This window comes from Equus caballus, chromosome 1 (genome assembly GCF_041296265.1).
Source record: "Equus caballus isolate H_3958 breed thoroughbred chromosome 1, TB-T2T, whole genome shotgun sequence".
Lineage (NCBI taxonomy): Eukaryota > Metazoa > Chordata > Mammalia > Perissodactyla > Equidae > Equus > Equus caballus.
In genome coordinates, this window is record NC_091684.1 from 173,021,805 (window position 1) to 174,100,429 (window position 1,078,625).

The following is a 1,078,625-nucleotide window of genomic DNA, read 5'->3' on the forward strand; positions in this document are numbered from 1 at the left end:
CATGGAAACAACCTAAGTGGACAGATAAAGAAAATGTGATAATTATATACAATGGAATATTATCCAGTCATAAAAAGGAAGGAATCCCTATCATTTTTGACACCATGAATGGACGTTGAGGGCATTATGCTAAGTGAAATGTCAGACAGAAAAATACAAATACTGTATAATCTCACTAGATGAATTTATAGAATAAAACGGAAAAGAATCCTTCAATGTCCAAAGAGGCAAATATTTTTATTTTGGAAAACATTTATACTGTTTACAGTTATTAATATTTTCACTGATGGAGAGATTACAGAAGCCTATTTTGCTATCATTTGTCTAAGTGATGTTCACTGTCGTGAAGTTACAGTAGCCATGGTTGGTGGGTAAGTATGAAAGAAGGGAGATGACGACATCCTGTTTATCTCTTGTAGGGAAGACAAGGATTGGTGAGCATATTTCACCTTAGAATTGGGTTGGAGGCAAAACAATCAAAACATGAATGAATATTTGAAACCATGTCACGATTCATAAGTTTGTCTCAAACAAGGCCCTCAGATTTTATCACAGATTATCTTACTAAACTTGGAAATTTTAAGTAATAAGTCTCCTTCCAATACTTCTTCTTTATTAGGCTTTAGGTTTGTTTTTTATCAGATATAATCATTTATCATCAAATCACAAGAAAAGGCAAAACAATGTTTAGAACAGGCCAAATCTCCCAAGCTGGATATTGTAACACATTCAACTTGACCCAGCTAGAAACTGCATCTCAGAGGCAGCTACTATATGCAGCTGAGTGGCCTTGCACCACTCCTGTCAGGAGCACAGAGCAGGGCCATTTCAACAGGAGGGAAACCCTGTCATCTTGCTACACCTCAGGCTACTGTGGGCAGTTGTGGTCTCCTCTGTTTAGTTACAAACAATTGCAAACCAGGGCATCAGCTGCCTGTCAGCACTCAGAGGGGAAATGGGACAGAGGAGCAGATTCTCAAGTAATCATAAACTCTCTTCCCTGCAGCACTCATTGACAAATCATTTTGACCTTAGAATCAAAGAACTGCCACTGTTTTAGAGACTCTGTCTGTACTTTCTTTTCTAGTTGTCTTTTTGCCTTTTGGTCCTTTTATATTAATTCATCCATTAAAACAACAAAAGTAAGTGGAAGATTAACAATTGCATTCCACATCATCGCGTAACAGTACAGAAAACTTCAGTCACCAACTTCTGTGGAGTTGACATATACTAAATGTTTGCAGCCCACAGTTATCACATTCTGCAGGAGTGCATTACAGAGAGATCTGGCACGCCTGTCTTGACTTTATTTTACAAAGAGAAAAAATACCCAGCCAAAGAATTTAACAAGTGAGGCAATACTTTGGATCAATGGGATAAAAAACGTGACATCCAGACAATTCTAAGACACATGATCTAATAAGTACAATTCTACTTGTGGAGGCAACAGGACTGAATATCCTGATCATCTTCAGAGTCTAATAAATAAAACTCAATGTCAGGTTTCAAAAGAATAATATTTTATTCCTGTTATAATTTCATAAAAACATAAACAACTGAACAGATTCTGAAAGTCAGAAGGACAATTTTTTATCATTTGATGTTGAAGTAGCTTTATTTATTGTAAAAGTTAAGTTGAACCCTAGAGCTCGGTAAAAAAGAAGAAACACATGCATTAATAATTTTGGATAGTATTGCCTTTCACCAAGAAAGCCAAAGATCTGTGAGTTTTTAAAAAGATTCATTAGATTCCAGATGGTGAAAAGCAAGTTTAGGTTAAATGCATGACCAGTAAGTAGATTATGAGGTAGGTCCATATCTATAGTAAATTCTATTTTAAATGGACCCCCCAAATTTTCTGCTGAATAATTATCAATGTATGTCAACTGGTTCGATCTTCAGTTCCCCTCAGCTAGAACATTTGATACTAATTGCTTTTTCTATGCCTTTTTTCAGATCCTGCCTAACTTAATTACCAGGGAAAGATAAGTAGACAAAATAAAGATTGGGGTAAACCGGACTTTTTTCTCATCTATGCATAGACCATTTGATCTGTGAACCTAAGAACCCCTATTCCTGTTTGTGGGGAGCGGCATCGAAATCCAGGAACTACTTATATGCCCATCCAGGCACTCAGAGACAGCAACTTCTCAGCTTGAGGCGGAACTAAATAGATTTACGCAGAGGACACACACCACATGCTGCTCTCCAGCCTGCTAGCAGTACTCATGGCCTTCGTCTTCTCTATTAGGGATGCTTCCAAACACAGGTAAGAATGTTAAGGATGAAAGGATTGCACACAGGCATGTGGTACTTCACATGGACTTGAGGAGGAAAGAAGGATTGGAGGAAAGCAAGCATATTACAAATTCAATTTGGTTTGTCCTTGGGTCCTAAATTAGTCTAATTACAATATTTTATTTACTAAGTCAGTTCTGTTTTCTGATTTTTCCTGCAGGATCCACTGTGGCCCAGAAAGTTACTCAAGTCCAGCCAGCCACATCCAGGCAAGAGGGGGCAACAGTCACCCTGGACTATCTGCATGAAACAAATCAGAGCACATACTCTATTTTTTGGTATAAACAACTTTCCAGTGGAAAGATCATTTTCCTTATTTGCCAGGGTTCTTCTAGCCAGAATACAAAGAATGGCCACTATTCCATAAACTCCTGGAAAGCGGGTAAATTCATCAGCTTTGCCATTTCAACCTCACAGCTGGAAGATTCAGGAAAGTATTTTTGTGCTCTCTGAGAACTCACGGTGTTCGCAGTGAACAAAAACCCTAGAGCTCAATAAGAAAGAGCCCCCATGTTGCAGGGCCGAGCTGAAATGCACTCCTGCAGATTCCAGACAAGAAATGGTAGCACTGTGGGTGCTTAATCTGTGGTTTGGATCAGATGATTTAGTTCTAAGTAAAACCTCCTTCTATGTCATTAGGAAATAGGTATCCAGAGTAATTTTCTTCTAATATATTCTCAGTTTTAAATTTTTGACTTAAAATTGATCATACAGAACATGTGTAAAGTTGTCTAAAGTTGAAAAAACGTCCCCCATCGTGATTTAAAGTGGCAGTTTCACTTAAAGATGTGCACATCACAAACCTGGGTCTAGTTATCTGGAATCATCATGAAAATCACTTCCTTAGCCCTTTCCTCTTACACTTTGTGTCAGTTAGTGTTCAATCAGAGAAGCAGAACCACCATGAGGGATGTAGAACAAGAGATTAATTGTAAGGATTAAAATTCGTGCAACTGCTGGAGCTGGTGTAGGAGTCTATACAAATGTATCATCTTTCCATCTTGTATTGAGCCTGAGTTTACTATAAGTCAGCTAAAGTAACATTTGTGAAGGAAAGTTGGATATGATCAAAAGCGTGGACAAATTGTGATTTGTAAGGACATACTAGAAGAACCCATGAGGACAATTGAAACCCACAAAGACAAACCGAAACTTGTCTCTCACCTCCTTCAATCTTGTGACAGGTAACCTTCAGGAGAGTGAGTGTCACTTGCCACCTTGCTACATGCATAGTTGGCCAAGACAAAGTGAAGCTGAAGGAGGAGTTGCGAGTCAATGATCAGATGAGTCAGCAGATCAGCAGCAAAACATGCGAGTTGCCACAGTAGCTGGAGTCCTGCACCAAGCTGCAGAACAAAAAATATGGCTGCTTCATCACAACTACCTTCTGAATCTTGCGCAAATCTCTTTCATGGCCAACCCTAACCCAGAACAATACAGGGAAGTGAATTCCAGAAATATATTTCAAGATAGTTAAGTTGAGAGTGTACAGTACTACCACAGTACCCTCCTTGTCAGCTTGGCATCCATATGTACCTCTTTTAACAACACTTAACTTTCAGACAAAGATGATAGCAAAATTATGTTCCTGCTAATGTGATGCAATTATTGCTCATTCAACCAAAAACAACCTAACTCTCTCCCACAAAGAGAATCCAAAGTTCACTTATCCATTTTTGAATAAATTTCCACTTCCAGCTGAGTCATACTCTCTCATTGACATCCTGTAGCTTAACTACTGAGATAATGAAACACAAGATTAGCTTATATTAGCACATTTTATGCTGCTACTTGTAGATGAATGGGACAGGGGAGTAAAAAATGGCTAATATATGCATAAATATATTTATATCAAAATGACAAAAGCACTTTCGTAATTACTGCAGTTCTCATTTCGGCAAATGGTCATGTGATTGTAGCTGGTATTTATAACCGTCTCTTCCATTGCCTATTCCATAATCTCTTTGCTCATAGCAACCACTTCCACTCACTGTTATACTCGACTTTCTATAAAACAAGCTCCTTATTCAGAAGCAATGCTGTGTGGAATGCTTTAAAGTTGAAGAAGGAATTCTGCATATCTACTACTGTGGTTTTGGCAGGAGCATTGCAGATATCAAAGGCAAATCCATATTCAGAGTGCCTATTTAAGTGGGAAAAAAATATTGCCAATACCCAGAGAAAATTGATACATTGTATTTTGGGAAACAGCATTAAGAAAGATACCTGACTTCTCATCAGAAACAACAGAAATCACCAAGGGAAAGCATTTTCAAAGTGCTTAAAGAAAACAAACAAAACTTTCAAGATAGCTTCCTATGAACATAAAAGTATGTGTTTTTTAAATTGTCTTTGTTAACGATCACTGCTAAGAAGTTGGAAAGTCAATGCACAGACTGGCAAATTATATTTGCAACATGTATTTCTGAAAAGGAACTCAAGAACAGAATATATAAAAAACCCATATAAATCAATAAGAAAAGAAAATATTCTATGAAAATGGCAAAAACTTGAATAGTCACTTCAAAAACATGACATCCAATAGCTAATAAGCATGCAAAAATGTGCTTAATATCATTATTCCTCTGTTATTGTCCTGTGCTGTCAAGTCGACTCTGACTCCTGGCGACCGTGTGAATAACTGATGTCCACAATGTCCTGTCCACAACAGCACTACTCAGCTCCCTTAGACTCATGCTTATGGCTTCCCTTTATGGAGTCAATCAATCTCATACTTGGTGTTGGTCTTTTCCTGCTGCCGCCTTCTTTTCCCAGAATTATTGTCTCTTCCAAAGAATCTTGCCTTCTCAAGATGTGCCCAAATTAAGACAGTCTCATTTTATCATTTTTGCCTCCAGTGATAATTCAGGTTAATTTGCTCCAGGGCCCACTTGTTCATCTTTCCGGCAGTCCAGGGTATCTGTAGAGCTCTCCTCCAATATCATATTTCAAAGGAATCCATTTTTTCCTGTCAGCCTTCTTCACTGTCCAGCTTTCACACCAGTACACAGTAATTGGGAATACGAGGGTGTGTATAATCTATGCTGTAGTCTCTAATGACATTTCATTACACTTGATGATCTTTCCTAATTTTTTCATTTCTGCCCTTCCGGGCCAGTCTTCTCTTGATTTCTTGGTTGCAGGCTCCATTTAAATTGATGACTGAGCCAAGGTAAAAAAATTTCAATGTATTCCTTATTATTTATTAGGAAAATGAAAATGAAACTCCATTTGAACGTTCAAATTGTGCCCTTTCAGCACCCTGAGTGTATTAATGTAGCTAGGAGGAAATGACCCAAGAGGATAGGGAAAAATAATAACTATCTCCAGGAAAATAGATGATTGAGTAAATTTCCTAGAAGCTTCCATCCTTGAACCCATGTGGAGAGAAGTAACAGGTCACAGACCTGGACACTGAAGGAAAGGTAGCTTTTATGAAGAAAAAAGAAAGTTGATATGTATTGAGCTTATTATATGTCAGGCACTGTAGTATCCATTTCAGATTCATTATCTAATTTAAACATCACAAACCCTATGAGATAAGTTTTATTGTTCCTATTTTTCATATTTGGGAAATGAGACAAAACTTTCCCATCTTTGAGAAGCATCTCTAACTTTTATTGTTAGCCAAAAAGTAGCATCTTAGAGGGCTCCTAAAGAACATGTTTTGGACTATGGAGAAGCAATTGGCCCCAAAACAGGGTGGCTGGAAGTCTCAGTGATGGTGACATTACTGGCTTAAATTGGAACCCAAAGGGAACTAGAAAAAAAGATGCTAAACCTAGGTACAAATTGCCCCAGGATCAATAGATGGGGAAATCATTCACTAAGCAGTTAATGGTGCTGAATGCGTTATCAAGTTCCTTATACAGCAGTGTGCTGGGAAGAATAAGGGGCTACAGGGAAAGATGAGATATTATTCCTTAAACACTCCAAGCAAGTTTCCATGTCAAGACCTGTGCCCCTTGACTTTGCCCTCTCTCCCTGTAACGCTATCCCCCCAAATATCTGCATGGGGTACCTCTGAACTTCCTTTATGTCTTTATTCAAATGTTACCACCCTTTATCTAAATCTTTCTATTTTCCTTCCACACTCCATGTATCAAGAATGAAAGCAGTTCTTTGCTGAAGCGCTGCCACCTGGTGCTCTGCTAAAATATTTTATGACACTAACAGTGGCCTCACTGCTGCCCTCTTGAGTGTTCATGGGTTTAATTGTGGCAAAGCTTCATCACAATAGGAGCTACCATTGCTAAACCAAAGTCAATAAACTTCCCATTGCAGTAATGATGCGAGAGAGGATTCAGGAAAATTGGCTGATTTTTAATCTTTTGCCCTGCCAGATGTGAAAGTGATTGACTTCAAAATGACAAATGTAATACATGGGATGATTTGGGCTGGAGAGTAATAGAATATCTTGGAAATAAAGCTTGGCATTGTTGTAAAGGTGGAAGTTTTTCTCTGTTAAGTGAAATTGTGTCTATTGCTCTGTCCTCCTGAGAAGCGGGATCAAGAGTCAACGACGGGGAAAAAATAAACAATTGTAGCAAACACTGCTTGGTATACTCTTTCCATGTTATGATACGCCACCCAATCTCCCAATATAAAGTAATGAACTGATTTCCCAATTACAGTAAGAAACATGATAGACCATGGATATTTATGATAATACATGAAATCTGCCATGTAACTTGTAAAATTTAGCTCAGAAAAATATTGAACTTAATCTCGTGGATAAGATTGTGCAATTTCAGACTGTGTCCCCCAACTCCTAATATTTTGTACATTGTCTGCATCTGGTTGAGTGTCTAAGACAGAGAAGTTATTGTCACAGGCAATTTCCATGTCTGTTCTCACTTAATTCTTCTAGGAACCCTTCAAGGTTGGTCTACCCTCCTTTAGGGAGGCACTGTACCAAAGTGCTTGAGACCACAGACTTGGGTTGTATTTCACGATCTACCACTCATTAGTTGAGTGATCTTGGGAAAATTAATTAATAATTTTTATGCTTCAGTTTCCTCATGTCTACAATGAAGATATTGATAGTACCTGCCACGCAAGGTTATGAGGAGAAGTAAGTGAGATGATGAATGCCAATGCTTAGCCCAGTGCCCAACAGAAAGAGGCTGGCTCCTTACAGAAATGGAAATTGAATATGAGAGAGTTTAGATATCTTTCCTGGCATTGCAGCATAAATGTCAGAGTGGGGCCTTCCCTCCACACCCTGTTTACAGCAGATTCCTTTCCTCACCCCAAGAGTAACTCCCTATCTCATTACAATATTGTATGGCGTTTATAGTGTTTATCACTATTTAAAATTATCTCATTTTTTAAAATCCGCTTATTCAATTTTTTTCTCCTCTCATTGCACTATAGGCCTTTTGTAGCCTCTTCACTACTGCGTCCTCCATGCCTGAACCCCAACTAACACACAGGAGGGACAATTGACATATATACATATATAAATATATGTATGATATATATATATAAATGTATAAAAGGTAAAATTATTTCTACAGTCCATGCAACTCAATACCAGTATAACAGATTAAGCTGGACTAATCTTTGTGTTATTTATCTAGAGTTTTCAAGATTTCTACCCTGCCGATCACTTCAGATTAGACTTAGTTTATGCAATAAACCTAGTGGTCAGTTGTCTTTTGGCCCATATTTCAGGTAAGCGGTGGCTATGGATTGCAGGATTCTTCCTTACTAGTTGTAGGAATTCTCCCTGCTGTTGGAGGTATGCCCTTCTTCTCCTGGACACTGCCCCTCTAACATGTGGGTGAATTTATCAATGGTCAGTATTTTCATCAGAAAGAAGCTTCAGAGCAAGTGGGCTTTCTGAATGGTGTGGTCACGCCCTCTCTCCTGTCACTAAGTCATCTGAATGCTGTGATCTGGAGAAAAAAAGGAGCTTGACTTATAGTTTCTTCTGTTTGTCTTGCAGCCCACATCCAACCCTAGCCTTTACAGTTCTAAATCAGGAGACATTAATGAGGCTTTTCAGGATTTCCTTTATTAATTGCATCACTTTTCTTGGGAAGGAAAGCTGAAAGTTAGCCACTGAGATGCCTTCCAATCCTGTTCCACTTTTCAGAACATGATTCAGTTGTTCACTGAAAAAGAAGTTTGAAGTCAATTTCTACTGCCAACTTCCCAGAAGTAGATTTATATTCTGAGCAATCTAAATTAGTGTTATTTTATACTATTACAGTCCCTGAATATATCTTATTTTTCCAACTATATTTTGAGCTCAGGGAAAAGAGAATTTCGCTTTTATAATTTTCAGAGCTCCTAGGGAAATTCTGGACACAAAATCACTGTTCAAACAAATATGTTGACTCAAACTAACATTAGACCTGGACTGTGACATGGTTAAGATAGACAGTAATTCTTGTTTCCTTTTAACAACTTTATCAGGTATAATTTGCATCCCATAAAATTCATTCATTTTGAACTTACAGTTCAATGATTTCTAGTAAATTATCTGAGTTATAAAACCATTACCATAATCCAGTTTTAAATGTGTTCATCATTCCCAACAGATCCTTCATGCCCAATTACAGTTAATCCCTTTTTCCATGCCTGGCCCCAGGCAACCACTGATCTACTTTATAAGTTCCTTTTCTGAAAATTTCATATAAATAAAATCATTTAATGTGCTGTCTCTTGTGTCTGGCTTCTTTTCCTTAACATAGCGTTTTTGAGATTCATCTATGTTGTAGCATATGTTTGTATTTGACTCCTTTTTTTTCTTTTTCTTGGGGAAGATTAGCCCTGAGCTAACATCCACCACCAATCCTCCTCTTTTTGCTGAGGAAGATTGGCCCTGAGCTAACATCTGTGCCCATCTTCCTCTACTTTATATGTGGGACACCTGCCACAGCATGACTGGATAAGTGATGCGTAGGTCCGCTCCCAGGATCCCAACTGGAGAATCTCAGGACACTGAAGTGAAGCACGTGAACCTAATTGCTAAGCCACTGGGTCAGCCCCAGTATTTAATTCCTTTTTATTGCTGAATAGTGGTCTATTGATAGGTATACCATATTTTGTTTATCCATTCACCAGCTGATGGACATTGGGGTTTTCCCCTTTCTCTTTTGGCAATTGGGAAGAATAACCACAAAGTGTAGACTCCCATTATTTTTAGAACACATCTTCTCTAACATTTAAAACATTTACTGAGGATCATAAATGTAGGTGACATGGCAGATTCCAAACATCACAGACTCTAGAGTCAGGTAGATATATGTACTAATTCTCACTATGCCACTTACTGGATGTTTGATCTTGGGTTAATTACTTATTCCCTTTGAGCTTTAGTTTTCTTGTTTGTAAATTAGGAATAATAATATCTCTATTGCATGACTTTTGTATTGGAATAATGTACCTAAAGCAAAATATAATTTAGCACAGAATATGTGTGCACATTTATCATTTGGGGAATTCTGACTGAAGTGCTTTTTCTCCCACAGATTGCCATCCCACCTGCAGCGCTCTCTAAAGTTGAATAACAGCAGATCAAGATTAAGCAGCCTACTTCTGAAAGCTGTTAGTTCTTTTTGTGCTATGAACTCATGGGGGATTTCCTCAATGTTTGAGAAGTGGGTCTCAAGAAAGCAGTGTTTGATCCCTCCTTTTGAACCACAGGAAACTGATGCTAGGGCAGACTTGGTTGGTTTGTTTCTAGGACTTTTATGTATCTTGTCTCGGATTGGTTGGGCAATCAGAAGTAGAATTTTGTTTTCTGAAGCAGAATATTCCACAGATCTAGGCTGCAGAATGTTCCTTTGCTGAGGATACCTGGGCAGGATAAATGGAGAAGAATCCTTTACGAGCCTCATTGTTAATCCTGTGGCTTCATCTTGGCCGTGAGTCCAGGGGTTGCTGAAGACATTCTAACAGTCTGGGGTAGTGATGGGCAAGGAGGAGGATACATTCAGGGACATCTAGGCTTTCTTTCGGAATGTGTGAAGAAACGAAAACTCTCTAGAGAGACTAATTTCTATGTCCGACACTGTCTTTCTGAACAGGAGTGAGCAGCATGTTGAACGTGGAACAGAGTCCTCAGTTGCTGCATGTTCAGGAAGGAGAGAGCACCAATTTCACCTGCAAGTTCCCTTCCAGCTCTTTTTATGCCTTACACTGGTACAGATGGGAACCTGCAAAAAGCCCAAAGATCCTGCTTATAATTACTGTAAATGGAGATGAAAGGGAAGAAGGACGAGCAAGCGCCACTCTTAATACTAACGAGGGTTACAGCTACTTTTACATCAAAGGAGCCCAGCCCGAGGACTCAGCCACATATCTCTGTGCCTCAACACAGTGCTTCTCAGGCACCTGCAGGCCGTACCCAAACCTGTGCCTGCTGCTGCTCTGGGACCAGGGTAGACAAAGAGCCATGTGTAGGGTAAAAAAAGCAAATTCAGTGAATTAGAGTGATTTCAATAATCAGAAGGAAAGTGCAAACATAGATAAACAAGCATTCCAGTCATTGTGGATCCCTCAAGTAAAGATTGCTTCTAAACACCACCAGCCTCAACTCCCACCAATATATTAGCCATATCATTGAGTCAGATTCCTTGCCTCCTCTTTTGGCATGATTTCAAATGAGCTAGAGGCTTACTCAAGCCTATCTAAAATAATCTGGGTAAACAAGGGTAATTTACCCTTGTTGCTACATCCTAAGAGCTAGTCATTCTATCACATTTCTTCACATGCATGAAAGGAACATGTGGATACGCCCATTGCTCACACACCTAGCATGGAACTCTGCATGTTTCATACCAGAACTGGCAATTTCGCCTCATCCACCTCATTGGGAGTTTTGGTTTTGGTTTAGTTCAACCGTCTCCCTACATGAACACCTGTATTTCATTTCTTCTGATATGTGGCTATTTGCATTTAAAAACATCACTTGTGATATTCACAACTAAACTTGGTCTATCCTCCAGTTTGTACTGTGACGGTGATGTTAAATAAGTAACCGAACCCTACTATCTTTCTTCATTTATAATTTCCAGGTATAGGGGGCGGGTTGAGTGTTGTGCTCATTTTGCAGATTTCCAAACAGTCCACCAGTTTACTGCCCCATTGGTACTCTAGAGACCTCTAATTCCGGAGCCTTTCTGGGCTTTGTCAACATGAATTAACTTGCTTCTGAGTCTCTTCATTTCATAGCTTGAGTTTCTGCTTTCTCCTGACATCTATGTTAATAACTACTTATTCAGATTGTGTCCAGCATCCCAAATTATGTTGTTAATGCTCTTTCTCATTTTGTAGATTTATGTTTTTTGAAATCTCATTATTGTTGTTACCACATGTTTAGGAAAAAATAACATATATTTTAAATACATATTGGATTACATACAAATCCTTCAGACTGGAACCATTTAAGAGACAAGAACATGGAAAGATTATTTTTTTCAAAATTATTCACAAGGTAACAATGAATTTATCTGACCATTAGACAGGGAATGGTTGGATCTGTCATGTTATTTGAATGTGTGTAGAACTGGAAGTAAATGGAACAGAACAGAGTGAGGAGAATCTATGGTTCACTGTACGCTAGTGTCGGTGGAATAAAACAACACAAAATTGTCATAGAAAACAAACAATATTGTCATAGAAAAGGAATATAGTGATGATGAATTGTGTCTGTGAACAATACTTTCAAACAGTATATGAGAAATGCATGCATATTTAACACAAGGAGCAAAAATAATTAACAGACATGATGAAGAGATATCTCTAACCACATGAATATATGGAAATATTTTTAAACTGTGATAAAGTGCCATTTGTAAATAAATGCTTTATATTCAGTAAACAACAAACAAGAAAACAACAACAACAACAAAATAGCTCCTTTCATAGTGCTATTAAGGGGTTTTCTCTGTAGACACAGTCTCCTCACAGTCCTGAAATGTTTTGACAGCTCAGACAAATCTTCAGGAAAACCTGAGGCCAGAGCAAGAAAGGAGATGCTTAGCCCTGGCTCCCCGCCACCCTCATAGGTCGTCCCTGGAATTTCTCCTGCTGGCTCCATGGCAGGTCCAGTTGTCACCCTGCCCATAGGGACCAGCTGCACATGGCCCAGTTATGAGTCAAGTTTGTCCTCCCATTCTGATGCAGGAAAATGGGATGATGAATCCATTTCCATCACCACAATACCCATAAGTCACTGGTTGAAGGGGCTTTCTTTTTTCTTTTGGAGTTTCCAGTGACAAAGATTTCATTATACAAAGCAATAATTTTTAACCAGAGTAATGAAAGCTTTCACTCCACCCGAATTAGTTCCATTTGGGAGAGGAAGCCCCAACAACCTCAGTGTCTGAAAGGGCAGAGGAGGGGGAGGGAACGTCAGTCCCCCTCTGTGTTCTTGCCCCCTCCCCATTGTTTCTCTTTTTCTCTCTGGGTGCTCACTTTCTTTGTTCTCAGTCTCCCTCCTCTTGAACCAATCCATCTCCTTGTTCTCTACACCTGAAATGATCCTCTCTCCCAGGGAGTGACCCCTTTCCCAGTGACAGCTGTCATGCCTGGAGTGACGTTCCCTGTCCCTTCTGCCTGCCAGTTCTCCCCTTCCCTGCTCCAAAGCCTTTCCCTGCTCTAAACCCTTTCCATGCAACATCAGAGTCAGAGAGGCCGAGTAGCCTGTCCTAACTGTTATCCCAAAGAGATGAGTTCTTAGCATTATTTTCAAAGGGAGCCAAAGTGCTTCCCTTCTAAATGGAAAAGCTATTTCAAAACCACTATAAGAGAGAAGATATCAAGGGGGTTAGCTCACTCTAAGGCTCTAGATGTGACACCTTCTGCCAGGCCCCATCTGCCTCCCTGTTTGTTTTCACATTGATGCTTTATTTCTCCAAACCCAAAGCCTAAAGGCATAGGAAGCATAAATAAGAATCTAGAGAGGGCAACATGGAGACCTTCTACAGCAGCTCAGGAGAACTCAGGACAGGACCCACTGCTCTCAGCTCTCCTGGAAAACAGCTTTGTTCTTTTGGGGTTTCTTTTGGAGGCTGGCCAGGTCTAGGAAGACTGGGAGCCCTGCCAAGAAGGACTTACCCTGGGGTAGCATTGAGGTGCCTCTGGCATCCCCCACTATTCACATTCCAACCTCACAGAGCCTCCCTGCTCCACTTTCCTTGTCATCACAGCCTTGCAGGCAAATTTTCTCCTGCTAAAGATGCTGCCTCCATCAGTCCAGGGACAGGCTCAGGTCAAATCACCCGCAACAAGCCCAAGGTGAAACCTTGGTGTCAGGTTCAAAGGAACTGCCTGAATCAGGTCTGCATTTAAACAGCAACTATTATCTATTGAGTACTGATCAAGGGCAGATGATAGATGCATAAGATGCAATTCGCTTTCTCAAAGAGCAAATGCAAAGTATGACTGATATTGGATTTTTTTGAACTAACAAAATGGCAGTTTCATATGACGGACCCGCACTCATGCCCAGGTAGAAGAAATACCAAGGAAGAGGCTCATTTCAGGAGTTCGGGAGAGGGAAGGGTCATTGGACAAGGGGTCTTTGTGAAGATGTTGTTGTGCTCAGAAAAACAAAGAACAGAGGAAATGGCCTACTAGGGGTGCCTAGGGGCATGGGTGTGGAGGCAGTAACAATCTTGTGAGGTTTAAGTGAATGACAAGCAGAGGAGCAGCTGTCTTCCAGAAGTAATGGGAGTGATGTTAGGGAGTTAATGGGGCCCAAGAAGTGAGCTTGGAACTCAAGCTGAAGATGTGGGCCCCAGCCAGCCACAAAGGATATGCCTCAAGGCCTTGCCTGTTCCCATAATTTTCAGCCACCGCTACTATATACGTTAATTCCTCCCACGAAATGTAGTCACACTCCCTGGGAACAAAGAGAGAGGAGAAGAGGAAAAAAAGAAAACACACAAAAGAAGAACAATCATTGTTCTGGCTGCTGGTCAATTTCTCAAACCAGGTCTCCCTCGTTATTTGTTTATTTATTTTTTTTTTTACTAAAGATTGGCACCTGGGCTAACAACTGTTGCCAATCTTTTTTTTTTTTTCTGCTTTATCTCCCCAAACCCCAACCTGTACACAGTTGTGTTTCTTAGTTGCAGGTCCTTCTAGTTGAGGGATGTGGGACGCCACCTCAACGTGGCCTGACGAGCAGTGCTATGTCCGCACCCAGGATCCGAACCCTGGGCCGCCACAGCAGAGTGCCCGAACTTAACCATCTGGCTATGCTTGGCCCTGTCCCTCGTTATTGACATAAAGATCAATGGAATTGTTTCTAATATCTTCAGTAATGACTCTGTGGCTTTAGCAAACTGAATTGGTGGAAACAAAAGACACAGAAGAAAATCAAGGAGAAAGTTTGGTTCATTTGTGCATTGCTGCAACACTGCTTCATAGCCTTTTTCGTGTCATAGAACATACAGAAATTGATCTCGTTTATGCATCTCTTCCACAAAGAATGTCACTTGAAACTGGTCCATGACTCCTATTGGCCCCAACATGACTAATCAGCCACCTGCCTGTGCCATGGAGGCCCAGGGCTCTCATTACATCTGAACGTTGCCATCATGTCTTCTGTGGCAGAGCAGGAGTGCTAGGAGCATATCTGAAAAGAAGTTTGGTGAAATAGGCATATGATCCCGGTTGAGCTATTAGAGATAAGCACATATCAGATAGAGGAAAAACATTTTTAATCTTCCCAATTTCTCACAGTTTTTCAACAAGACTTTTCTTCAAAGGACTTCTGCACCATTGTTGTTTGCTGCATAACAAACTGCCCCAAACCTCACTGCCTTTAAAAAGCTATTACTCTCCCATTTCATGATCCTTCTGCTCCACATGATATCCAAGGGCCCAATTGGACTGAAACACCCCCAACTTTTCATTTAAATGTCTGGAGCCTCAGTGGGAATGCCTGGAAGCCTGGGCTCAGCTGGAACACCGAGACTGCTGGGCTTATCTCCCACTCGATGTATTCTCAGAGCCTGTTCCTTTCCACATGGCCTCTGCACGTGGTCTCTCTGGAAGGACAGCCGTACATCTTACCTGGTGGCTCACAGCTTCCAAAATCACAAAAGTGGAAGCTGCCAGGCCATCTTAATGGTTAGTGCCAGAACTGCCGCGATGTTACTTCTACTGCATTCTTTTTATGAATCTGAGTCTCTTTTTATGAATATGAGTCACTTTTTATTAAAATGAGTCACAGAGCCAGCCCAGATTCAGTGTGGAAGGGGACTACACAAGAGCATGGAATTTAGGAAGCGTGGATCACTGGGGCCAGCCTTGGCCACTAGCTACCACAAGAGCTAATAGAATAGACACATTCCTTATGAGGGGCTGGTACTAGAGCACTAAGAGAGCACAACATACATCCAGTAATTGTCCAGGTCATCTCAGTTCTACCTCTCAAATAGTACTCATATCTACTTCCTTATTTCTATACTCTTTGCTGCTCTCCTAAATCCGGCACTCAGCATCTCTCATTTGGATGATTACAATGGCCTCCTAATTGCCTTCCTGCCTCTAGTCTCAACTCCTTGGATAGAACTTACACGGACAGTAGAGTTATTATAAAACATGATAAGATCATTTCCTGCTTATCTTTGGGTAATGAGGAGCCAATAGAAGTTGTAAAGATCGATACTAAAAAAATCTACATTAAAAGATATAAGGCCTTTGACAATTTTTCCCTGTTTTGTTCTATTATCATTGACCACCCTATTCGACCACATACTCCAGATATATATCAGACATTTTAAAATTCTAACCTCTTATGCATATATTAAGCTCTTTCCTGTCTGTACCTTTGCAGACGGCTACCCTCTTTCCCAGAATATACTTTTCTGCTGTAAAACACACACGTCTACTCATCCTTCATGATTCAGTTCAGGCAGCATTACTTATTTCTTATCTGAAATATCATAGGATAACACTTGTAGCATTTTATTGTAAATAATCTTGGATCTGATCCTCTCTTATGATTATTTTGACAAAAATATTTGCTACTTAGAGCTATCTCACATTTATATTCAGTGGCAGCATTTCCTACTAGGAGTGCAGAGATTCCCTTTACTCTTTAAACCAATGCATGGCCAGGTCCTCTTCTCTTCATTTAGCAAGTTTCTACTTCAAACCATAAGACCCAGAGAGAAGTTACAACAGAGACCATGACGTGAGTTGGGAAAGAGCAAATTTCTCCTGGATGAGACTTTTCTGTCTTGGTTTCCACCCCCTCATGCAAACTGCAGCAGTGCTCCTGTTCTGCGTGAAAATGACAGAATATTCAAACCATCCAAGTGTGCTCCTTGCAGTCTTCTTGTTCTTTTGAGGTGGGGAAGGAGTATTCACTCCCATAGGACTGACGGTTTTGTCTTCATTTGGGGATCCCCATACAACATCCCTGAGAAAGAAAAAATATCCCAATGTACTGTATTTCAAAAAAGTTTATCTTAACTCATGGGATTTTCATTTTCTAGCACATCCTAAAATTGTTTCTAATTCTGTTTTCATATTATGCATTAATTCAGATTCAAATTCACTTTTGACTCTAAATGAAGTTAAGATTTCTACCATTAATACATTTGCATGACAGCGCTTCAAAGACGTTGGAGTTCCTATAGTGGGTTGAACAATGGACCCCAAAATACACGTCCACATCCTAATCCATGGAAATTGTGAATGTGACCCTATTTGGACAAAGAGCCTTTACAAATGTAATTTAGTTAAGGACATCGAGATAAGATCATCCTAGATTTTCCAAGTGGCTCCTAAATCCAATGACAAGTGTCCTTTTAAGAGACACACAGATGAGAAGATCCTGTGAGGTCTTCTTAAAGGACATAGAAGTTGGATTTATGCAGCCACAAGCCAGCAGATGCCTGGAGGCACCAGAAGCCAGAAGAGGCAGAGAAGGATTCTCCCCTGGAGCATTCATGACCCTGCCAACATGTTGACTTCAGACTCCTGGCCTCCAGCACTGTAAGAGAATATATTTTTGTTGTTTTGGGCCATCAAATTTGTGGTAATTTATTATGGTAAGAACTAGGAAAGTGATACAGTCTCCCAAAAGTAACATTCATAAATAGCTACAACCATCTTTGATTGTTTACATTCATGGAAGAGTATACTTAGATTGATCTTTGAAATATCTTGAGTTTGAATGTTCACGTATTATATATGCAAGCACATGCATTTATTCATCATTCACCAAATATTTGAGTATCCACTATTTAGCAGGTATTTGAGTAGTATCTGGTAACATGGTGATGAACAACAGACAAATATTTATTGAATGCTGCCACATATCAGGGAGTTTACTTGAGATACATCAGTGAACAAAACAGACAAAAGTCCTTGCTTTCATAGACCCTATATCCCATAACAGCAGTGTCCAATAGGACTTTCTGAGATGATGGAATGTTCTATGTCTGCACTGTCCACTAGCCACTAGTCACATGTAGCTATCCAGCACTTGAAATGTGGCCAGCATGTGTGGCCAGTATGACTGAGAAACTGTATTTTAAATTTTATTTATTTTTAATTAATTTTTATTTTTATTTATTATTATTTTAAAGATTGGCACCTGAACTAACAGCTGTTGCCAATCTTTTTTTTTTTTTCTGCTCTATCTCCCCAAATCCCCCCGGTACATAGTTGCATATCTTAGTTACCAGTCCTCCTAGTTGTGGCATGTGGGACGCCGCCTCAACATGGCCTGATGAGCAGCGCCATGTCCGCATCCAGCATCCAAACCAGCAAAACCCTGGGCCACCATAGCGGAGCACGCGAGCTTAACCACTCGGCCACGGGGCTGGCCCTTAGTTAATTTAAATATAAGCAGACTTGTGTGGCTAGTGACTACCATATAAGACAGCACGGTTCTTGAAGATGATATGTACATACCCTCAGGGTACAAGAGGCCAGCTCAGACAATTAACAGGTTGTTATCACACAGGGTGACAAATGTTCTGAAACTGAGACTGAAATTCATGGATCTGTTTGAAGCTATTCTATCCAAGTGTTCTGTTTAATAAAAATATCTTAGAGAAATTCATATCTGATAGATAAGACTTCTTTTCAAATTACATTGATTTTTAAAAATCCCTTATATGTGAAAAAGTAACATAGGACAGTAGATATGAGCTCTAAATTGGATCATTTATAAACAGAGTAATCTATTTGACAACAGAGAAATAGATTCTTTTTATCTTCCACTTTGAGATCATGGATGTCTAACAATAAATTATGAGCCTTTTTCACATTTATTAAAATGTCTGTGACTTAATATGTTCCATCAGCACATGCACAGACACACACTAAATGATTCTGGATGAATCTGGAAACGACTATTGAAGCTTTATATTTCCATCTGAGGCCCTAGCGTTAAATCACAGAATCCTTTGTTAAAAGGCAAATTATTTCTCCCTAAACAGTGTCAGCCTCAGTAAACTCTTTCTTTCTAAACCTTGACAAACATATCTACCGCTTGAATTAGAAAGCAGCGTATAAAGGAATTGATTATAAAATCAGCAATTTTTGAGTCCAGCCAGAGGAGGGCAGCATCTCCAAACACAGACTTCGCTGTGAAGGTGGGTGAGTAGGATAGTGATGTCTGATTTTCTGTGTCAAACTGCAGTCACTCCTTCCCCTTTCTTTCCAAAAGGTAGTGGTAGACCGCAACATTACTCTGGGCCTGGAAGAAGCTTGTACAAGGAAACCCATTTAGGAGCAGCCAGATTCAGCAACTCCTTCTGAGGAGGATGAAGAGGGAGAAGCTACTCATGGTACCAGCGCTGATCATATGGATGCAAGTATCTTGTGAGTTTGAGATTTCCCTGATTGCTCCCAGAGAATTCAACATAGTGAAATATTATCTGCAGACATCTGTAGGAATGAGATTTTCTGATTCAGAGCAAAGAATTTGGAAAAAAAAAAAACTAAAAGAAGTAAGGTAGAGGGAGACATGGAAAGAAGGAGAAAAATAGACAAGAATGAGAGAGACCATTGTAGCTCAGAGAACAAAGATCTAATCAGACTTTCTCTGATGCCTCCCATTGTGTTTCTGAACAGAAGTGAATGGAGAACAGATGAAGCAAATTCCTCCATCCCTGCTCCTACAGGAAGGAGAGAACTTCACCACGTACTGCAAGTCCTCAAGCACTTTATCCAGCGTACAGTGGTATAAGCAGAGGCCCCGGGGGGAGTCCTGTTTTCTTGATGATATTAGCGAAGAGAGGAGAAGCGAAGAAGCAGGAAAGACTGACAGCTCAGTTTGGAGAGACTAGAAAGCACAGCTCCCTGCACATCACGGCCGCCCAGACTGCAGATGTGGGAATCTATTTCTGCGCAGGGGCACAGAGCTCTCGAAGCACCTGCCACTTGTCCCCAAACCTCGCTGTGGGCTCCAGGAGCAGCTCCTCCTATCTCTCCTCAGAGCAGGAGTCAGGGAAAGCTAAAGTCACAACGTCTATGAAGAAATTAAATTTTTAATTAAAAAAATTGCCAGGCTTAGATGGTTTCATTGGAGAATTCTACCAAATATTTGAAGAAGAATTGGCATGAATTCTACACAATTTCTTCCAGAAAAATACTAAGAAGGAAATAATTCCTAACTCAATTTATGATGCTAGTATTACCCCAATACCAAAATCAGACAAAGACCATACGAAAAAGAAAACTACAGAGAAATTTCCTTCACGAACATAAATGCAACATTTCTTAACAAAATAGTTAGCCAAGTAGAATTCCTCAGTATATAAAAAGCATAATAGATGAAATACAAATGAATTGTTTTTCAGGGATGTGAGGCTGCTTCGATATTTGAGAATCAATTGATGGAATCCACCATATTAGCAGGCTAAAAAATAAAACCCATATGATCATAGTAATCTATGCAGAAAACAAAATTTGCCAAAATTCAATACTCATCCATGGTAGAAACTCTGAGGAACATAGGAATAGTGGGGATCTTCCTCAACAGCTAATAATATGCATACTGGTAAAAGACTATATACTTTTTCCCTAAGATGAGGTCAAAGGCAAGAATATCCACTTTCATTCAACATACTGCTGGATGTTCTAGCCAGTGCAGTAAACAAAGTAAAGGTAAAGACAATCATCTAGATCAGAAAAGAACAAGGAAGACTTCCACTATTTGTAGATAATATGATTATCTATGTATAAAATCCCAAAGAATATACCAAAAAACTTCTAAAACTGTTAAATGGGTTCAGCAAGGTCACAAGATACAAGATAAACATCCAAAAATCGAATGTATTTCTATATACTAGCAACAAACATTTAGGCACCTAATTAAAAATACGATACCATTTACAATGGCTCAAAAAAGACCCCAAACCCTTAGGTGCAAATTTAACAAAACATATATTGAAATTTTATGCTGAAAACTACGAAATGCTGATGAAAGAAATAAGACAGTGAAGAGACATTCGTTTGAAAATTGTAAGATTCAAAGCAGTAAATAAATCAATTCTCCCGAAATTGATACACACATTTTACATAGTTCCTGTTAAAATCCATGCAGGATTTTTTATAGATATTGGCAAGATTATTCTAAAATTTATACGAAGAGGCAAAGATGCTAGAATAGCTAAAACAATCTTGAAAAAGAAGAAAGTGGGAGAAATCAGTCTACCTGATTTCAAACTATAGCTACAGTAACCAAGATTATGTGTTATTGGTGAAGGGCTAGATACAGAAATCAGTGGAAAAGAATAGAGAGCCCATAAGCAAACACAAACATATCCAATTGATTTTTTTAATAAAAGTGCCAAAGAAGTTCAATAGAGGAAAGAAATTTTCAACTTATGATGTTGAAGCAACTGGACAGCCATATGCAAGAAAAGTGAACATTTAAGTCTCACACTTTATACAAAAATTAATTTAAAATGGATCACAAACATAAACGTAAAATGTTAAACTATAAAAGTTTTAGAAAAAAAGCATAGGACAAATTTTTTGATATGTAAGACCAAGACTTCTTAGACTTAACACCAAAAGCACAGTCCATAATTTTTTTAAATGATGAATGAAATTTCAAGATTAAGATCTTTATCCTGCAAATGACTCTCTTAAGAAGATGAAAAGACAAGCTACAGACTGAGAAAAATGATTTGCAAATCATAAATCCTACAAAGGACCAGCATCTGGAATATATAAAGAAGTCTCAAAGCTCAACAGTAAATAAAGCAAACAATCCAATTAGAACATGAGCAAGGGGATACCTCACTAAAAAAGATAGACAGGTAGCACATGAAAGTATATTCAACATCATTAGCCATTAGAGAAATGCAAATTAAAACCACAATGAGATATCATTACAAACCTGTCAGAATGGCTAAAATAAAATTTGTGACAATCCCATCTTTCCAGAAACAGAAGTTCTTATTCTTTTAAACATTTTAGCATGCACGTACTGGTATCACATTGCGGATTTAGTCTACATTTCATTGATGAGCAATGATATGGAACACATTTTTGTAAGCTAATTGGCCATTTGGATAATTTCTTTTGAGAAGTGTCACTTCACATCATTTGCCCATGTTTCTTTGGATTTTAGCTTGTCTTATTTTTACCATTTTAAAATTTATAAACAAGTTTACATATTCTGTATTCAAGTTCTTTGTCAGATATATGTAGTATAAATACCATAGCCTCATCTGTAACTTGTTTTTTCATACCCTCAATGGTGTATTTGGGGAACATAAGTATTTAATTTTTAAGGAGTGCAATTCACTATTTTTTTGTTTTATGGTTAGTTTTTTTGTGTTTACTTTTAAAGGAACATCTCCCTACTCTCAAGGTGAGAAAGAAATTCTCTTATTTTCTTTCAGAAGCTTTGCAGTTTCACCTATCACATTTAGAGCTCTTATCCATCTAGAATTCATTTTTTATGTGGTGTGAGGGCGGGGTCAAGGAACTTTTTAAAAACATGAATAGCCAATTGCTCCAGCACTTATCCTAAAAAGATCATCTTTTCCCCCATTGAATTATATAGGCACATTTGAAGAAAATCAGTTGACAGTGTATGTGTATGGATCTATTTTTGGATTTGATGCTGTTTATTGACCTGTTTATCTTCATACCAATAGACCATTATCTCTTAATTGGGACCTCATATACGATTTAAAATCTGGAAATGCAGGCCAAACTTCCTCCTTCTTTTTCAAGGCTTATTCTAGATCTTTGTACTTCCACATAAATTATAGAGTTAGCTTCCCAACTTCTACCACAAAAGCTTTCTAGTAACTTTATTGATTTTGTGTTGAATTTATGGGTCAACGTGGGCCAACTGACATCTTAACACATGGAGTCTTCAGATCCATATGATATCCTCCTCACTTGTGTAGGTCCTCTCTAATTCCTTTTATTAAGGTGTTGTAGCTTTTATTCTAAAGGATTTTCATACCTTCATTAAATTCATTCCCAGGTATTTGCTAAATGGTATTTTAATTTTCAGTGCTTTTAGTTAGAATCTAGAAATAAAATTGATTTCTGTGTTTAGTAACTTTGTTTAATTCCTCTATTCTAGTTTTGTAGTTTGTTCATAGATAATTTTGTATTTTCTGTATATACCAATGTACCGTCTATGAATAGAAACGGCTTTACTTCTCCCTTTCCAAACTTTATATCTATTTCCTTTTCCTGACTTGATGCCAGCCTCTTGGTATGAGAGTGAATAGAAGTAGTGATAGTGTCTCTTTGTCTTGTTCCTGACTTCAGGGGAAATAATGTTGACTTTGGACATTTTCATAGATACCCTTTATCAGATTCAGGAATTTCTCTTGTATTTATGGATTGTTAAGAGTGTTCATCATGCAAAGGAGTTAACCTTTTATCAGATTCTCTTGCTGATTTGAAAGTAAACTAAGTATATTATTTTGGTTTTCATCAAGCAAATGAAGATAACTTCACTTCATATGATTCTAGAGATAACACAATCTTCTAAACCTCAAGACTCTGAAAAGAAGCAATAGACTGGACAAACATAAATTTAGATTCTTCAGAGTCACACAGAGTATTTTTTATTTTTCAGTAGTAGTTAAAATGCCACCTGTTAGTGGCCTCTACTCTCTTCTAGAAAATGAATGCAAATAAACCAACAAACAAAAAAGTTATTGTTAATTACTTTTCTTCTGCCTTTAAGTAATTTCAGTTTTTATTTGTTCTTATATTTTCAGCAGTAGTGCATTGTTGACTTATCTGTGTGTGTGTGTGAGACACAGATCTGGCACAGACTCGGCTCCCAGTGAACATTTCTTACATGAATGAAGTATGATTACTATGACAATTACTCCCATATTTTCACAGTCTGATTTTCCCCACCCTGAGTTTAGGGGATTTGTTGTCTATTGTTGAATTTTTTCCATAAATTGAACGCTGTATTTGTCCTGTTGGAGTCTTTTGTTCAAAATGTTTTCCATAAAATTGGAAGATGGTACTCACAATAATTTAAATAGTTGTTCAGCATAAGTCCTCCCACAAAATTTATGAATAATGACTCATCTACTCATTTGGAAAACAAGTAATTCTTGAGTGTCTAGTCTATAACAAGCTCCCCTACACACATTGAGTAATATGGACTTTTAAGTCAACATTTAAGTATGAGAAGTTTAACAGAAAAGGAAAATTAAAGAGAAGCCTACACTGAGAATTATAATTGAGATATTACTGAAATAAAGTAAACAAAAACAATCAAAGCCTTCCTTGGAGTTTTTGGAGTGTTTGGAGAAAACAAAGATGAGTACAGAGGTGTTACAACTAAGATGTCCACCTTCAGACCTGAGGAGAGCATCTTTCAGGAGACGGCTGGCTGCCTATTGGCCCGGTTTTGGTTTTGCAGTTCATCGATTCAGCCACGAGAGGGAGCAGTTTCACATGCAAACAGTTCCTTTCTGGGGGAAGGGAAGGTAAGCTTATGCTTTCCATTGACGTTCCACAGAAAACGGGAAAAATGACATATTTCATCGTCTTTAGATAACTTGTACTTTATAATCTCTCGCTGAGTGTGTGTGGTCAAGGATTCAGAGCTTTTAGCCCAATAGCCTGAGTCCTTTCCTGTACCTCCCTAAGGACATTCTCTCAGTTTCCCTTCCCTGCTGATCCCTTACTTTCCCCCTTCTTTATACTCTTTTTTTCTTCCCTCCTCTAACCTTTCCTACCACCTCCACCTCCCCCGCTTATTTGCTTTCCCTTCTCTCTTTTCTTTCTGCCTCAGCATCCTTGGTGCCCAGCACCCATAAGCATGGGCATAGAGGAGATGAGCAGGAGATTTGTTCAAGGAAGATGAGAGTAAGTACCATGCACATCATCAGTTACTCCCTCAAGAACAGATGCATTGAGAAATGTCTCCCTGGACATCAGTAGTTACGTGATTCCAGGGACTTTTATAGGAAATCTGAGCTCCAAGAGGTTGAGCTTTTAGTCTCAATGTTATTAATCTTTCCTGTCCCCATGAGCACATCACTGCCCACTTCTGAATCTCACGTGCATTTTTTGGAATGTGGATGGGAATTTTCATCTCCTTACAGCACAGAACTCCGTATTGTTTTCTGGATTAAATGATCCTTTCCACAACTGCAGCCAATTTCTTTGGTACACTGAGGAAGAAATGATGGAAGAAAGGTTCTGGATAGACACCTTCTTGTGATTGATTTTCCTTATCCAGAGCCAAACTTTAAACCTCAGAAATGATTTCAGTGGACACCCTGTGAGTTGAGGATGTCTGGTGGATAGTCTCACCTTCTTCCTAGGGCACGTCTAAAGCAGAGGAGGAAGACCCGGACAAGGAACTGCTCTCTCATTGGCTGACAAGGTCCTGGTGGCAACACAGTGGTAGCTGCACTCCTTGTAAGTCTTTGCTAATAGCTGTTGCCTCTGTTCTCTTGAAACTCTTTGAGCCTAGGATCAGACACAAAGACTGAGCTCTGGGCCTATGATCCTAGTTTGTCCTTGAAGTATGAGGCTGGTGACTGGAATAACTGCGTTTCTGACCTTGGGTAAGTGTTCTGTGTCTACCAAGGGATGGCTTTGAGGCCAAAGGAACTTGGAGCATTAATTGCTCTCTACTCCTCTCCCTGTGCTTTATCCAGCATGCTAGGGATGGAATTGAGAACTGATCTATGCATTTGTCTAGGGGCACAAACTTCTACAGGTTAAATCATAGCTACAATCCCAGAAGAGCCCTTGGCAGTATCCCAGTTTTAGGAAATCTCTGAGTTTATTGAGCCAAGGACCCATGGAACAGAGCCTGTGGAGTTTCTGATTCTTGAGATATGTCTTTGGTTTCCATAATGAACACCAAGGATATTTTTGGAGGACATAAATAAAAACTCTGGAGTATGGGGTAGAGCCAGAGAATTATGGGAGTGCTGTCCTTGTTCCATAGAATTACATTAATTTGTGGTCAGGAGTTAATGTGATTTTCATGACCCCTTAGGGACTGTGATTGATGCTCAGATCACCCAGCCCAATTCCGTGGATTGTGCTGAAGGAGAAGATGTAAACTTGCCTTGTAACCACTCTACCATCGTTAGAGAAGAGTATGTATATTGGTATCGGCAAAATCCCAACCAGAGTCCACAGTTTATAATTCATGGATTACGAAACAATGTGACCAACAATATGGCCTCTCTGACCATCGCAACAGACAGAAAGTCCAGTATCTTGATCCTGCCCCAGGTCACCCTGAGAGACACCGCTGTGTACTACTGCGCTGTGAGAGAGGCACATTGGGACAGATGGGGCTGCACCTGTGCAATATCTCTCTGGGGTGTGGGAGTTGGGGGGGAGGAGGGGTGACTGCAGCCAGAGAGCAAATCGAGAACCATTTAGGAGGCGAGTCAGGGAGGAAAAAGAAAGGAGGAAACGAAGGGAAGGAGACAGGGCGAATATGGATAAGGAAAAGAAGAAAGACAGGATGAAGAGAGAGAAGACAAAAATAAGCACTTCAATTGTTGACGTGGCCGAGAAGAATTATGAGGAAGACTAAGAATTATAATTCAAACATAACAATAAAGTGAAGAGGTATTAGTAATGTGTCGTAGCTCCTTCTCATGTCAGTAAAGTGTGGGTTTCAGTGTTAGTCTCAATATAAAAGTTGAGGAAAATAATAACAATTCTACTTGTCCCAAGGCTTCTTCCATTTCCAGGGGCAAGTCCAAACTCTGAAATGCATTCCATTATAGTTGTTCCACTTACCAGAAACAAACTACTCTTTCTCTGAGAAAAATCTGAACTGGATTTTATTGCTAGTCGACAGCATGCATATTTGTCATGAAGAAAATTTCTTTTTGGAAAACAGCAAAAATTAACTGAATATTAATTTATTTTAATTTGTTTAGAAGTCTTACATCTCTAAAGAGTTTTCATCATGTTTTGATATTCCCTCAGCAACACACAGATCCACCTTACCATAAAAGGCTCAGGCAGAGCCAAAGTGAAAGCCCGCAGCTGAGTCTCTTTCATTCCACCCCAGCTCCTACTGTCCTCTCAGAGAAAGCCAGTGCTGATAGTTTAAGGTGTATCACGCCAGGCTGTTTTCTTTCAAATGTATCTATCTATCCATCCGTGTATATATTTGCATATAACTTTATGCAACTACAAACATTTACACACACATACACACATATATACATATGCAAACAATTTGTCATGTAAACTGGATTTATTTGAATTTTTTGCAATTTGCATTTGGTTTTCATTAAATAAAGTGTCCTGGAGATCTTTCCACAGTAGAAAAAAAGTAGAGAAGTCCATTTAATTGTTTTTGATGCCTTTTTAGTACTTTGAGACATTCTATCATTTAGTTACTTCTCTATTGATGCAAATTTCTTTCTATTTCTTTGCTGTCATAAAGAATGTTGTCTTATACATTTTTGGAGATTTACTTTTGTATATATGTGGAAGCGTCTATTTTAATGGGATTTCTGAAATTGGAATTGCTATGTCCCAGGAAAGGCTCATCTAAAATTTTTGAAGAAAGTGACAATTTGCCCTCCATATGATGTTGAACAATTATTCTCCAACCAACAGTAGATGAGAATGCTCATTTTACATCCTTGCACAAATTGGGAATTTCCAGTAATTTTTATTTTAACAATCCAAATATACTTTACCTGTATGCATTTTCTGATTCCTAGTGCTTTCGAGCATCTTTTTCTCCATATGTTGACACTCTGTCATTCAGCTTTGATCATATGATTATTCCTACCTCTTGACCATTTTGCCATTAGGTTAGTTTTCTTTTTCTTTGTAGCAATTATTTCTATATCTTCGATAGTCTTTTACTTTTATATTTGCTTGAATATTTTATTCTAACATACTACCTTTTGTTTAGTTATGTTTTTTATTATTTATTTATTTTTTGAGCAATATTAACCCCGAGCTAATATCCGCTGCCAATCATCCTCTTTTTTGCTGAGGAAGACTGGCCCTGAGCTAACATCTGTGCCCATGCTCCTCTACGTTATATGTGGGACGGCTGCCACAGCATGGCTTTCCAAGTGGTGACCTGTCCACACCCAGTATCTGAACCTGCAAACCCCAGGCTACTGAAGCAGAACATGCGAACTTAACCAGTGCACCACGGGGCCGGCCCCTATTTTGTCTATTTTTTAATGTGATTGTTTTTATTTTTCACATTGTCAAATCTGTCAAGCACTTATTTCTTTTTGGCTTCAGAGGTCGGTATCTTTTTAGGAAAGCCCTAATTATATTATATCTTCTAATCTTCATTACCGTTTGGTGAAGAATTATTCTGAGACTTATGTTACATATTAGAAAACTAAGCCTCAAAGAGATTTAAAAGCTTGCCAATATTCACAGTCTTAATAAGTGCTAGCACCAACTTAATAATTTATTTTTAAACCTGAGATTGTCAAGCTCCAAAATCTAAGCATATGTTTTTCAATCTTGTCTTACTGGAAGCATAGTAAGAAAGAAACCACAAAATAATGAATCAAATACGAAGTCAGTGGGATGGATCATAGTACCATCCCAGAAGGTGATGCACATTTTAGAGCAAAATGGCAAAATGTTAGAGTAGGAATCATGAGTTAAGAGTTGAGAAAAGCAATGGTCCCTAATCCTATAAAGAGATAGTGCTAGCCCCTAAATATTCACATGGAAGCAGAAATACATGTTGTTTGTAGAGAGATTCTGAAGCATCCTCAGCTCTGTTTCAGTCATGCATTTTCCCAAGCAGAAAGGATATAGAAGAAACTAGTAGATAAGGCAGAGAAAGCAGGAGAGAGGATTCTGATCCTTGATGTGAGTGGCATTCAGTATATTCTTGGATCTTCACAAAGACTGAGAAATTTGTCCTGGTACTAAGGGTGTGTACATAAATGTAATTTCTATGATTATCATACTTTGGAAATTGCTTGGATTCCATGAGTGAGAGATGAGGGAACAGATATTTGTACTCAAGTTCTAGAAAGTACAGTGGGAGGTGTTAGTAGCAGTTTCCAAAGATTATCATATCTCTTTCAAGATCCCTCCAGTTGCTTTTTTCACTCATTTCCTCTTCTTCACAGTCTTTGGTCTCATGTTCCTTTCCTTCCAAGGCCAACCTTTGCATCCCTATATTTGGAAACAAAGGTCTGAAACATATTTTTGTCTGTTTTGTTTACAGATGTATCCTAAGTAACGAGCACAGTACCTGACAAATAGTAGGTGCTCAATAAATATTTACTGAACAAATAAATATTCATGACTGAAAATTTTACTGTCAAATGCTAGGGATACAATAAATTACTAGGGGCATGAGTTAGATCTTCTACAAAAATAAAGAGCTCAAGAATATCACATGCATAAAGTAATGAAGATAGGATATGTTCCAAAATCACTATTTATTTGTGTACTCATTAATTCTTTTCTTCTGATTGGCCTTTCTTTCCTTCTTCCCTCTCTCTTGCCCTTCCTTTCTTTAATCCTTTTTCCAACCATTATTAGTAAAATAGGTCCCCCAAGTATTTCGTTAACCTCTTTCTGTGAAACTTCGACTCATGCCAACTCAAAATTCTCTTTATCTGTGATGGTCTTCATAGATCATGGCAAGTGGCATAAATTTCTCCTTTCTCTTTTAAAACTATTAGTACATATTGTTTGCCAGAAGGTACTCGACACTAGGTAATTTGAAAGGTTAGAATGGCATTTAGCTAGAATCTCTTGGAAAGGGGCAGGGAATTCTCCCAACTTTACAAAAAAAGGAAGAAGGAAAAAAGACATTTAGACATTGGTTGGTTCCACAATCAACGCATTGCCATAACTGCAAGCCAAAGAAGGTGTAAAACGTCATATAATGATTCAGCAATGCTATGCTTCCAGGATACACAGCGCTTGCCAAGCTAAAGTAGTTAAAAGATTTAAAAAAGACTTTTATATTCTTATCTTTTTCACCCCTACTCAGAAATAAGCCTCTACCAATCAAAAAAATTGTCTAGCTGTCCTTACACTGAAAGTTTTCTGCTTTAAACTATGTCGCTAAATTCATCTTCATAAATTACAAAAAATGAGATTTTTTAACAGAACCATCATTAGTTCTACTACTAGTCTGACCATTAGAGATTTAACGTTGGTAGATGATCTCACAAAAAAATCACAAGAGTTAAGAACTCTGAGCTCTTTTTGCATATTATATCTTTTGAGTCTTACTTCCTACAAATAATATAGATTGAATCAAAAGGAGATCATTAGCAACGCATACTGAGCATCCTAATGTTCCACAAACTCCACCTGGTAAGCACGTCTGATTTATTCCAAAGTTAGGAGAATATTTGATTGGATCCACCAGAATTGCATGAAAGAGCCAACACACTAAGTGATTTTCAAATTAACTTGCCAACAGAAGTGCATAAGACAGAAGAGCTTTATAAGAAACAAAATAACAAGTGTATACACATTGGCACTTGGAGAAGAAAAAATCCTGAACGCAAAGAGAAGGAGAAAATTTCCAAAAATTTATTTTAGTAGTTAGAGCAAAAGTTTTGAAAATTGCATCATCAGTGTAATAAATAAGTGGTGACTGTAAAACATAAAGCAAAAATCTAAAAATAGAGAGAAAACAAGTGAAAAAGAATAAGATGAACAGACAGAAGTAGGTGACAAAATTTTGTGCTAAAATTTGTACTGAAGCAGTATTACAATAAAAATTTTAAAAAACATTTGCACTATTTGCCAAGAGTAAAAGATGGTCTTTTAAATAAGCGGCATTTAATAATTTGTCATATGGCAAAGTATACCTCGACCTTTGCATCATGTGCAAATAGCTGTTCAGATAGAGTGCAGATCGGAATGTAAGAATAAAATATAAAGATTGTAGAAGAAAATACAAAACTTTTCATTACTATGTGTTAGATAAATATTTCTTAAACAGGTTACAAAAATATTTAAGCATCAAAATTGGACTATATTAAAATTAAGTTATTTCAAGAGTTAAAATGATGGCCAGTGAATAGAAGATATTTGAAAGAATTATTGGTGTCAAGAGGCTCTCTTTTTTTGTAAGATTTTCTTTTTTCCTTTTTTCTCCCCAAAGCCCCCTGGTACATAGTTGTATATTCTTCGTTGTGGGTCCTTCTAGTTGTGGCATGTGGGATGCTGCCTCAGCGTGGTTTGATGAGCAGTGCCATGTCTGCACCCAGGATCCGAACCAACAAAACACTGGGCCGCCTGCAGCGGAGTGCGTGAACTTAACCACTCCGCCACAGGGCCAGCCCCAAGAAGCTCGTTTTGATTAAAGAAAAAGATGTTCAAATGAACAAGAAAATGAGTAAACTGATAGAGAACTCAAGAGTTTTAAGCAGACATTTCTCAAAACAATGGCCAATAAACATGCCATTTCTATAACATACAGAAGCAGGCAGACTAATCTATACTGTTAAAAGTCGGGGTGGTGTCACCCATGGGAGAGTATCACCAAGGTCATAAAGGGAGGTCTGGAGTGTTGGTAACGTTCTGTTTCTTGATCTGGGTGCTAGGTATAAGGGTGGGTCAATTTTGTGAAAACTTATCAAGCTGAATATTTGCAATATACTTACACTTTCCTATATGTGTGTTATAGTCCAATAATAACTTTAAAATGACACAATGACCTCATATTAATTATAAGGTGATATGTGAACTAAAACTAAAGTGTCAGGTGTTTTTAAACTAGTTTTCCCTTTTTGTGACTGAGATATTTGACTAAGAACACATTTGTTAAACAAGCATGGCCTCAGACCATGAGTAAGCTCTGGCTCTCTATTAAAAGACCATAGATGAGCAGTGTGATAACAGTCTTTTTCCTGTCTGGGATACAAATGTAGGACTTTCGACCTTTGATATGTAGTCCAAGAAGCCTAACTATTGACATTTTGGGTCATTAGGAAATGCAGAAAAGTCTATTGAATAGGAAGAGATGATAAATCTCTCAAGATACTTGCATCTTATTGATCAGAACAGAGTACATGGTGACACCAAGCTGCAAAAGTCTGGGAGAGGTGTGTATTTTTATCTAGAAACAACGCTAACTAAAGGAACATCAGGATTCTGTTAGTAAGGATGAAGAAATAAATCTGCAATTTGTAGATAACAAGAAGTACCTGCTGTAGCCCTAAACATTACAGGTCTCCCATAGCACCGTGGCACGTTATGTGGTCAATAAGACATTTTAGCCAACATCTTTGCCATAATTAACATTCCCCCAGAATTTAGTGCATGGTTCCAGTTTGCTGTAATAGTGGGGAAGGGAGTTCATCCTGTCTGGATTTGGCAGGCTGCTGAAATGGAAGAGAGAGGAATGTGTTGATTGGTGGCATTTATAAAAGAGTTTTGGAATGACTGTCTTCAGACTCCATATGAGATAAGGAAGCAAGAGAAGATACGAGAGAGAGGATGTTCAGAAGGAAAGTAGAGGGGTCAGATACTTAAATTACCAATAGATAGGGAAGCAAGAAAGAAGGTTCACAATCAACCTAAATGAACATCCCAAAGTCTTCTGGGACATTACAGCCTCCATTGCAGAGACCCAGGCAATTATTTATTTATTTATTTTTTAAAGATTGGCAACTAAGCTAACAACTGTTGCCAATCTTCCCTTTTCTTTCCTGCTTTTTCTCCCCAAGTCCCCCCAGTACACAGTTGTATATTATAGTTGTGGGTCCTTCCAGTTGTGGCATGTGGGACGCCACCTCAGCATGGCCTGATGAGCAGTGCCACGTCCGCACCCAGGATCCGAACCAGCAAAACCCTGGGCCACTGAAACGGAGCGCACGAACTTAACCACTCGGCCACGGGAGGGGAGGAGGGGGGTCCAAGGCAATTATTTTTAAGCAATGAGTGCAGTGATGACGGGCCCCAGGGACCATGCTCCAGGTGTGCCCTCTGCCACATGGACTTTGAATGTGAGGTAGAGATAGTTTTCTCCACTGTTCCTGTCTATAAATAGGAGCACGTGCAGATTTTGTAATGTAGTAATGTAATGTCATGTACTGTAGTGCAGTGTAATGTAACATAATGCAGTGTAGTGTAATGTAACATAACGTAATGTAATGTAGTGGATGAGAGCTGAATCCAAATGGACAGCCAGAATCTACTGATTTATGACACCTGCTGAGAGACTTGAGCACTTACTGTGGCCGTGTTCCTCTGTACTAGGACCCCTTGGAAGCACATTCAGTCCTACCTGTTGTTGACCCCTTCCAGAAAGGAATGACTCACTGAGAAACTTTACTCTGTTTTATTTTCTATGTTGACCTAACTGCCTCTTCACTTCCCATGGAAATTTTTCCACTTTGGCTTCTAAATCCCCATTCTGTTGTAAATAAACATTCAATAGCCCCTGTGAAAATTCCTTCCACATGCCTTCCCTGAAACCTGAGTCTGTTTGGAATACAGTTTCTTTCTCTTGTCCTTACTCCTTATTTTCCTGCATCTACAACACCTCAGATTTAGATACAGGAACAGCATTCTCCTCACCACCCCCCAAAAACCCAGACTATTGTCCGTGTACCTTCCAGACCCAGGCCTTTCACTCCTAGTTTTCCCTACCCATTTTTCACTACCATCTTTATAAACACCAGACACTCTTCCTTATATATTGAAGACAACGCAGCTCAGAAGATTCCACCGTAACCTAAAATACCACATGACTTAAATGTCCACGTGGACAATTCAAAGAGAAGCCTGAAGTCATCAACGCTAAAGACTGTTAACTAGAATCCTGTTTAGCCATTAACTCCCATGGCCACAATCTAGAAAGATCTGATGGTAATTCTCTAGTTAGATTTTGCCCCTCCTCTGAAATCTTACATCTTGTCTAAAACCTTGCATCCTTAGATTCTTACACTCAGTTCCTTCTACAGCACTTGTTCTTGGATGATATGTGATCATTTAGTCCCGTGAAATCTTTATTGTCCTTTTATTTCTCAGAGGCTTCCTGTCTTTTATTTTCTTATCTAAACATCTAAACTCCGTGGTCCTACTTCAATCAATCTTTAGCCATTAGTCTCGTTGTTCTTGTCCCAGTTCTGCGTTCTATCAATGATTTTATTAATTCGCAATCATGGATCAATATCTGCCATCTTATAATGTATATCTTGTTACACAGAGTTCAAGATAATCACACAGGGGTGCAAACTAGTGTCACTGAAACCTGCTGTCGTCTTCAACACTAACTAGGCCCACAGTGTTGCCAGGAAAGTATTCTTTTTCTCTGTAATTGTCTCCCATTGTCATTTCCTACAGTGACTATTTCAAAAGTTCTCACACTCCTCAGACTCCCTAACCCGGAACCTCCTCCATTCCCTCTCTTGGGAGGCACTTAGTTTCTATTCACAAGAACAAAAAAGAAACCAATAGATTTCAACTTTCTGCCTTCATGTCCTGAAAAATTACTGAAATCTACACCAATCTTTTCCTCCTTCATTCCAGTAAAATTGGAAATAACTGTTCCTCCTTGTACCAAAACTTGGTCCCCTGGTCCCTATTCCAATCCTTTCTGTCTCCTCAGAACTTTGATCTGCTGCTTACAGATCCTTTCCAAAAGCATGTAAATATATCCTAATCTTTAAAACCCTGCTAATACCACTTCAACATCCTTGTCTAGTCAATACCATGTCTCTTTCTTCCCCTTCAGAGTTCAACATCTGGAAAGAGATTTCTATATTCAGATTTTATTCTTCCTTGTCTCATCTCCATGCTTCATCTCACTGAGTTTAGCTTCTGTTGAAAAGACTCAATCATGATCTCTGTGCTGTTAAAAATCAATGGACACCTTCTAGTCATCATCTCACTAGACAGACATTTCTTCAGCATTTGCTCTGTTGGACATTCCTTCCTCCTTAAAACTCCTTTTCCCTTCTCTTTCAGAACACCCATCATTTCTGATTTGCCACTTACCTCTCTGGACTACCCTTTGAGGTTACATTGATATTTTTCCAACTGCCCATCTATTCAGTGTTTGGGTTCCTTGGGGATTGTCTTTAGTTGCTATTCTTTTCCGAGTTTTGCTCTGAGTGTTTTTCTTAGTCAAACTACATCTACTCTTAGAGGGTGGTACTGTATCATAGATAACATAGTGGGTGAGGAGCTGGGCTTGGAGTCTAATGGAAGTAGTTCTAGTCCTTGTGTGTCCTTGGACAAATTATTTAACTTCATGAAGACTTGATTTCCCTTATATTAAGTAAGGATAATATCCACTCTAAAGGGCTATAGTTCTAAATTATCAGTGGTTGATAATGTAGATTCTTGAGTCATACTAATGGGACAAATTCCAGTTGTCACTTACTGTGACCTTGGACAATTTTCATCCTTCCTTCCATGCTTCAGGTTCCCCATTTATAAAATGAGGATGACAATGTGATTTACTTCTTGGATTAAATAATGCTACTTAGTTCATAAGATTAAAAGAGCCTCTTAATAGACTCCTGAAAACACTCTCATCAGATTACAATGCTAAGAAATTGAAGCCTAGATAGGAGAAGGAAGGAGATAGGACAAAAAACCTTAAGATTCAATTTGTTTCTATATTTGACCTCAAGAGGGCGATGTTGCAGAAACTGCAAACGTCTCACCTATTAAAGTCCTACCTCACTCCTACAAGCTCCTTCACCTCACGGCTCACTGAGGGGCACATTCTGAGTAGAATCAACACCAGGAGCAATCACTGTCAAGGAAGCATCTCTCACTAATAGTCTGTAGAACTCTCCTAAACAGAGATCTCTTGAATCTCACATTTTCACATTTTCCCAATTAGAAGACTGGGCATACTCTGGCACATTCCTTCCTGCTCCTCGGGGAAGATCTTCCAGAATATAACTCTCAGCTTCCTCACTGCCTGGCCATGTTCTCAGCGACCATTCTGCTGCTTGGAATGCTCTTCACAGTGAGTAAGTAACACTGTATTCCATGCTCCTGCCTCCATAGAAGGAACATTGTTCCAAATGGAATCTGAATAGAGATGGTATCTCATTACAGGTAGGTCTGTCTGTCCTGGTCTCACTCACTCAGCATTGATGTTTCAGGAGGAACCAGAGCCCAGTCAGTGACCCAGCCTGACGACCACATCATTGTCTCTGAAGGAGCCCCTCTGGAGCTGAAGTGCAGCTATTCCTATACTGGAACTCCTACTCTCTTCTGGTACATCCAGTACCCCAGCCAAGGCCTCCAGCTTCTCCTCGGGTACTTTTCAGGGCCCACCTTGGTTAAAGGCATCAAAGGTTTTGAGGCTGAACTTAAGAAGAATGAAACTTCCTTCCACCTGAGGAAACAATCAGCCCATTTGGGGGACTCAGCTGTGTACTTCTGTGCTCTGAGAGACACAGTGGCTGAGACTGCAGGGGGAGCTGAACACAAACCTCATGAGACACTGGAGTTTTCAGAGACTCAAGGATACAGCCTGACCTGTTTTTATCAAGGTCTCTCGTTGGATGAAAGTGAGCAGGATGGGGAGCAGAGCCCTGGAGAGTTCTTGTCTCTTGAGGATAAAAAGGAACTTCAAAGTATTCCTTCCTTTACCACTGGGACATGTTAAACAAGACCTAGAACAGAGAAACATGTATGGATATTCGTCTTCTGCTTGGAGATACTGCATTCTAGAGGTTCAGGATTCTAATTTAATGTGACCCATACTGACTTCTGATGTTTCACCTTCTGAACTCACCTCCAACATGCCCTTCCCCCTACCTTTTTCTTTTCCATTGATAGCACTTCCATTCTTTCAGTATCTCTGGTCATAACCTCAGTTGTCTTTGACTCTTCTTTTTCTCTCACTGCTTACATCTGTCAAATAAATGAATAGAAACTTCATTAAATTGGACTTGAGAGGCCAAAAGGAGGAGCTCTCAAATGCTATGTCAATAGCAGAGCCCAACAGGAAGAAGAAAGACTTCCTCTTCTTGACCAGCAAGAAGCTCAGCCAATGAGATGCTGTCACGACTCAGCCAATGAAAGCCACTTCAGTGGACTCTTTGTTTACAATAGCCCTCCCACCTTCCTCTTCCTCTCTATAAAGAGTTTGTCCTCCCTTGCTGCTGAGGGACTTGCACGTGGCTCACCATGGTTGCAGACCATGAATTGCAATTTTTTCCTGATCCTGAATAAACCCATTTTTGATGGAGAAATAAATAACTGTCTGTCTATTTGTTAAAGGTCAACACATCTAATCTGTCGTGAATGCCACTTGACCCTATGTTAGAAATTAACCCATAATCTAACCACTGCCACTATCTCCACTGTTACTTCTTTGATCAAGCCACTCTCATCTCTCAAATGAATTACTCTGACACCCACTTTAAATATAATGACATAGATTAAAAGTAAAAGTATGGAATGAGATATCCATGCAAATACTAATCTGCAAACGCTGTATTAACGTCAGACAAATTAGACCAGAAAAACAAATATTACAAAAATAAAGAGTGATATTACATAATTATAAAAGGGTCGATTTGCTAAGAAGACATAACAATGTTAATGTGTATGTACTTAACAACAGAGCTTCAAAATACTTGAAGATAAAACTGTTAAAACTGAAAGGAAAAATAGACAGATCTGTGATTACATTTGGAGACTTAACCCTTGTGCTCGGTAAGAAATAGAATAAGTAGTTAGAAATCAGCAAGAACACAGCAGACATCCACAGCACTATCAACCAATATGAACTTATTGCTATTTATAGAACACTCCACTAAACAACAGAAAGCACAGAAAGCAATGCTTTGAAGGAAATTTGTAAGAGTAAATGTTTACATCACAGAAAGAAAAAGGTCTCAAATCAATAACCTCATGTCCTCCTTGGGTGTGTCTCAGGTCACGATGTCCTACATAAAAAAGAGAAATCTCAGCAATACAGGAAACCCTAGTCTGTATTGAGTTCAGGCAAACTAGAGTATTTTCTTCTTCTACTGCTCCGGGTACCCAGCTAAAAATGTATGCCTTTTACAACTTATCTTGCTGTCTTGTGCTCAAACATTAAACTAAGATCACTTCTATTCACAACAGATTCCACAATTCTGGAAGAGATTATGAAGCTTCCTGTAAGAGTAATGATCACAGAGAAGGTACAGGAAAATTTTCTTCCTTTATTTTTTTAAAAATTACCAGTTGTGAAGATTATCTGCCACAAAATAAATGCTGTTACACATGTGATGAATTACAACAGATCGCTATAGGGTACCTTACAATAAATCTATATATTTTCGCACAAGCTGGGACATCACTATTTGTTACAAGGAGCTGTGCCACTGTGCTTTCCTTTAGCCTTTGAAGGGATGTGCACAAGAATATTCAAGTCATGGAGTGGGTCAAGCCCAGAAACAAATAAGGCTGAGAGGAGAGACCACTACTCAGGCTAGGCCACAGATTAGCTGGGACCAGCATCCCAGGAGCCCATAAGGACAGACTGGAGTGCATGGGAGGAATACATAGCCCTTCTTCATTGCGATGTGCCCACTCTTCTCTTTACTTCTTGCTGAATGCGCCCCATATAAAAATATAACACCATGCTGACATCTCATTCAACTGGCAGAAACGGTAAGGAACATGATAGAATAGCAGCTTTTCTGTATTCTATTTGATCTGTAAGAGTGTGAAAATCAATTGTTTTTCTGTGAGTAGGTATAGAGGAGTATATGGGAACTCTCTGTACTTTCTGCTCAATTTTTCTGTAAGACTAACCCTATCCTAAAAAATAAAGTATATTAGCTTTTAAAATATAGATTTCATGTATAAGCTTAAAAGGAAAAAAAGTCAATTCTATGAGCGCTATCTCATGGAGAATATTTACCATGACCAGCTCAAATCATTGCCTACTTTCTTGTCCTCCCTACCCTCTTCAACATTTTTTTTTTACTTTTTTTAAATTTCAGTGAAGAAGATTGGCCCTGAACTAACATCTGTTGCCATTGCCAATCTTCCTATTTTTGCTTGAGGAAGATTGTAACTGAGCTAACATCTGTGCCAATCTTCCCCTATTTTGTATGTGGGACAAGACCACAGCATGGCTTGATGAACGGTGTGTAGGTCCATGCCCAGGAGCTAAACCCATGAACCCTGGCTCACCGAAGCAGAGAGCATGAACTTAACCACTGTGCCACCAGGCCAACCCGTTCAACTTTTTTTCTTGGTCCTTCTCTAGTTGTATATTTACTGTGCAGCATGTATTATGCAAGATTATTGGCATATATGTAATTCAATTATAACCAAAACAAGGAGAGTAGAAATCATCCCCATTAATTAAAGCAATATAATAAGTCATCTAAGAGAGTAGGGTTATGGACTGGATGGACGTTTGTCCAGCTCTCAAATCTGTCATCAACTGAATTATAGTAAAAAAGTTAATAAACATTTTAAACCTCAGTTTTATCATCTGTATAGTGGGATAATAATAATAATAATAATCTTTTCATAAGCTGTTCTAATGATCAAACAAGAAAATGTCTTTCAAGGACTTAACTCATATTCTAGCACAGTATAACACAATAAATTTATATAGGTAAAAAATGGAGGCCCATAAAACAGACATGATTTTCTCCATGATCACACATCTAGTACATTATGGAGAGTAAACTGCATTCTTAATATTCCTGGCTTTAGATTTAAGCCAAGTATTTTCAATTTATAATATCACTGGCACGTTATCTTGTACATATGTATCAGGAATAAAGGATGGGCAGGGTGGAAGAAGGTAGAGAGAAAGGGAGAAAGAAGGGAGAAAAACTTTGAAACAGTAGAACATGTGTCATCTGTTCAGATATATATGTCAGTCACACAGACAGATATTCTCCCAGATTGAATACTGGCAACAGACCGATGGAGAGAACCCAGCACAACCTTCTCTAACCTTGATTGATTTGTTGCCCTAGATCTGGTCCACATCTCTCTAAGGTTATGAACATCATGTTCTTTACAGCTACTTCTTGTGCTGATGAAATTGAAGATCATTTCTGTCTATCCTGACACAGCCATGATTATTAACTGAGGTTATAACATCTTATCTTTTACTACAACACCAACTATGTGCAAAGTTTTCTCTGTCTCCTCAAGACTGTGTGGAAGCCTGGAAAGAGAGGAAATGAAAATAGATTATTTCCATTATTCATTGGGTGAGACTCTATATAAGTGAAGTGGGACACTGGCAGTTTACTTGTCAATATCTCCTGCATCGTGTGAGTGTCAGTTCATTAAAACCTCTGTCTGTAACAACAGCTCCTTGAGACTTTTATCTCTCCCACCCTTTTATTGGCAGATCTTAATAAAAGGGATTGATGTGTGGCCCCATATTATCACAGACTGATTCATGGGGTCAGGTCAGAAAGAATTCTGTAGAAAAACTCAATGATGGAGACAAAAGTCAGGATGGGATGTGCAGCTGAACCAGAAGATACTAACAGGAAAGGATAACAGAACCTGAAAGCCCCCACATGGCGTTACTTCTGTGCTGAGCCTCTGTGACTGCAGGCACAACAGAAAACACAGGAGGTCCTAAGACTGCCTGAATTGGGCATTGGAGACCTATAGATGCCCTCAGAACCTTCTAAGTTTCTCCCAAATGTCTCTTCCTCAGTATGTGACTCTCTGAAACTCCTCTGCATTGAATGAAGAATTCCCTGAAGGTGTGAGTCTTTCTCTCCTTATCTCTTCCATAATCAGTGCCAGCTTTTAGGGTATGTAGCATCTGGAATCACAGGCTCCATCAGGACAAGTCCCAGTACCCAGTGCAGCTTCCATTCTGGTTGAGTGTGAAGCCAGGCCCCAACTTTGCTTCTTTGCTGGGGATGAGCGTTCACTGAGGCTCTGCAGTGACTCTGTGCTGTGGATCCTCTCTAGTCCTGGAGGAACATGCACATCCGAACCTCTCACTGCCATCACCCAGCATCTACCTACAGCCACAGCTCAGCCACTAATACAAGTAAGTCCAGGACTGATGGCTTCCCTTCCAAAGACTGGATTTTCTGACTGAAGGATACAAGAATCTGTGACAAATGGTGTGGCCTCTATGTCAATTGTTGCAGACAGAAAGTCTAGCAACCTGAGCCTTCTCAGGGTGAAGCAGAGAGATGGCTGTGCTCTGAGAGACACACAGAGTGACAGGTGAGGCTGCTCCCATGCAATAGCTCCATGACAAAGAGAGGACATGGCCTGGGAAGACAATTGAAGAAAATACACACAAAACTCTTTCCCAAGGTCAGAATGCTTTCTCTCTCTCTTTGACAAGAAAGCCATGTGGGACATTCTCCCTTGGTCAAGTGACCAGGTAACTATGATAACAATGATGATATTAAAATCTATCACTTAGCATCACTTTCATTACCAATAAAGAAAGAACAAAATAAGTTAAGGAAGCATGCGATTCACGAAATTAGAAGAAAAAGAAAAGAAATCTAAGGAAAGCATGGAAATGGTATTAATAAATGTGGAAACATAACTTAATGAGAAGACGATAGAATTGATGATTAATTTTTTAAAATTGGATCCTGAAAAAAGTAGATAAACCTCTCTCTCATTGGAGTGATTAATCAAACAAAATAGAAGACACAAATAAACACAATTTAAAATGAAAAAATGGTAGTTAATTATATGGGAGAAAAAATCATTTTTCATTAAATGTCACTTTTAACATTACTGTATGTTAATAAATTTTAAAACTTTGCTATGATGGAAAAGTATATATAGAGATAGATACATATAGAAATGTGTGTGTATATTTTTATACATATATAAAAATAATTTATTATTCTGCTACGTTTATTTGTGTTTTGTTTCTCCTTGTTTCTCCTTCCTTCTCTTCAAGCAGGTGGTGTCTCTGTGTCTCAACATGTAAATGATGATGTCTGGGAAGAAAGCTATGTTTACCTAGAGGGCCTTCTGACTCATTTTGAAAAATCTAAATTCATTCAGGAAAGTACAGGGTTTATGGAAGTGGTAGAAGTAGAAGAGGGATTGTTGTTGGAAGTAGGTGGAGAAAGTGGCTTTATCAGGAGAAAAGAGTTGGGTGTGCAGGTCCAGGAGAAGCAGGGGTCAGGTCATTGTTTCCTTTAGACAATTTTCTAAGAATTAGTAAAATCCAGCATAAGAAGGCTATTTGGTGAATTTAGAAACAGTTCCCAGACTGGCAAAAGATTCTCGGAGTGCCATAAACCTGAAAAACAGAAACCTTCTACTGGGGATCCACCTAACAGACATAGTTCACAGGACATTGGATAATATTTTTAACATTTATGAATCCCCTCCAAGAGGGTCATGTTTGTGTTTGCACCCACAGACCTCAGTGACACCAATTTTAGTTAAACTGGTTTGTGCGAATGATTATTGGGCTAAGAGTACAGCTTGTCTCCGATTGTCTTCACACATAATTGTGTTTCTTCAAATATAAGATCTCAGCAGTTCAGAACTTTAGAGCATCTTAGGTTTGGATACTTGGCCAAGACAAATGGAGACGACCCTGGGATCCTCAGCTCGGATCTTGTGGCTTCACCTGGATGTGAGCACAGAAGCTGTCAAAGATTTTCCCAACAGGCTCCTGGATGTAGCACAGTCACATTCATTTGAGGTTATCCATGGTTCCACATAAAATGAAATAAGATAGGAAAGATATGAAAAAGATGTAAATTCTGTAGTGAGAACAAATGTATGTGTCTTACGCTGTCTTGCCCATCAACAGGGAGCAGACTTCTTAATCCCTGCATGCCAAGTGCGGAGGGAGATGAAAGTTCCTATTCCTGTTTCTTTTTATACTTTAACAGATACAAGCAGAATCCCAGGAAGGACTGTCAATATCTTGGTTGTAATAAATATAAATTGGAGTGAAAAGTAAGAGAGAAATTAAGAGCTACCCTTATTACTAAGGAGGATCAGAGCTTCCTCCACGTTTCAGTCTCCCAGTCTGAAGCTCAGTCACCCACCTCTGTGTTCTGTGTCCTTTCAGTACCTGCAGCCTGTCCCCAGTCCTGCTGCTGGGGTTGTGGCACCCAGCACCAAGGCAGCAAACTTGTCCTCAACAGGTGTTCTGGAGGAGCAACCTCAGTGAATCAAATATTTTAATATTCTGAAAAAAATGATCTCAAAATGAAAATATATAGCGTTTGATAACATAGCTGTGCCTCAAAATGACCTGTTATCAACTTCTCTTCCTGTGCATCAGCCATGTCAGTAACTGAGTCTATCCTGTCATTTTTTGACGTTATATAATGTGACACTCTTGGTCACTCAAGCCCATGCTCTGTGTTGTAATAGCGGCTTTTCATAGTTTCCTATCCCCTAAATGTTGGTAATATTACCTTGTTTCCTGCCCCAGTATGAATGGGGTCTGCAATGTGAGCATTCTTCACTTACACATGCAGACAGACACACACACACACACACACACACACACACACACACACACATTTAGGCTTAAATCTCAATAACTGCTACCCGTAAATGCAGTGCTAGTCTCTAATTTATAGTTACTTCTGTTCTAATTTCCTCCATTTCAACGTGGGCATTTCTTTCTTTGTCCTATCTCACCATTCCTCTTTTCTGCATCTCTGTGATGCCCCAAAATGAGAGGGCAAGAGGGCACTGATTTCCAACTCTGGTCTGTCCATACCTCCTCTGTGATCTTAGGCAGGCTTCCACCTCTATGATGTGGGGATGGTGTCATCTACTTTACCTCTCAGAGGGTTGTTCTAAAATATCCTCTAAAATTAAGATGTCCATTTGTCAAATAATATGAAACAAGTAAAAGATTATATAAATGATGGAATGAACCACATTTTATGGGTGAAGTAAAATGTAGACTATTTCTGAAAAGCATAGTATACTAAATTGCAATATAGTCAGGGGTTGATAAAGAAGTATAGTTATTCATATAAAACAGATTTAGAGAGAGTTGCCTTGATGAGTTAAGCAGGAACACAGGCCAGTTAATTAATTTATACCACCTGTGAACATCCAAGGACATTAAACCCTGGATTTCAAAATTAAGCTCTAGCCCTTTGCACCGTAGTCATCTCAGAAATTTTATAATTATGTAAACCTACCAGATGCCTTGAATAAGTTGAGTAAAATAAAAGATGTCTTCTTTGGAATGAAAGTATTCAATCTCAGTCTTGGATAAAAGGGTATAGAACAGATTTCCGTATGCGGAGGTTGAGGAGATAAAAACACAAGACGTCCCCAGCATCCACATTAAGATGTGAGGGAATGAAAATACCTCAATGATTGAGTTGAGGAAGTGGGTAAAGGAAAGCATATCCACAGCTGCTTGGAGGGGAAGTATACATTAGCATATCTATAAAACTCCAGGTAGTTATAATAGGTGAGTAGATATATTTCTCTCTTGGATCCGCCGAGTTTGAATGCATGTTTATTCCCCGCAATTAACACTGTGATCTGGAGGCATTACTACACCACTTTTAGTTCACAGCTTCTCACAGTTTGATGTGGTCACATGGGAACCTTGTAAAACTACACATTATAATTCAGTAGGGCCTGGAAGTCTGCATTTTTAACAAGTTGATATAGATGCTGCTGGTCTTCCAACCTCTCACAGCAAGGTCTACACTATCTGAGAGGGAATCTTCTAAGGTGGTTAAGTTTGTGCATTTTTAGTTGCACTCTGGAATTGAAGCCTGGCTCTGCCACTTACCAGTTATATGATCTTGGGAAGGACAATTAACCTCTCGGTGCCTCAATTTCTTTTTTTTTTAAAGATTTTATTTTTTTTCCTTTTTCTCCCCAAAGCCCCCTGGTACAAAGTTGCATATTCTTCGTTGTGGGTCCTTCTAGTTGTAGCATGTGGGACACCGCCTCAGCGTGCTTTGATGAGCAGTGCCATGTCCGGGCCCAGGAGTTGAACTGATGAAACACTGGGCTGCCTGCAGCGGAGTGTGCGAACTTAACCACTTGGCCACGGGGCCAGCCCCCCGGGGCTTCAATTTCTTCATCTGAAAAAAATGAGAATAATATTAGCTACCTCCCAGTGTTGTTGGGAGGATTTATATAAAGTGTTTTAAAGAGTCAATATCACTGCTAGTTTTATACAGTTTACCAAGTTTACCAAATCAAAAAAATCTATGTTTTGATCTAATTAGATACTTTGTAAACCAGCTGGTTAAAAGGGGAAAAGATGACTAATTGGATTTTGTGTAGTTATCCCACCTCTTCAGGTAAACCTTGTCACAGGTCAGGACACTCACACAATCTGTCTGTTTTTCCCTGAGGATCAATATGGCTGACAATGATGACATGTTCTTGGAATTTTCCTGGTTAAGGACCCAGCTGGGGCTTTTTTTAAGTGCCTGTTGAAGAGGAATGGGAGGAGTAGAGATGAATCACCTAAATAGGGAATCATCTAAATAGGTGAGACATAATCCGGCTTATATGCATAATCTCAATGTATACTCAAGACATACCCATGGAACAGGTAAGGTCATCCCTGTTCTACTGAATAGGAAACATGAGTGGATTAAAAAAATTGTTTGATGTCACCTAGCAAGTAAATAGCAAAGATGCAGCTTTAATCTAAGTATGTCTGACTCTAACATCAAATCATTTAGTCACAATTTATCACTCCTCCACCAAAAGATCTTGTACTAAATTTTTTTTATATTCAATATTCTATCTGTTTTGGTGAGTCCTGAATGCCACTGAGGAGTTTTGTGACACTGAGAAAAGCCTTAGACAGAACTAGCACCTTGAACTCAGTTTCTCTCCACCACCCCTCGTCAGCACTGGTGGCTCCAGGGGAGGACTCAGAGTGAAAAAATTGTCCATATGGCCAAGGCTCTCACTGCATGTTTCTGAGGGACTCAGTGTTGTGGTTGATGGTTCCATTTAAGTTCTGAGAAATGGAGGAAATATCCCAGAGGTTAATAGTTAACCCCAGCCCTTTCCTGGCTAGCCCAGTCTCCAAAGGGCTATTCTAATTCTCTTGCTTCTCGCTTAGCTCTAAGTCAGTGTATAAAGGCAAGAGGGCAAGTTCCCCACAAGTGAATCTTTGTTGGGCTGCCTCTCTATTCCTTGAATAAAGTCTCTCTCAATGGCCCAATTTTTAGTATAATTATTACATCTCCTATGTTCGCCTATAACGCTAGTGCAGATCTTTTCTAAGATATTACCTTTAAAAATTGTTTTTGACAATGGCACCTTTGGATTGTGAGGACCTAGAAGACAGGGACCATGTCTTATCACATTTATATCCCCCAAATCTAGTATTGTGCCTGAAACCTTGTTTATTGAATGAATGATGAGTTGGAAAGTCAGAGCCTGGAGAAACGGCTTGCTCATTAAACAAAGAATGAAAGTAGTGCTCTTTCACTTGTATTCCTGTGGAACCACCTTATATATTAAGGGAGATAATTGTGCTGTTTGAGCATAACTGGAGTTTATTTTCTTTTTAATACAGTCATACCTCACTTAACAACAAAGGTATGTTTTGAGAGATGCAGCATTAGGCAATTTCATTCTTATGTGAACATCGCAGAGTGTACTTTCACAAACTTAGATGGTATAGCCTACTCTACATCTAGCTTATATGATACTAACCTGTTTATGATTACAGACAGATCCCTTTATAGTGGGAACATTTGTGAAAGAAACATTTCTTCAATAATTGACCAAAGTTAATAGTGATTCTATTTCACTTCAGAATATGAGTGGCTAAATAGTGTCACCTAAATGTGTCAGATATTGTGAATAATATAACTCGTGAGAAAAGGGTAATACAGTACTTAAAACTCAGTAGTACTTGATGGAGCACAACATGGCAGGGAAGGAGCAAAAACATTCATTAGGACAGCCTTCATCCAAAAGAAAATCACACCAAATTTGGGAGCAAGGGCTATTAAGAAAGCTCCTGGGAGTTTTCTTTGAGACTGTGTAGTTTGGCTTCAGCTGAACCATGAGTTTAGGGAATTCTAGAAATGCAAAGAATGGAGCCATAGGACAGTTCCCAAAAGTCAGAAGATGAAAAGATGAAGTCCAATCTGGGTCATTTGCAGACTTCTCTGATGCCAATAGGATGAAAATAAAAGTCTGGGCTACAGTGATATTACTGCAAGATTCTAGACCATTCTGAATAAATCAGCCCACCCAAAAAATGTTTCTGGTTGCTGTGTGGTGTGGAGGGAAAGACCTAACTTCTGAATTTCAGTTATTAAGTCACATGTTTTGATATGGTGGATTGCAGCCCTTTGGTTTTGTTTATCATGGAGTCACATGAAGTTGAAGAAAATTGAACAATAGTAAAAACTAAATTTAAAAAATCTCATTTCCCTTATTATTATGGTTTTGTGGGCCAAGTATTTGAATACAGACCTGAGCACTTAGGAGCCACAGAGCTTTCATCTCAAGGGCAGAGCCATCTGCTCTTATAAAGGGGGCAAGATCTTATGAAAGAGGTTGTTAATGTGAGCAACTAGTTCATTGAAGTCATGTCCTTCAACACAAAAAGAGAGAACAAAAGAGATAGGAAAATCAAATTGTTATTATTCTTGATTTCTCCTAGATTTTGACAAAAATTTTTCTTAAAGATTTTAGAGTCAAGTTAATATACTCTCTTTCCCCATAAGTTGATTAAACTCAGAGTACTCTTTAAGTTCACTCGCATGTAGCTCATTTCCAACAGTAGTAGATTGTAGTATTTATTGACAATACTTTGTCCTCCCTCATGGTGCTAACCTTTAGCCAGAGTATATTTCCTATACTTCCCCACATTGTTGATTTTGGGCCTGGAGATATGACTAGCTTTGACCAAGGGAAAGTGAGTGGATAAGAAATATGCAGTATCAAAGCAAAAACTAAATATATTCAGATGGTTCGGTTCCTTAGTTTTTTCCCCACATGTACCAGATAGTGGTTGTTCTTTCAGCTTTTATCCCATAATTCAGAGTAGATCCAAGGTCCACAATGAAAGGACTAATCATGGAAAAAGACCTGAATCCACTTGTAGCTAAGAGCAGAGCCTCAGAATGTTAGAACTGCAATTGACCCACAACTAACATACCATGGACAACTAATTAAGCTTTGTTCTTGTGAGCCATTGAGATTTTGAGATTGTTTGTACTGAGCATTACCATAGTCAAAGTTGACTGATATAGCAAGTTATAACAATTCTATTTTTAAACTATTTCTCATATTCAACCACTACGTTTCAATCCCCTTGTTACTATCCTGGCCCTGGTTCTCATAATCTCTTACCTAGTTGATTGGAATAACTTCTTAAGTGTATTCCCTACCTCTTAGCTCATGCCTCTCCAATCTATCATCATTCCTGGAGCTACCATTCTAAAATACACATAAGATTAGATTGCTATCCTATTTCAGGACCTTCTATAGCTCCTCATTACCCAAAAGTAAAAATCAAGGTTTATGTGGCCGTCTATAGTCTTACTCCCATGAACTTTTCATCCTCATTCCCATCATTACCCCATGATTTCTGAACATCAGCCATATCAAATGAACTCACACTAACCTTTTCTTCTTTTATTTATTATTCATTTCTAGAGTTGGCAAAATCCTACTCAATCTTCAAGACCCAGTAAATGTCACATTTACTTTTAAAAAGCTTTCCCTAAGTTACCTAAATTACATTTACTTGCCCTCTCTCTCTTTTAATGTTCTGTACACAGTTTTACAATAGCATATATCTACCACATTGTGAATATTTTTTAGTTCTTATCTCTTCACTAGTCCACATTCCTCAAGGATAGGGACACTTTGATATTATTCTCTTTAATCCCAGCTATTATCACCATCCCTGATATACAAGAAGCATTCAGTACATGCGCCTACAGATTGACCACAGTGCACTTGTGACAAGTGGATTGATTGATGAACTAGTTTACGCTTAGATAGACTGGAAACATTATACCATAAGGACACATGAAGGTACCTCCTTTTCACTGTATCCCTCAGGCCAATCCATGACTTTGTTTCCCTTCCTTACACCTGGAAATTCCTACGTAAACCATAATCCCAGGAAGAAGAAGTGCCCACCTATGCTCTTCTGGATTCCATCCTCCTTTGTAAACTGCAGCAAGGTTCTTACTCTGGATGAAGGTGTGGGTAGTTTGGGCACTAAAAGAAGATCCTTCCAGATTCCCAGTCAATGTAAGGGCTATGAAAGTTATTCTCAGTGTCAGGGAAAATTTATTCTCATCCTCATCTTGAAGCTATATCAATAACTCCACTTTGGAGAGAAATCTATATTTATGTCTGAAGGGCTTGGGTTGTGGGATGCCTCAAAAAATCAGCCCATAGCTTGTGATCTATAAGCAGCCCTTTTATTGTTCTCATCAGCCTGAAAGGATTAAGAGTGACCCCTCTTTTAAGCCCTACCTGAGAAATCTGGATTCCTGCACGCTCAGAGCTAAAAAATTTTAAAAGAAAAATCATAGGCATTAGCATTATCCTATTTGGGATATTAACAAATAGTCAATATACTTTTATGAATAATTTTTGAAATAATCTAATTCTGGGTTGTTACAGTAAAGATATCAAAGGAATAAAATCACATGACACAAAAATTCCTTGGTGTATAACTGAGTAGACTTTGTTAAGGAAGAGAGACTTCTTTAATCATATCTAGTGGTTCAGTTCAGTCTATGCAAATATGAATGTGGATATGCTCTGACAAGTCCCACTCCCTCCTTCAGCTAAAACACTTCCTGCATAGAGACACATGTGTCACTCATCTCCGGTGATTCTGCATGGATCTTATCACAAAAACTTAACAAGACTCAGGTCCAAGCTCTTGACACCGTTACTGCCTTAGGAACAAAAGTACCACCACACTTTTTCACAGCATGCTTTGGGCAGTGATAACCACTCTTTGCATTAATGTGGAAGGTCCCTAATGGAGAGCTGAGCATTCAATAAATTCTACAGGCTCATCTTGTCCTCTTCTGGAGGCTCAAAGTCCTCAGAGTCTTTCCACCTCCTGAAAGGAGCTTCCTGCTTGTGTGCAACTGAGCCATCATTTGTTCTTGTAATGACCACTACTCTCAGGAAAAAAAAAGTTCTGTTTCATTCTAACTGTTCTATGATACGATTTAGAATCACTTTAGTGACATGTCTCCTTTAGCATGAGAATATTCCCCTGTTCCAGCATTGACATCACAGGAGGAGCAGAACCTCCTGAGCAGTTACTTTTGTCAAATAACCTCTGCCTGGGACAGGCTCCAAGGTAGGTGAGGTGAAAGTTCTCAATGACCCGTACTAAGCAGTTCCCATTCTCCTTTATTATGTCTATTGTTCCATGCAAGGGGTCCACCTCCCCCTGAGGCATACCTCACAAGAGTTTATCAAGGGTTTCATGCCTGATGTGGACCAGAACGAGATATCCTTCCATCTGAAGAAAAAGCCGGCTGAGGAAGAAGACAGCCACATTATGCTGTACCACTATACTGCACTATGAGTGATACAATGAGAACTGCAGGGGGAGCTGACATTGCAGGAATGTTGCCATTTAACCTCTCTATCTGTCCACAGACAACACTCACTATGTTTCTTTCTCTCAAAGTATTACAAAGGTAATTCACCACAGATATAAAAGTCAGTTGTCCATAAGCCGCAATCACCCACATAGCTTGCTGAAAAAAACCCACAAAATTTGTCCCATCAACTCTCTCCATATGCCTCATCCTCCAGTAGCCCAGGTCAGGCACACTCTCATGGCAATCAGGGAGGAGCAGGAGCAAGAGTTGAAACACAAAAGTATCTGTTAATCCTCTGCTTCCATCATAACTTCAATACCAAACTGGCCAAAGTAAGTCTCAAATTCCCTCCATATTATATCACAATATACTATACATATGTTGTGTGTACATATATATGTGTGTATCCATATATATTTATGTAGATATATGTATATTCTACAATAGCAGGGATTGGCTGGGAAAAATAATAATATGACATCGCATGGTATAACATTTTTATTATATTGCATATATTATTTATCCATATGTGTATGTTATATATTAATTACATAGTCATATATTATACTATTATTAATTCAATTTTTTACTTTATTTTAATGCATTTTTCCCAAGCTATCCCTATGTCTCCTACCTCCTAGCCCCTAGCAACCACTTTTCTACTTTGTTTCTATTTCAACAACTTTTTGAGATTCCACATACAAGTAATATCATCAGTTAATTTCAATTTCAAAAAATATGGAAATATGGATGAAGAATCAGTCTAGTTATTGTACAAAACTATTTCTAACACCCTAAGCCAATGAATCCAATAAATTTTCTTATCTTCAGATATGTTTAACATAATTTATAAATTATTCCAATGCAGTTGTAAAGTTCTGTTACAAAGGACATTTCTCACTCTGATTGCCATTATACTTATCCTATTTGATGTCTGTGTGTGAAAGGAAGCTATAATATGGGAATATACTGATGCCTTCTCTACGTCCCTAAGGCTACACAGAAAGTCACACCAGAAAAGGGAATGCTACGTACAGTCTCCTCCCTGGTTTTTTTTTTTTGTTCAAGTTCTTCATATTACAACCTTCACATTTCATCCATTCCCACAGTTATCAATCTATCTCCTTTTCTTATTTGGTATATTTGAGATGCAGCATCGGGAAAAAGTGACTTTCTACAGTTAACCTAGTTATGAGTGTGCTATGTCATCCTGAACAAGTGATCAACTTCTCAGCATCTTATATTAGGACTTCACGCATCACGCAAGGGCAATAATTTCCAGCTAAAATTGCTCTCAGGTTTCATTTATTCAATCAATCAACAATTCACTGAGTACCTGCTAAGTTCTACATACATGTTGCATACTAGAAAAAAGGAGCTACGAGAAAATACATAGTATCTTCTCTCACTGAATTTATAATCTAGGTAGTTATATAGGCAGCTAGTCATGTGTAGTAAAGTGAGACGAGGCCTCAGCTTGGGAAAGCAAAGGATGATATGCAGGTACATAAGGAGCCCCACCCCTACCCCAGGATTAGTAGTGAGTCACAGACAGCCTGAGTATGCAATGCCTAAACTGAGACCTGGAAGTTTAGTAAAAGTTAATCATGTTGAAACAGAGAAGAGCGGGGGAAGTGATTTTAAAAGCAGAAACAGCAGATACAGGTAATAGAGATCATAGTGAATTTCAGGACTCAAAGCCAAGGTTATGCTATGAATATTCTCAAACCAACACTGCAAAGTAGCCATAATCTCAATTTTACAAATGAACAATCATAATCTTTGTGAAGTTACCAAATGTGTTCTCTATTTACTTAAGATTCTTCCAATAACTTATTCATTTGAAGCCAAATATATGTCTTAGACCCAAATACAAGAGGCACAACCAGAAAGAAAAAGACATTGTATCTATCTTCAGGAAGGATGTAATATTGTGGAGTGTAATAGAAAATAGTGTAATCAAAGCTATCACAGGAGAAAAGTAAACTAAGACCGACTAAAAGAGGCATCTACATTGGAAACAGAAAACAAGAAAGGGCTACCTAAGAAATGTGATGTCTAAGTTAAGACTTATAAACGAGTTAGTCAAAAATGGACTCAGAGAAAGAGTATTCTAGAAAGAGAAATAGAATTTGCAAAGATATAAAGTCAAGATTTAGTGTAGGAAGATGACATTAAACTAACTCAGAATGGCTGGAGCATACAACTCAAAATGGGCAACAGTAAATATAAAACTAAAGGAATAAGCAGAAACTACTTCATGAAAATAATTATAAGCCTTTATAAGATGCTTGTGCATTATCTTGAAGGCATTGATGAGCATTAGAAAGCATTTGAATAAGCACATGGCATAAAGAAGTGTTACTACTAGAAATATTATTCTGTTTTCATACATGAATATACATATTCATATAGATAATGCATATATTTTTCCTTTGATTTTTCTTTTTCTCTTAATCCGGGAGTAATACTTTTTCTAAGGCCCTTCCTTATAGCAAGAAAATGACATATCTTGGATGTATACTTATTCAAAAAACATTTTAATCAACATTTCTCATCCTGGCCACAGGGGAGCACTCTTTTTAAAGTATTCTGGATAGATGTGTATAATTCTGTGTTATCCTCCAAAGTTGCAGTATTCTGGAAACAACTCCACAGACCTCACTCTGAGCTCAGAGTAACTCCTGAGGAAGCCAATTCAGGAGCTGACCTGGTCCACTGGATTTCTGGGGAGACAAGGGATGGAGACTCTCCTGGAAGTGCTTTCAGGACCTCTGTTGTGACACTTGGCCTGTGAGTACGCAGATCGGTCTAGGAGAGGCTTAGAATGATGACAGCACCCTGAGGACCAGGAACTGGGTCCTCTTTCTATCCTGGGAAGGGCCCTCAGAGTTGAGAAGTGTGGGAGCTGTTCTGTAATTATATGGTGATGTTTGTGTTCTGAGTAAGGAAGGAGTGGAGAAAATCACACTTACTTTTATAAAATTGCGGATCTTATGAGGATGTCCTATGTCCTCCACTTGTCTTCCTGATCAGGTGTGAGAAGCCAAGATGTGGAGCAGAGCCCTCAGTCCTTGAAGGGGAATATGTTACCATCAACTGCAATTTCTCAGAAACTTTATATATTCCGTACACTGGTATTGGCAGAAGCGTGGTGAAGGTCCTGTCTTCTTGATGATGTTAATGAAAGATGGAGAAGAAGAGTTAAGACAAAATCTTTGCCACATTTAATGAAGAAAAGCAGCAAAGCTCCCTGTTCATCACGACTTCCCAGCACAGTCACTCAGGGACCTCCTTCTGTGTAGTAGAGGCATAGTGATACCCAAGCCCCCAAAGGTTGTACTCAAATCTGAAGCTGGGCCACAGCTCCTATGGGGCATTTACCAGAAGGCTCATCTGTGAAAAAACAGAAACCTGAGGGAGATTCAGTGGCATCAACATATAATGCAACAAGTGGGCCATGCTCTTAAAATCATATTTAATTTAACATTTTCTTGATAATTATATGGCTGCTGGATAGAATTATGTAATGGAATAGTAGGTAACTTAGGTTAAGAAGAGAATCACATATTCTCAGTTTCAAAAGCCAGAGCAAAGGACTATATGACTTAAGCTACGTATGTGAACTACTTTTGGGTCTGTATTTATTTCTGAGAATGAAAAGTAACCTCTCTTTCTTCTGTTAGGTGTCCTCAGCTTGTCATTAGAAATATAATGAAAAAAATAAGTCTTTTGTCTCGTTCCTTGTGAGGCATCAAGATTGTACAAGGTTATATTGCTAATGTTGTCATTTATCTGGAGAAGTCACTAGAAATATTTTTTTCCAAGGTTTTAAATAAGTATTTTGGGAAAATGTCATGGAGAGAACTTCCACTTTTACACTGACCTCCACTTCTCCTTTCATTGTGCTCTATTCCGGTGGATTTTCAGATTTGCCTGGGCGTACTCTGAGTTATCAACATGATACCTTGTCTTACCTGTTTGCACAAATATGTAATGGTCAAGATCCTTCCTCAATTGGTTCCTGACCTCAAACACAGCACAACACTAGCATGTACTAAGAGCTCAACAAATTTGGGTTGATCAATTTGTTCATAACAATTCATGATTACAGAGAGAAAAATAACTCTTCTTCTTTATTAGAGAAGTTAAAATACACAAATGGAACCACAGTCATTGATCTTCACTACACAACCAAAAATTACTAAGAAAATATGACTCACAGTCAAGAAAAAAGTAAGTGGAAACTGACTCTGAGATGGCTCAAGGTCTTAAATTGAGCAGACAAATATTTTAAAGCAGCTCTAATAAATGTTTTATTTGAGTTGTGAAATAAATGTAAATATATTCAATATATATAACAAAATATATTCAAGAATTGAATAAAAATGTGTTGTTAATAAGCGCGCAGAAATAAAAATTCACCAGAGAAATGAAAACTATGAAAAAGAGATAAATGGAAATCTTAGAACTGAAGAGTGTGATAACTGAAAATTTCATTGGATGGGCTCAAGAGCAGATTGAAGATGGAAGAAGAAAAGGTACCTAAATGACTAAAGGAACTGATATATTCAGAGAGCTGAATAACATTCAGCAACAAAAGTAAACTACTGAGTCATCCACCAAAAAGGATGAATCTTTAAAACACGATTTGGAAAGGAAGAAGCTAGACACAAAAGAGTACCTACCATATCAATTCATATATAAGAAATTCTAGGAAAAATGCAAATCTAATCCATGTTGGCAAAAATCACATTGGTGGTTGCCAGGGATGGAAAGTGGGTATTGACTACAGTGGGTCACAAGGAAACTTGATCTCTATATAAAAATAAATAAAGGATCTATTTGATACATTTGCCAAAACACTTTATGTTACACTTGAAATGTGACGTATTATTTCATGTCACTTATATCCAATAAAATTTATTTAAAAAATAAGATGGATAAAAAGTGTTTTTTCATGATAATCTGGAACACTTCTTTTAACTCAATAGTTCAGTAATTCTTCCGTTTTAATTTGGAATAAAAAGTAAAAGAAGGAGAAGCAGAAGTTGGGGGAAGATTATAAGAGGTGGTATGTAGTGATTGAAGTTCAGCATCTTAAATTACAGGGCATTACATCTCAAGTCCTCCATTTACTGTGATCTTCAACAAGTTTCTGATCCTCTTTCTCCCCTCTGTAAAATGAGAGAGAGGGGAAGATTGAAATAATCTCTCACAAGGTTCACCTTTCCCACACAGGGATGATTAAGTAAGATTATATATATGAATTTCATAGAACATGCTAGCAGTTCAGTGAATTTTAGATAGTATTTTTATTATTAACCACAGTGGCATTTCAAGTGGACTAGGTTCTCTAAATAAAATTGTGGGAGGTGATCAGTGCTGTATGGTGGGTCCAGGATTTTTTCTTTTAGTTGGGTAGTGTGAGAGGCTGGAGGTGAGAGTAGAGAAAAATATAATAATTTTTTCCTAATCTCACAGAGTGGCTAGTGACCTGGAATCATGGGAAATGACATCTCGTCATATAAGTGATCAACTAGAGCTCAGCAGAAGACAAGGAACGCTGAATAGAATGGAAATATTCTTTTATCCTAATGGAATGTGGGTACCTGGATCACAGCCAGAAACCTAAGATAACCAGGAATAAAGAGGAGACTTTAAAGGAAAGTGTTTGAAAACATGAACTGAGAGGGAAAGGAGACAGAAAAGAATGCGTAGGTTCCAGTATTACCATGAAACATGTGTGTAAGAATATACATGCATCCCCTTAAGGAATACAGAGCTATATTTGCATTTTAACTTAAAATAGCTTTTCTTCATTTGGAAAAGAAAACGTAGGTATTGTTTTTTTTTTTTTAATGTCAATCTAAATCTGGGAATAAGTTTACGTAGTCCAAAAATTTCTCCAGAATAACTAAACAACTTTTTATCACGGAAAAAAGGCTGTCTTGAACACATCTAGTGGCTCAGCTTAGTCTGCGCCAGTATGAGCAGGATGTGATCTGACAATTTGTCCCACTGCTTCCCCACCAAATGTATTTCTTGTTCTGAGACAACTGCATTGCCCGTTACCAACAATTCTAGGTGGAGCTTTACACAAAACTGAACAAGACTGAGCCTCAGGCTTGGAGCAGGAGATATTTTCCTGGAGACAGAGGTGCCGAGATGACTCTTCTCAGCATATTAAGGGAACTGATGGGCTTTGTCTTCCTTGGTAGGGACAGTGGGTGATAGTGAGGCTGAAAATAGTCTAGGACTGGGAGAGATGGCAGAGAGGAGCATATGGATGAAGAACGGCCAACTGTAACAAAAATTCCAGGAAAATATCAAGGAAGGGAAAAGAAGCAGATTTTGACATCACCCTGACTGAAGAATTAACTTCTGCCCTAAAACTTTTTGACAACTCCCTTACGGGTCAGCTCAGAGGATCAATCTTATTATTTCTTCTGTCTACAGGATCCACCACATCCAGAGGTCACTGAATGTCAACCACCTATATCTAGGCAGGAGGGTGAGATTGAAGAACTAGATGATTCATATGATACCTGGGTTACATATTATGTATTATATTGGTACAAAAGATCTCCCGGTGGGGAGACAATTATCCTAATTTCTCAGCACATCGATGCAGAATCCAATTCAACACAGGGTCAATATTCTGTAAATTTCCAGAAAGCATCTAAAACTTTTAGGCTCATCCCATCGCCATCACAGCCAGATGATTCTCAACATATTTCTGTTGTCTCAGAGAGCCCACTGCTAAAAGAGAAATATGTTAGAAGGGCGTTACAAGAAGTCCAAACCTCAACCTGATACAAATGCCTATTCCCATATTCTCAGGGAATTTTCACAAAACTTACCTAGACATTTGTTAGCAGTTAATGGTTAAGGTGCATAACATAAGATCTAGAAAGGAATTTGTCGAATTCATTCTAGGAAGCACGTCCTCACAGCTGGCTCGGAGACCACATTTAAAAGCCATATTCCTCAGATATCATCGTATTTCTCTTTCTTCCCATGAAGTAGGCCATAAAAAAATGCAACAGATGAAGGACAGCATTTCAAAATTATACTTGGTTGTTCCAGAATTTTTACCTGCTCAACTCGGTCTTTTGGGGAGGATAGTATGGAAGTCACTAGGAAAAATAAGCACATAAAATAGAGGTTTATATACTGGGATGCCTAAAGCCTGGCTGAAGAAATGCAGCCTCAGCTGAGATTGTAGACTGGAGTCTATTGGACCATGTAGAATAGTAACCCATTCTGAAACAGACACATTTTCCTATCAGCTTGGCTACATTTCACTCTAGCCCTTGACAACTCAAGTTTGACTCAGCTGCCCTTTGAGTCTCATGCTCTCTGCAGCTGGGTCTGTTGATTGGGGTCCCCCTACAGTCACATGTCCATCGTAAGCTTTGGTTAACCACAACTGAGAAAGGTTGTATGTAATGAGGCCCTGCTACAGATGCTAAGGTCTGAAGTTGATCTTACAGCTACCTGACTAGTCCATGGAAGTCCCAGCAATGAGACTGCAGATTCTAAACCACAGTATTCCTTTATTCAGTCACCTACTTCCCAACTATTTTGATCAAGTCCATAGGACTAGTATCTTGACTCTGATGAGTCATTTTCCTTGCCTTGGGAATTCTCTAGAAGTCTCTCCTAGGAATCATCTGCTGAGGGTGCTGAGTGGGTCTTATCTCATGTGGCTGCAGGCCTGATCCAGTGCCTGTTGCTTAACCTCCTTTCCTCTTAACCCTATGCCCTTGGCTAAGGATTTGACAACTTGTCAGACTCAAAAATGGAATGCATGTAGCATCAACTCTTTCCTGGTTGTTTTCTATTTATGGACAGTTTGGACACTCCTCCCCTGAAATTTTATCTGCCTGAACTCTAAATAGGATTGCCATGCTTGTTGAACACTTACTCTCATTGCTTTAGTCACTCACTTCTTTGTTCATGAAAAAAAGTGATGCCCTATATAAAAGCCTTCAGTTGCTTCTCATTGCTTTAAGGAAAATGTCTATGTCCAAGTTCCCTCATATGTATTACAAAATGCTTCTTCTCATAATCTTTGGATAAAGATCAAGGTGAATAATAATATGGAAGATGTTCCCTGGCTATCCATAATATCCATAATCCATCTTCAAAACCCATTTTTAAAGGTGCCAAAGAGAACTCATCTGGACCAGAATAAACTACAATTATCTAATTCCTCAACCTTGTAATGTTTCTTTGGATTCTTCCTTATTGAGTCCAAGTTTACTCCCATGATTCACAACCTACCTGAAGCCACCGAATCAGTAATGATACACTTAGGAGCTTGCCTCTTCCTCCATCAGCAAAGACTGAACAAAGACTGCTGTTTCTATAATACCCTTAAAAATAAAATATAAAATCAGTCCAACTTTTTTTAAAAAATGGCTTAGAAACCAATAGAAGTCAAAACACAACCAGCAGAAGGTTGAACAGTGCCCTCCTTCTCTGACTGAATAGGAAGGAGATATTTCAATTATGAACCGAGATTTATGATGATAATATGTTTTGCAAGGCTCCCTATGGTTCAGAGAGAATACTGCATTACTGATATCAACATTTTAACTTTAGATGCAATAGAAGATGTACAGAGTTGCAATTCTTCCTGGGATATGTAAAGCCTGAAAGATTGTTGCTTCCATCCTAACATGTAAAACTAGGCAAACAGCAAAATCATAAATTTAACCTATTAGGGACATGAGGTCACAGGGCAAACAAATAGGCTGGACCCCAATGAGGAAGAGGCTTCTCCAAGGAGAGACAGGCATACGGACCAGCATATTTAGCAGAGCATGGGTAAAAGAGGAGCTGGCCGCCATACAAATAAGAAAGAGAAATCAGCTAAAAGATAGAGTAAGGGCTCTCATGACAATATAGAACACCTGGGAGTCACAGACACAAAAGGATTTTGCATTTACTAGTAGGGCTGTTTTCACAAACCTCCACCCTGTGCTCACAAAAATGACTGTGGACAGAGTGGGTGACAGAGTGAGCCCCACCAGCAGTACAGGCCTGAAAGACCTAATCACCTATGATTGCAGGAAGCACAAATCCAGACACCTTGCCTAAATCAGTCTCTAACATGCAGGAAAAGCCTGTAATTTTGGGGTACGGAGATAAAGAGAGACAACAAATTTTGTCACACACACACAAACACCCTACCCAGGGCACAGTTAAGATTTGTTACAGCAGAGAGGAGTCAAGAAAATGGCCTCTATCTTTGTGTAAGGGACAGGAAACCATTCTGAGCTGAAGATCCTATAACAATATTGTTATAATTCTGCTACCAATGAGAGAGAGGCAGAAAATTCTCTCACACAAGACCCACAGAGAAACGTGGCAGTGTTTGATCTCCAAGGGGAGGAGAGACATGAATACTGAGAAAATCCTAAATCTGAGCTCCAGACACATGGTTCAGTCTAAGACTGAAGCTGGACCAAGACAACAGAGAAGTTCACCTACCCATGCACTGAGCCTAGACAGCACTAAACAAATAACAGCCAACTATTGTTGAGTGTGAAACATGAACAAATAGAAAGAGAGAGATCCTCTCTATGCTGCAGGAATGCAAGCACGGCTTAAAGGATAGCATGGAGCTAGAAGTCCGGGGTGGAGTACTCCAAAAGATAGAGATTCCTTTTCAACATAACTATAATAGCATTAATAATTTGTACAAATTAAGAGTAATTGGAGAAATTAGATTTTCAGCATCTCCTGAAGCAACAAGATTGTTCAGGGAAACTTTGATACCTAATTTAAGGGAGCTTTATTGGAGAATCCTCTATTTCCAGGTCTTCCACTTACCTCTTTCTATTCCTAGAGATGACCTGACTGGACACCACTGTCAGAGCCGTATTCGGTGAGCGAACCAACATTCTCATTTGTGTTACATTATCTTCACTCAATCCTTTATCTCCATAGAGTTTTTCCTTAAAAGATGTTTATTCATATACTTTTATTCACTAGGTATAATTCCACAAGCTTGGTCAAAAGGGATGTTCTTATTAATATTTTTATGAGTCCAAGATTTGTCATAGATGTTAAGTCCAGGGGCCTCTGAAAAAGTCCATCACAAGTTGGCGGAAGGAGGAGGATCACTCTGGTTCTCCTCAAATTTCCTGTAGACTCTCTAGAAATAAAATGTAAATTCTGAAAATGATCCAATAATGCCTCTTCCTTGTCTCAACAGTGGTGAGTGGCCAAAAAGATGATGTGGTGCGAAGTGCTCCAATCCTGAAATGTCTAGGAGAGAGAAACAGCTGTCATCAATTACAGTCATACAGATGGGGCTTTGAACTATCCCTTTTGGTACAAGAAGGAAGCAGAGAAAGACTCTACTCTTCTAATAGAGATCTGTTCAAATATGGATAGAAAACGGGAGAGAAGACTCACAGTACTGTTGACTAAGAGGTTCACCATGTCTCCTTGCATATCTCAGCCACCCAACCAGGAGAAGCAGCCTCGTACTTCTGTGCAGCAAACACACAGAGCTCTCAGGCCCCTGAAGCCTCGAGCAGGGGCTCCAGTCGTGTGTTGCGTTGCCCTCTACCAGCTTTTGGGTTAGAACAGCTTGTCATAATGTGCTTGTTTCCAACTTGAAATGAATGCAGAAATCTAATCATTGTAATTATAAAAATTTCAGTTTTCAAAAAGCTCAAGATGAACTACTACAATTTGTACCAACTCCAATGTATTCCACAGGAGAAGCAGCGGTGTTTTAAGCAGATATGTAAACTGTGAAGATAACTTCACTGGGATATTTGAGGTTCTCTCACTGAAATCCTACACCTTCCACAACGTACCAAGGAGGCATAAAACTGTTCTGGGTGACAATTTGGTGGCCTCAGGGGGAAAAAAAGATAACTGTTATAAAATCAACATATGTTCATTATGAACACTTTGAAAATATAACAAAAACTAAAATCATTCAAACTCTCACCACTCAAAGATAACTATTTACTATGAGTATTTTCATTCTGTGTGTCTTAAGTTCATGCCCTCATGCCTTAACTCATGTCAATTTAACATATAAAATATACCTTTCTTGTAACATGTGTGTCAATTTTCCCCTGTAAAGTCAATCTTCAGAGTATAGATGCTCAGTTACAAAAGGTACAATTCAAGTAGCAACCAGAGGAACTCCTGAAAAGCTTTTTTGCATTGCAACCGTTCTACATTCAACAAACATTTACTGGCTGTCTACTCTGTGCCAGACAATATTTCTGGTGCTAAAGGTTGATTAGGATGAACGGAAAGGGATGGAAACATTTAATCCTGTTCTGCCTCTCTCCTCTGATGGATGTCTGCTCACCAGAAATAACTGGGAAAGTTTCTGATGACAGTGTCCACCTGGATCCAATGACACTATTCAAGACTTTTGAGATTTTGACGAAACATACCACCAATTCTTTGATACCTCTTAGGTCTGTTTATACATCAGCAACAGCATGAACTGTCTCAGTTTTTCCCAATGTCTCTTCAGGAAAGGAAAATAATAACTATTCTAAACAAACCCTTCAAATTAGAGAAAAAAAAGCTCACTAACTCCTTTTTAAACAAATAAAAAGTAATTACTATTTTTAAAGGAGGGCTACGAGTAGTGAAAATACTTTTAACAAAAATTATTATTGGATTTTTGAATAGATAATAAATACAAGTTATAAAATAAAAATTATACAAACGGATATATAGTGAACAGTAATATTCCCTCTAGCTTTTATCCCTCCTATCCCCAGAAGCCCAGCAAAACCACTGTTAAAATTAAATTTTCTCTTGAGTTATTGGTCTTTCTATTGTTGAGTTTAAGAGTTCTGAATATATTCTGGATACTTTACCCTTAACAGATATTTGATTTGCAAGTGGTTTCTCCCATTCTTTGGGTTGTCCTTTTCATTTTCTTGATAGTATCTTTTGAAGCAGAAGAGTTTTTAGTTTTGATAATGTCTAATTTATCTATTTTTTCTTTAGTTCCTTAGGCTTTGATGTCATATTTGTGACCTAATCCAAGGTCACAAAGAAGTAAATTTGTGTTTTCTTCTAAGAATTTTAGTTAGTACATTGAGGTCATTGATCCATTTCAAGTTAATTTTTTAATATAGTGGGAGGCAGAGACACAACCTTATTCTTCTACATATGGATAACAAGACATTTTGTGTCCCCACTCAAAAGAAAGCTAAGTAGCTATGCTAATCTCAGATAAAGTAACTTTTAAACCAGGAATTCTTACTAGAGATGCAGAGCAACACTTCAAAATGATTAAGTGCATAATCTACCAGGAAGATAGAACAATTCTATTTTCATATACACCTAATAGCATAGCTTCAAAACATATCAAATGTAAACCAGTTGAGTTAATCAGTAGAATTAAACTAGTAGAATTTGTTGATTTAAAAAATCAATAAGCAAATAGATAACCATAGTTGCAGGCGTTAATACACATCTCTCAGTAGGAACACAGAGAAAATATAACCAACACAATCAATATTCTTTACCTAATTTGCATATATAGAAGACTTTACCACTAGACAACAAGATACATGTTCTTTTCAAATTCACATGAAATATTCATTAAAGTTGACTCTTTTTTAGATCTTAAAGCAAACTTTAATCAATTTCAAAGGATTTCAATCATTCACAGTATAGTCTGATCACAGGATATAAAGTGAGAATTCAATAAGAAAAAGAGAAACTTCATTCCAGTACCTTGCTAGATATAATAGCCATTTTTTAATGTTTTGCCACAGAAAAGACATCAGAGGTTTAGGGTAGGGAAGATGTTCCAGTCTCTAATTAGGGCGGTGTAACATCCTCCTTATGAACTGTACTTCCTGTTTGTGGGTGGAAACTTCTAATAGCCCCAGAAACTCTTCACTCAGCCATTCAGAGAAGGGCTGGTCTCTGGGCTTGAGTGAGAAGAAGCAAAATTTCAACCAGGAGAAGACTTTCTATCATGCTCTGCCCTGGCCTGCTGTGGGCATTCATGGCCTCCTTCAGCTTCGGTACATGTGGCACATGGGGTCTCAGCTTCTTAGAGCTCAAGGACAGGACTATGCAAGTTGTAACCGGTGGGCGTATTAAGAGGGAAGAGAGGTGGAGAAAGGAAGCACTATATGATTATTTTCTTTATCTTTGTGTCATAAATGAATCTATTCCTCAAGGCCCAACTGAGACATTTCAGAGAATGAACCCTGTCTTCTTTTTCTACAGGATCCAGCATGGCTCAGAAAGTAACCCAAACTCAGACCATAATGACAAGGAAGGAAGGAGAATCAGTGACCATGGACTGCAAGTATGAACTTGGTTGGAGCAATTATTATTATGCTTTGTACTGGTACAAGCAGCTTCCCAGTGGAGAGATGGTTTTCCTTATTTATCAGGATTCTTCCAAGCCAAGTGCAAAACAGGGTCACTTCTCCGTGAACTTTCAAAGCTCAAAAAACTTCATCAGTCTCACCATCTCTCCTTTGAAACTGGCAGACTCAGCAACATACTTCTGTGCTCTTTGGGATCCCACAGTAATAGAAATGACAGTGGAAGATAATCAAAAACCTTAGAGCTCCATAAAGGCAGCCACCTGCTCAGAGGCTTACGAAAACCCATGAACCACAGACAGGAAGGAGGCAAGCACTGTGCAAGCACAACTGAGACCTTCTAATGTAAACTCTCCTATAAAAATTGTTCCCATGTCTGATCTCAGTGTGTGAAACCACATTCTTCCCTGAGATTCCCAGGTATTATGTTTGTATCTTGGGTTAAAATAAACCACAAAGTGCTTTTCAACTTCTTCATCAACAGCTAGATTAAAAGAACCCATTTATTTCAGGAAAATCAGGAGTGGTTTTCTAATTATCATCTTGAATGGCTGGATTCTCACATCTGAAATAGCACTAAAACCATTCATTTTCTCTTCTAATATCAGGCTGATTTTAATAGTTCTTTCAAATATAATAATTCACTTTATTAAATTATATATTTCATATACACAAATTTTATAAATACATAAATTTATTTTTATGTATTTTAATACATAAACATATGACTCTTACTGTAGTCAAATAGATAAGAAGGCAACTGATCTTTTGGAAGAGCTACATGACCAAAAGCAGCTTTGACTAAAACAATGATCATTAGAGATTCAGAGAAATTCCTCAGCTCTTAAGAAACCCGAGCAGAGAATGGGTTGAGAAAGCTATCCCCCAAGGAAGGCATAGCCCTTAATATGTGGCTAGAGAAGATAATGGAAGAAGAATATTCCAGAGGACTGAGCCAGAGAATGTGAAAAACAATGAACAAGAGGGCTCCTTGCATGAAGCACAGTCAGAGTCTCATGACAATGGGGTAAGGAAGGCCAAAACAAATGCCTCCTGGGATTGTAGACCAGATTCAAAGGAACACTGTGTGTCTGTCTTCATTCTCTTTTGCAAGAGAACCTTGTACGGCTGACTTAATTCTGCAACTGCTCCATAATTGCATATTGAGTGTGTGAAGAAGGCAGTTTACTTGTTTTTGTTTCTTTTTTTGGTTGTTTTCTCCTTGTTTTTTCTTCATAGATCTTTAGACCAAGAGGAGCCACGTCAAGACCAGAGGAAGCCTATGGGAGATCAATCAGAAATCCTGCCTTTGATCAGAAGAAGTCACTGTAAGAGTATCATAAGTTGTTTCCCTCGGAGAAGGAGTACCTGTCTCAGGCACGGGGTGAAGAGACAAAATGAAATTACAAGTCCACAGATTGACTATGGATTGTTCATCATTATCCAGTTCCCCTCCCCTTTCAGCAACCCAGAAGATTTGTATGCCTTCTGAAGATTGTATGGCCATATGACTTGCCTTGACCAAAGAAATGTGAGTAGAAATGGCATGTGTCTTTTCATGATGGAAGCATTTAATTGCCCAGCTTAACTTTCAATCTCTGCTTTCTAGGACTATGGTGATCATTGAGTTATGTGCTGATATGGAGGTTCAAATGTTACTCCTCACTTGAGGTATAGCTGACCTTGAGAATCACCTTGATTCAAAATGAACTATGTATATGCAAGAAATAAACAACCGTTTCTTTAAGCCACTGAGATTTTGGAGTTGATTATCGCTTGTTATGGTAGCATAGCTTATCAAAATATGAATAGTGCACCAAACTTATGTAAATACAGAACAAAAAAGAGGAAATGTTGTACAAGGACAGTATAATCTTAATATTAAACCTGAAAAGAAATTTTTTTAAATTATAGAATGACCTCAGTGAACATAAGTTCAAAACTTGTAAACAAAATAGAGCAAAAAGAATTAGCAGTTTATATAAAACAATAATATATCACAACCAAGTTGGGTTTATGTAACGTTTATTTAACATTTTAAATCAATCAAAATAACAGTACACATTAATAAAAAATTCATTTCATCATCTCAATAGTTACACAGAAGTATTTGATGTACAAAAAACATTCACTCATGATAAAGAAATAAATTCCTAGAAAATTAGGAATAAAACAAATACTTCCTCATTCTGGTAAAGTGTATGCTACAAAAACATAAAGCAAGCACCAAACTTCGTGGTGAAATGTTAAATTCCTTCTTTCAAGGAAGCCAAATAGCACTATTTCTGTTAAACGGTGTACTGGAGGTCCTAGCCAGTATAAAAAGGAAAGAAAAAGAAATAAAAGTTTTAATAAGCAGAAATCAAGGAATATAAATAACATTAATCACAGACATGATTGTGATGCAGACAATCCACAATAATCTACAAATATATTACATTATGTAAGCAGTTTAGCAATATGATATTCAAAATTACATTTTATATGCAAGCAACTACAAATTAGAAATGAAACTTTTAAAAATACTCAAAATAGGATGACTACAAAATACTTATGAGCAGATATTTAAAAAAAATTTATAAGACCTCATCACAAAAATATATTAAACATAAATTTTTAAAAAATGAAGATGTAAATAAGTGTGAGAATACATCATGTTTGTTAATTTAAAGGGTGCATAACGCAAAAATGTCAGTTCTCACATTTGGTAAATAAATTTAATGAAATCTCCATCAGTCTCAACAATGTGTGTGTGTGTATGTGTGTGTGTGTGTGTGTGCGCACGCGTGTATAGAAAACCAATTCTAAAATATATGAAAAAATAGTCAAGAATATTCTAGACACTCTGAAAGAAGAAGAGCAAAGAAGAGGACTTCCTCTACCTAATATTAAGCCTATGAAATTAAAACTGTGGTATGAGTGGAAGAGTAGACAACTAGACACAGATCTACAGCTAAAAGTGTCCCATTTGCTTCTCATATCCATCTTTCCATCTTTCTCCTGCCTCAGGAGGCTCATCTGAATGGACCACATGAATATAGCTCCTCTCCCTTTTGGATTCTAGTGAATTTCTGCCAATAGGAGACCCCTGAAGAAATCTGAAAGAAGTAACAGAGTGTGCTCAGGGTACTTATCCCTTGTTCTCTTCCTGAGGGATCTTTTTGAGTAGGTTGCATCATTTGTTCAAAGACTACATGTAGATCCTTTCAAGCTGACTCTCTACATGACCATCTCCTTTCAGGTTTTGATATGCCCTACTTCCTGTATACACTTTGGACCTACAGATAATAAGAGCTCCATTGGCCTACAGCTAATGAGACTGGAATGCAGAAGCTTCCTGGGTATCTTATAGAAGAGGAAGTCTGAAAATTCAGGGAAATGGGAATGTTGAAATGGAATTTATAAGTGTAATTTGATCATATGCTTGCTAACCATTCTCTCTAGGAATCCTACAGGACACTCCCTTCACCAAGGTATCAAGAAATTTATTGTTGAGTAAGTCACCAGAATCCAATGTTACTTGGAGGCAATTTCCGTAAGGTGAGATGATGGGGACAGGAATGGGCACAAAAGGAGCATATTGCCATATACAGTTGCTTTCCTGATTTCAGTTGGCATAATGGGATCTTGGAGTGATAGACGGGGGTGTTTAATAGACAGAGATAAGGTATTTGATATTATCAAATTGAATCATAGAGAAAGAGTATTAATCAGAGTGTTTTAACCTTAAGAGATCTTTGGAGAAAGCTAACTAATTATAGAGCACCTAGAAATGAAAGAAAGGGGTAACTTATTAAGGTCCCTCTTTACATCTTCTAGATTTGCTGGAGGGTTGGAAACTTAACTTGAGTTACTACAGTGTGGATCCATACCCTCCTTATTCAGTTCCTAGAACTAAGCTAATTGAGATACCTAGAACCTCTCAACTGAGAAGAAGAGCAAGTCCATCTGGAAAAGACACAAGACAATGTCAAGTGTTGCAAAGACATGGAGCAATTGCAACTCTTATAGGCTTATTATGTTGTGGCTAGGAATATCAAATTGTGCCCCCTGTTTTAACATTTTTTATAATGTTAAACATACGGCTACCATACGATGTAACAATTGATCTCTTAGGTCTTTACTTAAAAGAAATAAAAAATATGTTCACAGAAATATTTTTGCTCAAATATTCACAGCAGCTTTTTTCATAATAGCCCAGAACTGGAAATAACCCAAATGTCGATCAACAGGTGAATTGAATGCTACTCAGTAATAAACAGAAATGAAATACTTATACACACAGTAACATGGATGCATTCTCAAAACATACTGATAAAAAAATTCAGGTGAACAGAGTTTTCATTGTTTGTTTGCATTTATTTGAAACTCTAGAAAAGACAGATGTAATTTACATTAAGAGAAAGCAGATCAGTGGTTGCCAGGGTTCCAGAGTTAGGGAAGATTGACTGGTAAGGGGCACCAAGGAATGATTTGGGGTGAAATAATTGTTTTATATCTTCATTTAGACAATAGTTCCATGAGTCTAGATTTCAAAACTCACTATATTTCAAAACACTTAAAATGGGCTCATGGTACTTCATTTATTTTATTCCTCAATAATATTGATTTAAAAGCAAATGAAACAATAAAAACAGTGAGATATTGCTACACACCCACCAGAAAGTCTAAACTTAAAAAGAAAGATAATACTAGGTAGTGGGGAGAATAATTCACTGACACTCTCACAAACTACAAACAAGTTTGCAAACTGATAATGATACTTAGGAAAACTGCTTACTGCTAACTTCTCAATTTGAAGGTATCCATACTTAATGACTTAGTAAGAATAGACATATAGATCAATGGAATAGAATTGAGCATCCAAAAATAAACCCATACACTTATGATTAATTGATTTTCGACAAGGGGAAAGAACAGTGTTTTCAACAACTGTGGATCCACATATGAAAGAATGAAGTTGTACTTTCTTTATGCTATACAAAAAAATTAACTCACAATGAATCAAAGACCTAACTACAAGATCTAAAGCTATAAAACTCTTAAAAGAAACATCGGAGTACATCTTTGTGACTTTGAGTTAGACAAGGCCTTCTTACATATGACACCAAAAGCACAAATAAGAAGGATAAAATAGATAAATTAGACTTCACCAAAATGGAAACTTCTGTGCTTCAAAGAATACAATCAAGAAAGTGAAAAGTCAGCCCACAAAATGGAAAAACTATTTTCAAATCATGTGTCTAATAAATGACTTATATCTGAACATATAAAGAATACTTGAAACTCAACATTAAAAAGTCAAAATTCAATTTTAGGTGAGTCAAATATTTGAATAGATATTTTTTCAAAGAATATATGTAAATGGCCAATAAGTACATGAAAAGATGCTCAACACCAGTAGCTATCAAGGAAATACTAATCAAAACCAAAGGAAAATACTACTTCACAGCTACTAAAGTGGCTTATCAAAAAGACGGAAGATAAATATTGGGGAAAATATAAAGAAATGGAAGCTTGTGATGCTTTTTGAATACGTAAAATGGTGCAGCCACTTTGGAAAGTGGTCTGGAAGTTCCTCAAACCATTAAATATAGAGTTATCATATGATCCAGCAATTCTACACCTAGTTATATATCTAAAAGAAATGAAAACATATGTCCATGCAAAGACTTATCCATGAATGTTCATAGCCCAAAAGTGGAAATAACCCAAATGCCAATCAACTGATGCACTGACTAATGAAATATGGTGTATCCATATAATGGAATACTATTGGGCAACAAAAAGTAATGAAGTACTGACACATGCAACAATATGGATGAAACTGGAAAACCTTATGGTAAATGAAAAAAGTATTCCTAAGAGGTCACATATTGTATATTCCATTTATGTGAAACGTCCAAAATAAGAAAAACTATAGAGATTACTATGGTCTGAATGTTTGTGTTCCCCCCAAATTCATTAAGTTGAATCTTAATCCCCACCAGTGATGATATTAAAAGGTAGGGCCTTTGGGATTAATGACCCTATAAAAGAGAGTCTAAATAGATCCCTTGCACCTTCCACCATTTGAAGACACAGCAAGAAGTTATCATCTGTAAACCCAAAGGTGGGCCCTTACTAGAGATCAAATCTGCCAGTGCTGATCTTGGACTTTCCAGACTCCAGAACTGTGAGAGGTAAATTTCTATTGTTTATAAGCTACCCAGTCTGTGGTAATTTGTTATAGCAAACCGAGTGCACTAAGAGACAAACTAGATTAGTGGTTACCTAGAAGGAGTTTCATGTGGGGAAATTGTGAGTGACTACTAATGGTACAGGTTCCTTTTGGGCATCATGAAATGTTTTAAAGTTGACTGTGGTGATGGTTGCACAGCTCTATGAATATACTCAAAACGATTTAATTGTGTGCTTTACATGGGTGAATTGTACTATGTATGAATTATATCTCAATGAAGCAGTTATATAAAAACAAACAAATAAAACCAAAAAGTACCACAATATTTATTATTCTCTGGACTCAGTCTGGATTCTCCATGCCATCTAAATGTCGCAGTAATGAACACTAGATAAACAGTTGTAATGTTGGTCTGACTTTTGCATTACGTAACTAGAGGACATAATAACTCTTACTTTTTGTATTTCTTACAGGAATCTCAGTATTTCTTTCATTTATATATTTACACCAGTCTTGGATTATTATTGCTACTTTATAATCTGTCAATAATAGATGCACACTAAATACTTGTTAAATCAATCATGACTGAGTGATGGCCATGCCACAGACTGCCATATTCTCATAACCAGGCTTTCTCTGTTCTAGATTTGTCAATTTTTTTGAGGATGAGGAGTGAGAGTTGGTGTGCTATCTATTTTTATCTATTATCTATTTATTATTATTTATCTATTTTTTAATTTTGTATATAGGTCTACTCTTTCATTTACCTTCACTGCTGGATACTTTTGTTAAATTTGTTTTCTAGAAAATCAGAAGCTTTTATGCAGAATAATTGGTGAGAGTCATTCCATATAACTTCTCCCAGTAAATATTAATTAATACATTCACCCAACAGATTATCATTAAGTGCCTAGTCTGTGCCAAATTCTATGCTAAACAATGAATAATATGAGCTTTAGGAACTGCCTTCAAACATGGGAGGTACAAGATACTAAGGAAAATAAAAGGAATTTTATTGAGGGAGATTTTAGAAGTGTTTCTGTGAGAAAAACATCACAGAAATTGTTCTAAAATTCCCAAGTGACTGAACATAATTCAATCTTTAATCTTAGAGTACTGTGTAGTGAGCCTTGCCACTAGAGGGAGGTAGCAAATTTGAGACATTTACCTTGAAACCTGAAACACAACCCTTGAAAGATTGCTGATGACTTGGTTCCTGGTTCTAAGTAAAGGAGTTCATAAGTACAGTCACAAGAGGGGCTGTTAAAGCGGCAAACTGAAGTTCCTTACAGGGTGAGGGGGAGATTATCATTGTGCAAAGGACTTACTTTCATCCCTTTCTTCAGTGTGTACCTCATAATCTCACACTGAGGGTATGCACAGCTTCAAGGACATAAGTAAGCCCTTTCCCAAATGCAGAACAAAGAGCTGACCCCTCATGGGAAGAAAAGAGAGAGGTGATTAATAGTTTAATTTTAAATGGCCAAATATTTGCTCCTACAGAGGAGTAATCAGTTTAGTTATTGTAGAAGAAAAGGATGAGTAATTTTGATTTTATTCTATACCATCTTGTTAATAATAATCACTTTTGAGAATAACCAAAGAAATTACTTTATGTTTATTTCCACCTGTCTTGCAAAATGGCTTCATTTCATTTCCCTCTCCAAATTTTCTCTTCCCAACTCTTCCTTCTCCCTTTATCTCATTTGTGTCCTCAGTGGATGCCACCCTTAGGCATGGGCATGAGGTGAGACAATATGTGTTAAATAGGATCTCAGGTGGAATAGGAATAAATACCATCCAAGTCCTTGGTTCCTGAAACAAGACCAGAGGCAGTCAATAATATCCATCTAGAAGATGCTTAAGACATCATTCCAGGAGCCAATGTGGAATACCTGAATAGCGGGAAACTTGGCCTTTAGATTGGATTTTAATTTTATCTTTTCCCATCATACTAAGCACAGCAATACTATATAACAATTAAGTTATTTTTGTCCTATGTGTTGCAAATATTTTCTTCCACAGTGTCATTGGATTTTTAACTTAGTTTATGATCATTTTTCTAATCAGAAGATAGTTTCTAATTTTTGAAGTTAAGTTACATATTACTGCTCCTGAGACTTACTTGCTCTGGCTGGGAATATGGACAGGAATTCTCTTCTTCCCCTTAAAACCCATAGCTCAAGAAAGTTTTCCTCAATTAAAGAACATTTAATATGAACTCAGTGTAGCATCAGAACATCAATTAGTGGTGGGTTTTGCCTTGAACCACAAATGAGGAACGGGTAATCTCCTTGTGGATGATTTGACTCATTCAGACATAGACTATTTGAACCTTGAAAATGATCTCAGTGCAAACCTCCTGAATTAGGGCTAGACGTTGGGAAAATATTCTTACCCTCTTTTTAAATTTACGTTTAATCTTGGGGTTGTGACAAGACCCAACCAAGAGACTGCTTGGTCTTTAGCAGATGTGTGACTGGGGATCACGTAAACCAAGAGCTTCCTGGTGTGGGGGTGTGATAGTGGCTGCCGTGTTGTTGCTGGGGACCTCCCCCAACAGAGGATCAGACACAGATACCGAACTCTGAGGCTTGGAACCCTAGACTGCACTTGAACTATGAGATCAGTGACAGGAATAGCAATTCTCCTGGCTTTTGGTAAGTGATCTGGGTCTAAGAAATGATGATTTTCGTGGCTAAAGACAAAAGGCAGGTATCTGTTGCTTCTACTTCTCCCACTGTACTTCACCAAACTACTGGAAAGAATTTGCATCTCTGTGTTTCTATGTGTCCATGTGTTTCTCTAGAGAGTCTGAGCATCACTGTGAGAGGCTAATGGTATCCACTACTCACAGAAGTCACCGTGAGACTCACAACTTTCAGGCTGTAAAGAGTTTTGTGTTCACTGAGCCCAAGAATCATGGAAGACAGCAATTTATCTTTGGCCTTGTGGTTCTGGATAGCTCAAGAATAAATACCGGTAATATTTTTCTTGTCCAGTGCAACACACATGAAAATACTCAAGTGTGGGCTATGACTAGAAAGACGAGTTCTGGAAGTGCTTGTGAACCTGACCTTAGATGCACCCAGATTTGACAATCCAGAGCTAATCTATTGCTTCTCAATCCCTCAGGTATTATTGGTGATGCTAAGACCACACAGCCAAATGCAATGGATTGTACTGAAGAAGAAACTGTGCACCTGCCCTGTAACCACTCCACAATCAGTGGAAATGAGTATATATATTGGTATCGACAGATTCCCCACCAGGGTCCAGAGTATGTGATTTATGGTCTAAAAAGCAATGTGACCAATGGAATGGCCTCTTTGACCATCACAACAGACAGAAAGTCCAGTATCCTGATCCTGCCCCAGGTCACCCTGAGAGACACTGCTGTGTACTACTGCATCGTGAGAGAGGCACATTGGGACAGATGGGGCTGCACCTGTGCAAGATTTCCCTGGTGGGGGAAGGGAAGCAGCAGCAGGCATCCAAAAATGACACTGCCTCAGAATGAGCAGAAGCCCAAGAGAAGAAGAAGAAAAGTAAAGGAGGAAAAAAGGAAAAGGAGTAAAGATAAGATCATGAGGAAATCAAGGAGGAATGAAAGTAACAAAGAGGATGAGGAGGAAAGGCTTACATTATTGAAGAGACTGAGAAGCTTGGGAGAAAACTAAGAATCACAATTGAAATCCTGCAATAAAGGGGAAAAGAAATGAGAATTTGCCATGGCTCTTTGTTTTAATCAAATGTTACTTTCTTTGTAGGTCTCACTAAAAAAGGTGAGAACAACCATTTGGTTGTCCCAAAGACTTTCTCCCTTTGGACCCAGAGAAGTGCCCAGGCTCTGGATATGGCATCACATTACTCCTTTCAACTTCTCAAAAATGGAAATGAATTTTAGAAACTGATTCATTTGTCCTTGAGAAAAATTTGGTATTTTCTTTTTTGCTTATCTGTAGCATGTACATTTGAGATATAGAAGATTTGGCGAAAGAAGTAAAAACGGTACAGATATGTGGATGTTAATTTCACTTTTTATTTTATTTTGTAATATTTTTATTATTACACAAAAATACACAAATCCTTTCTCACTGTAAAAGACTCAATATATTATATAAGTATGTGGAGTAAAATCTGAAAGCCCAAAACTGACTCTCCACATCTCTGTTCCATTTCCTCTTCGAGTCCTGTAGTCACCCATTTTGTCAGATTGGAGTGTGTCCTGCCAATCACTTCCTTTCCACTTACCTGGATACTCATGGAAAGATTTACCCAATGTTCCTACGTAAATTGGAACATATCAGGTGTATTTTTCTGAAAAATTATTTTTTTATTTAAAAATATATTTTTGAGATGTGCTTATACACACACAAACATGAACTTTATGGTATGCTTGTATAATAATTTAATTAACTTGCTCACCTATTACTATTTAAATTTTTCGCTTCTCTTAGTAATCATAACCAGAATCATATATCAACATATATACGAATATGTATGTATATATATTTATATTTACATGTATCAACATATACATTTATATATTTTTTAAATATGTTTATTTACTTATGGGTTCTTACAAGTGCAATTGCTGGGTCAAAGGACACACCTATTTTGTATTTTTATAGATATTGAAATGTTGCCTTACAAAATGGCTCTAACAGTCTGCACTGCCACCAGCAGAGTATGGGAAGCCTATTTCCCTGCATCTTTCTTAACACTATTCTCAATCCTTTTTAGATTGTAGAAAACTTGAAAGTGTTTTGTTGTATTTTTATGTGCATTTTCCTGATTACTAGGGCAGTTGAACAACTTGCGCTGTGTGTTGACATTTTAATAGATTGTCTTTTTCTTCTTTATCTGTAAAAATTCTTTTAATAAAATGAATATTGTTTTGCCTGTTATATATATTGCACATAATTCCTCCAAACATATTGTATCTTTTAATTTTCTTTGTTAAGCTGTTATCAGGGATATTTCTATTTTTATATTGTCAAATCTAAGCCTTAAAAGGAAGACTTTCCCCAATCCAAGTTGATAAATCTAAATTCCCACATTTTCTTCTAATTAAAGGCTTTCATTTAGTCAGCCTAAGGGAGGGACATAGGAGCCTTGCTAGGTTTAGATATTTGACAAGGGGAGATAGGACTCTTGATCAAAATGATGGACTCCACAATTCTGCCTTTCACCTGTAAAAGGGATGCTGTACAAGTTGAGTTTAAAAAGTCGGAGTAACAGACTCATTGATTAAAAAAGAAACAGAAAAACTTGGGCCCAACTCCATGGCCTAGCGGTTAAGTTGAGCACACACAGTAGCCGGGGTTCAGTTCCCAGGTATATACCACTCGTTGGTGACCATGCTATGGAGGTGACTCACATACAAAATAGAGGAAGATTGGCAACAGATGTTAGCTCAGGGCAAATCTTCCTCAGCAAAACACAAACAAACCAACAAACCTTACTGTCTGTTATCAGTTAAATCATATCACCCATCCAAACACACACACACAACACACAAATATGTTGCATATGTTGCAGTCCTAACTCCCAGTACTTCAGAATGCGATCTTATTTGAAGATAAGGTCTTTACGGAGGTATTCAAGTTAATAGGTCTTTAGTGTGAGCCCTAATCCAATATGACTTGTCTCTTTATAAAAGGGAAAAAATTGGAGCCAGACACACACACAGGGAGACTACTGTGTGAACATGAAGACAGAGGTCAGAGTAGTGCATCTACAAGCCCAGGAGAAAGGCCTGGAACAGATTGTCCCCTCACAGCCCTCAGAGAGAAGTAATCCCACTGACACCTTCCTTTGGACTTCTAGCCTGCAAAACTGTGAGGCAATTAATTTCTATGTTTTTAGCCACCCAGTTTGTGGTACTTTGTTCCAGCAGCCCTAGCAAACTGATACATAGTTCAAATTCTTTCCAAATGGGTGAGATCTAAGACAAGACTCTCCTGCTCCCCGTCACTCAGCTGTGGTGTCTGTCCACACCTCAGCATCCATGATGTTCTTCACTCTCAGAGACACACCCATTCTGTTCCCATTAATCCTTTGCCAAAACTAGAAACTGCTTAGGAAAATGTTCCCCTTAAAGTCATTCCCATATAAACTCAGACTGAGAAAATCCATTGCTAGAAGATCTGCCTCACAAGAAAGACTAAAAGAAGCTCTTCAAGATGGAAGAGAATGATATCATATGATAATGTGAATGCATGTAAAGAAATAAAGAACCCAGGTAAAGGAAATTATACAGCTAAATAGAAAAGGAAGTGTAGGTATATTTTTATTTTATTTTCTTATTGATTTAAAAGAAAATTGTATAAAACAATAAATTTCAAATTGTGTTGTCAGGTTTATAGTCTATAAAGTTTAATATATATAACAATAAAAGAACAAAGAAGTGGACAGGGGATGGAGCTATTTTGGAGAAAAGAAATGACACCAGACGGTAACTCAAATTCACTGAGGGAGCAGTGGAAACGGTAAATATTTAGATTAAGATAAAAGAATCTATAAATCTGTTTTTCTCCTTTCTCCTCTTCATTTTTAAAAAAGACATATGATTGTTTAAAGGAAAAATTATAACACGCGATTGTTAGGTTTATACCTTATATAGACATAATATATATCACACTAATAACCCAAAGAAGGAGGGAAGAAACAGAGCTATATTAGAGCAAAGTTTCTGTATTTTATTGAAATTAAGTTAGCATTAATCTGAAAGAGATTGTGATAAATTAAGATGTAGGAGCTTCCAGTTTCAGGTTCCCCATGTAAGAAGCTTGGAAGTCATTACTCCATCCTGGCAACAGATAAAAAGCTGACAGAGTGAAAAATCAACAGCTCTTCTTAGATCCATAAGAAAGAGAAGGGAGGACACAGGGCCAACTGCTGTACCCAAGACTAGAAAGACAGACAGGCAAATGCAGGGAGTCACTTTCCTTGCAGCAGAGATTCACAGGCAGAAACCACCAGAGAACTAGCACCAGGTAGGAAAACCTGAACTGCAGTTGATGAATTGCTGGAGGCTCAGTGAGGTGAAGTCTGAGAGTTAAAAACTCCAGGGGGGCCCAGTAATGGGGGACCCAGTAATAAGGGGACCCAAAAAATTTGAGAGATACACCTCCAGGAGCTCGACCAGTTTCCCAAAGTAAATTTCAAAATAAAGTCCTCTTCTGCTTCCAGTGAAAGAAGGGGAAAAGGAACAATTTTAAAATAAGCAAGAGCACTTTGCTGTTCTTAACGAGGCCTGGCCTTAGCAGAAAATAGTTAACCAGAGCCTAAACTGCTGGGGTATTATCAGAGCCTACCTGACCTGTGGAAGGGAGGTAACAAACTCCAGCCCATTCTATCCATCCTCTTCTGCCTAAAGGAACAGAAAAAAAATAAATAAAAACACTTTGAAGTTCACAGTCCAGAGGGACATGCTCACTAAACAGACTGAGATGTGATCATCAGACTATAGAATGCTTCCTCTACCCTACACTTTACCTAGTTTTTACTAAAGGTCCATTTACAGCAGTTCCTTTTACCCAGTACATGATGTCCAGCTGTCAAGAAAAAAATTACACAGCATACTAAAAGGCAAAAAACACAATTTGAAGAGACAGAGCAAGCATCAACCAGATATGGCAGGGATGTTGGAATTATCAGACTGGGAAAATAACCCACCTATGATTAATATGCTAAGGGCTCTAATGGATAAAGTAGACAGCATTCAAGAACAGATGGGTAACGTAAGCAGAGAGATGGAAATCCTAACAAAAAGAGAATGTTAGAGAAAACAACACAGTATCAGAAATGAAGAACGCCTTTGGGGGGCTTATTAGTAAATTGGACATAGCTGAGGAAAGAATTTCTGAACTACAGGATATATCAATAAAATCCTTGAAAATTGAAAAGCAAAGAGAAAAAATAGACTGAAAAAAAGAAACTGAATATCCAATAACTGTGTAACAACTACAAAGTTGTTAACATACACACAATGAGAACATCAGAAGTAGAAGAAAGAGAGAAACAGAAGAAATAGCTCTTCAATTGGTGAGGCAAAAAGAAAAGAAAAGGCATCCATATTTGAAAAGAAAAAGAAATTATCATATTGCAAAGAACATAATTGTCTATGTAGCAAATCCTACAGAACATGCAACTTTAGAAAGCTAATATAGCTAATTGATGAGTGTGGTAAAGTGTCAAAATACAGGCTCAAAATACAAAATTGTACTGGGTTTCCATATATTAATAATAAAAAATCAGACTTGAAATTTCTAAAAATATATATGTATATATAAATACACACAGAATTTACAACATCAACAAATATGATATTTAGGGATAAATTTGACAAAAGATGTGCAACATGTACACTGAAAGATACAAAAAAATTCTGAGAGAAATCTCAGACCTAAATAAATAGAGTTATTGTGTTCATGGACTGGAAGTTTCATATTAAGATGGAAACTCTCCAAATTAACCTATAGGTTCAATGTAATCCCAACACAAATCCCAGTTGAAATTTTTGTAGAGATTGACAAAAGGATTCTAAGATATAGATGAAAAACCAAAGTGATTGTATTAGCAAAAAAAATTTCAAAAAGAATAATAAATTTGAGAAACTAACACTACTGATACTATTTTTATGAAGATATACTAATCAAGAAACTACATTGTTAATGTAAAAATAGACAAAAATAACATTGGAACAGAATAAAATGTCCAGAAATAGACCCAAACATACACAACCAGTTGATTTTCAACAAAACACCATAACGATTCAATGAGGAAAGGACAATCTTTTCAACGAATCATGCTTGAACAATTGGATAGCCATATTAAAAAATATGAACCTCAACGCTTATCTTACACCAGGGGAAAAAAAGTAACTCCAAAGGGATCATGGACCTAAATGAGAGGGCAAAAACTATAAACTTCTAGAATAAAACATTGGGGAAAATCTTAGATACCTTGGGTTTGGTAAATATTTGTTAATTATGACACAAAATATACAAGCCAGAATATTTTAAAAATCAGTACAAAGACATCATTTCAAATAGAACTACTATATTATCCAACAATCCCACTTTTGGATATATATTCAAAGGATATATTCAAAGATATCTGCATTCCCATGTTCATTGAAGCACTATTCATGATAACCAAGACATGTAAGCAACCTGAATGTCCATTGACAGATGAATGGATAAAGAAAATGTCATGTTTAAATACAGTGGAATATTATTTAGTCTTAAAGATGAAGTAAATCTTGCCATTTGTGATGACATGGATGACCCTAGAGGACATGATGCTAAGTTAAAAAACCAGACACAGAAGAACAAATACTATATGGTTCCCTCATATGAGAAATCTAAAATAGTCAAACTCTTAGAGGCAGAGGATAGAAGGGTGGTTACTAGGGGCTTGATGAGGGGGAAAAAGGGAGGTCCTGGTCAAAGGCACACAGTCTCATTTATGCAAGATGCATAAGTCCTGGTGATCTACTGTACAGCATAGTGCCTATAGTTAATATTGTATTTTGATATTGTATTTAACTTAAAAATGCAAAGAGAATCTCACAAGGTTGTAATCTATCATAACATTAATAAAAAAAATGCAAAGAGAATATAGCTCTTATGTTGTGTTCCTATCACACAAAATAAATAAATAAAAATTAAATAATAAAGAGAGTAGAAGGACATTACGGAAGTGATGGATATGTTTATGGCATTGATTGCAGTGATGGTTTCACAAGTGTTTATCTCTGAACGCATCAAGTTGCATACATTACATACATACAGCTTTTTGTATGTCAATCATACTTCAATAAAATTGTGTTTTTAAAAATCAATTCACTGGACTTCATATTATTAAAAACATTTACTCTTTAAAAGACACTGTCAGGAAAATAGAAACAAAAGCCACAGACTAGGAAAATCTTTGAAAAACATTTATCTAACAAACGACCTGTATCTAGAACACATAAAAACTCTTAGAAGACAAATAATTTTTTTAAGTGGGCCAAAGATTTGAAAAGACACTTCAGCAAAGAAAATGTATGTATGGTAAATAAGCACATGAAAAAATGGTCAGCATTGATAGTCATATAGGAAAAGCAAATAAAAACAAGATACCACTACATACCTACAAGAAGGGCTAAAATAAAAATGACTAACCATACCAAGTATTGGCGAGTGTTTGGAGTAATTGGAACACTCATACACTGCTATTGGGAATGTAAATGGTGCAATCATTCAGAAAACAGTTCCACTGTTTTTGAAAAATTTAAACATTCACCTACAATATAATTTAGCAACTCTTCTCCTAAGTATTAACCAAAAGAAATAAAAGCTTATGTCCATACAAACACTTACACATGAATGTTCATAATAGCTTGGAAAATAGTAATTAGAAACAACCCAAAAGTCCATCAACCGGTGAATGGATAAATAAGTTGTGGTATAGCTACATGATGGAATACTACTCAGCCATCAAGAGGAATGAAAAACTGATAAATGAAACAATATGGATGAATCTCAAAATAAATATGCCAAAAGAAATCAGACAAGAGAGAGTTTATAATACATGATTATACTTACATAAAAATCTAGAAAATGCAAACTAACCTACAGTAAGAGAAGGTAGACTAGTAATTGACTGGGACAGAATAGGGGTTGAAGGAATGTTGTAAGAAGGTATATAGGGGGGATTAAAAAGAAGCACAAGGAATATTATAATACCCTAAAGGTCCTTCCATGTTGTCACCAATGGCAAGATTTCATCTTTATCAGGGCTGAGTAATATTCCAGTGTGTGTGTGTGTGTGTGTGTGTGTGTGTGTACGTGTAAATGCTCATGTGCACATATGCATATGTGTGTCTTCTTTTATTGCTGAGTTGTATGAGTTCTTTATATATTTGGGATGTTAACCCCTTATTGGATATACAATTTGCAAATGTTTCCTCCAAATTGGTAGACTGTCTTTTCATTTTGTTGATGATTTCCTTTGCTGTGCAGAAGCTTTTTAGTTTGATGTAGTGCCATTTGTTTATTTTTTGTTTTGATGCCCTTGCCTGAGGAGACATATTCAAAAAGATACTGCTAAAGACTGATGTCAAAGAGTGTACTGCCTATATTTTCTTCTAGGAGTTTTATGTTTTCAGGTCTTCATTCAAGTCCTTAATCCATTTTGAGTTAATTTTTGTGTATGGTGTAAAATAATGGACTACTTTCATTCTTTTGCATGTGGCTATCCAGTTTTCCCAATACCATATATAGAAGAGATTATCCTTTCTCCACTGTTTGTTTTTGTCTCCCTTGTGGAAAATTAGGTGTCCATAGATGTGTGGGTTTATTTCTGGGCTCTTGATTCTGTTCCGTTGATCTGTGTGTTTGTTTTTGTGTCAGTATCATGCTATTTTGACTACTTTAGCTGTGTAGTTTATTTTGAAATCAGGGAGCATGATACTTCCATCTTTGTTCTTTTTTCTCAGGGTTGCTTTGGCTATTTGGGGTCTTTTGTTATTCCATACAAATTTTAGGATTCTTTGTGCTATTTCCATGAAGAATGTCGAAAACCACAAGATTGTTCAGGAGGAGAAAGCACCCCTTCTCCACACCCAGAGCTGCAGGCCAGCACCTTGGAGCTGTCCCTGTGGATCACAGAGGGCTCAGAATATGCAGCTCTTGACTCCCACCCAGTGGCAAAAGGTGGAAGTGGTAATCAAATACTACCACAATGAGAAAGTACAAATCCACACCATCTGGCAGGATGAAAAAATATATTAACTCTCCAGACCAGAAGAAAAATGATAAGTGTCCAGAAATCAATCCAGTCGATACAGAATTCAGTAACCTAATTGGCAGAGAATTCAGAATAGCTGTCATTAAAAAACTCAATGAATTAAAAGAGAAAGCAGATATACAATACAATAAGCTCAGGAGCTACTTCACAAAAGAGATTGAAACTATAATGAAGAACCAATCATAAATATGGAGATGAAAAACACAATGGATGAGATAAAGCAGAATATAGACCCCCTGAACAGTAGAGCTGATAACATCGAGGAATGAATCAGCATCACTGAGGATAGAAAAATAGAAATGCTTCAGAAGGAGGAGGAGAGAGAACTAAGACTAAAAGGAAATGCAGAAAGTCTCCAAGAAATATGTGACTCAATTAGGAAATGCAACATAAGAATTGTAGGTATTCAAGAGAGAGAAGAGAAGGAGAAAGGAGCAAAAAGCATGTTCAAAGAAATAATAGTGGAGAACTTTCCAAACCTGCATAAGGAGTTGGAAATGTTCATGAAAGAAGCCACAAGATTTCCTAACTATGTCAATGTAAAAAGACTAACTGCAAGGCATATAGTAATGAAGCTGGCAAAAGTCAATGATAAATAAAAAGTACTAAGGGCAGCAAAGCAAAAGAAAGTAATTTACAAAGGAGCCTGTATCAGGCTTTCAGCAAATTTCTCAGCAGAAACCTTACAGGTTAGGAGAGAGTGGAATTATATATTCAAATCTTTGAAAGACAAAAACTTTCAGCTAATAATACTCTATCCAGTGAAAATATCCTTCAGATATGATGGAGAAATAAAAACTTTCCTAGATAAAACCAAAGGGAGTTCATTGTTAGAAGACCCCCCCCCACACACACACACACACATGCAAGAAATCCTCGAGAACATCCTCATACCTGAATAATAAAGAAGAAAGGGATTACAGAGCCTTGCGTAAGGAGATGAATAGATAGACAAAGTCAGAAAATTGGAGCTATCCAGCAGAACAGGTTAGCAAATGCTCAGATAAAACATTAAAGAGGAAGGGAAGGAAAACACCAAAAATAAAAGGCAATCTTGTCATTTTAACCACAAACTGAGAACACAAGATGGAATAAGATGTGACAAAAGCAACTTAGGAAAGGAAGAGAAAAGTGACTGAATTAGCTTAGTCTAAGGAAATAAGAGGTCATCAGAAAATAGACTGTCTCATTTATGAGATTTTGCATACAATCATCATGGTAATCACTAAACAAAAAAGTAAATCAGCCACAAATAATAAATAAGGAGAAAACTAAGAAATCCAACATAAAAAACTACCTAACCAAAGAGGTAGTATGAAATATATGGGATGAGAAACAAAAGAAATGCAGGAAAATCGGAAAATGAGTAATAAAATTGCAGCATTAAGCCCTCATATATCAATAATCACTCTAAATATAAATAGATTGAATTCTCCAATGAAAAGACACAGAGTGGTGAGATGGATTAAAGAACAAGACCCAAAAATTTGTTGCCCCCAGGAAACACATCTCAGCTCCAAAGGCAAACACTGGTTCAGAGTGAAGAGATGGAAGATGATACTCCAAGCTAATGGAAACAAAAGAAAACAGGTGTTGCAATACTTATATCAGACAAAGTAGACTTCAAGATAAGATAGATAAAGGAGACAAAGCGGGGAAGTATATAATGATCAAAGGAACACTCCACTAAGAAGATGTAACACTTATAAATATCTATGCACCCAACACAGGAGCACCAATGTACATAAAGCAACTATTAATACACCTACAAGGAGATATTAGCCACGACATAATAATAGTAGGGGACTTCAACACTCCACTCACATCAATGGATAGGTCATCCAAACAGAAAGTCACCCAGGAAACCGTGGAACTAAAAGAAAAGCTAGACCAGATGCACTTAATAGATATATAGAGAACACTCCATCCAAAAACAGCAGAATACACATTCTTCTCAAGTTCACATGGAACATTCTCAAGGATAGACCATATGTTTGGAAATAAGGCAGGCCTCAATAAATTTAAGATGATTAAAATAATAACAAACATCTTTTCCAACCACAATGCTATGAAACTAGAAATCAAGTACAAGAAAAAAGCTGAGAAAGAGACAAAGATGTGGAGACTAAAGAACATGCTACTGAACAACCAATGGATTATTGAAGAAATCAAAGGAGAAATAAAAAAATATCTGCAGACAAACAAAAAAGAAAACATACCAGAACAACTGATATAAGATGCAGTAAAAGCTGTACTAAGAAGAAGGTTCATCACAATCCAGGCTGAACTTAAAAAAAAAAAAAAAAAAAAAAATTCCAAATAAGCAATCTCAAATTATACCTAACTGAATTAGGCAAAGAAGAACAAACAAAGTGCAAAGTCAGCAGAAGTAGGGAAATAATAAAAATCAGAGCAGAGATAAATGCAATTGCAATAAAAATGACAGTAGGAAGGATCAATGAAACAAAGAGCTGATTCTTTGAGAAGATAAACAAAATTGACAAATCCCTAGCAAGATTTACAAAGGAAAAAAGAGAGAAAGCTCAGATAAATACAATTATAAATTAAAAAGGAGAAATTACAATGTATACCACAGAAATACAAATGATTATAGGAGAATACTATGAAAAACTATATGCCAAAGAATTGGGCAATCTAGAAGAAATGGATAAATTCTTAGGCTCTTACAACCTCCCAAAGATGAATCAAGAAGAAATAGAGAATCTAAATAGGCCAATCACAAATAAAGAGATTAAAACAGTAGTCAAAAACATCCTAAAAAATAAAAATCCATGACCAGACGACTTCTCTGGTGAATTCTACCAAATGTTCAAAGAAGATTTAATACCTATCCTCAAACTCTCCCAAAAAATTGGGGAAGATGGAGCATTTCCTAACCCATTCTATGAGGCAAACATAACCCTCATCTCAAAATCTGACAAGGACAACACAAAAAAGGAAAACTATAGACCAGTACTGTTGATGAACAAAGGAGTAAAATCCTCAACAAAATATTGGCAACCCCAAAACAGCAATGCATCAAAAAGATCATAGACCATGATCAAGTGGAATTTATACCAGGGACACAGGGATGGTCCAACATCTGCAAATCAACCAATGTGATACACCACATTAGCAAAATGAATAAAAACCACATGATTATCTCAATAGATGCAGAGAACGCATTTGACAAGATCCAACAGCCATTCATGCTAAAATCTCTAAACAAAATTGAGATAGAAGGAAACTACCTCAAAATAATAAAGGCCATATATGAGAAGCCCACAGCCAACATCATACACAATGGGGAAAAACTGAAAGCCATCCCTCTAAGAACAGGAACAAGACAGGTGTGCCCACTCTCACCACTCTTATTCAACATTGTACTAGAGGTTTTGGCCAGAGCAATTAGTCAAGAAAAAGTAATCAAAGGAATCCAAATAGGAAATGAAGAAGTGAAACTCTCACAGTTTGCAAACAACATGATCTTATATGTACCCCCCAAAGAATCTATTGGAAAACTATTATAATTAATCAACAACTACAGTAAAGTTGCAGGGTACAAAATAAACTTACAAAAATCAGTTGCATTTCTATACACTAATAACAAATGAACAGAAAGAGAACTCAATAATACAATCCCATTTACAGTTGCAACTTCTATACACATTTTTGAGAGTTTTTATCATAAATGGATGCTGAATCTTGTCAAATGCTTTCTCTGAATCTATTGAGATGATCATGGGGTTTTTATACTTAATTTTGTTAATGTAGTGTATCACATTGATTGATTCTTGCATACTGAACAATCCTTGCATCCGTGGAATAAATCTCACTTGATTCTGGTGTATGACCCTTTTAACATATCATTGTATTCAATTTACTAATATTTGTTGAGAATTTTTGCATCTGTGTTCATCAGTGATATTGGCCTGTAATTCTCTTTTTCAGTTTTGTCCTTGTCTCATTTTGGTATCAGGGTAATGTTGGACTCATAAAATGAGTTATGAAGAATCCTCCTCTTTAATTTTTTGGAAAAGTTTGAGAAGAAAAGTATTGAAACTTCTTTGAGTGTTTGGTAGAATTCACCAGAAAAGAAATCTGGTCCTGGACTTTTGTTTTGTGGGGGGTTTTGATCACTATTTCAAACTCCTTATAAGTGATTGGTCTATTCAGACTCTCTATTTCTTCTTGATTCAGTTTTGGAAAGTTTTATAATGCTAGGAATTTATCCATTTCTTCTAGGTTATCCAATTCTGTAGCGTATAGTTTTTCATAGTATTCTCTTACAATCTTTTGTATTTCTGTGGTATACATTGGAATTTCCCCTCTCTTGTTTGTCATTTTATTTATTTAAGCCTTCTCTTTTTTTCTGTTAGTCTAGCTAAGGGCTTGTCAATTTTGTTTATCTTCTCAAAGAATCAGCTCTTAGTGTCATTGATTCTTTCTACTATCTTTTTAGTCTCCCTTTCATATATTTCCACCCTGATTTTTGTTATTTCCTTCCTTCTACTCATGTGGGTCTTTGTTCTTCTTTTTCAAGTTCCCTTAAGATATAATGTTAGAGTGTTTGAGTTTTTTTCTTTTTTCTGAAGGTGGGCCTATATTATTATAAATTTTCCTTTTAGTATCACTTTTGATGTGTCTCATAGATTTTGGGGGTTTTTTCATTTTCATTTGTCTCCAGGTATTTTGTTATTTCTCCTTCAATTTCTTCATCCAACCAATAGTTGTTCAGTAGCATGTCATTTAGTCTCCACATATTTCTGACCTTTCCAGCTTTCTTGTTGTAGTCAATTTCTAATTTCATTGTTGTCAGAAAAAATGCTTGATATGATTTCAAGCTTAAATTTATTGAGACTTGTTTTGTTTCCCAACATACAGTCTATCTTTGAGAATGTTCCACGTGCAATTAAGAAGAATGTGCATTCTGCTGCTTTTGGATGGAATGTTTTATATATATGTATCTATTAAGTTCATCTGGTCTAATATTTCATTTAAGGCTGATGTTTCCTTTTTGACTTTCTGTCTGGATAATCTATCCATTGTTGTAAGTGGGATATTAAAGTCCCCTATTATTATTGTGTTGCTGTCAATTTCTCCCATTAGTTTGGTTAATAATTGCTTTATATACTGTGATACTCTTATGTTAGGTGTATATATACTAATAAATGTTATGTTTTCTCAATGAAATGTCTCCCTTACCATTATATAATGTTAATCTTTGTCTCAATATATTTTTTTGGCTTGCAGTCTATTTTGTCTGACATGAGTATGCCTATACCCACTTTCTTTTGTAGCTGCCCCTGACGCAGGAAGTATTAATAATCACTGGAAAAGGCTTGCCAACAAACTGTGACCTGGAGGTGAGAAGGCCAGTTAGCCAATGACGGGTAAGACCTCCAGGGGGAGGCAACCTAAGCCAGGCATCGGTCGCCCAGGGGCACAGATGGAGACACAATATCGGGAGCAGGAGGAGCTGTTGCCTATGAGGGCTTGCATGCTCTGAGATAAAATGTACGAGCACAGCAATAACATGACAATATCAAAACAGAGGCCAAGGGAGGGCTCCTTGAGAAATTACTAAGAATTCTTGGCATTCGCTAATTACATTGTCCAGAACACCTGTGTATGTTTAACAGCTGTAAGCTATGTATATATTGAAATGCTGGTTATAATAAACTCAGAGTGGCCATCAGCCTTCTCCGCATCTATCCTGATGTGTACATTGGATTGTGACACCGACATCTTTTGGTTGCCATTTGCTTGGAGTATCATCTTCCATCCCTTCATTTTGAACCTATGTTTTTCTTTAGATCTGAGATGGGTCTCCTGGAAGCAGCATGTTCTTGGGTCTTGGTTTTTAATCCATCCAGCCACTCCATGTCTTTTTATTGGTGAATTAAAACCATTTACCTTTAGGGTGATTATTGACACAGTAGAATTTAATTCTGTCATTTTATCTTTTATTTTCTGGTTACTCTGTATTTCCATTGTTTCTTTCTCCTTGTGTTTCTGCCTGTGATTTCAGTTTGCTGGTTTTCTGTGAGGTGTTTCTTAGTTTCCTTGTTTGTTATATTTTGTGACTCTGTTCTTAATTTTTGTTTTGTGGTTACTATGTGGTTTGTATAAAAGGTGTCATAGATAAGATAGTCCTTTTTCTGCTGATAGCTTCTTATCTTCATTTGCCTATGTACGTTCCATCTTGTTCCTCTTCCCTTTCTATGTTTTTGTTGTCACAAATTATCCCTTTTTGTACAGTGAGTTCATTACCAAATTGAAGTGGTTATAGCTATTTTTAATGCTTCCTTCCCCTTTAACCTTTATGTTATAATTAAGTGTACACTATCCTACCCTCATACAGATGTGTAATTTTCTGATTCTGTATATCTATTTATAACCTTACTCAAAGCTTTGTATCTCTTTCTCTTTCGGTTTCAGATAGGACTCCTTTCAACATTTCTTGTAAGGCAGGGCTAGTGGCAGTGAACTCCCTCAGCTTTTAGTTTGTTTTGTTTTGTTTTGTTTTTTTGAGGGGGGAAGACTTTATTTCTCCTTCATATCTGAAAGATAACTTTGCTGGCTAGAGTATTCTTAGCTGGAAGTTTTCATCTTTCAATATTTTGAATATATGTTCCACTTTATACTGTCCTGTAGGTTTTCTGCTGAGAAATCCACTAATAGCTTAATAGGAGTTCCTTTGTAGGTTGCTTTCTTTTTCTCCCCGGCTATTTTAATATTTCTTTTGTCATTGAGTTTTGACAGTTTTATTAGCATGCATCTTGGGGAAGGCCTTTTTGCATTGATATAATTGGGTGTTCTATCAGCTTCATGGGTTTGTATTCAGTTCCTTCTCCAGGTTTTGGATGTTCTTTGCTATTATTTCTTTAAATAAGCTCTCTGCTCCTTTCTCTTCCTTCTCCTTCTGGGATACCCATTATCCTGATTTTGCCCTTTCTAATGGCTTCAGCTAATTCTTGTAGAATTTCTTCATTTTTTAAGTCTTAGTTCTCTCTCCTCTTCTACCTGCATCATCTTTGAACTCACTAATTCTCTCTTCCATATGATCTGCTCTATTTCCAATTCTTTGTGATGCACTTCATCTCATTTATTGAGCTCTTCAGCTCCAGAATTTGTGTTTGACTCTTTTTAGAGTTTCAGTCTCTTTGGTAAAGTATCCTTCTGTTCATTGATTTTATTCCTGAGCTCATTGAACTGCCTTTCTGAGTTTTCTTGTGATTCATTGAGGTTCTGTATGATGGCTATTTTCAACTATTTATCAGTTAGATAACAATCTTCCATGACTTTATGTTTGGTTTCTGGAGGATTGTTTTCTTTTTGCAGTGCCATGGTACCACGGCTTTTTGTGATGCTTGATGACTTATTTCTCTGCCAGTGCATCTGTTGTAGCAAACACATTTTTTTTTTGAGGAAGATTAGCCCTGAGCTAACTACTGCCAGTCCTCTTTTTGCTGAGGAAGCCTGGCCCTGAGCTAACATCATGCCCATCTTCCTCTACTTTATATGTGGGACACCTACCACAGCATGGCATGCCAAGCGGTGCCATGTCCACACCCAGGATCCAAACCAGCGAACCCCAGGCCGCCGAGAAGCAGAACGTATGAACTTAACCTCTGTACCACCGGGCCAGCCCCAAACACATTTTTTTTATTGAGATATAGGTTTGTTTTGATTCAAACTTTTCAACTACTTGGAGATTAGAAATCTTTCTTTTGTTTTTCAGTAATTTGTTCTATAGTGCTCGTTTTTGGTTTCTCTTACCTGAGCTCTCTTTGAGGATCTTCACAGTCTGCCCTCCAGTACCTCTAATTGAGTTGTCGTGAGTACTCTCATTGTTGCTGCCTGCACTTCTAGGGATCACTGATGCCTTGCTGTTGCTGATGTCATTGTGGTCACTGGCTTTGCCCGTGGGGGCACAGGGATGGCTGACATCTGGATGCCCTGAGTGGAGCCACACTTCTGTGGTGGGTTAAAGGGGAAGGTGGGAAGGAAGCCTGGGACATGGAGCCCCATCCCAACTGTTACCAGTTACTTTGTGGCCACAGGAACCACTGCAGTTGGGATTTAGGAGTCCTGTGCCCAACTCTGCCACGGCTAACAGGCTCCCTGCCCAGGCCAGGGGTCCCAGGATCATGGAGCTCCACCTCCACATTGTTCTGCTTCCTGTGTCTGTAGGTACCACCACAGCTGTCTGGCTGGAGTTGCACATGCACCTTTGCTGCTACCCACCAGGTTCTCTGGGGCAAGGGGCCACCAGCTTAGCCACCACAGTTGGGGATCCAGGCTCCTGGGCTCTACCTCTGCTATTCCTCTGTTTAGCCTCCTCTATGTGCTCCTATTTACCCACCTTGAATGTACTGATGTGTGGATCTTTCCAGCATCCCTGTGTGTTGTACAATGTAGGCTTTTTTGGGTTATGGATGTTTTATCACTGTAGATTGAAGGAGAAAGACAAAAGAATCCTCTCACATGGCCATGATGATGACATCTCCTCTGTACATATTAAATATATGCAGTTTATTATTTGTGAAGCATGCCAAAACAAAGCAGTTTTGTAAAAATACTGAAATCAAGAACAGACAGAGCTAAATATTGAAAAATAATTATTCAGTACTAGAGAGAGTAGAGTTTTTCACTTTCTCTTAATTTTGAAGGGGAAACTGTTTCAAGCACACACGGGTAGCAGGATATTTTCTCTATCTCATAATAAATAGCATACTTTGTTGCAATAAATAGATGTATCTCATAAATAAATTATTTCTAGAAAGCTCATCCATTATTCAACATTTCTTAGCCTGGCCAAAGGGTGGCAGTGTTTTAAAAGTATTTGAGTTAAGTTTGTGCAGCACTGGGCAAACAGGAAACCAGGTCTGGTCCCTGACTGATGCAGTCTCCTATGCCAACGAGAGACCACTGAGCTACAGAAATCTCTGCTGGGGAAGCCCATTCAAGAAAGCCTGATTTGGCTGTGTTTTCTGAAGAATCAAGCCATGGAGACTCTTCTACAAGTACTCATAGGAGTATTGGAGTTGCAGGCAGCCTGTAAGTACGTGCTTAGTCTAGGGGAGTCAGGAGATGATGACAGCTTCCTGAGGGCAGAAACTGAATCACCTTCTGTCCTGGGAAGGCCCTTTTAACAGCTGGATACATGTTGGTAAAACAACCAATATTCTTTGTTAATGTAATGTCATCCCTACTATAAGCATGAAGATCTTACATGTCTCCTGTGTTTTCTTTATATTGTCTTTTTGAACAGGGGTCAGTAGTCAAGAAGTGCAGCAGAGTCCACAGTCTCTGAACATCCGAGAGGGAGAAGATTTTATCATAAACTGCAATGCATCAAAGACTTTATACGCCTTTCACTGGTACAGGCAAAAGCATGGTGAAGGTCTGATCTCCTTGATGGTGCTACAGAAAAGTGGGGAAGAAATACATTATGAAAAAATGACTGCCAAGTTGGATGAGAAAAAGCAGCAAAGTTCCTTGCATATCACAGCCTCACAGCCCAGCCACTCAGGTATCTACCTCTGTGGAGCAGAGGCACAGTGATCTGCAGACCTCTACAGGCTGTCCTCAAACCTACAGCTGAGCCACAGATGTTCTCCCAACACAGGGCTCCTGAAAGGTGGCTGGAACATTTGCCAAGATCAGAAGCATGAAGAAGATGCAATTGTCTCATTGCAAAAATAAAAGGGGAGAGGGTTGGGGTGAGAGTAGAGGAAACTATGCCTTTATTCCCAAATTTAATTTGATCTTGATCTTTTGTCTGGGTGATTGTTACTTTTTAGTATGTAGGACTTCAAAGCGGGGTGATAAGGGCAGAATGTCAGTGATTTTTGCAATAACTGTGCACAAATCTTGTGCCCTTCTTGCCCCACGGAAACTCTTTCCCTTCTGCTTCTCATTCATCTTGTTAATAGAGAGAAATTCTGAGTCATTTGTTAGATTCTTTGTGGCATATTAAGACTATACCATGAGTATTGGAAGAGCAATATTGTCACACTGGGAGGAGTCAAAGGCAATACTTTTTTCTAAGTTTGAATTATAAATATAGAGATAGACAAATGGATGGACAGATAGATGAGAAGAAGAGGGAGAGAGACATAGATCGATACCTAATCCAGTCTTCAACTGGCCTTCACTTCTCCAACAACGTGGCCTCACCTCAGCCACTCTCAGTTGGCCCCTCACCTCTGATGGAGCTTTAAAAAGAAGCCAGTCATATTCGGTCTTGAGGCAGAGCTCGTCCTGCAGACTTTTTTCTCACTTGTCATGTCTTATTGTCCTTGACATAAGATCTGAACTTAGGGCAGAGATAGCAGAGTTGGGACATGCAAATATGTTGTCTTCAGTCCTTCACCATCCCTCACCTTTATGTGCCTCCCTCCCATCAGCTGCTCCTGCTTTTCACCTACCCCTCATGCTGCTCTGTGATGTTTCAGCTCTCCTTTTGCCCACTCAAAGCCTAGTGTTTCTAGTCACTGAACTGCTTTCCAAAATCTTCTCTCATTTTATTGATTCCAAAATGGAGTGGTTTATCATCTAAATTGCATTCTAAATTAGCTCTTCCTGGACTGTTTGTATTTGAAAGAGGGGATCTTAGAGGAGAGTCAAAGGAAATCATCTCAAATGGTGCATTTTCGGTTACTGTGACAATTGGATAGGAAGGATGTTTCATGGTAAAATGACGTTTCCCATACTTCTAGACCATAATGCAGGCCATCTGCCCAACTGCAGGGAAGTTCCCGTGGGCAAGGTTGCAAGGACCACAGTGTAGTTACTTTTTAAAAAGTATGTTTTTATTCAAATTTGTTCAAAAGGATAATATTATTCAGAAAGGAAAAATGATAAAGATCCTGTTGCTTGACACTACACATAGTTTACAGCATCTGTTATTTAAGATAGACGGCATTCACATAACAACCACTGTAATAAAGACGTACAATATACAGCAGTTAAGGAACCGTATACATTTAATACAGTAAAAGGCATAGAAGGGCAGCTATTATTATCTTCATTTTACCAATGAAAAAACTGAGAGAAAAAATTCCCAGTGAGGAATGCTTTTGAGAACCTGAGTTTTCGGCGAGCTCATTGGGGGCCATGGCCACAACCACTCCAAAGACACAGGGGCCTCTCGCCTCTCATGTGGTGAGCCCTCACCTCTGCCCACTTCCTTTCAGTAGGTGCCACTGAACAAGTTTTCTCATGGTCACTGCCCACTGACCTGGAGCCTGGAGGCTGCTCATGCTTCGTACTCACTTCTGCAAAATGCGTTATCAGGAAACAATGGAAACTGGGTCAGTCTGTTCCTGACTCTACCAGGTAACTGAGCTAGACAATTTTGATTCCCACATCTCTCCCTTGGGACAACGTATCCAGCCCGGGAGCTGTGTCAGTAAGGCTCATGTAAGTGTTCTGAGCACGTTTAAGGTAGACTAGGCTGAGATGTGATGGTCAGTAGGTTACGTATGTTAAGTGCATTTTCAGCTTAAGATATTTTCAACTTCCGATGGCTCAGTCGGGATGTGACCCCATCATAAGTCGAGGAAGATTTGTACATGAGTCTTGTTATTAACCTGAGTGTTTTTAAAATTTTCCCTATGAATTACTGCTAACATCCTAGGAGAGTGAGGCTGTATCTTTGGAGGTCTGAGAGACAGGGTTCCCTATATATATGAAATTTATTTGTAATCTTATGTTCTATCTTTATAATTCATGAGTTACATTATATTCTGTACTATATGCTCCTTTGTTTCAATGTAGCCAAACAAATGCTTTAAATTGATGATCCAGAAATGTCCGCCATGTTTATCCCAGTGCTTGATGTCACCCTTCGTACACTGATACTTGGCCTTTCCTCCATTAGAGGACAGAAATACGTTGCTAGAATTCTCAAGGAAATGGGGATGATTTCAGGGCTGAGACAGTGGGTCTCATGGAGAAATGGAGCAATGGCTCATCATTGCTCAGACTGCAACAGCAACCATGATGGTCACAGGGGCAAGAGACCCAACGATAAACTTCTCACCCTGTCATCCTTGTGCCTCCCATGTTCCATTAAGAGTGTCTCAGATTAACGCAAATTTATTTTTCTCCTAATGAAGATGTTTTGGTTCTTCTGTTTGTTTTTTCGTTTAAAAAAAAATGCATTTCTACAATAAAATACTGCAGAGTCATTAAAAAAAGAAAAAAAGAAATGCAAAGTTATCAGTATTTTTACTTGGTAAGAAGCAGCGATTCATATTAAGAAACATGCTCACTACATAGTAGGAACAGTGAAGAAGCAAGGTAAACACACACACAGAAGGAAATCTCGGGCAAACCTGGACCTAAAGTTAGCACTGATACCAGAGGGAGAAAAGGACACTCAGGAAAACAGAAATAGATTTCCCCACTCTCCTTAGTCTGAGGAGCACAGTGGGATATAAAGCAGATACTCTGGTCAGGACATGGTGGAAGCTCATTTACCTAAATCAGGACGTAAGTTACAAGGCGTTCTTCAGGCACTCAGCCCAGATCCTGGGCATTTGAAACTCCAAGTCACCACATCAATTTTTTTCTTAAAAATAAAACTTCTCCTCTAAAATTTCACTCTGTAAAAATAAAGTTTTTCTATTATTCAGCTTTATTTGCTTCTTTGAAAAGAGTCAGAACGTTCAAACCACTGTGTCAATAAGCAACAATAACCTCCTTCTTCCTGTATCAGCTCTGTCAGGGTCCTTTTCTCTTTTTGTTTTTGGCTCTGCCTTTCACATTAAGGTAATTTTTTAACCTGTCTAGTGATCCAAGATGCTCATTTGTGCTTAGTGGGATATAAATCTGGGATTTGAGCAAAGGAAAATGACCCTGGTTCCTCTCTTTTTAAGTATTTGCCTCACTTTACTCTCAGTTGAGCCTGGTATCTCAGATTCTTATGCTTCTTTATTTAATATCTTCAGAAAAATAGACTTCTTTCCCATGAAAGCAGATAGTAAGGAGTGGACACCTGACTTTTCCGGGTCAGGATGGGAGATCTGAGAATATAACAGTACTTTATACCATTATACTTTATACTCGAGACACTCTGTTTAAAGTCCCCTTACCCCCATCCCTCACTCTGATCTTCCAAAGTATCAAGTGCCGTAATTCTAGAGATGTTCCTAGCATCTGGATTTTTGTTGGCGTTTCCCTCTGTGGGCCCGTGGGATCCAACTTTCTTCATTCGGCTGAGCCAGTTACCACTTGACATTTATTCTCAATTTCCAAAACATCTCACCTGCTGCCAGCCCTCTCCTGTTCTATATGTCTTAAGGGGTTCATAACTTTTTAAAATTATTACTCTCATTTCAGTGGGTTCTCAGAAAGGAACAGAGGAAAAAATATGTCTTCAATTCCCCATGCTTAACCATAAGTCTAGCTTTCACTGACTTTCCACAGAGATGTTATAAGGTGCCCAGGGGCAGAATTCCTGTCTGTTTTGTTCATGTCTCTATATTTCCCTAGCAGAGAGTGGGTACTCAATAAGTCATCATTAAATGAATGGGAGAGATGGGAGGATTATTTAATTAAAAAAAACCTCTCAAATAGTGGCATGAAAGGACAGCAATCTAGTGACTAGCCACAAGGGGTCAGTGTCTCCATTCACAGTTAACCTTCAAGATTAGCTCAAAACAGAGAAATCCCCAGTTAAGAGATGAGATTGGCTGATACACAGAATAGATATTTTAACGTCACGATGGTATTTATAGTGTTACTCTAAGCCCAGAGAAATTTCTTGAAGCAAAAACTCTTTTAGGAAATAATTCTTTGCTGAAAGACTTGTGATGGGGGTGCTCCTTGAAGCTTTATTAATAATCCTATGGATGCAGCTGACATGTGAGTCTTGGGGGTTTCTGAGTTGTCCACAGAGAATTCCAAAGGGGTGGAAATTGCATCAGGGCAGGGAGTGACGTTTTATCCAAGTTTGTAAAAAGAAGGAAACAGAAGGAGAGAAGCTAGAGAAAGAGAGAGGAGAGGAAAAAGCACAGAGGAAGGGCTGGGGAATTAACAGAGTGTCCATCAGAGCTCTGAGAAAGGTGATCTAAAAAAGATTTTGAATACCTTCTTTTGTCTTTCTAAACAGGGGTGAGTGGCCAACAGCTGAATCAGAGTCCTCAGTCTGTGTCTGTCCAGGAAGGAGAGGACGTTTCCATGAACTGCAATTCCTCAAGTACACTCAGCACCTTTCTATGGTACAAGCAGGATGTTGGGGAAGGCCTTGTCCTCTTGATAGCCTTATATAAGATTGGTGAATGGACCAGAAATGGGAAACTGGCTGCTCAGATTGCTAGAACAAGAAAGGACAGCTTCCTGAACATTTCAGTCTCTGAGCCTAAAGATGCAGGCACCTACTTTTGCGCTGGGCAGCACAGTGCTCCCCAAACACCTGCAGCCTGCACTCAAACTCACAACTGGAGCCCCATTCTCTATGCTGCCTCCAGCTCCTGCTCCTCTTGGCGTGAATGTGATCATGCATGCAACCCATGTTCCTTGCACTTCCATTAATGCAAACTTTCACACATTCAAGACTTTATCTCCAAAGATCCCACTCTTTGTTTAATGAACACTACTCTTTTTTTAATGTATATAATAGATTTACTTACCTATTTTGTCAGGATATAATGAGAAATAATCAGTACATATTCACAGTAGAAGATTTAACACATCTCTCTTAAAAAATGGATAGATATCAATGGAATAGAATTGAGAGTTAAAGAATAAACTCATACACTTACAGCAAATTGATTTTCAAGAAGGGTGCCAAGACCATTACAATGGGAAAATGGTGCTGGAACAACTTGACAGCCACATGCAACAGAATTACACACATATACAAAAATTAACTCAAATGGATCAAAGACCTAAATGTAAGACCTAAAACTATAAACTCTTAGAGGAAATATAGGTGAAATTTTGGTGACCTTAGACTATGCAACAGTTTCTTAGATATGACACCAAAAGCATAGCAACCAAAGAAAAGAATAGACAAATGAGACTTCATCAAAATTAAAAACTTTTGTGCATCAGATTGCAAAGTTTTCCACAAATTAACGTCAAAAAACAACCCACAGAATGGAAGACTATGTTTGCAAATCATATATCTGATAAGGATATAATATCTAGAATATATAAAAAATAACTTACCACTCAGCAATAAGAAACAAATACCAATTTAAAAATGGGCAAAAGATTTGAACAGTTATTGCTTCAAAAAGATCTACAAATGGCCCACAAGCACATGAAAAGATGCTCAACATCATTATTCATTAGGGAAATACAAATCAAAACCACAATGAGATACCTTCGCGAGAATGTGGGGAAATCAGAACCCTCATACATCACTGGTAGGAATGTTACATGTGTAGCCACTTTGGGAAACAGTCTGGCAGTTCTTCCAGTGGTTAAACATATGTGGGGACCTGGAATTGGCCACCCCAAGATATGTCTCTTTGGCATCAGGATTATTTGAGGCTGATTGCTTTTGATAAACTGGGACAGGGAAGGAGGCTCTGAGGAATGGAACTTGCCCTTTGTTAGGACACGTTTACATTTGTAAGGTAAATCTCTATCTGTAAAATGTGCCTCCCTCTCTGTACCAGGAAGAAGAAAGCCGATGACCTTCTCTCTAGAAACTCTTAATCAATACCAAAGGCAAGGACTTAAATCTGCATTTTATTGTGCTTGTCTGGTAACCTCCTGTAGCTGACTTCCCTCCCCCTCCCAACTTTGGCATTTCTTTAAGGATTAAGCATCTTTCCTTAGGCTAGGAACTGATTGCTGCTGCGCTCACCTGTGACCGCCCAGCTCCAGACAATAGACTTGCCTCCTGCTATGCCCATCGAGATAGCAGACCACTACCTGCTGTGTCCATCAAGCACTGTGCCGACAGGGCAATCTTGTGACTATTGTGGGAGGGAGATTTCAATCACATGTGAAACACCCTGTTTGGGGGTATATAACCACTGTGTGCACCCCACTTCCTCGGTGCCCTTTCTTCCTTCGGGAAGAAAGGCCCCGGGCCATGGTTCCTCATAAAGCTTTGTTTAATTTTCTCTTGCTATTCTGTCTCATGTGAATTTAATTCGTTCTCCAGCCAGACGAACCCCCCATTTGGGAAGAGGAAATGTCTTCCTCCCCTACACATACATATTACCATTTGACCCAGCAATTACGCTCTTAGTTATCTACCTAAGAGAAGTGAAAACACGTTTGCAAAACTTGTATACAATGTTCATAGCAGCATGATTGCTAACAGCCAAAGGTGGAAACATCTCATGTCCATCCACTGATGAATGGATATACAAAATGCGGCATATCCACATTATCAAATTATATTTCCCTACATCCATATTAGGATTATGTTGAATCTTACACCCAACAATTAGAAAAAACAAATAATTTTCAATTACTCATGAGACATTTAGAAAACAATCCTACACTGGTCCAAAAAGGAAATAAAACCAAAGAAACAATATCATAAAAAGGCGATCTCTGGACAAGATCTAGTAGAAGTAGAAAGAAGCCACAAAAACAACCAAACTTCCCATATCTTTGGAAACTTTAAAACATGCTATTAAATAATTCATAGATTCAGGAAAATATTATGATAGAACAAATATTTTAGTTCAATGGCAATGAAAGCACCACCTATCGAACTTGTGGGATGCAACAAAACAATAACTAAAAGGGAATTTTTAGCCTTATTGTATGTATTAGAAAAGATGAAAGTTCAAAAGTCAATCAACTTAAGGTAGAAAAAAATAACAAACCCCAAAGAAAATAATAAATACAAAATTTAATGAAAAATAGAACAAAACCAAAAAATTGTTTGAAATGACTAATAATGTTGATAAATCTTTGACCAAACTGATAAAAGAGAAAGCAGATGGCAAAATAAACAAATTAGAAATGAAAAAAAAGAATATGATTAAAGATACAGCAGTCTTATAAGAGCACAACAATAGAAATAATGCATGCCAATAAATTGAAAACTTAGATAAAATAGTTGATTTCCTTGGGAAAAAAAAACTTACCCACATTGACTCAAGGAAAAAGAATCTGAATATACCTATCAAAAATAAAGAAATTGTGGCTGGCCCGGTGGCACAGCGGTTGTGTGCATGTTCCACTTTGGCAGCCTGGGGTTCGCAGGTTTGGATCCCAGGTGCTGACGTGGCACCGATCATCAAGCCATGCTGTGGTGGGCATCCCACATATAAAGTGGAGGGAGATGGACACAGATGTTGGCTCAGGGCCAGTCTTCCTCAGCAAAAAGGCAAGGATTGGCAGCAGATGTTAGCTCAGGGCTAATCTTCCTCAAAAAAAAAAAAAAGAAAAGAAATAAAGAAATTGAATCAGTAGCCAAATGTTTACACACATAAATATCCCAACCCAAGACCTAGTTTTATGAAAATATACTTTAAAATACAATTAGCATCATATAAAAACTGTTTTAAAAAGAAAAAAAAGAAAAATCTAGGAAGTTAGAAAACTCATTCTATGATGCTATTACAACTTTGATTTTTTTAAAAAGACCATTTCAGACAGCTTAAGAAAGGGAAATCTCACTCATGAAAGTAACTGAAAAAATACAAATTAAAAATATTGATGAATATAAGCTAGTAATGAATATTTAACATAAAATAATATAAGAAATTAGAATTTATCTTAGAAATGTGTAGAAGGATTAACAGAAGAATCTATTCATGTAATCCCAACATTATCAGGTTGAAGGAGAAAAATGGCAACAAGAAGAAGATAATATTTTAAAATTAATATTTATTATGGACATTTTTAAATATGCACAAAAGAAGGAAGAATAATATCACATATCTGTACTCATCAACCAAATTCACCAATTATTGATTGTTATTACATGACCAAACTTTTTTATCAGTACACCTCTCTCACCCTCACCCGGCTGAAATATTATTAAAGCAAGTTCTAAACATTATTCCTTTCACTCATGAATAATTCAAAATACGTCACTGGGATAAAATCACATTTTACCATAACCGGAATTACACGACCACACCTTAAATATGCAGCAGCATTATTTGTTTGTTTTTCAAAGAATAATACCTTGATAATATTAATTCTTTGAGATTTGTGAATATTTGTTTTATGGCCCAGTAGTTGGGTTTTGTTTTCTTTTTTTGTGGGGTTTTTTGATGAAGAAGATTGGCCTGGAGCTAACATCCACTGCCAATCTTCCTCTTTTTGCTTGAGGAAAATTGTCCCTGAGCTAATATTTGTGTGAATCTCCCTCTATTTTGTATGTGGGATGCCACCACAGCATGGCTGATGAGCAGCGTCCAGGTCCACATCCAGGATCAGAAGCTGTGAACCCCAGGCCCCTGAAGTGGAGCATGCAAACTTAACCAGTATGCAACTGGGCAGGCCTCATGGCTAATATTTTTATTGTCTATGGGTGCTTGAGAAGAAATATTCTCTCATTTTGGGGGGTAGAGTTCTATATATGTCAGTTAAATAAAATTCCTTTGGATCTTCTACATAGTAAGTAACATTTTCTCTCTCTGGTCTGTCAATAATTTATAGAGATGTGTTGAAATCTCACTCCAAGAGTAAATTTTTCAATTTCTCTCTGTAATTTATCCATTTTTGCTTTATATACTACTACTTTAATACTACTTTATACTTTATACTTTAATACTACTACTTTAATACTACTAAATGTATGGAAGTTCAGAATCGTTACAACATACTGGAATTAATTAAACATTTTATTCTGGCTTAAAGATCTTCTTTATCCCTAAAATTGCTTCTTGTCTCAAAGTCTCCCTCTCTTTTTTTGTTTTTTTGTTTTTTTGGTTACTAACATAGTTTTCTTATGTTTATTTTGGTTAGTATTGTCCTAACACACTTTTCTATCCTTTTACTTTCCAACTTTCTCGGCTCTCATGTTTAGGTTGGTCTATTTCAAAAAGCATATGACTGGATTTTAGTTTTCTATCAGTTTCACAATCTTTGCTTTTTAATTGGTGAGTTAGTTCCATGTACATTTTTCACAATTTTTCGTAAATTAGGGCTTGTTTCCACCATCTTAACGTGTCCGTTTTATTTGTTTTCCCCTTTCTTTTCCTTTTGTGTGTGGGTGATTCAATGAGCGTTTTGTTGTTGTTATTCCGTTTCCCCCTCCATGGGTTTGGAAGTTACATGATCCTTTTTAAAATAATTGTTTAATGTTTATCTTTTTAGTTTTACCATGCACACTTAAAATCTAAGTTAATCTATAGTTTAACCCCCTTTCTCAAAAATTCAAAAACTTCAAGTTGCTATAACTTAGATCAAACTTTATTGGCTCACATGCTATCATTGGCCAATATTTTAGCTACTGATTTTTAAGGAAAAAGACACTATTAGTACTGCTTTATGCTGCCAATATGCATTTAGATTATCCTTACATTACCAATTCCTTTAATCACCCTCCCTTCTTGCATCTCAAGCCTTCCTTCTGAGATTGTTTTCGCTCTTTCCTGAGGAACATCCTTTAGAATTGAAAATCTGTTGCAGACAAACTTCTGCAGCGTTAATTTCAATCTCATCCTTGAAAGATAGTGTACTTACAATTCTAGATTAATAGGTATTTTCTCTCAGCATTTTGAAGATATTTTCCACTGTATCGTGGCTTCCATTGTTGATTTTGAGAAGTCTGTTCTCAATGTTATTTCCACTCCTTTCTCAATAACTTCTTTTTTTTCTTTCTGACTGCTTTTTAAATCTTCTCTCTGACTTGGCAGTATTTTTAAAACTTGCCAGTTTATACAAATAATCTGGGTTGCTAGTTTAAAAATATAGATTCTCAGATCTCGCCCCTGGAGATTCTATGCTATACTGAATTCACAATACTTCACACCTACCTTTCAATTCACTACTTATCTCTTCAACTCTATTCAATCTGCTGTTTGGCCCATCCACTTATTACATCCAACAATTATATTATTTCATTTGTGAAAGTCATACTTGGTTCATTATTGAATCTACGTGACCAACTTTTATAGTCTTGGTTCCTTGCTCATTGGTGATTTCCAATTGTTGTATTATTTTTTTTAATTATAAACATACATATTTTATATTTTATAATGTTCATATTTAAAGACCTTGGAAGTCCAAAACTATTGTTTGTTTTCTTGAGTCTCATATGTGGTGACTGATTTCTTGTGTGATTGATAATTTGTTATTGTGAACTCATTGAATCTGAACTATAATTACCTTAAGTGCTTAAATTGGTAGTGGTTTTCTCAAGAGAAGATTTCCATTTGCTTCCACCAGAACCCATTTAGTTCTTTAGTCCCATTTAAGAATCATGATACTAATTTAGGGGATTCAAGTTAAGCTCTCTATCAAGGTTTAGCTTCTTGATCTCAGGACTGATTTTCCCTGAAGACACTCCCAACTTTCATGTATGATTTCTACCTACCCCTCCCTGCTCTGGTTTCAGCTCACTGTTCTTTTTGCTTTAGTTTTTATTTGGCTTTGTCTGTTGATATGTTTGTTCCATGGTTTTTTTTTCTCACTGTCTTGAGAGTCCAACAATTCATTAATATTTGTTTGTTCTAATTGATCTGGAATCAAGTTGTACTTCAGTAAGAAAACACTTCAGAATAACCAGTCTGCTATTCTGAAAAAAGTGAAAGTTTTTGTTCTTTGTCTCATCTGCCCATATATGCTCTGTAGCACCCAGTACAAGAACTTGCACTAGGTAGGTGCTCAATATATTTGAAATAAATTGAATTGAAATATAGATTTCAATAGGAAACAAGACATCAGTAAAGTATACCTTACGATACTTACTATAGAAAAGCTATCTAATGAGGAAATTGCAGAAATGAAAGTTTCAAATTCTAGGTCAAGTTGATATGACACTGAAGTAAATATTCAAAAGTCATGAGATTATGCTTATTAGGGTAGAAATATTTATGTCATTTACTATTGAGTCATTTGGAATACCTTTATATTCAAATTGTCACTGATAATTCTAAGTCTGAGAATGTTATAAAAACGTGATTAGAATTTACATCTGAAAACAATGCTTGTGCTGAATTCTGGTCTTATTTCCTAAATGATAATGGAATGAGAAACAGCATGAGCAGGTGTTTTTAAGGCATCCTGATGTTAACATTGATGAGCGTAAGCACTATGGAAAGTTCAACTGAGTTCAGTTATTATCACCCTCCAGGGTCTGGTAGTATCACCAATTCACTAAACCCAGAGGACAGTCAAGGGACCACCAAAAGGCAAGAAAGTACTAAAAATACATGAGGATTTATGGGGAGGAAAAATCATCTTCAAGGGATACAACTTCAGACTGAAGTTTTAATTACTACTGTCTAATGTGCCAAAACATATTCAGTTTTCTCTTCTACTTTTTGAGTCACTGGGGAAAAGCAATCTGACAAAATCTCAAAAGAAGCATCAGTCCCTAACTCTCACATCCAAGCCTCTCCCCATTTTTCTTCTCTAAATGTCAACCACAGAAGTCTTTCCAAACACAAATATTCTCCTTCAGTGATCAACCAAATATCTTCTTTCAAACATGATCTTGCTAATATGAAGCTATTTCACTGTAGTATAAATCATTCCAATAAAAAAACCTGACTCTTGAAGCTTCACTCCTCCCCTGCAGTTATTAGAGTGTATACGTATCAGTTAGAATTGCCCGTGTTTTGAAGAAAAAGAAAACCTTTATAACACTACTTTAAACAATAAAGACATTTAATAATCTCATACAACAAAATGTCAGGAGGCAAGGCAAATTCAGGTTCAGTGATAACATCAAATCCCCACCAAGAGCCTGAGCTTTCTTTTCTCTTTGTGTTCCATCATCCTCGTCAGTGGGATCATTTGTTGCTTCATGGTCACAAGATGGTTGATGTAGCTCTGAATACCATAGCTGGATTGGAGGAAATAAGCCACAACTTCACATTTCTCTTTTATGAGGAGAGTAAAGCCATCCCCAAAGCCCCTAGCTTCTTCTTACATTTCATTGGCCAGAACCGTGCCACATGGCCAGCACTAATAGTACAGAAGGTTGAAAAGTGACCATTTAACTTGTCTAGCCTCTATAAGGAAGATGAGCATGGAGGATGGTGACTGGGGATAAGGGTTGGGTTAGCCATCCAAAAATATCTGCCACATCATATCAGGTCCTCATTCTCCAAAAGAAACTGATAATATTTCTGAATATCCTTATTATTATTCTATGTTCTGTAAAGATAAGACCAAGCACCTTCTAACCCTAACAGCATGCACTAAGGAAAGCTGAAGTCTGTAAGGAGTTATATAGAGTTCACCACATGCAGTAGAAGTTTACACTAAATGGGGCAAGGCATTTCAGCGGTTTTGCTTCTAAAAATGTATTGTAGTTTTCTTCTTTGCAAGTGTCCTAGGGGAAATCAAGGTCTCTCAAGAGCAATCACCTGAGGTTTCTGAAAAGAGACTGATCTACTGCCACTGACTTCGTTACATGCAGTTCCAAGCAGGTCAAGATCCATCTTTGAGGGACCTAAATTATTTCCATATTCAGACCCTGCTATCCCCCAAGGCCTTGCCATCATGTGCATGGGCATAGTGTGGTCACCACCATGCTAGGTTCCAGTTAGCAAGAAGAGGAATGAGGGAGCATGGAGCAGGCATACCTACTCTCTTAAGAACCCTGAACCAAAAGTGGCACATGTCACAACTGCAAGGGAGAACTGGGAAATGTAATCCCTGCTAGGTGGTCATGTGCCATGTGAAACTCTTATCACTGTGAAAAAGGGGGAAAATGAATTTTAGTGAGTAATTAACAGTCTCCACTACACAAAGGAAAAGTTATAATATGTATTAACATAATGAAAACTAATATACTAAACATGCTAGCTTGCAGGTTAAAAAGTAAAGTACAAATAAAGACTGTTTGGAATTAATAAAGACATCAGTAGAAATAAAGGAATCAAAAAATGGAAAAAATCTAAATGATTCAATTAATAAATTGAAGAGTTCTTTGAACTACGTCTGAAAGTTGTGAGGAAGGCAGAGAGTAAAAACAAAATCTACATTACAAATGAAAATGGAGATATAACTGCAATATAGAGAAGACTTTTGAGAACATAAAAGCACAATAATCAATACTATGCCAACAAATGTTAAAGTATACATTAAGTGGCTAATTTTCTATGAAAATGTTAATTGCTAAACTCTACTTAAGAAGAAATAGAAAAATTAAATAGGCTAATACCATAAAATAAAAGTAACCCAAAAAATGACACCAAGTGCAGAGGGATTTATGGCTGGAATTGATAAGACTTTCTAGTAATGTGTGATTCCTATATTATTTTACATGTTCTAGAACATAGAAAGCTATAAAATCTCAAGCTCATTCCAAAAAGTTAGTACTACCTTTACATCAAAACCTACAAAGAGTGGCACACATACACATCCAACACACACTCACACACATACAAATTATATGCTGATTTCAATTATGAAATCCAAAATGCAAAAATCCAAAATAAAATGCTAGTATATCAAATTCAGTGTTAAAATAATACATAAATTGAGTAATTTAAAAATTAAAGAAAAAATAAATTAAAGGATTTTAATTAATTAAATAATTAATTAAATTAAGGGAAAAGCACATGAGATAATTTCAATACATGGCAAAATAAATATTTGATAAATTTTAAACATTTTTAAAGTTAAGAATAGAATGAAGATGTAGCAATTAATAATACATATTGGTCCAAGAGTAGGCAAGTAGAACAAGAACATTATAGAGAGATGAGAATAGACTCATATATATGACAAAGAAAAAAGTAGAACTGAAAACAAATGAGAAAAATAAGACCTTTTCAATAAATGATGCTGGTTCAATTGAATATCCTATAACTACTTCATGCCCTAATAACATCCAATTCTAGATGTATTGCATTCATAAATGCAAAATCAAAATTCTAAAGATTAGAGAAAATAATGAGTGGTATATATAATATAGAACAGGGAGAAATTCTTAAACAAGACATGAAAAGAATTAAGCAAGAAGCTTAAGAAAAATACATATTTAAAGAGAATGAAAAGGAAAGCCATGAATGGGAAAATACATTTTGACACATTTAACTAGCAAAATAGCTACGTATCCATTCAGAAGTAAAGGATTAATAGCAGGTGAGTGTAGTTCATTATGTGACTTCTTTTTAATGAGACCTGAGCTAGTGTTGATTACAAACATCCTCCTGGTAAGTATCCAATGCAATTTACTAGATGGAATATAAATGAGAGTTTTTAGGGGCTCCTATGAACTTACTCTGCTGTGCTACATTAGAATTGTTTATTGTTAATGAAACCTGAAATTTAAGAATTTATAGGATGGAGCTGGCTGAAGAGTGGAAATTAGTCACATATCCCATAAAGCTAAGTATTCAGAGAGATATAAGAATTAGGACAGTGACATCAGCATCATGGCAGAGTGAGTTGTTCCCTTTGTCTCACCCTTCTAAGTTACAATGAGTAGGACATCCATGACCAGCAAAGGACTCCCTGAACAACACTGAGAATGCCTGAGAGACCCATACATTGATACATCTGCAGATCAGTGGACTGGACCTGTGGGAGGCAGTGGAACTAAGGGAGTAGGCCCTCCCCCTCCCCTAGCAGCAGAAACCAAAATGCAGATACCCCTTGCTGTGGCAGTGGTGCCCTGACCTGAGATTTCAAAGAAGTGCACCAGACCCAGAGTTCAGAGTCGGCAGGAGCAGCAGCAGTTCTCACAGCTCAGCCCCTAGCCCACCCCTAGCAGTGACAGGTGGCATCGGTGACCTGAGTCTTCAGGAGCCACAGCAGAACTCATGACCCAGCCCTCAGTGGGTGGACCCCCAACACAAGCTCTACCAGCAGCAGAGCTGCATATAAGACACCAGGTCCCTGGCAGCAACAGCAACACTCATGAACCCAGCACCCGTGGCAGTATATAACCCAGGAATAAGATCATAGGTGGCACATGGGGCAGCAGCATTTGAGCAGGCAGAGAGCCCATAGAGAACCACTGGGGGAAAACAATACCCAGGCCACCCCAGAAGCAGCAGAGATGCTAATAGCCTGGTGACCCCAGTGGTGACACCTGTGATGGCAGCAACACCATAAGCAGCAAGGCACCAGGAACCTTGGAGGCACAAGTAGCACAAGGAGTGCACTGATGATGCATCTGGCAGAGGCAGTGGAGGGTGGAAACTGAGAGGCTCTCAAATACAACCAGAAGAGCTCAGAATCAAAATAACCAAAGCCTTACCCAAGTAAGAAAGTTGTTTACTACCAAAAATTCACCAGCAGAGGATCAACTCATCAAGCACCATGAAGAACTACAGAAACATAGTAGAATAGAAAAGAAATGACAACTCTCCTGAAACCAAACTTGGAGTCACAGAAGACTGTGATGTAACTGACAGAGAATTCAAAATAGTTGTCATAAGAAACCCAGTGAGTCACAAGAAACCTCAGAAAGACAGTTCAATGAGCTCAGAATAAAAGTTATAAACAGAGGAATTCTTCACCAAGTATGTGAAACTCTAAAAAATAAGCAAAGAGAAACTGTGGAGATGAAGAACACAATTAATGAGATGAAAAATAGAGTAGAAAACATTGGAAATAAGGTAGACAATGTGGAAGAGAGAAGTAGTGAGCTTGAAGACAGAAATCTAGAAATGATTCTGGTGGAAGGGGAGAGAAAACTAAGATTTTGAAAAAAAATGAAGAAATTCTATGAGAAATATATCTGACTGAATTAGGAAAATCAACATAAGAATACTGACTATCCCAGAAGGAAAAGAGAGGAAGAAAGGGGCAGAGAGCTTATGTAAAAAAATAATATCTGCATTGAAAAGAGCCCTCTGACCTGAAACAAAAAGGCAAAGGTTTACAAAGCTTTGAGCAATGTGATAAACAGATAGTCAGAATCAGAAAATTGCAACTTCATATCAGAATAGTTAGTAGACACTTGTCTATAACATAAAGGTTAAAGGTAAAGAAAGCATCAAAAATAACCATAACCACACCAATTTGGGAACAAGCTAAAAACACACAAAAAAGATAGTTTGTAACAACAAAAACATAGAAGGGGAAAAGGAAAGGGAAAGAACATGCATGAGCTAATGGAGATAAGATGTTATCAGCCACGCCCCTCACCGCTGCTAAAAGTTTACAATGCTTTAGAAAAAATATTTTTAGAAAATGAGAAAAGAAACTAACTTTATTTTTGAACAAATATTTGATATGCTTTATTAACAAAAAACAATAAAAGTTCTGGATGGAGACACAGGGATGGGGGTTAGGATTGTTGATGATTTATATTTTCTTCTTGGTGCTTCCTTATATTTTCCGAATGTTCTACAGTGTCTATATATTTTTTTATAATCAGAAACATTTATTTGCAAAGAATAAGTAGAAATTGAGCTTATTTAGCTTAAAAAGAGGAAAGACTCACATACAATTTAATGTAGGAATACTTAACCAAAAACATGTGAATGAATACACCTTAGCAATGTACTAATGTATTCCAAAGTGTTGAGTTGTCATAGTCTGGAAAGAAAATTAATTTAGTTCAGGAATTTAAATAAAATAGAAGTCTATAGAAAGGGTGAAAGAAATGAGCAATGGACCCCTCAGTGGAAAACAATAATCAGTTTTATTTAGTAGGAGGAGAGGGTCTCAGTGCATTTAGAAATGAGGTTATTGACATGATGACTTGATATTTGTTTTGACCAAGTCATGATAAAACCAGAAAGAAAACTCTCAAACGTCTGCAGTTTATCCAAGTGTACCCTGTGAATTATCAGAGATCCCACTGTCCAACAGAAACACTGCTTTCTAAATATATGTTCCAAGATAATAAGATCAATAGTGAACCTCCAAAAGATCTCTTGGGAAGACCCTCTGCCTCCGTCCCCACCTTTTCCTCAGTTACAACTCTGCAGAGTGCTTCAATCCTTCACCTCACAGCGTAGGTTCCTACACGAACTAACAGCATTTTCCACCTCCCGGTGTACTGTTCCTCTCTGCCTTCCCTGAGACATAGAACCCCTGACTGTTAGAGCTCTGGGTAGCATTGAGTAGTCTGTCCTTCAACGGTGAGACAATTTTGGAAGAATCTATCATCATTGGTAAAACATGTGGATACAAGTTGTCTGCTATTCTGCACCACCTCACAAGATGGCAGTGCTCTATTTTGAATGACTCCCATGGGTGATTGAGTGCACTAGGTGTGTTCCTCAAAAGTTGTATATAAACTGGATTTCTATCTTATCACCCTCCCCCACCCTTAATCCTCAAGATTTGTACAGAGGTAAAAGTGAAAAACAAAAATCACAGTTCCAACTCTTGTTGCCCACTGTAAAAATCATCCTATCCTCAGCAATTTACAGTCTACACACCCTAAAATTTTCCTGTGCACAATACCTGTTAAAGTCTTCATCTCCATTGTATTAAATACACATCCAGACATGAGTACCTCCCTTATGGCTTGCTCTAAATAGTAAAAAAAAAAAATTAGCATTTATGTAGTGGGTAAAGGAAGTCTATTATTTTATCTGTATTCCAATCTGTTTCAAATATTTCATAATGTTAGATGTTTCGTTCATGCATGGTAGGGAGGTGGCCTTGCAGAGGGTCCCCCCAGGAGGAAACAACGCGGTGCTCACAGCAGCTGAGGCCTGTGCCTTGTGAGAATTGCCACATACAGGCTGAATGCAATGCCCTGTCCATGACAAACTGGGACATGGCTTTTAGTGGCCAAGCTATCACTCTTGGCTACAACTCATAAGGATAAAACGGGCCCTTTTCTCCCTTAGCAGATGGCGGTGTAAACAGTCATGAGTTTTGACCCGTGAATCCCACTGAATTTTTCCTAAGGAGAAAATCCTCTGAGATAAACAACAATAAGAAACATGAAACTTGAGGCGCTGTATCCCAAACTGTAGAGCAACTTAAATATTCAGACATAGAATTGAGCCATCAACTTGTTAGAGGATGTTTAAGCTCTAAAATATAAAGATTATAAAGTGATATAACAAGTGTTCATAGTGTAATATTAGGTTAGAGAAACATAATGCCATCTCCCTCTTCCTCTAGTGTCCTTAGTCTGACTCCTGCTAATCAACTGTGTTGTTTTCTTTAAGCTTCCCTCTAGACAATTACGTTTCTTATTCAACAAGGTTTTTACGACTTTCCTCACCACCTCCCTCTTTTTGTCCTTGTCTGACACACCTGGGTCCAGAATATCCCTATCTCTTCACAGTATCACCTGGAAGTCCTCAGGAGATATGCTCAAAATATAAAGTACTTATTTTTACAAACTCCCACTGGCCTGAGCTTGTATCTCAAAACACATGTGTCTGGCACTGTGATGGAAACGCGTCTCTCAGGCCCCAAACCCCATTGGAGAGTTTGAGCACTTTTCTTTGCACTAGTGAGAGCTGCACAAGGGGAGTATTTACAAATCCCGATACTGCCTACTTCAGGTGGATAAGGAGCCAAATCCTGAGATGCCATAAAGGGATCTTGACCAAGACTCCTAAGTGACTACACCAAAAGGAAAGCCTGCTGAGACCCATTCCCAGCCATCCTGCACGTAGTAGATATTCAACAAAGGGTACTTAGAACCAGTTAGCTCTTTAACAGTAACTATATTGTACCTAATGGGCTTTTTCCACAAACTCCGTTCCAGGCATTGATGCCACTTACAACACAGGTATCCATGACCACAGATCCTCCTACCCACAGCTGGTCAGACCAAAAGTGCTCCTCTCACCTTTCTGGACTCAAGGAAACTACTCTGTCTTAGACTGTAACCTCTAACTTTCTGTTTTTCTTTTTATTTTCTTTTTTTTTTTCCCTTTACTTTGATGGGTCTATACTTTCAAAGGAAAATATTTTCTTAATTTCTTATTTAAATTTTATTTTATTGCGGTCATAATAGTTTATCAGATTGTGAAATTTCAGTTGTACATTATTATTTGTCAGTCACCATATACATGTGCCACTTTGCCCCTTATGCCGACCCCCAACCCCCTTCCCCTCTGATAACCACTAATGTGTTCTCTTTGTCCATGAATGTGTTATCTTCCACATATGACTGAAATCATACGGTGTTTGTCCTTCACTTTCTGGTTTATTTTACTTAACATAATGCCCTCAAGTTCCATACATGTTGCTGCAAATGGTAAGATTTTGTCTTTTTTATGGCTGAGTAGTATTTCATTGTGTTTATACACCACATCTTCTTTATCCATTCATCAGTCAATGGGCACTTGGGTTGCTTCCACGTCTTGGCTATTGTGAATAACGCTGCAATGAACGTAGGGGTGCATATATCTCTTTGAATTGTTGATTTCAAATTCTTTGGACAAATACTCAGTAGTGGGATAGCTGTGTCATATGGTATTTCTATTTTTGATTTTTTGAGGAGTCTCCATACTGTTTTCCATAGTGGCTGCACCAGTTTGCATTCCCGCCAGCAGTGTATAAGGGTTCCTTCTTTTCCACATCCTTGCAAACATTTGTTGTTTTTGTCTTAGTAATTATAGCCATTCTAACAGGTGTCAGGTGATATTTCATTGTAGTTTTGATTTGCATTTCCCTGATGATTAACAATGTTGAACATCTTTTCACGTGCCTGTTGGCGATCTGTTTATCTCAGTGGAAGACTTTTTTATTTGCTTGTTTAACCATTTGTTTTTTCAAGAAGAGCTGTGAGACACAAAGAGAGGCTATTAAGTCCTCCCATAGCTGGCCCAAGCTTGCTCAGGGATATGAAGAGCTTACAATTTAGACACCAGAGGCTTAGCTGTCCTAGAGGAGGTGATGCAGCTGGAAGGGGGACAGTTTCTTTTTCACTTTCCTGTTCCTACTGTGACAAGAACCAAACACAGCTTACATCTCAAAAGAGTAACCTCTCACCAAAATAAATACTATAATTCTAACTGCAAGACTAATGTCTGTTTGCTGTAAAAGAAAAAAAGTGAGTTAAAGGAACATCTATAACCTTAACCTACAGAAATTACCACTGTTAACTGCCTGGCATTTACACTTTCCATTTCACCTGTGTTCATGAACATGAAAAAATAAGTCTAGAGAGACGTGGGGAATTCACATTATTTCAAAGAATAAGTGTTTCTTAAAGTCACTGCAAAAGGAGGTATTTCTGTCCTTTCAAAAATGTCTCTTTACGTAGTTAAATTGAGCTCCTCCCATTTCTGACCTGTGAGTCATGGTAAGAATCCTCCAGATATCCTCTCCCAGTGACTTGGTTACGAGACAGTATCAGTAAGCATCCACGGAATAATATAAGTTCATTAAGGAGGAATCCAGAAGAAACGATGAATATTAAAATTGTCTTAACCTCACTTCTGGCACTGATCCTTCCAGGTAACTGAGTCCAGTCCTGCAGGCTGAGCTGCCTCCTGGATGAGGCAGCTAGAATGACACTTGGCTGACATGTGTTTTATGTTGCAGGCCCTGGGAGGGCAGATTGGATCAGACCCCGGGAGACAGAACTGTCTGGAACAGAGGGGAAGACTGTGAACCTCCTTTGTAATTATGGTACTTCATCTAGAGGCTTCGTTGATCTCTACTGGTATCGACAGTATCCAAACCAGGCGCTGGAATACATTCTCTACAGAGGGTGGGGGTACTCTGGAAAAGGAGATGCCAGTTTTGCCACAGAAAGGTTTTATTCAAAGACTACAGCAAATTCAACAGATTTGTACATCGGAAATCTGGAGCCTGCAGATACTGCCGTGTATTATTGTGCGCTGAGAGGCACAAAGAGACCATCACATAGGGCAGCTGTACAAGAACACCAGTGCACTGGAGGAAGGAGAATGTGGCACACATAACCACAATGATTTTTTTTTTTGCAGGATATGTTATGGTAATTAGGAGATAACGGATCAGGAAAATTCTGCTTTAACTATACAATAGCTATTTAATTTTGGGCAAACAGCTTAAGCTTTTGGAATTTTCACTTCCTGAAATAAAAGATAATAACTCTGTTTTATAAGCAGTTATGAGATACGGCTTTAACACTTGGGTTAAATGTCTGGCATGTCCTATGTGCTCAGCAAATGGTAGCGATCTTTTTCTCTTTCTCAATAGCTACTTTAGCCTCAAAGGTCCTTTCTATCAACAACCGAGCAACTCTTTTACACCACACTTGTAAATAATAATAATAATTAAAGCCCCCAAATCACACATCCAGGACGCAGAGAAGGCTTCTTCACCCAGGGACCCCTGGTCACCATGCCAGGCATTGAACAGACACTGAAGTGTTTGCTCAGCAAGTCCAACCATTAGAGGACAAAGACACCCTGAGGCACTCATTCCTGAGCTCATGGCCGCAGGCAGTTGGGCATTTCTCATGATGTGAGCAGGAAGAGGGGCTAGTTCTTCCTAAGACTAAAGGGAAGAGGAAGCGGTTCGGCATTAGGTGGTGAGTGAGGAGAGAGAAATGGTTTGGATGACTATTACCACGGTCTTGTGTCAGCTTTTACCTTTCCAGGTGGAGATGAGTGGCCATGAGAGGTGGGTGGAATCCTCAGACCGACTTCTTGAGCCAGAGGGTACCTGCCACCTACTGCAATGATTCAAGCCACGCTAAATGACTACTACTGTCCAATCTGGATCTGTGCAAAGCCTAGTGTCTCTGTTTGTTCTGATGTTGGATGGAGTCTAAAGAGGAAGGTTTAGAGCCTTATTCAATACAAAGTCTGCAGCAGAACCAGCACCTTATGGTTTCCAGGCTTCTGCATTGTTGGTGAAGCCTGCACCAACCCCACTGCCTGCTGAATATCAGGACCAGCCATTAAGAGGGCCTTGGAAATAAGATGGAAAATCAGATGTTTAACAATGTTTTCTTTTAGAAAAATTAATTCTGATGAAAAAAAAAAAGCTTGAAAAATCCTGTGCTTAGAAAATAATTTTCAAAGACGTGTTTAAAGCTAACTTTTTAAAAAATTGAACGAGGGAAGATGGTTGTTTGCAACGGTATAAAATAAGTGAAGGAGAGTAATATGTAACCTGTTTTACCTTCAGTTTGTGCAAAATGTTCTTTTCATACCCTTTTGGTAGCAATACAGTGCATTGGTACAAGCCTTCACATAGTGAATGACTTGGAAAGCAATTTTAAGATTCATTAAACAGTGCCCTGGGTCTTTCCTCCTTTCTTTAACTGGGGAGCACTAGCTTTTGGTTCACTGCCCCCCTAACTCCTCTTCCTTAGTTCTTCTCCCAGACTCACTGATAGAGCCTCTACTGAAATATTCTTTGTGTCTCAAACTCATCCTTGATATGAGCAAATAAGAAAGTGCCACATTCAGCTCTTTTCTCTTTTCTCTGTAGCAGACCCAATCAGTGAAAGGTTGAACTGATTGTACTAAAAACTCAGAAATCTCCATTGACATCTCATGGGAAACATCTCCAGTTTCAAAGAAGGAAGATTAGGTAAATCTACATCCTCATATTGAGTTTTGTCTTACAATTGTTTAAAGACACTTATGCATATATTTAAGCTAATTTAATCTATACATGCAAGAGATGAATACCTTGCCATTTTTAAAAAGTTGAAACCTCACAGATAAAGCTTAAGTCCACTTTGCCCAAGCCTTCATCTGGTCTCTTTTCCCAAAGGTAAATGCTGCTTTGCGTTTGTAATATATGTTTAGGCCTTTTATCATAATTAATATGGACACATGTATGCGTGTGCTCATGGAAAATATATATATTATTTTGTGGCATATTTACATAAATGTTAACACACTATATTTTACTCAGCAATTTCCTTTTATTTCATTCAACAAATGAACTTGAAGACTAGCCATGTTGACAGATAGAGATCATCTTATTCAGGCAAAGTAAATCATTGTATCGATATTCTATATTTTATTTAATAAAATTAATAGTAACAATACTCTCTGTCTATACAGTAGAGAAGAAAGGTTCAGAAAAATTTACTTACCAATGTCACACAACTAATAAGTGGGAGAATGGAGCACAAAGTAAGTCTCCTGGCTTTAATTAGAATGTTCTTCTAACTTCAATCTAGGTTTTCCTTGTGTCTCATTTCCAACAAACTTAGTGACCAAGAGGAAGGCTTTCTTCACAGAAACCTAATTTCCCAAGTAATTCTGAGTATATGGATTCTTATATAAATTACCTCTCATTTGGCCTTGTTCTTATGGTTATTGGGCAAAAGAGATAGCAAAAAGCCCTCTCCCTCATATTTGAAAACTTTCCAAAAATGCAACACTAAGGTCAATATTGTCAATTTTTTCCTTCACTCCTTTCTCTCCAACCAAAGAAACATATCTCTGTTCCTGCTGAGAGCAGGAATATTATGAGACCCTGAACTGGCAGAGCACGTCAGGTTCTTGTGGCAAAAAGAAAAAAGGCAGGAGAAAGACAGCAGAGCTAAGAGAAGGCACACTGGCCTACATTCCCACCTTTTATTGAAGCAATTTTCCACGAATTTCCTGTGAGTTTAATGCCTCTGTCTAGATTCTAAACCAACTTGCCTGAACCTAGCCCTGACTCCAGAGACCTGCCACTTGGTAGGGGGTCCTGGCAGCTAGAGGCTGTGGATTGGTCCACGTGTGGGCTTGGTGAGGAGGAAGAGTTTGCACCTGAGGCTGATCGCTCCTTCCAGGAAACTTCTGGTGGAGGGCTCTGTAGCCCATGAAAAAACCACTAACACACTATCAAGAGAAAGCAAGCATTTGGATCTCTGCCAACACCAAGATGGCCAGGTGGAGATAAGAAGCAACAGAGAGGGGAAGGAACCTCTCCACAACACGGGATTATTCATAGAGGAAGAGCAGTCTGAACAACCAAGGAGACAAGGCCACTCAGCTCAGGAGAAAGTGAAAGGAGAGTTCTTTATTCTCTCCCACCTCTCTGCTCAACCTCTGAAAGGTAAAGAGGAATGAAGTGTGAAATAGTATCATCCACATGTCACTGGAGCCCTGGAGCCTTCCTGCTGGGAGGAGGTGGGGGGCAGAGCTTTGACTCTAAAATGGCAATTAAGGTTCAAAATGAATATGAATGAACAAATAGTTAGAACAAAACTGCTTTAATAACTAAAAGAAAGAAAAGAATACTTGTTTCCCACTGGAAAAGAGAGGTTTGACAAAGCGGAGTATTAGCAAATACTGAGGAAAATTAAAACCATTTCATGTTTATACCCCACGACTTGCAACATTCCCATTAAACCAGTAGTATTTGGTTCCCCTCTGGATTTTACTATACTCCACTTACTTGCTTAACCCTGTGCCTATATCGTATTGTTTTGTTTAGCGTAAGTTTTCATGTTATAAAAAATAAAATCCAATTTTAACATTCTTTTGTCAAAATATAGCTGACAATTCCAAGATATCGGTTCTTGCTTATTCATTTTGTCTGTTTCAGACAAATGGGACTCTGACTGGAGTCACATTGGAAAGTTTGACATTTTAGGACAGTATGTTTTTCTACATAGGAATGTTATATTCTTGTCCATTTATTCAGGTTTTATTTTAGTCCTTTAAAAGTAAGTTTTGTTTGTCTGTTTCTATGAAATTTGGGAAAATGAAAAGAGTCATTGAATAAGTGGAGAGCTGACATCTGGTCTTCTGTGTCTGTTTCTCTCTCTGAACAGGGAAAAGACCCAACAGGAGCAGAGCAGAAGCCCCACCCACAAAGGCCCAAGAGGGAGAGGAGAGAGGTTCTTGTTTTTAACTGCAGTTACACACCCATTGGTTTTTATATCCCAGAGAGAATGCTAGGAAAGACCTTGTCCTTGTAGTTTTCAGCATTTCAGAGATCAAGCAGAAAGCAGGAGTAAGAGGCCCAATCATTAAGAAGAATTTGGGTCTCTGCAGGTCAGAGACTCAGCCACTAACTTCTGCCCTAAAATCATGGGGACCCCCGGCACCTTCAGTCTGTACACAACCCCACAAGAGGGTCCATTTCACTTCCACTTCTAATCAGCACAAAATGATGTTTCTCATAATTCATTTCTAAGGCTTTTTTGTTTCCACTTCTCTACACACTTTGTTAGGCAATATAAAAATAATTTAGGCATAACGCTTGCACACAAAGAGCTTACTATCTAACAGACATGAGAATCTCTCACTAGATTTAAACTTTATGAAGACATCAATTTTTTCGTACCGATAAGCACTCACTGAACCGTGGTAGTATAAATGAATGATTGGCTATATTTACACCACGTGTAAAGGCCAAGTTATAGCCAATGGTTAGAATTTATATGGAGACAAATTTCAGCTCACTATAAGGAAGGACTAACAATTAGAGGTTTTCCCAAACAAAACAGACTCCTTTCAGGTGTAAAGTATTCCTCATTACAGGAAATATTCAAAGAGAAATGGAATGTCCAATTTCCAGTGGTATTTCAGAAAGGATTACAAAATGATCTGATTTTTCACCAAACTAAGAATTTTAAGTTTTGAATGGAGAAAGTGCCATAAAAGAACTAAATAATCAAAGAGCTTGTAAAATTCACCACGGATTAAAAAAAATCACTTCCAGATTCATGGAAATTGGATTTTGAATTTGTACTTGAAGCCTGTGTAGGATTTTAAATGACAGCAATGGTCAGAGAAGACGTTCCAGGCAGGATAAACTTAGTAAGGGCAAAGATCAAGAAACAATAAGCCAGAAGGGTTTAGGAAATTAAAAGTTTTTAAATGGGACTGAAAGGGACAATTTTTATTGGGTAGTACTGTGAGATGATACAGAATGTTACCGTGAGGCAACTTTTAGTGCAATAGGGCTGTATATAGCCCAGAATTGGATTTCCTTCCCGACAATGAGAAACCGTCATGACATTATCCATCTTCACTTATAAGAAACATTCAGAAATTTCTTGAAATTGTTTTTCAGAACGAGCTATTAATCTAAATTTAAACTGCTAAATAATGTCAAAAACTTACTTTTATAAGCACATTTCTAAATGTATGGAAATACTGGATTTCCATAATAATTGATTTCATGAACAGATAAATTTCCTTTTCCCTAAGCAATTCAATGACAAACTAATAGCCCATATTACAGGAAAGGAAAAATCTAAACACTTTCCAAAATACGTTGCAATTTTACAATCACTTTCCAGCATGAGTTTTGCTTGGGGGTAGGGGGTACCAATAGCTTCTCTGCATTCAGTAACCTCATCAAGGACAAACTTCTAAATCAAATGCAGACCAAACAAATAAGACAGAGCTACATTCTGCTTTGCTTTGCACTTTTTTCTCTTCCTTGTCTGGCTGCAAAAAATCTTGCATGCGGGCCGGGCCAGTGGCGCAGCAGTTAAGTTCACACACTCCGCTTCAGCAGCCTGGAGTTCACCTGTTTGGATCCCAATGTGGACCTACACACTGCTTGTCAAGCCATACTGTGGCAGGTGTCCCACGTATAAAGTGGAGGAAGATGGGCATGGATGTTAGCTCAGGGCCAGTCTTCCTTAGCAAAAAAGAGGAGAATTGGTGGCAGATGTTAGCTCAGGGCTAATCTTCCTCAAAAAGAAAAAAAATAGCTATTGAAAAACTTTGTATGATTTTTACTGAAAATAACTGAATTTATGTGAGATTTTACCCTCCTCAGAACCTGTGCTGGTGTGGCTTAAATAAGTTCCCATCTACTTCCCTGCTCCGCAGGGCACTGAGTTGTCATAAGGACAAGGCAGGCAGACAGTCCTTAGACATTAAGGCTAATTTCTAATTTACCCCCCTGTGTCTTTCTTTTATCATCTCAAACATGTTTAGTGTCTAATTTCGTTTACTCTTAGAAAAGCACAGTTTGGTAGACATAAAACAGAATGCTTCTTCAGGCAGCAATATGCTAAGCTTTTAGGGATCTTCTAGCTCCATTTCTCTATTAATTGGTGCAGGTTTTGAGAATCAAGTAAGCGCATAAAAAGTAGACCGACACTATAATAAAACTGGAACAGTTATTCTGCCTTTTGGTGATTTAGTCTTATTTCCACATCATTCAGAAAGAAAAAGACATTCTTTAAAACTAGGAACTGAGAAGAATGAGGAAGAGAAATCTATTTTATCAAATAAAAAACTTTCTGTAACATTATTCAGTGATAGATAAAGAGAGAGATGTGGAAATTTCCAAAGTTCATACTTTTTATTTTCACCAAATATCTGTGATCCATCCAGGAAATGCAACCAATAGAGTTAGAACAATCCCACTCACCATTGTCCCTGTCAAGGAAAGATTTTCTTGGTGCAGAATGTTGGGTAATGCTGTAGACTCATTTAGGATCTTGAATAGTGGAAGAGACCAAAAACAATTTGGGAGAAAGAGAGGAGAAACAGGAATAGGCGTGGACAGAGAAGGGCGCCTTCAAGGTTTGCTTTAATCTATCATTAAAATTGAAATTTGAAAGAGTTATTAGAAAAGGCTCACAGCATCTCAAAACCAGAAACCATTTCGGAAAAGAGGGTGAGCACAAAGATGCAAAAAACAAATGAGTATAACGGCTTTGCAGACAGCTTCCTTCAAGTGGACATCTGTGGTTTTCATGCTTTTTCTGCGGCGTAGAGCTGCCGTCTTATTGTGAGTTGTACAAGTTATTCACTGGACAGCTTTGGGAGCATCAGTCACATCTTAGTCTAAGAGACAGAGAAAGACAATACTGAGAAATGAAGAAAGAAAGATTTCTGAGAGCATCAGTGGAGTCTGTAGATCCAGCTCTGCCTAGAGCTGCAAAGATCAAAAGACTGTCTTTGGGGAACAAGCCAACATGAGTTGAGATTCTGTCATTGTCAACCAGTAGATCCATAATTAATACAGCCAAAGGTGAGGGGAGATTTTTGGTTTTGTACTATTTTATGAGCTGAATTCATGGTGCATAGAAGTATTTTTTAGTCAAAATAATTAGAGTTATGTAAAGGCAGATAATCAAATGTACGTTATATGAATTTCCAATTCGAAAAATACTAAAAACATCCACAACTCTGCCACATAGACAAGCACTCATTATTTTTACGTGTTTCTCTCTTCTTTACATTTTTGTACATTGTTACATCATATTTTAGGAAAAATTTTATGTTCTTTTATTAACAGCCTCATTTTTATCATTAAAAACATTGCATTCATAATTTGAATTGATTATCTGCCATTCTACACCATAGAGCTTCCACACTTTATAATTTTCCTGGTTTGGGATATTTTGATTATTTCCAATTTGTAATCATCTTAAATAGCATTATGGCAAACATCTTAAACACAAATTTGAATTTCAGTTTCTCATCACGTCACTAGGACAGCATCCTAGAATTGGAATTAGTGGTTCAGTGGGTAAAAAGAGTTTACAGTCTTTTTGTTCCTTGTCTCTCTTAATAATAAAACTCTTTTAAAAATTTTTCTAAATTCACTTTCTCCACTCCCTAACCTCTTTCTTACTTGAACCCATTCCAGTCGGATTTCATCCCCACCATTTCATTGAAATCACTCTTGCTGAGGTCACCAATGAGTTTCATATCAACAAATCCAGTGACCCATAACCATTCCTTATCTCATTGAATCTCCCAGAAGAATGCGGCATTATGGCTACTCTCTCCTGGAAACCCATCTCTGCCTGAATTCTGACTCCAAATTCTCCTGCTTTGCCTTCTACCTCACAAACCACTCCTGCTCAGTCTCCTTTTCTAGATCCACCTCCTCTTGCTGACCTCTACATGTCATGCTGTCTCAGGATTCAGTTCTCAAACATATTCTTTGTCTACATTCATTCTCTTCAAATGATCGTGAAGAGCGTCAGGACATGCCACCCCAAGATATGTCACTTTGGCATACTGATTATTTTGAACTGAAGTCACTTGAAAAACAGGCCCTTCTTGCACTCTGACACTCCCCCACCACCACTGCCTCTTTTTCTTTCTGAAAGCAGGAGATGAAACCCCTCACTGAAAGATGCCCTCCCTATTCTAGAAAAGAAACATTCTGACCACCAGAGATGGGAGTTGAGATTGAAAGAAGTCTGTGCAAACAGACCTTGTTAAAGTAATTCTTACCTTCCTTTAACCTACCCATATGTTTTAGTTACTTTTTCACAATTGCTACTCTCTGTTAATCTAACATACAAGCATTTAGGCCTTACCACTTCTTTGGGTCTTCATTTTAATAGGAGGGCTCCCATGTACATACAAAAATTATTAAATAAAATCTGTATGCTTTTCTGCTGTTAATCAGTTTTACATCATCTTAATTTTCTGGCCACCTGGAGACCCTGAGAGAAAAGAAGTAAAACTTTATCTCCCCTACAATCTCATCTAGAAATATGGCTTTAATTACAATTTATACATTGATGACTCACAAATTTACATCTCTATCCTAGCCCTCTCCATTTTAAGCCAGGCTCACATATACTATAATCTACCTAACATCTAACCTGGATGTTTAGTTGGCATCTAATATTTAACATGTCCAAAACCGAATGTTTGACTCCCTCCTGTAGGTTCTTCCCTCACTCTTCTCCATCTCAAAAAAAAAAAGACAATATAATTCACCCAGTTACTGGAACCAAAAGTCTTGGAGTTTTCTTTAACTCTTCTCTTTTTCCCATATCCCACGTTGTCAAACAAATAGGCCACAAAGATTTATCTTCTGTCAGAAAAAGTCTGACTTCATTTTTCAATTCAAATAATGATGTTACATAATGGGTTCCAGTGATAAGCATTCATTTCTGAATTCAAATTCTAAGACAATAGATAGATAAAGAGACAGAGAGAGAAAATAATAGATAGATAGAGGCAAGGAATCTTGACTTGAGCTTGTTGCCTAGTTGAAATACTTCCCTGTCTTGCAACAGTTCTTGCTCAGCTGGTAAGGACTCTCCTTCAGAAGCCAGGAGCCAATGAATTGTGTCCATGTTGGGTACCCTCGAGATTTTAGCATTCTGGGGCAATGCACTATAGTAAGATTCAGGATGGTTGACATGTATGCTCTTTTTTTTTAAAGGAATTGTAAGGGTGGAAAGGGAAATGGGAAAGAAGAAGCAGCATGGCATCTGGACCTCTAGCATGTTCTAGAGCAGATCAGTTCTAGGGGAAAAAATTCTAATTTGCATATAAATATAAAAATATATTGGATTCTATTAGAATAATCTATCCCTGCAGAACACTTGGAAACTCTTCAGTTAATTCCAAGAGTACAGGAGCCCCAGTTTGAAGACTGCTGGTCTAAAATGGGACACTGTCAAAATCACATTTGTCACCTCATGTCCAGAAGAGATCCAAGTTACTACAACATACTTACTGATTTGAGATGCTGCTCTTATCATATACTAAATTGCTATATATGATTGGGCTTAATTATTGATTTGCTACTGAATTTAATTGACCTGCATGCCTAGGCTTAATTTGCACTTAAGAATTTTCCTTCTTTTCTCTTTCTTTTTACTTTTATGAAATAGAAAATGGGCTCTTTTTGTCCACATTTTCTTTTAACTGTTTTTTTGTTTTTGCATATAAATGGTACGAATGCTGTTTTTAAATTACTGTTTGTATTATAACTTGTCTTTTGGTAGTGGTTTTTCTTCTCTTTCAGATTTTCTGATATATAATTATTTCATCTCCAAACATGCAGATGATATTTTACCTCTTTCTTTCCAATTCTTACGCGTCTAATTGTTTTTCTCCGGGCCGACTGCACTATCTCGGAGTTCCCACACAATGCTGACTAGTAGTAAAGGTAGCGGACGTCTTTGTCTTCCCCCTAACTTTCACAGGAAAGCTTCCAGTATTTCTGCCTAAGTAGGTGCTGGGTTAGGGTTATGGCATATGCATTTTTTATGTTAAGGAATTTACTTATTCCTATTTTTTTAGTGTTTTTAATATGAACATGTGTTGTATTTTGTCACATGCCTTTCCTGCATCGATGTGGATGATAACATGATGTTTCTTCTTAACCCTTATGCCAGTTATTAAGCTACTCACTCTTAACCGCAGAGACTTCGCTCCCATACTTTGCTCCTGTTGCAGTAAATGCTGATGCCAGTCACGCACTGCCACCTACAGTTAGTTAACTTTATATTTGTTTTTCTAGTCTCCTCAACTGTATAATTAGCCTATTCTATTTTGTACATTTTATTAAACATCCTCACAGGGTTAAGTTGAATGAACTTTAGGTACAGACACTCAGCATGTATTGTTGACCTGCCACAACCCCTGTCTATCATTGCTCAGGAAAATCATTAATCACCTTTAACAAGATACATGCCTGCTGGTACTTACCTGGAATGTTGACATCACCGTACCTGAGACAGGAGAGAAGAAAATTCCAAGGGAGACTCACGTAAATATTACTTCTTCCAAACAACGGGAACGACTCCATCTATTCTTCCCAGATTAAAATTCTGTTCTTTGGAAACATTCCTGGTAAGCGTCTGCACTGGTAGAAAGAAAATCTTAGGAAGACACTTAGAAGTTTTGCAAGCATTTCTGTGGTTCCAGAGGATGTGATCTGACAGTGCTCTGGTTGGGAAAAAATCTGATCCTGTTCTGAGAAAGTGTACCAATTTACAAATAGCCAGATTCTCCAGTGACCACCCCACATGTATGTTGTTTTCTTCTCAAGCAGAAATGAGAGGACAGGGGAAGGCAGAGCACAGTTCACCTCCGTCCCTGCTCCCTAGGAGGGAGCTAACTCCGATCTGAGGTACAGCCGCACTGTGCTTCAGGAAAATGCTAGAAAAAGCAGTCTCCCTATTTACATAATTTCATACATAAAGAAGAATGGAAGACTACTATCCACAATTAACATCAAAGAAGATCATAGCTCTTTACTCATCACAGACTCAGCCACTTGCCTCAGGCCCGCAATAAGAAAGGAAGGAAGGGAAGGATGGGGAGAGGTTGGCCAAGGACGGGGCTTTATCCAGGGAATGTAGCTGAGAAAATGTGGGTCAGTGGTAGGTTCCTAGAATCTGCAAGTGAGGAGTGGTTGCAAAGCATAGAAGAGAACTTTCTTCCTTAACTTCTCCTCTTCTTGAGTCCTAATCCTTACTGTAAATATGAGACCATAAAACACAGTTTCAGATAACTAAGATGTAAAATACAAGAAATTACCCAAGTCTGCACAGGCGCCTGGATCTAAATATAAGAAACAGATTTTTGCAAAAGCGCTAGCATTTTCAGAGTTAGCCAGATACCAGGCTGCTCTCTCACATCTGAGAACATATTGAAAGAAAGGATATTATATTTCTCTCCTTTATATTTTTAGAGAGAATTTGGAAAAGGTCTAACTCTTGTAACTATTTTAAAACTGTTCAGATTGCGAGATCTAACAAAGCCATGGTAGACGCTAACCAATTGAGGGGAAGAATCAGGTCTTCCTCAACCTTTTATTTATACACCTCAGACCATAGTACAGAGTCAAACAGGCAAAGAAACTGCATAGATTTCCACTAAAGGTGAGGAGAGTGAGGAGAGGAGTTCCAGGGACTAAGGCTATTCAAACAGTCATCGCTGGAGAACATGTTGACACCATGTTCCATGCTTTGTTTTCTTTCCTTTTTGTTTGCTTTTTCCCTCTCTGCATGCTCTATCCTCCTTTAATTTAACTTAACAAATTACTTTGCATTAAGAGGAAAATGGGGAAAAAAAATCAATAACAAAGTCCAGCCACATGAGGGCAGTGCTTCCCCTGACAGAAGTGACAGGCTGGAAACTAGAATTAAGTGAACCGAGCAGCAGGAAAGAGCACGTTCAATGATGTGTTCTCTGTGACAAGTGAGATTTTCATTGGTTGTGAAAACAGAATGAAGATAACCAGAGTTTCCAAACCAAAAGAAACAGAAGAATCTAGAACAGTGAACTAGGCCCATTGAACATGGTCAGTTCCAGGCCTCCAAACTGAGTCCTCAGAGACGCCAGCGAGAAGCAAGAATGGAGACTCCCCTCCGAGCTTCCGTGATGCTCCTGTGTGTGCAGCTCGCCTGTGAGTGAGGAAGAGGGGAAGGGCCGGCAAGGAAATGGGGCATCTGTGGCAATTAATTCTATTGGGTCCCCAGGGACAATTTGGGGTTTATGCTAAGGAATGTAAAAGAAATACGGAAAATTTTCAAAACAAAGAAAAGACCAGTTTCTTATGAATGAAAATATTTTAACTCCTGAACAGGGTCAAACGCAAAACTGCCGGTGGAGCAGAGCCCTCCTTCCCTGGAAGTCAAGGAAGGCGAGAGCTTTGCACTGAACTGCACGTACCAAGACAGCAACTCCGATTTCTTTCAATGGTTTAGGCAGGATCGTGGGGAAGGCCCCCGCTCTGTGATACAAATGTTTTCAAATAAGAAAGAGGAGACCAGCGGAAGATTCACAGCCAGGCTTAGCAAAGAGCGCCGGCACTTCTCCCTGCACGTGGAGGATTCCGGGCTCTGGGACTCAACCACGTTTTTGTGCGCGGCGAGCACAGTGAGGCTCAGGCACCTGCACCCTGCACCTGAACCCTTCTAAGCCCTGCCCTTTCTTCTAGGAGGGCTACAGGGCTGACTTTAACTTCGCTCTGAGCAGAGGGAAACGTGAGGGGCGTTTTATAACACAGTGTCAAATATTTCATTTGAAGACCAAGTGCAGAGGGATAATGTTTTAAAATACCATCTAGTTTGTTTTGTTTCTCAGTGTGAAGTCGGTACTCTGTTAAAACTCATCAGAAAACCTGAGGCTTAATATAAGAAAAGAGAGAGCACTAAAGAACAAAGAGAGAACAGAGTAAAATTCTTTCCTTTGAGCTCCTTTGCAGACTTTTACAAATACATCGAAAATACAAAATCTTAAAAGCCATGACCACCAAATTCAGTAGTGAAAGAATATTAATTTTTATATCCCTAAAAGACTGGCTTAGAAGATCAAGTACCAAAACCTGAGGGAAAATGGTATAAAGTTTTTGAAGGATGGAGTGAAAAGAGATCACAATATGATGGAAAATCTGTTTCTTCCTTAAAAGAGGATAAAAATTCAACCAGCCGGTGGGAGAAGAATCAAAAGAGGGGTGACAAGAGGTTATAAGTAGTGGGTCTTTGAAAAGTGCCCAGCATCCTGATCTTTTCTAGGGTCAGAACTCTGAGCAGGTGGGTGGGAGCAGGATGAGTCACATTTAGGGGAGACCATGAACGGAGGGGCAGTGAGTGCAGGCACAAAATGTTCAGATCAGTGTGTCTCACATCAATACCCACCTGAAAGCATCCACTATGAGGAAGCGCTGAGTGACCATGTGGACAAGATGATCCATCCAGAGGATGTCACCAGCCTCTGTCCTCGTCCATGTCGGTGCTGGAACAATAAACCTGTGAACAGATTCTCCAAGGTCACAGAATAGAGGTTCTCCGCGAGCCCAGAAACATGAGTTTTCTCTCACCAAGTTGGATTTAGCTACTTCTGCTGCCAAATATCCAACCTGTCAGCAGTAGCTACAACACTGAGCCTCCAGGAGATCAACGAGCCGCTTGTTGGCAGGTTGATTACACTGGACCACTTCCACCCTGGAGGTGGCAGAAATCTTTTCTTATTGGGGTTAATACATACTCTGGGTCTAATTTTGCTGTCCCTTCCACAGTGCCACACAAAGCAGCATGAACTGGACCTCAGAGTGTCTGATTGCTCATCATGATCATCAAGGGATTTCACACCCCTTTGCATCAACACACTCACTTTATAGCAAGGAGGTGTGACAATGGACATGTGACCATTGGGTATAATGATCCTACTACATATGGCATTATCCACAAACCGCTAGGCTAATTTAACATTGGAATGACCCCTTAAAGGCTTAGCTAAAGCACCAGCTCAGAGATAGTGCTCTGAGACATTGGAGAACTATTCTTCAAGATGGTGCTGTGTTCCTAGAAGTTGAATAGGATACATGGACCTGGGAACCAAGGGGTGGAGGTAGGACTATCTCTCCATAAACTTCCACTTTCAGTGACTCACTTGGATATTGTGTGCTTCCTGTTCTCATAGCTCTAGGTTCATCTGGACTAGAGGTCCTGTTTCCCTTTGCAGGGAAGGGAGAGGAGGCTACTTCTAATGGAGAAACAGAAAGGTTTTCACCAAACCTAAAGTTACTTATACCACCTGGTCATTTGGAGATTCTCATGCCTGAAGACCAGAAGACCAAGGAAGGAGTTACAAGACTGGCAAAGGCAGTTGTTCTTGATTATCTTGAGGAGACAGAGTTGTTGCTACCTATTGGGATCTGGAAAAATGGCTAAAACTCAGGATTTTCCAGGATGACTTAGCACTTTCATGACAGTGATTACAGTAAACAGGCAATTGTAGCAACTATAGCCTCACAAGGGCAGAATAACCAAGTGCTTAGACCCCCAGGGATGAAGGTCTAGATTACCTCAGTGAGAATAAATTCTAGACCAGTAGAAGTGTTAGTCAAAGGTGAGGAGAATCAAGAATGAACCATATAGGAGGTAGATGGAGGGAGATAATAAATATGAATTACAGTTATGGAATCAACCACCACCATAATCAACAATTACAATAGTGATTGTAACTTGTCCCACTAGGCTTCCTGCTGATCTTTTTTTTTTAAAGAACTAGTGATCTGAGTGGCTCTAACATAGAGCACAAGTGGATTTCAGCAGTTCGAGAGATGAGCTGTAGAGAAGTTCATGCTCCACTCACATCCCCTTGACAGTCACCTCTGCACACTGAAGAGCCCAGCATCTCTGAGGACTATTTCCTGGCCATGGAAACACATGTGGCCAGCGTGTGGGGCAAGTCAAATGTGTCAGAGAGTTAATTCCCCCAAAGCAACCCTAAATCAGTGATAGACAATGAGTTTAGGGATTAGTACAGCTCCTTTATGCCTCGTTTGGGATAACTCCAAAGTGTAGGCTATACTGTCTCATGGAGTTACCCAGCTGGACTAAGTTCCAATTGCCCATGGTAGTAACTGGCTTGATGACAACACACTATACTGTCTTCCTTCCCTTCTCTGATTCACTTCCTACCAGCTTCCTAGAATCTTCTGCAAATAAACTACTTACACATAAATCTTCATATTGGAGCTGACTGTCAGGGATCCAAAACCAAGATAGAGGATTCAAATCATGCACAAGGTTGGAGATGATCTGGAATAAGGTCCAGCGCCCTTTCTTCCATTGCTGAGAAGACTGAAGACTTGGGAAAACCCAAGACTGGGTTTTGGAGCACAAGGAATTCTAGCAGACACATTCAGGGCTGGTCCCAATTCTAATCACTCCATGAACATCTCTCTGAGTGGGGAGACTCAGCTGCCTACCTCTGTGTTACAGAGAATCTGTGCTCCTCAGACACCACCCAGGATGTAATCAGGCCCCATTCATACACCCAGCTTGGGGACTGCAACTCTGAAACTACATAAATATACCTGTCACTCCCTCTGGAAATCCCAAATTCTAATAAATCATAGTATGGATTTTTAAAAGTTCCTTGTTCACGATACTTTCTCAAAATGGAATGAGAATGATGAGAACAACTCTTTATTTTTTTATTGTGGTAACATTGGTTTATAACATTATATAAATTTCAGGTGCACATCATTATATTTCGATTTCTGTGTAGATAACATCATGTTCACCACCCAAAGACTAGTAACAATCCATCACCACACACGTGTGCCTAACCACCCCTTTCATCTTCCTCCCTCCTCCATTCTCCTCTGGTAACCACCAGTCCAATCTCTATCTCTGTGTGATTGTTTGTTGTTGATTTTGTCTTCTATTTATGGGTGAGATCATACAGTATTTAATTTTCTCCGTCTGATTTATTTCGCTTAGCATAATACCCTCAAGTTCTGTCCATATTGTCACAAAGGGCCAGATTTCATTGTTTTTTATGGGTGAGTTGAATTCTATTGAGTATGCATACCACATCTTCTTTATCCAAACATCCCTTTATGGGCACCTAGGTGAGAGCACCTTTTTTTTCTTTTTTAAAGATTGGCACCTGAGCTAACATCTGTTGCCAATCTTCTTTTTCTCTTCTTCTCCCCAAAGCCCCCCAGTACCTAGTTGTATATTCTAGTTTTAGGTCCTTCTGGTTGTGCTGTGTGGGACACCAGCTCAGCATGGCCTGATGAGCGGTGCCATTTCCACTCCCAGGATCCAAACCGGCAAAACCCTGGGCTGCTGAAGCAGAGGATGCGAACTTAATCACTTGGCTGCGGGGCCGGCCCAGAGCAATTCTTAATACGAGATGTTTGAGGCAATTTAGTGCTGATGAGAACTCCCGCAATAGTTATTTCAGAACTTCTTGATACTGGACAAACTAGGTCTTATTTTAAAAAAAGTATCTGTGGAAAATATAAGCACAGATGCCACATGTTGTGCTCCCACTTATGTCTGAGTTTAGTTTAGTTTACTTACTGCTGTCAGGGATCTGTCTGAGTTTAGTTACTGCTCTTTTCAGTCACAAACATATATCTTTTTTTCAAATTCATTATTTTGAGAAATTATAAAAATATAAAAAATTGAATATGTTAATATAAAAGGTATATTCTACCACCCATAATTACTTTGTTCATATTTATCACATCTGCTTTGTCATTTTTATTTTAAAAAAAAGAAAAAAATTATGCCATTGTTATGAATGAAACCCTGCCACTGCTGCACACCATTCCAGGTCCCATTCTTCTCTCCAAGAGTAAGTCTTCTCAGAATAAATTTCCCAGCTCCACTTCCTCTTTATTTTCATCCTAGAATAAAAGAACTCAGAAAACATTTCTCCCTTTCATTTGAAATTATAACCAAAGGCCTATTTTCTAAAAGAGAGACCAAAAGTACTGGGAAAACTTTCGTCAATGAGACATAGCCACCCACCCACCTGTCAAGCCATTTCCTGTTCTGAAGCAGAAGCATCACCGAGCACAGAGGAGAGCCCAGGCCAGAGCAAGAGACTTCTCACCCTGCAGGGGAGAGCTATCAGCATGGCACTTGTTAGCTTGCTGTGGGCGGTCGTGGTCTCCACCTGTCTTGGTAAGGGAGGTGAAGGTCTTTATTTGTAATGCTTTCTAACTGGGCTGTGAAACAAGACAGAAGATTAATAGAACAGAAATTGCACTGTCTCATAGAGCCCAGCTACACGGAGGCAGAAGCTGGTATGTTCTGCCTGAAGCTTGAATCAAGAAGGAGAAAGGTGGGTGGGCATGAACCAGCTTGTGAGTCCACCTGCTTTCTCTCTCTAGTGTGATACCCCAGTGCAGTCTTTCTCTCCTCTTTCACACAGGATCCAGCATGGCCCAGACGGTCACTCAGCCTCAACCAGAAATGTCTGTGCCCGAGGCAGAGACTGCGACCCTGAACTGCGTGTATGACACTAGTGAGAGTAATTATTATTTGTTCTGGTACAAACAGCCTCCCAGCGGGGAGATGATTCTCATTATTCGCCAAGAAGCTTATAAGCAACAGAATGCAACAAATAACCGCTTCTCCGTGAACTTCCAGAAAGCAGACAAATCCTTCAGTCTCAGGATCTCAGACTCCCAGCTGGAGGATGCTGCAGTGTATTTCTGTGCTTTCATGAGGGCACAGTGAAGCAAGCAACAGGGAGAGGCTTACAGAAACCTCAGACCTTGACATCTGTGCAAAGGTTGGGGGAAGTGGTTGAGGTAAGAGGAACATAGAAAAATCATCGATTTCTCTGCAGAATAAAAGCTTCTCCTATTGAACATCAGAAATACAGAGAGATGGATGTCTATAAGTTGTAACCCTTAAAATAGTAGTAATAATCATGATGTGTGTAGTGCTTTCCAGTTTTACAAAGTATCTTCACACATACTGTCATGTGTAACTCTCATAACTTTGTATGGCACATGTGACAGGTCAGATTTCCTAGCATTTCCTCTGTCCAGCTTTATAGTTTTCCTGGGAGCTCATACCGCTAAGAATCGTCACCTTTCCAATTTTGTTAATTGGTGCTTGTTCTTTTAATTGTCCATCCACATCTGAAACTGAATCTCCTCAGAACAAGTTATCTATATTAGAACACAACAGGTGTGATAAGGGGGCATAACTAGGGAGGGGCTCCCCTGGTCCTACCATGGACCTAAAAGATGACCTAGTTCTTGATACTTCAGTCAGCTGACTTCCAAGAATGATGGAATGGCCTGTTAAAGGCTCAGCTAAGAAGCCAGCTCAGGAGCAACACCCTTAGTAATTGGGATGATAAACTCCGGGAAGTAATACTGTTTGTGAAACCAATAGCTGATATATGGTGCTGTGGCACCCTAGCTAAAATACACAAGGTTAGAAACCAAGAAATGGAAATAGAATAGACCTCTCCTATCACTCCCTGTAACTTATTTTCACAATTTGTGTTTCCCTTTCCCACAACCCTAGGCTCTGTTGGATTAGAGGCCCTAGTTCCCAGAGAAGAATGCTTCCACTGGAGGATTCAGTAAGGGTTCCTTACTGCAGCTATGACTGACACCTAGGTCATTTTGAACTCCTTGTGCCAATTGTCCAGTAGGCAAAGAGAGGAGTAAGTAGACTTGGAGAGGTAATTGACCCTGATTATCATGAAGCACCAGGTTGTTATTATACAGTGAGGGCAAGGAGGAATATATCTGGAATTTAAGTGTTTCACATTGGGTATCTCCATGCCCAGTAAAAATAGCGGATGGCAGTTGCAGAAACAAGACCTAAAAAGGACAATGTCACTGAGACCCCTCAGTAATGAAGGTCTAGGTCATCCCATCAGGCAAGCAACGTAGGTCTGCTAAAGTGCTATACATTGGTAAGGAATCTGGAGAGTATGGCGGAGGAAGGAGAAGATGAGTATCAATTATAGTCTTGGTACCGGTTAAAGAAGTGGAGCCTGAAGCTCATGTCATGCAACGCACCCCCCTCGCCCCCGTATTAAGTGTTTAAGATAGATTTCAGCCAGCCACAAACTTGAAGACTTAGTGACACAGTGAAAATAATATAGGGCAAGCATGCATCTGAGTTGTCCAAAGAGAGCCCTGTAACAAATATCTCAGGTGCCTCGTGATCACGTCCAATGCCTAGCTCTGATTTTATCAATAGCTATGGTGGACAATTCTGTGGACTCTTGGACTTATCTCAAGCTGATAACATCCACATTAAACACCCACTGTGTATTTTTCACTTCTTACCCCAGGGCCTCCTCTGACTCCTCAGGAGGTCACTCAGCCCATGGGCAAGCACAGCCTGAAAGTATAAGGGGATTACCACCCCTGCTGGCAAGCACCAACCAGTGAGAAAAGAGGACTGATGAATGCACTAGTTCATGCCTTCCAGCAGACAATCCTGAACGGCATCCCGTAATGCTTCTCAGAAGATCCTGGCAGAATGAAGCCCCAATCTCATACTACCTACTGTCTCACTCCTACTTCCTAAGGTCCCTTCCTAAATAAACCACCTTCCCCTGAGTCCTTGCTTCAGGCTCTATTATAACAAAATTAAAGCAGAGTTTCTTTAAAAATTTAATAAAGAACAGAAGAGAGTTCAAGGTAAACTGTACTGGGCTGATTGCTAATAAGAGCAGGTGGTTGCTTTAGTGACTAATTGGAAAAATAGAAGATGTCACTTTATTTTTTCAAAAGACGGTGAAACAGATCACGTTTATGAAATTCCAGTCTCTGCAGATGTGGGATCACGTCTTTTCACTGCACAAAAACTTTGCTTTCCAAATCTGAACTCTTTTATCATTATCCCTATCCGTGAATCTGCTCACCCTGTACTATTTAAACCTCATTCCTACTTCTTCCCAAAATATACCTCTATTCCAGTCAGTCTGTTCTCCTTCCTGGTGCACAGGCACTTCAAGCTCTTGAATTTCTTTTTGGGTTGTTCCATTCCCCCAATTTAGCTTTTGTGTATATTTCAGGCTGGTCAAATCTTATTAGTCTTTTGAGTACAACTCACGGTTCATCTCTAACAGAGAATCCTTGAATTCCGTCTCTTCTAATGTCATACAGACCTGAACCTGAACAAAGCAATTTGACTCTTAGTGACTTACCTTTTTAAATTATTTGCTGTTGTGTCAAGGTACTGAACTTTACAGTCTCTATGAGGACAGAACTCTGCTCTGCATACTTCAGCATTCCTCGGTGCTCTTGGCACAGGCTCAGGCACGTAATAAGTACTTGATAAAGCCTGAAGATTATGCTTAAAATTTATCTTATAATCATCGAGTGTTCATGAAAGAATATTAAGGGGAAAATTTGGTATGTTTTAACATAGTCACAGAAAGTTTCTTTGAGAAGGTAAGACATGATAAAAGGTAGGATTTTTTAAAGCAATAATAAAGGGAAGAATGGGTATATTTTAAATATCAAGTTCTCTTCATTGAGTGTAAATAGAAACCTGAAACTCATATAAACAGATTACTTCCAGAAAAGATCTCTTTACTAAACCAAGTTATTTCTGTGTAGAGGAGCAAATCCTAGGAATTACCTCAGTAATTATTTGTTTGACCTGAAGAGGGCACTGCATGCATCCATTGACAACAGTCATTTGAAAAGCCCGTCTCATGGTCAAAAACCTGCTATGTTCCTAATACATACGAAAAACCTGAAACAAACGATCCTTTATATAAAGAGTCTAGGTCAGATTTCCACATTACAGAATCGAATCCTCCATGGGCCTGGGAAGGCCAAACCATGGAGTAGCTTCTAGGAGTCAGATTTATGATCTGATGGCTTCAGTCAGGATGTGAGCTGGGAGAATTTATGTCATCAGGAACCCAAAGGACCCAGAAGGTTCTGAGATCTAGTCTCTATCTTTTATAGAAGGTACTCGAAGAACAAATGAATTCTTTTGTGTGTGTGTGAGTGTGTGTGAGTGTGTGTGTGTATATGAGGAAGACTGGGCCCGAGCTAACATCTGTTGCCAATCTTCCTCCTTTTGCTTGAGGAAGATTGTTGCTGGGCTAACATCTGTGCCAGTCTTCCTCTATTTTATGTGGGCTTCTGCCACAGTGTGACTTGATGAGTGGTGCCAGGTTCACACCTGGGATCCGAACCTGCAACCCCTGGGCTGCTGAAGTGGAGTGTAAGAAGTTAACCACTACACCACCGGGCCAGCCCCAGAAATGAATTTTTAAAATCCATCCTTTAATATTATCTTTTAAGAAAAGTAACCATCAGATGAAGAAAGTTCTTCTTAACTGACCATCCAAGAAGGAAACAATTTTATTAGCTGCTGTAATTATTTGAACAGTGTTTCAGATCCATGGATACAGGATGGAAAGGATCTATAATGAATCTGGTGTCTTTGTTTCTGTTCTGGTTTTTTAGGGCTTTGGAGCACAAGAGTGGATTAGCAGCCTCCTTCGGTGTTAGTCCCAGCTCCTCCACTCCCTGCACATCAATACCACACAGTCAGGAGACTAAGGCACCTTCCTCTGTGCCAAAGGAAATCCTTGCTCCCCAGAGAGCGCCAAATACACTGGGCCCCACTCCCTGCATTGGGACCGCCACTCAGGGGTTAGTAATCATCTCCTCTGACAAAAGAAAATTGTAAATGAATAAAAATAAAACTTTGTTGAAAAGACTTTCAACAAATTTTTTGTTCACTCTATTTTCAGATAAGAAATTGAGAGTCATGAGAACACTAAACCCGAGATGTCTGAGGTGTTTAGGAGTGGGGACCCTCAGTGTTCTCTAGGCAAGATCCACCCAACTAAGAGGGAATGTCTTGACCTCTGGAGCAGCTTCTCCAACTTGTGCCATTAATTGTTGATGTGCCTTTGTTTCTGCCTCTATAAAATTTCCCGTATGAGAACATGGGAGTAGGCATGAGATGTTCACATATTTTTCTCCTAGTTTTTACCTTTTATAGTCTAACTAGATAACCCTTATGATAAATCCTGTGACAGCAGTTGCCAGATGCTGTTGATTCCCAGGGGTACACAGTGGAATTTCTCAGACTGCCCAGAAAGGGTACTACTTTTCTTTTTTAACCTTTTCCTCTCTTTCCTTTTCCTTCTTCACCCTTCTTTTCTGCTTAATATTTTGTAATCTGGCTTTGCTCACCACCTTCTATGGACTTCCTAAATAACCCAACCCAATAAACTATCCTTACTTAAAACAAACAAAAACACAAAAGACAATGATCATCTGGGCAAAATATATATTTTAAAAAAAACGAAATGAAAAGACAGCTTTTGTCCACCCCCATATTTGCCCACTTGAAAGTTCTTTCATACACATTTCATATACATCATCTCATTTGATCCTCAGAGTTCAACACTGTGATTACCTACCTGTGGAAGCTAGGGACTGAATGGATGATGGATATAAGATACTAAAGTTCTGATAGGCTGGGCCCAGAGGATCAAGAAAAGATCTAAAACAACAGGATAGACCTTCTGGTTTGAGATCCCCAACCAGCACTACAGGCGCAGTGAATGCAAACAACAGGCAGAAAACATTTATCCTGAGAGCCTCGTTAGTGAACTCATAGCTTCAGCTAGACTGAGGGCCAGAGAAAAGACAGCCTGATCATCTAAAGTTTCCTATAAAGACTGAAGAGGAGAAGGGAAAAATCATAAAGTAACGACATTTTTACCAATGTCAGTGACTCTGACCAGAAAACGGTAGGCATGGCAGAAAGAACTGTGCCATCTACAGAGACTCACCAAGTTGTACTTTAAGAAGTCCTCTGGAGTTAAGAACATCCATGGCAAAATGCCCACTGTTTACCACATTTCCCAAATGGAATTAATAAGCAGGTTGGGAGAGTTAAGGCCACTGGTCCCTATACAGCAAGTCAGCTTTTAATTTAGTCTTTTCTTCTCCTTCTTTTATGCAGGGGGAAAAAAGTTCACATAAAGCTGGACCATCGAGGTGGCCTTATCTAAGACTGGATGACACAAACTCCGTAGGAAGAGAAAAGAAATGCAAATGAGACTAGCGGTTCCTTCCATTGTGAGTTTTCATTTTTGCTCAGTTGCCTCTTCTATAAATTGAGGACTATAATTCCTGACCTTTCTCCTCTGAAAGAATGCATGTATGAGAAAACATGAGATGGCGATATAAAGCTTCCAGATGTGCAACACAGGATGTTTCCAAGTAAATTATGTATTAATTGTTCTGATTCTTCATTCACAAAGCCATGAATAGATGTGCACAAAAGTCCTTACAGGCACATTTACCACTGGTATTGCAGAGTTCTAGAACTTCTTGACACAGCCAAAGCCAGATATTCTTAATAAAAAAGGCATCAAGCAAATGGCAGTGCCATTAGACATCAGAATCCTGGTTCCAATTTTCTCTAGACTGTCTGAGTGTTGCAGTTTTCTTTATCATTGTTTTGAGTTTTAAGAAATGATTAAGATACAGTATTAATCAAAGAATAATATAACCAAAACCTGTGTTATGGCTACCCAGAGACCGTTATGATAAAGAAAGAAACAAAGGAAAGAAGGAAGAAAGGAAGGAAGGAAGAGAAAGCTGACAGAAAATTGAAGTCATTACGTTAGCCTTGCCTGTCTTTTCCCCACTCATCCCATTTTCCTCTCCAAGATACGACTTCACAAAAACAATTTACAAGCAACTTCTCCTCTTGACTTTTATTCCAAAATAAATTACACTTCAGACATCTTTTTTCATTTGGCACTATAGCCTAAGATTTATTCTCTGAAGCAAAAAACAAAAGGCATTGATAAACTTTCTAAGCAAAACATAATGAACGGCCCACATGACATGTGATTTCCTGTTCTGAAGCAGTGATGTCACCAAGTACAGCTGATACCCAAGCTTCAGATCAGAACGAGAGACTTTTTTTCACCTGCGGGAGAGCTGCCAGCATGGTTTGCCCTGGTTTGCTGTGGGTGTTCGTGGTCTCCACCTGTCTCGGTAAGGAAGGCACATGTATTTGCTTTTACCAGTATACAATAGGACTGAGAAGGGGGAAGAAAAATCAATAACGCAGGGATCATACCTCCTCATTGGTCCCTGTTATTGGGGGCAAGAAAGTTGATGGACTTTGCCTGAAGCTTGGATCAAGAAGGAGAAAGGTGGGTGGGCATGAACCAGCTTGTGAGTCCACCTGCTTTCTCTCTCTAGTGTGATACCCCAGTGTAGTCTTTCTCTCCTCTTTCACACAGGATCCAGCATGGCCCAGACGGTCACTCAGCCTCAACCAGAAATGTCTGTGCACGAGGCAGAGACTGCGACCCTGAACTGCGTGTATGACACTAGTGACAGTGATTATTATTTGTTCTGGTACAAACAGCCTCCCAGCGGGGAGATGATTCTCATTATTCGCCAAGAAGCTTATAAGCAACAGAACGCAACAAATAATCGCTTCTCCGTGAACTTCCAGAAAGCAGACAAATCCTTCAGTCTCAGGATCTCAGACTCCCAGCTGGAGGATGCTGCGATGTACTTCTGTGCTTTCATGAGGGCACAGTGAAACATGCAACAGGGAGAGGCTTACAGAAACCTCAGGCCTCGGTGTCTATGCAAAGGGCGGGGGAAGTGGTTGAGGAAAGAGGAACATAGAAAATCATCAAGTTCGTGAAGTACCTTCAATGTATCCATTTCATTTAACTCACAACACTGTGTGTTGTAGAGGACAAGTCAGATATTCTAAGTGTCACTGCTATCCAGTGACTCTCATAGCTCTAAGTGAAACTATATTCTGGAATCATGCCTTAAGCTTTTTACGGTGTGAATTACTCTAATGACTAGTCATCTGCATGTCCCATGGTAATATCAAAGCCAACATATCCCAAATTGAATTTCTTATCCTCCCCATAAATCTTATTTTTTCTTTATTTTCCCCTCCTCAGCCTCACTCAGGATTCAAGCACACAATAAAAATCTGCTGTTGCTGGGTTTGGAGAATTTCTTCACCCTCTACCTTCTACCATAGACCATCTGATTTTTTATGTGTGCACATCTTATTTCTTTCTAACTACAAAACAGTGCAAAAACCTACGTCATGTCTGTCTCATTGTTTCCCAGTTGATCAGTCATTCTTCCTGACTTTACCCTAATTTCACCCTGCACTTCTTAAGTTTCTTTAATGTACCATTTGCCTGACCTAAGAAGATGAGGAAAGAGAAAAAACAATTGTCAAACAGGATTTCGTGTGCTGCTAGTACTCATCAGCAAATGCTAAAAAAAGATTGATTTCTGGTAATGCTATCAATGCTTCTGATGAGGCAACCAAGGAGGAGGTGAACCATTTAGAAGAACCCAATCTAAAGTGGCTCCAAGCAGCTGCTGTGGCCAGAATCCCATCCCTGAGAGTTGGGGGATGTCTGGACCTGGAGAGGCTTCCATCCTGCTTATGCTAAGGGAAAAAAATAATAATAAATTGGGAAAAACAAGTGTCAACCTTTCTTTTTATGTTCATAATTCCCCCAACACATAGTTTTTACCATTGAGACCGCTTGTGGAACATTTAATTTCATCTGCCCACTTTGAGTGAGTGATAGAGTTGGATAAGACACTCTACGGCTGCAATAGTTAAGTTCAACGAGTGGGTTCCAGAGCTGAGCTTAGAGGTATGTTTAGAAGGAGTACTGGAAGTTACTGGAGCTAGGAGAGGCCAAGGGAGCCAAAGCCAGACTGCTAAATAATAACTAAAAATAAGCACTCGCAGGAATACCTGTCATCTTTAGTATCAGTACTGGCAAGAGGGATTCAGTACCCAGACTAGAACTAGAACCAGAGCTGGTGACATACAGAGGACATTTTGGATTTCCTGTGGCTTCTCCACAGTTTTCCTGAGAGCTCCTCTCCTGCCTGCCTTAGGGCCTCACAGCTAAGGGCCCCTTAGTCCCCTTGAACAGCTCGGGGCCATCGAGCACTCCTCTTTAGCTTCATGTGTTACACCAGCCCTGTTCCCCAAATCCCACTCACTCCCACCATTCACTTGAAGCGCACCCCTTCAGCTCCTAGAACACCATGCCCCAGCCCAGGCTCAGTAGTCCAGGCTCTTGCTGGTCTGGAAAAGTGGGTCCGACATCAAACTCAGTGAAAGTATCACCTCTCACGCAAATCAGATAACCCCGGGCCATTCACATTTTACCCTCTTCTTTCCCCTCAAGTCCAAGTCACCAAGGCTTACAACTTCAGCCCTAGTGATGAAGTTTCATATCAAAGCTTGCTGCTTCTTTCCATCCTTGCTTCTAGTGCCTTCATATAACTTATCTTCTTTGAATTAGTAAATAGTCATCTATCTAGTCCCTCTGTCCTTAATTGTGCCTCCCTTCAAACACTACCTCACACAGCCCCTCGTGTGACCTTCCTACAAGAAAAATCAGATCATGTCTATTCCTCTTTCAGTAAAGCCCCGTTTCCCACAGAAAGAACCTGTGATGATTCAGAATTTAAGTCCCAGCTGAGCAGAGACCGCTACTGTATCCCCAGCATCTACCATGCCTCAGAGGGTAAGGGATCAAGACCTATCTACTGAATGGATTAGTTAGCCCCACCATATGCTCTCGTCATCTCAGCACATGAAATTGTTTCCTGTCTCTATGCCTTTATGGTCACAGCTCCCGCACCATGGAACACCCATCCCTGTTCAACCACTTCACTATTGTTCAAGATGTTGTCAACTTCCCCTCTTCTCTGAATCCTTGTCCTAACACCCTTGCCCAGGAACAACCAACTGCTTCCTCTTTATGGCCCTAACTGAAACTCTAAGCATATTTCTTATGTAGCAAACCTAACATTTTCTGGAACTTATAAGTATTTTTTACTGTATCTCCATTAAAATGCAAGCTTTAGTTGCCAGGGGCTGAATTTTATTCATTTCAATAGGAAAAGTGCCTTCAACATTCCATAATTCACAGATATAATTTTTTAAAGCTTTTTTGAATGAAGTTAATTAATTAATGGCATTTTCCTCATTAAATGTGATAAAATAAAAATTGATAACTTTTTTATTTTGCCATCTCTCTACAGCTGTGTCAACCATAGATTCTGGGCTAACTCAGAGGAAACAGAGACTATAAGGTGCTTAGAAAATTAATATTAATGACAATATTATATTAATAATAATAATATTTGTGGTAGCTAACTCTTACTGAATATGAATATGTGCCCCACATTCTGATATGTGCATAGTATGTATTATTTCATTTAGTAGCTTCAACAAAACTATGCTGTAGATACTAATATATCCCAATTTTATATGAGGAAATTAAAGCTCAAACAGGTGAACTTGCCTAGAATCGCACATTGTATGCATGGCTCATTAATCAATGACCCTTTGCCTCCCCAAAGTGTCACAAAATGTTAGTCTCTCAGTCTCATTAATTTGATAGACACATAGATTACAAGAATGAAGGAAATGCATGAAAATAGTGCTGAACCATGCATACACTTGTAGTCTGTTTTCACTTTTTCTAGGATAGTAACTGCATACTGCCGGATTTCATCTTTGTTAGAGAAGTTAAAGTAAAATTAATCATATTGCCATTATTGTGTTTTTACACAGGAAATTTGTGCCTTTTTAGTGTTAGTTTATAATTATTTGGCTTGTAAATTTTCAAGAATTTCAACTCCTGAAATGTATTTTTCAATAGAATTTTAAATTTAAAATACAGTCTTTGGGGACCAGCCCAGTGGCGCAGCAGTTAAGTTTGCACACTCCGCATTGCCGGCCCAGGGTTCACTGGTTCAGATCCCAGGTGCAGACCTATGCACTACTTATCAAGCCATGCTGTGGCAGGCGTCCCACATATAAAGTAGAGGAAGATGGGCACAGATGTTAGCTCAGGGCTAACCTTCCTCAAAAAAAAGTTTTGGTAGAAGTGTTAATAAATGTTCCAAGTGTCACATTGTGCAGCTCAATGAAGAATGCAAAGGTTTAAAAGGAATTTCTAACTTTTCCAAATTATTATAAAAAAATCATTTTTTGTAACTTTTTTTTCATACGGCTGGGTGTTGCTGTGAATGCTCCTTTGCACTTTTTTCCCTTCAGTGAAAAACTAATATACTCTGAATATTTTCCCACATAAATAAACAGATTTTCCATAGCATGAGTTCCTTGGCTATAAAATTTTACATCTTTGGAATATACCTTAGTTTACTCAATCAGTAACTTTTGCAGGTGTGCATGATAAGGTGAGCTTGGCTACCAAACTGAGGCTATTATAAGTAAAATTGAGGCATTACAAACAAATACATGTACATAAATCTATATGCAAGTAAGAAAGAGCCCAGATGAAAGTAACTGAAGGAAAAAACAAAAAAACTGTTGGCGGAAAAAAGTGAAAAATCCAGGTTAACTATCCTTTCAGGAAGGGCTGGATCCAGGTGTTCGAATAATGTCACCAGTAATACATCTCTCACTTGGCTGTGCTTTACTCCATTTTGGCTTTATTCTGAATCAGGCTGTGGCCAAAGTGATGGCAAACACAGCCACCAGGAGGATCAGACTTATCTCCTGCTGTATTACTTTCCTCTTGCTGCTATAACACAACCACAAATTTAGCAGTTTAAACAATACAGATTTACTATCTTCTGGAGGTCAGAAGTCTCACTGAACTAATCAAGGTGTTGGCAGGGCTGCATTCCTTCTGGAGTCTCCAGGGGAGTCCAGCTGAAACCCTGAGCCTTTTCTAACTTCTGAAGGCTGCTGCACTCCTTGGCTCATGGCCCTCTTCCATCTTCAAAACCAGCTCTGACCTCTGATACCATTGTCACATCTCCTTCTCTGACTCTCTTGACCATCCCACTTTCCTCTTACAAAGGCCTTTGTGATTACATTGGCCTCAACCAGACATTTCAGAATAATCTCAATATCCTCAGCTTAAGCACATCTGCAAGATCCCTTTGGCCCCGTAAGATGACATGTCCACAGGTTCTAGGAGTTAGGATGTGGACATCATTGGGGAACCCTTATTCTGACTATCATACCTGCCAACTTAACAACTCAAGCAAAAGGAGCAGGTTTCTTTCCTGATGATTCCAAAAACCATCCTGGGGCTGACTTTGCCTAGACTGACTTGTTCTGATCTGGGAAATGGAAAGAGGTGGTTCCCCAAGGCAAAGGCAAGATACTATTAGAAGAAGAATGAATAATACATAGGCAAAATAACAGATGACCCCTATACTATTAATTAGCTTACAAACTCCTCTTGTCATCAGAAAAGGAGTGATAAATCCACATATTAATTCCTATAAAGTAATTTTTTTAATTACCAAAATTTACATCTGAACAGAGCAAGCAAAAAGCAATGAGTACAATTGCTTCACAAAGAGGTACAAGTTCTGTTGACCAGAAATTCAGCGTAAACAATTATTCAAGATTATTTCAACGTGTTTCTCAGTAGATAAAAGGATGAGTAAGCAATGTTTAATGGTAAGTTTAGCTGAGAGATGTGTTAAATTGTATGTTTGATAAACTGAAACTGAAGAATAAAAGAAGAGTCAGCTTGATATATATCACAAGCTATGCCAATGCTAGTGTTATATTCTAAACCTAACACTCCAGAAAAAGTTCAAAGGCAGCAAATACGGAGAAGTCAGGACAGAATCATTCTAAATCACATAAACTGTTTAGGCATAATTTTGAGCATTTCAGTTGCAGATGAAAGTTTTGCTTATCCAGCTCACACAGATCCTCACACTCTATGAGACTGGTTCATTTGGATGTCTCTTAAAACAAAGAAAGCTAAGGGTAGGGAAAAAGGAGCCTGGCAGACAATAAGAGCCAAGCGAAGATTTTATTTTGATTAAAACTACTCATTGTGGAGGTATCCAAAAAGATTTGAAAACACATTGAAGAATTAAGACAGGTTAGAAAATACAAGAATGTGATCAGCACTTAGTGAAAAAACAATCAAAGGGAAAGAAAAACCAAAAGAAAAGTTGGTTAGAGCAGCAGAGAAATTCAAAGATGAAGAATTGAGGCAGAAATAAATGTAGCAGGAATGCTGAAGGAGGAGGACAAACGTTTACACAAGTTATGAAATGCTGGCAAAAACAAGCTGCAGGGTGTAAAGTAGAATGTCCTGGAAAAGATTTACCAAAGTGTTATAAACTCTTAACGTTCAAGCACAAGGTAAGAAAGATTATGACAGCCACACATAAATGTATGAGAATTTTTAAGATTCTATGATGATCATGGAGCTTTGCTGTCCAATATATATTAAACGAACTGCAAATTATCTATAAAACAATTCTGGACATAATTCAGGAAAAGTAGAGTTAAGTACCTCAGTATAGAAAAAGAGAGAAATAACCAAAATGTAGACTAAATGTCAGTCAGTTGTAAAGAGCCCACTGGCATTGCAATATTCAGCATATTCTTGAAATTTAAAAGAAAAAACTAAACTCATGTAAAGGTCCCCCAAGAAATACTGCTTATATTTATACTATACGTAGTTTATTTACATTTATATTTGTATTTCTGATCCTCTCAGAGAGGTGATCTCTTGGCAATTCCCCACTCCCTCCCATCCTATTAGATCTAGCCCTGAATTTCCCAGGAATTCTCTTCCAGAGACATGCTCAATGGCTATAAATTAATCTTCATCCTGATTATCTCAGTGTAAGATTCTGACAAATAGTAATGGCAAGCAATAGGATATATTGGAGTATATGAGGAAGCCATTTGGTGTAAACCTAATTCGGCCTGACTTTGTTTTTTCCAAAAGGGCCTGACATGGCCATTGAGCATGCATTGTATATCTGCTTTAAACATTTACTATGGCAAGAACAAATGGCCTTAAGATAAAGGTGCAACTTCCCCCGACATTGGCATTTCCTTAGGGATAAGTATCTTTCCTTAGGCTAGGAACTGATTGCTGTGCTCACCTGTGACCACTGAGCTCGAGACAACAGACCTGCCACCCTGCTGTGTCCACTGAGACAGCAGACCTCCCTGCTGTGTCCATCAATCGCTGTGCCGACAGAGCAGTCTCGCGACTACTGTAAAAGGGACAATTCAATCATAGGTGAAACATCCTGTTTGGGGGTATATAACCACTCTGTGCACCCCACTTCTTCAGTGCCCTTTCTTCCTTTGGGAAGAAAGGCCCTGAGCCACGGTCCTCACATTTTGGCTCAGTATAAACTCTCCCAAATTTTCATTTATAGATTGGTTATGGATTATTTTCATCAACAAACTAAAGATTAAATGCTTGGCATAGTAGGGGATCCCCACCAGGATTCTGTTCTAACACTATGATTCTCTCCTCCCAACCTGCATCTGTTCTGACATCTGTACCAGGCACCAAATAGGTTATTAAATATTGGGCTAAAAGCTTTTCATATCATTCTAACCTAGGTAAGACAGCTGACGCAGGCTAAGGGAGAAACAAGAAAAAAGGATTTTTAAAATTTTGACATCCAGAGGTATTCATAAAATACAAGTATGGTAGATAAGCAGGTATGAGCTATTCTTATCCTTATCCCTACTTCAAATTATTTTTCTAACCACTCTGTGGTCTGGAATATTCAATCCTTCTTATGTGAATGGATAATGGATGGATGTTCCTAATCCCGATTTCCAATGTATGGAGGGTTCCCACATCATAATTCTCTGGACATCAACTGGGCGTCCTGCAAACCCACTCAGTTCTGACACTATCTGCCTGGCATCAAATCCTACAGGTTAAGGGCTCAGTCCTACAAGACTGTATCCCCCACATTTCAGATGCCAGTGGCAAATCTGGGTTGTTATCTGTACTTCTGAATGACCAGCTACAAATCAGAGGTTCCCATGATCTCTTCCTTGGGCTTAATTAATTTGCTAGAGCAGTCACAGAACTCAGGAAACTTATTTACTCACTAGATCACTGGTTTATTATAAAAGGATATAACTCAAGAACAGCCAGATGGAAGAGATAACATAGGGCAAGTTATGGGGAAAGGGCGTAGAGCTTCCAGGCTCTCTCCCAGCGCACCACTGTCCCAAATCTACATATGTTCACCAACCTGGAAGCTCTCTGAGCCTTGTCCTTTGGAGTTTTTTATGGAGGCTTTATTACATAAGCATGATTGATTAAATCATTGGTCATTGGCAATTGACTCAACCTCCAGCCCTTCTCCCCTCTCCAGAGGTCAGGGGGTGGGGCTGAAGACTCCAACCCTCCTCTAGCAACAACCTCCATCTTGGGTGTGTTGCAAAAGTCATCTTATTAACAAAAGGCACCTTTCCCATGCTCATCACAGGAAATTCCAAGAGTTTTAGGTGTTCTGTGCCAGAAACAGGAATGAAGACTAAATACATATTTCTCATTACAAATTGCAATACAACATGTGCCTATATTACTCTTAGTCTTTGCTTAAGAACTTGGCCAGAGTAGAACCTTTGGGTATTCAGACCTTATTAGTTAATCCTCATGGACATTTTGCTTCCTACTAAGATGATTTTCTAACACTTGCAGCCTGCCTTGGTTGTTAACAAAACCGGCAGCATGTAGCTTTAATGCACTCTCTCTCTTTGAACTTGAGCTCTTCGTCTCACTCTTCTGGCAGGTTCATTCTCTCTGCAACACCAGGAATCAGCACTTTCCATTGACTACAGCAATAGAAATTTAAACATCTTTTAACAGGAGGAAACACTTTCTGCTTAATGGGTAGGCTGAGGCACATAACCTTCTCTATAGTATCTTGGAATTATACTGTTCGATATTTTCTTGCACAGAACATATGCAAATTCAGAAAGGTGAGTGATGTCAGATTTAAAAGCCCCTTGTTCTGTCTTGCTTCCTTTGGATTCAAATTTAAGGGGAAACAGTCAGTCATGAAGCTGCATGAATTTCAATGACTATTTTCAATCAGTCTGTAGAAGACACAAATATAAAGAATAGCTAGAGGATTAAACATAAACAAACATTGATGGTAATTCTGCATTGTCATCAAAGTATATTCATGATGATAGGCTAACTAGTACATTAGATTAGTGTCAGTCAGACTTTGGAAAACTGTAAAACTTTTACACATTTTTAAGATGACTTCTAAAATATTTTATCACTACTTTAAATGTTTGAATACTGTAAAGGTAATAATTACACTGTATTATAAATATTGACATTTTCAAATAAAACTCATATAATAACTTTTAAATATATTCAATGAAATCTTAATACCAAAGTGATTTGCTACCCGTCAACATCTAATTAAAATTCATGAACAAACACTTCATTAACAATTGAACATTTTATATTGTTCCTTTCTTTCCTTAAAATCATATTTCCATTCAACTTCTGAAGAATTTTTTTCTGGATTGAATTGTAAATATAATTATTAATAATGCACATTTGATGAAAATAAATATATATTACAATTTTTTAAAGGTTTTTAACATGGAAAGTCAAAAGTTTTTTGGAAAAGCATTTCTTAATAAAATGACTGATACCGGCTCAACACAAGGTTGACATAAGGGAAGCCATATTGTAGGAAAAAAACATACTGTAACTTTGAATGACCTCTGATTAACTCAGTTGGATATGCATCCTCCAGGAGATACACATGCTCTGCAGATTTTGTGGCCCCTCTCACCTGCAATAAGTTGATAACTTTGTTCTTTTGAGTTCCTTAGGAATGGGATGACCACCCCCCCAGACAGAAAGTCTATGCTGCTAGCCATCATCAATGACAACTGAAAGATCTGGATATAGGGCATTTCTCCAGTCTCTGATGCATGTCTAGCAAAACAAAAGATTATCTGGAACTAAGACCAGATGTCTGCACACCCAGAGACCAGCTTCCTCCCCCACCCGGAGACCAGGCCCCTGTATAACTGACTTGTAGTATTTGTTCTATGAGATGGTTCTTTCAGAGGTTAGTTGGCCGTCTTCCCACTTACTAGCAAGCTGTAATAAAACCCTTTCTCTCCTACCACCTTGCCCCTTGACTATTGGCGTATCTTGTAGTGGGCAGATGATCCTCTCCTTGGGCAGTAACGTGGCTGGGGTCAGATCTACAATGCTTTGATTAAAGGAGGCTTCCCTGACACCAATAAAAAGAAGTACTCTTTTCCTTAATGCACTAGAGGTTTTTAAACCGCAGAGCGATGCTATAAAGAAAGATTCCTTCTGGTGTAAAGTTGGAAAAGGACAGATTTGAAAGGATAGGAAATGAAAACCACAGTCAACTTCTCAGGCAGATCATTTTTAGGAAAAGGGTACATAGAGAACTTGAAGATCGGGAAATTGATTCCCTTAAAATAAGTATCTGTTCCCTAGTTTGAAGAAGATTGTATTAGACTGCTCTGAATATTACTGATTCAGTCTCAGCCAGTCTTCATTTAGTAATGAGGTTTGAGGAAAATCAGCAGGAAATTTGAAGAAAAGAGTGGTAAGTTTCAAAAAACCTGATAAATTTCCTAAAGCCTGTTTGACGTTTCTAGCTTGGAAGAATAGCTACTGATGAGATAGAAAACAATACAGATTGAGCTCTTGCATGACACAAAGTCATTTGCACATGTATCATTATTTTCAGAAAGGCAGTTTTAAATGCCATGGTCATTCATTAATAACACTGTAAAAGAGAAAGTTGTCCCAATCTTGGGGAAAAAAATGATGATTGCTGGATCTTTTTTCTCTATCACTTGAGCATTTTCTAGTAAGCACTTATCTGACACTCTTGGGGAATGTAACTTTGTTGTCACAGCATATCTAGCTAGCCATCCATAACTGAGAAAAGGCTCATATGATTTACACTCCTTTGTGTTGGAGATTAAACTACAGAAATGGAAGAGGTATTATGAGTTCATAGCCTGAGAAGAAAAATTAACCCCAAATTGTTGTATCAATTCTACCAATATTTTATTTTGCTATCAGTACATTTATATCTTTTACCTGTAAGCACGCATGGAGTCAGTTCTTTTTATTAATGATTCTTTCACTAAGAACTTTAATAAACCATGGACACAGGCTCACTCCTTATTTGTATTAAAATTTTGTTTTTTAGCACATTTTGGCCATTCCGGGTCTGAGTCAGATAATTACTCCCTGATAACTAAACTATAAAATCCTGGTACCATATACATTTAGTTTGTACAGAAAGATAGATGGCTGTTATTTATTTAATTTGATATCCTGACATTTAAAGATTTGCTAGTAAGAGGAAATCTAATGAACCAAACGTCTTGAAACATTCCTAATTATTATTAATAGCCTGAATTTACCCATGAGGCAAACAAAAATAGGTCATTCATTTATAACGAATGTAAGAGTGTCAAATTCTACACATTGTGTACCGTTCTCCACAACCACATGGCACATTCTGGCTGTGAACATCAACTTCACAAAAACAGAATCTGTAGATGCTGAGATCTTGCAAGAAGGAAAGTCACTCTAGTCCACATCTTCCTAGAAGGATTTCAGATTTCTAGGTCAGAGTCACTTCTGGGGATGAAGAACGTCTATCAAATGTCAGCATGAGGTTCTTTCTTACTTGAAATGACCTCACTAATCTCATCCTAAAATCTTGGATACACAAGCCCATCTTGACTCATCTAGGGCATGCCAGGAATGTACTTGTCATTAAATAATTCAAAGACATGACTTGTTCCTCTCAAAATTCTCCAGGTTTTTCTCTTACTTTCCTAGCCATCCCTACTTTCTTCTTCCTTTGAACGTTATACTCTTCTACCAATTTCTTGAATTCTGGGGTTCCTAATTCTGCTTTCATGCTACACACAAATTCTAGGTGATCTCATCAACTCTTAAACCTCAAACACCATTTAACTATTCTATACTGACAAATATTTATCTCTACCCCAGACCCTTCTCAGCCCAACCCCACCTAGGTGCTTCAACCTCAGTATGCGCAAAATTTAGCTCAATATGTCACCACTCTACAGGTCCTCCTCCTCGAGTGTCCTCATCCTAATGAGGGAAATCCTCATCCCATCCAAGGTATGTTCTTCACTATTGCCAGAGTCATCATTTAAAAATGCAAATGTGATCATTTCACTCTGTTGCTTAAAATTAATCAATGACTTCCCATTTCCCATAGGACAAAACCTAAAATCATCACCAAGGTTCACAAAGCCTTCCTTGCTCTGACTTACTTCTCTGGCCTTATCTCCCATCTCTCATTTTAACCGTATTAGACTGCATGCTTAATATCTCCTGTTTGCCCTTACAGGTCCTCTGTCTGTCCTTCTTCACCCTGCTCTGTGCCCCATGTGGCTGACCTGTAGGGATTGCATCATTGGGCTCTCTTGCTTTCCGGTCTTCAGTTGGTTTTGGCTCAAGGGAAGCACCCATAGACATCAGAGGGAAGGAGTACGTATTCCCCCAGCTTCCTCTTTGTTGGATTGACATAGGCTGTCACTGACCCTCTATCACAAGGCCAGCTCTCTAAGACAGCCTCTCCAAACAGCCTCTCTATCTCTAGGTTCCAGTAATCCCCCTCACCCTTCTGTTTAAGGCTGGAGTGATGTTAGTCCCAGAGTACAGCGTCATCCCTTATACGTGCCCTACACCCTGCTTATAGTTTTATAACTAGTGTCATAGTAAACACTCCTCAAATTTTGCAATTTTTGTGTGCACCAGTTTCCTTCTAGAACCCTGACTAATATTGTCTGCTTTCAGATCCTAAAATGTGCCTATTTCAACTTAAATGTTACTTCTTCAGGGAAGCCTTTCCTAGCCCCCTTGATTCAGGTATAACCACCTGTTAAACCCACTACAGCACCCTGTGCTTCTCCTGTCACAACATCCTCCACTCAGTGGCAATCATTGAATGAGTGTTAATGTTGCCTTCTCTAATAGGCTGCACATTCGACGACATCAGTGACTGAGTCTGCCTTGCTCATTGTCATAGCCTAAGAGTTCAGCCTGGGATCTGGAGCACAGGGTATTCTCAATAGTAATTTGTTGAATTCATAAATGGGTGGATTGATGAGTGAATGAGCCTAATTTTATTCAAAAACAATATTGCATCAGAAATGTATAAACCAAAATTTGTTGGAAATACAAGAATGATTTGACAAGATATTAATTTTACAATACTTTAAGATCCTTTAATATACTTTCTCAGAGAGAGAAAAAGAAAGATGAAAAATAACCTTGTTATATATATGGAGAGAGAGCGCTGTTCTATAAATATATACACAGCTATGAAACATTTACCAAAACACAAGCATGTATTATGACTCAAAGAAGGAATAGGGAAGATTCATAAAATCCACATTCTGTGAAAATAAAACAATAGCTAGAAATTAATAATTAAAAGACAGCCAATAAATGAGTTGAAAGGAAATTAACCACTTATGATATTCTAAATAACTTCTGAGTGAAAGAACTAAAAGTTAAAACTATAGGTCATTAAAAATTAACACTAATGGTAGCACTTAACATAAAAATCTATGGATTTGGGCCAGCCCGGTGGCACAGCGGTTAAATTCATATGTTCCGTTTCAGCGGCCCGGGGTTCACCAGTTCGGATCCCACGTGTGGTCATGTCACCGCTTGGCAAGCCACGCTGTGGTAGGCATCCCACATATAAAGTAGAGGAAGATGGGCATGAATCTTAGCTCAGGGCCAGTCTTCCTCAGCTAAAAGAGAAGGATTGGCAGCAGATGTTAGCTTAGGGCTAATCTTCCTTAAAAAAAAAAAAATCTATGGATTTATTTAAAGCAATACTCAAAAGAAAATACATAGCCATGAGTACATTTATTAATAAAGTAAGGAGTCAAATAAAAGAGCCAAATATTCAATTCAAGGAAATAAAAAAATAATAATAATAGGCAAAATAAGCCAAAATAAAGAAGGGAAAAGTCTAATAATAGAAGTAGGAATTAATTTAAAAGCCAAATAAAAATTAAAATTTATAAATGAAGCAAAGAGTCCTAGAAAATTTGTTGAGAAAACACAAATACCCAACATCAAGATTGAGAAAAGTGAGAAGGAAAAAAAGAAAGCACAAATAAACATCAGGAATGAGAAAGGTTATATAATCTCACCTAGGAAAGGAATTTCTAAAATCATCAGTTAATACTTTCTGTAAATAGATCTTGATGAAATGAATGATTTTTAGAAATATATAACCTTTTCATTTAAATTTCTGAAGTTTCTAAAAACTTATTTTATAATTCCCACATCTGCATCAAATCATAAGGAAAAAATTCCTGAATTCTGCCTCTTCCACTTTCCCCACATACCCAGCACACGAATACTACACATATACCAAGCGCCATGTCTCAACTCTCCTATGTTCCCACCTTAAAAAAAAAAAAAATTATGTCCCTACTGTCATGGCCTGAATTGTGTCCCCAAAATTCATGTGTTGAAGCCCTACCGCCCAGTACCTCAGAGGTGACTACATTTGAAGATAGGGCCTTGAAAAGAGTGATCAAGTTAAAGTGACGCCTTTATTCAATCCGACTGGTGTCGTTATAAAAAAGATTAGGACACAGAAACACACCCAGGGTGCCCAGCACAGAGGAAGGACCGTGTGAGGGCACAGTGAGAAGATGGCCATCGGCAAGCCAAGCGGAGAGGCTGGAGTAGAAAACAAACCTTCCGACACCTTCATCTTGGATTTCTGGCCTCCAGAACTGTGAGAAAATAGATTTCTGTTGTTTAAGTCCCCCAGTCTGTGATATGCAAGCCCTCCTTTTAAATATACCTACCATGTGCCAGTCACTATGCTAGACTCTGGGAAATCAAGACTCAGAGAAAGTAGCTGTTTTCCAGGAGTTCACAGTCTAGAGGAATAAACACATATGCACCCTGATAATAATGCTACGTGATGCATGTGACAATGCAGAATAGCATCTGTCACTTACTGAATTTCTGCCCTGTTTCAAGCTCTTTATACTTATTTAAAATTCTGTCCATCTCCAGCTCTCACTTGGCCATTTTCACTTAATACTTCTCTATTATCTCAATTTCAAAACACCTTCCCAATTCCCATCCCTCTCCGAACTTAGTTTCTGTAAATAGCACCACATCATTTCCTTATTCAGGCTTGGAACGTTAGTGTTTATGGTCAGGGACCAACCCCTGTCAGTTTTTTTGTTTCCCATGACTACCACCTTATTTAAGTCGTTCAATTCCTCTCAATTCCTCTAAGTTGAAAGAAACATTCTCCTTGCTCTCCGTTTCTGAGATCTCTTTTCTGCCCTTCTCTCCTATCCCACCAACTCCCAACCACCCTCTGTACTGCTGCCAGGCCCTTCTTCTTAAAATATCTTTGCATTATATCACTCCACCATTCAAAAATCCCATAATAGTTCTTATTTTTTCACAAATGTAAGCCCCTTTGACTAGCTTTCAGTGACCTCCATAATCCGCTCTTCATTTTACCAATCCACCGTCATTTTACCAATCCACCCCCATTCCCAGAGGCTGTGTCCCAACCTGTGTTTTCTGTTACTCAGATGATTCTTAACACTTTCTCACAAGCATGTCATCCTCACCCCTACCTCCCTACGTTTCCTGAAATGGTCTTTAACTCTCTCTCTCTATATATATATCTAACTATTATGTATTCTTCAAGTCTCAGCTCCTCCAAAGAGGCTGAGCTAAGTTCCTTCAACCTTCTATAATCTGTCTCTTCTGAATTTATATAAAGCCTGTACTCTCCCCCCGAAAATGCACCCCTTTCACTGTTAACTTGCTCTGTGCATGTTATTTTTATCCTAAATTACAACTCCATTAAGACCAAGACTAGAGCCGGTGAAATTATTTTATACTCCCATCCCATCATTTATCACATTACTTGATACTTGGTGAGTGCTTGGTATGTACTTTTCACTATAATGTCTTTTATTTCCTCTAATGTCTTTTATTTCCTCCTCAAGTGTTCTCCTCAAGGAGAAAAATCAGTGTTGGATGGTTCTATCAGCTATGGAGTGTCCATGCAGGAAAGGGAATTTCAGCGGGAACTTGCTTGAGACAGTAGAGGACTGAGTTTAGCACTTTAAAGATAGAGAAATTAAATGTATGGGACTGTTGCACGTTAACTGCAGAGAGTATAATGGGTAAAAAACGACTGCCTCCAAATCCTAAATAGAAGCCTGTTACACACACACAGAAATGCACAGGACTAGGCACTAGCCCAGTAATTAGACAGTCAGGTTGAATCCATTTCATCTCATACCAGCTGCATGATCATAAGCTTATTATTTAACCCCTATAAGCCCCAGTTTCCTCTTCTGCAAAATATAGATGTTCTGGGATTAAATGAGATTATTCATTCACTTAGCATAGTGCCTCGGGTATAGGGCTGCTCAATACACATTAGTTGTTATTATCATATTTTGTTCTTTTTTCCACAACTTTGCTTAAGAGGTATTTGAGGACCTGAAGAAGATGTGATGGTGCTCTCCAAGAGTTAACATGGTACATGCATGGTTCCCTGCAGGCAAGGAAGGTAAGATGATTCATAAACTAACCTAGTTCATCAGAAGTAGTTACTCATGTTTAGGGGAGTCCTAAAAAAATGAAAGCCTTCCCACTCTCCTAATGTCCCCCTACCAATAGTCCACATAGTTCAGATAATACTGTTGTGGGGGGCATCTACTGTTTTGTCCACTCAGAACAGCAACTCCCTCCTGGCAAAAGATAAACTCTAGCCTGAATGGAGGCCGCCATCTTACTTACACAGGCACCTCAGACATTCCTGAATGACCAAAGGTGGACGCCTGATCCAGCTGAGCCAATCATATCACTTACACCCTGCTGTAGTCACAAATTGATCCCCTGGAGGAAAACCTGACTCAGACTAGAGTAAATAAAGCCCTACCCCAGAATTTTTAAATTTTGGATAGGAAAGAGAGATCCTCGGGCCTTCTTTGGTGGCTACACTGTGAGATGAACTCCAGCTAGAAAATGTTTGCAGTCATGTCTCCTGCTTTGTGTTCTGTGTACATAAAGCTGATATATAGGCAGAAGTGGGATGAAAGGAGAATCTTTGCAGGATTCAGTTCCCTGGCACCCTGGATACCCAAAGTCCACATACACTTCTGCATTTGCCAAGGTTATAGGAATCAATGCATTCTTCTTCTTGCCTAAGCTTATTTGAATTACGTTTCTGCCACTTGACTAATGTCCTGACTAAATCAATCAGATTTTTAAAGATTAAGCTGCTAAGAAATTTTTAGAAACATCTGGCTGACTTACAAAAAGCAAATTCTCCTCGTGTACACAATTCTATAGGTTACTTTCTCAAAATATCCTGAGGGGGGCAATGTTTCCACGCACAAAAAAAAAAATCAACTTCTGTCCAAAGCATTTTTTTTTTAAACAAAAGGGAGGAACTGAGTGAACTGTATGAGGAGATTCTAATTGGCTGGAACATCTGTTGAAATTGTGTTTCTGTAAAGAAAGAAAAAACTACCATCTTCGGAGATCTCTGGCTAGCTTTTAAGGCACCTAAATCTCAGTCTTAAGTGAAGCGGACAGAGAAAAAAAGAATGAAGCATCTACTAGCAGCCATTCCGTGGCTTCAGCTAGACCGTGAGTTGAGGGTTATTGGAAAGGGAATTGTCACACAATGTTCAGGGGTGGAGACAAGGCTCAGTGTGACTCCTGTGAGGTTCCCAGTGGGCAACTGGATTCCAGGGACAACCAGTGAACTCCTCCTTGTGAAATGTTCGCTTTGGACAGGGTTAAATGGAGAGGTGAGAGTGGAGCAAAGCCCTCCGGCCCTGAGCCCCCAGGAGGGAGAAAACTGTACCATCTACTGCAATTATTCAGGAACGACTACAGCTCGACTGTACTGGTACAGACAGGAGCTGGGGAAAAGCCTGGGACACCTGTTTTCGTTGGTGTCAAACGGAATAGTGAAGCAGGAGGGACTATTCACAGCCTGTCTTGACACCAAAGCCTGTCGCAGCGCCCTGCACATCACGGCCACCCAGGGTGGCCTCTCTGCCTGCTACATCTGCCCGGTGGACGGACAGCGCTCCCCCGAGGCTTTCAGTCCGTACCCAAAGCTGCAGCCTCGGCCCCCGCCCCCGCTGCTGCGGGACTACAGTCGGAGGCTTAGTGCATCGTCTCTGCCTCTCTTCCTGCAAGGAAATTCTGAAATGAATGAGAAAAGATGGTGTTTTTAACCTTTATTTTCTTCACTATGGAAATTTTCTTTAAAGGTAAATGGATTCGGGGGGAAAATGTCCTAAACATGTCTTTCCTGAGAATATGAGCTCTCATCTTTTACTGCCTCATAGTCAAAATCCATTAGTCTTCCATTACAGAATGATTTTACATTTAGCACAACTGTCACAAATAATTCCTATGAAATACAGAGCCATTATTTGTTTATATGTGAGTGTAGCCTATAGCATTTACCAATGGAGGGGAAAAAAGAATAAATGCTTTATAAAAGAATATTCTGTGAGAGGCTCCTTACCTAGTTTTTCCTGCTAAATTATTGACTGCACTGGTCAAGTGATGTCCGTGAGATCTAGGTATCAAGTTATCACAATGTGTAGAGAGATTCTTGTTGTAGGACTTTAAAAAATAAATAAATAAAAGGCTAATTGAAAAAACCTGAACCCACACTGTTGCATGAAAGTATTATGCATATACCTGGTCTACAAACCCAGGATACAAATGCTTTCACGTCTCTCATTTTTCCAAGTAGTTTTTAGAGCGAAAACCGGCCAAATAAGCAGGGAGTTCCTTATCTCCTTCTTGGGCCCTTGCCCGCACCCACCCCTGACCTGTCTAAGAAGCGGGGAGAGGTGGGCAGCTTGGAAAGGATTCGTCAAGCTTCCACGCCAAGCAGTGGACCCCAGTTGACTCCTGCCTTGTTTCTTGCTGATACACATTCTCCCTCAGGGTCTGAGAGAGAGTGCTGGACCATGCTGATCCTGCCCCTGGAGGGTGACCCCACTCTTTCAGTGTCAGCTTGGCCAATGGTGCCTCATGCCTGGGCTCAAGATTGCAGAACTCTGTACTCATCTCCCTCATGGACACATGGCCACCGCTTGAGACCCCAACAACCAAAGAATTCTGGGTTCAGAGTGGTTCTGGCCTTCATATTGTGGGGACAAAACAGCATCCCCTTTTGTGGCTCTTCCTAAGCGATAAATATCTTTTGTTTTGCATGTCTCAGACCCAAAGGGTCTGATTACACTCACTTTCTCTAGAGTGACAGTAGGGTTATATGCCAACCCTCTTAAGGACGAATACTCTTAGCAACCCCTTAGGATCCTGCAGCTCCTTTCTAACCCTGGCCACCTTCAATGACTCGAGGGTATTTATCCCTCAAATGAGACTCCCTAAGGTGACTTTTTCCTGTTTTCCAAGTGAGGTCACCCATAATGATTCCACAGTGTCAACACTTCCTTTTCTAAGGGATGCTGGCCACAGTGAATATACAATGGTTTTCTGGGATTTTCTTACTGAATAATAAAACTAACCCAAACTTTATCACTGAGAGGCACCTTGCCACATGATTTTCTGAAACAAGTAAATTAAGCACAATTTAATACAATGAAATGAAATTACATATTAAGTTCTAATCTCCCCGCTAAGGCATTGGGGAATACCCTTAGTTTAATGGCAAATAAAGTAGTATCTACTTTGATGTAATGTAGGTTTATCTTCTTCTAGGTCCTGCTGTGCCTCTACTTGCCCTGTAATACTCTTGTCCCTAAACAGTTTACAATGAGTGGTCACCTCCTAGTTCAAGGACCCTTATGAAACTCCAAAATGTTTCTGATGTTTGCTTACACACTTTCTCAAAAGTCATAACATCAATTCTTTATTGTTTTGAGGCTTTGCTTTCCTCTAATTGCTCTGCAAAATATCCATGCCTGCATTTCTTACTGCCCAGGAGCAGTGGCACTGTTCCACATCTCTGCTTCTTCCTCTGTCAGCACAGACTGTGTCCTCAGTCTGGCGGTTTATTTGCTCCTCTCTTCTCTGTTGTGGTAATGCTTGTTAGTGGGCTGGGTTACTTACTAATCGAAATCCACACTCAAATCAGATCCCTCCACTGCGCAGAATCATAAATCCCATGAGACTTTTGTGAACATCAGGAAAATCCTGACAGGCCACAAAAGGTCAAGGGGTTTATTTCTTGGCCATTGCATATGCAATAGTGTTTATATCTGTAACCTGCAATCCTTTTTCTTCATCATTCCAAAATATATAACGAGCAATGTATAGTGACAAATAGTAAAAGTATAGATTTATTTACATTGTACATTTAATTTGAAATCAGCACTTTGGATAGAAATGTTAAGATGGAGTGTCCAACACAGCAGGACTACTTGGTCAAAAGGCATCAGTTCTTCCATCTTTCTGTTCTTTCCTTATATTTTCTCATTTAAACTTCATAGCAAAAGGGCATGATTCCCTCTTGTGAATGAAAGTCTCCACCTGGTTAGTCAATAGAGAGTAGTGGACCCAGCTTACTGACTGGGTAAATAGGACAAAATATGCTACAAGAGAAGGAACTTTTGACTAAAAACTTCCCTTGTCTCCCCAAATTCATAGCTGTGGAAGTCTCATAAATGATATTTCAACTGTGCTGTGAGTTGCAAAGATACAGGGGTCAGTCCCATTCAGCTCAAGAATCTTACAGATACCGTGAAGAAAGAAATAAGGTGAGAGATTGATGCACAAATTACTTATTTTGCACATTTTAGTGTGGCTATTGGAGCAAGAGTGAAGATACAACAGGAAACAGAAAGAACACTATTATCTGCCACAATGACTCAACCAGCATTTTAAATAGACTTCCATGAAATAGAGTCAAGAGAGAGCCCTAAAGGCTAATTTGGTAACCTTTTAAATGAAGGAATTGAAAGAGAGGGCCATAATGAAGCTTCTCTTATTATAGCAAAACAGATTTTTAATGGCTTTTCCCCTTTCTAATTTTTTGGGGAATAAGAAAAACAAAAGGTGTATAAGAGTTTTGAGCATGGTGGCATCTCACCTCAGACCAGTTGAAGCTGAGGAAGAGGAAGAAGTTCTGTGCAAACATCAGCAGTGACTGTGTTTGAACATGGAATTTATTGTTTTTCTCCTCCACTGTTTCCGCATTTTTAGGATGGGGTCAACAACTGAGCAGCTTTCTCAGTCCCAGGAATGAATTTGGAAAATAAGATGCTACCAGTCAACAAAACTGTGCTAAAAAGAAAGTCAAATACCATATGATCTCACTCATAAGTAGAAGATAAAAATGACCAAAAAAAAAAAAAAAAACACATAGCATTGGAGATTGGACTGGTGGTTACCATTGGGGAAGGGGGGAGGGGGGAGGGAAAAAGGGATGATTAGGGTCACATGTGAGGGGATGCACTATAATTAGTGTTCGGGTGGTGAACGTGATGTAATGTATCCAGAATTTGAAATATGATGAATATCCAGAAAAAATAAAAATTAAAAAATAAATAAATAAAAATAAACAATGCTGTGATGAATATTTAAAAAAAAAAAAAGAACACTGTCTAAATTTGGCTGTTTCTTTGCCACTCGATCACTAGGAATTGTCACTTCACATCCTCCTGAGGCCTTGTTCACACAGTCACAAGCTCCCTACTACACAGGAATGCCTCCTAAAGAAGTTTTGGGCTGGAATCTCAGGAAAATTTAATCTTTGGGTCTTAACTGAATTTACCTCAAGATTGAGTGTCCTTGCCAGTCAGAAGAATACAATATTTTTTCTATATTGTCTGCCAGTTCCCTCTTCCTATCCCTCCATTTTTGTTTGTTTTTATTTTGCTAAATTGTGAGATTTACTGAATCTTTGCCCTTTTCAAGCTAGATAAGAACAAATTTCACTGTCAGGAAAATCATCTTTTAAGAAATACTCAAATTGAGCTTTATACAAAATAATTGAAAAACGTTTTTCCTGTTTTATCAGTGAAATGGACAAGCCCTAATCAGGACCCTCAGATACCAGTTTTATCCGATTTTCCTCCCAAACTTCTAGAAAAATAATCATCTTGATTTGCTAAGGCTTTTAAGTGAAAATATTCCAGAAATTACTGTACAATATAAAAATTGATCTTAACATTTCAACATTTGTGCTCTCCTAAGCAAAAACACATTAAAAAAAACACACCAAAAAAACATTTCTCCAAGTTGCCCCAGAATCTTCACAGGCTAATCAGGACCCACAGCCATTTGATGGCAGGTTAAGAAGGGTCAGCAGCAGTGTGTACAGACCAAAAGCTCCTGATACCACTCAGAACCTACAACACTGACTGTAATAATTTCCAGAGTCAGACAAAATGAAACTTGACAAAATGAAAACCTGACTTAGTTCCATCTTCCTCTGAGTCAAGCAGAGGCTCCACTTGAATAGATTAGGCTGAAAGAACTTTGACCTTGTATTTGTAAATATGCTTAATGTATCTTGAATTTCAAGTTTCCTGAATTTACCAAAGCAAGCTTCCTGGTTAATGACTGCTTGTCAGGAAATTTTTATTTTGCATTTACGAATTCAATCCCTGTATTGTTACATAATCAGACAACAGTGTTTTATATCAGATTTCCTATAACCTTTCTGTAGCATTTAACATCATATCACCGCACCCTGATTTCAATGTTGAAAACAGTTTCACAAGGAAACAATTCATGATGGGAAAAAAATCATTGCTCAATCCAGTTGAATTTACTGAAAGAACAAGTATCCACTTGAATCTCCAAGTCTTTTCCCTAGTATAGAGGACTTGGATTCTGAAGATTAACTTTTGGGTCTTCCTAAGGTCAAGAATATAAGCAAACTCCAAAACGGATGAATATGACTCAGAGATTTTAAAGAAATCCATTAAAATAAAATTTAAAATATAAAAACCTAAGTTCCTCCTACCTCCCTTACCAACCCCTTCACAATTTATGAGCACATAGATTTTTATTTTCTCTTTCTAGAATCGCTTACTTTCACTGAAAATGTATCATTGCATGTTACCCTAAAAGATAGAATCCACGCGTTCAAAACTGAACCAGTTAATTTTAAGGGTATGATGGTGTAATAAGAAAATATCATTAGAGGTGACAATTTCCAACACACTAGATCATGTTAAAACAAGTATGTTCACCCTGGTGGGACCTGCACGAAGGCTGCCGGTTAATCCTAGCTTCCAGCAGTTGCTGCGGATGACCAGAGCTGCTTCTAACAAGAAGTTCCAAAAACCACTCAGAGTTTCATCCTGATCAGATGCACTAGCTACCAAGTCCACTTAAATAATCAAGACCAAGTGTATAATCATAATTAACTTTATTTGAAAGATATGAATTTATGTATGTGCATGTATCTATGTACTCAACTTTTTTGATTGTATCATTAAATTCTATGTCTTTGCTTTGTTTTCTATTAAATCTGAAAGAAGACTCTTAAAATCTTCCACTTATTTTATCAAGTTCTTCTTGAAAATTGCTTTTTTTTGTTTATTTACCTTCAATGTCTTTGATGAATATGGATTATGAGATATAGCTCTCCCTAAAGTCTGTCTTTTTAGCATAATGTCCAGAAAATCATCCATTTCTTCTTCATCCTGTGTGGGTGAAACCTTCTACTTTTCCCTCAAAATTTATTATGCTCTCTTTTCCTCCTTTATTCTGCCTCAGAATAAAACCTGTATTGCCTAGACTTCCTTGCAGCTAGGTATGGCCATGAACTAAGTTCTGGTCAATGAAATGTAAGTGTAAATGCCATGTGGCAGCTTCTAGAAATTTCTCTGAGACTCAGTATGCAAGCTTTTCAGTCTCTCCCAGCTATCTTGACTGCCAACTCCTTTCTTGCTGGAGTTATTGGTCTTCTGAGATTCAACGGTATCCTTCATTTGGTCCATGAACTATGTACCTTCCTTGATGAAGTCTCTTTGGTTGGCACAGCAGTTCTCAATTCCCTGCCTTCCATGACCTCCTTCAGGCAAGCAAAATATTTTCAGAAATTTTTGGAAAACAGTATTTAAATAGACCATAGTGCTGTTTCTACTCTACTGTGGCTGAAATATGTTGGAGTATATCATTTTGCAAAGCTGGATACTCTCAAAGTTCCAGACAGAAAACAGACCAAAGTTTCCTGTGCATTGGGATAGCCAACCTATCTTGTGTTTCTTATCATCATTACTAGCCAAGGGTTTTAGACTCAGGATTTGGAGTAAAAACTGCCCTGAAACTTCAGGGTCTTCTCTTGACCTGTAAATTATCAAAAGGAAAAATAGTCAGATACCTGGTTCCTGCAACTCAAAAATGCTTTCATTTTTAGAATATCTTTTCCTCTTAAGACTTTTGAAGTCTATTTCAAAACACAAAGTCAAGAATTTGAATCTTGCGTCTCACTGAATTATTTGGCAATCTCTCTTTCCTGGATCAATAAGATTCCTCTCCAGAATTCATGGTAAAAAGGGTTACAGGGAAAAAACGAATTTTAAAGGAGGAAAATATGTGAGATGAAATTTGAAACTATTATCCTGCTGCATATAGAATTGGAGACTCTAATGATACAATAGCGTGAATGCCAGACTTGATGTCAGAAGGAATTTCTTGGTGTTCAAACTCTTCTGCTATGAGTTCAATGCCCTTAGGCATGTTACATAATATACCTAAGCCTCATTTTTCCCATCAAAAAATGTGGAAAAATAAAAACCACTTGGCAAAGTTTTCATGACATTTAAAATAAGATAGAATATATGTCAAGTAAACAACACAAATACCAGACCTTCTAGAACAGCATTTATTGGAGGAAATTCACAAAGACACAAGAAGGAGCAGGTGTGTGGTTTCCCCAGGGGCAGCACACACCCCCGCATTCTGGGGAACCACACAGCAATCTAGCAGAGCCAATGTCAGACCCTAAGAAAGAGATCCCAGGCTTCAGCCATAAAGATTTTAAGCTGCATTATTGGGAATCACCAGGCTTTACCTCAACATAGGGGCTGGGCTCCAAACTATGCGATCATAGCAATAGAAAATAATGGAAACTATGGCCTCCAGTCCTGATCCGTCACCTCGGCACTCTTCCAAAATTGATTGACTTAAGCACCAGGCTGAAGCTTTACAGGAAGCCAACTCCCTTTCTGAAGTCTGGTCTGCAAGGAATTAGTTCCCCTTACCTCTCAGTCTGTGAAAAATCCACAAGCACAGTGCCTGGCACGTAGTTGGTGTAAATGTAGAATGAATCTGTGTGGCCATGGGGAGACGATGTGTCCAGTCACTCTGTAATGCAGAAAGTATGTTTGTTCTCAGATTAAATAATGTATTCAACAAGTGTTTATTGAATGTCCACTCTGTGCCAAGCTCTCTTCTAGGCACTTGAGATATACCTGTTAACAAAATGCACAGCGATCAAATTTTATGGAGATTCCATTCTAATAAGCATTAAACATAGTAAGTACATTATATCATATATTAGAAGATAAATGTGTGGAGATAAGACTCAAGAAGGGTAAAGGGGATGGGGAGTGCTGGGTAGGTCACAGGAGGGCAGCTCCCCTTGTAGTTTTAGGTAAGGTGGTCAGAGTCAGCTCGCTGAGAGGATAACATGTGAGCAAACATTTGAAGAAGATAAGGGAGCGAGTCTTGAGGACATCTGGAGCAAGAGCTTTTCAGGCAGACAGAAGAGTCCAGTCCTCAGTGAGGAAGAGTCCAACATGTTCAAGGACTGGGTGAAATGAAGAGCCCCGGGAGCATTTTGAGAAAGGAATGATACGATATGACTTCCATTTCAAAGTCTCACTTTGGCTGCTGTGTTGAGAATAGACTAAGTCAGGCAAGACGAAAGCAGGGAAGATTGCTATATTAACATCAGAACCAAAAAGCTGTCAAAAAGTTACAGATCTCCAGTTAGAAGAAGAGGAAGTTCTGGGGATGTAATGTGCAACCGGTGATTATAAATAAAAATAAAAATTAAATTAAAAAAATATCAGAACCAATGTTGTCTGATGCTCCTCTGAGCTCGGAGGCTTCTTCCACAATCAAAGCCTATTCAAGAGCAGCTGTCATTTCTACTCCTCCTGATGGAGAGGTGGAGACGCATTTGATAACTTTTCTGGGGAATCCTCTGACTGCAAATTATCTGTGAGTTTGGGGAAAAATGATAGAAAGGAGTCCTCATTTCAGATACATGAAAGTTTGTTGTGAAGGCATCTCCCTAAGGAAAATATCAGAGCTTTCTTCTATTTCAGAAGACTCCCTACTCAAAATTAGGCATGTCGAGGATCTTTGAAGATGGTCCCGTGGAGATAAGGGTAATGTGAAACTTAGAGCAGAGGAAAATGAAAATTCCAGATGCCTCAGTGAATGGCTATGTAATAAGAATCTCTGCTGTCTCATTATTCTGAACAGGGTTGAGCGATCCACAGATGAAGAAGAATGCTCAGTCCCTGAGCTTCCAGGAGATATACGCCTTGAGCAGTTCTGTCTACATAATTTGCAGGGCCCAGTGCAAACTGCAAATACAGGGGCTCTTGCTCAAAACTTAAGAATTTTAAGACAGTGACAGCAGAGCATTAAACTAAGCATGGAGCTTTCTGAGCATGGGCCCCTAAGAGACTGCACAGGTTTAACACCCATGAAGCTGGCCCTGGCCTTTAGCTTGAACTGCCATCACTCAAACAAATATTCCAGATATAGATGTTATAGACAGAAGCAGGGGAAAAACTTTGCATTAATTTGGTAATAGTTCAACCTCATGGAGTACAGAGTGAGGGCAGAAACAACTGTGCCATTTGGGGTGGTATGTCACCTCCTCCAGCTACATCTCAGCTAGTGAGATGCCCTGTTCTCTTGGCATCTGAAGACTGAATGTAAACCTTTTAACTTGGACCCCAGCAGTGGCAGAGATCCAAGTACTAAGAGAGATCTATCTGCAGAGGAAAATAAATATATAAAGGGGTTATTAGTCAAACCAAACAAAAAGCTGAATTTTACCATGAGCTTTTTTGCAACTTCAAAGGGAGAAGCATTCATTACCTTTTCCCATAGGTGCTGTCTGGGCACATGTCGGAGGAGGTCATCAAGAGGACATGACCGCCTGTTGACTGTGAGCTGGACCCAGGTAACTGGAGGCTCCTCACCACCTCCTCTGTCCTTGGAATGTACACTCTGCCCGCCGTCTCACAGACGGAGTCATTTTCAAGGATGAAGCTTTGAGAGAGTAAGGTGTTGCTGAGACCATCTGGATGGTATATGTGACTGAATCCAGTCAAGGCCTCTATATAAACTCTTAAAATTCTGGCTGGGGTCATATAGAGATCTACTTGTCTTGTGGCCAACCAAAACAAGTCTCACAGGTAGGCCCCCTTACTCATTAAACTTGCCATCTACCAATCTGGAGTGGTCTGTCTCTTTCTTCAGCCTCTCCTTGTCCTCCATGTATGAGGGCCAGTTTACAAACCAATAGCAGGATCCCCAACTTTAACTCTCCTGATAACATTTCAGAGTTCTCCCTTCATAAGAGAAACTGCGTCATCATTACAAATCATTTAGCATAGCGAATCTGAGGTTTTTTTGCTGAGAACCTTGGTTGCCTTCTCTTCTAAGGCAAGGAGCAAAGCCGAAGACAAGTAACCGTTAGAAGGGCATATGTCCTAGTTAAACTCCCAGGCTCTGAAATCAAACGCTTCATTCACTCATTGATTCACTCACTCATTTATTCAATAAATATTGAACTCCTGTTATTTGACAAACTTGTATACTGTCTGAAGTCTAGTGAATATCTAATGAATAAGCTCTGAACAGATACACAAGAGCTGTGGACTCACGGAATGGAGAGACAGTTCTGGTGTTGAATGCTGGCTTCACCACTTTGGAGCAGTGTGTGACCTTGCACAATTTAGTTAGCCTCTCTGACCATCAGTTCCCTCATCTGTAAAATGGGGATGATAATAGTACTAACACCTACCTTTCATTGTCATGTACATTAATGCATGCAAAGCCTCTGGTTCAATCCTAGCACTTAGTACACCTCAGTAAATACTACCTATCATCATTATCACCATTATTATTAATTTCTATTGATTTAACTAGACACATAAAGGGCAGCAGGTGTCTCACAAACCAGAGTTTCCCTCTTCCAGTCACTAATTCAAAACAAATTATGAGAAATGCTCAAAGTTCACTCTTTAGCCCAAGGTGGGGTTCTACTGTGTTTTATTTTATTTCTTCCTCCAGTGCAGAAGCACCTGTGTGTGTTGGCATATCTAAGATGAGAAAGATTCCTGTATGGAATCATAGTACTTTGATGCACCTCTGAGGACCCAGTAGGTATGTTGATCTGGCAGTTTCACATCTAAAGGAGAAACCACTAAAAAGAACAACCTCCCAAAGCCAAAGGGAGGATGCAACCACTGGTACACATTAGCAGCCTCAACCCTCATGTGTGCTGTGTGGAAGCCAACCGGTCCAAGCCAGGAGAAAGTGCAGGCTCACCGTAGTCCCAGGCCTGCAGCACAGATGCCTGGGATCCTGTTACTCTCTGATGAGCAAAATGACAGTTTAAAATCTGGCTGGTTTTGTTATTTCTCTTACCTCTCACTTTATTAATTGAATTCAATGCTATTTTTATTCCTTCGAACAAAAGCCTTGGTTTTTCAGGAAGAACTATTGAGACTCAGTGACCCAGACAGAAGGCCTTGTGACTTTCTCTTAGGGGTGCACCTGACATGGAACTACACATGCAAGACCAGTGGGTCCTTCTTTTGATCTGTCCAATACCCCAAAGAGGCTTTAGAGTGTCTTCTCTTTGAGACATGAGGAAAAGTGAAAAGAAAGATCATGAAGGTTTTCAGGCCCATCAGGTTAGGAGTAAAACCTCCTTCCAGCTACAGAACTCCTCTACCCAAGCACCAGGCACACCTGTGTAGTTGCTGTTCCTAGTGACACGTGAGAGAGACTGAAGGAGGAGCTGAGTACAAACCCCACGGGACACAGGAGGGGTTGGGTGTGAGCAGTTGTGGGTAAGCTGTTTCCTTCTCCCCCTGGGACGGAGCCCTGTAGTGTGGGGGCATTTCTGGGAAGGTGGGCAAACTTCATGATCTGCTGTCCCAGGGTTAAGAAGAACTGAGAGACTGAGTCTTGGAAATGGGAAGAGGAAAGATTCTTCAAAACCCTGCCCATACCAGGCAGGGAACAAATTGTCCTCTAATTATAGGTCATTGATTGAACCTATAAGCCAAGTAATGCAGTAAAAGAATGTTCTTTGCTATCAGTTATTTTAACATATGTACCATGTGATTTTCTGATAATACCCTTATAATTAAAATGTCTTATAAATCAACAATGAAATCACTGATATCCTTCAGGGAAAAATGCGCAATTCACAAAAAGAAGTGTAAATGGTCAGTAAATTTATAAAGAGGTGTGCAAATTCTTCTGCAATCAAAGAAACATAAAAAATATCAATGATTCATTTTCCACCTATTAAAATAGCGAAGATTACACACACACACACGATCATGGAATTCCTTCTCATTCCTTTTCTGTTATTCGGAGGACCTCCCCAACCTCTTTCCAAATGGGCACCACTAATCGCGAGCCCCTCACTATGTAAACAGAAATAAAGACTGGAAATATGCAACTCTGAAGCCCAATCACAACTAGTCAAAGGGCAAGCTTATATACCTAAAGAACAATTTTTCCAGTTCTGAGAAACTGGATAAAATGACGCCAGGGCTGGGGAAGAAGGGAAGGGGTGAAAACAAGCAGTCAAGAAAGCCAGCACAATGCTCAGAGAACAAAACTCCAGTTTGCAGGAAGGACGACTTCCAAGAAATTGCATCATCACCATTGACCGAATCTTCAAGTCCAAGTGAAAAGGGGATAAATATACCATCGGCACAACCCTCTCCTAGAAGAGAGAGCCAGAATATATCTTGCTTCACCATCATTTTCAGTAGAAAGTTTTGCAAATGTGAAACATAGTGATACCAGAAGCAATCAAAAAATGGACAGTCCTGAGAAGTTATTATTCCTGTACTGTAATGGTACACTTTCAAAAATTGAGCTCTAAAACATTTAATAATACATTATAATAATAATTAACTTTTGGATAAAATTTCAGATTTATTCTTGTATTCCTGAAGTTAATTCTATTTTGTTAATACTCAGATTCAGCTCTAGCTTTGAACAAATATTGATTTTAACACCTTAACATTGAATATTTGGTCAAAGTGTGTTTCTAGTGTTTCTAGATGTATGAACAAGCTTTATGTAAGTGTATATCCATCATGGCATTATTCATAAAGTCTGGGAAAAATGGAAATGACTTACCTATATAAAATACTGACGTGGTTGTGACGTCTACGTTGTAGTGGGAGGTCCTTTCTCTTAGAAAATGTGTCCTAGAGACAACAGACTTATGAGGGATGTAGTAACTCCTTTGCACCAAAGGACAAACTTACACACAACGTGTCCCTTAAGAATGAGGACTGTGGTGAGGACTTGGAGTACATTTTTGAAAAGCAGAGGACTAGTTTATAACCTGTTCACTCATCTGTCACGTGGGGGTGCTGTTTACCACCATAGCTGTAATTTCTGCCTGACTTCTGAGCACAGCTGAGATCCCTTTGTATCTTCATTTCAAGAGCGAACCCTCCCTCATGTAGACCAGAGACACTAACATTGAACTCTTCCCTGGGCTCTCTAATTCTGATCTTAATGTTTGGTAAGTACATTTTACTTAAATGATTTTTATTATTTCAAAATAATAAAAACTTTCTCCAAAACATATGACTTTGGTCAAATCCATGAAACAAGCATTTTTTTCCTCTACAGGAGGAAGCAGTGGCAATTCGGTCAAACGGTCAGACCAAATTACCGTCTTGGCAGGAGCATCTGTGACTCTGAATTGTGTGTACACATCCACAGGGTACCCTACCCTTTTCTGGTGTGTCCAGCACCCCAACAAAGCTCTGCAGTTTCTTCAAAGAGACACAGTGGAAAACAGCAAGGAGTTTGCAGCCAGAGATATTAAAGATAGAATCTCCCCCATTGTGAAATACTCAGTCCAGGTATCAGACTCAGCTGTGTACTACTGTCTCCTGAGAGACACAATGCCAAGGGCACTGGAGGAAGCTGTGCAAAAACCTCGAGGGCCCAGATGGGGTATGTAGTGAGGCCAGTAACCTCAAGCTGAAGAACGTTGTTCTCTCTCATAGACAGTCCTGCTGGGACATTGTGAGAAGACAGGGAGAAGCAAAATGGGCTGCAACTGCCTCTACACCAGGGACCCAGGGGTTCTTTCACTGAAAATGGGGTGAGGGGAAAGGGTCTCAGATAATGTACCTGCTCTCAATTAGGTGGTCTCTCTCCTGCCCTCAAGGCTTCCTTGCATGAGGTTTAGGAATTAGATTCTAATGACTTGGGTGCCTGTCCTGGCACTACTACTTATTAGCTCTGCAAATTTGGCCAAGCTAATTAATGTCTCAGAGCTTTAGTTTTTTTCATCTGTGAAGTAGAAATAAAACAATCACACAGGGGCTGGCCCAGTGGCATAGCGGTTAAGTGCGTGTGCTCTGCTTCGCAAGCCCGGGGTTCACAGCTTCAGATCCCAGGAGTGGACCCACACACCTACACACTGCTCATCAAGCCATGCTGTGGCTGCATCCTACATACAAAATAGAGGAAGATTGGTATGGATGTTAGCTCAGGGACAATCTTTCTCAAGCAAAAAGAGGAAGATTGACAACAGATGTTAGCTTGGGGCCAATCTCCCTCTCCAAACAAAAATAAACCGAAAAAAAAAAAATCACACTAATACAACATGGGGATAAAGTGAGAAAAGGTAAGTTAGAAGGGACAGATTAGGTCTCAAAGCATCATTGGAACTAGCCACTCCTGCAATAGCCGTTCTGCCTTTCTACAGCAATCTCTCTGCCTAGTCCTGACTTGCTAACCACTAGTTTATCACCTGACCTCACCCACCCCACCCTGCCCAAGCCCTTTAGGGTCAGTGTGTCATTTTCTCTCTCATTGACTCCTTTCCTAAGGACCCAGTTAAAAAACTGAGTGGAATGATATCAGAGAGAGAGGGAGAGAGCATGAACAACACTCTCTTCCTTAGAGTGGAAGAATTTGGTAGTTCACAGAAATTACAATATTTATGACCTGATGTCACTAATCCTTGTGAAGTTATCTCTGATTTATATACTCAAAATAGAACATTTGTAATTAAAATGTTCAGCATGGTGTTTACCTTTTGTTTTTCAAGGCAATATAAACATCAATATTCCATGTTCTCTCAGGTACAGGCTGACATTTGTTTTCTTTTCTTCCACCTCCATATGGGGATAAAACAACAAAAGTAGGGGTCGGCCTGGTGGCATAGTGGTTAGGTTTCTGCGCTCCACTTCCACCACCTGGATTCACAGTTTGGATCCCAGGTGCAAAACTAGTACCCCTCATCAAGCCATGCTGTGGCAGCATGCCACATAAAGTAGAGGAGGATTGGCATAGATGTTAGCTCAGGGCCAGTCTTTCTCACACAAAAAAAAAGAGAGAAAGAGGAAAAAAAAAATAATAAGAAGAAGAAATTTATACAATATTAGAAAAATTTAGCATAAGCTATTTAGTAGTCATTCTCCAAACTTATTTCATCAGCCAAAAACAAAGGGATTTAGCCAGGACCAACACTTTGATAGGAGAATTAGAAAACAAAGATGTATTATGTCCTCTTGAGAAAAGACTTAGCAGGCTGTGTTGCACTTATGTAAGATGAATGTCTAGAGATCTAATGCACAGGCGTGAGGACTATAATTAATAATATTCTACTAAACTCTTGAAACAGGCCAAGAGTGTAGATTTCGGATACACTCATCATACGCAAAAACTCGTAACTTTGTGAGGAGATGATATGTTAATTTGCTTGACTGTAGTAATCATTTCACTATGAATATGTGTATCACATCATCATGTTGCACACTTTAAATATATACAATTTTTATTTAAAAATATATGAAGAAAAAACGAATAATAATCGAACCTACCCAGAGGGTTGCTGTGACAGTTAAAAGCAAAGGTGCAGTTCCCAGTACTAAATAAATGACAGCTTTTAATTTAAAAAAAGAGACAGAGAGAGAGAGAGAAGAAAAGACTTGCCAATCTCTTGATTTAAGCAGGAAATTTAACACGTCCCTTTATTTCTTCCTACTGAGGCTGGAGGAGCATAGGAAAGTGAAAATAATAGCTAAGCAGGCATGTCACACAACTGAGCACTGATAGGAATTGCACAAATCCCGCAGTTAAGCCTGTACTGTGGTGATGACCATCTCCAGAGATGACACGAGGGACAACTTGGAGTGCCAGCAATGACAATAGTCCAGTTTCTTCATTATAGTATGATATACCATGCTGACTTGTGTCTTATAAGGTTAAGTATTTTCCAAATCAAGTACCCCAGAGTATTTTTCACCATCATATCATAATCGTCATCCTCATTGACAACATTCATTAAGCATTCACTATAAGCCCTGAAACTTTATATACATTAACTCATTTAATCTTTGCTACATTTCTAAGAACTGAGTACTTTTGGTCCCCATTTCAAACATGAGAACACTGAGGCGTAGAGAAATAAAGTAGCTTCCACAAGCCCGCTTACAATTAAGAGCACAATAAGGAGCTGAGGTTCTAGACTGTCATGACTTTTTTTGGCAACTGTTTATTTTGGGGTTTTTTTCAACTCAATAAATATTGATCGAGCCCCGACACGTTCTCGGTAGTGTTTTTGACACTGGAGCACAGAAGAGAACAAGGCAGACGTTACCCCTGCCCTACTGGACGTTGTCGTCTATTGGGAGAGGTCAACATTAATCAATTATATCAGAAATTAAAATGAGACACTTTATGTCTCAGGCTTGGTTGAGGCCTCACAAAAGCAAAACTAAACAAATGATGGCAAGTACTCCCATATTCCAACTTGAAGGAGACATTAGCAACAGTCTGGTGAGCTCCCTCCAGCCTAACACCCCCTGAAAAATATTGGAGAGTTAGATCTGAAGACACCCCAGTACCATAGGATGCCATTTAGGTAAAACCTTTCTTGCCCTCTTACCTCCCCTTCCTCCATCCCAAGCCTGGAGGAGAAAGACCCCCGAGACTAGGAGAGAAGGGGAGGAAGCATCAGGAGGGCAACTGAACAAGGAAGAGACCATGTCACTCACTGCGGGCCCTGCCTGGAGCAGACCGGACTGGGGATGGGGGTGGGGGTGCCTAATGCTTGTACTTAAAATGGATTTCGGAGTTTTCACAATTACACAATCTGAACATTTTAATTGCTATGGGATAACTCCTACGACAGACTTCCGAGAGAAATTAGGGTGTGCACAGACACCTGTATCGAGGGCAGGAAGAAAGGAGCTTTCATGTCAGATTTGCATGGACAAATGTGAGAAAAATGAAAGTGCTTTTTGATTACACCCTATCGAGTTATGCTTATCAATGAAACTGTTATAAAATTATAAATAGTTATATTTATAAAAATGATTTTTAAACTTATAAAAAGTATAATGACATGTATACTGTATATAATATATAATATATTATAAATCGGATACTAAATGAATTACAAGCGTAATGAGTGCTATGAAGGAGACTTGCAGATAATTGTGAAAATGCTCTGCAGAGTGATCACCCCAGGCTAGAGTTTGGAGACAGCATCCTGGGCAAGTACTCATGAGAACCTTGGAAGGAAAAGTGCGGTAGGGATTATTTTCTTTTTTTGATGAGGAAGATTGGCCCTGAGCTAACATAGGTACCAATCTTCCTCTATTCTGTATGTGGGATGCCACCCCAGCATGGCTTGATAAGTGGTGTGTATGTCCACACCCGGGATGTGAACCTGCAAACCCTGGGCCACGAAGTGAAGTGCATGAACTTACCCACTATGCTACCAGACCAGCCCCAGGGTGGAGATTTTAAGCACTGAAAGGAGGCAGGCTGGCTGGAGCTCAGGGAGCCAGAGAGATAGAGTGATTAGGGTCAGATAATGCAGGGATTTATCGGTCATTTTAGGAATTTTAGCATTTACCCTAAAAATAAAGAATATTTTAAAAATGACTTTAAGCTAAAATTTAGAATTGGACTTTTAAAGGTTGTGCCCTCAGAGCCACGACACAAATGGTGCTGGGACAGCTGGATATCCATGTACAAAAGATTGCATTTAGACTTCTATCTCACACCTCACACAAAGGCTAACTCAAAGTGGGTCATAGACCTAAATGTAAGAACTGAAACTACAAAACCCTAGAAGAAAATACAGGAGTAAATTTTCATGATATTGGGTTAGGCAATCACTTCTTAGATGTGATGTGAAAAGCACAAGCAATAAAATAGAACATTGATAAGTTGCACTTCAGCTAAAGTAAAATCATTTGTGCCTCAAAGGGCACACTCAAGAAGAGGAAAAGCCAGCTCACAGAATGGGAGAAAACATTTGCAAATCATATACATCATATAGCTAATAAGAGATTGTATCCAAAATATATAAAGAACTCTTACAATTCAATAAAAGAAAATGAATAATCTGATTAAACAACAAGCAAAGACTTGAATAGTTGTTTCTCCAAAGAAGATATATGAATGGCTAATAAGCATATGAAAGGTATTCATCATTAGTCAATAAAGAAATGCAAATCAAAATCACAGTGAGATATTAACTTCACACCCACTAGAATGCTGTAATTTAAAAAATAAAAGACAATAACAAGCGTTATCAAGGGAGAAATTAGAACCCTCATTCATTGCTGGTAGGAATGTAAAACGATGCTGCCACTTTGGAAAGCAGTTGGGCAGCACCTCAAAGTGTTGAACGTAGAATTACCATATGACCCAGCAATCCCAGTCCTATGTATCTACCCCAGACACATATGCCCACACAAAATCTTGTACATGAATGTTTATAATAGCCAGAAAGTGGTAACAAGCCAAATGGATAAACAAAACATAGTATGTCCATTCTGTGAAATATTATTCAGCCATGAAAAGGAATAGAGTACTGCTACACATTACAACATGGATGAACCTTAAAACATTATGCTAAGTGAAAGAAGCTAGACACAAAATGCCCATATTGCATATTCTGTTTATTAAAAATTCCCACAATAGGAAAATTCACAGTCAGAAAGCAGATAGGTAGTTGCCAGGAGCTGGGAAGAGGGAGGAATGAGGAGGGATTGCTTAATAGTATGGAGTTTCTTTTGGGGGATGATGAAAATGTTCTGGAACTAGATAGTGGTGATGGTTGCAGAACATTGTGAATGTACTGAAAGCTATCAAATTGTATACTCTGAATAGTTGAAATAATGAATTTTATATTTTGTGAATTTTAACTCAAAAAAAAAAGACAACCAAAAAATCTAAGTCTGATTATAGTTAATGGAATGAGAAGCTCTAAAACAAATTAAATTCTTACTGTTCCAGTGTAAACAATTCCAGTAAGAATAGGAAAGACAGATTCATCTAAGGAAACCTGTATCAGCACAGGGAAGTACACTAACTCAGATTCTACCCAAAAATTATAAAAACATTCACTGTCTGACTCGTAGACCAAGGGAAATAACAAAGATAGCATGGGCCTTTATGGAAAGCATTAAAAAGTGAAAACCCGGAATGAAGCTAAAGCTTGAAGAAAATACGAAGTACAACGTAAAGGGCATTTTAGAACAGTTTGGAGAAAATAGGAGGGTGGGGTGGGGGAGAAGGTTGACTCACATATTAAGGAAAATTGAATAATGTTGGCAGATAGAGAAAAGATAATGTCTCAACTCCTGGTTTCATTCCCTATTCTCCACCAAGCAGCATAATTTTCTACGTGGAAAAGAAAAAAATGAGGAAATGGAAAATTGTAGGTGAAGAAATACTGAGAGAAGACAGATGCTTTCACTATAATCGCCTTCTGGATCATTGCAGTTAATTTCCAAAATACAAAAAGAATTTGCGGCATGATTTGAGAGGTATTGGGCAAAATCTTTGAAAACCTAAGAGGGATGAAGGAAATCCCAAACTCATAAACACAGAAGAAATGGATTGATACCCAGTAAAGGTTTAGAGCATATTATTAATGGATAATGTGTGCACTCTCAGAGAATAATACAGTGATCAGTATGAGCGAGACTGAATTCTCTAAAGATATTTTTTAAACAAGGCTGCTAAATTCAAGGCACTTCTGTAAACTTAAAGTGTCTCAAATGTTTGCAAGACATTTGACTATTTTGTGTCTCATTATATCATTAGGAAAATAATAACATAATATCACATATCATTTGTTGAGTGATGTATTTGTCACAGACCCTATTGTACTGTAGATAATTACGGTGAACATTTATCAAATGCTTACTGTGTATGCAGTATTGTTCTAACTGCATCACATAACATTAATTCATTTAATCTTCTCTAGAACCCCATGAAGTAGGTACAATTATTAGCCCCAAGGAAGCTGAGGTCCAGAGAAATGAACTAATTTGCCCAAGAGCACAGAGTCAGCAAGAGGAGAGCTGGCATTCAAGCACAGGTATAATAACCCAGAGCCTGCATTCTTAACCACTGTGCTTTGTTAACTCCCAATGTTATCTGGAATCCTCACCACGAATCCACAAGTTTGATATTGTTATCCCCATTTTGATATTGTTATACCCCCAAACTGGGGACCGGAGTGTTGTGCTAACTTCTCAAAACCCAGCGTCTAGGAAGTGGCAGGGCCAAGACTCAAACTTAAGTCTATTTAGCCCCAAATTGTATTAACTTTTCACTTTGCCCTTCTGCATACTGCTACAGTCCATGGCTCCTCAGCTGAAAGAACGACCACATGTAGAGATTCAATTTAGAGAACTGTCTCCATTGTCGTATCACATGATTTATCCTTCATCCGGACGTGTTCATATCCATCTATGTGAATTCATATAAAGGATGTCCATCAAATGTGCAAATAACACAATGTTGAGGTAGGTGGCTAATATGTTAGATCATATTAGATGAACTGAAACAGCCAAAAGAAAATTTAAAGGGGATAATCATATACTTCCGCATGCATTTTTATAAAAATCAATTGTGGTATATAGAACAAGGGAACCTAGATAAATAGTATTTTTTGTGAAAATGATCTGGCTGTGTAATCCACTGAAACTAGATCAAAGAAAAGGAGATTTGCTGACAGAATAGAGGTGAATCTCATAAAATCTATTTGCAAAAAATACAGCTGGGCCTCACAGGAAGAAGAAAATCATCAATTGGCTATTCTTTCTGAACTCACTTCTCTCTGAATGTATAATCTGTTCCCCTCTTGGGAGACCAGATGCCACTGCAAGCCTCTTAGTTTCCACACCATGATACCCTCAATTTGAACACACCCGACTTTCACTTGCCAAAGGATAACTCTAGTTCAAACCCCACGGGGATTTATAGCTCTAGGGACAAATATTGTCTAACTACTGCTTTTATACCTCTAGTCCAAGTGAATAAGCCTGGTATTTACCCAGATCCAATAAGCTACAGGCAGGGAAAGGAAGTCACCTGGTACAAACACGACCTCTCGATCCATCCTTTAAGAAGCACTTCCCATGGAGGTGATATGGGCTGGAAAGGAGTCCCCAAAATGGAAAATGGCTACAAAATAATTCAACAGTGTGATAAAAACTACTGAAACAATCATAGATAACAATCATAGATGAGCGGAAACCAGATGAATAAGGTAATACTCTGGCAGGACAGCAACATTTGAAATATATTTTAAGAGACATGAACAACCTGTAACAAGTCCAAAAAAGAAAGACAAGACTAGGAAAAGGGTCTGAAATAACATCATGTGGAGAAACAGGGATGTATATGAAGAAACCAGAGATATTTAAAGGAACACCTTAGAAAACAGAACAGTCCTTACATTTTCAGGAAGATACAATGTGAAATGCACAGATTGTCACCTGTTCCACTTGATCCAGCATAGCTGGCTGAAGCCCAAGAATCGTTGGACTTCTATTCCTCACCTAACCCCCACTCCCGGACTCCTAATTGGGTGATGCTAACTTTGGTTCTGGCTTTGTCTTTTATTCACTGTGCGTCTTGCCACTAGGTGGCAGTGTGGGCATTTTATTGAAAAGATCATAGCTGGTTCCGTGTGCAAGTAGCCCTATAAAAGTGCAAACGTACGTTTGTGCTGCCTCTGATGGGCTGGGAATCCCATTTCATTTCTAAAGTAAATGTAGAGAAGTTATAATAAGAAAACGTTCCTTTGACCAACTAACACACATTTCAAATCCTATAACAAAGACCTGTGTGAGCCTCAGCTGCAGTAAAAATGATGAAGACCAGCAAGTTTGGTTGGCTCTTTTGTGCCTTCAGTTAAGCTGTGAGTTGGAGAGTTTCTGTATATAGGAACAGAAAGACTAAATGGATATTTTTTTCAAAATTCTGAGGAGGCAGATAAGGGACTCCAAGTGGCTAATCTGGAGTGCCCTCTAGGAAGTGTGTAAAGGAAAGAAATTTGTGGAAATGTTGCACCGATGGTGATATTCGATGTTTGACAATGTCCTTGAGAACGGTGTAAGTGGCAAAAATGGAGTACAGCAGAGTCCCCAGTACCTGAGTGTCCAGGAAGGAGATTTTGTCAAATCAACTGCAGTTACTCGATAGGAATGGCCACTTTACACTGGTTGCAACAGAACCCGGGAGGAGGTATTGTCTCCGTGTCTATACTGAGCTTAGAGATGAAGAAGAAAGGAAGAGTAACTGCCACAATCAACACAAAAGAACGTCACAGCCCCCTGCACATCACAGCCTCCCAGCCCAGAGACTCTGCCGCCTACCTCTATGCTGTGGAGTCACAGTGCTCCACATGCATCTGGAGCCCGTACCCAAACCCCAAAGCTGAAAGGCATCATTTCTTCTCATTCTTGTCTTTCCAGACTTGTCTGTCTCTCTCCCTGGACAGATCATGCAAGTTTTTTAGATTTTTAAAATTTAAGATTTTTCCCCTCTAGACCACCTCTAATCTCTAAAGCATCACCACCAAGTATGTCAATCAGAACAATACCTGATGTGTTAGACTGGAAGAAGAATAAGCAGACTCTGGAGCTAAATTACCAGGATACAAAAATACTGGTGCTGCCACTTACTTATGGATGATCTTGGCTAACTTTTTCTTTCTCTGTGCCTGGGTTTTTCCACAACTATAAAAAAAAGGAAACAGTGTAAATCATAGAACCTAGCTCCTATTTGTGAAGATTACATGAGGTCATATGTGCAAAATTCTTAAAACAGTCCCCAGCAAATAGCTAGTGTTAGATAAGTTGTAGCTATTATTAGTACTAGATTTAGATGCCCCGTTAGTTGCCTGTACTCACTGGTGTGTTAATACCTCAAATCTTTGGGGAAATAAATGGGATATAAATAACAAGCACCTAAAAATAATTTTAGTTTCCAAATATTTTCCTAATGATGCCCAGCAGCCATTGGCCTTTCAAAACATGTAGGAAAAACATGGAGTGGCTTTAGAAAATCTGGTGGAAGGATGACTCTATGGTTTGCTGTGTGGGTGGATATGAAAGACCGGTAAGAGTGGTCCTGGGGAAGTGCAGTGACTTCTTTGGAAAAAATGCAGATTCTAAGTTTCTCACGTAGAGATCCCTAATGGAAATGCATTTATGAAAATTCATGAAATACAATATCAAACTCAATACATCTCAATCATTGGTTCTCTACCTTTATATTACCAAGGATTCCTCACATTGTTACTCCCTACTCCACTGGAAGGCTTAAGTCGAAAGATAAGTATTATTGTTACCATTATTGTTACTCAACAAAATTGATTGCACATATTAACATAACTAAGTCCTTTTTTTTACTGAAGTACTACCTGCACACATGTAAAACATCAATAGAGTTTCAAAGGCCAGTTCTCCCATTTTCCCCCCCAAAACACAGCAATACCATGCTCTACTCCTACCTTCCAATCCAATTCCATTTTAGCCATTTCTAAATTATATGCTTCACCTTGGACTTATGAATATTAGACATTACCTATTTACTTTTTTTTATGGTAACACACCACCACTCTCACCTTCCTAACATCATTATATCGCACTATGGGGTTAAATCAATAGTATATATATGATTACAACCATATAAATATTGTCACTGTCCAGCCACAATGAGTACTATGGTTACATTTCATTTCTGGTACAACTCGTTTTTAGTTAATAATAGCCTCATTTTTTTCATTTGTTCTTTATCAATTTCCTATTTTTTCCAAGTACTTCAATAGATTTTTTTAAATACTTGTTAGTAATTTTCACCAAATGCTTCAAGTATATCAAGTAGATTATCATTATTTTCTTTTTTCCTTAGAGATTTCTTGTCCTTTGACCTCTATCCTTTGCCCTGTGTGAACTGATTGCTCTTCAGCCCTGGTGCACAAATGTCACTCTAGGACTTTTTAGCATCACTCACCACGTTGGTTATCTTGGATCTTAAACCTCAAATATCTTCATTTCTGGGATTAGTCCCTCTTTTTGCTGAAACGCATTCTCCAAAACCAAAAGGATGCATGGGATTCTTTTTTCAGTCACTCTTTGCATGTCTGAAAACATCTTCATTCTATCCTCACACTTGATTGACTGGATATAAAATTACAGGTTGAAATTTCTTCAGTATTTCCAGTATTTGAGAAGAAAAACTGTTTTTCATTGATTTTTTTTATGAGAAGAAGGTGCAGAGCACTCAGTGGCATCTCATGGAGGCTCCCTCTGTATTTTGAAGATATCGTTCCGTTATTTCGTAATATCCAGTTAAGAAGGGTGATGCCATTTTGAATCATTCTCTTTTATGACCTCTTTATTCTCTCTGGACAGGTTTAGGATTCTGTCATTTTCCCTGATATTCTAAAATTTCAACTCAGCAAGTATGTGTGAGTAAACTGAGTAGAAACCACTTCTAGTCTCCATTCCTGTAACAGGCCTGAGCCACTCTGGTGTCAAGGAGCTTATCGCCTGGTTATGATCATGCTGTAGTTACATTCACTTCCTATGTGTCCACATTCCTTGCCCTGGATAAGAGTATCGCCCAGGGAAGTAGGCAGGCACAACTTGCTGTTCTGAATCTATCACATTTGTGAGCAATTCATAAGAATAAAATATTTCCTCAGCATTAAAAGAGAGTCTTCTTCATTAAGGACCCACGAAAAGTGACGTTGAACCATCTTTCCTGAATGGGAGTGGGAACATACTTTTTTCAAAGATATGGGCACATTAATCATACTGTTTTATTCATTTGTTTATTTAACAAATATTTATTGAGGGACTATTATGGTCCAGACACTATTCTAGACACTGAGTACACAGCAATGAGCAGGACGAAGTCCCTCCTACCATGAAGCTTCTATCAAGGGTGCAGAGAGAGACATAAAAATACAGAGCAAACAAATAAATCAATCATTCCACAAATATTTATTGAGCACCTGCTATTTGCCAGGTATGTTTTAAGTCCTGAGAATATAGCAGTGAACAAAATAAAAAAAAATATGCTCATGCGGAATTATTATTCTAGTGAATAAATGAACAAGATAAACCAGATATTATAATGTTCAGAGGAAAATTAAAGAGGGTGATATAATAGAGTGAGAGTGGAAATACTTTCATTGAGTAGTCAGGGAAAAAACTTCTCTGAGATGATATTTGGGTTGAAACTCAATTGAAAAGAAAGAGCAGGTCTTGCTGTTTTATGGAGAGAAAGCATTCTAGGCATAGAGAGAGCAAATACCAAAGCTGTAAAATAGAGGAAAGCTTGGCATATTCCAGGAACAGGAATAAGATGAGCAGAGCCAAGGCATAGTGAATGGGACAGAGGCTGGTGCGCAATGACTCCTAGAGGTGTCATGTAGGCCTTACAAAAGCCGTGGTGCGTTGGATTTGGGATTTATACTAAGTATAATGAGAAGCAACTGGAGAATCACAAATAGGCCAGTGACAAGGTTTGACTTACCTTTTTTAACAACATTACTTGGCTCCAGTGTGGAAAGTAGATAAGGAAAGATGAGGGGAGGAAAAAAAGAAAGAAAAAAAGAAAACTAGAACATTAGTAGACTATTGAAATAAGCCATTCTAAAATCACGGTGGTTTGGATGAGGATGGAAACAGTGGAGAAGAAGAGAAATATTCAAATATGAGATATAGTTGACAATGAAATTAACAGAATTTTGCTCATGGATAAAATGAGGCGGAAAGCAGAGAAAAAGGAGTGGAACCAACAATGACTCCTTGATACGTGGCCTAAGCAACTGGGTACCTCTTGAGTGAGTTCCTGACATAGGAAAGACTAAAGAGGAACAGGTGTGAGGGGAAATCAAGATTGGTGTCTTAACCATGATGGGTTTATGATGCCCATTAGAAATCCAAGTAAATATGTCCTGGAGGAAGTTAGATAAATGGGTTTGGAACTTAATAGGGAGGTCAGGAATAGAGATAAAATTTTAGGTTTCCTTGACACATAGATGGTATTTAAGGTCAAGGGGCATGGTGAGACAGATTTTCTAGGGAAAAAAATAGAGTTAGTGAAGAGATGAGAGCTTGAGTCAGTCTTGGACACTCCAACATGAAGAAGGTAAGCAGAGAAGGGAAAGAATGCAGCAAAGAGGACTGAGGAGGAGAGGCCATAAGGCAGGAGAAAACCAGAAGCACCAAGAGAGGGGAATCCATAACTGAGAGAGGGTACTGGTCTACTGAGGGGTTGAGTAAGATGACAACAGAAAGGTGACCACTGGATTTGCAACAAGGAGGTTAGACAAGAACAGTTTCAGTGAATGGTGGAAATGGAAGACAAATGGAAACTGACTAATGAGCTAATGGGAAGTAAGGAAACAGAAGGAGGAAAAATCATTTGAGAAATTTTGTTGGGAAAGGGAACAGAGAAATGGAGCAATTGCTGAGAAAGAAACAGAAGTAAGGGAATAATTTGTTACCCTGTTGGTTGGTTGATTTTGAAAAAAAGGAGACAATACACTGTGCTTTCAGAATAGAGAGCTACTTTAAGGTGCTATTTATTGTTACTGTTGATAGAAACTCATATCTAATTTATAAAACCATAAATTTACAGGATTAAATCACTAAATAAATGCAAATAATTCGCTTGAAGAAAAATGACCTCTGGGGGATTGCCTCACATTCTTACTCATTATTTAAATATGTTTTTCTGCATCAGCCCTGAGGTTTGAGTAACTCAGGTTTAAAATTTTTGAATTGAATTAGCATATGTCCTGGTTCCATTCCTCATTAAGGCAGCACCTACATCTCTTGCAGGGTGACAAATGTGTGAAAACCTAAACGATGATGTGGAAAGACTAATATCGTGTCAGCCAAAGTAAGATCTGAGGGGAAAGGAAAAATTTTTAATCATTTCCCAATAAATCTCATGGCATTCCTCTTAGTTCTAAATAAATTCAAGGTAGCACTTCAGAATTATATTTACCACAAGCCCAAAAAAGATCCTTAACTTCCATGGCATGGGTGTGTACTCACCGATTTTAGCTTGTGGTTTTTCTTCCCTCTGACTCCTGTCCAGGTTTGGATTCACTACTATTAAATCAGATGCTTATTTTAAAAAGGATTCTTTCAAAACAGAGCTTTGTGATGACCTGAAAAGTGTCTGTGTGCATATGTATGTGAAATTTAATAATATTTCATGATGACCAAATTCCCACTCTATTCTGATAAAAAAAAAAAGGTTCAGATCAGGAAATAGATTTTACTAATGAAGTATATTAATTGTGTCCCTCTCTTAGAAGTCGCAATGTACCCTTGTACAGAAAGATCAGGATACCAGAGGATATAAAAATTCACTTATAAGATTGCCTTATCATTGTAAAGTTTAGCAACATTGCTGCTCGGAAACTACAGAATGGACGGCGTGACACTTAAATTCATCTGTTAGTAGTGAGTCAGAGACTTCATACATTACACACACATCCCAGTAGTAGAGTCTGTATATGAAGGGAAATTCTAGATGATCCCTAACAACCTCTCCCAGCCTGAGAGATCTACATTTGGCCTTAAGTGCTGAACACTTAAAAATAAATCATTTAAGGATCAGACCAAGGATTCCGTAGCCCCTGGGACTTGGAATAAACTTCAAAACACAAATGAACAAGCAATGTATTTCATTTAGTCAAGGAAGATTATGGAATTTATGAAAGCATATAGATAGTATGGTTCTCTTCCCTCCCTCAACTCAAAAATGTTGTTTGCTCAAGATCTAAAGTCAGAAGAAAAGAAAAAAGAATGAATAAGTGTTATAACTCCATTTATTCAGACTATACCTCAGATAAATGGGTTCTGTCAGGCAGTAAATAAAAACATCTTCCAAAGAGGTTTAAGGTTTTGGAAAAAAGTCCCAGAACACTATTGCATCCAGCATCCTGGAGATCATGGACATTTTCTGCTATTAGGGAGGACAATATATATTTTCTTAATTATATGGTCCTCCTTTCTTTGTGAAGACCTTATTAACCAAGCAAATCTATCCCAGAGGGAGCACATGGAGCAGGGAGGAAATAGACAGGAAGCCAAGGTCAGAAGGACCAGCTGGAAGACCCTCCCATCCAGCAGTCTGAAGAACTATATGCTACTAGGTGCCCCTGATTTTCTCCTGATTGCTCTGAATTCAATCACGAACATGAAACTTTTATATTTCGTGGATTGGAAGCTGGAAGAATCAGAGGTTAAAGTCAGTTAACTATAGCACAATTCCATCCACAGATGCAGGCTAGTCAATGGTAAGAAGATATCCATCAACTGCTCAACTCTAAAGGCTCATATTCTGCCCCACATACCGCTTAGAGAGGCCATGTAGTTTCTAGGTGCTTCATTATTTTCTTGCTTCCAGGAGCTGTTTTGGCTATCTGTCTTATTCTGCCCTCTCATGTGAATTGATTCTCCATTTCCTCTTTAAACTCTCCAGGTCTTCTTGAGTCCTAAAACATTGCTCCCTTCTTCAATTAAAGAAAGATGTGAGACTCGTCTTTGAAATCTCATTTCCATGTCGTAACAAACATCCATCAGTCACTCATCAGACATGTTTTTATTTCATTTGTTTAAATCTTCCACCATTGCAACTGTCAGTAAAATATTTAAATCTCTTCAGTGAAGTCTTAAGGTAATGAATCTTACGTGGATTTCTGCTGATGAAGAGGCCATTTTGTAGCAAGTTTTCCAGACACAAGTGGTAAGGCACAAAGCTGGCCCTGAGGCTGTGCTGCATGGATTCCAACTGGGGAAAAGACACAAAAGAAGATCAGCTCTAAACAAGCAGGCAATTTTCAAAATAGGATCCCAATGGGAGTGAGAGGATCAATGGTGGCCTGGAGGAATCCAGTCAAGGCTTATTAGCACCAACCACCACACTCCAATAACTTTTTCTCTTTCCTTTCTCTTATTTCTTCATCTCTCTTTCCTTCTCTTCTGTTTGTCCTTGAGACCCAACAGAGTTCTCCAAAAGCCTAACAGTCTCTACTATCCTCAGACATGACTCCATTTCCAAAGCCTTATGATATTGCCATATCAAGGCAATATTAATTTCAAGTCCCCATTTCCTGTTGAGGAACCAATGCTGAAATTCCATGAGGTATAAATGAAGTTTTAGAACATCTTTCCTTTTACTTATAGTTGAAACGGTGGTAAGCAGAAGCAATGAGATGTAGCCAATGATGTCTTGGTGAGTAAATAATTCTTTCTCAGGCTGGAGTTGAAGTTGAAGAAGAAGCTGTCACTTTGTTTTTTGTTGTATCAAAAATGGTTCTGAGTCCTAAACTGCAGGAAAAGAAGTAACAACTAAGTCCCATGAATTGGGGCCAAATAGGAGCAATTACATTGGAAAGAAGATACAAAGACCACAAGTGCCACGTGCCTTATATCAGATGCCTCTTGCACCTCATGTCTGTCTCTGAGGACACAGCCCTGTGTTTCTTGCTCACTGAGCTTTCTCCTGTAACTAGCCCAGCGTCTGATATCTAGAAGGAGCCCACTAAGTGATTTTAAGAATAAGTGAATACGATAGTTATTTCTAGGCTTCTGTTAAAAGATCTCTTTGCAGAGTTTAGCAGGCAAAGCACTGGAGTGTTACTCCCAGTTTTACCACTAACCTGGTAGCATAACTTTAAATAAGCACCATCACCACTTTCAGCTTCAGTTCGTCACCTAGAAACCCAGGACAATAATACACACTCTGCCTTTACCAGAAATTGGTAGTACCAAGTTAGATCATGAAGATAAGTATCTTTTTAAAAGTGGAAAGTTTGAAAAAAAACAGAAATTAGTGTCATTATCAAGGAATTAAATGAACAAGAAATATTTTCCAAATATGCTTCACGACACAACTTTTTCTCTCCCGAATTTATATGCACTGCCATGCAATTCAGCCAGCACCAAATTACTACCCTCTCATACCCAGTTGTCCTTATTCTGACCTTGCAACCTTCCTACCCCTCAGCTTATCAAGGTATCCTCCTGCATGCAAAACCAGTATTTAGAGCCAGCGAAGAGCTCATTTTTCATCATTTCCTCAGAGACATACATTCCTCAACTCGCTGAGCCGAGCTATCCCACCATGATAGCCCTCTGCCCCACAGGAAGGTTTTGATTTATTCAGTCGGCAGCTGACATTTTTCTCAGCTGCCTGTTTCTCAAAATGTACTTTATGTTCTGCTACTCACTTCAGTTAATGCTATTTTCACCACTGGCCAAACTTTGTGTTTGGATTTGAATTTTATTTGAATTTTTCATTCTAATTTGGCAATATCTTTGCATCAGAAATGTCAGTGATATCATTAACCATTCAGTATACACAGTCTAAAAAATAGATGCTCTCCAGCAACTCTGAAGTGATGAAAGTTCTCGAAAGCAATCAAGATTTCTAGGTGATTTTACTATAAAATTAAAGATCTGTAGAAGAAAGTTTTCCTCCAACAGTTGAAAAAGAAAGTCTCAGGGAACGACCAACCCAGTGATGTCGTGTTACTGTGAAGGTAAATCTTAATACTTGATTACAGCTATACTTTTACATTTCTTTGAAGTGCTCAGAAGTAAAAAGTGCTCCCTCAACCTCAGATTAAATATCCACCATCACTTCCCCTCACTACCCATAAAACATGATGACATTACATTTCCCAGTTTTTGAATTCTCAGATTTAGTTTCTTCTTATTCATTTTCCTTTGGGGTGGGTTGGGTATTTGCAATGGTTAAGAACAGAGCTGCTGTTTTAGGTACTACCAGTAGGTGTCTTAATAGATGACATAATTAGTTCAAAAACTTAATTTAAGGCATATGCTGATAAAATGTCAATTTGTGTTTCTACAAAGATGTATTTTAAAGTTCTGTTCTTAACTCATAGTTGAGGCATTAAAGCTCAGTAATACAAGACAGGGATGGGGCTGAGGCCAGGCACTAAACCTATTCAGTAATGTGGCATGGAATTTGGGGTCAAGGAAGGGATAGTCCCCCCATAGGGCATCAGAACCAAAATGGACTTGAGCAGGTAAAGCTGCTTGTCCAAAGGAGCTTGACAGAAAAAAAACTTGAATGTCTGCCAGAAACTTTCTGCTAGATGCAGTGCAGATACCGCGCGATTCAAGGCAAGCATAGAAAGGCAAGCAGCATCCCTGCTGGTCGCCCCGCATCATTGCCTGTGAAAGAACCGTGAGTCCAGGAGACAAGTAGAGAAAGACCTTTAGAGACAAGGACCTACTAATATACGCTAACTTGGCAGATCAAGACCTAGAAGCAAGTATAAACCACAGGGCCATTGGAGGATTTATCTCCTTGGATCCCAGTAGTGGCAAAGGCTGGCGCCAGAGTTCACTCCTGTGATAGAGTGCCGCATCAAGCAGAAAACTACTTCACAGAGCCTGAAAATTAATACGGCACTATATATCAGAGAATCCACGGCCCCTGATCCTGCAATTCCTCTTCGAGAGATTCCCTTTGTTTTATTAAAAAAAAATCAAATGTGCACAAAGATTTATGTTTTTAAAATGTTCATGAGAACTTTGTTCAAAAGAACATAGGAGGGGAAGGAGAAATCTAAATGTTTAACAATAGAGAAATTGATTTAAATGGTTTTGGCACATCTGCATAATGGATACAACCATTAAAAATCACATTATCTGGATTTCTGCTTCCAGCCAAGATGGAATAACAGAGGCCAGATTCACTCTTCCATTTGAAACAACCAAAAATAAAAATGCCCAAGATAAATTATATGAAACAATAGTTTCAAGACACTGTACACCAGGCAATGAATGACAGCAATCCCTGAGAGCTGGGAAACAAATGAGGTGAGCCCTAATCTTGCCCCAGATTATTGCCTTGGGAGAGTGTCCAGACCATGGCACAGGGAGGGGAAATTGAGGCAGAGCCCAGTGGCTTCTCCAAGTTGAAGAGGCAGAGCTGAGATTATAGGACAGAATAGAAGGGAAAAGAAAGGTGCACAGAGATAGAATCCTAGAAATTGCAGAGAATCCCCTCAAGTATTAAGCAGAGCACTCATCAGGCACATGAAAAGTACCCAGGCCAGGCAAAGCACCATCCAAAAAGATGAGAGGTGACAGGCCTCTTCACGTGTATCTAGAATTTAAAAGGGAGTTTATTGCTTGATCATATATTCCTCAATTCTTTAAATAATAATTTTGCACCTTTCATTTTTGCTGACTCTAATCACTAACGATTGCTGGTCATTTTCAAATAAGAAATCATTTCATATAAATATTTAGGATACCACCCTGTCTGATTGAGATTAAGAATAAAGAGAGGGGCCGACCCAGTGACGCAGCAGTTAAGGTCACATGCTCCGCTTCAGTGGCCCACGGTTCACTGGTTCGGATCTTGGGTGTGGACCTACACACCACTTGTCAAACCATGCTGTGGCAAGCATCCCACATATAAAGTAGAGGAAAATGGGCACAGATGTTAACTCAGGGCCAGTCTTCCTTGGCAAAAGAAACAAGGAGGATTGGCAACAGATGTTAGCTTAGGGCTAATCTCTCTCAAAAAAAATAAATAAATAAAATAAAGACAAAAATAAATGTCACCCATTTATGGCAGTGGCAAAACAGTTACCAGTAAATCCAGTATTTTTTTTCTTTTTTTTTCTTTAAGTAAGATTAGCCCTGAGCTAACATCTGCTGCCAATCCTCCCCTTTTTGCTGAGGAAGACTGGCCCTGAGCTAACATCCGTGCCCATCTTCAAACTACTTTATATGTGGGATGCCTGGCACAGCATGACTTGTCAAACAGTGCCCTGTCTGCACCCGCGATCCGAACCAGTGAACCCCAGGCTGCCAAAGTGGAACATGTGAATTTAACCACTGCACCATCAGGCCAGCCCCTTAATTTTTTTTTCCAATATCAATGACCTTTAAAAACTGCTTTTCATTTCTCACCCCTGAATTCATTGGCACATAACGTCAGGTTAGGATAAAGTCAAACCATGTTCACTCGTTGTAAGAATGTGGCTTGGTATAATGTAAAGCCTTTTTACTTGAAAGTACTTCAAACCTCAGTTTTACTCAGTTTTTAATGATCAAGTTCACTACACTATCTATTGTGACATTATTAAATTATTAAATGCTTTCTATATTTCCTCTCATTCTTCATCTGCTTCAACCGAGGATTCCTAATTCTTTGAGATCTGCCTATTATCCCTATAATTACCTTTGTGGTTGTATCTTTCTGGGCATTCTTTTTTACTTTAAAGAGCCACTATCATTAATGGCTTCTGGAATGTTTCAAACATGATCTTTACATTGATAGTTCCACACACTGTGAATCCTACTTTCCCAAGGTAGAAAGTTTTTTAACAACTGTGTTTCCCAGGATCCCTTGCAGCTATGGTGCAGACCTGAGCCTTTAATTGGGAGATGAGCCACATGAAGAACAGTCTAGGCAGGGACCTCCCTTTTCTTCGTGGGGGGCAGTAGAGGCTGCATGGCTCTAGTGTTGGCAGCTACAACAGCTCCTTGATTGGACCAGGAGCAGTAACTTCTTGGTAGGGCCAGTTTGGCTGCGTGTTCTGTGCCTGGTGACTCTGGGGCAGCTTCCTGCCCACACTGTTCAGCAGCACCATCAAATGGTCCTGTGATTGGGATAGAGGCAGTGACCTCCATACCAGGACAGTTGCATGAGTGGCTCTGGTCATTGCTCCTAGAAGTCAGGCCCAGAGTCTGTTTCTCCAGCCTGTCTAATGATTCTGTGAGTCATCTAATATCTCTCCCCAGATCCCTGTCTTTTTAAATATAAAGCCAATTACTCTTTCTTTCCTGTCATTTATCACACAGACATCTGACAACGTTTAGTCTAAGGCCCACCATGGCTTTCATTCCAATACACTTTAAGCTGGGTGTTAGAGCTGCTGAAACTTTTCATTGCGGCACGCTTGGCTCATTTTAACAAGGAATAGTTTGCAATGTTTCACCATGATTTATGTTTCCTTTGCCTAGCAAAACCGTGAGTGTGCAAAAGAACAGAGTCGATTTTGATGACTGGACCAAGACGTATCATGGAATGAAAGCATAGTGGCTCTCAGAAGCCAGACTCCACAGGCAACAACCTCCCGAAGAATAAAAAAGGGCCTTCAATTGCTACAGATGTGGAAATGAGACAAACTGAATTTTGTCTCATTTTTAATCCCCAGAGCCAGTTAGGCCCTTAGATACAAAGGACCTTTGAATTTTAAGTTCGATTAAGGAAGATTTTCCTCATTTGGTGGGAGTTGGCAGGCAGTTCAAAGACTAAATTTAGAGCTTATGTGAAGCCATTCTTACCAGCTCTTATCAAATCAGAGTTTACAGTCCCTTGGCCAGTCCTTATCCATTTTTTAAATCTTGGATTAAATGTCACTTCCTCAATGAGCACTTTCTTGCCTCTCAATCTAAATTTGTTCCCTCTGCTTTGTTGTTTCAAAGAATGCTGTAATTTCTTTGAAACAGTAAAACAGTTTTTACTTTGTAGGCCTTATCACAATTTCTATGTATTTCTGTGTGATTATCTGTATAATAAATATCTTCCCTTCCCATTACCCTCTAAGCCATATTGAATGCCCTGTGTAGAGAATAGTGCCTGGCACAAAGGAATGAGATAAATAGTTGACGAATGAATGAATCTGAGCAACCAGGCGTCTATCTCACTCTGTGCTGAACTGTTCCTTAAGTGTGGTTACACCCAGTGACACATTAACTCAAATACTGCCTGAAGAGGATTGGAAGTACATGAACCAGGGCTTCCGGGAGTGGGGCTGTAGCTCAATATGATTGAAGACAAAAAAAATAAAGACTTTACAGAGAATTCACAACAAGATAGTCATCAGTGTGGAAAACTGCAGAAAGCATGCTTGTATGCAGAGTGGACACAGAAATAACGTTAGACTAATCATCTCCAAACTTGAACCAGGCTGATGTGAGAGATCATAGTGAGCCAGGCCCTGAGAGACAATGGGAAAATTTGGATTACTGACAGTGTGATTTGCTTACTCTTCTACTCATGCATAGTAAGGAACTTAGCCTTGCCCAAAGACAGGCCTTTTTCCCACTCAGTTCCTGGGAGGTAACCTCTAAATCTTTGGAATCTCCTGAATCATAGGAGTGTCTTTGTTATGGATGACGGGCCCCTTGGACCACACCTGACGATTTCTGCTAACAAGATGACTCAGCATGGGGCTGGCCACAACTAATAGCCTTAGGGTGGGAAGTTGGCCATGCCAGAAAGACCAACCATATCATTTATGGTGGGGGCTTTGGGTTACATGACATCAATGAACCCTGAGACTGAGTGTAACCAAGTGGACAATCAATCAATGATGCCTCCATAATGAAGCCCCAATAAAACCTCTGGACACCAAAGCTTAGGTGAGCTTCCTGGGTTGGCAATGCCTTGTGAGTATTGTCACACATCAATCACATCAATGCTGAGAGGGTACCCCATCCCTGAGGACAATGGAAGCTTCGAGACTGAAACCCTCCCAGACTGTCCTATGCATCTCTTACGTTGACTAATTTAAATGTATTTTTCTTGTAATCATAGAAGCCATGATTATAATAGGTTTCAAAGAGTTCTGTGAGTCTTTCTAGCAAATACTGAAACTAAGGGTGGTTTGGGGAAACCCCTAAACTTGCAGTTGTCAGAAGTGAAGATAGTGTTGTGCAGACTCTTCCCTTTAACTTTGTAGTTCATTCCTAACTCCCTGCGATTGGAGTCAGAAGTTTGGGGTAGACTGGGCAGTCGGGAGGACTATGCCCTTAACCTCACAGTTTGGCCAACTTCTAGGTAGCTACATTTTGTGTTGAGCAATTCCATATGGATAAAATAAGTTTTATCTGTGTGATGCCTAAGCAGCTAATCAATTATATCGAGAGAATGAAAAAAACAATTAAAAATAGATAACATGAGCAAAACAACTAGAAAGGGAACTAAATGTCTCAATTTTGATGACTACATGTGTTGTTTGGAGCACATGTATATATGAGATTATCACTGTTAAATGTTTTCAACACATGGGTTGGCAACATCCAATAATAACAGTATTTATTAAGTGCTTGCTGTTGAACAGTTTCTGTTCTAAGTGTTCTATGTATATTAACTCATTTAATTCTCATAACAAGCCAGTTATTAGCCCAGTTTATAGAAACTGAGCCACAAGGAGGTTAAATAATTTGCCCTAGGTCACACACTCCCAGGATCTGAATCCAGACCCTCTGACTCCACAGTTCATGCTCTTAACAGTGCCCCATATGACTTCTCGGAAGGTAATCACCTAATTTTCTCTGGTCTTATAGAAAAGTGTTAGCAAACCAGTTATCTTCATCCCCAATTCTATTTGTCTTTTTGAGGAAGTAACTTTTTTTTTTTTTTTTGAGGAAGATTAGCCCTGAGCTAACATCTGCTGCCAATCCTCCTCTTTTTGCTGAGGAAGACTGGCCCTGAGCTAACATCCGTGCCCATCTAAAGCTCTCTGCTTTACGTGGGACGCCTGCCACAGCAAGGCTTGCCAAGCAGTGCGATGTCCGCACCAGGGATCAGAACCAGGGAACCCGGGATGCTGAAACAGAACATGCAAACTTAACCGCTGCACCACCAGGCCAGCCCGAGAAAGTAACATTTTTATATGAGCTGATATGTATTTATTTCTGATACTTCCCCTTCACCCTTCAACCCTTGTCATGTCAGGCAAGAAGTCCTGACTTCTTTTACTGGAGGAGGAAGGACACAATGAACACAAAAGAAAAAAGAATAAATAAAACCTTTGCTTTCAAGCTTCAAAATAAAATTAGGAAACTTCCTCTAGAAACAGTAGAATGAAAGAAAAAGGTTTTGAGTTTGGGTTATAACTTTTGAGTTTTAGAAAAATCTATGCCTTAAAAAAGATCTCTGAGGACCACAACTAAAAAATATATATATACAACCATATACTGGGGGGATTTGGGGAGAAAAAGCAGAAAAAAACAAGATCTCTGAGAATATAGATTGATACAAAGACCAATTATGCAGCCCTAGATTTAATGTAAATTTCTTGGTCTGTGGGAATTCCCAGGGGCAATGGAGACAAAAGTAAGATGTTGAAGAAGACCTCTGCGCCCCACCTCCATACCCTCTCACACCAATGGGGTGAGAGGGACAATATTGGAGCCCAGGGAGGTTTGGAGGAATCTAAGATTAGGGGACTTACTAACAATTCTGTCAGAAAGCCAGGCGACAATGCTCTTGCAAATTTCCACCAGGGCAGAGATAGCTGTGCAGCATTGCCAATGGGCCTGGAGAGCTCAAGACAGCCCTGTTCTGTCAGACTGATGTTAGAGCAGACGAATTTTCACATGCACAAGAAAATTGAGGAATCAACTGGGAGAGCCTTGGTGAACCTGGAGGGCTCTCAGTTTTATGATAAAAAGAACATAGAATATGCAAGTCAACAACCAGAAATTTACAGGGACTCAGACATGTGGACACAGAAACAGTAATCCTGCAGACCAGACCCAAAGCACAGGATCCCAACAGGGGCTAGCACAGGCCAGGTGCCGCCAAACAATGCCAGGACACCATTGAAGCCCTCTAGAACTTAGATGTCATCCCAAGGAGGGGGAGGGGGAAACCTGAACTGGTGGAGAAAATCTTGAATTGACTTAAAAAGTCATGCTTTAACTGAGAAAATCCTATATTAAAGTAAGTTTTTGGATTCCAGGCAAAATGGTTATTGGAGCTCGAAATTAAGTTGTTATAGAAAATAAAGCTGTCTTGGTTTGTACATCTGAGTAAATTGCAAAATGTTTACCTTCTACATCTCTATTCACCGGATCAGCCATATTCAGAGTCTTCTCTGCTCCTACACAAATGACAAATGGCTTTCCTGTGTATTACATAACCCTCTCGGGCCTACCAAGGGTGATGTGCTCTTTCTAAGACCAGGAAATCGAAACATCACAACTGAAAATCACTAATCTGGTTACTCACTAAAAGAAATAGCTTGGGTTAGTATGGAATTTGGTGTAATACAGGAACTTGATACTAGAGGCACCAGAGGAAGTCATATTCCTGTTGGGGGACCCTGCTGACAGTTTATTCTAATGAAGGCAGTGACTGGGAAACAGCTATTTCAAAAGGCACATAAACAAACATTGAGAAACAGTAGACACATAAGATAATTCACTTGGACACTTTTATATGCAGCATGTACGGGATTTAAAATAACATCCCAAGTTAAACTGAAAACATTACTATGCAAATGCCACAACTAAGTGAAATGTAAGAGTAAATACCAGCCTTGCAAATTGGTCTCCCTTAAGGGCACTCAAAGGCAGAGGATGGCATGCTGCTCTCTAAAGAAATGTCCTCTTCTCTATCAATCTTTTCTGTTTTGACAGCAAACCCATTGACCAGCATATGTTTCAGAAATTCTGAACAATTGACTTTCAAGGCCTAACATTCATTCGTTCCCCACCTTCTTAGAAATCTCATAGCAGCCATTGTTGGCAATAAAAAACATCATAAATCTAACCCAAAGACTTCATCACTTCAAAAAGAGAACAGACGCCCCCGGTCCCCACATCATTTGTAGACTTCTGTGTTGGTCCTCTCATTGAATTGGCCACGCCGACAGGAGGTCATCCATCAGCAGGTGTCACCAAGCACAAGCACAGAATGGCTTAACAGAAAAATGGAGTCTTTTTAAAAATTCTCTATTGTTCTACTAAAATGTAAGCTGCTTGTTGATCTTATCACACTGACTTGCGCTTTAGTGAAGTGTTGAAAAGACCCAGGCTGCACACATTCGTGAAGTTTTGAAACAAAGGCTCAGTGAACAGATGAATATTTTCTCCCAGCAGCTCATTGTGGAACTGAGTTTTTATGAACCCAAAACATGTTTGATTTGGCCACAATTAAAAGTCAAGTTAAAACTAAATACCATTTCTGTGAAAGAAATTGGAGAGAAATTTTAGGGAGTTATTGACACAAGGACATCTGAAACTGAAAAGCACTAAGCTAACAATAAGCCTTTGTTTAATGAAACGAAGTAACAGTACAGGGCAGAGGCAAAAAGCATAGGCTCCAGATACAGGCTGTGCGCATTCAGATCCTTCGTATTTTAGCTCTGTGACCTTGAACAAATTACTCCACTTTTCCACACTTCAGTCTTTTTGAAAAATTGGCATAGTAAATAATAGGTACCTCATAGAAATGCCAGTGCCTGGCATAAAAGCAAAGAGCTTTCCTATAACATTGAAAATTGTATCCTAATGATTCCAAGAGCTATTACCTAAGAATGTTTGTTACAGAAACCTCGCGTGTTAGATGTTTGCTAGAAAACACTGATTATTGTGATTGTAAACTGTGTTTACCATGGGAAGCTGTTCTGACTCACCAACCTTGTGACTAGTAAATAGCTAAATGCAGCATTGCTGATCTAGGTCTAATTTATTCAACCAGTATAAAAGGACTGTGCAGATTCTCCTAAATTTGGGAACATAGCTAAAGGCATTCCTCAGTGTAAAAATGAATTTTAAAACAATGAAATGATTCCGAGAGATTTACCTTAAATCGCAATGCAATATCTCTATTTGAAATGACAACAATATCTTCAGCTGACAGCAGTCATCTCACTTTCAGATTTATTCAGTATTTCCTCAACTTCAAAAGCACTTCAAACCCATAAAGGAGGGGGAAAAATGTCTTTTTTCATTTTCAATAGTTACAACAGGATACTTTTCTAAAGTTTTTCATATTTATCATGCCTTCAACAAGTAACTCATAATACTCTAAGAGTATGATAGTGATGATGAATAAAAATCAACACCGTTCCCTTCTTGTCTTTAACTGTGTGGAACAATGTAATGTGTCCTTTTCCTAAACTCTGAGTCCACCAGGATGAGGAAATGTGGAGGATGTGGCTCAGGACCAAGGGATTAGGAGTTCCCAGGCCTGGGTCTCCTTGATCAGTTTCCTGTGGCCTGGAGTCCTAAGTTTGTGGCAAGTAAATAGGGGAGGAGAAAAAGATGGAGGACCAATGCCGAGGACTAGGCCTTTGGGACTAAGCGGTTAGCAGATGCCCAGGTGTGTTCCTTCTTCCTCATGCTCACATTTGGCTTGGCTCCTGACTCCTACCCATCTCTCGCTAAACCCTGAAAATAAATGTCCAGAAGAACCCACACAAACTGAGTGAGCAGCCAGCTACCCCACAAGCCGTCTCCAGAGAAGATCCATGGTCTCCCAACAGGAGCCCCACTCCTCTCACCAGGCCTGGGAACTCAAAATGGGCACAAAAAGTGAGGACCATGAGATAGATTCAGATTACAGCTCAGAAACTGAGATTAAGATTGATATTCAAACAGCTGAATTTCTGAACCTTATCGTGCGGTTGATGACACATCCCGCTTTTAATCTTGTGTCAATCTTCAGTCAGAGATGTTCTGTCACATCTCTTGGTGGGTGGGTGTCAACCTTTTTAAACATGGAGACCTCCTTTTTAAAGGCGAAAATTTTGGAGATGGTAATAGATTTTTAATATCCTCTGATTGAAAAGTAGTATTATGAATACAGTAACACTTTTAAATAAAGTTGTTCATTGGTTTTTTACTAATCACAATACATCCATGTATATTTTTAACCTAGAAGGACGAGTATATATAAAACAAACTTGTCAGAGTACCTGACACAGTGAAAGCACTCAGTTAAGATTAGCTATAATCACTGCTGTGGTTGATGTCTATTCAATCCGTAGACCATGCCTGGTGCACATATGGATTCTCAGAATCCTTATAGTTCCTCAACAACACAAGAGCTGTTCTAGACTCTAAATTTTTGATAGCAGTAACTTTGTCTGATTCATATTTCAAAACCAGCAGCATCTAACGCTGTCTCTTGCTTATAGATGATTCTTGATAAACTAATTGAATTGAATCTATTTCCCTCAAATTTCATAAACAGATGAAGTGTCCTGGTTTTGCTCCTTAGCATTTTTAAACTTTTCCATTGTTTTTTAAGGTTTTACAAGTTTATACTTCTTAAAAACAAAAAAAAAATAAGAACATTGATATAATGTTATACATGAAAATGAAGAAAAGTCTTCTTGGCAAGGAAAATGTAGGGCGGAGTTCTGCCAGAATTTTTTCTTGATATGCCCTGAGCATAATTTTACTGAAGGAACTAGGGTACTGTCTAAGAAAGACTCAGCTTCTGTCCACTCTAGATAATAAACAAAATTGGGCTGTTTGCCTCTAGAATAATCTAAGTTCTTGTTCTTTTATAATAGATTGGTTTATGTCCTAAAAAAATACAGAAAATTTAACACGTCAATAGAAAAGTGGACAAATGTTATGAAAAGGCAGTTCACAAAAGAAAAAATTAAAATGGCTAATAAGCATTTGAAAATAAATTCAATCTCACAAATAATTATCAAAATAGCAAATAAAATAACAAGATATAGCATATTTGTATAATAAATTGATAGGGTTTGGGGGAGAAAGGTCCTTCGTGGAATAACGGAGATTGGTGAAACACTGTCATACACTGCTGATCAACATGTAAGCTAGTGCAAACTTTTTAAATGCGAATGTGGCAATATTTACTAAAGCCCTTAAGAAGATTAATATTAATAACTTGAATGCTCATCAAGACTGGTGGGCCAAATCATGGAACATCCATATGTGATAGAATGCAAAAATGGGCACAATCGCATGTGCCTCCCTGAATCCATGCACTTTGTAACTTTGCAGCTCTTCCATGAAGCGGTAGACTCTATGTCCCCATCCTCTGAATCTGAGCTGACTTTGTGATTTGCTTTGGCCAACAGAATGTGGCAGAAATGACAGTGTGCAAGTTCTGAGCTTACACCTCATGAGACCTTGCACTCTCCTACCTGCTCTCTTGAGACCTCTGCTTTTACTACGTGGATAAGCCCAGGCTAGCCTCCTAGAGGATGAGAGACCACGCAGACCAGAGCCAAGTCAGCCCAGACCCAGCTGAGGCCCTGGACATGTGAGAGAGCCCAGCTAAGATCAACAAAGTTGACCTGCAGCTGATCACACTGGACCTCAGATGTGTGAGGGAGTCTAACCAAGACCAGAAGAAATACCCAGTTGAGTCCCACTAAAATTGCTGACCCAGAAATAGCAAGTAATCTAGAATATCATGATTATTATACTAACACTAGAAAGAACATATTATAACTTTGTGCACTGGCCTAGAAGGATGTTTATCATATATTGGAGAAAAAAAGATGAAAAATATTGCTTATAGTAAGATTTAATTTTCTACAAGAGCAAAACAAAATAAAACCTATACATATAAAAGCTTATAGTAAGGCATGTATGGACATGTCCCTGGTTCCTCAGGAGGGTGAGCCTGGCAAAAGAGAGGGGAGTGTGGGAGAGGAAGCAGAGGAACAGAAGAGATCAGCCTTTTCCTTTACCCATCTCTGGTTTATACGATCGCAACAGCCAGCTTGAATCATTTTTGTAATTTAGAGATTTTGCTTTTAAAGAAAATTTATAATGGCCATTGCCAATGTGAAGATCTGAGGAGTGCTCTGGAACACCTGAAGGCTTGCAGTTGAAGACACAAAGGTCCAGCAGTGGAAAGAACATGCACTTTGGATTCTGAGCTTTGCTACTACAGGAAGAAAGAGAGAAAGAGAGAGAGAGTTAAGTGCTTGCCCCATTAATTCTGTTCCTACAAATTTAATTCATAGGAAATAATCATACATGTGCATAAATAACTACACAGACGTATTTCATTGTACACTTCTATTATATCAAAAATTGGGGAAAATATAAATGTCCACCAGTAGTAGAATGGTTAAATAAATAATGGCCATTTCTGTACGAATGCAGCCATTAAAACCACACTAATGATCTGAAAATACTCTTGCTGTTAAGGGAAAAAATACAATAAATAAAACCAAATAAACCACATCGTTACAATTTTGTAAATGTACATATATAAAGCTAATTCACCAAGTTGTTAACAAAGCTTATCTCTGCATGTTTGATTTAAAAGGTGATTTTTATTTTCTTCATATATTCTCTATTTTCCCATTATATGTAATGAATATCCATTCCTCTGAAGTCAGAAAAAAAAACATACTGTGAATATTTTAAAGAATCCTGGAAGAGGGAAGAGAGGGGCATAGCAGAGAAATCAGTGAGAAAACACAAGAAAATCCACATTTTCTTACCTCCCAGTGATACTGAGTTAAAAACTGTCAAGCAAGAGACATTTTCTCAGGGGTATGAGACAGCATAGATGATAGTATGGAATACTTATATATATTCACTGGAGTGAACTGGCAGAGAGACAGAAATTGATAATGCAGAGCAGAGAATCTAACATTATGAAGCCCTTTAGTTGGCAAAGGTGGTGGGGTCCGGTACCTGAATACAGGAGCTGACCTTCAGATGAGCAGGGAGGGTTCATCCATTAGACAGATGAAAGGGCAGAGAACATGGATACAGATGCAGTAGTGTTGTCAGATTTGGAGTGAGAAGATGAAGCTGCACTCTGATTGCTTCTATTTTCTTAGTGAAATGAGAAGTGAGATTATTAGTTGAGTATGAAGGAGATGTGAAATAGTCTAATACTGCCTGGTTTTTCCTCTTTCTCACCTCCACCTTTCTCACCTTGCAGAGTGGTGAAAAATCCCATATTCGAGAAACATCTTTGAAACACTTTTAACGGTTTTCTATCCCTGTAAAAAAAAAAAAAAATGGTGAAATGGGGTTGTGGAATAAGGTTCCTGGTTGTACTGAGCTTTCATTTTTGTTGATGAAATAAAACACATATGAGATAATAAGGAAATAATTCAGCCAACAAGGAAATGATTTTCAATCATGAGACTTGCTAAATAAAATAGGTGCACCATTTATGATACCAATAATAGTACCCTAAAGGAGTGGGCATATTTCTATTGTCTATAGTTCTTCTGAAAGCCTCCATGGAAGAACCTTTAAATGGGAGAAAAGAAGAAGAGTTTATACAGGTAAAATATTAGTCAGAGTGGGTGCAAGCTTGGGGCCAGCATGCAGGACAATAAATTAATGATGGTGGAGTGACACCCATATCTAGAAACAGAAAGAGGCACTAAGTCAGCCTGTGAGGAAAGAGCCAGGTCACTCCTCAAGGGCCTCCTCCAGGAAGATCTTTGTCAGAAAGGATCAGGCATTCAGGGTGTGGGCAGAGCCCACAAATCACCTCTGACCCTTCTCACATTTATTTCCTTTGCCTGGTACTTTCTCTCTCAACCAGCATCCTGCCACTCCCTGACCCCCACTAAGATACGCACACCATTTACTCATAATCATCCATCAGATCTTTACCTAGATTTTACTTTTTCTGGGAAGCCTTTTCTGGTGAAGATCCTCTTATGTTGCTCTCTACCTACCATACCAGATGTAAGCTGTGTGAGACCAGTGACCATATTTCTCTTACTTTGATTTTCTCTAGCACTTAGCACAATATCTGCACATAGTGGGCGGTCCAAAAGTACTTATTGAATGAATGAATCTTAGTTCTCAGCTGTCCTGCAACACAATTAAGCCTTGATCTGGAGAACATGCGACTGTCATTTTAGAAACAGACCTGAAGGGATAAAGGAGGAAGCAAGGAAACAAGGTCAACAGGAAGAGGTTTCGAAAGATGTGCTGTTAGCTGGTCCTCCCAGAAACCCCACTTCCTGTTCTGGGGCAGTAGTGCCAAATAGTTTCAGGGACTCTGCATGTGACCCACTGGGATCCAAGGCAGAGGGGAGGCCTTTTAAGAGTGGAGGCCCAGCCTGCTTGCCGTAGTCTGGACTGTGATAGTGTTCATCTTCCTAGTCAGGGAGGGTCCCAACATGGGACTTTGTCGCCTCCCAGGCTCCACAGCCTTGGGAATGGAGGAGGTTATATCTGCCAGTGGTTTGGGGTCTTTATAGTGAAAAACTAACTTTCCCAGAGACAGGTCTTGCCTTTACCCTCAGCTACTCAGTGATGATCTCTAGGCCCCTGGAATGTCCTGTCTGACAGGTGAGTCTTTGTTTGCCTGAGGGTTTGGGCCACTGTCAGCCTACTAATGTGATTTATGATGGGGTCTTTGGAACATGTCATGTGAGTTTCAACCTCCAGAGGAACCAGAGACTAAAAGTACTACCCAGAACCTCATGGAGGGGCTGGCAGCTAAAGGTCAGCCACATTAGCAGTATGTGTGATCAAGCCCCAATAAAAACTCTGAACCTCTGATCCCTAGAGGTTCAAGTGAGCTTCCTTGGTTAGCAATACTCTGTGCATATGGTCACATATCATGGCCAGGAGAAGAAAACACCTCCCACATCTCCACAGGGAGAGGATGACCAGAAGTTTCACATTAAGCACTGTCCCACATGTCACCGTGTGGCATCAGAATTGGCCATCCCAAAATGTGTCTCTTTGGTTAAAGACAAAAAGCTCTGAAAAAACTTTGACCTTCCCCCTAACTGCCTAAAAGAATTTAAGATAGAAGGCCTGTTCCCAGGACAGGCCATTACCATAGATAACTCTGGATCTCAATAGACTGTGAGGGTTCTTGCCAAGCACATTCTTATCAAAATTCTCTTTACCAAACATTCACTTTTCCATTTCCATGTGAATTGCCTTCCTCCCCTCTGAAGCTCCAAACATCCTCCTTTGTGTTTAGCTGAAGACAGTATTTAAGGTGGCAACTTTGGCCATTCTGGCTGAGTTACTCAGATTTCCTGGGTTTCTCCCACTTGTTCATGTTATAAAGCTTTGTTTGATTTTCTCCTGTTATTCTGTCTCATGTCAATTTAAGAATATTAGACCAGCCAGAAGGACCTAGAGGGTAGAGAAATTGTCTTCCTGCCCTACATCACCCTATGCATCTCTCCCTTTGGCTGATTCTGATTCATATCCTTTTAATATAATAAAACTAATCATAAGTGTAACACTTTCTGAATTCTATGAGTCATTCTATTGAACTATTAAACTTGAAGGGGTGTGAGACCCCCCAAATTTATAGCCAACCAGTCAAAAGTGAGGGTGGCCTGGGGACCTCTGAACTTTCAATTGGCGTCTGAAGCGAAGCAGTCTTGCAGATAACTGCACCCTTGCTCTGTGAAGTTTGGCATAATTCCAAGTAGTTGGGATCAGAACTTATTGCAGGGTGATTCAGAGGGCAGCATGGGAAATAGAACTAAGGTCCCTGACACCTGGAGTTCCTGATCATCCCCTAGGAAGCCCATTAGGAAACGACCTCCTTTCTCTTCCCTTTTCTGTAGGTTCCAGCAAGATTCTGAGGTCCATCAATTCCAGGAGTGAGGAGCTATGATTCTAGTCTGAAAGATCAGTATCTGTGTTATTGATTAGTATTCAAGGGTTATAAATAGCCTCTAGTGGAGGAAGATGTATCTCATTTTTTGTTAAGATTGGCCCTGAGCTAATGAGCTAACATCTATTACCAATCTTCCACTTTTTTTTTTCTTTCTTTCTTTCCCCAAAGCCACAGTGCATAGTTGTATGTCCTAGATGTAGGTCATTCTAGTTCCTCAATGTGGGATGCCACCACAGTATGGCTTGATGAGCAGTGTGCAGGTCCATACCCGGGATCCAAACTGACGAACCCCAGGCCACCGAAGTAGAGCATGAAACTTAACCACTCGGCCATGGGGCCCACCCGAGACGATGTATTTCATTGTTCTGCATAATTAGAACGATTACTCTACAAATGGATGCTATTCAGTGAGCTTCTATGGAGAGGCTAAATTCATTAGCCTCATCAACTCACAATTATAGCCAGGGATCTGTATCACTATGCTCTCTCTTCAGAGAGGGCCCAGAGAGCAGAATGATGGCAAAAACCAACCCTAAACACAGGAGCCAGCAAAAAACACCCCAGGCCGCAGAAGCCTAGAGACACCCACACCCACACTCAGGAAGATGCTGGGAAATAGGAACTGCTGGTGGTTGGTCCTCTGGGGTTTGGGAAGGAAACTGCTGATTATTTTTGGAAAAACATTGCCACCCCTGGGAATGTTTTTCTGTTTGTCTCTAAAATGTCTCTATTTTCTCTCAGAAAATAGAAAGAGTAATGGTGTCCAGACTTCCTGCTCAGAAGCATTCGCTTTCCTGAATCCAGTACCTGAGGTAATTGGGCATCAGATAAAAATAATATTATTTGCTCAAAACAAAGGAAATCACTTTAAAAATAGCCTGCCATCTGAGCTTTGTCTCCCAGTAGAACTCAGAAACCAAGCCAACTCCTCTAGCTGTACACACTGGCTACATGGGGCAGATGGAACATTTCAGACTTCATGGCCAGGACAAGCAGTTAAGACAGCTGTTCCCACAGCTGGTTTTATTGCAGACCCCCGGGCCCCTCACACACACCCTAAGACTCTGCCTCCTTAGTCTAACCCATCCTGCCCAGTGCGGCTAGACCAGTCTTCCCAACTGCCCTTCTCCTGCTCAGAACCATCCCAGGATCCTCTTGAAACTGTGCTTTCCCTGAAAACACAGTGTGCTTTCCCACTTCCACTCTCTTACTCAGGCCATTCCATTTGCCTCAAAGACTCTCTACTCTCCGTTTTTTTGGATGGAAACCCTACCCTGGATTCACACCTACCTGAAGGCAATCTCTCTCACCCTTGCCAACTCTAAAACCTTATAGCAATCATGTTGCTCTAGATACATTTATTTGTGGATAGGTTTCAGGCACCATGTTAAATCCCAAAAATATAATGCAAAGGAAAAAGTATACCCAACTACAGGTTCCTAAAAGTCTAATGAGAGAGAGAGGAGAAACAGATACATAAACAACATGTATGCAACTTAGGACAAGTGTCATGAAAGCAATAAACAGCAGGCTGAGAGAAATTGCATAGCTCAATTTCAATAGGCTGATCAGGAGATGGTTTTTCCTCCTCTGGGAGAAGTGAGTGACGGGGTGGAGAGAAGTCAGAATTGTTAGACTAACGAACATTCTACTGCTTGGAAACACAAAACATGGGGAAATGAGGTTCCACCCAACAGAGGCTATAAACACATCAATCACATGGTCCACAAAAGGTGACCCCTGCACAACTTGTAGATGCTACTCCACAGGGAATGGCTCCAATCCACCACACCTCCAGTTTCACTCTCCCTGAGATAAAATGACGTTCATTTTCACAGTGTCTGTCTGGGACAGTTGTGCTCTCTGCAGAATAAAGCACGGTTAGTTTATTTTCATGAACATCAAGGTTATTTTTAGGTACTCTAGAGAGCTGTGCTAACTGGCCAGAGATCAGGATACATACGAGCAGATCACTAGTTAGCAGTTGAATCTCTCATGACCAACCAGGTTTTAAATTTCTGTTCACCTCCATAGCTCATCATTGTGTTCCTAGGGTTAGAACTCCAACACAAGGGACAGCATCTCCATCTAAAATCAACACTTTTTAAGCAAAGCTCTTATGGACCTTCAGAGTGTAAATCCAAAAATTCCAGGTCATTTTCTCTAACCTTTCCTGGGAATTTTTAATAAAATTCCTGGATGGTCAATGGATGTACAATCTGGGGACAGTAACTGATATAGTGTGAGATGATATGAAGTTAAGTAATCTTGTTTTTCTTATGCAACTTGTCAAGCTTCTAGGAAATTCTTTGGAAATCTGTGTGATACCACATCCATGCTAAAATATCTCTATCATCAGTTGCTGAATAAAGGGTGTTCTAAGAGTGCAACTGAGCTACAATGCAGATCCAGAGCATGAGGACTATTCCAGAAAAAAAGAGCACTGCAGGATGAATGAATTGCACTAATGCAATAGTGGCTCCTAGGAAGCACCATTTTCTAGCAGCTGTTACTTTCATCAACACTTTCTCAGCAAAATTACCACAGCCTCCTCTGAGAACATTTAATTGGAAGCGTTACTAGGAATCTCTAATAGGGGCCTCTGTAACGGGAATTTTTATGCATTGGCACTACCTTTGAGGATAGGAGACAATATTGAGCTAAGAGAACCTTTCAACCATTCACTCAAAACACCTTTATTGAACCTCTACCATGTGACAAATACTATGGTCAGCGGCAGTGATATAAACTTGAAAAAGGCATAGTCCTTTCCCTCAAGGAACTCACAAACTTCTTGACACGTCAGGCACAAAAATAAAATTATAATAAAATGTATCAAGAAGAAGATATGGATGGGGCATTACAGGAGCAGAGAAAAGGGGCTGCCTTGTTCCTTTCAAAGGTGTTGCCCTCCCCAGAGACAGCTGGTCTTCCAGCACATCTTCACTGTGGGATGAAAAAAAAAATCCTTCAATCATAAAATACCATGAAGTTAGAGGTGCAAAATGCTGCTATCATTTAAGCCTCTTAAAATATCTTAAATTGTAACAAGCATGATACCTATTCCTCTTATATCCTTATATTGAACAAAGTGGGTTAAAAGGCACAGTCACCAGAAAACAGGTGAGCAGGATCAAGGAAACATGGACAGAGATTTTTTCAGTTTCATATAGATGATAGATATTTCCTAAAATAGATGTGCTGTACAGAATCTTCCAGACTCTGAGTACCGCAGTCTCCCCCAATGCCAAAAAAGAGGACCCACCGTCTGTGATCTCTGATGCGGGCTGGGTGAGTTAAAGAGTCGAAAGAACGATTTCTTGGACTCTCAAGGTCTGGCAGTAGTGCTCCTTTATTCAGAGAACATCATGGAGCAGCATGGGGACAGGACCCATGGGCAGTACGAGCTGCAGGCATGGGGACAGGACCCATGGGCAGTAAGAGCTGCAAAGTGTTGAGGGTTAGAGCTGAATTTATAAGGCATAAGCATGTGAGTTATTTCTTTACAAGACAGAGGACAGATCATGAAAAAAAGTTGTTAAAGTGGTATCAGTGCAGGTGGGGTCTGGCTATTGGGTGGTCCTATAACTTTGGATAGGAATCAGATGGGATTAAGTCAGGACGTCCTATGCTTCCCAGAGGATGACATAGATCAGTATGTAGGGCAGGACGCCTTGGGCTTCTCCCTGGGGCAGCCTTGATCCTCATCAATCTCTGTCTCAGATAAATTCTTATACTCAGAGGACTTCAGGAACACATGGAAACTGAACATAAAACCTGGGAAACTGAAGAGGGCCCTAAGTTTGGGCTTCCCTAAATGGGTGGTGTCTTAGTCAGCTAGGGCTGCCACAACAAAATATCACAGACTGGGTGGCTGAAACACAACAGAAATTTATTTTTCCCAGTTCTGGAGGCTGGAAGTCCAAGATCAAGGTGTCAGCAGATTTGGTTTCTCCTGAGGCCTCTCTCCTTGGCTTGCAGACTGCAGCTTTCTTGCTGTGTTGTTTCATGGCCTTTGCTCTGTGTATACACAATGTTGGTATCTTTTGCTCTTCTTATAAGGACACAAGGTCTATTGGATTAGGACCCCACCCTTAAGACCTCGTTTAACATTAATTATCTCTTTAAAGACTCTATCTCCAAATGCAGTCATATTGGAAGTTAGGGTTTCTACATAGGAATGGTGGGGGGGGGGGGGGGAGGGGGAATTTATGTCCATAATAGGTAAGGAGAGGGCCATTCTCTTCTCAGAGACAGTCCTCCCTTAGGGCCATTCACAGAGAGATAAACGAACTCCCAGTTTTATTGACTGAAAGCTCAGAGGCCCTGGAGTTACTGCAGCCACTAAATGAGAAAGAATCTTTAAATCATCCCTGAGTCTAGTATCTAGAAATGCTAAGAGATTTACTTATGGTTTCTCCACATCTTTCTGTTATTCTGTGTTTATACAGTGTTTCAATTAATGACACCATTATTCTTCCAGAAAACAAAAATGAAATCTTCATGTCATAGCTGATTCTCCTCCCTCCCTTGCCTCCAGATTCAACCATAAATTTCCCAGTTGTACATAAACACTCTCCTGACTATTCACATCCTTCAGTAACCTAATTCAGCTCTTATTACTTTTCATGAAGATGACTATAGAAGCCACCTAACTCTCTGCATGCCTTTAGTTTGGGAGCTCCTAATATAGAACCCATGTAATTTCAAGAGCTCTAGAATCCTTCACCCCACATTTTGCGCAACTTGTTTCATGTATATGAGAGGGAATGGGCTCATAATTGTGATCAGTTGTTCAAAAGGATCCCTCACCTACAAACAGGTCAAAAACCAGAGCTCTCGTCTCTCCTGCTACACTTGCCTGTCATAAAAAATTATTACTTAATCTTTGTGTTCACATGGGTGGTCATATTCTTCCCCTACTCAGACACTTCCCATTAGAAAATTGCAGTTTAAAATTGTGCCTGATCAGCAATCCCTGTTGTAACCTCTTCAAAAAACTACAAGGGAATACTTCTTCTAACCAATGGTCAACCAATAGGTCCCATTTTGGCTGGTATGGGACATATACACAGTTACATATCCTTTAAATTCTTAAAATAAATGACACACGCTGTACTAGCTCTCTATCGCTGAGCAGCAAATTACCACAAACTTAGTGGCTGAAAACAATACACATTTATTATTTCACACTTTCCATGGATCAGGTGTCTGGGCACAGCTTAGCTGGGTCCCCTGCTCAGGGTGTCACAAGGCTGTAATCAAGGTGTTGGCTGGGCTGCATTTTTCATCTGAAAGCTTGACTATGGAAGAATCCACTTCCATGCTCATTCAGGTTGTTGGCAGATTCATTTTCTTGAAGCTATATGACTGAGGATCCCAGCTGTTTGCCAGCTGTCACCTAGAGGCCACCCTTATTTCCTAGAGGGTGCCCACTGTTCCTAGAGGTCTCCTGCAGGTCCTTTGCCACATGGTCTTGCTCAACATGACTGCTTACATCATCAAGCCAGCAAGGAGAATCTCTCATTCTGGTCTGCTAAGATGGAGTCTTCTCTAATGTAACATAATAACAGAGTGACAGCCCATCACTTTTGCATATTGTATTGATTAGAAGCAAGTCATAGTTCCCTCCCACACTCAGGAGAGGACAATGGGATAAGGACAATAGGAGGCAGGCATTTGTCTATCACAGTCTACCATCTGGCCCCAATGATTCATTCTCACTTGTGAAATACCTTCACACACACACATACCACAAAGCTCTCAAGAGTGTCATCCCATAGAGCATCAGCACATAGTGAAAATCTCATTGTCTAAATCATGAACAGTTTCAAATGAAGCTCCTGGGTGTAATCTGTTAAGTACAACTCCTGGGGCACAATTTCTCTCCATCTGTCAACCTGTGAAACTAAAGAGACGAGTGATCTGCCCCCAAAACCCCATACAATATTGGAGTAGACATAACTGGGAAAGACATCGAATAACAGCTATAGACAATCTGGTTCAAAAAGGGAGGAAACAAAAGATAAAAGGAGTCAGTGAATTCTAGCTGAGCAAACACTGGGGAATTCCTTGATTTAGATTTTAAGGCCTGGAAATAAGTCTCGACTGTGCCTTCTTGGCTTTTAGTTCCACTCTCTGAGTCATCCTTCCTCTTTCATGAAAGGTAGCACATGTTTGCAGTTGAGTAGTTTTATCAGTCTGCTTCCTGCTGATATAATTTTAGGGGTCTGACAGCCTCCTTTTATTTTTTACTCTCTGTCCCTTTCAGTCCAAGCTGGCAATGTTTCTGCTGAAATCATTTTCTCAAGAACTTCGTGGGTCTCCTGTGGATTTCAATGAAGTTCACCCGCTTAGAGAAAAGCCACACCCACAGATCTTTCCTTAATTTATTGCTCTTTTGCATTTCATTATAAGCAGCAAGAAGAAACCCAGTGGCACCTTCACACTTTGCTTAGAAACCTCTTCAACTCTACAACCAAGTTCAGCATAACTTCCACAGAACTGCCACATAACTGCAGGAGACAATTTCACAATGTTTTCTACCTCTACCTAAAAAGCATTCCCCTTTCTCCAGTTCCCAATAAGGTGTTCCTTATTTCTTTTTGAGTCTTCATCAGCAGTGTCCTTAAAGTCCATATTTCTACTAACAGTTTGTTTAAGGTAATTTAGGCTTTTTTCTATCATGTTCCTCAAAATTCTTTCAGCCTCTTTTATTTTATTTTATTTTAAAGATTGGCACCTTAGCTAATATCTGTTGCTAATCTTTTATTTCCTTCTTCTTCTTCTCCCCAAAGCACCCCCAGTACATAGTTGTTTATTCTAGTTGTAGGTCCTTCTAGTTGTGCTATGTGGGATGCTGCCTCAGCCTGGCCTGATGAGTGGTGCCATGTCCACTCCCAGGATCCAAAGTGGTGAGACCCTGGGCCACCAAAGTGGAGTGCATGAACATAACCACTTGGCCACGAGGTCAGCCCCTCAGGCCCCCTTAGATATTTTTTTTACAGAAGCACCCACTTCCAAGTGCCAAGATCTGTGTTGATTTTCGATTGCTACTTAACAAATTACCAGAAACTAGTGGCTTAACACAACGCACACTTTCATCTCACTGTTTCTGTCAGGAAACCATGCTCCAGAGACTCTCCTTGCGGGCTTGATGAAGTTAGCAGCCTTGCTGGAAAAATCCATATGACAAAGAGCAGCAGCTGGCAATTTTTTTAAAAAATTTTCTCCTTACTGACACAAGAAAATGCAGAAAGTCATGAAGACTGACAAAAACACTGAAAAGCAACACTGTCAGAAACCTAATACCAGAATCTAAGAGGCATCTCCCCTTAGCATAATACAGATAGTGCTGTATTTAGAAAAAACTTCCCATCCCTTCCTTGATGCCCCAGGGTTTATCTCTGGAAGCCTGAACCATCTAGAATGTCACTTCATAAACTTAAAGACTGGCTGATGAACCCTGAACTGAGAGGTGATCTGAGGTCTGTTTTTCTCCTCTCTCCACCTGTTCCCAACTGTTCTACGTGCACCATATTTCTAAATCCAGAAACAGAAACTGCCAGAAACAACTTAGAGAAAGTGGATAGGAACCATTATCAGTGCTTTACCTCTTTTAGATAGAGGCAGTGAAAGGAAAATATTGCATTTACATACCACTAGAAACAGGAAGAGTTCTTACGTAGTGCAGGCTGAAACTTTTAGAGTTTCTGTACTCCATCAGTACAGAGTATGAGTGGACCAGGTAATAGTTATAGAGAAGATACAGTATATGGTAGCTATCCTTTATGCTTGATTGTCTGCCAAACTAAAATGTTCTGATGGCTTTCTTCATGTTTTTAAGGAAGTTAGGCTGGGTAGCCTCAAAAAGCCTTTCAATTCTAATATTTTGTGATTCTATGATTCCAAAAGATAAAATGTCAATTATTGTTGACTTGGGAGTACAACTCTGAAAATGCTAGTCTTGGCACAGATGCCAAGCCCTTGATGAGGTTTAGTTGGTAGCCCAGATTTGTTGACCCCAGTAACACTACAGTCATTCAGAGCCCAGGGAAAGCTGAGTGAAAAGTAAAGGTTTGAGAATTAGGAGTCCAAACTTGGGTAATTAACAGTCAACTTATATGTACAAAAATGAGCACCTTCATGAAAACATCATAAATATACACCAAAAATTTGCCATACTCAAATTTCAAGTCTCGTTAGATTTTGTAAAAGCGGTTCCCTCCCAGACTGGGAAACCTACAGATAAAGTGTCTCCTTTTTCCCTCTCCCAGCATCTTCTTTAATTCATCTTCCTGCTATTAGTCATTCTCTTTCTGTTCACGTTTAGATTTATTGCAGAGCAGCAGGTTTCATTTCTATCTTATTTTTTGCTTAAGTGTAAACTTTCATATAGTGATGCGGGAACATGTCCCCACATGGGTCTAGGGCTCAGGAATCAGCACTTTTTTTTAAAGCTCCCAATTTATTCGAATGTGCAGGCAGTCTGAGAATCGCTGTCCTAGAACATTGTAAGGAGGCTGCTCCTCTGTCTGGCCTCCAGGGGGCAATTCTGTCCTTTAACATGACTGAGAACAATGAGACCATGCTGACACTCCCTGGGGACTGGTGAGAGGCCCAAATTTGGGACAGAAAATGATAGGCCTGAGAATTAGAAACCTGAAGAATATTGAGGTCACTGAAGGCAGATATCTTTAAAATCCTCCTGAACTTTAGGAAATTCTGTGACCAACTGTTTTCTTCTCCTACGACTGCAAATTTCCCAACCCCTGTTTTATACCCAACTCCAGGCTTATGAACCCCTTCATTCTGAGTACCTCCCCATTTCATTATCGTTTCTTTGGATAGAATTCTCTTTATAACAAATTCAACCTTTATAACAAACTCCTCTCAGAAGAATGACTTGGGTAGAAGAAGTTTTCTCATTTTTCTGAACAGGTCAGCCTAAACTTTACAAGCACCCATTGGTACTCATGTCATCCTTGTCTCTTCTGGAATGACAATTACAGCAGCCAGGATCTCAAGCTCTTCTGAAATGTTTCTCAGAACAAAAAGCTAGATCAAGGCCGCAGAAGTTCTGTGGTTTACATGTAAAGGTATATCAGGGTAATGGTGAGTTCTGGGGTTGGGAGGGCCCAGGTACATGGTTAGTTCAAGGAGCTCAGAACAGTCATAATAAAAATTCACCTGCCTACCTATCTTGTTAAGAGTCAATAGTGAACTCAGACAATGAGCTTTTATAAACAAATCGTTTAATATCCTTAAAAAATATAGTATTACTACAAAGAAATTAGAAATAGCATGAGTATGAACAAATAATTTCCAAATTAAGAAATAAAAATAACAATAAAGGGGCCAGCCCTGTAGTGTAGTGGTTAAGTTCATGCACTCTGCTTCAGCAGCTCGGGGTTTGCAGGTTTGGATCCTGTGCAAGGACCTAGCAGGGCTCCTCAAGCCATGTTGTGACAGCATCCTACATAAAGTAGAGAAAGATCGGCAACAGATGTTGGCTCAGGGCCAATCTTCCTCACCAAAAAATAAAAAATAACAATAAATATGTGAAAAGAATGTAACCTCAGTGATAAACAAATGCACATTAAAATTACAAGGAAATATGTTTTTCTCTACAAATTGTTAAACAATTTTTAAGCATTAGACTCTCTGGTGGATCTAAAGATGTTATGAAACAAAAACTCTTAGAGTAATGCTATGGAAATATCCATTTGTACAATCATTTTAGAGGGTAATTTGTTAATATATATAAAATTATTTCACTTGACAATTCTACATCTAGAAATTTACCTTAAAGAAATAATCAAAAATTGACCACAAATTGACCAAAGCAAATCTCAACAATTACTAAAGAATCAATATCATACAGTTCATGTTCTTTTACCTCAATGAACAAAGTTAGACACTATTAATAAAAAGCCAACTTCAAATACAAAGAAATGCACTCAAATAATTCATTAACTACAGAGGAGATCATAATAGAATTGCTAAAATATTTACAAATGAGCAATAATAAAAGGTCAACATTTTAATACTTATGAGATGAACCTAAAATAGTACTCAGATAAAATTTTATAGCCTTAAAAATATATTAAACATAATGATTTGATATTTTTAAATATTGTGAAATGATCACCACAATAAGTCTAGTTAATAAGTCACCATACACAGTTACAAAATGTTTCTTCTTGTAAGGAGAACTTTTAAGATTTACTCTGTTAACAATTTTTTCTGAAACTGTCATAATGTTTATGTCAATTATACCTCAATAAAAAAGTATTATTATTAGTTTTTAAATCACATACACTAAATCTTTATATTCAAAATAAAAAACTAAACATAATGGGCTAAACATTCAATCAAAAAGTTTTAAAAGAGAGTAAGAGTAAACAACAAAAGTAGAAGTAAGAGAATAGTAAGAATAAGAGTTAAATTAATAGGACAAAGAAGCAATGGAAAGGATCAATTTTAAATGGTCCTTTGAAAAAAATTAGAAAATGGACAAATCTTTCATGAGATTTGTCAAAAAAAGAAGACAAAAACTATTGTGTCAAAGAAGATAATAACTATAGGCACAGCAAAAATTTAAATAATTACAAGAAAATGCAAGGAACAAATTCACACAAATAAATTTGAAACTTGGACAAAATGTAAAACTTTCTAAAAATTATAATCTAGTAAAACTGACAAGAAAAATTAAAAATTTTGAATTCACATATAAATTCAAGAAATTTAAAACTCTGTACATACATACACTTTTACAGGCAAGTTACATCAAACCCAAGACCAACAATTTCCATGTTATACAAACCATACCTAAGTCCTGAGAATAAAAAAAACAGGAAAGCTATTTAACACATTTTATGAGACCAAGAGGATAATGACAAAAACAAACAAAAATAGATGAAAAATGAAAATTACAGACCAATATTACTTATAAAAAGCAGGACAGCTCCTAAAAGTATTATCATACTAGCATTGAATATTAGAAATTAATACTGATATGCCGTGATCGACTAGGATTTATCCCAGGGTATGAGGAAGGGTTAATATGAGTGCAACACACCACATGAGTACACAGCTCAATTCTCTCACTAAATGCCGAAAAGTGATTTGGTCAAGTTTAACATGTATTTATGATTAAAATCTCTTTGCAAATGAAGAAGAAAAGGCAACTTCCTTAACCTGACAAAGGGAATCTTGGAATTTGTTTTTAAAGTAAAATTTTAAAAGCATTTCTTTAAAAACTTGAAAAAACAAAGACTTCCAATATTATCCTTTCTATTCTACATTGCACTAAAGGTCTTAACAAGTACAGTAGAATAAGAATAACATTAGGACTAGAAAGGAAAAACCATGACTATCATCAATCATAAATGTCTGATTCCATTTCTAGGGGAGGAAATGTACGAATGAGCCTAGAATATCTGGTCATACCAGACAACTAGGAAGCTATCAAAGATGACAAGGCCATGTTGAAAGGACTCAAGAGCCAACCTGAAAAGATTTCCACTGAGTACGGATGGGACAATTCCCACATCAACAAGATAGTGAATCTAATAGATTGAAACACACCAAGTATCTTTAAATCCCTGGGTTCATAAAAGAATTCTCCTCAGTTACTTTTGGAGATTTGTCCTGATTTGCCTGGGGATTTGCCTGGGACCATCCAGGTTTCAGCACTGAAAGCCTCAGGTCCTGGGAAACCCTCCATCTCAGGCAAAAGGGATGGTGGTCACCCTACAGGGGAACCAGTTCATTATCCTGAAAACTGATAAATGGAAGGAATCCTACACTTAACCTCAGAGAGTAACCAAATGATTGAAAAGGAATAAATTATCTTTATGGAAATATTTCAGCTAATAAATGAAGTAGAAACGATATAATTAAAATATCATTTTGCAAGCCAACTCTCCACCAAACAATAGATCTAGTCATTGCTTATCATCAGTCACTAACAACACACATACACACACACACACAGACTAAAAGGCAACCTGACGTTATGAGTCTCCTGAATAAAGTACACAACACCATGATGTCTGGGATTTGCTTCAAACTAATCAGGATTTGGGGGGGGGGGTGCAGAGATTTAGGGTGGTGGGGGTGTCAATTAACAAGATTGGCTAAGAGCTGATAATTGTGGAAGCTGGATGATGGGTAAATGTTATTTCAGTACACTATTCTCTCTTCTTTTGTAGATATTTGAATTTTCCATAGTAAAAAAGTTTAAAAGAACCTAGTTAATGTACAAATAAATCATCAGAAATGCAAAGACTTATATTTACAATGTCCACTGAATCTTATTTAAAATAGTCAAAACAGGAAACGATGTCAAATGATGATGTTTAAATAAATTAAGGTACAGTTACACAACAGAGTAGTATGAAGCTATAAATCACATTTTCACATATGATTGAATGACATGATGGCATACTCATACACATAATGTTAAACAGAAAAAGATTTTCAATATGACCCTAATTCCTTTAAAATATGCATATTTATGTTAAAAATACTGAAAGAAACACAACAAAATGCTAATAGCATTTATCTCTGGGTAACAACATTATAGTTGGATTTTTATTATCTCCTTTATATTTTTTGGTTATGTCTACGTTGAGTAAGTTTTCTTTCATAATCAAAAAATATCTTAAATGTTATATATTTATTTGAGAAAAGTAATAGACTTAGAAGAAGAGAGGCAGGAGTGCTAACACAGACAGCAGTTTGACATGACTAAGCTTGCGTATGCAGAAACCCCATTTCCGGCTCTGCAGCAGCAAGGCCACAGGACCACCCAGCTCCAGTGACATTTCAAAAGCCTGTTAGGTGGCAGACAGAATAAAAGCCATTGCACCATGGGAGGAGCCCCAAGGATGCAGCGTGGACGGCTTGTTCTCTTGTACACAGTCTTGGCCTTCATCTGCTTTGGTAGGGAGCCCGCCAACCCTGCAGCCGGGGCGTGAGGAAGGAGGGTGGGGAGAGAAGTTGGAATAGAACAGGACTGTGCTTTTCTCCACTTTATTTTCTGAGTCAAAATCTGGTTATTTGTAAGCACTGTCATCAGATAAGTCATTTTTTTTCTTCTTTTCCACAGGTTCCAGCAATACCCAGAGCGTCAATCAACCTATAAATGTCGTATATACCCAAGAGGGAGAATCTGTGACCTTCGACTGCAAAATCACTGTCAGTTTTAGCGTCTATGTGGTGTACTGGTATCGACAGCTTTCCAGTGGAGAAATGACTCACCTCATTCATCTACGTTCTGATAACAAGAACACTGCAGAAGGACGATATTCTATGGTGTTTCAGAAATCAGACATAAAGTTCACCATCTCAAACTTGATGCATAGAGACTCAGGCGTCTATTTCTGTGCTGTCGCAGAATGCTGCCACAGTGAGGGTAGTGATGGGAAGAGCTTCCCAAAAACCCTCAGGGCTGAGCACAAGCCAGGCAGCTGCTCCAGGAGTGTCAAACAACCCACAGGACAGGAAGAAGGAAGACAGAAGGCATGGTGGATATAGAGAGGAAGCTAATGAATGTTCTAGCAACAATCTTCCCACATTTGGCATCAAATAAAGAATTGTGGTTATAAGACGTCAACTTCAAGAGCATTTCATCTCTGAATCTGGTGCCTCAGGACGATAGTAAAGCCGATCGAGATGTGCATCTCTTTTCTACCTGCCCAAGCACCATCCCCGCCTTTTGGTGACCACACCTTGATTGTCCCTGGATGACCAAGCCTCCTCTCCTCCTACCCTCATGTTTGGGTTAGGATGAGGCTGACTCCGCTGTTGGACCCCTAGCAAATTAGCAGAGTTCATCTCTCTGACCGCAATGATTGGTTCGAGAAAAGGTACATGGCCCAAGTTCATGTCCCAAAACTTAATATGGAACTACTGGGAATGCTGTTGTGGATGTAAGAGGCTAGGATATAAACCTAGAGCTGCCAGAGCCTTTTACCCACTGCAAGGGAACAGCACGACCCTGAAAAGAGAGAGTAAAACTGAGTTCCCTTAAAATTGTTTGAAACCCTGGCCCCCGCTGTGATTAGAGGAGATCTACCTGGAATTTTCAGTTGTACACCCCAGCTGCCTTAGCTTGGTTTCCTCCAGAAGCAGACAGGGATTCAGGTACAAGTGGTTTAGTTGGGAGGTGATCCCACGGATGCATGGCAGGGGCACAGGAGAGTGACAGGAAGGGAAGTCAGCCAAAAAGAGTGTGTTATCAAGCCAGCTGCCACTGTGGGCACCCGGAGCTTAATTCTGCCAGGGAATCTCTGGGAACCAGCGTGAACACTTGCCTCATTATCCCACCTGAGGGCCAGAGGAGCTAAGGCATTGATCTCCCAAGTCCTGTGTGTCATTGGTCAAGGACAGCCTCTGGCTGTGTTAATTCCCCAGCACTTAGTGGACTGTAGCAGTAAGAGAAGGCCCTTAGGCAAAGAAGCTTAAGTGCTGGCAGGAGGAAGTCTGCAGGGTGCACTGAAGAGAAGTGATGCCCAAGGGGATCTAGGTGGGACACCAACGAGGCAACACAATCAATTTCTTTTTTTCTTAAGCTATTTTGAGTTGAGTTTTTTATCACTTGCAATCAAAAGAGACCTAAGTAAAAACACTAATAAAAGTAACATTGGGTAAAATGAACTAACCAAACAAAATAATTTAAAATTACTTGTTTATTTCTGGCTTGCTGCTGTTCAGAAAGGACACAACTCCTCAAACTGTTCAGATTAGAGAAGTTGTTCAACTCTTTCCTCCCACATCAGCCAGTGTGATAAGGAGGAAGGACAAGTTTAACACTTGTACCTTCGTTACTAGACTGAGCAGTTAGCTGTTCTCTCCCCTTTCAGAATCTTCCTGCTCAAGTTCACCCTGCTTAGTGCTACCAGATTACTGGCCCTAATGTGTCCCTCCAAAGAATCTCACCTTCTCAAAACTCTGGGTTCCCTGTGAGACTATGCTTTTCCCAATTCCAAAATTCTGCTCCTGCTGTTTGCTTCTCTTGCAATATGTTTCCTCCCCATTTCTACCTTTGGAAGCTCATTGTCTTTCAAAACCTATTTCACATCTTTCTCTCCCTTGATGCTTTTGAGGGTACCTCAGGAGCATGCCTAAATCCCATATACTTAGTTTCTAATTCCATTTTCCAATAAAAGGAACCAGAGTTCCTTGGAGAAATGGCTGATTCTCGAGCTGGGGCAGTGAATATGCAAGATAAGCCTGGAGCACCCTATAGGGCTCAAAAAAAAAAAAAAAATAGGGCTATGTCAAAGGGACATAGGAGCCAAATCAAAATCTCCCTGTGACCAAAGCTGGAACAATTTGAGCAGTAAAATAAAGTAGTAGTATTGAGTAATAATCCAAAGTATAAAATAAATATCCATGAGTCACTGATATAAATAAATAATTGAATAAGTACATGGAGGAGAATAGACAAACCTCCCATGCTGAAGAATTCTAAACAATTTATGTAGACACTCCACATTCAAGGGAGTGGAGCACAACTCCCCACTCCTTAAGTGTGGGCTGTGCATAGTGACTTCCTTCCAAAGAGGACAGCGTGAAAAGGGTGAAAAAAGAGTAACGTGACAATGGAGAAATCTGACAAACACTACCCCAGCCAGACGACCACAGTCAGCACCGAAAGAGATAAGTCATGTTGACAGCACGTCCCCTTGATATGATGTGATGAGAAGTGGCACTTTGCCTCCGTGGTCTTCCTCCCAAAACCCATAACCCCAGTCTAATCATGAGGAAATCATCAGAGAAATCCCAATTGAGGGACATTCTGCGAAATATCTGACTAGTACTCTTTAAAACTGTCAAGATCATCAAAAATGAGAAATGTCTGAGATATAGTCACAGCCATGAGATGCCTAAGGAGACATGATGACTAAGTGTAACGTGGTGGGACTCTGCAACAGAGAAAGGATGTTAGGTAAAATCTAAGTAAATCTAGTAAAATATGAATTTTCGTTAATTACAATGTATCAGTATTGGTTTATTAATTGTGGCAAATGTACTCTTGTAAAATGTTAATAAGAAGGGAAACTGGATGTGGGGCATACGGAAACTGTGTACTATCTTCACAACTTTTCTATAAACCACAAATTATTCTAAAATAAAAAGGTTATTTTAAAAGCTTATAAAACTGAAATTGTCATATGACCTAATTTTTGTGGAGGGAGAACTATAATTTTTATGTATAGCTATATCATTATATATACAGGCACGTGTCGCTTAATGATGGGGACACATTCTAAGAAATGCATTGTTAGGAGATTTCTTCGTTGTGTGAACATCATAGAGTGTGCGTACATAAACCTAGATGGTATAGCCTACTACACACCTAGGTTATATGGTGCTAATCTTAGGGGACCACCGTCATCTACATGGTCTGTCATTAAGGGAAACATTGTTATCAGTTAGTGACTATACATCAAAAAGAGTCTTCAGTTGGGGCTGGTCCCATGGCCGAGTGGTTAAGTTCGCGCGCTCCGCTGCAGGTGGCCCAGTGTTTCGTTGGTTCGAATTCTGGGCGCGGACATGGCACTGCTCATCAAACCACGCTGAGGCAGCGTCCCACATGCCACAACTAGGAGGACCCACAACGAAGAATATACAACTATGTACTGGGGGGCTTTGGGGAGAAAAAGGAAAAAAAAAGAGTCTTCAGTTGTGTTGGTCAGTACATAGCCACTACGTACATGTGGCTACTGAACACTTAGATTGTAGCTAGTCCAAATTGAGACGTGCTGTAAGTGTAAAATACACACCAGGTTTCAAAGACATAGTATGAAGAAAAGAATGTAAACAATCTCACTAATATTTTTATATTGACTGTATCTTGAAATGAATTTTGAAGTTTATTGAGTTAAATAAAATATATCATTAAAATTCATTTTATGTATGTCCTTATACTTTCTTTTGCTGTGGCTACTAAAAAATTTAAAATTATTTAAGTAGTTCACATTGTATTTTGATTGATAGTGGTCTAAAAAGATAGACATGAAATGTTAACAATAGTTATTCCTGGTAGTGGAATTCAGGGTAACTGTTTTAGCTTTCCTTTTTTCTAATCTTTCCTCAATAAATTTGTATTCCTTGTATAATAAAAAAGTAATAAAAATAAAAAGATACAAGAACTACTACTGCGAAATGTCATGCTAAATGGTGAAAGGGCCAAGCAGAAATGTCAAGCCATGGAGTCTTTTCATTGACTAATTATTCATTCATTTGAATATATATAATAAGTATCCCATGTGCAAAGCACTGGGACAGTTTCTAGGAATACAAGCACAAAAAAGATGAACTGAAATGATTTCCTTCAAAGAGCTCACAGTCTATTTGGAAAGTTAGACTCATAAATAAAAATGACAACACAATGCGGCCAGTGATACTATGGCGATTCCTATACATTCAACTCTCTTCTCCTTTCTGCTTTAAATGCTGCTGATTTTCTGGCTCTAACCTTAGTCTACTTCTCTTCTCACAGCATGATTGCAACTGATGCCTATATGCTAATGACTGTTCTGCCTCTAACCTTGATTTTGCTTCAGATCTATAAGTATCCAACTGCCTTTTGGTCAGATGACCCGTGGGCAACCTAAACTGTACAAGCCTAAAACCCATCATCACTTCACCTCCCCTACTCCAAGCCCGTCTACCTCTGTATTTCTTGTCTTAGTTAACAGCAACACCTTGCCTCATGGCTCTGTGTAAAAGGGAAATTTAAGTATTTTACTTCACTTCTCAATATTCTTCAGACTTGGCGTGACACAAGCCCACATATGAAAGTCCTTAAGCTACCAATCCAACCTCCTCTCCTGACACATTTCTCATCAGCATTTACTTTCTACAAATACCAAACTACTAAACTCAGGAAATGTCATGAGTTATCACCCCTCTTGCCTTTATCCTTCCCTTTGCCCTTCCCTTTTCTTGGACTTTCCAACCTCATCACCACCTCCTCCTCATGGTTCCCTGACATCTCCTCTCTGCAGTTTTCCTTGATCTTTCAGGCAAATTTAAGGTCTCTCTCCTCTGGCTCCCCCTTGAACTTTGCACACACCTCCAGAATAGCAACCGTCTCTTTGTCTGACAATGCCTGCCTCCTCTAGGATACTCTTCCTCGAGGGCAAGGATTAGGTTTTATTCACCTTCATATCCCAGCGTTACAGAGAACATGACAAACAGAAGACTCCTGTTTACTGACTATTTCCTATCTTTCTCCACTTTCTCACTCTGTTGTGGTTATGCTTGCCTCCTAGGAACAGTCCAGGTGTTCCTTGAATGCCCCAAGCAGGCTTCCACGCCTGGGTCTTTGTACTTGAATATTCAGATGGCTCCCTTCATCACATCCTTCAGGTCACTGCTCAAATGCCACCTCATCGAGAGGCCTTTCCTTCAATCCTATATAAGTTAGTACTTACCCAACCCACCTCTCTTTCTCCTTACCGTGTTTCATTTTTTTCATGTCAATCATCATTAGCAGACATTACCTTATATATTTGTCAGTGTGTTTCTTATCCGTCTAGCCACCAGAATATAAGCATCAAGTACCCTAGGACTTTGTCTGAATTATTCAAAAAATGAAATAAAGATCTGACACATGTACAAATTAGTGATATTATTTATCACCTAGACATGACACTGTCTCTCTGACTTTTTCCCCTTCATCTGCTTTTATTCTCATCAAGCTATAAATCTGGGATAAAAAAATAATTGACGCAAAATTCCAAGAATTGCCAGGTATAATAAGGGTGAGTAAGCAACAATATTATAGCTTAAAAAGGAGCAACAATTCAGCTAACTCTATATTAAATTTGTTTCAGTTATCCATTTTTATCTTCTAATTCATTTATTCAACAAATATTTATATCACATTTATCATGAGTTCTTTTCGAAAAGTGAAAAGCTTTCTCTTATTGCATCACTGTCTATAATTTACAGGTTTATACTTTCTGATACTTATTTCAATGTGTCCTCATAAACAATTCTTAGAGGTAAGCAAGTCTTGTGAGGAATGAGTTGGTTGCCAGATTAAAGATCATTGAGTTGTGAACATTTTGAGCTAGGAAACTATCCCATCATTTTATTGTTGATACAACTATGTACAGAAGCCCATTATCGATGTATCTATTTTACCTCAGAGAGTTATAATACACACATTGTGCATCAGTACTAGTACATTAATTCTTGTTTGGGGATCCCCAGCCTGCTCTTAGCTTCAGTGTAAAACATGAATATATCACAGTAGAATGTACAAACTTTGAGGATAGGTGTACCGTCCTCTCTTTTTCTTCTACTTATATTAAAGCTCTGCACATACCATGAGTTCTCCATAAATATTTATTAGTAAGGAGAATAGTTATTAATGTAAGAATCTCTCTATTCAGAAAGTATTCAAGGCAACTGAGACAACTAGTCTCCAAAGATGGCCCCCCAAGACCCATGCCTCTCAGTATTCGAACTCCTGTGGTCCCCTCTCCTTGAATCTACACTGGCTCTGTGGTTGATTGTAACCAGTAGAATGTGGCAGAAGTGAGGGTATGTGACTTCTGATGCTCTGTCAGCAGCAGCTTTGCAGTTTCTCTGTTGGTCTCTTGGAATACTCGCTCCGGGGGAAGGCAGGTGCCCTGTAAACTGTTGTATTCCTCTACCACCAGGCTGTGAGGGAGCCCAGGCAAGCCAAATGAAGAGGGAGATGCCTAGTCAGCCTTCAGCTGTTCCAGCCACCCCATCCCAAGTTCCATCGTGTGAGTGATGAAGCCTTAGAGGATGTCATGTCCAACTGAGTGTTCAGATGGCTTCAGTCCTGCTAACATCTGATGTAAACACATTAGAGACTCTAAACAAGAACCACTTGGCTGAGCTCACTCAACCCAAGAACTTTAAGAAATGATAATATAGTGTTATTTTAAGGAACACAAGTTTGCGCTGGCTTGTTGGACAGCAACTGTAACTTATAGTTTTATGGGAAACTTGTTGTGTTTCCTGGGAAGAAAGGATCTGTTTTGGGGTCCAGGACCTCCAATCCTGGAAAGTCCAAAGCTGTGGGACCAGGAAGCACAGAATCCCTTATTGGTCATTGGGCATGAAAGTAATTGAGGCCACTCCTCCTTCCATTTCTTGTTTCCCAGACCCATGTAGTCTTCCTATTGGGGGCACAGGGCTATAGAGGACTCTGATTTAATACATATACTGCATCTAGAAAGATAGCACCCCATCTTTGTAAAGTATTGCCCTTGGTTATCATTTCAGCTTTATTAGGCTATTCCAACACTCTATGAAGTTGGCTGCTTCCAGAAAGTGTGGTATCTGATCCAAAAATAGTCATAGACCCACTCCTGCACCTCCTTTGCTAAAAAGTGAGTCCCCTGGTTGGGTGCTATGCTGTGTGGGATTCTATGTTTGTGGACCAGGCTTTCCATGGGCAGTAATGTTGGCTGAGACTTTGCAGGCAGAAAAGGCAAACCTATACCTGGAATGGATATCTTACACTATAGCAAGGAACTACTGATCCTTCCAGGATGAAAGGAAACCTATATAGTTGATTTGCCTCCAAGTGGATAGTAAGGTACTGGGGAGATAGTGCCATATCAAGCTTCAGCATTGATCTCTGTTGCTGTGAGGTTGGAAATTCAGAGGCGGCAGTGGTTATATCAGCCTTGGTAAGTGAGAGACCATTCTCTTGGTCTCATAGACTCCATAGCCATTCATGGCATAGACATGTTATTCATATGCTCATCATTCCAGTTCCAGTGGGCTGATGAGGAAATCCAGCTAGTAGCAGTTGGTGGAGTCTTTTTGCCTACTTGGTTATTCAGTGCGGAAGTTATTTTACTACTTACTTATTTTGTACCACTTCCACAGTGGATGCTTTCTGGTGGGTGTTAGGATGTAATACAAAAATCTTCACATTCCCTGTCCACTCCCGTCCATCCATCCACGTGTGTGTATTCCACACATGCTTGACTTTAATCTTCCAACTCTTTTCCTTCCAGGTTCATGAGCAGCCAGTCACTGGTCATTGTCCAGGAAAATATATATATATATATATATATATGTTCTTACCTCAGGCCACTTTTCTTTCCACACAAAATTTGGATTACCAGTGCACTGCTCACAGCTCCCAATTGGGAAGATTTTCTCTTCCCTGTCCTTTAAGGTCATCCCCGAATATTGTTAGAATGCACTTGCTGTACATTTTTGACTTGGACACACGTACCAAGCAAATCTATCTATAAATCAAGCTCAGGCTTTTTCTTCCTCCTTCAGCTAGTCATGTGCCCTGCCCAATGTGACCAAAGATAAAAGATGTGGGAGGGGCACTGGTGCAATTGTGGTGCATACCCTGGAGGTTCTGGGCTACCTGCTCACATAATTTACTGATGAACTTTGGTTCAAGCTGGGTTCAATTCCAGATGTATTATTTCCATTTTACAATGGACTGGTGATAAGCCCACTCAATTTTATGACTTAGTAGGTCCAAAATCTTAGCTCATAATGGTTCAGAGCAAAAATCTACAAGGGCATCCATCCAGATATCTCCATCCCACGTTTCAGGGTTCCAGATTTTCCCAGTCAGGGCCCTGTTACTATAGCATAACAGATCATCCTTGACTGGGCATTTAAACTCATCTGAAGCTCTGAGACTCTTATCAAATCCTGTCTTCTCAGCTGTGTCTGCCCTTCTTATACAGGAGATAAGGACCTCATAGTAAGCTATCAAAGAGGCCATCAGGCTCTCAGTTTATCATTGTCCCTTTTCAGAGTTTTAACATAATTTAGCAATAACAGGTGAACTTATTCTCTTTGTAGACATTGTTCACCCCATATCTTTCAAATGCCTGAATAATGGCACCTGTAAGGGGATTCTCTTCCACCAGGTTTTCCTCATCACCATAACCACTAGTGAAATCTTCAGCAGTTGGGTTTCTGCCCTGTGCTAGGGACTCTCGATGCCCCAAATATCACTAGGGATGAGTTTTTGCCTGTGGGGATCCCCTTTGTCTGTGGGGTGGTATGTCATTTCCAAGTTCTACCTGTGTTCTCTAACAAATCTTGATGCCAACTGTATTAGCTTGATTCCTCCAAAAATAAACATATGCTAAGACAGGATTAGACATGCAAGAGGCTTAGTGGAGGAAACATCTATGAAGAATAAAGGGATAAGATCTGGAGTGGACTGCGAGGACCTTCAGACTCTGATGAAGATGTGACTCCCGTAAAAAGAGAGGAGCAAGAAAGGAGCGTTGGAAACAAAGAGTCTCAGTCTGCAGCATGGTTCTAGGAAAGTTTCCACCAGGCTGATGTGGAGTACTTATGCCAAAGTGGCCCATTCCTGCAGGAATGGACTAGCTTGAGCAACTCTAGCACTCAATCATTGGCAGAGAGCTGCTTGCACTTTGAGGTCCCAGTGCAAATGCAATGGTAGATCCAGAGGGATGATACATGAAGCTATCAACCAACTATGTCCCCATGTAGTTTCTCTCGAAGGAGACCTGAGTGGCACATTTCCATGGATGCCACAAGTGGCACATCAGGAGTGCAATCATAGTCTCTGCTCTTGGCAGGTTGAACACACAATAGTGGCTGTAGCCAGATAGGCCTTGATTAGTGGAAGTCCATGTTTTTGAGGCCACACATAACCCTTTGCCATGCCACTTAGTCTGTCAACCCATTGGGCAATGACAAGTGTGTCCGGTAAAAGAGGTTGGCATCTACAGAACAGATCATTCTGTCCACCTAACTATTAATGTCTTCCTCTGCTGATTTGCTTTTTGGTGAGAATTTACGTGTGACACAAATATTTTTATACTCTATAACCATTCTGAGACATCTATTCATGTACTTCTTCCACAGATTTCTATGTCACCAGTCATCCAATTGTGTTCAATAAGAGTAGGATTTCTTTTCATCACTGTCCTTCAAGCCCACCCATGAGTGGGACTGTAGTGTTACAGATATCTACCTTGGGTGGTGCTATCATATTATACAGAACAGTCTATAAACCAGGCCTAACATTTTTCCCTTGGTCAACTGGTCATAAGAAACTCTTGATGAGGCTGCAGGTGCAAACTGAAAAAGATGAGGAAGTCTAGCAGAATTAGGAGCCGTGGTAATCTGAGCCACTTAGTAATGCCATTGACATGTGCCTTCAAGAAATACTCAAGCCTGATCTTATATACACCTCTCCCACTCCTCTGCATACCCAAATTTATGGTTTTGTGAATCAACACCCACTTCATGATGGGCACTTCAGGTCACATAGTAACTTGTTGGCCCACAGTCAAATTCTCAGTCTCTACTAAGTCTGAGTAAAAAGCCAAGAGCTGCTTCTCAAAAGGAGCATATCTGCAGAGTATGGTATGGCTTTGTTCCCAGATCCTAAATGTCTTCTCTGTAATTCATCAAAGAGGTCTACCTGCCAAAGGCTCAACAGACATGTTAAACACCATTGGATTGGCTGTGTCATATGACCAAAGTGGAGGGAAGCTTGCATAGCAGCCTGGACCTGTTGCAGAACTCTCACTTTTTCAGGTCCTGTTCAAAATTGGAAGCCTTTTGTCTTACTCAGTAAACAGGCCTAACCTATCACAACACACCCACATAAGATATGTGTTGCCTCCAAAATCCAGTGAGGCATACCAGGCATTGTGATTCTTTCTTAACGGTAAGAGGGACCGGATATAGCAAGTTGACCTTCACTGTGGAAAAGATATTTCACCTTATCCCAGGCCACAAAAGCCCAAGAAAGTTCATTGAAGGAACAAATCTATAAATTTTGAGAGGATTTGTTTCCCACCCTCTGGCATATATGGTTCTTACTAAGAAGTCTAAAGTAGTTACTATTTCATGCTCCTCTCATCCATCAAAGTAATGGATCCATGTGACGTCTTACGGAATGGAGAGGCAATCAATTCCCTGAGGAATAGAATAAGACAGGGGTGGAGAGTAGATATATCTCTGAGGTGAAACAATGAAGGCATATTGCTGGCTCTTCCAGATGGGGAAAAAAAATACTTCAGGTAGTCTCTGCTAACAGGTATATAGAGGGAAAAATGATTTTCCATCTCAATACCCAAATCAAATGTCAAGGAATTTTTTGATTTACTCCAGCAAAGAAACCACATCTTGAACTGGAACTTCACTTGTACTTACCATCTGATTAAGTTTACAATGATCCTTCGTCATTCTTCAAGAGCCATCTATCTTCTGCTCAGGCCAAACAGACGAGTTCAATGGAGATATGTTGGAAATCACCAGCCAAACATCTTTTAAGTCCTTTATGGAGGCACTAATCTCTACAATTTCTGCAGGTATGCAGTATTATTTTGGATTTGTTATTTTGGAGTATACAGGCAGTTCTAATGTCTCCTACTTGTCCTCAGTCCACAGATAAGATAAGCAATATAGTGATTCTGCCATTTACTGAGTGTGTCTCTTTCAATCAAGCATTCTAGAATTTGGGAAATAACCATGGAGTGAGTTCGGAGCCCAGCTGTGATGCACTGTGAGATGGACCTAAGCCAAAATACCATTAATCATTCAGCTTCAATAAACCCCTTACTCTGATGAGTAGACAAAAGTAGCATATTGGGTGTCCAAGACTTAGTATCACGTCACAGCCAGTGTTCAGAAATCACCAAAAGTCTGGTTATTTCCCCTTCCTCAATGCACTATTACCTTGGTAAATGGCTGCAGGTCTTTTGGGGGAAGGGAAGAAGGAAAAGATACAGTGTAAAATTTTGGCCATGTAAATATAGATTATAAAAATCTTGTAATTCTTTTCGCATCTATGATACCTCATTATTTTGTACCTGTCTCCAGGGTCCCTGCCGAGACTTGAGTCCAGTTACAGATATCGAGGCAATGAAAGGTTTTGGGGCAGATCTTGAGGAGTCTCAGCGTTTCCCCACGGGATAGGTCATCACAGATTCTTCAAGCAAGGGAAGACTAAACTCCTCAGATAGAGAAAGGAAGTCATCTTCTTCAGGCAAAAGAGATTGAGGGGCTTCAAGGCCTCAGTTTCATCAGAATCTGCCCACGTGTTGCCATCTCAGTTTTCAGGATCCTAACTCTATCCCAATCAATGTCCTAATTTTGACCATAAGAGACCTTGAATTAACGATATTGTAATCCAGCTACCCACAGAGTTAATCCTTGGGTTTGTTTTTCACAAATATCAGGCCCTGCAGCTACAAGAAATAAGGATTTCTTTCAGGGTAGTCACACAAATTTGCCAGTTCCTTCCAAGACCTTAGGCTAAGAATATAGTGCCCTGAGTTCATTATTTTCTTTCTCTGGTTCCCCTGAGGCACTTAGAAGCAACCCACAGTCCTGATACCCCTTATTTCTACTAAATTGTTCAAGGGCAACAGCTACCTGGTAACCTAACACCTTTCCTTCTATAGGCACCTGATGCCAAGGACTACTAGTGTCCTTGGGACCCATACATTCTAAAATATAGAGAACTTTATTGTGAACTGATTTACGCAGATAGTACTCACCTTTCAGTGATTCAGGCAGGACCTGTCAAATGAGAGAAAGAGAAATGGAGTAAAGATTCCTAATGCAGCTCAGTTAAGATGCTTCCCTCCCGTCCTCGCACATCATGATTTCCCAGCTCGAGGTCCCAGTCTCCCACCTCTGTGCAATGGTTACACAGTGCTCCCCAACACCTGCCTCCTGCACCCAAATTCTATGATGGGGGCTCCAGCCATGTACCCTGCTAGTGACTGCCACAGTGGTAGAGCCAGAGAAAGAGGAGGAAAATTCTTTGCAAAAGGAAACTCAGAGTTCTCAGCGCCTCAGCAATGTGTCTCAACTTGAGTCAGACGTGTCTCCTTTAAAGGACAAATAATGTTCACAGACCCCAGTGTTAACTACATTACTTTTAACATAACGTTATAGAAACATGTAGAAACATAAAATGGTGTTTAAACTCTATGTACTTACTGCTCCTATGCCTACTATAAAAAAAAAAATACAAGTTAAACAGGTACAAAACTTCAAAAGCAATAGTTTTGGTTAAATTCCATGTGAGAATAATGATGACATATATTGTATTTATTTTAAGCACCACTTTTGTAATTAGTTTCGTAGGTTTTCCTTGAATACCTTCACCTATTTACAGGGATTTGGTGTTGACTATGCGTGGTGGGATTGGTTGTAGTATTGTGATAAATTTTGGTAGAGCTTTTCTAGGGTTAAAGGTATTCTTAATTTACTTGAGGGATATGTTGGTAGTTTTTGGTTATACAACAGCTGTAGCTACTGAGCAGTATCCTGGGGTGTGAGTGTCTAATACGACTATTCTGGGGATATTTCTTTCAGGCCTATTGATGGATTCACTATAGGAATTAGACCTTACAAATGCAGGAGGAGCTGAAGAAGTGAAGGTCTGGAAGAGGGAGTCAGAGCATCAAAAAAAACAGTCATTAACCTGCTTGTCTGAAGCAGCAGCACAGAGGGATGAGTGGGGATTCTGGGTTTTTCAGTGAAGAGCCTATAGGAGTTGCTGCGTTGTGTAGCTGTGGAACCTGGGTTGTGATTGTGACTGGTTGGTCATTGTGATTGTGATTGTGACTGGTTGGTCATTGCTTATTTGTGTTCTGGTTATTGTAGAGATTACTTTTGTAGAGATTAAGCAACAATAGGCTTAGGGTTATGGTAATATGGAATGAGAAGAAGTATAGTTTGGTTAAAGCTTTTTTGGTTGGAGACTAATGTTGAGGTTTTTATTTGGGAGTAGGAGATGGATTTTGATAGGATGCTTTCTAGCCAGATTGAGTCTAGTAACAGTTACGCTGATTTTTGACTTGTTGATAAGTTTATGAATGGTGTGAGTTGGTGCATAATAGTTGGAAAATATCTGAGAAGGTTTGAGAATTTGAACAGGTTAGAAGGATGTTGGGGTTTTAGGTTATATGTTGTGAGGCTGAATTCTAGTGCCAGAGAGAAGCCTAAGATAGTTACGGTAAGGGCTGTTAGTTTTAGAGAATGAGATGGTCTCTGAAATGGTTGTTGGGTAGATGTTGTTAGAAATAAAGAACCTCGTAAAAATGCTCCCGATCAGAAGGCGTTTAACAGAGTTGACTAGGAAGGGGTTGTTTTCATTAATTATAATTAGGGTAGGAAAAGGAGGTTGTCCTAGATGTGCAAAGAAAATAATTTGAGTACTATGGACAGCTGTTAGGGATGTGGCAACGAGAGTGATTAGTAGGGCTCAGGCACTGGTATGCGACGTACTGGCAGTTTCAATGATTAGGTCTTTAGAGCAAAAATCTATAAGGAAAGGCAAGCTGGTTAGTGCAAGACTTCTGATGATAAGTGAAGTTTGGTAAAGGGTATTGCTTTGAACAGGCTGCCTATTTTTCGGATGCGTTGTTTGCTGTTTAGATTATGAATAATGGATCCAGAGCATATGAATTAACATGGCCTTGAAAAATGCATGGGTACAGATGGGAAGAAACGCCAGGTGTGGTTGCTTAAAGCTTATGCTTACGATTATCAGGCCTAGTCAGCTTGAAGTGGAGAAGGTAACAATTTTTTTAATATCATTTTGAGTAAGTGCACAGATTGCTGTAAATAGTATGGTGATAACTCCTAAGCACCGTGTGAGTGTTTGGATAGTCTTATTATTTTCTATTAATGAGTGGAAGTGGATTAGTAGGAATGTGCCTGCTATGACTATTGTGCTTGAGTGAAGTAGGGCTGAGACTGGTGTGGGACCTTCTATGGCTGAGGGGAGTGATGGGTGTAAGACAAACTGGGCAGATTTACCAGTTACAGTTAAGAGGAGTCTGATTAGCAGAAGGTTGATGTGGTTGAGATTAAGCATGAAGATCTGTTGAAAATCTCATGAGTTTATATTGAATAAGAATCACGCTAGAGATATGATGAAGCCAACATCCCAAATACCATTATATAGAATTGCTTGAAGGACGACAGTATTTGCATCTCTTCAGCCATATCATCATCCCATTAATAGGAATGATACAATACCTACTCCTTCTTATCCAATAAATAGTTGAAAGAGGTTGTTATCTGTGACTAGAATTATTATAGTGATAAGGAATATGAGTAGGTATTTGAAGAATCAGGTAATATAGGGGTCTGAAGGTATATATCACGTTGAGAATTCTATAACAGATCATGTGATGAAGTGTGCTACTGGCATGAAGATTATTGAGGAGTAGTCTGATTTAAAGCTGATAGATAATTTTAGGGTTTGGATGGTCATTCACTGTCAGTTGGAAATCATTGTTTCTTGGACCAAATAAAGGAATATTATTGTAGGGATCAGGCTAGTAATGAAAGTGTATGAAATGATGTTTTTCATGTAGTATGGATATATGTAATTTTTGTGGCTGTTGAAGACAGTTGCTACGATTGGCAGTGTTAATATAAACAGACTGATATGAGGGAGGAGAATAGGTTTATTATTTTTATTTGGAGTTGCACCAATTTTTGCTGCCTAAGACCAACTAATAGCTCTCATCCTCTAAAAGTTTGAAAAAGTCATACTGTTAGGCTTGGGGGCATGGATTAGCAGTCTTGTGTACTTTTTCAGTAAATAAGAAATTTTGAGTTTCTATTATCAGATCTACAATCTAAAGTTTTTGTTAAACTATATCTACAGTATACAGGCCCGAAATGACTTCAGGGTTGAGTGATAGAAGTAGAAGGGTAGTAGATGAAGGGTTATGAGCATGTTTTCTCGTGTAAATGATGGTTTGACATCATTGATGTGGTAGGTGTACCGGCCTTGTTGTGCTGTGATTAATATGTAGAGGGAGTATAAAGCAGTAATAATAATATTAATTCCTATTAATATAATGGTGATGTTACATCATGGAAATGATCATATGACTACAAATAGTTCTCCACTGTGGTTGATTGTAGGGGGCAGGGCTAGGTTGATCAGGTTAGCTAGTAATCATCATGCTGCTATGAGTGGGAGCAGTATTTGTAGGCTGCAAGCTAGAATTATAGTTCGACTGTGGATTCTTTCATAGTTTGAGTTTGCCAGAGAGAATAGTATTGATGATGTGTGCAGCTATCAAAGCTGTGGCTCCTATGTAACTCAGTGGTGTTTGAATAAGGATAGCTATGATTACTAGGGCTATGCGGCTGACAGAGGAGTATGTGATGACTGATTCTAGGTCTGTTTGTTGTAAGTAAATAAAGCTTGTTATAATTATTCCTCATAGGGATAGCTTGAGGAAGGAGTAAGCTATATAACTTGTCAGAGGGTTGTATCCTGTTGTGATACATAATAGTTTGTAGCCATCTAGTTTTACTAGGATGGCTGCAAGTACTATGGAGCTGGCAATGGGAGCTTCTACATGCACTTTTGGTAGTCTAAGGTGAAGACCACATAGGGGTATTTTTGCTATAAATGCTATCATGCATGCCAATCATAAGAAAACATTGGATCGAGAGTTGGGTAGTATTTGGGTTCAGTATTGGATTAATAGTAAATTTCATGAACCTATGAGGTTTTGGATAAAGATCAGTGCGACCAGAAGTGGGAGTGATCCTACTAGTGTAGAATAAGAAATAGTTGCCCGCATTTAAACATTCTGTTTGGTTACTCCAACAGGTGATAATAATTAGTGTTGGAACCAATGTTGCTTTGAATAGAATATAGAAGGATATTAGTTCTGTGGCAGTGAAAGTTACGATTAGGAACATTTGGAGTATAATTAGTATTGTGATAGATAATTTTTTCTGGGCTGGGGTTCTTTAGATAGATGATGTTGGCTGGCCACGGGTATCAGTCAGGGTAGTCATGTTGTTAGTGCTAGTAGGGGTGCTGATAGGAAGTCAGAGAAAAATATCAGTGAGAAGTTAAGGCTATTTTTGTTGAGTTGATTTAGAAAGGATAGGCTGATAAGGCTAATTAGTAGGCCGTAGGCTGTGGTATTAATTAAGATTATGTTCTTTTTTGATAGTCATGTAAGTGGTATCCGTATCACGGTTGGAATAATAATTTTTAGCATTGAAGGAAGTTGAGGTTTGGTACATAATCTACTCTGTAGGTGTTGTAGACCAAACTAGTAGGGATAATCCTAACACTGCTTTATAGGCTGTGAATGCTAATAAGATAATGGGCTTTATGCTAGCTAGTGTGAAGTGGGTATTTAGGATTAGTACAGTTGCTATAATAAATAATGATAACATTATTCCTTCTACACATAATAGTGAGGATATCAGGTGGGACTGATATATCAGTAAGCCTATAAAAGACACAGTGAATGCCAGGAAAATATTAATATAGACCAGTGACATTTGATAATTATGAAGTAAATCATAGTTTAATGATTTGAAGTCATTTGTTTTGGTCTAAACTAATTATTATGTTCAGTTCATTCTAATCCTTTGTGGGTCCATTTGTAGGCTAAGATAATGGCTAATAGTGAGATTAGGACTAGTGCTATTGCAAGTATGGTCTTTAGGTTAGTTGTTTGGGATGCTCATGGTAGGGGTAAGAGGAGTGCAATTTCTACATAGAAGAGCAGGACAATGATGGCTACTAGAAAGAACTTCATAGAGAAAGGCAGGCATGCTGATCTTATAAGGTCAAATTCGCAATCATAGGGGCTGGATTTTTCTGTGTAAATATTCAATTGGGGCAGTCAGAATGTGATAAATATGAGTAGTAAGGCTAGAAGTGTATTAGTAGATAGTGTTAATATTAGGTTAATTATTCTTTTTCAGGTTGCGCTGAAACTGAGTGATTGGAAGTCAATTGTACTATTTATTGCAAAAAGAATAGGATCCTCATCAATAGATGGATACGTATAGGAATAGCCATACCACATCGACAAAATGTCAGTATCAAGCAGCCGCTTTAAATCTGAAGCAGTGATTGGATGTAAAGTGAAATTTTAGTTGGTGTAGGAAACAGACAACAAGGAAGGTAGAGCCAATAATCATAGGTAGTCCATGGAAACCTGTGGCTATGAAGAATATTGATCCATAAACACTGTCTGAAATCGTAAATGATGTTTCATAATATTATGAAGCTTGAAGTAGGGTAAAGTAGACACCTAGTGAAATTGTTATGAATAGGGCTTAGAGTATACGTTTGCTGCTCCCTTCTGTTAGGCTGTGATGTTCCCAAATAATGGAGACTCCAGATGCTAAAAGTACTGAGGTGTTGATAAGAGGCACTTCTAAAGGGTTTAGGGGGTGAATGCCTGTGGGTGGTCAGTGACCACCTAGCTCGGGCTAGGCTTGAGTGGTAGAAGGTTCAGAAGAAACCAGAAAAGAAGAAAACTTCTGAAATGATGAAGAGGATTATGTCATATCGGAGTCCTTTTTGGACAATTGGTGTATGGTGGCATGTGCTTTCTCAGACAATGTCTCATCATCATTGGTATATAGTTAAGATGCTAGTTTGTAGTCCTAGGGATAATAGTAATGTTGAATTAAAGTAGAATCATATTACTAACCCTGACATTATAAGGAGGGCTGACAGGGCTCCTGTAAGTGGTGGTAAGGGACTGGGATTAACTATGTGATAGGCGTGGGTTCGGTGGGTCATCATCATGTAAGTAAAGGCTTACTAAGAGAGCAAATATATAGGCCTGGATTAAGGCCATTCCAAATTCAAGAATAGTGAGTAGAATAAGAATAATAAACGTGATGAGAGCTGTTGTAGGGCTAATATTTATTAGGGCTATTGTTGCTCTTCTGATTAGGTGAATTAGGAGGTGTCCAGCGGTAATGTTGGCTGTCAGCCATACGGCTAGGGCTATTGTTTCAATACGTAGACTAATGGTTTTGATAATGATCAGTATAGGGATGAGGAAAATGGGTGTTCCTTGGGCTAGGAAGTGGGCTAAAGATGCTTTTGTTTTGTGGCAAAAGCCTATGAATACTGTCCCTGCTCACAGGAGGGTGGCTATACCCAGATTTATTGATAGTTGCATGGTGGGTGTAAATGAGTGAGCTAACAGGCCTAGGGAGTTAGTTGAGCCAATGAACAGGATGAGGGATACAAGTATTAGGGTTCAAGTTTGTCCTTTATGATTGCAGGTAGATATTATTTATTTTGATGTGAGTTGGATCAGTCATTGCTGGATAGAGATTAGAAGGTTGTTAATTAGTTGTTTAGATGAAGGAAACATGATACTTGGAAACATGAGAATTAGGATAACAATAGGTAAAATGATTATTGTTGGGGTAGCAAAGAGGTGAACAGATTTTCATTCATTTTGATTCTCAAGGGATGGTAATCTTTGATGATTTAGTCGTTTTTATTTCTGGGTTTGAGGGGTAAGCGTGTTTTGAAATTTTTAGTTGAAATACAATAACTAGTGTTACAATTATTAATATAATGATAGTAAATCATGTTGATGTATCCAGTTGTGGCATATCGTTAAGGAGAGATTCAAACTCTCGATCTTCACCTTTAAAGGTTAATGCTGTATAGCTTCTTAATGATTTTATAGTATTGATGCAGATCATTTATCAAAATACTTCAGTGGGACTAATTCAAGAACAATGGGTATAAAGCTACGGTTTGATCAGCAAATTTCTGAGCACTGTCCATAATATAGTCCTGGTCGTGAAGACGCAAGGTTGTTTGGTTTAGGCATGCTGGGATAGCGTCTGTTTTTAGGCCTAAGAAGGGGATGCTCATGAGTGCAGGATGTCTTCAGATGAAATTAATATTTGGATTATTTCTATAGGCTGGACTACCAGATTATCAGCTTCTAGAAGTCGTAGTTTTCCTGGTTTTAGGTCTGATGTGAGGATCATGTAGGAATCAAAACTTAGGTCTTTGTAATCTGTATACTCATAACTTCAGTAGCATTGATGGCCTATTGTGTTCATGGTTAGAGAAGGGTTATTAATTTCGTCTGTCATGTAAAGGATTTGTAGTGATGGTAGGGCGATCAGAATCAGAATAACAGCTGGTAGGCTAGTTCAAATAGTTCTCTACTTCCTGGGCATCTATAGTACTTGTTTGGGTTAGTTTACTTGTTAATATCGATGAAATAATATATGGTACTAAAGAACTGATTAAGAATACAATTATTAGTATGTGGTCATGGAAGCAAAGGAATTCTATAATAGGGGATGTTGCATCTTGAAATCCTAGTTGGAATGGGTAAGCCATGGAAATATATAGGAGTTTAACCTATAACTTAACTTTAACAAAGTTATGTAATGTTTACTAATATCTCACTTATGGAGAAAGACGTATTGGCTTGAAACTAGTAAGAGGGGATTCGATTCCTTCCTTTCTTCTTCTTTTTTTTTTTTTTGAGGAAGATTAGCCCTGAGAAACATCTGCCAATCCTCCTCTTTTTGCTGAGGAAGACTGGCCGTGAGCTAACATCCATGCCCATCTTCCTCTATTTTATATGTGGGATGCCTACCACAGCATGGCTTGACAAGCGGTACCATGTCCACATCCGGGATTCGAACTGGCAAACCCTGGGCCACCGAAGCGGGAACATGCACACTTAACTGCTGTGCCACCTGGCCGGCCCCCCTTCCTTTCTTATTTTGAGTTCACGTAGGTAGGTTCTTTGAATGTGTGATATGGTGGAGGGCATCCGTGAATCATTCGAGATTGGTAGTAGTTAGTTCTACTATTGATACTTCTCGTTTGGATGCAAATGCTTCTAAGATTATAAAAATTATTAGCATTACTGCTGTAAGTGAGATGAAAGATGTTATAGATGAGACGGTATTTAATGTTGTACATGCATCTGGGTAGTCGGAATAACATCGTGGTATTTCTGAAAGGCCAAAGGAATTGCTGAGGGAAGAAGGTTATATTAACACAGACAGATATAATTGTAAAGTGGATTTTTGCTCAGCGTATATCCTGAGAACAGAGGGAATCAGTGGATGACTCCTTCTGTAATAGCAAAAACCGGTCCTATAGAGAAGACATAGTGAAAGTGGGCTACTACATAGTAAGTATAAAGTACACTATCTAGGGACGAATTTGCTAAGACAATCCTCCTCCTACCATGAACAAGAAGATAAAACCTAGAGCTAGTAGTATGGCTGGTGATCATTTGTTCTTCCCTCCATAGAGGGTTGCTTGTCAGCTGAAAACTTTTACACCAGTAGGAATGGCAACGATTATAGTGGCTGATGTAAAGTACGCTAGTGTGTCAATGTCTATACCTACTGTAAATATGTCATAGGCTGATATGATAAAGCCTAGGAAGTTTTAATGATTTAAATCTAATAGAATAAATGACATTTTGCTGAAGATAAATCATCAATTTTGAATTGAATAGATGAAAAATTATGTGTGGTATTGAATTTTACTTATGAACTTGATTCTTCTGGTTTTGTGCATTAACTTTCATCATTTTAACTTTTTCTTTGTTCAAAAATAAATTCATATTGAATTGTTAACCCATTCACTTGATGGGCCAATCAGTTAACTATTAACTATGTAAAATATTTAAAGAAATATTTTTAATATTTTAAATTATTACATCATTACTACTATACATGGCTACTATACATATTTATTACATTATTACACTGTACACAATCATTTAGCTAATCAACTGTAATTAAATGATCTATACAAAAGATGAACTCCACACAGAATAGCCATGTGAATGGTGAAGATAGGTCTGATCATACACCGAGTTTTACATGCTTATAGCATCTAATTTGTGATGATTTCATTTTCCCATAATTGCTTTCTATTCAAACTACCTGACATCATTTGACATTTATTCAGTTATTTTCATTTACTAATATCTCTAAAAGGTAAAGGAGGACATTGAAGGCTTATGGCAGTATTTGCTTATAAGATCATCATTAAGCTAAGCCCCAACATGAGTCAGTTGCATTTTATAAGAAATATGTATTCCTTACAATCTTGCATAATTTAAGGCTGATTTTCCCATGGGAAAAAATGTGGAATTGGTTTACATAGCTCATATATCTACAACTTTGTAGCATATTTCTGTTTTGATGCTAATCTTTATTTTCTTAGCATTATCTACAATATTTAGCAATTGCTGTTTGTTAAATTAATGATAAAGCATATCAAGGCCGTTGTCTGGCTGTTTTCATGGCAATGAACTATAGCAACATCTGTTTAAAAGTTATGCATTTGGGTGCCCATTTTTCAGCATGAGCTTTGGTACCAGCTCTTAATAAATGCTAATATAAAAAGACATAAAACAAGTTGAAAGTTATTAAGTAACTGTTAAAAATCACAGAATTAAAAAAACCCAATATCTCATAAATATTCTCATAAAGCAGAAGGTGGAACACAACATAATAACAATGTCCTATTTCTGTTACAAGCTAAAGTGGCGCCCTCATGTGGCAGGAGGAAAAACAATTTACAATTCTTTTAGTTCACCAACTCAAATTATGCAAATCCTGATTGAAGTTTGGTGAGAACCACAATACTACAAATTTTGCTTTTAATATATGCATTAATTTTTACATCACATCACTTAAATTTCACGTAATTTATGGGACCCAACTGCATGTTTTATGCTATCATTCTATGGAAAATATATATATTTTTTTTTTTTAAGATTTTTTATTTTTTCCTTTTTCTCCCCAAAGTCCCCCGGTACATAGTTGTGTATTCTTCGTTGTGGGTTCTTCTACTTGTGGCATGTGGGACGCTGCCTCAGCGTGGTCTGATGAGCAGTGCCATGTCCGCGCCCAGGATTCGAACTAACGAAACACTGGGCCGCCTGCAGCGGAGCGCGCGAACTTAACCACTCGGCCACGGGGCCAGCCCCCATATGGAAAATATATTTTTAATTCTCATAAAAACATGAAGATCCATAAAAATTCCAGAGATACACACATTCCAAATATGATAAATACAAAGCATAAATACCTTTTTAAGCCCAATTTTAAAATAGTCCTTTTTACTACTATAATTTCCATGCAGGTCCTGGAAACGCCTTAAAAGTAATAATGATGAGACCAGCCTGGTGGTTCAGTGGTTAATTTCACACGTTCCGCTTCAGCGAACCATGATTCACCGTTTCGGATCCCAAGTGTGGACCCATGCACCACTTGTCAAGCCATGCTGTGGTAGGCATCCCACATATAAAGTAGAGGAAAATGGGCACAGATATGAGCTCAGGGCAAGTCTTCCTCAGCAAAAAAGAGGAGGATTGGCAGCAGATGTTAGCTCAGGGCTAATCTTCCTCAAAAAAAAAAAAAGTAATGATGACTTTGTCTTTGTAAAAAGAACACTATTCAAAGAAGAAACAAAAACTTAACGAAATGTGGAATGCTGCCTTTATCATTAACATATAAAATTTATAACTTCTTTGCTTTCTAAATCCTTCAATCAGAAGTTTAAATAATGTTGACTAATTATATTTAATTAAATATAATTTAGCAAGATTAAATTATAATTAAAATATAATTAAATTTAATTAAAATATGTTTAATTAAAATTAAATTTAATTTAAATTTAATTTAAATTTAACTAAATTATTATTTAACTATAATTAATTAAAATATAATTGAATAAGAAATTTAAATAATCTTAAATATATTTAAGCCATAATTTATTACCTTGTTAATTTCAAAACCACATAATGTAACCTGATCATTAAAATTAGTTGTTACCAAATATAATGTTTTTAATTCCCTAGGGAGGTATGTCATTATTGAGTATTAAATATCTCAGCTCATGGGAATAGAATGATTACTGTTTTCCTTCTACTCTTTTGTATTTTCCAAATTTTCAATTTGATAAGTATATACTAATATTATGGTGAAAAATAAAATTTGCAAAAGAATAAATGCTCATTTTAGAAGATAAACAACAAAATTACCTATTTAGAGTACAATATACAATAAAAGGAAAATAATGTATCGTTTTACCCTAGTAGTGAGGAAACTAGGAGAGACTGAAGTATCTTTCCTATAGCAACATGAAAGTATGTTGGAAAATGTTAATATTGAAAATGAGCACACTGTATGACCCAGCCATTACCAGGCCCCCATCTTAGTATCACCCCTATTGTAAAAGAAAGTGTACAAGGAGTTCAGTGCAGCAATATGGGGTCAGGAGAGGCTGAAAATGACATAATCACATAGTAATAAATCATGATGTCTTTATTCCATGCAGTTGAAAATAGTGAACTGAATCTATATATAATAACAGGAAAAGATTTGAGTGGGAAAAGCAAGTTGCAGAACAATATATAAAGTATGACACCACTTACGTTAATAAAAAATACTTGCACAATGTAAATCCTGCATATTGCACAGTGAAAATTCTAAGTACAATGATGGGTTCTCTATTAACAGCAACCTCTGGAAAGGAGAATTGCACAGGAAGAAGAGGAAAACAGGCAATGGTGGTTTTGGTTTTAATTGCAACTCTTTAATTTTTATAATAAGGATATATTAGCATATTAATTGAATAATTAAGCCTTAATTTCAAATTTTTTGTTTTCTTCTCTATCTCCATACATTTGAGTTCATATACATATAGAAATAACAAAACCCACCTTTACTAAGGATTTTTAATGTGAGTGACTCTTCTCTAAGCACTTTCCATTCAATGTGTCATTTAAACTTACCATTAACCTTATGGTGATAATTTTATCATGCCCATTTCACAGATGATGAAACCAAGCCTCAAACGGATTAGATAAATTGCCAGTTTCACCAAGCCCAAAGGGGCTACAACCAGAATTTGAATTCAGGCAGCTGGCTCAGAGCCACAATCTTAACCAAAATACTATTCTGCACGTTCCCTTGTAGAAGTGCATATAGCCACATGCAAGCGTGCATGTGTGCACACACATCTCTGTTGTCCAGCTTCTCCTATATCTGGCTCTCTGGAGTGCACAGGCCACTAGTATCTTCTCTCCATGACTTTCCACCGTCCACAGAAATGTGCTTGCTCATAGGAGGAGTGGAGGTGAAAAACTTGCAAAGTGAATTGTTGTGTATTTTGTTTTCCTGGTCACACTTCTCCCTTTAAGGTTTTGCAAGACGGCACACAGATCCATTTTTTCCCTGTCTGCTCAGTTTGGTATCTTCATTAGGATTGGTAAATTGTATTCAATCTTTTCCCAATTTATTAATATATTATCCCTTCACTTAAAATACAAAAAAGCACTTGTATTTCAAATGGATTTGAGGTGGTGGTAGGGTTTGTTGATGACTAGAAGAATCTTACGGTTGAGTAATTGGTCCTCAGTCTACATGACCAAGAAAGTGAATGTTCTTAGTAGACACAGAGGTGATCAGCCCAACAGTGGCAAACAAACTATGTATTTGGGATGAGAGTGAGACTTAAACCCAAATGCCTCAGTGTTTGCTCTTTTTTTTTTTTTTTTTAAAGATTTTTTTTTTTTAAAGATTTTTTTTTTTTTCCTTTTTCTCCCCAAAGCCCCCCGGTACATAGTTGTGTATTCTTCGTTGTGGGTTCTTCTAGTTGTGGCATGTGGGACGCTGCCTCCGCGTGGTCCGACGAGCAGTGCCATGTCCGCGCCCAGGATTCGAACTAACGAAACACCGGGCCGCCTGCAGTGGAGCGCGCGAACCTAACCACTGGGCCACGGGGCCAGCCCCAGTGTTTGCTCTTTTTTTGTCTGTGTGCGGAAGGGTGTCATTGAGCTAACGTCTATGGCAATCTTCCTCCATTTCATGTGGGATGTTGCTACAGTGTGGCTTGACAAGCTGTGCTAGGTCTGTGCCTGGGATCAAAACCAGTGAACCCCGGGCTGCTGAAGCAGAGTGCATTAACCCAAGCACTATGTCATTGGGCTAGCCCAATAAGGTCACTTTTGATGAGCCTAGTATGACTTTATTTTGACAGTGATAGATGGAGAGATCAAAGGCAAACAAAGACCAGTGTCTTGAGATCCCCAGGGAGAGGTTTCAAAAGGAAATGCCTATGTCAAAAATTAGAGGTCAACCAAAAATATGTAAAAAAGCATCAACTGAATTGGCCAGAGCCACTGTGTCAAGTTGCACAGGTTGTGCCTTTACAGGAGTGCTTGGCCAAGGGGACAGTGGGGCTAAAATTCAGCCCAGGCTTTGCCTGCGGAGCCAAGGCCCTGGTGCAAAGCTGCATTAACAGGAGAAAGGGGAGCCCATTATAAAGCACACAAAGGTGCCATCTGATTGCCAAGCTTGAACCCTAGGGGCCGCCTCTGCATTTGCCCAGCAGGGTTGCCTTTTCTAAACCACGCAAAGCACCATATGGGCTATGGGCCCTGAATTCAGCAACCTGGTAATCCACGGAGAGGATAGCACTTTAAATTTATGTGAAAACCCTTGGTAAAGCATAACACTGCTCAGGTGTAAAGTGGGGCAGGCAAAGGTGATTCAGAATCTGAGCAGGTGACAGGAGAAATTACACTGACCACAAACATTTGCTGCCTAACCCACAGCATGTAGAATCCACTTGAGACAGACATTCAGAAATCTGGTGAACTCCTCTGTGGGAAAGTATTTGAGAGTAGACTGGCCAGAAAACACAGATGGGAGCGGATCTAATCATTTCTTAAAGTCCACTAGGTAGCAAACTCCAGAGCAGATCTAGCCAGTGGAGAAAAGCCACAGACAGAAGCACCTGGGTGAACCTGCCCTGACCTAACCGACAAAACTCTTTGATCTTGCTGCAGCTTGACTTCGAGAAAACGTCCTGCCCCAGGAGTTCTCAAAAGCCACATAGGGTGAAACAAAGGGAGGTTTTTTTAATACTACGAAGCATGGTGATAGGAAGGAGACGAAGGAGAAACGCGAGTATAGGCACAGTGCTACAAAACCCACAGAGACCTGTACAAAAACTATAGGGACAAAGTGCCATTTCCCTGGGAAATCCTCAGCCTGGCTACCATGACCCAGGAGATGAACACAGCAGGCAGCCATCCCTCCTTGCTCAGTGACCCAGAAAGGATGCCAGGAAGTTGACCAGACCAGAAGAGGTGACCCCTAGCTGCTGGCCTCTCACTCACTGCTTGTGGTTCAACATGTTCTTATAGTCACACTTGGGAACTACAAAAAGGCATTTCTTAGAAACCATTCTTGGTTTAGTTCATGTTTTTTGACTTCAAAAGGGATTTCAAAAGAGCCGTCTCATATGGAATTTCTGAATCCACATTTCTAGTGACATTTCCTTGAATGCCTTTCTTTGCAGTTTGGGAAGATGAACTTAAAGACAGAATGATTTGTTTTTAGGCCATCACCAGCCATGCTTGTTCGTTCCAACGCTGATACACTGTAAATCGCCCATACCTGCTCACTGCTTCATATCACACTGTCGCCTCTTGTTATCCACATGTTGTCTGCCCTTAAAGCAGCACTGGTGACCATGAGGGCCTTGACTCTGGAATAGTCATGGATCCAAGACACATCCCCTTTGTGATACCAGTTTTCCAAGATGAGAATTAGCTGTGTGGCTAGAAAGTGAGAACAATCTAAAACAATAGAAAGCAACAGTTCAGAGTCCTTCCTGAAGTGTGCTGACTAGAAATGTTCACCATAAGAATATGTGCTTCTACTTACTCATCAGACAACAACCCCCCAAAAGCAAATCCACTCTTATCGGAAATTGATTAAAGCATCAGGAACCAGTTGGATAAACAAGTGCCACCTTTCTAAGATCAGACTAATTGTCCCCTGTATCTCCCTAATTGAGCTCACACAAAAAAACAGCTGCCGTTTTTACTCAACACAAGGCATCCAGATCCAAGTTCACTGAAATGTTGTTACTGATATTCTAATGGAGACTTATATGTTCCAAATTATGTAAATCTGACCATTCACCATTCTGAGCATGAAATTTCCTCTTTTTTTCTAAATGCTCTTGCTTTCTTGTATTTTCTAGTATTTCCCTTCTGAAGCTAGCTCCCAAAGGGCTTCCCTCTGCATTCTCATTTCCATTATAAGGTTAGCATACAAGTTAAATTTTGAATTTCTTCAGAAACTTCTACGGAGAGATTTCCTCTTCAGTTTCTCTGCTTTCCCAGAAGCTATTGGGAGCAAAGAGCTCAAGCATGAACTATCTTGACGCAGTGTAAGATCAGCACAAAATGCTCTCAATGTGATTGTTCCATATCCCATCATTCATTTAGTGTCTTCTGCAGAATTTAATTCTAAATATCCTTCTCCAATATTGATCCTTGGGCCTCCACCTTGTAAAATCATACTTTCCTCTTTGAAATCGTTTCAAAATGTTGATACTCTACAAACTTTCCCCCTCTCAGTTCTCCCTCCCAGCCTCCCCCATCCTCAGCCTTACACCCTCCAAAAATGATGTTCCGAGACCATTTGCATCTCAACAAGGAAATGATGCAAAAGTGTGCCCTTTCTTTTGCTGTTTTTTGCTTCTCAGTCCTAACCCAAACCCTGAACGTCTGGAGAGTTAGCACCCCCTGGTGCCATTCATGGGCATTTTCCTCAGAGATCTGTTCCCTCAGAAGCATTTGGGGACTGAGCCTGAACTCCATTGATATTAGGACCCTTGAAGGTGCCTGTCTCAGAAAGGCTCAAATGTTTCTACCTAAATCCAGGTCCAGCTACTTCATCACTGTAATTTGCCATTAGAAAGGTTGGGCTATCTACATTATCACTCCTCTAATGGCTCACAACTGAATCTTTAATTCTACAGGGTATATGGATCCTAGGAAGCTCCAGGGGAAAGGCTTGAATGTCTTTGCATTCAAGGGAATGGTCTGTAATGGGAGCTATCCAGATTACATGCCTTCCATGGAAGAGAGAATCATCATCACTTAGACAACGTCAACTCTCTAATACTGCACCTCTTTCTACCACGTATTTATGGCTGACTTAGTCAACTCACAACCAGGCACAAGTCAACATAGTCTTCTGTTAGTCTGGAGGTTCAAGGTAAAGTGACAGAATCTGACTCCAGAGTAAAATAGTCTCCTCTCTCCAATGCAAAGACTCTGAAAGCAATGTATCAACAGGTCTCTAATCACCCTATATTTCCATTTGGATGTATTTCTCCCAGTTCCTGTACATTGTTTCTCCATAGAGATTTCAGTGACGAAAATTGAAACTCTATCCTACATATACTAATTAACTCAACTATCAGTGCAGATTGATTGTATGCAAAGGAGACAATTTTGCACCAGGATTTGTTCACCTTTATTTTAATGACAAAAATGAGATAAAGCTCTCTTCCTGCAATGACTTTCTCTCTGAATAGATTGTTTTCCAGGAGGGGTTAGGATGGTTCTGCCATGGCTCCTTGGCTTCCACACCCCAAGCCATTTGTTTTCGATCACATCTGGAGGAAGAATCTCCTTATACAGCATTGTTTATGCATCACGCTGATCAATGACTATAGACTGGCCACAACAGAATGGCAAATAAAGCTGGAAGCTCCCGTCTTCTAAGAGAGAGGTGGAAGGTAGTGGGATGGATGGGATTTGGATTAGGGGAAACCTCTCATGTCTGCTGCTGATTCAATCTTCTCACCAGCAACCTAATCCAACAGATCCATCTTTCTTAGGAGGCACCAGACACCAAGAATGTCCATACCTTGTGGTTCCTGTACCCCTGACATCCCAAATTTGATTTCCAATTCAGAGAACAAAGGCTGCTGGCTTTAGACCAGTTCACATCAGATGTGAGTCACAACCACCAGCTACACAGGAAGGATCCACCAAGACAGGGCATGAGAATCAGCTTCTCAGAAATTTCAATACTTGTGATCCATCATTCATCTAACACTTGCCTAAAGAGACAGACTGGGAGAATTTCCCCGGGACGTCTTCAGGGATTTAATGCTTCCTGCTGGGAATTAAGAAGGCTAAATTTTTGACTAAGGTGTAAGAATGTTGAAAGTTAAGGGAATTAATTGAAATTAGGTATTAGAACTTTACATGTACTTTAGGAAAACCTGTAAATCTATCCAAGGCTTTGACATTATGACTTCCTGTATCACTGACCTTGCCCTTTTCTGAATCCCACGTGAGGATCATACACTGGATAAGAATTCAAGGCCATGAGCAGCTGGAGCTTTCTTTTCTCTGCACGTAGGGCAATGGCGATGGGGATTCTGCTATCAAACATCATTGCTAGTTTGTGCCAGGCGTCACAAGGATGTTCCTGTACTGCAACTGTCTGTGAGAGATTATACCCTGGCTTTCCCTAAGTCTGTAGATTTCTTTTACTATTTTTTGATCAAGAAAATTGTCCTTAACGTGCACTGCCTACTCAGTAAATCAAAGAAAAATAAGAAAGGCAGGGACAAAGTGCAAAGAGAGAAACAAAGACATTCGTACCAGGAAAAACCCTATTGTGGGCTCAGAATATTAATCACTTGAACTGATATTAACCTGATCTCCCCAGGAAATATAAAGATCAGTATTTGGATGTGTGCTTTCTTAGGGTCTGTGAAAGAAAATATGAGAATTCAAAGATCACGGAATTCTTGAATCCTGTAGAATCCTCCAAAAGAAAAAAGTGGTTCACTGTGGCTAGAATAATCCAAAGCCTTGGCAATAGGTAAGGGAGGCTGCCAGCTGCCAGCCCTCTGCAAACTGTAAACTAGGTCATCCAGGGCTCCCCATTCTCATCTTTCTGTGCCCTTTCCTTGGATGCTCCTGCCCATCACATCCCTCGTTTGCTTTTGTTCTATTCCCATCAAAACCCAACGTCAAGAAATGACGTGAAACCAATCATACTAATTTGTGAGTGATGAAAATAGATGGAGGCTTTAGGTTTTGTGAGGTTGGGTGGGAGGGAGGGGCAATGTATTTTAATAAGGATGATGCCATAAGCTAAAGACTGAAGCAACCAGGGCAGAATTTTCAAAGCTTGAGGAAGATTGCCCAAAATGAAAGATGGAAGTTTGTTCTCTCTTTGTTTGGAGGCTCTGTGTGGATCATACAAGGAGAGTCTGGAACCTTCCAGAACAGGCACTTCTCTTGCCATATCCGGGAAGAGGCCCAGCTGGAACACAGAGCCGAAAGAACATTAACCTGCCTGTGGAGAGAAGCCTGCAGCAGAGGGCGGAACTGGGGCGAATAGGGGAAAAAAAGAAAGATGCCTGGAACAAGATTTCATTTCAATAGCAGGAATAGCTTTGTGATAGTCGAAAGCCACTCCGCAGTGAAACAAACATCCTTGTCAGAGAGTGAGTTCAGTTGGATGACTCCACTGGGAAGGTTGTCTACATTGGCTGGGAGCTAGAACTCAAGAACCTGAGCTCTTTTTTCTCCTGGAATTCATTACAGAATATTCTGTATTGAAAGGAAATCAGGACTTCCACTCAAAAGCAACTACAGTTATTATTATGACTTATTCCTTCCCAGTTTTCTTTTTCAATGTATAGTCTATTACATACTCTGTATATGTAATCATATTCTATGCACACCTTTGTATCATTTTTAATATTGTAAAGTCAATTCTCCATGTTATTAGATGCTTTTCATAATCAGTATTTTTGATGAGCTACATTATTTTTTTATCTAGGAAAATGTTATACTTTACTTAATCAGTTATCTTATGACTGACATTATTTTTTTAAAGACTTTATTATTTTCTTTTAAGATTTTATTTTTTCCTTTTTCTCCCCAAAGCCCCCCAAAGGGCTGAAAAGCTAAGCTACACTATATATCTTCAAGAATGAAAAACAGAAATAAGTATAGACATAACCTTGCTAGAAAGCATGCATATAATTCAGAAAATATCAGGGGTATCGGCCAGCCATTCTTCACCGACCATTCTTCATTCTTCACTCATCCTTGCACCCCTCGGCCCTTCTACTCATCAATTATTTATTATTTATTGCTTTTAGGAGAAAACCTCTATAACATTTTAACAGAAAGCAGAAGGTCAAGAATAATATATAGATACTTCTTGATCATCCAATTAACCAGCAAACTTAGAAGGACGATGCATATATATATTTAGACAAAGAACTGGAGGGAGAAGGAAACATTAACCAGACAGAGGCCATAAACCTAATTCGACATCTTATCTGGGCAGGATTCCTTTCTGCTTGTCTCAAATGGGACTGTGTGCTCCTCCAATAATTAACTGAAAAATATCTTGATAGTTACCTGCAGGTGGTCACATTCTCTTACTATATCTAATTTTCCCAGGAGGTAGTGCCTCCCAATCAGCCACCCAAAGGAGTGAAAACTGGAGGTTAAGAAAGGAAAAGGAATGAAGGGCAATTAGAAGCAGCATAGGTTTCAGAACTATGTGAGGGGCTGGCCAGTTATTCTTCACCAAGGGGCGACCCTGCACCCCTAGGCATTAATCGGCTGGACCCTGTCAAACAGCCGATCAAATGATGTAGCCACGGCTCCCGGCAATGGAGGGCCAGCCTGGTGGCACAGCGGTTAAGTGCACATATTCCACTTCGATGGCCTGGGGTTTGCCTGTTCGGATCCCTGGTATGGACATGGCACCACTTGGCAAGCCATGCTGTGGTAGGCGTCCCACATATAAAGTAGTTGAAGATGAGCACAGATGTTAGCTCAGAGCCAGACTTCCTCAGCAAAAAATAAATAAATAAAAATTTACTGTGATGAACATATCTGTACTTGTAAATGTTTCCTTATTTAAAATTGTCATATATTGATTGGGGAAACTATATATATAAAAGATTTATATATATTTTATATATATATATGTATGTATGTAAAAAATCTGAAGTAAGCCCCCGTTTCCTCAAATAAAAGATTCGAAATAAGGTTTTAGGCCAACTTGAATACAAAAAGCCTTTGGGTTGTTGAAAAAATTGTCAAATTCTACTTAAAAATTTTTTTATATATTAAGTTAGCTGCACATACATATTTAACATCACATACTATTAGGAATAGTACATTAATTTTGAAATACTGATTATTTTCCATTGTGATAGTTCATAAATTTTATTCAACTTCTTCACAAGGATCTCAATTCAACGTATCTGTCATCACTAGAGCTGCTTTTTTTAATCTTCACACATTTTTCCTGAGCATGTCTAACTCACTTGTGTCTACCTTCTCTGAATTATAGCACATTGTGAATCAATATATGAAGCTATCACTAAAACATTTTTGAACCACCAATACCCATTCACAAAATACTAGGACTGTTGTTTTGACATTTATCCTGTAAGTGAAAATTCATGATGTCCACACCAAGACATTTCCTTTAAAAGATTTGTTTAAACAACGTTGAACACTTATAATTTTAAAGGCATACTGCCAAGAATTGTTACTTAGTTTTTGTTAAATTACTTAGTCATCTTTTTCCCTAATCCCATCAGCTGACTTCCATAAATATCCACAAACTAGCATTGATCGAGATCATCGTTCATTAAAGTGTCTTCACTAAACTGTACTTAGTTGTGCAAAATAAAATAATCGCATGAAAGAGCTGTAAATTGCTTTTTTTAATTTTTGTAAGGAGTCAATTTTATGGGGACTCTCTCTTCTCCGAGATAATAAACCTCGCTTTATATTCAAACATGTGTGGTATTTTCTCAGAGTCAAATCACCAAAGTGGAAATATTTCCTCAAACTAGTATAAAAATTTTCCCTGTCTTGGTATTAACAAATTAACTTCCAGTAAAAATATAACAATCTATATTGTTATCAACATCTTGCCAACACTGGGAAAATCACCTTTTCTAAGAAAGCATTTTGTAAATATCTGTCAAAAAAATGACTTATTAATGCTCTATTTACAATTTTTTTATTACCAGAGGGTAGAAACTTTTTTGAAGTTTATTAATTAATAAGTGATTTTGACCTTTGCCCGTTAATTTTTCAGAATTTAGTGTTTAACTTATAGATTTTTGTGACTGTAATAATTTTGTGCCTCTGAGTTTCATAGAATTTAACCACAGCTTCAGCATTGGTGAAAGCAGATTTCCAAGGTATTCCGGATGGCAGAGGGTGGTGATGGAAAAATGCCAAGAATAGGAAAAAAGAACATGGTTTCTGTACTGCTGTGTTTCACTGTGACAACTGTACCATGGAGACTGAAGTGTATTATCCTTTATTCAAAAACACCCAGCTGTGATAAACTCTGTGTGTCTCAGCCTCAGGAGGAGTCTTCTGAGTGTCATGGGGAAGTAATGTTACATGAGCTTTCTTGCCTCGTGACTCCTTTTAGTGATTTATTCCATTTGTCTATGGCAATGGTTTCAGTATGTGACCTAGGATCACCAAAGTCATTGGTAACAAATAATCCCAAATGCATATTTTAATAACACTCATTAAATATGCCCAGGGTGATGTAAAAGAGAAAATCATGGAAGAAGTAAAGGGGATGGAACTAACAAGGACTGTGAGTGAGCCTGTGCACTGGGTCACAAACTAGGATACAGTGAACCAAGAAGTGGAATCCACATCTGTCTAATTTACATAATTCCTCCCTTCAAAGAGTACAGTGCCTAGTACTAGACAAAACAAGTGTTTGGAAAGTGGTTGCTGTGAATTGAATTCCATCTCACTGGAATGTGACATGCTCACACAGTCCAATTTTTTTTTTTAAATAACGTACTTCTAAGGTCAAAACTTCAAACAAATCCACAAGTTGAAACTCTTTCATGAATCCCCAAATTTTAATAGTTCATGTGTCTTGTTCTGATGAGAAAACTGTTGAATGACAGAGTAGAGATGGCAAGAAGGCCATTATTAGGTAGCACTGGACTAATGGCCCAGAGATGTGATGAAGAGAACATACTCTTCCCAAGTAAAAACCGAGTTATCAGAAAGTCACAAGTAAACAGATGGTGACAGGGAAAGTTTTGTTGGGTAGAGTTAGCTTGGCAGAGCCCTTGGAGATGAATCTTGAGTTGGTTCTTCAAGATAGTGGAAGATGTATCGTGAATGGAAAAGTTATTTCAGAGTCAGGAATCTCCCTCTCTGACCTAACACCACCAAGCAGTCTCCTCATTCCACAGCAAAGGCACAGTTTATCCCTACCCACTTAAACTATGTGTTTTTGAAAGATATCCTGGGAATGAAGTAATATTTCTGTTCACTTCAGAAGATTAATCAATTTTAATACCATATACCTGAGAGCTTACACATCCTGGGCTCTCTTTTGTTCTTCTCTTCATCCTGCATATTTTGATCCAAGAACACAGGACTTAATCCATTCATCCTGGGCTTACAATCACCAGTTGGCACACCAAGCCTAATTTGTATTTTAAATGTGGAATAGAAAAGTAAGGCACAAGGGAAGAAAACTACACTTAGGGTCCCTCCCAGGGTGTCCAAAATAATTGGGCTTATGGTTTAAAGGATAGAATACATCCATTGATGCAAAATAAAATAATAAGAGCCCATTTTCAGAGAATATAAACAATTCCTAGAGATAACACTTTTAATGATATTCTCATTTTTAGTGCAGAAATGGAGCATAACATCCTTGGATTGCTTACTTTCTAAAAGAGCAGCTTCTTTCAGATTTTAATTTCTATTTTTCAGCATTTAGAGATGAGTCCATAACATTTCTTCCTGGTATAGCAAACTGCATGCATTCACAGTTACAGAAAGGAGAAATATGACTAGGTTCAAGCTTCACACAAGAAATCATGAAGAAAGAAATATTACAAGCCAAACAGAAAGTTTTAAAATATTTCAAAGTCTCAGATTACTTGCTTGTTGCAAGGGAACCAAGTAACTTTACAAAACAGATTTCTCTGTCACTGTCATATGCTAGTGATTGATTTTAGTCTCATCAAGTCATTATGTCTATCTTGATATGATGCAGGTTGCAAGACACAACATCATCTACACAGTGTTCCTGCCAAACGTAAATAAATAAACTAACTTAATCAAACCTCTGGTTCTAGCAGGAGACACAGGAGCTAGAAGAACAAGTTAAAGGATTACACAAAGAAAATACTAGAAAAATGCAGAATTTGAGACATTCTACTGGACAAAAGACCCAGTCCCTTAGATAATCAATGTTGTGAGAAGAAAAACAAAGGTATAATGGAGGGAGGGAAAGCAGTGGAAGGGGAACTGTTACAGATTAAAGAAATTTAAGAATGAAGTCAGCCTCATGGCAGAGTAAATTGTTCCTTTTGTCTCTCCACTCTATGTTACAACTAAACATATTCAGTCACCAACAAAGGATTCCCTACACTGCACAAAAAGATGCCTGAGAGATCCATGCAACTATACATCCAAGGCTGTTTGGACTGGATCCTAGGGAAGCAGTAGAACTAGGGAGGTGGCCCCCTCTCTCTCCCCGAGTCAGCAGTCTAGGTCCTACATCCTCAAACAGTGGCCAGCATGAATGTGAGTGGAAGCAGGGGCAGCCTGGCCCACACACAAACGTTTTTGGTGTGGTAGTCCAGCCTATGGCATCCCCAGCCACATGAACACTCCCTACCAGGTGGCAGCAGCCTAGCCTCCATGAAGGTGCCACACCCACCAAGCACAGCACAGGCCTCCAGGAAGGCCCCCCACTCAGCAAACACAGCAGCCTGAAGGACCAGAACGCTAAGCAAAGCATGGGCCCTCAAGAATGTATCTTGCCTATGCAAGCTTATCCCATCAAGTGGACACAGCTCAGCCCACCTGAAGGCACCCTGTACACTGAGCACAGCAGCCAATGGGGCCTGCCCATGTGCACAGCATTGGCCTGCACAAAAGCACCCCTCCCACATAGCACACCAACTCAGCCAAAACCATCTGCCTAGTACAGTGGTCCTGCCCATGCAAACTCAGAGTGGCTCGACTGACACAACTACTAGCAGATGGGGCAGTCTCAGAAAAAACACCCGGTGCACCCCCACCGTGGTGGCAGGTGGAATCTGTGACCTGATACCACCACAAATGGGCCAGCAGAGGATGAACTCTTCAAACATGAAAAAACATAGTAATGCTGCAGAGCAAAAGGAAATGACAAGTCTCCAGAAACCAAACCTGAAGTCGCAGATTGTTACAAACTAAATGACAGAGAATTCAAATGAGTTATCATAAAGACACTCAATGAGTTACAAGAAACCTCATAAAGACAGTTCAATGAGCTCAGGAATAAAATTAATGAACATAAAAAATATGTCACCAAAGAGATTGAAGCCCTTAAAAAACTATACAGAAATTTGGGATATGAAGAACATAATTATGACATAAAAAATAGTGTAGAAACCATAAAAAATAGAACAGATCTTATGGAGGACAGAATTACTGAATTAGAAGATGGAAATATAAAAATGCTTTGGATGGGGGAAGAAAGAGAGCTAAGATTTTTAAAAAATGATGAAACCCTTCTAGAAATATCCAACTCAATGAGGAAAAGTAACATAAGGATTATACGTATTCCAGAGAGAGGAGGGAGGGAGAAGGGAGAAGAAAACTTGCTCAAAGAAATAATAGCTGAGAACTTCCTAAAGCTGGGGAAAAACTGAACTTACAAATACATGAAGCCAATAGAACTCTTTATTACATTAATGCAAAAAGACCTTCTCCAAGGCATATAATGCTATGACTGGCAGAAGGACATGACAAAGAAAAAATGTTAAGGACAGTAAGGTGGAAGAAAATAACCTACAAAGAAACCCCTCTAAGGCTTTCAGCAGATTTCTTAGCAGAAACATAACAGGCTAGGAGAGAATAGAATTATATATTAAAAATACTGAAATACACTTTCAGCCAAGAATACTCTATCCAACGAAATTGACCTTCAGATTTCTTGGAGAAATAAAAGCTTTCCCAGAAAACAAAAGCTGAGAGAGTTCATCACCACTAGATCTGCTTTACAAGAAATGATGAAAGGAACCCTTCTACCTGAAATAAAAAGGCAAAAGTTTACAAAGCTTTGAGCAAGAAGATAAATAGACAAAATCAGAACATTGTAGCTCTCTATCAGAATAGGCTAGCAAACACAATTCAAACATAAAAGATAAAGGGAAAGAAAGCATCAAAAATAACTGTGAACATGTCAATTTAGTCACAAACTCACAACACAAAAAAGAACAATTTGTGACAACTATGACTCAGAAAGAGAAAAGGATAGGGATGGAACCTGCTTAGGCTGATGCAGATAAGAGGTCATCAGAAAATGGACTATCTCATCTCTGAGAACTTTTATACAAAGCTTATGGTAACCACTAAACAATAAATCAGAGCAGAGCCACAAATCATAAAGAAAGAGAAAACTGAGAAAACCACCAAACTGACATGGCAGTCAGAAAGACAAGGGAAAAGAAACAATAGAAATATAGAACTGAAAAATGAGAGATTAAATGGCAGTATTACACCCTCATATATCAATAACCACTCTAAATGTAAATTGATGGAGTTCTTCAATCAAAAGTCACAGAGTGGGGGTGGGGTCAGGGATGTAGTGGCTAAGTTCGACACAGTCTGCTTCAGCAGCCTGGATCTGCAGGTTAGGATGCCTGGCACAGACCTACACAACTCATCAAGCCACACTACGGTGGTGACCCACATACAAAAGAGAAGAAGATGTGAACAGATGTTAGCTCAGGGCCACTCTTCCTCAAGTAAAAAGATGAAGATTGGCAACAGGTGTTAGCTCAGCGCCAATATGCCTTGTGAAATAAAATAAAAACAAAAATAGATGCAGAGTGGGTGGAAGGATTAAAAAACAAGACTCAACAATATGCTGCCTCCAGGAAACACATTTCAGCTCTCAAGACAAACATAGGCTCAGAGTGATGGGATGGAAGATGATAGTCCAAGCAAATGGCAAGCAAAAGAAAGCAAGTGCTGCCATACGTACATCAGACTGGGTAGACTTCAAGATAAAAAGGCAAAGACACACAAAGAGAGGCAGTATATAATGACAAAAGGGACATTCCACCAAGAGGATATAACATTTATGAATATGTATGCAGCTAGCACAGGAACACTGAAGTATATAAAGCAACTATTAACAGACCTAAAGGCAGATGTTGGAAGGAACAAAGAAATAGTAGGGGACCTCAACATTCCATTTACATCAATGGATAGGTCATCCAGACAGAAAGTCAACAAAGAAACAGTGGCCTTAAATGAAACACGAGACCAGATGGACTTAATAGATATATAGAGAACATTCCATCCAAAACAGCAGAATATACATTCTTCTCAGGTACGTATGGAACATTTTCAAAGATAGACCATATGTAGGGAAATAAGGCAACCTTCAATAAATTTAAGAAGAATGTAATCATATCAAGCATCTTTTCCAACCACAATGCTATGGTACTAGGAAAAAAACTACAAAAAAAAAAGCTGGTAATGTCACAAATATGTGGACACTAAACAATATGCTACTGTACAACCATTGGATCAAGGAGGAATCAAAGGAGAAATCAAAAAATACCTGGAGACAAATGGAAATGAAAATACAACAATACCAACTTTTATAGGATGAGGCAAAAGTTGTACTAAGAGGGAAATTTTAGCCAAACAGGCCTACCCCAAAAACCAAGAAACACATCAAATAAGTAACACTAAACTACACCTAACAGAGCTAGAAAAAGAAGAAAAAACACAGCCTAAAGAATCAGATGGAGGGAAAGAATAAAAATTAGACCAGAAGTAACTGAAACAGAGACTGAAAAACAATAGGAAAAATCAATGAAACTAAACGCTGGTTCTTTGAGAAGATAAGCAAAATTGACAAACCCTTAGCCAGACTCACTAAGAAAAAAAGAGAGAAGCCTCAAATAAATAAAATTAAAGATGAAAGATTTGAAATTACACTGGATATCAAAGAAATACAAAGGATTATGAGAGAATGCTATGAAAAACTATATGCCAAGAAATTGGATAACATAGAAGCAATGGATAAATTCTTAGACTCATACACCCTCCAAAAACTGAAGCAAGAAGAAATCGAGAATCTGAATAGATCAATCACAAGTAAAGTGAATGAAACAGGAATCAAAACCCCCAGAAAACAGAAGCCCAGGACCATGTGGCTTCTCTCTGGAGGCTTCTACCAAACATTCAAAGAAAACTTAATATCTGTCCTTCTAAAACTATTCTAAAAAATTGAAGAAGATAGGATACTTTCATCTCATTCCACTAGGCCAATATTACCCTGATACCAGAACCAGACAAGAACAACACCAAAAAGGGAAATTACAGCCCAATATCACTGAGGAACATAGATGCAAAACTCCTGAACAAAATATTAGCATATCAAATACAACAGTATATTAAAAAGATCATGCACCATGATTAAGTGAGATTTTTACCAAGGATGTAGACATGGTTTAACATCTGCTAATCAATCAATGTGATACATCACATTAACAAAATAAGGAATAAATATCACATGATCATCTCCACAGATGCAGAAAAAGCATTTGAAAAGATTCAACATCCATTTATGATAAAAACTCTCAATAAAATGGGTATAGAAGGAAGGTATCTCAACATAATAAAGGCTATACATGACAAAAACATGGCCAACATCACACTTAGTGAAAAACTGAAGGCTCTTCCTCTGAGAATAGGAACAAGACAAGGGTGCCCACTCTCACCACTCTTATTCAACATAGTAATGGAAGTTTGGGCCAGAGCAATTAGGCAAGACAAAGAAAAACAAAGTATCCAAATTGGAAAGGAAGAAGTAAAACTCCCACTTTTCGTGGATGACATGATTATATAGAGAGAAAATGCTTAAGAATCACCAAAACACTTTAAGAAATAATCAATAACTATGGCAAAGTTGCAGGATATAAAATCAAATTACAAAAATCAGTTGCATTGTGGGGCTGGCCCGGTGGAACAGCAGTTAAGTGCACACGTTCCGCTTTGGCTGCCTGCGCTTCACTGGGTTCAGATCCCAGGTGTGCGCATGGCACCACTTGGCAAGCCATGCTGTGATAGGCATCCCACATATAAAAGTAGAGGAAGATGGGCACGGATGTGAGCTCAGGGCCAGTCTTTCTCAGCAAAAAGAGAGGAGCATTGGCAGCAGATGTTAGCTCAGGGCTAATCTTCCTCAAAAAAAAAAAAAAAATCAGGGCCGGCCCAGTGGCACAGTGTTTAAGTTCGCACGTTCCACTTCTCAGCAGCTCTGGGTTCGCCGGTTCGGATCCCGGGTGCGGACATGGCACTGTTTGGCACGCAATGCTGTGGTAGGCATCCGACATATAAAGCAGAGGAATATGGGCACTGATGTTAGCTCAGGGCCAGTCTTCCTCAGCAAAAAGAGGAGGATTAGCAGCAATTAGCTCAGGGCTAATCTTCCTCAAAAGAAAAAAATGTTGCATTTCTATACACTAATGATGAACTAGCAGAAAGGAAGTCAAGAATGCAATCGTGTTTACAACTGCAACAAAAAGAAGAAAATACCTAGGAATAAATTTAACCTAGGATGTGAGAGACTTATACACTGAAAACCATAAGACATTGTTGAAAGACACTGAAGAAGACATAAAGAAATGAAAAGATATTTCATGCTCATGGATTGGAAGAATAGTGTCCATATTACCTAAAGCAATCTAAAGATTCAATGCAATCCCAATCAGAACCTTGATGACATTCTTCAAGGAAAAAGAACAAAGAATTCTAAAATTTATAGGGAACAACAAAAGTCCGTGAATAGCCAAAGCCATCCTGAGAGAAAAGAACAAAGCTAGAGACATCACAATTCCCGACTTCAAAATATACTACAAAGCTATAGTAATCAAAATGGCATGGTAGTGGCACAAAAACAGACACACACACAGATCAATGGAATAAAAATGAAAGCCCAGAAATAAAACCACACATCTGTGGATGCTAATCCTAACATGGGAGCCAAGAACATACAAAGGAGAAAGGAAATTCGCTTCAATAAATGATGTTGGGAAAACTGACAGCCACATGCAAAAGAATGAAAGTAGACTATTATCATACACCATATGCAAAAATTAACTCCAAGTGGATTAAATTCTTGAATGTAAGACCTGAAACCATAAAACTCCTAGAAGAAAACATAGGCAGTAGACTCTTTAACATTGCTCTTAGCAGTATCTTTTATAATACCATGTGTACTCAGGTAAGGGAAACAAAATAAAAAATAAACAAATGGGATTACATCAGATTAAAAAGGTTCTGCAAAGGAAAGGAAACAATCAACAAAACAAAAAGACAACCCATCAACTGGGAGAAAATATTTGCAAATAGTGTAACCATCAAGAGGTCAATTTCCAAAATATGTAGCGAACTCATACAACTCAACAACAAAACACACACAACCTGATCACAAACTGGGCAGAGTGTATGAACAGATATTTATCAAAAGAAGGTACACAGATAGTCAACAGGCCTGAGAAATATGTTCAACATCACTAATTACTAGGGAAATGCAAATCAAAACCACAATGCGATATCACTTTACAACTGTCAGAATAGCTGCAATTAACAAGAAAAAAAATAAAAAATGTTGGAGAGAGTGTGGTGAAAAGGGTGTCCTTATACAATGCTGTTGGGAATGCACACTGGTGCAGCCACTATGGAAAACAGTATGGAGAGTTCTCAGAGAACTAAGAATAGAAATATCATATGATCCAGCTGTCTCACTACTGGGTATTTATCTAAAGAACATGAAATCAACAATACAAAGAGATTTCTATACCCCTATGTTCATTGTAGCATCATTCATGTGGAAGCAACCCAAGTGCCCACCAACTGATGAATGGATAAAGAAGATGTGATATATATGTACAATGGAATACTACTCAGCCATAAAGAAGGACAAAATTGTCCCATTTGCAGCAACATGGATGGACCTTGAGGGTGGTATGCTAAGTGAAATAAGCCAGACAGAGAAAGACAAACACAGTATGATTTCACTCATATGTGGAGCATAAACACATGGATGAGGAGAACAGATTAGTGGTTCCAAGGGGTGAACAGGGTCAGGGGAGGGTGAAAGGGGTAAAGGAACACATGCGTATGGTGATGGATAAAATATAGATTATTGGGTGTGAACCCCAGCAGCCTAGTGGTTACCTTTGGTGCACTCTACTTTGGAGGCTGAGGCCTAGTTTCCAGGCATGGACCTATACCACTCGTCCGTCACTGGTCATGCTGTCACAGCAGCTCACATACAAAAAAAATGAAGATTGGCTGAGGCAAGCCCAGTGGCATTGTGGTTAAGTTTGCACACTCTTCTTCAGCAGCCCAGGGTTCATGGGTTCGGATCCCAGGCATGGACCTACACAACTCATCCGCTCATCAAGACATGCTATGCTGATGTCCCACATACAAAACTAGAGGAAGATTGGCACAGATACTAGCTCAGTGACAATCTTCCTCAAGCAAAAAAGAGGAAGTTTTCACAAAAGTCAAAGTGTATCAGGGGAACATGACTAAATTTATCCATTCCTGGAGCCTTATATGAGTCTAAGTTCAAAATCCTGGCCTCTTTTCGTTTCTGTTCAGTTGCTAAGTATATTATTTGACCCATTAATTCTGCAAGCCATGTTGTTCTATTCCTCCCCTTTATGGTTTTGCCAAAAAGTCAAGCTACCGTCCCAACCACCGGTCACTTAAACAAGTAAACAATATGTTTAATGGCAAGGCTGAAGTGTTGCCACAGAAATGTATTATAGGTACTGAACGTGATGTAGTTAGACTCTTGGCCTTCACTGAGCTCTTCCTCTGTCACCAAAGCTCAATCATCATGGATCCAGCATCTGATCCCTAGAGTACCACCAAGAAGAAGAAAACGGAGGCACATGACCATGGTTCTTCACTCTAGAGGCTCCAACCAAAGCATTCAGGTCAATTTTATCATTTTTGCAGAACTAGATGCTACTTACAACGGCTTCTGACCACTTATTCATTCGTCAGTCAAAGTATACGATACAATTGATCTGCTAATCACTGGTGAACAAGTAGAGTGGTGAAGCAGTGGAGAAAACCTGGGCTTCACTGCTGCCATTGCAGTTTCAGCATGACAAATAAAGTAGATTTAAAACACTGGTTCTCAAAGTTTGGTCCATGGACCACTAGGGGCTCTAAGGTGTTTTCAGGGATTTATTAAGTCAGAACTATTTTCTCAGTAATACGTAAATATTATTTGCTTGTTGCATTGTATTGATGTTTGCACTGATGGTGCAAAAGCAATGCTGAGTAAAACTGCTGATAACTTAGCCTGAATCAAGGCAGTAGCATCAATTCTGTCTTAGTGGTCATTGCGTCCTTCACTGCCACATATTCACAGCAAAAAAAAAAAAAATCCAGTTTCACTTAAAAATTCTATTGACTGCATTAGTTTGCAAGGGCTGCCATGAAGGAATACCACAGTTGAGGCAACTTAAACAACTGAAATTGATTTTCTGATAGTTCTGAGGTTGGAGGTCCAAGATCAAGGTGTCTGAAGATGGTTTCTCCTGAGGCCTCTCTCTTTGCCTTGCAGATGGCCAGCTTCTCGCTGTGTGGACACATGGTGCTTCCTCTATGCATGCATGTCCCTGATGTGTCTTCTGTTTTTGTGTCCAAATTTCTTCTTCTTATAAGGACACCAGTCAGACTGGATTAGGAACCACCCTAAGGGCCCACCCAAATCCAATCCAAAGGACCTCATTTTAACTTAATGATCTCTTTAAAAGCCCTGTCTTCAAATACAGTCACATTCTGAGGGACTGAGGGTGAGGACTTCAGCATACAAATTTGGGAATGACACATTTCCATCCAAAACATTGATGAAGCAGTAACAATATTAATTTTACTAAACTTCAACTCTTAAGTATATGTCTTTTTAGTATTCTATGTGACAAAAAGAGATGGAAACATAAAACATTTCTGTTGCATTCCATTGGTGATAGTCATCTCGAGGGAAAACAATTGCGTGTTTGAGTTGTGAGCTGAAGTAGTCACTATTTCCAGCAAACACAGTTTTTGCTGAAAATAATGACTGAATGACAAACTATGGTTATTCAGACTTAGGTGTTTGGCAGGCATCTTCTTAATAGTGAAGGAACTGAGCCTCTAACATCAAGAAAAACAACTCAGAGTTCTTGCTAATGACAAAAATCTAAGCTTTGTGACAAAAATCAGAGTTTAAGGAAAATGGTACCCGCCACCGTGAGCTGGATGGCTCCCCATTATTTAAATACTTCTCTGATTTGAAGACATTGGTGGTGATGTTAACTACTGTGATTTTTGATACTGTATAATGAAATGTGTCAACATGTGGAAGTTGCCTGACTCGGTGAATTGTTTCCCAAATGATCAACATATAATGTTACAAAACCATGCATGGGTGAAATTTCCATTCAACATGAAGATAGATCACTGGATGAAAAATAACAGAATGTGAAAAGTTCATTAACATTCCATACTGAAACTAACCTCCCCTTTTTACTACATATCTGTTTAAGGTCAGGTTTTTCTCATATATTTTAACCAAATCAACATATTGCCATAGATAGAATGCATAAGCAGATATGAGAATCCAGCTGTCTTCCCATAAGCCAGCTCTTTCTTGACAGATATCTGAAGAATATGGCCAAGTACCCCCCATATCTGTCTTCCAGTTCTACACTCGTCCACATTTCTTAGCTGTTCCTCCCTGTACATGATTTGAAGTCTCCTCAACAGCCTGGTATTCTCCTTTGAATATCCTGAAGTTTGTCTATGACCCCAAATAGTACATGTCAATACCAAGAGCAGGGATTGGAGATAAATAAAGCTAGTTCAATGTTCACATCTCAAATATTCTAAGCCTGGAGGATACCCCTGTCCAATCCCTATTCCATTTCTTGGCTTGTATGCTATAACTTCTCAAAGTGCTCTGAGTCTCCAAGCACAAGGCCTGGTCCCAGCCAGGACTGGCCAAAACTATGGTAAACCCAGTCCCTACACACTGACCCTGTCCTCTGTTTCCCCCTGAGAATGTGGTTGCCTGGCACTGAGAACATGGCCCAGCCACCTTCCAGGAAGAACTAAATTTCAGAACACATCAGCCCTGTGCCTGCCTCTCCTCCTTCCCACAGAAGACCACCTCATAAAACAGTGAAAATCTATATAGAGAAAGAAAATGCCAGGTTGCCCAGACCACTCCATGTCCACTTTGGGAAAGGAAATCAGCTATGGGACTGAAAGGCTACCCAGAGACACTTTCAAATAAGAAACGCAAGAATAGAAATCCAAAGAAAACTAAGGATTTCTCTAGAGTACCAAAAATACACTTTTTGGTTGTTGAATACTTGATTTCTTGTATGTTCCCTTGAAGTTAGGTGCCTTGGCCAAGTTGTGAGACCTCTCTGGATCTTACTAGACTCTTTCGTCTGAACACCCAAGGGAGTGAATATATGGTCATTGAAGTCTCTCCCAGCTGGGACATTCTAAGACTCCTCTCCAGAGGCACAACTGATCCTTGATTACTCAAATTAGTGGAAAGATTGTGATTGGATTATTCCAAATATGTAGACAACATGAAACTCATTTCTGTTTGGCCTTAGAATACATTTCATGGTGTGAATGATAAAAAGTAAAGCAGATCTTATGGAGGACAGAATTCCTGAGTTAGAAGATAGAAATACGAAAATGCTTCAGATGGAGGAAGAGAGAGAAATAAGATTTTAAAAAATGAAGAAATTTTTCCAGAAATATCTGACTCAATTAGGAAAAGTAACATAACGGTTACACATATACCAGAGAGAGAGGAGAGGAGAAAGGAACTGAAAGCTTGCTCAAAGAAATAATAGCTGAAAACTTCCTAAAGCTGGGGAAGAAACTGGACTTACAAGTCAATAGAACTCCTAATGATATCAATGCAAAAAGACCTTCTCTAAGGCATATAATATTAAAATTGGCAAAAATAAGTGACAAAGAAAACATAGGTAAGATGTTAAAACATAGGTAAGAGAGTAAGGTAGAAGAAAGTAACCTACAAAGGAATACATATCAGGCTTTCAGCAGATTTTGCAGCAGAAACGTTACAGGCTAGGAAAGAATCGAAAGATATACTCAAAATACTGAAATACAAATCTTTCAGCCAACAATACTCTATCCAAGCTAAATTATAATTCAGATTTGATGGAGAAATAAAAGCTTTCCAAGATAAACAAAACCTGAGGGAGTTCATTGCCACTGGACCTGCCATAGAAGAAATGATGAAAGGAGCCCTCCTACCTGAGACAAAAAGGCAAAGCTTTGCAAAGATATGAGCAAGGAGATAGGCAGACAGAATCAGAAAATTACAGCTCCTACAAGAATAGGCTAAAAAAATCCTTAATTATAACGTAAAAGATAAAGGGAAGGAAAGCATCAAAAATAATCATAAATACTTCAATTGAGTCACAAACTCACAAGACTAAAAAGAATAATTTGTGACAACAATGACTCTAGAAGGGGAAATAGAACCCTTGTAGGCTAACAGAGATAAGAGGCTATGAGAAAATGGACTATCTCATCTATGAGAAAATTTTTTTAAAGATTTTCACCTGAGCTAACATCTGCTGCCATTTTTTTTCTTCCTTCTTCTTCTCTCCAAAGCCCCCCAGTACATAGTTATATATTCTAGTTGTGAGTGCCTCTGGTTGTGCTATGTGGGTTGCTGCCTCAGCATGGCCTGATGAGCAGTACCATGTCCGCACCCAGGATCTGAACCAGTGAAATCCCAGGCTACTGAAGCACAGCACATCAACTTAACCACTCGGCCATGGGAATAAGAGGCTATCAGAAAATGGACTATCCCATCTATGAGAAATTTTATACAAGATTCATGGTAACCACTAAATAAAAAAATCAGAGTAGAAAGACAACTCATAAATAATGAGAAAACCATTACAGGAGAAAACAAAAGCAAAATGGGAGTCAGAAAGACAAGGGAAAAGAAACAATGGAAATATAGAAACACTGGAAAACATGAGACAAAATGGCTGTATTAGGCCCTCATATGTCAATAATCACTCTAAATGTACACGGGTTGAATTTTACAATTAAAAGACACAGACTGGCTGGATAGATTAAAAAACAAGACCCAACAATATGCTGCCTCCACGAAACACATCTCAGCTCTAAAGACAAACATGACCTCAGAGTGAAGGGATGGAAGACAATGCTACAAGCAAACGGCAGGCAAAAGAAAGCAAGTGTTGCCATACTTACATCAGACTGGGCAGGCTTAAAGATTAAAAAGACAATGAGAGACAAAGAGGAGCAGAATATAATGATCAAAGGGACATTCCATGAAGAGGACATAAAACTAATGAATATATATGAACCCAACACAGGAGTACCAAAGCACATAAAGCAACTACTAACAGATCTAAAGGGAGAAATTGACAATAACATAAGAATAGCAGGGGACCTCACCACCATACTTACATAAATGTGTGTATCATCCAGACAGAAAATCAAAAAGAAAACAGTGCTATGTTAAAACACTAGACTAGATGGACTTAGTAGATATATAGATAATATTCCACTGAAAAACAATAGAATATACATTCTTCTCAGGTGCACATGGAACATTCTCAAAAATAGACTTTATGTAGGGAAACAAGGGAAACTTTAATAAATTTAAGAAAATTTAAATCATATTAAGCATCTTTTCTGAGCACAATGCTATGAAACTTGAAATCAACTACAAGGAAAAAGCTGGAAAAATCACAAATATGTGGACACTAACAACAGGCTACTGAACAACCATTGGATCAATGAAGAAAACAAAGGAGAAATCAGAAAATATCTAGAGACGAATGAAAATACAACATACCAACTCTTACGGGATGCAGCAAAAGTGGTACTAAGAGGGAAATTCACAGCAATACAGGAGAACCTCAATAAAACAAGAAAAATCTCAAATAAGTAATCTTAACCTACACCTAACAGAACTAGAAAAAGAACAAACAGAGACAAAGTGAGAAGGAGGAGGGAAATAATAAAAATTAGAGCAGAAATAAATGAAATAGAGACTGAAAAAACAATAGAAAGGATCAATGAAACTAAAACCTGGTTCTTTGAGAAGATAAACAAAACTGACAAACCCTTAGTGAGACCCACTAAGAAAAAAAGAGAGAAGGCTTGAATAAGTAAAGTTAAAAATGAAATAGGAGAAATTACAACAGATACCAAAGAATTAAAATGGATTGTAAGAAGATACTACGACAAGCTATATGCCAACAAATGGGTTAATCTAGAAGAAATGGATAAATTCTCAGACTCATACAACCTCCCAAAACTGAATCAAGAAGAAATCAAGGATCTGAATAGAACAATCACAAGTAAAGAGAATGAAACCATAATCAAAAATCTCCAAAAACATCGGGGGCTGGCCCCGTGGCCGAGTGGTTAAGTTCGCGCGCTCTGCTGCAGGTGGCCCAGTGTTTCGTTGGTTCGAATCCTGGGCGCGGACATGGCACTGCTCATCAAACCACGCTGAGGCAGCGTCCCACATACCACAACTAGAGGAACCCACAACGAGAAATATACAACTATGTACTGGGGGGCTTTGGGGAGAAAAAGGAAAAAATAAAATCTTTAAAAAAAAAAAAAAAATCTCCAAAAAACAAAACTCCAGGACTAGGTGGCTTCTCTCTGGAGAATTTTACCAAACATTCAAAGAGCAATTAATACCTATTCCTCTCAATCTATTCTGAAAAATTGAAGAATATAGAACACTTCCTAACTCATTCTATGAGGCCAAAATAACCCTTATACCAAAACAAGACAAGGACAACAAAAAACAGGAAAATTACAGCCCAACATCACTGATGAACCTAGATGCAAAAATCCTCAACAAAATATTAGCATGTCAAATACAACAATATATAAAAAAGATCATACACCATGATCAAGTGGGATTTATATCAGATGCAGGAATGGCTCAACATATGCAAATCAATCAATGTGATACACCATATTAACAAAGTAAGGGATAAAAATCACATGATCATCTCCATAGATGCAGAGAAAAAAATTGACAAGATTCAACATCCATTTATGATGAAAATCTCAATAAAATAGGTATAGAAGGAATGTATCTCAACATAATAAAGGCCGTGTATGAAAAACTCACAGTCAATATCATACTTAAAGGTGAAAAACTGAAAGCCATCCCTCCGAGAACAGGAACATGACAAGAGTGCCCACTCTCACCACTCTTTTTCAACATAATACTGGAGGTATTGGCCAGAACAATTAGGCAAGAAAAAGAAATTAAGGGGGTCCAAATTGGAAAGGAAGAAGTAACACTCTTGCTGTTTGGAGATGACACGATTATATGTTGAAAAAAAAAAAAAAACTCTAAAGAATCCACCAGAAAACTACTAGAAGTAATCAACAACTGCAGCAAAGTTGCAGGGTACAAAATCAACTTACAAAAATCAGTTGCATTTCTACAGACTCATAATAAACTAGCAGCAAGAGAAGTCGAGAAAACAATCCCTTTCACAATCACAAGAAAAAGAATAAAATATCTGGTAATAAATTTTGCCAAGGAGATGAAAGATCTGTATATCGAAAACCACAAGATACTATTGAAAGAAATTGAAGAAGACATAAGACGTGGAAAGATAGTCCATACTCATGGTTGGAAGAATAAACATAGTTAAAATGTGCATATTACCTAAGGCAATCTACAGATTCAATGCAATCCCAATCAGAATCTCAATGACATTCTTCACAGAAATAGAGCAAAGAATTCTAAAATTTATAGGAAACAACAAAAGACCATGAATAGCCAAAGCCATCCTGAGAAAAAAGAATAAAACTGGAGGCATCACAATCCCTGACTTCAAAACATACTACAAAGCTACAGTAATCAAAACAGCATGGTACTGGCACAAAAACAGACACACGCAGAGATCAATGGAATAGAAATGAAAGCCCAGAAATAAAACTACACATCTATGGCCAGCTAATTTCAACAGAGGAGCCAAGAACATATAATGAAGAAAGGAAAGTCTCTTCATAAATGGTGTTGGGAAACTGGACAGCCACATGCAAAGAATGAAAGTAGATCATTATGTTCACCACACACAAAAATTAACTCAAAATGGATTAAATACTTGAAGGTAAGACCTGAAACCATCAAATTCCTAGAAGAAAATATAGGCAGTACACTCTTTGACATTGTTCTTAGCAGTATCTTTTTGAATACGATGTCTACTCGCACAAGGGAAACAAAAGAAAAAATCAACAAATGGGACTACATAAGATTAAAAAGCTTCTGCAAGGCAAAGGAAATGATCAACAAAACAAAAAGACAACTCACCAAATGGGAGAAAATATTTGCAAATCTTTTATCCGGCAAGAGGTTAATTTCCAAAATATGTAGACAACTCGTACAACTCAGCAACAAAAACACACACAACCCCATGAAAAACTGGACAGAGGATGTGAACAGATATTTTTCAAAAGAAGATATACAGATGGCCAACAGGCATGTGGAAAGGTGTTCAACATCACTAATTATTAGGGAAATACAAATCAAAACTAAAATGAGATATCACCTTACACCCATCAGAATGGCTATAATCAATAAGACAAAAAATAACAAATGTTGCAGAGGATATAGAGAAAGGGGAACCCTCAAACACTGCTGTTGGGAATGCAAACTGGTGCTGCCACTATGGAAAACAGTATGGATATTTCTCAGAGAACTAAAAATAGAAATAACATAATGTTATTGGAAAGTGTAGAAACATAAAACAGTGTTTAAACTCTATGTGCTTACTGCTCTTATGCCAACTTTTAAAAAATACAAGTTAAACAGGTTCAAAACTTCAAGACCAATAAAACTTAAATGATTTTAATTTAATATAAATAATGATGTTTTTCTGAAACTAAATCATCAATTTTTAATTGAATAGATGAAAAATATATGTGTGGTATTGAGTTTTACATATGAACTTGATTCTTCTGGTTTTGTGCATGACTTTCATTTTAATTTTTTCTTTGTTCAAAAATAAATTCATATTGGGGCTGGCCCCGTGGCCGAGTAGTTAAGTTCGCGCGCTCCGCTGCAGGCGGCCCAGTGTTTCGTTGGTTCGAATCCTGGGCGCGGACATGGCACTGCTCATCAGACCACGCTGAGGCAGCGTCCCACATGCCACAACTAGGAGAACCCACAACAAAGAATACACAACTATGTACCGGGGGGGCTTGGGGAGAAAAAGGAAAAAATAAAAAAATCTTTAAAAAAAAAAAAAGAATCCATTCACTTTAAAAGTAAATAAATAAATAAATAAATAAATTCATATTGAATTGTTAATCCATTCATTTGATGAGCCAGTCAACTAACTATGCACCAAGAGTACAATATTGAAAGAAATGTTTTTAACTTTTAATGAAACATCATTACATTATTACTACTATACATATTAATAATCAACTCTAGCTAAATGATTTATACAAAGGATGAGCTTCACACAGTATAGCCACATGTGTGGTGAATATAGGTCTGATCATACATTTTTACATGCTTATCTAATTTGTGATGATCCCATTTTCCTATAACTGTTTTCTATTCAAATTACCTGACATCATTTGACGTTCATTCAGTTATATTCATTTACTAATAGCTCTAATAAACTAAAGGAGGGCATCGGAGGCTTATGGCAGTATTTGCTTATAAAATCATCATTAAGCTAAGCCCCAACATGAATCAACTGCGTTTTATAAGAAATATGTATTCTTTACACTCTTGCATATTTCAAGGCTGATTTTCCCATGGGAAAAAATGGAGAATTGGTTTACAGAGCCCATATATCTACAACTTTGTAGCATACTTCTGTTTTATGCTGATCTTTATTTTCTTAGCATTATCTATATATTTAGCAATTATTGTTCTTTAAATTAATCATAAAGCATATCAAGGCAGTTGTCTGGCTTTCTTCATGGCTATGAACTGTAGCTAACACCTGTTTAAAAGTTATGCTTTTGTGCATCCATTTTTCAGCATGAGCTTTGGTACCAACTCTTAATAAATGCTAATACAAAAAGACAAAACAATTTGAAAATTTTAAGTGACTGTTAAAAATAATAGCATAAAAGAAACCAATATCTCTTACAGATATTCTGATAAAGCAGAATGTGGAACACAGCATACTAACGTCCCATTATTTCCGTTACAAGCTAAAGTGGCGCCATCATGTGGCAGGAGGAAAAACAATTTACAATTTTCTTAGTCCACCAACTGAAATTATGCAAATCATAACTTAAGTTTGGTGAGAACCACAATACTACAAATTTTACTTATAACATATGCATTAATTTTTATATCACACCACTTAAATTTCACATAATTTATGGGACCCAACTGCATGTTTTAGACTATCATTCTATGGAAAACACGTTTTTAATTCTCATAAAAACAGGAAGATCCATACAAATTCCAGATATACACATATTCCAAATATGATAAGTGCAAAGCATAAACAACCTTTTAAGCCCAATTTTAGAATAATCCTTTTTACTATTATTATTTCCATACAGGTCTTGGAAATGTCTTAAAAGTAATGATGACTTTGTCTCTGTAAAAAGAACACTATTCAAAGAAGAGACAAAATAAAATGTGGAATACTGCCTTTATCATTAACATATAAAATTTATAAGTTCTTTGTTTTCTAAATCCTTCAATCAGAAATTTAAATAATCTAAATTCTTGATATATTTAAGCCATAATTTATTACCCTGTTAATTTAAAACCACACAATGTAGCCTGATCGTTAAAATTAATTGTTACCAAATTTTAATTTTTTTAAATTCCCTAGGACGGTATCGCATTATTGAGTATTAAATATCTCAGCTCATGGGAATAGGATGATTACTGTTTTCCTTCTACTTTCATATTTTCCAAATTTTCAATTTAATAAGTAAATGCTAATTTTATGATGAAAAATAAAATTTGTAAAAGAATAAATGCTCATTTTTGAAGAGTAACAGCAAAATTACCTATTTAGAGCACAATATACAATAAAAGGAAATTAATGTACCATTTTTCCCTGGTAGTGAGGAAAATAGGAGAGACTGAAGTATCTTTCCTACCACAACATAAAAGTGTGTTAGTAAATGTTAATATTGAAAATGAGCAGACTCTATACTCAGCAATTACCAGGCACCAGTGTTAGTATGACCCTTATTGTGAAAGAAAGCCTATACAAGGAGTTCAGTGTAGCAATATGGGAACAGAAAAAGCTGAAAATGACATAATCATATAGCAAAAAATAGTGTAATAAATTATGTCTATATTCCATGCAGTCAAAAATAATGAAGCGAATCTATGTATAGCAACAGCAAAAGATAAGAGTGGGAAAAGCAAGTTGCAGAACAATATGTAAAGTATGATGCCATTTATGTTAGTGAAAAATACTTGTACAATGTAAATCCTAAACATTGCACAGTGAAAGAATTATAAGTACAGTGATGGAATCTCTATTAATAGCAACCTCTGGAAAGGGGAATTGCACAGGAGGAAGAGGAGACCAGGCAATGGAGGTTTTGGTTTTAATTGCAACTCTTTAATTTTTATAATAAGGATATATTAGTATATCACTTGAGTAATTAAACTTTAATTTCAAATTTCTTGTTTGCATTCCTACCCCCATACATCTGCATTCATATATATATATGCAAATAATAAAATCCACCTTTATCAGGGATTTGTAACATGACTGACACTTCTCTCAGCACTTTACATGCATTATGTCACTTAAACTTACCATTAACCTTATGGTGCTAATGTTATCATGCCCATTTCACAGATGATGGAACCTAGTCTCAAAGGGATTAAATAAATTGCCAGTTTCACCAAGCCCAAAGGGGCTACAACCAGAATTTGAATTCAGGCAGCTGGCTCAGAGCCACAATCTTAACCAAAATACTATTCTGCACGTTCCCTTGTAGAAGTGTGTATATCCACACGCAAGAGTGCACGTGTGTGCACACACATCTCTGCTGTCCAGCCTCTTCCATATCTGGCTCTCTGGAGTGCACAGGCCACTAGTTCTTCTCTCCATAACTTTCCACCGTCCACAGAAACGTGCTTGCTCATGGGAGGAATGGAGGTGAAGAACTTGCAACGTGAATTGTTTTGTATTTTGTTTTCCTGGTCACACTTCTCCCTTTAAGGTTTTGCAAGTTGGCACCCAGATCCACTTCTTCCCTGTCTGCTCAGCGTATCTTCATTGAGATTGGTAAATTCTACTAGATCTTTTCCAAATTTATTAACATATTTTCCCTTCACTTACGAAGAAAAAGCACTTGTTTTCCTAATGGCTTTGGGTGGTGGTAGGGTCTGATGATGACTAGAAGAATCTTATGGTTGAGTAATTGGTCCTCAGTCTACGTGATCAAGAAAGTGATTGTTCTTAGTAGACACAGAGGTGATCAGCCCAACAGTGGAAAACTTAAACTACCTAATTGGGAGGAGATTCAGACTTAAACCCAATGTCTCTGTATTTACTCTTTTTTTGTCTGTGTGTGAGGAAGATTGTCGCTGAGCTAACATCTGTGTCAAACTTCCAAACATAAAATATTATGTGTGACGCTGCCACAGCATGTCTTGACAAGTGGTGCTAGGCCTGTGCCTGGGACCCTAAACTGCAAACCCCAGGCCACTGAAGCGGACCATGCAATCTTAACCACTACACCACTGGGCCGGCCCCTGTATTTGCTCTTTTAGTCCCTTTCCCAGGCACTCCTTCCCCTGCTTATTGTGGTACTTTGGAAGCTGAATTATTGATAATAAATTTGCTTGCTGAGAACATGGGAAGTTAAATGGCTTGGGAGAAGGGGTGTTCTATCTAAGCTTTAACAAACTGTCATGAACAACCCACCTCCCACAAAACACCTCTCTGGCAGTTGGATTTTACATGAATTCATAATTTCAACATCTCTTTCCTCTGGACAGTGCTGACTACTGCCCTCCTGTGGATTATTATTTCCTTAGAGATATAATGCTAGAGTCAAGTTGGAACCTATACCATTTTTCTTGTGGAAGTGGGAGGCACTGTCTCCTCCTTTCTTACATTAATTTAATTAGGCAAACTTTCACAGTCTTTCACCATCAGCCTACATTCTCTCTACCTTCTCAACCCTGTGACAAGCCTTATCACACTGAGAAAAATGGAACCATATGCTGTACTCTGAGGGGATTCCGCAGCCTGTTAGCAGTGAGGAGATATCTGGCTATTAAAGCAGTTAATATGATCACCTCTAATCCAGTCCCAGAGGCAGTCCTCCCCAACCCAAGCTAGTCCTCCCATTCCCAAATTTTGTCCCCTCCTTTGAAACAGGGTTGAAAAGGAACTTCTGGTATAAAAGTGGTAAATGAAATTACCAGGAATATATACAAAGAAATGGAAAGATATTCTGTGCTCCTGGATTGGAAGAATTAACATAGTTAAAATGTCCACACTTGGTAAGCAATCTACAGATTCAGTGCAATCCGTATCAAAGTTCCAACAACATTCTTCACAGAAATAGAACAAAGAATCCTCAAATTAATATCGAACAATAAAAGACCCCGAATAGTAAAAGAAATCATGAGAAAAAAGAATAAAGCTCCAGGTATCACACTCCCTGATTTCAAAATATGCTAAAAAGCTATAGTAATCAAAACAGCACAAAAACAGACACACAGATCAATGGAAGAGAATCAAGAGCCCAGAAATAAACCCATACATCTATGGACAGCTAATTTTTGACAAGGGAGCCAGGAACATACAATGGGGAAAGGAAAATTTCTTAAATAAATGGTGCTGGGAGAATGGGACAGCCACATGCAAATGAATGAAAGTAGACCATTATCTTACACCATACACAAAAATTAACCCAAAATGGATTAAAGCCTTGAATATAAGACCTGAAACTGTTAAACTCCTAGAAGAAAACATAGGCAGTATGCTCTTCAACATTGGTCTTAGCAGCATATTTTCAAGTCCCATGTATGACCAGGCAAGGGAAACAAAAGAAAAAATAAACAAATGGGACTGCATCAAGCTAAAAACTTCTGCATAGCAAAGGAAACCATCAGCAAAATGAAAAGACAACCTAACAATTGGGAGAAGATATTTGCAAACAATATATCTGATAAGAGGTTAATATCCAGGGGCTGGCCCCGTGGCCGAGTGGTTAAGTTCGCCCGCTCCGCTGCAGGCGGCCCAGTGTTTCGTCGGTTCGAATCCTGGGTGCGGACATGGCACTGCTCGTCAGACCACGCTGGGGCAGCGCCCCACATGCCACAACTAGAGGAACCCACAACGAAGAATACACAACTATCTACCAGGGGGCTTTGGGGAGAAAAAGGAAAAAATAAAATCTTTAAAAAAAAAAAAAAGAGGTTAATATCCAAAATATATAAAGAACTCATACATCTCTACTCCGAAAAAACTAACAACCCAGTTAAAAGATGGGCAAAGATCTGATCAGACATTTCTCCAAAGAAGACATACAGATGGCCAACATCACTAATTGTTAGGGAAACGCAAATCAAAACTACAATGATATATCACCTCACATCCATCAGAATGGCCATCATTAACAAGACAAGAAATAACCAGTGTTGGAGAGGATGTGGAGAGAAGGGAACTCTCATACACTGCTGGTGGGAGGGCAAATTGGTGCAGCCACTATGGAAAACAGTATGGAGATTCTTCAAAAAATTAAGAATAGAATTACCATATGATCCAGCTATTCTACTGATGGGTATTTATCCAAAGGACATGAAAACACAAATGCGTAAAGATACATGAACCCCTATGTTCATTGCAGCATTATTCACAATAGCAAAGACTTGGAAGCAACCACGTGCTGATCAAAGGACGAATGGATAAAGAAGATGTGGTATACATACACAATGGAATACTACTCGGTCATAAAAAAGATGAAATCTTGGCTTTTGTGACAACATGGATGGACTTTGAGGGTATTGTGCTCAGTGAAATAAGTCAGAGGGAAAAAGTCAAATACCGTATGATCTCACTCATAAATAGAAGATAAAAACAACAACAAATGAATACATAGAGACAGAGATTGGATTGGTGGATACCAGAGGGGAAGGGCGGGGGGGGGGGACGGCACATGTGTATGGTGATGGATTGTATTAGTCTTTGGGTGGTGAACGTGATGTAATCTACACAGAAATCGACATACGAAATATACCTTAAATTTATATACTGATATAAACCAACATTATCTCAATAATAAATAAATAAATAAATAAATAAATAAATATTTTTTTAAAAAAAAAGATGAGCAAGATATATAGCCATAAACATTCATCTTAGATTCCTGCCTCTCTAAAAAGTGACCAATAAAAGAGAAGAATTGCTTTACCAATAATTTCCAAAAAATGGGATGATTGCAGACATTTCTATAAGCAAAAAATCCACTGGAACAAATCTACTGATAGGCAAACACTGTATACTCCCTAAAAGCAGGAAGGACAAGAAGAGGTACAAAGATGAACATCTTCAGGAATAAAATCATCCTAAAAACTGTACAAATACCTCCTGCTCTGACAATCAAGAAATCACTATCCTTTCCCCAGAAAGACGAAGAGTGACAAGAGGACCCGACTGGCCAGAGCAGACCTGTGTTCTAATTGTGACCCTCCAGAGCTAGTTATGAGATAGTGGCACCCCCTGGTCTCAGTTTCCCACCAATAAAATGAGAGGTGGACTAAAACACTCCTGAGTTTTCCAGCTGTAACATTCTCTGGGTCTACGAGGAGCTCCCTCTTTGTTGGCCTCTGGAGGCACCCAGAGACTTTGGTTTTAAGGAACCCAGGAGTCTCAGCACTGATTCAAGACTTAGTTCCTCAGCATAGAGTTTTGGACTCTCTGCAACCATTCTGAGCCTTTAAAATAATTAGTTGGTCCCTGGGCTCTGTCTTGTAACTTTAATATTTACACTATGACAAAGTGAAAGTGCTCATTAGTGTTTGAGCCAAAGCAATACCATTCTCTTTATTCATTCCAGTGAGCTTATTTTCCATTAGCAAAAAGGAGCTGGACAGGTAGAGGCCCATGGGATATTTGCCTAGCCAAAGTGGATCTCAGATGGAAATAAATTTGAAAAGCACTAGCATGGGACATTGTGAGAAATTTGTTCTTATATCCAGTCTCCAGAGAGCGAGATCCAAATAAGTGACTTCTGACATGCCCCTGACTTGGTTCAGCCGAGAGCTGCCCAGAGCTCCTACAGGTGCCCAAGCAACTCATTCTCCAAACACAAGACCATCAGAGAGATAGGAAGTGATGGCAGGGAGGGGGCGGGGCAAATAATAGCAGCAAAGATCTCTTCCAAATTCCTAATTCTTCAAGAGCCCAGGTCCCCCTTAAGATGTATTCTCTCCAACTTTGATGAATATCCCGAAAGGGAGCACCCTCCCATGGGAGTTTATGATCTCTTCCACTTCATTTCCCGTGGAGTATGGCACAGATCCACTTAGAATCCACCCAAAGGCACATTTCAGTAGACGTGTGTGAGCTCTCACCTCCCTGGATCAGCTGTGAACTTATGGACGGTTAGGGGCACAAATAGTGACTGGGCTTGAAGTAAGTGCTGTTGCTAAAAGGGGCACCTTCACGTGTTTGGTGTGTCTATCATTCTTTCTGGCACATCATGTTCCTTCATCCCTTCTGGCACATTGCGTTCCACCTGAGGTCTGTGGCTCCTTCTGAAATATACACCAGGGAACAACCTGGCAAAGCCCAGCAAAGATTTTTGAGGATTAATCCTATAAGAACTTCTTACACCAAATGGCATTCTCCTCCAAGGGACAATTCTGCTCTGTACTTCTGAGCTCTGAGGGCAGGTCCATCGACAGGGCCCACAACCGAGGGCGAGCACCACCTGCCCAAGATGAAAAGGAAGTTGCTCCTCTGTGGTTCCAGGAAATGGCCAGAGGGACAACATTGCTGTTCTAGTTTGACATTTTCTCTAACATCAAAACTGAGTATGGGGGCTGGCCGGGTGGTGCAGCAGTTAAGTTCACACCTTACGCTTTCGCGGCCCAGAGATCCCTGTTTCAGATCCTGCGAGCAGACCTATGCACCATTTGCCAAGCCATGCTGTGGTAGGCATCCCACACATAAAGTAGAGGAAGGTGAGCACACATGTTAGCTCAGGGCTGGTCTTCCTCAAAAAAAAACTGAGCATGGTTTCCTTTTGAAATTTTCTAGAAATCCTCATTTTAGGTCAGGATTGGCCTGAACTATAAGTTAGTCATTTATGTGGTAGGACTTGACACACACACAAAAATCCCTCCACTGAAAGAATTCTATCCCCACCACTGTGCTGTGATATCGGAAATCATTATCCATTCATCACCCTTTGGAGTTCAGCCATTGAAGGTGCCGGTTAAAATGCAAACTTGTTACTTAGAGAAGTAGCACATAGAACCTTTATCAACTATCAATGCCCCAGTATTGCTGGAATGTTAGACTAAGAAGTTTGGGTTAAAATCAACATACCAATAAATGAAGACTGACTTTATATCATGTATATTTAATTTATGAAAATGGTAACACTAAAAAGTGGTACCAAAATATAGATAGATGGAAGATAACTTTGGAGCAAAGAATGCAAGACAGGTTCTTGATACTCTATTAAGGGAAGTTACTTTGAGGATATAGTTTAACCTTTAGATTAACGACAAGGAGGAGCGCTACCTCCCCTGCAGCCCACATCAGAAGCAGAACTTTAGCATGAATTCCCCATGGATCAGATTCCATTTCTAATTCAGTAAGCAGTATGGTGTATATGTTAGAGAGAACAGAATGATCTGGTTTTGACTCTGCCTCCACTACTTACAAGGTTCATGACCTTTGTCAAGCCACCTAAGCAATGTGAGCCTCAGTTTCTTCATCTGTAAAACTTGGACATGGAAAACAGAACTCCTTGTAAAATTCTTCATCAGTAATACTGTACTACACAATCTCTCCCTCCTTCCTCCATTCAGACCCATCAGGGATGGTGCCAGCCAAGGACCCTCAGCTGACCCATCCCTGAGCTGTCGTTGCTCTGAATTTGGGACAGGCAGGCCACTCCCATGCTTAATTCCTTACTCACCTGCCTGCTGGTGCTTGTTCACAACATCAATGATACAATTACTCCCTGGGTAGAAAGGATAAAGTTTGATGCTTTTGCACTAGTCCGTGTGTCTGTCTGCCTTGCTTATAAGAACCAAGTTGTTGATTCAGACTGGAAGTTTCAGGAGGGCAGGGTTTCTTTCCATTTAATGGCCTAAGGATGGTGCCCAATAGACAACCACACTCAAGTCAGGGATAAATCATCAATATCACAATTGTGATGCTATGACAGTAAAGGAGATTTCTTACAAAAGAGACACCTCCCTTTCCCACTGGATCAATAACTCCCTTATCCCATAAAAACAAAATCAAACTGCAGGCACCACCACCACAAGGGAACCGAGGCACACTGCCCTGGAGACTAAATCCTGCCTGTCAGCCAGGTGATTCCAAGGCCCCAGAGCCCGGGAGGAAACCCCTCTGTGATGCCCCCACAATTTACACAGGGAAAATCAAATCAGGCTGAGGGACTATAGGCAGAAGAAAGGTGAATAAATACCTATGATTAGCTCCTGGGTGGTCTTAGTCCTCTGGACAGGGTTTAACCTGTCTTCTAACCGGAAGCCCCTGCACTTCCTGCCCTTGGAGGTTTCACCCTTGACCAGCTCTACCTGATGATACCTGGCTGTGTGGTTTCAGTTCTGTGGCCTCATTCTGCCTCAAAAACATTAATGTCAATTCTTCCAACTTGTTCCAAAACAAACAGAGCCTGTAATCAGTGAGCAAGCCCCCCACTGAGCCCTGGGGTATAGCTGAGGCTGAAGAATCTGGGGTCTCAGCCATGCTTGTTACCTCCCTCCTCTGATGGTGCCCTGTGATTTTGGCGATTCCTACAACAGTGAGGACCCACTTCAGAGGAGCCCGTGAGAGACACACAGAGCAAGCTGGGACCGCTCTGCCCCCTGTGGAAAGCAAAGGAAGACGGAGCCTGGGTGGAGGTCACTCTACCATTGATTTTCTTCACTCAGGTCCAGCCTGTCAGAGGATAAGAGCAGCAGTGGGTCTGGGTATCTGGTTCTTCCCCCATTCTCCTCCTCAGGGGTTTAGGGGTCCCTGGAAGAGACATTCCATCAAGGAACTGCCCTGATACTGGCTAGTGCTGGTTCTCAGGACACTCAGAGTGACAGCTGGCTTCTTAGGACTGTCACAGTAACTGTGCTGTTCCCTGCATCCTGCTCTATAGGGTGCAGCTGCAGGCCCAGGGTCCCAGCTCCTGCTGGAACTTGAAGCTGGCCCTTGGTGGAGGCCTGGGGTCTTAGGAGTGGGACTCATGGCCATGGGACACAGCTGAAGAATCTTCCGCCTCCAAACAATCCTCAGCCCTTTAACAAAGACAATGGTGGGAAAAGGAGGAAGGAGAAGTGCCCTGCCCTTTTCAACTTCCTGTATATGGTCGTGGAAACTTCCAGGACTTTGGGCCTAGATTCAAATTCTGTCTCTGGCCCTTATTAGCTCTAAAACTTTGGGAAAGTTACTTAACCTCTCAGGGCCTCCTTGCTCATAAAATGGGAATATAATGAATACCTCAGCTGATTGTGAAAATTAAGTGACTCAGAGTTGTAGTAAAGTTGAAGGCAGACAGTTGATGCTCAATGACACTGAAATTCCCTTCCCCACTTGCTGGCTTGTCAATTTTGGGTTACAGTCATTTAACCCCAGAGAAGATGCAATGGGGGACAAAGGGAGGAGGTGAAACTCAGGAGTTGTGGTTCCCATGAATCCACATTAGGCTGTAGGTGACACAAGACCCCTACAATCCCATGAAATTCGGCAGAACTCTCCTTGTTCGAGACATTTTCAGAAATGAAAAGAGAGGGAACAGAGGTATGGAGGCTGATCTTTAGTCCCATTTTGGTTCCAAGAACCAGGAGCTGATGGAGTCTGGAAGGCTGTCCGTTTGTGCAGGTCGTGTGAATAATACCAGGGTGACCCGGCCCATCTCCAGGACACAGCTGAAGCCAGAAAGCAGCTGTGCCCCGTGTCTCAGCACCTATGGAAATGCATGCATTACCTGGTACCCACTCTCTCCTTGCCGTCTCTGTCTCCAGAAAATAAACCCCAAACCGACAGGACCAGCAAAGAAACTAGGCTCTAAGGGTATGTCTGTTACAGCCCTTTATTTCATATGGTTCACTGGGAGAAAAACTAAAAGATGGGGAGCGGGGGGAGAAAGCGATAAGTTAAAGTAATAAAAGGGTTGTAAGTCTATTTACAACTCACTAAACAAATTATAGTTCTGACACAAACATTTTGAGGATTAAATGAACAATACGATACTTTCTTTAAGCTCTTTATGATCAAATGCTTTGCTGTTAAGAGTTACATTCCTGGGGAGTTGATATGAAGCTTCTTGTTCCTTGTCTGGAAATAAGAAAAGGCCAAGCCTGCGTAAATTTAAATTACACAAAACTTTTCCCCCAACTGTCTGTCTTCTAACAGCCCCTTTTCACGGAGCTCTGTGGTCGTGGAATGTAAATATCTTTATCTTAGCAGCACAGACTTTCGAAAATTTGACATCATAGGATTTCTTCCTCACAAAGCATATCAAACTCCATTGCAAGCTGAAGTCTATTTTACTTTTAACCAAGACTAAACCAAAGGGTCTTTTCTTTGCTTTTACACCTTCTGTTTCCACGTGACCAATAAAGTGTTCTCTCTGTTCATCCCAACCGAGAGCCCTGGGGCTAGCCCATCACCTCCAGAGACAAGGGTATGAAGGACTGTGCGAAGACACAGCAGGACAACGGGGCTGCGTCTCTGTCTGAAGTGTTCTCAGGGGAGTGGGAAAACGGGAGGACCCCGTGGATGGATATCTAAAAGCTATAAAGAATCAACAGGTACTCAACAAATGAAGTGACCGAGGATGGAAACAAAAGTGACAATGACCATAGCCTGTGCCTGGTCTCTGAAGCTCTAGTCCAGTGCCAAGCTGGTGTGAAAAGAGAAATTTTTGTGGATTTATCTCTAAAACCCCAGTGCTGGAACAGTATATGTTTCTGGAATGAATAAATGAATCACATGTCAATGAATGAATGAACAGTAATATTGAAAAGAGGAAGAAATCTATTACAGATCAATAAATGGGCCCTGGAAGACTCTCCTCTGTCTCCCTTTTGTCTTTTGATGTCATGAGAGGGACCGAGAGCCAGAGCAGAGTCCCAAGGCTGTGGGGACGCGGGACGCCCCACATCTCAGAGAGCATGTCACCATCAACTGCCATTCTGTGCGCAGTTTGAATCATTTACTTCCGTGATACGCTCCCCAGCTGTTGTAACCTCTGGTGATCTCGCTCTTCTCAGAACCCCTACTTCCTACATTAGAAGTTTTCCTTATTTGGAGAATTAATCGATACTGCCCAGACTGTCGTGCCTCCGCCTTCCTTCCTTCTCTAGATAATAAGGTCCTTAAAGATCGAGCCTGTGTCATCTGCTGCTCCTTGTGTCTACTTCACTGCATATGCTAGAGCTGACTACGCTCAGAAGAATGAACCAATTAATGAAGTGAATGAACACATGCTGAGACTTAAAGAGAAGGGCATTAACTGCTTGGTTTGATGACAAAAAGCGACATTGCTCTTTGTATTCCAGTCCCCCAGCCTAGAGGTACCATTGGTTCTCCTGTGTCGGGAGCCCACAACGATGCACAGGCACCTGCAGCCCGGGCCTAAACCCTGCAGCTGGCTCCTGCCCTGTATGCTCTTCACTCGCTGCTCTCGTCAGTTGTAATAACAAGTTGGTTTGTGTTGCATTGTGTCTTCCATCCTGGGGAGCATTCACACCTATCCACACACCCCAGCACACCTCCCCAAGCCCCGGGCTGATGGATAAGGGCTGAAAATACACTCCGATGCCATCACAGGCGGTGGAGCAGATGTCAAACTCAGTCAGCCTTGGGCAGTGTGGGTCCTAAGCTGAAATAGTGGGACTAGTCTGGAGCGAGCTTCCACTCATGAGGACTTTGTATGGAAGTAGTGAGTGGGCAGCTGAAAAGACTCATGGAATTGCCCTTCTGCTCTGTGCCTTTCTCCATCCCAACCTCTGGGGATTCCTCAAGATATTAAGGGAAATTTCAGCATGAGGTGTCTGCTCCCAGATCACATGATTCACCTTGGCTTTTGGCCAGACATGTCCAGTGTGTCAGGTTTTCACGATTTACATTTAGAGTCTGGAAAGTGGACAGATTTGTGAGAAAGTCAATGGACAATCTCTTTCCAGAGGGGAAAGGGCCTTCTCAGGCTCCAGGAGGCAGTCCCAGGGTGGTCCAGGCAGATGTCAGGAGGTGGGTACCGACTGTCGGATACAACAAGGAATCTAAGGAGATCTATGATTGTGTGGTTTATGTAAGGGTCTTAGTCCTGTTTCACAGGGACTAAGACTTCAGCTCTACTATGAAAATGACAATGCAGGAAGAGGCGAGTGACCAGTAGATGGCAGCAGAGGGTAAGAAAAGTGTGTTGCAAGAGGCTCAGGGAGAGAGGTTTGCAGCCCTTCCATTTTGCTTTACATCTTTAATGAGATATGCGAAGAAAATTAGTCCCTTACATGCCAGACACAGATGCCACAGCATATGGAGAGATGCCGCACAGCAATATTTCTCTGGTTATTAAACAGGAGGCATCTAACCAGTCATTCACTGCATCATCGTGCAGAGTTGTCCTTTGTATCTCAGACACTGCGTTGACAAGGTAATAACAGGAGAAAGCAGTGGAGAAGATAGATGTAGGGATGTGGGCCTCCAGACTTTCACAGCATCGCCAGGCCAGGGTGCTAGGCAGATTGCCAGTAGACACAAGAAGCCCAGACCAGCGGGGGCCACGTGACCAAGGGATATTATAGGGCTTCTGCTGCCAGACTCAGTCGAGGCACAGCGTCGGCTGCTCTCTGGTTTCCCTGGCAGTCCCTGAGGTCTCATTTATTCAGAGCCTGTTACCACTAGACAGCTCCGGAGTCTGACCTTTCGCCACAAATCCCAAATGGAAAAGGGAGCTCCGGACATTTTAAAGAACAAGCTATGCTTGCTTTTCTGGCAGAACTGAAGACATATAGTGTAATGAAAATGCATTGAAATGCACATAGATAGGGGAACACTTTTTCCATGCTGTCCCAGACAAAGGAGGGGGTCAGGTCCTGCTGACTGGGGAACATTTTTGCTTGGAGGCCGGTTCTCCTAGAGACTGTTACCAGGACCGAGAGCAGGCAGGTGTTGCTGTATTTTGTTGCTATATTCCACCCACCTGCCCACACTTTTCCCTACCTCCAACCACTCAGTCTGATCATTATTTAATTCTTATTTAATTATCCCACACTTCCAAACCCAGGGGCTTCTAAAGGCCTCAGTGGTGACTGAAGAACCAAGAACGGGTTAGTCAGCCCAGGCAAGCAGCCCCCCTCCCAGAGCCCAGTAAGAGACTGTTCCCCTAGCCACCCCAAAACCCAAAGCTCTCAGGACTTCTCAGTCACTCACAAAGCCCCTCAACAATCCTGAAACAAAGGCCAATAATAAAGCCATTTTTCATAAGGAGAAACTGAGGTGCAAAACGGAGCTACAGCTTCAGGTCTCCTGGTTCCCTCCCTTTCCCATAGGCTTGAACCTCTGAAGCAGCCTCCAATGGAAAAGTCATAGCAAGATTCACTCTGCCACTGTTTTCCTCCCTCTTTTAGAAAATGATTCTATGTGCTAGAAATCCTCACTTGGCTGTGTGACCTAGGACAAGTCACTTAACCTCTCTGTGCTTCATTTTCTCATCTGTAATTTGAAGGATTAGAATTGGCTGATGACTAAGGCCCCTTCCAGCTCTACAATTCTGCGGCTTTAATTTCACAAGCGTCTGCCAGCCCTCAAAGACTGTCACACACAATGCGTTTTCCAGCAACAGCCACACTCAACAGAAGCCAGCAGAATTTCTGCCTTCACTTGAGAAGAAATGTGGTTGTGGTTGGAGTCTTGCTGAAGTCCTTCGTCCTCAGAGTGAGGGAAACAGTGAAGTTTTAGATGTTATTGACACTAACAGCAGGGCCTGGAGGTGGCCACACTCTTGTGAAAGGACCACTCAGAGCTGTGCCTGTGGGTGGTGGAGATGCACAGCCAAGACTGGAGGATATTTTAATAACTATTTCTCAATAAAAAGACCCATTTTATTCTGCACAGGGGCCTAGGGACAAATCCAGATCTCCCAGGAGGAATCTAGTCTCGCCCATAATGGGGGATTGGTTCAGCTCAGCTGCTCTTACAAAGGGCTGAATACAGCAAGCAGTGGTACAGCCGGCTCCCCGCAGCTCCCTGTGAAAATGACTCACAGCAGTTATGAATATCAAACCTCCTTTGATGTGTTCCCAGACATGAGGAACAGCCACGGGGGGGAGAAGGTGGGCTCTGGATGCTGGCTCTGTGGGGTGGTACACAGAGCGCCTGGATACATCTGGCATCCCGAAGCTCCAGGAGAAATCCAGGCAGGGTAATTACCCCAGGACTTCCTAGGATAACAGAGCTCTCTTTCATTCGCCTCTCTCCCTCTCTTTCTCTTTCTGTCTCCAGCTAGAGAAGAATTAGATTCTCCAAAAATTACAAGCAGTTTTTATACCTTCACCTTTCCCAAGGGGATAACAATTCACTCGCCTGAATAAAACTGGTTTTATTGAGCACAAAATGAATGCACCCCCTCACTCAGCATCTGCGCCAATTGCTTTAAAGCCATAGACCTGGCCCCAGTCAGCCAAGCGGAAGGATTTTCCTTTCTGTAATGGCCAATTCTAGACACTCAGGCTTTCGAGTGGCCGCATGGTACCTTGTTCTCCTAATAGGCTCTCAATGATGATTGAATACAAAACCTCCAAGTCTCTCTTGTGTTGACAGCTCCTAAGACTGGGTCAATCACAACCGTCCAGAGTAGAGGACTGACCCGTGCTGACTGTATGGTGAGCGCCCAGGCTCAAAGCAGAAGGGAGGGTCAGCCATTGCCACCTCTTGCTTGAATCAACTTAAAGCTTATTTATATGTGGAGAGTTCTCCTATTCTAGACAGGATTCAAGAGCACTTTGGTCCCTGGAAACTTGCGCAAAGTCTTTATACTTATAGAAGGAAGTGACAAAGGGTGTGTAGGGAGAGAATCTGTTCAACTCCATGCCTGCACATTGTTGTTTTCTGAAATGAGGCTGATTTTATTTTGTTGTTAAGTTGGGCTGCGACTGAAAAACTCTCACGTACCCACAGAGATCTGCACACATGCACATGGAAATAATAAAACAGCTACCCTTTATTGAGCACTGACCATGTGCCAGGTACAATGCCCGGGGCTTTACATGCACCAGCTCTTCTGATCCTCACAGACGCTCTGTGTGGGGGATGGGGGAGGAGTGACATCAGGTGTTATTACCCCTGTTTTACAGATGACGAACCTAAGGCTCAGAAAGTCGAGGAAACTTTCCCAAGATTGAAAAACTAAAGTAAAAGAGCTTCGATTCTGGATTGTTGGATTCCAAAGCATCATCTCTTAACCACTGTGCTATGAGGCAATATGCTTGTTATCAAGAGCTTACTGTATGTGAGACACTAGAATTGTGAGGGAGAGCGGGAAAGGCAGAGTTCTTGGCTTCAGAAAGCTTCATTTTAACCATACACACCAGTGCACACAGAGCAACACTCACATACACGGAGTTACTATGACTTACAGTGTCTTCCAAGATTCCTACACCCACGGCATCCGTGTTCCCTCCCTCCTCGTTATCCTACTCTCAGACCTCCTGCCCTTGATTCACAGTTTGAAAATCATTCAGACCGTAAAGATTTGGGTCTTCTATGAGAAGGCTTTGGATGCTTGAATTTTATAGGCAAGAATGTGAGTAATTTGACCATTGATGCATTGATGCGTTATGTTACAGTTACCCAGCTCCTGAGTCACCGTTTTGTATTTTTTTAATTCAATCAGGAAGTTTCTCTAACCCATTTCTCTATCTTTTCAGGGAAGCAGGGTAGGAAAGCAACAGGGGCAGGGATGAAAGGATTTAAAGCTTGTTGAAGGTTCAGGAAGCCAAGTCATAGATCAACTAGAAGAAATCAAGTAAGGAAGATTGAGGGTGGGGGTGAGACTTCACTGCCTCCATGACCTCGGAAGGGAAGTGATGATATATCTGGAGGACACTGCGTGCTAAGGTGAAACAGAAAGAAGGAAGCAGATATTGCAATGACTGCAGATTTTGCCAAGAGCAGACTGGCTGCCAAGGCTACTTCAGCCTTGACTCACAGACCCACGATCTGGGAGACAGAACAGTGTCCTACTATGCTGGGCATCTTCCAGTGACATTGACTCAATGAGAGGTTGAGGGGAAGACTTCTTGATGCTAAGAAAGAAAAACTGCCCTCCAAAGCTTAGTTACTGAACCATCTGCATGTAAGATGGGGTGAGTCCCGGGAGGAATGCTGAGAGCAGACTGACTTTCCTATGGACTAGACCCCTTTGCAAATCTAATTTTCAAAAAATTCTTTAAACACAAATTTACAACTGATTTAATTTCAGGAGATTTGTGCTCATTCCTGGACTGCTCATCAATCTGGAGATAATGATTATAGATCAAAGTCTTCCTAGAACCTTGACAAGAGTAGACTGAGAGGACCAGGGCTACAGCTCTGGTCACCCCACCATCACTACCACCCCTCTTTCTGGTTCCCTACGCAGCCTGGTCATCTTGCCAACCAGTTATTATTTCTCCTGACAAAATCCAAATTGGGAAACTGACATGGTCTTTGTTTCTGGTTCTCTCTACACATAGTGCTTCAGGTGCCTTGGTCATTGATGAATCCTAATCCTCATTTTAATTCTCTGCTATGGTTCCCCATTCCTGCTTTCCCAACCTCATCTGGGGGAACCACTCCTGAGCCCCTTCATTAATCCACACACACCCAGCTCAGAACCTCACTCTAGGAATTCGTTTTTTCTCACATGCCTGCATTTGACCACTGGAGGGCAATGCTGGACTGGCCAAATCTCTGTAAGTGCTCTGCTCCATCTTTGTCCCCACTTTGCCCTGTCATTGCAGGATGCAGCCTCTGGTTGGAAGCCAAAACCAAGGACCATTGAAACACCCCAAGACCAGCAGTACAGCCAGGCCTATTACAATGACTTCCCTGCACCTGGGATCATAGGAAGGGACAGTTCACAGGAAAGTGGATTTGGCTCCACTGGTGACACAATCCCCTTGGAAAGAGACTGAGAGGAGAATTTACCTGATTATGTCATTAACGAAAAACAATCTGTCTCTCTAACTAGGAGATACAGTCCTACCTGTCTCTACCCACTCAGCTATAAGCTCCTTGAAGGTCACGTCTTAGTAAGTTCTGTATTCCTGGCAGTAAGCACAGCGCTTGGCAATAAATGTTTGTTGAATGAATGGATGCATGCATATCTACAAATTGGAAATGGCCATTTTCAGATTTGCTGCTGTTTTCCAGCTCTTACAGCATCTAAAGTTTAAGCCATCAATTTGCTGAGCATTCTGAGTCTTGAAGACAGCTAAGGTTAGTCAGGTTATTAATTACAGCAGTGGTTGTCATTATACAAATGTTATTTCAAACGCCACTTCAGGAGTTTCAGATCTCTTCTTTTGAAGAATCCCTTCATTATGTCACTCATGTGTTCTTAGACCTCACCAGTCTGTGGATTAAAAAATACAGACATTGTTTCATTAATATACAACTTACGATAACCTGCAGCCTTTGTTGTAGGAATATGAAGCATCCTTTCTGCCCCCTAGGGGATTTGTGGTAATTTCACCCCATGGGACTCCACAACTCCACTGAACCAGAGCTCCTCTTCAGACCACCTTGTGTCATCTCCTGAGACTCTTCTCTAGGCTGCTCTCCTCTCTACCCACCCCCAATGGATCTCATGTCAGTGTAGGTACAGCCTGCCCCCTTAATCACTCGGAGCACAGCTAAATACTCAAGGAGAGAAAGAAGTGCACATTTTGAGACCCCAAATCCAACATGAGGCTCTCTCCGTCTCCCCAAAGGATTCCACATAGCAGGGATCAGTCAGTATCCCCAGTAAAAATCTGCAGGTGTCCCCATATCTCCAAGTGTAGAGTCCACAGCCCTTTCTTGCCCTGGGATGACTCACAGTGGGAAAAATCATTCCTCCTGGGAAGCTCTCTATCTGCCCTCCACTATCTCAGGTGGAGTCTAGCTTTCAGGGCCCAAGAAGGCAAATATAGTGTTATTAGATCTTAGAATACCATGTGTAGAACACCAATAGCCCTGATTAGATTCACATTGGGAGGAAAATGTGCCCCTAATTCTAACTAGACAGACACCAATTAATTTTTCTTAACAGAACATCTACCATCTTAGTGTATAATATCTGTGTTTAGTTTTATGATGACCACCTAATCTCCACAATGAGTGGATATTTGTTTTATATGTGAATAAACTCATTCTCAACCATACTCTAGTTTTCTTAACAGAAGGAGAGTGCTCTAAAGTTCACTTAGAGTTTCTGCTCTACTGATGGAAACCCAACACTCTCAGCAGTCTTCACGGAGCAGTTCTCCCGCTAAAGGAAAAGGAAAGAAAAAGTACTCTTTTCATAGATACCTTTTTATAAAAATTTCTAAATTAAATTTACCTCTACAGTTCAAATCTAGGTCCTCAAAATACATGGTCCTCATCCTTCTCATAAAAATGCTGTCAATCAAAGGATGTTTTTCCTGAGAGCAAAGAGAAATTGAATAAAATTCATTCTAAAATAGCATTTTTCTATCCCTGTCCATGGGAGTTGAGTTGATCACATGTTAAGCGTGTCCTATATTATGTTCTTCCTCAAGATGCCTTCAGTGTGATTAAGGGACAGGCCTCCAGGGTAGTATCTCTATTCTATACCTGGAAAAAAAAACATGAGGAAATGTTCATAAAAGAGGAGACTGACAGTCAATACAAAAGACTCGAGAAGCAGGGAAAGTCCCAGGCTTAGCTCACTGTATTAAATGCAGACCTGCCTCGGGGCTCTGATTTACAGGCCCAGGTCTCCAGTGGGTGGATAATGCCTGAGGCCTTGATAGTAGGTCTGATGTCCACTGATGGCAGGCCACTGACCCTCCTGCCTTGTGATTTTGAAAAACCCAGAATTTTTCCTGAGTTTTAAACCTACTGACACTAACTTTGTCCCAGGTGAAGAGCATCTGAGATTGTTTCCCTTGAAAACATAGTCCTTTATTACAACTCCAATTCTAAGCATCCCTAGTTGTTTAACCGGTAGGTTTGAATTTTCATGCGACAGTAGCATGCAGGAAATCTTGGTCAGTCCCTCCAAACCACACACATTGGATTTCTCCCTGGGGAGATGATAACACCACACTACCTTGTTGAACACCAAAGACCCCATTAAGGACTACGGACCCCAAATATTGCCAGTGTGGGACCCAAGTCATATAGTACATTCACCAGAAGTGATCCAACCAGACAAGTTTTCTTTCAAGTTCTGCTCAGGAGTTTAAGGGAGACTGCTTCATATCAACAGTACCTTGGACAGAGCACATTGGCAGCCCCTTGAAAATCAATTTCCTGGATATCTACCTTTTCCTCAGGCATATGGACCTTCCTGAAGGCAGTGAGAGAATGTGAGGGACATGTATTTTCCAAAGGGAGATATATGTATACAACTCATATCACTAATTTCTAAAGTCAGACCTTGATTGTTGGTCATAGCACACTGCACAGGTGCTCAAAGTAGGGAAAGATTAGTTTGGTTCAGAAAGACTGGGAAAGGCTCCCTGGTGCAAGTTATAGTTGAACTGACTTAAAGAATGAAGGATTTAGACCAATTAAGGGACCAGAGCAAGGCCTGGCAAGCCGAGGGAGCACAGCTGGAGCAAGTCAGGAAGGTAGATAGAACCATGCTTGGAAATGAATCTACATTGACTGTGGCAGAAGAGTGTGGAGTAGCAGGGTGTGGCCTGATTGAGAAGGGTCTTGTGAACCAGGCTAAGGGGTTTGGATTTTGTCCTGTGAGAAATGGGAAGAAATCAGAGGTATCTAAGGGTAAATGCGCTTGGAAAGTGTTTTAGAATGATCACTATGGATAGGAATAATGGTTCTGAGACTGAAAACAGTGAGACCAGATATAAAGTTAATGCAAAAACTGAGTAGACAATGAGCAAGATCAGAAATAAGGACCTGGGCCAGCCCCATGGCCGAGTGGTTAAGTTCATGCAGTCCACTTCGGTGGCCCAGGGTTCACCAATTCGGATCCTGGGCATAGACATGGCACCACTCCTCAGGCCATGCTGAGGTGGCATCCCACATAGCACAACCAGAGGCACTCACAACGAGAATATACAGCTGGGTACTGGGGGGCTTTGGGGAGAAGAATAAGAAAAAAAGAAAAAAGAAGAAGATTAGCAACAGTTGTTAGCTCAGGTGCCAATCTTTAAAAAGAAGAAATAGGGACCTGTAAAAAGGAAACAGATTCAGGAGACACTGCAAATACAGTGAATGATATATTGGCATGAAGGACAAGGGAGAGATGGCCTCTTCCTGGCATCCTGACTGTGCTAGAAGATTCTGTAGTTCCCATTTTCCAAGGCCTTGCCATCAGAAATTAATCCTTACTCATTTTTTAGTATATTAAGGCCTAAGGTGTCAATCCTCCTAGGAATATTTTTATGTTTCTATGGCCCAAAGAATTAATCTCCAAAGGCAGAATTTCAGGTACTAATGAAGGATATCTGGGGACAGGGGTTTTCATGGGTCTCTTGAAACTCACTACATAATTGCCCATTATTCATAATTTATAAATTAATTTATAAATAAATTTATAAATAAATATAAATAAATAAATTTATAAATTAAATCCTTTTATTTATAAATTCAGTCGTGTGAATCAGCACCCAACAACTGTGCCTAAAACCATTTGATTACTGTTTGAATTTGAAATCTAAGCTGAATATCTTCTATACTTTTTTTTTTCTCTGAATTATCTTTTCTCCTCTCTCTTCAGGTTGGTGTAAGGAGACTCAGATCCAGAGAAATTGTGCCATAAGTTCTTGACCTCCCCATCCAGTTAGACTCCTTTCCAGTAAAATGGCTTTGGGTAAGATATTCCCACCATGACCAAGCACAGCCTTCCCTGGTGAGCCTGCCTAGGGCCACCATGCAGAACACATACGTCTTCCCAGTTCCACTATCCCAAACATCATTCTCACTGCTGTGGCCAAGCCTCTGGAGGACTCCTGGATGCCCCTGTCACACTGCCCACTCTGGTGCAGGTACACCTTCAGCCATGCCACCAGCCCTCCACCTCCGCACGTCTGCATGTGTGTCTATGTGGCCACAGCTGTCCTCAGTTCTCTTCTGTGTAATTCTAAGTTCAGGCATTTTGGAATGAGTTTTTCCTTATTTATTTGCCCATTGTCCTCTTATCCCCTAAAGTTGTTTTGAGAGTGTCTTGCAGAAAGACAAGTAGTATTGGAAAAGAGAGAAGGAAAGAGATGAGGTAAGGTAGAAGCAGAGGTGGGAGTGAAGACTTTGAGAAAGGCAATAAAAGAGGAAAAATTCTTGACCTCCATCAGCCCGACTCTCAAAATAAGATTGATCCTAAAGATATCTTATTATTTATCCCAAATTAAAATTTCCTGACTTTGCAGTCATTGTGTACACAATGAAAAGGGAATCATCACACAAAAGATGCAGCTGTCCTCACAGTTGGAACAATCACAGCCAAGCTGATTCTGCTCCAAGAATAGAATGATAACAGTGCTAAGTCAGGAGCTCCAAAACTTTGGATTGTCAACAAATAGAATAATTTCTTGATGGGAGAGTGGTTATAAAGAAAGGTAGGCAGAAAAGGAAGCCTCTGAGTCTTGGATCAGGCGTGGGTTGCCAGGGAAAATTCCAGTCTGAGCTCCTCCATGGTCAGCTCACAACCAGCTGTACTAACTGAGAAAGCCCTGCCTGGATATGTACAGACCCCAGAAGCCCCTCCCCACCACCCCTGCCCAGCTTTGTATATATTATCTTGTGGGCTGTACCTCCTTCTCTTGACTGAAGTTAAACATCGTCACCAGACTTCAAACTCCACAATGGCAGTAATTTTGCCTAGTTTTTGCTTCTATTGTATCCTCAGCACTCAGCAGAAAGCTCGTATATAGTTGGCACTCAATAAATATTTGGTGGATGGATGGTTGATTGATTAATTAATTAAATAAATATGAACGATTTATTTGCTGCTTGTTTGGCTTCTGAAGAGTGAATCTCAGAAACAGAAACTGCCCAGTGAGCAACAGAAGCCATAGCCCATTCAGGAAAATGACTGTTCCTACATTTCTCATTCTTTTGTGCACGTTAGATTGCTGAAACAGAAACAAAGGCCCAAGAGATCATGACCGAGCAAATGTCTTTCAACAAAAGACTATCTCCCTAGTTGTTTCCTTTCAGAGAATAAGCCTCCTGGGGCTGATAAGGGAATGGCACCAAATGATGAAGACAGAGGCCCCTAGGGGCGGAGTGGCAGCACAGCCTCCTCTGAAGGGGCCTGTTGGATTACTGCCTTTGAACAAATCTGAGTGTGCCTTCGATAGCGCAAGCACCAACCACCTCCAAGGACCTTTTTCCTTTATTGCTGCAGCAATGAAAGAGCCACATGGCTGTTTTAGATAAGGTGGCCCGAGTGCATTGTGCATGCAAAGTAGGCTTCATGGTAAACAGCACTGAGAAGAACTGCGGACGTGCCACGTACCGACTTCTCTGCATTGTGCTGCCCTTCCTTTGTAAGTGGTTCTCAGGTAAATGGGAAAAGTTTCCCACCACTTCTCCTTTCTCATTTCCTGTCCTTTTTTCTTTACCAGATAGCTCCTGTGCATCTAAAATTACACAGTCTTCTGACATGGTTACCATGATTGGGATAGATGTGAAGTTCCAATGCTAATATAACACTCCTGATGGGAATTATGACTCTGTGTACTGGTATTTGCAGAGAGCTAACCAAAGGCTCACCCACATCTACCATGCCTTTCGAGGCACCATGGAATCAGAGCATTACCTGTTGTCTATGGATAGAGAGTTGTCCTCCAGTACCTTAACCATTAAACATGTGCAGCCAAGAGACAAAGCCATTTACTACTGTGCACTACGGGCACCATGATGCATGCTGTATACCACACAGAACAAAAACTGTAAGCCTCAAGCAAGCTCAACACAGGTAATTCAGAGGGTCATCCAATAAGACAGAGGGTGTTCAGCATCATCTTGAACTTCCCCCACACACTCCTCAATTCATTCATTCAAAACTAAGGGGAACTTGTGGTTTACAAACTGATATACTAAGTGCTGTCGGCATATGAAAATATGAAACAAGCACTTCTCAAATAATAAAATGTATTCAGCAAGCAGCCCTGCCTCACCTTCGTCTTGCTAAACCATGAGAAGTGAAAATTAAATCCTGCTGATTACTTGAATCTTTGACCTGACAAATAAAAGCACAGCCCCTGATACCCAGAGTGACAAATGAATTGGACACAGATGCAAAATCAAAGCCAACAATTAACATCTTAATCACAGACCCTTGAAAACCTACCAGCATTTCTAAAAGCCTAAAAAAATACTAAATATCTCTATATACATATATAAAAGCCTAGTAAATTGGATAGATAGATAGACAGACAGACAGACAGGAGATAGATGTAGAGTAGGTGGTATAGTACCAATGATTGAGCCAAACATTTGACTTGGAAGCCAGACTTCTTGAATTTTGAATCCCAGATCTTCCACGTACTGAGTCACTAGCATATGATCTTGGGCAAGTGACTTTATTCCCTGCTTTTCTTATATATCAAACAGTAATAACAATCATATGTACCTTAGAGGATTGTTGCAAGAATTAAGTGAACTATTTTGTGTAATGCACTTAGAGTGATGCTTGGCACATAGGAGGTACTCAGTAAGTATTAGCTACTCATGTTGTTGTTGATGGTGATGATATCATGATGATTACTACCATATATCCACATCCTTACCATTGGACTGGGTTGGGCTTTTAGGAACTTGTTGATAAGAAATAAGTCAATCTCTTGGACAATTAAACATTCCTTTATACTTTAGTATCCCATGCAGTGAGAACTAAATATCAATGGAAATTCAGAGAAATACAATTCAAAAGACCTTTAAGACCTTTTTCCCTGAATGCTGATAAATTATTAAGGGTTTCCTACATAGAAAAAAATAAAACCAAGGGAAAGTAATTTTTCCTTGACCCTCATAAAACAAGCAAGTATAACTTTATGAGATATTAAAATACAACGGCAACCCCACTCATTAAATAGATAGTGGAATAACTTATCAATTAGAGGCAGAAATAAAATTAAAGTTGTTTATGAACATAATTATCAATAAGGAATTTGTTCTATCAACATAATAGGCATACCACTTTCTTGAAAAAGTTCTCACCTCCAAGAAGATTACAAATTAAGTCAAAGTACACCTGACCTTATGGCATCCTAAAAACTGTCAAATGAAGATCATTCCAAGATTCCGGAAGCGCATAGGTTCTACAAAGACACATCCACATGGCCTCTGTTTATTCAAGGAACCACCCATGGAAACTCCTTGGTGTGAACTGCTGAGCTGAGAACGGGGAGTAAGTAGGACTGGCTTCTCTATTCTCTCTTCTGAAGATGCAAGGTCTCCTGCAGCTTCAGATTCTGTGTTTATTCATCAGTGGAAATGCTAATCCCCTGCTGTCTGGCTGGCTTTCTCATTTGCAGCCAACATATGGGCTCATCAGCACCAGTGCCCCCTAAGAGCAGCCCTTCAAGGGCACAGAATCACACAAAACAAGAGGCTTTTCTTGGGATAAAGAACTGCTGAAAGACCTTTTGCAAAATTTGGCTTTGGGGATCAGATTTCAAACTCTTAACCCTGATGGGACACGCACAGACCCAGAGAGTGTTTGGTGAGCCAGTGAGCCAACTTCTTCAGGGGTTTTCTCTTCCCCAGGGCACCTGGGGGTTGTTTGTGACGTAACCCCAGAATTACTGAATGTTAAAGTGGAAGATTCAGGTTTCCTAAAAGACTCTTACAACTCTGGCAGCTCTGCTGTATCCTCCGCCAACAAGAAACTATGCAGTAATTCCTCCCCAGAGCCAAAGTTCAAAGACCAGTGCTATGTCACACACAATAGGGAAATAGGAGATTTTATGTGACTCTACCTGCTACCTAGGATTCTGATTCTGTCATGCTAACAGTCTCAGTAAGAGAAATAATCTTTCTTCCTTTTCAAAACCCACTACCATCAAAGGTAAAGGAAAGTTTGGATAAAAAAGAACAGTCGTTAGAGAACTGTGCATTGACTGGAGAGCACTGCCTAAGGACAGGCTTCCTGGTAGTGATCTGTGGGAACCGAAAGGAAAACTGTGGTGGAGCTGACGGTGTATTTGAGAGTATCTGTCCCAACCACCTCACCATCTGACTGGAAGCCCTTCAATCCCCCCATGTGATCCTTGAAGGACAGTCACAGAAGAAAAGGTGAGGAGGAAAGTTAAACTATTTAACAAGTGCTCATCAGGTGTCCATAAATCTAAGAGTATAGAATTGGCGTGGTTCATGTTTTATTCAACAGTATATATTGAATGTCTACTATGTACCAGACACCATGCCAAGAGCCAAGGATAGTAAGGCAAGTAATACAAGTTTTCCACTCTTCTGGAGTTCACACCATAATGGGGCTTATAGCCTAGCAGACAAACCAAATCAGACACGTGTGGGATCAAGAAAAGTACTTGGTTGCAATAATATGGGAGTGTTCCAGGAGGAAAAGACAGACTGGAATCAGAACCTTTATATTTCAGGATGAATTGGGTGATGGGAGCCAGGCAAATATCCTAAAAGAACTGAGCTGAGACTAAATATGGGACAGTTTATTTATTTGCATCCCAAAGTCCCAAGTCAGTAACAGAAGCAGAATTACAACTCAAAAAGTCCCAACTTGCCTCTCTGATGTTTTGCCTGGCAGCTGCTTCATTCAGTGCCACACAGCTGGGTAAGTGAGTCACAGATGGAATATTGGCAGCCAAAATCTTTTTAGAGACAAATGACACTGTGATTTTCCTTGACACCCATTGAAATTCCTCACTAATTTCCAAAAATATCTTGTTTGCTTTAAAACAATCAGTGGGGCCCAGACGTTTCAGTAAAAACAAATCAGAGAAACAAAGTAATCCCAGACGTCTGAGTGTTCTGAGCCCAAATCAGTCAGACCAAGAAGTACCACTTACTTACTAAAGGCCATCCTGGGACACTAGGCAGCTGAGATCCTGACCAAGGGAAATCGAAACATGGTGTCTTTTCTTTCTATTCACCTCCATTTCTGCTCTTCAGTTGCTTGTCCAACCAGCTGGTGCCAGAGCAGAGAACCCAGAGAGCAAGGCAGCAACTAGAAAGAGAGCAAACAGCTGATAAGGGCCATGCCTAAACAGAGGTAAACCATGGGCACACGTCAGAGTCTGACCTCACTGTCACTATAGCTTGATGTGAGATGTTTGTGAGTCAGAGATAAAGTAAATAAAGGGCTTTCCTTCACCAAATTTATTTCTTTTTTCACCCAAAGAACTCAAAGAGGATGGCGAGAGAGTAGATGTATTCTCAAATCAAAGGCAAAATAGGTCCTGAAACTTCCAATTAGAAGAAATTCCTAAGTTCTGGCACTCTCTCTCACTGATGCTTGAGTGATCCTGTGGATAGATGTTTCATACCAAGGACCCACAGCAACAGAGACCATCAGAGAAAATGGTATTAGGCTTGGGCAGCTGGTAGCCGGTGTGGGTTAATTTGATTTGACCTTGAGGTCTTTTCGCTTCTTCAAGTCCTCCTATTCTTTCTTCATCCCAGATGGACAAAGAAGACTGGGCCTCTAACTCGTATGTGACCTGCATCCTTAGCTACCAGAGACAGTCCTTCGCCTAAGGGCTTAGAAGTGATAGACACTGCTCATTCTTCTCAGACACGGCTCCACTCAGCTCATCCATTCACCTGCCGAAAGTCCTACAGACAGCCTAACGTTCTCAGCTGACACTTCATTCCCTCAGAGAAATGTTCGACACCAGGCTTGAAATTACAAGCTCTGTGTCTCCCCTGATGACTATGGCTCAGGTAGGGAGCTATGACTAGGTCCCTAACCTAAGCAGGACAAAGCAGAAGGGATGAGGAAAAGACACCAACATCTGTGGTGGGCTTGCAAATGTGTGCCAGGCACAAGGGCAAGTGCTTCACGTGTGTTCTCTCATTTCAACTCACAACATCCCTGCAAGGCAACTAGAATTACCCTATTTGCAGATGAGGAAATCAAGACTCAGAGATGGAACTTGCCCAGCTGCTGGTAAGTTACAAAGTAATATTCAAAACCCAAAGCTATTAGACCTGCTAAGCAATGCTCCTTTTGCATATAGATGATGTGGGTGGTGATACCACCTAAGCACCAATGGATGATGTCAGAATGTTAGCCACAAGCAATTCCAAGCAGGTTCTAGCCAGGTAGGCACTATCCTCCTGCTTCAGAGTACCTGCCTCTCCCTATACCTACAACAATGGGTAACAGACCTGGATTCCCAGGTTTGGTTTTAGGTTGCTGGCAAATCCTTTCCTAATCCCAACCTTCACTAGATGAGCAACTCAAGGCAATTTGACAGTCAGAAGCCTCCAGGCAAATCCTGCTTGGATTAGCAAATATCTGCTGAGTGCCTAATATTGACAAGCTCTGTGCTGGGCACTGAGAATGCAAATATAAATAAGATAGCAGTCTCTATTCTAAAGAATCGTAAAGTCCAATACAGAAAAAAAGCAAATTATGAGATAATTATAATAGAGGTGATAAGTGCCATGATCTAACAAGTTCAGGGAGTCCCAGGGGAACACCTCCTTCAGGTGGGTGAGGGGAGGAGAGGGGAAGGAAGGGGTGGTTTTCCCAAGAAGAAGGAATAGCCAGTGCAAAAACTGCATATATGGGGACTATAAAACATCTTTGAAATTGCAACTATTTTTGTGCAGCTGAAATACTGAGTGCAAGTGGGGAAGTGGCCAAAAGTGAGACTGGAGAAGGACGCAGATCAGGAGATCATATGACCCTTGACAAAAGATCTTCAGGTTCCCCTAAAGGACAAGGAGAGCTATGAAAAGAGTTTCAGCAGAGGCAGTGACCTGATCCCCTTTGTTCTGAAGAAGAATCAGTATGATGGCTGCTTGGAGAATGGATGAAAAGGAGGAGAGTCTGGAAGCAGGAAGACCTCTTGGAATAGTAGACCAATAGCTGGCAGCAGGGGTAAAGTGCTCAGACTGAAGCAGGGTGGCAGAGGCCAGTGGGGAAGGGACCAGCACAGGAGTGACATGGAGGCAAAATGAGCATAATTTGGAGGCTGGGTTGCTCCTGACTGTCCTCGTGCCTTTACTCTTGCAGTTCTCTCTCCTGGGCATGCTCCATCAGATGTGTAGTCTGACAAAGTCCTACCCAACTCTCACTGCTCAGTTCAGGGTTACCTCTTCTGAGCATCCCAAGCAGAAGCAGCTCTTTCCTCCATGCTCCTAGAACACTTTGCATCTACCTCATTTATAGCACTTAACACTCCTTTGTAATTGCTCTATATTTGTGTCCCCCAAAAACTGAGTTCTTTGAAGGCAGAGCCTGTCCCCCAGAGTCTTGTTCCCCTTTATGTCTTCCAAATAGTATCTGGCCTGCAATAGACAGTTAGTCCATGTTTCTTGAATAAACAGCTTAACCTGTGACCTTGCAGGCCTGTCACACCTCTTTCTGAGGAAGTGACTAACATCAAACCACCTTTACAATGGGCAAAACTTCTCATGGGCAGACAGCAGCTGATCCAGGCAGGGGCAGCCAGGGAGCACCAGCGTACCACAGAGCTGCCCCCTGTGAAGCCATGCTATGGATCTGTCCCCTTTTCCACTTGGCCGTCTTCTGTGCAGGTAAGGACAAGCCACTGGGCCTTTTACAGAAATGTGCAGCAGGAACAATCTGCTGGGAGGCCAAATGGGGACCTATTACTGAGTAAGGCTCGGACCTCCATACCCTTGGGGTGGATAGATTTCCTCACAGTCTCTTTAACTTTGGGCTTTCCCTTTCAGGAGTTTCAGTGGATATAATTTTGGAACCAGTCACCAAAACTCTGATTGTCCTAGCTGGGGAAACTGCCACCTTCCGTTGCAACATAACAGGAGGGGACTTGAAGAACTATCGAATGAGCTGGTATAAGAAGAATGAAGATAACTCTCTGACTTTAGTATACGGACCAAGGAACAATTCTAACGATGATTTAAGGAAAAGTTTCAAAGGGGAAATCAATATTTTAAAAAATCAATATATACTTGACATTCAAAAAGCAACAACCAAAGATGTTGGAACTTACTACTGTGGGTCCGATACCCACAGTGCTACAGTTCTGCTTCTGATCGCCTCAGAATCCCCAGGGTCAAACCGAGGCAGCAAGTCCAACTGGAGACCATATTTAGCTAAAATGTGCACCCCACCTGAGATGAGACGCCCTGATAACCTCACCAGTAACATCTGATAAGAGAAACAGGAACTGAGTTGGGGCAAGGGCCTTATCTTTGCAGTTGGTTGAGAGGGGCCTTCTTTATCAGTCGGAGGGGGCAGAAAAGGCTGTTAGGGCTTATGTGGAAAGACCAAGGGGGCCCTGCACCTGTCTCTCCAGACTCCTGAGAAAAGGTTGAAAAAACAACCTTCAGTGCTGAGGAGGCCTCTCGTTGTGGAGGCAGGCTGAGATGAACAGAATTTCTACTATAGTGAGTGCCATAGCTCATTCCCAGAGTCATTAGTGTGAACGCGCTCGTGTGTATAAACTAGATAAAGCAAGGATGGTTTTCCATTACCATCCCAATCAAAATTTCCAAAGCTATTAGAGATAGCTTGAACTCTTACTGTGTGAAGAAGGATGAACAGAGCCATTTTCTGAAATGCTCCTATAACTATTTCAGGAATTGAATGCTTAATATCCTCCTTTAGCTACAGAGGAGTCCCATGCATCCATGGGGATGGGCAGGGAGGGGTAATACACAGGCTTCCTTCGTGCCAGTTGCTGAGAGAGATCTCGGAGAAAAATACTTGTGGCAATGTGGGATTTCTGAGATGGCCATGAATGAACAGAATCAAAAAAAAATAGATCCCCAAGTTCAAAGCTGAAATAGATGAGCCAGAAGTGTCTGAGACTATAGAGAGCCAAGGCCTAGAGGAACCTACTGAGGAGGATGAGAAACAGGAAGGCTTGAAGATACAAACATTTAATCATCATCAAAGGAGCACCTTTATCCTGTTGGCTCTAGTAGCCAACTCTTTGTTTTTCTGCTCAAGTATCTATCATCTGAAATCTTCTCTCCACAAGTGGTTAAAACTCAGGCATTAGGCTGCAGAGCAGACATGAGTATGAGAGCAGAAGCTCTCCTGATGCCTTCTAGTCAGTATCCCTTCCAATGCACTAGCCTCTTCATGACACATTTATTTATAGGGCACTTATTGTATTTATAATATTGGAATAGGTCACGGAATAGAAAAAGTTCTAAGTCAAATTCTATTCTACGTTCTATTCTCATCAACGTGTTTACAATTTATTTCAAAGACAGCATTAGAAATTATAATTAAAGATGACAAAGGAATACGAAAATACAAGAAAGCCTATACCACCTAACAGTGAGTGCTACTAACGCCGTATGCAGTACTCTAGGAGTTCATGAAAGGACAATAACCATGAGAAAAATTTCTTAGAACAGCTAAGGCTTGAAAGAAGTGGGGCTTGGATGAGTGGGAAGGAGGAGGAAGGCTATTTCAAGGTGAGTGTAACAGTTATCTGTTGTTATATAACAAGTTACCACAAAATTTGGAGGCTCTAAAGATTTGCTATCTCATAGTTTCTATAGGTCTAGAATCCAGGTGTGGTTTAGCTGCATCCCCTGGTTTAGGATGTCTCATCAGGCTGCAATCAAGATGTCGGCTGGGGTTGCAGTCATCTCAGACATTGAGGAGAAGTGGATCCACTTCCAAGCTCACTCGTGTGGATGTTGACAGATCTTGAGTTCTCATGTAGGCATCTCATGGGGCTCCCTGTAACACGGCAGTATGCTTCCCAACAGCAAGAACTTTGAGGGAGAGAGGGCTTCCAAGATAGAAGGCACGGTCTTTTTGTAACCTAATCTTGGAAGTGACATCCCATCATTTCTACCATATTCTTTTCAGTAAAAGTGAGTCAGTAACCGCAGCCCACACCCAAGGGGAGAGGGTTACATGAGACCATAAATGCCAGGAGGTAGGGATCATTGTGGGCCATCTTAGAGGCTGCCTACCACAGGGGATTAATGCAGAAGAGCAAGGGAAGAGAGAACTTAAAAACTCTGGTTAGGATGAACTTGTTTAGAGACCTCTGGCTGCAAGGCTAAAGAGATTTTATTTTATCTTTTAAGTCAATATTTCTCAAATTCATTGTGCATGCAAAGCACCTGGAGAGATGGTTTCCTATCAGATTCTTGAGCCCGGGCTACAAAGATTTTATTTCAGTCTATCTGGGGTCAGGCCTGGGAATATGTATTTATAGCAAGTACCTGAGTGATTCTGGTGCAGATGGTCCAAGGACATGCTTTGAGAAATTCTGCTGCAAGCAGCGGAAGAACTACTATTTTTTTAATACAAGAAAGATGTGCCCAGACTACAGAGAAATAGGCATTAGATGTGATCAAGGCATCTCTTGAACAATAGTTCTCAATTCCAACTGCACATTTGAATCACTTGGGGAAATTCTTTGAAAATACCCATATCTGGAGTATTCCCCCAAAGTAAATCCCCAGACATTTTGATTGAATTGGTGTGGCATGGAGCTCTGGCTTCCTAGGTAATTCAACCTCCATCCCCTGCTCTCTCCTCTTCCCCTCTTGAGTCTAAAACCTTGCTATTCCATGTGTGATCTCCAGATAGACAGCATCAGCATCACCTGGAAGTTTGTCAGAATGCAGAATCTCATGCACCATCCTACATCTGTGAATCAGAATCTGTATTTTAACAAGATTCCCCAAGTGAGTTATATGCATATTAAAGTCTAGGGAACCAATCATTATTGAAAAATTTCATGGAGGTAGAGAAATATAAATCAGTTTTCCCCAAATGCCCCCCTAGAATCCATATTTGTAAAAAGTTCCTGAAGGGATTCTGATGTGCAGCCAGGTGTGAGACTCACAATAAGCAATCTGTCTTCCCCAAATCGGGTTACAGGTTATTTGTGTTACAATATAATAAATATTCTCCTTGTGGGGCTATTGTGTCCTTGTATGCTCCTTGTAAGAAGGCATTACATAAATTCTAGGTATGACCATTTCTCATTCATCCACAAGCCGATTAGGAAATGAATTAATATTTATTGAATCAATGTACTTTTTATCATACTATGTGACCTTTATAGATTATCCACCGCAACCCAGGACCTTGTGCCACACACCTTCAACTCAAGATCAAGCCAGAAAAATGAACATGAATCATTAGTATCTGATTAAGTCTGCCTGGGAAAAAAATGGAAATGAGATAAAAGCATGTGTCTCTAGTTGTCTCTTCCTCTTGCAGGATGAATGAGAACATGAAGTTCTGGCCCATGTTGGGGTGGGGCAACTCAGAACCTGAGATGGGCATGGAGTGAGCATGAAAAATAGTGCCTGGAGCCACGGAAGATAGACACCTTGGGGGAAAACAACCAGACTTCCCAATTACGATCTGAGAGAGGCTGGGCACAAAACAATGAAAAAAGAAACCAGACAAGAATTAAAATTAAAGACCTGGAGAAATTCTCTGAGCTTACCAGGGGGTAATAAAGAAAATCTTTTATATAATATCTGAAGCCTCAGACTTATGTAAAGATAGATCCATGGCACAGTATGGACATGGACCAAGTGTTTCTGTGGAAATCTCACAGCAAAATGAATCACATGAATGTCAGCTAATATTTTTGTATTGTCCATCTTCTTCCCCACTATACTTGGTAAAGGCAATTGAGAGTTGACTAAACTCATCTTATTGTTGTCCTCATGATCCTGCTTTCTATGATTTTTATCCATCATGAAAAGGGCTCACTTGGAAGAGTTCAGAGCAGTGAAGAGAAATCCCAGAGTGCCCATCCTCCAAAAAAAGTCCTTGAGTTCAGCTGTCATGGTGTGGTAACAGGCATGACACTTCCACCAGGTTCCCAAGCAGAGGAGTCCTTAGATATCCTGTGTGGCTGGAAACAGAAGACATGATTGCTCCTAGGCAGCAAGAAGGTGGTACCTTGTTTCCAGGAATAGTGCCATCGACTGGCTGCACAGCCAGGTCATCCAACATCATGGAACCATAGTATGGAGTGAGAGGCAAGAGAAAAAAGAGAATTGGAGTAGACCTCTTCCTCTACATCAGAGCAGGCCACGGATAGCCATGGAAGAGAATGTAATTTTTATCATACATTTTTCATTCTGAAGGTGTCACAACCTTGAAGAAGATATTCATGACAGCATCCTGAAAGTGTCCAGAAAGTATATAGTCAGAGTTCAAGTAAGGAAATGAACTCAAGGAAATCTAAGTCGTGACCTTCCTTCTGAACAATTAAGCTATTAAACAGAAAATTAGAATCATTGAATTTGAAAGCCAGAAGGGATCTTAAAGGTCAAGCAGGAATCCCTCCGTTCAATTAACAAGTTCATTTAATATTGATTGAATAAATGATCATTCAGTCTCATTTCAAATATTTCCAATGACAGTTCTTATTTTAAAAATTACTTTTTTATACTAAATAGAAGTCTGCTTCTCCATAATTTCACATGTTCGTATGTTTCATATGTTGATATTCATTATGTGGAGCAACACAGACTAAATTCTACCTTCATATTTTCAAATATTTGAAGACAGTTATCATGTCCACCTCCCAAGCCCTCATCTCTCTACCCAGTACCCTCAGCCATTCCTCATGACTGTCTTATACATTTTAAACTCCTCAAGAGAAGAATCTAAGTTCAATATCTTTTTCTGTTCCATACAATTCTCAATGCTGCAACTAGTATGTAGTGGGAAGTCAATAAAGATGAATTGAATGCATGAGTTAATATTTATATGTCCACTTGACTGTTCAACATGTCCACTTAGATGTCACAAAACTACTTCAGCTCAGCTCCAAGACTCAAATCAAGACCTTCCTTCCAAATATGGTCCTTTCCTAAGGTTCCCTATCTCAGTTCGTAACATCATCATCTCAAATCCACACACTTCTCTCCATCTTCAACTATGAACACCTTGGTCCAAACTACCCTTTTCTCCTTTGAATCATTTCATTAGCCTTTTGAATGAGCCAGATGATCTCTGGGACCATGCAATATTTCTTCCCCACAGGAGCCAGAGTGATCTCTTCAAAATACAAATATGATCATGCCAAACCCCTAATTAAAAATCCTTCAATGACTTCACCTTGCTTATAGGCAAAAGACCAAAATCCTGAAAGTGGCCTCTAAGACCCTGTACAGTGTGACCCCTTCTCACTTCCACTGCCTATACTTCACCCCTCTCTCTTGCATTTTCCATGCTCCTGTCAAACAGGCCTTCTTCCAGTCACCTGAATGTCTCACGTGCCCTCCCACCCCAGAGGCTTTGCACATATTATTCCCTCCCTATGGAACACTTTTCCTATCTCCTTGTCACCAGTTTAACTCCTCCTCATCTTTTGGATCAAAGTTGACACATTAATTCCTCAGAGATGTCTTGAGATCTCCCAGTAAGTCCAGATTTGGGGGTTTTGTTTTTTAATATGCTTTACTATATCAGCTTTTAATAATATCTAATTAATTTGATTAATGTCCATTTTCTCACTAGTTTATAAACTCTGGGAGATCAAAGACTATATCTGCTTTTGTTTATCATTGAATCTGACAAATTGCATAAATATATTTGTATGAATAAATGAATGACTCTCCTAGATTCTAGGATTTCCCAGAATTTGGTGATCATGACTGACTCTCGGCTGCAGCAGGGTCCCAAGCCTTACCATATGCTCACTTTTGAGTGATGTTGGACACCCCAGAATCACCCTGAGCTAGAGGCCAAGGGTTTTCTCAGAGACTAATGATTTCCACCCATTCTTTAGCTGTCTGACATACTCGAGAGCCCATCTGGGGGCACATAGGATAGCTGAGGTCAGAGTGTTCTCCATATTTCTGAGCCAATTCCCACATAAGGGACTGGGACGGGTAAGCAAAACCCACCCAGAGAGGCTGGCCATCTATGAGGAAATCAGAGGGGCTGACATGATTATTATTTTCTCAGTGACTCCTGGCTAGGCTTATGACGAGCCTTTTGGTGTGGATATTTCCAGTAGACATGTTATTAAAATACACAAGTCTATAATTATGAGATGCATATCCTCATCCCTCAAATATGTCCTGAGCATGTACAATATTCCTGGTGCTGTGCCGCATGCTGAGTTACACAAGGGACCAACTCTCAACCCCGTCCTCAAGGTTCTCTTTCTAGTGGGAGAAATAGAGACATTAACAGAAGGAGGAGGAAACAGCTGTGAGAACATCATGAAGGAAGTGATGGCCTAGAGCTGGGAGAGGTCTCTCAGAGGAGGTGACATGAACTCATAACAGAGAAAACACTTGCTTCCCTGAGGTAACGTCTGCTTGGAGGTACCTTAGGATGACCCAAGAAGGAAGAGGAGCCTCCTCAACAGTTATACACATGCATGTGCACACACACGTGCACGCACACACACACACACAAATACTCCTTTGGCTATGATGCTTTGAGTTTAATTAAATAAATAAATAAACTGAAAACTAACAGAAAAATCCTGAACCTAGACTAGACACAACCAGTCTCTTTTTATGGGGAAGCTAATGTCTATCAGAGCTTTCATGGGGGCTCCTTAACCCCAGATGTAGCAAAGTCCCTGCCAAGTAAAGCTTAGAGATTACCAAAATGCTGCTATTGTACACGCCACAAAACAGACCAGCTAAAGTGTAATGGTATGGGTTGAGAAAATAAGGAATTAAGAAAAGCAAAAAGGAAGGGGAGAGGGAAAGAAGGACATTAGTTCCCTGGGTACTGATCACTCCCTTTAACTTTTCGTCTTTGGTAAGGAGCCCTCCCAAAACTGGGAGTTCCCAGAATTTGGTGCTTCTGGGCACTAACCTTCTCCCCAGTCTGCCAATGAGAACTGTGAGTAAATCTGGAGAGGCTATTAAGAAAGTAATGTGCTCTACGAAAGGCAAATAATGCCTATGGGACTGGCCATGAACTTCCGTTTCTGTATGTTCTTTGATTCCATTCAGTTTGAAATATTGAGATTTATTCTCAGCTATACCAGCACGTTATAGCCTACACTAAATCTATAAATCTTTATCTAGGCTAATCAAGTTGTTTCAGTTCATAGAGTTGTTTTTAGTCAGAGCAAGAATGCAACTTTTCTCCTGTGAAGTATTAAAAATTCAGCTATAAACTGAACCATTCAGGTTCCTGCTTCTCCTCTGGAGCTGTCTCTCTTCTAGGAGCTCTGGAAAGAAACAGCTGTCATATTAATATCAGCCTTCCACATTTTTCTCTTTGAATTAGTCAGCTCTACTGTGGTAACAAACAGCATCAATCTCTCAGTGGCTTAAAACAATTAACATTTACTTTTTGCTCTTGCTTTTACTAAAAGTTGGTGGCTACAAGGTGGCTGCTAAGCTCTGCTCCCTGTGTCTTCCCATTCCAGAACCCAGACTGAAAGATAACTCACTATTTGGGATACACTGTTCTCATGGCAGAGAAGAAAGAGCAAGAGAACTGCTGGCAGAAACTCCAGATGCTCCTTAAAGCATCTGCTCAGGCATGACATACAGCATGTCCACTCACATCTATTGACTAAAGCCCTTCCATGGCCAAACCCCAAACCAACTGGTCAGGGACTTACACCCTTCCCACAGAAGGCACTGCAAGACACATAGCAAGAGGCAGGAATTGTTAATCCTCTCAATGAAAGGGGTGTCAATAACTTCAGAATAATAATACAACCTACCATAAACTTCAACTCCACTCATGCAATTTGTATCCAACACGGGGAGTTTCTCCCCATGTCAACTGAAAAGGAGTTTGATATTACTTTTTTTTCTTCTTAAATTGTTTCAAAACTCGGGTCAACATTTGCCAAATTGTTCTTCAGATGTCCTTTAAGATGTCAACAGTTGTTAAACAAAAAGTATTCCATGGTTAAATAAGTTTGACAAATACTCTGTATTAATAGCCATCTCTTAATATTCACAATTCCTTATTATCATATTAAACGCTCTGAGAATTCCTGCTGTAAAGATACTTGCTTAACTCAGGATTGAGATCACAGAATTCTTTTTATAATGGCATAACCATTAATACTTCATGAGATTCTAGTGGCTAACCCTACCCTAAAGATTAGGAGAGAATCACTCAGACGGATTCTTGCTATTTCCTCATTTCTATGCATCCAGACTGAAGGACACCTAGTGATGTTGAGAGGAGGTGTGCATGAGGCCAACGGATCTGCCTGAAAAAAGAGGATTGCATTTTTCACTAAGATCAAACTCTATGCTAGGAATCTGAAAATGCTAATTCAGATACTACTTCTTGCCTACTGAATTAAATATAAACATCTCAGACTGGCTTTTATTTCTTTGTTCCTTTATGCAATAAATATATTTTGAGTCCTACTCTATGCCAAGTACTATGCCAGATATTGAGTACGTTGTGTGAGCAAAACCAACATGGGCCCTGCCTTTATGGACTTGCCAGTTGAAGACAAGAGGAGACAGACACAGGAATAAATAACCAATGATCATATAGCCTCTCAGCGGCGCACTACACAGTTGGTCACCCATTCCTTCTTGAAACGCTTTCCACTCTTAGCTTCTGAGATGCTGCCTGTTCTTGATTTTCTTCTACATCCTTGGCATCTGCTTCTCAGTCGCCTTTGCTGGCTCCTCTTCCTCTATCTGTCTTCTAAATATAGAGCACCCAGCACCCTTGCCTGGGTCTCCCTTCCCTTCTGTATCTCTTCCTAGGTGATATCATTCATGCTCATGGCGATAAATTCCATGTATGTGCTCATGACACCCTAATTTCTCCCTCCAGTGAAAACTCCCCTCTGAGGATATAATCTCCTCGCATTGAGCCACCTTGCACTTACCTGTCTTGAATCATTTCATGTGTTCTCTCTTTTTCCATGCTTGTTTGGATCCTTCTTTCATGCTCCTCCTAACTTATAAACCCCTTGAGGGCAGGGATCCTTAGTCTGTTTCATCTTCAGTTTCCATACTGCGTTGCATCGTAATTGTTCCCTATATGGTTATCGAATTTAATGTTTGAACTGAATTTCTGCCCTAGGGATCACTGAGACACAGATGTAATGAAAGGAAATATTTTATTTAAAGAAATAATGTTTCATTGTTCTGTACTTCCAAATGAACGATCTACAATGAGAGAACACAGCTATAAACATTGGCATGAGGTGAATACTTAAATTTAAAAATGCTAAATCAAGCCAATATCATCCCTTGTGGTCACAGAACCCACAACAAAGGTTTTATAAATTGCCTACATTCCTGCATCCCATCTGGTGATGCTGGGTTGCTACAGCCATGGATGACTTAATCTTCACAATAGTTCCCACTTGGATCTACTCCCTACTTTAAAATGAAAAGTGGAAGGAAAACAGCAAAGGCTTGCCTAAAACTCTCCCATTCAACCAGAGCAGCAATTCAACCACATAATGCTGACTCCTTGATTTGGATTCAGTGCCAAAGAGGAGGTGAAAAGAGGAAGACTCGCTGGATTGCAGAAAGATTTCACCAGCAGCTCTAATAATAGCCAGTGGCAATTGCAGCTCTGGTCCTTCATCTGCATTTTGATCCTGTTCTTTTCCCAACCTCTTGCAAGCCCTCTTCCATGAGTCAAAATTACCTAGGTTTATGGGCCAGTCCCATGGTGTAGTGGTTAAGTTCAGGGTGTTCTGCTTTGGTGGCCTGGGTTTACAGGTTCAGATCCTGACTGTAGACCTACACCACTCATCAGCATGCTGTGGCAGTGACCTACATACAAAATAGAAGAAGATTGGCACAGATGTTAGCTCAGCAACAATCTTCCTAAAGCAAAAAGAGGAAGATTGGCAACAGATGTTAGCTCAGGGCAAATCTTCCTCAACAATGAAAAAAATTACCTAAGTTTCATACACCTTTAGAAGAAAAGAGGACTGTTGTAAACAACCTAAGTATTGTCTAGAGAAAAGCTAAGAGCCTTTTTGTACTTGATGATCTGCCTAAATGAGTCAGGGTCCCTGGTGACCACACAAGGGGGCCCTGATTATAATCGGTCCCTGTGGCACAGCTCCTTCGTGTGTGTACAGAGACTGCTTTTTCTCATCTTGGTTGCCCTAAAAAAATTTTGTCCTTGGCCTCCATATGCTTAAAGCTTAGGGCTTAGTCTATCAAAATAAGAGGAAAATGGTCTGGATTACATCTCTTTTGCAAAAATAAACATTTTTCAACTGCCATAGCATTTTCAACTATATCTTATTTTTCCGCCAGTATCCCTTCTTAATCACACTTCCCTAGATAAACATGGATTTTGTGCTATAATATTTATTAACAGGAGCCCTCTCGGTCAACAGGGGCTTTAGAAATTCTACCAGGCATTTGGCATGCTGTCCAGCTGAGTCCCCAGCCACGTTGTGAGTCAACACAAATACAGCTGATCGTGAGCAGGGGCAATGGTTCTCCTCCTAGCACTCTGCAGCCATGACCCTTGGCTCAACCTCTGGGCCACCAATCTGGGATGTGAGCTGGCCTTTTTAAAAATAAAGTGCTCTGACAGAGAGAGATCATCATCAGTTGAGTCTTGCAAAACAATCCTCTTTTCTTGCACTCTCCTATTCCATCTTCTTGGCATGTGCCATTCCCTATGCATCACTGTAATCCCACATCCCTGATTTCTCACCAAGGCCTGAACACCAGTGTCGGTTTAGATTGACACCATCTGCTTTGTCATGTACTGTGATTTCACAATCAATGTTACTCCTGCTTGATAGATGCTGAGGTTGTTCATCAGAGGGCAGTCTTGCTGCACATAGTGTCTCCTTTGCCCTCCTTTGGTAATTCCCCAAGTTCCCAGTCACTACTCAGTCATGCACATGAGCAAACTCTCAGACTACTTGGCAATTAAAGCCCTGCCAGCTGGATAGCTTATATTTCTATTCAATAATCTTCTCATTCACTCATACTAAGTGTTCATTACACAGCTCAGTGTTAACAGTCCTTTAACTTGTCACATCTATGATGTATATAACAGCTCTTGCATTCTAAACTAGGCTTTAACAAAGCAGTACTATGGTGATCATAAAACAACCACTCTTATCTATGGCGTCTCTGGCCATGGTGAGTATGACAAATAATATAGTACTTACCTTGTACAGTCCTTGCCCTTATACCCACCCTCACTTTTCACCAAAGTTTCACCACAAACCCTGTGCCCTTGTCATGCATGAGAACATCAAAGATGCCCAGGGTGTGGCAATGGGCCAGCAGCAGAAGCAGAGGGTGAGGTCCCTGGGATATGACGAGGGCACTGGGTTATGGTGACCCAAGCTGCTGTGGGACCAACATCCGCTCAAATATAACTTTCCCACTTCGGTGGGTCAGAAAGTCTCTTTTTCTATCCCCCAAAGCTATCTCATGGCCATTCTGTTTGTCTACACAACTGCCCAGAGTGAGTTCACATTTCTCTTTCACTATTCCCTCAGTTAGCTCTGTATCTTTAGAGCTGATCCCATGTTTTGGCATTCTTTCAGACTCATTTCTTTCTTCCTCCCAACCTGTGGTAAAACTAAGCCAAAGTAGTAGGTGTGTTAGCTCAGAGCCCAAGAACGTGGAGGTACCTATGGAGCTGTGTCTGGGCTAGAAGGCCACCCAGAAAAAGCACAGATGATACAAGTTTTTGCTGGTGGCTGTGTGAGCTGATGGCACAGAGGGCCAGACTTCCTGGAGGTCTGACCCACCACATCCTTGCCCCAAGGGAAAGAGAGCAAGTCCTCTCCATCTTGGCATTTCCCCTCCTCTGGCAGCATAGACCCAACCCAGAGGATAGAGTCATCTCACTGTCTCCCACCTGGGGTAGAGTGGGAGGGTCTCACTCTCAGGGAGGCCTCCTACAGTTCTCTCCTTTCCCTTTGACTGAAGGATAAAGGTCTTTATTTGCTTCCTGTGGGAGATGAGGCAGGGAGTTTCCCTAGGGTTCTGGGGGACCCCACTTATGTCACCTCCCTCTACCCTGGGGAACAACTGGCAGGTTGAAGAATACAAGATCTACATGATAAGATCTTATCCACAGTTGTCTAGTTCCGGAGCTACAGACTTTGAGCTCCCCGTAATCACTGAAGCATCTACAGTCTACTTTTTCATAAGCTCCCACTACCAAAGGAGAAAAAAGAAAATTATCTTCCGCCTATCCTTGACCTGTCCCCAGCCCCACTCCCAATCAAGAACCTTGAGCAAAATATTTTTCTCCATTTTAGAGAAAGAAAGTAGGGAATGCTTTTTCTTATATGAAGAGAAATACTACAAAGAGTCAAGGGTTTCTATTCAGGTCCTTTTACACTAATAACCCATTGCCTCCACTCCAGGGTTTTCCAGCTTTTTCCTCTCTGTTGCGATATGTTTAGATGGAAGTACAAAATTACTGTTCTTTTGTTTTCACTTTTTTATAAATGGACTTCTACCAACAAAGACATAAGATTAGTCTCTTATGAGCATGAAAACCTCTCTTCTGGCTTCTCCATGTTCTACCTGAGGACCTCCAGGCCCCCTGGTTCTTCCAACAAGCACAGGAAATCAAAGAGGATTTCCAGAGACACCAATAACTTTGCATTCCACCCACAGCTCTCTCCGTGGCAGCAAATCTTCACTGTGAAATCATCAATTCCAGGAGAGCAGAAGGTAATTCGCTCCCTCCAAACACAGGTGGCCACTTCAGGGCACTGGACACATTTTCACTCTGAATAGCAGGTCTCTTTGGATGACTGTGGTGTGCTGTGAGCCTGGGAATTACAGAACAAAAACACGAAAGGGAGAGAGGGAAGGAAAGAGAACGCAAGATTGAAATACAATGAGAACCCATTACTCTATGGGTCTGGTGTGCTACAAGCTGTGTTCCATTTCACACACACACAGCAGAGTGTTGTACAATGTAAGGAATCACAACTAGCAGGCTCCCCTGGCTTAAGTCTACCTCTCAGAAGGAAGCTGGGCAGGGCAGAATTTGGATCTTGTAAGTCAGGACAGGATTAAGATGGGGAACCCAAAACCACAGACTTAGCCCGTTTCAATTAGCACCAAAGGACTCGGAAGGACAAGGACCACAGCACCTAGCAAATATTTACTAAGCACCCTCTAAGTGCCCACACACTGTTGTAGGAGGTCAGGGGAGCAAGGAGATGGCAGATGCTGACCTAAGCAGGCCCTCATGCCCTCTGATTCATAAGAGGCCAACGGTGAGCAATCACCAGAGAGGAGAGCTATTCAGGATCCATGATGGTCCTGGACAAAGGACAAGGATCAGAGGACTGGCAGACCCTCCTGGTCTCAGGTGACACCTGGCCACAGGCTTTGCTTGTCCCCTAAGGACAACACTGTAATAAGCCTTTACTGCACTACAAGGTTTAGCCTTTGTTGGACTAAAAGATTCTCTTACACCATGGTTTTCAACTCTGGCTGCACGTTGCAATTACCTAGGGAGCCATTTAAAATCCTGATGCCCACATCCTACCCAGACTAATTAAATCAGAATCTCTGGGGGTAGCACCCAGGGTTCAGCATTTTTTAAAACTTCCCAGGTGATCCTGACGTGTGGCCAAGATTGAGAACCACTGCATGGAGGTAATGGTCCTAATTACTTCTCCAGCTTTTCTCTGCCTCCACGTTCCTCTTACCTAAGCTGTTATATTTCCTTTTTATTTTTAGTTTGTTCTGCTTTGTCCTTTCAGTAGATAATTCTATAATACCCCATTAAACCTTTTATCATGCATTAACTTTGCTTTTTCCCATTTAATTTTCATTGCTTGCTCCACTTTCTCCATCTTCCCATTATGTTTGTTTTGTGTTTTCTTTAGTCCAGCATCAACATTTACAGGGCACTAGATATGGCAGAGTACTATAGTAGGCACTTAAATGCTACTAAAAATTAAATCCAGTGCAATAATATTTTCTGTTAAATTCCGCGAGACAGTTATAGGCTCTTGTCCTAAGGAAGATTGGCATTTTGGCAAAGTCTCTCTCTCTTCCTAGGAAGCAGCTCCCTTGGTATACAAATAAAAGATCCAAAATAAATATATTTTGACCAAAGAAAAAGGGAATGTCACAAATAGGGAGGAAAGAAGCATTAAAAGTTGTCCCAAGCTAAATATCAACAGCTCCTCTGCCAAAATCTTGGCCTCAGTCCAGGAGGGAGATACCTTGGGAAGAAAAAGTCCCCAGACTGTCTGTACAACTGGTGAGGCTGTTCTCTGGGGGCAGAATACCTACCGATTCAGGCTCATTTCTTCGTTATCTGAAGACAAGTCAAAGAGCACCTGGAGAGTCCCTAAGATGTTGAGAGCTGAGATGACGAAGACAGGGCCAGGAGACAGCCCCAGAAGCAAAGTCCTCAGTCTTCAGGGGAAGCTATGCAGTGGAACTGCCCTCCTCTTCTCCCCCTGCTGCACAGCTGCACAGGTGAGAGTGGACTTGGAGCCTCAGAACCACAGGCCCTGCAGCTTCCGGGGCCAGGTGAGCCCTGGAGAGCCCAAAACATTGTCACTCCCACAGAGCCCAGCCCAGCACTGACACCACCATAGAAGCCAGTGGATTTTTGCCCAATAATTGATTGAATGAATAATTGATTCTCCTGATGAAATTACTCCTGGAGAGTTCATGGGAAGACTGAAATAGAAGATAGCTCTGTAATCCCACACTGGAACCTCAGTCCCTTGATACTCAGATACGGCTCCTCAATTTCTCTATCTTCCCTTTATCTTGATTTTGTTTTTCAGGAATTAAGCCACATGCCTTGTTGGAGCAATAAGAGATGTTTGTTCCTTTTAGAAGAAGCAAAATTTTGCAGAGTCAAATGATGAGGGGATGAGGAGCAGGGATAAATAATTGTAATATATACTAGCATAAAAGGAATCTGGATAGCTCCCTGAACTTTATATACCAACAAGGGAGGCCAGTTCTCCCTGGAGACTCTTGAAACCGCAGTGAGAAAGGAGGGGACTTACCACTGTGCTGTCCTACCATGGTGTTGCTCCTCTGCTTCCAGGCAAGTCACAAACCAAAGCCTGTCCCTCCCACCTTCCACACTGGTCAGCTGACCCCAGTGCTGGTCTAACTGTAGATCAGTCACAAGTTGTACTCATGCCATTATTTCATGACCACATGAGACAATGTTATCCCCATTTTATTGTCCAGAAAACTGAGAGCTGGAGAAGTTAAGTGATTTCCAATAAGTGGTGGTATCAGATGCAAATCCAGACCTTCCAAGCTGAAATCAAGTGGTCTCTCCACTACAGCACAGCTGCCTCTTGAGAACTAGAACAGGCAGTGAAAAAAAGGACCCCTAAGTTCCAGGACCCCATCCAGCCCAGACTTATATATAGTATTCTATCAGGTTTGTCTGAGCAGACCTAGGGTAACCCAGCTGCCTGCTTTCAACAGTTTGTGCAAATTCAGAGAAATGAGTATGAGTTCAAGGAACCCACTTGACAAACAGGAAAAGCAGCTCTCTGCTTGAGATTATGGAGAAGTGAAGGCTGAGACAGGGATTTGAAGGCTTGCCAAGGTCCCCACCACCCTCAAATCTTTTATTTTTCCCTCTGTTTTCAATGAGACCAATAAACAGATCTCCCTCCATCACTGCGTAATCTGTTGATTGATTTTCCTGGGACCCCCAAGCAGCACCCTGGCCCTGAAAATGAAATATTATCTACCTCAGCCTTACAGCCATCTCTCGCCACCTTACACTAACAGAAAAGCAGGGAGCACTTGTGGCAATTTGGTATTAGGGTCAGCAATGCCTTTCTTAACCTCCTCTGTCTGGTAAGGCTGAAGGGAGCAGAAGTTCCTGTAATGATATGGCCTATCTTTAGAGCCACAACCCAAAGACCTGGAGTCCCTCTGTTACAGAACCAAAGTGGGTTCACTTCTTGGTGAGTTGAAATCAAAGCCTTCACTAGAAGTAGCTGTCACACAAAGTAAAATTTATTTGCAGCAAATAAAGAGACCATGAGCAATCACTTCCAAAGCTGTGGCACCCAAGCAAGGCAAAACAGATACCATTTATTTCGGATGGGGAGTGAATATTCAAAAGGGAAGTTTCTTCATCACATGTAGAGGTGGGAATCAGCTCGTGCGGGTGTAGTCTGAAAATGTGCTTTCACATACATTACATGTTATGCTAATAAGGCTTAAGCTCCTCCTGGGGTGGAGATCTTAACATTAAAATGACACAAAGGTAACTCTTGGACACTTCTCAGCCCTTCTACTCAGGCATCACTCGCAGCAGTATTTGGACTATGTCAGGGCAGTTGGTAATTGCATCTCTTAACATAACTGAATAAACAATTAAGTGCTTCCAAAACCTCCTTTGAGTTCCTCGAGGCAGTTGGTTGGTGACACCTCCTGTGGCCATGATCTTGGGAATGAGCTCCTCACTGCTCTTCCTTGGCTCTTCTTGTATATTGTAGACAGCAACTCACTTTCAAGTCAGACATCCTGTGGGCAGAAGAAGTCATTTCACTCCAGTCAGCATTTTTGAAGACCAGCAGCAAGTCAGTGAGTGCTTTGGGGGGATTGCACAGGAGGTAAAGACAGACCAAATAAGAAGTGTGAGGCAGCACTTATACTTTGTGAAGCACTATATTCAGAGGCAACTTCAAAATTTCCACAAATGAAGGGCTAAGAGGTGGCAATCTGGTAGGCAGATGCCTCAGGAACTTACGTTACAGCTATATTTTCATAGCACACAAGATTGGGAAAGATGTCAAAGATAGGAGCCTGATGGAGATAATAGGGTAGGACAGATAAAGCCCCCTAAACCACTCTTGCTTCTCCTACTAACTGTTCAAGTCTCAGATATCCTTATTTTTATGCAATAATGATGCATGCTCAGTGAGTCAAGGAGTCAAAAGAAAATTTTCTTGGACTCTCAAGGTCTGGCAGTAGTGCTCTTTTATTCACAGAATAGTATGGAATAGCATAGGGATAGGAAGGAGCTGCAAACGTGGATTGAAGGTAGGGCTAAATTTAAGGCATAGGTATGTGAGTTATCTCTTTACAAGACTAAGGAAAGATTAAGTTAAAAAAAAAAAAAGTGGTTAAAATGGTATCAGTGCAGGTGGGGTCTGGTTGTTGGGTGGTCCTATAACTAGGTAAGAATCAGATCAGATTAAGTCAGGATGTCCTATGCTTCCAGAGGATGATATAGATTGGTATGTAGGGCAGGTCACCTTGGGCTTCTCTCCCTGGGACAACCTTGATCCTCATCACAGCCAGTGAAATTTTATCCCATGTAACTCCCAAGACATTTCCCCTACCCACTCTGGGTTCTTCTGGCTGGAGAACGAATTAAATTCACATGAGACAGAATAACAGGAGAAAATTAAACAAAGCTTTATACCATGTATATGTGGGAGAGGCTCAGGCAACCTGAGCAACTCGCCAAAATGGTTGAATCCACCATCTTAAATATCATCTTCAGCTAAAGACAAAGGAGGATGTTGGTGGTGGGGGGAGTCAGTTATAGGAGGTTACCAGACAAGTAGAGTAAACAAGAGTAAGATTAGTATGCATATTTAAGTCCTTGCCTTCCCCATTAAGAGTGTCTAGAGATAAGGTCATTCCCCCTTCTTCCTGGTACAGAGAGGGAGACACCTTTACAGATGGAGATTTCCTTTACAAATGTAAATATCTCTTAACAAAGGGTAAGTAAACTCTACTTTTCAGAGTTTCTTTCCTGTCTGCAGTTTTTAAAAGTAACCAGCCCAAAATAATCCTCATCAATAACATCAAGGAAAGAAGAAACTGACAAATAGTCAAGCAATGAGCCCAGTGTTTGCAAATATACTTTCATTTATTCCTCACAGACTGTAAAGAAACATTAATACTCCTTGGAAGTCACACAAAGGGACAGATATCCCCCAGGGCCTGGGGCGTTGCTGGCCTTGACACAGAAAGAAAGACTAAGCACAAGGAACACTGCCTGCACAGAACCTGAGAAAGGTGGAGTCCAAGGGCAAGCCTCTGGCATACTTTTCTGCCTTCTACCAGGAGATAGGCTATGTTTGTGTTCAAGCTCCATCTTGCTCCTGCACAGGCCCAGGCAAAGCTGTCTGTGGCAGGTCCTGGCTCTCCCTGACTGGATATAGCATGTCTCCTAGGCACGCTCTGCCCCAAGCTTCCACCAGATCATCACTTGTGTCTACCCCCACCATCTTCCACCTCCGGCTTTGATTTATTGTTCATACTAACTCTCCCCCAGTCAGGCCTAGAGGAAGGTTGCCATTGTCCATTGGCAATAACCTCTTAAAATTACCTCTAACCTGTGGCAGATATAAATCACAGTCATAAACATAAGTACATTCTTGTGAATTTTCAGAACAACTTGCTGAATCATTTGGGATAATTCAACAGTAATTATCTAGGAAGATGGGCCTACTTGAGCCCTGCTAACTGCTCTTTTGATATTAATGTGGCTTTAAGCCTACTGCACTTCCTCCTGCCTCAGGACTTTTTTTTTTTAAAGGCCTCATTTCTTACATAGAATGCTCTTTCCCTGTACATGCCCCCTAAACCTGGTGCATCAGGCAGAGTTCCAGCAGGAGACAGAGGTTATTCTCAAGAGAATGATTGGACAGAATCTAAAGAAAGGGACGTTTACAAAGGGATGGGCAAGCGTCATGGATTGAACTGAGTCCCTCAAAAAAAGATACATTCAGGGGCCAGCCCAGTGGCATAGTGGTTAAGTTTGCACGCTCCACATCAGTGGCCCAGGGTATGCAGGTTCGGATCCCCGGAGCAGACCTACACACCACTCATCAAACCATGCTATGGAGTCCCATGTACAAAATAGAGGAAGATTGGCACAGATGTTAGCTCAGTGACAATCTTCCTCAAGCAAAAAGAGGAAAATTGGCAACAGATGTTAACTTAGGGCCAATCTTCCTCACCAAAAAAAAAAAAGAAAAAAACATTGAAAGCCTACGTCCCAGTACCTCAGAAAGTGACCTTATTTGGAAATAAGATCATTGCAATTGATGTAATTAGTTAAATGATTTCATACTTGAGTAGGGTGGGCCCCAATCCAATATGACTGAGTCTTTATAAGAGGATGAGTACGTGAAGACAGAGACACAAGAACACCATGCAACAATGAAGGCAGAGATTGAAGTGATGCAGCTACAAGCCAAACCAAAGAACACCAAAGATGGCCAGCAAGCCACCAGCAGCTAGGAAGAGGCAAGGAAGGATTTCCCTACAGGTTTCAGAGGGAAGATGGGCCTGCTGACGCCTTGGTCTCTGGAGACTCAAGCATCCAGAACCAATGAGACAATAAATTTCTACTGTTTTAAGCCACACAGTTTGTGGTAGTTTGTTAAGGCAGCCATAGGAAACTAATACAGCCGGGTTATAGGAAACTGAAAAAGATGGGAAAACACCTGGGGCTGGCAACAGAGAAGCCACTACTACCCTAGGCCTGAAGCGTGGAGTGCAGGAGCCTTTACGGGAACCTGCAGCTGCAGGAGAGGAGTGGTGGTCTCCAGCAGAGGAAAGCAGCCACTGCCAATCCATAGCCTGGAAGGAAGGAATCTGGGTACTAACACCCCACCTCACTCTTCTCCTTCTCTCTAATCTCCTGATGGTGTATCCCATTGGCCAAACTAAATGGGATGCCAAAGGGCGAGGGACCCACGTGGATGCTGTACATTAAGCTTAGCCTCCTAGAGGAGGAAGTAGAGTGGGTCTGGAGGGACAAACAGACACGATCTAGCACACCTGGGTAACTTCTGCTTTTGAATCTCAACTGCAAAGTCACTTCTTTAGGGAAGCCTTCCCTGACCGTCTGATCAGATCCCGACCCCTCTAACATGCTCTCGTAATCCTTCTTCTGCAGAGTACTTACCACAGCTGCAGTGGAGGATTCATTATGCAAATCATTAAGTGATGACTGACTCTCATGCTACAGAAGAGAGAAGAGACCACATCTGTCAATCATCAATGAATTCTCAGGGTCTGGTGCACAGTAAAAATGACTAGATTTATGGGATGTGCCAGGAGCTAGTCAACTTGATATAAAAAGACCAAGTGTGCAAATCCAGAGAAACTGTCCTTGCAACTTTCAAAGAACTGTGAAGAATTGGCACCATTGTGTCCTACAGGTGGGTACTGATGGTGTAATTTGTAATTTCAAAGAATGTGACCACCTTGAGTATTTGCTAATGGTCCTCTAGAAACAGAGGTGAGATGTGCAGTTTACAAAAAGAGAAGACACAAGGGTAGGAAAAGCAAATTACCATGAGGTCAAGCAAACTGGAGCTTCTATCTGAATTTCCTCAGGCAGTCTGGTTCCAGTCATACCAGGGAAAACAAGAGAGCTTAGGCGAGTCTGTCCTCCACTAGCATGGGTATTTAGGTCCTGCACTCGTTCTCAGATATTCGATGCCACCTTAGCTTCCGCCACTTTGCATACCAAGTGACCCCTTCCAAGCTTCTGCTGCACCCTCCAGTTTCCATTATTAATTTACCTGCTGGATTTTAAAATTTCATAGATTATTGGTCTTGATGTTCAAAAGTGTAAGTCCCAAGAATTCAAAAGTGCCTCTCTTCTGAAGTACATATAAATTTAGGCTTCTGGGATATTGTGATAGTTTCTAAGTTTTTTACAATATTTTGTTTTGTGTAATTCAACATTGGTGACTTAAGAACCCTTCAGAAAAGAAGATAGTGGCTCAATAAAGATCAGGAAACTCTGGCTCAAATTTGGAGACAGTACCTCACTGGATTGCTCTTTTACACTTGAGTGAATCACTCTTACCCAATTTGGCCTGGAGGGAGTTTACAGTAAACACAACAATGATTACAACACCCGGTCTTTGTGCACATACTATTGATCTCCTCATTTGATGGTTCCTTCAATTACAGCTGTAAACGTCAATAACAGAGCATACAACGTGTACATCTAACATGAAAATGGAGCAACAACCTCAAACAACTTCTAGGGTGAGAAGCAGAAACTTTGTCATCAATCAAATAAGCTGCCTTCACCTCCTCTCAATTGATCTTACTTATCTAGACCACATCACCAATCTTAAAGGTTGCCTTTCATCCCATTAACAGTCAACAGTCTCCATGAGCCTCCTGTGATTGGCAAACGCCCTCTTGGGGAACAAAACAGCAGCCAACAGGGGTGGTTTTCCTCAGGCACAAGTGCAACACAGAGAAGTTGTTGACTCAGAGGAGGGACCAGGCAGAGGGTGAGTTGAGAGGCAGAGCTGTCCCTGAGTGGAACCATGCAAAGGATCTGCTCCCTCATCCATCTCACCCTCTTGTGGGAAGGTAAGGCAGATTCTGGAACCTCAACCAAGCAAGACTGAACAAAAATGAGACATCAAGGCTCTCAGGGCCTGGCGCTCATGAACAATGCCCCTTCCTCAGTGATCTCAGCCCCAGTCCTCACTGAGCCCTTCCTGTGTCTTTTATCTTAGGAGTCTTATCGGCTGTTGTGTTGTGCCTCAAGAACAAGTAGTGACTGTGTCTCTCGGGGGGTCTGCCACCCTCAGGTGCTCCATGGAAGGAGAAATAATCAGTAACCACTATGTCAACCGGTACAGAAAGACCCAGGGTAACACGATGACTTTCATATACCGAGAAGTGAACTTGTATGGCCCTGGTTTCCAGAACAGATTCCAAGGTGAAACTGATGTTTCAAACAACCAGGTTCTACTTAAGATCCTTAAGGCATCAGAGAGAGATGAAGGATCTTACTACTGGGCCATCGACTACCACCCTGCGGCAGGTCCACTTCTGAGCAGCTCCGAAACCATGAAGACATATGTAGAACAGCATTTCCAACAAGGACATGATTTTCCCTTGAATAAGTAGTTTAAGAAATGGTGCCAGAGAAAGTTGACATTCCTGCCCTTTCCTTCAGCCTCGGTCACTCTTCTGCCCGTGCACTCCCCTGGTACTCAGATAGCCAACTTCCAGCGGGGTGTGGTCCAGTGTGGAGCAGGAGAGAAGAGAGACAAAGCCAAAGTCAGGAATTGTAGCATTTATTGTACACTCTTAGCAGTTTTCTTGGAGCTTCATAAAAGATTTGGCCACACACCCCAAGTGCTTTGGCTACGACATAGATTAAAGGGGCGCTTTCCAAAGTAACTATGGGTGATGTCCAGTTTCTGCTCCATTGTATACACCAGGAATCTAGCTGCTCTAGGGGAGGAGGTGGGAAAGTGGAAAGACTCCTCCCTCCTTCAACATCAATAGCATGCACTGCCTATCATCTTGCCCAACGTGTAGGGCAAGATTCTATCTCTAGCGTTCTGTATTGTTTGGATGATTGCTGACTGAATATAACCTTTTGCCCTCCCTTCCATCTCTACCTCTATACTTCTTCTTCCATATGTGCTAGAAACAAAACATTGAAAATTTCTTCCACTGGCACTTCCTTATACTTCTTTGGATAGCTTAATTTAAACTCCACTTTTATCTTGAACAATATACTTTTCCAGACTTAGATGATTGACAGCCTATTCTGAGGCTGAACCTGTGGCCTTCCTTCTGGCACTGTCTAGAAAATCTACCATTCACCTTATTAAATATCTCACTGGAACTTTTGGTGGTGATGGATGTGTTCAGTAACTTGATTATGGTGATGGTTTCATGGATGTATAGGTATATCAAAATTCTCCAGATTGTGCACTATAAATGTGTACAGTTTATTGTACATTGAGAATATCTTGATAAAGTTGTAAAAATATTTTTTTATTTAAAATAAAAATTTTTTAAAGCCTCATTGGACTAACTCAGGCAATGTGTAGGGAAAACTTTCTTTAACTAACCCTTCTAATCAAACATCCTACCCTCCATAGAGGTACAAAGAGGCTGACGAGTGTTTGCCAGACACATAGTGGGCTCCAGTCAGGACTCTTCATGTTCCACCAAGGATCTTCCCAATCCTTCATCTCTCATGATTCTGCCTGACCTTTCATAAGTATATATATACACAGAGAGAGAGAGATGGTTAGATAGATAGATAGATATAAAACTATATATATCCATATATATAACTATATATGCACATATATATATATACACATAATATATATAATACATATAGTTATAAAGTATAACTGTTCTGTGCATTTCATCCATGACTCCCCATGAGCTCTCATCATTTATCTCCCCAAACAACTACCTTCCAAGCCTTCAGAAAATCTCTATTTTCTACTCTCCATTCCAAACCGACTGACTCTGTCCTAGTGTCCTGGGTTCAACATAGGCCTGTACCTGGCTTCTACCTCTCTGCTTCACTCTGTTGGATTACTTATTTGGTTGGACTGTCTGCAAGGCTCTGGATATTGACTCTGCCCTTGGATGAAATCGGGTTCCCAGATCCCCATCCAGATGGGGCACCCTGAGCTCCACATTCTGAGAAAGGAGTTTGGACCCAAACTTCCTAGGATGTATCCAAGTTACCACACAGGCCCTCTCACAACTCACTAAGCCCACTGCCTGCTACTCATATCCAGTTATTCTTTTTTTAATGAATAAAAACAAAGGTGGAGTGCATCTCCAAGACTAAAAAGGTACAATTCTTCTCCAAGTTTGAAATCATGACGTTGGAAAAAGAATGACATTTGGATATTAGTTACGCAGTTGTTTTGAAAGTTTTGGAACCATGGTTTTATAAAGCCTGCAAGATAGATCCCTGGGAAGAGACCCATTGGTTCCCTCTGACAGAGACTAGGAAGAATGTCTTTGACGAGAAGGAGGATGAAAAATATCTGGACAAATCCATAAAACTGTATGTTAGCTGTATAATAACTAACATCTGTTGGGTTCTTACTATGTGCCAGGCACTCTTCTGAGCACTTTACCTGTGTTATACCATTTAAACCTCTCCACGACCCTATGATGCACTTTCTATTATCCCCAGTTTACAAATGAGAACGCTAAGGCACAGAAAAGCTAAAACACTTGCCCAAGTTACCACAGCTGGCAAAGGGGAGCGACAGGTTTCAGACGTGGGAATCTATCCTAGAGGACACAGTATGTGATTGGAGCGGGGGAGGAGAGACCATAGAGAATGCCATCTCCAGATGTGTCAGAAATAAGGAACATCAGGGGCTGTGCCTTTTCCACCAGACCTGTTCAAACTGATGCTCTGTGACCATCTGTCAAGAGGCTGAGATAATGCAGCAGTGGTCCCAGATGACATCTCAAATGTTTTCTAACTGAGATTTTGTGATCCTGACATAAGCTTCACACCATCTTCTAAAATCATCTGTATCTCTTTATCTTTGAAATGGGGTAAATAAGATTTCTAACTTCACAGTGTTGTTATAAAAAGTTAATCATAGAAAGTAAGTACATTGCATTGCACACAGTAGCTATTCAACAAATGTTATTTATCGTAAGAAAAAGTAAACTATAAAGTGGAATAATTGAGGAGAAAGTGAACTAAATTACTGAGTGCCAACAAGACGCAGCCACTTTGCTGGTGTGGACTCACTTCACCCTTATGGCAACCCCATGTGGTCATTATGGTCAGTCTTGTTTGATAGATGGGGATATTGAGCCTCAGAGAAACTGGATAGCTTGGCTAAGGTCACAGAAGCAGAGCCAGGATCTTGGTCTGAGTCGAAGATTGATGGTCCTGGCACTGGGCTCGGGGCTGTGGGATAGACTAAAGAAAGACATCACCTCTACTATACCCGAATTAAAGAACAGCTGGGAAGAGTTGTGTGAAGTCCAGTCATCTGTGTGATGCAGAGGTTGCCTTTGACTCCTAGGCCGGTCCCCAGAGGAGGGGCTGAGGGTGGAAGCATCTAACTCTTCCCATATCCCTCCTCTCCCTCACTTGCTTTAAAACACCAGTTGCAATTTCAGCGTCCATGTTGTTCTCCCATGATGCTGCACTCCCCTGGCTGAGAGAGGACAGCTGCTACCCAACCCTCTGCCACTCACACACCTGAACACCACTTTGAAGTCAGCAGCTTTTCTCCCAGGTCACAACGTGGGAAATGGACCCACGTATTCCTCCCTTCTGGAGCTTGTCAATGTTAATACCTTGTTGGACTCCCTTAGATTCTCTGGGGTGCTATGCATTCACTGCCTTCTCCTTTCTTTCTCAGAGGCATACCTGGAATGGCAGCTACAGACCTACAGGGGTCTGGGGCTAGTGTGACGGGAGCTGGAGAAATTCCACAGGCTCTGGCAGGTCCGTAGAATTGCTAACACTACCATCCATATAAATCTGTACTGTGAGGCAAGGCATCCAGGTGCGCCTCTTCCATTTTCACTGACTTGTTATCACTTATAGCGAGGCAGCAAAAGGGCTCAAGATCCATCATTCACAGTTCTCTGCATTCAAAATGAGCAAGCTGACACCTGAAAGCACTGCAGTGAATTAAGGTGCGGAGCCACTGTGCAAAGAAGAGAATTGAGTCCAAATCAAACTTTCTCCACTTTAGGTAGAATCTTAGCCTGCTGCAGTGTCTCAGACAGGAAGTGCTGGCTAATAAATTTTCCACACTGACAAGGTGAAGAAACTTCAGAATAGAGGCTTCTTTCCTACTCTTCAGTTCAACGTATTGCTCCCCAAATATTAATTTAAATGATAGGCTTATGCATCTCTAATACTTTTTTGCCAGAGTAATTCATTCATTCCTCAAGCAAATACCATCTCTCCTCTCTGCTTAATTTTTCTCCATAGCATCTATCACCATTTGATGTGCTGTATATTTTACTTGCTTATTTATTTGTCATCTAGCTTCCCACTGGCGTGCAAGCTTTATGATGGAAGGGATTTTGCCTGTTTCATTCATTGCCTTCACTCCAGCACTTAGAATAAGTCTGGCACAAAGCGGCACTGAAGGAACAAGTAAGTGAGGACCACGCACCCCACACTGTGCTGGATGCTGGAGATGCAATGGTGCACAAGACTGGGGCTGACTTTGCCCTCTGAGATGCTTTCTCCAAGCCTTGTCTATCCACTAACAAAATGCTGGGGACTGTGGAAGGTTCTCTGAAGGGTTGCTGATAGAGTACTGTAGAACACCAAAGATCTTACTCCTGCAGAACAGACATCAATGCTCCTATGCTCCTTGGACATCCCCCCAGGGCAGGGGTAAAATGGGGAGGATGGCAGCCTTCTTCCTTTTGCCACCTTTTCTCTCCTTTTCATCCCAAGGCTCCAGGCCCTGAGTCTTGGACTGTCACTGAAAAAGCTGAACATTTCTACTTTATTTCACAAAGGAATTTTGCAAACTTTCTCTCCAGACTTGCTGGGATATACAAATTTGTAACTAAAAGCCACAGTCACACATTTCCTAAATAAAAGAGCAATTCCTAACTAGCCCTCATTTTACCATCACCACCACAACCACCACCACCAAGTGATTTTGATGTTCTCCAAGAACCAGAAGCCCTTGTGGTCTTATGTTTTTAGCAATTCACACAAACTCATACATTATGAATGGTAACGGTGTACAGTAGCGCGTATCAAATACTGGAGGAATTCTCTGAAGGCACATCCTGGATGCTCAAGGGCTCCCAAGGCAGCAGTCGGCCTGTGGAGCAGTGTGCCGCTCAGCACAACATACTCAATAGGAAAAAGACCTGGGGACAGGATAAGGGAAACCAAGCCAAAATGCAGCTGCTTGTATTAATTCAAATAAGGCAGGTTCTCAAACTCTGTGTTTGAATAAGAAATCTAAAAGCCATAAATTTTCTATTTACCCGCATACATGTGGGAGAATACAAAAGTTTAAATTATACTTTTCTGGCCTAAGGACAAAACCTCAAGAATATTTATAACTTTCAGAAAAAGAAATGTCAGTATAAATACATTACTAGGGCAATAAATTATTAAGAAAGAAAACCAATCCAAAGTGTAGACTTTTGGAGATTAAAATTGCTTTCATAGAATATAACAATATAACATATAAAGATTCATTTAATCATTCAATAACAATTGATTAAGTACCTACTATGTGCCAGGTACTTTTCTAGACACACTGGGAATACAGTACTCAGAAGCTCCTGAGTTTATTTTAGTGAAAATAAATACGAAATAAAATAAGTAAAATATACATTATATGGTGATAATTGCCATGGAGAAGACTTGCAGGGAGAGAGATAAGGTATGTGATCAGGTGGCTGAGGGAGATACTATTTTAAAACAGGTGGTCAAGAAAGACCACAGGGAGGTCACAACTTAGCAAAGGCCCGGGGGTGGACAGGGAGAGCAATATTTGGGGTCTGAGTGTTTCCCAGACTTTTCTATTGGACATAACATTTTCATGTTCAGTTTTATGACACATAATAATACCAGCTTTTCTGTAGCCTAGAGGAATAGGCAACAATTTTCCTTTCTTCTCTTGCTAAGAGCTCGTTCACCTATAGTTCAGACTTTCATTATTCCAGACCAGTGTTACAATTCCATTATTTAGCACAAAGTGGGAAGGAAGCAGTCCTGAAAAGGTCAAAATGTAGAAACATGAAAAGAAAGATGGTAGAATCGGATTATTGCCAAATGGAATATGGGACATGTAACATTAAGCCCTTGTCCTTCTCTCTCTTCTTAAGTGACCACATTCTACGGATCGATGAGTATTTCTTCCCAACCATAAAGGAGAGTATACAAATGGGATGATGCAGTTCTCTTCATGGTCCACAAGATGACTCTACTCCAGCAGCCCCAGGAGAGAATCTGCAGCCTCATCCACACTTGCAAATCGACATACCTCACAAAAACTGTCCCAATAGACTGAAAATCTGAAATAAAACGTGGTTTCAACTCAGTGTTGTTCTGGGCTTTTCCTCATCTCCAGGAAGCCAGCCACAGATAAACCTGAGGAATTTGGAGTACCTGGGGAGAAACCTGGGGTGTCTTCACAATTCTTAGCAAAGCTTTGGGGATTCACCCTCTAGGACTTCTGGATCTGCCCAGGGTAGGCCCTACAGGTAGATTCCATCTTCACTTGCCACCTGACAGAAGTGAGCAGTAACACTCAGATGCAGTGAGAAGTAAAGTCAGCATCCACAGAGACAATACCGAGGGGACACAGCCGAGCGTACGTTGTCAGAAGCTCTGTCATGTCATGGGCTTCCTCATACATATAGACCTCGACTGTGTTTACATAGCACAGGTTATAGTCATGAGTGATTGATAGAGGACTAACTGCCTCTGGCATTTAAAGAGGTGAAGACAGGTTTCATGCACCAAGTTTAGAAATAAAGACACAAAGAACCACGAAGGGATCAGTAAAACAGTCACTGTAAATTGAAGTCAGAGAGGTGGCACAGTAGCAATAACCCTCCTCTGTAGTAAGAATCAACTTAAAAATCTCTGAGTTCACAGCTCATCCATTTCTCAGCATCCAAACCATCATTATGTTTTCCATACAAAAGATATCCTCCTCACCCCTACAGCCCTACTGCTACCACCTCCCCACCCCTCACACACACACACACACACACACACACACACACACACACAAAGTATTAGAACAGGGAGAAACTTTAATCACCTCCTGGTTCAACCTCTTCAATTGAATATGTAGCAACCGAGGAATAGAGAAATTAAGTGACTTTTCCACCATCACACAACTAGCTAGTGGCAAAGCAAAAAGAGCGCAGGTCTCCCAACTCCTGGTCAAGAACTCCTTCTACCACACCCTGTCACCTGGTTGCCACAGGGAAGCCCCCTATTACCCAGGTACTTCCAGTCCACATCCCTGCTATGCTAGTTTCCTCTCCAGTCAGCTGGAAAATCTTTCTCCTCCCAGCCAAGCTGAGCCCCTTATAGTACCTTTGCGGCTTGAAGAATAAGAAATCTCATTGGTGTTGTGAGAGTACAGAGCCCTCAAGGAACCCCAGAGGACTTGACCACAGTTCAGTCTTTGCTTTATACTTCTTTCTAAAGAAAGCCCTTGAAACCTCAAAACCTGACCTGGGTCCTTTTGCATTCCTATGGGTACCTAGCATCATGCTGAGCACATAGCAGGTGTTCAGTACATGTTCCAGGGTGAAAGAAGAAAGCCCATCTCCCTGTCTTTCATCTCAACCTAAATAAACCCCACTCATTAGGGACCCTGTTTTTCACTCCTTGCCCTTTGTCCCCATATCAATGCCTCTGATCTCCTCTGCTGAGGAATGGATGGATCAATGGCCAGAGCCTGCCTTCCATTCGGAGATAAAATCTCCCTTCCTTTCTTTCTCAAAATAAGTGCAAGTCAACAATACGACAACGCTGTTAAGGAAAAGAAAGCCAATGAGATGCTATAAGGTTATAAGAATAACAATATTGTTATATTCAACATAATATAATATAGATAATATCTAATGCCAGCTCCTCCCCCAGAGTCACAAGTCTGGCACATTCCTGAGTCACCCTGAGTAAGTTTTGGAGAAATTAGACTGTTGAATTGTGGCATATTAAGAGTTTTTATACAATAGAAAAGAAACCCACTAGACTGGAACATGTGTTCAAAAATCTGGTTCTGCCCTGTGAGATCTTGAGCCCATCACTTCATCTGCCCAGATTCATTTATAAGGTGAAGAAGCTGGAACTGATACAGCCTGAGGTCCCTTCCAGTTCTCACCTTCTCTGACTCTATGATGAGTCATCCTCACTTCCTGTGAGTTGAAAACAGAAAACATTCTGAAATTTCAGCAAGAAGAAATTAAAAATGAAAATATCCTTGAAAAGAAAATTACCAAGAACTGTAAAGAAGTGCTAGTAATAATAATAATTGATGGCCTAAGTCATGGGGTGCTTTTCTATATTCAAGTGACTCTTCAGAGTAGTTTACAATTTAATTTGTTTCATCCTCACAGCAACCCATTGCTATTATCCTTATTTTACAGATGATCCTGATTACCCTTATAGTACAGAGGAAATATTATCCTTATTTTACAGATGAAAACACTGAAGCAAGGAGAGTTTAAGGCATTTCCCAGGGCATACTGCTGGTGAGTAGCTGAGCCTGGACACAAGCCCAGGCAGCCTGCCTGCAGAGGTACTGTACCACACAACTCAAGAGTCTCCTTTTTCTGGAACTTATTAAAAGCTAGATTTTTAATCATGTCTATGGGCAAAAGAGTGGGTTCAATACCTTCCCAGAGTCTTTTCTAACTGTAGTAGACTCTATTCTATAAAAGGAAACCATGCAAGGAGGGCAGAGCTATTTCCTATTGGATTCCAATGATCCTGCCCTTACATTTTGCATCCAAGCAGACTGAAAGCTTCATGGTATGTCTATGGGCACTCTTCAACCTGCAGTCTCCAACATACGGTATCTTCCTAGGAAGACCGTCCTTGTGATGTTCCTCTATGGTAATGCAACAGTCATCATTTTTGAGGTAGTACGATGTCTGTCTCTTACAATTCTTATCAGTGCATTCTTTTTTCCAGAGGTCCAATCACTGAATCAGCTGGTGGCTTTGGGGAGGATCATGAGAAATGCTGGGGACCCTTAGTGGTCATCTGCAATACCTCTGGGTCTAACTTTAGACTCTGCTGGATGAACAACTACCACCAAGTTCCAGAGAGACCACGTGAATATGTTTCCAGAATTAGTCCTTCAGGGGAGATTAAGCATGACACATCTTCCATGGAGGCAAAATTTATCTCTCGGAATAACATCAACAATCAGTTATATCTACAAACCAACACACTGAAACCATAGTATCCAGCTGAGTATTATTGTGCTTTCACTTCAGTGAACCATAGAGAAACTGAGGGGGATGGACATCTCCCTGGTAGGCAGAACTAAAGGAGAATCTGCATGTACGATCAGGGATCTTTCTCTGACTGGATCTCCCTCTCCCTGATCTACATCTCCATCTTGATCATACTTGGTACTACTCTCTTATTCTCATGTGAAACACCACTGCTTCACTTTGCTGCTTTGAATTTTCCCACTCTTTTCACCTTCCAACGTACTGCATCCAGAAATGTGAGGAGAGATGTGATGGGGGCCCTATGGAATCTGTCCTGAGAGACTCTTCCAGAAGCCCTGTTGGCCAAAGGGATTGTTCTGAATAATGACTGAGTGGTCAGAAAGTCTAACTTACACTTGCCTCTCAGGTGGGGCTGGCCACCCATCGTAGTCGCTTTTCTTAGCCCTTGACTTTCAGGACATTGGAGGAAAGAGACAGAAAGAGCAAAACATGTAATGACGCTGAAGCGAAGGAAAGATGAGAATGAGATTTTCCCTGAGTTCCAGGTAACTACCTTTAATAATCCAACCCACATTTGCATATCTATGAAAACATCCTTATTGTGTTAACAAAAAGTTTCATGGCACAGTTTAAGTAGAAGTATTTTCCTCTCTTAAATAGGCGGCAATACAAGGCAGATGGGTAAAGTGATATACAAAAATAAATATGCTCATTCACAAAAAATGTTACTGTGTGTTGAACTTAAAAACAATAATCTGAAAATTATCCCAAACTTTAGCAAGCTTTCTTTACTTGTCTTAAAACGAACAAGTTTAAAAATTTGGTCTCTAACCTGCATATACGTTTTCAAATGTGAGCTCTTTTAATAGTAAAAAAGAGTATGGGCTCTCAAATTGGACAAAAATGGACGAGAATGACAACCCTTCATTTACTCATGTGTGACCTTGAACAAGATTGCTTAACTTTTCTAAACCTCTATTTCCTGATGCATAAAACACCAATAAAAGTATCTATTTCATAGAGTTCTTGCAAGGATTAAAGGAAATAATTGCTAGAATGCACCTGGCACGGTTGGGTGACTGGCACACCACAGGTGCTGAATAATGCTAATGCTCCCTCCCTCTCAACTCTTAATCACCTGAAGGAGAGTAGTTTTTACACAGAAGAGAAAGTTATCAAGGATCTAGTATGGGAGGGAACATTGACAATGACCACTAGAATTTTTGCAAACCAAGAAATCCAATCATGCTGCCAGCACATTTTTCATAAAAATAACTCATCAGGAAAGTTCTTCCTGCACAAGCTCTCTAAACTCTTTCTCTACTAATAATGGTGAAAGTCACAAAGAGAAGTCCATTATTGTGAGTATCTGGGTCCCCAATAACACACTGCATCTTCATCGCCCTTTGTCTGTACCACATGAAAGTGGCCTAATTCAGTCTCAGCTTTACCAGAAGTAACAAGAAGAATGAATTTTTCAAGCCAAACTTTTTTCCAACAGATTTAGTTCAGATATCTAAAACAACAGCTGGACAAAGTGGTGTCTCAATTTTTAGAAAGCTCTGCCTTATCCAGCTTTGAGACTGTTCTCCTGTGGGGCCTCCCCAGGCTTAGGACACATTTAATTAATGTACCCTTTTAGGAATAGAGGGATCTTTTCCCAACCTTAAAAAGGAAGCTATAAAGTTTAGAGTCTAACCTGTGAGGGTGACATTTGTCCATCCTTATGCTGCCTAAGCTTTCTACATGAGATTAGTTTTCACTCTAGAACCTGGCCAAGAAAACCAAGTTCCCCTAAATGAATCCTGAAGATGAACATCCCCATTTTAGTCCTCTGGCTTCTTCTATTAAAGAACTGTTGGGATCTTATCTATCGGAACTGGGAAGAAAAGCCAGGTAATCAGAGCTGTCCTATGCTAGAAATGCATACTCCATGGGAGAAGATAGTGAAGTTTATCTGAGCCAAATCACATGCTGGAAAGAAGCTTTCTGAGATCTGAGGAGACTTCCACCTGCTAAGAAGAGGTAGCAGCCAGGTGAAAAAGAATTATTTGGGGAGTCAGAATTCTTACCTCTTTTTTGTTTGACTTTAGATAAGCCAAGTAACCACTATGAGCCTCAGATTCTCATCTGTACAATAGAGTTTATATTAGACAATCTCTAAGATTCCTTCAGCACTAACAAGCTATAGGTCTCTGTCCAGCAAGAAAGAGAAGGAAGTAGCTGTGGGACAAAGGAGATCAATTTGACAGATTCCCAAGATTGGGAAGCACACATTCCTGCCTAGCTGATTCCTTTATTTGACCCAATAAAGATAAAGTCAAAATAAGAACTAAATGACATACACTCATGATGAATCAAAGGGAATTGAAAATCATTGCTAACCTCACACCTACCTTGCTTTGCCTCCAGTTTACCTCCCTTGGGACACTCCTCCTCTTTAATGCCTCATCCTGATTCTCAAAAACTGTGATCACTCAAGGTTGAAGCTTTTAATCTCCCATGTATAAAAGGATATGCAAATAGAGTTCAGTTTCCTGTTGAGTCTCTGCCAAGGTCTTAGCCTGGCAGTTCTGGGAATGGAGCCAAAGACCTCGTATTTCTTGGCTGTTATTCTTCCATCTGTGCTCAAGTCAGCAGCTTGGGCTTCAGGCTGTGGCTTGCCTTTAGTCTTATACTTTCCTAGGTTTTCTAAAGTAACTCTTTAGAATGTTTCTGCAAGAAAGTAATTTGGCTCCCAAATAACTAGACTCAAGATTATCTGGTTATATTTTGGGACAGTAAGAAAAAGACTAGGAAGTCTATATTCCAATATTATAGCCTCAGGATCCAATCTTTAAGCTACTTGAGGTACTGATATAAACTAGATCTTAGGAAAGGCTTGCAAATAAGTCATCTGTGTCGCTGATACGGGGCGTCCCGCATCATATATACACAGGATGAAAAAGGAGAGGACCTGAGCTATAACAACAACCCTGAACAGAATCTAAAAAACAAAAGACCTGAAAAAAAACGAGACCCTCAATGTGTTTCTGAGCCAGAGGATCTGTCAAACAGAAGCGAGGTTCAGACTAACCGTCCCCTATGAATCGCTAACTGAACTCACACAAAATAGCAGCTGCCATTTTCACTCAACACAAGTTGAGTAAAAACATCACATCCAGACTCAAGTTGACTGAAACGTTGTTACTAATATTCTGATGGAAAATTATATGTCCCAAACTATGTTAAATCTGACCATACACTAAGCTTGGAATTTCCTCTTTTTCTCTAAATCTTCTGGGTTTTTTGTATTTTCTAGTATTTCCCTTCTGAAGCTAGCTTCCAAAAGACTTTCCTGTGCATTCTCATTTCCATTACAAGGTCAATTTACAAGTTAAATTTTGATATCTTCAGAAAACTCTATGGAGAGATTTCCTCTTCCACTTCTCTGCTATCCCAGCAGCTATTGGGAGCAAAGAGCTCAAGCTTGAACTAGCTTGAGGCAGTAAAACATGCTCCCAATGTGATTGCTCCATACCCAGTCACTCACTTAGTGTCTTATGCCAAATTTATTTCTAAATATCTTCTCCAATCTTGATCCTTGGGCCTCGACCTTCTAAAATCATACTTTCCTCTTTGAAATCTACACACACGCTGTTGATACTCTACAAACTTTCCACCTCTCAGTTCTTCCTCCAAGCCTCACTCACCCTGAGACTTACACCTTCCAAAATGACGTCCTGAGACCATTTGCATCTCAACAAGTAAAATGATACAAAACAGTTCCTTTCCGGTTCCTGTTCTTTGCTTCTCAGTCCTAATCCAACCCATGCAGATCTGAAAAGTTAGCACCCCCTTGTGCCATTTGTGGGTGTTTTTCTCACAGACCTGTCTCCTGAGCAGCATTTTGGGACCGAGCCTGTACTTCATTGATATTATGACCCTTAAAGGTGTCTGACTCAGAAAGACTCAAAAGATTCTACCTAACTCCAGGTCCAGCTATTTCATCACTGTAATTTGCCATTGGAAAAGGTTGGGCTCACTACATATCACCCCTGTAAAGGCTCACAACTGAATCTTCAATTCTATAGGATATATGAAACCTGTGAAGCTCCAAAGGCTTCAATGCCTTAGCATGCGAGGGAATAGAGAGTAATGGGAGCTATCCAGATCACACGCCTTTGATGGACGAGAGAAGCATTGTCACCTTAGAAAACCCCAACTCTCTGGTTTACTTTTGTGCTCCTAATACCACACCTCATTGCATCATGTATTTATGGCAGACCTAATCTACTCACAACCTGGCACAAATCAACATAGGCTTGTGTTAGTCTGGAGGCTCGAGGTAAAGTAAGTGAATCTGACTCCAGAGTAAAAGTTTCCCGTCTCTCCAATACAAAGCCTCAAAGGGCTATGTATAAACAGGTCTCTAATCACCCCATATTTCCATCTGGATGTATTTCTGCCAGTACCTGTACACTATTTCTGCATATAGAGAATTCACTGATTAAAATTGAAACTCTATCCTACATACGTTAAACAACAACTATCAGTGCAGATTGATTGTATGGAAAGAAGACAATTTTGCACCAGGATTTGTTCACCTCTATTATAATGAAAGAAGCAAGAGATATTCTCTTTCTACAATGATTTCTCTCTGGATAGATAGTTTGCCAGGAGGGGTTAGGATGGTTCTGCCATGGCTCTTTGGCTTCCACACCCCAAGCCATCTGGTCTCCATCACATCTGGAGGAAGGATCTCCTTGTTCAGCATTGTTTGTGCCATCAGACTGATCCCAGTAGTCAGACCTGACTATACAGATTGGTGAATAGACCTGGAAGAGACTGTGTTCTAAGACAGGCGTGGAAAGTGGTGCGATGGATGGGGCTTGCGTGGTGGAAAACTGCTCATATCTTCTGCTGACTCACTCTTCTCACTAGCTGCCTAAGCCAAGGGATGCATCTTTCTTAGGAGGTACCCTGGATCCCGATGTCCACATCCTACGGTTTCTGTACCCCTGCACATCTCACATTTGATTTCCAATTCAGAGAACAAAAGCTGTTGACTTTTAGCCAGGTCACAAAGGATGGGAGTCACAACCACGAACTACCCAGGAAGCATCTACCTAGGCAGGGCATAAGAATTGGCTTCTTAGAAATTCCCATACTTGTAATCCATTAGTCATTTAACACCTGCTCAAAGAGAGAGACTCAGAGACTTTCTCCTGAGCGTCTTCAGGGATTTAATGTTTCCTGCTGGGAGGTAGAAGGCTGAGTCTGCCACCAAGATTTAAGAAGACTGAGAGTTAAGGGAATTAATGGAAAGTAGATATTACAACTTTACTTGTAATTTAGGAAATCCTGCAGATTTATCCAAAGCTTTGACGTTATGCTTTCCTTTATCACTGACCTTGCCCATCTCTGAATCTCACATGATAATCATACACTGGAAAGGCATTGAAAGCCATGAGCAGCAGGACCTTTCCTCTCTCCACATGTAGGGCAATGGTGATGGGGATTGTGCTGATCGGAATATCATTGCTAGTTTGTGCCAGGTCTCGCAACGATGTTCTGGTACCGCAACGGTCTGTGAGAGAGTGTACCCTGGCTTTCCCTAAGTCTGTAGATTTCTTTTACTATTTTTTGCCCCAAGAAGGGTCCTTACTGTGCACTGACTACTTAGTAAAGCTAAGAAAGATAGGAAGGGCAGGGACAAAGCGCAAAGAGAGAAACAAAGACGTACATACCAGGGAAAATCCTGTTGTGGACTCAGAGTATTTATCACTTGAATTGATAGTAACCTAATCTCCCAGAGAGTATAAAGTCCGCTTTTAGGATGTGTGTTTTCTTTGAGTCTGTGAAAGAAAGTGAGAATTTAAGGAGTGCAGAATTCTTGAATCCTGCAGAACCCTCAAAAAACCAAAAAGTCCTTAGCTGTGGCTAGAATAATGGAGAATTTTGGCAATTGCTAAGGGAGGCTGCCAGCTGCCAGCCCTCTGCCAACTGTAAACTAGGCCCTCCAGGGAACCCCATTCTCATCTTTCTGTGCCATTTCCTTGTACCCTCCTCCCCATAATGTTTCTCATATGCTTTCATTCTATTTCCCTCAAAACCTGACGTCAAGAAATGACGTGAAACCAATTCATACTATTTAGTAAGTGATGAAAATAGATGGAGGCTTTAGCTTTTCTGAGGTTGGGTGGGAGGGAGGGGCAGTGTATTTTAATAGAGAGGATGCCATAAGCTAAAGACTAAAGTGACCAAGACAGAATTTCCAAAGCTGGAGGAACACTGCCCAAAATGAATGACAAACATTTGTTCTCCCTTCATTTGTTGGCTCAGTGTGGATCATACAAGGAGAGTCTGGAGTCTTCCAGAGCAGTCACTCCTCTTTCCGTGTCCAGGAAGAAGCCCAGCTGGAGCACAGAGCCAAAGAGAACATTAACCTGCTGGTGGAGAGAGGCCTGAAGCAGAGGACAACTTTGGGGACAGAAGGGGGGAAAAAAGGATATCTGAAAAAAGAGATTTCATTTCAATAGCAGGAATAGCTTTGTAATAGTTGAAAGCCACTCAGCAGTGAAACAAACACCCTTGTCAGAGAGAGAGTTCAGGTGGATGACTCCACTGGGAAGGTTGTCAACTGGGGGAGCGAGAACTAAATGACTTAAGCTCTTTTCCTCCCTGAAACTCATTACAGAATATTCTATGTTGAAAGAAAATCAGGACTGCCACCAAAAAGCAACACAGTTATTATTTTGGCATATTCCATCCCAATTTTCTTTTTCATTGTATAGATTATTACATACTCTGTATACGTAATCATACTCCATATACAGTTTGTATCCTTTTTAACATTATGTAATCAATTCTCTATCCTATTAGATACTTTTCCTAATCAGTATTTTTAATAAGGTACATTAATATTGTACCTAGGAACAAACTATAGTTTACTTATTCAGTTCTCATATGACTGAGAATTTAGGCAGCTTCCACATTTTTGCTATTATAAAAATTGGTATGATCAATATATCTGTACTTATAAACTTTTTGTTATTTCAAATTATCATATGTGTATATGAAGAAACATATAGAAAAGCTATATATATATATAAGTATACAAACTCTGAAGTATGCCCCCACTTCCTCAAATAAAGAATTCAAAATAAGGTTTGTGGCCAAAATGAATATATAAACACTTACAGGTATAAATGAAATTGTCAAATTCTGCTTTAAAACTTTTTAATATATTAATTTAGTTACAGAAACATATTTAAAGTTACGTTATTCAAAACAGTATATTAATTTTCAAATACTGCTTTTTCCATTCTCATAGTTCATAAATTTTATCCAAATTCTTCATAAGCATCTCAAATCAATGTATTTGTCTTCAATAAAGCTGCTTTTTTTAATCTTCACATGTTTTTCCAGAGCATATCAAACTCACTTGTGTCTCAGTTGTCTGAATTATAGCACATTATGAATCCATATATGAAGCTGTCACTAAAGCATTTTGAACCACAATTCCTATTCACAAAATATTAGAACTGTGGTTTTGACATTTATTCTGCAAGTGAGTATTCGTGATGTCCACAACAAAAAATTTCCTTTAAAAGACTTTTTTTAAACAATATTGCACACTTGTAATTTGAAGGAGTACTCTCAAGAATAGTTCCTAAGTTTTTGTTAAATTATTTAGTCATCTTTTTTACTAATCTCTTCAGCTGACTTCCATAAGTATCCATGAACGAGCATTGACTGACATCATCCCAGGTTAATGTGTCTTTGCTAAACTGTAGTTACTTGTGCAAAATAAAATAATTGCATGAAAGCATTGTAATATTTATTTTGGTAATTTTTGTAAGGAATCAAATTTATGGGGACTCTCTCTTCTCTGAGAATAATAAACCTAACTTTATTCAAACATATGTAGCAGTTTCTCATAGTCAATTCACCAAAGTGGAAATATTTGCTCAAAATAGTATAAATATTTTCATCCTCTTTATATTAACTAATTGGCTTCCAATAAAAATATAACAATTCATATTGTTACCAACATCGTGACAGCACTGGGAACATCACTTTTTCTGATAAAAGTATTGCTTAAATATCTGTCAAAAAAAGGTTTGTTAATGCTTTATTTGCATTTTTTATTACCAGAAGGTTGAAATCTTTTTTGAAGTTTGTTAATCAATAAGTGAATTTCTTCACTTGCCCTTTCCCCATTAATTTTTTAGGTTTTTAGTGTTTTACTTATTGATTTGTGTGATTGTAGTAATTTTGTGCCTCTGAGTTTTGTAGCATTTAACCACAATAACAGCATTGGTGAAAGGAGATTTATGAAGTGTTCCAGATGGCAGAGGGTGGTGATGGCAAAATGCCAAGGATAGGAAAAAAAGAAGCTTGTTTTTGTACTGCTGTGTTTCACTGTGGCTACAGTACCACAGAGGTTGAAATGTAATAAGCCTTTGTGCAAAAACACCCAGCTGTGATCCACTCTGTGTGCCTCAGCATTGGGAGGAGTCCTCTGAGTGTCATGGGGAAGTAATGAGCTTCTCACCTGCTTGCCCCCTAACTCCTCCCTTTAGGGATTTACTCTGTTTTGTCTGCTGCAATGGTTTCAGAAAGTAAATGAGGATCACCAAAGTATCAGTAATAAATAATCCCAACCACACATTTTAATAACACTTATTAAATATGCCCAGGGCAATGTCAGAGAGAACATCAAGAAAGAAGTAAAGGGGATGGAACTAACAATGACTGTGAACCTGCATACTGGGTCACACGCTAGTATATGGTGAACCAAGATGTGGAACCCACATCTCTCTGATTTACACAATTCCTCCCTTCAGAGAACCCAATGCCTAGTACAAAACAGGACACCTGCTTGGAAAGTGGTTGCTGTGAATTGAATTCCATATCATTGGAATATGACATGCTTACAGAGTCCAAATGTTTTTTAACTAATGTCTTTCTGAAGGCCATAACTAGAAATAGATTTGCAAGGTGAAACTGTGTCACTGCATCCCCCAAATTCTAACAGTTCACATGTCTTTCTGATGAGAGAAAACTGTCGAATGAGGGAGTGGAGATGGCAAGAAGGCTGTTTTTAGGTAGCACTGGACAAATGGCCCAGAGATGTGATGAAGAGTACGGAGTCTTCACAAAGAAAACTTGTGTTATCAGAAAGTCACAAGTAAGTAAACAGATGGTGGCAGGGAAAATATTATTAGGTAGAGTTAGCTGGAAAGAGCTCTTGGATGTGAATCTTGAGTTGGTCCTTGAAGATGGTGGAAGACCTAGCATGACTGGGAATGTTATTTCAGTCAGGAATCTCCCTCGCTGACCTAACGCCACCAAGCAGTCTCCTCATCCCACAGCAAAGGCATAATTCATCCCTACCCACTTAAACTATGTGTTTTTGAAAGCTATGTCCTGGGAACTAAGCAATATTTTTGTTCACTTCAGAGGATCAATTACTGTTAATACCATATGCCTGAGAGCTTACGCACCCTGGGCTCTCTTTCGCTCTTCTCTTGACCCTGTGTATTTTGATCCAAGAGCACAGGGATTAGTCCCTCCATGCTGGGATTACAATCACCCGTTAGCACACCAAGTCCAGGGGAGAAAATGATACCTAGGCTTCCAAGGTGTATATACCTTCCAAGGTGGATACCCACGGTGTCCAAAATAACTGGGCTTATGGCTTAAAGGGTAGAATACGTCAACTCATTCAAGACAAAATCAGAAGAGCCCATTTTCAGGGAATATAAACAATTCACAGAGATTACACTTTTAATAAAATTCTCATTTTTTAGCTCAGAAATGGAGCCTATCATCCTTGGGCTGCTTATTTTCTAAAAGCACAGACTCTTTCAAATATTAAATTTCAGCATATAATGATGAGTTTATAACATTTCTCTCTGGCATAGCAGACTGGAGGCATTCACAGCTACAGAAAGAAGAAATATACCTAGTTTCCTGCTCCTCACCACAAATCATGAAGAAAAAAATATTCCAAGCCAAAAAAAAATTGTTTTAGTGTTATAACGTCTCAGATTACTTCCTGTTGCAATATGAACATGTAACTTTGCGAAAGATAGATTTTTCTCTCACTGTCTTATCCTAGTGCTCGATCTCAGCTTCAGCAAGTCGTTATGTCTACCTTGAAATGATACAGAATGCAGGACACAACATCACCTACACACTATTCCTGCCAAAAACAAACAAATAAACTAACCAAACTTCTAATTCTAACAAGAGACTAGGGATCTAGAAGGACCAGTTAAAGGATTCCACAAAGAATCAACTGGACAAATCCAGAAGCTGAAACATTCTACAGGACTACAGGCCCAGTCCCTTCAACCATCCATATGACGAGAAGAAAAAAATGACACAGTGGAGGGAGAGCAACAGAAGGGGACTATTACAGATTAAACAAACTTAAAAGATTTGGCAACCAAATTAAATGCATAGTCTTTAATTGGATCCTTTTTTTAAAAAAATGTCTTTAAAAGACTTTTTGGAAAGAATTAGGAAAATTTGACTGTGGACTGGCTATTAAATGATTTCAGAGAATTGCTAATTTTGTTAGGTGAGAAGTAGTATTATAGTTATGTAGAAAAAAGATTTTTATTTTGTAAAAATGCACGCTAAAGTGTTTAGGAATGAATAGTCATGATGGTCATAATTTCTTGTTAAATAATTGACCAAAATAAATCGCAAATATGGCAAACATTAATGATGATTAAATCTAGGTGATGAATCTACAGATATTGATCCTATTAATTTCTTTTTTGGGAATGTTTCAAAGACTTTATAATAAAATGTTTTCTAAAGTTTTCATTTTTAAGTGGCCAAGAAGTATATAGCAAATTTAAACAGTGAAAAAGTGAAATGCAACATGTTTCTTGAAAATTAATGTACTTTCATAAAGACCACTGCTCTGCTCAAAGAACTCCTTGCATCTGTAGGCTTGCAAACAAATTAAAACTGTGTTCATGGGACATATTTCTAATGACAACAATGAACACTGTTGCTGACTATATAGGTAAAATGAATGAGAAAACCACTAACGGTGATGCTGCACAATTGGATTATTCTTATTCGAGATGCAGACACAAATTAAGTATCTTAAAAATCACTGATTTTCAAGATCGACATAATGATAATATCTCAAAATCAAGTCTTCACTTGTGGGGAGGGGAGGCGGTTCCAGACTTCCACAGATGCTCCAATGAACTTCCATCAGTTGGTCATCAAGCTCACTTCTCCATCAGATGTGTGAGCATCATAGAGAAGGTAAGAGGCTGTTTTGACAAAAGTCAAAGTATGTCAGGAGTCCCCTAAATGAGGGGAATGTAACTAGGTTTATCCATTCTTGGGACATTGTATGGGTCTCAGTTCAAAAGTAAGGCCTCTTTTAATTTCTTTCCTGCTGCTAAGTGTGTTACTTGACCCATTAACCCTGCAAGCCCCATTGTTCTTTTCCTCCTCTCTATGGTTTTGCTAAAAACTCAGGTTGCTGTTCCAACCACCTGTCACTTAAACAAGTAAACATTATTTTTAATGGAAAGGCTGAAGGATTGCCATAGAAATATAGCATGGGTACTGAAGGTGTTATAGTCAGATTCTTTACCTTCACTGAACACTTCCTCTGTCACCACTTGGCGGACACCATGGAAACATAACTCAGTGACCCAGAAAGGATGCCGAGAAGTTGACCAGACCAGAAGAGGTGACCCCTAACTGCTAACTTCTCACTCACTGCTATTCACCTTTGGGGGGAACTGGCATTTCAACATGTTATTATAGCCACATTTGGGGACTATGAAAAGGCATTTCTTTAAAACAAATCTTTGGCTTGGTTCATATCGATTCTGTTGCAAAAGAGAGTTATATGTGCCATCTCATATGGAATTCCTGAATTCAAATCTCTAGAGACATTTGCCTGAATGTTTTGCTTTGCAGTATTGGAAGATGAACTTAAAGAAAGATTGATTTGCTTTTAGGCCATCACCAGTCATAATTATTCATTCTAATGCTGATACACTGTAAATTACTGATACTTAATCAGTGCTTTCTATTGCCCTGTCAGCTCTTGTTATCCACACGTTATCTGCCCTTAAAGCAGCACTGGTGACTGTGAGGGCCTTGACTCTGGAATAGTCATGGATCTGAGACCCATCCCCTTGATGATGCCAGATTTCCAAGACAGAGAGTTAGCTATAGGTCTAGGAAGAGAGAGCCATCTAAAAAAATAGAAAACAACAATTTAGAGAACTTCATGAAGTGTGCTAGACTGGAAATGTTCACCATAGGAATATGCGCTCCTACCTACTCCCCAGAAAACATCCTCCCAAAGGCAAACCCACAACTATCTGCAGTTGATTAAATCATAATGAACCAGATGGATCAGCAACAAGTACCATCTTTCTAAGATCAGAATAATTGTCCCCTGTGTGTCCATAACTGGACTCACACAAAATAGTAAGCTGCCATTTTTACTCAACACTAAGCCTCCAGACCCAAGTTCACTGAAATGTTGTTACTGATATTCTGATGGAGAATTAAATGCTCCAAACTGTGTTAAATCTGACCATTCACTAAGCATGGAATTTCCTCTTTTCCTCTTAATGCTCGAGCTTTTTTGCATTTTCCGGCATTTCGCTTCTGAAGCTAGCATCCAAAGGGCTTTCCTCTGCATTCTCATTTCCATTACAGGGTCTATTTGCAAGTTAAGTTTTGAATTTCTTCAGAAACCTCTGTGGATAAGTTTCCTCTTTTATTTCTCTTCTATCCTAGAGAGCTACTCAGAGCAAAAAGCTCAAGCTTAAACTATCTTGATTCAGTTTATCATGAGTCAAACATGCTCTGCATGTGATTGCTCCGTACCCAATCGTTCACTCAGTGTTTTCTGCCAAACTTATTTCTAAGTGTCTTTCTCTACCCTTGATCCTTGGGCCTCCACCTTATAAAATCATACTTTCCTCTTTAAAATCTACTCACAAAGTATTGATACTCGACAAACTCTCCACATCTAAGTTCTTCCTCCCTTGTCACAAACCCGGAGACTTAAACCCTGTGAAAATAATGTTCCGCAAACATTTGCATCTCAACAAGGGAATGATACAAAACATTTCCCATTCCTATTCCTGTTTTTTGCTTCTCAGTCTTAACCCAATCCATGCTGATCTGGAAAGTTAGCACCCCTCTGCGCCATTTGTGAGCATTTTTCTCAAAGATCTGTGCCCAGAGCAGCATTTTGGACCAAGTCTGAGCTCCATTGATATCACATGACCCTTGAGGGTGCCTCACTCAGAAAGACTCAAAAGTTTCCACCTCAATCCAAGTCCAGCTACTTCATCGCTGTAATTTGCCTTTGGAAAAGGTTGAGCTAGCTACGCATCACTCCTGTAAAGACTCACAACTGAATCTTCAATTCTACAGGCTAGATGGGTCCTATGAACCTCCAGGACAAAGGCTTGAATCCCTTTGCATTCAAGGGAAGGGGCTGTAATGGAAGCTATCCAGATCACACGACTTCCGTGGAAGAAAAAAGCATTGTCACCTTAGAAAACTACAACTCTCTGGTCTACTTTTGTTCTCCTAATACCACACCTCATTGTACCATGTATTCATGGCAGACCTAGTCTACTCACAACCTGGCACAAGTCAACAGTCTTGTGTTAGTCTGGAGGCTCGAGGTAAAGGAAGTGAATCTGACTCCAGGGTAAAATTTTCCCTCTCTCCAATGCAAAGCCTCAAACAACCATGTATAAATAGGTCTCGAATCACCCTATATTTCCATTTGGATGTATTTCTCCCAGTTCCTGTACATTGTTTCTGCATATAGGGAATTCGATGATGAAAACTCAAACTCTATCTTACAGACACTAATTACCTCAACTATCAGTGCAGATTGATTGCATGGAAAGGAGACAATTTTGCACCAGGATTTGTTCACCTCTATTGTAAGGAGAAAAACAAGAGAAAACTCTCTTCCTACAACAGCTTTGTCCTTTCCTTGGGCCCTCCTCCCCATCGCATCCCTCATATCATTTTGCTTTATTCCCATCAAAACCTGACCTCAAGAAATGACATGAAACCAATCATACTAATTTTTGAGTGATGAAAATAGATGGAGGCTTTATCTTTTCTGAGGTTGGGTGGGAGGGAGGGGCATTGTATTTTAATAGAGATGATGCCGTAAGCTAAAGACTGAAGCAACCAGGGCAGAATTTCCAAAGCTTGATGAACAGTGCCCAAAATGAAAGATGGAAGTTTGTTCTCCCTTCTTTTGTAGGCTTACTGTAGATCATACAAGGAGAGTCTGGAGTCTTCCAGAGCAGTCACTTCTCTTCCTGTGTCCAGGGAGAAGCCCATCTGGAGTGCAGAGCCAAAGAGAACATTAACCTGCTAGTGGAGAGAGGCCTGCAGCAGAGTGTGGAACTGGGGACAATAGGAAAAGAAAAACGGTACTTGGAAAAGGATATTTCATTTCAATATCAGGAATAGCTTTGTAATAGTTGAAAGCCATTCAGCAGTGAAACAAACATCCTTGTCAGAGAGTAAGTTCAAGGTTGTCTACCCGGGGGAGCTAGAACTCAATGACTTAAGCTTTTTTCATCCCTGGAACTCATTACAGAATATTCTATGTTGAAAGGAAATCAGGACTGCCACCAAATAACAACTACGGTTATTATTATGGCATATTCCTTCCCAGTTTTCTTTTCCAATGTATAGATTATTGCATACTCTGTGTATGTAATCATATTCCGTATACAAATTTGTATCTTTGTTAACATTATATAGCCAATTCGCCGTGTTATTACATACTCCTCCTAATCAGTATTTTTTTCTTTTGAGGAAGATTAACCCTGCACTAACGTCTGCTTCCAATCCTCCTCTTTTTGCTAAGGAAGACTGGCCCTGAGCTAACATCCGTGCCCATCTTCCTCTACTTTATATGTGGGATGCCTGCTATAGCATGGCTTGACAAGCAGTGCGTAGGTCTGCACCCAGGATCTGAACTGGAGAACCCAGGACCACCGAACTGGAACATACCAACTTAAACTGTTGCAACACCGGGCAGATCCCCTAATCAGTACTTTTAATGAGCTACATTAATATTGTATCTAGGACCATACTATAGCTTACTTATTCAGTTCTCTGATGACTGAATATTTAGGCAGCTTCTACATTTTACCTATTACAAAAATTGCTATGATCAACATATCTATCTGTATAAATTTTTCATTATTGAAAATTATTGTATATGTATAAGAGGAAACTATATATATAAAAGCTTTATATATTTAATATATATCTATATATATATATAAAATCTGAAATAAGCCCACATTTCCTCAAATAGTGATTCAAAATAAGGTTTTTCCTTATTTTGCCAACCTGACCACATAAACACTTTGGGTTGAAGATGAAACTTTCAAATTCTAGTTTAAAATTTTTTTATATATTAATTTAGTTGCACATACATATTTAACATCACATATTATAAAAATAATATATTAATTTTGATACTGCTTTTTTCCATTCTCATAGTTCATAAATTTTATTCCAATTTCTCACAAGCATCTTAAACCAAAATATTTGTCATCAGTAAACCTGCTTTTTAAAATCTTCACGCAGTCTTCCAGAGCATATCCAGTTCACATGTGTCTAAGTTGTCTGAATTATAGCACACTATGGATCCATATATGAAGCTATCATTAAAACATTTTTAAACCACAATATCCATTCACAAAACATTAGAACTGTTGTTTTGACATTTATCCTATAAGTGAATATTAATGATCTCCACAAAAATCATTTACTTAAAAGATTTGTTTAAACAAATTTGAACACATAATTTGGAAGTCATACTCCCAAGAATAGTTCCCAAGTTTTCGTTAAATTACTTAGTCATCTTTTTCACTAATCTCATCAGCTGACTTCCATAAGTATTTGTGAACTAGCATTGATTGAGATCATACCGGGTTATGTGTCTCCACTAAACTGCACTTAACTGTGCAAAATAAAATAATTGTGTGAAAGCATTATAATATGGCTTTTTGTAATTTTTGTAAGGAATCAAATATAAGGGGACTTTGTCTTCTCTGATGATAGTAACCCTCACATTATATCCAAACATGAGTAGTATTTTCTCACAGTCAATTCACCAAAGTGGAAATATTGGTTCAAACTAGTATAAGTATTTTCACCCTCTTAATATTAACTAATTGGCTTCCAATAAAAATATAACAATTTATATTGTTACCAACATCTTGACAGCATTGGGAACATCACTTTTTCTGATAAAAGCATTGCTTAAATATCTATCCTAAAAACGATTGGTTAATGCTTCAGATATTTTATTACCAGATGATAGAAACCTGTTTTGAAGTTTGTTAATCGATGAGTGACTTTCATTTGCCCTTTGCCCATTAACTTTTCAGTTTTTAGTGTTTTACTTGTCAAGTAATATACGAGCTTTCATACCTCCTAACTCCTTCCTTTAGGGACTTACTCCAATGGTTTGAGAATGTGAACAAGGATCACTAAAGTCATCAGTGATAAATAACCCCAACCACACATTTTAATAATGTTTACTAAATATGCCCATAGCAATGCAAAAGAGAATATCATGAAAAAAGTAAAGGGGATTGAACAACAATGACTGTGAGCCTGTGTACTGGGTCACACACTAGCATATGGCGAACCAAGAAGTGGAACCCACATCTGTCTAATTTACACAATTGCTCCTTTCAAAGAGCTCAATGCCTAGTACAAAACAAGACAAGTGCTTGGAAAGTGGTTGTTGTGAATTGATTTCCATCTCATTGGAATATGGCATGCTTTCAGAGTCCAATTTTTTTTTAATAATGTATTTCTAAGAACATAACTTCAAGAAGATCCACAAGGTGAAACTCTGTCACTGAATCCCCAAGTTCTAAAAGTTCGCATGTCTTGTCCTGAGGAGAAAACTGTTGAATGAGGGAGTAGACCTGGCAAGAAGGTTGTTATTAGGTAGAACTGGACAAATGGCCGTAGATGTGATGAAGAGTACAGATTCTCACAAAGGAAACCTGAGTTACCAGAAAGACACCAGTAAGTAAACAGATGGTGGCAGGGAAAATATTGTTGGGTAGAGTTAGCTGGAAAGAGCTCTTGGAGATGAATCTTGACTTGGTCCTTGAAAATGGTAGAAGACCTAGCAAGACAAGGAATATTATTTCAGAGTCAGGATTCTCCCTCTCTAAACTAATGGCACCAAGCAGTCTCCTCATCCCACAGCAAAGGCATAATTTATCCCTACACACTTATATTAAGTGTTTTTGAAAAATATTTCCAAGAAACTAACCAATATTTCTATTCACTTCAGAGAATTAATCAACATTAATACCATAGATATGAGAGCTTGCAAGTCCTGGGCTTTCCCTTGCTCTTCTCCTGACTCTGGACAAGTTTATCCAAAGCACAGGGATTACTCCCCTCATCCTGGGATGACATTCACCAGTTGGCACACCAACCCAATTGCTCTTTTTAAATCTAGAAGATCAAAAGAAATGCACAGAGGAAGAAAACTATATCTAGACTCCTTCCCAGGGTGTCTACAATAACTGAGTTTATGGCTTAAATGATAGAATACATCAATACATTCAAAGTAAACTCAGAAGAACCTATTTTCAGGGTATATAAACAATTCCCAGAGATAACGCTTTTAATGAAATTCTCATTTTTAACGCCAAAAAGGAGCATATCATCCTTGGCTTGCTTATTTTCTAAAAGAGCAGAATCTTTAAGACATTAATTTTTCAGCATATAATGATGAGTTTATGGCATTCTTTCTGGTATAGCAGACAGAAGCATTCATGGTAAGAAAAAGAAGAAAAGTGGCCAGCTTCCTGCTTCACACAAGAAATCGTGAAGCAAAAATATTCCAAGCCAAACAAAAAGTTTCAAAACATTTTACGGTTTCATATTATTTGCTATTGCAGTAGGAACATGTAACTTTGCAAAGATAGATATTTCTGTTACCATCATATCCTAGTGATTGATCTTATCCTCATCAAGTCATTACGTCTATCTTGACATGATGCAGGATACAGGGCACAACATCATGTACACAGTGTTCCTTCCAAAAATAGATAAATAAGCTAACCTAATCAAACCTCCATTTCTAACACGAGAAAAGGGAGGTAAAAGGACAAGTTAAAGGATTCCACAAAGAAACAACTAGAAAAATCCAGAAGGTAAGATATTCTACAGGACAACAGACCCAGTCCCTTCAATAATCAATGTGATGAAAAGAAAAAGAAGTTACAGTGGAAAGGGAACTATTACAGATTAAAGAAACTTAAAGGTGATGTCAATATCATGGTAGAATGAGTTGTTCCTTTGTCTCTCCACTCTAAGTTACAACTAAATCAACATTCATTCACCAGTAGAGGATTCCCTGCATAGCACAAGATGCCTGAGAGATCCATGCAACTATATGTCTGAAGGTGGGTAGACTGGATCCTTGGGAAGCAGTGGAACTAAGGAAGCAACCCCCTCCCTCTCCCTGAGTCAATGATCCAGGTCCCGGATCCTCACACACTGGTCAGCGTGGCTGTGAGTGGAAGCAAGGGCAACTAGGCCTGCAAGCAAATGTTTTTAGAGTGGTGGCCTGGCCTGCAGCGGCCCTGCCCATGCAAATGCTCCCCACCAAGTAGCAGTAGTTCAGCACCTGTGAAGGTGCCCCAACAGCCAAGTGCAGTGCAGGCCTGCAGGAAGGCTCTGTGCCTGCCAAGCACAGCAGCCTGTGGGGCCTACCCGCTAAACAAAGTGCCAGCTAATAAGAAGGAGCCCTCCTGTGTAAGCATGTCCTGACGAGTGGAGGTGACTCAGCCCATGTGAAGGTGTCCCCCACCAAGTTCAGCAGGGACCTACCCATGAGTTCAGTGCTGACCTGCACAAAAGCCCCCACCACCCCGCCTAGCACATCAACTCAGTCAAAACTGCTTGCCTAGTGCAGTGGATCTATCCACACAAACATACATTGGCTCCACTGACACAACTGCCACCAAATGGGGCGGGATCAGAAAACACAGCTCCCAAACCCGCACAGCAGTAGCAGGTGTAATCTGTGACCTGATATTACACAAATAGGCCAGCAGAAGATCAATTCTTCAAACACCATGAAGAACTACAGTAACACTGCAGAGCAGAAGGAAAATGACAAGTCTCAAGAAACCATACTGAAGTCACAGATTATTACAAACTAAATGACAGAGAATCAAAATAGTTTTCAAAAGGAATGTCAAAGATTTACAAGAAAACACAGAAAGAAGTTTAATAAGCCCAGGAATAAAATTAATGAACAGAAGGAATACTTCACCAAAGAGATTAAAGCCCTTAAAAACACTATACAGAAATTCTGGATATGAAGAACACAATTCATGAGGTAAAGAACAGTTTAGAAACTATAAAAAATTGAGCAAATCTTATGAAGGAAAGAATTAGTGAAATAGAAGATAGAAATACAAAAATGTTTCAGGTGAGGGAGGAGAGAGAACTAAGATTTTTAAGAAATGAAGAAACTCTTCTAGAAATATCCAACTCAATTAAGAAATGTAACATAAGGATTATACATATTCCAAAGGGAGTAGAGAGGGAGAAAGGAGCAGGGAGCTTGTTCAAAGAAATAATAGCTGAGGGGCCGGCTCCGTGGCCGAGTGGTTAAGTTTGCACACTCCGCTGCAGCGGCCCAGGGTTCGGATCCTGGGCGCAGACATGGCACTGCTCATCAGGCCACGTTGAGGCAGAGTCCCACATCCTACAACTAGCAGGACCTGCAACTAAGATATACAACTGTGTATGGGGGTGGGGGGGGTTGGGGGAAAAAAGCAGAAAAAAAAAAAGATTGGAAACAATTGTTAGCCCAGGTGCCAATCCTTAAAAAAAAAAGAAAAAAGAAAAAAAGGAAGATTGGCAACAGTTGTTAGCCCAGGTGCCAATCTTTAAAAAAAAGAATAATAATAATAATACCTGAAAATTTCCCAAAGCTGGGGGTAAAACTGGGCTTACAAGTATATTAAGCCAATAGAACTCCTAATTACATCAAGGCAAAAAGATCTTCTCCAACGCATATACTACTAAACTGACAAAAGTAAACAAAGAAAAAATGTTAAGGGAAGCAAGACAGAAGAAAATAACCTACAAAGAAACCCCTATCAAGCTTTTTCCAGATTTCTCAGCAGCAACATAACAGGCTGGAAGAGAATGGAATGATATATTCAAAATACTGACACACAAAAACTTTCAGCCAGGAATAATCTATCCAAGAGAAATTATCCTTCAGATTTGATGGAGGAATAAAAGCTTTCCAAGATAAAGAAAACCTGAAGGAGTTCATCACCACTGGACCTGCCAAAGAAGAAATGAGGAAAGGAGCCCTCCTACCTTAAACAAAAAGGCAAAACCTTACAAAGGTTTGACCAAGGAGATAAATAGACAGACAAAAATCAGAAAATTGTAGCTCTCTATCAGAATAGGCTAGCAAACACTTAATGATAACATGAAAGATAAAGGAAAAGAAAGCATCAAAAATAACTAGAGACATTTCAATTTAGTCACAAGCTCACAGCACAAAAAAGAATAATTTATGACAACAAAAGCTCAGAAGGGAAAGATGAAAGTGATGGAATCTGCTTAGGCTAATGGAGAATAAGAAGCTGTCGGAAAAAGGGCTATCTCATCTATGAGAACTTTTATAAAACCTCATGGTACCAGTAAACAAAAAATCAGAGCAGAGCCACAAATCATAAATAAGAAAAAAACTGAGAAAACCACCACAGAAAACCACCAAACTGAAAGGCAGTCAGAAAGACATGGGAAAAGGAACAATGAAAATATAGAACAACTGGAAAATGAGCTAAAATGGCAGTGTTAGGCCCTCATATATCAATACTCACTCTAAATGTAAAAGGATTGATTTCTCCAATCAAAAGACACAGAGTGGATGGATGGATTTAAAAAGAAGACCCAACAATATGCCACCTGCAGGAAACACATCTCAGCTCTAAAGACAAACTTAGACTCAGAGTGAAGGGATGGAAGATGATACTCAAAGCAAATGGCAAGCAAAAGAAAGCAGGTGTTGCCATACTTATATCAGACAAAGCAGACTTCAAGATAAAAAAGACAATGACAAACAAAGAAAGCAGTATATAATGATAAAAGGGGCATTCCACCAAAAGGACATAACATTTATGAATATATATGCACCTAACACGAGAGTACCAAAGTATATAAAGCAACTGTTAATAGATCTAAAGGGAGACATTGACAGCAACACAACAATAGTACTGGACCTCAACATTCCACTTACATCAATGGATAGACAATCCAGACAGAAAGACAGCGAGGAAACCATGGCCTTGAATGAAACACTAGACCAGATGGATGACTTAGAAATATAGAGAACATTCCATCCAAAACCAGCAGAATGCACATTCTTCTCAGATGCACATGGAATATTCTCAAATATAGACCATATGTTGGAAAACAAGGCAAGCCTCAATAAGGTTAAGAAGATTTAAATCATATCAAGCATCTTTCCCTACCACAATGCAATGAAACTAGAAATCCAGTACAAGGAAAAATCTTGGAAAGTCACAAATATGTGGAGACTAAACAATATGCTACTGAACAGCCATTGAATCAAAGGAGAAATAATAAAGTAACTGGAGACAAATAAAAAGGAAAACACAACATACCAACTCTTACTGGATACAGCAAAAGCAATACTAAGAGGGAAATTTATAGCAATACAGGCCTACCTCAAAAAACATGCAAAATCTCAAATAAATAATATTAAATTATACCTAACAGAACTAGAAAAATAGAAATAAACAAGGCCAAAGTCAAAAGACGGAGGGAAATGATAAAAATTGGAGCAGAAATAAATAAAATAGAGACTGTAAAAATAATAGAAAGAATACATAAAACAAAGATCTGGTTCTCTGAGAAGATAAACAAAATTGACAAACTCTTTGCCAGTCTCACTAAGAAAAAAATAGAGAAGTCTCAAATAAATAAAACTAAAATTGAAAGAAGAGAAATTACAACAGATACCACAGAAATACAAAGGATTATAAGAGAATACTACGAAAAACTATTTGCCAACAAATTGGATAGCCCAGAAGAAATGGATACATTCTTAGACTCATACAACCTCCCAAAACTGAATCAGAAGAAATAGAGAATCAGAATGGACGAACCACAAGTAAAGAGATTGAAACAGTAATCAAAAACCTCCCAAAAAACAAAAGTCCAGGACCCAGTAGCTTCTCTCTAGAGACTTCTATCAAACATTCCAAGAAAAATTAATACCTTTCCTTTTCAAACTATTCCAAAAAATTGAAGAAAAGACACTTTCTAACATTCTGTAAGGCCAACATTGCCCTGATACCAAAACCAGACAAGGACAAGACAAAAAAGTAAAATTACAGGCCAATGTCGCTGATGAACATAGACATAAACATCCTCAGCAAAATATTAGCATATAAAATACAACAATATATTAAAGAGATCATACACCATGATCAAGTGGAATTTATACCAAGGATGCAGGAATAGTTCGACATTGGCAAATCAACCAATGTTTTAGACCACATTAACAAAATGAGGACTAAAAGTCACATGATCATTTCCATAGATGCAGAGAAAGCATTTGACAAGATTCCACACCCATATATGATAAAAACTCTCAATAAAATGGGTATAGAAGGAAACTATCTCAACATAATAGAGGCCACATATGACAAACTCACAGTCAACATCACACTTAATGGTGAAAAACTGAAAGATTTTAACATTAGCTGCCCTGTCTCCTTGCTAAGCACTGTGCAGTAATAAAATTCCTACTTTCTTCCACTACACCCAGTGTCAGAAATTAGCTTGCTGTGCAATGGATGAGTGAACTCACTTCAGGTTCAGTATCAAAATCAGCTGCATTTCTGTACACTAGTAACAAACTAGCAGAAAGAGAACTCAAGAATGCAATCTTACTTACAATCAGAACAAAAAGAATGAAATATCTGAGCATAAATTTAACCAAGGAGGTGAGAGACCTACACACTGAAAACCATAAGATGATACTGAAAGAAATTGAAGAAGTATAAGAAATGGAAAGATAGTCCACGCTCATGAATGGATTAATAAACATAGTTAAAATATCCATATTACCTAAAGCATCTACAGATTCAATGCAATTCCAATGAGAACCTCAATGACATTTTTCACACACATAAAACAAAGAATCCTAAAATTTATATGGAATAACAAAAGATCCCAAAAAGCCAAAGCAATCCTGAGAAAGAAAGAACAAAGCTGGAGACCTCACAATCCCTGACTTCAAAATATACTACAAAGCTGTAGTAATCAAAACAGCATGGCACTGGCGCAAAAACAGACACACACAGATCAATGGAATATAAATGAAAACCCAGATATAAAACCACACATCTTTGGACAGCTAATCTTTGACAGAGGAGCCAAGAACATACAATGGAGAGAGGAAAGTCTCTTGAATAAATGGTTGGAAAACTGGACAGCCACATGCAAAAGAATAAGACTAGACCATTGTCTTGCATCATACACAAAAATTAACTCAAGATGGATTAAAGACCTGAATGTAAGAAAGACCCTAAACCATAAAACTCCTAGATGAAAATATAGGCATTGGTCTTAATAGTATCTTTTCAACTGCCGTGTCTACTCAGGCAGGGAAATAAAAGAAAAAATAAACAAATGGGACTACATCAGACTAAAACGGTTCTGCAAGGCAAAGGAAATGATCAACAAAACAAAAAGACAGCCTGCTAATTGGGAGATAATATTTGAAAATCATACATCCGACTAGGGGTTAATTTCCAAAATATGTAAAGAACTTATACAACTCAACAACAAAAAAACAACCCAATCAAAAACTGGGCAGAGGATCTGAACAGATATTTTTCCAAAGAAGATATACAGATGACCAATAGCCACTTGAAAATATGTTAAATGTCACTAATTATTAGGGAAATGCAAATTAAAGCCACAATGAGATATCACCTTACACCCGTCAGAACAGCTAGAATTACCAAGACAAAAAATAACAAATGTTGGAAAGGAGGGGCTGGCCTGGTGGCATAGTGGTTAAGTTCATGTACCCTGCTTCAGCAGCCCAAGATCTACTGGTTTGGATCCCCAGCACAGACCTGTGCACCACTCATCAAGCCATGCTGTGGCAGGCATCCCACATATAAAGTAGAGGAAGATGGACATGGATGTTAGCTCAGGTCTAATCTTCCTCAGTAAAACAGGAGGATTGGTGGCAGATGTTATCTCAGGGCTAGTCCTCCTCAAAATAAATAAATAAATAAAAATAAAATGTTGGAAAGGATGTGGAGAAAAGGGAACCCTCATATACTGCTGGTGGGAATGCAAACTGGTGTAGCCTCTGCAGAAAACATTATGGAGATTTCTCAGAAAATTAAAAATAGAAATACCATATGATCCAGCTATCTCACTACTGGATATTTATCCAAAGAACATGAAATCAACAATACAAAGATATTTATATACCCCTAGGTTCATTGCAGCATTATTCACAAATGTCAAGACATGGAAGCAACCCAAGTGCCCACAAACTGATCAATGGATAAAGAAGATGTGGTATACGTATACAACGGAATACTACACAGCCATAAAAAAAGACAAAAATGTCCCATTTGCAACAACGCGGATGGACCTTGAAGGTATTATGTTAAGTGAAATAAACCAGACAGAGAAAGACAAACACTATATGAATTCCCTCATATGTAGAAGATAAACACACGGATAAGGAGAACAGATCAGTGGTTACCAGAGGGGAAGGGGTTGGAAGGGAGAGTGAAAGGGGGAAAGGGGCGCAAATGTATGACGATGGATAAAAACTAGACTACTGAGGGGTGACCACAATGCAGTCTATAAAGAAACTGAAATAGAATAATTTACAGCTGAAATTTATACAATGTTATAAACCAATATGACCTCCAAATAATTTTTTAAAAAGCTTAAAAGATTTTGAAACCAAATTAACTACACAGTCTTTAACTGGATTCTTGTTTTAAAATACCATCTGTAAAAGACATGTTAGAAAGAATTAGGGAAATGTGACCACAGACTGACTATTAGATGATTTAGGCAATTGTTACTTTTGTTAGGTGAGAAATACTATTATGGTTATGTAGAAAAATATATTTATTTTATAAAATGCATGCTAAAGTGTTTAGGAATGGATAGCCATGATGTTTGAAATTTATTTTTAAATACTTGACCAAATTAAAGAGCAAATACAGCAAACAATGATGGTTAAATGTAGGTGATGAAACTATAGATGTTGATTTATTAATTTTTTTGGAATGTTTCAAGAATTTACACTAAAATATTTTCTAAAGTTGTCATTTTTATATGGCCAAGAAGTCTGCAACAAATTTAAACAGTGAAAAAGTAAAATGCAATATGCCTCTTGAAAATTACCATACTTTCTTAAAGAATACTTCTCTGCTCAAAGAACTCCCTTCATCTGTAGGCATGCAAACAAATTAAAACTGTGTGTTCATATGACACATTTCTAAGACAACAGTGATGGATGTCACTGACTATATAGGTAAAATAAATAAGAAAACTGCTAACGGCGATGTTGCACATTTTGCATTATTCTTATTCAAGACATAGGCATAAGTGAGGCATCTTAAAACCACTGCCTTTCAAGATCTGACATAATGATAGTAGCTCCAAATCAAGCCTTCATTTGTGGGGCAGGGGAGGTGGTTCCAGACTTCCTCAGATGTTCCAATGAAATCCCATCAGTTGATTGTCAAGCTCTCTTCTCCCTGAGACGGATGAGCATCATAGAGAAGGTAAGAGATGGTTTTGACAAAAGTCAAGTATGTCAGGGGGCCCCTAAATGAGGGAATGTGACTAGGTTTAGCTATTCCTAAGAACTTATGTGAGTCTCACTTCAAAAGCTTGGCCTCTTTTCATTTCTGTCCAGTTGCTAAGGATATTATTTGACCCATTAACCCTGAAAGCCATGTTGCTCTTACTGCTCTTTATGGTTTGGCTAAAAACTCAAGTTATTGTCCCAATCACCTCTCACTAAACAAGTGAACATTATTTTTCATGGAAAGGCTGAAGTACTGCCACAGAAATATAATGTGGGTACTGAAGGTGATGTAGTCAGATTCTTTGCTTTCACTGAGCCCTTCCTTTGTCACCAAAGCACAAGCATCATGGATCCAGCATCAGACCCCCGGAGTCCCATCAAGAAGAAGAAACCAGAGGCACATGACCATGGTCCTTGACTCTAGAGACTCCAACCAAAGTATGTGGGTCAATTTCACCATTTTTACAGAGCTTGAGGTTGCTGCTCACAATGGCTTCTGACCACTTATACATTCGTCAGTCAAGGCATATGATACAATTGATCTGCTAATCACTAGCAAACAGGTAGAGAGTGGTGAAGCAGTCGGGAGAGTCTGGGCTTTACCGCTGCCACTGCAGCTTCAGCATCACTAATAACAGATTTAAACAATAGTTCTCAAAGGATGGTCCATGGACCTCTAGAGGCCCCAAGAACTTTACAGGGAGTTCAGGAAGTCAGAACTATTTTCATAATAAGTCCAAAACACTATTTGCCTTTTTCATTGTGTTGATATTTGCACAGATGGTACAAAAACAATGGTGGGTAAAACTGCTGGTACCTTAGCCTGAATCAAGGCAGGGGCATCAATTCTGTATTAGTAGTTATTGTATTCTTCAGTGACGTATATTTGCAGGAAAAAAACCTGCCATTTCACTTAAACATTCTATTGACTGTATTAGTTTGCGAGGGCTGCCATAACAAAACACCACAGACTAGGTGACTTAAACAACAGAAATGGATTTTCGCATAGTTCTCAGGCCGGAAGTCCAAGATTGAGGTGCCCACAGAGTTGGTTTCTCCTGAGGCCTTCCTTGGCTTGCAGATGCCACCTTCTCACCGTGTCCACATATGCTCTTTCCTCTGTGCATGCACATTCTTTGTGTCTCTTCTCTTTGTGTGTCCAAATTTCCTCTTTTTGTAAGGGTACCAGTCAAACTAGATTAGGATCCACCCTAAGGGAACATCCTAATCCAATCCAAATCACCTTATTTTAACTTAATTATCTCTTTAAAGGCCCTATCTTCAATCACATTCTGAGCTACTGGGGGTAAGGACTCCAACATACAAATTTTTGGAGGACATAATTCAGTCCATGACATTGATGAAACAGTAAAAATTCTAATTTTATTAAATCTCAACTTTTAAGTATATGTCTTCTTAGTATTCTGTGTGAAAAAGGGGATGTAATACATAGCACTTGTGCTGCATTCCAAATCAGGATAGTCAACTTGAGGGAAAACATTTGAGGAACTGTTCAGTTGCAAGCTGAACTAGCCACTTTTTCCAGAAAATACCATTTTTTCTTGAAAGAATGACAGACAAACTATAGTTATTCAGACCTCGGTGTTTGGTAGGCATCTTCTTGAAAGTGAATGAACTGAGCCTGTCATGTCAAGAAAAACAGCTCATTGTTGTGGCTCATGATAAAAATTTAAGCTTTTGGGCAAAAATTAGAGTATAGGAAAGCTCGTATCTGTCACCATGAGTTTGATGGCTCTACAATGTTTAAATACCTTTCTGTTTTCAAGATATTGCTGGTGATATTAACTACTGTGATTTTTGATATTGTAGAATGAAATATGTCAACATGCGGAAGTTGCCTAACTCCATGAACCAATTATTTCCCAAATGACGAATGAATAATGTTACAAAACCATTCGTAGGTGAAAGTTCCATCCAGAATGCAACATATCAATGAATTTTAATGTAACAGAATATGAAAAGTTCATTAACATCCCACATTGCAACCAATCTCTCTTTTCAAGCTACATATCCATGTAAGGCCAGGTTTTTCTCATGTTTCAACCAAACCAACATATTGCCATATATACAATGCATAAGCAGACATGGGAATCCAGATGTCTTCTAATAAGCCAGCTCCTTCCTGACTTATATCTGAAGATTGTGATCAAACACCCCTAGTATCTCCCTTCCTTTTCAACACTCCCCATGTTTTTAGCTGCTCCCCTGTACATGATTTGAAGTCTCCTCAACAGCATGGTATTCTCCTTTGAATATACTGAAGTTTCTCTGTAACTCTCAAAAACTACGTATAAATACCAGGAGTAGGGTGTGGAAATAAATAAAGCTAGTTCACCATTCACATCCCAAAAATTCCAAGCCTGGGGGATACTCCTGTCTAATCCCTATTTTATTTCAAGGCTTGTTATCTCATAAATTTTCTCAAGTTGTTCTGTTTCCAAGCATGAGGCCTGGTCTCAGCCAGGACTGGACAAAACATGGAAAACTCAGTCCTTGCACACTGTCCCTGTCCTCTGTTCTCTCCTGAGAATGAGCTTGCCTGGCACTGAGAACATGGCACAGCCTCCTTCCAGGAAAAACTGAACTTCTGGACACACCTCCCCTGTGCCTGACGCTCCCCCTTCCCACAGAAGACCATCTCATACAACAGTGAAAAATTTATAAAGTGAAAGAAAATGCTAGGTTGCATAGGCCACTTTATGGCCACTTCAGGGAAGGAAATCAGCTGTAGGACTGAGAGGATACCCACAGACACTTTCAAATCATAAATGTCAGATTAAAAAAACAAAGAATTTGCTGTGTATAGCAAAAACTATCACTGGGCTAGGATTGGGTTACTTAGTTTCTTGTATGTTCCTTCAAAGTTGGATGCCTTGGCCAACTTGTGAAACCTCTCTGTATCTTACTAGATACTCCTGCATCTGAACACCCAAAGGAGTGAATATATATGATCCTTGAAGTCTCTCCCAGAGATGACATTCCCAAATTCCTCTCCAGAGACACAAATGATCCTTGATTACTCATGTTAGTGGAAAGAATGTGATCTGAATACTCCAAATATTCAGACAACATGAAACTCATTTCTATTTGGCTTTAGAATATATATTAATGGTGTGAGGCAAATCACAACACATTTATCTTCCAAATGATGCCGAACTCAGGCTAATGTTAAAAATCAATTTGTTTGCAAATACTGGTGCTATGCTCCACTAAGCAAATGTGAGGTAGTATTCCATAAAGCAGCCTGGTGCCAGAGAGAAAGCAGGGGACTAGGAGTTGGGAAGATGTGAGTTGGCCTCATGGCTCTGTCCCTTCCTAGCTTATCCTCTCTGAACATGAGACAGCACATCCTTAAAATGGAGTCCAAAGATACTTTCTGAGCACTCACCGACTCAGACACTGTGCTCATACATGGTATACAGAGATGAACAAGACAAATCCCTTGTCTCAAGGGTCTCTACCCACTGAAGAAGACAGCAAAAGGGTTTTGAGCACAATGACAGAGATGAGCACTGGGAGCCATGCAAATTCAGGGAAGGGATGGGCATCTAACCCAGTCCAGTCTTGAGCCATCATTTAGGACATCCTAGGAAGTCAACTCCTAAGCTAAGACAAGAAAATGAACAGGATCTAAGCAGATGAGTTAAAGACCAAATAGGGGAATAGGAGAAGGAAATGGCATTTCAGGCAAAAGCAATCAATGGCAAAGGCAAAGAGGTATGAAATAAAATGGAGCCTTCAGGAAGCAATTAGTTCAATGCAGTTGAGAGTAAAGAAGCAAGTGGAAAAGTATAAGATGTAGGACTGGGATGTGAGCAAAAGCCCATGTACTGTACTATTTAATCTTGAACATAATGGTCATTTCAAAACTTTTACGTATGTAATTTCATAGTTGGGGTCCCCCCCAAGGTTAGCATCAGTATTAGTCAGCTATTTCTGCTATGATTATGATTTATAACACATAATCCCAAAATTTCAGTTGCTTACAACATCAAACATATGTTGCTTTTGCTCATTGGTCTGCCGGCCAGCTGGAGTTGGCTTCAAGGGCGCTGGTGGAAATCCATGATGGGATGCTTTTTGGAGCCTCGGCTTGGAACTGGCACACTGTGACTTCCACCACATTCTGTAGATCAAAGGCCCAAAGTCAATGAAGTGGGATGTATACTCTGCCTGTGGTAGGAGGCCCTGCAAAGCATGTGGCAAAGCTCATGGAGGTCTGCTTCCATCACAGAGAGAGTGGGAAACGTTGGGAACCACAACAGCTCTATTCTCATCAGGAGAATAGCCGTGAGTGAGAGGCCAGCAGCTAGGGGTTACCTAGCTGGTACCCCAACATTCTGCCATGGCCATAGGATTGTAAGCTTCATTGACCCAAACCCAGAGGTTTGCATAGTTTAAGTTTGGGTATTTCTCAAGATTTTAATTGCCTTTTCATTCCTAACTTCTTGTTTCCTATAAATCAATTTATAGGAATTAAAAAGAAGCTTAATTTATTATTCAACCCAGTAACCACCACCTGTTGCCATTCCAAAGACTAGTGCCTAAAACCAGCTATGCTCAAGAGCCCAAGTTACAAGTCTTCACTCTCTGCTGGCCCTGCCCATGAGGCCCACACTGTCCTCCTTTCTGCTATAGACCATCCCCTGTTACATTGTCTGTAATGGAGACCATAGCATTTCTTCTTTTCCTATTTGTTTTTTGGGTTTTTTATTCAGCAAATGAGTGTTAGACTCTCTTTATGGATACGAAATTGCTTGGAGTTTATGGGACTGGAAGATAGTTGTATGTAGGGTGGGAAGGAGTTGTTATAAAGATTACAAGTAGAAGTGTGATAAAATTGCGATTTGTTAAGCCATGGATTTTCATAAAATCCTCCAGAGAAAATGTGAAGCTCAACCTTTTTTCAATCCTGCTCCCTTTTGACAACAACAACATCAAAATACACACTCTCCTTTAATAATTAGCATTTAATACAGTCATTTTCCATGAGCCTATTATATGATTTTATTTTCACAGTGATAGAGAGATCAAAGGCACTCTGAGACCAGCGTCTTAAGAGCTCCAGAGAGGAGTTTTCAAAAAGGGATGTCTATGTCAAAAATCAGGGGTCAAACAAGAATATAAACAAAAATCATCAACTGAATTTGGCCAGAGCCCCTGTATCTAGTTGCACAAGTTGTGCCTTCCACATGGGTGCTCAGCTGAGGAGAACAGTGGGGCTAAAATACAACCCATGCTCTGCCTGCCAAGCCAAGGCCCTGGTGCAGAGGTGCATGAAGAGGGGAAAGAGGAGCCATTTGTGAAGAATGCAAAGATACCATCTGATTTCCAAGCTTGAACCCTAGGGGTTGCCTCTGCACTCGCCCAGAGGAGTAGCCTTTTCTAAACCACGTGAAACACCATACGGGCTACTGGCCCTGAATTTAGTGACTAGGGAGTCCATGGAGAGGATAACGTTTTACATCTTTGTTTAAGCCCTTGGTAAACTGTATACCACTGCTCAGGTGTAAACTGGGGCAGGCAGAGGTGCTTCAGAAGCTGAGCCGTTTACAAGAGAAATTAGACTGACCATAAACATTTTTCTGCCTAACCCACAGCATGTAGAATCCATTTGAGACATTCAGATATCTGACGAACTCTTCTGTGGGAAATCATTTAAGTGTAGATGGGCCAGAAAGCACAGATGGATGTGAGGATTTCTGAGTCCACTCTAGTGGCAAAATGCAGGGAAGATCTACCCAGTGGGGAAGAGCCTCAGACAGAAGCACCTGGCGGAGCCTGCCCTGACCTAACTGCCAACACTCTTTGATCTTCCTGGAGCTTGACTTGGAGAAAACATCCGGCCCCAGGGGTTCTCAAAGGCCACATAAGGTGAAGCAAGGGGAGGTTTTTGCAAAGCTCTGTAGCACTGTGAAAGAAAGTAGATGCTGGTAAAGTAGCAGGTGCTGTTGCAGTCAGTATACTAACCTTGGGATTAGCCGCTACACAATGATGCTAAACCCACAGAGACCTGTATGAAAACTGCAGAGGCAAAGTGACATTTCCCTGGGAAATCCTCAGCCTGGCTACCATGCCTCAGGGGATGAACACAGCAGGTAGTCAACCCTCCTTACTCAGTGACCCAGAAAGGATGCCAGGAAGTTGACCAGACCAGAAGAGTTGATCCCTAGCTGCTGGCTTCTCACTGCTATTCATCCTCGGGTGAAACTGGCATTTCCACGTGTTCTTTTAGCCGCATTTGGGGACTACGAAAAGGCATTTCTTTAAAACCATTCTTTGGCTTGGTTCATGTTGATTCTGTTGCAAAGAGAGTTATAGAATTCCTGAATCAAAATCACTAGAGATATTTGCCTGAATGCTTTTCTTTGCAGTTTTGGAAGATAAACATAAGGGGAGATTGATTGATTTTTAGACAATCACTGGCCATAATTGTTCATTCTAATGCTGATGTACTGTAAATCACCCATACCTGATTAGTGCTTGACATCGTCCTATCACCTCTTGTTATCCACACGTTATGTGCCCTTAAAACAGCACTGGTCATTGTGAGGGGCTTGACCCTGGAAAAGTCATGGATCCAAGACCCAAATCCCTTGGGATGCCAGTTTTCCAAGACAGAGTTAGGTATGGGTCTAGGAAGAGAGAACAATCTAAAACAATGGAGCACAGCAGTTCAGAGAGATTCATGAAGCATACTGGACTGGAAATCTTCACAATAGAAATAGGTGCTCCTACAGACTCCTCCTCCGACAACCTCCCAAAAGCAAATCCATCCCTTCTGCGATTGGTTAAATCATCATGAACCAATTGGATAAGCATCAAATGTCATCTTTCTAAGATAAGATTCTTTGTCCCCTTTGTATCCTTCATTCAACTTACACAAAATAGCAGCTGCCACTTTTAATCAACACAAGGCATCTGGACCCAAGTTCACTGAAATTTTGTTACTGATATTCTGAAGGAAAATTATATGTTCCAAACTATGTTAAATCTGACCATTCACTAAGCATGGGATTTCTTCTTTTCCTCTAAATTCTCCTGGTTTTTGGATTTTCTAGTATTTCCTTTCTGAAGCTAGCACCTAAAGGGCTTTCCTGTGCATTCTCATTTCCATTACAAGGTCAATGCACAAGTAAAATTTTGAATTTCTTCAGAAACCACTACGGAGAGATGTCCTCTTCTATTTCTCTCCCATCCCAGGCAGCTCTTGGGAGCAAAGAACTTAAGTTTGAACTCTCTTGAGGAAATATAACATCAGGAAAAATTGCTCTCCATGTCACTGCTCCACAACCAATCATTCACTTAGTGTCTTCTGCCAAATTTATTTCTAAATGTCTTTCTCTAACCTTGATGCTTAGGTCTCCACCTTATAAAATCATACTTTCTCCTTTGAAATCTACTTACAGAGTGTTGATACTCTACATACTTTCCACCTCCCAGTTCTTCCTCCGAGCCTCCCTCACGCTGAGCCTTACACCCTCCCAAAATGATTCTCTGAGACCATTTGCATCTCAACAAAGAAATAATACAAAGCAGTTCTCTTCCTATTCCTGTTTTTTGTTTCTCAGTCCTAACCCAACCCATGCTGAGCTGGAAAGCCAGCACCACCTTGTGTTGTTAGTGGGCATTTTTCTCAGAGATCACTCCCTTGAGCAGCATTATAGAATTGAGCCTGAACTCCAGTGATATTATGACCCTTGAAGGTGCCTGAAACAGAAAGACTCCAAAGTTTCTACCTAAATCCAGGTCCAGCTACTCCATCACTGTAATTTATATTGGAAAAGGTTGGGCTATCTACATATCACTCCTGTAAAGGCTCACAACTGAATCTTTGATTCTACAGGATATATGGATCCTGTGAAGCTCCAGGGCAAAGGCTTGAATGCCTTAGTATGCAAGGGAATAGAGTGTAATGGGAACTATCCAGATCACATGACTTCCGTGGAAGAAAGAAGTATTGTCACCTTAGACAACTCCAACTCTCTGGTCTACTTTTGTTCTCCTAATACCGCACCTCATTCTACCATGTCTACTACTAGTCTCCTCACAACCTAGCACAAGTCAGCATATTCTTGTATTAGTCTGGAGGCTCAAGGTAAAATAAGTGAATCTGACTCCAGAGTAAAACTTTCCCCTCTCTCCAATGGAAAGGCTCAAAGGGCTATGTATAAACAGGTTTCTAATCATCCCGTCTTTCCATTTGGATATGTTTCTCCCAGTTCCTGTACACTGTTTCTGCAGCAAGAATTCAGTAATGAAAATTGAAACTCTATCCTACATACACTAGTTAGCTCAACTATTAGTGCAGATTGTATGGAAAGAAGACAGCTTTATTTTTTGTTTGTTTGTTTTTTGGTGAGGAAGATGGGCCCTGAGCTAACGTTTGTTGTCATTCTTCCTCTTTTTGCTTGGGGAAGATTGTCCCTGAGCTAACATCTCACCCAATCTTCCTCTATTTTGTATGAGGGATGCCACCATAGCATAGCTTGATGAGTAGTGTGTATGTCCATGCCTGGGATCCATACCCTTGAAACCTGGGCTGCCAAAGCAGAGATGCAACTTAACCAGTATGTCACCAGGCTGGGCCCAGAGGACAGTTTAGCACCAGGATTTATTCACCTCTATTTTCATGAGAGAAACTCTTTTCCTACAATGATTTCTTTCTGGATAGATAGTGGGCCAGGAGGGGTTAGGATGATTCTGCCATGGCTCTTTGGCTTCCACACCCTGAGCCATCTGGTCTCCATCACATCTGGAGGAAGGTTCTCCTGTTCACTATGGTTTATGTCATCACACTGATCCCAGTCGTCAGACATGACTATACAAATTGGCCAACAAACCTGGAAGAGACCGTGTTCTAAGACAGACACGGAAAGTGGTGGGATGGATGGGACCTAGGTGCTGGAAAACTGCTCATATCTGCTGCTGACTCAGTCTTCTCACCAGCTGCCTTATCTAACAGATGGATATTTCTTAGGAGGCATCCTAGACCCAGATGTCCACATCCTGTGGTTCTTATACCCCAAACACCCTACATTTGATTGCCAATATTAGAACGAAAGCTGCTGGCTTTGGGCCAGTTCACAACTGTTGTGGGTCACCACCGCCAACTACCCAGGAAACATCCATCAAGGCAGGGCATGAGCATGAGCTTCTTAGAAATTCTCATACTTGTGATCCATCAATCATCTAACACATTCTCAAGGAGAAAGATGGGAGACTTTCTCCTGAGCATCTTCAGGGATTTAATGCTTCCTGCTGGGAAGTAAGAAGGCTGAGTTTGATACTAAGATTTAAGAAGGCTGAGAGTTAAGGGAATTAAAGGAAAGTAGATATTACAACTTTACACGTACTTTAGGAAAACCTGCAAATCTATCCAAAGCTTTGACATATTGCCTTCGTCTATTACTGACCTTGCCCACCTCTAAATCCCACATGGTAATCATACATTGAATAGGCATTCAAAGCCATGAGCAGCAAGATCTTTCCTCTCTCCACATGTAGGGCAATGGCGATGGGGATTCTGCTGATTAGAATATCATTTCCAGTCTGTGCCAGGCCTTGGAAGGATGTCCTTATACTGACACTATCTATAAGAGATTGTACCCTAGCTTTCCCTAAGCCTGTAAATTTCTTTTACTATTATTTTCCCCAAGAAATGGTCCTTACTGTGCACTGCCTACTTAGCAAAGCTAAGAAAAATAGGAAGAGTAAGGACGAAGTGCAAAGAGAGAAGCAAAGACATTCGTACCAGGGAAAATCCTGTTGTGGACTCAAGGTATTTGTCACTTGAATTGATATTAACCTGATCTCCCTAGAAAATACAAAGGCCAGCATTAAGATGTCTGCTTTCTTAGAGTCTCTGAAAGAAAATATGAGAATTCAAGGAGTGCAGAATTCTTGAATCCTGCAGAGTCCTCAAAAAAATTGCTTAGCTGTGGATAGAATAATCCAAAATCGGTAATAGCTCAGGGAGGCTGCCAGCTGCCAGCCCTCTGCAAACTGTAAACTGGGTCATCCGGGGCTCCCCATTCTCATCTCTCTGTTCCCTTTCCTTGGACCCTCCTTCCCATCACATCCTTCGTTTGATTTGCTTCTATTCCCATTAAGACCTGACATCAAGAAATAACATGAAACCAATTCATACCAATTTGTGAGTGATAAAAATAGATGGAGGTTTTAGCTTTTCTGAGCTTGGGTTGGAGGAAGGGGCATTGTATTTTAATAGAGATGATGCTGTAAACTAAAGACTACAGCAACCAGGGCAGAATTACCAAAGTTTGAGGAACACTGCCCCAAAATGAAAGGTGGAGCTTTGTTCTTTCTTCATTTGGAAGCTCAGTGTGAATCACACAAGGAGAGCCTGGAGTCTCCCAAGGAAGTCACTTCTGTCCTGTGTCCAGGATGAGGGCCAGCTGGAGCACACAGCTGAAGAGAACATTAACCTGCATCTGGAGAGAGGCCTGCAGCAGAGGGCAGGGGACAATAGGGAAAAAAAATAACATTGTTGAATATGCCCATGGCAACATGAAAGAAAATATCATGGCAGAAGTAAAGGGGATGGAGTTAACAGTGCCTGTGAGCCTGTGAACTGGATCACACTCTAGTGTATGGTGAATCAAAAAGGGGAGCTCGCGTCTGTCTAATTTACACAATTGTTCCCTTTAAAGAGCTCAGTGCCTGGTACAAAACAAGACAAGTACTTGGAAAGTGGTTCTTGTGAATTGAATTCCTTCTCATTAGAATACGACATGCTTACAGAGTCCAAATGTTTTTTAAATAATCTCTTTCTGAAGACCATAACTAGAAACAGATTTGCGAGGGGAAACTATATCACAGAATCCCCAACTTATAACAGTTCGTGTGTCTTGTTCTGAGACAACTGTCAAATGAGGGAGCAGAGATGGCAAGAAGGCCATTAGTAGGTAGCACTGGGCAAATGGCCCTGAGATATGATGAAAAGGACAGACTCTACACAAAGAAAGCCTGAGTTATCAGAAATTCACAAGTCAGTAAACAGATGGTGGCAGGGAAAATGCTGTTGGGTAGAGTTAGCTGGGAAGAGCTCTTGGAGATGAATCTTGACCTGGTCCTTGAAGATGGTGGAAGACTAGCAAGACAAGGAATATTATTTCAGAGTCAGGATTCTCCCTCTCTAAACTAATGCCACCAAGGAGTCTTCTCATCCCACAGCAAAGGCATAATTCATCCATCCCCACTTAAACTATGTGTTTTGGAAAGATATTTACTGGGAACTAAGAAATATTTCTATTCACTTCAGAGGATCAATCAATGTTAATACCATAGACCTGAGAGTTTACGCATCCTGGACTTTCTTTTGCTCTTCTCTTGACCATGAACATTTTGATCCAAGAGGACAGGGATTAATCCCTTCATGCTGAGGTTACAAACACCAGATAGCCCACCTATTGCTCTCTTTAAGTTGTGGAGACCAAAAACAATGCATAGGGGAAGAAAACAATACCTAGGCTTCCTCCAAGGGTATCAAAATAACTGGGCTTATGGCTTAAAAGATAGACTACATTAACTCATTCAAAGTAAAATCAAAAGAGCCCACTTTCAGGGAATATATATAATGCTCAGAGATAACACTTTTAATAAATTCTCATTTTTATTGCAGAAATAGAGTATATCATCCTTGGATTGCTTATTTTCTAAAAGAGCAGACCTTTTTAGATAATTTTTAAGCATATAGTGATGAGTTTATAACATTTCCTTCTGATAAAGCAGACTGGAGGCACTCACAGTTACAGAAAGTAGAAATATAACCGGCTTCTCACAATAAATCATGAAGAAAAAAATATTCCAAGCCAAAAAACAAAGGTTTAAAACATTTTAAGGTCTCTGGTTACCTACTATTTGCCATAGGAACATGTAACTTTAAAAAAGATAGATTTTTCTGTCACTATCTTATCCTGATGATTGATCTGAGTCTCATCAAGTCATTATGCCCATCTGGACATAATGCAGGATGCGGGACATGACATCACCTACACAGTCCTCCTGCCAAAAATAAATTAATTAATTAACTTAATCAAACCTCTGGTTCTAAAAGGAGAAAAGGGAGTAGAACAAGCTAAAGGATTTCACAGAGAAACGACCAGACAAATCTGGAAGGTGAGCCATTCCACAGGACAACAGACCAGTAACTTCAGTAATAAATGTGATGAAAAGAAGAAAAAAAAAACAGTGCAGTGGAAGAGAACTATTACACATTAAAGAAACTTGAAAGATATAGCAACCAAATTAAATATGTAGTCTTTAACTAGATTCTTGTTTTAAAAAACCATCTGTAAAAGACATTTTGGAAAGAACTAGGAAAATTTGACCATGGCCTGGCTACTAAATGATTTCAGGGAGTTCATCTTGTTACATGGGAAGCAGTGTTATGGTTACGTAGAAAAAAAATTTTTTATTGCTTTTTATCCCCAAATCCCCCCAGTACATAGTTGTATATTTTAGTTGTGGGTCCTTCTAGCTGTGGCATGTGGGACCGCCTCAACATGACCTGATGAGCGGCGCCATGTCCACACCCAGGATCTGAACCAGCAAAACCCTGGGCCGCCAAAGCGGAGCATGCAAACTTAACCACTCGGCCACGCGGCAGGCCCCCATTATTTTTATTTTTTAAAAATTCATGCTGAAGTGTTTAGGAATGAATAATCCTGATGTTCATAATTTACTGTTAAATACTTGACCAAATTAAGTGGCAAATATGGCAAACATTAATGATGTTTAAATCTAGGTGATGTACATAGATATTGATTCTATTAATATCTTTTTTGGAATGATTCAAAAACTTTATACTAAAATGTTTTCTAAAGTTTTCATTTTTAAGTGGCCAAGAAATCTGCATCAAGTTTAAACAATGAAAAAATGAAAGGCAATATGCTTCTTGAAAATTAGCATAGCTTTTTAAAGACTACTGCTCTGCTCAAAGAACTCCCTGCATCTGAAGGCATGCAAACAAATTAAAACTGTGTGTTCGTAGGACATATTTCTAAGACAACAATGAAGACTGTTGCTGACTGTGTGGTAAAATAAATAATAAAATTGGTAATGGTGATGTTGCACATTTTGTATTATTCTTATTCAAGACATAGGCATATGTGAGGTGTCTTAAAACCACTGCTTTTCAAGTTCTGACACAATGATAATAGCTCAAAATCAAGCCTTCCACTTGGAGGGAGGGGAGGTGGTCTCAGGCTTCCACAGATGCTCCAATGATCTCCAATTGATTGATTGTCAAGCTCACTTTGCCCCCAGATGAGTAAGCATCATAGAGAAGATAAAAGTAGATTTTTGACAAAAGTCAAAGTACATCGGGGGTCCCCTGAATGCAGGGAGCTTGACTAGGTTTATCCATTCTTGGGGCCTTATATGAGTCTCAGTTCAGAAGCCCAGACTCTTTTAATTCCTGCCTAGTTGCTTAGTATATTACTTGACCCATTGGGCCTGTAAGTCACGTTGTTCTATGCCTCCTCTTTATGGTTTTGCCAGAATCTCAAGTTACTGTCCCAACCACTTGTCACTTAAACAAGTAAACATTATTTTTAATGGAAAGGCTGAAGTATTGCCACAGAAATATAATGTGGGTACTGAAGGTGATGTAGTCAGATTCTTTGCCTTCACTGAGCCCTTCCATTGTCACCAAAGCACAGTCATCATGGCTGCAGTAACAGACCCCTGAAGTACCACCAAGAAAAAGAAACCAGAGGTGTGTGACCATGGTCCTTGACTCTAGAGCTTCCAACCAAATTATTTGGGTCAATTTCATCATTTTTGCAGAACTGGAGGTTGCTGCTCACAATGGCTTCTGACCACTTATTCATTCCTCAGTCAAGGCATATGATAGAATTGATCTGCTAATCACTAGCAAACAGGTAGAGAGTGGTGAAGCAGTCAGGAGAGTCTGGGCTTTACCGCTGCCACTGCAGCTTCAGCATCACAAATAACATAGTTTTAAAACAATGGTTCTCAAAGGATGGTCCATGGACCTCTAGGGTCCCAAGACCATTTCACAGAGTTCATGAAGTCAGAATTATTTTCATAATAATACCAAAACATTATTTGCCTTTTCCATTGTGTTGACATTTGCACTGATGATGCAAAAGCAATGGTGGGTAAAACTGCTGATACCTTAGCCTGAATCAAGGCAGTGGCATCAGTTCTGTATTAGTAGTCATTGTATTCTTCACTGCCACATATTTACAGGGGGAAAAAAGCCAGCTTTGGCGCCGGCTCCGTGGCCCAGTGGTTAAGTTTGCACCCTCTGCTTCGGCTGCCATGGGTTTCGCCAGTTCGGATCCTGGGCATGGACATGGCACCGCTCATTAGGCCATGCTGAGGTGGTGTCCCACATGCCACAACTAGAAGGACCCACAACTAAAATATACAACTGTGTACTGGGGGGATTTGGGGAGAAACAAAGCAGGAAAAACAAGTTAAAAAAAAAAGCCAGCTTCTCTTAAAAATGCTATTGACTGTAACAGTTTGCAAGGGCTACCATAAGAAAATACCACAGACTAGGTGACTTCAACAAAAGAAATGGATTTTCTCATAGTTCTGAGGCTGGAAGTCCAAGATCAAGGTGCCCACAGAGTTGATTTCTCCTGAGGCCTCTCTCCTTGGCTTGCAGATGGCCACCTTCTCACTGTGTCCACACATGGACCTTCCTCTGTGCTTGCACTTCCCTGGCATCTCTTCTCTTTATGTGTCCAAATTTTCTCTTTTTGTAAGTATGCCACTAAGTCTGGAATAGGATACACCCTAATTGCCCACACTAATCCAGTCCAAATGATCTCATTTTAACTTAATTATCTCTTTAGGGCCCTGTCTTCAAATGCGGTCACATTCTGAGGTACTGGGGTTGAAGACTTCAGCATACAAATTTTGGGAGGACACAGTTCTGTCCATGGATGAAGCAGTAACAACTATTAATTTTATTAAATCTCAACTCTTAAGTATATGTCCTTTTAGTATTTCTGTGTGACAAAAGGGGAAGCAGACGTAAAGCACTTCTGCTGCATTCCAAATTATGATAGTTATCTCTAGGGAAAAAGTTTGTGAAATTGTTTGAGTTGCAAGCTGAACTAGCCACTTTTTCCAGAAAATATCATTTTTGCTTAAAAGAATGAATAATAGACAAACTATAGTTATTCACATTTGGGTGTTTGCCAGGCATCTTCTTGAAAATACATAAACTGAGGCTGTCATGTCAAGAAAAACAACTCATAGCTGTTGCTAACGACAAAAATCTAAGCTTTTGGGCAAAAATTAGAGTTTAAGAAACTTACATCTACCCCTGTGAGCTGGATGGCTCTCCAGTATTTAAATGCTTCTCTGATTTCAAGATATTTGTGGTGATATCAACTACTGTGATATTTTGATGTTGAAATGTGTCAACATGTGGAAGTTGCCTAACTCAGTGAACCAATTATTTCCCAAATGACCAATGAATAATGTTACAAAACTATGCATGGGTGAAAGTTCCATCCAAAATGCAATATAGACCAATAGAATTTTGTGTAACAGAATATTAAAAGTTCGTTCACATTCCACATTGCAGTTAACCTCTCTTTTGAACCTATACACCTGCGTAAGGCCAGGTTTTTCTCATATATTTCAACCAAATCAATATATTGCTATAGGTAGAATGAATAAACAGACATGAGAATACAGCTGTCTTCCAGTTAGCCAGCTCTTTCCAGACAGATATCTGAAGACTATGATCAAAAACCCCCGGTATCTCCCTTCCTTTGCTATACTACTCCATGATTTTTAGCTGTTCCTCCCGGTACATGATTTGAATTCTCTCCAATAGCCTGGCATTCTCCTTTGAATACATTGAAATTTGTTGGTAACTCTCAAAAACTACATATCAATACCAGGAGCATGGAATGGAAATAAATAAAGCTGGCTCAGTGTTCACATCCCAAATATTCCGAGCCTGGAAGATACACCTGTCTAATCTCAATTTCACTTCTCAGCTTGGTATCCCATAAATTTTCTCAAGGTGGTCCGAGTCTCCAAGCATGAGGCCTGGACCCAGACAGGACTGGACAAAACCATGATAAATGCAGTCCCCACATGTTGTCTCTTTCCTCTGTTTCTGCCTAAGAATGAGCTTGCCTGGCACTGAGAATATGGACCAACCTCCTTCCATGAAGAAATGAGCTTCAGGATACATCTGCTCTGTGTCTGCCCCTTCCTCTTCCCACAGAAGACCATCTCATACAACTAAGAAAATCCACAAAGTAAAAGAAAATGCCAGATTTCCCAGGCCAATCAATGGCCACTTCAGGGAATGAGATCAGCTATAGGACTGAGAGGATATCCACAGACACTTTCAAATAATAAATGCTAGAATAAAAAACAAAGAAGACTAAGCGTTCTCCTAGTATACCAAATAATACTACTTGGCTAGGATTGAGATACTTGATTTCTTGTATGTTCCTTGGAAGTTGGTTGCCTTGGTCAAGTTATGAAACCTCTCTGGATCTTTCTAGACTCTTTCATCTGAACACCCAAGGGAGTGAGTATACGATCCTTGAAGTCTCTCTCAGCTGTGACACTCAAGGACTGCTCTGCACAGGCACAATTGATTCTTGATTACTCTTGTTAATGGAAAGAATATGACTTGAATACTCCAAATATGTAGACAACATGAAACTCATTTCTATTTGGCTTTAGAATGTATTTCATCATGTGAAGCAATCACAACAAATTCATCTTCCAAATGATGCTGAATTCAGGCAAATGTTAAAAATCAATTTGTTTGCAACTACTGGTGCTGTGCTCCGCTAAGCAAATGTGAGATAGTGTTCCATAAAGCAGCGTGGTGCCAGAGAGAAAGCAAGGGACTAAGAATTGGGTAGATGTGAGTTCTGGCCATGGCTCTGTCAATTTCTAGCTTATCCTCTCTGAACATGAAATACTGCACCCTTAAAATGGATTCAGAAGACAATTTATGAGCATTCACTGAGTTAGGCACCTTGCGGGCACTGGGTATACAGAGATGAACATGACAAATCCTTTCTCTCAAGGGTCTCTACCTAATGAAGAAGAGAGCAAAAGAGTTTTGAGCGCAATGACAAACATGAGCACTAGAAGCCATGAAAATTCAGGGAAGGGGTGGACACCTAACCCAGTCCAGTCTTGAGCCATTGTAGGGGAGGAAGAGCATTCCTCTACCCTCTAGGCACTTCTGGCTGGTCCAAGAATTAAATTGACATGAGACAGAGTAACAGGAGGAAATCAAACAGTTTAATAACATATATACATGGGAGAAACTCATGAAAATGAGTAACTCACCATAATGGCCATAGCAGCAACCTTAAATACCATCTTCAGCTAAGCATAGTGGAGGGTGTTGGGGGTAGTGGTTTGGGTCTTCAAAGAGAAGGAAGACAATTTACATGGAGATGGAAATGGAGACGTTTGTTAAAGAAGTGTTTACGGGGGCCACCTATAGGTAAAACGTTGATTAAAAAGGGCTTGCTGGTGCCTTTCTATCACACCTAATTTACGTTACAGTATAGTTATCTTATGATATTAGTTCCTTCCTGGAACAGGCCTTCTATCTTAAATTTTTTTAGTCAATTAAGGGGAAGGTCAAAGTTTCTTTCAGAGTCTTTTGTTCTTAAAAATAATCAAGCCAAGGAGACGCATTTTGGGGTGGCCAATTCGGATCCCTCGCACCATCATTTAGGACTTCCCAGGGAACTCAACAGCTAAGCTAAGACCAGAAAATGAACAGGATCTAAGGCTGTTGGTTAAGAACCAAATTGGGGAATAGAAGAAAGAAAGGGCATCTCAGGCAAAAGAATCACATGGCAAAAGCAAAGAGGTGTGAAAGAACATGGAGACTTCAGGAACCAAGTAGTTAATGCAGCTGAGTTTAAGGAAGCAAGTGGAAAAGTACAAGATGTAGGCCTCAGAGGTAAGCAAAAGACTGTGTTCTGTACCATTTTATCTTGACGACATCAGGAGCCACCAAAAATTTTAAGCATCTAATTTCATAGTTGAGGTCCCCTCCAGGATTAGCATCAGCACTAATCAGGTATTACTGCTATGATTATGACCTATAACAAACAATCCCAAAATTTCAGTTGCTTACAATATCAAACATATGTTGTTTTAGCTCATTGGTCTGCAGGCAGGCTGGACTTGCCTTCAAGTGGGCTGGTGGAAATCCATGATGGGCTGTCTCTTGGATCCTTAGCTTGGAATTGGCACGTTGTGACTTCCACCCATATTCTCTTGGATCAAAGTATGGCCAAGCCACAAAGTCTATGGAATGGGATGTATACTCTGCCTGTAGTAGGAGGCCCTGAAAACTCCTGTGGCAAAGCCCATGGAGGCACAATTCTCTAACAGAGAGAGAATAAAAAGTTGGGAACCATGACAGCCGTATTCTCATTGAGATCCATCACCCCAATACTCACTGTCACGGCCACAGGATTGTTAAGATTCACTGGCCCAGACTCACGAGGCTGCATACTTTAAGTTTTGGTATTACTCAAGATTTTCACTGCCTTTTCCCTCCCAACTTCTTGTTTCCTATAACTGGTTCTATTCAAGCCAATTTCTGATGGCTGCATGAGAACATCTGTGCATGAGCACTAGGAGGGTGTCAATGAGTCTCGTAGTAGTTAATCAGAAGTGAATTTGTTATTCAACACAGTAACTACCAACCACTTGCCATTTCAAAGACTAGCACCTCAAACCAGCAATATTTAAGTGTATAAGTTACAATTCTTCATTCTCATCTGGCCCTCTCCACAAGGCCCACATTGTCCTGCTTTCCACCATAAGCCATCCCCTAGTACATAATTTGATACTGAGACCACAGCATTTCTTCTTTTCCTATTTGTTTTTCAGTTTTTTAATCAGCAAAAGAGTGTTAGACTCTGTATGTGGAGATGAAGTTGTTTGGAGTTTACGGGGCAGGCATGTAGTTGTATGCACAGTGGGAAGGAATTGTCACAAAGATTATAAGTAAAATTCTTATAAAATTGTGATTCATTAAGCCACTAATTTGGATAAGATCCTCCAGGGAAAGTGTGAAGTTCAATCTTTTTTCAATCCTGCTCTCTTTTGATAACAACAACAACAAAATTCACACTCTCCTTTAACAATTAACATTTAATAAGCTCACTTTCGATGAGCCTAGTGTATGACTTTACTTTCACAATAAACACAGAGATCAAAGGCAAACCAAGACAAGTGTCTTGGTTCTCTGAGAGGAAAATTTTCAAAAAGGGAATGTTTATGTCAAAACTCAGAGGTCAAACGAAAATATAAATAAAAAGTATCAGCCCATGCTCTGCCTACCGAGCCAAGGCCCTGTATGGACCAGCAACAACAGGAGAAAAGAGAGGGTTTATAAGGCAAACAAAGGTGCCATCTCATTGCCAAGCTTGAACCCTTGGAGCTGCCTCTGCACTCACCCAGGGGAGTTGGCTTTTCGAAACCACTCAAAGCACCATATGGGCCACTGGCCCTGAATTTAGTGACCAGGCAGTCCATGAAGAGGATAACATTTTAAATTTATGTGAAAGCCCTTTGTAAACTGTATGACACTGCTCAGGGGTAAAGTGGGGAAGGCAGAGGTGATTCAGAAGATGAGCCGGTATCAGGAGAAAGTACGCTGACCACATTCTCTGCCTAACCCACAGCATGTGGAATCCACTTGAGACATTCAAACAGCTGACGAACTCCTCTGCGGAAACCAGGTGAGAGTAGACTAGCCAGAAAGCACAGATTGGAGTGCATGTGAGTATTTCTGAAAGTCCATTCTAGTGGCAAACTCCAGGGCTGATCTAGCCAGCGGGAAAGAGGCACATATAGAAGCACCGGGACAAGCATGCCCTGACACAACTGACAAAACCCTTTGATCTTGCTGCAGCTCAACTTGGAGAAAACATCAGCCCCAGGGATTCTCAAAGGCCACATGGGGGAAACAAGGGGAGGTTTTTGTACAGCTCTGTAGCACTGTGACTTATTGGAGCAGCATGGTGCTACAAACCCCACAGAGAACTGCACAAAAACCACAGGGGCGAAGTGGCATTTCCCTGGGAAACCCTCAGCCTGGCTACCATGCCCCAGGGGTGAACATAGCAGGTAGCCACACCTCCTGGCTCAGTGCCCCAGCAAGGATGCTGGGAAGTTGACCAGCTCAGAAGAGGTGACCCCTAGCTGCTGGCCTCTCACTCACTGCTATTCACCCTTGGGTGAAACTGACCTGTCCTCAAATTCTTATAGCCACATTTGGGGTTTAAAAAAGACAATTTTTTTAAATAGCAATCTTTGGCTTGGTTCATGTTGATTCTGTTACAAAGAAAGTTATATGTGCCATCTCACATGGAATTCCTGAATCCAAATCTCTAGAGACATTTGCCTGAATGCTTCACTTTTCAGTTGGAAAGACGAATTTAAAGATACATTGATTTGCTTTTAGGCAATCACCAGCCATAATTATTCATTCTAATGCTGATACACTGTGAATCACTGATACCCGATCACTGCTTCACATCGCCCCGTCACCTCTTGTTGTCCACACATTATCTGCCCTTAAAGCGGCACTGGTGACTATGAAGGCCTTGACTCTGGAATAGTCATGGATCCAAGACCCGTCCTGTTGGCGATGCCAATTTCCAAACTGAGAGTGAGCTGTGGTTCTAGGTTGTGAGAACAGTATCAAACAATAGAAAACAACAATTCAGAAAACTTCATGAAGTATACTGGACCAGAAATGTTCGCTGTAGGAATAGGTGCTCCTACCCACTTTCCGACAACAACCTCCCAAAAACAAATGCACCCCTATCTGCAATTGAATAATCTCATCATGAACCAGTTGGATAAGCATCAAGTGTCATCTTTCTAAGATCAGACTGATTATGCCCTGTGTATCCCCAATTCAATTCACACAAATTAGCAGAGGCCATTTTTACTCATCACAAGGCATCCAGACGCAAGTTCGCAGGAATGTTGTTACTGATATTCTGATGGGAAATTATATGTTCCAAACTATGTTAAAGCTGACCTTTCACCAATCATGGGAATTTCGTCCTTTTCTCTTAATGCTCTGGCTTTTTTGTGTCTTCTGGTATTTCCCTTCTGAAGCTTGTTCCCAAACGTCTTTCCTGTGCGTTCTCATTTCCATTACAAGGTCAATGCACAAGTTAAATTTTGAATTTTTTCAGAAACCTCTACAGCCACACTTCCTGTTCTATTTCTCTGCTATCCTACTAAGCTATGGGGAGCAAAAAGCTTAAGTTTGAACTATCTTGAAGCAGTATAACATCAGTAAAAAATGCTCTCAAGGTGATTGCTCCATATCCAGTCATTCACTTAGTGGCTCCTGCAGAATTTATTTCCAATATCTTTCTAAAATCTTAATCCTTGGGTCTCCACTTTATGAAGTCATACTTTCCTCTTTGAAATCTACTCACAGTGTTGATACTTTAGAAACTTTCCACCTCTCAGTTCTTCCTCTGAGCCTCCCTCATCCTGAGACTTACACCCTCCAAAAAGATGTTCAAAGACCATTTGCATCTCAGTAAGGAAATGATATGAAATGGTTCCCTTCTTATTCATGTTATTTGCTACTCAGTCCTAACCCAACCCATGCAGATCTGCAAAGTTATCACCCTTTGTACCATTTGTGGGCATTTTTCTCACAGAATGGCCCCCCTGAGCAGCATTATGGGACTGAGCCTGAGCTCCACTGATATTATGACTCTTGAAAGGGCCTAACTCATAAAGACTCAAAAGTTTCTATCTAAAACCAGGTCCAGCTATTTCATCACTGTAACTCATCATTGGAACAGGTTGGGCTATCTACATGTCACTCCCGAATGTCACAATTGAATCTTTGATTCTACAGGATATATGGATCTTATGAAGCTCCAGGGAAAAGGCTGGACTGCCTTTGCATTCAAGGGAATGGACTGTAATGGGAGCTATCCAGATCACATGCCTTCCATGGAAGAAGAAGCATTGTCACCTTAGACAACTCCAACTCTCTGGTCTACTTTTGCTCTCCTGATACCACACCTCATTCTACCATGTATTTATGGCAGACCTAGTCTACTTACAACCTGGCACAAGTCAACATACTCTTGTGCTAGTCTGGAGGCTCGAGGTAGAGGAAGTGAATCTGAATCCAGAGTAAAATTTTCCCATCTCTCCAATGCGAAGCCTCAAAGTACTATGTATAAACAGGTCTCTATTCACCCCATATTTCCATTTGGATATATTTCTCCCAGTTCTTGTACATTGTTTCTGCATATAGAAACTTCAGTGAAGACAATTAAAAGTATATCCTACATATACTAATTAACTCAGCTATGAGTGCTGATTAATTGTATAGAAAGGAAACAATTTTTCACCAAGATTACGTCACCTCTATTTTAATAAGGAAAACAAGAGAGAGACTCTCTTCCCACAATGACTTTCTCTCTAGATATACTGTTTGACAGGAGGGGTTAGGATGGTTCTGCCATGGCTCTTTGGCTGCCACACCCCAACCCATCTGGTCTCCATCACATCTAGAGGAAGGATTTTCTTGTTCAGCATTGTTTATGTATCACACTGATCCCAGTAGTCAGAACTGACTGCACAGATTGGCTAATAAACCTGGAAGAGCCCATGTTCTAAGAGAGAGGTGGAAAGTGGTGGGACAGATGAGAACTGGGTGCTGGGAAACTGCTCATGTCCACTGCTGACTCAGTCTTCTCACCAGCTGCTTAATCCAACGGATTCATCTTTCGTAGGAGGCCCAGAAACACAGAATATCCACATCCTGTGGTTCCCGTACCCCTAACTCCTCACGTTTTATTTCCAACTCAGAGAACAAAAACTGTTGATTTGGGCCAGGTCACAACAGACGTGGGTCAAAACCACCAACTACCCAGGAAGCATCCACCAAAGCAGGCCTGAGAATCAGCTTCTTAGAAATTCCCATACTTGTGATCCATCAATCATCTAAGACCTGCTCAATGAGAGAGACCAGGAGACTTTCCCCTGAGCATCTTGAGGGATTTAATGCTTCCTGCTGGGAATTAAAAAGGCTGAGTTTGCTACTAAGTTTTAAGAAGGCTGAGAGTTAAGGGAATTAATGCAAAGTAGGTATTACAACTTTACATGTACTTTAGGAAAACCTGCAAAGCTATCCACAGCTTTGACCTGATGCCTTCCTGTATCACTGACCTTGCTCATTTCACTCTCTGAATCCCACATGGTGATCATACACTGCATAGACATTCAAAGCCATGAGCAGTGGGACCTTTCCTCACTCCACATGTAGGGCAATGGTGATGAGGATTCTGCTGCTCAGAATATCATTGCTACTTTGGCCCGGGCCTCGCAAGGATGTTCTTGTACTGCAACAGTCTGTGAGAGATTGTACCCTGGCATTCCCTAAGTCTGTAGATTTCTTTTAATATTTATTGCCCCCAAGAAAGTCATCATTACTGTGTACTGCCTACTTAGTACTGCTAAGAAAGATAGGAAGGGCAGGGTCAATGTGGAAAGAGAGAAACAATGAGGTTTGTACCAAGGAAAACCCTGTTGTGGACTCAGAGTATTTATCACTTGAATTGATATTAACCTGATCTCGCCAGGAAATATAAAGGCTAGTATTAGGATGTGTGTTTTCTTTGCGTCTGTGAAAGAAAATAAGAGAATTTAAGGAGTGCAGAATTCTTGAATCCTGCAGAATCCTCCAAAGAAAGAAAAGTGCTTAGCTTTGGCTAGAATCATCCAAAATCTTGGCAATTGCTACAGGAGGTTGCCAGCTGCCAGCATTCTGCAAACCGTAAACTAGGTCATGCAGGGCTCCCCATCATCATCTTTCTTTGCCGTCTCCTAGGACCTTCCCCTGATCACATCCCTCATACGCTTGGGTTCTATTTCCCTCAAAACTTGACATCCAGAAATGACATGAAACCAACTCATACTAATTTGTGAGTGACGAAAATAGATGGAGGCTTTAGCTTTTCTGGGGTTGGGTGGGAGGGAGGGGCATTGTATTTTAATAGAGATGATGCCATAAGCTAAAGACTAAAGCAACCAGGGCAGAACTTTTAAAACTTGAGGGACACTACCCAAAATGAAAGATGGAACTTCGTTCTCTCTTTGTTTGGAGGCTCAGTGTGGAACATACAAGGAGAGTCTGGAGTCTTCCAGAGCAGTGACTTCTCTTTCCGTGTCCAGGAAGGGGCCCGGCTGGAGTTCAGAGCCAAAGAGAACATTAACCTGCTGGTAGATAGAGGCCTGCAGCAGAGGGCAGAATTGGGGTCAACAGGAGGAAAAAAAAAGATACCTGGAAAAAGAGATTTCATTTCAATAGCAGGAATAGCTTTCTAGAATTTGAAAGCCACTCAGGCATGAAACAAACATCCTCATCAGAGACTGAGTTCAGGCAGATGGCTACACTGGGAAGGTTGGCTACCTGGGGGAGCTAGAGCTCAATGAGATGACCTCTTTTCCTCCCTGGAATTCATTACAGAATATTCTATGTTGAAAGGAAATCAGTATTTCCACCTAAAAGCAACACGGTTATTATTATAGCATATTCTGTCCCAGTTTGCTTTTTCAATGTATAGATTATTACATACTCTGTATATGTAATCATGCTCCATATACGCGTTTGTATCTTAACGTCATATATAATCAATTCTCTATGTTATTAGATACTTTTCCAGATCAGTATTTTTAATGAGCTACATTAATATTGTACCTAGGGACAAGCTATAGTTTACTTAATCAATTCTCTTACTACTAAGAATTTAGGCAGCTTCTACATTTTCCTTATAATAAAAATTAGTATCATCAATATATCAGTACTTATAAATTTTTCATTATTTAAACTTATCATATGTGTATATGAGGAAACAAATATAAAAGCTTTATATATATTATATATATATATATAAATTCTGAAGTAGGCTCCCATTTTCTCAAATAAAAATTTCAAAATAAGGTTTTTGGCCAATATAAATATATGAACACTGAGGGTTCTAAATGAAATTGTCAAAATCTACTTTAAATTTTTTTATATATTAATTTATTTACACAAACACATTTAAAGTCACACATTATATAAAATAGTATGTTAATTTTCAAATACTGCTTTTTTCTGTTCTTGTAGTTCATAAATTTTATTCAAATTCTTCACAAGCATCTCAAATGAGTGGATTTGTCATCAATAGAGCTGCTTTTTTTAATCCTCACACGTTTTTCCTGAGCATATCAAACTCACTTGTGTCTCCGTTGTCTGAATTATAGCACGTTATGAATCCATATATGAAGCTGTCACTAAAGCATTTTGAACTACAATTCCTATTCACAAAACGTTAGAACTGTTGTTTTGACATTTATCTTGTGAGTATTCGTGACGTCCACAACCAAAAATTTCCTTTAAAAGATTTGTTTAAACAAATTTGAATACTTATAATTTCAAAAGCATACTCCCAAGAATAGTTATCACGTTTTTGTTAAATTAGTCATCTTTTTCACTAATCTCATCAGCTGACTTCCATAAGTATCTGTGAACTAGCATTGATTGAGATCATCCCAGGTTATGTGTCCTCACTAAACTGTACTTAATTATGCAAAATAAAATAATTGCATGAAAGCATTGTAATATTGCTTTTTGTAATTTTTGTAAGGAATCAAATTTACAGAGACTCTCTCTTCTCTGAGGATAATAAATCTCACTTTAGATTCAAACACGTGTAGCATTTTCTCACCATCAATTTTTCAAAGCAGAAATATTTGCTCAAACTGTTATAAATATTTTCACCCTCTTGATATTATCTAATTGGTTCCAATAAAAATGTAACAGTTTATATTGTTACCAACCTCTTACGGGCATTAGGAACTTCACTTTTCCTGATAAAAGCATTGCTGAAATATCTGTCAAAAAAGATAGTTTGTTAGCGCTTTATTTACAATTTTTATTAGTAGAGAGTTAAAACATCTTTTGAAGTTTGTTAATCAATAAATTAATTTCTTCACTTGCCCTTTTCCCATTACTTTTTTAGGTTTTTAGTGTTTTAGTCACTGATTTGCGTGATTGTAATGATTTTGTGCCTCTGAGTTTTGTAGCATTTAACCACAATAACAGCATTGGTGAAAGGATATTTATGAGGTATTCCGGATGGCAGAGGATGGTGATGGCAAAATGCCAAGGATAGGAAAAAAAGGAGGAGGATTTTTGTGCTGCTATGTTTCACTGTGGCTGCGGTACCACGGAGGTTGAATTGTATTAAGCCTTTGTTCAAAAACACCCAGCTGTGATCCACTCTGTGTGTCATCATTGGGAGGAGTCCTCTGAGTGTCATGGGGAAGTAATGGGCTGCTTGCCTATTTTGCCCCTGACTGCTCCCTTTAGGGATTTACTCCATATTGTACACTGCAATCCTTTCAGAAAGTTAATGAGGATCACCAAAGTATCAGTAATAAATAATCCCAACCACACATTTTAATAACTTTTATTGAATACGCCCATGGCAATGTAAAAGAAAATATTATGGAAGAAGTAATGGGTATGGAACTGACAATGATTGTGAAGCTGTGCACTGGGTCACACACTAGTATATGGTGAACTAAGAAGAGGAACCCACATCTGTCTAATTTATATAATTCCTCCCTTCAAAGAGCTCAATGCCTAGTACAAAACAAAACAAGTGCTTGGAAAGTAGTTATTGTAAACTGAATTCCATCTCATTTTAATATCACATCCTTACAAGAGACCAAATTTTTCTTAACATCATTTTAAGGGCCATAGCTAGAAACAGATTTACAAGGTGAAACTCTGTCACTGAATTCCCAAATTCTAACAGTTCATGTGCCTTGTTCTGATGAGAAAACTATTGAATGAATGAGTAGAGATGGCAAGAAGGTCATTAGTAGGCAGCCCTGGACAAATGGCCCAGAGATGTGATGAAGAGTACAGACTCTTCACGAAAAAAATCTGAGTTATTGGAAAGTCACAAGTAAGTAAACAGATGGTGGCAGGGAGAATATTGTTGGGTAGAGTTAGCTGTGAAGAGCTCTTGGAGATGAATCTTGAGTTGGTCCTTGAAGATGGTGAAGACCTAGCACGACCGGGAAGATTATTTCAGAGTCAGGAATCTCCCTCTCTGACCTAACGCCACCAAGTCTCCTCATCCCACAGCAAAGGCATAATTTATCCCTACCCACTCAAACTATGTGTTTTGGAAAGGTATTTACTGGGAACTAAGTAATATTTCTATTAACTGCAGAGGATCAATCAACATTAATACCATAGATCTGGGAGCTTAAGCGTCCTGCTCTCTTTCACTCTTCTCTTGACCGTGCATATTTTGATCCAAGAGTGCAGGGATTAATCACTTCATCCTGGGATTACAATAACCAGTGATCCCACCAAGTCCAAGTGCTCCTTTTAAGCACAGAAGAGCAAAATCAATGCCCAGGGAAGGAAAACGATACCTAGGCTTCCTCCCAGGGTGTCCAAAATAACTAGGCTTATGGCTTAAAGGATGGAGTACATCAACTCGTTCAAAATAAAATCAGAAGAGGCCATGTTCAGGGAATATAAGCAATTCACAGAGATAACGCTTTTAATGAAATTCTCATTTTTAATTCAGAAATGGAGCACATAGTCCTTGGATTGCTTATTTTCTAAAAGATCAGACTCCTTCGGATATTAATTTTTCAGCATATAGTGATGAGTTTATAACATTTCTCTCTGGCATAGCAGACTCGAGGCTTTCACAGCTACAGAAAGAAGAAATATGACTAGTTTCCTGTTTCTCACAAGGAATCATGCAGAAAAAACTATTCCAAGCCAGAAAAGTCTTAAAACATTTTAAAGTCTCAGATTACTTGCTGTTGCAACAGAAACATGTATACTTTACAAAAGATAGATTTTTCTGTCACAATCTTATCCTAATGATCGATCTTAGCCTCATCAAGTCATTATGCCCATCTTGACATGATGGAGGATGCAGGACACATCACCTACACAGTGTTCCTGCCAAAAACAAATCAATAAACTAACCTAATCAAGCTTCTAATTCTAACAAGAGACAAGGGAGCCGGAAGAACAAGTTAAAGGATTCCGCAAAGAGCTAACTAGACAAATCCAGAAGCTGAAACATTCTGTGGGACTACAGGCCCAGCCCCTTCAACCACCCATATGATGAAAAGAGAAAAATGATACAGTGGAGGGAGAGCAACTGAAGGGGACTATTACAGATTAAAGAAACTTAGAAGATTTGCCAGCCAAATAAAATGCATAGTCGTTAACTGGCTCTTTTTTGTAAAAGATCTGTAAAGACTTTTTGGAAAGAATTAGGAAAATTTGACTGTGGACTGCCTATCAAATTATTTCAGGGAGCTGTTAATTTTGTTAGGTGGGAAGTAGTATTATGGTTATGTAGAAAAAAGATTTTTATTTTTTAAAAATGCATGCTAAAGTGTTTATGGATGAGGAGTCATCATGTTTGTAATTTATTGTTAAATAGCGGACCAAATAAATAGCAAATATGCCAAACATTAATGATGATAAAATCTAGGGGATGAGTCAACAGGTATTGATTCTATTAATTTCTTTTTTTGAAATGTTTCAAAAGCTTTCTACTAAAATATTTTCTGGGGCCATCCCGGTGGCGCAGCGGTTAAGTTCACACATTCCATTTTGGCTGCTCAGGGTTCGCCGGTTCAGATCCCGGGTGCGGACATGGTACTGTTCATCAAGCCATGCTGTGACAGGCATCCCACATATAAAGTGGAGGAGGATGGGCACAGATGTTAGCTCAGGGCTGATATTCCTCAAAATAAACAAATAAAATATTTTCTAAGGTTTTCATTTTTAAGTGGCCAAGAAGTCTGCAGAAAAAGAAAAATGTAGTGTGTTTCTTGAAAATTAAAGAAAGACTACTACATAAAGACTACTGCTCTGCTCAAAGAACTCCGTTCATAAGAGGGCAGGCAAACAAGTTAAAACTCTGTGTTCATATGACATATTTCTAAGACAACAATGAATGATGTCACTGACTGTGTAGGTAAAATGAATAAGAAAACTGCAAAGGATGATGTTGCACATTTTGTATTATTCTTCTTCAAGACATAGGCATAAGCGCGGTATCTTAAAACCACTGCCTTTCAAGATCTGACATAATGATAATAGCTCAAAATCAGGCCTTCCCTTTGTGGAGGAGGGGAGGCGGTTCCAGACTTCTACTGGTGCTCCAATGAACTCCCACCAGTTCACTGTCAAGCTCACTTCTCCTTCAGGTGGGTGAGCATCACAGAGAAGGTAAGAGACAGTTTTGACAAAAGCCAAAGTATGTCAGGGGTCCCACAAACAAGAGGAACGTGAGTAGGTTTATCCATTCTTGGGGCATTATATGGGTCTCAGTTAAAAAGCTTGGCTTATTTTAATTTCTGTCCAGTTGCTAAGTGTATTATTTACCCATTAACCCTGCAAGACATGTTGTTCTATCCCTCTTCTTCATGGTTTTGCAAAAAACTCAGGTTACCATCCCAACAACATGTCACTTAAACAAGTAAACATTATTTTTGTTGGAAAGGCTGAAGTATTGCCACAGAACTGTAGCATGGGTACTGAAGTATGGATCCAGCGTCAGACCCCTGGAGTACCACCAAGAGGAAGAAACCAGAGGCACATGACCATGGTCCTTGACTCTAGAGACTCCAACCAAAGTATTTGGATCAATTTCATCATTTTTACAGAACTGGAGGCTGCTGCTCAAAATGGATTCAATCGTCAGTCAAAGCATATGATGCAATTGATCTGCTAATCACTAGCAAACAAGTAGAGAGTGGTGAAGCAGTCGGAAGAGCCTGGGCTTCACTGCTGCCATTGCAGCTTCAGCATTTCACATAACAGATTTAAAACAATAGTTCTCAAAGCATGGTCCATGGACCTGTAGCAGAACCAAGATCTTTTCAGGGAGTTCATGAAGTCAGAACCCTTTTCATCATAATACCAAAACATTATTTGCCTTTTTCATTCTGTTGACATTTGCACTGATGGTGCAAAAGCAATGGTGGGTTAAACTGCCTGTACCTTAACCTGAATCAAGGCAGTGACATCAATTATGTATTAGTAGTCATTGTATTATTCACTGCCACATATTTGCAGTAAAAAAAAAAAGGCAGTTCCAGTTAAAGATGCTACTGACTGTATTAGTTCGTGGGGGCTGCCATAACAAAACGCCAGAGACTAGGTGACTTAAACCAAAGAAACTGATTTTCTCACAGTTCTGAGGCTATAAGTCAAAGATCAAGGTGCCCACAGAGTTGGTTTCTCCTGAGGCCTCTCTCCTTGGCTTGCAGATGGCCACCTTCTTACCATGTCAACACATGTTCCTTCCTCTGTGCATGCACATCTCTGATGTCTCTTGTTTTTGTGTCCAAATTTCCTGTTCTTATAAGGACACCCATCTAACTGGGTTAGGGTTCACCCTAAGGTCCCACCCTAATCCAATTGCAAAGATCTCATTTTAACTTAATTATCTCTTTAAAGTCCCTGTCTTCCCAAATACAGTCATATTCTGAGGTCCTGGTGGTTAGGGGCTCAAGATACAAATGTTGGGAGAACACAGTTCAGTCCGTAACATTGACAAAGCAGTAAAAACTATTAATGTTATAAAATCTCTACTCTTAATTACATTTCTTTTTAGTATTCTGTGTGACAAAAGGGGAAGTAGACATAAAGCACTTGTGCTTCATCCCAAATCGTGATAGTTATCTCCAGGGAAAACATTGGTGTAACTTGTGTGAGTGGCAACCTGAACTAGCCACTTTTTACAGAAAACACCAGTTTTGCTTGAAAGAATGACTGACAAACTATGGTTATTCAGATTTGGGTGTTTGGCAGGCACCTTCTTCAAAGTGAAGTAACTGAGGCTGTCACATCAACAAAAACAAATGATAGCTGTTGCTAATGATTAAAATCTAAGCTTTTAGATGAAAATTAGAGTTTAGGAAAGCTTGTATCTGCTGCCATGACCTGGATGGTTCTCCAATGTTTAAATACCTTCCTATTTTCAAGATATTGCTGGTGATATTAACTAGCATGATGTTTTGATATTGTTTAATGAAATCTGTCAACATGTGGAAGTTGCCTAACTCCGTGAACCAATTATTTCCCAAATGACCAACGAATAATGTTATCAAACCATACATGGGTGAAAGTTCCATCCAAAATGCAACATACACCAATAGATTTTAATGTCATGGAATATGAAAAGTTCGTTAACATCTCACATTGCAACTAATCTCTCTTTTCACAATACATATCTGTGTAAGGCCAGGTTTTCCTCATATATTTTAACCAAACCAACATATTGCCATAGACAGTATGCATAAGCAGACATAAGAAGTCAGCTGCCTTTAAATAAGCCACCTCTTTCCTGACAGATATCTAAAGACTATGATCAAACACCCCTAGTATCTCCCTTTCTTTTCGACATTCCCTCACATTTTTTAGCTGTTCCTCCCTGTCCATGATTTGAGGTCTCCTCAACAGGCTGGTATCCTCCTTTAAATACACTGTAATTTGTTTGTAACTCTCAAAAACTGCATGTCAATACCAGTAGCAGGGTGCGGAATACATAAATCTAGTTCAATGTTCACATCCCTAATATTCCAAGCCTGGAGGATATCCCTGTTTAATCCTTATTTCAATTCTTGTCTTGGTATCCCATAAGTTTTCTCAAAGTGCTCTGAGTTTCCAAGCATGAAGCCTGGTCCCAGGCGGGACTGGACAATACAATGGTAGACCCAGTCCCCACAGACTGACCCTTTCCTCTCTTCCTCCCTGAGAATGAGCTTGCCTGGCACTGAGAACATAGTAGGGGACTTTAACACTCCACTTACACCAAAGGATAGATCACTCAATCAGAAGATCAATATGGAAATATTGCCCTTAAATGACACATTAGACAAGAAGGCTTAGAAGGTATATATAGCACATTCCATCCAAAAGCCACAGGATACACATTCTTTTCAAATGCAGATGGAACATTCATCAGAATTGGTCACATATTAGGCCACAAAACAAGTTTCAATAAATTTAAGAAGATTGAAGTAATGCCAAGCATCTTTTCTGACCCCAGAGGTAAGAAATTAGAAATCAACTACAGGAAGAAAATCAGAAAAGCCACAAATATATGGAGATTAAATAAAATGCTACTGAACAACAATTGAGTCAATGAAGATATCAAAGGAGAAATCAAAAATTACCTGGAGACAAATGAAAATGAAAACTTGACATGCCAAAATCTGTGGGAGAAGGCAAAAGCATTTCTAGGACGGAAGTTTCTAGCAATTCAGGCCTACCTCAACAATCAAGAAAAATCCCAAATACACAATCTAACAGTGCACCTAAAGGAACTGGAAAAAGAAGTACAAACAAAGCCCAAAATCAATAGAAGGAAGGAAATAATAAAGAACAGAGCAGAAGTAAATGAAATAGAGACTTAAAAAATAGAAAAGAATCAATGAAACCAAGAGCCGGTTCTTTGAAAAGATAAACAAAATTGGCAAACCTTTAGAAAGACTCACTGAAAAAAAAGAGAGAAGGCTCAAATAAGTAAAATCAGAACTTAAAGAGGAGAAATTACAATAGACACCTCAGAAATACAAAAGATTTTAAGACAATACTATGAAAAGATATACATCAACAAATTGGATAATCTAGAAGAAATGGAGAAGTGCTTATAAACATACAAACTTCTAAAACTGAATCAAGAAGAAATAGAGAATTTGAATAGACTAATCACCAGTAAGGAGATCAAAACAGTAATCAAAAACCTCCCCAAAAATAAAGTCCAGGACCAGATGGCTTCCCTGGTGAATTATACCAAACATTCGAAGACTTAATACCTATCCACCTCAAAATCTTCCAAAAATTGAAGAGGAGGGGAAACTTTCTAACTGATTCTATGAAGCCAACATTACCCTGATACCAAAATCGGACATGGATATCCCCCAAAAAAGAAAATCACAGGTCAATATCACTGATGAACATCGATGCAAAAATCCTCAACAAAATACTAGCAAATTGAATACAACAATAGATTAAAAAGATCATACACCATGATCAAGTGGCATTCATTGCAGAGACACAGGGGTGGTTCAACATCTGCAAATTAATCAATGTGATACACCACATTAACAAAATGAAGAAAAAAATCACATAATCATCTCAATAGATGCAGAGAAAGCATTTGACAAGATACAGCATCCACTTATGATAAAAACTCAGAATAATTTGGGTATAGAAGGAAACTACCTCAACATAAGAAAGGTCATATATAACAAACCCAGAGCTAATATCATTCTCAATGGAGAGGAACTGAAAACTATCCCTCTATGAACAGGAACTAGACAAAGATGCCCACTGTCACCACTCTTACTTAATATAGTTTTGGAAGTCTTAGCCAGAGCAGTCAGGCAAGAAAAAGAAATAAAAGGGATCCAAATTGGAAAGGAAAAAATGAAACTGTCACTATTTGCAGATGACATGATTTTGTATATAGAAAATCCTAAAGAATCCACACAAAAAAACTTTTAGAAATAATAAATGAATATGTTCTATTTTCGCTATACAAAATCAACATACAAAAATCCGTTGTGTTTTTATGCACTAACAACAAAGTAACAGAAAGAGAAATTAAGAATACAATCTCATTTACAACTGCAACAAAAACAGTAAAGTATCTAGAGATAAACTTAACCAAAGAGGTGAAAGATCTGTACACTGAAAACTATAGAACATTGTTGAAAGAAATTAAGACACAAAGAAATGGAAAGATATTCTGTGCTCCTGGATTGGAAGAATTAACACAGTTACCATATCCATACTTTGTAAACAATCTACAGATTCAATGCAATCCCTATCAAAATTCCAACAACATTTTTTCACAGAAATATAGCAAAGAACTCTAAAATTTATATGGAGTAACAAAAGACCCTGAATAGCCAAAGGAATCCTGAGAAAAAAGAACAAAGCTGGAGGTATCACACTCCCTGATTTCAAAATATACTGCAAAGCTATAGTAACCAAAACAGCATGAGACTGGCACAAAAACAGACACAAAGATCAATGGAGCAGAATTAAGAGCCCAGAGACCACCCCTCATATCTATGGACTGCTAATTTTTGATGAGGAATCCAAGAACATACAATGGAGAAAGGAAAGTCTCTTCAATAAATGGTGTTGGTAACACTGGACAGCCATGTGTAAAAGAATGAAAGTAGACCAGTATCTCACACCATTCACAAAAATTAACTCAAAATGGAATAAAGACTTGAATGTAAGACCTGAAACCATGAAACTTCTAGAAGAAAACATAAGCAGTACGCTCTTTGACATCTGTCTTAGCAGCATATTTTCAAATACCATGTCTGACTGGGCAAGGGAAACAATAGAAAAAATAAACAAATGGGACTATATCAGACTAAAAAGCTTCTGCACAGCAAAGGAAACCATCAACAAGGCTAAAAGACAACCTAACAATTGGGAGAAGATATTTGCAATCCATATATCTGATAAGTGGTTAATATCCAAAATATACAAAGGACACATACATCTCAACAACAAAAAAACTAACAGCCCAATTAAAAGATGGGCAAAAGATCTGAACAGACATTTCTCCAAAGAAGATATACACATGGCCAACAGGCACATGAAAAGATGCTCAACATCATTAAGTATCAGGGAAATACAAATCAAAACTACAATGAAGTATCACCTCACTCCCATCAGAATGCCTCTAATTAGCAAGACAGGAAACAATAAGTATTGAAGAGGATGTGGAGAGAAGGGAACCCTCATACACTGCTGGTGAGAGTGCAAACTGGTACAACCACTATGGAAATTCCTTTAAAAATTAAGAATAGAACTGCCATATGACCAAGCTATTCCACTACTGGATATGTTTCCAAATAACATGAAAACATGAATGAATAAAGATATATGCACCCCTATGTTCATTGCAGCATTATTCACAGTAGCCAAGACTTGAAAACAACCTAGGTGCCCATCAAGGGATGAAGGGAAAAAGAAGATGCGATATAAATACACAATGGAATACTACTCAGCCATAAAAAACGATGAAATCTGACCATTTGTGACAACCTGGATGGACCTTGATGGTGTTATGCTAAGTCAAATATGTCAGAGGGAGAAAGTCAAATACTATATGATCTCGCTCGTAAGTAGAAGATGAAAACAATGACAAACAAACACGTAGAAACAGAGTTTGGATTGGTGGTTACCAGAGGTTAATGGGGCAGGTGGGCAGGGGGAGGGCAAATAGGGCGATTAGGCACACGTGTGTGGTGATAGATTGTAATTAGTCTTTGGGTGATGACTATGTCGTAACCTACACAGAAATCAAAATATATAACAATGTACACCTGAAATTTATATAATGTTATAAACCAATGTTACCACAATAAAAAAAAAGAAAGTTATACCTATGTGTAGTGATGGATGTTAACTAAACTTATTGTAATCATTTCACAATATATACGTATATCAAATCATTATGTTGCACATCTAAAACTAATACAATGTTATATGTCAATTATATCTCAATTTTTAAAATAGTAAAATAATTTTTAAAAAGAGATCAATCATGAAGGAACAGTTTTAAGAATTTAGGAATTTATTGTGAAATGGAATTTTTATAAATGTCTATCAAACTTTAAGAGTTTTTCTATTTGTGTATCTTTTGCTTCAAGTGAAAAAAGAACTTTTGAAATAAAAATATATAGTTGAATGCTATTGAGCAGTGAAACCAACATCCTTGTCAGAGAGTGAGTTCAGGTGGATGACTACACTGACAAGGTTGTCTACACCAGCTGGGAGCTAGAACTCAATGACCTTAGCTCTTTTTCTCCCTGGAATTCATTACAGAATATTCTATGTTGAAAAGAAATCAGGACTGCTACCAAAAAGCAATTACAGTTATTATTATGGCAAACTCCTTCCCAGTTTTCATTCTCAATGTATAGATTAGTATACACTCTGGATATTTAATCATACTCCATATACATATTTGTATCCTTTTTAACATTCTATAAAAATCCACTATATCATCAGATACTTTCCTTAATCAATGTTTTTAATGAGCTACATTAATATTGTATCTAGGAGCATCCTATACTTAATCAGTATTCTTATAACTGGGAACTTAGGCAGCTTCTACATTTTTCCAATTACAAAAATTGCTATAATCAACAAATCTGTACTTATAAATTTGTCATTATTAGAAATTATTGTTTACGTATATGAAGAAACTATATATATAAGCTTTATACATATTTCATATATATATATCTGTTTACATATTAACCTAGTTGCACATATTTAACATCACATATTTTAAAAATATATTAATTTGGAATACTGCTTTTTTCCATTCTCATAGTTCATAAATTCCTCACCAGCATCTGAAATCCATGTATTTGTCATCAGTAGAGCTGCTTTTTTAAATCATCACACATTTTCCCAGAGCATATCAAATTCATTTGTGTCTAAGTTGTCTGAATTATAACACATTATGAATCCATATATGAAGTTGTCACTAAAACATTTTTGAACCACAATTCTGTTCAAAAAATATTAGAATTGTTGTTTTGACTTTTATCCTGGAAGTGAATATTCACGATGCCCACAACAAAAAATTTCCTTTAAAAGATTTATTTAAACACTTATAATTTTGAAGGCGTACTCCCAAGAATCGTTACCAAGTTTTTGTTGAATTACTTAGTCATCTTTTTCACTAATCTCATCAGCTGACTCCCATAAGTATCCATGAACTAGCATTGTTTGAGATCATCCCAGGTTAATGTGTCTTCAATAAATTATACTAAATTGTGCAACATAAAATAATTGCATAAAAGAATTGTAATATTGCTTTTTGTAATTTTTCTAAGTAATCAAATATAAGGGGACTCTATTTTCTCTGAGGATAATAAAACTCACTTCATATTCAAACATCAGTAGTATTGTCTCACCGTCAATTCACCAAAGTGGAAATATTTGCTCAAACTAGTATAAATATTTTCACCCTCTTGATATTAACTAATTGGCTTCCAATAAAAATATAGCAATTTATATCATTACCTACATCTTTCCAGCATTGGGTACATCACCTTTTTAACAAAAGCATTGTTTAAATATCTGTCAAAAAAAAGTAGTTTGTTAACGTTTTATTTACATTTTTTATTACCAAAGTGTTGAAACCTTTTTTGAGGTTTGTTAATCACCAGTGACTTTCTTAATTTGCCCTTTGCCCATTATTTTTTTAGGTTTTTAGTATTTTACTTAACGATTTGTGTGATTGTAATACTTTTGTGCGTCTGAGTTTTAAAGAATTTAACCACAATAACAGCATTGGCCAATGGAGATTTCTGAGGTATTCTAGATGGCAGAGGATGGTGATGGCAAAATTTCAAGGAAGAAAAAAAAGAGAAGACTTGTTGTACTGCTCTGTTTCACTGTGACTATGGTACCATGGAGGTTGAAGTTTACTAAGGCTTTGTTCAAAAACACCCATCTGTGGGGCCAGCCTGGTGGCACAGTGATTAAGTTCATGTGCTCCACTTTGGCAGCCCGGGATTCACAGTTTGGATCCCGGATGCAGACCTAGCACTACATGTCAAGCCACACTGTGGCCTCATTCTACATAAAATAAAGGAAGATTGGCACAGATGTTAGCTCAGCGACAATATTCCTCAAGCAAGAGGAGGAAGATTGGAAAGAGATGTTAGCTCAGGGCCACCCTTCCTAACAACAAGAAAAAAAAAACGCCCAGCTGTGATCCACTCTGTATGTCTCAGCATCAGGGAGAGTCCTCTCATTGTCACAAGGATGTAATACATGAGATTTGTTGCCCCTTGACTCCTTCCTTTAGGGATTTACTCCATATTATCCACTGGAATGCTTCCACAATGTGAATAAGGATCACCAAAGTCATCAGTAATAAATAATCCAAACCACACATTTTAATAATGTTTATTAAAAATGTCCATAGCAATGTAAAAGAGAATCTCATCAAAGACATAAAGGGGATGGAACTAATAATGACTGTGAGCCAGCATACTTGGTCACACACTAGTATATGGTGAACCAAGAAGTGGAACCCGCGACTGTCTAATTTACATAGTTCCTCGCTTCAAAGAGCTCAACGCCCAGTACAAAAAAAAGACAAGTGCTTGGAAAGTGGTTGTTGTGAACTGAATTCCATCTCATTGGAATATGACATGCTTTCAGAGTCCAAATTTTACTTTTATTTATTTATTTTTTTAATATTTTATTTTTTCCTTTTTCTCCCCAAAGCCCCCCAGTACATAGTTGTGTATTCTTCGTTGTGGGTTCTTCTAGTTGTGGCATGTGGGACGCTGCCTCAGCGTGGTCTGATGAGCAGTGCCATGTCCGTGCCCAGGATTCGAACTGACGAAACACTGGGCCGCCTGCAGCGGAGCGCGCGAACTTAACCACTCGGCCACGGGGCCAGCCCCCCAAATTTTACTTTTAATAATGTATTTCTAAGGTCATAATTTCAAGCAGATCCACAAGGTGAAATCCTCAAATTCTGACAGTTCACGTGTCTTGTCCTGATGAGACAACTGTTAAACAAAGAAACAGAGATGACAAGAAGGCCATTATTAGGTAGCACTGGACCAACAGTCCAGAGATGTGATGAAGAGTACAGACTCTTCACAAAGAAAATATGAGTTATCAGAAAGTCATGAATAAGTAAACAGATGGTGGAAGGGAAAATATTGTTGGGTAGAGTGAGCTGGGAAGAGCTCTTGGAGATAAATCTTGAGGTGGTCCTTGAAGATAGTGGAAGACTTAGCATGAATGGGAATATTATTTCAGAGGCAAGAATCACCCTCTCTGACCTAACACCACCAAGCAATCTCCTCATACCACAGCAAAGGCATAATTTATCCCTACATATCTAAATTATGTGTTTTTGAAAGATATTACCTGTGAACTAAGCAATATTTCCATTCACTTCAGAGAATCAATCAAGGTTAATACCATAGATCAGAGAATTACATATCCTGGGCTTTCCCTTACTCTTCTCTTGACTCTGCATATTTTGATCCATAAGCACAGGGATTAATCACTTCATCCTGGGATTACAATCACCAGTTGGCACACCAAGTTCAATTGCTCTTTTATTTAACTTTTTTTTTGGTGAGGAAGGTTAGCCCTGAGCTAACATCCACCACCAATCCTCCTCTTTTTGCTGAGCTAGATTGGCCCTGAGCTAACATTCATGCCCATCCTGCTCTATTTTATATGGGGGACCCCTGCCACAGCATGGCTTGATAGGCAGTGCATAGGTCCATGCCCAGGATACGAACCTGCAAACCCCAGGCCACCAAAGCAGAGTACACAAGCTTAGCTGCTACACCATGAGGCTGACCCCCCAATTTCTCTTTTTAAATCTAGAAGATAAAAATCAATGCCCAGGGGAAGAAAACGATACATAGGCTTCATCCCATGGTGTACAAAATAACTGGGTTTATGGCTTAAAGGATAGAATACATCAACTCATTCAAAATAAAATCAGACGAGCCCACGTTCAGGGAATATAAACAATTCTCATAGATTAAATGTTTATGAAATTCTCATTTTTAGTGCAGAAATGGAGTATATCATCCTTGGTTTCCATATTTTCTAAAAGAGCAGAGTCTTTCAGATATTAATTTTTCAGCATATACTGATGAGTTTATAACATTTCTCTCTGGTATAGCAGACTCTGGGCATTCACATTTACAGAAGGAAGAAATATGACTAGCTTTCTACTTCACACAAGAAATTGTGTGAAAAAGATATTCCAAGCCAAACAAAAAGTTTTAAAAACATTTTATAGTCTCAGGTTACTTGCTAGTCCAATAGGAACATGTAACTTTACAAAAGATAGATTTCTCTGTCACTATCTTATCCTAGTGATTGACCACAGCCTCATCAAGTCGTTATGTCCATCTTGACATGATGCAGGATGCAGGACACAGCATCATGTACACACCTAATAGAAAATAAATAAACTAACCTAATCAAACTTCTAGTACTAATGTGAGAAAAGGGAGCTAGAAGAACAAGTTAAAGGATTCCACAAAGAAATGACTAGACAAATCCAGAAGGTGAGACATTCTAAAGAACAGCAGATCTAGTCCCTTCAATAATCAATGTGATGAACAAAAGTGTACAGTGGAGGCAAAACAGCATAAGGGGGAAAATTACAGAAAAAAAGTGATGTCAGCATCATGGTGGAGTGAGTTGTTCCTTTTGTCTCTCCATTCTAAGTTACCACTAAACAAACATTCATTTACCAACAGAGGATTCTCTACACCACACAACAGACATCCATGCAGCTATACATCTGAAGATGGGAGGACTGGATCCCCAGGGAGTGGTGGAACTAGGGAAGCAGCCTCCTTCTACTCCCTGAGTAAAGGACCCAGGTCCCAGATCCTCAGACAGTGGTCAGCATGACTATCAGTGGAAGCAGGGGCAGCCAGCCCAACGCACAAACACTTTTGGAGTGGTAATCCGATCTGCTTCAGCCAACCCATACAAGTGGCCCCCACCAAGTGGCAGTGGTTCAGCCCCTGCAAAGGTACCCCAACTTCCAAGTGCAGCCAGACCCACGGGAAGGGTCCCTGCCTTGCCAAGCACAGCAGCCTGCAGGATCTGCCCACTGAACAAAGTGCCAGCCCATAAGAAGGCACCTGCCTGTGCAAGCACGTCCTGATAAGTGGAGGTGACTCAGCTCATGTGAAAGTGCCCCCCACACCAACGCAGCAGCTGGTGAGACACACCCATGAGTGCAGTGCTGGTCTGCAGAAAAGCCCCCACCACCCCACCTAGCACATCAACTCAGCAAAAACCTTGTGGACCTATCCACACAAACTCAGAGTGGTTCAACTTACACAACTGCCAGCAGATGGGGCAGGATCAGAAAACACAGCTCCCACACCCCCACAGCAGTGGCAGGTGGAATCTGTGATCTGATATTACACAAATGGGCCAGTAGAAGATCTATTCATCAAACACCATGAAGAACTAAAATAATACTGCAAAGCTGAAGAAAAATGACAAGTCTCAAGAAACCAAGCCTGAAGTCATAGATTATTACAAACTAAATGACAGAGAATTCAAAACAGTTGTTCAATAAGAAACTCAACAAGTTACAAGAAAACACCAAAAGAAGTTTAATAAGCTTAGGAATAAAATTAATGAACAGAAGGAATACTTCACCAAAGAGATTGAAATGCTTAAAAACACTATACAGAAATTCTGGATATGAAGAACACAATTCATGAGGTAAAAAACAATGTAGAAACCACAAAAAATACAGCAGATCTTATAGAGAACAGAATTAGTGAATTAGGAGATAGAAATACGAAAATGTTTCAGGTGAAAGAGGAGTGAGAACTAAGGTTTTTGAGAAATAAAGAAACTCTTCTAGAAATATCCAACTCAATTAGGAAAAGTAACATAAGGATTATACATATTCCAGAGGGAGTAGAGAGGGAGAAAGGAACAGAGAGCTTGTTCAAAGAAGTAATAGCTGAAAATTTCCCAAAGCTGGAGAAAAACTGGACTTACAAGTATATGAAACCCATAGAACTTTTAATTACATCAAAGCAAAAAGACCTTCTCCAACACATATACAACTAAAACTGACAACAGGAAACAACAAAGAAAAAGTGTTAAGGTCAGCAAGGCAGAAGAAAATAACCTACAAAGAAACCCCTATCAGGCTTTTGGCATATTTCTCAGCAGAAACATAACAGGCTAGGAGAGAATTGAATGATGTATTCAAAATACTGAAACACAAATCTTTCAGCCAAGAATAATCTATCCAAGAAAAATTATCCTTCAGATTTGATGGAGAAACTTAAAAGCTTTCCCAGATAAGAAAAACCTGAGGGAGTTCATCACCACTGGACCTGCCAAAGGAGAAATGATGAAAGGAGCCCTCCTACCTTAAACAAAAAGGCAAAGACTTACACAGATTTGACCAAGGAGATAAACAGACAGACAAAATCAGAAAATTGTAGCTCTCTATCAGAATAGGCTAGCAAACACTTAATTATAACATAAAAGATAAAGGAAAAGAAAGCATCAAAAATAACTATAAACACTTCAATTTAGTCACAAACTCATAGTACAAAAAAAATAATTTGTGACAACAATAGCTCAGAAGGAGAAGAGGAAAGGGATGGAACCTGCTTAGGCTAATGGAGACAAGAGGCTGTCAGAAAATGGACTATCTCATCTATGAGAACTCTTATAAAACCTCAGGTACCAGTAAACAAAAAATCAGAGCAGAGCCATAAATCATGAAAACTGAGAAAACCACCAAACCGAAATGGCAGTCAGAAAGACATGGGAAAAGAAACAATGGAAATACAGAATAACTGGAAAATGAGATAAAATGGCAGTGTTAGGCCCTCATATATCAATAATCACTCTAAATGTAAATAGATTGAATTCTCTAATCAAAAGACAGAGAGTGGCTGGATGGATTAAAAAAGAAGACCCAACAATATGCCACCTGCAGGAAACACATCTCAGCTCTAAAGACAAACTTGGACTCAGAGTGAAGGGATGGAAGATGATACTCAAAGCAAATGGCAAGCAAAAGAAAGCAGGTATTCCCATATTTATATCAGACAAAGCAGACTTCAAGATAAAAAAGACAATGACAAACAAAGAAGGGCAGTATATAATGACAAAAGGGACATTCCACCAAAAGGTCATAACACTTATGAATGTATATTTACCTAAGACAAGAGCACCCAAGTATATAAAGCAACTATTAATAGATCTAAAGGGAGACATTGACAGCACCACAATAATAGTAGGGGACCTCAACATTCCACTTACATCAATGGATAGATACATCATCCAGACAGAAAGTCAACAAGGAAACAGTGGCCTTAAATGAATACTAGACCATACAGACTTAATAGACATATATAGAAAGTGCCATCCCTAACAGAATGCACATTCTTCTCAGGTGCACATCGTACATACTCAAAGATAGACCATATGTAGGGAAATAAGGCAAGCCTCAATAACTTTAAAAAGATTGAAATCCTGTCAAGCATCTTTTCCAACCACAATGTTATGAAACCAGAAAAGAACTACAAGAAAAAAAAACTGAGAAAGTCACAAATAGGTGGAGACTAAACAACGTGCTATGGAACAAAAACTGGATCAATGAAGAAATCAAAGGAGAAATCAAAAAATAGCTAGAGACAAATGAAAATGAAAATGCAACATACCAACTCTTACAGGATGCAGCAAAGGCAGTGTAGCCTGGGTTCACTTCCCCAGCATAAACCTAAACCACTTGTCTATTAGTGGCCATGCTATAGCAGCAACTCAAGTGCAAAAAGAAGTTTGATTGGGGCCAGCCCAGGGGCATAGTATTTAAATTCATACACTCTGCTTCAGTGGCCCAGAGTTCATGGGTTTGGATCTCAGGCATTGACCTACAAACCACTCATCATGCCATGCTGTGGTGGTGTCCCACACGCAAAAATAGAGGAAGATTGGCAGAGATGATAGCTCAATGACAGTTTTCCTCAAGCAAAAATAGGAAGATTGGCAACAGATGTTAGGTCAGGGCCAATCAACCCCACCTAAAAAAAGCCCACTCTCACTAGTGGTTAAGTTCACATGCTCTGCTTGGGCAGAACCAGGTTCATAGGTTCAGATCCCGGGCGCAGACCTACACACCACTCATCAAGCCATGCTGGGGCAGTGTCCCACATATAAGGTGGAGGAAGATTGGCACAAATGTTAGCTCAGCAACAATCTTCCTTAAGCAAAAAGAGGAGGATTGGCAACAGATGTTAGCTCAGGGCCAATCTTCCCCACCAAAAAACAAATCTAGACTATTGGGGATAAACACAATGCAGTCTATACAGAAACTGATATATAATAATGTTCACCTAAAATTTATACAATGTTATAAACCCACAAGACCTCAATAAAATAATTTTTTTAAAAAAGAAACTTAAAAGATTTGGCAAGCAAATTAACTACACAGTCTTTAACCGAATTCTTGTTCGCTTTTTTGCATGCTTTTTTTGCTGAGGAAGATTCACCCTGAGCTAACATCTGTTACAACCTTCCTCTATTAAGTATGTGAGTTGCTACCACAGCATGGCACTGATGAGTGGTGTAGGTCCATGCCAGGGGAGCAAAGATGGGGCACTGAAGCAGAGCGTGTCAAACTTAACTACCAGGCCACAGGGCTGGATTCTGGATTCTTGTTTTTAAAAAATGTCAGTAAAAGACTTTTTGGAAAGAATTAGGAAAATTTGACTGTTGACTGGCTATTAAATGATTTTAGGGAATTGAAGATTTTCTTAGGTGGGAGGTAGTATTATGGTTATGTAGAAAAATACTTTTATTTTTTAAAAATACATGTTGAAGTGTATAGGAATGAATAGTAATGATGTTTGTGATTTATTTTTAAATAATTGACCATAATAAAGAGCAAATATGACAAACATTAATGATGATTGACTCTAAGTGATCAGTCAGATATTGATTCTATTAATTACTTTTCTTCCAATGTTTCAAAAGCTTTATAATAAAATGTTTCCTAAAGTTTTCATTTTTAAGTGGCCAAAAAGTCTGCAGCAAATTTTAAAAGTAAACTGCAATATGCTTCTTGAAAATTAACATTTTCTTAAAGAATACTGCTCTGGTCAAGGAACTCCCTGAATCTTTAGGCATGTGAACAAATTTAAATTGAATATTCATGTGACATATTTCTAAGACAACAATGAACACTGTTGCTGACTATATGGTGAAATAAATAATTGTTCAATTGCAAGCTGAACTAGCCAATTTTTCCAGAAAACACCAGTTTTCTTGAAAGAATGACTGACAGACAAACTATGGTTATTCAGATTGGGGTGTTTGGTTGGCATCTTCTTGAAAGTGAATGAACTGAGCCAGTCACACCAAGAGAAACAGCTCATAGTTGTTGCTAATGATAAAAATTTAAGCTTTTGGACAAAAATTTAAATTTAAGAAAACTTGTACCTGCCACCAGGAGCTGGATGGCTCTCCAATATTTAAATACTTCTCTGATTCCAAGATATTGGTGGTGATATTAACTACTATGATGTTTTGATATTGCATAATGAAATTTGTTAAGATGTAGAAGTTGCCTAACTCAGTGAACAAATAATTTCCCCAATGACCAATGAATACTGTTACAAAACCATGCGTGGGTGAAAGTTCCATCAAAAAAGCACATAGACCACTGGATTTTCATATAACAGAATATGAAAAGTTCATTAACATCCCACGTTGAAACTAATCTTCTTTTCAACCTACATACCTATATAAGGCCAGGGCATTCTCATATATTTCAACTAAATCAACATATTGCCATAGATATAATGCATAAGCAGATGTGAGAATCCAGCTGACTTCTAATAAGCCAGCTCTTTCCTGACAGATATCTGAAGACTGTGATCAAACACCCCTAGTATCTCCATTCCTCTTCTATACTCCTCCATGTTTCTTAGCTGTTCCTCCCTGTACAGGATTTGAAATCTCTTCTATAGCCTGGTATTCTCCTTTGAATATCCTGAAGTTTGTCTATGACCCTCAAAGAGTACATGTCAATACCAGGAGTAGGGAGTGGAGATAAATAAGTTTAATGTTCACATCCCAAATATTCCAAGCCTGGAGGATACTCCTGCCTGATTCCTATTTCATTTCTTGGCTTTGTATCACATAAATTTTTTCAAAGTTTCTGAGTCTCTAAGCATGAGGTCTGCTCTCAATCAGGACTGGACAATACCATGGTAAACCCAGTCCTGACACTGTCCCTTTCCTCTGTTCCCCACTGAGAATAAGTTTGCCTGGCAGTGAGAACATGGCCCAGCCTCCTTCAGGAAAGAACTGAACTTCCAGACACACCTGCCCTGTGCCTACCCCATCCCCTTCTCACAGAAGAGGATCTCACACAACAGTGAAAATCCATACAGAGAAAGAAATGCCAGGTTGTTCAGGCTGCTCTGTGACTACTTCAGGAAAAGAGATCAACTGTGGCACTGAGAAGATACCCAGAAACACTTTCAAATAATAAATACCAGATTAAAAAAACAAAGAAGACTGAGTATTTGCCTAGTGCGGCAAAAAATACACTTTTCAGTAACAGGATACTTGATTTATTGTGTGTTCCTTCGAAGAGCCTTGGCCAAGTTGTGAAATCCCCCTGGATCTTTCTAGACTCATCTGAACACGGAAGGGAATGAATATATGATCCTTGAAGTCTCTCCCTGCTGGGACATTCTAGGACTCCTCTGCAGAAGCACAATTCATCTTTGATCACTCATGTTAGTCTAAAGAATGTGATTTGAATCCTCCAAATATGTAGAAATGTGAAACATTTCTATTTGACTTTAGAATACATTTCATGATGTGAAGCAAATCACAACAAATTTATGTTCCCATTGATGCTTAACTCAGGCTGACATTAAAAATCAATTTCTTTGCAACTACTGGTGCTATGCTCCACTAAAAAAAGGCGAGGTAGTGTTCCATAAATCTCCCTGGTGCCAGAGAGATAGCAGGAGACTCAGACTTGGGAAGATGTGAGCTTGTCCCATGGCTCTGTCATTTTGTAGCTTATCCTCTCTGAATATGAGATACTGCATCCTTAAAATGGAGTCCTAAGATACTTTCTGAGCATTCATCGAGTCAGGCACTGTGCTGGCACAGGACATACAGAGATGAACAAGACAAATCCCTTCTCTCAAGGGTCTCTACCTAACAAACAAGAGAGAAAAAGGGTTTAAGTGCAATGATAGAGATGAGCACTGGAAGCCATGAGAATTCAGGGAATGGATGGGCATCTAACCCAGTCCAGTCTTGAGCCATCGTTTAGAACTTTCCAGGGAAGTCAACAGCTAAGCTAAGACCAGAAAATGAGTAGGATCTAAGAAGCTCAGTTAAGGAGCAAATTGGGGAACTGAAGAAGGAAAGGGCATTTCAGGCAAAAGCAATCACATGGCAAAGGCAAAGAAGTATGAAAGAACTTGGGGCCTTCAGAAAGCAAGTATTTCAATGCAGCTGAGCTTGAGGGAGCAAGTGGAAAAGTCTAAGAAGTAGGCCTGGGAAGTAAGCAAAAGTCCATGTTTCATACAATTTTATCCTAAGATAACAGGAGTCATCAAAAATTTTAAGCATTTAATTTTATAGTTGGGGTCCCCCCAAGGCTTAGCATCACTATTAATCAGCTATTTATGCTATGATGATGATCTATAACAAACAATCCCAAAATTTCAGTTGCTTACAACATCAAATATATGTTGTTTTAGCTCATTGGTCTATAAGCCAACAAGATTTGGCTTCAAGAGCGCTGGTGGAAATCCATGATGGGATGTCTCCTGGAGCTTTGGCTTGGAACTGGCACACTGTGACTTCCACCCATATTCTCTGGATCAAAGCATGACCAAGCCCGAAAGTCAGTGGAGTGGGATGTACACTCTGCCTGTAGTAGGAGGCCCTGTAAAGTCATGTGGCAAAGCACATGGAGATGTGCTTCTGTTCCAGAGAGAGAGTGAAAAGTTGGAAACCAGAACAGCTGTATTCTCATTGGGATTCAACACCCCCACTCTCTGCCATGGCCAAAGAAGTAGAACTTTCAGTGGCCCAAATCCACAGTCTTGCATAGTTTAAGTTTTGATATTACTCAAGATTTTAATTGCCTTATTATTCCTCACTATTAGTTTCCTAAAACTTAATTTACAGGAATTAAAAAGAAGTTTAATTTATTATTCAACACAGTAATCATCCACTTCTTGCCATTTCAGAGACAAGCACTTAAAACCAGGTATACTCAAGAGTCCAAGTTACAATTCTTCATTCTCATCTGACCCACATTGTCCTGCTTTCTTCTGTAAACCATCCCCTATTACATTGCCTGTAACTGAGACCACAGCATTTCTTCTTTTCCTCTTTTCCTATTTGTTTTTTGGGTTTTTTAATCAGCAGAAGAGTGTTAGACTCTCCTTATAGAGATGAAGGTGCGTGGAGTTTATGAGACAGGCAGGCACTTGTATCTAGGGTTGGAAGGAATTGTCACAAAGATTACAAGTAAAATTCTCTTAAAATTTTGATCCATCAAGCCACGGATTTGGATAAGATCCTTGAGGGAAAGTGTGAAGTTCAATCTTTTCTCAGTCCTGCTCCTTTTTGATAACAACAACAAAATTCACACTCTCCTTTGATGAATAACATTTAATAAGGTCACTTTCGATGAGCCTAGTGTATAACTTTATTTTCACAGAGATAGACAAGAGATCAAAGGCAAACCAAGATCAGTGTCTCAAGAGCTCCAGAGGAGAGTTTTCAAAAAGGGAATGCCTATGTCAAAAATCAGAGGTCAAACAAGAATATAAATAGAAAGCATCAATTCAATTTGGCCAGAGCCACTGTGTCTAGTTGCACAGGTTGTACCTTGCTCAAGGGTGCTTGGCTGAGGTAACATTGGAGCTAAAATTCAGCCTGTGTTCTGCCTGCTGAGCCGAGGCCCTGGTGTGGAGCAGCATCAACAGGAGAAAGGAGAGCTGTTTATAAAGCACACAAAGGTGTCATCTGATTGCCAAGCTTGAACCCAAGGGGTTGTCCCTGCCTTCGCCCAGTGGGGTTGCCTTTTCTAAACTGCACAAAGCGCCAACGGGCTACAGGCCCTGAATTTAGCAACCAGGGAGCCCATGGAGAGGACAGCATTTTGAATTGTGTCAAAGCCCTTTGTCAACTGTATAACACTGCTCAGGTGTAAAGTCAGGCAGATGATTCAGAAGCTGAGAGGGGACAGGAGAAATTACACCGACCACAAACATTTTCTGCCTAATCCACAGCATGTAGAATCCACTTGAGACATTCAGATTCTGCTGAACTCCTCTGTGGGAGGTCATTTTAGTGTGGACTGGCCAAATAGCACAGATGGAAGTGGATGTGATGATTTCTGAGTCCATTCTAGTGGCAAACTCCAGGGGAGATCTAGCCAACGGGGAAGAGCCTCAGACAAAAGCACCTGGGTCAGCCTAACCTGACCTAACCACTGAAACTCTTTGATCTTGCTGCAGCTTGACTTAGATAAAACATCTGGCCCCAGGGGTTCTCCAAACCACATAGGGTAAAACAAGGGGATGGTTTTGTAAAGCTCTGTAGTGGTAGGTGAACTGGCCACTATTTTAAGCTTCAGGATGTACAGAACACAATGCTACTAAACCCACAGAGATGTGTATAGAAATTGCAGGAGTGAAGTGACATTTCCCTGGGAAATTTTCAGCCTGGCTACCATGCCCCAGGGTTGAACACACAGGCAGCCATCCCTCCTATATCAGTGACCCAGAAAGCATGCCAGGAAGTTGACCAGACCAGAAGAGACAATCTGTAGCTGCTGGCCTCTCGCTCACTGCTGTTCACCTTTGGGTGAAACTGGCATTTCAACATGTTCTTATAGCCACATTTGAGGACTTTGAAAAGGCGTTTCTTTAGAACCTTTCTTTGGCTTTGGTCATGTTGATTCTGTTGCAAAAGAGAGTTATATGTGCCATCTCATATGGAATTTCTGAATCCAAATCAGTAGAGGTATTTGTCTGAATGCATTGCTTTGCAGTTTGAGAAGATGAACTTAAAGACAGAGTAATTTATTTTTAGGCCATCACAAGCCATAATTGTTCATTCTGATGCTGAATATACTATAAATCACTGATACCTGATGCGGGCTTCACATCGCCCTTTCACATCTTGTCATGCCACACATTATCTGCCCTTAAAGCAGCACTGGTGACTGTGAGGGCATGGATCTGGGATGGTCATGGATCCGAGACCCATTCCCTTGGCATTGCCCGTTTTCCAAGACTGAGAGTTAGGTGTGGGTCTAGGACGTGAGAACAGTCTAAAACAATAGAAAGCAACAATTCAGGAACTTCATGAAATGTACAGGACTGGAATTGTTCACCAGGGGAATATATGCTCCTACCCACTCCTCAGACAAGCACCTCCCAGAAGCAAATCCACCCCATCTGCTATTGAATAATATCATCGTGAGCCAGTTGGATAAGCAACAAGTGCCATCTTTCTAAGACCAGACTAATAGCCCTTTGTGTCTGTGTGGCATCCAGACCCAAGTTCATTGAGATGTTGTTACTGATATTTTGATGGAAAATTGTATGTTCCAAACTATGTTAAAACTGACCATTCACTGAGCAGGGAATTTCCTATTCTTCTTTAAATGCTCTGACTTTTTTCTATTTTCTAGTATTCCCCTTCTGAAGCTAGCTCCCAAAGGGCTTTTCTGTGCATCCTCATTTCCATTACAGGGTCAATGCACAAGTTAAATTTTGAATTTCTTCAGAAGCTTCTAGAGAGTGATTTCCTCTTCCATTCCTCTGCTATCTCGGGCAACTATTGGGAGCAAAGAGCTCAAGCTTGGACTATGTTGAGGCACTGTAACATCAGTAAAACATGCTCTGAATGTGATTGCTCCACACACAGTCATTCACTTAATGTCTTCTGCAGAATTTTTTTCTGTCACTCTATAATCTTAAGCCTTGGGCATCCACCTTCTAAAATCATACTTTCCTCTTTGAAATCTACTCACACAGTGATGATACTCTACAAACTTTCCACCTCTCAGTTCTTCCTCCCAGCTTCCCTCATGCTGAGACTTACACCCTCCCAAAATGATGTTCCGAGATCTTTTGCACCTTAACAAGGCAATGATACAGAACAGTTCTTTTCCTATTCCTGTTTTTGGCTTCTCAGTCTTAATCCCACCCATGCAGATCTGGAAAGTTAGCACCACCTAGTGTCATTTGTGGGCATTTTTCTCAGAGATCTGTCCCCTGAGCAGCATTTGGAGACTGAGCCTGAGCTCCATTGATATTATGACCCTTGAAGGTACCTGACTCAGAAAGACTTGAAAGTTTGTACCTAAATCCAGATCCAGCTACTTCATCACTGTAATTTGCCACTGGAAAATGTTGGGCTATCTACATATCACTGCCGTAAAGGCTCACAACCAAATCTTCAATTCTGTAGGATAGATGAAACCTGTGAAGCTCCAGGGAAAGGGCTTCAATGCCTTCGCATCAAGGGAATGGACTGTAATGGGAGCTATCCAGATCACATGCCTTAGATGGAAGAAAGAAGCATTGTCACCTTAGACAACTCCAACTCTCTGGTCTACTTTTGTGCTCCTAATACCACACCTCATTCTACTACGTATTTATGGCAGACCTAGTCTACTCACAACCTGGCACAAGTCAATAGAGTCTCGTGTCAGTCTGGAGGCTCTAGGTAAAGTAAGTGAATATGACTCCAGAGTAAAATTTTCCCCTGTTTCCAATGAAAGACTTAAAGGGCTATGTGTAAATAGGTCTCTAATCACCCCATATTTCTGTTTGGATATGTTTCTTAAAGTTCCTGTACATAGTTTCTGCATAGAGAATTCAGTGATGCAAATTGAGACTCTATCCTACATACACAAATAAACTCAACTATCAGTGCAGATTGATTGTGTAGAAAGGAGACAGTTTTTGTTTATTTGTTTTTGGTGAGGAAGAATGTCCCTGAGCTAACATCTGTTGCCAATCGTCCTCTTTTTGCATGAGGAAGCTTGTCCCTGAGCTAACACTTCTACCAATCTTCCTCTATTTCTTATACAGGACACCACCACAGCATGGCTTAATGAGTGGTGTGTAGGTCTGCCACCAAGATCAGAACCTGTGAAACCTGGCCAACAAAGAGGAGTGCAAACTTAATCACTACACCACTGGGCCAGCCCCAGAAGGCAGTTTTGCACCAGGATTTACCCACCTCTATTTTAATGAGAAAAGCAAGAGAGAAAGTCTCTGCCTACAATGACTTTCCGTCTGGATATTTGCTCGCCAGCAGGGGTTAAGATGGTTCTGCCACTGCTCTTTGGCTTCCATTACCCCAAGCCATCTGGTTTCCATCACATTTGGAGGGAGCATCTCCTTGTTCAGCATTGTTTATGCCATCACACTGATCCCAGTAGTCAGACCTGACTATAGAGATTGGCTAACAAACCTGGAAGAGCTCATGTTGTAAGACAGAGGTGGAAAGTGGTGGGACAGATGGGACTTTGGTGCTGGGAAACTGTTCATGTCCACTGCTGACTCATGTCTGCTACTCAGTCTTCTCACCACCTTCCTAATCCAACAGTTGCATCTTTGTTAGGACACACCAGAGATCCGGAATGCCCACATCCTGTGGTTCCTGTACCCCTAACACCTCACATTTGATTTCCAATTCAGAGAACAAAAGCTCCTGGCTTTGGGCCAGTTCAAAAACAGATGTGGGTCACAACCGCCAACTACCCAGGAAGCGTCTACCAAGACAGGGCATGAGAACCAGCTTCTTAGAAATTCCCATACTTATGATCCATCAAACATCTAACACATGCTCAAAGAGAGAGATGGGAGACTTTCTCCTGAGTATCTTCCAGGATTTAATGCTTCCTGCTGGGAATTAAAATGCTGGGTTTGCTACTAAGATTTAAGAAGGTGGAGAGTTAAGGGAATTAATGGAAAGTAGGTATTACAACTTTATATGTACTTTAGGAAAATCTGCAAATCTATTCACAGCTTTGACGTAATGCCTTCCTATATCAATGGCCTTGCCCATCTCTAAATCCCACATGATGATCATACACTGGATAAGCTTTCAAAGCCATGAGGAGCAGCGCTTTTCCTTTCTCTGCATGTACGGCAATGGCAATGGTGATTCTGCTGATCAGAGTACCATTACTAGTGTGTGCAAGGCCTTGTAAGGATGTACTTGTACTGCAACTGTCTGTGAGAGATTGTACCTTGGCTTTCCCTGTCTATAGGTTTCTTTTAATGTTTTTGCCCCAATAAAATTGTCCTTACTGTGCACTACCTACTTAGTAAAGCTAAGAAAGATAGGAAGGGCAGGGACAAAGTGCAAATAGAGAAAGAAAGATGTTCGTACCAGAGAACATCCTGTTGTGGACTCAGAGTATTTATCACCTGAATTGATATGAAAATGGTCTCCCCAGAAAATATAAAAGCCAGTATTACAATGTGTGTTGTCTTTTGGTCTCTGAAAGAAAATATGAGATTTCACGGAGTGCAAAATCCTTGAATCCTCCAAAACAAAAAATGCTTAGCTGTGCCTAGAATAATCCAAAGTCCTGACAATTGCTACCGGAGGCTTCCAGCTGCCAGCCCTCTGCAAACTGTAAACTAGGTCATCCGGGGCTCCAATCTCCTCTTTCTGTGCCCTCTCCTTGGACCTCCCCTCCATCACATCCTTCAAATGGTTTCTTCCATCAAAACATGATGAAGAAATTATGTGAAAACAATTCATACTAATTTGTGAGTGATAAAAACAGATGGAGGCTTTGCTTTTCTGAGGTTGAGTGGGAGGGAGGGGCATTGTATTTTAATAGAGATGATGCCATGAGCTAAAGACTAAAGCAACCAGGGCAAAATTTTCAACAGGCCCAAATGAAAGACAGAAATTTGTTCTCCCTTCATTTAAAGGCTCGGTGTGGATCATACAAGGAGAGTCTGGAGTCTTCCAGAGTGGGCACTACTCTTCTCATGTCCAGGAAGAGGCCCAGCTGGAGCACAGAGCCAAAGAGAATATTAACCTGCATGTGGAGACAGGTCTGCAGCAGAGGGCAGAATTGGGGCCAACAGGGAAAAAAAAATAAAAAGGATACCTAGAAAAGATTTCATTTCAATAGTGGGAATAGCTTTATAATAGTTGAAAGCTTGATCAACAGTGAAACAAAAGTCCTTGTCACTGAGTGAGTTCCGGTGGATGACTACACTGGGAAGGTTGGCTACATTGGCTGGAGGTCAGAACTCAATGACCTGAGCTCTGTTTCTTCTTGGAATCATTACAGGATATTCTATGTTGTAGCAATATCGAGATTTCCACCAAAAAGCAACACAGTTATTATTTTGGTATATTCTTTCCCAGTTTTGTTTTCCAATGTTTAGATTATTACATACTATGTATATGTAGTCATACTCCATATACACATTTGGTTTTTTAACATTATATAATAAATTCTCTATGTTATTAGATACTTTCCCTAATCAGTGTTTTTAACGAGCAACATTAATTTGTGTCTTAGAACAAACTATAGTTTACTCAATCAGTTCTCTTATGACTGAGAATTTAGGCAGCTTCTACATTTTTCCTGTTACAAAAATTGCTGTGATGAACATATCTGTACTTAAATACTTTTTGTTATTTAAAATTATTGTATATGTATGTGAGGAAACTATATATATAAACTATACATATATTTAATACATACATATAAAATCTGAAACCCCTATTTCCTCAAAAAGAAGCTTCAAAATAGGGCTGTTGGCCAACTTGGATACATAAACCCTTAGGATTGGAGACAAAATTGTCAAATTCTACTTCAAAACTTTTTAACAAATTAATTTAGCCATACATACATATTTAAAATAATGTATTATATAAAATAGTATATTAATTTTGAAATGCTTTTTTCCATACGAATAGTTCATAAATTTTATTCAAATTCTTCACAAGCATCTCAAATCATTGTATTTGTCACCAATAAAGCTGCTTTTTTTAATACTCACACATTTTTCCAGAGCATATCAAACTTACTTGAGTCTAAGTTGTCTGAATTATAGCACATTATGAATCCATATATGAAGCTATCACTAAACATCTTTGAACCGCAATACCTGTTCACAAAACATTAGAACAGTTGTTTTGACATTTATCCTGTAAGGAAATAATCATGATGTCCACAAGAAAACATTTCCTTTAAAAGATTTATTTAAACAAGATTGAATATTTGTAATTTCAAAGACATATTTGCAAGAATAGTTACTAAGTTTTTGTTAAATTACTTAGTCACCTTTTTACTAACCTCATCAGCTGACTTGCGTGAGTATCTATGAACCAGCATTGAATGAGATCATCCCAGGTTAATGTGTCTTCGCTAAACTCTACTTAATTGTGCAAAATAAAATAATTGCGTGAAAGCATTGTAATATTGCTTTTTGTAATTTTTATAAGGAATCCATTTTATGGGGATTCTCTTTTCTCTGACAATGATAAACCTCACTTTATATTCAAACAGGTATAGTATGTTCTTAAAGTCAATTTGCCAAAGTGGAACTATTTGCTCAAACTAGTATAAATATTTTCACCCTGTTGGTATAAACTAATTGGTTTCCAATAAAAATACAACAATTTATATTGTTACCAACATCTTGCCGGCATTGAGAACATCACTTTTTTCTAAAAGAATTGCTTAGATATCTGTACAAAAAAAAATGGTTTCTTAATTCTTTATTTGCATTTTCCTTACCAGAGAGTTAAAACATTTTTCAAAGTTTGTTGATCAATAAGTGAATTTCTGCATTTGCCCTTTGCCCATTAATTTTTTAGGTTTTTAGTGTTTTACTCATTGATTTGTATGATTGTAATCATTCTGTGCCTCTGAGTTTTATAGCATTTAACCACAATATCAGCATTGGTGAAAGATTTTTGAGGTATTCCGATGGCAGAGGTTGGTGATGGCAAAATGCCAAGAAACAGTGAAAAAGAAGAAGAGGGTTTTTGTACTGCTGTATTTCACTGTGACTTCAGTACTCGGTACCACGGAGGTTGAAGTTTATTAAGCCTTTGTTCAAAAACACTCAGCTGTAATCCACTCTGTATGTCTCAGCATTGGGAAGAGTCCTGTGAGTGTCAAGGGAGAGTAATAATACATGAGTTTCTTCATCTTTTCCCCCTATCTCCTCCCTTTAGTGATTTACTCCATATTGTCTAGGGCAGTGGTTTCAGAATATGAACAGGGATCACCAAAGTCATCAATAATAAATAATCCCAACGACACATTTTAATTATATTTATTAAATATGCCCATGGCAACATAAAAGAAAATATCATGGGAGAAATAAAGGGAATGGAACTAACAATGACTGTGAACCTGTGCACTGGGTCACACACTAGTATATGGTGAGTCAAGAAGTGGAACCCACATCTGTCTAATTTACACAATTGCTCCTTTCAAAGAGCTCAATGCCTAGTGCAAAACAAAACAAGTGCGTGGAAAGTGGTTGTTGTGAATTGCATTCCATCTCATTGGAATAGGACATGCTTTCAGAGTCCAAATTTTTTTTAAATATTGTCTTTCTGAAGGCCATAACTAGAAACAGATTTACAAGGTGAAACTGTGTCACTGAATCCCCAAATTCTAACAGTTCATGTGTCTTGTTCTGATGAGAAAAGTGCTGACTGAGGGAGTAGAGATGGCAAGAACACCATTTTTAGGTAGCCCTGGACAAATGGCCCCCCGATGTGATGAAGAGTACAGAGTCTTCACAAAGAAAACCTGGGTTATTAGAAAGTCACAAATAAGTAAACAGATGGTGGCAGGGAAAATATTGTTGGGTAGAGTTAGCTGGGAAGAGCTCTTGGAGATGAATCTTCAGTTGGTCCTTAGGATGGTGGAAGACCTAGCAAGACCAGGAATATGATTGCAGAGTCAGAAATTTCCCTCTCTGACATAATGCCACCAAGGAGTCTCCTCATCCCACAACAAAGGCATAATTTATCCCTACCCATTTAAACTATGTGTTTTTGAAAGATATTTACTGGGAACTAAGACATATTTCTATTCACTTCAGAGGACCAATCAACATTAATACCATAGATCTGAAAACTTACACATCCTGGGCTCTCTTTCGTTTTTCTCTTGACCCTGCATATTTTGATCCAAGAGCACAGGGATTAATCCCCTCATCCTGGGATTTCCATCACCAGTTGACACACCAAGTCGAATTGCTCTTTTTAAATCTATGAGACCAAAAGCAATGCACATGGTAAGAAAACTATACCTACGCTTCCCCACAGAGTGTCCAAAACAAGTAGGCTTATGGCTTAAAGGATAGAATACGTCAACTCACTCAAAACAAAATCAAAAGGGCACATTTTGATTCCCATTTTCAGGGAATATATACAATTCCCAGAAATAACACTTTTAATGAAATTCTTATTTTTAGTGCAGAAATTGAGCATATTATTCTTGGATTGCTTATTTCCTAAAAGAATAGACTCTTTTAGATAATGTTTCAGCATATAATGATGGGTTTGTAACATTTCTTTCTGTTATAGCAGACTGGAGGCATTCACAATTACAGAAAGTAGAAATATAACCAACTTCCTGCTTCTCACAATAAATCATGAAGAAAAGAATATTCAAAGCCAAAAAACAAAGTTTAAAACATTTTAAGATCTCATATTAATGCTAGTTGCAATAGCAACATGTAACTTTACAGAAGATAGATATTTATGTCATCATCTTATCCTAATGATCCATCTTAGCCTCATTAAGTCATGATGTGCATCTTGACATGATGCAGGATTCAGGACACAACATCACCTACCCAGTGTTCTTACCAAAAATAAATAAATAAACTGAGCTAATCAAACCTCTAGTTCTAATAGGAGACAAGGGAGCAAGAAGAACAAATTAAAGGATTTCACAAAGAAATAGTTAGACAAATCCAGGAGGTGAGACATTCTACAGAACAACAGACCAGGCCCTTCAGTAATAAATGAGATGAAAGGGAGGAAAAGAGAAAAGGTGCAGTGGAAGAAGACTATTACACATTAAAGAAAGTTAAAAGATATAGCAACCAAATTAAATACATAGTCATTAACTGGATTCTTGCTTTAAAAAACCCATCTGTAAAAGACATTGTGGAAAGAATTAGGAAAATTTACTGTGGGCTGGCTACTAAATGATTTCAGGGAATTGCTAATTTTGTCAAGTGGGAATTGGTATTATGGTTATGTAGAAAAATATTTTTTTAAAAAATGTATGCTGAAATGTTTAGGAATGAATAGTCATGATGTTCATAATTTATTGTTAAGTACTTGACCAAAGTAAATGGCAAATGTGGCAAACATGCATGACGGTTAAATCTAAATCTAGGTGATGAGTCCACAGATATTGATTCTATTAATTCCTTTTTTGGAATGTTTCAGAACCTTTCACTAAAATTTTTTCTAAAGTTTTCATTTTTAAATATCCAAGAAGTCTTCAGAATATTTAAACAGTGAAAAAGTAAAATGCAATATGCTGCATGAGAATTAGCATATTTTCTTAAAGACTGCGGCTCTGTTCAGAGAACATATTTCAAAGGACATATTTCTAAGGCGACAATGAAGACTGTTGCTGACTATATTGTGAAGTAAATAAGAAAACCACTAATGGTAATGTTGCACATTTTGTATTATTCTTATTCAAGACACAGGCGTAAGTGAGGTATGTTAAAATCACTGATTTTCAAGATCTGACATGATAATAGTTCAAAACCAAGCCTTCCAGTTGTGGGGAAGGGGAGGTGGTTCCAGACTTCCACAGATGCTCCAATGAACTCCCATTAGTTGATTGTCAAGATCACTTTGCCCTCAGGTGGGTGAGCATCATACAGAAAGTAAGAGATGGTTTTGACAAAAGTCAAAGTATGTCAGAGGGCCCATGAATGAGGGGGCATAACTAGGACTCTATTTTTGGAACTTATGTGGGTGTCACTACTAAACCCTGATCTCTTCTAATTTCTGTCCAGTTGCTAAGTATATTATTTGACCCTTTAGCTCTGCAAGTCATGTTGTTCTTTTTCTCCTCTTTATGATTTTGCCAAAAATTCAAGTTACCATTCCAATTCTCTGTCCCTTAAACAAGTAAACATTATTTTTAATGGAAAGGCTGAAGTATTGCCACAGAAATGTAGTATGGGTACTGAAGGTGATGTAGTCAGTCTCTTGGCCTTCACTGAGCCCTTCCTCTGTCATCAAAGCACAATCATCATGAATCCGGCATCTGACCCCCAGAGCACCACCAAGAAGAAACCAGAGGCGCATGATCATGGTCCTTCATTATAGAGACTCCAAGTAAGTATTTGGGTCAATTTTATCATTGTTACAGAACTGGAGGCTAATGCTCAAAATGGCTTCTGACCACTTATTCATTCATCAGTCAAAGCATATGATATAATTGATGTGCTAATCACTAGCAAACGGGTAGAGAGTGGTGAAGCAATAAGGACAGCCTGGGTTTTACTGCTGCCATTGCAGCTTCAGCATCACAAATAACGTAGATTTCAATAGTTCTCAAAGGATGGTCATTGACCTCTAGGGGCCCCAAGAGGTTTTCAGGGAGTTCATGAAGTCAGAACTCTTTTCATAATGATACCAAAACATTATTTTCCTTTTCCATTGTGTTGACATTTGCAATGATGGTGCAAAAGCAATGGTGGGTAAAGTGCCGGTACCTTACCATGAATCAAGGCAGCTGCATCAATTCTGTGTTAGTAGTCATTGTCTTCTTCACTGCCACATATTCACAGGGGAAAAAAGGTAATTTCACTTAAAAATGCTATTGACTGTATTAGATTGTGAGGGCTGCCATATCAAAATACCACAGACTGAGTGACTTAAAAAACAGAAATTGATTTTCTCATAGTTCTGAGGCTGGAAATCCAAGATCAAGGTGCCCAGATTTGGTTTCTCTTGACGTCTCTCTCCTTGGCTTGTGGATGGCCACCTTCTCACTGGGTCCACACATGATCTTTCCTCTGTGCATGTACATCCCTGGTGTCTCTTATCTGTGTGTGTCCAAATTTCTTCTTAAGCAGACCAGTCAGTTTTGATTAGGATCCCCCCTAGGGTGCCACCATAATCCAATCCAAAAGATCTCTTTTAGCTTAATTATCTCTTTAAAGTCCCTGTCTTCAATACAGTCACATTCTGAGGTGGTGAGGACTTCAGCATAAAAATTTTGAGAGAACACAATTCAGTCCATAATATTGGTGAAACAGTAAAAATATTAATTTTATTAAATCTTAACTCTTAACTATATGTCTTTTCAGTATTCTGTGTGACAAAAGGGGAAGTAAACATAAAGCACTTCTGCTGCATTCCAAATTATGGTAGTTATCTCAAGAAAGGCATTTGTGTGATTGTTTGAGTTGCAGGCTGAACTAGCCACTTTTTCCAGAAGAACACCATTTTTGCTTGAAAGAATGACTCACAGACCAACCTATGGTTGCTCGGACTTGTGTGTTTGGTAGGCATCTTCTTGAAAGTGAATGAACGGAGCCTGTCACATCAAGAAAAACAGCTCATAGCTGTTGCTGATGACAAAAATCTAAGCTTTCAGGCAAAAATTAGACTTTAAGAAAACTTGTATCTGTCACAGTGAGCTGGATGACTCTCCAATGTTTAAATACTTCTCTGATACCAAGATATTGATGGTAATATTAATTACAATGATATAGTATAATGAAATGTGTCAACATGTGGAAGTTGCCTAAATCAGTGAACCAATTATTTCCCCAATGATAAATGAATAATGTTATAAAACCAAGCATGAGTGAAATATCCATGTAAAGTGCAATATAGACCAATAGATTTTTTGGTAATAGAATATGAAAAGTTCATTAACATCCCACATTGCAACTAACCTTTTTGACCTACATACCTGTATACTGCCAGGTTTTTCTCATATATTTCAATAAAATCAACATATTGTCATAGATACAATACATAAACAGACATGAGAATCCAGCTGTCTTCTGATAAGCCAGCTCCTTTCGGACAGATATATGAAGACTATAATTAAACACCCCCAGAATCTCCCTTCCTTGTCTCTATTCTCCCATGTTTTTTAGCTGTTCCTCCCTGTATGTGATTTGAAGTCTCTCTGACAGCCTGATATTCTCCTTTTAATTCACTGCAATTTTTCTGTAACTCTCAAAAACTACATATCAATACCGAGAGCAAGGAGTGGAAATAAATAAAGCAATGTTCACATCCCAAATATTCCAAGCCTGGAAGATACCCCTGTCTAATCTCAATTTCATTTCTGGGCTTGGTATCCCATGAATTTTCTCAAGGTTCACTGAGTCTCCAAGCATGAAGCTTGGTCTCAGCTAAGACTGGACATTACCGTGGTAAACCTAGTCCCCACACATTGTCCCTTTCCTCTATTCCCCCTGAAAATGAGTTTTCCTGACACTGAGAACATGGCCCAGCCTCCTTCCAGGAAGAACTGAAATTCAGGACACACCTGCCCTGTGTCTGCCTTTCCCCCTTCACGCAGAAGACCATCTCATACAGCAGTGAAAATCCATACAGAGAAAGAAAATGCCAGATTTGCCAGGCCACTCTATGGCCACTTCTGGGAAAATCACCCCTCACAGTGGTGCTGAGGGAGTACCTTGAGAAACTTTCAAATAATAAATGCCAGAATAAACCAAAGAAGACTGAGTATTTGCCTAGTGAGCCAAATAATATCACTGAGCTAGGATTGACTTATTTGATTTCTTGTATGTTCCTTCAAAGTTGGGTCCCTTGGCCAAGTTTTGAAACTTCCCTCGACCATTCTAGACTCTTTCATCTGAACACCCAAGGGAGTGAATATATGATCCTCGAGGTGTCTCTCAGCTGTGACATTCTATGATTCCTCTGCAGAGTCACAATTGATCCTTGGTCACCCATGTTGGTGGAAAGAATGTGATTTGAATACTCCAAGTACACAGCATGAAACTCATTTCTGTTTGGTGTTAGAATATATTTCTTGGTGTGAAGGAAATCAAAACAAATTTATCTCCCCAATGACACCTAACTCAGGCTAATGTTAAAAATCAATTTGTTTGCAACTAATGGTGTTGCGCTCCACTAAACCAATGTTAGGTAGTATTGCTTAAAGTGGTGTGGTGCCAGAGAGAGAGCAGGGGACTCAGAATTGGGAAGATGTGAGTTCTGGTCGTGGCTCTGTCACTTCCGAGCTTATCCTCTCTGAACATGAGATACTGCATCCTTAAAATGGATTCAGAAGAGGGGCTGGCCCCGTGGCCGAGTGGTTAAGTTCGCGCGCTCCGCTGCAGGTGGTCCAGTGTTTCGTTGGTTCGAATCCTGGGTGCGGACATAGCGCTGCTCATCAGACCATGCTGAGGCGGCGTCCCACATGCCACAACTAGAAGAACCCACAACGAAGAATACGCAACTATGTACCGGGGGGGGTTTGGGGAGAAAAAGGAAAAAATAAAATCTTTAAAAAAGAAAAATGAATTCAGGAGACACTTTATGAGCATTCACTGAGTCAGGCACTGTGCTGGCACAGGGTATACAGAGATGAACAAGACAAATCCCTTCTCTCAAGGGTCTCTACCTAATGAACAAGAGAGCAAAAGAGTTTTGAGTGCAATGACAGACATGAGCAGTAGAAGCCATGAAAATTCAGGGAAGGGGTGGGCGCCTAACCCAGTCCAGTCTTGAGCCATTGTAGAGGAGGAAGACCATTTGTTTGCCCTCTAGGCTCTTCTGGCTCGTCCAAGAATTAAATTGACATGAGACAGAATAGCAGGAGAAAATCAAAGAAAGTTTATAACATGAATACACGGGAGAAACCCAGGAAAATTGAGTAACTTGCCAGAATGTCCAAAGCCACAACCTTAAATACCATCCTCAGCTAAAGACAAATGAGAGTGTTGCAGGTAATGGTTGGATCTTCAAAGGGAGGAAGACAACTTACATGGAGATGGAAATGCAAATGTTTCTTAAATAAATGTGTGCTGGGCAACCAATAGGCAGAAATTTGATTAAAAAAATGGGCTTGTTAGTGTGTTTATATCACACTTAGTTTAAATTACACTATAGTTATCTTATGGTATTAGTTCCTTCCTGAAACAGTACTTCTATCTTAAATTCTTTTAGGCAATTAAAGGGAAGGTCTGTTTCTTTCAGAGTCTTCTGTTCCTAAAAATAATCAAGCCAAATACATACATTTTGGGGTGGCCAGTCCTCTTCCCCTACAGTCCCAACTTTGACATTTTTAAGAAGGTTCACAGTCCAGAATCTAAGTTAGTAGATTTTCCATGTCACTGAACAGGTCTCTTAGTGCTGATAATAGATGACTTCAGCTAAATTCACTTCAAAAAGCAGTGATGCAGGTGGGCTCGAAAAGCTAAGCCTATGTTGTATAAGCAAGCAATCAGGTATTTAATAAAAAGCATTTCTATGGAAACAAAAAGAAAAACAAAGTTAATGGTTGGAGCAAATTATAAACCAGTTTCTGAGTCCAGGGGACAGTCAGTCAAGAAGATTTCTAGATGTCAGTGTTGAAGCATCTTTTGCAGTTTGAAATGTCTCTGATAGTGTCATTGGGTGTTCAGGCATCCTTTTGAGTGGCTTACACAGTAACAGGCATGAGTCTCTCTGAAGTTTACATCAAGTCATCCAACTTGAGTCTGTAGAGCTTCAGGAACAAGGGTATTTTCAGTTCTCAATAATTCCAATTGAAAATGATGGGAAAAAATTGAAAACATTAGTTTGGAGATTTTTAGTCAGATATTTCAGGAGACTAGAAGAATTCAGGATCTACTGCAGCATGCACATATGAAACAAAACCTCAAGGACAATTTATAGAACTAGAATCTAATATTCACAAAGTGTATTATAGTTTCTACTGAAACATAACTTTTCACTTTAAAATCACCTTCATTTTTAACTAAGATAACCAAATTAAGAGTAATTGGTTTGTAAAATGTCTAGTTTCAATCAACTTGGCCGAATTAGTTACATAAGGACAGCAAGAATAGCAATTGATTATCTAGGCTCTTTTAAATCTGCTTTGCTGGAACTTTTCATAAGGAATCTCAGGTTGAACTTTATAGGCCTCTCAAGGCCAGGACAGCAAAGCCAAGGACATATCATAAGACTTGATGCAATACCTTAGATTTGGGTGAATTCCTCTCTTCTCTCAAGATTCCCCCAAAGTATCCTGAGGGGTTTTTTTATATCTACCAGGACAGTGACCTTCTTTACTCACCTGGTAAGGTTGTTGGAAACCCTGTGGCTTTATTTCACCAAGTGGCTTTCCAAGTGGCTTGATTTCACAAAGTCAACCTTTATTCCTCAAAAGCTGTCTGGTTATACCTGAGTCTGTGTATGTTTCTCTCAAATATGACATTCCAGTCAAAGCTTTTGGGAATATAACCAATGTTTACAATTGTGTCCTGTTATAAGGAGAACAGGTCCTTATTGAACTTATGCAAATAACTGTATCATCATAAAAATAGAAATATTTATTCACTAGGAGTTTCCAAATTCTGGAGAGATCAGGTAGAGAGAAAAAGATAAATGTTTCAATTCTGCTTACAAAATAATAATTTACCAAATTGCTATAAGTCATAGTTAGCTTAAGAGAAAAGAGAAAAAGTTTTCCTTAAATCTGAAAAAACAGAACATTTAAAAAATTAGCAATATTTTAAATGAAAAGTCATAAAAAATATAATCATCCTCATCAGTTCATTTAGTCTCAGGTAATCATCTCTTGATCTTGATCTTCTGTTAGCAGTGTCATGAAGTCATTAGTTTCTATGTTAGAGTTCTGTAATTTCAGACTCAGTTTAGTTTTGTTATCTGAAAGTTGATCAGAAACCTGTATTCTAGAGTAAGCATCAGAGTCCATTCCACATATCTTTTTGAAGATGAAACATTCACAAAAACCTCAGAGTAAAACAATAAATATCAGTAAACAACAAAAGTCTTAAAAATGGCAATCAACAAAGATATTTGGTTATGTCTGTGACATACAACACTTTAATATAATAAGTAGAAATATGACTGATAACCAGGACAGATCAGCATTTTAAGAATCTTATATAATTTTTTAAAGATGCACATCAATAACGTTTACCCACACAATATCATAGGTCCCTATGAAACATTGCCTAGTTATCCACTTAACCAAAGTGATAACAGAAGATGTTAATGGCAAACGTAGGGAAAAGGCCTTGAGAGACCTCAGCCTTTTTGAAGAGAGGAAATTATTTTGACTAAACATAGATTTTTTTCTCTTTTATGTAGATTTACTCAAAGGTGAAGAAAAACCATTTATAATCTCTTTACCAAGAGCAGACTAAAAGTTTAAGTAAATTATCCTTTTAAGAGAGGGAAAAAAACAAACTCTAATTTTGCATCAGCTTACTTTTGATATTTATTTTTCTTTACAGACTTTTTAAAGCTTCTTAACAAACAAAAATATCTCTATATTTTTATCCCCTTTTTTATTGAAAACATACATCTTACTTTTGTTGAATGCTAAGATGTTTTCATTATTAAATTTTAGTGAAAACTGAGAAGTAAGCAATTATGAACTTTTTTTACATTAGAGTTCTGTGGCTTGGCAAATTTATAAACACTTTTTATAATATCTAGAGACATGCTACTGCATAGTACAATCTTCAATAAATACAAGACGTTTTAGTTTTTCTGTAATAAGAAGCCAAAAGTAGGTAAACCTGTCTTTAATAATTAATGTCTAATATTTTATCTCATTTAGAGATGATCTAGATATTCATTGAATTTTTATCACTTAATTTAACTGAGCAAAACTTCAGACTTTCAAGTTACCAAGGAGAATTTGGAAGTTATTTTAAGTACACATCCATAAACTATAATTATTGCTAAAAGTTTACCTATAAACTTTTATCTCACTTACATCTATATCATTGCTACCAACAATATGTTTAAATTACCCATTAAAACTTTATGAGACATTAGACAAAATCAGTTATTTAAAGCTATCATTTTGCTGAGAAATTTGTGGCAGGGATAATATCAGCTTATGAGTAGTAAACCCATGCTGCATGTCTGCATCATAGCCAAATATTGACAACTCTGAGGACATGCCTATCTCAATCAAACCAACAAATATAAGCAAGCTTTCATTTACCAAAGATTATTTAATATCATCTTAACATGAAAGATATTTGAGTTATTTTCTAATACATTTAGAAATAACTTATATAAATGCTTACTTTAAGCCAATTAAACAGAGCTCTTAATTTTGGCCATACCATCTGGAGGTAAAATATCACACATATATAACATACATATAGACATATTTACACAAAGACTCCACAACTATTTTTTAAAACTTCAGGACAATGTACTGCACCTTTAAAAGTCTGCACAAAGCATTTAATAGAGGCCCTCTTTCTACATGTACAATTTAATTATACACCAATTTACTTTGGGGTGTGGGGGAGGTTTATTATCTTTTTTCTTATCACCTGATAGTAACCTCTAGTTTTTATCTCATACAGAGTGGGCTCAGACAACCCTATCAATGTCCTTTAGCATATTTAATTAACATTGTCTGAAGGGCAGATTTATATGCTGTCTTACAATCAAGCAGGGGAAACATTCCCCATGAGACACAATGTCTATCCCCACAATACCATTTCTAATACAATCATGCAAAAGAGATGCAATCACTTCACATAAAGCCCATCAGTGTATCAATTTTCCTGCAAAATTCCATCTGAATTCATAAGAATAACTCTTATACCTCTAATCATAGCTTTCATTAGGAATTTATCAATAGGTCTTGGTCTTATAATTTTGGATAGAGGAAGCATTCCACAGCCAGGCATAACGTGCATTTCCAAAGCACACTCGAAAAGTTGATATAATCTCTTCATATAATATTAGCTCAAACATTACAACACTTACAATCTTATCAAGACTTTTACTTTTTTTCAATTTTATTGTAGCCTGAGTCAGGTTCTTAAGGCTAGTCATTTTTTTTTTTGTATTTCCTTTTTAATTTTGTCTTTTCATAATTACCAATAAAACAAATGTGATGAGAGCTCTCTAAAAATTTTTTTTCAATTTAGAAGTTTTTCCAATTAATGATCCATCATCTCATCAAATTGATGAGTAGGATCTTAATAATTACTCAAACCAATAAGTCTTTATGGATTAGCCATGGGCACGAAAGCCATCCCCAAAAGAAGTGCAAAAGTTCACTCCCAAAGATGGTCTAAGAAAGTAAAGAACTTCATTGCACAGGCAGTTTGTACCAGCATTAACAAGCAACAAAGAGTGAGACAACAAAGGCCCCTAATGAAAGCAATGGAGACTCCTTAAAACAAACTCCCCTGAGAGCTGACACAGCTAGATGAAGAGAGTAGTCCATCTCAGAACCGCAGTCTACTCAACTGGCCACCAAGATACACACTGGTATTTGCATCCTCCATAAGGTGGAGACCAGAAGGTCACAAAGCAAGCTCTCAAGACATAGAACAAAACAAAAGAAAAACCCTCACCTTATATGAACATTAACAGCTTTAGCTAAACTTTGGATCTCTTGGAACCAGACTAATACTTAGAAGTGAGGTGCCATGGGGTTGGGGATTGTGTGTTGTTTTATAGAGCACCTAGTTGCACAGAAATTTCCTTGATGTTGATGGGGGACCTGTGTCATCTACCCCATTCTGTGACCAACTTATCTGATCATGGGAGTCTCCTTGAGGTGGCGAGTGCCCTAATAGCTCTTAAGTGCTTGACTGGGGGCCACCAAGTTTGTGCCCTCTTTGTCTTCCAAGATGCTCTTAGCAACAGTTTCCTCTTCATGCACATATTCCCAGACAACAGGCTTATAGAGGTGCCTGCATCTTGCCCTGTGGTTTTTTGTTTTTATGACAAAAGGAACAAATGACAGAGTGGCCATCTCTTGGAGGAGAAGGATCCATAAACCAATGAGTATTCAAGCCAAATTTCCCAGAGTCACTGAGTCCAAGAAGCTAGCATCACCAATATTTTCTCCCGCTAACCTGAATTTAGAAAAGGGAAAAACCTCAACACTCTTGCTTCCATTGGATGCTGCAGGCAGAGATCTGGGAGACAGATGGAATGAGAACTCTTACCTCTTGCCAGCTCTTGTCAGGGATCCAGGATCTCTTAGTTGCAGTAGTCCAGGAGCAAGCAGTGTCCAGCCAGTGAAGTTTTATTCCACCTTCATCACCAAACTGGAGAGGAGGAAGACAATTCCTCTCTCCTCTAGATACTTCGGGCTGGTCCAAAAATTAAATCGACATGAGACAGAAGAACAGGAAAAAATAAAACAAAATATAATAACATGTATACATGGGAGAAACCCAGGAAAGCCAAAGCTGCCACCTTAAATACCATGTTCGGCTAAAGAAAAGGAGGGTGTTGTGGTAGTGGTTTGGGTCTTCAAAAGGGAGGAAGACAATTTACATGGAGATGCAAATGCAAGTGTTTGTTAAACAAGTGTTTGCAGAGCCACCTGTAGGCAAAACTTTGATAAAAATGGGCTTGTTGGTACCTTCCTATCACACTGACTTTACATTATACTATAGTTATCTTATGGTATCAGTTCCTTCCTGGGACAGGCCTTCTATCTTAAATTCTTTCAGGCAGTTAGGGGAAAGGTCAAAGTTTTTTCAGAGTCTTTTGTTCTTAAAAATAATCAAGCCAAAGAGACAAATTTTGGGGTGGCCAATTCTGATCCCTCACACCACCATTAAGGACTTCCCAGGGAAGTCAACAGATAAGCTAAGACCAGAAAATGAACAGGATCTAAGGAGGTTGGTTAAGAACCAAATTGGAGAATAGAAGAAGGAAAGGGCATCTCAGGCAAAACAATCACACAGCATAGGCAAAGAGGTTTGAAAGAACATGGAGCCTTCTGAAAGCAAGTCGTTGAATGCAGCTGAGTAAGGGAGCAAGTGGAAAAGTACAAGATGTAGGCCCAGGAGGTAAGCAAAAAACCATGTTTTGTACCATTTTATCTTGAAGACAAGGGGAGCCACCAGAAATTTTAAGCATATAATTTCATACTTGGGGTCCCCCCCATGGTTAGCATCAGTATGAATCATCTATTTCTGCTATGATTACAATCTATAAAAAACAACCCCAAAATTTCAGTTGCTTACAACATCAAATGTATGTTGTTTTTGCTCATTGGTCTGCAAGCCAGCAGAACTTGGCTTCAAGAGTGCTCATGGAAATCCATGATGGGATGCTTCTTAGAGCCTTAGCTTAGAACTGGCACACTGTGACTTCCAACCACATTCTCTGGATCAAAGAATGGCCAAGGCCCAAAGTCAATGGAGTGGGATTTGTACTCTCCCTGTAGTAGGATGCCCTGTAAAGTCAGGTGACAAAGTACATGAAGGTGTACTTCTGTTGCAGAGAGAGAGTGAAAATTGGGACCCATAACTTCTGTATTTTCATCTGGATGCATCATCCTCAAATTCTCTGCCACAGCCACAGGATTATAAAATTCACTGGCCCAGACCCACAGGTTTCATAGTTTAAGTATTGGTATTACTCAAGATTTTAATTGCCTTTCATTCCCAACTTTGTGTTGCCTATAACTTGTTCTATTCAAACCACTTTCTGAGGGTTGCTTGGGAACATCTGTACACCAGCGCCAGGAGGGAGTCAATGAGTCTCACAGGGATTAATCAGAAGCTTAATTTATTATTCAACACAGTAACCACCCACCTTTTGCCATTTCAGAGACCAGCACATAAAACCAGCTATACTCAAGAGTGCAAATTACAATTCTTCTTTCTCACCTGGCCCTCCCCACGAGGCCCACATTGTCCTTCTTTCTGCCCTAAGCCATCCTCTATTACATTGTTTGTTACCAAGAACATAGCATTTCTTCTTTTCCTCTTCTCCTTTGTTTTTTGGGTTTTTAACTAGCAAATGAGTGTTAGACTCTGTATATGCAGATGAAGTTGCTTTGAGTTTACGGGACAGGCATGCAGGGTCTAATGTAAGGTGGGAAGGAATTGTCACAATGATTGTAAGTGGAATTGTGATAAAAATGTTATCCATTAATCCATGGATTTAGGTAAGATCCACCACGGGAAGTGTGGAGTCAATCTTTTTTCAATCGTGCTCCCTTTTGATAACAACAACAGCAAAATTCACACTCTCCTTATTAAATTAACATTTAGTAAGATCACTCTCAGTAAGCCTAGCATACGACTTTATTTTCACAGTGATAGACACAGAGATCAAAGGCGAACCAAGACAGGTTTCTTAAGAGCACCAGAGGACAGTTTTCAAAATGAGAATGCCTATGTCAAAGCTCAGAGGTCAAACAAGAATATAAGTAAAAAGCATCAATAGAATTTGTCAGGAGCCACTGTCTCTAGTTGCACAGATTGTGCCTTGCACATGGGTGCTCAGCCAAGAGGACAGTGGGGCTAAAATTCCTCCCATTTTCTGCCTGCCGAGCCAAGGCCCTGGTGCAGAGCAGCATCAACTGGATAAAGGAGAATGTTTATAAGGCACACAAAGGTGCCATCTCATTGCCAAGCTTGAACTCTCAGGGCTGCCTCTGCACTCACACAGCAGGGCTTATCTTTTGTAAACCACACAAAGCACCATATGGGCTGCAGGCCATGAATTTAGCAACCAGAGAGTCCATGGAGAGGAGAACATTTTCAATTTATGTGAAAGCCCTTTGTAAACTGTATAACCCTGCTCAGGTGTAAAGTGGGGTAGGCAGAGGTGATTCTGAAGATGAGTAGGTAACAGGAGATATTACACTAACTACAAACATTTTCCACCTAATATAGAGGACATAGAATTCACTTGAGACATTCAGATATATGACGAATTCCTCTGTGGGAAGCCATGTGAGAGTAGACTGGCAAGAAAGCACAGATGGGAGTGGGCACGATGATTTCTGAAAGTCCATTCTAGTGGCAAAATGCAGGGCAGATCTAGCCAGCTGGTAGAGCTTCAGACAGAAGCACCTGGGTGAGGCTGCCAGCACCTAACCGCCAAAACCCTTTGATCTTGCTTGACTTGGAGAAAGCATCAAGCCCCAGGAGTTCTCAAAGGCCACATAGGGAGAAACCAAGGGGTGGTTTTTGTAAAACTCAGTAACACTGTGAGGAGTGGGATACCACAGTGATACAAAACCCACAGAGACCTGTACAAAAACCGTCTAGGTAAAGTGTCATTTCCCAGGGAAATCCTCAGCCTGCCTACTGTACCCCCAGTGATGAACACAACAGGTAGCCACCCCTCCTTTTTCAGTGACCCTGAAAGGATGCCAGGAAGTTGACCAGACCAGAAGAGGTGATCCCTAGCTGCTGGCCTCTCACTCACTGCTATTCATCCTTGGGTTAAACTGGCCTTTCCTCATGCTCTTGTAGCCACATTTGGGGACTACAAAAGATATTTCTTTAAACAGCATTCTTTGGGTTGATTCTGTTGCAAAGAGAGTTATCGGAGCCATTCCATATCGAATTTCTGAATTCAAATCTCTACAGACATTTGTCTAAATGCTTCACTTTGCAGTTTGGGAAGATGAACTTAAAGACAGATTGATTGGTTTTTAGGCCTTCATCAGCCATAATTGTTCGTTCTAATGCTGACTCTACTGTATGTCAGTGATACCTGATCAGTACTTCACATCACCCTGTCACTTCTTGTTATCCACACGTTATCTGCCCTTAAAGCAGCACTGGTGACTGTCAGGGCCTTGACTCTGGAATAGCCATGGATCCAAGACCCATCCTCTTGGCGATGCCAGTTTCCAAGACTGAGAGTTAGCTGTGGGTATAGGAAAAGAGAACAATCTAAAACAATAGAAAACAACAATCCAGAGAACTTTGTGAAGTGTACTGGACTGGAAATATTCACCATAGGAATATGTGCTCCAACCTAGTCTTCAGACAACAATCTCCCAAAAGCAAATCCATCCCTATCTGCTATTGATTAAATCATCCTGAACCAGTTGGATAAGCAACAAGTGCCATCTTTCTAAGATCAAGCTAATTGTCCCCTGTGTCTCCCTAATTGAACTCACAGAAATTAGCAGCTGCCGTTTTTACTCAATACAGGACATCCAGACCTAAGTTCACTTAAATGTTGTTACTGACGTTCTGATGGAAAATCATATGTTCCAAACTTCGTTAAATACGACTATCCACTAAGCATGGAATTTCCTATTTTTTCTGTAAATTCTGTGGCTTTTTTCTATTTTCTAGTATTTCCCTTCTGAAACTAGCACCCAAAGGGCTTTTCTGTGCATTTTCATTTCCCTTATAAGGTCAATGCACAAGTTAAATTTTGAATTTCTTAAGAAAATTCTACAGAGAGATTTTCTCTTCCATTCCTCTGCTATTCCAGGCAACTATTGAGAGCAAAGTCCTCAAGCTTGGACTATCTTGAGGCAGTACAACATCAGTAAAAAAAATGCTCTCAATGTGATTGCTCCATACCCAATCATTCACTTAGCCTCTTCTGCAGAATTTATTTCTAAATATCTTTCTCTAATCTTGATCCTTAGGCCTCCGTCTTATAATTTCATATTACCCTCTTTGAAATCTACTCACACGGTGTTGATACTCTACAAATTTTCCATCTCTCTGTTCTTCCTCCCAGACTCTGATGCTGAGAGATACACCATCCCAAAATGATGTTCCAAGACCATTTGCATCTCAACAAGGAAATGATACAAAACAATGCCCTTCCTATTCCTGTTTTTGGCTATTCAGTCCTAACCCAACTCATGCAGATCTAGAAAGTTAGCACCCCTTTGTGCCATTCGTGGGCATTTTTCTCACAGAGCTGTCCCCTAAGTAGGACTGTGGGACTGTGCCTGAACTCCATTGAGATTATGACACTGGAAGGTGCCTGACTTAGAAAGACTCAAAATTTTCTACCTAAATCCAGCTCCACCTACTTCATCACTGTAACTTTCCATTGGAAAAGGTTGGCCTATCTACATATCACTCCTGTAAAGGCTCACAACTAAATCTTCAATTCCACAGGATATATGGATCCTGTGAAGCTCCAGGGATGCCTCTGTATTCAAGGGAATGGACTGTAATTAGAGATATCCAGATCACACACCTTCCATGAAAGAATGAACCATTGTCACCTTAGACAACTCCACCTCTCTGGTCTACTTTTGTTCTTCTAATACCACACCTCATTCTACCATGTATTTATGGCAAACCTAGTCTACTCACAACCTGGGAGAAGTCAATAGAGTCTTGTGTTAGTCTGGAGGCTCGAGGTAAAGTAAGTGAATCTGACTCCAGAGTAAAATATTCACCTCTCTCCAATGCGAAGACTTGAAGGGCTATGTATAAACAGGTCTCTAATCACTCCATATTTCCATTTGGATGTATTTCTCCAAGTTCCTGTACATACATCTGCTGCTAGAGAATTCAATGATGAAATATGAAACTCTAGGGGCCAGCCCCGTGGCATGGTGGATGGGTTCAGTGCACTCTACTTTGAAGGCCCAGGCTTGTGGGTTCAGATCCCAAGTGTGGACCTACAACATTCATCAGCCATGCTGTGGCAGTGACCCACATACAAAATAAAGGAAGATCAGCACAGTGTAGATTGATTACATGCAAAGTAGACAATTTTGCACCAGGATTTATTCATCTCTATTTTAAAGAGAAAAACAAGAGAAAGACTTTATTCCTATAGTGACTTTCTCTCTGGATATATTGTTTTCCTGGTGGGATTGGGATGGGTCTGACACGACTCCTTGGCTTCTATATGCCAAGCCATCTGGTCTCCATCACACTTGGAGGAAGGATTTCCTTGTTCAGCATTGTTTATGCCATCACACTGATCCCAATAGCCAGACCTGACTATACAGATTGGCTAATAAACCTTGAAGAGCCTGTGTTCTAAGGCAAAGGTGGAAAGTGATGAGATGCATGGGACTTGGGTGCTGGGAAACTGCTCATGTCCGCTACTCAGTCTTCTCACCAGCTGCCTAACCCAACAGATACATCTTTCTTAGGAGGCATCAGAGACTCATATGTCCACATCCTGTGGTTTCTGAACCCCGAACACCCCACATTTGATTTCCAATTTTGAAAACAAAAGATTCTGGCTTTGGGCCAGTTCACAGCAGATGTGGGTCACAACCACCAACAACCCAGGAAGCATCCACCAAGACAGGGCATGAGAATCAACTTCTTAGAAATTCTCGTATTTGTGATCCATCAATCATCTAACAAATGCTCAAAGAGAGAGACTGGGTGACCTTCTCCTGAGAATCTTCCAGGATTTAATGCTTCCTGCTGGGAATTAAGAAGGCTGAGTTTGGGGCCAGCCCCATGGCCGAATGGTTAAGTTCACATGCTCCACTTTGGCCACCCGTGTTTTTGCCTGTGCAGATCCTGGGCGCAGACCTAGCACCGCTCATCAAGCCATGCTGCGGCAGCATCACACATAGCAGAGCCAGAAGGACCTACAAATAGAATATACAACTACGTACTGGGGGCTTTTGGAAGAAGAAGAAAATATGTATATATTGGCAACAGATGTTAGCTCAGGTGCCAATCTTAAAAAAAAAAAAAAGGCTGAGTTCATCAATAAGATTTAAGAAGGCTGAGAATGAAGGGAATTAATTGAAAGTAGGTATTACAACTTTACGTGTACTTAGGAAAACTTGCAAATCTATTCAAAGCTTTGACATAATGCCTCCCTATGTCACTGACCTTGCCCATCTCTGAATCCCACGTGGTGATCATACACTGGAAAAGCTTTCAAAGCCATGAGCAGCAGGACCCTTTCTCCCTGCACATGGAGGGCAATGGCAATGGGGATTTCTGCTGATGAGAATATCATTGCTGGGGCCAGCCCCATGGCTGAGTGGTTAAGTTTGTGTGCTCCGCTTCGGCAGCCCAGGGTTTCACCTGTTCGGATCCTGGGTGTGGACATGGCACTGCTCATCAAGCCATGCTGAGGAGGTGTCCCACATAGCACAACCAGAGGCACTCACAGCTAGAATGTACAGCTATGTACTAGAGGGCTTGGGGGAAAAGAAGGAAAAAAATGAAGATTAGCAACCCATGTTAGCTCAGGTGCCCATCATTAATTAAAAAAAAATGTATATATATCATTGCTAGTTTATGCCAGGCCTTGCAAGGATGTTCTCATACAGACATTGTCTATAAGAGATTGTACCCTGGCTTTCCCTAAGTCTATAGATTTATTTTACTATTTTCTGCCCCAAGAAAATCCTCCTTACTGTGTACTGCCTACTTAGTAAAGTTAAGAAAGATAGGAAGGGCAGGGACAAAGTGTGAAGAGAGAAACGAAGGCAGTCACACCAGAGAAAATCCTGTTGTGGCCTCAGAGTATTTATCACTTGAATTGATATTAACCTGATCTCTCAGAAAATATAAAGACCAGTATTTGGATGTGTGTTTTCTTTGGGTCTTTGAAAGAAAGTGTGAAAATTTAAGGAGTTAAGAATCCTTGAATCCTGCAGAATCCTCCAAAAAAAAAAAAAAAAAGTGGTTCACTGTGCCTAGAATAATCCAAACTCTTGGTAATAGCTCAGGGAGGCTGCCAGCTGCCAGCCCTCTGCAAACCATAAACTAGGTCGTCCGGGGCTCCCATTCTCATCTTTCTGTGCCCTCTCCTTGGACCCCCTCCCCATCACAGCCTTCATATTCTTTTGTTCTCTTCCCAACAAAACCTGACATCAAGAAATTATGTGAAACCAATTCATAGTATTTACTGAGTGAAAATAGATGGATACTTTAGCTTTTCTGAGGTTGGGGTGGGAGGGAGGGACATTGTAATTTAATAGAGATGATGCCATAAGCTAAAGACTAAAGCCAGGGCAGAATTACCAAAGCTTAAGGAATTTTACCCAAAATGAAAGATGGAGCTTTGTTCTCTCTTAATTTGGAGGTTCAATGTGGATCATTCAAGGAGAGTCTGGAGTCTTCCAGAGAAGTCACTTCTCTTCCTGTGTCCAGGAAGAGGCCCAGCTGGAGCTCAGAGCCAAAGAGATCGTTAACCTGCATGTGAAGAGAGGCCTGCAGCAAAGGGAAGAAACAGGGACAATGGGGAAAAAAAAAAAAAAAAAAAAACCCTGATACCTGAGAAAAAAGATTTCGTTTCAATACCAGGAATAGATTTGTAACAGTGAAAGTCATTGAGCAGTGACATAAACATCCCTGTCAGAGAAGTTCAGGTAGATGACCACACTGGAAAGGTTGTGTACATTGTACGGAAGCTAGAACTCAATGACTTCAGCTCTTTTCCTCCCTGAAATTAATTATAAAATTCTGTGTTGAAAGGAAATCAGGATTTCCACAATAAAGCAACCCAGTTATTTTCCATATTCCTTCCTAGTTTTCTTTTCTAATGTATAGATTATCACATACTCTGTATATGTAATCATTATTAAACTCTATATACGTGTGTATCTTTTTTAACATTATGCAATAAATTCTCTACGTTATTTGATACTTTTCCTAACTAGTATTTTTTTAATCCTTTTTTTTTTTTTTTTTTTTTGCTGAGGAAGATTCAAACTGAGCTAACATCTGTTGCCAATCTTCCTCTTTTTTTCATGTAAGCTGCCACCATAGCATGGCCACTAACAGCCTAGCAGTGTGAGTCTGCTCACAGGAATCAAACTGGGGCACTGAACTTAACCACTAGGCCACCAGGGCTGGCCCTCTTAATTAGTATTTTTAATGAGCTACAGTAATACTGTATCCAGGAACATACCATACTATACCTAATCAGTTCTCTTATGACTTAGAATTGAGGCATCTTCTACATTTTTCCTATTATAAAAATTGCTGTGGGGGCTGCCCAGTGGCACAGAGGTTAAGTTCACACTTTCCACTTCGGCAGCCCAGGGTTCACCAGTTCGGATCCCAAGTGCGGACCTAAACACTGCTTGTCATAAACCATGCTGTGGCAGGCGTCCTACATACAAAGCAGAGAAAGATGGGCACGGATGTTAGCTCAGGGTCAGTCTTTCTCAACAAAAAAAGAGGAGGATTGGCGGCAGATGTTAGCTCATGGCTAGGCTTCCTCAAAAAAGAAAAATTGCAGGCCGGCCTGGTGGTGCAGCAGTTAAGTGCACACATTCCGATTTGGCAGCCCGGGGTTCGCTGGTTCGGATCCCTGGTGCAGACATGGCACCACTTGGCAAGCCATTCTGCGGCAGGCATCCCACATATAAAGTAGAGGAAGACGGGGATGGATGCTAGCTCAGGGCCAGTCTTCCTCAGCAAAAAGAGGAGGATTAGCAGCAGTTAGCTCAGGGCTAATCTTCCTCAAAAAGAAAAAAAAGAAAGGAAAATTGCTATTATCAACATAGCTGTGCTTATAAATTTTTCATTATTTAAAGTTATCACATATGTATATGAGGAAATTATATATATAAAAGCTTTATATATACTTAATATATGTATATAACCTGACGTAAGCCCTCGTTTCCTCAAATAGAAGCTTAAATTAAAGTTTTTGGCCAACTTGAACACGTAAACCCTTAAGATTGTACATGAAATAGTCAAATTCTACTTCAAAATTGTTTTATATTTTAATTTAGTTACACATACATATTTAAAATCACATATTATATAAAATAGTACATTAATTCTGAAATGCTGCCTTTTTCCATTCTAATAGTTCATAAATTTTATTCAAATTCTGCACAAGCATTTCAAATCAATGTATTTGTCATCAATAGAGCTGCTTTTTTTAATCTTCACAAATGTTCCTGGAGCATATCAAACTCACTTGTGTCTCCGTTGTCTGAATTATAGCACATTATGAATCCATATATGAAGCTGTCACTAAAGCATTTTTGAACCACAATACCCATTCACAAAATATTAAACTGTTGTTTTGACTTTTATCTTGTAAGTGAATATTCATGATGTCCACAACAAGACATTTCCTTTAAAAGATTTATTTAAACAAATTTGAACAGTTATAATTTCGAAGGCGTGCTCCCAAGAGTAGTTACCACATTTTTGTTAAATTCCTTAGTCCTCTTCTTCACTAATCTCATCAGCTGACTTCCATAAGTATCTGTGAACTAGCATTGATTGAGATCATCCCAGGTTACTGGGTCTTCAATAAACTGTGCTTAATTGTGCAAAATAAGACTGCATGAAAGCATTGTAATATTGCTTCTTGTAATTTTTGTAAGGAATCAAATGTAAGGGGACACTGTCTTCTCTGAGGATAATAAACTTTGCTTTATATTCAAACATCAGTAGTATTTTCTCACAGTCAATTCACCAAAGGAGAGATATTTGCCATAACTAATGTAAATAGTTTCAACCTCTTGCTATTAACTAATTGACTCCCAATAAAAGTATAGCAATTTATATTGTTACCAATATCTTGCCAGCACTAGGAACATCACTTTTTCTGACAAAAGCAGTGCCTAAATATATCTCAAAAAAATAGTTTGTTAATGCTTTATTTACATTTTTTATTACCAGAGGGTTAAAACATTTTTTCAAGTTTGTTGATCAATAAGTGAATTCATTTGTTTTCCCATTGTCTATTAATTTTTTAGGTTTTTAGCATTTTACGTAGTGATTTGTGTGATTGTAATAATTTCATACCTCTGAGTTTTATAGCATTTAACCACAATAACAGCATTGGTGAGAGGAGATTTCTGAGGTATTCTGATGGCAGAGGGTGGTGATGGCTAAATGCCAAGGAAGGGGAAAAAAGAAGAGGGATTTTCCTACTGCTGTGTTTCACCGTGACTACAGTATCACGTAGGTGGAAGTGCATTAAACCTTTTTTGAAAGACACGCAGCTGTGATCCACTCTGTGTGTCTCAGCATCAGGAGGAGTCTTCTGAGTGTCATGGACAAGTAATACATGAGCTTTCTTGCCCCCTGACTCCTCCCTTTCGGGATTTATTCCATGTTGTCTATGGCAATGGTTTCAGAAAGTGAACAAGGATCACTAAAGTCATCAGAAATAAATAATCCCAACCACACATTTTAATAATGCAAATATGCCAAGGGCAATGTAAAAGGAAATATCGCGGCAGAAGTAAAGGGGATGAAACTAAAAATGACTGTGAACCTGTGTAATGGGTCACACACTAGTATATGGTGAACCAAGTAGGGAAACCAACGTCTGTCTAGTTTAATTAATTGCTCCTTTCAAAGAGCTCAGTGCCTAGTACAAAACAAAACAAGTGTTTGGAAAGCGGTTGCTGTGAATTGAATTCCATCTCATTGGAGTATGACATGCTTACAGAGTTCTTTTTTTTAAAATAATATCTTTCTAAAGGCCGTAACTAGAAACAGATTTACAAGGTGAAACTGTGTCACTGAATCCCCAAATTCTAACAGTTCATGTGTCTTGTTCTGATGATAAAACTATCCAATTAGGGAGTAGAGATGGCAAGAAGGCCATTGTTAAGTAGCACTGGACAAATGGCCCTGAGACGTGATGAAGAGTACAGACTCTTCACAGAGAAAACCTGAGTTATCAGAAAGTCACAAGTAAGTAAACAGATGGTGGCAGGGAAAATATTGTCGGGTAGAGATAGCTGGGAAGAGCTCCTAGATGTGAATCTTGAGTTGGTCCTTGAAGATGGTGAAGACCTAGCAGGACCGGGAAGATTATTTCAGAGTCAGGAATCTCCCTCTCTGACCTAATGTCACCAAGCAGTCTCCTCATCCAGAGCAAAGGCATAGTTTATCCCTTCCCGCTTACTCTACGTGTTTTTTGAAAGATATTTCCTGGGAACTAAGCAATATTTCTGTTCACTTCAGAGGATCAATCAATATTAATACCATCGACCTGAGAACTTATGTGTCCTGGGTTCTCTTTCGTTTTTCTCTTGACCCTGCGTATGTTGATCCAAGAGCACAGGGATTAATCCCTTCATCCTGGGATTACAATCCCCAGTTACCACACCAAGTCCAGTTGCGCTTTTTAAGTACAGAAAGGCAAAAGCAATGTACAGGGGAAGAAATGCACAGGCTTCCTCGCAGGGTGTTCAAAATAACTAGGCTTCTGGATTAAAGGATAGAATACATTAACTCATTCACAATAAAATCAGAAAATTCCATTTTCAGGGAATATAAACAATTCTCATAGATAACACTTCTAATGAAATTCTCATTTTTAGTGCAGAAATGGAGCATATCATCCTTGAATTGCGTATTTTCTAAAAGAGCAGACTCTTTTAGGAATAAACGTTTCAGCATGTGGTGATGAGTTCATAACATTTCTTTCTCGTATAGCAGACTGGAGGCACTCACAGTTACAGAAAGAGGAAATATAACCAACTTCCTGCTTCTCACAAGAGATCATGAAGAAAAAAATTCAAAGCCATTTTAAAAAGTTTTAATTAAGCATTTTAAGGTCTCGGATTACTTGCAAGTTGCAATAGAAAGATGTAACTTTTCAAAAGAAAGATGTTTCTGTCACTGTCTTATCCTAATGATTGGTCTTAGCCTCATCTAGTCATTATGTCCATCTTAACACAATGCAGGATGCAGGACACAGCACCACATACAGTGTTCCTGCCAAAAATAAATAAATAAATAACCTAATCAGATCTCCAGTTCTAACAGGAGACAAGGGAGCCGGAAGAACAACTTAAGGATACTACAAAGAAACATCTAGACAAATCCAGAAGGTGAGACATTCTACAGGACAACAGAGCAGTCCCTTCAGTAATAAACGTGATGAAAAGAAGAAAAAAAAATGCAGTGGAAGAGAACTATTACACATTAAAGAAACTTAAATGATATAGCAGCCAAATTAAATATATAGTCTTTAATTGGATTCTTGTTGTAAGAACCATCTGTAAAAGACACTTTTGAAAGAATCAGGAAAATTTGACTGTAGACTGGTTATTAAATGATTTTAGGGAATTGTTAATTTCGTTAGGTGGGAAGCAGTATTATAGTTACGTAGAAAAATATTTTTATCTTTTAAAAATGCATGCCAAGGTGTTTAGGAATGAATAATCATAATGTTTGCAATTTATTGTTAAGTGCCCGACCAAAATAAGCAGCAAATATGGTAAACATTAATGATGGTTAAATCTACATGATGAGTCTACAGATACTGATTCTATTAATTTCTTTTTTTGGAATGTCCCAAAACTTTATACTAAAATGTTTTGTAAAGTTTTCATTTTTAAGTGGCCAAGAAGACTTAATCAAGTCTAAACAGTGAAAAAGTTAAATGTAATATCTTCCTGGAAAATTAGCATACTTTCCTAAAGACTACTGCTCCACTCAAAGAACTCCCTGCATCTGAAGGCATGTAAACAAATGAAAACTGTGCGTTCATAGGACATACTTCCAAGACCACAGTGAACACTGATGCTAACTATATGGTGAAATAAATAAGAAAACCACTAATGGTGATGTTGCACATTTTGTATTATTCTTATTCAAGACATAGGCATAAGAGAGGTATCTTAAAATCACTACCTTTCAAGATCTGACATAATGATAGTAGTTCAAAATCAAGCCTTCCACTTGTGGGGCAGGGGAGGTGGTTCCAGACTTCCATGGATGCTCCAATGAACTCCCATCAGTTGATTGTCAAGCTCTCTTCTCCCTCAGGTGGGTGAGCATCATAGAGAAGGTACGAGAAGGTTTTGACAAAAGTCAAAGTGTGTCAGGGTCCCATAAATGTGGAGAACTTATCAAGTTTATCCATTCTTGGGGCCTTATATGGGTCTCAGTTCAAAAGCCTGGTCTCTTTTAATTCCTGTCCAGTTGCTTAGTATGTTATTTGACCCATTAACATATCAAGCCATATTGTTCTTTTATTTCTCTTTATGGTTTTGTCAAAACCTCAAGTTACCATACCAACTACCTGTCACTTAAACAAGTAAACATTATGTTTAATGGACAGGTGGAAGTATTGCCACAGAAATGTAGTATGGGTACTGAAGGTGATGTAGTCAGACTCATGGCCTTCACTGAGCCCTTGCTCTGTCACCAAAGCACAGTCATCATGGATCCAGCATCTGACCCCCAGAGTACAACCAAGAACAAGACACCAGAGGAACACGACCATGGTCCTTGACTCTAGAGACTCCAACCAAAGCCTGCGGGCCAATATCATAATGTTTACAGAAATGGAGGCTGCTGCTCATAAAGGCTCCTGACCACTTATTCTTTCATCAGTCAAGAATATGATACAAATGATCTGTTAATCACTAGGAAACAAGTAGAAAGTGGTGAAGCAGTGGGGAGAGCCTGGGCTTCACTGCAGCCATTGCAGCTTCAGCCTCACAAATAACATAGATTTAAAACAATAGTTCTCAAATGATGGTCCATGGACCTCTAGGGGCTCCAAGATATTTTCAGGGAGTTGATGAAGTCAAAACCATTTTCTCAGTAATGCCAAAATGTTATTTGCCTTTTGCATTGTGTTGACATTTGCACTGATGGTACAAAAGCAATGATGGGTTAAACTGCTGGCACCTTAGCATGAATCAAGGCAGTGGCATCAATTCTGTATTAATAATCATTGCATTATTCACTGCCACATATTTCCAGGGGAAAAAAAAGCACGTTCACTAAAACATGCTATTGACTATATTAGTTTGTGTGCACTGTCATAACAAAATACCACATACTAGGTGACAAACAACAGAAATTGATTTTCTCCTAGTTCTGAGGCTGGAAGTCCAAGATCAAGGTGCCCACAAAATTGGTTTCTCCTGAGGCCTCTCTCCATGGCTTGCAGATTACCACCTTCTCACTGTGTCCACACATGATCTTTCCTTTGCGCTTGCACAACCCTGGTGTCTCTTATCTTTGTGTGTAAAAAGTTCCTCTTCTTATGAGGATTTCAGTCCAACTGGATAGTATTCACCCTAAGGGTGGATCCTAATCTAATCCAAAAGACCTCATTTTAACTGAATTATCTCTCTAAAGGTGCTATCTTCAAATATAGTCACATTCTGAGGTCCTTGGGGTGAGGAATTCGAAGTACAAATTTGGGGAGGACACAATTCAGTCCATAACATTGACAAAGCAGTAAAAACTATTAATGTTATTAAATCTCAACTCTTACGTATATGTCTTTTTAATATTCTGTATGACAAAAGGGGAAATAAAGAACTTGTGCTGCCTTCCAAATTATGGTAGTTATCTCAAGGAAAACATTTGTGCAATTGTTTGAGTTGCAAGCTGAACTAGCCACTTTTTACATGAAACACCAGTTTTGCTTGGAAGAATGACTGACAGACAAACCATGGTTATTCATGCTTGTGTGTTTCGAAGGCATCTTCTTGAAAGTGAATGAACTGAGCCTGCCACATGAAGAAAAACAACTCATAGTTGTTGCTAAAGACAAAAATCTAAGCTTTAGGCAAAAATTAGAGTTTAAGAAAACTTATATCTTCCCCCATGAGCTGGATAGCTCCCCAGTATTTAAATACTTTTCTGACTTCAAAATATTGGTGGTGATATTAACTACTGTGATATTTTGATATAGTATAATGAAATGTGTCAACACGTGGAAGTTGCCTAACTCAGTGAACCAATTATTTCCCAAGTGACCAAAGAATAATGTTGCAAAACCATGCTTGGGTAAAACTTCCATCCAAAATTCAACAAAGACCAATGGATTTTAATGTCACAGAATATGAAAAGTTTATTAACATCTTACATTGCAACTAACATCTCTTTATGAACTCCATATCTATGTAAGACCAGGTTTTTGTCATATATTTCAATCAAACCAACATATTGCCATAGATACAATGCATAAACAGACATGAGAATTCAGTTGTATTCTAATAATCAAGCTCTTTCCTAAAAGATGTCTGAAGGCTATGATCAAACACCCCCAGTATCTCCCTTCCTTGTCTCCACTACCTGATGATTTTTAGATGCTCCTACCTGTGCATGATTTGAGTTTCTCCAAGAGTGGCATTCTCCTTTGAATACTCTACAATTTAGGTGTAACTCACAAAAAATACATATCAATACAAGGTTCATGGAGTGGAAATAAATAAAGCTAGCTCAAAGTTGAAATCCAAAATATTCCAATCCTGGAAGATACTCTTGTCTAATTTCAATTTCATTTCTTGGCTTTGTATCCCATAAATTTTCTCAAGGTACTCTGAGCCTCCAAACATGAGACCTGGACCCAGACAGGACTGTACAAAACCATGGTAAACCCAGTCCCCACACACTGTTCCTACCTCTGTTCCTCCCTGAGAATGAGCTTACCTGGCACTGAGAACATGGCCTGGCCTCCTTCCAGGAAGAACTGAACTTCAGGACACGCCTGCCCTGTGCTTGTCCCTCCCCCTTCCCACAGAGGAGGATCTCACACAACAGTGGAAATCCATACAGAGAAAAAATTCCAGGCTGCTCAGGCCACTCTATGGCCACCTCAGGAAAGGAGGTCACTCTTCATGGTGGGACTGAGAGGATACCCAGAGACACTTTCAAATAATAAATGTCAGAATAAAAAGCAAAAGAAGACTGAGTATTTGCCCAGTGTATTAAATAATATCACTGGCCTAGGATTAGGATGCTTGATTTCTTGTATGTCCCTTTGAAGTATGTTGCCTTGGCCAAGTTGTGAAATCTCTCTGGATCTTTCTAGACTCTTTCATCTGAACACCCAAGGGAGTGAATATATGATCCTTGGAGTCTCTCCCAGCCTGGGAATTCTAGAACTCCTCTGCAGAGGCACAATTGATCCTTGATTACTCATGTTCGTGAAAAGAATGTGATTTGAATACTCCAAATAAGTAAACATGAGACTCATTTCTACTCAGCTTTAGAATACATTTCGTGGTATGAAGCAAATCACAACAAATTTATCTTCCCAACCATGCCTAACTCAGGCTAATGTTAAAAATCAATTTGTTTGCAACTGCTGGTGCTGTGCTCCACTAAACCAATGAGAGGTAGTATTCCATAAAGCAGCCTGGTGCCAGAGAAAGAGCATGGGACTAGGAGTTGAGAAGATGTGAGTTCTGGCCAATGCTCTCTCAGTTTCTAGCTTATCCTCTCTGAACATAAGATACCACATCTTTAAAATGGAATCAGAAGACAATTTCTGAGTATTCACCAAGTCAGGCACTGTGCTGTATGATTTACAGAGATGAACAAGAGAAATCCCTTCTCTCAAGGGTCTCTGCCTACTGAAGAAGAGAGAAAAAGGGATTTGAGTGCAATGAAAGAGGTGAGCCCTGGAAGCCAAGACATTCAGGGACGGGGTGGGCACCTAACCCAGTCTAGACTTGAGCCATTGTAAGGGAGGAAGACAATTCCTCTGCCCTCTAGGCCCTTCTGGCTGGTCCAAGAATTAAATTAACATGAGACAGAATAATGATAGATATGAAACAAAATTTAGTAACCTGTACACATGGGAGAAACCCCATGTATAATAACATGCATACATAGGAAAACTGAGTAACTCACCAGAAAAGCCAAAGCCACCACCTTAAATACCATCTTCAGCTAAAGACAATGGAGTGTGGTGGGTAGTGGTTTGGGTCTTCAAAGAGGAAGAAGACAATTTACATGGAGACAAAATGCAAATGTTTGATAAACAAGTGTTTGCACAGCCATGTATAGGCAAAGCTTTGATTAAAAAAAGCGCTTGTTGGTGCCTTTGTATCACACCTACTTTAAATTATACTATGGTTATCTCATGGTATCAGCTTCTTCCTGGACTGATTCTTTCAGGCAGCTAGGAGGAAAGCCAAAATTTCTTTCAGAGTTTTTTGTTCTTAAAAATAATCAAGCCAAGGAGACACATTTTGGGGTGACCAATTCTGATCCCCCACACTCCCACCTTTGAAACTTTAAGAGGTTTCACAGTCCAGAAGCTGAGTTGATAGATTGTTCCATGTCACTGAATAGGTCTTTTAGTGCTGATAATAATTCAGTTAAATTCATTTCAGAAGGTGGTGATGCAGGTAGGCTCTCAAAGCTGGGCTTATATTGTGTAAGCAAGCAATCAGGTATTTAATAAAAAGCATTTCTATGGAAAAAAAAGAAAAATAAGGTTAATGGTTGGAGCAAATTATAAACCTGTTTCTGAGTCCAGGGGACAGTCAGTCAAGAAGATTTCTAGATGTCAGTTTTGAAGCATCTTTTGCATTTTGAAATGTCTCTGATGATGTCATCGGGTGTTCAGGCATCCTTTTGAGCGGCTTACACAGTAGCAGACATGAATCTCTTAAGTTTACATCATGTTCTCCAGCTTCAGCTTGTAGAGCTTCAGGAACAAGGGTATTTTCAGTTCTTAACAATTCCAAATGAAAATGATGGAAAAAATTGAAAACATTAGTTTGGAGATTTTTAACCAGATATTTCAGGAGACTAGAAGAATTTAGGACCCAGTGCAGTTTGCAGATATGAAACAAAACCTCAAGGACAATTTACAGAACTAGAATCGAATATTCATAAATGTGTGTGATAGCTTCTACTGAAACATAACTTTTCACTTTAAAATCACCTTCATTTTTAACTAAGATAGCTAAATTAAGACTAACTGGTTTGTAAAATGTCTAGTTTCAATCAACTTGGCCCAATTATTTACACAAGGACAGCAAGAATAGCAATTGATTATCTAGGCTCTGTTAAGTATGCTTTGCTAGAACTTTTCATAAGGAATCTCAGATTGAACTTTATAGGCCTCTCAAGGCCAGGACAGCAAAGCCAAGAACTTATCATCAGACTGGCTGTAATATCTTAGATTTGGGTGAATTCCTCTCTTCTCTTAAGGTTCCCCCAAAATATCCTGGGGTTTTTTTGTATCTACCTGAAAGGCGACCTTCTTTACTCACCTAGTAAGTTTGTTGGGAACCCTGTGCTTTATTTCACCAAGTGGCTTTCCAAGTGGCTTGAATTCACAAAGTCAACCTTTATTCCTCAAAAGCTGTCTGGTCATATCTGAGTCTGTGTATGTTTCTCTCAAATATGACATTCCAGTCAAAGCTTTGGGAATATAACCAATGTTTCCAATTGTGTCCTGCTATAAGGAGAATGGACGCTTATTGAACTTAAAGAAATAACTGTATTGTCATGAAAATATGAATATTTATTCACTAGGAGTTCCCAAATTCTGGAGGGATCAGGTAGGGAGAAAAAGATAAATGTTTCAATTCTGCTTGCAAAATAATAATTTACCAAATTGCTATAAGTCATAGTTAGCTTCAGAGAAAAGAGAAAAAGTTTTCCTTAAATCTGAAGAAACAAAACATTTAAAAAATTATCAATATTGTAAATTAAAAGTCATAAAATTTATAATCATCCTCATCAGTTCATTTAGTCCCATGTAATCATCTCTTCATCTTGATCTTATGTTAGCTGAGTCATGAAGTTATTAGTTTTTACATTAGAGTTCTGCAATTTCAGATCCAGTTTAGTTTTGTTATCTGAAAGTTGATCAGAAACCTGTATTCTAGAGTAAGCATCAGTGTCCTTTCCACAAATCTTTTTGAAGATGAAACACTTGCAAAAGCATCAGAGTAAGACAATAAATATCTGTAAATTACAAACAACTTAAAAATGGCAATCAACAAAGAAATTTAGTTATGTCTATGAGATACAACACTTTAAGATAATAAGTAGAATTATGACTGATAACCAAGACAGATCAGAATTTTAGGAATGTTATGTAATTTTTAAAACACATCAATAACATTTACCCATACAATATCATAGGTCCCTATGAAATAGCACTTAGTTATCCACTTAACCAAAGTGACAACAGAAGATGTTAAAGGCAAACATAGAGAAAAGTCCTTAACAGAGAGACCTCAGCTTTTTTGAAGAGAGGAAATTATTTTGACAAAACATAGATTTATTTGTCTTTTATGTAGATTTACTCAAAAATAAAGAAAACATTTTATAACCTCTTTTCCAAGAGTAGACTAGAAGTTTAAGAAAATTATCCTTTTAAGAGTGATAAAAAAGCAAATTCTAATTTTGCACCAGTTTACTTTGATAATAAAACTCATCAGGAGTCTGCCCAGTGGCATAGTGGTTAAGTTTGCAGTCTGCTTCAGTGGCCCAGGGTTCGTCAGTTCAGATCCTGGGCATTGACCTACCTGCCACTCATCAAATCATGCTATGGGGGCATCCTATATTGAGAACCAGGGGGAAGTCAGCTTGGGGCCAATCTTCCAAGCAAAAACAAAAACAAATACTCATCTACTTAAGTAAATTCATTTTAATCTTACTCAACTTGACCATGCACAAAACTCTTAGAATTTTCATTTTCAAAAATTTTTTAATCTTTTTAACAAATAAAAATATCTGTATTTTTTATACCTTTTTTATTGAAAACATACATCTTACTCTTCTTTAGTGCTAAGATGTTTTCCTTATCAAATTTTAGTGAAAACTAAGAAGTAAGCAATTATGAACTTTTTGTTGTTGTTGAGAGGAAGGTTGGCCCTGGGCTAAAATCTGTGCCAATATCCTTCCATTTTATGTGTGATGCCACCACAGTGTAACTTAACAGGCAGTGTCAGATCCACGCTCGGGATCAGAACCTGCGAACCCTAGATCAATGAAAGAGAGCGTATGAACTTAACCACTACACCACTGGGCTGGCCCCAATTATGAACTTTTCTTACATTAGCATTCTGTGGCTTCACAAGCTTATAAGCACTTTTTATAATTTCTAGAAACATGCTGCTTCACAGTACAACCTTTAATAAAATACAAGGCATGTTTACTAATAGACTCACACAGTTTTTTGGTTTTTCTGTTATAAGAAGCCAAAAGTAGGTAAACTTGTATTTAATAATTAATGTCTAATATTTTATCTCATTTAGAGATGATCTAGATAATCAATGAATTTTTCTGATTTAATTTAACTAAACGAAACTTCCAAGTTTTCAAGTTACCAAAGAGAATTTGGAAGTTATTTTAAATACACATGCCACAAACTATAATCGTTGCTAAAAGTTTATCTGTAAACTTTTATCTCACTTACATCTATATCACTTGCTCCCAACAATATGTTTAGATTACCCATCAAAACTTTATGAGACATTAGACAAAATCAGTTAGTTTTAAAGCTATTATTTTGCTGACAAATTTGTCACAGGGATAACATGAGCTTTTTTGACTAGTAAAACCAGGCTGCATGTCTGCATCAAAGCCAAATACTGACAACTCTGAGGACATATGTACTTCAATCAAACCAACAAACTTAAACAAGCTTTCATTTACCAAAGATTATTTTATATCATGGTAACATGAAAGACATTTGGATTATTTTCTATCACATTTAGAAATAATTTATATAAATGCTTACTTTAAGCCAATTAAGCAGAGCTCTTAATTTTGGCCATACCCTCCAGAGGCAAAATATCACATATATATAACATACATATCGACACATTTACACAAAGACTCCACAACTACTGTTTAAAATTTCAGAGTAATGTGCCACACCTTTAAAATTCCTCACAAAGCATTTAATGGAGGCCCTCTTTCTAAGTGTAAAAGTTAACTCTGGACCAATTTACTTTGGAGTGTGGAGGAGGTTTATTGTCGTTTTTTTTAGCACCTGATAACAGCCTCTAGTTTTTATCTCGTATGCTGTGCACTTGGGCAACTCTATCTATGTCCTTTAGCATGTTTAATTAACATTGTCTGAAGGGCAGATTTGTATGCTGTCTTACAATCAGGGAAGGGAAACATTCCCCAGTGAGACACCAAGTGTATCCCCACAACACCATTTCTAATACAATCATGCAAAAGAGATGCAGTCACTTCACATAAAGCCCATCAATGTAACAATTTTCCTACAAAATTGCATCTGAATTTCATCAACTCCTATATCTCTAATCATAGCTTTCATTAGGACTTTATCAATAGGTCTTGGTCTTATAATTTTGGATAGGGGAAGCTTTCCCAGCCAGACATAAAGTCCATTTCCAAAGCATGCTCAAAAAGTTGATATAACCACTTCATATGATATTAGCCTAAAAATTTCTAACTTTATAATTTTATCAACACTTACACTTTTACATTTTCTCAATTTAATTGTATTTTGAGTCAGTGTCTTAAGGCTAGTCATTTTTTTTTGTACTTCCTTTTTAATTGGGTCTTTCCATAGGTACCAATAAAATGATTAAGATGAGAGCTTTCTAAAAAAATTTTTTTCAATTTAGAAGGTTTTTTAATTTAAATGATCCATTGTCTGGCCACATTGATCAGTAGGATCTTAATAGTGACTCAAACCAATAAGACTTGATAGCTTAACTACGGACACGAGAGGCATACACAAAAGAGAGTGCAAAAGAAGCAGCCATCACAAGATCCAGAAAGTTCACTCCCAAAAATAGTCTAAGAAGGTAAAGACCTTCATTGAACAGATAGTTAGTACCAGCATTAACAAGCAACAAAGTGTGAGGCAACAAAGGCCCCTACTGAAAGCACCTGGGACCCCTTAAGACAAACTCTCCTGATTGCTGACAGAGCCAGACAAAGAGAATACATCTCAGAACCCCAGTCTACTTGACTGGCTGCCAAGGTGCACACTTGTATAGGCATCCTCCAGATGGGAGACCAGAAAGGCCACAAGGCCAAACACTCAAGATGTAGAACAAGACAAAACAAAAAACTTGACCTTATATGCACCCTAACAGTTTTAGCTAAACTTTGGGTCTCTTTGAGGCAGACTAATACCTAGGAGAGAGGTGTAATGGGGAGAGGGTTATGCGTTGTTTTACAGAGTATCTCATTGCATGGAAATTTTCTTGACACTATTGGGGGACCTGTGTCATCTACCGCATTCCATGACCAACTTATCCTATCATGGGAGTATTCCTGATGTGGCAAGTGCCCCAATGGCTCTTAACTACTTGACCCAGGCCCATAAAATTTATGCAGTCTTTGGCTTCCAACATGCCCTTAGCAGCAGCTTTCACTTTGTGCACATATTCTCAGACAACAGGCTTATAGAGATGCCTGCATCTTGCCCTGTGGTTTTTCCTTTTTATGAGCACTCAAACCTAATTTCCCAGAGTTGCTGAGTCCAAGAACCTAGCATCACCAATATTTCCTCCTGTTAATCTAAATTTAGAAAAGGGAAGAAAATTCACCACCCTTGCATCCACCAGACTCTGTAGGCAGAGGTTTGGAAGACTGCTGCGGTAAGAACTCTTACCTTCTGTTAGCTCTTGTCAGAGGTCCAGGATCTCTCAGTTGCAGTAGTCCAGGAGTGAGCAGCATCCAGCCAGTTAAGTTTTATCCCACCTTCATCAGGAAAGTGAAGGGAAGGAAGACAATTCCTCTACCCTCTGGGTTCTTCTGGCTGGTCCAAGAACTAAATTGACATGAAACAGAATAGGAGGAGAAAGTCAAACAAGGTATAATAATCTGTATACAAGGGAGAAACCAGGAAAACTGAGTAACGGCCAGAATGTCTAAAACCACCACCTTAAATACTATGTTTAATGAAAGACAAAGGAGGATGTTGGGGGTAGTGGTTTGGGTCTTCAAAAGGGAGGAAGACAATTTACATGAAGATAAAAATACAAACGTTTGTTAAACAAGAGCTTTCAGGGCAACCAATAGGCAAAACTTTGATAAAAATAGGCTTGTTGGTGCCTATCACATCTACTTTACATTATACTATGGTTATCTTATGGTATCAGTTCCTTTCTGGAACAGGCCTATCTTAAATTCTTTCAGGCAGTTAGGGGGAAAGTCAAAGATTTTTCAGAATCTTGTTTTTAAAAATAATCAAGCCAAAGAGACACATTTTGGGGCAGCCAATTCTGATCCCCCACACCATCATTAAGGACGTCCCAGGGAAGTCAACAGCTAAGCTAAGACCAGAAAATTAACAGGATCTTAGGAGGTGGTTAAGACCAAATTGGGAGATAGAAGAAGTAAAGGGCATCTCAGACAAAACAATCACACAGCAAAGGCAAAGAGGTTTGAAAGAACATGGAGCCTTCAGGAAGCAAGTAGTTCGATGCAGCTGAGTTTAAGGGAACAAGTGGAAAAGTACAAGATGTAGGCATGGGAGGTATGTGAAAGACCATGTTCCATATCATTTTATCTTGAAGACAATGGGAGCCACCAAAAATTTTAAGCATATAATTTCATACTTGTAGTCCCTCTTAGGGTTAGCATGAATATGAATTGGCTATTTCTGCAATGATTATGATCTATAACAAACAATCTCAAAATTTCAGTTGCTTACAACATCAAACATATATTATTTTTGCTCATTGGTCTACAGGCCAGCTGGACTTGGCTTCAAGAATGTTGGTGGAAATCCATTATGGGATTCCTCTTGGAGCCTTAGCTTGGATCTGGCACACTGTGACTTCTAACCACATTCTCTGGATCAAAGAATGGCCAAACCCCAAAGTCAATGGAGTGGGCTGAATACTCTTCCTGTAGTAGGAGGCCCTGCAAAGTCATGTGACAAAGCACGTGGAGGTGCACTCCTGTTGCAGAGAGAGAGTGAAATTTGGGAACCACAGCAGCTGTATTCTCATCAGGATTCATCATCCCAACTCTCTAACACAGCCACAGGATTGTAAGATTCACTGTCCCACATCCACAGGATTGCGTAGTTTAAGTTTTGGTATTACCCAAGATTTTAATTGCCTTTTCATTCCCAACTTTGTGTTCCTAAAACTTGTTCTATTCAAACCAGTTTCTGATGGCTGCCATCTGATGTACATCTGATGGTGTAGATCTGTACACCAGCGCCAAGAGGGAGTCAATGAGTCTTACAGGGGTTAATCAGAAGCTTAATTTATTATTCAACACAGTAACCACCCACCTCTTGCCATTTCAAAGACTAGCACCTAAAACCAGCTATACTCAAGAGACCAAGTTACAATTCTTCATTCTCATCCCACCCTCCCCATGAGGCCTACATTGTCCTGCTTTCCTCCCTAAGCCATCCCCTGTTACATTGTTTGTTACTGAGACCATAGCGTTTCTTCTTCTCCTCTTTTCCTATTTGTCTTTTGGTTTTTTAATCAGCAAAAGAGTGTTAGAGTCTACATGGAGATGAACTTTCTTAGAGTTTTGGGGGCAGGCATGCAGTTGTATGTAGGGTGGGAATGAATCATCACAAAGATTATAAGTAAAATTATGATAAAATTGTGATCCATTAAGCCATGGATTTGGATAAGATCCTCCAGAGAAAGTGTGAAGTTCAATCTTTTTTCAATCCTGCTCCCTTCGGATAACAACAACAAAATTCACACTCTAAGGATTAACATTTAATAAGGTCACTTTCCGTGAGCCTTGTGTATGACTTTGTTTTCACGGTGATAAACACAAAAATCAAAGGCGAATCAACACCAGTGTCTTGGTTCTCTCAGAGGAGAGTTTTCAAAAAGGGGATGCCTATGTCAAAATTTAGAGGTCAAACAAGAACATAAATGAAAAAGCATCAGTAGAATTTGTCAGGAGCCACTGTCTCTAGTTGCACAGATTGCACCTTGCACATGGGTGCTCGGCCAAGGGGACAGTGGGGCTAAAGTGTAGCCTGTTCTTTGCCTACCAAGCTGAAGCCCTAGTGTGGAGGAGTCTCAACAGGAGAAGGAAGAGCATTATTGGGCACACAAAGATGCCACCTCATTGCCAAGCTTGAACCCTTAGGGCTGCCTCTGCTTTCCCCCAGCAGAGTGGCCTTTTCTAAACCACACAAAGCACCATATGGGCTACTGGCCCTGAATTTAGCAACAAGGGAGTCAATGGAGAGGATAAAATTTTAACTTATGTGAAAACCTTTGTGAACTACATAACACTGCTCAGGTGTAAAGTGGGGCAGGCAGAGGTGATTCTGAAGATGAGCAGGTGACAGGAGAAGCTACACTGACCACAAACATTTTCTGCCTAACCCACAGCATGTAGAATCCCCTTGAGACATTTGGATAGCTGACAAACTCCTCTATGGAAACCATGTGAGAGTAGACTGGCCAGAAAGACAGATGGGAGTGGATGTGATGATTTCTGAAAGTTCATTCTAGTCACAAAATGCAGGGTAGATGTAGCCAGTGGGGAAGAGCTTCAGACAGAAGCACCTGGGCGAGTCTATCCTGACCTAACTGCGGAAACCCTTTGATCTTGCTGCAGCTTGACTTGGAGAAAACATCCGGCCCCAGGGGTTCTCAAAGCCCATACAGGAAAAAATGAAGGGGAGGTTTTTGTAAAACTCACTAGCACTGTGACTGGGGTATACGAGAGCACAGTGTTACAAAACCCACAGAGACCTATACAAAAACTGTAAGGATGAAGTGGCATTTCCCTGGGAAATTCTCAGCCTGGCTACCATGCCCCAGGGGATGAACATAGCAGGTAGCCATTCCTCCTTCCTCAGTGGTCCAGAAAGGGTGCCAGGAAGTTGACCCAAGCAGAAGAAGTGACCTCTAGCGGCTCGCCCATGTGTGAAACTGGCAATTCAACATGTTATAGACACATTTGAGGACTACAAAAAGATGTTTCTTTAAAAATCATTCTTTAACTTGCTTCATCTTGATTCTGTTGTAAAAGAGAGTTGTATGTGTGATCTCATTTGGAATTCCTGAATCCAAATCTCTAGAGACATTTGCCTGAATGCTTCGCTTTGCTGTTGGGTAGATGAACTTAAAGACAGATTCATTGGTTTTTACGCAATCACAAGCCATAATGGTTCATTCTAATGCTGACTATACTGTGAATCACCCATACCTGATCGGTGCTTCACATCCCCCTGTCGCCTCCTGTTATCCACATGTTAACTGCCCTTAAGGCAGCACTGGTTAACTGCGAGGGCCTTGACTCTAGGATAGTCATGGATCCAAGACCCATCCCCTTGGTGATGCCAGTTTTCCAAGACTAGGAGTTAGGTGTGGGGTCTAGGAGGGGAGAACAAGCTAAAACCATAGAAAACAACAATTCAGAAAACTTTGTGAAATGTACTGGACTCGAAACACTCACCACAGGAATATGTGCTCCAAACTACTCCTAGGACAACAACCTCCCAGAAGCAAATCCATCTCTATCAGCAACTGATTAAATCACCATGGACCAGATGGATAAAAACAAGTGTCCACTTGCTAAGGACAGACTGATTATCCCCTGTGTATCCCTAATTGAACTCAGACATATTACTCCATAGCTAGTCATCACTTAGTGTCTTCTGCAGAATTTATTTCTACATATTTTTCTCCAATCTTGATTATTTGGCCTCCACTTTATAAAATCATACTTTCCTCTTTGAAATCTACTCACAGTGTTGATACTCTACAAACTTTCCACCTCTCAGTTCTTCCTCCAAGCCTCCATCGCACTGAGCCCTACACCTTCCCAAAATTATTTTCTGAGACTATTTGCATCTCAACAAAGAAATGATGTAAAGCAGTTCTGTTCCTATTCCTGTTTTTTGCTTCTCAGTCCTAACCCAAACATGCTGACCTGTAAACCCCCTGCACTATTTCTGGGCATTTTTCTTGGAGATCTGTCCCATGAGCAGAATTTTGGGACTGAGCCTGAGCTCCACTGATAATATGCCACTTGAAGGTGCCTCACTCAGAAAGACTCAAAAGTTTCTACCTAAATCCAGGTCCAGCTACTTCATCACTGTAATTTTCCATTGGAAAAGGTTGGGCTATCTACATATCACTCCTGTAAAAACTGACAACTGAATCTTTGATTCTACAAGATCCTATGAAGTCCCAGAACAAATGCTTGAATGCCTTTGCATTCAAGGGAATCGACTGTAATGGAAGCTATCCAGATCACATGCATTTGATGAAAGAAAGAAACTGTCACCTTAGACAACTCCAACTCTCTGGTTTCCTTTTTTCTCCTGATACCACATCTCATTCTACCATGTATTTATGGCAGACCTAGTCTACTCACAACCTGACACAAGTCAACAGAGTCTCATGTCAGTTTGGAGGCTCTAGATAAAGTAAGTGAATCTGACTCCAAAGTAAAATTTTCCCCTGTCTCCAATGCAAAGACTCAAAGGGCTATGTATAAACAGGTCTCTAATCACCCCATATTTCCATTTGGATGTATTTCTCCCAGTTCCTGTACATTGTTTCTGCATAGAGAATTCAGTGATGAAAATTGAAACTCTATCCTACACACACAAATAAACTCAACTATCAGTGCAGATTGATTGTATGGAAAGGAAACAATTTTGCACCAGGATTTATTCACCTCTATTTCAATGAGAAAAACAAGAGAGAGACTCTCTTCCTACAATGACTTTCTCTCTGGATATATTGTTTGCCAGGAGGGCTTAGGATGGTTCTGCCATGGCTCTTTGGCTTCCATACCACAAGCCATATGATCTCCACCACATCTGGGGGAGGGGCCTCCTTGTTCAACATTGTTTATGCCATCATACTGATCCCAGTAGCCAGACCTGACTATATATTGGCGAATTAACCTGGAAGACCCATGTTCTAAAACAGAGATGGAAAGTGATGAGATGAGTGGGAGCTGGGTACTGGGAAACTGCTCATGTACGCTGTTGACTCAGTCTCTTCGCCAGCTGCCTAATCCAACAGATGCATCTTTCTTATGAGGCACCAGAGACCAAGAATCTTCACATCCTGTGTTTCCTGTTCCCTTAACACCCCACATTTGATTTCCAATTCAGAACACAAAAGCTGCTGGCTTTGGGCCAGTTCTCAGCAGACGTGGGTCACAACCGCCAACGACCCAGGAAGCATCCACCAAGGCAAGGGCATGAGAATCAGCTTCTTAGAAATTTCAGTACTTGTGATCCATCAATCATCTAACACATGCTGAAAGAGAGAGATGAGAGACTTTCTCCAGAGCGTCTTCAAGGATTTAATGCTTCCTATTGGGAAGTAAGAAGGTTGACTTTACCGCTAAGATTTAAGAAGCCTGAGAGTTAAGTGAATTAACGGACAGTAGGTATTACAACTTTACATGCACTCTAGGAAAATGTGCAAATCTACCCAAAGCTTTGACATAATGGCTTCCTATATCACTTGCCTTGCCCATCTCTGAATCCCACATGGTGATCATACACTGAATAGACATTCAAAGCCATGAGCAGAAGGACCTTTCCTCTCTCCGCAAGTAGGACAATGGTGATGGGGGTTCTGCTGATCAAAATATCATTGCTACTTTGTGTCAGGGCTTGTAAAGACATCCTGGTACTGCAACTGTCTGTGAGAGATTTTACCCTGGCTTTCCCTAAGTCTGTAGATTTCTTTCAATATTTTTGCCCCAAGAAAATGACTCTTACTGTGCACTGCCTACTTAGTAAAGATAAGAAAGATAGGAAAGGCAGCGACAAAACGCTAAGAGAGAAACAAAGACATTTGTACCAAGGAAGATCGTATGTGGACTCAGAGTATTTATCACTTGAATTGATATTAAATGATCCCCCCAGAAAACATAAAGGCCAGCATGAGGATGTATGCTTTCTTAGAGTCTCTGAAAGAAAATATGAGAATTCAAGGAGTTCAGAATTCTTGAATCCTGCAGAGTCCTCAAAAAAAGTGCTTAGCTGTGGATAGAATAATCCAAACTCTTGGTAATAGCTCAGGGAGGCTGCCAGCTGCCAACCCTCTGCAAACTGTAAACTGGGTCATCCGGGCTCCCCATTCTCATCTTTCTGTGCCCTCTCCTTGGACCCCCCTCCCCATCACATCCCTCGTCTGCTTTCATTCTATTTTCGTCAAAACCTGACATCAAGAAATGACATGAAACCAATTCATACTAATTTGTCAGTCATGAAAATAGGTGAAGGCTTTAGCTTTCCTGAGATTGGGGTGGGAGGGAGGGGCATGGTATTTTAACAGAGATGATGCCATAAGCTAGAGACTAAAGCAACCAGGACAGAATTTCCAAAGATTGAAGAATAGTGCCAAAAATGAAAAACAGAACTTTGTTCTCTCTTAAATTTGGAGGCTCAATGTGGATCATACAAGGAGAGTCTGGAGTCTTCCAGAGCAGTCGCTTCTCTTGCCATGTCCAGGAAGAGGCCCAGCTGGAGGACAGAGCTGAAGAGAACGTTAACCTGCATGTGGAAAGAGGCCTGCAGCAGAGGGCCGAACTGGGGCCAAAGGGGGAAGAAAAAGATAACTGGAAAAAGATTTCATTACAATAGCAGGAATAGCTTTGTAATAGCTGAAAGCCGCTCAGCAGTGAAACAAACATCCTTGTCAGAGAGTGCATTCAGGTGGATGACTCCACTGGGAAGGTTGTTGACATTGACAGGGAGCTAGAACTCAGTGACCTGAGCTCTTTTCCTCCCTGGAACTCACTACAGAATTCTATTCTGAAAGGATATCAACATTGCCACCAAAAAGCAGCACAGTTATTATTTTGGAATATTCCTTCCTGGTTTTCTTCTTCAATGTATAGATTATTATATACTCTGTATATGTAATAATACTCCATATATACCTTCATATCTTTTTTAACATTAATCAATCAATTATCTATGCTATTAGATACTTTTGCTAATCATTATTTTTAACACCTTCATTAATATTGTATCTAGGAACGTATTGTAGTTTACTTAATCAGTTCACTTATCACTGAAAATTTAGGCAGATTCTACATTTTTTCTATTATAAAATTGCTGTGATCCATGTCTGTGCTTATAAATTTTTCATTATTTAAAATTATCATATATGTATATGAGGAAATTATATATATAAAAGCTTTATATATTTTTACATATATGTATATAAAATTGAAAATAAGCACCCATTTCCTCAAATAGAAACTTAAAAATAAAATTGTTGGCCAACTTGAACACATCAATCCTTAGGATTGTAGATGAAATTGTCAAATTCTACTTCAAAATTGTTTTATATATTAATTGAGCTGCACACACATATTTAAAATCACATATTGTATAAAATAGTATATTAATTTTGATATGCTGCTTTTTTCCATTCTCATAGTTCATAAATTTTATTCAAATTCTTCACAGGCATCTCCAATCAATGTATTTGTCATCAATAGAGCTGTTTTTTAAAATCATCACACGTTTTTCCAGAGCATATAAAACTCACTTGTGTCTAAGTTGTCTGAATTATAGCACGTTATGAAACCATATGTGAAGCTGTCACTACAGCATTTTTGAACCATAATATCCGTTCACAAAACATTAGAACTGTTGTTTTGACATTTACCCTGTAAGTGAATATTCTTGATCTCCACATTTCTTTTAAATATTTGTCTAAAAAACATTGGATACTTGTAATTTCAAAGACATACTCCAAGAATGGTTGCTAAGTTTTTGTTAAATTACTTAGTCATTTTTCACTCATCTCATCAGCTGACTTCCACAAGTATCCATGAGCTAGCATTGATTGAGATCATCCCAGGTTAATATGTCTTCAGTAAACTGTGCTTAATTGTGCAAAATAAAATAATTGCATGAAAGTATTGTAATATGGTTTCTTGTAATTTTTGTAAGGAACCAAGTTTACAGGGGCTCTGGCTTCTCTGACAATAATAAACCTCACTTTATATTCAAACACGTGTAGTATTTGCTCACAGTCAATTCGCCAAATTGGAAATATTTGTTCAAACTAGTATAAATATTTTCACCATCTTGATATTAACTAATTGGCTTCCAATAAAAACATAACAATTTATACTGTTACCAACATCTTGCCAGCGTTGGGAGCATCACCCTTTTTAACAAAAGGATTGCTTGAATATCTGTCCAAAAAAATGGTTGTTAATGTTTTATTTACATTTTTTATTATTAGAGTGTTGAACATTTTTCAAAGTTTGTTAATCAATGAGTGACTTTCTTTTTTTGCCCTTTGCCCATTAATTTTTTCGGTTTTTAGTGTTTACTTCCTGATTGTGTGATTGTAATAATTTCACGCCTCTGAGTTTTATAGCAGTTAACCACAACAACAGCATTGGTGAAAGGAGATTTCTGAGGTATTCCGGATGGCAGAGGGTGGTGATGGCTAAATGCCAAGGAAGGGGAAAAAAGAAGAAGAGAGTTATTGTACTGCTCTGTTTCACCGTGACTACAATATACGGTACCACAGAGGTTGAAGTGCATTAAGCCTTTGATCAAAATCACCCAGCTGTGATCCACCCTGTGTGTCTCAGCATCAGGAGGAGTCCTCTGAGTGTCATGGACAAGTAATACATGAGCTTTCTTGCCCATTGACTCCTCCTTTTAGGGATTTACTCCATATTGTCTATCGCAATGGTTTCAGAATGTGAACGAGTATCACCGAAGTCATCAATAATAAATAATCCCAACCACGCACTTTAATAACACTTCTTAAACATGCCAGTGCAATATAAAAGAGAATATCACAGAAGAAGTAAAGAGGATGGAACAAACAATGATCCTGTGATCCTGCATACTCAGTCACACACTACTGCATGGTGAACAAGAAGTGAAACCCGCATCTGTCAAATATTCATAATCCCTCCCTTCAAAGAGCTCAAGCCTAGTATAAAACAAAACAAACCCTTGGAAAGTGGTCGTTGTGAATTGAATTCCATCTCCTTGGAATGTGAAATGCTTAGAGTCCAAGTTTTTTAAATAATGTCTTTGTAAAGGTCATAACTTGAAGCAAATCCATGAGGTGAAACTGTCACTGAATTCCAAAATTCTAACAATTCATGTGTCTTGGTTCTGAGGAGAAAACTATCCAGTGAGGGGGTAGAGATGGCAATAAGGCTGTTATTAGGTAGCACTGGACAAATGGCCCCCAAGATGTGATGAAGAGTACGGATCCTCACAAAGAAAACCTGAGTTATCAGAAAGTCACAAGCAAGTAAATCAATGGTGGCAGGGAGAATATTGTTGGGTAGAGATAGTTGGGAAGAGCTCTTGGAGATGAATCTTGAGTTGGTCCTTGAAGATGGTGGAAGACCTAGCATGAATGAGAATATTATTTCAGTCAGGAATCTCCCTCTCTGACTTAATGCCACCAAGCAGTCTCCTCATCCCACAGAAAAGGCATAATTCATCCCTACCCACTCAAACTATGCGTTTTTGAAAGATATTTCCAGGAACTAAGCAATATTTTTGTTCACTTCAGAGGATCAATCAATGTTAATACCATAAATCTGAGAGCTTATGCATCCTGGGCTCACCTTCTCTCTTCTCTTGACCCTGCACATTTTGGTCCAAGAGCACAGGGATCAATCCTTCATCCAGGGATTACAATCACCAGTTGGCACACCAAGTCCAATTGCTCTTTTTAAATCTAGAAGACCAAAGCAATACACAGGAGAAGAAAACTATACCTAAGCTTCCTCCCAGGGTGTCCATAATAACTGGGCTTATGATTTAAAGGACAGAATACATCAATTCATTCAAAATAAAATCAGAAGAGCCTATTTTCAGGGAATATAAATAATACCCAGAGATAGCTCTTTTAATGAAAGTCTCATTTTTAGTGCAGAAATGTAGCATACAATCCTCAGATTGCTTATTTTCTAAAAGATCAGACTCTCTCTGATATTAATTTTTTAGCATATAATGATGAGTTTATAGCATTTCTTTTTGGTATACTAGACTGAATGCATTCACAGTTACAGAAAGAAGAAATATGACTAGCTTCTTGCTTCACACAAGAAATCATGCAGAAAAAAATTCCAAACCAAAAAAATGTTTTAAGACATTTCAAGGTCTAAGATTACTTGCTGGTTGCAATGGGGACATGTAACTTACAAAAGATAGATTTTTCTGTCACTGTCTTATCCTAGTAGTCAATCTTAACCTCATCAAGTCTTCATGTCCATCATGATGCAGGATGCAGGACACAAGATCACCTACACAGTGTTCTTGCTAAAAAATACATAAATAAACTAAACCTAAACAAACCTCTAGTTCTAACAGGATACAAGGAAGCTAGAAGAACAAGTTAAAGTATTTCACAAAGAAACAACTAGACAAACCCAGGTGAGACATTCTGCAGGACAACAGACCCAGTCCCTTCAACAAGCAATGAAAAGAAAAAAAAAAAGGTACAGTGGAGGGAAAGTAGTGAACAGGGAACTATTAAAGATTAAAGAAACATAAGGAGATCTCATCAAGATGGCGGTGTGAGCAGACGTTGAACTCGCCTCCTCTCATGAACCAACTTACCACAATTTTTGGAAAAATTAACCTGGATTGAAAACTGAAAACTGGATAAAAAGAACCCCCCCAACAAGGGACAGTCCTGATGAAGGAAGAAGAGGCAGTAGTTCCTGCTAGAGAGGAAAAAGCCACCTTTGGGAGCAGCAGAGGTTCTCAGCTGGCCAGGCAGGAGCCACCCTAAGGTACGCAGCCCTCCCTGGAGGAGTGAGGTCCCGAGTGGGGGTGATACTGCTGTAAGCATTCTTCAGACTCAGCCCAACTGAGATGGGGGTCTTACTGTCTGGCTTTGTTGGCTTTTAACTGCAGCAAGGATACCCCCAGAAAAACTATCAGCAGAAAGCCGAAAAGACCCGGGTCTTAAAGGGCCCACATACAAACTCTCTCATTGCAGCAACCTAAAATCACCAGAGAGAAGGCTGACAGTACTTTGGTGAAACGAGACTCACCTGGTGGGCTCTAGGGGCATCTTGGTGAGAGGAGGGACCTCTCCAGAGACTGAGACATTGGTGGGGACCATTGCTCTGAGCAGGTCCAGGTGTGCTGACACAGACTCGTGGGTGCCATTGAGGTTCATCCCTTGGCCTGTTAGCCCAGGGGTCTGCCACACCCACTAGAGCACAGATTTAATCCAGTTCAGCCAGGGCAGGCAACCCACCCTAGGGACCGGTCCCACCTAACAACAAGCCCTCAGGCTACTTTTCATCCTGCATTGACTGGGTGCCTTGATCCTCTACAGGCAGGTAAGGGTGTCTGCCTCTGTAAGGTAAGGCCTGTGTGAGGACGTGTGGACCAGATGAACTGTGGGGGGTATTGGTGGAGAAGTGGGGGCCCCTGCAGTGCAGCGTCAGGGTATGCTCCAGGGGGTTGAGAAGTATGCATGGACCAGGACTGTGTTGACAGTGTATGTGGTCCTGTTGGGGGTGAGGTTTATCAGTGACAGAAGACCTGTGCTTCACAAAGAGCCATAAAAAGGATCAGCCCCACCTTCCAAAGCCTGAAACAATTGCGTGCCCCCTGCCTAGGGCAAGCCCCACTCAGCTGCACTCCTAAGAGAACTGACCCCAGCTGAGAACCTCTGCTGCTCCCTTGTAGGCCTGAGGCCTATCACAACTGTATGCCCCTGAACCTAGCAACCAGCTACACTGGGTACCAACCCAATTAAAAGGAAAATTGCAATAGGAGTGTGCTGATAGACTTTGTAGCAAACAGTGATGAGGCTCCCCAAACCAGATTTACAAACAACTGGCCAGGGAAGGAAAGATTAGACTCCCTGGGTACCTGAAGTGGGAACAACCCTGCCACAGCAGAAGGACACAAGTAGCTCACAAAGGGGTCATTCCTGGTTCTTATGGACTGGTGACAAGAAGGAAGCACATTGCTGGGCCTCATAAAGCATCTCATACATAAGGCCACTTCTCCAAGATCAGGAGACATAGCCAACTCACCTAATACATAGAAATAAACACAGAGAAAGAGGCATAATGAGGAGGCAAAGGAGTACTTTCCAAGCAAGGGAACAGTACAAAACCCCAGAAAAAGGACTAAATGAAACAGAAACTAGCAACCTACTTGACAAAGGGTTCAAATAAAATATCATGACAATGGTCACAGATATGGGAAGAAGAATGGATGAACACAGTGAGCACATCAGCAAAGAACTGGAAGATATTTTTTAAAAAGCCAATCAGAAATGAAGAATACAATACTGGAAATGAGAAATTCACTAGAGGGACTCAATAGCAGAGTAGAGGGTGCAGAAGAACGGATCATCAAGCTAGAGGAAAGACTAGAGGAAATCACCCAAGCAGAAGAGAAAAGAGAAAAAAGAATTAGACAGAATGAGAACAGTCTAAGGGAACTCTGGGACAATATCAAGTGTGCTAACATTCGGATTATAGGGGTCCCAGAAGGAGAAGAGAGAGACAAAGGGGCAGAAAATTTATTCGTAAAAATAAAAGGCGAAAATTTTCCTAACCTGATGAAGGAAACAGACATCCAAGTTTCAAGAAGCACAGAGAGCTCCAAACAAGATAAGCCCAAAGAGGCCCACACCAAGACATATTATAATCAAAATGTCTAAAATTAAAGACAAAGAGAGAATCCTAAAAGCAGCAAAAGAAAGGCCACAGGTGACATATAAAGGGAAGCCCATCAGGCTATCAGCAGACTTCTCAGTCGAGACCATACAGGCGAGAAGAGAATGGCACGACATATTTAAAGTGCTGAAAGGAAAAAACCTACAGCCAAGAATACTCTGTCCATCAAGGTTGTCATTCAGAATGGAAGGAGAGATAAAGAGCTTCCCAGACAAGCAAAAATTAAAGGAGTTTATCACCAAGAAACCAGATCTGCAAGAAATGCTGAAGGGACTTATTTAAGTGAGAAAGCAACGACCACAAATAGAGATAAAAAAAATTTATCAAACAACAAAACAACAAGAAACCAGACAATAAAATCACTTGTAAGGTAAAAATATAGTAAAGGCAGCAGATCAACTACCTGTGAAGATAATATGAAGGTTAAAAGACAAATGTACTAAAATCACATATTTCAATGATAAGAAGGTAATGGATAGACACACACTAAACAGGAGACTATGCATGATTTGGAAAACATATAATGTGGAAGGAGGGGAGTGAAAAGGAGAGCTTTTAGAAAGAGGTCAAGCTGAAGAGTCTATCAACTCAATATAGACTGTTGTATGCATGATATATTAAATAGGATCCTCATGGTAACAACAAACCAGAAACCTATAACAAGCAAGAAAAAAGTAAGACAAAAGAAATCAAACATATTACTAAAGATAGCCATCAAACCACAAGGGAAGAGAGGAAGAGAAAAAGAAAGGAATGAGAAGAACTACTAAAACATCCAGAAAAAAAAGTGACAAAATGGCAATAAATACATATTTATCAATAGCTACTTTAAATGTCAATGGACTCAATGCTCCAATCAAATGCCATAGGTGGCCAGTTGGATAAAAAACAAGACCCATGTATATGCTGCATACAAGAGACACACTTCAGACCTAAAGACACCCACAAACTGAAAATGAATGGATGGAAAAAGATATCCCATGCAAATGGCAAAGAAAAGAAAGCGGGGGTGGCAATACTTATATCAGACAAAATAGACTTTAAAACAAAAACTGTAACAAGAGACAAAGACGGGCACTACATAATGATAAAGGGAATAATCCAACAAGAAAATATAACCCTTGTAAATATCTACGCACCCAACATAGGAGCACCTAAATATACAAAGCAATTATTAACAGACATAAAAGGAGAAATAGACAATAACACAATAATAGTATGGAATTTTAACACTCCACTTACACTAATGGATAGATCATCCAAACAGAAGACCAATAAGGAAACACTGGCCTTAAAGGACACATTAGACCAGATGGACTTAGTAGATATATACAGAACATTCCATCCAAAAACCACAGAATCCACATTCTTTTCAAATGCCCATGGAACATTCTCCAGAATTGATCACATGTTAGACCACAAAACAAGTCTCAATAAATTTAAGATCAAAATAATACCATGCATCTTTTCTGACCACAGAGGTATGAAACCAGAACTCAACTACAGGAAGAAAACCAGAAAAGCCACAAAAATGTGGAGATTAAACAAAATGCTACTGAACAACGATTGGATCAATGAAGAAATCAAAGGAGAAATCAAAAAATTCCTGGAGACAAATGAAAATGAAAATACGACATGCCAAAATCTGTGGGATACAGCAAAAGCGGTTCTAAGAGGGAAGCAATTCAGGCCTACCTCAACAAAGAATAAAAATCCCAAATAGACTATCCAAAATCACATCTAAAGGTACTAGAAAAAGAACAACAAACAAAGCCCAAAATCAGCAGAAGGAAGGAAATAATAAAAATCAGAGCAGAAATAAATGAAATAAAGACTAAAAAAATCAATAGGAAAACATTAATGAAACCAAGAGCTGGTTCTTTGAAAAGATGAACAAAATTGACAAACCCTTAGCTAGACTCACCAAGAAAAAAAGAGAGAAGGGTCAAATAAATAAAATCAGAAATGAAAGAGGAGAGATTACAATAGACACCTCAGAAATACAAAAGATTATAAGAGAATACTATGAAAAGCTATACACCAAGAAATTGGATAATCCAGCAGAAATGGATAAATTCTTAGAAACATATAACCTTCCAAAACTGGACCAAGAAGTAGAAAATTTGAATAGACTGATCACCAGTGAGGAGATTGAAACAGCAATCAAAAACCTCCCAAAAAATAAAAGTCCAGGACCAGATGGCTTCCCTGGTGAATTCTACCAAACATTCAAAGAAGACTTAATACCTATCCTTGTCAAACTCTTCCAAAAAATTGAAGTGGAGGGGAGGCTTCCTAACTCATTCTATGAAGCCAACATTATCCTGATACCTTGCTTGCACAAATGAAGAGCAGCTCAACCAACACAACTAGCAGCAGGGATGCAGGATCAGAAAAGTTAGGTCCTGCCCCACCCAAGCAGTGGTGGGTGAAATCTGTGACCTGATACTACCACAAATGCACTGGCAGAGGATCAATTTATCAAACACCATGAATAACACTACAGAGCGCAAAGAAAATGATGTCTCCTGAAACCAAACCTGAAGTAACAGAAGATTACAATCTTAATGAGAATTCAAAGTAGTTATCAAGAAACTCAACGAGTTACAAGAAAACACAGAAAGACAGTTCAATGAGCTCAGGGATAAAATTAAAGAAGAAAAGGAATACTTTGCCAAGGAGATTGAAGCCCTTAAAAGACTGTACAGAAATTCTGGATATGAAGAACACAATTCATGAGATAAAAAATAATGTAGAAACCATAAAAAATAGAAGAGGTCTTATGGAGGGCAGAATTAGTGAATTAAAAGATAGAAATATGGAAATGCTTCAGGTGGAGGAGCAGAGAGAACAAAGATTTTTAACAAGTGAAGAAATTTCCAACTCAATTAAGAAAAGTAAGATAAGGATTATACATATTTCAGAGGGAGAAGCGAGGGAGAAAGGAACAGAAAGCTTGATCAAAGAAATAATAGCTGAGACTTTCTCAAACCTAGGAAAGTCCAAGACTTCCAAGTACATGAAGCCAATAGAACTCCTAATTACATCAATGCAAAAAGACCTTCTCCAAGGCTTCTAATATTAAAACTGTCAAAAGTCAATGACAGAGAAAAAATATTAAGGGCAGCAAGAGAGATAAAAATAACCTACAAAGGAACCCTTATCAGGCTTTTGGCAGATTTCTCAGCAGAAACCTTACGGGCTAAGAGAGAATGGAATGATACATTCAAAATATGGAAAGACAAAAACTTTGAGCCAACAATACTGTCAAGTGAAATTATCCTTCAGATTTGATGGAGAAATAAAAGCTTTCCCAGACAAACAAAAGCTGAGGGAGTTAATTACCACCGGACTTGCCTTACAAGAAATGAAAAAAGGAGCCCTTCTACCTGAAACAAAAAGGCAAAGGTTTACAAAGCTTTGAGCAAGGAAATAAATAGACAGAAAAAATCAGAAAATTGAATCTCTCTATCAGAATAGGCTAGCAAACAATTATAACATAAAATATAAAGGGAATGAAAGCATCAAAAATAACTGTACACATTTCAATGTAGTCAAAAAATTCACACACAAAAAAGAATAATTTGTGACAATGACTCAGAAGGGGAAGAGAAAAGAGGTGCAATCTGCTTAGGCTAATGGAGACAAGAGGCTACCAGAAAATGGACTATCTCATTCATGAGACCTTTTATACAAACCTCATGGTAACCACTAAACAGAAAATCAAAGCAGAGCCACAATTCATAGAGAGAAAACATCACAGAAAACTACCAAACTGATATGGCAGTCAGATATACAAGGGATATACAGCCAAGATATACTTGGCTGGCCCCATAGCCAAGTGGTTAAGTTCACACGCTCCACTTCAGCAGCCCAGGGTCTCACCAGTTTGGATCATGGACATGGACCTAACACTGCTCATTAAGCCGCACTGAGACAGCGTCCCACATAGCAGAGGCAGAAGGACCTACAATTAGAATATACAACTATGTACTGGGGGGCTTTGGGGAGGAGAAGAAGAAACAAAAAAGACGATTGGCAACTCAGGTTAGCTCAGGTGAAAATCTGAAAACAAAGAAATACAAGGGAAAAGAAACAACAGAAATGGGGGCTGGCCCCATGGCCGAGTGGTTAAGTTCACGCGCTCTGCTGCAGGCGGCCCAGTGTTTCGTTGATTCGAGTCCTGGGCGCGGACATGGCACTGCTCATCGGGCCACACTGAGGCAGCGTCCCACATGCCACAACTAGAAGAACCTACAACGAAGAATATACAACTATGTACCAGGGGGCTTTGGGGAGAAAAAGGAAAAAAATAAAATCTTAAAAAAAAAAAAGAAACAACAGAAATGTAGAAAAACTGGAAAACAAGAGATAAAATGGCAGTATTAGGCCCTTATATCAATAATCACTTTAAACGTAATTGAATTAAATTCTTCAATGAAAAGGTGAAAAGTGGCTGGATGGATTAAAAAAAGAAGACCCAAGAATATGTGAGCTCTAGGAAACACATCTCAGCTCTAAAAAACATAGACTCAGAGTGAAGGGTTGGAAGATGATACTCCAAGCAAATGGCAAGCAAAAGAAAGCAGATGTTGCCATACTTATATCTGACAAAGCAGACTTCAAGATAAAAGAGGTAATGAGAGACAAAGAGGGGCAGTATATAATGATAAAAGGGACACTCCACGAAGAAGACATAACACTAATGAATATATATGCACCTAATACAGGAGCATCAAAGTATATAAAGCAACTATTAACAGACCTAAAGAGAGAAATTGGCAGCAATACAATAATAGTAGGGGACTTCAACATCTCACTTAAATCTATGGATATATCATCCAGACAAAATCCCAAAAGGAAACAGTGGCGTTAGACGAAACACTAGAGCAGATGGACTTGATAGATATATAGAGAGAACAGTCCATCCAAAAATAGCAGAGTACACATTCTTCTCAACTGCACATGGAATGTTCTCAAAGATAGAACACAGGTTGGGAAATAAGGTAAGTCTCAATAAATTTAATAAGATTGAAATCCTATCAAACATCTTTTCCAACCACAATGCTATGAAACTAGAAATCCAGTACAAGGAAAAATCTTGGAAAGTCACAAACATGTGAAGACCAAACATCATGCTACTGAACAACCATTGGATCAATGAAGAAATCAAACGAGAAATCAAAAAATACCCAGAGGCAAATGAAATTGAAAACATAACATACCAACTCTTACAGCATGCAGCAATGGCAGTACCAAGAGGGAAATTTATAGCAATACAGGTCTACCTCAACAAACACAAAAAATCCCAAATAAGTAATCTTTACACCTAACAGAACTAGAAAAAGAAGAACAAACAAAGCCAAAAGTAGGCAGGAGAAAAATAATAAAAATTAGAGCAGAAATAAATGAAATAGACACTAAAAAAAAAACAGAAAGGATGAACGAAACTAAGACCTAGTTCTTTGAGAAGATAAGCAAAATTGACAAACTCTTAGCCATATTCGCTAAGAAAAGAAGAGAGAAGGCTCAAATAAATAAAATTAGAAATAGCAACAGATACCAAAGAAATACAAAGAATTATAAGAGATTGCTGTGAAAAACTATATGCCAACAAATTGGATAACCTAGAAGAAACGGATAATTCTTAGACTCATACAACTTCCCAAAACTGAATCAAGAAGAAATCAAGAATCTGAATAGACCAATCACAACCAGAGAGCTTGAAACTGTAACCAAAAACCTACCAAAAAACAAAAGTCCAAGACCAGATGGCTTCTCTGGAGAATTCTACCAAACATTCAAAGAAGATTTAATACTTATCCTTCTCAAACTATTGCTGATTATTGAAGAAGACAGGACACTTGCTAACTCGTTCTAGAAGATCAATGTTACCCTGATATGAAAACCAGACAAGGACAACACAAAAAAAGGAAAATTACAGGCTGATATCGCTGATGAACATAGATGGGGAATTCTCAAAGAACTAAAAATAGAAATACGATACAATCCAGCTGTCCCACTACTGGGTATTTATCTGAAGAACAAGAAATCAACAATACAAAGAGATTTATGCAACCCTATGTTCACCGCAGCGTTATCCATAATAACCAAGACATGGAAGCAACCCAAGTGCCCATCAGTGGATGAATGGATAAAGAAGATGTGGTATATATGCACAATGGAGTACTACTCAGCCATAAAAAAGACAAAATTATCCCATTTGCACAACATGGATGGACCTTGAGGGTATTACACTAAGCAAAATAAGCCAGATAGAGAAAGACAAACACTGTATGATTTCACCCATATGTGGAAGAAAAACAAACATGTGGATAAGGGGAACAGATTAGTGGTTACCAGAGGGGAAGGGGTAGATGGAGGGCAAAAGGGGTAAAGGGGCACATATGTATGGTGATGGATAAAACCTAGACTACTGGGGGTGAACACGATGCAGTTTATACAGAAACTAACATATAATAATGTATACCAGAAATTACAAAATATGACCTCAAAAAAATTTTTGTAATTCAAAAAGAAAAGTCAAAGGTCCAACAAGTATATAAATAAAAAGCTTCAGTTGAATTTGCACAGAGCCGTTGTGTCTAGCTGCATAGGTTGTGCCTTATACAGGGTGCTCAGCCAAGAGGACAGTGGGGCTAAAATTCAGCCTGCGCTCCGCTGGCAGAGACCAGGCCCTGATGCAGAGCTGCACCAAGTGGAAAAGGGGAAGCTGTTTATAAAGCACACAAAGATGCCTCTGATTGCCAAGCTTGAACCCAAGGGGCTGTCTCTGCACACCCCCAGTGGGGTTGCGTTTCCCGAACAGCACAAAGCACCATATGGGCCGCTGGCCCTGAATTTAGCCACCAGGGAGTAAATGGAGAGAATAGCATTTTAAATTTATGTGAAAGTTCTTTGGAAACTGCATAACACTCATCAGGTGTAAGGTGGGGCAGGCAGAGGTGATTCAGCAGCTGAGCAGGTGACAGGAGAAATTACACTGACCACAAACATTTTCTGCCTGACCCACAGCATGTAGCATCCACCTGACATATTCAGATAGCTGATGAACTCCTCTGTGGAAACCATGTGAGAGTGGACTAGCCAGACAGCACAGATGGGAGTGGGTGTGATGATTTATGAAAGTTCATTCTAGTGGCAAAATGCAGGGCAGATCTAGCCAGTGGGGAAGAGCCTGAGATAGAAGCACCTGGGCGAGTCTATCCTGACCTAACTGCGGAAACCCTTTGATCTTGCTGCTGCTTGACTTGGAGAAAACATCCGGCCCCAGGGATTCTCCAAGCCCACATAAGGCAAAACAAAGGGGAGGTTTTTGTAAAACTCAGCAGCACTGTGGCTGAGAGTAGATATCACAGTGCTACAAAACCCACAGAGCCCTGTACAAAAACTGCAAGGGTGAAGTGGCATTTCCCTTGAAAATCCTCAACCTGGCTACCGTGCCCCAGGGGATGAACACAGCAGGTGACCAGAAGAGGTGACACCTAGCTGCTGCCCTCGGGTGAAACTGGCATTTCAATAACCACATTTGGGGACTACAAAAAGACATTTCTTCAAAAACCATTCTTTGGCTTGATTCAGGTTGATTCTGTTGCAAAAGAGAGTTGTATGTGCCATCTCATACAGAATTCCTGAATCCAAATCTCTAGAGACATTTGCCTGAATGCTTCACTTTGCAGTTGGGAAGATGAACTCAAAGACACATTGATTTGTTTTTAGGCGATCACCAGCCGTAACTGTTCATTCTGATGCTGACTCTACCCCAAGTCAGTGATACCAGACCAGTACTTCACATCCTCCTGTCGCCTCTTGTTATGCACACATTACCTGCCCTTAAAGTAGCACTGGTAACTGTGAGGGCCTTGACTCTGGGATAGTCATGGATCCAAGACCCATCCCCTTGGTGATGCCAGTTTTCCAAGACTGAGAGTTACCTGTGGGTATAGGCAGTGAGAACAGTCTAAAACAATAGGAAGCAACCATTCAAGAACATCCTGAAGTGTTCTGGACTGGAAATGTTCACCATAGGAATATGTGCTCCAACCTACTCCTCTGAAAACAGCCTCCCAAAAGCAAATCCACCCCTATCTGCTGCTGATTAAATCATCAGGAACCAGTTGGACAAGCAACAAGTGCCATCCTTCCAGGAGCTGAGCCCGAAAGATCCTCCAGTCCTAAAGCTATTAGGAAGAACAAACGTGGGAGTGGTGCTGAGGTTTTTGTAAGGCCCCCAAGTACTGTGACTAAACCAAACTCTTCTTTGGAAAAGGAACCCGTCTGACTGTGGAACCAAGTAAGTAACTCACTTTTCTGCTTTTTGATGTTAAGGCATCCTCCATCTAAGGGGGCAGAAATGTCAGGAAAGTGAAATGAGTCATAATAGCACAAATATAGTGTCTAGGAGGACTTTGGGGAAGATGTGAACTATGGTTAATCCCCACCAAAGAAACTGGGAGCAGGGTTGACTGTAAAAAAATAGACCTTAGGGGCTGTGAAAGAACCCACACAGCTCAGGAGAAACAGAAAATTCTGCCCAATCCATGGGATTCAGGGGAGGCTTTAGTGACCACAGAGTCACTGGCTCCACTCTCAGAGGAGGGTCAGGACTCACCAGGAACAATGTTGATCAGATTCCAGGGAATTCTACCAAGGTGTCTGCAGATATACATAACTCTGACCTTCCTTGGGCCAAACACACGCTCTTGGGAGAGCTCAAAACTGAACCAGCCTCCTGGACAGAGATGGCGAGGCCAGAGTAAGTGGGCCCTGGTGTCGCTATATTTCTCTTCAGAAGAAGGGAACCAGTTCCAGACATCTGTTTCTAATTGTTTGAGCTGCAAATGGAGCCTAGGTTACTAGCGAGGAAGCTGGAACATTCTGGTTCCCAGTGAGACCATATTCCAAGCAGAACAAAGTGAATGTGTGAGGCTTCCAGCTAAGAAATGCTTGAGTCTGTGGGACACAGCCAGGAATAGTTCCCTATGGAATCATGTGTTCCTCCTCCTCAGTCAGAGATATAGTGCCTCTCACTAATTAACTCCGATAAAGGAATCAATGCTAAAGTGTCAAAGGATTGTGCTCAACACAGATGCATCTTTGCGTGCCATTTAAGTGACATGTGAAATCAACCGTGCCTTGCTAAAAGAGAAGAGCAATCTCCACGTGGCAGTAGCTTCCAGTTAGATAGTGTGTATTAGTATTAAGCCAGTGAATGTAATAAACAAATACAAAACTCCATTTCAGAGGTCCTAGGGAAGTCTAGCAATGGGGTCAGTGGTCCCAATCTGCTGAGCTGGCTACTAGAAAAGTAACAGCACGCTCTGGCCAGACACCTTGGCATTCAGCTTGTGTTTTCCAACATAAGAGAAGGCTCCAGAGAGGTGGGGTGGAAGAGTGTGATGGGGTGGGCTCCTCTCAGAATAACAGGGGACAGGACAGTCCTAGGTGTATGATGTGAAGGAGGCATGGAACTGAAGGTGCGGGAAGGGAAAAAAAGGAACACATACCAGGCATTGTCAGATCTCATACACCATGGGGAGAAGTGGGGCAGGGGCTTTGCTTCCAGAAAGAGATAGAGATCCAGAGGTGTGTTAGCAGAGTCAGGGCAGAGAAATTCAGACTTTTTTTTAATCATAGTAACATTTTGAAAAATCTGTTAATTCAGGCCCTTGCCTTTAGACCTCATTGGTTTTAAAATTTCTCACTCCAGTGTTTCCCCAAGTGTGGAATGCGTCAACACACAGTTTTAGATGGTATGTGGATAGACTATCTTTTCGTTTTAATTGTACTATCTTTTAATGGATATCAGAATAGTACAACTAGGTTGTCAAACCCATTGGATTTAAAGTTTCCTTTTAATTATGTTTTAAGTTAAAAAGTGAGCAAATTTAAAGAAAATTATTAAGCAAATTATATGACAGATGGATATGACCAAAAAAACGAAAAGGAGATGTGATTAATTGAAGGTGGGAAACGTTGAGCTGGTGCATTTCCAAAATCCTTTGAAATGGAAAGTAAAGGAGAATCCAGAGAGGTCAGGATCCAGAATATCTCTCAACGGCGGCTTCTTTTTTAGCCTACCATTATTGAGTTGAAGAGGCATTGCTGCAAACCCAGGGCCTTTATCTCTCAGAAGCCTTCTTCCTTTTGATGCTTTCTTTCCTCAGGAGCTTCTTTCAAGTTCTTCCTTGCAGGGCTCCCAGGTAGCACAAAACTAACAAGACAGATCTACACAAACCCACAGCCCTAAATGCACCACACCTTTTAGCCCTCTGGATAGAGAAAACCTGGGGATGCCACTTAACTTCATAAAACAGAATCAGAAAGCAAGACAAAACAGGGTGAATAAGGTGCCACAATCTAAATGTGTGCTACTGACTGTGACAATGACAGGAGCTCAGAAAAGGGTCACAGTTGTCAGGAGCATCTTTATGAAAGTAGCCATGAAGTGGACTTAGGATAATGTGTACCAGGATATAGCACCATCATATCAATTAGCACTGTTTGAGCGCCTACTCTGTATCAGGCCACTGGACTCAGCATTTTATTCACGAATGTCATTTTATTCAGTTCTCGCAATGATCATGGGGAATTAGGCACTGTTACCTGCATTTTTACAGATTGAGAGGAGCTCCCCAAGATCACACAGCTTAGCAAAGTCAAAATTTGTGTTATCCGTCTGATTCCAGAATCAGTGTTCTTAAGCATTCTGCTCTTCTATCTGAATTACAGTTTGGGGCATGCATGGTGGTTTTCCTGCCTGGCCCAGCCTCCCCCTCAGGCCTCTAATGAGCTCCTTTCCAAGCTGCCTGCAGAGTCTGAAGCAATAGTTAGGCTGTTTCCCTTCCAGCCTCCAGCCTCACCACCGTCCTTCACCAAGGAAGGGCTCCTGCCCACAGACCAAAATCACTTGCCCAAAGAGGCATTTTCCTTCCCTGGGGGGAGCCAGGCAAGGCCCATCCCTCACTGAGGGACCCTAAACTCAGGAGGGTCCAGAAGTGATCAGAGCATCACCCCAAGAAAGAGAGTCCACAACATCCCAGGATCATCAGCGTGTTTCTGAAATTCCATGAGAGAACGTTTGCTTTCCCATCTGTGGCATTCCCTCTCACTCAGGATGAGCATCTCCCGGAACGGAGCCTTTGACCTGCAGTTCCCTCTGACTGAAACCATTTTCTCCCAGGCATTCACGCAGCTTTCTCCCTCTCCTTCTGCAGGTCTTTGCTCAAATGGCACTTCTAGTGAAGCCTTCCTCATTCCTCCTCTGTCATTGTGCAGTCCCCTCAGCCTGATTTACTTTTTAAAGCCCTCATCTCCACCTAAATGCTCATTTGCCATCTGTCTTCCTTGATCCATGAGGGCACGACTCTGAGTTGTTCCTTACTGTATCTCCAAATACATTGAATGCACTATAGGAATGTTTGTTGAATGAATGAATGAATGAATGAGTGAACAAACGACTGAATAAATGAATAACAAGACAAGTCAGCTGTGGTATAGGGCAAAAGGAAATAGAAATGAGAGCAAGCTAGGAACCTACAGAGCCAAGCCTGTGTCCCAGCTCTGTAACCTGTAGCAAGTCGCTGTCACTATATGTCAGGCACTCTTCTTGCTGTTGGGGGAATCAGTGTGAACAAAACAGACAGAAATTCATGCCTTACTGAAGCCTACACTGTAATGGCAAAAGACAGATGGTAAGCTAAATAAACAAATAAAATATATAGTATTTTAGGCAGTAATAAGCCCTGTGAAGGAAAATAAAGCAGAGACAGGGAATAAAGAGAACTGGTGGGAGGGAGCAGCGTGCAATTTTTAACAGAGGAGTCAGAGAAGGCCTCATTGGAAAGGTGACATTTGGGCAGAGGTCTGAGGGGGTGACAGAGTGAGCCATGCAGTTCTCCGGAGGGAGAGCACTTCCAGGCAGAGGGGACATAAGTGCTGCCTGGGGTGTGTGAAGGACAGTGAGGAGGACTGTGTGGCTGCAGGAAAGTGAGTGATGGGGAGAGAATTTGAAAATGAGGTCAGATTGGTAATGGGGCTACAGAGTGGGTGGCTTGTAGGCCACTGTAAGGCCCTGAGCTTTTGGCTTCGAACAGGAAGATTGGAGAATGGAGTTGAGGTCACCCCTGACCTAGAGAAAAGACCAAGGGAGACAGAAACCTGATTCCAGGCCTCACACAGAGCCCTAAGAAGATGGAGGGAACAGGATTCCCCCTCCCTCAGCAACCCCTCCCCACAATCCTGCCCCAGGGAGCTCAGCTTACTGACGTGACAGTCCTCCTGCTTCAAGTAAAACTGATTTTCTCTGAGTCTAAGGCTGATAAACATTCTAATAATCACACCACAGTTTTCTAGTTTACAGATTGCTTCATCTACACCCTTTTGCTTAATCTTGCAACCTCCCGGTCTGAAGATATTACCCTCATTTTATAAAAGAGGCAAGGGAAGCCCAGGGAACTTCAGGACTTTGGCCACAATTACACAGCCAGTGAGGGACAGAGGGGAACTACATTTCAGGTTTTCTTTCTGCTTCACCTCTCTGAGGAGCACAGTCCATTTTAGTGATGCTCAGAGTATGATCTGCAGAACTTTATAGGCTGTGAACTGATCTGGAAACACCTATTTTCTCCCTGGTTTTTCTGAGTGACCCACAGGCCATCTCATAGACCCTGATTTTTTACATATGACAGAGGCAAACTTACCTGTCACTTCTCAGTGTGCATCATTAAAGCTTGCTAAAATTTGAAATTCATGAATATGTTATTAAAATGTGCTCAAGACTCTAATTCTATTTTATACTAAGAAGTCTGGCTGCTGCACCTTCCTTGGCCAGGATGCAAAGCTCTGACTGGATATGAAGCAGAATTCCTCGAGAAGGTGGAAATGAGTGGGGTACGTAATGCACTAGATCTTTGCCCCACCTGAGTGCAGCCCAAAGATTGCAAACCACTCCTCTATGACCAACACTCCACCTTTCTTTTCTCCTGATCAAACTGAGGAACTCCTTTCCAGTCTCTCTCCTTCGGAGCACAAATTCCATTTTAACATGGCAAAAGCCTAGATTTCTGTTTGACACGAGTCACCTGCTTTGTCCTGAAGGATGGCCCCAAGACTGAGGAGAAAAGAAGTTAGGCCAGATGAGACAGAAACTCCCGTCCGCTGGCATCAGGTGACTTAGCAACCGGGACAAGGGCTGCTGTACAAAGAAAGAAAGGCGATTTTTAGATTAGGTTTATCAGCTATGCCAAATCTATTTATTTTTGGCAAAGGACTCTATCTGGAGGTAGAACCACATAAGTGACCCGTTTTTCATTCTTTTGACCACTATATTTGGCAATTATCTCTGTTAAATATTTTCCCACGTCACTAGCTTGGGAAACACTTTTCAAGTTGTTGAAAAATCCCTTCAGCATGTAATTTAGCAAGGGATGGTTGAAGGAACAGAAACTGAGTTTCTGATAAGATCCAGCGTGGGGTGAGTGCTGCAGTAGTCTTCGCAATCCACTGTCCTTCCTGGAGAGTTTCCATCGTCTTCTGCCTCCCTGACTAACTTTAGAGAACCAGCTTCCGGAACACCAGTGTGCTCCCCATTTACAGATCTAGGCTATGACCAGACCTGCACTACAGTACATCTAGTAAATGTGAGGGGTCGTAGGGAGCATGTTAGACCAAGAATTCAGAGACCAAATTCCAGTCTTTCTCTCTGACTGACAAGCTCTTTGACTTAACTTCATGAACTCTAGTTTCCCCCTAACTAGACTGAATGATTTCCAAGGTGGCTTCCAACTTAACACACTGCAATCTTGATTATCATCCAGACCAATTTTTAGGTGCAATTCAGTAGGAAAAGCGAGAAAGTCCAATGGTGTGAGTGTCCCACAACCCAGTAGGAATGCTATGATTTAATGAAAAAAAAAACACTGGAAAAGAGTCCAAAGTCTCCCTATGCATCCATTAATTAGCCCTTGTGTGACCACAGAGATTTTGACAAGTGACAGCCGAAGCGCCTTCCAGTCCTATCATCTATTGCTCTGGTTCAATGGATGGAAATTGGAGTACAGAGACATGCAAGTGAGGCCTAGCTCAGCCACTCAGTGTCTTAACCACTCTTAGCTTCAGGGACTTCATCTGTAAGATGGACCTAATATCACCTCATGGAGTTTGTTACAATGTTTCTTGAGATAGCATAAACACAAGCTGTTTGTAAGCAGTAAAGTACTTATACAAATCATAGTCATCTACGATTGTTATGATCCTTTGGATAGACTCTAAGTCTTTTGCATCAATGGCTCTTGCTCCAACCATCATGTCCTTCCACCTCTACTGAGGCATAGTCCATTATGATTGACTTGAGCCGTATAATTACATTTATGCTGACAATAGCCATTTGGCAAGTCTCAGCAAAGCGAAAATGATTCCTTTCTCCCTGAGAAAATATGATCCTGAAGCAAGATCTGGGAGTAAGTAATGGTGTGTTGAGGAGAAAATAGCAGAAAACCTAGGGACTTCCTTAAATGTCAACACTTAGAAGATAACACACATCAAACAAGCTGCCAAAATAGATCTTAGATCTCAGAAACCCTTACAAAGTTCTGTGTCTCCAGTTACACTTGTTCTGCTCCACCCACCCCCTTCCAAAGAGAAGGACTAGACAGGGGGCACATAGGTGGCAAAGGTTTTTGTAATGACGTGTAAGGTGGTGTCCAACAGAAAAGCTCATCTTCGGAAGAGGCACTCAACTCATCGTGGAACCAAGTAAGTGATGCATTTTACCATTTTACTCCAGCGTGTATATTGCCTTGGAGTTTTTGTAGCATTGTCCTGAATGAATGGGGCTTCTTGGGCAGTCAGGAGGGGCAAAATTGGAAATCCAGTGTCTTTGTTGTTGTTGTTGCTGTTGCAAACAGTCAGGGTAAAACTTGGGGACAAATCCATTAGATTTTTCTTAAGAAAATGTTCTATGTATGCTTGGAAACTCTGTTCTGAGGACTAATATTGATAAGTCTTCTACAACTGCCTAAATAAAACCCTTAGTCAGGTTTCTGGCTCCCTCATCAGGGACTGGGACCAGGGAAAAGTCAAGCTCTAGGTGAGGAGAGTGTCTCCACTGTTTATGAGGGAAGAGAGTCATGGCCAGGGTGTGGGAAGAGGGAAAAATAGAAAGAAGAAAAATGTACTGAAAAAGGAGTTAGACAAAAGACAGTCTTCTCTCCCTCCGATGACAAAAGCCAATCAAGCCTTTGTCTCTTTTTGCTGAGATCTTGCGTTAAACCAACAGGCCTGGTTCAGGCTAAATGAAGCCCGAGGTCCCATCCTCGTCCAAGTCTGCCAAGGGCAGCTGTGTGCTCTCCTCCCCTTTAGATGTAACTCTGAGGGCTCTGCAGGGGGTTCAGGAGCCTACACCCAATTTAGAAATACATTCAGGACACTAGAGAAGTATTGGTGTTCTACTGGAGACATTGTCCACTGATAATCTGTTCCAGTATTTGGAGATCCAGGGGCTATATTCAGGTAGTTTGGGTAGCTGCCAACAGTCAGTCACTGGGACCAGTCCTGAGAAGAGTGTTTCAGAAGCTTCCCAAAATGCCAAGTCCAATGGGCAGGCAGGACCCCTTACATGGTTAGATTTTGATTTTGTTTATTTCAGAGAATATAAAGAAGTAGAGAAAGGTATGTGAATGTGGCCAGGCTATCTGACAGTCCTGAAAGTGACTGGTGGTATCAAATGGTCTCTGCCTCTCAGGGGGTAATATGAATTTACAGGGGTTCTTGATTGCCTGTTGCTTCCAGGGAAATAGAGGAATTTGGTGAGTTTTATTATCTTTGAGGGGAGAGAGACTAGACCAATGAAAAGAAGGAGGGAAACAGGATCATCTTATAGCTGATTGCAGCCTGATGGATGTTGGGCAAATTGCATCTGAGCAAAAAGTACTGTGTTTCATTTTCCGTTCAAATCATTTCCACTTGAAATTCAGAATTATCTGCAGTGTTAGAATTGAATCGCTGAGGTTGTGCCTTTGAAAGTCTTAGGAGAGAAAGAAAGAGATGACATTGATGCTTGGCCTCTCTGCCGGGACACTGACCCACGCTCCCCCGTCATACTCCGCTTGCTTCTCTGGTTTTCTCTTCCTGCAGTGATGGAGTGTACTATGATGATGCAAAGCTCAGGCAGGGGGAGTGAGAATTTCAAATCAGGGCCCCGATCCATAAAGTTTGGGCAGCAAATAATGGCCATATACAACCGTCATTCCCTTTTGCCTAGTTCTAGGCCTAGACTCTTGATTTTTGGTGATGAGACAGAGTAATCTATATAGTCTTTAAATTCTATTTCACATGATTACTCTATCCTCCTGAGACTTGTATCTAGATCCAGAGTCAGGATAAATTATAAAACAAAAATAAGTGATCCAAAGCAAGCACTGGCTTCTCTGACCTGAATCCATGACACATGGCACCCCTGGGACCCCCTGTCAGCTACCAATTTCTTGTTCAACACTCAGGTTCTTAGAAAGTCTTTCACTGGTCTCAGGGAATTAGAAAGCAGATTCATTATTATTGTGATACTCAGTCTGAGTGATGGGGGAGAAATTAGATTTCTAATCAAAAAGTAGTATATGACCCAAGAGAAGGGAACCAGAATATGAGAACAAGACCTGTATCTAAACCCTCCTTGGCCTAACATTCATTATAAAAAATGTTAATGTTCAGTGCCCCATCCCTACTCCCAAGCTATTGTGTTCTTCTTGGAGAGCCCTCCCAAGAAACTGGGAGTTAAATTTTCCATCTTGAAGGCAGTTATTGGTCAACTGTCACCCGTCACCCTCTCTCTTGCTCTGTCTCAGCCCTGTCCCCTGTCCCAGTGCTCCTCAGCTGGAGATTTCATGCTCACATCCTTATTCAACAGTTAAACTATTATTAGCTTCAAAGGGCACTGAGACCCCATGCACTCGGCCCCCTGATCTTATCAAGGGCAGCTTTGTAGTTCTCTGAGCTGTGGGGTCTCTAGGCTGGGATGCAGACTGGGGTGGCAGAGCACAGATGTTCTAGCCCAGGCCCCAGAGCGAGCCCCAGGATGGTTACCTGTGAGGCATCATCACAATGTGCTCCTGGGACACCAGACAGATATTTTTCGGAGCTGGCATCAAACTCTTCGTGGAGTCCCGTGAGTTGATTTTTTTTCCCTATATTTCTAGGGATAAACTGAGTCCTGGGACTGGGGTTGCCATCCAGTTTATGTTACTTGAGAAAGTATAACTAGGAGATGGAATAGTATAGATGTAGTGTGGGTCAGAGTAGACATCAGGCTGAGTCGCTGAAGTAGCTCTGTAACTATTTTTATTTTTAAAAAACATATATTAAAACTAAAGCTCACACATTTCTGAAATCTTCAGAGCAACTCAGAAAACACAGAGAGGTCTGGAATAATTATACTAAAAGTTGGAGTATATGGGTGCAGGACAGGCAGTGGCAGGGTCACTTTGGCTCAAATGCTCCAGGAAGTTGCTTCATCCTCGCGCATATCTTTGGCTAAGCTGACTGTTAGTGTGCCTGCCTCACTGCAACCTGAAACCAAACGTCCTGCAGCTTGGAAGACTCAGGAGAGAGGTGGTTAACCCGGTCAGAGTAATCAAGCAAACTTATATTTCAGTGTTCAAATTAAATCCCATATTGGCAGAGATCCTTGAAATTGTGAGTGACATGGGTTATAGTTGTTGCAATTTTTAGGGAACCAGTAGGACTCTCTATGAAAATCTAAAACATAGACCATTTCCAAGTTTATGAATTAAGAAAGACTGTTCAGGAAAGGTAGACACTTCCTTTTGTATTGTTTACCAGCACATAACCTTAGTATTGGATTGGTAGCCATAAAAAGAGAAAGTCTAAAAATAAAATAATTGTCCATACAAACAGCACTTTGAAATATATGTTGAAATGTAATTACTTTTGTGGACCAAGAAGAAAGACTGGAAATTCTCAAAAGATAAACAATTATATCTTTAATTTAAATTTGGGACTACAATAGCGCAAATTTTATACAACTTCAAATTTTGGTTTAAATCAAATATAAAATAGACTAGGTTGCATATGGCAACTATATTGAAAAATGTTCAGTTGAGTCAGACAGCCTTTTCTTTGGTTACTATGATATCTAAAAAATGGATTTGACCATAGAGAAAGGAGGATGACTATTGAGTCCTCATGACAATGATAATGGGGGAGCCGGGGCTGTGAAAAAGAAGGAGATTTGGATGAATAAATGAAGTATAATGTTTAAAAAAAAATGGATTTGATAAAACACTGTGCTTTCAAAAAATTGTTTTGAACAGATAGACATGAATTGAGAAAGAGGGTCTGAGAAAAATTACTTACCAAATGAGTGCATTCTGCTCTATCTGAAATGCTGACTAACAGATTCGGAGCTCAATAGCATAAGTGTGCTATGACCTTCGTTAGACATCTGCCGTGTCAGCTATATTATATTGTTCAACTTCTTCAAAACAAGTCTCTCTAGAGCAAAGTGATCATTGACAACTGCCTTTGATTTTAGATTTTAAAATCCCAAGCAAGCCTTAATTATCTAACTAAATCAGACTAGGATTGGGTCATACTCTTAAGTAGCCAAGGAGATAGGACTGTTTTGTTTTTGTTCTTTAATGGACTGGTTTCATTTCTTTAAAATTCATAACACTCTTGAAAATCAACTGGAATACATCTCAAACCAAAGTCAGTATAGTAAGCAAGAAATGAGGCAGTTCTGAAGGGAGGTGAATGAGCAAAACATGTGGTTTCCAAGCCGTTACTGCTGGGGTTATCAGCGTCTGTTATCAGTGGCTTCAGCTATGCCAGGAAACAAAACAATGAAGGTTTTCTCACATCAGTTGAAAGCAGGTTCCAGGAGAGCCCTTTGAAAAATCCCCAGTCTTCCTCTTTGTCTAGAGCTATGGTCAAAAACATAAGGAACCAGATTCTAAGGAATGAGTTTTCTACCCTGAGTGACTGGAACAGAATTCAGTCTTTTAGCTGAGTTTCCCAGCAAAGAAAAAAAATGGAGAATTAACACGGTAATGCTGAGGGAGCTTCTCTGAACAGCCAATTCCCCAGGAAAGTCCTGGTGGGCCAAGTTCCATTTACAAAGTGCTGACCAGCAGGAACTTCCTCACCAGAAATCCCTCCCTTTCAGTCAGATATACCAACTGATCTGCCTCCAGCTTTACTACCACTAGCTTCACAGCTGAAGCCCAAATCCAGATTCAAGATAGAGCACTAGAAAAATCACTCTGTTTACACTTTCATTACCAAGACTTTTTGTTTAGCAATACCTTATGTCTTGATGGTAGACCATAGTAAATAAAAGTACGCTGGAATTCAACATTTTTAATTTGATGCCAAAAAGCCAAACTCACCTAAGTTTTTAAATACTAAGAGCCATATTCACACGAGCAATTAATATTGAAAAATCACCAGTTTAACTTCTGATTGGAAATATATCCACATCACCATTCACATGTTGGTTCTCTTTCCTGATTTCAGGTGTTTTCAGGGCTCTTTTCTCGGCGGGTATCTAAAGGTAGCCTGAGAATCAAAGTCTCTGTGGACACAAAATTTATCACAGTTTAGAAACTTCAATAAGGTGCAATGGGAAAGAATCATTACTATTTCCCTCAAAACTTGAAGACTTGTGGTTTTAAGGAAAGAAAGAGATGCATACACAGAGTAGCCGACAGAGGCAGTCCATGGTGAGGTGTGAAAGGAAAAAAGGCCAGGAGGAGACCCAATTATTGGGACCAACATTCCACATTTCTGCTTAAAATAAAACAAGAAATGGGCTTAAACTAGTTTTATGTCAATGAGGACTTCCTGAGTTTGATAGTGGTTATTCTTTGATTAAAGACTCAAAGGAAACTGTAGGAAGCCCTTACAAAAGAATAAGGATTCACCTAAAGGCAGAGAGATGTACCACTTAACTTCAGCAGATTGCTTCCAGTCCATAAAATGGGCGTGACACCCTGAAGTGACCCCAACACTGCCATCCTCAGAGCATTTGAGCCAGTTATAGTAGCCCTTCTCAGACCCTTGATTCTTTAACTGACATAATACAAAGCATGAGCACCTGCCCTGATCTCCCTCCAAGGGCTCATGCATTCAAAATAAACCAACCAATGCAGACAGATATTCAACCTGACCTCGATTGTCCAGAGAATTCACTAATAAAACATAGACACCTGAAACTCAGGTGATCCAGAAGCTTCTTTGTAGTTGTTACTTTCCATCTCTGCTCCCAGCTATATCTCTTAGCAGCTCCTAACTAGAAGCCAAACTGACTGCCTTTCATTTCTTCACCCCTTGGCCATCCATTCATGAAGGTGCTAACAAGCCCATGTCACTAACAGGATGCAGGAAAGTCTGGATTGTAATGTTTGGCCCCAGGGGAATTGAGGTAAACACCATTGTTTAACTCTCCCATGTTATGAATAATCATCTCAAGAAATAAACTGATTATATTTGCAGGGAGTCAGCCTGTTGCCAAACCATCTGTTTTCATCATGAAAAATGAGACGAATGTCGCTTGTCTGGTAAAGGATTTCTACCCCAAGAATATAAAAATAAGCTTTGACTCACCCAAGACAATAAAAGAATTTGAGCCTGCTATCGTCGTCTCTCCCAGTGGGAAGTACAGTGCTGTCAAGCTTGGTCAGTTTGAAGATCCAAATTCAGTGACATGTTTAGTTCAACATGAGAATGAAAGGTTTAACTCCACGTACTTTGAAAAAAGTCAAAGAAGGTCAAAGAGAAGTTCAGGTAAGTCATATCTGGGCTCAATGGTCTGGAATTGTGGGGAAGAAAAGTTGAGGGAAAGGGAAGTTGGACATGTAAACTCTTGACAGATCATTCTCAATATGGCATCATGCTGGACACAAGACTTAGGCCCAACGATAGCCTGTCATTGGCTGGGAATTGAATTCTCTGCATCCCTGAGCTGGAATCTAAGATGAAACCCACTGCACTTCATCCTCATCTCGCCTCTTCACCAACCAATGTCTCCTTCATACTAATGACTATCCTACTACTATATTCTGGAGTCGAAAATCCATGTGCAGTCTAATCTAGTGTGGATGCCAAAACAAAGGTCAGCCCACCCTATCATGGGGTTAGGAATCCTAGTTCTTCCTACAAATTAGAGGCATAGCTGGAAGTGGGTCTCATGGTATAAGCAAAAAAGCCCAGGAGAGGAAGTATGTTGACTATGCAAATAGCTATATGACCTTAACCAAGTCACACCTCTGATCCTCAGTTTACTTACTAAAGTCTCCTCTAGTGTTAAAACCTGAAATCCTTTGAGCCTCTTGGTTGCCTGTGTAACCCTGACCACTGCTGTTTGCTCCAGGTGATCCCGAACCAATGAAACATGAAAACTCAAATAAAACTTCAGAGATCTGCCACGAACCCAAAGGTTAGTTGAAATCAAAGGGCCAACTTCAGAATTGAGAGTTTAAGCAAACTCTGTAATTGTCGGCTAGGGCCAAAAATCATCAGATTTCAAAAGAAAATGAAAAACATATCTGAGCCCAGTTGGTTCCTTCTGAATCTCCTAGCAGAGCTTGCCTGGCTGTAAGCACAGTTTTCCAAAGCTTGCCTATTTGGGTGTGAGCAGGAGCCTTAGGTCTCTGAGGACTGTCTGCCACCAAGCTGGGCTTCAGACCAGAAGAATAGAGGTGATCCAGGGCAGGCTGTTGTCAGTATTGTGGGCCCAGTTTCTGGAAGGGAATTTAGGTTCTCGCTGAAGCCAACATCTTCACTCTCATCCCACCACAGTTCACGCCGAGAAGGTGAACATGCTGTCCCTCACAGTGCTGGGGCTCCGAATGCTGTTTGCCAAAAGTGTTGCCATCAATTTTCTCTTGACTGCCAAGTTATTTCTCTTTTAAGGTAAGAATTAGCTGTTTTTTATTTCTCCCTCCACCCAAACTATGCTATACATGAAGAGAAGGAGTTTAGGAATGGGAAGAGACCAAGAAGCACTGAGAAGGAAAGACATATTGCGATTTAATGGGGTGGGCCGTTTCAGATACTCAGGGTAACATCTCATCTCCTGTTATCCTTTTATTTCAAGCCAGACTCATAACCCATTATGTAGTGTAATGTAATACCAGCCAATAACCCACCTCCACCCCATGAGCTAAAATAATGGGAGATAAATAAGGAGAAATAGTTTTCTTTACTTGATATGTTGTTTATCTGGCCAAGGGGCCATGGGTTATTTGCAAGGCCATCAGTAAAGCTTCATCTGAAGAATATTCACTGGGAGCAGAATCTGTCTCGGCCCAGACAAAGAGGATGCCAGCTCCCAATCCTTTATCATAGGACTCCATGTGTAGATAGCCTATCTTTGGGTTGAACCTATGCCCCCATTAGTAGTGAACAGCCCACTACTAGCTACTCAGGGTGAATATGAAGTAGAGGTTGAGACATTAGTTATTTGCCTGTTACTTGCATTCCCTCTTCAGGTAATCTTAGACATGAAATTCAAACCAGAGCCTAGGGTTGCCTATGAAGCTCCTTCTCCAATACCCTAAATACTCCTCAGTTCCAGCTCATGATCTGGGTACAGCCTTAGATTTGGAGTGTTGGACTGATCCAACCCAGTCTGCAAGCACACCTAGTCATTCCCCAACCAGCGACTCTTTACTAACCGTCCTAAGGACACAGGCAGTATGGCTGTATTAAAGGAGCATGACAGTAGGAGTCCGAAGATCTGGGTTTTAGTCCTGACTTTGTCACTAACTCACTGTGTTACCTTAGCCAGGTTGCTTCACCTCTCTGGGTCTAGGTTTTTGCATCTGTAAAACAAAGGAGTTAAGAATAACTAAAGGAGAGCAAATGGGTTTCATGATTTGTGCCAACATTGATAACCTGATATTGACCGGCTGAACTATTGCCGTGTGTAGAAGGGAAACATGCCACGATAGATTAGTGACGTCTGCAATGGTACAGCCACAGTATGCACTGGCCATCCCAGACTACACGACTGCGATGATTTCCTCCAGCACTGAGGGACTATGATTCTATAACAACTCTGACAATTTTCCTTCACTTGCAGGCTAACTGGCATGAGAAGATTACACTCCCTGAAAGAAACCAAAAGCTACAGAAGTGCTGTCTCCTAGGCTTCCAATTTCTTGGGGATTCAAGTGGACCTGTCTCGGCCTTGCTTAAAAGACTGCTACCCAAACCAGTTTTCCTGTGAAGGCAACAAACCCAGCTCATCCTGCAGCCTAGTGGAGAGACAAAGTCCAGGGGAGTGAGGTTAATAGTCCTAACTGCTTTCTATGCTGCTTTAAAAAGGGATATAGAGATATAAAGGGATATGGGGCTCATTTTTTTGTTCCTACAACTGATATGCTTTGAAAGTTATGTTTTGTTCCTTTGACTTTCTTTTGCCTCTAGAAGTAGAAAGTGGGAGCCAACGGGTTCCCAGCTCCATTCTCCAAGAGGAAAACAGACCCTGGAGGAAGGAGAGCAGGTGTCCTTTACCTAAATATGAAAGGCTCTGCTCAATCCAGCACTAGATTTGCCCCAAATTGGCATCTTGTCCACAAAAGCACTTTCTGTCTTAGTACTTTATAACAAAATTACCTTTGACTTCCCTGATACTCTCCAAGCAGGGAATGGAGTTTCTAAATTCTCATCTAAATTAACTCCCCAAGCTGTTAGCAGAGAGCAGAGTAAAACACAGAGGAAATGCACTCCTTTCTCTTAATTGATTTAACAAACACGAATTACTGCCTCTATGTTCCAGGCACTGTGCTGAGGATGCAAAGATAGATAAGACATGGGCCTTGCTTTCAAGAACTCACTGTGCAAGTGTTTACGGAGGGAGAGATAGGAGTGAGACTTCTAGATTTCCCCTGTAAAAACAATATCTTTCTATCTTTTGCCTACCAGTCTGTGAACTGGGAGTTTGAAGTCACTGGACATTGACTTTTGCCTGGGCCTCTGGTGTTGACAGTTTTCTGGCTGTTCTTCTCCAATGCTGCCTGTTGCGTTTATTAAAGTGCATTGTATGTGCCTCACCTCTGGCTTTACTCATTGTAGGCCACCGCAAGGGTAAAGTGGGCCCCATAAGCTCAATGTTAGTCAGACAAAAGCCATACTGAGCTTAAAGGTCACACGGCCACTTCCTGAGCCCCCAGCCCACAGGCTCCTGCCTTGGGACTCAGCACTCATTTCCTGCTGTTGCTGCGGCTGATACAGCAGTAACAACAGCAGTGCCCCAAATGTGGCCAGTAAGTTCTGCCACTCCGCCTCAGCAAGGTCACAGCTTTTCCCAGGTGCACCCATGCAGGTAGCAGGGCTCTAGCAACCCAGGATTGTGGTTTCCTCGGCACCTAACATGGGGTGTCAAGTGGGGCATTATGAAGTTACAAGTGAAAGAGCAGCCATCACCAACAGCTCCCCCTGCCTTTGCCATCTGCAAATTCCCACATGATGTCTTCACAGCACAAACCAAAGAAAGGAGGCAGTAACACTATGAGTCAACTGCTTTAGAACATTCTAAATGGGTAAGCCAGGCCCATCCATGGAAAAATCATTAAAAGATTTCATACAACTTCACCTTGTGTTCCTAAAACATTCATATCTGTTACCTTGGGCCACATTAGAATGTTTCTCTGAAGTTGCTAAGAACAAAAAGATCACATCCTCATTTTTCAGATGGAAAAAAATGTATCCCCCCCACACACACACAAAAGATACGTACTTTGTCCAAAGTCATTTAACGAGGCAGGGATATCGCTTAGAGCGGAACCAAGTTATCAAAGAATGCCAGCCCCAAATTCCTTCTACTAGAGCTGATTGCATCCTCAAAAGAAGGCAAGGTGGTGCATGGAAGTTCAGCTGGACTAAACTTCAGGATTGTCCTATGTTTAGCATGTGAACGAGCCTCCCTCTGGCCCACCTTGCTCATCAGAAAAAGACATCCTAGCATTTTACAGGACCGTGAATTTCTTCTACAGAAAGGAGCTTCCAGAAAAGATTTAAGGTAGGAGCCAGAGGGGATTGCAGCTGCCTTCAAGTCTGGGGACTCCCCTGCTGTGGATAGTTTTCCAGAGCTTTCACCTGCAGCATCTCATTTAAGTCTCGGGGAGACTGTTGCACATTCAGAAGGCAGCACAACAGAAGGCCCGGGAGGCTGAGTCATTTGCCCAAGGCCTTTTGTTCCCTCGCCCAGTTCTTTCCATCCTCTCTATCATGACTGCTCTTCACCGCCTGTTCTGAAGCCCAGGTGAACTGCTGCCCAAACCGCCTCCTGATAAAGCCTCCTGGGGGCAGCTGCAGGAGAGAGCCCTAGAAGGGCAGCGCAGCACCTCTGGCTCTGTCGTTCACCAGCTATCTGACCTTGGAAACACCTCTCACTTCTCTGGGCTTCAGTTTATTCCCTATAAAATAATGCCTAACCCTTCTACTTTTTCTAAGATTACATCTACTCACTCTAATATCCGTTGTATGACAGAGGATTCAATAGAAGTAGACGAAGGAGGGGCCGATTCCAGGGGCTGAGGGTGTATCTATTTTGACATCACATAGCTGGTCTCCCTGGAGGTAATTATCTCCCCTGGAGACATCACTGAGTCCAAACGCAGCAATTTTGAAGCTAGGATTTTGAGATTGACAGACAACTTTCTGGGAATATCTCAATGCTCTTTAGTGAAAGAAAACCAGTTCTGCAAGTAAAATAACTAAAATGGAGGTGTCAAAGAGAATCCAGGAGAAATAAAGTGCCTGCACAACAAGAAGCAGAAGAAAGGTAAATTTTTGTTTAAGTAAATAACTTTGTGTCTAATTTGATTCTTAAAAAAGAAAACAGACCAGTTCACAATGATGGATAAATGACAGAGACTGAAATAAAGCTACTTCTGATGGTCTCTCCTTAGATCGGCTCTTCACCGGCACCATTCTGATACCCTCACAGCACACGCCACACATACTGGTCACATCCCTCTCTGTATCAGGTGCCACCTGGATGCTGGGGACACAAAGCCCATAATCCCTCAGACATGCAGCTCTCCTTTTCCTGCTATGAGGCACTCAGGTAGCAAGAGCCTACTGAGTAGGGAAACGCTCTGCTCCATCTGAAGCCAGGGTGCTTCCCTGGATGTGATCAGGCATTTTATTATTCAGCAGACATGTTAGGGCACCTCTAAAGGCCAGGCTGGAACACAAAATGACTGGGAAGAAAGAGGACATGTCCAAGGACAGGAGCTGCCCTGAAAGATAGCTCTGTCAGGCTGTGCCCAGGGGTTTGTGCACAGACTTCCTTAGCACCTGCATCACAGTGGGAAGGATGGCACAGTAGTAAACGGCACTGTCTTCAGTCCTCACTGAGGAGATCACCAAGTGGAAGCTTTTCTGGGTCTTACCGTGCTGCACAGAAAACCGACCCTGAGTAAAATCGGCATCATGGGAGCGAGTGTTATCTCTGTAAAGGATAAACTGAAAGGAATAATCCGGCCTGATTCTGTACCAGTATAAATCTGGATTTGAGTATGCTGTTTTGTAAGTGCAGAACAGCGTCACCTTATTGCCGCTGGCCACTGTCAGTTCTGGGGGACTCTGGGTCACTTCGTTACATATCACATCCTTGGCTGTGGAGAGAAGAAACGAGAAAATAGTGAAGCCCTGCTCGCCCCAGCACTGGGTCCGGCACAGGCTCACCAGGGAGCTCAGTGGGCAGAGGCAGCAGAAGGACACAGACGTGAAAGTCAAAGGCAGAGAACAACTGGAAAGCCAAGTATGAAAGAAAAAGAGGCCAAACTTTGAAGATCAGAGAAAGGGAAATGGGGTTACAGAACAAGAAGAATGGAGACTAAGAATCTACTCACAGAAGAGCAAAAAGCTGAAGCCTAGAAGAAGAATCATCTTTTTTATCAGAGCAGAGGATATAGAATAACCCCAGTTCCTGAGATCTCTGAGACCCTCTCAGGACCTCTGACAGGACGGAGGAGGAGGGGAATGAGAGGATATGGGCGGCTTGACAGTCACGTGACTGGCCTGCCTGTGACTCTGAGGCAAGTGTTTTCAGCCAAGAAATGGTTGCTGCTATTGTTATTTTAGTCCTCAATCTATTTTGAACTAATCCGTTTGTAAAACACAATGAAAATGAATTACTTTAATAAACAGAAATAGAAACTGCAAGCCCAACAATCACGTGCTTAGATAGCAAATTGCTATAAGAGTGGCTTACCCTCCATTTTCATAGCCTCTGGTCACAGACCAGGGTACCAGTCCACGGTCACACTCAAGTGGCACTATTGCATAGCACCTAGCACTCTGCAGGCACTTGTCATACTGAAGAAATGAATGAGAACTTTAGACTGCTTTCTTACTCCTCCGTGTAAAGAGGCAGGGAAGAGAGTTGGACAAGATCATTCCTAAAATCTCTCCTAGCCCCAAATTCTAGAAATCTTCTATTTCTGCTGCTTGAGGGAATACCCTGATCCTGAGAGTGCTTCCTGCACTTCACGTGACATGACTTTCCCTCTCTCTTTGGGCCCTTTGCAGTTCATACGTGGCTCCAGCTGGAAAATTCTCCCCCAAGGCAGAGCTCCCCAATGGGAGAACTGCTATGAGTGGGTTATAGGCTGGCTGACATGGTGCTCAGAGTGGCCACTGGAGCCTGGGGTGGCTGGAGCCCCTGATGCCAGGCCCTCCCAGCCACATGCCCTGCAAATATTGTCTTCTGTGTAAGCCAGGACATGACAACATTTGGGAGGCACTACCCCCTAAGAAACAGAAGGCTGACTAACTCATTCCCCCACATTGAGGAGTGTTTCCAGGAGTCCTTGGTTTCCCTTATATCCAACTCATCAGTAAGTCCTGTCAGTCCTACAGGAAATACACTTCTAGTCCACCACTTCTATCCATCTCCATTGCCACCAACCCCTGCAAACACCTCCTCTTGTCAGGACTACTGCAATAACCCACTAACTGGTCCCCTTTCCTCAGCTCTTGGCCCTGGACAATCTCTAGTCCAGGTCATTATAAAATCTAAATCAGATGATGCCAGCTGGACCTCCTTTCCTGGGCCTGTGATACCTACAAAAGTTCTGGCTACTGCCTCCTGTCCAGCCTCCCACATATCCTCTCCTCCCTCTTTCACTCCCCTCCAGCTGGCTTTCCTTCTGGTCCTCTGTCTACCTTGCTTTTCTAGCTGCTGAAACCTGATTCCAGGTTTTCACAAATCTCAGCTCAAGGAGGCTTTCTCTGGCCACTCCAGGTGAATTAGTCACCCACCCACCCAGGGTCATCCTTGATTACATCTGTCTTGTTTTCCCTCACATCACTACTTGAGATCATTAGATTTCATTTATTTCATTTCATTTGTTATTTGTCTTTCCCTTCCCATCCCACATGGACACACACCATCATGGAGTCTCCATGAAGGCAGGGACCTGGTTTATCTTTTCAATGATATGTCCCAGCCCCTAGGATTATGTCTGTACATAACTGACACTCAATAAATATTTGTGAACAAAGAAATACAACTTTATCCACTTTTAAAAACTCATCATTGCCCTGGATAAGTTTGCCAGATTTAGCAAATAAAAATACAGAGCACCCAGTTAACTTTGCATTTCAAATGAACAACAAAAAATATTTTAGGAATATTTGGAACATGCCATATTTGAGATATATTTATACTTAAAAGGTATTCGTTGTTTATCTGAAATTCATATTTCACTGGACATCTTCTGTTTTATCCGGCAACCCTAGTCATGAAGAATACCAAAAGTGAGCATCAGGCAGTCCAAAGTCCCACCGTGAGCATCCCTAGGCCCCTGGATGTGGAAGAGGAAGGTTCAGCAACTGGGGCGGCCCCGCCTGTGCAGCTGCTGCCCAGGCCTGCACTGCCACCTGCTGGCAGGGGTCCCCTCTGAATGGAACCCAGCCCCTCTGCGGGAGGAAGGCCACTTCAGCACTTCCTGGTCTTCCATGTCCATGGGCTCTGCAAGACCGCACTCAGTCTCTGGGTGTCTGTTCCTGTTCTAAACCTGTCTGTCACCCAGGCTTGACATTTATATATCAAGTATTCCCTGAGTGTTCCCTTCCTGAACTAGGCAATAACAGTTTTCAAATTAAACTGCTACCCCTCTTCTGACTGCACAGCCTCAATTACATCTGACCACACTCAAGAACCGAGAAGAGGGTTTCAGAGGCCCTCACAAAGAGGGACCCACCCTCTCCCTCATGCTTCACATGGAAAGTTCAGACACTGAGATTGCTTTGGGGTGGTGTAGTCAGGACTCTCCCCACCATGGTGTCCTTCCAACATTTTGTTAAAGACCTCCCTTGAGGAAGGGCAGTTCTCAGAACAGCAGCAGAGTTTCATGGTTAAGAGTGGTATTCTAGACCCTATGTTCATTGCAGCATTAATCACAACAGCCAAGATGTGGAAGCAACCCAAGTGCCCATCAACAGATGACTGGATAAAGAAGATGTGGTATATATATATATACAATGGAATACTACTCAGCCATAAAAAAGACAAAATTGTCTCATTTGCAACAATATTGATGGACCTTGAGGATATTATGTCAAGAGAAATAAGCCAGACAGAGACTAAACACCACATGATCTCACTCATATGTGGAAGATAAAAAAAAAATGTGGATAAAGAGAACAGATTAGTGGTTACCAGAGGGGAAGGGGGCTGGGGAGTGGGTGAAAGGGGTAAAGAGGCATATATATATATATAGTGATGGATAAAAATTAGACTATTGGTGGTGAGCATGATGCAGTCTATACAGACACTGATAAATAATAATGTACACCTGAAATTATACAGCGTGGTAAACCATTATGACCTGAATAGGATAATTGAAAAAAAAATAAAATAAAAATAATTTTTAAAATAATAAGCCTGCTCAAGTTTGGGAACCACTGTTTTATGTATATCCTGGGTGCCAAACTCCATCTCTCTAAACTGTTGTAGAATTAGAAGAAAAATCATACCAGCACAGAAGATTTCCTTAAAAGTAGAAATTGATCCTTCATCCTAAGAAAATACTGTGAGGATTAAAAAAATAAATGAGTGGGGATCTGAGGCCAGACTGCCAGGGTTCATATCAGCTCCAGTATTTACTTGCCATGCGACCTTGAACACAACCTAAAACCCTCCAAGCCTCAGTTTCTCCATCTGTAAAATGGAAATAATCATAGTAGTTTTTTTCACAGGACTGTGGGAAAATTAGATGCACTAACACAAGCCACACACCCAGCGAATGATCTAGGAGTGTTAGGTATCGCTGTCGCTATTGTCATTTTTATTAAATAAACTGATGAATATAGTTCCTGAGCACTTTCTTCTCATCAAAGATGTTCAGAAAAAAGATGCTGTGTAAATCTAAAGAACAAAGTTGTGAAATCTGGCAAAAGACATGTTGTACCATGTACCAATCAATGGCAAAAAAAAAAAAAAGTGACTCACACTTTAATTTGCTGTCAATGTGCAAGTATGTTGTAGAGCTCTGCACTCCCTGAAGACCTGAGCCAGCTGAGCTCTTCCCAAGGCCCTAAGAGCATTAGGCACATGAGAAATGAGGCTTCTAGCCCACCGTCCTATGTCTTCCAAAAGCTGCAACAGGCCTGTTCATCAGAGACTACGACGTGTGACCAAGTAACCCCAAAAGTTTAGGGATAAGAAAGACTCTCAGTATTTAATAACCTATTATAGATGGATTGCCCTTGAATTTCTCTACCCCATCTCCCTTAAACCTTCTAGCTCCTGCAGCCTGAGCAGCTCCCCAAGGCAGAGAGTGCCCTGGACTGCCTTTCATTAGACTGGAATTACCACTAAGAGGGGCTCCCGGGCATGGTGGGATCTGAGGGATTTGATAAACAAGGCCGCTTTTGTCCCACAGCTTGGATCTTGATCACTATTACTCAAAAAAGGAACTTTTCTCCCAGTCTCCTTGGAGATGGGCAGCTTTGTTTTTGACCTTGCAGCGCCCTCTGCTGCTCTAATTAGACCATCTCCATAAATAGGTCACACTGGATGTTGACAGAAAATAGGTCAGGGGAGGAAAATATTCTTTGTTCACAACTTAAGTCAAAGCTGCTGCATCTGCTCCCATTCCCCTTTCAACCCTGAGAATGACAGCTGCTTCTCTGTTGGCTCAAAGGGCCCATCCTCCCCAGTCACTCAGAGGACTGTCTTTGAAAATATGAGTTAGCACCCTTAAAGGGTAAATGGGCATTTTTCCTGTCAACAAAAAGCCTAATGTAATAGCAAAAGACGTAGGGAACTTTCTTTGGATGGATATGGACAAACGCATCCCTTTTTTATAAAAGAATAGCAACGTGATTAAAAGAGAAAAGCTTGGAAACATCTGAGTGTGTGGTAATGGGAGTGAGTAGTCTAGAGAAAGAGTTTCTGCATCACTTTCTTGCTGTGCCACATTCGATTCCAAGACTCTCCAGGACATACCCGGGGTGATGGATAACAGGAAGCATGCCAGGGAGGGACCAAGGTCTGGCAGACATCTTCTACCCCCAGGACCTCTGTTTTGAGGAAAGATCTTGCTGAACGCCCTTTGGGCAAGAACAAGTATGAAGAACCCTAAGGTGGTTTGTTGCCCAATGCCCTCTACAGAGCCAGCATCTGAGGAAAGCTGTGAGGAAGAAGGGATACTCCATGGTGTTGCTGTTGCCACCTCTGGAGCAGCCTGTGGAAAGAACAGTCTTGGTCCAACCAGGTCAGCGATCCCTTTCGTGATGGGGCTGTGTGGGGCCTGGCCTGACTCTTGTCAACCAGATTTCTCAAGCCATCTGTAGGGTCTTCTCTCCAATTACTCCCCAGGGTGTGGGGGGCAAACAGGCTATATCTCAATTACCAAGGGCTAGCAATCGGTAATGGCGCTTGAGTACACTGTTAAGAAAGATCCTGAGGCCACATCTAGACTCAGAGGAAAACAGCGATGTGTCTTTTACCAATGTCTGCCACAGGAGCAAGAACAGGAGCTAACACCACACCATTTTGTATTCTCCATCCCTGCTCTAGATGTCATTCCTATAATGAGTCCTGCAGAGAAAACGTAATCAGAGCCAACTCTCTGTTGGATTATCCTTTTGGTAAAGGGCAAATTTGTAAATCTCTCTCTTTCTCTTGGCATCCCTGGGATCTCATGGGCCATTTCCCCGACTATCAATTGCTGTTGCCTGCAGCCTAAGAAACAAATTTTAAAAATAAATTAAGATGCTCTATATCTCTGTCTAAAATCATAAGCTATGCACTGAAATCAAACATCTCCCTTGTATGGCTTCCCCACTGTTTAACAGAGATAATCCCACCTGGGCTGGCCTGTAGGGCCACAAAGGATAGAGATTACCCAGGGAAGATCCTTGTTCTCCTGACTCACAGGAAGGAAGCAATAGAAAGCAGGACTGGGACTCAAGTGTCTTGAGTTCTAGCCCCAGCTCTGCCTCTACCTGCCTACATGACCTTGAGCAAATTTACCCCCTGAGGTTTCAGCTTCTTCATCTTTAAAATGACAGCACTGGCCCCGGCACTTGCTAAGTTCCCTTCCAGGTCTTCTAGGATGCTAATGTGTAAAGCTACAGATCTGACCTGAGAGAGTTATTAGTTTGTATTCCCCTGCGTATTTTGCTTGAACTCCTTATTGCCCAGCAAGGGGAAGAAACAAAGCATACTTCTTCACTGGGGAATAGCATAATTTTTTGATTCAATGTGTGTGACTCATCAGCGCCTGGAGGTTCGTGCCCAGATGCCAATTTGGAATCCAGTTATTATTGCATCTGGGAGAGAGAGAGTGCTAAAAACAGCCTTTGGAAAAAAACATCAATTTGGCCAAGAGAAAAAAAAAAAAAAGAAGGCTCTGCATAGTGTGATAACATTTTGATATCTTATTTATCATCTTCATCCCTGAAATCTACTCTGCCCCTGCCTATCTCGGCTCTGAAAGTGAGAAGGAGGGCAAAGCTTTCCCAGGGAAGATGGGGCACCTGTGGGGAACAGAGAAGTGTCTCATTCTAGTGAGGAAAGAGAACAAAGTTGACGCCACATCCCTTTCAACGATGCTGACGCTTCTGGTTTTTGTAAAGGTGCTCACTCCTGTGGGAATGGGGTTAATAGGAAACTGACGTTTGGAGTCAAGACTAGAGGAATCATGAAACTCAGCAAGTAGTATCTGGCAGAGTTAATTTTTTTTTTCATCTGAAAATTGTCAGAGGATAGCCGAGTGTTCCTTAAGGAATAGGAACAAAAGACAAATGTTTAATGCAATTCGATTTAACAAATATTTACTAAGTGCCTACAGTTTTTCTGAGAGATCCTCTGGGCCAGTTTCTGAGAAGACATCACCATTGCCCTAAGGAAGGAGGAGGTTTGTCAATGGGCCAGAGACTGATTAACAGTGACAACAGGTTTACGTTTGAGACCTAGACACATAACTGTGGCCCTGAGGATGTAGCTTAGCTTCAGAAAAAAATGCGCACAGCAACATGGATAATCTAAAACACAAGGTAATCAAAAATGTTATTTTATGATTGGCTTTAGCATGGGTTTCATTACTTTGTGGGGAAGGTTTATCTTCCCAGTTGCAAGTTTTCTTGACCTGATCTGTAAAGTCTATAGGGGGAAAGCTTTTCAAGAATCAGATATTTCTGAAATTAGGTTCCCGGCAGTCAACAGTGGAGAAGTGGCACATTTTGTCCTTCTAATAATAGAAAAGAGAGCCTGGCATCCCTCATAGACTTGATGCCCAAGGGGGTCTCCTTCCCTGCCATAGGTCAGAACCAGTGGTAAAACCCCCAGATACCATGGTTCTTATAGATCTGTACAACAGGGTGGACATCAAGAAACAGCCTGCTAGGTGTTTGGAGTTTGGAGGTCTCAGATGCCTTTGAAGCCAGAGAAGAACTTCGGACCATCCTAACAGGGTTGGCCCTGCTCTCCTCATGGCCTGTGTCCTGAGTTGCATAGGAGAGAGGCAACCCTAAATGACCTTTCCCACGAAGCTGCCTGCTCTTGCGCCCCTGATCACACTAGAGACCCCTGCAGTCTGAGAAGAGGAAGTCTCAGCCGAGCACTAAGAGGGGCTTTTGGTAAAGAGCCCAGGCACTGTGTGAAGGGCACTGAGAAACTCACCTTTGGGAAGGGGACCCAGTTGACTGTAAGCTTGGGTGAGTACCTCCATTTTAGACATAGTGTTAGCAGAACCCCTTCCGTATCTAACACCTGGTAATCAGAGGGCTGAGACTCCTAGCTAGATGATGAATTCCCTTGTCAGGTGGGAAGAGGTTGAAAGATCAAACCACCTTTCCTGTGGGTAGTTTATGTAAAGGCATCAGCTCCTGTGGGAAGGAAGGAAATAGGAAATTGACATTTGGAACCGGGACTCAAGTGAGAGTGAAATTTAGTAAGTATGAGCTTTCAGCCAAAGGTGTTGGTTTATTTGGATTAGTTTTTTAATTCTTTTCAAAGAAAGAAGACTTCTCCCTGAGGATTTGGTTCCAAAATTCTCACTTCAAACTTCTAAAAAGATCAAGTGTTAAGGCAAATGGTAGGCTTGGAAAGCTCTATTTCCCTAAATAATAAGTAGAGACCCACTTTTCTTTTGTTTGCTTATTTGTTTCATTTTGTTTAGGAATTGGGGAGGAGGATTAGACACCTTGGGGGAAAAGATTTGTACAGCATTTTTGGATAAATTAGATCCAGAGAATCAAATCAAAGACCATCAACTCAGTAAGTCCTTAAAGACCACCTAAGTCACCTCTTTAATTTTGCAAATGAGGACAGTGAAACTGAAGAGAGGTTATGACTGGCTCAAGGCCACACAGCTGAGCCTGGCCCAGGGCAAAGCCAAGACAGCTCATAGCTCTGACCAGGCCAGACCCAAGGCAGAGAACATCATGGTCCTTGGCCATGCAGTTTCATAGGCACCTTAAACACTCTTTATCCAAGACTTAGTGAAGTCAAAACAGAACCCAGGGTTCCAAGGGGAGATAAAATCATTGCATGCCTGTTGGGAGGGGTCGGAGCTAGCACAAGTAGGAACAATAGCTGAACTTGGTATTAGGAGAAAGGTACAGCCATCTCCAGACTGAGGCAGGGATGAAAAAGCCACAGTGAAAATGCTGGTCTTGTCTTCACACAATGTCTTGACCATCAAACACTACCTATAAATTCTACAGAGCTAATTTCTTTCCCAGTGGGAGTTTATATTCTTTGATAGATTGCATCAGATATGCAATTGCTTTGGACCACAGAATAGACAGAATTGGCTTGCTGAACCTTCTGGTGTCTCAAAGTGGCAATTATGTCTCTGGACATACCTCTCAGCCCTGAAGCTCTGGGCTACCAGGAAAAAAGACACCATCACTTAGCCTGTCTTAGAGGCTTGGAGATTGAAGAAAAATTTTAGTTCTTGGGAAGCTTTGCAAAGCTGGGTTCATTAAGTTGACACCACAGGTTTTTGCAAAGCCCCTCAGCACAGTGTTCAACAAAGCAGTGGTTCTAAGCTCACGTTTGGGAAGGGAACTCAGCTCACAGTGAATCCTGGTAAGTAGAGGAGAGCACTGAACCTCTTCTTGAATGTGATTTGAGATCGTTTTTACTCCAACTAATGTGGATGTGGCTTCTTGACTCATCTCTGCTAATATTCAAGTCCTGCCTGGCTAAAAGATACCCTCTCCACACCACTCGAGACAGTGCAACGGTGAAGCTGCACCCATGCAGCTGAATACAGTTTTGCTAAATTCTCACAAAATCACTTAACCCCCTCATCCAACCACTTGGTAGCTCTTCTATTGCCCTCAAAGCCCTGCTCGTTCATCAGTTAAAGGAAGAGAAGTGCCCAGGGATCTTTAGATTTTCAGGTCATTGTGATAAGAGAAATGTTGACAATGTGTTTGGCTTCTTGAAAGGAAAATAATGATGATTTATTAATTGCTTACTATATGCTCGGCCAAGTGTTGCCTGCTTTCCACCCGTTATCACTTTCAATCCTCATACCTGCTCTGTGGCTTAGGTGCTAACACCACTTTATTTTATAAAGGAAAACTTTTTATGCTTTTATATCTTACATTTTTATAGAAGCACAGAAAGGTAGAGTAACTTGTTCAAATTGATTCAGTAAGAAAGAGGACTGGGAATTTAATTCTTAGAACTCAGATTCCAGAGCTAAATGGTTATTAATGGGGAGATTATGTTTGGAGGAAAAGTTATGGATGCTTTGGTCTCTAAAGCTGTTAAAAAGAATCCCTATAGAAGTGTGCTGTCAGCAATGAAAGCAAGGATTGATCAACAGGACCACTGCAAGCCACTTACATATCCTAATTCTTACAACAGCATCACCAAGCAGTCAGCATTCTCCTACTTTACAGGTGGGGAAACTGAGGCACAGAACGTTAATGAACTTGCCCTGGGTTTCAAAGCCAAGTCTGTCTGACCCCAAGCCTAAGCTGTTTCAAATTAACTACAACTGCCCACGAGCTAGTTAAGTAATTAACTAATTAATTAATGGCAACATTCTAACCGGCTATTAGGTAAAGATTGATTAAATTTTTTCCATAGTTCCTCTCCCTTTTCTGGAACAATCATACAGTTGTATAATCGCACAGCATTGTGTTTCTACCTCTGTGCTTCCCCTGGGGGAGTGAAGAGCCCTGGCTCCTAGTGGAAGGGTCTTGGCGGTATTTGTAAAGCAGTCTGTGGCGGTGTAACTCAGGCGGATCTGAAAGACTCTTCTTTGGAAAAGGAACAAAACTGACAGTTAACCCAAGTAAGTCTGAATAACTAATGCTTTTAATTTTCTCTCTGGAACCCTGATTCCTAAATTGTCCATTCTGTTCTATAACCCGGGTCCAAACCACAGCAGCCCCGTTGATGGATTCCAATTCAAACAACCGCTGGTGTGTACCCACCTCACAAGGGACACTGCCGTTCACTCTCACACGCTATTTTATCTAATAGTTGAGAATGGCAGTGCTAGTGGAGCATTGGACTAAGGAGTCAGATTGTTATAAAGCTTAATTTCGTAATATAATTGGTGGAATTTTCCATGGAACTAAGAGAAAATCAAAATCAATTAACTCTCTGAGCCTCTATTTTCTTCCTCCGTAAGATAGAGGAGGCAATTCCTACTCCTGTTTTATCAAAGCAGACGTGCTGTGAGAGAATGTCAGCACATTTCCAGTGAAGTGACAGTAGTGCAAGGAGAAAAAAAAGGAAGGCCCCCAGGTGGTCCATAAACTCTACCACCAGACCCTCATTATAAAGAGCTGGTTTTATCGGGAATAACAAGTAAACATTTAAGTAGATAGCTAGGGGAGTTTGGGCAGGTGAGTTTTTGTAGAGTCTCATGTCATTGTGTGATATAGGAACTGGTAATAAAGTGACATTTGGAAAAGGAACGACTCTGAGTGTTCGACCAGGTATGTTTTAAAGATTACTTGTTTCTAAACATAATCCATTACTCTTAGAAATTCAGTTAGAGATCACTGAATTACCCCAGTTATTAGCATCTTTGGAGGCTTGGTGCCTTGGGTCTTTCTGGTGAAAATGATAATGAGGGCAGCCTCTGAGGGAGCCCCTTTAGGACTGCTTCTTCAACACCTTTAAGCTCTTGGAAATGTTAAGCTTGTTTTTGTTATTGGTGGAGATGCGTGTGCGTGACAAATGGAATCGAAATTGAAGTTTTAGGGTGTAGAGGCAGAAAGCATGTAAAAAGAAAGGGAGAAAAAGAAAAACAAATTAGACTAAAGTCCATAGCCAAGGCAGGAGGTACATAATGCAACCTGATCCAAAAGGAGACAGTGAGATGCAGCCTACTGACATAAACAACCGAACGACCACTCTCATATCACCTACCTTGTCTTCCTAAGCCTCCATATTGGTACAATTGGGAGAAGAATTGTCTAATCTCTCAAAATCTTGAAGCCAAGCTAGTTGAGTAAAGCCCTGTAAGATTTTCTGATGCTGACATTGATTCAGGCTGATATTTAGGGAAAGGGTAAGATTGAAAGCAGATATTCCAAACAGTAAGACCGTGAACTTCTGAAAACACGCCCTAGGGCGCCATTAAGCGCTGCGTTTCTAATTGGGACATTTTCATCCTTGCCTTGGCTGAGCTCTGCATTAGAGAAGCCCCTTTTGATACCCACTCATTTCAGTGCCCCTCAGCGAAAAATGGCAACTAAGCTGGGAAGTGTGAGAGAAGGATTCCCTAATCCAAGTGCAATAACGGTCCTTCTCTCCATTTTGTAATACCCAGAGGCATATTCTGAGTGCTGCCCACCATTCTCAAAACAATTTCAACTAACTTGAATGTAGCTGAATTTTTGCTCCATGAGGAAGTCTCTTTTTACTACAACAGAAGCTCATTCCAGACAATTGTTTGGGGTTTAACTTTTGCTTACAATTCCTAACAGATACCAACTACCCAATGGGTTTTTCACAGTAAAACTTCTATTTTCATGGTCAAATTATTATCCACATTAGAAAGGCTAGAATCAAGATGTCCTGGTGAGTATTATGCTAGCTCCAATGATCTTCCTAAAGACCCTTATGCCTAAAACAGCATGAGATAAAAAAGCATTTCCATGCTGACTTGTGTGTCCAGTTGCTAACTATAGTCCAAAGAGGAGGTGGGTCAGATGCTATGTTTCCAAATTGGGCTGGACATTTAGAGTCATCCAGATATTAGAAATGATCATTAGAAAAAGCACATGCAATTCCATTTTTATTTGTAATTCTCATCTCTCCCAGAGAAATGTTATAAATTTTCTCCCAAAAGTGTTATATTTCATCTTTCTTTTGGCACTTTTTTCGTGATGTGTACAGAGATGAAATACTGGTTGAAATTCAAAAAACATCCCTGAGATTTACCTTAAGCTTTGCCTGACAGATTCTAAGAGCTAAAAAGATGGGAAGATGACATTTGGGAACTAGATTAAAAAGAAAATCCAAATTAATCCCAAGGAGCAATGCTCAGTAGATAGTTATTTAGACATTAGCACGTCAGCTTGGCAAGCCTCGGTGCTCCGTTGACTGGACTGCCCCTAACTTGGGCTTGCCTGAAGAATAATAATAACTCGTTCACCCCAGACCCATCTTGGGAAGAAAGAAATGTCAACCTCTAGCCCTAAAAACTCTTTGTAAATTGGTTTATTTCAATAGAGTTTATCATTGCACACAGTGTTCTGGAAGTAATAGAAAAGTACATTAGTAGCTTCTGCAAAGGAAATGAAATGTAAATTTAGATTGTAAATATACGACTACAATAAATAGATAGCAAGAAAAAAGATGAAGAGATTAGAAACATGCCACATTTCTCTAACCCTAAAGGGGCTGTTTCTATAAATAGTTTAAAACTATTGAAGAGGAGAGGGGAGGAGAACAGAGGCAAAGAGATTTTCTCCTAACCCTCTTCACTTTGCAAAATTGGAAATTGTTTTTCAATCAAATTTCCCTGAGCAGAGGAAAGAAATCATGTCTGTTTTCAAACTAAAGGGCACATGTGTGGGGGTCTTTTAGAACTGATTCTGAGAAGGGCTCCCTGTTGGTGACAAGTGCCAATAATGTCTTTGTTGAGGGGAAGGAGGTGAGCACAAAATAAGTCCAAGTCAGTGTGTGGGACAAGGTCTCAAAGGGCAGGATTGCCCCTGGACTGTCTGCCTTGCCCCCTAACCTTTCCCATCTTAGCCCAATGGATTAGGCCCCTGAGAAGAAGCCCAAGGATGCAAACGAGAAATTTTAAGGAGGAAGCCAGCTTAACCTCCCTCAGGAGACCTAGTGTATTCTGACTTTAAAGATGCTTTAAAGCCATCTGTTTTTAGGGAGAGCTCTACAAAGGCTGAAAGAAAGGAAATTTTTTAAAAAGTTAAAATTCTGTGAAGTGGAAATAAAGATGTTTAATATTTGACTGGCAAAGAGATTGAAAATCTGGTATACATCTAAAAGAGTCAGTCGAGGAGCAAACAGGCGGCCCCAAAGAGACACTGTCCTAAACCCCTCTGGCTTGGGAGATTCAGGCCGTTGTCCACAGCAGGCTTGGGTGTTAGGAGAGCAGATCAGGCTTCCTCCTCAAGGGGGCGAGAGGGAGGACCTGAGTGCAGTTTGTGTAAAGTGGTTTGCTGTGGTGTAACTCAGGGGGTGGCGGCCAGAAGCTGGTGTTTGGCCAAGGAACCAGGCTGACCGTCAATCCCAGTAAGTATGAAAGGGTGAAGCTACATGGGGCCTTCTCCTTTCTGGGCCATGTCCTATGAGCTCTCTGGAGGGGCACGTACTGGTTTTGCCTAGTCCATCAGAGGGAAGCAGACCAGGAAAGACCAAAAAGCCCTCCAACTTCTACTTTTGAACATGTCCCTGTAAAAACTCCCTCCCTGTCCTCTCCTTCTGCAATCATTTTCCTGTAAACCAGAATCTAGTGAGTTGATGTAAGCAATTTCAATAAAATGCAGAGAAGCAGCCCTGAAGTGCAATAGAGTCGAAACTTATGTGAGTGCCAGCCAGGGGTAGACGAGGAGGGAAGAAGAAAAAGATATGGATTACCAAAACTAAGGCAGCATCATAGACATAAAAAGAAGAAAAACAATAAAAAAATTTTTAAATGAATAACATTTATTTATCAGGGCTCCATCGCCCTGTGGAAGCCCAGCTCCCACCTGCAGCAGCTGCCTTCTGGGCTTGTAATCAAATAACCTGTAGTTTAGTACAGGGTTGTGGGATCAAGACCATATTGACCCCCAGGGCCCTTCTGCAAAGAGCGGCTCCTGGTTGTGTTTTTGTAAAGCCTCCCCTGACTGTGAGAATAGCGCAGGAAGCAGCTACAAACCAACATTTGGAAAAGGAACTCTCTTAACTGTGAATGCAAGTAAGTTTGAGGGCCTGAGGGGAGTGGGGGATGGATTCAAAACACTTCCTTCTTCTGATTTAAATTAACTTGTCCCCCGAAAACATCTCAGGTTAGTTTCCAAATCTAATGCTTGTGCTGGGAGGATGTGGTCCCTATCAGAGAGATTAGAAGTCCGTTGTACAAAGACTAAATTACCTTCAGCCAAAAACATTCCTATCATCCATCTTCAACGAGATTATTGGTACAGGGAGAAAAATTGAATACAGGATCCTGAGGGATTCAGCTAAAGCCAGGAAATGTTTGCCAAAAAGATAGAGAGGAAATTGGCATATTGTGACTATGCAAATTCAGGAGACCAAATATAAATCTTCCTGATGGAGATACTAAAACTCCCCTAAATTTATCTCCTGAAATAATGGGACCCTGAAATTTCATTAACGAATGCTGGAAATTCTACAGACAGATTTCCTGCCTTCTTCTACCTCGACTTTCTCTCTCTTAAAGGAACTGTTCCCAGTCCAGTAACTGAGGTCTCCGTGGGTGGGACTGGTTAACTCAGGCAGTGGGTTTAACCCCCCTTTTTCCTCGGTTACCAAATTCATTGATTGAGCTGCCACTTCGCTTAGTTCAGCTGAGGAGAGGGGGAAAAATTCACGTGTCCTCTGAGTCATGAGAACAGAGCAGTACATTCTCTCCTTCAAGTCTACACCCACCCTTCCACAATGGTAACAATGTGTGTGTGAGTACTTGGAAAAGTTTTAAAATGCTATATATAAAAGTGAAAAGCTGTGGGCTTCCGAGAGTGGTGCTTATAAACTAATGCTGGAAGACTGACTTGTTATAAAATTTGGGTGAAGTGGAAATGGGAAAAACCTGTTGAAGGGCCCCAGACTCCTTTTGACATAAGCTTAGTATCCTGGTTGTTGAGTTTCCTTTATTCAAATCTGCTTTCTGTGATTAGGAGAGGATGCAGCGCTGGGAGAAGGGTATTGCGAAACACAGCCCAGTGAAAGCTCTTGAAAAGATTGACTGGGGGGGGGGGGAGGGGGATGTAAATGATTAGGGGACACAATGCATGCAGTGTTGAAGGAGTTAATGCAGCCCTGGTAACAGACAGCTCAGAATGTTCTGGGATAGGCCCTGTCTGAAGAACATGCAGTGTGGTTAGCCATGAGGTTGTCATGCGCACACGTGCCTTGCTCAGCAGGGACAGAACCAGCACGTGACTGCAAGAACAGAAACAATGAATAATACATGATATTGTTAAATCCCATGCATCCAGTTGCCTCTGAGGCCATAGTTAATTAAAGCTTTGATGGGATTCATATGAACATCCTGGGAGACTCAAGGACGTCACTTTTCAGAGGGTGGACAGCTGAGGCTAGGGACCAGACAGGAGATTTTATCTTTGATGTCTCGCTGGAAATATACTAGGACAGGGCTCTTCGGTGGGTTTTCCAGAATGCACGGAGAAGCTGGGACCCCCTCTCAGCATGTGGTTGGCCTCTTAGGGGACTGAGGGCTGTAGCCCGTATACTTTATAGTATTGAAGAGGCTAGGGAGTTTGACAGCCTAACCATGCAAAGAAAATATCTGCGCAGGGCAAGCATCCTTCCACAGCTCTGGACAGTAATTGTATGCCAGATTTTCCATTCAATGGATTCTTTATTTTCAGGGGCTACAAGGCAAGGCTAAAGTCCAAGAGACCTATGACTAAATTCTGTTTTCCTTCAATCAGCAAAGCACAGGGATTATTGCCACAGCAACACTTTGGCGCCATCTATTTGAGGGCTTCAGCTGAGGGCAGGCATCTGATTTTATGTCCTAATGCCATGGAGACTGAAGTAGGATATGGGGAGCTCTTTGAACCATGATGCTGTGAAACAGGAAAGAGATGAGAAGGGTCATTTGAATCCCTGACTGCTGTCTTTACAGCAGAAGAACACATCATAGCTAAATAACAGCCTTTTTTTCTCACCCTTTTCATGTTGATGAGCCAGCTAAAGCTATGACCCTTCGCTAATAAGTGGTTGCTTGAAGAGATGACTAGACAGACTAGCACAAATTCAGTGAAAACAGTTGAAGTGCTAAAATACGTGTTTTTTATCTTCTTCGGAGATAGAGTTTGATCGCCATTGTGCCAAATAAGGAGACCGCCTGAATCTTGCTCCTTACACCTTTCATGGTCTCCACCAGACAAAGCCAAGGAAATCCCCCAGCTTCCTGTGGTTGTGACTGTCAGCAGTGGAAGCTATGTTTGGTCAAAGGATGAAATTTACAGCAATTCCAAGTAAATATGCAAAAGCCTGCCTCCAGCAGGGACTCAGTTAGCTCTGCCACTACGACTGTTGCGCTGCTCTGCGAGACCAGGACATCCCGAGTGAGACTCTGGGGTGATCAGCTGTCCCAGTCTGCTTGGGATTGAGGGGTTTCCCAGGACAAAGGTTTTTCTTTGCTAAACCCAGAACAATGCCCAGGATAGTTAATCACCATAACAAAGCTCTGGTGTAAACTCTCTGTGAGATCCTACTAACATTCCACCAGGTTCAAGACTGACAGAAAAGCCATGTATGTGAAGAAAGCCGCAATTAAATGTGCCCATCATTTTCATTTCTTATGCTGGGTCATGAAGGGAAGCTCAGAGTGAATGTTTCATGAAGCTAGAGACTAAACCTCATCTAATTCTAGTCAGCCTCTAAAAAGCTGAATGCTCTCCTCCCGTCTCCTTGTAATCAATTCATTGTCATCAGAAATGTGTGACACCTCGAAGGGAGGGGAGGACATGTCTTGAAAACTGATCAGAGAAATTGTCCTGAAAATGATGCTATAAAATGGAAATGAGACCTTTAGAAAGAGAGATGCTGAACAGGAGAAATCAGTAAGCCTCAGGATGGAAACCAAAAGAAATGGAGAAAGATGGGAGGCAGGCCCTCGGGAGGAGGCAGCAAGCCAGTGTCCCAGGACCAGATGTGGAAATGGTCCTCTGACCTTTGGTGGGAAGAAACTCAGCTTCACAGATTCAGGCCCCTTTGCGTGAGTTTCTTCTCCCCAGAATAAAGAGGAAGGTGTCTGTGAGCCTCAGCAGTCTCCCCGGGGTTTTTGTAAAGGTCTCCATTACAGTGCTAACACTGGTAGCGGCTATGGAAAGCTGACATTTGGACAAGGAACCGTCTTGACTGTCTATCCAAGTAAGTGTAACAGGACCTAGCAGCATACCGGAAATTCTGGAATTTCACCCCTGGTATCAGGTTTGAGAGAAATGTATGTTTCCTGGAAACCAGATCTTGCTTGAGGTTAACTAGTGGCCTCCAAGGTCCTTTCTCTTCTTTAATCTCAATATTAATGGATTCTCTTTTGGAACCTGAGCCATTAGGTCTAGCCCTCTGCTGACCTTGACCCTGGAAAGACAGAAATGAATCTTTGCTGCTTTCAGGGCCTTCTCAGGAGATGATGCCCAACTTTGGGGCGTGGGGTCACCCTTTCCAAGTGACTCCCGTGAATAACCCCTTCTAACAGTACATTCCCTGTCAGAAAGTTCTTCCTAACATCAGTCTTGAATTCTTCTTGGTGCAGCTGAGTCCATTTCCGCTGGTATCAGCCACAGTGGAGAGGGATAACTGAGAGCAGAGCTTGAATAGGTATGTGGCAATCATTCAGAATGGGTTTTAAATGAAAGCAGAGAGGGAAAAAATGAAAACTGAATGGGAATCTGAGGTCTTATTTCGAATCCCTCTATGTTCCCTGCATGTCTCCTACTGCTTCTCTAGATGCAAAACTGCAAAAAAGAGAAACAGAAAAAAGGATGGAAAGAACTACGCATCCACTGTGTCCATTCCTATCGCTGAAACCACCAGGCAAGGGATTATAATCAATTCCAAAGCCTTTCAGATTCGAGGCTTAATACCTTTCTCCTCGTGGTAACTTGCATCCTGGCTGATAATTAGAGCGGATAGAAAGATTTGCCTTTGGTGAGTTTGTTGCTGCTCCCCGCCGGGAAGAGAGAGAAACTCAGGCTGTTTTTTTTTAAGATTCATAAAAGTTCCTTCTGTCAGTCGTTGTAAAGCTCCTGCTGCAGGGAGAAGCGTGACAGCTCTGAGAAGCCGATATTTGTAAAGGGGAGGTGGCTAATCCTGAAGCAGGCTGGAGAGACCCAAACCACAGTGTCCCCATGCATTTTTGCATTTTAGGCCTTTTGGCTCTTTCTTGCAGAGATTCTAATGGAGTCAAATGGAAATGGATCAAGGAGAGTCTGGAGCCCCTTGTGTGCTCAGAAACGAGAAATGAAAGGACTGAGAGACAGGAGGGGAAAAAATAAATAAGTAGGAATGTGTCTTCCACTGCAGCTTGATAACACTGAGATGGGGAGCTGAGCATCAGAGAGAAGGGTGTCATAACTCCAACTGTTATTGCAGAGCACTGTTTCCTAGGCTCTTCATTGAGGGCAGTGTCCTCTCATGCCAAAGGGATGAGAGTCCAGTCCACGTATTTTTGTGCAGGCAGAGGCCATCAGGCAGATAGTCCCCGTTCTGGGTGTGCGGAGGTCATCTGACCTCGCTTTCAGTACCTGCTCCACTGAGTGGCAGCATCAATTCACACCAGGGGGTTGTGAAGATAGAATGTGCCAGTGCTGCTATAAGGCTGAATGTTAGGCTGTTAGTATCTTGAATGTGCAAGATGCCTCCAAAGAAAACCTGGTTCTAATGAGCAGGGGGAAGGTTGGACCAAAATTGCCCAGTTTTTGTTGAGCTCCCTCAAGTCCAGTAATGTGGGAGCCAAAGCTGAGAGATTGACATTTGAGTCTGGGATCCTTTTGACTGAAATATGCCAGAGGGGTCTGAAAGGCCAAAACTGCCTTCAGAGCTCTGCTTTTGCTGTTAGCTCTCTGGCAGTTGTCATTTCAGCAAAATGCATCCACTTAGAAAGGTCAGCTCTTCATTAGCCAGACAAATGAGAACAACATATTGACCAGCGATAAGGAGCAAGGAGCCCAGATCTCAGCTTCTGAAAGCCTGGCATTTCCAGTCCTTTAATCATGGCGTGCCTGCAAACATATGCTGTCTCAGAGAAGGCGGATCAATGGTGCCAGAGGACCTGGTGTCACCAAGCTGGGCTTGAAGACAGAAATGAGATGTAGATTGGGATGTTGTGTGGACAAGAGAATAACAGAGGAGGGAGGAGGAAAGAAGGGAGCTCAGCGATGCTTTTAAAAACCTGCAGCATGTCAGAAATTATAGTGACAACAAGGTGGAGAAGCACGCATTCCTAGCAAGCTTCCAACATCCCCTACAGAATCTGGCCCAACTGTGGTTCCACACTCACAAATCCCTGAGATGCCTCTTGAAGTGACAGAGAAAAAGACTGTGGCCTAAGATCTCTAAGCGCCACCTGTCAGTTATTGCAAAGGGTTGGATGACTGTGCGATAACCGCCAACAACAAGCTGACGTTTGGGCAGGGGACCAGCTTATCAGTCATTCCAAGTAAGTCTGCCCGTGACTTTGCCTGTGGAGTTTGGTGGAGTTATAGTCACATGTATGGGGCTTAAATGGCTGTGCAGGTGGCATGGTGGTTGAGGACACAAAGCTGGAATCAAGATAGTTTAACTCTGGTCAGAAAAAAAGGTCAAAGAATGACAAACGTAGGTTTAGTCCTTAAAAGGTAGCACAGGGAACTTGAGACTTGAAAGTGGCAATTTGAAAAACAAGTCACGAACCTGTGTTCTCCCCCTGCACCTGAGGGGACAAGGTGGGATGGGGCAATGGACAATGGACACTGCTTAATGGGATGTAGGGAAATGAGGCAGGTTGGAAAGGAGTGGGGTGATCAGAGCCTCACACTGGGTAAATCCAGAGAAAATGAATTGTTCGAGAAATTTCACAAAGAAATAAAATCCTTCCCAGAATCAAAAGATGTAATAAAGAGACTTAATTAAAATGCACTTCAGAATCATATGATCATCAGGAGAGAAATTAAATCTTAAAAGAAAAAGAATGTTTTAAATGCCCACGCATAAAACAAATGGGCCTATACCTTTAATTAGACAGCGAGCAGCACGAGATGCACATTAGCTTTCCCTTTAATCCCCTCTCAGGAGGACTCCTTCCCTCCAGCCCTCCAGCCGGTCACAGCTGTGACCATGGTTGCAGCTGCTCTAAGCCCTGAACCTCCTTCCCACTAATGCCCTATTCCTGCGCCTGCACGGGAAAGAGAGAGTCTGTCTGCCTGTCTGTCGGTGGGTCGGGTGGGCCCCAGGTGTAGCGCTGGCTCTCTCTTCCGCCTGGTTTTTGTTGAGCGTCCTATCACGGTGGAACACTGGTAACCAGAACTTCTATTTTGGGAGAGGAACACGTTTGACAGTCATTCCAAGTAAGTCGAAAAGATTTTCCACCACCACTGTCTTGAGCCAACCCTTTAAACCCCAGAAAGAATCACCAAAAGTCTGCTACTCTATTTCTCTGTTTCCAGGTGTAACTTATCTGGAACATAGCAAAGCGCCCCTGCCCTCCACCCCAAGAATGATTTATGCCATGACAGGTCTTTATGTCTTTGCCCAAAAGTCCCTGGGGGAGGGGGACAGACAGCATTGTCTGCAGCCATGGCCGTCCCCTAGCTTGCCACTCACATCTGCACTGAGCGGGGAGGTCTGGCCCTTGGTGGCACAGGCCACAGGAGCAGAGAATGGAAGGACAACTCTCAACAGAGAGAAAATGGATCAGAAGGCTAGAGAAGGGAGATGAGGCAACTTCAGAGAAAACGGAAATGTGGTACAGTATAAAAGGACGAGAAAGATGCCAGAGGGGTTGAGACCCAAGCCATTCCTTGAGAGCACCTGGAGAGACAGAGAGGATTTCTGTTCTTCTCTCTGAAGTAAAATTTGGCAGAAAAATCAAAACCGATTTCACATGTCAAACTTCTCCTAATTATAGTCTTTTATCTCAGTTTCTCTCAGTTGTTCCAGCAGGAAATAGGAGAGGGCCACTGGTGGCTTTGATGTTGTAGAAGCATTGTGAGCAGGGGCTTCACGAGAACTAGGGGGTGGGGGGTCTTGCAGTAGAGTTTGGAGAATTTGGAGCAATGATTTTTGTCATGATTTAGAGCACCGTGTGTCTGAGTACGGAACCAAAAATTAACCTTCTCGACAGGAACTAGATTTGCTATTACACCCAGTGAGTGCTTCATCCTTGGTCAGGAAATCCATTATTCTTTAATTTCCAGGTCTCCTGTGTAAGATTCTGGAGGTCATACTAGACCATGCAGGCTTAGACAGGAGAATTTTCATCTGTCCTTTTTCATAACTGATAGAGATAGGTGTCAGCCAAATATCTGAGTTTTCTCAGGGAACTCTAGTCTTGAATATTTAATTTAAAACTAGAAAATATGATTCAAAATTCTGTCATGTGCTAATGTGACATGTGGAGAGAACTCAGACAGAATGATTGCATCTTCGCTTTTATCTTGTATGAAAATTTTAACTTTGAGTACTGCAAGTGTCTGGAAGAAATGGTAGAAACACAGGCTATCAAAGAGACAAGTCAACCAGGAGACCCAGAGAGGCAGGCAGACAGAATGCCAGGCAGTATCATGTTACAAAATTAGTCCAGTGTGTATCTCTCTTTGCAGATGGCCGTGGCATTTGGAAAGGTGCTAAGAGCTGATGTTCTGGGTGGGGCAGGCTTACCAAGGGGAAGACTAAGCATTGATCAAGGGGAAAGTTTAAACTTGGAAAATTCAGGGGTTTTTTTCAGTGGAGTTCATCAGTATGGCAGCATATGTGCATTTAGTAAATTACAGTTTAGGCAAGGCACAGAATTAACTGTTAAAAACAAGTATGTCATAGATAGATGATAGAGAGAGAGATGATTGATAGATAAATGGATAGGTAGATATAGAAATATACTGAGTATATAGACAGAGGGTAATGTGAAAAAACATGGGGCAAATACATTTCTTGCACCTGAAATTAAAAGCTGTGGGAAATTTGAAAATATTCGCTTTGTAACCAAAGACAACCTCACAACATGGAAAGAAAAGCACCTGAAAGAGCAAGAACGAGAGGCATGGAAGCTTTCCAAGTCTGCATTTCCCAACTGCCTTAACCACCCCGTCACCGAGAGGAATCTTTTTTTCTTTTCTTTTTTCTGGGTTAGAAATTAAAGGCGGGTGTATTGAGGATTTGGATGGCTCAGACTTTTATAGTGCAAATTACGTGATAAAGCGCCTCCAGCTAGGCTGGATAAAGCACCTTTAAACCTCAAAGTCTTTTTCTTCTCCTCTCTCTGGATAGGATAGGAAAGTGGTGCTCTGCTCACGCTGGATCCAGGGACAGGGAGCTCAGAGTGTCCTCTGGTTACGAAGCAAGACGGTGGCAGAGCTGAGCTGTAGGATCTGGGCACCCGGTGATGGTCAGTCAGCTTCCTGCCTCAGATGCCGTAGTAGCGGGAAGTGTTGAGGGAACTGTATTACAGTTCCTTTTCCGGGGAAAATGCCAGGCTCCCCTGTGCCACTAAGAGTAACTCAGTGTAAGAATGCTGTACCAGCAGGAGACAGTCAGTGGCTCCAAACCAACTCAGAGCCCCAAATATTTGAAAACTTTGTGTGGAAGCCAGCTTAATGAGTTCGTTTCCAAGCAATGCTTCTAGAAATTTTTAGTGGTTGGTAGTTGCTATGGATTTTGAATTTGGAGAACATCACAGCAGGGTAGAATTGTTTAGAACAAGGGGTATGGTTAGGATTAATGAGATGAAAGAAAATTCTGGTTAGAGGGCTAGAAAAGTCCTGAGAGAAAAGATACATCAAACCTCTGGAGAGTTCCCTCTAGAGAGGAGTTGCAGCATTTATCCCAGTCCAAGAAGCAAAGAGCAAACACAAGCCAATTTCTATACAAAATTGACCTCACATTGAGAAGTTTCCACAATTATTCCAATGTCTTTGGCTTCTTGGCCAATTACCAGCAGGTCCTAAATGCAAAATGGAACAGTCTTCTGTTTCCAGGGCCAATTGGCTCGCTGCCACCCCACCCCACACACACCCACGCCCACGCGCTGTTTTTGTAAAGGAATTTGGTGCTGTGTGACTCCAGAAACCAGCCAGTCTTTGGCTCAGGAACCATTCTGAGAGTCAAGCCTTGTGAGTATAAAACACATCCACCCCAATCCCAGCCTGAGTTTCATGACATATTGAATAGACTCTTTCTGGTTTAGAAGCCTTTGATTATAAACAAAGAAAAAGTGCAATTTCAGATGCAACTCGAGCACTTTATTAGCGTGATTCACTTAAGAGTTTCCATATGTTGCCTTTGAGAGAGGTAATCACACCAGCTAACTAGTGTGACCAAAGCTTTAAAAAAGAATTTAAATTTTTGAAAAGATGTCAGCCTCTCTGTGGACCACACTGCTTGCTGTTTGGGTGTCTAGACTTGCAAAATGGTAACCTTAGTCTGTTTTGGAATTTAGAAATTGATCCTGAGCCTGTGACTGAGGGAGGTGTGAGAAAAGATGTACACTGCTTGGCTCATAGGGGATTTCTGGATCAGTGTCAGGAGAAAGCCTGGGCAGGCAGGCTGGCGAGGTGACACTTGTGACAGGTGTCTGCCCTGTTTCTGTAAAGCTGCTGACAATAGTGAGAAGAGTGGCAGCGGAGACAAGCTGACTTTTGGGACTGGGACTCGTTTATCAGTTAGGCCCAGTAAGTATGAGAGAAATGTGAGATTTTTTTTTAATTGAGGTGTAATTGACATATAACATTATATCAGTTTCAGGCGCACAACATAATGATTTGATATTTGTATATATTGCGAAATGACGGCTCAGTAAGTCTAGCTAACATCCATCATATATGCAGTTGCAAAATGTTTCTTTTGTTGAGAATTTTTATGATTTACTCTTAAAAACTTTTAAATATGCAATACAGTATTATTAACTATAGTTGCCCTGCTGTACATTACACCCCATGACTTCTTTATTTTATAACTAGAGGTTTGGAAATTGAGATCTTTATGTCTTTTCCTATTATTCGTTCTACCTGACATTTGAGTCGTCCTGGAATCTAAGATTCCAGATTGACAAACCGTAGCATCTTTTCGTGCCCTTTAAATATTTGTGACTAAGGGCCTCCACCCTACCCATCCTCTCCTACGTGGTGAGACTTTTGTGGTCATGTCCACTCTCATGAAGAAGTCAACAGTGAGGTAGTTGGTAGCTGTGTGATGGCATCCCCAGTCAGTCCTCATCTCCAGGCCAGTTACCTCGGTTATGTGTGTTCTGAACTTTCACAACAGCAACAAGGGAGGAGAAGAAGTGACCAGTAGCACCAGCCAGGGCTATAAGCTCTCCCTGGTGTTTGTGGGCTTCAGAGTAGCTGGAGAGGTTCTCAGAGGTTCAGGGCATGGGTCTCTGGCGGAGAGATTTATGTAAAGGGTTGGCCCACGGTGTGAATACAGGAGGAGGTACTAACAAACTCACCTTTGGGAAAGGCACCCAGCTCACCATCCAGCCCCGTAAGTGTTTCTGCCTGGGAGATGGGGATCTAAATGCAGTCTCCATGGGGACGTTTCTAAACCCTGCTAATGAGCCTCTGGTGCCACCGCCATCGTTGGCGTCATCCTAAGCACATAGGAGGTTTTGAGCTGTGTAGATGAAGGAGGTGATACAGTTTGTGCTTTGGAGGACTCCTGGGTGCTTTTCTAACTGCATTTGGCTACAAGGCCATTATTGGGAATTCTGAGCTCCAGCAAACAAAGGATACCCCTCAGGCATGAACACGTGCAGCCACTTTGTTAGCAGAACCTTGGCAATGAAAATTACTTTCATAGAAATGTTGGAAAAGGCTGTGTAGAGAGAAGTGTGGTTGTTTCTCCTTTTCTGTCTTCATGCCCTCTTCTCTGCCTGACCTTAAATTAGAACAGTTATTAATCATTTGAATTCCGAGCCCCATCACTCATCAAGTCTGACAGGAAATTTCCATTAACATAAAGCCCAGAAAGAGAAAGGACAAAGAGTTCAATTCCCAATGCCTGTGGAGTTGAACTTGACAATTCATCGTCCTTGGTCAACTAGACAGCATCCCATGATCAGTCGAGGCCAAAGAGGGCCACAGGCAGGTAGTGTCAGCCAAGTAAGGATCTGGCCAGGGCCCTGCTGCCCTCATAGGGGTTAATACTGAGAGTTTGGAAATGGAAATGGATCCCTGGGGGCTCACTCAGGCTGCCCATCTGGGAAGAGGTCATGGTAAGAACTCTAAGTAAGGAGTGGAGGGTGGAGAGCAGATGGAAACTCAAGCAGCAGGTTTCTGTTATGGAGCATCTCACAGTGTAACCACTAGCAGTGCCAGGAAACTCATCTTTGGGATGGGAACGAGACTTAAGGTCACCCTTGGTACGTAATTGGAGATATGAGGTAACTTAACTGTGTGTTCCTTTAAAATAGGAGGTACTATGGAGGGGATATCCTGGCTGGATACGGTCCTTCCTTCCTTCAGTGGAGACTATCTCACTGAGGATACCTGCATTCAATCAGAATTTGTGTTATTTTTATTTCTATTACTAAAGCTTCCCTTTCCACCTGTAAAAACAGAATTCTCCCCGATTCGAGCTTCCTTCAGTCTTCATTATTCTGTGTGTTTCCTTTGGAACAGTGGGTTTGGGAATTAATATATCGTCAGGACTTTGTCACTCTGGGCAACAGAATGAAAAGGGCTCTCAAATAGAAAATAGACAGTCCTGCTTGTCCTGATAACTTTTTGGGGATGATATGTGTAAATGGAAGGAAGAGGGCTAGCATGACCTTCTGAGGACTGTTTGAGAATAGCTCCATGGACACTTGCTCAACATCCTGCATAATCAACTTCTAAGAGGAAGCATTGTGTGAGACCCTAGTGGTGTAAAAGCAAAATCCTTGACCCTCCAAAAACACAATCAAATACCATCCCTCTCCCCTGAAGCACTGCCGTGTCTCATTATTTACCAATTACAGAATGACTACATGATAATTGGCATGAAATTATATAGATGAGTAGTTTGAGTATTTTGAACCCATAATTAAGATGCAAAATATACAAGTCCTGGAGTATGCCACCAGGCAATACCTCATACGTAGTGGTCCTTGAAGACAAACAGTGTGTTTGGGCATGGTTTGTTTGTGGCATGGGTTTATACACTGTTCAGGAACCTGCTTGAAAGGTGATTAGATGTCTTGGAGTACCAATTTGGGGTCTAGATTAGCTGTGCTCAGTGCACTGAGAAGTGTCTACTTATACAGCCTAGAAGCGTGACAAAATGGCCCCACTCCTGTAGGAAAAGGAGAATGGGATTGTTGTGTTGTTTGTACTAGTCAGTGTCTCCTCCTTGTCCCTGCCATGCTGGAAGCCTAGCTGCAAGGTTTCCCCAGGAGGTTTTTGTTAGAGTGTGTATTACTGTGGCAATAATAACAACGACCTACGCTTTGGAGCAGGAACCAGGCTGACCGTAAAACCAAGTAAGTGAGGGCAACAGGTCAATCTCAAAGCTGACCTGAATGAGTGGCAGTGCTGTTCTGTTCGGGTTAGTGGGATTAAGACACTCACACTCCCAAGAGGATTGACGCACCTCGTCTCTTTGTGCCTGAGCTGGTTGGAAGTCTGTTAGTTGATGAATTCTGGCAATCCTGAGAATTAGCTCATGAAGGAGTAGAAATTTTCACTGGCTTCTTCATTGGCTCTAGATATATAGAAATGCTAACAATAATATGCAAAACCATATTCTATGATAAGACAAAATAAAAAGATGTAATAACTCAGAAATCAGGTTTTCCTCATAAGAACCCCTCCTCTCCAAGAGGAGTGTAATCAGCTCTTTTGTTGTGTTTTGTTGTTTGTTTTTTATTGGATTTTTGTTGTTGCTGTAATTCTTTGTAAGAACTATGGCTCTGAAAGTGGCATGGTCTCTGCTCTTAAAATAGCCGCTCTTTGACCCCAATGTTGACCACCTGTGCTAGGCGGTATGTTTCTACCTGACCTTGCGATTGACCCATGTGACTCAGGCATGAGCAGGCCATCAGAACCTGGTGTTCTGGGACCAAAACTGGTAGTTTAAGATCAAATTCAGATCTATCTTCACAGCCAGCTGCTATTTTTAGAGAAATGTCTTAACCCTGCCAAGGAGCTGGGCGCTGAGGCTGCAAGGTGGTGAGACTTCCACTAGAGGGGAAAGTGATCTCACTTGTTCGGTCTCCCCTCATCCTTCGCACCCACTGATTATTGTAAGGCCCCATCTGACTGTGTGAATTACGGAGGCAGCCAAGCAAAGCTCATCTTTGGAAAAGGCACTAAACTGTCTGTTAAACCAAGTAAGTGCTGGGGGTCTCGAAGACTAAATCAGTGAGTGCAACCAAAGCACGACCCAGAGTGAATGAGGAGAAAGTTACCAACCCCTTTCTCAGTGGTATCTTTCTGCTTTTCAGCCATGAGCCCACAGGCCCTTGGCTCCTGGTCCAGGCCCTTGGCTGTCCTAACCCATATGGGCACTTGCCACGGTTGGACATAGGAAAACTCTGGGCTTCATAACATGTAAGATGGTCCCCTCCCCAGGATCGCACTTCTCAGGAGTGATCACCCACCTCACTGTGGTGAGTGGGTGACCTTCTCAGCAATGGCCTCATAGAAGAGAGCCCTGGATGACCCACAGTCTGTGTGACTGCTGTGTGATTAGTTTTTAGACATTAGATTTAATAGTGGATCACATGAGGAGGAGAGGCAGAGTGGCTACAGCAAGGGGTTTTTTGTTTAGGGAAAATGCACTGTGGGACTCAACCTCCGGGTATGCACTCAACTTTGGCAAAGGCACCTCGCTGCTGGTCACACCCGGTGAGCTCTTGTGGTTAACTAATTATCCTTTCTGGAAAGAAATCCCGTGGGACCTGTTGAAACAAAGCTGAATTTAATTGCTTCATTTAGCGTGCAGTTGTTAACTATGTCGGATGTGTGAGCAAGATATGAATACATGTTTCCCTGGAGGCTGGATTCGGTTATCAGGTCGATGAGCAGTTTGATAAATTGTATTAATACCGCAGTCAGTGCTTCTCGAAGGTCCACAAAGCATGCTGAGGCTTGGGAAAGAGGCAGAGATAAGAGGAAGAAAAGCTTTGTGATAGAGACAGAAACAAACCGATGAAAAGGGAGGCTCCCAAAGCTGCAGTGTATAGCCGAGGAAGCGTGTCCTTAACAGATAAGTGATGAGGACCCACTCGAGTTTATGCCCCTGTCACCTGGTAGAACTGAAAAATCCAGCAAGTGGACTGAGGACTCGGGTGAGGGGAGGGCAGCAGGAGTTGCAGGCTTCTCATGGTTGTCCTCTTCTGGGAGTGTAGCAGAACATAAAACTTTCTCTGGAGAGAGGACAGCATTTGATGTGTCAGTGCAGTAGACACAGTGCAGTAGTAGCCCCATTCTTCACCCCGGGGACAGACCAGTTCCCTACACAGACTTCACCCCTTTTCCTAGGCTGCCTGAGTCAACCACACGGGACGAACAGAGAATCCCAGTGCTTGGAAGGTCCCCACCTCCCCCGGATTATCTGTGATAAACCAGAAGGTTTATCTGAGCTGTGAAGCTGTCAGGGAGCGGGTAATAGAGATGGATTATAGAAAGCAATATTGAAAATTTACAAGCTGTCTCCACACTTGCAGAGTTCAGTGTTGTGGGGTTTGGGTTTCGGGTTTTTTCTGTTAGAATTATAGAAACTGGGGTGCTTTCCGTGCAGGCACACTGTTTGCAGAAACGCCTGCCATCTCACATTTCAGGAGTATTGTGTCAACAATCCTCTGTGCCTGAACCAGGTATGACAATAAGGTAATGGGGCTGATTTGTTAACAAATAGAGTTTATACATTTAAATGAGTGGCCCAGTCAAACCACGCAGCTTGAAGTGGCACACGCTTTAGTTCAACCCGCTGTTCATTGCTCACCTCCTCTTTTGAACCTGCCCTTAATTAAAGGCCACAGCACATTCTTTTTGTAGCATCCATGTTGGCTTTATCTTTTGAAAGTGGACTTCATTTTTGTTAATAATCAAAAGGCTTTCGGAGCCATGACTTATGAATAAAGGAGGGACTTAAGCTAGTTACTGGTACTATTTTGATTCTAAAGTGAGGCATGACTATAAAATAATGTCATGGGTGCGTTTGTATGGCTCGTAAACTGACTCTCATTGAGTGTCCTAAAGGGAGTACCTTGAAGGGTTCAACAATCATTTAAATGCTTAAATCCTGATATGTTTGTTAAAACAGCCTCTTTACTTAATAAACACACTTAAGATAAACATCACCTGAGATTGAGGAAGTTTTCAAACTCAGACCTGACTGAAGCAGTGAAGACTTTCTGTGTAAACTGAGATGTTATCCCAAGTAAATTCCTTTTAGAAAAACATGAGGTCAAGACCATCCAACAGGAAAAGCACATATGGTATCCTACTAGTTGACAGCAAAGCTATTCCAAGAAATAGTAACCTTACATTGGTTTATGTAGAGCCACCTAACACTGTGACAACCTCAGGAAGCTACAAATACGTCTTTGGAGCAGGCACCAGCCTACAGGTTTTAGCAAGTGAGTTTTACAGACAAGATAGACTTTATTTTAAAAGTTGTTGGTGTTTGAGGGGCAAGGGATGGTAAAAATACTCATTATAAACTATGGAAGCAAAAATTACTGCTGTCTGAAGTGGCAATTCTGGGTCCCTCTCCTCTGGACCAGGGGGTGAGGGAGAGCTCTGAGGCTCACCAGGATGGACTTACCACCGATTTCATAAAAAGCATATTTATCATTAGAAACGTATTAGCCTAAGACCCTGAGAGACTCCTCTAAACATAGGAATTCTGTGTTCTTTGCTCTTTTAAAACTGTATTCTCATTCCACTTTTTTCACTCGCTTTTCCTACCCTCTTTATGTCTCGCTCCCCCATCCAATTCAATGCTTCAGCTGGGCATTCATATTTTAAGAACCATCATGTCCACTTCTTAGCCCGTCACTTAAGGCTCTCTAAAATCTGAGCCTTTCCATTCTCCAAGCTTATTTCCAGCTATTCCCTTCCACAAATGTTCTGCTCCAGGCAAACTGGACACCTACTTCCGCTGAATGCTTGCGCATGCCACACCTGTACCTCGTGTCCATAAATCAGACACCATGAACCCACCACTGAAAACAGTTGCATACATGAAAGAAATTGTTTTTTAGCCAGGAGACCCAGCACAGGTGTCACCAGGCTTAATTTCATAGGGAGAATTTGAGAAATTATATCCTTTTTTAAAAATTAAGGATCCTTGGGTAAGAGATCCAGCAGGCAAATAGCAAAGTAGGCAGGAAGGAGTTGCTTCTGTAATGGGTGTGGGAAGGAGGGATCTCTTATGGGAAGATATTCTCTGGAGGAGAAACAACACTGACTAAATCCAAGTAGGAAACTCATGGGCTGCCATATTACCTACGTGTTTCTTGTTTCCCCTCTTGAGTGGTCCATTCCTAATTATTGGTTGTTAAGCCCCTGGTCCTCCAGGTCTCCAGAAGTGGGCAAAGAGGGAGGAGATCACACTGTACACTCAGCAGTGGTGTGCATGGAGTTTCCGTCTCAGATTTTCCTTCAAGTTACCTCAAAATTGAGAGAAGCTCAAACTGCTCACTTAGGATAGGAGAAGCCACCCATAACAGAGTGATTTCAGTTTAGTCCTTGAGTTGTGTTATCTCCCCAGAAAGGGACAGAGAGAATGGAAAAGTCTCCACAAGGACAAAGGTAGAAAGTGGTAAAAGTCCTTTTCCTGGTGACCGTCTGAGCAGGGGGTGAAAAGGTCTGGAGTTAGAGTCAGGGTGAATTCCAGGGCTGACCAGTGCCTGTGGCTATCTCTTTGTGGAATGAGAAAAGATGGGATTCCCCTTAGATGTTCCAGGAGCTGGACCTCGGCCAGGGGTGTCTGGCTTCAGTACCCTGAAGGAGTGGACCAATATGCTGACCCCTTTTGCCAGGCAGGCAGTGGCAGCTGCCCTCAATCTCTCCCACTGTGATGACAACATCTCTACCTGCTTTGGCTTTGCTGCCTGGACGTGAACTGTTCCTAGGTTGTCCAAATGAGGTATAGGATCTTCAGCATCCCTGGAGAATTGTTATCTAAAACACCAGAGGATAAGCTAGGATTTTGGCAGTGGGTATTCTGGGCTTGTGTAGGAAAACTCCTTCTTTAGAACATTTAGAAAGAATATCCTTCGTTTATCCAATGTGGAAACAGTCCTGAAATCCAAGCTGGTGCTAGGATTCTGTGCCAGGTTATTACTGTGACAATTACTTAATATTCTCTGTGCTCACGGTATCGCTCCTTCCAGAAGATCTTTAGGGAAAACTTAGTTTAGTTTCTAGGAGGTTTTTGCTGAGCTGAAGATCACTGTGTGAATGCTTATTCAAGCAACACGCTCACATTTGGAGGGGGAACAAGGTTAATGGTCAAACCCTGTGAGTATCTCTCCTGAATCCATAATGTATGCTCTAATTTCTAAAGGAAACTATAGCTCTGAGCTTCTTTTGGGGGCTGTTTTCTCTACCCAATTTTATTTTTTATGTTAATTCTAACCATTAATCCTAACCATTATACAGTACATATGTGTCATATGTACATGTGAAAACGGGCACATATGTAATTGTCTGGCACAGAAACGAATGAACCAGAGAATAATCGATTCCTTGTCCTTCTGTCTTATCCATTTGGGTCAACAATTGTGATTATGTTGAACGTGGGGATGGATGAGCACTGGAGTGGGAGAATCCTTCTCCAGCGCCTTGGTCAGGGTTGCACCACCCCTTACTGGCCTGGTCAGGGGGCAGCTAGGTCTGGAGGTGGAGGAATGAACGGCTTAACCTCAGAAGAGCCTTTCCATCCCCACGATGCTGTGAATTGACCATGATAATAAACAGTCTTCTCAGCTGCCTCTTTGGCCAGGATCCCAGCTGGAGGAGCACACCAGCCGGATTTGGGAATTGAAAGGGATTTCCTAGTACGCATTAGCCTGGTCGGTTTCTGTAAAGCTTTCTATGACTGTGTAATATTGGCAACAACCGTAAACTGATTTGGGGATTGGGGACAAGTCTGGCAGTAAATCCAAGTGAGTCTTCAAATTAACTCTCTCAAACCTGTCTGTGCAGTTTGAAATAGCTCGGATACTGTCTTCTTTTTTAGTCCTAATGTTTAAAATGTGCAGTTATGGCTAGTGTTTTTCTCCTGTCCACCCAAGCTGAGCCCTTGCCTACCCTTCAATCAAAAGAACTAGATAAAGGGTCCAGAAGTGCATGCTAGCAAAGCAGTTGGAATATTAAGACTGGTTTTTTGCAGAAAGAGCTGTCAGGGAGCATTAAGAGTTAGAGAAGATGAGACTATACATCAGGTGTCATGGCCTCCTTAGTCCCTACTGTGCCAGCTTCACCATGGGACATTGGTAAATACTGTTTCCCCCAGCCAAAGATAAGTCAAGTGCTGCTGGAAACTACCAGGACTTAGGGCCATCCCAGTGACCTGGAGAACATCTCGACCCACAATGGATTATCCAGAATGACTCAAACGTGCCATATAATTCCTGCATCTCTCAGTCCTTGTTAGTTTACAGCTTTATGGTGGATTTGCTAGAATAACAGGAGAGGAGTTGGTTTCATCCTAATTCTGCCCTCCCCTGAGAAATGCTTGTCTCCAAGAATCTTCAGAAGCATCCTAGAGACCACCTACCCTGTTCAGAATTGTGCTTTGTACAACCAGACTGTGTTCCCAGCAGTGTTTGCTGTGGCTTTGGCTGGGGCTAGCTCCCAGGGCAGTTGTGGAGCTCCAGGCTTGGCAAAGCTCAGCGGGAGGAAGGGAAGTTGTGTAGTGGAGCCAAGGGGCTTCAGGAAAGATATCTTTGATATAGGCATTAATGAATTTCTAAATGAGTTTCTGTGTGTTAACCTGATAAGACTCTCCAGGGAGAAGGTCACCCTTACCTTTGCAGCTCTAAATGTAAGACATGTGTTGCAAGAAAAAATGAGAAATGTCAATTGCAGTGCCAAAATGAAGAGATTGGATATAAATATTGAACCAGTTTTGATGTTAAGTTTATGAAATGTAAGCTTTTCAGGAGAACCAGTTCAGGGTACGTTTATCAGGATCAAGGATCTATTTTGTCAGTGTTACCAGTGTGCACACTTTTAAGAAGAACCCAAAATAGAAAAAAAAAAAAAAAAAAAAAAGGCTAATGAAAGATATAGTGTAGTGGTTAAGAACATGAATTTTGGAATCAAACTGCCTGGGCAAACCGTAACTCTGCTGTTTCCTGGATGTGAGACCTCAGGCGGGTTACCCCATCTCTTTATGCCTCATTTTTGTCATCTGTACAATGAGGTAATAGTAGTACCTACCTTACTGAATTGTTATGAGATTAAAAGAGCTAATAGCTATAAAGGGCTTTGCATCGTGGCTGGCACATAATGAATCTCCACAAATACTAGTTATCATTACTAGGTCAGGTCACTGGAGGGAAGGAAGGGGGAAAAATCTCCTGTAAAAGTTTTTGTAAAGTGCAGCACCAGAGTGTCACTCTAGCAGCACAGGAAAACTCATCTTTGGGCAGGGGACAACCTTACAAGTAAAACCAGGTAGGTCTGAGTGTCCCCGTGTGAGCTACAGCTGCCCACTGTGTTCGTTTTTTGGGTACTATTCTCTGCTTTTTCAACTTCTAACCAAAGACTCTTATTTGTAGGTTTTATTTTCCTTTTATAAATGTTAGTAGAATGTGTGTAAAGCCTGGCTAATAGAGTCTTTTCTAACCCATTTGGGTTAGAAAAGCTAGAGGCAAAAAGGGGGGCAAGACTTGAGGTGAGTTGGGTCTGGAATTTCTAGGCTAAGACAGAGAGAATATAAGCTTGGCTGACATTCAAGAAATAACAACATCAAATGTGAGAGGGTCACAAAAAATAAAGATGGTTTTACATAATAATATACTAGAGTAGAATTCTCAGAACTGTCTTTCAGGGAGAAAACTGTCTTTCAAGCATGGGAAAGAAAACTTTTGTTTAAAAAAAAGAAGTGAGGAGGAGAGAGGGGAGAATGTTGGTGATTTGGATTTTTTGTTAAGAAAAATGGAAGACAGCCTTTTCCATAGGATGGTTTTTAAAAGGTTATCACTAAGTAGGAGTCGAAAGGTGTATAGCACACCCCTGGTGAGCTTTATAGAGGAAAAAGAGGAAGAAAATTTAGCGAAGTGTTTTTGTACTGGGCAGAAACACTGTGCTAATTATGGGGCAAACCAGCTTGTCTTTGGAACTGGAACAAGACTCACCATCCTTCCCCGTAAGTCTTTTACCTCTTGAGAAAAAGCCCTTAATCTATAATGACCAGCTCTCACATCCCAGACACCTAATGCATTTCTAAATGAGCTTCCGTGTGTTAACCTGATAAGACTCTCCAGGGAGAAGGTCACCCTTAACTTTCCTGCCTCTAAATGTAAGATGTGTTGTAAGAAGAAATGGGAAATGTCAATTGCAGTGCCAAAATGCAGAGAGTGGGTATAAATATTGCACCAGTTTTAATGCTACGTTTATAAAATGTAACCCTTTCAGAAGAAGCGATTCGAGGCACATTTGTTAGTTTGTTTCTACACAGCACGATTGTCCAGTTAATTTGATTAATGTCTGTAGCTGATCCAGATATTTAGGCACTTCCTTGAGAAAGCGTCTTTGTGTTCAAAATTGCCTGAATTGACTGTCACATTACCTAAATAATTGCCAGATCTGTTTTACTTTGTGCTATATAGACTCAGCCTAATAAAAACAAATGCTGTTGTGTTTTTCCCCAGTCTGTGTCCTCTCCACACAAAATCTTTTCCTTCTCTTCAACAGCATCACTTCACACAAAGAAAACATACCCAGCAAGCCATTTGACTTATTGCTGCTGCTATTTTGCATTTATATGACTCCTTTCCTTGGAAGAGATTAAGACGCTTCATGCGACTTATTAGTTTAACAGATTGACAGCCTAATTAGAAAGAGAGAAACAGATTCTGAGTATCTTTTTGTGGCTGCGGTTTGTGCCTCCTCATGTAAAACATTTCATCAGATTGCTCTGCAAGACAGAAATAAGGAAGGGAGATAGTCTTCATTGGTAGTGTTGGCCTTCTCGGCTGCAGGTAAGAGGTTATTATAAGAGGTAAAACAGTACTAAATAGGTCAGGGCAAGTGACAGTGTCAGGAACAGTTCTTTCCCCTAGAACTCAGGGGTTCTCACAAAGCAGAGAATGACAGATTTTAACATCAGCTGTTGGTGTGTGTGTCTACTCTTTTTACTTCTGTTTCTAGACTCTTCCACTCCAGGTCTCTTCCTTCCATCTCTACCTTCTCTGTCTATCTCCTTTCTCTCTCCTTTGATTCCTGATGACCATGCCCACTTCAACACCATCCCCGCCATATACTGCCACTTGCCTCTTCAGCCTGTCAGTTGTATTTCTGAGGAGTTTCTTAGCTCCTTGAGTGATCCTCAAGTGGCTTCAGCAACTGAGGGAAACTTCCCTGAGGGTGGGCTCTAACAGAGCCCCCACAGAGGTGGCCACCATGGGCCACCAAATGCCTTCATGAAGGCTGGAGCTGGGGCCAGGATGAGGAAAAGCTTCTGGAGGAAGTTCTGCCACAGAATAAGGAATACCATGGCTTTCATGATACATGTGTCTGAATCCTCTCCTACGTTGGAAACTGTAGCTTCCACCTTGGGACTCAAGACGTGTGGCCACAAAGAGGTGGCAGTGTTTTTGTAGTAGAGTCAGCCATTGTGGGCAGACAGGCTTTGGGGGTGTGCTGCATTTCGGGTCCGGCACTCAAGTGATTGTTACACCACGTAAGTGTGTCTTTTCTCATTTCTGTGGGCTTGTATGTATTTAAATCATATACAGGAATTCTTTTTCCCCCCATTTCTTGGCTAGTCACTGATGTGGTGCAATTTCTGGATCTAGCTACACTGCCAGTTTGACCATTAGGATGGTCAAATTTATTTTTAAAAATAATTTTGACTGGTTTCATTTAATGCTGCCAACAGCAAAAGGCAATTAGCATGTGATGGGGACCTAATCTATGCTCATGCAGTGCTGTGGAAGGACAGTCATTTCTTCCTATCCCCCGGCATTTAGCCCTCAAAATTCAGCTGAGCTTTTCCAGGCCTGACTCTTCTTGCAGATTAAGTGATTGTGTCCACTAACTTTCTTGTGGAAAAACACACAAGACAGATATATTCTCCTTCAGTTTTTACTAAAAAAGCTGTCTGTTAGTTTTTTTGACAATACACTTCAGCCAACATGTTCCCTCCTATTCATGTTACTAACATCTTGGCTTGAACCAGTATATTTTCCCTACATTATTCAAAATGCATTTCTATGTTGTAACCCACGGTACCACCACCAGCCCTTTATCTTCACAACATTCTCTCATAAGGTAAACAGGGTCTCACATCATCAAACACATTACACAGACAGAAAAGTCAAAGCACAGACAAGTTAGATAATTTAAGTCAAAAAAATCAGAACTGGGATTAGAGCTAAGATTCTCCATTTGCTCAGAGTGAATTATCTTCAGCTGTCACCTTTGTGAATTGAAAACATAATAAGCACAGACCATAGACATTTGCAGAAAATGAAACTTAACCAAAACAAAAACTGTGTCATTGCATCGGTGTTTTAAATGTATCCCCAGATCTTCTTTGCTGCTGGTAGTTATTTGGTGCCAGTGACAGGAAAGGGCAGAGGGATCAGACATAAAGGCAGAGGGCCCTGTTGGGTTCACGGGGTTTTTGTAAGCCTTAGTATCACTGTGTACTCCAATACCAACAAACTGATCTTTGGGGCTGGAACCAGATTACAAGTCTTTCCAAGTAAGTACTAGAAACCAAGGAGTGATTTTGAAAAGGTGTTTTCTATAAACAGCCACCTCATTTTTGTACGTTCTCACAGGACTGCAGACCACTCGTGCCAACTTGTGGCTCTTTACGGGTCGTGCACGCCTCTCACTGCCTGGGTCCATGTTCCCTCAGGATGCCATTTCTCACACATAGAACTCTCTGTAAACCAAATCAGTTTAACCTGGATGTGAATATCATGGTTCTGACTAGAATCTTATCAGCAGTGAAAATGACACTAGAGATTCAGATGCATAATGACGCCAAACAAATGATCTGTTTCTCTCTTTTGCATTTTTATGTAAAATATCAGGGAAGGTGAAGCAAGTTCAACTTCTCCGATTTGAAAACTGTTGATGAATTATGCTTCCCTTATGTGCAGAGAGACCTGGCTTGACTTTGGATGTTTAGTCATTCGATCTCATCCTCTGTGTCTGGAATCTATAATGCGCAAGGGAACAAATGTAATTAAATGAGCAAATAATCTTCAATAGTCAATATTCCTACATTGTTTTATGTGCTTTGCTCTGGACTTCTTATCTGGGCTTTATCTCTAATAAGCTCCCCAGAAGGACAGTGAAGGTTTTTGTTAAGGTCTTTGTGTCTGTGTGAATAGCAACTATTTGTTGATCTGGGGCTCTGGGACCAAGCTAATCGTAAAGCCAGGTAAGTTTTAGAGATGTGACTGTGAGGGAGAGAAGACAAGTTGAATAATATACGAAGCATCCCATGCAAACTATACTTTTAAGAATAATCCAGCCTGCCGGAGACAATGCAGTTGACCCAAATGGGATTTTCACTCCCAGGGAGAGGCAATGTCAGCCACTAACTCTCGTTTGGTCTAGTTGATTCCAGAATGAATAATGCTTAACTAGCCTTCTAAGAAAGCAGAGGTGGGTTGCTAAGGAGTGTCTAATTCCCTCTGATATGTTTGGAATTCTTTCCCTAAGATAGAACCAGCCTCATTCCATTGGAACAGCGAATTCAGAGAAAAGGGAAAGGGCCACAGTCAGATACCAGTGGGTCAAAAGTAGCTTGTCTGCAGCTCTCCCACATCCTTGCCTCGGGCTGCTGCGCCGTGTGGGGAGCAGATGTCCGCAAAGTTCCCAGTCACTTGCTGGTGAATCACCAAGTGTTCTGGGCCTTAGCACAAGCCCCACAAGGACATAACGTAAAAGACAGCATCAGGGCATGTCAGGGGAACATGGAGGCTGGAGGGATGCCTTTGCAGTGGTGGGACCAAGGTGTTCTTAGCCTGGAAAAACTAAGCCCATACTCACGCATCCCACCATGCCCCTTCCTGAGGTTATTGTAAGGCTCTGAAGGGCTGTGTGAATTATGGGAGTGCTGCAAACAAGCTCGTCTTTGGGACTGGCACCCTGCTTTCTGTCAAGCCAAGTACGTGAGTAATGAGATTGTGTGTCCATAGCAAGTGGGAAGTAACAACCACTCTGGTGAAAAGGAGAGCCGAAGGTAGACTTGGTACCCTATGGTCATCCCTTATCTACCACAACATGGCAGGCTCTCAAATTTTCCCATTCTCCTGGATGGGCCCCCACGGTCAGAGAAGGGGAAATGAGCTATGTTAAGATAAATCCCAGGAAGAAAAACTGTGGGAAAATTATTCCCATCTCAATGCTGCAGGTGTTCTGCTCTATGACCCTGTTTCCAGGGCATTTATCAGCTCTGGTCCTACCTGTACCTGTACAGATACAACCTCTGCTAACCTGTTCTCACAATTGTGTGGTCCAAGAACATTCTTCTACAGGGCATATCTCCTTTTTCTCCAAATGAGACTCCAGAGCTATACTTGGAGAGATTACTGAGAAGGCAGGAAAAACTGGCCCGGGGCTAGAGGAGGGCAAGGAGGGGGCTTCAGGTAGGTTAGTTCAGTGTTAAAACTGTGACCCAAGTAACACCTTCCCTATATTTCCTACATATGCTTCCCCTTTCATTTTCCCTAGAATATGTCCTTTTGGTTTTTTCTGGACACCTACTGCTCCCATACATCTGTTTAGAACTCTTTCTCTTCAAATCTGAAGAATCAAAAAGTCACAGTCATGTTGGAGATGAGATCAAGCCTCCTTCTCTCTCCAAGCTTAAAACTCTGTCACTCAAGCTCTGCTTTGAACCAAGACCTGGTATCACACTATCTTGGATGCTCACTCCTCTCTCTGTTCTTCAGTGCTTAGAGTATATGGAAACCCAGCCAGTGCTCAGCTTTGTGATAAAGGGCCTCTCATGTGCTCTTATCCTTGCCTTTAGGATACAACCATTTTTATAACACAAAATGTTCACTTCTTCCATTTATTTCGGGATTGGACTTTTTTAAAGTGTAGGAGATGGTGTGTCCTAACTCCCCACCTTTGCCTGTCTGAAACATCATGAGTCCATGATGGAACTTCTTTGGGAAATGATAGGACCATTTGCCTTTGTTACTCTCCCCTGGTGAAATGTCTTCCTAGGCTACCACATAGATACTATTACTCAATGAGAAAGCTTTGGAATAACTTGACCAGCGAGTAGGGGACAGGACCGTGGAGTTTGTGTGGAGCCTGAATGTGAGTTCAGATGGCTCTGCAGCTGGAAAACATCCCCATGGATCCAGGAATGCGTCATCCTGTCAGACCTGTGCGTCTGAGTCTGAGCTCACACGTGTGATAGCAAGTGTCGTTAAATTGTTTGATTCTTTGGGCAGATTTAAGCCTAGAAATGCAAAAGAGTCTTAAAAGTTCATAAGTTTGGTCTTTTAAAGTAAAAATGGTTTTCTTTATTTAGAAAAATCAATTCTTTTCCCCATCATAAAAGGCCAATTTCCAGAGAAACAGCAAAAAAAATTCACAAGAGTCCAATTACCCCCTCATCACCAGGCCATGTTTTTGGTGGGGTTTTACTCGGGGTTTCAGTAAAGGCAGGAAATACTGTGAGAATAACAATGCCAGAATCTTCTTTGGAACTGGAACCCAGCTGATGGTAAAGCCCAGTAAGTGGTCATGTTCTATTTATATTTGATCAAACAAATAAATCCTGTGAAGTTAGTGGAGATTTAATTTAATATGTAGACAAATGTACTTTTTGAAAAATGACTTTTGCAAATGCATGAAACATTCATGATTGCTGAGAATAGAGCAATAATGATAAATAGATGCAAAATGAGACCATCCCAAATTGCCTTTAATATAGTAGCTCAGCTCTCCTTCTTTCAAGAGATATTGGGACCATGAGTTATTTACAGCCACAGCATCTCTTAAATGATATTCTGCAATGATTTGTGTGTTTACTGTGATTTTGCCCACAGAACTTGTCTTCTATTCTATTAAAAATGACAATCTATCTCATTTTAAATGCTACTAATATGTATAAGACATCTTCTTTGTTTCTCTTGCCTGCATATGTATTTACTCTAAAAGATCGAATAGGAAACCCAAGCCTCGTCCCATTTTGACAAATGTTAACATCTAGTCCCTTAAATGTCAAATTTCACTAAAACACAGCTTTACTATTCAAATGCAATGGGGGAAGGAAACAATACAGAGATGAATTGACGATCCTAGATGGCTTTATAAATACCTGAAAAGAAAGAGTAAAATAAAATGGCAGGCTTGATGACAAGATTTTTGTTTAATGATCAATTCTCCATGGGGAGTAAATACTTTTTAAATATACTCATTGGGAAGGAGGGAAATAAGGAATTCAGGAGCCTGGCATTCCTGGGGGTGCACCTGGGACATCAGTTCCTCTGCAGTGCCATTTTGGGAACAAAGGGACCCATCCAAACGTCAGTCAAAAAAATAATATTAAGAGATAGGTGTTGTCAGGTTGACTGACTGAGTTATTAGACAGCACAACAGGTTATAATTGAGACTGTGGAATGACCAACCCAAGGAGCTCTGAAATAGGTAGCCTAGTTTTGAATGGTTTAGCTGTGGAAAATGCCCAAAGACAAAGAAACAAGCTGGATTACTCCCTAAATTTGCTTTAGATGTAGTAAACGTGACCAACTCATGTTAATCTTTTTTTAACAACTGTGACAAAGAGCATTTTGGGGGTCAAGTAGACAATGAGAAGACAGTGGGGCTCAGTTCTTTATGAGCCAAACAAGGACCTGGGCTGCTGGTAATGGCTTCAGGTTTCCGTCACTTGATGGTGAGAGACCATATCCATAGACCGTGATAAGAGAACATTTCCGGACTGGGATCCCTCTGGGCCAAAATGAATGATCCCACAGCTCCCAGCTAGGGCAGGGCTATAATGAGTGCAGCAAACCTGTGCTTGGCCTAAGGTGAGATATCTTCGGGGTCTGGTGATATGACTCCTCTAGCAGAACTGAGGGTGAAGTGAGGGCTCTGTATTGCAGTTCTATCTCGGGTGGAAATTCAGATGTGTGTCTGACATGGCCTGTTACTGCCCTCATCTTTCTTTGAGCTCTGAAGCATGGATTTCTAGCTCAGTGGCTGGCTGCCCAGCCATTTTTTGCCTGCAGTAACAGAATTGTGTTTGATATCACAAAGGAGTTTGTTGAATTGCTGCTTTTATAATTCACTCCCAGTGTCAAATGAGGTCATCCAATTTCCTCTCTGTGCTTTTGCAATAAGCAGCATAAAATTCAAGCAAAAAAGCCAGGAGACACAGAGAAAGATGGCTGAAGAGATAATGAGGCCTGTTTATTATAGTAAAGGAGACAGTGTGGGAATCTGTTAAGTCCCATGAAGGTGAAATATGCATCAAGGGACGTGTTGCTTTCCGGAAAAGAGTCACTAGGAGTTTTTGTTGTGGCTCCAATCACAGTGTGAACAAAGTTCTAACAAAATCATCTTTGGAAAAGGAACTCAACTTCATGTTCTCCCCAGTAAGTGTTGTTCATGTGATTTTCTGATATTGACTCTCATTGAATTGAAAGTGTTTTTGGTGTTGGATGGGGAAAGTTTCTTAGGGTCTCAGACTGTGGGTAGCCTCCAGGTCCTGGGCCCTTCTGCCGTCGCTGAGGCCCAGTCCTTGGCCCTTCCACAGCTCAGCCAAAAACCAAATTCTCTCCCCCCTAGAGCTGGGAAAGTTGCTGCCAGTGTTCTGCTGCTTAAATATCAATTATCTTTTTCATTATTTATGTATTATGAAGAGTAAAAATTCATGAAACTTTGTCCAAAGTCCATTTTCAAGTCTCCCCCAGGCTTGTCCCCAGTGGACTTTGTTTGGATACATTGTTAAACGAGGTGTGATTTCTGGCTCCAACGAGATTGGTTTTGGTGATGACCACAGCCTACCTTACGACCCCTCTCCTTCTAGCCTTCAGAATAGACCTACTTTTCTCTGTTTGGCCTCTGCTAAGACTCCTGGCTCTGACGCCCAGGGCTTCTCACCTCTCTTGTTCCAGGGACGGGTGGCAAATAACTTCTTTAAGAGCTACTTTAATGCCAGAGGCAACAAAGATGGCATGTCAGCCAAGAGCAACATCTTGTGTTGAGCTTTCTCATTCTGCGTCATTTTCCGAATCCTTTTTTTCATTTAGGAAAAGTAACCCCTCCTTTTTATTTCTAGCACAGATAAGAGTTCATTGGAAGGTCACAGACAGGGGTTTCCTCTGGAATATTTTTCACAGGCTAACAATAAGCTGGAAGTTTGCAGTCGGTTCAGAAGCACATTCTTAGGCCACATCTCCGTGTATGGAAGTTCTTATCAGCAGAATAGACAGTCAAAGCCAGAAGCATCTTAATTATTCCACATTCTATAGGGGATCAGGGAGACGGAGGCAAAGATATGCTAAGGGATAGCAAAAACTACAGTTAAGTGGGGAGGTTTCTGGGTGATTCTACCAGGGATAAAATTTAACAAGAAGAAACATCCAGAAAAATACTGGGGCCAGGCATTCAGTTTTTGTTATGGAGGCTATCACTGTGGGAATTCAGGAAACAGTCCACTTGTCTATGGAAAGGGCACAAGACTCTCTGTGATTGCAAGTAAGTATCCCTGGCCATCCCTAGTTTTGATCAGCAATGGCTTCTTCCCTTAAATGATTTTTCAGTGTACCTAGGAATGCTTGTGCTGCCAAGAAAGTTGAGTTAGGAGCTGAGAAGTTAGTGCTAAGCAGGATGATGGGCAGGTTACTCTGACATAATTCGAAAGCCAACCAGACAATCATGAGCAGGCACGTACCTCACCCTAGCCCTGTGCGTCCAGCTTGCTCTGACCACACATCCTGACCCAGTTCCCTTCCCAGATCCCAGGAGACCAAAACCCTAGGACAAAGAACCTGAGACTCCTTAGCCTGGGGAAGCACAGGAAGGCTTGTCTGAGATCCAAGAGCCATTTTTAAATACATTGTGGGTTTCTCTTTAATTTTATTCTTTTTAATCTGTCTTAGTAATACATAAAAATTTCTCATTATAAAAACAATTCAGAGGCCAGCCCCATGGCTGAGTGGTTAAGTTTGCATGTTCCACTTCGGCAGCCTGGGGTTCACTGGTTTGGGTCCTGGACGCAGACCTAGAACCGCTCATCAAGCCATGCTGTAGTGGCATCCCACATAGAAGAATTAGAACGACCTACAACTAGGATATGCAACTATGTGCTGGGGCTTTGGGAAGGAAAAAAAAAAGAGGAAGATTGGCAACAGATGTTAGCTCAGGACCAACCTTCCTCACCAAAACAAAAAGAGATTCAAATTACGGATGAAGCCAACATTCACCTTGATCCCTTCCTTCAATATCAGTTTCCTCCCCAAAGGTGACCACTGGGACTGGTTAGGTGTGTTGTGATGACTTTCTGTTTGGAGTATGTTGACATGAATTCTCCTGTCTTCAAGGCAGGATGCTCCAGACATAAAGAACTCAGACTGCAGTTTGCAGGATTTCAATTAGATGTAAGGAATAGTTGCTTGAATGCAAAGGCTATTGGCAAAGGAAAGCCACCTTCCCAAGACTTCTTAAAGATGAGATAGGCCTTTGGTCAGAGAACACCTTGGCTGAAGACAGGAGGATGGACTAGATGACCTCTGAAATCCAGCCAGGTCTCTGTAGGACTCCAGGATGGTCCACCCGTGGCAAGCCTCTGTAACAGCCTTTCTCGTTTGCCTGTCATCTGGGTATTGTTACAGTCTGAGCTTTTGTCAGTGCTGCTCCTATGCTGTGAGGGGTTTGATTTTCTCAGCATCTTTGGGGTTTTTGCAAAGAGAGGAAACTCTGTGCATACTCTGGGGTCGGGAGTTCCAAGCTCACTTTTGGGAAGGGCACCAAACTCTCGGTCACACCAAGTAAGTTCTTCTTTCTGGCTAATTATTCTTCCCAAGAAACCCTTCTTCCATCATGCAGAAGCTGTCAAAACACAGGTGGTGTTTTCTTTGCTTGGTTTGTGTTGGGTGGTTCGTGATACCAGTTGGAAAACAAGGTTATTAATGCATATACTCCCTGGGGCATTGTACTTGGCTTTTCATATCCATGTAGTCTCTCCCTGAGAAAATATGTGAACCACCACGAGGAGGAAGGTCCGGGGAAAGTAGAGGGAAAAAAGGCAGGAATTGGATGAAAATAGACAAAGAGCCTACAGGAATAACAAACAAGACAGGATCCCAGGAGACTGAGCGGGAGCCACTTTGAGTGAATTTCCCAGGAGGTGCTCCTGCCAAGGCCCATTCTTTCAAGAAAAATCCCGCAAATAGAATGGGGCTGAGAAGTTGCTAGTTATTAGTATTCATCCCACATTCTAACCTAATCACAAGGAGATTGTTTTGGCCATGGGCAGTCATTTTAGGTTTTGTTTTTCTGCTTGCCTCCTCCACCTCCACCTGTCTTCCTAGAGGGCCCAGTCAAGGTTATTGCAATAGCACTGAACACTGTGTAACACCAATGCAGGCAAATTAACCTTTGGGGACGGGACCACGCTCACCGTGAAGCCAAGTAAGTTGTGTTCTTCTTTGGCTGGGCCGTTAGGGGCAGTCGATCAAATCGTTAGTTTGAAAAATACTTTAATCCTGAGGATCTGCTTGGGCTCTTTATTAACATTCTTTCCCCAGGCCAAAGAGAGTTGGTTCCCTTCTCTGCTTTAAAATGAGATGTGCATGCAAATGCACACACCCCCTTGCTCTAGCTCATGGTGAGGGGCTCTCAGGAGCATATACAACATTTTTCAAAGAAAGAGAGATATAAACAATAATTGAGCCAATGAGAATGTCAGGAAGGACCTCCAGAGGGGACCCAGTGTCCTCCCCCACCACCCCTGACTAGGCTTCCCTGCACACTCCCTGGCCATATGGGATGTACTTTGGCTCCGTCTGATGGTCTAGGACAGGGAATTCCTCAGCTTCTCTCTGTAATTAATTCTAAAACTGAGCAACCCTTGCTGCCAGAAAGTACTTTCTTGCATCTGGCTTTCACTCCCCCACTACACTGCAATTTAGATCTCTGAAAAGAACCACTAGAATTTTTGGTATCTAGTTTGAGAACAAAATTTCTGCCATTGAATGTGAGACTTAGCATTGAGTTACTTCCGCAGCATCTCTGAGATGCCATGTGTCATCTCTGGACATTTTGAACCCAAGTGATTACGCATGAGATTTGGAGACAGAAAAATCTAGATTTGAATCCCGGCTCCACAAGTTTACTAACTGTGTGACCTTGGGCAAATTAATTAACGTCTCTGAGCCTCAGTTTCCCCATCCATAAGATGAGGATAAAAATAAACCTGCCCTGTTGAGTTATTGTAAGGATCAAATGAAATAACACAGCTAAAGTATTTGGTATAGTGCTCAAAACATAGAAAAAGCTCATTAAACCCTAGCTATTAATAATAATGATAAACATAGTCTCCAACACACAGGAGAGCTTTTGTTTCGCCCCTCAGGCTCTTCTGTCAAGGCTCTGTCATGCATCAGGAAAAGAGCTGGCATGTGGAGAGGGTGGAGAATGTCAGCCTGTTCTATGAAATTCTTCACCTGGGATTTGAAAGTGTCTACGTGGAAATAGAAAGAATCCTGGCTAATTTAAATACAAAATCATCCAAGTGTCAGAGGCAGGAGAGATGTTTCTGCAGAGAGCTGTGTGGCTGGAGCTCCTGAGGCTATACACAAGCCCTTGGAGCAGAAACTGAAACCTTGCACCACCCTCTCATCAAGCTGATCCCAGTGTGACTTCCTCCAAAGTACCCCAAGACGCGGGCTCCCCCATGTGAAGGGAGAGGCACAGAGAGAGGATGGAAGCTTCACAAGGAAGAGCAGCTTGTCCTAAAATTGTCCTACTCCTCTGGGTGGTGAAGCTCATGAGAAATATGGCACCTGAAAATAGCCCCTAAATGAAAATAGCCTCAGACCAGAGATGGAGGATCAGTAAAGTCTATAGGGCCAAATTGAGGCAGTTAATATTGAAGAAAAGAGGTTGAGGGTCAGGTGGGTATTGAGTCATATATCTAAATCTGGGAAAGGATGTGTTAAACAAAAGCTAGAAGGGCTGTGTTCTCCAGCTCCACCAGGATTGAAATCACAGGATGTGGCTAATACTGCAAGAAGAAAGGAGTGAGGTTAGTGGTTAAAACCTTCCTAATAGCTTTTTGAACAGTGAAAATGAACTGTCAGGAGTAGTTGCCAGAGCACTTTCTCTAGAGGGTTTTTGAAAGGAGATAGACACCCTCCTATCAGGGGTGATGGAAGCGCGGCCCCGCCTCGAGGCAGGAGGAGAAATGAGAGAACCTCTCCAAACCACTTCCCAACCCCCAGAGCCTCTCCCTGTGAAAAAAAACTCTGGCTCATTAATGCAGAGCTGCATCCTCTTGGACACCAGGGTTGTTGGGTTAAGTTTTGGAACCCCTTTGCTTAGCGTGTCCCAAACTCCCTTTGTTCTCAGGACTAGACAGGACAAATGGGCTGGCTTTTTCACCCTAAAGCCAAAACACAGGTTCTGGGTCCTGGGTTGTTTGTGGTGTTGAGATGTGTAGGGTGTGTTGGAGGTCGGGGGGAGCTCTACACAGTTTTTGCAGAGCCCAGAGGCACTGTGGGAATACCTATGGCCAGAGTTTGATCTTCGGTAATGGAACCAGATTGTCGGTGCTGCCCTGTAAGTACAGTTAGGTGGGAGAGATGAGCCCAGAGCTCAGCGTGGGAGTGACCCAGAAGGGCTTGAGGCCTGGGTCCATTGTGACCTCAGCAGCAGGGTTGGAGAGGAAAGTAGAACCTGAGGACAGTAAGGAGTGGGAGGGATGGCTTATTCAGGGAGGAAAATCATGGACCTATGTGAATAACAGTGGAGGAATACACTGGAGCTTTCCCTTCTCAGGAGGGCTCTTTGTCAGGGAAAGCTGACTTGGCAGGTTTCTGATGCTGAGATAATCACTGTGGGGAAGGACAAGGCTTCACCTTGATCTTTGGGAAGGGGACACGGCTGCTTGTCAAGCCAAGTAAGTGGCATATAATTTGAAGTGTGCACTGAATATGATTATCTCCAAAAGAAAGACCTGCTCTCTTTTCCACGGGGGCCTCTTTGGGTCAAGAGGACATTAAAGAGGCTGAGCCCAGCAAGGCCCAGTACCTTGTCATCTTCCTCATCCTTGAAGGAGCCCTGGGAAGTGTGGAGGGGAAGAAATCCACTAGGAGCTCACCAATAACCCAGCCTTGGGGCCCGTCCATCCTCTCAAACTTCCAATAAGTAAAACCATCTGATGGCAAGTCTTCCTCAGAAGGAGATTCCACTAGAGTTATCCCCATTGCATAGACTTAAAAACTGAGGCAAGTAGAGGCCAGTGATTGATGTAGAACAGAACTCAGGGATCCTGGAACAGTTTTTCCAGTAGACTCATGAATTCAAAGCACCAGGTTATTTAAATGAGAGGGTAGCAGGGGCAATCAGCTGTAATCTGAGCTCCAGTGGTGCTGAGGACTGGGTTTGGCCTTAGGTCAACTCCTAGATGTGGTGGGTTTTTATCACTGCAGAGTCGAGAGCCAGAAGCCAGGCTCCATTAACCCCAGTGGTGCCACCCTCTGGCTCTGCTGCCCAGGAAGTGCAGCTCTTGGCACACATCATCCTTGATGTCTTGAAAAAAGAGAAATTAGAAGAGAAGGGGGGAAAAAAGCTTATATCTCATATCACACAGTTACCTCATTTTGTAGCAAGATTGTTTCCCCATGAGCAGTTTGTCTTCATTTAGCAGCTGTCTTCTCTGAGGAAGCCATTTTGTAGAGGCGTTTGTCACAGTGTGACAACTGACAGCTGGGGGAAATTGAATTTTGGAGCTGGGACCCAGGTTGTGGTCACCCCAGGTAAGCCTCGTTCCCTTGAGCCTCACCTGCTCTTAATTTTAACCCCCATGCGCCAAGTATTTCTAGGTGAGACTGTGAGAAACATATTTGAAAGGAAGTCATTTCCCTGAACAGCAATACCCAGAGCCATTAAGAAAACATGAGAGATCAGTTCGGACAGAAATATTTTTGTATAAATAGGAATTCTCATTATTCTCTATCAGTCCCGTGTGTAAGTCCTTTATTCCCCTTATAAGGAAAAAAGTTACAATAAGAAGTATAGCCATGATTCATGCTGTGGCGTGGGAGAGAGCTGCTGTGGATGGAGGATGAGAAATGTGTTCGGGAAGATTGGATGTGTTTTTGACAGGATGTGTAACACAGTGTAAATTATAACCAGGGAGGAAAGCTTATCTTCGGGCAGGGAACCGAGTTATCTGTGAAGCCCAGTAAGTATAAAAGTGTATCCCAGGATTAAACAATGTCTGTGGATTAAGGGCTGATTTAGCCCCCAATTGTATACTATATGAAGAATGTTTAGAAAGTATGTATGAGCATCACATAGAAGGAGGACAAAAGTTTCTTTGGCTAGGATCTGACATCTTGGTGCAAAACGGGCCGTGTAGGAGAGTCTCTGGGAATGGCTCCCAGAATATATGCAGTGGAACTAAAGATGTGTGACTGATTACTTGTGGTATTGGCTACAATCTGCAGCTCTGGATTTGTACAATAATTAGTGACAAGACTAACAAACCTCTAAGGTACTGTTCTTTTTTGGCTAAGATTATGTCGACTTACAGGAAAAACCTTGTAAATAATGATCATTGACCAAAATAACTGTGATTAGCCTCTCCCAAAGTGTGAAAATCACTTAAAAAATTTTATTCATAAGTACTGTGGGATACTTTCTGTTTCTGAAACTTTAGGCCCAAAATGTGTACAACATAGCCTCATGGAGCAGAGAGAACCCTTAAAATCATTCTTTCTGATTATCCCCATTTATGGAAAACTGAGGCCCAGGGAAGAGGCTGACATGGCCCCACAGAGTGTGTATGGCTCAGCTAAGACTAAAACTTAAGTCTCCAGTTTGCCAAAACTGTCTCTATCATTAATTCTCCTGGCCTGAAGTATAAGGAGTCTGCAGGACTCATCTGACATATTTTTGTGCACCTACCCTATGCCAAGCTCGGTGCTCAGACCAGGGACCCATCAGGGAACAAACTCAACATGATATTGCCCTCAGGGAACTTACATCTTGGAATTGGATCCCATTTGTTCCCTCGGATATGACAATCCATATCCTGATCCTTCTTGGACATGACACTTTTAGACCATCCTTACTAACTTAGGAAATATTTAAACTAATTTTTGTTGCAGTTTTAAAGTCTTTTAGCAGCTAAATCAACAATAGATACCACCTTAGTCATGAGAAAAGAAATGGACCAAAAGTGAAGTGGAAAACTATCAATTTCCCTCATAATTTGGTCATTATGAAATCATTTTATCAATATATCAAACTAGTGGCTAAATTAACTGGATAGCACCAACTCTATACCTCATTTAGATCCTGTAGACTCAGTCTAAGGAGGACTCAGGATCTGGGCAGTTTCCTGGTGGCATAACACAGTGACACCCAGAGTGGAGGAGAAATATTCTCTGTCCTGAGCTTTGTGAGTCTTCTTAGATGAAAAGATGTGAGTGCTGGTTTGACATCTAAAATCAGAGAGCACTTACTCTACATATCTATTGAAAGCATACATTTGATGCTTAGACTCTACAGCAGAAAGTGGAAAGCAAAGATTTCCCTAAAAGAAAATGGAACTGTAAAGACAAAGAAGGATTTATTTAGGATTTGTAGACAGGCAATTTGGTTAGTCTAGATCAAACCTAGATTGACAATAACTTAGGCCAAATTCATAAAGTAATTGCCAACTCTTTACTCTATGCTCTGCCAACCTGGCCTATTTGATCTGGTTTTTGTTGTTGGGCATATCACAGTGCTTATTCTGGTTCAGGCTGGCAACTGACCTTTGGATCCGGGACCCAGTTGACTGTTGTACCTGGTAGGCTGCCACGATTAAATACTATTTTCACTGACTTATTAATCTATAAATGTACACTGTACTTATATGTAACTTAGGCCTGGGGTTGAGGGTTGGGGAGAGACACTAACAGCACATATTTGAAAGGGTTATGTAAGAAGAGAATTATTTATCAAACACCAAAGGGAAGGAGAAACCTTTTCGCTAAGGTTGGAATAGGAGTTGATGAAAATGAGTACAGAAGCTACACTAACCTAGAAGCATTGCTGAATAATAGATCCCATAAAGGGAACCTCTGTTTCTCATAATATTTTCACTAGAACCAGACAAAATGCTGCAAGATGGTTTTACCAGGAACTATTTTAAACCAAGTCTAGTTGGCCAGCTGCATTTCTAGCCTGTTCTAGCTTATTTCTTCATAAGTCGGCAAACACAAAGGTGCTTATTTAAGGTATTTAAATGAAGCTCTATTTCTTTAGCTCTCTGGTGCCCTTCCAGCAATGCATTCCTGTAACACACTGATTATCATTTCTACAAGTAAGAACAAGCAAGCCCCTTGCCCTCCAAAACTGCATAAATATTATAATTACTTGGCTTAAACTGAAGTCACCTCTATTCTATTTCTCATAACTGTGTTCATTTGTTGAGATTTGTTGAAATCCAAACTGTGTGGGTGTCTAACTGTTGACACTGAGGTTTCCTTTCTCTTGAAATTGTCAGCAAAATATTTTGCCCATAAATAATGTTTCATCTAGACTTGCAAACGACAGCCAACACTAAGTCCTCTTTTTCCCCCCCTTGTTACAGAGAACATGCAGGCAGAAAGCAAAAAGAAAGCCAAAATGTACAGTTTCATTGTGGGGGCTAGGGGTGGGGGGTGTCAATGTGGATGTTAAAGTACATTTGGTTATATGATGTAGACACTCTGACAGATAGGATATAGTGATCTTGTTGGATCATGCAAACAGAATACAGCTAACTAGTTGAAGTGGTTCAGGATGTCATTAAGAGAAGCTCAGGTCATGTTGTCAAGCATAGCACAGATCCAGGTACAGACTCAGAGAAAGAAACTTCCAGATAGCCCTGGAACAAAGGCAGAATAAGGATTTTCCTCACAACCCCATCCACTTGAGGAGAATTTTCATTTATAATTAGGAAAAGAAAAAGGTAAAGAGCATTTACTTGCAGAGTCCTTATTCAAATATCGTGTGTATGGAGCACAGAAGACACAAGAATGAACCCAAGCAGAAAACTAAATTGATAAAACCACTGAAGAAAATCAGTTGCCCTTACCTTGCCTGTCTCTGATAATGAATGTGTCCTCTTGGCTCATTCCTCACTTTGGTTCCTGAATTTTCTAGGGAAAGAGCAAAAAATTGGTGAGGTTGGGTTAGTAGTGGCCTAACTTGGTTAATCATCTCTGGATAACACACCTCCCTTTCAGGAAGTCTCAGGAGACTTTTTGTAATGGTAGTAAACATGGTGTACAACTATAACAGACTTTACTTCGGATCTGGGACCAAACTCAGAGTAAAGCCAAGTAAGTTGTAATTGTCTAGAAGAAAAAGTTACCAGCATATTATCTAAATCCCTCTTACCAGTCTGGATTGTTTTGAGTTCTTTTATTTCGTGTTTTGGGTCCCCACCCATAACATTTTATCATTCCTTTTTCTCATGTCTCTTAAACAGATTTAAATGTAGTAAATAAATCCTATGATTCAGTAAATATTCTGAAACCACCAACCACACTCTTGGGATAGTATCCTATATAAGGAAAATTCCCAAATTTTAACTATTGCTACTTTTACTAGTTGACAAAAGAGCATTTGGATGTAATTTAAAGTACCTATGAATGTCTAGGATTTCAGACAGGAGATACGACAGATTAAAATTACATGTATTTTTAAAAGATGAAAAGAATTAGATAGGCCTGCTGATAATCTAATAACTAACATTTATTGGATACTTGCTATGTGTGTAAATGCCTCTCATTCTTTAACTCATTTAACCTTCCTAATAATCCCCTGGGATAGATGTTATCATCCTCACTTTCACGGATGAGGAAACTGTGAAGATAAAAAACAGAAAGAGGTTAAAATAGTTACCCAAGGGCTCAGAGCACATGGGGATAGAGCTAGACCAGGAGGCAGCCTGCCTTTCCCCTCAGCCCACTCTCTTAACTGTGGTCTTGACGAGGTTTGTGTAGGAAGACATACCACTGTGCATATAACTACAAGTTGACCTTTGGAGCAGGAACCACAGTAACTGTAACAGCAAGTAAGTAAAAAGGAAAGTCAGAATAATTTTAAAACAAAATGGTGGGTGCGATTACGAGCAATTTCACCTGGGAGGTGCAATAGTCGGTAACTAAATTCTAAAAAGCTTTCCCGGTTTGCATTAGGATCACATCCTTTTATACACTTTCTACTTGTCTCCCTCACCCCCTCTTCCACCCTAGAATAGCTCTCCTCCTCAGGTATGCCTTCGCAATGATAAATTTATTGAGGGCATGGGCTTCATGGTCAGATAAAAACCAAGCTAACTACCTGAAATTATCTCAGATCCCTAAAAAAAATAAGAGGGGGTGTCAATGGACTATATTAAGGTGAGATATAACTCTTTTCAAATATTTGAAGAGCTTTTCAAATATTTCAAATATTCCTCCGTGTAGAAGAGGAAGGGGTTACTATGGAAGGCAAAAATCAAAACCAATAGTTGAAAGAAGACGTGTCTCAGCCTCCTATGGAATCTTTTTGAACAAGTAGACTGTCTTGCAGTGGAAAGGCTGCTTTGTGAAGTGCAGAACTCTTCTTCCTTGGAGATCTTCATGCTGAGTCCTTAAGGCTAACCAGGAGATGTTATAGAAGGGATTTCTATGCCGTTTTTGATATTGGACTGACTCATCTCTGGGCTCCCTTTCAACTCTAAGTGCTAAGATCCCATGACTCAAGCTTAGAGGATGAAAAGGTGAGCTCATACCTATGCTTCTATTTTTATTATTTTGATAGCCAAAGAAATAGGTCATCAAATTATTCATGAGCTAACAGTTATTTGGGATTTTTATGCCTAGAAGATGGTGGTGTATGATTTCCCAGTGCAGTAAATGGGAAAATAAAGGAGGATATAAGGAAGAAATAAAGAAAGAAGAGAAAAGGGGAATGCCTGGAGGGAGGACTAGAGGTTGAAGGAGGGAAATGAGGTGATTTTGCAGAGGACAGATCTAGTCTATCAAGTTTTCACAAGTTCGGCTTTGTAAAGGGATGTGAACATAATGACAATCCACGTAAGTGAGCGGCCTTTTATACTGGGAAATACGGCCAGGGAAGCAAAGTTCCTTCCAATTTAAACACTCTCAAAAGGATGCGTAATTGCTTTCTGATGGGAAGGGCCTCTGAAGGTGGGAAGCCCATTGTTACTGCAGACCGTTTGTCCCCTAAGAGATAGCCTCTGAGGACTGGCTGTCCAGCTTAGACTGGCAGCTACACAAGAAAAAGATTTAAAGCCACTTAAAGAGGATGGAGGTGAATTTTCAACCCTATCCCCTAGGGCAAGGGAGAAAGTGTTTGGAGAACATTAGAGCCAGGTTCATGTAAAGGGGGCCAGCACTGTGTCGACAGAGGCTCAAGCGTGGGGAAGCTGTACTTTGGAAGAGGAACTCAGCTAACTGTGTGGCCTGGTGAGTGGGTTATTTTCTACTCCGGGAAAACATTACTGTGAAGAAATTGAAAAGGAAGATGAATGAATTCCATTAGACTTGCAACTAAGGGAACATATGTATTGCCCCTCCTAAGAGACCCTCCCTCCTTAGGTAGACTGGAATGGGGAAGTGGAAGGAAGTTTCAGGATAACCTAGGGTCCCATTTAGGAACCCTGAAATCTGAGAGGAGACTGTGTTCATCCCACCAAAGGCAAAGGAGAAGGGCAACCACATCCTAAAACACCCACTCTGGGCCACACACAACACTTGGGGAAGGATATGGCCTTCAACCCAGAATGGGCATGCCAAATTGGAGGATAGGTATACAAGGTTTATTTTTCTTGAGTCTTATAAGTCTTGGCCATTTCCTTGTTAGAAGCTCCATTGACTATCGTGCTCCTTTCTTATCATGAATGACCTCTCCATCATACTCTGTAAACTTTCTGCAAGAAGCCTTCTCACTCCCTTTCTTAATACTAACCTCACCAATGGATGGGCTCCAGAATAGGGAATCAGGGTCTGAAACTTGGACCAAGAAAAGCAGTGCTGGTCCACAGTACACAGCAGCTCAGAGTGTCTGGGTGGACCCAAGACTAAAGTATTCTCCTCCTCTTTGGGGTCTTCCTTGGGCACTAAATTGAATATAGAGACCCTAACAGTGCACACCTGCATATGAGTGTGTTCATCAGCATTTCCACTCTGGATGTATGAATAGCCCGACGCTGAAGGTTCCCTGAGCTTATTGGGCTTCCCATTCTCAGGTTCCTTTGTGGGTTAAAAATGACCAAACAGGCCCCTGAATGAGATTGTGGATGAGAGCTACTATCCTTACTCACAGATCCAGGTCCAAACAGCCAAAGCAGAGAAGTAAGTAAATAGATGAAAGTGCTAGACCCAAATAAGTGCCAGGTTAAAAGTATTCCAGCTCTATAAAGTGGGGACAGCGCTAGGAGACAGGATTACCCTAAACATCATAACCCCTCCACTTTGCCAAGGCCATAGGACATATCTTTTGTCAGGTATCTACAGAGTGTGATGTCCTGGGTCCCTGTGGTTTTTGCTGGGTCTCAAATCACTGTGTGACCAATGCTATGGGGAACAAGCTAACTTTTGGAGGAGGAACCAGGGTATTAGTCAAGCCAAGTAAGTACCGGCGCTTGAGCCACAAGTCTGTTTCCAACATTGAAGCAGGAGCCCAGTTATCAGTTTTAAATTGAATGTGTTGTGTTAGTCTAAATTAATCTGTCTCAAACTTGCCTTAAAAATGTTTACTCTTGCTGTTATGCATAAGCACATATGTATGTACGAATTTAGTGTGGATATAGGATATTGCTATCTTGATATTTTCTAGGGTCTGCCTTCTTAAGAGAAGGAAAACAGGGGCCAGCCCAGTGGCACAGCGGTTAAGTGTGCATGTTCTGCTTCCACGGCCCAGGGTTTGCCAGCTCGGGTCCCGAGTGCGGACATGGCACCGCTTGGCACACCATGCTGTGGTAGGCATCCCACATATAAAAAGTAGAGGAAGATGGGTACAGATGTTAGCTCAGGGCCAGTCTTCCTCAGCAAAAAGAGGAGGATTGGCAGCAGATGTTAGCTCAGGGCTAATCTTCCTCAAAAAAACAAAAAAAGAGAGAAGGAAAATAAGGTACTTTCCTTATTTCTTCACATCTCTTATCTAATTGTCTTGAGAGGCAGAGGAAGGTGGAAAGGGGTGATTTTATTCAGAGTGGTTAAGTGATTTGAACACAGTCACAACAGCAGGGCAACAACCCACATTTTCTAAGGTTCAGTATATTGCTGTCCGTACCAGGCTGCACCCTCTATAACCAGCATTATGATTTATCTCCTCTGGCTCTCATTTTTCCCAATTAATGCAAGTGAAATATTGGTAACTCTTATCTCCTGGTTCACAGAAAGCATGTGAGGATTAAAAAGACATTGCTCTGAAAAGGAGTTAAGCTGGAGGCTTGTTTGGAGTTTTGGGGTTTTGGGTGGGAGGAAAGAGAGAAGTATTGTTTTTGTTGGTGATGAAATTGTCTTTTTCACTGGGGAAGTGAATAAGGAAAGGAAGGATACTTGAAAGGCAAGATGATATGATCAGTATAGGAACATGTACAAAATAAGTCATTAAGGTGTTCATCTAGGGGCCAAAGACAATGTGAACCTAGTCTAGCTACTCACCAACTTGTGGGCCTGGGGAGACCACTCAAGATCTCTAAGCCTCAGTTCATCTACAGTATGGAGCTTATGATTCCAGCTCTGCCTAGCTCAAAGGATTTTGTAAGAGTCAAACAAGATAATATATATGAAATCTCCTTGAAAAGTATGGGCAGTCACATGATTCATGATTTTTAAAAAGTCAGATTTTATGAAAAATTCCATTGGAGAATTGGAATGAATTCCACTGAGAGTGAGCAAGCTTCATGGACTTTGACTATGGCAGAGAATGGATTGAACTTGGATATACAATGAACCCTTCTAATTATGAGAAAATAGAAGATGAGATTTGGTGAGCAAGACTGTCCCTGAAAATCTTCAAGAACCTGAGACTACTTAGGAGATAAATGTGTGAGGTTGGGAGCTTGTAGTAAATAGTTTCTGAGGTTCCCTACCATTCTGAAGAGTGTGTGAGTTTAAGACTTTTCTTGAGTTTACCTAAATATGTGCTTAGTGTTGAATTGGGTTTCAACCAAGTGAGAGAACCCTGGGAGAATTCTTATGTTTGAAAATGAAGCACCCTTTGGTTTTTGTGGTAAAATGGATCACTGTGGGGTCTTCAAGCGCCCAGAAGCTGGTTTTTGGAAGGGGGACCATCTTAAAGGTGAATCTTAGTAAGTATTGCTATGAATTCTGGACTTGATTAGTTATTGAGACATGTAACAACCTTTTTTGGAAATCTAAGTAGACTGCCAAATGTTCTCAATTTATTCAGATTTAATGGGGTGCAGAGCACCCTCCAAGCCCACTCCATCCTAATTATAAGGCCTCATTTTGCTAGGTAACAGTTTGCATCATTTGCCAACTTAATAGGGAAGGAGGATGGAAGCGGTCTCTTCATCTCAGTGGCCAGCTCCATCAGAAAAACTTATTCTGAGATGCCAGCACCTTCTCTTCCAGTTGGCATCCTCTTATAACCTTGATGCCCTTAACAGCCAGTTCCACAGTTTCCAACTACCCAGATAACATCCCAAAGCCACTTGGGAAAACCCTCTGTTTCACATTATCTTTTCTGACCAGGAATTTACATGGTAGAACTAGATGTAGTATTTCAGCAGGGAGAAGGCATGATCTAAGTGTCCATGTCTGTGGTTGACACTGTGCGATTTGGAGCCAGGCTTTGATCCTTCAGGCCTTCAATTTGCTTATCTGTAAATAGAAGCAATGATTAATTTCTCAATGCCTGGACCCCACTTAAGACATCACCTTCTCAGAGAGCCCTTTCCTGCCCAACCAATGTAACAAGCCACCAAAAACAGCTACCACCTGGTTGTTCTCTGTCCCAATATCCAGCCTGATTTTATTCATGCACTCTCATCACTTGACATTGTATTATCTGTGTATTTGTTTATGTGTGCCTCTCCCTAGACTGTAAGCACCATGAGACAGGGACAGTGTCCAAACAGCTCTCCACCTTATCCCCAGTGCCTAGCACAGTGCCTTGCACCTGGAGGTGTTCAGTGAACAGTTATTGAGTGAGTGGAGGACCTACCACCATCTACCCTCCTTCTCACAAAGTAACGGAGCTTTGTCATTGCATACCCAAACACCAAAAGCTCATTGAGTTCTTTGCCAAGGGCAAGGACAGAATACAAGTTTCCATTGTTTACAATGATATACAAGGTAAAGTGAGTGGGCAAGTGCGTGAAGTATTTGCAGGGGCTCATTTCACTGTGCCTATCAGGGAGGAAATGCATTGATCTTTGGGAAAGGAACCACCGTATCAGTGAGTCCTAGTAAGTACCTGGTTATTATTGATTATAATGCCTATACTTATCCTGCAGCCTTATATTGCACAGGTGACTAAATGTGTCCTCATTCCTTAACTCAAGAAGTATTGGGGTTTAGTGATGAAAGCCACTAAAACAAAATGAAAAAGATGTATGCTGTCCCCCATCCCAAATACTCCAACTATATCCCATGTTCCACTCCATGCTCACAAAATTTTTTAAAATACATTAAAGTGATAAAAGAAAGAAAGATTACCTACAGTGATAAGAGCAATTTGAAAAACACTGATAAAATGAGATTGTATACAAGTATTGATTCCTAAGTAAAAATGAGGATCAGAGCTGATATCTTTTGGCTAGTAAAACAAGATTACTTGGTGAAATTTCGCAAATCTTTTTGAAGAATGTAAGTGTTGTCTAGAGAGTTGTCTTGACAGTTGTCTCCGTCAGAATTGTCTAGAGAATATCACTTGGACTCTTCCCAGGCTTTCCCCTACATCACTACTATTATGCCCTGAAATGAGATTTCACAGGCTTAATTCCATGGCTTAGTCTTTATTCCAGTAATAAAAGAGGGGGAATCCCAGCCAGAGCTCCTAGGAGGGAGGATAGATGCATGCTAATCACATTAATCTGTTATCAAGGTAGCTGGAGCACTATTGTCAGGCAGCACCGTGCTGTGATTTATAACACATTCATCTTTGGGAGTGGGACAAGATTATCAGTAAAACCCAGTAAGCAGACAATATGTCACTAAAGTCGGAGGCTTAATGTGGCTACTGAGGCCCATTGAACTTACTACAGTATTTGTAGGGCCCAAGTGTCAAGAAGTTAATGGTTTATGCAGACTTAAGTGCATTCTGATGTAGAAAGAAATGTTAAAGTAATGGTACAGAGGATAAAAGAATCTAGTTGTGGAGAAAAATAGGCATGTGGATGAGCCAAAAATAACAGACTGAAACAGCCCGGTCAGAGAGCTGATCCTAAAGAAAAAGGCAGAAAGTTTGGCTGAATACTTCCAGTTCCTCCAAGACTGGCTTGATTAGTGCATCTGGGCCACAATTTCTTCATCTGTAAAAAGAAAATGTTTAATATCACCTCATAGGTTACTTTAAAGATAAAATAAACTAATATATGTAAAGTATTTTATAAATCGTTGAATACTATACACGTGTAAGATGTTATTTGTCTTCAGAACAAAAAGAAAAGGCTAGGAGTGGTAATATAATTATTTCAATATATGTAGGATCTTAGTAAAATAGCTGTTTATATGTGAATCTATAGCCATAGGCGTTGTTAAAAACCACTCTCTCTTTTACTGAAGTACAGTGACTTGAATGCTACCCAAATGAAAATGGCAGGAGAAAGGATGCCATTTTGTAAAGGCCTACATTACAGTGTGAATTTGGGGGTAGCCAAAATCTTGTCTTCGGAACTGGAACAAAGCTCCAAGTCACCCCAAGTAAGTCTAAATTCCCAAGTATTTCTCCTTCCTTATGTTGTCTCCTCTCAGATTGTAACATTAGGATCACACAAGGTTATAATAGGTCTTTTTTGGCTATTTCCAGGATATTTAAATAAAGAGATCGTAGAAGGATCCCTCATCTATCCTTTAACATTCTAATAGTATGGTTCCATCCAAGTCATGTTCTTTCTTAACAGAAAAGAAAGCAAAGTCATTACCTATTATGTCAATAGAAAACTGTAGATCTGCAAAGGATAAGAACTAAAAAGAAGACAAGTGGTGTTTTTTACCAGACCTGAAGCAGACTGAGTGTCCCTTAATCAGAGGGACACCTAGCTTTGGGGGTAGAGCAGGAGTAAGTAACAAGGTTGCCACTCCAGTAACTAATAAGGCTACCACCGAGCCGCTGAGGTTGCAAAATGAGTTGACTAGAGGGAGCAGGAAGCTGTCACTCATAGTGATCTGGATGCTATTCCATGAAGTTTCAGACTGATTGAATTTAAAATTAGGAGAGACACTATGCAGGAATCTCAAACTTGATAACTGTAGTGGAGACAAAAGAAGGACGATTGGATACATAGAGTTGCAAATCATGAGTTAGATGGTGATAGACCTAGAGATGCAGGTAGACAGAGACCTCATTTTAAGTGCTGCACAATAAATGCCCAAATTTGAGTCAAATGGCCTGTGAGTTATGTGGAATGTAAAAAGAAAGTTAAGTTGTAGCCCCTTTGTAAGAGAAAGGGCCATATCCTTCCTGTCTTGGGTATGAAAAGGCTGTGTGGACTTGTGGGTGTTTTTGGCTGACTAGGAAACACTGTGGGAAGGATGGAGGCTATAAATGGATCTTCGGGAGTGGGACTAGAGTGCTGGTCAGGCCTGGTAAGTGGAATATTGGAGAAATAATGGAAAGATTAAGGATAAAATGTCTTCTTGTCTCGAGAAATGATCGTGTAATGGAGGATGAGCTGGAGTTTGGGGGATCACTCTTACTAGAGTTCTGATGTCTGGTTCTGGCAAAAGAATTAACCCCAACACAGCTGCAGTCTCACTCTGGTACAAACAGGGAAGGGGGTTCTTCTCTTGTAGCTCCTCTAAGATTTATCTGTCTTATACTAAAAAGTCTCGTGCATCCAGGCTATTTATGCCTTTGGTAGCAGTTCTGCTTCAACCTGCTTAGCCTCAGATCATTTGTTCTTTATCTGTAAGATAAGGATAATATCTAAGCTCATTGCGCAGCTGTGGCCTGAATAATACATGTAGATTATTGACCTGCTTGGCATGAAACAGGTTCTCCATAAATGATGATTTCCCTTCCCCTTCCCTCAGTAGATCAGAGGTTGAAAAGCCCAACACTGCAGGCCATTTGTGTATGGGCGTTTACTATAGTGTGAATACAGGATACAACCAACTCACCTTTGGAAAGGGGACCATGCTTCTAGTCTCTCCAGGTAAATGGTGACCCCATCCCGCCCTTATTTTCCCCTTATCTGGTTTAAGGCTTCTACAGGTACTTACTGTGTTTTAGCCTTGTGGATGCATCATCCTTGTGTTATTAGTTGATCTATAAATTTAAGGTTGAGCCTTCATGGAGGACTTTTAAAAGTAAAAATAGCCAACAGAAGAGTTGGAAATAAGAGTAGAATTAAGTCCCTAGGTCAGAATGGAGTAGAGACGATTGCCAAGATGATTAGGACAAACCTGGTTTCTTCAGAAATAGCCTGGCTTCCTGTTTAAGGCCTGGACTGCAGTCTCTCCCCAGACGTCCCTCCCACCCCTGGTACCCTCTATATCCTGAACTTAGCTGTGGGATCTTGGACAACCTGTGACACACACAGCTCCAGAAATCTTTCATCACTGAGAAGCTCTGCTTATTAAAACTGAAAGATCCTTGACAGCAGAGACTCTTCTTATATCCCATGAAGTGTCTAATATGGGCCTTTTACAAAGCAAGTGCTGATAAATGCTTGTTTAATTGAAATCAAACACCCGAAGAAATCAAGTTTTCAGACCAAAGGGAAGAAGAGAATAAAGCAAATGACCCACTACCTTCAGTATGTGGTGAGGGAAAAACATGAGGTTTGAGGATCAAAAAGACCCATGGTTTTTTTTTTGGTTTCTTTGTTGTTTGTTTGTTTGTTTGTTTTTTGAGGAAGATTAGCCCTGAACTAACAACTGCCAATCCCCCTCTTTTTGCTGAGGAAGACTGGCCCTGAGCTAACATCCATGCCCATCTTCCTCTACTTTATATGTGGGACGCCTACCATAGCATGGCTTTTGCCAAGCAGTGCCATGTCCACATCTGGGATCCGAACCGGCAAACCCTGGGCCGCCGAGAAGCAGAACATGCGAACTCAACCGCTGCGCCACCAGGCTGGCCCTAGACCCATGTTTTGGTCTCTGCTACCAACTAGCAGTGTAACTTAGAGCAGATCTCTTGCCTCTGGGCCTCAGTTTTCTCATCTGTAAATGGGAAAGTAGGTCTGGATGACCTCTGGCCTCCTAGCACCAGCAACCTATGGATTTATTCCATTTGGGGTAAGGGGAGATTTTTTCTCATATGAATAAGTCGGAAAGCTATCTTAAATCTTGAGTGTTTTCTAACTCCTTAGAGTAAGCCAGGAAAAGGGGTGAAGTGACAGAAGGGACTTTATTGTGAGGCATCAGACACTGTGGGACTCATGGGAAGGAGGAAACAAATTCATCTTCGGGACAGGCACCTGGCTAAAAGTGGAGCTGAGTAAGTGTGAGAGTCGATGGTAGTTACAAAATATATTCTGGTGACAGTAAATGGGAGAAATAGAGATGTAATTTTTGTATTTTTTTTGTTTGTTTTTTTGGTGAGGAAGATTGGTCCTGAGCTAACATCTCTTGACAATCTTCCTCTTTTTACTTGAGGAAGATTGTCACTGAGCTGACATCTATGCCAATCTTCCTCTATTTTGTATGTGGGACACATCTACAGCATGGCCACAGCATGGCTTGATGAGCGGTGTGTAGGTCGGCACCTGGGATCCAAATCTGCGAACGCTGGGCCGCTGAAGCGGAGAGTGTGAACTTAACCACTATGCAACCAGGCCGGCTGCTGTCATTTGTATCTTATTTAGAATTAACTACAATCTAGTGCTGAAGTATTAAGAATTGTGGCACCCAGATAAATTAGTCAAAGTATTCAAAGACTATATAAGCATATTTTCTTTGGGGTGGAATTTAGCAAACTTTTCCCAACAGATGAGGCTAACAGAAGCTCTGTCTAATATCAGAGTTTTTAGCACTAGAATTGAGCTAAATGGAGCCTGATAGAGGGAAAAAGCTAGAAGAGCAGAAAATTGCATGGCCATGATCTAATAGATCCTTTCTACTTCCGCTGCCATTGACTCAGAGACAAACTGGCGGGAGGATATTCAAGGTCATTTTATCCGTGCCCCAAGTGAGCCATACCGAGTTCACTCCGGAGACTGTGTCCCTTGGACACTAAACATGGTTCATGAAGAGTCAGTGAAGTGCAGAAAAAGGAGCCAGGTCTTCTGGTTTCAGTCTAGAGTTCTAGATTTGACTTGGCCCCAGCTAGCAGTGTGACATTGAACAAGTCATTGCCCCTCTCTGTGCCTCAGACTCCTCCAGTGTGAGCCGAGAGGGCCAAAGCACTCAAAATCTGTGGTTCTGTGATTTCACTCCTATGCCACCCTAGAGTTTACATGACTCTAGAGTACGGACTCATGGCTGTTTCATAAACAAATTCTGTAACCCTAAGGAAATAACCTTGTTAATCAATAATCTAACCTAACCTAGAAATAATAACCGCCTTCTCAGCGCCTATGATGTGTGAGTACAATGCTAGGTGCATGATGTATGGTATTGCTTATTCTCAAACAGCTCTGTGGGGCAGAGAGCAGTATTGCTATTTCACAGAAGAGGAAACTGAGGCTCAGAGAAGTTATTGCCCAAGATCCTGGGTGAGTGAATAGAAGGGTCTAAATTCAAATGAGGATCTTCCTGCATGATCTCAAAGCCTTGCTCTTTCACCTACATTATATCACAGACCCTGTGCCAGGGCTCACTTAGAAATGAAAGATGATGCCAATCACAATGAGGAAGGAAATACGTGGAATTTATCTTTTCTATTCTTAGATACTGCCATGACTTAGAGACGGAGCTTTGGGAAATCTTGACTTGAATGTCCAAAGGATCCTCTTCCACCTTTAATGAAGAAACAAAAAGTATAAGGGCTACTGGGAGCAATGGAGAGGAAAGAGAGGAGCTGGCAGCAGCCACTCCGTGGTGGTTCTGACTCTCCCTTTCCCTCCCTATGTCTGTATTTTCCCCGGGTAGACCAGTCACCAGAGTAACTGATCTGCAATTGCCTAACTCATTTGTGAGTTACAGAAAAATGCAACGTTGAGGGCACTTTGGACATGGCCAGATCATAGAACTTTAGCTCTGAAAGAGAGCTTAGAAATCATCGAATTCAGACTTCTTTATTTTTCCAATAAGGAAAATAAGACCCAAGGATGTTGGTTGAATTCTTCAATATCATGAAGTCAGTGAGAACTAGAGCTGGGACTAAAACCTGGGGATCCTGGTCCCTGGATCTCACAGAACAGTGACTACTGCTTGGTGAACTTACCTTCTAGTGAGTAGGAGGCGTGAGATATGTTCATGAACAGGAAAAAGACAAATGGGATTTTCTAGGGGAGTATAAAAAAGTCCTCCTTATTATTAGCATCTTCCCATCAGCTCCCTGGACCTGCTCTCCAGCTGTGGTCTAAAAATTGAAGGAGGAGGAAATGGCCTATTTTGTGAAAGCACAAATCACTGTGGGAAATACTGGAGGCTTCAAAGTTGTCTTTGGGACAGGAACAAGACTATTTGTTGAAGCAAGTAAGTTCTGTGAAATAACCTGATTTGTATTACAGTTAAGGGACATCTGTTTTCATTCTTTTTTTTTTTTTTTTTTGCATGGTTTTGTCTGCTATTTAAATGAGAAGATAAGTTGGCAATGATAACGTTGCATTAGATAGTATCCAGGAGCATCATTCATGCAGGAAACATACACTGAACACTTACTAAGTGTGGATGGATATAACTACTCTAGGTCCTGTTTAGAACTGAAACTCTGTAATTATATGAATGACTTTTTTAACTTGAATATTCATGACATTTTTTATATAATCCACTGTATATAAAGCAGGCTCTCCTATTGGGTTCTGCCTTATTTCTTGTCATCTTGGGAAAATGAAGTCTAAACTGAAAAATTATATGCCTCCTCCTCCTTTGCTGTATGCACGTGGACACAAGAACAGCTTAGTAACTACCTCAGGTGTGACTTAGGAATCCCAGGCTATGGCCCAGTTACAGGGTACCATTTTGTATAGAGTTATGTCAGTGTGTGAACACAGGCTATAAACTTGTCTTTGGAACTGGCACCCAACTTTTGATCAGCCCAAGTAAGTAAGATCTTCAGAAATGTGTAGCCCTACCTCCAATATTGGGTTTAGATTTATATATGTAGCATTTAGCCTGGTCTATAATAGAATATTATTGTTATTACTATTTTGTTATTATTGGTCATAACAATGCTGCTAACTTGGAATATATATTTTCTGCCATATTATTCTTTTTGCCCTTTAAGGAGAATCAATGTCAAGACAACAGGAGAAAAGTGTTTGAGTTTCCTTTAGAGTCAAGTACCTTACTTGTTCATTCAGTTGCTACCTCTCTGCTGAGGGTCAATATGAACCTCACAATGTTTTGATTTTACACTGCCTCCTGAGTGTCTCTTTTAGAAAAGATTTCTTGGTTTTTCCTTGCCCAGGCACTTAAAATTTGCAGCTTACATTTACCCAAAGTATACTTAGCCCTCAATCTCTCCCAAAACTGGCCTCCTTGTCCCAATAATCACGCACAGTAAAAGTCAGTTCAACTCGTAAGTGATTATTGAGTATCATCAATAAGCCAAGGGCCATAGTTGGTTTGAACAAAAAAAAAGAAGCGTAACATATGACCCCTGCTCTCAAGAACTTTCAGCCTTAACAGAAAAACAAAACACTCATATATTAAAAGTCTAGTAACAATTTATATATGAATGTGCCAAGATGGGTGCTGTGTGTGGTCATGCCCAGGACCTGGCACCCAGCAGGGAGACCTGCAGGCTGGAGACAGGGAGCGGTGACGATGAGCAGTCCGTATTCCCTGGCAGAGATCAAGCACAATTCCACCCCTGAGTTTCTGGAAAAGGATTTGTCTGTATTTTCCCCAGGTAGACTGCTGAGATGTTTGACTTTCCTGAGGACAAAAGACCCCCTGGGCAGTAAGCATCCTTGAGTGAGGTGAGGAACAGGAATGAGTCAGGTGTGAGTCACCAGAACTCTCGCTCAGCCCCAGAAAGGACACGGTGACTCTGAGTCATGCCGAGGCATGTTTTTAGCGTGTGCCCCAGCACGACGTGCTAGAAATGATCTTGCTCCTACTCATTCTGGCAAAATGAAAAATACGTTTTTGCTTTTGTCCCCAAGAAAATGGTGCCTTCTTCTCAGGCGTGGCAGCAGAGATGGGAAAATGCCCGCCTGCTGCCTGGTATCTTTAGAAACACTCACACCCACCCAGCCTATGTAGGAGGTAGGTTTTTCACAAAGTTTTGTAAAGACTCTGTTTCTCCCAGAAGAGCAATAGCCAGAGGCTATGTTTGTTGATAGCTGTGATCAGGAAAATGGAGGCCAATGGGTAGCATTGGGGGCTGGTGCTGTTATGCCCATTAGGGAGGCTCCTTCAAGTCCTCATAGCACCCATTATAGGGAAAATGATAGGATCAGCCTTTCCAGTTCCCAGCTTTTAAAGTGAAGGGTGTGTGTCCTCCATGAGAGGGTGGGCAAAGTCAGGACGTTTTTGTAATGCACTTAGCCAGAGTGTGACTATGGAACATTCACTTTTGGGAAGGGGACCCAGGTGGTGGTCATACCAAGTAAGTGAGCAGGGACCCTTCTGTACAATGACCCTCCCCCCCTCCTCCTCCACCCCTCCCCACCCCGTTCCTATCCCTGGTGCTGGACAACTTCTTATTTCCACGGGAGGGGGAGGACATGTCATTCATCAATGCCACACCTAAGGTTCTTAGAAGGTCACTGTCCCAAATCTTTGCCTGTCCCTTGTTTCTTTCACCCTTCCCTTCTCTCAGCGTCTCTACTGACCACACTCCTGCCCTCTGTGAAAAGCTGCCCCTACTCTTCCCTGAGGCTGGGTTTCAAACTGAGCAGAGGACCACAACCGTAAAGGCTGGAAGGAGAAATGAGAGCTAGAAGGGACCTTGGGAGCATTTGCTTCTGCTGCTGGGGGAGCCAGAGGTCCAGGGTCTAAGCATCTGTCCAAGGCCATGCTGGGCAGGTAGTGCAGGGCAGTGTCAGGGCTCCAGCCCCACTTCCACCCTGAGCTTGGCACAGCCACACAGCTCTTTGCTAACGTGGCCCTCAAGCCCAGTGTGAAGTAAGCTGAGGGCTAGCAGCACACACGGGCCAAGGAACTGAGGACTAAGTTCCCAGCTCAGCTCAAGACCGCAACGCAGGCCATGACTTCTGTGAGCTTCAGCTTCTGCATCACTGCAGTAGGGGTCGTGATCTCTGGTTCCTCCCATCTTTCCAAAATTTTATGGAAACTGTTGTGACTTTTTTCTCTGTCCTAGGCTTTTGTAAAAGCAGGGCCCTGTCTGATTCAAGAGAATTAGAAATAAAAGAATCAAAGAGCTTTGGGTGCCCTGGCCTATTTCTGGGCACTAAAGAGGGAAGGACAAATGCACCAATCTCAGGAAGGGCCTGAATCCTGCCTGGATTCTGGCCTCAGACAAGGATATGCAGGCACCAAACCAACCCTGGGACTCAGGCAGGAAGAAGGCTGGGAACAGGCGGCTTCAAAGAGCTAAAGAAAGGTAAAGACAGAACAGGAGAGCTTCAAGGAAAGGAGGTCAGGATGGCTTTAGCACAATGTAACATCAAATCTCTGCCCTTCATCCTCCCAGCCCTTTCAGAAGCCCCTTGTATCTGACAAAAGAGGATGGAGTCAGACCCTTGGCGTTACCCAAGCAGGCAGGTTGGTGGTGGTGGCACTGGGGAGTTGCTGCCCAACTGCTCTGCTGACAGGAACGTGTGTTCCCTTCTGGGCCAAGGGGGTGAGTCCCCAACCCCTGGCTCCCATCACTGCCTCTCACCCCTCAACGCCAAGGCTCAGGGGCTCAAGGACAGCTGTGGGAGATTTCCCACAACTCCGAGAGCATCAGCCAGTGTTTCCCTGGATTGTTGCCCCAAAACCACCAGGGCAATCGGTAGAGGTCACATGAGACAGGTTTTATCAAAGGCTTTCCTCACTGTGTGGATTAGGAGGAAGCTACGGCCTTACATTTGGAAGAGGGACCAGGCTTGTTGTTCATCCATGTGAGTATTATAGAAATGATCAAGGGATATTTTGTAGACAGAGAATATATTTTGGAAAGATATGCAATAATGAGGGAGACTGTGATGTGGTCCGCTCCGTCGTGAAAGGAATTCATGTTGTCTGGAAATAACTTAGTGTGTTGGGTCCGATGAAATGATTGGGGCTGTGCTGGACAAGGGTTTTGCACAGTGCTATCAGAGGACAAGTCCCCAAGTTTTGAGAAAAAAGACGTCACTCTTGGTTAGGTTCCTGAAGCAGGACTTTCTTCTTGGCAGCAAAGGAGTGTGCCCTTCCCCACAAGCCGATGGCTGAGACTCTTTCTCACCACCTCCACTTGGATCCACGAGATGGCTGTCCCAGTGAGAGCATCCCAGCCAGGGTGCTGAGTCATGCAGGGGTGCTTGAGGGGGTCTCAGGGTGGGGACGACTCTCCTCTGGCTGCAGGAAGCCTCATCCCTTTCCCTTAGTGTAAAGCATTGCTTGGAATCATCATATTATTAGCTACTATTTACTGAATGCCTGACATGGACCAGTGACTAGACTCTGTCCTTCACCTGAGTTCTCATTCACTGCTCACCTCCGTCCTAATGTTAGGTAGCTTCCCATTTTACAGATGAGGAAACAGAGGCTTGGGGCAAGTAACTTTCCCAAGATCAGACAGCTAGGAATGACAGAGTTTAACTCTAATCTGTTTGACTCTAGGGCCTTATTGTTAACCATGCAACTGTACTGCTACCACCATCCCTCCTGCAGTCTGTGAAGGAAGACCCCAGACCTCGAAGGCCACCTGTGTGGTCCTTGGTTTGCCTATACTGAGCCTTCTTGCCATGGTGCCCATAGCAGCCTTGGTATAGGACTCTGCCTTTCTGAAGAGATGGGTCAAGTCATTGATTTGGGCTGGCAGGATGCAGGTATGGCAGGGAGGGAAGGAGAAACCTAGGGGGACTGTTTACTGGGCATGAAGTGACCCAGAGAGAGAAAATTTATCATGAAAACCATAGAGCAGGCTGTTTAAAAGCTCTCTTCCCAAACGTGTGAGGGGGCCGGGCAGCCGCCCCGGGCACAGAGGGCAGTATTTGTACTGCGTTGTACCAGGGTGTGAACACAGGCAGCAGAGCACTCACTTTCGGGAGCGGAACAAGACTCCGAGTGCATCCAAGTAAGTGCCTGACCTTCGACTCTAGCCAAAGACACAGAAAGTCCCCACTCTGCTTTCTTAGATGATGAATCTGCACTTCCTGAGCTAATTTCTCATGTTTCTTCATGAGGTTTGAATGTTTTGAAATTTGAATTCCCAGCCACTGGCTCAATAGTGGTTTGTTTCCTAGTGGTAATAACTGCCAATGGGAAATGGCCTTTTCATCATTACAGAGACAGACTCTTTTGCTGTTTCTAGATTCATTTGAGACTAAAGATGTTTATCAGAAAAGAAATTGTGACTGATTATGCCAAAACATTTATTTTTGTTACCATCTGGTTTTCAGGAAAGGTGATGAATTAAACTTCCCAAAGACCCTGGGCATTGGACAAACTCTCAGTAAACTCCCGTCTAATCAAGAGATAAGGGAAGAACTTAAAGCCTAAATAATGCACTAAAACAATAAAAACTTTAGAGAATGGAACCATACAGAACTGAAAGAGTCCTAATAAAAGAAGATAGAGAGCAGGACTGCATTAAAAATGAATTAAAATATTTAGAGGACTTTTGCATTAAACAAATATTTACTAAGCAACTATTACCTTCTAAGCACTATGCTAGATGTGAGGAAGGAAAGGAGGGAGAGACGGAGGGAGGAAGAAAGAAAGAAAAATGCCAATTCTCTGCCATCCAGGATCTCGCAGTGGGTAAACATCCCTATAAACAGACAGTTACACCCAGTGTCACCATGTTGTAGTGGAGGTTCAGACAAGTTGCGATGGGAGCGGAAAGGATGACAAGCCCTACCTCTTCTAGTTGCCTGGTATTTACATGCATCCTACACTGCACCATAAGCTCTGTGAGGCCAGGACCCTCTCTCCTCCATCCTTACATCTCCACAGCCCAGCACAATGTCTGGCACACAGGTGTCACTGAACAAATGATTGTTGAAAAAAATGCCTTCTGGCTAGGAGGGTCAGAGAAGGCTTGAGTAGAGGGGTAGTAACTGTTTAGAACATATTGGTTTAGACAGTAGCAAGTGTTCTCCAACAGAGAGAGTTGTTAGACTTCAAAACAGGGAGATTAGAATCCATCCAAATGTGCGTGGGTGGGAGAAAACCCATCTCTCCGGGGAAGACGTTCTCTGTATTTATCTATTGTGCACTTCACTAAGTCTCTTCCCTGCCATGGTCAGCTCAGGCTGCATTTAGACAGCCTGAAACCCATCATATTTCTCAAGAACCAGAGTGTAGAGGCATAAGAACTACAATACCTGGGATAGGAAATCAGCACAAATGGGTTTTTAGCAGCAAAAAGGAAAGAGGTCTGATAATAAATATGTGAGGTCTATGTCTCCATTTGACAGACCACCCAAGAAACTTTTCTCCATTAGGACTAGAATCTTCTAGAAGTACACAGCTCCAGGGTGCGTAGGAAGCGGTGTGGAAGGAAAACCAATAAATTCACATTTGGGAAAGGCTTTTAAAGTTGCCATTGTTTCTCAAAGGTAAATCCTGCAAAGCATTGGGATGATGTGGTTCTGCATGCTGACTGCCTCCATTATCTGCCCCAGAGCTATTCCTGGTAGTGGTGGGAGAATTTGCTATACAGCTGACCATGTGTTCAGCAATTGCCCAAATAGAATGAAGCTGTTTCATGATGATTAGAAAGAAATAATCAGCATTAGTGGGGCCCCTAATTGTGTCCACAAGGACAGGTAGGAGAAAAAATACATTCAGAACACAGAAAACTGAAGGATAAAATTAGGCTAAAATTTAGGACAGAATTTTAAATTCTTGGCACTAGAGAAGGGACTTCCCAGGAATATATATCTAAACCTGCATAGGTTCCAATGGGTGTTTTAAGAAAAAAAAGAGTATTGAATCAAATAAGTTTGAGAAGCTCTGGATTTCTTTACTACAAGACTTCTCAGAGCCTTATTTGAAATGCTAATATGCACTGTCACTCTTCAAGACTGAAATATAGTATATAGAATTTTCCAAACTTATTTGAGCTTAGAATCTTTTTTCCAGGGCAATTTAGAAGGACTAGAGTTTTGTGAAATTCTCACCAAGAAGTACTTGTCTAAACCACTCTCAAACTTTGGAGGAATTTTTTCCGCATAAGGGTGTAAACCTAATCTTAGAACCCTCCAGAGAAAGAGATTCTTGGGCCCCATATGTAACTCAGTCCTGATTCTCACAACCTTCGTAGTTAAGCAGTCCTCCTTGTGAATTTTATGTGAATATTCCTAGGGCAGTTTTAGTCTTTCTCTTTCTCTTCCCTCAAGGAATTACAGAACAACTTTCTAGAAGGAGAGCCTTTCATAGGCCTCCATTCCATGACTAAGCTCTACCCAAGGTTTTCCATCTCTTGTCAGTGCTATGAATTTTCCCTAAAGATTCATTTCTCAATTGATCCCTGGATCATCTCCAGACTCTTCCAATTTTCCTCCTTCACTTTCACGTGGAATTGAAATAAGCATCCACCCTCCAGGAAAGCCTGACCAGCTCAAGGCTGGCTATGAGGGAAACGTCCACGGCGTTATTACACAGGAAGCTCAGGAATTAGGACTCATTGGGCCAGCCATTTCTCTCATGAAAGAGAAAGTGTGATTTGGAGGAGCCTGTAAAGCAGGGACAGAAGATATTGCTGCCCTGGCAAGGCTGACCCTGCCAGAGTTAGCGTTCTTGTAAAGTGCCCTCCTATTGTGTGTCATCTGGTGGCTACAGTAAGCTGATCTTTGGAGCTGGGACCAGGCTGGCCATCCACCCGTGTGAGTATGACCACACAAACGACCAGGGCAAAAGTAATTGATGGCTTGTTGATGAGAAAACGGGCAATGATTTATGGCAAATTCACAGACCTATGAAACTCTTGTTTTCTATTTCTACAAGCTCTCTTGCTGACTTAAAATGTTCCCATTTCTCATATTAAAGACAGAAGTGCCAAGGGCCAGTTGGGTTAATGAAAATCTGAGCAGGATAATTTATGGAAACATGAAAAGAGTTACAGATACTCGGTGCTTTCAAGTGAAGCCAATAATATCAGCACCAGATAATCTGAACATTCAGGAAATTAGCTAAGTGTCCTTGAGGGAAAGAGATGAGTTAATGGCAAACACAAATTCTCTTTTATTGCAGCAGGTCGCTAAGTTCCCTGGCTTGGCTAATGAGCATGGTATGGGGATACCTGCGCCAGCATCTTCCTCTCTGTAGTTTGGTAGAGTTTTGAACTTCTCCCAGGGTAAAAGTGGCCGAGACCCCTATCTGAATGGCAATTACACCATGTGAAATAACAAGGTATGGAGGCAGGATAGAATGGGGTTTATAGCACGACTTGGGAGGCTGGCAGATCTGAGAAAAGTCTGGTTCTACCCTCTCCTGCTAATAAAATCTCCACTTTCTCATCAGCAAAATGACAATAACCACACTGTAATATGAGACAATGCCCAGCATATAGCAAGTAATCAATAAATGGTAGCTTTCTAAAATAGTATTACTAGTATCAAGGCTTTACAACACTAAGGCTTATATTACTATAAAGGGACAGGGGACCAGCTTACCTGGGAAATAGAAGATCTAAGAAACAAAGACCCAGGGAGCCTTTTAGGATGCTGGTCTCAGAGCCTGGTGGTTTCCAGCACATTAATGTCAGGAAGGCTATTGCACAGACCTTACCTGCAGTGGGATTCAACAGTGGTACAAGTTAATCTTTGGAGCAGGGACCAGACTGAGAGTCCAGCCAAGTAAGTAGAGTAGGGCAAGGTGAACATTGATGGGTAATTCTTCTTTGTCCAAGATGCTGAATTAAAACTAGGTATTTGCTTCTGCAGGATCCCAAACAGTTTTTTCCACTCATCCCCAGAAAATCCTCGCATTCTTTATTCAATGCTCCAAAACATCCTTAGGCTGGGATCTTAAGGATCACAAGTCAGGTGATGAGCAAGTAGTCCTGAATCTACCACAAGAGGATCCAACATACTGCTACCCTGAACAAGGCTTTTTGCTCTACTGAATTCTTAGTTTATTGAAATCACAACATCCAACCCAGGGCACTACAGTAGGATGGGGAAAGAGGAAAAGGATTGAACACACCAGAGACAAAGTCTCAACACGAAAGAGCAGAAAGTCTAACTCTAGACAGTGTCATTCTCCTGTCCTTGGGAGATCAGCGCTTCTCCTATTGATGTAGGAGGTAGGTCCAGTGAGTTTCTGTAATGGTGCCACCTGCAGTGTGAGTACCGGAGGAATGTCTGGGAAACCCATATTTGGGAAAGGAACTCAAGTGTCCATAATAGCTGGTAAGTCACCCTGGGTGGCACCATTTGTAACCCCATTGGCCAGTGTCACTATTCCTTTCCCTGGGGATATCAGTATTACTATGATAAGGCTAACTGTGGGTGTTATAACTAATTGTCTTACAGAGGGCTCTGTGAAGGGAAAAACCATCACTATCAGTTTTGAAAATCTGTGTTTCTCTAGATCAAATACATTAAAATTTGACTTTAATCATTCAATGGATATTTTTAAATGCCTTCTATGTGGCCATCACTATAAAATGTTAGACTGAGTATGAAGGCTAAGATAAATGTCTGACCTGTCCCCAAATACTATAACAACCAGCCAAAGGGACAGAGCTAACGTAAATTTAGCTACCTGAAAACTACTTTAGCATTACCTAATTGATGCTGTCAATAGGTACATTAGAGATTCAGAGGAGTAGGGTCCTGGCTGGAAAGTTGGCCTAGATGGAGAAGGTTCCACGCACTAGAAAGGATTCATTGAGCCTGAAGGATAGGTAAGATCTTTATGGGCAAAGAAAGGAGAGAAGGGGACTTCCAGGAATAAGGAACAACAAGAAAGAAGGCATGATCTTGGGAATGAACAAGGCAGGTACATTTCGACCTAAGTAAACACATCTGATAATAAAGTCAGATGGAGAGAAAGACAAAGAAGATGTCTTCTTAGACAGAAGAGAAAAGGAATGCTAGAGCCTTCAACAAAATACAGACAATTAGGGCCAGGGCCAGGCCTTGGGAAACTGGGAATCCAACGTAGAAATGCAGACCAGATGTGAAGGTGAGAGGGGCCAGCTCTTTCCATGGATGGCTCATGGCCTAGGGACCTCCCCTCTCCTTCCTCAGAGGGCTCTGAAAGAGGTTACCCCATCCCTCAGAGGAGGAGACACCTAAAGGTTTTTAAAATGGAGACAATGAGAGTGGTATGAAGATGCTGCCTCCCAGTTTCAATTTGGCAAAGGAACCAGAGTTTCCATTACTCCTGGTAAGTCAGCCCAGGCTCACTGCTTCCTGACACTCACTGGAGCTTCAGCGGGACCCAGAGTCACATTTCTGGGTTCCTAGTACTTAACAACAAAGCACAGATTTAGTGGTAAGGAAGCTTTCAATCACTGCTGCGCCCCTGGGGATCTGAAGCACTAGACCATTTGGACATGTCCTTCTGTGGTTGGTTTTAAGTTAAAATGAAAGGTTAGGATCTAGAACAGCTGAAGTTCCACATCAAAAAGTTGATCCAGTCTTTCTAAGGCTACGTTCTAAGACATCATCAGTGGTAACATGTGTTTATCTTGCTAAGGTGGGAGAGGATGTCTCTTCTCCCAGGGCTCTAGCAGTGGATCCCTAAAGACCTCCAAATTAAAAGTGACTCATTTCATATTTTCAGACAAAAAAAAATAGTTTAGGGTTCAGTACCCAGCTGTTTTGACCAAAAATTCTAATAAGCAGAAATTTTGCAAATCTATAGTCACTAGCCCATTTATTTATTCAACAATTGTTTCTTGAGCACCTACTATGTGGCAGATACTAAGGATACAGCAGTAACCAGAGACAGGATTTTGTTGTGAAAGAGCTTACATTCCAGGGAGCCAATATGAAGAGCCTGGTGCAGCTGTACTCATATAGGGCATATAAAGGACTTGAGAGAGGAAATCCCAGCTCTCCACATCATGGCAGCCCCTGGATGTCATGCCAGGAAGTTTGAGCATCATTCTATAGGCAATAGGAGTCCCTGAATTATTTTGAACAAAAAGTGATCCAATCAGCTCCATGTTTTAGACAACTACTTCACAGGAAGAGCTCAAAGAATAGATTGAGGTGGGGTGAGAGGGAGAGGGTGAGCAAGAGCAGAAATCAGAGGCAAGGAAGCTGGGTGGGAGAAACAATAGCAAAAATGCAGATGGGGAAGCCCAAAGTGTATCAACTGGTAAAAATGAGACTTGAGAGAGGCTAAAAAATCACCTCAAGTCTTCTGACTTCATTTACTGCTACTTCGTTTTGATCTCTCACTAGCAAAGTTGAGCCACAATTGGCCTGCCACTGGTAGTCACCCTTACAAACTTAAAGATGGATTTTAAGTCGCACACTCAGCCCCTTCCCTTTCCTTGTGTTCCATGGCATTGCTCTCTCCAGACCAACGCTTCCCCATAGAACTTTCTGTGACAGTGGAAATGCTTGATTAATCTGCAGTGTCTGATACAGTAGCCAGCAGCCACATGTGGCTATTGAGCTCTTAAAAAAAGGTTTGAATTTTTAATTGAATTTTTAATTGTATTTAATTTTGGTTAGTTTTAATTTAAATAGCCACATGTAGCTAAAGACTATCATACAGGACAGTGTGGTCAAGACCTCCAGTCTGGCACCCAGTGGCTCTAGGACTTGAGTAAATGTTTAACCAGGACTCAAAGTTGGGCATCTGGCCCCAACAGCAACTCCCTTTCCCCTCTAAGGCCAAACTGCATCTGGTGGCACCTTATCCTTTGCCTTCTTCTTGAGGCCACATTCTCTCAGCATCTCCACACGCAGCCATGTCACACTCCCCACTCCTACAGATGACTAACAAATCCGTTGGGGCATTTGGGTGACACAAAATGGCTTCCCGTCTCTCCCTTCCCAGTAAAAAACTATTTATGCTGTAGGACCTTAACCCACATGATGTCAGCTCTCCAGGTATGTGGAGATTGGAGGGGAGCAGACAGAATCCTTTGGGGCCAGAACTTTGGATGTCCCTCCCATGTGACCATAGACCCACCCTAGCTCTGCTGTTCCAAGGGCAGCCCCACCCCGCAGGCGACTCTGCCTTGACCCAGCATCTCAAGGCCATGCCAAGGGCTGATTTCCCTGGTTTCAGGTCCAGCTCAGTGTCTGCGTTGCCAAGGTCACCCTGGCTGGCTCAGCAAGTGGGGTGCATGGCTGGTCTGAGAAGCCTTGCATGCATGGTGAGGAGCTGTGGGAGCAGAGAACCACAGGGGCAGGAAGCTCTCCTCTCAGCCCCGCTGTAAACTCTCTGGGTGGCCCCAATGTGTTAATCCTCCCAGCAAACCTCCGCTTCCTCTTCTAAAGGCAGGAGGTCTAAACGAATAAACAATGAAAGTCACATTAAAAACACAAAGTCCTACAGAAACACTGAAGAGTGATTCTCAGCACTAAGGAAGAGCCTCCAGTAACTCCTGCTTCCTGGGGTAGAGTAGAAACTGACTCTATTACTCAGTAGCACATTATCATGGCAATATCCTGGTAGTCACAATAGCTACAATTACTTACATTTGTTTGGTACTTTACAGTTCATTAAATATAATTTTATATGGAGAAACTCATTTGTTTCTCAAAGTATCCTGGTTAGGAAGGTGGACAAGGCAATATCGCCATTTCACAGATGAAATTCCTGAGACTTAGGGAGCTGGTGTGGCTTGCTCAAGGCCTTGTACCTAGTAAACGGTAGAGCCAGGCTTGGACGCCGGTATTCAGATTGTTAATCCAAAACTTTTACCGATGAGAGAAATCTCCTGGTCACGTGAGCCATTTTCCGACTTAATGATAGCCTGTCATAAACCTCCAATTCCTGTCAATACCCAGACTAAGTCGGGGAGACCACCCCAGATTCCAAGATGTATGGTTTGCTGGGCTGGGCCACTTTTCTATGCTTGCTTTGCCTGCCAAATCTATGTTTTTGGTTATTAGGCCTGCTGAGGTTCTGAAGAAGTTCCTGTTAAGTAGAAGAATAACCAGTTATCATTATCATTAAGTGGCCTTGCATTTCTGGTTTCCTTGAATGGCAGGCAGAGCCCGGCAAAGAGCATTCACTGACAACCTGGCTTCTTGGCCAGGACTTGTGGCTTGTGCCTGTCCCTCAGTCCCAGTCCATTGTGAGCAGCTGGTTTCTAGAATGTTCTTTCCCATCTAAAACCTGAGAATGTGACTTGCCAGCTGCTCTTGCCCATCACTGGCATCTGGACTCAGGCCTGGGTTGGGGAAAGATGGAAAATTATCATCTCCTAACCCTGGTCCTCTTGGCCCACAGATATCACGGACCCGAAGCCCTCCGTATACCAGCTGAGAAACCCTAAATCCAGCGATACTTCCATCTGCCTATTCACCGATTTTAATTCTGAAGATAAAGGGAATTTCAGAAAAGAAGGAGTGTTCTTCTTCAACAGTACTACGCTGGACATGAAGGTCATGAATTTCAAGAGCAATGGGATGCTGGCCTGGAGCAAGACATCTGACTTTACATGCAATGACACCTTCAACAAGATAGAGTTCTACTCCAGCTCAAGTGAGTGCAGCCTTGGTGTCTCCTCACTTCCAGAGACCTCGTTGTGCCCAGGGCCCAAGTCAATAGTATCTAAAAGCTGCTCTGACTCTCAGCTTCATCAATTGCCAGCAAAGCCCCTTCTTGTTACTGATCACCAGGCACCCCCATCCTCGAAAGCCACAGAATGTCGTAGGCAAAAAGCAGACAAGGCTCAGGCAGCTGGAAAGTGCATTGGCCCTTAGTCTCACCTACCTCTGTTCCCCCCTCCCTGCCTCTGCTCAGGGCTGTTTGACCTTTGCTCCTCTTCCAGGCCCCATTATAATGTGCTTCTTCAAGATATCTCCCCTTGTTTCTCTCTCTCTGTCAGATATCTTTCCCAGCTCTTAACCTCACTCAGTCACTCATTCATTCATTCACAGCCATGGACTGTGCACGTACAACATGCCAGATGCTAGAGTAGAGGAGGAAACAAGTCAGATGAGGGGTCTGCCCTGAGGAAGGTCCATTCCGGTGGGGTGGGGGAGGGGGGAGCCATTCATCAGCAAGCAGAAATCTAGAGAACTTCAGACTGTACTATGTGCTTTCACTTGGAGTTGAGGAAACGGCCATGTTAGGGACAAAAGTCAAGGAAGTTCTCTCTGGGGAAATGGTATGTGAGCTGAGATTTGAAGGATAGGAAGCTACCAGCCATGCCAAGGGCAGAGAGAGGACCCTGTGGAGGCCTGAGACAGGAGTACAATGGGAGAAGAACAGTCGGAAATGGGAGGGAAGAAGTAGCAAGAGTAGATCACAGGGCTTCGTAGGTCATGAGAGGGCAGTTACTATGCTAGTACAGTGAGAAGATTTCGACTGGCTTTAAGCAGGGAATGACATCTAATTTACTTTTTTAAAAGACATTCTGACTGCTGAGTGGAGAATGGATTGTAGAAGCCAAGAGAGGAAACAGAAAGGAACCTCTTGCAGCAGAGAGATGATGGAGCCTGGCCAGGGTGGTGGCTGGGGAGTTGAGTGGCCAACACTATTTGAGATTCAACAGTAGAACCATGCAGGGATGGGAAGGAAAAGAGGAGATCAAGGAAGGTGGCTGGATTTTATGCCTGAGCAGCTGAGTCAATGATGGTGCCACTTACTGAGATGGAGGAAACAAAGGAACAAATTTGGAGTGCAAGGATCAAACCTTTGTGGAATACACGAAAGCATCCCTCCTCCTTATGGCACTTGTCACTGCGTGTGTCTTACTGCTTCTATTGGACTCCAGACTGGAACTGCCCCGGGGCAGGGTCTCTGTCTGCAGGCTCCTTATGGCCTCAGGTCACATAACATGTGCTTTGTACAACCAGTCTTTGTCAACTGCATGCAATGGTGCCCAGAAGCCAGAGTGTTGGTCCTGCCAGGGCCAGCAGCTCTCCCCAGCAGGTGCCCATATGTGACAAGTTCCTTCCAGATCTCTCCCACAGGAAGCATGGAAAGGTTGTAGACATTCACCTGCCCAACTCCTAGGAGCTCTGGCATGGGAAAGTCAGCACGCTTCGGACTCTAAGAAAATTTCTTTGTTTCTCCTTTTAGACTATTCCTGTGATGCCCAGTTGACAGAGAAAGGCTTTGAAACAGGTAAGAGAAGGGTCTATCCCAGCTTGGCACAGGTTTGGGGAGGCAATGAACCCACAATAGCCCTGACAGGACTGGGGAGGTGGGAAGGAATTTGTGGATCTAGGAATGAAATAATGAGGAACGGAACAGCAGTTCGAGCCCTGCTCAGAACTGCCTGGGATCATTCTTGAATCCCCAGGTTCCTCTCACCATCTCTAATTTTCTTTTCCATTCTGAGTATTTCAAGAATGAGTCTCTGGTTTTACTAGACCAATGACTCACTCCTAGGCCTCTGTATTCCTTTCAATTGCTCCACTGGCAGGAGAGCCAGAGACAGCTTCTGGGTGGCCCAGCTGCAAAATTTCTGACTGGCTTACTGTAGCTCTAAATGAACCAAGTTGTCCTGAGGACGTGTTCCCTCCAGAGCCCAGGGCTTTGCCTTGTTTCAAGAAAAGCAGCAGAACTCATGTAGGTGGCGATCCTGCCTCTCAAGGATTCCCACCACTCCTCACCACCTACTCTGGGCCCATACTCATTTCCATTTGAGACATTTTCACTGAGTCATCCCTCTTGTGGCTCAGCCACTAGATTCTCACCAAGGGGCCCAGACCCCAGGGATTGCGTGCATTAAGTTCTGAGCACCCACCCATCCCCATCCCCTGAGGGGCTCAGAAATAAAATAAGGACTAAATATATCAGGGGTTTTCCTTTTGAAATGAAATACTGTTGACCCCGGAGGAATGTATACATATGTTTACGAGGAGATGTGCACAGAAGTTCAAAGGGAGAGGTGATCGAGGAGCTGAAGCCCACCCCCACCTGCCCCACCCTGCTTTTGGGAAAGCCACTGGTGTGTCATAGGGGACTGTGCAGACCCTAAGTGTGTATATCCATAACCCACTCTGGCCCCTTCGTTTTGCAGATATGGATCTCAACCTCCAAAACCTGTCACTGATTGGGTTCCGCATCCTCCTCCTGAAAGTGGTCGGCTTTAACCTGTTCATGACACTGCGGCTGTGGTCCAGCTGAGGTGAGTAGGCATCTCAGCCAGGGGGCGGGAAGGTGGGGGGCGGTGAAGTTCTTGGGGTGGGTCCCCAAGCTCTGAAAGCAAACCTCCCCCCAGGATCTTGCTTTCGGTCCTGAGTCTCGGCCCACCAAACTCCTTTTTTCCCTGTGACGAGTTCCTCTTGTTAATAACAGTGGTTTACAACATTTGTGTAACACAATACACGCCTCAGGGAACAATGGTCACCTCAGTTGAGCCATGTCTCCCCTTCGAAGTATGAAGAACAGTTGTTATCATCCTCATTTTGAAAATGAAGAAACAGGCCAAGTAACAGCAAGGGCCCCACACTAATGAGCAGAAGATGAAAGACTCAGGCCCTGACTCATTCAAACCCAAGCCTTCTGTTGTATCCCTTTCACTGCAAAACCTAAAGGGGCCCCCAATTCCTTCCCTCATGTCCTCTGCCCCCAATATGGCGAGAAGTTGTTATACTCATATTACGTCCTACCTGGTGTAATATGAAGATATTATACTCATATTAAGGAGACATTACACTCAAGTAAGAAGATATTATACTCATATTACTGGCTGGAGCCTCCACATCCTTCTCCCCCAGTGTCCCTGGTCATCCTGCTGACAAATGCCTCCCATTCCACCACCATCAAAAAGAACCCAGGGGGCCGGCTGGGTGGCACAGTGGTTAAGTGCGCACATTCCAATTCGGCGGCCCAGGGTTCACCAGTTCAGATCCCGGGTGTGGACATGGCACCGCTTGGCAAGCCATGCTGTGGCAGGCATCCCACATATAAAGTAGAGGAAGATGGGCACGGATGTTAGCTCAGGGGCAGTCTTCCTCAACAAAAAGAGGAGGATTGGACACAGATGTTACCTCAGGGCTAATCTTCCTCAAAAAAAAAAAAGAAAGAAAAAAAGAACCCCAGGGTCCATTTGCTCCTAGAACTCTACAAACAGAGGTATCTCCATCACATCCCTAACCGTCCTGGGGCTCCTCTGTAACCAGCCTGATTTTTGTTCTTCCTCATCCCAGGTCGCCAAGAATGTGAGAGCCCAGTGCTCCCTCACTCCTTGCTCCTCGCCACCCCTCCTTTCCCTCTTTAAGCAAAGAGGCGCACCCTCTGCCCCCAAGGGGGAAAAGGCTCCCTCCGCCTCTCTGGCCCCACTGGCAATGCCACCAACTGGATCCTACAGGATATCTGTGATCAAGATGCTGAAGAGCTGCCAAACACTGCTGCCACCCTCTCTGTTCCCTCACTGCTGCTTGTCACTGCCTGACATTCCCAGCAAAGGTCGGGGCTGCTGCAGCCTCTCCTGGCTGTGGAGGAACTCCTGCCCCTCCCCAGAGACCGCCTCTGTTCCCACTGGATGATGGATCCCCCATGGTTTCTCTTGAGCTCTAGCTCCCGGAGAATGTTGTGAGAAGTTTATATTTTTTTCAATAGTGTTCATAAAGAAATACATATCACCCTTTTTCCCAAGATGTGGGGAAAATTATCTCATTATCTAGGCCCTGCTATGCTGTGTATGTGAACCACATTGTATATTCTGCTGCCCATGGCTTCATTAAAAGCGATTTGGAAGAGCAGAGACTGTGCTCCTGTTTGACTGGGTTTCGTGGGGTCATTTTCAGTTTGCCATTGGTCACTAGCTGGGCAGAAAGAAACCAAGGCATTTGTCCATGATGACACTGAGGGAGCCTAACTCGACAAGCTGCTTAAGTCAACCTCTTCCCGGAATAACCTCTGAAAAATTCCACTCTGAAGGCTGTGCTGGGAGCCAGGCAAATCTACTTAAAAACTTGGGTCCCTGCTCTTCCATTTTCATGCCACACTGCTGGGCCACCCGTAGCAGGAGGCCCTTGTACATGGTTGGAAATGATCCGTAGTTGGCAGACAGGGACCACACAGCAAGTGTCCCCAAAATGCCACCCACTGTCTCTGGCCCTTCAGGAACATTTCCTTTCAGACTAGATTCCTGTTGAAACTGTGCATCGCCCCACAATTTCACAGCTGGGGACCACCCACCCCTCCACTGCCTGAGTCCCAACCAGTGCCCAGCCCCTTGAGGCGTCCAGTCTAAGAGTGGGGGAGGGGGGAGAAGATTGTGACCCTAGCCAGCCTTTCTGCTCCCAACATCCTGGATGTGAGGATGAGGAAAGAAGAGATGCGCTCTCTCCCCTCAAGCCCAGGGACTCGGCCAAGGAGAGTAGATGTCTCCAGTCCTCACCCATAGGACGGAGGTGGGATTCCCCAGGGACCCTAGGATTCTCTTGAACCTCCTGCTGCCTGAGCACCTTTCCTGGGGTCACGGACACCGATGGGAACACCCCTCAGAAACCACTCAGCCATCCACCTCACAATTATCACAATCAAGACCGAAGCCCACTGCTTACCAATTCCCCAGGGATGGGAGGGCATTCTATCCCCAAACACCTCTACGGTTCACCTGTGTGTCTCTGACCACACCAGCCAGAAATATGCAAATCCTTCCAGCTACAATTCTGGCTCCTTTTCACAGGGATGGAGCCACGAGCTCAATAGGTGACCTAGGCATGTTCTTCCCTCCCATGAGCTGCACACTCACCACCTATAAAATGTCAGGTAGGACTGGGGGCTGCCTCCAGCTCCATGCATCTCTGGTTCTATGACCTCTGTAGAACCAAAAACAACTGCCCATCTCCTGGCCAGCCCTACCAAGGGCAGTCACAGGATCCCCAGTTCTCTCTGAGCCACCTCATCTGCAGCCTGAATATGAGTCCCTTTAAAGACCGCTAAAGGGAAAGGTCTCAGAGGAAATCCCATCACAGTAGGTCACTCTCCACATTGGAGGACAGGTACCACCTTCCCAAAGGTGGGATCTGCCATCTGCACAGAACTCACAACTCCATCCTCATTAGTCTGACACAATGCCAGAGACGCCACCACTGAGAATTTCTTTTAATTAAAGCATTCTCTTCCCCATAATAAATGAAAATGCCCCAGAGAGGGTTAATAGAGAAAGCTTTTATCAACTGTTAAAAACTTAGGGAAAGTTAGTTTGTCTCTTTTTCTCCTAAATTGGTGATTTACTCTGGTCTGTATACAAAAGATCAGGCAAGGGACATATGGGTGGCCAGGGAGGCAGGTCTGTTCCTGAGAGTTGCCTGCAAAGATGCTGAGGCTGAAGCGGACATGGGGGCTGAGGGCAGGGGACACGAGCAGGGACCCTGGAAGGCAGTGAAGGGGCCAAAGACAGACACCTCCAAGAACCTTGAAGGAGGCCCAAACCAAAGGAGGCCAAGGGAGGCTATGGAGTCGTGCCAGCCCGGGGCCCTCAGAGGGCAGGGCCCATGGTCACTGGACCCCTAAGGCTGCCTGAGGACATATGGGGTGATGTGGTGACGGCGGCTGGGGATCCACCCAGACCCAAGGAGGGAGGAAGGCCTGAAAAGGTGCTTCCATCTCAGCAAGAACCTTTCCTCAAGTCTGAGGCTGTTAAGCCTAAAGCCAAGCAGGGTCGAGTCGGAGGGCAGACCAGGAGCAAGTGGGAGTGCTGAGGGGCGGTGCAGAGACTCCACTCATCTTTGTCCACTCTGTTCTCACATCTGGCCCCAGCCCACCTGGGGTGTCCGAGGGAATTAAAGTGGCCTTGTGAGGAGGCCCAGGGGAAGGGTTCCAGTGACCACTAGGAGGGTCAGTGCTTGGCCTTGGGCCACAGCAGCAGAGCCCCTCGGGGAAGTAAGGGACCAGAGATTTTCCAGCCTGGAGGGAAGAGGCTGCTGAGGAAACCTGGAGACATAGTCATCAAGTCCATAGGAAGGCTGAGCCCTGAAGAGCCCCCATCTCCATGAGTAGGGACCGGCCTCAAGAGCAAAGCCCACCATCCCAGGGGGTACACATCTCCAGGACCGGTTGTAGAAGAGATTTCTCTGGACAGACGCCCTCCTGCCCCAAAAGGCTTAAGCATAGGCCTGCCCTGGAGGCAGAAGAAGGGACCAAATGACTTCTCATGACTCCAGGCCTAAGATTCTAGAGGATTCTCTGACACTTCGCCCAGAGACCTGCCCTCTGAGTATAACTGGAATCACAGTCCAGTCAAGAGAAGGGCAGGCCAAGCAAGTATGTACTCCAGGAATGCCTGGGTGGGGTCTTCAGCTCCAACAGCATGACCCTCTGCCATGACCCACCACTGGAGAGGCAGCCATCTGAGTCTTGAAGAATCATTTATCTTCTTGGTTTGTCCATAAAATCCATCTCCCCTGGTGTCACATGTGAAGCCCTTCACAGACATCACCTTAGTTATCAGGTAACATCTTTGCAAGAAAGGCCACTCAGCTATGCGCTCCTCGAGATGGGAAGTGTACCTTGTCCCTCCATGTGTCTGCAATGCCAAGCACAGTGCCTGACACACAACAGATGTTCAATATCCACTTGACCAACAAGCAAACAATCAATGGTTAGTGCAATTAGGCACTGGGGAGGGAGCCAAATTGGGAGTGGAGGGATGGGAAGCACAAGAGAAAGGAAACTGTGGATTAATAGAGGAGGGGGCCAGGTGAGTCACTATTTCAGTTTCGCCAAGAGCTAAGGGTAACCTGTCAAGAACTGTCAGGAAAAGCAAAATCTGAGTGATGGCCCCTTGGCCAGCGCAGTCCCAGGCAGGCACTCACCCAAAAGGCCTGGAGGATGGTTACTCTAGGAAAACACCCAGGGTGCCCGGGACTCAGAGCTCCCAACTCCATGGAACCAAACAAGGTCCAGGGCAAAAGGTCACGTTATGTCCCACCTCACTTTCTTCACAAGTCCTATCTTAAAACCCCTTCTCCAGTCTACTCCTGGAGCAGTGAGTGGGAAGAAGAGCTTCTGACTGAGGGGTGGGCCTGGGGGAGCCAGCAGCACGGGGACCCAGTGCTGTCATTCTGTTAATAAGCACAATGATGGGTGAGGGGGCTACGGACCGCCAGGGCCCTGCCTCTGTGTCAGGGGACCTGGTTTTTTCAGGCGTCTTTTCACCCAGACAAACACTTGCATAGGTTTCCTCTGAAATCACACGCAGAGCTACATTTTGAAATTAATAAACAGGTCAGACATTGAGTCAGTAGCCAGAAGTAGGACAGGAAGTGGAAAAAGTCTCCCACTTCCCTCCAGGTGTCTGGGGGCTTGGGGCCGCCCCTCCTCATTTCCATGACGTCAGGGTTGCTGAGAAGGGCAAATAGGGCACCCTTTGAAGCTCTCCCGCAGAAGCCACATCCTCTGCAAGAAGAGTTAAAAATACTGAGTACGAGATAGCATCACCCTGGGCCACGTGCCGGGGCCAGGCCAGCTGGGCCGTTACACCGCAGACCACAGGTGCAACAGGAAGGCCACCAAGCTGGGAGGGGCTGGCGGGCCCCAGCAGCAGGCCCGGAAGGTGGTGCACACCCCATGCAGAGAAGCCTCCCCTGCCTGCCTCTGCCCTCTCTGAACGAAGCCCTACAATCAAACCTTGATCTCAGCTGATTAAACGCTTCTTGAGCAGGACAGGCCCTTGAGGCTTATGTCTAGACCAACCACCCCAGGAGGTGTGGGGGCCACATCTGCCCCACACACAGCTGGGGCTGGTTCTCTGAGGGAGATTCCCTCTCCAGGTTGAGGCTGAAGTGCTGGGTGATGGCCCTGATGGACCTCTGCCTCTCAGAGACCAAGGAGACCAGGATTCAGAAGACCAGGGTATGAGGAGCCACAGAAGGGAGACCAGAAAAATGCCCAGCAGGGAATCCTGTTCTGTGGTGGTGTCCCCAGCCAGCCACCTGGGGGCAGCAACACTCCACCAAAGAGGCCTCATCTCCCTGTCCCTTTATTCTGGGGGAAAGCAAGCCGCCAAAGCTTTGGAAAATCTCATTGTAGAGGAAAATAAAAGGACAGGGGACTTTCATTCTTGGAGCGGAGCCCCAGCCCTTTGCTAGTCACTGCACTGGGCTCCAGGCCGCGTGATCCTGTCACATCCCACGGAAGAGAGAGGTCTGGGTCAGGCCCCACCGGCAGCAGGGGGCACTACCTGCCCAGGATCATCATGCTCCCTCACACGGAGCACTAGAAGGGAGCCCAGAGGGAGGGGAGGGAGAGCCTGGCTGGGGGCCAGGAGAGAACTTTGGATTCAGAATCGGGGAGCCCGGGCTGGTGTTCAGGATCCACCACTTCATTGGCTTTGTGCCCTGGGCAGGTCGCTAACCACTCTCAGCCTCAGTTTCCCAATGGGATCAGTGGTCTCTCATGGGGTGGTTTAAGAACCAAGGCTTTTTTTCACATGGCATACCTGCCACGTGCCAGACACTGTACCAGGTTCTCGGGGAATCGTCTCTGTACAAACTGTATGACTCCACACAGATGAAGTTCAAGAACAGGCAAAACTATTCACCAGTGATAGAATTGGGAACAGTAGATGCCTCTGCATGGAAGGATTGACAGGAAAGGGGCATGAGGACAACTTCCAGATGGCAGAATATTCTGGATCGTGGTCTGGGTGGTTACACAGGCATGTCAGCATGCATCAAACTGTACACCTAAGATTTGTGCATTTTAGTGAATGTAGATTATATATACATATATCTCAATAAAGTGCTGTTCCCATTAAATACACACATGGTTTCTGTCCTCGAGTTGCTAACAGTCCAGAGAGTACATGGGCATGGAATTGATGCATCAATGACTGTAACTGCACAACGGAGATTTCATTATCATATTTTGGGGATGAGTCCTCCGGTAGGAGTCAGGAGAACGGGTTGTTATCTGTGAGCTTCACCCCCCTTCTCTCCTAGGGCTTTTAACTTTTCTGAGTCCAAATTTTTCATCAATCACATGGATAAAAGAAAAACAGCCCACCTACTTCTCAATGTTGTTGAAGGAATGGAAAGTGATAATGGGTGTGAAAAAGCTCAGTAAACTGAAATGCAACGTATATGGGAATGTCCAGCAAGATGAACAGAGGTCTGGCGCGCGGATCAGTTGGGCTCGGTCAGACTGGCCCTGCACGCTGAGATAAATGTGGGGCTGCTGCTGAGCCAAGTCAGTGCCCACGTGAGCTCAGGGCTCCGGGCCCCCGCCAGGGTGTCGCTATTTCCCAAGGTGGATGGCGACTTCTCCCTTCCCTGAGGCCCCAAGAGCTTCTTGTTACACCATCATGTGCATTTTGTTGCTTCCAGCTTCCGGGAGAGCAAGACGGAGGGGAAATTACAGACCAGGAGGCACTGGCAAGGCTGCCGCCAAGTTTCTCACAAAAGCCAACACTTCTGGCCCCAGAGCACTCAAGGCCTCCCTGACTCCTCTCAGTGCATCATCCCCAAACACCCTCTTTTCTTCTCTCCCCTCTCACCCTCTGGGAGCCTCTCTGCCCTCAGAAGGGTCCCCTTGAGCCCCCCACAGAACACAAGGTCTGAAAGCATGAACCCAGATTTCTGCTCCATCCTCCAGTGGGCAGCTTCTCTGGGCAGCCATCTTCTCTCAGGCCAGGATACCCTAAATCATTCCCGGGGGGGATTCACCATCTTTGAGAAGAGGGGAGCCCCGTCTCCCTGTTTGCTTTGGAAAAGTGGGCATGATCCCATTCCAAACACAAGAGGATCCAGGAGAGAGATCCCTCCCATTTTCAAAGTCTTTCAAAACTACCACTGAAAAGCAAAGGAGAGCGCCTGTCCACTCCTTTCCCTGAACCACCCACATAAAATTCAGCCAAAAAGAAAAAAGGAAAATATTAGGGGAAGAGCATATAAATGTAAGACAAGGCTGGCAGGACTTAAGAGAGTTTAAGTAGATGAAGGAATGTGGTTTAGAGAGTGGTGAGCAACTGTTCTCCATTTCATGCTTCCAGCCTTGATGAAAGGAAACTGGGTTAACCTTAAAAAGGACTTCTTTCCAGTGGAGACTTCAAGATGCTATTTTTAGCAACCTCTAGGGCGGCCTCGCTTCTCCTTGCTGACCCAAGTTATTCCAGTGATTTGCCGAGGGATATGGGTAGGGCGACATCCTTATCTAGGATCTTTATGAACAATATCCTGTGTCTGTAGCCACCAGAACAAACATTATCTCCTCTGATCTTCACGGTAAACCTAAGCAGGAGGCAGAGGGCTGCCCCCCACCTTTCACAAATGAGGAAGCAGGCGAGGTGGTTCGCTCCAGATCACAGTGAACTGGGCCCACATAGGCACTAGAATCAGATCCCAGGCTTTCCATCAAGCACTGTGGACACCCAAGTCCCTGGTGGTCCCAGACACAGCCATCACGGAGGCAGGAGCAGGAAAAGACTGGGGTCTCAGGGCGCCCCAAGACCAGTGTCTTGTATTCTGCCTGGACCTCCTTTTCCTCTTCTGTGGCTCCGTTTGACCTATTTGATCCCTCTTTAGGACTAGATCAGAATGCACAACAAAGCCCTTACATTTAGGGGGTTCTCCATCAATAAATGCTGTTGATGCCAATAGTCTCCTGAGGCAATACTTTCTGCACAAGCAAACTCCACTGCTCAATCATATGGCCGTGAGAGTTAGTAAAGTAATATCTAGACGCGCCCCGGCTGGCTGGTCCCATGGCTGACTCCACCACACCTGTCTGACCTCAGCCTAAATGCCACCCGCTCAGAGCTGTCTTTCCTGACCACTGTGTGGAAGCAGCTCCCTCCCCATGCCCATTTCCAGTCACCTTGTGCAGTTTTACTTCCTTGGCTCCACTTACAACAACAGGATTCTATTTATGTGCTAATTTGGCTCTCTTCCCAACTAGAATTTCAGGCTCAGAAAGGAAGGCAACTTGTCTGTTCTGATCCCCTCTGTATCTCTAGTACGTGGCACAGAGTGGGCACTCAACTATTTATTTTTTAACTAAATGGAGTAATAGCAAGAAGGAGCTCTCCTACCAGATGTCTCTTATTAATTAATACCCTGCAACTAGATTGGGGGAAAATGTTGAACATTAGGTATCTGGGAATTGATTTTACTAGTCTCTTGCTACATGTGTTGTGTGTGAAAATGTCAATAATAAAAAGTCAACAACAAAGCTGGTCATCCCTGGGATTTAAAAAGGCAGAGCAGGCCTGAAGAGCAGACCCTAATGGGGGCTCCCAGGGAGGTCTCTCTCCTCCAGGGAAAGAGGAAGACCTGCCACTGGCCACCAGTCCTCTAGCTGGAAGCCAGTGAAACTGGACCAGCAGCCGAGGGAGAAGAGCAGCGTGTGTGGACCAGTTCTGGGCATTTGTAGAGCAGGTACATTAACAAGGCACTTTCACTGACATTTTGTTGGGACAACATGTGAAGTATTATTATTCCCATGCTTACTACTGTATTTATCTCATTCAAAGCCTAATCCAAATGCTTTGGAATCAGACAGAAATAAGATTCAAACCCTAACACTTGCAAACTGCGTTTTCATTTCCTCATCTGGAAAAGGAGAATACCACCTCCCGCCCTCTCGGGATGATAGGAAATGTGAATACCAGGCGAGCGCTTAACACCACGCCAGACACATGGGAGACACTCAGTGTGAGCTCACTTGCTCCTGGACAGCAAGGGCTGCGTCTTACCTTTTGTATCTTTTACAATCCCATGCACTATGTAGCACAGTGCTTAGGTGCCTAATTTATTTGCTAAATTTTAGAGACAAAACAAAAGGTTAACAGAGAGTGAGTGGCAGAACAGGTTCTTGAATCAACACCTTCATTCCGATCAAGCCAAGTGCTCTCTCCAACACCAGGCCTCTCTGGTGGCTTGGAAATCCACCTCTTTTTCACCCCATTGACAGAAGTTTTGCAATAAGCTTAGACCCACCTATTAACTCAATGGAAGCAAACATTTTTTTCTTTCTTTCTTAATAAGCTTCCCCCTGCTTTTCTCTCATTCCCTCATCTGAGATCCTAGTTCTGAGAAGTGTTGTTTTCCCCCACAGGAGCAATCCATGTTTTATATTTGTTAAATTTTTTTACATCAAAAGTAGTTAGAAAGTTATAGAGCACTCAAACTTTAGTCTAGACGCCCAGAGCTGCAAGCCACCAAGATCATGCTCGGGTCACGCTAAGTTTGTGCACAAGCACCCCTGCCCCTGGTAACCAGCTAGTGCTAGCTTGCTGAGCCCCCAAAACCAGGGGGCAGGCCTCTCTGACCTCCCCAAGTATCATAACAAAAGTGTTTTGAAGCCTAAGATGAAAGGATGTGATCAAAGAGGCCAAAGGAATAGGCTGCTGAGAGAAGAAAACAGAAGAGATGGTTTCCATGTGATAGGGGACAGGAAATGTGTGGGCAGGAGGCGCTCAGGGCTGGGCTTCCCACCACTGCAAAGAATGGCAGGGAAAAGACTATGTACAGTGGTTGCAGCAAATGGCTTCCGGCCCCACAAAAGAGCACAGAAAATAAAAATAAACCCACCCCATAAAGGTGTTGAGCTAGAGGCAGCAGGAAATGCTAGGATATACCTCACTCTCTACACTGTAGGGCTCAAAATCCACTGGTTCAACACGCTGCACTGAGCACCCACGTGTAAGGCCCCTGAGGAGGCATCATCACAACACAGCCGGGGAGCATTAAGAAAGTTCCAGAGGCAGGAAGAGGCATCTAATGAAAACACTACCTATCCTGCTTCAGTGCCTCCCATCTACCATGTCTTTACCTACTTCAGCTAAAAAAAATACACAGGGAAAATCACACACTCAATGCGGGGGAGGGGGACAATGCATTTTTTTAAACTTGAAGTATTTCCACTGCTAATTCTTTTGTATATACAGAGTTGAGAACCACTGAGCAAATCAACAAAAGCAAGAGTCACTTGTAATGAGCTTTTAACTAAATTTAAACTCAAGACTCCCCAAACAGTCTACAGGCATTTGCCCTATTGCAAATGGTGAAAAGACACACCAAAGATGAATGTTTCTGTTGACAGTCTCTGGCTTGGGTCAACCACCTCCGAGACAACCACCAATCCAATATATGGTCACTTAGTATCTGCCTCATGAATCTCAAGATCATTGGGAGACATTAAATAAAACCCGTACTAAAGGTTCTGAAAATTGTAATGTTTTCCTTGATAAATTACTATTGATTCCCAGTTTTCAACCCATTTGTCTTGAAGTTCAGATGTTTTTATATTCAAAATATCTGTTTATTATCTAGACTAAAAATAATCCAGAAGCCTCCTAACAAAGCTATACCTGTATATAAGTTTTAAAGCAAATTAAATTGCTCAATAATTTTAGTGACCTAGCAACCCCAGGAATAGCAAACCACGGCCCACGGACCAACAGCCTGTTTTTGTAAAAAGACATTTTGTTGGAACACAGCCACGCCCATTCATTTAAGAAAAAGCTTGCCAACTCCCGGTCGAGAGCTGTCCTCAAACTTTAGGGTGTATCAGTTACACAGAGAGCTGACAAACACAGAGGCCCAAGATTTTTACCAAGTTCCCCGGTAACTGTGAGATATACCAAAATTTGAGAACCACTGCTCTAGATCAGTGCTTCTCAAACTTTAATATGCCTGTGGATGACCCAGGGACTGTGCTAAAACAAAGATTCTGCTTCAGTAGGGCCTGGGGTGAGGCTTGAGACCCTCCTTTTCAAATAAGCTCCCAGGTGGCGCCAATACCGCTGGTCAATGGACCACATTTTCAGTAGTAAGAATCCAGAGCAGTGCTTCTCCAATTTGGCTGCACATTAGTCACCTGGGTAGCTGTACAAAGTATAGATGCCACCTCCAAAGATTTTTATTTAATTGGTCTGGGTATGACCTGGGCATTGAGATTTCCTTTTTAAGTTGCCCAAGTGATTCTGATGTGCAGCCAAGCTGGAGAAGCTCTAGAGCACAACTCACACCTCAGTAGTCAGCTAAACCTAAAGAGTGGAATTCTCAACAGAGCTTCTCTCTCAGAGAGCACCCAAGATGGAAATGGGGCTGCCAGCATGACACACATAAATGTGCCTAGACCTCAGCCAGCAGACCTCTTGTGCTACCCAAGCTGCGTCACACACTCTGTTCTTAACTAAGCAGGTTATAAATCTGAGCTTCCGTTCTTTCACCTAATGAGGAATGGAACGCCTAAGATAATTGCAAGAACAAAATGAGAGAATATTTGTGAAGGTGGTTTGGAGAGTACTGTATTCTATAAATAAACCCTCACTTTTTGCACTCTGCTTACACTGCCTAAGAGATACATATTTCACTTTTCACCACTAAAGCATATTGAGACAGATGTAAATGTGGAAGCACACACTTAGTTCCATTTCTAACAAAGTGCTTAATGATGCAGTTCCAGGAATGCATTGTGTCATGAGAGTGGAACCACCTGTAACAATTGAAGGATTAGTTAAGGGATTACTACCAGCTCCAGGGAAAAGACAAAAGACTGTCTGTTTCCCAGGGTTGTCAGCACTGCCTTGTCATTAACTCCAAATACACTTAATGAGAACACGGCAGCAGATTCATAGTTGCAAATTATCAACTCCTAAAGAGCTTTGCACGGAGGACTGAAGGAAAAAAAGGATTTTTAATACCAATAAAGAATAAAAACAAAAAACAGAGCCAGAGGCATAGGAAGGAGTGGCATGGAGCTTTTTAATGTGGAGGGAAAAAGGTTACAATTAATGAAGGCAGAGGTCGTGTTAACAGATGCTCAATACAAAGTTGTTCTGACACGGAAGCCAGGGAACTTCTCTGGGCTCCCCACCTGCACACCAAATCAGAGGCGGCAGCAAGCGTAAATCTGAAGAACATCCATGTGTCCAACAAGCTGCCATCTCAAGAGCTCTTCTCCAGGGGAAATCAAAAAGTGAACCTAAAAGAAAGCAGCAGAAACGTAAGAAAAGATATCCAAGGTTTTAAAAATGTCTCATGATACTACAGACAGGGCCCCAGATCCTTCAATCTAAATTCTAAACCCACAAAGACAAAGACAGGGGGTTCCCAAATTCTGGACAGTATTTAAGTCAGGCTAGAACAACCAGAATAAAGCAAGTATTTTTCACAGAACATTTTATAGAGGTATCCATAAAAATTAATGTTCAAATCTGAATTCTAAGCACAGCACAGCAAAACTGAGTAGGAATTGTAGACCTGGATTCTAACTGTAGCTCTGCAATTAATTAGCTGCGTGACTTCACACCAGTCACTCTGAGCTCTCTGGCCCACAAACTCTTTGAGGTAAGGGGGTTGCAGTTTAGCCTAAAGAGCTTTTCGGGATTTAGAGAGCTCATAAAGCACTAAATTCCAGTTCTGTGGGGGATGGAGGAGGGAAGAATTCAAGAGAAAAAATAGGGAAAAATTCCCAATCTCAAATTTAACAAAGGAGCGAACCAGAAAATAATTTCATCCTCATGTAAAGATAAGGTTATTTTTGGCAAGAAGAAGGTGGAGAATAACTCCAAGAGAAGTGGCCACGTTGCTGCTAGAGTCAGAGGGGACTGGGAGCTGTGAGTAGTGAGGGGGAGCCCTGCCCCGCAAACACAGCCTTCCTTTCCAGGCCCCCCAGGAAAGCTGCTCACCTGGTGTGCTCCAGTATAGGTGCGGCCAAACAGTGACCCCTTGGCCCTAGGGCCTCCATCTCTAGCCATTAGCAGCCAATTTTCCTGCCCTGTGCCATAGAAATGCTGTAATCTTCTCTGTGAGTCAGGACTTGAAAAAGGTAGAGAAACATTAGCTTTCGGAAGAGCTGAGTTAGGCCTTCAGGTGAAAGGGCACCACCCTAGTCTGTGCATTGGTTCAAGTGACTGGAGATTCCAGCATCAGAGCTTAAAGGAAAGATCTTAGCCTTCCAGCCAGAGTGCTTTTATTTCCCTAACAATGGTATTTAGAGAAACGCCACATAATTGCAGAACATTCCTGCATCAGTGGGATTGTGAGAAATGTGTAAAAGAGCAAAAACAGGGAAGAAAAAGTGTTCACAGTGCCAAACAAGAACAAACAGACCTACTAAAACACATCTATTCACTCCATCAAATTTCTTAAAGCACACTGACAAAAGCCTATGAACTACTGTAACACATCAGTTCTAATGGCCAAGGTGAGAGAGGACTACAGCACAAGGCCAGTTCAGTGAAGAGCCTTGACGCATTTAGAATTATAAAGAAATCTTAGTTTAGTACAAAAGCCAAGTTTTGACATTCTATGATATTAAAATATTTAAATCTAAGACATGCGGACCGGCCCAGTGGTGCAGGGGTTAAGTTCACATGCTCCACTTCGGCAGCCTGGGGTTTGCCAGTTCGGATCCCAGATGCGAACTCACGCACCACTTACCAAGCTATGCTGTGGCAGGCATCCCACATATAAACTAGAGGAAGATAAGCACGGATATTAGCTCAGGGCCAATCTTCCTCAGCAAAAAAAAAAAAAAAACAAAAAACTAAGACATTGGGGCTGGTCCATCTAGAAACATAAATGACTCATGAAAGAAAGTCTCTTTGATAGTGGTTTTCAGAAAATTCTATTTACAAAGATCTGCTCCCCTCTTTTAAAGCAAAAATATATTTACCAGACAGTATTCTAAAAGCAGAGGCTCTAAGATTCTTTGAAATGTTAGCTCAACAAAATTGGACTATTCAACAGCTTAGAAGAATGGTTTCAACTGCTAACCAGGGTTTAAAGATTTCAGGAAACTGACTAATAAAATTTCCTCCCAATACTGAGACATGCAAAATGGAAGACACCTACTGAGAAAAGTTAGCATGACTTCTTCAGTCTACCTCACTCATGCAGAAAAGACAGCACCATTTGATCAGTCTGTTCTAATCATCTTAAAAGAACGCAAGGCACGACACAAAGAACTGTTAAAAATAATTACTCTCCATATAGATACAAAAGATAATGCCAGACAGGGTCATTTCTATTTGGAATCTGTATTCTTCTCCAGCACCGTCTCTATTCAGACACTAGCACTGAGCAGATATGCTCAACTACTGATTTTCCTTCAAATCCATCTCATCCTGGATCCTAGCCACCAAATTAAAACTGAAAATAGAGAAAATGTGAATCAAAGACCATTCTGCAGAAATTCTACGTTCAGAGCTCAATTTGAATCAATACAACTTTAGATGACATGGACCATATATTTCTAAAAATGGAAGGAGCTTTCAAGATCAGCTAGTCTGGTCCTCTCATTTTACAGATGAGGAAACTATAGCCTGAGAATCTGACAGCTCTGTCCAGAGCTGTGCTGTCCAACACTGTAGCCACTAGCCAGAGATGACGATTTAAACTTAGTTAAAATTAAATAAAATTAAAAATTCAGTTCCTTAGTCATCTAGTGACATTTCAAATGTTCAACAACCACATGTGGCTAACGGCTAGTGAACTGGGTAGTGCAGACTTCGAACATTTCCACGTTACAGAAAGTTCTACTGGACACTGCTGGTCTGGGGTCCCCCTCTCTGGATCAAGTCAGGTCTCCTGATCTGCATTCTCCTGCATTTCTTCCAGATCATATTAAAGATGACTGACTTTGTAAAAACATTTCAGATAACCTGTCTTCAACCTTTCTTATCAACCTCTCCTAAGTTTTTGTTTTGCCCATTAAAAAAAAGTTTTGTTTTGTTTTGTTTTGTTTTTCGGTGAGGAAGACTGGTCCTGAGCTAAGATCTGTTGCCAGTCTTCTCTTTTTGCTTGAGGAAGATTGTCCCTATGCTAAGATCTGTGCCAATCTTCCTCTATGTTGTATGTGGGACGCCTCCACAGCATAGCTCGATGAGCAATGTGCAGGTCTGAGCCCAGGATCCGAACCTGTGAACCTCAGGCTGCCGAAATGGAGCACATGAACTTAACCACTATGCCACCAGGCCAGCCCCGTTAATATTTTTAATGAAAACTTTCTAACAAGAAGATGCATATATTCATCATCCAAAAGTCTTTGAACATAATAAAGAGGAAGGAATATAAAACTTTGGAGTCAAAAATGTCTGTCATCAAGTTCCTATTCAGTCACTTATTACTTCCAGGGCCTAGACAAGTCGACTTAAATTTCACCAAGGTTTCATTACCTCCTGTGTAAAATGGGAAGGCCACTATTTGTCTCCCTCCATCACAGGGCAGGCCATGAAGATCACATGCATTAATGCGTGTCAAAGTGTACATGGACTATATGAGTCCTGCAAGCCTGGTAAGGTGAAAACTGTAAAACATTTCACAAATGTTGTCTAGTTTCGCAAAAGGGCTTATACAAACGTTGTGCATTTATTATAGAGTCACACTTTAACTTTCCACTTCCTATGAATGGATGATGGGCATCTGATAATATGTATAAAAGGCAACAATTGAAGAAAAAAAGAAAAAAGCAAAGCTCAACTGAGGATCCACACAAACAGCCTGATCCTCCTCAAACACAATGGGAACTATCAAGAATTCTACTAATCAGAGGCTTTAACAGCTGCAAGAGACTCACGAGCATCAAGGCCAATCCCCTCATCGTGTAGATGGGGAAACTGGGCCTCACGGGCAAGCTTATTTGTCCATCCAACCAGTTAACACCAGAGCAATATCTACAATGGAGGTCATCCGACTTCTAGTCTCATGCTTGTGCCCACCCCACAGCCCCTCGTATGAAGTTTTTCCTTGGCTTCTTTCTTCCAAAGCGCTTTCCATGTCTTAGCATCCACCTAAGTAATGACATAGCTATTTTACACAGCATTTTCTTGCAGTTGAAAATGATCCATTTATTCACACACTCATTTAATAAACAGCCACGGTGACTGTTAGCTCTGTGCTAAGCCCTGAGGTCCCTCCCCTCAGGGAATTTAAGAGTCCAGTGGGAGAGACAGGAAAGTGAATGAACAGTTTCGTAACAATGTGGTAAGTGCCATGTTAAGGGCATGCACAGAGGACACGGGTGCCCTGAGAAGACGCTCCTATGCAACCTGGGGGAGAGATGGCTTGAAGCAGGAATCATCCAAACGGCAAGGATGGAGAAAATAAGGGAGGGAGTTAGGGCAGCAATGAACTTCATAAACACAAATCTATTTGATATTATCTCTCTTTTTCCTTTTTTTTGATCGCTTTAAATAGACCAAATACAAAATACAGATCAATCGCCAATTAGAGAGCCACGTTTTGGGGTTTTTTTTAGTAAATAAAATATGCAGATTCAAGATTTTAAGAGTAATAGGTAAAGAATTAATCTCGCCCTCTAACCGGGGAGAAAGGGTGTTGAAAAAAGATTATAACGTGCTTAACTGAAAATATTTTCTACAAATTTAGAATAGTTCCCTTTTTGAGAACTCATTTGGTGGCTAGACCTAACTCAATATAAAGTGAAAGGTCAAAGAGAAAATGAAATAAAAACTAAACAGCCCCTCAACAAAAATTAAAGATTACTGCCAACGGGAGGTCATGTTGGGAGCAAAAACAGGTCTAGAGTGAACCAAAAGGGGAGCTCTTAAACTGACAAGAAAAGGAAATAAAGGGAAAAGTCCGCGTCTTTGTGCACAGTCTTCCCTGTGTAACAAAACCCTGGGGACACTTGAAGGTTGCGTGCCCTTTGGTGCCTAACTCAACACTGCCCACTTCTGGCCAGAATGTAAAGCAACCCCCACCCAGCTTCTTAGCCCACTTGGACCTCTGCTGCCCTCCTGTGACTAGAAAGAAACTAGGTTTTATCACAAAGGTATCAGTGGTTTCTTCCCCCAAACTCAACCTCTACGCTTTGTAGCACATTCTCTCAGCCTATGAAATGTACAGTCCACTAGGTGGCAGTAGAGCCTAAAGAATAATATTTAGATTCCCTTCCAGAGGTAATTTTCTAGATCACTGTACTTTGATGAATTCGAAATGCCAGCAGCAATTGCGTGTTTGTGAACAATACTGTTTGTCAGTTATGTTCTGCCCGGCCCCAGAGCCCCCTTGCTCCAGCCAGGATTAAACACTATGAATATTAAAGACCTGTGGCTTCCATTATAAAAACAAAGCACACTGACAAGGCTTTAGCACAAACATTTGGCTAACAATCTCCCCCAGGCAGAGCACACTTCCAAGCTCAAGTGTGTCCCTTTGTGCCGGGTTCACTTTCCCTCTGGATCCAGGGCCCAAGTTATCAGGAATTTTCCATCCCAAACTGTGATCCATCATAGCTAGGTCCCTCTTCTCTTCATTTCCCTTCAGAACACCTGAGATAAGCTGACATCTTTTGAAAAGAATTTCACAAAGAGACGCAGAAAAACAAAACAGGAAATATTTACAGATAGTATGTAAATTTTTAAATATTCAAATCTACTGACCGTATGTGCCCTGCACTCACTCAAATTAGATTTACTGCCACCTAAGCGCCAAACGCTGATCATCATTTCAGGTGTGCATGGATTCTCCCAACACAGAAGCTCACTAGCAGCATTTTTTACTTCTGCATTTTCATGTTTATGATAATCTAAAAAATATTATGAGTCTATTCTTGACCACCGGGAGAGCCACCTATAATCAGTGCCACCAACTGAGCAGCTACCCTTTACCACAGGGTTTCTCAAACTGCCATCTTTGGACATGTTTTCAGGAGACCACAAAGTCTGAAGATTGGAAAAGGGTGTGTTACTAAATCTAGGTTTTACAATAGTCCTGGCTGAACAAACTTGCCACGAAGGAGCTCAAGTCGTACAGCAGAGGGAAGGAAGTGGAGAGGGACTCAAAGGAACTTCAGCTGAATCTACGATGTTTAATCTGTTCACTCCGGGTGGTGGCTATATCGGTGTTTGTTGTATTATTCTCTGTACTTTTCTGTATTTTTTAAATCGTCACAACAAAAGCAAAAAAAGGAAAGTAATAAGGGGGAGGACGGTGATGAAATAACTGTGGTAGCTTTTTAAACACATTTCTTTAACTTTGCAATTGTTAAATACTTTATAGTAAACAATCTTAAGCAAAAATGGAGTATAAAAATTTTTTTTCAAGTCAGACTGGATTATCAGATTTATTAGTTATGAGATTTCTAGCAAGACTCTCTGAACTTCAGTTTCTCATCTGTAAATAGAATTAGCAAGGCTATCCTCATGAGATTACTTTGAAAATAAAACACAGAACAGGAAGCACTTAACCTGGCCCACAGTGAGCACTCACCATCCTTAACTTCCATATTTCTCCTTGAATAAATTTATGTTTTTAACTCCATGCCACTTGCTTTTTGCTGATTTTAAATGTCACCTCCAAATTATGCAAGAGTAGTACAGTTTCTTCTTTTTTTATACCCAACTCTCAACATACTTGGCAAGTATGGAGAATATTCAGTGTTTTGTTTTACTCTGAGTTGGTATAAATATTGAGAACTCACTTGGAAACTATTTTAAAAGTGTTTTGGCACCCTGCACATAAAACTCAGTTAGAATCACATAAAAAGGGCAAATAGACATTTATTAAAAAATTGAGAGCAGGACAGTATAGTATATGTCAAATGAAGGATCTCTGTGAAAAAGCTCCTGGGCAGTCCCCCAGAGAGAGGATTGTTCTATGAACATCCTCTCTATAGAATGATTTAACACTGCAATCTGGGACTGGAAGATCTTGCTGTACCTTGGGCCCATAATTCGCAGCCGAACAGGTGGCCCTAGGTTGTTAACATGGTCTGCAGTACACAGGTTCTGCTGAGCCTGCTTTTTTGTCTCTGTTTTTGTCATAATTTTGAAATACGAAGCTCTCTGCAGCAGATTCCTCCTCCAATCATGACAACCCTAGAAAATAATTTCCCATGAATTGGTATCTCCCTGAGCCTAGACAATATTCTTGAAATGTTTGCTCTGTCCCCTTCTTAAGTATACATAACTCATCTAGAAAAAATAACTTCCGAAATCTAGAGTAAGGCAATCAGAAGACTTACAACCTTCCCAGCTAGGTTACTATGAGAGAGCAAAGAGGTACTCATGATATTTGCAAGTGTAAGAAGGTCAATGGTGAGTCAGTTTTCTAGCTGTACTCAAGGAGTTATCATTGGTCAGACATGTCGTCTGCTGCCTCTGCTCCCAGATGACACAGGGGCTCCCTTCTCTGGACTCCCACAGCACTCTGTTCAGATCTTTAGTGTGCCTCTAACTACGCTGTGTTTTAACCGCTATGTTTAAATGCCTTCTCCCCTAGAGATTGTTCACTCTTGAGGGCAGGAGCCACATTTTACTTTTCTTTGTATTCCCAGTAACAAGGCATTGACCGGCATGCACAAGTGGGTAGGGGGACAACTCAGGTCCTGATCAGGGCTCTAAAGAGTTCAGTTATATTAGACTAGTAGAAAGACGTGGTTCTCAAACTTTTTCGCTGAAATAAACCATCTCTGTCAACTTATCACTACCAGAAATGAAACCTTACCTGAACTAACAGATCTGTTTTTGAGGCAGAATCAATAATGGAAAGGATTTATGTAACATTATAAGTAACTGACTCATTCATGCCAGAAATTGAAGTATAGTCACTGTCACACTACTGCATACACTTTGCACATGAGTGTATAGTCACTGTTACACTAGTGCATACACTTTGCACATGAGTGCTCTAACTCTTGCATTAGCTTTCTGATTAGTACAAAAATGACAGCTTTCCAAGAAGTGACAGAAGGCAGTTGGTCCTGGGATATGCTTCCCCAAAACAGGATAACATTCCTAAGATTCTCTTTTCTCTACCACCCAGTAACAGCAACACTAAATTTTGTAGTGGAAAAGCCAAGAAAAGAGTGCATTCATTCATCAGTAAGCTGCGTGGGGTCCTGGAAGAGCACTGGGCCAAAAGCACCACTGGACAGAGGCCCTACTCTGCAACCACTCAGCTATGTGGCCAGCACAGGCCAGTGGATTGTTCTGGGTCTCTGTTTTCTCACATATAAAATAACAGTATTGCTATCTAGTTTGGAAAATACCACGTACTTCTTAGAGCTTCAGGATTCTGCTTGGGAGGGAGGGCCAGAGGGGAGGTCATACCACACATGAAGGAGAGACCAAGCAGAGAGGGCTTTTGAACTTCTGTCAATCAAAACAACTCCAGCTCCACTGGTGTTTATTTACTGAGATTCTATATGAGTTTTTTTTAGAAAAAATGAGCTCTACTGCTAGAAAAGGAAAAATGGCAAATGAACCAAACAACATCTCATCCTATACTTTAAAAGTCTTCTCCCAAGCTAATCCAACTTGCCTGTTTTATTTCCACTTTAGTGCACATATTATTAGCAAATGGCCATAGTCATTTATGCAGCATATACTGCATGTGTATCAGGTGTAAGCACTATACTAGGTACTATGGGGACAACGGTGCAGCATTTAAGTCATCTGAGATCAAAATCAGAAAAAAATTATACAGCAAATCTCAAGACAAAACCTACAATTTATGTCTCTTCCAAGATCTCGGAGTTATTTTCACGAAGTTATTGGTGCAGAAATTAATGTATTAGCTACAGGCAAACTCTCATTTTCTGTTATCTTAATGATTTGCAGAACAGTGAGAAGAGAAGGCAACGACCAAGAGCAGCAGCACTGATGAATCATGATGATATTAATGCATACCCTGCAGACCAATGGAAAATTCTGCAAACGTCTTATCAGCAATGTGGGAACTTACCAACCATAATCAAAACCAGCCCCATGCAATTTCCATTCCTAAAATCGATATATGGGACAAGGGCTGTGATCATCACTTACATTCTTCTAGTCTCCAAAGCCTCAAGTAAGTAAATGGGAACGATTCAGCCAACGAAGTTCATGACAACAAGGTGCAGGATGGTGCTGGCAAAGAGAAAATCAGCAAAGGCTCGCTCTGGGGAGATGCCTTGGAAATCCGCTTTGTTCTGTGGGTTGATCTGTATTCTCAGGCAAACTGTACAAGAAGCAAAACACAAAAATGATTACCTAGAAGTAAAAAACAAATAGAACTGCTAAAGAACACAGACAACCCTATGACCTGACAATTCTACCCTAAGAGAAATGATGCCTAAGTGCATCAAAAGGCATGCACAGGAACCATACCCACGAGAACCCCTAACTGGAAACAACCTAAATGTCTATCAACAGTAAAATGGAGAAATTACAGCATGTGCGTACAATAGAATATGATACAGCAATGAAAAAGAACTTTACAACATGAATTCTACAAATAGAACGTTGAACAACATAATCCAGACACAAAAAGTACATGCTAAGTCCATTTATATAAAGCTTACCATGAAGCAAAACTAATCTATGTTAATACAAGTCAAGATCGTGGTTTTTATCTTTCACAGGAGGAGCGGTGAGTGGGAAGGTGCCAGGAGCAGGCCTCTAGGGTGCTGGTAATGTTTTATATCTTGGTCTAGGTGATGGCTAGATAGGTGAATTTAAAAATTCATCAAGTTGTACACTAAAGTTTTACATTCTTAATTGTTTGTTAAAGGAAAAAAAATACAACTTCTCAGAGTTAGGATAAAAACCAAAGGCTTACACAGAGAAAAATATATACATAACCAAAAGATCTTCAGAACTCTCTTAACTCTCGATTTAAGTTTATAATTGTACCTAGATTGGAAAGCAGCTGAGGCAGTAATGAAGGAACTGGTCTGAATGACAAAACATTATAAAATTACTTTCTAACAGAATGTGCATAACGTAGCAGAGATTATAAATATAAGATGCTTATCCACAAGGACCTAAAATTGTAGATAATCTTTGATCTCAAAGCTGCTTGCCTCAAAAAAAGCAAGAGACCTAAGCTATATAACTTTGACAGAGAACTCTCCACTGTGACATTCTATACCCTTGAAGAATCCGACCTGATACATTAGCCACAGTCACCATCTGACATGAAAAGGAAGCTCCAGGAATACACTTTCCCGAAATATCTTTATGCCTGTGATAATGATTACACTACTTAAGAAAACCCAAATTCACGTTGGGCTAGTATCCATTCCATCACTAAGCAAGAGAAGGCAACAAACTGAGACCTAACCCAAAAGTCAGTAAACTACCAAACTACTTCTCCAGAATCCATCACCATGGCAACAGAATTTTCATTATGCTTAAAATGTAAACACAGTGGAAGCACCATTGATCTTTTCAGGCACCTGGACCCTTCAAAATATGAAGGACACTGACTAAAGCAAGGGCAACCAACTAAAATCCCGCTGTGGAGAGTACAGATTGGTTCATCCATTTGGGAGAGCATCAGGCAATAGCTATTAATATTTAGAATGTTTTGGTCTTTTGACTAAGGAATTTATCTTACAGAACAAAGACATGCTAACAGCATGTTTATAAACTTGAAAAAAAGTGAAAACAGACCAAATGTCATCAAAGGAATTATTTAAGTAAATTATTCTAGACATGCAAAGAAATCCCATGCAATTACTCAAAAGAATGAGATAAATTCTCAATAGGCTGAGAGTAAAGGTATCCAAGATGTATTAAGTGAAAAAAGCCAAAAAAATGATTCCACTCCATATTCCTCTTAAAATATAGGTACATATACATACAATTATTTTCTCATTTGTTTTAGTTGGATCTAGGGAAAAATGGAGAGAAATAGAAACTAAACTATTAACAGTGGCTATTGGGGTGGAGGACGAGGGTAGAGAAGTGTTTTGGGAAATTCGAGGGGACAAAAGAAAAGAGAAGCTCCCCATGAAGATATGGTAATGAATTGATGTGTTCTCATTATCATGATCATAGTACCCCAAGTTATTTCAATGATGACATAAGAACCAGAGTCCCATGGAGATGGAAAGGTCGTCTGGAGGTCATAAAGACCAATACACAAAATGCCCAAGAGGGAGTGGGGGTGGGCATGCTGGAGAGGCTCCACGAGTCACCTGGGAAGGTTTCCAAAGCACACAGACTACTTCCAGAATCTGGTAAGCCATCCCCAGTGGAGAATTACACACGTTCCAGAGGCTGTGTTATAGATAGGGGTGTCATATCCCTCAGATGCACTGGGCTACCAAAAAGGCAAAGAATACCTGTTCAAACAGCTCCTCCACAAATGATCCTTCAGTCTCTCCCTGAGCACTTCCAAAGATGAACATCTACTACTTCCTGAGGCACCCTCCTCCATTTTAGCAGTTCTAATTTAACCTATCTCCTTAAATGTTCCTTCACCAGCAAAATATTTACTGAGCATTCATGATGTGCCACGCATCAACTCAGGGGCTGCGAATATGGCACAGAACAAGACAGACAAGTCTGGCTCCCAAGAAATTTACATCTAACGGAAACATATAATAAACAAAAAAAAAAACAGCAGCCAGCCCTGTTGCTAGTGGTTAAGTTGGCACACACTGCTTCAGTGGCCCCAGGGTTTGTGCATTTGTATCTGAAGCATGCACCTACACACTGCTTATCCAGCCATGCTGTGGAGGCATTCACATACAAAACAGCAGATTAGCAAAGATGTTAGCTCAGGGCCAATCTTCCTCACCAAAAAAGAAAAAAAAATGGATATAATTATTAAAAAAAAAAACTAGGAAATATCAGTTAGCAATACGTGTTATGAAAAAAATCAAAGTAACAAGAGAAGTGACTGGGAAGCTATTTTTTATTTAGTGATCACAGAAGGCCTCTCTAAGGTGGTGCTGTGTAAGACCAAAATTTGAAAGACAGGAGCCAAGTATGCAAAGATCTGAGCGCAGAGAAATACAGGTAGCAAGAACAATCTTGACATGTTGTAGGTATAACAGATCAGACTGACCAAACTCTACCAATCAAGGGCAAGAGAGACAAGGGCCAAATCCTGTGGGGCTTTGTAAGCCTCAGTTAAGAGCATGGATGCAGCTCTAAGTGCAATGGAACAACATTTCAGAGTTTTGAGCAGATGAGTAAAATAATCTAATTTATATTTTTTAAGGATGCTGGAACTGAAATGTGGAGAGTGGTGTGCAGGGTTAAAAAAAGGAGCAGAATCACACAGGAGCCCAAAAGCTCAGATAATGGTAGTAAAAATGGAAATAAGTGAAGAGAATCAGGCTATATTTTGGAGAATACAGGGCTTGCTGATGAAATGGATGTGGGCGATGAGAGAAACCAAGGGAACAAGGAAACCTCCTAAATTTTTGGCTTCAACAACTCAACCAATGCACTGTGTACTGACTGGTGAAGAGGCGGACAGCTGGGCAGGAAGTTTCAACCTAGAGGTGCACATATCAGACATGACGTGAAGATGTCAAGTGGGCAACTGGATTTACTAATTTGGAATTCAGGGGACAGGTCAGAACTAAAAATATAAATGTTGTAGCTGTAGCTATATAGATATTATTTAAATTCACCTATGGAAGAAATACAAAGAAAAGGGATCTAGAACCATGCCCTCAGACAGAGAAGCACCTAGCACAAATAGTAGGAAGGAAAAACCAATAAGGTGAGAAGGAACAAGGAACAACCAAGAGAGTGTAGTGCTCAAGAAGAAAGTATTTTATGCAGAAGGAAGCAGCCAACCATGTTAAATGCTAAATGTTCTGAGCATTCAGATAAGGTGAAGCAAGTGGCCACTAGACTTGGCAAGATGGCAAGAGTAGTTTCACTGGACTGCTGGGGATAGACCACCACCAAGAGTGAGTTAAGGAATCGATGGAAAGTACGAAAGCAGAAACAGCAACTATTCTTTGAAGCAATTCTGTGATGATAGAGAAGAAATGGAATGGTAGCTGGAGGGGTATCTGAGGTCAAACGAATTTTTTTTTTAATTGGACCTTATTAGAGCATATTTGTATGATGGGAATGATCCAGTAGAGACAGAGAATGGAGGGATGGCTGCAAAAGCTGAGTCTCTGAGTGAGCAAGAGAAGACTGGATCCTCTGCACAAGGGAAGGAACTGACTTTTAATAAGAGAATGACACATCACCCACCATCACAGGAAGCAAGTCAGAGCACAGGTACAGGTGCAGGTGGGCTGCTGAGATTCCTTGGTGGGATGAAAGGATTCCTGGCTACCTCTTTTTTAGTGAGAAGATAAAGCAAGATCATCGAGTGAGAATAAAGGAAAAGAAGAAATATAGAAGAGAGTGAAGAGAAAAGTTATGAAGTATATTTTGGAAAAGTATCAGGAAAGTATTACAGGACCACTGGGCATGGATGACTGCCCATCTGTGTTCCTATTCTTGCCAATACTTCTCCATCACAGCACTATATCCATATTTACTTGTCTGTATCTCCCACTAGATTATAAACTCTGTGAGACTAGAGACCAGGCCAGCCCCGATGGCCTAGTGGTTAAAGTTTAGCGCTCTCAGCGCTTCAGCAGCCTGGGTTCGTTTCCCAGTTGTGGAACCATACCACCCATCTGTCAGCTGCCATGCTGTGGTGGCAGCTCACACAGAAGAACTAGAAGGGCATACAACTAGGATATACAACCATGCACTGGGACTTGGGGGAGGGGAAAAAAAGAAAAAGGGGAAGATTGGCAACAGATGGTAGCTCAGGGCAAATCTTTCCCTAGATAGAAAAAGAGAGAGACAGAGACTAGATACTATGTCTGTGTGTTTCACAGTTGAATCCTCAGTACCCTGGCAGAGAACCTGGAACATAATTCCTCAGCATTCCTTAAATTATTATAGCCATGCTTACAATTTAACTCATACAGTGTTAATCACTAAGGATGCAGAGATGAAAGGCAGCCCCCACCCTCAAGGGCTTCACATTGCAGAGGGAAGACAGACATGCAAACAAATAGAGCACAATATCAAAGTGCTATCTCTCGCTCTCCGAGACACACACACACACACACACACACACACACACGAGGTGAAAGAGGAATATAGGAGAACAACCTAAACCTGCTAGGGACTCAAGGAAGGATTCCAAAGGGAAGCAGCACTTGAGCTGTCCAAGAAGTGAAGGAATGTTCCAGGCAGCCAAGCAAAGATAAAACAGCTTGAGACAACATGGCATGTTTAAAGAATAACAAGTAACTCAATAACGCTGGAGTATAAAGTACAGAACAGGTAGAAGCAAGAGATGAAGCTGGAGATATGGACAGGACCAGATCAGGAAAGAGCATGTATGCCATGAAAAAAATTTTAATTTTTCATTGGGAAGCACAGACAAATTTTATGTGGGTAGTGGCAATCAGATTTGCAAGTCAAATCAAACCTACAAATATAGTGAAAGATGGACTGGAAGGAGAGAGACCAGAGGGTGGAAGATCAGTAAGGAAGATTACAGTAGTCTAAATAAAAGATATTGAGAGCCGGAGTCACTGAGGATAAAGTAGCAGCAATGGATACAAAAAGAGATTTAGAAACAGGACTCTCCGGCACATGGTTGGCAAATTTCCAGTCTCTTGGATCACAGTTACGGGAGATGATAAAAAGGCCCAGAAATCTGACAGATAATTCCCAAAGAAATTGTGGACCCCAGTCTGCAAGCCTAATAGCTCCTAGGAGATAGAAAACATTCTGGATTAGGCCTCCTTGTCTTTCAAATTCAAACTGCTTTTGGATTTGTAAACTAGGGAGAACTACTTTTTTTTTAATCCGAAATTGTTTCGTACATGCTAGGGAACAGAATAGACCAAAGTTCTGAAATGACTTAACAACTGATTTCAAGATCAAAGACTTAAAGACAGTCTTTTTTTTTTTTAAAGATTGGCACCTGAGCTAACAACTGTGGCCAATCTTTTTTTTTTTTTCTTGCTTTATCTCCCCAAATCCCCCCTGGTACATAGTTGTTTATCTTAGTTGCAGCTCCTTCTAGTTGTGGCATATGGGACGCCACCTCAACGTGGCCTGACGAGCGGTGCCATGTCCGCGCCCAGGATCTGAACCAGCGAAGCCCTGGGCCACCGCAGCGGAGCACACGAACTTAACCACTCAGCCACAGGACCGGCCCCTAGAGACAGTCTTAATGTTTTCCACTTATCCCTCCTAACCAGCACTTTAAATGAGCAGAAAGAGGTATTTCATTAGGTAGAAAAGGAAACTAGAAGGGCTGCCAACCCTGGAATGTCACTCTGAAAAAGGGACAGATGTCCTCCTCTAGAGACATCTAACCACAAGATAAACAGTCAGCTGCCGAGGACATTAAATCTGTCTGGAAGAAGAAAAATACGCTACCTCTGACGTCCTTTTAAAGCCTACTATACTGTACACTGTTGATCCAAAGATTTCTCAACCGCTATTTTCTACCTCTGGCTCCTTCTTGAAACCATGGGCAAGTGTCCCAGCCACGAGGGAATAGAAGAAAATAACACCAGGCTTTTTAAAAGTGTAGTGCATTCTACATTAGTTTAAAATGTACTGATCAATTTCCAAAGAGCATATGCTAAATTAACACATGCAGAAGGAATGGAGACAGACTGCCAAAAAGAAATTAGGGAACCACACTAAAGAACTTTTCCCTCCAATTTATCCTACATGCTAACATCAATTTTAAGTCTTTCCCTTACTCAAATCTTAAAAAAAAATCCTTAGATGTTTCCCTATTACCTAAAGTATAAAATTCAAAGTCCTTGGCCTGGCACTCAAAACTCTAGCATCCAGCACCACCTAATCCTTCAACATAATCTCCTACACTACCGTTTCTCAGCCAAGCTGGCCTCCTCTCTGGTTTTCCAATAGGAAACAAAACACAGGGAAGTTAGAAACCCCAGCACCATAAATAGGTACAAGGCTTCCCTTCCAAACAATCTGAACAAAGGATAAACTCCAAATTTCAAATTTCCCATTAAAACCAGTCTCTAGGTGAGGATCTGGGCTAACAAATGGCAGAGGAAGTAGGATTTAGGAAGGTCGATGCTGTCAAAGAAATGCAAACGATAATGTGCCTTCTGTGACAACTATGAACTGTCATAAATCTTTTCTTTTCCAGAAGTAACTTTCACTTCTCTGACCTAATTACTGGTTATGTAACAGTTTTGGAAATCCCAATCCCCCATACTGACTCCACTATTAAAGCGCCCTTTCACTAGGCATTCCCTTCATTGATAAGCCATTGGCTTCTCATTGGGGAGAAGGGGAAAGAGTCTGCCAATTCAATTTTAGCCACAACTGTCTCAAAAACAGGATTTGGCATAAGGAAAAACTATCTGCTCAAAAAAACGTTCTGGCTTTAGCCCTGATGGCCTAGTGGTTAAAGTTTGGTGTGCTCCACTTCAGCCACCTGGGTTCAGTTCCTGAATGCAGAACATGCCACTCCTCTGTCAGTAGCCTTGCTGTGGTGGTAGCTCCCGTAGAAGAACTAGAAGGACTTACAACTATACATAACTATGTAATGAGGCTTTGATGGGGGGAAAGGAAGAAAAAGAGGAAGATTGGCATGAATGTTAGCTTAGGGTGAATCTCCCCCTGAAAAAAAAAAACTGGCTTTATCACACTAATAATCTACAACTCAAGTCCACAGCCACTCTTCAGCAACTACACTCTCCCATGTAGCCCTCAGGAGTCATTCTTATGAAGCCAGGGTGACTTCAGCATGGAGTAGCCTTCTTTTTCTTAATCAGCTTTCAGGCCCCGCCCTACTCCTACTCTTTCGAGATCTGGAAGACAAAAATCATCAAACAAAATTCACCAGAGGTTCTCAAGATTCCTTCTCCTGCCTTGCTAATAAAATTCTTAGTCATGAGCAGTATTTGAGGGGAGGGAGGGAGAGTGTAGAGTAAAGAGCAGAGTGTGTCTGCTGATGGTAACATATCAACTCCTGAAGGCCAGGACGACGCCACAGAGAACGAGATCTTGGTCATCTAAGACAAATTTCAAAGATGATAATAAAGCATCCAATCAACAGGCTAACTCTACAACTCCAGACCAGCCTAGTGCACAAGCCACTAAGTCCTTAGGCTTATTTTAAGTTCTGAGAAAGAGAGATGGTAGAGTATCTCTGGTGTGAATCTGAAGTAGTCATGTGAATGTGTAACAAGCATTCTATAGGTCTATAACTTAAAGTTGTAATGAAGTCTCCAGACAATTCTAACGCCGTATTTTGTCTGTGCCCCAACTAGACTGCAAATTCACTGAGGACAAGGAACACAATATACCTGATGTATTCCCAAAGCTTTTACTGTAATACTTTGTGTTAGATTCAAAATATAACTAATGGACTGACTGATGATGATCATGCTGGAAAAAAAACATGAATTCTGGCATGTTTTCAAAGTCAATGGAGCAGGTGATACCAGCGCCTGGAAAGGTCCGTGTTGTGGCAGCCACCTATAAACTGGACAGGCTAACACTCCCTGGGCCAAGCCTGGACTCAGCAGTCATTGACTCCCTGTTGAGCAAGAAAGGTTGGATTTTGGCAAAAATTTGTGGAGACAGTTCTCATTAAATATGGCAGTCTACAAGGTATCAAATGCTGGGAATCAGAAACAATAATAAAGCTAAAACAGAACTATGTGAAGAAAAACTGAGGTCAGGATAGTGAGACAGCTTCATCCACAAGAAATAATAGGAGAAATAAAAGTCAAAGTCAAGCAAAAGATGATTCAACAAGCAAAGCACCGATATTTACATTTCCTACACTGTTCACTGAAATGCTTCACTGAAGGTCAGCAGTGATTAGGTCAAGGTGAGAGAAATATTCCAGAGTTGGGTTTTCCGTTTTAAAAGTCTACCAACTTTAAAGGTGTGTTAAAGCTAAGAGAAAGCCGGAACGGAGTTTCCCCTGGACCCATATGAAGTGAAGTGGATCACCAGGCTGAGCAGCAGCATGAAGGTGGCTTCTTTAGAGATTTAAATCCAGGTCCTAGGCCGATGTTTGGCATTAGGCATGTGACAACCTTTTCTGAGCCTCGATTTCCCCATCACAGAAAGAGGGCAACGTAGGCTCCATTCATAACTTCACCAGGCGGTGGTGTGACACAAAAGAGAAGAGTACTGTGGGAACAAAAGCAGCGCAAAGTAACACATTATTATTGCGATTACTTAGAGTCATTACCCGCTAGGATGAAGCTCCCCACACAAGAGATGAAGCCCGAGAGAAAAGAGTTGAACGGGAAGGTCCCCACGAGGAGACAATAACCGAACTGCAGCGCCCCGGTCAGCAGTATATACAGCAGGTAAGCGTCCAGCAACTTCAGACGCTGAGGAGTGGAGCTCAAGTACTCTTCCAAGAACCGCGAAATGACCGACACTACCGACGCCGACATGACTACTCGTTCGGTACTCGGGCCGGAGCTCCAAACTCCCAGCAGACCCGACCACCACACCGGATGTAGTGTTTGCGCATGCGCACAGCTGTAGCCCAGCTCCGGCCCTCCCATTTGCCACTTTGCGCAGGCGTAGAGGCAGGCCAAAGGTGAAACAACTAATGCGCAGACGCAGAATATATCTACAGAATGCGAACTACAGCCCGAAAAAGCTATTGCGCCTGCGCAAAAGGTTTGTCCCTGGGCCGGAGACGTGTACTTTTTTTTGTCCTGTTTCCGCTACCAGGTTGGTACGCCCACGGTTGCTCTGGCAACAAGCTACTTTGGGAGGAAGAGGAGGAGAGGTTTTACAGCGTACGGCGTAGCTACCCGAGGGTTCCGTTTCTGTTTGGTCTGCCTGCATCTTCAAAGATTAACTGTTTGGATCTGCTTTGAGGCAATTCCTGGCGCTCCTGGGGTTCAGTACTGGCTCGGCCCCAATTCTCGTAAGGGCGCTGACTGCAGATACCTGTCCCGGATCATTAGAGCAAATCAAGTTCCCCCACAGTGAGAACCACAGCAGCCAATCACTGTGCAGGCTCCAGTTCAGACTTGGTTATTGAGGGAGGGAGGAGCGGGGCAGGGGGAGGGAGTTTGACCACTACCGGGCCCTGAACTGGACTCGGGATCTGGCGCTAGGGGCGCTGACGAGTAAGCGCGGTAGAACTTAAGGCCTCAGGTGTTCTATTTATTCAGCAAACGTTTATTGAGCACCTGAAGTCCTCGGGACCGACGGTGTGCTAAATTGTAGGTGCTCTCAGGGGAATCAGATACCGTCTTAAAAGATCCGCAGATGACGGAAGGGGAGGGTAGAATAAGGGGAGAGGGACAGTCGATTAAAGTGCACAGTGTGTGTGATCAAATTTAGCAAGCTTCTACTCCCAGGCTGACATCTTGAACCCGGTGTGATAATCCAGGATGTCAGCGCTGAAAGGCCCGCAAGAGCATTCCTGGTCCAAACCCTACCGCCTCCAACTCATTTTGCAGAAGAAACTGAAGGTTTGAGCTTTTGTATTTAAAAGTAGGATTAGCTACTTATATTTAGCATTTTAGCTTTTTTAAAAAAATAGTGTCCACCTTAGTTTCTGGCTTTTGCTACCCTTTTAATTTCACATGCATCTGACCTTCCAGGCCTAGTTCATGTCACCTTTTAGCTGCAAGTTGCACATAACCAGGTTTATTAATAAATTTGAACCATCCTAGGTACTGAAGCAAAATTCCTGAAACAGCAAGTGAACGACAACGTTCCTTCATTTTCACTTTTTATTTGTGTTTAAACTGGAAGCTGTATTAGCCTCAACAAATGTACTGGTGAGCAAAGCCTTGCTTAGCTTCTAGAAGGAAGAGGAATAACCCATGTCCTCAGAAAGATTTACAATGTATTTGAAGAGATGTATTCATATTCACACCCATGGAGATTTGCTCTGCTATATGAACTTAAGTTCAGCCTAAACTCTTATGTTGCTGAGAAAAAAAAAAAAGAGCGAATAACCAGGCCAGTTCCTATCTGAATATAATAAGGCAAGAAGCATCAGTTTCTCTGACAAGTTGAACCTTTCTCCCTGCCTCATCAGCAAGTAGGAGGGTAGCTTCCTCACCAGTATTCAACTTCAAACTTTAAAAGCTGGGCTGATGCCTTTTAATCATTCAGGAGTGGATTCCTTAGGGGAGTCTATTCCGTCAGCTAGGCTCTTTCCAGCAGTTTCTCCCTTCTGTTTTGTCTGTCTTTGATCGAGGTCGACTATCATCATTAGCATCTAAGCAGGAACTCCCAAAGGGGGAAAGCAGAAGAGATGAAAAACATCAGATTCACTTACTGAATGCATCTTTTTCTGAGACCTGCAAAGTCAAACACCTAGTCTGGACTACTAACACAGCAAGAAAAGGCCTTGTACTGTGTTCAGTTTATGATTCTATAATCATTGAAACATTTTTGACTGATGTGTCAATAGGAAATTGCTAATACTAGCCTTAGTTTCGATAGTTTGTCAGAATATTAATATATGTAAAAATTCATGTCCAGAGTATGATATATCCATGAATGTATACATGATATATTCATGTCCAGAGTGGATAGAGTGCAGGCTTGAACCTTGATTCTGCTGTTTATTAGTTGACTAATCCAAGATGATGAATTAGTCTGACAGCCTCATTTCCTTCTCTATAAAATGGAAATAACTAACAATACCTGGATCATTGGAAAGCTGTGAGGATTAAATGAGATAATGTTAACGTTAAGCACTAACGTAATACTTGACATATAGTAAATGTTTGCTTTTTTTTTTTTTTTTTGAGGAACATTAGCCCTGAGCTAACATCTGCTGCCAATCCTCCTCTTTTTGCTGAGGAAGACTGGCCTTGAGCTCACATCCGTGCCCATCTTCCTCTACTTTATATGTGGGCTGCCTATCACAGCACAGCTTGCCAAGCAGTGCCATGTCCACACCCAGGATTCCAACCGGCGAACCCCAGGCCACAGAAGCAGAACATGCGCACTTAACCGCTGCACCACCAGCTGGCCCAGGATTCATTAATCCTGGTAATTTCTATGTCTGCTTCCCCTGTTACTCTGAATAATTAAAAGTTGGGCAAACCTCAGAGCCTCAATATTTTGGGCATGCAAAAGATGGAGGGACTGCAGTGCAGATGGCTCTCAGGGTAAATCAAATATATAATTTGAAGCTGAAGTCAGAGTAGATCTTAGGAGCTGTATGACTAAAACACTGATGGAGAGGAAAAACTGATTTCCTTCTATCCTCAAGTTCACTGGCCCTGTAAATTAAGCTGACAAGAGACAGATTAACAAGAGAAAACAAGCAGAGGTTTATTAACATATACATCAGACACACACACACACACGCACACACACACGGGAGTACTCAGTTATGAGTAACTCAAAGGGGTGGTTAGAATTTGGGCTTATATAGCATCTTAACAAAAAAGCAATAGATTTTTAGAGAAGTGACAAGACAAAGGAAAAGGACATTGAGTTTCTAGGGCAGCTGTCAACACAAATAATCCATAACCAACCTATAAATCAAAATTGAGGTGAGTTTATTATGAGCCAGAGTGAGGATTATAACCCAAGAAGGCCTTAGAAGGCATTCTGGAGAAGCCTAGGTTTCGGTAGTCTTATCCTTTTAGAACAAAGAACATACATTCAATACACCCAGGATACATTTACATCAAAATTTCAAAGAGGTATGCAGTTGCCAGTTAGCAGTCAACATGATCCTGATGTCAGGAAAGAGACTAATCTGGGCATTACCAATAGGGCATTACCAATAGGGCATAGGAGGGGAAGTGTGCATTCTTATCTTAAGAGAGGCATTCTTTAATGGATAAGCAGATGTAAAATGTATGTTTGATAGGCCATAAGTCAGGCTTTCTAGTTCAAGCTGAATCAGTTTTGAACTGGAATAGTTACCCCATATACCTCAATGTGACAATCTCTTGTCATAGATAATTGTGGGAGGGTAAATATATGAGAGAACTAATGAAAAATAAGAGCTAGTTAGTAAACTTTGTTATGTAAATATGTCTGGTGCTCTCTCTGGGCTGATAAGGATCTAGAGTTCTGTCTTTCCTGGTAGAGAGGAATGGGGGGACACCTGTACAAATTTATGTCCTGGTTTTAGGCAAATAGGCGGAGGGCAGAGAGCTTTTCTTGTATCTGCTTCTCACTTGCCTTCAACTCAAAATAATCCTTATGCTAAAGTGGCATGTTTAGGGGTGGCATATTCTGCTATCCTTCAAAACTCAACCATCATAAAACAATGGGAGAGTGGAGAGACAAGGGGACCCCTCATGAGCAAAGGCCATGGTTTTACGGTGTGTCTCTCTACAGTAAGAAATGACATTCCTTATCAAAGGAAACACAAATCCTCCAAAGAAAAGGACCCTTCTAAAGAAAATCTCTGCGTGGGAAAGAAGAGTCCCTCTTCCAATTCTTGTCCCTTGTATTTCCACTTTCTCCTTTAGATCCTTCCTATTATTTCTCTCTACTGTAGCCTATGCCAGTTCCACTTTTTAAACTTTGGCCCCAGCATGGCCAGAACCTTCTCTCTTTATATGACATTGTTGTTGACCTTTTGAGGTAGACTCTGAGAAACTTAAACAAAAAGCTGCTTCAGGGTTTATTAGGATTGCAGCCCAGGAACACAGATTCAAGTAGCACTCAAATTGTGTTCCCCCCATTGAAGGGAGAGGGAGTGTTTTATAGTTGTGGCTAACAAAAGCAAAGAAAAAAAAAGAGAAAGCAATGTTTTTTAACAAATTTCAGGTGCAAGGTAGTCATGGGATGAGGGTCAGTTGAAACTAGCCATTAAAACTTAGGAATGTAGAAAATGACCTTTACAAGAATGAGATCTCGGTCCCAATAATCTTATCTTCCTTGAGAAGACTTGCTGATGCATTTCAGGCATCTAAGGAGTTCAAGAGTTCATCCTGAAGGAGGAATTTGTTCCTCTCCTCTCATCCTGTCCGCCTGGCTCCATTTTAGTGCCTTAACAGGAGAGACTCCATCTTTTTTCAATTCCATATCATGATATAATAAGGAGTATATATTTGGTCTTCATCCTGGGTTCCTGGTACAGACCTCCTAAAATCCTTGTAATTTCTTAAGTGATAAGAGCAATAGGAGCATCTGTTCTTATAATATTTGGCTTATCCCCTGTTCCTGAAATAGCTCCAGAGCAATAAAGGTGAAAGGAGAGTCTTTTGTTCATAACAAGCCTCCTTCAGCCATACTTGAGCTTATGTTAATAAAGTGACTTCTGGAAAGCCTTGTGGGGGCCTGGAATTGGCCACCCCAAGATATGTTTCTTTGGCATGAGGATTATTTGGGGCTAGTTACTTTTAATAACTGCAGACAGGAAAGCAACTGAAAAGTAGAATTTACTTACCCTTTGTAAGAGACATTTACATTGTAAAGGAAATCTCCATCTGTAAAGGTGTCTTCTTCTCTGTACCAGGAAGAAGGGGGGATGACCTTATCTCTAGAAACTCTTCTCAATGCAGAAGGCGAGGACTTAAATCTGCATAATAATCTTATTCCTGTTTATTTTGCTTGTCCGTAAACCTCCTGTAACTGACTCCCCCCACCGCCAACATCCTCCTTTGTCTTTAGCTGAGGAGGATATTTAAGATGGGGGCTTCAGCCATTTTGGTGAGTTGCTCAGTTTGCCTGAGCCTCTCCCATGTATACATGTTATAAAACTTTGTTTAATTTTCTCCTGTTATTCTGTCTCATGTGAATTTAATTCATTCTCCGGCCAGAAGAACCCAGAGAGGGTAGAGGAAATGTCTTCCTCCCCTACAGCCTCTAAGGGTGGGAGTTGGTTGCCAGAGGAGTCCACCAAGCAATGTGAGGATTGGAACTTTCAGTCTCCCGCCACCCCCATCTCTGGGAAGGGGAGAAGGGCTGGAGATTGAAATCAATCACCAATGGCCAATTATTTAATCAACCATGCCTATGTAATGAAGCCTCCATAAAAAAAAAAACCCTACCCTAACCAAAGGGGTTCTGAGAACTTACAGATTGGTGAACATATCCAGGTTCTGAGAGGGTGACACACCCAGAGAGGGCATGGAAGCTCTGTGCCCCTTCCCCCAAACCTTACCTTATGCATCTCTTCCATGTGGTTGTTCCTAAATTGTATCCTTTTGTAATACACCAGTAATCTAGTAAGTAAACTGTTTTCCTGGGTTCTGTGAGCCATTCTAGCAAATTCTCAAACCTGGGGAGGGGGTTGTGGGAACCTCTAATTTAGAGCAAGTCAGTCAGAAGCACAAGTGACAATCTGGTCTTGTAAATGGTGTCTGAAGTGGGAGAAGGGGACAGTCTTGTGGGACTTAGCCCTTAACCTGTGGGATCTGCACTAACTCAAGGCAGTTAGCATCAGAATTGAGTTAAACTGTAAGGCATCCAGTTGGTGTCTGCTGAGAATTAGAAAATGCTTGGTGTGGGAAAATTCACATATTTGGTGTCAGAAGTGTTGTTGGTGTGAGTACAGAAAAAGAAATCGTTTTTTCTTTTACCTTGGTTGTTTTTTTTTTGCAGTTAACTTTATTTGACAATCAGCAGTTAGTTCTCATCCACATTGACTGTAGGTTTTTGAAAGAGGTGACAGGCACATAGGTAACCAAAGTATAGAGCTTTTTTGATGATCTTCATCCTCATTATGTTTTCTGGACAACCGTACGTGGATAGGTGTGGGACATTCCTTGTTCCCTTGGCCCAGACAGCTTTGTTGAACCTGGTGTCAATTCGCACATCTGGAGTTCCCATCTTGAAGCCAGGTGTCTGAGGGTTACTGTAGATATTAAACCAATTTGCTGTTTTTCCTGTTTAACTTGAGGGATGATTCAGGGGTCTCAAGGATTGGCGAGTTTATTTTCCAGAGGATTTGTGAGATTGTTTTGTAGAAGACAGAGCACACCTTTGGGGAGGTTGCAATGGCCCTCAGCCCTCCCTCGTTGAATTTCCCAGGGCCTTATAGGGAATGACCTCTTTGTTTCCCGAAGCTCCTCCTGCCAAGCCCCTTAGCTCTACAACACCCCCTGCTTTCTGTTCTTGGGGAGGTGGATCTGAGTGAACCCGCCTCCCACCTACTCGTTTTGGCCAATTCGAATAAATCTTTCTCCATCTCCAAGCATCGATGTCTAAGTGTTTGGTTTGCTGTGTATCAGGCACACGTACTTGAGATTAAGAGGTTCAGTATCAATCTCCTTTATGGCAAATTTCTGGATCTCTGAGTGCCCTTCTTCTTGCCACCCTTCTTCGCGGGAGCCATTCTACCCAGCCTATGTTGAAAAGCTACATTGTTTTCTAATAGAACAGATTAAATAGGTTATTATTTTCAGAAAGAAAATGTTAAGACAAATCAAATTGCAAACAGCACAAAGTCAAATTTCTAAAGTATCAAGTTTCTGGCCTAAGTCTTATTAAATTGTAGGGGAGGAAGAGAATTCCTCTATCCTCTAGGTCCTTCTGGCTGGTCTAAGAGTTAAATTGACATGAGACAGAATAACAGGAGAATGTCAAACAAAGCTTTATAACATGTATACATGTGAGAAACCCAGGAAAGCTGAATGAATGAATGAAAAGCCACCAGAATGGCTGAAACTGTCACTTTAAATATCATGTTCAGCTAAAGACAAAGGAGGGCGTTGGGGGTAGTGGTTTGAGACTTCAAAGGAGAGGAAGGCAATTCACATGGAAGTGGAAAAGCAAATAATTGGTAAACAGAACTTTGATAAGAATTGGCTTAGCAAGGACCCTCACAGTCCACCAATACCTAGAGTTATCTGTGGTGATGGCTTCTCTTGGAGACAGCCCTTTTAAGTCAAATTTCTTTTAGGCAGTTAGGGGAGAGGTCAAAGTTTATTTCAGAGTCTTTGTTCTTAAAAATAAGGCAAGGGAAAGAGACACATTTTGGGGTGGCCAATTCTGATCCCCCACAAAAGCAACAAATATTTTCAATGAGTCCATAACCTTTCATCCTAACATAACTCCTAGCACTCCCTGAAGGAGTAGAACAAATTTGCAGGCTTGTTTTTCTGAATTCCTTCCCTCCTAGTCTTTGGGAGTCCCATAAAGAGAACTCCTCAGTCTCACGCCATCCCTTGCACCCAAGACAGAGTCTACCATATTGTCCTTTCCGAGGGCAGAACACTCCACAACATGGAGCCTAAATCATCACTGCTTGAGCAACATTGTCCAACAGAATTTTCTGTGATGATGACAGTGTCTCTGTGCACTTGGTACTACATGGTAGCCACTAGACACATGTGGCTATTGAGCACTTGAAATATAGCTAGTGTGACTAAGGAAGTTTTATTTAATTTTTATCAATTTAAATCTAGCTACATGTGGCTAGTGGCTATCATATTGGATAGAACAATTCTAGAACTATTCCACTCAGCTCCTGTGTTTAATCTAAAGGTCACACCTTGTTCATAGTTCATTCAAAAGTCAGTAACACCCATTTGAAACCAGAGAATGATCTATCCCTGCCAGGCCTGGGCTATCAGATTATCAGCTCCACCTACTTCTGGAATATTTAATGTGACTTACAGGTACAGGAAAGAGAGTTTGTCAAAATTAGTTTCCATCCATAAAGACCATATTAATACTTTAATCACACATGTTGTAGGTAGAAGGAAGATGTATTCTTTCATATTTGTGCATAGTGTGTCTTGTCTTGAATACAAGGGGAAAAAATACCTTACATTTCTCCCCAGAAGCCTGCCCAGAGCAGGCACTGAGAGTCTTCTCCACTCTATAATTCTAGCAGATCCAGCCCAATCCTGAGATATCCCAGCTCTCGGGACACCTTAAGGGATCTGTTAACTTTGGTTATAAAAGGCATTTTCCATACCTTCAAGTTTCCTGCTTCCAAGTGAAGGGGTTCAGAATAAGCCTCCCCAAAATGTGCCACTTTGGCATATGCATTTTTGTGAGCTAAAGGCAATGGAGACCCTGGAAGCTCAAGAGAAATTTTTGCCCCTCCCTTAGCTACCTAGAAGAATTTAAATTGGGAGTCTTTCCCAGAATGAAACTTATTACCAGAAATAAATTTTATCTGAGTGACCCATCTGTATGGCAGGGCAAATATCTGATTACCAAACATCTGCTCTTCCTCTTATCATCCTGTGAATTGTCTTCCTCCCCTTTGAGGCCCCAGAACCCTATCCCATTCCTTTTTTCTTTCTTTCTTTCTTTTTTTTAAAGATTGGCACCTGAGCTAACAACTGTTGCCAATGTGGGGTTTTTTTGTCTTTTCTCCCCAAATCCCCCCAGTGCATAGTTGTATATATTTTTTTAGTTGTGGGTCCTTCTAGTTGTGGCATGTGGGATGCCGCCTCAACATGGCCTGATGAGTGGTGCCATGTCTGCTCCCAAGATCTGAACCGGCAAAACCCTGGGCCGCAGGAGCGGAGCAAGCAAACTTAACCACTCGGCCATGGGGCCAGCGCCCCCATCCCATTTCTTAGCTCAGGATGGCATATATACCTCATTTTACCTTTTTGTCCTTGAACCTCTCGTGTATATGGGGTTCCCGTATGTAGAAATTAAATTTGTTTTTCTCAGGGCTGACCCAGTGGCACAGCAGTTAAGTGCACACATTCTGCTTCAGTGGCCCAGGGTTCACCAGTTCGGATCCCAAGTGCGCACTGGCACTGCTTGGCAAGCCATGCTGTGGCAGGTGTCCCACATATAAAGTGGAGGAAGATGGGCATGGATGTTAGCTCAGGGCCAGTCTTCCTCAGCGAAAAGAGGAGGATTAGCAACAGATGTTAGCTCAGGGCTAATCTTCCTCAAAATAAATAAATAAATTTGTTTTTTTCCTGTTAATCAGTCTCATGTCAATTAGATTATTAGACTGGCCAAAAGAACCTTTGAAAGGTAGAGGAAAAATCTTCCTCCCCAACGCAAGAAACCTCTACTCTAAAGCTGGTTTGGCACATAGAAACAAAGTACAAATGCTTCTCTGCACTGCCTCCTGAGGGGAGGTCCAGGGAGATCTATCTAATACCAGTTCCAGCCAGGTCACCCTTTCCTCAAAACGTTCTCCATCTTACAGGGTTTCAGAAAAGTGGGAGATTTTGTTGCCCTGTCTCAGAGTGATATAGCCAGGAATTTCCTATATGGGACAATTTAGAATACAGCTCCCAAAACCCTTGACGCTTAGCATGTTGGTTTTTCGCTTGGTTTTTTTTTTTTTAAAGATTTTATTTTTCCTTTTTCTCCCAAAGCCCTCAGTACATAGTTGTGTATTTTTAGTTGTGGGTCCTTCTAGTTGTGGCATGTGGGATGCTGCCTCGGCATGGCTTGATGAGCGGTGCCATGTCTGTGCCCAGGATTCAAACCAGTGAGACCCTGGGCTGCCAAAGCAGAGCACACAAACTTAACCAGTCAGCCACGAGGCCGGCCCCAGCATATTGTTTTATAGGTAACTGTTTACATATCTGCCTCCTCACTAGACTTTTCATCCATTTATTTATCCAATAAGTACTGAGCATCTACTCTGTGCTAGGTGCTGGTAGCAAAGCAGAGAATAAAACAGACAAGGTCGGGGCCGGCCCGGTGGCGCAGCGGTTAAGTTCGCACGTTCCGCTTCTCCGTGGCCCGGGGTTCGCTGGTTCGGATACCGGGTGCGGTCATGGCACTGCTTGGCAGCCATGCTGTGGTAGGCGTCCCACGTATAAACTAGAGGAAGATGGGCACGGATGTTAGCTCAGAGCCAGGCTTCCTCAGCAAAAAGAGGAGGACTGGCAGTAGTTAGCTGAGGGCTAATCGTCCTCCAAAAAAAAAAAAACACAGACAAGGTCACCCACGAAACTTAGGCTTCAGGGGAGGGAAACTGATGATATATAAATAAAAAAATATGCATGATGACTTCATAAGTGTTATGAAGAAAATAAGATAGAGTAAAATGAAAGAGTGACTGGGGTGGGGGGCTCTCTTTTAGACCCTGTGGTCAGGAAAGGCCTCAGAAGGGGGGAGGTTTGAGCTGAGCTTCAAGTACAAAGTTGCCAGCTCTGCAAAGGGACGAATAGCCTAGGGTGGCAACAGATAGAAAGTCTATGTTTACCACTAGAACAGACTATTTCTTTCCTTTTGATAATGGTATTCTTAGTGCCTAACATAATGCTTGGCTTTGAATAGGTATATAATAATAATGATGATGATAATAATAATAAAGGTAACATTTTTAGCATAAATAAATGTACTAAATGTTAATTTATTTTGGTTAATCCTCACAAGACACAAGACAGAGGAAGAAAATTAGAAGACACTAAATAACTTACTCACGGCGTACAATGGACAAGTGGCAAAGCCAAGATTGACCTTAACCCAAACTTCAGACCCCAGAAACCATGCTTCTTATTAACCAGTGAGTCTCATTGAACTCCAGCATCTGAAGTGCTTCCTTAAAATGCAGCTTTTAGCATCAAGCCAAACCAAATTAATTAGAATCTCAGAGCATAGGGATTGGAAACCTGAATTTTTGACAAGCCCTCCAGATGATTCTTATGCACACTGAAGTTTAGGACCACTGTAGTTGGTTGAAAGAATGAATGAGACAGGTCCTCTGCTATTTCTACTACTTTGCCCCACATCTTATAAATTCCTACACCTCTAAGCTCTATAAATGCCCATTCTCTTAAACCTTAAGCCCTCATAATGACAATCAGATCAGTTTAATGCTGTGTTTATATATATATTTTTAAAGATTTTATTTTTCTTTTTTCTCCCCAAAGCCCCCTGGTACATAGTTGTGTATTTTTAGTTGTGGATCCTTCTAGTTGTGGCATGTGGGATGCTGCCTCAGCATGGCCTGATGAGTGGTGCCCATGTCCTTGCCCAGGATTTGAACTGGCGAAACCCTGGGCCACTGAAGCAGAGTACACGAACTTAACTACTCAGCCACGGGGCTGGCGCCTAATGCTATGTTACAAGAAAGAAGAAACCTCAGAATCTCCTGATTTCTGCAGGAGGGCTAAAGAAAAATGCCTGGGCAAACCCTCTGCACCAGCATTCTCCCACTCACCCTCCATCACCCCCCAGCCTCATTTTAACCTAACCAAGGGGATGACCTAAAATCTGACAGCTGCTTGGACAACAGGCCCTGTTTACCTGTTCGGGTAAATTCTGGATCCAGCCTCAACATTTGGCTCCTCTGCTGAGCAAGCCCGAAGTATAGTCAGGACCTCTGAACTAAGCCAGCCACCCGCCTCCATGCCCCCACAGCCCATACCAGCTACCTAAGCCTACCCAGCCTTGTAGGTTAGCCTTTCAGCTGCCCCTCCTGAGGGGAGGGGAGGCAGCGATTCTCCAAACTGAGGCAGACCTGGGGTTGAGCCATATCTTCCCTGAGAACTAGGTTGGGAAATCTCTAGAACAGAGGAACTGCATGTTGGCATATGTCGCATAGGTTTACAGTTGCCAGATAAAATACGAGATGCCCAGTTATGTCACAAATATTGCATGGGACATACTTATTCCAAAAAAGTATTTGTTGTTTATCTGAAATTCAACTTGAGGCGTCCTGTTTTTCATTTGCCAAATCCAGCAGTCAACTTGGGGTACAAGCCCCCAGGCCCTTTGTAGCCAATGGTGCTGTCTCCACAAATATCTTAAATATCTGATTAGAAGGGACACGGGGTGGGGGTGAGGCGGAATCAATTATAGGTGAGCTATAATAAGGAGGCTCAAAGAGTAGTTCTGTCACTTTTTAATTATGAGAGAACAGAAGGCTGATGGAGCTCCTGTGAGGGACTCGGTTGTTTCAGTACTACTTCTCTCCCTCATTGTCCCCCAAATGTGTGGCCAGGATTACCGTCCTACCCTGAGACCCCAGGGACATTCCTGGACTCATGTCACACATCTGACACAGCTCATACCCGTCTTGCTCACGGGCCAAGGTTCAGAACCCACGTGGGCGCCCTGGGGCCCCGCCCCCAGCCCGGCGGCGCTGGCCACGCCCCACTTTGTTATCCTATCCTCTTCTGGGTCAGCTGGTGCTGGCGTCAGGCGGAGGGATGGGCTGGTTTGGCTCGACCCGGCAGGGCTTGTTTACTATGGCTGATGATCTGGAGCAGCAGTGAGTTAATCCTGTCTCTTTCTTTCTGTCTCTCTCTCTGGGCCATGATCCTGGGACTGTCTGTGGCTGAGGAACAGTTTTAGACACCTTCCCGCCTTTCCTTTTTCAGGTCGGCTTTAGGGGAGGGCTGGGGGTTGCGTTTGCTTGCTTTGCTTTTGCCCAGAAGAGGCAGCGGCAGAGCCAGGAGAGCGATGGAAGATAAGCTTGCCTGCAGCTCAGTGATTCTGACTTTCCACTTTAGTCTTCAGATCGCTCTTCGTTCTCCTCTGGTCGCTTTACCCCGGGCTTGGATTTAGTGGTAATTGCTCAGATCCCCCCGAAGCAAGCTTGTGGGACGCGCGGGGGTAGCAACCAGGTCTGCTAGTCTGGAGTCGCCCCAGGACTGTAGTCGGGGGTGCAGGAAGAGCCTCGCTTAGCCTGGCAAGAAGAGGGCCTGGGACGAAGGGGGGGCTGCACCGCGCTGGGCTTGGTCTGGAGGAATGGGCTTGCAAGTTTCTTTAGCTCTCGCCCACCGAGACACTTAGCTTGCGATCCTAGTTGGTAATGTTTTTCATCATCATAATAATATCCTTAATGCTGTGGTTTCAGAATTAGGGCTTTGGTGATTTGCTACGACTCTGTCAAGGGCATCAGGTTAGGGATGCCACCTGTAGGTGGTGTGACTAGCAGTTCCGAGTCTAATAGGAGCAAGGAAAAGTTGCTTGGAGAATGACTCAGCTCCCAGCCAAGCCTTGGTTTCACCAGAACAGGGCCTTTTTCTGGATCCCATGTTCCCTCTTTTCAGAGCTGCAGAACCAGCAGCTTGGAAAACCAATTATTGACAGTAATAGCTTCCTGGGCTTCAAGGAACTGCCCAGGAGAGGTTTGCTTTCTAAGATGACTTCTCCAAGAGGAAATTTGCAATGGCTACAATGACTTAGGGAAACACAGAATATTAGCGCTGGTAGAGATACAGGTAGTTCAGCTCCTTTTTACAAATGAAGAAGCCAGTGCCCATGGGATGCGTGTCCCAGATCACAGAGGTCCAGACAGGCTTCTCACTCAGCACAGAACCCCTTCTGCCTCTACCCCCATCAGGATAAAAGCACTCTAGATGAAAGAGAACACCCTGGCCAGGCTAAGTGCATGGCTAAGTGGCTTCTCTGCTCCTTGTCTCAATTTCCCACCACAGCCCTCACCTCCCCAATAGTATTGAGCAGATGGGGTGCCAGGCACCATTTCCAGTGCTTGACCTGTAGCATTTTTGGTGAAGAAGATCGGCAATGTAGAGTTCTCCCTGAAGAGTAGCTGCTGAGCAGCCCATGATGCTATTCCATGAGACAGCATTTCTCCTGAGTGCTGCTTTGGGCAGATACAAGGCAATCTGGGGTCCAGATGTCATGGTCTGACTTGTCACAGTCTCTATGATTTAGAGAGAAAGTTTATCTCTTAAGACGGGCAAAGTTCCGTGGTCTTGGTGCCCGTGCTTCCAGCCTACAAGAAATTCCAGTAGAGCATTACAGAGTTCAGAGTCTGGGATTGGATTGGTTGAGACTGACAGCTCTCATCTGGCTAAAGCCATTGACGTACCACCCTCAGCTGCAAACTCAGTATTTCTTTCAAGTCTCAAGCAGTCATTGAGAGTTGCTACTTGCAAAACACTGGGAATATAGACCCTTATGATTTAGCTGGAGAAAAAGAACATTGATTGGGAGTTTATCTTGAGCCGGGCATTTTAGATGTGCTGGGTGTTTTAGATGCATTGACTCATTTAATCCTTATAACAACCCTATGAGCTAGATACTATTATCACCTCCCTTTTAAAGATGAGGAAACCCTAACACAGAAAGGCTAAATAATGGGCCCAAAGTCATGTTGCTGGTCAGTGGCAGTGCCAGGATTAGAACTCTGGCCTTCTGGCTTTCGGTCACACCTCCTTTCAGAAAACAGAGACCAGTGTGAAAATGTGTTTATATGCTGTGAATATTGTGCATGGCCTTGAAAAGCTGAGGCTGGAATGTCCCGAGGAGAGGTACAGAGAAACCTGGATTTGAGATCTGGGTTCTAGTTCTGCTTCTTTTTCTAACTAGCTGTGTGACCTCTTTGGGCATCAGTTTACTCATCTGTAAAATAAAGAGGCTGGACTAGATATTTTTAAGGAACCATCCTAATCTAAAATTCTGTGTTTCAAATGATGTATCAGGATGCCCAGTGTGTGCCAAAGGGGTTGGTGGTGATCCCCTCATTCCCTCACTTGCTTGACTGTGCCCCTGCTTGACTATGCCGATGTTCACAGACCCTTCCCATGGCTGGTAGTGTCCATCTTGTAATCCCCTTCATCCAGGTAGAGTTCAAGAAAAGAGAAATATCATATAGGACAGAAAAGGCATAGTAAAAACTCATTCATTGAGCATCTCATTAGTCCCAGGCACCTAATGAGGTCCCTTCCATATCTAGACACTCAAAGACAGGTTATTTAACAGGCCAAAGCCATTCTGCTCATAAATTATAGTACTGTGACTCAGATCCAGGGTTTTTTTAAATTCTCAAACTCGTTCTTTTAACCTCTAACCTGCAGTGGCTTGAAGTCCCCTGGATATAAAAGAGGACTTTCTTATCTGTTTTACTGCATGCCATTGGAGGTGAGGACATACGTGAGCTTTCTACTCATCTTATCATCTGGAAAACAAGGCCAGAAGCAACCTGTGTCCTGTCAGTAAATCATAGCAGGACTTGAACCCAGGTCTTCTGCCTCCTGCTTCCTGCCTATCCTACCTCTTTGTTCAAGGCTGGACTGATTGATTGCCTGAGAGCCCAACTGGCCACTGACACAGTGCTCTGTACTTCCAAGGACTTGGAAAATGACACTCACAAACCCAGTGCCCTGCCAGAAAGGCAAGTGGCATGGGAATTGGTCCTACCCTAAAGGAACATCCAGTCCTGAAATAGTAGTTAAAAGTTGGCTTTTTCCCCCGGTAATCTCCTTGAACAATGTGATAACCAGTAACAAAGGGAGGTTGTAAAGCTCAAATGAGATAATAAATGTGAAAGAGCTTTGTAAACTGTAAAGTGCTGTGCATATGGTGCTCTGAGTATCTGTTGAAACAAATGTCATGCTGTTGTTAGTAGCCATTTACCAGAGAAGAGTAACAGTCTATCAGGCAGCAAGGGAATTGCTGACTGCCAGAGTGGCAGTTCTTCTGGGCCAGGGAAACACCCTGTACCCTGATAGCTCTTTTGTAACTGTCAGCAAGGCTGAGAGCATCAATGTTGCCAATGAGTCTCTGTGTCTCCTTGTCCCAGGCCTCAAGGCTGGCTGAGTAGCTGGCTGCCCACTTGGCGACCCACTTCGATGTCTCAGCTGAAGAATGTGGAAGCCAGGATCCTCCAGTGTAAGTAGAAGGGACGACTTGTCCACCTCCCTCAGGAGGCCCAAGGAGGATACAGGATTTTCCCAGAGCCTGGTACACTGAGCCCACTGTTTCCTGATTAACAGTGCTTGGGGTGGGAGGAAGGGAGGTCAGCGATTTGAGGGACGATATTTGCACAGAGAACACCATATTTTATGATAGTGGTTCCTCGGTGTCTCCCTCCCTGTCCATCATCCCACAACCTCACGTCAAACCCTACACCAGCTATTAACACACAACACATGCAAATACGCGTTCTCTCCTGCCCTTCTACCTTCTCTCCCTCCCTCTTCTTCCAAGCCCAAAAGCACTTCTTAGATTTTCCACCTTCCCATCCGAGGACCAGCAGTCCTGTATTCTCTAATAATTCTATTCCTTGTGTTGTACTCACTTAGGCCCCCCACTTATCTGGTTACCAGAATAGTTTGGGATTCCCACAGAACAGCTCTCATGTCAGGATTATGTTGGGGCAGGGCACCCCATGAGCGGCAGCAGCCAATGGCTCAAACAAGACCCCTGGGCCACGTCTCCTCTTATTTCCCATATGAACTTCCCTACCTGGCACCCACTGCCCCAGCCATGGCTGCCCTCTCTCTCCCTTTTTTTTTTTTTTAAGATTGAGCTAGGGGCCTGCCAGGTGGCACAGCAGTTAAGTTTACACACTCTGCTTTGGCAGCCCAGGGTTTGCTGCTTCAGATCCTGGGTGCAGACCTACACACCACTTGTCAAGCCATGCTGTGGTAGGTATCCCACATATAAAAATAGAGGAAGATGTGCACAGATGTTAGCTCAGGGCCAGTCTTCCTCAGTGAAAAGAGGAAGATTGGTGGCAGATGTTAGCTCAGGGCTGATCTTCCTAAAATAAAATAAAATAAAAATTATAAAAAAAAAAAGATTGAGCTAACATCTGTTGCCAGTTTTTTTTTTTCTTCTTCTTCTCCCCAAAGCCCCTCAGTGCATAGCTGTGTACTCTACATGTAGGTCCTTCTGGTTGTGCTACGTGGGACACTGCCTCAACATGGCTTGAGGAACAGTGCTAGGTCCACGCCCAGGATCCAAACTGGTGAAACCCTGGGCCATCACAGCAGAGCATGTGAACTTAACCACTCGGCCATGGGGCCAGCCCCTGCCCTCTCTCCTATGGGCCTGAGTTAGCGCAGCTGCAGGACAGCCACAGCTTTCAAGCCTCTGTCCAGGATCCAGGATCCAGGGGACTTCTCCCAGGCAGCTCTGTCACGTGACTGCTCTCATGCCAGCAGGGCAACCACTGCCCACCTCAACCTGTCTCTAAGAGGAGTAAGCCTGTGATTCAGTCCACACCCTTCACCTGCTCCATCTGGCTCAACTCTAGTCAGAAACTACCCTCCCACATACCCTTAGTGAGGGCATTTCTGTCCATCTGTTAAGCCTCAAGTACACACAGGCACAAGGGTGATGGATGTAGGAACTCTGGCATCAGTAGCGTCACTGCCACCCTGGGTCCACAGGGAGCTGGGCAAAGAGCCTCAAAGAATAAGATGGTCCCTCTTGTTACCTACAGTCTAGGTGATCTACAAATTGTGCTTGGAGTTGAGCTCTTGGCGTGTACAGTCAGAGAGCTGTGAAAGGAAAGGGGTGAAGGAGGTCAGGAAGGGTTTGGAAATGCAGAGAAAGGTAGTCCAGGCAAAATGATGATGCTGTCAGAAAACAGTCTTATTGCTCTGCCCTGGATTCCCCTCTCCCCAGGTCTCCAGAACAATTTCCTGGCCCGATATGTGTCCCTCCCCAACCAGAACAAGATCTGGACGGTGACTGTGAGCCCCGAGCTCAGGGACCGCACCCCCCTGGTGATGGTGCACGGTTTCGGGGGCGGCGTGGGCCTCTGGATCCTCAACATGGATTCACTGAGTGCCCGCCGCACACTGCACACCTTCGATCTGCTTGGCTTTGGACGAAGCTCGAGGCCAGCATTCCCGAGGGACCCAGAGGGGGCCGAGGACGAGTTTGTGACCTCAATAGAGACATGGCGGGAGACCATGGGGATCCCCAGTATGATCCTCCTGGGGCACAGTTTGGGAGGATTCCTGGCCACTTCTTACTCTATCAAATACCCTGAAAGGTAAGGAGGAGCCACCCCTCTCGCTCATGACCTAATTCCTTGCCTTGCTGGGAACCTTCCAGGATTAGTTTCCAATAGTTCTCTTCTTCCTGGGATTTAAGGACTATGATATCTCTAAGAAAATGCAACTTGTCTTCTCATTTTTCCTTTTTTAGAGTTAAACACCTCATCCTGGTGGACCCATGGGGCTTTCCCCTCCGACCGACTGACCCCAGTGAGATCCGTGCACCCCCAACTTGGGTAAAGGCTGTGGCTTCTGTCCTAGGGCGTTCCAATCCACTGGCTGTTCTTCGAGTAGCTGGGCCCTGGGGTAAGTAGCCTGCGGATAAACAAACTATCTCCTCAAACCAAAGCTGTCGCATTCTAGAAGTCCCACCGCATCTGGACTCGACCATCCCCACCCTACTTGTTCATGAAAAGTGAGAAAGGGCCTAGCGTTGTTATTTAAAGCTATTAATCTGGACCAGATCTCTTGGTCTGCAGTTTCACAAGGGTCTTTTTTTCCCCTTCATCTACATGGGAAAACCTTACCTATGCAAGGGACAGACGGAGCAGAACTATTACTCTGTGCCTTGGCTAGACCCCCAGAGAGAGAGAGAAAGGGGCCTTCAGGTGACTCTTGCTCTACTGAATTCTTGTGCTGCTCGTGTCAGTTTATGGCAAGCTGTTGGTGATTGAGCATGGAAGCCACCCCTGGATCCTAACTCCACAGCTCACCTAGCACCTGCAGCAGGGAGATATCAGAACCTGAGCCTCCGCCATAACCCATAGTGGCAGGCGGGCCCCTCTAAACCGTGCCCTGCTCCAGTCAAACACCACATCTTCACCACTTAGGGGCTGTCACAAATTCTGTGGGTGAAGGGAGGGAAGGAGTTTGGGAAGAGTAAGCCAGAGTAAGTAGAATGAGTAGTTCTCAGCCTTCTGCCTTCACACCTTCCTTTCTGGGGATCTTTTTACTCTGATGAAGTGAAAAGCAGATTCCCTTTCTGGAAAAGACTGGTGACTCTCTATCTTGCACTGATGACTTATGTATACGTAGAGAGGTTCAGTAGCCAATTATGACTTAATTGTTAATGCCTAAGTAAGAGTTGTCTCTCTACATCCTTCAAGAGAAACAGATGGCTCTGTATAAAAGAGAAAAATGAGCATTTGAGTAGAAGGCAGAAGTTTAGGAGTTTTAGGAGAAAGGAAGGATAACAAGAGACACAGGTGCCAAAGGAGAGTAACTGTGCAGGGGGCTGACCTTCTTAGAGCTCCCAGCACTGGGAACTCTAGCAGAGTCTCTCTGATCCTTTTCCAGGGAGAGGCCCTTCTCTAACCACTGTCCCTTTTCTGGACCTGAATCTGGCCAGGTTCATGCATGGGCATCAGAGCCAGTATGGTTGGGGAGGTTGACTGGCAGCTGTGGAGGAGGCCAGGCCCCACGGGATCCCAGCTGTGCATCCCTCACCCCTTGCTTCTCACGTACAGAAAGAAGACCAGAAGAGAGAGCGAGGTCGGAAGTTGACCCATAGGCCCAATTTTCACAGTCTGTTTTCAGTGCCCTCCTGCTTGTGTATGTACTATATAGAGAAAGGTGAAGCGAACGGATTGCTCGAAAACTGTGCCCCAAGTCAGAGATGCCAGTGTTACGTTTACCTCTCACTCATATTCTCTTACAGGCCTGGACATGAGAGGACTCTCGGGAGGTGTGAGTTTCATCCACTACCTTCAGCTATTATAGGCCATAAGGGTCTTAGGGAGAAAGAGAACATAGCTCAGACTGTAAAAGAAAAGTGTCTCAACCATGGACTCCTGTGGGGCTTGTGATCCATGAAGGAAAAGATCTAGGGACTTCATTGAGCTGAACATAATCTGGTTCCTCAGTGACATTAGACTGTCTAAATTCTTTGGTCACCAGCTGACTCTCATTTGTAATCATCTGGCGTTTCCCAAAAGACTCACACACGCTTTCTGCCGCTATGATGTTAAACGTACAAAGCAAACAAACCCTTAGGAGAAATGATGTTTGGTTAAAGTTGTTAAAAGCAGACACAGGCAGGAGTCCTTCCCCCACCCAAACTGGCCACTGCATGTTTTTCTGTTCCCTCCCAGGGCCTGGCCTGGTGCAGCGATTCCGACCAGACTTCAAGCGCAAGTTTGCAGACTTCTTTGAAGACGATACCATATCAGAGTATATCTACCACTGCAACGCACAGAATCCCAGGTGAGGGCAGCTCCCAGAGCCAGCTCAGGATGGACGGGTTTGGAGATAAAGCTCCAGCTGCTGGAAAACTCCAGAACTGTCCCGGGATCTTTCTGTGCTGTATTTCTTCTTCCACAAAGCTCTCGTTCAGTTAGGGGAACGCAGGCATTAGCAGAGTTGATCATTTCCAGAGACTTCCCCAGGGATAGGCACAAAGGGATAGAGAAGATACTAGATTCATTCAACATGCCGCTGTGTCTAGAGGAGACCCTTACTCTTCCCTAGAGATATGCAGTTAGCCTGATGGGCAAGAGTCTGGGAGATATTTGAAAAGAATGTGTTTTTTTTAACTGAAAAAGTGAAACGAACATGGCATTTTTATAAAAGCAAAGGAAGAAAGAAAGAAGTCTTCTGAAGTGTTCCTCTTTCCCAGATCTGCAATTCCCAGATTTCCTTGTTATTTCTTGTCTGAGATGTCATGTGACAGTGCCTCAGAGAAGCTCCTTGCACATCTTCCTTTGCACACACATGACTGTATCTATAGAATGCATTCCTACAAATAGAATTGCTGATTGAAAGAGTATGCATTTTAAAATTTAAATATACATACCTTGAAATACTTGTTGTTAGGACAGGAACTCCTTCCCTATCTTTTGGAGATTTCGGGCTGTCCCCGGAATCTTGAGACATTCTTATCTATGACTGCTCACAGTAGGCCCACCAAGCCTGCTGATCTGCAGTCTTGGCAACTGAGAGCCAGGGCAGTCAGGGAGGTAATCTTCCGCTCGGGCAGTGACTGATACCATGAGGCCGCTTTGGTGGCACCGCCTCTGCAGTGGCCTCGCCCCAAGTTGCTGAGAGTTATCTCAGGGGAGCCAAGGTCACAGGAAGCAGCACCCCTGCCCTACCTCATTCCAGGCCTGCCCAGTTCCTCCGTTTGAGCCCAGAGCTGTGAAGAAGGCTGGGATTTGCATTCCAACAGCGCTGTCTGAGCATTAGCCTCAAACCCAGACAGCCTTCAGGCAGTGTGGGAACTGTCCATCCGACCGACATTCCTCATGAGCTCAGCTATCGAAGGGCCCCACTTAGGCGGAGGTATGGAAACTCAGCCAGCAGTCAAATCGGGGAGGCCCCTGCTTCCTGTTCTTAGTCCCTCAGCCCCCACTGGGCTCAGTGCCAGTCTCATACCCCCTTAAGGCCCCACAGGCCCAACCTTAGCCCTTTCCTCAGAACGTACCCCAGCCCCAGACGTAGTTCTGCATAGTGAATGGCCTCCCAAACTAAGCCACAGAATATATCATCGTGCAAGTCATCATGTGCTGGAAGAAGCAGAGATGACATCAGTGATAACCAGTCCCCTCCCACCAAACACCATCACACGATGTTATAACCCCTGAGCGTTTCTGAACTGTAACCTTGACAAGCTCGTGGTAACTCTTACTATTCCCTTGGAAAACGTGAATTTGGCCAGGGAAAAATATTTGGCAGCCACCCTGCTTAGCTTCACCTACACTTAGGATCTTTGTGCATATTTTCATTTTCCTCACAATGACCTAATAAAGTGGCTATAACTCCTCTCCAATTTGTAGATGAGAAAATTAAGGTGTACGCTACATTGTTTAATGCCTAAAGTGTGAGCTACAGGAGGGCAGGCCCCACTTCTGTCTTGTTCCTGTGTCCCTGCACTCAGCTCAGGGTATGACGTGTAAATATTTGTTGAATAAACATTAACCCATTGCACTCTTGGGCAATGCTCAGTGTCATGGGAGTTTTCACAAGTGCGTCCCTCTTAACTCTTCTGTGTCAAGAGGCCTCTGGCGATTCAGTCCCATCTCCTAATCTTACCAACATTTAATGAGCCCGGTGTTGGGCTCTGAGAGGAATACAAAGCTGACAGAGATACTGCCTCTGAAGAGACCAGCAAGTTGACATTTTATGACACGAGGTTTCTTCTATTAATTGCCTCACCCTGTTTTGCTTCTTCAGTGGGGAGACAGCATTCAAAAGCATGATGGAGTCCTTCGGCTGGGCCCGGCGCCCCATGCTAGAGCGAATTCACTTGATTCGAAAAGATGTGCCCATCACCATGATCTATGGGGCCAACACCTGGATAGATACCAGCACAGGGAAAAAGGTGAAGCTGCAGCGGCCGGATTCCTATGTCCGAGACATGGTACGTTGGCCACCCGAGGAGCAGGTTGGGGTGGAAATGTGCCTTGAATGCCAGCACATGCTGATCAACTCTCAGCATGGATGAGCCGTGGGGTAGAGAAGAGTGTTGGAAGAGTCAGAGGGGAAAGAGGAATGGACAGTTTGGGATAAGGCAGTGGGTTTGAAAGGGTTGGCTCCCTATAGTATCATAATTAGGGGCTTCTTATTTCTGTGTTGCCCAGTTCAGCTAAAAGCCAGGTTCTTGTCTAGTAGCCAGGCCCAGACATCATGCTGCTACTCCAGCCCTCCTATAATTCTCACCCAAAATCAGAGTCATGAATAGGAGAGCGAATAGTAGAGGCTACCATGAAGCCTTCCTACCACACTCCCACCTTCCCTTTTTTCTTACCCACCTCCACCCTCATTTGCTAATGAATGTGCTTAATTAGGCTGGGTGCCTAATGGGCCCTGGTATACCGGACCTGTGGATGAAATGAGCAGATTGGTGGTGGGGCTATTGTGGAAGGCAAGATACAGTGAATGGCCATAGAGGAAGGAGAATGGGATATTGGGATTCATTGGCTCCCACAGGAAAGAGCCAAGATCTGGGGAGAAAGGTACACCCTTGTTTCTGATAAGTGCTCATGGGTGACAGGCAAGCAAGTCTAAGGGAGAAGAAATGGTGCAACAGCTTTCCAGTACCTGGAGTAAAGGGCGTTCCCACCCCTGGCGGGTTCCTCTTTCTACAGGAGATTGAGGGTGCTTCGCACCATGTCTATGCAGACCAGCCACACATCTTCAATGCTGTGGTAGAAGAGATCTGTGACTCCGTTGATTGAGCTGCTCTCCCGAGAGGAAGAGGAGAAAGCCAGAGAGTTGCTCTCACCTCCCTGTCTGCTTACTCACCCATCTGTCCTTTCTTCACCAACTAACGTGCCAGCCAGGCAGAATCTTGGGCTGTCCCCAGGGCAGGACCAGAGTGAAGAAGAGCACTCCTCACCCCACACTAAGGGCTGTAGGAGGAAGCCACAAGAGGCCTTGAGCTCCCCACCCCAGAGAAGAATATAAAGGGTTGCATAATGCCACCCCATTCTCTTCATGCCAATTGTTACCCAGATGGTAGTTGTGAAGAGATTGCACTGAGCCACGTTCCCTCCCTGGGCCAAGGGGACGGTGGCCTCTCTTCCCCTGGGTGCAGGAGAGACTCTCAGCAGCCTTTCGTAGCTCTGGAGTGTTTGTGGGGGTAGTTTCCATGCAAGAACATCTTCCTCCATCACCCCCTGACCTCTGTGCCATGACAGTTCCATCCAGGGTCTGCTGGGAACCCACTTAACTACCAAGAGCAGGTCCTGGAGCTCCCTTGACCTTCAGAGTCCTTCCCATGACCTGAGAGATCATCTCCAAAGCCCTTATTAATGGAGGAGGAACAGCACATGGCTGGCCCATGGTGATACAGCTCTGTTCCAGGAAGAGCTAAGGCTGCAACCCAGGTCTGCAGTCTCCATTTGCTAAGGTTCAAGGCAGGCACCATTGCCATGGGGCTGGCCCTGGTCACTGGCCGAGGGTAAGCCCTCCCTGCCCCAGACTGGAGCCCCATTGCACAGGGGTGCTGTTTTTCTGCCGTGTCTCAGTCCTGGCTGCCTAAGCTGGGGACACTCAAGCGCTTCCTTCTCTGCCTCTTCCCAACTGGGAGGCCTCTGGGCCTCCCTCTGTGCCTTGGGCCCTGAAGCCCCACCTGTAGTACGGAGCAAAGGTGGCCCCTGGTGGAGAGAGAAGGGAAAGGCCCTTCAGCCCCAGGGCTGGGTCTGGATTCTCCATGCTATGTAATATCTGCAGGGTTTCTCTACCTGCCCCCAGAGCTGAGGTCCACCGTGAGCCCCTGCCCACGGTCTAGTGGGGCACCTCAAGCCAGCAGTTTCCTGTCCTCAGCAGCCACAGGATGGTTCTCACTGCCTGGCCCTCCATCTCTGCCATCTGTCCCCCTGGTCTCCAGCTCATCCTGCCCCCAACCTACTTGTCACTCTCTCCCAGGGGCTGTTTCCAGGTGCTGCTCAGAGGTTCTGGGCAATAGGCTGGGCCTGGCCCCAGAACCAGGGCAGCTCCTGCCTGTTCCTTCACTTTTGTAAAGCCAACCCTTTCACCAGAATAGTATTAACCCCTGGTGCTTTGTACTACTGGTCTAGCTGCCTTGGGCTCCTTTTCTATATTAATAAAGAAATGAGTAAAAACCTGGTGGTGGTGCTGTTTAATACTGCTCCGACAGGAGAGCTGGGAGTGGTGCTGAATTCACAACAGCCCGTGTGATGCCTGAGTCCCAAGGCGCCCCTGAGATCTACCAGCTCCCTCGCCACTCCCTCTCCCGTTTAGCACAGCATTTGCCCTCTAGACCCAGCCCAGACTCCAGGTCAGCACAGACCATCTCAGCTAGCCCCCTCAGAGGGTGGATGAGGAATGTGGATGGGCCAAGCTCCAATTCACAGGAGGAGAATTAGGCAGAAGTGGGTGCTCCCTGTAGCCCATTAAATGACCCTCTCTTCCGAAGTTCACTCTACATGGGCTTCCACTTGGAGTGTTCCCTACAGCCTAACTCCTACTCATCCTCTGGGTCTCAGCTCAAATATTCCTTGTTAGGGACGCCTTCCCCTGACCCCCCAGACTGGACTTGTTCCCCCTCTTCTGTGTCTCCATGGGACACTCAACTGCCCCTTTGTAAAACTCATGAACTTGTGGTCACTTGTTTAACGTCTGTCTTTCCTCCCTAGACCATAAGCTACTTAAGGACAAGGGGCACCTAGTTCATGTTCAGTGAATGTTGGTTTTGATTGAAAGAGAAATGAGATCTGCCAAGTGTTCAAAAGTTCTCAGATCGTTACCAGTGGGGCCTGCTGTGCTCTGGCTGACTCCAGCTAGGCCCAGAATTCCACAGAATATTACGTTTGTCATGGTGAATGAATGAATGAACAAATGAATGGGATTCCTAGGTATAATTACAAAGCTCTGACCCATCCCAGGACCTTGCGTCTTCTCTGGGACTGGATATGGCTTGATTGCCACCCCTGGCATATGGAGGAGTTGGTAATTACTTAGAGCCTACTGCATGCAACACACCAGAGTTACAATTGTGAAGAAATGGGGTCCCTGCCTTCATGGGAAATTGCATTCTACATAAAGAGACATGCTTAATCAAATTATTGCTATAAATCGATATAACACTGCAACTGAAAAGGGCTGCCTAGAAGAGGTCAGGAGGGCCTTCCTGCAGAGGTGATGACGGCAGAGGCTGAACGAAGGGTAGGTGAAGGGGTTGGGGGAGCATCTGTGGAGAGGAGCAGGTGAAAAGGCCTATTAGCAGAGACGGTGGCTCTGAGATGAGGCTGAGGAGGTAGGTGGGGATCTGGTCTTGCAGGTCCTCTGGGCGTGAGGAGAATCTTGTGTTCATCCTAAAAACAATGGAAAGAAATATCTAGAGTGAGGGTCAGGGTAGGGTGGGGAGCGTCACAGAAACTCATTTGAGACTTGAACCCACCACTCTGGCTGCTCTGTAGAGTAGATTGGAGGAGGATGAATCCTTGCAGGGGAACTTTAAGGCTGCTGCAGCAGTCCTGGCAGAGATACTGGTAGCTTGGACTTGGTCAGTGGCTAGTAGACACACAGAGGAGAAAGATGCAAGAAATGTTTAGGAGGTAAAATCAAAAGGACTTGATGTCAACACTGAGTGACGCTACCACCCCCTTGGAGAAAGGCTCCAAACCTGCTCACATAACACAACAACCTGGGGTATTTTTAAAATACTGATTCCTGGGCGGTATTCCCCAGAGTTTGATTCAGTAAATCTGGATGGAGTCTGACCATGACATCAGCATTTAAAACACATTCCCTAGAAGATTCTGATGCCCTCTGTCTACAGGCACTCGTCTACGGGATCCTGTCTCTCTGCCACTTGACCCAGAAGGCCCATGTGGAGAAGTAGGGCCTATGGCCCAAAAGTTTATCTCCTGCTTGCTCCAGAACCACTTCTCTTTGGAAGGCTGCACGACATTCTGATCTGATTTTCCCAAACCCCACACAATGCAAACACTTTCCTCAGGAGCAGATGCAAAAAGAATCTGAGGCAAGTCACAGAGAGTGCTCTGTTTACACTACCAGGCCCACATGGATGCATGGTGGCACACACACACACACACACTCTTACACCCACTCCATCTGACTGGGACATTCCTAACATTCCCAGGGCCGGGACTAAGAAATCACTATGAACATACCACCCAATTGACATCGTTCCTGGTGAATTCTAAGGATTTGTGATAACAGTTCACACCATAAACTCAAGCTCCTCAAAGTCCTAGCAGTTTACAAGGAGAGATTCCACAGATAGACATAAAGGGCTGTGAATAACCCAAGACCGGGATGGTCTTGTGCTGTTCAGTGGCTAGCAGGAAATGTGCTAAATTTAACTTCCTCCTTGGAATAGACACCAAAATATGTGTGCTAAAAATGCAGTCTGGATTCACTGCCAAAAGGGTGGTGAAATCTTGACGACTACCTCTCTCCACTCTGACACATTACGCTGTAAGCCCACAACTGCAGGTACAGTTTGTGACCAGATAGCAAATAATCATATTAGCTGAAAACAAATACAATGTCCAATGAATTGTGCAAAACTTCACTTTTCTCATCATATGACATTTCAATTCATACAGGGTCCTCTTTCTCTGGTCTGCCCCCCTTCCTCTCCCCTCCCTCAGGGTCCTGGTCTGTCTTGCAGAAGCAAGCGAGACACTTGAGATTTTGAGGGTTAGTCCCAACCCCATCCAGGTGAAATAGCTCAAGACAAACCATCTCCTCACTTGCTAATAATGACTGTTTTTCACATCGTAAGTTCAGCATTATTATGCCAGAAAAGTCTTTGTCTTTAGCCTACTAAACATCGCTCTTCACTAGGGTTGAGGAGGAAAGACAATCCCAGCCTGACACTTTTGTGAGAATGAAATGTTCCTAGACAGAATACTAAGGAGGATTCACTGATGCCAACAGATGCACAGAGCCCTCCCTGAAACCCAGGAAGATGAGACCCGGTTCTCTTGATTGGTGGCTCTTTGTAAAGGGATACAAGGAGCCCTGTGTTGACCTGGTCTTGATAATGTCTAGATGCTCCTTCCTTGAGTGTGTTCTGAGGCCTGATGTAGAGTTTGTTATAATTTGGCAACCTCATATTTTAGTTGACACCTATGAGCATCAACTAAAATTATACAACCAGAAGAAACCTGGGATATGCTAGTGACTGAAGAGGACTCCGAAGGACTTGGGGTTGCAGGTGATCCTTCATCTCCTCTGTTTGAAGAGTCTGACTTTGGAAAAGAAAGAGCATGAGGCTGAACACCTGACAGCTAATGTAGTGTCAAAGAACAGGATTTGGGGGAGGGCTTGTGACTTGTGACAGAAGATTTTGGGGTCTCCTATAAGCTATGAAGTAACTAACACAAAATATGGGCATCATGTACTTCTAAAATTTTCAAGGAAAAGCCTCCAAATAAAACTACAAAACAGGGGCCGGCCTGGTGGCACAGCAGTTAAGTTCGGATGTTCCGCTTCGGCGGCCCGGGGTTCACCAGTTCGGATCCCGGGTGCAGACATGGCACTGCTTGGCAAGCCATGCTGTGGTAGGCGTCCCACATATAAAGGAGAGGAAGATGGGCATGGATGTTGGCTCAGGGCCAGTCGTCTTCAGCAGGAAGAGGAGGATTGGCAGCAGATGTTAGATCAGGGCTAATCTTCCTCAAAAAAACTACAAAACCATGTATGGTAGCAATGGTTTCCTACACAGCTCTGCAACTGGAGGTGGTCCAAGACTAAGTATTCATGGTCTATGATGAAATAAATAATATCTTCAAATTCTGAAATTATGTCCTTTCTAACTTTTTCAGGATTAAACTATTGTTCTTTTATGAAAAGATGCTGATATTCTAAGATTGTTTGGGAGTAGGAGGAAATATCATTTCTTATTGCCAAACATATCAATTTCAGGGATTTTTTTCCTTGTAATTTTAATTAATTTTAGTAAAACCCTAAAGTCTGAAAATGATGCATTATAGAAGACTAGAATGGGACAGGATCTTGAATTTTATCACAAGAAGATCAATGACGTGGAACTCATGACTAGAGTATGACCGTGGGAAGATAGTTCAGAGGAAGCAGATCTAATTAAAGTTTCAACAGTAGTGTATATGTCAAAAAGGAAATCACAAAACTGAAAATGGGGCCAGCCCGGTGGCACAGTGGCTAAGTGTGCGCGTTCTGCTTCTCAGTGGCCTGGGGTTCGCCAGTTTGGATCCCGGGTGCGGACATGGCACTGCTTGGCAAGCCATGCTGTGATAGGCGTCCTACATATAAAGTAGAGGAAGATGGGCACGGATGTTAGCTCAGGACCAGTCTTCCTCAGCAGAAAGGAGGATTGGCAGTAGTTAGCTCAGGGCTAATCTTCCTCAAAAAAAAAAAAAAAGACAAATAAATGGAGAGATATATTCAAAAATAAAAAAACTGAAAATGGAAGCATATGGATAGGGATGAAAGAAGAAACAAACAGGAAAATAAAACCAGGTAGGAGTAGAGAACAGATGCTAAGATAAGTGGAGGACATGGATGATGCTGTTTAAATTCAGATTGCAAAACTAATCCAAGGCAAGATAAGTCTCCTTCTGCTGGAGGCAGAGCACCTAGGAAATTCTTGCTCAGCTGACAATTTCACTTACTAGATTACTGCAGAAGGATGGTCAGACATAGTTTTCATAGATTCCAAGAAGTCAGATTTGAAAATGTTCCAAGGAAAATTACCTACGGGGCTTTTAAGGGACAGCGAGTTCTCAAAGGTGAATTTCCATTGGTTTTATCCGAAAGGCTCCTGCTGAGGAAGAAAAGAGGCTTCACCAATCAGAACACAGCTCACCGGCTGCCTTCTGACAGGATCAAACTACGAGCAGAGATGAACAGCAAGTCTCTTACACTAAAAAATGAACCAAACAAGTAAAGCAAGGACAGTCCTTGTGAAAACGTTAAACCGATATGAAGGTTTTGGTGGACCGGAAGCTCAGTTTGAAGCAATAAAGGATGAAGCTGCCAAAAAACCTAACGCGATGTTAGGTCTGACTCCCAGCATTGGTGACGCGACTCACTGGTCCCACTGCTCCCCGATCGGAGCTCCGGGAGGTTCAATGCTGAGGCATTTCTCCTTTGCTTACGTAAACAAAATATTTTCAATATAAAAAAATGAGGAAAAAGAACTTTTTAAAAGCCACCCAGACTTACACTACTCAAAAATAACCACCTTAAATATTTTTAATATATACATATGTATGTATATATGTATGTGTATACATGTATTCTCAGAATATATAGACACGTACGTATATACATAAAGATACACACATATATGTTGTTACAGGTAAATATATATTTACCAGAATTAAAGCATACTGACAAAGCACTTCATGAATTTTTTTAAAACTTCATTGCTATAAACCTCTTTCTACATTAATAAATATAGAATATAAGAAATATATCACTATTCTTAACTGTATTCCATTGTGTAGATTTGCCATAATATATTGATCCAATTTTCTATTTTTGGACTTTAGAATCCCTTCAAATGTTTTTCTATCATAAACAGTGTGTTAAGCACTCTGTACATTCATTTTTGCCCACTTAACCAATGATTTCCTTCCCAGATGTAAAATTCCAGCATCGAAGGGTATGCAAAATATTAAGGCTTTTGATAAGCAATGAAAAAAAGCTTATACCAAGCAACCAGAAAACGGGGAAGCAATCCAGCAGAAAAATAAATGTTTTATCTTGACGTACAGGGCCAAAAATATGAATAAGCAATTTACAGAAGATATACAGATAACCAACGAACATATGAAGATACTCAATCTCACTACTTATAGAAGAAATGGAAAATAACAATACTATTTTTTACATGTAGAATTGACACAAATTTGTAAGATTGGCAATATCTTGTAATGCCAGTGGTGAGGAAGATGGACATTTTCACACAATGTTGGTGGGAGAGGAAATTGTTACTAGATTTTTGTAGGCAATCTGGCAGACCACCAAAATAATCTAGTACTGAAATTTAAAATGGGCACATACTATGAGCCATAAGTCCTAATCGTAAGAATTTATGCTAATAAATTTTAGCACCATTAACAAAATGCTAGAAATCTCAATGTCCATTGGTTATAAAAGCGACATCTAAAAATAAACTGTGTTTATAGGTAGTGACATGGAAAGATATTTTAAAGTATCAAGTTGCAGACAACTCATATAATACCATCCGACTTTTCTAAAACAAAAGCTACGTGTATGTGAAGAAAGACATATATGTTTTGTTTTGTTTTGTTTTTTGAGGAAGATTAGCCCTGAGCTAACATCTGCCGCCAATCCTCCTGTTTTTGCTGAGGAAGCCTGGCCCTGAGCTAACATCCGTGCACATCTTCCTCTACTTTATATGTGGGACGCCTACCACAGCATGGCCTGCCAAGTGGTGCTATGTCCACACCTGGGATCCAAACCCACGAACCCAGGCTGTGGAAGCGGAACGTGCGAACTTCAACTGCTGCGCCACTGGGCCGGTCCCATGACATATCTGTTTTATAAGCATAAAAATGTTTGGTGCTGGAGAGTGGGATTGGCTGGTAGGACTCTCATGTTTTATTTTATACACTTCTGTTCTGGCTGAAATTTTACAACCAATGTGTATTTTTATAATTAAAGATTAAAAACAAGAAGCTCTCCAGTCAAAGGTGATCCTAATTTTGATTTATGTCCATGATGTCAGTTTTAGGGGTGAGCTCCCTCAGGCAGGAATCAAGTCTGCTTGCCTTGCTTCGTGGGTGGTCCAGCACAGACATTTACCTCTGACTGACAAAGCATGTAGCAGCAACCAGCACTTCCGGCGGGGCTCCCAGAGGGCTAGCTGTGCAAGAGCAGATACAAAAAAAGAGGTAAGAGGCTTAATTCTCTGTGTTGAAAATAAGAGAAGAGACTTCTATGTCTCCCTTTTCTTAGACATTTACTTGAAAAACTTGTAAATTCTTTCTCTGTAAGTTCTTTGAAATGCATATAAATCTTTTTAAAAGCTAACTAAGCCTCTGGACAGCTTTGTGACCCAGAGGTCTTTCTTAAGAACCTGCGAACCATCTCTTTGAAATGTAACCCCAAGGCAGGTAGCGTTCCTAGCTCCCAGTGTCTGCAGGATGGTGGGAATCTAACTTGAGTGGACGCCTAGCTCCCAAACTACCTCTCTCATAAAGATTCGAGAAGTTTATTTTTCCTTTGGATAAAGCCAGTTAGCTAACAAATGGTCACTCCAATTACCAAGTGATGAACTATGATGAACTATGTGTGACAAATGGTGTTGTCAAGTCCTCTTACTTGAGGACTACTTATTTATCTTGACAAAATGTATGTAATTTGTTGTATCTGTTTGGCTATATAAGAAGGTGAGACTTCTTTCTGTCTTTGTAATCTATTTACAGGACTGCTGTGCTGTTCATCACATTCTTTTTTTTTTTTTGCTTTTTCTCCCCAAATCCCCATAAGTAGTTGTGTATTTTAATTGTGGGTCCTTCTAGCTGTGGCATGTGGGACACCACCTCAGCGTGGCCTGATGAGCGCTGCCATGTCTGTGCCCAGAATCCGAACTGGCGAAACCCTGGGCCACCTCAGCAGAGCGCGCCAACTTAACCACTCAGCCACAGGGCCGGCCCCAGCACATTCTGATTTAAGTCTTACTCCGTAGTAAAGTTGTTTTCTTTCTCTTCTACCTTTGTGGAGAGCTATTTTGGGTTGGCAGGGGATTTTGTTTTCAATGATATCTCCCCAACAGCTGCCGAGAGTCCAAGGGCCTCATATACCTTTGGAGGCCTGGGGACCCCCCAGGTTCTGCCTGCTGCAGCCTGGAGCAGCCCTCTGGGGCTTGTGGGAGGGTTAACGGAGGCCGCAGGCAAATGGGGGTGTGGGGGCCACAGATGCATTAGGAAAAGGAAGTCACATCACAGACCAGAGAAATCTGCTGAGACCAACTGGACACACTTCCCCTAGCCCCAGGCTTTCTAGGACCAGACGACGGGCCACCTTTAAGGCTCTGTCTTCTCAGGGAAGGGAAAAGCGCTTCCCATTTGGCCTTGGAAATGGAATGGGTGTAAAAGTGGGAGCAAGTACAGACCGGTCAAGGCAAAGTTTTCAGGCAGAAAAACTCTTTGTTGGCCCTCATCCCCATATCTGAACCCATTATCATTTCCTGACCTCCTCCACCACCACCACCACCAGGGGGCCCTCCCAGTGCCCTCAGGCTTCCTCCCTCTCCTTTCTTTACACATCTCCTAACTGACGGGCTGAACTGTTACATTGGCCCAACCCAGCTCCAAGCTAACATTTGCATTTTAAAAAAGGACTACTGCTAAACTGCATACATTTTCACTTTATTTAGTAAATAGTGAGCGTATCTAGTGTGAGAAACACTGATGCAGTTTCCTGGGAGAAAAAGGGTAGGGGACCCAACAATGAACAACCCCCAGTGTTCTGCCCTTTGCGGTGTTTGCTGTCTCTTGGGGAAGACAGACAGACAAGCACACCAACCGCACAAAGAACGAAGAGGCCTAGAAGGAGGAAGTGTTTTCTGTGGGCTGAGAATGGAAATGCTTGTTCGAGGTTCTCCGTGGGAACTTGGAAATGTGTTGCTGCTTTTAAATCCAAACCCAGAAACTTCTGCTGAGTGGTTTAAAGAATTCATGGGGCTAGAAGAAAAGGACAACCGAGGGGTCGTGAATCCCCAAATGTTTTAAGTGAAACATTTCCAGCAGAGGGGATGTGGTTCTGAGGCCCCCTCAGCGACCTGAGGAACCCCGGCTTCCTTCTCTCCACTAACCTGCCCCTGCACGCCTGCTCTGTGTCTTTAATCTCATGGAAGACTGGCCTCAGAGCCTTAACTGCTTTGCCAGATGTACCACAACAGTAAGCTGCCTCTAGGACCAAGTGTGCCTGGGCAGGCCCTACCAGTCAAAGGGCCTGAATCTTGGAGCTTGGGTCCACTCAAAGAAGCAGGGTCTTCAGCACATGCAAGACCTCCTCGGTTTCTGCAGCTCGCACTCCTGGTCTGCTAACCCCCAACTAACCTCTGCTTACCTGAGCTCACCTTTCACCACCCATTACTCTGGTTCTCTGCTTTAGGAGGATTGTCCATGTGCTTAAATTTTTAAATGTTATAAGAACCTTCAATGCTATAAGAACTGAGACACTGAATAGACAAATGGACAACAGCCAGACCATATATGGCAGTAGAACTCTGACCCACAAACTCAGAGGCAACCAGGCAGGGAAACCAACCCACAACCTCTGCAGCAGTCAGCCCAGACGGTCAGGACGTGGTCAGCCCTGCCAACTTCCCTAGTTTTTGCACCCCCATCCCCTCACCAACTTCTTTCCAACTCAGGACTAATCAGAGAAAGCCAAATATGCTCCCCAAACCAGTCACAATAGATGCCCCTCTTCTAGTTAGCCTGCCTCCAGCTTCCTCATGCCTCAAACCTCCTATCACAGCACCTTACCTTCTTCTCTTGTATAAAGCTTTCCAAATCCCTTCCTACTTTTGTAGTCTCTCTCAAACCCAAGTGATGATGGCTGACTCCCTTGCTAGCACCAGCTCTGGATAAATAGCCTCCGTTCTCATTTGGGTGGTCTTTGTTTACTTCCACAGCACCCACAGAATTTCCTTAGGTGTGTGTATGTCCTTCTGACCAGTTCCAAGTGGAGCACAGGTGTTAATTCAGGCAAAGTGGATGCTGCAGTACTAGAGGCAAGGAGGACAGGAAAGGAAACCTCAGCCCTTCTGATGACATTGAAAAGTTTGGCTTGCACTGACCTGAACCATAGGCCTAGATGGTGCCAGTCAAGGATCTCAGGCAGTATTTGGGTATCAAGAACTCAGACTAAGAGTTCAGTTGAAAAGAGACATCTTTCTAGTTCCTCCCCTTTCTAGAAAAGGGGAGGGGCTACCCTTTGTGCAGGGAGAGAGCTTTGTAGTCAAGCTGCTTTTAGGTCATGAGAAATGAACACCTTCTCAAAATATGTCATTATTAGTACCCTCTAGTCGACTCCTACTCCTGGTGACCCTGTGTACAGCAGAGCAGAACCCTGCCCGATCTTTTTGTACCATCCTCTCATCTTCCAGCGCTATATCAGACAATGCTCCTCTGCTATTCGTAGGGTTTTCATGGCCAATTTTTTCAGAGGTGGGTGGCCAGGTCCTTTTTCCTAGTATGTCTTACTCTGGAAGCTCTGCTGAAACCTCTCTATTGTAGGTGACCCTGCTGGTATTCGAAATATTGGTGGCATAGCTTTCAGCACCACAGCAACATACAGCTGCCACAGTATGATAACCGACAGAGAGGTGGTGTGGTTCCCTGACCAGGAAATGAACCTGGGCTCTGGCAGTGAGAGCGCCAAATCTTAACCACTAGACCACCAGGACTGGCTGCCTTCTCAAAATAGCTCTATAAAAAAGGATTTGATTTATGGGTACAGAAAAACCTCGTCAAATGCAGGAATAGGAAATAAAACACTGCCAGCTTCCTGCCTGGGAAGTCACTAGAGAGGAGGGCCCTTCATGTGTGGCTCTGCAGCTGAGTGGCACTCATCTATCTCTTCTCTATTTTTCTCTATACACCAACTTCATTCTTTTTGATAGACAGACTGGTTTCCTCTCATTTCTCAGCAGCTTGTACACAGTCCCTAAAATGGCCATTCCAACCATCAAGCCTACTTGAGCTTCCAGGGGGAGCATCACCATTGTCTACTACAGTCTCTGCATCTCTTAGTTCAAACTCTTAAAAATGAAACATTTGTTTGCATAGTTTATAGATATAAACCAGCAAAGCCACAGAGGTCATAGGTCACTGGCCAGGCATCCATCAGTTGGAGGCTGAGGAACAAGGCCATGTCTTACATAAAAATGTGAGCATTTTGCATATTATGAACGTGTTCTATTATAGGAAGCAGTATTATTAAATAACACAGACTACATATATCCACCACAATCGTTACATTTGTCCACTGAAGAAAAACAGTGAATTATACGATATGACAGTGGATCAGAGGATAAAGAAGATTATTCCTAGAAAGATCCCTAGGGACGATGGAAGGAAAGAGGGTCCATGTAGAGGGGACCAGGAAGGACTTTGTGCCAAGCTGATGGGAGAGTTGTGTTCGGATCCACGAGGAAATGGGGCCAAACATGTTGGGAATTCAATAAGACACATGCTGCACAGCCCTTCTGCAATTCTTAGAATATTCAGTGCGGATGAGACTCAGAGATCATCACGTCCAGCCCTGCCGCACTTCAGATGAGAATACTGAGGGCTAGAGTCGCTGGTGACACAGTGACACAGCTGTAGCCACAGGGTTAAAGTTAGAACCAAGGCCATAGTCCATGACCCTGTCTCCAAGCTCAGTCTTCTTTCCACTGTAGATCATTCACGATCCCATGTGCTAAGGCAAGTCCTCTCTTTCTAATACCGGGGATTTGTATTATGGATACACGTTGGTGAAGAGGGGGGGGACTGGCCTCTCATAAGTGGTCTTTGTTAGAGGACAATCTGCTCTTCAGCACTGTCCTCATCCTCTTTTCTAAAACTTCTTGAACCCTGACCCACACATCCCTGAGGACCCCCAACGCTGCGTCATTCCTCAGAGTATATATAAAAGGGTTAAGGAATGGAGCCACAACACTGCTCAGTACTGAAGGGACCTTGTTGATCTCGAGATATTCTTTCTGGGACGGAGTCACATAGATAAACACTGTGATGCCATCAGAAATCACGACAATAGTCAGGTGAGAAGCACAAGTGTTAAAACCCTTCTTCCTTCCAATTGGAGGAGGAATACACACTATTGTCAAATGACGAACATATAGGAATAGGCTACAAGAACTATACAGCAGAGGATGGCTGTGGATGAAAGTATAAAATCCATCAGCTCAATGGCAGTGGTGTCTGCACAGGACAGGGCCAGCAAGGATCCGCTGTCACGAAAGAAGTGGTTAATGATGTTGGAGTCACAGAAGGGCAGCTGGGAGATGAGGATGGTTGGAAAGATCACAGATAGGAAGCCTCCCACCCAAGAGAACACAATGGTCCCAATGCAGACAGGAGGTCTCATAATGATGCTGTACCATAGAAGGTAGCAGATGGCAGCATAGCAATCATACAACATGACTGTCAGCAGAAGAAACTCTACAGTGCCCAGAAAGAAATAGAAATAACATTGGGTGACACATCCTGCAAAAGAGATGGTTTTATCTTCAGATACTAAGTTGGCCAACACTTGCGGAGAAATGACTGAGGTGAAGAGGATGTCCAGGACAGAGAGGTTGCACAGGAAGAAGTACATGGGGGTGTGGAGGCGGGAGTAGGACAACACAATGGAGATGATGAGCAGGCTCCCCAGGAGCGTCAGCAGGAACGTGGGCAGTAGCAGCACCAGAAACAGCACTCCACCCACCTGCTGAGAGGAAATCCCAGCAAAATAAACTCCGACACCATCGCAGTCTGACTCTCCATGGGCTTGGGGGGCCTGGCTCAGTTCCCCCAACGAAACAAAGAGAGATAGTACCGAGGAGTGTTCAGTGTATGAAGCCCCATGTCTGTTCATTAGAAGAATATGAACATAGAATGGGTTAATCCAAATTAGATATGTAATCCAAATTTAACTTGTTTTAAATTATTTGCCCATCAAGTCAGAATTTTTTTTAAATTATAATGTTTACCGTTAGCAAGGGTGCCTGCCTTGAGACCTACGCTGTCACACAGTTCTTGTGAGTTTTCTAAAAAATAATTTAGCAATTTTTACAAAAAACCTTAAAATTGAGCAAAACTTTAGACTCAGAAATTCTACTTCCATCCTGAGGAAATAGTCATGGATATGTTAAAAAGATTTTGCCACAAGAACATTCACTACAGAATTGCTTATAGTAATGAAAATTTGGCAAAATATCCAATATCTAAATACCCAAAAATGGAGGATGGAATAAATAAATTATGGTACATCTAAACAACAGCATATCATACAGTCGTTAAAAACTATATTTTACAATAATATGTGATGACAATATATTCATGATACATTATTAAGTTTTTTAAAGCAAGTTATAAAATAGTAGTAATATGACCCCATTTGGGGGTAAAATGTAAATTAGCCAAGGTTCTAGAATAGTCAAGACATTGGTGAAGAAGAAGACAGTGGGGTGACTTGCCATAGCAGATATCAAGACTAATAAAACTACAGTGACTGAGGCAAGATGGTATTGGCACAAATATACACAAAATGACCTTTGGAACAAAATGGAGAGCCAAGAAACAGACCCACACAAATACGGAACGGTGATACATGTCAGGGGCGAGAGGAAGCTGGTCCTCCTGGTTGTGTGTAAGGGGAAAAAGTACAATTGGATTCCCTACTTCATATCAGACACTAAGATCCATTCCAGATGGACAAAAAAATTAAATGTAAAAATCAAAACTTTTAGAAGGAAAGAGAAGAGAATGTTGTTTTTGGCCTCAGGGTAGAAAAGAACTTATTAAAGAAGATCAGGAGAGTGCTAAGTGAAAAAGAAAATATTGATAAATTAAGCTACATTAAAATTAAGAATTTCTGTTTATTAAAAGAACCCCCAAATAAAGTTAAAGACAAATCACAAACAGGGAGAACATATCTGTGACACAGACAATGGACAAATGTTTAGTATCACAATATATAAGTAATATATTGAGTCTTAAAAGCCATAAGAAATAGATAAGCAATCCACTACAAAAATGGACCACACATTTGACCTGAATTCCACTAAAGAGGAAAGAAATATAGCCAATAAATGTACAAAAAGGCGCTTGATCTCATTAGTAATTAGGGAAATGCAAATTAAGACAATAACAAGATATTTTATAAACACTATATTGTGAAACAATAGAAATACGGCAATAAGAATTGTTGGAGAGAATGTGGATTGATAGAAATTCTTCTATGCTGCCAGTGGGAGTGTAAATTTATATAATTGCTTTGGAAAATAATTTGTCATTACCTTGTAAAGGTGACCATTCATATGTTCAGTGACCCAATAATTGTACTCCTAGGTAGAGAAACTTGCACATATGCACCAGAAGACGAACAAGAATGTTCACGAAAAAAAGAAAGACAGACAGAGGGAGGGAGGGAGGAAAGAAGGAAAGAAAGGCAGATCAATGTCCAAAGGCAGAAGAACAAATAAATAGTGATATGACCACAGAATGGAATATTCTACAGCAATAAGATAAATGAACTACAGCTCAATCAACAGTAAGGATGAATCTTAGAAAGGTTAGAAAAAAGGCATTCCCAGAGTACTACACACAACAAGATTTATAAAATTTAAACTTAAAAACAAACAAAACTAAATAATATATTGTACAGGCATTTTACAAGTGCAATAAAACATGATTTTAAAAGGGAAGGAAATGATAACCGCAAAATTACCTCTGGGGTGAGAAGGCAGGGCGTGGGCTAGGAGATGAATCCATATTAGAAATTATCAGTTTTGGATTTGGGTAATTGGCTTAATGGTGTTCAATATATTATCAAGCTTTATAATTTAGATTTAGGTAAATTTTTTTTTTAAAGATTTTTTTTTTTTTTCTTTTTCTCCCCGAAGCCCCCTGGTACATAGTTGTATATTCTTCGTTGTGAGTCCTTCTAGTTGTGGCATACGGGACGCTGCCTCAGCGTGGTTTGATGAGCAGTGCTGTGTCCTCGCCCAGGATTCGAACCAACGAAACACTGGGCCGCCTGCAGCAGAGCGCGCAAACTTAACCACTCGGCCACGGGGCCAGCCCCTAGATTTAGGTAAATTTTAAATGTATTCTTTGATATATATCAAAATTGATACTTAAAAAGATAATAAAGAAAATATAAACATGTGTATGTAAAGAAGATAGAAAGGGAATATGCCAAACTGTTAAGAATGGTTATTACTTGAGGGTAGGACTCCAAGGAATCTTTATTTTCTTCGAAGACAATAGGAAAGTACTTGCCCTTGAATAGCTCTTGATCTTAAAGAGATTATGAAGGAACCTGAGTTCAGGGAAATCACAGAAATGGAGGAAAAATTAAACGAGAGCAAAATTTCTTTCATAGGATCTTTGCTCTGGGCTATTAGTCTAGAGAGCAAACCAAAGATTCTGGAGTCTGTCCCCAGACCTGCCCCCACCTCAGTGGAGTTATGTCATGTGGATGCCATTCCAGTCAACTTACTCTGTCTGTATTGCACAAGGACCTTTTCTTTTTTAAAAGCTTTCTTGAGACATAATTCACATACCATACTATCCACTCATTTAAAGTGTACAAATCAATAGCTTTTGGTATATTCACAGAGTTGTGTATTCATCACCACAATCAATTTAAGAACGTTTTTTATCAACCCCCTCCAAACTCTGACAGCTATTAATCTACTTTCTGTGTCTGCGGATTTGCCTATTCTAGACATTTCATATAAATGGATCATATAATATGTGGTCCTTTGCATCTGGCTTCTTTCACTTACCATAATGTGTTCAAGCTTCATCCATGTTTTGCATGGATCGTTGCCAAGGATCTTGAAGAAAGAACGTGGAAGGAGGAAAGGTCATGGCCCGAGGGAGAAGCTCTGACCCCTGGGCATGGCAGACACACTTGCTCATACACATATACGCACACACATGAAAATTACTAAGAGCAGATACACTCAAAGTTTATGAAAGCAAGAAGAATGATACAAAGGGTGAACCTGGGCTTCGTCACCAAATCTGGAAATGGTAAGATGAGGGTGCAAGACAATCATTTAACTCTCAAAATATGTTTTTTCAGAAATTTTTACCGCACTCAGTGGAAAATCACTCCCTTGTATCAGAAATATCAAGAAGTTTAATGAAGGCAAAGATACATCCCCTCTAGAGAGCCCAGAAAAGCTGAATGGCTGGCTGCTCTGCACTCACCTCAACTGGGGACGCCTCGCGCCACCTCTGTATGTCAGGTCTGCTCACCTGGGCTTTGCTGCCACCTAGGATCTTCTGCAGTAATTATCTTGACCAAAAGCCACAATGAGCTCCACATTAGACCTGCAGGATCTGACAGGTGGAATGAACCCCTCCCAGCTCATCTAGATGTCTGTCTAATTTTGAAGTGAGTGAACAAGTGGACGTGGAACCGTATACTCTGGAGAAGGGTATAAGGAGGAGAAAAAAAGGATGAGCCTCAGCGAAGGCCTTCAGTTAAAAGGCAGGAGAAGGATTCACCATGGGGAACAAGAGGAGTAGTCAGAAGGCAAACCATCAGAAACAGAATCATGCAGGGGAGGAGAAATCCAAGACGGTAGGAGTGTCAACAGTGCCAAATATTATGGAGAGGTTATAAAGAATAAGAATGAAGAAAAAGTCATTGGACAATTAAAAAAAATAAGACAAAATGTCTATTACTAACCTAGACCAGCAGCATATTTTGGCTGGGCAAGAGTTGGGGATCCAGTGCAGCTTGGAAGAGTAGATAACACCAATCCCCAGCCTCGCACCATTGGCATGCTCCCTGAGCGCACTCCTCACAGCATCCACTCACATTAGTGCCTTGAATTCTGCAGCAAACAAAGGTGAGAAGTGCCCCCTCATATCTATTTGCATATACCAATTTGCATTTAAAATAACGACTTTACCAGGTGTTAAAAAGGGACTGGAATTCTGATCCTCATTTAGATTCAAGGATGTTAGCAGCTATCAAGTATCCTCCTGGAACACAGTAGACCCTAAAATGCTCAGTAAATGCAACTCACGTAAATAACCAAATGATTGACTTCAGAAAAGCATTTAGAATAAATTGATAGGAAATCCACAGCAAAAACTAGATAGCAATGTGAGAACCCTCAAAATGTCACTTCTCATCTCTTCCTTGCAACTACCATTGACCCTACATGTCTCAGATCACCAGACTAGGTCAGGACCAGGGGGTTAGAAAAGTGAAGAGCTCACAGTGCATCAGCTCTGGCTTTAAATGCCAAGAATAGTGATAGGGATGTCACTATCAAAGCCTCTTGAGACACTGACGCCACAGACATTTGCACACCTGGCCTGGCCTCTGCCAGGCAAGTGCAAGTTTGCCTCTGCTCTTGACACTTATATCTCAGACACTTTTAGTAGGCACTAGACACACATCAGAGAACAAGGCCAGTCCTTGCTCTCCAGGAGTTTATAGTCTAAAGCAGAAGGTTCATAGATGAACTTCAGGGTGTTCTGGGAAATTCCTTAAGTTATATGCAAAAGAGTGTGTCTATGTAGATTGAGAGGGAGGTGGGAAGAGTCAAATTCTCAAATGACTTTATGACTCAAAAAAGGTTAAGAATCACTGACTTGGGACCATCCATTTCCCTCATTTCTAAGTTGTCGCCAAGTGCCCCAAGCACTTGCAGAACCTTTGCTGTGTTGGTGACTTGCCTTCCTCTCCAGCTCATGGCAGACTCCTGGTGGCAGAGGAGGGAAGCACACCTCATGGTTGCCATTGTCCCTACTTCCAGGAGCTCTGTGCCAGGAAGGATGATTCTATCCAGGGATTGGCTACCCCTGCTCTTTTGGATGACTTTGAGCTCATCTGGTTGGCAGATCACTGCCTATCCCCTGACAGGCAGAATGACTAGAGAGGAATGTTTATCTTTCCAAAGTACTATCTGCTTCCCAAGACTTCTCCAGACTAAACATCCACTGACTAAGATGGAAAAACACTTTTCTTTCACGAAAAGTCAAAGAGAGCTCAGCAAGTAGTTCAGACTAGGAGGAAGAGGGCAAAGGGAGTGAATGCGCTGAGCTGAGCATTTCTGGTCTAGCAGTCCTATTTCTCATGCAAATTAATAATGTCATTCTGAAATGTCCATCATTCAAGTACATTTTTGTTAGTGTGACTCCCTCTCAAAATGTGACCACCCAACCCCAGAGACAACTTGCCTCTTCAAAGGGGTTGAACAGAGTCTCCTGGCCTCCCCTTGTATGACACCATCATTCTCCTCCTAGATGCTTCACTATTCTGCTGATTTCTGTAAGACATAAAATACATTTAGAGAAAAAAATATAATATGTACTGGAGTGTTCTAATGAGCTTAAACCTCAATACTTTTGAAAATGTAACATCTAGAAGCCAGGATAAGTTATTTTTAAATTACCAGCAATTTTCTGATTCAATTTTGTGAACAGATTGTGCTTTTTCGTTTGTTTGTTTGGGGAAAACACTTCGATGGTTTTATGTCAGTAAAGCCAAAATAGTGTCCTCAGTGGCCTAAGACCATACTGAACTGCACTGATCTCCTTCATGACATTAAGATCACTTATACTGTGGAAAGAGATCCATCTATGCAGAACAGAATGTGAACCTGGGGCCAAAATGGGGTTTTCCCTTCTCACTGGGCCTCACAGATCAGGATTCTGGACTGTGCAGGGGACTGAGCAGAGAGAGATATGGGGAAGGCACTACATGGTAGAAGGTAGGTTTTGTGGCAATGTGGCAGTAGAATGAGGAATGAGGAAACTATAAAAGAAAAAAAAAAACCCTATGTATGTATATGACTGGTGGGTTCTAAGAATAATAATTTCCTGTATCTCATTCTATGGAATTTCTGCCCCTCTTTTCTACACTAGAATTCCCTCCTATTATCCCAAAGCTTTTGATGAAGCTTTAGTAGGTGCTACAGCTGGTCTCTGATGTAGTTGGACAGATAACAGAGGAGCCTTTGTCTGCATTTGGGTGAGGAGGTATATGGAAAGCAGTAGCAGTTGGAGAAGCTGGTCACAAGACAGCCAGAAGACCAGCAGAACTGCAGAACTGGTAGGAATTGGCAGAAAATGTAAGCGAATGCTATGAGAATTTCATGGGAGGGGATCCAGTAAACTACTGAACTTTCAGTTGTCGATCAGGATCCCGGCTTGAACTCTTGTGATTTTAAGCATCAAAGGGAATGGTGACCTTTGAACACCAGAGAAACCAAAGACTTCAGAGTTAGTCAGCTAGTTGCTAGAGTTGTCCCATTTTTTCATAGCCAAATGTCATGAATGTATGAGCAGTAAGACTTAAAGGAGTTAGAGGAAGGAAAATTAGCTCTTCCCCATGATGGCTGGGAAGGCTTCACAAAAGAAGAATTGAACTAGGTCTTGAAGAGGGGGTAGCACTTGGAAAGGGAGAACACTTCTGTTAGGAGAAATGGCCAGAGCCAAAGCATAAAGGTGTACGATGTGCTTTAAACAAGGACTGGTCCTGTCTGGCTGGAAGCAAGTCTATATTCTTGAGTATCCATCCTCCATACTTCATGTCACTTTAGGTCCCATTCTTGAGACCCAGGGATGAGAACATGTGAAGCTCATCTCAGTGGAGCAGTCAAAGATGCGGAAGACATCTTGAGTTAACTGGTGCTAGTTCTCAGAGAGAGACCAATCATCCCAAGAGGACAGGAATTGGTAGATGTTTCACCCTTGCCTCACATTCTCCTCATGCCTCACAACCCCTTCTCAAAAGGCACTCCTGCATCTTATGCCTGAAACCCCTGCAAAATGATGCTCATATCTCTCCTTTTGCCCCTACCCCAGGGCTACTTAGCTTTATGCAGACTCCTCTGGGCAAGAAGTGTGTTGCTTTCTCATTTTCATCCAAAAATATTTATTCAGCACCTACTCTATGTCAAGCACTGTTCTAAGCATAGGGGATACAGCAATGAACAGGTCAGTCTCTGCCCTCATAGAATTTCCCTTCTCATAAGAAGATAGACAAATATAAATATGTAAATAAAATATCAGGCAGTGTTATGAATAAAAGTAAAAAAGCAGAGTAAGGGAACAGAGTATGACAAAGGAGGTCTATTTTACATAAGATGAACAGGAAAAGCCTATGTAAGGAGGTGATACCGAGCAGAGGCTACAGGGATGGGGCCTAAGCCCTGAGGTGGACATGAGTTGATATGGTTGAGGAACAAGGAGGCCACTATGGCTGGAGAAAGCTCATTGAGCATGGGGGGGTGAAGAGGTCAGGGGCAGACAGAGACTTCTAGGAAAGGGACAGAGGAGGAATTATCCTGCAGCTCCTGGAACGTGGTCCACTCCCGCCCATCACACCCACACAATGCCCATGGTCGTAACCCCACTGGTCCAGCCCTTGGAAGGGCCTTCCCAGCTGTTTTTCCCTGACTCCCTCAAACAGACTCATTAAACTTTTCCAAAGTTTTACTGTGCTCTGCAACTGGGGAAAAAAAGAGCAAACTTCCAGTTTTAAAGTTAAGGCAATCAACAGTCAAGGGATTTGAAGTGGCTGGGGCCTTGTTAGCACAGTGTTGTAACGATTCTCCAGAGAAACCCCACAACTTCACTCCAGAGAGGGGACGGCTTCCCTCAATGGATCAATAGTTGGGGCTCCAAGTTTCAAATTTCCATAGAAACCAGAAAACAGTCCAATACACCAGGCCTGTGCTAGATGCACATAGAGTCACAAAGTCTTCTCAGAATGGCTTATACCAATGCCTTGTTAGGGATGTTACTCCTAAATGTAGATGAAGGATAATCCAGCAGGACCCCTGGGACTTCCTATGGCTGAGCTGAATGAATCCTATTGAGCACTCGCTATGTGCCATTTCAAGCACTTTACATATGTTGTCTCTAATGCTCCAAGCAAATCCTATGAGCTAGGTGCTGTCATTACGATAACCAATCCACCACGGAGTCTGAGGCATAGAGACTGATAAGGCACTTGCTTCTAAAGTTACACAGCGAGTTAATGGGAAAGTCAGGTTTTAAATCCAGTTCAGAATCCAGAACCTGTACCCCGAGGTGTTATGTGCGTGGCACTCTGGAAACTATCCAGTAGCCTGAATATTCTCGGTATGGTTCTGGATATAGTGGGCATCAACTAATCTTTTACGTGAATGACTTTTTACTGTCAGAGAAATTTGCCTAACCAATGTCATGAAGACTGTTTCTTTTGGAAAGCCCCATAGTTTTGTAAGTAAGTGCCAGGTTGGTACGAACTCTTTATTCCCAGAAAAGTAAAGAGATGGGCTCTGTGAACTCTGGGGCCCCTCCCTGCCTTGTTCTCAGAAGGAGCACCATTCTGATAAACTGCACTGGGTGCTCTGGAACCATTTGAATTATAAGCAGACAGGTGTTACCTTCTTAAGTTTTTCCTCATGGAGAGCAGAAGTGCTTGGGTGTGTAGCAGGAAATATTTAGGTTAGATATAACAAAAGATAGTCTTCTGTAGGAGACCATGCTGCTTTGCCTTGATTGTCTTTAAGAACTTCATAGATACTCTCTGTCCAGCACGGTGGAGGCCACCTAGTGGGGTGAGGTGGCTTCCCTTTGATCGGAGAGAATAGGCAGCAGAATGTTTCCTTAAACGGTTCCTGGATCCTTCCCTTTCTTCTTTCATCATTTCTGTAGCATTCCTAGATGTCTCCTATAATTATATAAATAGATCTGTTTTTCCAATTTTTTAATTATGAAAATGTTCAAATGTATAGAAAAGCATAAATTGGCAGAAAATGTAAGCATTCCTATGGGAATTTCACAGGAGGGGATCCAGTAAACTACTGAACTTTCAGTTGTCGATCAGGATCCCGGCTTGAACTCTTGTGATTTTAAGCATCAAAGGGAATGGTGACCTTTGAATACCAGAGAATGAACACCCAAAACCACTACCTGATCCAATTTTTTAATCTCTAAGTAAGCATCCATACTTCTGTGGATAGATGAAATATCCAGGAAATAGGAAGAAATTTCAAATATTCACAAGAAACCTAATTAATGATTATACTCAATGGTGAGATATTAAAATAATTCTAACTTTGAAATCAGAAAAATGTAAGCTCCATATTCATTAATTTGATCTTGGTTAGAAATTGTGACTGAAGACAAAAGCCGAAAGCCTTGCTTAACAATTTAACAAAGTGCCTTGAAAGAAAGGTAGACTGTTGCATAAATACTTTAAGAAACAAAGCCCTAAACCAACCATTTAATCGTATTAGATAGACAAGGAAAGAGTTAGAAGAAATATTTAATATCAGTTACTCAAAAATTTAGTTAAGTCTGTACTTTTTCTGTACCTTGTGCTTACAGAATTGAGCATATGTCTAAATCAATCAACAAAAGAGCGTTCCTACAGTATCAAAAGATATTTTTAAGTAGTTCCAAGGATAATTATCTTGTAACATTGAAACTAAAAATATTCGTTATAAGAAACCATGTGTTTAAAATGTTTGTTTTCAGAAGACTGTGTGCATTCACTTACAGTTGTAAAATCTACTTTCCTCAGAGGCTGATTTATTCACCACTGTTATTATTATTACCTCACCTATGCAATATAGCTAAATAAATGCTCAGGGAAAAATTCATAGCCTAAAATGCTTATTTTAATAAACAAGAAAGAATAAAAATAAACAAATCGAGGATAGGAAACAACAGAAAAATAAGAAGAAAAATGAGATAAGCCCAAGAAAACTAGGAGGAAGGAATTAAAGAGAAAAGCAGAAAGTAATGAATTTTTGTAACTAGTACAGCAAATTCTAGAACTGATTTTTGAAAATCAACTAAATAGATTAACCATTAGTGAGCTTATTTTTGGGAAACAAGAAAACACAAACACACCAACCAGTAAAGGAAGAAATAACCTGACACGGCAGAAATTATTTATATATGTATGTTTTCATTTTTTTGCTCACATCTACCCACATACATTTGAAAACTTGTATGAAATGGATCAAAACTGATCCTAGAAAAGATGGAAAACTTAAATATACCAAGTAGCCCAGAAATCGCATAGAAGAAAGAAAGTTGTTAAAGAGTTACCCCCTACATAGGCCCCTCCAAAAATCACCAGACCCAGATCATTTCACAGAACTGAGTACAAGCACAAAAAAATATAGGAAAATTTTCCAGTTCTTTTCACAAAGCAAGCATTATATCAACAATAGAAAGCAAAAATTGTACAAAAAAGGAAAACTACCCATTTATGAATATCAATACACAAATCACAAAATATTAACAACAAGAATCCAGTAAAGCACTAAAAAAAATATATACCATGACCAAGTGTGATTTTTCGACAGATGCAAAATGATTCAGTATTAGGAAATCTGTTAATATAATTCATCACATGAATAAGCAAAAAGAGAAACATCTTATGATCATTTCTACAGATGTTGAAAAAAATTTTTGATAGAAACCAACTTGCATTCTTAATTTTTTTTAAAAAAAAGAAAATCCTTAATAAAATGGGAAAATACAAATATCTTCTTAACATTACATATCTCCAATCTCCAAAGCCAGAATTATTCTCAAGGCAGAAAGACTAGAAGCTTTCCCATTAATGTCAGAAAAAACACAAAAACTTTCACTATCATCTGCACTCTGAGGTGCAATTGAAAAGAAATGAGGAAGAAATTAACCAAAAAGAGATGAAATTTATATAATTTTTACTGGGAACTGCCAAAAAATTATTTGAAAAACTATTGCAAGTGATAAATTAAGTTAGCTGAGTACAAAAATAATATGCAAAAATCAATCATCTTCTTATTGGTGAGAAATAGGTTGCAGATAATGGAAATCTCTCAAGTTGGTATAAGCAGAAGGTGATTTTTTGTGGTTTACAAAGTCACTGGCAGAGCTGGAAGAACAGGGCCTGGGGAGAACTTGCAGGAACTTAGTCAGAGCGCCTCTGCTGTGATCTGGCCCACTGCCATTTCTGCTGCAGGAAGCTGCTGAGCCAGGAAGAGGCTGACCCCAGAATCACACTGTCTGCCAGGAGCTATGTTGGAACATGCCTATCTCAAGCCTTGCCACTCTCCTCACACAACACAGTTCCAGATTCAGTTTCCTGCACGTACAAAAATCTAAATTTCATCCAGAATATTAGTTATTATGTAGTCTTAGAAATGCAGTTTGTAGCTATAGAAATTCAGCTCTAATGAAAAGACACTAAACATAATCTCCTTGGACCTAAAAACTCTTTTAAATTCAGATGCTGTATTATAAACGCCTTGTTCTGTTCTGATAAGAAATTTAATTTTATAAGCTTTCAAATTAAACACAGCTGGTTAATGAACCAGGGTGAAGGATTTAAATGAGAATAAATTTAAATGTGTTCTCAAATAGAAGTGACAGATTTCTCTCTTGTTTTCCTGCTATTCAATCTAAAAATAAATAAGTAAACGTAATTCATTCTGTTAAATTATTACTGTTATTTCATTACTCATTTTAAATGAATACCTTAAAGTTTGTTAAGAATAGTGAACTGGGTTTAGTTAAATATGAGAAGTCATGAGGCACAGCTAAGTGAAGAAGATAATTATAGTTCATGAATGATATTTGTGAATCACTTCCAGTAAATTTGATCTTCCAGTGAAGTCCCTAAAGATTCCTGCTTGGAGTTCAGATGTGGTTCTTTAGAAGCTATAAACAGCCCAAAGGGCTTTTAATTGTTAAGCTGGGTACCAGAATTCATTGACTCTTTTCTGCAAAGTTTAGAAGAATCTTGATAGGATAACCAAATAGTTGATGAATATTCTCCTTGTAATTGCAGCTACTAAATAAAGAAGGTATGAAAGAATTAGAATACAACCATTATGAAATATTCTTGCCACAAAAATCAAACCCGAATGTGAGTAAGCCTCTACATGGAACACCCAGTGCTCAGGGAATACAGAGGGGCAGAGGAACAGGTTGCACAGCATCACAAGCATGCAAACAGTAAGCAGAGACGGTGGGCATGCTGCAGGACAAACGACCTGGTTCACGCAACAAATACGTTGTAAGGGAAAAGGAGAGAGATGGACAGAGTGAGGCTCTAGATTTTAAAAGTCTTAGGAGAACACCAACAAGTTTCAAAGTATGGTATATGTTGGGATCTTGATCCAAACAAACTGTTGAAAGTTTTTTCAAGATAATCATGGAAATATGGATATGGAATATGAAAGCCTATTTAATATATTAAGCTTATCATGCTATATTAGATTATATGTATTATTATCACATATTAATATATGTTATTAATATAAATATTAAGAAATTATTGTTAAATTTCGGATGTCATAATAGTGTTGTGGTTGTGATTTTTGAAAAAAAGTTCTTAGCTTTTAGAGATACACACTGAATATTTATAGATGGAATTATATGATGTCTGGTATACACATCAAAATAATCCAGTGGGGGAGAACATATGGATGAAACAAGTTTAGTCAAAAATTTATCATTTTTGAAGATTGGCAATGAGTACATGGGCAATCATCAGACTATTTTCTCTACTTTTATATGTGATGGAAATTTTCCATTGTATAAGATTTCACAACAAAAACAAGCTTAAGTTGAAAATAAAAGATTACTAATAGTTTTTAAACTATTATGCAATTTTGTTTATTCTTGAAGAATATATGTTTGAAAGTTTCAGGACTTACGCTATCTGATTTCAAGACTTACTATAAAGCAACAGTAATCAAGACGGTTTGCCATTGGCATAAAGAGAGACACATAATTCAATAGAACAGGGTGGAGAGTCTAGAAATACATCACATTTATATGGCCCATTGATTTTTCACAAAGATGCAAAGGTAATTCAATGTGGGAAAATAGTCTTTTTAACAGTGTTGCAACAATTAGATATTAGTGTTTTTAAAAAATGATCCTCAACCATTACCTCACACCATACATAAATACTAACAACTTTAACTGCATCATAGATCTAAACATAAAATCTTAAACCATCACATTTAGGCCAGAAAATGTAGAAGAAAATATTTATGATCTTAGGTTAGGCAGATTTCTTGGATAGAACCTAGAAAGTATGAACCATAAAATAAAAAATTGATAAATTTGACTTTGTCAAAATCTAAAACTCCTGCTTTTTCAGAATATATGAAGAGCTCTTACAGCTAAATAATAAAAAGACAAATAACTCAATATTTAAAATGGCCAAATAATCTGGATATACTTTTCACATACAAAGAAATACAGAAGGCAAATAAGTCATCAAGGAAATGCAAATTAAAACCACAATGAGATATCACTGCTACTCACTAGAACAGCTAAAATGAAAAAGGCAGATAATACCAAGTGTTGATGAAGATGTGGAAAACTAGAAATATCATACGTTGCAGATGGGAGTGTAAACTGGTACAACCACTCTGGAAAACAATTTGTCAGTTTCCTATAAAGTTAAGCAAACACTTACCATATAATCCAGCAATTCCAATCCTAGGTATTACCCAAGAGAAATAAAACAAATGTCTACCAACAGACTTGTACATACATGAATGTTCATGGCCATTTTATCCATCATAGCCAAAAACTAGAAGCAACCCAAATTTCCATCAACAGGTGAATGGATGCACAAATTGCGATATGTACATACAATAAAATACTATTCAACAATAAAAAGGAATGAGCTGCTGATATTCACAACATAGATGCATTTCAAAAGCATTATGGTGAGCAAAAGAAATAGACACGGAAGAGTACATGTTCTGTGATTCTATTTATATCATATTCTAGAACAGGCAAAAGTAGTCCACAGGGATGAAAAGCAGATTAGTGGTTGCCTGGGCTCAGGGATGGACAGGTGTGGGGTGGAAGTGGGAGTGGGGAGAATGAGAGGGAGAAGAGGTGAGATTGATGCAAAGGGGCATGAGAGAACTTTCTGGAGTGACAGAAATATTCTATATATTGATTATGATGATGGTTACATTTGTCAAAACTTATCCAACTGTATAGTTAAAATGGATGGACTTTATTGCATGTAAATCATATCTCAGTAAAGTTTATTAAATAAAAAGAATATGTATGTTTATATAAGCATTGAGTATTTCCAGAGTATACACAAAACATTGCTAACTGTGGAAGCCTCTGGAGAGGAGAATTGGGTGTCTAAGGGACAAACATGGCAGGAAGATTTACTTTTCATGCTAATCACTTTGGTAGGCAAACAAATAAATAAATAAATGAGAATAGGCAATTCAAAGAAACAGAAAAACAAAGTACCAATTAGTGTATGAAAAGATGCTCAAACTGACCAGTAATCCAGGAAATACATATTGAAACAGAAGATGCATTTTTTCCTATTAGAACAGCAAGATTTAAAATTGTACTCCCCAACAGAGTATATCCAGTGCCCTCAAGGGTTGGATGAAATGGTTATTTTCATACTCTTTTGGAGAGTACATTTGATACAACAGTTTAAGAACGGGTTGTGGTACATCTATACAAATCCAAAATATAATTAGATACTCCTTGACTCAACAATTTAATTTAGAGAAATTTATATTACAGATTATCTTGCACATATTTACAAGATGTTCATGTAAAAAGGTGCTGTTCCACATTATTTGCTATAGTAAAGAATAGAAAAAATAATGTCATCAGTAAGGAACTTGTTAAATAAATTATGATATATACATATAGATATAGATCAATGGAATAGTATGTAGCTGTTAAAAGAATGATGTAGATCTTTGTTATTTATATGTAACAATCACAGAACAACATTCATAATATGGTACCAATGGCATAAAATGCTTGTCTCAGAATACCTCTGAAAGTAGTCACAGAAATTGTTAACAGCTGTTTCCTGGGTGACCAGTGTCAGGAATAATAGATGTGCTTACTTTTCACTACTTACCATTTAATACTGCTTGGATGTTTTATAGTACATGTATGTTACCTTTAAAAATGAAAAAGAGGGGCCGGCCGGTGGCCCAGTGGTTAAGTTGGCACATTCCACTTCTCGGCGGCCCAGGGTTCGCCTGTTCGGGTCCCAGGTGCGGACATAGCACCACTTGGCACACCATGCTGTGGTAGGCATCCCACATATAAAGTAGAGGAAGATGGGCACGATGTTAGCTCAGGGCCAGGCTTCCTCAGCAAAAAAGAGGAGGACTGGCAGTAGCTAGCTCAGGGCTAATCTTCCTCAAAAAAAAAAAATGGAAAAGAATAAAATGTATATAACTTTGATCCAATAGTTCCACTTCTAGAACCTTTCTTACAGAAATATCTTCATATGTACTCAAAGATAGATGTATGTTACAACATTATAGTTAATGGTTTCATTAAAAATGGAAATGGGAGGCTGGCCCTGTGGCTGTGTGGTTAAAGTTCCCTGCACTCTGCGTCAGTGGGCTGGGTTCACAGGTTCGGATCCCAGGCGCAGAGCCACTCCACACATCAGCCATGCTGTGGAGGCATCCCACATACACAAAATAGAGGAATATTGGCACAGATGTTAGCTCAGGGCTAATCTTCCTCAAGCCAAAAAAAAAAAAAAAAGGAGGGGAAGATTGTAAATAGATGTTAGCTGAGGGTGAAGGTTCCTCACCCAAAAAAAAAGGAAATAGCCAACATATTCATTGAATGGATTTGGATAAACCATGTTACATCTTCCTATGAAATACTATGCAACCATTAAAAAGAATGAGTTAGATGAATATATATTCACATAGAAAGGCTTTTAGAGTTGGGAATGGAGGTGGTATTCAAGTAAAATTATAGCTTTATCAATAAGATAAAGGTTTTATCAGCCATAATAGATTCATTTATCATTTTATGTGATAATTGTTTAGTTAAAAAGAAACATTTATGATGTTAAAAAATAAAGTATATATATATACATACACACATATGTATGTAAACTGCCGATTGAAAATATCAGTTGCCAAATGTGGGTAATATGATCCTATTTATATTTAAAGAAACTGTATTTTGGAATTAAAATATGAAAGTCACCTATGTTAAGAGAAATGTGTCAAGAGAGAAAAAGATAAAGTACATGTGGCACAACGTTAACATATGGGGAATCCATGTGAAGGATATGTGAGAATTCTTTGTACTATCCTTACAACTTGTCTGTAAATCTGAAGTTATATCAAAAGAAAAAGCTGAAAGAAAATACAGCTGTCTCATTTCCACCAGTCTCAACTAAAAGCAAAATAACCAAGACAGAAGGTAATTGTCTCTCTAGAACCACAAAGTCCTTGTTTATACAAAGGAAGTTTATATCTCTGTATCTGCCAGGTGGAGAGCCAGCTATGCCATCGCCAATTATTAAAAGACTTCATTTTCCCGTTTGATTGCAATACAACTTTTCATGTATATTAAATTATACATAATGGGATCTGTTTTGGATCCTCCATTCTATTCCACCAATCTACTCGCTATTTTTATGTTACTGTCATCCTGATTTGTTATGTCGCTTTGAAGTACCTTCTGATATGTGAGGTGACCACAACATTGCTAGTTTTTAATGTTTCTACACACAAAAAAATATTCCTTGTCTATTTTGAGGCATTTCTTCTTATATTTAAATGTCAAGTTTGCTCTATTCATATATACACACACACAGGTTAGTATTCTAATTATAATTACATTGGATTTACTTTTGAGAGCATCAACTGCTTTAATATTAACATTTCCCAAGACATGGTATGTCCTTCCCTTTGACCAAGTTTTGTGTAAAATAATTTTCTTCATAAAAACATTACTTTCCTTGTTTAAAATAAGCATTTTATAATTCTTATTACTATAATTCTTTTTGTGAATATATTATTTTCCCATTTGTTTATTCCTTATTAACTCTAGTGATATTTTACTACAATCTCTTGGGTTTTATGCAATCATATTACCAGCCTGAAGAAATGTATTTGTCTCTTCTTTTCCAATGTCTTGACCAGCTGTTTCATTTTGTGTGATTGTATTTCCTAGAAAGCCTGCAAGATAGTATCAAATAACAATGTCGATAGCAAGTATCCTTATCTGGTTCCTAATTTTAATTGAAACCATGTTTCCATTAGCTTTACTGGTGCGTTGGTAATTGGTTTTTGTTATATTTAAGATGTCTGATTCTATCCCTATTTTTACAGAGTTTTTAAATTAAGAATGGCCACTAAATTTTATCAAATGACTTTTCAGCATCTGTTGATATGATCATATTACTTCTCGTTTAATTTGTTATTGTCATAGATCATGTTGCTAGATTTCCTGATATCAAACATACTTGTGTTCCTGGAATAAATTTTTCTAGATCATGATTTATTATCCTTTTGATAAATAGCAGATTTTATTTACTAGCATTTAATTTAGGAATTTTCCTCCTATATTCTAAAGCAAGCTTGTTCTATCTCCTTTTCTTTTATTTTTAGGTTTTAGCTTAAAGTTATGTAAGCTTCACAAAATGAATCATGAAGATTTCCATCTTTTTCTATGACCTAGAATAGTTTAAATAACACTGAAATTATCTGGTCTTAAAATATTAGACAAAATATAGCCGTGACTCTATCTGGTTCTGCCTCCTTTTCAATATTAAATCTTTAATCACTTTTCCAAGCCTCAATATTTAATTGGTCTATATTCAGTCTGCCACATCTTGATGTCTGTTACTCATCACTTATATTGTGTAAGAAAAACATCTTTTTAAAAAAATCTTATATATTTTTGCCACTGCATTCCATGTAAGCTCTTATAATTCTTTTAAATTCCCTTGAATCTGTAGCTACATCTCATTTCTGATTCGTAGTCTTGTATAAAGAGTTCTTACAAATTAAAACAAAATATTTTCTCCCAGGTAAATACTACAACAAAATACTATGGGCAATGATCAAGTATGAGTAACTTACAGAAAAAAGAAATACAAATGGTCAATAAACAAATTTAAAATATTTACTCTCACTGGTTATACAATAAATGTCAATCAATGCTGCTCAGGGCTGGTGGGCAGAGTGGTTAAGTTCACGCACTCTGCTTCCAAGGTCCAGGGTTTGGCCAGTTGGGATCCTGGGTGCAGACATGGCACGGCTCATCAAGCCACGCTGAGGTGGTGTCCCACATAGCACAACCAGGACCTACAACTGGAATATACAACTATGTACTGGGGGGCTTTAGGGAGAAGAAGAAGGAAAAAACAGAGGAAGATTGGCAACAGATGTTAGCTCAGGTGCCAATCTTTAAAAATAAAAAATGCTGCCCAAACACACTCTGGTGTAGGAGAAACTACCTTCCCATAGCTGCCTGAATCCTAGGCAGACATACAAACAAAGGGCACTGGGAACAGTTGGAACAGTTGGAGCAGTTGGGTTGTTCCCTTTGCCTCCTCAAGGAACAGAGAGGGTAATAGTTGAGGCTGTCGCCCTTACACTGAAGCTGGAGGCCTGTTCTCTATAGAAATGGATGATCTATGGATCACCTATGCATGATCCACTAGGGAGGATAGTGAGACCTGAGAGAAAAGCAGTATCCCTGTCCAGGTAACTGCTGAGTTCCAAACCAGAATAAAATGTTAAGACAAGAGAGAGGCAGTTCCAGCCAGAGGGTGAAATACGCTGAAGTCTATCACCACCAGGGTAAAGACATCTTCACTTTGGCAAATGTAATGTGTGGATCACTGGCCTACCTATTTCATACCCTCCCACCCTAGAGAGAAGTCTACCTCTCGACAAACCCAGCCAAGCTACAGAGCCAAAGGTTGACCCCCTTATCCAAGGGACGGCCCTTTTATGGAATCAAACCTAAACAACTTGGGAGAAAAACCTGCACCAGCTACCTTTATTTAACAAAGCCTTTATCTATAAATATAACTGGATATTCAAGTACCCCCAGATATTTGAATAAAAATCAATATCCTGAAGAAAGAGGCAAAAAGATGAACAAAGAAGCAACTAACATGGAGAAATCTGAGATGATTAGGAAACCAAAAATTTTTTTAAATTTATGCAGTACTGCAAATGACTGAGTAGATATGGTACCCACAAAAGCATACAGTCTGTGAGGAAAAAGGAGTCGTCAGAGAACAAAAATGTTCTTGGACTCTAAAAATACAAATGTCAAAAAATGGCATTGTACTGTCTGAATAATAAAATGAACATGAAGACTTAATTAGAAATCAGAATTAAATTTAATTTCCTATAATGAGGACTAGAAAGTAAATAATTCAAAAACACCAAAATAAATTTAAGATACAGGGAAGATGGGTCCGGAAGTCAAAGACCTGTTTAAAAGAAGTTCCAAACTGAGACCATGGCAGGAAAGAAATATTCTAAGAAATAGTTAAAGAAAATCTCCCAGAACTTCATGAGTCTTCATTTGGAAATGGACTAGGTAGAGGCAAAAATTAATGTTTAGAAGAGCCACGCTTAGACTTGATGTAATGAAATTTCAGAACTCCAAGAGTAGAGGAAATCCTGAAAGCTCCCAGAGGGGAGGTGGGAAACAGGTTACCAGAAGAAACAGGGATAAGGATGGCATCAAACTTCTCAACAACACTTAACGCTCAAAGACAATGGAGCAATATTTTCGAACTTTTGAGGGTGGGAAAAGGTTTGTGTATTTTTACTTATTTAATTTATTTCATTTATAAAGAATACTTTTACTTGGTGAAAGACAGAAACTACATAAAGAAGTATTCAGAGTCTCACTCTCCTCCTCCCCTATTTGCCCCCTTCCCCACTCACCTGCCTCCAAGGTAATAACTATTTCTATTAGTTTTTTGTTTATCCTCCAAGTTGGAAAGTGGTTTCGAACTTAGATTTCTAAACGATCAAGCCAAATCAAGTCAAACAATCAATCAGATTTGGGCAAAATAAATGCATATGTGACACACAAGCACTCAGAGTATGGAGTACCAATTGAGTTTCACTGAAATTAAATTCTAGAGAAGGATTCCAGTGAAACGAGAAGGGAACCAAGAAAGAGGACGTACGATACCAGTACATGACAGCAGCAGACTATGACCCGTAAGAAGTGAAAGAAGCTGAAATGGAGTTGAGATCCACAGGCAGATATACTATGAAACTAATGAAGACAAGCTTCAGGGCCCCTAGCTCACTTGAGACCTTTCCAAGGCCAAGGGAATGGGCCCTAACAGTGTGTATTTGCAATTTTGTATTTTTTCTCTTGAAGACAGCCCCCCAAATTGTATAAGATTCAAGACCTACAAAACTTTGATTCATCTTTGATTAGACCTTATCATTTGGAAGATTTTCCTTCAAGCAACAAAGTTTTAATGACGTGAATTACATTTCTTTCCTTGGGTGGGATCAAACTATAATAATATTTATCCAGTAATATGAGAAATAATGTTTATTGATTTTCCATCTCTAAAATTAACTTACAGACAAGACATGAAAATTTAATTGGAGTTATAGAGCAGAATAAAAATGTTATAAATCTTGGCAATACAAAATTACAATATAGCTAAAAATATTAGGACATAGGAGGAGAAATGGAAGGAATACCAATCTATTAATCTTTGATAATTGGATATTTAGGAACACTATATAAATTTGGCAATAAGAGTAGAAATTTAATTATATTGTATATTGTTAATTACACGAACAAAAAGTGACTAACTACAGTCTAGAGTTGGAGGAGTCAGGGAATTGGGAGTTACTGTAAAAGCAATAAATTCCTCATCCTTCAAAATATAGCTACAGACACTATTGAAGGATGATAAACCAAGGATGAGGCAGAAATGTTAATAAAGGCAGAAATGTTAATTAAAGATTTAATGAACTAAAGAATATTAATTAAAGATAAAATAATACCCATGAGAACAATCCCAGTCAGAAAGTATTATCAGATACTTGTGATGAATTGAACTAGGGGAAGACGAAAGACTTTTCATTTTATAACCATCTATAACGTGTGAATTTTTTTTTTTTTTTTTGAGGAAGATTAGCCCTGAGCTAACATCCGCCAATCCTCCTCTTTTTGCTGAGGAAGACTGGCCCTGAGCTAACATCCATGCCCATCTTCCTCCACTTTATATGTGGGACACCTACCACAGCATGGCTTGCCAAGCAGTGCCATGCCTGCACCCGGGGATCCGAACCAGCAAACCCCGGGCCACCGAAGCCGAACGTGCGAACTTAACTGTTGCGTCACTGGGCGGGCCCTTGAATTTTTTTTTTATTTGTATACTACTTCTATAATTTTTTAAACAATTTTTTTAAATATGCGTACAAGGATATTCTTTATAATGTTGTTTATAATTGTGGGAACTGGAAACAATCTAAATACCTGCAGAGAGACAAATAGGAGACTGATTAAAACAATTTAAATTGGTTTTCTGTATTTACTGACATGGAAATATCCCCACACTATATCGTTTTTTTTATTTTAAAAAATGCATATGCTAAATAACCTGTACATCATGATCCATTTTTTAAAAATCTGTGGTGTATATGAATATATGTATGCAAAAGACACAATTCTAAAATGTGAATAATTATTGCATCCAGGTGATAAAAATGCAAGTGATTTTTATTTTTCTCTTTTTGCTTGGATTTTCTAAAATCTATGAGGAACATAAATTATTTTGTAGTAAAAATATTGTTTTAAATACATTTTTCCTTAATTCATTCCACACTTCTCCTGATTGGAGCAAGGTCACAAGATTCTATTTGTAATTCTTGGCACAACTGAATATTTATTTGAGTCAAAATCTGTTTGACATCACCCTCAAATCAAAGTGTTCAGGTACAAAGACGTCCTTCAACCCACAATGATAAGAAGAAGACAATTTCAAAGCTAAAGGCAGATAAAAAGAACATCATTTGCCCAGTAAACTAGTGCAGCTGTGACATCGATTTCTGTGCCAAGAAGAGGAGATTCTAAATCATCACGACTGACAACAAAGCGCAAGCTGAGTTTGTCAGAGGTAGGCTCATTGTCTGGGATGCTCATTTCAAATCACTTTGGGAAGGCAGAGTTACCGCTGCTAAATTTCACCACGTCTGAAAACCTGTGACTTTTCCAGTCTTCAAGAACAGGAAGAACAGTGCTGCAAACCTTGTAAGGACGTTTCCATTGACTTCATCATTACAACCGATTTAATGGTGAAGGAACAAAGGCAGAGGCAATAGGGGCCAACGCTCCAGTGTGAGTTCCAATCCAAAGTATTTCCATTATCTGGAAGCAAGCAAGAGGCCACAGGGCATTTTCCCCTGATTTGGGGACATTTTAGTTCCACGCTAAATGCTGCTTTGTACTTTAGAATTTTTAAAGTGACAGGAAGATACTTCAAAGGTAACGACAATACACTTCCATCCAATTCCACTTGTACTTTTTGCCTTGACCTGTCTAATCTTAATCAGATTTATCTGAGAACCAGAAATAATTCAGAAAATCAAAATCGTGTTTACTTCAAACTGAAAAATTCTCCAAAGGGCAGTGTTGGAGTAATAATAAAGGTAACATTTATTGAACTTTTCCAATGTCTCAGGTGCTATATTAAGTACTGATTAAGTACTTACATGTTGATTAAGTACTTAATCAGTACTCAAGCACTTAATTAAATCAAGCAATTAAGTTAGTACTTACGTGCTGATTAAGTACTATATTAAATACTTTTCTCCTCTGACACTCACAAAATCTTATGAAATAGGCAATAATATTATCTACATGTGGCAGACTATATTTTATAAATATGGCCACAACCTTGTCTCCCATCCCAAATGCTTTTCTCCAATGTGACCTTGCCAATCCTCCCATCAATAGGTTGGGCCTAGGTTCCCTCCCTTTGAACTGGGGCAGGCTTTGACCAATTGAATGTGGCAGAATATTATATAATTTCGAAGGCTAGGTCAGAAAAGACCTTGCAAGTTTCACCAGACTCTCTTAGGATGTTTGTTCTGGGGGAAGTTCCAACACCACTTAAAAAGTCCTATTACAGACTGCTGCTGCATGAGACCTTCTAAGTGCGAACTTCCCAGCAAGGCTTTCTGAAGTCCTGACCCATGTTTCATACCACAAAGTTTAGAGCGGTTTGCTACCCAGTAACTGTAACCAGGGCACCCCATTTTGCAAATGAGGAAACTGAAGCTTAAAGAATGATTGACTCCAACTCTTAACCATCATTTTATCCTGCTGCCAAATGTTGGGATGGTAAGTTTTGCACCACGTAGAAGATACCCTTTTCAAGTTGCAAGTTCATTTCAACATATCCATCAGCAGAACACACTGTGGAAGAAAAACTGTGACTTCATTGAAGTGAAAACAATTTATTTAACTGAATTTTGTGATTGAGCAGTTTTCTCTGTTTCCATCTATTGATCTGTTAACTACAATGTTGAAAACCTCTTACAAATTACTTGTGATATTACAGCAAGGTAGAGCGTCCCAACCCACTACATGCAAGTGTCCTAACAAGACATAGTCCCAGGAGATAACTTAACATCTTTCTCTAAAATTACTTCTAGCAGGCTCTGTTGACATTTCAGAGGTCTATTCTTTCAGAATTTTCTCAAAGTATGAACTGTAAGACTAATGTCTTATAGAATTTTAGAGATAAACATAAAACAGGTTTTATACAACTTGGTTTGAAGAATAGAATTTACTCAAAACATTATTGAGAAGTAAGAGTGAAATTCTAAGTTTTTGAGGAATTTAAAATGCTTGTATGAAAGACCTATCTAATAAGAGAATTTATAGTAAAGTCACCCTTGTAAGAGCTGAATCTTTGCAGAACTTTATGACACAGTTCAATTTTATACTCCTGAGAAGATATCTCTGTAGCAGGCATCTAACTGTGGGCTCCTCAAAGGGTCCTGCAGCACAGATCTGACTCTGCTTTACCTCTTCCACCCTCCCTCAGTCCCCACCAAAGTCCATCCTTCTCATGGTCTCTTGGTCTCATGGTCTCATGGTCTCTGTGGTCCATCATCACAATAGCGGACACTAGAGGTGTTTGCCAGTTCACAATCCATCCTCCATTCTATGGGCTGCTGTGACCATGTTTTTATTTTATGCCTTTTGACCTCCTTTCCCTGGTTAATCCAACCAGGACAGACAACAGACTCTTCTGAGAATTTGGAGCTAGGACATTGATTCTAGTTATTCTGTGCTATTCATTTTATTAGTTGGAATGAACACTCAGGGAATGTGGCTGCCATAATCGGGCAGCCATGTTTGCTGGGATGCAGCCAAAGCAGCAAAAGGCAATTCACAGAGGAAAGAATAAAGCAGATGCAGAGACAGTTGACCAAGAAATCAAAGGAAGAGAGAGAGAGAGAAAGACAGAGAGAGATGGAGAGACAGAGAAAAAGGCAAAAAGGCAGATAGGTTTTCTATTTCCCTAGAATTCAGTTTTTGGGCCTTTTGTGAAACCCCCCATGGAATCCAGGAGATAGTCTGGTACCCTGTGGTAGCCAGCCTCCAGATGGCCCCCAATGATTCTTGCCTCTAGTATTCATGCCATTGTGCACTTCCCTACCACACGGAATAGGGCTGGCCCATGTAACCAATAGAATATGATGATGGGTAACTTTCGAGGCTAGGTCATAAAAGTCATTACAACTTCCAACTTGCTCTCTTTTGGACTACTCACTCTGAATGAAGCCCACATGGAGAGTAACGGAGGTTTCTTGACAACATTCAGCACTATCTTGCTAGGTAGGTGAGTAAGCCATCTTGGAAGCGCATCCTCTATCCCGTCAAGCTTCCAGATGATGGTAGCTATAGGCAACATCTTGACTGCAACCTCACAAAACACCCTGAGCCAGAACCACCCAGTTAAGCCACTCCTGAATCCCTGACCCACAGCAACTCTTAGATGTGTTTATTGTTTTAAGGCACTAAGTTTTGGGTTATTTATTATGCAGCAATAGGTAACTAGTATATACTCTTTGAATAACTTCTTTTGGCTTAGAGTAGTTTGTAATAGATTATTGTTAGTTGTGTAATAGGATGTCCAGTGGAATTTTTCCTATTGTCTTAGAATTGTGAAAAAAAGCTGACTAAAACATGCCCTAAGTACCCCATATTCTAAATTCAAGAAGGCAACAACAGTTGGGGCCCCGTCAGATTTCTCCTGGGGCTTACTGGAAGGCACTGGGGCAGACAAGTCTCACCACTGACTATCACCCCATCCACATCCACATGCACACATACATAGGTCTAAATAGGAAAGTACTGAGAAGAGAGCAGATTTTAGGTCTTTAAGGAAGGGTATTAGCTCTCCCTGAAACCATAAGAGATACCTTAAAAAAGGCAATTTATTCCTTTTCTCCACCCCCACCCCACTATGCCCCAGTTCTGCTTGCGCAGTGAATTTACTTATCTGCTCTGTGTTAAAGGGAAATGAGATTTGGAGAGAGGCAAGGCTTGGGGGGCGTGCAGCCATGGGGCATCCTGCACACGTGCTGTTTGATGGGCAAGGATGTGTTTCTCATGGTTCAAGTATACAAAGAAGGTAGTGGGATCCCACCCAGAAGAAAGGTAACTAGCAAAGGGGACTCAACAGCAAGAGACCATGAGAAGGATGGACTTTGATGGGGACTGAGGGAGGGTGGAAGAGGTAAAACAGAGTCAGATCTGTGCTGCAGGACCCTTTGAGGAGTCCGCAATGAGATGCCTGCCACATAGAGCCCTTCAACAGCTAGTCAGCCTTGGCTAGAAGAGCAAAGATAATCCACAGAGAAAGGACTGCAATCCCTCTGGTTAAACAAGTGATTTCTCTCTCTTCTCTGCTTCCCCTAGAAGGATCTAGCTTCTAGAAGAATGAAGAAGGAGGGGTGTTTGAAGCCAGGACTGCTTTTCCTCACCCTCTACTCTAAATTCATTGATGCTAGAGCCAAAAACAGGCTGATCCTTTGCGAGTAAAAAACTCAGAATTGAGTTTGAGATTAAAGGGTTAAACTGATGAGCATTTAAAACTAAGCAAGACTCAGTCTTAAACACCAAATTTGAGAACTAAAAGTGACTGGAAACATATAGACTCTGGATGAGATATTATAGAGCCTGTGACCTATTAGAAAAGAGGAGTTATACATATCTCAATTGGGAAGCAGTTATTGGAAAAAATAAAACTGTCCTATGATTTTATCCCTGTTAATTGGGACTCCTCAACAAACCCACCATATTAAAAAAAAAGAAAACAACCTCAATCAAGGCACCTAATGTTCTGAAAAAAATTCAACACAGTGGACAGTATTACCAAAAGAGATTTCTCCTCATGCCAGAGGAGTAAAATTTCCTCAGATATGACAAGATTTCAAGGACCGGAAAATACTCTATGACCGTATACTCACAGTGTGATGTCTTTATGTATGGATCTTTCCAGGGAAGACCACCACCTGAACTGGAGGGCAGAAAACGTGAAAGAGCATCAGTGCTCAGTTTCTAGACCTTTCCTCTTCTTTATCTCCCACTAACTCTCTGGGTGAACTCATCCAGTCCCATGGCTTTAAAAATCACCTTTATACTGATGACTCTAAAATTTATGTCTCCAGACTCAATCTGTCCCCCTCAGCTCAGAATCACATATTCAGTTACCTACTCAGTATCTTCTCTTGAGTGACCATTCCTCAAACAAAAAACAGCCAGACCACCTCCAAGAAGGCTCACAGTTGACAAGCCCAATTGCATGTTTAGACTATCCCACCGGCTTTATAGTTCCCTGGTATAGTTTTGCTTCCTAGTCTTCATACCCTTGTATGGTCTCCTTTTATAATGAATGAGGCTGATCCATATAACCAATAGGATATCAAGGAAATGGTGGTGTATGTCTTTCAAAGATAGGTCATAAAAGTCTTTTCAGCTTCCAACTTACTTTTTCTTAGATCACTCACTCTGAAGGAAACCAACTACCATGTCCTAAGGACATTCAAGCAGCCCTATGGAGAGATCCACACAGCAAGGAATTGACGCCTCTAGCCAACAGCCAGGATGAACTTGCCGGAAATGAGAGAAGATCTTTCAGCTCGACAGACCTTCAGATGACTGCAGCCCCTGCTGATACCTTGGCTGCAGCATCATGAGACAACCCTGAGCCAGAACCATCGAGAAATTATGTGAAACAACTAGCATCATGGTTTTAACTTGGCAAGTTTGGGGCAATTTGTCACCTACCATTAGATAACTAATGATATTTTGGCTTGATATTTTGGCTCATCGTCCTCTAATGATGTTGTCTACTCTGTTAGGCAACGATATGGAGGAAGGCCTGAACCCCAGATTATGTCAGTCCCAACAAGCTCAGGGTGGAGGTGGGAGAAACCTAGAGTGAAAAGCCCCAGGCATCTAAAAAGCTCTAGGACTTCCTTCTTGCTCCTTAAAGCATGTGTTCAAATCATAGAGTTCTCTTGACTCCAGTGATGAGCAGCTTTAAGGGGAGATCTTCCTTTGAGAATTTAGAGTAGAAAAGGTAAAAGAGCCACTGCCTCAAGTTGATGAGTCTCCATCTGTTTTTCTCAGCTCCTCATAAGCACTGGGCTTCTGCACTATCCTGATTTTACTCTTGACGCCATCTGGACCAGTGTGCTGAGCCCACCAGAATAATTGTGAAGGAGAAGCAAAGAGCACAACTCAAGTATTTCTTTTCCTGTTTTAATCTCCCACAACCATGCCTGACTGCCTCCTGCTCTAGGCCAAAGCCACCACCACCACACACATACACACACACACAGACTCATACCCAAACCTGTTCAAAACTGCCCTCACTCCTTATCCCCAGAAAGCCAGGAATTTCTTATGGCTTTTTCAAGTCTTGGTATTTTCCCTCTCTGATTCCTCTGTTATTGACCTTGAGGAAGGGAGGCTGCGGTTATATTACTTCAGCATCTTGGCAGGAATTGAACCAACCTAGAATTCTTTACCCAGACAAATTATCAATCCAGTGCCAGGGAAAGATATTTTCACACAAATTCTCAAAAAAAAAAGTTACATTTCATGTGCCCTTTCTCAAGCAGCTATTGGACGATATGCTCCATCAAATGAAGTCAAGAAACATGAAGTCATGGGACTTCATGAGACAGGAATCAGATTTAGTGAACCCACAGAATAATGGTAAAGGAAGATCCTCAGGTGTTGGTGATAGCTATAAACCAGATATAGAGATATAGGCAATCTCTGGAGATTGAAACAGTTCATAAGGCTATGGGAGGGGCTTACTCAAGATGATGAAATTTATAAAATTTGACGTTTTATATTTGACAAATTATATAACTTGTCCTAGAAAATTGGACAACTAGCAAAGAGTTCAGGGTTGAATTACTGATAATACATAATGAACTAAGAAAATGAAAAAAAATACAAGTATTAATTCCAGGGACAGCAAAAGAAAGTGCAGGAAATAAACTGTGAATAGCATTTGCATCAATAATGTAAACACCAAATATTAATTGAGCCAAAATTACAATATAAATATATTGGAAGTGCAAGGGAAGGGAAGGGTACATATGTGTGGTGGAGGCAGGGGAAGGAAAGAGTGAAACTCTCATCTTCCACGGTAGAAAGTCAACAGATAATGCCTAACACTGAAAAACCAAGAAGTAGCAATATAAGCATATTATTTAGAGACATGAAGACAAATATTAAAAGAGTTTAAAGTGGTTGCCACTAGAAAAGGTGAAACAAGGATTCATTGGAAGAAAGAGAGACTATTGCTTTTCATAATTAGTCTTGTAGGACCTTGTGATTCTTTTTAAAATGCATATATGTAACGTAGGTTAACAAATAAAGGAAAAGGAACAGAGTAAATTGGGTTAAACCTTTCAGGAGAAGTTTAGAATGAAGTTTCTTCTATTGATACTGGTCCAGCAGGTGGCTGCTTCTGGAGCTGTTCCCCTGACTAACAATACAAGCCCAAGTGAAAGCTATTTGCTCAAAGGTACTTGATAAGCTTTTATGGCCTCAAGATGGAGACAATTCCAATGACAAAAATGAAAGTCAATAGGAACTTCATGGAGAATAAAATTCAGGAAATGCAGCAATTCTTGAGACTAAAAGTGACGGGGCAACTGGACACATCTACTCTGGACATGATGCACAGATCTTTATGTGGAGTGCCTGATGTTTATAATTTCAGGATAATGCAAGGGAAGCCAGTATGGAAGAAACATTTTACCACCTATAGAATCAACAATTACATTCTGGATATGAAGCCTGAGGATGTTGACTACGTCTCCAGAAAGCTTTTCAAGTATGGAGTGATGTGGCCCCCTGAAATTCAGAAAGATTAATGTAGGCGAGGCTGACATTGATATAATTTGCACCTGGAGCTCATGGACACTATAGTCCTTTTGATGATAGGAATGGAATCATAGCCCATGCTTTTGGACTTGGACCTGGTATTGGAGGAGACGCACATTTTGATGAGGCTAAAATCTGGACTGAAAGCTGTAAAGACACAACTTGTTCCTAGTTGCTGTTCATGAGCTTGGTCATCCCTTGGGTCTTGGCTATTCCCATGATCCAAAGCCCATAATGTTCCCCCCCCCCCCACAGTTATATTGACCCCAACACATTTCACCTCTTTGCTGATGACATACATGGCATTCAGTCTCTCTATGGAGCCCCATAAAATTAGCAACCCTCATCAAATCCTGACAGTACAGACTCAGCTACCTGTGACCCCAATTTTAGTTTTGATCCTGTCACTATAGAGGGAGATGAAATCTTTTTCTTTAAAAACAAGTTCTTCTGGTGGAAGCTTTCTGAGAGTCCATAGAACGGTGTTAGTTTAATTTCTTTCTTATGGCCAATCTTACCATCTGGCATTCAAGCCACTTATGAAATTGGAGCCAGAAATGATGTTTTTCTTTTTAAAGATGCTAAGTACTGGTTAGTCATCAATTTAAGATCACAATCAAACTATCTCAAGAGCATACATTCTTTGGGCTTCCCCTACTCTGTGAAAAAAATTGATGGAGCTGTTTTTAACCCACTTCTCTATAAGACCTGCTTCTTTGTAGATAACCAATACTGGAGGTATGATGAGAAGAGACAATACATAGACCCCAATTATTCCAAATTGATTACCATGTGCTTCCCAGAAATTGGGCATAAATTGATTCAATCTTCTATTATAACTGACAAGACTATTTCTTCCAGGGGTCTGAGATACTTGAATATGATGTCCTATCCCATTGTGTCACCAAAAGGCTGAAAAGCAATATCAAGTTTGGTTCTTAGGAATGGTATAAATTAATGGTATTTGTCAATTCATTTCAGTTTATTAAGTATTTATTGCATACTTGCTGTGTGTCCAGTGTACCAGCATGTACAGCTATATGTATCATGCATATATACCAGCACGTATAGCTATATGTATCATAAAATAAGGTAAAATCTATAGGCCATAGACAAATGATTATATAGCTAGGTGATTCTACAAAATACATAAGATTTTTTGATTTTGAAAACCTTCATTTTTAAGTTTTACTTAACTCTACTATTAAGTTTGAAAATAGATATCTTAAAAGGCCAGGAGAATATCTTGATTCCTAACATCCTTGAACTGAGAAATTGTAATAGTTTCTCTGGCTTAAATAAAGTTAAGAAATTATTATTTTGTATGACCATTAGATGTTTCAGCAAGAATATCATTTTAGGGGCTAGCCCCATGGCCTGGTGGTTAAGTTTGACTCATTCTGCTTCCGCAGCCCAGGTTCACGGGTTTGGATCCCAGGCACAGACCTACGCCACTTGTCAGCCATGCTGTGGCAGTGACCCACATATAAAGTAGAGGAAGATTGGCACTGATGTTAGCTCAAGGCTAATCTTCCTCAAGCAAAAAAAGAGGCAGATTAACAACAGATGTTAGCTCAGGTCTAATTTTCCTCAGCAAAAAAAAGGAATATCATTTTAATTCATTTGGAATAAAAATACATTATACCTAGAACTTTAAAAATGACAAAAATGTGGGTACTACATAAGTAAATTATATAATTATGGTGATAATGTAATTTTATTCTGTTGTCTGTGTTGACTTTTCTAATATCTTATGTAAAGTATATATATATATTATTTTGCTCAAATAAAATCTTTGAAAAAGTTTATATATATATATATATAAGCTTTTTAAAGAGAGACAACAGTTGATAAATTTCCAGATTTTATTTTTTTAACAGCACCCTGAATCCTAAGCAGTATAAATAAAAATAAATCCTCACTAGGCCTATGCCAGTAAAACTACAGGTCATTAAAGATACAAAGTACCAGAGATAAAAGATAAAAGAACACCAATTTGACAGCAGAAGTCTCAACAACTGAGAGGTCAAGATACAATGAAAATAAAGCTTCAAAAAACCAAGGGAAAATAACTGCCAACTTTTGTGTCTGTATCCAGCAAAACACTCACCCAAGAGTGAATGTGAAATAAAGACATCTTCATACAAAGACTAAGAGTTTATCACTTTTAAATCCTTGCAGAAAAATCTGCTAAAGGATTTACTTCAGGAAGAAAGCTGAAGTTAGGCGTAAGAAAAGAGATGCAAGAAGTAATAATAAGCAAACGATTTGGTAAATATGTGAGTAAATCAAAACAAACATTAACTATAAAAAGCAATAATTATTTTGACTAATCTGGTAGGTATTGTTTAAAACAAAATGACATGAAAGATAGAAGGGGCTTGATAATAACATGGAAGATAGGGGAGGGGTCGATCTGTGTTAACGTTCTTGTATTGTTTAGAAGAAAGGAAAGATATTTATTAACTTAGGATGTTGTTAAGCCAAAAATGCATGTTAAAAGCTTAAGGTACCTACGAAAAGAACATAAGCAAAATGTATAACTTCCAAATAGCAATGGAAAAATGAGGGTCAGAGATAAACAATAAAGAAAATTGGATCAATCCAATAGAAGACAAGAAAAGGGGGACAGAAAATATGGGAGAAAAAAAGGAAAAGCATGGTAAACATAAAGTACAAAACAATTTAGTAGAAATAGATTCCAATTCATAAATAATCGCAATAAATAAAACATATTAAAACCCCTAGTTAAAAGATAGAGATCCCAAGATGGATACACATACAAAATAACTCAGCTATAAGCTTTTTAAGGAAACACACCTAATACACAGTAGCACAAAAAGTTTGATAAAATAAAGGGATGGAAAAAGATATACCAGAAGAAAGCTGGTATTGCTATATTAATATCAGACTAAGCGGAATTTAAGGCAAAACATAAAAAAGGATTATGAAGAATAGGAGGGTTGTTACATAGGATAAAGGAAGGAAGATAAAACACTTGAACCTGTACACATCTATCCACATAGCCCTAAAAGATATAAAACAAAACATGACAGAACTACAAGGAGTAACTGATAAATCACAATCATAATAGATTTTAACACTTTTCTTTCAGAAACTGATGTAGTAGTCCCCCTTATCCACAGCTTCACTTTCCATGGTTTCAGTTACCCATGGTCAACTGTGGCCAAAAAATATTAAATGGAAAATTCCAGAAAAAAGCAGTTCATAAGTTCTAAATTGTACACCGTTCTGAGTAGTGTGATGAAATCTCGCCAGCCCACTGTCCCACCCAGAACACTGCATCACAATGCTTACAGCATTCACCTCACTTCATCTTATCACATGGGCATTGTATCATCTCACATCATCACAAGAAGAAGGGTGAGTACAGTACAGTAAGGCATTTTGGGAGAGAGAAAGACCACACTCACATGATTTTTATTACACTATATTGCTATAATAACTATTTGTATTAGTTATCGTTGTTAATCTCTCGCCATGCCTAATTTATAAATTAAACTTTATCATAGCTATGTATGTACAGGAAAAAACATACTATATATACAGTTGAGCACTATCTGAGGTTTCAGAAATCCACTGGGAGTCTTGGAATGTATTCTCCGTGGATAAGGCGGGACTACTGTATATCAATCAGACAAAAGGTTTGTTGGGCTGTAAAAAAATTGAATACAATTAGCAAGCTTGGTCTCATGAATATAGAACCCTATGTCTAAAAATTAAAGAATATACATTCCTTTCAGCACAGATCATTTACAAAAATTGACCACTGACAGGATCACAAAGCAAGTCTCAACAAATATTGCTAAAACTCATCATAAAGAGAGTCTTGGAGAGGTGGGAAAAAGGGAGGGATGCGGATTTCCTCCTCTCCTTGGAAAGCCCAGAGATGCTGTCCAGAGATGATGAGTTAAAAGACAGAGATTTATATCAATTGAAGATACAAGAGTAGTAGAAGAACTGAAAGTAAAAATAACAAAATTGGGAGGAGATGTTTGAGAAGGAAAGGAGTTACTGTAAGTGAGCAAAATTACTCACCTTTCATAAAAGGAAATAAGTAGATGTTGCTTAACGTAGGTAAATCAAAAAACAGCAGTGTAAATATATTATTCTAGAGTTGTAGATGTAACCAACAGACAAATTTAAAACAAAAATGGATAATTTATTTAATAATAATTTAATTAATATAATAAATATTATTTAATAATAATAGTAATGACAGATGCACAAGTTACACATCAGAGATATTGTGGGAAAAATCAGAAGGGAAAGGAAGGAAGCTAATGCGTATTGAATACATATTACATATGAGGAAAATGAGGCTTAGAGAATGAGGGTCACCAGCTAGCAGACTGCAGAACTGGTATACACATCCAGGTTTATCTGACTCTAAGGTCAGAGACTTTTTCACTATACCACATAGTTAATGGACCAAGAGTCACTAGCCCACAGAGCAAGAGAACACTGCCACATTTTTATTGAGAAAGGATTAATAATCTAAATTACGCTTATATTGCAAAGTTTACTTATAGCAATTTGATATGTGTACTTCTACTGTCTTGTACATTTTACATAAATATTTAGTTAATTAATTTATAACACTATCTGATACCAAGGAAAGCAAATACTAATCTCAGTTCACGAACTCATGTGTACACCAAATTTAACTTTCTTGATATTTTTAAAACTCAGCTTAATTTCCCTAGATGCCCCATTAACCTGATAGTGGAAATTACATCTCAGTCAATTCTGAGTTCTCCGCCAGTACGCTTTTCTTCAGTGTTGTGTCTAAGTTCTGAGGAGGAGGGGAGGAGGCAAGGAGGTGTCCAGTCCTTTGCCCATGTCTCTTCTGGATCCTCCCATCCTGCCCCAGGTCATCAGTCCACAGGTAGCTGGGGAATCACTCCTCATTCTCATCAGTGAGGCCCTTGCAGGTTGGACAGCTCTCCCTGCTACTTCTGTACCCCTCTCTGGTGCTATAGACTTTGTTACTCTATTTCTGTACCTATCTGAGCTTTGGGAAACTCTTTGATGCTCTCGAAGGTCCCACCTGCCTAGAAACCTTGTGCAGGTATTGCCTGCATGGTATTGCCTCTATGGTATTGCCACTGCCTCAAGCTCTCCCCAGAAAACAAATCATAATGCTTTCTGTTTAAGACCCACAAGCCTATGTGGGGTTCTGTCATCTCCCCTCTTGGACTCAGCCTCGGGTTGGGAAAGGGCAGAGTATAATGCTCCTTCCCAAGGACGCTCCAGCTCAGAGCTATCCTTTCTTCCCCTTCAAGTCTCCTCTTCCCACTATTTTGCAGATCTCGGGAAATAAGAAGCCTAGACGTAATTCATCAGGTTTGTTCCAGGCCCTGAGTCCTAAACTTCAAAAGGCTTTACTCTGCCTTCTGCAATAACATTTCTTTCCCAGTCTTCTCACCCAAGTGGGAGGAATGAAATAGCTAGGAAGCATAAGAAATTACCATAAAAACAATGGTTAACATTTTAAAATTGTGATACCACCATATGGGTACTGCATCAGATACTGGAAATACAAAGAAAAATCCAATTTAATTCCTAATGTTAGAATTTGTTCCAGGGTCACCCAGCTAGTAGGGAGACACAGAGGAAAAACCCAACAGTGATAATATTGTATTTAGTGAATATCAGAAATCATATTTATACATGAAAGGAATGTGGTTGGGCAGGGGAGGAGGGGAACCACTCAGAAAACTTTTCCCAGGGAAAACTCTACATGATTTTTGCCAGGGTTGGAAAGGCATTTCAAGTAGGAAGAACAGCATATGCAAAAGCATGGAAGCCAGAGAGAACATGATAAAGGCAGTGTGGTTGGAGACTAGGTTATGTAAGAAGAAGATGAGAGAAGAAACTAGAGCAGTAGGTGAACCCAAGACTAAAAGGATATTCCTTTACTAGGAAGCTTACGTTTTATTCTGAAGGCTATTTAGAGGCATCAAATGATTTTAGGCTAGAAAATATTCTAATCTGTTTTGTGTTTTTAAAAGATCACTCTAGCAGGATGTGAAGAACTAAAGTGAGAAGGATATTAAAATCCAAATAAAAGAGAAAAGAGACAAAACTAAGGCAATGGCAGTGAGGATGGGGAAAAGGAGGAAATTCACTCACAGGATATTTTTGAGGCAAGATTACAGAAGTTGCAGTAAGAGGGTGAAGGAGAGAAAAGAGTCTAAGATCACTTCTCAAACTCTGGCTTGGGTGACCAAGGAAATGATGATACTGTTCACATAAACAAGACTACATAAGAAGGCAAAGTTTGGGTAGAAGTGGATAGGGGGAGGGAGAGATGATGCATTCACATATTTTCATTCATCAATCATTTTATTTTATTTTTTGAGTAACGTTTTTAACTTTTTAAATTTTTTTTTGAGAAAGATTAGCCCTGAGCTAACATATGCCACCAATCCTCCTCTTTTTGCTGAGGAAGATTGGCCTGAGCTAACATCCGTACCCATCCTCCTCTATTTTACATGTGGGATGCCTGTCACAGCATGGCTGGACAAGAGGTGCATAGGTCCGCACCTGGGATCCCAACCAGCAACCCCCAAGCCCCCAAAGCAGAACATGTGAACTTAACCACTGCACCACTGGGCCAGCCCCTCAATCATTATATTCTTAAAAATTCACTTGATTCAATTTTTTTAATACATAAAAATATATATGGTAAGGAATCATGCCATCAACCCTGTCCCTATCCACCCAAACTACCACATGAAACAAGGATCACTTTTATTAATCTCTGGTGTATTTTCCAGTCACTTTTAACACATTGGCTTTAAGGTGTCCAGGTAAAGATCCTCACTAAATAGTTGGATAGATGGTTCTGGCGTTCAAGAGAGATACTTGGGCTCATGAAAAATCAACTCAATAGCAAAAAATCAAATAAGCTGATTTAAAAAAATGGGCAAAGAACCCGAGTAGACATCTTTCCAAAGAAGACATGCAAATGACCAACAGGTACGCAAAAAGCTGCTCAACTAATCATCAGGGAAATGCAAATCAAAACCACAATGAGACATTGCCTCACACCTGTTACAATGGCTATTATAAAAAAGACAAGAAGTAGTAAGTGTTGGTGAGGATGTGGAGAAAAGAGAACCATTGTTGACCATTGGTGGTAATATAAGTTGGTACAGCCACTATGGGAAACAGTACGGAGGTTCCTTAAAAATTAAAAATAGAAATATCATATGATCCAGCAATCCAACTTCTGGGTATATATCAGAAGAAAAAAATCAGTATCTCAAAGAGATACATTCAAAAATCAGCTGCTTTTCTATATACTGATAAAGAACTAGCAGAAAGAGAACTCAAGAATACAATCCCATTTACAACAGCAACAAAACGAATAAAATGTCTGGGAATAAACTTAACCAAGGAGGTGAAAGACTTATACACTGAAAACTATAAGATATTATTGAAATAAATCAAAGAAGACATAAGGAATTGGAAAGATATCCCATGCTCATGGATTGGAAGAATAAACATAGTTAAAATGTCCATATTATCTAAAGCAATCTACGGATTCAATGCAATCCCAATCAGAATCCCAAAGACATTCTTCACAGAAATGAAACAAAGAATCCTAAAATTTATATGGAACAGCAAAAGACCTGAAATAGCCAAAGGAATCCTGAGAAAAAAGAACAAAGCTGGAGATATCACAATCCCAGACTTTAAAATATACTACAAAGATACAGTAATCAAAGCAGCATGGTACTGGCACAAAAACAGACACACAGATCAATGGAACAGAATTGAAAACCCAGAAATAAAACCGCACATCTATGGACAGCTCATCTTTGACAAAGGACCCAAGAACATACACAGAGAAAGGAAAGTCTCTTCAACAATTGGTATCGGGAAAACTGGACAGCCACATGCAAAAGAATGAAAGCAGACCATTATCTTACACCATGCACAAAAATTAACTCAAAATGGATTAAAGACTTAAATGTAAGACCTGACACCATAAAATTCCTAAAAGGAAATATAGGCAATACACTCTTTGACATCAATCTTAGCAGTAATTTTTCAAATACCATGTCTACTCAGGCAAGGGAAACAAAAGAAAAAAATAAACAAATGGGACTATATCAGACTAAAAAGCTTCTGCAAGGCAAAGGAAACCATGAACAAAATGAAAAGACAATCCACCAATTGGGAGAAAATATTTGCAAATCATATATCTGGCAAGGGGTTAATTTCCAAAATATATTAAGAACTCACACAACTCAAAAAGAAAAAAACAAACAACCTGATCAAAAAATGGGCAGAGAATATGAACAGACATTTTTCCAAAGAAGACATACAGATACCCTGCAGGCACATGAAAGGATGTTCAACATCACTAATTATTAGGGAAATGTAAATCGAAACTACAATGAGATATCCCTCACACTAGTCAGAGTGATAATAATTAACAAGACAAGAAATAACAAGTGTTGGAGAGGATGTGGAGAAAAGGAACCACTCATACACTGCTGGTGGGAATGTAAACTGGTGCAGCCACTATAGAAAACAGCATGGAGATTTCTCAAAAAATTAAAAATAGAAATACCATATGATACAGCTATCCAGCTACTGGATATTTATCCAAAGAACACGAAATCAACAATTCAAAGAGATTTATGCACGCCTGTGTTCATCGCAGCATTATTCACAATAGCCAAGATGTGGAAGCAACCCAAGTGCCAATCAACAGATGAATGGATAAAGAAGATATGGTGTATATATACAATGGTATACTACTCAGTCACAAGAAAAGACAAAATTGTGCAATTTGCAACAACATGGATGGACCTTGAGGGTATTATGCTAAGCGAAATAAGCCAGACGGCATGATTTCATTCATAAGTGGAAGATAAACACACGGATAAGGAGAACAGATTAGTGGTTACCAGAGGGGAAGAGGATGTGGGAGGGTGAAAGGGGTAAGGGGCACATATGTATGGTGACAGATAAAAACTAGACTATTGGTGGTGAACACGATGCAATCTATACAGAAACGGATGTATAATAATGTACACCTAAAATTTACACAATGTTATAAACCAACATGACCTACTACTCAGCTATAAGAGAAAAGATGAAATCTTGCCATTTGTGACAACATGGATGGACCTTGAGGGTATTATGCTAAGTGAAATAAGGGAGATGGAGAAAGTCAAATACTGTATGATCTCACTCATAAGTAGGAGATAAAAACAACAACAACAAACACATACATGCAGAGATTAGATTGGCAATTACCAGAGGGAAAAGGGGCAGGGAGAAGGGCAAAAGAGGTGACAGGGCATATGTGTATGGTAATGGGTGGTAACTAGTCTTTGGACGTGAATATGATGTAGTCTACACAGAAATTGAAATATAATGATGTGCACCTGAAATTTATATAATGTTAAGATCAATGTTAACTTAATAAAAAAATAAAGAAATGTGGTATATATAGAGATAGTTTATATATATATATATATATATATATATATATATATATATAATGGAATATTATTCAACCATATAAAAGAAGAAAATTCTGCTATTTGCAACGACATGAATGAACCTGCAAAGCATTATGCTAAGTGAAATAAGCCAGACAAAGACAAATACTGTATGCTATCACTTATATGTGGAATCTAAACAAAGAAACAAATATAAAGTTGAACTCATAGAAACAGAGTAGAATGGTGGTTGCCAGGGGCTGAGGGGTGGAGGAAATGGGGAGATGTTGGTCAAAGGTTACAAACTTCTAGCTATAAGATAAATAAGTTCTGGGGTCCTTTGGTACAGCATGGTGTTCCTAGCTAATAAGACTGTATTGTACACTTGAAATTTGCTGAGAGTAGATCTTAAGCGTTCTCACCACACGTACAAAAAAAATGGTAACTGTGTGAGGTGATGGATGTGTTAATTAACTTCATTGAAGTAAATCATTTCACGATGTATACGTATATTAAATCATACACTTTAAATAAATATATTATTTGTCAATTATACATCAATAAACCTGGAGAAAATTTTAATCTCAACTTTTTCCTTTCCTTCTCTTTTGTCCCTTCCCCCCAGGACCCCATCATGAGGTAGGGATCAGGCTAGGATTAGCCAAGGTTCCATATTGCTTGTGATGGTTCCTTACATCCATATAACAACAGAGCTGCCTAATATTAGACATGAGCCCCAATTTCAGAGGCATAATTAGATTTATTACTTTAACTAAAAGTAACTGTTATTCTTAATCTCAACAAACAACAGAAACTTTTGTTTGCAAAGTTGTAGGAAGTTAACAGCCAAGAGAGTTAGGAAGAGGCTGAGTGAGGCTCATTATACTAATTCTCCGGGGATCCCAAACCCCATCAAATTTGGAAGAACAGTAGCTCCCTTAAGAAAACAAAGTTGCAACCCAAATCTTTCAGCCCTGATGTCACCTCCACAAAGAGCTGTTTATTCCAGGAGTAGCTCACCTACTGTCTCTTAGAGCCATACTGTCTACAGAAGAAATATCACCTCACAGAGACGGGGCCAATTTGAGAATGTAATAAAAGTCTTTATCAGTCAAAATCACCCACATTAGTCCAAGAAGAGGATGAAGGAGGATTGTGCTGAATGACAACTGTACTCTTTCAAGTTTTTTTCCAGGATGAGCTTGCTGAAAATGGAAGATTTCAAAACATTCTGGACTCATCAGATCCTGTGAGCTGAATGATGACGAAGTCCAAGGAAACGATTCTCTTACCCAGGGAATGCTGCTAACCATTCAGGACGCTTTGGAAAAGGAGAGGTGTTTTTAAAGAATGCTATCAAATTCATGAGAGAGAGACATCTCACACCAGTAGTATAAGATCTGCATTTAGAGCCCACAGACAACAGTGCAACCTCAAGAAATATCCATGAGAACCAAATATCTTCTGCAATCTTGTGAGTAATTTGGAATGGCCTGACTGGGACTTCCCAGGGGGCTGCTAGACACCTGACCCTGGACCTTTAGGGTAATCTCTACCTTGTCACTGCACAGGAGGGTAAAGCAGCAGTGGCTTCCCCAAACACTCCTCTTCCTGGCACCTGTTTTATATATTCCTTTATAATATGGCACACTGAGCACACGCACTGGGTCTCATTCCTAACTTTAGCCCCACCCTCCGGGTCCATGTTAGGCAAGTCAACGTTTATCCAGTCAGAGCCATTAAGTTACTCACTCACATTGAGGAATTTTGCCTGTCAACCTTGTGCTCTGTTTTCCCCTTGGAAAACCCAAAGCTCTGGACAACATCGAGTCTGGGTGAAACTTTAAATGCTTTTCCTTAGATGGAGAAGAACTCACCCTCCTTCTAAGTGTACTAGAACTGCCCAGAAGGCTATGCATTTCTAGCCATGGCAGGACAAACCTCCAGGGCATCCATAGAGACTTTCCCACTGAGCACTACATGACTGACCCTTAAAGCAATGAATGATCGAGGTGGAGTGCAATCATGTCCAGGCTCTCTGGCTGCCAAGCAAGTCTCCCCTTTCACTCATCAAGCATGTGAGGTACAGAAAGAAATGCCTGGGATTCATGAAGTGGCCCACTTCCCTTTGTATCTGGAAGGCCCCCCAGCTGTTGACCTCTGGTTTGAAACAGGAAAAAAACAGAAGATTGTCAGCAGCTCTGTCTATGCGCTATATCCATGGGCTGGTCACAATGTCTCTTATTGCTTTCTCAGAGCTAAGCTCATGATTCAGCACGAACCCAGAGCTTTTTCTTCCTCTCCCACTCATAGTCAACTCTTCCTCATCTTAGTCACTATTCCATCTTTCTCCCAATGTGTCCAACCCAGGACTTTGTCTAAATAATACAATCCTATTTGCTCCTAATGACGTTTCTGGGTATCACATTCATGTTGGATTCCGCTTCTGTTGTGGAAAGAGTTAGGTAAATTCCTTGGCCACCTGGGCTCACATTTGAACCAAATGATTAGGCTGCAGAGACTTCCTTTTCAAATTACTGTTGAATCTAGACAATGTTGAGCCTAGAAATAACCTGAGGGGAAGAGCCCTCGTTATATCCTCAGAGGCTGATTGTCTATTTTGTGTACCTTAGTAACTGTCAACAAATTTTAGATATAATGATAGCTTGTGGAATGGCTTTGAATAGTATAGGCTGTACCAAAAAGAAGGTAAAACCATAAGAAAAAGCAGAGTTTATATAGTTTACCATTTCATTCTCCCCACTAATACCCTCCAGCATCTCCCTCATTTCAAATACCTAAACTGGGTCCCAACTTTATTCTCCAGCGACTGGCAAATAATTCTTGCTACAGCTCTGCCTGATAATTAACGTAGTAGTTGATGATGCTTAAGGAAGGAAACTTTCAGGGATGCTCACTTTTAAAAAGATCTTTTTAAGGGTTTAGGGGGGTTTGCTGCTGAGAGCACTCTAGCAGACCCAATCAGACCTCTGTCTATTTACTAGCTCAAACTCTAGACACTCTCAAAGATGGAGAGTCTCCCTTTAGAGAATGTTTGTGGTCAGCCATCTCCATCTTCTCATGAGGAAAAGCAAACTATCTTCAGATGGATCAACCTAAGACTAACTGGCATATGACTCTGCAGGTTTGCTGTCCTCTAGGAAATACTGCATTAAGTATGTCCTTTCACCTTGTGTGTCAAACACCATCAAATCCATCTCTCAGACATTTGAGTTGTTATTCTCATTCAATAAATGTTTATTAAAGCAAAGTTTTTCAAAAAACTTGTTCTAAGGGCTGTGGAAAATGCAATGAGTAATAAAGAAAATTTTCACTCAATGAGCAACAAGTGAAAACCAAATATAAAATATGATAAAAATTAAATGAACTATAATAAAATTGAGGGATACAGAGGAAAGACTCACTCACTCAGAAGAGAAATCTTCATAGAAATCATAGCACTTATTGAAGACAGACTTAAAGGATAAATAGGATTTGAAAGGCTGATGATGCAAAGCTGAAAAAATACCATGTGCATAAAACATGAGCATAAAATGGATAAAGAATCCAAAGAACACAAGGAGTCGTAATATTATTGTATCTAGAGCCCATGGGAGGATGTAATGAGAGAAGAACCTGGAAATATCGTTTGGGAACAGATCACTAAAAACCTTGAATACCAAACTACCACTAAGGAATTTTTATTTATGCATCTATTACTTGGATTTTTCTTTTTTTGATTAGTGAGTGTTGTTCTTTTCTCTCATAGATTTCATTTTTCCTTTTCATTAATCCAAATATTACTAAAAGGCATCAAAGATTCAGGTAATCTTGAAACAGCAAATAGCGTCTATTTTAGCCAGTTTACCTCATGATGTAGATCCATGGAGTGAATGGCTTAGTTAAGCAAAAAGTTTACTACCCTCAAATAAACTACTTATGAAAGAAGACCCAATATTGGAGTAGAGATAAAAGTAAAAGCTATTGAAAGAAGTGATAATCTTAGGGGCAAAAGAATGCATTAAGGAATTAGGAATAAAAGTTTCATTTAAAAAAGTAAGCCAGGATAATTTTTGGATTGAGACCTTACAAAGGCCACCTCCAAATCACCACTTTCTCCTCTAACATACAGACACACCCGGGAGCAAGCATGAGACAGATACCCTCAGAAGCTCGGCAAAATAAGCTTGAGTAGGGGGCCTGGCCCCGTGGCCGAGTGGTTAAGTTCGCGCGCTCCGCTGCAGGCGGCCCAGTGTTTCGTTGGTTCGAATCCTGGGCGCGGACATGGCACCGCTCATCAAGCCACGCTGAGGCAGCGTCCCACATGCCACAACTAGAAGGACCCACAACAAAGAATATACAACTATGTACCCGGGGGCTTTGGGGAGAAAAAGGAAAAGAATAAAATCTTTAAAAAAAAAAATAAGCTTGAGTAGTCAGTGGGGGGAAGATATGTCCTTCAGAAAAAAAAGGATTCCTTCAGCTCAAAATGCCACCCTCATCCCTCTTGACTTTCACTTCCAAATGTCCTCAGATCCCCAGACATCATGACTTCTGATGCTGCACACCTCTGATTGGCCATCTCCAGCAGAGATCAGAAGAGCCATGGAGAACCACACCACTGTCACAGAGTTTGTCCTGCTAGGGCTCTCAGATGCCTGTGAGCTGCAGATGCTCATCTTCCTGGGGCTCCTCCTGACCTACAGCCTCACTCTACTGGGGAATCTCCTCATCGTGGTCATCACCCTCATGGACAGACACCTCCACACCCCCATGTACTACTTCCTCCGCAATTTTGCTGTCCTGGAGATCTGGTTCACCTCTGTCATCTTCCCCAAGATGCTGACCAACATCCTGACTGGGTACAAGACCATCTCCCTCCCAGGCTGTTTCTTACAAAGTTTCCTCTATTTCTTCCTGGGCACCACAGAGTTTTTCTTACTGGCAGTGATGTCCTTTGACAGATATGTGGCCATATGTAATCCCTTGCGTTATGCCACCATCATGAGCAAAAGGGTCTGTGTCCAGCTGGTTCTTTCTTCGTGGTTGGCAGGATTCCTTCTCATCATTGTTCCAAGTTTCATCGTATTACAGCAGCCATTCTGTGGTCCCAATATCATTAATCATTTCTTCTGTGACAACTTTCCACTCCTGGAACTCATATGTGCAGACACAAGTCTGATAGAGCTTCTTGGGTTTATTGTGGCCAATGTCAGCTTACTAGGCACTCTGTCCGTGACAGCCACCTGCTATGGACACATCCTCCACACCATCCTGTGCATCCCCTCAGCCAAGGAGAAACAGAAAGCCTTCTCAACCTGCTCCTCTCACATCACTGTTGTGTCTCTCTTCTACGGAAGCTGCATCTTCATGTATATCCGGTCAGACAAGGGTGACCAGGGGGAAGATAGAAACAAGGTGGTGGCTTTGCTCAACACCATGGTGACCCCGATGCTCAACCCCTTCATCTACACCCTGAGGAACAAACAGGTGAAGCAGGTGTTTAGGGAGCAGATGAACAAGCTCTTCTTATAAAGCTGTGGAACCAAGAGGCTGAAGCTAGGATTCCCAGAAAAGCTAAGGCAATATCTGGCCCAGGCAAGGAACTGAGCCTTTCTCATTCAGGAAAAGTTCTGATGACATGTTTCTTGGTGCCAGTCACTGTGCAACTCAGCATAAACTTGGAAGCTATATAGACCCTCAAGGCATTTTTCTTAATTATCAGATTTGACTATTTCTGTTCATTCTATCTGTGTCTGCTTGGCTTCCCAATAGAATAGAGCAAACTCTTTGAGGGCAGGGTCTAGCTCTGTAATTCACCGTTACCTTCAAGCATCAAACCATTGTCATAGACCATATAAATACTCAGCAAGTACTTGCAGACTGATTCATTGCTTTGTGTCTGTTTCTCCAGAGGAGAGCAGAACAGTCCTTAGTCGGGATCATCCTCATTTCACTCTAAGGTTCATTGATTACTATTTTGCATATATGCTCTTTTAGTATTAAAATTCATAGAAATTCCTCATTCCTATTGGTGAACGCTCTTCCAACTACCAGTTTTCTCATTTGTAAAATGTAGATGATGATGTCCATTCCAAAAGATTACGATGAAAATCAATTGAGATAGTCTATGCAGGGTACGCCCCACGGTTGGGTTCAGCATGCTCCTCTTCGACAGCTAGGGTTCGTGGGTCTGCATCCCGGGCGCAGACCTATACCACTCATCAGCCATGCTGTCACGGCAACCCACTCACAAAATAGAGGGAGATTGAGATGTTAGCTCAGGGCTAATCTCACTGAGGAAAAAGAAAAAAAAGCGACTGGAACATAGTAAGTACTCAATAAATGTTAGTTCCTTTCCTCCATTTCTCACCCCACCTGTCTCTTCCTTTTGAATTTCAAACTACTTATCAACAAAAGCATTTTTATTCAAAATGATGCAAATTTTGTATTCAAAATGTTATATGGGGGCCGGACCCGTGGCCGAGTGGTTAAGTTCGTGGGCTCTGCTGTGGTGGCCCAGTGTTTTGTGGGTTCGAATCCTGGGGGCGGACATGGCACTGCTCATTAAGCCATGCTGAGGCAGCATCCCACATGCCACAGATAGAGGGACCCACAACTAGGAATATACAACTACATGCCGGGGGGCTTTGGGGAGAAAAAGGAAAAAATAAAATCTTTTAAAAAAATGTTATATTAAATCTTATATAAACTTAAATATGATATTTGACCTATTGAAATTTGTTACTAGGATGTTCACTATTTTGATGAAGACAAAAAGAAAGCCACATCGATAAACAAGTGTTAAATAGTGAAATCAACAAACATATTAAATTATTCCAAAATATTGATTATGCAAATGCCATGTTCAAGGAAAAGTACTGTGTGGTCTGGGAGAAAATACTTAATCTATGCCTTTGAAGAATTGGAAATCTAATAAGGAGATAGAAAGTACAGAAATAACCATCATTCAGAGGAAAAATTATTTGTGTAAGAATAGATCATGTGTAACTCTTCAGTGACAAATTTGAAAACCAAGAGGAAATGGTGATTTCCTAGAAAAAGAGAATTTTCAAAAATCTTAAAAGAAATACTAAACTTAATTAGACAAATTACCATATAAAGCTATCAAAATGGGATTATATATCTACTAGAAACTCAAAAACTGTGTCCTCAACAACAAAAACAAACAACCCAATACTACAAGTGACCAATAAGCACAGGAAAACATGTACAACTTCACTAACCGTTAGGAAAATGGAAATCAAAATCAAAATGAAATACTAATTCATACCCATTAAGATGACATTTTTAATAGAAAATACTAAGTGTTGCCAAGAATGTGGAGAAATTAGACCCCTCATGCAGAAACCTTGGAATGCAAAATGGTACAGCCACTGTGGAAAATAATATGGTGGTTCCAAAAACATTAAATATAAGTTTACCACAAATCCAGCAGGTCCACTTTTGGGCATACACCCAAAACAATTGAAAGCAGAAACTGCAACAGATATTTGCACATCCATGTTCATAGCAGCATTCTTCACAATAGCCAAAAAGATAGAAACAACTCACACATCCAATGATGAATATATGCATAAGCAAAATGTGGTATATGCACACACGGGAAGATTCTTCAACCTCAAAAGGGAATGAAATTCTGTAAAATCCTACAATATGGGTGAACCTTGAAGACATTATGCTAAATGAAATGTCATATTCAAAAGGATAAATATTGTATTATTCCACTTATAAGAAGTATCTAGAGTAGTCAAAATCATGGAGACAGAAAATAGAATGGTGGTTACCAGGGGCTGGAGGTGGAGTGGGAATGGAGAGTTAGTGTTTGATGGATATGGAATTTTGGTTTGGAATGATGAAAAAGTTTTGGAGATGGATAATGGTGATGAATGCACAGCAATGTTGATGTACTTAATGCCACTGAACTGTACACTTTAAAATGATTAAAATTGTAGCTTTTATGTTATATTTATTCTACCACAACAAGAAAAATACAGATTCCAGACCAAAAACAAAACTATGTTATCTTTGATTCTCCCTCTTTCTGTTATATCTTATAGCCAATCCATCAGCAGATTCTGTGGATTACAACTTCAAAATATATACAGAGCCCTCCTACTTATTACCAACACCACCACTCCCATCTTTGTCCATAACACCTGCCATTTCTTCTAGGTTCTCCATCGCCTCCTCAACACCCAACCCCACTGACATATCCCTGGAGGAGGGCAGGGTTAGAAAACACAGGGAAAGGGAAGGTGGGCTTGCAGATTTAAGACAGAGGAGGCTAACAACACACACCCTCTCTCCCTGAAGATTTCCTGCCTGACATAGGCCTTAGGAAGAAGGAGGAAAGAGTGCATTTTAACTTTAATTGAAGTTCAGAATTTGAACGATTCCATAGGATTGGACAATTGAATAACTCTGTTCTTTGGACTGATCGTGAATGAAGGACTTCTAAAATTATATAAGCAGCTGGAAAAACCCCCATACCTGTCTTAGATTCTATCCAAGGACCGTGGAAGAAATAGCTATATGAACAGGTTGAACGGGCATGCAGGAAAGGGCTAGAGTGAAGAATGCATAATACAAATAAAAAATTATTAGCCATAATATGCAAAGAGAAACAACCAAATAGATAAATGAGCTAAGGATATGCATGGACACTTCACAGAAAAGCAAATTGAAAGGACCAATAAATAGGTGAAAATACATTCCACCATATAAATAGCCAGGACAATTCAAATTAAAATAACTCTTTTGATGATTGATGATGTATTTTTAATTTTTTAGGATAATAGTGGCATTACATTTATATTTTACAGACTACTATTGTTTTAATACTTACAAAAACATTTACAGATGAAATGATCATGACATCTGGGATTTACTTCCCAATAGTATGGAAAAGGGGAAAGTAGCTGGTAGTCTAGGAGAAACGTGACTGGCCAAGAGTGGGTTATTGTTGAAGCTAAGTGATGACTGCATGGAGATTCATTATACAATTTGTCTACCTTCGTATATGTTTGAAATTTCCATAGGAAAAACAGAAAACAAAAAGATAATGGAAATACTTCAAACAAGTGTAATGTGCATATGACCTTGGGTGGTACCTACAGCAATGCAACAGGAAAAATTTATAAGAGATGTTGCACAGGCAGAAGCTGATAGGGCTTGGGTCCTGAAGAGAAAAAAATGACTGGAGAAAAAAAATCTTAAAGGAGATCCATAAGTATTGAGACTGGGTAATTAGAAAGATGTTATCACAGAAATAGAGCAGGAAGGAGGAAAAGTTGGCTTGGGATCTAACATGGTCAGTTCTGTTTCAAACATCTATAACATAGGTGCACCAAACTTGAGACATGCCTGTTGACTGGGACAAGGTACTCTTTACAACAATTTCCAATGGCACTGGAATTGTCCAGTTGTCCATCTCTCATTCTCACTCTTTAGTTTATAACAAAGAAGGATGTCCAAAAAGTGGATTTTCATAAAGCTCAGAAGAAAATTGTGATGCTAATATTTGTAAGCTTGTCACTAACCACTGGGAAAAGGAAGTCTCTATGTTCAAATCTAGCAGGTAGCAAATACTGTTCTCTATAAGTTTATATGAGAATAATTAATGATATAAACTGAGGTCAAGATTTAGAGTATAACAAAGTCCAAAGAACCTTTCATCAGCAGACAACTCAAGACCAAAATTTATATGAAGTGTGATATCTGTAATCAGTCTGTCAAGCATTGAGTGCCCCACCACTACACCTCAAGAATAATGGCCATAATCCTGAACAGAGGTGGACTAGTGACCAATTGTTGTCTAACGTATTACCTTAAACTTAGCACCTTTAACAATGAGCATTCATCAGCTCACAATTTCTGAGCTAGGAATCCGGACATGACTTGACTGGGTATCTTGGGCTCAGGATCTCACACAAGGGAACAACCAAGGTGTGGGTCAGGACTAAGTCATCTCAAGGCTTGACTGCAAGCGACTCTGCTCCTAAGCTCTCTCATGTGACTGTTGATAGGCCTCAAGTTCACTGGCTGTTAGCTAGAGACATCAGTTCCTTGCCGTGTGGGCTTCTGCACAGGGCAGGGCACGGCATCTCAGAGTAAACAAGAGAGCAAGAGAGGGCATGCACGATGGAAAACACAGGCTCTTGGTAACATTCTCAGAAGTGATGTCTCATCCTTTTTACTGTATTCTATTCATTAGAAGGAAGTCACTAGGTCCAGCCACACATAAAGGAAGGAGATTACACAGGGACATGAATGCCAGCAGGTGGGGGTCACTGGGGCCATCTTAGAGGCTGTCTATCACAATAACTATGCAGTTCTTGTTCCTACCGTCCCCTAGGGTGATGAATTTTGAAAGCATAAACAAGATCATGTCACTTCTCTGCTTAAAACCTTCCAATTACATTTGGAATGAAAACCGTCCTCCTCACCAGGAGTGATCTTCAAGTCTCTGTAAATTTTAAACCCAGGACAACTCTCCCGCCAAATCTCAAATCATCATCATCCTCTTCCTAGCTCACTTTCTGTCTTTCTGTGCCTCAAAATACCAGCTCTTTGCCACACCGTGACCTTCACATGCATTCTTCTCTTTGCCTGGAACTCTCCCGACCAGTCACCTGGATGACTCCTACTCTACCTTCAAGACTGAGCTGCAATCCCACTTCCTCGGGCGTGCTTTTCCTGGCCATCCATCTAAGGCACATCTCACCTGTTTTCTCTCCAAAGCACCAAGTTCTATGCCTTCATTGCCCTTATAATGTCTTATTACGTATTTATTCATGCTTGTTCCTCTTCCTGAAAGGGAGTATGACAAAAAGACTGATTTTCCAGTTCAGGTTCTTCTTCCTTTAGATGAGGGGCCATTTACCCAGAAATAAAAATTCTCATAGTAAAGGTAGAACCATGAGCAAGTTTTAGGCCTTGCTTGACTCTCTCGAGACCAAGTAGGGAAGAAAAAGAAGTATCTTTAGTCAACTCCCTTAGAGGAATTGAAGTTTCCATTCTCACGATGCCTGGCAGGGGCCCATGGTGGGTGATCCCGACCAGAGAGCTGCAGGGCTCTTTCTGGTCTGGCCAGAGGAGGAATACAGTTTCTATAAGCAGATCCCAGCAAACAGTCTGTGCCATGTATACTCCCTACCTTCAGCTATCCAGTTGTCTGCGCCTCCTTCTTACAGTTCATTGATATAGTTATGACTCTTACCAGGAGTTTGGTGAGAACAGAAGCGGTTCATATGAGGTGACCAGGTGTTTAGGGAGTGGGTTGCCAACCCTAGCCATCCTACCACATCAAGGATAGCCAGACTCTCAGAGGAGGGGCAGCCTAGTCTAATTAATTCACTATTCCATTTAAAACAGAGTTGAAAGCCAGTCATTCATTTGTCTTTCAAATACATCATCAGCTCCTAAAACCGTGCCACTTACTGCAGTCAAGTTATATCAGCCAGTTTTATTCGGTTCAGGGAAGAGTTTGGTGACCAAAGAAAAAAGGGGGATTAGAAAGTAGCTTTAGTTTGAATGGGCCAAGGACCAACATGGGGACTGTCCCAAGGCCCTCTTACCAAGATTCTCTCAAAAAAGCAAGTTCCATGGGTACCAGGGACCACGTCTGTTTCATTCACCACTCACAAGCATCCTCAGGGCATAGTACACTGCCTAGCACATAGTGGATGCTCAATAAACATGGATGGAAAGAATGACTAATTCATTAACTAACGGTTCTTCACACTCCCACTCATCCTTCAGGTGCTTTATATAAGTCCATCAGGAACATCTTCCCAGGTCCTTCAATATGGCTCAGGATCTACTATGAGCTCTCCTTCAGAACACTAGACACAATAGTAATTAAATACTTGCGTGCTTTTTTAATGTCTCTCTTCCCCATAAGACTGCATGTGTGTCTCCGCCATCTAGAGCAGCACCTGTCATATTAAACATTCAACAAGAATTTGTTGGATATTTTAACACCTATGCTTTTTGTGTTGCAATTAAATTTCATTAGAAGTTTCTGAGTTTCTTCCAAGAAGTAAATTTTTAATGCCAAACTTGAAGAAAATAAGAGTAAGGGACCTGCCTAGGTCCTTATTCCCACTGGTGGTAAGGAATCTCAGGGGAAGCACAGCTCCATCCAGCAAGAGAAGAAGGATACTCTCTAGATTGGTAAAGTTTCACCTGTGTACCTTCTGTATCTCTGAGTTTCCATGAAGACCAAAAAACCCCAAGCAAACCAGGCCTGTGCCACTTCCACAGAGACAAGGAGTCTACCATGAACAGTTTACCCCAGAATCTTCTATGGGCACTGTGTCCCTGGAAGGGCATGTGCCATTAGTCAGAAGCCTTGTAAGCCCAACTGAAGATGTGTCATATGAATATGCATCAATTGATGTCTGTCTCTGCCTTAGTATAGGCAGGTTGTAAGAATAATTAATTAGGTTTCTACATCCATTTCCTCAGGAAAGTGGTCCAGCAGTGACACTGTGATGGAGCAGAAGCAATAGAAGCTTCCTGAGAAACTGTGAACCCAGGAGCTCTGGGGAAGATCTAGAGATAGCTCATTTCTAAGGAGATCTGGGGATGTGTCAGTGACAACAGAGACAGGGAGCATTTGTTAATGGAGACAGGTCAATGGAAAGCATGGAGGTTGAGTGACCCATGCAGAATAAATTGGAAAGGATCTGCCTATGTCCACAACCTGTAACCATGTTACAGCTCTGGAGATTCCTCCACTTTGAATCTCTGGTGAGTCCCCCAAGAAGTATGGTGCTCTGGCGTCTTTGAACAGCCAGGAGCTTCCTGTGAAAACCAGGAGTCTCCATCATCAAAACTGCCTTGAACACAATCAAGCACCCCACATAGTAGCTTGTGAGGTGACCTGCCTTGGTGCAATTTTTGGAATGGGGGAAGGAGATTCCGATCCCTCTGGAAACTCCGTCTAGAAGCCTGTCATCTGTTTTCATGTGTCCACTGGCAGGCTGTGGCACAGCTGAATTCTCTGATTTTGTTCATCATTCTCGATATCCTGACTCATGTCCAGCAGATGAGTCACAGAATCCCTAAGGCTTTTTCTCACCATTTTCATGGACAGCCATTTGCTTCTCCTTTGTCTCTCCTGAAATGTGCTACACAACTCTTAACCCACTGTGCTGGCTTCTTTTATGATTTTGTATTTAAGGTATTGTGTAAGCAATAACAAAAAGAGGAAAGAAAAATAACCTAAGATCCCTCCATCCTTATATGGCAATTATGTTCATTTTCCCATGTTCTTATCTAGTCCTTGTCCATATAAATATATAGTTTTCATAGCTACAATGTAGTGTGTTATTGTTTCTCTGAGGCAGAATTATCACATTAGTTCCTACTCTTGTGTCAGATATTGTCAGCTCTTTCCTACAGAAGCTTGCTTTAACCTGCCATTTCTATAAAGAATAGCCAATGACAAAATTGCCCAGTTCTTTATCCAGATCTCTAAGGACAGTATTAAGCAATGTAAATCTGCAAATAACAATCATTTAAAGTACAGATTTATTCTCTAAAAGTGAACCTGAGCCAAGGAACAATGCTGAATATTAGCATTTATCATTTTGACTCTTTATTTGTATTACAGAGGTAATTCTCTCAAAATATTGAGTATGATACCTAATCTACAAATGCATGTTCTCTCTCCCCTTTATGTATCAATTTCGTAACAAAGCATCCCTCCAAAAATATCAGCCATTTAAAATATTAACAACAAGTTTGAAATTGCAAAATTACTTTATTAAAGCAAAAAAAAATTTTTGAGGAAGATTAGCCCTGAGCTTACATCCACTGCCAATCCTCTTTTTGCTGAGTAAGATTGGCCCTGAGCTAACATCCATGCTCATCTTCCTCTATTTTATATGTGGGATGCCTGCCACAGCATGGCTTGATGAGCAGTGCTTGGTCCGCACCCAGGATCCAAACCAGCGAACCCTGAGCCGCCAAATCAGAGCACTCGAACTTAACTGCTACACCACCAGGCCCGCAGCTAAAGCAAGAATATTTTGACTTGAAAATATAAAGTTTGCGTTGACATGACAAAAATTTGTTATAGTAAAATGTGGGGCGGAAAAAGGTGCAAATACATAATCTAGAAGCACGGCAATATAAACCAATCAACACTAAATAACAATAGAAAAAACACAATAGAGATCAGTCAAAATCTTACAGGTTGTCTCTGTGGGGCCACAGGTGATTCTTTTTATTCCGTTTCTCTGTATTTCCTAAACTTCATGATGAGCTGATAATATTTTTGAAATTTTTCTTTAAATACACGTTGCCCTAAATCCAAGAATCATTTCTTCAATTTTCTCCTACTTATTATTTTCCTGCTAGAGTTTCAGCCACCAAGAGATAAATATAAATAGCTCACATTATGTGACTGCTTGCTCTGTGGCCAGCTTGAGCTAAGTGCTAAGTGTTCAGTATGCACTACGCATTTAAGTTCTGGGAGAAATTTTTACATAGTTACCGTTATTATTCCCACTGAGAAAGCAGAGTGTGGTGAGGTTAGATAACCTGCCCAAGATAAGTTAATCAATCAAGGAGCTCAGGTGCAACCACAGTCTCTCTAACTTAAATATATTCTGCAACAAGTTCTAGAGTAAATATTCCATTGATGCTTTCAATAAACTCTGTGACCCCTTGGATACATTATTAGTGGAAGGAAATATTTTAGTGGACTTTGGAGACTCCTTACGACACTTGGACAATGATGGGAAAAGACGCCATCTGATCTAAAGGAAAAGAATGAAAGAGGCTAAATACGGTTTCCTAACAGAAACAAGAGAAATGGAAAAAAGGATTGATAAAGGCAAAATGTTCTCTCGGAGCCCAGAAAATAGACTTAAATTCAGTCATATTAAGTGACCTGATGCTAACTCAATAAGGGATCTGGACAACTAGCATGAAGAGGGAGAGAAAGGGGCTAGTAGGTCAAAGAGAAAAAAAGGCCTCCTTCACCTCAAAATGCCACACTCATTCCTCTTGTCTTTCAGTTCCAAGTGTCCTTAGATCCGCAGAACATCATGACTCCTGATGCTGCGCACCTCTGATTGGTCATCCTCAGCAGAGGTCAGAAGAGCCATGGGGAGCCACGCCACTGTCACCGAGTTTGTCCTGCTGGGGCTCTCAGATGCCTGTGAGCTGCAGATGCTCCTCTTCCTGGGGCTCCACCTGACCTACCTCCTCACTCTACCGGGGAATCTCCTCATCCTGGTTGTCACCCTCAGGGACTGGCGCTTCCACACCTCTATGTACTATTTCTTCTGCAAATTTGCTGCCCTGCAGATCTGGTTAATCTCAGTCATCTTCCCCAAGATGCTTACCAGTATCCTGACTGGACACAAGACCATCTTCCTAGCAGGTTGCTTTCTCCAGTTGTTCCTCTATTTCTTCCTGGGCAACACAGAGTTCCTCCTCCTGGTGGTGATGTCCTTTGACAGGTACGTGGCCTATCAAATTACATACCTATGATAGGAATGTAATCCCTTGCGTTATGCCACCATCGTGAGCAAAAGGATCTGTGCCCAGCTAGTTCTTTCCTCATGGAAGGCAGTATTCCTGCTCATGATTGTTCCAAGTTCATCATATTTCAGCAGCCGATCTGTGGCTCCAATATCATTAATCATTTCATCTGTAACAGCTTTCCACTCCTGGAACTCATACGTGAACACACGTCCAATAGAGCTTCCGGGTTTTTTTGTGATCAACTTCACAATGAGCTTCAGATGAGCTGGACCTGAGAGAGGGGGAAAGTTGCCTTCCTGCCTGAACCTCTGCATATGCAGCTCCTGTCCTCATCTCCATGAATTGCCACCTCCCAGACAGCATTTGAGCTTGTGATCTAATCCACAGTGGTTTCTTACATGTATCATTATTTGCTCATGAAGTCTTTCCAGAGAATACGGAAAGCTCAGTAGACCACTACTATGTCTGTGGTATGTCTTAATGTTTCTGACCCGAGCCTGTATCTGAGTTCATCGATCTTGCCTCATTTTTACTTATAATAATAAACATAGCATACCTTCTTCACTGGAACCTTTAAAAATTGACAAAAGTATACTCAATGAGATTATATTTCTGGTGGACTTTAAAATATTATATGTATAAAAAATTAATAAGGTGAAATAGCCAAGACATCTTGAACAAAAAATAAAAAGTATCATATATTAAAACACTGAGTCAAGAACCAACAAATAGAACAAGGGAACTTGGTAGATAGTTTGGGAAAATAATGCAGTACACATAAGGATCTAACAGATGATTAAAGCAGACTTTCTAACCAGTAAAGAAAGGGAGATCAATTCAATCAATGCCAAGACTATTGGCTAACCTCGGTAGAAAACTTCCTTTCAAAGAGATTGAGACTAGTACTTGACTCGTTATTGGAGGCAGAGGGGTTGTTAAAGGAGAAGATCAATTTAAAATATGCCTTAAATATTTATTTGAAATTAAAACCTATAAGCAAATATGTATTCACTACTCTATGAATATGCTTTTCTTTGAAAACAAATGAGATGATTGTTTTAGCTGTTATTCTTTAAGCCATGTTCATAACATATCCTCCATAATTTTCAGCATTTGTTTCAGGTTGCAAAAACTTTAAAGCTGCTTGAGAAACTATCTTTGAGCAAAATTCTAGAATTTTCACTTTTTGTTTGTTTGCTTGCCAATCTTCACAGTTCTTACCCACAACAAAATTAAGACAAATTTTTTCATTATCTAGCTTTATGAAATTTATTGAAAAACATCAACTTAGCTTCTACAGAAATAGCTTTGTTTTTACACTCATGTTTCATTGGTTTATCTTTACCTAGTTAAAATACACAATTATAATAATAAGTCCAATCTTTGAATCAAGGTTTGAAAACTAACAACTGATCCTTGGTACGACTAAGTGGTGGAAACAAAAATATGCAGGGTACTACAGAAGCCTACTAGCTGCAGAGCTGGTAGCTGCAAGGCACACCATGGACATCAATCATTTTGAGAGGCAGCATAGCACAGAGATTGAGAACAGCTACTGGAAACCTACTACGTAGGTTCAGATCCCAGGCACCTATTAGCCAGTTGATCTTGAGCAAGTAATACTTCTTTGTATCTCAGTTATATATATGGAGATAACAATAGTATCTACCACTTAGAATCCTTGTAAACACTAATGCATTAATATATGTTAGTGTGCTCAGCATAAGGCTTTGTACAGAGTAAGTACCATGTTAAGTCGCAGGTATGTTTCACTGAAGGAATAAGTTGAAAAATGAAGGTAATTTAAGAGATCATCTAGTATCCTGGGGAAAAAGTTAAGTTGGATCCTCACCTCATATCTTAAACTGAAATAAATGAAGAATGAATTAAACACATAAATATAAACTATGGAAACATACAAAGAAAATTTAGGTAAAAATTATCTTATTAAAGATGTGCAGGGAATTTTTAATGGAAGAAATACAAAAATAAATTTATAAATTAGCTATGTAAAATTTTTAGACTTCTTTATGTCAAAGAACATAAATGATGTTTACGTTAAATTTAATTGTCATACGTAACTTTCTTTTTGCCTGGCATACATTCCCCATTCTGAAAGTGATAGGACCTTGATTTTTTGCAGGAACATCCCTTCCCATTCTCAGTCCACGTAGCTAGGGTGGTGCTGACTTCATCCCCAACAAATCAGAGCATCGCCATGGTTAACAGCTCAGGGATGGCCAACATGACTAAAATCAGGCCAGTGAGACCAAATGAGTCTCAATTCAGAAATACTTATGGGAACTGGTGGAAGGGAGACTCTCTCTCTGCTAGACTTGAAGCTGGGAGAAGGTGGAGGAAAACAAGATACAAATTACCAATACCAGGAATAAAAGAGTGCACACCACTATGGATTCTACAGGCACTAAAATGTAATAAGGGAACAGTATGAACATCTCTATGTCCATATACTTGACAACTTAGATGAAATGAATAAATTTCTTGAAAGACACAAACTACCTAAGCTCACTCAGAATAAAATAGATAACTTCAATAACCCTACATCTTTTAAAGAATTGCATTTGCAGTTACAAACCTCCACACAAAGAAAAGTGCAAGCTAATGGCTTCACTAGATAATTCTACTAACTATTTAAAAGAGAGATAATACCAATGCTATACAAACTCTTTCAGATAACAAAAGAGTAAGAAACATTTCCAAAATTAACCTGTGAGGCCAGCATTACCCTGATGCCAAAATCAGACAAAGATATTACAAAAACAGAAAAGTACAAATATCCCTCAGGAGCACAGAAGAAAAAATTCTTAACAAAATTCAGAAATTATTTCCGACAATATAGCAAAAAGATCATGACGAAATAGAGGTTATCCCACACATTCAAAATTGGTTCAACATCCCAAAATCAATCACATGTAATTCATCATATTAACAGAATAAAGGAGAAAAGCCATATGATCATCTCAATATACTCAGAAAAAGCATTTGACAAGATTCAACATCCATTCACGATTTTTTAAAAGAAAACTCTTACCAACTTAGGATACAAGAGAATTTCCTCAAGCTGATAAAAAGTACTTATGAAAAACCTAAGGTAAGCATCATACTAAATGCCGAAAGACTGAATACTTTCCCCATAACATGAGGAGCATAGCTTTTACACCCTCTATTCAACACTGTACTGGAGAATCCTAGCCAATGCAATAGGTAAGAGGAAGAAATAAAAGACATGGAGTTTTTATCATGAAAGGAGGTTGAATGTGGTGTCCTACATTTATTTTCTTTTTTATTGTGGTAACATTGGTTTATAACACTATATAACTTTCAGGTGTACATCATTATATATACATTTACTGATTTGTGGATGTTGAACCATCCTTGCATCATTGAAGTCCCTGGGATTTCCCGCTTCATCATGGTGTACGATCCTTTTAATATGCTGTTGAATTCAGTTACCTAATATTTTATTCAGGATTTTTGCATTTGGTTCATCAAGGATATTGAACGTAATTTTCTTTTCTTGTGGTGTCTTTTTCTGGCTTTACTATCAGGGTCACATTGGCCTCATAAAATGAGTTTGGATGTGTTCCTGTCTCTTCTCTTTTTTGGAAGAGTTTAAGAAAAATTGGTATTAATTCTTCTTTAACAATTCAGTAGACTTCACCAGTGAAGCCAATTGGTCCTGGAATTTTGTTTGCTGGGAAGTTTTTGATTACTGATTCAATGTCCTTACTAATAATTGGTCTGTTCAGCTGAGTATGGAAGGAACATACATAAACATAATAAATGGCCATATATTACAAGCCCACAGTTAACATCATATTCAACAGTGAAAATCTGAAATATTTCACTCTAAGATCAGGAACAGCATAAGGATGCCTGCTCTCACCACTTTTATTCAACACAACCGGAAGTCCTAGTCCTTGCCCCGAGAAATTGGGAAAGAAAAAGAAACACAAGGAATGCAATCATAAAGGAAGAAATAAAATTGTCTCTATTTTCAGATGACATATTATATATAGTAAATAATATAGACTCTAACAAAAAACTGTTAGAACTAATAAATGAATTTCATAAAGTTGCAGGATGTGTAATCGACATACAAAAATCAGTTTCATTTCTATACACTAACAATGAACTATCAGAAAAAGAAATTGAGAAAACACTCCCATTTACAATCGCATCAAAAAGAATAAAATATTAAGAATAAATTTAACCAAGGAGGTAAAAGACTTGTACACTGAAAACTATAAGTACCGATGAAAGAAATGGAAGACACAAAAAGTGGATAGATATTCTGTGTTATGGATTGGAAGAATTAATATTGTTAAAATTTCCATACTACCCAAAGCAATCTACAGATTCAATGCAATCTCCATCAAAATTACAGTGGCATTTTTCACAGAGGTAGAAAAACAATTCCACAATTCGTATGGAATGACAAAAGACTCCAAATGGCCAAAGCAATCTTGAGAAAGAAGTTCAAAGCTGGAGGCACAACATTTCCTCATTTCAAATTATATTGTAAGTGTGTTCAAGTGCTTTTATAATCAAAACAGTATGATATTGGCATAAAAACAGACACACAGATTAAAGGAACAGAATAGAAAGCCCAGAAATAAACTCATGTGTAAATGGTCAATTAATTTTCAACAAAGGAGGCAAAAATGTACAATGGAGAAAAAAATAGTCACTTCAATAAATGCTATGGGAAAAATGGGCAGTCACATGCAAAAGAATGAAACTGGACCCCTCTCTTACAGCACTCACAAAAATGAACTCAAAATGGACTAAGGATTTGGCCATAAGAACTAAAACCATAAAGTTCCTAGAAAAAAAAAATAAGGAATAAGCTCCTTGATGGCCTTGGCAAAGGTTTTTTGGCTATGACACCAAAAGCAAAAGTGACAAAATTAAACAAGTGGAACTACATCAAACTGAAAAGGTTCTGCACATCAAAGAAAACAATTGACAAAATGAAAGGGTAACCTATGGAATGGGAGAAAATATTTGCAGAATACATGTTTTATATGGGGTTAATAGCCAATGTTTACAAAGAACACATACAACTCAATAGTAAAAAACCAAGTAACCCAATTAAAGACTTGGCAAAGGAGCTGAATAGACATTTTTCCAAAGAAGACATACAAATGGCCAACAGGCATGTGGAAAGGTGCTCAACGTCAACAGTCATCAGGGAAATGCAAATCAAAATCACAATGAGAAATAACCTCACACCTGTTAGGATGATTATTATAAAAAAGACAAGAAATAAAAACTACCAGCAAGGATGTGGAGAAAAGAGAGCCCTGTACACTCTTGGTGGAAAGGTAAACTTGTATAGTCACAGTCCTGGCAGCCATGAGGAAGGCTGCGGCCAAGAAGGACTGAGCCCTGACCCTCTGTGCATTAAAAAGCCTCGTAAGAAATAAGTAAGTAAACAAATGATTAAATAAATGATTAAATAAATAAATAGGGACTGGCACATAATAAGTCCTCAGTAAATGTTAGTTCTTTTCCTCCATTTCTCATCCTACCGTCCTTATCTTCCTGTTGAATTTCACACCAGTTATCCACAACAGCATTTTTGAAGATTTTATATTCAAAATGTTATATCAAATCTTATATAAAGTTAAGTATAGTATTTTACCTTTTGCAGTTTGTTACTAAGATATCCACTATCGATGAAGACAAATATAAAGTCATATTGGCAAACGAACAAATGTTAAATAAATAACCAAATTAATTGCCACATTAACTCACTCTAAAATAATTATTACACTAATACCATGTTCAAAGAAATGTACGGTGTGGTCTGGAAGATAATACTTAATCTATGCCTTTGAAGAATTTAAAATCTGATAAGGAAGATAGAAAGTACACAAATAACTATAATTCAGGATAAATGGTTTGTGCAAGAAAACATCATGTGTAACTCTTCAATGACAAATTTGAAAACTAAGAAGAAATGAATAATTTCCTTCAAAAAGAGAATTTTCAAACACCTAAGAAGAAATACAAAACTTTAATTAGACAAATTACCATAGGAGTATCTCAAAATGGAATTACATATGTGCCATAAACTCAAAACTATGTCTTCAGCAACGAAAACAAACTGGACAATTCTACAAATGGCCAATCAGCACATGAAAAGACGTAGACTATCACAACCCATTAGGGAAATGCAAATCCAAACCATAATGAGAGCCAGCCCTGAGGATTTAGTGGTTAAAGTTCGGCACGCTCCTGTTCAGAGGCTCAGGTTCGGTTCTCAGATGTAGAACCACAACACTCGTCTATCAGTAGGCATGCTGTGGCAGTGGCTGATGTAGAAGAACTAGAAGGACTTACAGCTAGAATATACAACTATGTGCTGGGGCTTTGGGGCGGAGAAAAAAAAAAGAGGAAGATTGGCAACAGATGTTAGCTCAGGGTGAATCTTTCCCAGCAAAAAAAAAAAAGAAAAACCCACAATGAGATACCACTTCACACCCAATAGGATAGATAGTATAAAGAAAAACATTTTTAACAAATGATAACATGTGTTGGTAAGAATGTGGAGAAATTCGAACCCTTGTGCTTTCCTGGTGAGAACTAAACTGGTGTAGCCACTGCGGAAAATAGTACAGAGGTTCCTAAAAAAGTTAAACGTAGATTTACCATATAATCCAGCAATTCCACTTCTGAGTATATACCCAAAAGAATTGAAAGCAGGAACTCAAGCAAATATTTGTATACCCATCTTCATAAGAGCATTATTCACAATAGTCAAAAAGGTGGAAACTACTCAAATATCCACAGGTGAATGAATGGTTAAACAAAATGTGACATATACATACAATGAAATATTACTCAGTCTTAAAAATGTTCTGAGAAATGCTACAACATGAATGAACTTTGAAGACTTTATGCTAAGTGAAATAAGCCAGATTCAAAAGAACAAATATTGTATGATTTCACTCATATGAGGTACCTAGAGTAGTCAAAATCATGGAGACAGAAAATAGAATGGTGGTTACCAGGGGCTGGAAGTGAGGTGGGAATGGAGTGTTAGTTTTTAATGGATACAGAGTCTTGGTTTGGAAAGATGCAAAAGTTCTGGAGATGGATAATAGTGATGAATGCACAACAATGTGAATGTACTTAATGCCACTGAACTGTACACTTTAAAATAATTAAATGGTAAATTTTATGTTATATGTATTTTACCACAGTAGGAAAAATACAGATTCCAGATCAAAAACAAACTATGTTATCTTTCACTCTCCCTCTCTCTGTTATATCCTATAGCCAATTCATCAGCAAATTCTGTGGATTACACCTTCAAAATATATTCAGAACCCTACCACTTCTTTTCACCACCACCACTACCATCTTTGTCTGCACCACCTGCCATGTCTCTAGGCTCCCCATCCCCTACTCACCACCCCACCCGACTCCCAGATCCATGGAGGACGGCAGGGTTAGAAAACACAGGTAAGGGGCAAGTGGGCTTGTAGAGTTGAGACAGGTGAAGTCAACAACGCACACCCTCTCTCCCTGAAGATTTCCTGCCTGAAATAAGCCTTAGGAGGAAGGAGGAAAGAGTGCATTTTAACTTTAAATGATGTTCAGAATTTGAACAGTTCCATAGGATTGGACAATTGAATAACCCTATTCTTTGGACTGATAGCGAATGGGGGACTTCCAAAATTGAAAGAGTGGCCAAAATGTCACCATACCTGTCCTTGATTCCATTCCAAAGGTCATAAAATAAACAGCTACATGAACAGGTTTGAATGGGCATGCAGAAATGAGCTAGAGTGGAGAATGCATATTACAAATAAAGGATTATTATCTATAAAATACAAACACAAACAACCCAATAGATAGATGAACCAAGGATACGGATAGACACTTCACAGAAAAGCAAGTCCAAAGTGCCAACAAATAAGTGAAAAGACGTTCAACCATATTAATAGCCAGGATAATTCACCTTAAAATAACAACTCGATGATTGATGAGCTATTTTTAATTTTCCGAAGTAATAAAAGTATTATATTTATATTTGAAGAGTCCTATTGTTTTAATTATTACTGAAATGTTTACAGATGAAATGATTATGGTGTCTGGGATTTGCTTCAAAATAATATGAGAGGGGCCGGCGGGTGGAGCAGTGATTAAGTTTACATGTTCCGCTTCTCGGAGGCCCAGGCTTCGCTGGTTCGGGTCCCGGGTGCGGACATGGCGCCATTTGGCACGCCATGCTGTGCTAGGCCTCCCAAATATAAAGTAGAGGAAGATGGGCATGGATGTTAGCTCAGGGCCAGGCTTCCTCAGAAAAAAGAGGAGGACTGGCAGTAGTTAGCTCAGGGCTAATTTTCCTCAAAAAAAAATAATAATAATGATAATAATAATAAGAGAAAGGGGAAGTAGATGATCATTCAGGAGAAACATGAATGGCCATGACTTGCTTATTGTTGAAGCTAGGTGATGACTGTATGGAGATTCATTATACAATTTGCCTACTTCTACATATGTCTGAAATTTCCATAATAAAAAATGAAAATAAAAAGATAATGGGAATACTTCAAACAAAGGTAATATGGATATGACCTTGGGTAGTACCAATTGCAGTTCAACAAGAAAATAATGTAAGGATATTGCACAGGCAGAAACTGATCGGGCTGGAGTACTGTAGAGATAAAATGATTGGAAGTAAAAACATAATTAAAGGAGATCCATGGATATTGAGTTCAGGCAGTTGGATATTATCACAGAAATACAGCAGTAAGGAGGAAAAGTTGGCTTAGGAGGTAATAAGGTCAGTTCCATTTCAGACATCTATATTGTGGGCACAGCAAACTTGGGACATGCATGTTGACTGGGATGAGGAACTCTTTACAACAGTTTCCAATGGCACTGGAATTGTTCACTTGTCCATCTCTCATTCTCATTGTTTACAGCAAAGAAAGTTGTCCAAGAAGTGGATTGTCATAAACCTGAGAAGAAAATTGTGATATTACTATTTGTAAGCTTGTCAGTAACCACTTGGAAAAGGAAGTCATTATATTCAAATCCAGCAATAGCAAATACTGTTCTCTATAAGTTTATATGAGAACAGTTAATTATATAAACTGAGCTCAAGATTTAGAGCATAACAAAGTTCAAAAAAGCTTTCATCAGCAGAGAACTCAAGTCCAAAAGTTATAAGAGGTATGATATCTGTAATCAGTCCATCAAGCTTTGAGCACCCCACCATGACACCACAAGAATAAGGGCTAGAATCCTAAAGAGAATTATATCAGTTGTCGATTGCTGTGTAACATATTGCCCTAAACTTAGCACCTTTGAAAAACAAGCATTCATCAGCTCACAGTTTCTGAACTAGGAATCTGGCCATGACTGGGTATCTCTGGCTCAGGATCTCTCACAAGAGAGCGACCAAGGTGTAGGTTGGGACTACAGTCATCTCAAGGTTTGACCAGGAGGAAATCTGCTTCCAGGCTCTGTCATGTGGCAGTTGATAGGCCTCAAGTTCACTGGCTGTTAGCTAGAGACATCAGTTCCTTGCCGTGTGGGCCTCTCTGTAAAGCAGCTCACAGCATGGTAGCTGACTTCCCTCAGAACAAGCAAGAGAGCAAGGGAGGGCATACAAGATGGAAAACACAGGTCTTTGTAATATTGTCAGAAGTAACTTGTCATCCCTTTTACTGTATGCTATTCAGAACAAGCTAGTCACTAGGTCCAGCCACACACAAGGGAAGGGGATCACACAGGGACATGAAGGCCAGCAGGTAGGGGTCATTAGGGCCATCATAGAGGCTGTCTATCACAAGAACCATGTAACACCAATCTGTGACACCAAGTACATATACTATTTGATGTCCCACTAAATATTACAAAAGTTCTCTAACAACACAGAGACTGCATTATGTCTGTCCTCTATTCTGATGGCTAGAAGTAAACACCCTCTTTATTGAATCTTCAAGAGGCTACAATGCAATCTGGCTGTGTGATAATCACCTAGAGAAAATACTCAATCGTGAGCTCTTGCAGAGCAGGGTCCACGTCTTCTTCATTGTTGTGCTACCTGCGTCATTTAACACAAGGGGAGTGTTCAATAAAAATTGATTGAATTGAATGGAATGGAATTTAAGGTAGCAGGGCAATGGCTAAGAGAAGACAAGGCAGGAAAGTACAGAAAACAGAATCCTAGTGTGGCAACTGTGAGTGGGTTCAGTGGTGGTTCCCAAAGGGAAAGACCTGTGCTTTCTTCATTTGACCGGTCCTTCCAAGTTCTGGGACAATCCTGCCCATGGGAGATTTTTGAAAGATCCAGGCCAGCTCTGTGGGACTCAGCCTCAGTCTTACTTCCTAGTAGTCCACATTCTACCTGGGGCTTCTTTTATAGTGGCTAAACTTCCACCCTGTTTCTGAAATGAAGTCTGTTGTGCCCAGTGCTGGAAACGGGACCCTGGCCTTATATCCTGATCCTGAGAACCTGCCTATTCCTCCATCATCGAGCATGTGGTTTCTACTTAGGTTTTTCTGTCTGCCCTCCAACCTCCCAAGGTATAACTGTCATACACCTAAACTATCTACCAGCCAAAAACTTTGCCACCTGCAGACAGACTTCCCAGACAGCATCTGGCTACATTCTCCCCAGATCATCAACTACTTCCTCTCAAGGATCCCCTTTCCATGCTCTGCCTGCCTGGCCAGACCTCGTCATTCTCAAGGTGTTATCCTCTGGCCACAGTTCCTTTGGTCAGGCCCTCAGTCCATCAGCGCCTGCCCTTATTTTTCTCCTCACCTATTAACTCTTCGTCAAAATTAATGAAAATTTCCCTGTGTGATTTCTCCCCTAGACCCGGCAGTAACTCCCCAGGTCTATTCTCTTTTCTCTTGTCTGCTCCAATTTCTAGTTCCTACCATTCCCCACAGTGGTGATTTTTTAAAGCATAGACAAGATCATCAAGATCTTGTCACATCTCTGCTTAAAACCTTCCAATTACATTTGGAATGAAATCTGTCATCCTTACCAGGAGTCGTCTTCAAGGTTCTGTAAACTTTAAACTCAGGACAACTCTCCAGACAAATCTCAAATCATCATCATCCTCTTCCTAACTCACTTTCTTTCTTGCTGTACTCAAAATACCAGCTCTTTTCCATATCATGGCCTTGACGTACATTCTTCTCTTTGCCTGGAACTTTCCCAATCAGTCACCTGAATAACTCATACTCTGCCTTCAAGTCTGAGCTGTAATCATACTTCCTCAGGCATGCCTTTCCTGGCCATCCCTCTAAGACACATCTTACCTGTTTTCTCTCCCATAGCACCCAGTTCTATGCCTTTATTGCCTTCATAATGTCCTGTTATTATGTTTTTATTCATGCTTATTCCTCTTCCTGAATTTGAGTATGACAAAAAGACTAATTATCCAGCTCAGGTTCTCTTTCCTTTAGTGGAAGGGCTGTTTACCCAGAAACAAAGATTCTCTTAGTAAGGATAAAACCATGAGGAAGTTTTTGTGTTCTCCTTGACTCTCTCGAGCGCCAGTGTGAAAGAAAAGAGAGGATCCTTAGTCACACAGGAGAACTGAACTTTCCATTCTCACGATGCCTGGCAGGGGCCCACAGATGGATGATACCCGTCTGAGAGCTTCAGGGCTCTTTCTGGTCTGGCCAGAGGAGGAATACAATTTCTTTAAGCAGATCCGAGCAACCAGTGTATGCCATGTATACTCCTTACTTCAGCTGTCCAGCTGTCTGGACCTCCTTCTTATAGGTCATTGGTGTAGTTATGACTGTGAGCAAGAGTAGGGTGACAACAAAAGCAGTTCATATGAGGTGACCAGGTGTTTAGGGAGTAAGTTGCCAATCCTGTCTATCCTACCTCATCATGGGTAACCAGACTCTCAGATGAAGGGCACCCTAGGCAAAATAACTCACTAATGCATTTAAAAGAGAGAGTTGAAAGCCAGTCACTCATTTGCCTTTTCAAATACAGCATTGGCTCCTAAAATCATACCACGTGCTACAAGTTATATCAACCAAGTTTATCTGGTCTAGAGAAAAGTTTTGTGATGAAAAGAAGAAAGTAGGATTACCAAGTAGTTTTTGCTTGAATTGGCCAAGGATGAGCATGGGGAGTGCCCCGAGGTCCTCTTACCAAGATTCCCCAAATGGAGAGTAAGCCCCAGGAAACCAGGGACCATGTCTGTTTCATTCACCATTCACAGGCATCTTCATTGCATAGTACAATGCCTAGCACATAGTACATGCTCACTGAACATGTATGGAAAGGATGACTATGGATTAATTAAAGGTTCTTCACACTCTAACTCATCCTTCAGGAATTTATGTAACTCTATCAGGAACATCTTTTATCCTTCACTCTAGTTCAGGATCTACTATGAGCTCTGCCTCAGAACACTAGTTACATTAGTAACTAAAGACTTGTGTGATTGTTTAATTTCTGTCTTCCCAGTAAGACTGCCTGTGTATCTCCAGCATATAGAGCAGCACTTTTCATACAATAAACACTCAACAAAAAATTGTTGGCTATTTTAATAACTGTGCTTTTTTTGGTTACAATTTAACTTCATTAGAAGTTTCTGAGTGTCTCAGTCAGAACAAAGTATACTTTCAACGCCTGAGTTGAAGAAAATAAGATGTAAGGGATCTTCCTACGTCCCTATTACAACTGATGGTAATGAATCTCATGGGAAGCACAGCTCCATGCAGCAAGAGAAAGAGAATCTCTAGATTGGTTAAGTGTGAGCTGTGTACCCTTGTGTATCTCTGAGTTTCCATGGAGATCAAACAGAACCCCAAGCAGACCAGGCCTGATGCCAGCTCCACAGAGACAAGGAGTCTGATATAAGTAGTTTACCCCAGAATCCTCTATGAGCACCATTTCCCAGGGAGGGCATGTAGCCTTAGCCAGCAACCTCTTCAGCCCATTCAAAGATGAGTCATATGAATCTGCATCAATGGATGTCTCTGTCTTAGTATAGGGGGGATGGAAGAATAATTAACTAGGTTTCTGCATTCATTTCCTCAGGAAAGTGGTCCAGCATGTGACATTGTGTTGGAGCAGGAGCGGTAGGAGCTTCCTGAGAAACTGGTGGACACAAGAGTTCTGAGGAATACCCAGAGGTAGCCCATTTCTGAGGAAACCAGGGGATGTGTCAGTGACAACAGAGTCAGGGAACATTTCTTAAGGGAGACTGGTTGGTGGAAAACATGGAGGCTGGCTGACCCATGCAGAACAAATTAGACAGGACCTGCCTATGCCCATGACATGCAGACCATGTTACAGCTCTGGAGACTCCTCCACTTTGAATCTCTGGTGAGTCGCCAAAGAAGTATAGTAATTTTGCAAAGCCAGGAGCTTCCTGTGAAAACCAGGATTCTCCATCATCAGAACTGCCTTGAACACAATCAAGCACCCCACCTAGAAGCTAATGAGGGGACCTGCATTGGTGCATTTTTTGGAATGGGGGAAGGAGAGTCTGATTCCTCTGGAAACTCTGCCTAGAAGCCTGTCATCTGCTTTCATGTGTCCGCTGGCAGGCTATGGCACACCTGATTTCTTTGATTTTATTCCTTGTTCTCAATATCCTGGCTCATGTCCAGGTGATGAGTCACAGAATCTCTAAGGCTTTTTCTCATCATTTTCATGGACAATCATTTGTTTGTCCTTTGTCTCTCCTGAAATGTGAGACCCAAATCTTAACCCAAATGGGCTCACTATGCTGGCTTCTTTTACGATTTTGTATTTAAGGTATTGTATAAGTAATATAAAAAGAAGAAAGAAAAGTCATCTTGTCCTCCCATCCTTATATGGCAATTATGTTCACTTTTCCATGTTCTCATCTAGTCCTTATCCATATAAATGTATATTTTTCATAGCTATAATGTAATGTGTTACTGTCTTTCTGATGCAAAATTATCACATTAGTTCCCTCTCCTGTTTCAGATAGAGTCAGCTGTTTCCTACAAAGGCTTGCCTTAACCTGTCATTTCTATAAAGAATAGTCAATGACAAAATTGCCTAGTTCCTTATCCAGATCTCTAAGGACAATATTAAGCAATGTAAATCTACAAATAAGAATCATTTAAAACAAAGATACATTCTCTAAAAGTGAAATTGAATGAACGAAGAATGCTGAATTTCAGCATTTATTACGATTATTCTTTCTCGTTACTATAGAGGAAATTCTCTCTAAATATTAAGCATGATACCTAATCTACAAATGCATGCTCTCTCCCCCCATACGTCATTTTCATAACACATGCATCCCTCTGAAAATATCCGCTAAATGAAATATTAACAAAAAGTTTGTAATTGCAAACTCATTTTATTAAGGCAAGAATGTTTTGAGTGAATTTAAAAAGTTTGTATTAACATGACAAAAATTTATTATAGTAACGTGGGAACGAAAGAGAGACAAAATATATAGTCTATGAGCATGGCTATATAAACTGATCAACACTAAATAAGAATAGAAAAAATACAATAGCGATCAGTCAAAATCTTAAATGTTCTCTCTGTGGGGCTACGGGTGACGCTTTTTATTTCATTTCTCTATATTTCCCAAACTTTTCATGATGAGCTGGTAAAATTTTTGAAACTTTTTATTAAAATACATTTGCCCTAAATCCCAGTATTATTTCTTCAATTTTGCTCTTACTTATTATTTTCCTACTAGAGTTTAGGCCACAAAGGGAGAAATAAAAATAGCTAACATCATGCAACTGTTTGCTCTGTGGCGAGCTTCCACTAAGTGCTAAGTGTTCAGTATGGATTATTCATTTAAGTTCTAGGAGAACTTTTTGCATAGGTACTGTCATTATTCCCAGTGAGAAAGCAGAGTTTCAGTGAGGTTAGATGACCTGCCCCAGATAAGTTAGTCCATCATGGAACTCAGGTGCAACCACAGTCTCTCTAACTTAAATGCCTTCTGTAAGAAACTCTAGAATAAATACTCCAGCAATGCTTTCAAGAAAGCTCTATGATCCATTGGATACACGATTTGTGGAGGGAAAGAATTTAATGGACTTCAGAGAATGCTTACAATATCTGGGACAAATATGGGAAAAGATGCCATCTGACCTAAGGGAAAGGAATGAAAAGGATTTAACACATTTTCCTAACAGGAACAAGAGAAATATAAAAAGAATTGATAAAGGCAAAACTTCCTCCAAAGAATCTCAGAAAATTGGCTCAAATTATGTGACCTGATGCTAATTCAATAAGGGATCTGGACAACCAGCATGAAGAGGGAGAGAAAGGGGCTAGTAGGTCAACGACAAAAAAGGACTCCTTCAGCTCCAAATGCCACACTCATTACTCTTGCCTTTCAGTTCCAAGTGTCCTCAGATCCCCAGAACATCATGACTCCTGATGCTGCACACCTCTAATTGGCCACCCCCAGCAGAGGTCAGAAAAGCCATGGGGAACCACACCACTATCACCGAGTTTGTCCTGCTGGGGCTCTCAGATGCCTGTGAGCTGCAGATGCTCATCTTCCTGGGGATCCTCCTGACCTACCTCCTCACTCTACTGGGGAATCTCCTCATCGTGATCATCACCTTCATGGACAGGCGCCTGCACACCCCCATGTACTACTTCCTCCGCAACTTTGCTGTCCTGGAGATCTGGTTAACCTCGGTCGTCTTCCCAAAGATGCTGATCAATATCCTGACTGGACACAATACCATCTCTCTAGCAAGTTGCTTTCTCCAGTTTTTCCTCTATTTCCTTCTGGGCACCACAGAGTTCCTCCTGCTGGCAGTGATGTCCTTTGACAGGTATGTGGCCATATGTAACCCCTTGCGTTATGCCACCATCATGAGCAAAAGGGTCTGTGTCCAGCTGGTTCTTTCTTCATGGACGGCAGGATTCCTTCTCATCATTGTTCCAAGTTTCCTCATATTTCAGCAGCCCTTCTGTGGTCCCAATATCATTAATCATTTCTTCTGTGACAGCTTTCCACTCCTGGAACTCATATGTGCAGACACAAGTCTGATAGAGCTTCTAGGTTTTATTGTGGCCAACTTCAGCTTAATAGGCACTCTGTTGGTGACAGCCACCTGCTATGGACATATCCTCCACACCATCCTGTGCATCCCCTCAGCCAAGGAGAGGCAGAAAGCCTTCTCAACCTGCTCCTCTCATATCATTGTTATTTCTGTTTTCTATGGCAGCTGCTTTTTCATATATTTCCGGTCAGGCAAGGGTGACCAAGGGGAGGACAGGAACAAACTGGTGGCCTTGCTCAGCACTGTGGTCACCCCAATGCTCAACCCCTTCATCTACACCCTGAGGAACAAACAGGTGAAGCTGGTATTTAGTGAGCAAATGAGCAAGCTCCTCTCACAAAGATGAGCCGGACCTGAGAGAGGGGGAAAGTGACCTTCTTGCCAGAACCCCTACAAATGCAGCTCCTATCTTGATCTCCATGAGCTATCACCTCCTAGACAGTGTTTTAGCTTGTGATCTAATCCACAAGGGTTCCTTACATGTATCATTATTGGCTCATGAAGTCTTGTCAGAGAATACAGAAAACTCAGTAGACCACTATGCCTGCGGTATGTCTTAATGTTTCTGATCCTAGCCTGTATCTGAGTTCCTTAATCTTGCCTCATTTTTAAGGTGTAATAATAAACTTAGCATACCTTCTTCACTGGAACCTTTCAAAACTGATAAAAATATCCTCAACGAAATTATTTTTATGATAGACTTTGGAAATATATGTATGAAAAAATTAATAAGGTAGAATAGCTAAGACATATTGAATAAAAAATAAACAGTTCATATGTTAAAACACGAAGTCAAGAACCAGCAAATAGAACAACGCAACTGGGTAGATAGTCTGGGAAGATAATGTGTAAACATGAGGATCTAACAGAGGATTAGACTTTCTAATCAGTAAAGAAAAGAAGGTCAATTCAATTAATGCCAAGACTATTGGCTAACCTCGGTAGGAGACTTCCTTTCAAAGAGACTGAGACTAGTACTCGGCTCGTTATTGGGGGCAGAGGGGTTGTTAAAGCAGAAAGTCGATTTAAAAGTGATACATGCCTTCCTTAAATATTTATTTGAAATTAAAACCTATAAACAACTATGAATTCACTCATCTATAAGTATGCTTTACTTTGAAAACAAATGAGATAATTGTTGTATTCGTTCTGGTTTGAGCCACATTTGTAACGCGTCCTCTATAATTTTCAGTATTTGTTTCAGTAGTACAAAAATTTTAAAGACGCTTGAGAAACTATCTAGGAGCAGAATTCTAGAATTTTCACTTGTTGCTTGTTTGTTTGCCAATCTTCACAGTTCTTACCCACAACAAAATCAACAAAACCTTCTTCATTATCTGGTTTTATGGAATTTATTGAAAAAAATCAAATTAGTTTTCACAGAAATAGCTTTGTTTTTGCACTCACATTTCATTGGTTTGTCTTTATTTAGTTAAAACACACAGTTAAAATAACAAGTCCAATTTTTGAATCAAGGTTTGAAAACTAACAACTGATTCTTGGTAAAACTAACTGGTGGGAAGAAAAACATGCAGCGTACTACAGAAGCCTACTAGCTGCAAAGCTGGAAGCTGCAAGGCACGCTATAGACCTCAATCATTTTGAGAGGCAGCATAGCACAGAGATTGAGAACAGCTGCTGGAAGCCAACTATCTAGGCTCAGATCCCGGCCACCTATTAGCCATTTGATCTTCAGCAAGCAATACTTCCTTGTATCTCAGTTACATGTATGGAGATAACAATAGCATCTACTTCTTAGAATCCTTGTAAACATTAATGCATTAATATATGTTAGAATGCTCAACATAGGGCTTGGTACAGAGTAAGTACCATGTTAAGTGTCTGGTATTATGTTTTACTGAAGGAATAAGTTGAATAAATGAAGGTAATTTAAGAGATCACCTAGTCTTGGAGAAAAAGTTAAGTTAGATCCTCATTCATATCTTAAACTGAAATAAATGTGGAATGAATTAAACAGATAAATATAAACCATGGAAACATAGAAAATTTAGGTAAAAATAGGTGTGCAGGGGGTTTTTTAATGGAAGAAACATAAAAATAAATTTATAAATTAGCCTATGTAAAATTTTTAGATTTCTTTATGTCAAAAACAAAACATAAGGGGCCGCCTGGTGGCGCAGTGGTTAAGTGCGCACGTTGTGCTTTGGCAGCCTGGGGTTCACCGGTTCGACTCCCGGGTGCTGACATGGCACTGCTTGGCATGCCATGCTGTGGTAGGCATCTCACATATAAAGTAGAGGAAGATGGGCATAGATGTTAGCTCAGGGCCAGTCTTCCTCAGAAAAAAGAGGAGGATTGGCAGCAGTTAGCTCAGGGCTAATCTTCCTCAAAAAAAAAAAAATAAAACATAAGTGATGTAACAGCCGTATGTACTTTCTGCTTGCCTGGCATCCATTCCGCATTCTGAAAGTAATAGGACATTGATTTTTTGCAGGAAATTTCCTTCGCATTCTCAGTCCATGTACATAGGGTGGTGCTGACTTCATCCCCAGCCAATCAGAGCATAGCCATGGTTATCAGCTCAAGGATGGCTGACATGACTAAAATCAGACTGGTGAGACCAAATGAGTCTCAATTCAGAAATACTTATGAGAACTGATGGAAAGGAGACTCTCTCCGGGACTTGAAACTAGGAGAAGGTCCCTAGGGGAGACAAAAGACACAAATTACCAATACCAGGAATAAAAGAGTGCGCACCACTATAGATTCTATAGGCACCAAAAGGTAATATATGTCAGTATATTTGACAAGTTAGATGAATAAATTTCTTGAAAGACACAAACTACCTAAGCTCACTCAAATTAAAGTAGATAACTTCAATAGCCCTATATCTTTTAAAGAATTGCATTTGCAGTTACAAACCTCCACAAAAAGAAAAGTGCAGGCTGATGGCTTCACTGGGTAATTCTACTATTTAAGGAAGAGATAATACCAATGCTACACAAACTCTTTCAGATAACAGAAGAGGAAGAAACACTTCCCAGATTAACCTATAAGGCCAGCATTACCCTGATGCCAAAATCAGACAAAGATATTACAAAAACAGAAAATTACGAATATACCTCAGGAACATAGAAAGAAAAAATTCTTAACAAAATTCTGCAAATTATTTCCAACAATATAGCAAAAAGATCATGACCAATTATAGGTTACCCCACATATACAAGATTGGTTCAACATCCAAAAATCAATCATGTGTAATTCATCATATTCGCAGAATAAAGGAGAAAAACCATATGATCATCTCATTATGCACAGAAAAAGCATTTGACAAGAAAATCCATTCATGATTTAAAAAAAAAAAAACTCTTAACAAATTAGGATACAAGAGAATTTCCTCAAGCTGATAAAAAGTACTTATGAAAAACCTAAGGTAAGCATCATTCTAAATGTTAAAAGACTGAATACTTTCCCCATAACTTGAGCAACGAGTCTTTTAGACCTTCTATTCAACACTGTGCTGGCGGATCCTAGCCAACGCAATAGGTAAGAGGAAGAAATAAAAGACATGCAGTTTTTATCATGAAAGGAGGTTGAATGTGGTGTACCACATTTATTTTCCTTTTTATTATGGTAACATTGGTTTATAACATTATATGTTTCAGGTGTACATTGTTATATATACATTTATTTATTTGTGGATGTTGAACCATCCTTGCATCCCTGGAAGTCCCCAGGATTTCCTGCTTGATCATGGTGTGTGATCCTTTTATTGTGCTGTTGAATTCAGTTACCTAATATTTTATTCAGGATTTTTCATCACTGTTCATCAAGGACATTGATCAGTAATTTTCTTTTCTTGTGGTGTCTTTTTCTGGCTTTAGTATCAAGGTCACGTTGGCCTCATTAAATGAGTTTGGATGTGTTCCTGCCTCTTCTCTTTTTTGGAAGAGTTTGAGAATAATTGGTATTAATTCTTCTTTAATAGTTTGGTAGAATTCACCACTGAAGCCAACTGGCCCAGGACTTTTGTTTGCTGGGAGGTTTTTTGATTACTGATTCAATGTCCTTACTAGTAATTGGTCTGTTCAGCTGGGTACAGAAGGAACATACCTAGACATAATAAATGGCTATATATTACAAGCCCACAGCTAACATTATATTCGACAGTGAAAATCTGAAATATTTCCCTCTAAGATCAGGAACAACACAAGGATGCCCACTCTCACCACTCTCACATAGAACTGAAGTCCTAGTCCTTGCCCAGAGAAATTGGGCAAGAAAAAGAAACAAAAAGAATCCAAACAGAAAGGAAGAGTAAAATTGCCTTTATTTGCAGATGACATATTAAACATAGTAAATAATATAGACTCTAACAAAAAAACGTTAGAACTAATAAATGAATTTCATAAAGTTGCAGGATGCAAAATAAACATTCAAAAATCAGTTTCATTTCTATACACTAAAAATGAACTATCAGAAAGAGAAATTAAGAAAGCACTCCCATTTACAACAACCTCAAAAATAATAAAATATTATGAATAAATTTAACCAAGGAGGTAAAAGACTTCTACAATGAAAACTGTAAGACACTGATGAAAGAAACGGAAAGATGCTCTGTGTTCATGGATTGCAAAAATTAATATTGTTAAAATGTCTGTACTACCCAAAGCAATATACTGACTCAATGCAATCCCCATCAAAATTCCAACGGCATTTTTCACAGAAATAGAAAAGCAATTTCACAATTTGTGAATCATAAAAGACCCCAAATAGCCAAAGCAATCTTGAGAAAGAGAACAAAGCTGGAGGCATCACATTTCCTTATTTCAAATTATATTATAAGAGTGTTCAAATGCTTTTGTAATCAAAACAGTTTGATACTGGCATAAAAACAGACAGACAGATTAACAGAACAAAATAGAAAGCCCAGAAAGAAACCCATATGTATATGGTCAATTAATTTTCAGTGAGTGAGGAAAGAATGCACACTGGAGAAAAGGATAGTCTCTTCAATAAATGGTGTTGGGAAGAAGGGACAATCACTTGCAAAAGAATGAAACTGGACCCCTCTCTTACAGCACTCACAAAAATAAACTCAAAATGGATTAAGTATTTAGTCATAAGACCTAAAACCGTAAAGTTATGAAAACAAAAAAATAGGGAGTAAGCTCCTTGACATTGGTCTTGGCAAAGGTTTTTTTGGATATGACACCAAAAGCAACAGTATCAAAATTAAACAAATGGGACTACATCAAACTGAAAAGGTTCTGCACATCAAAGAAAACAATCGACAAAATGAAAAGGTGACCTATGGAATGGGAGAAAATATTTGCAAAACACATATTTCATAAGGGGTTAATTTCCAATATTTACAAAAAACACATACAACTCAATAGCAAAAAAAATAAATAAATAACCTGATTAAAATATAGGCAAAGGAACCAAATAGACATTTTTCCAAAGAAGACATACAAATGGCCAACAGGCACGTGGAAAGGTGCCCAACATCAACAGTCATTGGGGAAATGCAAATCAAAATCACAATGAGAAATCACCTCACACCTGTTAGGATGGCTATTATAAGAAGACAAGAAATAAAAACTACCAGCAAGGATGTGGAGAAAAGAGAGCCCTGTACACTCTTGGTGGGAACGTAAACTGGTACAGTCACTATGGAAAACAGCTTGGAGTTTCCTCAAGAAATTACAGGTAAACCTACCACATGATCCAGCAATCCCACTTCTGGGCATTTATCCGAAGGAAACAGAGTCATTATCTTGAAGAGATATCTGCACTCTTATGTTTATTGCAGCATTATTCACAATAGCAAAGATATGGAAACAACCTAAGTGTCCGTTGACAGATGAATGAATAAAGAAAATGTGTTATATAAACAATAGAGTACTATTCAGCCTTAAAAAAGAAGGAATTCCTGCCATGTGCAACAACATGGATGAACGTGGAGGGCAAAATGCTAATTGAAATAAGCCAGACACAGAGAGACAAATACTGTATGGTATCACTTATATGTGGAATACAAACAAACAAATAAAAAGTTGAACTAATAGAAACAGAGAGTAGAACGGTGGTTGCCAAGGGCTGAGGGGTGGAGAAAATGGGATGTCGATCAAAGGATACAAACTTCTAGCTATAAGATAAATAAGTTCTGGGAGCTAACATACAGCATGGTGGTCGTAGTTAATAATACTGTATTGTATCCACGAAATTTGCTAAGTGAGTAGATCTTTAGCATTCTCTCTACACAGACACACACACAATGGGAATTATGTGAGGTGATGGATGTGTTAATTAACTTCATTATAGTGGTCATTTCACAACAGATATGTATATCAAATCATCACACTGTACATTTTAAATATATACCATTTTATTTGTCAATTATATGTCATCAATAAAGCTGGGGAAAAACTTAATCCCAACTTTTTCCTTGCCTTCCCTTTTGTCCCTTCCCCCAAGGACCCCACGGTCTACCATCTCCCAGCCCTAGTGAGGTAGGGATCACAATCGCATTAGCCAAGGGTCTGGATTACTTGTGATAGTTCCTTACATCCATGTAACAACAGAGCTGCCTAATATTAGACAGGAGCACCAATTTCAGAGGCATAATTAGATTTATTACTTTAACTAAATGTAACTGTTATTCTCGATCTCAACAAACAACAGAAACTTTTGTTTGCAAAGTTGTAGTGAGGTAACAGCCAAGAGAGTTGGGACGAGCCTGAGTGAGGCTCATTACACTATAATTCTCCGGGGATCCCAAACCCCACCAAACTTGGAAGAACAGCAGATCCCTTAAGAAAACAAAGTTGCAACCCAAGTCTTTCAGCCCTGATGTCACCTCCACAAAGAGATGTGTTTTATCCAGCAGTAGCTCACCCACTGTCTCCTGGAGTCACACTGGCCACAGAAGAAATATCACCTCATAGAGACTGGGCCCATGAGAGGATGCAATAAAAGTCTTTATCAGTTAAAATCACCCCCGTTGTCCAAGAGGAGGACGAAGGAGGATTGCAGCAAATGAGAACTGTACTCTTCCACGGCTTTCCCCAGGATGAGCTTGCTGAAAATGGAAGATTTCAGAACATTCTGGACTCATCTGATCCTGTGAGCTGAATGTTGGCAAAGTACAAGGAAACCATTCTCTTACCCAGGGAATGCTGCTGACCCTACTGGAAGCTTTGGAAAGGATAGATATTTTCAGAGAATGCCATCAAATTCATGAGAGAGATATCTCACACGAGTAGTATCAGATCTGCATTTAGAGCACACTGACAATATTGCAACCTCAAGAAATATCCACAAGAACCAGGTATCTTCTGCAATCCTGTGAGTAATGTATTTGGAATGATCTGATTGGAACATCCCCAGAGGGCTACTGGACACCTGACCCTCGACCTGTGGGGTTAACTCCACTTTGGGACTGCACAGGATGGCAGAGCAGAAGTGGCTTCCTCAAACTCTCCTCTCTGGCACTTGTTTTTTATATTCCTTTATAAGATGTGGCACATAGAGTACACACACTGGGTCTCATTTGTACCTTTAGCCCCACCATCCAGGTCAATGCTAGACAAGTCACTGTTTATCCAGTCAGAGCCATTAAGGTATTCATTCGCATTGAGAAACTTTGCCTGTTCCAACTTGTTTTCTGTGTAACTGTTCCCTTGGAAAACCCAAAGCTCTGAACAACATCGAGTCTGGGTGAAAGTCTAAATGCTTTTCCTTAGAAGGAGAAGACCTCACACTCCTTCTAAGTGTACTAGCTCTGTCCAGAAGCCCATGCAGTTCCAGCCATGGCAGGACAAACCTCCAGGGCATCATAGACACTTTCCCACTGGGCCTTTCCCACAATGGGTTTTCATGTATTCTCTGTGCCAGGTTCATGACTGAGTATGAATCTAGAGCTTTCTCCTCCCCTCTCAGTCACATAAATCTCATCCTCATCTTAGTCTCTATTCCTACCTTTCTCCCAATGCGTCCCATCCAGGACTTTGCCTAAATAACACAGATTGTCTCAGCTCCTGATGATGTTTCTGGGTATCACCTTAATGCTGGATTTGGCTTTTGCTCTGGAAAGAGCCGGATAAGCTCCTTGGCCACCAGGGCTCATGTTTGAACCAAATGATTAAGCTGCAGAGACTTCCTTTTCAATTCACTGATGAATCTAGACAATGTTCAGCCTAGAAATGGCCAGTGAGGAATGGCTCTAGTTATATCCTCAGAGGCTAATTGACTATTCTGTCTTCTCTATTAACTGTCAACAAATATTACATATAATGGTAGTTTGTGGAATGGTTTTGAATACAGTAGCTAAAAAGAAGGGAAAACCATAAAAAAGGAAAGTTTATACACTTTACTATTTCATGCTCTCAAATATCCATCAGCATCTCTTTCATCTCAAGTTCCTAAACTGGGTCCCAATCTTACTCTCCAGTGACTGGCAAATAGTTCTTGCTACTGCTCTGCCTGATAATTAAGGTAGTAGTTGATAATGTTCAAGGAAGGAAACTTCCAGGGATGCTGATTTTTAAAGAGAGATCTTTTTAAGAATTTTAGGGGTTTCACTGCTGGGAGCACTCTAGCAGACCCACCTAGACCTCTGCCTATTTACTAGCTCAAACTCTAGACACTCTCAAAGATGGAGCGTCTCCCTTAGAAAACCTTTGTGGTGAGCCATCTTCACTTTCTCATGAGGAAAAGCAAACTCTCTTCAGATAAACTGACTTAAGACTACACGGCATATAACTCTGCAGGGTTGCCGTCCACTAGGAAACACTACATTAAGTATATCCTTTCCCCTGGTGTTTCAAACGTCATCAAATCCATCTCTCAGACATTTGAGTTGTTATTCACTCATTCAATAAATGATTATTAAAGCAAAGTTTTTCAAAAAACTTGTTCTAAGGGCTGTGGAAAATGCAATGAGTAATAAAGAAAATTTTCACTCAATGAGCAACAAGTGAAAAACAAATATAAAATATGATAAAAATTAAATGAACTATAATAAAATTGAGGGATACAGAGGAAAGACTCATTCATTCAGAAGAGAAATCTTCATAGAAATCATAGCACTTATTGAAGACAGACTTAAAGGATAAATAGGATTTGAAAGGCTGATGATGCCAAGCTGAAAAAATACCATGTGCATAAAATGGATAAAGAATCCAAAGAACGCAAGGAGTAATTATTGTATCTAGAGCCCATGAGAGGATGTAATGGGAGAAGAACCTGGAAATATCATTTGGGAACAGATCGCTAAAAACCTTGAATACCAAACTCCCACTAAGGAATTTTTATTTATGCATCTATTACTTGGATTTTTCTTTTTTTGATTAGGGAGTGTTGTTCTTTTCTCTCATAGATTTCATTTTTCCTTTTTATTAATCCAAATATTACTAAAAGGCATCAAAGATCCAGGTAATCTTGAAACAGCAAACAGTGTCTATTTTATCCAGTTTACCTCATGATGTAGATCCATGTAGTGAATGGCTTAGTTAAGCAGAAAGTTTACCACCCTCAAATGAACTACTTATGAAAGAAGACCCAATATTGGAGCAGAGATAAAAGTAAAAGCTATTGAAAGAGGTGATAATCTTAGGGGCAAAAGAATGCATTAAGGAATTAGGAATAAAAGTTTCATTTAAAAATGTAAGCCAGGATAATTTTTGGATTGAGACCTTACAAAGGCCACCTCCAAATCACCACTTTCTCCTCTAACATACAGACACAGCCGGGAGCAAGCATGAGACAGATACCCCCAGAAGCTCGGCAAAATAAGCTTGAGTAGTCAGTGGGGGGAAGATATGTCCTTCAGACAAAACAGGGTTCCTTCAGCTCAAAATGCCACCCTCATCCCTCTTGACTTTCACTTCCAAATGTCCTCAGATCCCCAGAACATCATGACTTCTGATGCTGCACACCTCTGATGCACCATCTCCAACAGAGATCAGAAGAGCCATGGGGAACCACACCACAGTCACCGAGTTTGTCCTGCTAGGGCTCTCAGATGCCTGTGAGCTGCAGATGCTCATCTTCCTGGGGCTCCTCCTGACCTACCTCCTCACTCTACTGGGGAATCTCCTCATCATGGTCATCACCCTCATGGACAGACACCTCCATACCCCCATGTACTACTTCCTCCGCAACTTTGCTGTCCTGGAGATCTGGTTCACCTCTGTCATCTTCCCCAAGATGCTGACCAACATCCTGACTGGGTACAAGACCATATCCCTCCCAGGCTGTTTCTTACAAAGTTTCCTCTATTTCTTCCTGGGCACCACAGAGTTTTTCTTACTGGCGGTGATGTCCTTTGACAGGTATGTGGCCATATGTAATCCCTTGCGTTATGCCACCATCATGAGCAAAAGGGTCTGTGTCCAGCTGGTTCTTTCTTCATGGTTGGCAGGATTCCTTCTCATCATTGTTCCAAGTTTCATCCTATTTCAGCAGCCATTCTGTGGCCCCAATATCATTAATCACTTCTTCTGTGACAACTTTCCACTCCTGGAACTCATATGTGCAGACACAAGTCTGATAGAGCTTCTTGGGTTTATTGTGGCCAATGTCAACTTACTAGGCACTCTGTCCGTGACAGCCATCTGCTATGGACACATCTTCCACACCATCCTGCGCATCCCCTCAGCCAAGGAGAAGCAGAAAGCCTTCTCAACCTGCTCCTCTCACATCATTGTTGTGTCTCTCTTCTATGGAAGCTGCATCTTCATGTACATCCGGTCAGACAAGGGTGACCAGGGGGAAGATAGAAACAAGGTGGTGGCTTTGCTCAACACCGTGGTGACCCCGATGCTCAACCCCTTCATCTACACCCTGAGGAACAAACAGGTGAAGCAAGTGTTTAGGGAGCAGATGAACAAGCTCTTCTTATAAAGCTGTGGAACCAAGAGGCTAAAGCTAGGATTCCCAGAAAAGCTAAGGAAATATCAGGCCCCTGTAAGAAATCGAGAATTTCCCATTCAGAAAAATGAAATGTTTCTTGGTGCCAGTCACTACGCAACTCAGCATAAACTCAGAAGCTATATAGACCCTCAAGGCATTTTTCTTAATTACCATATTTGAATATTTCTGTTTGTTCTATCTGTGTCTGCCTGGCTTCCCAGCAGAATAGAGCAAACTCTTTGAGGGCAGGGTCTAGCTCTGTAATTCACCATTAGCTTCAAGCATCAAACCATTGTCATACACCATATAAATACTCAGCAAGTACTTGCAGACTGATTCATTGCTTTGTGTCTGTTTCTCCAGCGGAGAGGAGAACAGTCCTTAGTTGGGATCATTCTCATTTCACCCTGAGGCTCATTGCTTACTATTTGCATATATGCTTTTTTAGCATTAAAATTCGTAGAAATTCCTCATTCCTATTGATGAAGACTCTTCCACCTACCAGTTTTCTCATCTATAAAATGGAGATGATGATGTCCATTCCAAAAGATTATGATGAAAATCAAATGACACAGTCTATGCAGAGTGCCTTAAAAAGTCACTGGCAGGGCACGCCCCATGGTTGGGTTCAGCGTGCTCATCTTCAGCAGCTCGGGTTCATGGGTCTGCATCCCGGGCGCAGACCTATACCACTCATCAGCCGTGCTGTTGTGGCAACCCACTTACAAAATAGAGGGAGACTGAGATGTTAGCTCAGGGCTAATCTTACTGAGGAAAAAGAAAAAAAAGTCACTGGAACATAGTAAGTACTCAATAAATGTTAGTTCCTTTCCTCCATTTCTCACCCCACCTCTCTCTTCCTTTTTGATTTCAAACTACTAATCAACAAAAGCATTTTTATTCAAAATGATGTAAATTTTGTATTCAAAATGTTATATAAAATCTTATATAAACTTAAATATGATATTTGACCTATTGAAATTTGTTACTAAGATCCTCACTATTTTGATGAAGACAAAAAGAAAGCCACATCGATAAACAAATGTTAAATAATGAAATTAATTAACATATTAAATTATTCCAAAATATTCATTATGCAAATGCCATGTTCAAGGAAAAGTACTGTGTGGTCTGGGAGAAAATACTTAATCTATGCCTTTGAAGAATTCGAACTCTAATAAGGAAGATAGAAAGTACAGAAATAACCATAATTCAGGGAAACAATGATTTGTATAAGAAAATATCATGTGTAACTCTTCAGTGACAAATTTGAAAACCAAGAGGGAATGGTGATTTCCTAGAAAAAGAGAATTTTCAAAAATCTTAAAAGAAATACTAAACTTAATTAGACAAATTACCATATAAAGCTATCAAAATGGGATTATATATCTACTAGAAACTCAAAAACTGTGTCCTCAACAACAAAAACAAACAACCCAATACTACAAGTGACCAATAAGCACAGGAAAACATGTACAACTTCACTAACCGTTAGGAAAATGGAAATCAAAATCAAAATGAAATACTAATTCATACCCATTAAGATGGGCATTATTTTAAACATTTTTAATAGAAAATACTAAGTGTTGGCAAGAATGTGGAGAAATTAGACCCCTCATGCAGAACCCTTGGAATGCAAAATGGTACAGCCACTGTGGAAAATAGTATGGTGGTTCCATAAAAATTAAATATAGGTTTACCACAAATCCAGCAGGTCCACTCTTGGGCATACACCCAAAACAATTGAAAGCAGAAACTGCAACAGATATTTGCACATCCATGTTCATAGCAGCATTCTCACAATAGCCAAAAAGATAGAAACAACTTACACGTCCAATGATGAATATATGCATAAGCAAAATGTGGTATGTGCATACACGGGAAGATTCTTCAACCTCAAAGGGGAATGAAATTCTGTAAAATGCTACAATATGGGTGAAACTTGAAGACATTATGCTAAGTGAAATGTCAGACACAAAAGGATAAATATTGTATTATTCCACTTAAAAGAAGTATCTAGAGTAGTCAAAATCATGGAGACAGAAAATAGATCGGTGGTTACCAGGGGCTGGAGGCGGGGTGGGAATGGAGATTTAGTGTTTAACGGATACAGAGCTTCAGTTTTGGATGTTCAGTTCTGCAGACGGATAATGGTGATGAATGCACAGCAATGTTGATGTACTTAATGCCACTGAACTGTACACTTTAAATGATTAAAACAGTAAATTTTATGTTATATGTATTTTACCACAATAAGAAAAGTATATATTCCAGATCAAAAACAAAACGATTTTATCTTTGACTCTCCCTCTTTCTGTTATATCCTATAGCCAATCCAACAGCAAATTCTGTGGATTACAACTTCAAAATATATACAGAGCCCTCCTACTTATTACTACCACCACCACTCCCATCTTTGTCCATAACACCTGCCATTTCTTCTAGGTTCTCCATCGCCTACTCAACACCCAACCCCACTGACATATCCCTGGAGGAGGGCAGGGTTAGAAAACACAGGGAAAGGGAAGGTGGGCTTGCAGATTTAAGACAGAGGAGGCCAGCAACACACACCCTTTCTCTCTGAAGGTTTCCTGCCTGAAACAGGCCTTAGTAGGAAGGAGGAAAGAGTGCATTTTAATTTTAATTGAAGTTTGGAATTTGAACAGTTCCATAGGATTGGACAATTGAATAACTCTATTCTTTGGACTGATCGTGAATGAAGGACTTCTAAAATTATATAAGCAGCTGGAAAAACCCCCATACCTGTCTTAGATTCTATCCAAGGACTGTGGAAGAAATAGCTATATGAACAGGTTGAATGGGCATGCAGGAAAGGGCTAGAGTGAAGAATGTATAATACAAATAAAAAATTATTAGCCATAATATACAAAGAGAAACAACCAAATAGATAAATGAGCTAAGGATATGCATGGACACTTCACAGAAAAGCAAATCAAAAGAACCAATAAATAGGTGAAAAGACGTTCCACCATATAAATAGCCAGGACAATTCAAATTAAAATAACTCTTTTGATGATTAATGATGTATTTTTAATTTTTTAATGTAGTAGTGGTAATATATTTATATTTTACAGACTACTACTGTTTTAATACTTACAAAAACATTTACAGATGAAATGATCATGATGTCTGGGATTTACTTCTCAATAGTATGGAAAAGGGGAAAGTAGCTGGTAGTCTAGGAGAAACATGAATGGCCAAGACTGGGTTATTGCTGAAGCGATGACTGCATGGAGATTCATTATACCATTGTCTACCTTTGTATATGTTTGAAATTTCCATAGTAAAAACAGAAAATGAAAAGATAATGGAAACACTTCGAACAAGTGTAACATGCATATGTACCTATATCAATGCAACAGGAAAAATTTATAAAACATGTTACACAGGCAGAAGCTGGTAGGTCTTGGTTCCTGAAGAGATAAAATGACTGGAGGAAAAAACCATTCTTAAAGGAGATCCATAAGTATTGAGTCTGGATAATCAGAAAGATGTTATCACAGAGATAAGCAGTCAGGAGGAAAAGTTGGCTTGGGATATAACAGGATCAGTTCTGTTCCAGACATCTATAGTGTAAGTGCACCAAACTTGGGACATAACTGCTGACTGGGACAAGGTACTCTTTACAACAAGTTCCAAAAAGTGGATTTTCATAAAGCTCAGAAGAAAAGTGTGATGCTAATATTTGTAAGCTTATCACTAACCACTAGGAAAAGGAAGTCTCTATATTCAAATCTAGCAAGTAGCAAATACTGTTCTTCATAAGTTTATGTGAGAATAATTAATGATATAAACTGAGGTCAAGATTTAGAGTATAACAAAGTCCAAAGAACTTTTCATCAGAGGAGAACTCAAGACCAAAATTTGGTCTGAAAATGGGACCCCGGCCTTATAATCAGCGCCTCAATCCTGATCCTGAAAACCTGCCTGATCTTCCATCATTGAAGATGTGCTTTCTACTTAATTTTTGCCAATCTGACCTCCAAGCTCCCCAGAGACTACAGTCAGACTCCTAAACTACCAACCAGACAAAAACTTTGCCACCTGCAGACAGAATTCTCGGACATCAACTGGCTGCAGTCTACCCAGACCACCAAATACTTCCTCTCATGGGTGCCCTTTCTATGCTCTCCCCCTCACCAGGCCTAGTCCTTCTCAAGGTTTTATCCTCTGGCCACAGTTCCTTTGGTCATGCTCTCAATCCACCTCTGCCTGCCCTTGTTTGTCTCCTCACCTATTAACTCTTCATCAAAATTCACGAAAGTTTTCCTATGTGATTTCTCCTCGAGACCCAGCAATAACACCCTAGATCTATTCTGCTGTTTTCTCTTGTCTGTTCTAATTTCTTATTCCTACCATCCCCCAGGGTGATGAATTTTGAAAGCATAAACAAGATCATGTCACTTCTCTGCTTAAAACCTTCCAGTTAAATTTGGAATGAAAACCATCCTCCTCACCAGGAGTGATCTTCAAGTCTCTGTAAATTTTAAACCCAAGACAACTCTCCTGCCAAATCTCAAATCATCACCACCCTCTTCCTAGCTCACTTTCTTTCTGCTGTACCTCAAAATACCAGCTCTTTGCCACACCGTGGCCTTGACATACATTCCTCTCTTTGCCTGGAACTCTCCCTACCAGTCACTTGGATGACTCCTACTTTGCGTTCAAGTCTGAGCTGCAATCCCACTCCCTCAGGCGTGCTTTTCCTGGCCATCCATCTAAGGCACATCTCACCTGTTTTCTCTCCAAAGCACCCAGTTCAATGCCTTCATTGCCCTTATAACAAGACATTTCTTGTTATCACATATTTATTCATGCTTGTTCCTCTTCCTGAAAGGGAGTATGACAAAAAGACTGATTTTCCAGTTCAGGTTCTTCTTCCTTTAGATGAGGGGCCATTTACCCAGAAACTAAGATTCACATAGTAAAAGTAGAACATGAGCAAGTTTTAGGCCTTGCCTGACTCTCTCGAGACCAAGTAGGGAAGAAAAAGAAGGATCCTTAGTCAACTCCCTTAGAAGAATTGAAGTTTCCATTCTCATGATGCCTGGCAGGGGCCCATGGATGGGTGATCCTCACCAGAGAGCTGCAGGGCTCTTTCTGGTCTGGGCAGAGGAGGAATACAATTTCTATAAGCAGATCCCAGCAACCAGTGTGTGCCATGTATACTCCCTACCTTCAGCTGTCCAGCTGTCTCCGCCTCCTTCTTACAGTTCATTGATATAGTTATGAATCTTACCAGGAGTTTGGTGAGGACAGAAGCGCTTCATATGAGGTGACCAGGTGTTTAGGGAGTGGGTTGCCAACCCTAGGCATCCCACCACATCAAGGATAGCCAGACTCTCAGAAAAGAGGCACTCTAATTGAATTAACTCACTAATCCATTTAAAACAGAGTTGAAAGCCAGTTATTCGTCTTTCAAATCCATCATCAGCTCCTAAAACCATGCCACTTACTGCAGTCAAGTTATATCAGCCAGTTTTATTCGGTTCAGGGAAGAGTTTGGTGACCAAAGAAAGTGAGATTAGAAAGTAGTTTTAGTTTGAATGGGATGGGGACTGTCCCAAGGCCCTCTTACCAAGATTCTCCCAAGAAAGCAAGCTCCATGGGTACCAGGGACCACGTCTGTTTCATTCACCACTCACAAGCATCCTCAGGGCATAGTACACTGCCTAGCACATAGTAGATGCTCAATAAACATGGATGGAAAGAATGACTAATTAACGGTTCTTCACACTCCCACTCATCCTTCAGGTGCTTTATATAAGTCCATCAGGAACATCTTCCCAGGTCCTTCAATATGGCTCAGGATCTACTATGAGCTCTCCTTCAGAACACTAGACACAATAGTAATTAAATACTTGCGTGCTTTTTTAATGTCTCTCTTCCCCATAAGACTGCCTCTGTGTCTCCCACATCTAGAGCAACACCTGTCATATAATAAACACTCAACAAGAATTTTTTGGATATTTTAATACCCATACTTTTTTTTGCTGCAATTAAACTTCATTAGAAGTTTCTGAGCTCCTTCTGAGAAGTAAATTTTTGATCCCAAACTTGAAGAAAATAAGAGTAAGGGACCTGCCTAGGTCCTTATTCCCACTGGTGGTAAGGAATCTCAGGGGAAGCACAGCTCCATCCAGCAAGAGAAGAAGGAGAATCTCCAGATTGGTTAAGTTTCACCTGTGTACCTTCTGTATCTCTGAGTTTCCATGAAGACCAAAAAACCCCAAGCAAACCAGGCCTGTGCCACTTCCACAGAGACAAGGAGTCTACCATGAATAGCTTACTCCAGAATCTTCTATGGGCACTGTGTCCCTGGAAGGGCATGTGCCATTAGTCAGAAGCCTCTTAGGCCCAACTGCAGATGAGTCATATGAATATGCATCAATTGATGTCTGTCTCTGACTTAGTATAGGAGGGATGTAAGAATAATTAATTAGGTTTCTACATCCATTTCCTCAGGAAAGTGGTCCTGCAGTGACGCTGTAACGGAGCAGAAGCAATAGAAGCTTCCTGAGAAACTGTGAACCCAGGAGCTCTGGGGAACATGCAGAGATAGCTCATTTCTGAGGAGGTCTGAGGATGTGTTGGTGACAACAGAGTCAGGGAGCATTTCTTAAGGGAGACTGGTCACTGGAAAACATGGAGGTTGAGTGACCCATGCAGAATAAATTAGAAAGGATCTGCCTATGTTCATGACCCGTAACCATGTTATAGCTCTGGATATTCCTCCACTTTGAATCTCTAGTGATTCCCCAAAGAAGTACAGTCCTTAGGCAACTTTGCAAAGCCAGGAGCTTCCTGTGAAAACTAGGAGTCCCCATCATCAGAACTGCCTTGAAGTCAATCAGGCACCTCGCCTACTAGCTTGTGAGGTGACCTGCCTTGGTGCAATTTTTGGAATGGGGGAAGGAGACTCTGATTCCCCTGGAAACTCTGTCTAGAAGCCTGTCATCTGCTTTCACGCGTCCACTGGCAGGCTGTGGCACAGCTGAATTCTTTGATTTTATTCATCATTCTCGATATCCTGACTCATGTCCAGCTGATGAGTCACAGAATCGCTAAGGCTTTTTCTCACCATTTTCATGGACAGCCATTTGCTTCTCCTTTGTCTCTCCTGAAATGTGCTACACAACTCTCAACCCAAATGGGCTCACTGTGCTGGCTTCTTTTATGATTTTGTATTTAAGGTATTGTATAAGCAATAACAAAAAGAGGAAAGAAAAATCACCTAAAATCCCTCCGTCTTTATATGGTAGTTATGTTCATTTTCCCATGTTCTCATCTAGTCCTTGCCCATATAATAGTTTTCATAGCTACAATGTAGTGGGTTACTGTTTCTCTGATGCAAAGTTATCACATTAGTTCCTGCTCCTGTGTCAGATAGAGTCAGCTCTTTCCTACAGAAGCTTGACTTAACCTGTCATTTCTATAAAGAATCGCCAATGACAAAATTGCTTATATGTAGAGCATTGTATATGAACCTCATGGTAACCAAAAACCTATAATAATTACACAAATAAATAAGAGAAAGGAAATAAAACATATTACTAAAGAAATCCATCAAAACACAAGGGAAGAGAGCAAGAGAAGAAGACAGGAACAGAGAAGAACTACTAAAACACCTAGAAAAAAAGTAACAACATGGCAATAAGTACATATTCATCAATAGCTACTGTAAATGTCAGTGGACTAAATGCTCCAATTAAAAGACATAGGATGGCTGATTGGATTAAAAAAAACAAGACCCTTATATATGCTGCATACAAAAGACAGACTTTGGACCTAAAGACACTCACGAACAGAAAGTGAAGGAATGGAAAAAGATACTCTATGCAAATGGCAAAGAAATAAAATCTGGAGTAGCAATACTTATATTAGACAAAACAGACTTTAAAACAAAAACTGTAACAAGAGACAAAGAGGAGGAATACATAATGATAAAGAGAACAAGCCAACAAGAGGATATAACACTTACAAACATCTATGTTCCCAACATAGGAACACCTAAATATATAAAGCAATTATTAACAGACAAAAAAGGAGAAATAGACAGGAACACAATGCTAGCAGGGAACTTTAGCACTTTACTTACACCAATGGATAGATCATCTAAACAGAAGATCAATAAGGAAACATTGGCCTTAAACAATACATTAGACCAGATGGACTTAGCAGATATATATAGAACATTCCATCAAAAACTGCAGAATACACATTCTTTACAAATGCACATGGAACACTCTCCAGGATTGATCACATATTAGGCCACAAAACAACTCTCAATAAATTTAAGAAGATTGAAATAATACCAAGCATCTTTTCTTACCACAATGATATGAAACTAGAAATCAACTACAGGAAGAAAATCAGAAAAGCCACAAATATGTGGAGATGAAACAAAATGAAACTGAACAACGATTGGGTCAATGAAGAAATCAAAGGAGAAATAAAAAAATACCTTCAGACAAATTAAAATGAAAATATGACATGCCAAAATCTATGGGATGCAGCAAAAGCAGTTCTAAGAGGGAAGCAATTCAGGCCTACTTCAACAAACAAGAAAAATCTCAAATAAACAATCTAACAGTGCATCTAAAGGAACTAGAAAAAGAAGAACAAACAAAGCCCAAAATCAGTAGAAGGAAGGAAATAATAAAAATCAGAGTAGAAATAAATGAAATAGAGAATAAAAAATAGAAAAAATCAATGAAATCAAGAGCTGGTTCTTTGAGAAGATAAACAAAATTCACAAACCTTTAGCTAGACTCACCAAGAAAAAAAGGGAGAAGGCTCAAATAAAAAAATCAGAAATGAAAGAGGAGAAATTACAACAGACACCTCAGAAATACAAAAGATTATAAGCAAATACTATGAAAAGCTATACGCCAAGAAATTGGATAATCCAGAAGAAATGGATAAATTCTTAGAACCATACAACCTTCCAAAACTGAATCAAGTAGAAATAGAGAATCTAAATAGATCAATCACCAGTAAGGATATCAAAACAGTAATCAAAAACCTCCCCAAAAATAAAAGTCCAGGACCAGACGGCTTCCCTGGTGAATTCTACCAAAAATTCAAAGATGATTTACTGCCTATCCTTCTCAAACTCCTCCAAAAATTAAAGAGGAAAGGAAGCTTCCTAACTCATTCTACAAAGCACACATTACCCCGATACCAAAACCAGACAAGGACAATAAAAAAAATAAAATTACAGGCCAATATCACTGATAAACACCAAGGCAGAACTCCTCAACGAAACACTAGCAAATTGAATAATTGGTCTGTCCAGCTGGGTACAGAAGGATTTTACTTAAACATGATAAAGGCCATATATTGCAAGCCACAGCTAGCATCATGCTCGACAGTGAAAGTCTAAAATCTTTTCCACTAAGATCAGACCAGACAAGGATGCCCACTCTCACCACTTTCATTTAACATAGTGCTGGAAGTCCTAACCAGAGAAATTAAGCAAGAAAAAGAAATAAAAGGAATCCAAACTGAAGGGAAAAAGTAAAATATCTCTATTTGCATATGATATATTATATATAGTAAATAATATAGACTCTAAGAAAAAACTGTTAGAAATAATAAATGAATTTAATAAAGTTGCAGGATGTAAAATCAACATATAAAAATTGGTTGATTTTCCAGACACCAACAACGAGCTATCAGAAATTAAGAAAACAATCCTCCTTACAATAGCACCAAAAGAACAAAATATTAGGAATATTAGGAATAAATTTAACCAAGGAAGTGAAAGACCTGTACACTGAAAACTATAAGACGCTGATGAAAGAAATGGAAGACACAAAGAAATGGAAAGATATTCTGTGTTCATGGATTGGAAGAATTAATATTGTTAAAATGCCTAAACTACCCAAAGCCATATACAGATTCAATGAAACCCCTATCAAAATTTCAAGGGCATTTTTCCCAGAAATTAAAAAACAATCCCACAATTTGTATGGAACCACAAAAGACCGCAAATAGCCAAAGCAATCTTGAGAAGGAAGAACAGTGTTGCAGGCATCACTTTTCCCGATTTCAAATTATGTTACAAAGCTATTGTAATCAAAAGAGCACAATACTGGCAAAAAAAAAAAAAAAACAGACACGCAGATCAACAGAACAGAATAGCTCAGAAATAAACCACTCACAAAAATCTATGCAAAATGGATTAAGGATTTGGCCATAAGGTCTAAAACCATAAAGTTCCTAGAACAAAAAAATACGAAGTAAACTCCTTGACAGTGATCTTGGCAATGATTTTTTGGATATGACACCAAAAGTAAAGGCAATAAAAATAAACAAGTAAGACTACATCAAACTAAAAAGTTTCCACATATCAAGAAAACAATCAACAAAATGAAATGGTAGCCAGACAAAGACAACACAAAGAAGGAACGTTATGGGCCAATATGGCAGATGAACATAAACACAAAAATCCTCAACAAAATATTGGCAAACCGAATACACCATGAGTTGAATTTATACCAGGGACATAGGGATGGTTCAACATCCACAAGTCAATCAATGTGATACACCACATTAACAAAATGAGGAACAAAAACCACATGACCGTCTCAATAGATGCAGAGAAAGCATTCAACAAGATCTAACATCCATTTATGACAAAAACGCTCAATAAAATGAATATAGAAGGAAAGTACCTCAACATAATGAAGGCCATATATGACAAACCCACAGCCAACATCACACTCAATGGGGAAAAACTGAAAGCCATCCCTCTGAGAACAGGAACAAGACAAGGGTGCCCACTCTCACCACTCTTATTCAATGTAGTACTGGAGGTTTTGGCCAGAGCAATTAGGCGAGAAAAAGAAATAAAGGGAGTCCAAATTGGCAATGAAGAAGTGAAACTCTCACTGTTGCAGATGACATGAGTTTATATAAAGAAAACTCTAAAGAATCCATGGGAAAACTATTAGAAATAATCAACAATTACAGCAAAGTTGCAGAGTATAAAATCAACTTACAAAAATCAGTTGCATTTCTATGCTCTAATTACAAACTAACAGAAAAAGAACTCAAGAATATGATCCCATTTACAATCACAACAAAAAGAATAAAATATCTTGGAGTAAATTTATCTAAGGAGGTGAAAAACCTATACAATGAAAACTATAAGACATTATTGAAAGAAATCAATGATGACATCAAGAAATGGAATGATATTCCATGCACATGGATTGGAAGAATAAACGTACTTAAAACGTCTATACTATCTAAAGCAATCTACAAATTCAATGCAATCCCAATCAGAATCCCAATGACATTCTTCACAGAAATAGAACAAAGAATCCTAAAATTCATATGGGGCAAGAAAAGACCCCAAATAGCTAAAGCAATCCTGAGAAAAAAGAACAAAGCTGGAGGCATCATAATCCCTGCTTTCAAAGTATACTACAAAGCTATAGTAATCACAACAGCACGGTACTAGCACAAAAACAGACACACAGATCAATAGAACATAATTGAAAGCCCAGAAATAAAACCACACATCTACGGACAGATAATCTTTGACAAAGGAGCCAAGAACGTACAACAGAGATAGGAAAGTCTCTTCAATAAATGGCACTGGGAAAACTAGACAGCCACATACAAAAGAATGAAAGTAGACCATTATCTGTTGCCATGCACAAAAATTAACTCAAAGTGGATTAAAGACTTGAAGGTAAGATGTGAAACCATAAAACTCCTAGAAGAAAGTATAGACAGTACACTCTTTGACATCAGTCTTAGAAGGATCTTTTTGAGTTCTGTCTCTACTCAAGAGGGAAACAAAAGAAAAAATAATCAAATGGGACTACATCAGACTAAAGAGTTTCTGCAAGGCGAAGGAAACCAGGAACAAGTGAAAAGACAACTCGCTAACTGGGAAAAAATATTTTCAATATCTGACAAGTGGTTAATCTCCAAAATATATAAAGAACTCATACAACTCAACAACAAAAAAACAAACAACTCAATAAAAAATAGGGAGAGGATATGAACAGACATTTTTCCAAAGAAGATAGACAGGTGGCAAACAGGCACATGAAAAGATGTTCAATGTTGCTAATCATCAGGGAAATGCAAATCAACACTACAATGAGATATCACCTTACACCTGTCAGAATGGCTATAATTACCAAGACAAAAACAACAAACGTTGGAGAGGATGTGGAGAAAATGGAACCCTCATACACTGCTGGTGGGAATACAAACTGGTTGAGCCACAAAGGAAAACAGTATAGACATTTCTCAAAAAATTAAAAACAGAAATACCATATGACCCAGCTATCTCACTATGGGGTATTTATCCAAAGAACTTGAAATCAACAATACAAAGAGACTCGTGCACCCCTATGTTCATTGCAGCATTATTCACTATAGTCAAGACATGGAAGCAACCCAAGTGCCTATCGACTGATGAATGGATAAATAAGATGTGGGGTGTGTGTGTGTTTATATATATATATATATATATATATATATATATATATATATATATATATATATATATACACATATATAATGGAATACTACTCAGCCATAAAAAAGACAAAGTCGTCCTATTCACAACAACATGGGTGGACATTGAGGGTATTATGTTAAATGAAATAAGCCAGAGAAAGACAAACACCATACAATTTCACTCATACATGGAAGATAAACACATAAGCAAAGAGAACAAATTAGTGATTACCCAAGGGGAAATGGTTTGGGGGGTGAGCACAAGGGATAAAGGGGCACATATCTATGATAAGTGACAGATAATAATGTACAACTGAAATTTCACAACGTTATAAACTATTATGACTTCAATAAAATAAAATTTAAAAAACTTTAGACTACTGGTGGTGAGCATGATACAATCTGTACAGAAACTGATAAATAATAATGCCCATCTGAAATTACACAATGTTATAAACCATTATGATCTCAATAAAATAATTGATTAAAAAATTACCAGCTATTTGCCATACCATGGCCTTGACACACATTCTTCTCTTTGTCTCAAAGTCTCCCAACCAGAAACTCAGATAACTCCTACTCTGCCTTCAAGTGTGAGCTATAATCACACTTCCTCAGGCATGCTTTTCCTGGCCATCCATCTAAGGCACATTTCACCTGTTTTTCTCTCCTGAAACACTTAGTTTTATGCCTTCATAGCCCTCATAATGTCTTGTTGTCACATATTTATTCACACTTATTCCTGTTCCTGAGTTTGAGTATGACAAAAAGACTAATTTTACAGTTCAGTTTCTTTTTCTTTTAGATGAGAGGCTGTTTACCCAAAAACAAAGACTCACATAGCAGGGATAAAACCATGAGGAAGTTTAATGTCCTCCCTGACTCTCTCAAGACCCAGTGGGGAAGAAAAGGAAGGATCCTTAGTCACACGGGGGAGTCGTAGTTTCCATTTTCACAATGTCTGGTATCACCCTGGATGAGTGATCCGCAACTGAGAGCTGCAGGGCTCTTTCTGGTCTCGCCAGAAGAGGAATGCAATTTCTATAGGCATATCCCAGTGACCAGGTGTGCCACGTATACTCCATACCTTCAGCTGTCCAGCTATCTGAGCCTCCTTCTTATAGTTCATTGGTGTAGTTGTGACTTTTATCAGGAGTAAGGTATCAACACAAGGAGTTCATATGACCAAGTGTTTAGGGAGTGAGTTGCCAACCCTAGCCATCCTACCACATCAAGGATAGCCAGACTCTCAGAGAACAGTCCCCCTAATTGAATTAACTCACTAAGCCATTTAAAACAGAGTTGAAAGCCAGTCATTCATTTGTCTTTCAAATACATCATCAGGTCCTAAAATCATGCCACTTACTGCAGTCAAGTTATATCAGCCAGTTTTATTCGGTTTAGGGAACAGTTTGGTGACCAAAGGAAGAAAGTGGGATTACAAAGTAGTAATTACCTTGAATGGGCCAAGAACTAAGATGGAGACTGTCCCAAGATCCTCTTACCAAGATTCTTCCTATGGAGAATAAGCTCCATGGGGACGGGGACCACGTCTGTTTCCTTCACCACTCACAGGCATCCACAGTGCAAACTGCAGTGCCTAGCACAGAATAGAGGCTCAATGAACATGTACGGAAAGAAGGGTTAATTAATTAAAGGTTCTTCACACTCCAATGCATCCTTCAGGTGCTTTATATAGGTCCATCGTGAACATCATCTTTATCCTTCAGTCTTGTCCAGGATCTACTATGAGCTCTCCTTCAGATCATTAGACACAACAGTAATTAATTACTTGTGTGATCGTTTAATGTTTATCTTCCCCATAAGACGGCCTGTGTATCTCTGGCATCTAGAGTAGCAATTCTCATATAATAAACAGTCAACAAGAATTTGTTGGATGTCTCAATAACTATGCTTTTTTGTTACAACTAAACTTAATTAGAAGTTTCCGAGCTTCCTCTGAGAAGTAAACTTTAAATCCCAAACTTGAAGAAAATAAGAGGTAAGGGACCTTCTGAGGTCCCTCTTACCACTGATGGTAATGAATCTCAGGGGAAGCACAGCTCCATCCAGCAAGAGAAGAGTGAGAATCTGTAGATTGGCTAAGTTCAAGCTGGGTACTCTCATAGATCTCTGAGTTCCCAGGAGACCAAACAGGAACCCAAGCAGTCCAGGCCTGAGGCCAGCTCCACAGAGACAAGAAGTCTGCCATGAATAGTTTACCCCAGAATCCTCTATGGGCACCATGTCCCAGGAGGGGCATGTGCCATTAGCCAGAAGCTTCTTAAGCCCAACTGAAGATGCGTCATATGAATCTGCATCAATTGATGTCTGTCTCTGACTTAATATAGGAGGGATATAAGAATATTTAATTAGGATTCTACATCCATCTCCTCAGGAAAGTGGTCCAGCAGTGACACTGTGATGGAGAAGGAGCTATAGAAGCTGCCTGAGAAACTGGTGAATCCAGGAGTTCTGGGGAATAACCGGAGATAGCTCATTTCTAAGGAGATCTGGAGATGTGTCAGTGACAACAGTCAGGGAGCATTTCTTAAGAGAGACTGGTTGGTGGAAAACACGGAGGTTGAGTGACCCACGCAGAACAAATTGGACAGAACCTGACTATGTCCATGACCTGTAACCATGTTAAAGCTCTGAAGATTCCTTCACTTTGAATCTCTGATGAGTCCCCGAGAATGTGGTCCTCAGGCAACGTGGCAAAGCCAAGAGCTTCTTGTGAAAATCAAGAGTCTCATCATCAGAACTGCCTTGAAGACAACCAAGCACCTCGCCTAGTAGCTTCTAAGGTGACCTGCACTGGAGCAATTTTTGGAATGGGGGAAGGAGACTGTAATTCCTCTGGAAACTCTGTCCAGAAGTGTGTCATCTGTTTTCACATGTCCACTGGCAGGCTATGACACAGCTGACTTCTTTGATTTTACTCATCTTTCTCAGTATCCTGACTCACGTCCATCTGATGAGTCACAGAATCTCTAAGGCTTTCAGGGACACCATTTGTTTACCCTAAGTCTCTCCTGAAATGTCTACACAACTCTTAATCTAAATGGGCTCACTGTGCTGGCTTCTTTTATGATTTCAAATTTAAGGTATTGTATAAGCAATAACAAAAATAATAAAAAGAGGAAAGAAAAATCACCTAGAATCTTCCTGTCCTTATATAGCAAATATGTTCATTTCTCTATGTTCTCATCTAGTCCTTATCCATATAAATGTATATTTTACATAGCTATGATGTAGTGTGTTACTGTCTCTGTGGTGCAAACTTATCACATAAGTTCCTGCTCCTGCCTCAGATAGAGTCAGCTGTTGCCTACAGAGGCTTACCCTGACCTGTCATTTCTATAAAGAATAGGCAGTGACAAGATTGCCTAGTTCTTTATCCAGATCTCTAAGGACAATATTGAGCAATGTAAATCTACAAATAACAATCAGTTAAAACAAAGATATATTCCCTAAAAGTGAAATTGAACCAACGAACAATGCTGAATATCAGCATTTGTCATTATTATTCCTTATTCTTATTACTGAGGAAACTATCTCAAAGTATTAAGCAAGATGCCTAATCTACCAAGGAATGCTCTCTCCCCTTTATATACCAATTTCATAACACATGCTCCCATCCAAAAATATCAGCCTAATAATATATTCATAAAAATTTGCATTAACTCAACAAAAATTTCTTGTAGACATATGTGGGAAGGAATGATGTACAAAATACCTAATCTATGAGCGTGGCTATATAAACCAATGAATACTATTTAATAATTACAAAAATACAATAAAGATCAATCCAAATCCTGAAAGTTGTCTCTGTGGGGCTACAGGTGGTTCTTTTTATTCCATTTCTCTGTATTTCCTAAACTTTTCATAATGAGCTGAAATATTTTCAAAACTTTTTCTCTAAATAGATATTGCTCAAAATCCCAAGATCTTTTATTCAAATATGCTCTTATTATTTTCCTACTAGAGTTTCAACCACAAAGGGAGAAATTAAAATAGCTAACATTATGTGACTCCTTGCTCTGTGGACAGCCTTGTGCTAACTCTTCGGTATGCATTATTCATTGAAGTTCTACAAGAAGTTTTCACATAGTTACCGTTATTATTCCCACTGAGAAAGCAGAGTTTTCATGAAGTTAGATAACCAGCCCCAGATAAGCTACTAAATGATGGAGCTCAGGAGCAACCACAGTTTCTTTAATTTAAATGCCTCCTATAACAAGCTCTAGAGTAAATATTCTACCAATGCTTTCAATGAAGGTCTACGTCCATTGGATAGAGGATTTGTGGAGGGAAATATTTTAATGGACTTCAGAGACCCCTTACCACATTGGGACAAATATGGGAAAAGACGCCATCTGATGTAAAGGAAAAGAATAAAAGGGATTAATACAGAGTTTCCTATTAGAAACAACAGAAATGGAAAAAAATGGTAAAGGGAAAATTTCCTCCAAGAATCTCAGACAGTTGACTTTAATTGGGTCAAAATATGTGACCTGATGCTACTCCTTAAGGGATCTGGACAACCAGCCTGAAGAGGGAGAAAAAGGGGCTAGTAGGACAAAGACAAAAAAGGACTCCTTCATCTCAAAATGCTACAACTGTCCCTCTTACATTTCAGTTCCAAATGTTCTCAGCTGCCCAGAACATCATGACTTCTGATGCTGCACACCTCTGATTGGCCATCCCCAGCAGAGGTCAGAAGCGCCATGGGGAACCACACCACACTCACCGAGTTTGTCCTGCTGGGGCTCTCAGATGCCTGTGAGCTGCAGATGCTCATCTTCCTGGCACTCCTCCTGACCTACCTCCTCACTCTATTGGGGAATCTCCTCATCGTGATCATCACCCTCATGGACAGGCGCCTGCACACCCCCATGTACTACTTCCTCCGCAACTTTGCTGTCCTGGAGATCTGGTTCACCTCAGTCATCTTCCCCAAGATGCTGACCAATATCCTAACTGGACACAAGACCATCTCTTTAGCAGGTTGCTTTCTCCAGTTGTTCTTCTATTTCTTCCTGGGCACCACTGAGTTCCTTCTCCTGGCGGTGATGTCCTTTGACAGATATGTGGCCATATGCAACCCCTTGCGTTATGCCACCATCATGAGCAAAAGGGTCTGTGTCCAGCTGGTTCTTTCTTCATGGTTGGCAGGATTCCTTCTCATCATTGTTCCAAGTTTCATCCTATTTCAGCAGCCATTCTGTGGCCCCAATATCATTAATCACTTCTTCTGTGACAGCTTTCCACTCCTGGAACTCATATGTGCAGACACAAGTCTGATAGAGCTTCTGAGTTTTATTGAGGCCATTTTCACCTTACTAGGCACTCTATCTGTGACAGCCACCTGCTATGGACATATCCTCCACACCATCCTGTGCATCCCCTCAGCCAAGGAGAGGCAGAAAGCCTTCTCCACCTGCTCCTCTCACATCACTGTTGTGTCTCTCTTCTACGGAAGCTGCATCTTCATGTATATCCGGTCGGACAAGGGTGACCAGGGGGAAGATAGAAACAAGGTGGTGGCTTTGCTCAACACCGTGGTGACCCCGATGCTCAACCCCTTCATTTACACCCTGAGGAACAAACAGGTGAAGCAAGTGTTTAGGGAGCAGATGAACAAGCTCTTCTTATAAAGCTGTGGAACCAAGAGGCTGAAGCTAGGATTCCCAGACAAGCTAAGGGAATATCAGGCCCCTGTAAGAAATCAAGACTTTCCCCTTCAGAAAAAGCTCTGATGACATGTTTCTAGGATGCCAGTCACCTTGCAATGCATCATAAACATAGAAGCTGTTGGATCCTCAAGGCATTTTTCTTAATTATCAGATTTAAATATTTCTGTTCATTCTATCTGTGTCTGCCTGACTTACCAACAGAATACAACAAGCTCTTTGAGGTCAGAGACTAGCTCTATAATTCACCATTAGGCTCAAGCACCAAACCACTGTCATACACCATATAAAGACTCAGTAAGTGCTTGCAGAGTGATTGATTGCTTTGTGTCTGTTTCTCCAGAGGAGAGGAGAACTGTCCTCTGTTAGCATCATCTTCATTTCACACTTATACTCCTGTCACAGAGATATATCAGCAAGAACTCAAAAAATGACTAAGGCTCATTGCTTATTATTTTGCATGTAAACATTTTTAGTATTAAAGTTCATAGAAATTCCTCACTCCTATTGATGAAGGCTCTTCCACCGACCAGTTGGTTACTTCTCTGACCCCCAGTTTTCTCATCTGTTTTATGTGATTGACAATGTTCATTCCAAAAGATTATGTTGAAAATCAAATGAGATATTCTATGCAGAGTGCCTTAAAAAGTCACTGGTAAGGATGGACCCTCAGTGTAGTGGTTACATTCAGCATGCTCCTCTTTGGTGACCCAGGTTCACAGGTTCGGATCCCAGGCACTGACCTACACCACTCATCAGCCATGCTGTGGCAGCAACCCACATACAAAATAGAGGGAGATTGGCATAGATGTTAGTTCAGGTCTAATCTTCCTCAGCAAAAAAGAAAAAAAGTCACTTAATGAATGTTGGTTCCTTTCCTCCATTTCTCACCCCACCTTCTCTCTTTTCCTTTTGAATTTCACATTAGTTATCAACAAAAGCATTTTTATTCAAAATACTATAAATGTTATATTCAAAATGTTATATTAAATCTTAAATAAAGTTAAATATGATATTTGACCTATTGAAATTTGTTACTAAGATGTTCACTATTTTGTTGAAGACAAAAATAAAGCAAAGTTGTTACGCAAATATTAAATAATGAAATTAACATATTAAATCATTCCAAGATAATGATTAAGCAAGTGCCATGTTCAAGGAAATGTACTGTGTGGTCTGGGAGAAAATGCTTAATGTATGCCTTTGAAGAATTTGAAATCTAAGAAGGAATTTAGAAAGTACACAAATAACTATAATTCAGGGTAGAAAATGATTTGTGTAAGAAAATATCATGTGTAACTCTTTAGTGACAAATTTGAAAAAAACAAGAGGAAATGGATGATTTTTGAGAAAATAGAATTTTCAAAATCTTAAAAGAAATACAAAACTTAATTAGACAAATTACCATAGAAAGATATCAAAATGAGACTATATATCTACTATAAACTCAAAAATTGTGTCCTTAACAACACAAACAAAATCCAACGCTACAAGTCACCGATAAACACATGAAAACTTGTACAAGATTGCTAATCATTAGGGAAATGGAAATCAAAATCACAATGAAATACTGCTTCCTACCCATTAAGATGGGTATTATTCAAAAGATTTTTTTAATAGAAAATAATAAGTGTTGGCAATAATGTGGAGAAATTAGAACCCTTATGCAGAACCTTTGGAATGCAAAATGATTCAGCCACTGTAGGAAACAATATGGTGGTTCCTGAAAACATAAACATAGATTTACCATATAATCCAGCAATTCCACTTCCAGTACACACCCAAAAGAATTGAAAGCAGAGACTGGAACAGATATTGGTACATCCATGTTCATAGCAGCATTATTCAGAATAGTTAAAAAGATGAGAACAATCACATGCCGATTGATGAATGGATGGATAAGCAAACTGCGGTATATACATACACAGGTATATTCTTAAGCCTTAAAAAAAAAGAAATTCTGTTAAATGCTATAATATGGATGAACCTTGAAGACATTATGCTAAGTGAAATGTCAGACACAAAAGGATAAACATTGTACTATTCCACTTATATGAAGTACCTAGAGTAGTCAAAATCATGGAGACAGAAAATAGAATGATGGTTACCAGGGGCTAGAGGTGGGGTGTGAACGGAGATTTAGTGTTTAATGGATACAGAGTTTCAGTTTTGGTTGATGAAAAAGTTCTGGAGATGGATAATGGTGATGAATGCACAACAATGTGAATGTACTTAGGACCAATCAACTGTACACTTTAAAATGATTGAATGGTAAATTTTATGTTGTATGTATTTTACCACAATAAAAACAATACAGATTCCAGATCAAAAACGAAACTGTCATCTTTGACTCTCCCTCTTTCTGTTATATCCTATAGCCAATCCATCAGCAACAATTGTGGATTATACACCCTACTATTCTTACCACTAATACACTCCCATCTTTGTCCACACCACCTGTCATTTCCTCTAGGTTCTTCATCCCCTACTCAACACCCCACCCCATCTCCATATCCCTGCAGGGTTAGAAAACACAGGTGAAAGGAAAGTGGTCTTGCAGAGTTAAGACAGAGGAAACCAATGACACACACTTTCTCTCTGAAGATTTCCTGCCTGAAGTAGGCCTTAGGAGGAAGGAGCACATTTTAAATTTAAATGAAGTTCAGAATTTTAACAGTTCCATAGGATTGGACAAGTGAATAACTCTATTCCTTTACTGATATGAATGGAGGACTTCCAAAATTTTATAAGTGGCCAGAAAAACCACCAAACCTATCCTAGATTCCATCCAAGGACCATGGAAGAAATAGCTACATGAACAGATTGAATGGGCATGCAGGAAAGCACTAGAGTGAAGAGTGCTTAATACAAATAAACAATTATTATCCATAATATACAAAGAGAAACAACCTGATAGATAAATGAGCAAAGGATATGGATAGATACTTCACAGAAAAGCAAATCCAAAGGACCGATAAATAGGTGAAAAGACGTCCAACTATATTAATAGCCAGGACAATTCAAATTAAAATAACTCTCTTGATGATTGATGAAGAATTTTTAATTTTTTAAGGTAATAGTGGTATCATATTTACATTTTAAAGAGTATTATTGTTTTAATACTTATTAAAATATTTACAGATGAAATGATTATGATGACTGGGATTTGCTTCCCAAGAATATGGAAAAGGAGAAAGTAGCTGGTAGTCTAGGGGAAACATGAATGACCATGACTGGGTTATTGCTGAAACTAGCTGATGACTGCATGGAGAAGCATTACACAATTTGTCTAATTTGTATATGTTTTAAATTTCCAAAATAAAAACTGAAAATAAAAAGATAGTGGAAATATTTCCAACAAAGGTAATGTCTGTATGACCTTGTTTGGTACTATGGCAAGGCAACAAAAAAAATTTGTAAGAGATGTTGCACAGGCAGAACCTTGATAGGGCTTGGGTCCTGAAGAGATAAAATGACTGGAGGAAAAAAACAATTAAAGGAGATCCATAAGTATTGAGTCTAGGTAATCAGAAAGATGTTATCACAAAAACAGAGCAGGAAGGAGGAAAAGTTGGCTTGGGATCTGACAGGATCAGTTCTGTTTCAGACATCTATATCATAGGACAACCAACTCGGGACATGCATGTTGATTGGGACAAGGAATTCTTTTTTTTTTCTAAAGATTGGCACCTGGGCTAACAACTGTTGCCAATCTTTTTTTTTTTTTTCCTGCTTTACCTCCCCAAACCCCCCCTGTACACAGTTGTATATCTTAGTTGCACATCATTCTAGTTGTGGGATGTGGGACGCCGCCTCAACGTGGCCTGACAAGTGGTGCCATGTTCGCGCCCAGGATCCTAACCCTGGGCCGCCGCAGCGGAGCACACGAACTTAACCACTCGGCCACGAAGCCCGGCCCCGAGGAACTCTTTACAACAGTTTCCAATGGCATTGGAACTGTCCAGTTGTCCATCTCTGGTTCTCATTGTTTAATTTATAGCAAAGAAAATGTCCAAAGAGAGGATTTTCATAAAGCTCAGAAGAAAATTGTGGTGTAAGCTTATCACTAACGACTTGGAAAAGGAAGTCTCCATATTCAAATCCAGCAAGTAGCAAATACTGTTCTCTTTAAGTTTATATGAGAATAATTAATGAGGTAAACTGAGATCAAGATTTAGAGTATAACTAAGTCCAAAGAGCCTTTCATCAGCAGAGAACTCAAAAGTTATAGGAAATATGATATCGGTAATCAGTATATCATGCGTTGAGGCTAGAATCCTGAAGAGAACTATATTAGTTATCAACTGTTGTCTAATACATTGCCCTAGACTTAGCACCTTTAAACAAGAAGCATTCATCAGCTCACAGTTTCTGAGCTAGTAATCTCAACATGGCTTGACTGGGTATTCAGACTCAGGATCTCTCATAAGGCAGTAACCTAGGTGTAGGTTGGGGCTACAGTCACCTCAAGGCTTGACTGGGAGAAGATCTGCTGCCAAGCTCACTCATGTGGTTGTGGATAGGCCTCAATCTTACCAGTTGTTAGCTAGAGACATCAGTTCCTTGCCATGTGGGTTTTTCCATAGGGCAGCTCACAGCATGGCAGCTGGTTTCCCTTAGGATAAGCAAGAGAGTAAGAGAGGACATGCCAGCTAGAGAACACGGGCTATTGGTAGCATTCTTGGCAGTGACTTCTCATCCTTTTTACTGTATTCTATTCATTAAAAATTAGTCACTAGGTCTAGCCACATACAAGGGAAGGGGACTATATAGGGACATGAATGCCAGGAGGTAGGGATCATTAGGGCCATCTTAGAGGCTGTCTTTCAAAAGAACTATGTAACATCAATCTGTGACACCTAGTACATACGCTATCTGGTGTCCCATTAAATATTACAAAAGTTCTCTAGCAACACAGAAACTTCATTACATCTGTCTTCTATTCTTATGGCTAGAAGCAAACACCCTCTTAATTGAATATCCAAGAGGCTACTATGCATTCCGGCTGTGTGATAATCACCTAGAGAAAATACTCAATTTTGAGCTCTCATAGAGCAGAGACTGTGTCTTCTTCATTGTTGGGTCCCCATGGCATTTAACACAAGGTGAGTGTTCAATAAATATTGATTGAATGGAATGGAATGGAATTTAAGGTAGCAGAGCAATGGCTAAGAGAAGACAAGACAGGAAAGTGTAGACAACAGAATCCCAGTGTGACAACTGTGAGTGGGTTCAGTGGTGGTTCCCAAAGGGAAAGATTTGTCCTTTGGCCCATCCTTCTAAGTTCTGGGACAATCCTGGCTATGGGCAGGGAGGATTTTGAAACATGTAGGCCAGCTCTGTGGGACTCAGCCTCAGTCTTAGTTCCTAATAGTCCCATTTGACCTGGTGCTCCATTTATAGTGACTAAACTTTTACCCTGTTCCTGAAATGAAGTTTCTTGTACCCAGTGCTGGAAATGGGCCCCAGCCTTATATTGTGATCCAGAGAATCTGCCTACTCTTCAATCAGTGAGGATGTGGTTTCTACTTAGTTTTTGCCACTCTTCCCCACAACCTCCCCAGGGACTACAGCCATACTCCTAAACTACAACTAGCCAAAAACTTTGCCAACTGCAGACAGATTCCCACATATCAAGTGCTGCAATCTATTCTACCAGCTACTTCCTTCTAAAGAATCCTCTTCTATGCTCTGCCTATCTGGTCAGACTTAGACATTCTCAAGGTTTTATCCTCTGACCACAGTTCCTTGGTTATGCCCTCAATCCATTCTTGCCTGTCCTTATTTTTCTCCTTACCTACTAACTCTTCATCAAAATTAATGAAAGTTTTCCTATGTGATTTCTCCCCTGGACTCAGCAATAACTCCCTTGATCTATTCTCCTATTTCTCTTCCCTGCTCCAATTTCTTCTTACTACCATCCCCCAGAGTGATGACTACTTAAAGCACAAACAAAATCATGTCATTTCTCTACTTAAAACCTTCCAATAGCTTCCAATTGCACTGGGAATGAAATCCATCCTCCTCACCAGGAGTGGTCTTCAAGGCTCTGTAAATGTTAAACCCAGGACAACATTCTAGTCAAATCTTAAATCACCATCACCCGCTTCCTAACTCGCTGGCCTTCTTGCTGTACCTCAAAAGTACCAACTCTTGAGGGAATGAGATCAGCAACATGGCAGATTAAGGTCTTCCCTGTGCTCTCCTCCTTTGAACTACAATTAAATGGATATTCATTGACCAACAGAGGATACCCACACAGCACAGCAGGATGCCTGAGAGACTGACGCAGCTATACATCTAAATGTGGATGAACTGGGCCCCTGGAGAAGTAGTGGAGATAGGTGAGCATTCCCCTACTCTTCCCTGGAAGCCCTGTGCACACACATGAACACTTTCCCAGCCAGGGAGAGAACCCATAGTGCTGCTGTGGTCCCACAAGTGGGAACACACTTCAGCAAGACTATAAGAAGAGGTGACTGGCAGTCTGAGTTCATATTCAAATGCTTTGCAAGCTGGCTGGAGAGCCCACATGCCACTGCAGTCCCAACAATTGGCCCGGGTTCAGACCCTGCAAAGAAGCCCTGCCCACCAGGGGACTCCTGGCCTTCATGGGAAGCCAGCACAACCATAAGAAGATGTGGTAACAGATCTATATGTGGGTGAACAAACACTTTCCCAGCCAGTGAGAGCACCCATAGAACTGCTGCATGCCCACAAGTGGGAACACACCTCAGCTCAAATGTAAGAAGAGGTGGCGGTAGCCCTGAGCACACACAGAATGCTTTCCTGGTTGGCAGGAGTGTCCACTGTAACCGTATAATGTACAGCAGATGGAGTGGGATAGGAAATACAGCTCCTACTTCACCCCAGCAACAGCAGGTGGAATCTGGGAACTGATACTACCACAAATGTGCCATCAGAGGATTAGTTCAACAAATACTATGAGAAACTACATCAACAATTCAGAGCAGAAGGAAAACGAAAAGTCTTCAGAACCTAACCCTGAAGTCACAGAAATTTACAATCTAAATGACAGAGAATTCACAGTAGCTGTCACAAATAATCTCAACAAGTTACAAGAAAACTCAGAAAGACAGCTCATTGAGCTCAGAAATAAAATTAATGAGAAGAAGTAATATTTCACCAAAGAGATTGAAACTATAAAAAAACGAGCAAAAATTCCGAATATACGGGGCCAGCTCCATGGCCAAGTGGTTAAGTTCATGTTCTCCCCTTCCATGGCCCAGGATTTCACCGGTTTGGATCCTGGGTGCAGACATGGCACCACTCATCAGGCCATGCTGAGGCAGCGTCCCACATAGCACAACCAGAAGGACCTACAACTAGAACATACAACTATGTAGTGGGAGACTTTGGAGAGAAGAAGAAAATAAAAGATTGTCAACAGATGTTAGCTCAGGTGCAAATCTTTAAAAAAAAATGCTGAATATGAAGAACACAATGAGATAAAAAATAATTTAAAATCCTTCATGGAGGAAAGAATTAGTTATTTAGAGGATAGAAATATAGAAATGCTTCAGGTGGAAGAGGAGAGAGAACTAAGATTTTTTTTAAATGAAGGAATTCTTCAGGAAATAACCAATTCAATTAGAAAAGAAACATAAGAATTATAGGTTTTCTAGAGGGAGAAGGGAGGGAGAAAGAAGCAGAAAGTTTGTTCCAAGAAATAATAGCTGAGAACTACCCAAACCTGGGGAAGACACCAGACTTACAAATACATGAAGCCAATAGATCTCATAATTACATCAATGTTAAAAGACCGTCTCCAAGGCATATAATAGTAAAACTAGCAAAAATCAACAACAAAAGAAAAATATTAAGTGCAGCAAGGCAGAAGAAAACAAGCTACAAAGGGACCCCTATCAGGCTTTCAGAAGATTTCTTGGTAGTAACCTTAGAAGTTGGGAGAGAATGGAATGATACATTCAAAGTACTGAAAGACAAAAGCTATGCAGGAAAACTATGCTTCAGACATGAGGGAGAAATAAAAGCTATCCTAGGTAAATAAAAGCTGAGGAAGTTCATTGCCACTAGATCTCCCCTACAAGAAATGATCAAGCATGACCTCATACCTGAAACAAAAAGGCAAAGATCAGCAAAGATCTACAAAGCTTTGAGCAAGAAGATAAATAGACAGACAAAATCAGAAAACTGTACCTCTCTTTCAGAACAGTGTAGCAAATACTTAATTATAACTTAAAAGATAAAGGGAAGGAAAGCATCAAAAGTAACTATAAATACTTCAATTTAGTCACAAACACACAACACAAAACAGTATAATTTGTGACAACAATAACTCAGATGGGGAACAGGAAAGGGATGGAAGCTGCTTAGGCTAATGGAGATAAGAGGCTATCAGAAAATGGACTGTCTCATCTATGAGAACTTTTAAACACACTTCTTGGTAACCTCTAAATAAAAAATTTAGAGCAAAGAGGCCAACCCCGTGGCATAGTGGTTAAGTCCAGTGTGTTCCACTTTGGCAGCCCAGGTTCTCAGGTCTGGATCCTGGGCATGGACCTACACCACTCATCAGCTATGCTTTGGCAATGACCCACATACAAAAATAGAGGAAGACTGGTACAGATATTAGCTCAGGGCTAATCTTCCTCAGGCTGGAAAAAAAAAGGGGGAAGATTGGCAACAGATGCTAGGTCAGAGCAAATCTTCCACACAAAAAAAAACATCAGAGCAGAGCCACAATTCATAAAAAATGAGAAAACAACCAAAGTGAAATGGCTCTCAGAAATACAGAGGAAGAAAAACAATGAAATATAGAACAACCAGAAAACAAGAGATAAAATGACAGTATTAAGCCCTCATATATCGATAATCACGTAAATGTAAATGTATTGACTTCTCCAATCAAAAGACACGGAGTAGCTGGATGGATTAAAAAACAAGACCCAACAATATGCTGCCTCTTGTAAGCACATCTCAGCTCTAAAGACAAACATAGACTCACAGTGAAGGGATGGAAGATGATACTCCAAGCAAGTGGCAAACGAAAGCAGGCGTTACTATACTTATATCAGAAAAAGCAGACTTCAAGATAAAAAAGAAGATGAGAGACAAATAGGGACAGTATATAGTGATAAAAGAGACTACACCAAGAGGCTATAACACTTATGAATACATATACATCTAACACAGGATCACCAAAGTGCATAAAGCAACTATTAACACTAAAGGGAGATATTGACAGTAGCACAATAATAGTAGGGAACCTCCACATCCTACTTACATCAATGGGTGGATCATCCAGACAGAGAGTCAACAACGAAACAGTGGATTTAAATGAAACACTCAATCAGATGAACTTAACAGATATACAGAAAGAGTTCCATCCAAAAACAGCAGAATACACATTCTTCTCAAGTGCACATGGAACATTCTCAAAGATAGACCATATCTTTGGAAATAAATTTAAGAAAACTGAAATCATATCAGGCATCTTTTCCAACCACATTGCTATGAAACTAGAAATCAACTACAAGAAAAAAGCTGAGAAAGTCACAAATATGTAGAGACTAAACAGCATGCTGCTGAACAACTGTTGATAAATGAAGAAATCAAAGGACAAATTAAAAAATATATGGAGACAAATGAAAATGAAAATAGAACATATCAACTCTTATGGAATGCAGCAAAAGCAATTATAAGCGGGAAATTCATAGCAGTACAGGTTCACCTCAACAAACAAGAAAAATCTCAAATTAGTCATCTTAAACTGCACCTAACAGAATTAGAAAAAGAAGAACAAACAAAGCTGAGAGTCAGCAGAAAGAGGAAAATCATAAAAATAAGAGCAGAAATAAATGAAATTGAGACTGAAAAAACAATAGAAAGAATCAATGAAACTAAGAGCTGGTTCTTGGAGAAGATAAAAAAAATTGACAAAACTTTAGCCAGACTCACAAAGATAAAAAGAGAGAAGGTTAAAATAAACAAAATTAGAAATGAAAGAGGAGAAATTACAACAGATACCACAAAAATACAAAGGATTATAGGAGAATACTATGAAAAGCTATATGCAGGGCCAGCCCTATGTCCAAGTGGTTGGGTTTGTGCACTCCGCTTCAGTGGCCCATGGTTTCCCTGGTTCGGATCCTGGGTGAGGACATCACACCACTATCGGGCCATGCTGGGGTGGCATCCCACATGCCACAGATGGACTATGTGCCAGGGGGCTTTGGGGAGAAAAAAGAAAAATAAAATCTTTTAAAAAAAGAAGAAAAGAAAAGCTATATGCCAACAGATTGGATAAATTAGAAGAAATGGATAAATTCTTAGAATCACACAACTTCCCAAAACTGAATCAAGAAATAGAATATTTGAATAGACCAATCACAAGTAAAGAGATTGAAACAGTAATCGAAAACCTCCAAAAACATAAAATTCCAGGACCAGATGTCTTCCCTGAAGAATTCTACCAAACATTCAAAAAAGATTTAATACCTATCCTTCTCAAACTATTCCAAAAAATTGAAGAAGACCAAGCACTTCCTACCTCATTCTACGAGGCCAACATTACCCTGATACCAAAAACAGTCAAGGACAACAAAAAGAAGGAAAATTATAGGCCAATATCACAGATGAACATAGATGCAAAACTCCTCAACAAAATATTGGTGAACTGAATATAGAAATATATTCAAAGGATCATACACCATGGTCACATGGGACTTATACCAAGGATGCAAGGACGGTTCAACACCCACAAATCAATCAATGTGATACACCATATTAACAAAATAAGGAATAAAATCATCTCAAAATGCAGTGAAAGCATTTGACAAGATCCAACACCCATTTATGACAAAATCTCTCAATAAAATGAGTGTAGAAGGAAAGTACCTCAACATAATAAAGGCCATATATGACAAACCCACACCAACATCATACTTAATGGGGGAAAACTGAAAGCCATCCGTCTGAGAACAGGAAAAAGACATGGGTGCTCACCCTCACCACTCTTATTCAATGTAGTACTGGAGGTTTTGGCCAGAGCAATTAGGCAAGAAAAAGAAATAAAGGGAATCCAAACTGGCAACAAAGAAGTGAAAAACTTGCTGTTTGCAGATGACGTGATTTTATGTATAGAAAACCCTAGAGAGTCCAATGGTAAACTATTAGAAATAATCAACAACTACAGCAAAATCACAGGGTACAAAATCAACTTACAAAAATCAGTTGCATTTCTATACTCTAATAACAAACTAATAGAAAGAGAACTCAAGAATACAATTCCGTTTAAAATTGCTACAAAAAGAATAAAATATCTAGGAATAAATTTAACCAAGGAGGTGAAAGACCTATACAATGAAAAGTATTAGACATTATTGAAAGAATTGATGATGACATAAAGAAATGGAATGATATTCCATGCACATGGATTGGAAGAATAAATATAGTTAAAATGTCCATACTACCTAAAGCAACCTATAGATTCAATGCAATCCCAATCAGAATCCCAATAACATTCTTCACAGAAATAGAACAAAGAATCCTAAAATTCATATGGGGCAACAAAAGGACCTGAATAACTAAAGCAACTCTGAGAAAAAAGAAGAAACCTGGAGGCATCACAATCTCTGACTTCAAAATATATGATAAAGCTATAGTAATCAAACAGCATGGCACTGGTACAAAAACAGACACACAGATCAATAGATTGGTGGGAAGGCAAACTGGTGCAACTAGTATGGAAAACACTATGGAGATTCTCAAAAACTTAAAAAGAGAAATACAATACGACCCAGCTATCCCACTACTGAGTATTTATCCAAAGAACTTGAAATCAACAATTCAGAAAGACTCATGCACCCCATGTTCATTGCAGCATTATTCACAATAGCCAAGACATGGAAGCAATCCAAGTGCCCAACAACTGATGAATGGATAAAGAAGATGTGGTAGATACATATAATGGAATGCTACTCAGCCACAAAAAAAGACAAAATCATCCCATTTGCAACAAGATGAATGGACCTTGAGGGTATTAAGTGAAATAAGCCAAATAGAGAAAGATAAACATTGTATGATTTCACTCATATATGGAAGATAAACAAATGCAAGGACAAAGAGAACAGATTAGTGGTTACCTGAGGAGAAGGGTTTGGCAGGTAGGCATAAGGGGTAAAGGGGCACATACATATGTTGACTGACAAATAATAAGGTATAACCGAAATTTCACAATGTCGTAGACTATTTTGACCTCAATCAAATAAAATTTTTAAAAAATTATACTACTGGTGGTGAGCACAATGCAGTCTATACAGAAATTGACAAATAATAAAGTCCACCTGAAATTACACAATGTTATCAACCTTCATGATCTCAATAAAATAATTGAGGAAAAAATACCAGCTATTTGCCATATCACGGACTTGACATACATTCTTCTCTTTGCCTGGAACTCTCCCAAACAGTCAGTCGGATAACTCCCACTCTGCCTTCAAATCTGAGCTGCAATCACACTCCCTGAGGCATTCCTTTCCTGACCATCCACCTAAGGCAGATCTCACCTGTTTTTCTCTCTGGAAACACCCAGACATATGCCTTTGTAGCCCTCATAACATCTTGTTATTACATAGTCCGTTCACACTTGTTCCTCTTCCTGAAATGGAGTATGACAAAAAGACTAGTTTTCTAGTTCAGGTTATTTTTCCTTTAGATGAAAGCCCATTTACCCAGAAACAAAGATTCTTATAGTCAGGATAAAACCATGAGGAAGTTTTATGTCCTACCTGACTCTATAGAGACCAAGTGGGGAAGAAAAGGGAAGATCATTAGTCACATGGCGGAGTTGAAGTTTCCATTCTCACCATGACGGCATGGGCCCATTGATGGGTGATCTCCACCTGAGAGCTGCAGGGCTCTTTCTGGTCTGGCCGGAGGAGGAATACAATTTCTTCAAGCAGATCCCAGCAACCAGTTTGTGCCCTGTATGCTCCTTACCTTCAGCTGTCCAGCTATCTGGACCTCCTTCTTATAGGTCACTGGCGTAGTTATGACTCTCAGCAGGAGTCAGGTGACAACACAAGCAGTTTATATGAGGTGACCAGGTATTTAGGAAGTGGATTGCCAACGCTAGCCATCCCCATCCTACCACATCAAGGATAGCCAGACTCTCAGAGGAGAGGCACCCTAATCAAATTAACCCACTAATCCATTTAAAAGAGAGAATTGAAAGCCAGTCACTCATTTGCCTTTCAAATACATCATTGGCTCCTAAAATCATACCACTTACTACACTCAAGTTATATCAGCCAGTTTTATCTGGTCTAAGGAATAGTTTGGTGACCAAAGGAAGAAAGTGGGATCACAAAGTAGTTTCAGCTTGAATGGGCCAAGAACTAAGATGGAGACTGTCCCAAGTTTCTCTTACCAAGATTCCCACAATGGAGAAGCTCCATGAGGATGGGGACCATGTCTGTTTCATTCACAACTCACAGGCATCCTCAGTACAAACTGCAGTGCCTAGCACAGAGTAGATGCTCAGTGAGCATGTATGGAAGAATGATTAATTAATTAATTAAAGGTTCTTCACGCTACAACTCATCCTTCAGGAGTTTTACGTAACTCCATCAGGAATATTTTGCCTTATCCTTCAGTCTGGTTCAGGATCTACTATGAACTCTCCTTCAGAACATTAGACACAACAGTAATTAATTACTTGTGTACTTGTTTAATGTTTGTCTTCCCCATAAGACTGCCGGTGTATCTCCAGCATCTAGAGCAGTGCTTTTCATACAATAAATACTCAACAAGAATTTGTTCGATGTCTTAATAATTATCCTTTTTTGTTACAATTAAACTTCATTAGAAGTTTCTGAGCTGTTTCTGAGAAGTAAACGTTCAATCCCAAACTTTAAGAAAATGGAAGGCAAGGGACCTACCTGGGTTCCTATTACCACGATGGTAATGAATCTCAGGGGAAGCACAGCTCCATCCAGCAAGAGAAGAGTGAGAATCTGCAGACTGATTAAGTTTAAGCTGTGTACTCTCTAGCAGCTCTGAGTTTCCATGGAGACCAAACAGAACCACAAGCAGTCCAGTCCTGATGTCTGCTCCACAGAGACAAGGAGTCTGCCATGAATATTTTACTGCAGAATCCTCTATGGGCACCGTGTCCCTGGAAGGGCATGTGCCATTAGCCAAGGCCTCGAAAACCCAACTGAAGATGAGTCCTATGAATCTGCATCAATTGATGTCTGTCTCTGACTTAGTCTAGGAGCGATGGAAGAATAATTCATTAGGTTTCTACATCCATTTCCACAGGAAAGTGGTCCAGCAGTGACACTGTGATAGAGCAGAAGCAGTAGAAACTTCCTGAGAAACTGTGAACTCAGGAGTTCTGGGGAAGATCCAGAGATAACCCATTTCTGAGGAGATCTGGGGATGCGTCAGTGACAGCAGAGTCAGGGAGCATTTCTTAAGGGAGACTAGTTGGTGGAAAACATGGAAGTTTGGTGACACCTGCAGAACAATTTACACAGGACCTGTATGAGTCCATGACCTGCAGACAATGTTACAGCTCTGGAGATTCCTCCACTTTGAACCTCTGGTGAGTCCCCAAAGGAGTGTAGTCCTTAGGCAACTTTGCAAAGCCAGGAGCTTCCTGTGAAAACCAGGAGTCTCCATCATCAGAACTGCCTTGAAGTCAATCAGGCACCTTGCCTACCAGCTTGTGAGGTGACCTGCATTGGTGCAATTTTTGGAATGGGGGAAGGAGAGTCTGATTCCTCTGGAAACTCTGTCTAGAAGCCTGACATCTGTTTTCACATGTCCACTGGCAGGCTATGGCACAACTGACTTCTTTGATTTATTCATCGTTCTCAGTAGCCTTACTCATCGTCCAGCTGATGAGTCACAGAATCCCTAAGGCTTTTTCTCACCATTTTCATGGACAGTCATTTGTTTCTCCTTTGTCTCTCCTGAAATGTGCTAGACAACTCTTAATCCAAAGGTTGCACTGTGCTGGCTTCTTTTATGGCTTTGTATTTAAGGTATTGTACAAGCAACAACAAAAAGAGGAAAGAAAAATCACCTAATATCCCTCCATCCTTATATGGTAATTATGTTCATTTTCCCATGTTCTCATCTAATCCTTGTCCATATAAATATCTAGTTTTCATAGCTACAATGTAGTGTGTTATTGTTTCTCTGATGCAAAATTATCACATTGGCTCCTGCTCCTGTCTCAGATAGAGTCAGCTCTTTCCTACAGAGGGCTGCCTTAACCTTTAATTTCTATAAAGAATAGCCAATGACAAAATTGCCTAGTTCTTTATCCAGATCTCTAAGGACAATATTCAGCAATGTAAATGTACAAATAACAATCAGTTAAAGCAAAGATATATTCTCTAAAAGTAAAATTAAACCAATGAACAATGCTGATTATCAGTGTTTATTATTATTATTCTTTATTATTTCTGCTGAGGAAAGTGTCTGAAACTATTAAGCATGACACCTAATCTACAAATGCATTTTCTCTCTCCCCCCTATATATCAATTCATAACATCCTCCAAAATAGCATCCCTCCAAAAATAGCAGCTAAATAATATACTAACAAAAAGTTTGCATTAACTCAACAAAAATTTGTTATACTAATATGTCAGAAGGAATGAGGTGCAAAATACATAATCTATGAACATGGTTATATAAGCCAATCAGCACTAAATAAGAATAGAAAAAATACAACAGAGATCAACCAAAGTCTTAAGGGGCTGGCCCCATGCCGTGTGGTTAAGTTCGCGGGCTCCGCTGCAGCCAGCCCGGTGTTTCATTGGTTCGAATCCTGGGCATGGACATGGCACTGCTCATCAAACCACGCTGAGGCAGCGTCCCACAGGCCACAGCTAGAAGGACTCACAACGAAGAATATACAACTATGTACCGGGGGGGCTTTGGGGAGAAAAAGAAAAAAATAAAATGTTTAAAAAAAAAATCTTAAAAGTTGTCTCCATGGAGCTATAGGTGATTCTTTTTATTCCATTTCTTTGTATTTTCTAAATTTTTCATAATGAGTTGATACTATTTTTAAAACTTTTCTTTAAGTACGTATTGCCCGAAGTCAAGTATCTTTTCCTCAATTTTGCTCTTACTTATTATTTTCCTACTAGAATTTCAGCCACAAAGAGATATTCAAGTAGCAGATTATGTGACTCCTTGCTCTGTGGTCAGCCTTGTGCTAAGTGTTCAGTATGCATTATTCATTTAACTTCTAGAAATTTTACATAGTTACTGTAATTATTCCCTTTGATAAAGCAGACTTTTGGTGAGGTTATATAATCAGCCCAAGATAAATCAGTAAATGCTGGGCCTCAGATGCAACCACAATCTCTTTAACTTAAATGCCTCTATAACAAGCTCTAGAGTAAATATTCTACCAATGCTTTCAATGAAGGTCTATGTCCATTGGATAGAGGATTTGTGGAGGGAATAATTTTAATGGACTTCAGAGACCCCTTACAATATTTGGACAAATATGGGAAAAGAAGTCATAGGATCTAAAAGAAAAGAATGAAAGGGATTTAATACAGAGTTTGCTCACAGAAACAAGAGACATGTTAAAAGAATTGGTAAAGGGAAAATTTCCTCCAAGAATCTCAGAAAATTGATTTAAATTGGGTCAAATTATGTGACCTGATCCTACTCAATAAGAGATCTGGACGACCAGCCTGAAGACCGGAGAGGGGGACTAGTAAGTCAAAGAAAAAAGGGGACTCCTTCAGCTCAAAATGCCACAATCATCCCTCTTGACTTCCACATCCAAGTGTCCTCAGATCCCCAGAACATCATGACTCCTGAGGCCACACACTTCTGATAGGCCACCCCCAGCCGAGGTCAGAAGAGCCATGGGGAACCACACCACATTCACCGAGTTTGTCTTGCTGGGGCTCTCAGATGCCTGTGAGCTGCAGATGCTCATCTTCCTGGGGATCCTCCTGACCTACCTCCTCACTCTACTGGGGAATCTCCTCATCGTGATCATCACCCTCATGGACAGGTGCCTCCAGGCCCCCATGTACTACTTCCTCCGCAACTTTGCTGTCCTGGAGATCTGGTTCACCTCTGTCATCTTCCCCAAGACACCGACCAATATCCTAACTGGACACAAGAACATCTCTCTAGCAGGTTGCTTTCTCCAGTTGTTCCTCTATTTCTTCCTGGGCACCATAGAGTTCCTCCTACTGGTGGTGATGTCCTTTGACAGGTATGTGGCCATATGTAATTCCTTGCGTTATGCCACCATCATGAACAAAAGGGTCCATGTCCAGCTGGTTCTTTCTTCATGGATGACAGGATTCCTTCTCATCATTGTTCCAAGTTTCATCCTATTTCAGCAGCCATTCTGTGGCCCCAATATCATTAATCACTTCTGTGACAACTTTCCACTCCTGGAACTCATATGTGCAGGCACAAGTCTGATAGAGCTTCTAGGTTTTATCGTGGTCAATTTCAGCTTAATAGGCACTCTGTCCGTGACAGCCACCTGCTATGGACACATCCTCCACACCATCCTGCGTATCCCCTCAGCCAAGGAGAGGCAGAAAGCCTTCTCAACCTGCTCCACTCACATCATTGTTATTTCTATTTTCTAGGATGGCTGCATTTTCATATATTTTTGGTCAGGCAAGAGTGACCAGGGGGAGGACAGGAACAAAATCATGGCCTTGCTTGGCACTACGGTGACCCCAATGCTCAACCCTTTCATCTACACCATGAGTAACAAACAGGTGAAGCTGGTATTTAGCGAGCAAATAGCAAACTCCTCTCATAAAGATGATCTGGACCTGAGAGAAGGGGAAAGTTGCCTTCTTGCCAGAACCCCTACAAATGCAGCTCCTGTCCTCATCTCCATGAGCTACCACCTCCCAGACAGCATTTTATCTTGTGACCTAATCCACAGTGGTTTCTTACATGTACCATTATTGGCTCATGAAGTCTTGCCAGAGAATACAGAAAACTCAGTGGACCACTACTATGTCTGGTATGTCTTAATATTTCTGACGCAAGCCTGTTTCCGAGTTCTTTAATTTTGCCTCATTTTTAAGGTATAATAATAAACATACCTTCTTCACTGGAAGCTTTCAAAATTGATAAAAAATATCCTCAAGAATAATGTATTTATGACAAACTTCAGAATTATTATATGTATGGAAAAATTAATGAAGTGGAATAGCCAAGAAATGTTGAACAAAAAGAAACAGTATCAGATATTAAAATCTAAGTCAAGAACTAACAAATAGAACAATGGAACTGGGTAAATAGTCTGGAAAGATAATGCAGTCCACATAAGGATCTAATAGATGATCGAAGTAGACTTTCTAATCAGTAAAGAAAAGAAGGTCAATTCAATAAATGCCAAAACTATTGGCTAACCACAGTAGAAGCCTTTCTTTCAGAGATTGGGACTAGTACTTGGTTGGTTATTGGAGGCAGGGAGGTAGTTAAAGCAGAAGATCAATTTAAAAGTGATACATGACAAATATTTACTTGAAATTAAAAACTATAAACAAATATGTATTTACTACTCTATAAATATCCTTTTCTTTGAAAATGAACGAGATGATTGCTATAGCTATTCTTCTTTAAGCCAAATTCATAACGTAGTCTCTATAATTTTCAGGATTTATTTCAGTAGTACAAAAATTTTAAACATGCTTGAGAAACTGTGAGAAGAATTCTAGAATTTTCACTTTGTGTTTGTTTGTTTGCCACTCTTCACAGTTCTTGCCCACAACTAAATAAAGAAAATTTTTTTCATTATCTGGCTTTGTGGAATCTATTGAAAAGAATCAACTAAGTTTTCACAGAAACAGCTTTGTTTTTACACTCATATTTCATTGCTTTATCTTTATTTAGTTACAATACATAGTTACAGTAACAAGTCTAATTTTCAAATAGAGGTTTAGAAACTAACAACTGATTCCTGGTAGAAGCTAATTGGTGTGAACAAAAGTTTGCAGGGTACCACAGAAGCGTACTAGGTGCAAAGCTAGTAGCTGCAAGGCACACGAGGGACATCAATCATTTTGAGAGGCAGCATAGCACAGAGACTGAGAACAGCTACAGGAAACCTACTACCTAGTTCAGATCCCAGCTATCTATTAGTCATTTGATCTTGTGAAATCAATATTTCTTTGTATCTCAGTTATAAATATGGAGATAAGAATAGTATCTACCACATAGAATCCTTGTAAACATTAATGCATTAATATACGTTAGAATGTTCAACATAGGGCTTGGTACAGAGTAAATACCATGTTAAGTGTCTGGTATTATGTTTTACTGAAGGAAGAAGTTGGGTAAATGAAGGTAATTTAAGAGATCATTTAGTATCTTGGAGAAAAAGTTACATTAAATCCTCACCTCATATCTTAAACTGAAATAAATTCAAGATGAATTAAACAGATAAATATGAACCATGGAAACATAACAAAGAAAATTTAGGTAAAAATTATCTTATTAAAGATGTGCAGGGAATTTTTAAGGGAAGAAACATAAAAATAAATTTATAAATTAGGCTATGTAAAATTTTTCAACTTCTTTATGTTAGAAAATAAAACATAAATGAAGTATTTGCTCTATGTACTTTCTGCTTTCCTGGCATCCATTTCCCATTCTTAAAGTCAGAGAACCTTGATTTTTCACAGGGAAGTCCCTTCCCATTCTCAGTCCATGTACCTAGGGTGGTGCTGACTTCATCCCCAACCAATCAGAGCATAGCCATGGTTATCAGCTCAGGGATGGCCAACACGACTAAAATCAGGCCAGTGAGACCAAATGAGTCTCAACTCAGAAACACTTATGGGAACTGATGGAAGGGAGACTCTCTCTTTCTGCTAGACTTGAAACTGGGAGAAGATGAAGGAAAAAAAGATACAAATTACCAATACCAGGAATAAAAGAGTGCCCACCACTATGGATTCTATAGGCACTAAAAGGTAATAAGGGAACAGTATGAACATCTCTATGTTCATATATTTGAGAACTTAGAAGAAATGGATAAACTTATTGGAAAACACAAACCATCAAAGCTCACCCAAAATAAAATAGATAATTTCAATAGCCCTATATCTTTTAAAGAATTGCATATGCAGTTAAAAACCTCCACAAAAAGAAAAGTGCAGACCCAGATGGCTTCACTAGGTAATTCTGCTAACTATTTATGGAAGAGATAATACCAATGCTACACAAACTCTTCCAGAAAACAGAGGAGGAAGAAACATTTCCCAAATTAACCTATAAGGCCAGCATTACCCTGATGCCAAAATCCGACAAAGATATTACAAAGACAGAAAATCATAAATATCCTTCAGGAACATAGAAGAAAAAAATTCTTAACAAAATCAGCAAATTATTTCCAACAGTATAGCAAAAAGATCATGACTAAAAGGAAGTTATCCCACACATACAGGATTGGTTAAACATCCAAAAAACCAACCACATGTAATTCATCATATTAACAGAAAAGGAGAAAAACAATACGATCATATCAATATGTGCAGAAAAAGCATTTGACAAGATTCAACATTCATTCATGATTTAGAAAAAAAAACTCTTAGCAACTTAGGATACAAGAGAATTTCCTCAAGCTGATAAAAAGGACTTATGAAAAACCTACAGTAAGCATCATAATAAATGTTAAAAGACTGAATACTTTCCCCATAATATTAGGAACAAAAATTTTATGGCTTCTATTCAACACTGTACTGGAGGATCCTAACCAATGCAACAGGCAAGAGGAAGAAATAAAAGAAATGCAGTTTTTATCATGAAAGGAGGTTGAATGTAGTATATTACATTTATTTTCTTTGTTATTGTGGTAACCTTGGTTTATAACACTATATAAGTTTCAGGTGTACATCTTTATATATACATTTATTGATATGTGGATATTAAACCATCCTTGCATCCCTGGAAAACCCAGGGATTTCCCACTTGATCATGATGTGTGAGCCTATTAATGTACTGTTGAATTCAATTAGCTAACATTTTATTCAGGATTGTTGCATGTATGTTCATCAAGGATCTTGGTCTGTAATTTTCTTTTCTTGTGGTGTCCTTTTCTGGCTTTGGTATCAGGGTCATATTGGCCTCATAAAATGAGTTTGGAAGTGCTCCTGCTTCTCACTTATTGGAAGAGTTTGAGAAAAATTGGCATTAATTCTTCTTTAACAGTTTGGTAGAATTCACCAGTGAAGCCAACTGGCCCTGGACTTTTGTTTGCTGGGAGGTTTTTGATTACTGATTTAATGTCCTTACTAGTAATCAGTCTTTTCAGCTGGGTATGGAAGGAATGTACCTAAACGTAATAAAGGCCATATATTACAAGCCCACAGCTAACATCATATTCAAAAGTGAAAATCTGAAATCTTTTCTGCTAAGATCAGGAAAAAGACAATGATGCCCGCTCTCACAACTTTTATTCAACATAGTACAGGAAGTCCTAGCCAGAGAAATTAGCAATAAAAGAAATTAGAAATTAGAAATAAAAGGAATCCAAACAAAAAGGAAGAGGCAGAATTGTCTCTATTTGCAGATGACATATTACATATATTAAATAATACAGACTCTACCAAAAAACAGTTAGAACTAATAAATGAATTTAGTAAAGTTGCAGGATGCAAAATAAACATATAAAAATCGGTTGCATTTCTATATGCTAACAATGAACTATCAGAAAGAGAAATTAAGAAAACACTCCCATTTACAATAGCATCAAAAACAATAAAATAATAGGAGCAAATTTAACCAACAAGGTTAAAGACCTGTACGCTAAAAACCATAAGACACTGATAAAAGAAATGGAAGACACAAAGAAATGGAAAGACATTCTATGTTCATGGATTGGAAGAATTAATATTGTTAAAATGCCCATACTACCCAAAGCAATATAAAGATTCAACGCAATCCCTCTCAAAATTCTGAGGGTATTTTTCACAGAAATAGCAAAGACAATTCCACAATTTGTATGGAACCACAAAAGACCACAAATAGCCAAAGCAATCCTGAGAAAGAAGAACAAAGTTGGAGGCATCACATTTCCTGATTTCAAATAATATTGCAAAGCTGTTGTAATCAAAACAGTTTGATATTGGCACAAAAACAGACACACAGGTCAAAAGAACAGAATAGAAAGCCCATTTTTCCAAAGAAGACATACAAATGGCCAACAGGCACATGGAAAGGTCCTCACCATCAGCAGTCATAGGGGAAATGCAAACCAAAATCACAGTGAGAAATCACCTCACACCTGTTAGGATGCCTATTATAAAAAAGACAAGAGATAAAACCTACTGGCAAGGATGTAGAGAAAATAGAAGGCTGTACACTCTTGGTGGGAATGTAAACTGGTACAGTCACTGTGGAAAACAGCATGGAGTTTCCTCAAGAAATTAAAAGTAGACCTACCACATGATCCAGCAATCCCACTTCTGGGCATATATCCAAAGAAAACAAAGTCATTATCTTGAAGAGATATCTGCACTCTCATGTTTATTGCAGAATTATTCACATTAGCAAAGATACGGAAACAACCTAAGTGTCCGTTGACACACGAATGGATAAAGAAAATGTGTTATATAAACAATGGAATATTATTCAGCCTAAAAAGGAAGGAAATCCTGCCATTTGCAACAACATGGATGAACCTGGAGGGCATAATGCTAGGTGAAATAAGCCAGACACAGAGAGACAAATACTGTATGGTATCACTTAAATGTGGAATACAAACAAACAAATAAAAAGTTGAAGCAATAAAAACAGAGAGTAGAATGCTGGTTGCCAAGGGCTGAGGGGTAGAGAAAATTGAGAGATGCTGACCAAAAGATACAAACTTCTACTATAAAATGAATAAATTCTGGGAACCTAACATACAGGTTGGTGTTTATGATTAGTAATACTGCATTGCATCCATAAAATTTGCTAAGTGAGTAGATCTTCAGAATTTTCACTACACAGACACACAATAGTAACTAAGTGAGGTGATGGGTGTGTTAATTAACTTCATTATAGTAATAATTTCACAACAGATATGTATATCAAAATATCACACTGTACATTTTAAATACATGCCATTGTATTTGTCAATTATACGTCAATAAAGCTGGGGAAAAATTTTAACCCCAACTTTTTCCTTTCCATCCCTTTTGCCCCTTCCCCCCAGGACCCTAGCGTCTACCATCTCCCAGACCCAGAGAGGTAGGGGTCACGATCGCATTAGCCAAGGGTCTGGATTATTTGTGATGGTTCCTTACATCCATGTAACAACAGAGCTGCCTAATATTAGACAGGAGCCCCAATTTCAGAGGCATAATTAGATTTATTAGTTTAACTAAAAGTAACTGCTATTCTCGATCTCAACAAACAACAGAAACTTTTGTTTACAAAGTTGTAGTGAGGTAACAGCCAACAGACTTGGGAAGAGGCTGAGTGAGGCTCATTATACTAATTCTCCAGGGATCCCAAACCCCATCAAATTTGGAAGAACAGTAGATCCCTTAGGAAAACAAAGTTGCAACCCAAGTCTTTCAGCCCTGATGTCACCTCCACAAAGAGCTGTGTTTGTTCCAGGAGTAGCTCACCCACTGTCTCCTGGAGTCACACTGGCCACAGAAGAAATATCACCTCACAGAGACTGGGCCAATATGAGGATGTAATAAAAGTCTTTATCAGTCAAAATCACCCCCATTGCCCAAGAGGAGGATTGCACCAAATAATAACTGTACTCTTCCAAGGCTTTCTGCAGGATGAGCTTGCTGAAAATGGAAGATTTCAAAACATTCTGGACTCATCAGATCCTGTGAGCTGAATGATAACAAAGTCCCAAGGAAACCATTCTCTTACCCAGGGAATGCTGCTGACCATTCACGAAGCTTTGGAAAAGCGTAAGTGCTTTCAGAGAATGCCGTCAAATTCATGAGTGAGACATCTCACACCAATAGTATGAGATCTGCGTTTAAAGCCTACAGACAATATTGCAACCTCAAGAAATACCCATGAGAACCAGGTATCTTCTGCAATACTGTGAGTAACGTATTTAGAATGATGTGACTGGGACTTCACCATGGGCAGCTAGACACCTGGCACTGGACCTGTAGGGTAATCTTCACCTTGGCACAGCACAGGATGGGAGAGCAGGAGTGGCTTCCTCAAACCCTCCTGTTCCTGGCACTTGTCCCTTATATTCCTTTATAAGATGTCGCACATCGAGCACACGCACTGAGTTTAATTTGTAGCTTTAGCTCCACCGTGCAGGTCCATGCTAGGCAAGTCAATGTTTATCCAGAGCCATTAGGTTACTCATTCACATTGAGGAACTTTGCCTGTCCCACCTTGTGCTCTGTGTAACTGTCCCCTTGGAAAACCCAAAGTTCTGAACAAATTGAGTCTGGGTGAAACTCCAAATGCTTTTCCTTAGAAGGAGAAGACCTCATCCTCTATTCTATTAGCTCCTGATGATGTTCCTGGGTATCACATTCATGCCGGATTCTGCTTTTGTTCTGGAAAGAGCTGGGTAAGTTCCTTGGCCGCCTGAGCTCACTTTTGAACCAAATGATTAAGCTGCAGAGATTTCCTTTCCACATTGCTGATGAATCTAGACAACGTTCAATCTAGAAATGACCTGTGGGGAAGGGCTCTAGTTATATCCTCAGAGGCTGATCAACTATTTTGTGTTCTCTAATAACTGTCAACAAATATTAAATAGTATGGTAGTTTGTGGAATGGCTTTGAATACCATAGCCTGTGCTAAAAAGTCAAAACCATAGAAAAAGGAAAGTTGATACAGTTTATTATTTCTTCCTCTCTAATACCCCTCAGCATCTCCTTCATCTCAAGTATCTAAACTGAGTCCCAATCTTTTTCTCCAGTGACTGGCAAATAGTTCTTGCTACTGCTCTGCCTGATAATTAAGGTAGTAGTTGATAATGCTCAAGGAAAGAAACTTCCAGGGATTCTGATTTTTAAAGAGAGATGTTTTTAAGAGTTTGGGGGGTTTTGCTGCTGGGAGCACTCTAGAAGACCCAGCATGGCCTCTGTCTATTTACTAGCTCAAACTCTAGACACTCTCAACGATGGAGTCTCCCGTTAGAGAATGTTTGTGGGGAACATCTTCACTTTCTCATGAGGAAAAGCAAACTCTCTTCAAATGGACCAACTTAAGACTACTTGGCATATGACTCTGCAAGGTTGCCATCCTCTAGGAAACACTCCATTAAGTATGTCCTCAACTCCTTGTGTCTCTAATGCCACCACTCCATCCTTAGACATTTGAGGTGTTCTTCACTCATTCTAAAAATGTTTACTAAAAGCCAGCATTTTAAAAAACTTGTTCTAAGGGCTGTAGAAAATACAAAGAGAGTTTAAGAAATTTTTGACTCAATGAGAAAAAATGAAAAAAACTGTAAAATATAATAGAAATTAAAATAAATATAATAAAATTGAGAGAGAGAGAGAGAGGAAAGACATTCATTCAGAAGAGAAGTCTTCATAGAAATGACAGCCCTTTTGAGGACAGACTTTAAGGATAAATATGATTTGAAAGGCTGGTAGTTCCAAGCTGAAAAAATACCATGTGCGTAAAACATGTGCATAAAGTGGATGAAAAAAAAATCCGAAAGGAGTCTATTATTGTTTCTAGAGCCCATGGGAGGTTGTAATGAGAGGAGAACTGCCGGGAGCTGTCAGCCTACAAGTTAAGCCTCTGCCTTGTGACACGGTCCGGGAGAGAGATGAGTGAACGCACGGCAACCCGAAGGGAATCTACCAGGCTACCCCTGCAACAAGTCTCCCTGATACTTTTGACTTTCCTGCTTCTGCTCACTCTGCTTTGCACCTGGGGTTATTTCAGAGGAAGTCAGCCCAGCCCTGGGAATGAGAATGAAACAATGCAATATTCTAGGGAAAGTTCTGGGGAAAAAACATCTTCTAGGGAAAGAACATTCTGACCTGTCCTTTGGTCTGGTGAAGTGATGGGAGTGGAGAGGGAACAAAGAAATCTGTAGCCCCCACAGATCTCTCTGGGAGGACGGTGGTTGCCAAAGCCCATTGAGTCAGGAGGCGGCTGGGCGTAGCCTCCTTGAAGTAAAGAATTACAGAAGCTTGACTCCCCCCCGGGCCTACACACAATCAATTACTCTTGGGCAGAAGCTTGACTTCCCCCGGGCCTACACACAATCAATTGCTCTTAGGACTATTGTCTACCTTACAATCAATTGCTCTTTGGACTATTGTCTACCTTGCAAAAACCCACTTACACGAGCCAAAAATATGTACTGGGATTGTTTCATAAAATCATCCTTGCATACCCTGAGCCCTATACAAATCATACATACACAAAATAAAGTTAGACTTGGATACCAAACTCCTTGTCTCCCCGCCTCCTCCCTCGCCGACGCCGTCCATCCCGCAGGAGACCCTGTTCGCCTGGGGCTGGACCCCCGCAGAGAACCTGGAAATATCATTTGGGAACAGATCACTAAGAACCTTGAATACCAAACTCCCACTAAGAAATTTTTATGTATGTTTTACTTGGGTGGTCCTTTTTCTGATCAGTGAGAGTTGTGCTTTTCTCTCATAGATTTCCTTTTTCCTTTTTATTAATCAAGATGATAGTGAAAGGCATCAAAGATTCAGGTATCTTGAAACAGCAAAGAGGGTCTGTTTATCCAGTCTACCTCAGGATATGGATCCATGTAGTGAATGGCTAAGTTAGGCAAAAAAGTTACCACCCTCCAATATGAACTACTTATGGATGAAGAGCCAATAGAGTAAAGATAAGAGTAAAAGGTATTGAAAGTGGTGATACTACTAGGAGCAAAGAGTACTGTAAGGAATCAGGAATAAAAGTTTAGTTTAAAAAAGTAAGCAAGGATAATTTTGGGTTTGGGGTCTACTAAGGCCACCCTGCAAATTACCACTGTCTCCTCTAACACACAGACACACCAGGGAGCAAACATGAGACAGGTACCCTCAGGGCCTCTGCAAAATAAGCTTGAGTAGTCAGTGGTGTGAAGATATATCTTTCTCAGAGAAAAAGGATTCCTTAAGCTCAAAAGGCCACACTCGTCCCTTTTGCCTTTCAGTTCCAAGTGTCCTCAGATCCCCAGAACATCACAACTCCTGGTGTTGCACACCTCTGATTGGCCATCCCCAGCAGAGGTCAGAAGAGCCATCGGGAACCACACCACCGTCACCGAATTTGTCCTGCTGGGGCTCTCAGATGCCTGTGAGCTGCAGATGCTCATCTTCCTGGGGCTCCTCCTGACCTACCTCCTCACTCTACTGGGGAATCGCCTCATCGTGGTCATCATCCTCATGGACAGGCACCTCCACACCCCCATGTACTTCTTCCTCTGCTACTTTGCTGTCCTGGAGATCTGGTTCACCTCTGTCATCTTCCCCAAGATGCTGACCAACATCCTGACTGGGTACAAGACCATCTTCTGCCTAGGCTGTTTCTTACAAACTTTCCTCTATTTCTTCCTGGGCACCACAGAGTTTTTCCTACTGGCAGTGATGTCCTTTGACAGGTATGTGGCCTTATGTAATCCCTTGCACTACGTCACCATCATGAGCAAAAGGGTCTGTGTCCAGCTGGTTCTTCCTTCATGGATGATAGGATTCATTCTCAACATTGTTCCAAGTTTTCTCATATTTCAGGAGCCATTCTGTGGCCCCAATATCATTAATCACTTCTTCTGTGACAGCTTTCCACTCCTGGAACTCATATGTGCAGACACAAGTCTGATAGAGCTTCTGAGTTTTATTGAGGCCATTTTCACCTTACTAGGCACTCTTTCTGTGACAGCCACCTGCTATCCTCCACACCATCCTGCGCATCCCCTCAGCCAAGGAGATGCAGAAAGCCTTCTCAACCTGCTCCTCTCACATCACTGTTGTGTCTCTCTTCTATGGAAGCTGCATCTTCATGTATATCCGGTCAGGCAAGGGTGACCAGGGGCAAGATGGAAACAAGGTGGTGGCTTTGCTCAACACTGTGGTGACCCCAATACTCAACCCCTTCATCTACAACCTGAGGAACAAACAAGTGAAGCAGGTATTTAGGGAGCAGGTGAACAAGCTCTTCTTATGAATCTGTGCAACCAAGAGGCTGAAGCCAGGATTCCTAGACAAGCTAAGGGAATATCAGGCCCCTGTGAGAAATCAAGACATTCCCAATCAGAAAAAGCCTGGTGACATGTTTCTTGGTGCCAGTCGCTATGCAGTGCAGCATAAACTCGGAAGCTGTCTCGACCCTCAAGACAATTTTATTAATTACCTGATTTGAATATTTTTCTTCATTCTCTCTATGTCTGCCTGGCTTCCCAACAGAATATAACAAACTCTTGGAGGTCAGGGACTAGCTCTATAATTCACCACTAGGCTCAAGCACCAAACCATTGTCATAGGCCATTTAAATACTCAGTAAGTACTGGCAGACTGATTGATTGCTTTGTGTCTGTTTCTCCAGAGGAGGAGAGCAGTCCTCAGGATCATCTTCATTTCACACTTACACTCCTGTCACAGCAATATATCAGCAAGATCTCAAAAAATGATTAAGGCTCATTGCTTATTATTTTGCATATATGCTTTTGTAGTATTAAAATTCATTGAAATCCCTCACTCCTGTTGATGAAGACTCTTCCACCTACCAGTTGATTACTTCTCTGAGCCCCAGTTTTCTCATCTGTAAAATGGGGCTAACAATGCCCTTTCAAAGGACTATGATGAAAATCAAATGACATATTCTATGCAGAGTGCCTTAAAAAGTCACTCCTAGAGGCAGCCCCATGACACAGTGGTTAGGTTCGGCACGCTCCTCTTAAGCAGCCTCAGTTCGTGGCTTTGGTTAGCCAGCAAGGACCTACACACTCATCAACCGTGCTGTGGCAGTGATCTACATACAAAATAGAGGGAGACTGTCACAGAGGTAATGCACGGCTAACCTTCCTCAGGCAAAAAAAGCAACAGATGTTAGCTCGGGGCTAATCACCCTCATCAAAAAAAAAAGGTACTGGCACATAGTTAGTACTCAGTAAATGTTAGTTCGTTTCCTCGATTTCTCATCCCACCTTCTCTCTCTTCCTTTTGAACTTCACACTAGTTATCAACAAAAGCATCTTTATTCGAAATGCCATAAATTTTATATTCAAAATGTTATCTTAAATCTTATATAAAGTTAAATACAGTATTTGACCTATTGAAATTTGTTACTAAGAGGCTCACTATTTTGATGAAGACAAAAATAAAGCCATATTGATGAAAAATATTAATTAATAAAATTAACATATTAAATCATTCCAAAATATTGATTATGCAAATTCTATGTTCAAGGAATTGTACTATCTGGTCTGGGAGAAAATACTTAATCTATGCCTTTCAAGAATTTGAATTCTAATAAGGAAGATAGAAAGTACACAAATAACTATAATTCAGGGTAGAAAATGATTTGTGTAAGAAAATATCACGTGTAACTCTTCAATGACAGATTTGAAAACCAAGATGAAATGTACAATTTCCTAGAAAAGGAGAATTTTCAAAAATCTTAAAAGAAATGCAAAACTTAATGAGACAAATTACCATAGAAAGATATCAAACTGGGATTATATATCTACTATAAATTCAAAAACTGTGTCCTCAACAACAAAAACAGACAATCCAATACAACAAGTGACCAATAAGCACATGAAAACATGTACAACATCACTAATCATTGTGGAAACAGAATTCAAAATCACAATGAAATACTACTTCATACCCATTAAGATAAGTATTGTCAAAATCACAATGAAATATTACTTCATACACATTAAGATGAGTATTATTAAAAAGATTTTCTAATAAAAAATAACAAACGTTGGTAAGAATGTGGAGAAATTAGAATCCTCATGCAGAACCCATGGAATGTAAAACGGTGCAGCCACTGTGGAAAACAATACGGTGGTTCCTAAAAACATTAAATGTAAATTTACCATGTAATCCAGAAATTCCACTTCTGTGTATATACCCACAACAATTGAAAGCAGAGACTGCAACGGATATTGGTACATCCATGTTCATAGCAGCATTATTCACAATAGCAAAAAGATGGAAATAACTCACATGTCCACTGATGGGTAAACAAAATGAGATATATACACACATAGGAATAGTCTTCAGTCTTAAAAAGGAATGAAATTCTGTTAAATGCTACAATATGGTTTAACCTTGAAGACATTATGCTAAGTGAAATAAGTCAGACACAAAAGGATAAATATTATATGATTCCACTTAAATGAAGTACCTAGGGTAGTCAAAATCATGGAGACAGACAATAGAATGGTGCTTACCAGGGCTGGTAGGTGGGGCGGGAATAGAGAGTTAGTGTTTAATGGATACAGAGTTTCAGTTTGGGATGATAAAAAGTTCTGGAGATGGATAATGGTGATGAATGCACAACAATGTGAATGTACTTAATGCCACTCAACAGTACACTTTAAAATGATTAAAACAGTAAATTTTATGTAATATGTATTTTACCACAATAACAAGAATACAGATTCGAGATCAAAAACAAAATTATATCATCTTTGACTCTCCCTCTTTCTGTTATACGCTATAGCCAATCCATGAGCAAATTCTATGGATTTCATACCCTCCTACTTCTTACCACCACCACCACTCCCAGATTTGTCCACACCACCTGCCATTTCCTCTAGGTTCTCCATCCGCTTACTCACCACCTGACCCCACTAACATATCCCTGGAGGAGGGCAGGGTTAGAAAACACAGGTAAAAGGAAGGTGGGCTTGCAGAGTTAAGACAGAGGAGGCCAACAACACACACCCTTTCTCTCTGAAGATTTCCTGCCTGAAACAGGCCTTAGGAGGAAAGAAGAAGGAGTACATTTTAACTTTAAATGAAGTTCAGCATTTTAAGTTTCATAGGATTGGACAATTGAATAACTCTATTCTTTGGACTGATAGTGAATAGAGGACTTCTAAAATTGTATAAGAGGCCAGAAAAATCACCATACCTGTCCTAGATTCCATCCAAGGACCATGGAAGAAATAGCTACATGAATAGGTTGAATGGGCATGCAGGAAGAGGCTAGAGTGGAGAATGTATAATACAGATAAAAATTATTAGCCATAAAATACAAAGAGAAACAACGAAATAGATAGATTAGCTAAGGATATGCATGGACACTTCACAGGAAAGCAAACCCAAAGTACCAATAAATAGATGAAAAGATGCTCAAGCATATTAACAGCCATGACAATTCAAATTAAAATAACTCTCTTGATGACTGATGAAGTGGTTTTAATTGTTTAAAGTAATAATGTTATTATATTTATATATTACAGAGTACCATTGTTTTAACACTTAATAAAATATTTACAAATTAAATGATTATGATGACTGGGGTTTCCTTCCCAAGAATATGGAAAAGGGGAAAGTAGCTGGTAGTCTAGGGGAAACATGAATGACCATGACTGGGTTATTGTTGAAGCTAAGTGATGACTGCACGGAGATTCATTATACAATTGTCTACTTTTCTTTATGTTTGAAACTTCCATAGTAAAAACTGAAAATAAAAACGTAATGGAAACATTTCAAACAATTTAATGTGCATATGACCTTGGGTGGTACCTACAGCAATGCAACAGGAAAAACTTGTAAGAGATGTTGCACAGGCAGAACTTGATAGGGCTTAAGTTCTGAAGAGATAAAATGACTAGAGAAAAAAACATAATTAAAGCAGATCTCTAAGTACTGAGTCTAGGTAATTAGAAAGGTGTTATCACAGAAATAAAGCAGGAAGGAGGAAAAGTTGGCTTGGGATCTGACAGGGTCAGCTCTGTTTCAGACATCTATAGTGTAGGCACACTAAATGTGGGACACGCCTGTTGACTGGGACAAGGAACTCTTTACAACAGTCTCCAGTGGCATTGGTATTGTCCAGTTGTGCATCTCTCATCCTCATTGTTTAGTTTATAGCAAAGAAAGATGTCCAAAAAGTGGATTTTCATAAAGCTCCGAAAAAAATTGTGATGTTAGTATTTGTAAGCTTGTCACTAACCACTTGGAAAAGGAAGTCTTCATATTCAAATCCAGCAAGTAGCAAATACTGTTCTCTTTAAGTTTATATGAGAATAATTAATGCTATAAACTGAGATCAAGATGTAGAGTATAACAAAGTCCAAAGAACCTTTCATTGCCAGAGAACCCAAGACCAAAATTTATAGGAGGTATGATATCTGTAATCACTCTATCATGCAATGAATGCCCCACCATTACACCTCAAGAATAAGGGCTAGAATGCTGAAGAGAACTATATTAGTTGTCAATTGTTGTCTAACATATCACCCTAAACTTAGCACCTTTAAACAAGAAGCAATCATCAGGTCACAGTTTCTGAGCAAAAAATGCAGACATGGCTTGACTGGGCATCTCAGGCTCAGGATCTCTCACAAGAGAGAAACTAAGGTGTAGGCTTGGACTACAGTCATCTCAAGGCTTAACTAGGAGACAATGTGCTTCCAAGCTCACTCAGGTGGTTGTTGATAGGCCTCAAGCTCACTGGTTGTTAGCTAGAGAAATCATTTCCTTGCCATGTGAGCTTCTCCATAGGGCAGCTCACAACATGGCAACTGGCTTCTCTCAAAGCAAGCAAAAGAACAAGAGAAGGTCCACAGAATGGAAAATATAGGCTCTTGGTAACATTCTCAGAAGAGACTTCCTATCACTTTTACTGTATTCTACTCATTACAAGCTAGTCACTAGGTCCAGCCACACACAAGGGAAGGGGATCACACAGAAACATGAAGGCCAGCATGTGGGGATCATTAGGGCCATCATAGAGGCTGTCTATCATAAGAACTATGTAGCACCAATCTGTGACACCAAGTACATATACTATTTGATGTCCCACTAAATATTACAAAAGTTCTCTAACAACACAGAAACTGTATTACATCTGTCTTTATTCTGATGGCTAGAAGCAAACAGACTCTTTACTGAATCTCCAGGAAGTTGTGATGCAATCTGACAGTGTGTTAATCACCTAGAAAATACTCAATTGTGAGCTCTCCTTGAGTGGGATCATGTCCTCCTCATTGTTGGGCTCCCTATGTCATTGAACACAAGGTGAGTGTTCAATAAATATTGATTGAACTGAGTGGAAGGGAATTTAAGGTAGCAGAGAAATGGTTAAGAGAAGACAAGTCAAGAAAGTGTAGACAACAGGATCCCAGTGTGACAACTGAGAGTGGGTTCAGTGGTGGTTCCCATATAGAAAGACCTGTCCTTTCTTCATTTGACCTGTCCTTCCAAGTTCTGGGACAATCCTAGCTATGTGGAGGGAGATTTTTGAAAGATCCAAGCCAGCTTTGTGGGACTTAGCCTCAGTTTACTTCTTAATAGTCCAATTTGACCTGGTGCTCCAGTTATAGTGACTGAACATTTTCCCTGTTTCTGAAATGAAGTCTCTTGTGCCCAGTTCTGGAAATAGGACCCCAGCCTTATATCCTGATCCTGAGCCCGTTCTTCCATCATTGATGATGCAGTTTCTACTTGGTTTATGCCAGTCTGCTCCCCAAACTCCCCAGGGACTACAGCAAAGGGAACAGCTCACTCTGCCATGTAACTGATATCACTCCCTCAAGAGCTGGTATTTTTGAGATACAGCAAGAAGGCCAGTGAGTTAGGAAAAGGGTGATGGTGATTTGAGATTTAGCTGGAGAGTTGTTCTGGGTTTGAAATTTACAGAGCCTTGAAGACCACTCCTGGTGAGGAGGATAGATTTCATTCCATGTGCAAATGGAAGCTATTGGAAAGTTTTAAGCAGAGAAATGACATGATCTTGTTTGTGCTCCTAAACTACATCCTCCTAAACTACAACCTAGTCAAAACATTTGCCCGCTTCAGACAGATTCCCAGATATCGACTGGCTGCAATCCAGACTACCAACTACTTCCTCCTAAAAGATCCTCTTTCTATGCTCTGCCTGCCTTGTCAGACTTAGACATTCTCAAGGTTTTATCCTCTGGGCACAGTTCCTTGGTTATTCCCTCAATCCATCTTTGCCTCCTAACCTATTAACTCTTCATCAAAATTAATCAAAGTTTTCCTATGTGATTTCTCTTCCAGTCTTGTAATAACTCCCTTGATCTAGTCTCCCATTTCTCTTCCTTCCTCCAATTTCTTGTTCTTAGCATCCCCCAAAGTGATGATGTTTTAAAGCACAAACAAGATCATGTCATTTCTCTGCTTAAAACTTTCCAATAGCTTCCATTTGCACATGGAATGAAATCTATCCTCCTCACCAGGAGTGGTCTTCAAGGCTCTGTAAATTTCAAACCCAGAACAACTCTCCAGCTAAATCTCAAATCACCATCACCCTTTTCCTAACTCACTGGCCTTCTTGCTGTATCTCAAAAATACCAGCTCTTGAGGGAGTGATATCAGTTACATGGCAGAGTGAGCTGTTCCCTTTGCTGCCCCGCTTTGAACTACAACTAAACGGACATTCATTGGCAATGGAGGATACCCGCCCAGCACAACAGGAGCCCTGAGAGACCCATGCAGCTATACATCTGAGGGTGGATGGACTGGGCCCTTGGGGAAGTAGTGGAGATAGGTGAGCATTCCCCAACCCTTCCTTGTCAGCCCTGTGCATGCATGCAAACACTTTCCCAGCCAGCAGGAGTGCCCATAGAGCTGCTGCAGTCCCACAAGTGGGAACACGCCTGTCTCAACTGTAAGAAGATGTCCTGGAAGCCCTGAGCCAATGCATAAATGTTTTCCCAGCCAGCAAGAGAGCCAACCATGTAACAGCAGTCCAAACTGTGGCCCAGGCTCAGATCCTGCAAAGAAGCCCCACCCACAAAGCAAAGCAGCCAGAGCAAACAAGAGAAGAGGTGGTGGCAGATCTACGTGCACAGGTGAACACTGTCCCAGCCAGTGAGAGCACCCATAGTAGGGCTGCATTCCCACAAATGTGAATGTACCTCAGCTCAACTGTAAGAAAACGTGGCAGCAGCCCTGAGCCCAGGTGGGAATGCTTTTCTGGTTGGCCAGAGTTCCCTTTGCACCCCCAAAAGGTCCAGGAAACAGACTGGCATCAGAAACACAATTCCTGCTTCCCACAACAGCAGTAGGTTAAACCTGCGACCTGATACTACCAAAAATGCAAGTCAGAGGATTAGGTTCATCAAACTCCATAAGAAACTACATCAACAGTTCAGACCAGAAGGAAAATGACAAGTCTTCAGAAACTAACCCTGAAGTCACAGAATTTACAATCTAAATGGCAGAGAATTCAAAATAGCTTTCATAAAGAATCTCAATGAGTTACAACAAATCTCAGGAAGATAGTTCAATGAACTCAAGAATAAAATTAGAGAGAAGAAGTAATACTTCACCAAAGAGATTGAAACTATAAAAAAGAAAACAACCAAAATTTCTGGTTATGAAGGACACAATTAATGAGCTGAAAAATAATGTAGAATGATATAAAAACAGAGCTGACATTATTGAGGAAAGAATTAGTGATTTAGAGGATAGAAATATAGAAATGCTTCAGGTGGAGGAGGAAGGAGAACTAAGAATTTTTTTAAATGAAGGAATTCTTCAAGAAATATCCAACAATTAGGAAAAGCAACATAAGGATTATAGGTATTGAGGAGGGAGAAGAGTAGGATAAAGGAGCAGAAAGCTTGCTCAAAGGAATAATAGCTGAGAACCTCCAAAACCTGGGGATGAAACCAGACTTACAAATACATGAAGTCAATAGAACTCCTAATTACATCAATGCTAAAAGACCTTCACCAAGGAATGTAATAGCAAAAGTAAACGACAAAGAAAAAATATTAAGAACAGCAAGGCAGAGGAAAATAAGCTACAAAGAGACCCTATCAGGCTTTCAGCAGATTTTTCAGCAGAAATCTGAGGCTGATTCTTAAAGGCTAGGAGACAATAGAATGATATACTCAAAAGACTGAAAGACAGAAACTTTCAGCCAAGAATACTCTATCCAGCAAAACTCTTCTTCAGATACAAGGAAGAAATAAAAGCTATCCCAGATAAACAGAAGCTGAGAAAGTTCATTACCACTAGACCTCCCCTACAAGAAATGATCAAGCATGCCCTCATACCTGAAACAAAAAAGCAAAGATCTAAAAAGCTTTGAGCAAAGAGATAAACAGACAAACAAAATCAGAAAACTGTAGCTCTATTTCAGAACAGGGTAGCAAATACTTAATTACAACTTAACAGATGAAGGGAAGGAAAGCATCAAAAGTAACTATAAAAACTTCAACTTAGTCACAAACTCACAACACAGAACAGTATAATTTGTGACGACAATAACTCAGAAGAGGGAGGGGATGGAACCTGCTTAGGTTAGTGAAGATAGAAGGCTATCAGAAAATGGACTATCTCATCTATGAGAACTTTTATACAAACTTCACAGTAACTTCTAAACAAAATAGTCACAGCAGAGGGGCTGACCCAATGGCATGGTAATTAAGTCCTGCATACTCTGCTTTGGCAGCCCATGATCACAGGTGATATCCCAGGCACAGATCGACACTACTCTTCAGCCATACTGTGGTGGTGAGCCACTACAAAAATAGATAAAGATTGGCACTGATGTTAGCTCAGGGCTAATCTTCCATAAGCAAAAAGAAAAAAAAGAAAGAGGAAGATTGGCAACAGATGTTAGCTCAGAGCAAATCTTCCTTACCAAAATAAAAATCAGAGCAGACTCACAATTCATTAAAAAAGAGAAAACTGAGAAAATAACCAAAATGAAATGGCAGTTGAAAAACAAAGGAAGAGAAAAATGGAAATATAGAACAACTGGAAAACAAGAGATAAAATGGCAGCATTAAGCCTTCATATATCAATAATTCTATAGATATAAATCTAAATAGATTGAGTCCACCACTCAAAAGACACAGAGTAGCTGGATGGATTAAAAATCAAGACCTAGCAATATACTGCCTCCAGGAAACACATCTCAGCTGTAAAGACAAACAGGCTCAGAGTGAAGGGATGGAAGATGATACTCCAAGCAAATGGCAAACAAAAGAAAGTGGATGTTGCAATACTTATATCAAACAAAGCAGACTTCAAGATAAAATAGACATGAGAGACAAAGAAGGGCAGAATATAATGATAAAAGGGACTTTCCACCAAGAGGACATAACTCTCATGAATATGTATGTTTCTAACACAGGAGCACCAAAGTATATAAAGCAATCATTAACAGACATAAAGGGAGAAATTAACAGCAACACAATAATAGTAGTGGACCTCAACACCACACTTACATTAATGGATAGATGATCCAGACAGAAAGTCAAGAAGGAAATAGTGGATTTAAATGAAACACTTGAGCAGATGGACTTAATAGATATATATAGAACATTCCTCCAAAAAGAGCAGAATACACATTCTACTCAATTGCACGTGGATCATTCTCAAAGATAGACCATATGTTGGGAAACATGGCAAGCCTCAATAAATTTAAGAAGATTGAAATCATATCAGGTATCATTTCTGACCAAAGTGCTATGAAACTAGAAATCAACTGCAAGAAAAAAGCTGAGAAAGTCACACATATGTGGAGACTAAACGACATGCTACTAAACAACCATCAGATCAATGGAGAAATTAAAAATACCTGGAGACAAATGAAAATGAAAATACAATATACCAACTCTTACAAGATGTAGCAAAAGTGGTTAGAAGAGGAAAATTCATAGCAATACAGGCTTACCTCAACAAACAAGAAAAATCTCAAATAAGTACTCTTAAACTACACCTAACAGAACTAGAAAAAGAAGAATAAACAAAGCCCAAAGTCAGCAGAAGGAGGAAAATAATAAAACTTGGAGCAGAAATAAATGAAATAAAGACTTAGAAAATGGCAGAAAAATCAATGAAACTAATAGCTGGTTCTTTGAGAAGATAAACAAAATTGACAAACTCTTACCCAGCCTCACTAAGAAAAAAAAGAGAGAAGGTTCAAATAAATAAAATTAGAAGTGAAAGAGGAGAAATTACAATGGCTATGACAGAAATACAAAGGATTATAAGAGAACTCTACAAAAAAAATATATGCCAACAAATTGAATAACCTAGAAGAAATGGATAAATTCTTAGTCTCATACAACATCCCAAAACTGAATTAAGAAGAAATAGAGAATCTGAACAGACAAATCACAAGTAAAAAGAGTGAAACAGCAACAAAAACCTCCCAAAAAATAAAAGTCCAGGACTGAATGGCTTCTCTGGAGAATTCTGCCAAGCATTCAAAGAATACTTAGTACCTACCCTTCTCAAACTATCCCAAAAACATGAAGAAGAAAAAATGTTCCCCAACTCATTCTACAAAGCCAAAATTACCTGGATACCAAAACCAGGCAAGGACAACACAAAGAAGAAAAATTATAGGCCAATATCACTGATAAACATAGATGCAAAAATCCTCAACGAACATTGGCAAACTGAATACAATAATACGTTAAAAGGATCATGCACTTTGATGAAGTGGGATTTATACCAGGAATTCAGGGATGGTTCAACATCCACAAATCAATGTGATACACTACATTAACAAAATGAGGAATAAAAATCACTTGATCGTCTCAACAGATGCAGTGAAAGCATTTGAAAAGATCCAACATCAATTTATGCTAAAAAAAAAAAAAAAAAAAACTTAATGAAATGGCTATAGAAGGAAAGTAACTCAACATAATACAGATCATATATGACAAACCCACAGCCAGCATCATACTCAACAGGGAAACTGAAAGCTCTCCCTCTGAGAACAGGAACAAGACAAGGGTGCCCACTCTCACCACTCTTATTCAATGTAGTACTGGAGGTTTTGGCCAGAGCACTTAGGCAACAAAAAGAAATAAAAGGAATCAAAATTGGCAAGGAAGAAGTAAAACTCTCACTGTATGCAGATGACATGATTTTATATATAGAAAACCCTAAAGAATCCATCAGAAAACCATTAGAAACAATCAACAACTACCACAAAGTTGCAGGGTACAAAATCAACTTACAGTTGCATTTCAGTTGCATTTCTATACTCTAATAATGAGCTATCGAAAAGAGAACTCAAGAATACTATCCCATTTACAATTGCAACAAAAAGAATAAAATATCTAGGAATAAATTTATCCAAGGAGGTGAAAGACATGTACAATGAAAACTATAAGACATTATTGAAAGAAATCAACTATGACATAAAGAAAAGGAATGATATTCTATGCACATGGATTGGAAGAATAAACATGGTTAAAATGTCCATATTATCTAAAGCAATCTACAGATTCAATGCAATTCCAATCAGAATTCCAATGCTATTCTTCGTGGAAATAAAACAAAGAATCCTAAAATTCGTATGGGGCACAAAAGACCCCGAATAGCTAAAGCAATCTTGAGAAAAAAGAACAAAGCTGGAGGCATCACAATCCCTGACTTCAAAATATACTACAAAGTTACAGTAATCAAAACAGCATGGTACTGGTACAAAAACAAACACACAGATCAATGGAACGGAATTGAAAGCCCAGAAATAAAACCACCCCTCTATGGAGAGCTAATCTTTGACAACACAGCCAAGAACATACAATGGAGAAAGGAAAGTATCTTCAATAAACAATGTTGGGAAAACTGGACAGCCACATGCAAAAGAATGAAAGTAGACCACTACCTTTTGCCATACACAAAAATTAACTCAAAATGGATCAAAGACTTGAAGGTAAGATGTGAAACCATAAAACTCCTAGAAAAATGTATAGGTAGTACACTGACATCAGTCTTGGGAGGAGTTTTTCAAGGACCCACATCTACTTGGAAAGGGAAACAAAGGAAAAATAAACAAATGAGACTATATTAGACTAAAGTGCTTCTGCAACACAAAAGAAACCAGGAAAAAAATGAAAAGACAACCCACCAACTGGGAGAAAATATTTGCAAATCATATATCCAACAAAGGCTTAATCTCCAAGATATATAAAGAAATCGTACAATTCAACAACAAAAAAACAAACAACCCAATCTAAAAATGGGAAGAAAATATGACTGGACATTTTTCCAAAGAAGATATACAGATGGCGAACAGGCACATTAAAAGATGTTCAACATCACTAATCCTTAGGAAAATGCAAGTCAAAACTACAATGAGATATCACCTTACTCCTGTTAGAATGGCTGTAATAACCAAGACAAAAAACAACAAATGTTAGAGAGGATGTGGAGAAAAAGGAGCTCTCATACACTGCTGGTGGAATGCAAACTGGTGCAGCCACTATGGAAAACAGTATAGAGATTTCTCAAAAAATTGAAAACTGAAATACCATATGACCCAGCCATCCCAAACTGGGTATTTATCCAAAGAACTTGAAACCAACAATTCAAAGAGACTTATGCACCCCATCTTCATTGCAGCACTATTCACAATAGCCAAGACATGGAAACAATCCAAGTACCCATCAACCAATGATTGGATAAAGAAGATGTGGAATACTACTCAGCCATAAAAAAAAGACAAAATCATCCCATTTGCAACAACATGGATGGACGTGGAGGGTATCATGCTAAACTAAATAAGCCAGACTGAGAAAGACAAACACCATATGATTTCACTCATATGTGGAATATAAACAAACACACTGACAAAGAAAACAGTTCAGTGGTTACCAGGGGAAAGGGGCTGGAGGGTGGGCAAAGGGGCTAAAGAGGAGCACTTATGTGGTGACAAACAAGAAATAATGTGCAACCGAAATTTCACAATGATGTAAACTATAAGGAACTCAATTAAATAAAAGATTAAAACAGGCAAAAAAATCAAAAAGAAATTGGTTAAGGACTTGAGCATAAGACCTAAAACTGTAAAGCTCCTAGAACAAAAAAATAGGGAGTAAGCTCCTTGACATTGATCTTGGCAATGATTTTTTGGATTTGACACCAAAAGCAAAGGCGACAAAAGCAAAAATAAACAAGTGGGACTACATTGAACTCAAAAGGTTCTGCACATCATGGAAAACAATCAACAAAATGAAAAGGCAACCTATGGAATGGGAGAAAGTATTGGGTAAATGATATATTTGACCAGGGGTTAATATCCAATAAGTGTAAATAACTTATACAACTCAATAGCAAAAAACAAACAATCCAATGAAAAATTAGGCAAACGACCTGAATAGATGTTTTTCCAAAGAAGACATACAAATGGCCAACAGGTATATGGAAAGATGCTCAACATCACTATCATCAGAGAAATGCAAATCAAAATCACAATGAGAGCACACCTCACATCTGTTAGGATGTCTATTACCAAAAAGACAAGAGATAAATGCTGGCAAGGATGTGGACAAAAGAGAACCGTGTGCATTATTGGTTGGAACATAAACTGGTACAGTCACTGTGAAAAACAGCATGAAGTTTCCTCAAGAAATTAAAAGTAGATCTACCACATGATCCAGCATTCCCAATTCTGCCCATATATAGCCAAAGGAAATAAAATCATTATCTTGAAGAGATATCTGCACTCCAATGTTTATTGCAGCATTATTCACAGTAGCAAAGATATGGAAACAACCTAAGTGTCCGTTGGACAAAGAATATGTGTTATATAAACAATGGAATATTACTCAGCCTTAAAAAAAGAAGGAATTCCTGCCATTTTTAACAACATAGATAAACCTGAAAGGCATTATGCTAAGTGAAATAAGCCAGATAAGGAAAAACCTGTATGGTATCACTTACATGTGGAATCAAAAAAAAAAGTGGGGGGCTGGCCCCGTGGCCGAGTGGTTAAGTTCGCACACTCCACTGCAGGCGGCCCAGTGTTTCGTTGGTTTGAATCCTGGGCACGGACATGGCACTGCTCATCAAACCACACTGAGGCAGCGTCCCACATGCCACAACTAGAAGGACCCACAACGAAGAATATACAACTATGTACTCGGGGGCTTTGGGGGAAAAAGGAAAAAAATAATAAAATCTTTTACAAAAAAAAAAGTGGAACTAATAGAAACTGAGAGCAGAAAAGTGGTTGCCAGGGGCTGGGAGGTGGGAGAAATAGGAAGAGGTTGGTAAAGGACATAAATGTTCAATTATAAGATGAGTGAAGTCTGAAGATCTAATGTATAACATGGTGACTATAGTTCTTTTTTTGTTTTGTTTTTAAGATTTTATTTTTCCTTTTTCTCCCCAAAGCCCCCCGCTACATAGCTGAATATTTTTAGTTGTGGGTCCTTCTAGTTATGCCATGCAGGATGCCGCCTCAGCATGGTCTGATGAGCAGTGCCATGTCCGTGCCCAGGATCTGAATCAGCGAAACCCTGGGCCACCCAAGCGGAGCGCGTGAACTTAACCACTTGGCCATGGGGCCAACCCCCATATAGTTTATAACTCTGTATTGTATAACTAAATTTGCTAAGAGAGTGGAACTTCAATGTTCTCAACAACAAAAAAAAAAAGTTAAACATCTGAGATGATGGATATGCTAATTAACTCAGTGAGGGGAATCCTTTCACAATGTACACATGTATCAAATCATCACATTACATACTTTAAATAACTTACAACTTTATTTGTCAATTGTACCTCAATAAAGGGGGGGAAAAGGCATGCAGATTGGCAAGGGAGATAAAACTGTCTTTATTTGCAAATACCATAATCATCTCTGTAGAAAATCCTAAGGAATCTACCCCAAAATTTCCTAGAGTTAATAAATAAGTGCAGGAAGGTTGTAGGACACAAGATTGTAATAAAGAAATCAATTATATACCTGTTTGCTAGCAATAAAAAATCAGAAATTAATTTTTTAAAATACGATTTACAATAGCATCAAAAAATATGAAATAGGGGTGAATTTGACAAAAGACGTACAAGACTTGAATATTGAAAACTACCAAACAGTATTGAGAGAAATTGAAAAAGACTTTAGTAATAAATGGAGAAGTATACTATGCTCATGGACTTGAAAACACAACATTATTAAGATGCCATTTCTCTCCAATTTGAACTATAGATTCAACACTATCCCAGTCAAAATTCCACTAGCCTTTTTGGTAAAAATTAAAGCACTGATCGTAAAATTAATATGGAAATGCAAAGTATTTATAATAAAACAAACAATTTTGAAAAAGAAGAATAAAGTTGCAGAACCTTACACTACTGATTTTAAGACATACTACACAAAGCTGCAGTACAGGCAATGTAGTACTGATTAAAGGTAGACATTTATTTAGATCAATGGAACAGAACAGAATAGAGAGCTCAGAAATAAAATCACATTTAATTGGCCAATTCACTTTTGACATTTTAACTGGAATAGGATAATATTTTCAACAAATGGTTGGAACAATTAAATAATCCAACTGCAAAGAAAGTGAACCTTAACCCTCACTTCACACAATATACAAAAATGGTTCTAGGGCCGGCCCCGTGGCCGAGTGGTTAAGTTCACGTGCTCTGCTTTGGCAGCCCAGAGTTTCACCAGTTCGGATCCTGGGCACAGACATGGCACTGCCCATCAGGCCACACTGAGGCAGAGTCCCACGTGCCACAATTAGAAGGACCCACAACTAAAAATTATACAACTATGTACCGGGGGTCTTTGGGGAGAAAAAGGAAAAATAAAATCTAATAAAAATGAAGGGTTCATACACCTAAACATAAGAAATAAAACTCGTAGAAGAAAATCTTAGTGACCTTGAATTTGGCAAAAGTTTGTTAAGTAGGACACAAAAGCAAGACTATAAAAGGAAAAATTAATACGTTGGATTTCATCAAAATTAAAACGTTTGCTCTTCAAAGGACCTTGTTAAAAATACGAAAAGACAAACCACAGACAGAAAGGAAATATTTTTAAAACATATTTAACAAATGGCTTGTATCTAGAACTTTTACAATTGAATTAAAAGAAGAGAGACAAACGAATTTTTTTAAATGAGCATAAGATTTGAACAGACACTTCATCAAAGACAACATATGGATGGTAAATGATCACTAGTGATTACAGAATTCAAATTAAAACCACAATAATATGCCACTACATACCCACTAGAATGGCTAAAATTATACATTGCCAGAGAGAATGTAAAATGTTGCAACTTTGGAAAACCATTTGGCAAGTTTCTTAAAAAGGTAAATATATACCTATCTATGACCCAGCCATTCAACTCCTTGATGTCTACTCAAGAGAAATGAAAATATATGTCCACTCAAAGACTTGTACATGAATGTTCGTTGCAGCTTTATTCATAATAGCGAAAAACTGAATACAACCCAATTGCCCATCAACAGATGAATGGGTAAACAAATTTTAGTATATCCAGACAACCGAATATTACTCAACAATTAAAAGAAACAAATTTTATATACATAACAACTTGGATGAATCTCAAAATCATTATGCTGAGTGAAAGTAGTCAGACGCATGCACAAAAGTACATACTGTACAATTCCATTTATATAAAATTATAGAAAATGCAAACTAAACTATAATGATAAAAAGCAGACCAGCGTTGCCTGGGCATGAAGACAGAGGGAAAGACAAATTACAAAGAGGCGTGAGGAAACATTAGGAGGTGATAAGAATTTTACTATCTTCATTTTTGTGATGATTTTGTGGATATATACATATGTCAAAGTTCATCAAATTGTACATTTTAAATAAGTGTATTTCATTGTACATCAATTATACCTCACTAAATTTTTTTTCATCTCAATTTTCAGGTTAAACTGCAGCTTGGATATAGCTAAAGAGAAAATAAATGAACTCAAAGGTAGACGTGAAGCAATTATCCAGAATGCAGGCAGAGAGGGAAAGAGACCTTAAATATAAGAGTGAGTTTAAGAGACCCGCTGCTTAGAGTGAGATATTCTAACATAAATTAATCAGAATTGTAAAAGGATTATAGAGAGAGAATGACAGTGTCCGTTTCTAGAATTAGCGAATCAATCCTCAGATTCAGGCTCTCTCATGAAACTTTAGAACACCAAAGACAGAGAACATTTAAAAACAACCAGAGAGGGTTTTAAAAAAAAAAAAAAAAAAAAAAAAAAAAGCCTGTTCCAAGGAACACAGAAAAACATCATACCCAACAACTGGAGAACACACAATCTTTTAAAGAATATATGAAACATTTACCAAAATTGACCACATATGAGGCTGAAAAGTATGAATGTTTTTAACAAATTTAATTGGCATTATACAAACTATGTTCTCTGACCACTATAAACCTAAGTAAGAATTCAATAACAAACAGGTAACTAAAAAATGTTACACGTTTAGGAATTTTTTAAAATACTTCCAGCCACTTCAAGGGTCCAAGAAGTACTATACTGGGAATTGGAAAACATATTAAACTGAAAAATAATGGAAACACTACCTACATAAAACCTTGTAGAATGTAGCTAAAGTAGTACTTAGAAGAACATTTATAAATTAAAACATTTATTTTAGAAAAGAAAAAAGAAATGAATGAGCTAAGCATCCTGCTGAAGAAATGGGAAAAAAGAAATCAGAAAAAAACACACTGAAAAGAGAAAAAGGAAATAACAGAAACAGAATAAAACTAATGAAATAGAAAAAAGCAACAAAGCCAAAAGTCAGTTCTTTGAAAAGAAAATCAAGAATCTTTGAAAATTGAAAACTTCTAACAAAAAAAGATTTTTAAAAATGAATATAAAGTGGATAAAATGAGACAGAAAAGATGTTGCAGAGATTTAAAACCTCATAAAAGAATATGGTAGCCAAAGAATCCTGTGCATAAATTTGAAAAATTTGATTTAAAAGAACACATCCCTAGAAAAATATAACCCATCAAAATGACTTAAGGATAAATAGAAAATCTGATTGGTCCTAAAACAATTAAAGAAATTTAATCTGCGGTTAAACTTCCTACAAAAAAAAAACAAAACCAAAACCAGAGAGTGTTAAAGGCAAGTTTTACCAGGCATTCAAGGATTGGATTATTTGTAGCAATTTTTAAAAAGAGTTCCAAAAGTCTATGACACTCATCCCACCAAGAAATGGCCTCTGTGTCCCTTCTCCTTGAATCTGAATTTGGTGACAACTCTATCAGTAGAATTCAACAGAAGTGACACTGTGCCGATTCCAGGCCCAGATCTTAAGAGACTGGCAGCTTCACTCCCTGCCTCTTAGGAATGCTTGCTCTTGGAACCCAGCACTATTCTGAGAGGAAGCCAACCAGCCACATGGAGAGGGTCCACATAGGTATCATGGCCAGCAGCCCCAGCTGAGGTCCCAGCCAAGAGCCATTATCTATTGCCAGACACGTAAGTAAACAAGCCTGGAGATGATTGCAGCTCCACCTCACCCCGCCCCCGCCTTTGAGCTGCCCCAGCTATTGCCACATGAAGAAGGACAAGATGGCTCACCAAGCCTTGCCCACATGACAGATTCGTGAACAAAATAAATGGTGTTTGTTTTAAGCCACTCAGTGTGGAGTGGCTGTTATACAGCCATAGAAAACTGAAATATTATTGTGTTCTTACCCAGCTATTCCAGAGAAGAGAAGAAAAACAGAAATAAACAGGGAACACTCTCCAACACATTTTATAAGGTTCGCTGTAGATTCAATGTGTTTACAATCAAAACCTCAAAACGGTATTTTAGAGAAACTTGGAAAGCTTACTCTAAAATTTATATGAAGGAGCAGTGAATCAAGGATAGCTCTAAAGAACAAACTTAGTGGACATGAGCCATCAGAAAATATTTATTGTAATGCTAAAGAAACTAAGGCAGTGGAATATCAGTGCAGGGAAGGAAAAATACACCACTGGAATAGAACAGAAAACCCGGAAACACACATAAGCATTTACAGAAACTTAATTTAGGATACAGCTAGCATTGCAGAATAGTAAGGAAAGGAGTGCTGAGGCAATTTATTATCTAAAGGAGAAAAAAACAAAATTGGATCCTTCTCTCACATCATACCCAAAAAATCAATTCCAAGAAAAGCAGTTACTTAAATGTAGAAGAAAAAAAAAACAAAAGTTTTAGAAGATAACATGGAAGAATATACTCATGCTTTGAAGTGGGGTACAATTTCCTAAGACAAGCACAAATCATAAAGAAAGTGATAAATTTGACTATGTTAAAATCAAAGTTTCTATTCATCTAAAGAAAGCAAGCGAACCAACAGGCCACAAAGTGAAAAAAGCAAGCTGAATCCAATTTAAGGGACTAAATATTAGTAAAATGCAAACTTACAAGTCTTTAAAAAAAAGACAAGAAAGTAATTTTTTAAATGCTAAAAGAAATGGCCAATAATTGTGGGAAAATATGCTCGATCTTATTGGCAATCAGGGAAACGTACACTGACACCACAATGAAATACCACGATACAACCACCTGATTGGCAAAAATATCAAAGTCTAACATACTAAGTACTGGAAAAAACGTAGAACCCTCATAAATTGCTGGTGAGAAAATAAATTGGTACAATTTTCTATTATCTAATAAAGTTGAAGATCTGTATAACTCAGAACCTTATAAACCACTCATAGGCATATAGCCTGGAAAAACTCTTACACATGCGTCCCAGGAGACACGTCCAAGAACATTCATAGCAGCATGATTAGAAGTTGGGGGGGGACCTGAAAACAATCCAAATGTGTATCCATGAAGTAATGGATAAAGTAGTTTTTTAGATAGTGGAATACTATTCAGCAGTGAAAATGAATGAACTATAGCCACACGTTTTAGCTGTCAGGAACAAAATACTGCAGTCATAAAAGAATACACACAATTTGATGCCATTTATATAAAGTTCATAAAAGTGCAGAGATAAAAATATGTTGTTTAGGAATATATACACATACAGTAAAACTATAAAGGAGAGTTAGGGAAAGATAAACTCAAAATTCAGGGCTGCAATTAGTTCCAGTGGGGGAGGAAGATGGAGATGGGGAGGGCACCCAGGAGCCATCAACAGTAAAGATAATGTTCTATTTCTTGAGCTGGGTGGTAGGTACGTGTGTGTTCATTTTATTGCTGTTCATCTTACACGTAGATTATAAATACTTAGTTTTTATTTAATATTTAATAAAATAATTTCTAAATAAAACAAAATTAACATCCCCATGAGAAGCACCTCAAACCAAAATTAATAATGCGCATATCCTACTGAGAATCGACTTAACCATTTACAGTCCTGCCAACAGCTGGCTGAGGACTGCCACTAAGGGAATAAGAGTTTGGCGCATGGGAGGGAAATGCGGGTGTTACATTTTGTCATAAGTTGAAGAACTTCTGGAGTTCACAAGCTTTTCTTTGGGAAACAAATACCCAAGATGGGCTTTAACATCCCTTAAAAAAATTGCCCTAATCGCAGAATTTACTGATGAAAGATGTTATCTAGGCTTTGCTTTAAAAACAGCCAGGGCAACTCTCAGTCGCCGGGAAGCAGACCTTCTCACTGCTGCCCAGGTCATTTAATTGTTAGGGTCATCGGACAGAGTTGTGGGTCCCAGGCCTCCAAAGGGGTCCTACGGAAACACAACTCTGTCCACACATTTGTCCAAATTTATACCTACCAATCCTAACTCTCAGGACTTATTCTAACCTTCAACTGACTTTGGCCTCAGATATCCCTACAAGCTGATCCTGAAGCTTGCTGGCCAGGGGCTTAGCATCTCCTGTTGGGCTGCCTTGAACCTGGCCTGGGGCTCACCCTGAGTCCACCTTTCCTATTGTGGGAACAATAGGATACTGACATCTTGTTCTACCCAGTGTCCAACCTGTGTGTGGCTGGTTCTGACTTCTTTATCCTTGAAGTGAAGAGTACTCACACAAGTCTTGCTTTGCTATACAGTCAGAGCAAGATAAGTCTCCCACTATATGGAGCTAAAAGTATCTCAAGTTCTGCCCTCCAGAGCTACAGTGTGTTGACGGCCATGAACCCTTTAAAGACAGTTACCACGCTCTCCCATCATCTCTTCAGGCCTCCTCTGCCACTCTATCAACCATTCCTCATCGGACATCTTTCTCATGCTTCATACCAACCCCATTGCCTTCCCCTGTGCAAAGTCACTGAATAAGAACAGAAAGAGAGCACAAGCCCTTAAAAGAGAGCCAGCCCAAGTGGGTTGCAGTACTTCAAATCATGGAAGACAACATGAAGATTGAGGGGCCTGGGGGAACGAGGGATAAGGGGAGAGAAAAGTTGTGCACAAACTCAGGGAAAACTTTGACAACTTCGTGATTTTGCCAAAGCCTTAGTTATGGCTCCTTTGGTGAATGTCACCTCTGCTGACAGTGGGGGCTGCCACTGCCAGAGATGGCAATGCAAAGTCTTGGCAGTTCAACTTCTCCAATTTCCTGTTGTGGGTAGAGAGGGTCATTCCAAAATGGGTAGGAAACAGGACCCTATCTCCATTACCAAGGGGTACAGTTGGAATGGGAGTGTGACCTGGGTTCAGCCAATAGGGTGAATCTGTACAGGCCTTTGCATCTGAAGAGTGGTACAAATGAGCAGGGAAGAATTCAGAATTCACTCAGCCCCCATGGGAGTTAATGGTGGCATCTACAGTTCGGTGGCAGCAGAGGACTCCTAACCAGGCTGGCCCTGGGCAAGGTTCGGGCTGCAGTTTGGGCCGTTCTGCCTCTCTTGGATCTTCCTCTCTTCTGAGCCTCATTCTATAACCTCCAAGAAATCGTAAGGACCGGCCAATATACTTCCAAAACAGTCCATTTATCTTCAAGTTAAACAGAGTCAGCATCCATGCTTGCAACCAAGAACATCAACCAATTCAGCTCTGCACACGATGGCCATCAAACAGTGCAAGCAACAGCTGCTGTAATACTGCCCTTTAAGCACTTTCTAGAGGGGAGCAGGAGAGTGAGGTAAAAGATAGGGTCCTTAACAGGAGGTTCCACAAATTCAAAAGTTTGGCAGCCTTGGTGAAGATTCCGAGATAATGAACTAATCTCAGATGTACTTAGGACTGTAGCTTATCTTTAAAAGCCTTGATTGGACCCCAAAATGAAACCCCCAGGTTGCTGCCTCCTGTGGTAACTTCTGCCCTTGCCTTGTGCCAACCCTGGAGCAAAACTTAGCACTTCTCTTTACTCCCCAAAAGAAATCCTAGCCCATGGGACATCCATTTTAAAATGAGTAAAGACAGGGGGTTCCATAAGAGAAGAGAATGGAAATCTCCATTGGCTGTCTCAGTTCTCATCTCCAATCTTCCCAGTGCCCTCTCCACATTCCCCATGCCTCTGCCCACTGGTTCCAGCATTCTCTGCCTTTGGATTCCTCCCTACCTGCCTCATTACCACCAGCATCCTTCTTAAAAAGAGAATATAGTAGTCTCCCAACTTCTCCAATCTTAAATTCCCACACCTTGCCCAACAAACAACACTCTTACACTATTCCCTTTTTATAGAGCAATAAGTAACTATAAATGAAATGTTCCTTCCCATTTTACTCTTAAACCATATTGCAGATTTCTGGTCTCAGTGCCCAACTCACTTCCTTGATTGCTATCCATTTATCTTTCTCCAACATTGCATTAGACAATTGAGAGTTACACCATTTTAGGAATCTCAAAAATTTCACATTGGACATAGGGTCTAAGGCCTTCTGTACTAGAGGGTAAATTATAGATATATGGTGGTACATAGTATCTAGCTTTCTTCAGACTACAAACCAAACTATTCCAAGTTCCCCTGGTGTGAAATAAATTCATTCATTCATTCATCCACTCATCTATTCATTTGTAACCAGTATCAACTACCCTACAAACTCATGGTGATATATGCCTACTTGTGGTCATATGTCTTTCATTTTTTCAGTTAATTATGCGAGTCTCTACCTTCTCTATTGACAGCAATTCTGGTATCTCCTTATTGGGGCTTCTTGTTCCCCCTGTGAGGTTTCCAGAATTCTGGTCCTTACGTAGAAAGAGGGTATAGCAGACAAGTTGGCCACACACTCCCATACACACACACACACACACACACACACACACATCCACTCAGTATTTCACCATTTCAGTGCACACTAGTGACTTCAACATTGCTCTCAAAGAGTTTTAAGGGCTTTCTCTAGCCACAGGAGCTGCTCTGTCTGTGCTTGCAGCACCAGCGGCTGCCACTTACCAACTCTCCTCTAGAAAGGATGACTTCAGACAGAGCTTTCTGCAGGAAATGCCCTTTAGTGAGTCCAGGATCATTCATCTTTCTAAAGGAGATTTCCAAGCTGCCTCTGAGGTGCCCATGGGTCCCTTTATTGGAGAAGACGTGGCACAGGAGCCTGCCTTCAGTGATTCAGGGTGACCTGTGGCTTTACACCACCTCTGTCACTTTTAAGAAGGAACATTTAACCTCTATCAGTTTTCCCTTGAAAAAAATCTCAATATCAACTTCTCTCCATCTCTTTTCTCCCACCTAGTTCAATGTCCGGCTTCTGCCATAGACGACTGCGATGGTCTCCTCATCTACCTCCCTGAGCCCTCTTTTGCCCACCTCCCGCCCATCCTCCACACAGCAGCCACAGTGAGCTTTATAGAACGTCAGTCAGGTCAAGTCACTTCCCTACCTAAAACTTGTTAGTAGCTTCCCTTTAATCTTCACATAAAACCCAAATGCCTTAGCTTAACCCTCAGTGTCCTTTGGTGATCCCAAGATCATTTATTTTCTCAGAGTGACTCATTTGATTCCTAGGTTTGGCCCAGGTCTAGCTGACCAGCAGCAGCTCCTGCCCTCAGCCCTCACCTCCCCCCCTCCAACCACACTGGCATACTTTCTGGTTCTGGAACATGTCAGCTTTGCCCCCACCTTGGGCACATGCTCTTTCCTCTGGAGAGTTGCTCTATCCCCAGCTCTGCCTATGATGAGCTCAGCTCATTCTTCAGGCGTCAGCTTAAAGTCCTCCCTGACCACTCTATTTATAGAGCTCCTCTCACCCCACAATTTTCTACCTCAATACCTATTTGTTCCATTGACAGCACTTCAAATTTAAAATGAACCCCTCCTCCCCCACTTCTCTGCAAGCTTCCTGAAGACGAGGACTTGTCTGGGGACTAGCAGACAGTTGGCATTCAGTAAAATTTTAATGAATGGGGGAACAGCAGGCTGCACATATATTTGTTCACTCAGCTATTGTTACTTCATCATCCTCTTGCTGCCTACAGACAAGACAACAAGGCCCCCTGCATCTGTATTAATCTGCCTGCTTTGTCCCTCAGCGTTCTATGCTCACAAATCATATTACAAAGTTTTAACAATTGAGGGGAATGATTCTTTGCTTTTTCCCAGGAGAACAGAGCTGGCTCATAATTGTACTTCTGCCTTAATCACCCAAACAATTTGAAGAGGAAATGCCAAGGGAAGACTCTCTAGTTCCTTAGTCTGGAAGGCTCTTTCCCTGCGAGGAAGACAGTCCTCAGGGGGCAGGATGCAGGAGCCCAAGGAGTGCAGAGTGGCTTTCTTTCCTCCCTCTGACCTGAGTTGCCTGACTTGGCTAACCCCGGGGAGAAGGGGAAAGAGAGAACTGGCCATTAAGAAGGCACACTAGGATGCTAAGCCTACTTCTCTCCCTGAATACATTCCTAAATCTTCACTCTGTGCATGATATCCCAGTGGAGCCTTCCCTTTGGATGAAGTGTCCCTGGCTCCAGAGGGAGCTTCAAAATGCCCTGCCATCCTTAGAATAGATGCTGTACTCAGTGGTTTTTACCAACTACACGTGAACACAACCTTGCCTGTCCAGTCAGCATTTGTCCTGCATTTTTCGTGTAACCATTATGGAATATAATTCCCAACCTGTGGAGCTGAATATAATTCATAACCAAGATCATAAAATATTTTAAAGTATTTTCCAGTTGTCTGTTTATCCCTCCTAATCCTTATCCTCTCCTCTTTTAGGGCATCTGCCCCTTTGCTGTTCAATTCAGGGCAAATCAGTGGAAGGGAGAGGGAGAGAGAAAAGGAATCGGTGCTAGAGGAAGACATGGGGTAGGGTAGTTTCTAGCCAAAGCTCTGCAAGCAGTACTGACCAACATTAAAATGGTGATACTGTGGAGGAGGTTATATAACATTTCCTACAAGAGCCCCATAATCAGTCAATCAACAATTATTTATTGAGAACCTACCATATGCCTAACATTCATTCACTCATTGGTTCAACAAAATTGTATATTGCCAGGATCTGTGTTAGGTGTTGGAATGCAAAAAGGGGTAAGATGTGGTCTCTACTCTCAAATAGCTCATTTCTGCAGAGAAGACAAGATCACCGATACATACAGCTGAGGAATAATGAGTTGCATTATGTGTACCAGAAATGAATGTTCAAAGACAACAGAGCTCAGAAGGCACTGAAGTGGTAAAAAGCAAAAAACAGAAAACAAAAACCTTCTTAAAGGAGGAAGTTCCTGAAATGAGCTTTGAAAGAGAAGTAAATAACACATAAGGAAAAGAAAGGAAGAAAGGCACCCCAGGCTGTGGGAACAGCTTTGGCCAAGGCCAGAGGCTGGAATAAGCCCGAAGGGCTTTGGGGAACAGTGAGGAAATGGACAGGACAAAGCAGGCTCTTCATTAGATCCACAAACCAGTTTAAATCTCTTTCAAAAGGAATGGTGAAATTTTGATAAGATATTGTGTGTGGGTTCTGAGTCTTTTAACTGTGGTAGCTTATAATTAAAGCATTGTCTCTAGTCACTATTAGAATGCCAGTGAGAAAAGCCAGTTACCCCATGCTAATGTATAACTTCTTTGTTTTACGCAAAATAGTCAGCTCCAGTCTAGAAAAGAGCTGTGTGCCTCTATTCAAGTGGAAATGAATACCTCCCTCTGGTTGGATAACAAAAACCCAGGGCTTTAATGCTCACAGGACCTTTCCTGGACACACACAGTCAGAGCATCATGTAACTTTCCCTCTTTCCCTTCTGCAGTGTGGAAAAAGGGAGCAAAAGCTGTACACACAGGGAGGCCTACAATTAAGCCAAGGCCTTGCTGTCCTCCTGCAAGAAGCAGATGCAGGCAGATGCCACCGCCAATCCCAAAGGCAGAGAATAAAAGGGATGCCTGAGAGATACACTGCTGAGGAGGGGAAGGAGAGAAAGGGCTGCCAACAAGAGGCAGACTGAAGGGAAAGGTAAATCACCAGGAAACGCTTTGTCTACAAACAAAAATTCAGAGAAAACAGATGAAGAAAAACAAGAATGAGTAAAAGAAGCTGAGCAATGTATTTTACACTTATTTAAAAAAAAACAACAACAACAACATCAAGGCTGGTCCGGTGACGCAGCACTTAAGTTCACACGTTCTGCTCTGGTGGCCTGGAGTTCGCCGGTTTGGGTCCCGGGTGCAGACCTGCGCACTGCGTGTCAAGCTATGCTGTGCCAGGCGTCCCACATACAAAATAGAAGAAGATGGGCACGTATGTTAGCTCAGGGCCAGTCTTCCTCGGCAAAAAGTGGATTGGTGGCAGATGTTAGCTCAGGGCCAACCTTCCTCAAAAAAAACAACAACGTCAGTCAAAGATAAAAACCTTTGACACTAATGATTGGCTAATTGGTCAAAGTTGTTAATTTTGGTGATTCTAATAAACAGGGTGAAGAGATATCAGAGGAGTGATGAGCAACGGTCAGCTACGAAGAGGACTGGGATTTGATATTCTCTATTTCTAAACAGCAGAGTTTCCTAACAGTGGAGTCTGCTATGCTGACTATTAGAATGGGTAACAAACAGATCATGAAACCTTTCCTGGAGGTTTCATGGTAAAAAAGATCCTCAACAATGACTCATTGCAGGGCCAGCCCAGTGGCGCAGCAGTAAACTGCGCACATTCTGCTTCGGCAGCCTGGGGTTCGCTGGTTTGGATCCCAGGGGCGGACATGGCACCACTTGGCAAGCATGTTGTGGTAGGCGTCCCACATATAAAGCAGAGGAAGATGGGCACGGATGTTAGCTCAAGGCCAGTCTTCCTCAGCAAAAAGAGGAGAATTGGCAGCAGATGTTAGCTCAGGGCTAATCTTCCTAAAAAAGAAAAAAAAAGGCTCATTGTGGAGGGGAAAGTAGAGTATATGTGTGTGAACTGTCCTGAAAAGAGTCTATGGATGACTGAACTCTCACACATTGCTAGTAGGAATGCAAAATGATATAACCACTTTGGAAACAAAGTTAAACAAACACTTGTGTGTGGGATCAGAATTGACCACCTCAAAATGTGTCTCTTTGGCATGAGGATTATTTGGGGCTAGTTACTTTTAAGAAACTGCAGATGGGGGAGAGGTTCTGACAAGTAGAAGTTACCTTTTGTAAGAGACATTTACATTTGTAAGGAAATCTCCATTTGTAAAGGTATCTCCCTTTCTGTACCAGGAGGAAGGGGGAATAACCTTATCTCTAGAAACTCTTATCAACGTGGAAAGCAAGGATTTAAATCTGCCTAACAACCTCACTCTTGTTTGCTATGCTTTTCTGGTAATCTACCATAACTGACTCAGGACACCCCCAACATCCTCCTTTGTCTTTAGCTGAAGATAGTATTTAAGGTAACAGCCTCCACCGTTTCGGTGAGTTGCTCAGTGTTCCTGGGTTTCTCCCACATGTACATGTTATAAAGCTTTGTTTGATTTTCCTGTTATTCTGTTTCATGTCAATTTAATTCATAGCCCAGCCAGAAGGACCCGGAGGGTAGAGGGTTTGTCTCCCTCCCTTATACTTTCCATACAACTCAACAATCCCACTTTTTGATATTTATCCAAAGGAAATGAAAACATATGTCTACTCAAAGACTTGTATGCAAATTTCATAGCAGCTTTATTCAAAAAAAGCCTCAAACTGGAAACAACTCAAATGTCCGTCAACTATTAATTGATAAACAAATTGTGGAATATCCATACCATGGAATGCTACTCAGCAATAAAACGGACTAAGTAATGACACATGTAGCAACATGGATGAATCTCAAAAGCATTTGCTAAGAAGAATAAGCCGGACACTAACGGCTATATACTGCATGATGCCATTGCTGTGACAGTCTGGAGAAGGCAAAAGGGACAGACATCAAATCAGTAGTTACCAGGGACTAGGGATGGGGAGAGGAAACTGTTGCAAAGAGAAGGAGGAAAAATTGGGAAGTTATGGAACTTTTCTATCTCTTAATTGTGGTTGTGGTAACACAATTACATACCTTTGTCAAAACACATCCAACTATATATTTTAAAGGAGTCTATTTCACTATATATAAAGTATCTCTCAATATAAAATCTAATTCTCTCATGGTTTCCTTTTTAGCTCTGTTCTCTCCTTCACTCTGGGATCCCTAAAAGGGCATAGCTTCCAACTCCAGGCCCATCCCTGATTGGAATGAGATCACATTGACTCATAAGTGCTGAAGAGAATTTCTTACCAAGAAAAGAAAAAGATGGTCTGCTGTGGTCTTAACGTTTGTGTCCCCCCAAAATTCATATGTTGAAACCCCAACCCCCAAGGGTGATGGTTTTAGTAGGTGGGACCTTTGGGAGGTGATTAGGTCATGAGGGTGGAGCCCTCCTGAATAGGATTAGTGCTCTTAAGAAAAAGATCCCGCAGAGCTCCCTAGCCCCTTCCAACATGTGAGGGCACACAAGAATTCTGCAACTCGGTAGGGGGTCCTCACCTAACCACACTGGCACCCCAATCTTGGACTTCTAGCCTCCAAAACTGTGAGGAAGAAATTTATGTTGTTTATAAGATACCCAGTCTGTGGTATTTTGTTATAGCAGCTCGAACGGACTGAGACAGCATCCCCCAGTGACTTCCAGGAAATCCCTGGGAAAATTTGTCCTGCACAAAGAAATGCCCTGTCCAATCGTAGAATATACAAAGGAATTGAGGACAGGATCAAAGACAAAGCTGCCTTCTCTCCATGTCTAAAAGGAACAAAGAGAAGACTCTCAGTGTGATTTACGATAGACGCACAGAGTAGGCTGTGCCTGAAAGTGTCGCAGAGGTGCCATCCACACTGTCCCAGCTGCAACTATTCCAGCCACTGAGACCAGCCCCAAAGTATAGGCCAGGCATGGCTCCTTCCACTCCACCAAGGCTCTAGGGTGCCCTTTATCCTACAAAAGCCAAATGGTGTTCTCATAGTGCACATTTGAGACATGGGCAGATGTTGTTTCTGCTTATGGTATCTGGACAGTTGACTCTGGGGGTCTGGCCACAGCTAATGCTGTTACTGCACAAAATTGGGGTTCTCTTTGCTGATGCACATTTAAAAAAAGCCAATTATTACTGCATCGGTTTTTGGGAAAAGAAAACAGCTTTATTGCTAGATCAATCTGCAACGAGACAGGGGCATAGGCTCTCAGAACTGTCTCCCCCAGCCAGGGCTTGGAGCAAAATTTATGGGATCTATCCATAGATGATTGGAGGTACAGAGAAGTGAGGCAATTGACCTGCACAAACATAGTCAAGCTTCCTGGCTTTCCATAGAATGTGTGTTCACAAACTTGTGGTGTTAGCATGATCTGAGGGTAGAGTTTTCAGCCCCTTGAGGTCACAAAAGTCACTTATCAGGCATTTGTGGAGGCCCAGTTGATAAGTTGGTGGTCTGAAATAGCCTGAACTGGACAAGGGGTCTCAGTTCCTGAGAAACCACTCTTAATTACTGTGATGATAAGATGGGGTCAGTTGAACTGGTCCTAGAGGGCCTGTGGTTAAAATGCCAGGTTTCTCTCAGGCCAGGATGCAAGGATCAGCTCATGGGGTCTCTGGTATAGTCCAACAATGGGGTCCTGAAATCATGATGATCACAGGATTACTATCCTCCATGGGCTTCTCTCAGGATCTCCAGGATGGGAAAATCAGTCAGAAACCAGGATCAGGCCTCAGGTTGTCAGTCCTACACATGCCAATCCTAGGAATAAGGCAGTGGTGTGAAATGGAGTTCTACCCAGTTCTACCCTACTAAGGTAGAACAAATATTTTCTTTCAAACCATTCCTGATGCAAAGAAAAAAATAGAGAATGAATTCAAATTTTCACATAAAAATGTTTTGAGAATTCATATCCTGCTCCACAAGTACATTCTCTTGTATGCTCTTTCTCCCGTACCCAGCACACACATACACACACACACACCCCACGTCTCCCAAACATTTTCACTTACACTCCTATATACATTCATCTTCAATAGTAATAGTAGGTAAATAATGTTTGCTATTTGCCAGGTACTTCTCTAAACACTTTACATGAATTAATAACATTGGGAGTGGAGTTTTTAATATCATTGCCATCTTACAAATGAGGAAACTGAGGCTCAAACAGATTTAACTGGCCCAACATTACCTACTTAGTAAGTGACAAAGTGGAGTTTAAACCCAGGCAGTGTGACACCAAAGAACAGGTTCTGCCACATTTGTCCCACATCTATGCCTAGGCCCCTCACAATTCTGTCCCATAACCAACACAAACCAACCTTTCCCAAAAGCAGGCAGGTGAAATGAGGTCTTTTCCAGGTGCAATATCATTTGTTCTAGAAGACAAGACTCAAGGAGTCGAGGCTAGAAAGAACTTAGAGTTCATTTAACGCACTGGTTTTGAACTTTGTCTGGTTTTCTCCCATGAAATGCAATGAATGTTTTGACTCTTTCCCCAGAAAAATTATTTACAGGTTCGCCAACCCCCTGAAGCTTATCCATGAACCCCAACTTAAGGCACTTGGTCTATTCTAATCCCTTCATTTTACAGTGTCTGTTTCAGTAGTCAACATCCAATACATTGTTCTGGCTGTAGTTGTTAGATGGGGGGAGAAAACGGAAACCTGAGACTTAAAAAAAGGTGAAATGGTCACACAGGTAGTAAGTGACTGAGTTGGAACCAAACCCAAGACTTTTAGGCCATTGTTCCCACTACCCCACCACCTGAAACCAGGCCTTTAGAGTTTCATTTCAGCCTTTTTGGATTTTCATCTTCATCCCATTAAGACCAAAGAAGTACCCACCAGTTGAAGGGAAGGATGTAAAACAAGGGAGCAGTCAGGGAGTGGAGAAGCTCTCATCTTCCAGCTCTCTCCAGGCCCTTCCTTTTCTTCTAGTTCCTACCTTTCACCTACTCTCCCTCACCCACACACCCTTTGCATCCCCTAGAAATAACTAAAAACACAAAGGAATGTGGTTGTCTGTGAAAAGATCCAGATGGCACCAATAACATGAAAATGGCTTCACCTAGCCCACATCAAGATATGCCATCATGCTCTGACATACACAAAGTCAAACAAGCCACTCTCTTCTACCCACTGCCTTTAAAGCAACTGTCATATTGGGAAAGAATAGGAGTGGGGAATTGGGCAAGGATCTTTCCTTTGAGACTTCCAAGAAATATAACATACCCTCCCCCAGCATCTCACCTGTAAAATCTACTTCCTGCTGTCAACTGTACACTCCAGTCTCACTGAGAATCCCTTTCCTCTGGTTCTCAAGCTCAGGCCATGAAATCTTCAAAGATCAGAGCTCCTCTTAGCCCATTCTTCTGCTGTGTAAATAATTCAATACCCAGTATCCTGCATTCCTAAGTCCTCCTGTCTAATTCTTTGATCATTTTTATGACCTGTCTATGGAGTAATTCAAATACCCTGTTTTAGTTAAATAGCCTCAAACGAAACCCAGGGTATGAAGGAGTCTCTAACCAAAGCTAGTAAACAGAATTACTCTTTAACTCCTACCAGTCATATTTTACTAATGTAATTCACGGTCACATTGGAGTTTTTAACAATATAATATAGGTGACCTGACACCTATTTTATTTGGGAGGAAATATGGCCCTCTAGCAATAGCGCACCCTGAGAGAGGAGTCATTGAGAATAAGTGAGATTGAACAGATAGCCTGGATGTATTCAGGCTCTGCCACCCACAATATATAGAGATAGACGTAGACATAGACATACAGCCTCCTTCAGCCTTAGTTCCTATTTTTTAAAATGAGAATGTTTATTTCAACATCTAAAAATGACAACAAAAAATTATTATACCTTATGTTGCAGAAGATTCAGAGAAATAGATGCTCTCCGACAGTTAGTGTGATCTCTCGGGAGCACAGTCTGGGAATGTGAAAAAAAAGACCTTCAAATGTGTAGACCTACTGATCCAGTAATTCCACTTTTAGGCAGTTAGCCTAAGAATGCAATTGAAGATATGTGCACAGATTTAACCACAAGGACATTCATCTCAACATTGTTTGTAAAAGTAAAAAACTAGAGTCATCTAAATGCTAGAAATAGTGATTGGTTACATAAATTTTGGTATAAAATAACCAGACAATGGGATATTGTACAGACATTAATAATCATGCATAGAAGAACATTTAACGACATCTAAATATGTTCACAAAGCCCTAAGTAAAAAACGCAAGCTAAAATATACCATATGATCCCATTTTATTTAGAAATAAATAATATGAATGGAAAATCTCTGAGAGGCCAACATCAAGATATTAATGTCAATGAAAATAATCCATAATCAATCTATAAATGAAAATTTGGGAGAGTTTATTCTGAGCTAAAATCTGAGGACCATGACCCGGGGCCCTTCTTCCCAAATGAAGAAAGTGCACCAAAGAAGTGGGGTGCACAGACTGATTATATACCCCCAGAGAAGATGTTTCACATAGGATTGAAATGTCCCTTTTACAATAGTCGCAAGACTGCTCTGTCGGCACAGCGATTGATGGAAACAACAGGTAGGTCTGCTGCCCCGGTGAACACAGCAGGGTGGCAGGTCTGCTGTCTTGAGCTGGTGGTCACAGGTGAGCTGGGTGGTCAAAGGTGAGCGCAGCAATCAGTTCCTAGCCTGAGGAAAGACACTTATCCCTAAGGAAATGCCAATGTGGGGGGAAGTTGCACCTTTATCTTAAGGGCATTTGTTCTTGCCATAGGAAATGTTTTAAAGCAGATATGCAATGCGTGCTCGATGGCCATGTCGGTCCCTTTTGGAAAAAACAAAGTCAGGCCGAATTAGGTTTATACCAAATGGCTTCCTTGTATACTCCAATATATCCTATTGCTTGCCATTTTTATTTGTCAAAGCTAAATAGATTTATTATGAAATTTTTTACTAAAGATGAATCTACAGCTTAAAATGATAATAACAACCACAACTCCAAAGTGATATTCACTGGGTGCTTGTCATGTGCCAGGCACCACTCTAAAAATTTTGTGTGTTATCTCACTTGGACCTCACAAAAGCCCCATGTGATACTTTTACAGATAAGGGAACTGAAGCACAGAAAAGTAAATGACACACCTGAAAACACGCATCTAGTAAGTGGTGTTGATGCAGGGTCAGTAGCCAAGGAGTCAAAAGAAAGATTTCTTGGACTCTCAAGACCTGGCAGTGGTGCTCTTTTATTTAGAGAATAGTGTGGAATAGCATGGGGACAGGACCCATGGGCAGGAGGAGCTGCTGCTGCCACCACTGCTGCTGCTGGCATGGGTGGCGAGTAAGGCTAATTTAAGGCATAGGTATGTGAGTTATCTCTTTACAAGACAAAGGAAAGAATATGTAAAAAGAATTGTTAAAATGGTATCAGTGCCAGTAGGGTCTGGTTATTGAGTGGTTCTATAACTTTTAGATAAGAATCAAACCGGATTGAGTAAATGGCAGAAGCCACTGCTTAAATATTATCTTCAGCTAAAGACAAAGGAGGATGTTTGGGGGGCAGGGGGAATCATTACATGAGGTTGCCAGACAGTAAACAACTTAAGTTCTTGCCTTTGGCATTGATTAAGAGTTTCTAGAGATAAGGTCATCCCCCTTCTTCCTGGCACAGAGAGAGAGGCATCTTTATAGATGGAGGTTTCCCTTACAAATGTAAATGTTTCCCAACAAAGGGCAAGAAAACTCCACTCCTCAGAGTTGCTTTTATTAAAAGTAACTAGCCCCCTTCTCATCTGCAGTTTTAAAAGTAGCCAGCCTAAAATCCTCATCAGTGTCATCAGGATACAAACCCAGGCAGTCTGAGACAATGCACTTAGCCACTGTTCTACACAGCCAGATGTATGGGACCTGGGCAATTATTACCCATTGTTAGAAATTCAGACAACTACGTCTTACAGTCTGTCAGTAATGACTATATCAAACAATTATTGTCCTTAACTTTGCTCAAATTCATGAATTTGCTAATTGCTGTTACCCGTTTACAGATATGAGCCAAGGTAACAGATATATATATACAACTTTGTAACATTAAATAAATGTCACATAACTTTTCTGAGTTTGATTCCAGACCATCAAACTCTTATTCTTTCTGGTTTATTAGACAAAATGTGGAAGAGAGTTTGTCTGTCAATAAAGTCTAGAAATTTATTAACAAATGAACAGAGTGATGAAAATAGATAGATAAGACTAGAGCTGAGGAGGTCACACAGTGCTCCTCTGCCCTCCAGAGGCCATTTTGACTCCAGCCTGGGGAGCTGGTTAGTTTGAAGCTGCCTGAGAGGTCTAGCCTGACCACAGGGCACCTGGGAAGGCAAAGTTGATTCAAAAACTTTTCTACCATGTGCTTTCTACTCCATGATGGATCTGAAAACCCATCTCACATTCCCTCTCCAAGATAGCCCAGCCTTTCTGTGGCAAGCTCAGGCCCTGGGACAGGAGCGCTGACGAGACCCACTCTCACTATAAAACTAAGACTAGAGTTGAGCTCCGTCTGTGCCCAACAGCAGTGGTGATTGTTTATCCTTTCCCACATTTTCTTCCCCATCTGCTCCTGCTGCTTCTCTTTCTCCTGTTCTCACTAAACAATACTTAATCCTGCAAATATTAGTCACTTTGAGTCATAAAATAACCCAGTACACTGGGATATCTTGAGAGGCCAAGCTCTCACTGTGTGTAAATTCCTGAAGAATGTTGGAGTCTCACTAAGAAACCACATGAATAAAACATTAACGTAAGAGTCAAAATATCAGTATGACTCTTCCTCTTCCCTGCCCTTCCTTGCCCATTCCTTGAAGGTGGAATTGTGGTCACCAAAGAGGCAGCCACAGGGAGGCAGCAAACCAAGGTGGATGCTGGCCAAGGAGATGGCATCAGGGCTCAGACTGAGAAGTTGGCAGGACCAAGAAGAAGGCCAGGCTTTGTGGTTGGGAGACTAATTACATACAGGGTGACTGAGAAATAAATAAATACATTGAGGATGAAAGCCAGGTTTATCAGTGCCTGAGGAGAGATTTACACATACGGAATGGGGAAAGACTAGGGGGAAACCTGAGGTGTTGGATTGGAATTGGAGATATTGATGTGAACTCATACTTGGTAGATAAAGATAGATAGATGATAGACATATAGATGATAGATAGATAGATAGATAGATAGATAGATAGATAGATAGATAATCAATGTATGCATGTGATACCTAGTTGCAATAAGCATACTAAGCACCCAGATCTTGGTTACCGAATACTATTCTCCACTGAAAAGAACCAGGACTCCTCAGAGAAATGACTGACTCCAAGACTGGGGCATAAGATGAGCTTGGAACATTCTTTTGTAGCAGAAAATAAGGAAGTGCTCAAAGAATGATGGATATATGTCCAAAGGACACGGGACTAGGCTGAGGAGGTTCTCACTGGACACAACTGGGACAATCTGAGCATCATAATAATAATAGTAACAGATCCTGATCCACTGACTAACATAAGAATCCGTGAGTCCATACTGATATGAATAAACGAATGAAAGAATGACCGAATAAGGAAGAAGGGAAAGCTCTTCCTTACAATAGAATGTCATCTAATAATGTAGAAGGAATTACGGAATTTGAAAGTCACCATTTGGCAACCACCATATTGTTGGCTGATTCAGGCAGGAGTCATCAGTGCAGTTAATATTAGTGAGTAAGGTTTGATGAGGAACAGGATATTGGAGTAGTCGTAGACTATCTCCCCACAAGACATTGTTCACTTACAAATGGGAAAATGATGACTTTACAGTGGAGAAATTTGGCAGATATCAACTTAGCCAGTTGATCAAGGTTAACACCACCAGCAAAGGAACAGGTTGACATCGAATGTCTCCTGATGTGATGCACTGAGAGGAGCACAGCATCATTTTGGGGGACACTCCTTCCAAGATTGCATGGCCTGAGTCTGGACATGAGGAAGCATCGGACAAACCCCAACCTTAAGAGTACAGTTGAAATTGAAAGGTGTATGCTCTTTAAAACCGTCAAGGTCATGAAAGACAAGGAAACATTAAAGAACTACTCTGGACTACAGAAGACTAAAGAAACATGACAACTAAATGCAAGGTGATACTAGATTGGATTCTAGACCAGAAAGAAAAGAGAAGGAATGGGTCGGTTGGCAAAATTTTAACAGGGTTTGTCCGTTGAATAATAGTGTTATGTCAACGTTGAGTCTCTGATTTTGGATGATTGTATTACGATTCTACAGGAAATTACTCTTGTTTGTGGGGAAATCACTGTAGTATTTCAGGGATGAATCATCTTGTTTGCACCTTGTTCTCCCATGGTTCAGAAAAAGAATCATCATATACATTAGAGGGAAACAGACTACTAAGAACTAGGGAATCTAGATAAAGAGAGTATAGAGATTTTGTGTACCGTGTCTTGCAACTTTTCTCAAAGTTTGATGTTATTTCAAAATAAAATGTTTTTAAATGAGATGTTAAAAGGACTAAAATTTGAAAGACTGTTAATGCCTAGTGTTGTCAATGATATGGAAGAACAGGAACTCTCATACGTTGTTGGTGGAGGTATACACTGGTACACTACTTTGGAAAACTGTAAGGCAGTATCTACTAAAGCTGACACAAATAAATCCTACGGTGTAGTAATTCTACTCCTAGGTATACATCCAAAAAGAAATGCCTAGATATGTGCACTACGTGTACAAGAAGATTTGGGCCGCACTGTTTGCTTTTTGTTTTGTTTTGTTTTATTTTTTTTATTATTTTTTTTATTGAGTTATTGATAGGTTACAATCTTGTGAAGTTTCAATTGTACATTAATGTTTGTCAGTCATGTTGTAGGTGCACCACTTCACCCTTTGTGCCCACCCCCCACCCCATCTTTCCCCTGGTATCCACTAAACTGTTCTTGGTCCATAATTTTAAATTCCTCATATGAGTGGAGTCATACACAGATTATCTTTCTCTCTCTGGCTTATTTCACTTAACATAATTCTCTCAAGGTCCATCCATGTTATTGCAAATGGAATGATTTTGTTCTGTTTTGCAGCTGAGTAGTATTCCATTGTATATATGTACCACATCTTCTTTATCCATTTGTCTGTTGATGGGCACTTAGGTTGCTTCCATGTCTTGGCTATTGTAAACAGTGCTGCAATAAACATTGGGGTGCACAGGACTTTTGGGATTGCTGACTTCAGGCTCTTTGGATAAATACCCAGTAGTGGGATGGCTGGATTGTATGGTAGTTCTATTTTTAGTTTTTTGAGGAATCTCCATACTGTTTTCCATAGTGGCTGCACCAGTTTGCATTCCCACCAGCAGTGTATGAGGGTTCCTTTTTCTCCGCAACCTCTCCAACATTTGTTGCTATTAGTTTTAGATATTTTTGTCATTCTAACGGGTGTAAGGTGATATCTTAGTGTAGTTTTGATTTGCATTTCCCTGATGATCAGCGATGATGAGCATCTTTCATGTGCCTATTCGCCATCAGTATATCTTCTTTGGAGAAATGTCTGTTCATGTCTCCAGCCCATTTTTTGATTGGGTTGTTTGATGTTTTGTGGTTGAGTTGCGAGAGTTCTTTATATATTAAGGATATTAAGCCTTTGTCAGATATATGACTTTCAAATATTTTTTCCCAGTTAGTGGGTTGTTTTTTTGTTTCAATCCTGTTTTCATTTGCCTTGAAGAAGCTCTTTAATCTGATGAAGTCCCATTTGTTTATTCTTTCTATTGTTTCCCTTCTCTGAGAAGGCATGGTGTCTGAAAAGATCCTTTTAATACTGATGTCAAAGAGTGTACTGCCTACATTCTCTTCCAGAAGGCTTATGGTTTCAGGTCTCACCTTTAGGTCTTTAATCCATTTTGAGTTTATTTTGGTGAATGGTGAAAAAGAATGGTCAATTTTCATTCTTTTACATGTGGCTTTCCAGTTTTCCCAGCACCATTTGTTGAAAAGACTTTCTTTTCTTCATTGTATGCCCTCAGCTCCTTTGTCAAAGATAAGCTGTCTATAGATGTGTGGTTTTATTTCTGGGCTTTCAATTCTGTTCCATTGATCTGTGCACCTGTTTTTGTACCAGTACCATGCTGTTTTGATTACTGTAGCTTTGTAGTATGTTTTGAAGTCAGGGATTGTGATGCCTCCTGTTTTGTTCTTTTTTCTCAGGATTGCTTTAGAAATTCGGGGTCTTTTGTTGCCCCATATGAATTTTAGGATTCTTTGTTCTAATTCTGTAAAGAATGTCATTGGGATTCTGATTGGGATGGCGTTGAATCTGTAGATTGCTTTAGGTAGAATGGACATTTTAACTATGTTTAATCTTCCAATCCATGTACATGGAATGTCTTTCCATCTCCTTATGTCGTCATCCAATTCTCTCAGAAAGGCCTTGTAATTTTCATTATATAGGTCCTTCACTTCCTTAGTTAAATTTACCCCAAGGTATTTTATTCTTTTTGTTGCGATTGTGAATGGTATTGTATTCTTGAGTTCTTTTTCTGTTGGTTCATTACTGGAGTATAGAAATGCTACTGATTTATGCAAATTGATTTTATACCCTGCAACTTTGCTGTAGTTGTTGATTACTTCTAACAGTTTTCCAATGGATTCTTTGGGGTTTTCTATATATAAGATCATGTCGTCTGCAAACAGCGAGAGTTTCACTTCTTCCCTCCCTATTTGGATTCCTTTTATTCCTTTTTCTTGCCTGATTGCTCTGGCCAGGACCTCCAGTACTATGTTAAATAAGAGTGGTGATAGAGGGCATCCTTGTCTCGTTCCTGTTTGCAGGGGGATGGGGTTCAGTTTTTGCCCATTGAGTATGATGTTGGCTATGGGTTTGTCGTATATGGCCTTTATTATGTTGAGGTAGTTTCCTTCTATGCCCATTTTGTTCAGAGTTTTTATCATAAATGGTTGTTGGATCTTGTCAAATGTTGGGCAGCACTGTTTGTAATAGTCAAAAACCAGGGGGAAAAAACCTGCACTAGTTACTACTGCTAAACAAATTGCCGCAAAAGCTAGCATCTGATAATACAAAAATTTTTATCTCACAGATTCTGTGAGTCTGGAATCCAATGTGGCTTTACTTCACAACTCTCACACAAGGTCTGTCATGATGTTGCAGTCAAGTTGTCCACCGGGGCTGCAGTCATTTTGAGGTTTGATTGGGGCTGGAGAATCTGCTTCCAAGCTCACGTGGTTGTTGGCAGGCCTTAGCGTCTCACCACATGGACCTCTCCAGAGGGCTGCCTCATAACATGGCTCTAATTTCCCCTAGGTAAGCAATCCAAAAGACAGCACCCAAAATGGAAGCCACAGATCGATGACTCGGCCGCTGGGCACGGCCACCTGGGTCAGGGGCAGCGGAGGGGGCGGCGGAGCGCCGATGCCACGGATGGGTTTGGAGGGGCTTGCAGGAGGCGGGCACCCGTGTTCAGGGCCGTTTCGGAGGCTAAGCGGGACCGGCCGGAGCTGCGGTGCTCGCGCTCGCCTTGCCGACCGCCATTTCGCATCCTGCAGAGGAGGTGGGGGCCGCCGCGGAGACGGCTTTTTACAAGCTATGAAGTGGACGTGCCATGCGACATGCTCTTCAGCTGGTCCGGAAACAAAAGTGTTTTCTGAAGCACTGGTTCGAGTGTTGTGTAAGCTCCTGCCAGCGTCTGTGGGCCCACGGCTGATGGGAGGGCAAAGAGACAGGCGAGTGAGCCACCTAGCAAGAGGACCAAATTCTGTCCCCTTTCTCCTGCTATGCAGTTCGCTTCCACTGCCTGCACTCCAGGGCTTTTCCATATGATGTCCATGCAGCTGTAACCGTGGCACGGCCTGTGCCCCAACCCCTGACAAGGGAGGCACTTGGATCGAAGTAGAAAAGCCCTGTTTTCTAGCCATGACCTAGAGGAGAAGTCTCTGACCCCCGAGGGGGACAGATGACCTGACAGCCAGGACCCCACGAGCCCAAGTGCTGGCAGTGCCCTGGACAGTCTTGGGCGCATCAGCACCGAGGCTGAGCTCAGAAAGGCTGGGAGCAGCTGAGGCCTCTTAGGCCAGGAGGACAAGAGCCATGTCTACCTCACCCCGGAAAATCCCTGGGGGAACAGAGAGGCAGGAGGGCGAGGGAACCCAAAGGAGTTCAGAGCCCCTTTCTGAGGCTCACACTTCAGGAGCCCAGGCCCCACACCTAGAGTTCTGAGATGGGGCCAGGGCTCCTGTATATTTTGGTTTCAGTCCCATAGGTGACTGTGTTCTCTCATCCTTTGCCAAGGGCAGTGTAACCTGTACAATTGGGCAATAACTGCCAGAATTTAAATGCCCTTTGCAATTACTTTGACTAGTAATTTCGCTTCTAAGAATTTCCTCTACAGAGATGCATGCGTCTTGCATGAAATGAAGAGGCTATAAAGATAGGCCATGCAGCCATGTTATAACAGCAAAGACTAGAAGCAACCCGCTTGTGCAAAAAAATTCTGATTTTTAAAACTGTGGTCCAGCTGTGCAACGAGGACTCTGCATCTTTTAAAAAAAGACTGAGGAAGTGCCGTGTGAACTGATGTGGAACTATCTCCAAGACGTGGTTAAGTTAAAAAAAAGTAGAGAGCAGAACAGTGTGTAGCGTCTGCTGCCCTTTGGACGATCTAAGGTCGTCTATGCACATCCCATCTCGTCAGAAATTCAGAACAGCGGTTGCCTCTGGGAAGGGAACTGGGTGGCTGGAACGGGGACAGGAGGGAGCATTTTATACCTTTTAAATTTTGTACCAACTGCCCATATATCTACCTAAAAGATAAAAGGAAAGAAAAGAAAAAAAAAAAAAATGGAAGCCACAGTCTTTCTCAAACCTAATCTCAGAAGTGAAATTCCATCACTTATGCCATAGTTTATTCATTAGACGCTAGTCACTAGGTCCAACTCACACTCAAGGTGAGAGGATTACATAAAGTCACAAATAACAGGAGGCAAGGATCATTTGGGGACATCTTAGGGACTGGCTACCACACAACGCAAATATCCAACAATGGTAGAATGAGTAGATAAATTATGGTCTATTTAAATACACTGAAATATTAAACAACAAGAAAACAAATGAACTACAGCCACTAGCTACAACAAGAAATGAAATCTCACAGACAAATGTTGAAAAGAATACACACACAAAAGATGATTCTATTTATATGGTATGATTCTATTTATATAACATTCAAAAACAGACAAAACTAAACTGTGACAATAGAAGTCAAATAGTGGTTACCTTTCTGGAGGAAGGATGGGGTATTGACTGGGAGAGGTGCTTCCAGAATGTAAAGTTTTAGATCCTGACCTGGATCGTGATGATATGGGGGGTTCACTTCATAAAAATATATCAATCTGTACATTTTTGGTGTATGCACTCTTCTGTGTGCATACTAGACTTCAACAAAAGATTTTACTTAAGAAAATAAAACCTCCCAAAAAACTCAAGATTTTAATGTAGGCTTTTTTTTATTGAAGTAACATCAGTTTATAACGTTATATAAATTTCAGGTGTACACCATTATATTTTGAGTTCTGTGTAGACTACATCATGTACACCACCCAAGGACTAATTACCATCCATCACCATACAAATGTGCTCAGTGACCCCTTTTGCCCTCCTCCCTCACCGTTTCCCCTCTGATAGCCACCAATCTAATCTCTGTATCTATGTGTTTGTCTGTTGTTGTTGTTTTTATTGTTGTTTTTATCTTCTACTTATAAGTAAGATCATACAGTATTTGACTTTCTCCATCTGACATTTCACTTTGCATAATACCCTCAAGGTGCATCCACATTGTTGCAAATGGCAAGATTTCATCTTTTTTTTTATAGCTGGGTAGTATTCAATTGTGTATATATACCACATCTTCTTTATACATTTGTCCCTTGATTGGCACCTATCTCATTTCCAAGTCTTGGCTATTATGAATAATGTCGCGATGAACATAGGGGTGCATATATCTTTACACATTCGTATTTTCAGGTTCTTTGGATAAATACCCAGTAGTGGAACAGTTGGATCATATGGTAGATCTATTCTTAATTTCTTGAGGACTTGCCATACTGTTTTCCATAGTGGCTGCACCAGTTTGCATTCCCACCAGCAGCGTGTGAGAGTTCCCGTTTCTCTGCATCCTCTCCAAAACTTATTTCATGTCCTGTTAATTATAGCCATTCTGATGGGTGTGAGGTGATATCTCACTGTAGTTTTGATTTGCATTTCCCTAATAATTAGTGATGCCGAACATCTTTTCATGTGCCTGTTGCCCATCTTTATGTCTTCTTTGGAAAAATCTCTGTTCAGATATTTTGCCCAATTTTTATTGGGTTGTTTGTTTTTTTGTTGTTGAGATGTATGAGTTCTTTATATATTTTGGATATTAATCCCTTATCAGATACATGATTTGCAAATATCTTCTCCCAATTGTTAGGTTGTCTTTACATTTTGTTGATGGTTTCCTTTGCTGTGAAGAAGATTTTAAATTGATGTAGTCCCATTTATTAATTTTTTCTTTTGTTTCCTTTGCCTGGTCAGACATGCTATTTGAAAATATGCTGCTAAGACTGAGGTCAAAGAGCATACTGATTATGTTTTCTGCTAGAAGTTTTATGGTTTCAGGTCTCAGATTTAAGTCTTTAATCCATTTTGAGTTAATTTTTGTATATAGTGTAAGATAATGGTCTACTTTCCTTTTGCATGTGGCTGTCCAGTTTTCCAAACACCATTTATTAAACAGACTTTCCTTTCTCCATTGTATGTTCTTGTCTCCCTGAAGAAAGGTAGCTGTCCATAGATGTATGAATTTATTTCCAGGCTCTCGATTCTGTTCCATTTATCTATGTGTCTGTTTTTGTGCCAGTACCATGCTGTTTTGATTACTATAGCTTTGTAGTATATTTTGAAATCAGGGAGTGTGATACCTCCAGCTTTGTTCTTTTTTCTCAGAATTCCTTTGGCTATTCAGGGTCTTTTGTTGTTCCACATAAATATTAGGATTTTTTGTTCTATTTCTATGAAAAATGTCAGAATTTTGATAGGAATTGGAGTGAATCTGTAGATTGCTTTAGGAAGTATGAAGATTTTAACTATGTTAATTCTTCCAAACCAGAGCACAGAATGTCCTTCCACTTCATTGTGTCTTCTTCAATTTCTTTCAACAATATTTTATAGTTTTCAGTGTATAAGTCTTTCACCTCTTTTTTTTCTTTTTTTTTTTGAAAGATTGGCACCTGAGCTAACAACTGTTGCCAATCTTCTTTTTTTTTCTTCTTTTTCTCCCCAAATCCCCCCAGTACATAATTGTATATTTTAGTTGTGGGTCCTTCTAGCTGTGACATGTGGGATGCCGCCTCAGTATGGCCTAATGAGAGTTGCCATGTCCACCCTCAAGATCCAAACCGGCAAAACCTTGGACCACTGAAGTGGAGTGCATGAACTCAACCACTCAGCCACAGGGCCGGCTGCCATCTTTCTCCTCTTTGGTTAAATTTATTCCTAGGTATTTTATTTTTTTTGCTGCAGTTGTAAATGGGATTGCATTCTTAATTTCTCTTTCTGCTACTTCATTGTTAGTGTATGGAAACGCAACTGATTTTTCTATGTTGACTTTGTATCCTGCAACTTGACCATGTTCATTTATTATTTCTAAAAGTTTTTTGTGGATTCTTCAGGGTTTTCTATATATAAAATCATGTCATCTGCAAATAGTGACAGTTTCACTTCTTCCTTTCCAATTTGGGTCATTTTTATTTCTTTTTCTTGCCTGATTGCTCTGGGTAGGACTTCCAGTACTATATTAAGTAATAGCGGCAAAAGTGGGCCTCCTTGTCTGGTTCCTGTTCTTAAAGGGATGGCTTTCAGTTTTTCTCCATTGAGTATGATATTAGTGGTTGGTTTATCGTATACGGCCTTAAGTATGTTGAGATACTTTCCTTCTATACCCATTTTTTTCAGAGTTTTTATCACAAATGGATGTTGGATCTTGTCAAATGCTTCTCTGCATCTATTGAGATGATCATGTGATTTTCATTCTTCAATTTGTTAATGTGATGTATCATGTTGATTGATTTGTGGATGTTGAACCATCACTGAATCCCTGGAATAAATCCCATTTGCTCATGGTGTATGTTCTTTTAAGTGAATTGTTGTACTCGATTTGCTAGTTTGTTGAGGATTTTTGCATCGATGTTCATCAGTGACATAGGCCTGTAATTTTCTGTTTTGTGTTGTCCTTGTCTGGTTTTGGTATCAGGGTGATGTTGAACTCATAGAATCGCTTAGGAAGCTTCCCCTCCTCTACAATTTTTTGGAAAAGTTTGAGAAGGGTAAGTATTAAGTCTTCTCTGAATGTTTGGTAGAATTCACCAGGGAAGCCGTCTGGTCCTGGACTTCTTTGGTGGAGGAAGGTTTTTGATTACTGTTTCAACCTCCTTACTGGTGATAAGTCCATTCAAATTCTCTATTCCTTCTTGATTCAGTTTTAGAAGCTTGTATGATTCTGAGAATTTATCCATTTCTTCTAGACTATTCAATTTGTTGGCCTATAGCTTTTCACAGTATTCTCTTACAATCTTTTGTATTTCTGAGGTGTCTGTTGTAATTTCTCCTCTTTCATTTCTGATTTTATTTATTTGCGCCTTCTCTCTTTTTTTCTTGGTGAGTCTAGCTAAAGGGTTGTCAATTTTCTTTATCCTTTCAAAGAACCAGCTCTTGGTTTCTTTGATTTTTTTCTATTATTTTGTCTCTCTTTCATTTATTCCCATGTGATTTTTACTATTTCCTTCCTTCTACTGATTTTGGGCTTTGCTTGTTCTTCCTTTTATAGTTCCTTTAGGTGCACTGTTAGATTGTTTATTTGAGATTTTTTGTGTTTGTTGAGGTAGGCTTCTGTTGCTATGCACTTCCCTCTTAGAATTGCTTTTCCTGTATCCCATAAATTTTGGCAAGTCGTATTTTCATTTTCATTTGTCTCCAGATTTTTTTTTAAAGATTGGCCCTGAGCTGACCTCTGCTGCCAATCTTCTTTCTTCTTCTTCTTCTCCCCAAATCCTCCCAGTTCATAGCTGTATATTCTAGTTGTAGGTCGTTCTAGTTCTCCTATGTGGGATGCCACCTCAACATAGACTGATGATCAGTGCTAGGTCTACACCCAGGATCCAAACTGGTGAAACTCTGGGCTGCCGAAGCAGAGCACACAAACTTAACCACCCAGACACGGGACTGGTGCCTCTGGATGTTTCTTGATTTCTTCATTGACCCAATAGTTGTTCAGTAGCATTTTGTTTAATCTCTGCATATTCATGGCTTTTCCATTTTTCTTCCTGTAGCTGATTTCTGGTTTCAAACTATTGTGGTCACAAAAGATGCTTGGTATTATCTCAATCTTCCTAAATTTATTGAGGCTTGTTTTGTGGCCTAAGATATGATCTATCCTGGAGAACGTTCAATGCGCATTTGAAAAGAATGTGTATTCTGCAGTTTTTGGATGGAATATTCTGTATATATCTAAGTCCATCTGGTCTAATGTGTCATTTAAGCAATGTTTCCTTACTGATCTTCTGTTTGGAGGGTCTATCCATTGGTGTAAGTGGAGTGTTAAAGTTCCCTACTATTATTGTGTTGCTGTCTATTTCTCCTTTTACGTCTGTTAACAATGGCTTTATATGTTTACATGCTCCTATGTTGGATGCACAGATATTTACAAGTGTTTTATCCTCTTGTTGGATTGTTCCCTTGATCATTATGTAGTGCCCTTGTTTGTCTCTTGTTACAGTTTTTATTTTAAAGTCTATTTTTTCCAATATAAATATTGCTACCCCAGCTTTCTTTTCATTGCTGTCTGCATGGAGTATCTTTTTCCATCCCTTCACTTTCAACTCTCTTCCGTTGTGGTTTGATGGCTTCTTTTAGTGTTATGTTTAGGTGCCTTTGTCTTAATTTTTTGTGTATTTATTATAGGCTTCTGGTTTGTGATTACCATGACGTTCATGTATGTCAATGAAAATAATCCATAACCAATCTATAAATGAAAATTTGGGAGAGTTTATTCTGAGCTAAAATCTGAGGACCATGGCCCGGGGCCTTTCTTCCCAAAGGAAGAAAGGGCACTGAAGAAGTGGGGTGCACAGAGTGGTTATATACCCCCAGAGAGGATGTTTCACATAGGATTGAAATGTCCCTTTTACAATAGTCGCGAGACTGCTCTGTCGGCACAGCGATTGATGGAAACAGCAGGTAGGTCTGCTGCCTCGGTGAACACAGCAGGGTGGCAGGTCTGTTGTCTTGAGCTAGGTGGTCACAGGTGAGCGCCTCAATCAGTTCCTAGCCTAAGGAAAGATACTTAATCTGTAAGGAAATGTCAACGATGGGGGTGGGGGGGAGTTGCACTTTTATCTCAAGAGCCTTTGTTCTTGCCGTAGGAAATGTCTAAGAAGATATACAATGCATGCTCAACGGCCACAGTTAGGCCCTTTTGGAAAAAACAAAGTCAGGCCAAATTAGGTTTATACCAAATTGCTTCTGCATATACTCCAATATATCCTATTGCTTGCCATTTCAATTTGTCATGTATACTAACCTACATAAATAGCAATCTATATTAAGTTGATGGTCTCTTATGTTGGACCTCTTTCTCAAAGCTTTATTCTTTTACTTCCCTCCTCCCACATTTTGTTTTTGATATCGTATTTAACCTCTTTTTTGTGTGTATGTATCTGTTAACTTCTTATCTTGGAAATAGATAATTTTAGTACTTTTGTCTTTTGACATTCACATTAGCTTCATAGGTGGTTGAGCAGCTACTTTTCCTGTCCATTTGCCTTTACCAGTGATTTTATTGCTTTTTTTTTTTATAATTTTCTTGTTCCAATTTTTGGTCTTCTCTTTTCCACTTAAATAAGTCACTTTAGTATTTCTTGTAAGGCTAGTTTATTCATGATAAGCTCCTTTAGTTTTTGTTTGTATGGAAAACTCTCTCTCCTTCCATTCTGAATGATAACCTTGCTGGGTAGAATATTTTGGGCTGTAGATTTTTTCCTTTCAGCACTTTAAACATATTGTGCCACTCCCTTCTAGCCTGTAACATTTCTTCTGATAAGCCAGCTGATAGCCTTATGGGTTTCCCTTGTGCATAACTTGTTGCCTTTCTCTTTCAGCTTTTAGGATTCTCTATCTTTAATTGTTGACATTTTAATTATAAGGTGTCTTGGTGTGGACTTCTTTGGGTTCATCTTGTTTGGTGTTCTCTGTGCTTCTTGTGCCTGGAAGTCTGTTTCCTTCTTTAGGTTAGGAAAGTTTTCAGCTTTTATTTCTTTGAATAGCTTCTCTGCCCCTTTGTTTGTCTCTTCTCCTTCTGGGACACCTACAATATGGATGTTAGTGTGCTTGATATTTTCCCAGAGGTCCCTTAGACTGTCTTCATTCTTTTTCATTCTTTTTTCTTTTTTCCATTCAGCTCAAGTGAATTCCTCTAGTCTTTCGTCCAGCTCGCTAATCCATTCTTCTGTATCATCTACTCCACTAGTGAAGTTTTCACTTCCGTTATTGTATTCTTCAGTTCTGATTGGTTCTTTTTCATATTTTCCAGTTATTAGTTGACATTCTCATTGTATTCATCTATTCTTCTCCCAAGATCAGTGAGCATCCTTATGACTATTAGTTCACAGTCTTTGACAGGTAGATTGTTTATCTCTATTTTGTTTAGTTCTTTTTCTGAGGATTTGTCTTTTTCTCTCATTTGGAACATATTCCTTTGTCTCTTCATTTTTCCTGTTTCTCTGTGCTTATATCTATGTTTTAGGTAGATCAGCTACATCTCTCAATCTTAAAAAAGTGGCCTTATGTAAGAGATGCCTTATGAGGCCCAGCAATGTGCTTCCCTCTCATCACCAGATCCAAATGTTCCAGTAGCATCCCCTGTGAGGGCTGCATGTGTCCTTCTGTTGTAGTGGTGTTGCTCTTACTGCAGGTGCATAGGAAGGCTAAGTTGCCCCTCTGGCCAACTGGCTGTAAGGCTCAGCTGCATGCAGCTGCTTTGGTCCCTTCAGTCACTTTACTGGGTAGGGGGAGCCCCAGCACAGTTGGCTGCAAGATCTAATAGCACATTCCCACTGCAGTTTTTCTATTCAGTGAGTAGGCCCCCAGCGTGGCAGGTTGCCAGGCTCAGGGGCTTACAATTGCTGTAGGCCTCCAGCCTGCAAGGCTGTTGTCAGCTCTGTCAGTAGTGCAGCTTCGAGGGCCTGCCCCAGGCACGGCAGCACACAATTGTTTCAGGTGTTGGAAGGTGGGGCAGATTCCCTATATGGCTTACTTAAGATTGCTCCTGGTCATGAAGTGCCATGGCTAGAAGGTGCCTTTTTTCCTCTCCAGAAAGGTATTTCTGACTCTTCCACTTCAGTCAGCACTGTCCCTTGTTGTGGGAGTTCTTTTTATGCATTTTCCAGTTCTCTCTCAGAGGTAATTGTTCCAAGGGTAGTTGTAAATTTGTTGTGTCCATGGGAGAAGGTGAGTTCAGAGTTCTCCTACACTGCCATTATCCCAGCAATTTTCAATATAATTTCAAAGTTACAGAAAAGTTGCAAGAATCATACAAAGCACTCAAATATACTCTCTCCCCATATTTACCAAGTGTTTACAGTTTACCCCATTTCCTTTATCATTCTCTCTGTATGTGTATGTGTATACATCTTTTCAAATTTCATTTGAAATTAAGTTGCAAACATCATACTTGTTTACCCCTAAATACTTATGTGCATTTCCTATGAACAAGGACATTCTCTTATGTAATCACAGTACAATTATCAAAATCAGGAAATTCAACTCCGATACAATACCATTGTCTAATTCACAGTCCATAGTAAAATTTCATCAATTGTTCCAACAATGTCCTTTCTTTTTCTCTTTCAAGTCCAGTCTCCAATTCCAGGATTACGTGTTATATTTAGTTGTCATGTCTCTTTTGTCCCCTTTAATCTGTAAGAGTTCATCAGCCTTTCATGACGTTGACTGTTTTGAAGGTTACAGGCCAGTTATTTGTAGACAATTCCTTGATTTGGGTTTGTCTACTCTCTCCTCATGATCAGACTTAGTTGATGCATTTTTTGGAAGAGTGCCAGAAATATGATGCTGTGTCCTTGTCAATGCACTCTTATGTATTGGAGGTACATGATGTTACTTGGTCCCATTATTGGTAATATTGACTTTAATTACTTGATTAAGGCAATGGCTACTAGATCGCACCACTGTAAAGTTGTTATTTTCCCTTTTGTAATCACTAGATAATCCTGTGGGAAATAATTTAAGGCTATGTAAATATCGTTTTCCTTATCAAACCGCCCTCACTAATTTTAGTTTCCATTGGAGATTCCTGCCTGAAGCAATTATTATCATGGTGGCCAAATGGTGATTTTCCAATTCCATCATTCCTTCTTTTTTTTTCTTTTTGGTGAGGAAGATTGGCGCTGAGCTAACACCTGTTGCCAATCTTCCTCTTTTTTTTCTCCCCAAAGACCCCCAATACATAATTGTATATCCTAGTTGTAGGTTCTTCTAGTTCTTCTTTGTGGGATGCTGCCTCAGCATGACTTGATGAGTGGTGCTAAGTCTGCACACAAGATCTCAACTGGTGAACCCCAGGCTGCCAAAGTGGAGCACACAAACTTAACCACTCGGCCATGGGGCCAGCCCCCCATCATTCCTCCTTCACTTATCACATTTATTAGTTGGCATTCTGCTGGAAGAAGAAGAATGTCCTTTCTCCATCTTTTATATATTTATTTATTCATTCATGTACATTAGTATGGATTCGTGGATTCCTATTTCAATTAGTGAGTTATTATGTGTCACTATCATTATTAATTTGGAGGCTCAAATTGTCCTCAATTTGGCTATGGAAGATCCAGGATGCATTCTTTCCCTGACTCACTCATGACTAGCCAAGCGAAATTCCCTCATACGAAAGTAAAAATAGATCATGCATTTCAACTGCACAATGTACCCAAGAACAACAAATGTATAGGAGAAAAGGCAGGACAACACAAGAGAATAAAGAGGGAAAATTAGAGAAAGGCTATGAACCTTAAGTAAAGAAATCTCCCTAGTTTATATCTTTAAGTTTTAGTAACAAATGGTTAATTCAAAGTAAATGATAGCAGCAGGGAAGAGTTTTAAGGCTCTGCTAAAATCTGCCATGTTTGAAATTAGGAATAAATAATAAAGTTCACAGACAAACAACTTCAGGTTTCTTTTTTCTTTGTTGTGGAGGCTTCTTTTTCCATCAACTCACAATGCTCAGTTCTCTTTTCGTTTGGCTTATGGCTCTGTGATAAGTATCAAGTAACAACAATAAGAGCTAGAAGTTCACGTATAACTTAGCACAATACAAAAAGAAATTCTTTATAAGACCAGGTTATTTTTTCTTATTGTTATCTAGTCTCAATAGGATAATGACATTTCTCAAGTATACATATCTTATTTATGAACAATTCTTCTCAAATAACAATGAATTCTATTTTCTGCATCTTGAATAACAAACATAAAATCTCCAAAAAACATTCTGCTTTTCCAAATCCAGATCATGTTAAATAACTTCTATATATAAGACAGAAAAGGCTCTCAAACAAAGTGGGGCTTTTTTCTTATATAGAATACTGCGAGTAATACTTAAGGTTGACAGTAAACACCTCTAGAACTCTAAAACTTTGACAAATAAAATCACTACATACCATTAGGAAATAAAAAGCAAAAAGTCAGAAGAGAGAGCTTGACCATAGCCTAAACAATGGAATTAACATATCTAAGAGATTAGAAACTGAAAATTTGAAACCTAGAGAAATAAAGGGAATTAGAAAGGCAAGATTTGTCATGGTTTAGCTAGATAGCATTGATCAGGGAAGAAACTATATAGGGAGCATTTGTCTCTTATAAGATTGGTTACTTTAACCAGCCTCTGACAAAATCAAATATCTAGACCTTCCAAGATGAGGAAGCTTTTAACATCATTGGACAACATCCTACAAAGCCTATCTGAACAGCAATCAGCTTTTGGTGACACCCACTATTTCTTCATGCCCCCTTCAAACAGTGATAGATATGTTGGAAACTAAGCTCAGTATATGTAGTCATCAAAACTGTTTTGAAAAGGTCAGAACAAAAAGATGAGAAGAAAATCATATGTTGTACCATGAAAACCAAGAGAGGAGAATTTTAGAAACAAGGGTAATCAACAGTGTCGAAGACCATAGAGAAGTCTAAAAGAATGAGGTCTGAAAAAACCCACCGTGCCTCGTGATTAGGAAGCCAGGATTGCCTTTCAGTGAACAGCCTGAATGACAGCAACGGGGGCTGAAGGAACAGCAGGAATCAAGAGAGCAGAACTAGGAGTGACCGTGCGTTGAGAGAATGAAATTCTGTCCTTAAACATGTAGCAATAAAACGATGAGAAAAATAGGCTAAGAGTTGCGTCAAGGTCAAATGAAGGTTTTGAAGGGTTGGTGGTTTTGTTTTGGTTTTTTCAGCACAGAGAAAAAAGATTATGTCTGCAGGCAGAGGAGAGAAGAGGAAATTAAAGGTGTTTCAGCTAGACAAAAAAGAGATGACTAAGGGAGGAAATCTTTGATTCTAGATGTTATAGCACCCACAGGGGAGATAACAAAGAGGCTTGAGAGTACAAAGATAGTTTAAACTTAAAAAGAGGAGTTCAGTTGGAATGAGAAGGGGGAGAGAGAAAGAAATGGACACATATAATTATTTTGGAATGGATTAAAAGGCTCGTCTCACATGGTCTTTTCTTTATTTTGTCAGGAAAGTAGGAGGTAAAAGCCCATCAAAGGAGAAGAAGGTACAGATACTGAGGGGCACCCAGAGGGAACTAAAGGAGAGAAAAGGCTTAGAAAATTGTTGGCAGAAAACTGCACACAAAATGCACACCTGATACCAACTAGGCATTCAGTGGATGTTTGAATAAATTGATAAGACATGAAAAAAATAATTGTTGAGTAACAGGGAGAGCTGCAGTTCATTAGATAATAAAAATTTCTTTTAATTTTTGTAAACTTCTCTGGTACAACTATAGCGTTGGTAGTAGAGTGGCACAACCAAAAGACAGAAGGAAGGATAAGTCACTGTCTTCAATATAACCTGGGCTTACCCCAAAGGTCTTGGAGGGAGAGGAAGAGCTCAAAGGTAGCTACGCTTTTATCTGTAAGGATAGCCCCAATATTGGGATAGACTTGGAAACAGGCTGGGCAAGAAGTTAAGTGTACTCTCAAAAAAAATCTTGATACGAGTTTCACTTAGCAATGCTTTATCATAAAATCATTATCATATCAAGTTTGTGATCTTTTTTAAAATTTTGCTGCTTTTTCTTTGTGAGTATACATGAGACCATTGTCAACCATCTGCGCTTGGCTCCCCACAACACTCATCCAGAGAATTTAAGTAGCCTTCTAGTTTCTATCATCATGTCAGCTGACGATGACAAATTATTTTCAGCTCCCATCTCTCCCACAAACTCCAGTGCCATCTTTCCAGCTATGGACAAAATATCTCTACTTGGATAACCAATTGTCATCGCAAATTCAATATATCCAAAACCAAACCTGCCACCTTTCCAAAAATCCTTCTCCATTTCTGTAACAGTCAGAGTTCAATCAGGACACAGAAACCACGCCAGTTATTTGGACAGAGAATATGGTTTGTTTGTTTGTTTTAAAGATTTTATTTTTTCCTTTTTCTCCCCAAAGCCCCCCGGTACATAGTTGTATACTCTTCATTGTGGGTCCTTCTAATTGTGGCCTGTGGGACGCTGCCTCAGCGTGGTTTGATGAGCAGTGCCATGTCCACGCCCAGGATTCGAACCAACGAAACACTGGGCCGCCTGCAGCGGAGCGTGCGGACTTAACCACTCAGCCACGGGGCCAGCCCCTGGACAGAGAATATTGAATACAAATAATTGTTAAGTAGGTCTAAAGTACACTACGTAACCGAAATGGTAAAAAGAGAACTCTAAAGTATCACATGGTAGCAACTTCAGAAAGTAGCTCCCATCCCCACAGCTGAGCGAACAAAGGGAAGAGGCTAGGGTTATTAGAAGTTTGAAGCTTAAAGAAGGGTCCCCCTCAGAATTAAACTTCAACTGATGCTGGTGTCTTGTCGGGGTGGGTGGCGGGCAGGGGGGATAAGATTGATTCTGCAAGTGTTGCAAAAAATTGAAAACTGGATTTAGCAACTACTATGAGAACTGCTGGTGTGAAGAAGCGCTGCTGGGATGCTGCTCACAGGAGACGCCGTTGGATAGGAGGCCCAAATGGAACAAACAAGAAGAAGCAAGTCATTTTTCTCTCCTCCAGCCTTCCAGTCTCCCTCTACCACGCTTTATTGGCAGACTTGAACACGGAGCCAGCTGGTGAAGCAGAAATGCTGTTTGTAGAATACTGGCCCCAGCATCACAAAGCAGTCAGGTTTGGAGCTAAGAGAAGGTTACTTAATAACGGACACAGCTTCCAATGGGTCCAGCCAGGAAACAATAATGAAAAGTATGTAAGAGGAATTTGACCACAAGGAACTGGTACATGGGTAATAGACGGGCTGTGAAGTCAAGCAGGGAACAATCCAGAAATTGGCAACAGCAGGCAGTGCTATCACGTCGTAGGCTGGAAGGACAATGGGGAGTTGGTGGTGTTACTAGAGCCCAGAATCTAAGGGCATCCAGAGGGCACTAGAATTACACCCAAGTCTGCCTGGAGGGAGCTAGGATCATGGAGAGAAAGGCTGTCTGGCCAAGGAGGAGGAGATGCAGCTGCTGGGAATAATGCAGGAAGCAGAGAAAGGAGGGAGGAAATACCCTAGATTCTCTCTCTTCTTTCTACATTCTCCAGCCAGTGACTTCCATTGCCAGACTTATCCAGAAGCCAGAAGGCAAGGGAATGCACTTCCATGTGATACAAGACAGAGAGAGTAAGAGCAGAGAAGAATCTGAGAGGAACTGAGGCAAATGACCAGTACACTAATTTATCCAATCACGTCAGTGACACCACCACTGGCTTCCCTGCTCAAAATCCCCAATGTCTTTATTTTTCTGAACTTCAAGTCCCACATCCAATATCAGGGTTTGACCCAACCTAATCTACAATGTTTTTCCCTTAAAATGTCCCCAAAATCTCTCCCTTTCCATCACATTGGCTCAGCTTAATTCAGGCCCTCCTCTCCGTAGGTATGGATTATTATAATAGTCACCTCCTAACTGGTCTTGAACCTCCAGTTCCTTTCTGCTACTGTCTATGTCTATTTTGTTTGCTATCTACGTCAGCAAACAATGGCCAATGGGCCATATCTAGCTTGCCACCTATTTTTGTACATAAAGTTTTACTGGAACACTGCCACACTCATATGTTTGCATATTGGCTGTCATCGCTTTCACACAACAATGCCAGAGTTCAGTAGCTGTGACAGAGACCACATGGCCCACAAAGCCTAAAATATTTACTCTCTGTCCCTTTACAGATAAAGTTTGCTGACCCCTGGAATGGAATAGTCTGTTCCATTCTGTTACTAATCTTCCTATAATACTCTTCCTTGTGTCATTTTTCCCACCTTCAAATTATCCTTCATGTCCCCATAATAAAACCCAAAGTCCACAGCTTGTCATGATTCAACATTTTCAACAGAAAAAGGCAGACTCAGAGTCTCTCCAAATAAACAGTGTGTTTTTGCAAAAGGCAACACTGCTTTGGTTTATTATTCCTTCTGTCTGTAATGTCACACCATTTTCTTTATCTCTCTTTCTCTGTGTCTGTTTACTAAGGCCAGGATTAAAAACAGTTTCCTCCATGAAGCTAACTCCGGTGTTCTCTTAGTTAGAAATAATTTCTCTCTCCTCAAAACTGCCGACATGCTTTATTTGTATCTTTCATAAGGCACCAAAGAGTGAATACCCATGCTGGGTGGAAAAGCAAAGTATTATCCAGAAAATTAAATTTTAAAATTTTTCACTTGAAGTATATGGATAATGAGGCAAACCTACTATTTTGACAGAGCAATGACTTCTGTAAACTTTTTACTTATAAATCAAATTTATTGATGCATAACATAAAATGTGCCCATTTAAGTGAATAGTTTGTTGAGTTTTAATGAATGTATTCACCTATATAACCACCACCACAATCAAGATATAGAATATTTCTATCATCATAAAATGATCCCTCACGCTCCTCTGCAGTCAATTCTACCCTCACCCACCCACCCGTGGCTCCAGGCAGTCACAGATATGTTTTCCGCCATTATAGATTAGTTTTACGGTCTAGACCTTCATTAAATCGAATTGGATTATGTGTTCTTCGGGGTCTGGCTTCTTTCAGACAGTATAGTGTTTTTGGGATTCACCCATGTTGTCGTGTGTATCAGTAGCCCATTTCTTTTCATTGCTGAGTAATATTCCATTGTGTGAATATGCTAGAATTTGTCTAGTCACACACTGATGAATATATAAGCTGTTTCCAGCTTGGTCCTATTATGAATAAAGCTGCTGTAAACACTCATGTACAACTCTTTTTGTGGACATATATTTTCATTTCTCTTGAATAAACACCTTGGAGTGGAAGTGCTTAGTCGTATGGTAAGTGTACATTTAATTTTATAGAAATCTGGCAAGCGATTGTACCATTCTACATTCCTACCAGCAATTTGTGGAAGTTCTAGTTAATTCACACACTCACCAATACTTGGCATTGTCAATCAATTAATTTCAGCAATTCCAGTAGACATGTAGTGGTGTATGATTGTGGTTTTACTTTGAATTTCCTTGAGGACTAATGATTTTGAGCATCTCTTCATGTGATTGTTGGCTATTCCATCTGGTATCTCCTTTTGTGAAATGTCTGTTCAAAACACTTGCCCGTTTTCATTGGGTTGTTTTGCTTTTGATTATTGATTGCAGGAAGAGTCATTTACATATTCTAGAGACAAATCCTTTGTCAGATATATATATTGTGATTATTTTTCTTCCAGTCTGTATTTTCCTTTTAATTTTTCTAGTAGTGTCTTTCAAAGAGCAGAAGGTTTTTAACTGATGAAGACCTATTTATCACATTTTTCTTTTATGACTAGCATTTTTTGTGTTCTGTCCAGGAAAACTTTGCCTACTCTCAAGGTTTTCTTTTGTACTTTCTTCTAGAAAAATTAAAGTTTTAGCTTATAAGTTTAGAATTATGATCTATTCTAAGTTAATTTTTGTATATCGTACAAGCTAAGGATTGGGGATCAAATTCTTCTATAGGGATATCCAGTTATTCCAGCATCATTTGTTGAAAGATTTTTCTTTCCCATTGAATTCCCTTGGCACTTTTATTGAAATAAATTCGTCATCTGTGTGTGAATTTACTTCTGGATATTATTCTGTTCCCTTGATCTAAATGTCTATTCTTATACCAGCACCACACTATCTTGATTATGGTTGCCTTACAGTAAGTCTTAAAATCAGGTCCTGTAAGTCCTCCAACTTTGTTCTTCTTTTCAAAAAGTGTTTTGTCTATTCTAGGTTTTTTACATTTTTTATATGTGTATTAATTACTTGTCAATTTCTACAAAAATGCTAGATTTTTATGAGATTGCTATCAATCAGTTTGAGAAGAATCAACATCTGAACAATATTGAGTCTTACAATCCATGAACATGGTATATCTCTCCATTAAATTAGGCCTTTAAATTTTTCTCTCAGTAATGTTTTGTAGCTTTCAGTGTACTAGTCTCACACATATTTTGCTAAATTTACCCCTAAGTGTTTCTTGTTTTTGATGCTCTTGTAAATGGTATTCTTTTCATTTTCCAATTGTTCATGGTTAGTGTATAGAAATGTAGTTTATTTTTTCATATTGACCTTGTATCTTGCAACCTTGCTAAATTTACATATTAGTATTAGTAGAATTTTTTGTATATTCCTCGGAACCTTCTTTTTTTCCCCAGCTTTATTGCGATATAACTGATATATAACATTGTGTATATGTACAACATAATAATTTGATATATGTACATGCTACAGAATAATTACTACAATAAAGTTAAATACAGCCATCACCTCACATAGTTAAATGTGTGTATGTGTGTGTGTGTTTGCTGAGGTTTTTTTCCAGTTTTATTGACATACAGCACTCCACAAGTTTAAGGTGTTCAGCATAATGACTCGACTTACATATATTGTGAAATGATTACTACAATAGGTTTAGTTGACATCTATTATCTCATTTAGATACAAAAAAAAGAAAAGAAAATGCTTTTTTCTTTGTGATGAGAACTCTCAGGATTTACTCTCTTAACAATTTTCAAATATACCACACAGCAACTGTAGTCATCATGTTTTATATTACATGCCCAGTATTTATTTATCTTATAACTGGAAGTTTGTACGTTTTGACCACCTTCATCCAATTCTCACCCAGACCCCTGCCTCTGATAACCATAAATCTGGTCTCTTTTTCTATGAGTTTGGTTTTGGGGTGGTTTTCTGGAGTCCACATATAAGTGAAATCAAACAGTATTTGTCTTTCTCTGATTTATTTCACTTAGCACAATGCACTCAAAATCCATCCATGTTATCAAAAATGGCAGGATTTCCATCCTTTTTAGGGCTCAATAGTATTCTGTTGTGTATATAACACATTTTCTTTATCCATTCATCTATAGATGGAGACTTAAATTGGTCCCATGTCTTGGCTATTGTACATAATGCTGCTATGAATATGTGGGTGCAGATATCTTGTCCACATAGTGTTTTCATTTCCTTCAGACATATTCTCAGAAGTGAAATTGCTATCATATGGTAGTTCTATTTTCAATTTTTTGAGGAACCTAAATAATACTTTCTATGGAGGATATACAAGGGTGTACAAGGGTGCAAATACTGGGAGATACGGTTCATTTGGGGCCACCAAAAAAACAGTCTACCATAGGATAGTTATTTTTTCTTTCCAAATATCCAGTAGCTATATATTTGTCATCACCTCTAACTGTATTGATTGTTTTAACATAACCAAAAGTTTGTTTACAATAGTATCCAACATATGTGATCGATAGGTCATACCCCTAATTATTACTAAATCTGTATGATTAAAATCATTTCAGGCTATGGTATCTTTCCCAAGCTATACTTTGTTATTCAAAAAGCACTCTGTAGTTTGAGAGGCTTTGTAGGGGTTCAAATATACCCAACTCCCAACTTTCTGAGCAGCAATTTTCTCTTTGGCGGAGAACTTCACCTCGCCTATCTTGAGGAATGCTTTCAGCGTCAAGAAACAGAACACCCAAATAACAGTCAGAGTCTAGATGATAAAGATCTTTAATTATCTTACACAACAAAGTCTAGAGAGAGGTGGTTCCAAGTTTGGTGCAGCAGTCCAATGAATCAAGTATTCAGGGTTTTTCTATCTTTCTATACATCTTCAGCCTGTTAGCTTTTCATCTTTAGACATGTCCCCCTCATGGTCACAAGATGCTCCTCACAGAACTCCACTTAAGGAAGAGAAAAGGGAGAAGTAGAGTCTCCTCTTTAAGTCTTGTCTTTTTATTTGGGAAGGAAATTTTTCCTAGAAGCTGCCTTTCCTCAATTTCTGTCATACTGTAGGCTACCCTTAACTTTCACTGGATCTGCGATTACAGTATTATCTAGCAATAAGAATCGAGTATCAATGGACAGGAAAAACCCACGCTACGCACAGTGAAGACTGTCCGGAGGCTATTTTTTAACTCACCAAAACAGACGAGAATAGCACCTTTAGAGAACCGAGGAAAACTCTCCAGGATTATGCACCCACTCACTACCGCCGCTTACTTGGTCTTAACTTCAACCTCCTGAAAACTCTCCCTGTGCGTTCTCCTTAATGAGACCCTTTGCGTCTTCCTACCCACTTCAAATATGGCCGCCAAGCCCCAGTCTCCTTTACCACCTGATCTTGGCGACAGCTCTGGCTTCATGCCCGTTTCCAAAAGGGCCTCCTCCCGCGGGACTGCAGTTCTGAGTGCGCAGGCGCGAAAGCAAGTCCTCTTCCGGGCAAAATGGCGGTGGTATTGATGTGCGGACGCCGGGAGCTTCTGCGCCTGCTACGGCCGCAGCGTCAGGTAAGGATGCCCCGGGTCTCAGCGCTGGCAAACTGCCCTGTCCCTGTGACCCGAGCTAGGGACAACTCCAGCTGGGGGCATGCGAAGACGCTGACCTGCTCACCGGCACCTGCTTCTCGTGACCTCGGGTCGCCTGAGGACGCGAGAGGGTTTCGTCCTCGACCCTGCAGGCTCAGCGGCCCCATGAAGTTGTCTTTTCCCGAAAACAAGTGTCACCGCTGCCAAGGAAACCTCGGCCTCGACCTCTGGTCCCCGGGGTGGGGCTGCGGTAGCTGAGATCCGGGATCGCCAGTTGCATGCCTTCGGGCCAGCGCGGAGAGTAGCGGTGTCCTCTGCGGTAGTGGGCTGCCTGCTTCCTGGGGGGCGAGCATCATGGGCGACTTCTGCGCCCGGTAAAAGGTTCCATCCTCCTTTCAGTTCCACCGCGTCGCAGGGCCGTCGCAGTGGCCCCGGAGACCGCTGACCGCTGGGCTCCTGTTCCCCGCCGGCCGGTGCTGCGGGCGCCCGCACTATGTCCTCCTCGCGGCCTCCGGCCCCCGTGGCCTCAGTACCTCTGCCGTCTGGTTCGCAGAAGCCCAGGTAAGAGGCGTTTGGTCCCTGCAGCGTTAGGAGTGGCGCTTCTTGGTTAATTTGTTTTTATTTTGTTATGACCAGAGGGAAGGGCAATGGGGGGCAGAGTTCTTGTCCACAGTCCACACAGCCCCCCGGAATGGTGGTATCTCTGCTTGGGATAGACTTTTTACATCAGTTGGGAAAATGATTGAGTACAGCAGGAGAGATTTACCTTCCATACAAGGCACTGTTTGCAGTGGTGGTAAGCCACCGATGGTGATAGGAAATGATTCCAGGTGTGTGTGTATGAGAAAAATTACAACTTGCATGTCATATGCATGATTTCATAGATATTAATATGTATGAGGATGTGACCAAGTAGATATTTAGGTTTTAAAAACTAAGTTCTAAAGAAAAATTGTAAGTATAATAGTTTCGGTATGTACAAAATCGTGCCAGTGATGCTCAGATGACTGAAGTTTAGAAAACGCTGATACAGGAAATAACTTCCCAGCGTAAAGGGAAGTCATGAAATCTTACCTTAAGTAACTTATTTTCCTGCAGAGAAGGGAAAGTAAAATGTCTTTTTTTAAGCTTTGAATTCTGTGGACACTGTAGATTAACGTGGGAGAAAAAGTAGGAGTCAAAGAGAACAACCCAGTTTTGGTTATCATAAGGGAACCCTTGATTTCTGTACGTCCCTCCTACTGAATATTACACATGGCTTCCTTTTGCACAGGTTCAGGTTCCTCCAGTCATTCCTGCAACTCCCTCACCTCCAGCGGTGACTGAGGTGGCTTCTGGAGAGACTGCAGATGTAGTTCAAGCCGCTGCAGAACAGAGCTTCGCTGAACTGGGGCTGGGGTCATACACCCCAGTGGGACTGATCCAGAACTTACTAGAATTTATGCATGTTAACCTCGGCTTACCTTGGTGGGGAGCCATTGCTGCATGTAAGGGGAATACCTCCTGGACAAGGGTAGAGGAGACGGGGACTTAGAGAATAGCGGTGCTGGGAGTGGATCGAGGAAACAGTTGCAGAAGTTCAGGGTCAGAAAAGTAGATGATTCAAATGAGGGGGATAGAGGCTCACGATAGTTAGATGTACTCTACTTATGTTTCCTAAAGAGCAGTATAAAACCACTAGATCATTTGGGATTCAAGACGTATAGATGTTTGAATGTGAGCATAGAGTTCAAGTTAGGGGACGTCGTTAACAGTGAAGAGGCTGCCCTGGTCTAGGAGAGTAGAAGGCCGCGTCAGGCACTTAAACCCCAAAATGGGGAAGACACTCACACTGCCCCTCTTGTAGGCTGTCACTAGGCTTTAAATTCTGTTTCGTCCTCCACCTTGCTCCAGTGATCATCCTTTCTCTCACCTGTGTCCTCAGCTTCTCCCTCCTTACTGCCCTACTCTGAACATAGAAACATGCTCAAGCATACCATGTGTTTCTTGGAGGAAAGTTGCTTTCCTTCATCCTTAGTTCACCTTTAACTACTACTCTCTCTCCCTCCTTCCTTTCATAGCTGTTATTTAAAAGAGTATTCTGCATCCAGTGGGCTTCTTTCTTTTTACTCTTTGATCCTCAACAATCTGACTTATACTAATACAACCTCATTCTAACTGCCAGTGACATCATTGCTAAATCCACTTTTCTTTTTATACCTGACTTTTCTATATTAGGCTCTTTAGACCTTGAAGTCTATCCCTTGGCTGTTGTGAGTCTTTCCTGATTTTCTTCCTGACCACACCTTCCCATCTCCATTGCCCAATACTCTGCCTACCCCTTTAGTTCTGCTATTCTGGGTTCTGTCCGTAGCTTCCTTCTCTTTCCACTCCACATCATCCATCATACTGTTGATAAAGCCTAAGTCTGTGTCTCCCCCCGGTCTCTTCTCAGCCCAGACCCACTTGTTTGTCTACAGATACCATAAACTAAATATTTGCTGGAATGATCAGGAAATAGGAAGTGTAAGAAAAGAAATAGGAAGTAGCTAAAGCAGTAGACCACCAGATTACCTCCTACTCCAGGGATTTCTAGGACAGTGGCTTTCAAGCCTCATTCTTGGGAGCTGCAGAGTTCTATAAAGGTGCCTCTGAGAAAAGCAAAGGCCAGAGCTTGAACAGCCTATAGCCAGATTACCCCCTCAGCCAGGGCAGCTTGACTTCATCTGTTATGTATATTGGTACTACACTTAGAGTTGGGGGAGGGCGCGGGAATGAGTCCCATTGATGATAGAAAGTTTAGAAACTATTGATTAGAAAAGTGTCCTCTGTCACCGTTTTGTTCGAGGAAACAAACAGGATTCCTGGTCATGTGCTTAGAGAAGTTAATGCCAGACTTTAGTGATGTCAAAGCAGAGCCTTGAAGGAACTAAGTCATACCCCTGCCCTTTGTTTTGGGCCCCTTGGGCATGAATCACAGTGTGGAAAAGACTAGAATAAGACAGACCCTTTCAGTGAGGACCTAGACACCCTCAGCCTGGCTGCAGAACTGCTTTCACTTCACTCCAGTCCTAGTATGTGTTTTCCAGGTACAGTCCTTGCCCGCTGCCTGGTGTTTCCTCTCATCGTGAAGGGCCAACGAGAGGCAGCCAAGATCCACAACCACCTGCCAGAGATCCAGAAGTTTTCCACTCGGATCAGAGAGGCCAAGTTGGCAGGAGACCATGCTGAGTGTGAGTCAGTTGCAGAATGAGCGTGGGAGAGGACCACATTTGCACTTTTCCTGACATTCTGCTGAGGGAAACAAACAACCTAAATCAGGAGTTGCTGCAGTTGGGCAAGTTCTAAAGATTTACCTGCTTCTTGGGCCAAATGTTTCCACTGACTGGCCGGGGTCAGTTAGAAATTTCAAGGGCCAGGCGATGAGGATGGTCACCTCCACCAACATAACTTGTCAGCCTAACCATTAACTTCCCGTCACTTCACAGTTTACAAGGCCTCCTCGGAGATGACACTTTACCAGAAAAAGCATGATGTTAAACTCTTTAGACCTCTCATTCTACCTCTGACTCAGGTAAGCAAAAGCATTTCCCATTTATTCCATCCTGAACCAATCGAATTTCCTCCTCTGTGTTGCCATGCCCTAGATCCCCAAAAAAACCAGGTGGTAGTGATATTATTCATGGTTTTCAATACCATGTATAGGAAAATGAAAGCGTCCCCTCTGCTAAAGGGTCCTGACACTGTTTATCCTGTGTAATAGGCCCCGATCTTCATCTCCTTCTTCATTGCTTTGAGAGAAATGGCCAACCTTCCTGTGCCCAGCCTGCAGACAGGTGGCCTCTGGTGGTTCCAAGATCTCACCCTATCTGACCCCACCTACGTATTACCACTGGTAGTCACTGCTACAATGTGGGGTGTCCTTGAGGTAAGCCCGGGTTGGCCAAATGCCAGGCCTGCACAATGGGGAGCGGGGGTAAAGTAGTTGCGCCGAATGGTCATTCTTCACTTCCTGGAGAAATAGAGTTGATAGGTAAGAAATTTGAGTCAGATTCACTAAAATTGACCTGCATTTGCTATTGTCCCTCTGCTTTTTTTTTTTTTTTTTTTTTTTGGCAGTTAGGTGCTGAGACTGGTATGCAAAGTTCTGATGTTCAGTGGATGAGAAATGTTATCAGATTGATGCCCCTGGCAGTCCTGCCCATAACTATCCATTTCCCCTCGGTAGGTAATGGCTTAGGGGCTGGCTCCAAGTCCTTCCACTGGCCTACCCATCTCCCAGCGAGCTGACCAGGGATGCAGCTTCTGAGGACCTTCTCTTCCTTCTCTCCAGGCGGTGTTCATGTATTGGCTCTCCTCCAATATGTTCTCCCTGGGCCAGGTGGCTTGCCTCCGGATCCCAGCTGTACGCACTGTGCTTAAAATCCCCCAGCGTGTTGTGCATGACTCTGACAAGTTACTTCCACGGGAAGGCTTCTTCAAGAGCTTCAAAAGAGGTAAGGGCCTGTCCTCTGCGAAACAGGACCAGGGGACAGTGACCTAAAAACAGGTACAGGACTGACTGTCTTACTCTTTACACAGGCTGGAAGAATGCTGAAATGGCACATCAGCTACAAGAGCGGGAGCGACGCATGCAGAATCACCTGGAGCTAGCAGCCAGGGGTAAATAACCCTTTCAGGCTAAGTTCTGTCATTTGTTTCTTCCTTCCCTTTGTTCATCTAGATTTGTTTTCTCCTCTTCCCTCAGGTCCCTTACGACAGACCTTTACCCACAACCCCCTGCTACAGCCTGGCAAGAATCACCCTCCCAACACCCCTAACAGCAGCAGCACCAAACCAAAGTCAAAGCAGCCCTGGCGTGACACGCTTGGCTGAATTCTGTTCCCTGGTCTTACTGGCAGGAACTCTCTCTCTTCAAAGACTCAACCTCACAACAAGAGTTGACACTGGGTCCTTGCCCCAGACCTAGAAACCGTGGGACGTGGAAATGTTCCTTTTTAAAAGTGGATTCCACTACAGACTCTTAGACCTAAGTGTAAAAAGCACTGGGGAGCCAAGTGATCTTCCCATCCAGAGTTAGTAAACTTCTGTACTACATGCTGCTTCCTGATACTTATTAAACAGGGAAATGGATTGTGTGCTTCAGAAAAATGAGGAATAGGTTGAGTGGTGATTAAGAGCTTAGGCCCCATTGCATAGATGTGTTCCATCCACATTTGCATTGCAGTCATAGAGGTGTGCCTCCTAAGTTCAGATTGTATCTAAATAGAATAACCACATTTGTTTACCCCAAGATTACCTATAAAATATCCTTCAAGTAGTAGATTCTTAGTAATAATTTAAAAGAATGGAAGTTGGTACACTTTTTATCTAATGCCCTAACATTTTGCTGTAGCGGTTTAGGTGTTCTCTTGGGTAGAGATTGGTTGCATCAGCCTTCAGCTACTGGCTTAAGAGGGAAGAAATACTTGGATACTTTCAAGCATAAGATTGTTTTTCGTCTTCCTACCAGGTTAATAGAAGCTGTCCCAGAGATACTATATAAAATGAAGCCACTCAAAGCTTAGGAACATAATCCTTTTATTGTCCAACACCTGTGACAGTTTCATGTCTCTCTAAAGGAGACGGAAGTTTGGAGCATTATTGGCCCTTTTAAAGGAAAAGAGGAGTGGGTAGGCACATCCAGAGGTGAGTGAATATCTTAACACATGGGAATGTGCTATTAGAACAACCAAGCCCACACCTGACATGCTCCCCACCATAGTCTGCTTTATTGTCCCTTTAAAAAAATCTGGAACAATATGTAGCAAAACAAATAAATTACTTTCCATCTCTCAAAAAGCAAGTTCAAAGTTGTTGAAGCTGCCTAGACCAGATTTCTGGAGAGGTGCCTTCAAAGAAGTGAGCTTTCCTTTTCAGCTTCCTTGGCTCCAGCCAGTAGGAGAAAGAGGCCCCTGCTTTCCACAGCTCAGGATTCCAGGAGGTATTTAGTTAGACTTGGGATCTTGTTGTTTGGGCATCTCTCCTCCATCTTCCAAATCCATCTCTGCAGCAACTGACAAACATAGGACCTGGAGGTACCATGTGGTGGATGCTATAAAGAGAACTTTGAGTCAAAACTGAGAAAAGTTCAGCTGGGCTGAGTTCCAGTGGCACTGAATGGGGCTGAGCCTGAGGGGACAGTTCAGTTAAGCCTCAGGGTTAACAACAGGAAGGGGCTATGGCAAGGGTCACTTGGAAGACTAGATTTGAGAAAAAAGTGGGGGGAGGGGGAAGTAGGCTGTACAATAGCTGAGCCAACTTGCAGATCCAGGGCTTACCCACAATCCTTCGGAGGCAACGAGGTCGTTTGTGTTCTGGCACTCTGACAATGAGGAAGTAAAAGGGCAAGCCTGAGAGGGCAATGCCAATGCCAATGAGGGAGTTGATGGTATCACTGTAAAGTGGAACAGCCACCAGGAAGATGGTGCAGAGGCAGAAGACAATGGGGAAGAGAAGGCTGAGCTAAGAGCACAGAGAAAACGGCTGGAGGTTAGACAGCTCTGGACTAACAGCCAAAATCACCCCACCTGTGAAGATCAGCGCGCTGAGCCTTCTTTCCATCCCTTCATCTCAACACACTACCACCACCAAGTCCTAGGTAAAGGTTTCTGAATAAACTGTCTTGTAAGAATCCCCTGGAGCAGACGGCGCAGAGGTAGGGTGGAGGTGAGTTACCTTGAGGGGACGAGGTCGATCTGGCTCCTTCCAGCGCAGATAAAGCTGACCCACAATAGAGAGCCCCACAAAGAACCAGTAGCTGAAGCTGTAATAGTTAATGAGCTGGAAGATGTCCTCCACACACAAGTAGATCAGTGCCATGATACCCTGTAAGCACAAGCGCAGGTGAGCTCTGCTCAGCGTGTTACCCAAGGCACTTTTCCCCCTTTATCTCCCACAAATCCATCCCCTTCTTAAGTCCTCAACATCTGTCTGTCTGTCCTTTTCTGTCCCCCCCTCCTTTAGCTCCCGAGTTTCAATACCTCATTCCTTTTCTATTAAGTCAGTAGCCTCTCAATTGATTTTTCAGCCCATTCTTCAAACCTTTGCCAAGTTAACCCTCTGTAAAGCACAGCTCAAAACAGTTGCTCAAAAATTTTTTGCCTAAGAGCCTCCCCATAAAGGCTCCAAGCTGCATTTCCAGCTTTTATCTCCTACTAGCAAATTCCACACTGCCTTATCTCAGAACTTTGTGATGCTGTTTCTCTTGACCTAAAACCCATCTCTGCCGTTTGCAACCCTAACCTTAAAAATCCACTTTCAAATGCACTTTCTCCAAGAAGTCTTTCCTCATTCACCCTCTACCCCCATGGAAGTGATCATTTCTTCCATTAAACACTCCATCACTCTCTCATGGCAGTCATTACAGTGTATCCCATGTACTTATACCTCATCCTAGACCAAAGGAGGTTACCATTCCTTAGAGAAGATGGGTTCTCTCTCAGGAACCACCGCAGCAGTTAGCACAGTGCCTTGCCCACAATGGCTGTTCCGTCACTAGTTTTTCTTTTAGAATCTCTTAGAACTTTCGGGAAGCTAGAACAGTTGCATCTACTGTTACTCAAGTTGCCCCCACAATCTGGCTTTCAGCCCCATCCTTGAGATCACTTACATTGAAAAGCAGAGCTGGCACCGGTGTGAACCGCTCAACCTGAATCATGCAGATGGCGTCAGGGAGATGGCCTTCTCTTGAGCCCACAAAGAAAAGTCTATTGGGAGGAAGAAAGGAGAGGCTGAGAAACTTGTGGGATGTTAGGTGTGGCCTGGCTCATGTGCCACACAGCCCTCTCTGCCATCCCCTCCTCCAGAAGAGTTTGAATAATATGGAATGGAGTTCAAATTGAGATTAGTAAGAACTAGAGGCTGCTAATGGAAACGAGCAAAGAGGTTGTGAATATCATCTGGGGAGCACAGTGACTAACATCTGAGCCCTGGAAGCCCTCTCCTTTCCTGCCACAGTTCTTCACAACACCCCCTAGTAAAAGATGCCACTCGTACCTAGAAGCAGCCACAATGGAGGCATTGAGGCCACCAAAGCAGGACAATGCAACTGCCAGTGGAATTGTCCAGTTGAATATTCCAAAAATCTGGTCCGCAAAAGTCTAAGGGAAAGGAATGGAAAAGAGTCATTACCAGGACCTAAAAGAGATGAAAGGCATGGACAGGCATGCCCCCAGATACCCACTACTAGGAACCCAACCCCCTTCCACAATGAGGGTAACAGGACCTTTTTGCAAGCCCAGTATCCTAAGTAAACTCTTTCAAGGACTACCCCCTTCTGGGACTTTGAAGAGCTGTAATACACCCAGAAGCCGACACACACACCCTCAGCCTTCTGCTAGTGAAAATCCTTTACCACAGCAACAGCATCACTGGCCAGGATGTCCCTCATGTCTAGCACGGTGTAATAGGCCACGTTGGTCAAGATGTAGATGATGGTGACAATGGGCATGGAAATGCCGATGGAGAGGGGCAGATTCCTACAACCAAAAAGAATAATAGATACATTAATCATACAGTCACATCCCCATGTTGCCTTTGATCCTTAGACTCTGTCCCACCAGGGCTGGGGTCTCCTGTGGCATTTCTCCAGTGTCTTTGCCTTTGAAGTTGCCTAGGATAGTGGCTTAAACTCTGAACTGTTAAGAACTAAAGAGCATCAAGGGAAAGGAATATCACAATCAGAGAAAGGGCTATGCAGGAGAAATAAAAGGATTAACAAAGAACTATGTCTACAGCAAAATAATAGTACAGGAAGATGGGAGGTTTTTGGTTTTGTTTTTTACATCCAAAGGTCTCTTGGTGTCAGGATTCCTTCTCTAAGATTGTCAACATCAGAAAATTTGTCTTAAGGTTGAGAAATAGAAGAAGAAATTATGGAGGCAAATTGTGAAATCTAACATCACCAGAGAATAAGATAGACCCTCAGTAGGAAGCGCAGTGTGTATATCTAAACAAGCAACTTGGGAAAGGTGTCCACCTCACCCCTTACTCAGTTTGAGAACCCTGGGTGCCAGCCTAACCAGTGGCCAAGAGAAAGATGCAAAGACCTCTCAAGGTCCCTGTAGCCCAATAAAGCCACCGTCTCTATAAACATTTTTCACAGTGTGGGGGAGGGTGGGGTGGAGGGAAAGAAAAGAAGGGAAGAGGCAAATACTCTGGAGTCATTCAGCTTCTGTCCAGTAGGTGGAAGCACCACCCAGGCCTCCATCCTGCTTCTGTTATGTGCTCCCAGGGTTGCAACACTGGACGTGTACTTTGTTTCTCAAAGCCAAAAGGAGTTTATTATTATTCTTTTGACCTAAAAATTTAGAGAAATTCCACTCCCTGGTAAATCTTAGTTCCCAGAATCATTGAATTTTAGAGCCAGGAAAGTCTCTAGAGATCACATATTTCAACCCCCTCGATTACAGATAAGGAAGCAGGCGGAGATGGTGGGGACTCCCTAATGATCATCCAACTAGTGGAAAGACAGGTTCCAGGCCCTTGACTCCCCATGCAGCGCTCTTTTCTCTCTGCATGACTACAGGGTAATTTAGAGTAACAATGGTGGGGCAATACCCTTGACTGACAGAAACAATACCACTACATCAGTATGAGTCTGAGAAACAAGGAAGGGATCAGAAGAGAAACAGGAAGGTTTCTAGGAATCTCTGACCTTAAGTTATCCATGTGGGGATGAGAGTGGATGAAAGATCTATCAAGGAAAATCTATAAAGCAGTATACGTGAGCACATGGTACAACCTGCTTTAATTAATGCATGAAGGAATAAATGTGCAAAGGGATTTTTTTAAAAATTTCTTTTTAGGGACCAGCCCGGTGGCACAGCGGTTGGGTGCGCACGTTCCGTTTCGGCAGCCCGGGGTTCGCCAGTTTGGATCCTGGGTGCGGACATGGCACCACTTGGCAAGCCATGCTGTGGTAAGCGTTCCACATGTAAAGTGGAGGAAGATGGGCAGGGATATTAGCTCAGGGCCAGTCTTCCTCAGCAAAAAGAGGAGGATTGGCTGCAGTTACCTCAGGGCTAATCTTCCTCAAAAAAAAAAATTCTTTTTAAAACATACACAAGAAAGTTCACATCTCAGCTCTGTTACCACAATCATGGACAAGCTACTTCTCTGGGCCTCAGGCCTCCAATCTATTAAAATGGAGCTGATAAAAAGCTACCTCGGCGATTGGGGTATGCTGTCTGACACACAGAAGGAGCTCAATAAATGATAGCTATCATTATTGCCATGGAAAGTTGATGGTGAGGTACCTACCTCTCAGGATTCTTGATCTCTTCAGTGACATAGTTGAGGGTGTCCCAGCCCGAGTAGGAGAACAGAGCTGAGTACAGTCCCAGGGCAATGTCACCCACTGCAAATGAGGAGCCCTCAAAGGAATTCTCAAAGTGAGTTGAGGTTCCTGGATCCCAGAGAACATGGAAAGGCAGAAGGATTAGTGGCCTACCTCCCAACTTCAAGGGAATCCAGTAAAGGAGCAGAAGAATACAGCACTGAAGCAGGTAAGTGGCTTAGACCACCTTTGGCAGCAAGGGTACTGGTGAAGGACAGGGAACAGAAGAGAAATGCCTACAGCAATGGGCCAGAATGCAGGGTGCATCACAGGGATCTTGATGGGAAGGCCCGGGGTGGTCTTCTAGGAGCAGAGAGGCTGGAGAACAGGGTGAAGCGGTCCTGTCCTGCCCTGTAAGCTGCCGACTCCTGCCCCCTTTCTATCACCAGACAGAGCTGATACAGGGCAGAGGAAGGGCAGGACGCAGCAAGCCCAGGTCAGCAGAGTGGTTGTCGGGTAGGGGTTCATACCTGGAACCTGGAGATGAGTGGGTACAAGGAGCTCATTTCTGCCCTTGCCCACTCCCAAGGGGAGAATAATCATAACCACAGTCTTGGGCTCAACAATCTGCAAAAGCTGGCTTCCAGGGCATGACTGTCAGCTCTTTTGCCGAGATCAGCCTCCTCTGGGAGACAGCATGCATAGAAGTTAAAGGACAGGCTTTGGGGTCAGTCTGCCTGGGTACAAATTTCAGCTCCACTACTTACTAGCTAGGGACTTAAGCGAGATAATTCTGCAGCCTCAGTTTCCTCATCTATGAAATCGGAATAATAATAGTACCTACCAAATGAGATCGTGCACAAAAGGCACTTAGAGGAGTGTGGCTCATAGAAAATACTTAACAAGTATTAGTTGCTATTAATATTATGTCTTACCCTGGCCAAGTCTAACAATGCCTGCGATGATGATGGCGATCAGAGCCAATACTTTAGCATAGGTGAAAATATCTTGTACCAGGGTTCCCCACTTGACATAGGCACAGTTAATGAAGGTTAAGAGACCTGCAAGAAAAATAATACCGATTGGTGACTGACCCTACCATCCAGAGGGCCGTAGATTCCCAAGCAATTTTTCCAGTAGCAGTCACCAAAATAGACCCTTTGGCCAAAGACAGAAGTGTTTGGGCTCTGACCTGTTCTACAATGGAAACCTCTGCCCAGAATGTCGATGCCACCATCATTCAAAGGCACTTGCTGAGCAGCTGTGTACATAGCACCAAGCACAAACAGAAACACACACACGCCCTCAGCACTTAGACAGGAGACACAAAACAAAGTGACTGTGGACTTGCTTACATACAAAATGCTCACAGCAGGGGCAGGCAACCGGTATCCGTACAGGATTAATGATGTGTTCCGGCTGCTGGCTCTGAAAAGTCATGGTCTCTCCACCCCCTACCCACTGTGATGGGCTCCAGGGACCCAGCACTCTGACGCTGTGGTAACCTTGACGAGTCCTGTTGTGACTTATCCAATGTCTGGGCCAGCAGGTCAGGACGTGTGGCCAAGGATTAGGATAGGTGCCAGACTTCCTGCTACTGCCTGCCAGCTCAGCTGCTTGTTTTCGTGCTTGGAAAGATTCTTGGAGCCGAGGTTCCTATAAAATGGGGACAGGACGTTTTTCCCGACTACCCAACGCAAAAGTAAGAGCTGCAAACATTCCTCCAGTCCTTCTACCCCAGGGTGGAGGCCATTCCTTCACCTGGCCGAGCTACAGTAAAGGTCACAGATCGCCCTTAGGGCCAGGATTCTTAACCTAGGACTTCCACAATGCCTGAAATTCTTTGCAAAGTGTTATGTACATGTGTCCAAAGTATATTCATTTTTGTAAGAAAAACCTCCATAACTTTCATCAGAATCTCAGAGAAAGCCATCACCCCCAAAAAAGTTACAATCAGCTACTTCAGAAGAAGAAATTCAAGAAGGGAAGCCCACACATGCTGTGAGGTTGACCAACAGCCCCAGGATGTGGTGGGGAAGAAAGTCAAAAGAAACAATTCTGAAACTCAGCAGAATGTTCCTCAATCCCCCAGCAACCTCTTAAACAGGCAGGGAGGCACCCACCCCACCCCTTCCCCACTGCGGCAGTGAATCACTTCACTGCTCTCTCCTTCCCAGCTCAGCAACTGGAGGGCTCCAAAGGCAAGGTCAGAGTCAGCCTGCCTGACCAGGGCAGAGTAAGGCCCAGTGCTGGGCTTGCCTGCTTCAGGCCACCAGCACAGTCAGGAAGTACTCCCTGTCTACTCAGAACGGCTGTCCCATCTTCTGTCTCTCTCTCCCCCTCACTTAAGCCTCTCCTAGTCTACTTGCTGCCCAAGTTCTTTTCTGTTCTTTCAGAAACAGGGCATTCCTGTCCCATACAAACATTTGACTTTCTGCCTAACACACAAGACAATAAACACGAACCTTACTACAGGGCTGGGCAAAAATGCACCCTAACTCCAGGCCTGCCCAGTGCTAAGTTAATCATTAAAGACACAAGTGGGCAGTCTCCACAAGCATCCCACAAAATGGCCAAAGTGCTTGTATCTCGCCCTCCACAATCTTTCAGATGTGTTGATGCCCTTCAGCCAGTCACCCAGCCTTGTCTCCCCACTGGCCTTCTGCCTCCAGCCACTCAGCAGCCCTCAGGCCACTTCCCTTCCACCTCTACCCTCGAGCCTGCTGCTGGCTTACAAATGTAACACAAGCTGCCTTCGCAACTAGAAACACCAGGGACTCCTAATGCTGCCATATTCACAAGGGAATGGGACCCCTAATTAAAATTCATGGTTAGCCCTCAGGGCAACCACGGGTCACAACACCAAACTGGGGTGGGCTCAAGGGACTGCTTGTGGTTTATTGTCAGGCTGCAGCGTGTGCCACAAGGTTCTGTTCTCAGCTCTGTCCAGGGATGTGGGCGGGGAAAAGCCAACTCATCATGCTTTACAACAACAAATTCTGAAATGAAAATACATGGATTATTTACATTTTAATCCCTACTGCTTCTCTACTCTCATGTCTACCCATTTGTATCCCTCCTTTTGCCCACCAGTATTTCCCCTCCCCCACTGACCCACCATCTTGCCCTGGTCTGCTCTCTTTGTTGAGCACAGAGGGTTCTGTTTGAAAGAAGAAGGGAATCCTATGAAAATAAACCAGGGCCCAGAGGAACTGCCTGAAGAGAGCTGGCCCTCACCTTCCCCAGAGCCCAGCTTTCTCCAGGGCCTCTTGGCCGTGGGAGCAGGAAATGGGTATGGCAGGCAGCAGTGCTGACTGGGCTCTTTGTCCCCATGCCCAGCGGATACAGCTGACCGGAGGCCCCAGAGCCCAGCCAAGTGCACTGTTCTTGAAGTGCAGCCCAACCTCCTGCTTCAGAGGCAGGGACAGGAGGGGTTTATGGGGGTAGAATGATATGGAGGCAACTGCAAGTTACCCTCAAGGACAGAGATGCCCTACCCTCCTATGTCTAGGTGCAATTCAATCCCCACCTAACACTGGGCCAAGTCCACAGGAAGATGGCCTGAAGTCACCTTGGACCCTTGACTCAGGTGCAACTCCATTCCTGCTTTGACCCCTGCTTTGGAGGAAGGAGAAGCTGTGAACAAGTCACTCCTATAATCATCTAAAGAGACGCCCCTGAATGGATCATCAAACCCAGCCTATATGGGCTCCCCTGGAGCAGGAGGCTAGTTCTAGCTCTAAGGCCCAGCGTCAGCTATAGCACCAAAAGCCAGGAGAGCATCACCTAGGTTGATTCAGAACAGAACAAAGCTTGCAGCCCACTCAGGATCAGACGCCCAGATTTAGTTCAGATGCTCAAACTAAACAGTCCCTGAAAAAGAATGGTAAACCTACAATTCTCCCAGCACCATTAGTTTTAAATACATAAAATGTAACACACAAAACTTAGGCCACTATTTAATCCATTTTCTGCTTCAAATTCCCAGAGAGTGTAACACCTCGATACTTTATTAGACAACTCATTCCATTTTTAAAGAGATCAATAGGGGCCGGCCCAGTGGCACAGCGATTAAGTGCACACATTCTGCTTCAGCGGCCCGGGGTTCACTGGTTCAGATCCTGGGTGCGGACATGGCACCACTTGGCATGCCATGCTGTGGTAGGCGTCCCACATATAAAGTAGGGGAAGATGGGCACAGATGTTAGCTCAGGGCCAGTATTCCTCAGCGAAAAGAGGATTGGCTGCAGTCAGCTCAGGGCTAATCTTCCTCAAAAAATAAAAAATAAAGAGATCAATAGCTCTTCCTTCCACTAAGCCAACAGCTTCTTCCTTGCAACTTTTACCCAGTAGTCCTAGACCTCTCCTCTGGAGCCACCCAGAATCCAGCTCAACCCTCTTCCACATAATGACCCTTCTTCTCATTAAGGATTAACATCCTTTCCCTCTTTCAGGCTAAAAACCTGAAAGTTTCTTCAACCTCTTGTGTGATAAATGTGGCTTCCAGACCACACTCACTATCCCAGTTCTCTCCTCTGCACTTACTTCACTTTGTCAGTGTCCCACTGGAAACGTGACACCCACACAGAAAACTCCAGACATTGTTGCAGACTACAGAGTCTCAGTTTTAATTCATTGTCAACTACAACTCCTTTCTTTCCCAACCTCAACTGACCAGCTTTTCCCTCTAGCCCTTTTTGGGCCCATAAAAGTGATTTTTTTTAAATCCCAAATATGGGACTTTACATTTATTCCTAGTAACCTTCCTCTGTGAATTTTTAAGCATCATTCCCACCTACTAGAAATGGACTTTTCCCCTTAATTTTATCAGTTAGTTCAAATGCCTTCGATTTTGTGGAATCTGCAAATTTGATTAGCATACGTCCTCAGTTTTCACTGAAGTCACTGATAAAAGCGTTGACTAGCATAGGCAGAGCCCTGTAGTCTACCACGATAGACCTTCCTCTATGCCTAATTATTCCACAACATCAACGAAGAATCCATCAAACTATTCTTTTATCTACTCCACCTTTTTCCACCTTGTCAACAAGAAGGTCATGAGAGCTTGCCAAGAACCTCTCTGAAAGCTGTATACACATACCTCTGCTCTAGCAATCTAATGATGCCATCAAATGCTTCAAATAAAATTAGTAAATATACTGGAATGTCCATAGCTATACCACTGTCATAGTCAAAAATTGGAAACAACCCAAATGCCAGTCAATAGTGGAGTGGCTAAACAAATACCATGGAATACTAAACAGCAGTAAGAATGGACCATCTACCACTACAGATAAAAAGATGGATGGACTTCATAAACATACTAAGTGAAAAAGCCAGACACAAAAGAGTACATACCCTTTAATATCCATTTACATAAAAATAGGCAAAACTAATGTATGCTTCTAGAAGTCAGAACAGTGATTTCCCTTCATGTGAGTGTGGGGGGCAAGAGGGAGTGACTGAGAGAAACCAGGGGGCTGGTTTCTTGATGTGAATGCTGTTTACACATATGTGTTCAGTTTGTGAAAATTGATCAAGCTATACACTGACATGTGCACTGTTGCTTTTGTACATTACACTTGAATAAAAAATTAAAATTTGAGGCGGACCTGGTGGCATAGTGGTTAAGTTCACATGCTCCACTTCAGTGGCCTGGGGTTTACAGGTTCTGATCCTGGGCGCCAACCTATACACCATTCGTCAAGCCACACTGTGGCGGCATCCCACACAGAAGAACTAGAAGGACTTACAACTAGGATATACAACTATGACCTGGAGCTTCAGGGAGAAAAAAAAGGGGGAAATTGGCAACAGATGTTGCACCCTTTCTAGGTTAGCAATCCTTTTGCTAGGCAAAGTTAGAAGAAAAATGGGACTGTGGCCTCCTCCTTTCTCTCCACCATCTATCATCACAGAACTAACTGCCCTCAGAGCATCCAGCCCTGTCCTCGCTGTTCTTGCTCTGAACATTCCTCTCAGAGCTTCCTGTCCTCAGTCGCTTCTTCAGGTCTGTGTTTCTGCCGGGCGTGAACCTTCAGGACACTCCCCTCGCAGTTCTGGGCCACTCTTGTATTTTGTCTTGGTTACATCATCTCCCAGCATCTCTTATATCACATTTCTAAAACTCTAAGCTGATCAAAAAGCAATGTGTTCAATCACATTGGTTTCTTCAGATGATTCTCCTTTTCTTTCTAAAAAGATAATTTTCACCTATTTTATCAGAATGTCGTTTTGAAAAGCTCCTGGTCTTTTTTTTTTTTATCCCTGGCTATGAGATTATAATTCTTTCCCCTTAACTTTTCTTCCATCTCTTTGTCTAAAATTTAGAGCAGATTCCAGAGAAAACCCAGCATTTCTTTTTCTGGGAGGGACAAACTCTGAGCAGGCATAGTCACTTCCTCACAAGGATTTCACATTTCCCCTGGTTATGGTAAATAATACTACTACTATGTCCTTATCCTTTAGAGATTCATTTTGAAGTCTTTATGGGTTAAATGATATGATGTCTTGGATTTGCTTTAAATAATCTAGTGGGTGAGGGAGGGGTGGTTGGAATATAGATAAAATAACGTTGATAATCATTCATGCTGGCACTGGAATCCTGGGAGTTCATCATATTATTCACTCTACTTTTGTATATGTTTGAAACTTTCCATAATAAACCATTTCTTAAAAATTTATAGAGGTACTGCTTCTAATAGAATGCAACTGGTTTTAGCAAAAGATGCTCAGCGAGTTGAGGCTTCCATCACTACTATATTTTCCCTTTTGTACAAATTTTATAGTCTTTATTATCTATTATTCTTTATTAGGAAAGCAAAATATTTATTCTCCCGCTGATCTGATGGATGGTGTGCAGTATATGCCCACAGTTACATTATTCCTACTTCTTTTTGCTTTTATCCTCTGTTCTCTTAACCATGCTTCTCCCTTAGGATGAGGATTTATTTCCATGCACTATTACTACGGGAGACCTTCAGGAAAATGCCCTAAATGGAACCCAAGCACCTCTGACAACACCATGTAATAATTCTTCTTGCCAAGGTAAGCAGATAGGATTAACTGAGGCCAGGGTTTTTGTGCCCTTTCTAAGAGATAGGCCACATATCTGGGGTGAGGGAGGGAAGATTTCCCGTTTAGCTGTAAGAAGAAACCCACCTGCAGGCAGAGAGCTGGAAGCAGCACTGGGTGGTCCTGTTCATTACATTTGTTGGGAAAGAAAAAAAGGGCAAGTGAAATCCTTTGACAGGCCTCTGTGCCTTGGTGTACTGAAATTTCCCTCTCGCTGCAATCAAAAGAATCAAAACGTGACCTTGCCCAGAGGGAGCAGGCATCCCCTCTTACAGCACATCCTCCTCCAAGTACCTCTCTCTTTGATAGACGACATCAATCTCAGCGCTTCCAGCAAGTCCATCACTCTTAAACAAGGTGTACTCTTTCACTGTCAAATCTAATCAAGTACGGAACTGTTCCCTCCTTGCGGTAAAAGTAAAAAGCAACTATATTTATTAGCTTTATTTTTAACGTTTGCAGATATGAGTCCAAAAGCTTCATTCCCAATCTTCTACCCTATTTTCTCTAAATGCATTCCTGAGCACCGTTTCCAGCTTTATTCTTCTTTCTATGTACTATCTCCTAGCCTCCAAAATACCCAGATTTACAGTTTTATCTGTGCATTTTACTCTTTTCCTCTAAAATTTCAGTTTACAGCCTTATTAAACGCATCTCTCCCAATCTCTGTGAAATCTGCTCTATGCCTTGCCAGAGTCCATCCTTCTGGTATCTTAGCATTTACAATCAGGTACTATGTTCTCTGGTCTCTTTTCTCCTTCACACACACAGCCTTTGATTGACAGAGGGATGAAAATTCCACCTGCCACTCAGTTCACTATCTTCAACTTCAAAGTCACCAGTGAGACATGTCAGGTGTCTTCTGATGTGTGACATCATTCATCCTACAGCAATGGGCACAAGGATAGCAGTCCATGGGCTTAATTGGCACAAAGAGCTCTTCATCATACGTCGCCCAAGAAAAACCACACGTCTCTGCAGTAGGCTTGTCTACGTGGAGTCAGTCACAGCGCTCAGGGAGCAGCCAAGCCCCTTAACTGGTATGCTCAGGCCTGCTAATACCCAGATGACTCCAGAATACCGCTGCTACTTCCTCAGAAGAACTAAATTTAAGCTCTCGGAAAAAGCCTCAGATCTGTTGCCTGAACCCAGCAATTTCAAGCCTTTCCTCCTTTTCTCTGCTGTATCTCCATTTGTTTTGTTTGTGTTGTCTAATGCCAGTTTAGGATACTCTCTACACCTTAAAAATCACTTTTCCTCCTTGATGTATTATTTCTTCCATCCTTCTCAGATGCTGTTATAGCTCTCAGATAACAGATGGTCCTCAAACTCATTTACCTTTCTAGGCTACAGAACCGTTTCGCTTACTCAGGCATCATGGGTGAGAGCATCTGGCAAGAAGACACACCAAGCATAAACCCTATGGGTCACTGGAGCAGATTCCTCCTACTCCGCCTCCTGGAACTCAGTCAGCTCTAGAGTCGCTGTGGCTCTGCGCCACTCTGAGGGGCACCCGGAGGCTCGCATACTAAGCCACTCCATCTGCTCCCTCTCACAGCCGGCCAGTCCTTGGTAATCGGATCCTTACTGGTTTGCTCAGCTAGGTCTAGTTCAGCTCCTCAGAAACAGGACCCCAAGCCTGAGCGAGCATCAGAATCACCTGAGGAATGTTAATGGCCAGCTTCAGGGCTCCACCCCAGAAGTCCTGATGCAGAAGGTCTGAGACAGGCATTCCCAGGGGAGTCTGATGATCTGCCTGCTTTGGGTGTGCTACCTTCCGTAATCACATACAGAACAGCCTTGATCAAAATAAGCCTAAACTCTTCACTTAACTCAGCCTTCCTCTATCCTGGCTACACACTGGCATCATTTGACAAGGTTTAACAAAGTCCAGTGCTCAGGCCGCACCCAGGCCAATGAAGTCAGGAACTCTGGGATGGAGCCCAGGTATCGGCATGTTTACGCTCCCCAGGTGATTCTAAAGCATGGTGACACCTGAGAGCCTCTCTTTCCAAGGCCCCCATCAGTTCTCCTCAACAGCAACTTCTGCTTCCTCAATTCTTGTTCTCTAAGCCAATTCCCATTCTTCTGCCCAGCGGTTCAGATTTATTTGGTTGGGGAAACAGGAGGGAGAGGAAGAGGCTGCGAGTATTTTTTCAAACCCCCTTGGTGATTCCAATGTACAGCCAGGGTTGGGACCCACTGACCCCAGCTCCTTTCCCAACCTCCTCCAGGCTATCCCCTCAGTTTCTTCTGAGGCAGAGAGAAAGAGAACAGAAAAAGGAAGAGACGAAGGATGAACCCCTGAAGAGCCCTGAAGACCAAACCAGCACAGAGCTCTACGCATCCACACACTTCACTTACGCCGGTGAAGAGTTTGTCTCAAAGTTCACAGTGAACCCACACCAGAAAGAACCCAAGGCTCTGACTTTAGCCTGTTTGTTGCTGTGAATGTGGAACACGAAATGTAAGATTCCCCACCTCCAATTTACAATGGCTCTTGGGAAAACCCCTCTGGGAGAGGTAACTAGCTTCCAAGTAAAAGGTTCAAAGAGCAAAAATCAGTTGGGGGCCCAGCATCTGGCTGTTCCACCTCATTAGCCACAAGTACCAGAAATCAGTGGTTCTGGTACCAGGAAAAGCTGCACAAGGACACGTAGCCAAAGCTCTCAGACAGACAGAGATCCGAAGTCCTCTACAGTCCACGAGCAGCTCTAGGAGACTCAGGACGAGCTGTCTGCCCTCCCCTCTGCCCAGCTCCCACAGCGGCCCTCAGCCTCCTACCACTACCCTGAAAATCAAAGGCACACAATGCCCTTCTTGGCCAAGCTGAATCTGGAAGCATTTCTTCTGTCCATTCATCCAGCTGACGTTTGTTGAAGCACCGACTACACGCAAGTCAGCAGGGTCAAGTGTCAGGGACACAAAGACTCTTTGCCTGATCCCTAAAGAACAGTAGTCTGTTCCCAGGGGGCCCTGAGTAGATGTTGCTGGCTGACTGGTACGTGGGCAGACTGAGGACACAGGAGCTAAAATGTCCTGTTAACAAAAGGCAAAAAACCTAGGTTACAGGATGGATAAGAGTAGGCAAGGCAGGAACACAACTGTCCAACACTGCCAACAGTGGACTGATGCATGTCAGCTCCAAAGAAGGGGCAGTCATGTGGAGGAGGACTTCTGGACACCTAGCCCTGACTCTGCCAAGAGAAAAGTTCCACCTCTCCTGCAAAAGAGGAAGAAGAGTCTCGGCCCTCCTTTCTTTTTTTTTTTTTTTTAAAGATTTTATTTTTCCGTTTTCTCCCCAAAGCCCCCAGGTACGTAGTTGTATATTTTTAGTTGTGGGTCCTTCCAGTTGTGGCATGTGGGATGTCACCTCAGCATGGCTTGACAAGCAGTGCCATGTCTGCACTCTGGATCCAAACCAGCAAAACCCTAGGCCACCAAAGCGGAGAGCACGAACCCAACCACTCGGCCACAGGGCTGGCCCCTCAGCCCTCCTCTCTGATCTCTGAGCTACTGTAAAATTAAAACTGCTTTTAAGTCATCCAAAGACAGAATGTAGAAAGTAAAGTTTTTAGAAATTAATCAGATCCATATGACCGTGAATACAATTTGCAGCAGCAGATACCGTTTTAGACTGACAATTATGTGTTAGGTCATTTACATTCTTATATACGTCATCTAATTTAATCTGACAGAGTACATTTATTATCTTTATCTTACAATTGAGAAAACTGAGGCCATTCAGCCAGTAGCCAGCTCCAAAGCTTGTATACACATTCCACCACACCATGTGCCTCCCTATTTGTATGCAAGGACTGGAACAATTCCAGCGTTAGAATTCCACGGGTGGAAAGCTTGGGTGCCCTTAGTCAGCATTTCTCTCCCTTGATCAGTGCAGAGGATACCCTCATCCTTTGGGAGGCAGCAACGAGACTGCCTTTGTATCTGGGACTGGAAGTGGGATCATCTCCCCCTGGGGTAATGGGGCTTCTGGCTAGAGAGAACTGGAGCAATCCTCAAAAAACTCAGAAGCCAGAATAATCAGCTTCACAAGGGGCCATCTGCATAGCTCTCTGGTTGGGAATAGTAACAATTTATAATACCCTGGAGAGGACAGCAGGGTTCCTTCAGAACTCAGGATTCATTCATTCATTCATCCATCCATCCGTCCACTCATCTAACAAGCATGTATTGAGCATCCACTGTGTTCCAGGACCTGCGCAAGTTCTGCAATTAAGACCCAGTCCCCAGCCTTCACTAAAAAGTGAACATGGGGGGGCCATCTCAGTGGCACAATGATTAAAGTTCGCACATTCCACTTCAACGGTCCAGGGTTCGCCAGTTCAGATCCCGGGTGTGGACCTATGCGCTACTTGTCAAGCCATGCTGTGGCAGGCATCCCACATGTAAAAGGTAGAAGAAGATGGGCACAGATGTTAGCTCAGGGCCAGTCTTCCTCAGCAAAAAGAGGGGGATTGGCAGCAGATGTTAATTTAGGGCTAATCTTCCTCCAAAAAAATTAAAAATTAAAAAGTGAACACGGACAATTATAAGAATCAGGTGCTACAGAAGTCACTAAGAAGCAACCCATCTAGTCTGGGGCAGTGAAGGGGATGCAGGTGGGCACTAGGACCAGCATTACCTGGACTGAATACATGGAGGCTGGTGCTGGTTGGGGAAAGGGAGGCAGAATTCCTGGCAGACAGGGCAACACGTGATTACCCTGACAATGAAATCAGCAATGAGTGAAGTCACCCACACATACAAAAAACTTACCTAAGCAATAAGCAGTAAACGACTTCAAGGCCTATTAGCAATACTAGCATATCTAGGGCTGCAGTTCATCGGCAGTTCTAAAGAAAGACTGTGCCTACAAAGGGACAGTCAGCCACCCTGACAGGAGCAGAAGCTGTATTTGCCCTCTTGAAATTGTCACTGAATAGAAAAGGATGAAAATATGGCAGAAATATAGATCATGCCTCCGTGAGGTAGAGACTCCATTCTACAGATGAGGAAACTGAAGCTAATAAATTTAACCTGCCTGATTCCACACTCGTAACCACCATGCATCGCTGCCTCCCACAAGGATGAGGGCATCCCTTGTGCTGTTCAAGGTAGAGAAATGCTGACTCAAGGAACCTAAGCATTCCAACCATAGAGAAGACCTTATTGTACAGGAAGGATATTTCATCCAACCTTTCCAGAAATATATCCTCAAACCAACTAAGGCAGGCTTAAATCTTTCCCATAAACTCCTCCCTCAACCCTGGTGCCTCCCTCTAACCACCACCTTCCTTGCCTTCAGAGTCAGTCTTTTGGAAAGCACCTCTATGTTTCCTTCCCTTCCCTTATCTGATGTCCACTCCACCACTCCACTGAAGATACCACCAAAGATTCCTCTGATCTCTTAGCTGCCAGTTCCAAATGACATTCCATTCTTTATCTTAATGGTTCTTCCAGAAAGGCTACCTTTCAGTGTAAACCCATCATGGGTGGGTGCACAGCCCTTCCTCTAGACTCCCACATCCCCACACTAACCACACCGCATTAGAATGGTTTACATATCTGTCTCTCTCATCAGCTATGAGCTACATGAGGGTAGACTGGGTAACAGTCATCCTTGTATCTCCAGGGCCTGGCCCAGAACTAAGCAGAGAGTAGACACTCAAATTTCACTGGATGAATAAACAATCTCTGAAATCTGACTCCACTCTCATTGCCCTGAAATTTCCCTCGCCAAAGTCACCAGTGACCTCTATGTTGGTAAGTCCAAGCAACTCCACTCAATCCTTAACTAGCTTGACCTCTAGCAGACTGGCCACTGTTGGCCACTGACTCCTTCTCAAACTGCTCTCTTCTACCATCTCCCAGTTCCCCTCCTCTCTCTCTAGATGCTTCTTTTCTATGTTTTTGCGGAATACCTATCCCTCAATGTTGGTATTCCTCAGAATGCTATCCTAAGCCCTTTTCTCCTCCCTTTCTACATCCTGTCCCAAGATTATCTCATCTGCTACTGTGATTTCAATTGCCATCTATACACTAATGATTCCCAAAAGTATATCATCAGCCCAAGCGTCATGACTCCATAAAAAGTCATGTGTCACTTAACGACAGGGATATGTTCTAAGAAAGGGGTCATTAGGCAATTTCATCATTGTGCAAACATCATAGAGAGTACTTACACAAACGTAGATGGTATAGCCTACTACACACCTAGGCTATATGGTACTAATCTTATGGGACCACCGTCATATATATGGTCTGTCATTCACCAAGACGTGGTTATGTGGCTCATGAATGTACGTATGAATATCCAACCACCTACTGGACATCACCAGGCACAAACTCAACCTATCCAAAACTGACCCCGTCAAATTCTCTCAAACCAATTGCTCCTCCAGTATTCCCTCTGTAAGTAACTGGCATCACCCAAGTCAGAAACCTGGGCATCTTATCATCATTCAACAACCTCTACCCATATCTAATCAGTGTCCAAGTCTTAACCAGTCTCCTCACCTCCAAAACATAACTCTAGTCCAAGCACCATCATCTCTCACCAGACTAATCTTTCTAAAAAATCACAAGTTCTAAAATCTAAATCACAAATGTCACCCTTCTGCCTTAAAAGCCTGAAGAGGGTTTTCATTGCCATAGGAGAAAGCCTACTAAACTTAATACAGTTCGTGCGACAGATTGTATTTTCCAAAGATGTGTTGACAATATCTCCCATCCCACATGCTTTTCACACAATGTGACTTTGGCATTCCACCCAACAAGAGGTAGGGTCTGTGCCTCTACTCTTGAAACTGGATAGTCTTCTGTGAATGTTTCTACCTAGAGAGTATGGCAGGAGTGACACCATGTGACTTCTGAGGCTAGGTCATAAAAGGCAAGGAAAAATCCACTTTGGTTACTGGGATACTCATTCTTGAAGCCTTCAGCTGCCAAGTAAACAGTCCAACAGCTCTGAGGCTGCCATTATGTCAGGAAGCACAACATAGTCCGTGTGATCATGACCACAAGGAAAGGCCCTCACACGACTTGAAGAAAAAAGATGCCCAGCTAGTCCCCATCTTCTTCAGCACTCCCCTGTTCCAGCTCCTGCCACCATCTGACCACAACCACATGAGAAACCCTGAGTCAAAACTGCCCCACTCAGCCCTTCCCAAATTCCTGAGCCACAGAAACATGAAAGAATAAAATGACTATTGTTTTAAGCTTCTAAGTTTTGGGTGATTTGTTACATAGCAATAATAACTAGAACAGCTTATAACAACCTATCCTCCAACCTCCATTTACTTCTGCAGGCCAACTCGCAACCTTCCTACCTTAAACACAACGCTGCCGCTCGCCCTAAACTCCCTTCAGTGTCTCAAAGATACCCTCCTTTCTTGTCCTCAAGTTTTTATACATTCTGTTCTTGCTGCTCTGAGATGCTCCTCTTCCCTCTCTACTCTTAGTTAATTCTTCATCATTCAGGTATCAGCTTAAACTTTATTACAGAGAGTTCTAAACTCCTAGATTAGTTCAGGTCTCCTCCTGTTGGCTCCCTGTGCCTCACAAATCACAACACTCATCATAATCCATTGTAATCGTGTTGTATTGCCCATCCTGCCCCCTTCAGCATGCACATGCACACACATGTGCATATGCACACACACACACTGAGAGCTCCATAAGGACAATGACCAGTGTTAGGAACTGCACTTGGCTAGTGCTTCAGGAATATTTGTTGGATGCTCAATCTCCAAGCTTGAATCCTTAGCATCACCTCTAAGAGCTCCCACACCTCCCCCACATCCAGAAGTCCTAGAAATTCCACCTTACAACTATTTCTTTATCCATCCCCTCATCTCCATTCCAAAGGCCCTGCCCACAGTGCAGGCCTTCACTACCATTCATGTGGATTCAGGTTTCAGCTTCCTAAACCGGTCTGCCTACCTTCCATCTCCCACTTTTTCCAAAAACATTCTCCACATGGCCACCAGGGTTCTTCTTCCAAGTAAATCTGATTTCACTTCCCCACTTAAAATCAATAGATTCCCCCTGCTTTCAAGATAAAGTCTAATCTGTTTAGGCCCCATGTAAAACCCTCCTTGAGCTGACCCTGGGTTACATTTCCAGTATCTGCCTCCTCGGCCCTGTCCCACCCCACATTCTAGCCATACCAACTACCTGGAATTCTCTGAACATTCTGTTTGCCTTTTGGCACCTCCACACAGTTTCACATGCAATTTCCTCTGAGAGACGTCCTAGGATTTAGCTACCTATCTTTTCAAAATTCAGTTCAGACATTGTATTCTCTGTATCATCTTCCTAAGCTCTCCTCCTGAGAAGAAAGTTGTCTTGCTTGCTCCTATGGCACCTCTTTCATACTTGTTATATTGCATGACAAATATTTGGTTTTGTTCTTTGTTTTTGTTTTGTTTTGTTTTTGAGGAATATTAGCCCCGAGCTAACATCTGCTGCCAATCCTCCTCTTTTTGCTGAGGAAGACTGGCCCTGAGCCAACATCCGTGGCCATCTTCCTCTACTTTATATGTGGGACGCCTGCCACAGCATGGCATGCCAAGCAGTGCCATGTCCACACCCGGGATCCGAACCAGCGAACCCCGGGCTGCGGAAGCAGAATGTGCGAACTTAACTGCTGTGCCACCAGGCCGGCCCCCAATTATTTGTTAATATGTCTGTCTCCCTCACAGACTATGAGTTCTTGCATGGCAAGGGCCACACTTTATTTTTCTTTGCTTCTCAGCACTAACTAGAATATTTAGCACCTAGCACATAGTATGCCCTAAATGTTTCCTGAATTAAAGTTCTACATTAAAGCCCTTCTCTTGCTAAATCTGAAGGTTTAGCCTAAGTCCTCACTTTGTGCATGGGTTTATGGCATATCTTTGAGACAACTCTGGTAGAGTGAAAAGTCCACCAGACTTGTGTTTGAGGCTGGGTTCAATTGCTGCGTGACCTTAGGCCAGGTGTAGTGACTGTCTGCTTCCAGGCTCCTGTGAGAATGAAATGAGATTCACTGAAAACCACAAATCACGACTCAAGTGTAACGTATTGATGATTATTATGTTTAAAATTACTCTCTCTCTGGGCTGCTTATAGGACTTCATTCTCTATGTCCCTCTGAAGTTATTAATGATAGATCTGGAAGAAGGTTCAGAAGGGCACCAAGACTGTAAGAATTTAGGGACATGTGATTCATGAGTTTCTTCCTTCAGTCATCGTTTAATGAGCACCCGGTACAGGTCAGATGCTGAGACCTGTGAGGACAGTCTGTCCAGATGCTTCCTACGCAGCAATGTCTCCTTTATCAAGCCATAACTGCTCAGGAGAAAACCAAGAAGAAGGAACAGGAAAAGGGCTGTAAACAGCCAAGAAAGATCATAATTTTAAGCATAATAATCATCGATATGTTACAGTTACAGTTAAATCATGATTTATGGCTTTCACTGAATCTCATTTCATTCTCATGATAGCCCGGGGGTAAACAGTCACTGCACCTGGCCTAAGGCCACACAGCAATTAGATTGAACCCAGCCTCAAACACAAGTCTGTGCATTTTTCACTCTACAGAGTTGTCTCAAACATACGCCATAAATCCATGCACAAAACTCTGTGTCTTTTATTCACTGGGGAGCCACGCAGACTAATCATAACTGTGCACGTATTCTTACAAGGGTGTACATATGTGCGGATGTGTATGTGGGTGTACAAGAGTTTGAGTAAGTCTCTGTTCCCAAATTAGAAGCAGCAAAATAAAAAGGGGTGACTGATGGAAGTAGGCACATGCCAGAAGCAAAGAACGACTGCTGTCAGAGATGACACAGATCAAAAAAATAAAACCTGATAAACTAAAGTCTGAGGCCACCGAGGAAGCAAACATTCATCCCCACCCGAGTGGCCTGGGAAGGCCTCATAGTCATACAAGAATTGAGATTTGCAATGGTAACCCCAAGTCACAAAAAGAAATGTCAAGTTATGAAGGAAAGCAGACATATCATCGGTGTTAAAGACATTCCAACAAAGATGCTTAAAATAATAGAACTCTGGTGTTTAAAGGGATGCAGCCAACTTGGAAATTTACTTAGATGGAATAATCCTTACCCTACAAAAGGTTTGTAACTATGTACTCACATTTGGGGGGACCCGGAGACCGACAGATCCTAAAATTAGTTTCACTAGTAAGTCAACCTACCAGATCATCTGTAAATGATGCAAGAGAAATTACAGATCACATTTAGGACCTCAGGGGAAAACTCCCTTCTTGCAACACAAGGCAGTGCCTTCCACCCTTCCCTGACTGTTGCCATGCGTGACAAACATCTCCACACACACAAAGATGAGTCTGAGCCACACACACAGACCCACAAAGCACAGGAGGACCCCAGAGAGGACAGCCAGCTCTCTGCCCAACAGTAAAAACAGGGAGGCTGGAGAAGAGGCTGAGGAGTAAAATGGGGCAGTGGAGAAATTGAAAGAAAAAGGGATATGAGGCTGATTGGAGAGGGGTGATCCAGAAAGCAATTGCACTGGTACAAAATTCTTCCTGCGCCCCACTGCTGCTGGGGCAGCTGCCCCTTAAACTGACAGAATTTCTGAGCTTCTCCACAGCTAGGGGGTGGGAGGAGTCTCCAAGGCCCCAGGGTCTTCCAGGCTGCCAGGGGATTTTTCCAGAACAGAGCCACCTGAGGGGTGGAGCTGTAGAGGATCAGCCCCTTGGTAGCTCCAGTGCGGCTCTGCTGAATGTACAGATTTAAATATTTATGAGACGGAGAAAAAGTCAAGGTGGATTGAAAGGACAGTTTTAAGAATCTAGCCCACAGAAAAACTCAGGCAAATGCAAAAGGATATTCACTAGAGCACTATGGGTAAGACTGAAAAACTGGAACCAACTTAAATGGCCACTAACAGAGGACTGATTAGTTAAATAAAGAACTCATCCTTAAAATTAACATGGAATTACATGACGCACTTAAAAAAGTAGATCTGTACGTAGAAAAGAGTTCTGGGGAGAAAGCAAGCTGTAGAATTATATGTGTTCTATGATTCTATTTTTGTAAAACGTAGAACAGAACTATGTCAGAAGGAGCAAGAAAAAATCAGGAAGGGCACGCAAACTGCTAATGGTGTTTACAGAGGGAAGTTGGGGGAAAGATAAATTGCTTTTTTTTTTTTTTAACACTTTGGTATTGTCCCAATTTTTACACAAAGCACACATTAATTTAATAACAAAAGCCAAAAAAAGTGTTTGTCAAAGCATTCCTTTCCATCTCCTTCTTACTGGCTGACTGGACTCACATCCTGACTCTGCCCAGGGCTCCACCCCACACCTCCTGCCCTAGCCCCACTTACAGATGCAGGCAGCAGCCAGCAGGCGGCCGGCAGCATAGGGGGCGAAGCAGCTGGGGAAGAGGGGCTGCACCATGTAGTTGGCAAAGGTGATGGCAATGACGGCCTGGCTGGTGGGCTCGATGATGAGGAGGGAGGTCCAGAGTCGGATGAAGGCAAGAAGTCCCCCGAAGGCCTCGAGGATGTAGGCGTAGCTGGCTCCAGATTTCTTAATGGTGGTGCCCAATTCCGCATAACAAAGGGCCCCAAAGACAGAGAAGAGGCCCCCTACGGCCCAGATGATTAGGGAGAGGCCAAAGGAGGCACTGTACATGAGCACGCCCTTGGGGGAGACAAAGATGCCCGAGCCAATCATGTTCCCCACAATCAGGCACACGCCATTGAGCAGTGAGATCTCCTTCTTCAGCTTTACCTGCTCAGCCCCTGGGCTGGCCTCGTCGGCTAATGGGGAGGCATCGCTCTCATGCTGGGAGGCCACTTGATACTTAACACCGTCAACCATGGTGGAGGAAGAGAAGAAAGACTTCACCAGCTTCCTGGCATTGCCCTCTAAGGAAGAAAAATGAAGATATATAACCATCGTTTGGAGGGGTGGTTGGCAATTGCTTAGAACTCTCTCCCACAGGGGCCAGTATGGGCAACCTGTCCACTGCCCACCATTTCAGAGACCTCTCTCTTGCCTCCCACCTCCCATTGACCTCTTCTTCTCCAGCTGGCTCATCAAAATGACCCCAACTTGAATTGTTGAGGAAGGCACTCATTCCCCAAAGAGAAAGCATCTGTTTCCCATCGTTAGGCTGGTGCTGCCCACCTGATTTACAAAACAGAAAACAAAATCCTCGTTTTATCTGAGCCTGCTGTGATATGAGACAGGAATAAGGGCAATTTGACAGTTCCCAGGTATAACCATAACTATTTGAGCCTACATTTTTTAGCCTTACCCCAAAAAAGTCTGTCTTCCCTCCAATTTCAGTATACCTGTCACCTGTGCTGAGATGCAACCTTAGGAACCAACCTTGCAGGCAGCTAATCTGTGGGTTCTCCTTACCACACTGCTCTGTCCCCGAAGGACTCCAGCTCTGAAAAACTTCAAGACTTCAGATCTCTTGCTGGAAACCCCAACCGTTCCCTCTGCTCAGGGAGCATCCCCTAACAACCCTTAGGTGAAATCTCCAGCCCAAGCAGCCCTACCCCACCCTGAAAGAAAACAGGTTAGGCTCCTCTTTTCATTGCTTTTCTGTCCCCAGACAACTTTCCCAGTCCCTAGTACTCCAGGCCTACTGTCATCAAATCCCTCACTTCAGCATAGCTGCATCGCCAAAAACAGTATGAATGAGATAAGGGCAATCCAAATGCACAGCCCAACCTAGAGGTGATTGGAGGCAGCTGATGGCCGCTCCCCACCCAGGAGTTGCTACCAGAGAGACAGCACCCAAAGCCGAGGCAAAGAAACAGCTGAAGCGGGCAGCTGATGCTGGGCACCGCAGAGCAGGAGACAGCTGAGAGGGAGACAGGCAGGGCTGAGGGGGAGGGTGGGAAGCACACTCACTCCCTGGCCCTGGGGTCAACAGGTTCCCGAGGTGGCCAGCGGCAGTCACAGGAGACGCAGCCTCGCGGAACTATGGTCTGCAGGCTCTTCCTTTTCAGCCAGCAGTAAAAGGAAAGGCGAGGCAAATGCTTATGAATTTCAGTCAAATCAAGAAGTCAAGAAAGGCGGAGCGGGAGGGAAGAGGACAGGAGGGTTAAGCAACTGTCTGGGTCCAAGGTTCACTGGCCCTTCACATCTGCAAAAGGGGTGGCTAGGAGCCCTTGGCTCAGCACTTTCTGTGATAAGATGACGCTCTCAGGAATCTCCTTTGTCAGCTCTGCTCCAGGACTGAGGGCCCAGAAGAGAGGAGGGTAAGCTGGGTGCAGTTTCTACAGCTTTAGGGAAGCTGTCCTTCAGCAAATTAACTGAGGACAGGGCGGTGGCTGAGAAAGAATGCACAGCCCTCTCTCTCTGTCCTCCAGGCCCCACCCTAGCCCACTTCTCTCTCCCCCACAAACAAGAAAGGCAGGAAGGTTGCACACAAAGGCTTGTTCACATGCTGAGATTGGAGGAAGTGTAACTGCTGTCCCTCCACCCCGTGACTGGGCGTCCTGAGACAACTCTGACACTTCCCCACACAGAGTGTGGGGTAGCTACCCCTACACTTGGGTCATTACCCCAAGGGTGAGCCTCAAGCTACTTCCAAGGAAACAAGGTTAAGAAATATGACTCAAGCCACTGGCTGCATCCCCATCCGACTTACATGCCCTTTTATCCTTAAGAAAACATACCAGGATCTTTGGGGTAAGCACAAATTACAAGTTCACTCCAATTTCCTAAAAATATGGGGAATAAGATTTCATTGGGCTATCCTGGACAGACAGGCCTAGAACAGACAGAAGTAGTTGAGCAATTTTTGGAAATCACATAGAGTATTCTATCTTAGTCTACTTAAATCTGGTATTCAGGGTCTCTTTTACCAACAGAAGAAATACACCCTATCCATTCTGAAATCCAACTGTCTCTTCTCACACCCTTCCTAACTCTCTTTGGTTATTCTACAACCAGAGAAAGAAGATCTAAAAATCCCTGGGGTGTCCTTATCTCTACCCTACATCCTCCCATTCTAGCCCCTTAAACTTTTTTTAAACCAAGCAAGGGATTCTGGTGCTAGCCTTCCCAGAGATCATGCTTCTCTCAAGCGACTCTCACAAATGTCTGAAATCCATCCAGAGGAGACTGTCCTTTTCTCCCAGCTCCCCCGATACACTCGTATGACGATAATAGCTGTCATTTATTGAGCACTTACCCGGGCCAGACACACAGCTAAGCACCTAAATGCCTTATCTCACTCAGTTCTCCCTGCAGCCCCTTAAGGCAGGCACTAAGTCACGTGCCAGGGTCTGACCTGGGAGGAAGTCGGGGAGGCTCAACCACAGAGCCCAAACTCAGAACCGCACTGTGCTCTCTTCCCAACCTCCCCGGTCTCTAGGCTTTCCTCTCAGACGCAAAAGCACTTCAGATGGCTCCCTAATGAATTACCTGGGGGAGGACGTGATTAGATTAAAAGGAAAGCTGCTGTGTCCTTCCGCCTGAAGCCTGGGCTAAAGGCTTCAGTGGAGAGCCCATCCATCTCCTTCCTGGCTGTTCCTCCCCTTTCTCATCCCTTTGCAGAGATGAGAGGCGATCACAACGCCTTGGCAGCGCTGCTATTGCTAGGGAGCCCACTTCTAAAGCAAACAAAAACACACGGAAATACATCATCACGCTTGCCCTTTTAAGACCAAATTTACTGGCACCATGGGGTGGGTATGTGTCGTAATGGGATGCAAAGAAAAGGAATGAAGGAGGGATGCAGGAAGGGGAAACCATGAGGGGAAGTGGGGAGAGAAGTGTTCAGGGTTTAGTTCCTGGCTGGTGGTATCTCAAAAATTAAGTCCTCTTCACAGAGTCTTGAGATAAACCCACTGAGGGTGAAGCCCACACTCCAGCAAACAGCATGCCCAAGCGGTCTCACCAGGAAGTGCTGCGAGCGGAAACCTGCTAGCCTAGTCTTCAGTCAGCCCATGCAAACTGGGCAAGAGGAGGCTGTCCTTCACAGAAAAGATGCCCCCTCTTTTCTCCCCACTGCCTAGCACCAGCAGCCATAGGCAGGAAGGCAACATCTTTGGCAGCTCGCACTCCATCCTGAGACCCTGGCTCTCAGAGTAATGCTTCCACCCTTCAGACAGCCTGGGACCAGCAGGACCTCTCCTGAAGGGCTCTCCGCCCCAGGCTTTAAAGGAGAACCTTGCAGAGTCCGGAACCGCGGGAGATAACAGCGTTTCTGATATGCAGCACCCCTGTCTTATTCCTGTCTGAGGTGCATTCATCTCTGAGGACCTAGTGGAGGTTACAGGACACACACTCATCCTACAGACAGCCTGTGGGAGAAGTTTCAGATTCAGGGCTCCAGGGAACACAGTGAGCAGGGCCCCCAGCATGCAGTACCTGGCATAGCAGGCAGTGGAGCTCCTCGCCCTGACTCCACCCGTGAATGGCAACACCAAAACACACTTCCTCCAGGAACCAGCACACAGTTCAGGGTCTTGGCTCCTCAGTCAAGCTCAGGGAGCTAAATGTGAGAAGACACTTTCTCCCGCAGAGACCCTATGTCCTGCCTTGCTAGCTCCAACTGGTCTGTCCTGCCTTCTCTATCAACAGAAACAAAAAACAAAGACTCTGGTACAGCTAGATTTCCCCATCACCCCAAGCTGGAAGCTCAGCTCCTCCCTCCCCAGTTCTCCACCATTTGTTTTTCTATATTCTACCCTGGCTACAACAGTCCCTTTAAAAAAAAAAAAAGTGAAACAAGAATTGTTTACTCCTGTGATGAGGGCTTCCATTAATGTGGGGCTGAAGTCTCTGGGCAGAGGACTCTGCCTAGAGAGGGCTGGGGCTGGGACCAGGAAACAAGAGGCTCTTGGGTCTCTGTTCAGCCAATTTTCAGGACACCCACTCCATCCTCCTCCTGCACTTCCCCTCTCACCCACTGTCCCTGGTCTCCCACCTCTTACCTGTCCCGTGACCTTTGGGCAGGTTCGAGGAGGAGGGGCTACCAGCACGCTTCTGCTGCTGCTGCTGCTGCTGCTGCTGCTGCGAGTGTGGGGGAGAGGCAAGTGCTAGGAAGGGGAACCCGGGTATGGCTCAAGCTGCAGCAGCTGTTGACTCTGAGGAACAGAAAAGGCAGAGGGTGACGGGGACCGAAATGGAAAACAGGAAAACACATGTGTGACTCTAGCCGGCAGTGGGGAGGGGCCAGGGGACGGGCTGAAGCTAGGACTGCCTGGTTAGACCCAGAGGACCTTGACGCCTGCCTTGCTTCCAGGCCCCTTCTCCACTGAGTCTCAGCTCCTCCTCCTCCCTACCTCAGCCCCTGAGCCCCCTCGTGGCCCCACAGTTGCTGAGCACTTAAGCTCTCCCAGCAACTTTCAGTGCCCTCCTGATGCCCTTTACAACTCTCCACTTCCCCTCATTCTGTTTCCTAGGCATCTCCCACTCACATGTTGTCCTTGGTCCTGCGGAGGCCACAGGATTCATGGTTAGGGCCATGGAATTCTGCGGTCCCATCTCAAGAGTCTCAGTGCCATTTCAGTCTCTATGTAAGGCAATGCATGCCAAAGAGGCAATGCATGCCAAGAAAGGCCACTTGGGGAGTACAGCCAAACGCACACGAGAATCCTAAGCAAGCCCACACATGGCTCAGGTCCCCAATTGGTTTAGGTGATGTGTGTGTTGTCAGGTGAGAGCCAGCCAAGGGGACTAGAGCAAGCCTTCGCATCCTGGGCAGGCTGATGCATTGGCACCCCTTCAAACCAGGATTATGTAAATGTCTAGTGGATGTTGACATAGTAGAGGTGGGGGAATATTGATTTTCTCTCAGAATAAGAACGGTAAGCCTCATTCTTTCATTCAAAATTAGAGCTTATTACATGGATTCATTAAATGCAATTTTCTGAAGCTGACAATTTCTTGGTAGGCATATTAAACCATTTAAAATATAGACCATAGCATAAATCTCTCTCAAGGAGTGGCACTTCACAGTGCATGGCGCATTTTCAGAATTCCAGCTGTGACTGCTGCCTTTAAGCAACTACCAGCTGGCTGGTCTGAGGGCTACACCTCATAACTTGTACCTGCACCAGCACACTGTAAAATTATTCTAGAGACCGGTGGTCCAGAAAAGCAGTTATCAAGGATTCTGTCAGTGGATGGGAGCCAACTTACTACGTCACCAAGACACACAGACAGACACCAGAACTCATTGGCACCAAATGTCTGAATTACCCTAGAGATAATTTAGTGCCCTTTTAGACCCGGCTGCTGCCCAGCTGGCCTGTCCCTTAATCCTACTCTGGGGTCAGGTCCAAGTTGTAAACGAGGGAAGTCCTAGGAAGACAGCCCTAAAACTGCCCCTGTTGGTGTGGCCCCTGCTCTCTCTCCACTCCAGCCACACTGGCCTCCTTGCTGTGGCCACACAAGCACACTCCCACCTCAGAGCTTTTGTAATTGCTGTTCCCTCTGCCTGAAACATTCTTCCCCTTGATATTGCTCACTCCTTCACTCACTCCACTCGGGTCTGTGCTTAAACGCCATACTATCAGAGGCCTTCCCTGAGTCTCTGAAGGAGCAACTTCTCCCCTGGGTCAGTCTCCATCTCTTCACCATGCTTGACTCTTCACGGGCACTCACTGCCACTGAGAGTTTGTTTTTTTGTCACCTCCCCCACTAGAATGCAAGCACCCTGGGGAGCTTTATTCACCCTATATCCCCAGTACAGGGCATAGTGAACGGTCAAGAAATGTTTGCTGAAGAAGAAATGAATGAACAATTCTGTTCCTCCTAGACTGATTTCCCAGCTAGCTGGGCTCCGGCAACGTCCTTGAACTTGCCCTTCAGGCCCACCTACGCAGTTGCAGCTCTGGCTTCTAAGCAAGGAGTATTTGGAGGTATTCATTCTTTTTGATAGTAATGGGTTGGAGGCGTATATTTTCAGTTTTACTGGGAGGCCTAGAATGGTTTGAAATGGACCTTTGTTTCATTAATGGAAAAACAAAGACAAAAAGGCCCTCACCTAACAAGCTCTTGGCTGCTCCGTCCCACACCCAGGCTCTGGTGACCGGCTTGGGTACAGCGAGAGCAAGGGGCGATGGCCGCGAAGGAGCGACAGGGCAGAAACGGCAGAGGGGGGCGAGCGCTCAGGTTCACGCAAAGGCAGGTGGGTTCAAGAGGAGTGGAACCGCAACCCCTTAAACGTGAACTCTTCCGGGAAAACTACCACCCCCTCAGCTCTGCCCTCCCCGGCGATCTTCGCCCCTTCCCTACACCCCTCTCCGCCCCCGCCCAGGCGGCTCCCGGCGCTCACCTTTGCCCCTCTCTTGCACACTCCCCGCTCTCCAACCTCCACCCTCGCTTTCCCAGGCCGGCCCCTTTACGTCGCCTGGCCATTTCCCCTTATTGCCCTCTTTCTCTCGGGCCTCGGTTCAGTGTCTGAGGCCCGAAGATCTCGCCTTCCCAAACCAGACCCAGCCATCGCACGCCCTCAATGCCCCTCTGAAGATCTCGGTCTCCCTTGATGTCCAAGTCAGCCTGCGGAGGCCGAACCGGCTGTGCCTTGGGGGAGCAGGACCCGACCCCACCCGGCGACCCTTCCGTTCCCTCCACCTGGCCAAGCAGCCCCCCCGCCCCTCCTCGCTCCAGAAGTCGCTAGAGGAGGGGGTCGTGGCGGGTGCAGGCGAAAGACGCAAAGGTCCCAGAACCTAGAGGCCCCGCAACGCGCTCCCCTGCCCTCTCCTGCTCAGGCACAGCGGCGCTGCCCCCGGGAAATGAAAACGACCGCGGATACCCTGAGATGCGTCCTCCGCCCCGGGAACGCTCAGCTTCCTCTTCCCTCCCTCCCAATCCAGCTCGAGCTGGTGGCCCGACGGGGGTCTGGGCGAGAGCCCTAAACCCTGGCAAACTCGCCTACAGCCCCGAGACGCACGGCTGAAACTCGGGAGGGACTCTGGACTGCAAAGCCCCAGGAGGGAGGGGGAGAGGGAGCGGCGCCCGCTTGGAGCCAGGGGAGGGGTCTCCCGGAAGGGCGTCTCCTCCACCCGGGGTTCTCAACTCCCCGCCCCCTCGGGGGAGCTGTTGCATCAGCTTCGAGATTTCAAATTAAAGAAGGTGGTCTCCACCGGCTCAGGAAGATGTCGGGCAGCAGATCCGCCGCCAGGAGGCAGCACCTAACCAAATATGTCCGGGCTGAGTCTTGCCAGGGAGGCTGGAGTCCCCCAGGCACCTTTCGTCTGAAGAGTGTAGTGGCAGCGTGGACCCAACAAAAGAGGGAGTTGCTGGGCTAGTTCAATAAAAGAGATCTGGAAATGCTTCACCACGTTTTAAGACTAAAAGATGACTTGTAAATAATACAATTTCCTTTTGTATACCTTTTGGATAGTCCAGCTTTGGCATTTTTTAAAGCCAACATTGCCACTCCGCAGAGATTCACAAAGAACCACCCACCTTCAAGATGAGTCTGGGTGGAAAGGCATACAGCTTAAGAGACTTCCCAGCTGCCAGGCAAGAAAGAGAGTGTAGGCTGAAGTCATAATTTACCCATCTTGAAGCTATGTCACTTAACACAGGATTTAGCCTATACCCATTTAGCAGGGATTTGACGGCCATGGTAAAAGAAAAGGAATATGTTACAATAAATTAGGTAAGTAATAAGGAAATAATATGCAAAGCAATGTATTGTGTGAGTGGGTGGTTAGCCTTCAATTCACACACTTTTTGCATGGGGGTGACAGTGATTTGGTCCTTGAGCTGTCCTAAGGAGGAAGATAATGAAGGAACATGAAATAAGGCACTTCCCAAATAGTTTGCTCTTCCTCAGCCTTAGAATTTGGTCACAAGCATGCAAAAAGGGGAAGAGGTTGCAAAATGAGATGGGTTTTGCTCTCCAGAGTCAGCTTCACTCATGTTCTTTCTCCAGCATCATCATTATTCATTACAACAGTTAAAAAAAAGCACCTAATTTCCCAGAGCAGTGCACTTGTACAAAAGTTACTGTATACAGACCTGACAGAAGGATATTGGGATAAACATATTGGACCAAAACCGTAAGTGAATAACAAAGAGCAATATGAAGCATCAGGAATCGGAGCTTCATGTCTTTCCTCTCTTACTTAAACTCCTTTGCCTCTCAAGGGCATCATCGCCTATATTTGGCTTTAACATTTTAACTCCACACTTTGCCAGATGAAGTCCAAAGGTTGAAACACATCTAGTTAGGGATGATGAAGCTGCTTTCCTGTGGCTCATGAGTCTGATGAAGTCATTGAGGAGTGCTGTCCAAGTGCCAGACCTCTCTTGCAACAGTGTTCCGTGAGGTCCCTGAGAATGCTGATGATGTTAGCTGTCAGCACTAATGCTCTCTCTCAAAATCTTAACCCATATTTCCTGCTATTTACAACCCATGGATTGTCCCCCTGCCACATCACACTAACCACGTCAAAGACTGAACTTGTCTTCCTTCCAAAGACCTTTCTCCTCCCAGATTTCCCAGTTTCCTGATCAAACTTCCCATCCTGCCCCTGAAGTCCTCCAGCTCTGGCTGACTCCCACAGCTATTAAATTATTTCATGTGTTCACTTCTGCATGTGGAGTTCATATTGTCCACATTATTTGTCCACCTTAATGCATGTGCCGTTTTTTATGATTTTGCAAATCAGTAGTGTCCCCCTAGTGTGAGAGCTACTAGAAAATAGGAGTGTTGCTGCTTCAGTTCCTTTATACAGTGTTGGTGGTAGTGCCAGGCTATCATCTTTCCTGTCAATCTTGAATGTTGACACTGAGGTTATTTTTCCAATCCTCGGCTTCTACCCTTGATTCCCCAACTGTAAACTATGTAATGGGATCCAGTGCTGTCTACGTCAGCTGTCTATCTCAGAACCAGCCAGAGGCATATGGAGCCAGGTTTGGGAAGATGTCACTCCATTCTTACTGCAGTTGTAAAACAATAAATCCATAGCCATATTTTGGTGCAATTACCTGAAGATTGCACTCTGTACAATGATTCCTTCCTGGACTGTTTTACCTACTTCTTAGGTTTATTATGAAAATCATATGAAATCATTTATATGGAAGTGATTTGTTTTGATAAGTGAAAATGAAGAGTATGAATGTAAGATGGTTAACGGTACTCTTGTTTTATTTCCCTTGCTTAGTTTTTTGGGTCCATCTGCCAGCTTATAGCCAAGGTTCTTTTATTCCCATCCCTCTGGTTCAGCTTTAGCCTATACCATTCTTACTGTTATCTAAACAGCTGCTTTTGCTTCTTAAACCAGGATCCACCCTTCCCCCCTTTCAAAGCACAGCTCAGAGCCACCTCCTGTGGAAAAACTTCCCAGTCTTGCAAAAGGAAATGATAAACTTCCAGATAGGCCATTACACCACTCTCTCAGGTTGCCCTAGTCAGCATGTGTTTAAATGTCTAGCCTGGCACACAGTAATGGGCACTTTTGTAGGAGCTTCCCCATTTATAAAGCACTTTCACTTACATTATCATTCTTAAAATGTTTTTGCAAATGTGATATATTAAGCTTTTCTTTTAATGAAGAAATTAAGGATAAATGACTTCATGAAGGCAATTAAGTGACAAAAAAGAGGGAAGGAGTCCCAGATCTGGGTTTGCCATTTACTAGTACCTACCTCACAAGGTTGTTGCAAGCATTATATTAGACAATGTGCAGTGGTAGCTCTTATAAAAATGGAATCAGATCTTAGCTCCAATACCTCTTCCTCAAGAAAGCCTTCTTTTAAAAAAGTTACAACAGAGGCCTGCCCAGTGGCACAGCAGTTAAGTTCGCAGTTCCAATTTGGCAGCCCGGGATTCACCCGTTGGGATCCCAGGTGTGACATGGCACTGCTTGACAAGCCATGCTGTGGCAGGCGTCCCACATATAAAGTAGACAAAGACAGGCACAGATGTTAGCTCAGGGCCAGTCTTCCTCAGCAAAAAGAGGCGGCTTGGCAGCAGACATTAGCTCAGGACTAATCTTCCTCAAAAATAATTAATTAATTTTAAAAAGTTACAACTATGTACATGATACATGTTAACTAGACTTATCATGGTGATTATTTCACAAGAGGTGCACATATTGAATGATTATGTTGCACACCTGAAAATAATATATGTCAATTATATCTCAGTAAAAAAAATCTACATTAAAATTACATTTTATAACTACGTTGGTATAAAGATGAATATATTCATTTTTTTTAAAGCCTTGACAGCCTGCTCTAGGTCAGGTTCCATTATACGCCCCCAAACAACGCGTACCTCCCTAAGCAGCTCTAATAACCTGTGCGACTACTCCATTACTGCCTTCCCTCTCTTCCCTGGGTGCCCTCTCAGAATAGTGACCATGTCTGTTTTGCTCTCCACAGAATCTCCCGCGCCTAATACAGTACTTGGCACATATAAGCTCTTCAGTTTTATTGAATAAATGAGTGAGCACTGAATCCCAAATGTTCACTCACTCTAGATTTGACCCAGGGTGGGAAAAACATGTTAGAGTGACGCAGGAGAAGGCAGAATGACGTAACGTGGACGTTACTCCTCTGAGATAAAAATTACGACAAATTTCAAAGCTGCGGGGAGTTGTGGGAACACTTCAAAATGGTTCAGTGTCGGAAGACACGACTTCCACTGAGAAGGTAACAACCACTGAGGACTCACACACAGAACGACGGTTCCCGGCCAAAAAACCGGGTCCCAGTTGCGTCCCTCTCTTCCGTACGATGACCCAAGATGGCGGGGCCCGTGATTGAAAGCCAGATTCAAGATGGCGGCTTCCGGCTTCCCCCGCAGCGTCGCACGTGGCCAGCGAGGCCACGCCCACTTCCGGCTCCTGGGCCTCAGCATGGCTGCTTTGGGTACTCTGCTCTCGAGTAAGTGGATGTAGGCTCGGTGGGCTCGGGAGCCCGCGGGGGCTGGCCCGGGACCCCTGAGCTGGCTACACGGCCTCCCTCCCAACTCTACTCTGTTTTCCCAGCAGGTGTCCGGAGGCTGCACTGCAGCCCGGCGGCTCGGGCGGGCAGCCAGTGGCGAGTCCAGTGAGTGCCGGTCTGGGGGGAGCCGGGGCGGGGGGGGGGGGCCAGAAGCTGGGCTGAGTCCTCACTGGACTGTTTTTCTCCACCTAGCCAGGGCCTAGCTGCCAACCCCTCCGGCTACGGGCCCCTGACGGAGCTCCCAGACTGGTCTTACGCGGGTGAGCGCTGATCTGACAGTTAACTCTACGTTGGAGATTTTCAGCCAGAGGGAACGCCCCTGGACGGAGTCGGGGGGTGTGTCCGAGTGGACAGTGTATTGAGCTTTGTATTTGGAGTTGCGGGGAAGAAGTCCCATTGTTTATTTTGTAAATTAAACTACGTCTATGGAAAGTGAGGCTAGACGGGATCTTTTTGGCTTGTGGGGGTAAACAGAAGTTAATTCTGACCTGGGGCGCCCCACAGAAAGGAGCGACAAGACTTTTACGTTTCTCAAAGGGGATGTTGTTTTTAAAAAGTTAGGGAGAACCGCCCTTCTGTGTGATGAGAACATTGTTGAGAATTTGGCACCAAATGCAGGGAAAACTCTTTGAAAGGCTGCCTAAGTGAGCGTCTCAGAGGGAGGGGTGGAAGGGTGAGGATTGAGGCTGGTGGGCTCCCTTCAGAGAAGTCTCCTCCCGTGACTTTAAAAAAAAAAGAAAGAGAAGAAAAGAAATATTAGTCTCAGAAGGGAAGGACCTTAGAAAAGTTGAAGCCACTTCCCACTCCCCATATTGGGAGTCCAGTTTACAGGTGGGAAGATTGAGGCCTGTGATCACTAGCTAGGTAATAGCAAAGCCAGGACTAGAACTGGGCGGCCAGGCCCCCTTCAACAGCACAGACACGTGAGTGTTAATACCCTGTTGAATTCTCCAGGAGTATGTTCCTGCTAATCGGATACTTGGTGGCTGAGGAGGATGGTGAAGATTTTTTTCTACTTGTTATTTACTGTAGGAAGCCTCGGATCTCCTTGAACTAGTATGGGTAATTGAAAACACCTTGGAATTGATTTTTTTTTTTTTTTTAAGATTGGCACCTGAGCTAACAACTGTTGCCAAAAAAATTTTTTTTCTGCTTTTTCTCCCCAAATACCCCCAGCACGTAGTTGTATATTTTAGTTGTGGGTCCTTCTAGTTGTGGCATGTGGGATGCCAACTCAGCGTGGCCTAATGAGCGGTGCCATGTCCTCGCCCAGGATCCGAACCAGTGAAACCCTGGGCCACCAAAGCAGAGCCAGTGAACTTAACCATTTGGCCTGTGGCCGGCTCCTGAAATTGATTCTTAATCCAGGCTTCTCTACTTGGTAACTTTGTGGTCTTGGACAAGTTACTTAATTGTATCTTTTCAGTTTCCACATCGGTAAAAGAAGAATATCTATCTCCTCTGGTTTTTGTAAGGATAAAATGAAACAACCACTGTAAAGCACCTGACATACACAATATTGGTTCCCTTTCCTGATAAACAGTATTTATGTGTCTTGCCTTCAAATTTTTTATGATTTGCTTGTATGCTTACACTACGATGAAAACTAGCAATACAGTCCCTGATCCCAAGGAACTTAGTCTAGCTGGGAAGACAAAGCATGGACATTTTAAAAAATCAAATAATAATACTTCAGTGCTCTGCCCTTTTCGTAAAGGATTTGAGATGGCTAAATAAGGCTAGAAACAATAGTACAATAAATGTCCCAAGGCAAATAGATGAATATTAAATGATTGATATGTGCTTTCAGAAAAGAGAGCTGACAGTGGAACTCTAAGAGAAGAGTTTCTGGGACAGGTAGGGCTTGAGGTAGGCCTAAGGATGAAAATTTGCCTGGAAGGAAACGAAAGTCATTTCATTATGGAGTGAAATGGAATTTAGGAAGGACTCAAGGTGAGTAGAGCAGTGATCAGATTGCTCAAGTGGAGGGTTTCTGAAGATAAAACAAGAGATTCAGCATTGCAAAGGACCTTGAATTCCAGGCTAATGAGGGGTAAGTGGAATAGACTAGGTACATGCCAGGAGCTTATTCTTGGTGGTTCTGGCATACCTCCCCCTTGAAGATGAGGGACGTGTTTTAGGAGAATTAAGTTACAGTGGGTGTGAAATGGAAGAGAGGAGCTAGAGATTGCTGCTCCTTCCCACTCCCATCACAGCGCTTTCACAAGGTGCTGCAGGCCATCCCTAACCCTTACCTTCTCTCTCATTTCTATCTGCAGATGGTCGTCCTGCTCCTCCAATGAAAGGCCAGCTTCGAAGACAAGCCCAGAGGGAGAAGTTTGCAGTGAGTGGCTAGAGCCCGAACCAGGGCAACTTGTGTGTAAATGGAGGGGAAAACTTTAAATTGGAATTTGTCTTGAGCTGTGTTGGCACCTAAGCTAACATGTACCCCTCACACCAAGGTTTTAACAGTACTGTGAGAAGGGAGGAAGAGAGTGGGGCACTCCTAGGGCAGGAACCAGTAGTAGACATTCTGCCACACGTTTTGCTGCCTTCCTCCTGCTTCCCAACCCAGGACCTCGTCCCACCCCTTCCCCAGTCAGCAGTGTCGTTTTCCAGCTGAAATCTCTGACTTTGATCTGTGAGTGAAAGGATATATGGTGCAGATCTCAAGCCACAGATGTTATCCACATTGTTTTCCTGTCTGTTTCCCTGTCTGTTTCAGAGACGAGTGGTACTGCTGTCACAGGAAATGGATGCTGGATTACAGGCATGGCAGCTCAGGCAGCAGGAGAAGTTGCAGGAAGAAGAAAGGAAGCAGAAAAATGCTCTTAAACCTAAAGGGGCCGCGCTGCAGAGCCCTCAACCAAGTCAGTAAAAAGCAATCCCTGTCTCCCCTCCCCAGCCTCTCTGGCTTTCTTTTCTATCACCTAGATGCCTCATCCCAGCCAGAAGAGAGCCTTTATGTTCCCCATCTGTCTTCAGAGCAAAAGGGCTTGGACAGCAGGAAGAACAGGCTGTAAGATCACTGCGTGCAAGGGTTGGCTCCGAGCCCTCATCCCTGGCTCCATTCCAGTTCAGCGGAATCTTGCTCTGGGATATTTGGTCCCTCCGTTGCAGGCCGCAGGACTGGCCCAACTAGGCGCAGTAGCTGCTCTGCGAACATGAAAAAGGGGCAGCAGTTTTCCTGGTTTTAGCCAGGCATTCAAGCCTTGAACAGCCTATACACAGCTCAGGCCATGTGCAATTATGCATTTAATAAATATTTTGATGAAAAAGTCTTTCCAGCTGAGGTCCATTTCTTGGCAAGCAACTGGTGTCAGTTTTCCTAAATCAGATACATGGCCCAAGGGGATACCACCACTGGGAAGGCTGACATGGGAAGACCGAGACTTGGATGTTGCATGTTGTGCTAAAGAGTTGGATCCTGAGGTTTCCGTGGTTCTGACTGAATTCCGGAAGTTGGTTGGAGAGAACCCAACTCCAGTTTGTGTAGGGGAGCCCTGGAGGTGCTCAGCCCCCAGTCACTGTTAGATAGGTATCTAACATCCACCATATACCTCCCACAAACCAGTGAGCTGCCCAGGACCCGGGGAAATCTTTCATTTTATTGATCATGGCTCCTCCCGTGGATTCTGGGGGGAAAGGCCCTTTGGTCCCATTACAGTACAGAGCACTGGACTTGTCAACTATTCTTCTGCCACAAACGTGTGTTAGTTCCCAGATCTCTAGGATTTCTGGAGCTGCCTACCTGACCTAATTCTGTCCAGTCTCCTCTACTCCTTCCCTTGCTTTTCTTTCCCTCCCTTCTTCCCCCACTACCTCCTTCTTCTCTCGCTGACCAATGCAATTCTTGGATCTTAGATTTCGCTGATGGTCGAGTTTTCTGTCTCCCACACTCTTCCTGCTTCTGTTGTGCTGTGCTGCTTTTCCAGATCTAGTTCTCAACCTCTTATCTGTCTCCCTTTCCCACCAGGACCATGCCCTCCCCCGTTCCCCCTGCATATCTCCACCTTTTGTTCTCAGAGTCTAGTCAGGCCCTGAAGGGGGAGACTTTTCTCTTTAAGGAATTGCCTCCTTTTCCAGTGTAGAGAGGGAACTAAACCCCAAAGCCCTAACTCTAACAATTTCACTCTTTTCTAACAATTTCACCATACTCGATTGTCTTTCCGCAGATTGCATGGCCTTGAACCCCTTTCCTCCCCAATTAGTTCTAATTTAAAGAGCAGCCAGATTGCAAATGACAATAATAAAGGGAGCACATTTATCTTTCTACAGGGACGGGAGCCCCAGATCCCGAGTGGTTATGGAGTTTGTTGGTGGCTAGTTGGGTTTTGTTACTGTGTTTTTTGGCAGGGGAGGGATGGAGGTAGTTGTCAAGAATAAGGGACGAAAGTTTCAATTTGGTTGAGCCACAAGTCCCAGCAGACAACCCCCCAACCCAGGTCTCTTGGACATAGAAGACCCACCACTACCATCCCAAACTCTGAACTCCTCTTCACCCCAACCACTGAGCTTCCCAGTACTTCCTACTCTGAGGTGAGACAAACGCTGAATACCAGAGGAATCAAGCCACCCAAAATATGCTTAGGGGGAGAAAGTCTCCCACATCCCGTCCCCTGGGTCCCCCGAGAGCCCCCCGCTCTTGGCTGTGGCCTCAACCCCTGCAGATGGCAGCCTCCACCACAGAAAGGCAACTTAGGGGGTTTTTTTACCCAGCTCTTGGCTGTAATTGGATTCAGGCTGAAACAACCACGTCCGCACCGGGAAAGGAGGGCATTGGGGCGGGGGCGGAGGAGAGGCTGTGGGAGAAGGGAGGGACCAGAGGAGAGAGCGAGAGAAGGCTCGCGATCCAGTTCGCCGACTAAGCAGAAGAAAGATCAAAAAACGGAAAAGAAGGGACGAGCGAACAGGCGCCTTCAAGAACAATCCCCTCGTCTCCAAGCGGACAGCGCTCTAGGAATCCAAATTCAGTGCCCACCGAAGACAAAGGCGCCCCGAGGGAGTGGCGGCGCGACCCCAGGGCCCCGCCGCGGAGCCCGCAAGGCCCGGCTGCCCGGACGGTCGCGGACCATGTCTCCCGCGCCACGACCCGCCCGCGGTCTGCTGCTCCCCCTGCTCACGCTCGCCACTGCGCTCGCCTCCCTCAGCTCGGCCCAGAGCAGCTTCAGCCCCGAAGTAAGTGAGCTCCCCGGCCCTGCCCGGAGCCGCGCCGGCCGCAGAGGCGAGCCCGGGGGTCCCCAAGGCGACAGCCCCCATTCGGACAGAGAGGAGGGTTCTCGGGGTTTCGGCTGCTCCCGCCTGCAGGATCCCCCTCCGTTTACTTTCTCTCCTCATCTCCAAACTTCCAAAGTTGATCCAACTTTTGCCTCCTCCAAACAACCCCCCACCCGCCGCCGACTTTCTTTCCCGTTCCTTTCCCTGGAGGAACTTTGCAGCCGGGGCCCACTCCCACCGTCCGCAATTCCCCTGGGCTCTGGGCTCAGCTCGGGAACCGGTTGGGAGCCTGATAAATGTCTGGACTCCGCTCAGACCCTGCGCTGTCCCGGTTTCTTGTCATGTGCGAGAGTTTGTTGTTTCCCCAACTTTCCAGCTCGCCAGCGCTCTCCGCCCGCGCACGCCGGCGCTCGTCGCCCGGGAGGCTCCGGGACTGCGCCCGCTCTGGGCCCCCCGCGCTGCGGCGCCGCTGCCCTCCTCCCGCCAGTGCGGGCCCTCCGCGGACGGAGCCGCGGCCAGGTGGGGTCGGGGGTGCACGGCAGAGGGTGCACGGCACGACCCCGCCTCCCCGAGAGGAGCCCACTGTGTCCCGGCCCGGGCCCTGGCGTCGAGGGTCGCGGCGCTGGCGCCCGGGCTGCGGAGCCCTACACAAAGCTCTCCTTGTGAGCGGGGGCTCGGCCGGGCCGCCGCCTCCTCACCCTGCCCCAGCACCCCCCCGTCGGCGCCTTTAGGCCCTTTTTGTTGTTTTGGTTAATTGTTTTACTGTGTTAACTGCAGGGAGACTGGAGGTGTTGCACGGGGTCGTGGGGAGAGGGCTTGGCCATGTCTCTGCTCACTCTGGCGCCCCCCCCCCATCCCATTCCTCGACGCTGGCCCACCAGGCCCGGAGGAAGCCGCGTGGGAGTTGTCTGAGGAGGTTTTTCCTCTCTCCCTCTCTTTTATTTTGGGGTGAAGGTGGGAGACGGATTTGATCAGCTTCTTATTTTGGGCCATCCCAACCCACTCAGGCCGGCAAGGGCCTGGGTGCGGTCGGGAGGGGCCGGGAAGGGCCCCGAGGAGAAGGGGGAGGGGATCTGGACTTGGCTTCCTCCGTTCTGGTCCTGGCCCTGGTCCCACCCCCAGAGGAAACATCTCCAGAAAGAACACATTCTCTCTGTCCTGAAGGGATCTGAGGCTGAAAGGAAAAGTGTGGCCCTAGGAATGGGGGTGACCAAGGAGAGTGAAAATCTGCCCTGGGGCTAAGCCTGACATTGTCTAGGAGGAGGGGGCATCTCTTTCCAGGCCTGGAGCCTTCATCTGAGGCCTGAAAGGAGAGCTCCCAACAAAGGACCCTAGGCATCTGGGGGGCTGCCCACTGCCAACTTTGCCTGCCCTGCCTGCCTTCCCTCCCCTGTCCCACTAGGCCCCCTAGGGGAGGGGCGGCTGCCCTGGCTCTGTTTTAAGTGGGTCATGGGCAGTCCCAGTGCCAGAACCACCACTTGCTTCTGGGCCATGGAGGGGTGGGAGGCACAGGGAGGGAGGAGCAGGCCCGGAGGCTCTGATCCAGGGCCTGCTGGAGAGCCAGAGATCCCCTCACCCTCTCCAGGACTCCAAGGCCAGAGGTGGGAGGGGTTCCCTTGACTTTCCCCTAGGAGAATACCTTGTACCACTCAGTTTTCAAGACAAAGCCAGCCGACTGTGTTCTTTGACCCAACATTGTTGCTCCCTCTCTAGGCCAATCTGGAGGAAGAGCTGGGGTGGCCCAGGCCTCAGGCAGCTGGGTCCCCCCACCAGGCCTCCATAGTCCTGCACCAGCTCCAGGACGGCCCTCCTCTCCCCTTGGCCTATCTGGCACTTGGCCCTTCCCCCACCCAGCCGCAGACACAAGAGTCCTCTCTTCTGTGGTTCGGACCTCATAGCCTTCTCTGTGGTTCTTGCCTTGCTCAGAGCCTGCCCCTGTGAGGGAAGAAAGCCTAGGCCTGGGAGGAGGAGAGAGACAGGGGCACTTCCTTCCCAGGCCTTGCGGCTCTCTGGACTCCAGGGAAGTCCCTCTTTTAACTAAGTCTACACTTTTCTCTCTGGGGTGTGGAGTGGAGGTTGTGGGTGTGAATATTTAGACCTGCCTATCTTCTTGAAAGACTCATCAGGGAGAGGGATTTATCCCTGAGCTCCTGGATGTGGATTTTCCCCGTCTGCCGCCCTCCCTTCTGTCATCCTGCCCTAGGAGAATTCCCCTCAGCTTTGCTCCCTGAGGGCTGAGAGGGCCTGACCTCAGTCCTCCTGACTTCTAGCTCCAGCGTTAGGCCACTTCATCTTCCCCAAAGCTGAACCCCCACCAGGGGTCATAAGCCTAGGGTGTGTCTACCCTACAGGTGAGGCTAGGGGCAAAGGGAGTTTCCTTCATACTTGGGCACAGGCCACAGCAGGCCTCCCGCGGGCACTGGCTGTGGCATCAGCCAACACAGGTCAGGGCAAGCCTATAGCTCCCAGAGAGAGCAGCCCAGGCCTAGAGCACCCTGCTCTGCTCCTCTCTAGTATATCAGAGGTTAAACTGAGCTCTTGCCTCTCCCCCTGAGGAGGGGCCCTCAGAGCCGGGTGGTGCTAGGGTTGTTCTGGCCAGGCCTGTTGGCTAAGGAAAGGCTGGGTTGTTTACATCTTGGGCCCTAATTCCGTCAGCCTTGGGGGATCACTTCCCAGAACCATGTTGCAATTCTTGCCCCTGCGGGCTCAGGTCCCCAGTCAGCTGCTCCTGAATCACCCCCAGCCCCAATGCAAGAGCACTGCTTCACACCAGGGCCTAGAGGTGAAGGGCCACGTGGAGATCCATCCTAGTGACCTGGGGTAGGGGGTGCAGCACCCGACAGCAGCCTCCTCTGCTGGGCCCCTCTGCACTGCAAGCTCCCATCCCCAGTGACCTGCAGCCCCACTCTGGACTCCTTAAGAAGACAAAGCTAGAGCAGGGAGCAAAGCTGTCTGGGTCATTCTCCCCATAGAGGAATCCAAGCATTTTCATATTCCATATATAACTTGGCTCATTTTACTTTTCAGCCTGTAGGAAAATACTCCATTGTTCTTAGAGTAAAGGCTGCCTTTTTCCTCAGTAGGGCTTTGCAGTGTATGTACCTTTCAATCATATGCCTAAAACCTAACGTTAAGGCAGCATACCAGCCTTTATATTATGAACAATTCACAACATACTGGAAATAAAATAGTCACCAAGTCTCCACCACCACTCCCATCTCCCACTCCCTCTATTGAGAACCTTAAATGGGCCTTTAGGTGCCAAGCCCTAAGTCAGATGCTGCGTGGATGGGGACAACAGCAGGATCCGGGCTCTGGGGCTGGATCACAACCCCACCACCTCCAAAGGCCCCAGCTTCTCCCATCAGCAGCCAGCCTCAGCCCTAGCTCCTTTTCTGCCCTCCTTCCTAAAAAGATCTCAGTATGAGGGTCCTGGAGGCATGGCATCCCTGTCCCAGGAGAGCCTCGTGCCAGGCTCAAAAATGGAGCCCCCTCAGCCCTTCCCCCCTCCACCCATCATAGGCACAACCCGTTTTTAGGTGGGACCTGCTGTATTCACAAGAACACTAATACAGAGGAGGAAAGTGCTGGAAGGAATCTCACCTCTGAGAAAACATTCTAGAACTCAATTAAACCACCAGGGCTCTCATCCTCAAGAGAGTTACAGCCAAACTCCGGAGCTGTGGCTCCCCACCCCTGTTTGAGTTCACAGCCCCAGGAGGACAAGCCATACTGGGGCCCAGCCAGAGTACGGGTCCAGCCTGGGAGTTCCTCCAGACTCACTGCCAGAGCCAGGCTGGGAGTTCATTGCTCTTTCCTCCCAAGCCAAGGGTGTATGCCAGACACCATGGAGCAGGCAGAGGCTCCCCTTGGGCCACGTGGGGATGCTCTAAGCCACATCCCTTTCCCTACAGGCCTGGCTGCAGCAGTATGGCTACCTGCCCCCTGGGGACCTGCGTACCCACACACAGCGCTCACCCCAGTCACTCTCAGCTGCCATCGCTGCCATGCAGAGGTTCTACGGTCTGCAAGTAACGGGCAAAGCTGATGCAGACACCATGAAGTAAGTGCTAGACCCTGGCAGGAATTCTGCCTAGCACCTACTAACATAACACCAAGCACCAGAGAGGTTTCTACCTGAATGTGTGACTCCTGCCCCCATACCCTGTCCCCACATGCTGATCCTGGCCCTCTCCTATTCACCCTGACCTCATAACCTTGGCCCTTCCCTATACTGACCCTGGGACCAGACATTCCGCCTCTCCGCTGAATCTCTTTCTCTGTCTCGCACTATCCTGACGGCAATCTTCACACCCCAACCCACCCCAGGGCCATGAGGCGCCCCCGCTGTGGTGTTCCAGACAAGTTTGGGGCTGAGATCAAGGCCAATGTTCGAAGGAAGCGCTATGCCATCCAGGGCCTCAAATGGCAGCATAACGAGATCACTTTCTGGTGAGTCCAACAGGCAAGTGGCCTTTCTCACATCAGATTACCCTTCCCTATCAGCTGTGCTTACAGAGACTCAGAGGCCTCCTGCCCTACTCACGTCTGTTCCTGGAATGCCTCCTTGGGAGTGGGGAGGAAAATGGCTATAATCCTAGAGAGAGGTGCAGCTTGCGGGGGGTACACCCAAGGGCGAGAAAGCCTGAGGGTTCCCTAAGCCCTCAGTTCTTGGGGCAGAGGCATGATGAGGCAGCAGGAAGAGCCAGCTCAGGCAAAGGTGGCTGGGTGGTTCAGTCAGACCTGGGAGAGTGCAGGAAAGGAGAATTTTGCCCCTTGTCATCCTAACACACTGTCATCCTCTCCCCATGTGTTTGGACCTTAGCATCCAGAATTACACCCCCAAGGTGGGTGAGTATGCCACATTCGAGGCCATCCGCAAAGCATTCCGCGTGTGGGAGAGTGCCACACCACTGCGTTTCCGAGAGGTACCCTATGCCTACATCCGCGAGGGCCATGAGAAACAGGCTGACATCATGATCTTCTTCGCTGAGGGCTTCCATGGTGACAGCACGCCCTTTGATGGCGAGGGTGGCTTCCTTGCGCACGCCTACTTCCCAGGCCCCAACATTGGAGGCGACACCCACTTTGACTCTGCCGAGCCCTGGACTGTCCGGAATGAGGATCTGAATGGTGAGCGAGGTAGCCCTGGGACTCTTATTCCAGGGAAGGTCAACAATCATTTGTATGGGGTTCTCCTGCCTCCTCCCAAAACCTCAAACCTCAAAATCTCAGGGCTATAAGGGACCACAAAGATCTCATGCTCTGACTTCTAACCAAAAGCAGGAATCCTGTTTTGAGCTATTTATATATGGTTCTGTCTCTCACCCAATAATTGACTTCTCAGGCAAAGACTTCAAAGTATCCACATCACCCACTTTTCTAAGCAAGTGTCATGTCTAGCTCCTGGGAGAAACTGAGGCCTAGATAGGGCCTCAGCTTCCCTTAACACAAGTCTTCTTTGGCTTGGGATCTGGCCCCAGAGCACTCTCACCTCTGCCCAGAAGAGGTTGCTAACTGGCTTTGTGGCTTTTTGGGTGGAAAACATGGCAGGCAGGCTTGAGTATGAAATTGAAGCCTCTGGTGGGGAAGCTGGGAGTCTGAGGGAAGGGACCCAGGCTGCCATCATAACCATCCATCCCTCCAGGGAATGACATCTTTCTTGTGGCTGTGCATGAGCTGGGCCATGCCCTGGGCCTCGAGCATTCCAATGATCCCTCAGCCATCATGGCGCCCTTTTACCAGTGGATGGACACAGAGAACTTCGTGCTGCCCGATGATGACCGCCGGGGCATCCAGCAACTTTACGGCAAGTAATCTATGCCCACCTCTGCTCCTTTCTCTCTGCTCCTTGTCCCTTTCTGGTCTCTCTGGCCTGTGCATTTCTTCCCTTCCCCCATGCCGTACAGTTTGCTAGCATCCCCCTCCTGACCCTGCCTCCATTTGCTCCCACTTGATCCCACCTTTTCTGTCCTTTCCTAGCTGACTGCACAGCCTCCCCCAAAGGTCCATCCACACCTTTCCAAGGGTATTGTCTGCCCCTCTCTGTCTGTCCTTTCCTGTCCCTCTGCCACCAAGCCTGAAGTGCCCCTTGTGTTCTCTGCCCCAGGGAGTGAGTCAGGGTCCCCCACCAAGATGCCCCCTCAACCCAGGACTACCTCCAGGCCCTCTGTCCCTGATAAGCCCAAAAACCCCACCTATGGGCCCAACATCTGTGACGGGAACTTTGACACCGTGGCCGTGCTCCGAGGGGAGATGTTTGTCTTCAAGGTGAGAGGAAGAAATGGGCTGATTTGGGGGACAAAGGGGCTCTATGACTGGGAGGCTGGGTGGAAACAGCAACAAGACTAAAAACTAAAATTGAGGCAGTGAGGGTGCTTTGAAGACTGAGCCAGAGGACTAAGTTACAAGACATAATGTACTCTTCCTGCCTCAACTGCCTCCCAGGAGCGCTGGTTCTGGCGGGTGAGGAATAACCAAGTGATGGATGGATACCCGATGCCCATCGGCCAGTTCTGGCGGGGCCTGCCTGCATCCATCAACACTGCCTATGAGAGGAAGGATGGCAAGTTTGTCTTCTTCAAAGGTAACCAGGCATTCTGCCTCCATCTTTGGGTTTGGGGAGGGTCTCCCTGGAAGAGCCGATTCTCTTGACTCCGCCAAAAACCCTAGAGCCCAAGTGGAACCCAGATCCCGCCCTTCTCTCTCCTCCCCAGGGGATAAGCACTGGGTGTTCGATGAAGCTTCCCTGGAACCTGGCTACCCCAAGCACATCAAGGAGCTGGGCCGAGGACTGCCTACTGACAAGATTGATGCTGCTCTTTTCTGGATGCCCAATGGAAAGACTTACTTCTTCCGGGGAAACAAGTATGACTTCAACCCCTTGACCCCAGGGCTCCCTTCTCAGACAGCACCACCAGATTCCCTCACTTCTGGAGGAAGCCCCACTTCACCTCTGTGATATTTCCCTGGAGAAGGAGCTAGCTGAGCTTCTACTGTTGCCTAGCAAGAGACAGCCTCCACTGGGTGCTGAGTGAGTGGGATGTGACCGGGTCACCATTTCAGACCTGGTCATTTGACGCCTCCTGCCCCAAGCACCGTGCCTCCGCCCCAGCAGCCAGGCACTGTCATTAAGAGCCGCTGGCTCCTTGTAGCCTGGGCCCTCCCTCCCACCCCCACCTTCCGCTGCTGTCAGCTGCAGGCCCTCATTACTCAAAACCCTGTCCCCACACCCTGTCCACAGCCACCCTTTGCTCACTGGTGGAGTCAGTCCCGGGTCCTGCTACCCTCTGACGACATGCCCAGTGTCCAACCCCTTCCCTTCCCCTCCTCTTCCCCAGGTATTACCGTTTCAACGAGGAGCTCAGGGCAGTGGACAGCGAGTACCCTAAAAACATCAAGGTCTGGGAAGGAATCCCTGAGTCTCCCAGAGGGTCATTCATGGGCAGTGATGAAGGTGAGAGGGGCAAGGGAGGAGTCCTTGAGGGGAGGATGGGAAGAGGGAGTTACCAGTGAGCAGGAGGAAAGATGGATTGAATCGTGTGGAAAATAATGGTGACGATAATAAGAGTGGAGCCCTGACCACGTGCCAGTCACTGGGCTTAGTGCTCTCCAAGCATCAGACCCTTTCGTCCCCACCACTCTTCGAAGCAGCCTGGTACTAGAATTGCCCCATTTTACAGCTGAGGAAACTGAGGCTCAGCAAGGTTAGGAGACTAACTCAACTGGCTCACACACTGAGATTGTCCTTCTGCTCTCCTCCTCTCTTTGGGTCTTCTCCTGGATGCTGTCCCACCTCTTGTCTTCCTTGGTGACCTCTGCAGTCTTCACTTACTTCTACAAGGGGAACAAATACTGGAAATTCAACAACCAGAAGCTGAAGGTAGAGCCGGGCTACCCCAAGTCAGCCCTGCGGGACTGGATGGGCTGCCCATCAGGGGGCCGGCCGGATGAGGGGACTGAGGAGGAGACGGAGGTGATCATCATCGAGGTGGATGAGGAGGGCAGCGGGGCAGTGAGCGCGGCTGCCGTGGTGCTACCTGTGCTGCTGCTGCTCCTGGTGCTGGCGGTGGGCCTCGCGGTCTTCTTCTTCAGACGTCATGGGACCCCCAAGCGACTGCTCTATTGCCAGCGTTCCCTGCTGGACAAGGTCTGACCCCCACCGCTGCCCGCCCACTCCTACCACGAGGACTTTGCCTCTGAAGGCCAGTGGCAGCAGGTGGTGGTGGGTGGGCTGCTCCCACCCGTCCCGAGCTCCCTCTCCCCCACCCCTGCCTTCCTTCTTCTCTGTCCCGTGACTGGCCTCTCCCACCCTCAACCCTACCATTGCTTCATCCCTAGATGGGTCCCCTGGGGGCTGAGCAGGGGCCGCCCCTTCCAGCCCCTGCCCCTTAGGGGCCCCTGTAGCTTGGTGTATGTCCTGCCCCATCTGAATGTCTTGGCTCTGCACTTGAAGGCAGGACCCTCAGACCTCGCTGGTAAAGGTCAAATGGGGTCATCTGCTCCTTTTCCATTCCGTGACATACCTTTAACCTCTGAACTCTGACCTCAGGAGGCTCTGGGCACTCCAGCCCCACAAGCCCCCAGGTGTACCCAATTGGCAGCCTCCCACCACTCTTTCTGGCTAAAAGGAGTTTAATTTTGTTGTGGGGGGAGACCCTGAGAGAGTGTGAGGGGGTGGGGGCTGTATAGCCACCCAAGACCTTGGGAGGAAAGCTCAGAGAGGGTCAGTCCTCTCCACAAAGATCTGCCTCTGCCCCGCCTGCCCCCGAGAACTTCCAGGGAAGGAGCCTGAGCCATTAAGGACTAAACTGGGGTTGGAGAAACCCTTGACAGCCCCACCATCCCAAATGTTAGCCTTGGATGGGGATGTCGAGGTTGGAATAGCTGAGGCCAGGGGTGCAGCTAGTGCGGTGTGGTGGGACCAAAGACAGAGAATCGGTCCGAAACCCTGGGGGTAAGCTTGAAGGCCACAAAGAACTTGCCCAAATGCAGGCAGCTGGGGCAGGCACCCAGGGGCAGAGCAGTCGGAGGGGACAGGACAGGACCAAAAGGTTAACAAGGGAGGTGCAGTAGGAGTGGATGGCTGGGGGCCGGGCAGGCAGGCCAGCAGGGACGATACAGGGTGGGCTGTGGTACCCGGGGCCGGGGGATGGGGCACTTTTATTGGAGCTCTCAGGAAGGGCCTGAGAAAGGCACACCTGCTCCTCTTTGGTGCCCTTCCTCCGACTAGGCAGCATGGAAGGGAAGGGTGGGGAGTTCAGAGAAAAGAGCGGAGATGGCACACATCCAGGGACTGGTGACTCGGGCCCTTCATGAGAGTGGCCAGCTAGTTAGGGAGCCAAGGAGGCTCCCAGCGGCCAGCAGCACTCAGTCAGCCTGCCTCAGCCAGCCTCAGTGAGGGGGCCAGCTGGCTGGGTGTCTCTTGGTCAGGTTAGCCCCTCATTTCCTGATGCCCCCACCCCTCAGCCCATCCTACCGGTGTCCTGCCCCCTTGCCTTACCCAGCCCACCCATTTTGAAGTCTCCTTCGGCCGCTGAAGGTGGTCATGGTACTGGGGACTTGGGAGAGTGAGATACCCTGTAGGGGGAGTGAGAGGAGAAGGATGTCAGGGGTGGGGGGGGCAAGGGGGGTGGGAGAAAATGGGGTGAACGGTGCTGGCAGTTCGGCTAAATTTGTCTTGTTTGGGTTTTTTTGTTTTGTTTAATGTATATTTTTATTATAATTATTATATATGAATTCCCTTCAAATCGTTCCTTTTTGTTAACAAGGGGCATGGGGAGGGGTGGGGGTGGGGGGCAGAGGCGTCCGACCCCAGGAACCTGCAGGGCGGGGCTGGGTCAGTGCCCTCTAAGGACATTATTGACCTTGTTCAACCTTTCCACAAAGAATAAACGGTGTTTCACATTCTTTGTGTGGCTGCAGTTGTCTTATAAGGGTGAATGGGATGTGGCGGAGAGGGGAATGGAAAGGGGGAGGGTGTGCGTCATGAGCAGTGTTTTCCATGGTGGGGGTTGGGGTTTTTCATAAAGGAGTAGGTTTATTCTTAGTGGATGAAAGGGAATCGGGGGGCCAGAGTTGGGAAGGAGGGCACAGTCCATGGGGCCAGGGGAGTGGTCCACAGAGCCCAGCTGCTCTCTCCCAACCTGGCCTAAGAGGCTACCTCTGAGGCCCTGGGCTGCAACGGCAAGAGGAAGTAGTCAAGCTGAAGCCTCTTGGAAAATCTTCCTAAATTGCATTACCCTGTCGTGTGACCTGGCCGCAGACCCTCAGTTTCCTCAGGCCTCTCTGCCTGCTGTGGCCAGGGGATTCCCAGGATCACATTCGGCCTCAGACCCAGCGGCAGGCCCTTCACCCCAGCCCTCAGGATCTACGGCTCCTCCAGGCCTGGGGCGCCGCTGCTGGGGCAGAAGGAACAGAGGAGGAAAGAGAGGAAGAGGTTGCCCCATGGCCAATTAGGAGCAGCTTGTCTCTGACAAAACAGGCATCTCACCCCAGTGGCCCAGGAGAGCCAGGATGGTCAGGTTGGAAGGGCAGAATAACAAGGCTTTGTTTCCTCTTTCCTTAGAAACTGCTGCTCCAGACAGGGTTCCCAGGCTGGTCAACCCACCCTTCCTCCGAAACCAGCCTGGAGGGAGGAATCGCTCAGTTGCTGAGTCAGCTCAGCTGGAGGGGAGCAGCCCTCTTTCTCGCCCCCCTTCCCTTCCCGCCTCAGCCCAGCCCACCCCGGGCTCCAGCCCAGGTCCCCTCCACAGCCTGCCTCCAAGAGCCCTGGCCCCACCTAAGCCGGTCTTCCATCCAGCTGCTATCCAGGGCTGGTTGGTGTGATTGCTTTGGCAGAAGGGGTACCCCACCTTCCTGCCAGCCAGGAACCCTGACCCTACGCCTGGCCTCCTGTGCCTCTCCTGCCAACAGCTGTTTGGCAGGGCCTGTGTGTCTCAGCGGAGTTGGACACCACCTTCCCGCCACCCTCACTGGAGGAGATGGGGACCCTGAGAAGCTGGCACGGGGAAGTCGGGGGTGTCTGGGGCTGGTGGGGCCCGTGCGTGTGGCAAGGAACTCAAAGATGAGCTCATGGCCCCTTTGTGTTTTTGTGGCCCACATCTGGAGGCAATTACAGATGTTATCCAGTGGGAGTTCTGCAAAACACAGCTGGAGCCAGTGGAAGAGCCTGGGGAGGGGGGACTGCCAGAGGGAAGAGGAGGGGGAGCCTGGGGCTCCCGCGGCTGGAGTGCGGTTTCCCCATCACGAGGAAATTGTTTGGCCCTGATTCTGGAATCACAAGATGCTCTCTGAAGCCAAGGGGGAGAGATGGAAATGGAGGACCAGAGACAAAGGGGGAAGACGTGGAAGAGACTTCACAAGCGGGGAGGATTGCGGGGTGGAGGCTGCACAGTCCCGTGCTTCTGACGTGCCTCTGGCCTGAAAGATCCAGCCAAGGGAGGCTGCCTGGTGACCCTGGGAGGTGCCTCAGTGATCGCAAGGCCCCAGCTGAGTGAAGCACCAGGTCAGGCTGAGGTGAGGGGAGAGCAGAGGGCCCTGTGGCTCCCGAGAGACCTGGAAACGCCGCTTTTACTGGCCCTATCCTGCTTTGTCCATTGGGCCTGACCCAGTTTCTGTGGTTCCAAGTTCCTTTATTCGAAAGCAGCACATGTGAGTGAGAGCAGCCAGGAAGGAGCCAAGGGGAATCTGTGAGGAGGTTTGGGCAGAGCCCAGGGAAGCAAGCTCTAAGGAGACAGGACTCGGGGTGAGCCCTGAGGAGAGGGAGTGCTCTGCCCACCACCGCACCCCACACGTTTGGAGGGGGGAGCCATGGATTCCCTTGTCATCTCCTCCCTTCTCCAGGGCTCCTGTCACCAGCTGGGCCCACGCCTCCAAGGCTGCCAGCCAGGTGCTAGGTCAGCAAGATGGAAAGAGAAGGCAAGGGAAGAGCTAAGAGGAGCTGGGCCCTCTGGAGGAGAGAGAAATGGGCAGAGTAATCCCCCACCATACACAATCTGGCCAGTGCTGCTGGGACTTCACTGTCCCTTCCCCAGGGTCCCTTCTCCCCACCATCTGACGGACTTCCCAGTCCTCTCTTTCCTCTCTGTATCATCCCTTCTTCCCTTTTGAACTAAGGCGAGGTGAAGTGATAAGAAACCAGCATTTGCTGAGGTCCTCACAACACCCAACAACACAGGCACTGACATTGCCCCCATTTCACAGATGTGGAAACTGAGGCCCAGTTAAGACTTGCTCAAGGTCGTAGCTTGTTAGTCCAAAATTAAAACCTAATCGCTTCTCAGCCTTTTGGCTAAGATCAAGTGCAAGATTAAAACCCAGGTCGGTCTGATTTCTTTTGTTTTTTCCTCTGTACAAGCAGATCCTGACCACACCTCTTAGGTGTCTCTTCCAGTGTGGACTCCAAGTAGCTGGGTGTCTTCATGGAAGTGTGTGTTCTGGGGATCTGTCAGCGTACATGCGCTGGCCTATTGTGCCATGTGGCAACATCGGCCCTGGGGACGGGAGTGCAGGGGGAGAAGGGCTGTTCCTCAGGAATCCACTTTGCCAGCAGTCACCTCCCTTCTTGGGGGCAGGAACAGGCACTCTGAGGGAAGGAAGGAGGCAGCAGGACTCAGAAGCCAGAGGGACTGAGTGGGACAATGGCAGCTGTGAGGGGAGGGATGGGGTGGTGAATGGCTGTGGCAAGGGCTTAGTGGGGACGGGGAGGCTTTCAGGGGAGGTTCCCATTCTCTAAGCCCTCAGGGAAACCCCAGTCAAGGCTGCTCCATTGTCCTGCAGTCCCTGTACCCCCTCCCTACTTACCCCCCAAATCTAAATCACCTCCTTCAGGAGACCAATTCCTGCACACCTAGCCTAGGGGTTTCTGCCTTCCTCCTTCAGACAGTCTTGGGAGACTGGGGAGACCCAGTCGGCAGCCTGCGAGGGGGCTGGGCAGCAGGGGCCTGGAAGGGAGGCAGGCCTGACTGGCCAGAAGCCACCTTCCAAATGAGCTCACACACATACTTTCCACCCTGGCCCGGGGCCGATGGCTGAGTGCCTTCCAGGCCAGCCTTCCCCAGCCAGGCCCAGCCCCCTCTCTCCTCCCCTGTCCCTCACCAGTCCTGGACCCAGGGGTTCCACAACAGGACTGGGCACCCCAGGCCAGGGTTGTCACCGCATCCCCAGGGAGTGCCTTCCTCTGCCTCCAGGCTGAGGCCAGTTCCCCCCAGGGTCCCTTATTCCTCCAATGGGACCTTCATGGCTTAGAGGAGGAAGAGACCAGTTTCCTGCCCCCAAAGGCCCACACCTGGGTAGGGAGGGGCAGTAGGAGGACAGAAGAGGTGTCCACACTGTAGTGAATTGGCGGAAGGACTTCCTGTGAGTGCCTGAAGTAGCTCATTGACTCAGGGACCGGGCCAGGTCTGGGAGCTGCCTCACCATGGGTCACTTCCTGCTCACTCACTTGATTTCCCGCTAGGAGCACTTCCCTGATTTGGGGCAGGATGGGGTCTGGGTGAGGTAAGGCCGGGCTGACCACAAAGCAGGGGACGGACTGGTGCCTCCAAAGGCCTAGCAGATTCACACACACGCGACAGGCTCCAGCTCATTTTGATCCAGCCTGTGGTCAAAGACGTCACCCTTCACCCAGCTTCCAAAAACATGTAGCACCAGGCCAGAGAGCAAGATCAATTCCCAAAAATGCTCTCCTTGGCGGCTTAGTGCCTGGCTCTGTGCTAGGAGCAAGGCTGCCACGACCGTATATCCTGGATCCAATAACATCTTGCTGAGGATCTGTGAGTTAGTGTATATCCAGACATGGCAGACAATTTGTCCCACTTTGGATTACAAAAATACAGCCACCGCAAGGAGATCACACAGTGGGCCATTGCCCTCCAAGGCACTGATGGTATAATTCTGTCAAGAAATGACTATGATTCATAATAAAACTGACCTCATCACAGATACTGGACAAACATGTGGCATCCTCACTTTTCTTACAAAAGAGCGGGATGGTGCTAGACACACAGGAGCCCCTTAATAAAAGTTTGTTGACCTGAATGCCAGTGAAAGCTATGATACACGTAATTAAACAGCAGTAGTTGTGAATACATAAGTATTGTATACCTATGTACATAAGTATTATGTACACCTCAGTTAAAAAAATCATTGAGCTGTACACTTAAGCTTAATGCATTTTATGAACTTTACTGTATATATTTACCTCAATCTTTAAAAGGTTAAAAAAAGAAAGAAAAATATATTGAGGTAAAGAGGTTCTTAACTCCAGAACAACTACTTTGCCCCTCTAAACCTCCTCCTTATGTGCCAGTCCTCGCCAACCCAGCCCACCCTGAATCTGGGAGTGGTCGGTATTGGGTTATGTTGGCTCAGCTCTTCTGGAAACACCAGTCCTTCCAATTGCACCCCTGACCTGGAGGGCCCAGGAGGAAGGTCTCTCTTCCCTACACCCCTCCAAACTCTATGCCACTTGTCCCCAAAGTCTCTCCTCCACTCTACTGGCCTGTGTTCCAGAGGTCTCCCCCACCGGATGCCTGCACGAAACTGCATGTAAATCCTGAGTCGAGGAAAGCTGGAGAAGGGGCCTAGAGGAACACTCACCCCAGTCTCCTGGCTGGGCGCATCTCCTCTGCAGCAGAGACCAGGTGGGTAGGGTTTGCAGGGCGGTAGCGCCCCCTTGTGCAGGGTGTTGGCACTGCAAACCAAGCCTGGAGAACTGAGATGCAGGGGGCAAAACCAGTCCCACCAAGGCCACGGACACCACTAGCCTGTCCCTTCCCCCTATCCACTTTCCATGTTTCCACCCAGGACACCTGTACTTAAAGGGGAGGGACTATGGGCGCGACAGGATGGCAAGCCTTAGTCTTCCAGCTGCAGAGAGGGAAAAGTCAGAGTTTCCGTCGGCTGTCCCTGTGTGGAGGTTGGTGGGCAGCCTTCGAATAACTCAGGGAAGGAAGAGGGAGTGGAGGCGGTGCGGGACAGGGTCCGTGGCGGGAAGGGAAGCATTTGGGCGCCTTCTCCTCAGAACTCCTCCTAGTGGCCACACTGCCCCCCTGTGGACGCCTCAGACACTGATCACTCCAGAATGCCTGTCCTCTGGGCTCTAGGGTCTGGGTCCATGTGGGTCTGCACTCCTAGACCTCAGCATGCTATGACAGAACTCCCTCTGACCAAGGCACGCGGGCTCTATTCCTCCTTATCTAAGAGTGGAACGTTGCTGTGCCACTTCTCTGAGGCCTTTGGAGATCCTGCTCAGGTTTCTGGGGGGCCTGACCTGGACCCCTCCTAACCTCATCCCCACACTGGGGCCAGGAGAATCCTTTGATCCCGGTAGGACATTTACAAGATTGCTAAATTTTGTAGTTTAAAATAATTGCCTGTAGGTATTTTGTGAATAGCACTACATTATTGCATTGTTTGTGCCAAAAGTTTTCATTTGTTAAATATAAACATTTAAAATACACCAAGTATTTTCAAAACCATCTTAGTATTTCTTAATCTTGCAATATACCAGAGGCCAAAAAAACAGACATGCTTGAGGTCGCTCTCAAACCTCTGAGGGGCGTCCCCAACCCCGCATCTCGTTTTCTTCCAAAGCACAGGGAAACTCGCTCTCATAACCATATGGTAGAGTCTTCAATCCCCACTCCCTTCAAACATGAGAGGTTTCCCCATCTTGAAAATCTCTCTCCTGGATGCAGGGGCAGTCTTGAATAATTCCTCCATTTTTCCCTTTCTCTCAAGCCAAGGTTTTTCAAAAGCTGTCTGCATTCCTTCACCAGCCATTTCTTTTTAACCCAATCTCCACATCTGTATCCCAAACCAGGCATTTACTGAAACTGCTCCTTAAAAGGGCTTCGTCACCCCTTTCTTCCCGCACCCCCCCCCCCCCGCCCCCAGGCCTTTTCTCTGCTCTCATTTTCATTGGCCTCATGTTAGCATGTAACACACTTACTTTGAGAAGCTCCCTTTGCCCCTGTCCTCTGGGAAGTTATGCCATCCTGAAGTTCACAAGTCACAGAGTTTTCAAGGAGCCTTGAAGGCCCAGGACAGGCAGGGAGAGGGCTGACTTTATTTGCCCTGTTAATCCCAGTTTCTGCCCTTCAGGCTGTACAGAATAAACAAATTCTTGTTCTACACTACAGCTCTTCAAGTATTTGGATCTGGTTTTCGTGGATTCAATCCCTCACTAAAGTTAAGCTTTTCTTTCAGTGAAAAGCCTTCCTAGTTCCAAAACCAGCTTATCACATGACATAGTTTAGAGACCCTCACCGTTCCTATCACCCTGCTCTGGATTAATTCACTTACCAGTCTTTGCAAAGGTGGCTTCCAGGACACGGAGAGCCGGTATCCATAGTGGTGAGGAACAGTGACTCTGGAGTTATACAATCTGGGTTTGAATCCAGTCTTTACAACTTACTAGTGCATTCTGCAAATTATACATCCTCCCTGAGCTCCAATTTCCTCATCTTTAAAATGGGGCTAATAAAATACCATATGATTTCACTCAGATGTGGAAGATAAAACAACAGCAAACAAACACATAGATGAGGAGAACAGATTGGTGGCTACCAGAGGGGAAGACGGTTGGGGAGGACCAAAGGGGTAAAGGGGCACACGTGTATGGTGACAGACGGCTTTTGGTGGTGAACATGATGCAGTCTATACAGAAGTCGAAATACAATGATGTGCACCTGAAATTTACATAATGTTATAAACCAACGTGACCTCAATAGAAAACAATAACAATTAAAAATAAAATAATATAGGGCCAGCCCTGTGGCCTAGTGGTTGAATTTGGCGTGCTCTGCTTCAGCAGCCTGGGTTCAGTTCCTGGGCACAGACCTACATGACTTATCAGCAGCCATGCTGTGGCAGCAAGCCACATACAAAAGAGAGGAAAATTGGCATGGATGTTAGCTCAGGGCGAATCTTCTTCAGCAAAAAATTAAAATAAAGTACAATACAGAGGGCTGGCCCCGTGGCCGAGTGGTTAAGTTCGCACGCTCCGCTGCAGGCGGCCCAGTGTTTCGTTGGTTCGGATCCTGGGCACGGACATGGCACTGCTCATCAAACCACGCTGAGGCAGCGTCCCACATGCCACAGCTAGAAGGACCCACAACGAAGAATATACAACTATGTACCGGGGGGCTTTGGGGAGAAAAAGGAAAAAAATAAATAAATAAAATAAAATATGGCTAGTAATTCAAAGGGTAGTTGAGTAGATTAAAAGACATAATCCTATGTGATGCCTATGACTGGTGGTCAAGTACCTACATCATACCAGACATTATTTTGGCACTGGGGATACACTAGTAAACAAATAGATCCCAGCCCTCAAGGAACTTACATTCTTATGAGAGGAGCAGGCAAGAAACATGATAAACGAGTAAAATATATAGTATGTTAGACAGTGAGAAGAATTTTCCAAATTTTTAAGTTCTGTGTCCTTTTCGATTAACAATTCCATCTTTAAATCCTTTCTCTCTTCTCACATTTTACTATAAGCATTCACAAGAAACCAGGCTGCTTCTTCAACACTTTGCTTAGAAATTTCTTGAACCAAACATCCAATTTCACGGAGCCAGCCTGGTGGCACAGTGATTAAGTTCACACGTTCCACTTCAGTGGCCTGGGGTTTGCCAGTTTGGACCCCAGGTGCAGACCTACGCACCATTTGTCAAGCCATGCTGTGGCAGGCATCCCACATATAAAGTAGAGGAAGATGAGCACGGATGTTAGCTCAGGGCCAGTCTTCCTCAGCAAAAAGAGGAGGATTGGCAGCAGATGTTGGCTCAGGGCTAATCTCCGCGCCCCCCCCCCCCGAAAAATAAATAAGCACACCTATAGAATAATAAAACACAGTATTTAAAATATATATATATATATATACATATATATATATATATCCAATTTCATCGCTCACAAGTTCTACTTTCCACAAAACACTAGGATACGAACACAATTCAGCCAAGCTCTTTGCCACTTTATAGCAAGGATCTCCTTTCCTCCAGTTTCCAATAACGCGATCCTCATCTCCATCCAAGACCACATCAGAACAACCTTTACTGTCCATATATCTACCAATATTCTGTTCACTACCACGTAGGTATTCCCTAAGAAGATTGAGGCTCTCTCCGCAGTTCTCCTCTTCTGAGCCCTCACAAGAATCGCCCTTATCAGTCCATTCACGACAATGTAGGCTTTCTCCAGCATGCACCTCCAAACTCTTCCAGCCTCTGCCGATTACCCAGTCCCAAAGCCGCTTCTACATTTTTAGGTATTTGTTACAGCCGCACCCCCACTTCTCAGTACCAAGTTTCTGTCTCAGGTCCTTCAGACTGCTATAAAACCCCACCAACTGGGTGGCTTTATACACAAGAGAAATTTATTGCTTACTGTTCTGGAGGCTGGGCAGCCCAAGAGGAAGGGTCACCTTCTGGTGAGGACTCTCTTCCTGGTTCATAGCCAGTGCCTTTTCACTGTGTCCTCACCTGGTGGAAAAGACTAGGGATCTCTCTGGAACTTCTTCTTCTTCTTTTTTTTTTTAAGACTTCTAATTTTTTAAAAAATTTTTCCTTCTCCCCAAAGCCCCCCAGTACACAGTTGTATATTTTAGTTGTGGGTCCTTCTAGTTGTGGCATGTGGGACGCCACTTCAGCATGGCCTGATGAGCGGTGCTAGGGCTGCACCCAGGATCGGAATTGGCGAAACCCTGAGCCGTCACAGTGGAGCACGTGAACTTAACCACTCAGCCATGGGGTCGGCCCCTGGAGCCTCTTTTATAAGGCACTAGTTCCATTCTGAGGGCTCCACTCTCCTAAGTATTTCCCAGAACCCCACCTACTAATACTATCATCTATGGAGGTTAGAATTTCAACATATGAATTTGGGGAGAATGTAAACATTCAGACCATAGCACCTTGGCTCCTGCACATGCTAGTAGTTTGATCTTGAGTAAGTTATCTATACCACCTATAACTCAATTCATAAAGTTAGGACAAAAATAACACCTACTTCCTAGATGTGTGGTGAGGATTAAATGAGATTATATATGTGAAGTACTTAGAACAGCACCTAACATTTGACGAGTACGCTACAAAAGTTATATATTATCATTTTGAAAACCAAACATCTCCCCATTTTCCACTACTTCCACTATTCTTCATAATTCCTCAAAGATTTTCAAGAACATCTCCACAGGCCCATCCCTAAATGTACTTGATGGTCTAAGATATGATTTATATGGGCCTGGACACTCAAACTGACTAAACTAATTAAAGTTTAAATTCATTGTAAGCACCTAGGTCCTCTTTAATTTATTCCTCATCTTTTTTTGGTTTGAATTCATTCTTAAATATTAACCCCCAAGGTCTGACACAGTGCCTTACCCTTGGAAGGCACTCATAAATATTTATAGAATGTGAGTTTGTTCTACTCTAGTGGCATTTCTTTTTTTTTTTTTTTTTTCCCAAAAGCCACCCCCAGTACATAGTTGTAGATCCTAGTTGTACGTTTTCTAGTTCCTCTATGTGGGACGCCACCTCAGCATGGCTTGATGAGTGGTGCTAGGTCGGCACCCAGGATCCGAACTGGTGAACCCCAGGTGGCGCACGTGCGAACTCAACCACTCAACCATGGGCCGGCCCCTTGCCATTTCTTTCTGATGACGATGATGGATGATGCCAACAACCTACATCTTGATTTTCCTGTCTCCTTTCTAAATTTTCCTCTTCCCCTCATGCCCATTCCCATGGGTGTTCCCTATGGCTGGCTGGCTTTTTTAATTTATGTATCTGACCTCTCTTTCCAACTAGACTCTAAGCTCCTTGAAGCTAAAGTGAAGTCTTAAGAGCTCCAGGCATCCACTAAGTACCCAGCATAGAGAACATAGCCAGCACACAACTAAAAGCTCCATGATGCCTTTCAGGACTTAAATATTTTTAACCACCCCAACCTCTTTGCCCTACTTCCCTTTGCTCAACATCCTCCTCCCACATTCAGAGTTCTACTTCACCACTCATTAATCCCGAGGGCTGCAGTAGGGAGCACAGAGAGACCAAAGGAGCAAGGTGCAAGTGGAAGAAGGGCCTTTCATGGCCCACTGTATGGCCTCAGGCCCTACGGAGGTTCCAGTTTTGAACACATCAAAACAGACGTTAACCACAAATGTCATGAACAGAAAACTATTTTGTACCATTTGTAGAGAGGAGAGAGTAGTAAAGATCTAAACGTACACCCTGTCCAGAGCCAGATCGCCTAGGTTCAAACCTGTGTTTCAGCATTTCCTAGATCCTTGATCTTGAGCAAAATATCTAACCTCTCTGTGCCTGAGTTTCCTTCTCTGTAAAATGGGAGTAACAACAGTACCTACCTCACAAGATTGTGGAGACGAGTAAAAAAGCAAAACTTAAAAAGTGCTGAGATCTTTGCCTGAAATGTGAAAAAAGCTCAAAAAGTATTTGCTATTGTTATTGTTTATTACCTATTAGTGCCCCAGGAAATGGGTAACCACAAGCCCACATAAATTAGAAATATCCTGTGACTAATAACAATTGTCACTTCCTATATGCTCAACTTGCATTATCTCCCTAAATGTTTACGACAAACAATTATTATTAATTAACACTATTATTAATCTCATTTTACAATTGAGCAGCACAGAGAGATTAAGTAATCTTCTCAAGGTCACAGTGTCAGCAAGTGGCGAAGGCACATTTATTCATTTATTTACCATTTATTGAGTTCTTACTCTGTCTCAACTGGAGAGAAGCCCGTGGGTACAAAGGTAAACAGTCTAGGCCCCCACCTACAGGAAGTTTCAGTTTCCAGAGAAAGGGCGGGGCCGGGGCGGGAATGACAAGTAAACAAATAGTTATGACACCGTGTGGTAATTGCTATAATAGAGGCTCACTACAAAAAGTCTTACCGGATTTGTGCACAATGGAATACTACTCAGCTATAAAAAAAGATGAAATCTTGCCTTTTGCGACAGCATGGATGGACCTTGAGGGTATTAAGCTAAGAGAAATAAGTCAGATGGAGAAAGTAGAATACCGTATGGTTTCACTCGTAAGTAAAAGAGGAAAACGACGAACACAGAGATACTGAAATTAGAGTGACAGTTACCAGAGAGGAATGGGGGAGGAAGGAGGACAAAAGGGGTGACAGGGCACATGTGTACAGTGCTGGATGGTAATTAGTCTTTGGGTGATGAATACGATGCAGTCTACACAGAAATCAAAACGATGTACACCTGAAAGTTATATAATGTTATAAATCAGTGTTACCTCGGAAAAAAAAAAGTGCTACCGGATCTCAGACACTGGGACAAGAGAAGTACCGCGAGCTTAAGGGCCCAATGGAAAGACATGACAGATGCGCAGAAAGGACTAAAAGCAGGGTTAAAAAGTGGAGGCTGAGCGCCGCGTTCAGAGCCGGTCTGACCAGTCGGGGCAGGGCGGGAAAGGGGTTAAGGCGAGCCGGTGGGCGGGCCCGCGCGTTGATTGGCAGGGGTGGGGCCAGGCTCGTCCCCCGCCCCCTCCCTCCGCCCCGGTTCTCCAGCCCCTGGGCCGGCGGGGGTACCGCCCCGGGAGGGCCGGGGAGCTGGGCCGAGCCGCCTGTCCCCCTCGCCCGCTCCGGTGCCGCGTTCCGCGGGCTGGACGCGCTGGAGAAGTTGAGCCGCGGCCGGGCCGGCCCTGGGGGCTGACAGTCGGCAAAGTTTGACCCGAAGAGGAAGTGGCCTCGAGCCCCGGCAGGTGGCGGCCAGGCCTGGACAGGGGCGCTTGGGCCTGCGGGCGGGCTGGAGGCGAGGGCGCGCCCCAGCGCCGGGCCTTTAGCCGATCCCCGGGGCTTTGGGAGCCGGCCGCGGGAGGGAGCGCTGCGGCGGCCGGGAAAACAACTCCGAAGTTGGCGAGAGGCGCCGCCCCAGCTCCCGGCGGCCGCCGCCTGCCCGCCCCCAGCCCTGGCATCCAGAGCACCGGCCGGGGAGCCTGGGCCATGGAGCCCCCTCGGGGAGGCGGCACTGGGGGGCCCGGACGCCCGGAGCCGCGCCGCCTCCCCGCTGGGTAGACGACAGAAGCTCCGGGACTTTTCCTGCCTCTCCGGACGGCTCAAGATGCTGCCGGCCGTGCTCTTCCTCCTCCTCCTGGGTAAGAAACCGAAACAAGACTACCCGCCCGGCGCCCTGCCCCCAGGGCTGTCCGCCGAGCCCTCATCCTACCCTGCCTGCCCGGGCCCCCCAGCCCCTGTCGCCGCACCCGGCGCTGTCTGCCCCAACCCCCAGGAAGTCTCCAGCCCTTCCCCTCAGCCCCCATCCTCCCTCTGGCTTCCCAAGATCACCGTACCCACCCCACAGGCCGCGGCCCTTCCTTCGAGGTCACACACCTAAGCCTCCCCCTGCTCCACCACCCCTTCCCATAACTGCCCGGAAGTCCCTGATGGCTCCCTTCCTCCTGGAGTTGCTCAGGTGAAGAAAACTCCCAAGGGTGACTCACCCTCCTGCCGTTTCTCGCTCTTCCTCTAGGAGGCGCTGTCGCCCATCCAGACCGGATCATTTTCCCACATCCCGGTGAGTAGAGGGTCCCCCTGGAGCCCTGCGAACTTGGCAATGAGGGAGGACTCCAGAGAAGGACTCTCTCTTCCTTGAATTCCTCTGGTGCCCGTCATAGTTTTGGAGTGGAGATCATCCACCTTTTATTTTACAGATGGGGAAACTGAGACCTAGTGTACGCCCTCACCTGGTGGTTACGTACTGTTTTGTTTTTTCCAAATATCCATGCTTGATCTCTCTAGCCAAAATGTAGACTGCCCACGAGTAGAGACAGTCTTTCCCGCTCTTCCTGGCCCAGTGGCTGGCACAAAGCAGACCCCTCATTGTTTGTGGTGTTGATACTTAAGGTGAAGCTCTGCTGAGTGTGGGAGGAAGAGGGCTGGCTGAAGGCTATGACTCTGGGGGCTGTGTAGATGGGGAGGGGGAGTTCCTCTGCTCCTGCTGGAAGAGCCCAGGTCCTTGGAGGCCTCAAGCCTGAGGAGGGGTGGGATGCTAAGGGGCTCTCACGCGGTGTCCCTCCCTTTCTCTCTCGCCAGCTTGTGTGGACCCCCCAGCAGTGCTCTTGGAAGTGCAAGGCACCTTACAGAGGCCCCTGGGCCGGGACAGCCGCACCTTCCCTGCCAACTGCACGTGGCTCATCCTGGGCAGCAAGGAGCAGACTGTAACAGTCAGGTGAGAAGCAGGGCCCAACCATACTCCTCTCCCCTGGCCCTCCCCCCTCCACCATGGCAGAGCCTTCAAAGATCACTTCATGGAGTTCCCATCGCACTCAACAGGGAGAAGAGTAGAATTTGATTTGATCTAGTCTGCCCTAAAAGCCTAGCTTGTTCTGGGCCAGACACAGTAAATTGGAGCTGGGCTGAGGCAGACGTAAAGCTTTGGTCCTGGTCATCTGTGAAGGACAACAGTCACTCTAGAAACAGCACTTAGGCTCCAATATGGCTGCTCTCAGGAGTCCTTCAATCCATGGCACATCTTTGCTTGGGATTCAAGGCTATTTCTTTTTTTCTTTTTTCTTTTTTTTTTTTTTGAGGAACATTAGCCCTGAGCTAACATCTGCTGCCAATCCTCCTCTCTTTGCTGAGGAAGACTGGCCCTGAGCTAACATCCGTGCCCATCTTCCTCTATTTTATATGTGGTTTGCCTGCCACAGCATGGCTTGCCAAGCGGTGCGTAGGGCCACACCTGGGACCCAAACCAGTGAACCCTGGGCCACTGAAGCAGATCGCACGAACTTAACCGCTGCATCACCGGGCTGGCCTTCAAAGCTGTTCCTTGATCAGTTAGAAGCTTTCTCAGTCTCCCCAGATCTTATAAACAGTCCAGGTCTCCCTGGGCTCCCCTGTCCCTGGGATGTGGGGTTGGGGTCCATGTAAAGTACCTGGCTATTTGCTTCACATGGTTCACTTCCCATGAGTTTACCTAGATGGGGGTAGGTGAAGGGAGAGGGCAGTCTGGGGAGAGGCTGTTGGGGCAGAGGGATCAGAATACCATGGTGGTCTCTGGTCTCACCACCGGGCCCTGGGAGGGGATGGTGAGCTCTGGTTAATCGAACTGTATGGTAATTGCCAATTCCTGCCAGCACTGTGGTTGGGTGACAGTGCTGCAGCAAATGGAAAGCAATAAATCTGTTAACTCAGTCTCAGAACACAAGCCAGTTTTTCCAAGGGGCTTTAGTATGTATCTCATGATCTTATGCCACTGACCTCGTTAGGACTATCACCATTGACTGTAAAGGAATTTGGCTGAGTTTTCCTCTGGCTATTTAGATTGTGGATAAGCAGATGTTTGTGCTTCTGGGAGTAGAAGGGGCCTGATAGCACTTGGAGAGGAAGACGCCAGTGGTGGTCAAGAATACCTCACATCCTGCTCGCTTCCACCCCTGTAGGTTCCAAAAACTGCACCTGGCCTGTGGCTCAGAGCGCTTAATCCTGAGCTCACCTCTCCAGCCACAGATCTCCCTGTGTGAGGCCCCTGCCAGCCCTCTGCAGCTGCCTGGGGGCAACGTCACCATCACCTACAGCTATGCCGGGGCCAGAGCACCCATGGGCCAGGGCTTCCTGCTCTCCTACAGCCAAGGTGGGCTGGACAGGGCTCTCCATGGGGCTATTAGAACGGGCAGTGGAAGCCCAGGGAGGAGGGAAGGTCCTGCCAGCTCCAATGATTCACAGCCCCTCTCCTTGGTGCCTCTGCAGATTGGCTGATGTGCCTGCCGGAGGAGTTCCAGTGCCTCAACCACCGCTGTGTGCCCACGACCCAGCGCTGCAACGGGGTTGATGCCTGCGGTGATGGCTCTGATGAGGCAGGTTGCGGCTCAGACCCCTTCCCTGACCTGACCCCAGCCCCTATCCCCAACCTACCCTGCAATCACACCTTGGAAGAATTCTATGGGATCTTCTCTTCCCCTGGATACTCACACCTGGCCTCAGTCTCCCACCCCCAGTCTTGCACCTGGCTGCTGGACCCCCATGATGGCCGGCGCCTGGCAGTGCGCTTCACAGCCCTGGACCTGGGTTATGGAGATGCGGTGCATGTGTATGATGGCGCTGGGCCCCCAGAGACCTCCCAGCTGCTGCGCAGCCTCACCCACTTCAGCAATGGCAAGGCTGTCACCGTGGAGACGCTGTCTGGCCAGGCGACCGTGGCCTACCACACAGTTGCTTGGAGCAGTGGTCGGGGCTTCAATGCCACCTACCACGTGCGGGGCTACTGCTTGCCTTGGGACCGACCCTGTGGCTTAGGCTCTGGCCTGGGGGCTAGCGAGGGCCTAGGTGACCGCTGCTATAGTGAGGCACAGCGCTGCGATGGCTCATGGGACTGTGCTGATGGCACAGATGAGAAGAACTGCCCTAGCTGCCCACCTGGACACTTCCCCTGTGGGGCAGCCGGCACCCCCGGTGCCACAGCCTGCTACCTGCCTGCTGACCGCTGCAACTACCAGACCTTCTGTGCGGATGGAGCAGACGAGAGACGCTGCCGGCACTGCCAGCCTGGCAACTTCCGATGCCGGGATGAGAAGTGCGTGTATGAGACGTGGGTGTGCGACGGGCAGCCAGACTGTGCCGATGGCAGCGACGAGTGGGACTGCTCCTATGCCCTGCCCCGCAAGGTCATCACAGCTGCAGTCATTGGCAGCCTAGTATGTGGCTTGCTGCTGGTCATTGCCCTGGGCTGCACCTGCAAGCTCTATGCTATTCGCACACAGGAGTACAGGTGAGTGGGAGTGCCGCTGGCTGTAGAGGTGCAGGGACTGAGGGTGAGACAGGGCCCATGCAGCCACAGGAGACCATCAGGGTGCCCACACTGGGGAGAGGTTCCAGTAACCAGCTTATCGTTTGGCTCCTGGGTTGTCCAGCTTAGGGACAGGGGTGTTCCTCTGAGGGAAGGACTGGTCTAGATCCTGAAAGCCGTCTCAAGAAAGGAGGGGACCTTGGCTGACTTGGGAAAGCCATGCATAGCTCCAGTTGTCCTGGCCTAGGTGTGGAGGGAAGAGGCCTCTCCGGGCTGGGACAGGCTGCTCTGGCCAGAGCCACCTGTGACTGAGCAGCCCTCCTTCCTTCCAGCGTCTTCGCCCCCCTCTCCCGGATGGAGGCAGAGATTGTGCAGCAGCAGGCACCCCCGTCCTACGGGCAGCTCATCGCCCAGGGCGCCATCCCACCTGTAGAGGACTTCCCTACAGAGAATCCTAATGACGTAAGTCACCCTCCGCAACCTTCACACCTCCTGCTCCTGGCCCCACTGTGGCCCTGCTGCTATCCCCTCCTCCCCACCCCTCTGACTGTAATATCTGCCCCCTCTCCTTGCAGAACTCAGTGCTGGGCAACCTGCGTTCTCTGCTACAGATCTTGCGCCAGGATATGACTCCCGGGGGTGCCTCAGGTGCCCGCCGTCGCCAGCGGGGCCGCTCCGTGCGCCGCCTGGTGCGCCGTCTCCGCCGCTGGGGCCTGCTTCCTCGAACCAACCCCCCAGCCCGGAACCCTGAGAACAGATCGCAGGTTACCCCTTCTGCCGCTCCCCTTGAGGCCCTAGATGGCAGCACAAGTCCGGCCCGTGAGGGCGGGGCAGTGGGTGGGCAGGATGGGGAACAGGCACCCCCACTGCCCATCAAGGCTCTCCTCCCATCTGCAAGCACCTCTCCAGCCCTCCCTACTGTCCCCGAGGCCCCGGGGCCACTGCCCTCAGCGTCCCTGGAGCCATCCCTGCTGTCTGGAGTGATGCAGGCCCTACGAGGTCGCCTCTTGCCCAGCCTGCAGCCCCCAGGACCAACCCGGACCCCACCTGAACCCCACACAACAGTCCTGTCCCCAGAGGATGAGGACGATGTGCTACTGGTGCCACTGGCTGAGCCGGGGGTCTGGGTGGTCGAAGCAGAGGATGAGCCACTGCTTGCCTGAGGTGACCTGGCTCCCCTAGGGGCTCTAGTCACAGTGACAACAACCCATTAGAGGGCAGCTCAGCCTCCCTTCCACTTCTTCCCTCCTCAACCCTCTGAGGGGCCTTGGTGGGTAAATGCCATAGGTTAGATGTCCCTCAGACAGAGAGAGGGCTCACACAGAGCTCCCTCTGCACGTGGCCAGAGACCACAGTCTCCGCCACCACCCTCTCCCCACACCACCACCATTCAGGTGGCTGTTTTTAAAAAGTTAAATTCTCAAAGGATCATAGGCCTGGACACTCCATCCTTGCCAAACCCCCACCCAAAAGTGACCTTAAGCACAAGAATGCCAATTGGCTGGAGACTTCCAGCCTCCAAGGGGAGCATTTGGGCAGAGCCTGAACTCAAAAGAAGAACACAACAAATGCTTTTATCCCATAGCTAGGTTATTGCCCAGAAAGTCAAGGTCGAAAATAAAGGAATCAGAATGTAAGATTTTTGTAAATGAGCTGTAAGCCTCAGCCCTGCCTCTCTACCCATCTCAGCTTATGCCCACCTCACCGTGTTCCTCCCAGTGGAGGCCTTTGCTCTGCCCTCCACTTCCTGCCCTCTTCCTATTCATCTTCTAACCACCCACCCTTGATTTTCTATACCACTCAGAGGGTAAGAAAATTCTAGGAACCCTAAGGACCAACCCTCTCCACCTCCACTCACCGCCTAGGGCCCAACTCTACAGCGACTGACACCAGGGGTGAGCACCAAGCCTCTTTACTCACCGCCAGGCCGGAGGTCTGGTGAGCCAGCTGGGCCCTGCACCTGGGAAGGTTCCCATTTATGGAGTACTCCCAGGGCACAGATCCCAGGAGGGAGATTGTCCCTGGTGGAACATGGGAGTTGTGACGCCTGCCTGCCACCCTCCAGCCCCACCAGGCATGCACTTACAGTCTGTCCTAGGCAAGACAGATGAACTTTTCAGCCAGGATGCCTCAAAGCAGGCAAAGATGAGTCGAGAGAAAAATCACAAACAATCGGGGTGTGAAAATGCTGACATCACCTTGGTCAAATCCAAGAGGTCTTCTTGGAAGAGGACCCAAACTAGATTCTAAAGAATGCCGTCAGTCATTGGAATAGAATTATAAATTCTAGGCAGGGTGAAAGTCCACAGGATAAGCAAACAAAGCAGATATGAGGGCTAGGGCTGTAGGCTGGACCCTGGACCGTCTAAGAAAAGGGACAGGAGCGCAAGCAGTGTGACCAGAGCCAAAGAACTGGAGAAGGTGATGGAGGGAATGATCTGTGAGAAAGGTTGAAACTCAGACTCTTGGTAAGCAAGGTGACAGAAGCTGTCCCAGTGTTTGAAGTCAAAATCTGGACAAAGGATACAGAAGGAGCCTGTGGGGGTGAGTGTCTTGTCCCAGGAGCAGAGCATTCCTTAAAAGAACTAGTCCCCAGGGAAACGCACCCCCCTCCCTCCCAGCCTGGCCCTTACCTGCCAGGCCTGACCTATCCCTGCCACTCTGGTGGAGGGGCCCTGTCCACATCCTCGCCAGCACTAACTGCATAATGTGCCCTCTCCCAGGGAGCAAGAGCCTAGGGAAGTGGCAGAGGGAAGAGGTCGCTAGGAAGGCCTGTGTGTATAGATTCACGGGCCTGAAAGAAGTTTCTCTAGGCCCTGGGTGTGTGCTCTAGGAGGTGCAAGCAGTAGCACTACCTCTGTCAGACAGAAGCCCCAGGCTGGCAGGGAGAGGGGCTTGGCTTTGTACAGGCAGTATGGGGAAACCAAGACAGAGGGTCCTACCCAGGAGAGGGTGGGGCACTGGGGAGCAGTCACCCAAGTTTATTTTCACCATGGCCCAAGGAAAAAGAAAAGAGGCAACGTCAGGTCCTATCAGGATAGACACTGCTTTCCAAGGTGCCCAGCATCAGGGGTGTGCCCAGCATCAGGGATGTGCGACTCTCCTCAAGGCTCTTGGTGGGGAGGAGGGTGGTGTTCTCAGCATGAGATGGGATCAGGCGAGGAATCTGAGATAACAGTAGATACCAGAATTCAGTCCTTAAGGAACAGAATCTGGGCCTGGACCAAGCTCCAGGCCCCACTGGGAGGGCAGAAGGACCCCCAGCCACACAGCCTGAAGCTGTGAGAGCACCAAATAGTTGGGCAACCTGCTGAGCACCAGATCATTTATCATATGTAGCTAACCCCTCCTAATAAGACTGTGCCATGGGCATCATAACCCCAATTCAGGTCCAGGAGCAGCTTCAGAAAAATTAGGAGACTAGCCTAGTTTCTACTGAGAGAGATTTAAACCTGGATTGGTTCCATTCCAAATCTCATCCTTGTCCCACTGTTCCACAGGACCTCCTATTCCTGAGGGAGCCTGGACATGGGCAAGTGCACAGCTTCTTACTAGTGGGACGAGAGAGATGGTGGTTAAGGTGAAACCCAGCCTGCCCCTGTGGCCTAAGGCTGCATTGAGGGCAGGCAGAAGTCATGGTCAAGAATCCTTGTTGGGGTCTGAAGCTCCTCACTCACCCTTACCTGGTATCATAGAAATGAATCCAACCACCTCAGTGGGTTTTCCAGATACATAAAGCTCAGCCTATTACAATTTAAAACTTTTTCTTTTTGAGGAAGATTAGCCCTGAGCTAACATCTGCTGCCAATCCTCCTCTTTTTGCTGAGGAAGACTGGCCCTGAGCTAACATCCCAGCCCATCTTCCTCTACCTTTTACATGTGGGATGCCTGCCACAGCATGGCTTGCCAAGTGTGCATACGTCAGCACCCGGGATCCAAAACAGTGAACCCTGGGCCACCGAAGCGGAACATGCAAATCTAACTGCTGCGCCACCGGCTCGGCCCCAATTTAAAACTTTTTTAAAAATTCATCTTGGAAGGAAATCATTCTAAAACATTGCACTCATCTTCGGCACATCTGTAATACAATATAGATTTTTATGGATAGCTGAGGATCATTCATAGAAACCAATGGCTCTCTGTGTTCAGAAAGTGTAACAGTGTCAGGGAAGCTGTTTGCCTTAATGCCAAATGACCTTAGACCACTTTTTAAATGCTTCTGACCGTTTTAGAGGTTTTTCGTGGTGTTGCTACCCTTGCTACAGGGCTATCAGGAGTCACTTGCTGTTCTAAATGTGCTTCTAATCTATGAATCCAGGAACACACATGGACACATTAATATGTGAATAAACTGAGGGCAACTAGGCTGTGATTGAGGACTGGAGAGTCCAGCCAATGAATAAAGTGCATGTGTATTGTAGCTGCTCCCTCTAGACCCCACAACGTTGCCTCATAGTTGACTTCCAGATAAGTGAAGTGTCACTGCACGTCAGTCCCAAGAGTACTCTGCCTCTTCGATTGGACAAGTCCACTGAAGATTGCAATATAGATTGTTCCCAATAATAGGAGACAGTTGGAATATTTAAGACAAGGAAGGCAGCATGGCAGAGAGATGAGAAACAGTCTTTGGCACTGGAAAGATCTGGTGTCCCCTTTCTAGCTGCATGATTGGTTTGGGGACAGCCCACCCACCTACCACTCTGAGCCTTAGGATTATGAGGATGAAAGGAGATAAAGGTGCTTAGCACAGCCCCTAGCAAAAATGGGGTGAGAAGGGGCCAGGAAATCGGAATGTGTGTTGGGTGCTTGTAAGTGTGTCAGGAAGGAAGACAAAAATGGGAGCCTGAAGGGAAAGGGAACGGGCAGAAAAGGAGCAGTGACGGAGACATGTCATCCTGGCTTCCCAAAAAGAGGTAGACATCACGTGTGTCCACTTTGCCTTGTGTAGCCCAGAAGGCCTGGTGGCTGCCTCATCTACCCCAGAGAACACTGGGAGGGGAGGCCGGCACTCCCCACTCCCCATTTGGGATTAGGAACCTCTAGAGGGCTAGCTCTGGTCTCCCTTTTTTCCTGCCCTGATGAACATTAGGTTGGTGGGCCTAGCAGGGAGGGAGACAGGAGGAAATCCCCCCAATGGTTTGCGCCCACCTGAACCTATTGACAAAATGAAGCTGCCTGGACAAAGCAGCCATCTCTTTCTCAAAGCCCCCATCTGCCTAGGGGTCAGGCTGGGAAATGGGTACTTTTGTGGGTTTTAGCCCAGAAGAGGTGTTAATGGGGAAGGAGAGGATGGCAGGGAAGCTTGATGGCAGGGTGACTGTCCCCCTGTCCTTGCATCTCTTTTGGTTTCTGCCTCTAGCCCCCCCATTTAGCCATGAGCACCCACTCTGAACTGGACACTGGGCAAGAGGGCTGGATACAGAGTTGAACGACGTCCCTCTGTCCTTGCCTCCTGCCATCCTCAGCTCCCTTACCCACTGACCCCTTGCCCGACTTCTCTGAACCCTGTTTCTTCTGCCTCTCTGACTGTTCTGTTCATGTCTTAACCAGATTCCACAGTGTGTGTGCTCCCACAGGGAAACGACACAAAGGAGGGGGGGCAGAAAGGAGGGAATCCCATTGACATCACTGCTCATTAGCATGTGTGACCTCATCAGGGGGCGGGCCAGTTTCCCCAGGTGTCCAGGGGAGGGCACAGTTGCGGCGGCGGGGGGGGGGGGGGGGGGGGGGGGGGGGGGGGGGTGGTTGGTATTTAAAGGGAAAAGCTGACAGTGCTGCTGAGTGAGGGAGCCGGTGCTGCGATCCGCCAGGCTGCACACGCACACGCACACCGATGTACACGGACCTCGACACCGACATGGACACGGACACAGAAACCACAGCACTCTGCCCCTCCGGCAGCCACCAGGCCTCCCCACCAGGGACGCCCACACCAGGTGAGGGCTGAGCTGGGCAGGTTCCAGCTGAAACCATGGGAGTGGGAGCTGAAGCTTTGGTGGGGAGGTCAGAACCAGGGGTTGAAGGAGCTTGAACCTAAACAGCAAGAGGGAAAGAGCAACTCAGGAAGTGGGGGGGGCCTCCCTCGGACACTAGGGCTGGGGGTGGAAAGGGGGTGCTGCCTAGACGCTCCCTCCCCCATCCCTCCCAGGGCTTCGCTGGGGAAAGTGATGCTTAGCCCCTAGGTCAGCCTCATTCCCAAGAGGATGGGACGGGCAGGAGGGAAGAGAGAAAGGGAAGGGGCAGCCCACAAGCCAGGGAATCATGGGCAGGGGGCTACCCTGGGGACCTGTTGTAAGGGTTTCTCTGGCTCCTAGAGGCCCTGGCTGCTGGCCAACTATTGATTGTGGGCTATTTCCAGCCTCTCTCCATCCCCCTTTGTTGTGTTTGTCATTCCTTCTCAGTTCCCCTGACCCATGCATTGTCACTCTCCCTCTCCCTCATGCTCCCGCTCTCTCACTCTCTCTCTCCCTCCCTCCCTCCCTCGACCACACCATGAACACAATATTCTCTCAGACTCACAGGGACAGCCAGGGATGCAGGAGGATTCTCACACACAGCCATGCACTTGGGGATGCTCACCTACAGGGCCACAGGAAGAGGCATCCCCTCTCACACACCCATAGAGACCCGATACACACATCTGAGAGAGCAAAGCTCCTTCCCTGGGAACAGGCTCCCCACCAAGTTTTTGACTCTACCAATACCCACCCCCCAGAACTTGGGCAGAGGCTTCAGTTTCTCATCCCCTGTGTGTCTCATCTCCCCAGTGTGGGGACTTCCAGTGTAGGAAGCAGTAGGGGGCAGGTCCTCTTGGCAGAGGAGGGGCAGTCCTGGGGCCAGAGGCCTAGGGCTGGGGGTGTGCCTCTGTGTCAGTGTGAAGTGTGAGTGGGTGTGTGAGCCTACCCACAGGTGCCTCCCCTGCATGGGGCTTGTTTTGAATAGGTTGTGGCTGAAACCACATTGGGCAAGACTTTAAGTCAGCTCCTTGGATCCTCACCAGTTCAGGCTTCTGGGGGAATTCAGTGTAAGAGGTCAGACCAAAGATTCTCAGCTCCTTCTGGGTCATGGTCATTGACTGGGCCTCTGAAGCCAGAGCAGCCAGGACTGAGCCCTCTGCAGATGGCTAGGCATACCCCTCTCATAGCTTCCTTCTCTTTGCCCTGCCAGAAACAGATGCCACACTACTGAAGAAGCCAGAGAAACTGTTGGCAGGGTTGGACCGGGGCGGGCCACCCCTTGCCCCAGGGGCTCCCAGACGAAGAGGCAGTATGCCTGTGCCCTACAAGCACCAGCTGCTGCGGGCCCAGGCTGTAGATGAACTTGACTGGCCACCTCAAGCCTCATCCTCTGGTTCCTCTGACTCCTTGGGCTCAGGGGAGGCAGCCCCAACCCAAAAGGATGGCATCTTCAAGGTCATGCTGGTGGGGGAGAGCGGCGTGGGCAAGAGCACCCTAGCAGGCACTTTCGGTGGTCTCCAGGGAGACAGTGCTCATGAGCCGGAAAACCCAGGTATTTGGGGGAGCCCTGCAAGGGTTGAGGGTGTCTCTGGAGCCCCAGTCAGGGATGGAAGAGCTCAAGGTGTGAGCAGCCCCTGGAGGCCAGAATCTAAGAGATGCTGTTCCAATGCTGTCTGTGGCAACCTTCCTGGAGGGGGTCCCTGGTGCTGGGATCTGAGGCATCCCTGATTACCAGGTCTCACAGGTGTTGGGGAGCCTCTTAATGGACTCTATTCCCTGTCTTTATTTCCCGACAGAGGACACCTATGAGAGACGCATCATGGTGGATAAGGAGGAAGTGACTCTAGTTGTTTATGACATCTGGGAACAGGTGAGAACTAAGATGTGGCTGCAAGCAGGGGACAAAACCTGGGACAGCTGGGGAGGGCAAAGACTGGCTGAAGGCTGGTGGGACTGCAGGCCCTGGTTTCAACATGTACTGGAACCTGACTTTTCGTATGTATCAGCTCATAGAGCAAAGGCCCACACCAGTGTGCAAATCATGGCATTCGAGAGCCACTGTCTTTCCAGGATCTTCTGCCCCGGAGGCAAATTAGGACCTGAATTTGACAAATCCTGCAGCTGCAAGCTAGGCTGAACACCCTGCAACTGACCCCATCCATACACTTTTTAGCCTAGAAGAGTCTGATCTGACAGGACAAGAGCTCAGGGCTCTGGAATATCAGGGAAGGAAAAAAAAAAAAAAGAGTGAGGACTTGGGGATATTTGGATACAAATGGTTACTGTGTAGAAATGAGAGGCCATATTACATACACTTGAATAGCATTCATTTTTTAATTAAGAGTTTAGGCATAAGAAAGCAGGAAGGGCTACCCTAGTCTAGGATCCTATGTCCCCAATTCAGTTCTCCCACGTGGGGCTCACATTACAAACTTCTCCTCCTTCCACAAGCACACTCTGGGTATGGAGATTCCGCCATTACCCAGCTCTGCTGACCCAAGCAGGTGGCTTCGCCCTCACATCCTGATTCCTCATCCTTGAGATGTAGGTCCTGGACAGGTTCTCCCATTCCTCCAGCCCTAACATCCCACGACTCTCTCCCCATCTGCAGGGAGATGCAGGGGGGTGGCTGCGGGACCACTGCCTTCAGAACGGGGATGCCTTTCTCATCGTCTTCTCAGTCACCGACCGACAAAGCTTCTCCAAAGTTCCAGAGACCCTACTTCGGCTCCGGGCTGGGAGGCCCCACCACGACCTGCCTGTCATCCTTGTTGGAAACAAGAGCGACCTGGTCCGCTCCCGGGAGGTTTCACTGGAGGGTGGGTATCCTTCCTGAACCTTATCCATACTTGCAACCTCATAGGACCCTCTCCTTTCCAGGTCATCTTTTCTCCAAAAGGCCCTCACGGGTGCACAAACTCAGCTGCATTTGGCCCCAGATTAAGAGTAGACTCTCAATGCCCACACCTGGGCCCCTGAGAAGCCCTTCTCTTCCGTCCCCCTCACCTCTTCTGCAAGCTCCCTTCTCCCGCCCCTCCGCACCACCACCGCCCTCCGCTTGACCCCTGCCTTGTTCTTACTTGCCCCATCCCTTTCCACTGCACTCCCGCGACCTCCCCAGGTGTCCCCCGCCCCCACACCCCCGCCCCGCCCCGCCCTGTCCCGCCGCGGGCTCAGTGCAGCCCGGCGGGCGCCTGAACCGACCCCTTCCTGCAGAGGGCCGCCACCTGGCAGGGACACTGAGCTGCAAGCACATCGAGACGTCGGCCGCGCTGCACCACAACACGCGGGAGCTCTTCGAGGGCGCGGTGCGCCAGATCCGGCTGCGGCGGGGCCGGAGCCGTGCCGGGCGCCAGCGGCCAGAGAGGGGCAGCCCCGAGGGCCCCGCGCCGCCCGCGCGCCGCGAGAGCCTCACCAAGAAGGCCAAGCGCTTCCTTGCCAACCTGGTGCCGCGCAACGCCAAGTTCTTCAAGCAGCGCTCCAGGTCGTGTCACGACCTCTCTGTGCTTTGAGCAGCGGTCGCCATGGTCACGCGGTCGCCATGGTCACCGCGCCTCGGCTCGCGCTCTTGCCCCGCCCCTGTCCGGCTTCCTTTGTGAAGACCGTCTAGGAAACCAAAAACTCCCAGGACGCCCTGGTATGGCCGCGCGGGGCGGGCCCAGGCCCCGGCGGGGGAGGGGCCGGCGGATGTCACCCCCCCCCCCAGCCCCGCCCCCGCCGTCGCGCATTCTCTGGATACCTCCCGCCGCAGAGCGCCTACAAGGCTAGGACGCAGACCTGCGGGGGCGCGCGGCGGCCGGTGGGCGGGGCGGGTGCCGGCGGGCCGGAAGGAAAATAGTGCTGCAAGGTATTTTGTTTTTTATTAATTCGCGCTTGACCACCTGTCCTGTAAAGAGATCCTAAAAGCGAGAATTGGCAAAGTGCTTTGTAGACTCCTTTACAGTTTTCCACCTTTGTACTCTGCGCGAATATGCCTCACCTTTAAGAGAGTCTTAAAGGTAATGACACGAAGACGCATCTTTGGGACTTAAAACGTTCTAGTGGTCATCTGCTGTGCTTCTCCACTTTCCCTTTAAGGAGTTCTTAAAGGCGAGGGCCTGGAAGTGCTATTTTCCAGCGTTAATTCTGTGATTTACCATGCCATCATGGCACTTCCCCTTTAAGGTTATTAAAGGTAAACTGGGGACCCAGTTCTGCCTTCAGATGCCAGCGTGAAGACCTGAGCCGGTGGCAACCCTGCTTCGGCTAGGGCCCAGGAGGCACCAGCAAGGGGGCCACCCTTCCCTTTTCAATAAAGAATTTTTCTACGGCACTTGCTCACTTTGACTCTCTGTTGTCAAAGCCCCCACGGAAAGAATGGATGTTGATAGAAACTGTTGCAGACGAGAAAATTCAGGCCCAGAAGAGCAAGGAACTTAAATCTCTAGGGAGGCTCCAGAACTGACTTAGTCCTGGCGTGGTCCCTAACAGGGGGCCACCGGCCCTTATTGATAATTGAGTCCCCTTGCAGATGAGAAAACAGTCTTGGAGAGGAGCAGGGACCTGCTAGAAGTAATTTAGTAACTTAGTGACACAGAGGGAGGGACGAAGTCTCCAGTCTCTAGGCCCCATCTCCTTACCCCACCTTATCTTGCAAGGAGCCAGCTGGAGGCTACATTTAGGGCCCGGAGCTATACTCAGCTATGACCTGGGCTGGTTGAGGGTTTGGCCCCCATCCACCAGGGAGGCTCATCAGCTGGAGCATAATGGGGCCGGTCTGCACCTCCCCTGACAGGGCCCCATCACCCCAGCTGTCACCTGTAAAGCCCGTGTGAGAACTGAAGCTGTCAGTGCCTCCCCTGGGGACGCCCACGCCTGCTGCTGCCGGAGCCACGAGTTTGAACAAAGGGAGCAGAGGCAGCAGCTCCACTCATCCCTAGACATACATTACAGCTACCTGAGGGCCAGGCCTCCACTCCACCCCATGCAGGTCCCCCAGAACTTGATGGAAAGAGGATGAGATGTCTCCTGAGTCCTTGCAGCTGCGGAGGAGCCAAAAGGGACCAGCTCAGCACAAGTGGTTATAAGATGATAATATGAATAATGACACTATCCTTAGGACTTTATTCACTTTGTCCGTTAATTCTTTAATGACATAAGGTTTTACTACCTCTTTTACTGTGGAAGAAACAGAGAGTTTAAGCAACTTGCCTGAGGTCAATAAGGAACAGAGATGGGATTCCACTCATGTCTGCCTGATACTTAATGGTGACTTTATCCAGCTTTGCATCTGAGGTTCCCCTTCCGGTAAGGATGGGGGGAAGATGAAGGACAGTAGAAGAAATGCAGACAACATGATGGGCGGGGTCATGGGCAGTGGCTGTGGTGAAAGGGCCAGAGAAATTACATGGCTCTAGGGGAATAAGCCAGCTCCGAACTCTGGGGATCATGAACAGAGGCAGTTCAAATTTTAAAATGCAGGAAAAAACACTGGTCCCATTAAGGGACCAGATGGTTCTACAGTTGGGTTGAAGCCTCAGGGACATGAAGAGGCGGGGTAAGAGAAGGTTTGGAGCCCTACTGCAAAGGACAAGGCAAAGGAGTTTGTAACCAACTCTGTAGGCAGTGAGAGTCACTGAAGGTCTCTGAGTGTGGAAGTGACATGACCAGGATGGTCCTCTGGGAAGAGGAAGCGGGAGAGGTGTGCACAGATCAGATTGGAGTAGCAGAGGCAAGGCCTGTGGAGCTGAGCTTAGGGACCAATCACAGTAAGGCATATGGGACAGCCTGCAAGAAACAGCAGTGGGAAAGGAGGGGCCAATGGGAAAGGAGCGGTGGCATGGGTTTGAGAGTCAGAATTGATGGGACTTGGCAACTGAGAGGCTGGGTATAAAGAAAGGAAGGAGTCACGGGTGGTGGGAGGATGGAGAGGAACTAGGAGTTAGGGGGCGGAGGAAGTAAGGGGTAAATGGCTCCATTTTGGAGACTGAGTTCGAGATGCTAGAAGAATATCCACATGGAATTTCAGCAGCTCCCTGGACAGCTGGGTCTGAAATTCAGAACAAGTGAGGGCAAGAGACGGCTATGAGAATAATCACCATAAAGAGAAGCTGGAGGGAAGGATGAGATGCAGGGCTGGCTTCATGGGTGCAGTCACAGAGGGTCCCATGGTTAGTTTAATGCTCTCACTGTCTTGAAATTGTTTGAAAAAGGAGTGCTGCATTTTGATTTTGCACAGGGACCCACAAATTATGCTGAGGAAGCTATAAAGGGAGAAGGTGCAATACAGGCTGGGAGCCTCAACCTCAAACCACACATGGGTTTAGAGGTCTGTGATTCCTGTGAAATGGTACAATCTGATGAGTTAGTGCAGTCATGCATTTGTCCGAGAAGAGGGTTCATGGATTCTATCAGATTTCCAAAGGGGTCTGACCCATTAAATTACAAACCAGGATGGTACTGATTGGTGCTGGGAAGGAGAACTGGGTGGGTGGAGGGCAGGGGTGGTAAGTTTACTTTTCATTGTATTCCCTTTTTCTAACTCTTGAATTTTTAACTATGGCATACCTTACCTGTTCAAAAACTAAATAAAATAATTTAAAACAAGTCAAAGACTTGGTGTTCCAGAGAAAGAAGACAGACCAAACAGAGATTCCTGAGGATAGGCAAATGAGGAAGGGAGAGATGCAGCCCCCACAGAGGCGGTGGAAGAACTAGGATGGAGCATGTAGTGGCTACTGCTAAGGAGGAGGGTTTTGCTAGAGGAAGAGTACCACCAGTGGTCAAATGTGTCAAGAGGGGAGGATGAGGAACAAGAAGGCCCAATGCCTTTCGTGTGGTAGAAGCTTAAAATGTTCATACTGAAGATGATGATGGCAGGATCTCCCCATGAGGGGAGCCACACACACCATAAGCCTCCCTCCCCCCAACTCAGCCAGTCCCATCAGCCGACCCATCTGTGTGTTCCCTCCAGACGCCTACAGGGAAGAGCTCGGAACAGACGGAAGCTGAAGTCACACTCCCGCCAGACTCAGGAGAGGTGGAGTCTTCTCTGAGAGCCAGGCCATTCCTCTCTCGCCCTCTGATGAAGGCCAAGTAGGGCCCGGCTGCTTGGTCTGGACTCTTGGGAGATCAGCACAGGGCCAGGGCCGGAGCTGCCTGTGCCAGGTGAGGTCCTCCCTGCCCTCATGATCCTCTTAACACTGCAATTTTGTCTTGGGGTCTGTGCCTCTTACCACCCCAGCCCCTGCCCACTCCCCTACGGCCATGCCCCCTGGCCCAAAAGGCCTCCTCATTGGCCAAGAGCATAGACTGTGTATGTTTTCCCCTGAGGGGCCAGAGGTGAGGCCAGTCCTGTCTTGTAAGGTATCCCTCTGCTCTGGGCCTCTGCTTACATTTGGGCCATTAGGCCCTGATGCATCTAACCCTCCCTAGAGAGAGACTGGAGCAGGGGCTCTCCTTTTCTGAAAAGCTGCTGGAGCCATGGAAGGACACTTCACAAGTCTTCTGTGTTAAACCTTCACTCCCAGAAAGGCCACTCATATGTACATCTTTTTGTTAATCTAACATGGTTCCAATCCACATCAGTCAAAGTAAATTTTTCCTGGACATTTTTATCTTTCATCCACAAATACTTGTTGTTCCCCTCAAGTACTGCCACATGTATCACTGTGCTGGGCCCTATGGGGAAAAAAAATACAGAGAAGATACTATCTCTGCCCTTAAGGAGCTTACAATTGACCTGGAGAGACAGAACAAGGCAGTGACAGCACTACCATGGCCAAAACAGCAGCAAACTATACCATAATCTGACCATCTAGCACCATCATGTGCTCTAAGAATCTCTAAGAATGAAAGAAAAAACATTTAGAAGACATATTTTAGGAATTGGGCCTTGAAGGATGTATGTAGGCTGTAGATAGATTGGGGGAAAGAAAGAAAAGAAACTCTGTGTGATGAAACATGAGGAAATGCATAGGAGAAATGGTGGGCAGCCCACCACATGATGAGGTAAAGACCCTCTCTAGACAGAAGGCAGCAAAATTTGGCCGGATGGTGCAACCAAGTTATCAAGGGGCGCCAAAACCAGACAAGAGCATCCTGCTTCTTAGTCCTTTATCATTTGGTGGCTCTCTGATGGATATGCTCAAGGACCCTTTTCATCTACTTGAATCTTGATGTCATGCCTCCGCAGCTTGGTGGCCTTGTATAGTCAAGATGTGAATATAAATTCAGTGGAGCCTCGCAAGGGTTTTAGTTAGCACTGAGGCCCACTAGTTCTGGATGGAGGTCTGTGGACAAAGCCACTCTTAACCTCTCTTTCTGAACCTCAGCTCTCCTAACTATAAAATGAAGATAATAATCCCTACTTTGTAGGATAGTCATGAGGACTAAATACAAATGCAAATATCTTGGGCCAGGGGCCAGCCCCGTGGCTGAGTGGTTAAGTTCACCTACTCTGCTGCGGCGGCCCAGCATTTCGCCAGTTCGAATCCTGGGCGCAGACATGGTACCGCTCATCAAGCTACGCTGAGCAACTAGAAGAACCCACAACTAAAAAACTATACAACTATGTACTGGGGGGCTTTGGGGAGAAAAAGAAAAAATAAAAATCTTAAAAAAAAATCTATCTCAAATATCTTGGGCCAGCCCCAGTGGCCTACTGGTTAAGTTCAGTGCACTCCACTTTAGCGGCCTGCGATCAGTTCCTGGGCATGGACCTACACCACTTGTCTGTCAGTGACCATGCTGTGGTGGCAGCTCACATACAAAAAGAAGAAAATTGGCAGTGAATGTTAGCTCAGGGCTAATCTTCCTCAGCAAAAAAATAAAATAAAAATGCAAATATCTTTGAATGTGTCAAGTATGAAACAAACAAGCAGTGAAGTAATGCTTTTGCAAGCTGTGACTTATTCAGGCACCTGGGCAGCTTGCTAACCTCTCAAAGCACAGCATCACTCTGGAGATACAAATTTAAGTTGTGGTCCACATGGGCCAACATGCCTCCCATAGAACTCACAGGTAACCTGTCATTGGATCTTTTGTTTGGGGAGAATTGAGAAGATTGGCAATTTAAGCCTAAGTGATGGTATTACACTGCACAATTTTCTGCTTTTTGCTCAAATTATAACTTGTCTTCAGGCAGAGGACCTGTGCTGATTTAAAATACTTATTCGGACAGGAAAATACCAGATAGGGCCAGGTTTAGAGACCAACAAAGGCAGGTGCTATAGGAATGCTTGGGAGAGGTTAGGAGGGATGCTAGGTAAAGGACTGTAATGGAGAATACGCTGGGATTTCCCCCAGCCAGACAAAGCAAAGGGCACCAGGTATCCTGAAGGTACCTGGGGGGGCTCATCTTGATTTTTCAAAGCCGTCTGGTTATAATCTCATTATACAGAGTTTCAGGCATGGAAAGAGCCTGGGCCAGTGGGATTTGTTTTCCTGAAAGCTAGGCCTGTTGTATGTGACCTGGGACCTTGTGAGCCTGGGACTTTAGCCCACGAACAATTAAGGTTTATTTTCACCATTGCCCCACCCTCACCCCACCCTCATTCTCCCCCTCTAAATCTTGCGTGTTCTCTGAAGTTGGAAAGGAGAATGAAGTCAGGTAGAAAGTCAAGTGTGGGGGCTGGCCCCGTGGCCGAGTGGTTAAGTTCACGCGCTCCGCCGCAGGCGGCCCAGTGTTTCGTTGGTTCGAATCCTGGGCGCGGACATGGCACTGCTCGTCAGACCACGCTGAGGCAGCATCCCACATGCCACAACTAGAAGAACCCACAACGAAGAATACACAACTATGTACCGGGGGGCTTTGGGGAGAAAAAGGAAAAAATAAAATCTTTGAGAAAAAAAAAAAAAAAAGAAAGTCAAGTGTGTAGGCACCCAGAGGAATGGGAATAATGATGGCTGTAGTAAACACAAGCTAGCAAGTTCTAAGCTATCCACACGTATCATTTCATTTAATCCTCATAACATCCCTGAGATAGGTACTATTGTTATCATTTCATTTTTAGAGATGAGGAGTCTGAGTGAGAGAAGTGAAGTAACACCTAACCTTACTCAGCTAGTTTGTGACAGAAGAGGGATCTGAACCATGCAGTGGTGCTCCAGTGTGAGCATTCTACTACAAGGTTCGGGTCCCTTGGCTTGGTTGGCCCAGGAGTTGGGAGGAGGTGGCTAATTCTCCGCACCACTCATTCCAAACAAGTAGGCTTCACAATACTTGAAAGCTGATTGAAGCTCCCCATCCTTTCTGGATGGCAAGAGCTTGACAAGTCTCTGACTTCCAAGGTCACTGTTTCCTCTTTCTGTAACCCAGCATTGACTGGCTCCTTTCTGATCTTCAGGCACCTCATCCATCTACCCATTGCCCTCAAAAATAACTGCTTAATGGCTCTCCACTAACTCCAGCCAACTCCTTAAGGGCTTTTGAGAGTAGAACATCTGGGACAGCTAACAGACTTCATCCAACTTTTAAAAGTGATCTTTGATCAGCTCTTTTCTTGCCTCCACCTTCCCACATGATCTAAGTTGGTTGGTCTGCTTCACCTCAAACACACAGAGCTCTCTCAACCAAGAGCACGCTTTGAGAGCAAATCAGTTCTGGATACAGAATGCAAAAGTTGGAAGGGAGGAGAAGGGATGTTTGAAGCCAGAAGATTCAGACACACAGCTTCTCCGACCAGAATTCCTTTCCTGCATCCAGCTCATGACTATTGACTTCACCTGGTTGCCATGGAAACATCAGTCTCTGGTGGATGGCAAGCAGCACTTCAGATAGAAAGCATCACAGGCTACCATGGTAACACCAAAAGGAGTAAAGCTGCCTCTTCTCTTAGAGGAGTGAGGAGGGAATGGATGAGGCTGCCAGGGAAAGCACACTAGAAGGGATGGTCTTTGGAAAGCCTGGCTCTGATTTGAACAGAGAGGGATTATTCAATTCAACCGACATGTAATATGCACAAAGCAAAGCAATAATGAAAAGGACACGTCTATGGCTGGCCTCATCAGGCTATAATCATCTAGTAAGAGAGTCTACAAAGAACTCTAAATAAAGGCAGAATAAGACCTATAATAGGACAAAGAATACTGAAAAGGAAAATCAACTCCAACTAGGAAAGCTTCAGAGTCTTAAAGGACAGGATTTTGAGCAGCAGAAGAGGAGCAGGAAGAGAGTAAGATTAGCGGACATGCAAGTGGAAAAACTCAGGGTATACCGAGAACTATAGTCATAGAGATAGAAAAAGTGACACTTCCCCAGGACTCCAAGGCCTTGGCTTCCACAGGAGTGCTGAGAGGCCGGTGAAGATTCAGATCAAGGGATCTGAGCTAGACTGCCTGGATTGGCATCCCAAACTTGCTAACTGTGTAATCATGGGCAAGTTATTTAGTCTCTTTCGGTATCATTTCCTCATTTACAAAGATAAAAGAATCTACCTCAGAGGGTCATTGGAGGATTAAACGATTCAGTACATATGAAGAGGTGAGACCAATGTCTAACCCACAACAAATCCTGCATAAATGTTAACAATTATCATTATACCACCTCCTACCACCTCACTTTTCGGAGCCAGGATCATCCCTTCTCATTGTCTAAGTATTACGTCCCGATTCTCCCCAGACCATTTCCCTAACAGAGCAAAGAGGAGCTGTGATAGAATATCTCCCTTCGAGTTTTTAACTCATTTTCCTTCATCACAAGCACCAGGACTAAAAGCTTCATAGGTCAAACCCCTGCTTCTGCTGTAGCTCAAATTTAGGTGTTGTTGGAGCCTAAGAAGGTAAGCAGAATCCCAACGTCAAGAACATAGCAGTTTAAAAAATAGGGGAAATGCCACTGGCCTTAGTGATGCATAGGCCCAAAAGTCAGATGAAAATCCCATTTAGAATTGAGGACTGGTGGGAAACTCTAACTATGCTGGGAAAAGAAGTGAGTCAGTCTCACCTCTATCCCGCCCTAACCACCACGCTCAGGCAGGAGAGACTGAGGGAGGTTTCTTTTACCTTAGGCTGGGCCCAGAGGCTGTTCACTGCCCCCTTCTCTCCACTCCAGCCACCCCCAATAGAAGGATGAGTAACAACAAGGTACTGACTCACACACACGCAAAGACACTGGCTGTCACCCACTAGATGCTGTCACCTTATATGGGTTAAGACTAGAGTAGAAGTCGTCTTAGACGTATCCTCCCTTCCACCTTTGTCTCTCACCCAGCAAGAGGCTGTATGAGAAACTAAAAACAGGGAGCAAGGAAGGATTGAGGCAGAAGGAATCAAAGTGCAGGAAGGACAAAGTAGGTAGGGACGGAAACATAAGGAAACCAATCAGAGATTGTCCATCTGAGACGGACAGTGGGGCAAGGCCTGTGGGTACTTGTAGTTGGGAAGAGTTCAAGACTGCCCTGCAGAGGCCGGGTCCATAGCCTCAAGATGACTAACAAAAACGGTCTGCACTGTGCTTCTCAGGATGCATCAGCAGTCAAATCAATAACTATAGGGGGACTGGGCCATTGCCAGATGCTCCTACCTAAAAATAATGCATCTGTCCTTCCCTTCCCCCAGGTGCAGAGAGCAAACCAGGATAGGGAAGGTGTGGGGGTGGCAGCAAACAGCAGCAGCAGGTCACACTGCAGCAGCCCAGAAGGATCAAGAGCTAGTCCGGGGTCCCAGTGGCTTTTTATGCCGCAAGTGGCTTCAAGTTGTTAATACTTCAGTGTCACAAGCAACCCTAGAAGCTAACATCACCAAAAAACATCCCTCTGCTTAGAAGTCTGGGAGCTGACAAATTAAAATCTAACAGCAATTATCCATATTTTTAGCATGACAATAATGTTTTAATATTCTGTTGCCATAGACACCAGTAAAGAATGGAGGAGCCCCACAGAGCCCCGCCCATGAACCTCAGACCTTCCCCTCTTGGTTGGCCACTAGCAGGTAAGCCAGGCTCTGGCCAGCCCCTTGTTACAAGGCTTACAAAGCAGGCAAAGTAAGGTGTGCCTCCCCTTCAGCAGGGCCATTGCTGGAACACTCACTCGGCTCCCTGGAATTCGTTGGTCCCAGGCCTGTGTTGTCCCAAGCAGAGCAAAGAAGAGTTGAGGGGACTGACGAAGGAACAGCAGCAGACTTCAGGCCTAGGGAGCCCTGAGATATGATGCTCAAACCCCTGGGATTTCTACTACAAAGACAGCCAAAGGCAGTATGGAGGCCAACGGTCAGAATGGTGAGCCTAGCAAGCTTCTCTGGTACTTAAGCTCTTCAAGATCATCAAACACCCCTAGAGGGGGGTATGGAATGTGCTACTGTCACACTGCCATCTGGTGGAAAGACAAGAACCTGGAAGTCTGTCCAGTGGGCATGTAGGTTTGGAGACAGCAAAGATGAAGACAGATGGAGGAGACCAGAGGGCCAAGAGTGTAATGCAGATAGAGATGGGGAACTCAGCCCAGGTGTGAGCCTTTCCACCATTTTTCTTTCTAAAGGTGGTGAGATAAAAACAAAATTAAGGGGCCGGCCCCGTGGCCGAGTGGTGAAGTTCGCGCGCTCAGCTTCAGCGGCCCAGGGTTTCAGCAGTTCGGATCCTGGGTGTGGACATGGCAGCGCTCATCTAGGCCATGCTGAGGCGGTGTCCCACATGCCACAACTATGAAGGACCCACAACTAAAAATGTGTACCCGGGGGCTTTGGGGAGAAAAAGGAAAAATAAAATCTTAAAAAAAAAAAATTAAAACAAAGCAAAGGAAACAGTGGCATTACAAATGCTTTATATCCCTAGAACCATTCATGGTTTGGGCTCATGAGACGTTAACATCAGACAGACACACCCCACTGACTGAGACCACACACACAGGACAGCAGCAACCCAAACAGCGGGCTCTGCCTTTTGTACAAAGTTTTTATATATATATATATATATATATATATATATTTATGTACACAGACACAAGGGTATAAAATCCAGTGAGAAGGGCTCACATGTGCCCAGGTTGGGGCCAGGAGAGGATTTAACAGCTGAGGTGGAGCCCACGATAGAGGCACATGGGAAGTAGTGGAGAGCAGCAGCCTCCCCGCCATCCTCCCACCATGGGCCAAAGGAAGGACAAGTATACAAAGGAAGATGGAGGATACTGGACAGGTACCCCACCTTTCACTAAACTCTTGAATGCCCCTAAGACATCCAAAACGGCTGGCAGGATAGATCATCCCCACATTTCCCAGCAAGATGCTGAGCCCACAGTAGTAGTTCTGGCCAAGCAGAGGTCTAAGGCAGACTTCACAATGCTCTCTTCCAGCACCCTTGCAGCAGCAAGCCAGGACCCTCAAAGTTCACCCGCCTTGGTCCTCGTGGATCAGAGTTCTTAAGGGTTTTGACAAATTGTAAGATAAAGGTAGAGGAAAAGGAGAGAGGTTAGTTCCTTTAGTTAATGCCCTATGGCCTTCCCAACAGAGGAGGAATCGAGGAATCACTAAGAAGTGGTTGGAAAAGGCAATGAAGATCATCCTGGGAGACGACATACATGGAGAAACAGGTGTTCAACGTAGGCGTAGATTCTGTTCTCTTTGACTAGCAGCTTTGCTCAGCAGAGTCCATTCCCAGTAGGGCCATGGGCAGGAGTTCTTCTTGGTGTCTAAGGGTGGCCCCAATTTCCCCAGAGTCAATGCCCATGCTCTCAGGATGGCTTGGTCCACAAAACAGAGAAGAGGCCATGGAAGGGTAGATGTGGAGGAGGGAGCGGCAGGACCCAGAGGCACAGGGAGGCAATGTACTGCACCACCGGTTTACCTAGTGGCAAGGAGAAACAGTGAACAGGAAGGCAAAGGAAAAAGTATTTTTTTAGCCAAAGACTAAAATGAGCTAGCTCCTGAGACTCACATGGTCTGGGAGGTAAAGAGGCTGGAAAGCTGGAAGCACTGGGAGGCAATTGCTTGGGAGGCAAGGTTCAGAGCCGGACTCAGAGCTGGAATAAAGAGAGGCACAGTGAGTCAGTGAGCACAGAGCACTCCTCCTTTCCAGGACCAACCCTTCTCTCCCTTTCCCAAGTCCAAGTCTACCAGTCAGAGCTGTTGGGTTCAGGGCCCCCAAGGGAACTGCTCCATTCAGTTGCAAGGCAGCAGCTTGGGCAGCAGCGGCAGCGGCAGCAGCTGTAGTTGGCAGCTGGATTCCAGACCCTAAAAGGGAAAGAAAAGGTGGGGTTAAGTCCTAACTCTGGACCTAAAATTCAAGCCCATGTTCTTTACTCCAGAGAAACTCTACCTTCTGCCAATTTGGCCATGAGCTGCAAACGGCTACCTGCTGATCCCAGATCCAGCTCTTGGTCTCCATCAGGAAAAGTGATGTCTGTGCTACCATCCAGTCGTTCAGTCACATGGCCAACTCTCATAGGTCGACCGGCAAGCTCAAAGCCATTCAACTGTTCCAGGGCCCGCCGGGCACACTCGGAGTCAGAGAACTACAAGAAATCCAGGTCTTATCAGTCACCTCCTGGCCAGAGGCATGCTCTCAAAGCCCCACTAACACTCCTAGTCCTACTATCCCAGGAAAATTGCATGCTCACTGTGGCACAAACTTTTCCTTCCCAGGGAATGTGACCTAAGATCCCCACCGCCCCCAAAATCGTCCTGAGTCAAAAGGTCCTTTTCCAACTGACTCACTGGCAATCACTTTTCAATCTTCCAGCTCCACTAAGAACCTAACAATGCAAAAAGTCTATTATCTGTAGGGAGCCTAGCCTGACAGGCTGTTTCACAAATGGGCATATAAAAGGGAAGTAAAACAGGCTGAAAGCCAAGGCTCCTGGGCTTTTATTTCAGTCCTTGACTTGTAAGTTTCAGATTCAGTCAAGACCTAGGAATCTGGAACTCCAGGGCCCAGCCTTAGCAGGGAACCTATCCTAGCGTGTTGACAGCAAGACTGCACCCCCACCCGCCCCCCAGTACTGCTGACTCAGTGACCTGCTGACCAGAGGGCCTCTACTCTCTAGTCCCTTTCATCAGCAGTGCCAGCAGCAGGCTGGCATAAAGAGGATTCCTAGTGTGCTGGTTAAGTGTCAAGAAGTACTGCCCTAAAAGGCAGCAACACAAGGTCAAAAAGGCCCCAGAGAAGCCTTTTCACATCTGAGTCACACAGGGAGCTAGAAAGGGTGCTTGCCACCACGAGCACCACAGCTGGCTTTGTTTACTCTGCTATTACCTGCCCTAAGGCCTCGCACGTGGTACTAACACTTTCTAGGCAGGTGGTGTAGGTGGCCTGCCTTTACTGGATACTTCTGAGGTGAGCAATTCCCGTGGTAGAACACAACCTACCTCCCCTCTGCCCTGCAGGCAACTGTGGGGGTGTATGCTGCCTGGATTGAGCCCAGAAAATATCAGCTTCTATCAGACTTTGTGGCTGGCAGCCAGTCCTCAGCCTGGAGTCACATGGGGCTGGAAGAACCAGTTATGGGAATTGGAAACAATTTTGTTGGAGTGTCAGGAAAAAGTGAAACTTGCCCACTACCAGGTGGCCTTACTAATCTCCCTAGAGTGGTATTTAAACACAAAGATACTTCTCAATGGAGAAACTGCTTCAAATGGGGTAGCAGCACAGCAAAGTATCACTTCCTATTCCCACCTCTATTGTGAAAATATGCCAATTCTATAAAGCACGTCTATAAAAGCCCATACCTAACCTCCCTCATGCCCCCAACCTTTTAGCTGCAGCCTGGAATCATTACTATTACCCAAAGAGCAAGTTGCAGCACCAGGGAAGCTGGCTGAACTCCTGGACACCCCCATACCAGGGCCACTGACAGAGTGTAGGAGCAAAGCCAAGATCTCAAGCAATGCACTCATCTCAAGGGGCAGAAGGCTAGTCCAAGCTTCAGGCACCAGGGTTTATAGGTCATTTAGACAGTTCCTAAAGGAGGAGGATGAAGCTAAGCTGCAAAATCAGACAAGTGGATAAACCCAACAAAAATTAAAAAGTTGAAGACTAGAGACTCACCGTAATGAAACCATAACCTTTAGAGCGCCCTGTATCTGAGTCCTTCATCAGGACAATATTATCAATCTGTAAAATAGGGAGAAATTAATAATAATCTTCTGGCCAACCCACACCTTTGATCTTTCCTACCCAAATTGTTCTAAACTCCTCTTTCTAGCCACCAATTACATCTCTCTAAATCTTCTTTTTAAAAAGAGACAAAGACTATCCCTTTCCAAAACACCTTTTCTGACTAATCTTACTTAGTCTAGACCTCATTATTTGATTTATGGTGCCTGGCTCATTTGTCCACTGAGCAGTATGAATACAGAGAGAGACAGAGCCTAACTCTCCCAGCATGGAGAGCATGCCCGTTACGATGCAGGCAGTGTATTAATCGTGGTCAGACAGAACAGAGGTACACTCACCCTCCCCACTTTTTCCAATTCCCTTCAGAGGTTTCCCTCAGTTTCTACTCACTTTGCCAAAAGGCTCAAAGATGCCCCGGAGCATGTCCTCGGTGATATTAAAGTGCAGGGAGCCCACATAGAGGCGCATGGGCCCACCACTGCCCTTCTGCAGGTTGTTGGCCATAGCTGCTAGTCGGTTTTTCTCAGCCTGGGGAAGGAGGAAACAATGGGTCATGTCCCACACCTCCTACCTTCAACCTCATCTTTTCATGTCAGTTTCTTAGCCTGCTCACCTGTGAGGCCTGTACAATGATAGGCACCCCCAGCAGCCGCTGCCCGGTCAGCCCAATGGCCAGTGGCACAGACTGGATTTCACAGAACTCCACATAGGCGATGCCCTTAGAACGACGTGAGTTGCGATCTGAGATGATACGTACATCACGAACCTATCAAGGGCAGAAAGGAAATCCTGAGTAGGGCATAAAGGGGATGGTTAGAAAATAGGCTGCTCAGAAGAAAACTAAGGGAGGGTGGTTACCTTGCCAACAGCAGAGAAAAAGTCTTCCAGGTCTCGAGGCCGAATACGGGCAGCTAACTGCATACAGAAAACCGTGCGGGCGTCACGCTCCTCAGGACTCAGATTATCAACTGGCTCCCTAAAGAGTGAGTACGATTTGTTGAGACCTCCCAATACTTGGTCACCGTTCACCAGCTATCCTCAAGCATTACACATTTCTGCAGTTTGGCTCAAACAGCGTTTTATTCATACCTCACAATCCCTAAAAGAAAGAGCTCATTATCCACTCACCTGACTGGGCTCTTCTCTCTGAAATGAGGACTCTTACTTTGTCCATATCTACGCCTACAGAACAGAGAACGACAAAACTGAAAATCACGTCACCCAACTTCATTCACACTGGTCCAATGCTGGGTCTTCCCTCATGAGAAAACTGGAATCCAGCACCTCATCTCACATGTGAACAATACCAACCCTCCAGCCACGGGCTCTCCTGCCTATCACAACAGGTTGTAAGCCCCCACTGGCAGGGATCATAGTGCACTTATTTTACCCAGATTACAATACAAAGGTGATACCCAGTGACAGGTGGCGGACTCCTGTAGCGCACACGATCCTCACGACGCCGGTCCCGACTTCGTGACTCACTACTATGGCGACGATCCCAGCTACGGCTGCGGTGACGACGCTGCCGATCTCGACTCCGGCTCCGACTGCTTCTCCGCCTGTGCCGATCCCGGTCTCGACTACGACTGCAGATGGAAACAACTACTGAGTTTGCTAAAGAACCAACCAACCTGTTCTGGCCTTTAATATATAGCTTCCCTTGTTATCTTGCCATTTACAATAATTCTCAGAACCCAACAGCCCCCAGAATGGCTCACCTGCGCTTTCTGTCCCTGCTTTTACTATGGCTCCGACTCCTCTTCTTCCTGTGAAGAGGGTGTAAATTCTTACCACTGAGAAGCTTTCACGATCTCTCCCAAGGGAAATGAATGACAATAAAGCCAGCATGAAACAGAAAGCAGTAAAAGACCAAAGCCCGAGGACGATCTGGTGGTAATCCACAGCAACTGCACACCACCAACTTATACACAGCGCTGGCCGATGTGAGCAACTGAAGCAGCTTTTCCCCCAAGAAAGCCAAGCAAAAGCTGGTATTTCCCAATCAGATGTCTTCTTGCTTTTTTTTTGAGGAAGATTAGCCCTGAGCTAACATGCCAGCCCATCTTCCTCTACGTTATATGTGGGACGCCTACCACAGCATGACTTGCCAAGCAGTGCCCACGTCCGCACCTGGGATCTGAACCAGCAAACCCTGGGCCGCCAAAGCGGAACCTGCGCACTTAACCGCTGCGCCACTGGGCCGGCCCCCTTCTTACTATTTTATTCAAGTGAAATCTATCAATGCTAGGAGTGACTCACAAATTTGCATGGAAAGTGAAGACTAGCAGATCATTAAACCAAGTCACCACTATTCCCACGACCCAGCGGAGCCATTACTCAAAGTCAGCAGTCTTACAAGCAACCACCTCCCTGTTCTGGCTGTTTCTCCAAAGGACACCGTTGTTTCCCTGCCCCAAGTTGCCAACTAATTCCTTCATGCCACACTCACTTGCTTGCCTCCCCACTGGCGCTGCTCCCACTGGTACCATTGCCACTGTTGCCGGTGCTGCTGGTGCTGTTGGCGGTGTTGCTAGGACTGTCCTCTTTAACCTCTTTCTTCTGTTGCTCATCCTGTGGGGTCTGCCAGGAAAATGTCACAAGGTATAAGGTGGCAGACACATAGATTGCATTGAGCAGAGAAAGAACAGAAGTGGACATGGAAGAAAGCTATGAAATCAAACCTCTCAATTATCTAGCCAGTTTTTGAATACCTGGATCTTCTAACAAAGGGAGTAAGAGGGGAAGGGAGAAAACTACTCAAAAGAAGAGATCACAGTGACAGACTCTGACATCAAAACTTTAGCTACCCACTATCTGTTCCACTGACATTTCCCATGAGAGCGAGAAATGAGAGTCAGGTCTGAGGTACACTGACTTTCTGTGTCACTAAGAACTATGAGCACAGCACTCCTTCCCACCACCACATTATGTGCCCCCGTGTCCCGAGTTTTTGGAACCCTCTCTGAAAGCGTGGCCCTTGAGTATGGGTCTCTGGCAGGGCTTACTAAAAGACAAGGCCTTTCATGAATAGCCACTGTACATTATGTATGTTTATATAAAACTCCAAAAAAGGTAAAAAAGCAGGGAAAGAGGATTTACAAAATGTTGAAACTGATGATCCACAACTGCTTTTTCTCACTAACCCAATTCCAGACTGAGGTGGGGAATATTACCTCCTCTTTTTTATAGGGAGCCTCCAGCATGGCCTCAATCACTATATCGAAGTCATCGGATGCCATCGTAGCAGATCTGAGGAGAGGACATCAACACATAAGAACTTCATTTGTATTTTCCCTCCCCTTCCGGCTCCCCACATTCCCTTCCCCCTCCAAGGGACAGACTTCAGGATCCACAGTTCTGTTTCTTTCTTTTCCTTTTTTTGAGGAAGATTGACCCTGAGCTAACATCTGTGCCCATCTTCCTCTATTATTATATGTGGGACACCTGCCACAGCGTGGCGTGATAAGCCGTGCGTAGGTCCATGCCCGGGATCCAAACCAGTGAACCCCGGCTGCCGAAGCAGAGCACATGAATTTAACCGCTACGCCACTGGGCTGCCCCTACAGTTCTGTTTCTTGAACCCCAAAGGGATCTTACCAGCTGCTGCTTACCCTAGGTTTATTTTTGCACCTTACAGATCTGAAGCAGTTCTGCTTTGTGGCTTAGAAAAGGTCAAGGGTCTAGAAGGAACTGAATATCTAGGCAGAGACAAAATATAACACAGACCCTGTTCTGTGAAGAGAAAATGCGGATACTCAAAATTACTGTTCAGTTTACGATGGACACTAGGCCTCCATTCTACCGTTCAAAATTCTGAATAACTGATTTAAATTTCAATCATAGAAACAGGCACATATTTCCAATAAAAAGGTAAAGATGCAAGACAAAAAATCAGGAATAGGACAAAGCAACACCAGAATAACGCAGATTTGCCCTAAGCTCTTCCCCACATGCCCCAGCCAAACACCAATAATTAGGAGACTTATCATTTAACCATTTTCCATGCGATAGCAACTAAAATTTAGGTAACCCAGAAAGATGACGATTATAACAGGCTTACCTAATCCTTTCTGTCTAGGCAGGCAAAGTAAGACTTCTCACCTCCCCCAGGCTTTCACACCTAGCAATTCTCTCTCTCAAGCCTGTCCACCACAGGTCTACCAAATAAGAAAAACAGAAGATACCAAACAAAATCAATAGGATAAATTACTCAAAAATCACTTGTCTGAAATCACTGATGTACAGAACATGGACAAACCTCAAAATAATTATGCTGAGTGAAAGAAATAAGACCAGAAAAAGCGTACATGCTGTATGAATCCATTTATATAAAATTCTAGGAAATGCAAACTGACCTGGAGTGACAGAAAGCAGATGAGCTGGTTGCCTAGGGAAAGGACTAGGCAGGGAGGGGCTAGGAGGAAAGGATTACCAAAGCGCACAGGGAACTTTGTAGGGTGATGGTTTCATACATCAAAACCCATCAAATTGTACACTTTAAAGCATACGATTTTATTTTACGTCAGTTATACCTCAATAAAGCTGACCCAAAAAACCACAAACCAACTAATCTGAAGAATTCCTATGCAAGGAGTCTAATCACAATCAGACCTTCCATATCCATAAGAGCTTTGTCCTCTTTAAAGCAGCTACTGCATTATCCAACAATGCTGTCCTTGTTGCCCCACAGCCTATTTTGATGACTTAGTAATACAGTAATACGAGTATATTAAAATTTTGTAAGAAATGTAAAAATAATAAGTAATACAAAAATAACAATAATCATTACACTCACCAATATACAGTACCTAACACTGCTAGGCGCTAGGCTAAACACATTACAGAGATAAGATTCTTCGTAAGAGCTTAATAAAAATTACTTGGAGCCAAATTTAAGGCTTAAAATGGAAATCAAACCAATCAAATCAAATCAAATCAAATAGGTGTGTCTAAAAACCAGTTAATTCAATCTCTTATGATAACACCTTTCACTTATTTAGCAATCAAAGGTAACATATGCTAAAGGCACATATCAGATCCGACACACAGATGAAAACACTGAGGTTCTGTGAACTGCTCAAAGTCACAAAGCTCAAATGGAGTAGCCGACTCTTGATCTGAGGTCTTTTCAAACTCTTTGCCTTTCAGTCACTTTGGCTGTCAAGTCTATACGAATTTTCTAAGTGTCATAAAGTTCTTTATTTTTTACGATCTGCTTTTTCCTCCCCAAATGAAATGCTTCTGATTTCAAGAACTGCTCTTTGTTGAGTGCTGGTACAGGGTAAAGGTATAATTTAACACGTACACAAAAACTTTCACTTAAGTCATCACATGAACCCCATGTATGGAGCAAAGTTTCCACTCAGCAACAAATGAATGAAGCTATCTAAGCATACACATGAATAACATGAGCACATTTCGAAACTTGAAATTTCTCTGGGTTTAGTGTACCTTTCTAGATGTCCGAAAAACAGTACAGGCTCAAAGACCACGCATTTTCAGGTTGGTAGTTTTCAAACTCTCCATGCCCTAACTTATGGGTCAAATCCTACTCAATCCCATCCATTAAAACGCTGGAGAGCCTTCTTCCATCCCCGCTGCAAGAACCGCATTAGGGACCCACAATCATGGCAGTGCCTGGACCTTATCATAGAAGAGTCAAGACCCAAGCCAGCCCTTGGCTCCACTGCTGAAGGAGCAAAGGAGAGTGAAGAACCAGTCAGCCCAGTTCAGGCAGAATTCACCAAACGCTCAAGTCCCAGGGGTGATGGTAGCGCCATCTCCTGGGTCTGGTCACTCAGCTGGACACAAACATCTCCAAACCCAAGGCAGCTTAATTAAGAACAGGAACAATGCGAAAGATAAAAACATTCCCAGTGTTGCTGAACAGGTCAAGGATACGCTTTTTAAAAAGGTCCTATAAGAAATGAATTGGCACCATTCCTGCGAGGGCCAGTGTCCCAATGCTAAAACCTCCTAGGTGACCTCTACGGCCACGGAACGTGTGGTCAAAACATCAAACGGAAAAGGCCACAGAGGCCAACATAGCGAACATGAGTCTTCCAGAGACTGGAGATCAAGGAAGAAATCTCAATTCCCTCATCTCTCTCTGAGCGGTGGCACTAGGCGCTGAAAACCGATCCTACGTGCTCCCTCCCCAGTATGGGAGATCTAAACGTCAGGGCTGCGGGGACCTGGAAAGGGATCCAAGTCACTGTGATCCTTAAAACAGCATCTTCATCGGTAAAGGATGTAGCCACGAGGGTGCCGATCCCTAAAATCGCGCCAACGGACTACACTTAGGTAACGAACTCTCCAGATTAAAGTAAACCAAAAAGATCTCTTAATTTTAAAAGTTTGCTTGACTCTGCTCTTGACGCCATTTTCTGCCTGTGACGTCAGGGGGAGGCGCCGTGCGCCAACGTCACGCATAGGTGACGTCGCGGGGGACCGGGTTTTGGGGTTTCTCACCAGTTCCGGGTCCCCGCAGGCGGGGAGGGCCCGGTTTTCTCCGTTCCTTTGGGTGTGTTGGGGGGCGGGAAGCACGGCTATTTTCCAGGACCTCAGCAGTAAAAGCAGCACTGCAGGCGGAGCTGCTCCTCTTCCCGCAAAATGGCGGCAGCTCCCCCGTCTTCCAGAATTTTCCCCAATCTGCGCAGGCGCTGAGACATTTCAAGCGGTGGAACTAATCTCCCTGGTTTCGCGGTAACTGTCCAAAGTACAGGTTTTCATTGGCTAAAATCCCAAGCATGGGTGGAGCCAAACTCAAATGTGTCTTAGCAACTATCACGTTCCCATTGATTGGCTAACCTTTCCGAATCTCAGGGAAAGCGCTGGGAGCGTCCCTAGGCGGCCTCCCATCCCTCTCATTGGCTAAAGGGCTTGCGGAAGGCGGGGAAACCGGTGCAGGGAACACGAGGTTTGACAAGGCTCGCGCCGTGGGCGGAGTCAACGAGGAGGTGGCGTCCTTGGCCGTCCCACTCTGATTTGTCGAGGGGGTCACGTCGGTCTTCCCCTGGAGAACTTTGCGGACATCGCCTGCATTCGTTTCACGTCGGGAAGGATGCTGGACTCCACACCCACATTCCGAGCGGTGTGTCTACACAACCTCCCGACCGCCCCTTTCCTGCCCTCAGTGCTTGTGACCTAGGAAAAGCAAATCTTGTCACAGATTTCTCCTTTCACACTCTGCTTTATCATCTTTTCCTGGTCCTACAGCTCACATACCTTCAGTTCAAATAGGCGCCCTACACACCTCCCCCTGCAAGGGTAAACTTGAGACAGTTTCTCAGGTGACTCCTTAGGGTGCAGCAGTACTCTCAGCCCTCTAACCAGAAAGAGAAGGAACTGATGTCCACCTTCACGTTCCCAGGGCTTCCAGAACACTGAGACTTCAGCTGCCTAATATAGCTCCCAGAAACAGAAGACCTGTGTTCCAGTCCTGATTTATTAACTTCATAAGATTGTACCAATTACAAATTCTTCCTCTGTAAAATGGAAAATTGGATTAGATGATCTCTTGGGACTTCAAACTCTAACCCTGTGATTTTATGCAAACAAAACAGGTGGCTTCTTGCTAGAGATGCCTGGATGGCTTCCAGTTTCTCTCCCAAGAGGTAACAAGGAGCTGGCAGTGCAGCAGCTAAGGAAGGTGGAAAGGAAGCTGACTTCACTCACTATCCCCATCTTCCTCCATGGTGGCAACCTATGCCTCCTCCCCAGAGCAAAGCCTAATCACAGGTCCTACTGGACAAGACCTCTCTGTAGCTGTCAAATAGGCCTATACCAAGGAGTCCAAGAGTCACCACCGAGCTTCCTAAATAGGAAACAAAGCGGGGCCCCTTTGGGTCTTGGATAAGGGCACAGATCTGAATAGGTTTAAGTTAGGAGTGGGAAAGCAGAGGCAGGGGGCAGCAGGGTTGGAGCAGGGAAGGCCATAAATTCACTTTATTTCTATTTCCTCCCACACAAAACCATCAAAACAGGAACAGAGATGGGCAGGGAAAGGGCTGAAAATTTTTTCAATCCACATGTTCTCAGGGCTATTCCAGGGAGCGCCCGAGGCTGAGTGCATTGGAGTAGCTTCAGATCCAGCACTAATTCCTTGCACTCTGGCCTGAAGTCTTCATAGATTGGTAGCTTGAAACCTGCAATTGATTCTCATCCTTTGCCCACCTTGATGTAAGGTAGAAAAGCAGACTGAAATGCTCCTCTCTGATGGGCAAGGGACTCACAGCCCACAGATGTACTGCACCTTCGGTGCTACAGGAGCAGAACCTGAAGCTGCTTCCAAGGCTCCGGACACTTGCAGGCCAGGCTAGAGGCCAATGGTGTATGAGCGGCCTGTGGGGTTGTGAATAGCAGAACAGACTGGTGCGGTCACAGCCCACTCATACCACACCTTCTTGGAATTGCTGCATCGCCAGAAACGCACACAGATGGTCTGGCCTTCGCGTACCGTAATGGGCTGCTGTAAGAAGAAAGATAGGTTCAGGGTGGAGTTAATGACTTATATGTGGCAATGTCTTGAGATAAAATGATAAAACATGACTTTCCAACCTTCATGAAGTCTATTTGAAGTCTATCAGAACAAATAAAAGTATGACAAGTGCTGTGAACGTGCACAGGGTGCTATGAAAGGGAACGCTAACCTAGTCTAGGAGGTCAAGGAAAGTCATCTGACAATAGGAAGTTTAAAGAGACCTGGAAGATAAGTTAGCTGGGTGAAGAGATGAGCAAAGAACTTTCCAGGGAACAGAGAAGGGTGTGAAAGCCTGAGGCAGGAAAGATGGGGTATTAGAAGAACCAAAAGAAAGTCCACAGGGCTGAAGCAATGTGATCAAGGGGACAGGAGTTGAAAAGGCAGGCTAAAACAAGATCACACCAAGTCTTACAAGCAACGTTCAGGATTTTGACCTTTACCCTAAGGGCAGTGGGAAGGCATTGAAAGGTTTTAAGCAAGAGAAAGGTATGGTCAGGTTTGAGTTTTTAAAAGGTGATTCTTGCTCAATGTAGAGAACGGATAGAAGAGCAGTGAGAGTAGATGTGGGGAAGCTAAGCAGAAGGCCAGTGCAGATATTCCAACATCTGTGACAGGGATCCAAGAGCATGTGAGAGCAGTAGAACATGGGTCATACATAGCCAGGCATCATCCTGGGAGAAGGGAAGGGGCAGAACATCAGTGGCAAAAGTTACTCTTTAACCCATGGAGTCTTAAAGGCAATTCCTACCTTAATGGGGAAGAGGATGGGAAACCATGAGAACATCCCAGGAGAGTGAGTCTCTGGACGGATACCTGTGTGGACAAAACAATAAAAAAATTGAGGTTTTCATGACTTTACTTTTTGCCTAGATTGAGGAGAGTCCCTTCTGTGAACACAGAACAAGTAATCAAAGATCCCCATTCACTGATTCCTGGGCTCCCCATGACCCTAAATGAAACACGTACATTAGCTGCCCAGGTAGCATACTGTCATACCCCACCACCCACTGCCCCAGACACTCACTCAGAGTGATATCCTGATAAAGCACAGTCTCAAAGTAGCCTGCAAAGCCGTGAAGCACTGTGTTCACCTCGACGGGAAATTCCAAGGTGCAGTAGCGATTGTTGTCAATCATAGGATCTGTCAGGAAAGAGCTGTGTGGGTGATGAGGGGCCAGAAGCCCTGGACAATTTGATGCAAAGCATAAGAAGAACCAGGAAGGGGAGCCTAGATAGAGCAGACCCAGGACAGCAAGGAAAGAAACCAAGAGGGTGAGCTCTCACCCATCCAGTCATGTCCCACCCAGGACAGCCATGCAGGAACTCACCCCTGTTGGGATGGCTGAAGGTAAAACAGGGCTGGGGTGCAGACAGCTGGTGGAAATTGTGCAGCCGTACCACATAAGGCATCTCAAACTGGGCCTGTCCCGAGAGACAGAGAACAAGAGCTGGAGAAGACAGGCAAGAGATACCTACTTCCTCAGAGAAGGAGCTCAAGCCTCAGGGCCACAGAAACAGATGAAAACATGGTTTCACTTCAACTACTTTCCCACATCCCCACCTCCTCCTTCACCTCTTCATCTTCTCCAGTGGAAGAAACAGTTGATGCTAATACAGAAAAAGAGCAGGACTAAAGACAGAAGAGTCCTCCAGAAGAGCGTGGCTCTTTACCTCAGGGTCACGGTCCTTTTCCCGACAGGCTCGGACCTCATTGTACAGCTTGGAGGAGGAGATAGGAGCCAGAAAGGAGGTGTACTCTCCAGGGATGCTCACACCATCATCTGCAGAGCAGGAGGATCATTGTTAGTTCCCAGGATGGAAATGGTGTGTCTGTACTAACTGAAGGTTCAAACGTCCCACATCCAAACAGCCCCAAGCAGCTCAACGTTGTCACACTCCCAGGCCAACCTGCTCCCAACTCCTGTCATGGGGGATTCCACTTCTAGGTTTATTTACAGAGTCACACAAGATTAAACCCTAAGATTTTCTAATCTAGTGGTTCTTAACTTTTGTAGGGTCACAAAGCCCTTCAAGATCTTGATGAAAGTTTAGCCCAAGGCACATATCATGTCAGCTCAGGGAGTCCGGACTTCACATTAAGAGTCTCTGCTCTCATCCATTCCCTTCATTTGCAGATGTGAACACGGAGGTTCAGAGAGATTACTTCGTTTGCTAAGGGCACTGACCCAAGTCCAACCCACCTTCCCCTAAACCCTGTAACCTCCTCCTAGGCTGCTGCCCCACCCACTACCAGCCCCCGGCCTTCCCAGCCGATGATCTATTTCCTACTCAGTACACCCCAGCCTCGAGGCACCTTTTAGGAAGTGCTGGGCTCCATCCAGGCACTCAGGTGAGAGTTCATTGTCAGCAAAGGAGCCCAGCAGCTCACTGACAATGATGTCTGCTTTCTCTGGAGCCACCCATTCCCGCATGTCTGATGAGACTACTGTCACCTGGCTTCCCCATTCTTCAAACTGCCAGTTCTCTAGCCTAAAATAGAGATGATACAAGTGAGGCAGTGGTAAGAAAAACTGGCACTGGGGGAACACAATTCCCAGCAAGGAGGCTGCTACTCACGTGACCACAGCATTTGGGTTCTTCTCCACAGCATATAGCTTGATCCGCCGATCAGCCTGCTTGGCTGCCCGCAGGGAAGCATTCACCAGGGGTCCCCGGCCTGCTCCCAGCACCATCAGCACCCTAAGAAAGAGAGGGGAAGAGTCAAGTTGACTCGGCATACAGAGCAGTAGGCATGTGAATCTCTAGGCTTGTGGGGAGAGTACTCACTGGACATTGGTATCCTTCTCTTCATCTGGCACTCGGTCTAACAGGCATTTATAGATGGCCTGTCGGGGGGGTGGGGGGTGGGATGGAGAGAAAACGTCATGGCTATAATCCCATCCTAACCCAGGTCATCCCAGCTCTGTGCTTGACCCAATCTGGGACCCACACTGTACCTGCTGGTATTGAGAGTATTTGATGGGGTCCTTTTCAAATACTTCATATGTCTGAGATTCCAGATTGTCCATCAATGGCTGAAGAATGAGAAGAAATAGGCAAAGTAAGTTAGCCAGTTTCTGGCAAGCAGAAGGCACCAGATTATCAAAACCTTCCCATTGCCTCCTGAGCTTTGGTAGGATTTTAGGACACCTACTGTCAAGAGACATTCTCCCCCTTTCTCAGTGCACTCCAGACCCACCTGGAGCGGGGACTGCAGATAGTCTTCATAGCCCTTGGCAAACAGTTCATAGGCATTGGGTGGAGGCCGGTTCTGGCTCAGGTATTCCAGGTACTGGAGGTAGGAGCAGAACTCCTTCTCTGAGTGGTGGTTGGTGCCTGTGATGATGAACTGCACCTCCAACTGTGAGAGAAGTCAGACTGTCAGACGCAGTCCTCGAACCAAGATTCTGTAATATTATTAAAGTTTACGGCCAAAAAGTCCTAGTATAAAATAAGGCCCAGACCAGCAGTTCTCCAGTCCAACAAATACCTCCAAATACCAACAAAAGCATAGCATGAGGCTTCAATGAACTGATAAATTCCTCCTGTGCCATATAAGCATCATCTTGGCTCAGAGGGCCTCATGGATCCTCTCTGTAATTTCTTCTTCTTCTTCTTTTTTTTTTTAAAGACTTTATTTTTCTTTTTTCTCCCCAAAGCCCCCCGGTACACAGTTGTATATTTTTAGTTGTGGGTCCTGCTAGTTGTGGCATGTGGGATGCTGCCTCAGCATGGCTTGATGAGTGGTGCCCTGTCCGTGCCCAGGATGTGAACCGGCGAAACCCTGAGCTGCCACAGCAGAGTGCACGAACTTAACCACTCGGCCACAGGGCCGGCCCTCTAACTTCTTAGATGAAACCTTCTACAAAATTTTCATGGGATCTGGTTCCTTTTGAAATGTTTCTGGGCCTCCTACTGCCATTTGCCTTTTTGCTCTCAAGACCCCAGCTTTGCTGAAATTGCTCTCCAGAAACCACAGAAGAGATGAATCAGTCACACAGCAAAAAAGCATCACACACATATGAATAAGGCAAGAGGATTAGCTGGAGCACCTTTAGAATCCTTCTACCACCCACCTTGAGGAGCCGGAAGATCAGCCTCTGGTGCATCTTAGAAAGAACAGGAAATCCCTTCTTATTGGTCAGGAAAATGCTGGTGGGGAGAATGGCTGCTTTGATGGGCTCCCCAAGCCAACGATCAATGACATGATTAGATGGGAGGTCAGCCCCAATTTCAAGAGCTACACAAGGGAAAAGAAAGACCTGTCAGCTGCTGCTAGGCAAGAAGCTTTTCCTCGCGCTTCTGTGCAATATCTGTTTACTCCTTAAGAGCAAGGCAGAGTGAAGCACAGACAAAGTAGCAAAACTGCCCAGCAGCCAAGTATACATGAAACTCCTGATTCTTACTCGCAGGAGGTCAGAAAAGGGACACCTATCCCAAGAGCCTCATGGACTTACCCACTGCAATCCTCTTGCTATAATCACACAAGGTCCGGAAGTTGTGCCACCTGTCCAGAGTCAAATACAGAAAAAAAGACTCAAATATATATGGCCCACCAATCACCACAGCTCAAGGAGACCTCCCTACAGTTTCCACCAGTCTTCCCCTCACCCTACCCTTGGCTCTGGTATAGCAGCAAAAGGAGACATACCACATCCACGTCTTCTCCTCTCCACTGTACTCCTGTGTGTGTGTAGTGGGTACATTCTCAATTATATCATCTCTCAGGTCCTCTGGTGCCACCAAGGGTACCCGCATCCAGAACTGCACATGAACAAGTACCCTATTTAGAACTCTATTTTGAACTCAGTAGGTCCAGAAAGCTTCCCTCAATTAAAAAGATCTTGATCCAGGTTTCAAGTTAATTCCTTTATATGCTTTTCCCAATTTGTCTTTATACCTTGTGTATATCTTTATGTAAACATCTGCCTTGTCCTTTATTTCAACTATAAGCTTCTAGAAAAAAATTATAATTCTCTGGTTACCACTTTTAGATGGGGGGCAGGCAGTATTGACATTTCAATTCTGCCAAATGCACCCCTTAGCTAACGGCCAGGAATAAGAAGATACTTAGCACAGCCTGACTACCATAATATGCAACAGGAAAGGAGACCCTCAGCCATACCATGGAGGAGTGGTGGCCAGTGTGGATGTGGTTGGTCAAAACTCTGGCCAGGTTTGTGTTATCTTCCTGATTTAGGGGCAGCAGGAAAGCCGGGAGACCCAAATATGCCCCAAAATTCAGCTCCTGTAACATGGCCTGGGATGGAGATCAAGAGGAAAGGATTAAGAGCTAGCAACTCAAATAGCTTTAATTGCATTATATCAGATTTACTATGTCATGGGTGGGAAAAAACTGCTGTCCCCAACCAGCTTGGTTACAGACCCGATCTTTAAAAACATCCAGTGGAGAGGTCAAACAGTCTTACCGCCTCCGAGTTCCTGCGAATCTTCTCCACTTTTGAGTCTGGACGAATCCATGGAGAAAGCTTTCCCACAATTAGCGTATTCCAATCTGCACTCCCCCACCCAAGAAAGACAAAGACTGAATGAGGTTCAGCATTTTACTCCTTCAATTTCCAGTTCTTAACAGGGAATAGAGAGTAAAGAAGAGACACAAAGCCTTTTTCTATCACAGATACAGAATGGCCCGAGGCAGAATAGGGAACTAAGGCTTTCAACAGGTCAGCAAGGAGAAAACAAGAATCATCTATATCCCAGGGACTAACCAACAAATCCAACTCAGGAAAGGAGGAGAATGAGGGCACTGATAAAGCAGACGTTGTTACTGACTCTATTAATTAAGGGGCATACGGGATGGTCCCTACCCCTTCCTGACAGCAGGAGGTCTGATCGTGTCTGGGGGCCCGGCCGATTCTTAGCAGGTTCCTGAGTGAACTCCCTCTTGAAACGCGGGTGGAAGACAGGCATGCAGAGGAAATCAAACCTACAACCGCGACAGACCCAGAATCGTCATGTAAAGAGAGCAGCAGTGCCCAGAGATCCAAGCAACTGGATTAGGCTATCTCGATCTTGCACAACCCTTTCAGCTGCCATCAGTCCACCCGACTGGACTGCTGAGTTCCGCCCACCTTGGGGCATATCACTTCGGCTGCACTGTGCTTCAATTTCTCCCCAAAAGACAGCCATGGAAAAGAGTAAGGAGAAAAGATGAAAATCCAATCCAAGCAGATTTTCTACTCTGCTGTCACTAGTTTTCCAGGACTGTCACATCTGCCTCAGTACTGCCCATGTCTCCCTTCTCAAAGTTTCTCTCTTCTCTCCCTAGCTTCGTAGCACTTGCTCCACTCTCAGACAATAATCTCGCTCTCCAGGGCCCTAGAGGTCTGAACGCCCCCTTTTTGAGTTTACCTGATAACTACCCCCGACTTTTGGGCTCAGTGACCACATGCCCCCAATAAGTTTTTTTTTTTTCTCTCACGCTGCAAGGCCCGAGGCTTCTTCCCGCAAGGAGTAACGATTTCTCCCGCCCTCCTCTTATCCACTCCGACCCCCTCACCCCTGCCTCCTGGGGATGACTAGTCTCCCCCTCTCCTTCCCCGAGTTCGGACTCCGCCTTCCGCTTGCGGAGGTCCGGGCCCTCACCCCTGCTTGGCCACAGCCCCCAATGTGTCAGCTATTTCGGGGACGCAATTTAGGTCCCTCCCGCTGGACACGCGGCTCCCACCGGCAGCTCCGACCGCCATCGCCGCCATCTTTCCCCTCGCGCCGTCCACGCCGGGATTCCTCGCTACTGGCAGCCAATCACAAAGCCGAAAAGAAGCCCCCCGCCCCCCTCCAGAAGGCGGGACTAGTCGCCCTAACAACCAGAGCGTCTGCCGCGGCTCCAGAGCAGGAGGTGGAGGGGTGGGGAGTGGCTCCTCCCGCCAATCCGCGGGCTGCACAGTGACGTGAGGCGTGGCCCCGGAAGGTCCGCCAATGTCAGGGTCTGGTTCTCAACGAACTTCAGTTTCCCATCATGCTTCGTGTATTCGTGGAATCCCGTTGAGGGACTACACGTCCCATGAAACCCTGCAGTATAAGCTTGAACTATCATCATTGAGGAGAGCCCGATTGTCTCAGGGCCAGTGGCGCAATGGATAACGCGTCTGACTACGGATCAGAAGATTCCAGGTTCGACTCCTGGCTGGCTCGGTGGGACATCTGCATTTATTGCATCCCGTGCGACACAGGTTTACGCAAGCAGCGTATTTCAAGTCGAATTTTCTTTCCCTAGACCTTTTTAAGTTTCCTCATTTTCAGGGATTAACTTGATTGAGTTCTGTAACCATCTTATATCACCTTTTTCCGTTACATAAGTCAAAGGTAGTTCATGTGTCATTAATTAGGTCCATCTGAACTCTGAGAAAACTGGGTTAATGGCTGATGCTCTTAAAATGGGCTTTAACCCCTTAGTATATTTTTAAATAGACTGTGGCAACTCAGCCACTAATTCCTCGTGATTCTGTATCTCAAACACAAAAAGTAAGCAGACACCTAAGCACGCACACACACACACACACACCTGAAGATAGAGAAAAGGAGTTCATTGTGAGGGATTATAGTGGAGAGGAGTCGTGGAACTGCCTGGCGGGGGCCTGAGGGAATCTCTACATTTTTCTTTTTCAATAACTACCAGAGGGACGGAGAAGAAGAAAGGAATGAAGCAAGAAAAGACAGGGAGCAGAAGAGAATACCTGAAGGCAGGGAGCCCAGGGGTGCTGAGAGCCTGGCTGCGGAATGGAAAGGAGAGCACAGTACAAAAGGCCCTAAGCAAGAGGCATTGACAGAACTTGGGGACTGACTGGCCGGGAGCCGTGAGAAAGGAAAGTCTGGGGGTGGATGCTTAGGCTCCTGGCCTCTCTGTGAACTGAGACAAGAAATGAGAGAAACGGGTTTAGGAAGAATCAGGGTTTGGGTTTGGAGATGCTGAATTAAACGTCTAGGGGGCGCTGTGTAATAGCGAGTTGGATGAACAGTGATCTGAACCAGACAAGATTTGGAAACCGCCGGAAGAGCGGTAGTGACAGAAGCCATGAGACTGAATGAGGCCCGTGGAGGACAGTCATGGGAAATACGGACAGTGTGTGGTAGGATAAGCTCTAAGGAGGTGGGTGTAATGTAAGTGCCCCAAAAGAATGAAAGTCCGAAAGCCAAAGAACTAAGAAAATGACTATGAAGCCTAAAGGGGTTGGAGGTGCTTTTGTCCCCTCTTAGTCTTCATTTGATTCCCGCAGGTATTATTATTATTACTACTAGATTTTATTTTTTTAGAATAGTTTAAATTCACAGAAAAATTGAGCAGATGGTACAGTGAGTTCCCATATGCCTCCCCACAGCTTTCTCTGTTATTAACATCTTACATTACATGGTACATTTGTTACAATTCATGAACCAATATTGATACATTATTATTAACCAAAGTCTGTAGTTTATTCAGATTTCCTTAGTTTTTACTTAATGTCCTCTTTCCATTCTAAGATCCCATCCAGGATACCATATTACATAGTTGCCATGTCTCCTTGGGCTACTCTTGGCTGTGACAGCTTCTCAGGTGTTCCCTGTTTTTGATGACCTTGAGAGTTTTGAGGAATACTCATCAGGTATACTGTAGGATGCCCCTCTATTGGAATTGGTCTGATGGTTTTCTCATGATCAGACTGGGGTCATGGGTTTTGGGGAGGAAGATCACAGAGGTCAAGTGCCATTTTCATCACATCCTATCAAGAGTACATACTATTAGCATAATTTGACTATTGGTGTTGAGCTTCATCACCTGGCAGAAGTAGTGTTTATCAGGTTTCTCCACTGTAAAGTTACACTCTTTCCATCCTGTCCTTTTTGGAAGGAAGTGACTATGTGCATCCCATACTTAAGGAGTGAGGAGTTATGCTCCCCCTCCTTTAGGGTAGAGTGTTTACCATATTTATTTGGAATTCTTCTCTGCAGGTCTTGTGAGTAGGTGGTTATCCATAGGAAGTGGGTGAGTGCTCCACCATTTTTTTTTTCTGCTTTTTCTCTCCAAATCCCCCCAGTACATAGTTGTATATTGTAGTTGTGGGTCCTTCTAGTTGTGGCATATGGGACGCCGACTCAGCATGGCTTGATGAGCAGTGCAATGTCCATGCCCAGGATCTGAACCGGCGAAACCCTGGGCCACTGAAGAGGAGCAGGCAAACCTAACCGCACGGCCATGGGCCCGGCTCCCTCCACCATTTTAGGAGGTAAAAAAGAGTTGCTGAGGAGGTCTGCTTGTTCTCTGCCCCAACTGTGCCCAACCAAACTCTATGTTCACAGAAGATGTATTAGATGTTGTTTCTTCTTCAGAAGTTAATTAGCTGGGTTGTGGACCATCTGTGCTCCTGGCATCTTCTTCCTGATGTCAAGCTGGTGGCTGCTCTGTTGGTTGTTAACTAACCCATCCATGGGTGAGAGGGAGAAAGGAAAATTTATGAAACAGTAATGTCAGTTTTGCCATCAGTTAAATAATTTTCAAATGGATTTGTGTAAAAAGAGCCTAGAATTTCTGACTGAACTTAAAGTAAGTTTAGATGGGCTGAATTTCATTTGTCTGTGATGTCTTTGTTTTTTCATTCAAAATGGCCCCAGCTGTATAGCAAGCATGATGCCGAACAGTTCCCAGCAATTCCACACCACGTTTCTCCTCACCTTTCCTACAACACTTTCCTGTGCCTTAAAAAACAGCATGTGCTGTGGGTCTGCCTGTGTGAGCTACAGAGAAGCAGAAGGGAAGGAATGAAAAAGAAATAGAGAACCTTGTAAAGGACTTGTCTCTAGCAATAGAGTCAAAGTTGGTCAAGTCTGTCTTATGCTCTGCCCTCCATGCTGAACTCTTGTGCTCAGAAGCATGTGAATCACTGTTATTGGCCTACATTGGATGTATGTCTTTGTTGGCATGAAGATAGGGAGATGGCAGAACAGAAGGGCAAATACCCTGGGTGAGAAATAATGTTACTTTCCCCAACAGGAGCCAGTGACCAACAGGCCAGAGCATTCGAAACTTTTCTGGAAGGGAAGGAGTACCAATTCCTAGATCCTCCTCTCATCGGCCCACCAGCATTCTTCATGGTCAGGCCCAGTTCCTCTACCTGATCCTGGTTTTATGCCCTTGTTTGAACACTTCCAGCCCATTGTAAACCCCCCTTTCATTTTCTCTGGTGCTCCCCGCCTCCCTCAGCACTTGCCTCCCTCCCCAGGACCACCTTCACTCACCTCTGTGCCTGCCCAGCCAGCCGCACTCTTCAACACCAGAATTATGGCCCATTTGACCCTCCTACTGCTCCAAATTGCTTCTTCACAATCAACGCTGTCCTTCAGCTACAAAAGTGGCAGAGTTACTGAGGCAAAATAATCTGTGCTGATTTGCATTCTCTTCCTTGTCATCTCTATTATAGAGTGTTTATCTGTCAAAATGAATAGAAAGTAGCAACTGTTCTGGAACATAGAAAAAGATGGAAAACTACCCAATTTGTTTATGAAGCCAGAATACACCTAATATCAAAACCTGTCAGAAATAGCACCCCCCCCCAAAAAAAACTATAGATCAATCTCACTTATGAATATAAATGTAAAAATCCTAAAATATTCAAGGTTAACACATAAAATTCAACAGTATATTAACATAATAATTATACACCACAACCAGTCAGGGTTTATCCCAGGACTTAACACAAGGTTAGGTATTAGGAAATTTATTTATATAATAAATCAAAAACAAACCAAATAAGAACATTTGGTCATTTAATAGTCACCAAAGAGAACATGGTAAGTCACTTCCATTTTCTATAAATATTCTTTTTTTTTCAGGGGAAGATTCGCCCTAAGCTAACATCTGTTGCCAATCTTCCTCCTTTTTTCTTTTTTTTTTCTCGCTAAAGCCCCAGTAGATAGTTGTGTATAGTTGTGAGTTCTTCTATGTGAGCCTCCACCACAGCATGGCTACTGACAGAGAGGTGTGGTTCCACCCCTGGGAACTGAACCCAAGTGCACTGAACTTTAACCACTAGGCCATCAGGGCTGGCTCTATAAACATTCTTAATAGTCTTAATATTCTTCATATATAAACACATATATGTATATATTTGAAGTCAACAATTTATGTAAAGTTAAAACAAGAATGTCTGATCTCATCACTGTATTATTTATTATCATTCTGAAAAATCCAATATGATAAGACTGGAAATTTTTAAAAAGCAATTATAGGGACTGGCCCCGTGGCAAAGTGGTTTTGTTCGTGCACTCTGCTGCAGCGGCCCAGGGTTTCACTGGTTTGAATCCTGGGCACAGACATGGCACCACTCATCAGGCCACGCTGAGGCGGCATCCCACATGCTGCAACTAGAAGGACCCACAACTAAAAATACACAACTATGTACCGGGGGGCTTTGGGAGAAAAAGGAAAAATAAAATCTTTAAAAAAAAAAAAAAGATTATAACTTTTAGAAAGAGAGAGGCAAATTTATCGGGTTTTGCAGATGATATGATTGTATGCATAGAAAATTCATGAGAATCAATTCTAAAACAATGAGAATTAATAATAGAATTCAGAGAAGTCATTTGATACAAGAGAAATATAAAACAAATCTGTAGCCTTTTTATATGCTAGGAATAACCAGTTAAGAGCCATAATTAATAAAAAATATCCCAACAACATGATAGTTAAGATCATGGTCTGTGGATCCAGATGGCAAGAGGTTAAAGCCCTGTTCATCCATTTACTATGTGAACCTAACCTCTCTGGCCTCGGTTTCCTCATCCATAAAATGGGAATGATAATAATAGTTCTTGTTTCATAAAGCTGTTATGAGAATTAGATTAGCTAAAATAGCAAAGCATTTAGAACCTACCCTACCCATAGTAAGCATTTGGTATACACTAGCTCTTGTGATTAGTATTTTCCCCATTCACAGTGGTGACAATAACACCACCATGAAATACTTAGCTGTAACCTTATTGAAAAATGTGAGGAACCTATATGAAGAAAATTGCAAAATTTTGCTGAGAGATATAATGAAAGACTGAAAAAAAATGAAGAGACAGCCATGTCCTTAGAAAAAATGAATCTTATAAAGATGTCAATTCTTACCAAATTAATTTCTCACTTTTACAACATTCAATCACAATTCTAATGGAATCTTTTGTTACTTGATAAGATGATTCTATAGTTCATCTGTAAGAAAACTCAGACAAGAAAAACACAGAAAGTTCAAAAAAAAGAGGAGAAAGGAGAGGGAATTTACTCTGTATTTTTAGCCCTTTATGAAATAAGCAATATATACATAAATAAAGGGTTACCATGTGCACATGGTACAAGAATAGACAGAATAAAAGAGCTAACCCAACAGCCCAGAAATGGGCCAGCTGTTCCTGTATATATGTGTGTGATTAAATATATGAATTTAACGTGTGATGATAATAACAGCTAACGTTTATTGAGCCCTTATTTTGTGTCAGGTTCTATGAAAAGCACTTTACATTCACAAGAAGCCCGAATCGTCACAAGCACCCTGTGAGGTAGGAAATGTTACTCATAAATGGGTGAAGGAGCTCAGTCTTAGGGAGTTTAAGTGGCTCACCCACCGAGAAGGGGTTTAGATGGGGTGCAAACCCAGGTCAACTGACTTCACAGCCTTTGATCTGAACCTTGAGACATATCATATCTATAATCACATAATCATATCTATCATTTTCTTCCTAGAAAGCTATCCTAGACCGTCTTCACAAACCAGGACAAAGATTAATTAAGAGAAATACTTAGTGTAGCATTTTTCAATGAGTACAAAAAATGTAAAACAGCAAGTTGGATATCCTGTAGGGATGTGGTTAAATAAATCATCCATGCAATGGAATCTTAAGCAGCCATTCAAATCAATATTGTCAGCGAAATTTAATAACATGGAGAAATGCTCAATGTTATGCATTCCGTGATGCAGATTACCAACTGTACATACAGAATGACCTCGATCTGTGAAAAAGTTGTATTTTCCAAATTTTCTATAATAAGCTGTTTATATGATATGGAAAATATTTTTTTAAATATGCATAAAACCTGTGATCTCTCCCTGGTCTTGCTGCTCGTTTACCTCCTTCTCTGTTGTAAAGGCCCCCCTCCTTCTCCGTAGGCTCCTGTAGCCGTCCAATCTTCAGCAGTCACTCTCGTCTCATAGCAATAACATAACAGTCCTCTTAGGCTAATATTTATTAAACCCTACCACATGCCAAGCACATTAAATATATTATCTCACTATATAATCTCTTGCTATAATCTTGTGGGGTAGTAATTATTATTATTTTTTTTTTTTTGAGGAAGATTAGCCCTGAGCTAACTACTGCCAATCCTCCTCTTTTTGCTGAGGAAGACTGGCCCTGAGCTAACATCCATGCCCATCTTCCCCTACTTGATACATGGGACACCTACCACAGCATGGCTTTTGCCAAGCGGTGCCATGTCCACACCCGGGATCCGAACCAGCAAACCCTGGGCCACTGAGAAGCAGAATGTGCAAACTTAACTGGTGCACCACCGGCCTGGCCCCCAAGGGGTAGTAATTATTAATATTCCCATTTTGTAGATGAGAAAACTGAGGTTGTCTCGAACAAAGTTATGCTTCAATTAAATGGGAGAGCCAGAATAAGAATCCAGTTCTTCTGATCCCAACTCATTGCTTTTTCTGTTACAGTGTTTCCCAAAAGGTGGTCCAAGGACCAAGGGGATTCCCCAAGACCCGTTTAGGAGGTGCGTGAGGATCTCCTACATGTCCATGTGAGACCATGTTTTCTTTATTCACCACAGAAAGCAGATATGAGAATCCAGTTGTCTTCTATTAAGCCAGATATCAAGGAGATTTGCAAAAATATAGAACAATGTCACTCCTCAATTTTTTTTGTTTTGGAAAATACAGTTATTTTTCATTAAAATGTATTATTTATGTATTATTAAGCCCATGCAGTGGACTTATTTCTTTAGTGAATTAATAAACAAATATTTTTAAATTTTCCCAGTTTTAATTTTGTTTGGGAAAATATTCAGTTTATTAAATATTGTGAATGTCCTGAATATCAAATACATCATCTCAACATGTAAATATCAAATTACATTTCAAAGTCAAATTTAAATTACATGGATTTTTTCTTTGCTCTTCTCTAACAATGAGAGCTAAGATCATTCTATATTTTTAGTTTCTTCAGTCTTTAAATATCATTCTTTTTTTTCTTTCCTTTCCTTTCTCTTTTTTTCTTGCCTTTTATTTTCTGCTTTTTCTCCCCAAATCCCCCCAGTACATAGTTGTATACTTTAGTTGTGGGTCCCTCCAGCTGTGGCATGTGGGATGCTGCCTCAGCATGGCCTAACGAGCTATGCCCAGGATCCGAACCGGGAAACCCTGCGCTGCGGAAGCAGAGCCCTTGAACTTAACCACTTGGACACAGGCTGGCCCCCCCTTTTTATTTTTAAGATTGGCACCTGAGCTAACATCTGTTGCCAATCTTTTTTTTATCCCCTCTTCTTCTCCCCAAAGCCACCCCCCCCCCCCGCCCGCTCAGTACATAGTTGTATATTCTAGTTGCATGTCCTTCTGACTGTGCTATGTGGGATGCCACCTCAGCATGGCTTAATGAGAGGTGCCTTGTCTGTACCCAGGATGGGAACCGGTGAAACCCTGGGCCTCCGAAGCAGAGTGTGCGAACTTAACCACTTGGCCACCAGGACTGCCCCTCTTCAGTCTTTGAAATAGTTTTTTAAATGATATTCAAATAAACTTCAAGTGATTATCTTCAACTTTTTCTGAATAAAAAGTTTCTGTTCTTAAGACATAGGCTTATAATTCACATACTTGATATTACTCAATGGCATTTTATCTGTGGTAGGAGGAGGGAAATCAAGTTTCAATCAATGTTAGAAAATCTTCGAACCCTTACTCATTATTTGCTGCCTCCTTCCCTCTGACATGATACATAAAACTCTTTTGGTTCTGTGTTTGCCACTAGGGACTAAGTACTGCTTTCATAAAATTGAGACCTAATCAAGATCATATTTAAAGATCAAAGCAGGAACCAGCCCCACAGCCGAGTGGTTAAGTTCGCATGCACCCCTCTAGGGGCCCAGGGCTCTGCCAGTTTGGGTCCAGGTTGCAGATCTAGCACGACTCATCAGGCCATGCTGAGGCAGCGTCCCATGTACGGCAACCAGAAGGACCTACAACTAGAATATACAACTATGTACTGGGGGGCTTTGGAGAGAAGAAGAAGGAAAAAAGAGATTGGCAACAGATGTCAGCCCATGGCCAATCTTTAAAGGTCAAAGCAGGGGCCGGCCTGGTGGTGCAGCGGTTAAGTGCACACATTCCGCTTCAGTGGCCTGGGGTTTGCCAGTTTGGATCCTGGGTGCGGATATGGCACCGCTTGGCAAGCCACGCTGTGGCAGGCATCCCACATAGAAAGTGGAGGAAGATGGGCACGGATGTTAGCTCAGAGCCAGTCTTCCTCAGAAAAAGAGGAGGATTGGCAGCAGATGTTAGCGCAGGTCTTCCTCAGAAAAAAAAAAAGGTCAAAGCAGTGGTGACTGAATGGAGCTTGGAAACTACATGATTCCGTCTTGGCAAAGGGTGCATTCAAGATATATCCATGCTCAATAAAACCAAATAATTTTTTTCTGATCTCCTTCAGGAAAAGACCATTGATATTCTGTTATGGTTTTTAATACGAAAAATATCTAAAGATAAAACTTACATAAACAAAAGCTGGAGTCCTTTAAAACCATTGAGAGTAACGGAGTCCTGAGACCAAAAAGATTGAGAACACCTGCTTTACAACCAGCTGCCCTCCAAGAGCTTGTGATGTTACAGATAGGATCAAACATTCCTCCCAATGCGGTGATGAAAATTCAAGGCCATACATGACAAGCACCTTAAAGAAGTTCTGACGAAGTGCTGTGGGGATTTAAATGATAGTGAGAACTTTTCTAGCTGGAATGATAATGGGGAAGCAGAACTTGAGGACCTTGAGGTGGGGCTCCAAGACCATAGGATTTTATGAGCAGAAGAGTTCTTGCCAGGTGGACAGAACCGTAACAAGCACAGGAAAGCAGGAAGGGGTGAGTAAGCCCACAGAGATGGCTTAGGGTGAGCGGAGGGTGTAAGTGGTGGGGGAAAGGCTGGAAAGTGGAGCTGCACTGTGAGGGCCTGAATCCACAGCTAAGCCATGTGGATTGTGTTTGGATGCTGTGGGAGAACTGAAGTGTTGTGAACAGAGAAATGACAAAATGAAGTGAAAATTACAAACTACTTACGAAAAGCAAATCAGAATCATCATAAAAATTGGCCTGGCAGTGGTGTATAAGATGGGAGGAGGCGCAGTTAGGACAATTTGCAAGGGCCCAAACAAGGACCTGAGTAGGATGGGGCAGTGGCAGGGGAAGGATGCCCATTGGCCGTGCTGGCCAGCAGAACATTGGTGAGGTCTTCTGGTTCAGGGCCTGGCTCCAGCTGTGTAGGTCCAGGGCCTCCATTTGTTAGCAGGCTTTTAGGTCTCCAACTTCCTACACTCACTAGAAACCAATATTTATACTGTGTGGCCAGTGTATGTGGGAGGATAGCACTTCCCAGTGGGAGGCATATTCATCTGCTGTATGGGGCATCCCCTTCCCAGAGTCAGGGATAATCAACTCAGTAAACATGATGTTGCTCGGAGGGTGTATGCTTGGACCCAGGGCATCAGAGGGTCTCAGGACAGCAGGTTCTGGAGCTAGACTGCCTGGGTTCATGCCAGGGCTCTTCAATGTTGCTTTGTGAGATTACACAAGTTCTCTCCACACCTTACTTATTTTCCCTATTTGTAAAGTGGAGATGATAATATTACTTACCTCTGAAGTTTGCTGTGATAATTAGATGACTTATTATGGACAAAGTGCTTAAAAATTGTGTCTGGGGCCCAGCCCCGTGGCCGAGTGGTTAAGTTCGTGCGCTCCACTTCAGTGCCTCAGGGTTTTGCTGGTTCAGATCCTGGGCATGGACCTAGCACCACTCATCAAGCCATGCTGAGGCGGCATCCCACATAGCACAACCAGAAGGACCTACAACTAGAATATACAACTACGTACTGGGGGGCTTTGGGGAGAAGAAGGGAAAAAAAAAAAAGATTGACAACAGATGTTAGCTCAGGTACCAATCTTAAAAATAGAGAAATCGTGTCTGGTACCTAATAAAGGTTCAAAGCTCTTGTTTTATGGAGAGAGCTTACAACCATGCCTTGTTCCTGCCCCCAGTGGAGACCCCCTCTCCAGCCACATAACCCATATCCCCAATTCAGTGTCTCTTTCAGACAGATTTAGGGCTGGATGAAAACCCGCAATAGCTGTGAGATGGTTATTTGGGTTTTTTTTGAGGAAGATTAGCCCTGAGCTAACTGCTGCCAATCCTCCTCTTTTTGCTAAGGAAGACTGGCCCTGAGCTAACATCCATGCCCATCTTCCTCTTCTTTATATGTGGGATGCCTACCACAGCATGGATTTTGCCAAGCAGTGCCATGTCCACACCCGGGATCTGAACCGGCAAATCCCGGGCCGCCAAGAAGTGGAACATGCTCACTTAACCGCTGCGCCACCAGCCCTCCCCGAGATGGTTAGTTTTATGTATCAACTTGGCTAGCCAGCCTATAGTACCCAGTTATTTAATCAAACACTAATCTAAGTATTGCAGTGAAGATGTTCTGTAGAAGTAGTTAATACCTACAATCAGCTGACTTTAAGTAGAGTACCCTTGATAAGATGGGTGGGTCTCTTGAAGGCCTTAAGAGCAAAAACTGAGGTTTCCCAGAGAAGAAGAAATTCTGCCTCAAGACTGCGGCATCACTTCCAGCCAGGTTTCCAGCCTGTGGCCTGCCCCACAAATTTCAGACTTTCCAGAGCCACAATAAAGTGAGCGAATTCCTTAAAATAAATCTCACTATATATATATATATATATATATATATATATATATATATATAATAGGTTCTGTTTCTCTGGGGAACTCTGACTTGCTCTGTGGAGAACACTTTTCTAAACTCTGGGCTCATGTTTTACTTTTGGTTAGACATTCTTTACGTTCTTTCTTCAGTCGGGCTTAATACGTTTAAGTCTCTCTACATTTCCGTTGTATTTTTCTGACACCAGCCCTGACTTAGCCACTTAGCCTAGATCTCAGCCACTCAAATATGAACCATCTCTTAGGGTGAATTATTTCTACAGATTGCTAATCTCCTTCATGAGGAATTGACTCCTGTATTTTCATTGTCTCCAGGTATAAGGAGACCTGCCATTTCCTTTAATAAAACCGAGCACAGGTCCTTCAAGATGGACAACGTGGAGAGACTCTTCATGGGGTGCTGGGCCCCACAGGGAGGCTGGACCTCAGGGATTCCCCTCTCCTTTGGGGAGCATTGGGCTAGACTCCAGGAGGCACTGGGTGTCCTGTTTGTGGTGGCTAAGGAAGAAAACAGGGTCACTCCCCGGAGACCTGATATTCACCCTTCACCCTTCATTGGGAACCTTGAGGGGACAGAGTTTGTTTGTCCAAGAGCCTCAGTTTCCTTTTTTTTTTTGAGGAAGATTAGCCCTGAGATAACATCTGCTGCCAATCCTCCTATTTTTTTTGCTGAGGAAGCCTGGCCCTGAGCTAACATCCGTGCCCATCTTCCTTTACTTTATATGTGGGACGCCTCCCACAGCATGGCTTGCCAAGCGGTACCATGTCCGCACCCGGGATCCGAACTGGCGAACCCCAGGCCACCGAAGCAGAACGTGCACACTTAACCGTTGTGCCATCAGGCCACCCCGAGCCTCAGTTTCCTTACAGAGAGCAATCCTATTCCAAGTTCTGGAGGTTATTTACTTTGCCTCTCATTATGGAGGAAGAATCAACAAGACTGATTCTTCATAAGATGTGGTGAAAGACAAGTGGAGAGAGAGAAGCTTGTGACAGGATGAAAGAAAGGCAGTAAATGTAATCTTTTCTGAAAAGTGTGAGGAGGAGAGACAGGGCAGCTGAAGTCTCAGATGCTAACCCTCAGCTCTCGCTGCCATACACCCCTCTGCTGGCCCTCCAAGTCCGCTTCCCATCTGTTCCACAATGGACCACAGCACATGTGAAAGGCACTTCCTGCGAACCTTCCATCTCCACATCTTCCCTCTTCACACTGACTGTGTGAAGGACAGGACCAAGACCAACTGCTGTAGCGCCCTCTTCACGTGCACTCAGCACCCCTCGTGTCCCTTTCCCCCCACCATGGAACTGTTTTGAAAGACTTTTCCTACTAAACTACATTCATAAATTCAGCAATTAATTCATTTTTTCATGAACTAACTAGAATTAATATCCTGATTTACTATAATACCAAAAAAGCAAAGGCACTTAGCAAGATACATATGCAATGATATTCAATGAAGCATTTTTGTAATAGGGTAAAGTGGAAACAATCTAAAACATTTTTCATGAAGGGAATAGTTAAATTATGATAAAGCCATCCTCTAACAATAACATGAGCTAATATTTTTGTATGTATGTTTGCCTATTTTTAGAAAGTGGTCTGGCTTTATATGTACCACTCTAAATCACTTTACTCTAGGGAGGTGGATTGGGGTAATGATATATGTGTGTGGGGGGGCGGGGTGGTTCAATCTTTTACTTATTATTATATACTTGTTTTGTTTGAATTTTTTTACAAAGCACAATTTTTGTGTTTTTAAGCCAATATATTTTTTAAATAGTTGTGCAGCACTGCTGCAGGCAAATGTTCAATCTTCTTCAGGCTTTTGGAAACACCAGAAACAGCTAGCTGTCCATCCCCATGCCGTTTAGAGAGCCAGGCTGGGAACTGCCTGGGAAGCCATTTTGCTTTCTCAGGCAGCTGGAAATCTAAACATTTCTCGAACCACAGCTCTCCAGAGTCTTGATTGAAGCCGTGGGATAGTTTTCTCAAGTTTTGGCCATTTAAGATGAAGGCTTTCCTTGGCGCATGATTTGCTCATTCCTAACTCTGTGCCTTCACACACTGCTTCTTCTCCTTTCTCTATCTTTGTCGCTTTTTCCAAAATTCTATCCCAAACTCACCTCTACAAAGCCTGAATCAAATCTGCCTTCTCTACGAAGCCTCTGCCTTATAATTCCTGACTCACTTCTCTTGGTTTTCAACCACATTTTTTTTTTTAATAAAGATTGGCACCTGAGCTAACAACTGTTGCCAATCTTTTTTTTTTTCTTTTTCTCCCCAAATCCCCCCAGTACATAGTTGTATATTTTAGTTGTGGGTCCTTCTAGTTGTAGCATGTGGGATGCCGCTTCGTCGTGGCCTGATGAGCACTGCCATGTCCACGTCCAGGATCCGAACTGATGAAACCCTGGGCCGTGAAAGCAGAGCGCGCAAACTTAACCACTCGGCCACGGGGCTGGCCCCTTCAACTATATTTATTTGTACTTCCTGTTACTCTATATTCTTAGATGGTTTTTGTGGGTTTACTATTGTCTATAGGTTATAAACATTGAGGACAGGGTCCATTTTTAAAATTATTATCCTTATTATTTCAAATACCAAAACCTAGTATGGTTCAAGATGAGCACCTGATTAAATGAGGAAATGCTGAATGCACAATAAATATCAGGAAGAACTATTTTGAGGTTTTTGATGTTCATTTCCAGATGCTACTAACTATAAAGGGAAAATGTACTTTCATAGATTAGAGAGATCTGGCAGTCGCCACCTTAACCAAGCAATCAAACTCATCATAATTAATAGTGAGACATTCTGACCTGATGTGGCTCCAGGGTGATGTAATGTGAAGTACGTAATGTCATCTATTAAGTATTCTTTGCAAAAATGTTTAACCTGAATCTAATAAAGCCTGTAGACCTACTTCCAGTTTACAGGAAATGTAGGCTTATAGCACTGTCCAAGAGAACTTTCTGCAATGATGTAAATGTTGTATATCTGCACTAATACAGTAACCACCAACCTACTGAAAGTTTAATTTTGTTTCATTTTAATTAACTTGAATTTAAATAGCTACATGTGGCTACTGGCTACTATACTGGACAGAACAGGAGAGGAACAAGTTAACCAACACAGGAAACAATTAGACAATGGGACATTCCACAAGGTAACTGGCCTGGATTTTCCAGAGTCAATTTCATTAAAAAAAAAAAAAGCATTAGGAATGTGCTATTTTAAAGATTTTTATTTTTCCTTTTTCTCCCCAAAGCCCCCCAGTACATAGTTGTATATTTTTTTAGTTGTGGGTCCTTCTAGTTGTAGGATGTGGGACGCCGCCTGAGCATAGCCTGATGAATGGTGCCATGTCCGTGCCCAGGGTCCAAACTGGCGAAACCCTGGGCCGCCAAAGCGAAGCGTGCAAACTTAACCACTCGGCCACAGGGCCGGCCCCAAGGAATGTCCTATTTTAAAAGAAATTAAAGAAACCTAACATCCAAATGTAATACGTGAACCTTTATTGGACCCCAGACCATGAAAAAAAATTGGAGAAATTTGAATATGACCTGAGTAATAGATATTATAAAATTATTAATTTTTTAGGTGTAATTTATTAGTTATACAGGAGAGTGCCCTTATTTTAAGAGTTGCCTGCTTAAGTATTGAGGAAATGGAATATCTGCAACTTACTATAAAATGGTTCAGAAAAAAAAGTCTGTATAACTATATCTACTATGTATAAAAAGAGAGCAACAGGAAAGAGAAGAAAGAAAAAAGCAAAATGTCAGTAATTGTTGAATCTAGGTTGAGTATATTGGTGCTTATCATACTATTCTTTCAACTTTTCTGTAGGTTTGAAAACTTTCCCCAAAAAAAGTTGGGTAAAAAAAACTACAGAACTAAGCAATATCAACTATTTCTGAGATTTTCTATTAAAGCTATTTATTCATTTTGTGTGGGCCAAAATGTGCAGAAAAATTTAAAGTTGAGTCAAAGGCCTTAATTTTCCTATAGATCAATCCAAGACCATCATTATTTGATCTTAGCAAAAGAATGCCTCAAGACAGTCTCCCTGGAAAGTGGTCTGAGAAGCTGAGTAGGCTATCCTAAATAAGAGTAGAGGGTCTTCTGCTTCTCTTTTCAGTCCCTGACTTTGACACCAGCCATGGCCCTGCCTTGTTCTAAGCTAAGGACACTGCAGAACTTGCTTCCTCAGGGTGATCTCCTCCCACCCTTTGCTTTTGGAGAAAGAAGTAACCCTCAAACCCCACCAGAGGGAACCAGGAGCACAAGTGGCTTATGTCCTTTCCTGTAGCAGAGCTGGATGCCCAGCTGCTTTATCATAACCACCTCACTGAGAGTCACAGAATGAGAGTGGCAAAATAGTTTCCTACTCACCTAAGCATCTAGCACCCCTCCGGAGATTATAGTTCAAGAGCAAGCCCAGTTTTAATCCATTTCTGCTCCCTAAGAAGGAAGCCTCTAAGACTCCAAGTGGCCAGGTGACAATCCTACCTCGCACCCTTTGCATAAGCATTATAGATCTGTCTCTATTTGGATCCACTCAGTTTCCCCTCCTTTTCCACATAGCCTTCGAAATTCTTTGTCCATCTTTGCCCAAAGGAAAATGACTAAAATCCTAAGCCACAATATCATCACTTTATTCAAGAGATAATCAACTACAATACAGGGCTGACACTGACAAATAGCTGTACACAAAATTATATAAACTAGCTACATTTTCCAGAAGAGACTCCGTCATTGTAAACAAGGAAGAGAAACCAGGATATTGCCTAAAGGACTGCCGTGTTTCAAGCAAGTGTTCCCACACTCCCCTGAGAGTGACGGTGGCCTCAGGTGGAGGTGGTCCCATTAGCAGGAAGAGAAGGAGGCAGCACCCATGCAGCAGCTGTGCCTCCTGGCCCTGCCAGCGCTCAGCGGTAGGCCTTGCTGAACTCCTGGAGGGCCCAGCGCTTGTTCTCAGTTGCCTGCTTGAGTTGGGTATACTCTTTTACCAGCCTGTCGAACTCCTCCCCGAGGACCTCATAGGTGTTCAGGACCTGTCGGGACTTCTCCATGTCCTGCTCTTGGAGGCGAATGGCCCCCTCCAAACGGTCCCTAAGAGCCCAGGCACAGAAGATACAATATAAGGATCTGGCTCCTCAGAAAGCAGACAAGAATGGGAACAGGTCAAAATGAATGAGTCTGGAGACTGTCAGAACGAGCTCTGCCAGGCTCTTGGGAGTTCTCACCTAATGAGACGATGAACTTCCACTTTCTCGGCAGTGTAAGTGTCAGACAGAATCTTCAGCTCCTCCATCCTGACAGAGGGAAGAAAGAAATGTCAAGCTGAGGAGCCCTGACAGCAGCAGAGTTAGGAATGAGACACAGTACCTGCCCATGGTCAAGGTGTGGGCTAAGGAGTGACAGGATAAACAAGGTCATACTGAATTCCTGAGCAATTTATCTCACAGTAAAGCACCTATTTCAGAAGGCTTTAAAATGTAAGTCTCCAGAATGTTGAAAGTTTTGGGGTATTCCAAAGGCGAGTACTGTTGAGTGACATTTACTAAATACCCACAAGGTGCTAGACATGGAGGAGAGGAAAGAGAGACGAGGGCGAGGGTTGGAGGGGGTGGTGTGTGAGACAGAGTCCCTTAGATCCACAGGGGTCATAGCTCACCTCAGCTTAAGGATCATGGCACTGCACTTGATCTCCAGGTACTGGGCATTGATGCGGTCTAGCTCAGACTGAGTCTTCAGCCGGTGCTCCTGAAGAAGCCTCTGCAGCAAGGCCAGGCAGCGGAGAAGCACCTGAGTCCCCAGGAGGCAGGAGGAAGAGGACATAAACAAAAGATGGTAGAAAAGAAGGCAGATCAGAAACCTGGGCTTCTCCAAAGGTGCCCCTGGGGTCAGGGTAAAAGATACAGCAGGCTACCCCACTGCCCTGACAAACCTGGGAGTAGGTGGCACTCTTCTTCTCCAGCAGCACCATCTGCTCCTTCTGCTGGCTCTTGGCATCCTGGCACTGCTGCTTCTCACCCAGCAGGACCTCTGCCAGTTTCCACACCTTTGCTGCCTTCAGGGTTTCACTGTCTGAATCTGAGCAAAGAGACAGACGACTGGACAGGAAAACCCTAACTGCTACTCCCATCTAAGGCTGTTTTTCAGTGCCCCTATTCTACACCTAGCCCTACAAATTCTGTCTTCATCCAGGTTTTCTTTGGATGTCTTGTTAAAAACAGTCCGGTTCTCGTAATTGAGTTCTCTTCACTCTTACCTTTAATTCCAGATTTGGTGCTTAATTCCTAAATCACAGAAACAAAAACAAGGGGAACACGTATAGCCTGAACTTTCCTCCCCATTCCATTCTGATTCTCCCGAGAAGAACTCATCCTTCTCTGCAGCCAGAGGACACTCCCACTTACTACCTTGCTCAACAAAAGAAGTCCTTACAAAATCTCTTGCTTTTATTCTATCAACAAGAAAACAAACAAATAAGCATCTCCAATGCCTCCCAGCTTCTGTCCCAAATTGAAAATCCAAATACACTATTCTCAAAAGAGCAGACCAGGAGCCCTGAAGGCCAGCTGTGAACAGGGCAGGGAGAGCCAGCACTCACCTGAACTGGGATCATGGTAGCAGAGAAGGGCAAAACATTTCTTCTTGAGCTGTTCCTCCACTTCTAGCGGGAGCTGAGCTCTCATCCGCACAAAATCCTACAGCCACAGAAACAAAAAAAGAGATGCAAACAGACTGTTGGAACTAGGAAGATCCAGCCAATGAATACATGATAACAATCTCAATGCTAACCAAAGAAAATGCCTCAAGACACATCAGGGAGTTTCACTTTTACCCTATTAAATCAGCAAAGAATAAAATGACTGTCAAGATCACACGTTGATGAAAATGTGGAGAACCGGGGCACTGGGAACGCCTTTCTGGAGAGCAGTTTTACAGTATCTACTAGTGTGTTCTACATGTGTATTCCCTGACCCGGTAATCCCACTTTGAGTACTAACACCCAGGAAATAATCATATTAAAAAACGTATGAACTAGCATGTTCATATCAGTGTGGTTTCTAAGAGCAAAAATGTGGAAAGAACCTTGAATTGATATCCATCAATAAGGTTAAGCAAATTATGCTACATCCACACAGTGGAATCCTATCAGGGATCGAAACTGCTGATATAATAAGAACAGTGAGCACTATGTGTCTGGACACTGTGCTAAGAGTGCTTTAGGAGGTATCATTTTATTTACTTTTTTTATTGACTTGAAAAAAAGTCCAAAATATATGCAGTGAAAACAGATTATACTCTCTCTATAATCATGGAGGGGAGAATACCATTTATGTCAAGCTGTATATAATAATACTGTATTTATTTCTAGATGTAGTTGTATTTCAGCTTTTACTGTCTTCTGTGTAACATTTTCCTTATTTATTTGAGTTTGGTCACCATGAACGTGTATCATTTTTACAAAGATAATAAAGCGTAACAAAAAAATATTTAAGTATATTGGAGAAATTAACCCATTTTGCTTCTTTGGTCCCAATATCTGCCCACTCCCAACCTCTGAAGGTGGCATGAGCTCCAGAAGGTCTGCCTTCTCCAGCCCGAGCACCGGAGGCATCTCCCTCTCCTGGCTAGGACCTAAGAGCTGTGTCAGTTCAGTCACGAGTAGCCGCTGTTCAAGGGTCTCATGAAACTGAGAAAGAGAATAAAAAACAAAAAGAGGTTACTGTGAAACCTCTCCCACTCCACCTCCTCCATCTTCTCAGACCAGTTCTCCACACATTTTCAAAGTCCTCAAACATGTCATACCTTCAGATAACTTAGCTGCCAGGGCCTTCCCCTGTCAATCTTTCTTTTCAACACTCTGACATCACACCTACCTCTTTCCCCATAACTACAGTCCATTTCTTTTTTGATAACCATATTCAAAGCTCTTCTTTCCCCCAAATCATATAATCAGACGAAGGTGCAATTGGCCTGGTCATTCCTATAGCTGGTACCCAACCCCTACTTCATCTCTCCTGCCTCACCTTTTTGTCCTCAGAAGTTAAATTTGTGTCTTGTGTCTTCACATAGTAGTCCACAAGCAGCTCTTGAATGACTCTCTGTAAAATCTCAGACCTCAACCATGTTGTCTTATGTAGCCGAACTTCCTTCCATGCCTAGAAAACCCAAAAAATGCCAGATAGGAGCCTCGCTCTCTTGGAAGACTTTTCCTTCCTCCCTCCTCCCAGGGTTCTTACCTGAGCCTGCTCCTTTGCCAGGGTGAGGCTTAAGCCACTCTCGTCCACATGCTGTGAGAGACTCAGCAGAAGTTTGCTGAAGTGCGGGTTCTGTAACAGGTCCTCTTCACTCAGGTTGCAAGGAGGAAGCTGTTTGCTGCACACTTAATAGGATGTCCCCCAAAGGGACAAAAAAGCAAAGAAGGTATGGACTCTTACTTTATATAATCGAGTGTAACTCTTAGCTTAACATTCACTTCCAAAAAACCCCTAGGTTTTTGGTAGAGAAGTTTTCTAAATCTAATGAAATTTTTTTAAAAAATATACAAATAAACTAGAGGTAATACTCAAAGTAACAAGCATTTATATTATATCCAAGGATATTAATCAAGAATTAGGGAATGAGCCTCTAATAAAACTAAGATTTTAGAAAATGGAAATACAGTTGGGAAGTAGTAGACAAATAGAATCAATTAGGGACCTGTTAGTAGGGGTCACCACAGTACCCAGAATGCCTCATTCACACAGAATGACTAGAGTTCTTAAGGAAGGGGAAAAAACACTTGTAAAGTTCCAACTTTGGATATGATCTCTAGTTGCATAAGCAAGACTGAGAGAAGGTATACTCTCAAAAGTAAGCAAAAAATTTAACTAACCAAGTTCTCCTTATTGTCAGCAGAGTTGAGTAACCCATGTGGATGCATAACAGCACATGCTTGAGAAAAAGTGCAAGAAACTGGGATTCTCTGGTTATTCCATATACTCAAGGGTCTTTCTTTCTACCTCTTTTCCCACATGCTTTCTGCTGGAGTATTCTGTTTTACTCCTACTTGCAAAACACTCGAATTTTCATTCTTTGGACCACCATACCCAAAGTCCTTTTAGAGAATAAGAAATCTCTTTTTTCCCCTGAGGCACTGAAGGATCAATATGGAAATGATCAAAATGTAGAAGATTCAAGTTCTTGAAGGATTCAAGATACAGAAAGGATTTGAGATATGGAAAGAATTCAAGATATGGAGGATCTGAGATTTTAGAGAACAAGAAATGAGAAAATTAAAGACACAAGAAGGAAGGAAGCCTTCAAGGAGTTTGCTGGTCACCCTTATCTTCATGATATGCTTGCTGACACAGCATGGGAGCATCTTGAGTTTTTCTCTTTTTTTCCCCCAAAGATTTTACTTTTCTTTTTTCTCCCAAAGCACTCCAGTACACAGTTGTGTATTTTTAGTTGTGGGTCCTTCTAGTTGTAGCATGTGAGATGCCGCCTCAGCATGGCCTGACGAGCAGTGCCATGTCCGGGCCCAGGATCTGAACTAGCGAAACCCTGGGCCGCCGAAGCAGAGTGCACAAACCCAACCACTCGGCCATGGGGCTGGCCCCGCATCTTGAGTTTTTAGTCTACTGCACAAGTAGGTACTGAACAGGAGTCAATGTAATCTGTTTTCTAATAAGAGTGTTTAAGAATCTTCATGTATTCTAGTTTCCCCCGAAACTTAGGCTTCAGTGAGAGAAATCATACTGGTGAACATTATAAATCCTTTTTATTATAGAAGGCAAGAACCTGGATAAGACCTTTCTGGATAAGTCATCAACCCTCTTGCAAACGGCTACTCTTACCTTGCTGGAGTATTTCCACTCCTTCTCCAGGTGAGCAGAAATCCCCGGACGCCATCTGAGTTTCTTGGGATTCCTTCTCTGCGGAACAGAGTGAAAGAAAACAAAACGATGAATAAACTGGCTGGCTGTTCCAGAGAAAACTACCTTGGGTTGGAATTTCTGTTGTCTACATGCTGAGGAATCATGGACGCCTCTTACAGAGAAGGACTATATCACACATCCTGAGTCCCAAGCTCTTACACAAGTTTTAGGGACAAACAGACTTACAAGTGGCAAAACATTTTGCATTCTAAGCAAATAAATGTTTCCACTTGTTCCAAGCTGTCTAAAAAGGAGCTTCCTTAGGAAAGAAAACTTTCCAATTCACTAAACAGAAGGATGTCCCCCTCCCCCCACCATTTCATCTAAGTTAGAACTGAGCTGCTGCTTTCCAGTTAGGAGTGAACTGGGGAAAGGGAAAAAAAAAATCAAAGTCTGGTTTTTTCCCCAGTCAAATAAGTCAGCTATCAAATTCCACAATAGTTTCTGCGCTTCTTTAACTTGTCCTTTCATCTAAGATCTGTTGGTAGTTTTTGATCATTAACTCTAGAAACATCCTTCAGGAGTGACAAATCATTCCACACTTGAACAACAACAACTGGTTTTCACATAACAGCTTTAGTAAAGAGCACCTGGAGGAAGGAGCACGACAAGAAGACTGACAGGGAGGTCAGTGCCAAAGGAGGAACGCAAAGGGGTAGTTAATGCGGCTGAGGCCGGGACGTGAGCTCTCCGTGTTGTGCCAGAACACGGAGTACACTGAAAAGAATGACGTCAACACAAAGGCGACAGTAAAGATGGGAACAGTTTGGACTCCGGAGACAAAATTTTTCCCCTGACATTATTTTCCCCTTTTTTGCCCCACCTCCTCCTCTCTGTATCAACTCCAAAGGTCAGCTGAGCCTCCCAAAGCAGAAGAGACATAGAGGGTTATGATTTAACACTTCATGTTCACAGAACATTTGGTTTACTCCCTCGTTTTATGAGTAACATCAAAGTAACTACTCATTTGTTTTGTAACCTGGTCTAGAGGGGGACGCAGCTGAGGAGTCAGAATGCTAGGACTTAATTTGCAGCTCAGCCGCTGCTTCTGTGTGAATTGAAGGGAAATGCTTTTTTGTGCCAAACTTTTTTCCACCTGCAAAACTGAGATAACGATTCCGGCCTTGGATGAGACATTAAGAATTAATAACACAATCGACTTGTCAACAAAAGCCACTACTTAGTTAAGCTCTGTGTTTCAGCAATTCTGTTTATCATAGATCTAAGCCCGCAAAAGAAAGTTCTGCAGGCAAATTTTGCACACAGAAATGAGGACCAACCCAAATTTTTAAAAAGTCAGCTGTTCTTCCCTGCCTAAGGGAACCGCCCACTTGGGGTTTTTTAGGGCGCTTTTCTTTACCCTTTTAAAATGTTACAGGGCGTGGAAGGTGGCGGCAATCAGGCTCGATTCTCCACCCTCTGCACTCAGACGTGTTAAAACGCTGCTACAGGGACCCAAGCATTTAAATGTTCTGACTCAGGCGTCTTTTAAATTCTTAGAGCTGTCTTTACACGCTGCACTGAACGTTAAATTGATTTTACAGGTATTTTCACAAGATGTGACCCTTACAGGGCCCGAGATGAATCAAAATGCGGAGCGGGCTCTCCGGCGCCTACTTTCCTTCCGTCTGGGCAGCCAAGGATCCCCAAGGGCGAGGGCGGCCTGGGCGGCCGGAGACCGGGGCTGGCCGGATTGACGCTCCCACCGCTCCTCCTCCCCGCAGCGCCGCCCGCCGACCCTCTGAAGCAAACCTGCACACCCGAGGGCAGCGGAAGCTCCCGAGGCAGTGCGGAGCCTCGACGCCCGGAACTCCGCCCGGCCCGGGCCCCGGAACCTCTCAGTCGGGCCGGGCGCAGGGGCTGGGGGAAGCAAGGCCAGGAGGACCGCCTGGGAGAGGAAGGGGCAAAGGAGCATCAGAGGCCGCGTGGGAGGGGCGAGGGGCGTGGCCACGCCAGAGGCGGGAACGGCAGGCCCCGCCCCTCGCCGGGCGCGCACCTTCAGACCCCAACGGCTCGCAGCCTCGGGGTTGGGAGTCCGGGCGGGGAAGGGGAGCGGTCTGAGGAAGGCGTCTTTGCCCTCCTCCGGGGTACCTCCCCTTGTTAAGAGCAAATGTCGAGAAAATGGTAATAATTGCTAACATTTATTGAGGGCCTCCGTGAGTCAGGCACTGTGCCGAGGGTTCTACCTGCCTTGCCTCGCTTCATTTAGCTCTTACCGCGTCCTACGAGGAAGTCATTGTCGTACCCATTTTACAGAGCGGGAAACTAAGGCGCAAAGAGGCTAAGGGACTTGTTCAAGGTCGCGGCTTGCAGAGTCTGGACCTGACCCGGTGGCCTCAACCCTCCCAAACCTGCCGTCCACACGGAGACTGCGGGGCTCCTCCCTCAGGCTCCGCCCTCCAGCGCTGCGCCGCCTCCCGCTCTCATTTCCTCTTCCAGGCTCCTCTGCCCTCTCCTTTCTCTCTCATCCTTCATTGACCTCTCGCTCTTTCGTTTTTAAAATTGTATGGACATGTATTGTTTGCTTAACAAGAAGTCTAAAGCTGAAGGTCCCAAGGCTTTGTACAAGGTGTCAAGGTTCTTTGCAGTTCTCTTTGCATTCGCCTCCTGGTCACAAGGTAGCTGCAGAAGTCCAAGAAGTACATCCTCTCAACACCATCCCAAGCAGGAAGAGGGAGAGCCTTCTTCCTATACCAGTCAGGGGAGAAAATCTTCCCCAGAAGCACCATGTCTCACTGGCCAGACTGGTCACTTGCCCATACCTAGACCAATGAGCTGGATGTCTTCCATTTGCCCCCCAGGTCCGCATTCTGCTCCTCGACAGCCTGTGTAGACAGTAAGGACCACCTGTAAGGACTACCTGTAAGGACTTCAGGGTCCCCATATTCCCTGACTGGTTTTAGCCAATGGGGGATCCCAGCAGTAGGTCAGAGGGAGAGAAGACAGTGCTGGGAGGAGGGAGACAAATCCCTGGCCTCCTCCCTGGGATGGACCTCAGGCTGGCTATGCACTTTGACCAAAGGTCATTGAGCCTCTCAAGGGGGTCCCCCAACCTCTCTCTGTCTTAAACCTGACCCCCAGCCTCTTTTCAAAGTTGACTAGAATCTAGTCATTAGGTGAATTATTTCAAAAGTAATACTTGATGCTAAGTAAACTGCACCAAGGTTATCGAATCTGCTGCATCAGAGAAACAGCTGATAGTCTGGGGTGGTGGGGAAGGACTCTCAGGGCTGGGGATGCTGAGTGGTAGAGAGTTTAACCTTTTCTTTTAGTACTAACTAGAGAATTCTACCAGCAATACGTGGGGAATAGTGTGATCCAGTGTGGAAATTTTATATCCCTGGTCATCTTGTCAGCTGCCACTTTTCATGCTTAATATTAAAGTGCTGTCATTTTCTGAGGCTTTTAAAAATCATTTATGCTTCCTCAGCTCTGTAGTGCAGCATCATTAAATATCAGGCATAATGTCCCTAACAAACAGCACTTGGAACAAAATAGCAAGCATGCTTTGGTGACTCAGAGCTGATCAGAAATCAACTGAAATTTCATGTCTCATATTTGTCAAGTTTTCCAAGACGGTACTACAAAGCTTTGGCTAAGCAGCTCTCAAGTACTTGGGAGGATGAGGAGGTGAAGGGTGCAGAGGCCTGTGTTCAGGTCGGAGGGTAGAGGAGTGAGCCATGGGAAGCCTGGAGTTGGATCAAACCTTCGTATGTTCAATCTCTGTCTCTAACAAGCTGTGTGACCTTGGGCTTCAGGTTCCTTATCTGTCGAAAGGAGGAAATAACATATTTCTAGCTCCTCCAATCTCATAGTGTTGATGTAATGATCAAATGAGATAATGGCTGAGAAGGTGCTTTGGACAGACTATCAAAGTGAGGTGTTTTAAAATTGATACTTATTAAGCACTTATTAAATGCCTTGGGAGAGACACAAAGATAAAGACGACCCAGTCCCTTATGAAGAAGTTCATAATCTAGTTGAGCAAGTAAGACATGCACATGAAAAGTAAATAATACACTGTGGCAAAAAGGTGGCAAAAGAGCAGTTTAGATTGTAAATACTAGAGAAACTTCTACAGAACTCCTTCTGCAGGAATGGATAGGAAAGACCACGAAATCTTACCTTAGCTGGGCCTGAAAGGAGAGAAAATTTGGATCATTTAGAACGAAGGAAACATCCCAGGAAGTGAAACAGAGACAGGGAGTCCAAGCTGCATTCTGGGTCCAAGAGGAGACTGGACCAGCTGAAGTGAAAGACTTAATTTGCCAGTTCTACATAAGACTAGAAAGTTGAGGCCATAGACCATCCTGGCAGTTAAAACTGCAGCAAAAGACTGAAAAAGGACCTGACAATCAGACACCATCTGGTGTCCTTGAGCAAGAAAGAGCTGCAAGAGAAGCCCTAGAATTCATGCTCTTTCTCTCTCCTTTCCCTGCCTCCTTCTCTGTGTTGCAGATTTTTTAAAAAACAGCTTTATTGAGGTATTTTGGCATACAATATTTAAAGTGCTCATTGAAATTAAAGTATTCGGTTTAAGGTTCATTAAGTTTTGACGTAACTATACATCTGTGAAACCATCACCACAGATAGTTCACCAAGATAGTGAACATATGCATCATCCCCTAAGTGTTTGCTTCTGCTCCTTTGCAGTTCCTCTTTCTGGCCCCTCCCAACTACTGATCTGCTTTCTGTCATTATAGATTAGTTTGCGCTTTGTAGAATTTTATATAAATGCAATCAAAGATGTACTCTTTTTTTTTTTTTGGTCTGGCTTCTTTCACTCAGCATAGTTAATTTTGAGATTCATACATGTTGTTGCCAGTATCAGTAATTCATTTTTTTAGTTCATCTTTTTATTGCTGAGAAGGAGTACAGAATCCTCTTTAAAACCTTAACTTGTTTGGGTTTGTACATAGGAGCTGCTTCCTCCGTGACCCCAAGGTACCTATCTCAGTGCTTGGCATACAGAGGCACTTATTTGTTGAAAGAATGAATTTTTGACCACCCCCACAGTGCTAATACCTTATATAGTTTTGTTTGTTCCATGGAACACTTGGCCTTTATAGGCCTGTCTCTTCATCAATTTTGTTCATCTCACCTTCTGCTATGCCATATGCAAAATACAATCACTCACTTCTTAAATGTTCTTTAATGATAAAGCCAAGAACATGCTCGAGTAGTCCCTGGCTGGACTCTGTTGAGGGGGTGGCGGGTGGGGGGATAGGGGGCAAAGGGTAGGGGTATAGACACATAAATTAGGTGTAACTCCTGCCCACAATCTAGCTCTACCTTCTTGAAGACATTGCTCTTGATCAAGTCTTCAAAAACTACTCGTGTATAGCTTTTTAACTTGATGATAAATGTAAATGGGAGTCTGAGAAAAAGTCTACTTAACCTTTCAGACTCGGACATTCCTTTGCTGCATTGTTTAGAATTACAGAGAAGAATGGAGATTTGCTGAGAACATTGCAGGGACTCTGCCTCCCATGCTCTAGCCGGGAAACAAAATGGTGCTCCAAAGGTAGAGATTTCAGGTGAGTATTTGGTATTCTACTTACCAAACTAATGGAAACTTCTGAGTAGAATATGTTCTGACACTGAAAATTTGGGCTTAAATAACCAGTTTCAAAGCTGGGACATTAAAATAGCTATTGGACTGTGGAACCACACTTAACTGTTTAGAAGATTTAGCAATTGTTTAGAAAAATTAAAAAAAAAATAAGCTGTACCACTTTGAAGGTATCTGAAGGCAAGTAGCGGGAATATATTATGGTATTATGGACCCAGAAACTAGTTTCAGGAATAAAAAATTTTACAGGCAGTCAAGAGATTTTAGAATTATTTTCAAGGGTGTTCACTGGAAAATGAAGGTATTCAGAGCCACAACTATTGATGATTAAGCTAGAAAATTTCATGCCCATTGTAAGTACATGATTTCAGGAAAAAACAAGTGGATAAAGAAAATATGTAATCAACCTATGACATCAAATGAAAATTTTAGAACAAATGTTCATAATGTGCCATTTTTGTAATTGCTTAACCCTTCCAAGGGGATTTCAAACCCAGCCCCTTGTGGCTTCAAGGGTTACCTGTCTGTTCATGGAAACTTTTGTTATACAAACTGGAATAAACCTGGTTTTGCTTTGAGACACTGTTGTGAACTAGGATATAAACAAGGCCTGATAGGAAATTTTGGAGCTCAAAGAAAAGCTGAGAAATTTGGCTCAAAAAATGGGACAGATTGGAAAAATTTTTACCAAAGCAATATGAGACAGTAAAGGAAATTGATTCAGAAGAAGACTAGTATCATTTTGAAAAACTAGACATGAAGCACAACGGGTGCAGCTCTTGTTATAACAGATCGAGTGTGCTGCTGTAATGCGAAAACATGTGCCAGGCTGATAAAAGTGTTTCCCTGGATTTTAAACTGATGATGACACTGTCTTATACTGAATTGCATATGAAGGAGATTTTCTCTTTTTTTTCCTGCTTTTTCTCCCCAAATTCCCCCAGTACATAGTTGTTTATTTTTCAGTTGTGGGTCCTTCTAGTTGTGGCATGTGGGACACTGCCTCAACGTGGCCTGATGAGTGGTGCCATGTCTGCGCCCAGGATCCGAACCGCTGAAATCCTGGGCCACAGAAGCAGAGTGCGCGAACTTAACTACTCAGCCACTGGGCTGGCCCCGAGATTTTCTCCTTTAAAAATTGTATCAGAACCAGTAGGAGAAATAGAACAACCAAAGGGCATTTGGAGTTTCCTGCTTGCGAAAAACATACATTATAACTTTTGAAAAACCTCCTGTGATTAAGGTGTAATGTCAAAAAAAGCAAAACTCTGAGGAAGTTAGCAATTTAGTATACAGTACTTTCTCTCTTCCAATTACCAAAGAGAGATTTTGCTAAACTAATTTATAGTACACAACTGTGGTAACTAAGTAGCTTAATTATTACACCTAGGTTCCCCACGACTAGATTGCCTTATAAAAAACCCAGGTGCAGATAATTCTGGAATTGATGCTTTTCTTGGGCAGCATTTCAAAACTATTTATTGGTACCTTCAAATGATTAATAGTGGGGAGGCTCCACGGATGGGGAGCCCATCGGGATAATCCAAATCAAGGGTTACTGACTCGAAAGTCTAGGGAAGGGGCCAGCCCAGTGGTGCAGTGGTTCAGTTTGCACGTTCTGCTTCAGTGGCCCAGGGTTCACCAGTTCGGATCCCGGATGCAGACCTACATACCACTTGTCAAGCCATGCTGTGGGAGGCGTCCCACGTATAAAGTACACGAGGATGGGCATGGATGTTAGCTCAAGGCCAGTCTTCCTCAGCAAAAAGAGGAGGATTGGCAGCAGATGTTAGCTCAGGGCTAATCTTCCTCAAAAAAAAAGAAGAAAAAAAGTCTAGGAAAGCCAGGCATTAGGAAAGCCAGGCAGGTAAGCAATGTGTGAAGGGCACAGATGAGAGTGGTAGGGACTGTGACAAACTAAGAAGAGAATACATCAAATAATGGAGCAGCCATCACTCATCTCCAACCAATCACTGCCATGTGGGAATGGAATCCCGGAGGTGAGAGATAGCTCTTCGTATACAATATCCAGATTTTTCTGTGAAATCTCCTGTATTGTAAATGTTGGCAAGTTATTTTATTTGAAACAGCTTGTTCTTATTACAGAGGCAGTACACATGCATTGTAAAAAAATAGAGAATGTAGGCCAACAACAACCAAACATATTCTCACCACTCAGAGGTCACTATTGCTGACACCTTAGTGCATATCATTTCAAATGTTTTTTTCATAAATATATAGACATTTTATAAACAAAATATGATTACCCTGTATATATGGTTTGGGAATGGGCATTTTGTTAAAGATTTTGACTTTTCCATCTCAATAATTTTCACCTCATCTTCCCCTGTCCAAATTAAAATTTTTCCAACTGACCCGAAATATCTCTTATAGAGATCTATTTAAACCAATAGGGAATTTTGGACCATGCATTGTATTGTTATTATATCCCTTAAGTCTCTTTAATCTAACAATTTTGACTTTTTAAAAAATCATACTGACTTGCTGAAGAGAGCTGGCTAGTTGCCCTACAGGATGCCTTACCTCCTAGATTTGTCTAGTTGCTTCCTCCTAGTGTCCTTTACTTTGTTACTCTATCCCCAGTATTTCCTGTAAACTGCAAGTTATAGCTCATACTTCTTCTGGGAGTGGGAAGCAGCTAGGACATGTACTAGGTTGGGTTATGTATTTGCCTCACACCAGAACTGGTCTACCGGTAGATTGATTCCCAGAAATGCGTGATGACAGTCTGACCCCTCCAACATACAGTCACATTTCTGGCCTCAAGACTGTAAACTGATAGTGTTATCTGGCCCTACACGAATGACCAGTTGTCCACCAACCATTTCACATATGGTTTTTAACACCAATTAATAATCTTTGCCAGAAACAAAAATTGTATTCAAGTTCACAAAATGCTGTTTTTCCAATTCTATCATTCTTTCTACATTAGCTGGCCCTTTTCACTCCTCAACTAGGGTTCAAATTAATATTATAAAAAATAACTTCCAGTGTGCCAAACTCAATGCATTTGGGGGCAGGATTTAGCCTATAGGCCATCACTTTCTGATCTATAATCAAAGCCAGACAAAGTCTCACTCCTCTCATCTGTCCTCTGTGGCATTAGGTCTTTTGTTTGTAACACTCAATTACTTTGCACTTATTGACATGTTGCCTGTAACCTTCTCAAGGCATTTTGTGTGTATTTGTCTCCCTGGCTAGACTGTGACCGCCTCAAGGGTGGGGACTCTCCTGCAGTATATTCCGTTTGCTTCTCCTAATGTACTTTTAGAGGTACTTTGGCAACTGCTAATTCTAGTTAACAAAAAAAGCACTAGTAAGAACCAAAAGTTTTCGTAATTGTCTCTTGTGTTCCCTGACTTTCCCACTAAAACTTTCCCTAATGCTCTATCATAATGAAGTGCTTATCTCAGTTACAGTTTACTTCTGCATAAGAGTCCCTGTGATGGGGGGTGGGGAGGGAGAGGGGAAATAAGCTCTTTATTAGTCTGCAAAACTTGGGACATCATTTTCCAGCTTCGTGACTGTAGGTAAGTCCTATCATCACTCAGTTTTTATTTCTTCGTTCAGTAAAATGAACTGACTGGGTTATCTCTAAACTCACACCTGGCTTGGCTCTAACTCTCTAGGACACAAGTCTATCCGTACCTTTTAGATGTTCCTCCTAACCCACCTCTCCCTGCTTGGATAGCACCTTGGCTCCCTTCACACAGCTCAGCCCTGTCCTTTCTAAGCTTAGGTGAAGTAAAACCCATAGTGGGCAGAATTTGCCTCTGACTCTCCTACCACCAGTTAGACTGGTCTAATCTATACATTCCAGGAACAGTTTGCTCATATTTCTCAGGTCAAACCTTCAGTCCTTCACAACCAAGGCCAAATGTGGATATCCCAAGGGCCCTACACAAGCAGTGGGCACAGCAGAGGCCCAGTCTTAGGTTTTCCTTTGCTGCAAGGGAGGAGAGGATGGAGAGGACTGTGATTGGTTAGACACTTGTCCTTGTTGTGGAGCCTCACCATTAGGGCTCTGAATGACCCCAGGCCAGCTCTGGGATATTGGTCCTTCTAAAAAACAAAATAAAAATGCTCACTGGTTTTTTCCCAGTCCTTTTAGTCTCCTTTCCCTCTTTTTATTCCCTTCTATGTAGGTACAATCTCAAGGACCTCATCCACCTGGCTTCACATGCCTGGAAATAGCTCTTTCTCTACCTCCTCCTTGACTAAGGAGAGTCTCCAGCCTGATTATAAATGGAACCTTACCATTTCCCTGGCCTTGAAAGCTCCAGGTGGTGAAGAGGGAAACAGACACGTCTCTTAGAAGTAAGGCAGAGAGAGAACCATCACCAGCCTTATTCTTCATAAACCACATTCGGGCCTGTAGCAAACAGGGCTGGCTAGAGCAAACAGCCTGAGTCTGCTGTGAAAGCCTCAGCCCTGTCCTGTACCTCTCATCTAAAGAAACACAAAATGGATCCATAATTCTTCCATTTTCCTCCTTTCCCCATTCAGGATTAGTGGCTATTGATGAAAATCAGGTCCCAAGCTGGCCAAACAAGGTCTGCCTTTTGCTGTATCCTTGGCAGCACCCTATGAATCTTTCAGTATCGATTGTGAATATTAAATAGAACTATTAAGATGAGCAATCTCCCAGTGAACAGGAACAAGGGAAACTCTTGTGATGCAGGGTACACGTGGGAGCCTGCCAGTGATGCGGTGGGGTGCCAGGGCCTGCCTTCCCAGGGCCTGTCCTCAACAGATGTCAGCACTTGTTTTTCCTCAGGAAGGAGAGAGTTGTCCCGGTGGTAAGAACAGAGTCTTGGGGAGCTCCACGGCTTGGACAGATGAAAGGAAACCAGCCAGTCAGCAACAGATGGAGACCAAAATCAGAGTAAGAAATAAGGGTCAAGGTAGCCAAGATGCCCCCAACAGTAAAAGACAGAAGGGAGGGATGTAAAGCTATATATGCTTGTCTGGACTTCCCAGGCCCAGAGCAGCCTGGTGAGAAAATGTTCCAGTCACAGAGTCTTTGTATTCACTTATTTAATAATAGTTTGGAAGAAGCAATCCCAGCTGGATAACAAGTAATTTAGTTTCAGAACATTTATCCCTCCAAAAAAAGTGCATTTCCCGCCTCTGGCACTCAGTGGTATGAATCGAACTCTTACTCTCACTCGGAGGCCTCTTCTATTCAATTCCCAGGTTGGCTGGCATAGTCTTCTTAGAATAACACCTAAACGTGGAATTTCTGTTTTCAAGAGTCCTCATTTCTAATATGAAACTCTAAGTGACACAGAATGAAGACTAAGGATCAAAGATTATCAGATTAATTTGCCTAAAACCAATTCACCTAGAAACAATTATTCTAAAATAAATATTTATCAAATCTGCAGCATTTCAAAAGGATTTAAGCAGATTCACCTTTTCACTTATTGCTGTTGTCGGTATAACCCTTCTTAGTCAACTGAATATGCCACACGTCTGTTCATTTGTTTAGAATATATTGGCATTTTAACAGCAGGAAATGTAGAAGACAGACCAAAGCATCAAAATCATATTGAGCTGTTACATTTCTAAAGGCATCTAATTTATAAAGGAGCATTGGATTAAGAAACACAAAAAAGGATACACAAAATGTCTGTACTAATTCTATTTATTGCTAGAAACTTTAAACTTTTTTAAAAAGTGTTTGAAAATTAGATAACATAGAAAAAGATATCCATAAAGGTAGGAAGCAATCTCATCATTTACAAAGTGCTGCAAATTTGATAAATTTATGTTGCTGATAATAACTCAGAAGTACCCTTGGATGAACAGATATAAATCCTGGAAACACCCAAAGCATTACAAAAAAGAACAGAACATCTAAATGTCTATAAAAACATCCAAAAGGGAATTAAGGTTTTGGTAAACTGGTCCTTAAGTGAAGTGAACTTTAAGCAAACAAGTTTTCAGTGAATTGGTTTTAAAAGATCTAGTTTTAGGTGAACCAATTTCAGCCAAACTGACTAGAACCAGGTCAAAGTGTCTTGCCCGTCTGGCTTCGCAGAGCCTCAGGGTTTGGGAGTTGCAGTAGATGTAATCCTGGGTCCCTCTGAGAGGTGGCAGGTCTGGAGTAGTGTGCTACTGCTAGGGAACCTGACCTGAGAAGAAGGGAGTGAGAGCATGAGTGTGTGTGTGTGAATGTGCCCGTGTGTGCAGATACAGGGCTGGAGTGCTCAGTGCACTTAAACCTGGGAGTGTGGCTAGCCTGAAGCTTCCTAGATGTCTCACCCAGCAACTCCACAGCCAGAGACCCACTCATTACCTCCCCCAGCTAAGGAGAAGAGGAGCCAAGTACAGGCACCCACCTAGCCTCCCCAGGCCCACCTGAGTCCCTGAGAAACTGGCAATATGGGAAGCAGGCCCCCCCCAGAGCTGGTCTCTATTCCTACCAGAAGGGTGAGCAGCTCTCCCAGTCCTTAGAAGATGGCCAAGAAATAACTCATGAATAAGGTCCAGAGTTTCCACGTCTTCATCCAGATAGAGAGATAAGAGACTGTGGTAAGAACCTGGCTGACCCCACATCTGACCCCACATGTAGGGTACAAAAGAGTGAGGAGCTCCCATGATGTCCTCTCTTCCTATAATCCAGAACTTATGCACCAACACATACTGGAGATACAGACTAAACTCCGACCTTCAGAAAGTATTGGAACCCGCCTGTGTGTGCCTGGGTAGGAGCTATAGCACAGCCTCCACACGTGGAAAGAAGGCGAGTCACCCCCACCATGGCAAGTGGAAGGTTCCTCCTCCACAATCCATTTGGAATGTCTTGATCTTTGGGTCTCTGGTCCTTGGGGCCCTCCCCAGAGGACTCTTCTGCCAGGCTTGCAGAGTGTGTTCCTTGCCTCGGCTGGCCTCAAAGGGGCCCACTGGCCAGAGGAATTTGTCGACAGTGGCGATGGCAGCAGCAGTGACTGCAGCTCAGATATAGTTGGCAGGGGGCTGTCGGGCATTGAGCCGCTGCATGTGACAGCCATGGCAGAGCAAGTGCCCGTCCAAAGGGAAGCAGCAGCAGCCTTCCTCATCACTCAGCTGCATCCGGCAGTCCTAGGGAAGAAGGACACCTAGTTCATCTCAGCTCAGGCACCTTGGACATGTTGGGAGTCTGTTCTGTTCAACACCAGACTCCTAATGCCTCGGGGTGGGACTGGAAGGAATGGACTCCCAGAAGAGAAACCTGAGAAAATACCTCAGCTGGACACGAGGTGTCGCTGCTACAGCAGAAATAATGAAACAGGCTCCCATTTCCAGTGGTTACCAGGATCCCCTAGTTTTCAGAATCTCGACCCTGGGAAAGCTAGATTCAGAAAGGACTAAACAACCAGGACCAGAGAGAGTGGCTGGAGGATGAGAAAGAGACTGGAGATAGGTCAGAGCAGCTTCCTGGGGTTCCATGCCCTATATGGACTCCAACAGCTCTAGGATTTGACTCCTCCCTGGCCCCACTCCAATTCTCCTCCAGGAGCCCTCACCCACAACACTCACCTCACAGTGGTAGCACTCAAAGTGATAATCTCGGTCCATGGATATCACCCTCACAATGTCCTCACAGCCCTGAAATAATGCAGACCACCACAGGGTGAGAGCAGCATGACAATCCCAAATTCACCCTCCCCCAACACAGCCCCCCTCCCACCTGATGGGAGGATCAATCAAAGGCCTCCGGAACCTCTCTGCAATCATCTGTAGCTTTGAGTTAGCCTTTGCAAGTCCTACCGGGACCTCCCTCTCCCCTTCCTTGGCGCTGCCTGCCTCCAGGAGGGCATGCCCCCTCATGCAGCCTTCTCTCTCTCCAGGGGCTCTGGCCTTACCTTCCTCTTCCAGCTGTGGGGGAAGCAGAGGGAAGGGAAAGGAGCAGGCAGCATAAATAAAGCAGGCTAAGCTGGGGACAAGGAAATCCAATAGGGTCTGGCTCCTCATTGGCTTTTGGCTTCTCTCCTAGGTACACCCTCTGCACACACAGCATAAACCATTTCCAACCCCTTCCTACCAGCCCTGAGGATTCTTCCCACCTTTTTCCAGCCCCTACATCTGGGATCTGGTGAACTTGACCTTAAAGAAAATCTGTTCTGGACTGGGAGAAAAGAGATGGAGCCTGGGCCCGGTGAGGCTGTCAGACATGTTTAGGCCCGGATGTTAGGGTCAGGGTGGTGACCTCGAGAGCAGAGTCACACGGGAATCTTTGCAGAGTACATTCCTCAGCACCACTGCCTCCCATGGGAGGCCAGGAAGCATGTCCCCATCCTCTCCCTAGAGGCAGCGGCACTGGCTGCCCTGCAGGAGAACCCAGACATACTGACCTCTGAAGGGAGGATGGGTTGGCCACAGGCCGCACACTTAGGAGCATAATTTCTGAAAGAGACAGGACAGAGATGAGCTGAGGTTGGGGAATCTCTGAGCCCAGTTCTACACCACACCCCAAGGGCAGACTCACTTGTGGTAGTCCGTGACACAGTACACCTGGTTGGAGAAGTCCACTGTGAAGGGGATGCCATCCAGGCACTTGTTGCAAACGATGCATCGGAAGCAGCCTGGGTGATAGGACTTCCCCATAGCCTGGAGAATCTGGCTCATGGGGTGGGAGGAGAATCAGCCTCCCTTCAGTCCCAGCTCTCCAGCTACCCGTAATGTTCCCCTCCAGCTCCCGCTAACCTCATCCAACCCCCTACTATCCTCCCAGAACAATGCTATGTAATCTGAGGGGACTAAGGAGTCTTAAAAAGGAGACAGAAATCCCAAAAAAGCTCTTAGCATCCAGGCCAGTGGTCCTCAGCCCAGGCTGCATATTAGGATCACCGGGGAGCTTTAAAAACCCATCAATGCCTGGGTCCCACCCCAGAAGTGTTCATCACAGTCTCTGGTGATGACCCAGGCATTGGTACTTTTACTTCCTCCCAGGTGATGTGCAAGGCTGCCAGAGTTGAGAACCACTGATCTAATCCAATCCCTCCTTCTTCCAGAAGAAAACTGAGTTCCAACTGATCCTAGTCAGTAGCAGAAAGGGGATCAAGACTGAGGACCTCACACTCCTAGGCAGAGGGCCTGGCTATGCCTGCAGAATTAGGGAGGGGCCAGACCCCAGAAGCATGGGCATGGCAGCATTAGGAGTCCAGACTTGATCCCATAGGTATAGAGAAGCCACTGTAACCAGGTGCTCTGGGGAGGAATGGGATGAAAGTGATTCATCTGGTGATAGGTTTCCTCCCCCCATCTTTTCTCAGTACCCATTTAGCCCCTGATTCTACCCCTCGGCCCCTCGGCCTTGTAGAGTCTCAGCTGAATACACTCTGCTCACCTTCTCCAAAATCAAGTGACCACAGACACAGCATTTCTCAGCTGCCTCCTGAAACCCTGAAAACTAGAGAGAAAAAAAAGGTCAAGGGAAGATGTTACAAGCTGAGAATGAACTGAGGGGTGGAACCCCAATAGGCCACCAAGAAGGGGGTTGCAATATGGGAGCCAATTGCAGGCACAGGGAACCCCTCACTCACCAGATAATCTTCCTCACAATAGACAGAGCCGTTGACGCTGTAGAAAGCCTTGCAGCGCAAAGTTCGCCCTAGAAGTAGCAGAGAAGGGGCTGGAGCCTATCCCGGGGCCCAGGCACAGGGCTTCCTCGCTCCAGGGTCTCTGCTCCCCAATGTTGCATGATGTATTTAAATCTAGATTTTAGTGCTTGTCCTCCAAACTGCTGTCTGCCCTCCCTCCCCCCACAAAAATCCCATCTGATGCAATTCCAATTTGCTTTGTCTCATTCCTGCCAACCTCCCCTCTCCTCTGCTCACCACTCCTCCAGTTCCTGCCTCCTCAACAGTTTTCTATGACCCTGCCCTAAATGAGCACCTTCCTCTCCAGTGCCCAGTGCGTGGGGAGGGGAGCCATCTGGGAAAGCAAAGCTTTCAACGTGCGATACAACGAGCACAGAGATGACCATACTGTCACAGACCTTGCCCTCTGGGACCTTTCAAGCTAGGAGCCTCTTTGCCCAAACATAGCTATCCTGCTCTCCTAGCCCTGTCCATCTCCTTCCAGGAAGGCTCTACAGAGGTCAGGACATATTGGAGTTACTGCTGGGGACAACGTGCTCCAGGGTGTCTAAATTGCCAAGGATGGGGGAGGAGTAAGACCAGGGCCCAGAGTGCGCAAGTTTCCCACCTCTGCCTTCTTCCCATCAAAATCTCCACATCCAGCTCTGCCCAGTGGTTTAGAAAAGCTGACTTAGAAACTCATGAGACATGAGGCGGATAGAGAGAGGGAAAGAGACATACCCAGAAGAGGCCCTACACACAGAACAGACAGAAAGATGAACCTAAAGAGAACCAAGCCGGGGGGTGGGGTGAGAGAAGAGCTGAGTGTTGGAGTCAGACAGGCAGAGATAGGAGATTAAAGGTTTAGCAAAGGAATCAGAGTGGGTAAGCAGTGGGGAGGGGTAATGAGGGAGGTAAGGGAAGGGCTGGGGAGTTAAGGCCGCTGGGAGCACCCCCCCCTCCAGGCGGGCCTCCTGAGCTAACAGCAGCGGGCATTCTTGGAGCGTGATGTCATCAGCTTGGCATGGCCCGGTGGCCTGCACTCTAGCGAGGTGGCTGAACTCTGACCAGCCAAGAGAAAACCCCCTCTCCGCCCGCCACAGTTCCCCACTCCCCCAGCCCACCCCCGCCCTTCCCACATTCCAGTCTTTCACTGTCGCCCCAGGCAACTCGACTGCCCAAGACCAAACCCCACCAAGGAGAGGCCAGAGGGCTGGGCAGGAGTCCAGGCTGGGCAAGAAGGGAGGCAGAAGAAAGGGAGAGGAACAGAGGGGAGGAAAAAGGCTGAACAGAGGGAGGGCTGACTCCAAAAAGCAGACCCAACATGGGGGCGGGAGAGCCAGGTAGAGCACAGAGGCATGAAGCAAGAGACAAGGTGGGGCAGCAGTGGTCGTCCAGATACATGGTGGGGACCCTCCGCGAGCAAATGAGGAGGCACAAGCTCTGCTTTCCCTAGGCACTTGTGAGCGTATGTATGTACGTGTGTGGGGAGTGCTTGAGGCCTGGGGGCTGCACTCACCACAGGAGCAGCAGACAAAGCACTGGGTGTGGTAGAGGCTGTCCAGGGCCTGGCAGGCGTTGCTCTGCCCATAGATGCCTTTGTTGCACTTGATACAGGTGCCTGAGAGGAGAGAGAAGAGGTTGTCAGCATCACATCCCACTTCCTCAGCTCAAAACCAGGGATTCCTGATCTTTCCTGACTCCTCTTTCCTGATTGTGCCAGAGGACCACCAGTCACAGCTTCCCTTTAATGGACTCCCTTCTGGGAAGAGAGGGTAATGAGAAATGGGATGCAGCAAGGCCTTGTCTAGGCAGATATATTCTTTTATTGATTAATCAACAGATATTTTCTTAACATCTATTTCATGCATAGTGAAAATATTGTGCCCAATACTGTGGAAAATTGGAGAAAGTCAAATATATGGTCCTTGGCCTTCAAATGCTTAGTTTCTGTTACGGAGAAAGACTAAACAGGCGAGGTACGATCCCTGTTGCACTGTGTGGGACAGTCAGAGATGTCACTTCATAAGGGCCCAGCAGCAGACTCAAAAACTTTCTAGAGAAAGCAAGCCAGTCCCAGAAAGCCTCTCTGGGACCTCAGTTTCCCCATTTGTAACATGAGCTGCTATTCAGCTATAGAATGACTTCTCACTGATCCACACCTCAAGGCTTCCAAGGATCTGGAAAGAAGGATCTGGCTCAGTAGAGGGCCCTGTGCAGAGGGGACCAGGTGAGCGTGACTCCCATGGGGAGACGGCTGCTGAGAATGCCAGGTGTGTTCCAGGGACTGAGGGTTGCACAGAAAGGGGGCAGGGAAGGGTGGCAGAACCCCTAATGTCTTCTTGTCATCTCCTATCATGGTAAGGGACAGAGCTGAACTGCTCTTCCCCGAACATCCCCCCCCTAAAATACATATACCTGGCTCTGGCACCCACCTTTCCTGGGTGTGTTCTTCCCTCCCTCCACTCCCCAATTCCAGGCCCATGAGTGAGGGCTAGGGCCTGTCTTTGGGGAGCAGATCCCAACGGGCCCGCCTTACCCCGCCCCACTTTTCCCCCTCGGCATACTGCCACGCTCCTTGCCTGTTGGGGCCCATCCCAGTCTTTGCCCAGGGGCTTGGGAGCCCGTGCAGCAGCTGCAGCAACTGATGAGCCCAGGCCTGTCTTGCTCCCACCCTCTGGCAGCTGGGCAAGGCTGTAGCCAAGGAAGAGGGCCCCTACTAGGGGCAAGAGTAGGAGGGTACAGTCAGGCTGGCAGTTCTGTCAGGGGAGGCAATCTGACCCCCAGGAAGGGGAGGCCCCCACCTCTGGGGTCAAAATGTGGCCTCCCCACAGGAGGGGAGATCGGCCCCCAGACTGCATGCCAGGGGGCCCTGTCAGAGCTGTTTCTTTGGGAAGCCTTGGTCATTATGGGAAGACAAGAGCAAACTGCTCAGGCATGTCTACCTTACCTCCTCTAACCGGGCACATCCACACCTAGGTTCTTCCTGCCATTTTACTGCACTCTCTCTGAGCTCCTTTCTTCCTTTTGGCTCTGATGGCTTAGCCAAAGAGACTTCTTTCCATCCAACAGCCACTTCTCCTGGGCCTCAAAAGGAAACTGCTAAAAGCATCCTGTCACTTAGTCTTCCTTGACCAAAGCATCATCTGCTCTGGCTTTCCTCTCTCAGGGTGGGAGGAAATGGAGGGATTGGGGTTGAACTAGGCAGGGTCCTTCCAGCCTGCAGCCCTGCTACTTCTGAACCTCCTCCCCAACCTTCCCTCCGCGGGCTGGGTTCCTCTCCTTTTACATTTCTAGCCATAGAGGTCTAGAGCATGGGGTCCAGGGCAGGAACATGGATGGTGAGAAGGAGATGCTTGGAAAACTGAAGGGGCCCACAACCCTAGGGGTGAGCCCTCCACTTCTGTTCTTCCTATCACAATCAGATTAGCATTTCTTTATATAGTGAAGTGGTCCTGTGGGTCTTGGCTAAAACATCGTTCATGACCCCAAATCCCACCCTCCCCTCAGCTGAGACATGTAATCAATTAATACTTTCTAAAGGCAACCGCATGGCGGAGAGAGACAGCGACCAGGTTTCCTTAACAGCAGCAGAAAATAAGGGGCTAGGCTAGCCTGAATTCTAAGCAGGTTATGGCCAGAAGTGAAAGCCAGGTTATTTCTGGCAGTTTCATAGGGTCGTTATCCACCCAGGGGTGACGGTGTCCCGGTCGTCGTGGCTGGTGCCCTGACTTCCGCAGGATGGCGAAAAAAGAAGCTGACACCACCAGGTCTCTGCTAAAATGCCCACGCACGCACCAAGCCAGCAGGACTGGGGCGAGCCAGCAGTAGGGTCCTTGCTTTCCGTCCCAGGCGACTTCATTCTCTCTCCCCAGAAACCACTTCCCCCACTACGACCACGGTTCCGCGCGGCTTACCAAGCAGCCCCTCGCCCCCGCACCCCACCCCTCTGCCCTGCGCCGCGCGGCCGGCCCCGCCCGCGGGCACCTGGAGAGCCGGGGCAGGAGCCGGCACGCACGCGGCCTGCCCGCCCCGCCCCCCCACCCGCGCATTCCCCGAATTCCTGCGGGCGGAGCCTAGGCCCGGGCGGGGGAGCGGTGCGCAGAAGCCTGCAGGGGCACCGCCGCCTAGGGGGCAGCAAGATGGGGGATGCTCTCACTGTCCCACTTGGTCCCCTCCCTAGGAGCCCTCCTACCGCGAAAAACCGAGGCTCTAAAGCTTGAGAAACTGAGACTCACGAGATAATCAGGGGGCTTGAATTTAGCAGGAATAAGGGGCCCCTGGTTCCTCTAAACCCAGTGGGAAGGGGAAATCCCTCTTGCCTCTTTTCTAGCCCCACATCTCCGCCTCCGACCTCCTGGCGCGGGCAATTTGGGCCATCGGGGCAGTGGGGAACTGAATGCGGTGGCGGGTCCCTTCCCGTCCCTAACCACTTCTCTCACTCACCGAAGTAGTCCTCTCTGGCCTCTGGCTCCCGCATCCGGGCCCGGGCGGCCTCCGGAACGAACGGACCCGGCAGCTCCTCCAGACCCGACGGCTCAATCCCCAAGGGTTCCCCGCGGGCGCCGGCTTCTCGCCCACCCGTGCCCACCGTCAGGCGCAGCAATGCTGTTAGCTCATCCTGGTATCGGGCGCCCGCGGCGCAGTCCCCGTAGCCGGTCACCGAGTGTCGTCCGGGTTGAGCCCCTCGTCTCTCTAAGGGCCCTGCCGCTCCCACTCCGGCCCCGGCTAGAGCTCCAGGGCTGCCCAGGGCCGGGGGATACGAGTGGCGGCTTTCCTGGCAGCCGAACCCCGCGGGCCGATGAGCGCACAGTCGGTCCAGGGCAGCGTGGAGCTCCGGGTAGGCGGACGGCACCCCTCCAGGGGAATAGCCCGCCGGAGCCCCGGGCAGGGGTGGGCCAAACAGGCATGGCCCGGCGGGCAGGGGGCTGCCGTGGCGCTGGTCGTAGCCCATGCTGATGCCGCTGGTACGATTGCTGCAGGGTCGGCTACCTCCGGCTCCGCCAGCCCCCGCCCCGTCCAGCAGCAGGCTGCCCCGGGGGCTGGACGGCTTGCTCGCGTCGCTGGCTGAGCTACTGGCGAAACTGGAGCGAGGGCTTAGGGCTGGGGCCGTGGTCTCCAGCCGAAAGTCGGGGGGCAATGACTGAGGTAGAGGCAAGGCCCGGGTGGGAGGCGGCCCCCCGGGAAACGAGCCTTCGTAGCGCTGCGCCTCAAAGGAGCCGCGCGGGTTCCGCTCTGCGTCCAGGGGGCCTTGCTCCCGGGCTGGCTCCAACGGCTCGTCCCCAGGTCCCCCAGTAGCTCCACGGGGCCCTGATTTCCTAGGTCCCCCCTGCCCACTCAGGCGCCCCTTGCCCGGCCCAGGGGTCCCATCAGACCCAGACCGGCTAGATTCACCCTTTCTGCGGCCGAACTTTGCGCTGCCGGAGTCCGAGAGTCTTAACTTCTCCAGCAGGCGACTGGCTTTCTCTCCTAATCGCTCCATGCCCTCGGGCCTGGGGCCTCCAGCCCCCTCCCCGCCTGGCACCCTGCAGCGTCTCAGCTGCCGCTTCTCTTTCCCTGCGGCCGGATTCCGGTTCCCCAAGGGCACAGAGTAGGCACAGGGGTTTAGCGGGCGGCCCGGATGCCCGGCGCCAAGAATCCCGCAGCATCACCCAGCGAGAGGGGCTGCGTCCCTCCGCTCATCAGAGGTCAAGCGGGGCCAGAAGGGCCTAAGGCCGCGGCTGTCCCGTCCGCAGGTCTATCTATTCACGCGTCGACTCGCCGGGGCCGCCCTACTCTCGCCGGCCCCCGCCCCCCTCACTCCCACACTCAGCACCGACCTAACTTCTCTCCCAAACTTTTGTCTGCCTGGCCGGATCTACTTTCCTGGAGGGGCGGAGCGCCCAGTACTAGAGGAACGGGGGGCGGGGGGGGGGGGGGGGTGTCTGCGCAGGGATCTCTGGTGCGCCAGGAAGTTGGGGGGGCGGGAACGGGTGCTAGTGCTAACTGTCTTAGAGGTGGAGATCCTCCGACTGGAGGCGACAGGAGTGCGAGGGGCAGTTTGGGCAGCTGTCACTACATCATTCAAGAATTGGGACAGGAAAAAGTGGAGTAGGGGGAGGGGAACTCTTTGTTTGCAGTTGGAATGCGCGGAGGGGCACGGTGGAATGTCGCGGTCTCGGACGGGGCGACGCGAGGCATGTTCTGCGCAAATACCGTGACTTTGTTCCTAGTGTGGGGACTGTGGGAGAGATGGAGAGAGACTAATACAGAAGGAGTGAGACAAGGAGAGATCCATAAAAAGGAAGACAGGGAGAAGAAGAAAGGTATATACATACAGAGGTTCAGAGACGTGTACGTAAAGAGCCCAGACAGGCGTGGAAGACAGGTAGCGAAAGAATGGGAGCCGGGGCAAAGGGGATCGTGGGTAGTGCAGAGACCGAAGGATGAGTAGACTAAGAAAAAGACAAATTTATGCAAGTCCAGAGAGAATGAGAGACAGATAAACTGCAATAAAGCGACACCACTTTCTGAACCCAAAGCTCTGTGAGGCGGGGGAGGAAGGGAGCTTTAGTGTCTACGTAAAAGGACTGAGGAAAAGATTTGGGACTAATCTCTACCTTCAGGATAGGACAGATAGAGGGATAGGCAGACACCCCCTGGTGTTGGGAAGTGAGATTTTTAGCAAGTATTTCAGGTGTCTGTGCAGATAGAAGGCCTGGTTTTAGGGCTAGGGAACGAACTGCTCGCCTCCTGCTTGGCTGACCTACAAGAGATTGGTGATGAAGAGTAATTTAAGATTAATTCCAGAGGAAAAACAGAATGTCATTTAGAGGAGATAGCAAGCAAAAATGATGAGAGTGGAAGAAGAAAAGAGGCTGATCTTGGCCATACCAGAGGGATCAAGAATAAGGAAAACAAGAAACTGTGGCTGAAGCTGAACAAACCTAATTAAATACCAGCCAGCTGATTTTGCCCAGACTAGCACATCAGGGGCCAGGAACTGAGGAAGTAGCATGGAGAAGGAATACTACTCCTTTGTATTTAGATAGTAAATGAGTATGAAAATTATATGCAAACAAATCATGCATATTATTTTCATCTCAACATTTTGAACACCTTTTATAATCTTCTAAGTAGCCTTAGGGAATGGGGAAGGAAAGGAGGTTAACATCTTTTGGGAAATTAATTTGGCACAAACTATTCAGTTCTTTGTCCTAGCTGCATTGTCTCCTTGACCTCCTCTCACCTGAGAATCAGCCTCTCTGTTTCCCTGGTCCAGGCCTACAGCTTTTCTCTGATCCAGAGGAGAGCCTACTATCAGACAGGAAGCAGGGAGCACTGAAAGCATTAGTAACAGAGGGGAGCTATCAGGTTGTATCTAGAACCTGCTGTGAGCAACATCTTCAGAATTAACCGTAAGGCTCTCCTTTCCTGTGTCCAGATGGGGAAGGAGAACCTGGACTCTTCTTTTCAATTACTTACATCCAAAATATCCACACGGGCTGGCCCCGTGGCCGAGCGGTTAAGTTCGCGCGCTCCACTGCAGGCAGCCTAGTGTTTCATTGGTTTGATTCCTGGGCGCGGACATGGCACTGCTCATCCACACTGAGGCAGCGTCCCACATGCCACAACTAGAAAGACCCACAACGAAGAATATACAACTATGTACTGCGGGGCTTTGGGGAGAAAAAGGAAAAATAAAATAAAATCTCAAAATATCCACACAGCCTGTAATATTTGGAAGCTTTGCTCCTTTGGGGTGAGGATGGGAGAGGAAAAGTTGAGAAGCCGTTTAAGGAGGCCCATCCAGGAGTTGGTGGTGGCAGCAGTGGGCACAGTTGGGACCAACAACCTGTGTTTTCAGGGGATAACAGGAAGCAGAGACAAGTGAAGGAGGAGATAGGTGCACTGATAGGGCGTGCTCCTGCAGTGCTCATGACCTTGGGGTAACCACTCCATAGACTGAACTGGAGCTGGTTGCTCCACAGGCCCTATTCTCCATCCCCACGACTTTAATTCAGCCAGCCCTGGTGGTCTAGGTGTTAAAATTCTACACTCTCATGGGTTGCCTGGGTTTGTTTCCCAGTCAGGGAACCATACCACCTGTCTGTCAGTCATCATACTGTGGTGACTGTTTGATACTGAAAGCTATGCTACTGAGGTGGACAGGTTTCGGCAGACCTTCCAGACTAAGACAGGCTAGGAAGAAGGACTTGGCCACCCACTTCCAAAAATATCAGCCAGGAAAACCCTGTGAATAGCAGTGGAGCATTGTCTGATACAGTGCCAGAAAGGATGGGGCAAAAAGACCAAGCAGGGTGCTGACTACTAGCATCTCCACTTGGTTGCCTCAAAGGCATACTGACTTCACCTTCCCTGCCTCCCGAAACTGGCTCCTCCAGCATTCCCTGAGTAAATTATACCATTAACCACTTAGCCGCTTAAGCCAGAAACCTGAACATCAACCTTTTGTCCTCCTCCCTTAACCTCAAATCCAACCAAGTCCTATGAATTCTGCTCCTAAATATCTTTCAAATCTCTCCTCCCATCATCACCATGATATCTATCAAGCCACCACATTTTCTTTCCTGAACCACTGCAAAAGTCTCCCTGCCGAGGCTTCGCCCTCAATCCGTCTTACACCCTGAGGTCAAGTGATTCTTCTAAACACAAAACTGATCATCTCATTTCCTGCTATAAAACCTTTCAGTGATTTCTCACTGTCCTTGAAATAAAGTCTATACTCTTTATGATATTTCACAAAGTCTCTCCAGCTCTCCAGCCTCTTCTCTCAGCACCATCCCTTCCTCAAACTGTTCTGCAGTAGAAATTGCACCTTGTCTGTGCTCTCTCTTGCCTCTAGACTTTTTTACTTGCTGTTCCCTGTGTTTGGATGACTCTCCTGGCCTCCGTTTCCTTCTGGCTAACTCTTCCCCTTCTTTCAGGTATTAGTTCAAACACCAGTCTCTGAGAAGCCTTTCCAGACTGCCAGAGTAGGTTAACTACCCCTGCTGTATACTCCCATGGCACCCCATACTCCCCCAGCATCACCCTTATCACAAGTCATTTCATTCCCTGCTTAAATGCCTGGCTTCCTGACTAAACAAAACCTCCAATCAGCATGTAACCTGATCAACATGGTATCCATAGTACCTAGCACAGTACCTGACACCTAGTAAGCAATCAATATTTGTTGTATGACTGAATGAATAGAAAGCTATTTTTATTTCTCAATCCATTCAAAATGCACAAATTTTGTGTGCAAGTGTGTGTGTGCATATGCATGCACGTGCACAGACACACACACACACAAAACCTTCCTCAAAATACAGCTTGGTTTACAGGACTAAGAAATAACTATAAGGCCCTGTAGATGGCTTGGTCACACGGTGGGAGAGCAGCTGCTGGTGAGACTTGGGAACTCTTTAAGCTTTAATTTCCTCATGTGTAATATGGGAATAATAAAATCTGCTTTATATAATTCAATAAACAATAGCTATTATATCTATATTCCAATTCCCAAATAGGGGACGGAGCCTGTGTTCTGCTCATAATCAAGCCCATGACTAAAACTGCCCACCAGGTGGCAGTATTACCCTGGACTGGTCCTATGCTGCTTCCACTGCAGAGCAAGACCAGCAGTCAGTGGGAAGCAGAAGGTACCAAGGGCTGCTTCCCCACAGCTTTGAGTGAAACCAGAAAAAAAAAAAAAGACTCAGAGACCAGGGCATGTGTCAAGAAGGCCTCATGTTTTTTAGACCCATCCTCCTCCTTTTCTCATCCTAGGCTCCTCCGAGGCACTGTGTACGCTTAGGAATAAGCATTTTCTGGCTTGCCATTCACAATGGGGAGAGTTTTCCCCCTTCTAGATAAGTCCTTTTTATCCCGCCAGAGCTGCCAGCTTCCATTTCCAGTGGGGACTGTGTTAAGAAGAGAGGCAGCTTTGCTTTCTCCGACTGCAGAGGACATTTTGTTATTCTGGGAAGCCCCACAGCCGCCCATTTCTGGGACATGGGGAGTAGCAGAACCCAGAGTTACTCTTGGTTATAGATTTCACTCATCCTTTTCCACCTTGACTTCAATGAACGAGTTCAAGTCAGGACAGCAAGTTTTGTGGGGTTGGTCAAAAGATGGGGAGACAGGTCCATTCTCATCACCTCCCTCATCTTCCTCTTCTTGGAAATTAGGATTATAAAGTTCTGGTGGAAGGAGCTGGGCCTCAGCGGAAGGTAGTCGGTCTGAGGGAGGCCCATACACACGGTTGGCTTTAGTGCCATGCTTAGAGTTGGCATCCAGGTGGTAGCAGAGCTCTGTGAGGCGCTGGGCCCGGAAACGGGGAGGCCGGGCCACCCAGACACCCGGCTCATTAAGACTGTCCTCTTCATCTGACATCAGCTCTTCTGTCACATCCTTCCACAGGCGTTGGTCCTCAGGTCCAAAATGCCTCATGATACTGGATCGGTTGGCAAAAAGCTAAGGTGGGAGCCCAGGACAGAGATTAGGAAGAGAAAGAAACTATGCATAGGTTTGGGGAAAGGGCTTGGGTGGGAGGAAGGCTGTGTAAAATCTGCGCCTGAGAGAACCCAGCCCCCAAGTCAAATCTTAGAACTGGCTCACCCTCCTCCTCCTCTATCTGCCTACATTCTTGGCTCTCAACCCCATTCTCAGACGTCACGTCCTCTGGCATTCCCACTGTGGCTTATTAGGGTTTAGAGTTTAGCATCTTGAAAGGAAGGCCTAGAAACCTACCCGGTATCTGCGACTTCGAAGTTTCTTCTCCTCTTTTTCCTTCAGGCCTTTAAAGGGGTTCAGGGAGTTGCGGTACTCGCGCCTCTTAGTAAGGAAGTAGGCTACACAGGCTCCTGACGGGGAGAAGGCAAAAAGTAGGGTCGTCTAGAGCACTGGTCCTCAGCCCATTCTTCTGCCCTAACGTTACTGGTCAGGACGGTGAGAAACACTACTTAGATGGTGGGCTTCTCGGCAACCCATCAGCGGCTATTCACTCCTCTTTGGTTTAGCTCTCTCTGCCCAGCCCCATCTCCAACACTAACTCCTCCCACTAGAAAAAGACTCCAGTGCTTCTGTAACTCCCTTCCCCACCCCAATTAAACTTACTCCCATCCTACTCTCTAGATAGCAGATTACAGGCACTTTCTCAGAAGAAGCTTTCTTAATGCTTCAGGATTAGTTATGGACAAATAACCAAAGAGCAAAGAAAGCAGAGAACCCAGGATGTCGTATTTTGGGACAAAAGGGCAGGCCTGGATTCTGATCTCCTTGTCATAATACCCTAGACTCAGGCCTATAGAAACATCATGCATGATGGTGTTCTAGCCCTTTCCTTCTCCCATTTTCATTTCAGACTAAGGGAATAAAAAGGCAATCAGAGACAATCTTGTGAATATTGTTGGTGAGAATAGCTAAAAATAATTTTTTAAGTCCACTATTTTCAAAACCATCCAAATCATCTCCATTGTGCCTCTTCTCCTCTGACCAGGCACAGGGGCTGGAGAAAGAATGAGACGGAAGTGAACTCAGTTTTTCTCACCTTTCAGCTCCTTATCAGTGTAATTGTGGGGACTGGTCACCAGCTCCTGCTTGAGCTTTTCCAGAAGGAACTTCACTACTGAAATATTCCAAGAAGACTTGATGCTGCCACAAAGAGAAGAGAGTGAATAAGGCAGTCAGCATTTTAAAGGCTAGATAAACAGAGATTCCCAGCACTAATCAACTCTGTGGTGAATTCCTCCATGGCCTAAGACAGGCTACAAGAGGCAAGGGTGTGATCAAAGCCTTCACCTCATTGTTATATTGGAGCAGCCCCCTCTGCTTCCCTCTCCTTGGCAAAGTGCCTTGTGATTCTTTTCCCTCAAGAGGACCATACCTTTCAGACCCATTGAATCTCTTGTCATTGGTGATGTGGTTATGCACATTGTGGACCAATTTCTAGAGGGGGAAAAAAAAACAAACACAGAATCAAGCCAGGAGTGGATATGATGAAAACCTCCTCTGGTCCCTAGGCATTGTCCCTATGGAGTTCTCTGCCCGAATCCTTCGCATAGTCTGGGTACCATTTCTGTTGATGCCTTTTCTTAGCCAGAGAGCCTGTCCAAGTTAGTATTTCTAATGCCTCCCCACCTTTTTTTCCCTTTTCATTTAATTTGTGTGAAGACTCTAGGATCATCCCTGGTCTTCCTTCTGCTCCTGGGGAATATGATCACTAGAGCAAGTCTCAAACGTTTCCGCAAACATGCTCCTAATAGCAAGGAGAGAGCGAATACACACCAGGGATACTGCAAGTGGACATTTTTTGAAGCCCTGTACTCTTGCAAATTTTAAAATTTTCTTCACAATATATCTGTATTTCTTTTAATATAAAAATGTCTCCCGAAATCTAGTAAAATTGATGACCCTAAAATGGCCCAGGTCTTGTGCACATTACCACAAATCCCAGGGGTACTCACACCATGGTCCGAAAAATACAAACCTAAGATAACAGAGATGTGAAATGGAAAGGGCCTTGGAGACTGTCACCCAGTCTCTCTTTCACATCATTAAACAGGCTGTCTTTCAGCTTTCCTTCTACACCTTTAACGATGGGTTCTCACTAGTTTTTGAATCAGCTTATTCTACTGTTGAATATCTCTAATTGTTAAGTTTTGCCTTAGATGCTTCAAAATCTGACCCCAGGCTTGCCCATAATAGCACCTGAAAGATTGGAAGACAGCTTTCATTTCCTCCCCAAGTCTTCTCTTATCCAGTCTAAATGCCCAAGTCCTTCAGCCATTCCTCATGGCAGACTTTCCAGGCAGACTCCTCATGAAACTATGAGGCTCTCTGGTTTGCCGGTGTCCCTCTTACAACGTGGCACCTAGAACCAAATCTAACTCATCAGTTGAGGTCTGGCCAAAGAGAGCATTACTTCCCTGAGTGGAACTCTACAGTTGTAGGAATGAAACCCAAGATGGTGTTAGCTTTCTCAGCAACACCATCCCTACTCACAGTGTCACAGGGTTCATTCATAGTGAGCTGTAGTCAACTCAAATCCATTTTTACATGGATTACTATCTCTACCATTCTGGAATTGTTTTTTTTTTCTTTTAACTCTAATGCAGGATTTTACATTTCTTCCCAGTATATTTAGTTTTGCTGTTTCTGATTATATTTTCATCCCAAGCTCTCTCCGTCAAGGGAAGTTTCCCAGTCCAAAATTGATGGACTCATGTCCTGATCTCAGGACTTCAGCTTCATATTCAGAAATGCCCAATTTACCCTCTACCTCTATGGTTGATTGACCACAGAAACTTAGGAAAGTACTGTTGACTCTATGACTAGGGTCTCCACTCTATAAAAAGGACTGTTATTATACTAGCTTCATATTTGATATAATTATTTTACTGCTTAGAAGTCCAAATTTAAGGAATCACAAGGGATAGGTAAGTGCTTCAGACGGAATTTGAAAGAGTTGCGAAAAAAGAGAAAAAATGAGGGAGTTGCACAGTTTCCAACTCAAGTGGCTTGGAAGAGATCAGCTGATAAAAATCAAACCAGGCTTGAAGTGGAAAGGGAAAATACTCTAGAGAAAAATAAGTGTTAAGACTGTAAGGACTGCTGGCTCACCTACCTCCTGAGTGAGCTAAAAATAAATACATTTCCCCAACAGGGGGCTGGAATCTGCAGCATTCCAAGGAATTAAGAGTTCTCATTTGGTCTTTTGGGATCCCTAGCAGCAATCCACAGCAGCCTCAGTAGATTGGAGAAATGTCTCTCTGATTCCTTCTCAGAGATAAAGGTTGGAATAGTGAAGATCTGTAGCTACCCCTCTCCCTCTAAGCTCACAGTCTGGCACAAGAACATTTTAAACCTTCTTCTGTGATGGGCAGCAAAATTCCCTCACTGGTCCTCCAGAGCCTTTTCAAGTACTATAGTGGAGAGCATGAGTGAGCATATTGTCCTCCCAGAAGGTCCCAGTTCCACCAAGCTCTCCAAAGGGGAGGAAGAAGCTAGACCTCAATATTAGACCTCTTGCTGGAGGCAACAGGCAGAAAAGGGATAGAAGTGACTGAAAGTCCTGATTTTATACAAATTATAATTATCACATATTTATTCATGATTTAAACACAGTGAAGTTTTGGGAAATCCCTTGAAATGCATCACTAGGTATTTACCTCCATTTCTATCATTGGCAGCAAGAGTAGCCCCCCTGGACCAGAAATCCATGACAGAGAAACTACCCATTCCCTGTTCTTGATAAGTGAGATGTCCCTAAACATAACCAATATTTGAAATGAAGGTTAGAAACCAGTTGGTACTGATTATGAATGGTGTCTTCCTTCCCAGGGAACCAAAGAATCCTTCAATGTCAAAACAAATCAAATGAAAGGGAGAGTAAGAGCAAGATCCCTTAGAAAAAGGAAAAGGAAGCAAAAAGTAATATGAATAACAGAGGTATAAGTGGTAATCAGCTATCTTCAATCTTTACTAAGACTGTAACAAGCAGAAATGGCTATAAACTATGAAAAGATTTCAGCTGGACGTGAGTGGTGACCTCACTCTTAACCAGAACTCTCAAGTTACTTCATCAGCCATTATCCAGAGAATGGAAACCCATTACAGTCAATATGAACGTTATACGGCTAAAGAACATCCCCCATGGTTATCAGAAAGATGTTTTTGGGCACAGAGCTGATCCAAAGGACTGTGGTCACCCTAGAACAGTTTTCTCAGCCTAGGCACCATTGACATTTTAGACGGGATAATCGTGAGTGGCTGTCCTGTGCGCTGTAGGATGTGTAGTGACCTTCCTACGGCTCTAAGCCACTCCAAGGTTTCAGGCGGAACTGCTTTAGGCCAGTGACTTTCCCTACCAAGAGATCTTAGAATCACTAGAATCTCCAAACCTTTATAACAGCTGAGTGTCTAGTGGCCTGCATCTTTGGGGTTTGGGACCACCTCAGGACACCTTGGCCTTTCTGCCCAATGGGCCCCTTGCTGCTTACCCTGAAGACTGCTAATTTGCAGGCAGTTTCCAGTGCTACCCTTCAGTGGTCAGTCTGCTCAATCCCTTAGACGTCTTCCCATCAGGATTATTAGATCACTGGGAGATGTGATATAATTCCCCTCTCTTTCAATAGAAGATATCGATCTATCTGGAAAAGCCTAAACAAAGTTCCACCGAGAACAGGGCAACTGCGTATCCCTAGGGCTAGGGAATAACTTTTCTCCTTCTTGCCCCCAGCTCCAGGAGGATTCAGAACCCATTCACTCAATATGGGAATTTTAACATCAACCCACACATCACTCTTCACTTCTCTCTCCAGAATGAAGAAAAATTTATAGAAATCGAGCTCACTCACAGAGAGGACCAGATCCCGCTTGCGCCTGGAGTTCTTCTGCCCACTCCCTCTGGTCCTGCACGGGGAAGCAGTAAACCCTAGAGAGTGTCTCAGCTCCCCAGTTGCCCCGGGGCCCGACTCTTCCAAGTCCAGCGCAGCAGCAGCACTGAGCATGTCCTCGGGGCGGGGCGGTGGCAGCTTGGTTCCATTTTCTGGCCCCGTCTCTGAGGTTGCCCGCTGGATGGCCAGTTGTGTGGCTGGTGAGAGCTGCTTGGCATAAGCAGGGACCAGCACCCGCTGTACTGCACCCTCAGAGGCCACAAAATCATCCACCAGCTAAGAACATAAAAAAGAATAGCCTATTAGCCGTCCAGGCTTAGGGGAACCTGGTCAACCATCATTCTCTGGCCAAGGATAGTGAATGAACAGAGGGTGGAAAGCGGGAGGTATCACCTCAGTTGTTAACGGTCAATAGCTTGTTTCTCTGGGACTCGCATGGGAGTGTTAAGCAAATATTTCTCGTGCATACAGGGCCTCTCATGTTGGGTCATTACCATAGGACTGATTACAAGGACAAGGCATGTTTCGGACGCTCTATTTGTGAGGAGTCATTTATGATTTACCCTTAGGTATAAGAACTATAGCCAGACAAGCGTTTTGTCTAAAAGGGATTTGGGGAGGAAGTAGATGACAAGAAAGGAAAACCAAGCAATAGAAGGAGCAGGAAAATAAAATAACAACAATAAAGAGGAGAAATAGGAGAAAAACGGGAGCAAAGGAGGCAGGTATAAAGTCAGAAATCTCTAGAGAGGCTGGCACTGATTGCTCCCCTACTCCCCATGCCCTTTGCAGGGCTAGGCGGTGCCCTCACCTTGATCCTGCCCTGGCCACATCCGACTGTCACCACCCTGACACCTACTTGCCTGCCTGTGCCCTCAGTCAAGGACATACAGGGCAGGGAAGGGAAGGAGGAAGCGAGAGAGAGGGAAGAAGGAGGGAGGGGAATTTCTGCAGCCAAGAAAACAAAACAGTGAAAGTGGGGGGAAAAAAGACACAGAAAGAAGCGGGGGAGGAGGCTGAGATTTATAGACCTGTGAGCTGCTTTCTGCGCTGTGAAATCTAATTCCATCCTGTCGGCTTGGAAGCCTTCCCTGCCTGAAAGAACCACAGCTCAGGGCACTGCCTGGCCTGGTACCCCCCTGCCTCCTCCCACCTTCCCAGTTCCTCCTCCTGCAGCCCCAAACCACTGAGAGCCCCGGCCAGGCACATCAGCACACGGCTAGGCCTTCGGGGAGCAGTGTGACACTGGAGGGGGACAGGGGAGTGTATCCATTCATTTCTCAGACCCGGCAGATGGACTGGGGGTTTCATCCCTCCTGTCTGCCTTGTGTGTTTTGCGCCTCTACTCTTTACTGGGTGTCTGGGCCTTGTCGCAGGGGGTGCAGGAAAGAGAGAAGGCAGCGGGAGACCACGGTGGAGGAGAGTTGACAGACCTCCCACTGTCTCTCAAGGGGCAACACATCTGTTATTTGCTGTCTCTATGTTCCCTATAGTTGCTCCATCTCCTTTTTATACTTTCATGTGTGACATTCTGCAGTTTTTACTCTACTCAGTCAGGATTTTCCTGCTCACACAGCCCTGAGCAGTAAAGAAACTGAAAGAGCACCACGTACTTCTATGTCTTTTCCTGCTCACAAAATATGCTCGCTTGCTTCCTTCTTTTCTCCTACATGTTATCCTCTTACTATTAACTGTCTAATATCCATTTTTTTTCCTCTACCTCCCTCCCACCTTACCTCAGAGTCTCGCTCTCGCATAGATTCTTTCCATTTAGATTCACCTGTCTTCTAGGCTCCTTTCTCCCTTTTTCTCCTTCCTCACCCTTCATCTCCACCTGCCTCCTTCCCCTCTCTCCACCTGTCTTCTATGATCTCTGTCCTCTCCCTCTCACTTTCTCCTTCTCTCCATCTCTCTCTCCACCTCTGCCTCTCTCCCCTCTACATTCCCATCTCTCTCTCTACTGAATTCCTCTTGGCAAGCAGAGGGGCCGTGATAAAATATGAATGAGCCGTCTGTGCACAGCAGGCATTCTCGCCAGGAGAGGCAGAGCCCATGGAGCAGCCGAGACAGCTGTGGAGGGGAAGGTGCCACGCAGAGCGACTGAGAGGGAGGGAAGGGCACCCCCACCACACACACACCAGAAATGACCTCCTGCCAAAGAGGCTAGGATTCAGGAAGAAAACAGGAGTGCTGACTATCCCTGAGGGCAAAGGAATTTTGGCACTGTTTTGTGTTATCACAAATACCACCCAAAGAAAGGTTTAAGGATGGAAAGAAAATAGAGAAAAAGGAGAGAAAGGCCAGGGAAAGCCCTAGGGAGAAACAACACTCATGCCCTGCTCTGTGGCCATACTCACGGAATTGAGCATCGGGGCTCCCTCGCTGGCAGCCAGGGGGCATCCTGGGAGCCGCATGTCTCTCTGAGCGGCTGGGAAGCCCAAGGGCCCAGGCCCCACAGCCGAGGCGGCTCCCAGCTGCCGCAGCTCCTCAATCACCACCTGCACACCGCTGCCCACGCTGTCACACTCCTCTTCCACGGCAGACACACCCTTGCAGGCTTCCCCGGGACTCTCCTTGAGAGGCCCAGGCTCCTCAGGTGGGGAACCATGTGCCCGGCTCTCCCCATCTTCCTCAGGGGTGGACACTTTCCCTTGCCTCAGCTCACCCACTTCCTCCTGGAGACGTTTTAACAATTCATTGTTGGCCCTGGCAAGACCCAGAGCAGCCTCAGCCAGACCAACTGCCTTATCCACTCGCTGGTAGATAATATGCAGGAGCTGCTCTGAGCTCTGAACCGCCAGGCCATGTCCGGTCACTGAGATAGGGGTGCTGGAAGGAGGATTCCCGCCCTGAGAGCCCGTGCTGCCCCCACTAGTCTCGCTCTTACAGGCACAGCAGCAGCATCTGGCTTCGCTGCCACTGGGAGGGGAGAAGAGAATGGTGGCACTGAAGGACATGGCTGACGGAAGCCAGAACAACCACGCTCACACTGCTGGACTGCTCCAAAAGGTGTCCCCAGTCAACTGGACTTCACGGGCTTGGTAAGACGCACTGGGGTCTCTGGATTCACTTTCCTTTCTCATGGAGGGTGATCAGAGGAGCCTGGGCACCAGGTGGTGGGTTCTGCGAAGGAGGAGTGGCAGGCCGTGAGGGAGCACACAGTCCACGGCCGCCTCTCCTCAGCCTGCAGAGGAGGAGAGAGGCCACCTTCTCTCTGCAGATCCTGTGTGCCCCAGCACGGCGCTGGGTGTCACAGTCACCCCTTACTGAAAGGGTGGGGCCTACAAAGCCCTTTCTGATGAACACGGTTTCACAGCGTGGAAGGTATTCTTCCTGCACCCAAGCTCGGAGCCCCCACCACTCCAACCTCTGGAACAGAGAGGGGACACAAAAGGACCCACCGGCATCTGGAAAGATTAGAAGATTAAGGAAGAAAATGCAGTTCTGTCTTCTCCTCCTCACTATCTTTGCTATAACAGCATTATTGCATTTTACTGCTTTGACATCATTCCTTAAGGAGTTCAGAACCCTTCACACGCGTTCTCTCCTCCACACGACATCTCTAGGAAACACATATCACCCCAGGTCCGGAGAAGCGACATGCAGAGAAGTTACAGATCTTTTTCAAGGTCAGAGGAAGACAGCAGAATCCAGTTATTGCTGCTACTTTCAATCTAGCGTTTATTTATTTTTTTGAACTGATACCACTTTTTGTTGACATAAAGAATCATGATTCTACCCTCTCTATAATTTTCATACAGATGCATTCAGAGCAAGACCCCTAAATAAGGAACACTCCGATCACACCGGCCCTCAACATGTCACCAACCCGCACCAATTAACGCTTGGGGATGGGGTAGGGAAATGAAAGGAAAAGCTGGATCAGAGAGTTGAGCTGCGGTGACCTAGGGCTGCACAGCCCACTTGCTCTCACAGTTGTACACCTGGGGCTCCAGCCTCTGCAACAGAAACTAGCTGTTCTGAATCCTCCAGCCGGTAGGTAGCCAAGAGACACCACCTCTGGGGTCCCTTGTCTCCACTTTTCATGCTCCTTAAGGGAGAAGCAGAGCTCAACGGGAATGTCTAAATAGCTAAGTGCTGCCACTCTGTCCACATGACCAGTCCCTATAAAAGGGGAAACCGGAATATCAATGATAAACCAAACTGCCTCTCTCTTGAATCATTATAGTTAAGCAACTGAAGTACTCCAGGAGAAAAGAAAAGGAAAAAAAAAGGCGTGGGAGGGTTGGTTTGTACCACTGAGAACACTCCAAGGAACTTCATATTGTCATTTTCTAAATGACACTTGATTATAGAAAAAAAAAAATCCTTCTGCCTAAAGCTCCCTAAGTGACACAATCTTAAGTATGTTTACAATTTCCTCAAGAGATACATTTCTATCTTACCTTGTAAATTATATCATAACATCACAATTAAAAGGAGAGGAGGAGGTTAGGAGAATTTTCTATATATTGAGATTGGGGTTTTTTTTTTGAATCAGCAATCTCATTTCAGAAACAGGCAATATCAATGCCTCCGAGGTACTAAAATGTAAATCTGACAATGCATTTTAATTACATTTGGTTATTAAAGAATTGTCTTTAATTTGCTCTTTCTACCTTTTATATTGAAGAAACGCTTTTCTGTGCCAGACAGTCACTTCTTACAAGAACTTAAATCCATTTACAGCTTCTCTGTCATTAGAGTCATGGGAAGGCACAGCTGAACCTAAAACTAAAGGTTAAAGCCAAATTAAAACTAAAGGTTAAAGGAGAGCACTATGCGATTCCTATGTCAATTTATGGATGAATCATTTATATATCCTTTTCCTTCCTAAATAAGGGTGTACACTGCTCCCGCAGGGTTTTTAATTTTTTTTTTTTAACAAACATCTTGCAAGGAGTTTATTCTGAAATATGGATGTTGTGAGAGAAAGAATGTTAAGTTATGGAGATGATAATATACAAATGCTTACCAGTTGGGTTCAGTATTTGTAAAATCAGAAATTAAGATGCATCAGGTTGGGACACTGTGTGGGTACCCTTTCTGGTACCAAATTGATGATTGCTACACTCTTGCTTCACACAAGAGGCCTTTATCCCAGGGCCCTTCCCTCCCCCTTAAATAGTCTTTCCTAGGTCATCTTTCCAAAACAGCACTGAACAGGAATTAAAAAAAAGTGAGGGGGGAGGGGATGGGATGGGATGTTCTCACCCTGCTCTACCCCTTAAGAGCTCTGTGAACTTGGGCAAAGTATTCACGTCTCTGAGCCCCAGTGTTCTCATCTCGGCCTACTTTGAGTGTTTTTGTGAAGATTATACACAATATATGGAAGCACCTACAGAGTGCTGGCACACAGTCAGTGTTCCACAAACAGCAGCTGGGCGATATTACGACTATTCCTGAAAGCTTTGAGTTCCCACCCTGGATACCCATCCTGATTTCCTAATCTTGAAAAAAATGCAGCGGCTTGAAATGGAATTTCAGGGATTTTTCCTCAAAATTTAATATCAAATTTTTAAGAAACTATAAATTCGAGTCTATAAAGATGCATCTATAGGCACAAAACCTTTCTATGAAATTAGAAAGGTAATTGAGAAAACAGTATTTGCAATTTACTTACTATCATGACCTGGCTTTAGACTAAGGATAATATTGAACTCTGCTAGTTTTTTTTGTTTGTTTTTAAAGATTTTATTTTTTCCTTTTTCTCCCCAAAGCCCCCTGGTACATAGTTGTATGTTCTTAGTTGTGGCATGTGGGACGCCACCTCAGCATGGCTCAACGAGCAGTGAGTGCCATGTCTGCACCCAGCCCAGGATTCGAACCAACGAAACACTGGGCCGCCTGCAGCAGAGTGTGTGAACTTAACCACTCGGCCACAGGGCCGGCCCCAAACTCTGCTACTTTTTAATGCTAAATGTATTTTCCTATTGTGAGTTCACTTTGTTCCTCAATTTCTTTCTGCTTTTCTACTTTGTGTATTACCATGCTAGGTCCTTTTTAGAATGTCATATTCAGAGCAACAGATAGGTGTTTTCTTGAATTAACCTCTCTATAAAAGCCTGCATTGTAGCACAATGGGCATTCAAACAACTTTTTTTGTTTCTGTGGACATTATTGCTGACTTAATTTCCTCGCCTCCTGCTGTAGTCTTCCACATAAACTCTAAGACATTGAAATGTAAGGACAAAGAGAGAAAGGGATCAGCAGGTAATAAAAGGAATATTTCACATTATAATATTTACTAACCAGATAACCAGTTAAATGATGGAGAAGTGATTAAAAACAAGCACTAGTTTCATTAGCTACATATATCCCCATTAGAGAAGGTGAGCAAGTTACCAAAAAAAAAAAAATGGTGTTTCTAAAAATTCTCTGTATGCAAGGCCATGCTAAAGGATGAGTCACCAAAACGGACTCACACAAAGGGAAGACAAAGTCCACACAGGCAAGGAGGTTACAGTGTATGTGAGAATGGAATGTCTAAAGAACAAAGCAGAATACACACAAGTGCCTAACAATATGGTACAGACTAAAAAATTCTTGAGTTAGTTCAAAATAATGGAGAGATCAACAGAATGAAATCATATGAGAAAGAGGTCTTATAGAAGAAAAACCTCCAAATGAGCCTTGAGCAATGCATAGGATGAACTGGCAGGGTGGTAAGATGACCTGAGAGATGAAAGAAAAACAATTTCCAGGAATTAACAGGGTGCATGTGAGAGGTCAGAGTAAAGGGGCTTCTATAGTAAGGTACAGAAAGATGACAGAGGTCTTGGAAACCAAGTTAAAGAAACTCTTAGAGCAGGAGGCCAGCAAATTTTTTTCTGTAAAGGACCAGACAGAAAACAATTTAGGCTTTGCAGGCTGTGGGGCTTCTGTCCAACAACTCAATTCTGCCATTGCAGCCCAGAAGCAGCCAGTACATAAAGAATTGAGCATAGCAACGTGCTGGTAAAACTTTACTTACGGACATGGAAATATCACAAAATATTACATTTGATATTACATTAAAAAATATAAAATCCATTCTTAGCTCGTGGGCCATACAAAAACAGGTGGCAGACCAGACTTTGCCTATGGGCTGTAGTTTGCTGACCCCTGTCTTAGAGACCTAAGGTGGAACAGTTGGAGATTAGGAGAATGTTTAAGAAATCCAAGAGTGAGTTGATGAGAATGAGAGTTGTAGATATGAAGGTTCAACATCCTGGCGGAAGAACTGATAATATTTCTTTTTTCTTTTTCTTTTTTTTAAAGATTGGCACCTGAGCTAACATCTGTTGCCAATCTTCTTTTTCTTTTTTTTTTCTTCTTCTTCTCCCCAAAGCCCCCCAGTACACAGTCGTATACTCTAGTTGTAGGTCCTTCTGGTTGTCTATGTGGGACACCACTCAGTGTGGCTTGATTAGCAGGGCCATGTCCGCGCCCAAGATCCAAATTGGCAAAACCGTGGGCCACTAAAGCAGAGCGCTCGAACTTAACCACTCGGCTACGGGCCAGCCCCTGATATTATTTCTTTTTCTTTTTCTTTTTTTTTTTTTTGAGGAAGATTAGCCCTGAGCTAACATCTGCTGCCAATCCTCCTTTTTGCTGAGGAAGCCTGGCCCTGAGCTAACATCCGTGCCCCTGTTTCTCTACTTTATACGTGGGACGCCTGCCACAGCATGGCTTGACAAGCAGTGCCATGTCCGCACCCAGGATCTGAACCGGTAAACCCCAGGCCGCCAAAGCGGAACGTGTGCACTTAACTCCTGCGCCACCAGCCCGGCCCCTGATATTCTTTCTTTACTTAATACATATGGGGGATAGAGATAACTGGTTAAAGACAGCTTCAAGATTATAAACCTGAGGGTCATAATATGGGTCATAATTATTTCTGACATAATGACAGAAATAAGGAAGCTGAGAGGAGAAACCAGCATGTTTAAGGAAGATATGTATTCATTTAACATGTTAAGTTTCAAACTGAAGGCAACATCTCTAAATGAAATGTCCTGAAAAGCAACTGACTAAGACTGAAAAACAGAAACAAGAGGAAGGTCAGACAGAGCTGGAATGCAGGTTTGGAATCTTTAGCAGGAAGGTTGTAGTTGAAACTGAGAGTAAATGAGCTCTCCAAGGGCTAAGTATAAAGTGTGAAATGCAAAGGCCGAGGACAGCACTTCAAACCAATCCATGAAAGAGGCTTCATTAAAAGAGAATGGTCAGTGAGGTGGGAGAAAAACAGTGTTATGAAAGCCAAAGGAGAAAGAATGTCAAGAAAAGTGGATCTAATCAACTGTGATAAGAGCAGCAGAATGGTTAAAGAAGATGAAAATTAAGGAAATACATTTTATTTGTCTGTGATGGTCATTGAAAATGACCAGACAGGTATTTTTTGCGGTGAAAGTAAAACTATGCAGCTGATGAAAGAGGAATTGCTGGAGAGAAAATAGAAGCAAGACAGGAAGTCAAGTTTTCTAGAGTTTAATTGTGAAAGGAAGGAAGGAAATAGGAAGGAAGTCAGAAGGGGCTCTAGAGCTTCAGTATATTTAAAATGCATAAAGGAAAAGGACAGTGAAAAAGTAAAATATAAAAATACTAGAAAAGGGGGGCCGGCCCCATGCCTGAGTGGTTAAGTTGTGCGCTCTGCTTCAGAGGCCCAGGTTTTCGCTGGTTTGGATCCTGGACGTGGACATGGCACCGCTCATCAAGCCATGCTAAGGCAGCATCCCACATAGCACAATCACAAGGACCCACAACTAAAAATACACAACTATGTTCCAGGGGGCTTTGGAGAGAAAAAGGAAAAATAAAATCTTTTTAAAAAAAATACTAGAAAAGGATTTAAGGGCTGGCCTGGTTGCCTAGTGGTTAAATTTGCGTGCTCTACTTCGGCAGCCCGGGGTTTGCAGGTTTGGATCCTGGGCACAAACCTACACACCACTCATCAAGCCATGCCATGGCAGAGTCCCACGTACAAAGTAGAGGAAGATTGGCACAGACGTTAGCTCAGGGCCAATCTTCCTCACCAAAAAAAAAAAAAAAAAAGGATTTAAGTTTTCTTCTAGCAAGGATCTTCCCAATGTGAGAAGGAAGGAAGGTAAGCTCCTTCTAGAGACCACAGAGAAGAAAAACACAAATGCAGAGGCAAAGATTCATTGAGGTGGATAGATGAAGACAAAATTGTATATTAGAGGCACATTCTTTTTACTTTGGAGACTGATTTTCCTCAGTATAAATAATTCAAATTGGTAATAGAACTTTGTTATAGGCACTGCTGCTACATTATCTGTTGTTACAACCTGTTAAGTTCTTTTCAAACACTCCAGACCTAACATAATTATTCTGGCTTTTTTCCATCACTAGTTCAAGGTTCTCAAGCCCATTTAACCCTGCCAACATTATTAACACGCCTAAACTTTACCCTGATATCTTTATTTTACTTCTCAAAATGTATAACTGTTTAATTCAATAACCCATGGACCAATCCATGGAATGTTTGGCAAAGCAACGGTTAACTGTAGTCAGTTATCCAGGCAGTGTCTATACCGTTATTATTAAACATCAATACTGTCAACTTCTGCAATTTCAGATTGCTGATTTACTTTAAAACCGACTTCATATTTTTGTTCAAGAAAGAAAAAATAGGAATAAAGTAAGATTGACCACCATAGAATAATATACATGCCTTTTGCAAAATGCTATCAACTTTTAGAATTGAGTGTTAAGAAAAAGATCTTCCATCTTATGATGAGTTGCCAACAGAAAATGACAGCATCTGTCAAACCTCAGTTTGCATAAAATATGTGTTTGGGGTTCATTTCCGTAGTGGTCTAATTTTAACACATGTGAAAGGAGCCTAGAAAAATGTGCTTTTCAATAACTTTGATATTTTATTCATAAATATTTAGATAAACAAGAAAGAACACTGATCTTCTTTAGACAGTTCAGGGTGAAACTGTCCATAATCTTAACCATCCCTTTCCTCCCAAGTCACATGTATTTTTGGTAGAACTAAATATATCATACTCTTGGCAGCTCCCTTGCTTGCTTTTTACCCATTCTGAGTTTGAATTTTCTGCATGACTGAGTTCACCTCCAAACTATGAAAAATAAAAGTTTTCTCACTATTTAATAGATGTGTATGATATAGTATCACTCAGATGATAAATGTTTTTATAATGGGCCCTGGACTCATTCAGGGTCATGCTAGCAATGGACTTCCTTAAATGTGATTACCGAAAGCACAGCGATTCATACCATAATCTCCATTTAAGAAACAAAAAAAGGAAAATGGCCACTGAAAGCTCCTGCTGTGCTGGTCAGCCCTGCTCCTCCACTTGAAGGTGCAAAATGGCTCACCTGTTAGAAGGTCCTCTCAAAACCTATTTCTATCAGAAATGAGCTCCTTATCACAGAACAGCAGGTAAATAAATGTCTTAAAATACTATTTTCCTACATTTTGAAAGACTGACCCATCTAATGATCAGCAAAGAAAATCTAAGACCTAACTTTTAGAGGCAAAAAAAAAGATGTACCCAAAGGGCAGAATGAGGTCCTAAGAAATCCGAAAATTCCAAGTGATGTCCAGTGGTACATTTTAACCCAGAGCAGTACAGTCTTTTATTAACATTTGCTAAAATGCAACTTGGTTAAGATTAAAATTCCGGTCTAAGGTCTTCATATAAACGTGCCAGACATAAAGGACTCTTCCTACATTTCCAGAAAACTGAAAAACTAGCTCCTAAAGCTGTATCATGTGCGCAGCGAGCCTTCGGTAAATGTTAGTTGATTGAAAATTGGTCAAAGATGACAAGGTGGGCACGAAGGACGGCAAAACCATTTCCGAAGAAACAGTGTGATTGAGCTACAGGCAGGGCGACCGCAGCGACGCGGGAGAGCAGGGCTCGGGTCTGCCCTGGAGACCGCAGGGCACAGGGCGACCTGCCACTGAGCCCCCGGCAGAGTGCCCTGGGGGTCCCGGCAAAGAGGTGCTCCGGAGACGGCTGTCTGCCGCCGAGTGGCCCGAGCGCGGGATCTCGCTGGGTAGGCGACGTGGCCACGAAAGCTCTGAGGCCTCGGGCTGAGGGCGGCGCGGGACTTCCCGCGGCGGTCCCGCTCTGGCAGCCTTACGGCTATTCAACTGCGTGTGCCCCGCGCCGCCGCACAGGCTGACTCAGCGGCGCGCGGGCGGCCGCGCGGACGGCCGAGGGAGACGGCGGCGCCGGCCCGTGTACCCCGCCAGCGCGCGCACCGGGGGAAGCACCGCCCCACTTGTCCTCTGGCTCCCAGTGATTGGCAGTTAGCTAAAGGGGGGAGCAGGGCCAGGGACGCTATTGGCTGCAAGCCACAGTCACTCAACGAGACAGGGAGGGGAGGGGCCTCTTCAGGGAGGGACGGGACTGCGAAGCTTTTTCAAGGCCGTCAGCCGCCATCTTTAGCTTGCTTTTTTTGTTTTGTTTTGTTTACTCGCTTTTGCTGTCTGCTGGTTAGAAAGCTGCGTGTACGCGATTATATGTACAGTGGCCACAAATCGGTTTCATACGTTTGGTGGTAGGAGGCTTTTAGTTCCTGCCGGCCCTGGTCACAGTCTTTCAGATATCACCAGCAAAGCGGCAGTTCCCCTTAGTTCAAAGTTCTTATCTCCAGGGGCCCCCGGATTCCCAAGCAAAATCAACTAAGCTTAGCTTTGCTCTACTTTGGTAGGAAGGTCAAGCCAACGATATATTTGTTGGAGGAAGTGTCTTTCTTTCTAAGAAACTCAAAGCAAGGACACTGGATATGAGCTAGGTTCCTAGTAAAAATCAGAGCCCGGGAAGTCTGGACGTGGGCTGCGGACCGCTCTAGGAAGAGCTCTCCGTTTTCTGAGACCCTAAAAAGTACCTGTGATGACCTGCAGTGATGCGGAAAAGAATTACAAAGGGCAAAACTCCGTTAAGAATTCCCAGCACTGCTGCCATCGCAAAGGTCACTGGCGTCTGACTGGGTTTCAAAGATATGCAGGTCGAAACTTGTGGAATGATCCACATTTGAGACAGTGTTTATTAATTATCTGACTTGCACTGTTAGGGAGTAAAATACACCCAATACAGGTGAGAGCCCACACAGGGCCACTTGCATTGCAATGAATTTCAAGACCTGTCCAAATAGTTTTATCGCAGTTGTTTAGTGTCCTAAATACTGTTTGAAACTGCGTAGGGCGCCAGCCGAGGGACGGGAGTGTACTACCATCATCATACAGAGGTGTGTGGTACTGAAATGTGAACTCTACAGGAGATCCTTTTTTATCTCCTGGTTGCTACTTCCCTTGTGACATTCCAGTTTCTCCCTCGTCAACTTATACACCTCCTATGCTTTCACGCCAGTCTGTGAATATAGATTTGATTACACGTATTTTCCGTATGACTCCTACTAGGAGACAGTGGTTCTGTAACAGAATGAAATGAGAATACGGCTCATATAAGGAGGCTCTGCTCTGAGCCTGTTGTCCTTTAATGTATACACTTTTCTCTGTAACTCTTAGATATGAAGAGAAGGCTTTTCGTTCCAAAAACACAACACGATAACCGAAATGCATTTCTATCCCTCCTGTGTATTATTGGCCTTTGCCTCCTCTTGGCCCCTCCCCCATCACAACCATTGTGAGCAGTCTTTGAGAACTGGACTTCACTGGATTACTTTCCTGATACTTTGCCAGCTGTGGAGCTTTTCAAACAAATCCCAACCTATAAACGACCATTCTGTCAAAAGGCCAAGAGAGAATTTCCCTTTTGAACACAACAACCAAACCACACATAAAGGCCAAAATATACACAGTTGTACATTTAAGAACGTGAGACAATAAAAAGCAAAACCACTTTGGCAAAACAGTCACTAAAGAAAGCTTGGAACCACAGATTCAATAAATTGCCTACCCTCATTTGCCACAAGGACTGTATACTCCCTAGCAATTATTTAATTATTCGCTAATCTGATACTTTAAAAGAGGAGCAGAAAAATACAATAAATGCACATAGAATGAAAATGCCTAAGTATGCTAAGCATAGGATTTTTTTCTAAACTGTAATTTGCACACGAAATCCTGTTTGGATCACATTTGGGAACACAACAACAACAAAAAACTTACATCTTAGGGGCTACTTTGCACACATAAAACCAAACGTAATCACTTTTGGAAACAAAATCTGATATGGCACATACACACATGCTGTACATATACACAAAGCACAAAACCCCAAGATAAATCTTTACAAAATCATTTGCTTTAAGAAGCACACACACACACAATGTCCTCATGAAAATGTGTGTACGACACACTCTAAGAAGGGCTTTGCGCGCCTCCCCACCCCCCAGGGAAATGAGTGTTTCAGTTATAATAGCCAAATATTTTTAACCTATTGGCCTTGGACAATTGCCACATTCAAGCCACTTGGTTTTGGTTCTGAGGGAGGGTGTGTAAAACGCACGCAAACAGCTTTGTGAGGGAGTCTCAAGTCTCCGCTTCCTTCGACGTTGCCGGTGGCATAAATTTACATTATCCCTTCAGCCCGCTCAAAAAAAAAGAAATCTATACTTCCCAAGCGGCTAATTTTTTTAAATCCCTCGACCATAAAAATTTACCAGTTCCTAAAACGTGACAGCAAAAAGAAAAAATCTCTATAAATTTGTCTGGAAACAGTTGTACACGGCCATCCTGCTTTTCAACTTCTTGGTATATTTAAAACCTTGACCAGGAAAAAGAAAGAGGAAGAGAGACAGAAAAAGAAATGGGGGAAAGCGCAAATTCCCCTTAACAACAGTTTCCTCACCCCAGCACTGCCACAGATCTCGATTTTTAAAAATTTTGAAAACACACACAAGATTAAGGAGGGAAAAAAAATGGAAAAAGGATACCCGAAGGTCGTATGGCTCTTTGTATTCGTGTGTGTGCAAAAAGGAGGACTCGCGGAGCCCGAGCCGGCAGGCTCCGCCCCTCCCCGGACGCCCGCCCGGATTGGCCGCCGGCGGCCGCGGGGCGCCCCGCCCGCGAGCACACGCGCCGCGCCCGAGGCCCGGGCCCCGGGGGGGCCCCTAAGGGCCGCCCGACCGCCGACCCGGCCCTGTCCCGCACGGACCCGGGAGGCGCGGCGCGCACCTATCGGTTTCTCCACCCCTCTCCCCTTCCTTTCACTTTCTCACCCTCCTCTCACCCTTTCCCATCCTTTTTTTCTCAGTGAGACGAGGCCTCAGTCCCCAATATAAATAATCCAGTGAGCAAGCTCCTGATAATTTGCTAAACTTGGTTAACAATCAGTAAAATTCTAGACAAGAATTAAGCATCAACGACTTGGTGCATGAGCCCGAGCTCCTGATTTCCAGGCAGAATGTCTCTGCGTGGAAGGTCACATCTATTGCTTAACAGCCCCACCATTAGATGAGCGTTCATAAAAGTATGTGACATCCTTCAGGTGAGAGACAAAGTAGTCTTACACTTTGGGCGTTGTTTTTGCTCAGCCTGAGTCCCCAGTTTTTCTCCATTTGGCTAAGACTACCTCCTCTAGAACCAAAAATGGCTCCCCTTTCCTCTGGCATGAAGACCAGGTTGCTTATCCTTGGATTTTAAGCCACCCACAATCTGGTCCCATGCTCCTGTTTATTCTTAGTTGCCAAGACGCTCACTTTTCATCCCCGTATTATTTCTTTGCTGAAGTGGTCTGTCTGCCTGAGTCATGCCTGTCTCCTCTTCTCTGACTAGTCAGTTTTTATCCATTCTTCTTCTGCTATTTCAGTCAACACAACGCTTCCTTCCCTCTCCTACCAGTGTGAACTTCATGCTCACTCAGGTTAGCAGCACTTGACTCTGCCTTGATTATTTCACATATTTTAGTAATTTCACACTGTTTGAGATCAGAGATCATGTCTTAAACTTCATTTTCATTCAGGAACTTTTTTTTTTTTTAGGAAAGATTAGCCCTGAGCTAACATCTGCTGCCAATCCTCCTCTTTTTTTGCTGAGGAAGACTGGCCCTGAGCTAACATCCATGCCCATCTTCCTCTACTTATATGTGGGATGCCTGCCACAGCATGGCTTGACAAGCAGTGCCATGTCTGCGCCCGGGATCGGAACCAGCGAACCCGGGCCACGGAAGCAGAACGTGGGCACTCAACCTCTGTGTCACCAGGCCGGCTCCAGGAACTATTTTTTTATTCTTACTGCAGCAGCTGGCATAATTGTAGACATTTAGTAAGCACTGAAAAAAAAAATCACTTAAAATTCAGTGAGTGAAATTTTTTTCTAAGACACAGATTTTGAAACTCAGATCCTACAAGAATCTGCCTTCTATAGTAACGAACAATTCATGAGCACTTACCGTACAGGGACTGGTGTGAACACTTTACATAATTAATTTACTTAATCTCCACAGTAGTGGGTAGGTACCATTATTATCCCTATTTTATAGATAAGATTAAGGCACAGAGAGGTATAATAATTTGACTAAGGTTATACGGCTAGTAAGACAGAGATCTGGGATTTGAACCCAGAAAATCTAGCTCCATAGTCCAAGTTCTTAACCATTATGCCTCACTGGCTCAATTGCACAGCTTTTAAAAGTATTGTTATCTGATTTCATCATCACAACATTCCACAAGACAAATGGCCTGAATGCTTCTAAAATATCAATGTAATGCAGCTACACACAAGAGGGAGGGGATTGTTCTAAATGAAAGGGTAATAAAGAGACATAAGTAAATGCAAAATGTGACCCTTGATTGGATCTGGCTCAGAAAAATAAAAGCCTATCACGGACATTACCAGGATAATTGGGGAAAATTGAATATGATAAATGAAATATACGAAATTAGATAGTCTGAGGCTGGCCTGGTGGTGTGGTTAAGTTTGTGCGCTCCACTTCAGTGGCCCTGGGTTCTCAGGTTCTGATTCCGGGCACTGCTTGTCAAGCCATGCTGTGGAGGTGTCCCACATACAAAATGGAGGAAGATTGGCACAGATGTTAGCTCAGCCACAATCTTCCTCAAGCAAAAAGAGGATGACTGGCAACAGATGTTAGCTCAGGGCCAGTCTTCCTCATCAAAAAAAAAAAAAGAAAGAAAGAAAGAAAGAAGACAGTCTGATTATATCAGTGTTAAACAGGCAGGTTATTGGCATTCCCATTTTACAAGAAACATGTTGGATCAGAGAGAGCTTACTACAAGGTCTCATAGCTAACAGGTGGCAGACCTAAACCCCCAAGCCAGCTGTCTTATTCAGCCCCTCACATTTCAGCACTGGCCGTCGGTCAGACCTCTTCCATACACTTGTTGGTTCTCAAAGTCCTGGACGTTCTTGGTAGGATCCAGTTCTCAGCAGGAGGGCTACTGCCTCCAGTGTTGTTTTCACCCCAGCAGCACCCCTGCTTATGTGGCAACCCGGCCAACAACTTTCCTTTTACCTGAAAATGAAATGGCAGTGTTTATATTCTTTTTTTTTTAAGATTTTATTTTTTTCCTTTTTCTCCCCAAAGCCCCCCAGTACATAGTTGTATATTCTTTGTTGTGGGTCCTTCTAGTTGTGGCACGTGGGACGCTGCCTCAGCGTGGTTTGATGAGCAGTGCCATGTCCGCGCCCAGGATTCGAATCAACGAAACACTGGGCCGCCTGCAGCGGAGCGCATGAACTTAACCACTCGGCCACGGAGCCAGCCCCAGTGTTTATATTCTTAAGGGTTATAGATTTTCTGTGTTTTCTTTCACATGTTTTCCGTTACAAAAAAATTTTTTTCTTTATAATACAAGCCATCCAGGAAATCACTAGGAAAATATTAATTTCTGATAGGAATACACCAGGACATCTCATGTCCTCAAATGTACAGGTCGTCATTTTCAAAATGTCGTGATAAAGGGAAAACAGAATTGTTAGCAACGATTACTATGATCAACATTTATTGAGGGTTTACTTGGTGCCGGGCACTCTGTTTCATTTACTCACTTCTATGAGAGGAGACCTATTATACCTCTGTTATTGATGAGAAAGCAGACTCAGAGAGAGAAGGTGACTCACCTCAAGGTCACTGACCTCATTCAATGGTGGAGTCAGAACTTGAATCCAGGTCTGCTGACTCCAGAACCTGTGCTCTGGACCCTTCATTAGTCTTTGCCTAAATTGAAACCCACTCTGCTTTGCTGTATTACCCTCTTTTGTTGTCTTGTTCTGAGTCCATGGGAGACAAGCTGTCTTCCCTCTGATGGTCAATGGAATGTTCCTAAGCCCCCATGCCTCGCCTCTTGGGATATATTCTTAATTATGAGCTTGTTTCTACAAAGGTCAGAGTTAAGTTGGAAAAGCTATTTCTTTTTAAGTTTCTTTTTTCCCCCAACAGTCATAGGGGAATCTTTGGTAGAAAGTTTGAGTAAAGCATTTTTGTGAAATTGGGTAAGGAGAATAGGGAGAAAATGTACCGTTTTTACCTGAAAAAATTACAATTTTGAACTCTAAAACATTTAAGATCTCAAATGTTAAGCTTACAGATGATTTGTCGATTGAGGAAAAGCTGCTTATTTGGCTCTGAATCAAGCAGATCTCTTTATTTTAAGCTGTTTCTGTTCAGTGAGATCCCAAAGGGGCCTCCCCATACAGTGAAATCTCACTTGCCCTGGAGTGAGGCCGAGAAGCTGTTTCTGACAGTCATTCACTAATATACTCGAGAGCATTTTAGAACAGTAGCGGAAGGAAATCCCAGAGCCAGTTGGGAAAATGTCCTCCGAGACACTGGAGAGGGAAGTGTGTGAGAGAGTTGAGATTGGAGAGATGAAGGAGATTACAGAAAGGTGGAAGACAACGCAAAGGAAAAGAGAGGGCAGACAGGACGGCAGCAGAGAATAGTACTCAAGGAAGAGAGAAGAAAGGAGTTTGTGTTGTAGCAGGAGTAAAGGCAGATTCGATTTTAAAGGAAAAAAGTTTTGAATTTGACCAATTATTAAATGCAAAGGAAACTGTATAAACAGCTGGGAAATCTTTCTTTTTCTTTTCCTTTTTTTTTAAAGGAAGACTGGCCCAGAGGTAACATCTGTGCCCATCTTCCTCTACTTTATATGTGGGACACCTGCCACAGCATGGCTTGACAAGCAGTGCATAGGTCCGCACCTGGGATCTGAACCAGCGAACCCTGGGCTGCCTAAGCGGAACGTGCGAACTTAAGCACTGCCCCTCCAGGCCGACCCTGGGAAATCTTTCTTAAAGACCAATAAAAAAAATACAAAAAATTTGCAAAAAATTAAAGACAGATAAGTGCAATCTGAAAAACCAACCAATGCAACCACCAATGCAAAAATTGATTCAGGAAGGATCATCAATGGATGCTAAAACCATTGGGTGCAAAATTGTGGGAGAACAAGATATTCACGTGATCTCAAATAATCATTTTACTTTATTAATTAATTACAAAGGGCAAACATGCCTTTACAATGGAGAAATCTAGCAGGCAAACTTCGCATCACTAATAATGTAACAACTGACATTATGTGCCTCCTGATGTGGCTCAATGGGAAGGATACAATATCACCTAGGTAATAGTCTTGCTAAAAATGTTTAACTGAATCTAATCATGAGGAAACAATCAGACAATCCAGGTTGCACATGACAAATGATGGCCCGGACTCTTCAAAGTATAAATGTTATAAAAGACACACACAAATAGGGGAACCTGTTCTAAATTGAAGAAAATGAAAAGGACATGACAATTAAATGTGACGTGTGAGCCTCAATTGAATCCTGGGTCAGGGAAAAAAGCTATAATGGACATTATTGGGACAATTTGGGAATTTGAATATGGACTAGATATTTAGATAATATGATTATATCAATGTTAAATTTCTTGGTGTGGTATTGTGGTTTTGTAAGAGAATGCCTTTTTTTTTTTTTGAGGAAGATTAGCCCTGAGCTAACTACTGCCATTTTTCCTCTTTTTTGCTGAGGAAGACTGGCCCTGAGCTAACATCCATGCCCATCTTCCTCTGCTTTACATGCAGGACGCCTACCACAGCAGGGCTTTTTGCCAAGTGGTGCCATGTCCGCACCTGGGATCCAAACTGGCGAACCCTGGGCTGCCGAGAAGCAGAACATGTGAACTTAACCACTGCACCACTGGGCCGGCCCTTTTTTTTTAAGATTTTATTTTAACTTTTTCTCCCCAAAGCCCTCCAGTACATAGTTGTGTATTCTTAGTTGTGGGTCCTTCCAGCTGTGGCACGTGGGATGCCGCCTCAGCATGGCTTGACGAGCAGTGCCATGTCCTTGCCCAGGATCTGAACTGGCAAAACCCTGGGCTGCCGAAGCAGAGCCCACGAACCCAACCACTCGGCCACAGGGCCAGCCTCCGAGAGTGTCTTATTTCTTAGGAGACAAATTTACGAGTAAAATGTCACGATCTCTGTAACTTACTTTCAAATGATTCAGTAAAATAAATACTAATAAATCAATGGATATATACATATGCAGAGAAAGCAAATGTGGCCAAATGATAACAATTAGTGAACCTATACCTAGATATAGGTATAGAATACCTAGATATGAAGGGTATCTAGGTGTTAATTATGCTATTCTTTCAACTTTTCTGAAGTCTTAAAACATTTCAAAATGTAAAAAACAAAACATAGATAACATCTTTGCTTTAGATATTTAGATTCAGCCCTACTCTAGACAAGAAATGGTCTTACAGACTCTGGGCTTCTCTGATTTATTTTAGGACTCCATTATAATGCTTCAGAAAATTCCCAAGTGCACATTAATGAACACCACGTAGGATGTCAAAGCATTTTTTTCAACAAGTAGAAGAAAAACAAGTGGCAACAATTCTAGATTGTAAAGGGAAACAAAACCCAAAGAAAAGTGGCTTGTCTCCATTTTTAGGGTGTAGGGCTTGGTGATGAAACTTCCTCTCTTTTACCATGAATCATTAGTCCTTCCCTTGTAAGAGCCACTCACTCATGCACCTGACATCCAGGGACCAGGCTTGGGTATGGGCTAAGCCTGGGTCCGTGGATCTAAAAGAGAAAAAACAAACCAGACCAAATGCGCTAAGGGAAATAACCTGGAGCTACACGTGAAGCCCAGTTCTTCAGGGGCTGGCCATATCTTGTGTGAGGCTAATCCTGCCATTTGAAGAGAAAGGCAGCAGGCTGCAGAATCTGGGCAAGTGGGAATGGGCAGGACTGCTCCTGAAGACAGCTTTTTATGACACCTAATTGTCTTCATTTGTAAGCAGAGGGTGACATAATAGTTTTAAAAAATTCTTAAAGCAAGTAATTTTAATTTGTCTTAATTTTAAAAATTAAAATTAATATATGCTTCATAGTATGTTTTAGAGCAGCAAACAGCATCTTAAAATTCAACAATAGTGTGGGACCCACCCAGTGGTGTAGTGGTTAAGTTCAGTGCACTCCACTTTGGCAGCCTGGGTTCCCGGGTTTGGATCCTGAGTGTGGACCTACACCACTCAACAGCCATGATGTGGTGGTGACCCATGTATAAAGTGGAGGACGACTGGCACAGATGTTAGCTCAGGGCTAATCTTCCTCAGCAAAAAATAATAAAATAATATAATAGAGTCACAATTCTGAGAAGGGTAAGTAAGAATCACTGGCATAAGAGTACCATAGTGAAATCATTTATTCATTCATTTATTCATTAAAAATACATTTATTATATTCTCTCTATTGAGTAGCGTGCACCATGCTTGGACACCGAGGGGAACAAACAAAAGAACAGTAAGTGTTGAACTGAAAGGAAAGACAGACATATCATGAAACAACTGGAGATCCTACACAGATGCTCTTGGATGTAGCACATGCCCAGGGCTGTTTACATGAGATGTGGATCACTGCCGCCCCAGCCAAGGACCACACCTGGGCTCTACTGACTCAAGGCTGACCCAGCTTTATGCACATTTTTCCTCTTTGGGAGGTGAGATGTGGGACTATGCTTAATCTGTTGCTCTGGTTTAAAAAGCTCCATTGCTTTCTTTTCTCAAGATTAAGCTGTGAGGACAGCCTCAAGACTCAAGGGACACGGGGTGATTGCGAGCCCTCCCGCAGAACCCTGGTGCTCAGGGGACTCCCTCTGATCAGACAACCCTGCACATCACCAATCGAGGTGAGCCGCCGTGAAAAAAGGGCCTATGTATTGTGTGAAACTCTGTATGCTGGGGAAGGTCACCATGTACGATGTCCCTGGGGTAGTGATGGTATTGAGGCTAGGCTGGGAAAAGAGCTGCAGTAGTTGCAAAAATATCCCCTTGACTTTGGTCCCTGGTGGTCTATATACATCCCTGCTTAGACCTACTTCCTTCCTTCTCACCTGCAGCAGCTGCTATTCCTCAGCCTTCCTGGGAGTTTGTGCTTCACCCTGCGACCTCCCACATTTGAACAGCGGTGGCCCTGACCTGTGGGCACGTATAGAACAAACGCGATGAGTTCTGTGTGACCCAGGTGGCCATTGGTGGGAGGTGAGGGGAGAGAGGATCTCTTTGTGAACCTAAAAGCGACATTTTAAAAGGTACTGAACCTGTGATCCTGGCTCACTTACCCTGTTCCTCTTATGAGAGAGGTTTTTACTTTTCTGTTTTCCTGCCTGGGTTGGGAAGATGGTTCTCAGAGAGCTCAGACCTTCTTTCCAACCTTGCACAAGCGGTGTAGACATGGAGAGATTCTTGCAGAATGTAAGTGACTGTGACAGTACAGGGGCAACACACAGAGAGGCACGTGTTCATTATGTATGGCTGGAGAAATTATCTGTCTCCAGGGGAACATGTTTCATTGTGCATTAGCTTCTAGCCACTTCCTTCCTCCCTATTCCTCTGCCCACTTTCTCTATCACTGTCCTTCTGAGTCTCCTTTCCCACTCCCTGTCCCCCACATTCAGTCCAGCTCTGCCCATCAACGTCTCCATCCATCTCTGCCACGTCCCCGTCTCCCTCTCCACTTGGCTCAGCCTCACTGTTGCTGTCCAGGAGTCGCTTTTCTGTTTCTGTCTCTCATTTGTCTCTCATTCTCTCCAGCTCACTTTCTCCCATTCCATCTGTGTTTCTCTCTGTAATACCAGCGTTTTAGGTCCCCTGCAGCTAGTGATAACCTTTTCTTGTTACATTAAAGTCCATAAGCTGCACTTGGTTTACTGATTGATTGGTTTTTATTTAAATTCTGCGGAGGAAAGAAAAGGGAATTTTTATAAAGTGAGAGAGCAGAGAGGAAACATGAAACCAAGCAAGGGGAGAACAGAAAGAAGAGGCAGCCTGAGAGGAAGGGGGGAGTAGAGGAGGCAGCAGCAGAGGGTGAACCCACGGGGTCTCATTTCCTTTCAGTTAAACTCGGTCGGCTATTCATGGCTGATGACAGCTAAATCTGGATGATAAAGGGTTAAGTACCAAGTTAGGCTTGGCACCTAACTCAGAGGCAGAAGCTTCAGGGAGAAATGAGTTAGGTTAAATAAACCCAAGAAGCTGACGTGGGTAGAATTTCTTCTGCCTGACCCACTAACAACTGCGAACGGGACATTTTAGAAATGGTTTTTATTGAAATGCTTCAGTGGGGCATAGCCCCTGGAGTTAAGAACTTGGCTCTGAGGCCAGGCCTGGGGAAGCCCTGCAGGGATGTGGACAGTTGGCTGACGAAGGCGGGAGGAGGGGCGGCCCGGGTCAGGCAGGAGGTGGCAGCAGCTGCTGATCAGGGCAGCTCTGATTGCTGTGCTAGCTCTCGCCCGCTATAATTAAAGCTTTCCCAATATGATTCTGGCTTCCTGAAGGGAAACTAGAATTTAAAAAACAAACAAAAAACAGAGATGCAGAGATGCTTTGTTGCAATATACGTATATTTTTAAACCATAAAGCACTTGATCATGTCTTGAGGTCACTGCTGCTGGTCAGTTTCAAAGCACCTAATCTTCTGCCATAGCCCCGGCAGGAAAGGCTCATCTAACAAAACACACAAAATAACAGAAAATGAAATACCAAACTGTACTCGCCAAATCAGATATGCCCATGGACCTCCTCCACTGAGCATCAGCCTCCTCACCTCTGACGAGGGAAATGCTCCCCGCCGCGTCTCCCTCACCTTTTTTTCCTACTCCCTTTCGTCCCACCTCTTGCTTCTCTGCCCTAACAGACCACATAGAATCCATGGGCCAGAATAAATCAGTTGTTTTATTTCCCCTCAAAGGATGTAACCTTCTACTCCCCAAATGGCTTTGACAGTTTCCTCATTTGCTAGCTGAGGAGGACATCAAGAGGCACTGACCTTCTGGTTTTGCCTAAAGAGGGAACACTCAGTAACTATTATCCCTCAGCCCCTGATTTGCTTTAACTGTGCCCTTCTCCCTCCTGACCACATCCTCGCCTACCTTTTCACCTTCCCTCGTGAACGTACCACTTACGCTCCTCCCCACAGCGCCCCTTGCCTGCTGTGGAGTCATTATAAGGCACATCTACCTTCAACCCCACAGCAGTCCCTGCCAGCAAGGGAAGGCACAGGGCCTCTAGGAGTGTTTGCTCCCTATTTAATCAGATTAATCCCATCAGCTACCCCGAGGAGTCAGATTTTGCTGTTACTGAGCTATCTGTGGAAGGAGGAGAAATTGTCAGACATCACTTAAAGAGCCCTGTCCCTTGGACGACTGGGAACTGCTGAGAGAAATTAATCTTCCAGCTATTTAAGGCAATTTCTTTTCCATCATCCTTTGTCAAGAGGACTGCACTGGGAAATGAATCTGATGGGAGTCCCTGAACTGGTACACTCCACTCAACAGCATCTCTCCAGTGCTATGCAGCATCCATCATCCCCACACGAGCGGAGACACACCACCACTGCAAAGCCAGCTCCGAGCAGTCCCAGCAGCAAGAAGCCACGTCTGCGCAGGGTGGGCATCACTGGGCTGGACACCTGCGGTGTCACTCTGCCTCTGCTCTACTTTCTTTCCAGAAAACTTATCATAAGTTGATCTCTTCCAGGAAGTGAGTCTTTTATCCATGACCCAGGAAGGCAGACAAACAGGAATATGCCTGAACACGGGACTGTAGGTTATTCATTTTCTTGCCTGAATGTAAGTACTCAGCCTGTGCAGAATAGGTGTTTACATTGAACAGCCAGACACTGCCAAAGCTAGGCGTGAGTCAGAAACAGGGCAAGGGTAGCATTGCTTCAAGGCCATCTCTTCTTTCCAGGCTGAATTTTCTCCCATGGGCTAAGAGCCCAGGGAGTCTTATGCTCTCTGGGGTCACGTAAAAGAATTCCCATCTTCCACTCTCTCTCCACCCTCAAGGTTATTTCCCAGGGCAGTTATTTTCAAATTGTGTTCCTTGGGATTCCAAGAAGTACCAGGGCGCCAGGGTCGGGGGGATGGGGGGGGGGGGGGGCGTTGTGCCGTGGGAAGTGGCCGGATGAGGAAGCTCAGTGGTTGAGGTTCTGGACTCCTCAACTCTGCTTTGACCTGATTTGATTTCTTTCAGGGGTTGGGATTGCTCCTAAGAGTTCATTTCTTTTTAAAAGTTCTAATTTTTCAAAAGATCTGCAAACCAGTGTCCTAAGCGAGAGGAAGATGACTGTACCTGTGCCTCTCATACAGCTGACCATTTGCTGATGGCTTCACAGAAGGCAGAAGTGACATGGTGCCTGCTAGCTTCGACTGTACAGTAGGTCCAGGCCTACGCGAGCAGCTCCCCGACTCCAGGGGCTCCGGAGGCACTTTTCAGCAAAATGAATCTCCTTAGGCACGAGAGTCATTTGTTTTCCAAACTCCTTTCTCCAATCTCACTAATTCCCAATTTCCCTGCATTTGACAAATGCAATTAACAAGCCTCAATCAGTTCGTGGCCGACAGCCCTCATCAATCAATAGGGTGACTGAATGAGGCTGAGGGGGAAGGGAAGGGGCAAGAAGGGAAGGTAGCCGCAGATGGGGGGGGAGGCCTTACTCCCTCTATTTCTATGAACGCCTCTCCGAACCCCTCAGTCTCAAAGCATGACACTGAGTTGTCACCCTCGCCAACCACACCAACCGCCGCTCTCTTCCTTCTTGCTCACTAAATACAAAGCGGTCTTGTTTATGCCCTCCTCTCCCAGTTTTTTAAAGGTTTCTCCCATCAACCTCTTTCCCCTATTTCTATGTCTTCTCTTTAACAGAAGGCCTTGCCATCTGTTGTCACCATAGCTTGGGAACCCCCTCAGTGCTGAGTGTGATAAATCAGCCATCTCTCTGCTCTCGGCTGGGCCTCTTTCCCACCCACACGTTCCAGTGACAATTTTGTCTGCTTCCTGCCCAGGAGGCTACAAGCCCACCATCATCCCCCCTCTCCCCCACATATACTGGAGGGCGAAAAGGACAAGAAGAACCAAGCTTGTGGTCACTACTGCTTTCATACTCACCTCTTCGTCCTCTCTCTTCCCAGGGTCCAAGCCTTCCCTTCCCAATTAGTTTAACATTCAAGATTCAGCTAACATTCAAGATTCAGGATTGACCCTCCTCACTTTTCTGCTCTGTGAGTAGCATCCGCCTCCCCTCCTCCACCACAGGGTGAGAGCTTTTTCCTCTGCAGCTCAGCCTGGTACAGCCCTATGCATCTTTCCACCTCATCAACTTTTCATCTCTGTGCAAACGAAATCGGGAATTCTCTCTCTCCTCCCTGCCTCCCTCTCCTTCTCCTTTGTTATTAGCTTCATGAGTGGGGACGTTAATGTATTCACTAGACAATGTCTTTACACCACTGTTTCCTGTAATTACAGTCACTTCCCTCCCACTGTCCTGGCTTATTTGACTGTAAAGTGCTTGGAGGAGGGACAGTGTGGACAAAAGACACAACACAGGCTGAGGTCAAGTAGTGTAATGTTACCATCCAAGAAAGTAAAAGAAATGATCACCTCCGCAGCAGCTCGTTAACAACCGGGAACACGTAGAGGTCAACACACCAGAGCTTAACAAAATTATCAATACCATCAGGGACCCCTCCACTATAAGATGGGGTGCTGTACCCAGATTACCAACGACAGTCACCCCCCCAAGAAATGCAAAACAGCCACATCCACCCTCCTTCAGGGGGTGGATCCACTATACTTGTCATGTAGATCAGCCACGTTGTCACTGGAGACTCGGATCCAGCCATCCTCCCTGACGTGGTAGAGGTTGACGGCACCTCCCGAGTAGGCATCTCTGTAGGTGGCTTGGTAGATGGCTCGACGGGCCAGATCATAGGCCTGTTCCACCTCCAGATCATAGGAGTAGCCCCGATCCATGACCCCATAAGCATACACAGAGCCAGAACCTACAGAGAAGGTGGCCCCTGAGATCCGGTTTCCTTCACTGTCCACGTAGTAGAGGCCTAGAAAGAGGGATGAGGTCAGCAGGGGAAAAACGCCCACCCCTTTGACACCTAATTCATTCTCCCAGGCAATAGTTCTCTATCCCTCTGGAAACCCAGGGGAGGCCAACAGAAATAGGAGAAAATAGGACTTTTATAAAACTGCTTAAAAAAAGAAATAAAAGCTGAAGGAATCAAATTAAATATTAAGACTCCAGGATTCTACATCATCCCACCTCATCTCAACTCACGTTATAGTAACCACCTTGCCTGTCCTCTCTGCACAACCAAAAAGCAAGTGTAATTCAAACGACTTAGGTTTCAAGCACAGAACTTCAGGCACTGTGGGAGATTACGTTTAAAACAATCCTAGCCCTCAGAGTCGAGGTTATCAGGGGCACAAGACACACATCACACAGCAGGAGAATAAAGCCTGGAGTTCCAAGTCACATTGTAAGGACCTGCACTGTCCAACGTGGTAGCCACTAGCCACACGTCGACTACTGAGCATTTGAAATGAAGCTAGTATCACATGCTGAAATGATAACATTTTGGCTCTATTGGATTAAATAAAATAGACTATTAAAATTAATTTTCTTTCTTTCTTTTTGCTGAGGAAGATTAGCCCTGAGCTAACATCTGTGCCAATCTTCCACTACTTTATGTGTGGGTCACCACTGCAGCATGGCTGACAAGTGGTGTAGGTCCATGTCCAGGATCTGAACCCACAAACCCGGGCCACCGAAGCAGAGTGTGCTGAACTTAACCACTATGCCACAGGGCTGGCCCCGAAAATTAATTTCTTTTTTATCTTTAATTTTTTACATGTGGCTACTATAAAATTTAAAATGACACGTATAGCTCACAGTGCTGGCACGGACCAGGGGTTGGCCAGGCCACCTGCCTATTTTTATAAATAAAGTTTTATTGGAAGACAGTCACACCCATTTGTGCATACATTGTCTATGACTACTTTTGTGCTAAAACCACAGAGTTAAGTAGTTGAGACAAGGACCATTTGGCCTGCAGGCCTAAAATATTTACTATTTGTCCCTTTATGAAAAAGTTAGCCAACTTCTAGGATAGATGAAAATTTAGAGAAAGATTTTAGTAAAAATGTTATCAATTTCAACTATCTGTTGGACCTCTCCAACTGGATGCCTCTGTCACCAAGTTTAGATTCAAACTTTCTGTCCTCAAATACTTTCAGTGGTTCTCTGTTACCTACCAAACTCATCTCTCTTGTGCCCCACCAACCCACACTTCCTCCTGTAGTTTCAAATTCTGCCAGTGGCATCACTAACCTTTTTCCTGTTTCAGTGGTTCTCAACTCTCACTATGCATCAGACTCATCTAAGGAAGCTTTTAAAAAAGAGGCCTAGCAGGGCTGGCCCCGTGGCCGAGTGGTTAAGTTCGCGCGCTCCACTGCAGGCGGCCCAGTGTTTCGTTGGTTCGAATCCTGGGTGTGGACATGGCACTGCTCATTAAACCACGCTGAGGCAGTGTCCCACATGCCACAACCAGAAGGACCCACAATGAAGAATATACAACTATGTACTGAGGGGCTTTGGGGAGAAAAAGGAAAAAAATAAAATCTTAAGGAAAAAAAAAAAAAAAAAAGATGCCTAGGACTTACCCCAGGTTTTTTATTTTTCCAATTAGTCTGGGGTGGGGGACAAGCATGGAGCTTGTTCTTTAAGTTCTTTGGGTGATTATAATGCAGCCCAGGTTGAGAACCACTGCCCTTACCAGTTTTCAGGTTCAGAGGTTCCTAATGTCCACCCCAGTCTAGCCCCTACTCAGTCCCACTGCCACCACCTTGCCTTGCAGGCTCGTCATCTGGTTCCAGTTTACTCTTCTGGGTTTATGGCTCACTACTGTCCTTCACACACATTTAGTTCCAATTAAACTGGACTTCCAGTTACTCCCCCAAAATCCCATGCTTCTTTCCTCCCTTCCTTTGTCCATTATGTTTCCTTTCTCTCATTTTCACATCCGGGACAACTGCCCCCTTTCCATGAAGTCTTCCCTGGTTCCTTCCCTCAGAAGTAATCCTCTCCTCCTCAAAACTCCTTCAGCATTTTATTGGTTCTTTTAAAAATGGTATTCATCTCATTCAGTCTTGTCTTAAGTGATCTGTGATCCTTTTTCAGTCTGCTTCTTGAGGCAAGGAGCTGACTCATCCTGAATTGGATGGGTTGTCAGGAAGTGTTCTTGACATGGTACCATTCAGGTTATGCTCAGCTTCCTGGGTTGTCCTTGCCAGCCAGTTTCTGTACTGTCTTACACTGTTTCCACCACCTGGAACAAACCCAGGAGCTCAGGGTTCAAAGCAACATTTCCACAATGCTTCCCTAGACCACACAAGATGTATGGAACTATTCTTCCACGCCTTTCAAAGAGAAAAGTATCTCAATTTCCAAAGTAACTAACTGTGCTCTTCCTTCACATCCACTTTTTAATCTCTCCTCATTCATCCTCCATTGAGTAGTGAACTGATACTCTCCAAAGCAAGTGAAAAAGTTGTGGGTATCCTACAGTTGTTCAACAGAGGAAAACTAGGCATTTAGTAAGCAGGTAAATGAATGAAGCAAAACAATAGGAGCAAAGAAGAACTGTGTTCAAGCATCCAGGGGAAACTTACACAGAAAGTGACTAGCTGTATTCTGGTTTAACTAAAGGGACATTCAAAACTGGCTGAAGAGGAACTGACATCAGATACAAGATTGAACCTCTGGCAAGGTTTTTACAAACTGGAAAGGAAAACAGGCTAAGGAATTTCTTTTGAGAGAGATGATGGAACATGACCTAGGGTGATTATATCAAGCAAGGAAAGGAGATGAGCCCAAAAGTCTCCTCCGAGGCCAAAGACTCCCTAAAGGAAAAAACAGAAAAGAAATGACTAACGTTTTTTTAAAAATTTAATTAAATTTTTTTGAGGAAGATTAGCCCTGAACTGACATCTGCTGCCAATCCTCATCTTTTTGCTGAGGAAGAGTGGCCCTGAGCTAACATCTGTGCCCATCTTCCTGTGTTTTATATGTGGGACCCTGCCACAGCATGGCTTGATGAGCAGTGAGTAGGTCCATGCCGGGGATCCGAACCAGCAAACCCCAGGGAGCCAAAGTGGAGCACATGAACTTAACCACTGCACCACAGGGCCAGCCCCATGACTAACTTTTGAGAATTCTGCTGTCTAATACAGTAGCAACTAACCCCGTGTGGCTACTCAGCACTTGAAATGGGGGTAGTGCTGCATGCCAAAATGATAATATTTTAGGTATTTTGGATTAAATGAATTGTGAAAATTAATTTCACCTGTTCCTTTTTACTTTTTTAATATATCCAGTAGAAAAATTTAACTTATACATGTGGCTCACACTATATTTCTCTTTTTTTTTAAAGATTTTATTTTTTCCTTTTTCTTCCCAAAGCCCCTCAGTACATAGTTGTATATTCTTCATTGTGGGTCCTTTTAGTTGTGGCATGTGGGACGCTGCCTCAGCGTGGTTTGATGAGCAGTGCCATGTCCTCGCCCAGGATTCGAACCAACGAAACACTGGGCCGCCTGCAGTGGAGCGCGCGAACCTAACCACTCGGCCACGGGGCCAGCCCCTCACACTATATTTCTATTAGATAGCAGTGACTAGAGTTTTTATGTCTATTATCCAACTAATTTCTCAAATTCAACTCTCTGTAGGTCCTTTCATTTTACAGGATAGTAGAAGGAAAAATGTGTGCCAGACACTGTATGCTTTACATGTATTATCTCACTTAACCAATGTAATGGATGATGAAACAGAGGCTGAGAAAAGAAGCAGCCTGCCTAAGGTCCCACAGGGAGTCATGACACAGCAGGGCTAACTCCAAGGCCTTTTCCTACCCAACATCACCTTCCTCGAACAAAGAGAAAGAAGGTCCTAATCAACACATCCTCAGCACTGACACAAAACCCTTCATTCATCTGCTCGTCCAAGCCCCCACTGGCTGTAGTGTCAGCCCAAGCATCACGTGGCTGCAGCTAAACTCACCAGGGCCTCTCTTATCCCAGCCGCAGATCATGGTGCCCATGGACAGCCCCATGCCTTTATACTGATACACCATGTTAGCAAGCAGCTTGGAGGCAGCTGCTACCGAAATGCGTTCCTTGTTCCGAAGCTCATAGATTCGACATTGCCGAGCCAGTAGCCGCTCCCAGAAGCTGCAGTCGGCTGCGCCTCCAGCCATGGTGCCCAGCAGGTAGGGGTTGATCTCTATCACCTTCTTTACTGTCTGGGAGGCAATGTAGGCGCCCGCTGTGGCCCGGGAGTCCGCTGCAACAATGACTCCATGTTGAAACTGTCAAGATCAGAGGAAAACACAAGGCAGGCCACATCAGACCACAAAAACATCTCCCTGACATTTCTCTTTGCGTGAATGCAAACCCAGAACATCTCCTCCTCTGTCGTTTTATACTCCACAATACACTTTCCCACAGACTAATGTCACTTGAGCTTCACCTCAATCCTTGGACATGGATATAACCAGTATTACCTTCATTTTATAGACGAGGAAACAGGTTCAATGAGATGGAATGACTTGCCCAAGATCGCAGAGCACGTTCTTGCAAAGCTGGGTCAGCAATCCCAATTGTCTGGCTCCTACTACAGTGCTCCCTCGCACCAATCTTCCCCCACATGCCATAGCGTTTCGCTTACCCTCGCCTAACGGGGCCACCTAGTTTCCAAAACCTTCGGTGTACGGTTACAACAGCCTTCCCTCTACCAATGTTCATTGCTGCTGGGCCTCCCCTTCCCTGGACACGAGCAACCTGGGGTCGCCTAGAGATCAACCCAAGCAGCCTCGGGGTCCTTCTCCCACTTACCCCCAGCCCCACCGCCCCTCTCGAGAACCGAGGCCTCCCGGCGCAATGAGACAGCGAAACCGCCGGGGTGGAGACAAGAAGCCCCAGCCTCCGCCTGGGCTTCGCGGCCGCGGCCGCCACTCCGGCTGGGACACCGGGAAGGGCGCGGACTCGCGGGACTCAGCCCGGCGCGGCGGCGGGGTCCGCACCTTGAAGGCCAGGGTGGTGGTTCCATGAAGCATTTCGATTCTCGGCTCCTCTGGGACACCCCAGCTGGGCGCGGCCAGGGTCAGCCCATCACTGGGACTCCCTGGACCCAGGTCCAGCAGATCCGCACGACCCCCGAGTCCGAAAAACCCGCGCCGGTTCACCGGTAGCTGCCTCTCTAACACACTGGCCAGCGCCATGTCTAGTAAGGGCAGAAGGGACTCCAGGGGATACCGGCCCGCAAAGAGCGGCCGGGCAACGCCTTGCCGTCGCAGCTTCACGTCCTATCAAATCTACCCCAGCCGGGAGCCATTTTAACTGCTGGCAACCACGCCTCCAAAAACAAGAGCCAGACGCAAGGAACCTTTATCACCGAGAGGGAGGAAAATGAATGACTTCACTACCCTTAAATTCTAAAGGCGTGTGGCTGCCATCTTGACTCTGGTCATGAGAGCAGTAATGGATTAGATTCACCTCAAATTCATAGGAAGGGATCGGAAACGTCCATGTCGAGCGCGGGAAGTGGGGCCGGCCATCTTTGGGAAGGGCGTGACTGGTTGAAAATCAGTCTGAACCCTTAGCGTATGTCGTCCCCGCCCAGCCCGGCGTCCCAGCAACGCTTTACACCTCTACGGCTTCTGCGCCCTATTAACGCGACTGGAGTTGCCATTTTGTTTAAGGGCACCCTCTAATACTGGGTAAAATTATGATCTCCTCTGAGGCCGTTTTCCTCTGAAGTTAGTTGAACCACCGTAGTTTGCGGTAAAAAGCGCAACAACTATAAAAATGCTATACTTCTTGTCTGATAGCATTAATCGCCACAGTGCCCACGTTCTCTAACAGTAACCAACTTGGATGATTCAATATTCTCTTTACTCCCACCCTCTGCTGGAAGATCTTGTAAGTAATGAATTGCTCAAAAGGCAGGTAGAAGAATAAAGAAGGAAAAGCAAAGGGCCCAGTTAATCCACAAACCAGATTCTCAATTCAGCTCCTGCATAACTGAGTCCATAGTCCTTTACCACCTCAGAGCCTAGAGGACAGTGGAGACTCCATAAAAATGTACCAAGCGGTTCTCCAAACTTAAGCTTGCTAAGACAAGCTCTTTAGTCGGGAATGTGCTATATTTCATTGCCTCTCTCCCTCTCCACCCACCTTCATTTTTCAACTCTTTTGGGAACCATAACAAGCAAGGAAGTGGGCAAATGTATGAAATGTTGCCTCCTGCTTTAAGGCTCTATGAAGTCAGTGTCTGGCCTTCCTTGGTGGATTTCAGTGGCAACATCCATCAATATCTAAATTTCTCTTTCCTCTGATGCCCAACTCAGCCCCTCCTTTTCCCCAGCGTGTTGTATTTTTAATGCTGAAATTTGGCAACCCTTTCCAAGCCCAACCATCAGAATGGAATGAAGCAGAAGATCTTTATCTGTGTCTCACACTTAGCTGGAGTGGAAAATGCAGAGTACCTCTGTTTATTGAGCAGGTATTATTTTGCAGTCGCCCCTGCAATGCAACTTGTCCTCCTTCTGCCTTCTGTCAGGGGTTCTGTCACTCTGCCACTGATAGCATTTGTACCTCTCTTAAGGCACTTTCACATTTTACCTGATTTTAAGTGTATGTTTATTTCCTACTGGATTGTACGCTTTTAAAGATAGGTATATCTCTACTATTCATCTCTGTGCCCACTGTGTGCTTAATATATGTTTGCCAAATGAGTACGTGAAAGAATGACAGCAGTGTTCTTCCAGTCACAGAGGCTTGAAGCCCTGACTCACCTTTAACAACTCCCCTTCCTTTCTTCCACATCCAGTAAGTTGCCAGGTCCTGTTGATTCTTCCTCTGCAATGCTTCTCACCTTCTTTTTCATTGTAACTGATACAACCTTTGGCTTCTTATCTCCTCACTCTTGAAATCTTCTCCTTATTTTCCGGGCCCAAACTATACTCTCTAATTCATTCTGCATACCACCAGCTTGATTTTCCTAAAACACCAGCTTGATCTTATCACTCGCCTGCTCAAAAATGTTCTGTAAAGTTCGGCTCTTCAGCATGGCATTCAAGGCATTCCATAATCTGTTCCCGATTTACCTTACGTTAGTTCTCTGGTCCGAGGTCCCTACACATGGAGACCTCAAAAAGGAGAGGTACAAATGATAAGTGCTGCTCTTGGTGGGAATGTAAATTGGTGCAGCCACTAAAACAGTATGGAGATTAGTCAAAAAATTAAAGCTAGAACTATGCTGTGATCTAGCAATCCCACATCTGAGTATTTATCACAAGGAAATGAAATCACTATCTTGTAGAGATATCTGCACTCCAATGTTCATTGTGGCATTATTCACAATCGCCAAGACATGGAAACAACCTGTGTCCATTGACGGATGAATGAATAAAGAAAATGTTACCTATATGGTGGAATATTAATCAGCCACTAAAAAGAAGCAAATCCTGCCATTTGCAACAACATGGATGAAACTTGAGGGCATTATGCTAAGTGAAATAAGTCAGACAGAGAAAGACAAATACTGTATGATCTTAATTTTATGTGGAATCTAATAAAGCCAAACTCTTAGAAACAGAAAGTAGATTGGTGGTAGCCAGGGGCTAGAGGGTAGGGTAAACTTGGTCAAAGGGTGTAAACTTCTGGTTATAAGAGGAATAAGTTCTGGGAATCTAGTGTACTGCAAGGTGATTATAGCTGATGATACTGTATTGTATACTTGAAAGGCGAAGAGAGTAGATTTTATTTTTTATTTTATTATTTATATATTTATTTATTTGTAAGGAAGATTGGCCCTGAGCTAACATCTGTTGCCAATCTTCCTCTTTTTGCTTGAGGAAGGTTATCACTGAACAACATCTGTGCCAATCTTCCTCTATTTTCTGTGTGGGACACTGCCGCAGCATGGCTTGATGTGTGGTGTGTAAGTCTGTGCTCAGGATTTGGGCTCACAAACCCCAGGGGTTTGGCATGCACGAACTTAACCACTACACCACTGGGCCAGCCCCTTGAAAGGTGAAGAGAGTAGATTTTAAATGTTCTCATCGTAACAACAACAACAAAAATGGTAATTATGTGAATTAAAGAACGTGTTAACTAACCTTATTGTGGTAAACATTTTCCAATATATATATGTATCGAATCATCATGTCTACACCTGAAACTTATACAGTGTTGTATGTCAATTATATCTCAGTAAAGTTGGGGTGGGTGGGTAGGAACAAATGCTGTAGTTCAGAGGTGGGAGAGGAGGTCAGTATAGATTGGGGTGAGGTTGGGGGGTCCAGGAATGCTTTGCCAAGGAGGTCTGGATTCATTGCCCTAAGTAGCACTTGGGTCTTATTGGTCCTCAAACCCACAGCCTCTCCTCTCTCTGCCCATTCCTGGAAAGGATTTTCAGAATAGCTGGTACTCAAGCCAGACTTTGAAGGATATGCATTAGGAATAGAGTAAAAAGACGTTGTAGTGGATGAATTAGGATTGGGTCCTAATGGGCCTTAAATGCCAGCGTGGGGTGGAGAAGGTGGTTTGGATTTGATCTTGAAGCTCTTCAAGGTTTCTTAGCCGAGGAGACACAGAATTTGAGTGATACCTTGGGGAAAACATGTCAGTGTGGAGGATAAGCTTAGAGGGGAGACCAGAGGGTGGCCAGTCAGGAGGCCATTTGACTGTCCAGATCTGGCTGGATAATGGCCTGACCTGGGGACATGGCAATCCATCCATGGAAAAAGTGTCTAAGACTTAGCCTTTAGAACAAGGAGACATTCTTATCTCTTCAGTAAGATCCCCATGTGGTCCTACTCAAAGGAAGGGAGGACTGGTTGGACTTTAGCATGACCTCCTGCTTTCTCCAGTCTCCCCATGACAGGTTTATACTTGTCCTTAGACTGAGAGTCCAGGAAACTGATGCCACAGCCCCACCATTGTGATGTCTGGAGGGTGCAGCCTCTTTCCTTTGTGTGTGGGTCTGTTTCTTTGAATAAACCTGTTCCCACAACACCCCTTTGAGCTGCAATGGTAAGTAAAATATACTCCATATGTGCTGGAAGTAGTTGCAGCTTGTCACTCTGCCCCAATCTACCATCTTTCTGAAGGGCCAGCTGTCAGGGTCCAGCAACCTTACTCCTCGACCACCCCTGGTTGGTCTGAGACCTAGACTCAGCATTATGGGGTCAAGGTCACTTGTTTCTCCTGCCTTAGAATTACAAACCAGTCTCTTTCCATTGTGCAGGGAAAACAAGAGGAGCCCGCTGTACTCCTTCCACGTGCTGCTCCTTTCCTTTGCAGTTAACCCAGCCCCCAGCCACTCCAGGTGCTTGGGGGATGACAGACAGGAGACTCCTTGGGTGACGCTCAGATATGTCATGGGCAGCGTCTTCCCAGCACTGGAGACTCTGCTGGCCTCATCCTGTCTCCCCTCAGCAGTCCTCTGGGGAGGAGGGGGCTTCCCCCTCAGCTTGTTCCAAAGCCTGATTTGGAGTTAGGGAGGAGTGAAGCCACAGATCATATGCCTTCCTCACTGGTTCTGGCTGTAGCCCAGCATCTCCTTAGCGTCCCTCTTTCCTCAGCTGACCCCAGCCCACAAATCCCTGCCTTGCTCCTTCCAGCCTTCACTCGACTCCTGGGATGGCTCTGCAGGATGTATGCAAGTGGCAGGCCCCGGACACCCAGGGATTGTCACCTCACCTGCCTCAGGCTGGTGGCTGGGCTGTGCCCCGGGGCTGTGACCCTCAAACCTTCTTGCAGATCCACGGCCCCAGGCTGGCCCACGGCACCACCACCCTGGCCTTCCGCTTCCGTCACGGAGTCATTGCTGCAGCTGACACGCGTTCCTCCTGTGGCAACTATGTGGCCTGTCCAGCCTCACGCAAGGTCATCCCTGTGCACCAGCACCTCCTGGGCACCACCTCTGGCACCTCCGCCGACTGTGCCACATGGTACCGGGTGCTACAGCGGGAGCTGCGGCTGCGGGCACTGAGGGAGGGGCAGCTGCCCAGTGTGGCCAGTGCCGCCAAACTCTTGTCAGCCATGATGTCCCACTACCGGGGGCTGGATCTGTGTGTGGCCACTGCCCTGTGTGGCTGGGACCGCTCTGGCCCGGCCCTCTTCTATGTCTACAGCGATGGCACCCGCCTGCAGGGGGACATCTTCTCGGTGGGCTCTGGATCTCCCTATGCCTATGGCGTGCTGGACCGCGGCTACCGCTACGACATGACCACCCAGGAAGCCTACGCCCTGGCTCGCTGCGCCGTGGCCCATGCCACCCACCGTGATGCTTACTCTGGGGGTTCTGTAGACCTTTTTCACGTGCGAGAGAGTGGATGGGAGTATGTGTCGCGCAATGATGCCTGGGTGCTCTACTCTGAGCTGCAGAAACTCCCAGAGCCAGAGAAGGAAGAGGAGGAGGAGGCCAGCGAGGCCCATCCGGAGCCTGCCACCCCTACAGAGCTGGCAAAGGTGGAGAACTCTCCGCGGGGGCTGGAACCCGGAGACTCCAGGATGCCCGCAGAGACTGAGACGCTGTGATAAGTGACAGGACTTGGGGGGCTAGCCCAGGGAGTGGGTGAGAGGATGGGGCGGCAGGGGGAGCAGCTTCACAGCTTCTAGCTCCAGCCCTCATGGGTTGCCAGCTTCATTTGTTCCAAGTCTCCATCCCTTTCTGCCTCCCAGAGCTACTGATTGTTCTGTCCAACACGTTCCTAGTGATGCCCAGTAGATTGGTCCCGCCCCTTCTCGGCCAAGTCCTTCTTTCAGCAAGTACTTACTGCATGCCTGCTGCACACCAGACCCACTGTGCTGGGTGCTAGACCCTTTTCTTTCCATCCTCTTTGCTATTTTCCATCCCATCCCTGGTCTCTCTTCTTCCTCCTGTTTCCATCCTCATCTCAGCTTCAGGGTCTCTGTCCCTTTCTCACCTTGGTGCGTTGGGGTGGCTGGGAGAGGAATGAGGTGGGGAGAGTGGCTCGGGGCGGGGCCAGGCTGGGAGGGGCAGGGGGCAGTGCGGTGTGGACACCGTGGGTGGTGAGGGACTCTCCTCCTCTGCCCCCCCCCCCCACTTGCTTGACTCTAATGACTGTAATGATCGTGCCTTTACTGAAGGCAGATCTCATGATAACTCTTTGAAGTAAAAATTATCCTCACTTTACAGAAGAGGAAACATGTTCAAAGGATTATGTGACTTTCCCAGGTCACACAGTAAGTGGCGTGGACCCAGGCCTTCCGCTCCAGAGCTGCGCCCCTTCAGCACAACCTCTCCTCCCGGGTTCTCTTCTCTGTCTTTCCTCTCCCCACCGTGGCCCTGCAGGCGTCTGGGGAATAAGGTGGGGAGAGGAGCTGGGCCAAGCCTCTGCCTGATGGCCGGGGATGAAGGAGCCCAGAGGAGCCCGAGGGCCTGGCAGAGGAACCCAGGGAAGCTGCCCACAGAGTCTCATCTGGCCCTACCTGCCAGGGCCTGGAGCCATCCCACAGCCCACCTTGTGCTCTGGTCTTTTGGGCCGTCATTGCTGCTGCCAGACTTCTCCTGCTTTGTTCCCTTTGCCTTCTTTCCAGCCTCTCCTTCCTGTAGCTCCCTCTGAGGAGTGAAAGAAAGAGGGAGGTGGCTGTGCCAGTGGGGACTGTCGGGTTAGCACATCCTCTCTGCCCCTCCCGGCCCCCTCCCACTCCCCTGGAAGCCTGACTTGGGGGTGCAGACTGACAGCTCCAGCGGGCATACTGCTTCGTGCCCCCTCCCCAGGCTAAGTCGGGGAGAAAGCTTGGTGGACCAAGAGATGGGACCTGAAGGAAGGTTACTGAGTCTTTTTTCTCCCCTCATCTTCCAGTCCCAAGATTAGCAGCCACTCTTGCTCCCTCCTGGACACCTGTCCTCCCAGCCTCCACCCCAGCCATGAGTCCCAACCCTGCACCTCGGGCTAAGAATTCCTCCAGGCAGGAGCTGGCCAGACAGAGGAGACCTCCAGGGGATGACTGGGGAGGAGGGAGGAATGGTCTCAGGAAGGAGATCAGTGGGGGCAGAGGGAGGGGAGGAAATTGTGTTGGGGAATGGGAGCCACAGAAAGGTACCCGGTGCAGAAGGACTAACTTTGGAGCCAGGGTCCAGGAATCTGGCTGGTGGTCTCCACAGCAACCCATCATCTCTCACCCCACTCTTCAGCCTCAGGGGAGGAGGTGCGGGACTCTGGGAATGATAACTGGAGGTCAGGGACCCCCTGGGCAGCCTGGTCCTGGAGGAGCACAGGAGGAAGGGCAGCTTTTGCCCAGGGTTCTGGTGTTTGATTGACTCAGGCAGAGTGGGTGCATCTCCACGTGCAGCTAGGTGTGTGGGTCTGTGTCCTGGTGTCAGTGTGATCCAGGATAGCTGTGCACGTGAGTGTGGCAGATGATGCATGCACAGTTCCTGTGTGCAGAGACCAGAAACAGACTGGAAGAGAAAGAGCAACACCTGGATGAGGAGAGTGGCCCTGATGGGGGAGAAAGCCAGCCTGTTATTTCTTTTAGGAAAACGGTCCAGAGTAGAGAGGAGGAGGGGGCAGGGCGCATCCCATTAGTTCACTTCTCCCGTATCCTCCCATCTACATCCTGAGAAAAGGTAGGGAGGGAGCGGTGTCCTGGAGCCTGGAGTTGCTGCCTGAGCCCAGCCAGAGGCTGGCTGGGAACTGCACGGTGCTCACTCCCCTGGGATGCTCTGCGCCCCTCCTTTTCCCATAAACCATAAACCAGGAAAGGAGGATTGAACCCAGGCAGAGGGCGGAACAGGAGGGGAGCCCCTCTTCCGTCTCCCTCTCTCATCACCTCCCTGCTTCTTTCCTTTCTCTTTTCCTTCCGTGGTCCTGCACCTCTTCACTCCTTTGACAGGTTCTGTCCTTCCAGGTGATGAGGTATTTGAGACCAGACATAAGCCCAAGGGTCTTGCTGACAAGCCTGTTTCCCTGTGCCCTGCTTTTCCCTCAAAGTTTAATGGGTTGGGGAGGATGGGAGGAGGGTGTTGGGGAGGCTGGGAGAGCAGGTGAAGGCCTGCGTCCCACTCCAGTGCACCCCTCACTACCTAGGAGCGGCCCAAGACTCAGTCCCTCCTTCTTTCCACTTGTTCCTGAAGGTTTGATGCAGACGTCAGGGTGAGACCAAAGGGGCAGAGATCTTGCCCGTCCTGCCCTGAATGGAAGCCCTTGTCCCTCTGACACCCTGCTTGGGGTGCTGCCTCCTTGTTGTCTCCTTCAGGGCACAGACAGCTGGCTCTCACCTGGGCCTTTGGGCCGTCAGGGACCAGGCCTTGAGCAGAGTAAATAACTCTAGCACCGGAGCCGGGGGGAGGGGTCCTTGTTCTCCCACCACCTGGCTGCCCTCGCCTAATCAGGCAGACGTGGGAGGTGAGAGAGGACCTCTTTCCACAGAAGAGCTTTCCCCAATTGGATTGCCAACACCTCACACTGGGAGGGGAGGGTCACAGGGGCCTGTCCTGACCCACCTACTCGGGTCTCCAGGAGCCCTGCCTGGATTTCGGGGACCTGGGTGCTTATGCTGGTTCCTGGGTGGATTCTTTCCCGGCTCAGGGAGTGGCCGCTGAGAGATGCTCCCTCCCCCACCAGGTGACTTTGACTCAGCCCATCCACAGCCTGCCTGCCTGGTCCCTCTCCCGCCTCCTTTGTGCTCCATGAAGAGTAAGACCATGGCCTGGGGAGAATTCAGTGTGACTGTGCCATCTCACCCTGGCCCACCCTTCCCCCACTGGCACCACAGGCACCAGCAGTGACTGGCTTGTGCCTGTCCCTGTCCCTGCCACCCCCACCCACATTTTTTCTAGTCTACAACCCCCTTCCTCTCTTAGTCTTTTATCTCTTCTCAGTAGCTCTCATCCTCTACTTCTCCTTCCCACCCTCCCTTTGGGGCAATCCCCACATCTTAATTTCCTTGGACATTTGAGACCAACAGGGAGCCCAGAGAATTGATGGTGGCAGTGGGGGTACAAGTCACTATCTCCTTACTCCCTGAATAGAATCAACCCAAACTCTCCTCTGTGTGGAGGGACTTGAAGCAGATTACCCCCAAAGGAGAATGGCCGAAGGGACAGGCTTGGGCCTCGCCTCCCGCCCTTTGGCACAGTAAAGCTGGACACAGAAACCTGAGTGCAGAAACAGGAAGCAGGGCTCCAGCTTTACAAAATAAAGTGTTTGTTTATTATGAAATTAGAGATGGAGGCCCCTCCCCTTCCTCCCTCTTTCCCCTTCCCCAGCTGCTCCCCCTTTCCTTCCCCTCCCCACCCCCTGGGGCATGGGAAGCACACAAGACAAAGCCCAGAGCTGGGAGGCCCAGGGTAGGTGAGAGCTGGGCAGAGCTCCAAGGAGCCCCCACTGGGGCTAGAGCTGTCGCCCTGGGAGGTGGGCTGGCTCCCTCTCTCTGCTGGAGGCCATGGAGCCAGGATGAGGCCATGAGTGATGGATGGAACCATGCGGGCAGGTCTGTAAAGACAGGAGAGCCTGGTTAGAGGTGGTGAGTCAGGGTGGGTTTCGGGCCACCCCTGTGCCCCACAGAGTCTAGGGGCACTGACCTGGGGCAGAACATCCCCTGCAGGAAGGTGGGCAGCAGTGGCCAGAAGTTTCTCTTGGTTTTGGGATGGACAACAAAGAAAACCAAAAAGCCAGTCACAGGGACCCAGAGAGAACGTGGGCAGATGTGGGCAGGAGACACACACAAAGCGTGTGTGTGGGCAAGGGAGACAGAGAGCGTGTGTGAGAGATTTAGAATCGGGGAGACAAAAAGAGAGCCACGGAGAAAGTGGAATCACAGTGAGAGGACAGATTCAGAGTCAGAGCCACACAGCCCAGACCCAGACAGGGAGCGTGGCAGACAGACACAGAGATCCCTGGAGAGAGACAGAGAGACGACTCAGGAGGAGGCAGGGAAGAAGGAGGTCGCCCTGGGGGAGCTTGGAGGAGGGACACGGGACGGGACGGGGCCCCTGGGCTGCTGCCGCCTGCCTGGACCCCGGGGGCCTCACTCAGAGGGCCTGTGCGGGCTGCCGCACCGCAGCGCGCGCTCAGGGGCCCGGGGGCTCCTTGACCCCGTACAGCTCGGCCAGCGTGCGGAAGAGCGGCCCCCAGTCGTCCAGCGGCTCGGCCGGGCCCGGGGCGCCGCCCGCCTCGCTGCCAGAGCCCAGGGAGCTGAGCGAGCCGCAGGAGGAGCCGCGGCCCTCGTAGCCGTACACTTGCACCGAGTCGTAGGGCGGCACGCTGGGGTCGTCGTCTGCCTCGCGCAGCCGCAGCGCCAGGAGCTGGGCCACGTCGGCGGGGCCGGGAGGCCTGGGCTGGCGCGGCGCCCGGGCCCGGGGCAGCACGTCGCGGCGCGCGGGCGGGCCGGGGGCCGGCAGCGCCGCCCCGTCGGGGTTCTGCAGGGCGCTGATGTCGAAGGCTTCCGTGTCCTCTTCGCCGCCGCCCTCGTCGTCGTAGGTGATGATGTTCTCGCGGACGTCCTCCTCCTCCAGCACCATCAGGGCTTCCTGCTTCTGCCGCCGCAGGGCCACGAAGAGCACCACCAGGGCTGGGGAGAGGCGCACACGGGCCGCTGAGCCCGGAGCACGCAGACGGTTTGGGACAGAGCGGGCAGTGTGGCCTAGGGGTGGCAAGCCCCGCGTTTGACATCTGGCAAGCCTCGTTTGAATCTTGACTTCACCCCTTACTCGCTGTGTGACCAGGGGAACCCTTTTGGCCCTTAGATTGCTTGTAGGGAAAACATATTTACCTCTTAGGGTTGTTAGAAGGATGAAATGAAACACCACAAGTGATGTGCCCAGCGCCACACGTGGCCCAGAGTCGGGGCTCAATAAACACTTTTTATGGCTTGTTCCAGTTATTATGGATTGGTATAGCAGGGACATGAGGCCAGAGCTTTTTCCCTTGGACGCATCAGGCAGTGGGAACAGCCAGGCACAAGGGTTCCTTCAAGCCCTAGGATGGATTCCCCTATGTCCGGGTTCCTGGCTCCTCTCCATACCCACTCATGCCTGGACCCCACATCCGTGTCCCACTGTGGCCTGACTCACCAAGCAGGGTGCCCACACAGGTGACAATGGCAAGCAGGGCCCCGGTGCTGAGCCCAGCGGGTGAGAGCTGAGCCTCGGGCCAGCAGGACGCCACGGAGCCATCAGGCCGGCAGCGGCACACGCTGACAGTCACTGTGGCAGTGCTGCTCAGTGCTGGCTGCCCCCAGTCCCACAGTTCTATGGGAACCAGGTAGGGGGCCTGGCGGGGCGGAGCAGGGCGAGAGGGCAGCAGCAGGCTGGCGGAGCCATCTGTGGGAGAGGGAAGGTGTTGGGGCACCTCCTGGGACACTTTCCCAGTGGGGTCAGCGCAGCCCATTCAGACAGCTTTCCAGGGGGAAGGTTTGCAAAGAGCAAACGTGCAAATCGACATCTACCTTGTTGGGTGGAGCGCCCGGGAAGATGGGCAGGGCTCAGGCAGGCTGGGCGAGGGGGTGGTGGAGGAGGACAGGAGGACGGAGGCAGGCATGGGCATGGTTGCAGGAGGCCACCTACCTCGGTTGTCCCGGACAGTGAAGTTGGCATCAGGGCCCAGAGGACCTTGAAGGGAGACACGGCTACTGTTGCCGACTTCATCTCTGTCCAGGGCCCGGATGACCTGAATCAGCTGGGAGGGAGAAGAGAGGCCTTGTATGGAGTGGGCAGCTGGAGGTCTTGAGGTCCCAACCCCTCTGCCTCAGCGGCTCACCTGGCCAGGGGGTGCAGAATCACACACAAAGGTGTCGTAGGGCTCAGCCAGCTGGGGAGCATTGTCATTCTCATCCAGGGTCTGGATGGCCACTTGCACCCGGGAGGCCTGTGCGGAGCTGTCTGAAGCCAGAACACGAACACATACACCCCACACACGCACACACAACAGTTTATACACAACACACATGACGCATGGGTATGGATAGCACACGGAGCACATAGCACACACATGCAACATGCATGCAACATGCAAGTAGCAAACAGAGTTGTGAAATGAATGCAACAACACCAAGTGCATACAACATTCAGGTAGTACCCAAGATGTGTGCAGTACACAATAGCCATTCAATAGGAATGTGGCCCCCATGATATACACATACAATAACCCACACACAGGGCACATGCAGCATAAATAAAAGGCAGACAGAAGATGCAGACAGGACACACACAGACAACAGCCATGAAATATACAAATACATTCATACCATATATTCGATGTACACTCAGCATTTATAACAAATGCAACATCCATCAAGTGGATGTTTGATATATACAATGAATGCAGTGTTGCACCCCCCAGGGCCCAGAGAATGCATTTTCATACACGGCACCAGTGGGACACACACACATACACAGACAGACAGACACACACACACAAACACACATGCCCCATCAGAGGTCTGAGAGCTGTGGTGTAGCAATGAGCATCACTTAGAGTTGACCTTGGGAAGGGAGGAGCTGCATGATGCACAGGGTGCAAAGCAAGGCCAGCCTGGACACCACAGCCAGACACGGGTCCCCTCGTCATACATCCCTTCATCAGGTGGCTCCCACCACTCCCTGCCTTACTCCTCACTTGCCATCCAAGAAAGCATGGAAATCATGTATCCTGCCCACCCTGTTGCTCGCCTCTCCAAGGCTGAGCCCCCTGGTCCCTTTAGCCTTTCCCCCGGGCAGGGGGAGAGCTGGCTGGCCCTGGTGGAGGGGCTGAGGTCGCAGCCTGGGCAGAGGAGGCTGAGTGGGCTGCCTGGCTAAAGGGTCCGGGATACCCCAGAGACGAGGCGGGGCTGGGGTCCACTCCTTCACTGCAGTAAAGGCACAGGGCCTGCTAGTCGATATCGGGGTTTGAGTGGGGTTGCAGGATTTGGTGAGAGGGTCGGAAGACAGTGAAGGGAACACACACACACACACACACACACAGGGCTACGTATACACAGGCAGCTGCAAACACACTATATATACACACATATACACACAGGGACATTCACACAGACAGACGCACATGCACTGCCATGTAAAGAAAAGTTGCACAGACGTGAACATGAACCCGTACACCTACAATGCCACACCCTGGAAAGGCAGTGTGGTGCAGTGGGTTACAGCTCAGGCGCCGCAGCCTGCCTGGTCCAATGGCTCCACCACTTCACAGCTGGGTAACCTTGGGAAGTTACTTAACTACTCTTTGCCTGAATTTCCTCATTTTAAAATGAGAAAATAATCATACTTCCCTCATAAAGTTGTGGTGATGCTTAAATGGATTAATCCACATTTGGTACTTAGAACAGTGCCTGATACACAAAAAGTAATAGTTATCTGTCCACGAACACTCACATACACAAAACAATATATACAAACAGCTGCTCGTACCTATTGCTATACACATCCAATTACACGTATACAAAATAACAGACATAGAATTCTACACGCTCAACTATATACACATATATGTCCAGTTATAGACATATACTCACAGATATATGTGTGTATTTTTCACACACATGGAGTTATATAAACAGGTAAGCACACACCCATGTGCACACACACATCTAGCCCGTCATTGACATGTACCAACATCTACACACTCAGTGACAACTCCCACAGACAGGACACACACAGCAAAGGTGGGGAGCCCTGGGCCTGAGCAGGGTGATGGGGAGGTTCACAGAGTAGGGGAGTTCTCCCTGCCTCTAAGGGCCAGGGCTGCCCAGAGGCTGGTGGGGACTGGGGACTGACAGGGGCCCCCCAGACAGCCCCCAGAGGAGGTGCCCAGCCCTTCCCCGGCCCCTGCCTCCAGCCTGAAGCAGAGAGTGGGCAGGGCAGGGTCTGCCAGGGTGCAGGTTGGGGTTCATTAGGGGCTGGGAGCTATTTGAGGTTAGGTTTATTTCTGGGTTGGGGAAAGTCAGGTATGGAGCGAATTTAAGGTCAGGGGAATGCTCAGGCAGACCCGCTGTGCCCAGCCCAGTCCAGCCCAGCCTAGGCGACGAGGAGGCCTGCCTGTTGGTGATGGTCCAGGCTGGGGACCCAGTGGCCGTACACTGGTGACAGTGTGATGGCAGTAACCGCCCCCACGCTCAGGGACAGCTCCTCTGCCAGGAGGCAGCTGCTTCACCTGGGCCTTCTGGGGGGCCCAGGACTCCTCACCGAGCTCTGTGGCCAGCACTGTGAGGTTGTGCCAGACCCGAGCCTCGCGGTCCAGGGGCACTGCCGTGCGGATGATGCCGTCTTCGGGCTCGATGGAGAAGCAGCGCTCTGGGTCCGAGTGGGGGAGGATGGAGTATCTGGGGAAGACAGAGCCGAGCTGGGGGCTGAGCTGGGGGCAGGGCCAGAGCCTGCTGCTACCCTGCCCTCCTTTCTGTTCGCCTTGCTGGGCCTCATGGTTCATCTGGACAGAGGGCCCGAGCTTGTGGGGCAGAGCCTGCCCGCCCTGTGCACCCAGAGCCATATTTCACATCATCCCCTTAAAAGACGAACATCCGTGGAAGTCATCACCCTGATGCTCCTGTCCTAAGACTCAGAGGGACTGGGTTTTCTTGCTGAGGGGACAGTGACAGGTGGAAGTGGGAGGGGGTAAACACTGCTTCTCTTTCAGACTTCTGGCCTGTTCTGGGGACCCAGGGACCAGTGTTCTAGGTCTGCCTGCTCTGCCTCAGACCAACTGTGTGACCTTGGGCAAATCATTTAACCTGTTTACTCAACTACCAAATGGGACGGACACCAGCACCTCCTGAAGTGCTGTGACAGGGATGCTGGCGGGCCGTGGAAAGAGTGGCTCCACTGGAGGCCGACAAGTCTGGATTTGGATCCCAGCTCTGCAACTTACTAACGGTGTGACCTTGGGCAAGTTACTTAACCTCTCAGGGCCTAACCTCTAAAACAACTGGTGATGACAATGCCCACTTCAGAGAGCAGTTGTGAGCATTAAATGTTACCAAGTGGGTAAAACATGCAGCGCTGTGGGAGGGATCAATAGTGATAGCGATCAATTGATCAGTCACACTCATCAGAAGAGATGACATCTGCTCAGACTGCCACTGGGAGGCGCCACTCTGATCCACCCAGAGGGATGGGGAGAGTCAGGGGGTGGTTAGCCAGGTCCTCCAGCCTTCCCCTGGCCCCCAGAGCCGCAGGGAGGGAGACCTCTGCCAGGAGGGGAGTGTGATTTGCAGTAAGAGGGGCACATCCTTGGGTGGGAATAGCCTGCTCTGGGCTCCTTCCCGGAGGCCAGGCCCTGCTCCAGCCCATCCCCCAGCTCACCTGATTGGACTGGCCGGGGAGTCCAGGTCAGCGGCTGAGACCTGGCCCACCAGGGTCCCGGGAGCCTTGTTCTCGGGCACTGCCAGGTGGTAGGCAGCCTGGGTGAAGGCAGGTGGCTCTGGGGCATCCTGCACAGCCACGCGCACGGAGGCCACGTCCTTGAAGGGCCCTCGCCGCAGGTAGGCTGGGTCGATGAGTGTGTTGGTGGCCTCCACACGGAAAGAGTAGGAGCGACGGGTCTCAAAGTCTAGAGGCTGTGGTGAGGGGAGATGAGTGGCTGAGGTGTGTGGAAACCAGGGCAGGCCCAGGCTCCTGGAAGGTGAGGAGTCCCTTCCCCACACGCATCCAACGCCCCGCCCTCCTGAGAGGAGAAGCGGGCAGCTGGGGGCAGTGCCCAGCTGGTGAGGGTGGGGGCAGATTACTTAGTCAGTAGCCTAGGTCTGCCCCCAGCTCCCTCACAGACTTGCTATGTGAAAGTCTTGAGCAAGTCACTCAGACCCCCCTTCTGGGCGCCAGGCCCTCATCTGTAAGATGAGGAGATGCCTGTGATCTCTGAGCTCCAGCACAGGGGTCCTGAGTCTGTTCTTGACCAGTTAGAAGCGTGTACCACAGGGCAGGAGGCAGGCATGAGGGAGTCCACAAGCGTTAGCAGACAGGAGGCTAACCTTGCGGATAGTGAGGAGCCCGTCTCGACCTTGGGAGTCTGTGCTGATGCTGAAGGCCTCGGACCCCTCCCCATCCAGGATGCTGTATGCCATGAGGGCGTTGTCCCCCAGGTCTGGGTCCTGGGCCCGCAGCCGGCCCACCAGGGTGCCCGGCCCAGCCGTCTCCACCACGGAGAACTGGTAAAGGCCTTGGAGGTGGAAGGAGGGGAGACATTCTTAGAGAGATTCCCAGCCCTCCTCCCTCCCCCAGCATCCCCCACTCCTGCCTGGATGGGGGAGGGGTGGGGAAGAATGGCTTCTCCAGGGGCTGAAGGGGTGGGGTGGTCAAAGGATAGCTCAGGTGGAGCCCTGGCCCCTTACTCTGAGGGAACTTGGGGGGGTTGTCATTGACATCGCTGAGGGTGACCGTCACTGTAGTGCTGCCCGACAGCCCCCCCATGTGGCCGCCCATGTCCTTGGCCTGAATCACCACCAAGAACTCCTCCTGTGTCTCCCGGTCCATGTTGGGGATGGCGGTGCGCACCACTCCTAGGGAGAGATGCTGGGTCAGGGGGTGCTGGGTACCAGGGCCGTCTCCACCAGGCTCCTGACCTCTATCCTCACCAGTCTGGGGGTCCACAGAGAAGAAAGGCAGTCCGTCCAGCACGGTGTACACCAGCTTGGCGCTGTTCCCGTAGCTGGGGTCATCGGCATCGTGAGCAGTCACCTGGATCACTGATGTCCCTGTGGGGGATCCCGGCACCCCACTCAGCAGGGGCAGGGAAGGTGGGGAAGAACAGTAGATGAAGGGGACCCAGACTTGAGCTGGGCTGCAGGAGGTGGAGTCGGGGGCAGAAAGCAATGGGGAAAGGAGAGGTGAGGGTGCTCCAGGAGACGGGATCCAGGACATTCAGAGTTGGGGCGCTCACCAACATTGGACATCTCGGGCACTGTGGCGTGGTAGGGCCCGAGGGGAAAGATGGGTGGATTGTCGTTGATGTCTTGCACCTTGATGATGAACTCTGACGGGGGCTCCAGGGGCCGGTTGGAGGCTCGGTCCACGGCTTGGGCCAGTAGCACGTACTGTGCCTTCTCCTCCCGGTCTAGGCTCTTCGTGACATGAATGTTGCCTGTGGCCTCGTCAATCACAAATACGGTGCCTGCCCCTTCCCCTGTCAGCAGGTACTTGGTGCGGCCCTCACCCCTGTCCACATCCGAGTGCAGCTGTAGGGATCAGGGAAATATGGCAGCAGGTTCCAAGCACAGGGACAGAAGGTTAAAGAGTCCGAGTCTAGGATCGGGTGAAGTGTTGGGAGTCCTGAGGGACCAAGGTCACTGAAGAGTGAGGAAGGTGGAGGGCAGGGCCTAAGGGCCTCAGGACTCAGGGCAGACATGGGAGGGGCCAGTCCTTACCTTGCCAATAAGGACAGGCTCTGGACCGGCATATTCCTCAATGACAAAGAACTGGTTCCACACCCAGCTCCTTCGGGTCCGCAGCAGTGCAGCTCCTGGGCTCCCACGGGACCCTGCCCAGGCCCGTGCTGGGGCTGCCAGGCGCCCCATGCAGCCCCAGCCACCCAGCCAGGCCAGCAGGAGCCTCACTAGGCCCCACATGTTTGGGCTCCAGCCAGGGCTCTGTTCACTGCCCCCGGGCGCTGAGGCATGAGCTGGCTGGGCAGAGGGGCAGATGCACTGGGGTTACCCCATGGATCCACACCTGCAGGACAGGTAGCTGTTCAGGGTCAAGGAAATCCTTAACCCTTCCCCTTCACCAAAGTTAGATGCTGAAAATGCAGACCTCCAAGGAACCAGACACCCCACTGCCCAGAACCCAGACTAAGGCAGAGCAGACAGTCTGATCCTTCCCTCCACCCAGGCTCGCCTGTATTCACCTCCAGCCCTCCAAGCTGATAAATCTCCAGCCAGTCAACTCTGAGTGGAGAAGCTGGGGAAGAAAACAGGAGAGGGGATGCTGGGAGCACTGGGAACCCCAAATCTGGCCCCTGTCCTCCCAGATTGGGCATGCAGTGAGGGGGTTGGAGGCGATGGGCGCTACCAGGGAAAAGGCTTAAAATCCAGGGGTTGAGATTCATGGAGGTGTGGCCTCAGGGTGTCTAGAGTCAGGCTAAGAGATGACAAGCAGTGCAGCCTAAGACAGGCCCGTGAAAGTCCCTCCTCCACGGGGAACCCCACCTCTCCAGAACCAGCCCCCAGCCCACACTGCCAGCTGAAGTCCTTGATGGGGGACCGGGCTCATGAGGCAAAGCGGGGGCCAGAGCTGAAAGAAGAGGGAGTAGAGTTGGGGGCAGGGCCAGGAGCCTGGGGAGGGGGAGCAGAGGCAGACCCAGACGCCAGAGACACAGCGTGATTGAGGGTGAGACCAAGACTCAGGGACTGTCCGGCAGAGCCGGAGACAGAATGGCAGCAAGAGACAGAAGGAAAGAGACCAAAGGAGGCAGCTGGGCGTCTGCAAGGCAGAGAGGAGTCACAGGTACCAGGTTTGGGGAGGGGGAGTGGGTGGGGGGCCGCATAGGGGCTTTCTTCCCGTGTGATGGGCAGGCAGGGGCAGCCCTCAGCTGTGGGGGTCAGACCAGGCCGCCGGAACTTCATTCTGCGAGAGGGGGCAGCCAGGAGGGGCTGCGCGGAGGGAGCTAGGCAGAGGACCCTTCCCACTGTGTCTCTTCCTGGGGGGGGGGGGACCACTCAGGTAGCTGTGGCTGCGCCCCTCCTCCCCTAGAGCAGACACACTCTTGACAGTCCTTTCCCTCCCGGGGGTAGAGGGAAGCCAGAGGGAAGCCGGGGAGCAGAGAGGGAGGCGGGACGAGGGGAGAAGGAAAGGGATAGAGGAGTGGGAAACAGGATAGCGGGAACGGGAGAGGAGAGGAGAGGAGGGGACAGGGGAGGCAAGGAGAGCGGGAAAAGGAAAAGAGGAAGACAGGAAAGGAGAGAAAGGTAGAGGCAGAAAAAGGTAGAGGAAGAGGAGATGGAGAAAGATAGCAAGAGGGAGAGAAGGGTTGGGGAGACAGAGGGAAGGGGCAGAGAAGGCAAACAGGCAGAGAGAAGGCAGGGTGAAGAGAAATCAAGGGAGAGGAAAATGGGAGAAAGAGGGAGAGAGGTGCGAGGGAAGAAGGGAAAGAGGCAGAGCGCGGGAGAAGGGAGCCGGCAGTGGCTCCCAGCCGCGGAGCGCACCGCTCGGAAGACACCGCAGCTGCGGGCCCCCTGCTGCCCCTCCGCGATCCCTGACCCCGGGCTCCGGGGCAGTCGTCCTTACCTGGCTGTGCCGAGGGGCCCAGCCCGGCGGGGAGCGCCCCCGCCCGCCTCCGCCGCCGGGTCCCGGGGGCGCAGCCCCGAGCCGAAGCGAGCGGGCGCCGCGGCTCCGCTGCAGGTCTGAGCGGCCCCGGCGAGAACAAGGGAGCGAGACGGAGGGGGCGGGGGAAGGAGGCTCCGCCTGCGGAGGAGCGAGGCGGCCCCGCGCCGCGCGGGAGAGGAGAGCCCAGCCTCCGACCCTCCCCGGCCAGCTCGGGCCGCGCGGCGGGGGCGGGGGCGGCGCGTGGCTCCCGCCCCCTCGGCGCTGCCGGGCCGCCGGGCGCATACAGATGCGACGCCCCTCCCGGGCCGGCCCGCAGCGCCCGGCGGGCACTCGGGCGGGAGAACGGCCAGGCCACGGCGCCCGGCCGTTTCCGAAGAGCTGGCGGGGAGGGAGCCCGGGAGGCGCGAAGCGGCCCGCACGGCCCCCGCAGCGGTGCCCCCAGCGGAGGGCGAGCGCGCGGTGAGGCGGCGAATGAGGGGCCCACTGCGGACAGGCCTGGCTCCCCGCCCCCGGACCAGCTTTTGGGGCTGGTGTGGACCACGGCGGCAGCATTTTGGGAGCCCAGGCAGGGCACGGTAGCTGGCCGGCTGGGCTGCGCTTAAGGACGGCAGAAGGGTCCAGAGTCCGCGGGCTGGGCCCAAGGAACAGGGACCCAGGCGCGACATCTGCGGGAGAGCGCGGAGGCGGGGAGTGGAGCGTTTTGGGGAAGCTCATTTACTGGCGCCTACTAAGCGAGCGGCTGCCGCCCCCTGGTGGCAATTGTGGGAAGCACCTTGAAGGTGGTGGACGGGAGACCAAAATGCCTCTAGCACGGACCATGAACAGGGAACCTGACGCTCTTCCCAGGGGTCTTTCCCTCTACCCTGCAGGGAGGAAGAGCCACAGTTGTGGTGTGGTTAGAGCCAAGGCAGGGATGGAGGGGGGCAGTCCCGGATCCAGGAAGCAGCAGCCTAAGTCAGTGTATGGAATGGAAGCGATGCTGGCTCCACGCCACAACCCTCTTAATTCCATTTGGCCTGCACAAGGAAAGCCACTCACACATAGTTAAAACTAAGTCAGATTTTTATTATTTTCCATAGACCACATCATTTAATAATAAAAAAAATAAAAATAAAAATTGAACGAAAGGAAAAGGTGGATATAAAGTGGAACCGGTGGGCAGGAGGCAAGGGCTGCAGGACAGAGACTGGGAACTGCAGGGGCCCTGGGACTCAGGAGGAGATGCTGATTCAGCTCATAGGTGACCCAGTCCTGGCCCCGGCTGTTCCCAAGAGGGTTGTGAGTGCCCAAAGGAGGTGGTGAACAGGATGGAGGAAAAGTGAAAGAGGTTTGGGGCTCCTAGCTGTTCCCCACCTCTGGGCCAACCACGTCCCTCCCTAACCTAGCTCTTCCCTCTCACAGACTTAACGATGGGGAATGAGAGGGAGGAAAGGGCTAAGTCCCAAGAGATAGGCTATGGGGGTGGGGGGCGGATGGCCACTGCTCCATTTGGTATATGGGGACAGGTGGCAGCCATACGACAGCACTGGGCAAATGGTGTGAGAGACCCCTGGTTCCAGGGTGGAGGTGATTGTACCTATCCCTCTGTGGCCTTGAACCCCCCAGGGCAGGTGGCCGGTGCCCACAGCTCTCCCTAGTGTTCTCCCAGCTAGCGGCGCCCGCCCCGGTCCCGCACAGGTGTGCTCCGACTCCGGCTCCTGCTGTGGCGCTTGGTGTCTCTGCGGTCCCTCTCCCTGCCTCGCTCGCGGTCCCTTTCCCTATCCCGCTCTCGATCCCCCCTGTCCCGCTCCCTGTCCCGCTCTCTCTCCCTGTCCCTCTCTCGGCTGTGCTCCCGCCGCTTCTCCCGCTCCAGCTGTCGGGTCCGTTCCCGCTCTGCTTCCTTCTCCCGCTCCTTCTGCTCTTCTTCTTCCTGCTCCTTTCGCCGCTTCTCGCGCTCCTTGGCCCGTTCAGCCCGCTCGGCCTCCTTCTGGACAATCTGTTGCAGGCAGGAAAGGCAGAGAACAGGCACCTGAGCCCTGCATGCGGCAGTCCCGCTTGGTCTATCTGCACCTGGACCCCGCACTCCTGGTTCAGGGTCACTGTGAGCTTTGCTGTTAAGCAGGAAGTGGGGGGTGGGGGTGAGGGTGGGGCTCAGCAGTCACATCTGTCCTTGCCTCTGGTATTTTCCTAGCTACTTAGATAGGAACAAATCTCTTTACTCTAGTTGAGTAGCGTAAGCCTAAAATTCCCAAAAGGCCCATCACAAAGAAACAAATTTAAAAAGCAGAGAAATGGATGAGTTTACAAAACACGGATGGCTCAGCTAACTAAAATCAATTTCCATGAAGTGATGCTGGCTCAGCCAGCTTCCTATGATCCACACAGAGTCCCCGGTCTCTGTGTCTCCCTTCACTTTCTTGGGTTTGGCTTCCCTACAGCAGACTCATCAGCTGGTTCTTAAAACTGCCTCTGAGATGCTCAGTTCCTTCCCTCGTTATCCTAAGCCGATACCTGGGCCCACTCACTCTCATGGGCCTAAGTCTCCCCCTTGCTCTGCCCCTTTGCCTGATGCAGCTCTGAGCAGGGCAGGAAGGCGGGCACTCACCTGGCTGTCAGTCAGCGGGAGCCAATAGATGCAGGGAGCTGCCTTGGTCTTCCGGAAAAGGTCGTCCAGAAGCTTGGCAGGTGGTTCCTCCTGAGCTTTCTCTGAGGGGGAAGAAAGTGAGTCAGACTTGATGCCTATGACTCTGTGCCCATCCCACCTGAGTCCCTCTCCCACCTACCAGTGGGTATGGGTGCCCTCAAGGCTAAGTACCTTTCTTCTCACTCTTCTTTTCTTTAGACTTCGCACGTTCCTTGCGGCGGCGGTCACGGGACCGAGATCGGGAACGGGGCCCTTCTCGAACTTTGTCCCGATCCCATTCACGCTCTGATCGGGTTCGCTCCCGCCGCTCCATTTCCCGTTCCCGCTCTGCCCACTGTTCCCGCACTGCCCGCTCCTGCTCCCTCTGCTCTGCCCGGGGATGCTGTGGTGGCTGGGCTGGGGGTGGGGGTGGGGGGTGCAGGGGCCGAGGAACCCCCTGCTCCTCTGTCTTAGTTTCAGAGGGACGGTCCACCAAGAGGCCTCGGCGATAATCCAGCTGTGGGCAGAGGAACAACGACAGTCAGGATGGAGATGACATCCCTCCCACTGAAGCAGCCCAGGAAACAGGGCACAGAGACTTTGGAGCCAGGGTTCAACTCAAGGAACCGAAGGGGAGGGAGAAGGAATCCCAGTGACTGCAGGTTTGGCCAGGATCTCAGCTGGAATCTAGCAGATAACAGCTGCCCCTCCCCTCCCTTCCTTCCTTTTCCCAGGTTTCTTACCTCATCTTGCTCAGCGTAGTCAGCACAAAGGAATTTGGGATTGGACTGGGGCCACTTGACCCCATGTAGAGCAGTGCGGGTGGCAACTGCTTCCTCTACTGTTGAGTACTGGTGGAGCAAGGGAGAAGAAGAGGGTCACGACGGACCTACAGTCCCTCCCACTGGCCACAGTGCCCTCAAATCTGCCCACGCTGGTCAAAAAAGGAAGCATATGCCACAACCTAGAGAATGAGCTTCCTGCCCTCACCGTTACAAAGCAGTGCCTCACCGTTACAAAGCAGTGGGATTTGATCTTGTCAATCCAGAAGGCCTCTTCCACCAGAGTTCCTGTACGGCCCAGCAATTCCTTCAGTTGGCCTAAAGTGAAAGGACGAACCTGCCAATGAAAATAGTTTTAGGGTCTTGCAGAAGGCAAGAACGATGCGCATATCACTAGTCTCAAGATGTCCCAAGCCACTGTCACAGGAGTTCAGCTTCGAAGTCTGGATGAGGGCAGAGAGGTTAGGAACCCTCTAGTAGGAAGGAGAAAAGAGTGGTAACACTGAGACATTATGCGCCAGGCCCTAGGCAAATCCTCAAGACGGCCCTGCGGGCTGACGCTTTTCTCAGATGAGGAGACAGGTGTGAGGTGAAGTAACTTGCTCAGAGTCGATGAGCGAGCAGCTGGCACATCCAAGTGTTGAACCTAAGAAGCAGGAGCCCGAAGCTCAAGCTCTTAACCACTAAACAAGGCTGCACTGTGGGAAAGGACGACTTACCAGATTGGAGATGTGGACGATGTTACTGATCTTGCCCCGGGGCGGGGAGGGCACCTGAGCAGTTCGGACTGGGTCATCAATTGTAATGGAAACTCCAGACTTCTGCTGGCTAATGGAACGTCGAGTTAAGGTGTCTCCTAAAGTCACTATCGAATAGAGCACACGAATGGTTTTCAGTAGGGAGCCGGGCTGGCTCTTCCACCACCAATAGGACTGTTACTCCTACCGAGCAGTCGCTCTTCCATCTACATGTGCTGCAGACCTAGCAAGAGCAAGGCACTGTCTAGGCTAATCTCCTCAATAGGAGATTCAAGGATTAAACAGATTTGAACCCAGCCCTCAAGTAGCTTAACAAGGAGAGGGAGATAAGACAGATATGTAAACACTGTAATACAAGGCAGGAAACATTAAATGCTTTAGGAGAGGTCCAAATAAAGTGCTCTGGGAATTCAGGGAGCTGCATGACTTTCCACTCAATGCTTCACCCACCTTTCTTTACTTCATGCTCCACAGGTGGGGGCAAGGCCACCTCTACTGAAACCTGGGGAGGTATAGGGGGTTCTGCCTCAGGCTCCTTCTCTTCTTCCTCCTCTTCCCTCTGCCCATTCTCCTGGCCCTCTGCAGGTACTACCTGTAAGGTATCAGATAATGGAGGGATTCTTACAGACCAACTAGCACATTCTTTTCAGCTCCTGGCTTCCTGGTGAGAGAGGGCAGTACAGTCAACCTAGCATGTTCCTTCCATCAGGGAAAGATTTCATTACTAAGTGCACCTCCCCCAGACCCTGGGATTGTTAATGCCTCAGCTCTTCCATAAGGAAAACTAAGGCAGGAGTCGGCACATTTCAAATTTTTTCTTACAGGGCAAGACAGTAAATTATTTTAGGCTTTGTGACCCATACAGTTTCTGTTGCAACTATTCAAGTCTGACATTATAGCACTCAAGCAGCCACAGACAAGAGAAAATAAACTGGTGTGCCTGTGTTCTAATAAAATTTTATTTATTATAGACAACAGGCTGGATGTGGTTGCCTGCTGACCCCGAATAGGGCGAATTAACCCAACCCCCTGCACAGATGGGAGCCTTCCCTTCTAGGACTCCACCTTAGCCCTCAGTTGCCTGCTCTGTGGCTGATGCCCCCCTCCCCTGACACCGGGGTGCAGGAGCCTTACCTGAGTGACGGTCCGGCATATTTTCAGCCCCTTGTCATGGGTCCCATCGTCACCATTACGCTCTGTTTCATCCTCAGAGATTCGGGAGTCATCAGCATGAAGATCCACAACAGCCTCCTGCCCCGCCAGGGGTTTGATGTCGGGGATGAGGCTCTGGGACACAGATACCCCCCACCCCGTTACACTGGGCCCATGTCTACTCCCACCTCAACGTGTTTCACCCTCCCTTCCCCGGAGCCTCCCACCTCACCTTGAGGGATTCAGTGGTGATACTGATGGAGGGTTTCTTCTGTGTGGTGGCTGTGCTGGCTCCCCAACGCCGCTTCCGACCAGGCTGGCCCCCCTCTGTATCACTGTTTCCAGCTGGCACCCCCTTGGTAGCTGCTGTCCCCAAGAAATAGGATCCAACAGTTAGATGGTCTCAGGCCTCTGCTGGTTCACACCACAACAACCACAGAGAGCCTTTGACTCGAGTTTTAGTAAAAGGTAAACCTAAGGAAATTATATTTGGGGACTGCGGAAACCATGCTCCAGAGTGAACAAGAAAAGGACTGGAGCCACTTCCTGAAAGATGAAAACCACTGATCTCTGAAGGCAACAGGGGAGGTAACCAGGTTGGTGAGCAGTTTAAACTTTTAGTGGTAGAAATCTCTAAAGTACTTGGGAAGACAGACTGGGAAGAACACGGGAATGCAGAAAAAACAAGACTGCATAATACTAAAATCTAAGTAACGTTGATTTCAGATCATGATGTCATCTATAAAGCTCTCTCATACTTCTCTCAGTCGAGAGCTCCTTATTGGGAAAATGTTAAAAATGTCACTGAGGGGTGGAGCCCTCTCATTTCCTCAGATGCTCTTTTAGAATGAAGCACAAACTGGTAAGCATTACATAGGAGCCCCTCAAAATCACTCCTGGCTCTGAGGGTTCAGATATCTGAAAAAGTAAATGCACGTAGGCCTGGAGAGGAGACGGCGAGACACCTCACAGTCTACCTTGTTACAGTTAAGAAAGAAATACGGGGGGCTGGCCCCGTGGCCAAGTGGTTAAGTTCGCGCGCTCCGCTGCAGGCGGCCCAGTGTTCTGTCGGTTCGAATCCTGGGCGCGGACATGGCACTGGTCATCGAGCCACGCTGAGTTGGTGTCCCACATGCCACAACTAGAAGGACCCACAACTAAGAATATACAACTATGTACCGGGGTGCTTTGGGGAGAAAAAGGAAAAAAAAATAATCTTAAAAAAAAAGAAAGCAATCTGGGGGGGTGGGCGAAAGGGACAAAGGGGCACATATGTATGGTAATGGATAAAAATTAGACTACTAGGGGTGAGCACGATAATATTCAGGAACTGATAAACAATAATGTACACCTGAAATTACACAATGTTATAAACCATTATAATCCCAATAAAATTACTTACAAAAAAAGAAAGAAAGAAATATGACTGGGGAAAAATGACAGGGATTGTCTAAAGTTTTGAATTTCAAAATGGAACCCTACATATGCCAAGAAGACGTTGATTTGCTCAGCAGTGGTGGTGGGGTGGGAGGGGGTGACCCAGGAATCCCATCAAGACAGAACAGTAATCTATTTCTCCATGAACTCAGATTTTCCTGGTATTCCTGACCTTGATCAGGGATGTGGGGCTGGACTTACAGACAACGGAGATCTTCCTCTTGAATGATTTGGGCAGCGAGCTCTGTATACAGAAGAAATGGGGAAAAAAGAGAAAGAGACACACCCCACAGAGAGGGGGGAAGGAGGTTAGATGGGGCAATCTCAGCACAGGCTCCAAAGACACAGAGAGAGAGACACAGAGACAGACAGAGACCAAAACAGAAGCGGCAAACGGCAAAAACGAAGCAGAATCAATGCAAGTTAGAGAAAAAAATAAAACCAAACATCACAGCAGGGAAAAGTCATCTAGTTCATACCACACCTGTGTATTAGCTTAACCAGAAATAAGTGGAAGAGGACTCAGTAGCCTCGCAGCCCTTTAAAGGCGCTGGTCATGCCCTCTTCCAGTTTCTACGGGGCGAGAGGACACCAAGCCCAATAAGCTGTGCCCAGGTTAGCAGGTCCTCCGAGGTCTTCCTTGCTAACTCGAGGAAAACACGAGGAAGCAAGGAAAACCAACTCTGGGATGGCAACTTCAAGGTAACCCTCCTCCTTTTCTCAATGTCCAGCCTGACATTCACGGACAGTAGCTTTGAGTCGCTTAGACAGCAGACTGCCCAGAGCCCTGCCACACTGGGAAAGGGCAGCACCAGACCAACTGGAGACGAGGCTCCTGAGCCCAGTGCCAGCAGAAAGGATTTAAAGGTGTCTTTGGTAAAGGAAGGTTTTTACGAAGGGCAGACTGTCCCCTGGGAGAGTCTCAGACTTCCCAACCACTGTACAGAGCTCTCGCAGAGCCTTACTGTGTCCTCTCTGACCAGGGTTTAAGCCTTAGGGGCTCTGCCAAGGACCAGAAACTTCCAAATTTGCTTTTGAGCAAGTTTTTGTCCCTTTGAAACACTCAGTGGGGAAAACACTATGGACAGAGCAAAAAGAGGAAGAGAGAGAGAAAAGGGGAATAGAGCATGTTTAGATTTAAGTGCTTATTTCTGGAAAAACTAAGACCTACCACCCTTCTAAAGGGTAGGGCAGGACCCTCTTGATGAAATCCCTTTCCCCCATCCACCCCCCAGCCCCGTTTGTGTCGTCTAACCAAGTCTCCTTGGTCTCCGTTAAGGGCCAGCCTGACCCCTAGCCGGGCCGCTCTCGATGGGAAAGTTAGTGAGAAAAAAAAAAGGTCTTAATTAAAACAGGAAAACATGAACCAAATAAATAAACCCAATAAAGAAATCAGAAAAATAAAGATAAAGAAAAAAATTAAAATAAAAGATTAAAAAAAAAGAAGAAGAAGAAAATAAAGAAGAAAATAAACTAGGAATATGACAAATGTTCCAGGTACCATCTCACACCTGGGATCTTCAGTTCAGCCAATCGCACCTCACTGTGTACTGTATCTAGTCAACCGCCGGTCCAATCAGAATGAGCCCTCCCTGCTAGGCGCTGTGCAATTGGTGGGGGGTTGGGTTGGCAAAAAAGGTGGGCGCACGGCGTGGTGGTCAGCACGGCACTGCCAGAGTCCTCCCAGGGGCGCAGGGGGGGCGGGAGGGAAACGTGTGGGGGGACGCTGCCCAGTTTCCATGATGTCAAGACAGTTCACTGGCGGTGGCCAGGCTCAGCGAGGGGTACAGGGGAAAAGGGGGCAGAGACATCAGTCCCAGCCCTGTAGGGGCATCATCTTGCAGTCCCTGATGAGATGGCCTGTGAGTAGCAGGAATGGTCCTGGCCTTTTATTGTGAGAGGCAGGCAGGACCCTATGTCCACCAGTGGCACGCTGCAGCAATACCACCACCCAATACTTGGAATCCAGGTGATGACTCCAGAGTCCCTTTCTCCTCTGCCTGTAACTGGGGAGGGGGTCCTCTCACCGAGTGGGATCATGGAGCCTCTGACGAAGGCAGCCTGGGGGTAGCAGTGGATAGCCCCAGGACTGGGCACACATTCAGCAGCAAGGTCAGAATACTTTTCTTCTGAGTTGTGTGTGGCATCTCCTCAGGGACTCCAGCTGAGACAGTGGTTCCAGTCAGGTGGATGGATGAGCCCCTGCCTCCAGGGATGGAGGAGAAGTTGGAGCAACCAACATGCTGCCCTTCACCATGGACAACAGGGACCAAAGGAAAGTCCATCTGATGAGCAAGTGGTGATACATGGCTGGGCTGTCATCAGCATTAAATCCCTGGGCTCAGACCCTAGACATCTCTGCAGGGTTCCTAGTCGTCACAGCTTAAGCCGAGAGCCCCACTCAGTATTTTACGGCATGGCACTGTGATCACAAACATTGACTCTTTAGGAGGTCTTGGTGCCCTAGATGGGGATCCCAACAGTCTGTAGCAAACAAGGCAACCCACAGTCCTCAAAAGGGCAAGGGCATGTGGGCAGGCGCCCCAGCACTGACACGAGCTCTTCTTGGGGTGTCCCAAATAGGGAGATGATGCAAGTCCACCCCTTTCCAAACGCTTTTTGCTTTCTCAATAGAAGTCTCTCCAGAACAGTGCTCTTCTTGGCCCCCTGATGTAAGCAAGGCAGGGAGGCAAAAGGGGGCCCATCACAAGATCCCATATACATGCCCCCCTCTGGCCAAGACACCTGGATAGCAGACTCGGCTCTGACTGGGCAGCTCAGTAGCAGCGGGTGGGTCCAGAGGAAGAGGCGGCATCAGCGATTGGCCAGTTGGGCAGGGTTATATTTTACGGGCGGATTACCGTACATGAGGTACTTGGACAAAGTTTTACGGGGAAGAAGGACCTTGTAATAAATAATATTCTGCACATCAAATCACTTTCACCGGCCCCCACCCCCGCAACACACACCAAAGAAAGGCTACACACACAACAGTCCCTCCCACCCTGTTACCCCACTCCCAAACCCAGCTAATTCTTTCTCTATTACTTTAAGAGCCAAGAAGACTTCGCTGGCTCTGATGGGGGGAGCCCCCTGAATTGGGTGCAGGACACAAGATAACATATATGCCAAAAAAAGAGGTAGAGGGGTCAGAGAAATGGAGAAGGGGCCTTTGGGATCACACCAGGTGCTGGCTTCCAAGTGGCAACATCTCTGCAATGAGACCACTGGGGGGCAGATGAGGAACAAAAATTCCTCAGCATGGCTTGTCAGCTGAGAAGCACTAAAGCCCACTAGATGGCGTTGAGCTCCAACAGGCTTTTAAAAAGGAGGGAAAGCTAAAGGAGTTACCTCAGGGAGAAGCTTGAGAAGGCAGCAAGGAAAGCTGAGCTTGGGTCTTAGATAAAGGGCCATTAACTGACTTTCCCATTAGTTACAAACTTCCAAGAGACTGCACTGCACTACCTCTCCAACCAGGGAACGGGAACAAATGGGCCCTGTCCCCATCACAAGGGGTCTCCCTTGCTAAACCAGCGAATTCTCCCTTGACCCTATCCTGATCCAAGTCTCCGTCTAGTCCCTTCTTTAAGCTATCCCACTGTGTAAGAGGGATCGCCAGAGCGTCTACTCTTTCCCCTAGGCCCACTCCTGCCCACCCACCCCAACAGGTGGCTTGCATATTTACCTCTTTCTTCTCCTCATCTTCGGCACTGCCCTCTGGGCGGTCATCATTGCTGACTTGGTCTGCACTAGGCATGGGGGGCTCTGGAACCTCATTTTCAGGTCTGTTTTCACTTGTCTCCATGGTCACTTCCTCCTTCTCCTCACTGACAGTATGGGGAGAGGTTGAGAGGGAAGGGCAGGAAAGAACCAAGGGGAAGAGAGAGCAAGACATTAGGTTTTGGGTCAGGAAACCCCCATGCCTCATCACTTGGGTGGGTGTGGGAGGGCTGCTTTTCAGATCAGACTAGAGTCCTTGCCCTCAGAGGAAAAGTGGGAAACTGTGTTTCCTGGGGAAAGAACACAGATTACAGCAACCACTGCCACCCACTGCCCAGATGGGATAAAGCTGTGATGTGTGAGGTCAAGACTCCAACCGTTCTTAGGTAATTCACCAGAGTACTCGTGTAAGAGGAGAAAACACCCTCTCTGGAAACAGTCCCTCAAAAGTGACTAGGATTTGCTCACAACTCTGTGGCCTCCCTATTCCCTGGCACCTTTATTTAATAAAACTGCCTGAGAAACTAAGGGAAGCCTGATTCCTTAAAAAGATGAGAAAGAATGGCCATGGCTGGGACAATGATCCTAACCTTCTGTTCAATCAACTGCTTAATAAGTAAGGGCCTACTGACCCACAGGCTCTGCAGACACCAGGAATGGAGAAATGGCAGGGGTGGGGCTGCAGGGAGAGGGGGGCTGGTGAGGGTTCAAGCTTCAACAAGGACCCTCCCTCTTCCAGAAGGGAAGACTCTAACTGCTGGAGAGTATGAAAGCTCAGAGAAGAATCAGGCCACTTTTACCTGCTCAGAGGTGTAGGAAATGCTCTTACATTCGTCTTTCGCCCAGTTTCTCCCACTCCCTCATTCCAACTTCCGAAGGATAAAGAGAGCAGGCCTCCCAGTCAGGACACACCCTCCCCACACCATGCATCTTCCCCCCACAAACACCGAACCCACTGCCCCCCGAATCACACAAGTGAGCTCCCATATCAGGCAACGAATCCCAGAGATTACTTCAGGTAGACTATCTTCCCATCTTCTTTTTCTGCCTTCATCCCTAACTTCTATCTCTAATCTCACCCCGATTACCACCCAAACACTGGGGGGAAAAATCAAATCAAGATGATCAGAGGCCTAAGTTTCATGAGAGGGGAAACCAAGCCTCCCCTGGCCGATAACCACCACCAAAAAACTCAGCGTTCCCGACAGGCTGCCTGACACTCAGAGGTCAGCACAGCCTCTCCAGAGCAGGCAGGGAGGGATGCACGGGAAGGGGGAGGGGAAAATCGGAACTGTGCCCCCAGCTAACAGGCCCCCACAGAAACACGCAATTCAAGTACCGAAATCTAAAGAAAAAGCTTAACCAAAGAATACCTATTTCCCACACAGAGAGGGCAAGTGGGGCCAATTAGAAATCGGGCAGGAAGGACAAAGGGGGAAGGCAGAATGACTGAAAACAAACCAAAACGAAAGACGGAATGAAAGCCATAGGGAAGAGAAGGAAGATGAGGTGGGCTAAGCGGTGGGGAAAAGGGGTACATGGAAATGTGAAGCTCTCACCCTTCTTTGCTTTCTGATAACATGATTTTTTTTCTCCCCCTGGAAGTGCTGTTTATCCCTTTCTGGAATGGAAGAAATAACAAAAACCAAACAAAAAAAAATCCTAAAAAATTAAAAAAAACCAAACACCTTCCTTGTCCCAAGATCCCACCACCTCCTCCCCAGCCACCCGATCCAGAGAGAGAAAATCAAGATGCAGCAATTGGGGATCCAAAAAATGGTAAATGGAAGGGGAGGAGGTGGTGGTGGTGGTGGTGGTGGTGAGGGGAGGCTAAAATAGATCTGGCTTTTAAGAGATAAGCGTTAAGTCCTCACGGCAAACCCCGAGTTCGGCTGGATTGGTCTCTCTGGAGGAGAAGGAGGATGAGGGCCAGGCTGCTGGTAGTGGCTGGCTCTATTGTATTGGCGGAGCGGCGGCGATCAGCCGGAGACATGCAGGGGAGCCATCTTGCCACTTACCCAGCAGCCCGTGTGTGCGGATGGGGGAGGGCCCTGCTGCAGCAGGGGAGGGGAAAGAAAGGAGGGAGGGCGCTTAGTGAGCAAGGTTCTTATCCTCTGGCAGGCCACAGGGAGCTCACTGCTGGCTCAATAGGCCTGGCCCTTTTCCTTCTTTTCTCAGGTTACAGCAGCTACGAGGCCTAGCCCCACTGGGAGAGGGTGCTCTCTCCTTGTCTTCCCAGGGGGCGGGGAGGGGGCTGGGTGGAGAGGACAGACAAAGTTACAGCTGCTTGCTTGGAAGATTCCAGAGAATTAGAAGAATGGAAAACAGCAGAGTTGGGAGTGAAAAGTGATTAAAGAAGGAAGATAACAAAGCCAAAGTTGAAAGAGACACAGAATGGAGAGGCACGAGCAGTTTTTATGTGCCCCCCTCCCACTCTCCAAGCCAGGCATGGAACACTGAAACCAGATCAGCCAGTCAGCTGTTCAAGGTGGGGAGGTGGGATGAGAATTGGCACTATCCAATCATTAAAGTAGCTGCTCACTCCAGCAATGACCACGTGTTACTACTCCAACCTGTCCTCTCTCCAGGGATGATGGAAGGAGTGGATAAACAGAGTTCCTTTTTGAATTCCCTGTAGAGTGGGGAGAGGTGTCTCTAAAGAGATGACAGACAACTTTGTTTCATAGAATCTTTAATAGGGTCACCCTGCCCCAGAGTCCGTTGGAGCCAGAAAGGAAAAGGATAAACAGGGCAAGGGAACCTTGGTTCCTTGAAGCCTGAAGGCCACTTGAAGCAAGGGCTCCAAGGTGAGAGCCGTTAAGTAGATAAGGGCGGGGGTGATCTTCGGGGCAGTAAGTGATTGAGAACTAAACAGAAATTATTAATCTGGGCATCTTCACCAGACTAAACGGGAAATGGGAAGCTGACTCCTAACTATTCAAAAAAGCACTCAGGAGATGCTCAAAATTCTTTCTCTGCTGACTGCAAAGGTACTCCTTTTGCATCCTAGTGGCAGCAATGATAAGACAAGCTTCTGGGTACTTAACCAGAAATAAAATTTCCTCCCTGCTGCTTAAAATCTTAAACTCACAAGCCAACTGCCTGCTAAAGCAGCCATGCTCACAGGTTAAGAGTTCCCTTTCCTGGGTGGTCCTGGTCTGCTCAGTAAGACTGAGAGCTCTAGAGTCAAATTGGCTAGGGCCCAATCCTGACCCTGGCCCCACCCCCATACAAGTGATGTGATAGTGGGCAAGTTCCTGATTCTCTCTGTGTATCTATTTCTTAATCTGCGCAGTGGGGATAATAACAATACCTGTCTCACAAACAGTGTGATAAGGGTTCACTCTTAAGAGTCTGGCTGGGACGACACCCTAAGTCAAGGATATGCATAAACACTGTACGTTTAATACGCCATTATCTCATTTGATGCCACCTATGGAGATTTTTTTGAGTTTCCTCAAAAAGTAGACTGCTCTTTCTCCGATGCAAAGGCATTCAGTAACCAGCCTGACAAATCTTTGGTAATACCCTCATCACTGTATAATAACCACCAGTTGACTTGCCCCTCACCTCCACTCTGCAGAGTTCCTCAGGGTCAGAGAGTGCATCCCTTGGCCCCTAGCCCAGGGCCTAACACAAAGAAATTCTCAGTAGATATTTCTGAATTAGGTTGTCATTGTAGGTACCAAGTGGACAGTTTAATAAATGCTTGCTGAACTAAAAGTTTTCTTCTTAAAAGTTTTGGATAGACTTTCTACAGAGAATGTTACATTCAAACATCCTCAAATAAATGTTCTCTGTCCATCGACTATCCTAAAATACTTCCAGGTGCCAATATGTCTCTCCAGAAGTAGCTTCCTTGGAGGAAGAATTTTCTTTTATTGGAAATTCTATCTCATTTTTTCAAGAATATGACTGTTACCATGTTACCTTTGGCCTTCTTAAGACACAGCAAGTTTGTGCTGCCTATTTCCCCACAATCAATTCTGTGGGATCCAAGAATTCCCAAGACTTTATTTTCATAAGAAAAAGAGGAATTCTTGAAACTGCCCCCAAAGGGGACTCAATCTACTTGTAGGACCAGTCCCAAAGCGTTGTCAACTGGGTGTCAGAGCTCCACACAGCTTTTCTGTGTAGTCTCTTTGAGACAAAAGGCATCTTCTTTCCCACTTATTTAAATTCCTGCACAAATGTTTCTGATCTTTGAAAAATGTGAAACTGCATGGGGGTTGGGGTTGGGGGAATCTCTCTCCACAATTAAGTAACACGCAAACCATCTGTAACCCAGAAGAAAAGGACACAACTACTTGGAGGCTGGTAACATCACACTATAGTTCACATCTGAATATGAATGAGATTCAGAGAAGCTAATGGAGAAGGAAGTTTCTGTAGGCATATATGTTTGAATTTTAGTTATCGTAGAAAATTTATGAGGAGCTAAGGACCTGATGTGAAATTTAGTAAGAAATGGTAGGATGTGACTACCCTCAAGCAGTGAGATTTAAATATAGAATACCCTCTGGAGTACACTAGTTATAGGACAATCAAGGACAGTATGATGCTGGGGGGGTGTCTTTAGATACCAATTTCTCAGTGAGCAAACTCTATTGATGACAATAAATTCTACTTTTTAAATATGCGTCATTTGGTATATTGGCATTGTAGGTCTCCTGGGGAGCAGCAATTACACTGTCCTATGGCTTAAAGGGTCATTTCCTTCCTCCTGCTCAGGCAAAAGGACAAATAAGCATAGTGCCAAGAACCCAAAGCTGCTATTGCTTGCGAGGTTTGTGCACACAGGAAGGTTGTACTTAGCAAAATTCAGGTTTGAATTAACTGCTGCTACATGATACATTTGCCCACACAAACTTTTTCTCTCCTTTTCTTTTTTTCCCTCTATTTTTTTAATGTAAAAAGAGTACCATTATTTTCTGCTGTATGAAGACCTTTTTGCTTATCCATAGCAGGCAAAAGATTGGATTTTGGAACAGGGCTCAAGTGAAACAGGACTGAGGGCTCACAAATTCCTGCTCCAAGCAATGAAAAAGGCACCTTACCTCATATCTAGAATTCCTCAGAGCACAATCAGAATCAGAACGGGTTTAACCAAGCACAGCAAAAAAGTCAGGCAATTTCTTCCAAGTGGTGAGAGGTCCTCGAAGTAAAGCCTATTTTTTTTCTTAACACGTTACTGAATCAATAGGCCCTAGCTCTGTTTTTTTAAAGTCACGTGATTTCTTGTTGAGACAGACAGGAAACCCAAGGTTAAGCCACAAATGGTCTTTTCCATTTAGCACTGTTGATCCCACTTCTAAAATTGGCCAGGGCTCCAGAGGCCACCAGGCTGAACCCTAGACTCTAGAGGGGTGAAAGACAAGGAGTGTTGTCAACCAGTTGTAGCAGTGCCTCCAGAAATGTAGGCAAACTTCTCAAAGATTCATTTACCAAATCCAATGCCAGAATAGCCTATGTATTTAGGCCTTTGGGCATATCTTTTTGTTAGGCTGCTGAATAGACCATCTGGAAAGCAGGCAGAAGGAAAGCAGGTAAGAGGGACGTGTGTGAGCTAGTCCTGAGCTCACACTGCATTTCTAATCTATAGGCTGCTCCACTAAAGCTTGCCTAGGCAACGATGGACAATCTCAGTATCTGCCCAAGGGCCACTTGCCTATCACCTTGCCAGAATCAATGTGACTAGATTACCTCAGTCATAAAATGAAGATCAAAGCCACCTTTACCTGGGAAGGAAAACCCTGTATATGACTCCAAGTTTCATTTGCCCTGGACTTGCATGCAAAGTCCAGAAATAAAGGTGCCTCAAAACATCATGAAGCGCTGTTCTATTGCCAGGATGTCACAGAACTTTAGGCAAGAAAGGAGCTTTTCAGAAAATTACATGCTTCTCAAGGTGCACAGGAGGCAGTTCCTCAGGCCCACTTAGTAGCAGGTTGTCAACACCTACTTCGAAACTGCCATTATACAAAAGACATGCTGTACCCCCATGGGATGAGGGAGCGGAGGCAGGTATTATCTCTGGTTGATGGATATGGAAGGGAAGGTGTCACCCCATCTCCTCATCGATGGTGTAGCTGGGGAATCCTGAACACCTTCGAGAATCCGCAGGGTTTTCACTTTATGGTCCTAGAAGAAAAACCCTTCTCCAAAGGATAATGTACCCATCCCAAAAGGGAAAAACAAAAACTTTTCAAAGGAAGCAGAGTGAACTTTTGGCTTTCAAACCAAAAATGTAATGGCCACAAGATGGCAGCAGAGGCAAGAATATTAGAAGGGACAGTAGCAAGGGTATATCCCAAGGCAAAAGCTATATAGTAAGGAGCACAAAACTATTATTAAAGTCATAAGGAAATGAGATAATAAATCATGTCACCTGCCCACCACCCTCCAAAATCACAGGCAAAAGATAGTCTGAAGCTCTCAGAAGAGTGTAAATTATTAGGTTTTTACATAAAGAAGAAAAATCATACTGGTAGTATTAGTGTTAAAATGACATAAAAACAATCATGGAACAACTTTAGGCCAACTGTCTACAAAGGACACTCCCCACAGTAGAACAGGATTCCTGAAGTCTAAAGCTAAGCCATCTTATTTTCACAATGCTTTTCTTGTTCATTTCCCATCCGATTTTGAAGTCAGGAATTTGTTTCAATGGCTTCTTAATTTATAACACCTAACTCAGAATAATGAATGACATACCTGTTCAATTACAAATTTAAACTGATATAAGAGTATTTTTATAGGACTAAATAACTCACATTAATTGTATAAATGATAACATCAATCCAAGGGTCCTAGGGGCCCAGAAATAAACTTCCGATTTGATATGGACTTCATCTTTGTTGTACTGTATGCTGTAAGAGCTAAGACAGACTGTGCTTAATAAAATGATAGCTAATAACCAGGGAAAATACAGACACTAAAAACCAGCACCCTCTTGTGCCTCTTAGTAGACTCAGTATCCTTTATTAAACTGTGTTCCCAGGCTCAGCTAGAGCTGGTAAATGTGAGCTAAAGATTGACTTAAGATGCCGAGTCAACTCCCTTATATCATCTTGAATTTGGAAACAGAAGCCTCTGCTGACTGTTCCTTAAAGGGATTATTTTGGTCAGACGATTCCAGATACGGGTTTCCTTATGCTCTCATCATCGCTTTCAAGAGTTCTGGTGGCAGCGCCCAACACAGTAACTGAAGCCTAGCCTTTGTCCAGATAAAGCTCTGCCTTCATGTTTTAAAAGGAAACTAGACTGCTTAGGCAAAGAACTCCAGGGAGCAAAGAACTACGGCACACTCCTTGTTCCCTGCTGCACCCCAGGTGAGATATATCACTTACACTGTGTGATGACTCCTTTCTGATTCTGGTAGGCGAGAGGTCTGAGTCTCTGAGGTTTGGGGCTGTGTGGCAGCTGGTGGCTCTGCCTCTTCAGCTTCGCACTTCTTTGGGCTCCCCTGTCACGAGAAACACAGCAAAACAAACATAGCAACGTACTTAAATCTGCTTGGTTCCTTTTCTTTAACCTGGAGCTGATAAAGGCAGAGCAGGACAGACACACTACCAGCTCCACACATGGCCTTCGTTGTTTCATTTAAAAAGTGGAATTGAATATTGCTTAAAGAATTTCTACACCAGCAATCATTTTTATTAAGAATTCTTTTTGAGAGGACTGAGAAAAGCCTTCCTTTTGGCCAGAAAAAAAGACGTTCTGAGGAAGAATGACCCTGAGAGCCGTGGAGATGAGAACCCTGCTGCTCAGCCTCATGTGGAGCGTCCATGAACCCGGGCATCAGAGATGAGTTAAGTGGAATCTAACAGGTATCCCAACCTCCTACATTTCTGCTGAACCTTGTCCATACTGACCTTCTAGTTTTATAGCTAGGAAAACAAGGAAAATCACACCCAATCTTCTGTCTCCCTCTAGGGAGGGGGCATAATAGCCTACCCGCTCAGGCTGTAACCTCTGGGTCACACGCTTTTCAGCTGGCTCAGGTTGGCTCATACGCCTCACTCGGATAGAGGATGAGGCAGAAGTCCTCTCCTTTGGCTCAAGGACCTGCAGTTGTGGCACTGGTGGAGTTGCAACCTCCTGACCAGAAGAGGGATCTTTGGTTTCAATGTAGCTGGTGCTGCTGTCCCTAGAGACTCCAGGGCTCAGAGACTGAAGAAATGAAACATATAAGACAAATTATTTTATATGGTATACATTCATTAGATCACTGAGTTTTCCAACATCCATTGACCCAATTTAATACTTCTGGATCTTTCTGTCCCTATGTTTATTAACGTTTGAGCTACTGATCTCCCTAACTTCCTAGATTACTCAACCAATTATTTATTAAGTCCCAACTAGGTGCTGGGTCCTGGGACACACACATAAGAAGGCATGGCCATACCCTCAAGAAGTTGCCAGTCTAGTGGAGGAGATGGGTAAATGGATTCAACATTCTTTGGAATCACAGAGATTCAAAATGAAAAAGACTGTACTTAGGGATCAATTAATTGAAAATTCGACTCTGAAGTGAGGGGAAAGTAATCATTGAACTGGGGACTAAAGGAAACTTTTCCTATTCCTGCCAGAAATCATGGTAGGTTTTCCCAGGGTTGAAAAACACTGGAGTACAGACAGAACATCAATGCAACCAGGATTCTCCCATACTTACTTTTCTGCTGTTGCTTGACGCTGAACGTGAACGAGAACGGGAACGTGACCTGGACTCTGATGTTGATCTGGAGCCCATCTTGGATCTACCACAAGGGTTGGCGTGAGTACGTGCCCGAGACACATCTCTCTGCTTGGATCTCAGAGGTGAGTGAGACTCAGAGCCTGAGCTGTCAGGAGAGCGAGATCTTGATCTAGAACTGGAAGATGAAGACGAGGAGGACCGGCTAGAGGAGGAGTCAGCTGATCGTTTTACTCTGTGGCTTGGGAGAAGGGTATGAGAAGCCCTTCTGCCTTCCTTCTGTTCCAAAGAAGGCTGTTTCAGAGATTGCTCAGGGATCCCTTTGGAGGGTGCTAATTCCTCGAATTTTAGAGGGAGTGGTTGAGCAGATTTTTCTGATTCAGTTTCAAGACCCTTCTGGGCTGAGGATTCAGCTAGTGTGCTTTTCTGAACTAGAGGCAAGACCCTTTCCTCGGGCACTTTCTCTACTGGAGATTCTGCTTTGGTGTCTGCAGGACTGGACAAAGGAGATAGGCCTCCCACCGACTGGACAGTATGCTGAGATATTAATAGCTCCCTGGCCTCAGCATCTGTATTAGGAGGAGATAACTGAACGAGGACAGGGGGGGCTGGGCCTTCCATGGGCTCTGTTTCTTCTTCACTCTGGAGTTGTGTATTAGGTGGTGGAGAAGATGCTTCCTTGGTAAGTAAAGGTGGGGGAGTCTCCTCCTCACTGGCAGTTTGCTCTGGTTGTAGCACAAGAGGGGTCTTCTCCAGATCTTCAGTCAATCGAGGAGGGGAAGGGGACTTTGATTTTTCCTCCAAGCCTTTTGAAGATTTTATTGCTCTTTCTTCTTCCTCAAGGGGAGCAGCTGTTTTCATCTCTTTCTCCTGCTGATGTCTGGCCAGATGACTTCTTCTAGCCTCTTCCTGGGACCTTGTAACTCTCCCTCCTCTCTCTAATCCCTCCTGTTCCTGGGATCTTATGGTTTGGGGTCTCTCATCCATCATCTCCTCTGGTTTTGCAATGGGCATCTCCTCTTCCTCTTCTTTCTTGAACTGCTTCAGGACTGGTGCATCCCTAGATTTGTGTCCCTCATCTGTTTCTTCGTCTTCTTCCTCCTCTTCTTCCTCTTCCTCTTCCTCTTCTTCCTCCTCTGTTTTCAAATTTCGATCTGCTCTGACCCTCAGGTTTCTGGAAGGTGTTTCTTGATGTTCTTCCTCCTCAACAACCTGGCTGCACTCAGAGAGTTTAGCTGCTCTTGCCTGAAAGAAAAGATATACAATGGTTCCAAGTATATTTGCTCACTATCAACAGAGGAGAAAAAGTACCTCATGAGACACACACAGAAAGAAGAAACTCAATGACATACACTTTGAGCAACCAGAAAGAAGTGTGACAGTAGACAAGTAGGACTGACATGGGCTCTTACAGGACTCAAAATAGAGTGACCAAAAGAAGTACAATAATGAAACTGCTACTAGTTCATTTTTTAGCTTGAGGTTTTAAAAATAAACATAAACTGAACATCTAGAAACTGTGTGTGGGGGGACTGGCCTATTATCACTTAATATGATTTTTTTTTATCATTTTGGTATATTTTTTTCCCATCATTTCTTTTCCAGAGTCATCATTACAGTACACACATACTTCTGTATTCTGCTCACTTAACATCATATCATAGAGCTTTGAGGTTTTAATTGAATAATTAATTACATCTTTTCTAATAATGTGCTTTAGGAATACAGACCAGGCTAAGTTTCACAAGCTACTTTTATTTTTTATCTATTTACTTAAAAATCTGAAGGTCAGAGAAGATCTAAATTAGAAAACGAAAAATGAAAAAAAGATGATAAAGTGGAAAAACATGACTGCATAAAAATCTAGAGAGACATCAAGTCCGAAAGAGTCTGAGGAAGAAGGAATGGAGGAGATGTTCAAAGCATTACCCCAGAGGTGATGGAAGCTTTGGGAGGTATCTGGTTACCTGTCTGACCCTGGAAGATCTTCTTTCTCCTTTCCTTGGTTTCTCATCATCAGATTCACCTTTCTCTTCAGAAACAGAGGAGCTTTTTCCTATTAAATGAAAGAAAATCAACTCAGACTCAAGACGTGAACATTCATTCAAGGCTGCTTTCTAAAAGTCAATCAATCATAGCATATGAGCTGGTCAATACATTACCTATATCAATTTCTTTGACTTGTATGCAGAATCAAAGAGTATATAAAGCCCTGAGGGTCAGAGTCTTATTGATAATTCCTGCTGTGCATGTCCGGAAAATTTTTAATGTCTCAAAGCCAATTCACATATTACAAATAACTCAAATACACGTAAAATAACTACTAGAGGCTTCAAATTATCTAGCAGGAATGTACGCATACAAACTGCACTTATTTCTATAAAATGTTTTGTCACTCTGAATCAAAGCTCAAGACTTCACTATGTTAAGTGTCCATTTTTTTGGATTGCCCATTGCTACCACTAGTTTTGACCAAAATATTATGATTAATATACCAGTTGTAAAACAACCACCTCATAAAATAAGTACTTAGATGAATGGTTTTCAGGGCCCTAAAGTTCCTAGAAGTTACTTCAAGCCAACTGGACAGGGCCTCACAAATGGGTCCTCTCAATTATGTTTTATATATGGAGCTAAAGGTGAGTTTTTTTTTTTTTTAAGGAAAAATAAGTTCCACTATTAAAAGAAAGCTTGAAAACCACTAATCTAGGTCATTCCAAAGAATAACTCCATGTAAAACTGGAAAAAAATTTCACTCACATTTCATGAAGGAAGCTAACTGTGGGTAAATCACTTAAATAATTTGGGTCTCAACGTCTTGACTGACAAAAAGGAGCAGATGGACCAGAAGATTTCTAAGCTTCCTACCAGCATTAAACTATTACATAGAATAGCAATGCAAATATTGATGAGAACCAGTTTAGGAAACAGCCTAAAGATAATTCTCTTCTAGATACTTACTCAGCTAGATTGGACTCAATTTTAATACAGTGCAAAGGGTTTAAATGATCCACATGTTCTACACAAACAGTATTTAAACTAGTGCAATGAGGCAGATGGTGGGAGCGCTAACCCAAGGTCTTCTCTCTTATTTCTACATCCCAACAACCTAAAATGAACGAGTCTTTGCTTCTGTAATGAAAAGAAGAAACTTATAAAATGAACTACAAGACTAAACATATTTTGTAAAACTTTATGATCACTTGATTAACAGGATCTCTGAACATAAGCCATCTCATATCTGGTTTAGTGAATAAAAACTTGCATTATGAGTGTGTGTGCAGGATCCATGGTTAAGATACATAAGTGACATGCCAGATTCTTTAGCAAATATCTGAAGAATAATCCATAAGAGATTAATAAATAATGTAGTGGCTATAATAATCAGTAATTTCATAACTAAATGACCTGAATAGGTTAAATCACTAAATGAGTAAAACCAAACAAAAAGATGATATTATTTATGAATTTTAGGCAAAGCTCCTTTAGAAGTATAAGGGGAATAAACTGAATTATTCTAGTTTAACAAAAAAGAAAGAGGCTGGCGGTGGGGAGGGATGTAGGGATGAGCAGCAGAGCAGAGAGGATTTTCAGGGCTGTGCAAATCCTCTGTATGACACTATAATGATGGACACAGGTCATCATACACTTGTCCAAACCCACAGAATGGACAACACCCAGAATGAACCCTAGGGTATCTATGGCCTTTGAGTGATTATGATGTGTCAAGGTAGGTTCATCAATTGTAAGAAAGGTACCACTCTGGTGAGGGATGCTGATAATGCAAGAGGCTATGCATATGTTGGGGCACAGGACATACAGGAAATCTCTGTACCTTCTTCTTGATTTTGCTGTGAACCTAAAACCGCTCTAAGAAAATAACGTCTTAAAAAAAAATCATCTAGATGCTCAAGAATTAAAAAAAAAAAGTTAAACAGGTTGGAGGGATGGTAAAGCTTTGGATATTGCCGATATTTTAAGCTTATACATAAACAAAGAAAAGACTGCAAAAACTATACACCAAAATTATCAATTGTGGTTATTTTAATTTGTAGGACTATTGGATAATTAAAAAACTTGTTTTTTCTACTTTTTCCAAATTTTCTTTAATGAATATACTACTTCTTGTAATAAGAAAACAAACATTTTTATTTTTTTATTTGGTGAGGAAGATTGGCCCTGAGCTAACATCCATTGCTGATCTTCCTCCTTTTGCTTGAGCAAGATGGTCTCTAAGCTAACATCTGTGCCAATCCTCCTTCACTTTGTACGCAGGATGCGGCCACAGCAGGCTTGATGAGTGGTGTGTAGGCCTGCGCCCTGCATCTGAACCTCTGAACCCCGGGCTGCCAGATTGGAGTGCGTCAATGTAACCACTATACCACCAAGCCGGCCCCAAGAAAACAAACATTTTTAAAAGTTTAAAAGCCTACATTCTGGAGGGAAAAACCTACAGAAGAGATTCCCAGACACTTCTCAAGTACTATAAACAGATAAAATTCATAGGCCTAGCCATCCCAAGTACTTGCCTTTATCACTGCAATTCTGTATAAGAAACATTCTCTTTGTTGTTTTCTTTTCAATTTAAATACAAGAGTTATAAGCATATATTTAAAGTCATACAAAAGATACTTTGTGGTGAATAACAGGCTTTCAGCATGGACATATATGCTCTGAATAAATAAACCTTATTTTAAGGAAGAAAAAAAGGCATGTACAAAGTTGGCCAGAGACAAATGTGTTAAACAGGTCAAATAAGAGTTTCAGAGTTGTGGTTTTAAAATTAGGTACGTATGGAGCTGGCCCTGTGGCCAAGTGCTTAAGTTTTGCATACTCTGCTTCTGCAGCCCACGGTTTCACCCATTTGGATCCTGGGCGCAGACATGGCATCGCTCATCAGGCCATGCTGAGGCAGCGTCCCACATGCCACAACTAGAAGGACCTACAACTAGAATATACCACTATGTACTTGGGGGCTTCGGGGAGAAAGAAAAGCAAAAAAAGAGAATATTGGCAACAGATGTTAGCTCAGGTGCCAACCTTTAAAAAAACATTAAAATTAGGTATGTACAAGCAAATAGCCTCTTTCTCCAACTACTGTAAGCTGTGCGCTATTCTACTAGATCATAAGGTTATTTGATATCGTAAAACGGCAGTGGTAGGGGCCAGCCCAGTGGTGTACTGGTTGGGTTTGTGCGCTCCGCTTCAGCAGCCTGGGTTTCATGGATTCAGATCCAGGGCATGGACCTACACACGACTCATTAAGCCACGCATTGGTGGCATCCCATAAACAAAATGGAGGAAGACTGGCACAGATATTAGCTCAGGGACAATCTTCCTCACCAAAAAAAATAAATAAGTAAAAAATAAAATGGCAGTGATAGGGTTTTAGATGATTATTCCTCTGTAAGCACCTGAGTAATAAGTCATCAAAGAGATGTGGGAAATAGACAGGGCCATTCAGAAAGTTTTGGTCATCACTGTTTTGCAAAAAAGGTGATAACTGGAGGGGACCCTCAGACGTGAAATAAGAACTTAGAAAGCAATACAAAATATAAAGAAGAGATGCAGAGTCTCCTTCCAGCTCCTTGTAAGGAGCTGATGTGATGCAGACAAGCTTCTGGGAAAGGTGACATTTATTATGAGCACATGGCCACATAAGTGTCTGATGTGAAATGGTAACAATATGTGTAGAAACTGAGCACCTTTAGCAAAGAGCAGACGTAACAAGTTAACAAATGTATTTCAGGAGTTGAAAAGCAAGTCAGGCTGAATTCTAAGGTTCTAAGGCTTCTAAGGTTCCAAAGCCAGAAGTCTTCAAGAGAAAGGAAAAGGTGGCTGGTAGACAGTGTAGACTGTATAAAAGTGAAGAATGTTTAAGGGTCATATAGGAAAGTAGTTTCTTCATCCTAGAAAACAAATCCCTGGGGAGAATTTGCAGGACCTAAGCAAGGTAGCTAGAGATCACAGCAAAGCCTGTGGCCAAAAGGAATCCTTGGGTATGAATAATGAAACAGGCATTATAGAGTGGAGACCTGGCAATGATGCCCAACCTAAATCTGACACGTTAGCTGTATAAGTAACTTCTCTAGCATTTCTCTAGAATCTCAGCATCCAGATTTAATATGAGAAAAAGGAATGACGGCTACATGCTCTGTAAGCCAAAGATCCTGGCTAAGATCCCATGGGGCTACACCTTTGCTAAAGAATCGGTATTCTGAATGTCCATTTTTAAATGTTTTTGTATTTTTCCTAATTTTTCTAGATTGAGCTCTTTTTGAAAAAAATTAACTAAATGCAGTAAGGACTTTTGTATACTCAGTCATGGTTTCAAAGGAAATCCACACAACTTCTGAGTACGGAGGGTGGATACTGACTCCTAACACTTAAGAAAAATCTGAAGAAAATGGTGGAGAGATAAGAAGTCAAGGAGAAGAGCCAGGGAGGACTTTATAAACCACTTCTTCCTTCTTACTGGGATTTTGTCTAGAGAACATAAACGGGAGGTTGCTGGAATATAAGCCAAGGATCCTGATTAAATATAACACTGAAAAACTATTCTTTCAGTTAGTCATTCATAAATTGAGTTGATCAACAGAACCACCAGGGGACTTAAAAAACGTAGAGTTCCAGGACTCTCATTCTCTGAGATTCTTGGGGTCATGACCCTGGAATGCATACTTTTTTTTTTTTGAGGAAGATTTAGCCCTGAGCTAACATCTGTGCCCATCTTCCTCTATTTTGTATGTGGGACACCTGCCGCAGCATGACTTGATAAGCAGTGCATAGGTCCACGCCTGGGATCCGAACCAGTGAACCCTGGGCCCCTGAAGCGGAGCATACAAACTTAACTGCTATGCCACTGGGCCAGCCCAGAATCCACATTCTTTAAAATAGTAATACTGAAAAAAAAAATCCTCAGGCACCACTACTGATTAGCAAAATATGTTACTAAGAACCTTCCTTTAATCAAAATCTTATTAAAGAGAGAACCCCAAAGCATCCGAAGCCACAAATAAGCTGGCAACCCAAGTTTAATGGCTTACGGCAGACTAACGAGGTACACCTGAAAGAATCTAATTTCTGGGTAAACTCCGGTATTACCACTGATCCAACTAAACACTGCTAGAACTCCAAACTACCACTCCGCTTAGGACCTTGACCGAATTTTGTACCACGTCTGTAGTGAGGTTCACATTCTGGCCAAGATCACAGTACACTGAAGAGCACACATGGCAATTATTAGCTGTACTCTACACTTTACTACATTCTTCTAATTTATTTTTCACCTCTCTCTTTCCTTTTCTTTTACCTGTTATTTTTCATCCAGCGAGTACAGCCACAGGCAGAGGCCTGCTGATGACATAAAGCACTGAAGAGACTGGTTACCTTCACTCTAAATCTTTGCTTTTGAAATCTTATTTCTATTTCAGGATCCATTCCTTATTTTCATTTCAAGTTACATTTAGAACTGAGAGAGGCTCTCCTTTTTAAACAAGAGTTATTTATCAAATCACGTTTCTATCAAGAATTTTCAATGGTTCCCCCATTACCTTTAGAACAAAAACGCTCATACTCACTGCCTTGCTGTTCAAAGCCTTCTGCAATATTATCCCACTTTATCTTTTTAATTGTTTCTCTGACTATTCTTGAATATGAAACAATACTTTACTCTGGCTAGATTCGTTTACTACCTCTCCTTTAAAAAGATCACATTCACTCCTATGTCTATGCCTTTGCTTCTTCCATAAAACCCCTCATCTCCTCTATGCCAATTCAAATCCTACCCATCTGTAAGGCTCAGCTCAGGTCCTACGCCTCCTTCATGAGGCTTTCTTAATCACTCTAGTGTTCAGAGAGCTCTTACTCTTCTGAATTCCTGTGGTACATGTGTCTGCACTATTTATATGTCTCTTAAAAACATATTATCTTCTATTGTTAGTGTTACATGCAATTGTCTTTCTTCTCTTTCCCTAACAGATTTTACAACGTGCTAACTCCCCATGGATTCTAGCATGGAGATATGTATACAGTAGGAATTCAATAAACATTTTTTTGACTGATTTTTGAAAAGAAATACTGAGAACTCATTTATAAAAGTTTCCCCCTTCCTCCCGGCTTTTTACATCAGGGAAAAAAAAGAGTATTAAGAGCAAAATGGATCAATTGAGGGTCTGCTACTTTTATATTTGAGGAGAAAAGAGGTCTTTAAGAGAACTTGTTTCCCTCCCACCATTAAATATCTCCTAAAAATCTATTTTCAGGAAGGAATTCTATATTAATCAGAAGAGCTAGCAACTTGCATACATTCTAAAAATACTAACTATGGAGTGATCACCTTCCCCATGACCACTAACATTAATGAGGATTCAAAATACTTGTTAATCTACACATTGGTTTAATAAAGCTACCTACCATCCACATGCCTTATATACACTTTCTCCTAAAAGTATACTGTCTTGTGTAGTTCTTAGAAGACAAAGGCTACCCTGACAGACTTTTGCTTCAGATACTATGTAAAACTGGGTGCTTAATATTTTTTATAACATGAAAAAAATTAAGCTTGCCTGAACCAACTCCATACACTGGGTTATACCTCCTTGTAATATGCTCACATAATACTCTGTACTGGGGAGCCCGGCCCCATGGCCAAGTGGTTCAGTTCACATGCTCAGCTTCAGGGGCCCGGGGTTTGCAGGTTCAGATCCTGGGCACAGACCTATACACCACCCATCAAGCCATGCTGTAGCAGTGTCCCACATGGAAGAACTAAAATGACTTACAACTAGGATATACAACTATGTACTGGGCCTTTGGGGAGGGGGACAACAAAAAGATACCAACAGATATTAGCTCAGGGCCAATCTTCCTGACCAAAAATAAAATTTTTTTTAAAAAAACCAACTCTGCATTGTCTCTCATAGCACATAGCACAACTGTAATTAATTATGTAATAATCTGTTTAATGTCCATCTCCTCACTAGACTGTAAGTTTCACTAGGGCAGATATTTGTCTTTTTCTCTACTCCTGGTGCCTAGCACATGCCCAGCATACAAGAGGCACTCAGTAATTCGTTGACTGAATTAAACTGTAGCAGATGCCCATTTGGAGGGATGACTGGGTGTGTAACACGTAATATATACAACTGGTGAAGAGATGAAAAAGAGTTGAGACTATTGCTAAATTCAGAGATAGAGGAGGTTAAAGAGGTACAGATGAGAAGAAAAATCATACGGCCTTAAAAGACACTCAGAGGTTAACACAACATAGGGGTGAAAGCAGACTTCGAAAAGGACATAATTTTCACAAAAAACAGATGTCAAATATCAATGTCACAGAATTTCACTGGGACTTTAATGGAGGCTTACTACCTCCCCCCACCAACTATGCAGGATTGACAAAACAGCACAGTGGGGAGGGAGATACGTACTGGGCGAATGTCTGCTGAGCTCCAGCTCTGGTCTCTCCAGGCTGCTCTGAAAGTCAGGAGGCAGCAGGGAAGCCACTCCCTCAGGATGGATCATCTCGTCCTCCGACTCAGCTGAAGCTTCTGCAAAGCACAGATTGGGTCGGGGCAGGGAGGGAGTGAAGGGCTCAGCATGTGGGAATATGTAGAGGAGTGAAGGAGGTCAGGCAAAGTCACAGATACAGAATATATACTAAAAAGAGCACTGTACATAGAGAAAAACTCCCTAGGATTAAGCTCTACCTCATCTAAAGGGTAGCTTAATTTACTTATAACTCTTCCTGTTGGCAGGAATCCTCTTCTAACAAGATAGTCCAATTAAGTGTCTTCTTCCCTGATAAAAGGTAAATAGTAACTCACTTGGCTCCATAAACTACCAAAGCAAGTAAGCAGCAATCTCAGTCTGACTTATTCTTGAAATTGCCTAGTTAAACAGGCCCATTTACACAATGACAGGAATAAGAACCAAAAACTCCTTGTAAGAAGAGACAATCTGGGCTTACCTTCAAGTTCTGCAGCTTCTCGAGCTTCACGTTCCAGACGCTGCCTAAGTAGCTCCTGCTGCTTTTCCAGATACTGCTTTATGAAACTGTTCTGGCTCATTTCCTCACCAATCTGTGTAGAGGACATGGAAAAAGAAAGTCTAGGAAAGCAAACCAGGAAAATGCAAGGAAGAAAAATCCATGGAGCAAAGGTCTACCCCTTACATTTGGACCTAAGAAAGGTAATCAAAATGTTGGTAGGCCCTTTTCTAAGCTAGTCCTATGCTGAGGACCAAACTAAACAGCCCTATGATTCATAAAAGATGGCAAGAAGAGAAACTGCACACAATTTTTTACTTTAAATACTCAGTTCCCAACCAAAGAGTGATGCACTAATAACTTAAATCAAAATTCCTATAAAATTATGCTTTTTAATCTAAATTTTCAGGTAATCTAAAATATTCCCTAAAGATAATCTAATTTTTCCTTTTAGTAATATCAAAAACTGAAAGGAAAAAAGCACTAGTTTATCTTTTGTTGATACACAAGATCAATCTTCAAGTACCCAGGAAATATTCTGTCAAACATCCCCAAAATCCCAGTACAGTACTTAAAAGTACGAAAGCAAGAGACTAAGAAAAGGGGTGTCCATTCAGCTTTTACACAGAGTTCTAATTCCATTTTCTTTGGCTGAGAAGAAATCCTTGGTAACAATACTTAAAATCCAGGAGCTTAATCCCTTTTCCCATTTTAGTCTGAAACAGAGACTCCCACATCACTCTTTTGCCCTTCAGCTTTCTCTTCACAAGTCTTCCTCTCAAGAAGCTTCTTGCTTAGCAAGTCCTACTAGAGCTCCAGAAAAAAGAAAAAAATCTGAATAAATACCTTCTATGTTATTAGTCTATTATTCATCTTTCCTAAGCACTTTTAAACGCTTATCTTCACCTAAAGTAGAGATGAGTGTCTTGGTACTCAATGGACATTGACAAAATGTGGGTTACTTGTGTATTAGAGAATATACGTGTTCACTGCAAAAATCCTATGTTAATAAAAGCAAAGTTTCAAAGACTAAAATGCAACAGGCATCAGAAATATAATCATAAACGGATTAGCTTATGCAGTTTCTTATGCTTGTTAAAGTACTTCACTAAAGCTCTGTAAGCTAGCTAGATTATGATGCTTACAGCTTAATGAGGTGATAACAAGGAAGTAGGAAGGCTCTCTTCCCACAGTATCTTGGGACTTCATCTAGGACCAGAGCTGCACACCACTGCCCTAACAAAGACCCGGATTTTTCCTTTAAGTGCATGACACACTATAATGAAAAGATTCTAAAAGCTGAAAAGAATCTTAAGAGATCATGCTAAGAATTTTAGTTTTTTTAAAAAAATTGTGGAATGATTTCTCCTAAAGAAATCTTACAGTAACTCAATATACAAAGCAGATAAAAGCAGACCCAACCTACTTTAAGAGGAGAGCATGAACTCCTGCTCACTTGGAAAGAAGGCATCTTCCCTAGGAAGTCCCTAAAAGCAGCTCCACAAAAACCCCAAGAGAACAGCTATACGACTATGGATCTAGTCCAACCTTTTCTCATATTACATATAGGAGAACTGAGGAAACCAAGGTCTCCAAAGGTTAAGTTTCTTGCCCTAAGTAAAAGAGCAACTAATGATTTTTAGGAGTAACTGCATAGTTAGTATTAACACTAATAATGGTGGGTATTTCCAAAGGATTGAAGTTTTGGAAAATCTCTGTCAACACAAGAGTTCTTGATCAGCAAGTATTTTCCTACACTGCCCTACTCATTGTCTACTTCATATCTACATTCAAAGACATCAACTACTTTTCCAAAATCAATGGCAAATAAATGACTTCAGATTCCTATACTACACTTAACTGGAGCCCCGTCTCTCTGCACACACCATTTCAAATACCAGAAATTAACTAATAGCTCCTCTGATTCTGTTCTTGAATCCTTTATTAGAATTCAACTGTCCTGGTATGAGAACATTTTTGACCCAGGGAAGTTAGGAAAATATTGGTGGGGAATTAAGCACCTAACACACAACACCATGTCCTTCCATGTGTCTGTTCATTCAAAGAGCCCACATCTAATGAACCTTCTTTCTTACCTGGGAATTTGGCTGGAATGCAGCATGGGGTGTTGAGTGTTTCTGTAAATTTTCTAGCATTAGAGCCTGGTACAGAGAAGGGCAAAAGTCAGAAACCAAGGGAAAAAACACCCACCCCTCCCCCAAGCTCTTCATTAAATGCAATGACTAACCAGACACACTCAAACTGTACTCCTTTTCCCGGCACCTAAAAGCCCTTTACTAATACTGTTCTCATTCATCTTCAGAAAACCCTTAAAGGTAGCCATGGTTACTGCTCCAAAATGTACAGATGCAGGCACACAGAGAAAATCAGTGACCTGGCAATGCAATAAAATCAGTGACAGTGACAGAACCAGTACTATGATGCCTATTATCTTTTGCACTTCTGACTAGTGCCCCCTTCCCAATCTGGCCATGCAGGTAAAATCACTTCAAATACTCCAATCAGCTTCAAATACATGAAACCAACATGGGGCTGCTGATTTTGGCGTGATTGAATTACTTGGTCAAACAGTTACCCAAGACTAGATCTAGCTAAGTGAACGTGTATTGTTTCCAACAGAGTGGCACCTAGATTTATCAAATTTATAAAAATTTCAAAGAAAAGGCTACAGAACAAAATGACCACAGACTCTGTAAACTGTGGTCTGACCCAATCCTCACACACACAAGAAACCGTCAGCTTCTGTATAAGAGACGGTCTGCCAATTTAACCCTTGAGCCAACCCAGCCCTAATCTGTACTACCCACCACGTATCCTAACTAACCGTAATTAACACCAAGACATCCTCACCTTCTCTCCGTTTACACCACACGTATAGGTACACACAAATCACCCACCCCTCTCAAGACAATCCGATCTTAATCTCCTCAAACCGATTCAACACACCCAACGTATATCAAGCTGCCTGACGTCTCTCACCAATATTCACCAAACTCTTATCCACCCCAAACTGCTTCTGGATGCCCTATAAATTATACACCCCTCTCTAAACAAGTCCCTTTGCGTCAAGTCTTCTCTTCATCTCACCTCCTAATCTAATCAAGCAGACATTTTACCCTACCCCAGTCCTATTCTTCCGGATACCGATACCAACCCCACCAAGCCCTCCGCCCAACCATACCCCTAACTCCGACCCAGCCCAACTCGCCCCCCTCAGGCCAGCAACGCCGGTGGTTGTAGTGGGATTTAACTCCTTCTGCAGCGCATGCGCCGAAACCACAGACACAAACAAGGAGCGGGTGGGGGAAGGAGGAAGGAGCTTAAGACACTCCGGGAGAGTAGCGCGCACCCTCCCATTTTGGGCTCGCGCCGCTGCCGTTAAGGCGGGAACCGGCGCTATCTCTGTTCCAGCGCGAGCCTCCCCAACCCCCGTGCGCGCGGATCCGGAGGCTCGCGCTGGCGGCCTGAGCGAGCTCGCGCCGAGCCCGGATACTGCGCCTGCGCCGCGGCAGAGACTCGTCTCTACCGGGTCCGCTCCCCTCCGACACCCCAGCAACGCCGTCTCCTCACCCCTTTGAGCCGCTTGACCAGGGCACTCTTTTGCCCGCTCTTGGCTAGGCCTCGCTGCTCCAGCGCGGCCTTCAGGTCGGTCACCCGCAGCGCCTGAAGAGGCTTCCCGTCCAGAGTCACCTCCTCCAGCTCCGCCATCTTGCGTGAGGTACTCGGGTCCGTCCCGACGGCTTCGGGCATCTTCGGTAATTTCCGCCAACGCCCTTCGAACGTACTGAGCCGACCCCGCCCACTGCCATAGTCAACCCCTCGATTACCACTCAGAACTCCCCGGATTCCTCCGGAACTGCTCGGGTATTTCCGTCTCCACATCGGCACCAATCGGTTCTTTCCATCTACCCAGCCTCTCCCCGTCCTTCCCTCTGCCTTCAGAGCTCGGTTATCTTCGTCGTACCGAGGCCTTGAATCGAATATGTTCGGAAGCCCTCGACTCTGGCATAACCATAATCGGGGTTACTCGGCTATCTCCGGACCTAGGGCTGAGGCGCTGAGGCGCTAAGGCGCTTGGGTGTTTGGGGCTGGTCCGGGAGCGGAAGTGCGTGGGCTGCCCGGCTGGCCCTGCTTTGGGTTTTCAGGAAACATGGAAGCGGCGGCCGTAGTCGGAGTCTAAGTTCTCTTGTGGCGGTCTCCCGGTGCCCTGTGAGAAGAAAAGGGAGGTAAGCGGGGTAGAAGTCCCTCCCTGGGCCGGGCCAGACTCGGGGTGTGCGGGTTACCCTGGTAGGGCAAGCCTCCTGCTCTCTTCCCTGCGGAAACAGCTGCCGCCTCCCATCCTCTGAATCCCCGCCGCTCCCGTCTAAGGCTGCGTTGCTCCTTGGGACCTCGGAATGCCAGGCTCCGTGGCTTGTAAAGGGGCAAGTGGCAGCGCCGTGTGTTTGGACCCACACTGTGAACTAGTTCGTGATCATTGAACTTGAGTTTGCCGTGGAAGCCATGTCGCAAGACTCGGAAAAAGTTCTTCGTTTCTCCGAATGAGGGAGTAAAGTTCCTTCAGGAGGAATTGCTTTTTGTAGGGCCATTGTGAAAAAGGCAGCCACCCTGGACTGTGTTGGTACTGAACTGATGTTAGTTGCCTAGAGGTTCCTTTCTTTGTCACTACAAATACTCCAACTTGCAGCAGAAGAAACACAAACAGTAAAATAGGTCGTAGACAAGTAGTTTCAGGTTTTCATTGTTAGAAATTCACACTGTGGGACTCGACAACTATTCAAGTTGGCTGACCATCCAGTTGTATTAGTGATGCAAATCACTGTCGGCGTCAACAGGCATTTATAACAGACGTTAAGGAAAATTGTTCTAAGACAGGAATTGCCGCACACCTACAGCAGTATAACACTTGTCAGATCCCTAAGCCACCAAACCAACTAGACTCTTTTTTCAGTCTTGAACAAACACGTGGCTTCACCTGTTTTTCTTACTGTGTTATTTTATTTTGGGAGAGGCGCCCTCACTCTGCTCTTTAATTTTTCCTGTGGCTTTACAGGAAATGTAAGGAAGTAATGGATGTTATGAAGTTCTTGGAGTATTTCAGATGCTCTATGCACATTGCCAAGAAGCCTCTTTCATCATATATGAGGTTTTTTTCTTGTTTTTCCCACTGTTGCTAGCTCTGGAATGATTAGCCTCTAGGCCCTGAGCAGTTGCGTGCACTAGATTTAAACATATACCTTTTTTCATTTAGGGAGGAGGTAGTGGACCAACATTAATCATGGTTTTTTTTCTTTACTCGACCTGGAACATAGAAGTAGGCAGGAGAGAATAAGTAAGAAATGTGTTGGTTATTTTTAGATTCTTTATAAGAGTGATGGCGGGAAGCAGTGGTTGGGGCGGGTTTGAAAAAGGGAGAGGAAGGTTGGCATAGATGAAATGAAGTTATTCTTGGGTGACTTCTCTAAAGTAGTTGGATGATAGTCTAAATAAAGGACTCTGCTGTTTTCCTATAGATCGAATTGGTGAAAACTAATTTTCTTTGTAAATGCTGATTGACGTGATAAGATTCCTTGTTGTTGGGAAGTTGTACTTTGTTCTGTTTAGAGAGTACATAACAGTGCTTTTATGTTTCAGGATGCCATTGGAGTCATCTTCCTCTTCAATGCCGCTCTCCTTCCCTTCTCCCTTACCCTCGGTGCCAGACAATATTACTAACTCTTCCCCTCCCCCAATGTCTTACGTCACTTCCCAGGAGATGAAGTGTATTCTTCACTGGTTTGCCAGTTGGTCAGGTCCCCAGCGTGAACGTTTCCTACAGGACCTGGTAGCTAAGGCAGTGCCAGGAAAATTACAGCCACTGCTGGAAGGTCTGGAGCAGCTTAGTGTGTCTGGAGCAAACCGACCACCTTGTATCTTTGAGTGCCAACTACGTCTTTGGGATCAGTGGTTTCGAGGTTGGGCAGAGCAGGAGCGCAATGAATTTGTGAGGCAGCTGGAGGTCAGTGAGCCAGACTTCGTGGCAAAGTTTTACCAAGCAGTGGCTGCTACAGCTGGTAAAGACTGATAGGCATTAAAATCAAAGAATATAACCATAGCTGTTGGAGCCAAGGCCACAACTATACAATGAGAAGTTCAAATGTGTCACTTAAAGGTCTGGGGATGGTACCCCGATCAGCTGACTGAACTCACTGACCAGTACAGGCCTGGTTACTTCAACATTAACAGCCTATCAACTGGACTCCTGGTGTACATGTTCTCCATCTAAGCAAATCCAGATCAGCTATCTGCCTCCTAGCTTGCTTCTTTGCAAGCGACAGACCCTCAAGAATTTAATGGCTTCTTTTGTAACTATAACCAAAGGAACCTACACTTTATAACTCAAGCCTACTGCTGGCCCATGGGGGGTTTAAAGTAGAGCCCTCCTCCTCCAGAAACAAGAGAGAAGGATAATAAGTCACGTTTTGTAACTTAGCTGGATTCAGATGACTGGCTTCACCACTCTTACCAGAGTCTGGCATAATTATGTGACATCCCATCCACCAGCTTTCCTAGTGATGATTCAGTAAAATTATGGAAAAATCAGAAGAGGGAGATAATTGGTTACTACACACTTCTCCATACTGATGTTTGTTTGACTCCAAATGGCAGTGCCTTTTTTTCTAAAGCATATTTGCTGTCCTTGGAGCTGGTAGCAGATGTCCCTATTCTGTAAATTTGCTCTACAACAATGTGAAAACAAGTGACACTCTTTACAGGTTAAAGAGTTTATTTTTTTCTATCAAAATAAAGAATGAATCTTCAAAACCATGAGTCTGTACTTCTTTTTCATTGCAAAGCTAATATAAAGTTGATATCCAGAGAAGGGCACTCTGAGAAAAGTAGAACTTAAGTGTAGACAATAGATCAACTTTCCATCTGGGTGTCTCCCAAGAAAATAATCTCTATCCTGCCTCCCACCATGCTCTGGGTAATATCACACCTCCCTCATTCCTCCAGCTGGGCTGCTTGTTGTGCTTTGGAGCCCTGGTGAATGGTAAGGGGCAGATGGTCCCACCTGAAGAGTAGCTCGTTTCTTATAGGCCACTGTTCCCAGTGCACCCACCAGGAGAAGCAGCATTAGGCAGAGTCCCATGGACAGACCTACATAGGTCATGGAAGGATTATGGTCCGAGGTAACCAGAAACCTAGGAACATAGAGGTAATATTTGGCCTGGAATAATGCCCAAGCTTAGGAGGTGAAGGGCTTTACCTTTATTGTAATACAAAGAACTCATGAAACCCTGCTTCATCCAAACAGCCAAACAGGAAATCAGTAAGAGGAAATATAGAACCTAAAAGTAGGAATAAGACCAAGATCCAAGTCTTCCAGCAACTTAAGTTTTTGGAAGGTGACCTAACTAGACATTGAGGGAAGTGGCTTAAGGAAAGAGACTATAGTGTTTAGGTTGCTAGACATGGTGCCTGGGTAGTGCTTAAGAAAGGAAGGGCACTAGGATCCCGATGGCCTAGAGATGGGGGAACTCCATTATTGTGGGAGGGAGAGGTGGCCCTGTTAGTCAGGGATCCTTCTGAAATAATAAATAGTCTTGTCTAGGACAGTATACACGTAAGTGAGTGCTTAATAAATGTAATTTCAAACATCTAGAGTCCAGGAATTTGAAGGAAAATTATTTGGAATATTACTTGCTGTGTTCCGTGGTAAAGCTGGCTCCTCCATAATATACTTCTAGAGGCTGCTTCTGGAGAGTCAGGGTCAAGGTCCTGTGCAGCAGACCAACCGAAGGCCCTTGACAGCCAGGGGACTTCCACATATGCACAGTGAACAGCAGGCTAGTGGTAATCAAGGGGCCATGGAAGTAGCACCTAAGTGGACATTTGGATCTCTTAATGGAGGGACAGTCCCTGGAAGAGTCCATCTCATGACACATGCAGGCTTAGGAGTAGGATGAGCAGGAAGTCTTCTGAGGACAGTTATGAAGTAAAGGATGTAAGCATTCTCCCTAGCCCATTGTATAAAGCCTCAGCCTGAATCGTCCCTTTACCTGCCAGTGCCTCCTCTGCTCACCAGAGCCTGTAGGACTGCTTCAGTCAACTCTTCTCGCTCTTCCTTCCCTAGAGAGTGGTCTGGGGGCCCAGCTAATCCTAAAGCCAGCTGGAATACCAGGTCTTGGGTTGAAGGACTGACAGGTGGGGAAGTAGCAGCATCGATACCTCCATTAGTCTGACACAGCCGACCCCGGGGACAGAAGAGAAGACCATAGTACCCAGGTATCTGCAAGGAAATGTGCAGCAGGGTATAGTTATAGCATCAGTTACTTGCTCAAGCCCTCCTTCTAAGGAAAATGTACAGTCTACATCAGAGTCATGGACTCAGTGGGTACTTGGTAAAAAGAAAAAGAACATCGAAGCAGGGATAGTACCACCATATGAGCATTTCTTTTTGCCCGTGTGCTGTGGCTCTTTCACGTGTGACACGCACCTGAATAGCCTTTCCTGGAAGGCATGAGGCCCAGGGTGAGCCCTCTGCCTGCACCTTGTATGCTCCCCTCTCTGTGCAATGATGTAAGTAGCAGCGGCCTGCGAGCTCCACTTCCTTCGGGGCTGGGATCTGAGAGGGTTGCCTGGTCTTCTCCCCAGGGAGCAGTTGTGAAGTGAGGTTGGCAAGGAAGCAACGACTCTGGGAATGGTAGATCTCCCCATGGGGATTCTCTGCCCCAGGCGGGACTCCATTTTCCTTCTTCCAGCATTCACTCTGAAGGGCAGGGCAGAAGAGGGAAGAGTGTTTGTCTGGATGTTGTAGAAGTTGACTCCTCTCTAGGCCCACTTGGTTTCATTCTCTGTTCTCTAGTCCACTCACCCCATTGGCCAAGGGCTTGAACATGCGGCAGCCTTCCAGCGTGGGGTCTGAGGAGCAGCTTCCCTTGTCCAGGTGCAGGTAGTGGCAGCCCAGCCCACTGTGTGGAAGGGATGGTAGTGTGACAAGGGGATCACTGACAGCTGGACAGCCCCTCAACCGCTCTGCACACACCTGCCAGTACAGAAGAAGTCTGAGGAGTCGGTCCCACAGGTGGTCACCAGACCAAATTCCAGGCCAGATCCTGCTTGAGAGATAGGACGAGAGAGAAAGAACCCTCAGAACAAAGAGAGCCCCAAACATCCTTCAGTGCCGGCTATGCTTACAGCTTCAGTTACACCTGAACAGCAGACAATCTTCTCCAATCTCTCTCTGACCTGGGTCATGAGTGTCCCTCTGCAGTTCCCCCTGACTTCTCACCCTGGCCCCACAAAAGCTCCTCGGCAGCACTGTGGTTGACTTGGTACCAGCCTGAGTCTTTGAAGGCAGCCAGGGTGATAGGGTCGAGTCGAGTGCGCTGGGCACCATCGAAGGTGGCAATCATCACAGAGCCTTGGAGCAGCCGGGCCTCCCAGTGTGAAGACAGTGAGCCCTGCTGGAGGAGGTAGCTGGTTGCCACCAGCTACTCCCTCTACCTTCCATCCCGCCCCGCAAGGTATTCTCATTCTCACCTCTTCTTCCAAGGGGACCCCTGGTGAGACCCCTAGCACTCCCAAGTGTTTGGCCAGGCTGCGGCTAACAGTTGGGGTGGTGAGAAGCAGCTGTCCCCACTCATCTCGCCTTGTCACTTGTTGCCTTGTAGAACAGTTCTCTCTAACTGAGTCGCGCAAGGGGAGAAGGCAATATGAGGAGAGGAAATCTTAGGAAGGGTGAGGTAGAATTAGAAGGAAGGAGGTCATGAGATAGTAGTGATTCCCTCTGGTTGACCTTGTGGGAAGACCTCTCCTTTACCACTGGGTCCTGAGGGGCAATCCCGCCACTTCTTGAAGAGCTGTCCAGAGAAACCCAGGGCATGGAGCAATTCATGTAGTGTAGCCTGAGGACAAATGGCACAGAGAAGGGAAGACTGGATTTGCAGCGGGATTGACCAGCCACTCTGTGGCCCCTCTGCCTAGTCAGCTCTTCTTAGAGCTTGAGGCAGCTTCTATTCCATCCTTGGTAGGTCCTGCCACTTCATGGGAAGCTGGGTGACCTGCCCCCCTCCCCAACCTGTTTGCTTCTTCCCATTCATCATGCAGCAGTCACCATAACGATGTCACTATGGCTGAGGCTGGGGCTGGTGAGATGTTGGGCACAGAAGACAATGGTACCAGCAAGGGGTCTGTCTTCTGAGTCCAGCTGGCAGCAGGCGGCATAGGCTATGATAGATGGCTGTGGATGGGCCCAGACAAGGTAGGGGCGGAAAGGAGGGAAGTGAGGTAGAAAGAAGAAGAAGAAGAAGAAACCTTCCTGAAAATGCAGGCCCAGGGAACTCGGCAGGGTGGGACCAAGGGATGGCTTGGGGAACGGTTTTTAGCCCCCTCCCAAACTTCATCAGCATGCCCCAAGTTACCCCAAATAAGTACAATTTAATAAAAACTTCTTTTATGCTCCCTCCCCCTTCCCGTGATATTTAAGATCAAGATAGGCAGAGCAGGGAAAAGGGATCTGATTTGAACCTCACCTCTCGATGGCACTTGGAAGTGTGGGCAACCCGCACGTACAGGAGAAAATCGGTGTTTTGGACCCCAGGCCCATCTGGCTGGACAAGTTGTGGGGGACCCGCCTCCGGCCACAAGGCATAACCACGGAGATGGGCATCGGGGATCTGGCCAGGGGTGGAATGTAGCATCTAATTTAGCAGATGGACTGGGAGACAGTGCAGTAGGACACTTGGTACCAGGAGTGAGGGGCAGAGAGTCTCTTTAACTTGCCTTAGTGCCACCTAGGCAGCTGGTTAGAATACGGAGTCCTCCCCCAACCCATCTCTGATCTAAGAAACTGCTGGGGGAGAGGGGCCTCAGGAATCTGCACTGTCAGGAAGCACATCAAGTAATTTAGATGCTGGCGGTCTTGGAGAGGTCTAGGCAGCCTAGAAATCTTCAGATCCCCGGATCTGAGACGTTTCTCTCACCTTTGCCCCCAGGCAAGTCTCTCCTTTGTACCCTGGGTTCAAGAGGCTGCACCTGCCAAGAATGAATATCTGTAGGTGAGCTGGAGATGTTTCTGGGGACCCCTGAAGAGGTACTGTACACATTCTCAATGACATGAACTCACCTGTGGTAGTTTGGGGCATCTGGGTCTCCCCAGACAGCATGGCAGTACTGTGCAGGGTCTCGACTCAGAAGCAGGGGTCCTCGAACTGGAAGGACTTAATGGGATGAGAGGTCAATTTCACCTCAACATCTTAGAGATCCAGTTCTTTCTGTGGTGGTCTTCCTCCCTAGCCCTCTGCTTGTCAGCCCTCCCTGACTCCTTTTCCCCCACTCACCTGCTAGGACACCCTGGAGTCGCTGAGCGGCCTCTCTCACTGCAGCCAGGGCTCGAGATCCCCCTTTCATCCCGTATCCCTCAGGATCCCAAGCTCCATCTGATACAGGATCTCCTATGTAGCAGGTTTGGATTCGGAGGGGTTGAGGATCACGCGAGCCAGGGAGGATGAGGGAGGAGGAGCGGAAGTTTAGAGGAAGTTGGGAGAAAGGGGGCCTGAGAAGCCTCACAGACTGCTGTGTCTCGTCGTGTAGACATCTGCTCGTGGCAGCTCCCAGGAGCAGCAGCAGCAGCAGCATCTTCAAGGGTCTCTCCAGAGTCTGCCCTAGATCCTGTCTGTGGCTCCCTTTTTCCCCTGCCTTGCTTCTTCTGCCTTTCCTCTCTTTACCACCTCTCTCCATAGCCCTCCACCGCTCCTGCTTATGTTTTCAAGATTTGAGTGTTGTTGACTAAATCTACAGTTCCTGCCAGGAGGCTGGATGTGAACCACGGGCCAAAGCTTTCTCTCAGGGGGGCAGAAATCGGGAAGGGTGGGGGGAGGGGCGGGCAGTGTCATTCTGGAGGCCTCAACTGACCTTCCCCAAGAGGAGCCTGCCTCGTCTATGGAGGAACTCTCCTAACCATCTTCCATCTCTCATCCTCACTCCCCTGCCGTTCTGAGTGGACAACCTCGAAACCTTCCCAGAACTAAAATATTGGTGTTATCATAGTGGTTTGTCTGTGTGTGTGGGGGGGGTCTCTTTGCTTTATAGGTGCTTGCCTATCACTGGAGATGGGCAAACAGGGCTTCTGCACTTTACTGGCCTCATATTGCCTCTGGGTGGACTCTAAACCAGCAGAGGTCTCTCCAGCATCTGGGTAGGGCACTTCGTAGGTGCTCTACAAACACATGTTGGTTGACTGACACTTCCTATGAAAGGCTGTTGTGTTAGTTCTGTGAACCTTCACAGAAGCCACTTACAGGCATGCTGTGGAGGGAAAGCAAACTCTTAAAATGGACATTAATAGAAGATGTTCAAAGGTTCTCGCGGAACTCTCGGAACTCCCTTTATTTTCATTGCTCACGCTGTGCTTTCACATCCTGCTTCCCTGCCTGGACACCCCTCCTTCCGGGCTGGCCTGCCTAATTCCTGCCTTCCCTATGATTACTCTAGGAAGCCTTTCTTAGCACCTCCTGCCTACGTTTCACACCTGCCTGTGGGGGAGAGGCCTCTCCCTTTCCTAACACAACACTTGTCATCCTCTGTTATAATTGTTGGCTTAGTGGCTCTCCCTCCACATCCTGGACTCCTTCAGGATAAGCCGCTTCCTGGGGGCAGCTGTGTCCACAGCACTAGGCACAGCCCAGAGGGCCTCGTCTTCAGGTTGAGGATGAAGGAACAGAACCCAACCCTGTCACTTAAGTTTGGAAGAGGCAGGTCAGGGCTGAAATGACGTAAGGCAACAAAGCCAATCAGTACAGACAAGGACTAGAGCTTAGAGAAGGACTGCTGACTTCCTAGGAGGCTGGGTTTTATACTTTTACCTTCCAGAGCTGTGGCTGGAACTACTGATGACAAGGGAGGCATCCAAACTGGAGCCAAACCAACCCTGCTGCCATCTGTCTGTGTCGCTCTGGCCAAGTGCCTCAGTGTTCCCGTTTGCAAAATGGGGATGATTGTACTCACCTGACGTGGTTGTTATGAGGAGTAAGTGAATATCTTAGTAAAGTGCGGGAAACAGTGTCTGGTTCACAGTAAATACTAGGTAGAGAGGACACATTCTACAGACATTTGAACTCAGCGGAGGACTAGTCTGTTCTTATGAACATGTGCACAAATCTTTAGGGGACTCTTGTCCTTTCTCTAAACCAACCTAGTCTTTTTCTCCAAGCGTCAGAAACCCAGAAACCTTTTTTTGTCCTGGCAGGACCGGCCCAATGTGGGAATAAAACCTCGTGGTCAGGATTTGTGTGGTAGATTCCAGTCTGTCTCCAGGTTTTTCGGCCGGCGTCTGCAGCTGCTCGTGATGCTTTGCTGCCCCCTTGTGGCCGTGCTGAGCTAGGGCGGGCCCCTGCCGGGGGAGGGGCTCATCCTAACGACACATGCGTGCAGAGCTTCGTACCTTCCAGAGAAGCAGCACAAGAAACACTTTGTGTTCGTTCTGCTGAAATACCTCTCTCCTGCCTTTGCCTGGTAAATTCTTCCACATCTTTTAAGATCCAGCTGAGAGGTTATCTGCCTGTTGAGACTTTTCTTTACTCCCAAGGCAGGGTTAGTGTGCATGTCCTCTGTTCTCCAATGGCATTTCTTTCATATCTTTGAAGTAGCATTTATTATACTCTCCTGACGTTTAGTTTTGTGCTGGTTTCCCTGCTACACTGTGGGCAGGGGCTGAGTCTGTTTCATCTCTGCCTCTTTGAAGAGGTATGAAGTAGGTTCGAGGGATGATGGAGGTGGAAGATGAAAGTGAGGAGAGAGAAAGGAAGCAGGGAGAGGGGGTGAGACTAACAGTCATTTTATTGGCACTTCCTTTGTGCCCAGACATTGTGCCCAGCGCTTGAGACTCCTGTGATTCTTTCGGCAACCTTAAGAGTTAGGTATTATTATTGTCTCGATTCTACAACCGAGGCACAGCAAAACTAGGCAGCGTGGGTGGGTGGTAAATGTGGGATTTGAACCCACGTAGTTAGGCTCGTGGGCACAGGCTTTAACCTACCGTGCAATGGTGCTTCTCAAGTGCATAGCTTGGAGGAGCAATAACGTTGTGATGAGAAGAACAGGATGAGGAAGATGAGGAGAGGATGAAGGCGGTGAGAGAGGGTGGGGTTAGAGAGGAGAATGGAGGTTAGAGAAGACGGGGATGGAAGTGAGAAAGAGGGTGTGGAGGCAGGAAATGAGAGGGATAAGGAGAGAGGATGTTGTGAGGAAGGAGCGGAGGTGAAAGAGAGGGCGTGGGACGCGGGATGTGGAGAGAGAATGGGGCTGAGCAGAGCAGTCGTCCTAGGTGGTGTCATCACCCATACGGGTGCTCCGTCCAGCACGCTGACCTCTCAGTTCCTTCCCCCTCTCATCTCGAACATTCTTCTCCATTCCACCTTAGCAAGCCACTCCCAGGGTCATACGGGAGCCTTATCATCACCAGAAACTGCAGCACCTATGAAATAACTGAATCAAACATCCCGCTCTCTGATATGATCTCCTTTCCTTGGGGTTTGTTTGCTCAAGTCGGTTCACTGCAGCTGTTCTATAAGCTCATTGAAGAACCACTGGCCCTTCCTGTCTTTTCATCTCTCCTTATCTGCCTTAGTTTCCAGGCTCACCACTAAACCCCTCTTTTGTAAGTGCCTTCAACTCCCCTTCCCGGTCCTGCCCATCCCGCCTCCCCGGGGAAGCCCCAAGCCCAGATGAAACCAACACTTGTCTTCTTTACCCTTGCTCCCTGGCAGCTAAGGGTCACTGAAGGAAATCACCCCACAGGACAGACTGTTGTCACCCTTTGACTGTCATCATCGACTTCAGTTGGGTGCTCCCAAGTCAGAAATCTCAGCAACTAGAATTTTACAGCCTGAGGCCTCCTCCTCAGAGACTCCTGCTCGGTCACTGCAGTCACTTCTTCCACGGTGAAGATAGAAGCCAGCCTCAGCCTCAGATAGAACCGACCTATCTGCATTTGTATCTGTGTCTGCTGCCACCCCTCTCTCTCCTTAGGAGAGGAAATGTCCTCTTTCTTTGGAAGGTGGTTCCTCCTGCTGATGCTCTGGATCCCATGGTGCGAGATCTGGCCTCAGCCTCTCTCTGACCTGATCTCTCCCCCTCAGTCTAGCCCACCCTGCCCCAGCCTCTGTCAGTGACTGGGAAGGACCTGCCTGGGGCCTTTGCAAACACTTCGCTCTGTGGGAACCCCTGCTTTTTGACTGACTGACTCCAACTCACCTTTTAGATCTGCTTATACATTCCTTCCTCAAAGAAGTCCTTCCCGACCCTCACATTTGAGTCAGGTACCCTGGTTACTATCTGCTGGTCACCCCTGTCTTTTTGCCACACAGCACTGCCCACAATTTGGGATTATGTATTTATCTGTGGTATTATGTTTGTCTGTCCCCCGCACGAATCTGTAAGCCCCACAAGGGCAGGGACTGTCCTCCTTGTTTTCCTGTAGCTCCCATATACAAGCAAACTGTTTGGCCTGGAGTAAGTGTTATTTAAGTATTTTTTGAGCAAATGAATGAATGAATGAGTGTGGTGAGAAGGTAGAAGGGAGGTGAGGGAGGAGGAAGTGTGAGGATGGAAGATGGAAGGTGAGGAGAGTAGATGGAGAGGGAGCGGGGAGGAGGGTAGTGAGATTGGTGTGAACATGAGGCTAGGGATGGAGGGGAGGAGGGAGAAGGGGAGGAGCGGGCAGCAGGGGTCTTCACTGGGCCTGAATAAGGCTTCCAGACCCTGAGTGGGCTTCCTAGGAGCTCTGTCTCCTGGCCATGCCACTGGTGAGGCTGGAAGGCAGAGCCGGTGGGCGGGGCTAGGCTTTATCTTGGGGCGCAGCCCTAACCTCAGATGGTGACAGAGCTCAGCCAGCAGGGGTTTTGCAAACCGTCCCGATTGCAGCAGCCGGCAGTCTCTCTCGGGACGGCGGGTGGGGCCCGGGCTTATCTCCCGAGGACAGTCCTAACCTCAGATAGCGACAAGGCGGGAGCTCGCAGGCGTTTTGCAAACCGTCCCGATTGCAGCAGGGTTGGATAGCCTGGCCTGGGGTGACAGTGCTAGGTGTGGTGGGCTTGCAGAGTTTGGAGCTTCGGGGTGAAGCTTGGCTTGGGGGCACGTGTGGGATCCCTTCTATGTATGGCTCGCCTCCTCCTACCTCACATCCCTGTTTCTAAGAGAAGGGAGGCTGAACTCTGCCAGTGGGTCTCTCCCTGCCAGGAAGCTTGCCTTTTCCCAAGTGCTGGGACCCTTCCGCTGCTCCTGAGGTCAGAATGCATGGCCAGTTGCGGCCTTCTTCCTCTGAAAATACCCGCCATCTCCCCACGGGGTAGCCTCAGGGATTTCTCATGCGCCGTGAAAGTTTTTCTGCGGCCAGGCCAGGCCTGCTGATAGGAGAGCTGACAGAGACCGGCAGGGAGGCCTGCCCAGGTTGGACCATTCCCACCTTGAAGCAGCCCAGGCTGAGTCCTGAGAGGGGAGGTCTGTCTGCTGGGGGCTGAGAAGTGACTGGCCTGTCAAGGAGGAGGTGCGGGGCCCTCCGCCAGCCCTGGCTGTTGTTGCCTCAGCATCTCCTCTACGGCCCCCTCCATCCCATAGTCCCCTCACTGGCTTGGGGCAGGGTAGGGGGTGGAGGTGAAGAGGCCCCTTTCCACCCCCAAAACCCCAACCGGGACCTTGCAACACTGGGATGGGGGCCCTGGGGGCCCAGGAGTGTGGCAATCATGGGGATGGGGTGGGGAGGTGTGCACCAAGCAGGGGGAGCGGCTTTCACAAGCGGCCACCACCACCGACTGACCTTGGCAGGCTCACCTTGGGGAGCTTCCTGCCTCTCCGTGGTGTCTCCAAACAGCCTTCCTTCTCCTCAGCTGCTTCCCTGGGGCCCGAGATCCTGTCTCTCAGCTCAGGACTCTCATCCTGCTCCCCAGTTTTGCCCTTGAAGGAAAAGTGGGCCGGAGCTAAAGCAATAGGAATGCATGTGCGTTGTTTGGACCTTGATTTGTTGGTTTTCCAAAGTGACCGTGTCCCCAGGGCTGGTGCCTGACCCCAGGCAGGGGTGGGGCTCCCTCCTTCTGCCATCTCCTTTCCCTGTGGCCACTCTGCTTTGGGGCACTGGGAGGAGGGCCGGGGTGGGAAGCCTGCGCTCTCCTGCCCCAGAGTCTTAGGACCATCCTCCCAGTGGAAGCAACAAAAAGAGAGTCGTTTGCCACTCTGTCCTGGAGGAGGGAGGTGTTTGTCTGGCTTGTCCCTCTCCTCCTCCATTCCTTGCAGCCAGCCTCACCTGGCTTCCTTTTTCCTGATCCCCTGGACACCTTAGGGCCTCTGCGTTTCTCTCTCCCGGCTCACCCTTCCCCCTAATTTGGCACCTCTGCCTCTTCCTTGAAATATTTTAGGTTTTGACTTAAATATCACCTCCTCAGAGAGGCCTTCCTGGACCACCCCAGCTAAAATAGCCTCCCGTCCTGCTTGTTTATTTGGTTTCCCCAATGGGCATATTCAAATGGAGTAACTGATGACTTAAATGAAAGTGACAGGGTAAAGGGAAAGTAGCAAAGAAGAGGCAGGTGGCTGTTACACCCCCAGGCCATAGGGACAGGAATCCTGTGAGAGGGGAGTCCCTGAGGACCTGTCCAGTCCAGTCTGGGACTGGTTGGGGGATAAACACCCAGCTTCACTCCCCCGCTGCCTTTGCCTGGAACATGGCAGGCAGGACGACCAAGGGTAGAGGGGATGCGGAGGGCAGAGGAAGACCCCAGCACGCTTGCTTGTTGCCTTTTTCTTCCTACTCCTTCAGCTAAGAGCTGGGTTTGTCTCGGTCACCACAGTGTTCCCAGCAGCTCGCAAGGGCCTGGCACAGGAAAGATGCTCAACAGATAGTTGTTGAATACGTCACTTTGGCCCAAACCAGTTGAGGTTGGGTTAAAAGCCTCATACAGAAAATGGGACATCTGGCTACCTGTCACCTCCCCAGGATGTGATCTGTCACAGAGGACTGCGGCATGCTCACCACCCTGTGCCATGCGGGAACCAGGCATGCTCTTCTCGCACGGTGGAGCCGTGACTCTTCTCCAGACCTGGAGCTGGGCACTGCCTGGAGGAGCCCACCTGGAAGTGGGGGCTGGGAGAAGACTCAGTTCAGAGCTGTGGGAAAGAAGCTTGGGTTACTGCTGAAGCAACCCAGGTCCCATCACCCAGTACCTTGAAAATAAGTCAAGGGGCAGTGGTCTTGAGCCGAGAGGAGGAAATCCGGAGGTTGAGTCACTTACCATGTTCTGTACAAACCCCCCTTATGCAACCCATCCCCCTGGGCTGAAAGGAAGGTGCAGGATTCTCCCAGGCATCCATAGCCCGGCACCTCCCCCTTCCAAGCTCAGGCGGCCCAGGCCGGTGAGGGAATCAACCATCTAGTGAGGTTGAGATCTGTCTGCCCGAACCAGGCCTGGGGCAAGGGGATCCAGGGCATCGATGTAGGAGAGAGGACACCTGAGAGATGTGGAGGCAGAGGCAGGAAAGGACTGAGTCCTCGGGGAGGCAGACATGGTGCCCATGGATGCCGGAGATGTGGGAAGACTGTCTCTGGGGATGCGGAGATGGGAGAGGGAGAGAGACGACTGGAAGGATCCAGACCCCGGGCTCTCTCCCTCTTAGAAAGTTGTTCCTTGAGGTCTAACACTGCTTTCCCAGCACTGGCCTACAAGTCATTGGTGGCCTAGGAGAGATTCTAACTAACCTGTGTGGTGTCCCGTGTCTCTGACTGTCGAGCAATTCCTGATGACTTATTGAACGGGATTTCCCACATGCCTCCGAGCGGAGGGTGTGAGCACGAAGTGGAGACACAGGTGCTGTGTAAAGACAGCACAGGGCCTGAGTGAGCTTCAGGGAAGGAGTCTACCCGCCTGGCCCTCCAGGGCTTTATCTATAAAATGTGGCTCACACTATCTTGCTTGTCTGAGGGCAAGCCCACCAGATGATCTCTTGAGGTCTCTTCCAGCCCCTCTTGAGATCTGTGATTTTATGGAGCTAATTTGGGTCCTGCCTCTGACCAATCACGTGACTCTGTAGGAGTCCTTCCCCCTCTCTGAGGCCTCAGTTTCCTCACCTGAAAAATGAGAAGTTTAGATGAGGTCTCTGAGGTCCTTTCAGTTCTAGCAAAATGGAATGATAACAACTGCTCGCGCTTACACGGGCCAGGCCCTGTTTATCTATGAACATGGCAGCTCCGTGAGGCCGGTGCTATTCCTCCTCCTGTTTTGCAGATGAGGAAACTGAGGCACAGAGAGAAGTAACTGGCTCGAGGTCACAGAGCTTGTAGGTTGCAGAGGGAGATTCAAACCGAGGCCCTCGAGCACTGGAGTTCTGTGGGAAGGAAAACGCTTTGAACGTAGGGTTTCACTGGCACAGGTGGGTTGTCATCCTCCTCATGACCAGTTTTCTTATTTACAAACACCTCTCAAGGCCTTTCCCAACTAATTCATCCCCCAAGCACTTGGATTCTCGTGCTTTAGGGAACCCGAGCCCTGGGGGATGAGGGACAAAGATGGGAGCTGGCGGGTGGGAGCCATGGGGGCATGTCACCCTGGCAGACTGAAGCTGAGGAACTGGAGAGAAGGGATCGACACCCGGGTCAAGAGCTAAGGGCCCGTAAGTGTGGCAGAGCCATCTGGAATTTTCCCTTGATCACCTGGCGCAGGAGCTC

General features: G+C 42.3%; 23 protein-coding genes, 7 long non-coding RNA genes, 1 other non-coding gene, 4 pseudogenes and 3 gene segments (V, D, J or C); 21 read left to right on the forward strand and 17 right to left on the reverse strand.

Moving 5' to 3' along the window:
• Positions 1-56,051: 56,051 nt before the first annotated feature.
• LOC138918621 (uncharacterized) lies at positions 56,052-60,357 on the reverse strand. Its single transcript, XR_011428168.1, has 3 exons — positions 60,051-60,357; positions 58,497-58,588; positions 56,052-57,346 (listed from the first exon to the last, which is right to left on the reverse strand). It is a non-coding gene; the product is annotated as an uncharacterized lncRNA (long non-coding RNA).
• A 69,132-nt stretch (positions 60,358-129,489) lies between these two features.
• LOC100057843 (T cell receptor alpha chain MC.7.G5-like) lies at positions 129,490-564,580 on the forward strand. The segment is given in 7 exon segments: positions 129,490-129,597; positions 129,848-130,151; positions 491,643-491,707; positions 560,148-560,402; positions 561,948-561,992; positions 562,894-563,001; positions 564,026-564,580. Coding segments are annotated over 6 exon segments (825 nt in total).
• On the forward strand, positions 136,316-137,001 carry LOC138919098 (T cell receptor alpha variable 38-2/delta variable 8-like). The segment is given in 2 exon segments: positions 136,316-136,442; positions 136,694-137,001. Coding segments are annotated over 2 exon segments (435 nt in total).
• LOC106782148 (uncharacterized) lies at positions 311,545-328,720 on the reverse strand. The gene is made up of 2 exons (XR_001378995.3): positions 328,589-328,720; positions 311,545-311,999 (listed from the first exon to the last, which is right to left on the reverse strand). It is a non-coding gene; the product is annotated as an uncharacterized lncRNA (long non-coding RNA).
• LOC102148414 (uncharacterized) lies at positions 407,093-415,771 on the reverse strand. Its single transcript, XR_002801137.2, has 3 exons — positions 415,139-415,771; positions 409,013-409,141; positions 407,093-408,022 (listed from the first exon to the last, which is right to left on the reverse strand). It is a non-coding gene; the product is annotated as an uncharacterized lncRNA (long non-coding RNA).
• LOC138918616 (uncharacterized) lies at positions 433,753-534,524 on the reverse strand. Of its 2 annotated transcripts, none has more exons than XR_011428152.1 (3): positions 534,455-534,524; positions 443,099-443,257; positions 433,753-437,947 (listed from the first exon to the last, which is right to left on the reverse strand). It is a non-coding gene; the product is annotated as an uncharacterized lncRNA (long non-coding RNA). The 2 variants fall into 2 exon arrangements; XR_011428148.1 differs by having other exon boundaries at positions 435,574-438,210.
• Positions 472,919-480,203, forward strand: LOC106782144 (T cell receptor delta constant-like). The segment is given in 5 exon segments: positions 472,919-473,293; positions 476,641-476,931; positions 477,518-477,583; positions 477,946-478,059; positions 479,231-480,203. Coding segments are annotated over 4 exon segments (534 nt in total).
• A 10,936-nt stretch (positions 564,581-575,516) lies between the features above and the next one.
• DAD1 (defender against cell death 1) lies at positions 575,517-594,112 on the reverse strand. The gene is made up of 3 exons (XM_001500178.7): positions 593,756-594,112; positions 584,566-584,740; positions 575,517-575,756 (listed from the first exon to the last, which is right to left on the reverse strand). Exons 1-2 carry the CDS (start codon positions 594,078-594,080, stop codon positions 584,610-584,612), a joined length of 456 nt encoding a protein of 151 aa, XP_001500228.2. The 5' UTR covers positions 594,081-594,112; the 3' UTR covers positions 575,517-575,756; positions 584,566-584,609.
• Positions 594,113-594,133: 21 nt separating this feature from the next.
• On the forward strand, positions 594,134-618,667 carry ABHD4 (abhydrolase domain containing 4, N-acyl phospholipase B). 5 transcript variants are annotated; one of them, XM_070240729.1, is made up of 8 exons: positions 594,134-594,252; positions 594,891-595,004; positions 609,899-609,987; positions 611,731-612,103; positions 612,259-612,413; positions 614,198-614,309; positions 616,275-616,461; positions 617,189-618,667. In XM_070240729.1, exons 3-8 carry the CDS (start codon positions 609,948-609,950, stop codon positions 617,276-617,278), a joined length of 957 nt encoding a protein of 318 aa, XP_070096830.1. In that variant the 5' UTR covers positions 594,134-594,252; positions 594,891-595,004; positions 609,899-609,947; the 3' UTR covers positions 617,279-618,667. The 5 variants fall into 5 exon arrangements, with proteins under 5 accessions (XP_070096830.1, XP_070096843.1, XP_001490467.3 ...); XM_070240742.1 differs by lacking the exon at positions 594,134-594,252 and adding an exon at positions 594,276-594,451; XM_001490417.6 differs by lacking the exons at positions 594,134-594,252; positions 594,891-595,004 and adding an exon at positions 606,346-606,616.
• A 6,605-nt stretch (positions 618,668-625,272) lies between these two features.
• LOC111768709 (uncharacterized) lies at positions 625,273-626,259 on the forward strand. The gene is made up of 2 exons (XR_002801184.2): positions 625,273-625,438; positions 625,973-626,259. It is a non-coding gene; the product is annotated as an uncharacterized lncRNA (long non-coding RNA).
• Positions 630,097-631,033, reverse strand: OR6J1P (olfactory receptor family 6 subfamily J member 1, pseudogene; annotated as a pseudogene).
• LOC102147695 (macrophage metalloelastase pseudogene) lies at positions 659,918-661,563 on the forward strand (annotated as a pseudogene).
• A 12,984-nt stretch (positions 661,564-674,547) lies between these two features.
• OR6E1 (olfactory receptor family 6 subfamily E member 1) lies at positions 674,548-675,525 on the forward strand. Its single transcript, NM_001390978.1, is given in 1 exon segment — positions 674,548-675,525. A coding segment is annotated over 1 exon segment (978 nt).
• A 25,402-nt stretch (positions 675,526-700,927) lies between these two features.
• Positions 700,928-701,911, forward strand: OR6E1H (olfactory receptor family 6 subfamily E member 1H). Its single transcript, XM_001490295.4, has one exon. The coding sequence runs from the start codon at positions 700,928-700,930 to the stop codon at positions 701,909-701,911; it is 984 nt and encodes a 327-aa protein (XP_001490345.4).
• Positions 701,912-711,456: 9,545 nt separating this feature from the next.
• OR6E1F (olfactory receptor family 6 subfamily E member 1F) lies at positions 711,457-712,434 on the forward strand. The gene has a single exon (XM_005603385.3). It carries the CDS (start codon positions 711,457-711,459, stop codon positions 712,432-712,434), a length of 978 nt encoding a protein of 325 aa, XP_005603442.3.
• A 17,198-nt stretch (positions 712,435-729,632) lies between these two features.
• OR6E1G (olfactory receptor family 6 subfamily E member 1G) lies at positions 729,633-730,610 on the forward strand. Its single transcript, XM_005603386.3, has one exon. The coding sequence runs from the start codon at positions 729,633-729,635 to the stop codon at positions 730,608-730,610; it is 978 nt and encodes a 325-aa protein (XP_005603443.3).
• Positions 747,534-748,466, forward strand: OR6E7P (olfactory receptor family 6 subfamily E member 7, pseudogene; annotated as a pseudogene).
• OR6E6P (olfactory receptor family 6 subfamily E member 6, pseudogene) lies at positions 757,846-758,779 on the forward strand (annotated as a pseudogene).
• Positions 817,193-817,758, reverse strand: LOC138918644 (uncharacterized). Its single transcript, XR_011428207.1, has 2 exons — positions 817,621-817,758; positions 817,193-817,381 (listed from the first exon to the last, which is right to left on the reverse strand). It is a non-coding gene; the product is annotated as an uncharacterized lncRNA (long non-coding RNA).
• An 83-nt stretch (positions 817,759-817,841) lies between these two features.
• Positions 817,842-823,081, forward strand: OXA1L (OXA1L mitochondrial inner membrane protein). Its single transcript, XM_005603213.4, has 10 exons — positions 817,842-817,987; positions 818,405-818,566; positions 819,279-819,492; positions 821,074-821,217; positions 821,473-821,558; positions 821,748-821,912; positions 822,104-822,208; positions 822,318-822,480; positions 822,566-822,646; positions 822,732-823,081. Exons 1-10 carry the CDS (start codon positions 817,925-817,927, stop codon positions 822,857-822,859), a joined length of 1,311 nt encoding a protein of 436 aa, XP_005603270.4. The 5' UTR covers positions 817,842-817,924; the 3' UTR covers positions 822,860-823,081.
• Positions 823,082-823,547: 466 nt separating this feature from the next.
• Positions 823,548-882,009, reverse strand: SLC7A7 (solute carrier family 7 member 7). 9 transcript variants are annotated; one of them, XM_070240763.1, is made up of 12 exons: positions 858,028-858,115; positions 851,322-851,474; positions 850,756-850,958; positions 846,741-847,286; positions 829,238-829,363; positions 828,287-828,431; positions 826,380-826,503; positions 826,022-826,125; positions 825,636-825,732; positions 824,702-824,851; positions 824,305-824,488; positions 823,548-824,078 (listed from the first exon to the last, which is right to left on the reverse strand). In XM_070240763.1, the coding sequence occupies exons 3-12, from the start codon at positions 850,760-850,762 to the stop codon at positions 823,972-823,974; spliced, it is 1,590 nt and encodes a 529-aa protein (XP_070096864.1). In that variant the 5' UTR covers positions 850,763-850,958; positions 851,322-851,474; positions 858,028-858,115; the 3' UTR covers positions 823,548-823,971. The 9 variants fall into 9 exon arrangements, with proteins under 9 accessions (XP_070096864.1, XP_023477738.2, XP_070096895.1 ...); XM_023621970.2 differs by lacking the exon at positions 858,028-858,115 and adding an exon at positions 851,808-852,068; XM_070240794.1 differs by lacking the exons at positions 850,756-850,958; positions 858,028-858,115 and adding an exon at positions 881,914-882,009.
• On the forward strand, positions 857,940-861,578 carry MRPL52 (mitochondrial ribosomal protein L52). 4 transcript variants are annotated; one of them, XM_005613738.4, is made up of 6 exons: positions 857,940-858,237; positions 858,342-858,402; positions 858,490-858,557; positions 860,577-860,641; positions 861,023-861,167; positions 861,283-861,578. In XM_005613738.4, exons 1-6 carry the CDS (start codon positions 858,132-858,134, stop codon positions 861,318-861,320), a joined length of 483 nt encoding a protein of 160 aa, XP_005613795.1. In that variant the 5' UTR covers positions 857,940-858,131; the 3' UTR covers positions 861,321-861,578. The 4 variants fall into 4 exon arrangements, with proteins under 4 accessions (XP_005613795.1, XP_005613797.1, XP_005613796.1 ...); XM_005613739.4 differs by having other exon boundaries at positions 857,942-858,237; positions 858,345-858,402; XM_005613740.4 differs by lacking the exon at positions 861,283-861,578 and having other exon boundaries at positions 861,023-861,178.
• Positions 863,027-873,423, forward strand: MMP14 (matrix metallopeptidase 14). 2 transcript variants are annotated; one of them, XM_023621963.2, is made up of 10 exons: positions 863,027-863,475; positions 867,429-867,577; positions 867,844-867,966; positions 868,340-868,647; positions 869,162-869,323; positions 869,624-869,784; positions 869,962-870,100; positions 870,231-870,381; positions 870,855-870,970; positions 871,338-873,423. In XM_023621963.2, the coding sequence occupies exons 1-10, from the start codon at positions 863,371-863,373 to the stop codon at positions 871,667-871,669; spliced, it is 1,746 nt and encodes a 581-aa protein (XP_023477731.1). In that variant the 5' UTR covers positions 863,027-863,370; the 3' UTR covers positions 871,670-873,423. The 2 variants fall into 2 exon arrangements, with proteins under 2 accessions (XP_023477731.1, XP_070096850.1); XM_070240749.1 differs by having other exon boundaries at positions 863,081-863,475; positions 869,162-869,327; positions 869,628-869,784.
• Positions 882,010-885,058: 3,049 nt separating the features above from the next.
• Positions 885,059-890,934, forward strand: LRP10 (LDL receptor related protein 10). Its single transcript, XM_023621961.2, has 7 exons — positions 885,059-885,665; positions 886,040-886,084; positions 886,603-886,738; positions 887,955-888,145; positions 888,262-889,279; positions 889,630-889,759; positions 889,873-890,934. Exons 1-7 carry the CDS (start codon positions 885,632-885,634, stop codon positions 890,458-890,460), a joined length of 2,142 nt encoding a protein of 713 aa, XP_023477729.1. The 5' UTR covers positions 885,059-885,631; the 3' UTR covers positions 890,461-890,934.
• Positions 890,935-895,006: 4,072 nt separating this feature from the next.
• Positions 895,007-899,566, forward strand: REM2 (RRAD and GEM like GTPase 2). 2 transcript variants are annotated; one of them, XM_023622024.2, is made up of 5 exons: positions 895,007-895,233; positions 896,465-896,806; positions 897,051-897,124; positions 897,866-898,073; positions 898,471-899,566. In XM_023622024.2, the coding sequence occupies exons 1-5, from the start codon at positions 895,131-895,133 to the stop codon at positions 898,764-898,766; spliced, it is 1,023 nt and encodes a 340-aa protein (XP_023477792.1). In that variant the 5' UTR covers positions 895,007-895,130; the 3' UTR covers positions 898,767-899,566. The 2 variants fall into 2 exon arrangements, with proteins under 2 accessions (XP_023477792.1, XP_023477794.1); XM_023622026.2 differs by having other exon boundaries at positions 895,042-895,233; positions 896,471-896,806; positions 898,471-899,159.
• Positions 899,567-908,973: 9,407 nt separating this feature from the next.
• Positions 908,974-919,175, reverse strand: RBM23 (RNA binding motif protein 23). 15 transcript variants are annotated; one of them, XM_014733503.3, is made up of 16 exons: positions 918,752-918,991; positions 916,341-916,437; positions 915,892-916,012; positions 915,454-915,529; positions 914,730-914,860; positions 913,999-914,046; positions 913,693-913,866; positions 913,406-913,459; positions 913,136-913,253; positions 912,891-913,043; positions 912,668-912,805; positions 912,209-912,274; positions 910,481-910,676; positions 910,279-910,395; positions 910,100-910,184; positions 908,974-910,009 (listed from the first exon to the last, which is right to left on the reverse strand). In XM_014733503.3, exons 4-16 carry the CDS (start codon positions 915,517-915,519, stop codon positions 910,006-910,008), a joined length of 1,350 nt encoding a protein of 449 aa, XP_014588989.1. In that variant the 5' UTR covers positions 915,520-915,529; positions 915,892-916,012; positions 916,341-916,437; positions 918,752-918,991; the 3' UTR covers positions 908,974-910,005. The 15 variants fall into 15 exon arrangements, with proteins under 15 accessions (XP_014588989.1, XP_070128792.1, XP_070128796.1 ...); XM_070272691.1 differs by having other exon boundaries at positions 910,517-910,676; positions 918,752-918,928; XM_070272695.1 differs by lacking the exon at positions 918,752-918,991 and adding an exon at positions 917,732-918,677 and having other exon boundaries at positions 910,517-910,676.
• Positions 919,176-920,199: 1,024 nt separating this feature from the next.
• On the reverse strand, positions 920,200-927,524 carry PRMT5 (protein arginine methyltransferase 5). Of its 3 annotated transcripts, XM_001494646.6 has the most exons (17): positions 927,369-927,524; positions 926,591-926,709; positions 926,192-926,277; positions 925,888-926,022; positions 925,414-925,526; positions 925,220-925,269; positions 924,839-925,002; positions 923,962-924,123; positions 923,720-923,797; positions 923,550-923,608; positions 923,340-923,462; positions 923,077-923,252; positions 922,434-922,543; positions 922,091-922,184; positions 921,787-921,903; positions 921,511-921,575; positions 920,200-920,750 (listed from the first exon to the last, which is right to left on the reverse strand). In XM_001494646.6, the coding sequence occupies exons 1-17, from the start codon at positions 927,476-927,478 to the stop codon at positions 920,598-920,600; spliced, it is 1,914 nt and encodes a 637-aa protein (XP_001494696.1). In that variant the 5' UTR covers positions 927,479-927,524; the 3' UTR covers positions 920,200-920,597. The 3 variants fall into 3 exon arrangements, with proteins under 3 accessions (XP_001494696.1, XP_014588983.1, XP_070128735.1); XM_014733497.3 differs by lacking the exon at positions 926,591-926,709 and having other exon boundaries at positions 927,369-927,515; XM_070272634.1 differs by lacking the exon at positions 926,591-926,709 and having other exon boundaries at positions 927,135-927,493.
• A 320-nt stretch (positions 927,525-927,844) lies between these two features.
• Positions 927,845-927,917, forward strand: TRNAR-ACG (transfer RNA arginine (anticodon ACG)). Its single transcript has one exon. It is a non-coding gene; the product is annotated as a tRNA-Arg (tRNA).
• A 15,464-nt stretch (positions 927,918-943,381) lies between these two features.
• Positions 943,382-951,094, reverse strand: HAUS4 (HAUS augmin like complex subunit 4). 7 transcript variants are annotated; one of them, XM_070272746.1, is made up of 10 exons: positions 950,899-951,094; positions 948,602-948,679; positions 947,003-947,145; positions 946,790-946,921; positions 946,318-946,452; positions 945,364-945,460; positions 944,698-944,843; positions 944,425-944,555; positions 943,994-944,062; positions 943,382-943,859 (listed from the first exon to the last, which is right to left on the reverse strand). In XM_070272746.1, the coding sequence occupies exons 2-10, from the start codon at positions 948,654-948,656 to the stop codon at positions 943,676-943,678; spliced, it is 1,092 nt and encodes a 363-aa protein (XP_070128847.1). In that variant the 5' UTR covers positions 948,657-948,679; positions 950,899-951,094; the 3' UTR covers positions 943,382-943,675. The 7 variants fall into 7 exon arrangements, with proteins under 7 accessions (XP_070128847.1, XP_014588992.2, XP_001494677.1 ...); XM_014733506.3 differs by lacking the exon at positions 950,899-951,094 and adding an exon at positions 950,435-950,637; XM_001494627.6 differs by lacking the exon at positions 950,899-951,094 and adding an exon at positions 950,443-950,609.
• LOC111768761 (uncharacterized) lies at positions 950,666-958,751 on the forward strand. Its single transcript, XR_002801275.2, has 3 exons — positions 950,666-950,806; positions 954,088-954,219; positions 958,421-958,751. It is a non-coding gene; the product is annotated as an uncharacterized lncRNA (long non-coding RNA).
• Positions 958,752-959,297: 546 nt separating this feature from the next.
• Positions 959,298-969,754, reverse strand: AJUBA (ajuba LIM protein). 2 transcript variants are annotated; one of them, XM_023622072.2, is made up of 8 exons: positions 968,288-969,754; positions 965,361-965,462; positions 963,806-963,873; positions 963,610-963,672; positions 962,749-962,879; positions 962,615-962,666; positions 961,800-961,868; positions 959,298-961,361 (listed from the first exon to the last, which is right to left on the reverse strand). In XM_023622072.2, exons 1-8 carry the CDS (start codon positions 969,321-969,323, stop codon positions 961,236-961,238), a joined length of 1,647 nt encoding a protein of 548 aa, XP_023477840.1. In that variant the 5' UTR covers positions 969,324-969,754; the 3' UTR covers positions 959,298-961,235. The 2 variants fall into 2 exon arrangements, with proteins under 2 accessions (XP_023477840.1, XP_070128823.1); XM_070272722.1 differs by lacking the exon at positions 968,288-969,754 and adding an exon at positions 966,792-967,587.
• Positions 969,755-973,242: 3,488 nt separating this feature from the next.
• C1H14orf93 (chromosome 1 C14orf93 homolog) lies at positions 973,243-993,182 on the reverse strand. 3 transcript variants are annotated; one of them, XM_070272725.1, is made up of 8 exons: positions 993,097-993,182; positions 982,106-982,625; positions 981,576-981,893; positions 979,180-979,494; positions 975,708-975,769; positions 975,372-975,475; positions 974,573-974,685; positions 973,243-974,296 (listed from the first exon to the last, which is right to left on the reverse strand). In XM_070272725.1, exons 3-8 carry the CDS (start codon positions 981,630-981,632, stop codon positions 973,877-973,879), a joined length of 1,071 nt encoding a protein of 356 aa, XP_070128826.1. In that variant the 5' UTR covers positions 981,633-981,893; positions 982,106-982,625; positions 993,097-993,182; the 3' UTR covers positions 973,243-973,876. The 3 variants fall into 3 exon arrangements, with proteins under 3 accessions (XP_070128826.1, XP_001494633.1, XP_070128825.1); XM_001494583.7 differs by having other exon boundaries at positions 981,576-982,625; XM_070272724.1 differs by having other exon boundaries at positions 981,576-982,625; positions 993,012-993,147.
• An 11,849-nt stretch (positions 993,183-1,005,031) lies between these two features.
• On the reverse strand, positions 1,005,032-1,010,770 carry PSMB5 (proteasome 20S subunit beta 5). The gene is made up of 3 exons (XM_001494488.7): positions 1,010,573-1,010,770; positions 1,009,552-1,009,858; positions 1,005,032-1,005,541 (listed from the first exon to the last, which is right to left on the reverse strand). Exons 1-3 carry the CDS (start codon positions 1,010,768-1,010,770, stop codon positions 1,005,255-1,005,257), a joined length of 792 nt encoding a protein of 263 aa, XP_001494538.3. The 3' UTR covers positions 1,005,032-1,005,254.
• On the forward strand, positions 1,010,407-1,016,720 carry PSMB11 (proteasome subunit beta 11). The gene is made up of 2 exons (XM_001918322.4): positions 1,010,407-1,011,470; positions 1,015,317-1,016,720. Exons 1-2 carry the CDS (start codon positions 1,011,426-1,011,428, stop codon positions 1,016,094-1,016,096), a joined length of 825 nt encoding a protein of 274 aa, XP_001918357.3. The 5' UTR covers positions 1,010,407-1,011,425; the 3' UTR covers positions 1,016,097-1,016,720.
• A 2,992-nt stretch (positions 1,016,721-1,019,712) lies between these two features.
• Positions 1,019,713-1,029,875, reverse strand: CDH24 (cadherin 24). The gene is made up of 13 exons (XM_023622228.2): positions 1,029,739-1,029,875; positions 1,027,881-1,028,184; positions 1,027,397-1,027,691; positions 1,027,092-1,027,211; positions 1,026,849-1,027,016; positions 1,026,489-1,026,676; positions 1,025,824-1,026,077; positions 1,024,711-1,024,847; positions 1,022,288-1,022,409; positions 1,022,095-1,022,206; positions 1,021,603-1,021,851; positions 1,020,112-1,021,100; positions 1,019,713-1,020,022 (listed from the first exon to the last, which is right to left on the reverse strand). Exons 2-12 carry the CDS (start codon positions 1,028,079-1,028,081, stop codon positions 1,020,601-1,020,603), a joined length of 2,346 nt encoding a protein of 781 aa, XP_023477996.1. The 5' UTR covers positions 1,028,082-1,028,184; positions 1,029,739-1,029,875; the 3' UTR covers positions 1,019,713-1,020,022; positions 1,020,112-1,020,600.
• Positions 1,029,876-1,030,821: 946 nt separating this feature from the next.
• ACIN1 (apoptotic chromatin condensation inducer 1) lies at positions 1,030,822-1,063,139 on the reverse strand. Of its 13 annotated transcripts, none has more exons than XM_001494104.6 (19): positions 1,062,503-1,063,139; positions 1,061,008-1,061,073; positions 1,058,894-1,059,005; positions 1,058,355-1,058,474; positions 1,050,891-1,050,979; positions 1,048,903-1,050,168; positions 1,048,185-1,048,400; positions 1,047,578-1,047,693; positions 1,040,194-1,040,335; positions 1,036,710-1,036,752; positions 1,035,304-1,035,434; positions 1,035,054-1,035,170; positions 1,034,370-1,034,511; positions 1,033,881-1,034,026; positions 1,033,391-1,033,498; positions 1,033,123-1,033,230; positions 1,032,572-1,032,896; positions 1,032,362-1,032,462; positions 1,030,822-1,031,752 (listed from the first exon to the last, which is right to left on the reverse strand). In XM_001494104.6, the coding sequence occupies exons 1-19, from the start codon at positions 1,062,812-1,062,814 to the stop codon at positions 1,031,426-1,031,428; spliced, it is 3,987 nt and encodes a 1,328-aa protein (XP_001494154.2). In that variant the 5' UTR covers positions 1,062,815-1,063,139; the 3' UTR covers positions 1,030,822-1,031,425. The 13 variants fall into 13 exon arrangements, with proteins under 13 accessions (XP_001494154.2, XP_023477929.1, XP_023477936.1 ...); XM_023622161.2 differs by having other exon boundaries at positions 1,035,054-1,035,206; XM_023622168.2 differs by having other exon boundaries at positions 1,035,304-1,035,437.
• Positions 1,063,015-1,065,733, forward strand: C1H14orf119 (chromosome 1 C14orf119 homolog). The gene is made up of 2 exons (XM_001494306.6): positions 1,063,015-1,063,158; positions 1,064,564-1,065,733. The coding sequence occupies exon 2, from the start codon at positions 1,064,565-1,064,567 to the stop codon at positions 1,064,991-1,064,993; it is 429 nt and encodes a 142-aa protein (XP_001494356.1). The 5' UTR covers positions 1,063,015-1,063,158; position 1,064,564; the 3' UTR covers positions 1,064,994-1,065,733.
• CIROP (ciliated left-right organizer metallopeptidase) lies at positions 1,065,678-1,075,848 on the reverse strand. 5 transcript variants are annotated; one of them, XM_070240981.1, is made up of 15 exons: positions 1,075,728-1,075,843; positions 1,070,254-1,070,367; positions 1,070,040-1,070,133; positions 1,069,897-1,069,948; positions 1,069,447-1,069,590; positions 1,069,029-1,069,154; positions 1,068,735-1,068,819; positions 1,068,455-1,068,600; positions 1,068,255-1,068,375; positions 1,067,958-1,068,027; positions 1,067,787-1,067,883; positions 1,067,409-1,067,681; positions 1,066,972-1,067,201; positions 1,066,613-1,066,792; positions 1,065,678-1,066,113 (listed from the first exon to the last, which is right to left on the reverse strand). In XM_070240981.1, exons 2-15 carry the CDS (start codon positions 1,070,321-1,070,323, stop codon positions 1,065,903-1,065,905), a joined length of 1,899 nt encoding a protein of 632 aa, XP_070097082.1. In that variant the 5' UTR covers positions 1,070,324-1,070,367; positions 1,075,728-1,075,843; the 3' UTR covers positions 1,065,678-1,065,902. The 5 variants fall into 5 exon arrangements, with proteins under 5 accessions (XP_070097082.1, XP_070097077.1, XP_070097069.1 ...); XM_070240976.1 differs by having other exon boundaries at positions 1,068,204-1,068,378; positions 1,068,711-1,068,819; positions 1,075,728-1,075,827; XM_070240987.1 differs by lacking the exon at positions 1,065,678-1,066,113 and adding an exon at positions 1,066,158-1,066,260 and having other exon boundaries at positions 1,068,204-1,068,375; positions 1,075,742-1,075,848.
• Between the last annotated feature and the right edge of the window lie 2,777 nt (positions 1,075,849-1,078,625).

Excerpts from the sequence above, each read along its gene's own strand:
- DAD1 (XM_001500178.7), bottom strand. The coding sequence starts at position 594,080 with ATGGGAGGGCCGGAGCTGGGCTACAGCTGTGCGCATGCGCAAACACTA. Across the intron at positions 584,741-593,755 it reads GGGGAGCTTCATCCTAGCGG|TTTGCCTGAGAATACAGATC; the intron begins GTAATGACTCTA and ends CTTCTTGTACAG.
- ABHD4 (XM_001490417.6), top strand. The coding sequence starts at position 606,555 with ATGGGCTGGTTTGGCTCGACCCGGCAGGGCTTGTTTACTATGGCTGAT. Across the intron at positions 612,104-612,258 it reads TCTATCAAATACCCTGAAAG|AGTTAAACACCTCATCCTGG; the intron begins GTAAGGAGGAGC and ends TTCCTTTTTTAG. Across the intron at positions 616,462-617,188 it reads ATTCCTATGTCCGAGACATG|GAGATTGAGGGTGCTTCGCA; the intron begins GTACGTTGGCCA and ends CTCTTTCTACAG.
- OR6E1H (XM_001490295.4), top strand. The coding sequence starts at position 700,928 with ATGCTGCACACCTCTAATTGGCCACCCCCAGCAGAGGTCAGAAAAGCC.
- OR6E1F (XM_005603385.3), top strand. The coding sequence starts at position 711,457 with ATGCTGCACACCTCTGATGCACCATCTCCAACAGAGATCAGAAGAGCC.
- OR6E1G (XM_005603386.3), top strand. The coding sequence starts at position 729,633 with ATGCTGCACACCTCTGATTGGCCATCCCCAGCAGAGGTCAGAAGCGCC.
- OXA1L (XM_005603213.4), top strand. The coding sequence starts at position 817,925 with ATGGCGGTGGTATTGATGTGCGGACGCCGGGAGCTTCTGCGCCTGCTA. Across the intron at positions 819,493-821,073 it reads GTGGGGAGCCATTGCTGCAT|GTACAGTCCTTGCCCGCTGC; the intron begins GTAAGGGGAATA and ends TGTGTTTTCCAG. Across the intron at positions 822,481-822,565 it reads CTTCAAGAGCTTCAAAAGAG|GCTGGAAGAATGCTGAAATG; the intron begins GTAAGGGCCTGT and ends CTCTTTACACAG.
- SLC7A7 (XM_070240763.1), bottom strand. Across the intron at positions 826,504-828,286 it reads GAGATCAAGAATCCTGAGAG|GAATCTGCCCCTCTCCATCG; the intron begins GTAGGTACCTCA and ends TTTTGGTTGTAG. Across the intron at positions 824,079-824,304 it reads TTGCCTCCGAAGGATTGTGG|CATCCACCACATGGTACCTC; the intron begins GTAAGCCCTGGA and ends TTCTCTTTATAG.
- MRPL52 (XM_005613738.4), top strand. The coding sequence starts at position 858,132 with ATGGCGGCTTCCGGCTTCCCCCGCAGCGTCGCACGTGGCCAGCGAGGC. Across the intron at positions 858,238-858,341 it reads TTTGGGTACTCTGCTCTCGA|CAGGTGTCCGGAGGCTGCAC; the intron begins GTAAGTGGATGT and ends CTGTTTTCCCAG. Across the intron at positions 861,168-861,282 it reads GCTGCAGAGCCCTCAACCAA|AGCAAAAGGGCTTGGACAGC; the intron begins GTCAGTAAAAAG and ends ATCTGTCTTCAG.
- MMP14 (XM_023621963.2), top strand. The coding sequence starts at position 863,371 with ATGTCTCCCGCGCCACGACCCGCCCGCGGTCTGCTGCTCCCCCTGCTC. Across the intron at positions 867,578-867,843 it reads GCTGATGCAGACACCATGAA|GGCCATGAGGCGCCCCCGCT; the intron begins GTAAGTGCTAGA and ends AACCCACCCCAG. Across the intron at positions 870,101-870,230 it reads CAAGTTTGTCTTCTTCAAAG|GGGATAAGCACTGGGTGTTC; the intron begins GTAACCAGGCAT and ends TCTCCTCCCCAG.
- LRP10 (XM_023621961.2), top strand. The coding sequence starts at position 885,632 with ATGCTGCCGGCCGTGCTCTTCCTCCTCCTCCTGG. Across the intron at positions 886,739-887,954 it reads GAGCAGACTGTAACAGTCAG|GTTCCAAAAACTGCACCTGG; the intron begins GTGAGAAGCAGG and ends CCACCCCTGTAG. Across the intron at positions 889,280-889,629 it reads ATTCGCACACAGGAGTACAG|CGTCTTCGCCCCCCTCTCCC; the intron begins GTGAGTGGGAGT and ends CCTTCCTTCCAG.
- REM2 (XM_023622024.2), top strand. The coding sequence starts at position 895,131 with ATGTACACGGACCTCGACACCGACATGGACACGGACACAGAAACCACA. Across the intron at positions 896,807-897,050 it reads TCATGAGCCGGAAAACCCAG|AGGACACCTATGAGAGACGC; the intron begins GTATTTGGGGGA and ends ATTTCCCGACAG. Across the intron at positions 897,125-897,865 it reads TTTATGACATCTGGGAACAG|GGAGATGCAGGGGGGTGGCT; the intron begins GTGAGAACTAAG and ends CCCCATCTGCAG.
- RBM23 (XM_014733501.3), bottom strand. The coding sequence starts at position 915,519 with ATGGCATCCGATGACTTCGATATAGTGATTGAGGCCATGCTGGAGGCT. Across the intron at positions 913,867-913,998 it reads AGCAGGGACAGAAAGCGCAG|TCGTAGTCGAGACCGGGATC; the intron begins GTGAGCCATTCT and ends TTCCATCTGCAG. Across the intron at positions 913,044-913,135 it reads TTTTCTCTGCTGTTGGCAAG|GTTCGTGATGTACGTATCAT; the intron begins GTAACCACCCTC and ends TGCCCTTGATAG.
- PRMT5 (XM_001494646.6), bottom strand. The coding sequence starts at position 927,478 with ATGGCGGCGATGGCGGTCGGAGCTGCCGGTGGGAGCCGCGTGTCCAGC. Across the intron at positions 925,527-925,887 it reads CTGGCCACCACTCCTCCATG|TTCTGGATGCGGGTACCCTT; the intron begins GTATGGCTGAGG and ends GTTCATGTGCAG. Across the intron at positions 925,003-925,219 it reads TAGCAAGAGGATTGCAGTGG|CTCTTGAAATTGGGGCTGAC; the intron begins GTAAGTCCATGA and ends TCCCTTGTGTAG.
- HAUS4 (XM_005603219.4), bottom strand. The coding sequence starts at position 950,597 with ATGCTCCTTTGCCCCTTCCTCTCCCAGGCGGTCCTCCTGGCCTTGCTT. Across the intron at positions 946,453-946,789 it reads TAACTTCTGAGGACAAAAAG|TTTCATGAGACCCTTGAACA; the intron begins GTGAGGCAGGAG and ends TCTCTTTCTCAG. Across the intron at positions 944,844-945,363 it reads CTACCATGATCCCAGTTCAG|ATTCAGACAGTGAAACCCTG; the intron begins GTGAGTGCTGGC and ends CTCTTTGCTCAG.
- AJUBA (XM_023622072.2), bottom strand. The coding sequence starts at position 969,323 with ATGGAGCGATTAGGAGAGAAAGCCAGTCGCCTGCTGGAGAAGTTAAGA. Across the intron at positions 965,463-968,287 it reads GGCCAGAGAGGACTACTTCG|GCACCTGTATCAAGTGCAAC; the intron begins GTGAGTGAGAGA and ends CTCTCCTCTCAG. Across the intron at positions 961,362-961,799 it reads TTGAGTGCTACCACTGTGAG|GACTGCCGGATGCAGCTGAG; the intron begins GTGAGTGTTGTG and ends CTTCTTCCCTAG.
- C1H14orf93 (XM_001494583.7), bottom strand. The coding sequence starts at position 982,175 with ATGTCCTTCAGTGCCACCATTCTCTTCTCCCCTCCCAGTGGCAGCGAA. Across the intron at positions 975,770-979,179 it reads AGCGGGATCTGGTCCTCTCT|AAATTGGTCCACAATGTGCA; the intron begins GTGAGTGAGCTC and ends TTCCCCCTCTAG. Across the intron at positions 975,476-975,707 it reads AGATTCAATGGGTCTGAAAG|CATCAAGTCTTCTTGGAATA; the intron begins GTATGGTCCTCT and ends TCTTTGTGGCAG.
- PSMB5 (XM_001494488.7), bottom strand. The coding sequence starts at position 1,010,770 with ATGGCGCTGGCCAGTGTGTTAGAGAGGCAGCTACCGGTGAACCGGCGC. Across the intron at positions 1,009,859-1,010,572 it reads CCACCACCCTGGCCTTCAAG|TTTCAACATGGAGTCATTGT; the intron begins GTGCGGACCCCG and ends TGATCTTGACAG. Across the intron at positions 1,005,542-1,009,551 it reads CTGGGATAAGAGAGGCCCTG|GCCTCTACTACGTGGACAGT; the intron begins GTGAGTTTAGCT and ends CCCTCTTTCTAG.
- PSMB11 (XM_001918322.4), top strand. The coding sequence starts at position 1,011,426 with ATGATTCAATATTCTCTTTACTCCCACCCTCTGCTGGAAGATCTT. Across the intron at positions 1,011,471-1,015,316 it reads ACCCTCTGCTGGAAGATCTT|ATCCACGGCCCCAGGCTGGC; the intron begins GTAAGTAATGAA and ends ACCTTCTTGCAG.
- CDH24 (XM_023622228.2), bottom strand. The coding sequence starts at position 1,028,081 with ATGTGGGGCCTAGTGAGGCTCCTGCTGGCCTGGCTGGGTGGCTGGGGC. Across the intron at positions 1,027,017-1,027,091 it reads CTCTGTGGACCCCCAGACTG|GAGTGGTGCGCACCGCCATC; the intron begins GTGAGGATAGAG and ends ATCTCTCCCTAG. Across the intron at positions 1,022,207-1,022,287 it reads ATTCTGCACCCCCTGGCCAG|CTGATTCAGGTCATCCGGGC; the intron begins GTGAGCCGCTGA and ends TCTCCCTCCCAG.
- ACIN1 (XM_003363547.5), bottom strand. The coding sequence starts at position 1,062,814 with ATGTGGAGACGGAAATACCCGAGCAGTTCCGGAGGAATCCGGGGAGTT. Across the intron at positions 1,032,897-1,033,122 it reads ACTACGCTGAGCAAGATGAG|CTGGATTATCGCCGAGGCCT; the intron begins GTAAGAAACCTG and ends CTCTGCCCACAG. Across the intron at positions 1,031,753-1,032,361 it reads TCCCGCTGACTGACAGCCAG|ATTGTCCAGAAGGAGGCCGA; the intron begins GTGAGTGCCCGC and ends TGCCTGCAACAG.
- C1H14orf119 (XM_001494306.6), top strand. The coding sequence starts at position 1,064,565 with ATGCCATTGGAGTCATCTTCCTCTTCAATGCCGCTCTCCTTCCCTTCT.
- CIROP (XM_070240968.1), bottom strand. The coding sequence starts at position 1,070,653 with ATGGAGAGAGGTGGTAAAGAGAGGAAAGGCAGAAGAAGCAAGGCAGGG. Across the intron at positions 1,069,591-1,069,896 it reads AGACTTGCCTGGGGGCAAAG|ATCCCCGATGCCCATCTCCG; the intron begins GTGAGAGAAACG and ends ACCCCTGGCCAG. Across the intron at positions 1,069,155-1,069,446 it reads CTTCCAAGTGCCATCGAGAG|CCATCTATCATAGCCTATGC; the intron begins GTGAGGTTCAAA and ends GCCCATCCACAG.